We start from the raw sequence: 1,153,433 nt of genomic DNA on the forward strand, positions 1-1,153,433 counted from the left end.
ATGACACTGATCAACAGAGATGATATATACTGCATAGCATATACAGTGGGGCAAAAAAGTATTTAGTCAGTCAGCAATAGTGCAAGTTCCACCACTTAAAAAGATGAGAGGCGTCTGTAATTTACATCATAGGTAGACCTCAACTATGGGAGACAAACTGAGAAAAAAAATCCAGAAAATCACATTGTCTGTTTTTTTATCATTTTTTTTGCATATTATGGTGGAAAATAAGTATTTGGTCAGAAACAAACAATCAAGATTTCTGGCTCTCACAGACCTGTAACTTCTTCTTTAAGAGTCTCCTCTTTCCTCCACTCATTACCTGTAGTAATGGCACCTGTTTAAACTTGTTATCAGTATAAAAAGACACCTGTGCACACCCTCAAACAGTCTGACTCCAAACTCCACTATGGTGAAGACCAAAGAGCTGTCAAAGGACACCAGAAACAAAATTGTAGCCCTGCACCAGGCTGGGAAGACTGAATCTGCAATAGCCAACCAGCTTGGAGTGAAGAAATCAACAGTGGGAGCAATAATTAGAAAATGGAAGACATACAAGACCACTGATAATCTCCCTCGATCTGGGGCTCCACGCGAAATCCCACCCCGTGGGGTCAGAATGATCACAAGAATGGTGAGCAAAAATCCCAGAACCACGCGGGGGGACCTAGTGAATGAACTGCAGGGAGCTGGGCCCAATGTAACAAGGCCTACCATAAGTAACACACTACGCCACCATGGACTCAGATCCTGCAGTGCCAGACGTGTCCCACTGCTCAAGCCAGTACATGTCCGGGCCCGTCTGAAGTTTGCTAGAGAGCATTTGGATGATCCAGAGGAGTTTTGGGAGAATGTCCTATGGTCTGATGAAACCAAACTGGAACTGTTTGGTAGAAACACAACTTGTCGTGTTTGGAGGAAAAAGAATACTGAGTTGCATCCATCAAACACAAAACCTACTGTAAAGCATGGTGGTGGAAACATCATGCTTTGGGGCTGTTTCTCTGCAAAGGGGCCAGGACGACTGATCCGGGTACATGAAAGAATGAATGGGGCCATGTATCGTGAGATTTTGAGTGCAAACCTCCTTCCATCAGCAAGGGCATTGAAGATGAAACGTGTCTGGGTCTTTCAACATGACAATGATCCAAAGCACACCGCCAGGGCAACGAAGGAGTGGCTTCGTAAGAAGCATTTCAAGGTCCTGGAGTGGCCTAGCCAGTCTCCAGATCTCAACCCTATAGAAAACCTTTGGAGGGAGTTGAAAGTCCGTGTTGCCAAGCGAAAAGCCAAAAACATCACTGCTCTAGAGGAGATCTGCATGGAGGAATGGGCCAACATACCAACAACAGTGTGTGGCAACCTTGTGAAGACTTACAGAAAACGTTTGACCTCTGTCATTGCCAACAAAGGATATATTACAAAGTATTGAGATGAAATTTTGTTTCTGACCAAATACTTATTTTCCACCATAATATGCAAATAAAATGTTAAAAAAACAGACAATGTGACTTTCTGGATTTTTTTTCCTCAGTTTGTCCCCCATAGTTGAGGTCTACCTATGATGTAAATTACAGACGCCTCTCATCGTTTTAAGTGGTGGAACTTGCACTATTGCTGACTGACTAAATACTTTTTTGCCCCACTGTATGTGAGCACAGAAGCATCAGTGAGAGTTGTTACAGGAGTATGAGGTCGTTGGAAGCTTGTAGGAGTCATGTGCTCTTCATCCAGACAAAGAGACAAAAAATGCAGTGTCTGGTGCTAAAAAAGCAGATGGAATGGGTTATGGGGCAAGTCTATTAAGTGCAAGAATGGGTTAACATCTGTTGCGCTAGGGGTCAATTGCACTTCATGGGAATATACGCCTCTAAGTCCCTAAACTTAGTCAATGTATTCTGGCAGCTGCCAGGCTAAATGTGAAAGCGCTGTCTGGGTGACTACCTAAAGAAATGGCTGTTTGTGTGGACTGTTGTTTAAAACATAGAGAAAGACATGACATAGGGTATACGTGAGTTCCGTGACCTGGAAAAAATTACCCCAACCCCCTTAAACAGATCTCTTAACAATCTAAAGAATAAACTTCTAACGTACTCAAAACAGCAGACGGAGACATATGTTGGATTTAATTGGCCACAGCAGCCATTTTATTAAATAAAAGATAACAGAACTTTTATGACAACCCAGAATAGGAGGGGCGGTCCTCGAAGCCCCAAAGTTATAAAAAACTCAGTATCCCAAAAACTCCACAATGTTCAGCCCAGGATGAGTCTTACCCCCAGCCGTAAAGCACCAGCTCAGGGATAGATAACAACCAATCCTGGTCCACCGAACCCACCCCCATGCCAGGGGTCCATAAATCCACCTCACGCGGAATAACCGTACCGCGCCTTGTTAAATTCTCTCATGGGGTGTCCAGGACCTCTCAAGATCCCCACCCCATTGAACCACGATTTACCATTTCCACCGACTTCGAGGACCTCCACCCCCGCCAACTGCCGTGACAATACCCTGACAGCATTCACATAACAAAATAAATACATTTAGACGCCTCTTAAAACAATACTCCAAAAGCCCACATATGCCGACTTCACCCCCCCCATTACCCTAACCAAAAAAGGGAGGGTGGGCGGGAGATTCCTCACTTGTCACGCAGGCACCTAAAATGGATGCCTGCGTGAGGAGCGTGCCCCTTTTTATGTGCCCCCTCCCCACAGTCCCCTAGTTCCACCCCTTATTTTCAAAAAATGCCCCTAAAGCCACCCCTCAAGTTCCCAGTTAACCCCTTACCACCGTATCCCTTCTAACTGCTCCAGCTCCCCAGGTCCCACGTAACCCCGTCATGGCGGCCTCCCTTTACGTGCCGTGGGCCCCCAGTACGGCCTTTCTTGACATAGGGTATACGTGAGTTCCGTGACCTGGAAAAAATTACCCCAACCCCCTTAAACAGATCTCTTAACAATCTAAAGAATAAACTTCTAACGTACTCAAAACAGCAGACGGAGACATATGTTGGATTTAATTGGCCACAGCAGCCATTTTATTAAATAAAAGATAACAGAACTTTTATGACAACCCAGAATAGGAGGGGCGGTCCTCGAAGCCCCAAAGTTATAAAAAACTCAGTATCCCAAAAACTCCACAATGTTCAGCCCAGGATGAGTCTTACCCCTAGCCGTAAAGCACCAGCTCAGGGATAGATAACAACCAATCCTGGTCCACCGAACCCACCCCCATGCCAGGGGTCCATAAATCCACCTCACGCGGAATAACCGTACCGCGCCTTGTTAAATTCTCTCATGGAGTGTCCAGGACCTCTCAAGATCCCCACCCCATTGAACCACGATTTACCATTTCCACCGACTTCGAGGACCTCCACCCCCGCCACGAACACGAATGGCCTGACACCTTAGCCATTCATGTCCCTCCACACCTTCAAGCTTAATTCAATGCCACTACGGATAGCCAAACACCACATATCATTACCCACCGCGTTCAGGTGCACGCCATCAGCTCTCCAGTAAGCTCCTTGACCCGATTCCAAGTCCACATGTCTCACGGCCAACGCGCCATTCCTCACCATAAACCGAGATATGGCCCTGTTTATTCTAATCCGGGCCCTGTTCACCCCCTCGTGTGATCTAGCACCTCTCCATCTTTTACGGGGAATGATGTCGGACCACACCAACAACACTTTTGGAAACATGACCCAGAACCTCAGGATATCGAATTTGATATCCTTAATCAGCTCCCTACAAGACCGTTTAGCCAAATCATTCCCCCCTAAATGTATCACCACGATCTCCGGCACTCTATCCAGTCTAACAAAACGATGAAATTCAGGTAACCATTCCTTCCACACCATCCCCCTTTTACCGATCCATCTTAAAGTCACTGTCTCTCGAGAAAGACCCAACTGACGACCGTCCGGACGAACCGCAGCACGCAACGCAGCCCATACAACATACGAATGCCCCATGATCCAGACGAGCATCAGATCAGGCCCTGCAACACAGAAAGAAAGGCAACAAACAATTAACTTAACACAGCTTCTAACTCACAATAGGTTTGGGCGAACATACGACTGGAATCTTGAAGATTCCCACCTCCCAATTCTCCGAACCACATCCTCACCAAGGCCCCACCTAGCGGCCTCAGTCGCTGCCCCGATCCTGAAGGAGTGACCACTATATTGTGTTGCAGGTAAGCCCGCTGCCGCCAAACATTTCCTAAAAACAGAAATAAACTGAAAACGGGACAAGAAAGACCCATTTTCGTGCACCAAGAATGGCTCGTCTAACACCCCGCCCTTTGCCATGTACTTCTTCACGGATGCCACCGGGCACACCGGGGATCCTTCAACATTGAACAACACCACTTTGCACCATTTCCCATACACGTCCGTTTTGGAAGCCTTAACCCCTTTACCCCCAAGGGTGGTTTGCACGTTAATGACCAGGCCAATTTTTACAATTCTGACCACTGTCCCTTTATGAGGTTATAACTCCGAAACGCTTCAACGGATCCTGGTGATTCTGACATTGTTTTCTCGTGACATATTGTACTTCATGATAGTGGTAAAATTTCTTTGATAGTACCTGCGTTTATTTGTGAAAAAAACGGAAATTTGGCGAAAATTTTGAAAATTTCGCAATTTTCAAACTTTGAATTTTTATGCAATTAAATCACAGAGATATGTCACACAAAATACTTAATAGGTAACATTTCCCCCATGTCTCCTTTACATCAGCATAATTTTGGAACCAATTTTTTTTTTGTTAGGGAGTTATAAGGGTTAAAAGTTGACCAGCAATTTCTCATTTCTACAACACCATTTTTTTTTAGGGACCACGTCTCATTTGAAGTCATTTTGAGAGGTCTATATGATAGAAAATGCCCAAGTGTGACACCATTCTAAAAACTGCACCCCTCAAGGTGCTCAAAACCACATTCAAGAAGTTTATTAACCCTTCAGGTGTTTAATAGGAATTTTTGGAATGTTTAAATAAAAATGAACATTTAACTTTTTTACACAAAAAATTTACTTCAGCTCCAATTTGTTTTATTTTACCAAGGGTAACAGGAGAAATTGGACCCAAAAAGTTGTTGTCCAATTTGTCCTGAGTACGCTGATACCCCATATGTGGCAGTAAACCACTGTTTGGGCGCATGGGAGAGCTCGGAAGGGAAGGAGCGCTATTTGACTTTTCAATGCAAAATTGACAGGAATTGAGATGGGACGCCATGTTGCGTTTGGAGAGCCACTGATGTGCCTAAACATTGAAACCCCCCACAAGTGACACCATTTTGGAAAGTAGACCCCCTAAGGAACTTATCTGGATGTGTGGTGAGCACTTTGACCCACCAAGTGCTTCACAGAAGTTTATAATGCAGAACCGTAAAAATAAAAAATCATATTTTTTCACAAAAATTATATTTTTGCCCCCAATTTTTTATTTTTCCAAGGGTAAGAGAAGAAATTGGACCTCAAAAGTTGTTGTCCAATTTGTCCTGAGTACGCTGATACCCCATATGTGGCAGTAAACCACTGTTTGGGCGCATGGGAGAGCTCGGAAGGGAAGGAGCGCAGTTTGACTTTTCAATGCAAAATTGACAGAAATTGAGATGGGACGCCATGTTGCGTTTGGAGAGCCACTGATGTGCCTAAACATTGAAACCCCCCACAAGTGACACCATTTTGGAAAGTAGACCCCCTAAGGAACTTATCTAGAGGTGTGGTGAGCACTTTGACCCACCAAGTGCTTCACAGAAGTTTATAATGCAGAACCGTAAAAATAAAAAATCATATTTTTTCACAAAAATTATATTTTTGCCCCCAATTTTTTATTTTTCCAAGGGTAAGAGAAGAAATTGGACCTCAAAAGTTGTTGTCCAATTTGTCCCGAGTACGCTGATACCCCATATGTGGCAGTAAACCACTGTTTGGGCGCATGGGAGAGCTCGGAAGGGAAGGAGCGCCGTTTGACTTTTCAATGCAAAATTGACAGGAATTGAGATGGGACGCCATGTTGCGTTTGGAGAGCCACTGATGTGCCTAAACATTGAAACCCCCCACAAGTGACACCATTTTGGAAAGTAGACCCCCTAAGGAACTTATCTGGATGTGTGGTGAGCACTTTGACCCACCAAGGGCTTCACACAAGTTTATAATGCAGAGCCATAAAAATAAAACAAAATTTTTTTCCCACAAAAATTATTTTTTAGCCCCCAGTTTTGTATTTTCCCTAGGGTAACAGGAGAAATTGGACCCCAAAAGTTGTTGTCCAATTTGTCCTGAGTACGCTGATACCCCATATGTGGGGGGGAACCACCGTTTGGGCGCATGGGAGGGTTCGGAAGGGAAGGAGCGCCATTTGGAATGCAGACTTAGATGGAATGGTCTGCAGGCGTCACATTGCGTTTGCAGAGCCCCTAATGTACCTAAACAGTAGAAACCCCCCACAAGTGACACCATTTTGGAAAGTAGACCCCCTAAGGAACTCATCTTGATGTGTTGTGAGAGCTTTGAACCCCCAAGTATTTCACTACAGTTTATAACGCAGAGCCATGCAAATAAAAATATTTTTTTTTCCACAAAAATTATATTTTAGCCCCCAGTTTTGTATTTTTCCAAGGTTAGCAGGAGAAATTGGACCCTAAATGTTGTTGTCCAATTTGTCCTGAGTACGCTGATACCCGATATGTGGGGGGGAACCACCGTTTGGGCGCATGGGAGGGCTCGGAAGGGAAGGAGCATCATTTGGAATGCAGACTTAGATGGATTGGTCTGCAGGCGTCACATTGCGTTTGCAGAGCCCCTAATGTACCTAAACAGTAGAAACCCCCCACAAGTGACCCCATATTGGAAACTAGACCCCTCAATGAACTTATCTAGATGTGTTGTGAGAACTTTGAACCCCCAAGTGTTTCACTACAGTTTATAACGCAGAGCCGTGAAAATAAAAAATCTTTTTGTTTTCCCACAAAAATTATTTTTTAGCCCCCAGTTTTGTATTTTCCCAAGGGTAACAGGAGAAATTGGTCCACAAAAGTTGTTGTCCAATTTGTCCTGAGTACGCTGATACCCCATATGTTGGGGTAAACCCCTGTTTGGGCACACAGGAGAGCTCGGAAGGGAAGGAGCACTGTTTTACTTTTTCAACGCAGAATTGGCTGGAATTGAGATCGGACGCCATGTCGTGTTTGGAGAGCCCCTGATGTGCCGAAACAGTGGAAACCCCCAATTATAACTGAAACCCTAATCTAAACACACCCCTAACCCTAATTCCAACGGTAACCCTAACCACACCTCTAACCCTGACACACCCCTAACCCTAATCCCAACCCTATTCCCAACTGTAAATGTAATCTAAACCCTAACCCTAACTTTAGCCCCAACCCTAACTGTAGCCCCAACCCTAACCCTAACCCTAGCCCTAACCCTAGCCCTAACCCTAGCCCTAACCCTAGCCCTAACCCTAGCCCTAACCCTAACCCTAACCCTAGCCCTAACCCTAGCCCTAACCCTAGCCCTAACCCTAACCCTAGCCCTAACCCTAGCCCTAACCCTAACCCTAGCCCTAACCCTAGCCCTAACCCTAGCCCTAACCCTAGCCCTAACCCTAGCCCTAGCCCTAACCCTAGCCTTAACCCTAACCCTAGCCCTAACCCTAGCCCTAACCCTAGCCCTAACCCTAGCCCTAACCCTAGCCCTAGCCCTAACCCTAACCCTAGCCCTAACCCTAGCCCTAACCCTAGCCCTAACCCTAACCCTAACCCTAATCCTAGCCCTAACCCTAGCCCTAATGGGAAAATGGAAATAAATACATTTTTTTTTATTTTTCCCTAACTAAGGGGGTGATGAAGGGGGGTTTGATTTACTTTTATAGCGAGTTTTTTAGCGGATTTTTATGATTGGCAGCCGTCACACACTGAAGGACCCTTTTTATTGCAAAAAATATTTTTTGCAATACCACATTTTGAGAGCTATAATTTTTCCATATTTTGGTCCACAGAGTCATGTGAGGTCTTGTTTTTTGCGGGACGAGTTGACGTTTTTATTGAAAACATTTTTGGGCACGTGACTTTTTTTATCGCTTTTTATTCCGATTTTTGTGAGGAAGAATGACCAAAAGCCAGCTATTCATGAATTTCTATTGGGGGAGGCGTTTATACCGTTCCACGTTTGGTAAAATTGATAAATCAGTTTTATTCTTCGGGTCAGTACGATTACAGCGATACCTCATTTATATCATTTTTTTATGGTTTGGTGCTTTTATACGATAAAAACTATTTTACAGAAAAAATAATTATTTTTGCATCGCTTTATTCTCAGGACTATAACTTTTTTTATTTTTTTGCTGATGATGCTGTATGGCGGCTCTTTTTTTGCGGGACAATATGACGCTTTCAGCGGTATCATGGTTATTTATATCTGTCCTTTTGATCGCGTGTTATTCCACTTTTTGTTCGGCGGTATGATAATAAAGCGTTGTTTTTTGCCTCGTTTTTTTTTTTTTTTTCTTACGGTGTTTACTGAAGGGGTTAACTAGTGGGACAGTTTTATAGGTCGGGTCGTTACGGACGCGGCGATACTAAATATGTGTACTTTTATTGGTTTTTTTTTTTTATTTAGATGAAGAAATGTATTTATGGGAATAATATTTTTTTTTTTTTTTCATTATTTTGGAATATTTTTTTTAATTTTTTTTACACATTTGGAAAATTTTTTTTTTACTTTTTTACTTTGTCCCAGGGGGGGACATCACAGATCAGTGATCTGACAGTTTGCACAGCACTCTGTCAGATCACTGATCTGTAGTGTTGAGCATTCCGATACCGCAAGTATCGGGTATCGGCCGATACTTGCGGTATCGGAATTCCGATACCGAGATCCGATATTTTTGTGATATCGGGTATCGGTATCGGAAGTGTAAAATAAAGAATTAAAATAAAAAATATTGTTATATTCACCTCTCCGGCGGCCCCTGGACATCAGCGGGAGGATCCGGCGTCCGGCACGGCTTCTTTCTTCAAAATGCGCGCCTTCAGGACCTGTGGAATGACGTCCCGGCTTCTGATTGGTCGCGTGCCGCCCATGTGACCGCCACGCGACCAATCAGAAGCCGCGACGTCATTCCTCAGCTAAAGTCCTAGAATGAGCGCCTTCTAGGACCTGAGGAATGACGTCGCGGCTTCTGATTGGTCGCGTGGCGGTCACATGGGCGGCACGCGACCAATCAGAAGCCGGGACGTCATTCCACAGGTCCTGAAGGCGCGCATTTTGAAGAAAGAAGCCGTGCCGGACGCCGGATCCTCCCGCTGATGTCCAGGGGCCGCCGGAGAGGTGAATATAACAATATTTTTTATTTTAATTCTTTATTTTACACTTTAATATGGATCCCAGGGCCTGAAGGAGAGTTTCCTCTCCTTCAGACCCTGGGATCCATGAGGATACATTCCGATACTTGATGTCCCATTGACTTGTATTGGTATCGGATATCGGTATCGGCGATATCCGATATTTTTCGGGTATCAGCCGATACTATCCGATACCGATACTTTCAAGTATCGGACGGTATCGCTCAACACTACTGATCTGACATGCAGCGCTGCAGCCTTCACAGTGCCTGCTCTAAGCAGGCTCTGTGAAGCCACCTCCCTCCCTGCAGGACCCGGATCCGCGGCCATCTTGGATCCGGGGCTCGAGCAGGGAGGGAGGTGAGGAGACCCTCGCAGCAACGCGATCACATCGCGTTGCTGCGGGGGGCTCAGGGAAGCCCGCAGGGAGCCCCCTCCCTGCGCGGTGCTTCCCTGCACCGCCGGCACATCGCGATCATCTTTGATCGCGGTGTGCCAGGGGTTAATGTGCCGGGGGCGGTCCGTGACCGCTCCTGGCACATAGTGCCGGATGTCAGCTGCGATAAGCAGCTGACACCCGGCCGCGATCGGCCGCGCTCCCCCCGTGAGCGCGGCCGATCGGCTATGACGTACTATCCCGTCCAGGGTCAGATAAGCCCAGGGCACCTCGACGGGATAGTACGTCTAAGGTCACAGAGGGGTTAATAAACACTACCACCTTATTCCCTTCGACATCCACGTTTTCTCTTAACAAAATACCTTTTTTACTAACGGACGGGCTAACCAGCTCACCTAACCGAAATGCCCCAAAGAAGGCCAAAGAAAAGGCTGCACAGAACAGAACCACTTCCCATTCGGAAAAACACACCTCTTGCAACTTCCGCTCAATGGCTGAGAGCACCTCATAAGATACGGGTCGGCGACCGTCCGAAGCCTTCCAGCCTTTCTTCCAACCCCGAACAACTTGCCGAACCAAGAAGGATTTCGTTATATCCTTACCCCCCCTCCATTTAAGGTTGAAGGCTAGCCCCGCCAGAAACTTATTCAAACGTGTCACAGACCAACCTGCCTCCCAATGATGACCTAAGAACAACAACAAACCATACTCCTCCTCCATATCCTGGTCCATACTTGACATCCAGGATTCCCACAAGCTCCAAGCCTGATTATAATGAGACCAAGATGAATCCGCGAGCGATTTGGTAAATAACTCTGTTACGGCCCTCGCGGCAGGTTCCACAACTCCACTGGACAATCCCGGCCCGCGCTCTCCGCCTGTGGTGCCAAATCCCGGAAAAGCTGCCACTGAAATTGAGAAAGAGCAACAACTATTGGATCAGGCGCTGACAAGCTAACTTCAGATACAATCCATAAGTTAAACTTAAGACCCAGGAAAACCAAGTGCTGCAAGACCTTCACTACTGCAGGCGTAGCCGCTGACAACGAGTTTACCGCCGTCACCGTTCCAACATGCTCACAATGAAAAGAAATCTTCAAATTCCTCAATTTGTCACCCCACAGGGCCAACGCAACTACCCTGGGGAACAAATGCAACAGTAGCCGGTTGTTTGTTAACACCTCCTCCTTCCATTCTTCCGGCCAAGCCGCTGCTGACCAGCTACCATGAAAGAAAAGACCAAAGCCACTCATTTCAACGACATGCACCAAAATGCCCAAGGAGGTAGCATCTGCCACCGGCTGAATCCACAGAGATCTGCCATTGTACTCGTCCAGAAAATCCGCCCACATCTTCAAATCGTCCCGAAACTCTTTCTTTATCCTGATGAAATGCAAAGGGGACTTTACCCCTACTGTTGCCAAGGATAGGCGGCGGCAGAACGCTCGACCCATCGGCATGATCCTACATGCAAAGTTCAGTTTCCCTAACAACGATTGCAAACTGCGCAAATTTATCTTCTTCAAACCAATCATATTAACCACATCTTGGCGCAACGCGGTAACCTTGTCTGCAGGTAGCCTACATTCCATTGCTACCGTGTCGATTTCAATGCCTAGGAAGCTCAACACTGTCACCGGACCAACTGTTTTATCCTCCGCCAAAGGCACCCCGAAGTTTTTTGTCACACTCTCCATTGTATGCAACAAAATCGAACAATCTGCTGATTCCGCTGGCCCTATAAACAGAAAGTCATCCAGATAGTGCGAACATGAGCGTATCCCAGACACATCTTTCACCACCCATTCTAGGAACGTGCTGAAGGCCTCAAAGTAAGCACATGAAATCGAGCAACCCATGGGAAGACAACGATCAACAAAGAAGCCGCCATCCCAAAAACAACCCAATAAATGCAAACTGTCAGGATGAACTGGCAACAAACGAAAGGCCGCTTCGATGTCGGTCTTAGCCAGCTTAGCCCCCTTTCCACATGCTCTAACCCACTCCATCGCTGAATCGAATGATAAGTACGACACCGAACTCAACTCGGGATCAATACCATCATTAACCGAAGATCCCTTCGGAAATGACAGGTGATGGATTAACCTAAATTTATTAGGTTCTTTCTTAGGGACCACGCCAAGAGGTGACACCCTCAGATTTGCAATCGGAGGGGCGACAAACGGGCCTGCCATTCTTCCCAGAGCAACTTCCTTATTCAACTTCTCCGACACGACCTCCGGGAATTGTAACGCCGATTTCAAATTTTTTCTTTTTAAACTAACATCCTGCTCAACATAAGGGATTTTGAAACCCTCCTTAAAACCGTCGCGCAATAAAACTGCAGCTGACCTATCAGGGTATCTACTTAGAAAGGCCTCCATCACGACCCACTGCACCGGAGTCACCCCTTTTGTCAGCTGAATCTCCAACTTTTTGCCTGTTACCCCTGAAACATTTTGAAGCGCTATGCACCCCCCCGCAGGTTGAACACTCGTGCCTATATTTACACTTGCTCCCGAATCTGCATATGCCATCATTGAAGGCGAAACACAGTCCCTTCTGCAAAGCCGCCGAGTGTCCTGACTGCCCTGAACTCCCGGCGCCCCCGTGAAAAGGCTGGCTAGTCTGACCTAAACGGGACGGGACCATAACTCTCATCCACAACGCTATGTCCTTGTGATCCCACCTGATACTTGGCCTAAAAGCCTTACGCTGACGAAACTGTTCGTCATAGCGTAACCAACCCTGTCCCCCATAGGTCCTGTAAGCCTCCCCTATGGCATCTAAGTAACAAAATAATGCCGAGCAATTTTCCGGGGCCTTCTCCCCGATTACGCTAGCCATAATAGCGAAAGCTTGCAGCCAATTTGAAAATGATCTGGGAATCAGCCTATATCTCCGTTTCTCCTCATCTTCTTTTTTAGAGTCCTCCCTTCTAGGTCTATCCAAATTAAATCTCTCTAGGGGTAAAAGAGAAAATATTTCTATGTACTCCCCTTTCCAGATTTTTTCCCTAACCTCTTGTTTTAAATGTGCCCCTAACGGGCCCTCGAAGCAGACATAGACCTCCCCCCTAGCCGCATCGTCTAGTTGTGGTACATCCTCCTTTTCCTTATCCTGCAAAGCTCCCTCACCTGGTGCATCAATTCCTGACCCAGGCCCTGGTGCTGTTCCGTCCTTCTCCCTTGATGAGCTCCCCGTGTCTGCCGCAGGACCCGCACTGCTGGATGTACCCGTAACTTCAGACAACTGTCTAGACCCCTCAAATGACCCCGTATTTCCCAACCAAGCAGCTGACGGCAAAGACCCCCTGCTAAGACCGGACCCCCACAAGCCCGCTAGCTCCCCTAAACCTCTAAGGATTAAACCCATACCCCCGCTAGCAACTCCCGAAGTAATGTCACTATTCCTAGCTTCAGGGGAAACTATGCCTGGCAAATTAAAGATAGGGAAAATGTTCTCACCTAGCTGCCTGGGTGCTGTGAGCCCAGCAGCCGAAGATCCAGCTCCCAGCCGAAGGTGTCCTGCATCCCGACCGGCTTGATCCGCGATGTTGCCCGCCGAACTCCTGGCGGCCGTATCCGTGTCCTGGCGACTCGGTGATGCCGTCGACTGCCCTGGTGCTGCGGAAAGGGAAAAGGCCGAGCCAGCATCCTGCCGCCCGATGGAAGATGTGCAGCTCCTTGCCACGGATACGTCCCCGGCACTGCGTACCGAAGCGACGGAATGTCGCCTGCCGGAATCCGGAAAATTTCCGCCACCACCAGCAGAGGACGCAGATCCAGGAAAGTTCCGGCCATCACCAGCAGAGGGCGCAAATCCAGGAAAATCCCGGCCATCACCAGCAGAGGGCGCAGCTGCAGGAAAATCCCGGCCAACACCAGCAGAGGGCGCAGAACTTGCAATATCCAGGCCACCACCAGCAGAGGGCGCTGCTGCGTTGAAGACTCCAGAGCTGTGCACTGCAGAAGGCCGCACGCTGATGCCAGGGCCAGCCGACTGCCGCCCGCATAATCCTCGGCGCTGAGGGGCCACCGCACCTGACCCCCGTCTCCTCGGCTGTCGCTGCCTCCCACGCTGAGCGGCGCCAGCGGGCATGCTGGCGGCCGCCGTACCGGCTCCTGCTCCTGCCGCCCCACGTCGCCCGGACACTGAAGGAGGGGAGGAAGGATCCACCCCCCGTTGTAGGCCCCGCCGCACTGGAGGATTCCTCCCGGCGCCGCGCTGTGAGGTGGAGGGAACAGCGCTGCTTACCGGAGGGTCCGCAGAGGGGCTCCTATTTCGGCGCCGGGCCCTGGGGATGATGTCCGGGCTTAGGCGCGCCGGAGGCCTAGTCCTCCGCGGCCGGCGCCCGTCCTGCGGTGCCTGCGATGGTGCTCCCGATGTCCCCTGGAGAAGGCTGTTAACGGATGCATTCAGCCAATCTGTCCCCTGGGAGCTGGCTGCCGTCCGGAGACGCTGGAGGATCGCTTCAACGTCCATTCTGGTAAGTGTGACAGAGATTCCTCACTTGTCACGCAGGCACCTAAAATGGATGCCTGCGTGAGGAGCGTGCCCCTTTTTATGTGCCCCCTCCCCACAGTCCCCTAGTTCCACCCCTTATTTTCAAAAAATGCCCCTAAAGCCACCCCTCAAGTTCCCAGTTAACCCCTTACCACCGTATCCCTTCTAACTGCTCCAGCTCCCCAGGTCCCACGTAACCCCGTCATGTCGGCCTCCCTTTACGTGCCGTGGGCCCCCAGTATGGCCTTTCTGGGCTGAGATAAGGGAGAATACTGAGCAGTAAAATGCAAGATGACAGTGTGTTTAGCTGCCTTTTAAAGTCTAGACTCTACAATATCTGTGGTCGATGTTGATGGATAACTCAGCGTAATTTTATAGTGTCACTAACTGCATATAATAACTGGAGAACTGGCCATGTACATTACATCTGCAATAGTTTAGTGTGTCTCATAGGGAATTATTGGCAACAAAGGCATACATATGGAATAACAAGAATTTCATCATTCAATACTGATTTTTCCAATAGATTGCATATATGAGCGACAAGAATTTCACCAAATTTTCACATTGAACGGGACACACATTGTAATAGTAATGCAATAGTAATAGCAATGTAAGAGTAGAAGAAAACATTTTTTTTCTTATTTCACCTCTCTATTGTGGAGATATAAGCAATCAAAGTATTTGGCCCTTAACAAGTTAATCTTAAGTAAAAGTAGGTGTAATCAGACAGTTTTCACTGAGGGCGTGTTTTTCATTCTATCTCCATGATGTTATCTTAATATATACTTAATTTGTAATGTCTTCACATCCTGTTCCGTCCAAATGTGTCCCGATCCCAGAATTCCAAGCAGCAGAAGTTCACTGACCTCCATATTGGGACACCCAAGTGAAGGGTGTCTCAATACGGAAACTGCTGGAGGTACCAGCCTCTTGCGCGGTACCACCAGTGGAACACCTTCGCAACATACACACACACACACACTGTATATGCCATATGCAGCCTCTTGCATGGTACCACCAGCGGAACACCATCTCGAACACGCCACCGCCAGGATTAGCCGAATGATTCACTGACTGCCATCTTTGTACAGAAGGAGTGCATGCGCAGTTTTAATGTGACCGCCGCTATCTGTCTGCACAAAGATGGCGACAGTCTGATTTACTGTGCCAGCACGAATTAAAGGGGTTTACCCATGAACGAAAGTTCATTTTAAAAATTGTCTGTGTCTGACCGTGTACTGAGCATACCACATCTCCTTGGCAGGGGATGAAGCAAAAGACAATACTGACATTACAGCAGGGAGGTAAAATATTTCACTGACTGTTTTTAAACAATATTTTACCTCACAAAAAGTATCTTCTGCCATCTCCTGCTGTAATGTCAGTATTGTTTTTGCTTTCCCCCCTGACCAAGAGCTGTGGTATGTTCTGTACACAGACAATTTTTAAGGAGTGAGAGAGACAGAGCATAGGGGGGAGACGGCTCAAACAGGACAGCACATGAGGAAAAAACACAGCACAGGAAGAAGAAAAACAGCAAACAAGGGGCATGGCACATGGGGTAGACAGGTCAAAGAAAAGAGCACAGATGGGAGAAGTCAGCACATGGGGAAAGAGAGAGTGGATAGATGGGTGGGCACATGGGGGAGAGATTCTCAAGACTGCAAAGCCTGCCCCATCCATTACCGCCCTCCCGATGCAATAGCATCGGGCCTCCTTCTAGTCCAATCATAAGCAGGCAGCCACACTGAAAGGAAAGAAGAGTATTGCTGTATTAACCCTCCCCCGAAGAATACACTTCTGCTGTACTGACTCTTCCCCCACACAGTCTGTCCACAGATGTGTCAGGCATATTAATTATGTCTACCTTGCTCATGCAACTTGTAATGGTCAGTGAGATCAGGCTGTCATTACATCTCACACAGGAGTAATCTGCCTGTTCTGAGCTACTCCTGTGTAAGATATAATGACTAGGGTTGAGCGACTTTTAGTTTTTTAGGGTCGAGTTGGGTTTCGCGAAACCCGACTATCTCAAAAGTCGAGTCGAGTGAAATCGGCCGATTATCGCGAAAAGTCGGGGATCGACCGAAACACGAAACCCAATGCAAGTCAATGGGGAAGCATAGTCGGCAGTGAGTGGAGGCCAGGAGAACACCTACAGTGCCCATTTTAATGGCAAAAACATCCATTCTTGTTACTGAAGCCTGTCAATCTTAATTTACCTTATAATAGTAAGGCATTGGAAATTGGGGGTCATTTGGCTAAAGTTGTGGGGGGTAGGGCTGGTTCAAGTATTTAGTGGGCCCAGGAAATCTGTACCACTTCACGGCAGTGGAGCAGGGAGAGTTAAGTATTTAAACTTTGCAAGTGCTGTGATCCTGAGCAAGCAGGGGGGCCCACTCGTTGGCATTGGCACTGGCACAGGGCCCCTCAAAGTACGGCGGTGTGTTTGCACGGCGGGGGCGCCTCCCACCGGCAGCAACACTTTTGCATACTATGAGGGGCCCTGTGCCAGTGACATCGCCAACTAGTATTCCCCCCCCCCACACCTGATGAAGGAACCTGCACTTTCATCTGCACCTTACTCTTTGTCCCTGTGTAAGGTGGTATGGTATGCGGGAAGGGGAACCTGACTTTCAGCAGGGTCACATGCTGGCTGTGTAGCGTGCACGGGGAATGTAGCGTAGCGTTCTGGGTCAATGTACCAGCAGACTCATCTATCACTGGCTGGGCAATTGGCAGGATGAGGAGGAAACACAGATATAGGCCCAAATAATAAAGTGGGCTAAATGCAGTTCAAAATTGGTAATAGGACTAAACAGGCGGCATAGCTTTGTTCAGTGGAGGACAACTGTATTGAGAGGCTGACACAGTGAGTAGGCCCAAATCAGTAAGTAGCAACCATAAGAAAAAAAGAGTTACAATTCCCAACTGCAAATCAAATAAATGATAACAAATATCGAAAGGATAAACTGATTTAGAAAAAAGTACAAAACTTTATTACCACATAATACATAAATATAGAAACACACAATAATATCCAAAATGACTGGACAGGTAATCTAAGCAATGATGCATATAGGCAGTGACAGGCTATCCAAAGTACAGGGGTACTCTAACCGTAACATCATCTGATAAGTGTCTAACAATACATATAAAAGTAACCCCAACTGTAAGAGTACATAAATGGGTGAGAGGAATATATAACCACCAGCCTGCTCTCAGGACAATCTAAGTAAATAGGTATAGTAACCGCACATTATGTCCCCATTATTCATACAGATCAAAAGTAAGTCAGGAGCAGATGCTGGATAAGGAATTTCTCACCCATAGGACAGCACTGAACACCGCACACACCCCAACATGTGTTTCGCTTCCGCTTCTTCAGGGAGCAGTGTGTAGTAAGTGCCCGACCACAGATTTATATATGCCGCTCAAAACAAAACAAAACAAAAAAAAAAAGGAGCCAATTACCTAGAATCCCCATGAGCACATCCGGCCGCAGCTGCAGAGCGCATGTGGGCGGGGCCGCCCCAATCCCCAGCATCCCGTGCGGCGTCACGAGGCAATGCACCATGGGGAAAACCATCCTCATGGAGATGGTAAGCATCGCCGCGTATAGACGCCGGACACAATGCAGGGAGGAGGAGACAGCCGCGCACATGCGCATAGCACGGCCAGAAGGGCTCCGGCGCCATCTTAAATAAGGGCAACAGACCAGGACACAGCGCAGTAGCGACAGTGATCCCCACACGACCACGCATAATCATAATGGCGGTATCAAATTACATGCAATTACATACATAGTACAGTGTGGACAATATTAATACAGCACAATAACAGGATAGTTGATTATTAGCGCTGGCACAAGTCCACAGTCCATTCTTGAATAGAGACACATAAGGGCCGGAGATATGCCAAAGAGATGTCAATGTTCCATGAGACGATTGGTGATGAGCAGCATGTGGAATGATATCGAAACATATGTACAGAGTCCAGTATTGCAAATTCTAGTAAAGAAATTAAAAAAGACAAAAAAAACACACAAATTAAAAACACGGACTGCAAAGAAACACCAGTGAAAACATTGCTAATATGGCACAGGGCGCTCCAACGCAGACGCTGGAAATCATAAAAAGGGGGAAAAACTAATTTGTTCATTCAACCCAGAAGGGGTCATAGTCTCTAACGTAACGATCCACCGACACTCAAGCTGCCCCAGCCTACGTTTTAGGTCACCACCTCTGATGCCACCATGTACACGGTCAATCCCACGGACTTTAAGTAAGTCTGGATTGCATGCATGGCGCAGCCTGAAGTGCCGGGGGATCGTTTTCATGGAGGCCACATCAGCAGAGGACCGGGCCGCCAAAATGTCCCTCACATTCAATCCAGACTTACTTAAAGTCCGTGGGATTGACCGTGTACATGGTGGCATCAGAGGTGGTGACCTAAAACGTAGGCTGGCGCAGCTTGAGTGTCGGTGGATCATAGCGTTAGAGACTATGACCCCTTCTGGGTTGAATGAACAAATTAGTTTTTCCCCCTTTTTATGATTTCGAGCGTCTGCGTTGGAGCGCCCTGTGCCATATTAGCAATGTTTTCACTGGTGTTTCTTTGCAGTCCGTGTTTTTAATTTGCGTTTTTTTTGTGTCTTTTTTAATTTCTTTACTAGAATTTGCAATACTGGACTATGTACATATGTTTCGATATCATTCCACATGCTGCTCATCACCAATCGTCTCATGGAACATTGACATCTCTTTGGCATATCTCCGGCCCTTATGTGTCTCTATTCAAGAATGGACCGTGGACTCGTGCCAGCGCTAATAATCAACTATCCTGTTATTGTGCTGTATTAATATTGTCCACACTGTACTATGTATGTAATTGCATGTAATTTGATACCGCCATTATGATTATGCGTGGTCGTGTGGGGATCACTGTCGCTACTGCGCTGTGTCCTGGTCTGTTGCCCTTATTTAAGATGGCGCCGGAGCCCTTCTGGCCGTGCTATGCGCATGTGCGCGGCTGTCTCCTCCTCCCTGCATTGTGTCCGGTGTCTATACGCGGCGATGCTTACCATCTCCATGGGGATGGTTTTCCCCATGGTGCATTGCCTCGTGACACCGCACGGGATGCTGAGGATTGGGGCGGCCCCGCCCACATACGCTCTGCAGCTGCGGCCGGATGTGCTCATGGGGATTCTAGGTAATTGGCTCCTTTTTTTTTGTTTTGTTTTGTTTTGAGCGGCATATATAAATCTGTGGTCGGGCACTTACTACACACTGCTCCCTGAAGAAGCGGAAGCGAAACACGTGTTGGGGTGTGTGCGGTGTTCAGTGCTGTCCTATGGGTGAGAAATTCCTTATCCAGCATCTGCTCCTGACTTACTTTTGATCTGTATGGATAATGGGGACATAATGTGCGGTTACTATATTTATTTACTTAGATTGTCCTGAGAGAAGGCTGGTGGTTATATATTCCTCTCACCCATTTATGTACTCTTGCAGTTGGGGTTACTTTTATATGTATTGTTAGACACTGTTATCAGATGATGTTACGGTTAGAGTACCCCTGTACTTTGGATAGCCTGTCACTGCCTATATGCATCATTGCTTAGATTACCTGTCCAGTCATTTTGGGTTTTATTGTGTGTTTCTATATTTATGTATTATGTGGTAATAAAGTTTTGTACTTTTTTCTAAATCAGTTTATCCTTTCGATATTTGTTATCATTTATTTGATTTGCAGTTGGGAATTGTAACTCTTTTTTTCTTATGGTTACTGAAATGCTCTTTAGAGTTTTCCCCTAATATGGTCCTTACATATTATAAGTTATGGTATATGTATACCAAATCAGTAAGTAGGCTAAATGCAGTTCAAAATTGGTAACAGAAATAAACAGGCGGCACTGGTTTGTTCAGTGTAGGAGAACATCAAGGAGCGGCAGACACCGTTAGTAGGGCCAACAAAACAAGTAGGCCAAATGCAGTGTTATATTAAAAACAATTTAACGAGAGCCTGAAGATAGAAGCTAGGGAAAGGCAACCTGGAGAACACCTTGGAGTGGAAGACACCGATTGTAGAACTCAGACCCAACTTGTAGGCCTAATGCAGTGTTGTTTCAACAACTACTTAACGAGAGCTTGAAGATAGAAGCTAGGGAGAGGCAACCTGGAGAACACCTTGGAGCGGCAGACACCGTCTCTACAACCCAGACCCAACTTGTAGGCCTAATGCAGTGTTGTTTCAACAACTATTTAACGAGAGCCTGAAAATGGAATTTCAGGACAGGAAACCAGGAGAACAGCACGGAGCGGCATACACCGTTAGTAGGCCCCAACCACACTAGTAGGCCAAATTCAGTGTAATGTTAACAACTACTTAACGAGAGCCTGAAAATGGAAGTTCAGGACAGGAAACAAGGAGAACGGCACAGAGCGGCATACACCATTAGTAGGCCCCAACCCAACTAGTAGGTCAAATGCAGTGTAATATTAACAACTACTTAACGAGAGCCTGAAAATGGAAGTTCGCAACAGGAAACCAGGAGAACAGCAAGGAGCGGCAGACACCGTTAGTAGGCCCCAACCCAACTAGTAGGCCAAATGCAGTTGTTCCATTTAACAACTTTTAAACAAGAGCCTGAAGATAGAAGCTCAGGAAAGGCAACCAGGAGAACACTTTAGAGCGGCAGACACTGTTAGTAGGCCCCAACCAAACTAGTAGCCCCACTGCAGTTGTTAAATTCCAATAGGCTGAAAACCTGATAATTGCAGGTAATTTTTTTTAAAGAGGACAGCTGTATTGAGTGGCGCTGCCAGACACTGTTAGTAGGCCTTACACCACAAAGTTGGCTCAACGCAGTTTTAAAAAAGGTTACATGGGTACACGGTCTGCATTGGTGTGCTCAGTGGAGGACAATTGGAAGGAGGGACCGCAGAAACACTTAGTAGGCCTAAAATAAAAAAGTAGGCTCTATGCACTTTTAAATAGGTTCCAGGGGTACACAGGCAGCATTGGTGTGGTCAGTCAAGGACTATTGGAAGGAGGGACCACAGACAGACTTAGTAGGCCTAAAATAAGAAAATAGGCTCTATGCAGCTTCGATTATGTGGCAACCTGGAGAACACCTTGAAGCGGAAGACACCGTTTGTAGAACCCAGACCCAACTTGTAGGCCTAATGCAGTGTTTCAACAACTACTTAACAAGAGCTTCAAGATAGAAGCGAGGGAGAGGCAACAGAGAGAACACCTTGGAGCGGAAGACTCAGTTTGTAGACCACAACGAAACTTTTGGCCCCAATGCAGTTTTATAATTCTGACAGGCTGAAAACCAGCCTTTTCTTGTTTTGTTTTGTTTTTTTAAGAGGAGGACAGCTGTATTAAGTGGCGCAGACAGACACTGCTAGTAGGCCTTACACCACAAAGTAGGCTCACTGCAGGTTGAAAAAAAGTTACATGGGTACACGGTTGGCATTGGTGTGCTCAGCGGAGGACAAATGGAAGGAGGGACCGCAGACAGACTTAGTAGGCCTAAAATTTTAAAAAATAGGCTAAAAGCTGTTTGAATTATCTTGCAGGGGTACACAGGCAGCATTGGTGTGGTCAGCGGAGGACGATTGGAAGGAGTGTCTGACACAGTTAGTACTCCCAAAAAATAAATAGATGTTAATGTCTCGCAAAACAACAAAACTCCCCAAAAAAGGGTGGCATACTTAGGTACAGGGGTGGGCTCCTCTGCTGAGTTTCAGACATAGTAATTTGGTGCTAAGTATTTACTGGTGTCAATATAGGACACTGACCCTGACTATTTTAACTAGCATCATACATGTCAACAAATTGGTATTGTCAGTGCCAGGCATTGAAGGATGTCAGCGCATAGACTAAACATTGGTGGAGCTGTGAGAGATAATTTTGCAAGTGGTAGAGCACTGTTTGAGCTGTGGGGGGGGGGAAACTCTCTTGTGGCCGGCGGTACAGGCCCAGGACCCCTCATGTTACAACGGTGTGTCTGATATTGGGTGCGCGCCACCACCACCAGAGACACTTTATTGTACTATGAGGGACCCAGTGGCAGTGCCGTCAACCAAAAGCGGGCACACCCACCTCTTCAGACAAACAGCACTCTCACGGGTGCTTGCACCAAGTGGAGAGACCACGGCCCCGTGGGGGGAGTTAGCCCATTTAGGGAGGTGTAAACATGTCGTATGCTGGACAAACAGCTGCTGCAAATTAAGAGATTGGAACAGTCAGTAAAACCAGTCCACAAGCAAGACCTTTTTATAGGAAAGCTAGGTGTCAGCCGGGAAAGGTGGGACAAAATAATTTGAAATCCATGAGTGGTTCATTTTAATGAAGGTTAGATCATCAACATTTTGGGTAGCCAGACGAGTCCTTTTTTTGGTCAATATTGAACCAGCAGCACTGAATACTCTTTCTGATAGCACACTAGCTGCTGGGCAAGCAAGCTCCTGCAATGCATATTCTGCCAATTCAGGCCAGGTGTCTATTTTGGATGCCCAGTAATCAAATGGGAATGACGGTTGAGGGAGAACATCGATAAGGGATGAAAAATAGTTAGTAACCATACTGGACAAATGTTGTCGCCTGTCACTTTGAATTGATGCTGCAGTACCTGTCTTGTCTGCGGTCATTGCGAAATCACTCCACATCCTGGTCAGAATACCTCTCTGTCCAATGCCACTTCTGATTTGTGCACCTCTAACACCTCTGCCCAGTTGCCCCCTGCAGCTCGTGTGAGAACCATCACCGGAGCTGTGTGCTGGAAATGCCTGAATCAAACGGTCTACAAGACTTGCTTGTTTGGTTGCTAATATTTGTTTGAGGTTCTCATGTGGCATGATATTTTGCAATTTGCCTTTATAGCGAGGATCAAGGAGGCAGGCCAACCAGTAATCGTCATCGGTCATCATTTTAATAATGCGTGGGTCCCTTTTGAGGATACATAAGGCATAATCCGCCATGTGGGCCAAAGTTCCAGTTGTCAAATCTGCGGTTGTGCTGGGTTGAGGGGCAGTTTCAGGCAAATCTACGTCACTTGTCTCCCTCAAAGAACCTGAACCCGGCTTTGCAACGCCACCAGTTTCTATGGGCCCCGGAGAACCTTCCTCATTCAAAAAATACTCATCCCCATCATCCTCCTCGTCCTCCTTCTCTTCGCCCGCTACCTCGTCCTGTAGACTGCCCTGACCAGACAATGGCTGACTGTCATCAAGGCTTCCCTCTTCCTCGGCTGCAGACGCCTGCTCCTTTATGTGCGTCAAACTTTGCATCAGCAGACGCATTAGGGGGATGCTCATGCTTATTATGGCGTTGTCTGCACTAACCAGCCATGTGCATTCCTCAAAACACTGAAAGACTTGACACAGGTCTTGTACCTTCGACCACTGCACACCTAACAACTCCATGTCTGCCATCCAACTGCCTGCCTGTGTATGTGTATCCTCCCACAAATACATAACAGCACGCCTCTGTTCGCACAGTCTCTGAAGCATGTGCAGTGTGGAGTTCCACCTTGTTGCAACGTTGATGATTAGGCAATGCTGGGGAAGGTTCAAAGACCGCTGATGGTTCTCCATACGGCTGGAGTGCACGGGCGAACGGCGGATATGCGAGCAAAGTCTGCGCACTTTGAGGAGTGAGGAGCAGGTCGGGTAACCCCGGATAACTTTTCAGGAAGCAATGCACCACCAGATTTAAGGAGTGAGCCAGGCAAGGAATGTGTTTCAGTTGGGAAAGGGAGATGGCAGCCATAACATAGTAACACAGTAACATAGTTAGTAAGGCCGAAAAAAGACATTTGTCCATCCAGTTCAGCCTATATTCCATCATAATAAATACCCAGATCTACGTCCTTCTACAGAACCTAATAATTGTATGATACAATATTGTTCTGCTCCAGGAAGACATCCAGGCCTCTCTTGAACCCCTCGACTGAGTTCACCATCACCACCTCCTCAGGCAAGCAATTCCAGATTCTCACTGCCCTAACAGTAAAGAATCCTCTTCTATGTTGGTGGAAAAACCTTCTCTCCTCCAGATGCAAAGAATGCCCTTCCGTTATCACTCACTACCTTGCCTGCCTCAAGATGTACACTGCCCAGCCATGACTGAGTTTCTTCCTGCAAGAACTCGGACAGAACTTCCGCAGTGTGTCTGTTGTCGCCCAAACACTTCATTGTCAATACAGCCTGCTGACGCTTGCCACTAGCTGTCCCATAATGGGACACCTCGTGTGCAACAGTGGCAGCTGCGGATGGAGTGATCGTGCGACTGCGGTCTGTGGACGAGCTCTCGCTTCTGCAGGAGGACGAGGAGGAGGGGGGGCGAACGCCTACAGCCAACTGTTTCCTAGACTGTGGGCTAGGCAGAACTGTCCCAATATTGCTGTCCCCTGTGGACCCTGCATCCACCACATTAACCCAGTGTGCCGTGAAGGACACATAACGTCCCTGGCCATGCCTACTGGTCCATGCATCTGTTGTCAGGTGCACCTTTGTACTCACAGATTGCCTGAGTGCATGGACTATGCGGTCTTTTACATGTGGAGGGCTGGGATGGCTTTTCTCAAAAAGAAGTGTCGACTGGGTAGCTCGTAGCGTGGTACAGCGTAGTCCATCAGGGCTTTGAAAGCATCGCTTTCAACTAACCGGTAGGGCATCATCTCTAACAAGATTAGTCTAGCAATGTGGGCGTTCAAAAACTGTGTACACGGATGCGAGGATGAGTACTTCCTTTTCCTAACGAGAGTCTTAATGTAGGGTGAGCTGGACTGGAGAGCTGTAGATCGTGGAACTAGCGGGAGTGCCGGTGGACATGGCAGACAGAGAGGGTGGGAGATGGTATTCTTGCTGGTGCCCTACATTCAGTATTTCCTACCACGAACCTGGTGATTCCCTGACTGCTTTGGCCTGGCGACGAAACCTGCACATTTACTGCAGGTGGTGCGGGAAATGGTGGGCTTACAGTGAGGGAAGGGATGTAGCGTTGCTGACTAGCTTCATTGGCCGAGGGTGCTACAACCTTAAGGGACGTTTGGTAGTTAGTCCAGGCTTGCAAATGCATGGTGGTTAAATGTCTACGGATGCAACTTGTATTTAGACTTTTAAGATTCTGACCTCTGCTTAAGGTAGTTGAACATTTTTGACACATGACTTTGCGCTGATCATTTGGATGTTGTTTAAAAAAAATGCCAGACTGCACTCTTTCTACTATCGGATACCTTTTCAGGCATCGCAGACTGAGCTTCTTTAACCGGATGGCCACGCTGTCCTACAACTGGTTTTGCCACGCGTTTTTGGCCAGATACGGGCCTGGCAGATGGAACCTGTTGCGATGTTGATGCCTGCTGCGGCTCCTCCTCCTCCGCTTCAGAGCTACTGCCGCCCGCAACCTGTTCCCCCAATGGCTGCCAATCGGGGTCAACAACTGGGTCATCTATGACCTCCTCTTCTATCTCGTGTGCAACTTCGTCTGTGTCACCGTGTAAGCCGGTGGTATAGCATTCGTGACGGGGCACCATAGTCTCATCAGGGTCTGATTCTCGATCAGTACACTGCGAGGGCAATGTTCTGGTCTGAGTCAAAGGAACAGCATAGTAATCTGGCTGTGGCTGTGCATCTGTGCACTCCATGTCCGATTCAACTTGTAATGGGCATGGCCTGTTAACTATTTCACTTTCTAACCCAGGAACGGTATGTGTAAAGAGCTCCATGGAGTAACCCGTTGTGTCGCCTGACGCATCCTTCTCTGTTGTTCTTGGTGAAGAAGACAAGGAAGCGACTTGTCCCTGACCGTGAACATCCACTAATGACGCGCTGCTTTTACATTTAGCAGTTTCAGAAGAGGAGGCAAAAGAGCTAGAGGCTAAGTCAGCAAGGAAAGCCAAAACTTGTTCTTGCTGCTCCGGCTTTAAAAGCGGTTTTTCTACTCCCAGAAAAGGGAGCGTTCGAGGCCTTGTGCAGCCAGATGACGAATCTGGCTCAACAACTCAAGACTTAGGTGCTATATTGCTTTTCCCACGACCACCTGATGCTCCACCACCACCACCATCATTACCAGCTGGCAATGACCGCCCACGGCCACGACCTCTTCCACCAGACTTCCTCATTGTTTGAAAAACGTAACCAAACTAACGGTATTTGTTACTGTAAAACCAGTTACAAGGTGAACTCAAACTTCTGTGGGATTTATATATCCCTTTATAGGTGGGTGAGACTGCAGGGAAAATCAGGCCCAATGTATAACAGTACACAGCTTCAGTGGCAGACAGATATGCCACTAACAGGACTGACGCAGATGCAGACACTACCAATAAAAATCTCCCCCTTTTTATTTTTTCTGGGAGAATATTGAAGAAATGTGGCCCACTCTTAAACAGTATATGTTCTGTGGCATAAAATGAAAGACAGATGCCACACACAGGACTGGCACTGAGGCAGAAATGCCAATCTTAATCTCCCACTATTTTTTTTTTCCTGGGAGAATTTAAAAAAAAAACTGGCCCAGTATTACACACTAGGTTTTCTGTGGCACAAAATTAGAGACAGATGCCACACACAGCACTGGCACTGAGGCAGAATTGCCAATCTTAATCTCCCACTATTTTTTTTTTCTGGGAGAATTTTAAAAAAATCTGGCCCAGTATTACACACTAGGTTTTCTGTGGCACAAAATTAAAGACAGATGCCACACACACGACTGACACTGATTCAGAAATGCCAATCTTAATCTCCCACTATTTTTTTTTATTTATGGGAGAATTGGCAAAAAATCAGACCAACTGTTAGACTGTATGTTTTCTGTGCCAGAAAATGAGATACAGATGCCACACACAGGACTGCCACTGATGCAGATTTGCCAATTTTAATCTGCACCTTCTTTTTTTTTCTTCAGGGAGACTAGTGAATAAATCTGGGCCACTGTATTAGAGTATATTTTCTGTGGCAGAAAGTGGCTTGAAGAGATATAATGAAAAAAAAAAAAAGGGACTGTCCTACAATTACTATCTCCCTGCAGTAATCTCAGCAAAGTATGGCAGGCAGCAATAACAAGGAGTGGACTGCTGCACAAAAAAGTCAAAAGTGTGGACAAACAAACAAGATAGCTGTGCAGAAAGGAAGGAGCAACAGGATTTGTGCTTTGAAAAAAGCAGTTGGTTTGCACAGCGGCGTACAAACAGCAATGCAGCTATCAGGGAGCCTCCTAGGGCAGCCCAATGAGCTACAGCGCTGAGGGAAAAAAAAATGTAGCCTCCACTGTCCCTGCAAACAAAAGGTGGTGTTGGACAGTGGAAATCGCTACAGCACATGCGGTTTGGGGGTTAATGTACCCTGCCTAACGCTATCCCTGCTTCTGACGAAGTGGCAGCAACCTCTCCCTATGCTCAGATCAGCAGCAGTAAGATGGCGGTCGGCGTGCACGCCCCTTTATAGCCCCTGTGACGCCGCAGAAAGCAAGCCAATCACTGTAATGCCCTTCTCTAAGATGGTGGGGACTGAGACCTATGTCATCACGTTGCCCACAATCTGCGTCCACCTTCATTGGCGTCATTGAAACATGACTTTGGCGCGAAAGTCGCGTACCGCGTGGCCGACCCCACACAGGGATCGGGTCGGGTTTCATGAAACCCGACTTTGCCAAATGTCGGCGACTTATGAAAATGACCGATCCGTTTCGCTCAACCCCAATAATGACACCATGCTCTGATCATATTGCAGAGCAAAAATTAGTTGAGCACAACAGACCTAAGTGTAATATTGACCCTTTGAGCTCTCATATTAAGGCAGCCAGTGTGGGAGAGGGGCAGTTCAGAAGATCTAACAGTGCTATGAAAGGAAGAGAGTTTGTAATGTGACACAGCTAAACTCAGATGCACTCCCTCAACACTGACTCATGCAGGAGGTTAAATCAGTAGATCAGAGCTGTATCCTTTCATCTCACAAACTGAGAACCTGCTCTAAGCTATGATGGGGGCATGAACTTTCCTTTGAGTGTTGCTGCCTGCTTCTTACAGTTCAGCATCATATAGGAAGGAAAGGTACACAACTCCACTGTAAAATTTCTGATAACACCCACTTGGATTTAATGAAAATTATCTCATTACTAGCAAAATACTTTAATATCTCCGCAACGGAGAGGTAAATAAAAAAATATATATATTCTGCTCTGCAGCCACTATTACTTCATGTGTCCAATTCGACATGAAAAATTTGGTGAAATGTCCTTCTTAACCTACTAGTTAATTCTCACGCTGAATGCAGCGATAAAGGGGCAGGACGGCGTATTTGGAACCCGCACCTGTCCCTGCCACTACAAGGGGCCCTGGCTTTCCCTTATCTCGGGGGTACCTATGAAGGTTAGGAGGCCCGAGCCACCAGCGTATCCCTGTCTCCTATGCAGGCCCTATAGTGACCCCCACTCCCCCCAAGGGAGGTGGACTGCACCAGTGTATAACTATACAATGAACAGGAAAACAGACAATGTAAAGGAAAACCAAACTTAACTTAATGCTGCAAGGCACAGCACAGCAGAAAGAAACACCAGATACAACGGACTCAGCTGTAGAACAGCAGTTCCCAGCTAGCTCCTACTCCTGGCTTGGTCGCTGAAGATTGAACTAACACCGACAGTCAGCTGATGAACCAGGTGACCTTTTAAAGGATGGAGGGAGTGGTCATCACAAGCATCAGCTGAGCCAGCAGCAATGCAGAAACATCAGCGGCCACCGGGGGGAAGAAACTGCATTAACCCCCGATGACCAGAAAGGAAAAAAGGTCTTTAACTGAGGCAAACCAGATCTGCCACAGATCCAAACATGGATCGTCACAGTACCCCCCTTTCAATGAGGGGCCTCTGGACCCTCAGCACTGGACCTCACCAGTTAACAACCTACAGTGAGAACGTCTCGATTCACCAGAGTTCACCTCCTCCGTCACCTGACCCTTAGGTTTACGGTGGACACAGCACATTGGAGATGACAACGTAGGCGGCACAAATCTCCATAGCGCCGACTTGAGGAATGAGTTGTGTATGGGCATTACAGAGGGTAACTCCAACTGAAAAGTCTTCAGACCGACAATGGCTGACACCCGGTATGGCCCGATTACCCTCGAACTCCAGATTCCAGTTCCACACTTCCACCTGATATTTTTGGTGGACACCCATACGTAATCATTCACACACAGGTCCGGACCTGAACGTTTATTTTCACGCATGCGTCTGCCACAAGATGGTGAACTCTTCATAGAACCAACAACAGAGGCGTCCCCCTGTGTAATGAGGGTAGAGTCTTGCCCCTACTCCCTTCAAACACCTCTACTGCCCCCATAGGAGAAGGGGTAGGTTGTAGAAGGACGGCAGAGATCGTAGCTCCTGGACAGCAGTCCTTACACGACTGACCCAAGCTGACCACTTCTCTGGACCACCAATCTATGACCGGGTTGTGTTTACTCAACCAAGGGAAACCTAAGACAATGGGAGTTGGTATGTTCTCCAAGACATAGCATGACAGGAACTCTTCATGACAAGCCCCTATATGCAAATGTATCTTGTCAACGACTTGGGTAATGCTCCCCTGGCTGAGCGGGACAGAGTCAATGGCCTGAACGCTTAGGGGTCTAGCCAGCGACCTACTCATCAGGCCATGGTTCTGGACAAAATGAGCATCCACCAAATTGACTCCTGCTCCACTGTCCACAAGCACCGGAATATTCTCAGTTACCCCACCTACAACCACCTCAGCAGGTAAGGTACACTGAGACGAGAAAACGGAGGAAATATAAACTCCCTGGTCGCTTACTTTCACACAACCAGGGGGACATGGCTTTTTAGATGGAACAGGTATCTTGGCGCGAGTTGAGCAGACATTGATAAAATGACCAGTCTGCCCACAGTAAAAACATGCCCTCACACCATGGCGAACCCCAGACAACCCCGTTTGGGAAGCAACTCCTCCCACCTGCATGGGTTCGTCCACCTGATCAGGTGTGTCCTCCCTAGCAAGGACTACCGGGGGCACATTTGGTGTATGCCTTTCCCTCAAACGTCTATCCACCCGGATGGCAAGGGACATGGCGGCCTCCAATGACTTGGGAGCAGCGTACTGTACCAGAGTATCTTGCAACCTAGGGGACAGTGTTATGATCCGGTGACCTTGGAGCTGCATGAGAACTTTCACTGGAGAAAGTGGCCACTATACTGACCGCAAACCTGAACTTAACACTGCAACTAGAAGTAGCCGTGGAGTGTACCTAACACACCTAGACACCTCGTCACAGCCGGAGGACTAAATACCCCTAAAGATGGAAATCGGAATACTATCTTGCCTCAGAGAAAATCCCCAAAGGATAGACAGCCCCCCACAAATATTGGCGGTGAGTCGGAGAGGAAAAAACATACACAGGCAGAAAAAACAGGATTTAGCACAGGAGGCCACTCTAGCTAGATAGGACAGGATAGGACAGAGTTCTGTGCGGTCAGTATTAAAACCCTTCAAAAAATCCACAGCAGAATATACAAAAAACTTCCTACATCTAAGTAAAGATGAGAAAACACAGACACAGTCTGATCTGGACAAAAGAAAAACAAACGAACAGTACTGAAAATAAGCACACTGCATGTGTGCCACAGGAAAAGAAACAGACACTTATCTTTGCTGAACTCGCAGATAAGCAGGAGAGGCCAGGCAGAGATCCAACACTTACAAGAAACATTGACAACTGCCAAGGGCTAAAGGATCCTGCACACCTAAATATCCCAGTCAGAATTGTAATTATCCGATACACCTGGCCAGGACTGCGAGTCAGAGACAACTGCATTCCCACCAACAACCACTGGAGGGAACCCAATAGTGGAATTCACAACAGTACCCCCCCCTTGAGGAGGGGTCACCGAACCCTCACCAGGGCCCCCAGGACGATCAGAACGAGCCAGATGAAAAGGCACGGACCAAATCAGCAGCATGGACATCAGGGGCAAAAACCCAAGAATTATCCTCCTGGCCATAACCATTCCATTTGACCAGGTACTGAAGCTTCCGCCTCAAAAAACGGGAATCCAAAATGTTCTCAACAACATATTCCAACTCCCCATCAACCAACACAGGGGCCGGAGGATCAGCAGAGGGAACAACGGGCTCCACATATTTCCGCAACAAAGATCTATGGAAGACATTATGGATAGAAAAAGAGGCCGGAAGCGCCAGTCGAAAAGACATCGGATTAATAATCTCAGAAATCCTATAAGGACCAATAAACCAAGGTTTAAACTTAGCAGAAGAAACCTGTTATGAACTGGTGGTTTAGGAGCAACATGGGACGAGCTATAAAGGAGGTGGTACCTGTACTGACCGCAGTCCCTAAGCTCAACACAACACTAGAAGTAGCCGTGGGATGCTCCTGTCACTCCCTAGGCACCTCGTCACAGCCTGAGAACTAACTACTCCTAAAGATAGAAACAGGAAAACTATCTTGCCTCAGAGAAAATCCCCAAAGGATAGATAGCCCCCCACAAGTAATGACTGTGAGTGGAGAGGGAAAAGACATACACAGAATGAAACCAGGATGTAGCACAGGAGGCCAGTCTAGCTAGATAGATAAGACAGGATAGAATACTGTGCGGTCAGTATAAAAAACTACAAAAAATCCACACAGAGTTTACAAAAATCTCCACACCTGACTAAAGGTGTGGAGGGTAAATCTGCTTCCCAGAGCTTCCAGCTTAACTGAATTAATCCATACTAACAAGCTGGACAAAACATAGAATGCACACAACGAATAAGTCCACAACATGTGGACAGAAAAGAGCAAAGAAAGGACTTAACTTTGCTGAACTGGTCAGGATATCAGGGAAATCAAAGAGAGATGTGAATCCAACCAGGAACCATTGACAAGTGGCACTGCTGAAGGGAAGAGCCAGGCATAAATAGCCGAGCAGAAAGACAATCAGTGGAAGCAGCTGCAGACTGCTAAATCCAAGGAGCAGCCATACCACTTAAAACCACCGGAGGGAGCCCAAGAGCAGAACTCACAAAAGTGCCACTTACAACCACCGGAGGGAGCCCAAGAGCGGAATTCACAACAGTACCCCCCCCTTTGAGGAGGGGTCACCGAACACTCACCAGAGCCCCCAGGCCGATCAGGACGAGCCAAGTGAAAAGCACGAACCAAATCGGCGGCATGGACATCTGAGGCAACAACCCAAGAATTATCCTCCTGGCCATAAACCTTCCACTTGACAAGATACTGAAGCCTCCGCCTCGAAAAACGAGAATCCAAAATTTTCTCAACCTCATATTCCAACTCTCCCTCAACCAACATCGGGGCAGGAGGATCAACAGAGGGAACAACGGGCACCACATATCTCCGCAACAAAGATCTATGGAAAACTGTTGTGAATTCTGTGGCAGAGCTCCCTCCTGTGGTCACAAGTGGTACTTCGGCTGATTCTCTCTGTGAGCTTCCGTTGGTGGAGGAGAGTGGTACTGCGGCTTCTGAGTTTCCTTCCTCAGGTGATGTGGTGAAGTCGTTAGGTGCTGCTCTATTTAACTCCACCTAGTGCTTTGAGCCTGGCCTCCAGTCAATGTTCTAGTATTGGACCTGTTTCCTCCTGGATCGTTCCTTTGGCCTGCTGCTCTGCATAGCTAAGTTCCGCTTTTGCTATTTTGTTTGCTATTTTTTCTGTCCAGCTTGCTTAATATTGTTTTCTTGCTTGATGGAAGCTCTGGGACGCAGAGGGTGTACCTCCGTGCCGTTAGTTCGGTACGGAGGGTCTTTTTGCCCCCTTTGCGTGGTTTTTGTAGGGTTTTGTGTTGACCGCAAAGTTACCTTTCCTATCCTCGCTCTGTTCAGAAAGTCGGGCCTCACTTTGCTAAATCTATTTCATCTCTACGTTTTGTCTTTTCATCTTAACTCGCAGTCATTATATGTGGGGGCTGCCTTTTCCTTTGGGGAATTTCTCTGAGGCAAGGTAGGCTTATTTTTCTATCTTAGGCCTAGCTAGTTTCTCAGGCTGTGCCGAGTTGCATAGGGAGCGTTAGGCGCAATCCACGGCTGCCTCTAGTGTTGTTGGAGAGGATTAGGGATTGCGGTCAGCAGAGTTCCCACGTCTCAGAGCTCATTCTATGTTTTTGGGTTATTGTCAGGTCACTGTATGTGCTCTGACTTCTATGTCCATTGTGGTACTGAATTACCTTATCATAACAGAAAACATTATGAATGGCAAAAGAGGCTGGAAGAGCCAAACGAAAAGACACAGGATTGATAGCCCCCCACAAGTAATGACTGTGAGTGGAGAGGGAAAAGACATACACAAAATGAAACCAGGATGTAGCACAGGAGGCCAGTCTAGCTAGATATATAAGACAGGATTGAATACTGTGCGGTCAGTATAAAAAACTACAAAAAATCCACACAGAGTTTACAAAAATCTCCACACCTGACTAAAGGTGTGGAGGGTAAATCTGCTTCCCAGAGCTTCCAGCTTAACTGAATTAATCCATACTAACAAGCTGGACAAAACATAGAATGCACACAACGAATAAGTCCACAACATGTGGACAGAAAAGAGCAAAGAAAGGACTTAACTTTGCTGAACTGGTCAGGATATCAGGGAAATTCAAGAGAGATGTGAATCCAACCAGGAACCATTGACAAGTGGCACTGCTGATGGGAAGAGCCAGGCATAAATAGCCGAGCAGAAAGACAATCAGTGGAAGCAGCTGCAGACTGCTAAATCCAAGGAGCAGCCATACCACTTAAAACCACTGGAAGGAGCACAAGAGCAGAACTCACAAAAGTGCCACTTACAACCACCGGAGGGAGCCCAAGAGCGGAATTCACAACAGAAACCTTCATAGGAACATGACGGGAAGACAACCAGACCAGATCCCCAACCCGAAGCCGGGAACCAACACACCGACAATGATTAGCAAAACGTTGAGCCTCCTCTTGAGACAACACCAACTTGTCTACCACATGAGCCCAAATCTGCTGCAACCTGTCCACCACAGAATCCACACCAGGACAGTCAGAAGGCTCAACCTGCCCAGAAGAAAAACGAGGATGAAAACCAAAATTACAAAAGAAAGGCGAAACCAAGGTAGCAGAACTAGCCCGATTATTAAGGGCAAACTCGGCCAATGGCAAGAAGGCCACCCAATCATCCTGATCAGCAGACACAAAGCATCTCAAATAAGTCTCCAAGGTCTGATTAGTACGCTCGGTCTGTTATGAAAGGCAATTCAGTACCACAATGGACATAGCGGTCAGAGCACATACAGTGATCTGACAATAACCCAAAATCATAGAACGAGCTCTGAGACGTGGGAACTCTGCAGACCGCAATCCCTAATCCTCTCCAAACAACACTAGAGGCAGCCGTGGATTGCGCCTAACTCTACCTATGCAACTCGGCACAGCCTGAGAAACTAACTAGCCTGAAGATAGAAAATAAGCCTACCTTGCCTCAGAGAAATACCCCAAAGGAAAAGGCAGCCCCCCACATATAATGACTGAGTTAAGATGAAAAGACAAAACGTAGAGATGAAATAGATTCAGCAAAGCGAGGCCCGACTTTCTTAACAGAGCGAGGATAGAAAAGGTAACTTTGCGGTCTACACAAAACCCTAAAGAAAACTACGCAAAGGGGGCAAAAAGACCCTCCGTACCGAACTAACGGCACGGAGGTACACCCTTTGCGTCCCAGAGCTTCCAGCAACAAATTAGACAAGCTGGACAGAAAAAATAGCAAACAAATAGCAAAGAAGAACTTAGCTATGCATAGCAGCAAGCCACAGGAATGATCCAGGGAAAAGCAAGTCCAACACTGGAACATTGACAGGAAACCAGGATCAAAGCATTAGGTGGAGTTAAGTAGAGAAGCACCTAACGACCTCACCAGATCACCTGAGGGAGGAAACTCAGAAGCCGCAGTACCACTTCCCTCCACCAACAGAAGCTCACAGAGAGAATCAGCCGAAGTACCACTTGTGACCACAGGAGGGAGCTCTGCCACAGAATTCACAACATCGGTCTGGCCATTTGTCTGATGATGAAATGCAGAAGAAAAAGACAAATCAATGCCCAGCCTAGCACAAAAGGCCCGCCAAAACCTAGAAACAAACTGGGAACCTCTGTCGGATACAATATTCTCCGGAATACCATGCAAACGAACCACATGCTGAAAGAACAATGGAACCAAATCAGAAGAGGAAGGCAATTTTGGTAAGGGCACCAAATGAACCATCTTAGAGAACCGGTCACAAACATCCCAGTTAACAGACATCTTCTGGGAGACCGGAAGATCAGAAATAAAATCCATCGAAATATGCGTCCGGGGCCTCTCAGGGACTGGCAATGGCAAAAGCAACCAACTAGCACGGGAGCAACAAGGCTTGGCCCGCGCACAAGTCCCACAGGACTGCACAAAAGAACGCACATCACGTGACAATGAAGGCCACCAAAAGGACCTACCAACCAAATCTCTGGTACCAAAAATGCCAGGGTGACCGGCCAACACGGAACAGTGAACCTCAGAAATTACTCTACTAGTCCATCTGTCAGGAACAAACAATTTCCCCACAGGACAGCGGTCAGGTTTGTCAACCTGAAATTCCTGAAGAACCCGTCGTAAATCAGGGGAAATGGCAGAAAGGACCACCCCCTCTTTCAGAATACCGACCGGCTCTAAGACCTCAGGAGAATCAGGCAAAAAACTCCTAGAGAGGGCATCAGCCTTAATATTCTTAGAACCTGGAAGGTACGAGACCACGAAATCAAAACGGGAAAAAAACAAGGACCATCGAGCCTGTCTAGGATTCAGCCGTTTAGCAGACTCGAGGTAAATCAAATTCTTATGATCGGTCAAGACCACAATACGGTGCTTAGCTCCCTCAAGCCAATGTCGCCACTCCTCAAACGCCCACTTCATAGCCAACAACTCCCGATTGCCAACATCATAATTGCATTCAGCAGGCGAAAACTTACGGGAAAAGAAGGCTCACGGTTTCATTAAGGAACCAACAGGATCCCTCTGAGACAAAACGGCCCCTGCCCCAATCTCAGAAGCGTCAACCTCAACCTGAAACGGAAGAGAAAAATCCGGTTGGCGCAACACTGGAGCAGAAGTAAATCGACGTTTAAGCTCCTGAAAGGCAGAGACAGCCACAGAGGACCAATTCGCCACATCAGCGCCCTTCTTCGTCAAGTCGGTCAAGGGTTTAACCACGCTGGAAAAATTAGCAATGAAACGGCGATAAAAATTTGCAAAACCCCAAAATTTCTGAAGGCTCTTCATGTATGTGGGCTGAATCCAATCATGAATGGCCTGAACCTTAACCGGATCCATCTCTATAGACGAAGGAGAAAAAATGAAGCCCAAAAAAGAGACTTTCTGCACCCCAAAGAGACACTTAGACGCATTGTCACGAAGGATCTGAAATACCATCCTGACCTGTTGCACATGAGACTCCCAATCATCGGAAAAAATCAAAATATCGTCCAAATATACAATCAAGAATTTATCAAGATAAGTCCGGAAGATATCATGCATGAAGGACTGAAAAACAGATGGAGCATTAGAGAGTCCGAATGGCATCACAAGGTATTCAAAATGGCCTTCGGGCGTGTTAAACGCAGTTTTCCATTCATCACCCTGCTTAATACGAACAAAATTATATGCCCCTCGAAGGTCAATCTTGGTAAACCAACTAGCTCCCTTAATCCTAGCAAACAAATCGGAAAGCAAAGGTAAAGGGTATTGAAACTTGACCGTGATTTTATTCAAGAGGCGATAATTTATACAGGGTCTCAAGGAACCATCTTTTTTAGCAACAAAAAAGAACCCCGCTCCCAACGGTGAAGAAGATGGCCGAATATGCCCTTTCTCCAAAGACTCCTTAATATAGCTCCGCATGGCGGTATGTTCAGGCACAGATAGATTAAAAAGTCAACCCTTAGGAAACTTACAGCCTGGAATCAAGTCAATTGCACAATCACAGTCCCTGTGCGGTGGAAGAAAACTGGACTTGGGCTCATCGAATACATCCTGAAAATCAGACAAAAACTTTGGAATCTCATAAGGTGAAGAAGAGGAGATTGACATCAAAGGAACATCATTATGAACCCCCTGACAACCCCAACTAGTCACAGACATGGACTTCCAGTCCAACACAGGATTATGTACCTGCAACCATGGAAAACCCAGCACGATAACATCATGCAAGTTATGCAACACCAGAAATCGACAATCTTCCTGATGGGCTAGCGCCATGCGCATGGTTACTTGTGTCCAAAACTGGGGCTTATTTCTAGCCAAGGGTGTAGCATTAATGCCCCTCAAAGGAATAGGGTTCTGCAAAGGCTGCAAGGGAAAACCACAACTCTTGGCAAACTTAATTCTGCCGCCTCTTGACCCTGAGACAGGGCCAACAAGGTCTTCTCAGCTTGATCCACAGAATTAGGTTCATCATACAATAGTCCTAAAGCCTGAAAAAAGGAGTCAATATTAAACAAAGCCGGATTCCCAGATTCCAGGGAAAACGCCCAATCCTGCGGGTCGCCACGCAGCAGGGAGATTACGATTTTTACTTGCTGAATGGAATCACCAGAGGATCGAGGTCTCAGGTCAAAAAACAGTTTACAGTTGTTTTTAAAAATCAAAAATTTAGACCTGTCACCAGAAAACAAATCAGGAGTAGGAATCTTCGGTTCTAAAGCAGGAGTCTGAACAATATAATCAGAAATACCTTGCACCCTAGCAGCAAGCTGGTCTACACGAGAAGCTAATTCCTGAACATTCATGCTTGCACCAGGCTCCTCAGCCACCCAGATATTAAGAGGGAAGAGAACACAAAATAGACTGGAGAAAAAAAATGGCTCAAGAGCTTCCTTCTCTTCTTCTGAGATGCATTTAACTCATTGTTGGCCAGTTGTACTGTTATGATCCGGTGACCTTGGAGCTGCATGAGAACTTTCACTGGAGAAAGTGGCCACTATACTGACCGCAAACCTGAACTTAACACTGCAACTAGAAGTAGCCGTGGAGTGTACCTAACACACATAGACACCTCGTCACAGCCGGAGGACTAAATACCCCTAAAGATGGAAATCGGAATACTATCTTGCCTCAGAAAATCCCCAAAGGATAGACAGCCCCCCACAAATATTGGCGGTGAGTCGGAGAGGAAAAAACATACACAGGCAGAAAAAACAGGATTTAGCACAGGAGGCCACTCTAGCTAGATAGGACAGGATAGGACAGAGTTCTGTGCGGTCAGTATTAAAACCTTTCAAAAAATCCACAGCAGAATATACAAAAAACTTCCTACATCTAACTAAAGATGTAGGAGCGTATATCTGCAACTCCAGTGAAACCAACCAGACTGAGAAAACACAGACACAGTCTAATCTGGACAAAAGAAAAACAAACGAACAGTACTGAAAATAAGCACACTGCATGTGTGCCACAGGAAAAGAAACAGACACTTATCTTTGCTGAACTCGCAGATAAGCAGGAGAGGCCAGGCAGAGATCCAACACTTACAAGAAACATTGACAACTGGCAAGGGCTAAAGGATCCTGCACACCTAAATATCCCAGTCAGAATTGTAATTATCCGATACACCTGGCCAGGATTGCGAGTCAGAGACAACTGCATTCCCACCAACAACCACTGGAGGGAACCCAAGAGCAGAGTTCACAACAGGACAGACCCTGCACAAAATGACTCCTAAGGGCCGGGTCATTCCACTGTGTGTCAGTGGCCCACCTCCTGAACTCTGAAAAGTACTCCTCCACCGGCCGAGCCCCCTGCTTGATCTTACGGAGTCGGGATTCCGCCAAGGAGACGCCATCCGGATCATCATATAACAGCGCCAGAGCCGCAAAAAACTCGTCCACTGACCGTAGAGATGGAGAAACGGTAGGCAGGGAGAAGGCCCAGGAATGGGGATCACCCTTAAGAAGGGAAACGATAAGTCCCACCCATTGTTCCTCACTCCCTGATGAACGAGGGCGGAGCCTGAAGTCTAACTTACAGGCCTCCTTAAAAACCAAAAATTTTTCTCTCCCACCAGAGAACCTTTCTGGAAGAGATAACTTGGGCTCAGGTTGAGCATTTACCTGGGCCAAAGCCCAAAACCCCACCAACTGCTGCAGCTGCTGCACCACCTCACCACGCAGCACCTTAAACTCGTCGGTGAGGGTCTGAAGCAGTTGGGCAAAGGCCTGCATTTGAGCCATAGCTCACCAGAAAAAATGTGAAGGTCGGTGTTAATGTCACACCAAATGTGGCGATAAAGGGGCAGGACGGCGTATTTGGAACCCGCACCTGTCACTATAAGGGGCCCTGGCTTTCCCTTATCTCGGGGTTACCTATGAAGGTTAGGAGGCCCGAGCCGCCAGCGTATCCCTGTCTCCTATGCAGGCCCTATAGTGACCCCCACTCCCCCCAAAGGAGGTGGACTGCACCAGTGTATAACTATACAATAAACAGGAAAACAGAAAATGTAAAGGAAAACCAAACTTAACTAAATGCTGCAAGGCACGGCACAGCAGAAAGAAACACCAGATACAACGAACTCAGCTGTAGAACAGCAGTTCCCAGCTAGCTCCTACTCCTGGCTTGGTCGCTGAAGAATGAACTAACACCGACAGTCAGCTGATGAACCAGGTGACCTTTTAAAGGATGGAGCGAGTGGTCATCACAAGCATCAGCTGAGCCAGCAGCAATGCAGTAACATCAGCGGCCACCGGGGGGAAGAAACTGCATTAACCCCCGATGACCAGAAAGGAAAAAAGGTCTTTAACTGAGGCAAACCAGATCTGCCACAGATCCAAACATGGATCGTGACATTACTGTTGCTATACTGAGGATTCCTTTACCTTACATCATTATTTGGTAATATTGGCAACATTCAAAAAACCCAGCAGTTCTGATATATTCTGAGGCAGCTGGAGTTCCTGAGCATATCTGAGAAAATGTCTCATGATGAATTTCTGATAACTGTATTTTATATATTTCATATCGCAGAAACATATTACACATAAGAAATTAGAAGATAAAATATGTTTGGGTGTTTAATCCCTTCACGACCTTAGACGTATCCCATATGTCCAGGTTGGTAAATACTTTCCAACCTTCGACGTGTGCACACTTCATGGCGATTTTACGCTCACAGAAGCTGTACGCACGCAATCGCCGCCGGGTTCTCAGCGTTTCTCATAGCTGACTCCCGCCTCTCACTGCCAGGAGTGGTGCGCGCACGGCTCCCGGCAGTATAACCCCCTAAGTACTGTGATCGATATCAATCGCAGCATTGAGTAGGCAGGCCGAGGGAAGAAGACCTCTCTGCCCTCCGATCATCACCCCTGTGACGCCATCGCAAGGGGCCGAACGTTGCCATGGTGACCCAATGTACTCATGACGACATTTGGGTCACCAGGCTCTAGCAAGGTAGTTGGATTATACGCAGTGCATAATCTAACTAATTTTTGTCAGTGAAGCACTGACAATTACAAAGCATAGCAATGCTTGTGCTATGCTTTATAAGGGCTCATTCCCAGTTGCGATGAAATTGGACGAATTCAATCCGATGCCATCTGGACAGAACAGAAAATGAAAACATTACAAGGCAATTATATAAATAAATAGATATATATATATATATATATGTCAGTGACATTATATATATATATATATATATATATATTAGCTGAAGAGCCCGGCGTTGCCTGGGCATAGTAAATATCTGGTTAGTTATAGCACCTCACTTCTCTTATTTTCCCATCACGCCTCTCATTTTCCCAATCACATCTTTCATTTTCCCTCTCACACCTCTCATTTTCTCCCTCACTCCTCTCATTCCCCCCTAACACTTGTCATTTCGACCTCACATCTGTCATTTTCCGATCACTCCACTATTTTCCCTCACTCCTCTCATTTTGCACTCACACCTTTTCATTTTCACCTCACACCTCTCATTTTCACCTCAGTATATACATGTTTATCATCTCCCTTATATATATAGTATACACCTGTATGTCATCTCCTGTATATAGTATATACCTGTATGTCATCTCCCCTGTATATAGTATATACCTGCTGTGTGTCATCTCCCCTGTATATAGTATATACCTGTATGTCATCTCCTCCTACATATAGTATATACCTGTATGTCATCTCCTTCTATATATAGTATATACCTATATGTCATCTCCTCCTGTATATAGTATATACCTGTGTGTCATCTCCCCTGTATATAGTATATATCTGTGTGTCATCTCCTCCTGTATATAGTATATACCTGTATGTCATCTTCTATATATAGCATATGCCTTTATGTCATCTCCTCCTGTATATAGTATATACCTGTAGGTGATCTGCTCCTGTATATAGTATATACCTGTGTGTCATCTCCTCCTGTATATAGTATATACCTGTATGTCATCTCCTCCTGTATATAGTATGTACCTGTAGGTCATCTCCTTCTCTATATAGTATATACCTGTGTGTCATCTCTCCTGTATATAGTATATATCTGTGTGTCATCTTCCCTGTATATAGTATATACCTGTGTGTCATCTCCTCCTGTATTAGACCTCATTCACACGTTATTTGCTCAGTATTTTTACCTCAGTATTTGTAAGCTAAATTGGCAGCCTGATAAATCCCCAGCCAACAGGAAGCCCTCCCCCTGGCAGTATATATTAGCTCACACATACACATAATAGACAGGTCATGTGACTGACAGCTGCCATATTTCCTATATGGTACATTTGTTGCTCTTGTAGTTTGTCTGCTTATTAATCTGATTTTTATTTTTGAAGGATAATACCAGACTTGTGTGTGTTTTAGGGCGAGTTTCGTCTGTCAAGTTGTGTGTGTTGAGTTGCGTGTGGCAACATGCATGTAGCGACTTTTGTGAGAAGAGTTTTGTGTGGCAACATGCGTGTAGCAACTTTTTGTGTGTCGAGTTGCATGTGACAGGTTAGCGTAGCAAGTTGCGTGCAGCAAGTTTTGCCCCACCTTAGCAACTGTACGGTATATACTCTTTGGCGCCATCGCTCTCATTCTTTAAGTCCCCCTTGTTCACATCTGGCAGCTGTCAATTTGCCTCCAACACTTTTCCTTTCACTTTTCCCCATTATGTAGATAGGGGCAAAATTGTTTGGTGAATTGGAAAGCGCGGGGTTAAAATTTCACCTCACAACATAGCCTATGACGCTCTCGGGGTCCAGACGTGTGACTGTGCAAAATTTTGAGGCTGTAGCTGCAACGGTGCAGATGCCAATCCCGGACATACACACACACACACACACACACATTCAGCTTTATATATTATATATCTATATATATATATAATTGCCTAAGGGTTTTTCCGTCTGTCTGTCTGTCTGTCCTGAAAATGCCGCCTCTCTAATTGGTCGAGGCCGCCAGGGCTCGACCAATCAGAGACGGGCACAGCATCGACGTAGAAATCCCACGTCTCTGATTGGTCGAGGCCGCTAGGTCTCGACCAATCAGCAACGGGCACAGCGACGATGATGTCATAATGGTTGCCATGGCGACAATGATGTCATAAAGGTTGCCTCGACCAATCAGTGACGGGCACAGCGATGATGATGTCATAATGGTTGCCATTGCGACGATGATGTCATAAAGGTTGCCTCGACCAATCAGCGACGGGCACAGCGACGATGATGTCATAATGGTTGCCATGGCGACGATGATGTCATAAAGGTTGCCTCGACCAATCAGCAACGGGCACAGTCTGCCGCGAATTCTGGAATCATCATTGTCCATATACTACGGGGACATGCATATTCTAGAATACCCGATGCGTTAGAATCGGGCCACAATCTAGTATATCTATATACAGTGGGGCAAAAAAGTATTTAGTCAGTCAGCAATAGTGCAAGTTCCACCACTTAAAAAGATGAGAGGCGTCTGTAATTTACATCATAGGTAGACCTCAACTATGGGAGACAAACTGAGAAAAAAAAATCCAGAAAATCACATTGTCTGTTATTTTAACATTTTATTTGCATATTATGGTGGAAAATAACTATTTGGTCAGAAACAAACAATCAAGATTTCTGGCTCTCACAGACCTGTAACTTCTTCTTTAAGAGTCTCCTCTTTCCTCCACTCATTACCTGTAGTAATGGCACCTGTTTAAACTTGTTATCAGTATAAAAAGACACCTGTGCACACCCTCAAACAGTCTGACTCCAAACTCCACTATGGTGAAGACCAAAGAGCTGTCAAAGGACACCAGAAACAAAATTGTAGCCCTGCACCAGGCTGGGAAGACTGAATCTGCAATAGCCAACCAGCTTGGAGTGAAGAAATCAACAGTGGGAGCCATAATTAGAAAATGGAAGACATACAAGACCACTGATAATCTCCCTCGATCTGGGGCTCCACACAAAATCCCACCCCGTGGGGTCAGAATGATCACAAGAACGGTGAGCAAAAATCCCAGAACCACGCGGGGGGGACCTAGTGAATGAACTGCAGAGAGCTGGGACCAATGTAACAAGGCCTACCATAAGTAACACACTACGCCACCATGGACTCAGATCCTGCAGTGCCAGACGTGTCCCACTGCTTAAGCCAGTACATGTCCGGGCCCGTCTGAAGTTTGCTAGAGAGCATTTGGATGATCCAGAGGAGTTTTGGGAGAATGTCCTATGGTCTGATGAAACCAAACTGGAACTGTTTGGTAGTCGTGTTTGGAGGAAAAAGAATACTGAGTTGCATCCATCAAACACCATACCTACTGTAAAGCATGGTGGTGGAAACATCATGCTTTGGGGCTGTTTCTCTGCAAAGGGGCCAAGACGACTGATCCGGGTACATGAAAGAATGAATGGGGCCATGTATCGTGAGATTTTGAGTGCAAACCTCCTTCCATCAGCAAGGGCATTGAAGATGAAACGTGGCTGGGTCTTTCAACATGACCATGATCCAAAGCACACCGCCAGGGCAACGAAGGAGTGGCTTCGTAAGAAGCATTTCAAGGTCCTAGAGTGGCCTAGCCAGTCTCCAGATCTCAACCCTATAGAAAACCTTTGGAGGGAGTTGAATGTCCGTGTTGCCAAGCGAAAAGCCAAAAACATCACTGCTCTAGAGGAGATCTGCATGGAGGAATGGGCCAACATACCAACAACAGTGTGTGGCAACCTTGTGAAGACTTACAGAAAACGTTTGACCTCTGTCATTGCCAACAAAGGATATATTACAAAGTATTGAGATGAAATTTTGTTTCTGACCAAATACTTATTTTCCACCATAATATGCAAAAAAAAATGTTAAAAAAAACAGACAATGTGATTTTCTGGATTTTTTTTTCTCAGTTTGTCTCCCATAGTTGAGGTCTACCTATGATGTAAATTACAGACGCCTCTCATCTTTTTAAGTGGTGGAACTTGCACTATTGCTGACTGACTAAATACTTTTTTTGCCCCACTGTATATAGTTGCCTAAGGGTTTTTCCGTCTGTCTGTCTTTCTGTCTGTCTGTCTGTCTAACGCATCGGGTATTCTAGAATATGCATGTCCCGTAGTATATGGACAATGATGATTCCAGAATTCGCGGCAGACTGTGCCCGTCGCTTATTGGTCGAGGCAACCTTTATGACATCATCGTCGCCATGGCAACCATTATGACATCATCGTCGCTGTGCCCGTTGCAGATTGGTCGAGGCCTGGTGGCCTCGACCAATCAGAGACACAGGATTTCTACGTCGATGCTGTGCCGGTCTCTGATTGATTGGTCGAGGCCGCCAGGCCTCGACCAATCAGAGACGTGGGATTTCCAGGACAGACAGACAGACAGACAGACAGACGGAAAAACCCTTAGGCAATTATATATATAGATGTGTGTATGTGTGTAGTAAATTCAGATAGGTATATAGATGCCAGTGACCAATATAATTAGTATAGTGTGTGTGCAAATTATGGGACATGTTTGTATTTAATAAAATAATCTCTTCTGGGAAAAAAATGGCTTGGGCTCCCACGCAATTTTCCAAGCCTGAGAGGGAAAGCCAGCGACTAGGGGCAGATATTCATAGCCTAAGAAGGGACCATGGTTATTGCCCCTCCCCTGGTTACAAGCATCTGCCCCAGCCGCCAATTCCAACACTTAGCCTCTCTCTTCCCACTGCCCTGTAGGAAGAGGTAATAGTTGCGGGTTGATGCCACCTTTGTATTGTAAGGTAACTTTAAGCCCAGCTTAGTAATGGAGAGGTGTCAATAAAACACCTATCCATTACTAATCCTATAGTTGGTAAAGGGTTAAATAAACACACAGCCAGAATAAAATCTTTCAATTAAATCAAACACTACACAGTTTGCCATCTTTATTTTTCTGCTAATCCATGCAACGCCCTCGTTCTCCTGTAATAAGTAAGTAATAACAAACCAACAATATACCCACACCTGGCTGGTGTTCAGTCCCACGCAGTAATCCATATCTGGGGTATATACAGTTTACAATCGGGACGGTGCTAAGATGCGACTGCCCCAGCTGTAAACTACTGGGGAATGAATGTAATGATGCAAGTGCTTGCTTCAGAGACAAGAGCTGACATCACTGAGTCTGCCCTCCCTGCAGTCCTGACCTGCGCTGAACTTTTGAGCATGGGAAAATGCCAGTTCATTTTCCCACGCGCCAGAGTTCAGCTCAGGTCAGGCTGTGAGTCAGCGCAGCATCAGTGACAGCACTGCAGCATCTCATTCATTCACCAGTAGTTTGCAGCCGGGGCGGTCGCATCTTGGCACCATCCTCGTTGCAAACTGTATATGCAGCGCCCCAGAGTCCTGGTCATTTCAGTAATGTCGCTCTGCCTCTAAGGGGAGTGATGTTATGTCTGATTGCACTAAAGGAGTCCACCTGACCAGGTATCACAGTCACACATTACACTTAACAAGCGAAGGAGCCAGCTCACCGAAGAATGTATAAGAAGCCCGGAACTCTGTCCTGATGTGACATGAAGGGATTCCAAGAAAGAAAGAAAAAATGTTCCAGCTTCTAAGTAAAATATACAAATTTTAATCCAACGTATTAAAATCGGAAGACAACTCCTGGGACGGCATCATACACATAGTGAAATAAGCGACGCGTTTCGACCAAACGGTCTTTATCACAGCTGATCTACTAAATGACATATCCGGTATAAAAAGAGTCCAGCACCAATCAAATGATGAAAAAATGTCATGTGACACACAGGTCCTGAACAATACAATATATATAAATATATATACACAAATAAATGCACACAAATTTTACAAAGAGTACAAAAATAATAATACAAAACAATGAATGAATAAAAACAATTTAGGACATTGCTAATAATGAAACATCAATTCATTTCGTTTGTTTAATCCATTTGGAAACCTCGTGCCAAGACTAAAGATCCAAAATGCTTCTCTGGTAAGTAAAGCTCTGTGGATATCACCACCATGCGGAGGTTTCTTGATTTTCTCCATACCCATTACTTTCAAGGAATCAGTGTTTCGGGAGTGGAAATCAATGAAGTGTTTGGCTACAGAGGAAATAGTGCGACTATTGTTTGTAGTACACTTTATATCATAAAGATGTTCTGATATGCGTTTTTTTAGTTTACGAATAGTGCAACCGAGATATGCTTTGTCACAAATCATACAATCAATTTTATAGACTACAAAACGTGTGTTGCAATTTATGAAAGTTTGGATCTTATATTGATTCATATTGTTTACTATGCCAAAAAATGTGGCAGTAATTAAATGTTTACACGTAGTGCAATTAGTTACGTTACATTTGTGACAACCTGTGCAATGAAGCCAGGTGTTAACCCGATGTTCAGAAGAAAAATGATTTGGAGATAGCATATTGCCTAAAGTGGGCGCTCTTCTGGCCACAACATTACATCCATTGGACAAAATAAGAGCAAGGGTGGGATCTTCAAACAAAATTGGTATGGCCTTATTAATTATAGTTTTAATCCTGTTAAATTGGGGACTAGATTGTAAACACACATATGTTTTTTTGTCGATGTTGACTTCATTTTTATTTTTATTTTTGTTGATCCCACTATCCACTCCTGAAGAAATGAGATTTGTTTGATCTATTTGATTAACTATGTGTACCGCTCTATCTAACATCCAATGCGGATATCCCCGCTTTAAAAATCTATTCCGTGATTGCACTAGATCTTTAGATAAATCATTATTGTTACTGCAATTTCGTTTTAATCTAGTAAATTCACCCACAGGAATGGCTTTTACCGTATGCCCGGGATGACTACTTTTAGCATGAAGTACACCATTACCCGCCATTGGTTTTACAAAAGTTCGTGTGGAAATCAATCTATCAGGAACACTCGTTAGTTCCAAATCCAAAAAGGAAATTTTAGACATAGTGTGAACATATGTAAATTTTAGATTGAAGTCATTAACATTGATGTAGTCGACAAAATCCTGTATGGCAGATACATCGCCCTTCCAGATAATCAACGTATCGTCGATGTATCTGCCATACCATTGGATGTGTGAAGAAAACGGATTAGAAACCGCAAATAGATATGAATACTCCCAATGGGACATGACCAGATTTGCTAGGGAAGGTGAAAACTTAGCCCCCATGGCCACACCCGTGCGTTGTAAAAAATATTCGGAATCAAAAGAAAAAAATTTGTGGGTTAACAAGAAAAAAGTTACCTGTAAAATAAAATTAATCAAATCATTTGAATATGAACTGTATTTATTTAAATGAAATTGTAATGCTTGAATTGCAACATCATGGGGGATACAAGTGTATAACGAAACTATGTCACAGCTAAGCCAAGTGTACTCAGATTTCCATTTTTTATTTGTTATGATACGCAATATATCCTTAGTGTCTTTGATATAACCTGGAGTCCTGGAAACCAGTGGCTGCAGCAAGGAGTCGAGCCACTGGCCAAGAAATTCATTTAGCGACCCTATGCTAGAGACTATGGGTCTCATGGGTGGAAACACAACTTGTTTGTGGATTTTGGGAAGCCCATATAAAATGGGCATAACAGGGTGAGAAACCCACAAAAAATCGGCTTGTTTAATGGTTAAAACCCCCAAAGAGACCCCCTCTTCAATGATTTCATCAATTTTTTGTTTATATAGGGAGGTGGGATCAGAGATTAATTTCTCATATACATTAGTGTCAGACAGTGACTTTAAAATTTAATTCTTGTAATCAAGGGAGTTCATAATAACAATTACCCCTCCTTTATCGCTAGTTTTTATAACTATATCATTCATGTCCTTAATCTCTTGAATGGCTCGTCTTTGATTTTTAGATAAATTATTTTTAACTGGAACCTTTTGTTCTTGCAAGAGTTTAAGGTCACGTTCCACTACTTCCTGAAATTTATTCATGCACTCGGCACGAGATTGTATAGGGTAAAAAAAGGGGTTTTTAGTTATCAGATTTTCTGATTGATTGACAGGTCCATCAGACCTAATGTCATGGTCTTGTAAATCTTGCAAAATTAAAAGGGACATTTGTTCATGAAAATCTAGTGTATGAAAGACATTTGTTAACCCATTATTATCAGATGGATGTTCCTCTTGATCAACTGGAAAAGAATGTTTTTTTATTGTTAAATTCCGAATAAATTTGTTAACATCTAAAATAGTTGCAAAAAGATTAAAGTCTTGATCTGGTACAAAATTTAAGCCATAAGTCAGCACCTGTAATTGATCCTGCGAAAAAGATCTAGATGATAAATTTATAATATTGTTGCTCATCTCATTGCTCCCTTCCTGCGGCGGGTCTGCACACCATACAGGCTTTCTGTGCTTCCTCCCACCACGCCTTTTGCGTTTTTTGGCTTACTTAATTGTCTGGTAAGACTAATGTCTGTGGGCTCATTGAAGGAAATGTCAGATGTACTAAAACCATTATCGTCAGAATCTCCCTCACGTGAACTGAAACTTACAAAGCGCCTGTTCTATCTTTTCCGACGATTGGAAAAGCGCAAGATGGATCTTGGTGTTCTTGAAAAGTCATTACCTTCATTCCAATTGAAGATTTTGTTTGTCGCATTGTCATCCAGATCACGTTGAAACTTGCGTTTTTTGCGTTGTATAATTTCATCTTCTAGTGTTGTGACATCATCTTGGATTTTTTTTGCAAGAGTCATTATTTTCATACGTGACATTCATGCTCTGTAAGCTTGCTTTAGAACTATCGATTTCTTTTTGTATATCATTAAGTTTTTTTCCTCATATTTCACAATCAAACACATGAGGTTCAGTGAACAGGTGCTTAATATCTCATTCCACTCATCAGAAAAAGAAGAACCCAAATCAGTAGTGGCTTTTTTCTTTATCCGCAAGTCTCTTGGAACCATATTTTTAGATATATAATTCTGAAGAGTGGTTAAATCCCACACAAAAATTGATAAAATCATTGAAGAGGGGGTCTCTTTAGGGGTTTTAACCATTAAACAAGCCGATTTTTCTCACCCTGTTATGCCCATTTTATATGGGCTTCCCAAAATCCACAAACAAGCTGTGTTTCCACCCATGAGACCCATAGTCTCTAGCATAGGGTCGCTAAATGAATTTCTTGGCCAGTGGCTCGACTCCTTGCTGCAGCCACTGGTTTCCAGGACTCCAGGTTATATCAAAGACACTAAGGATATATTGGGTATCATAACAAATAAAAAATGGAAATCTGAGTACACTTGGCTTAGCTGTGACATAGTTTCGTTATACACTTGTATCCCCCATGATGTTGCAATTCAAGCATTACAATTTCATTTAAACAAATACAGTTCATATTCAAATGATTTGATTAATTTTATTTTACAGGTAACTTTTTTCTTGTTAACCCACAACTTTTTTAGAGATTGGGCTTTAGAGATTGTTGTTTTTTTAGAGATTTAGAAAAAATCTCGTCATCTTCAATAAAAGGCCTAATTAGGGATTGTCCTAATTCCTCCAGGCTGGCTAAAGTGCTTACTTTTTGATTTTTCTGCTGTGTGATGTATATGCATACTGAGGGTGGGCATCTCATCCCCTACTCTATAAACACTGTGTGCTCCCCGGTATACAGCTGCTGTGTGATATACTGTATATATGTATACAGAAGGTGGGCATCCCATCCCCTACTCTATATACACTGTGTGCTCCCTGGTATACAGCTGCTGTGTGATGTATATGTATACAGAGGGTGGGCATCTCATCCAGTGGCGTAGGAAGGAGGGTGCGGGGGGGGGCGGCCACCCCGGGCGGCACAATGCTGGGGGGCGGCCGGCGCTGCAGGAGGAGGAAGAAAGAAAAAAAAAAAAGAGACGCGGGCCCTTTAAATCTTCGGGCAGCGCCGTCCGCCACCACGACCAGGCTCCCCCCTCCCCTCCGCTCCCCCCCCTGTGCAAACGCTGGCATCGGGCCCCCGTTCTAATACTCACCTCTCCTGGTTCCTGTGGCAGCTGCAGCGTCTTCAGCGCCCTCTGACTCTGCAATGTCTCAGGGCAGGGGGCGCGATGACGTCATCACTGTGCGCGCCGCTCAGCCTCTCTGTCCTGAGCGTTGCAGAGCCGGAGAGACGCTGACTGCACCGGACCTACGCTAGGAACGGGAGAGGTGAGGATTTTACTTTTTTTTTCTTTATGTCTGACTCTGTCTGGGGGCAATGCTGGACACACTGGGGCAATACTGGAGACCATGGGGCAGATTGCTGGACACACTGGGGCAATACTGGAGACCATGGGGCAGATTGCTGGACACACTGGGGCAATACTGGAGACCATGGGGCAGATTGCTGGACACACTGGGGCAATACTGGAGACCATGGGGCAGATTGCTGGACACACTGGGGCAATACTGGAGACCATGGGGCAGATTGCTGGACACACTGGGGCAATACTGGAGACCATGGGGCAGATTGGTGGACACACTGGGGCAATACTGGAGACCATGGGGCAGAATGCTGGACACACTGGGGCAATACTGGAGACCATGGGGCAGAATGCTGGACACACTGGGGCAATACTGGAGACCATGGGGCAGAATGCTGGACACACTGGGGCAATACAGGAGACCATGGGGCAGATTGCTGGACACACTGGGGCAATACTGGAGACCCTGGGGCAGATTTCTGGACACACTGGGGCAATACAGGAGACCATGGGGCAGATTGCTGGACACATTGAGGCAATGCTGGAGACCCTGGGGCAGATTTCTGGACACACTGGGGCAGATTTCTGGACATACTGGGGCAATGCTGGAGACCCTGGGGCAGATTTCTGGATACTGGGGCAATGCTGGACACTGGGGCAGATTGCTGGACACGATGGGGCAATGCTGGACACTGGGGCAGATTGCTGGACACGCTGGGGCAATGCTTGACACTGGGGCAGATTGCTGGACACATTGGGGCAATGCTGGAGACCCTGGGGCAGATTTCTGGACACACTGGGGCAATGCTGGACACTGGGGCAGATTGCTGGACACACTGGGGCAATGCTGGACACTGGGGTAGATTTCTGGACACACTGGGGGCAATGCTGGACACACTGGGGCAATGCTGGACACACTGGGGCAATGCTGGACACTGGGGCAGATTGCTGGACACACTGTGGGCAATGCTGGACAATTGGACATACTGGGGCAGATTACTGGACACACTGGGGGCAGTGCTGGACATACTGGAGCAGATTGCTGGACACACTGGGGGTAATATGCTGGACACACTGGGGGCAATGCTGGACACTGGGGCAGATTGCTGGACACACTGGGGGCAGTGCTGGACATACTGGGGCAGATTGCTGGACACACTGGAGGTAATATGCTGGACACACTGGGGCAGATTGCAGGACACACTGGGGGTAATATGCTGCACACACTGGGGGATATATGCTGGACACACTGGGGCAGATTGCTGGACACACTGGGGGTATTATGCTGTACACACTGGGGCAGATTGCTGGACACACTGTCCAGGGGTAATACTGGACACACTGGGGCAATATGCTTGACATACTGGGGCAGATTGCTGGACACACTGTCTGGGGGCAATGCTGGACACACTGGGGCAGATTGCTGGACACTGGGGCAATATGCTGGACATACTGGGGCAGGCTGCTGGACACACTGGGGGTAATATGCTGGACACACTAGGGGTAATATGCTGGACACACTGGGGCAGATTGCTGGACACACTGGGGGCAGGACTTGAGGCATGGGCAGAATGTAGATACGGGGCATGATTGGAGACACGGAGCAGAATGAAAGACATGGGGCAGGATTGGATTATGGGGCAGGATGGATACGATGGAGACTGATGAGGCAGGATGGGGAGATCATATGGGGTAGAATGGATACTCATGAGGGCAGGTTGTGAGAACATATGGCTGGAGCCAGGAATGAGATAAACGGGGCCAGGGTGGGGAATATTATTACCATAGGGGCTAATTAAGGGATATTATTACTGCAGTGATGTGTTTATTTTATTTTTTGAGTATACTGTTTTAAATGGGGGGGCCGTCCTGTTACTGTGTAGAGTGACACTATATCGCCTTTTTTTCTTCATGTGGTGTAATGTAGAAGATGTGAAAAATTAAGTAATGTGTTCTGCAAGCGGAGCTCGAGATAACTGTGTTATTTCCTGCAGAAACGAGTCCTGGCTGGAAGAAATGATGGCGGTCTCTGCTGGATGAAAGATGAAGGACTTCACCTAGAGACGTCACTGGTGAGTCAGTGTTACCTATACACTGACACTATACACTGTATACTATATACAGCGGTCCTGTGTACAATGTCACCATTGATCACTGTATTACCTATACATTATATACAGAGCCCCTGTGCATAATGTCACTGGTGATCACTGTATTATCTGTACAGACACTGCATACTAAGTACAGATCTCCTGTGTATAATGGCACTGATAGTGATAGTATTGTGTTTTGTTTTTTTTATTACTGATCAGTATTGTAGTATTCAGTCACTATGTGGTGGTAATATGTGGTCTGGAAATGGTGTTGTGGTATTTGTCCCTTGTATGTGCTATTTGGTCACCAAGTGGTGGTAATATGTGATCTGTTCATGGTGTGGCGGTATTTGTCCCTTGTATGTGAAATTATTCTGTCACTATGTGTTCTGGTCATGGTGTGGTGGTATTTCTTCCTGTATGTGCTATTATTGGTCTTGGTATAGTGGATTGTGTTGTGTATGGCGGTCATTTGTTCTCTCTGATATTAATTAGGAGAAGATTCCTTATTTCCATTAGTTTTAATGCTTTGTACACAGGGGCGGAGATGCACTTACAGGGGGTTTCCTGTGGAAAAAAGTAATCACCTCTCCACAGGATAAGTGATAACGTATTGATTGGTGGGGGTCTGACTGCTTGGACCCATTCAGCAAAATGTGGAGTTTTTTATCCCCATTAGACTGGAGTGGCATGTCCGACTAGATCACTGATTCATTCATTCCCTCAGTGGCTGCATTAATTTTTTTCTTGAATCCCCAAAGAGAATGAATGGAGTTGCGGTCAGAAATCTCACCTGCCGCTGCATTTTAAAATAGTGATAAAAGTGTCCTGTCAGGGATAAAACTTCCCCATTCTTCCGATCGGTGCAATTTCTAATGGTCGGATCTAAGCGATCACCTATCCTGTGAAGCCCATGGATCAGTGATAACTTGTTTTAACCAAGAACCCCATTAATGTAAACTACCGTAATTATACATCCCAGTTATTGGGGCACACGGTAGACGTGCAGCAGCCGCCGGTGTTTTACGGCCGATGCTCCACTATAATGACAGATATTTGCATATAGCTGTAGGGTGGGCCCCTAGAGTCCATTCCTCTGGAGGGCCCCAGACACCCCAGTCCGACCCTGGCTGCAGCTGTTTAAAGCTATTGTCATGCGGGGTGGGGGGGGCGCCAAACTCGGGAAGTTCTAGCTACGCCTCTGATCTCATCCCTACTCTATATACACTGTGTGCTCCCCTGTATACAGCTGCTGTGTGATATATGTGTATACAGAGGGTGGGCACCACATCCCTACTCTATATACACTGTGTGCTCCCCGGTATACAGATGCTGTGTGATATATATGTATACAGAGGGTGGGCATCTCATCCCTACACTATATACACTGTGTGCTCCCCTGTATATGCAGCGCCCCAGAGACCTGGTCATTGCAGTATGACGCTCTGCCACTAAGGGGAGTGATGGTACGTCTGATGGCACTAAAAGAGTTCTCCTGACCAGGTATCACCAGAACACTTTATACTTCACACTCCGGCCTGTTATGACCTGGTGGTTAGGACAATAATGGACCTGGTGGTTAAGAGCACACGGAATGACCTGATAGTTACTAATAATATAGGACGAGCTCTGAGACGTGGGAACTCTGCTGACCGCAATCCCTGTTATGACCTGGTGGTTAGTACAATAATGGACCTGGTGGTTAAGAGCACACGGAAAGACCTGATCGTTACAAATAATACAGGATGAGCTCTGAGACGTGGGAACTCTGCTGACCGCAATCTCTAATCCTATCACACACACTAGAAATAGCCGTGGATTGCTCCTAACGCTCCCTATGCAACTCGTCACAGCCTAAGAAACTAGCTAGCCCTAAAGATAGAAATATAAAGCCTACCTTGCCTCAGAGAAATTCCTCAAAGGAAAAGGCAGCCCCCCACATATAATGACTGTGAGTAAAGATTAAAATTACAAACACAGAGATGAAATAGATTTAGCAAAGTGAGGCCCGACTTACTGAACAGACAGAGGATAGGAAAGGTAACTTTGCGGTCAGCACAAAAAACTACAAAAAGACCACGCAGAGGGCGCAAAAGACCCTCCGCACCGACTCACGGTGCGGAGGCGCTCCCTCTGCGTCCCAGAGCTTCCAGCAAGCAAGACAAAAATCAAAATAGCAAGCTGGACAGAAAAATAGCAAACAGAGAAAAACAAGCAGGAACTTAGCTTCTGCTGGGAAGACAGGTCACAAGAACGATCCAGGAGTGAGCTAGACCAATACTGGAACATTGACAGGTGGCATGGAGCAATGATCTACAGTTAGGTCCATATATATTTGGACAGAGACAACATTTTTCTAATTTTGGGTATAGACATTACCACAATGAATTTTAAACAAAACAATTCAGATGCAGTTGAAGTTCAGACTTTCAGCTTTCATTTGAGGGTATCCACATTAAAATTGTATGAAGGGTTTAGGAGTTTCAGCTCCTTAACATGTGCCACCCTGTTTTTAAAGGGACCAAAAGTAATTGGACAATTGACTGCAAACTATTTCATGGACAGGTGTGGGCAATCCCTTCGTTATGTCATTCCCAATTAAGCAGATATAAGGCCTGGAGTTGATTTGAGGTGTGGTGCTTGCATTTGGAAGGTTTTGCCGTGAAGTAAACATGCGGTCAAAGGAGCTCTCCATGCATATGAAACAAGCCATACTTAAGCTGCGAAAACAGAAAAAAACCCATCCGAGAAATTGCTACAATATTAGGAGTGGCAAAATCTACAGTTTGGTACATCCTGAGAATAAAGAAAGCACTGGTGAACTCATCAATGCAAAAACACCTGGGCTCCCACGGAAGACAACAGTGGTGGATGATCGCAGAATAATCTCCATGGTGAAGAGAAACACCTTCACAACAGCAAACCAAGTGAACAACACTCTCCAGGAGGTCGGCGTATCAATATCCAAATCTACCATAAAGAGAAGACTGCATGAAAGTAAATACAGAGGGTTCACTGCACGGTGCAAGCCACTCATAAGCATCAAGAATAAAAAGGCTAGACTGGACTTTGCTAAAAAGCATCTAAAAAAGCCAGCACAGTTCTGGAAGAACATTCTTTGGACAGATGAAACCAAGATCAACCTCTACCAGAATGATGGAAAGAGAAAAGTATGGCAAAGGCTTGGTCCAGCTCATGATGCAAAGCATACCACATCATCTGTAAAACACGGCGATGGCAGTGTGATGGCTTGGACATGCATGGCTGCCAGTGGCACTGTGTCACTAGTGTTTATTGATGATGTGACACAGGACAGAAGCAGCCGAATGAATTCTGAGGTATTAAGAGACATAGTGTGTGCTCAGATCCAGCCAAATGTAGCCAAACTGATTGGTCATCGTTTCATACTACAGATGGACAATGACCCAAAACATAAGGCCAAAGCAACCCAGGAGTTTATTAAAGCAAAGAAGTGGAATATTCTTGAATGGCCAAGTCAGTCACCTGATCTCAACTCAATTAAGCATGCATTTCACTTGTTAAAGACTAAACTTCAGACAGAAAGGCCCACAAACAAACAGCAACTGACAACCACCGCAGTGAAGACCTGGCAGAGCATCAAAAAGGAGGAAACACAGCGTCTGGTGATGTCCATGAGTTCAAGTCTTCAGGCAGTCATTCCCAACAAAGGGTTTTCAACCAAGCACTAAAAATGAACATTTTCTTAAAAATTATTGAATCTGTCCAATTACTTTTGGTCCCTTAAAAAACAGGGTGGCACATGTTAAGGAGCTGAAACTCCTAAACCCTTTATCCAATATTAATGTGGATACCCTCAAATGAAAGATGAAAGTCTGAACTTCAACTACATCGGAATTGTTTTGTTTAAAATTCATTGTGGTAATATCTATAACCAAAATTAGAAAAATGTTGTCTCTGTCCAAATATATATGGACCTAACTGTAAGTGGAGTTAAATAGAGCAGCCAGCTAACGAATTAACCTCGTCACCTGTGGAAGGAAACTCAGAAGCCGCAGGCCCCACTCACAACCACCAGAGGAAGCCCATGGACAGAACCAGCCGAAGTACCATTCATGACCACAGTAGGGAGCTTGACAACAGAATTCACAACAGTACCCCCCCTTGAGGAGGGGTCACCGAACCCTCACCAGAGCCCCCAGGCTGACCAGGACGAGCCAAATGAAAGGCACGAACCAGATCGGCAGCATGAACATCGGAGGCAAAGACCCAGGAATTATCTTCCTGACCATAACCCTTCCACTTGACCAGGTACTGGAGTTTCCGTCTCGAAATACGAGAATCCAAAATCTTCTCCACCACATACTCCAACTCCCCCTCAACCAACACCGGGACAGGAGGATCAACGGATGGAACCACAGGTGCCACGTATCTCCGCAACAACGACCTATGGAACACATTATGGATGGCAAAAGAAGCTGGAAGGGTCAAACGAAACGACACAGGATTGAGAACCTCAGAAATCTTATACGGACCAATGAAACGAGGCTTAAACTTAGGAGAGGAAACCTTCATAGGAACATAACGAGACGACAACCAAACCAAATCCCCAACACGAAGTCGGGGACCCACACAGTGCCGGCGGTTAGCGAAACGTTGAGCCTTCTCCTGGGACAATGTTAAATTGTCCACCACATGAGTCCAAATCTGCTGCAACCTATCCACCACAGTATCTACACCAGGACAGTCCGAAGACTCAACCTGCCCTGAAGAGAAACGAGGATGGAAACCAGAATTGCAGAAAAACGGCGAAACCAAAGTAGCCGAGCTGGCCCGATTATTAAGGGCGAACACAGCCAAAGGCAAAAAGGACACCCAATCATCCTGTTCAGCAGAAACAAAGCATCTCAGATATGTTTCCAAAGTCTGATTAGTTCGTTCAGTTTGGCCATTTGTCTGAGGCAGGAAAGCCGAGGAAAAAGACAAATCAATGCCCATCCTAGCACAAAAGGCTCGCCAAAACCTCGAAACAAACTGGGAACCTCTGTACGAAACTATGTTCTCCGGAATGCCATGTAAACGAACCACATGCTGGAAAAACAATGGCACCAAATCAGAGGAGGAAGGCAATTTAGACAAGGGTACCAAATGGACCATCTTAGAGAAGCGATCACAAACCACCCAAATGACCGACATCTTTTGAGAGACAGGGAGATCCGAAATAAAATCCATAGAGATATGCGTCCAGGGCCTCTTCGGGACTGGCAAGGGCAAAAGCAACCCACTGGCACGAGAACAGCAGGGCTTAGCCTGAGCACAAGTCCCACAGGACTGCACAAAAGAACGCACATCCCGCGACAAAGACGGCCACCAAAAGGATCTAGCCACCAAATCTCTGGTACCAAAGATTCCAGGATGACCAGCCAACACCGAACAATGAACCTCAGAGATAACTCTACTAGTCCATCTATCAGGGACAAACAGTTTCTCCGCTGGGCAACGGTCAGGTCTATCAGCCTGAAATTTTTGCAGCACCCGCCGCAAATCAGGAGAGATGGCAGACAAAATTACCCCCTCTTTGAGAATACCCGCCGGCTCAGGAACACCCGGAGAGTCGGGCACAAAACTCCTTGACAGGGCATCAGCCTTCACATTCTTAGAGCCTGGAAGGTACGAAACCACAAAATCAAAACGGGAGAAAAATAGCGACCAACGAGCCTGTCTAGGATTCAACTGTTTGGCAGACTCGACATAAGTCAAATTCTTGTGATCCGTCAAGACCACCACGCGATGCTTGGCTCCTTCAAGCCAATGATGCCACTCCTCGAATGCCCACTTCATGGCCAACAACTCTCGATTGCCAACATCATAATTGCGCTCAGCAGGCGAAAACTTTCTAGAAAAGAAGGCACATGGTTTCATCACCGAGCCATCAGAACTTCTTTGCGACAAAACAGCCCCTGCACCAATCTCAGAAGCATCAACTTCGACCTGAAACGGGAGCGAAACATCTGGCTGGCACAACACAGGGGCAGAGGAAAAACGAAGCTTCAACTCCTGAAAAGCTTCCACAGCCGCAGAAGACCAATTGACCACATCAGCACCCTTCTTGGTCAAATCAGTCAACGGTTTAGCAACACTAGAAAAATTACTGATGAAGCGACGATAAAAATTAGCAAAGCCCAGGAACTTTTGCAGACTCTTCACAGATGTCGGCTGAGTCCAATCATAAATGGCCTGGACTTTAACAGGGTCCATCTCGATAGTAGAAGGGGAAAAAATGAAACCCAAAAATGAAACCTTCTGAACTCCAAAGAGACACTTTGACCCCTTCACAAACAAAGAATTCGCACGAAGGACCTGGAACACCATTCTGACCTGCTTCACGTGAGACTCCCAATCATCCGAAAAGACCAAAATATCATCCAAATATACAATCAGGAATTTATCCAGGTACTCTCGTAAGATGTCATGCATAAAGGACTGAAATACTGATGGAGCATTGGAAAGCCCGAATGGCATAACCAGGTACTCAAAATGGCCCTCGGGCGTATTAAATGCTGTTTTCCATTCATCGCCCTGTTTAATACGCACAAGATTATACGCACCACGAAGATCTATCTTGGTGAACCAACTAGCCCCCTTAATCCGAGCAAATAAATCAGACAGCAGCGGCAAAGGGTACTGAAATTTGACTGTGATCTTATTAAGAAGGCGGTAATCAATACAAGGTCTCAAAGAACCATCCTTCTTGGCCACAAAAAAGAACCCTGCTCCCAATGGTGACGACGACGGGCGAATATGACCCTTCTCCAAGGATTCCTTTACATAACTCCGCATAGCAGCGTGCTCTGGCACAGATAAATTGAACAGTCGGCCCTTAGGAAACTTACTACCAGGAATCAAATTGATAGCACAATCGCAATCCCTATGAGGAGGTAGGGCACTGGATTTGGGCTCATCAAATACATCCCGGTAATCCGACAAAAACTCCGGGACTTCAGAAGGGGTGGATGACGAAATAGACAAAAATGGAACATCACCATGTACCCCCTGACAACCCCAGCTGGACACAGACATAGATTTCCAATCCAATACTGGATTATGGACCTGTAGCCATGGCAACCCCAAAACGACCACATCATGCAGATTATGCAACACCAAAAAGCGAATATCCTCCTGATGTGCAGGAGCCATGCACATGGTCAATTGGGTTCAGTACTGGGGCTTATTCTTGGCCAAAGGTGTAGCATCAATTCCTCTCAGTGGAATAGGATACTGCAAGGGCTCCAAGAAAAAACCACAGCGCCTAGCAAACTCCAAGTCCATCAAATTCAGGGCAGCGCCTGAATCCACAAATGCCATAACAGAATAGGATGACAAAGAGCAAATCAGAGTAACGGACAAAAGAAATTTCGACTGTACCGTACCAATGGTGGCAGACATAGCGAAACGCTTAGTGCGCTTAGGACAATCGGAGATAGCATGAGTGGAATCACCACAGTAAAAACACAGCCCATTCCGACGTCTGTGTTCTTACCGTTCGGCTCTAGTCAAAGTCCTATCACATTGCATAGGCTCAGGTCTATGCTCAGGTAATACCGCCAAATGGTGCACAGCTTTACGCTCACGCAAGCGTCGATCGATCTGAATGGCCAAAGACATAGACTCATTCAGACCAGCAGGCATGGGAAATCTCACCATGACATCCTTAAGGGCTTCAGAGAGACCCTTTCTGAAAATTGCTGCCAGGGCACATTCATTCCACTGAGTAAGTACAGACCACTTCCTAAACTTCTGACAATATATCTCTACCTCATCCTCACCCTGACACAGAGCCAGCAAGATTTTCTCTGCCTGATCCACTGAATTTGGTTCATCATAAAGCAATCCGAGCGCCAGAAAAAATGCATCAACATCACGCAATGCCGGATCTCCTGACGCAAGGGAAAATGCCCAGTCTTAAGGGTCGCCACGTAACAAAGAAATAATGATTTTCACTTGTTGAACAGGGTCACCTGAGGAGCGAGGTTTCAAAGCAAGAAACAATTTACAATTATTTTTGAAATTCAGAAACTTAGCTCTATCCCCAAAAAACAAATCAGGAATTGGAATCCTAGGCTCTAACATCGGATTCTGAACCACAAAATCTTGAATGTTTTGTACCCTTGCAGTGAGATTTTTCATACAAGAGGACAGACCTTGAATGTCCATATCTACACCTGTATCCTGAACCACCCAGAGGTAAAGGGGAAAAGAGAGACAAAACACACTGCAAAGAAAAAAAAATGGTCTCAGAACTTCTCTTATCCCTCTATTGAGATGCATTAGTACTTTGGGCCGCCTGTACTGTTATGACCTGGTGGTTAGGACAATAATGGACCTGGTGGTTAAGAGCACACGGAATGACCTGATAGTTACTAATAATATAGGACGAGCTCTGAGACGTGGGAACTCTGCTGACCGCAATCCCTGATCCTATCACACACACTAGAAATAGCCGTGGATTGCTCCTAATGCTCCCTATGCAACTCGTCACAGCCTAAGAAACTAGCTAGCCCTAAAGATAGAAATATAAAGCCTACCTTGCCTCAGAGAAATTCCCCAAAGGAAAAGGCAGCCCCCCACATATAATGACTGTGAGTAAAGATGAAAATTACAAACACAGAGATGAAATAGATTTAGCAAAGTGAGGCCCGACTTACTGAACAGACTGAGGATAGGAAAGGTAACTTTGCGGTCAGCACAAAAAACTACAAAAAAACCATGCAGAGGGCGCAAAAGACCCTCCGCACCGACTCACGGTGCGGAGGCGCTCCCTCTGCGTCCCAGAGCTTCCAGCAAGCAAGACAAAAATCAAAATAGCAAGCTGGACAGAAAAATAGCAAACAGAGAAAAACAAGCAGGAACTTAGCTTCTGCTGGGAAGACAGGTCACAAGAACGATCCAGGAGAGAACTAGACCAATACTGGAACATTGACAGGTGGCATGGAGCAATGATCTAAGTGGAGTTAAATAGAGCATCCAGCTAACGAATTAACCTCGGCACCTGTGGAAGGAAACTCAAAAGCCGCAGCCCCACTCACAACCACCAGAGGAAGCCCATGGACAGAACAAGTCGAAGTACCATTCATGACCACAGGAGGAAGCTTGACAACAGAATTCACAACACCGGCCACTAGGGGGAGCAAAAGGCTTTATTTATTGGGCCACTCCTCACACTGGTAAAACTAGGGGTCAGGGAGGAAGTTAGTCAGAAGCTGACTGGGTTGGATTCAGGCAACATCCCGTGGCAGGGGGTGTTGCAGGGAGAAGACACAGGGGGGTCCCTGTCAGGCGTGGGAACCTGGCAGGTGCCTAGCGAACAGAGCAGAACGTAACGGAACCGCGCCTGCACACCCCGCGGCGGTATCCAAGAGAGAGACACGAAGGGAAGGATATTGTGAAACAGTGTAAACAAGATCAAGCACAAAGGAGTACCAGTAGGAGACGTGCCGTGAGACCGAGGCAACATCCTACTGAGGCGCGTAGCCGGTGGCCGGAACGCCGTGGGAGTAACTCACTCTAGGCCTTACTTCGAACTCCGCAGGACAGTTAATTATAGGTTGGCTGTCTCACCTAAACACCTACGAAGACATAGAGGGCAACTGTGGGAGAGGGGCGTCTCTAGGGTCCCGGAAGAACTCCAAGCCTTCCCGTCATACGGGTGCGTCCTAGCCATAATATACCTGGGGGACGTTGAACTAGAAAGATCTGGAACCAAAGAGAGAGAGAGCTGTAGCGAACGAACGAACGAGAACAGCAGTTGTGAGGACTATTCCGAATGCTCAGCAGGGTAGGACTACAACACAAACAGGCGCTAGTGGTAGGCAACGATTTCCATCTGTGAAGGAAACTCTGGATGTGCCCATCGGACCGGCCGGTCTCAGATAGCCCTGTTAAGCGTGCTCTGGATTGAGGATCCTGAAGTCTTCAGTAAAGAGGTAAAGAGACTGCAACCCTGTGTCCTCGTTATTGACTGCACCCTACACCATTACCATCTACCTTACTGGGAAGCCCTGGGGACATACTTCACCTGTGGGAAGGTATACAATCCAGCTGCCATTCCATCACCCCACCGGACACCACAGCAGCGTCGGTCACTTTGAGCGAACACCACAGGTGGCATCACGAACCCTTGACAGACTGCACCACCTTTATTGGACGCCCCTTAGCAGGGTCACGGACCGGGTCTAGCCACCGTGACACCCTCAGAACCGATCCAGAGAGGCCCGGTACCGAGAACTCGTGGCCCTGTGTCTGGGGGCGCTCCAACTTGGCATCACGAACAGGATCCTACTTAAGCCTGAGAAGCAGGTCATGTGTGCCTTGGAATTGTGATTAGAACGTGTTGGACTGTGATTTATTGCAAAGACTGTGTATTGCTATCTGCCGCAAGATTCCCGCCAAAACTGCCGCCATTATAGCGCCACGAGGAGCGCAAGAGAAGATGAAGGGCGTGGAAGTGGGCATGAAAGAGCTGGAGAGCGCAAAAGATATTGGCCGCCCAGTCTAAGTATTGCTGTATCCTGAGGGCATGTCCGTCAGCGGCTGAGGTCCGCCTCCTCATTTTCTATGGCAGGCGGAGACCGAAGAAACGAAACTACGACTCAGATGGAGTGGAGCTGGAAAGCTGAGGAGGCTTGCGGAGAAAGATGGCCCAGACTAGATCACCATCACCGGAGGATTATACTAGCATGCCACTGCTGGAGAAGATCGAGTCCTGGGAGCTGTCCGCGGAGCCCCTGCTGCCTGCACCGGACCAAGTGGCCGCCCCTGAGGAACGTCGTGGAGCTTCCAGAGCCCCCACCTGCGAGCGAGCTCGGTACCCTGGCCGATCGGGGATCGGCGTTCCGCCGACGCATGACCCGACTACCGACGCGGTGGGTGGAGTTCCGCAGTTCGCATCATTCAATCCGGAGACGCGTGAGTGGGACATGGGCTCCTTCTCCTGGTGGGACTATCGGAAGCACCTCATCGCTGAGCATGCCAAGGACGTGGAACGGGAGGCCCGTGGTGAGCTGCTGGATGGGTCATTGCCGAAATGGGGAGTGGTGATCGTTTACCAGCACCAGGGAGGAAGAGGCTTTGTCCAGGAAATAGGATTGACCATCAGGGTCCATATCACCCGGGAGGTGGTGAAGACTGGCCTGCGGGGCGACAGTAAGGGTCCCGTCCTGCTGCCGGGGGATGCGGTAAGCTACCGCAGATACCAGAAGGGCCACGGCTGGTGGGCTCGGGATATCCAGCGCTGTACCTCCGTCCTGGTTGCTGCCAAGTCCTTGGAGGAAGAATTGGCTGAAGCAGAGGCAGCCGCTGCTGCAGTTCCTCGGATCGTTCACTGGACTCCTGCACTGCCAGAGCAAGACCGTGATTTAAGGCTTCCCAGACCCCAGAGGTCTGCTTGCCCGGTTTGGCTCTGGCAGAGGCCACCAGAGCAGAAATAAACCTCGAGGAACCCAGTATGTAAATAGTTAACTGTTTTCTGCTTTTGCTGCTGCTTTAAACCCGTCCAGGGTTATTCCTAAAAGGGGTCCCTTTGTTTACCCGGGATCCCTATTGTTTCTTTTTCTACTTTTGCACAAAGTTATCATTGTTCCAAAGACTGCCGGATCATGGACGGTGAATGATTCAAAACTGTTTTTGTATATAGTTTGCACCTTCTTAAAGGTGCTCCCTACTGGTTTTACAAGCGAAAGAAGACTTTGCGAAGATAATGCTTCTGAACATGACGCAGAAGGTCTTGATTTCCACGGACTTGCAGACAGGGAGAATCTGCACTACTTTCTAAAGACTTGGTTCCCTATTAAAGGGAATGTCGACGTGTTACCTTAGAAACGATCAAAACATTAATAATGTTGAAAGTTTTATAAAGTTTGATAATGTTAATAAAGATTGAGGACAGGAAAGCTTGAAGTGAACCCGTAGGGGTTAGAGAGAGAGGGTCCTCCTGAGAACCATAGAATGATGGTCGGTACAATGACAGTAGGCCCAGCCAAGGAGCTAGGCGATCCTGCATTGGGGAAGCTAGAACGGAAAGAAAAGTTGAGTTATTTATATAGTATTTTAGAGTAGGCCTTTAGTGGGTTCAGCTTATACGCCCTTAAAGGAAAAAGTTAAATTATTGTTCAGAGTTTGCACTTGGTAGAATACCCGGCTGGGTACTGAGAGTTATTTATAGTCAACATGTTATTTAAAAATATTTAATTTTGTTTGTAACGTTCAAGTGTCCTCACCTCCCATAAAGGGAAGCATTGTACTATTTACTTGTTTTAGCATTTCAAAATTTTGTATGTCTTTTGCTGCAATGTATTGTTGTTCTTCTTCCCAGTCCAGGAGTACTGGATTTAACCGGGGGGGAGTGAAGCGCCCCAGAGACCTGTACGTTGCAGTATGACGCTCTGCCACTAAGGGGAGAGATGGTACGTCCGATGGCACTAAAAGAGTACTCCTGACCAGGTATCACCAGAACACTTTACACTTCACACTCCGGCCACTACGGGGAGCAAAAGGCTTTATTTATTGGGCCACTCCTCACACTGGTAAAACTAGGGGTCGGGGAGGAAGTTAGTCAGAAGCTGACTGGGTTGGATTCAGGCAACATCCTGTGGCAGGGGGTGTTGCAGGTAGAAGACACAGGGGGGTCCCTGTCGGGCGTGGGAACCTGGCAGGTGCCTAGCGAACAGAACGTAACGGAACCGCGCCTGCACACCCCGCGGCGGTATCCAAGAGAGAGACACGAAGGGAAGGATATTGTGGAACAGTGTAAACGAGATCAAGCACAAAGGAGTACCAGTAGGAGTCGTGCCGTGAGACCGAGGCAACATCCTACTGAGGCGTGTAGCCGGTGGCCGGAACACCGTGGGAGTAACTGACTCTAGGCCTTACTCCGAACTCCACAGGACAGTTAATTATAGGTTGGCTGTCTCACCTAAACACCTACGAAGACATAGGGGGCAACTGTGGGAGAGGGGCGTCTCTAGGGTCCCGGAAGAACTCCAGGCCTTCCCGTCATACGGGTGCGTCCTAGCCATAACATACCTGGGGGACGTTGAACTAGAAAGATCTGGAACCAAAAGAAAGAGAGCTGTAGAGAACGAACGAACGAGAACAGCAGTTGTGAGGACTATTCCGAATGCTCAGCAGGGTAGGACTACAACACAAACAGGCGCTAGTGGTAGGCAACGATTTCCATCTGTGAAGGAAACTCTGGATGTGCCCATCGGACCGGCCGGTCTCAGATAGCCCTGTTAAGCGTGCTCTGGATTGAGGATCCTGAAGTCTTCAGTAAAGAGGTAAAGAGACTGCAACCCTGTGTCCTCGTTATTGACTGCACCCTACACCATTACCATCTACCTTACTGGGAAGCCCTGGGGACATACTTCACCTGTGGGAAAGTATACCATCCAGCTGCCATTCCATCACCCCAGCGGACCCCAAAGCAGCGTCGGTTACCCTGACCGAACACCACAGGTGGCGTCACGAACCCATGACAGACTGTACCACCTTTATTGGACGCCCCTTAGCAGGGTCGCGGACCGGGTCTAGCCACCGTGACAGCCTCAGAACCGAACCAGAGAGGCCCGGTACCGAGAACTCGTGGCCCTGTGTCTGGGGGGCGCTCCAACTATATATCACACAGCAGCTGTATACCGGGGAGCACACAGTGTATATAGTGTAGAGGATGAGATGCCCACCCTCTGTATACATATAACATCACACAGCAGCTGTATACCGGGGAGCACACAGTGTATATAGTGTGGGGGATGAGGTGCCCATCCTCTGTATACATATACATCACACAGCAGCTGTATAATGGGGAGCACACAGTGTATATAGAGTAGGGGATGAGATGCCCACCCTCTGTATACATATACATCACACAGCAGCTGTATACCGGGGAGCACACAGTGTATATAGTGTAGAGGATGAGATGCCCATCCTCTGTATACATATATATATCACACAGTAGCTGTATACCGGGGAGCACACAGTGTATATAGTGTAGGGGATGAGGTGCCCACCCTCTGTATACAAATACATCACTCAGCAGCTGTATACAGGGGAGCACACAGTGAATATAGTGTAGGGGATGAGGAGCCCACTCTCTGTATATGCAGCGCCCCAGAGATCTGGTCGTTGCAGTATGACACTCTGCCACTAAGGGGAGTGATGGTACGTCTGATGGCATTGAAGGAATTCTACTGACCAGGTATCACCAGCACACATTACACCACACTCCGGCCACTAGGGGGAGAAAATAAGCTTTATTTATTGGGCCACTCCTCACACTGGTAAAACTAGGGGTTGGATAGGAAGTTAGTCAAAAGCTGACTGGGTTGGATTCAGGCAACATCCCGTGGCAGGGGGTGTTGCAGGGAGAAGACACAGGGGGGTCGATACGGAACCGCGCCTGCACACCCCACGGCGGTATCCTAAGAAAGTGACACGAAGGGAAGGATATTGTGGAACAGTGAGAAACGAAATCAAGCACAAAGGAGAGCCAGTAGGAGACCGAGGCAACATCCTACTGAGGCGCGTAGCCGGTGGCCGGAACACCACGGGAGTAACTGACTCTAGGCCTTACTTCGAACTCCGCAGGACAGTTAATTATAGGTTGACTGTCTACCTTAAATTTCCTACGAAGACATAGGGGGCAACGCGTGGAGAGGGGCGTCTCTAGGGTCCCGGAAGAGCTCCGAGCCTTCCCGTCATACGGGTGCGTCCTAGCCATAACATACTACCTGGAGACATACTTCACCTGTGGGAAAGTATACCATCCAGCTGCCATTCCATCACCCCAGCGGACCCCACAGCATCATCGGTCACCCTGACCGAACACCACAGGTGGCATCACGAATCCCTGACAGACTGTACCACCTTTATTGGACGCCCCTTAGCAGGGTCGCGGACCGGGTCTAGCCACCGTGACAGCCTCAGAACCGAACCAGAGAGGCCCGGTAACGAGAACTCGTGGCCCTGTGTCTGGGGGTGCTCTACATACATATACATCACACAGCAGCTGTATACCGGGGAGCACACAGTGTATATAGAGTAGGGGATGAGGTGCCCACCCTCTGTATACATATACATCACACAGCAGCTGTATACCGGGAGCACACAGTGTATATAGTGTAGGGATGAGATGCCCACCCTCTGTATACCTATATATCACACAGCAGCTGTATACCGGGGAGCACACAGTGTATATAGTGTAGGGATGAGATGCCCACCCTCTGTATACATATACATCACATAGCAGCTGTATACAAGGGAGCACACAGTGTATATAGTGTAGGGATGAGATGCCCACCCTCTGTATACATATATATCACACAGCAGCTGTATACAGGGGAGCACACAATGTATATAGTGTAGGGATGAGATGCCCACCCTCTGTTTACATATATATCACACAGCAGCTGTATACCGGGGGGCACACAGTGTATATAGTGTAGGGATGAGATGCCCACCCTCTGTATACATATATATCACACAGCAGCTGTATACAGGGAGCACACAGTGTATATAGTGTAGGGGATGAGATGCCCACCCTCTGTATACATATATATCACAGAGCAGCTGTACACAGGGAGCACACAGTGTATATAGTGTAGGGGATGAGATGCCCACCCTCTGTATACATATATATCACACACCAGCTGTATACCGGGGAGCACACAGTGTATATAGTGTAGGGATGAGATGCCCACCCTCTGTATACATATATATTACACAGCAGCTCTATACCGGGGAGCACACAGTGTATATAGTGTAGGGATTAGATGCCCACTCTCTGTATACATATATATCAAACAGCAGTTGTATACAGGGGAGCACACAGTGTATATAGTGTAGGGATTAGATGCCCACTCTCTGTATACATATATATCACACAGTAGCTGTATACAGGGAGCACACAGTGTATATAGTGTAGGGATGAGATGCCCACCCTCTGTATACATACGTATATATCACACAGCAGCTGTATACAGGGAGCACACAGTGTATATAGTGTAGGGATGAAATGCCCACCCTCTGTATACATATATATCACACAGCAGCTGTATACAGGGAGCACACAGTGTATATAGTGTAGGGATGAAATGCCCACCCTCTGTATACATATATATCACACAGCAGCTGTATACAAGGAGCACACAGTGTATATAGTGTAGGGATGAGATGCCCACCCTCTGTATACATATATATCACACAGTAGCTGTATACAGGGAGCACACAGTGTATATAGAGTAGGGGATGAGATGCCCACCCTCTGTATACATATATATCACACAGCAGCTGTACAGGGAGCACACAGTGTATATAGTGTAGGGGATGAGATGCCCACCCTCTGTATACATATATATCACACAGCAGCTGTATACCGGGGAGCACACAGTGTATATAGTGTAGGGATGAGATGCCCACCCTATGTATACATATATATCACACAGCAGCTGTATACCGGGGAGCACACAGTGTATATAGAGTAGGGGATGAGGTGCCCACCCTCTGTATATATATATATATCACACAGCAGCTGTATACAGGGGAGCACACAGTGTATATAGTGTAGGGATGAGGTGCCCACCCTCTGTATACATATATATTACACAGTAGCTGTATACCGGGGAGCACACAGTGTATATAGAGTAGGGATGAGATGCCCACCCTCTGTATACATATATATATTACACAGCAGCTGTATACAGGGAGCACACAGTGTATATAGTGTAGGGATGAGATGCCACCCTCTGTATACATATATATCACACAGCAGCTGTATACAGGGGAGCACACAGTGTATATAGTGTAGGGATGAGATGCCCACCCTCTGTATACATATATATTACACAGTAGCTGTATACAGGGAGCATACAGTGTATATAGTGTAGGGATGTGGTGCCCACCCTCTGTACACATATATATCACACAGTAGCTGTATACAGGGAGCACACAGTGTATATAGTGTAGGGATGAGATGCCCACCCTCTGTATACATATATATCACACAGCAGCTGTATACAGGGGAGCACACAGTGTATATAGTGTAGGGATGAGATGCCCACCCTCTGTATACATATATATCACACAGCAGCTGTATACAGGGGAGCACACAGTGTATATAGTGTAGGGATGAGATGCCCACCCTCTGTATACATATATATTACACAGTAGCTGTATACAGGGAGCACACAGTGTATATAGTGTAGGGATGTGGTGCCCACCCCTCTGTATACATATATATCACACAGTAGCTGTATACAGGGAGCACACAGTGTATATAGTGTAGGGGATGTGATGCCCACCCTCTGTATACATATATATCACACAGTAGCTGTATACAGGGAGCACACAGTGTATATAGTGTAGGGATGAGATGCCCACCCTCTATATACATATACATCACACAGTAGCTGTATACAGGGAGCACACAGTGTATATAGTGTAGGGATGAGATGCCCACCCTCTGTATACATATATATCACACAGTAGCTGTAGACAGGGAGCACACAGTGTATATAGTGTAGGGATGAGATGCCCACCCTCTGTATACATATATATCACACAGCAGCTGTATACAGGGAGCACACAGTGTATATAGTGTAAGGGATGTGATGCCCACCCTCTGTATACATATATATATCACACAGCAGCTGTATACAGGGGAGCACACAGTGTATATAGTGTAGGGATGAGATGCCCACCCTCTGTATATGTATATATCACACAGTAGCTGTATACAGGGAGCACACAGTGTATATAGTGTAGGGATGAGATGCCCACCCTCTGTATACATATATATCACACAGCAGCTGTATACAGGGAGCACACAGTGTATATAGTGTAGGGGATGTGATGCCCACCCTCTGTATACATATATATCACACAGCAGCTGTATACATGGAGCACACAGTGTATATAGTGTAGGGATGAGATGCCCACCCTCTGTATACATATATATCAGACAGCAGCTGTATACAGGGAGCACACAGTGTATATAGAGTAGGGATGAGATGCCCACCCTCTGTATACATATATATCACACAGAAGCTGTATACAGGGAGCACACAGTGTATATAGTGTAGGGATGAGATGCCCACCCTCTGTATACATATATATCACACAGCAGCTGTATACAAGGAGCACACAGTGTATATAGTGTAGGGATGAGATGCCCACCCTCTGTATACATATATATCACACAGCAGCTATATTAAGGGGAGCACACAGTGTATATAGTGTAGGGATGTGATGCCCACCCTCTGTATACATATATATCACAAAGCAGCTGTATACAGGGGAGCACACAGTGTATATAGTGTAGGGATGAGATGCCCACCCTCTGTATACATATATATCACACAGCAGCTGTATACAGGGAGCACACAGTGTATATAGTGTAGGGATGAGATGCCCACCCTCTGTATACATATATATCACACAGCAGCTGTATACAAGGAGCACACAGTGTATATAGTGTAGGGATGAGATGCCCACCCTCTGTATACATATATATCACACAGTAGCTGTTTACAGGGAGCACACAGTGTATATAGTGTAGGGGATGTGATGCCCACCCTCTGTATACATATATATCACACAGTAGCTGTATAGTAACATAGTAACATAGTTAGTAAGGCCGAAAAAAGACATTTGTCCATCCAGTTCAGCCTATATTCCATTATAATAAATACCCAGATCTACGTCCTTCTACAGAACCTAATAATTGTATGATACAATATTGTTCTGCTCCAGGAAGACATCCAGGCCTCTCTTGAACCCCTCGACTGAGTTCGCCATCACCACCTCCTCAGGCAAGCAATTCCAGATTCTCACTGCCCTAACAGTAAAGAATCCTCTTCTATGTTGGTGGAAAAACCTTCTCTCCTCCAGACGCAAAGAATGCCCCCTTGTGCCCGTCACCTTCCTTGGTATAAACAGATCCTCAGCGAGATATTTGTATTGTCCCCTTATATACTTATACATGGTTATTAGATCGCCCCTCAGTCGTCTTTTTTCTAGACTAAATAATCCTAATTTCGCTAATCTATCTGGGTATTGTAGTTCTCCCATCCCCTTTATTAATTTTGTTGCCCTCCTTTGTACTCTCTCTAGTTCCATTATATCCTTCCTGAGCACCGGTGCCCAAAACTGGACACAGTACTCCATGTGCGGTCTAACTAGGGATTTGTACAGAGGCAGTATAATGCTCTCATCATGTGTATCCAGTAGGGTTGAGCGAAACGGGTCGAACATTTTCAAAAGTCGCCGACTTTTGGCTAAGTCGGGGTTTCATGAAACCCGATCCGACCCCTGTGCGGGGTCGGCCATGCGGTACGCGACTTTCGCGCCAAAGTCGCGTTTCAATGACGCGAAAAGCGCCATTTCTCAGCCAATGAAGGTAAACGCAGAGTGTGGGCAGCGTGATGACATAGGTCCTGGTCCCCACCATCTTAGAGAAGGGCATTGCAGTGATTGGCTTGCTGTCTGCGACGTCACAGGGGCTATAAAGAGGCGTTCCCGCCGACCGCCATCTTACTGCTGCTGATCTGAGCTTAGGGAGAGGTTGCTGCCGCTTTGTCAGAAGCAGGGATAGCGTTAGGCAGGGTCCATTAACCACAAAACCGCTTGTGCTGCAGCGATTTGCACTGTCCAACACCACCCTCGGTGTGCAGGGACAGTGGAAGTTTTTTTTTTTTTTTTTTTCCCCTCAGCGCTGTAGCTCATTGGGCTGCCCTAGAAGGCTCCCTGATAGCTGCATTGCTGTGTGTACGCCGCTGTGCAAACCAACTGCTTTTTTCAAAGCACAAATCCTCTTGTTCCTTCCTTTCTGCACAGCTATCTTTTTTGTTTGTCCACACTTTTTATTTCATTTGTGCATCAGTCCACTCCTTATTGCTGCCTGCCATACCTGGCTGAGATTACTGCAGGCAGGGAGATAGTAGCTGCCTGCCATACCTGGCTGAGATTACTGCAGGCAGGGAGATAGTAATTGTAGGACATTCCCTGTTTTTTTTTTTGTTTTTTTTTTGGTGGGAGATTAAGATTGGCAATTTGGCATTTCTGCTAGAGTGCCATCCCTGTGTGTGCCATCTCTCTCACATAGTGGGCCATAGAAAGCCTTTTCATTTTTCTGTATTTTTTTTTGTGGGGTGTATAAATTCTCCCTGATAAAAATACAGTGGGAGATTAATATTGGCCTTTGGGCTTGTGTGCCAGTCCTGAGTGTGCCATCTCTCTCACAAATAGTGGGCCATAGAAAGCCTATTTTATTTTTTTTGGGGTTTTATAAATTCTCCCTGAAAAAAAGGGAGATTAATATTGGCCTCTGGGCTTGTGTGCCAGTCCTGAGCGTGCCATCTGTGCCAGCCCTGAGCGTGCCATCTCTCTCACAAATAGTGGGCCATAGAAAGCCTATTTATTTTTTTTTTTGGTTTTATAAATTCTCCCTGAAAAAAAGGGAGATTAATATTGGCCTCTGGGCTTGTGTGCCAGTCCTGAGCGTGCCATCTGTGCCAGCCCTGAGCGTGCCATCTCTCTCACAAATAGTGGGCCATAGAAAGCCTATTTAATTTTTTTTTTTGTTTTATAAATTTTCCCTGAAAAAAGGGAGATTAATATTGGCCTCTGGGCTTGTGTGCCAGTCCTGAGCGTGCCATCTGTGCCAGCCCTGAGCGTGCCATCTCTCTCACAAATAGTGGGCCATAGAAAGCCTATTTAATTTTTTTTTTTGTTTTATAAATTTTCCCTGAAAAAAGGGAGATTAATATTGGCCTCTGGGCTTGTGTGCCAGTTGTGAGCGTGCCATCTGTGCCAGTCCTGAGCGTGCCATCTCTCTCACAAATAGTGGGCCATAGAAAGCCTATTTAAATTTTTTTTTGGTTTTATAAATTCTCCCAGAAAAAAAGGGAGATTAATATTGGCCTCTGGGCTTCTGTGCCAGTCCTGAGCGTGCCATCTGTGCCAGTCCTGAGCGTCCCATCTCTCTCACAAATAGTGGGCCATAGAAAGCCTATTTTATTTTTTTTGGGGGTTTTATAAATTCTCCCTGAAAAAAAGGGAGATTAATATTGGCCTCTGGGCTTGTGTGCCAGTCCTGAGCGTGCCATCTGTGCCAGCCCTGAGCGTGCCATCTCTCTCACAAATAGTGGGCCATAGAAAGCCTATTTATTTTTTTTTTTTGTTTTATAAATTTTCCCTGAAAAAAGGGAGATTAATATTGGCCTCTGGGCTTGTGTGCCAGTTGTGAGCGTGCCATCTGTGCCAGTCCTGAGCGTGCCATCTCTCTCACAAATAGTGGGCCATAGAAAGCCTATTTAAATTTTTTTTTGGTTTTATAAATTCTCCCAGAAAAAAAGGGAGATTAATATTGGCCTCTGGGCTTCTGTGCCAGTCCTGAGCGTGCCATCTGTGCCAGTCCTGAGCGTCCCATCTCTCTCACAAATAGTGGGCCATAGAAAGCCTATTTTATTTTTTTTGGGGGTTTTATAAATTCTCCCTGAAAAAAAGGGAGATTAATATTGGCCTCTGGGCTTGTGTGCCAGTCCTGAGCGTGCCATCTGTGCCAGCCCTGAGCGTGCCATCTCTCTCACAAATAGTGGGCCATAGAAAGCCTATTTATTTTTTTTTTTTGTTTTATAAATTTTCCCTGAAAAAAGGGAGATTAATATTGGCCTCTGGGCTTGTGTGCCAGTTGTGAGCGTGCCATCTGTGCCAGTCCTGAGCGTGCCATCTCTCTCACAAATAGTGGGCCATAGAAAGCCTATTTAAATTTTTTTTTGGTTTTATAAATTCTACCAGAAAAAAAGGGAGATTAATATTGGCCTCTGGGCTTCTGTGCCAGTCCTGAGCGTGCCATCTGTGCCAGTCCTGAGCGTCCCATCTCTCTCACAAATAGTGGGCCATAGAAAGCCTATTTTTTTTTTTTTTTGGGTTTTAGAAATTCTCCCTGGAAAAAAAAAGGGAGATTAATATTGCCCTTTGGGCTTGTGTGCCAGTACTAAGCGTTCCATCTCTCTCTCTCTCTCTCTCAGTCAGTGGGCCATAGAACGCCTATTTTTGGTTTTATTTGTTTTCTAAATTCTCCCTGAAAAAATCATTTTATTTTATTTGGTTTCTAAATTCTTCCTGATAAAATCACATTTTTTTTATTATTTTTTTTTCTAAAGTCTCCCTGAAAAAAAAAAAAAAAAACAGTGGGAGATTAATATTGGCCTTTCTGCTTGTGTGCCAGTCTTGACTCCTGGGTGCGTCATCTCTCAGTCAGTGGGCCATAGAACGCCTATTTTTGGTTTTATTTGTTTTATAAATTCTCCCAGAAAAAATCATTTTATTTTATTTGGTTTCTAAATTCTTCCTGATAAAATCATATTTTTTTTATTATTTTTTTTTCTAAAGTCTCCCTGAAAAAAAAAAAAAAAAAACAACCAAAAAAAACAGTGGGAGATTAATATTGGCCTTTCTGCTTGTGTGCCAGTCTTGACTCCTGGGTGTGCCATCTCTCTCTCTCTCTCTCTCTCTCTCTCTCTCTCTCTCTCTCCAATTGTGGTCCATAGAAAGCCTATATTTTTTTTCCTTGATTTGGGTTCTAAAATCTACCAGAGAAAATAACTACATCAATCATTGGTAGAAAAATATTGGCCTCTGGGTTTGTGTGCCACTCCTGACTCCTGTGTGCGTCATCTCTCAGTCAGTGGGCCATAGAACGCCTATTTTTGTTTTTATTTGTTTTATAAATTCTCCCTGAAAAAATCATTTTATTTTATTTGGTTTCTAAATTCTTCCTGATAAAATCATATTTTTTTTATTATTTTTTTTTCTAAAGTCTCCCTGAAAAAAAAAAAAAAAAAACAACCAAAAAAAACAGTGGGAGATTAATATTGGCCTTTCTGCTTGTGTGCCAGTCTTGACTCCTGGGTGCGTCATCTCTCAGTCAGTGGGCCATAGAACGCCTATTTTTGGTTTTATTTGTTTTATAAATTCTCCCAGAAAAAATCATTTTATTTTATTTGGTTTCTAAATTCTTCCTGATAAAATCATATTTTTTTTATTATTTTTTTTTCTAAAGTCTCCCTGAAAAAAAAAAAAAAAAAACAACCAAAAAAAACAGTGGGAGATTAATATTGGCCTTTCTGCTTGTGTGCCAGTCTTGACTCCTGGGTGTGCCATCTCTCTCTCTCTCTCTCTCTCTCTCTCTCTCTCTCTCTCTCTCCAATTGTGGTCCATAGAAAGCCTATATTTTTTTTCCTTGATTTGGGTTCTAAAATCTACCAGAGAAAATAACTACATCAGTCATTGGTAGAAAAATATTGGCCTCTGGGTTTGTGTGCCACTCCTGACTCCTGTGTGCGTCATCTCTCAGTCAGTGGTCCATAGAACGCCTATTTTTGTTTTTATTTGTTTTATAAATTCTCCCTGAAAAAATCATTTTATTTTATTTGGTTTCTAAATTCTTCCTGATAAAATCATATTTTTTTTATTATTTTTTTTTCTAAAGTCTCCCTGAAAAAAAAAAAAAAAAAAAAAAAAAAAAAAAAACAGTGGGAGATTAATATTGGCCTTTCTGCTTGTGTGCCAGTCTTGACTCCTGGGTGTGCCATCTCTCTCTCTCTCTCTCTCTCTCTCCAATTGTGGTCCATAGAAAGCCTACATTTTTTTTCCTTGATTTGGGTTCCAAAATCTACCAGAGAAAATAACTCCATCAATCATTGGTAGAAAAATATTGGCCTCTGGGCTTGTGTGCCACTCCTGATTCCTGTGTGCGTCATCTCTCACTCAGTGGCCCATAGAAAGCATATAGTTTGTTACATTTGTTTTCTAAATTCTCCCTGCAAAAATCTTTTTTTTTTTTTTGGGGGGGTTTCTAAAGTGTTCCTGAAAAAAATAAAAATAAAAAAAAAATAATAGTGTGACATTAATATTAACATTTGTGCTTCAGTGACAGTCCTGCGTGTGGGGCATCTCTCTAATTTGCAGCCACCAAAAAAAGAGTGTGTAACATTGGGCCTGATTTTCGCTGTGGTCTCACCAACCTGTAAAGGGGTAGCTAAATCATACTGAAGTTATAGCTCACCGTGTAAGTTGTGTGACTGCAACAAATAACGTTAGTTTGGTTACGTTTTTAAAACAATGAGGAAGTCTAGTGGAAGAGGTCGTGGCCGGGGGCGTTCATTGTCAGCTGGTAATGAGGGTAGTGGTAGTGGTGGAGCATCAGGTGGTCGTGGGGGAAAAAATATTGCACCTAAGTCTGGAGCTGTGGAGCCAGGTTCGTCGTCCGGCTACACAAGGCCTCGAACGCTCCCTTTTCTGGGATTAGGAAAACCGCTTTTAAAGCCGGAGCAGCAAGAGCAAGTTTTGGCTTATCTTGCTGACTCAGCCTCTAGCTCTTTTGCCTCATCTCGTGAAACTGGTAAAAGTAAAAGCAGCGCGTCGTTAGTGGATGTTCACGGTCAGGGACAAGTCACTTCCTTGTCCTCTTCAGCAAAAACAACAACAGAGAAGAATGCAGCAGGCGACACAACGGGTTACTCCATGGAGCTCTTTACACATACCGTCCCTGGCTTAGAAAGTGAAGCAGTTAACAGTCCATGCCCATTACAAATTGAATCTGACATGGAGTGCACTGACGCACAGCCACAGCCAGACTACTATGCTGGTCCTTTGACTCAGACCACAACATTGCCCTCGCAGGGTGCTGATCAAGAATCAGACCCTGATGAGACTATGTTGCCCCATCACGAACGCTATACCACCGAACGACACGGTGACACAGACGAAGTTGCGCAGGAGGTACAAGAAGAGTTATTAGATGACCCAGTTCTTGACCCCGATTGGCAGCCATTGGGGGAACAGGGTGCAGGCGGCAGCAGTTCTGAAGCAGAGGAGGAGGAGGGGCCGCAGCAGGCATCAACATCGCCACAGGTTCCATCTGCCGGGCCCGTATCTTGCCCAAAACGCGTGGCAAAGCCAAAACCTGGTGGAGGACAGCGTGGCCATCCGGTTAAAGCTCAGTCTGCAATGCCTGAAAAGGTATCCGATGCTAGAAAGAGTGCAGTCTGGCATTTTTTTAAACAACATCCAATTGATCAGCGCAAAGTCATCTGTCAAAAATGTTCTACTTCCTTAAGCAGAGGTCAGAATCTGAAAAGTCTCAATACTAGTTGCATGCATAGACATTTAACCACCATGCATTTGAAAGCTTGGACTAACTACCAAACGTCCCTTAAGGTTGTTGCACCCTCGGCCAATGAAGCTAGTCATCAACGCAACATCCCTTCCGGCAGTGTAGGACCACCATTTAGCGCACCACCTGCTGTATCTGTGCAGGTATCTTTGCCAGGCCAAAGCAGTCAGGGTCAGGGAATCACCAGTTTCGTAGTAGGAAACACTGCATCTAGGGCACCGGCGGCAACAATACCATCTCCCACCGTCTCTCAGTCTGCCATGTCCACCGGCACCCCCGCTAGTTCCACGATCTCCAGCTCTCCAGTCCAGCTCACCCTACATGAGACTATGGTTAGAAAAAGGAAATACTTAGCCTCGCATCCGCGTACACAGGGTTTGAACGCCCACATAGCTAGACTAATCTCGTTAGAGATGATGCCCTACCGGTTAGTTGAAAGCGAAGCTTTCAAAGACCTGATGGACTACGCTGTACCACGCTACGAGCTACCCAGTCGACACTTTTTTTCCAGAAAAGCCATCCCAGCCCTCCACCAGCATGTTAAAGAGCGCATCGTCCATGCACTCAGGCAATCTGTGAGCACAAAGGTGCACCTGACAACAGATGCATGGACCAGTAGGCATGGCCAGGGACGTTACGTGTCCATCACGGCACACTGGGTAAATGTGGTGGATTCAGGGTCCACAGGGGACAGCAAGTTTGGGACAGTTCTGCCTAGCCCACGGTCTAGTAAACAGTTGTCTGTAGCCGTTCGCACCCCCTCCTCCTCCTCCTCCTCGTCCTCCTGCAGAAGCAAGAGCTCGTCCACAGACCGCAGTCGCACAAACACTCCATCCGCACCTGCCACTGTTGCACACCAGGTCTCCCATTATGGGGCAGCTACTGGCATACGTCAGCAGGCTGTATTGGCTATGAAGTGTTTGGGCGACAATAGACACACCGCGGAAGTTCTGTCCGAGTTCTTGCAGCAAGAAACGCAGTCGTGGCTGGGCACTGTAGATCTTGAGGCAGGCAAGGTAGTGAGTGATAACGGAAGGAATTTCATGGCTGCCATCTCCCTTTCCCAACTGAAACACATTCCTTGCCTGGCTCACACCTTAAACCTGGTGGTGCAGTGCTTCCTGAAAAGTTATCCGGGGTTATCCGACCTGCTCCTCAAAGTGCGTGGACTTTGCGCACATATCCGCCGTTCGCCTGTACACTCCAGCCGTATGCAGACCTATCAGCGTTCTTTGAACCTTCCCCAGCATCGCCTAATCATAGACGTTGCAACAAGGTGGAACTCAACACTGCACATGCTTCAGAGACTGTGCGAACAGAGGCGGGCTGTTATGTTTTTTGTGGGAGGATACACATACACGGGCAGGCAGTAGGATGGCAGACATGGAGTTGTCAGGTGTGCAGTGGTCGAAGATTCAAGACATGTGTCAAGTCCTTCAGTGTTTTGAGGAATGCACACGGCTGGTTAGTGCAGACAACGCCATAATAAGCATGAGCATCCCCCTAATGCGTCTGCTGATGCAAAGTTTGACGCACATAAAGGATCAGGCGTCTGCACCAGAGGAAGAGGAAAGCCTTGATGACAGTCAGCGATTGTCTGGTCAGGGCAGTGTACATGACGAGGTACCGGGCGAAGAGGAGGTGGAGGATGAGGAGGATGATGGGGATGAGTATATTTTTAATGAGGAAGCTTTCCCGGGGGCACGGGAAATTGGTGGCGTGGCAAGGCCGGGTTCTGGTTTTTTGAGGGACACAAGTGACGTAGATTTGCCTGCAACTGCCCCTCAACCAAGCACAACCGCAGATTTGACAACGGGAACTTTGGCCCACATGGCGGATTATGCCTTGCGTATCCTCAAAAGGGACACACGCATTACAAAAATGATGAACGATGACGATTACTGGTTGGCCTGCCTCCTTGATCCTCGCTATAAAGGCAAATTGCAAAATATTATGCCACATGAGAACTTGGAACTAATATTAGCAACAAAACAATCAACTCTTGTTGACCGTTTGCTTCTGGCATTCCCTGCACACAGCGCCCGTGATCGTTCTCACACGAGCTCCAGGGGCCAGCAGACCAGAGGTGTTAGAGGGGCAGAAATCAGAAGTGGCGTTGGCCAGAGGGGTTTTCTGACCAGGTTGTGGAGTGATTTTTCTATGACCGCAGACAGGACAGGTACTGCAGCATCAATTCAAAGTGACAGGAGACAACATTTGTCCAGTATGGTTACAAACTATTTTTCATCCCTTATCGACGTTCTCCCTCAACCGTCATTCCCATTTGATTACTGGGCATCCAAATTAGACACCTGGCCAGAATTGGCAGAATATGCATTGCAGGAGCTTGCTTGCCCGGCAGCTAGTGTCCTATCAGAAAGAGTATTCAGTGCTGCAGGTTCAATACTAACAGAAAAAAGGACTCGTCTGGCTACCCAAAATGTAGATGATCTAACCTTCATTAAAATGAACCACAACTGGATTTCAAAATCTTTTGCCCCACCCTGCCCGGCTGACACCTAGCTTTCCTATGAAAAGGTCTTGCCTGTGGACTATTCTGAATGACTTTTCCAATCTCGTAATTTTCTTCACCTGATTGTCCAGCATACGACATGTTTCCACCTCACGAAATGGCCAAACTCCCCACACGGGGCCGTGCTATCGCCACTTTGCGCTTGGACCCTTGAGAGTGCTGTTTGTCTGAAGAGGTGGGTGTGGCCGCTTTTGGTCGACGGCACTGCCACTGGGTCCCTCATAGTACAATAAAGTGTCTCTGGCGGTGGTGGTGCGCACCCAACGTCAGACACACCGTTGTAATATGAGGGGCCCTGTGCCTGTAACGCCGGCCACAAGACAGTTCCCCCCCCCAGCTCAAACAGTGCTCTACCACTAGCAAAATTATCTCTCACAGCTTCACCAATGTGTAGTCTAGGCGCTGACATCCTTCAATGCCTGGCACTGACAATACCATTGTTTTGACATTTTTGTTATGTTAGGCCTTCGAAGCCTGTCTGCGGTCCCTTCTTTCTACAACTACTACACTGACCAGGCCACTGCTGGCCGTGTTACCCTGGAACCAATTTAAAAGTGCCTACAGTCAGCCCAATTTTGTTATGTTAGGCCTTCGAAGACTGTCTGCCGTCACTCCTTCCACTAGACTTCCACTGACCATACACTGCTGCCCATGTACCCCTGGAACCAATTTAAAGTGCCTACAGCCAGCCCAATTTTGTTATGTTAGGCCTTGGAAGCCTGTCTGCGGTCACTCCTTCCACTAGACTTCCACTGACCAGACCACTGCTGCCCGTGTACCCCTGGAACCAATTTAAAAGTGCCTACAGCCAGCCCAAGATTGTTATGTTAGGCCTTGGAAGCCTGTCTGCGGTCACTCCTTCCACTAGGCCTCCACTGACCACACCACTGCTGCCCGTGTACCCCTGGAACCAATTTAAAATTGCCTACAGCCAGCCCAATTTTTTTATTTTAGGCCTTCGATGCCTGTCTGCGGTCCATTCTTTCAACTACTACTACACTGACCAGGTCACTGCTGCCCGTGTACCCCTGGAACCAATTTAAAATTGCCTACAGCCATGTGTTATTATTTTAGGCCTTCGATGCCTGTCTGCGGTCACTCCTTCCACTAGGCCTCCACTGACCACACCACTGCTGTCCGTGTACCCCTGGAACCAATTTAAAATTGCCTACAGCCATGTGTTTTTATTTTAGGCCTTCGATGCCTGTCTGCGGTCCATTCTTTCAACTACTACTACACTGACCAGGGCACTGCTGGCCGTGTACCCCTGGAACCAACATCAGAAAATATAAAAATAAGTATTTTGCTTATAAAAAAGAAAATACTGGTGAGATATCAAATGCAGACATTTTAACATTAAAAACAAACACACAACTAAAATCTGGTACAGTACTAAAAATGGCCACCAGCTACAATTACTTTCTCCTGCAAGTAGTTAACTGAAAGTTTTTTTAAATTGAAAACACACATATGGCATCCACCGAGTGTTGTCCTGTCGCGTCTTCTTTATATTATTGCCGAGAAGATGCAAAATAATGAAAATAATAAAATCATTAATTACCAAAATAATAGAGAAAGTCAACACCACATTGCAAATAAACATTCATTCCAAATAAAGAAGCAGGGCGCGTCCGAGGGTGAGTATATACCTAATAAGAATCTAATCACCCTCGGACGCGCAATGCTTATTTCCAACAGCCTTCCTTCCTAAGAATCATCCCTTCCGTGGTGTAGAGAGACGTTGTGTTACACTCCAAGGTGTTCCCCAGGTTGCCTTTCCTGAGCTTCGATCTACCGGCTCTCGTTTAGTAGTTGTTGGATACTACGCTGCATTAGGCCTTCAAATTGGGTATGGGGTGTAGAGAGATGGTGTGTTCCACTCCAAGGTGTTCCCCAGGTTGCCTTTCCTGAGCTTCGATCTTCCGGCTCTCGTTTAGTAGTTCTTGGAAACTACACTGCATTAGGCCTTCAAATTGGGTATGGGGTGTAGAGAGAGGGTGTGTTACACTCCAAGGTGTTCCCCAGGTTTCCTTGCCATTGCTTCGGTCTTCCGACTCTCGTTTAGTAGTTGTAGAAAAGTACACTGCATTAGGCCATACAAAATGGGTATGGGGTGGAGAGAGATGGTGTGTTACACTCCAAGGTGTTCCCCAGGTTGCCTTTCCTGAGCTTCTATCTTCAGGCTCTCATTAAATTGTGGTTAAATGGAACAACTGCATTTGGCGTACTAGTTGGTTTGGGGCCTACTATCGGTGTCTGCCACTCCTTGCTGTTCTCCTCCACTGAACAAAGCTGTGCCGCCTGTTTACTACGGTTGCCAATTTTGAACTGCATTTCGACTACTTACTGATTTGGCCCTACTCTCTGTGTCAGCCTCTCATTCCAGTTGTCCTCCACTGCAATGCCCCCTGGTTATTCCTGTGTTACCAATTTTGAACTGCATTTAGCCCACTTTCTTCTTTGGGCCTATATCTGTGTTTCCACTTCATCGTGCCCATTGCCCAGCCAGTGATAGATGAGTCTGCTGGTACATTGACCCATAACGCAACATTCCCCGTGCACGCTACACAACAACATTGTGACCCTGCTGAAAGTCAGGTTGCTCTTCCCGCATACCATACCACCTTACACGGGGACAAAGAGGAAGGTGCAGATGAAAGTGCAGGTTCCTTCATCAGGTGGGGGGAGGAATACTAGTTGGCGACGTCACTGGCACAGGGCCTCTCATAGTACGCAAAAGTGTTGCTGCCGGTGGGAGGCGCCCCCGCCGTGCAAACACACCGCTGTACTTTGAGGGGCCCTGTGCCAGTGCCAATGCCAACGAGTGGGCCCCCCCTGCTTGCTCAGGTTCACAGCACTTGCAAAGTTGAAATACTTACCTCTCCCTGCTCCACTGCCGTGACGTGGTCCAGATTTCCTGGGCCCACTAATTACTTGAACCAGCCCTACCCCCCACAACTTTAGCCAAATGACCCCCAATTTCAAATGCCTTCCAATTATTATAAGGTAAATTACGCTTGACAAGCTTCATTAAGAAGAATGGATGGTTTTGACATTAAAATGGGCACTCTAGGTGTTTTCCTGGCCCCCACTCACTGCCGACTATGCTGCCCCATTGACTTGCATTGGGTTTCGTGTTTCGGTCGATCCCGACTTTACGTCATAATCGGCCGATTTCACTCGACCCGACTTTGGACATAGTCGGGTTTCGCAAAACCCGGCTCGACTCTAAAAAGGTCAAGGTCGCTCAACTCTAGTATCCAGACCTCTTTTAATGCACCCCATGATCCTGTTTGCCTTGGCAGCTGCTGCCTGGCACTGGCTGCTCCAGGTAAGTTTATCATTAACTAGGATCCCCAAGTCCTTCTCCCTGTCAGATTTACCCAGTGGTTTCCCGTTCAGTGTGTAATGGTGATATTGATTCCCTCTTCCCATGTGTATAACCTTACATTTATCATTGTTAAACCTCATCTGCCACCTTTCAGCCCAAGTTTCCAACTTATCCAGATCCATCTGTAGCAGAATACTATCTTCTCTTGTATTAACTGCTTTACATAGTTTTGTATCATCTGCAAATATCGATATTTTACTGTGTAAACCTTCTACCAGATCATTAATGAATATGTTGAAGAGAACAGGTCCCAATACTGACCCCTGCGGTACCCCACTGGTCACAGCGACCCAGTTAGAGACTATACCATTTATAACCACCCTCTGCTTTCTATCACTAAGCCAGTTACTAACCCATTTGCACACATTTTCCCCCAGACCAAGCATTCTCATTTTGTGTACCAACCTCTTGTGCGGCACGGTATCAAACGCTTTGGAAAAATCGAGATATACCACGTCCAATGACTCACCGTGGTCCAGCCTATAGCTTACCTCTTCATAAAAACTGATTAGATTGGTTTGACAGGAGCGATTTCTCATAAACCCATGCTGATATGGAGTTAAACAGTTATTCTCATTGAGATAATCCAGAATAACATCCCTCAGAAACCCTTCAAATATTTTACCAACAATAGAGGTTAGACTTACTGGCCTATAATTTCCAGGTTCACTTTTAGAGCCCTTTTTGAATATTGGCACCACATTTGCTATGCGCCAGTCCTGCGGAACAGACCCTGTCGCTATAGAGTCACTAAAAATAAGAAATAATGGTTTATCTATTACATTACTTAGTTCTCTTAGTACTCGTGGGTGTATGCCATCCGGACCCGGAGATTTATCTATTTTAATCTTATTTAGCCGGTTTCGCACCTCTTCTTGGGTTAGATTGGTGACCCTTAATATAGGGTTTTCATTGTTTCTTGGGATTTCACCTAGCATTTCATTTTCCACCGTGAATACCGTGGAGAAGAAGGTGTTTAATATGTTAGCTTTTTCCTCGTCATCTACAACCATTCTTTCCTCACTATTTTTTAAGGGGCCTACATTTTCAGTTTTTATTCTTTTACTATTGATATAGTTGAAGAACAGTTTGGGATTAGTTTTACTCTCCTTAGCAATGTGCTTCTCTGTTTCCTTTTTGGCAGCTTTAATTAGTTTTTTAGATAAAGTATTTTTCTCCCTATAGTTTTTTAGAGCTTCAATGGTGCCATCCTGCTTTAGTAGTGCAAATGCTTTCTTTTTACTGTTAATTGCCTGTCTTACTTCTTTGTTTAGCCACATTGGGTTTTTTCTATTTCTAGTCCTTTTATTCCCACAAGGTATAAACCGCTTACACTGCCTATTTAGGATGTTCTTAAACATTTCCCATTTATTATCTGTATTCTCATTTCTGAGGATATTGTCCCAGTCTACCAGATTAAGGGCATCTCTAAGCTGTTCAAACTTTGCCTTCCTAAAGTTCAATGTTTTTGTGACTCCCTGACAAGTCCCCCTAGTGAAAGACAGGTGAAACTGCACACATACATATAGTATACAGGGAGCACACAGTGTATATAGTGTAGGGATGAGATGCCCACCCTCTGTATACATATATATCACACAGCAGCTATATTAAGGGGAGCACACAGTGTATATAGTGTAGAGGATGAGATGCCCACCCTCTGTATACATATATATCACACAGCAGCTATATTAAGGGGAGCACACAGTGTATATAGAGTAGGGATGAGATGCCCACCCTCTGTATACATATATATCACACAGCAGCTGTATACAGGGGAGCACACAGTGTATATAGTGTAGGGATGAGATGCCCACCCTCTGTATACATATATATCACACAGTAGCTGTATACAGGGAGCACACAGTGTATATAGTGTAGGGATGAGATGCCCACCCTCTGTATACATATATATCACACAGTAGCTGTATACAGGGAGCACACAGTGTATATAGTGTAGAGGATGAGATGCCCACCCTCTGTATACATATATATCACACAGCAGCTATATACAGGGGAGCACACAGTGTATATAGTGTAGGGATGAGATGCCCACCCTCTGTATACATATATATCACACAGCAGCTGTATACAGGGAGCACACAGTGTATATAGAGTAGGGATGAGATGCCCACCCTCTGTATAGATATATATTACACAGTAGCTGTATACAGGGAGCATACAGTGTATATAGTGTAGGGATGAGATGCCCACCCTCTGTATACATATATATCACACAGTAGCTGTATACAGGGAGCACACAGTGTATATAGTGTAGGGATGAGATGCCCACCCTCTGTATACATATATATCACACAGCAGCTGTATACAGGGAGCACACAGTGTATATAGAGTAGGGATGAGATGCCCACCCTCTGTATAGATATATATTACACAGTAGCTGTATACAGGGAGCATACAGTGTATATAGTGTAGGGATGAGATGCCCACCCTCTGTATACATATATATCACACAGTAGCTGTATACAGGGAGCACACAGTGTATATAGTGTAGGGGATGTGATGCCCACCCTCTGTATACATATATATCACACAGTAGCTGTATACAGGGAGCACACAGTGTATATAGTGTAGGGATGAGATGCCCACCCTCTGTATACATATATATCACACAGCAGCTGTATACAGGGAGCACACAGTGTATATAGTGAAGGGGATGAGATGCCCACCCTCTGTATACATATATATCACACAGCAGCTGTATACAGGGAGCACACAGTGTATATAGTGTAGGGGATGAGATGCCCACCCTCTGTATACATATATATCACACAGTAGCTGTATACAGGGAGCACACAGTGTATATAGTGTAGGGATGAGATGCCCACCCTCTGTATACATATATATCACACAGCAGCTGTATACAGGGAGCACACAGTGTATATAGTGTAGGGGATGAGATGCCCACCCTCTGTATACATATATATCACACAGCAGCTGTATACAGGGAGCACACAGTGTATATAGTGTAGGGATGAGATGCCCACCCTCTGTATACATATATATTACACAGTAGCTGTATACAGGGAGCACATAGAGTATATAGTGTAGGGATGAGATGCCCACCCTCTGTATACATATATATCACACAGTAGCTGTATACAGGGAGCACACAGTGTATATAGTGTAGGCATGAGGTGCCCACCCTCTGTACACATATATATCACACAGTAGCTGTATACAGGAGAGCACAGAGTGTATATAGTGTAGGGATGAGATGCCCACCCTCTGTATACATATATATCACACAGCAGCTGTATACAGGGAGCACACAGTGTATATAGTGTAGGGATGAGATGCCCACCCTCTGTATACATATATATCACACAGCAGCTGTATACAGGGAGCACACAGTGTATATAGTGTAGGGGATGAGATGCCCACCCTCTGTATACATATATATCACACAGTAGCTGTATACAGGAGAGCACATAGTGTATATAGTGTAGGGATGAGATGCCCACCCTCTGTATACATATATATCACACAGCAGCTGTATACAGGGAGCACACAGTGTATATAGTGTAGGGATGAGATGCCCACCCTCTGTATACATATATATCACACAGTAGCTGTATACAGGGAGCACACAGTGTATATAGTGTAGGGATGAGATGCCCACCCTCTGTATACATATATATCACACAGCAGCTGTATACAGGGAGCACACAGTGTATATAGAGTAGGGATGAGATGCCCACCCTCTGTATACATATATATCACACAGCAGCTGTATACCGGGGAGCACACAGTGTATATAGTGTAGAGGATGTGGTGCCCACCCTCTGTATACATATATATCACACAGCAGCTGTATACAGGGGAGCACACAGTGTATATAGAGTAGGGATGAGATGCCCACCCTCTGTATACATATATATCACACAGTAGCTGTATACAGGGAGCACACAGTGTATATAGTGTAGGGATGAGATGCCCACCCTCTGTATATATATATCACACAGTAGCTGTATACAGGGGAGCACACAGTGTATATAGTGTAGGGATGAGATGCCCACCCTCTGTATATATATATCACACAGCAGCTGTATACAGGGAGCACACAGTGTATATAGTGTAGGGATGAGATGCCCACCCTCTGTATATATATATCACACAGCAGCTGTATACAGGGAGCACACAGTGTATATAGTGTAGGGATGTGGTGCCCACCCTCTGTATATATATATATCACACAGTAGCTGTATACCGGGAGCACACAGTGTATATAGTGTAGGTATGAGATGCCCACCCTCTGTATACATATATATCACACAGCAGCTGTATACAGGGAGCACACAGTGTATATAGTGTAGGGATGAGATGCCCACCCTCTGTATATATATATATCACACAGTAGCTGTATACCGGGAGCACACAGTGTATATAGAGTAGGGGATGAGATGCCCACCCTCTGTATACATATATATCACACAGCAGCTATATACAGGGAGCATACAGTGTATATAGTGTAGGGGATGAGATGCCCACCCTCTGTATACATATATATCACACAGTAGCTGTATACAGGGAGCATACAGTGTATATAGTGTAGGGATGAGATGCCCACCCTCTGTATACATATATATCACACAGCAGCTGTATACAGGGAGCACACAGTGTATATAGTGTAGGGGATGAGATGCCCACTCTCTGTATACATATATATCACACAGCAGCTGTATACCGGGGAGCACACAGTGTATATAGTGTAGGGATGAGATGCCCACCCTCTGTATACATATATATCACACAGTAGCTGTATACAGGGAGCACACAGTGTATATAGTGTAGTGATGAGATGCCCACCCTCTGTATACATATATATCACACAGCAGCTGTATACAGGGGAGTACACAGTGTATATAGAGTAGGGGATGAGATGCCCACCCTCTGTATACATATATATCACACAGCAGCTGTATACAGGGAGCACACAGTGTATATAGTGTAGGGATGAGATGCCCACCCTCTGTATACATATATATTACACAGTAGCTGTATACAGGGAGCACATAGAGTATATAGTGTAGGGATGAGATGCCCACCCTCTGTATACATATATATCACACAGTAGCTGTATACAGGGAGCACACAGTGTATATAGTGTAGGGGATGAGATGCCCACCCTCTGTATACATATATATCACACAGTAGCTGTATACAGGGAGCACACAGTGTATATAGTGTAGAGGATGAGATGCCCACCCTCTGTATACATATATATCACACAGCAGCTGTATACAGGGAGCACACAGTGTATATAGTGTAGGGATGAGATGCCCACCCTCTGTATACATATATATTACACAGTAGCTGTATACAGGGAGCACATAGAGTATATAGTGTAGGGATGAGATGCCTACCCTCTGTATACATATATATCACACAGCAGCTGTATACCGGAGAGCACACAGTGTATATAGTGTAGGGATGAGATGCCCACCCTCTGTATACATATATATCACACAGTAGCTGTATACCGGGAGCATACAGTGTATATAGTGTAGGGATGAGATGCCCACCCTCTGTATACATATATATCACACAGTAGCTGTATACCATGGAGCACACAGTGTATATAGTGTAGGGGATGTGGTGCCCACCCTCTGTATATATATACATCACACAGCAGCTGTATACAGGGAGCACACAGTGTATATAGTGTAGGGATGAGATGCCCACCCTCTGTATATATATATATCACACAGTAGCTGTATACCGGGGAGCACACAGTGTATATAGTGTAGGGATGAGATGCCCACCCTCTGTATACATATATATCACACAGTAGCTGTATACAGGGAGCACACAGTGTATATAGTGTAGGGATGAGATGCCCACCCTCTGTATACATATATATCACACAGTAGCTGTATACAGGGAGCACACAGTGTATATAGTGTAGGGATGAGATGCCCACCCTCTGTATACATATATATCACACAGTAGCTGTATACAGGGAGCACACAGTGTATATAGTGTAGGGATGAGATGCCCACCCTCTGTATACATATATATCACACAGTAGCTGTATACAGGGAGCACACAGTGTATATAGTGTAGGGATGAGATGCCCACCCTCTGTATACATATATATCACACAGTAGCTGTATACCGGGGAGCACACAGTGTATATAGTGTAGAGGATGAGATGCCCACCCTCTGTATACATATATATCACACAGTAGCTGTATACCGGGGAGCACACAGTGTATATAGTGTAGGGGATGAGATGCCCACCCTCTGTATACATATATATCACACAGTAGCTGTATACAGGGAGCACACAGTGTATATAGTGTAGGGATGAGATGCCCACCCTCTGTATACATATATATCACACAGTAGCTGTATACCGGGGAGCACACAGTGTATATAGTGTAGAGGATGAGATGCCCACCCTCTGTATACATATATATCACACAGTAGCTGTATACAGGGAGCACACAGTGTATATAGAGTAGGGATGAGATGCCCACCCTCTGTATACATATATATCACACAGCAGCTGTATACAGGGAGCACACAGTGTATATAGTGTAGAGGATGAGATGCCCACCCTCTGTATACATATATATCACACAGTAGCTGTATACCGGGGAGCACACAGTGTATATAGTGTAGGGGATGAGATGCCCACCCTCTGTATATATATATATATCACACAGTAGCTGTATACAGGGAGCACACAGTGTATATAGAGTAGGGATGAGATGCCCACCCTCTGTATACATATATATCACACAGTAGCTGTATACAGGGAGCACACAGTGTATATAGTGTAGAGGATGAGATGCCCACCCTCTGTATACATATATATCACACATTAGCTGTATACCGGGGAGCACACAGTGTATATAGTGTAGAGGATGAGATGCCCACCCTCTGTATACATATATATCACACAGTAGCTGTATACAGGGAGCACACAGTGTATATAGTGTAGAGGATGAGATGCCCACCCTCTGTATACATATATATCACACAGCAGCTGTATACAGGGAGCACACAGTGTATATAGTGTAGGGATGAGATGCCCACCCTCTGTATACATATATATCACACAGTAGCTGTATACAGGGAGCACACAGTGTATATAGTGTAGAGGATGAGATGCCCACCCTCTGTATACATATATATCACACAGTAGCTGTATACAGGGAGCACACAGTGTATATAGTGTAGGGATGAGATGCCCACCCTCTGTATACATATATATCACACAGTAGCTGTATACAGGGAGCACACAGTGTATATAGTGTAGGGATGAGATGCCCACCCTCTGTATACATATATATCACACAGTAGCTGTATACAGGGAGCACACAGTGTATATAGTGTAGAGGATGAGATGCCCACCCTCTGTATACATATATATCACACAGTAGCTGTATACAGGGGAGCACACAGTGTATATAGTGTAGAGGATGAGATGCCCACCCTCTGTATACATATATATCACACAGTAGCTGTATACAGGGAGCACACAGTGTATATAGTGTAGAGGATGAGATGCCCACCCTCTGTATACATATATATAACACAGCATCTGTATACAGGGAGCACACAGTGTATATAGTGTAGGGATGAGATGCCACCCTCTGTATACATATATATCACACAGTAGCTGTATACCGGGGAGCACACAGTGTATATAGTGTAGGGATGAGATGCCCACCCTCTGTATACATATATATCACACAGTAGCTGTATACAGGGAGCATACAGTGTATATAGTGTAGGGATGAGATGCCCACCCTCTGTATATATATATATCACACAGTAGCTGTATACAGGAGAGCACATAGTGTATATAGTGTAGGGATGAGATGCCCACCCTCTGTATACATATATATCACACAGCAGCTGTATACAGGGAGCACACAGTGTATATAGTGTAGGGATGAGATGCCCACCCTCTGTATACATATATATCACACAGTAGCTGTATACAGGGAGCACACAGTGTATATAGTGTAGGGATGAGATGCCCACCCTCTGTATACATATATATCACACAGTAGCTGTATACAGGGAGCACACAGTGTATATAGTGTAGAGGATGAGATGCCCACCCTCTGTATACATATATATCACACAGTAGCTGTATACAGGGGAGCACACAGTGTATATAGTGTAGAGGATGAGATGCCCACCCTCTGTATACATATATATCACACAGTAGCTGTATACAGGGAGCACATAGAGTATATAGTGTAGGGATGAAATGCCCACCCTCTGTATACATATATATCACACAGTAGCTGTATACAGGGAGCACACAGTGTATATAGTGTAGGGATGAGATGCCCACCCTCTGTATACATATATATCACACAGTAGCTGTATACAGGGAGCATACAGTGTATATAGTGTAGGGATGAGATGCCCACCCTCTGTATATATATATATCACACAGTAGCTGTATACAGGAGAGCACATAGTGTATATAGTGTAGGGATGAGATGCCCACCCTCTGTATACATATATATCACACAGCAGCTGTATACAGGGAGCACACAGTGTATATAGTGTAGGGATGAGATGCCCACCCTCTGTATACATATATATCACACAGTAGCTGTATACAGGGAGCACACAGTGTATATAGTGTAGGGATGAGATGCCCACCCTCTGTATACATATATATCACACAGCAGCTGTATACAGGGAGCACACAGTGTATATAGAGTAGGGATGAGATGCCCACCCTCTGTATACATATATATCACACAGCAGCTGTATACCGGGGAGCACACAGTGTATATAGTGTAGAGGATGTGGTGCCCACCCTCTGTATACATATATATCACACAGCAGCTGTATACAGGGGAGCACACAGTGTATATAGAGTAGGGATGAGATGCCCACCCTCTGTATACATATATATCACACAGTAGCTGTATACAGGGAGCACACAGTGTATATAGTGTAGGGATGAGATGCCCACCCTCTGTATATATATATATCACACAGTAGCTGTATACCGGGAGCACACAGTGTATATAGTGTAGGTATGAGATGCCCACCCTCTGTATACATATATATCACACAGCAGCTGTATACAGGGAGCACACAGTGTATATAGTGTAGGGATGAGATGCCCACCCTCTGTATATATATATATCACACAGTAGCTGTATACCGGGAGCACACAGTGTATATAGAGTAGGGGATGAGATGCCCACCCTATGTATACATATATATCACACAGCAGCTATATACAGGGAGCATACAGTGTATATAGTGTAGGGGATGAGATGCCCACCCTCTGTATACATATATATCACACAGTAGCTGTATACAGGGAGCATACAGTGTATATAGTGTAGGGATGAGATGCCCACCCTCTGTATACATATATATCACACAGCAGCTGTATACAGGGAGCACACAGTGTATATAGTGTAGGGGATGAGATGCCCACCCTCTGTATACATATATATCACACAGCAGCTGTATACCGGGGAGCACACAGTGTATATAGTGTAGGGATGAGATGCCCACCCTCTGTATACATATATATCACACAGTAGCTGTATACAGGGAGCACACAGTGTATATAGTGTAGTGATGAGATGCCCACCCTCTGTATACATATATATCACACAGCAGCTGTATACAGGGGAGTACACAGTGTATATAGAGTAGGGGATGAGATGCCCACCCTCTGTATACATATATATCACACAGTAGCTGTATACAGGGAGCACACAGTGTATATAGTGTAGGGGATGTGATGCCCACCCTCTGTATACATATATATCACACAGCAGCTGTATACAGGGAGCACACAGTGTATATAGTGTAGGGATGAGATGCCCACCCTCTGTATACATATATATTACACAGTAGCTGTATACAGGGAGCACATAGAGTATATAGTGTAGGGATGAGATGCCCACCCTCTGTATACATATATATCACACAGTAGCTGTATACAGGGAGCACACAGTGTATATAGTGTAGGGGATGAGATGCCCACCCTCTGTATACATATATATCACACAGTAGCTGTATACAGGGAGCACACAGTGTATATAGTGTAGAGGATGAGATGCCCACCCTCTGTATACATATATATTACACAGTAGCTGTATACAGGGAGCACATAGAGTATATAGTGTAGGGATGAGATGCCTACCCTCTGTATACATATATATCACACAGCAGCTGTATACCGGGGAGCACACAGTGTATATAGTGTAGGGATGAGATGCCCACCCTCTGTATACATATATATCACACAGTAGCTGTATACCGGGAGCATACAGTGTATATAGTGTAGGGATGAGATGCCCACCCTCTGTATACATATATATCACACAGTAGCTGTATACCATGGAGCACACAGTGTATATAGTGTAGGGGATGTGGTGCCCACCCTCTGTATATATATACATCACACAGCAGCTGTATACAGGGAGCACACAGTGTATATAGTGTAGGGATGAGATGCCCACCCTCTGTATATATATATATCACACAGTAGCTGTATACCGGGGAGCACACAGTGTATATAGTGTAGGGGATGAGATGCCCACCCTCTGTATACATATATATCACACAGTAGCTGTATACAGGGAGCACACAGTGTATATAGTGTAGGGATGAGATGCCCACCCTCTGTATACATATATATCACACAGTAGCTGTATACAGGGAGCACACAGTGTATATAGTGTAGGGATGAGATGCCCACCCTCTGTATACATATATATCACACAGTAGCTGTATACCGGGGAGCACACAGTGTATATAGTGTAGGGATGAGATGCCCACCCTCTGTATACATATATATCACACAGCAGCTGTATACAGGGAGCACACAGTGTATATAGTGTAGAGGATGAGATGCCCACCCTCTGTATACATATATATCACACAGTAGCTGTATACCGGGGAGCACACAGTGTATATAGTGTAGGGGATGAGATGCCCACCCTCTGTATACATATATATCACACAGTAGCTGTATACAGGGAGCACACAGTGTATATAGAGTAGGGATGAGATGCCCACCCTCTGTATACATATATATCACACAGCAGCTGTATACAGGGAGCACACAGTGTATATAGTGTAGAGGATGAGATGCCCACCCTCTGTATACATATATATCACACAGTAGCTGTATACCGGGGAGCACACAGTGTATATAGTGTAGAGGATGAGATGCCCACCCTCTGTATATATATATATATATCACACAGTAGCTGTATACAGGGAGCACACAGTGTATATAGAGTAGGGATGAGATGCCCACCCTCTGTATACATATATATCACACAGTAGCTGTATACAGGGAGCACACAGTGTATATAGTGTAGAGGATGAGATGCCCACCCTCTGTATACATATATATCACACATTAGCTGTATACCGGGGAGCACACAGTGTATATAGTGTAGAGGATGAGATGCCCACCCTCTGTATACATATATATCACACAGTAGCTGTATACAGGGAGCACACAGTGTATATAGTGTAGAGGATGAGATGCCCACCCTCTGTATACATATATATCACACAGCAGCTGTATACAGGGAGCACACAGTGTATATAGTGTAGGGATGAGATGCCCACCCTCTGTATACATATATATCACACAGTAGCTGTATACAGGGAGCACACAGTGTATATAGTGTAGAGGATGAGATGCCCACCCTCTGTATACATATATATCACACAGTAGCTGTATACAGGGAGCACACAGTGTATATAGTGTAGGGATGAGATGCCCACCCTCTGTATACATATATATCACACAGTAGCTGTATACAGGGAGCACACAGTGTATATAGTGTAGGGATGAGATGCCCACCCTCTGTATACATATATATCACACAGTAGCTGTATACCGGGGAGCACACAGTGTATATAGTGTAGGGATGAGATGCCCACCCTCTGTATACATATATATCACACAGCAGCTGTATACAGGGGAGCACACAGTGTATATAGTGTAGGGATGAGATGCCCACCCTCTGTATACATATATATCACACAGTAGCTGTATACCGGGGAGCACACAGTGTATATAGTGTAGGGATGAGATGCCCACCCTCTGTATACATATATATCACACAGCAGCTGTATACAGGGGAGCACACAGTGTATATAGTGTAGGGATGAGATGCCCACCCTCTGTATACATATATATCACACAGCAGCTGTATACAGGGAGCACACAGTGTATATAGTGTAGAGGATGAGATGCCCACCCTCTGTATATATATATATCACACAGCAGCTATATACAGGGAGCACACAGTGTATATAGTGTAGAGGATGAGATGCCCACCCTCTGTATACATATATATCACACAGTAGCTGTATACAGGGAGCACACAGTGTATATAGAGTAGGGATGAGATGCCCACCCTCTGTATACATATATATCACACAGTAGCTGTATACAGGGAGCACACAGTGTATATAGTGTAGAGGATGAGATGCCCACCCTCTGTATACATATATATCACACAGTAGCTGTATACCGGGGAGCACACAGTGTATATAGTGTAGGGATGAGATGCCCACCCTCTGTATACATATATATCACACAGCAGCTGTATACAGGGGAGCACACAGTGTATATAGTGTAGGGATGAGATGCCCACCCTCTGTATACATATATATCACACAGTAGCTGTATACCGGGGAGCACACAGTGTATATAGTGTAGGGATGAGATGCCCACCCTCTGTATACATATATATCACACAGCAGCTGTATACAGGGGAGCACACAGTGTATATAGTGTAGGGATGAGATGCCCACCCTCTGTATACATATATATCACACAGCAGCTGTATACAGGGAGCACACAGTGTATATAGTGTAGAGGATGAGATGCCCACCCTCTGTATATATATATATCACACAGCAGCTATATACAGGGAGCACACAGTGTATATAGTGTAGGGATGAGATGCCCGCCCTCTGTATACATATATATCACACAGTAGCTGTATACCGGGGAGCACACAGTGTATATAGTGTAGGGATGAGATGCCCACCCTCTGTATACATATATATCACACAGCAGCTGTATACAGGGGAGCACACAGTGTATATAGTGTAGGGATGAGATGCCCACCCTCTGTATACATATATATCACACAGCAGCTGTATACAGGGAGCACACAGTGTATATAGTGTAGGGATGAGATGCCCACCCTCTGTATACATATATATCACACAGTAGCTGTATACCGGGGAGCACACAGTGTATATAGTGTAGAGGATGAGATGCCCACCCTCTGTATACATATATATCACACAGTAGCTGTATACAGGGAGCACACAGTGTATATAGTGTAGAGGATGAGATGCCCACCCTCTGTATACATATATATCACACAGTAGCTGTATACAGGGAGCATACAGTGTATATAGTGTAGGGATGAGATGCCCACCCTCTGTACACATATATATCACACAGTAGCTGTATACAGGGAGCATACAGTGTATATAGTGTAGGGATGAGATGCCCACCCTCTGTACACATATATATCACACAGTAGCTGTATACAGGGAGCATACAGTGTATATAGTGTAGGGATGAGATGCCCACCCTCTGTATACATATATATCACACAGCAGCTGTATACCGGGGAGCACACAGTGTATATAGTGTAGGGATGAGATGCCCACCCTCTGTATACATATATATCACACAGCAGCTGTATACAGGGAGCACACAGTGTATATAGTGTAGGGATGAGATGCCCACCCTCTGTATACATATATATCACACAGTAGCTGTATACCGGGGAGCACACAGTGTATATAGTGTAGAGGATGAGATGCCCACCCTCTGTATACATATATATCACACAGTAGCTGTATACAGGGAGCATACAGTGTATATAGTGTAGGGATGAGATGACCACCCTCTGTATACATATATATCACACAGTAGCTGTATACCGGGGAGCACACAGTGTATATAGTGTAGGGATGAGATGCCCACCCTCTGTATACATATATATCACACAGCAGCTGTATACAGGGAGCACACAGTGTATATAGTGTAGGGATGAGATGCCCACCCTCTGTATACATATATATCACACAGTAGCTGTATACCGGGGAGCACACAGTGTATATAGTGTAGAGATGAGATGCCCACCCTCTTTATACATATATATTACACAGCAGCTGTATACAGGGGAGCATACAGTGTATATAGTGTAGGGATGAGATGCCCACCCTCTGTATACATATATATCACACAGCAGCTGTATACAGGGGAGCACACAGTGTATATAGTGTAGGGATGAGATGCCCACCCTCTGTATACATATATATCACACAGCAGCTGTATACCGGGGAGCACACAATGTATATAGTGTAGGGATGAGATGCCCACCCTCTGTATACATATATATCACACAGCAGCTATATACAGGGAGCACACAGTGTATATAGTGTAGGGATGAGATGCCCACCCTCTGTATACATATATATCACACAGCAGCTATATACAGGGAGCACACAGTGTATATAGTGTAGGGATGAGATGCCCACCCTCTGTATACATATATATCACACAGCAGCTGTATACAGGGGAGCACACAGTGTATATAGTGTAGGGATGAGATGCCCACCCTCTGTATACATATATATCACACAGCAGCTGTATACAGGGGAGCACACAGTGTATATAGTGTAGGGATGAGATGCCCACCCTCTGTATACATATATATCACACAGCAGCTATATACAGGGAGCACACAGTGTATATAGTGTAGGGATGAGATGCCCACCCTCTGTATACATATATATCACACAGTAGCTGTATACCGGGGAGCACACAGTGTATATAGTGTAGAGGATGAGATGCCCACCCTCTGTATACATATATATCACACAGTAGCTGTATACAGGGAGCACACAGTGTATATAGTGTAGGGGATGAGATGCCCACCCTCTGTATACATATATATCACACAGTAGTTGTATACAGGGAGCACACAGTGTATATAGTGTAGGGATGAGATGCCCACCCTCTGTATACATATATATCACACAGCAGCTGTATACAGGGAGCACACAGTGTATATAGTGTAGAGGATGTGGTGCCCACCCTCTGTATACATATATATCACACAGCAGCTGTATACAGGGAGCACACAGTGTATATAGTGTAGAGGATGAGATGCCCACCCTCTGTATACATATATATCACACAGTAGCTGTATACAGGGAGCACACAGTGTATATAGTGTAGGGATGAGATGCCCACCCTCTGTATACATATATATAACACAGCAGCTGTATACAGGGAGCACACAGTGTATATAGTGTAGAGGATGAGATGCCCACCCTCTGTATACATATATATCACACAGCAGCTGTATACAGGGAGCACACAGTGTATATAGTGTAGAGGATGAGATGCCCACCCTCTGTATACATATATATCACACAGTAGCTGTATACAGGGAGCACACAGTGTATATAGTGTAGGGATGAGATGCCCACCCTCTGTATACATATATATAACACAGCAGCTGTATACAGGGAGCACACAGTGTATATAGTGTAGAGGATGTGGTGCCCACCCTCTGTATACATATATATCACACAGTAGCTGTATACAGGGAGCACATAGAGTATATAGTGTAGAGGATGAGATGCCCACCCTCTGTATACATATATATCACACAGCAGCTATATACAGGGAGCACACAGTGTATATAGTGTAGGGATGAGATGCCCACCCTCTGTATACATATATATCACACAGTAGCTGTATACCGGGGAGCACACAGTGTATATAGTGTAGAGGATGAGATGCCCACCCTCTGTATACATATATATCACACAGTAGCTGTATACAGGGAGCACACAGTGTATATAGTGTAGGGATGAGATGCCCACCCTCTGTATACATATATATAACACAGCAGCTGTATACAGGGAGCACACAGTGTATATAGTGTAGGGATGAGATGCCCACCCTCTGTGTACATATATATCACACAGTAGCTGTATACAGGGAGCACACAGTGTATATAGTGTAGGGATGAGATGCCCACCCTCTGTATACATATATATCACACAGCAGCTGTATACAGGGAGCACACAGTGTATATAGTGTAGAGGATGAGATGCCCACCCTCTGTATACATATATATCACACAGTAGCTGTATACCGGGGAGCACACAGTGTAATAGTGTAGAGGATGTGGTGCCCATCCTCTGTATACATATATATCACACAGCAGCTGTATACAGGGAGCACACAGTGTATATAGTGTAGGGATGAGATGCCCACCCTCTGTATACATATATATAACACAGCAGCTGTATACAGGGAGCACACAGTGTATATAGTGTAGAGGATGAGATGCCCACCCTCTGTATACATATATATCACACAGCAGCTGTATACAGGGGAGCACACAGTGTATATAGTGTAGGGGATGAGATGCCCACCCTCTGTATACATATATATCACACAGTAGCTGTATACAGGGAGCACACAGTGTATATAGAGTAGGGATGAGATGCCCACCCTCTGTATACATATATATCACACAGCAGCTGTATACAGGGGAGCACACAGTGTATATAGTGTAGGGATGAGATGCCCACCCTCTGTATACATATATATCACACAGCAGCTGTATACAGGGGAGCACACAGTGTATATAGTGTAGGGATGAGATGCCCACCCTCTGTATACATATATATCACACAGCAGCTGTATACAGGGGAGCACACAGTGTATATAGTGTAGGGATGAGATGCCCACCCTCTGTATACATATATATAACACAGCAGCTGTATACAGGGAGCACACAGTGTATATAGTGTAGAGGATGAGATGCCCACCCTCTGTATACATATATATCACACAGCAGCTGTATACAGGGGAGCACACAGTGTATATAGTGTAGGGATGAGATGCCCACCCTCTGTATACATATATATCACACAGCAGCTGTATACAGGGGAGCACACAGTGTATATAGTGTAGGGATGAGATGCCCACCCTCTGTATACATATATATAACACAGCAGCTGTATACAGGGAGCACACAGTGTATATAGTGTAGAGGATGAGATGCCCACCCTCTGTATACATATATATCACACAGCAGCTGTATACAGGGAGCACACAGTGTATATAGTGTAGGGGATGAGATGCCCACCCTCTGTATACATATATATCACACAGTAGCTGTATACAGGGAGCACACAGTGTATATAGTGTAGAGGATGAGATGCCCACCCTCTGTATACATATATATCACACAGCAGCTGTATACAGGGGAGCACACAGTGTATATAGTGTAGGGATGAGATGCCCACCCTCTGTATACATATATATAACACAGCAGCTGTATACAGGGAGCACACAGTGTATATAGTGTAGAGGATGAGATGCCCACCCTCTGTATACATATATATCACACAGCAGCTGTATACAGGGGAGCACACAGTGTATATAGTGTAGGGATGAGATGCCCACCCTCTGTATACATATATATAACACAGCAGCTGTATACAGGGAGCACACAGTGTATATAGTGTAGAGGATGAGATGCCCACCCTCTGTATACATATATATCACACAGCAGCTGTATACAGGGGAGCATACAGTGTATATAGTGTAGGGATGAGATGCCCACCCTCTGTATACATATATATCACACAGCAGCTGTATACAGGGGAGCACACAGTGTATATAGTGTAGGGATGAGATGCCCACCCTCTGTATACATATATATAACACAGCAGCTGTATACAGGGAGCACACAGTGTATATAGTGTAGAGGATGAGATGCCCACCCTCTGTATACATATATATCACACAGCAGCTGTATACAGGGGAGCATACAGTGTATATAGTGTAGGGATGAGATGCCCACCCTCTGTATACATATATATAACACAGCAGCTGTATACAGGGAGCACACAGTGTATATAGTGTAGAGGATGAGATGCCCACCCTCTGTATACATATATATCACACAGCAGCTGTATACAGGGGAGCATACAGTGTATATAGTGTAGAGGATGAGATGCCCACCCTCTGTATACATATATATCACACAGCAGCTATATACAGGGAGCACACAGTGTATATAGAGTAGGGATGAGATGCCCACCCTCTGTATACATATATATCACACAGCAGCTATATACAGGGAGCACACAGTGTATATAGAGTAGGGATGAGATGCCCACCCTCTGTATACATATATATAACACAGCAGCTGTATACAGGGAGCACACAGTGTATATAGTGTAGAGGATGAGATGCCCACCCTCTGTATACATATATATCACACAGCAGCTGTATACAGGGGAGCATACAGTGTATATAGTGTAGAGGATGAGATGCCCACCCTCTGTATACATATATATCACACAGCAGCTGTATACAGGGGAGCATACAGTGTATATAGAGTAGGGATGAGATGCCCACCCTCTGTATACATATATATCACACAGCAGCTGTATACAGGGGAGCACACAGTGTATATAGTGTAGGGATGAGATGCCCACCCTCTGTATACATATATATAACACAGCAGCTGTATACAGGGGAGCACACAGTGTATATAGTGTAGGGATGAGATGCCCACCCTCTGTATACATATATATAACACAGCAGCTGTATACAGGGAGCACACAGTGTATATAGTGTAGAGGATGAGATGCCCACCCTCTGTATACATATATATCACACAGCAGCTGTATACAGGGGAGCATACAGTGTATATAGTGTAGGGATGAGATGCCCACCCTCTGTATACATATATATCACACAGTAGCTGTATACAGGGAGCACACAGTGTATATAGAGTAGGGGATGAGATGCCCATCCTCTGTATATATATATATATATATATATATATATATATATATATATATATCACACAGCAGCTGTATACAGGGAGCACACAGTGTATATAGTGTAGGGATGAGATGCCCACCCTCTGTATACATATATATAACACAGCAGCTGTATACAGGGAGCACACAGTGTATATAGTGTAGAGGATGAGATGCCCACCCTCTGTATACATATATATCACACAGCAGCTGTATACAGGGGAGCATACAGTGTATATAGTGTAGGGATGAGATGCCCACCCTCTGTATACATATATATCACACAGTAGCTGTATACAGGGAGCACACAGTGTATATAGAGTAGGGGATGAGATGCCCACCCTCTGTATACATATATATAGCACAGCAGCTGTATACAGGTGTATACAGCTGTATACAGTGTATATAGTGTAGGGATGAGATGCCCACCCTCTGTATACATATATATCACACAGTAGCTGTATACAGGGGAGCACATAGAGTATATAGTGTAGGGATGAGATGCCCACCCTCTGTATACATATATATAACACAGCAGCTGTATACAGGTGTATACAGCTGTATACAGTGTATATAGTGTAGGGATGAGATGCCCACCCTCTGTATACATATATATCACACAGTAGCTGTATACAGGGGAGCACATAGAGTATATAGTGTAGGGATGAGATGCCCACCCTCTGTACACATATATATCACACAGTAGCTGTATACAGGGAGCACACAGTGTATATAGTGTAGAGGATGAGATGCCCACCCTCTGTATACATATATATCACACAGTAGCTGTATACCGGGGAGCACACAGTGTATATAGTGTAGGGATGAGATGCCCACCCTCTGTATACATATATATCACACAGTAGCTGTATACAGGGAGCATACAGTGTATATAGTGTAGGGATGAGATGCCCACCCTCTGTATACATATATATCACACAGCAGCTGTATACAGGGGAGCACACAGTGTATATAGTGTAGGGATGAGATGCCCACCCTCTGTATACATATATATCACACAGTAGCTGTATACCGGGGAGCACACAGTGTATATAGTGTAGAGGATGAGATGCCCACCCTCTGTATACATATATATCACACAGCAGCTGTATACAGGGAGCACACAGTGTATATAGTGTAGAGGATGAGATGCCCACCCTCTGTATACATATATATCACACAGTAGCTGTATACAGGGAGCACACAGTGTATATAGTGTAGAGGATGAGATGCCCACCCTCTGTATACATATATATCACACAGTAGCTGTATACCGGGGAGCACATAGAGTATATAGTGTAGGGATGAGATGCCCACCCTCTGTATACATATATATCACACAGCAGCTGTATACAGGGAGCACACAGTGTATATAGTGTAGGGATGAGATGCCCACCCTCTGTATACATATATATCACACAGTAGCTGTATACCGGGGAGCACATAGAGTATATAGTGTAGGGATGAGATGCCCACCCTCTGTATACATATATATCACACAGCAGCTGTATACAGGGGAGCATACAGTGTATATAGTGTAGGGGATGAGATGCCCACCCTCTGTATACATATATATAACACAGCAGCTGTATACAGGGAGCACACAGTGTATATAGTGTAGAGGATGAGATGCCCACCCTCTGTATACATATATATCACACAGCAGCTGTATACAGGGGAGCATACAGTGTATATAGTGTAGGGATGAGATGCCCACCCTCTGTATACATATATATCACACAGTAGCTGTATACAGGGGAGCACACAGTGTATATAGTGTAGGGATGAGATGCCCACCCTCTGTATACATATATATCACACAGTAGCTGTATACAGGGGAGCATACAGTGTATATAGTGTAGAGGATGAGATGCCCACCCTCTGTATACATATATATCACACAGCAGCTGTATACAGGGGAGCATACAGTGTATATAGTGTAGAGGATGAGATGCCCACCCTCTGTATACATATATATCACACAGCAGCTGTATACAGGGGAGCATACAGTGTATATAGTGTAGGGATGAGATGCCCACCCTCTGTATACATATATATCACACAGTAGCTGTATACAGGGAGCACACAGTGTATATAGAGTAGGGGATGAGATGCCCACCCTCTGTATACATATATATAACACAGCAGCTGTATACAGGTGTATACAGCTGTATACAGTGTATATAGTGTAGGGATGAGATGCCCACCCTCTGTATACATATATATAACACAGCAGCTGTATACAGGTGTATACAGCTGTATACAGTGTATATAGTGTAGGGATGTGGTGCCCACCCTCTGTATACATATATATCACACAGTAGCTGTATACAGGGAGCATACAGTGTATATAGTGTAGAGGATGAGATGCCCACCCTCTGTATACATATATATCACACAGCAGCTGTATACAGGGGAGCATACAGTGTATATAGTGTAGAGGATGAGATGCCCACCCTCTGTATACATATATATCACACAGCAGCTGTATACAGGGGAGCATACAGTGTATATAGTGTAGGGATGAGATGCCCACCCTCTGTATACATATATATAACACAGCAGCTGTATACAGGGAGCACACAGTGTATATAGTGTAGAGGATGAGATGCCCACCCTCTGTATACATATATATCACACAGCAGCTGTATACAGGGGAGCATACAGTGTATATAGTGTAGGGATGAGATGCCCACCCTCTGTATACATATATATCACACAGTAGCTGTATACAGGGAGCACACAGTGTATATAGAGTAGGGGATGAGATGCCCACCCTCTGTATACATATATATAACACAGCAGCTGTATACAGGTGTATATAGCTGTATACAGGTGTATACAGCTGTATACAGTGTATATAGTGTAGGGATGAGATGCCCACCCTCTGTATACATATATATCACACAGTAGCTGTATACAGGGAGCACACAGTGTATATAGAGTAGGGGATGAGATGCCCACCCTCTGTATACATATATATAACACAGCAGCTGTATGCAGGTGTATACAGCTGTATACAGTGTATATAGTGTAGGGATGAGATGCCCACCCTCTGTATACATATATATAACACAGCAGCTGTATACAGGTGTATACAGCTGTATACAGTGTATATAGTGTAGGGATGAGATGCCCACCCTCTGTATACATATATATCACACAGTAGCTGTATACCGGGGAGCACACAGTGTATATAGTGTAGAGGATGAGATGCCCACCCTCTGTATACATATATATCACACAGCAGCTGTATACAGGGAGCACACAGTGTATATAGTGTAGAGGATGAGATGCCCACCCTCTGTATACATATATATCACACAGTAGCTGTATACAGGGAGCACACAGTGTATATAGTGTAGAGGATGAGATGCCCACCCTCTGTATACATATATATCACACAGCAGCTGTATACAGGGAGCACACAGTGTATATAGTGTAGGGATGAGATGCCCACCCTCTGTATACATATATATCACACAGTAGCTGTATACCGGGGAGCACATAGAGTATATAGTGTAGGGATGAGATGCCCACCCTCTGTATACATATATATCACACAGTAGCTGTATACAGGGGAGCACATAGAGTATATAGTGTAGGGATGAGATGCCCACCCTCTGTATACATATATATCACACAGTAGCTGTATACAGGGAGCATACAGTGTATATAGTGTAGAGGATGAGATGCCCACCCTCTGTATACATATATATCACACAGCAGCTGTATACAGGGGAGCACACAGTGTATATAGTGTAGGGATGAGATGCCCACCCTCTGTATACATATATATAACACAGCAGCTGTATACAGGGAGCACACAGTGTATATAGTGTAGAGGATGAGATGCCCACCCTCTGTATACATATATATCACACAGTAGCTGTATACAGGGGAGCACATAGAGTATATAGTGTAGGGATGAGATGCCCACCCTCTGTATACATATATATCACACAGTAGCTGTATACAGGGAGCATACAGTGTATATAGTGTAGAGGATGAGATGCCCACCCTCTGTATACATATATATCACACAGCAGCTGTATACAGGGGAGCATACAGTGTATATAGTGTAGGGATGAGATGCCCACCCTCTGTATACATATATATCACACAGTAGCTGTATACAGGGAGCACACAGTGTATATAGAGTAGGGGATGAGATGCCCATCCTCTGTATATATATATATAACACAGCAGCTGTATACAGGGAGCACACAGTGTATATAGTGTAGGGATGAGATGCCCACCCTCTGTATACATATATATCACACAGTAGCTGTATACAGGGAGCACACAGTGTATATAGTGTAGGGATGAGATGCCCACCCTCTGTATACATATATATCACACAGTAGCTGTATACAGGGAGCACACAGTGTATATAGTGTAGAGGATGAGATGCCCACCCTCTGTATACATATATATCACACAGTAGCTGTATACAGGGGAGTATACAGTGTATATAGTGTAGGGATGAGATGCCCACCCTCTGTATATATATATCACACAGTAGCTGTATACAGGGAGCACACAGTGTATATAGTGTAGGGATGAGATGCCCACCCTCTGTATATATATATATCACACAGCAGCTGTATACAGGGAGCACACAGTGTATATAGTGTAGGGATGAGATGCCCACCCTCTGTATATATATATATCACACAGCAGCTGTATACAGGGAGCACACAGTGTATATAGTGTAGGGATGAGATGCCCACCCTCTGTATACATATATATCACACAGTAGCTGTATACAGGGAGCACACAGTGTATATAGTGTAGGGGATGAGATGCCCACCCTCTGTATACATATATATCACACAGCAGCTGTATACAGGGAACATACAGTGTATATAGAGTAGGGATGAGATGCCCACCCTCTGTATACATATATATCACACAGCAGCTGTATACAGGGGAGCATACAGTGTATATAGTGTAGGGATGAGATGCCCACCCTCTGTATACATATATATCACACAGTAGCTGTATACAGGGGAGCACATAGAGTATATAGTGTAGGGATGAGATGCCCACCCTCTGTATACATATATATCACACAGTAGCTGTATACAGGGAGCATACAGTGTATATAGTGTAGAGGATGAGATGCCCACCCTCTGTATACATATATATCACACAGCAGCTGTATACAGCGGAGCACACAGTGTATATAGTGTAGGGATGAGATGCCCACCCTCTGTATACATATATATAACACAGCAGCTGTATACAGGGAGCACACAGTGTATATAGTGTAGAGGATGAGATGCCCACCCTCTGTATACATATATATCACACAGTAGCTGTATACAGGGGAGCACATAGAGTATATAGTGTAGGGATGAGATGCCCACCCTCTGTATACATATATATCACACAGTAGCTGTATACAGGGAGCATACAGTGTATATAGTGTAGAGGATGAGATGCCCACCCTCTGTATACATATATATCACACAGCAGCTGTATACAGGGGAGCATACAGTGTATATAGTGTAGGGATGAGATGCCCACCCTCTGTATACATATATATCACACAGTAGCTGTATACAGGGAGCACACAGTGTATATAGAGTAGGGGATGAGATGCCCATCCTCTGTATATATATATATAACACAGCAGCTGTATACAGGGAGCACACAGTGTATATAGTGTAGGGATGAGATGCCCACCCTCTGTATACATATATATCACACAGTAGCTGTATACAGGGAGCACACAGTGTATATAGTGTAGGGATGAGATGCCCACCCTCTGTATACATATATATCACACAGTAGCTGTATACAGGGAGCACACAGTGTATATAGTGTAGAGGATGAGATGCCCACCCTCTGTATACATATATATCACACAGTAGCTGTATACAGGGGAGTACACAGTGTATATAGTGTAGGGGATGAGATGCCCACCCTCTGTATACATATATATCACACAGCAGCTGTATACAGGGGAGCACACAGTGTATATAGTGTAGAGGATGAGATGCCCACCCTCTGTATACATATATATCACACAGCAGCTGTATACAGGGAGCACACAGTGTATATAGTGTAGGGATGAGATGCCCACCCTCTGTATACATATATATCACACAGTAGCTGTATACCGGGGAGCACACAGTGTATATAGTGTAGAGGATGAGATGCCCACCCTCTGTATACATATATATCACACAGCAGCTGTATACAGGGAGCACACAGTGTATATAGTGTAGAGGATGAGATGCCCACCCTCTGTATACATATATATCACACAGTAGCTGTATACAGGGAGCACACAGTGTATATAGTGTAGAGGATGAGATGCCCACCCTCTGTATACATATATATCACACAGCAGCTGTATACAGGGAGCACACAGTGTATATAGTGTAGGGATGAGATGCCCACCCTCTGTATACATATATATCACACAGCAGCTGTATACAGGGGAGCATACAGTGTATATAGTGTAGAGGATGAGATGCCCACCCTCTGTATACATATATATCACACAGTAGCTGTATACAGGGGAGCATACAGTGTATATAGTGTAGGGATGAGATGCCCACCCTCTGTATACATATATATCACACAGCAGCTGTATACAGGGGAGCATACAGTGTATATAGTGTAGGGATGTGATGCCCACCCTCTGTATACATATATATCACACAGCAGCTGTATACAGGGGAGCATACAGTGTATATAGTGTAGGGATGAGATGCCCACCCTCTGTATACATATATATCACACAGCAGCTGTATACAGGGAGCACACAGTGTATATAGTGTAGGGGATGAGATGCCCACCCTCTGTATACATATATATCACACAGTAGCTGTATACCGGGGAGCACATAGAGTATATAGTGTAGGGATGAGATGCCCACCCTCTGTATACATATATATCACACAGCAGCTGTATACAGGGGAGCATACAGTGTATATAGTGTAGGGATGAGATGCCCACCCTCTGTATACATATATATCACACAGTAGCTGTATACAGGGAGCACACAGTGTATGTAGTGTAGGGGATGAGATGCCCACCCTCTGTATACATATATATCACACAGCAGCTGTATACAGGGGAGCATACAGTGTATATAGTGTAGGGATGAGATGCCCACCCTCTGTATACATATATATCACACAGCAGCTGTATACAGGGAGCACACAGTGTATATAGTGTAGGGGATGAGATGCCCACCCTCTGTATACATATATATCACACAGCAGCTGTATACAGGGGAGCATACAGTGTATATAGTGTAGGGATGAGATGCCCACCCTCTGTATACATATATATCACACAGCAGCTGTATACAGGGAGCACACAGTGTATATAGTGTAGGGGATGAGATGCCCACCCTCTGTATACATATATATCACACAGTAGCTGTATACCGGGGAGCACATAGAGTATATAGTGTAGGGATGAGATGCCCACCCTCTGTATACATATATATCACACAGCAGCTGTATACAGGGGAGCACACAGTGTATATAGTGTAGGGATGAGATGCCCACCCTCTGTATACATATATATCACACAGTAGCTGTATACAGGGAGCACACAGTGTATATAGTGTAGGGATGAGATGCCCACCCTCTGTATACATATATATCACACAGCAGCTGTATACAGGGAGCATACAGTGTATATAGAGTAGGGATGAGATGCCCACCCTCTGTATACATATATATCACACAGTAGCTGTATACAGGTGAGCATACAGTGTATATAGTGTAGGGATGAGATGCCCACCCTCTGTATATATATATCACACAGTAGCTGTATACAGGGAGCACACAGTGTATATAGTGTAGGGATGAGATGCCCACCCTCTGTATATATATATATCACACAGCAGCTGTATACAGGGAGCACACAGTGTATATAGTGTAGGGATGAGATGCCCACCCTCTGTATATATATATATCACACAGCAGCTGTATACAGGGAGCACACAGTGTATATAGTGTAGGGATGAGATGCCCACCCTCTGTATACATATATATCACACAGCAGCTGTATACAGGGAGCATACAGTGTATATAGAGTAGGGATGAGATGCCCACCCTCTGTATACATATATATCACACAGTAGCTGTATACAGGGGAGCATACAGTGTATATAGTGTAGGGATGAGATGCCCACCCTCTGTATATATATATCACACAGTAGCTGTATACAGGGAGCACACAGTGTATATAGTGTAGGGATGAGATGCCCACCCTCTGTATATATATATATCACACAGCAGCTGTATACAGGGAGCACACAGTGTATATAGTGTAGGGATGAGATGCCCACCCTCTGTATATATATATATCACACAGCAGCTGTATACAGGGAGCACACAGTGTATATAGTGTAGGGATGAGATGCCCACCCTCTGTATACATATATATCACACAGTAGCTGTATACAGGGAGCACACAGTGTATATAGTGTAGGGGATGAGATGCCCACCCTCTGTATACATATATATCACACAGCAGCTGTATACAGGGAACATACAGTGTATATAGAGTAGGGATGAGATGCCCACCCTCTGTATACATATATATCACACAGCAGCTGTATACAGGGGAGCATACAGTGTATATAGTGTAGGGATGAGATGCCCACCCTCTGTATACATATATATCACACAGTAGCTGTATACAGGGAGCACACAGTGTATATAGTGTAGGGGATGAGATGCCCACCCTCTGTATACATATATATCACACAGTAGCTGTATACAGGGGAGCATACAGTGTATATAGTGTAGGGGATGAGGTGCCCACCCTCTGTATATATATATATATCACACAGTAGCTGTATACAGGGAGCACACAGTGTATATAGTGTAGGGATGAGATGCCCACCCTCTGTATACATATATATCACACAGCAGCTGTATACAGGGAGCATACAGTGTATATAGAGTAGGGATGAGATGCCCACCCTCTGTATACATATATATCACACAGTAGCTGTATACAGGGGAGCATACAGTGTATATAGTGTAGGGATGAGATGCCCACCCTCTGTATATATATATCACACAGTAGCTGTATACAGGGAGCACACAGTGTATATAGTGTAGGGGATGAGATGCCCACCCTCTGTATACATATATATCACACAGCAGCTGTATACAGGGAGCACACAGTGTATATAGTGTAGGGATGAGATGCCCACCCTCTGTATACATATATATCACACAGTAGCTGTATACAGGGAGCACACAGTGTATATAGTGTAGGGGATGAGATGCCCACCCTCTGTATATATATATATCACACAGCAGCTGTATACAGGGAGCACACAGTGTATATAGTGTAGGGATGAGATGCCCACCCTCTGTATACATATATATCACACAGTAGCTGTATACAGGGAGCACACAGTGTATATAGTGTAGGGGATGAGATGCCCACCCTCTGTATACATATATATCACACAGCAGCTGTATACAGGGAACATACAGTGTATATAGAGTAGGGATGAGATGCCCACCCTCTGTATACATATATATCACACAGCAGCTGTATACAGGGGAGCATACAGTGTATATAGTGTAGGGATGAGATGCCCACCCTCTGTATACATATATATCACACAGTAGCTGTATACAGGGAGCACACAGTGTATATAGTGTAGGGGATGAGATGCCCACCCTCTGTATACATATATATCACACAGTAGCTGTATACAGGGGAGCATACAGTGTATATAGTGTAGGGATGAGATGCCCACCCTCTGTATACATATATATCACACAGTAGCTGTATACAGGGGAGCATACAGTGTATATAGTGCAGGGATGAGATGCCCACCCTCTGTATACATATATATCACACAGCAGCTGTATACAGGGAGCACACAGTGTATATAGTGTAGGGATGAGATGCCCACCCTCTGTATATATATATATATCACACAGCAGCTGTATACAGGGAGCACACAGTGTATATAGTGTAGGGATGAGATGCCCACCCTCTGTATACATATATATCACACAGTAGCTGTATACAGGGAGCACACAGTGTATATAGTGTAGGGATGTGGTGCCCACCCTCTGTATACATATATATCACACAGTAGCTGTATACAGGGAGCACACAGTGTATATAGTGTAGGGGATGAGATGCCCACCCTCTGTATACATATATATCACACAGTAGCTGTATACAGGGAGCACACAGTGTATATAGTGTAGGGATGAGATGCCCACCCTCTGTATACATACAGTGGGGCAAAAAAGTATTTAGTCAGTCAGCAATAGTGCAAGTTCCACCACTTAAAAAGATGAGAGGCGTCTGTAATTTACATCATAGGTAGACCTCAACTATGGGAGACAAACTGAGAAAAAAAAATCCAGAAAATCACATTGTCTGTTTTTTTAACATTTTATTTGCATATTATGGTGGAAAATAAGTATTTGGTCAGAAACAAAATTTCATCTCAATACTTTGTAATATATCCTTTGTTGGCAATGACAGAGGTCAAACGTTTTCTGTAAGTCTTCACAAGGTTGCCACACACTGTTGTTGGTATGTTGGCCCATTCCTCCATGCAGATCTCCTCTAGAGCAGTGATGTTTTTGGCTTTTCGCTTGGCAACACAGACTTTCAACTCCCTCCAAAGGTTTTCTATAGGGTTGAGATCTGGAGACTGGCTAGGCCACTCCAGGACCTTGAAATGCTTCTTACGAAGCCACTCCTTCGTTGCCCTGGCGGTGTGCTTTGGATCATTGTCATGTTGAAAGACCCAGCCAAGTTTTATCTTCAATGCCCTTGCTGATGGAAGGAGGTTTGCACTCAAAATCTCACGATACATGGCCCCATTCACTCTTTCATGTACCCGGATCAGTCGTCCTGGCCCCTTTGCAGAGAAACAGCCCCAAAGCATGATGCTTCCACCACCATGCTTTACAGTAGGTATGGTGTTTGATGGATGCAACTCAGTATTCTTTTTCCTCCAAACACGACAAGTTGTGTTTCTACCAAACAGTTCCAGTTTGGTTTCATCAGACCATAGGACATTCTCCCAAAACTCCTCTGGATCATCCAAATGCTCTCTAGCAAACTTCAGACGGGCCCGGACATGTACTGGCTTAAGCAGTGGGACACGTCTGGCACTGCAGGATCTGAGTCCATGGTGGCGTAGTGTGTTACTTATGGTAGGCCTTGTTACATTGGTCCCAGCTGTCTGCAGTTCATTCACTAGGTCCCCCCGCGTGGTTCTGGGATTTTTGCTCACCGTTCTTGTGATCATTCTGACCCCACGGGGTGGGATTTTGCGTGGAGCCCCAGATCGAGGGAGATTATCAGTGGTCTTGTATGTCTTCCATTTTCTAATTATTGCTCCCACTGTTGATTTCTTCACTCCAAGCTGGTTGGCTATTGCAGATTCAGTCTTCCCAGCCTGGTGCAGGGCTACAATTTTGTTTCTGGTGTCCTTTGACAGCTCTTTGGTCTTCACTAGAGTTGAGCGACCTTGACCTTTTTAGAGTCGAGCCGGGTTTTGCGAAACCCGACTATGTCCAAAGTCGGGTCGAGTGAAATCGGCCGATTATGACGTAAAGTCGGGATCGACCGAAACACGAAACCCAATGCAAGTCAATGGGGCAGCATAGTCGGCAGTGAGTGGGGGCCAGGAAAACACCTAGAGTGCCCATTTTAATGTCAAAACCATCCATTCTTCTTAATGAAGCTTGTCAAGCGTAATTTACCTTATAATAATTGGAAGGCATTTGAAATTGGGGGTCATTTGGATAAAGTTGTGGGGGGTAGGGCTGGTTCAAGTAATTAGTGGGCCCAGGAAATCTGGACCACGTCACGGCAGTGGAGCAGGGAGAGGTAAGTATTTCAACTTTGCAAGTGCTGTGAACCTGAGCAAGCAGGGGGGGCCCACTCGTTGGCATTGGCACTGGCACAGGGCCCCTCAAAGTACAGCGGTGTGTTTGCACGGCGGGGGCGCCTCCCACCGGCAGCAACACTTTTGCGTACTATGAGAGGCCCTGTGCCAGTGACGTCGCCAACTAGTATTCCTCCCCCCACCTGATGAAGGAACCTGCACTTTCATCTGCACCTTCCTCTTTGTCCCCGTGTAAGGTGGTATGGTATGCGGGAAGAGCAACCTGACTTTCAGCAGGGTCACAATGTTGTTGTGTAGCGTGCACGGGGAATGTTGCGTTATGGGTCAATGTACCAGCAGACTCATCTATCACTGGCTGGGCAATGGGCACGATGAAGTGGAAACACAGATATAGGCCCAAAGAAGAAAGTGGGCTAAATGCAGTTCAAAATTGGTAACACAGGAATAACCAGGGGGCATTGCAGTGGAGGACAACTGGAATGAGAGGCTGACACAGAGAGTAGGGCCAAATCAGTAAGTAGTCGAAATGCAGTTCAAAATTGGCAACCGTAGTAAACAGGCGGCACAGCTTTGTTCAGTGGAGGAGAACAGCAAGGAGTGGCAGACACCGATAGTAGGCCCCAAACCAACTAGTACGCCAAATGCAGTTGTTCCATTTAACCACAATTTAATGAGAGCCTGAAGATAGAAGCTCAGGAAAGGCAACCTGGGGAACACCTTGGAGTGTAACACACCATCTCTCTCCACCCCATACCCATTTTGTATGGCCTAATGCAGTGTACTTTTCTACAACTACTAAACGAGAGTCGGAAGACCGAAGCAATGGCAAGGAAACCTGGGGAACACCTTAGAGTGTAACACACCCTCTCTCTACACCCCATACCCAATTTGAAGGTCTAATGCAGTGTAGTTTCCAAGAACTACTAAACGAGAGCCGGAAGATCGAAGCTCAGGAAAGGCAACCTGGGGAACACCTTGGAGTGTAACACACCCTCTCGCTACACCCCATACCCAATTTGAAGGCCTAATGCAGCGTAGTTTCCAACAACTACTAAACGAGAGCCGGAAGATCGAAGCTCAGGAAAGGCAACCTGGGGAACACCTTGGAGTGTAACAAACCCTCTCTCTACACCCCATACCCAATTTGTAGGCCTAATGCAGCGTAGTTTCCGACAACTACTAAACGAGAGCATGAAGATCGAAGCTCAGGAAAGGCAACCTGGGGAACACCTTGGAGTGTAACACACCCTCTCTCTACACCCCATACCCAATTTGTAGGCCTAATGCAGCGTAGTTTCCGACAACTACTAAACGAGAGCCGGAATATCGAAGCTCAGGAAAGGCAACCTGGGGAACACCTTGGAGTGTAACACACCCTCTCTCTACACCCTATACCCAATTTGAAGGCCTAATGCAGTGTAGTTTCCAAGAACTACTAAACGAGAGCCGGAAGATCGAAGCTCAGGAAAGGCAACCTGGGGAACACCTTGGAGTGGAACACACCATCTCTCTACACCCCATACCCAATTTGAAGGCCTAATGCAGCGTAGTTTCCAACAACTACTAAACGAGAGCCGGTAGATCGAAGCTCAGGAAAGGCAACCTGGGGAACACCTTGGAGTGTAACACAACGTCTCTCTACACCACGGAAGGGATGATTCTTAGGAAGGAAGGCTGTTGGAAATAAGCATTGCGCGTCCGAGGGTGATTAGATTCTTATTAGGTATATACTCACCCTCGGACGCGCCCTGCTTCTTTATTTGGAATGAATGTTTATTTGCAATGTGGTGTTGACTTTCTCTATTATTTTGGTAATTAATGATTTTATTATTTTCATTATTTTGCATCTTCTCGGCAATAATATAAAGAAGACGCGACAGGACAACACTCGGTGGATGCCATATGTGTGTTTTCAATTTAAAAAAACTTTCAGTTAACTACTTGCAGGAGAAAGTAATTGTAGCTGGTGGCCATTTTTAGTACTGTACCAGATTTTAGTTGTGTGTTTGTTTTTAATGTTAAAATGTCTGCATTTGATATCTCACCAGTATTTTCTTTTTTATAAGCAAAATACTTATTTTTATATTTTCTGATGTTGGTTCCAGGGGTACACGGCCAGCAGTGCCCTGGTCAGTGTAGTAGTAGTTGAAAGAATGGACCGCAGACAGGCATCGAAGGCCTAAAATAAAAACACATGGCTGTAGGCAATTTTAAATTGGTTCCAGGGGTACACGGACAGCAGTGGTGTGGTCAGTGGAGGCCTAGTGGAAGGAGTGACCGCAGACAGGCATCGAAGGCCTAAAATAATAACACATGGCTGTAGGCAATTTTAAATTGGTTCCAGGGGTACACGGGCAGCAGTGACCTGGTCAGTGTAGTAGTAGTTGAAAGAATGGACCGCAGACAGGCATCGAAGGCCTAAAATAAAAAAATTGGGCTGGCTGTAGGCAATTTTAAATTGGTTCCAGGGGTACACGGACAGCAGTGGTGTGGTCAGTGGAGGCCTAGTGGAAGGAGTGACCGCAGACAGGCATCGAAGGCCTAAAATAATAACACATGGCTGTAGGCAATTTTAAATTGGTTCCAGGGGTACACGGACAGCAGTGGTGTGGTCAGTGGAGGCCTAGTGGAAGGAGTGACCGCAGACAGGCATCGAAGGCCTAAAATAATAACACATGGCTGTAGGCAATTTTAAATTGGTTCCAGGGGTAGACGGGCAGCAGTGACCTGGTCAGTGTAGTAGTAGTTGAAAGAATGGACCGCAGACAGGCATCGAAGGCCTAAAATAAAAAAATTGGGCTGGCTGTAGGCAATTTTAAATTGGTTCCAGGGGTACACGGGCAGCAGTGACCTGGTCAGTGTAGTAGTAGTTGAAAGAATGGACCGCAGACAGGCATCGAAGGCCTAAAATAAAAAAATTGGGCTGGCTGTAGGCAATTTTAAATTGGTTCCAGGGGTACACGGGCAGCAGTGGTCTGGTCAGTGGAAGTCTAGTGGAAGGAGTGACCGCAGACAGGCTTCCAAGGCCTAACATAACAAACTTGGGCTGGCTGTAGGCACTTTAAATTGGTTCCAGGGGTACATGGGCAGCAGTGTATGGTCAGTGGAAGTCTAGTGGAAGGAGTGACGGCAGACAGTCTTCGAAGGCCTAACATAACAAAATTGGGCTGACTGTAGGCACTTTTAAATTGGTTCCAGGGTAACACGGCCAGCAGTGGCCTGGTCAGTGTAGTAGTTGTAGAAAGAAGGGACCGCAGACAGGCTTCGAAGGCCTAACATAACAAAAATGTCAAAACAATGGTATTGTCAGTGCCAGGCATTGAAGGATGTCAGCGCCTAGACTACACATTGGTGAAGCTGTGAGAGATAATTTTGCTAGTGGTAGAGCACTGTTTGAGCTGGGGGGGGGAACTGTCTTGTGGCCGGCGTTACAGGCACAGGGCCCCTCATATTACAACGGTGTGTCTGACGTTGGGTGCGCACCACCACCGCCAGAGACACTTTATTGTACTATGAGGGACCCAGTGGCAGTGCCGTCGACCAAAAGCGGCCACACCCACCTCTTCAGACAAACAGCACTCTCAAGGGTCCAAGCGCAAAGTGGCGATAGCACGGCCCCGTGTGGGGAGTTTGGCCATTTCGTGAGGTGGAAACATGTCGTATGCTGGACAATCAGGTGAAGAAAATTACGAGATTGGAAAAGTCATTCAGAATAGTCCACAGGCAAGACCTTTTCATAGGAAAGCTAGGTGTCAGCCGGGCAGGGTGGGGCAAAAGATTTTGAAATCCAGTTGTGGTTCATTTTAATGAAGGTTAGATCATCTACATTTTGGGTAGCCAGACGAGTCCTTTTTTCTGTTAGTATTGAACCTGCAGCACTGAATACTCTTTCTGATAGGACACTAGCTGCCGGGCAAGCAAGCTCCTGCAATGCATATTCTGCCAATTCTGGCCAGGTGTCTAATTTGGATGCCCAGTAATCAAATGGGAATGACGGTTGAGGGAGAACGTCGATAAGGGATGAAAAATAGTTTGTAACCATACTGGACAAATGTTGTCTCCTGTCACTTTGAATTGATGCTGCAGTACCTGTCCTGTCTGCGGTCATAGAAAAATCACTCCACAACCTGGTCAGAAAACCCCTCTGGCCAACGCCACTTCTGATTTCTGCCCCTCTAACACCTCTGGTCTGCTGGCCCCTGGAGCTCGTGTGAGAACGATCACGGGCGCTGTGTGCAGGGAATGCCAGAAGCAAACGGTCAACAAGAGTTGATTGTTTTGTTGCTAATATTAGTTCCAAGTTCTCATGTGGCATAATATTTTGCAATTTGCCTTTATAGCGAGGATCAAGGAGGCAGGCCAACCAGTAATCGTCATCGTTCATCATTTTTGTAATGCGTGTGTCCCTTTTGAGGATACGCAAGGCATAATCCGCCATGTGGGCCAAAGTTCCCGTTGTCAAATCTGCGGTTGTGCTTGGTTGAGGGGCAGTTGCAGGCAAATCTACGTCACTTGTGTCCCTCAAAAAACCAGAACCCGGCCTTGCCACGCCACCAATTTCCCGTGCCCCCGGGAAAGCTTCCTCATTAAAAATATACTCATCCCCATCATCCTCCTCATCCTCCACCTCCTCTTCGCCCGGTACCTCGTCATGTACACTGCCCTGACCAGACAATCGCTGACTGTCATCAAGGCTTTCCTCTTCCTCTGGTGCAGACGCCTGATCCTTTATGTGCGTCAAACTTTGCATCAGCAGACGCATTAGGGGGATGCTCATGCTTATTATGGCGTTGTCTGCACTAACCAGCCGTGTGCATTCCTCAAAACACTGAAGGACTTGACACATGTCTTGAATCTTCGACCACTGCACACCTGACAACTCCATGTCTGCCATCCTACTGCCTGCCCGTGTATGTGTATCCTCCCACAAAAACATAACAGCCCGCCTCTGTTCGCACAGTCTCTGAAGCATGTGCAGTGTTGAGTTCCACCTTGTTGCAACGTCTATGATTAGGCGATGCTGGGGAAGGTTCAAAGAACGCTGATAGGTCTGCATACGGCTGGAGTGTACAGGCGAACGGCGGATATGTGCGCAAAGTCCACGCACTTTGAGGAGCAGGTCGGATAACCCCGGATAACTTTTCAGGAAGCACTGCACCACCAGGTTTAAGGTGTGAGCCAGGCAAGGAATGTGTTTCAGTTGGGAAAGGGAGATGGCAGCCATGAAATTCCTTCCGTTATCACTCACTACCTTGCCTGCCTCAAGATCTACAGTGCCCAGCCACGACTGCGTTTCTTGCTGCAAGAACTCGGACAGAACTTCCGCGGTGTGTCTATTGTCGCCCAAACACTTCATAGCCAATACAGCCTGCTGACGTATGCCAGTAGCTGCCCCATAATGGGAGACCTGGTGTGCAACAGTGGCAGGTGCGGATGGAGTGTTTGTGCGACTGCGGTCTGTGGACGAGCTCTTGCTTCTGCAGGAGGACGAGGAGGAGGAGGAGGAGGAGGAGGGGGTGCGAACGGCTACAGACAACTGTTTACTAGACCGTGGGCTAGGCAGAACTGTCCCAAACTTGCTGTCCCCTGTGGACCCTGAATCCACCACATTTACCCAGTGTGCCGTGATGGACACGTAACGTCCCTGGCCATGCCTACTGGTCCATGCATCTGTTGTCAGGTGCACCTTTGTGCTCACAGATTGCCTGAGTGCATGGACGATGCGCTCTTTAACATGCTGGTGGAGGGCTGGGATGGCTTTTCTGGAAAAAAAGTGTCGACTGGGTAGCTCGTAGCGTGGTACAGCGTAGTCCATCAGGTCTTTGAAAGCTTCGCTTTCAACTAACCGGTAGGGCATCATCTCTAACGAGATTAGTCTAGCTATGTGGGCGTTCAAACCCTGTGTACGCGGATGCGAGGCTAAGTATTTCCTTTTTCTAACCATAGTCTCATGTAGGGTGAGCTGGACTGGAGAGCTGGAGATCGTGGAACTAGCGGGGGTGCCGGTGGACATGGCAGACTGAGAGACGGTGGGAGATGGTATTGTTGCCGCCGGTGCCCTAGATGCAGTGTTTCCTACTACGAAACTGGTGATTCCCTGACCCTGACTGCTTTGGCCTGGCAAAGATACCTGCACAGATACAGCAGGTGGTGCGCTAAATGGTGGTCCTACACTGCCGGAAGGGATGTTGCGTTGATGACTAGCTTCATTGGCCGAGGGTGCAACAACCTTAAGGGACGTTTGGTAGTTAGTCCAAGCTTTCAAATGCATGGTGGTTAAATGTCTATGCATGCAACTAGTATTGAGACTTTTCAGATTCTGACCTCTGCTTAAGGAAGTAGAACATTTTTGACAGATGACTTTGCGCTGATCAATTGGATGTTGTTTAAAAAAATGCCAGACTGCACTCTTTCTAGCATCGGATACCTTTTCAGGCATTGCAGACTGAGCTTTAACCGGATGGCCACGCTGTCCTCCACCAGGTTTTGGCTTTGCCACGCGTTTTGGGCAAGATACGGGCCCGGCAGATGGAACCTGTGGCGATGTTGATGCCTGCTGCGGCCCCTCCTCCTCCTCTGCTTCAGAACTGCTGCCGCCTGCACCCTGTTCCCCCAATGGCTGCCAATCGGGGTCAAGAACTGGGTCATCTAATAACTCTGCTTGTACCTCCTGCGCAACTTCGTCTGTGTCACCGTGTCGTTCGGTGGTATAGCGTTCGTGATGGGGCAACATAGTCTCATCAGGGTCTGATTCTTGATCAGCACCCTGCGAGGGCAATGTTGTGGTCTGAGTCAAAGGACCAGCATAGTAGTCTGGCTGTGGCTGTGCGTCAGTGCACTCCATGTCAGATTCAATTTGTAATGGGCATGGACTGTTAACTGCTTCACTTTCTAAGCCAGGGACCGTATGTGTAAAGAGCTCCATGGAGTAACCCGTTGTGTCGCCTGCTGCATTCTTCTCTGTTGTTGTTTTTGCTGAAGAGGACAAGGAAGTGACTTGTCCCTGACCGTGAACATCCACTAACGACGCGCTGCTTTTACTTTTACCAGTTTCACGAGATGAGGCAAAAGAGCTAGAGGCTGAGTCAGCAAGATAAGCCAAAACTTGCTCTTGCTGCTCCGGCTTTAAAAGCGGTTTTCCTAATCCCAGAAAAGGGAGCGTTCGAGGCCTTGTGTAGCCGGACGATGAACCTGGCTCCACAGCTCCAGACTTAGGTGCAATATTTTTTCCCCCACGACCACCTGATGCTCCACCACTACCACTACCCTCATTACCAGCTGACAATGAACGCCCCCGGCCACGACCTCTTCCACTAGACTTCCTCATTGTTTTAAAAACGTAACCAAACTAACGTTATTTGTTGCAGTCACACAACTTACACGGTGAGCTATAACTTCAGTATGATTTAGCTACCCCTTTACAGGTTGGTGAGACCACAGCGAAAATCAGGCCCAATGTTACACACTCTTTTTTTGGTGGCTGCAAATTAGAGAGATGCCCCACACGCAGGACTGTCACTGAAGCACAAATGTTAATATTAATGTCACACTATTATTTTTTTTTTATTTTTATTTTTTTCAGGAACACTTTAGAAACCCCCCCAAAAAAAAAAAAAAGATTTTTGCAGGGAGAATTTAGAAAACAAATGTAACAAACTATATGCTTTCTATGGGCCACTGAGTGAGAGATGACGCACACAGGAATCAGGAGTGGCACACAAGCCCAGAGGCCAATATTTTTCTACCAATGATTGATGGAGTTATTTTCTCTGGTAGATTTTGGAACCCAAATCAAGGAAAAAAAATGTAGGCTTTCTATGGACCACAATTGGAGAGAGAGAGAGAGAGAGAGAGAGATGGCACACCCAGGAGTCAAGACTGGCACACAAGCAGAAAGGCCAATATTAATCTCCCACTGTTTTTTTTGCTTTTTTTTTTTTTTTTTTTTTTTCAGGGAGACTTTAGAAAAAAAAATAATAAAAAAAATATGATTTTATCAGGAAGAATTTAGAAACCAAATAAAATAAAATGATTTTTTCAGGGAGAATTTATAAAACAAATAAAAACAAAAATAGGCGTTCTATGGCCCACTGACTGAGAGATGACGCACACAGGAGTCAGGAGCGGCACACAAACCCAGAGGCCAATATTTTTCTACCAATGATTGATGTAGTTATTTTCTCTGGTAGATTTTAGAACCCAAATCAAGGAAAAAAAATATAGGCTTTCTATGGACCACAATTGGAGAGAGAGAGAGAGAGAGAGAGAGAGAGAGAGAGAGATGGCACACCCAGGAGTCAAGACTGGCACACAAGCAGAAAGGCCAATATTAATCTCCCACTGTTTTTTTGGTTGTTTTTTTTTTTTTTTTTTCAGGGAGACTTTAGAAAAAAAAATAATAAACAAAATATGATTTTATCAGGAAGAATTTAGAAACCAAATAAAATAAAATGATTTTTTCAGGGAGAATTTATAAAACAAATAAAACCAAAAATAGGCGTTCTATGGCCCACTGACTGAGAGATGACGCACCCAGGAGTCAAGACTGGCACACAAGCAGAAAGGCCAATATTAATCTCCCACTGTTTTTTTTTTTTTTTTTCAGGGAGACTTTAGAAAAAAAAATAATAAAAAAAATGTGATTTTATCAGGAAGAATTTAGAAACCAAATAAAATAAAATGATTTTTTCAGGGAGAATTTAGAAAACAAATAAAACCAAAAATAGGCGTTCTATGGCCCACTGACTGAGAGATGACGCACCCAGGAGTCAAGACTGGCACACAAGCAGAAAGGCCAATATTAATCTCCCACTGTTTTTTTTTTTTTTTTTCAGGGAGACTTTAGAAAAAAAAATAATAAAAAAAAAAAGATTTTATCAGGAAGAATTTAGAAACCAAATAAAATAAAATGATTTTTTCAGGGAGAATTTATAAAACAAATAAAACCAAAAATAGGCGTTCTATGGCCCACTGACTGAGAGAGAGAGAGAGAGAGATGGAACGCTTAGTACTGGCACACAAGCCCAAAGGGCAATATTAATCTCCCTTTTTTTTTCCAGGGAGAATTTCTAAAACCCAAAAAAAAAATAAAATAGGCTTTCTATGGCCCACTATTTGTGAGAGAGATGGGACGCTCAGGACTGGCACAGATGGCACGCTCAGGACTGGCACAGAAGCCCAGAGGCCAATATTAATCTCCCTTTTTTTCTGGGAGAATTTATAAAACCAAAAAAATATTTAAATAGGCTTTCTATGGCCCACTATTTGTGAGAGAGATGGCACGCTCAGGACTGGCACAGATGGCACGCTCACAACTGGCACACAAGCCCAGAGGCCAATATTAATCTCCCTTTTTTCAGGGAAAATTTATAAAACAAAAAAAAAAAATAAATAGGCTTTCTATGGCCCACTATTTGTGAGAGAGATGGCACGCTCAGGGCTGGCACAGATGGCACGCTCAGGACTGGCACACAAGCCCAGAGGCCAATATTAATCTCCCTTTTTTTCAGGGAGAATTTATAAAACCCCCAAAAAAAATAAAATAGGCTTTCTATGGCCCACTATTTGTGAGAGAGATGGGACGCTCAGGACTGGCACAGATGGCACGCTCAGGACTGGCACAGAAGCCCAGAGGCCAATATTAATCTCCCTTTTTTTCTGGGAGAATTTATAAAACCAAAAAAAAATTTAAATAGGCTTTCTATGGCCCACTATTTGTGAGAGAGATGGCACGCTCAGGACTGGCACAGATGGCACGCTCACAACTGGCACACAAGCCCAGAGGCCAATATTAATCTCCCTTTTTTCAGGGAAAATTTATAAAACAAAAAAAAAAATTAAATAGGCTTTCTATGGCCCACTATTTGTGAGAGAGATGGCACGCTCAGGGCTGGCACAGATGGCACGCTCAGGACTGGCACACAAGCCCAGAGGCCAATATTAATCTCCCTTTTTTTCAGGGAGAATTTATAAAACCAAAAAAAAAAATAAATAGGCTTTCTATGGCCCACTATTTGTGAGAGAGATGGCACGCTCAGGGCTGGCACAGATGGCACGCTCAGGACTGGCACACAAGCCCAGAGGCCAATATTAATCTCCCTTTTTTTCAGGGAGAATTTATAAAACCCCAAAAAAAATAAAATAGGCTTTCTATGGCCCACTATTTGTGAGAGAGATGGCACACTCAGGACTGGCACACAAGCCCAAAGGCCAATATTAATCTCCCACTGTATTTTTATCAGGGAGAATTTATACACCCCACAAAAAAAAATACAGAAAAATGAAAAGGCTTTCTATGGCCCACTATGTGAGAGAGATGGCACACACAGGGATGGCACTCTAGCAGAAATGCCAAATTGCCAATCTTAATCTCCCACCAAAAAAAAAAAAAAACAGGGAATGTCCTACAATTACTATCTCCCTGCCTGCAGTAATCTCAGCCAGGTATGGCAGGCAGCTACTATCTCCCTGCCTGCAGTAATCTCAGCCAGGTATGGCAGGCAGCAATAAGGAGTGGACTGATGCACAAATGAAATAAAAAGTGTGGACAAACAAAAAAGATAGCTGTGCAGAAAGGAAGGAACAAGAGGATTTGTGCTTTGAAAAAAGCAGTTGGTTTGCACAGCGGCGTACACACAGCAATGCAGCTATCAGGGAGCCTTCTAGGGCAGCCCAATGAGCTACAGCGCTGAGGGGAAAAAAAAAAAAAAAAAAACTTCCACTGTCCCTGCACACCGAGGGTGGTGTTGGACAGTGCAAATCGCTGCAGCACAAGCGGTTTTGTGGTTAATGGACCCTGCCTAACGCTATCCCTGCTTCTGACAAAGCGGCAGCAACCTCTCCCTAAGCTCAGATCAGCAGCAGTAAGATGGCGGTCGGCGGGAACGCCTCTTTATAGCCCCTGTGACGTCGCAGACAGCAAGCCAATCACTGCAATGCCCTTCTCTAAGATGGTGGGGACCAGGACCTATGTCATCACGCTGCCCACACTCTGCGTTTACCTTCATTGGCTGAGAAATGGCGCTTTTCGCGTCATTGAAACGCGACTTTGGCGCGAAAGTCGCGTACCGCATGGCCGACCCCGCACAGGGGTCGGATCGGGTTTCATGAAACCCCGACTTAGCCAAAAGTCGGCGACTTTTGAAAATGTTCGACCCGTTTCGCTCAACCCTAGTCTTCACCATAGTGGAGTTTGGAGTCAGACTGTTTGAGGGTGTGCACAGGTGTCTTTTTATACTGATAACAAGTTTAAACAGGTGCCATTACTACAGGTAATGAGTGGAGGAAAGAGGAGACTCTTAAAGAAGAAGTTACAGGTCTGTGAGAGCCAGAAATCTTGATTGTTTGTTTCTGACCAAATACTTATTTTCCACCATAATATGCAAAAAAAATGATAAAAAAACAGACAATGTGATTTTCTGGATTTTTTTTTCTCAGTTTGTCTCCCATAGTTGAGGTCTACCTATGATGTAAATCACAGACGCCTCTCATCTTTTTAAGTGGTGGAACTTGCACTATTGCTGACTGACTAAATACTTTTTTGCCCCACTGTATATATCACACAGCAGCTGTATACAGGGAGCACACAGTGTATATAGTGTAGGGGATGAGATGCCCACCCTCTGTATACATATATATCACACAGTAGCTGTATACAGGGGAGCATACAGTGTATATAGTGTAGGGATGAGATGCCCACCCTCTGTATACATATATATCACACAGTAGCTGTATACAGGGAGCACACAGTGTATATAGTGTAGGGGATGAGATGCCCACCCTCTGTATACATATATATCACACAGTAGCTGTATACAGGGAGCACACAGTGTATATAGTGTAGGGGATGAGATGCCCACCCTCTGTATACATATATATCACACAGTAGCTGTATACAGGGAGCACACAGTGTATATAGTGTAGGGGATGAGATGCCCACCCTCTGTATACATATATATCACACAGTAGCTGTATACAGGGAGCACACAGTGTATATAGTGTAGGGATGAGATGCCCACCCTCTGTATACATATATATCACACAGCAGCTGTATACAGGGGAGCATACAGTGTATATAGTGTAGGGATGAGATGCCCACCCTCTGTATACATATATATCACACAGTAGCTGTATACAGGGAGCACACAGTGTATATAGTGTAGGGGATGAGATGCCCACCCTCTGTATACATATATATCACACAGTAGCTGTATACAGGGAGCACACAGTGTATATAGTGTAGTGATGAGATGCCCACCCTCTGTATACATATATATCACACAGTAGCTGTATACAGGGAGCACACAGTGTATATAGAGTAGGGGATGAGGTGCCCACCCTCTGTATATATATATATCACACAGTAGCTGTATACAGGGAGCACACAGTGTATATAGTGTAGGGGATGAGATGCCCACCCTCTGTATACATATATATCACACAGTAGCTGTATACAGGGAGCACACAGTGTATATAGTGTAGGGATGTGGTGCCCACCCTCTGTATACATATATATCACACAGTAGCTGTATACAGGGAGCACACAGTGTATATAGTGTAGAGGATGAGATGCCCACCCTCTGTATACATATATATCACACAGTAGCTGTATACAGGGAGCACACAGTGTATATAGAGTAGGGATGAGATGCCCACCCTCTGTATACATATATATCACACAGTAGCTGTATACAGGGAGCACACAGTGTATATAGTGTAGGGGATGAGATGCCCACCCTCTGTATACATATATATCACACAGTAGCTGTATACAGGGAGCACACAGTGTATATAGTGTAGGGATGTGGTGCCCACCCTCTGTATACATATATATCACACAGTAGCTGTATACAGGGAGCACACAGTGTATATAGTGTAGAGGATGAGATGCCCACCCTCTGTATACATATATATCACACAGTAGCTGTATACAGGGAGCACACAGTGTATATAGAGTAGGGATGAGATGCCCACCCTCTGTATACATACAGTGGGGCAAAAAAGTATTTAGTCAGTCAGCAATAGTGCAAGTTCCACCACTTAAAAAGATGAGAGGCGTCTGTAATTTACATCATAGGTAGACCTCAACTATGGGAGACAAACTGAGAAAAAAAAAATCCAGAAAATCACATTGTCTGTTTTTTTAACATTTTATTTGCATATTATGGTGGAAAATAAGTATTTGGTCAGAAACAAAATTTCATCTCAATACTTTGTAATATATCCTTTGTTGGCAATGACAGAGGTCAAACGTTTTCTGTAAGTCTTCACAAGGTTGCCACACACTGTTGTTGGTATGTTGGCCCATTCATCCATGCATATCTCCTCTAGAGCAGTGATGTTTTTGGCTTTTCGCTTGGCAACACAGACTTTCAACTCCCTCCAAAGGTTTTCTATAGGGTTGAGATCTGGAGACTGGCTAGGCCACTCCAGGACCTTGAAATGCTTCTTACGAAGCCACTCCTTCGTTGCCCTGGCGGTGTGCTTTGGATCATTGTCATGTTGAAAGACCCAGCCAAGTTTTATCTTCAATGCCCTTGCTGATGGAAGGAGGTTTGCACTCAAAATCTCACGATACATGGCCCCATTCACTCTTTCATGTACCCGGATCAGTCGTCCTGGCCCCTTTGCAGAGAAACAGCCCCAAAGCATGATGCTTCCACCACCATGCTTTACAGTAGGTATGGTGTTTGATGGATGCAACTCAGTATTCTTTTTCCTCCAAACACGACAAGTTGTGTTTCTACCAAACAGTTCCAGTTTGGTTTCATCAGACCATAGGACATTCTCCCAAAACTCCTCTGGATCATCCAAATGCTCTCTAGCAAACTTCAGACGGGCCCGGACATGTACTGGCTTAAGCAGTGGGACACGTCTGGCACTGCAGGATCTGAGTCCATGGTGGCGTAGTGTGTTACTTATGGTAGGCCTTGTTACATTGGTCCCAGCTGTCTGCAGTTCATTCACTAGGTCCCCCCGCGTGGTTCTGGGATTTTTGCTCACCGTTCTTGTGATCATTCTGACCCCACGGGGTGGGATTTTGCGTGGAGCCCCAGATCGAGGGAGATTATCAGTGGTCTTGTATGTCTTCCATTTTCTAATTATTGCTCCCACTGTTGATTTCTTCACTCCAAGCTGGTTGGCTATTGCAGATTCAGTCTTCCCAGCCTGGTACAGGGCTACAATTTTGTTTCTGGTGTCCTTTGACAGCTCTTTGGTCTTCACCATAGTGGAGTTTGGAGTCATACTGTTTGAGGGTGTGCACAGGTGTCTTTTTATACTGATAACAAGTTTAAACAGGTGCCATTACTACAGGTAATGAGTGGAGGAAAGAGGAGACTCTTAAAGAAGAAGTTACAGGTCTGTGAGAGCCAGAAATCTTGATTGTTTGTTTCTGACCAAATACTTATTTTCCACCATAATATGCAAAAAAAATGATAAAAAAACAGACAATGTGATTTTCTGGATTTTTTTTTCTCAGTTTGTCTCCCATAGTTGAGGTCTACCTATGATGTAAATCACAGACGCCTCTCATCTTTTTAAGTGGTGGAACTTGCACTATTGCTGACTGACTAAATACTTTTTTGCCCCACTGTATATATCACACAGCAGCTGTATACAGGGAGCACACAGTGTATATAGTGTAGGGGATGAGATGCCCACCCTCTGTATACATATATATCACACAGTAGCTGTATACAGGGGAGCATACAGTGTATATAGTGTAGGGATGAGATGCCCACCCTCTGTATACATATATATCACACAGTAGCTGTATACAGGGAGCACACAGTGTATATAGTGTAGGGATGAGATGCCCACCCTCTGTATACATATATATCACACAGTAGCTGTATACAGGGAGCACACAGTGTATATAGTGTAGGGGATGAGATGCCCACCCTCTGTATACATATATATCACACAGTAGCTGTATACAGGGAGCACACAGTGTATATAGTGTAGGGGATGAGATGCCCACCCTCTGTATACATATATATCACACAGCAGCTGTATACAGGGGAGCATACAGTGTATATAGTGTAGGGATGAGATGCCCACCCTCTGTATACATATATATCACACAGTAGCTGTATACAGGGAGCACACAGTGTATATAGTGTAGGGGATGAGATGCCCACCCTCTGTATACATATATATCACACAGTAGCTGTATACAGGGAGCACACAGTGTATATAGTGTAGTGATGAGATGCCCACCCTCTGTATACATATATATCACACAGTAGCTGTATACAGGGAGCACACAGTGTATATAGAGTAGGGGATGAGGTGCCCACCCTCTGTATATATATATATCACACAGTAGCTGTATACAGGGAGCACACAGTGTATATAGTGTAGGGGATGAGATGCCCACCCTCTGTATACATATATATTACACAGTAGCTGTATACAGGGAGCACACAGTGTATATAGTGTAGGGATGTGGTGCCCACCCTCTGTATACATATATATCACACAGTAGCTGTATACAGGGAGCACACAGTGTATATAGTGTAGAGGATGAGATGCCCACCCTCTGTATACATATATATCACACAGTAGCTGTATACAGGGAGCACACAGTGTATATAGAGTAGGGATGAGATGCCCACCCTCTGTATACATATATATCACACAGTAGCTGTATACAGGGAGCACACAGTGTATATAGTGTAGGGATGTGGTGCCCACCCTCTGTATACATATATATCACACAGTAGCTGTATACAGGGAGCACACAGTGTATATAGTGTAGAGGATGAGATGCCCACCCTCTGTATACATATATATCACACAGTAGCTGTATACAGGGAGCACACAGTGTATATAGTGTAGTGATGAGATGCCCACCCTCTGTATACATATATATCACACAGTAGCTGTATACAGGGAGCACACAGTGTATATAGAGTAGGGGATGAGGTGCCCACCCTCTGTATATATATATATCACACAGTAGCTGTATACAGGGAGCACACAGTGTATATAGTGTAGGGGATGAGATGCCCACCCTCTGTATACATATATATCACACAGTAGCTGTATACAGGGAGCACACAGTGTATATAGTGTAGGGATGTGGTGCCCACCCTCTGTATACATATATATCACACAGTAGCTGTATACAGGGAGCACACAGTGTATATAGTGTAGGGGATGAGATGCCCACCCTCTGTATACATATATATCAGACAGCAGCTGTATACAGGGAGCACACAGTGTATATAGAGTAGGGATGAGATGCCCACCCTCTGTATACATATATATCACACAGTAGCTGTATACAGGGAGCACACAGTGTATATAGAGTAGGGATGAGATGCCCACCCTCTGTATACATATATATCACACAGTAGCTGTATACAGGGAGCACACAGTGTATATAGTGTAGGGATGTGGTGCCCACCCTCTGTATACATATATATCACACAGTAGCTGTATACAGGGAGCACACAGTGTATATAGTGTAGAGGATGAGATGCCCACCCTCTGTATACATATATATCACACAGTAGCTGTATACAGGGAGCACACAGTGTATATAGTGTAGGGATGAGATGCCCACCCTCTGTATACATATATATCACACAGTAGCTGTATACAGGGAGCACACAGTGTATATAGTGTAGGGGATGAGATGCCCACCCTCTGTATACATATATATCACACAGTAGCTGTATACAGGGAGCACACAGTGTATATAGTGTAGGGATGAGATGCCCACCCTCTGTATACATATATATCACACAGTAGCTGTATACAGGGAGCACACAGTGTATATAGTGTAGGGGATGAGATGCCCACCCTCTGTATACATATATATCACACAGTAGCTGTATACAGGGAGCACACAGTGTATATAGTGTAGGGATGAGATGCCCACCCTCTGTATACATATATATCACACAGTAGCTGTATACAGGGAGCACACAGTGTATATAGTGTAGGGATGAGATGCCCACCCTCTGTATACATATATATCACACAGTAGCTGTATACAGGGAGCACACAGTGTATATAGTGTAGGGATGAGATGCCCACCCTCTGTATACATATATATCACACAGCAGCTGTATACAGGGGAGCATACAGTGTATATAGTGTAGGGATGAGATGCCCACCCTCTGTATACATATATATCACACAGTAGCTGTATACAGGGAGCACACAGTGTATATAGTGTAGGGGATGAGATGCCCACCCTCTGTATACATATATATCACACAGTAGCTGTATACAGGGAGCACACAGTGTATATAGTGTAGTGATGAGATGCCCACCCTCTGTATACATATATATCACACAGTAGCTGTATACAGGGAGCACACAGTGTATATAGAGTAGGGGATGAGGTGCCCACCCTCTGTATACATATATATCACACAGTAGCTGTATACAGGGAGCACACAGTGTATATAGTGTAGGGGATGAGATGCCCACCCTCTGTATACATATATATCACACAGTAGCTGTATACAGGGAGCACACAGTGTATATAGTGTAGGGATGTGGTGCCCACCCTCTGTATACATATATATCACACAGTAGCTGTATACAGGGAGCACACAGTGTATATAGTGTAGAGGATGAGATGCCCACCCTCTGTATACATATATATCACACAGTAGCTGTATACAGGGAGCACACAGTGTATATAGAGTAGGGATGAGATGCCCACCCTCTGTATACATATATATCACACAGTAGCTGTATACAGGGAGCACACAGTGTATATAGTGTAGGGGATGAGATGCCCACCCTCTGTATACATATATATCACACAGTAGCTGTATACAGGGAGCACACAGTGTATATAGTGTAGGGATGTGGTGCCCACCCTCTGTATACATATATATCACACAGTAGCTGTATACAGGGAGCACACAGTGTATATAGTGTAGAGGATGAGATGCCCACCCTCTGTATACATATATATCACACAGTAGCTGTATACAGGGAGCACACAGTGTATATAGAGTAGGGATGAGATGCCCACCCTCTGTATACATACAGTGGGGCAAAAAAGTATTTAGTCAGTCAGCAATAGTGCAAGTTCCACCACTTAAAAAGATGAGAGGCGTCTGTAATTTACATCATAGGTAGACCTCAACTATGGGAGACAAACTGAGAAAAAAAAAATCCAGAAAATCACATTGTCTGTTTTTTTAACATTTTATTTGCATATTATGGTGGAAAATAAGTATTTGGTCAGAAACAAAATTTCATCTCAATACTTTGTAATATATCCTTTGTTGGCAATGACAGAGGTCAAACGTTTTCTGTAAGTCTTCACAAGGTTGCCACACACTGTTGTTGGTATGTTGGCCCATTCATCCATGCATATCTCCTCTAGAGCAGTGATGTTTTTGGCTTTTTGCTTGGCAACACAGACTTTCAACTCCCTCCAAAGGTTTTCTATAGGGTTGAGATCTGGAGACTGGCTAGGCCACTCCAGGACCTTGAAATGCTTCTTACGAAGCCACTCCTTCGTTGCCCTGGCGGTGTGCTTTGGATCATTGTCATGTTGAAAGACCCAGCCAAGTTTTATCTTCAATGCCCTTGCTGATGGAAGGAGGTTTGCACTCAAAATCTCACGATACATGGCCCCATTCACTCTTTCATGTACCCGGATCAGTCGTCCTGGCCCCTTTGCAGAGAAACAGCCCCAAAGCATGATGCTTCCACCACCATGCTTTACAGTAGGTATGGTGTTTGATGGATGCAACTCAGTATTCTTTTTCCTCCAAACACGACAAGTTGTGTTTCTACCAAACAGTTCCAGTTTGGTTTCATCAGACCATAGGACATTCTCCCAAAACTCCTCTGGATCATCCAAATGCTCTCTAGCAAACTTCAGACGGGCCCGGACATGTACTGGCTTAAGCAGTGGGACACGTCTGGCACTGCAGGATCTGAGTCCATGGTGGCGTAGTGTGTTACTTATGGTAGGCCTTGTTACATTGGTCCCAGCTGTCTGCAGTTCATTCACTAGGTCCCCCCGCGTGGTTCTGGGATTTTTGCTCACCGTTCTTGTGATCATTCTGACCCCACGGGGTGGGATTTTGCGTGGAGCCCCAGATCGAGGGAGATTATCAGTGGTCTTGTATGTCTTCCATTTTCTAATTATTGCTCCCACTGTTGATTTCTTCACTCCAAGCTGGTTGGCTATTGCAGATTCAGTCTTCCCAGCCTGGTACAGGGCTACAATTTTGTTTCTGGTGTCCTTTGACAGCTCTTTGGTCTTCACCATAGTGGAGTTTGGAGTCAGACTGTTTGAGGGTGTGCACAGGTGTCTTTTTATACTGATAACAAGTTTAAACAGGTGCCATTACTACAGGTAATGAGTGGAGGAAAGAGGAGACTCTTAAAGAAGAAGTTACAGGTCTGTGAGAGCCAGAAATCTTGATTGTTTGTTTCTGACCAAATACTTATTTTCCACCATAATATGCAAAAAAAATGATAAAAAAACAGACAATGTGATTTTCTGGATTTTTTTTTCTCAGTTTGTCTCCCATAGTTGAGGTCTACCTATGATGTAAATCACAGACGCCTCTCATCTTTTTAAGTGGTGGAACTTGCACTATTGCTGACTGACTAAATACTTTTTTGCCCCACTGTATATATCACACAGCAGCTGTATACAGGGAGCACACAGTGTATATAGTGTAGGGGATGAGATGCCCACCCTCTGTATACATATATATCACACAGTAGCTGTATACAGGGGAGCATACAGTGTATATAGTGTAGGGATGAGATGCCCACCCTCTGTATACATATATATCACACAGTAGCTGTATACAGGGAGCACACAGTGTATATAGTGTAGGGATGAGATGCCCACCCTCTGTATACATATATATCACACAGTAGCTGTATACAGGGAGCACACAGTGTATATAGTGTAGGGGATGAGATGCCCACCCTCTGTATACATATATATCACACAGTAGCTGTATACAGGGAGCACACAGTGTATATAGTGTAGGGGATGAGATGCCCACCCTCTGTATACATATATATCACACAGCAGCTGTATACAGGGGAGCATACAGTGTATATAGTGTAGGGATGAGATGCCCACCCTCTGTATACATATATATCACACAGTAGCTGTATACAGGGAGCACACAGTGTATATAGTGTAGGGGATGAGATGCCCACCCTCTGTATACATATATATCACACAGTAGCTGTATACAGGGAGCACACAGTGTATATAGTGTAGTGATGAGATGCCCACCCTCTGTATACATATATATCACACAGTAGCTGTATACAGGGAGCACACAGTGTATATAGAGTAGGGGATGAGGTGCCCACCCTCTGTATATATATATATCACACAGTAGCTGTATACAGGGAGCACACAGTGTATATAGTGTAGGGGATGAGATGCCCACCCTCTGTATACATATATATCACACAGTAGCTGTATACAGGGAGCACACAGTGTATATAGTGTAGGGATGTGGTGCCCACCCTCTGTATACATATATATCACACAGTAGCTGTATACAGGGAGCACACAGTGTATATAGTGTAGAGGATGAGATGCCCACCCTCTGTATACATATATATCACACAGTAGCTGTATACAGGGAGCACACAGTGTATATAGAGTAGGGATGAGATGCCCACCCTCTGTATACATATATATCACACAGTAGCTGTATACAGGGAGCACACAGTGTATATAGTGTAGGGATGTGGTGCCCACCCTCTGTATACATATATATCACACAGTAGCTGTATACAGGGAGCACACAGTGTATATAGTGTAGAGGATGAGATGCCCACCCTCTGTATACATATATATCACACAGTAGCTGTATACAGGGAGCACACAGTGTATATAGTGTAGTGATGAGATGCCCACCCTCTGTATACATATATATCACACAGTAGCTGTATACAGGGAGCACACAGTGTATATAGAGTAGGGGATGAGGTGCCCACCCTCTGTATATATATATATCACACAGTAGCTGTATACAGGGAGCACACAGTGTATATAGTGTAGGGGATGAGATGCCCACCCTCTGTATACATATATATCACACAGTAGCTGTATACAGGGAGCACACAGTGTATATAGTGTAGGGATGTGGTGCCCACCCTCTGTATACATATATATCACACAGTAGCTGTATACAGGGAGCACACAGTGTATATAGTGTAGAGGATGAGATGCCCACCCTCTGTATACATATATATCACACAGTAGCTGTATACAGGGAGCACACAGTGTATATAGAGTAGGGATGAGATGCCCACCCTCTGTATACATATATATCACACAGTAGCTGTATACAGGGAGCACACAGTGTATATAGTGTAGGGATGTGGTGCCCACCCTCTGTATACATATATATCACACAGTAGCTGTATACAGGGAGCACACAGTGTATATAGTGTAGAGGATGAGATGCCCACCCTCTGTATACATATATATCACACAGTAGCTGTATACAGGGAGCACACAGTGTATATAGTGTAGGGATGAGATGCCCACCCTCTGTATACATATATATCACACAGTAGCTGTATACAGGGAGCACACAGTGTATATAGTGTAGGGGATGAGATGCCCACCCTCTGTATACATATATATCACACAGTAGCTGTATACAGGGAGCACACAGTGTATATAGTGTAGGGATGAGATGCCCACCCTCTGTATACATATATATCACACAGTAGCTGTATACAGGGAGCACACAGTGTATATAGTGTAGGGGATGAGATGCCCACCCTCTGTATACATATATATCACACAGTAGCTGTATACAGGGAGCACACAGTGTATATAGTGTAGGGATGTGGTGCCCACCCTCTGTATACATATATATCACACAGTAGCTGTATACAGGGAGCACACAGTGTATATAGTGTAGAGGATGAGATGCCCACCCTCTGTATACATATATATCACACAGTAGCTGTATACAGGGAGCACACAGTGTATATAGTGTAGGGATGAGATGCCCACCCTCTGTATACATATATATCACACAGTAGCTGTATACAGGGAGCACACAGTGTATATAGTGTAGGGGATGAGATGCCCACCCTCTGTATACATATATATCACACAGTAGCTGTATACAGGGAGCACACAGTGTATATAGTGTAGGGATGAGATGCCCACCCTCTGTATACATATATATCACACAGTAGCTGTATACAGGGAGCACACAGTGTATATAGTGTAGGGGATGTGATGCCCACCCTCTGTATACATATATATCACACAGTAGCTGTATACAGGGAGCACACAGTGTATATAGTGTAGGGATGAGATGCCCACCCTCTGTATACATATATATCACACAGTAGCTGTATACAGGGAGCACACAGAGTATATAGTGTAGGGATGAGATGCCCACCCTCTGTATACATATATATCACACAGCAGCTGTATACAGGGAGCACACAGTGTATATAGTGTAGGGATGAGATGCCCACCCTCTGTATACATATATATCACACAGTAGCTGTATACAGGGAGCACACAGTGTATATAGTGTAGGGGATGAGATGCCCACCCTCTGTATACATATATATCACACAGTAGCTGTATACAGGGAGCACACAGTGTATATAGTGTAGGGATGAGATGCCCACCCTCTGTATACATATATATCACACAGTAGCTGTATACAGGGAGCACACAGTGTATATAGTGTAGGGGATGTGATGCCCACCCTCTGTATACATATATATCACACAGTAGCTGTATACAGGGAGCACACAGTGTATATAGGGAGCCTCATCTCCTTCCAGCATTACTGTACTGACATCTCCTGTGAAGACTGAGGAGTGGGGGCGGGGCTCGGGGAGGAGTGCGGCTCCTGCAGCCGGGGCTATGGCTTCACACACACAGCGGGGATATCGCTGTTCCCCCATCTCCCTGCCATCTCCTCACAAGCAGCCAGGCTCCACATGTGCTCATACAGACTGAGGGCACAGCATCACCAGCCACCAACATGTCAGTGCCACCACGGCGGCAAGTGCGGTGCTCAGTCCCCAGCCGGGCGCAGCAGCCGGGGCTCCGTGTCACTCTGAGGAGCTGAAGTGGACCCGGAGATCCCAGTGCCTGCAGGTAAAGGGGCATGTGCTGGTTGGTACCACCATAGTCTTTGTTCTACCTAGGCTGCGAGTCCACAGACAAAGAGTCCAATGCTCCACAGTCAGTGTGTGCTCTGGGCACAATGTGCGCTGTATGGGGCACACAGATACCATGTACAGAGCCCGCCAGGGAGCCAGTGTGTACATATGGACCGTACAGCATAGGTGCTAATGTGCTGGTATAATATCTATATATACAGACTTATATAACCTAGGTACTATACAGCATATGTATATATATGTATATATATATATATACCTATGTACTATGCCATACATACATATATATATATAAGCGTTTGTGCTATACATTTCATGTATTAATACACATTGATGTACACATTGATGTATATATGTATAAACCTATGTACTATGCCGCTCATGTATGTATGTATATATATATACACACACTTATATATACACTCACGAATGTATACATGCACAGATATCAGTAGTTTGGCAGCAATTTCTAGATTAATACATTGGGCTCAGTGATAACAATATCTTTTTGATGCCTTCGGAAAAAATTAGAGTAAATTTGTGTCTGTTGTGTGATCTGTGCTTGTGAATGTCTCTCATGAGAATCCTTAGAATACATACCTACTGGAAATACTCCTGGTTTCTAACATGATGGACGTGTGCTTTCTTGGGGAATGTTGCGGAATTTTTTTTTCCTTCAAATTCTATCTTCTAAAGTTATTTTATGTGTCAGAGCAAAATAAAAAAAACAAACATGTAGCAATTATCTACCCATCCATCCATCTATCTATCCATTCACACATACACCTCTTGTATGGGCTGGATAGTGACCGGTCTAACAAGGGATCATACAGACACTATGATGCCACGGTGATGCTGCAGAGGGCTGATTGTGTATGCATGCGCACTTATACACTCGTACACCCACTCGCAGTATACAGACAGCAGTGCTGTGCTGTGCTGTGGATTAGCAGTTTCGTGAGTTATGTTACTGTGTGCAATCAGGGCAGTGTGCACAGGACAAGACGGCTGGGATATTCAGGGATTCCTGGAAGGAAGGCTGCTGGTGAACACACTGAACGACATGGAGCTTTCCGCTCTGTCATGCCCTCTGTCTGTGCCATGATGCTGGTCATGGTGATCACAACATCCTTTTCTTTCTTCAAACATTTTAGAGCCAAAATTAACGAAGCTGAATTTGTCTTTTTTTGTGGATCATGATAATTTACGTTTTTCAGACTTGTATCGAAAACCACTGATCATAGACTGGACATGATTTCTTTCCAACTGAGTCAATAGTTGTTTGAAACTAAGATGTAAGTACATCACATATAATATATATGACACAAAATATATCTGATGACGCCGTGCACGTCATATTGAAATGCCGATACCCCATTTTTGGGTTAAAATTTTGATAGAGGGAAATCTCAAACGACCAACCCGTGCCTGCTATATCACAAACTCTGCAGTGATGAATGCTAATAAATACTTTGTTAATAAAACTATATAGTGTAAATTCACCTCTTTGAAATATACCTGCACTTTAAAAAATAACATTTGACATGTCATAGAGAAAAGTTAGAGAAAAGTTTTGATCGGTGGAGGTCCTGGTGCTAAGGCCACCATTGATTGCAAAAAAACAAAGAGGTGGAAGGGTTCAGCTGGGTGTTGCTCTCCATCAAGACTACAGACGGACTTCATAGACTTTCTATTCAGTTTTGGAGGAGACAGAACTTGGCTGATTGATTCTGCTCCATTATTTTTCCAATAGTTTGAGGTCTTAGCACCCAAACTCCCTTGATCAAAACCTCTAACATTTCTCTATGGCATTTCTAAAGTTTTCTTAAAATCTATCCAAACACCAAATTTTTGCTACCCTATCTGAGAGCAGAATGTTGTTGAGGTAGAGACCCTGATTCCAAATGTATCGCTTACTGTCTGCTGCAGTCCCAGCAGTTCTCTGAATGGTGAGCTCTGTATAACCCTGCCCAAACCCCTGATTGACCGCCTACACTGTGCACAGGTAAAAAGCTGCCAATCAGTGGTTGCGTCAGAGTTATGCAGAGCTCATCAATGGAGTCCTCTAGTGATAACATGCTGAGAAAACAACGATTTTGTAAATACTATGTAACATATCACTGGAATCAAGGTCTCTGTCTCGTCATAAAGGCCCCTTCACATTAAGCGACGCTGCAGCGATACCGACAACGATCCGGATCGCTGCAGCGTCGCTGTTTGGTCGCTGGAGAGCTGTCACACAGACCGCTCTCCAGCGACCAACGATGCCGGTAACCAGGGTAAACATCGGGTAACTAAGCGCAGGGCCGCGCTTAGTAACCCGATGTTTACCCTGGATACCATCCTAAAAGTAAAAAAAAACAAACACTAGATACTTACCTACAGCTGTCTGTCCTCCAGCGCTGCGCTCTGCTTCTCTGCTCTCCTCCTGTACTGTCTGTGAGCCGGAAAGCAGAGCGGTGACGTCACCGCTCTGCTTTCCGGCTCACAGACAGTACAGGAGGAGTGCAGAGCACAGCGCTGGAGGACAGACAGCGGTAGGTAAGTATCTAGTGTTTGTTTTTTTTTACTTTTAGCATGGTAACCAGGGTAAACATCGGGTTACTAAGCGCGGCCCTGCGCTTAGTTACCCGATGTTTACCCTGGTTACCAGTGAAGACATCGCTGGATCAGTGTCACACACGCCGATCCAGCGATGTCTCCAGGGAGTCCAGCGACGAAATAAAGTTCTGGACTTAAAGGTACCGTCACACATAGCTACGCTGCAGCGATACCGACAACGATCCGGATCGCTGCAGCGTCGCTGTTTGGTCGCTGGAGAGCTGTCACACAGACCGCTCTCCAGCGACCAACGATCCCGAGGTCCCCGGTAACCAGGGTAAACATCGGGTAACTAAGCGCAGGGCCGCGCTTAGTAACCCGATGTTTACCCTGGTTACCATCCTAAAAAGTAAAAAAACAAACGCTACATACTTACCTACAGCCGTCTGTCCTCGGCGCTCTGCTTCTCTGGTCTGGCTGTGAGCGCCGGGCAGCCAGAAAGCAGAGCGGTGACGTCACCGCTCTGCATTCCGGCTGACCGACGCTCACAGCCAGAGCAGGAGGAGTGCAGAGCACAGCGCTGGAGGACAGACGGCTGTAGGTAAGTATGTACTGTTTGTTTTTTTACTTTTAGGATGGTAACCAGGGTAAACATCGGGTTATTAAGCGCGGCCCTGCGCTTAGTTACCCGATGTTTACCCTGGTTACCAGCGAAGACATCGCTGAATCGGTGTCACACACGCCGATTCAGCGATGTCTACGGGGAGTCCAGCGACGAAATAAAGTTCTGGACTTTCTTCCCCGACCAGCAACAGCACAGCAGGGGCCTGATCGCTGCTGCCTGTCACACTGGACGATATCGCTAGCTAGGACGCTGCAACGTCACGGATCGCTAGCGATATCGTCTAGTGTGACAGTACCTTTATTCAGCGACCAACGATCTCCCAGCAGGGGCCTGATCGTTGGTCGCTGTCACACAGAACGATTTCATTAACGATATCGTTGCTACGTCACAAATAGCAACGATATCGTTAACAATATCGTTATGTGTGAAGGTACCTTTAGGCTGCTTTCAGATTAGGTAGAACAAACCTGGTGACAGATTCCTTTTAAAGTGTAAAAATTATAGTGTTATATTAGTGCAAAAGGTCGAGAATACAATTTTCTTTATTCTAGTTGACATTTCCAGGCGAGGATGAAAAGTTTTTTATCATGATCAAACATGTCGATAATAAAAAATCCCATCTGCTTTAAAAGTTCCTCCAAATAGAAGCGAGTAGTGAGTGATTCCCCTACTGGAAACCTCACGATCAGACTCATGTGATGCTTAATATGCTGCAGGGGAATTACATATTGTACAGTGCCCAATAAAGTCAGTAGGGCACTCCGGTCTACTTTGATTGACCTAAATGGCAAATTAAAAGCTGCATCTCTAAAACAGCTATGACGTCCTATATGTCACAACTTAGGATATTCCTAAATTAGACAATGGAGAATGCACAAAATGAACCAAAAATGTGGAAACTCTGAGACCTTCACTTATCTCCAGAAAGGTAGTCATCCGACCCCTTGTCTTGCTTGGTGACGTGGATGTAACACTTGGCACTAATGTGGGGTCCTATCCCGCAATGAAGTAGATATAACTCTTGGCGCTCTGATGCAATGAAAGGATGACATTTATTGAATGAGCAATCCAAACTTTAGACATTTCGTTCAGTGCAATAAACCTTCATCAATAACAGATCGCTCAGGAAAGAATTAATCCAGAGGAGCAGCGCAAAGGCAAACAAGTGGTATCCACCTCTGTGCAGAGGAAGAAGGCGCCAGGGCAATCCATTTTCTAATGAAGGTCTATTGGACAGATTGAAACATATAACGTTTGGATTGCTGTCATTCAATAAATATCATTTTTTCAATGCATCGGGGTGCCCAGTGTAGTATCTCCTTCATTATGGAATGGGGACTACTGTGGTACCTACTGACCAGAAGTGTCGTGTTCATTTTCCATGGCTGGTAAAGTGGCTGTCTCATCCGGCCAGAAACTGAATGGAGCGTGTGCAGTGCATGTGCGCGGCCATCTCTATTCATTGCAATGGCAATATGTGTGATTGGCTGTTTCCATAATTCTCATAGCAGTGGATGAAGAGAGCCACACAAGCGATTACCATGAGCTCACCAGACAGGTTGGGGATTAGGAGATTCTTATGTTTCACGTAAGTTGAGGTCCAGAGGTGATTTTCAGACACTTAAGGGTTTTCTGGCCTGAAATAAAACATGTAGTCCTTGTTCTTTATATACAGTATATGTAAGAGTCTATAGTTGTATGTCCACATTGAACTATATTATCCTTACAATATTATCCTTACTTATGTGGCAAGCTTTACCTTTGATGTGTATTGTTAAATCTATGGTAAACGCGGAGGGGGATTATATGACCCATCCATCACTTTCTTGGCACACATCTCTAATTACATACTAATCTGTAACCGCTAGAAGTTTGCTGCTGGAAAGATTTAGGTATCCTTTCCAGCAGTCTAGCATTGGAAAGCTTAATAGGCTACTTATAGCAATGCCTACACATCAGTAATATGATACCATCTACATCATGTGAATGCTGTTACTGTAAGATTAGAATTGGGTTCAGACAATAATTTAGTTTAATTTAATAAATGATAAATAAGAACTTATTTCCTGTATATGTAATACAAAGACAAATTTACATGAGCGCATTAGAAATCTGTTGTCTGGATCTGAGAAACTTGTGCCTGTGGGTCCATAGCAGGGACATGCTTGGGATCCCATGTATTGGGTGTGTGCATGTGGCAATGCCAGGTGAATGGGCCCTTATCAGTCTCTAAGCTAGAATCACAAGAGCAGCAATCCGTGTACAGGCCTGTGTAATCCTCCATCACACACTACGGCTCTCACTGTTCATGCTGATCTGGCAAAGTTGGTTGTCCGTGAATCTCTTTTCTGTTCTAGACAATTGGGGAGATTTATTCTGCTAAATGTACCAGTGTTCTGGTGAAATTTGCAGCAATATTTGCCTTAAAGGGGACCTGTCACCCCGTTTTTTGAGATTGAGCTATAAATACTGTTAAATAGGGCCTGCGCTGTGTGTTCCTATAGTGTATGTAGTGTACCCCGATTCCCCACCTATGCTGAGAAATAACTTACCAAAGTCGCCGTTTTTCAGGCTGGTCAGGTCGGGTGGGCGTGGTGACATCGCTCTTTTCTTCCCCAGCTTTCCGTTGGTGGCGTAGTGGTGTGCGCATGTCGCAGTGACGAATCCACTGCGCGCACGTGAAGAAGCAGCGCGCGATCTGCGCTATTACCCCCTGTCATCGGTGGGGGCGGCCATCTTCCTGGGGCCTGGGTCTTGTGGGTTTAGTGGTGCCATGTTCTTTTCTCTTTATTGAACATTAATCCGCACTATTACCTACCAGTCTGAGCTTATTATTGGGGTTTCTTATAGAAGTAATGTTGATATTGGTTGTGTTATGTTAGTAAATATATGTATCCGTACTATGTGGTAACGTTATTATACACCATAAACATAGGGCATTTTATACCTGTTATTACATCTGTTTACGCTGAAAGAAATACTCTCGCTAATATATGTGTGAATTGTCTAGACAGTACAAATGGTGTCATGGCCTTTATGTCACACATTGCATGTGTAGACCTGAAGGACTTTAACGACAGCTTGTTAATTATATTGCTGGCCATATACTTCTATTATCTTGTCCTACTAAATTTCACATCTGTGGGCCTGATAACATGATTTGCAAGAGTCGGTGTCAATGCCAGCTCTCTGCAAAACTCGCACATGGTCCCAACTTTCTGTTGTAAATGTCATTGTACCTCTGAAGCCGGATGTAAGCTTCCTGGCTTCTGAGGTGCAGTGCGCATGTCTTTAAGCAAGGAAGAAGCTTGATCTTCGGGTCCCCCATGGACATCAGCCATCTTTTTCGGTTCCAGACATGCGCAGTGCACTTCTGAAACCAAGAAGCGTACAGCCGGCTTCACAGGCACCATGATGTATATGAAAGAAAGTTATGGTCCAACAGTTGTTTACTGGCTTATCTGCATCGCTATGGAAAGTCACAGGTGACACTACATCTGTACAGAGTGTTCGCAAGCTCTTCATTCATCATTTCACGGATGTTGAGATGTAAATAAATTACCTAAAATTCATATTGAACTTTATAACATTCCGGATAGCACAGCTCTTGGCAAGGTTAAGTTCATGTGACATTTATGGAAAGTCCCGTTAGTTTTCAAAAATGAATGCAAATGTCTCTGGAGACAGAGGAGATAACATAGTCCACATAATGGAAGCTGCTTGTCCATATTCCTATCTATTGAGTATGGTAATCAGTGTCGGCTCCCTGCCTTATGTGGCTGATAGTAGACCACTTACAACTGTATAACAAATGGAGATAACATACACTGGTTTGCTCATTTTTAGATAAAATAGATATTTTTAAAATTTTCTTTTCATTAGAAGACTTTGCTTAGTAACAGAATGACAGCAAAATTCCCAAACTTTAAGTTGTTGTACATACACTTAAATCCAAGACTGATTTAATAAGGATAGATTCATGCAGTTTTTTTGTGATGCTGTTTTTTAAGCAGTTTTGGCCACAAAAAGCATAAGTGTATGTTTCCACGTTCAGGAAACGCTGCGTTTTTTACGCTGCATTGAGCCGCAGCGTCAAAAGATGTTACAGCATAGTGGCTGGGATTTCTTGAAATCCCGTCTCCTCTATGCATTAAAAGATACATGCGGCATACCCATGAAAACGCACATGCGGCGCGTCTATTAAGAACACAGCATGTCCTTACATTGCAGAAAAAACGCAAGGACAGCACAGGTGACCTGCCAGTGACCTCAGGTGCAGATTTGGTCAGGATTTTACCTGCATAAAATCCTGACCAAATCCTGATGCAATCCTGAACATGGACACATACCCTAAGAGTTACAGTGGCTTGGAAAGTATTCACCCCTTTGGCATTTTACGTGTTTTGCTTCCTCACCTCACAGTTACCTGCCTACAACTGTGAACATTTGGTTTTCTTTTTATTGTGAAGCAAACAACAAATAAGACAAAATAACTGAAAACTTCAGTGTGCATAACTATTCACCCCCTAAAGTCAGTACTTTGTGGAACCTCCTTTTGCGTCAATTACAGCTGCAAATCGCTTTGGATTAGTCTCTATGAGCTGTACATATCTTGCCACTGGGATTTTTCCCATTCCTCAAGGCAAAACTGCTCCAGCTCCTCCACGTTAGATGGTTTCCTCTGGTGAACAGCAATCTTCAAGGCTGACCACAGATTCTCAATTGGGTTAAGGTCTGAGCTTTGACTAGGTCACTCCAAAACGTTTCCCCTTAAACCACTCGAGTGTTGCTTTAGCAGTATGCTTTGGGTCATTGTCTTGATGGAAGATAAATCTCCATCCCAGTCTCAAGTCACTGAAAGACTGAAACAGGTTTTCTTCAAGAATATCCCTGTACATTGCATTATCCATCTTCTTCTCGACTTGGACCATTTTCCTTGTCCCTGCTGCCAAAAAACATCCCCCCAGCAAGATGCTACCACCACCATGTTTCACTGTGGGGATAGTGTTCTTGGGGTGATGAGCTGTGTTGGTTTGGCACCAGACATAATATTTATCTTGGTGGCTTAAAAGTTCAATTTTGGTCTCATCTAGCCACAGCACCTTTCTCCATACATTTGGTGAGTATATCACATGTCTTAACTTAAAACCAAGCATATACCATAAAGACCACCTCTGTTGAGTGTAAGGCTACTGTCACACATCAGGTTTTTGCCATCGAGCACAATCTGCCGAATGTTGAAAAAAACGGATTCGTCAGAGATTGTGAAAAACTGAAGCGACGGATCCGTTTTTTCGATGGATCCGACTAGCGTATCCAGATAATTGGAATAAAAAAAATTGGAGCATGCTCAGTTTAAAAAAACGGATTCCGTCATTTTCCAGACCTGGCGCTTCCGGCTTCTTCACCAGAGACAAAAAAAGTTACTGTGTACGTTTTTTCCAGATGTCGGAAAACGACATTTTTGCCGGATCTGGTGAAAACCGGAAGAAATGTAAAGTCATCCGGCGCAAATACAAGTCTATGGGAAAAAACTGGATCCGGCAGCATCTTTCGCCGGATCCAGTTTTTTCAAAATTTGCCGGATTGAGCCTTACGATGAAAGACGGATGTGTGAAAGTAGCCTAAGGCTTATTGTGGTCATATGGACAGATACTCAAGTCTAGGCTTGGGAACTTTGATGCTCCTAAAGAGTTACCTTTGGTCTCTGCGCTGCCTCTCTGATTAATGCCCTCCTTGCCTGGGCTGAGAGTTTTGCTGGTCAACCCTCTCTTGTCAGGTTTGTTGTGATGCCATGTAATTTTCATTTGATGATAATGGATTTTATGGTGCTCCTGGGGATCATCAGAAATTGGGATATTTTTTTTTTTTTTAACCCAACCCTGACTTGTACTTCTCAACAACTTTGTACCTCACTTGTTTTGGGATCTCCTTGTCCTTCATGATGTTGTTTGGTTAGTGGTACCTCTTGCATAATGGTGTTGCTGCTTCTGTGGCCTTTCATAAAAGGTGTGTATATGCAAACAAACCATGTGACACTTAGGTTGCACACTAGTGATGAGCAAACATGCTCGAATAACGCGTTATCCGAGCATGCTCAGGAGTTATCTGAGTATCTTGGGCGTGCTTCAGTAAAGGTACCTTCACACTGAGCAACTTTCCAACGAGAACGACAGTGATCCGTGACGTTGCAGCGTCTTGGATAGCAATCTCGTTGTGTTTGACACGCATCAGCGATCAGGATCCCGCTGTTACATCGCTGGTCGTAGCTGAAAGTCCGGAACTTTATTTGGTCATCAGGTCGGCGTGATTCGTCATGTTTGACAGCAAAAGCAACGATGCCTGCAATGGTTTTCCATGGAGCGAACAATCAGCGAGAACGATAAGTACGTCACTGGATCGCTCCTGCATCGTTCAGCTGTTGCCTTGTTTGACATCTCCTAGCGACCTAAACAGCGACGCTGCAGCGATCGGATTGTTGTCTATATCGCTGCAGCGTCGCTTATGTGACGGTACCTTAATATGTTCTAGTTCCTGCGGTTGCATGTTATGCGTCTCTTAGCCACAACACATGTGGGGATTGCCTAACAAATAAACAATCCCTGCATGTGTTTCGGCTGTCTAATATCCACGAATCATGCAGCCGCAGGGACTCGAACATTTTATTGGAGCACACCCAAGATCCTCGGATAACACTTTATCCAAGCATGTTCTCTCATCACTAGTAGACTTTCTTTCACTAAGCATGTGACTTATGAAGGTAATTGCTTGCACCAGAAAATTTTAGGGGCTTCATAGCAAAAGTGTGAATACATATGAACTTCCACTTTGTAGTTATTTAATTCTATAAAATTAATTTATGACTATATTTTTCTCACTTCACCATCTTAGATTATTTAGTGCTGATGCATCACACACATATAGCATTACAAAAATATTTAAACACAGGTTGTAATGTAACAAAATAGGTAAAAAACCAAGGGGGTGAATTCTTTCGCAAGCCGCTGTATAAGTTATTGCTTTATACTTTTTGTGCTTTTTGGATCTACTTCTCCATTGGCAAAGAAGGGTAAAGACAGACAATTTATAGTACTGATATCCTCATTTTTGTCCCTTGGGGAAGCATTGGGTTACTTCATTTCCAAGATGCACTGACACTGAAGGGAATAATAATTTGATCCCTTGCTGATTTTGTGAGTTTGCCCACTGTCAAAGACATGAACAGTCTATAATTTTTAAGGGTAGGTTAATTTTTAACATTGAGAGATAGGATATCAAAAATAAAATCCAGAAAATCACACTGTGTAAATTATATAAATTCATTTGCATTTGGCAGTGAGAAATAAGTATTGTCATTTTGTGGTGTTTCCTGATGGAGTCTGAAATGCGTTGAATAAAAACCACATTTATTAAATACATTCGGACCTTCAGTGATTCAGCAGCTCAGAACAAAACCATGCTTTCTCACATTACTTCTATCTAACAGCTGGTTTCTACTGGACCTGTGGATCTGCTGCAGCGAATTCTCTCAAAGCTTTAATCTAGCTATATCTGGTGAGTACAATTCAATTGTATCAACCGACTACATATCGGATGAGACTCTATTTTTGCGCTATTTCTTCCAACAATATTCAGTTGATCATGATTAAAGTGAGAGATCAGCCTAAAACTACACGGGGGTGGGGGTGGGGGGTCGTCGGGGACGACTTGTTAATGATCACAAGGCAGCTGGGACCACAGTCAGATTCTGTGAGTGATTGGGAGAAGATGCTGTGGTCATATGAGATGAAAATTGAGCTCTTTGGCATTAACTCAACAAGCCTTGTTTGGAGGAAGAGAAATGCTGCCTATGAACCAAAGAACACCGTCCCCACTGTCAAGCATGGCGGTGGAAACATTATGTTTTGGGGGTGTTTCTCTACTAAGGGCACAGGACTACTTCACCGCATCAATGGGAAAATGGATGGAGCCATGTACCATAAAATCCTGAGTAACAACCTCCTTCCCTCCGCCAGGACATTAAAAATGGGTTGTGGCTGGGTCTTCCAGCAAGACAGTGACCCAAAACATACAGCCAAGGCAACAAAGGAGTGGCTCAAAAAAAGTACATTAAAGTTAGGGAGTGGTCTAGCCAATCTCTAGACCTTAATCCCATAGAATACTTATGGAAAGAGTTAAAACTCCGAGTTGCCAAGCGACAATCTTAAAATCTTAATGATTTAGAGATGATCTGCAAAGAGGAGTGGACCAAAATTCCTCCTGACATGTGCACAAGCCTCATCATCAACTACAAAAAACATCTGACTTCTGTGCTTGCCAACAAGGATTCTGCCACCAAGTATTAAGTCTTGTTTGCCAGAGGGATCAAATATTTATTTTGCACAGCAAAATGCAAATAAAATTATATAATTTTTACAATGTGATTTTCTAGATTTTATTTTTGATATTCTATCTCTCCATGTTAAAAATTAACCTACTCTTAAAATTATAGACTGTTCATGTCTTTGTCAGTGGGCAAACTTGCAAAATCAAAGGAATCAAATAAATATTTCCTTCAGTGTATATATTCATTTCTTATGGTGTATCACAGAAAAATAGTTAAAAGCATAGCTTGGGATAAGGTGATTAGTCCAAGAGGCAAGTCCCTAGCCAATTCTCCCCTCCCACGCAGACTGTCAGGTCTCTTCCTACTTGTATATCAGTTCAAGAAAAGCACATCCAGCCCATGAATGGCAGCGCGTCCCAGGACTCACATTCAAAGATGATATTTCATATTTTTTTATTTCATAACTTTTATCCCAGTCTCAGAAACTTGATTTGGGGTGTGGACCAAGTTCAGGAAAACACCCACTGATTGATACAGCCTTGTTAACAATGGGTGTTTTCCTGAACTTGGTCCACACCCCAAATCAAGTTTCTGAGACTGGGATAAAAGTTATGAAATAAAAAAATATGAAATATCATCTTTGAATGTGAGTCCTGGGAAGCGCTGCCATTCATGGGCTGGATGTGCTTTTCTTGAACTACTCAACCTGTGTGAGCCTGACTCTGGCTCTCTCACTTGGATCCACCCGAGGCAAGCTGCAAGCCCTGTATATTGAAAAGTATCTCAGAGGGAATTTGGAGGATACACGATCTAAAGCCATTTTAGTCTTTTATCAGGTGAGTGCATAAAATTGTGCACCCTTTAAAGACTATAATATTGTGTTTACGCACTTAGGGCGCCGCGATTTGTCTGTTCTTCTCTCCCAAACAGGGTTTTTTTGTACTTGTATATCAGGAGTGAGTTGTCAGTCTAGTTGAGTGGGTGAAAAGTCAGCAGAAGTCTGATTCTTTGACTAGTCACCTCATACCTAGATATACTTTCAGCTATGTTCAGAATTCAGGAACTTTATCAAATTTTTATTATTACTATTATTAACCCCTTTCTGCCATTAGACGTACTATTGCGTCCATGTGGGGTGGGCTTTACTTCCCAAGGACGCAATAGTACGTCATATGCGATCGGCAGCGCTCACGGGGGGAGCGCCGCCGATCGCGGCCGGGTGTCAGCTGTTTATCGCAGCTGACATCCGGCACTATGTGCCAGGAGCGGTCACGGACCGCCCCCGGCACATTAACCCCCGGCACACCGCGATCAAAGATGATCGCGATGTGCCGGCGGTACAGGGAAGCACCGCGCAGGGAGGGGGCTCCCTGCGGGCTTCCCTGAGCCCCCCGCAGCAACGCGATGTGATCGCGTTGCTGCGAGGGTCTCACCTCCCTCCCTGCTCCCTCCAGCCCCGGATCCAAGATGGCCGCGGATCCGGGTCCTGCAGGGAGGGAGGTGGCTTCACAGAGCCTGCTCAGAGCAGGCACTGTGAAGCAGCCTGCACTCCTATCAGATCAGTGATCTGACAGAGTGCTGTGCAAACTGTCAGATCACTGATCTGTGATGTCCCCCCCTGGGACAAAGTAAAAAAGTAAAAAAAAAAATTTCAAATGTGTAAAAAAAAAATAAAAAAAAATATTCCAAAATAATGAAAAAAAAAATAAAAATATTATTCCCATAAATACATTTCTTTATCTAAATAAAAAAAACAAAACAATAAAAGTACACATATTTAGTATCGCCGCGTCCGTAACGGCCCGACCTATAAAACTGGCCCACTAGTTAACCCCTTCAGTAAACACCGTAAGAAAAAAAAAAAAAAACGAGGCAAAAAACAACGCTTGATAATCATACCGCCGAACAAAAAGTGGAATAACACGCGATCAAAAAGACAGATATAACTAACCATGGTACCGCTGAAAACGTCATCTTGTCCCGCAAAAAACGAGCCGCCATACAGCATCATCAGCAAAAAAATAAAAAAGTTATAGTCCTGAGAATAAAGCGATGCAAAAATAATTATTTTTTCTATAAAATAGTTTTTATCGTATAAAAGCGCCAAAACATAAAAAAATGATATAAATGAGGTGTCGCTGTAATCGTACTGACCCGAAGAATAAAACTGCTTCATCAATTTTACCAAACGCGGAACGGTATAAACGCCTCCCCCAAAAGAAATTCATGAATAGCTGGTTTTTGGTCATTCTTCCTCACAAAAATCGGAATAAAAAGCGATCAAAAAATGTCACGTGCCCGAAAATGTTACCAATAAAAACATCAACTCGTCCCGCAAAAACCAAGACCTCACATGACTCTGTGGACCAGAATATAGAAAAATTATAGCTCTCAAAATGTGGTAACGCAAAAAATATTTTTTGCAATAAAAAGCGTCTTTCAGTGTGTGACGGCTGCCAATCATAAAAATCCGCTAAAAAACCCGCTATAAAAGTAAATCAAACCCCCCTTCATCACCCCCTTAGTTAGGGAAAAATTAAAAAAATGTATTTATTTCCATTTTCCCATTAGGGCTAGGGCTAGGGTTAGGGCTAGGGTTAGGGCTAGGGTTAGGGCTAGGGTTAGGGCTAGGGTTAGGGCTAGGGTTAGGGCTAGGGCTACAGTTTGGGTTGGGGCTAAAGTTACAGTTAGGGTTTAGATTACATTTACGGTTGGGAATAGGGTTGGGATTAGGGTTAGGGGTGTGTCAGGGTTAGAGGTGTGGTTAGGGTTACCATTGGGATTAGGGTTAGGGATGTGTTTGGATTAGGGTTTCAGTTATAATTGGGGGGTTTCCACTGTTTAGGCACATCAGGGGCTCTCCAAACGCGACATGGCGTCCGATCTCAATTCCAGCCAATTCTGCGTTGAAAAAGTAAAACAGTGCTTCTTCCCTTCCGAGCTCTCCCGTGTGCCCAAGCAGGGGTTTACCCCAACATATGGGGTATCAGCGTACTCAGGACAAATAGGACAACAACTTTTGGGGTCCAATTTCTCCTGCTACCCTTGGGAAAATACAAAACTCGGGGCTAAAACATATTTTTTGTGGGAAAAAAAAAGATTTTTTATTTTCACGGCTCTGCGTTATAAACTGTAGTGAAACACTTGGGGGTTCAAAGTTCTCACAACACATCTAGATTAGTTCCCTGGGGGGTCTAGTTTCCAATATGGGGTCACTTGTGGGGGGTTTCTACTGTTTAGGTACATTAGGGGTTCTGCAAACGCAATGTGACGTCTGCAGACCATTCCATCTAAGTCTGCATTCCAAATGGCGCTCCTTCCCTTCCGAGCTCTGCCATGCGCTCAAACGTTGGTTTCCCCCAACATACGGGGTATCAGCGTACTCAGGACAAATTGGACAACAACTTTTGGGGTCGAATTTCTCCTCTTACCCTCGGGAAAATACAAAACTGGGGGCTAAAAAATAATTTTGGGGGGAAAGATTTTTTTTTTTAATTTTCACGGCTCTGCGTTACAAACTGTAGTGAAACACTTGGGGGTTCAAAGCTATCACAACACATCTAGATGAGTTCCTTAGGGGGTCTAGTTTCCAAAATGGTGTCACTTGTGGGAGGTTTCTACTGTTTAGGTACATTAGGGGCTCTGCAAATGCAATGTGACACCTGCAGACCATTCCATCTAAGTCCTCATTCCAAATGGAGCTCCTTCCCTTCCGAGCCCTCCCATGCGCCCAAACAGTGGTTCCCCCCCACATATGGGGTATCAGCGCACTCAGGACAAATTGGACAACAAATTGTGGGGTCGAATTTCTCCTTTTACCCTCGGAAAAATACAAAACTGGGGGCTAAAAAATAATTTTTGTGGGAAAAAATTTTTGTTTTATTTTTACGGCTCTCCATTATAAACTTCTGTGAAGCCCTTGGTGGGTCAAAGCGCTCAGCACACATCTAGATAAGTTCCTAAGGGGGTCTACTTTCCAAAATGGTGTCACTTGTGGGGGGTTTCTACTGTTTAGGTACATTAGGGGCTCTGCAAACGCAATGTGACACCTGCAGACCATTCCATCTAAGTCTGCATTCAAATGGCACTCCTTCCCTTCTGAGCCCTCCCATGTGCCCAAACAGTGGTTCCCCCCACATATGGTGTATCATCGCACTCAGGACAAATTGGGCAACAAATTTTGGGGTCCAATTTCTCCTGTTACCCTCAGGAAAATACAAAACTGGGGGCTAAAAAAATAATTTTTGTGGGAAAAAAATTTTGTTTTATTTTTACGGCTCTGCATTATAAACTTCTGTGAAGCACTTGGTGGGTCAAAGTGCTCACCACACCTCTAGATAAGTTCCTTAGGGGGTCTACTTTCCAAAATGGTGTCATTTGTGGGGGGTTTCAATGTTTAGGCACATCAGTGGCTCTTCAAACGCAACATGGCGTCCCATCTCAATTCCTGTCAATTTTGCTTTGAACAGTCAAACGGCGCTCCTTCCCTTCCGAGCTCTCCCATCCACCCAAACAGTGGTTTACCCCCACATATGGGGTATCCGCGTACTCAGGACAAATTGTACAACAACTTTTGGGGTCCAATTTCTTCTCTTACCCTTGGGAAAATAAAAAATTGGGGGCGAAAAGATAATTTTTGTGAAAAAATATGATTTTTTATTTTTACGGTTCTACATTATAAACTTCTGTGAAGCACTTGGTGGGTCAAAGTGCTCACCACACCTCTAGATAAATTCCTTAGGGGGTCTACTTTCCAAAATGGTGTCACTTGTGGGGGGTTTCAATGTTTAGGCACATCAGTGGCTCTTCAAACGCAACATGATGTCCCATCTCAATTCCTGTCAATTTTGCATTGAAAAGTCAAACGGCGCTCCTTCCCTTCCGAGCTCTCCCATCCGCCCAAACAGTGGTTTACCCCCACATATGGGCTATCAGCGTACTCAGGACAAATTGTACAACAACTTTTGGGGTCCAATTTCTTCTCTTACCCTTGGGAAAATAAAAAATTGGGGGCGAAAAGATAATTTTTGTGAAAAAATATGATTTTTTATTTTTACGGTTCTACATTATAAACTTCTGTGAAGCACTTGTTGGGTCAAAGTGCTCACCACACCTCTAGATAAGTTCCTTAGGGGGTCTACTTTCCAAAATGGTGTCACTTGTGGGGGGTTTCAATGTTTAGCCACATCAGGGGCTCTCCAAACGAAACATGGCGTCCCATCTCAATTCCAGTCAATTTTGCATTGAAAAGTCAAATGGCACTCCTTCGCTTCCGAGCTCTGCCATGCGCCCAAACAGTGGTTTACCCCCACATGTGGGGTATTGGCATACTCAGGACAAATTGTACAACAATGTTTGGGGTCCATTTTCTCCTGTTACCCTTGGTAAAATAAAACAAATTGGAGCTGAATTACATTTTTTGTGAAAAAAAGTTAAATGTTCATTTTTATTTAAACATTCAAAAAATTCCTGTGAAGCACCAGAAGGGTTAATAAACTTCTTGAATATGGTTTTGAGCACCTTGAGGGGTGTAGTTTTTAGAATGGTGTCACACTTGGGTATTTTCTATCATATAGACCCCTCAAAATGACTTCAAATGAGATGTGGTCCCTAAAATAAAATGGTGTTGTAGAAATGAGAAATTGCTGGTCAACTTTTAACCCTTATAACTCCCTAACAAAAAAAAATTTTGGTTCCAAAATTGTGCTGATGTAAAGTAGACATGTGGGAAATGTTACTTATTAAGTATTTTGTGTGACATATCTCTGTGATTTAATTGCATAAAAATTCAAAGTTGGAAAATTGCGAAATTTTCATAATTTTCGCCAAATTTCCGTTTTTTTCACAAATAAACGCAGGTACTATCAAATAATTTTTACCATTGTCATGAAGAACAATATGTCACGAGAAAACAATGTCAGAATCACCAGGATCCATTGAAGCGTTCCAGAGTTATAACCTCATAAAGGGACAGTGGTCAGAATTGTAAAAATTGGCCCGGTCATTAACGTGCAAACCACCCTTGGGGGTAAAGGGGTTAAAGTGCACCTCCTTTAAAGAAAATTATCCTCAACCTGAACAGTCAGATTGTTAGCAACTACCTGCCTGTTTATTCTTACCACCATAAGTAAAAATATTAACTCCTTCATGACATATGACATACATTTATGTAATATGTGGAGTCTCTGGCTTTGATATGGACTCACACCAATCTTGCATCTTTCACGGCAGATGATGGCTGATTTAACCCCTTTACCTCAAGGGTGGTTTGTACGTTAATGACCGGGCCAATTTTTACAATTCCGACCACTGTCCCTTTATGAGGTTATAACTCTGGAACGCTTCAACGGATCCCAGTATTTCTGACATTGTTTTCTCTTGACATATTGTACTTCATGATAGTGGTAAAATTTATTTGATATTACCTGCGTTTATTTGTGAAAAAAACAGAAATTTGGCAAAAATTTCGTAATTTTCTAACTTTGAATTTTTATGCAATTAAATCACAGAGATATGTCACACAAAATATTTAATAAGTAACATCTCCCACAAGTCTACTTTACATCAGCACAATTTTGGAACCAAATTTTTTTTTTGGTTAGGGAGTTATAAGGGTTAAAAGTTGACCAGCAATTTCTCATTTTTACAGCACCATTTTTTTTTAGGGACCACATCTCATTTGAAGTCATTTTTAGGGGTCTATACGATAGAAAATAACCAAGTGTGACACCATTCTAAAAACTGCACCCCTCAAGGTGCTTAAAACCACATTCAAGAAGTTTATTAACCCTTCAGGTGTTTCACAGAAATTTTTGGAATGTTTAAATAAAAATTAACATTTAACTTTTTTTCCCCAAAAATTTAATTCAGCCCCAATTTGTTTTATTTTACCAAGGGTAACAGGAGAAAATGGACGCCAAAAGTTGTTGTACAATTTGTCCTGAGTACGCAGATTCCCTATATGTGGGGGTAAACCACTGTTTATGCGCAAGGGAGAGCTCGGAAGGGAAGGAGCGCCGTTTGACTTTTCAATTAAAAATTGACAGGAATTGAGATGGGACGCCATGTTGCGTTTGGAGAGCCACTGATGTGCCTAAACATTGAAACCCCCCACAAGTGACACCATTTTGGAAAGTAGACCCCCTAAAGAACTTATCTAGATGTGTGGTGAGCACTTTAACCCACCAAGTGCTTCACAGAAGTTTATAATGCAGAGCCGTAAAAATAAAAAATCATATTTTTTCACAAAAATGATCTTTTTGCCCCCAATTTTTTATTTTCCCAAGGGTAAAAGAAGAAATTGGACCCCAAAAATTGTTGTCCAATTTGTCCTGAGTACGCTGATACCCCATATGTGGGGGGAACTACTGTTGGGGGCATGGGAGAGCTCGGAAGGGAAGAAGCGCCATTTGGAATGCAAACTTAGATGGAATGGTCTGCAGGCGTCACATTGCGTTTGCAGAGCCACTAATGTACCTAAACAGTAGAAACCCCCCACACGTGACCCCATATTGGAAGCTAGACCCCCCAAGGAACTTATCTAGATGTGTTGTGAGAACTTTGAGCTCCCAAGTGTTTCACTACAGTTTATAACGCAGAGCCGTGAAAATAATTTTTTTTTTCCACAAAAATAATTTTTTAGCCCCCAGTTTTGTATTTTCCCAAGGGTAAAAGGAGAAATTGGACCCCAAGAGTGGTTGTCCAATGTGTCCTGAGTACGCTGATACCCCATATGTTGGGGTAAACCCCTGTTTGGGCGCACGGGAGAGCTCGGAAGGGAAGGAGCACTGTTTTACTTTTTTAACGCAGAATTGGCTGGAATTGAGATCGGACGCCATGTCACGTTTGGAGAGCCCCTGATGTGCCTAAACAGTGGAAACCCCCCAATTATAACTGAAACCCTAATCCAAACACACCCCTAACCCTAATCTCAATAGTAACCCTAACCACACCCCTAACCTTGACACACCCCTATCCTTAATCCCAACCCTATTCCTAACCGTAAATGTAATCCAAACCCTAACTTTAGCCCCAACCCTAACCCTAACTTTAGCCCCAACCCTAACTGTAGCCCTAACCCTAGCCCCAATACTAACCCTAGCCCTAACCCTAACTCTAGCCCTAACCCTAATGGGAAAATGGAAATAAATACTTTTTTTTATTTTTTCCTAACTAAGGGGGTGGTGAAGGGGGGTTTGATTTACTATTTATATTGGGTTTTTTATCGGATTTTTCTGATTGGCAGCGTCACACACTAAAAGACACTTTTTATTGCAAAAAATATTTTTTGCGTTACCACATTTTGAGAGCTATAATTTTTCCATATTTTGGTCCACAGAGTCATGTGAGGTCTTATTTTTTGCGGGATGAGTTGGCGTTTTTATTGGTAACAATTTCGGGCACGTGACATTATTTTATCGCATTTTATTCCGATTTTTGTGAGGCAGAATGACCAAAAACCAGCTATTCATAAATTTCTTTTTTGGGGGGGGGGGGGCATTTATACCGTTCCGCGTTTGGTAAAATGGATAAAGCAGTTTTATTCTTCGAGTCAGTACGATTACAGCGATACCTCATTTATATCATTTTTTTATGTTTTGGCACTTTTATACAATAAAAACTATTTTATAGAAAAAATAATTATTTTTGCATCGCTTTATTCTGAGGACTATAACTTTTTAATTTCTTCACTGATGATGCTGTATGGCAGCTCGTTTTTTGTGGGACAAGATGACATTTTCAGCAGTACCATGGTTATTTATATCTGTGTTTTTGATCGCGTGTTATTCCACTTTTTGTTTGGCGGTATGATAATAAAGCGTTGTTTTTTTGCCTTGTTTTTTTTTACGGTGTTCACAGAAGGGGTTAGCTAGTGGGACAGTTTTATAGGTCGGGTCATTACGGACGCTGTGTACACTAAATATGTGTACTTTTATTGTTTTTTTTATTTATTTAGATAAAGGAATGTATTTATTGGAACAATATATATATATTTTTATTTATTTAGGATTCTTTCTTTTTTCACACATGTAAAAAAAATATTTTTCTACCTTTTTACTTTGCCCCGGGGGGGGCATCACATTTTATTGACAGATCGCTGATCTGACACTTTGCTGTGCACTGTGTTAGATCAGCGATCACACAGGCACAGCAGGGAGGCTTACCAGCGCTTGCTCTGAGCAGGCGCTGGTAAGCCACCTCCCTGCAGGACCCGGATGCCTCCCCACGTGGCCATTTTGGATCCGGGCCTGCAGGGAGGAGGAGGTAAGAGACCCTCGCAGCAACGCGATCACATCGCGTTGCTCCGAGGGTCTCAGGGAAGCACGCAGGGAGCCCCCTCCCTGCGCGATGCTTCCCTATACCGCCGGAGCACTGCGATCATGTTTGGGTTAATATTCCGGGGGCGGTCCGTGACCTCTCCTGGCACATAGTGCTGGATGTCAGCTGCGATAGTCCCCCTGTGAGCGCGGCTGATCGCTCTGGACGTACTATTCCGTCCTTGGGAAGTAGGACCCACCCCACATGGACGGAATAGTACGTCCAATGGTAGAAAGGGGTTAACAAGCCATCATGTGCCTTTAACAGCTGCTGGTGGTGCTGAGCTCATCTACGGCTGTTAACCTGCTAAATGTTGATGTCAATGTCTGACAGCAGCATTTAACACGCTCCTGTCAGGGAAGTGCCAATTGCTTGCTATGACAGCCGAAGATGTCATGTGAAAGGTGATGCACTGCTTTGAACTGGACTAGTGATCAGATGATCGCAGCTTCAAGTCCCCTAAGGAGACTATTAATTACAGTAAAAACCCCCACAAAAGTTCAAATCACCCCCTTCTGCCCCATTTAAAATAAAGATATTAAAAAAATTCACATATTTGTATCGCTGCGTTACTAGAAATCAGATCTATCAAAATATTAAGTACCGTATATAGTCGTCTATAAGCCAAGATTTTCAGCACTTTTTTGTGCTTAAAACACCCCCCTTGGCTTATACACGAGCCATGGTCCAGAAAGCCGGAGAGGGAGGGGAGCGGCAGGAGCTGTCGGCTGTGACATCATACTCACCCTCCTCACACCGTCGCTGAACGTCCTTGCCTCTCCGTTGTCCCGATGCTGCAGTGCTTCCTGTGCTGATCAGTCACGTGGTACCTCTCATTAAGGTAATGAATATGCATGCATAGGCGTGGAGCACATTTTCATTACCTTAATGAGCGGTACCACGTGACCGCTAAGCATAGGAAGATCTGCCATCGGGACATCGAAGATGCAGGGATGTGCAGTGACGGCGCGAGGAGGGTGAGTATGATGAGGGGAGCCGAGCCATGCATACAATAATGGGACCGGGGAGGATGCCGAGCCATGCATACAAGGATGGGATTGGGGAGGACAGGGGGAGCTGAGCAGAGCTATGCATACAGGTATGGTACGGGGGGAGCCGAGCAGAGCCATGCCCATGCATACAGGGATTGGGACGAGGAGAGCCAAGCCATGCATACAAAATGGGACGGGGGAGCCATTCATACAAGATGGGAAGGGGGGAGCCATGCATACAACCAGGGGACCGGGGGAGCCATGCATACAACAGGGGAAGCCACACAGAGGAGGATTGGATGGGGGGAGCCACACAAAGCAATACAAGATTGGGGGCGGCCACACAAAGCAGGACAGGGATGAGGGGACAATACATACCCAGCTTATACTCGAGTCAATAACCTTACCCAGTTTTCCGTGGCAAAATAAGGTGCCTCAGCTTATACTCGGGTCAGCTTATACTTGAATATATATGTTACATTAATCTGATCAAAAAACAGCGTAATGAGAAAAATCATCGGAACGCTAGAATTACATCTTTTTTGGCCCACAACAAGATTGCATTAAAATGCAATAAGAGGCAATCAAACCATCGCATCTACCCCAAAATGGTATCAGTAAAAAAGTAAGCTCATGGGGCAAAAAAAATAAGCCATCACACAGTCCCAAATCATGAAAACTCAAAGTGTTACGGGTCTCGGAAAATGATGTCAGAAGCAAAGTTGTTTATATTTTTACAAATACACCCCAAAAGTTTTCACTTAAATAAAAAAAAAACTCTTCATGTTGTTTGGTATCTGCATACTCCTACTTACCTGGAGAATCATATCAGGGAAATCCTTCAGGGTCAACCTACATCTATAGTTGGACGAAGTTCTTTTACTCTAAACTTTTATTTCTTCCCTACACCATAACCTATTGCAAGCCTAGAGAAACTATTTATTGAGAGTTTTTGTTGATTTTGGAGGTAAAATATTTCTATATTCCTGTTATTATTTAAAGGGGCGATCTCTCACCTATCCCTCCTCTTCCCGCTGCTTCTGATATGAGCCTTCCCCAGTCCCCATTTTGAGCCTATTATTCCCCCTTTAAGCATAGTCTTTGTAACAATCTGTTCTTCATCCTTACAGTCGCAGATGTAAGCTTAGGCAATCTGGAAGCAGTTATTGTCCAAATACTGACTTGTGATCACACTTTGTACATCTGTTGCTTCTACTTATGAAATAGGGATTACTGCTTTGTAGACACTTTTTCATGATTAGCTTCAGCAGTCACGCATGGCATTTATTTTCATGGTGCCCTTGCATCTGTGAAGGCTAGAAATAGTTGGTCAGTTGTTACGTGATATACATGGTAAATGTTTGAGTTTTGTAATGTGCTAGTGTGCTAGAAACAAACTTCAATTCTTAGAATCTGATCCTGGATCTTAGTTTTCTTTAAACTGGAAAGCAACTTGTTACTTCCCAATAGGTAGAAGATTAGTATATTATTCACTAGGATTATTGAGAAAAAGACTCGGCCCCTCCGTCACTGCTTTAAAGGGGTTGTCCACTACTAGGACAACCCCTTCTTGATCAAAATGTTTGGCCCCCATAAAATAAAAACTATACTTACCTCCAGTGTCGGTGCCATTCCCGCAGTGTCGGCACTTGTTCTCCGTGGGGTACTCATGCGGTGTTTTGACACTTGACCCTGGCGCCCAATCAGCGGTGGTCTCACTGTCCCCACGTTCAGACAAATCGAACATGAAGTGGAAGTCCGGGCTGCAACTGATCTCAGACTTCCTCTTCCTACTCAATTCGACAGGAGGCGGGGATAGTGATGCCAACGCTGATTGGGCGCCAGCGTCGCATGTCACAACACCGCATGAGTGCCTTGGAGAAAGCAAGTGCCAACACCGCGGGAATGGCACTGGCACAGGAGGTGAGTAAAGGCTTTATTTTTTTTATGGGGGCCAAGCTTCGGGTATGAGAAGGGGTTGTAGTGGTAGTGGTAGTGGACAACTTCTTTAACACTTATATTCCCAGTCCTGATGAAACTATAACAGAACATGCTTTTAATGTATTTGATACTCCGTAAGCGTCTTATTTTACGACGAGTGCTCCTTTAAATCGCTTTGAATGTTATAGGAAACGAAGCAACATATGAGTAAAGGTGAAATCATTAGAATGTGTCACTATCGACAGTGAAACACAAGCGGGAGGCATCATTCATTTCATAGCTGCTGACTCTACTTTAGAACAGCAATAAAAACTTACAGCGCGTGTAAGTGGAAAATAGCAGCGCATATTTTATGAACTTTATTTGTATTGCATCCGTTTATTCCATCCTTATAATAGGGACCATGAGCATAGTAGAGAATAAGTATCTAGAAGACTGCGATTGGTTTTCTTCCTAAATACACAATGATTCATTGCTTATTATATTATATGCAGATGAGAGTGAAGATGTAATATTATTACCAGGCCTATGTAACATACTATACTTTCACAAGGATGTAATTGCTATGGTTTTCGTGTCTGCTTATTGTACTTAATGGAAAGGTAGAATCAATAGAGCTTCCTCGGTATCGAAGGACATGCATGTGTTGTAGATCAAAGGGGGGAGGCACGCCGCGGTGAGTCATAATGATTGTACATAAGAGAAATAACAGTGAGTGTTTATACCGTCCACTTCATGAAATTGAATCATAACCTAGAGATGTATCTGAGATGATTTGTAGGAAAGAAAACCTTATTTCAATATTATTTACCGTATATACTCGAGTATAAGGCGAGATTTTCAGCCCAAAATTTTGGGCTGAAAGTGCCCCTCTCGGCTTATACTCGAGTCACGGTGGGCGGCAGGGTCGGCGGGTGAGGGGGAGAGGGCGCTGAGGCATACTCACCTAGTCCCGGCGATCCTGACTCTCCCTCTGCCTGTCACACGGTCTTCGGTGCTGCAGTTCTTCTCCTCTTCAGCGGTCACGTGGGACTGCTGATTAGAGAAATGAATACGCGGCTCCACCTCCCCATAGGGGTGGAGCCGCATATTCATTTCTCTAATTAGCGGTGCCGGTGACCGCTGATAGAGGAAGAGGCTGCGGCACCGAAGACCGTGTAACAGGCAGAGGGAGCGGCACGCCGGGAGCAGGTAAGTATGTAATTCACCTGTCCGCGTTCCACACGCCGGGCGCCGCTCTGTCTTCGCGTCCTCTTGCTCTGACTGTTCAGGTCAGAGGGCGCGATGACGCATATAGTGTGCGCGGCGCCCTCTGCCTGAACAGTCAGTGCGGAGAGACGCCGAGACGCTGGGAGCTGCAAGCAGCGAGGTGAGTATGGCTTTTTTTTTTTTATTGCAGCAGCAGCAGCAATGGCACAGCTTTCTATGGGGCAATAATGAACGGTGCAGAGCACTATATGGCACAGCTATGGGGCAATAATGAACGGTGCAGAGCACTATATGGCACAGCTATGGGGCAATAATGAACGGTGCAGAGCACTATATGGCACAGCTATGGGGCAATAATGAACAGTGCAGAGCACTATATGGCACAGCTATGGGGCAATAATGAATGGTGCAGAGCACTATATGGCACAGCTATGGGGCAATAATGAACGGCGCAGAGCACTATATGGCAGCTATGGGGCAATAATGAATGGCGCAGAGCACTATATGGCAGAGCTATGGGGCAATAATGAACGGCGCAGAGCACTATATGGCACATCTATGGGGCAATAATGAACGGCGCAGAGCACTATATGGCACAGCTATGGGGCAATAATGAATGGTGCAGAGCACTATATGGCACAGCTATGGGGCAATAATGAACGGTGCAGAGCACTATATGGCACAGCTATGGGGCAATAATGAACGGTGCAGAGCACTATATGGCACAGCTTTCTATGGTACATCTATGGGGAAATAATGAATGGTGCAGAGCACTATATGGCACAGCTATGGGGCCATAATGAACAGTATGGAGCATCTATTTTTATTTTTGAAATTCACCGGTAGCTGCTGCATTTTCCACCCTAGGCTTATACTCGAGTCAATAAGTTTTCCCAGTTTTTTTGTGGCAAAATTAGGGGGGTCGGCTTATACTCGGGTCGGCTTATACTCGAGTATATATGGTACATACGTAATGGACCTATGAAAAGTTTATATTCATAAAGAAACGTAGATGTTTCTTATTTTCAAGATGACAATTAATTCTGCTGTAAAGAAAGATACATACAGTACTGTCCTATCCTGGGCAGATAGTGAGGCTCACCTTCAATACACAACATATCTGTCACCTGCTTAACCCCTCAACGACCGCCAGTATGCCTTTTATCGGCGGCAGTTAATGGTACTTAAACTAAAGCGCCACTTTTTAACCGTGCTGTGGAATAAGTGCATAGCGCCAACAGAGTCGGAATTTCTTCCGGGTCTCAGCTACCGGGGGTAGCTGAGACCTCAGAGAACATGATTTGGGACGGTTTTTTACTCACCCCTGTGTTGTGATTGCCGTTATTAATGGTATAATGGTTACAGCAAAAAAAAGTCACATTTTCCATTTAATTTCTCTCTCCTCTGATGTGATAAAACTCCCTTTTATCACACTCATAGGTAAAAATAATGAAATAAAAAATATATATTTATTTCCATTAGGGTTAGAGTTGGGCTAAAATGAGTTGGGCTAAAGTGAGTTGGGCTACAGTTAGGGTTAAGGTTGGGCTAAGGTGAGTAGGGATAAAGTTAGGGTTAGGGTTGGGCTAAAGTGAGTTGGGCTAAAGTTAGGGTTAGGGTTGGGCTAAAGTGAGTTGAGCTAAAGTTAGGGTTTAGGGCTAGGGTTAAGGTTAGGGCATGGGTTAAGGTTAGGGCTGGCTAGAGTTGTAGTTATGGTTAGGATTACGTTTAGGGTTGGGATTAGCGTTAGGGGTATGTTGGGGTAAGGTTTGTGGTTAGGGTTGGAATTAGGGGTGTGTTGGGGTTAGGGTGGTGGTTATGGTTATGGTTAGGGCTGGGATTAGTGTTAGGGGTGTGTTGAGGTTAGGGTTGTGGTTATGGTTGGGATTAGGGTAAGGGTTGTGTTGGGGTTAGGGTTGGAGTTAGAATTGAGGGGTTTCCACTGTTTAGGTGCATCAGGGGGTCTCCAAACACGACATGGCTCCACCATTGATTCCAGACAATTTTGCATTAAAAAAGTCAAACAGTGCTCCCTCCCTTCTGAGCCATGCCATGCACCCAAACAATGGCTTTCCCCCCACATACGGGATAGGGATAGTGAAGTACTCAGTAGAACTTGCAAAACAAATTTTGTGGTCCATTATCTCCTGATACCCTTGTGAAAATAAAAAAAAATGGTTCCAAAGTAAATTTTTGGTGAAAAAAGTAAAATGTTCATTTTTTTCCATTCACATTGCTTTAGTTCTCGTGAAGCACCTGAAGGGTTAATAAACTTTGTCAATGTGGTTTTCCGCACGTTGAGGGATGCAGTATTTAGAATGGTGTCACTTTTGGGTATTTTCTGTAATATTGACCCCCCCAAACTCACCTCAAATGTGAGGTGGTCCCTAAAAAAAATGGTTTTATAAATTTTGCTGTAAAAATGAGAAATTGCTGGTTATCTTTTAACCCTTATAACTTCCTAAGAAAAAAAAGTGTTTCCAAAATTGTTCTGATGTAAAGTAGACGTGTGGGAAATGTTATTTATTAAGTATTTTGTGTGACATATCTCTGTGATTTAAGGGCATACATTTTCAAAATTGCAAAATTTTCACAATTTTTTGCCATATTTCCATTTTTTTCATTAATAAATGCAAGTCATATCAAATAAATTTTAACACTAGCATACAATATGTCATGAAAAAACATTCTCAGAATCAGCGGGATCCGTTAAAGCGTTCCAGAGTTATAACCACACAAAATGACAGTGGTCAGAATTGTAAAAATTGGCTTGGTACCAAATTGGCTCTGTCACTAATGGGTTAAGCAAAGCAAATAATCATTGTGTATGTCTGAGGTGTAACCATTTAAAAGGCTTGTGTAGTTCTAAAGGTACCTTCACACTGAGCAACTTTAGAACGATAACGATAGCGATCCGTGACGTTGCAGCGTCCTAGATAGCGATATTGTTGTGTTTGACACGCAGCAGCGATCTGGATCCTGCTGTGACATCGTTGGTCGGAGCTGAAAGTCTGGAACTTTATTTCGTCGCTGGATCACCCGCTGACATCACTGAATTGGCGTGTGTGACGCCGATCCAGCGATGTGTTCACTTGTAACCAGGGTAAACATTGGGTTACTAAGCGCAGGGCCGCGCTTAGTAACCCGATATTTACCCTGGTTACCATTGTAAATGTAAAAAAAAAAAACACTTCATACTTGTACATTCCGGTGTCTGTCCCCCGGCGTCAGCTTCTCTTCACTGTGTCAGCGCAGGCCGGCCGTAAAGCACAGCACAGCGGTGGTGGTTGGCTCAACACCATTGGAGCTACTGCAACCCTCGACCTACTGTCTCCTTCCCCACCATCCTGTAGAATGTAAGCCCGCAAGGGCAAGGTCCTCTTCCCTCTGTACCAGTCTGTCATTGTGAGTCTTGTTTACTGTAAGTGATATTTGTATTTTGATGTAACCCCTTCTCATGTACAGCACCATGGAATTAATGGTGCTATATAAAATAATAATAATAATAATAATAATAATAATAACTTTGTAAGGGGAATATCCCTTTAACTTCAGTTCTTATGATTATCATTCATTGAATTTTCAATAAATTATTATAAATAAAATTATTTTGTTAAAGGTCGTGGATTGTTAGATTATACTGGTAGATATGGTTGGAATCAGGAGTGTCATACTCAGTATTGTAGTATGTTATCCAGCAATTAGCACAATAGTATTTAGACTCCATATCACAAAGCTACCGAATATGGTGTCTGTGAAGTTTAATAGGATCCTGCATTCCATCTCATGAAAATGCAGTGGTTCACATGGAATAAAGTTGGCATCAGTGCAGTGCACAATACCATTCCATGCATCGTGTTATGGGCTAAAATGTGCAAGGGTCATGACATGTGCAAGGGTCATGGCATGCATGGGTCATGGCTTGCATGGGGCATGGCGTGCATTGGGCATGGCGTGCATGGGTCATAATGTGCATGGGTCATAGTGTGCAAGGGGCATGTAGTGCATGGGGATTTAGCTCAGGTACGTAGCATATTCTTTTGAAATTCACGTCTTTTCAAGAATAATGACACTACTGTAAATGTTGGAATCTCAGAACACTGATACGAGCATATTTGGATCTCAGCTTAGAAAGGCTTACGCCATGAATTTCACAATAAGGATTTATGCATATGAGCACTTTTCATGATTTTCAGTCTTTGTCATGACTAATCTGCATGGCGCACTTACTATTTCCAGTGATGCACTATTTCAGACACCAATTCAGGCACCATTAGAGCAGTAAAAATGTAATATCTACAGTACGTCCATGTCATAATGTGTCTCACACCGAGAATCCTCATGACCATGAAAAAGCAAAGCTGCAGGCCAAATTCATTTCTATGAGTCACTCAATTCCGAGGTGAATTTTCTTAATAATTATTCTGAAATTTGTAAAAAAAAGAAAAAAAAATAATTCCGAGACCCATAGCATTTTTATTTTTCTGTTACTTGAGCTACGTGAGGATATGTGTTTTGCATGGTGAGCTGATGCTTTCAATAAAACAATTTGTGGTACATGTGACATATCTAGTGTTTCATTTTGTTTCTCTTTACAACACTTACAGTTAGGTTAATTACCGTAATTGTGTATTTTGGTAGATCGGGTTTTTATGGATATGACAACAACAAATTACATTTTTTTTAATTATATCTTTATTTTTAACAAAGGAAAATATGGTGATTTTAAGCTATATATTTGATAATTTGTTTTATGTTTATTTTTTACTTTTTTTTTAGTTCCTCTAGTTTTTTTATTCCCCCTAGTCCCCAAGGAACCTTTATTTCTTTAACCACAGTATTGCAGCATATGGTGTAAATCGTAATTCATCGTGAAGCTCAGTCTGTGCCTGGGTTTGACAAGAGTGCCAAGATGGCAGCTATGATGACCTTCAGCATTTTCCTGGCTGCCATGATATTCCATCGGCACCCCATGATCACGTTCCATTTAAATGCTGTTGTCAGAAATTGACAGCGGCATCTAAATGGTTCAACAACAGTGATTGAAGTTTATTTGCTGTAGTTGTTTTTTTCTATATACTGTAACAGCTAAAAAAAATGCCGTTCTTCTATGAAGCCATGGTTGGGGTTCTCAGGTGGACTAAGATGGTGGCAATGGGGAACTTCAACAGGCCAATGGGAGTCTGCAATCAACTCATTTAAATGCTGCTGATAGTAATTGCCAGTGGCATTTAAATGGTTACGGTTAAGCAGCTGCAATCGGAGTCAGCTTGCCGCAGTTAAGAAGCAGATGTTGGATTTTGAGCCCTCTCCATGCATGAAGACCTGACATGAAATATACTATTACATCCTATGTCGAAGATGGGTTAATAATACCAGTAAGTACTTTTTGTTCGCCAATTTTTCAGTAAATATATATTTTTTATTTTGCTTGGTGCCATTTTATTGTTGTACAATTAATTGTATTATTATGTCAATGCTGGGGTCACCATGTAGGGAAAGGGCTCAGGAGCTGAGCTTCCTCCACATGCAGCTGATGCCAGCTATGTCATATGGCTGGCATGCATCTCTAACGCCAGTAGCCGAAGCTGAGTTCCGATCATTGCTGTTAACTATTTAGATGCCACTGTGAATCTGATAATGCCATTTAAATGGAAGGGTGTGACCGCACCATTCCCAATGACATCTTCAACCCCAGCGCGACCTAGTGACAGCGCACTGAAATGTTTCCTTGACTGCCAAAGGATCCTGTCGCTGTCATTTTGGTACCCCTTTAAAGCTCATCCAGGCGCTGAGTTTTTATATATTTTTTATAAATTTTAATAAGTTTTTGAATTTTATAAAAAAAATAAAAATGTCAAATTAACCCTAACCCAGCCCTACTGCTCAATTAAAAAAGCCATTTAAAGAAAAGCAAATTTGATATCCATAAAAGGCAAGTCTATCAAAATATAAAATTAATTAGCCTGTGCAATAAACGCATTAAAGGGGTTGTCCAGTCAAACTGATAAGTCTGCAGTCACTCTATGTGACTGCAGACTTATGAATCCTCCCCAGTTCACGCACTATGTGCTGCAGGAATTTGCTGATTTCATATCTGTGAACTATGGGTATATATGAGTTATACATACCTCTGGCTAGTGGGCCGGCCGTGTCACTAGACAGGGCGCAGCCTCGGCTCAATACAAATATATGGAGCAAAACCGTGCCCACTGGCCGGGGGTATGTATAACTTATAAATACCCTCTACAGATACAGATACAAATACAGAGTGACTGCAGACTTATCGATTTTGACCAGACTTCCCGTTTAAAGAGACAAAAAATCAAAAGCAGAATTGTGTTTTTTGGGGGGCCCCACATCTCCATAAAAAATGCACGAAAAACTGATAAAAAATGTTAAAGTACATCAAATTGGTATCAATACCCGAGTCTTCTCAATTCATATCATATAACATAGGGTTGGCACTATCTATCTAATCCATTATCTGGAGTCACCAGGATAAACTGATTTTTACATTGATGGTGCTCAACTTACAGAAATAACCCAGCCATGCATTCTATCTAACCGACCACCTGTTTGCACTGTTGTGGCTTCAGATGTCATGTCCCGTGCCTCCCTGCAAACTGGGAGAAAAGCTATGTGTTGTGGATGGGCATGTTTCTTGTGCTCCAGCAACAGATAGTCACACCTGCCCCACGTTCTCGGCATCTGGGTCCACCATCATCAGCACTTCCACTTCCCTCTCCTTTGCATGCCATACACATTTTCAAATTGCTAGGTCTCTGGAAACCAAGTTTTTTTTATTAATTGAAACAAATTTTTTAATGAACCAAATAATTTGGTTAATTGTAGCAGGTCAAGCGGGTTTTAAAGATTTTAAACTACCGTAGTATTACACAAAGCACATTAAGCTGTATGGATGACTAATTGAATGCAGAAAAAAATGTTGAATATTTTTTTTTAGTTCTATATACCACCATAATTTAACACTAACCACGTTAAACTGTTTGGATGACTAATTGAATCCGCAAAACATTTTTGAACTGTTTGGAGTTTAATATACCACCATAATGTAAGAGTACAATGTTAACCTGTATGGATGACTAATTGAATCCAGAAAAAAAAATTGAACTTTTTTTGGAGTTTTATATACCACCATAATGTATACGGTAATGCGATACATTGATGACAATACAGTACATTTTTGTACCCCCCCCCTAAAAAAAAATGTAGTCACGTGCAGCAGCACCTGTCTTTCTATAACCTGTAATGAGGTGATGCAGCCACCCAATCACAGTGATACCACTACCAAGATGGCTACGGCATTACAGTGACTGGCAGGCAATTCCCGCTTCCTTATTGGCTGTTTAACAGGCCCTAAACATGCAAGGCGAGGGATTCAAGCTTCAAATCCGAGCACCAGCCAGTGCTCATCGTGTGCCGAGCATATCCAAACATTCAGATACTTTAGTGATATCCAAGTGTCGCCGAACAAATTCGCTCATCCCGAATCTTAATAATGTGATCAGTGCTGTGTATTTATTCTCTGCAGAAAACAAACCTATCAGCTTGCCATGCAAAAAACCAGCCCTCGCACAGACTATCACCTCAAGAAAATAAGTTATTGGTCTCGGAAAATGGCAACACAAGCTAGATTTTAATTTTAGAAACTTCTGAATTTTATTCACCCCTTAAATAAAAAAATAATATGCAAGTTTTCATATTGACCTGTAAAGTCATGTTTTCAGGTCATTATTAGCATACTTTTAACATTATAAATACAAAACCCAAAAACGACGCAATGGAAGAATTGCATTTTGTCACCAATTCATTTCTCTTTGCATGTTTTTCTCCATTTTTCAGTCCAGTGTACAGTAAGATGGGTGGTGTCCTTCATAATTACAACTCAATCCACCAATAAGCCCTCAAGGCCATGTCAACAGAAAAGTATAAAGGCCCCTTCACATTAAGCGACGCTGCAGCGATACCGACAACGATCCGGATCGCTGCAGCGTCGCTGTTTGGTCGCTGGAGAGCTGTCACACAGACCGCTCTCCAGCGACCAACGATGCCGGTAACCAGGGTAAACATCGGGTAACTAAGCGCAGGGCCGCGCTTAGTAACCCGATGTTTACCCTGGTTACCATCCTAAAAGTAAAAAAAAAAAAACACTACATACTTACCTACAGCCGTCTGTCCTCCAGCGCTGTGCTCTGCTCTCCTCCTGTACTGTCTGTGAGCACAGCGGCCGGAAAGCAGAGCGGTGACGTCACCGCTCTGCTTTCCGGCTGACCGACGCTCACAGCCAGTACAGGAGGAGAGCAGAGCACAGCGCTGGAGGACAGACGGCTGTAGGTAAGTATGTAGTGTTTTTTTTTTTTTACTTTTAGGATGGTAACCAGGGTAAACATCGGGTTACTAAGCACGGCCCTGCGCTTAGTTACCCGATGTTTACCCTGGTTACCAGTGAAGACATCGCTGGATCGGTGTCACACACGCCGATCCAGCGATGTCTCCAGGGAGTCCAGCGACGAAATAAAGTTCTGGACTTTATTCAGCGACCAACGATCTCCCAGCAGGGGCCTGATCGTTGGTCGCTGTCACACATAACGATTTCATTAACGATATCGTTGCTACGTCACAAAAAGCAACGATATCGTTAACAATATCGTTATGTGTGAAGGTACCTTAAGAGTTATGGCTCTTGGAAGAAGGGGAGGGAAAAATGCAAATGTAAAAAAATGAAAATAACTGCAAATGAAAGGAGTTAAACTCCTGAGAATCTAAAAGGCTCTTTCTAAAAGATCTTAGAAGTTCACAGAGAAGAATTTCCAATTACTAATGGTTTTGACTGCAGCTTTTTTCTGATTTTCTTTCACTTACCATCATGAGAATATCAATAAATGTTTCACTAATACAACTTGTCGGAATATTTTTTTGAGCACAGTGGTTTATATCTATCAATAGTGTCTAGTTTTTAGAGAGTGGAGACTTTTACTATAAAGTCTTTAGACTGTTTAGTTGATGTTTACTAATTAGCTTACTTTGTGCCAGAAATTTGTACCCAAAGTTTGGTCTAGTCATTAATGCACAGTGTTGCCTTTACGCAGCATCCATTCTATTAGACCACACCTCTTTTTGGCAAAACAATTCCCTCTTAAATGTACAAAGAGCATCTGAACACATAATAAATGTGGTTATAGACAGTTTTTTTTGCATAAACTTTTTTGCCCATGATAAATATTCACAAGAGTATCATGATGAGTGGTAGCTGTTTCCTCCTTTTGGGTACTCCGCAGACATTATTTTGAATTTTTTTTTTTTATTTATTTTTGGCCAACTTATAAAAATTATGGGCAACTGGTATTTTTTACAGACACATCTGAAAACCATAATAAATCAAAAAATCCTAATTGAATTGTCTGTGACTGAGATACTAATATGAATACACAGACAGCATTTATGTGAAGTTTAAAAAATGTTGAAAAATAAAAACAAAATTATCTGCTCATGCAGCTTCAAATATTTGTGGATTCATCATTCTTTTTTCAAAGACAGTGGGGAAAAAAGCACAACTGTATATTGGCTGACCGGTTGGCAACCCTGATACTAGCACATACGGTGCTTTTAAAAAGCAATAACTTCAAGTTAACTAATAACTTAGAGACAGAAGGATGTAATATATGAAAGTAGTTATACATTTCTAAAGACAAAATTAATTAGGGAGAAGCCAGAGACATCTCTGCGTTACACCTTGAAATCACTACAAGAAATAAATATTGAAGGGGTTATCCAGGAACGAAGTATCTATTGGATAGGTCATCAATATAATAATTTCCTAACTACATTCACTTGAACAGGAGCTGATCTGTAGTACCCAGGCATAGCCACGACTTAGGGTACCGTCACACAGTGAAATTTTGATCGCTACGACGGCACGATTCGTGACGTTCGAGCGATATATCTGTGACGTTCGAGCGATATCGCAATGTCTGACACGCTCCTGCGATCAGGGACCCCGCTGAGAATCGTACGTCGTAGCAGATCGTTTGAAACTTTCTTTCGTCGTCTAGTGTCCCGCTGTGGCGGCATGATTGCATGGTGTAACATATATCGTATACGATGTGCGCATAGTAACCAACAGCTTCTACATCGCACATACGTCATGAAATTATCGCTCCAGCGTCGTAGATTGCAAAGTGTGACAGCAGTCTACGACGCTGGAGCGATATTGTTACGACGCTGGAGCGTCACGGATCGTACCGTCGTAGCGATGAAAATTGCACTGTGTGACGGTACCCTTAGTGTAGACAGGATTGTAAACTGTTTACATCTTATCGCCACTGCAGCTGATAATACCGTCCTGAACGGTTTGCGTGCGGGGTGTTGGACCCTCAATGATCTGATGTTGATGACCTTTTAACAGATCATCGATATGTCAGTACTGGAAAACAAATAATAATAATAATTACCTACCAAAACTCTCTCCGGTGTCCAGTGCTGTTCTTCTCTGCTTCTCTTTAATGTTGCCACTCTTCGCTCTGCGTGACCCAGAAGCGGCTTATTGATCATCAGAACAAGGCACCATAGGCTTTCATTGTAAAAGAGACTTCCGGCTCACTCATTTTTATGGCAGCTAGGGCAGATTGCAATCAGCTCTGCCAGCAATGCAATTCCTGATACTCCACATGATCTGGAGTGTTGTACTGTCTGCAAAAGTCAAAGGATCAGTGGGGAACATGGCAGTTTCAAACCCTTGGTTGATCAGCCAATGATGACGTATCCTTGTCATATACCATTATTTTTCTTTATGTATGAACCCATTTCATGTAAATAGCAGATTAGTAAAAAATAAGGCTGAGCTTTTTCTAAGTTTTCTTACAACTGTTTTGGTCCTGTGTTATAAAAACCACAAATAATAATTTGCTTAAAAGTGTAGTAAATCTAAATTCCCTACACCTTTTAGTTATGCTTAGGCTACTTTCACACTGGCGTTTTTTTTAATACGTCGCAATGCATCGTTTAGGGGAAAAAACGCATCCTGCAAAGTTGTTTGCAGGACACGTTTTTGCCCCATAGAGTTACATTACCGACGCATTGCGACGTATTAACACACGTCGCAACCGTCTTGCGACGGTTGCGCCGTGTTGTGGCGGACCGCCGGGAGCAAAAAACGTTAAATGTAACGTTTTTTGCAGCCGACGGACCGCTTTTTCCGACCGCGCATGCGCGGCCGGAACTCCGCCCCCACCTCCCCTCACCTCACAATGGGGCAGCGGATGCGCTCGAGAAATGCATCTGCTGCCTCCGTTGTGCGGCACAACAAACGCTAGCGTCGGAATCTCGGCCCGACGCAATGCGACGGGCCGAATCCGACGCTAGTGTGAAAGTGGCCTTACTGCGAAATGCAGCACTAAACCAATAGTACTACATTATTTTCTACTCAATGAAACCCCATCACAATATGCATTCAACTTGTACTCAACGTCCTCTTTTTACATTTCCAATCTGGAAAAATCCCAAATCATTCTTCTTTATTATTGGGATTGCCTTTTTGATTTATTTTGATGTAATGATTTTGCATCTTATATTTATGTCTTGTTTTGTTTTTTCTTAATATTACAGAATTTTCGTAATTTTGTAATAAATTATTCATATAGAGGTAGACATTCACTTCAGCAATGTACGGTATATTTCTCCTCCTATCTACAGGTCCTTCTCAAAAAATTAGCATATAGTGTTAAATTTCATTATTTACCATAATGTAATGATTACAATTAAACTTTCATATATTATAGATTCATTATCCACCAACTGAAATTTGTCAGGTCTTTTATTGTTTTAATACTGATGATTTTGGCATACAACTCCTGATAACCCAAAAAACCTGTCTCAATAAATTAGCATATCAAGAAAAGGTTCTCTAAACGACCTATTACCCTAATCTTCTGAATCAACTAATTAACTCTAAACACATGCAAAGGATACCTGAGGCTTTTATAAACTCCCTGCCTGGTTCATTACTCAAAACCCCCATCATGGGTAAGACTAGCGACCTGACAGATGTCAAGAAGGCCATCATTGACACCCTCAAGCAAGAGGGTAAGACCCAGAAAGAAATTTCTCAACAAATAGGCTGTTCCCAGAGTGCTGTATCAAGGCACCTCAATGGTAAGTCTGTTGGAAGGAAACAATGTGGCAGAAAACGCTGTACAACGAGAAGAGGAGACCGGACCCTGAGGAAGATTGTGGAGAAGGACCGATTCCAGACCTTGGGGAACCTGAGGAAGCAGTGGACTGAGTCTGGTGTGGAAACATCCAGAGCCACCGTGCACAGGCGTGTGCAGGAAATGGGCTACAGGTGCCGCATTCCCCAGGTAAAGCCACTTTTGAGCTACAGAGAAGCAGCACTGGACTGTTGCTAAGTGGTCCCAAGTACTTTTTTCTGATGAAAGCAAATTTTGCATGTCATTCGGAAATCAAGGTGCCAGAGTCTGGAGGAAGACTGGGGAGAAGGAAATGCCCAAATGCCTGAAGTCCAGTGTCAAGTACCCACAGTCAGTGATGGTGTGGGGTGCCATGTCAGCTGCTGGTGTTGGTCCACTGTGTTTCATCAAGGGCAGGGTCAATGCAGCTAGCTATCAGGAGATTTTGGAGCACTTCATGCTTCCATCGGCTGAAATGCTTTATGGAGATGAAGATTTCATTTTTCAGCACGACCTGGCACCTGCTCACAGTGCCAAAACCACTGGTAAATGGTTTACTGACCATGGTATTACTGTGCTCAATTGGTCTGCCAACTCTCCTGACCTGAACCCCATAGAGAATCTGTGGGATATTGTGAAGAGAAAGTTGAGAGACGCAAGACCCAACACTCTGGATGAGCTTAAGGCCGCTATTGAAGCATCCTGGGCCTCCATAACATCTCAGCAGTGTCACAGGCTGATTGCCTCCATGCCACGCCGCATTGAAGCAGTCATTTCTGCCAAAGGATTCCCGACCAAGTATTGAGTGCATAACTGAACATTATTATTTGTTGGTTTTTTTGTTTGTTATTAAAAAACACTTTTATTTGATTGGATGGGTGAAATATGCTAATTTATTGAGACAGGTTTTTTGGGTTATCAGGAGTTGTATGCCAAAATCATCAGTATTAAAACAATAAAAGACCTGACAAATTTCAGTTGGTGGATAATGAATCTATAATATATGAAAGTTTAATTGTAATCATTACATTATGGTAAATAATGAAATTTAACACTATATGCTAATTTTTTGAGAAGGACCTGTATATATTAACTTTTTTGCAGTTTTGTCTGTAGTTTTCTACTCTGTTCACCCTTGCATTCCTTTGTTTGCCTGTGTCTTACATGGAGGCGAGATCTTACAGAACAAGGATAGTCACGATTGGAAACATGATGGGGTTTATTTCAGGTGACCGGTTGGAGATGCACTGGTATTTGCTATTATAATAAAAGTGCACAGCATGGTGGCTATATTGTACTAAGTTTACCACTGGGTCAGCTGTTTGTAGGCAATGACTTTGTGGGCTGCCATATTTTCTATTTGCGTGTACTTCTGTAGGTGTTAGGGGTCAAGTTCCCGCCTCTGCACAGGGGGAATCTTGAGCCATCTCCTCTGCGGTCTCCCATTCCTCTCCTGCCACAGTGGGGCCTGCTCAGCAGAGAAGTCGGTCCCAGCGTCTGGCTCAGCCTGATACTGTGCGGATGGTTTCAGCTGCTTTCCCAGGCTCCGCCATTGTAGCCAGTACTAGTCAGCGGCGAGCAGACAACTCTGGGACTAAGTCCTGCTTTTTCCCTTCTGAGCATGCCCAGGGTAAGACCTCTCATTGGAGGTCAGGGGTCACATGCTCAGGTACTGCTGTAGCTCCCATTGGTCCTCTAGGAAGGTCCTGAAATTGCTCTGGTATTGTAGCAGCTTCCATTGGTCCTCTAGGAAGGTCCTAAACCTGCGGCAGCTATAAAAGGCCGCACGGCCATGCACTTGTATCACTTCATGTTATGAGCTTGCTAATTGTGGTTGCGCCTGTATGATTGTTTTCAGGGACCCGGCTGAAATAAGCCCCTAGAATACTGGCACCTCCGGTGAGGAGTTTGTATGTTTGTATTCAGGGACCTGGCTAAAATAAGCTCCTAGAATACCGGCACCTCCGGTGAAGAGTTTTTGTGCGCTTCTCTGTGTGCGTGACCACTGACTGCCATCAGCTCAGCAGTTAGCTGTGTTCCCCTGTAACGCTAACAGGGCACAGCGTGATCTTTTCTGTGTGACTCAGTGAAGTAACTGAGCTCACTTATACCGCCGTATAGTGCCGTCATTTTCTAGCAGCAGGTTGTCTCCTGCACGGTGGACCCCAGGCTGCGAGCGCACCAATCATAACATCCATATTAACTCGGTGCGTTTCGCCAGTCCTCACACTAGGTTTCCTAGTATGAACAGTTGATTTTACATAGTTGATAAGTAGTGATGGGCGAGTATACTCGTTACTCGGGTTTCCCCGAGCATGCTCGGGTGGTCTCCAAGTATTTTGGCGTGCTTGGAGATTTAGTTTTCGTTGCCGCAGCTGCATGATTTGTGATTGCTAGACAGCTTGAACACATGCAGGGATTGCCTGTTTGTTAGGGAATTCCCACATGTATTCAGCCTGTCTAGCAGTCACAAATCATGCAGCTGCGGCAACGAAAACTAAATCTCTGAGCACGCCAAACTACTCGGAGACCACCCGAGCATGCTCGGGGAAACCTGAGTAATGTGTATACTCGCTCATCACTATTGATAAGGTTGGAAAAAGTTACAGGTCCAACTGGTAATACTATTGTGATCATCTGTATTAATCTAAATTTTCCATGAGGCAATTGTCAGTTGCTCCACGTTAGGGAAAAATTCCTTCCTGGCTTAAAATATATCTAAAAGTAATTCCTTGGATCAGTGTATAATCTCCAGCAATCTAGTATCCATCACCTGCAATATTATATTTTTCTAAAAATGCATTCAAGTCCTTCTAAACCTTGTTTAGTGAATCAATCATCACAACATCATGTGTCAGAGAACTTTAATCTCACTGCACTTACAGTAAAGAATGCACTACTGTGATGATTGTGAAACCTTCTTTACGCTAGAAATAATTAATAAATCATTGTCATTGTTGTAGGCCTAGGTGTCAATTGATCGTTAAAAAGATTTGGGTGCAATCCATACATATTTATGTATATTACAATTGGATGGTCCATAATACCTTGGTAACACTCTTTTGCACACATTGTAGTTCAGCTATATCTTTTTTTTATAAACAGGTATCTAAACTGTACTCCAGAATCCCACGTGTAGCCTGAATAGTGATTTGTATGGAGGCAACATTATGTTATTGTCGAGAGTATCTACTTTTACATTTAATGTTCTTCAATATACTGTAGTCTTTTCTAAGATGTACCGTAGGTTTTTTTCCAGTGTTTTACTATTTAGTGAAAAATAATACATTTAGTTTTATAGTTTATAGTAGATTATAATTTTCTCAGTTTAAGTTCATAACATTACAAGTATCCACATTAACCTTCAGTTGCCATTTCACCAGTTTTCACAATTTCGTCTAATGTTATTTTTCAAAGTGTTGATTACTTCCAGAGCTCCGTATCAATGTTAAATGTTTTATAAAGAAGAGAGTCCAATACCGACCCCTATGGCACCCCACTGGTTACTGTGACCAACTCAGAGTATGTTCCATTATAACCATCCTCTGTTTGCCATCGCTGAGCCAATTGTTCACCCATTTACACATATTTCTCTTTAATTCCAAAATTCTCATTATATAAACCAGAATCTTAATTGCACAGAATAAAGCACTTTTAAAATACAGCTCATTGCCTTGCCACAAAGCCAAGTTTAGCTTTGCTCATGGATTCACGGTTTTCGTAGTACTATTAAATAAAATAATCATTGCCTCAAGAAATTAATTTATAATCTTATCAATTAGAAGAAGCTACAATACCTTGAACAAACCCTAATAGCTCTTCAGTTTATGCTGCCACATCCTCGTCTGTATCTTTAATATTTAGTAGAGCTATGCAGAGTATCCATATTAAAGGCTTAGTAAGAGAACCGCAGGCTAATTTGAAGAGGTAATTCAGTAGTACCGTTCTGTGCAGACCTCACAGGAGTAAAATTACCTTGTCAATTGTATGCAGCTTTATGCAATCATTCAGATGTTCAGGATTATTTTTGCACAAGAACCAAAGCTCTAGTTGTGTCACTACCCATATTATTATTCATTTTGCTGTAATGAAAGGTGTTATAACTGATGAAACAACACTAGTTCCCACCGTAGCATCTTCCAGCTGTTGCTGCAGTAGCAGTGGATCTTTTGGCTATCACACTTTGCTTATTCTGCACTTGCAGCTGTTGCTTGTCCTTGATTATGTACACACAACATCAGTGATGAGTGATTAAACAAGTCCCATGTGCTCGTCTCCGTATATTCGTTGCATGTTCAAATTGTCATTCTATAGGTACCATGTTGTTGGTAATAATCACCGCAATGTTACTGTCTTGTACACATGACAACCCTTTAATCTATATAGGTGACATATTCACTAGTTATTGACGTTAATAACAGAGACGTGGAAATTGAGTCTACATTTTAGTAATCTGTCACAGTATCACAGAAAATAATACTTAATGAATATCTCATTACGTAGCATAAATATTTTCTTAGAAATATCTAATCTCTTATTAACTCTTGACTTGATAAACTATTATTACAGATTGATAATTTGCATGACTGAATGATAGATTAACCCCCAAGGGTGGTTTGCACGTTAATGACCGGGCCAATTTTTACAATTCTGACCACTGTCCCTTTATGAGGTTATAACTCTGGAACACTTCAACGGATCCTGATGATTCTGACACTGTTTTCGCGTGAAATATTGCACTTCATGATAGTAGTAACATTTCTTTAATATTACCTGCGTTTATTTGTGAAAAAAAAGGAAATTTGGTGAAAATTTTGAAAATTTTGCAATTTTCCAACTTTGAATTTTTATGCCCTTAAATCACAGAGATATGTCACACAAAATACTTAATATGTAACATTTACCCCATGTCTACTTTACATCAGCACAATTTTGGAACCAAATTTTTTTTTGTTAGGGAGTTATAACGGTTAAAAGTTGACCAGCAATTTCTCATTTTTACAACACCATTTTTTTTAGGGACTACATTACATTTGAAGTAACTCTGAGGGGTCTATATGACAGAAAATACCAAGTGTGACACCATTCTAAAAACTGCACCCCTGACGGTGCTCAAAACCACATTCAAGAAGTTTATTAACCCTTCAGGTGTCTCACAGGAATTTTTGGAATGTTAAAAAAAGAACAAACTTTTTTTCACAAAAAATTTACTTCAGCTCCAATTTGTTTTATTTTACCAAGGGTAACAGGAGAAATTGGACCCCAAAAGTTGTTGTACAATTTGTCCTGAGTATGCTGATACCCCATATGTGGGGGTAAACCACTGTTTGGGCACATGGCAGAGCTCAGAAGGGAAGTAGTGCCGTTTGACTTTTCAATGCAAAATTAACGAATTGAGATAGGACACATATTTTTTCACAAAAATGATCTTTTTGCCCCCAATTTTTTTTATTTTTCTAAGGGTAACAGAAGAAATTGGACCCCAAAAGCTGTTTTGCAATTTGTCTTGAGTACGCTGATATCCCATATGTGGGGGTAAATGTTATGTTTGCTAATGACAGGTGTTATGAAGGCAATCCAGAAACACAGTGTGCTTAGCGATCAGAGCGCACACAGTGATCTGACAAATACCCAAAAATACAAGAACGAGCTCTGAGACGTGGAAACTCTGTAGACTGCACACCTGATCCTATCCTAAACACAACTAAAAGCGGCTGTGGATTGCGCCTAACAACTACCTAGGCAACTCGGCACAGCCTAAGAAACTAGCTAGCCTGAAGATAGAAAAATAGGCCTGACTTGCCCCAGAGAAATTCCCCAAAGGAAAAGGCAGCCCCCCACATATAATGACTGTGAGTAAGATGAAAAGACAAAACGTAGGGATGAAATAGATTCAGCAAAGTGGGGCCCGATATTCTAGGACAGAGCGAGGACAGTAAAGCGAACTTTGCAGTCTACAAAAAACCCTAAAGCAAAACCATGCAAAGGGGGCAAAAAAAACCCACCGTGCCGAACTAACGGCACGGCGGTACACCCTTTGCGTCTCAGAGCTTCCAGCAAAACAAAAGACAAGCTGGACAGAAAAAAAAGCAACAAAAAAACAAAAAGCACTTAGCTATACAGAGCAGCAGGTCACAGGAACAATCAGGAGAAGCTCAGATCCAACACTGAAACATTGACAAGGAGCAAAGGTAGCAGCATCAGGCGGAGTTAAGTAATGAAGCAGTTAACGAGCTCACCAGAACACCTGAGGGAGGAAGCTCAGAAGCTGCAGTACCACTTGTGACCACAGGAGTGAATTCAGCCACAGAATTCACAACAGTACCCCCCCTTGAAGAGGGGTCACCGAACCCTCACCAGAGCCCCCAGGCCGACCAGGATGAGCCGCATGAAAGGCACGAACAAGATCGGAAGCATGAACATCAGAGGCAAAAACCCAGGAATTATCTTCCTGAGCATAACCCTTCCATTTAACCAGATACTGGAGTTTCCGTCTAGAAACACGAGAATCCAAAATCTTCTCCACAATATACTCCAATTCCCCCTCCACCAAAACCGGGGCAGGAGGCTCAACAGATGGAACCATAGGTGCCACGTATCTCCGCAACAACGACCTATGGAATACATTATGTATGGAAAAGGAGTCTGGGAGGGTCAAACGAAAAGACACAGGATTGAGAACCTTAGAAATCCTATACGGACCAATAAAACGAGGTTTAAATTTAGGAGAGGAAACCTTCATAGGAATATGACGAGAAGATAACCAAACCAGATCCCCAACACGAAGTCGGGGACCCACACGGCGTCTGCGATTAGCAAAAAGTTGAGCTTTCTCCTGGGACAAGATCAAATTGTCCACTACCTGAGTCCAGATCTGCTGCAACCTATCCACCACAGAATCCACACCAGGACAGTCCGAAGACTCAACCTGTCCTGAAGAGAAACGAGGATGGAACCCAGAATTGCAAAAAAATGGAGAAACCAAGGTAGCCGAGCTGGCCCGATTATTAAGGGCGAACTCAGCCAACGGCAAAAAGGACACCCAATCATCCTGGTCTGCAGAAACAAAACATCTCAGATATGTTTCCAAGGTCTGATTGGTTCGTTCGGTCTGGCCATTAGTCTGAGGATGGAAAGCCGAGGAAAAGGATAGGTCAATGCCCATCCTACCACAAAAGGCTCGCCAAAACCTTGAAACAAACTGGGAACCTCTGTCAGAAACAATATTCTCAGGAATGCCATGCAACCGAACCACATGCTGAAAGAACAAAGGTACCAAATCAGAGGAGGAAGGCAATTTAGCCAAGGGCACCAGATGGACCATTTTAGAAAAGCGATCACAGACCACCCAAATGACTGACATCTTTTGAGAAACGGGAAGGTCAGAAATGAAATCCATCGAAATATGTGTCCAAGGCCTCTTTGGGACCGGCAAGGGCAAAAGCAACCCACTGGCACGAGAACAGCAGGGCTTAGCCCTAGCACAAATCCCACAGGACTGCACAAAAGTACGTACATCCCGTGACAGAGATGGCCACCAAAAGGATCTAGCCACTAACTCTCTGGTACCAAAGATTCCAGGATGACCAGCCAACACCGAACAATGAAGTTCAGAGATAAGTTTATTAGTCCACCTATCAGGGACGAACAGTTTCTCTGCTGGACAACGATCAGGTTTATTCGCCTGAAATTTTTGCAGCACCCGCCGCAAATCAGGGGAGATGGCAGACACAATGACTCCTTCCTTGAGGATACCCGCTGGCTCAGATAAACCCGGAGAGTCGGGCACAAAACTCCTAGACAGAGCATCCGCCTTCACATTTTTAGAGCCCGGAAGGTACAAAATCACAAAGTCGAAGCGGGCAAAAAATAACGACCAACGGGCCTGTCTAGGATTCAAGCGCTTGGCAGACTCGAGATAAGTCAAGTTCTTATGATCAGTCAATACCACCACGCGATGCTTAGCTCCTTCAAGCCAATGACGCCACTCCTCGAATGCCCACTTCATGGCCAGCAACTCTCGATTGCCCACATCATAATTACGCTCAGCGGGCGAAAACTTCCTGGAAAAGAAAGCACATGGTTTCATCACTGAGCAATCAGAACCTCTCTGTGACAAAACCGCCCCTGCTCCAATCTCAGAAGCATCAACCTCGACCTGGAACGGAAGAGAAACATCTGGCTGACACAACACAGGGGCAGAACAAAAACGACGCTTCAACTCCTGAAAAGCCTCCACAGCAGCAGAAGACCAATTAACCAAATCAGCACCCTTCTTGGTCAAATCGGTCAATGGTTTGGCAATGCTAGAAAAATTACAGATGAAGCGACGATAAAAATTAGCAAAGCCCAGGAACTTTTGCAGACTTTTCAGAGATGTCGGCTGAATCCAATCCTGGATGGCTTGGACCTTAACTGGATCCATCTCGATAGTAGAAGGGGTAAAGATGAACCCCAAAAATGAAACTTTCTGCACACCGAAGAGACACTTTGATCCCTTCACAAACAAAGAGTTAGCACGCAGGACCTGAAAAACCATTCTGACCTGCTTCACATGAGACTCCCAATCATCTGAGAAGATCAAAATGTCATCCAAGTAAACAATCAGGAATTTATCCAGATACTCACGGAAGATGTCATGCATAAAAGACTGAAACACAGATGGAGCATTGGCAAGTCCGAACGGCATCACTAGATACTCAAAATGACCCTCGGGCGTATTGAATGCAGTTTTCCATTCATCTCCTTGCCTGATTCTCACCAGATTATACGCACCACGAAGATCTATCTTAGTGAACCAACTAGCCCCCTTAATCCGAGCAAACAAGTCAGATAACAATGGCAAGGGATACTGAAATTTAACAGTGATCTTATTAAGAAGGCGGTAATCAATACACGGTCTCAGCGAACCATCCTTCTTGGCTACAAAGAAGAACCCTGCTCCCAGTGGTGAAGACGATGGGCGAATATGTCCCTTCTCCAGGGATTCCTTCACATAACTGCGCATAGCGGCGTGTTCGGGCACGGATAAATTAAATAATCGACCTTTAGGGAATTTACTACCAGGAATCAAATTGATAGCACAATCACAATCCCTATGCGGAGGTAGAGCATCGGACTTGGGCTCTTCAAATACATCCTGATAATCAGACGAGAACTCTGGGACCTCAGAAGGGGTGGATGACGAAATCGACAAAAATGGAACATCACCATGTACCCCCTGACAACCCCAGCTGGATACCGACATGGAATTCCAATCCAATACTGGATTATGGGTTTGTAGCCATGGCAACCCCAACACGACCACATCATGCAGATTATGCAACACCAGAAAGCGAATAACTTCCTGATGTGCAGGAGCCATGCACATGGTCAGCTGGGCCCAGTATTGAGGTTTATTCTTGGCCAAAGGTGTAGCATCAATTCCTCTCAATGGAATAGGACACCGCAAAGGCTCCAAGAAAAACCCACAACGTTTAGCATAATCCAAATCCATCAGATTCAGGGCAGCGCCCGAATCCACAAACGCCATGACAGAAAACGACGACAAAGAGCATATCAAGGTAATGGACAGAAGGAATTTGGACTGTACAGTACCAATGACGGCAGACCTAGCGGACCGCTTAGTGCGCTTAGGACAATCAGAAATAGCATGAGTGGAATCACCACAGTAGAAACACAGACCATTCAGACGTCTGTATTCCTGCCGTTCAACTCTAGTCATAGTCCTATCGCAGTGCATAGGCTCAGGTTTAACCTCAGGCAGTACCGCCAAATGGTGCACAGATTTACGCTCGCGCAAGCGTCGACCGATCTGAATGGCCAAAGACAAAGACTCATTCAAACCAGCAGGCATAGGAAATCCCACCATGACATCCTTAAGAGCCTCAGAGAGACCCTTTCTGAACAAAGCTGCCAGCGCCGATTCATTCCACTGAGTGAGTACTGACCATTTCCTAAATTTCTGACAATATACTTCTATATCATCCTGACCCTGGCACAAAGCCAGCAAATTTTTCTCAGCCTGATCCACTGAATTAGGCTCATCGTACAGCAATCCGAGCGCCAGGAAAAACGCATCGACACTACTCAATGCAGGGTCTCCTGGCGCAAGAGAAAATGCCCAGTCTTGAGGGTCGCCGCGCAAAAAAGAAATAATAATCAAAACCTGTTGAATAGGATTACCAGAAGAATGAGGTTTCAAGGCCAGAAATAGCTTACAATTATTTTTGAAACTTAGAAACTTAGTTCTATCTCCAAAAAACAAATCAGGAATAGGAATTCTTGGTTCTAACATAGATTTCTGATCAATAGTATCTTGAATTTTTTGTACATTTATAACGAGGTTATCCATTGAAGAGCACAGACCCTGAATATCCATGTCCACACCTGTGTCCAGAATCACCCAAATGTCTAGGGGAAAAAAAAAAAAAAGTGAACACAGAGCTGAGAAAAAAAAAAAAAAAAAATGATAGAACTTTCTCTTTCCCTCTATTGAGAATCATTAGTTTGGCTCCTTGTACTGTTATGTTTGCTAATGACAGGTGTTATGAAGGCAATCCAGAAACACAGTGTGCTTAGCGATCAGAGCGCACACAGTGATCTGACAAATACCCAAAAATACAAGAACGAGCTCTGAGACGTGGAAACTCTGTAGACTGCACACCTGATCCTATCCTAAACACAACTAAAAGCGGCTGTGGATTGCGCCTAACAACTACCTAGGCAACTCGGCACAGCCTAAGAAACTAGCTAGCCTGAAGATAGAAAAATAGGCCTGACTTGCCCCAGAGAAATTCCCCAAAGGAAAAGGCAGCCCCCCACATATAATGACTGTGAGTAAGATGAAAAGACAAAACGTAGGGATGAAATAGATTCAGCAAAGTGGGGCCCGATATTCTAGGACAGAGCGAGGACAGTAAAGCGAACTTTGCAGTCTACAAAAAACCCTAAAGCAAAACCACGCAAAGGGGGCAAAAAAAACCCACCGTGCCGAACTAACGGCACGGCGGTACACCCTTTGCGTCTCAGAGCTTCTAGCAAAACAAAAGACAAGCTGGACAGAAAAAAAAGCAACAAAAAAACAAAAAGCACTTAGCTATACAGAGCAGCAGGTCACAGGAACAATCAGGAGAAGCTCAGATCCAACACTGAAACATTGACAAGGAGCAAGGATAGCAGCATCAGGCGGAGTTAAGTAATGAAGCAGTTAACGAGCTCACCAGATTACCTGAGGGAGGAAGCTCAGAAGCTGCAGTACCACTTGTGACCACAGGAGTGAATTCAGCCACAGAATTCACAACAGGTAAACCACTATTTGGGCGCATGGCAGAGCTTGGAAGGGAAAGAGCGCCATTTGACTTTTCAATGCAAAATTGACTGGAATTGAAATAGGACGCTATGTCGCCTTTTGAGAGCCCCCGATGTGCCTAAACAGTGGAAACCCCCACAAGTGACACCATTTTGGAAAGTAGACCCCCTAAGGAACTTATCTAGATGTGTTTGAACTTTGAACCCATAAGTGTTTCTCTACAGTTTATAACGTTGAGCCGTGAAAATAAAAAATCTTTTTTTTCCACAAAAATGATTTTTTAGACTCCAGGTTTGGATTTTCTTAAGGGTACCAAGAGAAATTGGACCCCAAAAGTTATCCAATTTGTCCTGAGTACACTGATACCCCATATGTTTGGGTAAACCCCTGTTTGGGAGCAAGGGAGAGCTCGGAAGGGAAGTAGCACTGTTTTACTTTTTCAATGCAGAATTAGCTGGAATTGAGATCGGATGCCATGTCGCTTTTGGAGAGCCCCTGATGTGCCTAAACAGTGGAAACCCCCCAATTCTAACTCCAACCCTAACCTGAACACACCCCTAACCCTAATCCCAACCCTAACCATAATTTACCACACCCCTAACCCAAACACGCCCCTAACCCTTATCTCAACCACATCTTTAACCCCAACACACCCCTAACCCAATCCCAACCCTAACCACACCCCTAACTCCAACACACCCCTAACCCTAATCCCAACCATAACCCTAACATACCCCTAACCCTGACACACCCATAACCTTAATCCCAAACATCAATAATCCAAACCCTAAATTTAGCCCCAACCCTAACCCTAACTTTAGCCCCATCCCTAGCCCTAACTTTAGCCCCAACCCTAACCATAACTTTAGCCCCAACTCTAACCCTAACTTTAGCCCCTTCCCTAGCCCTAACTTTAGCCCCAACCCTAACCCTAACTTTAGCCCCAACCCTAACCCTAACTTTAGCCCCAACCCTAACCCTAACTTTAGCCCCAACCCTAACCCTAACTTTAGCCCCAACTCTAACCCTAACTTTATCCCCAACCCTAACCCTAACTTTAGCCCCAACCCTAGCCCTATCTTTATCCCCAACCCTAACTGTAGCCCTAACCCTAACTTTAACCCTAACCCTAACTTTAGCCCCAACCCTAACCCTAACTGTAGCCCCAACTCTAACCCTAACTGTAGCCCCAACTCTAACCCTAACTTTATCCCCAACCCTAACCCTAACTTTAGCCCCAACCCTAACTGTAGCCCTAACTCGAACTTTAGCCCCAACCCTCACCCTAATGGGAAAATGGAAATAAATAAATTTTTTTAATTTTATTATTTTTCCCTAACTAAGGAGGTGATGAAGGGGGGTTTGATTTACTATTTATAGCTCGTTTTTTAGCGGATTTTTATGATTGGCAGCTGTCACACACCAAAAGATGCTTTTTATTGCAAAAAATAGTTTTTGCGTCACCACATTTTGAGAGCTATAATTTTGTCATATTTTGGTCCACAGAGTCTTCTGATGTCTTGCTTTTTGTGGGACGAGTTGACGTTTGTATTGGTACCATTTTCGGGCACGTGACATTTTTTGATAGTTTTTTATTCTGATTTTTGTAAGGCAGAATGACCAAAAACCAGCAATTCATGAATTTCTTTTGTGTGTGGAGGAGGCGTTTATACCGTTCCGCTTTTGGTAACATTGATAAAGCAGTTTCATTCTTCGGGTCAGTACGATTACAGCGATACCTTATTTATATCATTTTTTTTATGTTTTGGCGCTTTTATATGATAAAAACTATTTTATATAAAAAATAATTATTTTTGCATCGCTTTATTCTGAGAACTATAACTTTTTTATTTTTTTGCTGATGATGCTGTGTGGCGGCTCTTTTTTTGTGGGACGAGATGTCGATTCCGGCGGTACCATGTTTATTTATATCCGTCTTTTTGGTCGCATGTTATTCCACTTTTTGGTCGGCGGTATAATAATAAAGCATTGTTTTTTGCCTTGTTTTATTTTATTTTACAGTGTTCACTATTGGGACAGTTTTATAGGTCAAGTCTTTGCAGACACGGTGATACTAAATATGTGTACTTTTATTTTTTTTTATTTAGATAAAGAAATGTATTTATTGGAACAATATTGTTTTTTTCTTTATTTAAAATTTTTTTTCTTTTTACACATGTAAATATTTTTTTTTTCTTTTTTCTTTGTCACAGGGTGAGACATCATGCTATAGTGTCAGATCGCTGATCTGACACTTTGCAAAGCACTGTGTCAGATCAGCGATCTGACAGGCAGTGCAGGAGGCTTGCCGGCGCCTGCTCTGAGCAGGCGTTTGCAAGCCACCTCCCTGCAGGACCGGAAGGAGCACCGTTGCCATTTTGTATCCGGGGCCTGCAGGGAGGAGACGCTCGGAACAACGCGATCACATCGCGTTGTTCCGAGGGTCTCAGGGAAGCACGCAGGGAGCGCGATGCTTCCCTATACTGCCGGAATGCTGCGATCATGTTTGATCACAGTGTTCCGGGGGTTAATGTGCCAGGAGCATTCCGTGACCACTCCTGGCACATAGTGCCGGATGTCAGCTGTAATAACGCGACGCCCAAAAAAAGTTACATGGAACGTTTTTTTTGTGCCGACGGTCCGCCAAAACACGACGCATCCGTCGCACAACGGATGCGACGTGTGGCAATCCATCGCTAATAAAGTGTATGGGAAAAAAACGCATCCTGCAAGCACATTTGCAGGATCCGTTTTTTGCCCATAACAACGGATTGCAACGGAGGAAAAAAGACGGAAGTGTGAAAGTAGCCTTAGAGAGCAGTGGCTTTCTCTTCGCAGTCTTGCCTTGGACACCATTGTTGTTCAGTGTCCTCCTGATGGTAGATTCATGAACATTACCATGAGCTAATGTGAGAGTGGCTTTTTGCCGCTTAGAGGTTACCTTACGGTCCTTTGTGATTTCACAGACTATACTCCTTGGTCTTGGATGGATATTTGTTGGATTACCCTTCCTTGGGAAGTTGATGGTCTTAAATTTCCTCCATTTTTATACAATATGTCTGACTGTGGATTAGTTTTAGATCAAACTTCAGAAATGATTTTGTAACCTTTTCCAGCCTAATGAGCATCAATAACTCTTCTGATAATTTGTTAGTGCTGTGATACAATTCCACATTTCTTGTGAAGATCAGACTTTGATCCCTGATCTTTAACCCCTTCACCCCAAAGCCTGTTTTCACCTAAGTGACAGGGCCAATTTTTACAATTCTGAGCACTGTCACTTTATGAGGTCATAACTCTAAAACGCTTCAACGGATACTGGTGATTCTGACACTGTTTTCTTGTGACATATTGTACTTCATGATAGTGGTAAAACTTCTTCGATATGACTTGCATTTATTTGTGAAAAAAACAAAAATTTGTCGGAAATTATGAAAATTTAGCAATTTTCAAACTCTTAGTTTTTATGCCCTTAAATTAGAGAGTTATATCACATAATATAGTTAATAAACAACATTTCCCACATGTCTGCTTTACATCAGCACAATTTTGGAAACATAATTTTTTTTTGTTAGGACGTTACAAGGGTTAAAAGTTGACCAGCGATTTCTCATTTTTGCAACAAAATTTGCAAAACCATTTTTTTACGGACCACCTCACACTTGAAGTGACTTTAAGGGGTCTATATGACAGAAAATGCCCAAAAGTGACACCATTCTAAAAACTGCACCCCTCAAGGTACTCAAAACCACATTCAAAAAGTTTATTAACCCTTCAGGTGCTTCACAGGAATTTTTTGAATGTTTAAAAAAATTGAACATTTAACTTTTTTTTCACAAAATTTTTACTTCAGGTCCAATTTGTTTCATTTTACCAAGGGTAACAGGAGAAATTGGACCACAAAAGTCGTTGTACAATTTGTCCTGAGTACGCCGATACCCCATATGTGGTGGTAAACCACTGTTTGGGCACATGGCAGAGCTCGGAAGGGAAGGAGCGCCATTTGACTTTTCAATGCAAGATTTGCTGGAATTGAGATCGGAGCCCATGTCACGATTGGAGAGCCCCTGATGTGCCTAAACAGTGGAAACCCCCACAAGTGACACCATTTTGGAAAGTAGACCCCCTAAGGAACTAATCTAGATGTGTGGTGAGCACTTTGAACCTCCAAGTGCTTCACAGAAGTTTATAATGTAGAGCCGTAAAAAAAATTTTATATTAATTTTCACAAAAAATGATCTTTTTGCCCCAAATTTTTTATTTTCCCAAGGGTAACAGGATAAATTGGACCCCAAAAGTTGTTGTTCAATTTGTCCTGAGTACGTCGATACTTCATATATGGGGATAAACCACTGTTTGAGCGCATGGCAGAGCTCGGAAGGGAAGGAGTGCCATTTGACTTTTCAATGCAAAATTTGCTGGAATTGAGATCGGACGCCATGTCGCATTTGGAGAGCCCCTGACGTGCCTTATCAGTGGAAACCCCCCACAAGTGACCCCATTTTGGAAAGAAGACCCCCTAAGGAACTTATCTAGATGTGCGGTGAGCACTTTTAACCCCCAATTGTTTCACTAAAGTTTAGAATGTAGCATTGTGAAAATTAAAAAATCATTTTTTCTTTCCACAAAATGATGTTTTAGCCCGTAATTTTTTTCCCCAAGGGTAACAGGAGAAATTGGACCACAAATGTTATTGTCCAATTTGTCCTGAGTACGCTGATACCCCACATGTGGAGGGGAACCACCGTTTGAGTGCATGGCAGAGCTCGGAAGGGAAGGAGCACCGTTTGAAATGCAGACTTAGATGGAATGGACTGCAGGTGTCATGTTGCATTTGCAGAGCCCCTGATGTACCTAAACAGTAGAAACCCACCACAAGTGACCCCATATTGGAAACTAGACCCCCCAAGGAACTTATCTAGATATGTTGTGAGAGCTTTGAACCAACAAGTGTTTCACTACAGTTTATAACGCAGAGCCGTGAAAATAAAAAATATTTTTTTTCCACGAAAATGATATTTTAGCCCCCACGTTTTTATTTTCCCAAGGGTAACAGGACCAATTAGACCCCAAAAGTTGTTGTCCAACTTGTCCTGAGAACGCTGATACCCCATATGTTGGGGGGAACCACTGTTTGGGTGCACGGCAGAGCTCGGAAGGGAAGGAGCGCCATTTGAAATGCAGACTTAGATGGATTGGTCTGCAGGCGTCATGTTGCATTTGCAGAGCCCCTGATGTACCTAAACAGTAGAAACCCCCTACAAGTGACCCCATATTGGAAACTAGACCCCCCAAGGAACTTATCTAGATGTGTTGTGAGAGCTTTGAGCCAACAAGTGTTTCACTACAGTTTATAACGCAGAGCCGTGAAAATAAAAAATATTTTTTTTTCCACGAAAATGATATTTTATCCCCTATGTTTTTATTTTCCCAAGGGTAACAGGACAAATTGGACCCCAAAAGTTGTTGTCCAACTTGTCCTGAGAACGCTGATACCCCATATGTTGGGGGGAACCACTGTTTGGGCACACAGGAGAACTCGGAAGGGAAGGAGCCCTGTTTTACTTTTTCAAAGCAGAATTGGCTGGAATTGAGATCGGACGCCATGTCGCGTTTGGAGAGCCCCTGATGTGCCTAAACAGTGGAAACCCCCAATTATAACTGAAACCCTAACCCCAACCCTAGCCCTAACCCTAGCCCTAACCCTAGCCCTAACCCTAATCCCAACCCTAGCCCTAACCCTAGCACTAACCCTAGCCCTAACCCTAGCCCTAATGGGAAAATGGAAATAAATACATTTTTTTACATTTTATTATTTTTCCCTAACTAAGGGGGTGATGAAGGGGGGTTTGATTTACTTTTATAGCGTTTTTTTGGCGGATTTTTATGATTGGCAGCCGTCACACACTAAAAGACGCTTTTTATTACAAAAAATAGTTTTTGCATCACCACATTTTGAGAGCTATAATTTATCCATATTTTGGCCCACTGAGTCATGTGAGATCTTGTTTTTTGCGGGACGAGTTGACGTTTTTATTGGTAACATTTTCGGGCAGATGACATTTTTTGATCGCTTTTTATTCCGATTTTTGGGAGGCGGAATGAACAAAAACCAGCAATTCCTGAATTTCTTTTAGGGGGGGGGCGTTTATACCGTTCCACGTGTGGTAAAATGGATAAAGCAGTTTTATTCTTCAGGTCAGTACGATTACAGCGATACCTCATTTATGTAATTTTTTTATGTTTTGGCGCTTTTACACAATAAAAACTATTTTATATAAAAAAATAATTGTTTTTGCATCGCATTATTCTGAGAGCTATAACTTTTTTACTTTTCTGCTGATGATGCTGTATGGCGGCTTTTTTTTTGCGGGACAAGATGACGTTTTCAGCGGTACCATGGTTATTTATATCCGTCGTTTTGATCGCGTGTTATTCCACTTTTTGTTCGCCTGTATGATAATAAAGCAATGTTTTTTGCCTTGTTTTTTTTTTTTTTTTTGCGGTGTTCACTGAAGGGGTTAACTAGTGGGATAGTTTTATAGAGCGGGTCGTTACGGACGTGGCGATACCAAATATGTGTACATTTATTGTTTTTTTTTTCTTTTACATAAATAAATGGATTTATTGGGAAATGTTTTTTTTTTTTTATTTGGGGATTTTTTTTTTTTTACACATTCTATTTTTTTTTTTTTGAACTTTCTAACATTGTCCCAGGGTGGGACATCTCTGTATTAGATCAGATCGTTGATCTGACACTGTGCATAGCACACTGTCAGATCAACGATCTGACATGCAGTTTAGCTGGCTTACCAGCGCCTGCTCTCAGCAGGCGCCGGCTAGCCAGGTCATTTCATGACCCGGAAGGAGTCCGGCGGCCATCTTGGATCCGGGAACTCCTTCCGGGTCACCGGAGCAACGCGATCTCATTGCGTTGCTCCGGTGGGAGAGCGCAGGGAGCCCCCGTCCCTGCGCGATCCCCCTCTATGCCGCTGTCACTACTGACAGCGGCATCAGAGGGGTTAAATGCCCGCGATCGGCGATAGCGCCGATCGTGGGCATTGCTGCGGGGTGTCATCTGTCATATACAGCTGACACCCGCACCCGATCACCGCGGCGCTCAGCGTGAGACCGCGGTGATCGGTGCGCCGTACTAGTACTGCTGCTGGCACAAATGCAGTGCCGGCAGCGCAGTACTAGTACGGCGCATGGCGCGAAGGGGTTAAATGTAATAGGTCGCCCACTCACACCTGATTGTCATCTCATTGATTGAAAATACTAGTCTCTAATTTCATCTTTAAATTATCTGCTAATCCTAATGGTCTTATGGCTCTGCCACACTTTAGCGTGATATTGGATCAATTCCTTCATTTATAAATAACAAAGTGTATTATTTTTTATGTTTATTTTATTTGGTTCTCTTTATCTACATTTAGGACTTCAACCAACAGCTGATGTACCATAGTTTTAGTACAAATTCTTAATGGTTCACAAACTTTCACGTAAAATTGCAGGGATTGAACTCAATGAACTTGTGTCTTCTTTCAACTTTAGAACTATGAAACGAATATGATAGCCTGAATACTGTATACCACAGTACTCGTATGTAATTGTCTAACTTCACATACAGTAGCCTTCTCACAATATACTGAAAGTTTGTCCAGAAAAGACAATTCTAGAATACTCTCGTTATCTAGCTAATGTTTAAATAATAATTGCAAAGCAAAGTGGGTAGCTCAAAAACATAATGCCTGCTCCCTTAAAATTACCCTTCAGCTTGGACTCAGTTTGCTTATATATTTCTAATGTAGGAACAAAATACTTTTTTGCCATCATTTTGATCACTGTTGCCACTTTTTCCAAGTTCTGATGCAGCCTCTTGGTCCATTTCAGTCCATAGCAGGACAGTTACCGGAGCTGGTAGATACCACGGCAATTGACAAGTTGTGTTTTTGGCTTTTCACACAACTCCCTATGCGATAGCAGTGGTCATTTTAGACAAAGAGGAAGTAGGCCCAGAACTCAGAAACAGTACCAGCAGCTATCCAAGGGAGTGAACCAGGTGCAGTGACTTTACATTAGGCAACATTTTTTTTTATCTAGGGTGGGGGGTTGTAAGGTAAATTTTAAGAGCTTTTTTACATGTGGTAGCTTGTTTCAATTATGAGCTCTCATAGCATTACTCTTTGTCACTACGCTCTGTAGGACATTTTTACACTTGCCCTTTGGTATATTGGGATTGATTTTTGAAAAGTGACTTTCCTGTTTGCTGGTCTCCACTAATGCTGGTCTTGGTATAGCACTTTGGCAATAGCTGATATGTCCAGTATCCTCAATCTCCTACATCTTGAATATTTATCCATTTAGTATTTATCCAATTATCAGTATGTTAGTGCTGTTTAAAAAATATGTAGCATTGAGACCAATATCATGTTGCATCCATTCGATAATGGATAGCTTTCACTGACCGTCCCACAAATTTGAACATATCCATAGGTCTTGCCTGTATATCATATTATGACTAGATGCTATTATGTGGATAACAGTTTTCCATTCATTAGACATCATCAATGAAAATAGGAAATTCATGATGTATTTGCCAGAGGTAGAACTGCTCTTTGTAGCAGCAGCACACCCAGATTATGGAGTTTTATAACCTGAGTTTGAGACTGTATCACTAAGTCTGGATTCACTTGCAGTGTTTAATTACCTTATTGGTGTTTAAGCGGTGTCAAAAACACATGAAAGAACCATGTGTTCAGGAAGCCTAAGGTTCTTCATAGCAAGGTGAGAAATGGATAATGGTGTTGGCTGCCACCATAAACATTTCCTTAGACTGAAAACAGATGCAAGTTTCTAGAAGACACTTTCAGAAGCACAGTCAAAAGGCTAGAAGATGACAAGCACCAAATCTCCATCACATGGATTAATTTGTTTCACTGCTTGGTTGAGCAGAAAAGTTTTGAAGCTCTGTGATAGATGATCTTTACCTCTTCCTCACCTCTTGAAGTTTAATTAAGAACTTGTGGGCCTTCCTGGTGGGCGAGATTTATAGTATCTGGGAGTGTATGGGGGCTGCCTTATCTAAAATTGGTTTTGAACAAATCAATAAATTCAGCGGTTCTGCAGACTTTATGAAAATAGGATAGGGGAGGTGGCATTATTTTCAGCTGATCATTTTAAAAGACCATCTAGGTTGTTTCCTAATTTTTCTAAATGTGACTTAGAGAACCTGCCAGCACAATTTGTAATGAAAAGCAAAGCCATGGCTGTAATTGTGCTATAATATAGATTACAATTATACCTTTGGTGAAGAAGTCTGTTTTTGTTGTGTAAGGGAGACCACATACTGCTGACTTATTTTCTGTTGTGAAAACAATCGTGTTGCAATAACAGCCTGAAGGTCATACTTTAACAGTGAAAACAAATTGCATGAAACGTTTAGGGTGTGTGCACAAATGAAATATTTGGAGCAGCGTAAAACACGGTTTTTAGTTTTTTTTCTGCTTTTTTTACATGAATTTTTGGTGCAGATATTTCCACACAGTATGGGTGAAATCTGCAGCAAAAACGCTGAAAGAATTAACATGCAGTAGATTTGAATCTGCACTAAATCTGCATGTCACAAATAAGCAACGTGTGCAGACTTCACGATTCTCACTTTGAATAAATGCACACCAAGAAAGCAATCATAATGTCCAGAATATACAAACGTGCAAAAACTTTATTTTCTAATAACAGGTATAAAACATAGCATATGGGAGATCCCCTGTGCCAAACTCAACACATATAATAATAGTAATCTTTATTTATATAGCGCCAACATATTCCGCAGCGCTTTACAGTTTGACAGTTTGAAACACAACAGTGATAAGTAACAACGTTAACAATACAATAATTAAAGCAAAATAAGACGACCCTGCTCGTGAGAGCTTACAATCTACAATGAGGTGGGGGAGATACAAAGTACAGATGTGTATTTACAATGATGTATTTACAATGATGGTCCAGCCATCTTCAGGGGGTGGGGGATAGATGAAAGTAGTGAATGGGCTACACACAAACAAAATAACTGATTAGGGAACATGATGGGTCACTCTGAACAAATGTGTTTTGAGCGAGCGCCTAAAACTATGAAAATTGTGGATGGTCCTAATATCTTGGGGTAGAGCATTCCAGAGGATTGGTGCAGCGCGGGAGAAGTCTTGGAGTCGGTAGTGGGAGGTATGAATTAGTGCAGAGGTTAGTTGAAAGTCATTTGCAGAGCGCAGCGGTCGGCTAGGCCGATAGACCGAAATGAGGGAGGAGATGTATGGGGGTGCCGCACTGTGGAGAGCTTTGTGGGTGAGAACAAGTACTTTGAATTGTATCATGTAATGAATGGGCAGCCAGTGTAACGACTGGCGAAGAGCGGATGCATCTGAGTAATGACTAGCCAGATGGACGACCCTGGCTGCTGCATTAAGGATAGACGGGAGAGGGGAAAGTCGAGTGAGGGGGAGGCCAATTAATAGAGCATTACAGTAGTCCAGGCGGGAGTGGATCAGGGCGACAGTGAGGGTTTTTTTTTTGTTTCCATGGTGAGAAAAGGGCGGACTCTAGAGATGTTCTTTAGGTGTAAGCGGCACGAGCGGGCAAGAGATTGTATATGGGAGGTGAATGAGAGATCGGAGTCAAACATAACACCCAGACAGCGCGCCTGCTGCCGGGGTGTTATTATGGTGCCACCCACGGAGAGGGAAATGTCAGATTTAGGGAGGTTAGTAGAAGGCGGGAGCAGAAGAAGTTCAGTTTTGGAGAGGTTGAGTTTCAGATAGAGAGCAGACATGATATTGAAGACTGCAGACAGACAGCCAGTGGCGTTCTGTAGTACAGCGGGTGTAAAGTCAGGGGAGGATGTGTATAGTTATGTGTCATCGGCATAAAGATGGTACTGTAGCATGGCTAAAGGGTGTGTAGTCGACGGGAGGTATGTGTCGCATAGGTGGCTTGTCGCTGTGATGTAGCCCGGAGTGTTTTCTTTATTGCACATAACCATGTATATATATATATATATATGTGTGTTTCAGGACCTGTGGTGATGTCAGACCGCATGTCTAATCATGCGATCGGTTCCTGGGTGTGGTTAGCTCTATATAAGACAAGATAATGCTTTACACAGCAGATATGTGTGGATGTGAAACCCTCCTGAGTGTGTTAAGGCTCCAGGAATGAGCCTGAAGGACTGGACACTTGCTTTTCTTCCCTGAGCCAAAGGCTATTTGTTTTCTGTTATTTTGCCATGTGGTTTATGAAGCAATAACTTTTAAAGGAACGTGCCTCCTGAGTGTCAGCCGTCACACCTGAGTGAGTGAAATCCCTACAGTATTGAAAGCCAAATCTGCTGATGGTCTGTCCAAATGGGGCTGTGTAGAGAGAGAAGAGAAGGGGGCCAAGGACTGAGCCCTGAGGTACCCCGACAGTGAGAGGAAGAGGAGATGAAGTGGAGCCAGAGAACAGAACACTGAAGGAGCGGTCAGAAAGATAGGAGGAGAACCAGGAGAGAGCAGTGTCCTTAATGCCAAGTGACTGGAGCCTAGAGAGTAGGAGAGGGTTATATGAAAAAGTTTGGGCACCCCTATTAATCTTAAGCTTAATGTTTTATAAAAATTGTTTTTTTTGCAACCGCTTTTTCAGTTTCGTATATCTAATAACTGTTGGACACAGTAATGTTTCTGCCTTGAAATGAGGTTTATTGTACTAACAGAAAATGTGCAATCTGCATTCAAACAAAATTTGACAGGTGCATAAGTATGGGCACCCCACCAGAAAAGTGACATTAATATTTATTAGATCCTCCTTTTGCAAAAATAACAGCCTCTAGTCGCTTCCTGTAGCTTTTAATGAGTTCCTGGATCCTGGATGAAGGTATTTTTGACCATTCCTCTTTACAAAACAATTCCAGTTCAGTTAAGTTTGATGGTCGCCGAGCATGGACAGCCCTCTTCAAATGATCCCACAGATGTTCAATGATATTCCAGAACAGTGTAATTGTTCCTCTGCATGAATGCCTGAGTAGATTTGGAGCGGTGTTTTAGATCATTGTCTTGCTGAAAGATCCATCCCCTGCGTAACTTCAACTTTGTCACTAATTCATGAACATTATTGTCAAGAATCTGCTGATACTGAGAAGAATCCATGCGTCCCTCAACTTTAACAAGATTCCCGGTGCCGGCATTGGCCACATAGCCCCAAAGCATGATGGAACCTACACCAAATTTTACTGTGGGTAGCAAATGTTTTTCTTGGAATGCTGTGTTTTTTGGCCGCCATGCATAACGCCTTTTTGTATGACCAAACAACTCAATCTTGGTTTCATCAGTCCACAGGACATTCTTCCAAAAAGGAATTGGCTTCTCCAAATGTGCTTTTGCATACCTCAGCCGACTCTGTTAGTGGAGTGCTTGCAGAAACGTCTTCTTTCGCATCACTCTCCCATACAGCTTCTCCTTGTGCAAAGTGCGTTGTATAGTTGATCGATGCACAGTGACACCATCTGCAGCATGTTGATGCTGCAGCTCTCTGGAGGTGGTCTGAGGATTGTCCTTGACTGATCCCACCATTCTTCTCTGCCTTTCTGATGTTTTTCTTGGCCTGCCACTTCTGGCCTTAACAAGAACTGTACCTGTGTTCTTCCATTTCCTTACTATGTTCCTCACAGTGGAAATTGACAGGTTAAATCTCTGAGACAGCTTTTTGTATCCTTTCCCTGAACAACTATGTTGAATAATCTTTGTTTTCAGATCATTAGACAGTTGTTTTGAGGAGCCCATGATGCCACTCTTCAGAGGAGATTCAAACAGGAGAACAACTTGCAAGTGGCCACTTTAAGTAGCTTTTTTCATGATTGCATACACCTGGCTATGAATTTCAAATCTCAATGAGGTTAGAAAACCCCAAAAAGTGCTTTAGTAAGTCAGTAAAAAGTAGGTAGGATTATTTAAAACAAGAAAATGATAAGGGTGCCCATACTTATGCACCTGTCAAATTTTGTTTGACTGCAGATTGCACATTTTCTGTTAGTACAATAAACCTCATTTCAAGGCAGAAACATTACTGTGTCCAACAGTTATTACATATATGAAACTGAAATAGCTGTTGCAAAAAAAAACTACTTTTATAAAACATTAAGCTTATGATTAATAGGGGTGCCCAAACTTTTTCATATAACTGTAAAAGGACAGGTGGAGGTGCATGTGATTATACATATCTCTCAAAGACCCATATTAACATGCAGAGTTATAGATGTAAATAAATCACACATGCTTATACTCATAATGAACTAGTGCCATGGATCCTTGTGGCATATTTTCAAATATAAGTGTGGTCAGTATACATACCAAAATAAGAAGCCACAGCACACATACACACAACTCCTGTCCACTCCGACGTGCGTTTCAGCAAATACCTTCCTCACATAGATTGGCAAAAAAGAATATACAGTTTAAAACCACTTATATACGGTATACAATAAAACATTTTTTTTTCCGCAGGTAAACGCAGAAAAAATTGCTGCAAATGCGTAACGTGTGACCATACCTTAACCCCTTAATAGTACGCCGATGTCGGACTCCCTCCTTTGATGGGAGGAGTGCTTCTTTAACGACTTTACAATATTCAAAATAAAATATATTTAAGAGGTCACAATGGCATATAGTCAATTTGATTCCTCTTAGTAGGCAGCCTGAATAGCGTAATATTTTGATGATTACTATTTAGTTTTGTACAGATAAACTGTGTCTAGTGCTATTTGATGCCAAATGGTTAGAAGCAAAAAGCACATGAAAATCATCATTTATTCATCACTTTTGATCAGTAATGAATGCAGTCTTTGAATTCTTCTTTAAAATATATATTTTATGTTATTAGAAGAAAGTCAGTTGTTTGGTTGCAACATAAAATAAACTAGAGTACGTACCGGCTACTCAATAGCCAATTTCAAGCAGTTGTAATAAAGCATTATACAGACATATGTGAAGAACAGAATCTAATCCTATCAAAACATTGTAAAAGGAATTTTTAAGAAGGTTTCACTGCTTTGTTCTGAACGAATCGGATTCTGCCCTCAGCACAAAATGTATGGCACTATATTGTGGTTGTCAGTAGGCAGCCTTATAGAGAAAAATAATGAGAGTATCCAGTCTTATGATCAGCATAGCACTCCACTTTATAAAAGCACATTTATCTTTGTCTTTTCTATATTCCATCTTTAATAGATAGAATCAAATTAGTATTCTTTCTTCGACTTTTTTACTGGTTATTTATTGCTAACTAGATAACCACATGTTTTCTTGAGTAATCAAATCGCAATATACGCGGTCAGCTAAAAGGACCTCTGCACTGCAGATCGAAAACGTCATCAAAAGAGAGCAAGCAATAACATTTGTCACACTTTTGTTTTGTTCAAATAGCCTTTTCTGCAAAAGGATAGCGAATGCAACGTTACAAGATGGGCAGTGTGTTATTTGTATGAGAGTGCTTATCTAGACATCACCTCTAAACTCAGCAACTTATGTTACACATTTCCAATACCAATGAGATGTTAAACATGGCATAAATATTTCTTTTTATTTTTAGTTTTGAAATATTTTGCAGTCTGTTTTATAAAATATGTTCCACTGAAAATGACTCTACAATTCAAAATTGAGTTGATTTGTAAATTACTTTTCTTGTGTTACTAATCATGTGCAATAGCCTGTATTATATAGGTCTTCAGTGCTGACATTTCCTTGCATTTTTAAATTATAACATGCCATTTAATAATTAATGCATATGTGATAAGCTTTAGTGATATAAAAAACAGTACGTTATAGTTATAAATATAAAACATTTTAATATATTGGTTTACAATGTAGAAGTGCAGAAATGACATCCATACATTTATACAAGCATGGCGGGCTTCCTGTGGAAACATAGGGCCTGAGTCATCAAGACCGGCATTGTTCAATTCATATTGAAAAACTGCTGAAAATCGAGTTTACCTCAAAAATCCTCTGGATTTGGCAGATTTGATCATCTCTATAAATAAGGATTTATATGTATAGCTGCATGTACTGGTCACCAGCCAGAATCTGTGTGTGTTCAGATGCTATTGAGTGCTTGGAGTCTGTGGGAAACAAATGAAAGAAAGAGCCAGATTGGAAGGAAAAATGTAGTAAAGAAAAAATTAAAAATAATACATGTGTTTTTAGGACATGCTCAAAATTTTTGATACTGGGAATTAACTGAATTGTCTGAATAGTAAATTCCAGAGAGCTAGTGTAGCGCAAAAAACCTTGGAGACTAGAGTGAGAAGTTAGGATTATGGACGATGTTAGTCTTACATCATTAGTAGAATGGAGATCATGTAGGGTGGTATACAGAGATGGAGGAGATGTAGAGTGGGACAGGCTCTGTGGAGAGCTTTGTGTGCAAGACTGATCAGTTTATATTGTATAGTGCATGGCCTACCATGTCAAGTTAAGTGACAAGACGGAGGCATCAGTGTAGTGGCTACTCAGAAATATAAACTTGTCTGTTGCATTCAAGACAGATTTGAGAGATTAGTGAAAAGAAGGACTATTAGAAGGAAATTGGAGTAGTCAAGTTGAGAATGAATCAGACCTAATATTTGCAGTTTCTGTGATAAGAAATGGACTGATATTAGAGATGTTTTTGAGGAGTGAGATATTAAAGATAGAATGTAGCAAAAATTTGAGTGGGCATCCTGCCTAAAGGTACCTTAACACTGAACAACTTAACAATGATATCGCTAGCGATCCGTGACATTGCAGCATCCTGGATAGCGATATTATTGTGTTTGACACGCAGCAGCGATCTGGATCCTACTGTGACATCGCTGGTCGGAGCAGAAAGGCCAGAACTTTATTTCGTCGCTGGATCTCCCGCAGACATCGCTGAATCGGCGTGTGTGAGGCCGATTCAGCGATGTCTTCACTGGTAACCAGGGTAAACATCGGGTTACTAAGCGCAGGGCCGCGCTTAGTAACCCGATATTTACCCTGGTTACCATTGTAAATGTAAAAAAAAACAAACAGTACATATTTACATTCCGGTGTCTGTCCCCTCGCCGTCAACTTCCCGCACTGACTGTGAGCGCCGGCCGGCCGTAAAGCACAGCGGTGACGTCACCGCTCTGCTTTATGGCCGGCCGGCGCTGACACTGCAGGAAGCTGACGGCGAGGGGACAGACACCGGAATGTAAATATGTACTGTTTGGTTTTTTTACATTTACAATGGTAACCAGGGTAAACATCGGGTTACTAAGCGCGGCCCTGCGCTTAGTAACCCGATGTTTACCCTGGTTACCAGGGGACTTTGGCATCGTTGGTCGCTAGAGAGCTGTCTGTGTGACAGCTCTCTAGCGACCACACAGCGACGAAACAGCGACGCTGCAGCGATCGACATAGTAACATAGTAACATAGTTAGTAAGGCCGAAAAAAGACATTTGTCCATCCAGTTCAGCCTATATTCCATCATAATAAATCCCCAGATCTACGTCCTTCTACAGAACCTAATAATTGTATGATACAATATTGTTCTGCTCCAGGAAGACATCCAGGCCTCTCTTGAACCCCTCGACTGAGTTCGCCATCACCACCTCCTCAGGCAAGCAATTCCAGATTCTCACTGCCCTAACAGTAAAGAATCCTCTTCTATGTTGGTGGAAAAACCTTCTCTCCTCCAGACGCAAAGAATGCCCCCTTGTGCCAGTCACCTTCCTTGGTATAAACAGATACTCAGCACATTGCCTATATCGCTGCAGCCTCGCTTAATGTGACGGTACCTTTAGAGTTATGGCAGTACCACATATGAAAATTAAAATATCTATTTTAGGTAGGTTAATAAACGGAGTAAATACATGTTCAGCTTTGGAAAGATTCAGCTTCTTGAGGAACTCGTATTTGGAAGGGGAAGAAGATGCATGCATGACATACAAGTCTCCTCACTCTGACATGCCAGGCATAGCTTGTCACTCTCCACAAGGAGACATTATTATTATATTTGATCCCAGTCTTAAGCCCCTCACCTAGCCAAATCAGATTTCATGCTTTGCACTGATGAGGGGCAACACCCCTAAATACTGTGTCTGCAAATTGAGATTCTGGGTTAGATTTTATCCTAAGTCATATGGCAATGCTTGTTGAGGGGTCAATATTCACAGGATTGCTGCTTCCAATGGGTGGCACTAGAGTTAAAGTCCTCTTCTTCTCTGAAAAGGCACATTGCATATAAGCCTTCTCACTCTGACAAGATGGGCCTTGCTATGTCACTCTCCACAAGGAGAAACGTTAACCCTTAGATTCCAAATGGGAAGAAGATTAGAAGTAGATCTAGCAATTAAGAGTTTGAAAGATCAGTCAGAAAAATAGGTTGAGAACGAGTGAAAATCAGTAGCCTTACCACTGTTGTCCACATTTTGTGTACCATTTTTTTTCTTACATAAATGCGTGCAGTTGAGGCTAAAAAATATTTTCTTGCAATTGGGTTTCATTAAAAATGTTGCACCAATTTGCCTCCTATATCCCCTGTGTTATACTGTCCAAGGCCGGCTGCAGAATGATTTAAGAAGGTTGACCACATTATCTTTATTTTATCAGATGTGTTGAGGAGATAATTTTGTATATACTTACTATTATATATGTAAGACAAGTTCTTCTCCTGGCCCTGTTAGTACAGATTTCTTCATAGATTGGCCAGCTCTCTAGTTCATAAAATGGCTACTAGTGGAGGAGCATTTGATCAGACATGTCCATCAGTCTTCTCCAATTGAAAACTTCACTGTTTTTCTGTTGAAGAGACTGATGTACAGTTTTGGTTACATGCTCCTCCATCAGGGGCCGTTTGATGGACTGGAAAGCTGTTTACCATTGCTGACCATGGGTCACAATTGCGAATTCAATGTGAGAAACTTGCGCAAGTCTCTTGCATCAAGTCCTGCACTGCCGCCGGTACTCGGGACAGGAGTGTGCGGCTGCATAGAAATACATGCAGCCGCACACTCCGGTCCCGAGTGCCGGCGGCAGTGCCGGGACTTGATGCAAGAGACTCGCGCGAGTTCCTCACATTAAACTCGCAAGTGTGACCCCGGCCTGGTACTCGGCTACGCAGAAACATTTGCTATTCCATTCTGACATTTATTGCTGGATAGTCGTCTTTAGTTACAAATTTATTTACAAATGTTAAATGCTGCTTTCATGAAATGTTACGTCTTTACTTACTGTGTGTGAGTAATAAACAGTCATCCACTTTAACATTTACTGGAGCCAGAGCATTTCTGCTTCACACTTTCTGACCTAAATAGTCAGGAGGGATTATATGGCAAGCATTTCTCTGTACTTTTAGAAATTTGTGCTTGGAGCTCAGTAGAGTCTGCTGGAGCCCTGGCTGAAAGGCTAAGTGTCTAAGTGAAGGGGGACACACAGACATAGATTTAAAAATCAATGAACCATGGGACTAGAATGCATAGAAACCCTCTCTCATTAATCTTGTCTCATGGAGCGCAGTATTTCACTTCATTGTTAGAGATGGGGGTTGATGGTTTGATTGCTGATGTTTTAGACTTGGAACAAATGCAGATCAAGAACACTTTGATGCTGGACTCATTAATTCTTCTAGAAGGGATTTGCGTGGTTTTCTCCTAGAATGTCTTTCAATTAAAATCGGAAACCACAAAATTCCAGAAAATATCATTCCAGCTAAATCAAAGAAATGTACCATGTCTTTTACAAGGTAACTGTATCTATAAAATAATGAATTTAGGACTCCGATTTTGTGCCTTGTGTACTTTTAGATGTTCAGAATCAACACAACTCAAGTCCCTGCTGCTACACAATAGTTTTTGGATGAATTATAGTTCTGCAGAGTCATCGGCTGACAGCTATCACTTCTGACTTCTTCACACACAGGAAGGCTCGGCTCTTGAGATCTCTATGAGCTTCATTGGCAGACTTCTCTAGAAGTGGGTTATTTATTCAAAAACAAGATGATCAACAATGATGTTTTTGAAGTGTTTGAAGATCTACACCGACATAAATTGCTCACCAACAATCCATGATCTCACCCTGTATTAGAAGAGTAACAGGAATACTTAAAAATTCAAGATGACGTCCTTAAACATAATGTATCATTTTCACAACTTCCTCTAACAGTGATTCAAGGATCAGTTGAGGTCCCTTGCCAAAACTCTAGTGACTCAGCCAATTTCAGGAAGCATTGATGCGAGTCAGAGATTTTTTTTCATAAGGTTTAATGATGGAATACAGAGCTTACTCATTAAAAAGGTTTTGCAACTGTTTCTTTTATAAGAGCGCTAATGCTAAACATTTGATTATTGTTGTCATCGTGTGCTTGGTGCAATGCGTTTCTACTACAAAATACTGCCTTCTAATCAGAAGCAATCCACCAATATTTATAACATAAAAGCAGCACCGTCTTCGGTGTCACAAGTTTATGCTATGAAGGTACAGATGAATGACCTCGGGGAGACCAAAACATCCAACACCGCGGAGACACCATCACGTGTTTCTCAACGCAGTGATCCAGAACACTGCCCCCATCCCTTATGGGAAATATGCAAATGCATGTAAAGTAAGCTGCGGAGACACCATCACGTGTTTCTCGATGCAAGCAATGAATAGCCAGGCCTTTCCCCGGGAAGGAACAACCACGGGAAGGGCAGCATCCAATAAAGGAAAACCACCTATGCCAAGCATGGTATCCATCCACAGACAGCTGTTTCGGAGTTTTTGCCCCTCATCAGTGTGGAGTAGGAAACTGGCTATTTGTTGTGAATTCCGCTCTTGGGCTCACTCCGGTGGTTGTAAGTGGCACTTTTGTGAGTTCTGCTCTTGGGCTCCCTCCGGTGGTTTTAAGTGGAATGGCTGCTCCTTGGATTTAGCAGTCTGCAGCTGCTTCCACTGATTGTCTTTCTGCTCGGCTATTTATGCCTGGCTCTTCCCTTCAGCCAGTGCCACTTGTCAATTGTTCCTGGTTGGATTCACATCTTTGCTTGGATTTCCCTGATATCCTGACCAGTTCAGCAAAGATAAGTCCTTGCTTTGCTCTTTTCTGTCCACATTTAGTGGACTTATTCGTTCTGTGCATTCTATGTTTTGTCCAGCTTGTCAGTATGGATTAATTCAGTTAAGCTGGAAGCTCTGGGAAGCAGATTTACCCTCCACACCTTTAGTCAGGTGTGGAGATTTTTGTAAACTCTGTGGATTTTTGTAGTTTTTAATACTGACCGCACAATATTCCATCCTGTCCTGTCTATCTAGCTAGACTGGCCTCCTGTGCTACATCCTGGTTTCATTCTGTGTATGTCTTTTCCCTCTCCACTCACAGTCATTACTTGTGGGGGGCTATCTATCCTTTGGGGATTTTCTCTGAGGCAAGATAGTTTTCCTGTTTCTATCTTTAGGGGTAGTTAATTCTCAGGCTGTGACGAGGTGCCTAGGGAGTGACAGGAGCATCCCACGGCTACTTCTAGTGTTGTGTTGAGCTTAGGGACTGCGGTCAGTACTGGTACCACCTCCTTCAGAGCTCGTTCCATGTTGCTCCTAAACCACCAGTTCATAACAGTACAAGTGGCCAAAAATGAATTAAATGCATCTCAAAAGAAGGAAAAAAAAATTCTGAGCCATTTTTTTTTCTGTGCTCTGTTTTGTCTTTTTTTTCCTCTTGATCCCTGGGTGGTTCAGGATTTATGCTCTGGCATGGATGTTCAGGGTTTGTTTTCTCGTGTGGATCAACTTGCTGCAAGAGTACAGAGTATCCAAGATTATGTTGTCCAGACTCCGGCTTTGGAGCCTAAAATTCCTACTCCTGATTTGTTTTTTGGGGACAGATCCAAGTTTTTGAACTTTAAAAATAACTGCAAATTGTTTTTTGCTTTGAAACCCCGTTCTTCTGGTGATCCCATTCAGCAAGTTAAAATCATCATATCCTTGCTGCGTGGTGACCCTCAGGACTGGGCATTCTCCCTTGAATCAGGGGATCCGGCATTGCTGAATGTAGACACATTTTTTCAAGCGCTCGGATTATTGTATGACGAACCTAATTCTGTGGATCATGCAGAAAAAACCCTGTTGGCCTTGTGTCAAGGTCAGGAAGCGGCAGAATTATACTGCCAGAAATTTAGGAAATGGTCGGTGCTCACTAAATGGAATGAGGATGCTCTGGCTGCTATTTTCAGAAAAGGTCTTTCTGAAGCCCTTAAAGATGTTATGGTGGGCTTCCCTACGCCTGCTGGTTTGAGCGAATCTATGTCTCTAGCCATTCAGATTGATCGGCGTCTGCGTGAGCGCAAAGCTGTGCACCATATGGCAGTGTCCTTTGAGCAGAGTCCTGAGCCTATGCAATGTGATAGGATTTTGACTAGAACAGAACGTCAGGAATTCAGACGTCAGAATAGGCTGTGTTTTTACTGTGGTGATTCTGCTCATGTTATTTCTGATTGCCCTAAGCGTACTAGGAGGGTCGCTAGGTCTGTTACCATCAGTACTGTACAGCCTAAATTTCTTTTATCTGTGACCCTGATTTGCTCATTGTCGTCCTTTTCTGTCATGGCATTTGTGGATTCAGGCGCTGCCCTGAACTTAATGGACTTAGAATTCGCCAGGCGCTGTGGTTTTTCCTTGCAGCCTTTGCAGAGCCCTATTCCTTTGAGGGGCATTGATGCTACACCATTGGCCAAGGATAAACCTCAGTACTGGACGCAGATGACCATGTACATGGCTCCAGCACATCAGGAAGATTGCCGTTTTCTGCTGTTGCATAACCTGCATGATGTTGTTGTACTGGGTTTTCCATGGTTACAGGAACATAATCCGGTGCAGGATTGGAAAACTATGTCTGTGACTAGTTGGGGTTGTCAAGGGGTACATAGTGACGTTCCTTTGATGTCAATTTCCTCTTCCCCCTCTTCTGAGGTCCCTGAGATTTTGTCGGATTTCCAGGATGTATTTGATGAGCCCAAGTCCAGTTCCCTTCCTCCACATAGGGACTGTGATTGTGCTATTAACTTGATTCCAGGTTGTAAGTTCCCTAAGGGCCGACTTTTCAATCTGTCTGTGCCAGTGCATGCCGCCATGCGGAGTTATGTTAAGGAATCTTTGGAGAAGGGGCATATTCGGCCGTCTTCGTCACCATTGGGAGCGGATTTCTTTTTTTTTGCTAAGAAGGATGGCTCCTTGAGACCCTGTATAGATTATCGTCTTCTTAATAAGATCACGGTCAAATTCCAATACCCCTTGCCTTTGCTTTCTGATTTGTTTGCTCAGATTATGGGGGCTAGTTGGTTTACTAAGATTGACCTTCGACGGGCATATAATCTTGTTCGTATTAAACAGGGTGACGAATGGAAAACTGCATTTAATATGCCCGAAGGCCATTTTGAGTACCTTGTGATGCCATTCGGGCTCTCTAATGCTCCATCTGTGTTCCAATCTTTCATGCATGATATTTTCTGCAATTATCTTGATAATTTCATGGTTGTATATTTGGATGATATTTTGATTTTTTCCGATGATTGGGAGTCTCATGTGAAGCAGGTCAGGATGGTATTCCAGATCCTTCGTGATAATGCTTTATTTGTGAAGGGGTCTAAGTGCCTATTCGGAGTTCAGAAGGTCTCTTTTTTGGGTTTTATTTTTTCTCCCTCGTCTATGGAAATGGATCCTGTTAAGGTCCAAGCTATTCATGACTGGATTCAACCCACATCTGTGAAGAGCCTTCAAAAATTTTTGGGCTTTACTAATTTCTATCGCCGTTTCATTGCTAACTTTTCCAGTGTGGTTAAGCCCCTTACTGATTTGACGAAGAAAGGCGCTGATGTTACGAATTGGTCCTCTGCGGCTCTTGAGGCCTTTCGGGAGCTTAAACGCCGATTTACTTCTGCCCCTGTGTTGCGTCAACCGGATGTTTTTCTTCCTTTTCAGGTTGAGGTTGACGCTTCTGAGATTGGGGCAGGGGCCGTTTTGTCTCAGAGGGAATCTGATGGTTCTTTGATGAAACCGTGTGCTTTTTTTTCCAGAAAGTTTTCGCCTGCGGAACGCAATTATGATGTCGGCAATCGGGAGTTGTTGGCTATGAAGTGGGCGTTTGAGGAGTGGCGACATTGGCTTGAGGGAGCTAAGCACCGCGTTGTGGTCTTGACTGATCATAAGAATCTTATTTACCTCGAGTCGGCCAAGCGGCTGAATCCTAGACAGCCTCGATGGTCCCTGTTTTTCTCCCGTTTTGATTTTGTGGTCTCGTATCTTCCGGGATCTAAGAATGTTAAGGCTGATGCCCTCTCTAGGAGTTTTTTGCCTGATTCTCCTGGAGTCCTTGAGCCGGTTGGCATTCTTAAGGAAAGGGTGATTCTTTCTGCCATCTCCCCTCATTTGCGGCGGGTGCTTCGGGAATTTCAGGCTGATAAGCCTGACCGCTGTCCAGTGGGAAAGCTGTTTGTTCCTGATAGATGGACAAGTAAGGTAATTTCTGAGGTTCATTGTTCAGTGTTGGCTGGTCATCCTGGGATTTTTGGTACCAGAGATTTGGTTGCTAGGTCCTTTTGGTGGCCTTCCTTGTCGCGCGATGTGCGTGCTTTTGTGCAGTCCTGTGGGACTTGCGCCCGGGCCAAGCCTTGCTGTTCCCGCGCTAGTGGGTTGCTTTTGCCTTTGCCGGTCCCTGAGAGGCCCTGGACGCATATTTCCATGGATTTTATTTCGGATCTTCCTGTTTCCTAGAAGATGTCTGTTATCTGGATTGTTTGTGACCGGTTCTCTAAAATGGTCCATCTGGTACCTTTGCCTAAGTTGCCTTCCTCCTCAGATTTGGTTCCATTGTTTTTTCAGCATGTGGTTCGTTTGCATGGCATTCCGGACAATATTGTGTCTTACAGAGGTTCTCAGTTTGTCTCTAGGTTTTGGCGGGCCTTTTGTGCTAGGATGGGCATTGATTTGTCTTTTTCTTCGGCGTTTCATCCTCAGACTAATGACCAAACTGAGCGAACTAATCAGACCTTGGAAACCTATTTGAGATGCTTTGTGTCTGCTGATCAGGATGATTGGGTGGCTTTCTTGCCGTTGGCCGAGTTTGCCCTTAATAATAGGGCTAGTTCGGCTACTTTGGTTTCACCTTTCCTTTGTAATTTTGGTTTTCATCCTCATTTTTCTTCGGGGCAGGTTGAGCCTTCTGATTGTCCTGGTGTGGATTCTGTGGTGGACAGGCTGCAGCAGATTTGGACTCATGTGGTGGACAATTTGACGTTGTCTCAGGAAAAGGCTCAACGTTTTGCGTAGATCTTTGTTGCGGAGATATGTGGTGCCTGTTGTTCCCTCGGTTGATCCTCCTGCCCCGGTGTTGGTTGAGGGAGAGTTGGAATATGAGGTTGAGAAAATTTTGGATTCTAGTTTTTCGAGGCGGAGGCTTCAGTATCTTGTCAAGTGGAAGGGTTATGGCCAGGAGGATAATTCTTGGGTTGTTGCCTCCGATGTCCATGCCGCCGATTTGGTTAGTGCTTTTCACTTGGCTTGTCCTGATCGGCCTTGGGGCTCTGGTGAGGGTTCGGTGGCCCCTCCTCAAGGGGGGGTACGGTTGTGAATTCCGCTCTTGGGCTCCCTCAGGTGGTTGTAAGTGGCACTTTTGTGAGTTCTGCTCTTTGGCTCCCTCCGGTGGTTTTAAGTGGAATGGCTGCTCCTTGGATTTAGCAGTCTGCAGCTGCTTCCACTGATTGTCTTTCTGCTCGGCTATTTATGCCTGGCTCTTCCCTTCAGCCAGTGCCACTTGTCAATGGTTCCTGGTTGGATTCACATCTTTGCTTGGATTTCCCTGATATCCTGACCAGTTCAGCAAAGATAAGTCCTTGCTTTGCTCTTTTCTGTCCACATTTAGTGGACTTATTCGTTCTGTGCATTCTATGTTTTGTCCAGCTTGTCAGTATGGATTAATTCAGTTAAGCTGGAAGCTCTGGGAAGCAGATTTACCCTCCACACCTTTAGTCAGGTGTGGAAATTTTTGTAAACTCTGTGTTGATTTTTGTAGTTTTTAATACTGACCGCACAGTATTCCATCCTGTCCTGTCTATCTAGCTAGACTGGCCTCCTGTGCTACATCCTGGTTTCATTCTGGGTATGTCTTTTCCCTCTCCACTCACAGTCATTACTTGTGGGGGGCTATCTATCCTTTGGGGATTTTCTCTGAGGCAAGATAGTTTTCCTGTTTCTATCTTTAGGGGTAGTTAATTCTCAGGCTGTGACGAGGTGCCTAGGGAGTGACAGGAGCATCCCACGGCTACTTCTAGTGTTGTGTTGAGCTTGGGGACTGCGGTCAGTACAGGTACCACCTCCTTCAGAGCTCGTCCCATGTTGCTCCTAAACCACCAGTTCATAACACTATTAGGAGCAGTGCCTGGTAAAAGGCTGTGAAGGTACAGATGAATGACCTCGGGGAGACCAAAACATCCAACACCGCGGAGACACCATCACGTGTTTCTCAACGCAGTGATCCAGAACACTGCCCCCATCCCTTATGGGAAATATGCAAATGCATGTAAAGTAAGCTGCGGAGACACCATCACGTGTTTCTCGACGCAAGCAATGAATAGCCAGGCCTTTCCCCGGGAAGGAACAACCACGGGAAGGGCAGCATCCAATAAAGGAAAACCACCTATGCCAAGCATGGTATCCATCCACAGACAGCTGTTTTGGGGGTTTTGCCTCTCATCAGCGTGGAGTAGGAAACTGGCTATTAGGAGCAGTGCCTGGTAAAAGGCTGTGAAGGTACAGATGAATGACCTCGGGGAGACCTTCACAGCCTTTTACCAGGCACTGCTCCTAATAGCCAGTTTCCTACTCCACACTGATGAGGGGCAAAAACCCCGAAACAGCTGTCTGTGGATGGATACCATGCTTGGCATAGGTGGTTTTCCTTTATTGGATGCTGCCCTTCCCGTGGTTGTTCCTTCCCGGGGAAAGGCCTGGCTATTCATTGCTTGCGTCGAGAAACACGTGATGGTGTCTCCGCAGCTTACTTTACAAGTTTATGCTAGTCATAATCCAAATTTCTTGAATCAATTGCTGATTGTATATTTTTTCCCCATCAACCAAACTCGCTCGATTTAATTATTAAAAGTTCAAACCTAGCTGCAGCAAGCTGAGCAAGGAAAGTAAATAAAGATACATAGGAAACAGAATGTCTGGAATCTTCCTGTCTCATGATACATTCTTATCAAGATGACTGTCATCTGTGTTCTTAGAGTAAACTTGAAAACAAGACAAACAGACAATAGAATTGTTGTAGAGGTTTTAACTTGTTTTACTATAATGTTACATTTGAACAAGATATAGAGAAAACACTGAAATATCTAAGATATAGCTGAAGAGAATTGGGGAAGAAAACTGAAAAAATGTATTATTTTTATTCTGGGTGATTTTTTTTTTAATGATTTGAACACATCATGAAAAATTCTTCATTATATACCGTACATTTTTCTGTTGCATGATATTACCATACTATAAGGCAGTGACCGCATGTGCTTCCCATGTTATCCTTACCAGTGGGACAGTGATCTACTCCTGCCAACACTATTAACAGACCCTTTGGGGAATCATCCTTTACAAACAGCCTATGTAAGTCACTATTTATCCTAGTGACTACTGGCGGACATCACTGCGTGTCTTTAGCACTCAGTATTGGCAATAATTTGACCCATACTTGTGTATTTTGGGGATCCATTACTTGCATCTAAGCCAGGAATATCATATGGTAACCCTTTGAACTAGGGTGCCTACAGTAATCACCCAGGTGGTTAGTGACCATCCAATATGTATTAATTTATACTCAGTATCTTTTTCTACAAACCCATCCTCAAGCGTGGTATCAAATTTTGCTATTTTTTAAATTATATAATTTGTTTGCATTTTGCAGTGAGAAATAAGCTTTTGATCCCTCTGGCAAACAAGGCTTAATACTTGGTGGCAAAACCCTTGTTGGGAAGCACAGCAGTCAGACTTTTTTGTAGTTGATGATGAAGTTTGCGCACATGTCAGGAGGAATTTTGGTCCACTCCTCACAGTTCATCTCTAAATCATTATGATTTTGAGGTTGTCACTTGGCAACTCAGAGCTTCAACTCCCTCCATTAGTTTTCTATGGGATTAAGGTCTGGAGACTGTCTAGGCCACTCCATGACCTTAATTTGCTTCTTTTTGAGCCACTCTCTTGTTGCCTTGGCTGTATGTTTTGGTTCATTGTCTTGCTGGAAGACTCAGCCACAACCCATTTGTAATGTCCTGAGGGAGGGATGGAGGTTGTCACTCAGGATTTTATGGTACATGGCTCCATCCATTCTCCCATTGATGCGGTGAAGTAGTACTATGCCCTTAGCAGAGAAACACCCTCAAAACATAATGTTTCCACCTCACCTCCATGTTTGACAGTGGGAAAGGTGTTCTTTGGGTCATAGGTAGCATTTCTCTTCCTCCAAACACGGTAAGTTGAGTTATTGCCAGAGACCTCAATTTTTCTCTCATCTGACCACAGCACCTTCTCCCAATCACTCACAGAATCATCTATGTGTTCATTGACAAACTTCAGACAGGCCTGCACATGTGCCTACTGAAGCAGGGGGACCTTGCAGGTACTGCAGGATTTTAAACCTTTAAGGCGTAATGTGTTACCAATGATTTTCTTGGTGACTGTGGTCCCAGTTGCCTTGAGATCATTAACAAGCTGTCCCCATATAGTTTTAGGTGTCTCTCTTACCTTCTGCATGATCAAGGATATCCCACGAGGTGAGATTTTGCATGGTGCCCCAGATCGATGTCGATTGTCAATCATTTTGTATTTCATCCATTTTCTTACTATTTCACCAACAGTTGTCTCCTTCTCACTCAGCGTCTTACTTATGGTTTTGTAGCCCATTCAATCTTTGTGAAGGTCTATGAACTTGTCCCTGACATCCATATAGAGCTCTTTGGTCTTGCCCATGTTGTATAGGTTAGAGTCTGACTGATTAATTGAGTCTATGGACAAGATCTTTTATAAAGGTGACTATGTAAGACTGCTATAATGCAGGTAGCAAGTTGATTAGGAGCGTCTAACTGGTCTGTAGGAGCCAGAACTCTTAATGGTTGGTAGGAGATCAAACAATGTGATTTTATGGATTTTATTTTTGATATTCCATCAAAAATAAAATCCAGAAAATATATGCATATACTAAGTTGTAATTCGCTGTGCAGGTCATCTTTATACAGGGCGATGCTCCACAAAAGATCGTTTTACCCCAATGAATGAGCATTTTGCTTGTTCATCGGATGATCGGCGGACTATTTACACAGTAAGATAACAATCACTTTTTACAACGCTGGTTCATGATTATCTTTCAGTGTAAATGCTCCTTAGTTATTTAGGTTGTCTTCTATTGACTTCTGTAGAAGTTCTTTCCTGTCTACTCAGCCTATCTGTAGTGATTATCATTTTTGGATGAATTGTTGAGACTCTGAGAAGTATGACTTTGCTTTTATAGTGGACTAAGGGAACTTTAGCAGCATAAAAGACTGCCATATTTCCTTGTAAATGTAGCATTATGTGAGAGTGCATATGTGGATTATATACAGTCCCAAACATATTTTTTTTTACTGTTTTCATTTAATTACCGTAAGCTATCTTAGGCTAATTACGGTAATTACACATTCACATATTTTTTATTACTATTTTCCTATTCATCCTTAATGGATCTTTATTGTATGCAATGGCTTGTTCATGATGACTTCATTATTACCTAACATGTTACCTAATTTTCTTTTGGCACTGGTATAGAAAAATTCCACTCACCCCTATAATCTATTCTGTAGCTTTCATTTCAAATGTCTGACTATAAACCACATAAGGACACATTGATATGGTTTATTGTGCCATTTGGGATGGTTTTATGCAAGATCATTTCCAAAACATTTAAAAGACAAGCTAACACCTAAGTTATAGCCTCTTCCAAGGGAAAATAAACCTACCCTTTTCCCATAAACACCAAGCCAATACGGACTTTTTTATGGAGTGGAACAAAATAACATCCTCATTCGCACATAATTATCAGCATACCGCTACACAATACATAATAAAGTGTGTACACCAACAAAAGTAGTCTCCAGTGAACACTACATAACTGCATATTCGAGGTGCAACGAGTTTTCAGTCTACTTTTAATATTTATCGCAAGTTAAAATGCACTTGGTTATGGGTCTATATAGAATACTAAGGGCTATTGACATCCAAAAGAGTTTGGTAAAGTAAACAATAAGCCATGCACATATTTCATCATGTGATGTGTATATAAATATATATATGTAATAATATATTTTTTTTTTTTCTTAGGAATACTTTATGAACAGAAGAGATAGGAAACTACGAGGTTAAAGGAGGAGGAAGGGGATAATCTGATCCAAAGGAACACAAGTAAGCCATTTTCCTATGTTTGTTATTTGAGGCGTGTAAAATAAAAATGACATGAACAGAGTGAAGAACATAACAGGGTTAGGACAGCTATTATTGTTAGAGCAGATGAAGCTCTTTACATGACAGTGTCTTCTTTGCTGATTGGGTATGTTTTGTTATCTTTTTATTTTACAAACTCACAGATTAACCCACAGACTTGTTCTAAACCGTGTAAGAAATGTATATCTAGGCATTCCATATATCTGCTATATATCTATGCTCTTATATTTCAGACATTAAACTATGTCAAACAAATTCTTCCATTTCTTTGGTTAATTATATGGACATAATAATTTAGGCTTTCACTCAGTTTGATGCTTTGGGTGATGTTTCATATGTAGTAGTGTAAGTTTCATTTAACCTAGGAAATTAAAGCACTGGTCAAGTGGTTAAGCTTATCAAATGTCATCGAATCTCAATTTTAAAAACCGAGCTTTTCTAATTTCTTTTTTAATATCCTTAGAAGATTTTTTGAACTCGGAGGCAATCCAGTCTTAGCTTGAGTAATGGTCCAGACAGTATTCCTTGGAATTGATTGACATATGTTGATGTATTTGAGCATAAAAGGATTTAAATATTTTTTTTACATCGCTTTCCTGTAAAGGCTTTTTCCAAGGCTTAATGTTAAATTACCGTGACAAAGACCTACATTACACCAGTGTGATGAGAATAATATATCACTCCTATGCAGTACAGTGGTTAGTGAACTGTTAGCTGTTATGTTTACAATGCAACACCTATTACTTCTACATCTGAACAATGATCTTACGTCTGATATGTGCAGGACAGGAAACCCAGACAATATTCCTATTCATTGTGCGATAGGATTATCTATATATATAATCATCTAAGGGGCCCTTCCGTCTGTCTCTCACAAAAATCCCAAGTCGCTGATTGGTCGCGGCCAGCCGGCCGCGACCAATCAGCGACGAGCACACCCCGTCCCTGAAATGGCCGCTCCCTACTCCCCCCCCGGTCAGCGCCCGCCGCCCACATATCGTTTTAGCAGTCCGTTAATCCGACTGCGTTACACCGCGGCATAACGCGGTGTGACGCAGTCTGTTAACACTGCTATTAACACTGTGTGATGAACTTTTTACCATTGATGCTGCCTATGCAGCATCAATAGTAAAAAGATATAATGTTAAAAATAATTTAAAAAAAATAAAAAATGGTGCTATTCTCTCCTTCCGCCGTCCACCGATGGGCGCAAGCGGCGAGGCTGCCGCCAGCTTCCGTTCCCAGAGATGCATTGCGAAAATACCCAGATAACTTAGCGGTCTCGCGAGACCACTAAGTCATCTGGGTAATTTCGCAATGCATCACTGGGAATGGAAGCTGGCAGCAGCCTCGCCGCTCGAACGCATCGGTGGACACCGGAGGGTGAGTATATAACTATTTTTTATTTTAATTCTTTTTTTTAACAGAGATATGGTGCCCACACTGCTGTATACTACATGTGCTATGTTGTGTACTGCGTGACTGATATATACTACATGGCCAGTGTTATATACTGCGTGGGCTGTGTTATTTACTGCGTGGGATGTGTTATTTACTGCATGGGCTGTGTTATATACTACGTGGCTGCTATATACCACGTGGCTGCTATATACTACAGGGCTGCTATATACCACGTGGCTGTGCTATATACTATGTGGCTGCTACATACTATGTGGCTGCTATATACTACGTGGCTATGCTATATACTACGTGGCTCTGCTATATACTACGTGGCTGTCTGTGTTATATAGTACGTGGGCTGTGTTATATACTATGTGGCTGTGCTATATACTAAGTGGCTGTGCTATATACTATGTGGCTGCTATATACTACGTGGCTGTGCTATATACTATGTGGCTGCTGTATACTACGTGACTGCTATATACTATGTGGCTGCTGTATACTGCGTGGCTGTGCTATATACTACGTGGATGTGCTATATACTACGTGGCTGCTATATACTACGTGGCTGTGCTATATACTACGTGGCTGTGTTATATACTACGTGGCTGTACTATATCCTGCACCCGAACCCCCGACATCCAGCGCCCTGAACCCCGACATTCTGCGACCAATCAGCGACAGACGCAGTCCAGCCGCAAATTGGCACAGGATTTAAACACTGCTTCAGTGATTGGTCGCGCATGGCCGGCCGCGACCAATCAGTTATATTGACGCGGTATTTAAACACCGCTTCGGTGATTAGTCGTGCCCGGTCGGCCGTGACCAATCAGCGATATTGGCGTGGGATTTAAACACTGCTTCAGTGATTGGTAGCTCACGGCCAGCCTCAACCAATCAGCTACATTGGCGCGGTATTTAAACACCGTTTCAGTCATTGGTCGAGCCCAGCCGGCCGCGACCAATCAGCGACAGGCGCAGCCCGGCCGCGAATTGGCGCCAGATTTGAACCACACTTCGCTGATTGGCCAGCCAGGCGCGACCAATCAGCGATATTGGTGCGGAATTTAACCCCCACTCACAGCGCGACGTACATACATACATACATATTCTAGAATACCCGATGCGTTAGAATCGGGCCACCATCTAGTATCTTCATATTTGTTTAGATTTGGAGAAGTTCTACAATGATCCTTATTGGTACATAGTAACTGAAACAAAGAGATAGATATGGTAGCCACTGAGACGGTCTGGGATTTTATATAGTGGCTGCCTTACATTACTGTGAGAAAACATGACTCTTAAGTGCACAGTAACCATTAGGCTATGTTCACATGTTCAGTAATCATTAGAATGGATTCAACAGTCTTGTCAGTCGTAAAATGATTTTAACCCCTTTCTGACATGTGACGTACTATCCCATCGAGGTGGGGTGGGCCCGTATGACCACCGACGAGACAGTACATCATAGGGATCAGCCGCGCTCACGGGGGGAGCGCAGCCGATCGTGGCCGGGTGTCAGCTGACTATCGCAGCTGACATCCGGCACTATGTGCCAGGAGCGGTCACGGACCGCCCCCGGCACATTATTCCCCGGCACACTGCGATCAAACATGATCACAGTGTTCCGGCGGTATAGGGAAGCATCGCGCAGGGAGGGGGCTCCCTGCGGGCTTCCCTGAGACCCCCAGAGCAACGCAGTGTGATTAGAGCAAGCGCTGGTAAGCCTGCAGGAGTGCACGTCAGATCGCTGATCTGACACAGTGCACAGCAAAGTGTCAGATCAGCGATCTTACACTATAACATGATGCCCCCCCTGGGACAATGTTATAGTGTAAAAAAAATATTCACATGTGTAAAAAATTTTTTAAAAAATTCTGAAAACAAAATATTGTTCCTATACATACATTTCTTTATCTAAATAAAAAAAAACAATAAAAGTACACATATTTAGTATCGCTGCGTCCGTAACGACCCAACCTATAAAACAGTCCCACTAGTTAACCCCTTCAGTGAACACCGTAAAAAAAAAAAAAAAACGAGGCAAAAAACAATGCTTTATTATCATACCGCCAAGCAAAAAGTGGAATAATACCCGATCAAAAAGACAGATATAAATAACCATGGTACCGCTGAAAACGCCATCTTGTCCCGCAAAAAAGGAGCTGCCATACAGCATCATCAGCGAAAAAATAAAAAAGTTATAGTCCTCAGAATAAAACATTAAAAAAAATGATATAAATGAGGTATCGCTGTAATCGTACTGAACCGAATCATAAAACTGCTTTATCCATTTTACCAAAGGCGGAATGGTATAAACACCTTCCCCCCAAAGAAATTCATGAATAGCTGGTTTTTGGTCATTCTGCCTTACAAAAATCAGAATAAAAAGCGATCAAAAAATGTCACGTGCCCGAAAATTTTACCAATAAAAACGTCAACTCGTCCCGCAAAAAACAAGACCTGACATGACTCTGTGGACCAAAATATGGAAAAATTATAACTCTCAAAATGTGGTAACGCAAAAAATATTTTTTGCAATAAAAAGCGTCTTTTAGTGTGTGACGGCTGCCAGTCATAAAAATCTGCTAAAAAACCCACTATAAAAGTAAATCAAACCCTCTTCATCACCCCCTTAGTTAGGGAAAAATAAAAAAATTAAAAAAATGTATTTATTTCCATTTTCTTATTAGGGTTAGGGCTAGGGTTAGGGCTAGGGTTAGGGCTAGGGTTGGGGCTAGGGTTAAGGCTACAGTTAGGGTTAAGCTAAAGTTAGGGTTAGGGTTGGGGCTAAAGTTAAGGTTAGGGTTTGGATTACATTTACCATTGGGAATAGGGTTGGGATTAGGGTTAGGGGTGTGTCAGGGTTAGGGGTGTGGTTAGGGTTACCGTTGGGATTAGGGTTAGGGGTGTGTTTGGATTAGGGTTTCAGTTATAATTGGGGGGTTTCCACTGTTTAAGCACATCAGGGGCTCTCCAAACACGACATGGTGTCCGATCTCAATTCCAGCCAATTCTGCGTTGAAAAAGTAAAACATTGCTCCTTCCCTTCCGAGCTCTCCCGTGCGCCCAAACAGGAGTTTACCCCAACATATGAGGTATCAACGTACTCAGGACACATTGGACAACAACTTTTGTGGTCCAATTTCTCCTGTTACCCTTGGGAAAATACAAAACTGGGGGCTAAAAAATAATTTTTGCGGAAAAAAGATTTTTTTATTTTCACGGCTCTTTGTTATAAACTGTAGTCAAACACTTGGGGGTTCAAAGTTCTCACAACACATCTAGATAAGTTCCTTGGGGGGTCTAGTTTCCAATATGGGGTCACTTGTGGGGGTTTCAATGTTTAGGCACATCAGTAGCTCTCTAAACGCAACATGGATTTCCATCTCAATTCCAGTCAATTTTGCATTGAAAAGTCAAATGGCGCTCCTTCCCTTCCGAGCTCTGCCATGTGCCCAAACAGTGGTTTACCCCCACATATGGGGTATCAGCGTACTCAGGACAAATTGTACAATAACATTTGTGGTTCAATTTCTTCTCTTACTCTTGGGAAAATTAAAAATTGGAGGCAAAATGATAGTTTTGTGAAAAAATATGATTTTTTTATTTTTACGGCTCTGCATTATAAACTTCTGTGAAGCACTTGGTGGGTTAAAGTGCTCACCACACCTCTAGATAAGTTCCTTCGGGGGTCTACTTTCCAAAATGATGTCACTTGTGGGGGTTTTCAATGTTTAGGCACATCAGTGGCTCTCCAAACGCAATGTGGCGTCCCATCTCAATTCCTGTCAATTTTTCATTGAAAAGTCAAACGGCGCTCCTTCCCTTCCGAGCTCACATATGGGGTATCTGCGTACTCAGGACAAATTGTACAACAACTTTTGGGGTCCATTTTCTCCTTGGTAAAATAAAACAAATTGGGGCTGAAATAAATTTTTTGGGAAAAAAAGTTAAATGTTAATTTTTATTTAAACATTCCAAAAATTCCTGTGAAACACCTGAAGGGTTAATAAACTTCTTGAATGTGATTTTGAGCACCTTGAGGGGTGCAGTTTTTAGAATGGTGTCACACTTGGATATTTTCTATCATATAGACCCCTCAAAATGACTTCAAATGAGTTGTGGTCCCTAAAAAAAAATGGTGTTGTAAAAATGAGAAATTGCTGGTCAACTTTTAACCCTTTTAACTCCCTAACAAAAAAAAAATTGGTTCCAAAATTGTGCTGATGTAAAGTAGACATATGGGAAATGTTACTTATTAAGTATATTGTGTGACATATCACTGTGATTTAATTGCATAAAAATTCAAAGTTGGAAAATTGCGAAATTTTCTAAATTTTTGTCAAATTTCGTTTTTTTACAAATAAACGCAGGTAATATCAAAGAAATGTTACCAGTATCATGAAGTACAATATGTCACGAGAAAACAATGTCAGAATCACCGTGATCTGTTGAATTGTTCCAGAGTTATAACCTCATAAAGGGACAGTGGTCAGAATTGTAAAAATTGGCCCGGTCATTAACGTGCAAACCACCCTTCAGGGTAAAGGGGTTAAGCTGAATCCAGTTTTCAACACTAAACTTTAGCGCTGTCTCCTGCACGGTGCATGTGGTACCCAGTGCGCACACGGGCGGCAAACGTGTGCCGCACATGTGCCACACTGATGTGCCACAGAAACGCACCGGCACACGGACACAGATAATTCCGGTACCGATTTTTCCGGTACCGGAATTATCTGGACGTGTGAGACTGCCCTCAAACTGTTTCCTAACATGGCTCTGAAGAACGAGACATATTGTGCATTTTGAATGAATATGCATTCTGTAACCCTTGGGATTTTCTGTTTTTGCATTTTCGATTCGCTCCTCTTCTTCCCAGAGCCATAACTTTTTTATTTTTCCATCAATATGGCTGTGTAAGGGCTTGTTTTTTGTGGAACGAGTTGTAATTTTGAGCGACACCATTGATTTTACCATGTAGTGTACTGTAAAAATTGTTTTTTGTGGGGTTTTTTTTTTTTTTTTACATTGTTCACTAAATTCTAAAACTGACATGCCGTTATGATTTTCCAGGTAATTACAAGTTCGCAGATACCAAATATGTATAGGATCTTTTTTATTGAAGTTTGTAAAAAAAATTCCAAAGTTTGAAAAAAAAAAAGTGCCCTTTTTCAAGACCTGTTGCGTCTCCATTTTTCAAGATCTGGAGTTGGGTGAGGGCTTATTTTTTGCGCTCTGAACTGATGTTTTTATTGATAACATTTTGAGGTAGCTACCATGTTTTGATTGCCTGTTATTGCAATGTTGCGGCGACCACAAAACGTAATTCTGAAGTTTTGATTTTTTTTTTCTTGTTATGCCGTTTACCGATTGGATTAATTATTTTTATATTTTGATAGATTGGTCATTTCTGAGCGCAGCGATACCAAATATGTATATTTTATTTATTTATTTTTTTATATTCTTAAAAACATTTTTATTCTACTTTTTACTTACTTCAGTAGTCTCCTTAGAAATCATTATCTCCTATGAATGCCGGCCACGGGACGTTGTTCACATCAGATCAGCAGTGACAAGCAAGGGGGTCTTCTGCAGACCATCGGTAGTCATGCCAACCCATCAGCGCCCCAAGATCATGTAGCAGGAGCACCATTTAACATGCTAACAGCTCCTGGTGGATCGCGATTCCGCCAGCGTCTGTTAGGGGCACATGAGAGCTGATCAAATCAGCTGTCATGTGCAGGAAAATATGCGGTCTCAGTGCCTGAGCCCACATTAAGGGCAGTCCCACACGTCCAGATAATTCCGGTACCGGAAAAAATCGGTACCGGAATTATCCGTGTCCGTGTGCCCCTGCGTTTCTGTGGCACATCAGTGTGGCACACGTGCGGCACACGTGTGCCGCCCGTGTGCCCACTGAGTATCACACGGAGCGTGCAGGAGACAGCGCTAAAGTTTAGCGCTGTCCCCTGCATCGTGCTGAAACCGCGATTCATATCTTCTGTGCAGCAGCGGTCACGTGGGGCCACTCATTTTCAGTAATGAATATGCGGCTCCACCCCTATGTCTGTAATCGGCGGCCCCACGTGACCGCATAAAGTAGAAGGTGCGGCCAGGAGAGGAAGCAGCGACAGCCAACGAGGGAGCTGGGTGAGTATTTTCAGAACAGCGGGGGGGGGGCGCACAGTGGGTGGGGACATGGACCTTTATTTTATACACGAAAAACCGCAAAAAAATGGATTACTCATATCTTCTTTACAGCAAACGCTGCTGCAGGGAAGATATGAATCGCGGCTTCAGCACCAGTGGGGGGACAGCGCTTAATGTAGCACTGTCTCCTGCACGGCACACAGACTGCACACGGACAACGTCCATGTGCGGTACGTGTTTTACACGGACCCATTGACTTTAATGGGTCCGTGTAATACTTGCGCTCCCACGAACACTGACATGTCTCCGTGTTTGGCACACGGAGACACGGTCCGCAAAAAAATCAATGACATCTGCACAGATGCATTGATTTTTATGTGTCTACGTGTGTCAGTGGCTCCGGTACGTGAGGAAACTGTCACCTCACGTACCGGAGCCACTGACGTGTGAAACCGGCCTAAAGGAGGAAACACGACCTATGGTGTACCTATATGTCATAGGTCGTGAAGGTGTTAAATGGGTATTTCCATCTCTAAGATCCTATCCCCATATTTAGTAGGTGTAATAATAATAATTTAAGCAATTATAAATACCTCCAGGGTATTGCAGTAGCTTAGGTATCCATGGTTTTGGCCACTCATATAGTGACAGTTAGTCAGCTGTTAGGGGTCATAACCATGGATACCTAAGCTACTGCAACGCCTTGCACATTGGGTAAGCGACATAGCAAATCAGAAGAACTATACTACATTTCTAATTTCTAATTGGAGGTACTTGCTAATATTATTTTTACATCTACTATATATTGGGATAGGATCTTGAAGATGGGAATACCCTTTTAAGTATACCAGTCCTTACATTTGCTCTTTATTGAGAGGCAAGGTGATAATTGGGTGGAGTTAGAGACTGCAATAATTTTTTTATATTTGTTATGTGGGTCTTACATTTAGATCTCCTGTCATTATAGAAATGACCACATTTTTGGGCATCTTAAAAATAATGTTAGCAGATCGTAGTTTTGGAGAACGAACATTTTAATCTTTGCTTTTATGCCCTTATTATTTGCTGGGGCTGCTCTCTTACCAGTGACTGGTCACCATTACTCTCTACAATGTGCGACAGACATATTTTAATATATGATCGTCCCCTCTTGCGGATCGGTGAGTTAGTGAAAATAAAAATGACAAAATGTTTGAAAACAACCTTCAAGTCTCATGTGACAGCGACACCTGACACCGCAAGAAAATGTGTTTTTCTCCAGGACAAATTCCTTCCATGCATCAGCCACTATCATTTCCTTCTGGTAATGAAAAAGGATTGCTGTTCGTGACCGTAGTGGGAGAAGAACAGGGGACATTTCTATACTATTGTGTATACATATATACCGTGTACGTTCACTTCATTCCGCCATTCACTTTTTTTGGTTCTGGTTTTCTTATATCCTGTAATTTAGCAAAGCATGTAGTCTATTTCAGCGTGTATAGCATATATAATTTATAACCTTCCGTCAGAACTTGTCGGGATTTTCTCTAAATATGTTTGTTCGGTTACTTTTCTGACTTCTATGAATGAAAACAGTTCTAATTATTGGTTATATTACAGCATACAATTTATTTATTTTTTTGTCGTTTTATTAAAAGTTGTCATTAGGGTACGTTTCACAATTTTCTTCCTGTGGATTTGCCACGGATTTAACCCTATGCGTTGCAAAGGTTAAATTCACAATAAAAGTCTCCAGTATTTCGGAAAAATAAAATGTCAAATTATGTATTTGAAAACCTGCATTTCCATGCTGATTTTTTTTTCTGCGAATGTCTGGTGATTCCACCACGTCTGACTAAGGCTTTACACTATATAAGGTTTAAATTAGTCTAAAAAAATAGAGCTTTGATGTTATTTTGAAGGAGAGTAAATTTGTGTTTTTTGGGTGGAATTCAGTACATTCTTTTGAAAGTATGGATCTTATTTCTTTTTTTTTTTCTTCTTAAGTTACCGTACTTCAATTCCGCAAATTTGTCTTAACTTCTTGATTGACCTTCAATGAAAAATACAAGCTACAGTATGTGTTTCACAAAGACAAGCAAATAGGTGCACCATGCTGTTATACGGCTGTTATCCACACACTGTTATCAAAATGGGATGGCTGTGTAGGACTTAGGGTACCGTCACACTATACCATTTCGATCGCTACGACGGTACGATTCGTGACGTTCCAGCGATATCGTTACGATATCGCTGTGTCTGACACGCAGCAGCGATCAGGGATCCTGCTGAGAATCGTACGTCGTAGCAGATCGTTTAGAACTTTCTTTCATCGCTGGATCTCCCGCTGTCATCGCTAGATCGGTGTGTGTGACACCGATCTAGCGATCTAGCGATGCGATCCAGCGATGCGTTCGCTTGTAACCAGGGTAAACATCGGGTAACTAAGCGCAGGACCGCGCTTAGTAACCCGATGTTTACCCTGGTTACAAGCGTAAAACTAAAAAAAAAAAACAGCACATACTTACATTCTGGTGTCCGTCAGGTCCCTTGCCGTCTGCTTCCCGCACTGTGACTGCCAGCCGTAAAGTGAAAGCAGAGCACAGCGGCTGTGCTTTCACTTTTACTTTACGGCCGGCAGTCACAGTGCGGGAAGCAGACGGCAAGGGACCTGACGGACACCAGAATGTAAGTATGTGCTGTTTTTTTTTTTTTAGTTTTACGCTTGTAACTAGGGTAAACATCGGGTTACTAAGCGCGGTCCTGCGCTTAGTTACCCGATGTTTACCCTGGTTACCCAGGGACCTCGGCATCGTTGGTCGCTGGAGAGCTGTCTGTGTGACAGCTCCCCAGCGACCACACTACGATTTACCTACGATCACGGCCAGGTCATATCGCTGGTCGTGATCGTAGGTAAATCGTATAGTGTGACGGTACCCTTAAAGGGGTTATCCAGCCAGACAAGTTTATTTTAAAAATAGTTACGAATGATTTAAAATAAAGAAACCACACTCCTCTTACCGCCCCAGATACTTGCTAATCCATCCATGATGTCCTCACACCAGACATCTGACCTTAGTCAGTCCTGAGGCTAGTGATTGACTGCAGCAGTCTCAAGCCTGTGTGATCCCCAGGTAGATCACATATCACAGGTTTCATAAAAAATACTTTTTTAAATCGACACATTTGGAGAAAGGAAATTATGGAGTTAGCAATTTAATGCTTATTTTTATCCAAAGTGTTCTATGCCATTATTCTAATAGTTTAGGAAATGTGTTCCTTGGTAGAAATGTAGATAACAGGCTGTGTATGATATTAGTAATACAGAAAGAATAGGTTATGGCATATGAGATCTGCTGTAAGAAGTTTGGTAAAGGGGCTTTCGAGGCTTAAATGGGACCTTTCAGTTATGAAAAACTTAATGAGTAGAATTCCAAGACATCCCTCAAACGTGTCTTTAGCAAATCACATGATTGCTGTCAGTAGTACAGGGAAGCATGCCGTAGGCTGGCCATACACATAACATGGCTGTCAGTTAAACAATGCTTTGGCTGATCGTTCGTCCGGCAGCCATCTCAGCTGACACTTCCATACACAGGACGGCTCATTTAGTAACATAGTTATTAAGGTTGAAGGAGGACTTTAAGTCCATCTAGTTCAACCCATAGCCTAACCTAACATGCCCTAACATTTGCCCAAGTGCACGTGTGTTTTTCTATGAGAAAGCTGCCAGCGGACACAATGGCCAGCGGTTTATCTCTGGGAGAACAATGTAATTGGAAATCTGAAATACCATGTGCGTAATCGACATCTCTCCCTACCTTAGTGGGCCAGCACCCCCATACACATTAGACTGCCATCCAAACCCGTCAGTATCGGCGGGTTCATCTGACATTAGTCTAATGCGTATGCGGCATTTACTAGCACTTTAACCAGAGTCCAAAATCTGATTAGATTCTCCTTGACTCGGTCCTCATTGACTCCTTGGTCTATAGGACATAATGGAAAAATGGATTTAGCTATTTTCATCATACATTCTGCACATGAGGGTCACAACCCTAGCGAATTAATTCACCACTGTGCTTCAATAGGCTTCACATTAGCAAAATGCATATCAGGTGAAAATTGTTCCTGAAATCCAAGCAGGAATCGGAACGTTACAACATATGGAATATTAGTTATCAGACATGTAATAAGATGCCCCTGTGTATAATGCAGTGAGCTAATAGAGGATACAATTGCTTTTAAAGGGCTGTTTTGCATAAGCTGCTTCTTGTTGAGGGGAGGATATTGCTGCTGTAAAGCTGTATTCTGAGCCCACCACATTCACACAGTCAGCCACAACTCACTGAGAAAGCAGTGACAGAATTTTCCTGTGTTGTTGCAGCTTGTAGCCTCTTTTTTTCTGCCCCTGATGTTCCATAATACACAGGAAACATTTTTACTTCACTTCATATATACTGTTCACATGCTGCACACTCCCAGTCTCCTGCCCACGCAGTGATATCTCCCAGGTCAGAAGCAGGAATTCGTACACAGTTGTGAAAATAGTGAGACAGTGGAGAGCCCCACTTCAGAGACTGCAGTCTCCGTTTCATAAAGGGCCAGAGCTTTCATCACTAAATTTTAAAGCATTTTTTAATAACATATATTTTAGTGGGGTTTTATATTTTTGTCTCCTTTTACTTCATTAAGAATCATTTCTCCCATCGAAGCTGGTATCCTCTTATAAAATTGCAATCATCATATTATATTGCACTGTTACTTACAATTGCTCACTTTGCCTTTCTACCCAGAAAATTCTACTCTTTTCTCTGCTCTATGTAGAAACAGGAAGTCTCTTTTCCCTGCAGAAATCATTTCACTCAACTCTGGACACAGCTGCTCCCTCTTCTCACCTGCCATGGGCATTTCCAGGGACTCATGAATGATACAGGGAAAGTTGACCTCCTGTTTCTACATAGAGCTTAGAAGGATTCTGCTGGTCAGGTTTTAATCATGTAAGGTCATAGACCTAATGGAAAACATATGAATGAGCAATTGTAAGTATACAGTGTTTTATAATGTGATGATAGCAATATATTAACAGGATGAAAACTTTTATGGGAGGAGAAGTACTTCTTTAAGTTTTCCAGGAGATGATTGGTCCTCTTCAAACATTTATCTTAGAATCACCCATCAATGACTGGCGGTGGTGCAACATATGCAGCTACAATCAGCAGAATACAAGGCTGTTTCTTCATACAGAGGCTCTTCATGTTACTTAATTTTTGTGCTATACAACTAAATGGGACGTGGCACCGCTTTCAGCATGTGAATCAGGCTGTGCCTGGTATTGTAATTGTAGTAATATGTATTCACTAGATGGTGGCCCGATTCTAACGCATCGGGTATTCTAGAATATGTATGTATGTATATAGCAGCCACATAGTATATAGCACAAGCCACGTAGTGTATAGGAGTACTATGTGGCCTGTGGTATATACCATGTGGCTGCTATATACATACATACATATTCTAGAATACCCGATGCGTTAATATAGGCCACACAGTAAATAACACAGCCCACGTAGTATATAAAACAGCCCACACAGTACATAGCAGCCACACAGTAAATAGCAGCCACGCAGTATATAACACAGCCTACATAGTATGTAACACTTGCCACGTAATATATAGCACAGCCCACATAGTATCTAACAGTGGCCACGTAGTATATAGCACGCAGTATAGAACACAGCCCCGTAGTATATAACACTGCCCACGTCGTATATAGCAGCCATGTAGTATATAACGCAGCCCACACAGTATATAACACTGGCCACGTAATATATAGCACAGCCCACGCAGTATAGAACACAGCCTAAATAGTATCTAACACTGGCCAGGTAGTATATAGCAGCCACGTGGTATATTACAGAGCCCACATAGTATTTAGCAGTGTGGGCACCATATCCCTCTTAAAAAAAATAATTAAAATAAAAAATAGTTATATACTCACCCGGCGGGATCCAGTGTAGATCCAGTGAACCTCTGGCGATGTGCGCGGTTGCCGCCATCTGCGTTCCCAGGATGCATTGCGAAACTACCCAGATCACTTAGCGGTCTCGCGAGCCCGCTAAGTCTTCTGGGTAATTTCGCAATGCATCTCTGGGACCGGAAGCTGGCGGCAGGCGTGAGGGCATCGTCGGACTACCGAAGGTGAGTATAGCAGGTTTTTTGTTTTTTTATTTTTAACGTTAGATCTTTTTACTATTGAAGCTGCCCAAACCTCTGGTGATGTGTTATACCCCTACTTTAAAGAAAAAAAAGACTTTCTACTTGGCCGATATTGAAAACTAATACTCTACAAAATCTATTCAACAATGAACGCTTTCAAGAACTCAGACATATTTGTGGCTGTGCATTTAAGCTTTTAGTAGCAGTAATCAGAAGGCTCAGCATAGTATTCTGACAAAGCGTGGCGCTTAATAACTGATGTGTTGTCCATTTATAGATAACTCTTACAAACAATCAATAGCTATTGAGGTTTACCTGACAGAACAATTTCATGGCATCGTGTAGAAACTCTACTGTTTGTTTTTATTCAACCACTTTATGAATAATAAAAGAGGCAGCAAACATTCCACATGTCTCATACATTACGTTGTCGGACAGCTTTGGCAGCTGCAGCGCTCCCTAATTGACCACAGTTTTGTAATTTTGCTGGCCATACTTTGATTCAAATACATTTCCAGAAACATTGGCAGCATTATACCAGATGGCCGGCGATATGTCCTTTTATGAACCGCGTTTATGCTTTTCTGTAAATTGGTATACCATTATTTTCAAACACCCCCCACCCAGTCTTTTCAGATTTCTGCAGGGCATATATTCAAGATGGGCATTTTATAAACAGCAATGTCTGACCTACTTTTAGTAGTAGTAAAGCAGAGCAGCAAAAAACTATTGGAATGAAAATGTGTTACATTTGTTTGCACAAATCATTTATCACCCTATACCTCTGAATTTTGTCATTTTTATCAGGCATCAGGTTTTCAGGTTGGAGAATAGATTTGATGACATAGACCATATTTATATCATAGTTGGAAATCCCTTGTTCAGGATCACTTTTTCAGCCAGAACAGAGAGGTGATACAAGGAGAACATGTTATTTTATCAGCCCTGGTAGCAGGGAAAAGTAGCTTTGCGTAATTTCTAACCATGCAGCCAAGATCACCAGAGCAGTGCCCACTGTACCTAATAGACTGAAACCCCCACTGTGACATCCATATGTTCTAATAAGTAGGGAATAAAGCAATACGTTCTATTGAGGCAATACTTTAAAGCAGAACGGTTACCAAATTTCACAATATAAACTGTGTACATTATTAATTTGACCTCTTAGAACTGATGATCCCACTGAACGCACTTTGAAAATCCAAGTCCCAGTGACTTTACGATTCTGAAATTAATACATTTAATACAAACTGAGATTTTTATTAGTCCAAAGTAAAGTGAAAGATGTCGTGAGTTCAAGTGTATTCTGTCACTGCCCAACAAGCATGACTGACAGCTGCAGCTTGTACTAAACAGTGTAAAATATCAGCAGCAACAGTGAGGAGAGACACTGAGGAGCTGTCAGTCAGGCTAAGTTGGAGGAGTATAAGGTTAAAGTTTTAAAATGGATTATATTGCCATTCTGGTGTGGATTGTCAAAGTGTATCTTATCTAAGTGATCTGTATAAAGAAACCCTTCTTGTAAAGTTTTTATATATTACATCTGTGTATATGTTTTAATATACTCACCTATTGTCCCCGTATCCAGCACTATTCTGCTCCCCTTCTCAGTATTGTCATGTCTCTGGTCACACTGCACTCTGCGTTACCCGGAAGTGGCTTTTACAGTGAAAGCCCATGCAGTGTAATAATGAAGTTAAAAGGGACTTCCAGCTCACATTTAAAGCATAGATTGAGTCGGATAGGCAGATTGTCATGAAGGTGATGGGAGTTTGGGAGCTTACAAGGTCTCTAAAACTAGGGGTACCCTAGTCTATCACTTGTCCTGAATTACTCCTGAAGGTGTAGACGCCGGGTTCTCTTGCCTTGCTATGCTTCTATATCTACCCTGATCTGTCCCCTCCCCCACCCATGGCAGTGGGAAGTTGAAGTGTATAGGACCACACTAACCAGACAAACAAGGGAAGATGGGCAGAGATAAATAAAAATACCAACCATAGAAAATACTCCTACCAAACAACAGAGTGGGACACAGGAAAGTTAAAGGAAAGAGAAACCAACTAGAAGAGATTGAGGATGTGCAAACAGATAAAACTCCAAGCAACAATATCCTGAACAATCTCCAAACACCTACCACGAACTACAGCTCCAGAACCAAGCAGTAACAATAACACTGGAATTCCTATAGTGCCAGAGGTGAGCACATAAGCACATATAGCAGAAGGGAGTGACCAACACTGAACAGCTGAGACAGTCCAAGTAGGAAAGCTCCAGGTGCTTCAACTGAACAGATTAACAATTGCACTGCTAGCCAGGTAAAAATGTGCACTGTGTTTAATACAATGGTGAAGTACTTCTAACCAGGACAGGAGTGTGTGAAACCAGACACCGCATTCTTCTGGCCCCTCGCTGTGACAGTATTGCCATGACACAGATGAGAAGCACTAGATACTAGAGAAGATGTAGGTAGGTGAGTATATTAACAAAAGCCTGCTACACCACATACACCTATACACAGATTTAGCAAAAAAAGACTTAATAGCCATGCTCTATTAATATTGTATGCAGTTGCTATTGTGAAATATAGTGACAGATCACTTGAAGATAATGGGGCACTTTCATTAAAGTGTTTTATGTGGCAGTTGTAATCAATAGAGTGCAGGTTAAAATGTGACAAACGTATAACGAGGCACACGTGTGCTACAAATGGCAATCTACTCCAGTTATGAGCTGGCATAAATTTATGCTATAATTTCCTCAATTTTTCTGGTGTAAACCTGGAATTTCACAGTTTTTTTTTGAGGGTTTGTATAAATTTATGTAAAGAACATGCCTACAACTGTGAACATTTGTTTTTCTTTTTATTGTGGAGCAAACAACAAATACAACAGAATAACTGAAAACTGCAGTGTGCAGAACTATTCACCCCAGAAAGTCAGTACTTTGTAGAGCCTCCCTTTGTAGCAATTACAGCTGCAAGTTGCTTTGGATAAGTCTGTATGAACTATCCATATCTTGACAATGGGATTTTTGCCTATTCATCAAGGCAAAACTGCTCCAGCATCTTCAAGTTAGATGGTTTCCTCTGGTGAACAACAATTTTCAAGTCTGACCACAGATTCTCAAGTGGATTAAGGTCTGGTTTGACTCGGTCATTCCAAAACATTTACACGTTTCCCCTTAAACCACTCGAGTGTTGCTTTAGGGGAATGCTTAGGGTCATTGTCTTGTTGGATGGTCAACCTCCATCCCAGTCTAAAATCACTTGCAGAGCAAAACAGGCTTTTCCATCATCCATCCCCTTTAATTGCACGCCTACTGCCAGGGACTGGGTTCCTGCTGCCGTGACCTCCCCTTTAAGGACCGTCCGACCCGGTTCCGAGCACCCCACAGCCCTATCCGGTGTTGCACTTTGTTTAGGCGATTATCATTTGAGAACTAGTAAACCAGCTCCCATGAAGTCCCCCATATTCATAAGCTTTGTATAACGTCGCACTCACCACTGATTGGCAGTTTTCTGCCTAGGCACAGTACACAGTAGGCTGTCAATCAGTAATGTTGTTGGGGTTATACATAACTCTGCATTCAGAGAACTGCTAGATGTGCAGCAGAAAAAAACTGTGATTTTATCAAATTGACAGCAAGCAGCCCAGCTAGTGACATATTGCTGCAATCAATGTCTCTTTCCTTACATCAGGATCCTCTGAGATGCAGTAGCAAAAACCTGGTGACTGATTGCATTTACGGTAAGCTTTTTATGGAAACCTCTGGGAAAACATCTGCTGTCGCACGCACAGTTTTAAGAATAACACGGAATGTTGCCACATGGCAAATGCATTGTAGATTTTCGTCCACAGCTTTGTTAAGAAAAAGTATCAGTGTTTTACAGCCGCACATCGTAGTTCCGATTTTAATATTTTTTATCCAGATGCCAAATAAAAAATTGCAGATTTTCAGTGTCCAACAGATAAATTCATGTTGCAAAATTTCCTGCTAATTTCTGGCGGCACTAGATTTTAAAGTGGATAAAAAATAAGTTGTTGGCAGCCACAGACACTTTACATGTCCAGTAAGAAGCCACATCAATCTGAGACCGAGCACAAATTCAAAAATCGCCGACTTTCGGCAAAGTCGGGTTTCATGAAACCCGACCCGATCCTAGCGTGGGATCGGCCGTGAGGTCGGCGATCTGCGTGCAAAAGTCGCGTTTCATATGACTCTTTCAGCGCCATTTTTCAGCCAATGAAGGAGGACGCAGAGTGTGGGCAGCGTGATGACATAGGTCTCGGTCCCCACCATCTTATAGAAGGGCATGAGAGTGATTGGCTTGCTTTCTGCGGCATCACAGGGGCTATAAAGGGGCGTGCACGCCGACCGCCATCTTACTTCTGTCGATCGTAGCATATGGAGAGGTTGCTGCAGCTTTATCAGAAGAAGGGATATAGTTAGGGAGGGAAGATTAACCCCCAAACTGCTTGTGCTGTAGCGATTTCCACTGTCCAACACCACCATTTGTTTGCAGGGACAGTGGAGGCTATAATTTTGTGCATCAGTGCTGTAGCTTATTAGGCTGCCTTATAAGGCTCCCTGATAGCTGCATTGCTGTTTGCACGCTTCTGTGCAAACCAACTGCTTTTTTAAAAGCAAAAATCCTGTTGCTCCTTTCTGCACAGTTATCTTGTTTATTTGTCCACACTTTTGTATGCAGCAGTCCTTTTTATTGCTGCCATACATGTACTGAGATCATTGTAGGGAGATTGAAATTGTACTACAGTTCTTGTATTTTTTCATATATCTTCCAGCCACTTTCTGCCACTTACATTGTGTTGTTATATACACTGGGCCTGAGTTTTGGTTCAGTCTCCCCCCAAAAAAATGGAGATTCAAATTCTCATAAAGTGGATATACTTCAGTCCTGTTAGTTTGTGGGATATCAGCCAGCCACTTTCTGCCAATTACATTGTGTTGTTATATACACTGGGCCTGAGTTTTGGTTCAGTCTCCCCCCCAAAAAAGCGAGATTTAAATTCTCAACAAGTTTATATACACCTTCTACCTTGTTTTACAGTACCATATAACGGTTGTTATTTTGGTTAGATTTTCCAAAAAATGAGGAAGTCTTGTGGAAGAGGCCGTGGGCGGTGGTTGCCAGCTGGTACTGATGGTGGTGGTGAGGCATCTGGTGGTAGTGGCAAAAGCACAATAGCACCTAAGGCTGGAGGTCAAATTAATTTGCCCCACCTTCCCCTGCTGACACATAGCTTGCCTGAAAAATGTCTTGCTTTTGGCCTCCTCTGACTGACCTCTCCAATTCCTCCATTTGCAGCTGCTGAATGTCCACCATAGGCCATTTTTATACCTCCCTAAATGGGCTTACTCCCCCCACAGGGCCGTGGTCACCACCTGGCGCAAGCACCCGTGCGAGTGCCGTTTGCCTGGACAGGTGGGCGGGCCCACTCCTGGGCGACGGCTCTGGCACAGGGGCCCTCATAGTACTATGAAGTGTCTCTGACGGTGGTGTTGCACAACCAACGTCAGACACACCGCCGTAATATGAGGGGCCCTGTGCCAGTACCGCCACCCACGAGGGAGTGTTCCCCCCAGCTCGAACAGTGCTCTACCACTTGCAATACTTACCTCTCCCTGCTCCACCACTGTGTAGTCTGTGCTGTTAAATCCTTAAATGGCACTGCCAATACAAATTTGTTGAAATCATAGACGATAGTTAAAATATACAGGGCCCTGGCCTCCATTTAGACCAGTTAATACTTTGCGCCTACTACCACTGTCTGCTACTCAGCAGAGGAGCCCACCCCTGTACCTAGCTATGCCACCTGTTTATTTATGAACAATTTTTTGGTAGACATTTAGCCCACTTTATTATTTGGGCCTACTAACTGTGTCTGCCACTCATTACAGTTTTCCTCCACTGAACAAAGCAATGCCGCCTGTTTAGTCCTGTTACCAATTGTGAACTGAATTTAGCGTACTTTATTATTTGGGCCTATATCTCTGTTTCCTCCTCATCCTGCCCATTGCCCAGCCATTGCTAGATGAGTCTGCTGGTATATTGACCCAGACTACTACATTCCCCTTGCACTCTACACAGCCAGAATCTGACCCTGCTGTAAGTCAGGTTCCCCTTCCCGCATACTATACCACCTTACACGGGGACAAAGAGGAAGGTGCAGATGAAAGTGCAGGTTCCTTCATCATGTGGGGGGGCATACTCGTTGGCGATGTCACTGGCACAGGGCCCCTCATAGTACGCAAAAGTGTCTCTGGCAGTGGGGGCGCCACCCGCCGTCAAACACCCCCCCCGTACTATGAGGGGCGCTGTGCCAGTGCCAATGAGTGGGCCCCCCTGCTTGCTCAGGATCACAGCACTTGCAAAGTTGAAATACTTACCTCTCCCTGCTCCACCGCCGTGACGTATTCCGCGTTTCCTGGGCCCACGAAAATCTTGAGCCAGCCCTGCCCCCCACAACTTTAGCCAAATGACCCCCAGTTTTCAATGCCTAACTATTATTATAAAGTAAATTAAGATTGACAAGCTTAAGTAATAAGAATTGATGTTTTTTGCATTAAAATGGGCACTGTAGGTGTTTTCCTGTCCTCTACTCACTGCCGACTTTGATTCCCCATTGACTTGCATTGCGTTTCGTGTTTCAGTCGGACCCCGACTTTTCGCAATAATCGGCCAATTTAACCCGACCCGACTTTTGACAAAGTCTGGTTTCGCGAAACCCGACTAGATCCGAAAAAAGTAAAAGTCGCTCAACTCTAATTATGTGTTATCTTCCATGGAAGGGACAGATTTACTGACATTTTCCAGTGCTGCACCATACTTACCCGGACCAGCTTCTGCACCTAGTGAGCAGCATGGTGGCTCAGTGGTTAGCACTGCAGTCTTGCAGCGCTGGGATCCTGGGTTTAAATCTCATTAAGTACAACATCTGCATGGAGTTTGTATGTTTTCCCCGTTTTTTCGTGGGTTTCCTCAGGATTCTCTGGTTTCCTCCCACACTCAAATACTTACTGATAGGGAATGTAGATTGTGAGCCCCAATGGGGACACGATGATAATGTCTGAAAAGCGCCGTGGCATATGATGGCACCATATAAGCGAAGCATAGTAAATAATAGTGCAGCTGGAACATACATGCAGCACATTGTTTCAGTGGCTCGCTTGAAATCTGCCCTAATGATTGCATACCTTTGACTAGAAATCACACAAAAATTTTGGAATAAGCGTTTATCCCTCTTAAGACTCATTGTCTCGCTTGGGAAACACATCATATTTCATTATTTTATGCACTTTATTCTTTTTCTGAAGTAGTCATACATTGAGCCACACTTCATCACTGGAAACCTCAATGTGCTTTGAAATCTCAGCAGTGTTGGCTCCTGTCCAATTGTCTGTAAATTGAGTCCTTTCTATAAAAACCGAATGCTGACAGCCAATTCCAAAATATTCCTTTGTAGAGCTCACCATTGACCTGTTCACCTTTATCCTCCTCTTCTCCAACCATACATTCCTATGTTCTACTTTTGATGTTGTAAGAATACGTGTGTTCTCCTCCATTCTTCAGATTGTCTGGGGGAAGTATCTACTTATACAAGTATTTGGTAACTATTCTGGAGAGTTTACCTCTGGCACTGAATGAATGTCTTCAGGCACTGGTCGATAACACTACTAAGCGTGTTGGGTTTCAGGCTTTAAACAACCTTATGGCCAATCATTAATCCTGTTTATAATACCTCTCTCATCCTTCACACTTCATAACTCTTTATGTAAGGATCGGAAACAGATATGAATATTGAAGGAAAGTAGTCAATATCTACTGTCACGTGGCACCAAAGTGCTAACCATATTGTGGTAGCAGCTGAATGTAGGTCAGATGTTTCTCCAGGGCATGGAAATGACCCTCAGCACCTCTAAGTGGAAACTGCTGCAGGAGAAAATACAGCATTAACTCTTAACCTGTTGCTTAGCTATAACGCATAGTAATGTAAAAAAGAAAGTATGATAATGCCCTTAGAGAATACAACGGCAAAACTCTGAATACACAAACAGATTAGAAAGAACCGAGATCTTTTCCGCTATTCTTCCCAATCCATTTGTGTGCGGTGCTAGACGTTGTACACATTAAGGTGAAGGGGTGCTTTAATTACATGACGTATAATTAACTGGATTCGACAGTCCGGAACACATGTAGGTCAGTGAGAGCCCCAGAGATGGCAGTGAAAGGGTTCATGTAAATACTCATCCACTTTCTCCCTTTGTATTTGAGGGTGTAATTATGTGGTAGAAAAGGCTTTCTCGCCTTTCTCTCTGAATATGAATGACAATGAATTCCCCTTGGCCAGTTCAGACATCAGAAGGTTTCTCCAAATTTTGACAGCTTTGTTCAGATGTTCAAAGGATACATTCGAATTATCTTAAAGGAAGGAGAATGCAGTGGACTGCCTGCTGTCAGACACACAACAGCGCCCAAGCTCGCTGCCTCCGAGAACCTTTCAGTGAAATGATCTGAGAGAATACAGTTCTTTGTGCTTACCACTTACAGCCAACATCTAGGTACCTGCAAGCTGCATTTATATCTTGTATTCACCCTAACTCTAAAGAAGGGGGTGACAAAAATATCGCAATTACATTTGGATAGCCTTTATATTTGGGGGTTGGGGGAGAGTGTCCGCAGTTTGGATTTATGAAGAAAGTTTAGTGATGTTCCGGTTTCACTCATCCGGATTGCGCTTGGATCTAAATACCCAGCCTGACCATTTGTTCTCCTGACCTTGACCATCTACATATATAAGTATCCGGCAGCTAGGTCAGGAGACCTGGCGGTTGGTCTGGATATTCAGAGCCGAGCACAGTCGGTGTTTCACAGACGTCTGAAACCTGCCTAAATGTAAATGGGAACTTTATTTTTGCTCCAAATCTGATTACTGAATGGAGCCTGATTTATACAGCAGTATTACATCTTCATCATATCTATAGTATTATGGCTGCCACACATCTGGCCTTCCACAGACTGTAGTTTTGACCTCAAAAGGCCAATGAAAATGATGCAATTTGTTAGAATATTTGTTGTGAGGAGTAGCCACCAGCATGGGGGCTCAGTGGTTAGCACTGTTTCTTTTGGTGACCTGGGTACAAATCCCACCAAGGACAATATTTGTAAGGAGTTAATTTATTTTTATTTATTTATTTTACTCACTTATATATGGCCTTTAATTCCAGAACGATATTTAAAGGGAACCGTGCACCCCGAAAATCGCAGGTGAGGTAAGCCCACCGGCATCAGGGGCTTATCTGCAGCATTCTGTAATGCTGTAGATAAGCCCCCGATGTTACCTGAAAAAGGAGAAAAAGACGTTATATTATACTCACCCAGGGGCGGTCCCGCTGCTGGTCCAGGTCGGATGGGCGTCTCTGGTCCGCTATGGCGCCTCCCATCTTCATTACAAGACGTCCTCTTCTGATCTTCAGCCACGGCTCCGGCGCAGGCGTACTTTGCTCTGCCCTGTTGAGGGCAGACAAAGTACTGCAGTGCGCAGGCGCCGGGCCTCTGACCTTTCCGGCGCCTGCGCACTGCAGTACTATCCTCTGCCCTCAAAAGGGCAGAGCAAAGTACGCCTGCGCCGGAGCCGTGGCTGAAGATCATAAGAGGACGTCTTGTAATGAAGATGGGAGGCGCCGCAGCGGACCAGAGACGCCCATCCGACCTGACCAGCAGCGGGACCGCCCCTGGGTGAGTATAATATAACGTCTTTTTCTCCTCTTTCAGGTAACATCGGGGGCTTATCTACAGCATTACAGAATGCTGTAGATAAGCCCCTGATGCCGGTGGGCCATAAACCACCATGCAAAGTAAAAAAAAATTATGGAAACAATTCATATAAAACAGTTATAATTAGCTACGAATGTGTCGAATAAGGGAGAATAAAAAGTGGAGAGCAGCAACTCTCTAGCAGCAACACTTTTTATTTCTCCTTATTTGACACATTTGTAACTAATTATTATTATAGCACCATATATTCCATGGCGCTTTACATGTTAAGGATTTTATATGAATTGTTTCAAAAAATGTATTTGTTTTTTTACTTTTCATGGTGGTTTATGGCTACTCCATTTTTCTGCTGTTTGCTCATACTACTAGGCAATGTAGATTGTGTGTCCTGACAGTGATACTAATGTCTGTAATGTGCTGTATGCGTTATGTAAGAAAAATAATTATAATCTCTAGTGGCTACAGGATTGTGGCCATCTGCAGCCGATGTAGATTTCTTGTTAATTTTCAGTAAATATTACAACAGTGTCTTACTTACCAGAAGTCACAAGTTGCTTGAGTACACTTTTTATGCTATATTTCCACACAATCATTTTCACTGACAAGTTTGTGATTTGCCTTGGTCAATCGGGAGCCGATTAAACATGCCAAATGATGTGGGGTTTCACTGGATGTGCATAGGTTAATGTAATGGATTAAATAATGAAATGTATTTAGGATCTTACACTTTTTAAAAAATTATATTTAGACTTCAAAATAGTGTTAGATTTGGAGAAACCCACTGCCTTTGGTGTATTTTCTTCAGCTTTACTTTTATTTTTCTAAGAATTCCAGATTAAATAGATCAGTGATCAGATAAAAATGTCAAGCAAGAGTTGCATTGCCACCAAACATAGCCTTTGTCCTACATTTAAGTGCTTCCTTTTTCATGTTTAGTTCCTTTATACCCTTCATAGTTCCTTATTTGTTCTTTCAACAATTGTGTGACCTTCTTTTCATCCATTCAACACTCTCCCTTTTGACATTTGACACTTCCTTTTGTGTTTCAGCAACCCGCCATCCTATTCTTTATTTCTTGTTTAGGATCAGTGTCCTCTTCAGGATCAGTATCTGCTCCTTGTTCTAACAGCTCCCTGAACGTTGCTTATTCTTTCCTGCAATACTTAGTTTATATTTTCTCAGCATTTCATATATGATTCCTACAGTTGCAAAAATAAAAAAATGAACTCTTTGGAATTTCCATGATTTTTGTATTGAATACTAATGCTGTGTAATCTGATCGTTATCTAGGTCACACTAACTAAACTAGCCTTGCACAGGCAGTTGACAAGTTCATGTCATATTAATTACCAACTCCTAGTACAGAGATAAATATGTAAGTAAACATTGTCAAACTACTGTGTTTTCTCTTTTTAAATCATAATGACAACCCATAACATCCAAATGACCCTGTTAAAAAGTTTACATACCCCATTTCTTAATACCATGTATTGCCCCCTCTAACATCAATGACAGCTTGAAGTCTTTTGCGGTAGTTGTGGATGAGGCTCTTTATTTTCTCAGATGGTAAAGCTGCCCACTCTTGGCATAAAGCCTCCAGTTCCTGTAAATTCTTGGGCTGTCTAGCACAAACTGCGCACTTGAGATCTCCCCAGAGTGACTCAGTGATATTGAGGTCAGGAGACTGAGATGGCCACTCCATTACCTTCACTTTGTTCTGCTGCAGCCAATGACAGGTTGACTTGGCCTTGTGTATTGGATCGTTGTCATGTTGGAACATCCAAGTACATCCCATGCGCAGCTTCCAGGCTGATGATTGCAAATTTGCCTCCAGTATTTGCTGATAGTGTGCTGCATTAATCTTTCCTTCAACTTTGACCTTATTCCAGAATTTCTGAGGCTTGTCTCTGTGCTGTTTTGTGTATTGTAGGTGAGATACTTTGTGGCATTTGCGGAGTAATGGCTTTCTTCTGGCGACTCGGCACTGCTAGTATTCAGATTCCTGTATTTCAGCTGATGTTGTTTGTGGGTTTTTCTTTGCATCCCGAACAATTTTCCTGGCAGTTGTGGGTGACATTTTTGTTGGTCTACCTGACCATTGATTTGTTTTTACAGAGCACCCGATTTTCCATTTGTTAATAACAGTTTGAACGCTGCTGACTGGCATTATCAATTTCTTGGATATCTTTTTGTATCCTTTTCCTGTTTTATACAGTTTGAATGCCTTTTTCTGTAGATCCGTTGACAATTATTTTGCTTTCCCCATGACTCACATTTCAGAAACGTCAGTGGCTGGATGAAAGATGCATGGGTCTGTCTGCATCCCAGAAACTCACTCAGCTTTTATTGCCACACATTGATTACAAGCAAATAGGTCACAGGTCAAAATCACCAGGGTATGTGAACTTTTGATCAGGGTCATTTGGATGTTTTGGGTTGTCATTATGATTTAAAAAGAGAAAACACAATAGTTTGGCAATAAATGGCTTCACCCAACCACTAACCATGGGTGGAGAAAAAGTTTTGGTGTTATCATTCATATTCTGTGAAAAAAAGGCAAAGAAAGCAAAAATTCTGCCGAGGTTTGTAATATTTTGAGCACAACTGTAATAACCTCTAGATTACTTACCCTTTATCTGTAGTCACTTACACCAAATGTTTCCGGTAGATGCAAATAAAATTTTCCCAACATTAAGGACAATTCATTCATGCAAATGTGTTTCAAGGGAATCTGTCAACCATTTTTGTCTGCTAATGTGGGAGCAGCATAATGTAGAGACAGAGACCCTGGTTCCAGCAGTGTGCCTCTTACTGGGCTCCTTACTGTAGGTTTGCTAAATCGCTGTTTTATCACCAGGAGATTATCATTAAAGGGAACCTGTAACCCCAAAAATCGAATAGATGAGCTGCGGCCACCTGCATCAGTGTCTTATCTACAGCATTCTGGAATGCTGTAGATAAGCCCCCGATGTATCCTGAAAGATGAGAAAAAGAGGTTAGATTACACTCACCCATGGGTGGTCCTGCTGTGGTCCGGGTCCGATGAGCGTCGTGGTCCGGTCCAGCGCCTCCCATCTTCTTACGATGACGTCCTCTTCTTGTCTTCACGCCGCAGCTCTGGTGCAGGCGTACTTTGTCTGCCCTGTTGAGGGCAGAGCAAAGTACTGCAGTGCGCAGGTGCCGGGAATGGTCAGAGAGGCCCCGGACCGCGACGCCCATCGGACCCGGACCGCAGCGGGACCGCCCCTGGATGAGTATAATCTAACCTCTTTTTCTCATCTTTCAGGATACATTGGGGGCTTATCTACAGCATCACAGAATGCTGTAGATAAGTCCCTGATGCTGGTGGCCGCAGCTCATCTTCGATTTTTGGGGTGACAGGTTCCCTTTAAAAACTACTTGGTCTGTGTTTTCATTGTCATAAAAGAGTGTTGTTATATGACCAGTTTGTTACCAGTTGGTAAGCAGCCAGTTTCCATCTATTCTTGCAATTAACTATTGTATTTATTACTGGTTTCTCTGTGGGAGGTTGCACACGCTTTAAGCCATGTGAATCTCAAATTCCATTGGTTAAAGGTAAACTTAGATTGTGTGATAATACTAGTTCGGCGTGACATATTGTTTAATACATCATGAACTGGGCTTTGATCGCAAAAAGCTTTCATGTAAATTTTAAGCCAGAAAATAAGAACATTTATCTAAATATTTATAGCCACTTTTAGACACCAACATTGTTGCAGTCACATATGTTGCTTTCATAAATTTTAAGGTTATCTCAGTCATTGTTCTTTCCTGTCATTGACAGACAGTTCATGTCCTTTCACATGGCACTAAAAGTGAAAAACGGACCGTGCGTACCAAATTGCAAAGCAGAAATATTACTCTGTCAGAAAGAAAGAAAGAGCAATAGTTAAGAAGAACAATGGCACACTTTGAAATGTCCCGTTGCTTTAAAAAAAGCAGTCCAGCTATTTTTTTGCCATCCATGCACCTTTTATCTGATTATCTATCACACTCTGCATTTCTTGTATACATGTGTACTGTATACTTATAACCATGAAGTTCAGCTTTCCTTTATTCTCCTTGGCCTCCATATAAAGTGCCAGATTTCACCCTACGTTTCATTCCTCTGTTCTCTGCTATCAACCCATTGCATCATTATAGAATAACATATGCAGGTACAGCCAGTACCATCTCTATCTGCTATTATCCTTCTTTTTATACTCTCCTTAAAAAGAATCTGTCACCCCATTTTTGGCCTATAAACTAAGGCCACTGCCATCAGGGGCTTATGTATAGCATTCTGTAATTCTGTAGATAAGCCCCCGATGTAACCTGAAAGATAAGAAAAACAAGTTAGATTATACTCACCCAGGGGTTGTCCCGCTGCGGTCTGGCTGGGCCTCTCTGACCTTTCACGCCGCCTGCGCACTGCAGTGCTTTGCTCTGCCCTGTTACGCCTGCGCAGGAGCCACGACAGGAAGCAAAGAGGACGTCATCACATGAAGATGGGAGATAAAAGTCATATTTATTGATACTTCCTGGGACACATGTGCATGGTCAGCAGATATCATCAATCATGATGTCACCAAATCTGCTCACCACCCGAAATGTAAGTACCATATATACTCGAGTATAAGCCGACCCGAGTATAAGCCGACCCCCCTAATTTTGCCACAAAAAACTGGGAAAGCTTATTGACTCGAGTACAAGCCTAGGGTGGGAAATGCAGCAGCTACCGGTAAATGTCAAAAGTAAAAATAGATACCAATAAAAGTAAAATTAATTGAGACATCAGTAGGTTAAGTGCTTTTGAATATCCATATTGAATCAGGAGCCCCATATAATGCTCCATAAAGTTTATGATGGCCCCATAAGATGCTCCATATTAAAATATGCCCTATATACAGTGGGGCAAAAAAGTATTTAGTCAGTCAGCAATAGTGCAAGTTCCACCACTTAAAAAGATGAGAGGCGTCTGTAATTTACATCATAGGTAGACCTCAACTATGGGAGACAAACTGAGAAAAAAAAATCCAGAAAATCACATTGTCTGTTTTTTTTAACATTTTATTTGCATATTATGGTGGAAAATAAGTATTTGGTCAGAAACAAAATTTCATCTCAATACTTTGTAATATATCCATTGTTGGCAATGACAAAGGTCAAACGTTTTCTGTAAGTCTTCATAAGGTTGCCACACACTGTTGTTGGTATGTTGGCCCATTCCTCCATGCAGATCTCCTCTAAAGCAGTGATGTTTTTGGCTTTTCTCTTGGCAACACAGACTTTCAACTCCCTCCAAAGGTTTTGTATAGGGTTGAGATCTGGAGACTGGCTAGGCCACTCCAGGACCTTGAAATGCTTCTTACAAAGCCACTCCTTCGTTGCCCTGGCGGTGTGCTTTGGATCATTGTCATGTTGAAAGACCCAGCCATGTTTCATCTTCAATGCCCTTGCTGATGGAAGGAGGTTTGCACTCAAAATCTCACGATACATGGCCCCATTCATTCTTTCATGTACCCGGATCAGTCGTCCTGGCCCCTTTGCAGAGAAACAGCCCCAAAGCATGATGTTTCCACCACCATGCTTTACAGTAGGTATGGTGTTTGATGGATGCAACTCAGTATTCTTTTTCCTCCAAACACGAAAAGTTGTGTTTCTACCAAACAGTTCCAGTTTGGTTTCATCAGACCATAGGACATTCTCCCAAAACTCCTCTGGATCATCCAAATGCTCTCTAGCAAACTTCAGACGGGCCCGGACATGTACTGGCTTAAGCAGTGGGACACGTCTGGCACTGCAGGATCTGAGTCCATGGTGGCGTAGTGTGTTACTTATGGTAGGTCTTGTTACATTGGTCCCAGCTCTCTGCAGTTCATTCACTAAGTCCCCCCGCGTGGTTCTGGGATTTTTGCTCACCGTTCTTGTGATCATTCTGACCCCACGGGGTGGGATTTTGCGTGGAGCCCAAGATCGAGGGAGATTATCGGTGGTCTTGTATGCCTTCCATTTTCTAATTATTGCTCCCACTGTTGATTTCTTCACTCCAAGCTGGTTGGCTATTGCAGATTCAGTCTTCCCAGCCTGGTGCAGGGCTACAATTTTGTTTCTGGTGTCCTTTGACAGCTCTTTGGTCTTCACCATAGTGGAGTTTGGAGTCAGACTGTTTGAGGGTGTGCACAGGTGTCTTTTTATACTGATAACAAGTCTAAACAGGTGCCATTACTACAGGTAATGAGTGGAGGAAAGAGGAGACTCTTAAAGAAGAAGTTACAGGTCTGTGAGAGCCAGAAATCTTGATTGTTTGTTTCTGACCAAATACTTATTTTCCACCATAATATGCAAAAAAAATGATAAAAAAACAGACAATGTGATTTTCTGGATTTTTTTTTCTCAGTTTGTCTCCCATAGTTGAGGTCTACCTATGATGTAAATTACAGACGCCTCTCATCTTTTTAAGTGGTGGAATTTGCACTATTGCTGACTGACTAAATACTTTTTTGCCCCACTGTAATCTTGCATAAAGGTTAATAATGGCCCCATAAGATGCTCCATAGACACATTTGCCCAATATAATGCTGCACAAATGCTGATTATGGCCCCATAAGATGCTCCATATAGATATTTGCCCCATATAGTGCTGCACAAACCTTGATTATGGCCCCATAAGATGCCCCATACAAGCACTTGCCCCATATACCGTAATGCTCCACAAACATTAATTATGGCCCCATACAGACACTTGCCCCATATAGTGCTGCGCAAACGTTAATTATGGCCCCATACAGACACTTGCCCCATATAGTGCTGCACAAACGTTATGGCCCCATACAGACACTTGCCCCATATAGTGCTCCACAAACATTCATTATGGCCCCATACAGACACTTGCCCCATACAGTGCTGCACAAAGGTTATAGCCCCATAGATGATCCATACAGACACTTGCCCCATTTGCTGTTGCTGCGATAAAAAAAATCACCTCTCCATTGCTCAGGCCCCCGGTACTTTCAATATTCACCTGCTCTTCGTTCCGGCGCCGCTCCGTCTTCAGAGTCTTCTGCACTGACGTTCGGGCAGAGGGCGCTCACTAACCACGTCACCTCTGACCTGAGCGTCACTGCTGAAGACGAAGCGGCGCCGGAACGGGGAGCAGGTGAATATCGCGCAGCGCAGCGCTCCCCTCCCCGTTATACTCACCTGCTCCTGCCGCGGTGCAGTCCCTGGTTCCCCGGTGCCGCAGCTTCATCCTGTACTGAGCGGTCACCATTACAGCTCATGACAGTAATGAATATGCAGATAAAAAGAACCCGGCACTCAACTTTAGTCAAATTGATGGTTTTTTATTTCGTAGTACGAAAAACGTTTCGGCCTGGTCTGGCCTTCGTCAGTTACTACAATGTTGTAAAGAAAATAGATAATAAGTACATCTGTGACTACATCTGTAAATACATCAATGGATACATACAGTGTAAGATAAATAAATAAACGGAATAAAGAAAATGAACAGAACAAATAGAAGCAAACAAAAGTATATACAGTGTGTCAAAAGGTCCTGGTATGGCGATGTTAGGAACCAACAATATGAGGAGTACACTAGTAAATCCCAGCCCCCCTGGTGTTGAAAGGGTATGGAGAGTAAAGTGCCCCGTATCGTACCGTGCTGAGAGGTGTCTGGGAGAATGTTGAGGGAATACTCCAAAAGGCGTGGTGAACTCCAAAGAGATCCCTAGGAAGGAGAAATCCCCGGGGCCGCAGCTTCATCCTGTACTGAGCGGTCACCATTACAGCTCATGACAGTAATGAATATGCGGCTCCACCCCTATGGGAGGTGGAGCCGTATATTCATTACTGTAATGAGCGGTACCATGTGACCGCTCAGTACAGGAAGAAGCTGCGGGAGTCGGGGACCTGCAGCGACCGCACCAGGAGTAGGTGAGTATAATTAGACAGCCGCCGCTCTCCCTCCCCTGCCGACCCTTAGGTATGACTCAAGTATAAGCCGAGTGGGGGACTATCAGCCCAAAAAAATGGGCTGAAAATCCCGGCTTATACTGGATTATATACGGTAAGTAGTGCTGGAATAAGCTGTTAAAGGGAACCTGTCAGGTTCCCAAATGCTGTAAAACTGCCACCAATTGATTTTGCATAAATAGGATAATTTATAGAGTACAAGAAACACATCATTTCAATGCAGGAATAAGGTTGTATGACCTAATAGTGGTGGCTTAACCGTGCTTGCAGACTATGACAAATTTCATTTAAGACATATGGACCACCCCGTCTAATGGCCAAAAGTAGAGAGTCACTGCAGAGAGCAATTCTTATTCTGAAGGACTTGTCTCAGCTTTTTAAATCACTTGCTCACTAATGTAATAATTTATGTAACAGATTGTAAAAAGAAGGAAATGGTACTTAAAAAAAAAGTTGCTTTATTTAGTCATATGGGAAAGACTTTTGAAGTTTAATCATGAACAGCTTGCAACAATCTCTAATGAAGTAATGTTAAATGATAAACTGGTAGGGTAATAGCAAGCCACACATGATAGCAATTCTAAGGATCATTAATGATGTCTGCTTTAACCCCTTAGTGACAGAGCCAATTTGGTACTTAATGACCAGGCCAATTTTTGCAATTCTGACCACTGTCACTTTATGAGGTTATAACTCTGGAACGCTTCAACGGATCCCGCTGATTCTGAGATTGTTTTTTCATGACATATTGTACTTCATGTTAGTGGTAACATTTCTTCGATATTACTTGCGATTATTTATGAAAAAAACGGAAATATGGCGAAAATTTTTAAAATTTTGCAATTTTCAAAATTTGTATTTTTATGCCCTTAAATCAGAGAGATATGTCATGAAAAATAGTTAATAAATAACATTTCCCACATGTCTACTTTACATCAGCACAATTTTGGAAACAAAATTTTTTTTTGTTAGGGAGTTATAAGGGTTAAAAGTTGACCAGCAATTTCTCATTTTTACAACACCATTTTTTTTTAGGGACCACATCACATTTGAAGTCATTTTGAGGGGTCTATATGATAGAAAATAATGAAGTGTGACACCATTCTAAAAACTAAACCACTCAAGGTTCTCAAAACCACATTCAAGAAGTTTATTAACCCTTTACGTGCTTCACAGGAACTGAAACAATGTGGAAGGAAAAAATGAACATTTAACTTTTTTTTGCAAACATCTTAATTCAGAACCATTTTTTTTATTTTCACAAGTGTAAAAACAGAAATGTAACCATAAATTTTGTTATGCAATTTCTCCTGAATACGCCAATACCCCATATGTGGGGGTAAACCACTTTTTGGGCGCACCGCAGAACTTAGAAGTGAAGGAGCGCCGTTTGACTTTTTCAATGCAGAATTGGCTGGAATTGAGATCGGACGCCATGTCACGTTTAGAGAGCCCCTGATGTGCCTAAACAGTGGAAACTCCCCACAAGTGACACCATTTTGGAAACTAGACCCCTTAAGGAACTTATCTAGATGTGTGGTGAGCACTTTGAACCCCCAAGTGCTTCACAGAAGTTTATAACGTAGAGCCGTGAAAATAAAAAATCGCTTTTGTTTACACAAAAATGATCTTTTCGCCCACAAATTCTTATTTTCACAAGGGTAACAGGAGAAATTAGACCACAAAAGTTGTTGTGCGATTTCTCCTGAATACGTCGATACCCCATATGTGAGGGTAAACCACTGTTTGGGCGCACCGCAGAGCTTGGAAGTGAAGGAGCGCCGTTTTACTTTTTCAATGTAGAATTGGCTGGAATTGAGATTGGACGCCATGTCGCGTTTGGAGAGCCCCTGATGTGCCTAAACAGTGGAAACCCCCCACAAGTGACACCATTTTGGAAACTAGACCCCTTAAGGAACTTATCTAGATGTGTGGCGAGCACTTTGAACCCCCATGTGCTTCACAGAAGTTTATAACGTAGAGCCGTGAAAAAAAAAATTGCATTTTTTTCTACAAAAATGATATTTTTGCCCACAAATTTTTATTTTCACAAGGGTAACAGGAGAAATTAGACCACTAAAGTTGTTGTGCAATTTCTCCTGAGTACGTCGATACCCAATATGTGGGGGTAAACGACTGTTTGGGCGCAACGCAGAGCTTGGAAGAGAAAGAGTGCCGTTTTACTTTTTCAATGTAGAATTGGCTGGAATTGAGATTGGACGCCATGTCGCGTTTGGAGAGCCTCTGATGTGCCTAAACAGTAGAAATCCCCCACAAGTGACCCCATTTTGGAAACTAGACCCCCCATGGAACTTATCTAGATGTGTGGTGAGAACCTTGAATGCCCAAGTGCTTCACAGAAGTTTATAATGCAGAGCCGTGAAAATAAGAAATATTTTTTTTTTCCACAAAAAAGATTTTTTAGCCCCCAAGTTTTTATTTTCACAAGGGTAACAAGAGAAATTGGACCCCAAAAGTTGTTGTCCAATTTGTCCTGAGTATGCTGGTACCCCATATGTGGGGGTAAACCACTGTTTGGGCGCACGGCAGAGCTCGGAAGGAAGGAGAGCCGTTTTGGAATGCAGACTTTGATAGAATGGTCTGCGGGTATTATGTTGCGTTTGCAGAGCCCCTGATGTACCTAACCAGTAGAAACCCTCCACAAGTGACCCCATTTTGGAAACTAGACCCCCCAAGGAACTTATCTAGATGTGTGGTGAGAACTTTGAATGCCCAAGTGCTTCACAGAAGTTTAGAATGCAGAGTCGTGAAAATAAAAAATATTTTTTTTTCCACAAAAAAGATATTGTAGCCCCCAAGTTTTTATTTTCACAAGGGTAACAGGAGAAATTGGACTGCAATAGTTGTTGTCCAATTTATCCCGAGTACGCTGATGCGCCATATGTGGGGGTAAACCACTGTTTGGGCGCACGGCAGAGCTCGGAAGGAAGGAGAGCCGTTTTGGAATGCAGACTTTGATAGAATGGTCTGCGGGTATTATGTTGCGTTTGCAGAGCCCCTGATGTACCTAACCAGTAGAAACCCTCCACAAGTGACCCCATTTTGGAAACTAGACCCCCCAAGGAACTTATCTAGATGTGTGGTGAGAACTTTGAATGCCCAAGTGCTTCACAGAAGTTTAGAATGCAGAGTCGTGAAAATAAAAAATATATTTTTTTTCCCACAAAAAAGATATTGTAGCCCCCAAGTTTTTATTTTCACAAGGGTAACAGGAGAAATTGGACTGCAACAGTTGTTGTCCAATTTATCCCGAGTACGCTGATGCGCCATATGTGGGGGTAAACCACTGTTTGGGCGCACGGCAGAGCTCGGAAGGGAAGGAGCACCTTTTTGGAATGCAGACTTTGATAGAATGGTCTGTGGGCATTATGTTGCGATTGCAGAGCCCCTGATGTACCTAAACTGTAGTAACCCCCCACAAGTAACCCCATTTTTGAAACTAGACCCCCCAAGGAACTTATCTAGATGTGTGGTAAGAACTTTGAATGCCCAAGTGCTTCACAGAAGTTTAGAATGCAGAGTCGTGAAAATAAAAAATATTTTTTTTTTCCACAAAAAAGATATTGTAGCCCCCAAGTTTTTATTTTCACAAGGGTAACAGGAGAAATTGGACTGCAATAGTTGTTGTGCAATTTATCCCGAGTATGCTGATGCGCCATATGTGGGGGTAAACCACTGTTTGGGCGCACGGCAGAGCTTGGAAGGGAAGGAGCGCCTTTTTGGAATGCAGACTTTGATAGAATGGTCTGTGGGCATTATGTTGCGATTGCAGAGCCCCTGATGTACCTAAACTGTAGTAACCCCCCACAAGGGACCCCATTTTGGAAGCTAGACCCCCCAAGGAACTTATCTAGATGTGTGGTGAGAACTTTGAATGCCCAAGTGCTTCACAGAAGTTTAGAATGCAGAGTCGTGAAAATAAAAAATATTTTTTTTTCCACAAAAAAGATATTGTAGCCCCCAAGTTTTTATTTTCACAAGGGTAACAGGAGAAATTGGACTGCAATAGTTGTTGTCCAATTTATCCCGAGTACGCTCATGCGCCATATGTGGGGGTAAACCACTGTTTGGGCGCACGGCAGAGCTCGGAAGGAAGGAGAGCCGTTTTGGAATGCAGACTTTGATAGAATGGTCTGCGGGTATTATGTTGCGTTTGCAGAGCCCCTGATGTACCTAACCAGTAGAAACCCTCCACAACTGACCCCATTTTGGAAACTAGACCCCCCAAGGAACTTATCTAGATGTGTGGTGAGAACTTTGAATGCCCAAGTGCTTCACAGAAGTTTAGAATGCAGAGTCGTGAAAATAAAAAATATATTTTTTTTCCACAAAAAAGATATTGTAGCCCCCAAGTTTTTATTTTCACAAGGGTAACAGGAGAAATTGGACTGCAACAGTTGTTGTCCAATTTATCCCGAGTACGCTGATGCGCCATATGTGGGGGTAAACCACTGTTTGGGCGCACGGCAGAGCTCGGAAGGGAAGGAGCGCCTTTTTGGAATGCAGACTTTGATAGAATGGTCTGTGGGCATTATGTTGCGATTGCAGAGCCCCTGATGTACCTAAACTGTAGTAACCCCCCACAAGGGACCCCATTTTGGAAACTAGACTCCCCAAGGAACTTATCTAGATGTGTGGTGAGAACTTTGAATGCCCAAGTGCTTCACAGAAGTTTAGAATGCAGAGTCGTGAAAATAAAAAATATTTTTTTTTCCACAAAAAATATATTGTAGCCCCCAAGTTTTTATTTTCACAAGGGTAACAGGAGAAATTGGACTGTAATAGTTGTTGTCCAATTTATCCCGAGTACGCTGATGCGCCATATGTGGGGGTAAACCACTGTTTGGGCGCACGGCAGAGCTCGGAAGGGAAGGAGCGCCTTTTTGGAATGCAGACTTTGATAGAATGGTCTGTGGGCATTATGTTGCGATTGCAGAGCCCCTGATGTACCTAAACTGTAGTAACCCCCCATAAGTGACCCCATTTTGGAAACTAGACCCCCCAAGGAACTTATCTAGATGTGTGGTGAGAACTTTGAATGCCCAAGTGCTTCACAGAAGTTTAGAATGCAGAGTCGTGAAAATAAAAAATATTTTTTTATTTCACAAAAAAGATATTGTAGCCCCCAAGTTTTTATTTTCACAAGGGTAACAAGAGAAATTGGACACCAGAAGTTGTTGTCCAATTTATCCCGAGTACGCTGATGCCCCATATGTGGGGGTAACCCACTGTTTGGGCGCACGGCAGAGCTCAGAAGGGAGGGAGCACCATTTGACTTTTGAGCACAAAATTGGCTGTCGTGTTTGGAGACCCCCTGTTGTACCTAAACAGTGGAAACCCCCCAATTCTAGCTCCAACCCTAACCCCAACACACCCCTAACCCTAATCCCAACCTGATCCATAATCCTAATCACTAACCCTAACCATAATCACAACCCTAACCCCAAAACAACCCTAATGTCAACCCTAACCATAACCCTAATCAAAACCCTAAATCCAACACACCCCTAATCCTAATCTCAACCCTAACCTCAAACCTAACCCTTATCCCAATACACCCCTAATCACAACCCTAACCTTAACCCTAATCCCAAACCTAACCCTAATCCCAAGCGTAACCCTAATGCCAACCCTAACCCTAATACCAACCCTAATCCAAACCCTAACCCTAATCCCAGCTCTAACCCTAACTTTAGCCCCAACCTTAGCCCTAACTTTAGCTCCAACCCTAACCCTAGCCCTAAGGCTACTTTCACACTTGCGTCGTTTGGCATTCCGTCGCAATCCGTCGTTTTGGACAAGAAACGGATCCTGCAAATGTGCCCGCAGGATGCGTTTTTTGCCCATAGACTTGTATTGCGGACGGATCGTGACGGATGGCCACACGTCGCGTCCGTCGTGCACTGGATCAGTTGTGTTTTGGCGGACCGTCGGCACAAAAAAACGTTCAATGAAACGTTTTTTGTACGTCGCATCCTCCATTTCTGACCGCGCATGCGTGGCCATAACTCCGCCCCCTCCTCCCTAGGACTTAGATTGGGCAGCGGATGCGTTGAAAAACTACAGCTGCTGCCCACGTTGTGCACAATTTTCACAACGTGCGTCGGTATGTCGGGCCGACGCATTGCGACGGCCCCGTACCGACGTAAGTGTGAAAGAAGCCTAACCCTAAATTTAGCCCCAACCCTAGCCCTAACCCTAACCCTAGCCCTACCCCTAACCCTACCCCTAACCCTACCCCTAACCCTACCCCTAACCCTACCCCTAATTTTAGCCCCAACTGCTGTTCTCCTGCCGGCCGGCAGATGGAGACAGATGGCGGGCGCACTGCGCATGCGCCTGCCATTTTCTTCTGCCGGCGGCCAGGAGGAGCAGCAAGAGGATCCAGGGACACAGGTGAGTATTGTAGGGTCCCCGAATCCCCCTATTTCTCTGTCCTCTGATGTGCGATCACATCAGAGGACAGAGAATTACACTTTACTTTTTTTTTTTTTTTTTGCGGTCGCCAGTAAACAGTTAATTACCGGCGATCGCAAAACAGGGGTCGGTAAAACCGACCCCGATCATGCTCTTTGGGGTCTCGGCTACCCCCGGCAGCCGAGACCCCAAAGATTCTCGCGGGGCCGGCCGGCGGGCGCACTGCGCATGCGCCCGCCATTTTGAAGATGGCGGCGCCCACCGGGAGACACGAGGAGCATCGGGGGAGATAGGTGAGTATTGGGGGCTACCTGGGACCCCTTTTCTCTGTCCTCCGATGTGCGATCACATCGGAGGACAGAGAAATTAAAAAGAGATCGCGTTTTTTTGGGGTTTTTTTGCGATCGCCGGTAAACGGTTAATTACCGGCGATCGCAAATGCGGGGTGGGTTAAAAACCCCCCGAATCATGTTCTCTGGGGTCTCGGCTACCCCTGGCAGCCGAGACCCCGGAGAAAATCGGCCTCTGGGGGGCGCTATTCACTTTTTCCACAGCGCCGTTAATTAACGGCGCTGTGGTTTAAGTTCCCTTAGCGGCCGCCGTTAAAAGGCGTATCGGCGGTCGCTAAGGGGTTAAAATGATTATTTTTAGTAAAAAACTAATAAGGGTATGTGTCCACGTTCAGGAAACGCTGCGTGTTTGACGCTGCGTAGAGCCGCAGCGTCAAACACGCAGCGTCCAGATGTTACAGCATAGTGGAGGGGATTTCATGAAATCCCGTCTCCACTATGCGGTAAAACACACAGGCGGCATACCCACGTAAACGGACATGCGGCGCGTCTTTTCAGAACGCAGTATGTCTGTTTACAGTGCAGCGACACTCGGGACCGGAACGTGCAGCTGCATAGAAATACATGCAACAGCACGCTCCGCTTCCAAGTGCCGGCGGCAGTGCCGGATATTAAGATGCGAGACTTGTCCGAGTTTCTCGCATGTGTGATCCATCTATCGTATCTATCGTATCCATCTATCGTATCCATCGTATCTATCTATCGTATCCATCTATCTATCTATCATATCTATCTATCTATCTATCGTATCCATCTATCGTATCCCTCTATCTATCCTATCCATCTATCTATCTATCTATCTATCTATCTATCTATCCCATATCTATCTATCATATCTATCTATCTATCTATCTATCTATCTATCTATCGTATCCATCTATCGTATCCCTCTATCTATCCTATCTATCTATCTATCTATCTATCTATCTATCATATCCATCTATCTATCGTATCTATCTATTAATCTATTATCTATTCATCTATTATCTATCTATCAATTTATCTATTTATCAACATATCTATATATAGATAGATATATTTATAGATAAATATATCCGTAGATAATAGATAGATATATCGATAGATAGATACCATAGATAAATACAATAGATAGATAGATAGATAGATACAATAGATGGATATGATAGACTAGATAGTGGCCCGATTCTAACGCATCGGGTATTCTAGAATATGTATGTATATAGCAGCCACATAGTATATAGCACAGGCCACGACATATTCTTGAATACCCGATGCGTTAATACAGGCCACCCAGTATATAACAGTGGCCACACAGTATATAACACAGGCCAAACAGTATATAACACAGCCCACGCAGTATATAACATTGCCCACATAGTATAGAACACTGGCCACGTAGTATATAGCAGCCATGCAGTATATAACGCAGCCCACACAGTATATAACACTGCCCACATAGTATATAACACTGCCCACGTAGTATATAGCAGCCATGTAGTATATAAAGCAGCCCACACAGTACATAACACTGCCCACGTAGTATATAGCAGCCATGTAGTATATAGCACAGCCCACGCAGTATATAACATTGCCCACATAGTATATAACACTGCCCACATAGTATATAGCAGCCATGTAGTATATAACGCAGCCCACGCAGTATATAACATTGCCCACATAGTGTATAACACTGCACACGTAGTACATAGCAGCCATGTAGTATATAACGCAGCCCACGCAGTATGTAACATAGCCCACGTAGTATATAGCAATGTGGGCACTATATGCGTGGTTAAAAAAGACTTAAAATAAAAAATAAACATATACTCACCTTCCGCAGGCCAATTGAAGTCCTGACGCCTGTGTGCGGTGCACGCGGCAGCTTCCGCTTCCAGGGTTGGTATGAGCGCAGGACCTGTGATGATGTCGAGGTCACATGACCGTGACGTCATGGAAGGTCCTTCTCGCATAGCATCCTTGGCACCGGAACCTGCCGCTTGCACTGCCGAGGACAGCGCGCCACGTCGGAAGGTGAGAATAACCTTTTTTTTTTTATTATTATTATTTGTTACATTAGATCTTTTTACTATTGATGCTGCATACGCATCATCAATAGTAAAAAGTTGGTCACACAGGGTTAATAGCTGCGTTAATGGAGTGCTGTTGTGAATTCTGTGGCTGAATTCACTCCTGTGGTCACAAGTGGTATTGCAGCCTCTGGGCTTCCTCCCTCAGGTGTTTTGGTGAGCTCGTTGGCTGCCTTGCTATTTAACTCCACCTGAGTCTGTCTTCCTTGCTCCTTGTCAATGTTCCAGTGTTGGATCTGAGCTACTGCATCTTTCCTGTGGCCTGCTGCTCTGCTAGATAAGTGTTTCTTTGTTTTTGTTTCCGTTTTTTCTGTCCAGCTGTGCTATTCTCTTTTGCTGGAAGCTCTGAGACGCAAAGGGTGCACCGCCGTGCCGTTAGTTCGGCACGGTGGGTCTTTTTGCCCCCCTTTGCGTGGTTCTGCTTTAGGGTTTTTTGTAGACTGCATAGTTCTCTTTGCTATCCTCGCTCTGTCTAGAATATCGGGCCTCACTTTGCTGAATCTATTTTCATTCCTACGTTTTGTCTTTTCATCTTGCTAACAGTCATTATATGTGGGGGGCTGCCTATTCCTTTGGGGTATTTCTCTGAGGCAAGTCAGGCTTGTATTTCTATCTTCAGGCTAGTCAGCTCCTCAGGCAGTGTCGAGTTGCATAGGTAGTGTTAGGCGCAATCCACTGCTGCTTTTAGTTGTGTGAGGATAGGTTCAGGTATTGCAGTCTGCAGAGATTCCACGTCTCAGAGCTTGTTCTATTGTTTTTGGGTTATTGCCATATCACTGTATGTGCGCTGATTACTGCACACTGTGTTGCCTGATAGCACAGCATAACAGTACAAGGAGCCCAAACCAATGATTCTCAATAGAGGGAAAAAAGAAGTCCTGACATCATTTTTTTTTCCTCAGCTCTGTCTTCAGTTTTTTTTTTTCCCCTAGACATTAGAGTGCTTCAGGACACAGCTGTGGACATGGATATTCAGGCTCTGTGCTCCTCAATGGATAATCTCGTTATAAATGTACAAAAGATTCAAGATACAATTGATCAGAAATCTATGCTAGAACCAAGAATTCCTATTCCTGATTTGTTTTTTGGTGACAGAACTAAGTTCCTGAGCTTCAAAAATAATTGTAAGCTATTTCTGGCCTTGAAACCTCATTCTTCTGGTAATCCTATTCAACAGGTTTTGATTATTATTTCTTTTTTGCGCGGCGACCCACAGGACTGGGCGTTTTCTCTTGCGCCAGGAGACCCTGCATTGAGTAATGTTGATGCGTTTTTCCAGGCGCTTGGATTGCTTTACGATGAGCCTAATTCAGTGGATCAGGCTGAGAAAAATTTGCTGGCTTTATGCCAGGGTCAGGATGATGTAGAAGTATATTGTCAGAAATTTAGGAAGTGGTCAGTACTCACTCTGTGGAATGAATCTGCACTGGCGGCTTGGTTCAGAAAGGGTCTCTCTGAAGCTCTTAAGGATGTCATGGTGGGATTTCCTATGCCTGCTGGTTTGAATGAGTCTATGTCCTTGGCCATTCAGATCGGTCGTCGCTTGCGCGAGCGTAAATCTGTGCACCATCTGGCGGTATTGTCTGAGAGTAAACCTGAGCCTATGCAGTGCGACAGGACTATGACTAAAGTTGAACGGCAAGAACACAGACGTCTGAACAGGCTGTGTTTCTACTGTGGTGATTCCACTCATGCTATTTCTAATTGTCCTAAGCGCACTAGGCGGTTCGATAGCTCTGCCGTCATTGGTACTGTACAGTCCAAATTCCTTCTGTCCATTACCTTGATATGCTCTTTGTCATCGTATTCTGTCATGGCGTTTGTGGATTCAGGCGCTGCCCTGAATCTGATGGATTTGGATTATGCTAAACGTTGTGGATTTTTCTTGGAGCCTTTGCGGTGTCCTATTCCGTTGAGAGGAATTGATGCTACACCTTTGGCCAAGAATAAGCCTCAGTACTGGGCCCAGCTGACCATGTGCATGGCTCCTGCACATCAGGAAGTTATTCGCTTTCTAGTACTGCATAATCTGCATGATGTGGTCGTGTCGGGGTTGCCATGGCTACAAACCCATAATCCAGTAATAGATTGGAACTCTATGTCGGTAACCAGCTGGGGTTGTCAGGGAGTACATGGTGATGTTCCATTTTTGTCTATTTCGTCATCCATTCCTTCTGACATCCCAGAGTTCTTGTCTGACTTTCAGGATGTATTTGAAGAGCCCAAGTCTGATGCCCTACCTCCGCATAGGAATTGTGATTGTGCTATCAATTTGATTCCTGGTAGTAAATTCCCTAAGGGTCGTTTATTTAATTTGTCCGTGCCTGAACACACCGCTATGCGCAGTTATGTGAAAGAATCCCTGGAGAAGGGACATATTCGCCCATCGTCATCACCATTGGGAGCAGGGTTCTTTTTTGTAGCCAAAAAGGATGGTTCGCTAAGACCGTGTATTGATTACCGCCTTCTTAATAAGATCACTGTTAAGTTTCAGTATCCCTTGCCATTGATATCTGACTTGTTTGCTCGGATTAAGGGGGCTAGTTGGTTTACTAAGATAGATCTTCGTGGTGCGTATAATCTGGTGAGAATCAGGCAGGGAGATGAATGGAAAACGGCATTTAATACGCCCGAGGGTCATTTTGAGTATCTGGTGATGCCGTTCGGACTTGCCAATGCTCCATCTGTTTTTCAGTCTTTTATGCATGACATTTTCCGTGAGTATCTGGATAAATTCCTGATTGTTTACTTGGATGACATTTTGATCTTCTCAGATGATTGGGAGTCTCATGTGAAGCAGGTCAGAATGGTTTTTCAGGTCCTGCGTGCTAACTCTTTGTTTGTGAAGGGATCAAAGTGTCTCTTCGGTGTGCAGAAAGTTTCATTTTTGGGGTTCATCTTTACCCCTTCTACTATCGAGATGGATCCAGTTAAGGTCCAAGCCATCCAGGATTGGATTCAGCCGACATCTCTGAAAAGTCTGCAAAAGTTCCTGGGCTTTGCTAATTTTTATCGTCGCTTCATCTGTAATTTTTCTAGCATTGCCAAACCATTGACCGATTTGACCAAGAAGGGTGCTGATTTGGTTAATTGGTCTTCTGCTGCTGTGGAAGCTTTTCAGGAGTTGAAGCGTCGTTTTTGCTGTGCCCCTGTGTTGTGTCAACCAGATGTTTCTCGTCCGTTCCAGGTCGAGGTTGATGCTTCTGAGATTGGAGCAGGGGCGGTTTTGTCACAGAGAGGTTCTGGTTGCTCAGTGTTGAAACCATGTGCTTTCTTTTCCAGGAAATTTTCTGCTGCTGAGCGTAATTATGATGTGGGCAACCGAGAGTTGCTGGCCATGAAGTGGGCATTCGAGGAGTGGCGTCATTGGCTTGAGGGAGCTAAGCATCGCGTGGTGGTATTGACTGATCATAAGAATCTTACTTATCTCGAGTCTGCCAAGCGCTTGAATCCTAGACAGGCCCGTTGGTCGTTATTTTTTGCTCGTTTTGATTTTGTGATTTCGTACCTTCCGGGCTCTAAAAATGTGAAGGCGGATGCTCTGTCTTGGAGTTTTGTGCCCGACTCTCCGGGGTTATCTGAGCCGGCGAGTATCCTCAAGGAAGGAGTCATTGTGTCTGCCATCTCTCCTGATTTGCGGAGAGTGTTGCAGAAATTTCAGGCTAATAAACCTGATCGTTGTCCGGCTGAGAAACTGTTCGTCCCTGATAGGTGGACTAGTAAAGTTATCTCTGAACTTCATTGTTCGGTGCTGGCTGGTCATCCAGGAATCTTTGGTACCAGAGAGTTAGTGGCTAGATCCTTCTGGTGGCCATCTCTGTCACGGGATGTGCGTGCTTTTGTGCAGTCCTGTGGGATTTGTGCTAGGGCTAAGCCCTGCTGTTCACGTGCCAGTGGGTTGCTTTTGCCCTTGCCGGTCCCGAAGAGGCCTTGGACACATATTTAGATGGATTTCATTTCTGACCTTCCCGTTTCTCAAAAGATGTCGGTCATTTGGGTGGTCTGTGATCGCTTTTCTAAAATGGTCCATCTGGTGCCCTTGGTTAAATTGCCTTCCTCCTCTGATTTGGTGCCTTTGTTCTTCCAGCATGTGGTTCGTTTGCATGGCATTCCTGAGAATATTGTTTCTGACAGAGGTTCCCAGTTTGTCTCGAGGTTCTGGCGAGCCTTTTGTGGTAGGATGGGCATTGACCTATCTTTTTCCTCGGCCTTCCATCCTCAGACTAATGGCCAGACCGAACGAACCAATCAGACCTTGGAAACATATCTGAGATGTTTTGTTTCTGCTGACCAGGATGATTGGGTGTCATTTTTGCCGTTGGCTGAGTTCGCCCTTAATAATCGGGCCAGCTCGGCTACCTTGGTCTCTCCATTTTTCTGCAATTCTGGGTTCCATCCTCGTTTCTCTTCAGGACAGGTTGAGTCTTCGGACTGTCCTGGTGTGGATTCTGTGGTGGACAGGTTGCAGCAGATCTGGACTCAGGTAGTGGACAATTTGACCTTGTCCCAGGAGAAGGCTCAGCTTTTCGCTAATCGTAGACGCCGTGTGGGTCCCCGACTTCGTGTTGGGGATCTGGTTTGGTTATCTTCTCGTCATATTCCTATAAAGGTTTCCTCTCCTAAATTTAAACCTCGTTTTATTGGTCCGTATAGGATTTCTGAGATTCTCAATCCGGTGTCTTTTCGTCTGACCCTCCCAGACTCCTTTTCCATACAGAATGTATTCCATAGGTCGTTGTTGAGAAGATACGTGGCACCTATGGTTCCATCTGTGGAGCCTCCTGCCCCTGTTTTGGTGGAGGGGGAATTGGAGTATATTGTGGAGAAAATTTTGGATTCTCGTGTCTCTAGACGGAAACTCCAGTATCTGGTCAAATGGAAGGGTTATGCTCAGGAGGATAATTCCTGGGTTTTTGCCTCTGATGTCCATGCCCCAGATCTTGTTCGTGCCTTTCATGTGGCTCATCCTGGTCTTCCTGGGGGTTCTGGTGAGGGTTCAGTGACCCCTCCTCAAGGGGGGGGGGTACTGTTGTGAATTCTGTGGCTGAATTCACTCCTGTGGTCACAAGTGGTATTGCAGCCTCTGGGCTTCCTCCCTCAGGTGTTTTGGTGAGCTCGTTGGCTGCCTTGCTATTTAACTCCACCTGAGTCTGTCTTCCTTGCTCCTTGTCAATGTTCCAGTGTTGGATCTGAGCTACTGCATCTTTCCTGTGGCCTGCTGCTCTGCTAGATAAGTGTTTCTTTGTTTTTGTTTCCGTTTTTTCTGTCCAGCTGTGCTATTCTCTTTTGCTGGAAGCTCTGAGACGCAAAGGGTGCACCGCCGTGCCGTTAGTTCGGCACGGTGGGTCTTTTTGCCCCCCTTTGCGTGGTTCTGCTTTAGGGTTTTTTGTAGACTGCATAGTTCTCTTTGCTATCCTCGCTCTGTCTAGAATATCGGGCCTCACTTTGCTGAATCTATTTCATTCCTACGTTTTGTCTTTTCATCTTGCTAACAGTCATTATATGTGGGGGGCTGCCTATTCCTTTGGGGTATTTCTCTGAGGCAAGTCAGGCTTGTATTTCTATCTTCAGGCTAGTCAGCTCCTCAGGCAGTGCCGAGTTGCATAGGTAGTGTTAGGCGCAATCCACTGCTGCTTTTAGTTGTGTGAGGATAGGTTCAGGTATTGCAGTCTGCAGAGATTCCACGTCTCAGAGCTTGTTCTATTGTTTTTGGGTTATTGCCATATCACTGTATGTGCGCTGATTACTGCACACTGTGTTGCCTGATAGCACAGCATAACAGAGTGCGTTATACCGCTGCATAACGTGGTCCATTAACGCTGCCATTAATCCTGTGTGAGGGCTGACTGGAGGGGAGTATGGAGTGGGCACTGACTGCGGGGAGGAAGGAGCGGCCATTTTGCCGCCGGACTGTGCCCGTCGCTGATTGGTCGTGGCAATGGTCGTGGGCGTTTTGCCCCGAGCAATCAGCGACTTGGATTTCCATGACAGACAGAGGCCTTGACCAATGAAAATCCATGACAGACAGAAAGACAGACAGACAGAAAGACAGACAGACGGAAGTGACCCTTAGACAATTATATAGTAGATAGATACGGTATCTATCTATCTAGCTGTGTGTGTAAACATTATTCTTCAATGGAGTATGTAAATGAAGAGGTTGGACAAGAAATTACATCACAATTCTTTTTTTTGTATATCTTTATTTAGCTTACAAAAACACATAAATCCGCATGTAAAAAAACGCATGAAAAACGCATGTAAAATGCATCAAAAACGCAGGTGACCTGCCAGTGACCAGGTGCAGATTTGGTGCAGATGAACTTGAGCGTGAGAAAATATTCAGAAAAATTCCCACGCTTGAGTTCATCTGAGGTTATACCATCAGGGGGCGCAGCACCGCAAGTCTAGGTAGCTACGTTCCCCTGCATTCCATTCATTCCCCAATTTTTACAGGCAGGGGTGGCTGCATTAGCAGGCTCCTGCTTGTAAAATTATTTAACCCCTTCAGATGGATTTACAACGTGGGGCAAGACTGAACGACGGAAGGTATGGGATATTGTTGATTTTTTATTTTAACTTTCTTTTTGGTGACAAGGGTCTTCAATTGGATTGAGAGTATAATAAACTATTACAACACCCTGTGTCTTTATTTCAATAAAATACTTTTTTCCTAATGTGTGTGTGTTTTATTAACCATTTACTACTATTGGATTAATAATGGAGAGGTGTCTTATTGACACCTGTCCATTATTAACCTGGCTTAATGTCACCTTACAATAGCAAGGTGACATTAACCCTTTATTACCCCATATCCCACCGCTACAGGAGAGTGGGAAGAGAGTGGCCAAGTGCCAGAATAGGCGCATCTTACAGATGTGCCTTTTCTGGGGTGGCTGGGAGGGAGCAGATGTTTTTAGCCAGGGGGGGGGGGCAATAACCATGGTCCCTCTCCAGGCTATTAATATCTGCCCTCAGTCACTGGCTTTACCACTCTGGTGGAGAAAATTGCGCGGGAGCCCACGCCAGTTTGTTCCGCGATTTAACCCTTTATTTTAACAGCTAGAGTCCCCAAATTTTGCACACATACACTTCTAACATTAGTAGTGAGGAATATTTTAAAAAAAACGGGATATGAAATGGTTTACTGTATGTAAACCATGTCTCATACCCTGTCGGGTTTGAGAAGGAGATGGCAAAAGCCGGCAATTGAATTACCGGCTTTTAAGCTATCTAGCGCTGTGTTATATATATATATATATATATATATATATATATATATATACACATATATACCCCTTTACTATGTGTAGACGTTTATTCTATCTATTCTATTCTATTCTGTCAGTGTGATTTTACTGTACACCGCACTGAATTGCCGGCTTTTCTATAGAACACCGCAGCGTATTTCTCGCAAGTGGCTGGTCCGTGTGTAATCCGTATTTTTCTCGCCCCCATTGACATTCATTGGCAGATTTTTTGCGCAATACGCTGACAAACGCAGCATGCTGCGATTTTCTACGGCCGTACAAGACCGTATAATACGGATCAGTAAAATACGGCAGGAGCTGGGCCATAGAGAAGCATTGTACCGTATGCCATCCGTATTTTCAGCACATCTCATATGTCCGTAAAACTCACTAGTGTGACCCCGGCCTAAGGGAGGATAAGAAGTACTAATGGAAAGAATTAATTCACATTCAATGTGCTAATTCAGATGCCTATATGAGGTCAGAGATCTATTGTTGATACATGCCGTGGCACTGTAACTGGTAAGGTAATCAATAGGGAGTCTAGTTATTTTTTCCACAGTTTCTCTTTGACTGAAGAAGACTGATAAAATATTGGTTGCAACGGTCAGGAGACTAAAATGGAACATCATCACAAGCAAATCCCATGATGCCCCATTACAGTTTTCTGACCTCTGCAGCCAATCACAGACCCTAGAATTCAAGTGACCACAAACTATGGGGTGACATGACTTCCTGTCCCAGGGAGAACACTAAGATCATTTTTAGAGGTTCAGTTTTTGGTCAGTATTTTACGTCAGTATCTGTAAGTATAAAACATGAGTGGAACAATCAGAGGAAAAGTATAATAGAAACCTATGCACCACTTCTGTATTTATCACCCACTCCTGGTTTTGGCTTACAAATACTGAGGTAAAATACTGAACATGTGAACGTGGCCTAAAGTATCTTGAGCCGGAGCAATGTGAGCTATAGACAATGATTATAGCTTCTGCCTTTGCTCTGATGGAAAAGCAGTATGCAGTAAATCAATAAAATAAATTGTTGCAAAGGTGTATATTGACCTCAGTATATGCCCTCATGTTTCAAACAATTCCATTTTAATGTTTTCTGCAATGTAGTGTTGTGGAAACGTTTTTTAGATTAAGAACCTATCTATATTTGATCCTTCTAAATATTTCAAGCATATGGAATCTGTAAGCATGACAGCAGTAACCCTACAGCACATGATGGAAACATGTGGGGATGTGATAAATTACCAAAACACAACACCAGGAATCTCATCTCTGTGTGATCAAAGAGGCAATTGATGGTCAGTGTAATGCTTCTGGAACACATACTTTGGCATTTTCCTTTCAGTTACATCACATTCACACTACATAAATCAGCTGAGATTTTATCAGAACTACAATCTTCTGTCTCCTGCTTTATGGTAAGACATAAATGAAAACTCCTTATGGAGATAAAGGTACCGTACTTTTCAAGAAGCAGCAGCTTACACATCATCCAACTCACAAAGCTGTATGTGAGCTACACAGCTTCTCCTTATCGTACAGCATCTACATCTAAAATAAACACTTTTTTTAAAAAAATTAGATCTTTGTAATTTATCTTGTCAGAAAAATGTGCTTTGTTCTTCCCCAGAACAGATCAGACATTATCAAAATTCTCAATTCCTGGGCAAAATCTGTATTCAGTGAAGATGAACTATTACATTGCTGAGATAGGAGATGGCAGATGGTGCAGATAAGACTCATTGTAGAGGGGAGGTGGTCAGGGGAAGGAAGACCTAGAGACAGAGCTCCTCCTATCTACATAGAATAAGACTCATTGTAGAGGGGAGGTGGTGAGGGGAAGGAAGACCTAGAGGCAGAGCTCCTCCTATCTACATAGAATAAGACTCATTGTAGAGGGAAGGTGGTGAGGGGAAGGAAGACCTAGAGACAGAGCTCCTCCTATCTACATAGAATAAAACTCACTGTAGAGGGAAGGTGGTGAGGGGAAGGAAGACCTAGAGGCAGAGCTCCTCCTATCTACATAGAATAAGACTCATTGTAGAGGGAAGGTGGTGAGGGGAAGGAAGACCTAGAGGCAGAGCTCCTCCTATCTACATAGAATAAGACTCATTGTAGAGGGAAGGTGGTGAGGGGAAGGAAGACCTAGAGACAGAGCTCCTCCTATCTACATAGAATAAGACTCATTGTAGAGGGAAGGTGGTGAGGGGAAGGAAGACCTAGAGACAGAGCTCCTCCTATCTACATAGAATAAGACTCATTGTAGAGGGAAGGTGGTGAGGGGAAGGAAGACCTAGAGACAGAGCTCCTCCTATCTACATAGAATAAAACTCACTGTAGAGGGAAGGTGGTGAGGGGAAGGAAGACCTAGAGGCAGAGCTCCTCCTATCTACATAGAATAAGACTCATTGTAGAGGGGAGGTGGTGAGGGGAAGGAAGACCTAGAGGCAGAGCTCCTCCTATCTACATAGAATAAGACTCATTGTAGAGGGAAGGTGGTGAGGGGAAGGAAGACCTAGAGACAGAGCTCCTCCTATCTACATAGAATAAAACTCACTGTAGAGGGAAGGTGGTGAGGGGAAGGAAGACCTAGAGGCAGAGCTCCTCCTATCTACATAGAATAAGACTCATTGTAGAGGGAAGGTGGTGAGGGGAAGGAAGACCTAGAGGCAGAGCTCCTCCTATCTACATAGAATAAGACTCATTGTAGAGGGAAGGTGGTGAGGGGAAGGAAGACATAGAGGCAGAGCTCCTCCTATCTACATAGAATAAGACTCATTGTAGAGGGAAGGTGGTGAGGGGAAGGAAGACCTAGAGGCAGAGCTCCTCCTATCTACATAGAATAAGACTCATTGTAGAGGGAAGGTGGTGAGGGGAAGGAAGACATAGAGGCAGAGCTCCTCCTATCTACATAGAATAAGACTCATTGTAGAGGGAAGGTGGTGAGGGGAAGGAAGACCTAGAGGCTGAGCTCCTCCTATCTACATAGAATAAGACTCACTGTAGAGGGAAGGTGGTGAGGGGAAGGAAGACCTAGAGGCTGAGCTCCTCCTATCTACATAGAATAAGACTCATTGTAGAGGGAAGGTGGTGAGGGGAAGGAATACCTAGAGGCAGAGCTCCTCCTATCTACATAGAATATGACTCATTGTAGAGGGAAGGTGGTGAGGGGAAGGAAGACCTAGAGGCAGAGCTCCTCCTATCTACATAGAATAAGACTCATTGTAGAGGGTAGGTGGTGAGGGGAAGGAAGACCTAGAGGCAGAGCTCCTCCTATCTACATAGAATAAGACTCATTGTAGAGGGAAGGTGGTGAGGGGAAGGAAGACCTAGAGGCAGAGCTCCTCCTATCTACATAGAATAAGACTCATTGTAGAGGGGAGGTGGTGATGGGAAGGAAGACCTAGAGACAGAGCTCCTCATATCTACATAGAATAAGACTCATTGTAGAGGGAAGGTGGTGAGGGGAAGGAAGACCTAGAGACAGAGCTCCTCATATCTACATAGAATAAGACTGGTAGAGGGTAGGTGGTGATGGGAAGGAAGATTCAGAGGCAGAGCTCCTCTTGTCTACATAGAATAAGACTCATTGTAGAGGGGAGGTGGTCAGGGGAAGGAAGAACTAGAAACAGAGCTCCTCCTATCTACATAGACTAAGACTCATTGTAGAGGGGAGGTGGTGATGGGAAGGAAGACCTAGAGGCAGAGCTCCTCCTATCTACATAGAATAAGACTCATTGTAGAGGGGAGGTGGTGATGGGAAGGAAGACCCAGAGGCAGAGCTCCTCTTGTCTACATAGAATAAGACTCATTGTAGAGGGGAGGTGGTGATGGGAAGGAAGACCCAGAGGCAGAGCTCCTCTTGTCTACATAGAATAAGACTCATTGTAGAGGGGAGGTGGTAATGGGAAGGAAGACCTAGAGGCAGAGCTCCTCCTATCTACATAGAATAAGACTGGTAGAGGGGAGGTGGTGATGGGAAGGAAGATCCAGAGGCAGAGCTCCTCCTATCTACATAGAATAAGACTCATTGTAGAGGGGTGATTAGTGACTCATCATTTTTAGGTGTTCATACCTCTTCATCAGGACTACCATGGCTCGTTCTGTATACTGTAATATCATTGTATTGCAGCATATAGCAAGTATTACAGCCTCCTATATAGCTGAGCTTCTCAGGAGTTGCAATATGGCAGCTATGGGTGCCTTCAAGAGGATTCCCAAGTTCAATTTTGTTGTCGGAGGCTGACAGCAACATTTTAGGGGTTAAACAGCAGTGATAAGAGCAATTTCCAATTACTGCATTTAGTGGCATATATTGGCTATATAGCACAGTTGGCATCTGGTAGGTGAGGTGCAGGCAGAGGTCCTGTGCTCACTCTATACACCTGTCAGGAAGGGGTTAACTTTTTCTTGCATTTGCTTAGGGATTCCAATTTCACACCCAACATTTTTAACCCAAGCAAGCAAAATTTGCAAATTACAAGCAATGGGTGGTCAGTGGTCACACATGTACACATAGAGCATAGACATGAAAGCATCAGCAAAATAAGGTTTTTCTTTAAAGCTCCCCCACCAGAAATATAAAAGAAAATAGATTGTTTTTTTTTTTTTTATTTTGCTTTCTCTGTTTTTTTTTGTTTTTATTTAAGTTGCTGCTTATTTCATAAGTCCAGTAAGTAGGAAATGTATCTTCTAGAAATATTGTCTTGGCTGTGGGACAATGTCTCCGAATACTATCTAGAATTTTTCATAAATTCCCTCAACCTTGACATGTACATGGGAAGCATTATTTCCGGATATGAATTTTCAGAGCAATATGTGCTGTGCGGCTGCTTAACAGATGTTGCCCATATAAACCCCTTACCTATTTCCTGCCGCAGATAAAGATTACAGAGCTTATGGGGATGTTAAATGCTGTTTAATTACTAAAAGCAGAAACCGGTGACAATACAGTCATGATTCCACAATAGAACATGTGACAAAAAGGGGGAATTTGGAAAGATATTTCCTTGTTCATTTGCAGGGGCATTACTAGGAATTTCCTTTTACATGTATGAGAAAAGTCCCGACATTCACACTTGACGTTATGGCCAGATGGCCAAGATTTATTATGAGGAAGTCCAGCTACTTTTATTAACCTCAGTTATGGTGGATTAAATTCCAGAACTCAATTGAATGTGTCTGTACCAACTATAAAGAGAAAATGATCTGAAGGTATCACATATAAAGGTTGGGGAGACTATATTGGTGCAATTATAGAAGGGCATTTTATATAGTCTCAGATTGGATTTTCTTCAGATATAGCGATGCTAGATAATCTGAACTTTGATTAAAATCCCCATCTTACCAAATGAAAGGGTAGAAAATGCAAACATGTCTCCAGTTGTGCGGTGCTAGGCTATCAGGTAGGTTTTATGCCTGAATATAAAATGCCATTCATGGCTGTGACATAAATATTCTAACCACAGAGCATGGAACAGTTCTTCACACGTACTGAAAACTCATTCCTCAAAAACTCTGCAAAATCTCCGAGGACCCATGAAACTGAATATAAATTTGTGTCAAGACTTGAATTACGGAAGTTTATTCTTGCCTTGGAAAATTATCCATTGACACACTATGCAGAGAGAAGAAATAAGTGTCTCCATCTACAGGCTGGCATCAATGTTTTGGGAGTTTATACCCGCAGAGGTACTGCTGATGATGATTGCTGCACAAAGAGGCAACGATTTGAGAGTCAAAATGTGTTTTTCAGACATAATCACTACTGATGTCAGCCTCCGGGCTCATACTCACTTGCGAGAGAAAAAAACAGTCCGTAATCTGGACCGAAAAAATTGGATGCAAACTATGCGATTGTCATGCGAGTTCAATGCGATTTTTAATTGCACCATCCGATTTACATCCGTATGCAATGCGTTTTTTTTTCCTGCAACTTTTTTTTACAATCATTTACAGGACCATTTACAGTGTTCTATGCCGCAGAATGGTAAGGTATCTGTAAAAAACGGATGGCCCGTATTCCGTGCGCTTTTTTATCGCACCCATTGACTTGCATTGGCGAGACTCGCAGCAAATCGCAGCATGCTGAAATTTTTTTCTCAGTCCGATTTTGGCTGAGAAAAAAATCGCAAATGAGATGTCACCTATTGAATAACATTGGTCCGAGTGCAATCCGATTTTTTTATCGGATTGCTCTCGTCCGTTTTTTTGCTTGCAAGTGACTATGAGCCCTCAGCTTAGCTTCAGGAGAGGGCAAGGTTTTGTAATTGGAGGCCATTTCACTTCTAGAAGAGCTACATGTTTACACATATAAACATGATTGTTAAAGGGGTTGTCCAGGACTTTTATACTGATGGCTTATCCTTAGGTTATCAATATCTGATCAATGGGGGTGCAGCAGTCAGTATCCCCCGCTGATCAGCTGTTCCTTATGCCAGCGGTGGCGGGTTGTGCTGAGCTGTACGCTGTAAGATACAGCTCCATCAGTTTCATAGTGGTCATGGCTGGGTACTACACATCCGACCCCTATGTATACAGATTGCATATTTGCAGCCACATGACCGCCCACACCGAGTGCAGTACCGGAAAATCCTCACAGCGCACACTACTTGGAGAGTCTGCAGACTCCTAGCCTTACGTCGGACACCCTTTTATCTATTGACAACTAATTGAAGAATTTATGTGAACTGGAAACGGGATTACATGGGCAGAATTACTCCTTTTTGACTATTTCATTTGCATGATTAATGGTATGTTGAAATACATCAAATTCTTAAGCATTTTGCGCAAAAGTGATGACTCCTAATAATTAGTTTTCTCAGGAAATCATTGACACCCAAAAATGTTGATGTGACTTAATGATCTGGATTGGGTGTCGGTAGGTATAGTTAGCAGCCTTTGGCCAAGTTCTAGGGGATGTCATGTACATAGGACAATGCCATTACCTACTGTCACGATGTGATGTTTTTGCCTGTTGGGCCTTTTCTCTAGCGAATGTTAATAGACGGAGGGGCTTCACTTTTTCCTACTGCTAGTGGACTCTGGACATACTGTATGCTACTCACTGCCATCCTCCAGTCATATTCTGCTTTTACTCAATAATTTGTACCGGAATAACAACTTAACTCTATACTCTACGTTTATGCATGCAGCCTTTTGTTTTTATATTATTTTAGTGTCCTTGAACACAGAGGCCATTTAGATGTCTATGATGCCATAAATGTTAAAGAAAAATGCATTACAGTCAATCTGTAGTGAACGGTGGCTGCCCTTATCTTCCAAGTAATAGCCACTTTTAAACACAACACTTCATTTATATGTCAGAGGGAATCTTTTAGCTTTCTGCTAATCAAAACATCCATACAATATAATCATCTTTAGCATCCATCAGAAAAAAAACTTTCAGGTGTCAGTTATGGAAAAAAGCTTTGTTTGACAGTTTGCTGGCAGTCACACTCGCCCATCCTCTTAGGATTTGTCAACTGTCCAGAGCTAATTGAGATGTATAAATTTCACTCCTGGGCCTGGAGGTCACCCAGTCTAGATCCAGGGATGTGCGGATCATACGTGACAGTTGACAGTTTAGTCTACTTACACTCTGCCAGCTCTTTTAATAAGGTTTTCATCTCTATAATCATTGCCTGAGCATGCCTCTGTGTCTACGCCTCATCTTCCTTTTCTTTGGATGGTGTTGATTTAGTAACCCTAGATAGCTATGAACTAAAACATAACAGCTTACGGTAAATGTTCCAGATACTGAGCACTTGAGTAAAGCTGCATAAAAGAGTGTTAATATACATGTATATATCATGTCTGTATTTAGTCTATATAGTACAGCTATTTAGGTTATGACCATGAATCTATCTGGTTTAATAAGCAACATAGAAAGTGCTAACATACCATAATACAGCAGAGCAAACAATTACAATGGCATAAAAATCATCAATGAAATTTACAGCACAATAGGATGGTCCTATACCACCTTCCACCTAAGGTATGTAGCTGGATTTGGCTGATAGTTGTATAAAAACATGTACAGAATATTAAAGGATTTTATGTGTCTGCAGACTTGTAAATCCTCACAGTGTGCACTATCGGGATTCTCCAGTGCCCGTGCCAGGGTGGTCATGTAACCGCAAGTATGTGATTTGCATACTCCTGGCCACTTTTGGAGTAGATTTTACTGGCCTCGCTCAATTCACTTGTAGTCAGCGAGGCCATGCACGTCTTGTCGACAAGTAACCGCATAACTGGAGAATCCTGACAGTGCACACTGTGCATGCCGTGAGGACTCACAAGTCTGCAGTACATAGAGTGACTGTAGACTTCAGTCGCAAGCCTTGACAGCTTATCTAATAGAATAACCGTAACAGGATTTTGGAGGACAGACTTGTTGAAGTGTGTGCTCCAGTAAGATGCGCCAAGTTGATTAACAGGAATGTGATCCTTAATGAATTTGGCTCGTATTTCAAGATCCATGCTTCACCATCAGAAAAGTATTCCACTCAGGAGCTGGAGTGGCATAAATTATGAGGAATTTATTGGGAAGCTTAGCCACATTCTGTCCCAACTGAGCACTGACCACTTTTCAAAACATTGGGGGAGCTTTCCGGCACTGGCATAAAGACTCTAAAAGTCGCAAAAGTTTCTTGCATCTTCATGCGGTTTTGTGGTTGGAAAAAACTGCTTGATGATGTGTTGCAAAAGATTCCAGATAAAGCCCAGATCTTCTATTGACTTTATTTTGAGGTGTGTTGGGTGTTCCAGACCACATTTTTCATTATTAGGCTGGGTTCACATAAGCATATAACACGGCTAAAACATCGCACTCTGCCCAGTGTTATTCTATGGGACAGCTCACATCTGCAATTCTTTTCTCATGACATGAGAGAACAATGGCAGCATGCTACGATTGGCAGCGAGAGTCGTCTCACACGTAGCCATACAAGTCTATGGGGGGGGGGGGGGGGTGAAACATTGGACTGCACTCGGATGTCATTGCAGTGCAGTCCAATATATGCAGTCAGGCAATGGAGGAGATGGAGACATTACTTTCTCCGTCTCCCCCGCACCTGTGCTGGCATTCTCCCAGGGCACTGACACTCGTCTCACACAGCAGAGCAGGAGCTGAGGGTCATTAGCACATCGCATCCAATGCTCTTGCCATTTGCTGGTGTGCAAAATCTTGAGTCAGCATTAGTCTGGTCCATAATTCAGCTCAAAGTAGTACGTGCTGCGATTGAGCCTTGCAAGACTGTCGTTCCATGTAGAAAAACCGGCCATGTTCACTGGCGTATTGGCTGTAATGAGTGCATGTGCTCACTGTAAAGTCCATGACGCACACAGACAGCATATGTCCAGATAATACACTGGTCTGAATGAGCTCTTAAAGGGATTTTGTTCTGTTTCTAATAAAGAAGAATGATCGAATAATATTAAATTGATAAGTCACATTACATTATACCGTATGTCACGTCTTTGGCATCAAAGGCAGTTTCAGATGACTCCACTCCACTGGATTCCCTGCATTCTGCCCGATGTGAAATTATGGTCACCTGATTAGGTTTTTGCTATAGTATGTTCACAAAGGAGGTTTTCCCTCTAAATACAATTATCACTTATCCTCAAGATTTGTGATAATTGCATGATCACTGGGGGTCCTTGTTCTGGGACTCCAGACAAATCCAAAAATGGGGGACCCAAAATCCCCATTGGGAATGAAGCTGCAATGTGCATGCTCAACCTCCACTCTATTCACCTTCATGAGACTGTTTCTCTCAGTCCCATAGAAGTGAATAGAGTGGCATCCATTTGCACAAGAGATTTTGGGACCCCTATTCACTGGATCCGTGGCATTCCCAACAGTCAGATCTTAGTGATTATTCACTTTATAGCGTACCTGCTGGTGATAAATGCATTTAGCAAGAAAAGGCTTTTAATCATAATCTGTAAGGTTTTTGTCTGATAAGATAATGAATGAAACGATTGCATTTTTATTTGCAGACCTATTTTTCTTTTTTGCCTACACCGCCTGTTGTCCGTATATCTACAACATTTTTTATGTGACCTTTACAATATTAAACTGCCAGAGTTGTTTCCAACATCACTTTGGTGTTAACATCGTGTAACAAATTAAAGGTAAAAAGCTTTTGCTCCAGAAAGCATTTGTGCCCGATGCGAGCTTGGAGAAAAATAAAAGCACAATGGCACGGATGGTAAGAGAAAGGGTCAAATAACAGTACAGCTGTTTGCCTGGAGTTCAGCAGCTGTAATATATTGTCATCATCTGGTTTTATATGGCGGCAAGCGATCCAATAAATGTAGAGAAATCAGCAGGTGGCAAGGGTTATCCAGGGGCTACACTAATAGACAAAAGAGCAAAGGAAAATAAATGACTGTGTTCTGGTACTGAACGGCTGGAATTGTGTACATTTCCCAAAATAACACTTTTACTTCCGAGGTTCCACAATACAGATGATCATGTGCCAAAATCTATCATCATCATTTTACGATAAACCTCTCCCTAGGACAACCAGCTCATTCTCACAACCATCATTGCAGGGAGATAATAATGACAGCCAAAGGAAACACTCACTTATTCATCTCATCATCTTGACATTATTTGTTTGTTTGAACAAATGACACTTCAATGTAAACTAGTTGAATATTAATGGCTTGTACTTCTGCCTCCTGGGGACCACATCCAATAACACACCTAAAGGTTTACTCCTTGTCAAGAGAATGATCTGTTGTTTAACTGAAGTTTTTATGGTAAACATAGTTTGAAAATAAAATATTCATGATTATAGGGATGTGATACAGGAAAGATATATATCTTGGTACTGTGTTAGCCAGTAGATAGAAAAATATTTAGAATTGAGAGTCCTCAGTGGTTGATACCTTTTAATGGCTAACTGAAAAGATGGTAACAAATTGCAAGCTTTCAAGACTACACAGGTCTCTTCATCAGGCAAAGACTAAAAGAAATTCTGAAGAATCACATATTTATGCACAACATATCACAGAAAAAAACATGGATAAGACAGGTGAAATGAAGCAGAATTACCATGAGTGATAAACAATTATGTCCATAATTATTGGACCAGTTCTTAGATAAGGATTGTTTTATTGTCCTGTGATTAGGGTCTCTGTTGTGATGACCCCTCATAGTCTGAGGGGCAAGTTCCTTAGTTGATGTAAAAAGACATAAATCCATGCGACACATTCATTCCTCCACTAAGGCTGTCAAAGGTCGTCATCAGTTTATATTCCCAGACTCTTCTGTCTCTCTGAGATTTGAAGCTACCTTTTAACACAAGTAGTTTCATGTCCATAATGTTATGATTTGGGAGACAGAAATGTATTGCCACAGGTAGATCCATTCTTTTTTCTCTTATTGTGTGGCGGTGAGAATTCATTCTTGTTCTAAGCTTTTGCCCTGTCTCCCCCACATACAGACCCCCAGTTGGATATTTAGTACAAATAATTAGGTACACCACATTAGAAGTGACGCAGCTGAAAGTACCTGGTATCTTGTAGTCCTGATGTGAATTGGGGATCTTAATCTTGTCCGTGGTCATTATAAATGGACAGGTCTTACATTTTTTCTGATTGCAAGGAAAGGTACCTGCAGCTGTTGGAGAGGACAGGGAGCTCTTTACAATGATGCTTCTTAGATTTGGGGGCTGCCTAAAACACAGTAGTGGGGGGTCTGGAAAAATGGATTGTAAGCGGACATCTTTTTGTACTAAAGGTTGTAATTTCCGTGCAGCTCCCATTAGCACCTCCAGATTTGGATTGTAGGTAACTACTAGAGGTACCCGGTTATTTTCTTCTTTAGCTTTGTAATGTAGCAGGTGATTCCTTGATATTCTGGTGGCTCTTGTGATCTGATTTTCAATTGTCCTTGGATGGTAGCCCTGATTCAAAAAGGTCTTTCTGAGGCGACCAAGGTGTTCATTCCTATCCATTGCGTTGGAACATATACGATTGTATCTGATGGCTAGGCTGTAGACAATAGAGTTTTTTTTATATGTTTTGGATGGAAACTGTCCCATTTAAGGTATGTTGGACGGTCAATTGGCTTCTGATACAGTGATTTAGTTTTACTTGCCGCAGCTGAATAATTTGCGACTACTAGACAGCTTGATTACATGTGGGGATTCCTTAGTAACCAGGCAACCCCCACATGTACTCAGGCAGGCTAGTAGCTGTAAATCAAACAGCTGAATCAACAAAAACAAAATCTCCAGAACACTAACAAATACTCGGAGATCACCCAAGCGTGCTTGGGAAAACCAGAGCAACGAGTATATGTGCTCATCACTATTAAGCAGCACTCATAAAACCCATAATTAGTAACTTCATAAATAAAATATACATTTTCTTCCAGATGACCTAGTTCAGATGTTTCAATATATAAAATATATAGGGTACCTACTGTGCATCCTTTTTATTTGATATTCCTAGTAAATAGCTATTCCTTTTCCAAGATTACTGGATAGAATTACAAAACGGTACACAGTGACGGTGAATAAGCCTTATAAAACAATGCTAAACAGTGACCTCAATTGATAGCATTGTAATTTCTATGTAAACATATAACCCAGACCCATTACCACACACTAGGGATGGGTAAACACTCGACTCAATCACTAAACATACTGATCCGCTAAGCAGATATTAAACTGCATGCTGAACCAAAGAGTGTTTTATAAAAAATTATAATTTTATTAACACAAAACAATACAAACGATAAAACAATGCCTCAAAACCATACAGGTAAATTATGTTACTAGCAGACAGGCGTGAGTAAAATTCTCATAGTGACGAGAAAGCACCAGGTAATGAACACATTCATAGGTTTATAAAATTTGGCATTAGAGCATGCTGAGAAAATACCTCTAATAGACTTTCATGTGAAAATCCCAATGTTCAATATAGATATAATATAACCCACTTGGGTAAATAAGTAATGGCCACTTTAGCTAATCAAGATACCATAGATCACGATATAATTTAATTACACTTATTGAAGAACCAGCTGCTCCAAGGTACGATTCTAATTAGTACCGCAGTGGCTGTAAATATGATGGTATATTCGTTACGCTATTAAAAAAAAAAAAAAAAAAAGAATATACATTATTAATTATATTGGTTAATTAGTAAGCTGGACATTCTGGTAAAATATTTACTGCACATCTGCTAGTTCCTTTCTGTGCTGAATGAAACAAATGAATGTAAATCAGTTGTCGCTATATAAATAAAGATTATTATTATTATTAATAGTTGTCAGAATTTATTACAGGCTGAGACTATGGTCATCCGAGAGAATTGGTTCAATTAAACTAATCACTCTCTAATCAGAGTCTGATCATAGTGTGCGCCAATTCTCTCGGATGAGGACAAGATGGAGAAAACAATGTCTCCATCTTCTCCATTCTTTGAGGCCATGGAAAACGGACAGAACCCAGATGTCGTCCTACCACAGTCCGATGTTTCCTACGTACTTATTGACTTGCTGACAGTGTCTGATTGAGAAAAAAAATCGAACATGTGCACAGCCACATAGCATAACATTAGTTTAGGTGTGATACGAAGTTTTGTCGGAACGCACTTGGACTGAAAACACGTTCATCTGCACTTGCCCTTAGGCTGAACAATTTCCTATCTGTCTCCATTAATAGAAGGCAAAATCCTTATGTAAATCAAATGTGTGAATGCTATCTAATGCTAATTAATGGATATAGCATTTCATCGGAGGAAAGAATCCATAATCCTTTATATGTACATTTTGTGACTTGGCTACCTTCACTGCTTAGTAGGATATCTGAAAGATAACGTTATGTAATATGGCTGTCTTCCTCTGAATCTTGTCACATTCTGCTAGTCCTTTCTTGTAATTCACTGAACACCTGTCACATCAGTGATTATTGCATTATATCTTTCACGGTGGAATTTATCTTTCTGCAACTATTCTGAATACATTGCTTTATTTTCACAGGTCACAGATTAGTTTTCAAGTTCAAGTGCACAGAACCGAGAAGCCAGAGTAGAACAAGCCATGAAACCTAACCTAAAGCAATGGAAACAACTTATGCTATTTGGAATCTGTGCTTGGGGCTTAGTGTTTCTGGTGATCTTCATCTACTTTACAGACAGCAACTCAGTGGAACCAGTGCCAAGTGCATTCTCTTACTTAGAGGATAAAAAACTCCTGCCTATACAAGGAAAGCAGAGGGCAATCATGGGGGCGCTTTTGGACCCTTCACTATCCTATGCCATTGATGATAATAGTCTTGTTAATGAAGACATTTTGAACTCATTTAAGTCCGGCCCAGGTAGTCTTAAAACTATAGCCGATGTAGAAAATTACTTTGAAAGCGAAGATGAGTTTATCATGTCAAAGAAGAAAAAGAAATCCCTTGTCCATGGAAACTCCAACATGGCTCCAGGATATCATCAAAACTCACATTCTAGGCACAGAAAAGTACGAAGGAGTATGCGGCGCGCAAGACAGCATATGCCTGAGGAGTCGGATGAGTGGAATGGCTTTTCTTCATCTATGTCCAAATCATTTCTTCAAAAGTTGTGGAAAGGCAATGTTTCATCCAAATTGCTGACACCTCGCTTGCAGAAAGCTAGGAGAGAGTATCTAAGAGCAAACAAGCTTGGAGTCAGCTTCTCAGGAAAGCAGAACTCAAGAAAATTGAGTGCAGCAGAACTTCTTTGCATCCTGAAAAAGAGAGCTCATGTAAGAACGTTGGATGGTAAAGAGCCTCCATTTTCAAACTTGGGATGGGAAAAGTACTTTCCCCAAAGACCACTAAACAAACTGTACCCAAAAGGATTCTCTACTTGTGCTGTTGTTTCCTCCGCCGGAGCTATACTGAACTCCTCGCTTGGAGCTGAAATTGGTAAGTTCTTGTGTTGGGGCTGATGAATACAATAAGGTAAATGTACATTTACTACTGAGACAGACTTGAAGTATATCAGGGTGTATCTGGTTACTAACATAACAATTGTCTAATTTTCATAAACTACTCATCATATTTTTATACCAGGGTACTAACTGGCTGTATGCTTTCTGTAATTGGTAGAATGTCTGTAGTAACAAAATAATCTTTCTGTAGTCTTATCCTGTTACACTACCTTTCATTCGTTCTCCAGAGTGTAGACATGGAAGAGAATATGGCTCCGATTCATCGAAGCTTCTACTCCAGAAAACATGCGTAACAAGTTTGAAAAGTCTCAACATTTTTGAGTAACGCGAGGCTTTTGTTGCTTTTATGCCATTTTTGCCCAGCCCTGGAGTTAAATGGGAATAGGATGGAGCATGGCAACCCCTGTTCGTCAGATTCATGACGAAGAGTAGCATTCCTTAGACTCTGTGAATGTTTATCACAGTCATGTCCACATTTTTGAAGCGATTTTCAAAAACTGCAATGATATGCGGCTGTGTCACCAAAATTGCTGCAAAAACTGCGACTTGATCACATTGTGTAAATATGGACAAATCCTAACTTTAGCTTGATGTTCATGTGTTACATGACGCAGCAAACTTTTTTTTATCGGTGTGTTAGGGTTTAAATGACATGCAAACGTTTGTAGTATCATGGCATGTAACACATTAAAATGCTATGTTGGCTTGCTTCATCTGGAAGCTCTTAAATAGGACAGTTCAAATTCTTTAATTTTGACAACATGTATGACAACATGAGTTTCCTAAAGCCAAATTCACACATTTGTGAAACGCTGACCATGCCGGAATCCAAATTCTTGGCCCAACCCGCAGGTCTTCTGACCTGACCCAGATGCCTGGTATATGAGGTAGTAACCTCATGTCAGGAGACCCACCGGTTAGGCTCGGTATTGGAATACTTAGTGTGACCATTTTCGTGCCTTGTACAATTTTTATACTTCTGATCATTAAATATGTAGTGCAGACATGAAACAGAATTGGATTTCTGTAGCCAAGTCTCTTAATTGCTTGTTCCGTTATCTGCTCAATATAAACACACTCTGAAGGGCAGCAAAAGCTGTAAATATGAAATTAAATAGTATTTAATGCTTTGCTCTATTGAGGATAGGAAAACTTTCTAAAAATAAATATCAATTTCTTGACCTATTTACTACAAAACGAGACATGGGAACTATGTGGAAATTGCTTATACAGCTTTAGCAAGTCCCTATCATGAAATTAGCTTCTGCAAAAAATAGCTTTAAGGATTGCTCTCCACGGAAATGTGTTTCTGTGTTATATGTCAAATAAAATTGTATGCTTTCTTTATTCTGTTTTTTTTTATTACTTCTTTTTGAGAGTCTTCATTTCCTATATTACAGAATGAGTATAAAAGGTTTTCAGATGCCAGTTTTGTGCTTTTGCGTCTGAGTGATTCATTCCAACTCATTTTCTGTACCTTGAAAGCTGCCTGGAAAATGGGAAAAACAACCAGATCATAAAAGAAAACGCACACTGCAAAACACAGAATTCCCATGCACCATATTATGATGATTCTTGGTAACTTGGGGACTATTATACCTGCCATTTTCAGCGTTTATACATACTTTTTAATTTAGCGATGTACTCATTACCCCTATGGTATCCATTTTTAGTGGAGAAATTATATGTTTCACATAGATCCTAAGAAAACTCGTTTCGTATTCTTGACTGACAATAAGATCCGTCATGTTTACACAGGCTTCTACTGTAGATTTTCTTTTTAACTGCAAGAATACCTCTGCGGAGTATGTGTGCTATTCTTGATATCAAATACTGTAGCCACCCAACTGATTGCAGCACCAATATTAATAGAGCCTACAGTTGGAACCTTTATGATCAAATCTGTTACTTTTAACTTGATAGACATATTTGTGTAATTGTGTGTCTCCGAATAATTAAACCCTTCCTGACCTTGGACATACCCAGTACATCATGGAAGGGAATGATTTCCCAACCTTGAACATACTGGGCACAGAATTGGAGATTTTGCGCTGACAGTATCTGTGCGCATGCAATCGCCGCCAGGTACTCAGCTAACATCATACCATCCCTATCCCCTCCAATAGGCGCACCGGCGATGTTATCGCAAGGCCCAATAATTGCCATGTGACCCGATGTCTTCATAATGACCCCCGGGTCACTATGCTAGCTCAGAGCATGGCCTAAGAAGTTGTGTGTCAGTGCAGAACTGACAGTTATAAAGCATTGCAATGCCAGTGCATTGCAATGCTTTATACCAGCGATCAGACTGCTAAAAGTGAAAGTCCCATAAAAGGACTAAGCAACAAAGTAAAAAAAGTAAAAAAAATTCTACAAATAAAAAAAAGCACAAAATAATATTAATAAAATATATACCATATAGTTGAGTATAGGCCGACCTGAGCATAAGCCGAGGCACCTACTTTTGCCTCGGAAAACTGGGTAAGCTTATTGACTCGAGTATAAGCCGGGTATGCATTGTCCCCTCATCCCTGTCCTGCTATACATGGCTCCCCCTTCCCTGTCCTGGTATGAATGCCTCCCCCCCACTGTCCCTGTCTGCATGCCTCCCCTCTCCCTGTATGCATGCCTCCCCCTTCCCTGTCCTGGTATGAATGCCTCCCTGCCCCTGTCTGCATGCCTCCCCTGTCCCTGTCATTGTATGCATGCCTTCCCCTTCCCTGTTTTGGTATAAATGCCTCCCCATCCCTGTCCCTGTCTGCATGCCTCTCCCGTTCCATCCCTGTATGCATGCCTCCCCCTTCCTTGTCCTGGTATGAATGCCTTCCCCGTTCTGTCCCTGTATACATGACTCCCAGTTCCGTCCCTGTATGCATGCCTCCTTATCCCCTATCCCTGTGTGCATGTTTCCTATTGAAAAAAAAAACAAAAAACATCATACTCACCTACCTGCGCGCCCTGGGTGTGGCACTGCATCTCGTTCCGCCCACTAGCGCCTGCCTGCAGCTCTTCTGGTGCTCAGCGGTCATGTGGTACCGCTCACTAAGGTGATGAATATGCACTACACACCTATGGGAGTGGAGACGCGTCCATATTTATCACCTTAAAGGAAACCTGTCACCCCCAAAATGGAAGGTGAGCTATGCCCACCGGCATCAGGTGCTTATCTACAGCATTCTGGAATGCTGTAGATAAGCCCCCGATGTATCCTAAAAGATGAGAAAAAGAGGTTAGATTATACTCACCCAGGGGCGGTCCCTGTCCGGTTCTGGTCCGATGGGCGTCACGGTCCGGTCCGGGGCCTCCTATCTTCATCAGATGATGTCCCCTTCTGGTCTTCACGCTGCGGCTCCGACGCAGGCGTACTTTGTCTGCCCTGTTGAGGGCAGAGCAAAGTACTGTAGTGCGCAGGCACCGGGAAAGGTCAGAGAGGCCCGGCGCCTGCAAGGGCCACAAAGAAGTTGTTCAAGTGACTCTGGCTGATAATCGAAGGTCGTGTACTTCTACCTCCCATGTGAGTTCTCTTTCAGAAGCTGAAGAGATCGGGAAGGAAAGTGACGTGACTTTGCCCATAGCAGCCGCTAGGTTGGAGTCGGATGACCGGTCAGTTGGTGGTGCTGATTGAATAGAAAATCTGGAGAGCGCTGATTGAGTGTGAATCCACGGCGGTCACAGAGAACAGTCCTGTCATAGGCCCGCGACTGCGGAGACAGGAAAAGGTGAGATGACGGAAGATGGTGAAGGCTCCAAAGGACCTGATGCGGAGGAGCTGGGGTACCTGGATACCCAAGAGAGGGCCGAAGATGCTATTGCTGAGTCCCAGGTGAAGACTGAGGGTGTAGGGGTGGAGGAAGCCACCAAAGGATACCTCCTCGAGTGATGATGCTCAACCAACCCAGAGGTTGGAAGAAGCGACTTAAGGAGGATCAAGGAGACAGTAGAAGCCCGTATGAAGCAAGGGGAGCTTCGGAGACAGGCTGCTGAGTGCCGAGTGGGTGCCTTGGAAAAAGAGGTGTCTGAGCTCAGAGGTCACCTGTCAATATGGCAAACCGTGACCAAGGCATTAAAGTGAAGATGTGGAAGTGTTCAGAGAAGCATTAAGTGGTCCTCTACAAGAGAAAGAGATGGTGATCGCAGACTTACAGCTGCAGTGAGTGGTAATGAAGCGGAGCGGAGCTGCCAATGCCCATTTTGGCGGAGGCTCATGCAGAAGATAAAGTAGAGGAAGAGTGGGCACTAGAAGCAGAAGAAGACAGTCACCCAGTCATGGCAGATGTCTTGATGGAAATGTCCGAGGCAAAACGGGAGCCGTCCGCCTGTGAAGAAAGTGAGACCTTGCTCTTCCGTGATGCGTTTCTGCTGCGGAAAAAAATGCAGCATGGGCACAACAATTGCGGAATGCCGTTAAAAATAATGGGATGCGTTTTCTAAGCGTTTTTAAGCGTTTCCGCGGTGCAAAAATGCTTAAAAAACGCTTAGAAAATGCAACATGGGCAGTAAAAATCTGTAAAATCTGCACTATCATATATGACACTCTTTCCCTTCTGAGCTTTGCACTGTGCCTGAAAAGTATTTCCCGATTAGTAAGGTATTGGCGCACTCAAGAGAAATTTTTACTTAGAAAAATTACAACTTTGGGGCTAAAAGTACATTTTAGTGGTAAAAATGTACTGTAATTATTTTTTTTTTCATCACCCAGCTATGTAAAATTCTATTAGTCACATGTGGTGTCAACATGCTTACTGCACACCTAGATTAATTCACTGAGGAGTGTAGTTTGTAAAATGAGGTCACTTATGGGGGTTTCTGCTGTTCTACCACATCAGGAGCTCTGCAAATGTGACATGGCACCAGAAAACCATCCAAGCAAAATCTGAACTACAATAATTATTTTTTTATATTTATCTATTTTACTCACAGGTGCTACTCATAAAATTACAATATCATCAAAAAGTTAATGTGTTTCAGTTATTCAATACAAAAAGTGAAACTCATATAGAGTCATTACAGACAGAGTGATCTATTTCAAGTGTTTATTTCTGTTAATGTTGATGATTATGGCTTACAGTCAATGAAAACCAAATAGTCCTTATCTCAGTAAATTATAATACTTTATAACACCAGCTTGAAAAATGATTTTAAAATCTGAAATGTTGTCTTACTGAAATGTATTTTCAGTAAATGCACTCAATGCTTGGTCGGGGCTCCTTTTGCATCAATTACTGCATCAATGCATTGTGGCATGGAGGTGATCAGCCTGTGGCACTGCTGAGGTGTCATGGAAGCCCAGGTTGCTTTGATAGCAGCCTTCAGCTCGTCTGCATTGTTGGGTCTGGTGTCTCTCATTTTCCTCTTCACAATACCCCATAGATTCCCTATGGGGTTAAGGTCAAGCGAGTTTGCTGGCCAATCAAGCACAGTGATACTCTTGTTTTTAAACCAAGTATATACTTTTGGCAGTGTGGACAGGTGCCAAATCCTGCTGGAGAATTAAAATTCCATCTCTAAAAAGCTTGTCGGCAGAGGGAAGCATAAAGTGCTATAAAATTTCCTGGTAGACGGCTGTGCTGACTTTGGTCTTGATAAAACACAGTGGATCTACACCAGCAGATGACATGGCTCCCCAAACCATCACTGATTGTGGAAACTTCACACTAGACCTCAAGCAGCTTGGATTGTGTGCCTCTCCACTCTTCCTCCAGACTCTGGGACCTTGATTTCCAATTTAAATACGAAATTTACTTTCATCTGAAAACAACATCTTGGACCACTGAGCACTAGTGTTGAGCATTCCGATACCGCAAGTATCGGGTATCGGCCGATACTTGCGGTATCGGAATTCCGATACCGAGATCCGATACTTTTGTGGTATCGGGTATCGGTATCGGATCCATAGTGAGGTGTAAAATAAAGAATTAAAATAAAAAATATTGATATATTCACCTCTCCGGCGGCCCCTGGACATCACCGCGGGTAACCGGCAGGCTTCTTTGTTTAAAATGAGCGCGTTTTAGACCTGAGGAATGACGTCGCGGCTTCTGATTGGTCGCGTGCCGCCCATGTGACCGCCACGCGACCAATCAGAAGCCGCGACGTCATTCTCAGGCACTAAACTCCTCATTCTAGGAATTTAGGACCTGAGGAATGACGTCGCGGCTTCTGATTGGTCGCGTGGCGGTCACATGGGCGGCACGCGACCAATCAGAAGCCGCAACGTCATTCCTCAGGTCCTAAAACGCGCTCATTTTAAACAAAGAAGCCTGCCGGTTACCCGCGGTGATGTCCAGGGGCCGCCGGAGAGGTGAATATATCAATATTTTTTATTTTAATTCTTTATTTTACACATTAATATGGATCCCAGGGCCTGAAGGAGAGTTTCCTCTCCTTCAGACCCTGGGAACCATCAGGATACCTTCCGATACTTGGTGTCCCATTGACTTGTATTGGTATCGGTATCGGCGATTTCCGATACTTTTCGGGTATCGGCCGATACTATCCGATACCGATACTTTCAAGTATCGGACGGTATCGCTCAACACTACTGAGCACCAGTCCAGTTCTTTTTCTCCTTGGCCCAGGTAAGACGCTTCTGGTGGTGTCTATTGGTCATGAGTGGCTTGACACAAGGAATGCGACATTTGTAGCCCATGTCCTGGATACGCCTTTGTGGCTCTTGAAGCAATGACTCCAACAGCACTCCACTCCTTTTGAATCTCATTAAAATTTTTGAATGGCCTTTTCTTAACAATCCTTTGAAGGCTGCAGTTATCCAGGTTGCTTGTGCACCTTTTTCTACCACACTTTTTCCTTCCACTCAACTTTCCATTAATATGCTTGGATACAGCACTGTGTGAACAGCCAGCTTCTTTAGCAATGGCCTTTTTTGACTTACCTTCCTAGTTGAGTGCATCAATAACTGCCAATTGGACATCTGTGAAGTCAGCAGTCTTCCCCATGATTGTGGAGCCTACTAAAACAGACTAAGGGTATATGCACACGTTCAGGTTTTTTCGTGTTTTTTTCACATTTTTTCGTGATTAAAACGCTATAAAAACTCATTAAAAACACATACCGTATATACTCGAGTATAAGCCGACCCGATTATAAGCCGACCCCCCTAATTTTGCCACAAAAAACTGGGAAAACTTATTGACTCGAGTATAAGCCTAGGGTAGGAAATGCAGCAGCTACTGGTAAATTTCAAAAATAAAAATAGATGCTCCATACCGTTCATTATTGCCCCATAGATGCTCCATATACAACTGTGCTATATACAATGCTCTGCACCGTTCATTATGGCCCCATAGATGCTCCACATAAAGCTTGGCCATATGTAATGCTCTATGCCGTTCATTATGGCCCTATAGATGCTCCTTATAAAGCTGTGCCCATATATATATATATATATATATATATATGCTCTGCACCATTGATTATGGCCCCATAGATGCTCCTTATAAAGCTGTGCCCCATATATATATATGCTCTGCACCTTTGATTATGGCCCCATAGATGCTCCTTATCAAGCTGTGCCCCATATATATATATATATGCTCTGCACCTTTGATTATGGCCCCATAGATGCTCCTTATAAAGCTGTGCCCATATATATATATATATATATATGCTCTGCACCGTTGATTATGGCCCCATAGATGCTCCATATAAAGCTGTGCCATATATAATGCTCTGCACCTTTGATTATGGCCCCATAGATGCTCCTTATAAAGCTGTGCCCCATATATATATATGCTCTACACCGTTGATTATGGCCCCATAGATGCTCCTTATCAAGCTGTGCCCCATATATATATATGTTCTGCACCGTTCATTATGGCCCCATAGATGCTCCATATAATGTTGTGCAATATATAATGCTGCTGGTGCTGCAATAAAAAAAATCACATACTCACCTCTCTTGCTCAAGACGCCAGCGCTTTCAATATTTACCTGCTCCTCGTGCGTCTCCGTCTCCAGCACTGACGCTCAGCAGAGGGCGCGCACTGACTATGTCACCGCGCCCTCTAACCTGAGCGTCACTGCTAGAGGACGCTGCAGACGGAGTCGCACCGGAGTGAGGAGCAGGTAAATATAGCGCAGCGCTGCCCTCCCCGTATACTTACCTGCTCCCAGCGCGGTCCCTGCAGTCCCTGGCTTCCCCAGCGCTGCATCTTCTTCCTGTAATTGAGCGGTCACAGTTACCGATCATTTACAGCAATGAATATGCGGCTCCTCCTCTATGGGAGGTGGAGCCGCCTATTCATTTCTGTAATGAGCGGTGCCATGTGACCACTCAGTACAGGAAGAATCTGCAGCGCCGGGGAAGCCAGGGACTGCGCCGCAGCCGGTAAGTATAACTACACAGCCCCCGCTCCCCCTCCCCTGCTGACCTCCCGGTATATGACTCGAGTATAAGCCGAGAGGGGGACTTTCAGCCCAAAAAAATGGGCTGAAAATCTCGGCTTATACTCGAGTATATATGGTACATTATGCATCCTATCATTTAGAATGCATTCTGCATGTTTTGTGCACATGATGCGTTCTTTCCGCGAAAAAAACGCATTGCGGTAAAAAAAGCAGCATGTTCATTAATTTTGCGGATTTTCTGCGTTTTTCCCACTATTCTATGCATTTGGAAACAAACGCACCAAAAACGCGTCAAAAACGCATGAAAAACGCGATTTCTGGCAGAAATGTCCAGTTTTTGTCAGGAAAATTTCTGCAAGAAAACCTGGCGTGTGCACATACCCTAAGCAACCTTTTTCAATGCTTAGGAAGCTTTTGCACGTGTTTTTTGTTAATTATTCTAATTTACTGAGATAGTGACTTTTGGGTTTTCATTGGCTGTAAGCCCTAATCATCAACACTAACACTTTAAATGGTTTACTCTGTTTGTAATGACTTTGTATAATATAGGAGCTTCACATTTTGTATTAAAGAACTGAAATTTACTTTTTGATAATATTCTAATTTTGTGAGAAATACCTGTATATAGCGCCATTAATTCCACAGCACTTTACAGACATTATCGGCACTGTCCCCATTGTGGCTCACAATCTAAATTCACTATTAGTATGTCTTTGAGTGTGGGAGGAAATCGGATTACCCGATGGAAACCCACCCAAATATGCAGGCCATGTTCACACAGTGCGTTTTTTTCTGCGGAACCGCAGCGTTTTTGCCGCTGCGGTTCCGCAGCTGTTTTCCATGCAGGGTACAGTACAATGTACCCTATGGAAAACAGGAACCACTGTGCACACGATCCTGAAATTCAGAAAGAAAGCAGCGCTGAATAGCTGCGGGAAAAAAGAAGTACCATGTCACTTTTTTCGGAGCCGCGGCGGTTCTGCACCCATAGACCTCCATTGTGAGGTCAAACCCGCAGTAAAACCCGCAGATCAAAAATATATCTGTGGGTTTTATTGCGGTTTGTGGTGCCGAACCGCTGCAGCAGGAAGTGCGGGGAAGCGGGCGGAAGTGCGTGGGCGGAGTGTGGCTGCCCCGATCCCACCCCCCATGCTCCGATGCCCCCCCCGTGCTCCGATGCCCCCCCGTGCTCTGATGCCCCCCCCGTGTCCTAATCTCCCCCCCTTATACTTACCCGGCCTCCCGGTGTCCGTCCAGCCGTCTTCTCCCTGGGCGCCGCCATCTTGCAAAATGGCCGGCAGATTCGTTCCAAAGTGCATTTTGATCACTGAGATAGGTTATATCTCAGTGATCAAAATAAAAAAAATAGTAAATGACACCCCCCCTTTGTCACCCCCATAGGTAGGGACAATAAAAAAATTAAGAATTTTTTTTTTTCCCCACTAAGGTTAGAATAGGGTTAGGGGTAGGGTTAGGGGTAGGGTTAGGGGTAGGGGTAGGGTTAGGGGTAGGGTTAGGGGTAGGGTTAGGGTTAGGGGTAGGGGGGTAGGGTTAGGGTATTTTCAGCCATTTTAACCCTAAAAAACTCCCTAGAAAACACACAGACTGCATAGAAAACTGCATAAAAAAACGCATCAAAAAACGCATCAAAAAACGCACCAAAAAAGCACCAAAAAAAGGACCTGCGTTTTCTGCAAAGAGCTGCGGTTTTTAGTCCTGAAAAAAAGGATGGAAATCAGGAACGTGTGAACATACCCTCAAAATTCATTGAAGGGAAAAAGTCCTTTATTACGCTTCTTCCCTTCTGAGCTTTGCACTATGCATCAAAAGTAGTTTTCGACCACAAATAGGGTATCGGTGTACTCAGGAGAAATTGCACAACAAATTTTGGGGTACATTTTATCCTACTATCCTTGCGAAAATAAAAAAGTTTGGGGCTAAAACAACATTTTTGTGGGAAAATTATATACCGTATTTTTTTTCACAGATCAACGCTGTAAAATTCTGTGAAACATCTGTGGGTTCAAAGTGCTCACAACACATCTAGATAAATTCCTTGAGGGGTTTAATTTCCAAAATGGAGCCACTTGTGCATATACAGTGGAAACCTCCCACATCAGCAGCTCTCCAAATACAACATGACATCCGCAGACCATTTTATCAAAGTCTGCGTTCCAAAGCGTCATTCCTATTTTCAGCCCTGCCGTGCTCCCAAATAGTAGTTTTCCCTCACATATGGGGTATCTGCGTAATTGCACAGTAAATTTTGGTTAATTTTTTTTCTGTTATCCTTGTGAAAATAAATAATTTAAAGCTAAAACAACATTTTTGTGGGAAAAATTAGATTTTTTTATTTTTATGGTTCCATTTTATAAACTTGTGGGGAGCACCTGGGGGATCAAGGTGTTCATCACACATCTAAATACATTCCTTGAGGGGTCTAGTTTACAAATTGGGTCACTTGTGATGGTTTTCACTGTTTAGGCAAATCAGGTTCTCTCCAAAAGCGACATGGCGTCCACTAATGATTCCAGACAATTTTGTCCTCTAAAATTGAAATGGTGCTTCTTCCCTTCCAAGCCCTGCCGTGGGCCTAAACAGTAGTTTTTCCCATATGGAATATTGGCATACTCAGGAGAAATTGCACAATTTATTTTTGGGCTATTTTCTCCTGTTACCCTTGTGAAAATAAAAAAAAAATGGGCATTTTCGTGGGAAAAATATGATTTTTCACTTTTGCGGCTGTACCTGATAAACTTCTGTAAAGCACCTGTGGGTTCAACGTGCTCACCACACATCTATATATATTCCTTGATTGGTCTAGTTTCAAAAAATGTGTTCACTGTTTAGGCACATAAGGGGCTCCTTCCTTTTCGAGCCCTGCCATGCTCCCAAACACTAGTTTTCCCCCACCAATGGGTATCAGTGTACTCAGGAGAAATTGTACAACAAATTTTGTGATCTATTTTCTTCTGTTACACTTGTAAAAATAAAACATTTTGGACTAAAGTAACTTTTTGGTGAAAAAAAGTAAAATGTTCATTTTTTCCTTCCACATTGCATTAATGTCAGTGAAGCACCTTAAGGAGTAATACATTTTTTGAATGTGGTTTTGAGCACCTTGAGGGGTGCAGTTTTTAGAATGGTGCCGACTCCAGATTGGCCTGCGAGCAAGGTCCTTTCTCATTGACACAATCTATAAAAGGATTTTTGGCGCGCCCATTAGTGCACTAAAATCATTTATGTATTGTGAGTGTGTGGAACCTAACGGTAGTGTGGACTTGTCTGCGTGTTCTCAGGGCAAGCGTATAGCCTTTAGAATTCTGGCACCTCCAAAGAGGAGTTTGAGTGAATTCAGGGCAGGCGTTAAGCCTTTAGAATTCCGGCACCTTTGGAGAGGAGTTCGTTTGTGAGCACACACTGTGTTTTTGTCCACTACCTGTTCCCTTGTCCCCGTGAGGGTAGCTTTCTGTTAGGGTTGGTGGAACGCACCAAATATATTTATTAGATGGAATTGGTGCGTTCGCAACCCGGGATCCACCGTGCAGGAAAGAACCTGCTGCTAAGTAAATGGCGGCACTATATGGCGGTATGAACCAGCTCTGTTAGCTTCACAGAGCAGCCGAGAAAGCAAGGCTCTGTGGCCTGTTAGGCTTTCACAGAGGCACAGGCTAACTACCCAAATGAGAGCAGTCAGTGGTCATGCATGCACACAAAACTCCTCGCCGGAGGTGCCAGCATTCTAGGGGCTTATTTCAGCCAGGTCCCTGAATACACATAAACACAATCTCCTCACTGGAGGTGCCAGCATTCTAGGGACTTATTTCAGCCGGGTCCCTGAACACATACAAACACATGACCACACTGGCGCAAAGCACATAACTTAAGAAGATACTAGTGCATGTCCGTGCAGCCATGCAAACCTTAAATAGTTGCAACACATACAGGACCTTCAAAGAAGGACCAATGGAGTTGCTGCAGTACCTGAGCATGTGACCCTAGATCTCCACTGAGACCTTGCCCTGGGCATGCTCAGTGTGTGCAAAGCAGGACTTAGTCCTAGCACCTACAGGACCTTCCAAGAAGGACCAATGGAAGTTGCTGCAGTACCTGAGCATGTGACCCTAGATCTCCACTAAGAGATCTTGCCCTGGGCATGCTCAGTGTGTGCAAAGCAGGACTTAGTCCCAGAAAAGCCTGCTCGCCGCAGATCAGTGCAGGGTACAATAGCAGAGCCTGGAGAGGCAGCAGTAACCCTCTGCACAGTATCAGTCTCAGTGAGACGCTGGGACCGATGTCTCCACTGAGCAGGCTCCACTGCGGCCGATGCAGAATGGGAGACCGCAGCAGACACGGATCGAGATTCCCCCTGTGCAGCAGAGGAAACTCGACTCCTAAAACTTTCTCCTGTGAAGTTAACAGGGTTCGTGTTTAGCGCCATACCTGCTCTGTTACTGTGTGCGAGTGACACAGCTCTACTTGACACAGTCTAGTGGGCTATATACTAAGTGACATTTAACTCAGTCCCAGCTAACTTGCACTCGCTGTCTTGTTCCGCCATTGTTCATACTAGCTGCAGTTTTCCATCTCTGCACGGTGGACCCCGGGTTGCGATCGCACTTCATCTCAAATTATATTTAGTGCGATCTGCCAATCCTAACACGTGGACTGTGACTACAGACTATACTGGCGAGAGATGCGAAATCTGTGGGCCAATCAAAAATTAGGAGACAGTGAGTATCTCCTGGTATCACCTGGTATGGGGGCAGTGGGACTGTCGGCCTCGAGGAGGGGATCCTGTGGACTGGGGACAACGTATTTTGGCCATCTACATGAAGTTGCTGTAAAACTATAGAGTTAAGACATAAAAAATAGTTTCATCGTTAACCTGCCTATGTAATTATTACAACCCACAACCTCAGATCTTCACATTTACTAACAAAAAAAATATGTTTAAAAAATGATGCTGATGTAAAGTAGACACCTGGTAAATGTTATTTATTAACTAGTTTGTGTGACATAACTCTATTGTTTAAAAGGAACCTGTCAGCAGAATTCTGCTCAGTAACCTACAGACATTGTCAGGTAGGTGCCATTATACTGATTGAAATGATACCTGGTTGATGAAATCTGTTGTGAGTTCCGCTCTGGAACTCCCTCCTGTGGTTGCTAATGGTATGTTTGCGAGTTCTGCCCTTGGGCTCCCTCTGGTGGTTTCGAGTGGAACTGCTGCTCCGTTAGGTAGCTGTAGCAGCTGCCTTCACTAATCGCCTTGCCTGGGTTTGTTATTTAAACCTGCTCTGGGCTTTTGTCCATGCCTGCTGTCAATGTTATTGGTTGGATTTGATTCTTCCCTTGGATTTCTCATATGGTCAGTCCTTGTCTGCAAAAGATAAGTTTTGCTAGTTTGTTTGTCCATTTGTTTGGACTCTATTGCTTAGCATTTTGTCTCTTTTGTCCAGCTTGTCACTATGTCTTATTTAGGCTAGCTGGAAGCTCTGGGAAAGCAGATTTGCCCCTCTACATCGTGAGTCGGTGTGGAGTTCATTTTTGTAAACTCTGCATGGATTTTGTAGTTTTTAATACTGACCGCACAGTATCTTTTGCTCTCTGTCTATCTAGTTTAGTATTGGCCTCCCCTTTGCTGAATTCTAATTTCATTTCTGTGTTCGTCATTTCCCTCTCCTTTCACAGTCAATATTTGTGGGGGGCTATCTTTCCTTTTGGGGGTTTCTCTGAGGCAACATAGCTTTCTATTTCCTTCTTTAGGGGTAGTTTTATCTTAGGCTGTGATGAGGTGTCTGGGGAGTGTCAGGAACATCCCACGGCTATTTCTAGTTGTGTTATTAGGATTAGGGACTGCGGTCAGTAGAGATACCACCTTCTCAGAGCTCGTTCCATGTTGCGTTTTAGCCACCAGGTCATTTCAGTGTGGCCTCTTAACCACCAGGTCATAACAGTACAGCAGGCCAAGAATGAATTGAATGCGTCTCAAAAGAAGGGAAAAAAAGAGTTCTGAACCATTTTTTTTTCTGTGCTCTGTTCTGCCTTTTTTTCCTCTTGATATCTGGGTGGTGCTGGATATATGCTCTGGTATGGAGGTTCAGGGTTTGTTTTCTCGTGTGGATCAACTTGCTGCAGGAGTCCAGAGTATCCAAGATTATATTGTTCAGACTCCGGCTCTAGAGCCAAGAATTCCTACTCCTGATTTGTTTTTTGGGGACAGATCCAAGTTTTTGAACTTTAAAAATAGCTGCAAATTGTTTTTTGCTTTGAAACCCCGTTCTTCTGGTGATCCCATTCAGCAAGTGAAAATCATCATATCCTTACTGCGTGGTGATCCTCAAGACTGGGCATTTGCTCTTGAAACAGGGAATCCGGCATTATTGAATGTAGATGCATTTTTTCAGGCGCTCGGATTGTTGTATGACGAACCTAACTCTGTAGAGCATGCTGAGAAAACACTGTTGGCCCTGTGTCAGGGTCAGGAAGCGGCAGAGTTATATTGCCAGAAATTTAGAAAATGGTCTGCTCACTAAATGGAATGAAGAGGCACTGGCTGCTATTTTCAGAAAAGGTCTTTCTGAAACCTTTAAAGATGTTATGGTGGGTTTTCCTACGCCTGCTAGTTTGAGCGAATCTATGTCTCTAGCCATTCAGATTGATCGGCGCTTGCGTGAGCGCAAGGCGGTGCACCATATGGCAGTGTCCTCTGAGCGAAGTCCTGAGCCTATGCAATGTGATAGGATTTTGACTAGAGCAGAAAGGCAGAAATTCAGACGTCAGAATGGCCTGTGTTTTTACTGTAGTGATTCAGCTCATGCTATTTCTGATTGCCCTAAGCGTACTAGGAGGGTCCCTAGGTCTGTTACCATTAGTACTGTGCAGCCTAAATTTCTCTTGTCTGTTACCCTGATTTGCTCATTGTCGTCCTTTTCTGTTGTGGCATTTGTGGATTCTGGCGCTGCCCTGAACTTAATGGACTTAGAGTTTGCCAGGCGCTGTGGTTTTTCCTTGGAACCTTTGCAGAGTCCTATTCCCTTAAGGGGGATTGATGCTACGCCATTGGCCAAGAATAAACCTCAGTACTGGACACAGTTAACCATGTGCATGGCTCCAGCACATCAGGAAAATATTCGTTTTTTGCTGTTGCATAATTTGCATGATGTTGTTGTGCTGGGTTTTCCATGGTTACAGGAACATAATCCAGTGCTGGATTGGAGATCTATGTCTGTGACTGGTTGGGGTTGTCAGGGGATACATAGTGATATTCCTTTGATGTCCATTTCCTCGTCTCCTTCTTCTGAAGTTCCTGAGTTTTTGTCGGATTTCCAGGATGTATTTGATGAGCCCAAGTCCAGTTCCCTGCCTCTTCATAGGGACTGCGATTGTGCCATTAATTTGATTCCTGGCTGTAAGTTCCCTAAGGGCCGACTTTTCAATCTGTCTGTGCCAGAGCATGCCGCTATGCGGAGTTATGTAAAGGAGTCCTTGGAGAAAGGGCATATTCGCCCGTCTTTGTCACCGTTGAGAGCGGGATTTTTTTTTGTTGCCAAGAAGGATGGCTCCTTGAGACCCTGTATAGATTATCGCCTTCTCAATAAGATCACTGTCAAATTCCAGTATCCGTTACCTTTGCTTTCTGATTTGTTTGCTCGGGTTAAGGGTGCTAGTTGGTTTACTAAAATCGACCTCCGAGGGGCGTATAATCTTGTGCGTATTAAACAAGGTGATGAATGGAAAACAGCATTTAATACGCCTGAAGGCCATTTTGAATATCTTGTGATGCCATTCGGGCTCTCTAATGCTCCATCGGTATTTCAGTCCTTTATGCATGATATCTTCCGGAATTATCTGGATAAATTTATGATTGTGTATTTGGATGATATTTTGGTTTTCTCCGATGATTGGGAGTCTCATGTGAAGCAGGTTAGGATGGTGTTTCAGGTCCTTCGTTCTAATGCGTTGTTTGTGAAGGGGTCTAAGTGCCTCTTTGGAGTTCAGAGGGTTTCTTTTTTGGGTTTCATTTTTTCTCCCTCGGCTATTGAAATGGACCCTGTTAAAGTCCAGGCCATTCATGATTGGACTCAACCTACATCTGTAAAGAGCCTTCAGAAATTTTTGGGCTTTGCCAATTTATATCGTCGCTTTATTGCTAATTTTTCTAGTGTGGTGAAGCCTCTGACCGATTTGACGAGGAAGGGCGCTGATGTGGTGAATTGGTCCTCTGCGGCTGTTGAGGCCTTTCAGGAGCTTAAACGTCGTTTTACTTCTGCCCCTGTATTGCGTCAGCCAGATGTTTCTCTCCCTTTTCAGGTTGAGGTTGATGCTTCTGAGATTGGGGCAGGGGCCGTTTTGTCTCAGAGAAATTCTGATGGCTCTTTGATGAAACCATGTGCCTTCTTCTCCAGAAAATTTTCGTCTTCTGAGCGTAATTATGATGTCAGCAATCGGGAGTTGTTGGCTATGAAGTGGGCATTTGAGGAGTGGCGACATTGGCTTGAGGGAGCCAATCTGATTTACCTCGAGTCTGCTAAGCGGTTGAATCCTAGACAGGCTCGGTGGTCTTTGTTTTTCTCACGTTTTGATTTTGTGGTCTCGTATATTCCTGGATCTAAGAATGTGAAGGCTGATGCCCTTTCTAGGAGTTTTTTGCCTGATTCTCCGGGAGTTCTTGAGCCGGCTGGGATCCTCAAGGAGGGGGTGATTCTTTCTGCCATCTCCCCTGATTTACGGCGGGTACTTCAGGAGTTTCAGGCTGATAAACCTGACCGCTGTCCTGTGGGGAAATTGTTTGTTCCTGATAGATGGACTAGTAGGGTAATGTCTGAGGTTGATGGTTCGGTGTTGGCTGGTCACCCTGGGATTTTCGGTACCAGAGATTTGGTGGCTAGGTCCTTTTGGTGGCCTTCCTTGTCGCGGGATGTGCGTTCGTTTGTGCAGTCCTGTGGGACCTGTGCTCGGGCTAAGCCTTGCTGTTCCCGTGCCAGCGGGTTGCTTTTGCCTTTGCCTATTCCTGAGAGGCCATGGACGCATATTTCCATGGATTTTATTTCTGATCTTCCTGTTTCTCAGAAGATGTCTGTCATCTGGGTGGTTTGTGACCGGTTTTCTAAGATGGTCCATTTGGTGCCGTTGCCTAAGTTGCCTTCCTCTTCTGATTTGGTTCCATTATTTTTTCAGCATGTGGTTCGTTTGCATGGTATTCCGGAGAATATTGTGTCTGACAGAGGTTCCCAGTTCGTTTCTAGGTTTTGGCGGTCCTTTTGTGCTAGAATGGGCATTGATTTGTCTTTTTCTTCTGCATTGCATCCTCAGACAAATGGCCAAACGGAGCGAACCAATCAGACCTTGGAAACCTATTTGAGATGCTTCGTGTCTGCTGATCAGGATGATTGGGTGACCTTTTTGCCATTGGCCGAGTTTGCCCTTAATAATCGGGCTAGTTCGGCTACCTTGGTTTCGCCTTTTTTTTGTAACTTTGGTTTTCATCCTCGTTTTTCTTCAGGGCAGCTTGAGCCTTCTGACTGTCCTGGTGTGGATTCCGTGGTGGACAGGTTGCAGCAAATTTGGACTCATGTGGTGGACAATTTGACGTTGTCTCAGGAGAAGGCTCAGCGTTTTGCTAACCGTCGTCGGTATGTTGGTCCCCGGCTTCGTTTTGGGGATTTGGTCTGGTATTCTTCTCGTCATGTTCCTATGAAGGTTTCTTCCCCTAAGTTCAAGCCTCGCTTTATTCGGCCTTATAAGATTTCTGAAATTATTAATCCAGTGTCTTTTCGTTTGGCCCTTCCAGCTTCCTTTTCCATTCATAATGTGTTCCATAGATCCTTGTTGCGGAGATATGTGGTACCTATGGTTCCCTCCGTTGATCCTCCTGCTCCGGTGTTGGTTGAGGGGGAATTGGAATATGTGGTAGAGAAGATTTTGGATTCTCGTTTTTCGAGGCGGAAGCTTCAGTATCTGGTCAAGTGGAAGGGTTATGGCCAGGAGGATAATTCTTGGGTTGTTGCCTCCGATGTTCATGCTCCCGATTTGGTTCATGCTTTCCATTTGGATCGTCCTGATCGGCCTGGGAGCTCTGGTGAGGGTTCGGTGACCCCTCCTCAAGGGGGGGTACTGTTGTGAGTTCCGTTCTGGAGCTCCCTCCTGTGGTTGCTAATGGTATGTTTGCGAGTTCTGCCCTTGGGCTCCCTCTGGTGGTTTCGAGTGGAACTGCTGCTCCGTTAGGTAGCTGTAGCAGCTGCCTTCACTAATCGCCTTGCCTGGGTTTGTTATTTAAACCTGCTCTGGGCTTTTGTCCATGCCTGCTGTCAATGTTAGGGGTAGTTTTATCTTAGGCTGTGACGAGGTGTCTAGGGAGTGTCAGGAACATCCCACGGCTATTTCTAGTTGTGTTATTAGGATTAGGGACTGCGGTCAGTAGAGATACCACCTTCTCAGAGCTCGTTCCATGTTGCATTTTAGCCACCAGGTCATTTCAGTGTGGCCTCTTAACCACCAGGTCATAACAGAAATCCATCTTGTAGTTGTTGTTTAATCTTCATTTTCGCTTGTTAGTTAATGATATGATAGTGCTTCGGGGGGGGGGGCCTGTGGGGGGGTCTTCATGTGGTGCTCTGATTAGCTATTCATCTGTATGTCTTCTGATGGGTCAATGATCCCTCAGTGACTTGCCCCCTAGTTTATTTAATGAATATTATATGTATATATATTTTTTTAAAAATCACCTTCTGCAGGTAGGTGGCGGCGCCTGTCCTGCACTTTAATCGCATCCATAATGTGCATTTAATTATTGTTTTTGATGGTATCCATAAACTCTAAGAAAATGCCTCCATAAGTCACATAATTAGTAAACTGACTCCACCTATATGTAATTTATTCTCCCAGTTAACTACTGCTGTTCTGTGAAGGCCTCAGGTTAGTTTGAGAACTTTGGAGATCAGCATCATGAAAACCAAGGTCTGGTGCTAAACGCTATTCAACGTTCCGGGGGAAGGAGAGAGATTTTACTCCTGCAAAGTTTAGGTCCACATTGTTTTTAATGTGGTACAGGTTGAGGTTCAAGTTTGTCTGCAGGTTGGGTACCAGAATATGAACTTCCATGGGTCCACTCAGGAATAAAGTTGTAAAGAATAGTAAAGCAGACTTAGGTTGTAAGAAAAAAAAAACCTTAAGCTTTGAACTTCTTGGGGAGCAGTGTTCAATCCATCAACCTTTTACTTTCCATACTGGACATATTCCATCAGATCCAGAGAACCAGAGAAGACTTTGCTATTGTGCATCTTCAGCTGCACAGTTTTCTGTATCATCAGTTACTTTTAAGGATAAGTGCCCACGATAAGAAATAGCATCATTTTGGACACAGCACACTTATGCTGCATTCAAAAGCTATGTTTTACAGTACAAGCACAGTGGATGGGATTTATAGAAATCCCATTCCCACTATGTTTCTATTTGATGCTGCATAGACTCACCCGTTGTGTGAGTTTACGAGCTGCAGCATGCCAATTTCTATTGCGGAGACACTAGTGTCCGCAAAAGAAATTTCCACAATAGATATTTTGAGGCAGTGACTGGTGTTACCTGTAAGGGTTGCTGTATGTTCCCAAGATGTGCAGGATATCGTGTACTGGGTAAAGCTGTGAGTAAAGAGACATTAACATGGCGGTGCAGTCGCCCACGTCAATCGGTCAGAGATGGACTGGCGTGTTTAGTGACTGTAATCCAGAGGATATGTGCTGCGATCCGGAAGATATCATGTGCTGTGTTTATATGAGTTAGACATTAATGCTGTGAAGAAAACACATTAAAGAGACTTTTGTTTGGAACTTTGTTGGGTCACTGCCTCATCACTGCATAAGTGTGCTACCGCGGCGCGTCACAATATGTATTGGATGCAGTAAATCCGCATTGTTCAGTGAACACATGCGGATTTACCTGGGGGATTAGAACATAGTGCTTTAGACAGCGAAAATACACTGCATCCAAAATGCTGCTACTTCCTGATCGTGGGAACATAGCCTTAAATGTTCTGTCCGACTATTAGAGATATCTAGCACTGCATGGCCCCTTCCCTGACAATTATAATTGAGACTTTTTTAGAGAATGTTTGAAAAGTATTACATGTTTTCCTTTTGTACAAGAGAGAAATGTGGCAATGTTCTAATGTAGTATATTACCTCTGGTATGAAAGCTAGAGGTATACCAAAGACAAGCTTAACCCCTTCCCGACCTGTGACGCCATGTAGGCGTCATGAAAATCCGTGCCAATCCGACCTATGACGCCTATGTGGCTTCATGGAGGGATCGCGTCCCTGCAGATCGGGTGAAAGGGTTAACTCCAATTTCACCCGATCTGCAGGGACAGGGGGAGGGGTACTTCAGCCCAGGGGGGTGGCTTTGCTCCCACGTGGCTACGATCGCTCTGATTGGCTGTTGAAAATGCAACAGCCAATCAGAGCAATTTGTAATATTTCACCTATGAAACTTGGTGAAATATTACAACCCAGCCATGGCCGATGCTGTAACATCATCGGCCATGGCTGGAGACTGCGATCTGACCCCTCCACCGACTGACAGCGGCGATCTGCTGCTGCTGTCAGTCTTTTCTCCCCTCCGTTCTGTGCTGCGCTGCCCTCCTCTCCCCTCCGCCTGCCCCCAGCCTCCCCTTCGCCCCCCCCCGCTGTTCAATCCCAGCCCCCCATACTTACCAAGTCCCGATGTCCTACCAGTGTCCGTTCGTCTTCAGCGATGGGCGCCGCCATCTTCCAAAATGGCGGGCGCATGCACAGTTGCGCCCACCGAATCTGCTGGCTGGCAGATTCGTTCCAGGTACAATTTGCTCACTGTTATATCACAGTGATCAAAATAAAAAAAAAAATTGTAAATAAAGCCCCCCCTTGTCACCCCCATAGGTAGGGAAAATAATGAAATAAATAAATTACATAGTATTACATAGTATTACATAGTTAGTAAGGCCGAAAAAAGACATTTGTCCATCCAGTTCAGCCTATATTCCATCATAATAAATACCCAGATCTACGTCCTTCTACAGAACCTAATAATTGTATGATACAATATTGTTCTGCTCCAGGAAGACATCCAGGCCTCTCTTGAACCCCTCGACTGAGTTCGCCATCACCACCTCCTCAGGCAAGCAATTCCAGATTCTCACTGCCCTAACAGTAAAGAATCCTCTTCTATGTTGGTGGAAAAACCTTCTCTCCTCCAGACGCAAAGAATGCCCCCTTGTGCCCGTCACCTTCCTTGGTATAAACAGATCCTCAGCGAGATATTTGTATTGTCCCCTTATATACTTATACATGGTTATTAGATCGCCCCCTATATTTATTTTTATTTTTCCACTAGGGTTAGGGTTAGGGTTAGAACTAGGGTTAGGGTTAGAATTGGGATATGGTTGCAATTAGGGTTAGGGTTGCAATTAGGGTTAGGGCTAGAATTAGGCTATGTGCACACGGTGCGGATATGGCTGCAGATCCGCAGCGGATTTGCCACTGCGGATTCGTGGCAGTTTTCCATCACATTTACAGTACCATGTAAACCTATGGAAAACCAAATCCGCTGTGCCCATGATGCAGAAAATACCGCACGGAAACGCTGCGTTGTATTTTTCGCAGCATGTCAATTCTTTGTGTGGAATTCGCAGCGTTTTAACACCTGTTCCTCAATAGGAATATGCACAAAAAACACTGGAAATCTGCGGTAAATCTGCAAGTAAAATGCAGTGCGTTTTACCTGCAGATTTTTCAAAAATGGTGCGGTAAAATCCGCACACGGATCCGCAACGTGGGCACATAGCCTTAGGGTTAGGGCTGGAACTAGAGTTAGGGTTGGAATTAGGGTTAGGGTTGGAATTAGGGTTAAGATTAGGGTTAGGGGTGTGTTGAGGTTAGGGTTAGGCTTGTGGTTAGGGTTGGGATTAGGGTTGGTTGTGTGTTGGGGTTAGGGTTGTGGTTAGGGTTGGGATTAGGGTTCGGGGTGTGTGTTGGGGTTAGGGTTGTGGTTAGGGGTGTGTTGGGGTTAGGGTTGTGATTACAGTTATGGTTAGAGTTGGGATTAGGGGTGTGTTGGGGTTAGTGTTGGAGTTAGAATTGAGGGGTTTCCACTGTTTAGGCATATCAGGGGGTCTCCAATCACGACATTGCGCCACCATTGATTCCAGCCAATCTTGCATTCAAAAAGTCAAATGGTGCTCCCTCCCTTCTGAGCCCTGATGAACGTCCAGTGGTTTACCCAAACATATGGGGCATCAGCGTACTCAGGAAAAATTTTACAACAATTTTGGGGGTCTAATTTCTCCTGTTACCCTTGGAAAAATAATAGATTGGGGGCTAAAAAAATATTTTTGTGGGAAAAAAATGATTTTTTATTTTCACGGCTCTGCGTTATAAAATTCTGTGAAGCACTTGGGGGTTCAAAGTGCTCACCACACATCTAAATAAGTTCCTTGGGGGGTCTAGTTTCCAAAATGGGGTCACTTGTGTGTTTCTACTGCCTAGGTACATCAGAGGCTCTGCAAACGCAACGTGACGCCCGCAGACCATTCCATCAAAATCTGCATTTCAAAACGTCTCTACTTCGTTTCCGAGCCCCAACGTGTGCCCAAACAGTGGTTTTCCACCACATATTGGGCATCAGCATACTCAGGAAAAACTGGACAAGTATTGGGGTTCAGTTTCTCCTGTTACCCTTGTGAAAATGAAAAATTGCGGGCTAAAAAATGATTTTTCACGGCTCTGCGTTATAAACTTTTGTGAAGCACTTGGGGGTTCAATGTGCTCACCACACATCTAGATAAGTTCCTTGGGGGTCTAGTTTCCAAAATGGGGTCACTTGTGGGGGGTTTCTACTGTTTAGGCACATCAGGGGCTCTGGAAACATGATACCCACAGACCATTCCATCAAAGTCTGCATTTCAAAACGTCACTACTTCCCTTCCGAGCTCGGCCATGCACCCAAACAGTGGTTTACCCCCACATATGGGGTATCAGCATACTCAGAACAAACTGGACAACAACTTTTGGAGTCCAATTTCTCCTGTTACCCTTGTGAAAATAAAAAATTGCGGGGTAAAAAATAATTTTTGAGGAAAGAAAAATTATTTTTTATTTTCATGGCTCTGTGTTATAAACTTCTGTGAAGCATTTGAGGGTTCAAAGTGCTCACCACACATCTAGATAAGTTCCTTGGGGACTCTAGTTTCCAAAATGGGGTCAATTGTGAGGGGTTTCAACTGTTTAGGCACATCAGGGGCTCTGCAAATGTAACATGACGCCCGCAGACCATTCCATCAAAGTCTGCATTCCAAAACATCTCTTCTTCCCTTCCGAGCTCTGCCATGTGCCAAAATTGTGGTTTACCCCCACATATGGGGAATCAGCGTACTCAGGACAAACTGCCCAACAACTTTTGCGGTCAAATTTCTCCTGTTACCCTTGTGAAAATAAAAAATTGCAGGCTAAATAATAATTTTTGAGGAAAGAAAAATTATTTTTTTATTTTCATGGCTCTGCGTTATAAACTTCTGTGAAGCACTTGGGGGTTCAAAGTGCTCATCACACATCTAGATAAGTTCCTTGGAGGGTCGAGTTTCCAAAATGGTGTCACTTGTGGGGGAGTTCAAATGTTTAGACACACAGGGGCTCTCCAAATGCGACATGGTGACCGCTAACGATTGGAGCTAATTTTTCATTCAAAAAGTCAAATGGCGCTCCTTCCCTTCCAAGACTTGCCATGTGCCCAAACAGTGGTTTACCCCCACATGTGAGGTATCGGTGTACTCAGGAGAAATTGCCCAACACATTTTAACATCCATTTATCCTGTAGCCCTTGAGAAAATGAAGAAATTGAGGCTAAAATAATGTTTTTGTGAAAAAAATTACTTTTTTCATTTTTACAGATCCATTTGTGAAGCACCTGGGGGTTGAAAATGCTCACTATGCATCTAGATAAGTTCCTTGGGGGGGTCTAGTTTCCAAAATGGGGTCATTTGTGGGGGAGCTCCAATGTTTAGGCACACAGGGGCTCTCCAAACACGACATGGTGTCCGCTAACAATTGGAGCTAATTTTTCATTCAAAAAGTCAAATGGCACTCCTTCCCTTCTGAACCTTGCTATGTGCCCAAACAGTGGTTTACCCCCACATATGAGATATCGGTGTACTCAGGAGAAATTGCCCAACAAATTTTAGGATCCATTTTATCCTGTTACCCATATGAAAATGAAAAATTGAGGCTAAAATAATTTTTTTGTGAAAAAAAAGTACTTTTTCATTTTTTCAGATCAATTTGTGAAGCACCAGGGGGTTGAAAGTGCTCACTCTGCATCTAGATAAGTTCCTTGGGGGGTCTAGTTTCCAAAATAGGGTCATGTGTGGGGGAGCTCCAATCTTTAGGCACAAACGCGACATGGTGTCCGCTAAAGATTGGAGCCAATTTTTCATTCAAAAAGTCAAATGGCGCTCCTTCCCTTCCGTGCCCTGTCGTGCGCCCAAACAGTGATTCCCCCCCCACATATGGGGTATCGGCGTACTCAGGACAAATTGTACAACTTTTGGGGTTCAGTTTCTCCTTTTACCCTTGGGAAAATAAAAAAAATTGTTGCTAAAAGTTCATTTTTGTGACTAAAAGTTAAATGTTCATTTTTTCCTTCCATGTTGCGTCTGCTGTTGTGAAACACCTGAATGGTTAATACACTTCTTGAATGTGGTTTTGAGCACCTTGAGAGGTGCAGTTTTTAAAATGGTGTCACTTTTGGGTATTTTCAGCCATATATACCCCTCAAACTGACTTCAAATGTGAGGTGGTCCCTAAAAAAAATGGTTTTGTAAATTGTGTTGTAAAAATGAGAAATCGCTGGTCAAATTTTAACCCTTATAACTTCATAACAAAAAAATGATGTAAAGTAGACATGTGGGAAATGTTATTTATTAACTAGTTTGTGTCACATAACTCTCTGTTTTAACAGAATAAAAATTCAAAATTTGAAAATTGCAAAATTTTCACCAAATTTCCGTTTTTTTTCACAAATAAACATAAAAATTATCAACCTAAATTTACCACTATCATGAAGGTCAATATGTCACGAAAAAACATTCTGAGAATTGCTAGGATCCGTTGAAGTGTTCTTGAGTTATTACCTCATAAAGGGACACTGGTCAGAATTTAAAAAAATGGCCAGGTCATTAAGGTCAAAATAGGCTGGGTCACTGCTGCTCTTATACATTGATTTATAGAGTCCTGAAAATGACAGTATGTTTAAAGTAGCCAAGATGTTATAAAACAATATAAAATAACATGGCTCTAACAAACTGATGTCATCCTTACTATCTTTGATACGCTGACCTCTATTGTTTTTATGAATTATCCCATGGTTTATATAGCATGAAAATACTGATGTACTGCTTGGAATTGTACATTTTAGTAAGTAGGACAACATTGATAGGTGTCTCACAATAGTTGAAGGCTCGGGGAAACTCCTGAAGTACCGTATATAAAAATAATTTTATACAATGTAGGTAACTTTGTAATCTAACAATTGCCGTCCCGGAATCATTAGCAGGCTAGCCGAGTTTCACCAAGAAGCGCTCTCTCCCTTGTGTGTATCCAGCATTCAGTATGCAGAGTGATAGCTGTATTGTGGGCCTGTCGTGAACGCTTGGCAGCATCTACTTTTCCGTATTAGCACATCTTCACTTAAAGACGCTGTCATTTAGCCTGAACTGGATAAAACCTCAGTCAGGTCGGTGATTTCTCTTTCTCTTTCGATTGTATCATGGTTTTTTGGGGCGGGAAGAAACCTAAAATCCTTCACTAGATGAGCAAAACATGTATTCATCCCATCTCTGCTACCTCCTAGATGTGTTTCGGTTTCCTTTCTATTGTTCGTCTGCTTGACACAAATGAGTCCCCTTTGTAAAAGTGATACATTAGAAGGTCCATCATTAGCAGGCAAGTGCATGGGCTTCTCAGAGCAAGTCAAGGCTCAGCGCTGCGGATACGACGGGTGATTCTTCATGGTTACATTTGAATACCTGCACTTGTCTCTCTTCATTCATTGTAGAACTATTAACCAAGGCCCATAGACTCATTAATTCACAAATCAATGTTTATCAACATAGACAGAAGAAATCACTAAACCACCCATTACATTACATCTCTATATTCAAGACAGTAGCAGTTCATGCAGAAGACCATAAAGTTGTTGTCGACTTCACGCTGGGGTCACCGTATATTCCAATATTACAAAATTAAAAATGTAGCAGGAATAAAATAGATATGTAATCTCCAAGGTGATAGCAACTTTTGTAGGTCATTCTTAACAATGGAATATAAAAGTCAAATTTCATTATCACCTTTGATTTAAGACTTATTGTTGGTTTTATATGGCAGAATCTCTTATTTTATATTCATTTTCTTCATGATAAAAGAGGGCTCTGATAGATTTGCATTAACCTCAAACCCTAATTTGGATGTCCCATCTGGAACATTTATGGAATCTCGGAAGATATGCCATAAATGTCTGATAGATGCCAGTTTCTACTTCTTGGACTTGTATCTATGTCAACAATGAGGCCCTGATGCATGTGCTCTTAGAATGTAGAGCTGACCATCCTTTTTTTCCCGACAGCGTCTCTGAGCCAGTTATTACCCACATTTGTATTTGTTTTATGTAAGATATTGGGGTATATCAAGGATAAAACCTATCTCACTACACTCATAGAATATATCTTTTCCTGCCCAACATGAGGACGGAATTGGAAAGTCTTAAAGGGAAGGTGCCATCAAAAAAAATTTTTTTTCAGAAATTGTAAAAATGTAAAGAATTAATGATTACATTTTCTTAAAAAATATTATCATTTGTTTATAATTTAGTAAAATATGAAAAATTATTTGAAAAGTTTTGGAATTTCCACTTTTCAACACTAGGGGGAGCAGCTGCTGAAATTTCAGAAAAACCTAGTGTACAAATAGCTCACATTACAGCACTGCAGTAATTATGGGCGGAGTCTGCTGACGTGTGTGATGTCTCCTCTCCTCCCCTTCTGGGTGTTTGCTAAGGGATTAGAGAGGATGATATTCAGGAACCCAGTGAGCAGCCATTTTGTTGGTGACTGCAGAGTATGGCTGCCGTCACACTAGCAATATTTGGTCAGTATTTTACCTCAGTATTTGTAAGCCAAAACCAGGAGTGGAACAATTAGAGGAAAAGTATAATAGAAACATATGCACCACTTCTGTATTTATCACCCACTCCTGGTTTTGGCTTATAAATACTGATGTAAAATACTGACCAAATACTGATAGTGTGAAGGCAGCCTTATACTGACAAGTAGACAGTCACCGAGGATGGCAGGCAGCAAGGATTCTGGGAGATATGTGGTGGAGGGAGCAGGGTGACAGCAGCACAGAGTATTTCAGGAGAGCAGTGTGCTGGTCTATAGGGGCCCCCTGTTTGGTGCGTGGAGCAGCCAGGGATTGTACATAGAGTGCTGTCTTTTATACACATGGATGGACCGTCTGCTCCACAGAAATCCAGGAAACATTTCTGCGGATTGATGGCCTGGTCTGATCCAGACTTTGCATACAGACCCCATTCCCCTCCTCAGATCCTGTCTTCTCCATCCTGTCCTGGCGATGTGTGAAAGCGAGGCGACAGGCGCAGTCTGGGGTGACGCTGGGAAGGAAATGTAGCCATATAGTAACGATAAAAATGAGACCCCTCTCCTCAGCTACCTCACCAGCCTTCCCCTGACTACACCTAACTGGAGGTCATGCTGCCCCCTCTATTACCCAAGACCCGCGTGCAGGTGCTCAGCCAGAACCACCATAGAATGGGTCTGCTTTCTGAAGATAATACTGCCATAGTGTTCTCACATAATACCGCCATATAGATCACACACAATACTATCAAATAGATCACACAATACTGTCATACAGTTCTCACATAATACCGCCATATAGATCACACATAATACCGCCAGTGTTCTCACATACCACCATATGCTTCTCACATAATACCGCCATATAGATCACCCATAATGCCGCCACATAGATCTCACATGTATTGTAAATAAAGAATCAGCCAGAATAAAGTCCTTTATTAATCTTTTTTATACCATACCGAACGCATAATCCTCGACTCCCTCATCTCCCACAACAAAAATAATAAACCACAATGGGGAAAGACACGCAGGGAGGGAGAGGAGTGCATAGGAGAGGATTAGATACTGACTGCTGAGCTGTGTATCTAATCCTGTCCTGTGTGATACTGTGCTGCGCCGTGTATCTAATCCTATCTTGTGTGATACTGTGCTGCGCCGTGTATCTAATCCTACCTTGTGTGATACTGTGCTGCGCCGTGTATCTAATCCTATCTTGTGTGATACTGTACACAGGACAGGATTAGCTACACAAGACTAGATTAGCTACACAGGACAGAGGTAGCAGTGGTAGATGGTATATAGAGGCAGGCAGCAGTGGTAGATGGTATATAGAGGCAGGCAGCAGTGGTAGATGGTATATAGAGGCAGGCAGCAGTGGTAGATGGTATATAGAGGCAGGCAGCAGTGGTAGATGGTATATAGAGGCAGGCAGCAGTGGTAGATGGTATATAGAGGCAGGCAGCAGTGGTAGATGGTATGTAGAGACAGGCAGTAGTGGTAGATGGTATATAGAGGCAGGCAGCAGTGGTAGATGGTATATAGAGGCAGACAGCACTGTTAGGTGGTATACAGAGGCAGGTAGCGGTGGTATACAGAGGCAGGCAGCAGTGGTAGATGGTATATAGAGGCAGGCAGCAGTGGTAGGTGGTATACAGAGGCAGGTAGCGGTAATATACAGAGGCAGGTAGCGGTGCTATACAGAGGCAGGCAGCAGTGGTAGATGGTATATAGAGGCAGGCAGCACTGTTAGGCGGTATACAGAGGCAGGTAGCGGTGGTATACAGAGGCAGGCAGCAGTGGTAGATGGTATATAGAGGCAAGCAGCAGTGGTAGGTGGTATACAGAGGCAGGTAGCGGTGCTATACAGAGGCAGGCAGCAGTGGTAGATGGTATATAGAGGCAGGCAGCACTGTTAGGTGGTATACAGAGGCAGGTAGCGGTGGTATACAGAGGCAGGTAGCGGTGCTATACAGAGGCAGGCAGCAGTGGTAGATGGTATATAGAGGCAGGCAGCACTGTTAGGCGGTATACAGAGGCAGGTAGCGGTGGTATACAGAGGCAGGCAGCAGTGGTAGATGGTATATAGAGGCAGGCAGCAGTGGTAGGTGGTATACAGAGGCAGGTAGCGGTGGTATACAGAGGCAGGCAGCAGTGGTAGATGGTATATAGAGGCAGGCAGCAGTGGTAGATGGTATATAGAGGCAGGCAGCAGTGGTAGATGGTATATAGGGGCAGGCAGCAGTGGTAGATGGTATATAGAGGCAGGCAGCAGTGGTAGATGGTATATAGAGGCAGGCAGCACTGTTAGGTGGTATACAGAGGCAGGTAGCGGTGGTATACAGAGGCAGGCAGCAGTGGTAGATGGTATATAGAGGCAGGCAGCAGTGGTAGATGGTATATAGAGGCAGGCAACAGTGGTAGATGGTATATAGAGGCAGGCAGCAGTGGTAGGTGGTATATAGAGGCAGGCAGCAGTGGTAGATGGTATATAGAGGCAGGCAGCAGTGGTAGGTGGTATACAGAGACAGGCAGCAGTGGTAGATGGTATATAGAGGCAGGCAGCAGTGGTAGATAGTATATAGAGGCAGGCAGCAGTGGTAGGTGGTATATAGAGGCAGGCAGCAGTGGTAGATGGTATATAGAGGCAGGCAGCAGTGGTAGGTGGTATACAGAGGCAGGTAGCGGTGGTATACAGGGGCAGGTAGCGGTGGTATATAGGGGCTAGTAGCAGTGGTATATAGGAGCAGGTAGCAGTGGTATATAGGGACAGGTAGCAGTGGTATATAGGAGCAGGTAGCAGTGGTATATAGGAGCAGGTAGCAGTGGTATATAGGAGCAGGTAGCAGTGGTATATAAGGGCTGGTAGCAGTGGTATATAGGAGCAGGTAGCAGTGGTATATAGGGGCAGGTAGCAGTGGTATATAGGAGCAGGTAGCAGTGGTATATAGGGGCAGGTAGCAGTGGTATATAGGGGCAGGTAGCAGTGGTATATAAGGGCTGGTAGCAGTGGTATATAAGGGCTGGTAGCAGTGGTATATAGGAGCAGGTAGCAGTAGTATATAGTGGCTGGTAGCAGTGGTATATAGGGGCTAGTAGCAGTGGTATATAGGGGCAGGTAGCAGTGGTATATAAGGGCTGGTAGCAGTGGTATATAGGGACAGGTAGCAGTGGTAGATGCATAAGAAAATGAAAACTCTGTACTTACCTTCAGTCCTCCCCCAGGAAGTGCTGAGTCATGTTCAGGGCAGAGCAGTGTGACGATCTCCCTGCTCTGAACAGGTCAGCAGTGAGCAGTGATTGCAGCCTGTGCTGTAATACTAAGTACAGGCTGCAATCACCGCTCCTGGCTGCAGATACTCACCCCGACCCTCGCTCCCAGCAGCAGCTTCTCCCTGGCAGCTCCTGCTATGATCGCACACACTGAGCTGTGTGTGCGATGACAGAGGAAAAAAACAAAATGGCCACGATCTCCTCTCACAGCTGTGACGTAGCAGCCCAGTGGGCGTGCCCAAGTCACAGCTGAGAGGCAGGAGGAGCGGTCGGAGCCCGACTGTTGGCTCCTATGCCCATGGCTGCCGTAAGTGAGGAGTGCAAGTGTCGTGCCCAGACACTTACACCCACACTAATGAAAATGGCGGCCTCCAGTGGCAAAAGTAAAAATGAATAAATAAAAAAGTATTAAAGTAGTACATTTACTTTTTTATTAAAAATAATTGATTATATAATCAATAATTATTAATACAAAAACTAAAATCACGGCACCCTCCCTTTAAAAGGTGCATTAGTTGAAAATAAATATGTAGGAAAGGATAAAACTGCAGGTACAGGATGCGATGAATGTCTCACCTGCAAAAAGCAAAACAAAGGAACGAATACCCAAGAATGAAAAGTGATTGCACTGATTCCCAAAGACGTGCTTGGATTTGATAATCTTTTGTATTTATTTCTTATTTGTGTTAGATGTGACGTTGGGTTCTCAGCCCTAATCCATCCATGCCTTGCCTGTGCTTGTTAGTGTCAGCTTATCCTTGTCAGCAGTATTTTAGCCAAAGCTATATTGTTCAGAGGAAAATACCTAGATGTTAAATGGAAATATGCTAGTGTGATTTATACTAGAACACCTGCAAGGTAATTGTGCCAGAAAATGGGGACATACACATTCATACGTGCGGCTAGAAATAATAAGAAATAATAAACTGCAACAAATGTAGAGCTTTTTTCGGATAACAATGAAAAACTGTGCTTGATCCAAGCTATTTCCATTAGGCTAGATTAAGGAAGCACAATCTCCTACACCAAACTGAGCAGCTCATATAGGCCTAAGTGGCAGTGAGTTCGGGTCAGCAGACCCATTGTTGGTCCAGTCTCAGACCGTGACACATGGATGTCCAAGTCTTTCTGTTACCATTAGCAGAATGTAATATTATATCTGGGATAGAACAAGAATCAAAGACAATCGCGTCTCATGAGAGCCAGGCTATTACTAGTGCATTTGAAGACTTGATACATTTCAAGGGAATTTGTCAGCAAATGTTTGCTATTTAATCTGACATAAACATATTGATCGTAGAGTTATTAAACTAAACTCAGTCACGAAGTGTTTAGATACTAAAAAGAAACCTTTATTAACATATAAACAATACAAAACGTTAAAAACAGTGCCTCAAAATCAGATCAAACTTTCATAGCAAGGTAAGCGAGGGGAGCCACAGGTATCCCAATAATTATTCAGGATTTATATTATTCATGGCAATTTTCATAATCACCAGACAACAATAGTTGCTATTACATATATATCAGTGACTATTCTTGAAAGGATACCTAAACATCAAATACCCCTACAGATTTCCTGCAGAAAGTGCTCAAAGTTTTAAAGTGACAGTGCAAAAATGGTCAATCCTAGGACAATGGATGGCACTAAACAAATGCTTCCTGCTGGGTCAATTTCCCTACAGGTGTGCTACCACAATAATTTGTAGATAATCAGAAAACCGATCTTTGACCCAAACAAAGGGGGTTGTACCTGAACCCCAAGTCCGATCCCTTTCCCAAATAATCAGAGTGGGACCACAAAATATTGCACCTTCTCCCTATCTCATAATCAGAAACTGCGTCAGTGGAACATGGGGTGAGAAATCCTACCATCAAAGATCACACCAGACAAAGCCGCAGATCATTGCATCTATCGTGAGGATGACACCCCTGTCACATATAAACCATCACACGAGGTTATGAGCAATCTGCTGGGTACATATTACTTGAATGAACCCGCTGCTCCCCTGCCTCGTGGCACGCTACACCTTGACAACCCCTATGCGCGTTTCGCATCTGCTTCCTCCTGGGGGCGTGTCTAAGGTCAGGCATCGTAAGATACCTAAAGTCCAATCTCACCAATCAGGTTCCTTGTAAGGGGATATCCCAGGCGCATCATCCAGAGACGTTACACACTTATCCACCAATCAAATACAGGGGGCTGTCCCCAGCGTTTTACCCAGAAACACTATCGGCTTATCCACCAATCCAATACAGAGGGCTGTCCCCGACGCGTCACCCTGAGGCCACGCCCCTTGGCCAAAGTCACCATTCCCAATTGGCGTACACCATACCAGGGCTAAACCCACAAGGGGCGGGGATAGTGTTTCTGGGTAAGGCGCTGAAGACAGCCCCCTGTATTTGATTGGTGGATAAGTGTGTAACGTCTCTGGATGATGCGCCTGGGATATCCCCTTACAAGGAACCTGATTGGTGAGATTGGACTTTAGGTATCTTACGATGCCTGACCTTAGACACGCCCCCAGGAGGAAGCAGATGCGAAACGCGCATAGGGGTTGTCAAGGTGTAGCGTGCCACGAGGCAGGGGAGCAGCGGGTTCATTCAGGTAATATGTACCCAGCAGATTGCTCATAACCTCGTGTGATGGTTTATATGTGACAGGGGAGTCATCCTCACGATAGATGCAATGATCTGCGGCTTTGTCTGGTGTGATCTTTGATGGTAGGATTTCTCACCCCATGTTCCACTGACGCAGTTTCTGATTATGAGATATGGAGAAGGTGCAATATTTTGTGGTCCCACTCTGATTATTTGGGAAAGGAATCGGACTTGGGGTTCAGGTACAACCCCCTTTGTTTGGGTCAAAGATCGGTTTTCTGATTATCTACAAATTATTGTGGTAGCACACCTGTAGGGAAATTGACCCAGCAGGAAGCATTTGTTTAGTGCAATCCATTGTCCTAGGATTGACCATTTTTGCACTGTCACTTTAAAACTTTGAGCACTTTCTGCAGGAAATCTGTAGGGGTATTTGATGTTTAGATATCCTTTCAAGAATAGTCACTGATATATATGTAATAGCAACTATTGTTGTCTGGTGATTATGAAAATTGCCATGAATAATATAAATCCTGAATAATTATTGGGATACCTGTGGCTCCCCTCGCTTACCTTGCTATGAAAGTTTGATCTGATTTTGAGGCACTGTTTTTAACGTTTTTCATTGTTTATATGTTAATAAAGGTTTCTTTTTAGTATCTAAACACTTCGTGACTGAGTTTAGCTTAAAAGTTTGGAGTGTGGCCCATCCGTTATCTGAGGAAATGGGTTGGTGCATTATGTTTATTATTTAATCTGACAGCGGCATAATATAGGCTGAAAGCCTGATTTGATAGAAACCTTGTTTTATCTGTCGCAGATGTAGCAGAGGCCATAACACTAAGCTGTATATAATCCTACACATACCCCTGATTGGCAGCTTCTTGTGTACACTGTACATTGTGAGCAAGCTGCTATTGATTGGTGGGGGCAGGTGTGAGTTCTGTTTTGGGGCTCCCTCTGGTGGTTACTGATGGTACTGGGTGACTTGTGTTCTCTGCGGTCTCTGGTGTCCACCTGTTCCATCAGGTTATGGGAGTTTCCTATTTAACCTGGCCTTTTTGTCATTTCCTCGCCGGCTATCAATGTAATCAGCGTGTCTTTTTACCTCTGCTCCCTGCGTCTGTTATCTTCAGGACAAGCTAAGTTTTGATTTTCCTGTTCCACGTTTTGCTTAATTTTTGTCTTAGTCCAGCTTGCAGATATGTGATTCCTTGCTGCTGGTTGCTCTAGTGGGCTGAAATTACTCCTCATGTTCCATGAGTTGGCACATGAGTTCAAGTAATTTCAGGATGGTTTTTTGAAGGGTTTTTCGCTGACCGCGCAGTTCACTTTTGTATCCTCTGCTATCTAGCTTTAGCGGGCCTCATTTTTGCTGATTCTATTTTCATAACTACGTATGTGCTTTCCTCTCATTTCACCGTTATTACATGTGGGGGGCTGCTATTTCTGTGGGGTGTTTCTCTGGAGGCAAGTGAGGTCTGTGTTTCTTCTGATAGGGGAAGTTAATCCTTCGGCTGGCGCGAGACGTCTAGGAATCATCGTAGGCACGTTCCCCGGCTACTGCTAGTTGTGTGTTTAGGTTCAGGATCGCGGTCAGCTCAGGTTCCATCACCCTAGAGCTTGTTTTGTTTTTGTGCTTGTCCTTTTGTGATCCCCTGCCATTGGGATCATGACAGGCAGGGTTCTGATTGTCATGCATGTAAAAATATTAATTTATCCCATTAGATTATGCAATATAGAATCATTTTTCTTTTAAAATCATTAAAAACAATTGTGTTGTTAGATGCTTGTTGTGGCACCCCCTGATGTTCTTTTCTTATTACATGCTTGGTATAGTGTCCCCTAATGTTCTTCTGTTACATGCTTGGTATGCCCTCCTTTCTTTTGTTCTTCTGTTCATGCTTGTTATGGTGCCCCCTGGTGTTCTCCTGTTACATGCTTGTTATGGTGCCCCCTGGTGTTCTCCTGTTACATGCTTGCTGTGTTACCCTTGTTGTTCTTTTCCTGTTGCATGCTGGTTATAGTGACCCTGGTATTCTACTGTTATATGCTTGCTGTGTTGCCCCTGTTGTTCTTTTTCTGTTGCATGCTGGTTATAGTGACCCTGGTGTTCTCCTGTTACATGCTTGTTATATTTCCCCAGGTGTTCTTCTCCTGTTACATGCTTGCTGTGTTGCCCCTGTTGTTCTTTTCCTGTTGCATGCTGGTTATAGTGACCCTGGTATTCTTCTGTTACATGCTTGCTGTGTTGCCCCTGTTGTTCTTTTCCTGTTGCATGCTGGTTATAGTGACCCTGGTATTCTCCTGTTACATGCTTGCTGTGTTGCCCCTGTTGTTCTTTTCCTGTTGCATGCTGGTTATAGTGACCCTGGTATTTTACTGTTACATGCTTGCTGTGTTGCCCCTGTTGTTCTTTTTCTGTTGCATGCTGGTTATAGTGACCCTGGTATTCTCCTGTTACATGCTTGCTGTGTTGCCCCTGTTGTTCTTTTCCTGTTGCATGCTGGTTATAGTGACCCTGGTATTCTCCTTTTACATGCTTGCTGTGTTGCCCCGGTTGTTCTTTTCCTGTTGCATGCTGGTTATAGTGACCCTGTTATTCTCCTGTTACATGCTTGCTGTGTTGCCCCTGTTGTTCTTCTCCTGTTGCATGCCGGTTATAGTGACCTTGGTATTCTACTGTTACATGCTTGCTGTGTTGCCCCTGTTGTTCTTTTCCTGTTGCATGCTGGTTATAGTGACCCTGGTATTCTCCTGTTACATGCTTGCTGTGTTGCCCCTGTTGTTCTTTTCCTGTTGCATGCTGGTTATAGTGACCCTGGTATTCTCCTGTTACATGCTTGCTGTGTTGCCCCTGTTGTTCTTTTCCTGTTGCATGCTGGTTATAGTGACCCTGGTATTCTCCTGTTGCATGCTTGCTGTGTTGCCCCTGTTGTTCTTTTTCTGTTGCATGCTGGTTATAGTGACCCTGGTATTCTCCTGTTACATGCTTGCTGTGTTGCCCCTGTTGTTCTTTTCCTGTGGCATGCTGGTTATAGTGACCCTGGTATTCTCCTGTTACATGCTTGCTGTGTTGCCCCTGTTGTTCTTTTCCTGTTGCATGCTGGTTATAGTGACCCTGGTATTCTTCTGTTACATGCTTGCTGTGTTGCCCCATTTGTTCTTTTTTTTCTGTTGAATGCTGGTTATAGTGACCCTGGTATTCTCCTGTTACATGCTTGCTGTGTTGCCCCTGTTGTTCTTTTTCTGTTGCATGCTGGTTATAGTGACCCTGGTATTCTTCTGTTACATGCTTGCTGTGTTGCCCCTGTTGTTCTTTTTCCGTTGCATGCTGGTTATAGTGACCCTGGTGTTCTCCTGTTAAATGCTTGTTATATTTCCCCTGGTGTTCTCCTTTTACATGCTTGCTGTGTTGCCCCTGTTGTTCTTTTTCTGTTGCATGCTGGTTATAGTGACCCTGGTATTCTTCTGTTACATGCTTGCTGTGTTGCCCCTGTTGTTCTTTTCCTGTTGCATGCTGGTTATAGTGACCCTGGTATTCTCCTGTTACATGCTTGCTGTGTTGCCCCTGTTGTTCTTTTCCTGTTGCATGCTGGTTATAGTGACCCTGGTATTCTACTGTTACATGCTTGCTGTGTTGCCCCCGTTGTTCTTTTTCTGTTGCATGCTGGTTATAGTGACCCTGGTATTCTTCTGTTACATGCTTGCTGTGTTGCCCCTGTTGTTCTTTTTCTGTTGCATGCTGGTTATAGTGACCCTGGTGTTCTCCTGTTACATGCTTGTTATATTTCCCCTGGTGTTCTTCTCCTGTTACATGCTTGCTGTGTTGCCCCTGTTGTTCTTTTCCTGTTGCATTCTAATTATAGTGACCCTGGTATTCTCCTGTTACATGCTTGCTGTGTTGCCCCTGTTGTTCTTTTTCTGTTGCATGCTGGTTATAGTGACCCTGGTGTTCTCCTGTTACATGCTTGTTATATTTCCCCTGGTATTCTTCTGTTACATGCTTGCTGTGTTGCCCCTGTTGTTCTTTTTCTGTTGCATGCTGGTTATAGTGACCCTGGTGTTCTCCTGTTACATGCTTGTTATATTTCCCCTGGTGTTCTTCTCCTGTTACATGCTTGCTGTGTTGCCCCTGTTGTTCTTTTCCTGTTGCATGCTGATTATAGTGACCCTGGTATTCTCCTGTTACATGCTTGCTGTGTTGCCCCTGTTGTTCTTTTTCTGTTGCATGCTGGTTATAGTGACCCTGGTGTTCTCCTGTTACATGCTTGTTATATTTCCCCTGGTATTCTTCTGTTACATGCTTGCTGTGTTGCCCCTGTTGTTCTTTTCCTGTTGCATGCTAATTATAGTGACCCTGGTATTCTCCTGTTACATGCTTGCTGTGTTGCCCCTGTTGTTCTTTTTCTGTTGCATGCTGGTTATAGTGACCCTGGTGTTCTCCTGTTACATGCTTGTTATATTTCCCCTGGTATTCTCCTGTTACATGCTTGTTATATTTCCCCTGGTATTCTTCTGTTACATGCTTGCTGTGTTGCCCCTGTTGTTCTTTTCCTGTTGCATGCTGGTTATAGTGACCCTGGTATTCTTCTGTTACATGCTTGCTGTGTTGCCCCTGTTGTTCTTTTTTTTCTGTTGCATGCTGGTTATAGTGACCCTGGTATTCTCCTGTTACATGCTTGCTGTGTTGCCCCTGTTGTTCTTTTTCTTTTGCATGCTGGTTATAGTGACCCTGGTATTCTTCTGTTACATGCTTGCTGTGTTGCCCCTGTTGTTCTTTTTCCGTTGCATGCTGGTTATAGTGACCCTGGTGTTCTCCTGTTAAATGCTTGTTATATTTCCCCTGGTGTTCTCCTTTTACATGCTTGCTGTTTTGCCCCTGTTGTTCTTTTTCTGTTGCATGCTAGTTATAGTGACCCTGGTATTCTTCTGTTACATGCTTGCTGTGTTGCCCCTGTTGTTCTTTTCCTGTTGCATGCTGGTTATAGTGACCCTGGTATTCTCCTGTTACATGCTTGCTGTGTTGCCCCTGTTGTTCTTTTCCTGTTGCATGCTGGTTATAGTGACCCTGGTATTCTCCTTTTACATGCTTGTTGTGTTGCCCCCGTTGTTCTTTTTCTGTTGCATGCTGGTTATAGTGACCCTGGTATTCTTCTGTTACATGCTTGCTGTGTTGCCCCTGTTGTTCTTTTTCTGTTGCATGCTGGTTATAGTGACCCTGGTGTTCTCCTGTTACATGCTTGTTATATTTCCCCTGGTGTTCTTCTCCTGTTACATGCTTGCTGTGTTGCCCCTGTTGTTCTTTTCCTGTTGCATGCTAATTATAGTGACCCTGGTATTCTCCTGTTACATGCTTGCTGTGTTGCCCCTGTTGTTCTTTTTCTGTTGCATGCTGGTTATAGTGACCCTGGTGTTCTCCTGTTACATGCTTGTTATATTTCCCCTGGTATTCTCCTGTTACATGCTTGTTATATTTCCCCTGGTATTCTTCTGTTACATGCTTGCTGTGTTGCCCCTGTTGTTCTTTTCCTGTTGCATGCTAATTATAGTGACCCTGGTATTCTCCTGTTACATGCTTGCTGTGTTGCCCCTGTTGTTCTTTTTCTTTTGCATGCTGGTTATAGTGACCCTGGTATTCTTCTGTTACATGCTTGCTGTGTTGCCCCTGTTGTTCTTTTCCTGTTGCATGCTGGTTATAGTGACCCTGGTATTCTTCTGTTACATGCTTGCTGTGTTGCCCCTGTTGTTCTTTTCCTGTTGCATGCTGGTTATAGTGACCCTGGTATTCTCCTGTTACATGCTTGCTGTGTTGCCCCTGTTGTTCTTTTTCTTTTGCATGCTGGTTATAGTGACCCTGGTATTCTTCTGTTACATTATTGCTGTGTCACCTGTTGTTTTCCTGTTACATGGCTGGATGTTACCCTTGCTGTTCTTCTGTTATGTGCTTGTTTTGGCACCCCTCTTGATCTTTTCCTGTTACATGCTTGTTAGAGTGACCATGGTGTTCGCCTGTTACATGCTTGTTATGTTACCCCTTGTTTTTTTTACTGTTACATGCTTGTTATGTCATCACTGGTGTTCTCCCCTAACATTATATTATGGCACCCCCCTGATGTTCTTCTGTTACATTTTGCTGGCTCTTCTTCCTTTCCGCTCACCTTTACCATCCGGGTTCTTCTAGGATCAGTCCTGGGTCAATCAGTAGATTCAGTTTTCAGTAACATCTCTATTCTGATGACACCCAATTATACACATTGTCTCCTGACATTTCCCCCCCATTACTACAAAATACCAGTGATTAGTCATTGTCTTTCCGCTGTCTCTAACATTACGTCTTCCCTCTAATACTGAATTTATCAAAAATTAACTCCTTGTGTATCCTCCTTCCACTAACTTACTCATGCCCGATATTGCCATCTCCATGTTTGGCTCTACAATTACTTCCCAGCAACATGCCGATGTCTTAGGGTGATATTTGATACAGATTTTACTTCGTACCCCACATCCGATCACTCTCTCGCTCATATCACATACAGCTCAAAAACTTTTTTTTACCTTTGACTCTACAAAAACTCTTACTGTTGCTATTATTCATTCTTGTCTGGATGACTACAACACTCTACTAATGGCCTCCCTCTCAATAAATCCTCCCCTCTCCAATTTGTCCTGAATGCAGTAGCCAGGATCGCTGCACCGATGCCTTCACCCTGTGCCAGTCGTTGCACTGGTTGCCCATCCGCTACCGAGTCCAATATAATAATAATAATCTTTATTTTTATATAGCGCTAACATATTCCGCAGCGCTTTACAATTTGCACACATTATCATCGCTGTCCCCAATGGGGCTCACAATCTAAATTCCCTATCAGTATGTCTTTGGAATGTGGGAGGAAACCGGAGTGCCCGGAGGAAACCCACGCAAACACGGAGAGAACATACAAACTCTTTACAGATGTTGTCCTGGGTGGGATTAGAACCCAGGACCCCAGCGCTGCAAGGCTGCAGTGCTATCCACTGAGCCACCGTATAAACGTATCCCTCTCACCCACAAAGTTCTCCACAGTTTTGCACCACCCTACATCTCCTCCCTCGTCTCAGTCTACCACTCTACCCATGCCCTCCTTTCCGCTAATAAACAAGAATGACATCCTCAATAATCCGAACCTCCCACTTCAAGACTTCTCCCATGCTGTGAAAAATTCTTTGGAATCCACTACCCTGGAATGTTCGATTAATTCTCAATATCCCCAGTTTTAAGTGTGGCCTAAAAACACATTTTTTTTAGACTGGCCTATCACCTCACCTCACTTATCTAACTATCGCCGTTTTACAAGATCCCTCCACTTATTAGCCCCATGTACACATACTGACTGGTGAACGCTTCATGCCACATTATGTGAAAACCCTATTTATTATATTCATGGCTGGAGCATACAATACAAGCACATTTTACCATTCACCTTTCGTGTCTCCCCTATTTCTGCATAGATTGTAAGCTTTATTATTAATCTTCATTGTCTGCACAAGTCTACTCTTAATATGTAAAGTGCTGCGGAATATCTTGGTACTGTAGAAATAAAAATGATTCCATTCCTTTTCTAGCGCCCCCTGGTGTTCTCCTGTTACATTCGTTTTATGACGCCCCCTCATGTCAGAATGACCACCTAATGTGTTGATTGCTGGTGACATAAAGCTGCTTCTAGTGTGAACGTTTTTCCTTGGTTCGTGTGCGGAGAAGCAAGAATTTGTCTGCTGCTTGTGCACAAGATGAGCATCATGCGTCACGTCATATAATATACATTTATATCACACAACTGTCACATTGTTTATTGTACACGTCTCATTGTGTAGTGATTTAGGCTTTATCCCATTAATCGTTTGTCCCAGCTATAGACATACAAATATTACAGCCTAATAACAACCCTTCTTACATTGCACAGATGCCCATGATGCCGTATTGCGATTTAATTCTGCGCCAACACACAAATATGAGAAAGACGTTGGAAACAAAACCACCGTGCGGATCATAAATTCCCAGGTAAGACATCGAGTACCGCAATCTGACTGGTGCTTCACACTGACACATTGTGGGCAGTAGCTTGTATTCATGACACCTGGGATTTAGTGGTTGCTAGTTGTAACTTTGTTTACTGCGGTTTAAAAGATTTACCAAGCAAATTCACTTGTTTATTCCTGAAAAGCAGGGTGAGCTGTTTTACCTTTAGGCTACAGTGACCCCTAGTGGGAGAAAATAGGAAACACACCGTAGGTTATTGCTTTTTTTTTACTTTGTTTTTATAAATGTCAAGCCTGACATCTATTACTGTTATTTATGCTTATTGTTTATGCATTTATAACAACTGCAAATATGTTACATTTACTGACTGATTATAACTCTCTGGGAGCAGATTCTCTAGGTTGAGTTTATTCACGAATACATCTCAGCCATTCATAAGGATAATGCTGGTAAGGGAGTCTATATATGTACCATCTGTAAAAGGTTAGCAACCCCATGTGACCCCAGTATTCAGGGCTAGTGCTCAGGGAGTATGTGGCAAATCTATTGTAGAAATTCCTGGCTTATATCTTAATGGGATGAGTTCTGCAGCACGTGCATGGATTTCTACAAACCCCATTCAGATCTGTGCAGATATTAAGGCAGGAGATTTGCTGTAGGTGAACTTACCCTAAGGCCGGTTTCACACATCCTGATATTTCCGGTACCGGAGATGTCAGTGTCCATGTGTGTAATACTTGCGGTACACGTGTGGCAACCGTGTGCCACATCAGTACCACACAGATGGGCACCAAAGAAGAAGCACTACAGTAAGCGCTGTTCCTCGGCGCCGGATGCTGAAGACGGCTTTCATCATTCTCCCCTGCTCTGCCAGTGATCAGCACGAGCAGAGGAGAATGTTGAGAGTTATATATAAGTGATCACAATGACAGCAGGCGGCAGCTGATGGGATTGTTACACTCATCAGCCCACACCTGCTGCCACTAATAACAGTGACAAACACAGTTATACTCACCTAATGCCTATTCCATCGAAGCATTTGTCTTCTGTAATAAAACTAAAATAAAAAACAACAATATCCCTCACCTCTCTGTCGTTCTGTCCCACGCCGTATTCTATATGTGTGGGATAATTAGTTATCAGTCTGGACATTGCCAAGATGCGACTGTCCAGGCTGAGAACCACTGATGAGTGAGCTGCTGCAAGCGCATAAATGCCTCTCCATTACTAAGCCTTGGGCTTGATGTCACCTGACAATATAACCCCAAAAATATAAACCCTACTTGCCACTGTTACAGGGCAAATGGGAAGAGCCAGGCAAAGTGCCAGAATTGCTGCATCTAATAGATGCGCCTTTTCTGGGCAGCTGTGGGCTGCTATTTTTAGGATGGGGGGCCTATATCAAAGCCCCTTACCAGCCTGAGAATACCAGCCCCCAGCTGTCAGCTTTAGCAAGGCTGGTTGTCAAAAATGGGGGACCCCACCCCATTTTCTAAAATTATTTATTTAAATAATTTAAAAAAAACAGTATGGGGACCCCTTTTTTCTTGATAACCAGCCTTGCTGAAGCTGACAGCTGAGGGTTACAGGTCCTAACTGTGAGTTCTGCCTGGTTGGTTCAAGAAAATAGGGGGGAACCCATGCCGGCTTTTTCATTTAATTATATCACAGGTGGCCGGTGAGGAATACCCCGATCATCCGCTCCTGCTTTCACTGATATTAGCGGCAGCAGGTGTCGGATGAAGGAAATGAAAGTAAGAGTCCCAAAAGCCCCCACCTGCTGCCATCGTTCTGACTTTAATATAACTCTCATCATTCCCCTCTGCTCACGCCGATCGTGGCAGAGCAGGGGAGAATGAGAAGAGTCGTCTTCAGCACTAGCGCCGGGGAACAGCGCTTACTGTAGCGCTTCTGCCCCGGCAGCTGTCCGTGTCACACGGATTACATCAATTTTGTGCAGGACGTTTTGCTGCATGTGCTGACGATAAAAAAAGGACATGTCTACATGTGGGGCACACAGACACACAATCCGTGGAAACACATTGACATGTGTACGTGTATCCGGTACATGTGAAAACTGTCACCACACGTACTGGAGACACTGATGTGTGAAAGAGGCCTAAGGCTATGTGCACACATTGCGGATTTAGTTGCGGATCCAGAGCGTTTTTGTACACGTGGAATTGCATCAAATGTAGTGCACAAGCAATGTTAGTAATATACACATAAGGAAGAAAATATGCGGCACTCACCCCAATTCCCGTCGAAGCACCTGCTGTGCGAAACGGCCGTCGTCCAAGCTCCAACACCGCACCCTCCTGCTTACCTGATGTTGTAACGGATTTTTATCTGTTTATGTTTTCCATTAAAATTCACGCTTTCCACTGCTGAATTGGGGTGAGTGCCGCATATTTTCTTCCTTATGTGTATATACGAACTATTGGATTTCATTTAGTATGCTGAGCACCAATACCCCCTAGCATGCGTGACGCCTAGCGCTCTGGATCCCACATTTTTTGTCCTGGTTTCTGAAAGCGGTATCGCTCTAGTGCCGTCCTGCTCTACAGTTCTATGCGGTATAACAAGCAATGTTAGTCAATGTGAAATTGCCATTTGGTGTGCACATGCTGCGGAAAAAAGCGTGGAATCGCAACTTTTTTTTCCCGCAGCATGTCAATTCTTTCAGCGGATCTGCAGAGTTTCTGCACCCATTGACTTCCATTGTGTTAGGCCAATCCGCAGCAAAACCACAGGTTTAAAAAAAGATCTGCGGATGTGTCTGCGAGAAACGCTGCAGATCGGGAGGGGGGTGAGTGTGTGGGCGGAGTGTGGGAGGATACTGTATGTGCAGGATGAGAAGTTTTGCAGGGCTGAGTGCCAGTGTTTGTGAGTGTCTCTGGGTGTCTGCGGGGCTATGTGTGTCTGTGTGTGTGAAGATGTGTGGAGCAGTGTGTGTGAGGGTGTTAGTGTGTATCTGTGTGTGGGCGTGCGGGGTTGTAGGTGTGTGTGCGGGGCTGTATGTGTGCAGGGTCGTATTTAGAGTTTCTGCTGCCCTAGGCACTTTTAGTGCTGCCTCCCACTTTGGTGAGTAAGACACTATCGGCAGTCGCCTTTTGCATCAGATCGGCAGTTTTTCTGCATCTGCTGCGTACCGGATCACTTACGGCAACACTGCGTTCAACCTCATTCATTCCCTATGGGATTTGCGGCACTTGCCATGATCTGGCAAATGCGGTACCATACCCCCCAACTTTTGAAAAAGGGAAGGAGTTATGAAGTTGCGCCGCGGCAAATTTTAGGCCACACCTCTGACCACACCCATTTCACAACTAGTCACACCCATATCCACGTCCCAACCACAGCCATTTAGCACTGCTGATCACACTGTTTTATATACAATAATTATAAACAAAAAAATATGGCCACACAGTGCTCCATACTGTATAATGGCCACACATGATGCTCAATACTGTATAATGGCCATTGGCCACACATGATGCTCCATCCTGTATAACGGCCACACATGATGCTGCATACTGAATAATGGCCACACACAGTTCTTCATACTGTATAATGGCCACACATGATGCTCCATCCTGTATTATGGCCACACATGATGCTCCATCCTGTATAACAGCCACACATGATGCTGCATACTGTATAATGGCCACACACAGTTCTTCATACTGTATAATGGCCTCACATGATGCTCCATCCTGTATAACGGCCACACATGATGCTCCATCCTGTATAACGGCCACACATGATGCTCCATCCTGTATAACGGCCACACATGATGCTCCATCCTGTATAATGGCCACACAATGCTCCATACTGTATAATGGCCGCACGTGATGCTCCATACTGTATAATGACCACACATGATGCTCAATACTGTATAATGACCGCACATGATGCTCCATACTGTATATTGGCAGCACATGATGCTCCATACTGTATAATGGCCACCACACATGATGCTCCATACTGTATATTGGCAGCACACGATGCTCCATACTGTATAACGGCCACACATGATACTCCATACTGTATAACGGCCACACATGATGCTCCATACTGTATAATGGCCACACACTGCTCCATACTGTATAATGGCCACACATGATGCTCCATACTGTATAATGGCCACACATGATGCTCCATACTGTATAATGGCCACACATGATGCTCCATACTGTATAATGACCGCACATGATGCTCCATACTGTATAATGGCCACACATGATGCTCCATACTGTATAATTGCCACACATGATGCTCCATACTGTATAATGGCCGCACATGATGCTCCATACTGTATAATGGCCGCACATGATGCTCCATCCTGTATAACGGCCACATGATGCTCCATACTGTATAATGGCCACACATGATGCTCAATACTGTATTATGGCCACACACAGTTCTCCATACTGTATAATGACCCCCCCTCTTGTATGCATGGCTCATATTCCCCACCCCCCTGTATGCATGGCTCATATTCCCCACCCCCCTGTATGAATGGCTCATATTCCACCCCCCCCCGTATGCATGGCTCATATTCCACCCCCCCTGTATGCATGGCTCATATTCCACCCCCCCCTGTATGCATGGCTCATATTCCACCCCCCCTTGTATGCATGGCTCATATTCCACCCCCCCCCCCGTATGCATGGCTCATATTCCACCCCCCCGTATGCATGGCTCATATTCCACCCCCCCCCTATGCATGGCTCATATTCCACCCCCCCCTATGCATGGCTTATATTCCACCCCCCCCGTATGCATGGCTCATATTCCACCCCCCCTGTATGTATGGCTCATATTCCACCCCCCCCTGTATGCATGGCTCACATTCCACTCTCCCCCGTATGCATGGCTCACATTCCTCCACCCGCCCCCCTGTATGCATGGCTCACATTCCACCCCTCCCCCCTGTATGCATGGCTCATATTCCTCCACTCCCTGTATGCATGGCTCATATTCCACCCCCCCCTGTATGCATGGCTCATATTCCACCCCCCCCGTATGCATGGCTCATATTCCACTCCCCCCGTATGCATGGCTCACATTCCACCCCCCCCCCGTATGCATGGCTCATATTCCTCCACCCCCCCCCCCGTGTGCATGGCTCATATTCCTCCACCCCCCACACCTGTATGCATGGCTCATATTCCTCCACCCCCCATCTTGAATGGCGTGGCTTACCGTCCTCCTTCTTCCCCCCTCCCCTGTCCCCCCATCCCTCATACTCACCTGCTCCTCACCGCGTGGCCGCAACGTCCCTCTGGCTGTCCCGACTCCCGGCGCGCTGCACCTTCTTCCTGCGTGAGCGGTCAGGTGATACCGCTCTGCTCATTAAGGTCATGAATATGCGCATATTCATGACCTTAATTAGCGGTACCACGTGACCGCTCATTAAGGACGAGCTCCAGACGCCGAGACCAGGCATCGCTGGAGCAGCAGGGTGAGTATTGTCTTCAAGGAGGGTGGGTGGGAGGCGGGAGGGAGGGAGGGTGGGCGGCCAGTTGGGGTGGGGGGGCGGGGTCGTTCGGGAGGTGACCCAGCTTTAAAAAAAAAAAAAAAACAACCTTGCTCAGGTGCCGCCCCCTGCATTGTCCCCGCCCTAGGCACGTGCCCTCACGTGCCTAGTGGCAAATACGGCCCTGTATGTGTGTGTGCGGGGCTGTATGTGTGTGTGTGCGGGGCTGTATGTGTGTGTGTGTGTGGGGCTGTGTGTGTGCGTGCAGGTCTGTGTGTAGACAGGCATCGTCCGATGGGACTACTAGTCCCATCTGGCTATGCCTGCTGCAGTGACAGTTAGCCAGATGATGGGACAGCAGTAGTCCCATCATCCAGCTACTGTGTTCAAGTGTAAAAAGAAAAAACACATACACCGATATACAGTACATACATATAGACATACAGTACATACAACATACAGTATATACTCACCATACAGCTAATCACCGAAGCCCTCGATCACCTGTAAAAAAAATTTAAAATAATAAACCAACAATATACTCCCAAATCCGATTTAATCCATTTAATAATGAGTGTCCCACGACGATCTCCCGTGGAGGGCTGTCACATCGGCAGATGCGACCGCTCTCCAGGGGCTCCAAGATACAATGACGGAAGATATCCTTCCGCACTGTATCCCTCTGGCGCTGTGAGTACAGTATAGTTCATACTGTCACTTGCGGCACTGCTGTGGTGTGTTTGGAAATTCTCACTCAGCAGTGCCGTAAAGTGAGAGGCCATTGAACCCTCAGAGATAACACTGCAGGAGCCATTGTTTCCTGTCAATGTGTCACTGGAGGCCTATAGAGCTGTCATATCTCCTGATGTGACAGCTCTATAGGGGAGATTATCATGGGACACTCGTTATTAATTGGACTGCGTCGGACCAGGGCGTATACTGTTGGTTTATTATTTTTTATTTTTTTGCAGGTGATCGATGGCTTCGGGGAATTAGGCGTGGTTGTAAGTATGGTGAAATTGAGAATATTAAAATACTTTTTTCTGGCTGTGTCTTTATTTAACTGTAATGGATAGGTGTCTTATTGACACCTCTCCATTACTAACCGTGCTTAGTGTCACCTTACACTCAAAGGTGACATTAACCCCTTATTATCCCATATGCCACCGCTACATGTCAGTAGGAAGAGAGAGGCTAAGTGCTGGAATTGCGCCATTTCTGGGGTGGCTGGGGGCTGGTATTTGAAGCCGGGGGGGTTAATATCCATTGCCCCTCTCTAGATTATGAATATCATCCCGCAGCTGTCTGCATTGCATTTTGTGGATTTTAATTATAGGGGGACACAACGTCATTTTTGGGGAGCTGTCCCCTATTTTAATAGCCAGTAAAGGCTAACTATACAGCTGCGGGCTGATATTCATAGCCTGGGAATCTCCGTGGGTATTAACCCCTTCCCAGGCTATAAACATGGTCCGGGATAGCCGTCGGCTTTCCCTCTCTGGTGCAGAAAATTGTGCAAGAGCCCACGCCATTTTTTTCCCTTTTTTAAAAAATTAAAGATATTGTGTGCAGATTTTGTGTGTGTGTCCTTATTTAGCTATTTATGTAGCATTTTATTAGGTTCATTACTAAACATCGGCCTTGGTATTATCTATCTATCTATCCCATATCTATCTATTATTTATCTATCTATCTATCATCTATCTGTCTGTCTGTCTGTGTGTGTAACATTATTCTTCAAAGGAGTATGTAAAATAAGAGGTTGGACAAAAAAAGAAATGACATCACAATTCTTTTTTTTGTTAAATAATAGATCTTTATTTAGGTTACAAAAACACAGACAAATCTGCAGGGAAAAAATGCAGGGAAATCTGCACAAAAAACACATCAAATTCCCAGCAAATACGCGTCAAAAATGCATCAAATCTGCACGGATTTTTACCTGCGTTTTCTGCAAAGAGCTGCAGAATCTGCGCAGAAAATTCCACAGCCAAGTCTGCAACGTGTGCACATACCATAATAGAGTTCTACCGTTGTGCATCCGCCACAGTGAAAGCCCAGCCACTAAGAGGAAATTAGCTACAGTATATACCTCCCAGCAGCCTCAGGCTTTCAGTCATAGGGGTGAACCTTCAGTTACCACTCAGTACATAGTGAGCCGCTGCTGGAAACAGGTCCCAACACTGACTGACAGCCGGGTTAACAGTCTATTAGTATAGTGCTGGCTGACAGTCAGTGCTGGGTTGTGGTTACAGGCTCCGCTCACTATGTACTGAGTAGTGACTGAAGCTCAGCCTCTATGAAAACGTTAATTTCTTCACAGCAGCGTTGACTTTAGTGCGGCAGCCACATGGCGTCAGAATCATATTAACCTGCAGAATAACTACTTATCTGTAGGTTAATAGCGTTTTTTCACATGACACCTTCTCTTTAAGGCTGAATTTAGAAGGGCTGTGGAGTTGGTAAGCCAAACCTCCGACTCAAACCTCAATTTCCCTGACTCCGACTCCACAGCACTGCCTCAATAACCTCACCCTCCTCTATATTGCCCCACACTGAAATACTGCTCCTAGAGAAGCCAGTGTTCACACACAGGTATGATAAAATTTTCATGGTCTACACAATGCCCCCCACACACAGGGTGATGTCTCCACAGTGTATACACACCTTGTGTGTGTCCTCCTCGTCTCTGCTGACTAGCCAGTGGATCTCTCCTCCACAGTTTAGACTGTGCATAGACTGAGCATCCTGCTAGGACCTTTAGTCATGTGAGAATGTCATATGACAACAACAAACCACGACATAACATTTGTACTGCTCTTTTTTCATATTGGACTCAAAGCACCTCAGGGTCCTGGCCGGATCTTCAGTCTCTGCATAGACTAAATGCTGGAGGAGGATCTGATGGTTCCCAGCCCCTCCACTATATTCAGCAGTATCTGTTCTGAGACGGCAGATATAGCTGAAGCAGGGACATACCCTTAGACCTCCAGTAAGATAGCGGGACAGCTCCCCAAATTCAGGACAGTCTATTTTTTGCAGTCTGTGTTCGGACCGTGATACAAGGACGTCTGAATTCAACCCATGTGTAGTGTCACAGGACAGTTTTCTCCACATCTGAGATAAATTCCAGTTATTCTGATCAAACTGTGATCAGAGTGGCACCAGTTTTTTTCAGATGTAGAGAGTAAAAAAAAAAAGCGTTTTTCCACCCTCTCCATTCTGTCAGTCCAAGAAAATTGAACCACAATCAGAGTGCGATCCAATGTTTTTCTCGGACCCATAGATTTTCATTGCTGATTTTGATCTGACACTCAGATCAAAATCGGACATGTCACCTTTTGTTTCCGCCGACCACTCGGTTCAAGGAAAACAATCCCCATATAATATATAATGGGTACGAGTGAAAACCATGGATTGCACTTATCCAAGAAAATTGGTTGTGAGCACGAGCCCTCAGACTGATATCCCACTACCTCAATTACACTAGATGCAGATATAATTAAATTATACAATTTCTCACACAAAAGGGACATACAAATATCCTGTCAGATCACTAATTCTTAGTGTTACCATTCTATCAAATGGTCCCCAAAGTGTTTAAAGTACACAACATAAACTCAGCAGGTATTATCCCTCCAAGGTCCAGCGCCGTCTTCCACCACTGCTGTGGTCCTGGTGCTGGTGTTGTGACTCGATCGAGGGGTGATTTCACATCCACAGCGTGTGTCACCACTCTAGTCACCCAGTCACTGAGCTCAGCATTCTGTGCCATCACCCTCTACACCAGCACATAGCGCAGCGACTGGCTGACTAGTGCGGTGATGTCATAAAAATAGCGCATATCACCGCTCTAGTCAGCTAGTCACTGAGCCCTCTGCACCGGCACTGATCCCAGCAACTGGCTGACTAGAGCAGTGGCGTCTTGTTGTGGTGTTTCTGATCTAGTCACCACAGCGGGACTGCAGTGGCATCGGGAAGCTAATGCTGGACCCTGGGGATGTTGGGGAGAACCTGAAGAGTCTATTTTATGTACTTTTCACACTTTGGGGACTACTTTACTGAAAGTGGACATTCCCTTTAATATTATGGGGCGGAGGCCTATTCAACATGGCTACATGTGTTGCTTATCTTAGTGAGAGGGAGAGAGCCATAAATCTCTCAACTGTCACTCTGATTAATAGCTCTGCATGCAAATGTATACAATGTGCAGATACAGAGGGATATGCACAGTCCTCTACCAGAAGTGATAGAGCACTGGGGTGGAAATCTGTGCTGTAACCGTTGCTTATCAAGTTTCAAATTTTTTTTTTAAAAACTGACCGTCACATCCAAACATAGGCTAGGTGTGAACAGGTGCTAACCTAGAGTCACCAACTCATATACAATCAAATAAATAAGGCAGCACTCTGTAGCGCCAAAACTTGCTAACATGAAATATGAAAATTGAATTGCATTATTGCACTAGAAAAATGAAAAATTTAGAACGTTTAGCGCATAAATTGGCCAATTCATGTGTACCTGGTAACCACGATAAGGCATTTCTCGTTTACCTGAAGCTAACAATGCCAATCCTCGCTTAGAAGTTTTTATCTGTATGGGAACCTGTGAATCCTCTCAGACTAAAATCTATACAGGGGGTGGAGGGGTGTGGAGGGGTAGGGTCCTGACTTGATTAACAATGCCTGTAAGAGGCAGAGTGCTCAGTCAGAAGGCTAATGAATACAAATTTCAAAAAAGCTTTCTCAATTTTTCATATTTCTAGTGCAGTAATACAATTCAATTTTCATATTTCATGTTTGCAAGTTTTGGCGCTACAGAGTGCTGCCTTATTTATTTAATTGCTTATCAAGTGACTGCTGGTAACAGCCCTGCACAGGCAGTGAGACTGCTACTCAGCAGCATTAGGGTATGTTTCCACGTGGTGTATTCCGAGCGCTTTGGACGCAGCGGATAAGCACCCCGTCCAAAGCGCTGATGGCTTTTGTATGCGCGGGATTCCACATGTGTTAATTCATCCTATATATAGAATGGTGCTATTTATCTTGTGGAGACTGTGCGTCTCTGCAAGATAAATAGACATGCTGTGGTTTATGTTGATGTAATTTATAAAAAAAAAGTGCCTTCTAGTTTGTTAATGCTGCCAGTGCCTATATTATAGTTTTTTTAAAGAATTTTTTTTCAATCGCAGATTCTTACTAATCCAAGCCACCACTTTGCAGAGAGTTCTTTGTACAAAGATGTCACGTTAGTTGCATGGGATCCATCACCATATTATGCTGACCTGCATATGGTAAGATGATTTTTTCTTAGAAACGATCATAAGTGAAAAGTGCTAAGATTTCATGTACTTAAGGTACCGTATTTTTTGCTTTGTAAGACGCTCCGGATTATAAGACGCACCCCAAATTTTGAGGAGAAAAATAGGAAAAAACTAAATTGGGGGGGCTTCTTATAATCCATGCATCTTATTGCTTACCAGGGGTTGTGGCTGCGGTGGATCAGGGTCCCAGAGTCGTTGCTGGAGGCAGGAGTGGAGCATTGCTGCAGGCTGGGATGAGGGGGTCTGCAGGGAGGCTCCGGTGCTGCAGGGGGGCTCCTGTGCTGCAGGCTGGGATGAGGGGGTCTGCAGGGGGGCTCCTGTTCTGCTGGCTGGGATGAGGGGGTCTGCAGGGTGGCTCCGGTGCTACATGGGGGCTCCGGTGCTGCAGGGCTGTCTCCGGTGCTGCAGGGGGGCTCTGCCGACATTTTGTGAAAGGCCAGAGCCCCCGGAAGTTCGTCCATGCTTTCCTGTGCGGTGGACTTCGGGAAAATGGCCGCCGGGAGGCGGCGCATGCGCAGATGGAGATCTTGGGACCAAGATCTCGAGAGATGACATCTCAGCCCTGATATCTCATCTCCCGAGTTTCCAGCGGCTATTTTCCCTGAGTCAGTCATACAGCAAAGTGTGGACGAACTGCCGGGAGGCTCTGGTCTTTCACAAAATGTTGCCAGAGCCCCCCGCAGCACCGGAGCCTCCAGCATCACCCGGGGCTGCAGCGGACAACCGCGGTGGCGGGCGGCAGCGGTGGCGGGCGGCAGCGGACAACTGCGGTGGCGGACACCCCCTCATCCCAGCCTGTAACGGTAAGCGGTATATCCGCTTTGTAAGACGCACCCCCATTTCCCCGCAAAATTTGGGGGAAATAAATTGCGTCTTACAAAGCGGAAAATACGGTAATTTTAAAAAATGAAAACAGATGAAACAAAGAAAAAAGCCAGCTCACCAATCCCATGAAGAGGCCCGGAACTCCGTCCTGATGAGACGTGATGAGACACAATTGAAAAAGAAAAAAATGGTTGCAGCTTCTCCCGAATAAAATAGAAAAATACTTTATTAATGTGACATATTTAAAATGCAAAATGCTCCCGAGACATCACCTTAACAATTTGCGAAGCAGGCTACGCGTTTCGACCGGCACAGTGGTCTTTATCAAAGCTAATCTACCATACAATGCATTCAGTATAAAAAGACCTCAGTACCAATAGAATGACAGAGATGAGTCACATGAGCGGAAAGGTCCTATTCACTACTAAACTAACTCGACATGTCAATCGTAAAAGGAGACAAAATAGACGTTATGTGAGTTTCAGCACACGTGAAGGAGATTCAGGTGACAATGGTCTTAGTTTGTCTGATACGTCTCTGAATGAATCTGCTTTTTGTACCACTGCCATACATACCACAAAAACACAAAATAATGCAAAAGGCGTGGTGGGAGGAAACATAGAAAACAGTGGCGGCATGCACACCTGCCGCAAAAATTGATGCCTTGATAAGTGTTGGTAATGTGGTTAATTTATCTTCCAGGATTTTTTCACAGGACCAACTTGAAATATTAGCCTATGGACTAAATTTTGTTCCAGATCACGACTTTAATTTGTTTTCAACCATATTGGACATAAATAAATTTGTTCGTAATTTGACTCTAAGGAAACATTTTTGGTCCCAGGACAATGCTGAAATTTCCGATCAACCAGACACGTTTGTGAATGATTTTCATTCTTTAGATTTTCATGAACAGATTACATTACTGACATAGCAAGAATTACAGGGACCCATGTCAAACCAAGACAATACTATCAACCAGTCTAATAATTTCAAAGTTAAAACCCCCTTTTTTTATCCGATTCAATCGAGGTCTGAGTGCATGAACAAATTTCAAGAGGTTGTAGAGCGGGAGCTCAAGAATTTGAAATACAACCATCATTCTATTATTGTGAACAGTAATATATCGAGATAACAAAGACAAATTATTCAAGATATTAAGAAGATGGGGCGTGGTTTGCCAGGGGAAGGAGGCAGACGTGCTTCACAAGAGCTCCTGCTAAATCCCCTAATTTAGCTTTCTAAAAGCATACAAAAGGGTGGAAACTGACCCCAAAGCGGACATACAATGCCAAAACAGACCTGCAGCAAGAAAAAGCTGGGCACATTGAGCAAAATCCCTCTTCTGGAGCAGAGAACAAGGAGAGTGCGGGACGGAGGCCAGCATGCAGCCGGGACTCAGGTCGGAAGTAGAATGGCGGCGCCAGACCTTCATCAGACCCCAAGCAAAATCATCCCCTCCAAGACACAGGCACCCCTTCAAAAACAATCCGGCAAGAAGCCTGTACCCACTGGGTCACCTGGGACCCCTGTAGCGGATGGCGACTGCGAGAGGAGAGGCCAAATGACAGCGCTGAGAGGTGACGCCGTGCAGCTGCTAAGCAGAGCCGGGAGTCATGTGGCTTCCCTGCAGCAGGAGCACGGCGGAGCACTTTTAACAAAGAGGGGCCCCCCTGATGTACGGCAGCCCAGCAGATCCAGCAATGGTAAGAAGACCGCACTCGTCGGAGATGCTGCGCCGGCCGGGGGGTCCAGGAGGCAGCAGGTGGGCGGAGTATGAAACAGCTGATTGACCGGAGCCGGAGGAGCAGCGTATCAGCGGTGATATCAGGCAGCGGGGAGCTGCACAGTAAAACGGGAAGCCCAGCGGTGCCTCCCCAGCAGATGCCCGACGGAGTGGCATGTAATGAGCGGACCCCGGGGATCCAGCTGCGGTTTGTCCCGGGGAGGAGGATGAAGCCAGGAACTGGACTGCAGAGGGACTTGGAGGCGGCGCAGAACGGCACAGCCCAGCGATCAAGCCACAGAAAGAAGGATTACCACAGTCAGCCAGGTGAGCTGGGAATGGAGCTGTGCAAGGGGGACTGTGGGGAGCAGGAGAGATCCATCACACCAGCAGAGCCCAGCGATAGAATGGAGAACATTCAAGCGACTCCCCTTATATCAAACACCCAGCAGCTTAACGTGAGGGAGAAAAAAGCTGAGGGAGAAACTCCTGCTCCAGCTACCACACAAAACACACAAAGCAAGTGCATTTTTAACTCTATATATCCTCACAAGTCCACATCAGATAAACAGAAGGGAAATCTAAAACAATACCATGAATTAATAAACATTTCTGAGCTAGACTCCGTGCTGTGTAAAGTCATCGACTCTAAATTTAAAAAGTTTACCCTTCCTCTAAAAGTCCCAGGAGGTGAGGGTGGCGGAAAAATCCCAACATAGTCAGGTCTTCAGGCTTTACGGAGAGCTTAGAGAGCATTCACTCGGAAGAATTTTTCGAAAACTCTGATACGTCGGACAATTATAAAGCTACCTTTTCTGACACAATGCTTACACACTCTTCAACAAGCGATACATCTAGTGAGAACCATTCACAAGCTGAAAATTCGGATAAAGGAAGGCCTTTTAGCTTACTATCTATTGAAAAGATTCCGGCTTCTGATAACTACCCGACGGAGGGCTTTATTTCTGACTTGCTTAGAGCTTTCCTAGTCTCACTAAACCTTGGGTGGAACGAGACTGACAGAGACTGCGACAGAGTATCAATATCTGATAATAACAAAAATACAGACTTTAAACGAACAAGAAACTCCATAGCATCTGAAAATTTTATTAAAAACCTCTTTAAAGATACATTAATCACAGAGACCAGGGACGCTGAATTACTTCAGAGATGGTGGACTCCTTTGAAAAAACTGAATTGATAATGTCCCTAGGCCACTCTATCCCTCAGGAACCATTAGATAAAATTCAAAGGGAAATTGACAACCTTAAAGCCGACCTAGCTGACTACGAGGACTTTAAAAGAAAAAACAATGTCAAAATAAGAGGAATTCCAGAAACTATCCAGACCTCCCAGCTCAAAAATTATAAATCAAAAATGGTTTCTCACTTAATTCCCAACACTAACCAAAAATTTCTAATAGAAAAGTTCTTCAGAATACGCAGGCCGCCATCACTCCCAAAGGAAGTATCAAGAGACGTGATCGTCACTTTTACCCTGGTTGGACGAGGAATGCTCTTTTTGCCATATCAAAAAATCCTGAATTTTCCTCATCACCTTACGGACACTTGTCTTTTTTTAAAGAACTTTCACAAGACACCCTACAGAAAAGGAAGCTACTCTCTCCAATCACACGCTGTCTACGGAAAAGCCGGTGTCCCCTACCAGTGGTCCCGGTCGTCTACTCTCATGGTTAATCATAACTCAAAATCTCTCTTTATCGCCTCTAAAGAAGAGGGTTTTGAACTTCTGAACTCATTGGGAATCCAACACGCTTGGGCCTCTTCTGACTCTTCTGCGGATTCGTCCTGTTCATCAACAGCAGATCCAAACCTTGACTGAGGATTATATGTCAGACTGATTTATTTCCACTTTAAAGCCTTTGTTCAGAACCGAACATTGCCCCACATGGTCACATGGTCACCTAAGGGTATACCAGAACCGACAAGCCATCATACTCGTACACTTATGTCAAATATGGGCTTAACTTTGGTAATTTTAAGTTTATATGATCATTCTTTTATAGATTTTGTGCTTTGTTACAACTACTAGACATATATTCAACATATTCATCTTTTATGTCAACTCATTTTTACTTCCTTTTAGGTGCTGTTTAAAACTACAACCATTTTGCATGTACTAAAAATACTACATGATCGCTTGTCACCCCTATTTTTATAGGGATTTCTCCTTTTCCTATATCATATCCCTTCCCTTCCCTCCCTCCCCTCCTTTGCATTCCCTACCCGTTTAAAAATGTTAAAATTCCAATAAAAATGTTTTGAAAAAGATGTTAAGAAGATGACAGATATTACCATAAAAATGAGTGACAAAGGAGGTGTAATTGTTATCATGGACTCCTGTGACTACAGACAAGAAATTTTGAAGTTATTGAATGATGAAAAAATCTATAAAAAATTAACTTCTGATCCTACAGCAACATTTAAAAATAAAATTGACAATATTATAAAGGATGGTGCGTCTCTAGGAGTCCTCTCAAAAAAGCAATCAGAATTTTTGGAGATTCCACACCCCGTCATGCCTATACTGCATGGATTACCCAAAATTCATAAGGAAGCATCCTTTCCTCCCATGCGACCAATAGTCTCAAGCATAGGCTCTATTAATAAACATATGGGCCAGTGGCTTGAATTCTTTGCTTCAACCTCTAGTTTCAAGGACACCAGGATATATCAAAGACACAAAGGATGTTCTAGGCATTTTGTCACACAAACTTTGGTTATCAGAATATACTTGGTTAAGCTGTGACGTTATTTCTTTGTATACTTGCATACCCCATAATGTCACTATGTCAGTGCTACAATTTCATCTCAGTAATTATAGTTTCTATTCACAGGATCTTATAAATTTTATCTTACAGGTTACTTTTTTCTATTAACACACAATTTTTTTTCATTTGATCGTGATTATTATTTACAATGCACGGGAGTGGCGATGGGGGCTAAGTTTTCCACATCTTTGGCAAATTTGGTAATGACTTTTTGAGAACATCAATTTTTATTTACAACTGACAATCCTTTTTCACCTTTTATTTCATGGTATGGCAGATACATTGACGATACATTAATCATATGGAAAGGTGCCATACATGATTTTTTTAATTACATTAACAATAACGATTATAATATCAAATTTACACATATTCATGAAAAATTCACAATTTCATTTTTAGACTTGGAAGTGACAGGTAGTCCCAATCAATTGATCTCAACACGAACCTATATTAAGCCTATTGCGGGCAATACGATTCTCCATGCAAATAGCAACCACCCCAAGCATACTGTGAAAGCCATTCCTGTGGGGGAGTTCACAAGATTGAAATGTAATTGCAATAACAAGAGCGCATTTAAAAGTGATCTGGTTAGATCTTGTAAGAGACTCAATAAACAGGGTTATCCTAATTGGATGCTCAATAGAGCATTAAAAATAGTTTCTAAGAAGGAACAAAATGATTTCATCTCGTCTGAGGTCTGTCATGTCAGCAATGATGCCATCAAAAATGACATTACTGATAGACCATATGTATGCCTGCAGTACAGTCCCCAGTTTAATGCAATTAAAAACATCATTTCTAAAGCCATACCGATTCTGTATGAAGACCCATTCTCAGCAAGGTGTTACAAAAAGGTTGCAATATTGTAGCCAGAAGGGCACCTACATTAGGTAATATTCTATGGCACAGTACTTTTATTTCTCATAAACAATAAGATACCTGGCTCAAATGCAAAGGTTGTTATAAATGTAATGTCACTAATTGCACGACATGCAAACAAATGGTTACTACCAAAGTCTTTAAGGATTATAAGAATGATAATATATTCACAATTCAAGATTTTATTAACTGTAACACGCGTTATGTGATATATAAAATAGATTGCATCGAGTGCAATAAAGCTTACATTGGTTGTACTATCAGGAAACTGAAGAACCGCATTTCTGAACATTTACATGATATTTCTCATAATGGGAATAACAACCGCAACATCTCTTCTGCAGCGAAACATTTTATAGAGTATCATTCTCGGGACATTAATTCTCTGAGGATTACGGGCATAGAAAAAATAAAGAAACCTTTGCGTGGTGGGGATTCACATAGAACCTTACTCACACGTGAGGCTTATTGGATTTTCAATTTGGGTACGAGATTTCCTGACGGTTTAAACAAGAGGAATGAATTAATGTTTCATTATTGATTCAAATAGCTATGTGCAACATCTTAATATTTTTTTTTGTTATCTTGTTAATTTTTTATTTAATTTTATGTGCAATTTCTGATTTTCTTTTGTTAGTTTAGTAGTGAATAGGACCTTTCCGCTCATGTGACTCATCTCTGTCATTCCATTGGTACTGAGGTCTTTTTATACTGAATGGATTGTATGGTAGATTAGCTTTGATAAAGACCGCTGTGTCGGTCGAAACGCGTAGCCTGCCTCGCAAATTGTTAAGGTGATGTCTCGGCAGCATTTTGCATTTTAAATATGTCACATTAATAAAGTATTTTTCTATTTTATTCGGGAGAAGCTGGAACTGTTTTTTTATTTTTCAATTTTAAAAAATCACCATAACAATGTAGAGTTATATTTCAATAGTAAGAACTGCTGACACAGCTAGCACACAGAATCCTTAATGATGTATTACACACTTTCAGACGTTCATTGTCAGACACGTTGGTGCTCAACTTCCACATATGCGTAATCAACTATGTCCAGAAAAACAAAAGTAGAAAGGGGCACTTACCACCAGTCATTGCCGAGTGAAGCAGGTCTACATGTGAAACGACTGTTACTTCATGTCTCCATGTACCATTTTATGGTAGAAAAATTAATAGTGGACTTGTCAGTTATGAGTGCGGCTTTCTACTATTGTTTTGTTGGAGAGAGATAATCCAGTATTACATTTATGTCCCATACTGTTTTACATATAGTGTGCCAGCAGATTTAACTTTTATTGCTATCGTTCAGCATATGCAAATTATCATGGACTAGTCCAATGGGTAATGACTCCGCAGAAAAATCTGTCCTTTCTGGACATGATTGACATTCTACAGATTGTCCATGTCATCTCTCAGGCAATCAAAGTCTTGTGCATATGCTGAGTTACAGCAATAAAAGTTGGTTTTGGTAATGAATAAGAGTATGGCACAACAAAGACCTGATTATAATACAGGATTATGACTCTAATTAGTTAAGGTGATGTTACGAGAGGTTTGGGGAACCTGACAGGTTTTCCCTTCAGGTGTCCAATTTGTTATTAGGTCGTTAAGAGGATGCAACTGACCCATTTTCTTTTCTTATTCTGGGCCAATGAAAATATAAAAACTAATTAAAGCAAAGCACAAATGTGTATGTATATGTGTATATATATATATATATATATATATATATATATATATATATACAGTTATATGAAAAAGTTTGGGCACCCCTATTAATCTTAAGCTTAATGTTTTATAAAAATAGTTTTTTTTGCAACAGCTATTTCAGTTTCATATATCTAATAACTGTTGGACACAGTAATGTTTCTGCCTTGAAATGAGGTTTATTGTACTAACAGAAAATGTGCAATCTGCATTGAAACAAAATTTGACTGGCATCCATGACAGACAGAAAGACAGAAGGACAGAAAGACGGAAGTGACCCTTAGACAATTATATAATTGATATATTGTAAATTATTATTTATCAGCCATTTATGTCAAGTTACTTCCAAAGACATTGAAAGACCTTTACCACATTCTATTTAGGGTGACCCATAAACTGTGATCAGTGGTGCATTAGTTTTTACTGAAGCAATACTCTGATTAAAAACTTGAATGAGACATGTATTTTACTTACCGTAGATAAGTTTGGAACTAAACGCCAAGAAAACGTGAAATTGAAATTTTCAGAAAGTATTAATTCTGAGAGTAGATTATTTGCAGCAGGACAGATACAAGCACCGTATTTTCCGGCGTATAAGACGACTGGGCGTATAAGACAACCCCTAACTTTTCCAGTTAAAATATAGAGTTTGGAATATGCTCGCCGTATAAGACTACCCCTCTTCCGGTGTTTGCCGCTTTGTAATGTGCATGACAGCACGGCAAACACCGCTTCTGATAGCGGGGAAATCATCCCCACCAGAGCAGCTGTTCCCACGCAGTCAAAAGACAGCGCGAGTGTTCAGCTGTGATCGCAGGTATAAAGCTTACCTCCGTTCACTGATGTCAGCTGATGGGACAGCCGCTCCCATCATCTGACACCTACAGCCTCTAGTAACAGTGAGAGCAGGAGCGGCTGATGAATACTCCCATCCGCCGCTCCTGCGCTGTAAATAAATAAGGTAGCTAAAAAAAAGTTGCGCGGTACCCCCTATTTTTGATAACCAGCAAGACAAAACTCACAGCTGGAGGCTGCAACCCTCAGCTGTCAGCTTCAGCAATGCTAGTTATCAAAAATAGAGGGGTCCCCATGCTGTTTTTTTTTAAATATTTAAAAATAATTTTAAAAAACGGCGTGGGGTCCAACCATTTTTGACAACCAACCTTGTAAAGCTGACAGCTGGTGTCTGGTATTCTCAGGCTGGTAAGGGGCCATGGATATTGACTCCCCCAGGCTAAAAATAGTAGCCCACCGCCGGTCAGAAAAGGCACATCTATTGGATGTGCCAATTCTGGTGCTTTGCCTGGCTCTTCCCACTTGTCCTATAGCGGTGGCAAGTGGGGTTCATATTTGTGGGGTTGATGTCACCTTTGTATTGTCAGGTGACATCAAGTCGACAGCTTAGTAATGGAGAAGCGTCTATAAGACACCTGTCCATTACTAATCCCATAGTTGTAAGGTAAATAAAGACACAGCCAGACTAAAGCCATTTATTAGAAATAAAACAAAACACAGTTTTCCATTTTTATTGAAATGCCTAATTCCAGCGAAGCTGTCGTTATCCTATAATAAAAGTAAAATTAAAAAACAACAATTTTTCATACCTGTCCGTCGTTCTGTCCCACACCATAATCCATGTCTGGAGGATAAACAGTTATCAACCTGGATGGTGCCAAGATGCGACCTTCCATGCTGAAAACCACTGGTGATTGAACTGCTGCAAGCGCAGCCTCAGAGACCGGTGGTGACGTCATTGAGGTTACGTCTGGTCACTGAGGCTCCATTCCCAGGCGGGCTGAACTGCCGTGACCTCGGTGCTATCGGGGATTTCACAGAGGCCACCGCAGTTCAGCCCGGTTGGGAACGCAGCCTCAGTCACTGAGACTGAGCTGGCAGCAGCTCATTCACCAGTGGTTTTCAGTCTGGACGGATGCATCTTGGAAAACTGTTTATCCCCTAAACATGGATTACGGTGTCGGACAGAACGACGGACAGGTATGGTATATTGTTTTTTTTTATTTTTGTTTTTTACAGGAGTTCGAGGGCTTCGGTGAAATTAGGTGAGGTTGTAAGTATGGTTTAATAGAGATTATTAAAGGTGTCTGTGTCATTCTTTCAATTAAAGGACTTTTTCTGGGTGTCTGTGTTTTCTTACAATGTGACAATAGGATTAGTAATGGATAGGTAACGTATTGAAGTGAAGGACAGCATCCAATCCAGGTGAAGACAAGAAACACTTTATTGTGCCATATGTGCAACGTTTCAACCTCAGAGGGTCTTTGTCAAGACCCTCTGAGGTTGAAACGTTGCACATATGGCACAATAAAGTGTTTCTTGTCTTCACCTGGATTGGATGCTGTCCTTCACTTCAATACGTTGGTATGTACCTCTCCACTTGGGTCCTGTGGAGTTAGGACGAGCAACCATTTTATGCTGCAGTAGTGCTGTCGGCCGCCATTGCATTATTAGTAATGGATAGGTGTCTTATAGACACCTCTCCATTACTAAGCCGTGGGCTTGATGTCACCGGACAATACAAAGGTGACATCAACCCTCACAACTATCATCCCACTTGCCACTGCTACAGGGCAAATGGGAGGAGCCGAGCAAAGTGCAAGAATTGACGCATCTAATAGATGTGCCTTTTCTGGGCAGTTGTGGGCTGCAATTTTTAGGCTGGGGTGGCCACTATTTAAGGCCCCTTACCAGCCTGAGAATACCAGCCCCCAGCTGCCTGCTTTAGCAAGGCCGGTTGTCAAAAATGAAGGGGACCCCACGCCGTTTTTTAAATTATTTATTTAAATAATTAAAAATATGTTGTGGGGACACCTCTATTCTTGATAGCCAACCTTACTGATGCTGACAGCTGAGGGTTGCAGTCCCCAGTTGTGAGTTTTGTCTGGCTGGTTATCAAAAATACAGGGGAAACCACGCCATTTTTTTTTAAATTATTTATTTACAGGGCAGTAACAGTTGATGAATACCCCCATCCACCGCTCCTGCTCTCATTGTAACTAGCGGTAGCAAGTGTTGGATGATGGGAGCAGTAGTCCTATCAGCTGACACCAGTGACCAGAGGTAAACTTTATACCTCTGATCACAGTTGAGTGCTCACTCTGTCTTCTGACAGTGTGGGAACCGTGGTGCTCTGACCGGTGGGGATCATTTCATCACCGATCAGAAGCAGTGTTTGCCACGCTGTCATGCATGTGACAGCGCGACAAACACCTGGTGTTCGGGCAGCCGAACCGAAACAGTATGGAACTTTACTGTTTGCATTCGCCCATCTCTACTCCTGAGGACTAAAGTGAAGTGGCGCAGGCCTCTCTCTCCCTTTTTTCCATACACCGGGTGTCCTGGACGCCTGCAGCTTGCTTCACTAAAGACAACACTCGGCGTATAAGATGACTTCCGACTTTTGAGAAGATTTTCAGGGGCTAAAAAGTCGTCTTATATGCCGGAAAATATAGTAGTCTATTCACACTACATTTGATGCGTACACTGATTATATATTTTAGTTTGAGAGCAAAAAGAATACAACTGTATGTTTTACCATTCACTAAGGCTCTGTTCCCGTGTTCATTTATCGTTCCTATTTATTGCTTCCATTTAGAACAGTCAAATGCAAAAGAATTGAGATCTGTGACATTCCACTTTCAAACAAAAGCAGAGGGTCCCCATTGATTTTTATGATATCCATTTGGTCTCCGTATATTGTTTAATTTTAGAAGGTTACAAAAACGGAAACCCGACTGACCACATATAAATCGGGGAGGCTCCTTTGCTCCCAATAGAAACAGGAATGCAGCGGATCTGTTTGTGTGTTTCTTTTGTCAGACAAACAAAAAAGGATAAATGGACATGTGAACAGAACCTAACAGAGAAGAGTGTGATTTTGTTATATTTACATTTGTTTTCTCTGATGTTAATCTGTTTGCCAATGGGTCAGATTATTTGTAAATCCAACTTTGCAATTATATTTATATTACCACAAGAGAGGCGATTCATGTTTTATTAACCTCATCTGTTTTTTGGACACAGTGGTACCATAAGCCAGACTACAATCTTTTCCCACCATATGAACAACATCGGAAGAAAAATCCAAACCAGCCCTTTTACATTCTTCACCCAAAGTTTACGTGGGAACTTTGGAAAATAATTCAAGAGAACAGCAACGAGAAGATCCAGCCCAATCCACCGTCTTCAGGATTCATCGGTAGGTTGGCTTAGCATTCTGATTTCACCATACTAACACCATTACAAGTTATGGCATCTGGAGATGAGTTTTAGGGATTTGTTCTGATATCAGTTTATATATATATATATATATATATATATATATATATATATATATATATATATATATATATATATATAGAGGCTGAAGCGTATTATGAACCACGTATAACAATCTTTATTAGAATAAAAACAAGCAAACATGTATATAAAAAATAATACCCATAGGTGAATGAGCCAAAAAGAAACGTAAGTGGCACCACTACTGAGCAACAAGTCCGGCAAGGCCTAATGAACCATAGTAATACATTATATTGCCATATGGGACGGAGCTCCTGCTATAGTAATCACTACAACCCACCAAATATATTCAGCTGAAAGCCATAGTCCTAAGCCAAAATAGCATGTCAGAGTTGTCATATACAAAGATCTAATAAACCGCAGGGAAGCACACGTCTGTGTTTAGGCATAATATAGCTAAGTAGCAAGGTCTTACCAGAGCTCAGGAGATGGTGCCACAACCCCTACGCGCGTTTCGGCGCTGTGCCTTCGAAGGGGGAACACTTCAACGGATCCTGATGATTCTGACAATGTTTTCTCGTGACATATTGCACTTCATGATAGCAGTAAAATTTCTTTGATATTACCTGCGTTTACTTGTGAAAAAATGGAAATTTGGCAAAAATTTTGAAAATTTTGCAAATTTCCAACTTTGAATTTTCTGCCCTTAAATCACAGAGATACAGTACAGACCAAAAGTTTGGACACACTTTTTCATTTAATGATTTTTCTGTATTTTCATGACCATGAAAAATGTAAATTCACACTGAAGGCATCAAAACTATGTATTAACACATGTGGAATTATATACTTAACAAAAAAGTGTGAGGCAACTGAAAATAGGTCTTATATTCTAGGTTTTTCAAAGTAGCCACATTTTGCATTGATGACTGCTTTGCACACTCTTGGCATTCTCTTGATGAGCTTCAAGAGGTAGTCACCGGAAATGGTTTTCACTTCACAGGTGTGCCTTGTCAGGTTTAATAAGTGGGATTTCTTGCCTTATAAATGATGTTGGGACCATCAGTTGAGTTGAGCAGAAGTCTGGTGGATACACAGCTGATAGTCCTACTGAATATAGGCTGTTAGAATTTGTATTATGGCAAGAAAAAGCAGCTAAGTAAAGAAAAACGAGTTACCATCATTACTTTAAGAAATAAAGGTCAGTCAGTCTGAAGCATGGAGGAGGAGGTGTGATGGTGTGGGAGTGCTTTGCTGGTGACACTGTTGGGGATTTATTCAAAATTGAAGGCATACTGAACCAGCATGTCTACCACCACAGCATCTTGCAGCGGCATGCTATTCCATCCGGTTTGCGTTTAGTTGGACCACCATTTATTTTTCAACAGGACGATGACCCCAAACAAACCTTTAAGCTGTGTAAGGGCTATTTGACCAGGAAGGAGAGTGATGGGGTGCTACGCCAGATGACCTTGCCTCCACAGTCACCAGACCTGAACTCAATCAAGTTGGTTTTGCTGAGCTGGACCGCAGAGTGAAAGCAAAAGGGCCAACTAGTGCTAAGCATCTCTCGGAACTCCTTCAAGATTGTTGGAAGACCATTTCCGGTGACTACCTCTTGAAGCTCATAAAGAGAATGCCAAGAGTGTGCAAAGCAGTCATCACAGCAAAAGGTGGCTACTTTGAAGAACCTGGAATATAAGACATAATTTCAGTTGTTTCATACTTTTTTGTTAAGTATATGATTCCACATGTGTTAATTCATAGTTTTGATGCCTTCAGTATGAATGTACAATTTTCATAGTCATGAAAATGCAGAAAAATCTTTAAATGAGAAGGTGTGTCCAAACTTTTGGTCTGTACTGTATATATACTGTGTGTGTGTATATATATATATATATATGTATATATATATATATATGTATATATATATACTAGCTATTGAACCCGTTCTACGCCCGGGTGGCGAGCATTTATATTGGTATATGGTCTCCATCCTGGTATGTGCTGCTCCATCCTGCATCCCCATCCTGTCATGTGCTGCTCCATCCTGCGTCCCCATCCTGTCATGTGCTGCTCCATCCTGCGTCCCCATCCTGTCATGTGCTGCACCCATCCTGCGCCCCCATTCTGTCATGTTCTGCTCCCATCCAGCGCCCCCATTCTGACATGTGCTGCTCCCATCCTGCGCCCCCGTTCTATCATGTACTGCTTCCATCCTGCACCCCCGATCTGTCATGTGCTGCTCCCATCCTGCGCCCCCGTTCTATCATGTACTGCTTCCATCCTACACCCCCGATCTGTCATGTGCTGCTCCCATCCTGCGCCCCCGTTCTATCATGTACTGCTTCCATCCTGCACCCCCGATCTGTCATGTGCTGCTCCCATCCTGCGCCCCCGTTCTTTCATGTGCTGCTTCCATCCTGCGCCACCGTTCTGTAATTTGCTGCTCCCACCCACATGCCCCATACGCTGTTCCATAAAGGTTTATGGCCCCCATAAGATGCTCCATAGTATATGCCCCGTACACTGCTCCATAAAGGTTTATGGCCCCCATAAGATGCCCCATAGTATATGCCCCGTACACTGCTCCATAAAGGTTTATGGTCCTATAAGATGCTCCATAGTATATGCCCTCGTACACTGCTCCATAAAGGTTTATGGCCCCATAACATGCTCCATAGTATATGCCCCGTACACTGCTCCCTAAAGGTTTATGGTCCCCATAAGATGCCCCATAGTATATGCCCCGTACACTGCTCCATAAAGGTTTATGGCCCCATAACATGCTCCATAGTATATGCCCCGTACACTGCTCCATAAAGGTTTATGGCCCCCATAAGATGCTCCATAGTATATGCCCCCGTACACTGCTCCATAAAGGTTTATGGCCCCCATAAGATGCTCCATAGTATATGCCCCCGTACACTGCTCCATTATGGTTGATGGCCCCATAAGATGCTCCATAGTATATGCCCCCATACACTGCTCCATTATGGTTGATGACCCCCATAAGATGCTCCATATTATATGCCCCGGTACAATGCTCCATTATGGTTGATGGCCCCCATCAGATGCTCCATAGTATATGCCCCCGTACACTGCTCCATTATGGTTGATGGCCCCCATAAGATGCTCCATATTATATGCCCCTGTACACTGCTCCATTATGGTTGATGGCCGCCATAAGATGCTCCATAGTATATGCCCCCGTACACTGCTCCATTATGGTTGATGGCCCCCATAAGATGCTCCATATTATATGCCCCCGTACACTGCTCCATTATGGTTTATGGCCCCCATAAGATGCTCCATAGTATATGCCCCCGTGACTGCTCCATTATGGTTTATGGCCCCCATAAGATACTCCATTGTATATGCCCCGTATGCTGCTGCGATATATATAAAAAAAAAATAATACCATACTCACCTATCGTCGCTGGGCGCCGAGTGCTGGGGGGCCTGAGCAGGCGGTGACACAGGCGCGCAGTGGGGGTCAGGTGCCGGTATCGCCGCTAGCTCAGGCCCCCCAGCACTTGCTATATTCACCTGGCCGTGATCCAGCGCTGCGTGCCGCTCCGTGTTCCGGCTCCTCTGGCTGTGACTGTTCAGTCAGAGGGTGGCGCGCATTAAGCGCGTCATCGTGCCCTCTGAACTGTGAACGTCACAGGCAGAGGACCCGGGAGACGGATCCGCACGCAGCGCTGGAACGGGGGACAGGTGAATATAATACTTACCCTCCTGGCGCGTCCACGGTCCCTGCCTCTCCGGTGGAGATCGCAGTGTGCGTTCAGTGTTTACGCATACCGCGATCTCCTGGGAGCGTCACTCTGTGGGGTCCAGACTGCGCTTGCGCTTGCGCAGTCTATAAAGGCTTCGGACAGAGTGACGCTCCCAGCGTTATATTATAGATATATATATATATATATATATATATATATATATATATATATATATATATCTACAGTTAGGTCCATATATATTTGGACATAGACAACATTTTTCTAATTTTGGTTATAGACATTACCACAATGAATTTTAAACAAAACAATTCAGATGCAGTTGAAGTTCAGACTTTCAGCTTTCATTTGAGGGTATCCACATTAAAACTGGATGAAGGGTTTGGGAGTTTCAGCTCCTTAACATGTGCCACCCTGTTTTTAAAGGGACCAAAAGTAATTGGACAATTGACTCCAAGGCTATTTCGTGGACAGGTGTGTGCAATCCCTTTGTTATGTAATTCTCAATTAAGCAGATAAAAGGCCTGGAGTTGATTTGAGGTGTGGTGCTTGCATTTGGAAGGTTTTGCTGTGAAGTAAACATGTGGTCAAAGGAGCTCTCCATGCAGGTGAAACAAGCCATCCTTAAGCTGCAAAAACAGAAAAAACCCATCCGAGAATTTGCTACAATATTAGGTGTGGCAAAATCTACACTTTGGTACATCCTGAGAAGGAAAGAAAGCACTGGTGAACTCATCAATGCAAAAAGACCTGGGGGCACCCACGGAAGACAACAGTGGTGGATGATCGCAGAATAATCTCCATGGTGAAGAGAAACCCCTTCACAACAGCCAAGCAAGTGAACAACACTCTCCAGGAGGTCGGTGTATCAATATCCAAATCTACCATAAAGAGAAGACTGCATGAAAGTAAATACAGAGGGTTCACTGCACGGTGCAAGCCACTCATAAGCATCAAGAATAAAAAGGCTAGACTGGACTTTGCTAAAAAACATCTAAAAAAGCCAGCACAGTTCTGGAAGAACATTATTTGGACAGATGAAACCAAGATCAACCTCTACCATTATGATGGAAAGAGAAAAGTATGGTGAAGGCGTGGTACAGCTCATGATCCAAAGCATACCACATCATCTGTAAAACATGGCAGAGGCAGTGTGATGGCTTGGGCATGCATGGCTGCCAGTGGCACTGGGTCACTAGTGTTTATTGATGATGTGACACAGGACAGAAGCAGCCGAATGAATTCTGAGGTATTCAGAGACATACTGTGTGCTCAGATCCAGCCAAATGCAGCCAAACTGATTGGTCGTCGTTTCATACTACAGATGAACAATGACCCAAAACATAAAGCCAAAGCAACCCAGGAGTTTATTAAAGCCAAAAAAAGTGGAATATTCTTGAATGGCCAAGTCAGTTACCTGATCTCAACCCAATTGAGCATGCATTTCACTTGTTAAAGACTAATCTTCAGACAGAAAGGCCCACAAACAAACAGCAACTGAAAACCACCACAGTGAAGGCCTGGCAGAGCATCAAAAAGGAGGAAACAGCGTCTGGTGATGTCCATGAGTTCAAGACTTCAGTCAGGCAGTCATTGCCAACAAAGGGTTTTCAACCAAGTACTAGAAATGAACATTTTATTTAAAATTATTGAATCTGTCCAATTACTTTTGGTCCCTTTAAAAACAGGGTGGCACATGTTAAGGAGCTGCAACTCCTAAACCCTTCATCCATTTTTAACGTGGATACCTTCAAATAAAAGCTGAAAGTCTGAACTTTACCTGTATCTGAAATGTTTTGTTTAAAATTTATTGTGGTAATGTCTATAACCAAAATTAGAAAAATGTTGTCTCTGTCCAAATATATATGGACCTAACTGTATATATATATATACCGTACATATATATCTATATCTATATCTATATATATATATCAGTAAGAATTTTTTTTACCTTCTCCTGGTCTACAGTGAGGTCTAATAGGTTGAGCTGGATGGACATATTTCTTCTAACAGCCTTACAAACCATGTTACTATGATTAATTACGCTGTCTTCTGTTCTTGAGTACTGGAGTAGTGCAGCTTTTAACTGTAACATCAACTACAATGCCTAATGGCCCCTATTGACAGAAAGGTAATTATACCAAACAGAATTAAAGTCCTCCACCACAAGTAAGTGCTGAATCTTTTTTGTAAGTGGGAGAGTAAACTTCGTTTGGGAATCCATTAACTCTAAGCAATGTTACTGTGCCCAAGGGTACATTAAGAATGTAATGAGTTCTGCATGACAAGGTATAGAGGTTCGTTTTACACGCTGAAAGGAATAAGAACACCAAAGCAGTAAAACTATGACTGTTTGTTTCCTTTCCAAATGTAGTTGTACTCATAGATGGCTCCTTTTGCTCAGATTTCCATTTTTTAGGCATTATTTTTCTTTACAAAGTAGCCATACTAATGTGAAGCACTTACTGAAATCTTTATCATGGGATATACAGTGCTCAATTCTACGTTGCTCCAGATTTATGTAAAGCTATGAGAGGAAGGATTCATTCGATGGCGCAAGTGCCATGTTTTCGATAAAAAGGCCGGAGCTGCAAATGTTAAAAAATAGGAGCAGACTTGCACTGTTTAGGGAAAAGTAGAAGATGCAACTTTTTACAGGTAAGCTGCACATTTTATATACACCTACATGTTTTTAAAGTTACAAAGTTAAAGTTAAAGTAAAATGAGTGGTAGACTGGCATAGTAACAGGCTATAGTGTAGCAAAGTAATGATACAATAAATGGGTCCAAAAAGAGACCTATGATGTCAGACTAGTAATAAAGTGCACATAGACCATAATAGTCAATAGAACAGTCATGAGAAACTAAAAATATGTGAAGTTTATAGCTTACCCATAATGTTGTATAAAACGCCCGTCTACGGTACCACAGATGCACTAACTCGTGTTTCGCAGATGTGCTTTATCAAGGGGAGTGTAATATATAATGTATAATGACAACCAAAGCTTTTCCACAAAAATCACACAAGGCAGTATACCAATATCCAGGGGTTCCCACAATACCCCCAGTAAATACTCTCATATCAATCACTCCCACGACACTGTTGCATCCAGATTCAAGCACCTCCTCTGACAGGTAGTATCATACTGTCTCCAGCGTCCCATACTTAAATTATCTCCAAACTCCCAAGGCCAGAATGTGCACATTCAGATCTGCTCTTTTGTGCAGGGCTACACAAAAAATTTACCACCTGGATACCTGCTTTTCATAGTTGTTTGCTAGACTTGCATCAAGCTGGCAGGCATGCACGAACCACGCATCTTTGGCCCACAAGCCACATGTTGGTGTCCCCTGTTCTAAGGTATGAGTTTAGTTTCTCATTGGTTGCTGTAGGGCTGTTGTATGTTCTTGGGGTATTTTCTACAATCAAGCTTGTATAATAGCAGTTATTTGGCTTTGGTTACATAAAATTTAGGAAGCTGTAGCATCTCATGTTCTAGGAGGTGTTGCATAGTTTGGTTGCAGAAGAAACTTGTGAGAGTAGATTATATGGGGTAATTCAACTATTATCTACACAGAACATGAGGTACATGCATCAGCTTCACAATATAACATAACAGGAAGTCTAAAGGTACCTTCACACTGAGCAACTTTAGAATGATAACGATAGCAATCCGTGACGTTGCAGCGTCCTGGATAGCGATATTGTTGTGTTTGATACGCAGCAGCGATCTGGATCCTGCTGTGACATCACTGGTCGGAGCTAGAAGGCCAGAACTTTATTTTGTTGCTGGATCACCCGCTGACATCGCTGAATCGGCGTGTGTGACGCCGATCCAGCGATGTCTTCACTTGTAACCAGGGTAAACATCGGGTTACTAAGCGCAGGGCTGCGCTTAGTAACCCGATATTTACCCTGGTTACCATTGTAAATGTAAAAAAAAAAAAAAACAGTACATACTTACATTCCGGTGTCTGTCGCGTCCCCCGGCGTCAGCTTCCCTGCACTGTGTCAGCGCCGGCCGGCCGTAAAGCAGAGCACAGCGGTGACATCACCGCTCTGCTTTACGGCCGGCGCTTACACAGTGCAAGGAAGCTGACGCCGGGGGACGCGACAGGCACTGGAATGTAAGTATGTAGTGGTTTTTGTTTTTTTTTTACATTTACAATGGTAACCAGGGTAAACATCGGGTTACTAAGCGCGGCCCTGCGCTTAGTAAACCGATGTTTACCCTGGTTACCCGGGGACTTCGGCATCGTTGGTCGCTGGAGAGCTGTCTGTGTGACAGCTCTCCAGCGACCACACAACGACTAAACAGCGACGCTGCAGCGATCGGCATTGTTGTCTATATCGCTGCAGCGTCGCTTAATGTGACGGTACCTTAATGGACCTTTTACCAGAGAGAAAGTGAAACCAAAGTACAACAAGTACATGCATTACATTCAACTAAGCATATAACAGTAACAACATCGCCATCTACTGTCAGAAAAGTGTTAATCCTCCTGCACACAAATAAGTCTGTATCTGTTGCATATCTGCCATCAAAAGGTTCACTCTACTACACATTGTACTAACATGAGATTCTGGTAATCATACAGAACATGATATTTGTGTGGGTTATATATGTTCCCAAGTACTAAAAATAGTATATTACATTCATTCAAATAGTTTTATTTATTTCGCTGAATATTCCTAGGTTCACTTGTTTATGAATGCTAAAAAGCACTACAGAATTAGGACTCATTCACTCGTCTGTGCAAATCGGCTCTAGCATGGATCGCTAATGCATGGACTGGCCACAGGCCTCCTCCCCGAGTGTGATAGCTTCCTGTATTTCTATGAGGCCGTCACTCTCAGGTCGGGAGACCACCGGCCAGTCCACATACTGCAGTCTGATCTCGAACTGATTTCCACGGATGTTTGAATTACTCCTGTCATGTCAAAAATGCTATAAACCTGCAAATACAGTGTTAATCTTTGGTTAATTCTGAACCAGCCTGGTGACCGCACTTAGAGCAGGTTCAGAATGCTATTAACCTGCATTTTTACCCGATTTGCAGGTTAATAGCATTTTTGACGTCACAGGTGCCTTTTCAAGAAATTATAGACTCAATGGACCAATAGATATGGATGTAAATATAGTTATAGGAATGTTTGTATTTAAATGACCATCTAACCTAGGACTAAAAAGTGACAGTACATTTCTCTTGTATAGTCACCCTACCTGATGCCCTCATTTTGCTTCTGCTGACTCTGCTCAGATCACTGCTCCTTTCCTCCTGATTTCACCGAGGCATGGGAAGTGTATTGGCCAATTCAATCCATGCCTCCCTTGCATTTTCTGTTTTGTAGGATAGGGAAAGCAGCGGAGGCTTGGTTTAGACTTATCACTACACTCATGACCTGCAATAACCATTTTGAAAGCACGAGGCATGAAACACCTATCTGTGCAAAGGAGGTCACTACGGGACCTTAGGTATTCATGGTTATGACCACTGATATAGTGACAGTTTGTTAGTTAGTTGCTAGTGGTCGTAACCATGGATTCCTAAGGTCCTGCAATCCCTGCACATGAGGAAAGACATAACGAATCAGAAGAACTATACTACATTTCTAATTGGAGATATTTGCTGATATTATTATTATTACACCTGCTACATATTTGGATAGGATCTTGGAGTTGGGAATACCCGTTTAAGTGTAACCTTTCAGCGGGTACGGAAAGTATTCAGATCCCTTTAAATTTTTCACTCTTTGTTTCATTGCAGCCATTTGGTAAATTCAAAAAAGTTCATTTTTTTCTCATTAATGTACACTTTGCACCCCATCTTGACTGAAAAAAACAGAAATATAGTAATTTTTGCAAATTTATTAAAAAAGAAAAACTGAGATATCACATGGTCATAAGTATTCAGACTCTTTGCTCAGTATTGAGTAGAAGCATCCTTTTGAGCTAGTAGAGCCATGAGTCTTCTTGGGAATGATGCAACAAGTTTTTCACACTTGGGTTTGGGGATCCTCTGCCAATTTTCCTTGAAGATCCTCTCCAGCTCCGTCAGGTTGGATGGTGAATATTGGTGGACAGCCATTTTCAGGTCTCTCCAGAGATGCTCAATAGGGTTTAGGTCAGTGCTCACTCCTTTGTTATTTTAGCTGTGTGATTAGGGTCGTTGTCTTGTTGGAAGGTGTACCTTCAGCCAAATCTGAGGTCCAGAGCACTCTGGAAGAGGTTTTTATCCAGGATTTCTCTGTACTTGGGCACATTCATGTTTCCTTCAGTGACAACCAGTCTTCCTGTCCCTGCAGCTGAAAAACACCCTCATAGCATGATGCTGCCACCACCATGTTTCACTTTTGGGATTGTATTGGGCAGGTGATGAGCAGTGCCTGGTTTTCTCCACACATACTGCTTAGAATTATCACCAGAAAGATCTATCTTCGTCTCATCAGACCAGAGAATCTAATTTCTCATAGTTTGGGAGTCCTTCATGTGTTTTTAGCAAACTCTATGCGGGTTTTCATATGTCTTGCACTCAGGAGCGGCTTCCGTCGGGCTACTCTGCCATAAACACCTGACTGGTGGAGGGCTGCTGTGATAGTTGACTTTGTGGAACTTTCTCCCATCTCCCTACTGCATCTTTGGAGCTCAGCCACAGTGATCTTGGGGTTCTTCTTTACCTCTCTCAACAAGGCTCATCTCCCATGATTGCTCAGTTTGGCTGGACGGCCAGGTCTAGGAAGACTTCTGGTGGTCCCAAACTTCTTCCATTTAAGAACTATGGAGGCCACTGTGCTCTTAGGAACCTTGAGTACTACAGAAATTCTGTTGTAACCTTTGCCAGATCTGTGCCTTGCCACTGTTTTGTTCAGTCAAGATGGTGTGCAGAGCGTACATTAATGAGAAAAAAAATGAAATTTTTTGAATTTACCGAATGGCTGCAATGAAAAAGAGTGAATAATTTAAAGGGATCTGAATACTTCCCGTACCCACTGTACATGCTGCCCTAACCACTGGCAGCATGAAATAGTGACATCGCTTACATTTATTAAAATACATTGTGTCAAATTCCAAGAATTATGCCGCTGACAGTTTTCCTCCGGCTTCTCCTTTCCCAGCTAAGATTTGTTGATTGGTGTCTAAGTCTGCACAAACAGGGACACGTCTGCCTGCTCACGGCACATTTTTAAAATGATGTTTGCTCCGAAAAGCCTCAGCTCTTCTCATTAAGATACAATTGAGTGTAACCAGTAGTCTGTCACTATTTCATACTGCCCTTACCACGCTGACAGGCTCCCTTTAAGCTCTGAATCCATTAGTTTGTATTCAGGTTAGATTTCAACAATTCTAAGTGACTGGTGAAGTGCATGCCATCGTTACCATTGAAGAGAAAGCTGCGAATTGTCTCCTTGGGCAGATGTGTACATGTCTCCACCGATGGTGTGATACCTAAAGTTTAAAAAAATTAAAAAAAATATTCCAAAATAATGAAAAAAAAAAAAAATATTATTCCCATAAATACATTTCTTTATCTAAATAAAAAAAAAAAACAATAAAAGTACACATATTTAGTATCGCCGCGTCCGTAACGACCCGACCTATAAAACTGGCCCACGAGTTAACCCCTTCAGTAAACACCGTAAGAAAAAAAAAAAAAAACGAGGCAAAAAACAACGCTTTATTATCATACCGCCGAACAAAAAGTGGAATAACACGCGATCAAAAAGACAGATATAAATAACCATGGTACCGCTGAAAACATCATCTTGTCCCGCAAAAAACGAGCCGCCATACAGCATCATCAGCAAAAAAATAAAAAAGTTATAGTCCTGAGAATAAAGCGATGCCAAAATAATTATTTTTTCTATAAAATAGTTTTTATCGTATAAAAGCGCCAAAACCTAAAAAAATGATATAAATGAGGTGTCGCTGTAATCGTACTGACCCGAAGAATAAAACTGCTTTATCAATTTTACCAAACGCGGAACGGTATAAACGCCTCCCCCAAAAGAAATTCATGAATAGCTGGTTTTTGGTCATTCTGCCTCACAAAAATCGGAATAAAAAGCGATCAAAAAATGTCACGTGCCCGAAAATGTTACCAATAAAAACGTCAACTTGTCCCGCAAAAAACAAGACCTCACATGACTCTGTGGACCAAAATATAGAAAAATTATAGCTCTCAAAATATGGTAACGCAAAAAATATTTTTTGCAATAAAAAGCGTCTTTCAGTGTGTGACGGCTGCCAATCATAAAAATCCGCTATAAAAGTAAATCAAACGCCCCTTCATCACCCCCTTAGTTAGGGAAAAATTAAAAAAATGTATTTATTTCCATTTTCCCATTAGGGCTAGGGTTAGAGTTAGGGCTAGGGTTAGGGCTAGGGTTAGGGCTAGGGCTAGGGTTAGGGCTAGGGTTAGGGCTAGGGTTAGGGCTAGGGTTAGGGCTAGGGTTAGGATTAGGGTTAGGGCTAGGGTTAGGGCTACAGTTTGGGTTGGGGCTAAAGTTACAGTTAGGGTTTAGATTACATTTATGGTTGGGAATAGGGTTGGGATTAGGGTTAGGGGTGTGTCTGGGTTAGAGGTGTGGTTAGGGTTACTGTTGGGATTAGGGTTAGGGGTGTGTTTGGATTAGGGTTTCAGTTATAATTGGGGGGTTTCCACTGTTTAGGCACATCAGGGGCTCTCCAAATGCGACATGGCGTCCGATCTCAATTTCAGCCAATTCTGCGTTGAAAAAGTAAAACAGTGCTCCTTCCCTTCCGAGCTCTCCCGTGTGCCCAAACAGGGGTTTACCCCAACATATGGGGTATCAGCGTACTCAGAACAAATAGGACAACCACTTTTGGGGTCCAATTTCTCCTGTTACCCTTGGGAAAATACAAAACTCGGGGCTAAAACATATTTTTTGTGGGAAAAAAAAAAGATTTTTTATTTTCACGGCTCTGCGTTATAAACTGTAGTGAAACACTTGGGGGTTCAAAGTTCTCACAACACATCTAGATTAGTTCCCTGGGGGGTCTAGTTTCCAATATGGGGTCACTTGTGGGGGGTTTCTACTGTTTAGGTACATTAGGGGTTCTGCAAACGCAATGTGACGTCTGCAGACCATTCCATCTAAGTCTGCATTCCAAATGGCGCTCCTTCCCTTCCGAGCTCTGCCATGCGCTCAAACGGTGGTTTCCCCCAACATACGGGGTATCAGCGTACTCAGGACAAATTGGACAACAACTTTTGGGGTCGAATTTCTCCTCTTACCCTCGGGAAAATACAAAACTGGGGGCTAAAAAATAATTTTTGGGGGGAAATATTTTTTTTTTTAATTTTCACGGCTCTGCGTTACAAACTGTAGTGAAACACTTGGGGGATCAAAGCTATCACAACACATCTAGATGAGTTCCTTAGGGGGTCTAGTTTCCAAAATGGTGTCACTTGTGGGAGGTTTCTACTGTTTAGGTACATTAGGGGCTCTGCAAATGCAATGTGACACCTGCAGACCATTCCATCTAAGTCCTCATTCCAAATGGAGCTCCTTCCCTTCCGAGCCCTCCCATGCGCCCAAACAGTGGTTCCCCCCCACATATGGGGTATCAGCGCACTCAGGACAAATTGGACAACAAATTGTGGGGTCGAATTTCTCCTGTTACCCTCGGGAAAATACAAAACTGGGGGCTAAAAAATAATTTTTGTGGGAAAAAATTTTTGTTTTATTTTTACGGCTCTCCATTATAAACTTCTGTGAAGCCCTTGGTGGGTCAAAGCGCTCAGCACACATCTAGATAAGTTCCTAAGGGGGTCTACTTTCCAAAATGGTGTCACTTGTGGGGGGTTTCTACTGTTTCGGTACATTAGGGGCTCTGCAAACGCAATGTGACACCTGCAAACCATTCCATCTAAGTCTGCATTCAAATGGCACTCCTTCCCTTCTGAGCCCTCCCATGTGCCCAAACAGTGGTTCCCCCCACATATGGTGTATCATCGCACTCAGGACAAATTGGGTAACAAATTTTGGGGTCCAATTTCTCCTGTTACCCTCAGGAAAATACAAAACTGGGGGCTAAAAAAATAATTTTTGTGGGAAAAAAATTTTGTTTTATTTTTACGGCTCTGCATTATAAACTTCTGTGAAGCACTTGGTGGGTCAAAGTGCTCACCACACCTCTAGATAAGTTCCTTAGGGGGTCTACTTTCCAAAATGGTGTCACTTGTGGGGGGTTTCAATGTTTAGGCACATCAGTGGCTCTTCAAACGCAACATGGCGTCCCATCTCAATTCCTGTCAATTTTGCATTGAAAAGTCAAACGGCGCTCCTTCCCTTCCGAGCTCTCCCATCTGCCCAAACAGTGGTTTACCCCCACATATGGGCTATCAGCGTACTCAGGACAAATTGTACAACAACTTTTGGGGTCCAATTTCTTCTCTTACCCTTGGGAAAATAAAAAATTGGGGGCGAAAAGATAATTTTTGTGAAAAAATATGATTTTTTATTTTTACGGTTCTACATTATAAACTTCTGTGAAGCACTTGGTGGGTCAAAGTGCTCACCACACCTCTAGATAAGTTCCTTAGGGGGTCTACTTTCCAAAATGGTGTCACTTGTGGGGGGTTTCAATGTTTAGCCACATCAGGGGCTCTCCAAATGAAACATGGCGTCCCATCTCAATTCCAGTCAATTTTGCATTGAAAAGTCAAATGGCACTCCTTCGCTTCCGAGCTCTGCCATGCGCCCAAACAGTGGTTTACCCCCACATGTGGGGTATTGGCATACTCAGGACAAATTGTACAACAATGTTTGGGGTCCATTTTCTCCTGTTACCCTTGGTAAAATAAAACAAATTGGAGCTGAATTAAATTTTTTGTGAAAAAAAGTTAAATGTTCATTTTTATTTAAACATTCAAAAAATTCCTGTGAAGCACCAGAAGGGTTAATAAACTTCTTGAATATGGTTTTGAGCACCTTGAGGGGTGTAGTTTTTAGAATGGTGTCACACTTGGGTATTTTCTATCATATAGACCCCTCAAAATGACTTCAAATGAGATGTGGTCCCTAAAATAAAATGGTGTTGTAGAAATGAGAAATTGCTGGTCAACTTTTAACCCTTATAACTCCCTAACAAAAAAAAATTTTGGTTCCAAAATTGTGCTGATGTAAAGTAGACATGTGGGAAATGTTACTTATTAAGTATTTTGTGTGACATATCTCTGTGATTTAATTGCATAAAAATTCAAAGTTGGAAAATTGCGAAATTTTCATAATTTTCGCCAAATTTCCGTTTTTTTCACAAATAAACGCAGGTACTATCAAAGAATTTTTACCATTGTCATGAAGTACAATATGTCACGAGAAAACAGTGTCAGAATCACCAGGATCCATTGAAGCGTTCCAGAGTTATAACCTCATAAAGGGACAGTGGTCAGAATTGTAAAAATTGGCCCGGTCATTAACGTGCAAACCACCCTTGGGGGTAAAGGGGTTAAGCCATTATTAAAGTGTAAAAGAAGCATTTTTATCTTAAAACTATATATATTGATGATTGAAGTGTAAGAATTAGTACAGTGATAAATGTTCTGTCATGCTATTAAATCATTCATCAACTATTCTTCTAGTAATACAAGTTTTAACAGAGAAAATATCCTTTAAGGCTAAGTTCCCACAATGAGGTTTTGGTGAGTTTTTGATGCTGTGTATTTTTTTCTGAGGAAGAAATGCAGCATCTTACAGTTCCAGGAAAGTGCATGGGATTTATGGAAATCTCATGTCACTGTACTTTTTGACGCTGCTTAAACTGACCTGAAATGCATGTTTGCAATTCACAACATGTCAGTTTATCCTGTGGTAAATATGCATGTTACTGGCAGGTTCACTGTGTTTTATCTCTGGATTTTCACCACAGAATTGTATTAGATGCCGAAAATATATATATATGTTTTTAATGTTTCTTCTGCGGATGCAAACTAAAAAGGCACGTAATGCACACATGACTATATCAATAAAGTTTTTTGCAATCCAGTAATATTTTAATGCAGTCCTGTCACAGTAACATGAGACGTTTCGGTGCTATATGGACCGTCCGACTGCTGTAAAGATCGGAATATCTACAGTGGAATGTTTAACTGTATACTATGGAGTCAGGTCTCAGCAGAAAATTGCTTTGATCAAGATGAAGATCCAACTAGCGGCGGACACCGCGTTGGTGCAGGAGAAACAGACGCTACCCACTATCTCTTTATCTGGATCAAAGCAATTTTCTGCTGAGACCTGACTCCACAGTATACAGTTAAAAACTGTCTATATTCCTATCTTTACAGCAGGTGGACTGAGGAAGGTCCATATAGCACCGAAACGTCTCATGTTACTGTGACAGGACTGTATTAAAATATTAATGGATTGCAAACAACTAAGTTGAGTGCCAAGTTTTATATTATTACACTTTGGGCCTGGGAACCCACTTGTGCACCTTCACCGTAGTGCTACGATATACTCTGTATCACCGTTTTCCAGGGGTTGACCTAGGCCCCTTAGTTCCAGTTAAACTAAGTATTATTGTATCAGTATACATTGACATTTTGGACAGTTGTATACTTCCAACTTGTAGAAACAGTTTGGAGAGCTTGCTTTTCTTTTCCAGCCTGACTATGTCCTAGTCGACAAAGCAAGTTTCCTAAAGGCATGGTTGGGTGATGTTGGCGTAAAGGAGCATGACTGGCCCACACAGAGCTGTGACCTCACATCTTTCTAACACCTTTGTGACCGATAATAATGGAGATTTCAATCCAGGCCCCTCGTCCAACATAAGAGTCTGACCACACAAGTGAGAGAACTGCCAAAAACTCCTGCAGATACCAAAATCTTGTAGAACGTCATCCCAGAAGAGTGGAAGCTGTTTCAGCTGCATATGGGGAACCAGCTGCCTATTAATTCATATCGATTCAGAATGTGAAGTTATAAAAAATTCTTTAGGTGTAATGTGTAGGTTTCCCAGTACTTTTTAGCATGTCATTTATACCTCAAGCTTTGTGCGTATTAAATAAAAGAAGAAAAATACACATCTCCACGACACAAAATGTTCATTTTTTGCTTAAGTTTTCACATCCTAGCATTTTACAATAAAATCCATAAAAAATTCACATAAATAACACAGTTTAAATTACATCTAAAAATGGAACCTTTTTTAGATTGTCCTCGTGAATTTCATATTATATTCATGCCATTTACAAAACTATTCATTACACATCACAGTCAACGAGTAAAATGCTGCAATTTTGTGCTGTAAAATTCCATAGAAGGACAGGAAAAAATAATCGTACATGGCCTATTTGTCTACTGTGCATGAAATTAACCAAACTGCCCGTCCCATATGTTACCTGCTGATAGAGCTCCCGCTATCCTCGCTGCAGAATCGTCCTCTCTGCAGTATTTTAGAGCTATTTACAGGCTATCTCCTGCAGATCAGTAGTGCAGTAAATGAGACGATGCTACATCTTGGCCCGGATGCCATCTGTTTACAAATTGCTCTTTTACCTTCTAGTTTGTTGTTCCCGTACAGGAACTTGGAAGAAAATGATAAAAAAAAAAGTCAAAAAATATGTAAAATATCGTAAAATCACATGTAGTTATTATGTGAAAGCCCTTACTCTGCATACAGAGATGGGTATCCCATGTTCTTTAGGCTTAGAATGACTGATCTACAGCTAGGTAACAGTAAGGGAACCAACAGCGAACATTAGTGGGACCAGGACAACTACACGATCTCCTGTGTGATCTATAAACTATTCACTATAACCAATAATCACTCAAATAGCAAAAAATGCAACGGAATTAAAATATTATGCTAAAATGGTACATGAAATCTACATAATCTTTTTTTAAAATAACGTGTGTGGCGAGACACAGCTTCTGTTTAGCGCTTATTCACTTTACTCTATAGTGGCCGTATTTTGTGGTCAATGTTATGGTTGCAGTTCACATCTTGACTGAGGGTCTGTTACAAAGCCAATTACAACAATACCGATTTGTTTTTAATTCAGAGTCTATGGTAATATTTGCCAATCCACTGCAGAAATGTTCTGCCTTACAGCCTAAATTGATACAGGTAACCTGCAACAGAATTTCCATAAAGGGAACCTGTCAGCAGGATCGTGCACAGTAACCTACAGACCGTGTCAGGTCAGCACCGTTATACTGATTAAAATGATATCTTAGTTGTTGAAATCCGTCTTGTGGTTGTTGTTTAATCTTTATTTTATAAATGTTGATTCGTTATTAGATTACAGGGCGTGTGTCACACAAAATGACTGTTCAAACGAAACACAGCAGCACCTCTTAGAGGACATAGCCCAAGTAAGAAGGTATTTTTCCACACCTGTTTCTGCATTAACAAGAAATTGTTCTTTACTCAGATATGTTATGTAAGATATGTGAGGTCGAGAAATTGGGTACACCTTCTCACCTCCTTGTTTTTCATCGGTCTCCTCCCTTTTCTGGCTCCTGAAATCAAGGAAAACGAGGAAAAGATTGATGCAAAACAAGTAGATGGGAAGGTTCAGTGATCTGCTTGGCCATGACAAGGGTGCACTGAGCACCTTATTATCATATCTAAATAATGATTTCTGGCAAATAGAACAGCGTGTTTGTACACAAGAGTCTAGTTTTATTAGGGCTATGTGCCATACAAGGAGCCATGCCTGATTTGGACAGCCATTTTATATCAACAAACTTCACTTTAATGGAATATGTTATCAAAGCTGGGAAATAGAGCTCTTAGATAAGTTGGTAGATGCCCCCCCATGTTCAAATTAACATTGTTACTAGGATTGAAAAATTGATGTCATAAAACCGCCTTACACAACTCTCAACAGTCATCTGGGCAGTGCCGCAGCAGAGACTGGTCACTCTTCCTTGGTTGATCTCCTGTCACGTATGTGAAGTCAACTCTAGCTGTGTTGATCAAGATGTCAGTTAACATTGAGTAGGTGATGACAACAGGGAGGCCATAACTAGTTGATGCTGCAGCACCACCCAATTGACAAGAACGGCGTGAACTAGAATGGAGAAGATGATCAGATGTTCTGTACATCTACAGAATGACTCCTATTTATGAGTCCTACTACATCCTAGTGGTCTTTTAATGACCAAACTTTGAAGACAGATACCCTAACATTTGAGCCAAAAACCCTTCTTAGAAAGGTCTTAAATCATTACCCAAGAACAACACTGTTTATCATATAACATCACATTTGCTTAGATGGTTTTATGAAATCAGAAACAAATCTATATAATATATACAAGTAATTGTATCTAAACCTCACAAAGTACACCTGGCTTGCATAATAAAGTCTCATTGTCTTGATGATATACAAATGTTTTCATTAAATGACTTAATCAATTGGTATCAATCTCTTTTATCTGCCTCAGATTCTATCAGTTTTCTGTGTACATATGATACTCATAGTTGTATATACTAGCCTATACATATAACTCATTGCAATATTATCCGTAATGGCTGTTGACATGATTTTAGTTCCCACATAGCAAATCTTACATGACCTTCGTTTCTTTGGTTCATATAAAATTAACTTCATTGATAAACTTCTAAAGAAATCATTAAATGGAATTCACATAACAGAATGGTCTTCATTTTCCTTTGAGGTGCGTTGGTTTAAGTCATATGTTTCTTTTTCTTGACATGATATGAATGGATCATTCTCGGCGCTTCCGGGGATTATTGTTTCTTTAGGGGCAACGCTGCTGTTGTGTCTTTGGTTGAGCTGAATAACAGTTAGGTTTGATTGGCATAAGGATCTCCCATCAATCGGCGATGATGGATGACAGTTAAAGAGTAACAGGAAGCATTTGTAAAACTAGAAGGAGAAGAATAGAATAATGTTAACATACATAACCACATTCAGTATATCTATAGTGTCAGATGAGGGACATCGAGCCCACCATAAGCTAGATTCCGAGTGCTCACCAATCATGTATGCAAATCCAATGCATTATCATTAAAAGTTTTTTTCAGACCAGGACTAATTTTCGTCAAGGACTGTATCTTACAATATTTCCTGCTTATCGGTTCCATCGGTCATCATGTGATTATATGATTTAAATACTTATGGTCACATTCGAGCTAGCTTCTCTTTCTTCATCTCTGAATGTGATTGCAGACTTATGAATTTCCCCAGGGCACACTGTGCGCTGCGAGGATTTGCCGGTTTCTGAGCCGGAAACTGCCGTGATGTATGTGATACATAGTCCCGGGCAGAACCCGCCTAGTGGCCTCTCTAGATACAATTGACAGAGATTATTACAGCTAATTGGCAGAAGTGCAGGTATTAATCTAATATCAATGACCTATCCTAGAGATAGGTCATCAATGTCTTTTGCCAAGAGAACCCCTTTGTTAGGGCTAGCGGAACACACCAAATAATAAAGAGGTAGATATGAGGTGCGTTTGCAGCCCGGGGTCCACCGTGCAGAGATGGTACCTGCTGCTAAGTAATGGCTGATGGACACTTGTTCACACGAGGGTTAGACTTCACCCCGTGTGAATAGTAGCAAACTCTGTTGCTTCACAGAGCCGCCAAAATACGCTGCGCCCTTGGGATACAGGGTGCAGCTGCAAGACACTAGTGGGATCCCTATGAATCACCCCCAGTAATCTGGTGATTGGACTTGCTCTGACCCTCGGTGGCTTTTGAGCCTGCGCCTGAGGAGGCCCCGAGTCAGATGCAGAGTCCAAGCGGGAATTCGCACCCTACACTGACAGGCTGTCAGGAAAGCACATTGATTGCGCACGGTGCCGTATAAGTGGGCACTACAAAAGGTACTGTAATGTGTGCTAGGTGTACAGGTAGCACTGTCGGGTGCTAGATAGCTTCCACCATTCGCGAGCAGTCAACAACGCTAGGAATGGGAATGATTAAGGACCTTTCATCTATCAACAGTCATTCATCTACACACGTTACCAAGTTTATACTATCGCATGGCCGTGCGGCCATGCGAACCTTTTATAGAGGTAGCTCTCCGGGACCTTCCTAGTGGTCCAATAGGAGCTGCTATAGGACCTGAGCATGTGAGCCCTGACCTCCAATGAGAGGTCATCCCTTGGGCATGCTCAGTAGAAGAAAAGCAGGACTAAAGGTACCGTCACACTCAGCAACTTTCCAATGATCACGACCAGTGATACGACCTGGCTGTGATCGTTGGAAAGTCCTTGTGTGGTCGCTGGAGAGCTGTCACACAGACAGCTCTCCAGCGACCAATGATGCCGAAGTCCCCGGGTAACCAGGGTAAACATCGGGTTTCTAAGCGCAGGGCAGCGCTTAGTAACCCGATGTTTACCCTGGTTACCATTGTAAATGTAAAAAAAAAAAACACATACATTCCGGTGCCTGTCACGTCCCCGGCGTCCGCTTCCCTGCACTCCTCCTGCATCCGGTGTAACCGCCGGCCATAAAGCAGAGCGGTGACGTCACCGCTGTGCTCTGCTTTACGGCCGGCGCTGACACAGGATGCAGGAGGAGTGCAAGGAAGCGGACGCCGGGGACGTGATAGGCACCGGAATGTGAGTATGTGTTTTTTTTTTTTTTTACATTTACAATGGTAACCTGGGTAAACATCGGGTTACTTAGCGCGGCCCTGCGCTTAGTAGCCCGATACTTACCCTGGTTACCAGTGAACACATCACTGGATCGGCGTCACACACGCCGTTTCAGCGATGTCAGCGGGTGATCCAGCAACGAAATAAAGTTCTGGCCTTCTAGCTCCGACCAGTGATGTCACAGCAGGATCCAGATCGCTGCTGCGTGACAAACACAATGATATCGCTATCCAGGACGCTGCAATGTCACGGATCGCTATCGTTATCATTGTAATGTTGTTCAGTGTGAAGGTACCTTTAGTCCAAGGAATGTCTGCTCACCGCTGAACAGTGCTGGCTACAATGGCTGAGTCTAGAAATTCAGCAGTAGTGTTGAGCATTCCGATACCGCAAGTATCGGGTATCGGCCGATACTTGCGGTATCGGAATTCCGATACCGAGATCCGATACTTTTGTGGTATCGGGTATCGGTATCGGATACATAGAGATGTGTAAAATAAAGAATTAAAATAAAAAATATTGATATATTTACCTCTCCGGCGGCCCCTGGACTCAGCGCGGGTAACCGGCAGGCCACGCGACCAATCACAAGCCGCTACGTCTTTGAAAGTCATTAACGCGCTCATTTTTAAAAATGAGCGCGTTAATAGCTTGCGGTGACGTCGCGGCTTGTGATTGGTCGCGTGGCCGCGACCAATCACAAGCCGCTACGTCTTTGAAAGTCATTACCGCGCTCATTTTTAAAAATGAGCGCGTTAATAGCTTGCGGTGACGTCGCTGCTTGTGATTGGTCGCGTGGCTGCGACCAATCACAAGCCGCTACGTCTTTGAAAGCCATTAACGCGCTCATTTTTAAAAATGAGCGCGTTTATAGCTTGCGGTGACGTCGCGGCTTATGATACGTTTCCTCTCCTTCAGACCCTGGGAACCATGAGAATACCTTCCGATACTTGATGTCCCATTGACTTGTATTGGTATCGGATATCGGTATCGGCGATATCCGATATTTTTCGGGTATCGGCCGATACTATCCGATACCGATACTTTCAAGTATCGGACGGTATCGCTCAACACTATTCAGCAGTAACCAAGTGCACAGTATCTGCCTGAGCCAGACGCTGGGACCGACGTCTCTGCTGAGCAGTCTCCACTGCGGCTGGAGAAAAATGGGAGACTACAACGGAGGTGGTTCGAGATTCCCCCTGTGCAGCGGTGGGAGCTCGACACCTAACAGGGAATAAAGGCAAAGTGGACATAATTTTACACGAAACCCCAAAAATGGGGAAAAAATGCAATTAATCGTTTCCTATAACCCTCAACAAGCTTCTTACACCTCTGGAATGAAATTTTGGACCACTCTTCCTTTGGAAACTTCTCCAGGTCTCACATATTTGAAGGGTGCCTTCTCCCAACAGCAATTATAAGCTCTCAATGGGATTTAGATCCAGACTTATTGGACTCTCCAGGGCTTTGTTTCCATCCATTTCTGGGTGCTTCATGCTTAGTGTGGCACACACAGACACACAATGCAAAGATTTAGTTAACTTCAGCCTATTTTATCTGGCTTCAGGTGTGATTTTCATGTTGCCCACACCTGTTACTTGCCACAGGTGAGTTTGAGCAAGCATCACATGCTTGAAACAAAGTTGTTTACCCACAATTTTGGAAAGGTGCCAACAATTTTGTCCGGCCTATTTTTGGGGTTGTGTGAAATTATGTCTAGTTTGTCTTTTTTTCTCTGTTTTTGTGTTGTTCCAATACACAAAAAAGAAATAAGACATCAGATTGCAGATATCAGTTTATAGTTTTCTTCAACTTTTTATGACCTACGCGCCCATATGGACGCTATGGAAGTTTGAACCTATTGATTCCCTTAAGTGTGGGGTTACTTTCAATACATGTTTTCTCAATTAGTAAAGGTACACTAAGAAATATACAAAAAAATCATATATACGATACGATACGATACACTTTATTGATCCCGTGGGAAATTATGGGAATTATATATATATACACACACACATATTCACATATTCTCATTTGCATCAGGGGCATAGACATAAATCATGAAACCCCATAGCAAAAATCCTAATGGCCCCAAGACCCTTCCTAAAAGAAAAAAAATGTATTCTGCAGAGTAGGAGAGGGCTTGGCGCTTACGCACAGTCACAGAAGTTCATACCTCACACATATTATTAACAGGGAATGGACATGTGTTGCAGTAAGTACACAGTAATTGTGCCCTTACTGAAGCCACATACTGTTTTCACCTACTACGATGCCACTCTCATGGCTCCCTGTGAGTATCATGCCCCCCAAAAATGTCCCTCCCACATACAGAATGTTACCCTAACAGTGAATTCCCCATACAAGCATAGTCAGGTGACCCCAGAGTCATCCAAGCAGAGATAAATGCCCCAACAACATGGTAAGATGTCCTCATACCCATCTCTACATAGTACGTATATACTCGAGTATAAGCCGACCCGAGTATAAGCCGACCCCCCTAATTTTGCCACAAAAAACTGGGAAAACTTATTGACTCGAGTATAAGCCTAGGGTGGAAAATGCAGCAGCTACCGGTTACTGTCAAAAATAAAAATAGATACCAATAAAAGTAAAATTAATTGAGATATCAGTAGGTTAAGTGTTTTTGAATATCCATATTGAATCAGGAGCCCCAAATAATGCTCTATACAGTTCATGATGGGCCCCATAAGATGCTCTATATAAAAATGTGCCACATATAATGCTCCATACAGTTCATTATTGCCCCATAGATGCTCCATATAAAGCTGTGCCCCATATACAATGCTCTGCACCGTTCATTATTGCCCCATATACAATGCTCTGCACCGTTCATTATTGCCCCATAGCGATGCCATATAGTGCTCTGCACTGTTCATTATTGCCCCATAGCTGTGCCATAAAGTGCTCTGCGCCGTTCATTTTTGCCCCATAGCTGTGCCATATAGTGCTCTGCACCGTTCATTATTGTCCCATAGCTGTGCCATATAGTGCTCGGCGCCGTTAATTTTTGCCCCATAGCTGTGCCATATAGTGCTCTGCACCGTTTATTATTGCCCCATAGATGTGCCATATAGTGCTCTGCACCGTTCATTATTGCCCCATAGCTGTGCCATATAGTGCTCTGCACCGTTCATTATTGCCCCATTGAAGTACCATATAGTGCTCTGCACCGTTTATTTTTGCCCCATAGCTGTGCCATATAGTGCTCTGCACCGTTCATTATTGCCCCATAGCTCTGCCATATAGTGCTCTGCACCGTTCATTATTGCCCCATAGCTGTGCCATATAGTGCTCTGCACCGTTCATTATTGCCCCATAGCTGTGCCATAAAGTGCTCTGCACCGTTCAGTTTTGTCCCATAGCTGTGCCATAAAGTGCTCTGCACTGTTCATTTTTGTCCCATAGCTGTGCCATATAGTGCTCTGCACCGTTCATTATTGCCCCATTGATGTACCATATAGTGCTCTGCACCATTCATTATTGCCCCATAGCTGTGCCATATAGTGCTTTGCACCGTTCATTATTGCCCCATAGCTGTGCCATATAGTGCTCTGCACCGTTCATTATTGCCCCATAGCTGTGCCATATAGTGCTCTGCACCGTTCATTTTTGTCCCATAGCTGTGCCATATAGTGCTCTGCACCGTTCATTATTGCCCCATAGCTGTGCCATATAGTGCTCTGCACCGTTCATTTTTGTCCCATAGCTGTGCCATATAGTGCTCTGCACCGTTCATTATTGCCCCATTGATGTACCATAGAAAGCTGTGCCATATAGTGCTCTGCACCGTTCATTATTGCCCCATAGCTGTGCCATATAGTGCTCTGCACCATTCATTATTGCCCCATAGCTGTGCCATATAGTGCTCTGCACCGTTCATTATTGCCCCATAGCTGTGCCATATAGTGCTCTGCACCGTTCATTATTGCCCCATAGCTGTGCCATATAGTGCTCTGCACCGTTCATTATTGCCCCATAGCTGTGCCATATAGTGCTCTGCACCGTTCATTATTGCCCCATAGCTGTGCCATATAGTGCTCTGCAATGTTCATTATTGCCCCATAGCTGTGCCATATAGTGCTCTGCACCGTTCATTATTGCCCCATAGCTGTGCCATATAGTGCTCTGCACTGTTCATTATTGCCCCATAGCTGTGCCATATAGTGCTCTGCACCGTTCATTATTGCCCCATAGCTGTGCCATATAGTGCTCTGCACCGTTCATTATTGCTCCATAGCTGTACCATATAGTGCTCTGCACCGTTCATTATTGCCCCATTGATGTACCATAGAATGCTGTGCCATTGCTGCTGCTGCTGCTGCAATTAAAAAAAAAAGCCATACTCACCTCTCTTGCTTGCAGCTCCCCAGCGTCCGGTCCCGACGTCTCTCCGCACTGACTGATCAGGCAGAGGGCGGCGCGCACACTATATGCATCATCGCGCCCTCTGACCTGCACAGTCAGTGCCGAGAGACATCGGGAAGATGGAGCAGCGCCGGGAAGATGGAGCGACGCCCGGTGGCTGGAAGGGGGACAGATAAATATGCGATACTTACCTGGTCCCGGCGTCCGGCTCCTTCCCCCGGACAGCTGGTCTTCGGTGCCGCAGCCTCTTCCTCTATCAGCGGTCACCGTTACCGCTGATTAGAGAAATGAATATGCGGCTCCACCCCTATGGGAGTGGAGTCAATATTCATTTTTCTAATGAGCGGTCCCACGTGACCGCTGAAGAGGGGAAGAACTGCAGCACCCGGAGACCGTGGGACGGCAGGGGGAGCGCCAGGATCGCCGGGACTAGGTGAGTATGCCTCAGTGCCCTCTCCCTCTCACCCGCCGACCCCACCGCTACCGTGACTCGAGTATAAGCCGAGAGGGGCACTTTCAGCCCAAAAATTTGGGCTGAAAATCTCGGCTTATACTCGAGTATATACGGTATAGTGGCCCACAGCCCTCTATACACAGTATGAGCAAGCAAAGGATTCTGTACCAAATATTAAGTGCTGTTTTTCAATACTTATTTCATTTAAAAAAAATGAAAATGTATTATATAAAAATCATACAATGTGATTTTCTGGATTTTTTTTTAAGATTCTGTCTCTCACAGTTGAAGTGTACCTACGATAAAAATTTCAGACCTCTCCATTCTTTGTAGGAGGGAAACCGTGCAAAATCAGCAGTATATCAAATACTTATTTTACCCACTGTATCTTTGCTGTAATCGTTCATTAATTTTTCTAGTTTTCAATTTTACAATGGAGAGAAAAATTTATTTTTGCTTCATGAAAGCAGTCAGCAGGCAGGGCAGCTGTTTATGGATCTTTATATTCATAACATTAATACAAATGCATCATATCTTTGCCTGGTATGCATTTGGTAATTAAGATATTACGATATTCATATGAGCTAAACTTTGCTCAGTGTTTATGGGTTAATTATAACACCCAAACTGAAAATGTAAGTGTTAATGAGAAGGACTCCAATTCTCCTGTTTCATCACTACTGGGTACCCTGTCAGGCTCCCACTGTCCAGTCACAGGGATGTGACCACTACAGATAGTGATTGGCTGCAGCAGCCATTTTTCCCTGTCACTAGACATCAGCAAACATGAGCAAGTTTCATATAGCCACCCAACGGCGGCCAGTACATGTACGGTGGCCATGCACCATCTCTATATGGTGTGGGCTCCTGAAACAAGAATGGTAAAAACTGACACACTGACCAATCACTGACAAAAAACACTGCTGAATAACGATCCGTGTTCAAGAAAAATCACAAACTTGGAACTAGGCCTTAAGTTGTTAATGAACCATTTAAAAGCATAAAGACACCTAATTTGTACTAAATTCCATCAAATATCTAATCTCAATATTATTACACCGCACATAATGAAAGCTACAAAGACATAACACAGAGTCACTAAGCCCTCAGATTCCACAATATTTTTCTATTAAAGGCACTCTGTTAGCACAAAATGACGGTTCTAACCAAATACTGGCGGTCGATGCATCTCGGCAGGGCCGCATAGTTAAATTTACCTTCCCACCTGCATATTTTCCCTCTACACTCACGCCCCCTATTCTTCTTTGACAGCTTTGGCCTCATAGAGCCCGATAAGGGTGGATATAGTTGGAAACCAAGCAGTTGGAAAGCTTTTGGTGTCCAATATTTATTCTCAGGTTACCTGCTATATATAGAGACTACACACTAACAACTACGGTATTTAATGCATGTAAATAATTTATAAAATAGGCTTGTCGTAAAATGTGTGCATCAAATTATCAAGGTCGATAATGTTTGACACAATTAAGAAAATGTTTCATGTTGTGTATATGTAATTTATTATAAAGCTTGAACGTGCTTATGCAAACAAGTAAATTGTTCCAAGCCAGTTTCTTTACAAAATCAGTGGCCAAACCCAAGGGGATGTTTTCCAATAGACCCCTGCCACTTAAGGAGGACCTGTCATCAGGTCAAAAGGCTATTTATTGCTTTTATTTTATTCCCGCTGCTCTCCTTAGTCTTCTTCTTTGGTAAAGATCGTAAAAATTAGAACTAAATAAGAAAGGCTCATACCTCTGAGATCCAATGGCAAATTTTAAAAAAATGGAATGGAGCAGCAGCTACAGGGAGAAAATGAACTGTTATTCTCCCTGCAGTCCCTTGCTTCTAGTCATTGGGACCTTGACAACTCATATCTGCAGCGTGTGTAACGCATAAACATTTACAGGTGCATCTCACAAAATTAGAATATCATCAAAAAGTAAATTTTTTCAGTTCTTCAATACGAAAAGTGAAACTCACATATTATATAGAGTCATTACAAACAGAGTGATCTATTTCAAGTGTTTATTTCTGTTAATGTTGATCATTATGGCTTACAGCCAATGAAAACCCAAAAGTCATTATCTCAGTAATTTAGAATACTTTATAACACCAGCTTGAAAAAAAATATTTTAAAATCCATTATGTTGGCCTACTGAAATTTATATTCAGTAAATGCACTCAATACTTGGTCGGGGCTCCTTTGGCTTCAGTTACTGCATCAGTGCGGCGTGGCATGGAGGCGATCAGCCTGTGGCACTGCTGAGGTGTTATGGAAACCCAGGTTGCTTTGATAGCAGCTTTCAGCTCGTCTGCATTGTGGGGTCTGGTGTCTCTCATCTTCCTCTTGATGATACCCCATAGATTCTCTATGGGGTTAAGGTCAGGAGAGTTTGCTGGCCAATCAAGCACAGTGATACTGCTGTTTTTAAACCAGGTATTGATACTTTTGGCAGTGTGGACAGGTGCTAAGTCCTGCTGGAGAATGAAATTTCCTCTCCAAAATGCTTGCTGGCAGAGGGAAACATGAAGTGCTCTAAAATTTCCTGGTAGACGGCTGCGCTGACTTTGGTCTTGATAAAACACAGTGGACCTACACCAGCAGATGACATGGCTCCCCAAACCATCACTGATTGTGGAAACTTCACACTAGACCTCAAGCAGCTTGGATTGTGTGCCTTTACACTCTTCCTCCAGACTCTGGAACCTTGATTTCCAAGGTCTAGTGTGAAGTATCCACAATCAATGATGGTTTGGGGAGCCATGTCATCTGCTGGTGTAGGTCCACTGTGTTTTATCAAGACCAAAGTCAGCGAAGCCATCTACCAGGAAATTTTAGAGCACTTCATGCTTCCCTCTGCCGAAACTGGTGTTATATAAACCAGCACATCGATTCTCAATAACCTTTTGGATGGTGCTCAATTTTATCCTTTCTGTTGGCCCAACTATTCTACCTTAAATAACCTGCGCAGTGGGCAGGACGTCAAGAAAGAGAAGGTGCGCTAACGGCTAGGAGATGGTAACTGGTTTCCAGTAAATGAGTTTTTAATTAACTATAAGCCCTATAGCATCCTGGCAGTGGTTTATAACCAAACCTTTGATGATAGGTTGCTGCTTTGTAAAAATCATTTACTATTTTTGGTATCCCATATGCTTTCATGTCAATTAAAGGGAATATTGCAATTTAACCCAAAAGCAGCATAAGGACGGGGTAGAGAGTCTAATTTGTGGGATGTGTCACTTTCTGAGCAGATTGTTGTAGTTTCAATACAATCAGTGTTTTATCAGTCAGAGATTATCACTGCAGAAATGGACGTTGCATGCAAAGAAGTATAGCCAATCTGTATAACCCCATGCCACCACTGATTGACAGCTTGCTCACAATGTACACTGTACGCAAGAAGCTGCCAATCAGGGGTGTGTGCAAAGTTAAATGCAGCTCAACATTTTGACCACTGCTACATCTACAGAGAAAACAGGGATTCTATCAAAACTGCACCAAGCAGCTCAGTAAGTGATAAATCGCTGAAATCAGGCACTCTGCCCCTACATCACACTGCTCTCAAATTACATAGCAAAACTGCTTACAGACTCCCTTTAAATGTATTATAAAAATATGACCAATGGGAGTCTGACCACTGGGACCCAAGTGATCCCAAGAATAATGGTCACCATTTTCTAGATTATTTTCTATTGAGGCAAATAAGAGGGAACTAGGCCTTCATTCTTGGGATAGATGGGGACCCCACCAACCAATACCACTTTGATTGTTTCATATATTATTTAATAAATAATCATAAATAATAAGCGCACTCAGAGGTGTATCTAGCCTTTCCTGCACCCGGGGCAAAGGATCAGTTTGGCGTCTCCCCCCCCCCTCCAAACTGCCCCATAATGTCCTGATTTGTGCCCCCATACTGTCCAGATTTGTGCCCCCATCCGCATCCCCCCCATATCATGATATGATCCTCAGTCTTTCAGATTCCAGCCCCTGGCTAAGGCTTTGCTTCAGACAGTCCTCAGTCACACTCACAAGTGACACATACCGTTGCGTTGCCCCTGGCCGCTGCTCCCGACCCTTCCCCCTATCATGCATGCAGGCAGGCTCCATATAGCCGACCCCAAACAGGCAGCCCCCTTAAATTTCAAACTAAACATTATCATTTCTGACTGATTCTATAAGTTCGGTCGGTCGGTGTCTTCAGACTTCAGCTCCATTACCTGGTCCCCGCAGCTGCGGTCTGGAGCACTTACCACTGCCGGCACCGACTGTCCAACACTACACCCTAATACCGGCATCCGGCGCAATGCAGCAGCAGCCTGTCACAGTCATGCTCAGTGACGTCAGCCGCTGCTGGCCTGGTGCTTCCCCGATGCGGAAGTGCCAGCGGCGGTCAGCACCTCTCAGCGGTCGTTAGGGGCGCTGGCTTAAACTGAGAAGGGACTCGTCTCACAAGGCAAGCCGAACCGAAGGGTACTAGCGATCCACAGGCGCAGGCAGCACTTTCTCTGAGCCGGCTGTCAATTTGACAGCTGGCTCAGAGAACGAACGGGATTATCTCTGAATGTGGGGGCGGCAGAATGCCGCCGACGAGGAGCCTCCTTGGACCGTCGCAATGCCGCATCATCAGGCGGCCCGCTGGTGCCCCCCTGGGGCACATGCCCCGGCTGTACCCCCCTGGATATGCCACTGAGCGTACTCTGGTTCTATAAAATGTACAAGAGGCTGACCAGAAGGTCCTTTTATTTAAACTTGGTAAACATATTTGCTTAAAAAATGTATCTATATCTTGCACATATAATAGGCTGAAAGGAACTTGATGGAAAATAAGATGAAAGTTGACATATTTCTGTCTGTATTAAACCTCCCGTTCTTATATCTTTTTTCTGTGCTTCTATTTGTTAGGTATTCTCATTATGATGTCCCTGTGTGAGAACGTGGACGTATATGAATATATCCCGTCCTACCGACAGACCGATCTGTGCCACTACCATGAGCAATATTATGACGCAGCATGTACACTGGGTGCATACCATCCGCTCCTCTATGAGAAGATGCTCATACAAAGAATTAACCTAGGGACGGAAGACAATCTTCTCCGAAAAGGAAAAGTCACTCTGCCAGGCTTCAGTGCACTGCGTTGTCCCATAAATGAACACATTACATAAGAATGCATTGATTGCCTTTGGAAATGATGTGCAATAATTTGCTACTGTTGTTAGATCAACAATACTTGAAACAGATATTGCTTAGACCATTGAAGGGAATTGGTCTTTAATCTTAAACTTATTGGTTGCTGGGCTTAGGAATCTGTCTAGCCAATGAGTATTTATTACTACTCCTTCAGAGCAAGGTGAACTCAGCTATGAACGGAGAAAGTGGTAATTGTGCGCTAGTTAGAAGGGGAATCAATATTCTAATGTGGACCTGGAGGAGCTGCTCCCCCCATCGATCCATAATGTGCCATATTGTTACTGTGTCATTAAGGAACTGTAAGCTTTCATGTGGATTTATAAATACATCCACACATTTTCCTGAATGTGTGACCTTCATGTGCTAGAGCCGAGATAGCGATTGAAACGTCTATGTGGCCATTCAAAGCAGTAGATATATATTCATGTCGGATGGACACATGCTCATTAGAAATGATGTACCGTATCATTACAAATATGAAAGCCATTCCAACATGATGTCCCAGAAAGAACTATTACATGAAGTGTTAATAAGGTATTTGTCTCTTGGGCCATCCATATAAATAGGACACATAGGAGGCAGAAAATGCTCACATGCGAGCCAGTAATTGGATGGAAGACTCTTGATACTGTATGTCATGGTTTTGGTAATCAGAAAATACCACTGAAATATGTAACCATAGTGTTAATAAAAAGATGGTTGGAAAGCCAATGAGATGTGTCTGGAGACGGCTTTCTCGTCTACTCCTCCTTCCGATAGGTTGTTATTTTGCACATAAACTAATTAGAAATGTGATTTGTTTTTTTCTCTTTGCTTATTTGGACCTCTGTATTAATGTGTCTGTCTTGTTCTGCTGCTAAAACTCATGCTCACCCTTCTGAACTAACACTGTTAAATCGACTAGGTTGCCGGGAACTTGGTCCAAGCGCATAATAAATAGCAAGACTGTTGCTTTGCAAAGATCGCATGTTAGAATATAGTGTGATAGATAGGAAGAAGTATAGTATGTGGAATGGGAGACTTCAGTATTTACGAGACTCCTCTTTACTGTATTTATGTTCAAACGATTTAGGAGATTTAGAGGGTGAGGGGTAGTAATGACAAATATGATCTAGGGAATTGTTAAGAAGTAGTTCGGTGTAAGTTACTACTTGACCCAAGTGACCACATGAGCACAGCTTTATACAGAGGTATTAATATATGTGGCACTTATTTGGTGCTAAGATATTGTACAGTAGAATTGAATTCTAGGTATTACATTTGCCTCACCTGCAAAACACTGTGCACCCACAAAATGTCTACTATTGCTTATCGCCATTCTTCGGGTTGCACTTTACCTGGGATTTGTCAACCGCTGATATAGGTTAACTATGTGAATAGTTCGGAAGTGGGTGATTCCTTGCACTTATACCTGATAATCCTAAGTACCGGTCTACAAGTGAGCAATTCATTGGTCATATGACAAGTATCCATTATGGAAAGGTGACATGTAATATTAAGAACACCCCGAGGAGACCATACGTGCTCCACTGAAGCAGGATCACAGTGCAGGGGATTTGGATTGTTTTCTTCAGTAATCTGGCTGGTGAACTTGCTCAGTGGCAGGTCTAGAGATTGTCGATACGCTTGGGTGGCTGGTCGAGAATTGCTGTGTTTATCTGTACTCCTTTCCACATGATGTAATGGATTATTACAAAATCCTTATCAAATAAATGTATTGTATTCTTTCAGCCTGAGTTGCAGGATCACTCATAAATTTTACCTGATCTTTTTGTATTCTTAGTGTTTTCAATTAGGAATCAGACTAATTTTTTTATAGCTTTGATGGTCTTTTGGTAAGTTTTTTTTTTTTTTTTACTCTCTGGCTTATCGTCCATCTGATAAATTGTAAAATGTTTTCAAGGAACATCATTTTGAACAATGTTTGTACACATTTGAACTCTTTTTCTATTTTGGTTTTGTACATTTTTATGTATGCACAATGTATAGAATATTTCTTGTAAATAAACAGTTTGATTTTTTTAATTGAGCTCTGAGTTGGGTCATTTTATTGTTGTATGTCTACGTGCCAAGTATGCCTGGGTTGGACAATATACAGAAGACGAAAAGAAGACACAAAAGCGCACAGAGAGGTAAAAAAATACTCTGTTGTAAAAAAGTCACAGTAAATAAGCAAGTGCCTGTCAAAAAATGAAAAAATACAGGGTATTTAGTTAATACATTTTTTTGCAAAAAAAAGTATGTTAAGCTGCTCCACCAATCGCCAAGGTATACCCATAATAGAGCAGTCCTGTCTAATGTATATAGTCCTTATCTGTTGTATTTAAAAACCTGATCATCTGTATAGTACCTGTATGAACAGGGTTCAGAGAGAAAATATCCATGTAGACCATGCAAGATGGAACAGCTACAATGCAAATGACCCATAAGGAGTGGTCAACTCCCCAGTCTTGTAGAAACAAGAGAACAATTATAAAACCAAAAACACATGGGCTACTTGCACAGTGAACAAGTCTGTAGAAACCTGTTCACACCACCAAAGAACTTGAAGACACAAAAGCGCACAGCGAGGTCAAAAATACTCTGTTGTAAAAAAAAGTCACAGTAAATAAGCAAGTGCCTGTCAAAAAACTTTTTTGCAGAAAAACGTATTAACTAAATACCCTGTATTTTTTCATTTTTTGACAGACACTTGCTTATTTACTGTGACTTTTTTACAACAGAGTATTTTTTGACCTCTCTGTGCGCTTTTGTGTCTTCAAGTTCTTTGGTCGTGTGAACAGGTTTCTACAGACTTGTTCACTCTGCAAGTAGCCCATGTGTTTTTGGTAATATACAGAAGACGTACATTCACCTGAGACTTAAGAACCTACTTGTATTTAGGATGTGCTGCAACAAAAAATAAACTCTCCAAAAATTAAATTGCAACACTCAAAAGAAAAAATTGTGAAATTATGGAAAAAATAGGATTGATAGACATGTTAACCCATTAACAACCAGGGGTATTTCAGTTTTTGAATTTCTGTTTTTTGCTCCCCTTCTTCCCAGATCCATAACTTTTTTATTTTTTTCATCAAAATGGCCATGTGAGGGCTTATTTTTGGGGGGATAAGTTGTAATTTTGAACGATACCATTGGTTTTAACATAGCTTGTACTGGAAAACAGGAAAAAAAATTCTAAGTGAAAAAAGTGCAATTCCAGGTTTTTTTTTACCATGTTCATTAAATGCTAAAACTGACCTGCCATTATGATTCTCCAGGTCATTACGAGTTTGTAAGTACCAAACATGTCTAGGTTCTTTTATATTGAAGTGGTGAAAAAAAAATCCAAACTTTGGTAAAAAAAAAATAGTGCCATTTTATGAGACCTGTAGCGTCTCCATTTTTCATGATTTGGGGATGAGTGAGGGCTTATTTTTGCACGCCAAGCTGACGTTTTTATTCATAAACTTTTGGTGTAGATATGATATTTTAATCGCCCGTTATTGCATTTTATTGCAATGTAGCGATGACCAAAAAAAATTTTTAATTCTGTCGTTTTTACTTTTTTTTATTGGTAAGCCGTTTAGCGATCAGGTTAATTCTTTCTCTATCTTGATAGATCGGGCGATTCTGAACGTAGTGATACCAAATATGTCTATGTTTGATTTTTTTTTTTTTTATTTTGAATGGGTCGAAGGGGAGGGGGGTGAATTTAACTTTTATTTTTTTAGTATTTTTAAAAACTTTTTTTTTTACTTTTTGCATGCTTCAATAGTCTCCATGGGAGACTAGAAGCTGCAGTTGTCCGATCGGCTCTGCTACATACAGGCGATGATCAGATCGCCTGTATGTAGCAGAAATGTTCACTTGCTATGAGCGCCAACCATCGGGCGGCGCTCATAGTAATCTGGCTATGACAACCCTAGAGGTCTGCTGGAGACCTCTGGTTGTCATGAGAACCCATTGGTGACCTGCGATCACGTGACGGGGCCACCGAAGAGCGGGATTTCTGGCGTGCTTGCCAGAATCGTGAATTAAATGCCACTGTCAGGGATTGACATTGGCATTTAACAGGTTAACAGCCGCTGCTGGATCGCGATTCCACCCACGGCTGTTAGAGGCACATGTCAGCTATTCAAAACAGCTGACATATACTGGGAAAGATGTGGGCCCAGCGCCAGAGCCCACATCAAAGGTAGGGAGTCCGACATGGGAGTACTATTACGCCCAACTTCGCAGCGGGGTTAATAACCTCATTGATAGCATACCAAGGTGTGCAAGTATTTGGCGATTGGCATTTGTGTACTCAATACAGAAAACATATTTATGTTTTCAAAATGTTGTTTCCAATTTTAAATCATTTGCATATCATTAACATGTCATGTGATTTTCACAATTCCACAACTTTTCTTTTGTGGTATTGCAATCAGCTATAAATTGTTCCAACACAAAAATAATGGTAAACTGATATAATTATTCAATCACGTCACCTCCTTAAATACAAAGTGAAAATATAAAAAAATATATGTAAAAAATGCTTTGAGACAAAAATATTCTTACATCAACTTCTTCCTCCTTCACAAACTTTTTTTTTTTTACTCTAGAGACTAAGGGTACCGTCACACAGTGGCACTTTTGTCGCTACGACGGTACGATTCGTGACGTTCCAGCGATATCCATACGATATCGCTGTGTCTGACACACAGCAGCGATCAGGGACCCCGCTGAGAATCGTACGTCGTAGCAGATCATTTGGAACTTTCTTTCATCGCTGGATCTCCCGCTGTCATCGCTGGATCGGTGTGTGTGACACTGATCCAGCGATGCGTTCGCTTGTAACCAGGGTAAACATCGGGTTACTAAGCACTTAGTAACCCGATGTTTATCCTGGTTACCATCGTAAATGTAAAAAAAAAACAAACAGTACATACTTACATTCCGGTGTCCGTCAGGTCCCCTGCCGTCTGCTTCCCACACTGACTGACTGCCGGCCGTAAAGTGAAAGCAGAACACAGCGCGCTGTGCTGTGCTTTAACTTTACGGCCGGCAGTCAGTCAGTGCGGGAAGCAGACGGCAAGGGACAGACACCGGAATGTAAGTATGTAGTGTTTGTTTTTTTTACGCTGGCAACCAGGGTAAACATCGGGTTACTAAGCGCGGCCCTGCGCTTAGTAACCCGATGTTTACCCGGGGACCTCGGCATCGTTGGTCGCTGGAGAGCTGTGTGACAGCTCTCCAGCGACCACACAACGACTTACCAACGATCACGGCCAGGGCGTATCGCTGGTCGTGATCGTTGGTAAATCGTATAGTGTAACGGTACCCTAAGGCTGCACTCCACATTGCAATTTTTTTTTTTGCTGTAGTCATCCTAGGATCACAACAGTTTGCATTTAGAAAATTATTGAGCGCAGCCTAATAAAGGAGTAAGAAACCAGTACGGGTTCAGTCACTGCTGTGTGTACAGTGAGCGGTGGCTGCAACCATGCCCCCAGCACTGACTGACAGCAGCTCAGCATTAACCCCTTCATGACCGTGGGATTTTTCGTTTTTCCGTGTTCGTTTTTCACTCCCCTCCTTCCCAGAGCCATAACTTTTTTATTTTTCCGTCAATTTGGCCATGTGAGAGCTTATTTTTAGCGGGACGAGTTGTACTTTTGAACGACATCATTGGTTTTAGCATGTCGTGTACTAGAAAACGGGAAAAAAATTCCAAGTGCGGTGAAATTGCAAAAAAAGTGCAGTCCCACACTTGTTTTTTGTTTGGCTTTTTTGCTAGGTTCACTAAATGCTAAACTGACCTGCCATTATGATTCTCCAGGTCAGTACAAGTTCATAGACACCTAACATGACTATGTTATTCTTTATCTAAGTGGTGAAAAAAAAATTCCAAACTTTGCTAAAAAAAAAAAAATTGCGCCATTTTCCGATACTCGTAGCGTCTCCATTTTTCGTGATCTGGGGTCGGTTGAGGGCTTATTTTTTGCGTGCCGAGATGACGTTTTTAATGATAGCATTTCGGTGCAGATACGTTCTTTTGATCGCCCGTTATTGCATTTTAATGCAATGTCGCGGCGACCAAAAAAACGTAATTCTGGTGTTTCGAATTTTTTTCCCGCTACGCTGTTTAGCGATCAGGTTAATGCTTTTTTTTAATTGATAGATCGGGCGATTCTGAGCGCGGCGATACCAAATATGTGTAGATTTGATATTTTTTTTATTGATTTATTTTGATTGAGGCGAAAGGGGGGTGATTTAAACTTTTATATTTTTTTTATTTTTTTAACATTTTTTTCAACTTTTTTTTTTTTACTTTTGCCATGCTTCAATAGCCTCCATGGGAAGCTAGAAGCAGGCACAACCCGATCGTCTCTGCTACATAGCAGCGATCTGCTGATCGCTGCTATGTAGCAGAAATGCAGGTGTGCTGTGAGCGCCGACCACAGGGTGGCGCTCACAGCCACCGGCGATCAGTAACCATAGAGGTCTCAAGGACCTCTATGGTTACAATGGAGACGCATCGCTGACCCCCAATCATGTGACGGGGGTCGGCGATGACGTAATTTCTGGCCGCCCGGCCGGAAGCGGTAGTTAAATGCCGCTGTCTGCGTTTGACAGCGGCATTTAACTAGTTAATAGGTGCGGGCAGATCGCGATTCTGCCCGCGCCTATTACGGGCACATGTCAGCTGTTCAAAACAGCTGACATGTCCCGGCTTTGGTGCGGGCTCACCGCGGAGCCCTGCATCAAAGCAGGGGATCTGACCTTGGACGTACTATCCCGTCCAAGGTCAGATAGGGGTTAATGACTAATCCCAAGCTGGTGCCACCCCAGTGACTAAACTGAAATCCTTCCAAGAAGAATAAAGCTCATTTTCTCCCGGCAGTGGGGTCTAAGTGCTGACACCGGGCAGGTTCACAACGTTATTAACCTGCAGACTAAATCCATATCTGCAGGTTAAATGAAACCTGTCAGGTCCCCTGTGCCCCAAGAACCACCCTGCCTAACAGTCCCTTTATTACATTACACACATAAACAGATCTTTAGAAAAAGAATTTCTAAAGTCTGTTAATGATATGTAAATGAGGCTTTGACTAGTAGACTAGTCAAACAGACTAGTTGGCCCACTTAGCATGTTGTCATACCACTGTTGGCATGATAACATGATTTACAAGCGCTGGCGTCATCGCCCTGTGGACTAGTCAAAGGACTCATTTACATATCATAAACGGACTTTAGAAATACTTTTTCTAAATATCTGTTCATGCGTGTAATGTAACTGTATTCACATGTAATCTTTTTGTCATTTGTTGAAAATTCCCAAAACCTTGCAACAAATCTGCAGCAAATACACCGCATTTGAACATGGCCTATAATGTGTCTTTACTCTTTACTTATGGTTCCTTCACAGTTTATTATGCTATGGCTTAAACAATTCTGGGGAAAATAATACAATTCAAAATAAAGCACAGTGAAACATAAATGAAATCACTTCTTACCTGCTTGTTCATAAATATGTAGATCAGTGGATTGCATACAGTACTGCTTTTGGCCAAAATTGAAGGTATGACACTTGCAACTGGAGTGACAATCCCAGGCCTTCCAAATGTTGCAAGCAAAGCGACCACTCCATAAGGCAGCCAGCAAATAAGGTAGCAGATGACAGTGGTGATCACCATGAACAGGACATGGTACTCTCTCTTCCTGGCTGTACTTTTTCTTACTTTTCCAACCTAATTAAACATAAAATATAATTAATAATGTACGTTACCTTATGTTACATATTACTGTTCATGTTTTCTTTAAAGAGCATTTCCCACAAATATCAAAAAAATCTACAGTAAATATAAGCCCTTAAATTGTCTTTGGTTCTCCAGTCAAGTAGGTAATAATGTTATGTCTTAAAGGGAATCTGTAAGCAGGTTTTTGCTATGTTACCTGAGCACAGCATAATATAGTGGCGAAGAACCCAATTCCATTGATTTATCACTAATTGTATTGAATGCTGCAGTTGACAAAATCCCTGTCTTCTCTGCTGTAGATATAGCATTGCTCAAATACTGAGCTCTCTGTAACCTGCTCACACCCCGTCATTTGTAGCTTCTTGTGTACACTGTGCTTCGAGAGTGAGCTGCCAATCATTTGTACGGTTAGGTTTACACAGATTAGCCAGTCTGGCATGCACGAGAGACCTAGTCCTAATCCACTGCTGATAAAATTTTGTGTTGAAAATACAGCACACAGCTTAGTAAGTGACATATCCCTGGAATCGGGCTTCCTTGTTCTATATCATGCTGCTCTCAGATTAAATAGCAAAAACCTGCTGACAGATTCTCTTTAAAGGCTTTGCACTGTTAAAGGGACACTGTTACCTGAATTTGGAGGGAACAATCTTCAGCCATGGAGGCGGGGTTTTTGATTCACCCCTTCCTTACCCGCTGGCTGCAATATTGGATTGAAGTTCATTCTGTCCTTCATAGTACACGCCTGGGCAAGGCAAGATTGCCTTGTGCAGGCATGTACTACGGAGGACAGAGAATGAACTTCAATCCAATATTGCAGCCAGCATGCAGCCAGCGGGTAAGGAAAGGGTGAATCAAACACCCCAAAACCCCGCCTCCATGGCTGAAGATTGTTCCCTCCAAATTCAGGTGACAGTGTCCCTTTAAGGCATCCACTATGCATAGACTCTATTATGGCATGTGAAAAGGAGGAAAGCCGTTGCTAATTTAGTTCAAAGATTACCCTGTATTTTGGAAAAAAAGTTTGCTACATTAGGTTCCTATGACATTAACAGCAGTATACTAGATGTTGGACCAATAGTGACCAGTTCATTGTCAATATTTGACTAACCAGTCAGAAACTCAAAAATTAAGCATGAATACAGTGGGGGAAATAAGTATTTGATCCCTTGCTGATTTTGTAAGTGTGCCCACTGACAAAGACATGAACAGTCTATAATTGTAAAGATAGGTTAATTTTAACATTGAGAGATAGAATATCAAAAATAAAATCCAGAAAATCACTTTGTATAAATTATATGAATTTATTTGCATTTTGCAGTGAGAAATAAATATTGACACCATACCAACCATTGAGTTGTGGCTCCTACAGACCAGTTAGACGCTCCTAATCAACTTGTTACCTGCATTAAACACAGCTGTCTTATGTTGTCACCTTTATAAAAGACTCAGTCAGAGTCTAGCCTCTACAACATGGGCAAGACCAAAGAGCTCTATAAGGATGTCAGGGAAAAGATCATAGACCTGCACAAAGCTGGAATGGGCTACAAAACCATAAGTAAGACGCTGGGTGAGAAGGAGACAACTGTTGGTGCAATAGTAAGAAAATGAAAGAGATACAAAATGATTGTCAATCGACATCGATCTGGGGCACCATGCAAAATCTCACCTCGTGGGGGTATCCTTGATAATGAGGAAAGTGAGAGATCAGCCTAAAACTACACGGGGAGGACTTTGTTTATGATCTCAAGGCAGCTGAGACCACAGTCACCAAGAAAATCATTGGTAACAACACATTACGCCGTACAGGTTTAAAATCCAGCAGGCCCATCTGAAGTTTGCCAATGAACATCTGGATGATTCTGTGAGTGATTGGGAGAAGATGCTGTGGTCAGATGAGACAAAAATTGAGTCTTTGGCATTAACTCAACTCGAAGTGTTTGGAGGAAGAGAAATGCTGCCTATGACCCAAAGAACACCGTCCCCACTATTAAGCATGGAGATGGAAACATGTTTTGGGGGTGTTTCTCTGCACAGGACTACTTCACCGCATCAATGGGAGAATGAACGCCCTCCCCTGAGTTTATCTTAGGGGGGTCGCATGAGAACACAGCCCCCTTTAGCATTTTCATATATTGGTGTTTTATGGTAAACAAGAAAGGGTTAATTTTGGTTTTTCTTCTAAGTAAGCTGTGCGAGGCACGAGCAGGTTTTAACCGGTTTATACAGGTTCTTCTGCTGTGTGCTTCCCGCAAATTTTAAGCAATTTGATTGGTTATCTGATTTTGTGCGGGAAGATTTGTTTGTATATAAACAGCTGTTTGTGGACCGTTTCATCAGTCGACCTCAGGAAGATCTGAAGACCCCAAGATATCAGATGGAAGCATTGGTGGAACAGCTGCTGAGGAGGGCTGAAGAGGAAGGCGGCGCCGAGTGGTTACAAAGCTGTCTGGCTATAAAACCTGCTATATTACCTACCTCCGCTCCGGAGGTTCTCTCAGCTTGTAACCCTCGGTTCCCGCTCACTCCTGCTGTCCCTCCAGCGTCTCCAGCACCTCAGCGTTCTTCCCGCAGCTCCGGAAGGAACCGACAGCCGAGGAGATCCTTCTCACCGCCCCCATCTTCTACGTCAGCTGACCGGCCCTGCGATATCCGGAACAAGAACAGGAAGCCATCCAGTAAGAACTCTCGCAGCCCTCAGCGCGACTTTGCTGGCGGTCATCAAGCGACGCCGGCGACGTCATCTTCTGCAGCCGCTTCCGCCATAGTTCAGAGAAGAAGCCGGACGGCTGTGGCGGGCGGTGGAAGTAGTAGCAGGGACTCATCTAGCCCTCGCACCCTTAAAAGAGGTGCGATGGCCCAGGGACCGGCGGCATCTTAGGCGCACCTGACAAGGAAACCGGCTCCAAAGAAACCGAGTGCCGCCTGCGCTGCAGCGGCAGCTTGGAGAGCAGAATCACCCGGCTCAGAAGAAGATCAGGATTTCCATCAGCAGCAGCGTTCGCCCGTTGTTACGGGCTTGAGTGCTCCTGCTAGCAAGGACCAGGACGACATCCAACTGGATAGGGGTGAGATTTTAAATGTGCCCCTGTCTGTCCCCTCCATCGATCTTAAATCTATGGTAAAGGATATTGTTGCCGATTATCTTTCTAAAGGGTCTCCTCACAATTTCACTACACCTGCTTCTCAACATGTTGCAGATAGGGTTGATTTTACTCATAGACCGGGTTTACCTGAGGTATTTTTAAAGGAGTCCCTTACATGTGAATTGTCCCCGCTTGGTTTCCATCTCAGCTCTGCTATTAAAGAGCAGATATGGAATAGGGAATATGTTGACATTTTTTCCTTATTACCCTCCGTCAAGGAACAGCAGCATAGATATGAGAAGAGAGATGAGCAGGAGGAGAAAAAGAAAGGTCTCCATGTCAAATCATTTAATAATTGGCTTCAGGCCTTTTCTATCTATGCTGCAGTTCTAGGTGAAAGATTCCCTAACATATGTTCGGGCCTCTTTCAGCATTTGGATTCTATCTTGGAAGCCTATAGAAATTTTGGGGGCATGGCTTGGCTCATTTATGATGAATCGTTCAGGCAGAAGCTAGCCATGCACCCCAATTTATCTTGGGGCAAGAAGGACATAGGGCTTTGGATTAATTTGATGTTGCCTCAGAAATTTTCTTCATCTAGACAGGGAGTGGCTGCTCCTGTAAAAAAGGGAGTTTGTTTTGCTTTCAATGAGGGCAATTGTAAATGGTCTCTTAATTGCCGCTTTCGGCATGAATGCTCCTTTTGTGGAAACAGCCATCCCATGTCTAAATGTTATAAGAAACAATTTCAGTCTGGCCAGCAGGGGCCCATTAAGGAACATATTTCAAAGGGCCCCGACTCCGGTGAAGTTACAAAACATGGTCCCGTGGCTAGAGGTCTTCCCAGATCAGGAGATTAGCTCATTGGTTTTTCATGGTTTTTACTATGGATTTTTTGTTCCACAATTTAAAGGGGTAGGTTGCACTTTTGTTCGGAACTTACCGTCTGCTTCCGAATTCCCCTTGATTGTGAAGGAAAAAATCTTTAAGGAATTGGAGTCAGGTAGGGCAGCTGGCCCCTTCGATTCTCCCCCCTTTGAAAATTGTAGGATCTCCCCGCTCGGGGTAGTTCCTAAAAAAGAGCCGGGCTCCTTTCGTTTGATACACCATTTGTCGTATCCGAAGGGGGCGTCGCTTAACGACGAGGTTGACTCAGCGTCATGCTCAGTTAAATATTCTTCTTTTGATGAGGCTATGGATTTATTACAAAAATTCGGTAGGAACTCCCTGATGGCTAAATCGGACATAAAATCGGATTTTAGACTTTTACCAGTGAACACTGATGGGTTCAACTCCCTTGGGTTTTGTTTCAATAATAAATTCTTTTTTGACAAATGTCTCCCTACGGGTTTTTCGTTGTCATGTTATTATTTTGAGTCATTTTCCTCCTTTTTGCATTGGGTGGTCCAATTTTCCCTTTCAGAGGGCGGGGTTCTGCACTACTTAGACGACTTCCTGTTTATAGGCCCTGGTAGTTCAAATATCTGTAGTTCCCTTCTTAATAGGTTCCTTAAAATTTGTCTCCATTTTGGCGTTCCTATTGCCGTAGAGAAAACAGTCTCTCCCTGCACTGCGTTAGAATTTTTAGGCATTCATATTGATTCCTCCAACATGACATGTTCCCTCCCATCTGATAAGATAGCTAAAATGTGCTCCTGAATCAATTTATTTTTAACAAAGGAAAGTGTTACCCTTAGAGAGCTTCAATCTCTTTTGGGTATGCTAAATTTTGCGTTTAAGATCATCCCTATGGGTCGTGCTTTTTCCAAGCGTCTTTATGAGCTTACATCCGGTCAGTCTTCTCCTCGCGCTCTTATTTATTTGAGCAGTGAGGTTAAGGATGACTTACGGATCTGGCTTCAATTCCTGCTTAGCTTTAACGGAAAAAATTTATGGCAAATGCCTTTTGCCTCTGCTGAGGATCTGGGTTTGTCCTTTTTTACTCATGAGTGCTTAGGTATGAGCCTTTCATTTGTTTCTTTTTGGGCCTTTGAGTCTTGGCCCCGCTCATGGGTGGATAGCAAGGTTACTAGAAACCCATCATTTTTGGACCTGTTTTCCATTTTTTTCAGCTATCCAACTTTGGGGTGTTCATCTTTCCAACAGGCGAATCATGTTTCGCTCCGACAAACAAAACTTGGTTTTCATGTTGAATACCCTTTCGTCAAAAAATAGGCACTGTTCCATCATCTTGAGGCATCTTACTCTTATTTGTTTAAAATTCAATATCTGGTTGAAGGCCGTTTTTTCCAGCAATATTAATATTTATAATGCTCAGTTTATTTGTCACCGCCAGGCGTCTCGTTCCTTGGATCAAGTTCCAGAAGAGGTCATGGGAAGATCAGTTTGTCCTCCACAGTTATGGGACTTGATTCAGGTTTAATTCAACATTTTGTGAGAAATTCTTTGGCAAATAAAACTTGGGCCGAATATTCGGCTGCTTGGAATTTATGGGTGAAATTCTGCCAATTACACAATTATCTCTTCAAAGAATCAGACCCGGCTGTCGCCCTATATTTCATTGAGCAATTAATAAAGAATGGTTCTTCTTATTCTGCTATTTATAAGAATTTAGCGGGAATTTCATTTTTTCTTAAGGCCTTAGGTAAGAAACCTTTAACTGAGTATTTTTTAGTTAAGCAGTTTTTAAAGGGTTTTAAAAAAGCTACGTTTTCTGCAGATCGTCGCCGTCCGATATCAGTTAACATTTTGAGAGACATTTGTCTAGCCCTTTTTACGGTGTGTGATGATCAATTCGAAGCTTTTCTTTTCTCTGCTGCTTTCTCTCTTTCATTTTTTGCAGCCTTACGGGTGTCTGAAGTTGTTTCTTTAAATAAAACCTCCCCATCGGGTTTGTTTTTTGAGCATGTCCAGGTAGGAGACCGATTCTTGCGCTTGTTCATTAAAAAATCCAAGACAGATTAGGGTTGAGCGAAACGGGTCGTTCATTTTCAAAAGTCGCCGACTTTTGGCAAAGTCGGGTTTCATGAAACCCGATCCGACCCCTGTGCGGGGTCGGCCATGCGGTACGCGACTTTCGCGCCAAAGTCGCGTTTCAATGACGCGAAAAGCGCCATTTCTCAGCCAATGAAGGTAAACGCAGAGTGTGGGCAGCGTGATGACATAGGTCCTGGTCCCCACCATCTTAGAGAAGGGCATTGCAGTGATTGGCTTGCTGTCTGTGGCGTCACAGGGGCTATAAAGGGGCGTTCCCGCTGACCGCCATGTTACTGCTGCTGATCTGAGCTTAGGGAGAGGTTGCTGCCGCTTCGTCAGAAGCAGGGAATAGCGTTAGGCAGGGTCCATTAACCACCAAACCGCTTGTGCTGTAGCGATTTCCACTGCCCAACACCACCTTCGGTGTGCAGGGACAGTGGAAGCTAAATTTTTTTTTTTTCCCCCTCAGCGCTGTAGCTCATTGGGCTGCCCTAGAAGGCTCCCTGATAGCTGCATTGCTGTGTGTACGCCGCTGTGCAAACCAACTGCTTTTTTCAAAGCACAAATCCTCTTGTTCCTTCCTTTCTGCACAGCTATCTTTTTGGTTTGTACACACTTTTTATTTAATTTGTGCATCAGTCCACTCCTTATTGCTGCCTGCCATACCTGGCTGAGATTACTGCAGGGAGATAGTAATTGAAGGACACTCCCTGTTTTTTTTTTTTTTTTTGTGGGAGATTAAGATTGACATTTCTGCTAGAGTGCCATCCCTGTCTGTGTCATCTCGCACTCAGTGGGCCATAGAAAGCCTATTTATTATTTTTGCTTGATTTGGGTTATAAAATCTACCTGAAAAAAATCACTACATCAATCAGTGGGAGAAAAATATTGGCCTCAGGGCTTGTGTGCCACTCCTGACTCCTGTGTGTGCCATCTCTCACTCAGTGGGCCATAGAAAGCCTATTTATTTTTTTGCTTGATTTTGGTTATAAAATCTACCTGAAAAAATCACTACATCAATCAGTGGGAGAAAAATATTGGCCTCAGGGCTTGTGTGCCACTCTTGACTCCTGTGTGCATCATCACTCACTCAGTGGGCCATAGAAAGCCTATTTATTTTTTTGCTTGATTTTGGTTCTAAAATCTACCTGAAAAAATCAGTACATCAATCAGTGGGAGAAAAATATTGGCCTCAGGGCTTGTGTGCCACTCCTGACTCCTGTGTGCATCATCACTCACTCAGTGGGCCATAGAAAGCCCATTTTTTTTTTTTTTTGCTTTATTTGGGTTCTAAATTCTACCTGAAAAAATCAATAAATCAATCAGTGGGAGATTAATATTGGCCTTTGGGCTTGTGTGCCAGTCCTAAGCGTGCCATCTCTCTCTCTCAGATAGTGGGCCATAGAAAGCCTATTTATTTTTTATTTTTTTTATTGGGTTTATAAATTTTCCCTGGAAAAAAAAAAAAAGTGGGAGATTAATATTGGCCTCTGGGCTTGTGTGCCAGTCCTGAGCGTGCCATCTCTCTCACAAATAGTGGGCCATAGAAAGCCTATTTATTTATTTTTTTTTGGTTTTATAAATTCTCCCTTAAAAAAAAAGGGAGATTAATATTGGCCTTTGGGCTTGTGTGCCAGTCCTAAGCGTGCCATCTCTCTCTGTCTCTCAGATAGTGGGCCATAGAAAGCCTTTTTATTATTTTTTTTATTGGGTTTATAAATTTTCCCTGGAACAAAAAAAAAAAAGTGGGAGATAAATATTGGCCTCTGGGCTTGTGTGCCACTCCTGACTCCTGTGTGCGTCATCTCTCACTCAGTGGGCCATAGAAAGCCTTTTTTTGTTTTATTTGTTTTCTAAATTCTCCCTGAAAAAATCATTTTATTTTCTTTGGTTTCTAAATTCTTCCTGAAAAAATCATTTTATTCTATTTTTTTTTCCTAAAGTCTCCCTGCAAAAAAACAAAAAAAAAACAAATCAGTGAGAGATTAATATTGCCCTTTCTGCTTGTGTGCCAGTCTTGACTCCTGGGTGTGCCATCTCTCTCTCTCTCTCCAATTGTGGGCCATAGAAAGCCTATTATTTTTTTAGCTTGATTTGGGTTCCAAAATCTACCTGAAAAAATCACTACATCAATCAGTGGGAGATAAATATTGGCCTCTGGGCTTGTGTGCCACTCCTGACTCCTGTGTGCGTCATCTCTCACTCAGTGGGCCATAGAAAGCCTTTTTTTGTTTTATTTGTTTTCTAAATTCTCCCTGAAAAAATCATTTTATTTTATTTGGTTTCTAAATTCTTCCTGAAAAAATCATTTTATTCTATTTTTTTTCTCCTAAAGTCTCCCTGAAAAAAAAAACAAAAAAAAAAACAAATCAGTGGGAGATTAATATTGCCCTTTCTGCTTGTGTGCCAGTCTTGACTCCTGGGTGTGCCATCTCTCTCTCTCTCTCTCCAATTGTGGGCCATAGAAAGCCTATTATTTTTTTAGCTTGATTTGGGTTCCAAAATCTACCTGAAAAAATCACTACATCAATCAGTGGGAGATAAATATTGGCCTCTGGGCTTGTGTGCCACTCCTGACTCCTGTGTGCGTCATCTCTCACTCAGTGGGCCATAGAAAGCCTTTTTTTGTTTTATTTGTTTTCTAAATTCTCCCTGAAAAAATCATTTTATTTTATTTGGTTTCTAAATTCTTCCTGAAAAAATCATTTTATTCTATTTTTTTTTTTTCCTAAAGTCTCCCTGAAGAAAAAAAAAAAAAACAAATCAGTGGGAGATTAATATTGCCCTTTCTGCTTGTGTGCCAGTCTTGACTCCTGGGTGTGCCATCTCTCTCTCTCTCTCCAATTGTGGGCCATAGAAAGCCTATTATTTTTTTTAGCTTGATTTGGGTTCCAAAATCTACCTGAAAAAATCACTACATCAATCAGTGGGAGATAAATATTGGCCTCTGGGCTTGTGTGCCACTCCTGACTCCTGTGTGCGTCATCTCTCACTCAGTGGGCCATAGAAAGCCTTTTTTTGTTTTATTTGTTTTCTAAATTCTCCCTGAAAAAATCATTTTATTTTATTTGGTTTCTAAATTCTTCCTGAAAAAATCATTTTATTCTATTATTTTTTTTCCTAAAGTCTCCCTTAAAAAAAAAAAAAAATCAAATCAGTGGGAGATTAATATTTACATTTGTGCTTCAGTGACAGTCCTGCGTGTGTGGCATCTCTCTCATTTGTTGCCACCAACAACAGAGTGTGTAACATTGTGCCTGATTTTCGTTGTGGTCTCACTCACCTGTAAAGGGGTAGCTAAATCATACTGAAGTTATAGCTCACCGTGTAATTTGTGTGACAGCAACAAATACCGTTAGTTTGTTTACGTTTTTAAAACAATGAGGAAGTATGGTGGAAGAGGTCGTGGCCGGGGGCGTTCATTGTCAGCTGGTAATGAGGGTAGTGGTAGTGGTGGAGCATCAGCTGGTCGTGGGAAAAAAAATATTGCACCTAAGTCTGGAGCTGTGGAGCCAGGTTCGTCGTCTGGCTACACAAGGCCTCGAACGCTCCCTTTTCTGGGAGTAGGAAAACCGCTTTTAAAGCCGGAGCAGCAAGAGCAAGTTTTGGCTTATCTTGCTGACTCAGCCTCTAGCTCTTTTGCCTCCTCTCGTGAAACTGGTAAATGTCAAAGCAGCGCGTCGTTAGTGGATGTTCACGGTCAGGGACAAGTCGCTTCCTTATCCTCTTCAGCAAAAACAACAACAGAGAAGAATGCAGCAGGCGACACAACGGGTTACTCCATGGAGCTCTTTACACATACCGTCCCTGGCTTAGAAAGTGAAGCAGTTAACAGTCCATGCCCATTACAAGTTGAATCTGACATGGAATGCACTGATGCACAGCCACAGCCAGACTACTATGCTGGTCCTTTGACTCAGACCACAACATTGCCCTCGCAGGGTGCTGATCAAGAATCAGACCCTGATGAGACTATGTTGCCCCATCACGAACGCTATACCACCGACCGACACGGTGACACAGACGAAGTTGCACACGAGCTACAAGAAGAGGTAATAGATGACCCAGTTCTTGACCCCGATTGGCAGCCATTGGGGGAACAGGGTGCAGGCGGCAGCAGTTCTGAAGCGGAGGAGGAGGGGCCGCAGCAGGCATCAACATCGCAATAGGTTCCATCTGCCGGGCCCGTATCTTGCCCAAAACGCGTGGCAAAGCCAAAACCTGTTGGAGGACAGCGTGGCCATCCGGTTAAAGCTCAGTCTGCAATGCCTGAAAAGGTATCCGATGCTAGAAAGAGTGCAGTCTGGCATTTTTTTAAACAACATCCAATTGATCAGCGCAAAGTCATCTGTCAAAAATGTTCAACTACCTTAAGCAGAGGACAGAATCTGAAAAGTCTCAATACAAGTTGCATGCATAGACATTTAACCACCATGCATTTGCAAGCCTGGACTAACTACCAAACGTCCCTTAAGGTTGTAGCACCCTCGGCCAATGAAGCTAGTCAGCAACGCAACATCCCTTCCGGCAGTGTAGGGCCACCATTTTCCGCACCACCTGCAGTATCTGTGCAGGTTTCTTTGCCAGGCCAAAGCAGTCAGGGTCAGGGAATCACCAGTTTCGTAGTAGGAAACACTGCATCTAGGGCACCGGTGGCAACAATACCATCTCCCACCGTCTCTCAGTCTGCCATGTCCACCGGCACCCCCGCTAGTTCCACGATCTCCAGCTCTCCAGTCCAGCTCACCCTACATGAGACTATGGTTAGAAAAAGGAAGTACTTAGCCTCGCATCCGCGTACACAGGGTTTGAACGCACACATAGCTAGACTAATCTCGTTAGAGATGATGCCCTACCGGTTAGTTGAAAGCAAAGCTTTCAAAGCCCTGATGGACTACGCTGTACCACGCTACGAGCTACCCAGTCGACACTTTTTTTCCAGAAAAGCCATCCCAGCCCTCCACCAGCATGTTAAAGAGCGCATCGTCCATGCACTCAGGCAATCTGTGAGCACAAAGGTGCACCTGACAACAGATGCATGGACCAGTAGGCATGGCCAGGGACGTTACGTGTCCATCACGGCACACTGGGTAAATGTGGTGGATGCAGGGTCCACAGGGGACAGCAAGTTTGGGACAGTTCTGCCTAGCCCACGGTCTAGGAAACAATTGGCTGTAGCCGTTCGCACCCCCTCCTCCTCCTCTTCGTCCTCCTGCAGAAGCGAGAGCTCGTCCACAGACCGCAGTCGCACAACCACTCCATCCGCAGCTGCCACTGTTGCACACCAGGTCTCCCATTATGGGGCAGCTACTGGCAAACGTCAGCAGGCTGTATTGGCTATGAAGTGTTTGGGCGACAACAGACACACCGCGGAAGTTCTGTCCGAGTTCTTGCAGAAAGAAACGCAGTCGTGGCTGGGCACTGTAGATCTTGAGGCAGGCAAGGTAGTGAGTGATAACGGAAGGAATTTCATGGCTGCCATCTCCCTTTCCCAACTGAAACACATTCCTTGCCTGGCTCACACCTTAAACCTGGTGGTGCAGTGCTTCCTGAAAAGTTATCCGGGGTTATCCGACCTGCTCCTCAAAGTGCGTGGACTTTGTTCACATATCCGCCGTTCGCCCGTACACTCCAGCCGTATGCAGACCTATCAGCGTTCTTTGAACCTTCCCCAGCATCGCCTAATCATAGACGTTGCAACAAGGTGGAACTCAACACTGCACATGCTTCAGAGACTGTGTGAGCAGAGGCGGGCTGTTATGTTTTTGTGAGAGGATACACATACACGGGCAGGCAGTAGGATGGCAGACATGGAGTTGTCAGGTGTGCAGTGGTCGAAGACTCAAGACATGTGTCAAGTCCTTCAGTGTTTTGAGGAATGCACACGGCTAGTTAGTGCAGACAACGCCATAATAAGCATGAGCATCCCCCTAATGCGTCTGCTGATGCAAAGTTTGACGCACATAAAGGATCAGGCGTCTGCAGCTGAGGAAGAGGAAAGCCTTGATGACAGTCAGCCATTGTCTGGCCAGGGCAGTGTACAGGACGAGGTAGCGGGCGAAGAGGAGGAGGAGGACGAGGAGGATGATGGGGATGATTATATTTTTAATGAGGAAGCTTTTCCGGGGCCATTGGAAATTGGTGGCGCGGCAAGGCCGGGTTCTGGTTTTTTGAGGGACACAAGTGACGTGGATTTGCCTGAAACTGCCCCTCAACCAAGCACAACCGCAGATTTGAGAACTGGAACTTTGGCCCACATGGCGGATTATGCCTTACGTATCCTCAAAAGGGACACACGCATAACTAAAATGATGAATGATGACGATTACTGGTTGGCCTGCCTCCTTGATCCTCGCTATAAAGGCAAATTGCAAAATATAATGCCACATGAGAACTTGGAACTAATATTAGCAACCAAACAATCAACTCTTGTTGACCATTTGCTTCTGGCATTCCCTGCACACAGCGCCCGTGATCGTTCTCACACGAGCTGCAGGGGCCAGCAGACCAGAGGAGTTAGAGGGGCAGAAATCAGAAGTGGCGTTGGCCAGAGGGGTTTTCTGACCAGGTTGTGGAGTGATTTTGCTATGACCGCAGACAGGACAGGTACTGCAGCATCAATTCAAAGTGACAGGAGACAACATTTGTCCAGTATGGTTACAAACTATTTTTCATCCCTTATCGATGTTCTCCCTCAACCGTCATTCCCATTTGATTACTGGGCATCAAAATTAGACACCTGGCCAGAATTGGCAGAATATGCATTGCAGGAGCTTGCTTGTGTGGCACCCCTAGGGGTATTTGCCACAAAAATAGTTACTGACAGTAAGTACGAATACTAAAATAGCAAGACTGCACTACCACCTCCGGCCAGAAGGGGGAGCTCCAGAGACTCCCCTTGATCCATTCTGGTCTGAGAGAAGAAATGGCAGTTGGGCCAAGGAGCTGATGGTGAGAGGTCATACAGTTGAATCTCTAACAGCCCTGTGACTGTTACCAGGCCTAAATCACCGGCCTGAGGAGAAGAGGGATAGAGAAAAAGGACATTGTGAGAACCGGGTAGCATTAATCACTACCCAGAACAGGCGCAAAGACGGATACCGGATCCGTGGCTGTATTCATTATATATAATACAGCAACCGGAAAAACGTGAAGTGATATCAGCTTCACTAGGGCCGGACGCAGCAACAGACACAGAGTTCAGCGGTACTCCCAGAGGGGGTAAGCCGATAAAAGGACTCGGGTTGCCCGTCGAACCAGGACCCGGAGGGGACAGATTGGGCCGGCAGCCAGTTCACATACAGCAGCAGGGCCACACAGAAATTGCGCACAATAAGAGGCGAAGACCCCGGCAGGGTCAAAGTAACTCAGAGTTCCCATACAGACTCCGGTGACAGGACTGGTTGTAAATCCTTTTATGTTAAAGTAAACTGGTTAAACGTTTCAGTGCCTCAGTCTTTCATTTGGACAATAGCCATCTATCCAGGATCGGGATCGTCACCGCTGGGAGAACCTGCTGCTGATCAAGTAAGTGCCTGTCCCCTCATGATACCCCTTACACTGTGCATTGCCTGAGGCCACAGCACCGGGTCAAGCCACCCGTGACATCCCCCTCAAGAGACAGACTCCATTGGTCCGGTGCTGGGTATCCCGGTCTCCTGGGCGTCACAATTGGCGTCACGAACAGGATCTAGCCAGCCCGTATACCGGGTATTGTGTGCCGTGATTGGAGCCCAAAACTGTGAAAACTGGGATGAAAAATCTTGAAAATTGACTTTATTAAAGAAAAATCCATTCCCCATTGAAAACTATTGAAAGTGACTTTTCCCCATTGGTTATAATGGAGTAAAGATGGCCGCCATCCCCTGAGGTAATCACTTCATAACCGTTAGGCACGAGACTGTTAATTGAGCTACGCCATCACCTGAGCCCCAGTCTAACTGAAAAACTTCAGAATCCGCCATTACAGAGCGCGGTGGGTGGGAGCAGCTGGGGGCGTGTCATTGTGGGCGGCACCAAGCTGAGCGCTCTGACATCAGAGCAAGGGGAAAATCGATCCTGCTGCACAGCGGAACGAATCTACACTATCCCGACGGAAGCGGAGGACCGGAAGGGTCCGGATTAACTAAGGGGGCACAGTATGTCGCAGCACGGAGACGCCGCAGCACTCGGCAACGCTAATGCAGCTGAAAGACAGAGTGTCAATAGAGAGTCCGGCAGCGCAGCGGTGCAAGGAGTGGCGCCCATCATGCCGGTGCTGATGCCATATACCCCGGGTGGCCCATGGCTTCCAATGTATGAAGGTGAGCCTAATACCCTTGACGATTTCAAAGAAAAGATGCTGGCCCATTTTGACATGTTCCCTGTGGGTGAAGTTCAGCGTGTTAGTCTCCTGATGATGCAGTTAAGTGGCCATGCTAAGCGAGAAGTCACAGCATGGGCAGCTGATCTAAAAGGCACTGTTGAACGCATATTTGCTGGATTAAAAGCTACATTTGAAACCACGGCCAGCAGCAAAGCTAAAATACGATTCTTTAGTTGCAAACAAAAAGCTAATGAGGGCGTGAGAGACTTTGCCTTAAACCTGCAGGAAGCCCTTAAATCACTTACACTGGCTGAACCCATTTTTAACACCGGAGCGGATAAACTGCTAAGAGATCAATTTATTGAGGGACTCTACACCCCTTCTCACCGAGGGCATGTGAGCATGCTTGTTTTTAAGAACCCTGAATTGACATTTGCCCAATTAAAGGAGAGCGCTATACGTCTCCAGCTGGCAGAGGCACCTCGGGATCAGGATCCTGCGCAACCCATGGCAGAGGCACCTCAACAACAGGGAGTGCCAGTGACATCAGCTATGTCTTGGGCCATTGCTAAGCCCCTGGGGCCCAGTACTAATGAGGCTCTTCAACAAAAGCTTGACTCTTTAGCTGATGTTGTTGCTTCAATGGCTAAAACCATGCAGGAGATGAGAGGACACAAGATGGAGTTGGCAAACTGTAGAGAGGATGTTCCATGGATGAGACCCCGGAGATACCCGACATGGAGAGGACGACCCCGCGACCGCTACCAATTGGATGGACAGCCCATTTGCTGCCGTTGCCAGCAGCCGGGCCACTTTGCACGAGATTGTGATTTAAACGGGAATCCCCTGGGAATGCGGGCCGCTTCGCAGGAATGAACTTTCAAGGCCCAACACCCTGGCACGACAGGTACATCGGAGGACGACCCATTATCCCTATCGTGCTGGACGGAATTCCCCTCAACGCTTTGCTGGACACAGGTTCCCAGATTTCATCTATACCGTATATCCTTTATAAGAGGTACTGGGCTGATGCAGATATTGATAAAGGGCCCTCTGATGTTGAACTAGATATATGGGCCAGTAATGGTAAGTTGGTACCGAAACTAGGATTCAGGGAGATGACCATAAAGATTGGTAAAGTAGAACTGAAGAAACAGGGTATAATTGTTGTTGATGTTGACCGGCGGAACTGTGAACCAACTGTATTGATAGGAATGAATGTGTTAGAGAACTGCTTTTCCGAAGTCATTTCTGTCTTACAGCAAATTGCTGAAACTGCCCAATCCTGCCAGCAGAGAGTTCTCCGGAGGGAAATAAAAGTATTGATGTTAAGGCAACAGGTAGAAGTTGCAGGTGGAGAAATCGGCAGTGTGAGGGTAAGTGATCCAACATCTATTGTAATCCCACCAAAAACAGAAATGCTGGTATGGTGTAGAGCAGCCATTGGTACTAAGGGACGAGATTATCAAGCCTTAATAGAACCAGTGTACACCGACAGCAGGCCCACTATACTCACAGCACGAGGGATAGTCGAGGTACACCGGGGACGAGTGCCGGTACGACTTTTGAACTGTGGAGAGGAAGAGGTCACTTTGCCAAGGTATGCTACAATGGCAAAGCTATATACTGTTGACAACAATGCCATCACAACCATTGAGCCCTTAGAACCAACCTGTCAGGTGGAAGGCAATGGCTCAGATGGAGAAATGGAGGATTGGTGCCAACAGCTACACGTGGGCATAAATTCAACACCTACCCATCAAAAACAAGGGGTGTATAGGCTAGTGACGGAATATGAACAAGTCTTCAGTAAACACCCATTGGACTTCGGACGGATAGAAGGGGTAGAACACACAATCCCCACAGGTGACCATCCCCCAATAAAAGAAAGATATAGACCCATACCGCCCGCTCACTATCAATGTGCAAAAGATATGCTGAGGGAAATGAAACAGGCCGGGGTAATAAGAGACAGCTGTAGCCCCTGGGCGGCCCCTCTAGTGATTGTCAAAAAAAAGGACGGAACCATGAGAATGTGCGTAGACTACCGGAAGATTAATAACATCACCCATAAAGACGCCTACCCCTTGCCTAGGATAGAAGAGTCCTTAACTGCTTTGAAATCTGCTAATTATTTTTCCACCTTAGACTTAACAAGCGGGTATTGGCAAGTCCCTGTGGCTGAGAGAGATAAGGAAAAGACGGCATTCACCACACCAATGGGTCTATGTGAATTTAATCGCATGCCGTTCGGACTCTGCAACGCATCCGGTACCTTCCAGCGGCTGATGGAATGCTGCCTCGGACACAAGAACTTCGAGACCGTCCTCCTGTACCTAGATGATGTGATCGTCTACTCAAAGACTTACGAACAACACTTAATAGACCTGGCAGAAGTGTTCGAAGCCTTATCCAGGTATGGCATGAAAGTCAAGCCATCCAAATGTCACCTTCTCAAGCCAAAGGTACAGTACCTGGGACACATCGTGAGTTCGGAGGGAGTAGCACCAGATCCCGAGAAAATAAGCGCCATAAGGGAATGGCCAAGACCTACCAGCGCAAAAGAAGTGAGACAATTCCTGGGATTGGTGGGTTACTATCGCAGATTTATAAAAGGATTTACCAAGTTGGCAGCACCCTTGCAAGACACCTTGGTAGGGCAGACGAAGAAACCTTCAAACCGAAACCCTCCTTTTCAGTGGAACGACGAAAGGGAAGACTCCTTTGAACAACTAAAGAAGGCACTAACCGGAGAAGAGGTTCTGGCATACCCAGATTACCATAAACCTTTCATCCTCTACATCGATGCCAGTAATGTGGGACTAGGAGCGGTGCTGTCACAAAAGCAAGAAGGTCGGGAGAAAGTCATCGCCTTTGCAAGTAGAAAGCTCCGGCCTACTGAAAGAAATTCAGAAAATTACAGCTCCTTCAAATTGGAACTACTGGCAGTAGTTTGGGCTGTGACGGAGCGTTTCAAACACTATCTGGCCGCTGCAGAATTTATTGTCTATACTGACAACAATCCGTTGACCCACCTGGACACAGCCAAATTAGGTGCGTTAGAACAGCGATGGATAGCCCGGTTATCTAATTACAACTTCATAATCAAGTATCGAGCAGGTCGCAAGAATGGAAATGCCGATGCCCTATCCCGGATGCCACACTTGAGAGATGTAGAAGAGGAAACGGGGGAGCTTGAAGAAATTGAACTACCAGCCTTCCATCGTCCCAAGGCAAAACATCATCAGTCAAGTACCTATCAGAAACAACAAGAGGTGAATTTTAATCCGTTAGCACACCATAGATGGGCTGACACCCAAGACAGCAATCCGGCTGTGAAGTTGGTGAAGGAACTGTTGACTGAGCAAAGTGCATATCCCTATGAGGATGCCCCAGAAGAGACGCATCAACTCTGGAAAGAGAGAGGCAAAATGTTCCTGTATCAAGGGAAGCTCTGTAGAAGATACACCAATCCGAAAACACATGAATTGGTTTGGCAGATTATTGTGCCTAAACAAGATGTGAAGATGGTCCTCGAAGCTTACCATAATGGTGCTGGTCACTTCGGTTGGAAAAAGTTAGAAGTACTTCTAAGAGAAAGATTTTATTGGGTCGGGATGAGAAAATCAATCGAACAGTGGTGCAGAAATTGTGGCCCGTGTAACCTCAGAAGAAACGATCAAAAGAACCAAAGAGCACCACTGCAGCCCATAATCACCAAACAACCACTTGAACTTGTAGCCATGGACCATGTGAAGTTGACACCAAGCCGGTCCGGCTATGTCTATGCCTTGACCATCGTGGACCATTATTCACGTTTCTTGGTAGTAGTACCCGTAAAAGATCTGACAGCAAAAACAGCAGCCAAAGCATTCCAAACGTACTTTTGTAGACCCCATGGATATCCGGAACAGGTTCTCACCGTCCAAGGTACAGCCTTTGAATCAGAGATCTTCAGAGAATTCTGTAATATGTATGGTTGCAAAAAGATCCGGACGACGGCCTATCATCCACAAACAAACGGCTTATGCGAGAAGATGAACCATATTGTAATAGACCTACTAAAGACTTTACCTGAGACAGAAAGGAATCAATGGCCAGAGAAATTGCCTGACTTGGTGGATCTGTATAATCATGTCCCGGTGAGCTCCACCAACTGCACCCCAGCTTACCTTATGCGTGCAAGACCCGGCCAATTACCAATCGATCTAGAAATGGGAATTCTGAAACCAGACGCAGAAGTTCAAGACTCCAATTGGGATATCATACGGCAAAAGCAGTATCGCCAAGTGCAAGAGAGTGTGGAAAGAAGCCTTCAGCAAACTAGAGAAAGACAAGAGCGAACTTTCAACCAGAATGCTCTAGCGACCCCATTAAGACCGGGTGACCAAGTGCTCAAGAGAAATCATCGAACCAATAAACTGGACAATCAGTGGGAAGCCGTACCCTACACAGTTTTACCAACAAGAGTGGATAATCCTAAAATGTGTCTCATTAGCAAAAACGGAGGCTTAACATCTGTACTAGTGTCAAGAGACAATCTTAAATTGTGTCCGGAAGCATTGAAAGAGCCAGACGTTGTCCAGCCAGAACCAGAAGTTATTCAACCCATACAGGTTCAACCAGTAAAGGAAAAAGAAGAGGAAGTGTATCACACCTGTATAGGAGACTTTCCCAAAACCCTACTAACATACCATGGTGCAGTAGTGGTTCCCATGGTGGCCTTTTACCCAACACCGAACCCAATACCAGAAGTCCCAAGACAGGAAGGGGCTGACCCCGTACTACAGGAGGTTCCAGGCCAGGAAGAACAGATTCCTGGTCAGAGTAATCCCATTCACGGTGGACTTGCCAACTCCATAGTCGTGGAATTATCTTTAGCAGAGCGGGCAGATACTACATCCGCAGTAGACAGTAGTACACCACATGAAGAGACACCGCTATTACGTAGATCACAGCGTAGTACCCAGGGTCAATTACCGGCCAGGTATGCAGATTACCAACTATAAAGCTCATAATGTGAATTGTATATATGTTATGCCGTATATAGTTAAACAGAAAATGTAGTATAGTCATTGTTATCAGTCTGCAACGTTTAAGCCCAGTGCCTACAGAGACTTGTCTGTATGAACTTATTGCATATTCTTAAACTTTTTATCAGCCCGGAGGCACTAAATCAAAGCTCCGGAAAGACTGCTTTTTGAACTTTGCTTTTTGCTCTTTTTGAACTTTCTTTAGACTTTATATTGATAACTCCGTTGGAAAAATGGAACTAAATTCCTGGACACTAAGTACAGTGCCTTTCCTAATACCTTCAAGGATAGAACTGTATTAATGGACGCTATTTGAAGTGACTTTTTTACAGAACTCTATTTTTGTTTCCTTGAGTGGTTTTTGTAACTTTTCATTTTTAAGACTCTGTACATATTAATTGTTATTTAAAAATGTTATTGTCCCACAGTCCCGGAGTACTGTTCTTAACTAAGGGGGAATGTGGCACCCCTAGGGGTATTTGCCACAAAAATAGTTACTGACAGTAAGTACAAATACTAAAATAGCAAGACTGCACTACCACCTCCGGCCAGAAGGGGGAGCTCCAGAGACTCCCCTTGATCCATTCTGGTCTGAGAGAAGAAATGGCAGTTGGGCCAAGGAGCTGATGGTGAGAGGTCATACAGTTGAATCTCTAACAGCCCTGTGACTGTTACCAGGCCTAAATCACCGGCCTGAGGAGAAGAGGGATAGAGAAAAAGGACATTGTGAGAACCGGGTAGCATTAATCACTACCCAGAACAGGCGCAAAGACGGATACCGGATCCGTGGCTGTATTCATTATATATAATACAGCAACCGGAAAAACGTGAAGTGATATCAGCTTCACTAGGGCCGGACGCAGCAACAGACACAGAGTTCAGCGGTACTCCCAGAGGGGGTAAGCCGATAAAAGGACTTGGGTTGCCCGTCGAACCAGGACCCGGAGGGGACAGATTGGGCCGGCAGCCAGTTCACATACAGCAGCAGGGCCACACAGAAATTGCGCACAATAAGAGGCGAAGACCCCGGCAGGGTCAAAGTAACTCAGAGTTCCCATACAGACTCCGGTGACAGGACTGGTTGTAAATCCTTTTATGTTAAAGTAAACTGGTTAAACGTTTCAGTGCCTCAGTCTTTCATTTGGACAATAGCCATCTATCCAGGATCGGGATCGTCACCGCTGGGAGAACCTGCTGCTGATCAAGTAAGTGCCTGTCCCCTCATGATACCCCTTACACTGTGCATTGCCTGAGGCCACAGCACCGGGTCAAGCCACCCGTGACATCCCCCTCAAGAGACAGACTCCATTGGTCCGGTGCTGGGTATCCCGGTCTCCTGGGCGTCACACTTGCCCGGCAGCTAGTGTCCTATCAGAAAGAGTATTCAGTGCTGCAGGTTCAATACTAACAGAAAAAAGGACTCGTCTGGCTACTCAAAATGTAGATGATCTAACCTTCATTAAAATGAACCACAACTGGATTTCGAAATCTTTTGCCCCACCTTGCCCGGCTGACACCTAGCTTTCCTATGAAAAGGTCTTGCCTGTGGACTATTCTGAATGCCTTTTCCAATCTCGTAATTTTCTGCACCTGATTGTCCAGCATACGACATGTTTACACCTCACTAAATGGCCAAACTCCCCACACGGGGCCGTGGTATCGACACTTGGCGACAGCACCCGTAAGAGTGCAGTTTGTCTGAAGAGGTGGGTGAGCCCGCTTTTGGTCGACGGCACTGCCACTGGGTCCCTCCTAGTACAATAAAGTGTCTCTGGCGGTGGTGGTGCGCACCCAACGTCAGACACACCGTTGTAATATGAGGGGCCCTGGGCCTGTACCGCCGGCCACAAGACAGTTTCCCCCCACCCCAGCTCAAACAGTGCTCTACCACTTGCAAAATTATCTCACAGCTCCACCAATGTTTAGTCTATGCGCTGACATTCTTCAATGCCTCCCACTGACAATACCATTGTATTGACATTTTTGTTATGTTAGGCCTTCGATGCCTGTCTGTGGTCACTCCTTCCACTAGGCCTCCACTGACCACACCACTGCTGCCCGTGTACCCCTGGAACCAATTTAAAATTGCCTACAGCCATGTGTTATTATTTTAGGCCTTCGATGCCTGTCTGCGGTCACTCCTTCCACTAGGCCTCCACTGACCACACCACTGCTGCCTGTGTACCCCTGGAACCAATTTAAAATTGCCTACAGCCATGTGTTATTATTTTAGGCCTTCGATGCCTGTCTGCGGTGACTCCTTCCACTAGGCCTCCACTGACCACACCACTGCTGCCCGTGTACCCCTGGAACCAATTTAAAATTGCCTACAGCCATGTGTTATTATTTTAGGCCTTCGATGCCTGTCTGCGGTGACTCCTTCCACTAGGCCTCCACTGACCACACCACTGCTGCCCATGTACCCCTGTAACCAATTTAAAATTGCCTACAGCCATGTGTTATTATTTTAGGCCTTCGATGCCTGTCTGCGGTGACTCCTTCCACTAGGCCTCCACTGACCACACCACTGCTGCCCGTGTACCCCTGGAACCAATTTAAAATTGCCTACAGCCATGTGTTATTATTTTAGGCCTTCGATGCCTGTCTGCGGTGACTCCTTCCACTATGCCTCCACTGACCACACCACTGCTGCCCGTGTACCCCTGGAACCAATTTAAAATTGCCTACAGCCATGTGTTATTATTTTAGGCATTCGATGCCTGTCTGCGGTCACTCCTTCCACTAGGCCTCCACTGACCACACCACTGCTGCCCGTGTACCCCTGGAACCAATTTAAAATTGCCTACAGCCATGTGTTATTATTTTAGGCCTTCGATGCCTGTCTGCGGTCACTCCTTCCACTAGGCCTCCACTGACCACACCACTGCTGCCCGTGTACCCCTGGAACCAATTTAAAATTGCCTACAGCCATGTGTTATTATTTTAGGCCTTCGATGCCTGTCTGCGGTGACTCCTTCCCCTAGGCCTCCACTGACCACACCACTGCTGCCCGTGTACCCCTGTAACCAATTTAAAATTGCCTACAGCCATGTGTTATTATTTTAGGCCTTCGATGCCTGTCTGCGGTGACTCCTTCCACTAGGCCTCCACTGACCACACCACTGCTGCCCGTGTACCCCTGGAACCAATTTAAAATTGCCTACAGCCATGTGTTATTATTTTAGGCCTTCGATGCCTGTCTGCGGTGACTCCTTCCACTAGGCCTCCACTGACCACACCACTGCTGCCCGTGTACCCCTGTAACCAATTTAAAATTGCCTACAGCCATGTGTTATTATTTTAGGCCTTCGATGCCTGTCTGCGGTGACTCCTTCCACTAGGCCTCCACTGACCACACCACTGCTGCCCGTGTACCCCTGGAACCAATTTAAAATTGCCTACAGCCATGTGTTATTATTTTAGGCCTTCGATGCCTGTCTGCGGTCACTCCTTCCACTAGGCCTCCACTGACCACACCACTGCTGCCCGTGTACCCCTGGAACCAATTTAAAATTGCCTACAGCCATGTGTTATTATTTTAGGCCTTCGATGCCTGTCTGCGGTGACTCCTTCCACTATGCCTCCACTGACCACACCGCTGCTGCCCGTGTACCCCTGTAACCAAGTTAAAATTGCCTACAGCCATGTGTTATTATTTTAGGCCTTCGATGCCTGTCTGCGGTGACTCCTTCCACTAGGCCTCCACTGACCACACCACTGCTGCCCGTGTACCCCTGGAACCAATTTAAAATTGCCTACAGCCATGTGTTATTATTTTAGGCCTTCGATGCCTGTCTGCGGTCACTCCTTCCACTAGGCCTCCACTGACCACACCACTGCTGCCCGTGTACCCCTGGAACCAATTTAAAATTGCCTACAGCCATGTGTTATTATTTTAGGCCTTCGATGCCTGTCTGTGGTCACTCCTTCCACTAGGCCTCCACTGACCACACCACTGCTGCCCGTGTACCCCTGGAACCAATTTAAAATTGCCTACAGCCATGTGTTATTATTTTAGGCCTTCGATGCCTGTCTGCGGTAACTCCTTCCACTAGGCCTCCACTGACCACACCACTACTGCCCGTGTACCCCTGTAACCAATTTAAAATTGCCTACAGCCATGTGTTATTATTTTAGGCCTTCGATGCCTGTCTGCGGTGACTCCTTCCACTAGGCCTCCACTGACCACACCACTGCTGCCCGTGTACCCCTGTAACCAATTTAAAATTGCCTACAGCCATGTGTTATTATTTTAGGCCTTCGATGCCTGTCTGCGGTGACTCCTTCCACTAGGCCTCCACTGACCACACCACTGCTGCCCGTGTACCCCTGTAACCAATTTAAAATTGCCTACAGCCATGTGTTATTATTTTAGGCCTTCGATGCCTGTCTGCGGTGACTCCTTCCACTAGGCCTCCACTGACCACACCACTGCTGCCCGTGTACCCCTGGAACCAATTTAAAATTGCCTACAGCCATGTGTTATTATTTTAGGCCTTCGATGCCTGTCTGCGGTCACTCCTTCCACTAGGCCTCCACTGACCACACCACTGCTGCCCGTGTACCCCTGGAACCAATTTAAAATTGCCTACAGCCATGTGTTATTATTTTAGGCCTTCGATGCCTGTCTGCGGTGACTCCTTCCACTAGGCCTCCACTGACCACACCACTGCTGCCCGTGTACCCCTGGAACCAATTTAAAATTGCCTACAGCCATGTGTTATTATTTTAGGCCTTCGATGCCTGTCTGCGGTCACTCCTTCCACTAGGCCTCCACTGACCACACCACTGCTGCCCGTGTACCCCTGGAACCAATTTAAAATTGCCTACAGCCATGTGTTATTATTTTAGGCCTTCGATGCCTGTCTGCGGTCACTCCTTCCACTAGGCCTCCACTGACCACACCACTGCTGCCCGTGTACCCCTGGAACCAATTTAAAATTGCCTACAGCCATGTGTTATTATTTTAGGCCTTCGATGCCTGTCTGCGATGACTCCTTCCACTAGGCCTCCACTGACCACACCACTGCTGCCCGTGTACCCCTGGAACCAATTTAAAATTGCCTACAGCCATGTGTTATTATTTTAGGCCTTCGATGCCTGTCTGCGGTCACTCCTTCCACTAGGCCTCCACTGACCACACCACTGCTGCCCGTGTACCCCTGGAACCAATTTAAAATTGCCTACAGCCATGTGTTATTATTTTCGGCCTTCGATGCCTGTCTGCGGTGACTCCTTCCACTAGGCCTCCACTGACCACACCACTGCTGCCCGTGTACCCCTGGAACCAATTTAAAATTGCCTACAGCCATGTGTTATTATTTTAGGCCTTCGATGCCTGTCTGCGGTCACTCCTTCCACTAGGCCTCCACTGACCACACCACTGCTGCCCGTGTACCCCTGGAACCAATTTAAAATTGCCTACAGCCATGTGTTATTATTTTAGGCCTTCGATGCCTGTCTGCGGTCACTCCTTCCACTAGGCCTCCACTGACCACACCACTGCTGCCCGTGTACCCCTGGAACCAATTTAAAATTGCCTACAGCCATGTGTTATTATTTTAGGCCTTCGATGCCTGTCTGCGGTCACTCCTTCCACTAGGCCTCCACTGACCACACCACTGCTGCCCGTGTACCCCTGGAACCAATTTAAAATTGCCTACAGCCATGTGTTATTATTTTAGGCCTTCGATGCCTGTCTGCGGTCACTCCTTCCACTAGGCCTCCACTGACCACATCACTGCTGCCCGTGTACCCCTGGAACCAACATCAGAAAATATAAAAATAAGTATTTTGCTTATAAAAAAGAAAATACTGGAGAGATATCAAATGCAGACATTTTAACATTAAAAACAAACACATACAACAAAAATCTGGTACAGTACTAAAAATGGCCACCAGCTACAATAACTTTCTCCTGCAAGTAGTTAACTGAAAGGTTTTTTCAATTTTAAACACAGATATGGCATCCACCGAGTGTTGTCCTGTCGCGTCTTCTTTATATTATTGCCAAGAAGATGCAAAACAATGAAAATAATAAAATCATTATTTACCAAAAAAATAGAGTAAGTCAAAACCACATTGCAAATAAACATTCATTACAAATAAAGAAGCAGGGCGCGTCCGAGGGTGAGTATATACCTAATAAGAATATAATCACCCTCGGACGCGCCCTGCTTCTTTCCGACAGCCTTCCTTCCTAAGAATCAGCCCTTCCGTGGTGTAGAGAGAGGGTTTGTTACACTCCAAGGTGTTCCCCAGGTTGCCTTTCCTGAGCTTCGATCTTCCGGCTCTCGTTTAGTAGTTGTTGGAAACTACGCTGCATTGGGCCTACAAATTGGGTATGGGGTGTAGAGAGATGGTGTGTTCCACTCCAAGGTGTTCCCCAGGTTGCCTTTCCTGAGCTTCGATCTTCCGGCTCTCGTTTAGTAGTTGTTGGAAACTACGCTGCATTAGGCCTACAAATTGGGTATGGGGTGTAGAGCAGAGGCGTATCTAGGGTTTCTGGCACCCGGGGCAAGAATTCATTTTGGCACCCCCCCCCTCTCCCCCCCCCCAGCACATATGCGATTTGCGCACTTAGTCATGTACCCACAAGCTCCTCTCCCTAATGCTCTCAATGTTCAGTGAAAAACTGAGAAGCAGAAGAAAAGCTCGTTGTCACCAGACCATAAGTGTGAAAGTCACATATGAGTGAGGTGTCCATGTGACGACTACTGGAACCTGCTGACCTGAATCCTGACATCGCAGACTTCTGAATTCTCACAACGAATGCACTGGACACTTTTAGGATTCTCCGTTGCTGGTGGACGGTCATGTCAGTACAAGCATGTGATTTGTATAATTCTGAACACATTCCGACTAGACGTGCCCGGCCTCGCTCAGTTCATTTTCATTGACGGAGGCCACACATGTCTAGTCAGCACGTGACCACATGTATGTAAATTGCCAGCACGAGAGAATCCTGACAGCGTGCAATGAGCACTGTGAGAACTCAGAAGTCTGCAGTCACGAAGAATGACTGCAGACTCATTACAAACCTGGACATCCCCTTTAATGCTCCTAACATAAATAAAAACATGAGAGTTAGTCAGTATCACAATTAACATTTACATCCAGGTACCTTATAGATGATGTCGTCTCTGGAGTCGTTCTTCTTTTCTTCATCTTCACGATGCCCTTAAAGATACAAGTGTCATTATAATGCTCCTGAATGAAAAATTGCCCCTCACTATATTGTCTTCACAAAATATGACCCCCACACTGTCCCTCTTATGGTACATGCTCTTCACACTGACCTCTCCTTTCCATACCGGTCCCCTCTTCACACTGTCCTCTCACACTGTGTCCCCCATATAGGGCCCAGTATTTATACTGTACTCTCTCATCACACTCCCCCTCCTTGGTATACTGTCCCCTCCTGGCTGTGCCCTTACACTGCCCCCATGCTACGAACCCACTACTCAGTTTCTATTCTGTGCCCCATCACCCCCTTTGCTGTTCATTTTGTGTCCTCAAATCTCCCATCTCCACTCCAATTCAACCCCACACAATAAATCCCCCCATTACCCACACAGCCCCTCATCACCCCCATCTCCTGATCCCCCACACAGCCCCTCATCAACCCCATCTCCCCCTCATCACCCCTACACAGTCCCTCATCATCCTCCCATTCCCCACAGGCCCTCATCATTCCCCAAAAAGGCCCTCATCACCCCGCTTCTCCACAGAGCCCCTCATCATCCCCCCATTCCCCACAGGCCCTCATTATCACCCACACAGCCTCTCATCCCCCATTCCCCACACAGCCCATCACCCCCATACAGCCCCTCATCACCCCCCTTCTCCCCCAAAGCCCCTCATCACCCCCCTTCTCCCACACAGCCCCTCATCATTCCTTCTTTTTCCACACTGCCCCTCATCATGCTCCATTCCCCACACAGCCCCTCATCATCCACTACACAGCCCATCATCATTCCCCACACAGCTTCTCATCATCCACTACACAGCCCCTCATCATTATCCCTCCATTCCCCACAGCCTCTCATCATCCACTACACAGCCCCTCATCATTATCCCTCCATTCCCCACAGCGTCTCATCATCCACTACACAGCCCCTCATCATTATCCCTCCATTCCCCACAGCGTCTCATCATCCACTACACAGCCCCTCATCATTATCCCTCCATTCCCCACAGCGTCTCATCATCCACTACACAGCCCCTCATCATTATCCCTCCATTCCCCACAGCGTCTCATCATCCACTACACAGCCCCTCATCATTATCCCTCCATTCCCCACAGCGTCTCATCATCCACTACAAAGCCCCTCATCATTATCCCTCCAATCCCCACAGCTTCTCATCATCCACTACACAGCCCCTCATCATTATCCCTCCATTCCCCACAGCTTCTCATCATCCACTACACAGCCCCTCATCATTATCCCTCCAATCCCCACAGCGTCTCATCATCCACTACACAGCCCCTCATCATTATCCCTCCAATCCCCACAGCTTCTCATCATCCACTACACAGCCCCTCATCATTATCCCTCCATTCCCCACAGCGTCTCATCATCCACTACACAGCCCCTCATCATTATCCCTCCAATCCCCACAGCGTCTCATCATCCACTACACAGCCCCTCATCATTATCCCTCCATTCCCCACAGCTTCTCATCATCCACTACACAGCCCCTCATCATTATCCTTCCAATCCCCACAGCGTCTCATCATCCACTACACAGCCCCTCATCATTATCCCTCCAATCCCCACAGCTTCTCATCATCCACTACACAGCCCCTCATCATTATCCCTCCATTCCCCACAGCGTCTCATCATCCACTACACAGCCCCTCATCATTATCCCTCCAATCCCCACAGCGTCTCATCATCCACTACACAGCCCCTCATCATTATCCCTCCAATCCCCACAGCGTCTCATCATCCACTACACAGCCCCTCATCATTATCCCTCCATTCCCCACAGCTTCTCATCATCCACTACACAGCCCCTCATCATTATCCCTCCAATCCCCACAGCGTCTCATCATCCACTACACAGCCCCTCATCATTATCCCTCCAATCCCCACAGCGTCTCATCATCCACTACACAGCCCCTCATCATTATCCCTCCATTCCCCACAGCGTCTCATCATCCACTACACAGCCCCTCATCATTATCCCTCCAATCCCCACAGCGTCTCATCATCCACTACACAGCCCCTCATCATTATCCCTCCAATCCCCACAGCTTCTCATCATCCACTACACAGCCCCTCATCATTATCCCTCCAATCCCCACAGCGTCTCATCATCCACTACACAGCCCCTCATCATTATCCCTCCAATACCCACACACCTCGGTAATCTCCTCACATGGCTGCATGCTGCAGACCCTCAGTCCTCCTCACACGACTCCTGCAGCTTCCTGGTTCCTGCTATCTGTCTTCACTGGACTGAAGGAGGCCCCGCCCCTTCCGGTGACATCTTACCTCCCAAAATCAGCTCCATTCTAGACAGGCACTGCAGTCAGATGTTCAATTGTACTCATGTCCGTAACATACGAGTACAATTGAACACTGGGAGCCGCGCGCTGCAGCGTCTCTGTGCCGGATGTCAGCTTGACAGTCCGACACAGAGAACAGCTGACTCCGAGTGCAGGGGCGGCAGAATGCAGCTGCCAGGGGAGACATTTGGCGGCCCAACTGCGCCCCCCTGCCAGCTGCGCCCGGGGCACATGCCCCGGCTGCCCCCCCCTAGATACGCCACTGGTGTAGAGAGATGGTGTGTTCCACTGTAGAGAGATGGTGTGTTCCACTCCAAGGTGTTCCCCAGGTTTCCTCGCCAATGCTTCGATCATCATGCTCTCGTTTAGTAGTTGTTGGAAACTACGCTGCATTAGGCCTACAAATTGGGTATGGGGTGTAGAGAGATGGTGTGTTCCACTCCAAGGTGTTCCCCAGGTTTCCTCTCCATTGCTTCGATCTTCATGCTCTCGTTTAGTAGTTGTTGGAAACTACGCTGCATTAGGCCTACAAATTGGGTATGGGGTGTAGAGAGATGGTGTGTTACACTCCAAGGTGTTCCCCAGGTTTCCTCTCCATTCCTTCGATCTTCCGGCTCTCGTTTAGTAATTGTTGGAAACTACGCTGCATTAGGCCTACAAATTGGGTATTGGGTGTAGAGAGATGGTGTGTTACACTCCAAGGTGTTCCCCAGGTTTCCTCTCCATTGCTTCGATCTTCCGGCTCTCGTTTAGTAGTTGTTGGAAACTACGCTGCATTAGGCCTACAAATTGGGTATGGGGTGTAGAGAGATGGTGTGTTACACTCCAAGGTGTTCCCCAGGTTTCCTCTCCATTGCTTCGATCTTCCGGCTCTCGTTTAGTAGTTGTTGGAAACTACGCTGCATTAGGCCTACAAATTGGGTATGGGGTGTAGAGAGATGGTGTGTTACACTCCAAGGTGTTCCCCAGGTTTCCTCTCCATTGCTTCGATCTTCCGGCTCTCGTTTAGTAGTTGTTGGAAACTACGCTGCATTAGGCCTACAAATTGGGTATGGGTTGTAGAGAGATGGTGTGTTCCACTCCAAGGTGTTCCCCAGGTTGCCTTTCCTGAGCTTCGATCTTCCGGCTCTCGTTTAGTAGTTGTTGGAAACTACGCTGCATTAGGCCTACAAATTGGGTATGGGGTGTAGAGAGATGGTGTGTTACACTCCAAGGTGTTCCCCAGGTTTCCTCTCCATTGCTTCGATCTTCCGGCTCTCGTTTAGTAGTTGTTGGAAACTACGCTGCATTGGACCTACAAATTGGGTATGGGGTGTAGAGAGATGGTGTGTTCCACTCCAAGGTGTTCTCCAGGTTGCCTTTCCTGAGCTTCGATCTTCCGGCTCTCGTTTAGTAGTTGTTGGAAACTACGCTGCATTAGGCCTACAAATTGGGTATGGGGTGTAGAGAGATGGTGTGTTCCACTGTAGAGAGATGGTGTGTTCCACTCCAAGGTGTTCCCCAGGTTTCCTCGCCAATGCTTCGATCATCATGCTCTCGTTTAGTAGTTGTTGGAAACTACGCTGCATTAGGCCTACAAATTGGGTATGGGGTGTAGAGAGATGGTGTGTTCCACTCCAAGGTGTTCTCCAGGTTGCCTTTCCTGAGCTTCGATCTTCCGGCTCTCGTTTAGTAGTTGTTGGAAACTACGCTGCATTAGGCCTACAAATTGGGTATGGGGTGTAGAGAGATGGTGTGTTCCACTGTAGAGAGATGGTGTGTTCCACTCCAAGGTGTTCCCCAGGTTTCCTCGCCAATGCTTCGATCTTCATGCTCTCGTTTAGTAGTTGTTGGAAACTACGCTGCATTAGGCCTACAAATTGGGTATGGGGTGTAGAGAGATGGTGTGTTACACTCCAAGGTGTTCCCCAGGTTTCCTCTCCATTGCTTCGATCTTCCGGCTCTCGTTTAGTAGTTGTTGGAAACTACGCTACATTAGACCTACAAATTGGGTATGGGGTGTAGAGAGATGGTGTGTTCCACTCCAAGGTGTTCTCCAGGTTGCCTTTCCTGAACTTCTATCTTCAGGCTCTCATTAAATTGTGGTTAAACGGAACAACTGCATTTGGCGTACTAGTTGGTTTGGGGCCTACTATCAGTGTCTGCCGCTCCTTGCTGTTCTCCTGGTTTCCTGTCCTGAAATTCCGTTTTCAGGCGCTCGTTAAGTAGTTGTTAACCCCTTCATGACCCAGCCTATTTTGACCTTAAAGACCTTGCCGTTTTTTGCAATTCTGACCAGTGTCCCTTTATGAGGTAATAACTCAGGAACGCTTCAACGGATCCTAGCGGTTCTGAGATTGTTTTTTCGTGACATATTGGGCTTCATGTTAGTGGTAAATTTAGGTCAATAAATTCTGCGTTTATTTGTGATAAAAACGGAAATTTGGCGAAAATTTTGAAAATTTCGCAATTTTCACATTTTGAATTTTTATTCTGTTAAACCAGAGAGATATGTGACACAAAATAGTTAATAAATAACATTTCCCACATGTTTACTTTACATCAGCACAATTTTGGAAACAAAATTTTTTTTTGTTAGGAAGTTATAAGGGTTAAAATTTGACCAGCGATTTGTCATTTTTACAACGAAATTTACAAAACCATTTTTTTTAGGGACCACCTCACATTTGAAGTCAGTTTGAGGGGTCTATATGGCTGAAAATACCCAAAAGTGATACCATTCTAAAAACTGCACCCCTCAAGGTACTCAAAACCACATTCAAGAAGTTTATTAACCCTTCAGGTGCTTCACAGCAGCAGAAGCAACATGGAAGGAAAAAATGAACATTTAACTTTTTAGTTACAAAAATTATCTTTTAGCAACAATTTTTTTATTTTCCCAATGGTAAAAGGAGAAACTGAACCACGAAAGTTGTTGTGCAATTTGTCCTGAGTACGCTGATACCTCATATGTGGGGGTAAACCACTGTTTGGGCGCACGGCAGGGCTTGGAAGGGAAGGAGCGCCATTTGACTTTTTGAATCAAAAATTGGCTCCACTCTTTAGCGGACACCATGTCACGTTTGGAGAGCCCCCGTGTGCCTAAAAATTGGAGCTCCCCCACAAGTGACCCCATTTTGGAAACTAGACGCCCCAAGGAACTTATCTAGATGCATAGTGAGCACTTTGAACCCCCAGGTGCTTCACAAATTGATCCGTAAAAATGAAAAAGTACTTTTTTTTCACAAAAAAATTCTTTTAGCCTCAATTTTTTCATTTTCACATGGGCAACAGGATAAAATGGATCCTAAAATGTGTTGGGCAATTTCTCCTGAGTACGCCGATACCTCATATGTGGGGGTAAACCACTGTTTGGGCACATGGTAAGGCTCGGAAGGGAAGGAGCGCCATTTGACTTTTTGAATGAAAAATTATTTCCATCGTTAGCGGACACCATGTCGCGTTTGGAGAGCTCCTGTGTGCCTAAACATTGGCGCTCCCCCACAAGTGACCCCATTTTGGAAACTAGACCCCCCAAGGAACTTATTTAGATGCCTAGTGAGCACTTTAAACCCTCAGGTGCTTCACAAATTGATCTGTAAAAATGAAAAAGTACTTTTTTTTCACAAAAAAATTCTTTTCGCCTCAATTTTTTCATTTTCACATGGGCAGTAGGATAAAATGGATCATAAAATTTGTTGGGCAATTTCTCCCGAGTACGCCGATACCTCATATGTGGGGGTAAACCACTGTTTGGGCACACGGCAGGGCTCGGAAGGGAAGGCGCGCCATTTGACTTTTTGAATGGAAAATTAGCTCCAATTGTTAGCGGACACCATGCCGCGTTTGGAGAGCCCCTGTGTGCCTATGCATTGGAGCTCCCCCACAAGTGACCCCATTTTGGAAACTAGACCCCCCAAGGAACTTATCTAGATGCATATTGAGCACTTTAAACCCCCAGGTGCTTCACAGAAGTTTATAACGCAGAGCCATGAAAATAAAAAATAATTTTTCTTTCCTCAAAAATGATTTTTTAGCCTGGAATTTCCTATTTTGCCAAGGATAATAGGAGAAATTGGACCCCAAATATTGTTGTCCAGTTTGTCCTGAGTACGCTGATACCCCATATGTGGGGGTAAACCACTGTTTGGGCGCACGGCAGGGCTCGGAAGGGATGGCACGCCATTTGGCTTTTTAAATGGAAAATTAGCTCCAATCATTAGCGGACACCATGTCACGTTTGGAGAGCCCCTGTGTGCCTAAACATTGGAGATACCCCAGAAATGACCCCATTTTGGAAACTAGACCCCCAAAGGAACTAATCTAGATGTGTGGTGAGGACTTTGAACCCCCAAGTGCTTCACAGAAGTTTATAACGCAGAGCCATGAAAATAAAATAAAAAAATTATTTTCTCAAAAATGATCTTTTAGCCTGCAATTTTTTATTTTACAAAGGGTAACAGGAGAAATTTGACCCCAAAAGTTGTTGTCCAGTTTCTCCTGAGTACGCTGATACCCCATATGTGGGGTTAAACCACTGTTTGGGCACATGCCGGGGCTCGGAAGTGAAGTAGTGACATTTTGAAATGCAGACTTTGATGGAATGCTCTGTGGGCGTCACGTTGCGTTTGCAGAGCCCCTGATGTGGCTTAACAGTAGAAACCCCCCACAAGTGACCCCATTTTGGAAACCAGACCCCGAAAGGAACTTATCTAGATGTGTGGTGAGCACTTTGAACCCCCAAGTGCTTCATAGAAGTTTATAATGCAGAGCCGTGAAAATAATAAATACGTTTTCTTTCCTCAAAAATAATTATTTAGCCCAGAATTTTTTATTTTCCCAAGGGTAACAGGAGAAATTGGATCCCAAAAGTTGTTGTCCAGTTTCTCCTGAGTACGCTGATACCCCATATGTGGGGGTAAACCACTGTTTGGGCACATGCCGAGGCTCGGAAGTGAAGTAGTGACGTTTTGAAATGCAGACTTTGATGGAATGCTCTGTGGGCGTCACGTTGCGCTTGCAGAGCCCCTGATGTGGCTTAACAGTAGAAACCCCCCACAAGTGACCCCATTTTGGAAACTAGACCCCGAAAGGAACTAATCTAGATGTGTGGTGAGCACTTTGAACCCCCAAGTGCTTCATAGAAGTTTATAATGCAGAGCCGTGAAAATAATAAATACGTTTTCTTTCCTCAAAAATAATTATTTAGCCCAGAATTTTTTAATTTTCCCAAGGGTAACAGGAGAAATTTGACCCCAATATTTGTTGTCCAGTTTCTCCTGAGTACGGTGATACCCCATATGTGGGGGTAAACTACTGTTTGGGCACATGCCGGGGCTCGGAATTGAAGTAGTGACGTTTTGAAATGCAGACTTTGATGGAATGCTCTGCGGGCGTCACGTTGCGTTTGCAGAGCCCCTGATGTGCCTAAACAGTAGAAACCCCCCACAAGTGACCCCATTTTGGACACTAGACCCCGAAAGGAACTTATCTAGATGTGTGGTGAGCACTTTGAACCCCCAAGTGCTTCATAGAAGTTTATAATGCAGAGCCGTGAAAATAATAAATACGTTTTCTTTCCTCAAAAATAATTATTTAGCCCAGAATTTTTTATTTTCCCAAGGGTTACAGGAGAAATTGGACCCCAAAAGTTGTTGTCCAGTTTCTCCTGAGTACGCTGATACCCCATGTGTGGGGGTAAACCACTGTTTGGGCACACGTCGGGGCTCAGAAGGGAAGTAGTGACTTTTGAAATGCAGACTTTGATGGAATGGTCTGCGGGCGTCACATTGCGTTTGCAGAGCCCCTGGTGTGCCTAAACAGTAGAAACCCCCCACAAGTGACCCCATTTTAGAAACTAGACCCCCCAAGGAACTTATCTAGATATGTGGTGAGCACTTTGAACCCCCAAGTGCTTCACAGACGTTTACAACGCAGAGCCGTGAAAATAAAAAATCATTTTTCTTTCCTCAAAAATGATGTTTTAGCAAGCATTTTTTTAGATTCACAAGGGTAACAGGAGAAATTGGACCCCAGTAATTGTTGCGCAGTTTATCCTGAGTACACTGATACCCCATATGTGGGGGTAAACCACTGTTTGGGCACACTTCAGGGCTCGGAAGTGAGAGAGCACCATTTGACTTTTTGAATACGAGATTGGCTGGAATCAATGGTGGCGCCATGTTGCGTTTGGAGACCCCTGATGTGCCTAAACAGTGGTAACCCCTCAATTCTACCTCCAACACTAACCCCCCCACACCCCTAACCCTAATCCCAACTGTAGCCATAACCCTAATCACAACCCTAACCACAACCCTAATTCCAACCCTAACCCTAAGGCTATGTGCCCACGTTGCGGATTCGTGTGAGATATTTCCGCACCATTTTTGAAAAATCCGCGGGTAAAAGGCACTGCGTTTTACCTGCGGATTTTCCGCGGATTTCCAGTGTTTTTTGTGCGGATTTCACCTGCGGATTCCTATTGAGGAACAGGTGTAAAAAGCCGCGGAATCCGCACAAAGAATTGACATGCTGCGGAAAATACAACGCAGCGTTTCCGCGCGGTATTTTCTGCACCATGGGCACAGCGGATTTGGTTTTTCATATGTTTACATGGTACTGTAAACCTGATGGAATACTGCTGCGAATCCGCAGCGGCCAATCCGCAGCCAAATCCGCACCGTGTGAACATAGCCTAATTCTAAAGGTATGTGCACACGCTGCAGAAAACGCTGCAGATCCGCAGCAGTTTCCCATGAGTTTACAGTTCAATGTAAACCTACGGGAAACAAAAATCGCTGTACACATGCTGCGGAAAAACTGCACGGAAACGCAGCGGTTTACATTCCGCAGCATGTCACTTCTTTGTGCGGATTCCGCAGCGGTTTTACAACTGCTCAAATAGAAAATCGCAATTGTAAAACCGCAGTGAAATGCGCAGAAAAAAACGCGGTAAATCCGCCATAAATCCGCAGCGGTTTAGCACTGCGGATTTATCAAATCCGCAGTGGAAAAATCCGCAGAGGACCAGAATACGTGTGCACATACCGAAACCCTAACCCTAGCCCTAACCCTAGCCCTAACCCTACCCCTACCCCTAGCCCTAACCCTAGCCCTAACCCTAGCCCTAACCCTAACCCTAACCCTAGCCCTAACCCTAGCCCTACCCCTAACCCTACCCCTAACCCTACCCCTAGCCCTAACCCTAGCCCTAACCCTAGCCCTAACCCTACCCCTAACCCTAACCCTAGCCCTAACCCTACCCCTACCCCTAACCCTACCCCTAACCCTAACCCTATTCTAACATTAGTGGAAAAAAAAATGTTCTTTATTTTTTTATTGTCCCTACCTATGGGGGTGACAAAGGGGGGGGGGTCATGTATTATTTTTTTTATTTTGATCACTGAGATATAATCTATCTCAGTGATCAAAATGCACTTTGGAACGAATCTGCCGGCCGGCAGATTCGGCGGGCGCACTGCGCATGCGCCCGCCATTTTGGAAGATGGCGGCGCCCAGGGAGAAGACGGACGGGACCCCGGCTGGATCGGTAAGTATGATGGGGTGGGGGGGACCACGGGGGGGGGATCGGAGCACGGGGGGGATCGGAGCACGGGGGGGATCGGAGCACGGGGGGGGGAATCGGAGCGCGGCAGGCGTGGAACGGAGCACGGGGGGCGTGGAACGGAGCACGGGGGGGCTGGAACGGAGCATGGGTGGGTGGAACGGAGCACGGGGGGGTGGATCTGAATGCAGGGGGGGTGATTGGAGCACGGGGGGGTGATTGGAGCACGGGGGGAGCGGACAAGAGCACGGGGGGGAGCGGAGCACTGGATGGAGGGGAGCCGGAGCAGTGTACCGGCCAGATCGGGGGGCTGGGGGGGCGATCGGTGGGGTGGGGTGGGGGCACACTAGTATTTCCAGCCATGGCCGATGATATTGCAGCATCGGCCATGGCTGGATTGTAATATTTCACCCGTTATAATGGGTGAAATATTACAAATCGCTCTGATTGGCAGTTTCACTTTCAACAGCCAATCAGAGCGATCGTAGCCACGAGGGGGTGAAGCCACCCCCCCTGGGCTAAACTACCACTCCCCCTGTCCCTGCAGATCGGGTGAAATGGGAGTTAACCCTTTCACCCGATCTGCAGGGACGCGATCTTTCTGTGACACAGCATATGCGTCACAGGTCGGATTGGCACCGACTTTCATGACGCATACGCTGTGTCACAGGTCGGGAAGGGGTTAATGTTAGACTGCATTTGGCCTACTAGTTGGGTTGGGGCCTACTATCGGTGTCTGCCACTCCTTGCTGTTCTCCTCCACTGAACAAAGCTGTGCCGCCTGTTTACTACTGTTGCCAATTTTGAACTGCATTTCGACTACTTACTGATTTGGGCCTACTCTCTGTGCCAGCCTCTCATTCCAGTTGTCCTCCACTGCAATGCCCCCTGATTAGTCCTGTGTTACCAATTTTGAACTGCATTTAGCCCACTTTATTCTTTGGGCCTATATCTGTGTTTCCTCCTCATCCTGCCCATTGCCCAGCCAGTGATAGATGAGTCTGCTGGTACAATGACCCATAACGCAACATTTCCCGTTGCCGCTACACTGCAAGATTGTGACCCTGCTGAAAGTCAGGTCCCCCTTCCCGCATACCATACCACCTTACACGGGGACAAACAGGAAGGTGCAGATGAAAGTGCAGGTTCCTTCATCAGGTGAGGGGAGGAATACTAGTTGGCGACGTCACTGGCACAGGGCCTCTCATGGTACGCAAAAGTGTTGCTGCCGGTGGGAGGCGCCCCCGCCGTGCAAACACACCGCTGTACTTTGAGGGGCCCTGTGCCAGTGCCAATGCCAACGAGTGGGCCCCCCCTGCTTGCTCAGGTTCACAGCACTTGCAAAGTTGAAATACTTACCTCTCCCTGCTCCACTGCCGTGACGTGGTCCAGATTTCCTGGGCCCACTAATTACTTGAACCAGCCCTACCCACCACAACTTTAGCCAAATGACCCCCAATTTCAAATGCCTTCCAATTATTATAAGGTAAATTACGCTTGACAAGCTTCATTAAGAAGAATGGATGGTTTTGACATTAAAATGGGCACTCTAGGTGTTTTCCTGGCCCCCACTCACTGCCGACTATGCTGCCCCATTGACTTGCATTGGGTTTCGTGTTTCGGTCGATCCCGACTTTACGTCATAATCGGCCGATTTCACTCGACCCGACTTTTGAGATAGTCGGGTTTCGCGAAACCCGGCTCGACTCTAAAAAGGTCAAGGTCGCTCAACTCTAAGACAGATCAAATGGGCAGAGGGTCATCTGTAAAGCTAAATTCGGTGTCAGATCCGATTATTTGCCCAGTTTTTAATGCTACGAGATGGTTGGCTCATCGGCCGAATTTTATCGGCCCATTTTTTGTACACAGGGATGGCCAGCCTGCGACGGTGTTTCAGTTTAATTTTATACTTAAGAGGGCGTTAGATCATTTAAATCTAGGTGGTCAGAATTTTTCTTCCCACTCATTCCGTATTGGAGCAGCTACAGAAGCAGCCAGTTTGGGCCTGAACGAAACCACTATAAAGAGAATTGGTAGATGGGAATCTAACCGCTTTAAGTTGTATGTCCGTCCAAATTTATATTATCATTAACATGTTATTCATTTCTTAGGTATCATCACAGTATGGATCATCGGACATTCCTTTGTTTATTGGGCCGAGAAGAGGGCTACCGTAAGATGTTATACACAGAACTTATCGTTTGATAGTTCATTTTTACAAATTTTTTGGCATAGCAAGAGGGGGATGGTTTGGCAGAATCTAATTTTTGAAATGCATAGACTAGCAGAAAGAAGTCCTCACCCAAATTTAGTCATTTTTCACTTGGGGGGTAATGATTTAGGTAAGATAGGTACTCTTGACCTTTTAGCATTTATTAAAAGGGATCTTTGCTTATTAAAAACGGAATTTTTTGATACAACTTTTGTTTCTTCTGAGATTGTGCCCAGATTTGTATGACTTCAACATGATACTCGTTTTTTGGAGCGTATAAGAAAAAGGGTTAATAGAGCGGTCCAAAAATTTATGCCTTTGATTCACGGGTTTTCTTTTAGGCACTCTAATCTGGAGGATCCGGTTCTTGGGTTATACAGGAGGGATTGGGTGCATTTGTCAGATATTGGCCTGGATATCTTCAATTTAGATCTCCAGGCCATTATTGAGCTTTGGCTGCGGCGTTTTGGGGGGGCCATCCCTCAATGAGGTCTGGCTTTTGGGAAAATCGCCCGGTTTCGGGTGGATTTGGACAATTCATGGTCTTTGGTATTTTAAATTCATGGAAACTTTATAATGATTTAGTTGGTTATAATTTATTTAAATTATTTATTCTGGTTACTCAAAAATAAACGCCACGGCCAAAAAATTTATTTATTCCAAACCTATATCTTGTGTCTTTGTTTTTATTTATTAGCAATAAGTGGGGCTTGTGTTACCATGAACGCCCTCCCCTGAGTTTATCTTAGGGGGGTCGCATGAGAACACAGCCCCCTTTAGCATTTTCATATATTGGTGTTTTATGGTAAACAAGAAAGGGTTAATTTTGGTTTTTCTTCTAAGTAAGCTGTGCGAGGCACGAGCAGGTTTTAACCGGTTTATACAGGTTCTTCTGCTGTGTGCTTCCCGCAAATTTTAAGCAATTTGATTGGTTATCTGATTTTGTGCGGGAAGATTTGTTTGTATATAAACAGCTGTTTGTGGACCGTTTCATCAGTCGACCTCAGGAAGATCTGAAGACCCCACCCGCCCTCCCCTTTGGACTGCTAATTCCCCATTGCCGTGTCGTTTGTTTTGTGGGAAAATCGCCCGGTTTCAGGTGGATTTGGACAATTCATGGTCTTTGGTATTTTAAATTCATGGAAACTTTATAATGATTTAGTTGGTTATAATTTATTTAAATTATTTATTCTGGTTACTCAAAAATAAATGCCACGGCCAAAAAATTTATTTATTCCAAACCTATATCTTGTGTCTTTGTTTTTATTTATTAGCAATAAGTGGGGCTTGTGTTACCATGGATGGAGCCATGTACCGTAAAATCCTGAGTGACAACCACCTTCCACCACCAGGACATTAAAAATGGGTCGAGGCTGGGTCTTTCAGCAAGACAATGACCCAAAATATACAGCCAAGACAACAAAGGATTGGCTCAAAAAGAAGCACATTAACCCCATTCTGACGTTGGGCATAATAGTACGCCCACTTCGGACTCCGTCCCTTTGATGTGGGCTCCAATGGTGAGCCCACATCTATCCCAGCACATGTCAGCTGTTTTGAACAGCTGACATGTGCCTGGAATATCCGCTGGTAGAATCACGATCCACCCACGGTTATTAACCCCTTAATGCTACTGTCAAATGCTGACAGTGTCATTTAACTCATGCTTCTGGCCATCGGGCCGGAAATCCGCCTACCGATGACCCTGTCACGTGATCGCGGGTGACCGGTTCATTGGCATGACAACCAAGATGTCTTCTGGAGACCTCTATGGTTGTCACTGCCAAATTGCTATGAGCGCCACCCGGTGGTCGGCTCTCATAACAAGTGAGTAATTGTACTACACAGAGGCTATTTGATCATCGCCTGTATGTAGCAGAGCCGATCGGGTTGTGGCAGCTTCTAGTCTCCCATGAAGACTATTGAAGCATGCTAAAAGTGAAAAAAAAGTTTTTAAAAATATTAAAAATATCAAAAAATATAAAAGTTCAAATCACACTCCTTCGCCCCATTCAAAATAAAACAATAAAAAAATCAAACATACACATATTTGGTATCGCCGCATTCACAATCACCCGATCTATCAATAAAAAAAAGGATTAACCTGATCGCTAAATGGCGTAGTAAGAAAAAAGTCAAAACGCCACAATTATGTTTTTTTGGTCGCCGTGACATTGCATTAAAATGCAATAACGGATGATCAAAGATCATATCTGCACCAAAATGGTATCATTAAAAATGTCTGCTCGGAATGCAAAAAATAAGCCTTCACCAAAACCAAGAGCACGCAAAATGGAGACGCTATGGGTATCGGAATATGGTGCTTTTTTTTTTTTTTTTTTAAGAAAGTGTGGATTTTTTTTCACCACCACTGGCCGCCCCGAAGCACAGTCTGTCTCTCTCTGTCTCTATGATGAGGAACATGTTTGTGCTTCAGGGCGGCCTTTGGGCAGGTCTTTCCTTAAGTTTCTATGGCCTAGAGCACCAAGATAAGACAATGCCTATGGTCCCGCCACAGAGCACAGGCATATCATTAACTGAAAACTTCTAACACTGATTACACAAGAACCGCAAGATGGATTTCTTCACCCAAGGTTTCCTATATATGTGCCTTTTCCGGGGTGGCTGGGACCTGGTGTTTTTAGCCTGACAACTTCCATGGCCTCTTCCTAGGCTAATAATATTAGCCTGCAGCTGTCTGCCTAGCCTCAGCTGGTTATTAATTATAGGGGGCCTATGTCATTTTTGGGGGGTGGTCCCCCATTTTAATAACCAGTAAAGGCTAAGTATAAAGGTGTGAGATCATATTAACAGCCTTGGAAGCTCCATGGGCATTACCCTCTTCCCAGGCTATAAACATCTGCCCTCAGCCGTCGGCTTTCCTTCTGCTGGTTCAGAAAAATGCGCAGGAGCCCACACCATATTTTTTTAGAAAAGCAATCATTTAATAATTAAATACACATACAGCAAGATTGTAAGAAGAGGAAAGATTGTAGACTTTTGGCAGATCTTAAAGTATATTTAAATGCAAATGATGCAAAAGCTCAGACGTTCTGTACCAATGGGACAGGACTTTGAAGGAATTTTCTTGCAAAAGTATGCACCAGGAGAAACCGAGTTTGATAGAATGGACTTTACATCCATGTGCCTCATCTGATTTTAAGTGCTACCATGGACGTACATGTGGCAAAACTACAACACTGGTCAAAACTTTAAATATGCATATTTATGCAATTGTTTTCCCTGGGCCGCCATCAGGGCATTACTGCCTTCACTGGTGTATGGAGACCGGTTAACTTCTGCTCATCTGCTTACCAGGCCCCAGGGGGCAGAGGTAGGTTGCTGCACACATCTTGTCTTTGAAGAGAGCTTTCATGAAGCTTCATGGTGGACAACAGAATGGCAGCGGAGCTGCAGGGCTTCGTATGAGAGGTAAGTATGACAAACTTTTAAAAATAAAATTAATTTATTGGGTGTGGGGGAGAAAATGATGATGACTTGAGGGTGGGGGGAGCACAAATAATGATAAATTGAGACTGGGGGATGGGCAACAGCAAATGATGATAAATTGAGACTGAGGCTGGGGAACAGAATATGATGAATGGAGGCTTGGGGTGCAGAACAACAAATAATGATAACTTGAGGGTGGGGTATAGGAGAGAGCAAATTATGATGAACTGAGGGTGGGGGAGAGGAAATGATGAATTGAGGTGGGCTTTGTTACTGTGCAAGGTGGCACTATGTTGGTTTTTTCTTCATCTGACATAGTGCATAAGTTGGGGAAAAACTGGGGAATCTGCTATGGAAGCAGTGCTCTAAATAACTTATTTTCTGCATAGACGAGACCTGGCTAGAAGAAGCGATGGCCATTTGCACTGATTGAAGAAAAGCAAAGATTAAGGGTATGTGCACACGTCAGGATTTCTTGCAGAAATTTCCTGAAGAAAACCGGAAATTTTCTGCAAGAAATCCGCATTTTTTTTTGTGTTTTTTTCGCGGTTTTTTTTAGCATTTTGCAAGCGTAATTAGCTTGCAGAATGCTAAAGTTTTCCAAGCGATCTGTAGCATTGCTTGGAAAACTGACTGACAGGTTGGTCACACTTGTCAAACATAGTGTTTGACAAGTGTGACCAACTTTTTACTATAGATGCAGCCTATGCCGCATCTATAGTAAAAGATAGAATGTTTAAAAATAATAAAAAAAATGGTTATACTCACCCTGCAGGCAGCCGATCTCCTCAGCGGCGTCCATTCCTATAGATGGTGTGTGTGTGCAGGACCTTCGATGACGTCACGGTCACATGAGCGGTCACGTGACCAATCACAGGACCGCGACGTCATCGCAGGTCCTTCACACAGATCATCTATAGGAACAGAAGCGGCAGCATGCACCGCTGAGAGGTGGGAAGACACCGGGGCCATCAGAGGGTAAGTATATGACTATTTTTTATTTTAATTCTTTTTTTTTTTACTAATTATATGGTGCCCAGTCCGTGGAGGAGAGTCTCCTCTCCTCCACCCTGGGTACCAACCGCACATAATCTGCTTAATTCCCGCATGGTGTGCACAGCCCCATGCGGAAAGTAAGCAGATCAATGCACTCCTAGGTGTGCGGAATCCCCGCAATTCCGCATTTTTAATGAACATGTTGCTTTTTTTCTGCAATGCAATTTGCACTAGAAATGCGGAATACACTGTAATTAATAGGAGGCATATGTAAGCTTTTTTTCACGTTTTTATCACGTTTTTATAGCCAAAAAACGCGAAAAAAACGTGAAAAATACTGAACGTGTGCACATGGCCTAAGGACTTCAACTAGAGATGCCACTAGTGAGTCAATGTGTTATCTGTACTCTGACACTATATACAGAGCTTCTGTGTATAATGACACTGGTGATCCCTGTATTACCTGTACACTATATACAGAGCTCCTGTTTATCATGGCACTGTTGATCACTGCATTACCTGTACATTTTATACAGAGCTCCTGTGCATAATATCTCTGGTGATAACTATTACCTATACACTGACACTATATACTATGCACACAGCTCCTGTGTATAATGGCACTGGTGATCTTAGTATTACCTGTACACTGACACGTTATACAGAGCTCCTGTGTATAATGTCACTGGTGATCACTGTATTACCTGTACACTGACATTATATACAGAGCTCCTGTGTAGCATGTCCCTGATGATCACTGTATTACCTGTACACTGACATTATACACTATATTCAGAGCTCCTGTGTATGTCACTGCCTACCATATACAGTGCTCATGTGTATAATGGCACTGGTGAGTCACTATTACCTGTACAGTAAGTATACTATATACAGAGTTCCTGTATGTAATGTCATTGGTGTGTCATTGTATTACCTGTACTGTGACACTGTACACTGCATACTATATACAGAGCTCCTGTGTATCATGTCACTGGTGAGTCACTGTATTACCTGTACACTGACACAGTACTCTGTATATTATATATTTTTACTCTGTTCACAGCTTTAGCAAGTAATCTCTTGGAATGGCTTCTAATTAACACACACAGAATATCACAAAAGTGAGTACACCCCTCACATTTTTGTAGGTATTTTATTATATATTTTCATGGGAAAACACTGAAGATATGGCACTTTGATAAAATGTAAAGTAGTTAGCTTGTACAACAGTGTAAACTTGGTATGCTCTCTGATTCAACACACGAATAGCTCAAATAGCCATTTTCCTTCCCTTGTGTCATGTGACTCAGCGTTGCAAGGTCTCAGGTTTGAATGGGGAACAGTTATGTTAAATTTGGTGTTATCGCTCTTACAATCTCTCATACTGGTGACTGGAAGTGTAACCTATCAACTCACGTCAAATAACTCTCTGATGGTCAGTGTGCCATGTATGGAATGAAATGCAGCACAGAAATTATAGAGTTTTACGTATTAAAGATGTTCAAAGATAGAGATAGTGATGAGCAGGGCCGGCGTCAGCACCCGCAGTACCCGGGCAAGTGCTGGGGCCCTGGCGAGACAGGGGGGCCCATTCAAGGCCGGCGTTAGGGGCAGGCAGTTGCCAGTGCCTAGGACCACCACTCCCCCAGGGGCCCTCAGCTAGCAGCACATCACGGAGCTGACTCGGCAGGGGAGGGGGAGCTGCCGGGGCTGTCTAATTATACTCACCTACTCCTGGCGGCTGGCGCGGTCCCTGCAGGTCCCCGGCTCCCCAGCTTCTTCCTGTACTGAGCGGTCACATGGTACCGCTCATTACAGTAATAAATATGTGGCTCCACCTCCCATAAGGGTGGAGCTCCATATTCATTACTGTAATGAGCGGTAACGGTGACCGCTCAATACATGAAGACGCTGCCGGTGCCAGGAAGCAGGGACTGCACAGCGCCAGGAGCAGGTGAGTATAACGGGGAGGGGAGCGCAGCGCTGCGCGATATTCACCTGCTCCTCGTTCAAGCCACCGCTCCATCTTCAGCGTCTTCTGCAGTGACGCTGAGGTCAGAGGGCATGGTGACATGGTTAGTGCATGCCCTCTGCCTGAGCGTCAGTGCAGAAGATGCTTAAGAAGATGGAGCGGCGCCGGAACGAGGACAGGTGAATATTGAAAGTGCCGGGGCCTGAGCGACGGAGAGGTGAGTATGGGATTTTTTTTTTTTTATCGCAGCAACAGCAAATGGGGCAAGTGTCTGTATGGAGCATCTTATGGGGCCATAACGTTTGTGCAGCACTATATGGGGCAAGTGTCTGTATGGGGCTATAACGTTTGTGCAGCACTATATGGGGCAAGTGTCTGTATGGGGTTATAACGTTTGTGCAGCACTATATGGGGCAAGTGTCTGTATGGGGCCATAACATTTGTGCAGCACTATATGGGGCAAGTGTCTGTATGGGGCGATAACGTTTGTGCAGCACTATATGGGGCAAGTGTCTGTATGGGGCGATAACGTTTGTTCAGCACTATATGGGGCAAGTGTCTGTATGGAGCATCTATAACGTTTGTGCAGCACTATATTGGGCAAGTGTCTGTATGGGGCGATAACGTTTGTGCAGCACTATATGGGGCAAGTGTCTGTATGGGGCAATAACGTTTGTTCAGCACTATATGGGGCAAGTGTCTGTATGGAGCATCTATAACGTTTGTGCAGCACTATATGGGGCAAGTGTCTGTATGGGGCCATAACATTTGTGCAGCACTATATGGGGCAAGTGTCTGTATGGGGCTATAACGTTTGTGCAGCACTATATGGGGCAAGTGTCTGTATGGGGCCATAACATTTGTGCAGCACTATATGGGGCAAATGTCTGTATGGGGCTATAACGTTTGTGCAGCACTATATGGGGCAAGTGTCTGTATGGGGCGATAACGTTTGTGCAGCACTATATGGGGCAAGTGTCTGTATGGAGCATCTATAACGTTTGTGCAGCACTATATTGGGCAAGTGTCTGTATGGGGCAATAACGTTTGTGCAGCACTATATGGGGCAAGTGTCTGTATGGTGCCATAACATTTGTAACACAAAATAGAAAAGTCGGCTAAAAAGCCGTAGCCAGTTCACCAACCAGACCGACAGACACAGAGCACGGGAGTTCGTCCTGACCTGGACGTAAAGCAGCATAAAATCCAATCCAAATCCAAAATATGTCAATGTGATTTCTAATCATTGGTTTGCATGCTTATCTTTCTGTAAGTACTTGTACTTATTATTTAAATAAATAAATAAAAAGGTGTGGAGTCCTCTTTAATTTTCACAACTAGCCGAAGGAAAACTGAGTTCTAGGGGTTGATGTTAATATTCTGGGAAGCATCCAATAGCCATAAAGATTCTCAGGCTATTAATATAAGCACACAGCTGTTTCCTTAGCCTTTATTGGTTATTATAGGGGAGACCTCCCAAAAATGATGTGGAGTCCCCCCTATATTTACTAACCAACAAAGGCTATATAGACAGCTGCGGGCTGTTATTAATAGCCTAAGAAGGGGTCATGGGGTAATAGCTGTGGTGTTGATGTCAGCTGTTAAAGCCGCTTGCATCAAGCCCATGGGTTAGTAATGGAGAGGCGTCTATAAGACACCCTCATTACTAACCCTATAGTCAAATTTATTAAAGACAAAGACAGAGTAAAGTCATTTATTTGAAATAAAAAACCCTCGACCCTCTTTTACCCATTTATTCAACAAAAATAAAAAAGCAAAGTCATACTCACCTGTCCACCAATAACACTATGTAACAAATTTTTATTTATTTTTTGTTCCTGGGTCCAAAGTGTGTTTTCCTAACCCGTTATGCCTAAAACAAACAGAAAATAGTTGTTGTTCCACAAAAACTTTGCTTCTGTGATCAGGACAATGAAGACTACTCAGTATTGACTACGAATGGAGAATTTTTCCGACAACAGACAAATTTCAAAATTTCATTGTCCTGATCACAGAAGCAAAGTTTTTGTGGAACAACAACTATTTTGTATTTGCTTTAGGCATAATGGGTTAGGAAAACACACTTTGGACCCAGGAACAAAAAATAAATAAACATTTGTTATAGTGTAATTTCCTTTTTTTTGACACAATAAATACAACATTTTTCTGGCCTGTGGTCATAAAATCAAAGTTTGTGCTGAATATAGTCTTTTTCCATAGTCTTTAAACATAAGCAGTTGAAATATTACACTTGGAAGCCAGGAGCAAAAATTGTGTTACATAGTGTAATCCATTAATGCCCAAGTCCCATGACAATCAGGAAATTTATATAGTTTATATAGTAAAAGTTACAAAAAAATAAGAAGTTGTGGGTGTTATGGTATGAATGAATTATAGAACAAAAAAAAAATTGTCTAGTCGTCTAAACCAGGGGTCCCCAACCACCATTCCACCGCCGGCCCCTTTAATTTTCCGGGTGGTTCATTTTCACTGGGGTGGGGCGTGCGTACGCATGCACCATTCATCATCTGAACGATGCTCCGTACTATCCGTACAATCAGTACTTTGTGGGGCCATCATACTATATATGGGGGATTACTAGGTGTTGGGCCATCATACTGTATATAAGGAATTACATGTGGGGTCATCATACTATATATGGGGGATTGCATGTGTGGGGCCATCATACTATATATGGGGGATTACATGTGTGGGGCCATTATTTTATATGCAGAGCTGTATGTGGGATTACAGATGGAACCCTCATACTATATATGGAGGATTACATATTGGGCAATCATACTATATATACTCCATCCCCAAATGATCAAAGACACGTCCCACCGCCACACCGCCCTGCCAGGCCATGGAAAAATGGTCTTGCTTGAAGCCGGTCCCTGGCTCAAAAATGGTTGGGGACCACTGGTCTAAACAAGCGCATCACAAAAATGTCACTGTGGTGGGGCGTGGTTTGCAGGGGACAGGAGCGGACGTGCTTCTGCATAGCTCCTAATAATCCCCTATTTTCAGCTACTTCAGCTTACTTATTTTGGGGTATATTTTGTCCTAAAACCTGTAAGAATATGCCTGGACTGAGAAATAATAAGATAAAAGATGACACATCAAAAACATTTCCTTTGCCGATATGGGGAGGTACCGAAGGGAATTCTAATGGAGGCCTGCGTTCCCCTGAGGTAAAAGTGACTGGACATTTACCTCATAAATTGGATCACTGCCAAAACCCAACGGTATCAAAGCCTTATAGATCTAAGAAGACCTGTCGGACATCTGTAATAAAGACTCCTGCTATAAAGGGGGAAGGGAGTGCTGCAAAGCAGCGAAGCCTGTCAAAGGAATTCCATTCTGACAGGATAATGAGAGAATCCTCAGAGGCTCATCATATACAGCAGGTCCCAGAGGGGTAGGTTATCTTGTTTACACAAAATGAAGGAAAACAAACAAAGGTTCTCAGGAATGACACTTCTCGCTGACCATCTGATAAGATAAGCAGAATATCAATACTTACATCCAAAATTCCTCATCAACCACCTAATATATTGAGCTATAACACTACTAAAGGACACATGACTAAACTGCAGTTAAACGGGGGCCAAACGTCTACCTAGTGGGAATGATGTAAGTTTGCAACTTGGTTATTTACCAGGAGAAGATACCCTTTCTAATTCCATACATACTACCAGAGACTACAATTTGGAGAAAATTAAAGGGATGTTTCCCTATGTAAATTCCTGCTCTCCTGAATATGCTAAAGAAACAATAAATACCTTCTCCAAAGATGAATATATTTTATCTCATAAAGATTTAGAAAATAATTTGGATCAATCAAATGGGTCCCTCAACTTATTGGGATATTTGGAGAGTATTCACTCTGAGGAATTTTTTGAAGAGATGGATTCTTTTGGTTATATAGGTGGTTATTCATCCGACCATATGGATCCCGATGATATCTCATCTTTATGTTCATATTCATTTCCTTCCTCAGAAGATTCAAAAAGTTGTGAAAATTCCAAAACCATAGGAGAATTTCCACAAAAAAATGATTCTGGAAAATTGGTACAAAGAGAGCTAGAAGGGCAATGCGTTATCATAATTCACGAATAGACAATATACGAGCCACTGAGGATCATCCATCAGAAAATGTCATGATCAACATGTGCAAGGCCCTTTTATTATCGGTGAATATTCTAAGAAAAGATTCTATTAAAGATGACAACTCAAAAATATCTTCTGAAAGCGAAACAGAATTAGTTGATTCTATGCATTTGAATATAGCTAAGGCATCCGAGACTTTCATCAAGAAACTTTTTAAAGATACTTTTTCGCACATAGCTGATGAAAAACTCAAATATTAAAGGGGCATCTAACAGATCTTCCGATGTCACAGAAAGAATTAATTCCTCATACAAAATGTACGAGATTTCACACACTAAAGGAATGCAGGATCTCCCTACATTCTCAGATTCATGGGAAAACATCCAGAAGGATATTACTTTCTTCAGAAACAGTCTAGCTAATTTGGAAGACTTCAAAACAAAAAACAATGTGAAGATCAGAGGGATTCCAAAGACGGTCCAAAACATCCAGTTAAGGGATTACATTTCTTCGCTAATTTCTCATTTAATTCCTAACCCCAAAGGGGAAAACTTAATTGAAAAGGCCTCTAGAGTACGCAGGCCGTCTGCTCTTCCATCTGATGTTGCTACAGATGTTATTGCCTCATTTTACCCCAACTGGGTAAGAAACACACTACTGGGTATATCAAAAGAGCCAAGATTCCTCTCTTCTCTGTATAGTCATTTAACCTTTTTTAACCCCTTTACCCCCAAGGGTGGTTTGCACGTTATGGACCGGGCCAATTTTTACAATTCTGACCACTGTCCCTTTATGAGGTTATAACTCTGGAACGCTTCAACGGATCCCAGTGATTCTGACATTGTTTTCTCATGACATATTGTACTTCATGATAGTGGTAAAATTTCTTTGATATTACAGGAGGAGCGCCATTTGACTTTTCAATGCAAAATTGACTGGAATTGAGATGGGACGCCATGTTGCGTTTGGAGAGCCACTGATGTGCCTAAACATTGAAACCCCCCACAAGTGACACCATTTTGGAAAGTAGACCCCCTAAGGAACTTATCTAGAGGTATGATGAGCACTTTGACCCACCAAGTGCTTCACAGAAGTTTATAATGCAGAACCGTAAAAATAAAAAATCTCTTTTTTTCACAAAAACTATCTTTTTGCCCCCAATTTTTTATTTTCCCAATGGTAAGAGAAGAAATTGGACCACAGAAGTTGTTGCACAATTTGTCCTGAGTACTCTGATACCCCATATGTGGGGGTAAGCCATTGTTTGGGCGCATGGGAGAGCTCAGAAGGGAAGGAGTGCCGTTTGACCTTTCAATGCAAAATTGACAGGAATTGAGATGGGACGCCATGTTGCGTTTGGAGAGCCACTGATGTGCCTAAACATTGAAACCCCCCACAAGTGACACCATTTTGAAAAGTAGACCCCCTAAGGAACTTATCTAGATGTGTGGTGAGCACTTTGAGCCACCAAGTATTTCACTACAGTTTATAACGCAGAGCCGTGAAAATAAAAAAAAAATTTCCCCTCAAAATTATTTTTTAGCCCCCAGTTTTGTATTTTCTCGAGGGTAAAAGGAGAAATTGGACCCCAAAAGTTGTTGTACAGCTTGTCCTGAGTGCATTGATACCCCATATGTGGGGGGGAACCAGCGTTTGGGCGCATGGGAGGGCTCGGAAGGGAAGGAGCGCCATTTGGAATGCAGACTTAGATGGAATGGTCTGCAGGCGTCACATTGCATTTGCAGAGCCCCTAATATACCTAAACAGTAGAAACCCCCTACAAGTGACCCCATATTGGAAACTAGACCCCCCCACGAACTTATCTAGATGTGCTGTGAGAACTTTGAGCACCCAAGTGTTTCACTACAGTTTATAACGCAGAGCCGTGAAAATAAAAAATCTCTTTTTTTCCCACAAAAATTATTTTTTAGCCCCCAGTTTTCTATTTTCCCAAGGGTAACAGGAGGAATTGGACCCCAAAAGTTGTTGTCCAATTTGTCCTGAGTACGCTGATACCCCATATGTTGGGGTAAACTCCTGTTTGGGCACACGGGAGAGCTCGGAAGGGAAGGAGCACTGTTTTACTTTTTCAATGCAGAATTGGATGGAATTGAGATCGGTCAACATGTCGCGTTTGGAGAGCCCCTGATGTGTCTAAACAGTGGAAACCCCCCAATTATAACTGAAACCCTAATCCAAACACACCCCTAACCCTAATCCCAATGGTAACCCTAACCACACCTCTAACCCAGACACACCCCTAATCCTAATCCCAACCGCAAATGTAATCCAAACCCTAACCCTAACTTTAGCCCCAACCCTAACTGTAGCCTTAACCCTAACCCTAGCCCCAACCCTAGCCCTAACCCTAGCCCTAACCCTAGCCCCAACCCTAACCCTAGCCCTAACCCTAGCCCTAGCCCTAACCCTAACCCTAACCCTAGCCCTAACCCTAGCCCTAACCCTAGCCCTAACCCTAGCCTTAACCCTAATGGGAAAATGGAAATAAATACATTTTTTTTAATTTTTTAATTTTTCCCTAACTAAGAGGGTGATGAAGGGGGGTTTGATTTACTTTTATAGCAGGTTTTTTAGCGGATTTTTATGATTGGCAGCCGTCACACACTGAAAGACGCTTTTTATTCCAAAAAATATTTTTTGCGTTACCACATTTTGAGAGCTATAATTTTTCCATATTTGAGTCCACAGAGTCATGTGAAGTCTTGTTTTTTGCGGGACGAGTTGACGTTTTTATTGGTAATATTTTCGGGCACGTGACATTTTTTGATCGGTTTTTATTCCGATTTTTGTGAGGCAGAATGACCAAAAACCAGCTATTCATGAATGTCTTTTGTGGGAGGCGTTCATACCGTTCCGCGTTTGGAAAAATTGATAAAGCAGTTTTATTCTTCGGGTCAGTATGATTACAGCGACACCTCATTTATATCATTTTTTTATGTTTTGGCGCTTTTATACGATAAAAACTATTTTATAGAAAAAATAATTATTTTGGCATCGCTTTATTCTGAGGACTATAACTTTTTTATTTTTTTGCTGATGTTGCTGTATGGTAGCTCGTTTTTTGCGGGACAAGATGATGTTTTCAGCGGTACCATGGTTATTTATATCCGTCTTTTTGATCGCGTGTATTCCACTTTTTGTTCGGCGGTACGATAATAAAGTGGTTTTTTTTTTGCCTCGTTTTTTTTTTTTTTTCCTTACGGTGTTTACTGAAGGGGTTAACTAGTGGGACAGCTTTATAGGTTGGGTTGTTACGGACGCGACGATACTAAATATGTGTACTTTTATTGTTTTGTTTTTTTATTTAGATAAAGAAATGTATTTATGGGAATAATTTTTTTTTTTTTTTCATTATTTAGGATTTTTTTTTTTTTTTTTTTTTACACACTTGGAAATTTTTTTTTTTACTTTTTTACTTTGTCCCGGGGGGGGACAGTACAGATCGGTGATCTGCCAGTTTGCACAGCACTCTGACAGATCACCGATCTGTCAAACAGCGCTGCAGCGTTACCAAGTGCCTGCTCTGAGCAGGCACTTGGTAAGCCACCTCCCTCCCTGCAGGACTCGGATCCGCGGCCATCTTGGATCCGGGACTTGCTGCAGGGAGGGAGGTAAGAGACCCCCGGAGCAACGCGATCACATCGCGTTGCTGCGGGGGTCTCAGGGAAGCCCGCAGGGAGCCCCCTCCCTGCGCGATGCTTCCCTGCACCGCCGGCACATCGTGATCATCTTTGATCGCGGTGTGCCGGGGGTTAATGTGCCGGGGGCGGTCCGTGACCGCTCCTGGCACATAGTGCCGGATGTCAGCTGCAATAAGCAGCTGACACCCGGCCGCGATCGGCCGCGCTCCCCCCGTGAGCGCGGCCGATCGCGCTGGACGTAATATTCCGTCCTTGGGAATTAAGGCCCACCCAACATGGACGGAATATTACGTCCAATGGCAGAAAGGGGTTAAAGATCTATCTAAAGAAACTCTGCAAAAGCGGAAATTATTTCAATCCACTACACGTGAGCTTCTAAAAGCCAGAATACCCTACAACTGGACTCAGTTCTCAACACTACAAATTAAATTTGCATCTAAACTGATTCCTATTTCTTCTCCAATGGAAGGAGTTGACTTCCTAAAATGTGCCGGCATAGTTTCCTCCGTGGGCTCTCCTGGTCTCCTTTCTATGTCCAAATCAAACCTACGTCCCAAGTGAAATTTATTGAAGTCGGTAACTTTATTATTCAAGTTCCTAGAAAAGCCGTTTTCTATTTATTCCTCAATTGTGGTTTGTAAATGAACCGTACTTTGCCCCCACCATGTCCTAGGATCACCTTCAGGTGATTCCAGACAGGACAGGCCCTTATATACATCATACGACGTACTTACTTTTTTATTGAGAAGCGACAGTTATATTAGGTTTGATACTGAGCTACCTTTAATCCGTTTGAGTAAGCTACAGACGTTTTCTGTTTGTGTAAGCTAAAGTTTATATATATATGCCTGTCTTTTCTTTTCCTTTCACCCTTTTTTCCCTTACCCTTTACCCTTCACCTCTATTAAATTTATAAAATCAATAAAATTTGTTGGAAAAACAAAAATGTCACTGTGAATATGCATGTATTATTGTATATACAAATCATCCTATGTACAGTATGATTCTCTGGATGTGTGTACTATGTATATTTATGATTAATGTGTAAATGCATGTGCATTAGCATTATGTATTTTATTATATTGCTTTTAATTTATATATACATGTAAATGTGTGTTTGTGTGTGTGTGTGTTACAAGGGTGGGGCGTGACGGACGGAGAGGACAGACACATAAATCCTGCAAAATGTCCCTTTATTGTTATTGTCCGTCCCTAAAAACTCTTTTTTCATGAATGCTTTCGAGATAGGCATATGGTGGGCATCATATAAATGCCCTATCAGGTATTGCAAACAATAGAGAACAGATCGCATTCTCCATATTGTACACTAGGTGGCGCAGGCTGATTGCAGATGAAAGGAAAAAGAGCCGACTAACAGGAATTGGATTCCTATACATTATTTTATTAGTGTGTTGAACTAGTTTTACGTTCAGACATTAACAGTTACTAAAGAAGCAAAAAAAAAAAAAGCCAGCTCACCAGGCAGCCACAGCTGGTGCACGGAACTTCCACGTTGATCTACGTAGTTGCAATAGAGAAAACGAAAAAACTTTGTTCCAGCTCCAATCGCTTGAATAAACTCCTCTTTAATACAATTCAAAACATTGACACCGTTTGATTCCCTCATTAAGAAAATGCATGAGAACATTTCTGGATTGGAAGAGGATATTATGGAAAGAAAGAAGAGGGTGACTATGCCACTAACAAGGTATATGAATGGGGGCAGTGGGAGAATGTCAACAGGACTCCCAAATCTATTTTAAAGCGTAGTCAGGCTCACCACAGGCAGGCAGCAGCCAAATCGCATGTAAATTTTATGTCCTCTGATCCAGAATCGTCGGACAACAACCGCAATATGTCAGATATATCTTCAAATGACACGGTCAATGTTGGAAGAAAAAAGTTTTTTCGTCATTCAAAAAACGCCAAAGGCATGGTGGTAGGAAACACCACAGAATATCAAGGAGTCACCACACGCCACAGGAAGCGTCTATTCAAATAAATAACAATGACAATGTTTTGAATTTATCTTCTAGGGTTTTGACTCATGAACAACTCTCGGTCTTGTCTTTGGGTTTGAACTTTGTCCCAAATCAGACATTTGATTTATTTACCACCATACTTGATATTAATAAATTTATTCGCAATCTCAACATTAAAAAACATTTTTTTAATCACGAGGAAAATAATGAGAATTGTGAGCAGGAAAATTCCAATGCTGGACATGTCAATGAATATCGGGGTATGGATTTTTCAGAACAAGTTTCACTGGTTGCTTTGCAATCTTTAAGTGAGGATAATATCTCTAATCGTATTAGCATTGATCAATCTCACAAGCTTGCAATTAAAAATCCTTATTTCTACCCCATTCAAACCAGGTCCGAATGCATGGATCGATTCCAGGAAGAATTGGAACGGGAATTGAAAATTTTAAACAACGATATTATATCTAATAAAACAAAATTTAACAGTAATTTTTCACGTAAACAGTGGGAGGCATTACAACAACTACAGGACATGAAGGATATTACAATCAAAATGTCCGACAAGGGAGGAATTGTAGTTGTGTTGAATGCTGTGGATTACCACTTGAAAATCATGGAACTTTTGTCTGATTTGTCTACTTATATTGAACTCAACAAGAACCCGTCGTGTGGGTTTAAAGATAGAGCATACTCCATCATTGAGGAAGGTTACAAATTTGGAGTTTCGACCAAAAAACAATCAGAATATTTGACTGTACAGGACCCCGTTTGTCTGATTCTACACGGCTTGCCAAAAGTGCACAAAAATGAAGCCATTCCCCCTATGAGACCCATAGTCTCCGGGATAGGTTCAGCCAATGAACATCTGTGCGAATGGATTGATTCCTTGTTACAGCCCCTTGTGGGTAGAATTCCAGGGTATATCAAAGATTCAAAAGTAGTGCTTGAAGTTTTTTCAACTAAAAAGTGGTCAGCCGAGTGTACTTGGTTTTGTTGTGACGTTATCTCGCTATATACGTGCATTCCACATGATGTAGCGATGCAGGCTCTTCAATTTCATTTGGACACATTTAGTGATTATTCAATTGATTTGAAACATTATATTTTGCAGGTCACTTTCTTTCTCATGACACACAATTTTTTTTATGTTTGATTGTCGTTATTATTTACAGAGATCCGGTGTGGCAATGGGTGCCAAGTTTTCACGTTCATTGGCAAACCTTGACATGGCATTCTGGGAACACAATCACATTTTTTCTGTTTTCAACCCTTTCTTGTCCTGTATCAGGTGGTATGGCAGATACATCGACGAACTACTCATTATCTGGGCCACCGATGTATCTGCCATACCAGGGTTTGTCGATTATTTGAATTCCAATGAATACAACATTCAATTTACGCATAGACATGATAAAAGTCAAATTAATTTTTTAGATCTGAATTTGAGTGGTGTTGTCGACCTAATTATTGAAACTAAAACCCATCATAAATCACTTAGCGGCAATACAATTTTACACGCCAGCAGTGGCCACCCAAGGCACACCATTCAATCCATTCCTGTTGGTGAGTTCACCAGGGTTAAACACAATTTCAGTAATGGTGATGTCTTAAAAGATGAAATTGATATAGTGTCAGGAAAATTAAAAAGCAGAAATTATCCACATTGGACGCTGAATGGAGCACGGAAAATTGTTGATCATAAAGAACATAAAAATTTAATCATCAAAAGTAGCATCGATGTCCCCATCAACTTCAGTGGATGTACATAAGAAACCCTTTATATGTGTGCAATTCAGTCCACAATTTAACACAATTAAGGGTATTACCGTATATACTCGAGTATAAGCCGACCCGAGTATAAGCCGACCCCCCTAATTTTGCCACAAAAAACTGGGAAAAATTATTGACTCGAGTATAAGCCTAGGGTGGAGATGCAGCATTTACCGGTGAATTTCAAAAATAAAAATAGATCATTATTTCCCCATAGCTGTGCCATATAGTGCTCTGCACCGTTCATATTTCCCCATAGCTGTGCCATATAGTGCCCTGCACCGTTCATATTTCCCCATAGCTGTGCCATATAGTGCTCTGCACCGTTCATATTTCCCCATAGCTGTGCCATATAGTGCTCTGCACCGTTCATATTTCCCCATAGCTGTGCCATATAGTGCTCTGCACCGTTCATTATTTCCCCATTACTGTGCCATATAGTGCTCTGCACCGTTCATTATTTCCCCATAGCTGTGCCATATAGTGCTCTGCACTGTTCATATTTCCCCATAGCTGTGCCATATAGTGCTCTGCACCGTTCATATTTCCCCATAGCTCTGCCATATAGTGCTCTGCACCATTCATTATTTCCCCATAACTGTGCCATATAGTGTTCTGCACCGTTCATTATTGCCCCATAGCTGTGCCCCATATAGTGCTCTGCACCGTTCATTATTTCCCCATAACTGTGCCATATAGTGCCCTGCACCATTCATATTTCCCCATAGCTGTGCCATATAGTGCTCTGCACCGTTCATATTTCCCCATAGCTGTGCCATATAATGCTCTGCACCGTTCATATTTCCCCATAGCTGTGCCATATAGTGTTCTGCACCGTTCATTATTGCCCCATAGCTGTGCCCCATATAGTGCTCTGCACCGTTCATATTTCCCCATAGATGCTCCACATATATCTGTGCCATTGCTGCTGCAGTAAAAAAAAAAAACAACACATACTCACCTTTCTTGCTTGTAGCTCCCAGCGTCCGGACCCGGCGTGTCTCTGCACTGACTGATCAGGCAGAGGGCGCCGCGCACACTATATGCGTCATCGCGCCCTCTGACCTGCACAGTCAGGGAGAGACACCGGGAAGATGGAGCGGCGCCCAGCGGCTGGAACGGGGACAGGTGAATATTACATACTTACCTGCTCCCGGCGTCCGGCTCCTTCTCCCGGACAGCTGTCTTCGGTGCCGCAGCTTCTTCCTCTATCAGCGGTCACCGTTACTGCTGATTAGAGAAATGAATAGGCGGCTCCACCCCTATGGAAGGTGGAGCCGCTTATTCATTTCTCTAATCAGCAGTCCCACGTGACCGCTGAACAGGGGAAGAGCTGCAGCACCGAAGACCGTGGGACTGCAGGGGGAGAGTCAGGATCGCTGGAAGCAGGTAAGTATGCCTCAGCACCCTCACCCCCTCACCCGCCGACCCTGTCACCCACCTTGACTCGAGTATAAGCCGAGAGGGGCACTTTCAGCCCAAAAATTTGGGCGGAAAATCTTGGCTTATACTCGAGTGTATACGGTATTAATAAATTCTTGCCCATCTTATATGAGGATGACAGTTTGGCTGAAATTTTAAGGATGAGAATTAATGTGATACCTAGAAGAGCTGTAACCATTGGCAACAGAATCTCACCAAGTATGTTCTGTGCAAACAAATGTAGGAACAGAACATGGCTGGATTGCACCAGCTTCTATAAATGTGGTAGCAACAGGTGTAGCACCTGTGTCCATGCGTTTGTCACTAAGACATTCAGTGACTCTGATAATCGTAAGAGCTTTAACATTAAGCAATATATAAATTGCAATACCACTTCTGTAGTGTATAAGATTGATTGCACTATATGTCATCTGTCTTATATTGGTTGTACTTCCCGTAAACTGAAGACACGCATATATGAACATTTGTATGACATAAGCAATGCGGGAGATTCCAATCGTACGGTATCGGCGGCCTCTAGACATTTCATAACTCAGCACACTGGCAGTACTAAATATTTCCGGGCATATGGTATAGAACGTGTTAACAAACCTCCACGGGATGGGAACATCAAGAGATGTCTTCTCATGCGCGAAGCCTATTGGATCTATTATTTGAACACCCGGTTTCCAGCCAGTCTTAATAAGCGTAATGAACTGATGTACCATTACTAATATCAGATTTATCATGAGTTTATGTTTTGTTCATATTGTTTTTATTTAGTGTGTATTTCTTATCGAAATGTACTTATATGTGTTTTTATATGGTCAACTTCCTTACCAACAGGACCTTCACATATCATGTGATTGATTGGCAATTGCTCATTGGTCAGTGGTGGATATTTAACGTGGATATGTCTATGTGTATTTAGCTCTGATAAAGATCTGTAAAGATCGAAACGCGTTGCTCGTTTCCCGTTGTGCTTTGGAGAGCTTTACAGCCCTTGTTTTTACAATGGAATAATAAAGTACCAAGTTTTATTCAAGCGATTGGAGCTGGAACAAAGTTTTTTCGTTTTAATTAACAATTACTAGACAGATCCCCTTACACTTGCTGTTTGTCCCATAGAATGTAGAATTCATACAAAAGTTGTTCTTGATATTTGCTACTAACCTGTCCACGACCTTGTGATTTTTTTTTTATGCTCACCTCATGTCAATTCTTTGTGCGGATTCCGCAGAGGTTTACACCTGCTCCATAATAGGAATCCACAGGTGTAAATCCGCAGTTGGAATCTGCTCAAAATCCCCCCAAAATCGCAGCAAATCCGCAGTAATTCCGCAGGAAATCCACAGTGCGGGTTACCTGCGGATTTACCAAAATCAGTCCGGAAAAATCCTCAGAGTAATCCGCAGCGTGTGCATGTGACCTTAGGGCATGTGTCCACGTTCAGGATTGCATCAGGATTTGGTCAGGATTTTGCGCAGGTAAAATCCTGACCAAATCTGCACCTGAGGACAGTGGCAGGTCACCTGTGTTGCTCATGCGTTGTTTGAGCATTGTAAGGACATGCTGTGTTGTGTTCTTAAAAGACGCGCCGCATGTCCGTTTGTGCATGCGTCTTTTAATGCATAGTGGAGACAGGATTTCATGAAATCCCCTCCACTATGCTGTAACATCTGGATGCTGCGTGTTTGACGCTGTGGCTCTATGCAGCGTCAAGCACGCAGCGTTTCCTGAACGTGGAAACATACAGTACCCTTAGTGGTGAAAAAATCCAAACTTTGCAAGAAAAAATGTTTGTTTTTGTCACCATTTTCCGATACCCATATCGTCTCCATTATTCGGGATCTGGGGCTGTGTTGGGGCTTATTTTTTGTGACTTGAGCTTATGTTTTTATTGATTTTTTTTATTTTGGGGTGGATACGATGTTTTGACATTCGTGACTGTATTTTATTGCAATGTTGTGACAGCTAGACAAAAGTAATTGTGGCTCTTCGATTTTTTTTCTTGTTACACAATTTCCAGATCAGATTAATTTACTTTATATATTTGATAGATCGGACATTTCTGAACACGCCAATGCCAAATGTGTGCATTTTTTAAATAGTTTTATTTTCAATGGGGCAAAAGCGAGTGATTTGAACTTTTGTGTTTTTCTTTTTTTCAATTTCTTTTTAAAACTTTTTCCCACTATTTATTGGCTTCAATATTCCCCTTAGAAGACTTGAAGTTACAATCATAGCCCTGCTATGTGTAGCAAAAATCACAATCTCCTATGAATGATGGCTGTCGCGACTTGTGACGCGCTTCCTGATGGCTCACGTTAAATGTCGCTGTCAGTGATTTACAGCGGTATCTAACTGGTTAACAGCCACGTGTGGATCTCGGATACACCCGCTTCTGTTAGAGGCACATGACATGACCGCTGATCAGATCAGCGGTCATGTGCGGAAAAAGATGCGGGCTCAGCCCGCATCAAAGTCAAAGCCATGTCCTTTGACGTACCTATACGTCAAAGGTCGTGAAAGGATTAATTAACTTTGATCCCTGAAAACTGTTTAACCCCTCAAAATAACTTTTCATTCATGCCGTATGTGACGCATTTACTAGAAATTCTTGAGAAAAAATCTCAAATAAAATTACAGTAATTATTTGATGCTGTATATCTTACATTTAAGTTCCTGAAGTCACAGATTTGTAGAATATTGTTTTCAAACTTAGAACGCAAGATTTTCTATTAAATAAATAATTGATCTGGTCTGTGTAAGCAACCCATGTATCTTACAGGATGCTAAAATAATTATTCTGGTGTGCGTGCCACCAGATGGCAGTATAGCAATAGCAAATACTGACATCAGCTACTTTTAGTGCCACATACTATAATGCTGTAAAAATAGAAGTGTTGATAGTTTATATTTTCAATTAATAAAAAGGAAAGTGAATAAAGAAAATATCAATTTAAATCAAATCAATAATTAGTGTGACAACCCTTTGTCTTCAAAACAGCATCATATCTTCAAGATACACTTGAACAGAGTTTTAGAACTAACCACCTCCTCTGGATGTAGGCTTTCACAAACTCCTTCATGTATTGATGACACCAAAATTGGCAATGTTGAGGATCATAGACTCAGTGTTCAGCCAAGGAAATTTAGTGCAACACATGAGACATTTTGAGGCTGATTCTTCATTCATGTTGTCACTTTTCTTTAATTGTTTTTTTTATATTCACTAATGTTTTGGGGCCAAATTGATCAAAATAGGGACCCCAGTTCATGAATTTGTCTCAAAGTCTTAAAAAAGTCTTGTTTTCTATATGTAACCGTGCAAAAGTTGCTGTTTTCACAAAATATTGAAAAAAATGCTGAAAAATAGCTTCTATACAATCACTTCATGGAGGACAGGAGTACTTTTGTGACAAGTTTTTTGAACTTTTTAAAAGTCACAAATAATGAATCAGGTGAACACATATGTAAACCCCAAACCTCGCCCACAATGGCAAACTAAAAAAAAAATCAAACACGCAAACATACAGTATGTAAGACAGACTTCTAAAAAGGTGCAAATAGAAAGATGAATTTGATCAAACAAAATATGGCTCAAAAATAACTCAAGAAAAAACGTGCAAAAACAATAATAAATCGGGTCCATCATGCTTACTTCTCTTCGAACTCAGCTTAGAACTAGAAGAAACCAGTGGGAACCTAACACGCTGATCTATTGATCATAGAAGTCTGGCCAGATGTGGTCTTCTTGAGAGAATTTTGCCCCAAAAACATTTTTGAAATAGAAAGAAGGCCAAGCAATTCAGCTTTGCACGAAAACATAGGAATTGGGGTGCAGAGAATTTGCAGCTGGTGCTCTGAAATCTGAAATATTTGACTATAACAGAAGGAGGGCTTTTTACCGAAGGGTTGGAGAGCAGTACAATAATGAGTGGCTGCAAGCAACAGCGAGGCATGGTGAAGGCTCCTTACAAGTTTACAGCTGCATTTCAGCAAATGGAGTTAGGAATAAGATCAAGATTAATGGTGTCCTCAATGCAGATAAATACAGGCAAATCCTTACCTGTCATGCAATATCATCAGGGAGGCATCTGATTGGCTTCAAATTTATTCTACAGCAGGACAATGACCAAAAACATGCAGGCAATGTAATTAAGAACTATCTTCAGTGTAAAGAAGAACAAGTAGTCCATGAATGGATGATATGGCCAATGCAGATTGCTGATTTCAACATCATCAAGTCTGTCTGTGATTCCATGGAGAGACAGAATGATTTTCACAAGTCTACATCCACAGACGATCTATGGTTAGTTTTCCAAGGTGTATGGAACAACATCTTGCTGAGTGACATATTCTTTATTGAGTACATGCACTTATATGTCTTGGCACACTATTTATGAAGTTATTAATGGTTGTCTGAAGACTGTTCTGCCACTTGAACACACAAATTATCAAGATTCATTGCTGAGAGCTCCCTTTGAAATTGCCTACCAATGACGTCTCAGATGTGCTCGACAATTCTGGAGACACTGCAGACCATGGTAGCAAGTTTATGCCACTCAGACTGCTCTCGGTAGTATGAGTAAAGGGCCCACCAGTAACATTGATTTGGGGGGGAGGGGCACTTTTCACCTGCATACAAATATTACACTACTCTCGTTCACAAATGTACCTATATCTCTATATAATAATAAGTTGGGTTAATGAATGATGAGATGCTACTTTTTTCTGTACAGAATGAATCAAGCACTGCCCATACAGTGGGGTTGGGGACCCAGATCTGCACAGGGGCCTACCGAGGGATTCCCCTATTCCCTTATGGGCCAGTTTGAGCCTGCCTGACATTATCAAGTTGAACGTTTTTTCCTGTCAAATTCCATTTAATCCACTAACAAAAAAGTAGCACACTCAGGTACTCTATTACAGGGGTTGTCTCCAATAGAAGCTTTGCTTATACAGTGGGGAAAATAAGTATTTAAAATACTTCTGATTTTGCAAGTTTTTCCACCCACGAAGAATGGAGAGGTCTGTAATTTGTATCATAGGTACGCTTTAACTGTAAGAGACAGAATCTAAAAATAAAAAACAGAAAATCACATTGTATGATTTTTAAATAATTAAATTGAATTTTATTGAATGAGATAAGTATTTGATACAATAGAAAAACAGAACTTAATATTTGGTACAGAAACCTTTGTTTGCATTTACAGAGGTCAGACGTTTCCTGTAGTTCATGACAAAATTTGTACACACTGCAGCAGGGATATTCACCCACTCCTCAATACAGATCTTTCCCATGTCTTTCAGGTTTCAGAACTGTTGCTAGGCAACACTGAATGTCAGCTCCCTCCAAAGATTTTCAATTGGGTTCAGGTCTGGAGACTGGCTACGTCTCTCAAGGACCTTGAAATGCTTCTTACGGAGTAACTTCTTAGTTACCTTGTCTGTGTGTTTTGGGTCATTGCCATGATGGAAGACCCAGCAATGACCCATCTTCAATGCTGTTACTGAGGGAAGGAGGATGTTGGTCAAAATCTCCCAATACATGACCCCATATATTCCCCCTTCAATACATTGCACTCGCCCTTTCCCCTTTGCAGAAAAGCACCCCAGAAGTATGATGTTCCCCCCACCTAGCTTCGTGGTTAGGACAGTGTTCTTGGGGTTGTACTCGTCCTTCTTCTTCCTCCAAACATGGAAAGTTCGATTTTGGTCTCACCTGACCATATAATCCTTTTCCCATGCCTTTATCTGGATCATCGAGATGGTGATTGATGAACTTCAAACGGGTCTGAACATGTGCTGGTGTGAACATGGGGACCTTGTGTCCCCTGCGGGATTTTAATCCATGATGGCTTAGTGTGTTACCAATGGTAATGTTTTAGATGTGGTTCCAGCTCTCTTAAGGTCATTGACCATGTTCTACAGTGTAGTTCTGGGCTAATTTCATCCTTACCCTACGAGGCAAGAGCTTACATGAAACCCCAGACTGAGAAAAATTGACAATCATCTTGTGTTTCTTCCATTTTCGATTAATTATGCCAGTTGTTGTTGCCTTCTGACCAAGCTGCTTGCCTATTGTCCTGTAGCCCTTCCCAGACTTGTACAGGTCTACAATTTTGCCCCTGGTGTCCTTAGACCGCTCTTTGATCTTCACCACGGTAGACATGTTGGACATTGATTGTTTTAGTGTGTGGACAGGTATCTTTTATACAGGTAACAAGTAGGGTTGAGCGAAACGGGTCGTTCATTTTCAAAAGTCGCCGACTTTTGGCAAAGTCGGGTTTCATGAAACCCGATCCGACCCCTGTGCGGGGTCGGCCATGCGGTACGCGACTTTCGCGCCAAAGTCACGTTTCAATGACGCGAAAAGCGCCATTTCTCAGCCAATGAAGGTAAACGCAGAGTGTGGGCAGCGTGATGACATAGGTCCTGGTCCCCACCATCTTAGAGAAGGGCATTGCAGTGATTGGCTTGCTGTCTGCGGCGTCACAGGGGCTATAAAGGGGCGTTCCCGCCGACCGCCATGTTACTGCTGCTGATCTGAGCTTAGGGAGAGGTTGCTGCCGCTTCGTCAGAAGCAGGGATAGCGTTAGGCAGGGTCCATTAACCACCAAACCGCTTGTGCTGTAGCGATTTCCACTGCCCAACACCACCTTCGGTGTGCAGGGACAGTGGAAGCTACATTTTTTTTTTTCCCCTCAGTGCTGTAGCTCATTGGGCTGCCCTAGAAGGCTCCCTGATAGCTGCATTGCTGTGTGTACACCGCTGTGCAAACCAACTGCTTTTTTCAAAGCACAAATCCTTTTGTTCCTTCCTTTCTGCACAGCTATCTTTTTTGTTTGTCCACACTTTTTATTTAATTTGTGCATCGGTCCACTCCTTATTGCTGCCTGCCATACCTGGCTGAGATTACTGCAGGGAGATAGTAATTGTTGGACACTCCCTGTTTTTTTTTTTGTTTTTTTTGTGGGAGATTAAGATTGACATTTCTGCTAGAGCGCCATCCCTGTGTGTGCCATCTCTCACTCAGTGGGCCATAGAAAGCCTATTTATTTTTTTGCTTGATTTGGGTTCTAAAATCTACCTGAAAAAATCACTACATCAATCAGTGGGAGAAAAATATTGGCCTCAGGGCTTGTGTGCCACTCCTGACTCCTGTGTGCATCATCACTCACTCAGTGGGCCATAGAAAGCCCATTTTTTTTTTTTTTTGCTTTATTTGGGTTCTAAATTCTACCTGAAAAAATCAATAAATCAATCAGTGGGAGATTAATATTGGCCTTTGGGCTTGTGTGCCAGTCCTAAGCGTGCCATCTCTCTCTCTCAGATAGTGAGCCATAGAAAGCCTATTTATTATTTTTTTTATTGGGTTTATAAATTTTCCCTGGAACAAAAAAAAAAAAAGTGGGAGATTAATATTGGCCTCTGGGCTTGTGTGCCAGTCCTGAGCGTGCCATCTCTCTCACAAATAGTGGGCCATAGAAAGCCTATTTATTTATTTTTTTTTGGTTTTATAAATTCTCCCTGAAAAAAAAAAGGGAGATTAATATTGGCCTTTGGGCTTGTGTGCCAGTCCTAAGCGTGCCATCTCTCTCTCTCAGATAGTGGGCCATAGAAAGCTTATTTATTTATTTTTTTATTGGGTTTATAAATTTTCCCTGAAAAAAAATAAAAAGTGGGAGATTAATATTGGCCTCTGGGCTTGTGTGCCAGTCCTGAGCGTGCCATCTCTCTCACAAATAGTGGGCCACAGAAAGCCTATTTATGTTTTTGGTTGATTTGGGTTCTAAATTCTACCTGAAAAAATCAATAAATCAATCAGTGGGAGATAAATATTGGCCTCTGGGCTTGTGTGCCACTCCTGACTCCTGTGTGCGTCATCTCTCACTCAGTGGGCCATAGAAAGCCTTTTTTTGTTTTATTTGTTTTCTAAATTCTCCCTGAAAAAATCATTTTATTTTATTTGGTTTCTAAATTCTTCCTGAAAAAATCATTTTATTCTATTTTTTTTTTTTCTAAAGTCTCCCTGAAAAAAAAAAAAAAAAAATCAGTGGGAGATTAATATTGCCCTTTCTGCTTGTGTGCCAGTCTTGACTCCTGGGTGTGCCATCTCTCTCTCTCTCTCTCCAATTGTGGGCCATAGAAAGCCTATTATTTTTTTAGCTTGATTTGGGTTCCAAAATCTACCTGAAAAAATCACTACATCAATCAGTGGGAGATAAATATTGGCCTCTGGGCTTGTGTGCCACTCCTGACTCCTGTGTGCGTCATCTCTCACTCAGTGGGCCATAGAAAGCCTTTTTTTGTTTTATTTGTTTTCTAAATTCTCCCTGAAAAAATCATTTTATTTTATTTGGTTTCTAAATTCTTCCTGAAAAAATCATTTTATTCTATTATTTTTTTTTCCTAAAGTCTCCCTGAAAAAAAAAAACAAAAAAACAAATCAGTGGGAGATAAATATTGCCCTTTCTGCTTGTGTGCCAGTCTTGACTCCTGGGTGTGCCATCTCTCTCTCTCTCTCCAATTGTGGGCCATAGAAAGCCTATTATTTTTTTAGCTTGATTTGGGTTCCAAAATCTACCTGAAAAAATCACTACATCAATCAGTGGGAGATAAATATTGGCCTCTGGGCTTGTGTGCCACTCCTGACTCCTGTGTGCGTCATCTCTCACTCAGTGGGCCATAGAAAGCCTTTTTTTGTTTTATTTGTTTTCTAAATTCTCCCTGAAAAAATCATTTTATTTTATTTGGTTTCTAAATTCTTCCTGAAAAAATCATTTTATTCTATTATTTTTTTTTCCTAAAGTCTCCCTGAAAAAAAACAAAAAAAAACAAATCAGTGGGAGATTAATATTGCCCTTTCTGCTTGTGTGCCAGTCTTGACTCCTGGGTGTGCCATCTCTCTCTCTCTCTCCAATTGTGGGCCATAGAAAGCCTATTATTTTTTTAGCTTGATTTGGGTTCCAAAATCTACCTGAAAAAATCACTACATCAATCAGTGGGAGATAAATATTGGCCTCTGGGCTTGTGTGCCACTCCTGACTCCTGTGTGCGTCATCTCTCACTCAGTGGGCCATAGAAAGCCTTTTTTTGTTTTATTTGTTTTCTAAGTTCTCCCTGAAAAAAATCATTTTATTTTATTTGGTTTCTAAATTCTTCCTGAAAAAATCATTTTATTCTATTATTTTTTTTTCCTAAAGTCTCCCTGAAAAACAAAAAACAAAACCAAATCAGTGGGAGATTAATATTGCCCTTTCTGCTTGTGTGCCAGTCTTGACTCCTGGGTGTGCCATCTCTCTCTCTCTCTCTCTCCAATTGTGGGCCATAGAAATCCTATTATTTTTTTAGCTTGATTTGGGTATCAAAAGCTACCTGAAAAAATCACTACATCAATCAGTGGGAGATAAATATTGGCCTCTGGGCTTGTGTGCCACTCCTGACTCCTGTGTGCGTCATCTCTCACTCAGTGGGCCATAGAAAGCCTTTTTTTGTTTTATTTGTTTTCTAAATTCTCCCTGAAAAAATCATTTTATTTTATTTGGTTTCTAAATTCTTCCTGAAAAAATCATTTTATTCTATTTTTTTTTTTCCTAAAGTCTCCCTGAAAAAAAAAAAAAAAACAAACAAATCAGTGGGAGATCAATATTGCCCTTTCTGCTTGTGTGCCAGTCTTGACTCCTGGGTGTGCCATCTCTCTCTCTCTCTCTCCAATTGTGGGCCATAGAAAGCCTATTATTTTTTTAGCTTGATTTGGGTTCCAAAATCTACCTGAAAAAATCACTACATCAATCAGTGGGAGATAAATATTGGCCTCTGGGCTTGTGTGCCACTCCTGACTCCTGTGTGCGTCATCTCTCGCTCAGTGGGCCATAGAAAGCCTTTTTTTGTTTTATTTGTTTTCTAAATTCTCCCTGAAAAAATCATTTTATTTTATTTGGTTTCTAAATTCTTCCTGAAAAAATCATTTTATTCTATTATTTTTTTTCCCTAAAGTCTCCCTGAAAAAAAAAAAAAAAAAAACACAAATCAGTGGGAGATTAATATTGCCCTTTCTGCTTGTGTGCCAGTCTTGACTCCTGGGTGTGCCATCTCTCTCTCTCTCTCCAATTGTGGGCCATAGAAAGCCTATTATTTTTTTAGCTTGATTTGGGTTCCAAAATCTACCTGAAAAAATCACTACATCAATCAGTGGGAGATAAATATTGGCCTCTGGGCTTGTGTGCCACTCCTGACTCCTGTGTGCGTCATCTCTCACTCAGTGGGCCATAGAAAGCCTTTTTTTGTTTTATTTGTTTTCTAAATTCTCCCTGAAAAAATCATTTTATTTTATTTGGTTTCTAAATTCTTCCTGAAAAAATCATTTTATTCTATTATTTTTTTTCCTAAAGTCTCCCTGAAAAAAAAAAAAATAAACAAATCAGTGGGAGATTAATATTGCCCTTTCTGCTTGTGTGCCAGTCTTGACTCCTGGGTGTGTCATCTCTCTCTCTCTCTCCAATTGTGGGCCATAGAAAGCCTATTATTTTTTTAGCTTGATTTGGGTTCCAAAATCTACCTGAAAAAATCACTACATCAATCAGTGGGAGATAAATATTGGCCTCTGGGCTTGTGTGCCACTCCTGACTCCTGTGTGCGTCATCTCTCACTCAGTGGGCCATAGAAAGCCTTTTTTTGTTTTATTTGTTTTCTAAATTCTCCCTGAAAAAATCATTTTATTTTATTTGGTTTCTAAATTCTTCCTGAAAAAATCATTTTATTCTATTATTTTTTTCCTAAAGTCTCCCTGAAAAAAAAAAAAATAAACAAATCAGTGGGAGATTAATATTGCCCTTTCTGCTTGTGTGCCAGTCTTGACTCCTGGGTGTGTCATCTCTCTCTCTCTCTCCAATTGTGAGCCATAGAAAGCCTATTATTTTTTTAGCTTGATTTGGGTTATAAAATCTACCTGAAAAAATCACTACATCAATCAGTGGGAGAAAAATATTGGCCTCAGGGCTTGTGTGCCACTCTTGACTCCTGTGTGTGCCATCTCTCAGTCAGTGGGCCATAGAAAGCCTATTTATTTTTTTGCTTGATTTGGGTTCTAAAATCTACCTGAAAAAATCACTACATCAATCAGTGGGAGAAAAATATTGGCCTCAGGGCTTGTGTGCCACTCCTGACTCCTGTGTGCATCATCACTCACTCAGTGGGCCATAGAAAGCCCATTTTTTTTTTTTTTGCTTTATTTGGGTTCTAAATTCTACCTGAAAAAATCAATAAATCAATCAGTGGGAGATTAATATTGGCCTTTGGGCTTGTGTGCCAGTCCTAAGCGTGCCATCTCTCTCTCTCAGATAGTGAGCCATAGAAAGCCTATTTATTATTTTTTTTATTGGGTTTATAAATTTTCCCTGGAACAAAAAAAAAAAAAGTGGGAGATTAATATTGGCCTCTGGGCTTGTGTGCCAGTCCTGAGCGTGCCATCTCTCTCACAAATAGTGGGCCATAGAAAGCCTATTTATTTATTTTTTTTTTGTTTTATAAATTCTCCCTGAAAAAAAAAAGGGAGATTAATATTGGCCTTTGGGCTTGTGTGCCAGTCCTAAGCGTGCCATCTCTCTCTCTCAGATAGTGGGCCATAGAAAGCTTATTTATTTTTTTTTTTATTGGGTTTATAAATTTTCCCTGAAAAAAAATAAAAAGTGGGAGATTAATATTGGCCTCTGGGCTTGTGTGCCAGTCCTGAGCGTGCCATCTCTCTCACAAATAGTGGGCCACAGAAAGCCTATTTATGTTTTTGGTTGATTTGGGTTCTAAATTCTACCTGAAAAAATCAATAAATCAATCAGTGGGAGATAAATATTGGCCTCTGGGCTTGTGTGCCACTCCTGACTCCTGTGTGCGTCATCTCTCACTCAGTGGGCCATAGAAAGCCTTTTTTTGTTTTATTTGTTTTCTAAATTCTCCCTGAAAAAATCATTTTATTTTATTTGGTTTCTAAATTCTTCCTGAAAAAATCATTTTATTCTATTATTTTTTTTTCTAAAGTCTCCCTGAAAAAAAAAAAAAAAAAAATCAGTGGGAGATTAATATTGCCCTTTCTGCTTGTGTGCCAGTCTTGACTCCTGGGTGTGCCATCTCTCTCTCTCTCTCCAATTGTGGGCCATAGAAAGCCTATTATTTTTTTTAGCTTGATTTGGGTTCCAAAATCTACCTGAAAAAAATCACTACATCAATCAGTGGGAGATAAATATTGGCCTCTGGGCTTGTGTGCCACTCCTGACTCCTGTGTGCGTCATCTCTCACTCAGTGGGCCATAGAAAGCCTTTTTTTGTTTTATTTGTTTTCTAAATTCTCCCTGAAAAAATCATTTTATTTTATTTGGTTTCTAAATTCTTCCTGAAAAAATCATTTTATTCTATTATTTTTTTTTCCTAAAGTCTCCCTGAAAAAAAAAAAAAAAAAACAAATCAGTGGGAGATAAATATTGCCCTTTCTGCTTGTGTGCCAGTCTTGACTCCTGGGTGTGCCATCTCTCTCTCTCTCTCCAATTGTGGGCCATAGAAAGCCTATTATTTTTTTAGCTTGATTTGGGTTCCAAAATCTACCTGAAAAAATCACTACATCAATCAGTGGGAGATAAATATTGGCCTCTGGGCTTGTGTGCCACTCCTGACTCCTGTGTGCGTCATCTCTCACTCAGTGGGCCATAGAAAGCCTTTTTTTGTTTTATTTGTTTTCTAAATTCTCCCTGAAAAAATCATTTTATTTTATTTGGTTTCTAAATTCTTCCTGAAAAAATCATTTTATTCTATTATTTTTTTTTCCTAAAGTCTCCCTGAAAAAAAACAAAAAAAAACAAATCAGTGGGAGATTAATATTGCCCTTTCTGCTTATGTGCCAGTCTTGACTCCTGGGTGTGCCATCTCTCTCTCTCTCTCCAATTGTGGGCCATAGAAAGCCTATTATTTTTTTAGCTTGATTTGGGTTCCAAAATCTACCTGAAAAAATCACTACATCAATCAGTGGGAGATAAATATTGGCCTCTGGGCTTGTGTGCCACTCCTGACTCCTGTGTGCGTCATCTCTCACTCAGTGGGCCATAGAAAGCCTTTTTTTGTTTTATTTGTTTTCTAAGTTCTCCCTGAAAAAAATCATTTTATTTTATTTGGTTTCTAAATTCTTCCTGAAAAAATAATTTTTTCTATTATTTTTTTTTCCTAAAGTCTCCCTGAAAAACAAAAAACAAAACCAAATCAGTGGGAGATTAATATTGCCCTTTCTGCTTGTGTGCCAGTCTTGACTCCTGGGTGTGCCATCTCTCTCTCTCTCTCCAATTGTGGGCCATAGAAATCCTATTATTTTTTTAGCTTGATTTGGGTATCAAAAGCTACCTGAAAAAATCACTACATCAATCAGTGGGAGATAAATATTGGCCTCTGGGCTTGTGTGCCACTCCTGACTCCTGTGTGCGTCATCTCTCACTCAGTGGGCCATAGAAAGCCTTTTTTTGTTTTATTTGTTTTCTAAATTCTCCCTGAAAAAATCATTTTATTTTATTTGGTTTCTAAATTCTTCCTGAAAAAATCATTTTATTCTATTTTTTTTTTCCTAAAGTCTCCCTGAAAAAAAAACAAAAAACAAACAAATCAGTGGGAGATAAATATTGCCCTTTCTGCTTGTGTGCCAGTCTTGACTCCTGGGTGTGCCATCTCTCTCTCTCTCTCCAATTGTGGGCCATAGAAAGCCTATTATTTTTTTTAGCTTGATTTGGGTTCCAAAATCTACCTGAAAAAATCACTACATCAATCAGTGGGAGATAAATATTGGCCTCTGGGCTTGTGTGCCACTCCTGACTCCTGTGTGCGTCATCTCTCGCTCAGTGGGCCATAGAAAGCCTTTTTTTGTTTTATTTGTTTTCTAAATTCTCCCCGAAAAAATCATTTTATTTTATTTGGTTTCTAAATTCTTCCTGAAAAAATCATTTTATTCTATTATTTTTTTTTTCCTAAAGTCTCCCTGAAAAAAAAACAAAAAAAAAACAAATCAGTGGGAGATTAATATTGCCCTTTCTGCTTGTGTGCCAGTCTTGACTCCTGGGTGTGCCATCTCTCTCTCTCTCTCCAATTGTGGGCCATAGAAAGCCTATTATTTTTTTTAGCTTGATTTGGGTTCCAAAATCTACCTGAAAAAATCACTACATCAATCAGTGGGAGATAAATATTGGCCTCTGGGCTTGTGTGCCACTCCTGACTCCTGTGTGCGTCATCTCTCACTCAGTGGGCCATAGAAAGCCTTTTTTTGTTTTATTTGTTTTCTAAATTCTCCCTGAAAAAATCATTTTATTTTATTTGGTTTCTAAATTCTTCCTGAAAAAATCATTTTATTCTATTATTTTTTTCCTAAAGTCTCCCTGAAAAAAAAAAAATAAACAAATCAGTGGGAGATTAATATTGCCCTTTCTGCTTGTGTGCCAGTCTTGACTCCTGGGTGTGTCATCTCTCTCTCTCTCTCCAATTGTGGGCCATAGAAAGCCTATTATTTTTTTAGCTTGATTTGGGTTCCAAAATCTACCTGAAAAAATCACTACATCAATCAGTGGGAGATAAATATTGGCCTCTGGGCTTGTGTGCCACTCCTGACTCCTGTGTGCGTCATCTCTCACTCAGTGGGCCATAGAAAGCCTTTTTTTGTTTTATTTGTTTTCTAAATTCTCCCTGAAAAAATCATTTTATTTTATTTGGTTTCTAAATTCTTCCTGAAAAAATCATTTTATTCTATTATTTTTTTCCTAAAGTCTCCCTGAAAAAAAAAAAAAAAAAAATCAGTGGGAGATTAATATTGCCCTTTCTGCTTGTGTGCCAGTCTTGACTCCTGGGTGTGCCATCTCTCTCTCTCTCTCCAATTGTGGGCCATAGAAAGCCTATTATTTTTTTAGCTTGATTTGGGTTCCAAAATCTACCTGAAAAAATCACTACATCAATCAGTGGGAGATAAATATTGGCCTCTGGGCTTGTGTGCCACTCCTGACTCCTGTGTGCGTCATCTCTCACTCAGTGGGCCATAGAAAGCCTTTTTTTGTTTTATTTGTTTTCTAAATTCTCCCTGAAAAAATCATTTTATTTTATTTGGTTTCTAAATTCTTCCTGAAAAAATCATTTTATTCTATTATTTTTTTTCCTAAAGTCTCCCTGAAAAAAAAAAAAAAAAAAACAAATCAGTGGGAGATTAATATTGCCCTTTCTGCTTGTGTGCCAGTCTTGACTCCTGGGTGTGCCATCTCTCTCTCTCTCTCCAATTGTGGGCCATAGAAAGCCTATTATTTTTTTAGCTTGATTTGGGTTCCAAAATCTACCTGAAAAAATCACTACATCAATCAGTGGGAGATAAATATTGGCCTCTGGGCTTGTGTGCCACTCCTGACTCCTGTGTGCGTCATCTCTCACTCAGTGGGCCATAGAAAGCCTTTTTTTGTTTTATTTGTTTTCTAAATTCTCCCTGAAAAAATCATTTTATTTTATTTGGTTTCTAAATTCTTCCTGAAAAAATCATTTTATTCTATTATTTTTTTTTCCTAAAGTCTCCCTGAAAAAAACAAAAAAAAACAAATCAGTGGGAGATTAATATTGCCCTTTCTGCTTGTGTGCCAGTCTTGACTCCTGGGTGTGCCATCTCTCACTCTCTCTCCAATTGTGGGCCATAGAAAGCCTATTATTTTTTTAGCTTGATTTGGGTTCCAAAATCTACCTGAAAAAATCACTACATCAATCAGTGGGAGATAAATATTGGCCTCTGGGCTTGTGTGCCACTCCTGACTCCTGTGTGCGTCATCTCTCACTCAGTGGGCCATAGAAAGCCTTTTTTTGTTTTATTTGTTTTCTAAGTTCTCCCTGAAAAAAATCATTTTATTTTATTTGGTTTCTAAATTCTTCCTGAAAAAATCATTTTATTCTATTATTTTTTTTTCCTAAAGTCTCCCTGAAAAACAAAAAACAAAACCAAATCAGTGGGAGATTAATATTGCCCTTTCTGCTTGTGTGCCAGTCTTGACTCCTGGGTGTGCCATCTCTCTCTCTCTCTCCAATTGTGGGCCATAGAAATCCTATTATTTTTTTAGCTTGATTTGGGTATCAAAAGCTACCTGAAAAAATCACTACATCAATCAGTGGGAGATAAATATTGGCCTCTGGGCTTGTGTGCCACTCCTGACTCCTGTGTGCGTCATCTCTCACTCAGTGGGCCATAGAAAGCCTTTTTTTGTTTTATTTGTTTTCTAAATTCTCCCTGAAAAAATCATTTTATTTTATTTGGTTTCTAAATTCTTCCTGAAAAAATCATTTTATTCTATTTTTTTTTTCCTAAAGTCTCCCTGAAAAAAAAACAAAAAACAAACAAATCAGTGGGAGATAAATATTGCCCTTTCTGCTTGTGTGCCAGTCTTGACTCCTGGGTGTGCCATCTCTCTCTCTCTCTCCAATTGTGGGCCATAGAAAGCCTATTATTTTTTTAGCTTGATTTGGGTTCCAAAATCTACCTGAAAAAATCACTACATCAATCAGTGGGAGATAAATATTGGCCTCTGGGCTTGTGTGCCACTCCTGACTCCTGTGTGCGTCATCTCTCGCTCAGTGGGCCATAGAAAGCCTTTTTTTGTTTTATTTGTTTTCTAAATTCTCCCTGAAAAAATCATTTTATTTTATTTGGTTTCTAAATTCTTCCTGAAAAAATCATTTTATTCTATTATTTTTTTTTCCTAAAGTCTCCCTGAAAAAAAAAAAAAAAACAAATCAGTGGGAGATTAATATTGCCCTTTCTGCTTGTGTGCCAGTCTTGACTCCTGGGTGTGCCATCTCTCTCTCTCTCTCCAATTGTGGGCCATAGAAAGCCTATTATTTTTTTAGCTTGATTTGGGTTCCAAAATCTACCTGAAAAAATCACTACATCAATCAGTGGGAGATAAATATTGGCCTCTGGGCTTGTGTGCCACTCCTGACTCCTGTGTGCGTCATCTCTCACTCAGTGGGCCATAGAAAGCCTTTTTTTGTTTTATTTGTTTTCTAAATTCTCCCTGAAAAAATCATTTTATTTTATTTGGTTTCTAAATTCTTCCTGAAAAAATCATTTTATTCTATTATTTTTTTCCTAAAGTCTCCCTGAAAAAAAAAAAATAAACAAATCAGTGGGAGATTAATATTGCCCTTTCTGCTTGTGTGCCAGTCTTGACTCCTGGGTGTGTCATCTCTCTCTCTCTCTCCAATTGTGGGCCATAGAAAGCCTATTATTTTTTTAGCTTGATTTGGGTTCCAAAATCTACCTGAAAAAATCACTACATCAATCAGTGGGAGATAAATATTGGCCTCTGGGCTTGTGTGCCACTCCTGACTCCTGTGTGCGTCATCTCTCACTCAGTGGGCCATAGAAAGCCTTTTTTTGTTTTATTTGTTTTCTAAATTCTCCCTGAAAAAATCATTTTATTTTATTTGGTTTCTAAATTCTTCCTGAAAAAATCATTTTATTCTATTTTTTTTTTCCTAAAGTCTCCCTGAAAAAAAAACAAAAAAAAAACAAATCAGTGGGAGATTAATATTGCCCTTTCTGCTTGTGTGCCAGTCTTGACTCCTGGGTGTGCCATCTCTCTCTCTCTCTCCAATTGTGGGCCATAGAAAGCCTATTATTTTTTTAGCTTGATTTGGGTTCCAAAATCTACCTGAAAAAATCACTACATCAATCAGTGGGAGATAAATATTGGCCTCTGGGCTTGTGTGCCACTCCTGACTCCTGTGTGCGTCATCTCTCACTCAGTGGGCCATAGAAAGCCTTTTTTTGTTTTATTTGTTTTCTAAATTCTCCCTGAAAAAATCATTTTATTTTATTTGGTTTCTAAATTCTTCCTGAAAAAATCATTTTATTCTATTATTTTTTTTTCCTAAAGTCTTCCTGAAAAAAAACAAAAAAAAACAAATCAGTGGGAGATAAATATTGCCCTTTCTGCTTGTGTGCCAGTCTTGACTCCTGGGTGTGTCATCTCTCTCTCTCTCTCCAATTGTGGGCCATAGAAAGCCTATTATTTTTTTAGCTTGATTTGGGTTCCAAAATCTACCTGAAAAAATCACTACATCAATCAGTGGGAGATAAATATTGGCCTCTGGGCTTGTGTGCCACTCCTGACTCCTGTGTGCGTCATCTCTCACTCAGTGGGCCATAGAAAGCCTTTTTTTGTTTTATTTGTTTTCTAAATTCTCCCTGAAAAAATCATTTTATTTTATTTGGTTTCTAAATTCTTCCTGAAAAAATCATTTTATTCTATTATTTTTTTCCTAAAGTCTCCCTGAAAAAAAAAAAAAAAAAAATCAGTGGGAGATTAATATTGCCCTTTCTGCTTGTGTGCCAGTCTTGACTCCTGGGTGTGCCATCTCTCTCTCTCTCTCCAATTGTGGGCCATAGAAAGCCTATTATTTTTTTAGCTTGATTTGGGTTCCAAAATCTACCTGAAAAAATCACTACATCAATCAGTGGGAGATAAATATTGGCCTCTGGGCTTGTGTGCCACTCCTGACTCCTGTGTGCGTCATCTCTCACTCAGTGGGCCATAGAAAGCCTTTTTTTGTTTTATTTGTTTTCTAAATTCTCCCTGAAAAAATCATTTTATTTTATTTGGTTTCTAAATTCTTCCTGAAAAAATCATTTTATTCTATTATTTTTTTTTCCTAAAGTCTCCCTGAAAAAAAAAAAAAACAAACAAATCAGTGGGAGATAAATATTGCCCTTTCTGCTTGTGTGCCAGTCTTGACTCCTGGGTGTGCCATCTCTCTCTCTCTCTCCAATTGTGGGCCATAGAAAGCCTATTATTTTTTTAGCTTGATTTGGGTTCCAAAATCTACCTGAAAAAATCACTACATCAATCAGTGGGAGATAAATATTGGCCTCTGGGCTTGTGTGCCACTCCTGACTCCTGTGTGCGTCATCTCTCACTCAGTGGGCCATAGAAAGCCTTTTTTTGTTTTATTTGTTTTCTAAATTCTCCCTGAAAAAATCATTTTATTTTATTTGGTTTCTAAATTCTTCCTGAAAAAATCATTTTATTCTATTATTTTTTTTTCCTAAAGTCTCCCTGAAAAAAAACAAAAAAAACCAAATCAGTGGGAGATTAATATTGCCCTTTCTGCTTGTGTTCCAGTCTTGACTCCTGGGTGTGCCATCTCTCACTCTCTCTCCAATTGTGGGCCATAGAAAGCCTATTATTTTTTTAGCTTGATTTGGGTTCCAAAATCTACCTGAAAAAATCACTACATCAATCAGTGGGAGATAAATATTGGCCTCTGGGCTTGTGTGCCACTCCTGACTCCTGTGTGCGTCATCTCTCACTCAGTGGGCCATAGAAAGCCTTTTTTTGTTTTATTTGTTTTCTAAGTTCTCCCTGAAAAAAATCATTTTATTTTATTTGGTTTCTAAATTCTTCCTGAAAAAATCATTTTATTCTATTTTTTTTTTCCTAAAGTCTCCCTGAAAAAAAAACAAAAAACAAACAAATCAGTGGGAGATAAATATTGCCCTTTCTGCTTGTGTGCCAGTCTTGACTCCTGGGTGTGCCATCTCTCTCTCTCTCTCCAATTGTGGGCCATAGAAAGCCTATTATTTTTTTAGCTTGATTTGGGTTCCAAAATCTACCTGAAAAAATCACTACATCAATCAGTGGGAGATAAATATTGGCCTCTGGGCTTGTGTGCCACTCCTGACTCCTGTGTGCGTCATCTCTCGCTCAGTGGGCCATAGAAAGCCTTTTTTTGTTTTATTTGTTTTCTAAATTCTCCCTGAAAAAATCATTTTATTTTATTTGGTTTCTAAATTCTTCCTGAAAAAATCATTTTATTCTATTATTTTTTTTTCCTAAAGTCTCCCTGAAAAAAAAAAAAAAAAAAAACAAATCAGTGGGAGATTAATATTGCCCTTTCTGCTTGTGTGCCAGTCTTGACTCCTGGGTGTGCCATCTCTCTCTCTCTCTCCAATTGTGGGCCATAGAAAGCCTATTATTTTTTTAGCTTGATTTGGGTTCCAAAATCTACCTGAAAAAATCACTACATCAATCAGTGGGAGATAAATATTGGCCTCTGGGCTTGTGTGCCACTCCTGACTCCTGTGTGCGTCATCTCTCACTCAGTGGGCCATAGAAAGCCTTTTTTTGTTTTATTTGTTTTCTAAATTCTCCCTGAAAAAATCATTTTATTTTATTTGGTTTCTAAATTCTTCCTGAAAAAATCATTTTATTCTATTATTTTTTTCCTAAAGTCTCCCTGAAAAAAAAAAATAAACAAATCAGTGGGAGATTAATATTGCCCTTTCTGCTTGTGTGCCAGTCTTGACTCCTGGGTGTGTCATCTCTCTCTCTCTCTCCAATTGTGGGCCATAGAAAGCCTATTATTTTTTTAGCTTGATTTGGGTTCCAAAATCTACCTGAAAAAATCACTACATCAATCAGTGGGAGATAAATATTGGCCTTTGGGCTTGTGTGCCACTCCTGACTCCTGTGTGCGTCATCTCTCACTCAGTGGGCCATAGAAAGCCTTTTTTTGTTTTATTTGTTTTCTAAATTCTCCCTGAAAAAATCATTTTATTTTATTTGGTTTCTAAATTCTTCCTGAAAAAATCATTTTATTCTATTATTTTTTTCCTAAAGTCTCCCTGAAAAAAAAAAAAAATAAACAAATCAGTGGGAGATTAATATTGCCCTTTCTGCTTGTGTGCCAGTCTTGACTCCTGGGTGTGTCATCTCTCTCTCTCTCTCTCCAATTGTGGGCCATAGAAAGCCTATTATTTTTTTAGCTTGATTTGGGTTATAAAATCTACCTGAAAAAATCACTACATCAATCAGTGGGAGAAAAATATTGGCCTCAGGGCTTGTGTGCCACTCCTGACTCCTGTGTGCATCATCACTCACTCAGTGGGCCATAGAAAGCCCTTTTTTTTTTTTTTTTGCTTTATTTGGGTTCTAAATTCTACCTGAAAAAATCAATAAATCAATCAGTGGGAGATTAATATTGGCCTTTGGGCTTGTGTGCCAGTCCTAAGCGTGCCATCTCTCTCTCTCAGATAGTGAGCCATGGAAAGCCTATTTATTATTTTTTTTATTGGGTTTATAAATTTTCCCTGGAACAAAAAAAAAAAAAGTGGGAGATTAATATTGGCCTCTGGGCTTGTGTGCCAGTCCTGAGCGTGCCATCTCTCTCACAAATAGTGGGCCATAGAAAGCCTATTTATTTATTTTTTTTTGGTTTTATAAATTCTCCCTGAAAAAAAAAGGGAGATTAATATTGGCCTTTGGGCTTGTGTGCCAGTCCTAAGCGTGCCATCTCTCTCTCTCAGATAGTGGGCCATAGAAAGCTTATTTATTTTTTTTTTTATTGGGTTTATAAATTTTCCCTGAAAAAAAATAAAAAGTGGGAGATTAATATTGGCCTCTGGGCTTGTGTGCCAGTCCTGAGCGTGCCATCTCTCTCACAAATAGTGGGCCACAGAAAGCCTATTTATGTTTTTGGTTGATTTGGGTTCTAAATTCTACCTGAAAAAATCAATAAATCAATCAGTGGGAGATAAATATTGGCCTCTGGGCTTGTGTGCCACTCCTGACTCCTGTGTGCGTCATCTCTCACTCAGTGGGCCATAGAAAGCCTTTTTTTGTTTTATTTGTTTTCTAAATTCTCCCTGAAAAAATCATTTTATTTTATTTGGTTTCTAAATTCTTCCTGAAAAAATCATTTTATTCTATTATTTTTTTTTTCTAAAGTCTCCCTGAAAAAAAAAAAAAAAAAATCAGTGGGAGATTAATATTACCCTTTCTGCTTGTGTGCCAGTCTTGACTCCTGGGTGTGCCATCTCTCTCTCTCTCTCCAATTGTGGGCCATAGAAAGCCTATTATTTTTTTAGCTTGATTTGGGTTCCAAAATCTACCTGAAAAAATCACTACATCAATCAGTGGGAGATAAATATTGGCCTCTGGGCTTGTGTGCCACTCCTGACTCCTGTGTGCGTCATCTCTCACTCAGTGGGCCATTGAAAGCCTTTTTTTGTTTTATTTGTTTTCTAAATTGTCCCTGAAAAAATCATTTTATTTTATTTGGTTTCTAAATTCTTCCTGAAAAAATCATTTTATTCTATTATTTTTTTTTCCTAAAGTCTCCCTGAAAAAAAAAAAAAAAAAAACAAATCAGTGGGAGATAAATATTGCCCTTTCTGCTTGTGTGCCAGTCTTGACTCCTGGGTGTGCCATCTCTCTCTCTCTCTCCAATTGTGGGCCATAGAAAGCCTATTATTTTTTTAGCTTGATTTGGGTTCCAAAATCTACCTGAAAAAATCACTACATCAATCAGTGGGAGATAAATATTGGCCTCTGGGCTTGTGTGCCACTCCTGACTCCTGTGTGCGTCATCTCTCACTCAGTGGGCCATAGAAAGCCTTTTTTTGTTTTATTTGTTTTCTAAATTCTCCCTGAAAAAATCATTTTATTTTATTTGGTTTCTAAATTCTTCCTGAAAAAATCATTTTATTCTATTATTTTTTTTTTCTAAAGTCTCCCTGAAAAAAAACAAAAAAAAACAAATCAGTGGGAGATTAATATTGCCCTTTCTGCTTGTGTGCCAGTCTTGACTCCTGGGTGTGCCATCTCTCTCTCTCTCCAATTGTGGGCCATAGAAAGCCTGTTATTTTTTTAGCTTGATTTGGGTTCCAAAATCTACCTGAAAAAATCACTACATCAATCAGTGGGAGATAAATATTGGCCTCTGGGCTTGTGTGCCACTCCTGACTCCTGTGTGCGTCATCTCTCACTCAGTGGGCCATAGAAAGCCTTTTTTTGTTTTATTTGTATTCTAAGTTCTCCCTGAAAAAAATCATTTTATTTTATTTGGTTTCTAAATTCTTCCTGAAAAAATCATTTTATTCTATTATTTTTTTTCCTAAAGTCTCCCTGAAAAACAAAAAACAAAACCAAATCAGTGGGAGATTAATATTGCCCTTTCTGCTTGTGTGCCAGTCTTGACTCCTGGGTGTGCCATCTCTCTCTCTCTCTCCAATTGTGGGCCATAGAAATCCTATTATTTTTTTAGCTTGATTTGGGTATCAAAAGCTACCTGAAAAAATCACTACATCAATCAGTGGGAGATAAATATTGGCCTCTGGGCTTGTGTGCCACTCCTGACTCCTGTGTGCGTCATCTCTCACTCAGTGGGCCATAGAAAGCCTTTTTTTGTTTTATTTGTTTTCTAAATTCTCCCTGAAAAAATCATTTTATTTTATTTGGTTTCTAAATTCTTCCTGAAAAAATCATTTTATTCTATTTTTTTTTTCCTAAAGTCTCCCTGAAAAAAAAACAAAAAACAAACAAATCAGTGGGAGATAAATATTGCCCTTTCTGCTTGTGTGCCAGTCTTGACTCCTGGGTGTGCCATCTCTCTCTCTCTCTCCAATTGTGGGCCATAGAAAGCCTATTATTTTTTTAGCTTGATTTGGGTTCCAAAATCTACCTGAAAAAATCACTACATCAATCAGTGGGAGATAAATATTGGCCTCTGGGCTTGTGTGCCACTCCTGACTCCTGTGTGCGTCATCTCTCGCTCAGTGGGCCATAGAAAGCCTTTTTTTGTTTTATTTGTTTTCTAAATTCTCCCTGAAAAAATCATTTTATTTTATTTGGTTTCTAAATTCTTCCTGAAAAAATCATTTTATTCTATTATTTTTTTTTCCTAAAGTCTCCCTGAAAAAAAAAAAAAAAACAAATCAGTGGGAGATTAATATTGCCCTTTCTGCTTGTGTGCCAGTCTTGACTCCTGGGTGTGCCATCTCTCTCTCTCTCTCCAATTGTGGGCCATAGAAAGCCTATTATTTTTTTAGCTTGATTTGGGTTCCAAAATCTACCTGAAAAAATCACTACATCAATCAGTGGGAGATAAATATTGGCCTCTGGGCTTGTGTGCCACTCCTGACTCCTGTGTGCGTCATCTCTCACTCAGTGGGCCATAGAAAGCCTTTTTTTGTTTTATTTGTTTTCTAAATTCTCCCTGAAAAAATCATTTTATTTTATTTGGTTTCTAAATTCTTCCTGAAAAAATCATTTTATTCTATTATTTTTTTTTTCCTAAAGTCTCCCTGAAAAAAAACAAAAAAAACCAAATCAGTGGGAGATTAATATTGCCCTTTCTGCTTGTGTTCCAGTCTTGACTCCTGGGTGTGCCATCTCTCACTCTCTCTCCAATTGTGGGCCATAGAAAGCCTATTATTTTTTTAGCTTGATTTGGGTTCCAAAATCTACCTGAAAAAATCACTACATCAATCAGTGGGAGATAAATATTGGCCTCTGGGCTTGTGTGCCACTCCTGACTCCTGTGTGCGTCATCTCTCACTCAGTGGGCCATAGAAAGCCTTTTTTTGTTTTATTTGTTTTCTAAGTTCTCCCTGAAAAAAATCATTTTATTTTATTTGGTTTCTAAATTCTTCCTGAAAAAATCATTTTATTCTATTTTTTTTTTCCTAAAGTCTCCCTGAAAAAAAAACAAAAAACAAACAAATCAGTGGGAGATAAATATTGCCCTTTCTGCTTGTGTGCCAGTCTTGACTCCTGGGTGTGCCATCTCTCTCTCTCTCTCCAATTGTGGGCCATAGAAAGCCTATTATTTTTTTAGCTTGATTTGGGTTCCAAAATCTACCTGAAAAAATCACTACATCAATCAGTGGGAGATAAATATTGGCCTCTGGGCTTGTGTGCCACTCCTGACTCCTGTGTGCGTCATCTCTCGCTCAGTGGGCCATAGAAAGCCTTTTTTTGTTTTATTTGTTTTCTAAATTCTCCCTGAAAAAATCATTTTATTTTATTTGGTTTCTAAATTCTTCCTGAAAAAATCATTTTATTCTATTATTTTTTTTTCCTAAAGTCTCCCTGAAAAAAAAAAAAAAAAAAAACAAATCAGTGGGAGATTAATATTGCCCTTTCTGCTTGTGTGCCAGTCTTGACTCCTGGGTGTGCCATCTCTCTCTCTCTCTCCAATTGTGGGCCATAGAAAGCCTATTATTTTTTTAGCTTGATTTGGGTTCCAAAATCTACCTGAAAAAATCACTACATCAATCAGTGGGAGATAAATATTGGCCTCTGGGCTTGTGTGCCACTCCTGACTCCTGTGTGCGTCATCTCTCACTCAGTGGGCCATAGAAAGCCTTTTTTTGTTTTATTTGTTTTCTAAATTCTCCCTGAAAAAATCATTTTATTTTATTTGGTTTCTAAATTCTTCCTGAAAAAATCATTTTATTCTATTATTTTTTTCCTAAAGTCTCCCTGAAAAAAAAAAATAAACAAATCAGTGGGAGATTAATATTGCCCTTTCTGCTTGTGTGCCAGTCTTGACTCCTGGGTGTGTCATCTCTCTCTCTCTCTCCAATTGTGGGCCATAGAAAGCCTATTATTTTTTTAGCTTGATTTGGGTTCCAAAATCTACCTGAAAAAATCACTACATCAATCAGTGGGAGATAAATATTGGCCTTTGGGCTTGTGTGCCACTCCTGACTCCTGTGTGCGTCATCTCTCACTCAGTGGGCCATAGAAAGCCTTTTTTTGTTTTATTTGTTTTCTAAATTCTCCCTGAAAAAATCATTTTATTTTATTTGGTTTCTAAATTCTTCCTGAAAAAATCATTTTATTCTATTATTTTTTTCCTAAAGTCTCCCTGAAAAAAAAAAAAAATAAACAAATCAGTGGGAGATTAATATTGCCCTTTCTGCTTGTGTGCCAGTCTTGACTCCTGGGTGTGTCATCTCTCTCTCTCTCTCTCCAATTGTGGGCCATAGAAAGCCTATTATTTTTTTAGCTTGATTTGGGTTATAAAATCTACCTGAAAAAATCACTACATCAATCAGTGGGAGAAAAATATTGGCCTCAGGGCTTGTGTGCCACTCCTGACTCCTGTGTGCATCATCACTCACTCAGTGGGCCATAGAAAGCCCTTTTTTTTTTTTTTTTGCTTTATTTGGGTTCTAAATTCTACCTGAAAAAATCAATAAATCAATCAGTGGGAGATTAATATTGGCCTTTGGGCTTGTGTGCCAGTCCTAAGCGTGCCATCTCTCTCTCTCAGATAGTGAGCCATGGAAAGCCTATTTATTATTTTTTTTATTGGGTTTATAAATTTTCCCTGGAACAAAAAAAAAAAAAGTGGGAGATTAATATTGGCCTCTGGGCTTGTGTGCCAGTCCTGAGCGTGCCATCTCTCTCACAAATAGTGGGCCATAGAAAGCCTATTTATTTATTTTTTTTTGGTTTTATAAATTCTCCCTGAAAAAAAAAGGGAGATTAATATTGGCCTTTGGGCTTGTGTGCCAGTCCTAAGCGTGCCATCTCTCTCTCTCAGATAGTGGGCCATAGAAAGCTTATTTATTTTTTTTTTTATTGGGTTTATAAATTTTCCCTGAAAAAAAATAAAAAGTGGGAGATTAATATTGGCCTCTGGGCTTGTGTGCCAGTCCTGAGCGTGCCATCTCTCTCACAAATAGTGGGCCACAGAAAGCCTATTTATGTTTTTGGTTGATTTGGGTTCTAAATTCTACCTGAAAAAATCAATAAATCAATCAGTGGGAGATAAATATTGGCCTCTGGGCTTGTGTGCCACTCCTGACTCCTGTGTGCGTCATCTCTCACTCAGTGGGCCATAGAAAGCCTTTTTTTGTTTTATTTGTTTTCTAAATTCTCCCTGAAAAAATCATTTTATTTTATTTGGTTTCTAAATTCTTCCTGAAAAAATCATTTTATTCTATTATTTTTTTTTTCTAAAGTCTCCCTGAAAAAAAAAAAAAAAAAATCAGTGGGAGATTAATATTACCCTTTCTGCTTGTGTGCCAGTCTTGACTCCTGGGTGTGCCATCTCTCTCTCTCTCTCCAATTGTGGGCCATAGAAAGCCTATTATTTTTTTAGCTTGATTTGGGTTCCAAAATCTACCTGAAAAAATCACTACATCAATCAGTGGGAGATAAATATTGGCCTCTGGGCTTGTGTGCCACTCCTGACTCCTGTGTGCGTCATCTCTCACTCAGTGGGCCATTGAAAGCCTTTTTTTGTTTTATTTGTTTTCTAAATTGTCCCTGAAAAAATCATTTTATTTTATTTGGTTTCTAAATTCTTCCTGAAAAAATCATTTTATTCTATTATTTTTTTTTCCTAAAGTCTCCCTGAAAAAAAAAAAAAAAAAAACAAATCAGTGGGAGATAAATATTGCCCTTTCTGCTTGTGTGCCAGTCTTGACTCCTGGGTGTGCCATCTCTCTCTCTCTCTCCAATTGTGGGCCATAGAAAGCCTATTATTTTTTTAGCTTGATTTGGGTTCCAAAATCTACCTGAAAAAATCACTACATCAATCAGTGGGAGATAAATATTGGCCTCTGGGCTTGTGTGCCACTCCTGACTCCTGTGTGCGTCATCTCTCACTCAGTGGGCCATAGAAAGCCTTTTTTTGTTTTATTTGTTTTCTAAATTCTCCCTGAAAAAATCATTTTATTTTATTTGGTTTCTAAATTCTTCCTGAAAAAATCATTTTATTCTATTATTTTTTTTTTCTAAAGTCTCCCTGAAAAAAAACAAAAAAAAACAAATCAGTGGGAGATTAATATTGCCCTTTCTGCTTGTGTGCCAGTCTTGACTCCTGGGTGTGCCATCTCTCTCTCTCTCCAATTGTGGGCCATAGAAAGCCTGTTATTTTTTTAGCTTGATTTGGGTTCCAAAATCTACCTGAAAAAATCACTACATCAATCAGTGGGAGATAAATATTGGCCTCTGGGCTTGTGTGCCACTCCTGACTCCTGTGTGCGTCATCTCTCACTCAGTGGGCCATAGAAAGCCTTTTTTTGTTTTATTTGTATTCTAAGTTCTCCCTGAAAAAAATCATTTTATTTTATTTGGTTTCTAAATTCTTCCTGAAAAAATCATTTTATTCTATTATTTTTTTTCCTAAAGTCTCCCTGAAAAACAAAAAACAAAACCAAATCAGTGGGAGATTAATATTGCCCTTTCTGCTTGTGTGCCAGTCTTGACTCCTGGGTGTGCCATCTCTCTCTCTCTCTCCAATTGTGGGCCATAGAAATCCTATTATTTTTTTAGCTTGATTTGGGTATCAAAAGCTACCTGAAAAAATCACTACATCAATCAGTGGGAGATAAATATTGGCCTCTGGGCTTGTGTGCCACTCCTGACTCCTGTGTGCGTCATCTCTCACTCAGTGGGCCATAGAAAGCCTTTTTTTGTTTTATTTGTTTTCTAAATTCTCCCTGAAAAAATCATTTTATTTTATTTGGTTTCTAAATTCTTCCTGAAAAAATCATTTTATTCTATTTTTTTTTTCCTAAAGTCTCCCTGAAAAAAAAACAAAAAACAAACAAATCAGTGGGAGATAAATATTGCCCTTTCTGCTTGTGTGCCAGTCTTGACTCCTGGGTGTGCCATCTCTCTCTCTCTCTCCAATTGTGGGCCATAGAAAGCCTATTATTTTTTTAGCTTGATTTGGGTTCCAAAATCTACCTGAAAAAATCACTACATCAATCAGTGGGAGATAAATATTGGCCTCTGGGCTTGTGTGCCACTCCTGACTCCTGTGTGCGTCATCTCTCGCTCAGTGGGCCATAGAAAGCCTTTTTTTGTTTTATTTGTTTTCTAAATTCTCCCTGAAAAAATCATTTTATTTTATTTGGTTTCTAAATTCTTCCTGAAAAAATCATTTTATTCTATTATTTTTTTTTCCTAAAGTCTCCCTGAAAAAAAAAAAAAAAACAAATCAGTGGGAGATTAATATTGCCCTTTCTGCTTGTGTGCCAGTCTTGACTCCTGGGTGTGCCATCTCTCTCTCTCTCTCCAATTGTGGGCCATAGAAAGCCTATTATTTTTTTAGCTTGATTTGGGTTCCAAAATCTACCTGAAAAAATCACTACATCAATCAGTGGGAGATAAATATTGGCCTCTGGGCTTGTGTGCCACTCCTGACTCCTGTGTGCGTCATCTCTCACTCAGTGGGCCATAGAAAGCCTTTTTTTGTTTTATTTGTTTTCTAAATTCTCCCTGAAAAAATCATTTTATTTTATTTGGTTTCTAAATTCTTCCTGAAAAAATCATTTTATTCTATTATTTTTTTTTCCTAAAGTCTCCCTGAAAAAAAACAAAAAAAACCAAATCAGTGGGAGATTAATATTGCCCTTTCTGCTTGTGTTCCAGTCTTGACTCCTGGGTGTGCCATCTCTCACTCTCTCTCCAATTGTGGGCCATAGAAAGCCTATTATTTTTTTAGCTTGATTTGGGTTCCAAAATCTACCTGAAAAAATCACTACATCAATCAGTGGGAGATAAATATTGGCCTCTGGGCTTGTGTGCCACTCCTGACTCCTGTGTGCGTCATCTCTCACTCAGTGGGCCATAGAAAGCCTTTTTTTGTTTTATTTGTTTTCTAAGTTCTCCCTGAAAAAAATCATTTTATTTTATTTGGTTTCTAAATTCTTCCTGAAAAAATCATTTTATTCTATTTTTTTTTTCCTAAAGTCTCCCTGAAAAAAAAACAAAAAACAAACAAATCAGTGGGAGATAAATATTGCCCTTTCTGCTTGTGTGCCAGTCTTGACTCCTGGGTGTGCCATCTCTCTCTCTCTCTCCAATTGTGGGCCATAGAAAGCCTATTATTTTTTTAGCTTGATTTGGGTTCCAAAATCTACCTGAAAAAATCACTACATCAATCAGTGGGAGATAAATATTGGCCTCTGGGCTTGTGTGCCACTCCTGACTCCTGTGTGCGTCATCTCTCGCTCAGTGGGCCATAGAAAGCCTTTTTTTGTTTTATTTGTTTTCTAAATTCTCCCTGAAAAAATCATTTTATTTTATTTGGTTTCTAAATTCTTCCTGAAAAAATCATTTTATTCTATTATTTTTTTTTCCTAAAGTCTCCCTGAAAAAAAAAAAAAAAAAAAACAAATCAGTGGGAGATTAATATTGCCCTTTCTGCTTGTGTGCCAGTCTTGACTCCTGGGTGTGCCATCTCTCTCTCTCTCTCCAATTGTGGGCCATAGAAAGCCTATTATTTTTTTAGCTTGATTTGGGTTCCAAAATCTACCTGAAAAAATCACTACATCAATCAGTGGGAGATAAATATTGGCCTCTGGGCTTGTGTGCCACTCCTGACTCCTGTGTGCGTCATCTCTCACTCAGTGGGCCATAGAAAGCCTTTTTTTGTTTTATTTGTTTTCTAAATTCTCCCTGAAAAAATCATTTTATTTTATTTGGTTTCTAAATTCTTCCTGAAAAAATCATTTTATTCTATTATTTTTTTCCTAAAGTCTCCCTGAAAAAAAAAAATAAACAAATCAGTGGGAGATTAATATTGCCCTTTCTGCTTGTGTGCCAGTCTTGACTCCTGGGTGTGTCATCTCTCTCTCTCTCTCCAATTGTGGGCCATAGAAAGCCTATTATTTTTTTAGCTTGATTTGGGTTCCAAAATCTACCTGAAAAAATCACTACATCAATCAGTGGGAGATAAATATTGGCCTTTGGGCTTGTGTGCCACTCCTGACTCCTGTGTGCGTCATCTCTCACTCAGTGGGCCATAGAAAGCCTTTTTTTGTTTTATTTGTTTTCTAAATTCTCCCTGAAAAAATCATTTTATTTTATTTGGTTTCTAAATTCTTCCTGAAAAAATCATTTTATTCTATTATTTTTTTCCTAAAGTCTCCCTGAAAAAAAAAAAAAATAAACAAATCAGTGGGAGATTAATATTGCCCTTTCTGCTTGTGTGCCAGTCTTGACTCCTGGGTGTGTCATCTCTCTCTCTCTCTCTCCAATTGTGGGCCATAGAAAGCCTATTATTTTTTTAGCTTGATTTGGGTTATAAAATCTACCTGAAAAAATCACTACATCAATCAGTGGGAGAAAAATATTGGCCTCAGGGCTTGTGTGCCACTCCTGACTCCTGTGTGCATCATCACTCACTCAGTGGGCCATAGAAAGCCCTTTTTTTTTTTTTTTTGCTTTATTTGGGTTCTAAATTCTACCTGAAAAAATCAATAAATCAATCAGTGGGAGATTAATATTGGCCTTTGGGCTTGTGTGCCAGTCCTAAGCGTGCCATCTCTCTCTCTCAGATAGTGAGCCATGGAAAGCCTATTTATTATTTTTTTTATTGGGTTTATAAATTTTCCCTGGAACAAAAAAAAAAAAAGTGGGAGATTAATATTGGCCTCTGGGCTTGTGTGCCAGTCCTGAGCGTGCCATCTCTCTCACAAATAGTGGGCCATAGAAAGCCTATTTATTTATTTTTTTTTGGTTTTATAAATTCTCCCTGAAAAAAAAAGGGAGATTAATATTGGCCTTTGGGCTTGTGTGCCAGTCCTAAGCGTGCCATCTCTCTCTCTCAGATAGTGGGCCATAGAAAGCTTATTTATTTTTTTTTTTATTGGGTTTATAAATTTTCCCTGAAAAAAAATAAAAAGTGGGAGATTAATATTGGCCTCTGGGCTTGTGTGCCAGTCCTGAGCGTGCCATCTCTCTCACAAATAGTGGGCCACAGAAAGCCTATTTATGTTTTTGGTTGATTTGGGTTCTAAATTCTACCTGAAAAAATCAATAAATCAATCAGTGGGAGATAAATATTGGCCTCTGGGCTTGTGTGCCACTCCTGACTCCTGTGTGCGTCATCTCTCACTCAGTGGGCCATAGAAAGCCTTTTTTTGTTTTATTTGTTTTCTAAATTCTCCCTGAAAAAATCATTTTATTTTATTTGGTTTCTAAATTCTTCCTGAAAAAATCATTTTATTCTATTATTTTTTTTTTCTAAAGTCTCCCTGAAAAAAAAAAAAAAAAAATCAGTGGGAGATTAATATTACCCTTTCTGCTTGTGTGCCAGTCTTGACTCCTGGGTGTGCCATCTCTCTCTCTCTCTCCAATTGTGGGCCATAGAAAGCCTATTATTTTTTTAGCTTGATTTGGGTTCCAAAATCTACCTGAAAAAATCACTACATCAATCAGTGGGAGATAAATATTGGCCTCTGGGCTTGTGTGCCACTCCTGACTCCTGTGTGCGTCATCTCTCACTCAGTGGGCCATTGAAAGCCTTTTTTTGTTTTATTTGTTTTCTAAATTGTCCCTGAAAAAATCATTTTATTTTATTTGGTTTCTAAATTCTTCCTGAAAAAATCATTTTATTCTATTATTTTTTTTTCCTAAAGTCTCCCTGAAAAAAAAAAAAAAAAAAACAAATCAGTGGGAGATAAATATTGCCCTTTCTGCTTGTGTGCCAGTCTTGACTCCTGGGTGTGCCATCTCTCTCTCTCTCTCCAATTGTGGGCCATAGAAAGCCTATTATTTTTTTAGCTTGATTTGGGTTCCAAAATCTACCTGAAAAAATCACTACATCAATCAGTGGGAGATAAATATTGGCCTCTGGGCTTGTGTGCCACTCCTGACTCCTGTGTGCGTCATCTCTCACTCAGTGGGCCATAGAAAGCCTTTTTTTGTTTTATTTGTTTTCTAAATTCTCCCTGAAAAAATCATTTTATTTTATTTGGTTTCTAAATTCTTCCTGAAAAAATCATTTTATTCTATTATTTTTTTTTCCTAAAGTCTCCCTGAAAAAACAAAAACAAAAACAAATCAGTGGGAGATTAATATTGCCCTTTCTGCTTGTGTGCCAGTCTTGACTCCTGGGTGTGCCATCTCTCTCTCTCTCTCCAATTGTGGGCCATAGAAAGCCTATTATTTTTTTAGCTTGATTTGGGTTCCAAAATCTACCTGAAAAAATCACTACATCAATCAGTGGGAGATAAATATTGGCCTCTGGGCTTGTGTGCCACTCCTGACTCCTGTGTGCGTCATCTCTCACTCAGTGGGCCATAGAAAGCCTTTTTTTGTTTTATTTGTTTTCTAAATTCTCCCTGAAAAAATCATTTTATTTTATTTGGTTTCTAAATTCTTCCTGAAAAAATCATTTTATTCTATTATTTTTTTTTCCTAAAGTCTCCCTGAAAAAAAACAAAAAAAAAACAAATCAGTGGGAGATTAATATTTACATTTGTGCTTCAGTGACAGTCCTGCGTGTGTGGCATCTCTCTCATTTGTTGCCACCAACAACAGAGTGTGTAACATTGTGCCTGATTTTCGTTGTGGTCTCACTCACCTGTAAAGGGGTAGCTAATTCATACTGAAGTTATAACTCACTGTGTAAGTTGTGTGACAGCAACAAATACCGTTAGTTTGTTTACGTTTTTAAAACAATGAGGAAGTCTGGTGGAAGAGGTCGTGGCCGGGGGCGTTCATTGTCAGCTGGTAATGAGGGTAGTGGTAGTGGTGGAGCATCAGCTGGTCGTGGGAAAAAAAATATTGCACCTAAGTCTGGAGCTGTGGAGCCAGGTTCGTCGTCTGGCTACACAAGGCCTCGAACGCTCCCTTTTCTGGGAGTAGGAAAACCGCTTTTAAAGCCGGAGCAGCAAGAGCAAGTTTTGGCTTATCTTGCTGACTCAGCCTCTAGCTCTTTTGCCTCCTCTCGTGAAACTGGTAAATGTCAAAGCAGCGCGTCGTTAGTGGATGTTCACGGTCAGGGACAAGTCGCTTCCTTGTCCTCTTCAGCAAAAACAACAACAGAGAAGAATGCAGCAGGCGACACAACGGGTTACTCCATGGAGCTCTTTACACATACCGTCCCTGGCTTAGAAAGTGAAGCAGTTAACAGTCCATGCCCATTACAAGTTGAATCTGACATGGAGTGCACTGATGCACAGCCACAGCCAGACTACTATGCTGGTCCTTTGACTCAGACCACAACATTGCCCTCGCAGGGTAATGATCAAGAATCAGACCCTGATGAGACTATGTTGCCCCATCACGAACGCTATACCACCGACCGACACGGTGACACAGACGAAGTTGCACACGAGCTACAAGAAGAGGTAATAGATGACCCAGTTCTTGACCCCGATTGGCAGCCATTGGGGGAACAGGGTGCAGGCGGCAGCAGTTCTGAAGCGGAGGAGGAGGGGCCGCAGCAGGCATCAACATCGCAACAGGTTCCATCTGCCGGGCCCGTATCTTGCCCAAAACGCGTGGCAAAGCCAAAACCTGTTGGAGGACAGCGTGGCCATCCGGTTAAAGCTCAGTCTGCAATGACAGAAAAGGTATCCGATGCTAGAAAGAGTGCAGTCTGGCATTTTTTTAAACAACATCCAATTGATCAGCGCAAAGTCATCTGTCAAAAATGTTCAACTACCTTAAGCAGAGGACAGAATCTGAAAAGTCTCAATACAAGTTGCATGCATAGACATTTAACCACCATGCATTTGCAAGCCTGGACTAACTACCAAACGTCCCTTAACCCTGCTGTTATGTTGGTCAAAAATGACCGACTTTGAACTTCAATATTCTTTAAAATATTGAAGATGCGGCTCTGAAACCCGTGGCCGACCGACCCATCCTCATTTAAGTCAATCAACCACAAGTTTCAGAACCGCATCTTGAACACCCCAAAAAATACCAAAGTTCAAAATAGGTCTCCCCAGACCGAACAGAACAGCAGGGTTAAGGTTGTAGCACCCTCAGCCAATGAAGCTAGTCAACAACGCAACATCCCTTCCGGCAGTGTAGGGCCACCATTTTCCGCACCACCTGCAGTATCTGTGCAGGTTTCTTTGCCAGGCCAAAGCAGTCAGGGTCAGGGAATCACCAGTTTCGTAGTAGGAAACACTGCATCTAGGGCACCGGCGGCAACAATACCATCTCCCACCGTCTCTCAGTCTGCCATGTCCACCGGCACCCCCGCTAGTTCCACGATCTCCAGCTCTCCAGTCCAGCTCACCCTACATGAGACTATGGTTAGAAAAAGGAAGTACTTAGCCTCGCATCCGCGTACACAGGGTTTGAACGCCCACATAGCTAGACTAATCTCGTTAGAGATGATGCCCTACCGGTTAGTTGAAAGCAAAGCTTTCAAAGCCCTGATGGACTACGCTGTACCACGCTACGAGCTACCCAGTCGACACTTTTTTTCCAGAAAAGCCATCCCAGCCCTCCACCAGCATGTTAAAGAGCGCATCGTCCATGCACTTAGGCAATCTGTGAGCACAAAGGTGCACCTGACAACAGATGCATGGACCAGTAGGCATGGCCAGGGACGTTACGTGTCCATCACGGCACACTGGGTGAATGTTGTGGATGCAGGGTCCACAGGGGACAGCAAGTTTGGGACAGTTCTGCCTAGCCCACGGTCTAGGAAACAGTTGGCTGTAGCCGTTCGCACCCCCTCCTCCTCCTCTTCGTCCTCCTGCAGAAGCGAGAGCTCGTCCACAGACCGCAGTCGCACAACCACTCCATCCGCAGCTGCCACTGTTGCACACCAGGTCTCCCATTATGGGGCAGCTACTGGCAAACGTCAGCAGGCTGTATTGGCTATGAAGTGTTTGGGCGACAACAGACACACCGCGGAAGTTCTGTCCGGGTTCTTGCAGAAAGAAACGCAGTCGTGGCTGGGCACTGTAGATCTTGAGGCAGGCAAGGTAGTGAGTGATAACGGAAGGAATTTCATGGCTGCCATCTCCCTTTCCCAACTGAAACACATTCCTTACCTGGCTCACACCTTAAACCTGGTGTTGCAGTGCTTCCTGAAAAGTTATCCGGGGTTATCCGACCTGCTCCTCAAAGTGCGTGGACTTTGCTCACATATCCGCCGTTCGCCGTACACTCCAGCCGTATGCAGATCTATCAGCGTTCTTTGAACCTTCCCCAGCATCGCCTAATCATAGACGTTGCAACAAGTTGGAACTCAACACTGCACATGCTTCAGAGACTGTGCGAACAGAGGTGGGCTGTTATGTTTTTGTGGGAGGATACACATACACGGGCAGGCAGTAGGATGGCAGACATGGAGTTGTCAGGTGTGCAGTGGTCGAAGATTCAAGACATGTGTCAAGTCCTTCAGTGTTTTGAGGAATGCACACGGCTGGTTAGTGCAGACAACGCCATAATAAGCATGAGCATCCCCCTAATGCGTCTGCTGATGCAAAGTTTGACGCACATAAAGGATCAGGCGTCTGCAGCTGAGGAAGAGGAAAGCCTTGATGACAGTCAGCCATTGTCTGGCCAGGGCAGTGTACAGGACGAGTTAGTGGGCGAAGAGGAGGAGGAGGACGAGGAGGACGATGGGGATGATTATATTTTTAATGAGGAAGCTTTTCCGGGGCCACTGGAAATTGGTGGCGCGGCAAGGCCGGGTTCTGGTTTTTGGAGGGACACAAGTGACGTGGATTTGCCTGAAACTGCCCCTCAACCAAGCACAACCGCAGATTTGAGAACTGGAACTTTGGCCCACATGGCGGATTATGCCTTACGTATCCTCAAAAGGGACACACGCATAACTAAAATGATGAACGATGACGATTACTGGTTGGCCTGCCTCCTTGATCCTCGCTATAAAGGCAAATTGCAAAATATAATGCCACATGAGAACTTGGAACTAATATTAGCAACCAAACAATCAACTCTTGTTGACCGTTTGCTTCTGGCATTCCCTGCACACAGCGCCCGTGATCGTTCTCACACGAGCTGCAGGGGCCAGCAGACCAGAGGAGTTAGAGGGGCAGAAATCAGAAGTGGCGTTGGCCAGAGGGGTTTTCTGACCAGGTTGTGGAGTGATTTTGCTATGACCGCAGACAGGACAGGTACTGCAGCATCAATTCAAAGTGACAGGAGACATTTGTCCAGTATGGTTACAAACTATTTTTCATCCCTTATCGATGTTCTCCCTCAACCGTCATTCCCATTTGATTACTGGGCATCAAAATTAGACACCTGGCCAGAATTGGCAGAATATGCATTGCAGGAGCTTGCTTGCCCGGCAGCTAGTGTCCTATCAGAAAGAGTATTCAGTGCTGCAGGTTCAATACTAACAGAAAAAAGGACTCGTCTGGCTACCCAAAATGTAGATGATCTAACCTTCATTAAAATGAACCACAACTGGATTTCGAAATCTTTTGCCCCACCTTGCCCGGCTGACACCTAGCTTTCCTATGAAAAGGTCTTGCCTGTGGACTATTCTGAATGCCTTTTCCAATCTCGTAATTTTCTGCACCTGATTGTCCAGCATACGACATGTTTACACCTCACTAAATGGCCAAACTCCCCACACGGGGCCGTGGTATCGACACTTGGCGACAGCACCCGTGAGAGTGCTGTTTGTCTGAAGAGGTGGGTGTGCCCGCTTTTGGTCGACGGCACTGCCAATGGGTCCCTCCTAGTACAATAAAGTGTCTCTGGCGGTGGTGGTGCGCACCCAACGTCAGACACACCGTTGTAATATGAGGGGCCCTGGGCCTGTACCGCCGGCCACAAGACAGTTCCCCCCCCCAGCTCAAACAGTGCTCTACCACTTGCAAAATTATCTCACAGCTCCACCAATGTTTAGTCTATGCGCTGACATCCTTCAATGCCTGCCACTGACAATACCATTGTATTGACATTTTTGTTATGTTAGACCTTCGAAGCCTGTCTGCGGTCACTCCTTCCACTATGCCTCCACTGACCACACCACTGCTGCCCGTGTACCCCTGGAACCAATTTAAAATTGCCTACAGCCATGTGTTATTATTTTAGGCCTTCGATGCCTGTCTGCGGTCACTCCTTCCACTAGGCCTCCACTGACCACACCACTGCTGCCCGTGTACCCCTGGAACCAATTTAAAATTGCCTACAGCCATGTGTTATTATTTTAGGCCTTCGATGCCTGTCTGCGGTCACTCCTTACAATATGCCTCCACTGACCACACCACTGCTGCCCGTGTACCTTTGGAACCAATTTAAAATTGCCTACAGCCAGCCCAATTTTCTTATTTTAGGCCTTCGATGCCTGTCTGCGGTCACTACTTCCACTAGGCCTCCACTTACCACACCACTGCTGCCCGTGTACCCCTGGAACCAATTTAAAATTGCCGACAGCCAGCCCAATGTTTTTATTTTAGGCCTTCGATGCCTGTCTGCGGTCCGTTCTTTCTACTACTACTACACTGACCAGGCCACTGCTGCCCGTGTACCCCTGGAACCAATTTAAAATTGCCTACAGCCATGTGTTATTATTTTAGGCCTTCGATGCCTGTCTGCGGTCACTCCTTCCACTAGGCCTCTACTGACCACACCACTGCTGCCCGTGTACCCCTGGAACCAATTTAAAATTGCCTACAGCCAGCCCAATTTTTTTATTTTAGGCCTTCGATGCCTGTCTGCAGTCACTCCTTCCACTAGGCCTCCACTGACCACACCACTGCTGCCCGTGTACCCCTGGAACCAATTTAAAATTGCCTACAGCCATGTGTTATTATTTTAGGCCTTCGATGCCTGCCTGCGGTCACTCCTTACAATATGCCTCCACTGACCACACCACTGCTGCCCGTGTACCCCTGGAACCAATTTAAAATTGCCTACAGCCAGCCCAATTTTTTTATTTTAGGCCTTCGATGCCTGTCTGCGGTCACTCCTTCCACTAGGCCTCCACTGACCACACCACTGCTGCCCGTGTACCCCTGGAACCAATTTAAAATTGCCTACAGCCATGTGTTATTATTTTAGGCCTTCGATGCCTGTCTGCGGTCACTCCTTACAATATGCCTCCACTGACCACACCACTGCTGCCCGTGTACCCCTGGAACCAATTTAAAATTGCCTACAGCCATGTGTTATTATTTTAGGCCTTCGATGCCTGTCTGTGGTCACTCCTTACAATATGCCTCCACTGACCACACCACTGCTGCCCGTGTACCCCTGGAACCAATTTAAAATTGCCTACAGCCATGTGTTATTATTTTAGGCCTTCGATGCCTGTCTGCGGTCACTCCTTCCACTAGGCCTCCACTGACCACACCACTGCTGCCCGTGTACCCCTGGAACCAATTTAAAATTGCCTACAGCCATGTGTTATTATTTTAGGCCTTCGATGCCTGTCTGCGGTCACTCCTTACAATATGCCTCCACTGACCACACAACTGCTGCCCGTGTACCCCTGGAACCAATTTAAAATTGCCTACAGCCAGCCCAATTTTTTTATTTTAGGCCTTCGATGCCTGTCTGCGGTCACTACTTCCACTAGGCCTCCACTTACCACACCACTGCTGCCCGTGTACCCCTGGAACCAATTTAAAATTGCCGACAGCCAGCCCAATTTTTTTATTTTAGGCCTTCGATGCCTGTCTGCGGTCCGTTCTTTCTACTACTACTACACTGACCAGGCCACTGCTGCCCGTGTACCCCTGGAACCAATTTAAAATTGCCTACAGCCATGTGTTATTATTTTAGGCCTTCGATGCCTGTCTGCGGTCACTCCTTCCACTAGGCCTCCACTGACCACACCACTGCTGCCCGTGTACCCCTGGAACCAATTTAAAATTGCCTACAGCCAGCCCAATTTTTTTATTTTAGGCCTTCGATGCCTGTCTGCGGTCACTCCTTCCACTAGGCCTCCACTGACCACACCACTGCTGCCCGTGTACCCCTGGAACCAATTTAAAATTGCCTACAGCCATGTGTTATTATTTTAGGCCTTCGATGCCTGTCTGCGGTCACTCCTTACAATATGCCTCCACTGACCACACCACTGCTGCCCGTGTACCCCTGGAACCAATTTAAAATTGCCTACAGCCATGTGTTATTATTTTAGGCCTCGATGCCTGTCTGCGGTCACTCCTTCCACTAGGCCTCCACTGACCACACCACTGCTGCCCGTGTACCCCTGGAACCAATTTAAAAGTGCCTACAGCCATGTGTTATTATTTTAGGCCTTCGATGCCTGTCTGCGGTCACTCCTTACAATATGCCTCCACTGACCACACCACTGCTGCCCGTGTACCCCTGGAACCAATTTAAAATTGCCTACAGCCAGCCCAATTTTTTTATTTTAGGCCTTCGATGCCTGTCTGCGATCCGTTCTTTCTACTACTACTACACTGACCAGGCCACTGCTGCCCGTGTTCCCCTGGAACCAATTTAAAATTGCCAACAGCAATGTGTTATTATTGTTAGGCCTTCGATGCCTGTCTGCGGTCACTCCTTCCACTAGGCCTCCACTGACCACACCACTGCTGCCCTTATACCCCCGGAACCAATTTAAAATTGCCTACAGCCAGCCCAATTTTTTTATTTTAGGCCTTCGATGCCTGTCTGCGGTCCGTTCTTTCTACTACTACTACACTGACCAGGCCACTGCTGCCCGTGTTCCCCTGGAACCAATTTAAAATTGCCAACAGCAATGTGTTATTATTGTTAGGCCTTCGATGCCTGTCTGCGGTCACTCCTTCCACTAGGCCTCCACTGACCACACCACTGCTGCCCGTATACCCCTGGAACCAATTTAAAATTGCCTACAGCCAGCCCAATTTTTTTATTTTAGGCCTTCGATACCTGTCTGCGGTCCGTTCTTTCTACTACTACTACACTGACCAGGCCACTGCTGCCCGTGTTCCCCTGGAACCAATTTAAAATTGCCAACAGCAATGTGTTATTATGTTAGGCCTTCGAAGCCTGTCTGCGGTCACTCCTTCCACTATGCCTCCACTGACCACACCACTGCTGCCCGTGTACCCCTGGAACCAATTTAAAATTGCCTACAGCCATGTGTTATTATTTTAGGCCTTCGATGCCTGTCTGCGGTCACTCCTTACAATATGCCTCCACTGACCACACCACTGCTGCCCGTGTACCCCTGGAACCAATTTAAAATTGCCTACAGCCAGCCCAATTTTTTTATTTTAGGCCTTCGATGCCTGTCTGCGGTCCGTTCTTTCTACTACTACTACACTGACCAGGCCACTGCTGCCCGTGTACCCCTGGAACCAATTTAAAATTGCCTACAGCCATGTGTTATTATTTTAGGCCTTCGATGCCTGTCTGCGGTCACTCCTTCCACTAGGCCTCCACTGACCACACCACTGCTGCCCGTGTACCCCTGGAACCAATTTAAAATTGCCTACAGCCAGCCCAATTTTTTTATTTTAGGCCTTCGATGCCTGTCTGCGGTCACTCCTTCCACTAGGCCTCCACTGACCACACCACTGCTGCCCATGTACCCCTGGAACCAATTTAAAATTGCCTACAGCCATGTGTTATTATTTTAGGCCTTCGATGCTTGTCTGCGGTCACTCCTTCCACTAGGCCTCCACTGACCACACCACTGCTGCCCGTGTGCCCCTGGAACCAATTTAAAATTGCCTACAGCCAGCCCAATTTTTTTATTTTAGGCCTTCGATGCGTGTCTGCGGTCACTCCTTCCACTAGGCCTCCACTGACCACACCACTGCTGCCCGTGTACCCCTGGAACCAATTTAAAATTGCCTACAGCCATGTGTTATTATTTTAGGCCTTCGATGCCTGTCTGCGGTCACTCCTTACAATATGCCTCCACTGACCACACCACTGCTGCCCGTGTACCCATGGAACCAATTTAAAATTGCCTACAGCCAGCCCAATTTTTTTATTTTAGGCCTTCGATGCCTGTCTGCAGTCACTCCTTCCACTAGGCCTCCACTTACCACACCACTGCTGCCCGTGTACCCCTGGAACCAATTTAAAATTGCCTACAGCCAGCCCAATTTTTTTATTTTAGGCCTTCGATGCCTGTCTGCGGTCCGTTCTTTCTACTACTACTACACTGACCAGGCCACTGCTGCCCGTGTTCCCCTGGAACCAATTTAAAATTGCCAACAGCAATGTGTTATTATTGTTAGGCCTTCGATGCCTGTCTGCGGTCACTCCTTCCACTAGGCCTCCACTGACCACACCACTGCTGCCCGTATACCCCTGGAACCAATTTAAAATTGCCTACAGCCAGCCCAATTTTTTTATTTTAGGCCTTCGATGCCTGTCTGCGGTCCGGTCTTTCTACTACTACTACACTGACCAGGCCACTGCTGCCCGTGTTCCCCTGGAACCAATTTAAAATTGCCAACAGCAATGTGTTATTATTGTTAGGCCTTCGATGCCTGTCTGCGGTCACTCCTTCCACTAGGCCTCCACTGACCACACCACTGCTGCCCGTATACCCCTGGAACCAATTTAAAATTGCCTACAGCCAGCCCAATTTTTTTATTTTAGGCCTTCGATGCCTGTCTGCGGTCCGTTCTTTCTACTACTACTACACTGACCAGGCCACTGCTGCCCGTGTACCCCTGGAACCAATTTAAAATTGCCAACAGCAATGTGTTATTATGTTAGGCCTTCGAAGCCTGTCTGCGGTCACTCCTTCCACTGTGCCTCCACTGATCACACCACTGCTGCCCGTGTACCCCTGGAACCAATTTAAAATTGCCTACAGCCATGTGTTATTATTTTAGGCCTTCGATACCTGTCTGCGGTCACTCCTTACAATATGCCTCCACTGACCACACCACTGCTGCCCGTGTACCCCTGGAACCAATATAAAATTGCCTACAGCCAGCCCAATTTTTTTATTTTAGGCCTTCGATGCCTGTCTGCGGTCCGTTCTTTCTACTACTACTGCACTGACCAGGCCACTGCTGCCCGTGTACCCCTGGAACCAATTTAAAATTGCCTACAGCCATGTGTTATTATTTTAGGCCTTCGATGCCTGTCTGCGGTCACTCCTTCCACTAGGCCTCCACTGACCACACCACTGCTGCCCGTGTACCCCTGGAACCAATTTAAAATTGCCTACAGCCAGCCCAATTTTTATATTTTAGGCCTTCGATGCCTGTCTGCGGTCACTCCTTCCACTAGGCCTCCACTGACCACACCACTGCTGCCCGTGTACCCCTGGAACCAATTTAAAATTGCCTACAGCCATGTGTTATTATTTTAGGCCTTCGATGCCTGTCTGCGGTCACTCCTTCCACTAGGCCTCCACTGACCACACCACTGCTGCCCGTGTACCCCTGGAACCAATTTAAAATTGCCTACAGCCAGCCCAATTTTTTTATTTTAGGCCTTCGATGCCTGTCTGCGGTCACTCCTTCCACTAGGCCTCCACTGACCACACCACTGCTGCCCGTGTACCCCTGGAACCAATTTTACAGTGTCTACAGCCTAATTTTGTTATGTTAGGCCTACTACGCCTGTCTGCGGCCCCTCCTTCCAATACTTGTCCACTGACCACACCACTGCTGCCCGTGGACCCCTGGAACCTATTTTTAATTGCATAGAGCATCCTTTTTTTAATAGTAGGCGTACAAAGTCTGTCTGCGGTCCACTATTGAAATTGTCCTCCACTGCCCAGAGCACTGCTGCTTGTGTACCCCTGTAACTTTTTTAAGCTGCAGTGAGCCACATTTTTGGGTTAAGTCCTACTACCTGTGTCTGTCTGCGCCACTTAATTCAGCTGTGTTCCTTTGAAAAAAGCTGAGCGTCAATAGTCTTGTTTTCAGCCTCTAGGAATTTTAAAACTGCATTGGGGGTACAACTTTGGTAGGGCCTACTAACGGTGTCTGCCTACCCAAGGTGTGCCCCAGGTTTCCTCGCCATTGCTTCGATCTTAATGCTCTCGTTTAGTAGTTGTTGGAAACTACACTGCATTAGGCCTACAAATTGGGTATGGGGTGTAGAGAGATGGTGTGTTCCACTCCAAGGTGTTCTCCAGGTTGCCTTTCCTGAGCTTCGATCTTCCGGCTCTCGTTTAGTAGTTGTTGGAAACTACGCTGCATTAGGCCTACAAATTGGGTATGGGGTGTAGAGAGATGGTGTGTTCCACTCCAAGGTGTTCCCCAGGTTTCGTCCACATTGCTTCGGTCTTCCGACTCTTGTTTAGTAGTTGTAGAAAACTACACTGCATTAGGCCTACAAATTGGGTATGGGGTGTAGAGAGATGGTGTGTTCCACTCCAAGGTGTTCTCCAGGTTGCCTTTCCTGAGCTTCGATCTTCCGGCTCTCGTTTAGTAGTTGTTGGAAACTACGCTGCATTAGGCCTACAAATTGGGTATGGGGTGTAGAGAGATGGTGTGTTCCACTCCAAGGTGTTCCCCAGGTTTCCTCGCCAATGCTTCGATCTTCATGCTCTCGTTTAGTAGTTGTTGGAAACTACGCTGCATTAGACCTACAAATTGGGTATGGGGTGTAGAGAGATGGTGTGTTCCACTCCAAGGTGTTCTCCAGGTTGCCTTTCCTGAGCTTCGATCTTCCGGCTCTCGTTTAGTAGTTGTTGGAAACTACGCTGCATTAGGCCTACAAATTGGGTATGGGGTGTAGAGAGATGGTGTGTTCCACTCCAAGGTGTTCCCCAGGTTTCGTCCCCATTGCTTCGGTCTTCTGACTCTCGTTTAGTAGTTGTAGAAAACTACACTGCATTAGGCCTACAAATTGGGTATGGGGTGTAGAGAGATGGTGTGTTCCACTCCAAGGTGTTCCCCAGGTTTCGTCCACATTGCTTCGGTCTTCCGGCTCTCGTTTAGTAGTTCTTGGAAACTACACTGCATTAGGCCTACAAATTGGGTATGGGGTGTAGAGAGATGGTGTGTTCCACTCCAAGGTGTTCTCCAGGTTGCCTTTCCTGAGCTTCGATCTTCCGGCTCTCATTTAGTAGTTGTTGGAAACTACACTGCATTAGGCCTACAAATTGGGTATGGGGTGTAAAGAGATGGTGTGTTCCACTCCAAGGTGTTCCCCAGGTTTCCTCGCCAATGCTTCGATCTTCATGCTCTCATTTAGTAGTTGTTGGAAACTACACTGCATTAGGCCTACAAATTGGGTATGGGGTGTAGAGAGATGGTGTGTTCCACTCCAAGGTGTTCTCCAGGTTGCCTTTCCTGAGCTTCGATCTTCCGGCTCTCGTTTAGTAGTTCTTGGAAACTACACTGCATTAGGCCTACAAATTGGGTATGGGGTGTAGAGAGATGGTGTGTTCCACTCCAAGGTGTTCTCCAGGTTGCCTTTCCTGAGCTTCGATCTTCCGGCTCTCGTTTAGTAGTTCTTGGAAACTACACTGCATTAGGCCTACAAATTGGGTATGGGGTGTAGAGAGATGGTGTGTTCCACTCCAAGGTGTTCTCCAGGTTGCCTTTCCTGAGCTTCGATCTTCCGGCTCTCGTTTAGTAGTTGTTGGAAACTACGCTGCATTAGGCCTACAAATTGGGTATGGGGTGTAGAGAGATGGTGTGTTACACTCCAAGGTGTTCTCCAGGTTGCCTTTCCTGAACTTCTATCTTCAGGCTCTCATTAAATTGTGGTTAAACGGAACAACTGCATTTGGCGTACTAGTTGGTTTGGGGCCTACTATCGGTGTCTGCCACTCCTTGCTGTTCTCCTGGTTTCCTGTCCTGAAATTCCATTTTCAGGCTCTCGTTAAGTAGTTGTTAATGTTAGACTGCATTTGGCCTACTAGTTGGGTTGGGGCCTACTATCGGTGTCTGCCACTCCTTGCTGTTCTCCTCCACTGAACAAAGCTGTGCCGCCTGTTTACTACGGTTGCCAATTTTGAACTGCATTTCGACTACTTACTGATTTGGGCCTACTCTCTGTGTCAGCCTCTCATTCCAGTTGTCCTCCACTGCAATGCCCCCTGGTTAGTCCTGTGTTACCAATTTTGAACTGCATTTAGCCAACTTTATTCTTTGGGCCTATATCTGTGTTTCCTCCTCATCCTGCCCATTGCCCAGCCAGTGATAGATGAGTCTGCTGGTACATTGACCCATAACGCAAAATTCCCCGTGCACGCTACACAGCAAGATTGTGACCCTGCTGAAAGTCAGGTTCCTCTTCCCGCATACCATACCACCTTACACGGGGACAAAGAGGAAGGTGCAGATGAAAGTGCAGGTTCCTTCATCAGGTGGGGGGAGGAATACTAGTTGGCGACGTCACTGGCACAGGGCCTCTCATAGTACGCAAAAGTGTTGCTGCCGATGGGAGGCGCCCCCGCCGTGCAAACACACCGCTGTACTTTGAGGGGCCCTGTGCCTGTGCCAATGCCAACGAGTGGGCCCCCCCTGCTTGCTCAGGATCACAGCACTTGCAAAGTTGAAATACTTACCTCTCCCTGCTCCACTGCCGTGACGTGGTCCAGATTTACTGGGCCCACTAATTACTTGAACCAGCCCTACCCCCCACAACTTTAGCCAAATGACCCCCAATTTCAAATGCCTTCCAATTATTATAAGGTAAATTACGATTGACAAGCTTCTTTAACAAGAATGGATGTTTTTGCCATTAAAATGGGCAGTGTAGGTGTTTTCCTGGCCTCCACTCACTGCCGACTATGCTCCCCCATTGACTTGCATTGGGTTTCGTGTTTCGGGCGATACCCGACTTTTCGCGATAATCGGCCGATTCCACTCGACTTGACTTCTAAGATAGTCGGGTTTCGCGAAACACGGCTCGACTCTAAAAAGGTCAAGGTCGCTCAACCCTAGTAACAAGTTCAAACAGGTGCAATTAATACATGTAATGAGTGCAGAGTAGGAGGCTTCTTAAAGAAAAACTAACAGGTCTGTGAGAGCCAGAATTCTTGCTAGTTGTACCTGCGATAAAAATTACTGACCTCTCCATTCTTTGTAGGTGGGAAAACTTGCAAAATCAGCAGTGTATCAAATGCTTACATTCCCCACTGTCGGGGACATTAACCCCTCATAAGTCACTTGCCATAAACATAATTTTTTTACCTAATGTAAATGCCACAGTTCTCCTGATTCTATTTTAAATTTTTTGGTCATGCCCCTTTACATTCCACTTTTCTGTTGAAGTGTTTCTGAGAACCACACCCAGTTGTATAAAAAGATATTTATATATAGCAACAAGAGCTCCATATCTTAGTAACTTAGAAAAAGGGCCAGGAACAAAAAAAAACAAAAAAAAAACAGTTGCCGATTCAGGAGAACAGCGACTTTTTCACCAGGTTAAAACAATTACCGTACATATTTCAGGCAAGTGACAGGAATTAATACAGCACTGTATGGCAGCACATGAAGTATGTCAGCGCTATGGAGCACCATGGTCTCTATATAAAGAGGAAGATACATTCATATAAATTACACCTTACAGTCACATACACATATAATGTCAGCAGTGTAAATGTGATTATTAATTTCATTTGTTTACATTTGCCTTTTTGTTCTATAAAACATGTATGGAATTTAATCTCTAAGAGTTAAGAAATCAGTTATTTTAAGATGAATAGTGCCATTGTTCCAATGATGTTACTGTCTGGGAGTACACCCCGATACTGCTGTTCCATAAATACTGCCCTACATGCTGAGCAGCTAGAAGAGCTTCCGTGTGTCTGCTGTCAGGTGCTAGATCACGTTGGTTGTCTTGTACACACTAGTCCTGGGTGTGTCCGCTATTTTACGGTCTTACTATTCATTGAACCCTTAGGTAGGGTTGAGCGACTTTTGTTTTTATAGGATCGGGTCGAATTTCACGAAACCCGACTTTTTCAAAAGTCGGGTCGAGTGAAATCGGCCGATCCTATAGAAAAGTCGGGGTCGGCCGAAACACGAAACCCAATGCAGTGCATTGGGTTTCTAATGGTTCCCAGGGTCTGAAGGAGAGGAAACTCTCCTTAAGGCCCTGCGATCCATATTAATGTGTAAAATAAAGAATAAAAATAAAAAATATTGCTATACTCACCCTCGGACTCGCCCTGGTTGTAACCGGGAGCCTTCCTTCCTAAGAATCAGCGCTTGAAGGACCTTTCGATGATGTCGCGGCTTGTGATTGGTCGCGTGAGCGGTCACATGGGCGTCACGCGACCAATCAGAAGCCATGACGTCATGGAAAGGTCCTTCAAGCGCTGATTCTTAGGAAGGAAGGCTGCGGGTTACAACCAGGGCGCGTCCGAGGGTGAGTATATACCTATTAGGAATATACTCACCCTCGGACGCGCCCTGGTTGTAACCCGCAGTCTTCCTTCCTAAGAATCAGCGCTTGAAGGACCTTTCGATGACGTCACGGCTTCTGATTGGTCGCGTGAGCGGTCACATGGGCGTCATGCGACCAATCAGAAGCCGTGACGTCATCGAAAGGTCCTTCAAGCGCTGATTCTTAGGAAGGAAGGCTCCCGGTTACAACCAGGGCGCGTCCGAGGGTGAGTATAGCAATATTTTTTATTTTTATTCTTTATTTTACACTTAAATCTGAATTCCGATACCAATTCCCGATATCTTAAACATATCGGGAATCGGTATCGGAATTCCGATTCCAGTTCAGAAGATCGCCGACTTCATGGCCGACCCCACACATGGGTCGGGTCGGGTTTCATGAAAGCCGACTTTGCCAAAAGTCGGCGACTTCTGAAAAAGGCCGACCCGTTTCGCTCAACCCTACCCTTAGGCACTAGACATTTTTGTACGGGTTCCACTAAAGCTGATATATTTCATATTTTAGGAGAGTTGAACTGTCTTATAAATAGCTATGTGTAAATCACAAAATAGAAATGCCTCTGAATAAGAGTTCCTGCTGGTAAAGACTCATCACATATGTATAAATGTAGCCTGCTAGGCATAACGGCCATGCACCAGTGTTATGATCCTGATTTGTTTTAATATATCGACACCTGCTGTGACTGAGATGAAAATCAGCTACGGTATGTTGGTCATGTAAAAGCATTTGCAAAGTCAAAATTTGCAAGAACAAATGTCTTATGAATCAAATATTCTGCAGTTCACTTTTCTATATTTATAGTAAATCTGTCAGTAAGATTTCAAACCTCAAACTATTTTTATGCGCATGTAGCTTTTTCAAAGACTAGTTGAACAATACCTTTAACTGTCCAGCGTGTTCCTCTATTATTGAGAAATCAGTGTTTGAATTGTGTAGGAAAGCAGGAGGTAAGGTCCTGAATGGAAGGTATTTATCACCGACATGGCTAGCCTCGGTGATATAAGTCCTGGAGGTGAAGGCTCCAGCCACAGTAGGTTCCTGAGAGGGTTTTTATTGGGATCAAATTATGGGTCTGGGTTTTAGGAGTGACCAGAAGAGCTTGAATGGGAATGGACACTCCCATACCTCCAGCCCAGGCTTTGCAGGTCCTATTTAATGCAGCTGAGCTGTCTCAGAGGGGTTTGTGTGGGAGGAGGAAAAGACCTTTTAGTGCTGGTCAGTCTCTGACAGATAAGCCAGAGATGGTATGTCCCTCTCCATAAGGAGAAACGATACCCCTTAGACCCCAGTCCAGAGCCTCTCACCTAACCAAATCAGTTCTCATGCTTTGCACTGACGAGGGCCAACAGCCCGAAACACCATGTCTGCGAATTGAGATACTGATTTGGCTTTTATCTTAAGTCATATTGCACGACTCGTTTAAAGAGTTGATTGTGACTTATAGGATCGCTACTTCCAACAGGTGGCGATATAGAGTTTAAGTCCTCTTTTTCTCAGAAGAGGCAATTTGCATATTATATTTCCCAGAGGAGCATTGCACGGCGAATAAGCCTCCTTACCTTGACAAGCCAGAGATGGTATGCCACTCTCCATAAGGGGAAACGATACCCCTTAGATCCCAGTCCAGAGCCTCTCACCTAACCAAATCAGTTCTCATGCTTTGCACTGATGAGGGCCAACAGCCCGAAACACCATGTCTGCGAATTGAGATACTGATTTGGCTTTTATCTTAAGTCATATTGCACGACTCGTTTAAAGGGTTGATTGTGACTTGTAGGATCGCTACTTCCAACAGGTGGCGCTATAGAGTTTAAGTCCTCTTTTTCTCAGAAGAGGCAATTTGCATATGACAGAATCTAAGACGTTTATCTCAATGGGTGAGCCCATACTGCTGTAGGAACTGCTCTCTTTCTTTTATTTACCTTTTTGCCAGAAAAAGGCTGTTTTGGTTGTGAGTCCTCTGCAAGTTTATGAGAGAAATAAATCATGTTGGACCAGAGCCATTGCCTGTGAGTGTAAGCTAGCGACTGTCAAAAAGTGTGAATCCCTACAGTTAACTTACAAATGCGACTGAGGGGTTATTTGTAGATCTGAAGTGTATGTCATTCTATCTCTATTCTCTTCCCTACTCCACCTCCTCAAGCCTAACAGCTCCTTTGCCTGAAGTCACACAGCATAGAGGCTGTCATTCAAGCAGGGAGAGGCAAAGCTGGATGGGGAATAGAGCTGGAGTGACACAGGCTTCAGATCTACATTCTCATTTGCATATCAATTCAAACGTTGATTTCGCAGTAACAGAGGAATGGACTGACCATGTAAAGGTTTTGGTGTACTTGTCTTTGAAAGCGCTACATGAACATATAAATAATGTTGGAGATTAAATCCTGCTGACAAATTCTGTTTAATTGTAAAGTTGATAAGTTATCTATGCATATAAAACGTATTAATTTATTGTGCTTTGCTTATATAGCACCATCATATTCTGCAGATCCCCAAAGCACCAAAGCAAATACTTGATTTTGTCAGATTGTTTACTAATGGACCATAAGCACATCAATCTTTCATCTACTATAAGATATTATATGGGTATAAGACTATTTAAATTATTATTGATCAGTAGTCTCTGCTTCATTTTCTAGCTGTAAAGTTATGTAACTGCTGCAGCTAATCACTACCGGCAATGGTAACCAATGTGTCAATGTAATTCTCAGCGATTGACTGCAAAGGTCACAATTCTGTTTAGCCAGTATGTACAGAGATGTTTGCTGCTGCAGTTACATGTCCTTCTGGCAGGAGGACAAAGCACAGAAAATGTGTATGTCTGTGGTGTTGCAATGCATGTCTATATGGTTGCATTTAAAGGGAGCCTGTCAGCAGGATTGTGCACAGTAACCTACAGACACTGTAAGGTTGGTGCTGTTATTCTGATTAAAATGATACTTTGGTTGATGAAATCCGTCTTGTGGTAGTTCTTTAATCTTTATTTTCAGTTTTTAGTTGATAATATGCTTGTGCGTGGTGGCGGGCCTGGAGGGGGGTCTTTATGTGGTGCTCTGATAAGCTATTCATTATGCAGACTGCTGACAGGTCACTGCCCCTAGTTTCCATAATGAGTATCTGTACATACTTAAAAAAAAATCTTCTGCAGGCAGGTGCCAGTTGTGGCATCTGCTCTGAGTATAATCGCATGTTTCATGTCCCAATATTACATGTTCTTGATGTTATTCAGCTAGAATTAAAAAAATCAATTTGAAAATGGCGCCCACCACGCCTGCACAGTAGCAGCTATCGGTGTATATAGCTGTGATCCGATAGCTGCTACTGCGCATGTGCTGGTGGCGCCATCTTACTTGAGAAGAAAAAAAATCCTCCTCCAAGATGGCGCCACCAGCACCAGCGCAGTAGCAGCTCTCGGAGATAGCTGACACTTATGTAGTTGTATGATATCAAGTGTATAAATAAAGTCACATCAGGGGCGGACATACCGCCGCTGCTGCTGCACCATGACACCAAACGAGAGGGGGTCCCAATCAGCTATTGAAATGTTGTGGCGCCCCAGGGTCCTGTCATCACAGTAACATTGCTTTCCTCACGGGGAGAGTGATGTTACATTTGGAAGCGATGAAGGATATCTTTTATCAGGTAATCACCATACACACAACATGTTCACACTCCAGGCTACAAGGGGGAGCTTTTGATCCTATTTCTAGGTGACTCCCCTGCATATGCAGATATATTGTGGTTTGGAGGGAAGTGAGTCAGATTCTATCAGAGGACAGAGGAGAGAGCACAGTCAGACATAGTGTCGGAAGGACTGAAGGAGCCATGTAGCCAGAGAGTCGCTACAGCTCCAGTTGTGAATTCTGTGGCTGAATTCACTCCTGTGGTCACAAGTGGTACTGCAGCTTCTGAGCTTCCTCCCTCAGGTGTTCTGGTGAGCTCGTTAACTGCTTCATTACTTAACTCCGCCTGATGCTGCTATCCTTGCTCCTTGTCAATGTTTCAGTGTTGGATCTGAGCTTCTCCTGATTGTTCCTGTGACCTGCTGCTCTGTATAGCTAAGTGCTTTTTGTTTTTTTGTTGCTTTTTTTTCTGTCCAGCTTGTCTTTTGTTTTGCTGGAAGCTCTGAGACGCAAAGGGTGTACCGCCGTGCCGTTAGTTCGGCACGGTGGGTTTTTTTTGCCCCCTTTGCGTGGTTTTGCTTTAGGGTTTTTTGTAGACTGCAAAGTTCGCTTTACTGTCCTCGCTCTGTCCTAGAATATCGGGCCCCACTTTGCTGAATCTATTTCATCCCTACGTTTTGTCTTTTCATCTTACTCACAGTCATTATATGTGGGGGGCTGCCTTTTCCTTTGGGGAATTTCTCTGGGGCAAGTCAGGCCTATTTTTCTATCTTCAGGCTAGCTAGTTTCTTAGGCTGTGCCGAGTTGCCTAGGTAGTTGTTAGGCGCAATCCACAGCCGCTTTTAGTTGTGTTTAGGATAGGATCAGGTGTGCAGTCTACAGAGTTTCCACGTCTCAGAGCTCGTTCTTGTATTTTTGGGTATTTGTCAGATCACTGTGTGCGCTCTGATCGCTAAGCACACTGTGTTTTTGGATTGCCTTCATAACACCTGTCATTAGCAAACATAACAGTACAAGGAGCCAAACTAATGATTCTCAATAGAGGGAAAGAAAAAGTTCTGACATCATTTTTTTTTTTTTTTCTGCTCTGTGTTCACTTTTTTTTTTTTTCCCCTAGACATTTGGGTGATTCTGGACACAGGTGTGGACATGGATATTCAGGGTCTGTGCTCTTCAATGGATAATCTCGTTATAAATGTACAAAAAATTCAAGATACTATTGATCAGAAATCTATGTTAGAACCAAGAATTCCTATTCCTGATTTGTTTTTTGGAGATAGAACTAAGTTTCTAAGTTTCAAAAATAATTGTAAGCTATTTCTGGTCTTGAAACCTCATTCTTCTGGTAATCCTATTCAACAGGTTTTGATTATTATTTCTTTTTTGCGCGGCGACCCTAAAGACTGGGCATTTTCTCTTGCGCCAGGAGACCCTGCATTGAGTAGTGTCGATGCGTTTTTCCTGGCGCTCGGATTGCTGTACGATGAGCCTAATTCAGTGGATCAGGCTGAGAAAAATTTGCTGGCTTTGTGCCAGGGTCAGGATGATATAGAAGTATATTGTCAGAAATGTAGGAAATGGTCAGTACTCACTCAGTGGAATGAATCTGCGCTGGCAGCTTTGTTCAGAAAGGGTCTCTCTGAGGCTCTTAAGGATGTCATGGTGGGATTTCCTATGCCTGCTGGTTTGAATGAGTCTTTGTCTTTGGCCATTCAGATCGGTCGATGCTTGCGCGAGCGTAAATCTGTGCACCATTTGGCGGTACTGCCTGAGGTTAAACCTGAGCCTATGCAGTGCGATAGGACTATGACTAGAGTTGAACGGCAGGAATACAGACGTCTGAATGGTCTGTGTTTCTACTGTGGTGATTCCACTCATGCTATTTCTGATTGTCCTAAGCGCACTAAGCGGTCCGCTAGGTCTGCCGTCATTGGTACTGTACAGTCCAAATTCCTTCTGTCCATTACCTTGATATGCTCTTTGTCGTCGTTTTCTGTCATGGCGTTTGTGGATTCGGGCGCTGCCCTGAATCTGATGGATTTGGATTATGCTAAACGTTGTGGGTTTTTCTTGGAGCCTTTGCGGTGTCCTATTCCATTGAGAGGAATTGATGCTACACCTTTGGCCAAGAATAAACCTAAATACTGGGCCCAGCTGACCATGTGCATGGCTCCTGCACATCAGGAAGTTATTCGCTTTCTGGTGTTGCATAATCTGCATGATGTGGTCGTGTTGGGGTTGCCATGGCTACAAACCCATAATCCAGTATTGGATTGGAATTCCATGTCGGTATCCAGCTGGGGTTGTCAGGGGGTACATGGTGATGTTCCATTTTTGTCGATTTCGTCATCCACCCCTTCTGAGGTCCCAGAGTTCTTGTCTGATTATCAGGATGTATTTGAAGAGCCCAAGTCCGATGCTCTACCTCCGCATAGGGATTGTGATTGTGCTATCAATTTGATTCCTGGTAGTAAATTCCCTAAAGGTCGATTATTTAATTTATCCGTGCCCGAACACGCCGCTATGCGCAGTTATGTGAAGGAATCCCTGGAGAAGGGACATATTCGCCCATCGTCATCACCACTGGGAGCAGGGTTCTTCTTTGTAGCCAAGAAGGATGGTTCGCTGAGACCGTGTATTGATTACCGCCTTCTTAATAAGATCACTGTTAAATTTCAGTATCCCTTGCCATTGTTATCTGACTTGTTTGCTCGGATTAAGGGGGCTAGTTGGTTCACTAAGATAGATCTTCGTGGTGCGTATAATCTGGTGAGAATCAGGCAAGGAGATTAATGGAAAATTGCATTCAATACGCCCGAGGGTCATTTTGAGTATCTAGTGATGCCGTTCGGACTTGCCAATGCTCCATCTGTGTTTCAGTCTTTTATGCATGACATCTTCCGTGAGTATCTGGATAAATTCCTGATTGTTTACTTGGATGACATTTTGATCTTCTCAGATGATTGGGAGTCTCATGTGAAGCAGGTCAGAATGGTTTTTCAGGTCCTGCGTGCTAACTCTTTGTTTGTGAAGGGATCAAAGTGTCTCTTCGGTGTGCAGAAAGTTTCATTTTTGGGGTTCATCTTTACCCCTTCTACTATCGAGATGGATCCAGTTAAGGTCCAAGCCATCCAGGATTGGATTCAGCCGACATCTCTGAAAAGTCTGCAAAAGTTCCTGGGCTTTGCTAATTTTTATCGTCGCTTCATCTGTAATTTTTCTAGCATTGCCAAACCATTGACCGATTTGACCAAGAAGGGTGCTGATTTGGTTAATTGGTCTTCTGCTGCTGTGGAAGCTTTTCAGGAGTTGAAGCGTCGTTTTTGTTCTGCCCCTGTGTTGTGTCAGCCAGATGTTTCTCTTCCGTTCCAGGTCGAGGTTGATGCTTCTGAGATTGGAGCAGGGGCGGTTTTGTCACAGAGAGGTTCTAATTGCTCAGTGATGAAACCATGTGCTTTCTTTTCCAGGAAGTTTTCGCCCGCTGAGCGTAATTATGATGTGGGCAATCGAGAGTTGCTGGCCATGAAGTGGGCATTCGAGGAGTGGCGTCATTGGCTTGAAGGAGCTAAGCATCGCGTGGTGGTATTGACTGATCATAAGAACTTGACTTATCTCGAGTCTGCCAAGCGCTTGAATCCTAGACAGGCCCGTTGGTCGTTATTTTTTGCCCACTTCGACTTTGTGATTTTGTACCTTCCGGGCTCTAAAAATGTGAAGGCGGATGCTCTGTCTAGGAGTTTTGTGCCCGACTCTCCGGGTTTATCTGAGCCAGCGGGTATCCTCAAGGAAGGAGTCATTGTGTCTGCTATCTCCCCTGATTTGCGGCGGGTGCTGCAAAAATTTCAGGTGAATAAACCTGATCGTTGTCCAGCAGAGAAACTGTTCGTCCCTGATAGGTGGACTAATAAACTTATCTCTGAACTTCATTGTTCGGTGTTGGCTGGTCATCCTGGAATCTTTGGTACCAGAGAGTTAGTGGCTAGATCCTTCTGGTGGCCATCTCTGTCACGGGATGTACGTACTTTTGTGCAGTCCTGTGGGATTTGTGCTAGGGCTAAGCCCTGCTGTTCTCGTGCCAGTGGGTTGCTTTTGCCCTTGCCGGTCCCAAAGAGGCCTTGGACACATATTTCGATGGATTTCATTTCTGACCTTCCCGTTTCTCAAAAGATGTCAGTCATTTGGGTGGTCTGTGATCGCTTTTCTAAAATGGTCCATCTGGTGCCCTTGGCTAAATTGCCTTCCTCCTCTGATTTGGTACCTTTGTTCTTTCAGCATGTGGTTCGGTTGCATGGCATTCCTGAGAATATTGTTTCTGACAGAGGTTCCCAGTTTGTTTCAAGGTTTTGGCGAGCCTTTTGTGGTAGGATGGGCATTGACCTATCCTTTTCCTCGGCTTTCCATCCTCAGACTAATGGCCAGACCGAACGAACCAATCAGACCTTGGAAACATATCTGAGATGTTTTGTTTCTGCAGACCAGGATGATTGGGTGTCCTTTTTGCCGTTGGCTGAGTTCGCCCTTAATAATCGGGCCAGCTCGGCTACCTTGGTTTCTCCATTTTTTTGCAATTCTGGGTTCCATCCTCGTTTCTCTTCAGGACAGGTTGAGTCTTCGGACTGTCCTGGTGTGGATTCTGTGGTGGATAGGTTGCAGCAGATCTGGACTCAGGTAGTGGACAATTTGATCTTGTCCCAGGAGAAAGCTCAACTTTTCGCTAATCGCAGACGCCGTGTGGGTCCCCGACTTCGTGTTGGGGATCTGGTTTGGTTATCTTCTCGTCATATTCCTATGAAGGTTTCCTCTCCTAAATTTAAACCTCGTTTTATTGGTCCGTATAGGATTTCTGAGGTTCTCAATCCTGTGTCTTTTCGTTTGACTCTCCCAGACTCCTTTTCCATACATAATGTATTCCATAGGTCGTTGTTGCGGAGATACGTGGCACCTATGGTTCCATCTGTTGAGCCTCCTGCCCCGGTTTTGGTGGAGGGGGAATTGGAGTATATTGTGGAGAAGATTTTGGATTCTCGTGTTTCTAGACGGAAACTCCAGTATCTGGTTAAATGGAAGGGTTATGCTCAGGAAGATAATTCCTGGGTTTTTGCCTCTGATGTTCATGCTTCCGATCTTGTTCGTGCCTTTCATGCGGCTCATCCTGGTCGGCCTGGGGGCTCTGGTGAGGGTTCGGTGACCCCTCCTCAAGGGGGGGGTACTGTTGTGAATTCTGTGGCTGAATTCACTCCTGTGGTCACAAGTGGTACTGCAGCTTCTGAGCTTCCTCCCTCAGGTGTTCTGGTGAGCTCGTTAACTGCTTCATTACTTAACTCTGCCTGATGCTGCTATCCTTGCTCCTTGTCAATGTTTCAGTGTTGGATCTGAGCTTCTCCTGATTGTTCCTGTGACCTGCTGCTCTGTATAGCTAAGTGCTTTTTGTTTTTTTGTTGCTTTTTTTTCTGTCCAGCTTGTCTTTTGTTTTGCTGGAAGCTCTGAGACGCAAAGGGTGTACCGCCGTGCCGTTAGTTCGGCACGGTGGGTTTTTTTTGCCCCCTTTGCGTGGTTTTGCTTTAGGGTTTTTTGTAGACTGCAAAGTTCGCTTTACTGTCCTCGCTCTGTCCTAGAATATCGGGCCCCACTTTGCTGAATCTATTTCATCCCTACGTTTTGTCTTTTCATCTTACTCACAGTCATTATATGTGGGGGGCTGCCTTTTCCTTTGGGGAATTTCTCTGGGGCAAGTCAGGCCTATTTTTCTATCTTCAGGCTAGCTAGTTTCTTAGGCTGTGCCGAGTTGCCTAGGTAGTTGTTAGGCGCAATCCACAGCCGCTTTTAGTTGTGTTTAGGATAGGATCAGGTGTGCAGTCTACAGAGTTTCCACGTCTCAGAGCTCGTTCTTGTATTTTTGGGTATTTGTCAGATCACTGTGTGCGCTCTGATCGCTAAGCACACTGTGTATCTGGATTGCCTTCATAACACCTGTCATTAGCAAACATAACAAGCTCCTAAAGAAAGAGAATTAAGAAGGAAAGGACAGCTTGTGGAAAGTGTGCAGGAGAGCGAAGCACAGGAGAGTGATATAAGGGGAGACCAGCTGCGAATGAGCTGCCTCTCTCTGAAGCGCAGATAACCGGTAGCCGGAACATCAGGGTTGTAAGGGACTCTATGACTTACAGCAGAGACTTGCAGGACAGCTGAACTGCAAGTTACCTGTCTGCCACACACACCTGAATACACAGTAACACATAGAGACCGGGGCGTGATAGAGTCCCTGTAAAAAGGCTCGAGTTACCTGTCATACAGGTATTGTCCTATCCTATATGGGGGACAGAGAGAAGAACTGTGAGGACCTTATCTGAAGCCATAGGCAGTAAGGGACTACAATACCACCGCGCTAGAGGAAGGCTTTTAACTCCACCTGGTAAAGGGGACTCTGGATTCGCTTCCAAGCTGGCCGGACTCTGCCTGCCCTGTGATATGGTACCCTGGACTGTGACTGCCTGAAGTCTTCAATAAACCAGGTAAAGAGACTGCAAACCAGTGTCCTCGTTCTTTACTGCACCATTCACCTTCCATCTACACACCAGGAGACCTGTGGGAAGTTATACCATCTAGCTGCCATAACATCACCCCAAAGGACCCCTTTGTATCCCAACCCACCTCATTGTAGATTGTAAGCTCTCACGAGCAGGGTCGTCTTATTTTGCTTTATTACTGTATTGTTAACATTGTTAACTATGACTGTTGTGTTTTAAACTGTTAAACTGTAAAGCGCTGCGGAATATGTTGGCGCTATATAAATAAAGATTATTATTATTATTATTATTATTAAAACAGCACCGGTCCCCACTGATCGAATACCACGGGTGGTGTCACGAACATAGACGTTATTCAATTATCCCTTTTATATGGGCGCCTAGGGCCACTGACTGGGTTGCCACCGTGACATCCCCTGTGAACACTGGACCCGGTACTGGGTGCCCCACGGCCCTGGCAGGCGACTCAATGTCATGATCCATCTTTGAGCCTGCAGCATCATCAAAACTAAGTGGAGAGAATGAGGTTGTGTCTGAATCCTTTGTAGACAGGGGGTTTGGATGCTCTTCTGCAGTCTGTAAAAGATGCTGGATGGAGCCCTCTTCTCTTCTGTCAATGTTGCTGCTGGCTCTGAGATGCTGGAGACTCACAGCACTACAGGGTGAGTCGCATGATGCATGTCTCTAGCTTCATCTGCTGGACCCAGAAGGGAGATGGTTGCTCTGAGTGCCATACCAGCCTTCACAGCATGCAGACACCTCTAATGTGGATTTGCACAAGGTGGGCGAGAGGGGGGATGTGGGTGTTAGGATTGGAGAGACGCTAGTGCTTAGTGGCTCAGTGTGAAGTGAACAATGCCAACAGCCACTATAAGTAGTTTGGAGATGGCAGTTGCAGGCACTGTACAGTGATAAAAGGTTCTCATCCCCATCAGCCAATAACAGACTACGCTTTCTGAGCACATCATGGGCTGGCAGGGGATGAAGAAAAAGTGTCTTTTCCTTAGAGTCACATCTTGGAGAAGAAAGCTGTTGAAAAGGACTGTGGACTAGTGATGAGCGAGTGTGCTCGTTTCTCGAGTTTTCCGAGCATGCTCGGGTGATCTCCGAGTATTTTGGGCGTGCTCGTAAATTATGTTTGTGTTGCCGCAGCTGCATGATTTGCGGCTGTTAGACAACCTGAGCACATGCAGGGATTGCCTGTTTGGTAGGGAATCCTCACATGTTCTCAGGCTGTCTATCAGCTTTAAATCATGCAGCTTCGGCAACACAAACATAATCTCCGAGCACGCCCAAAATACTCGGAGAACACCCGAGCATGATCGGAAATCTCGAGTAACGAGCACACTCGCTCATCATTACTGTTGATGAGTCTGATGAAGGGCAAAACAATTACAGCTTCGCTTGTAGAAAATTTGTAAGAATTTTGTTTCAAAAAATAAAACTTAATTGATGGTAACTCCTTCTTGACATATGACTTACAGTTACGTCATTTGTCATATCCCTGCCTTTTTGCGGGCTTGCATGCCGAGCCAACATCTTTCCAGGCAGATGATGGCTGATTTGGCTGTAAAATCATATTGCCAGGTCAGTTTTGCCATATAATGAGCATGGTAAATTAAATAAAAAAAACTCACTCCCCACACAGTCTTTCTTTCTTTTAATTTTTTTTTATATAGCGCTAACATATTCCGCAGCGCTTTACAGTTTGCACACATTATCAAATCACCAACTCACATAGTCAACTCACCTCGTGTGCCCCTTTTCCTGTAAGGAGGAACTTCAGCCTCACCGTACCTAGCAACCTCAGCACCTTATACTCTAAGCATCAGTGCTATTAATCCCTTTATCTTTGTAGGTGTAGTATAGTGATAGGTGGGTGGGCTGTTATTATTGTGTATGTTTTTTTAGGTGGGAAATATAATAAGCTCATTGTAGATTTAATTGTATATTAGTATTGTGTACTACTATTGCATATGGTGTTAATGTGGTAATATCATAGCACAATAGCTGTAGACTTATCTGTAATAAATATAAATATTCAATAAAGATTCACGGTTCTGTCTCGGTTAGTCTCCGTTCATATATTATATAGCAAAATGACCAGAGAACATTAAGGCGTGAAGTATTAGCCGGATATTGGTTACTGATAGTCAAGCCTGACATTAATAATATACAGTGTACCCCCTGTAAAATAATATATATATATATATATATATATATATATATATGCTTTTGTGCATGTGTGTACTGTGTACATGTATGTATAAAGTGTAAATGGGCGTATTATATTATATTGTGCTCAGTGTGAATATTCAGTGCCAGCAAAAAAATTCTTTATATATAACCTCTGCGTCATGATTTCACTTCTTAAAAGTGCACAAAATGGGGGAGATAATAAAAAGCTGTCTAATAGCAAAACTGGATTAGTAAAATATGAAAAAAATAATTAATACTAATTAATAACTAAATGCTAATTGTAACGAAATATCCACAATAAGACACTTGAATGTTACAATGTTGTGGTTTTGGTTAACTTGTAAAGATTTTTTTTGCAGATACTGTACATGTAAATGTGTGTGATTATATGGGTGGGGTTTGATAAGGGGGCCAAGACACATGTCTGTTGTGAATTCTGCTCTTGGGCTCCCTCAGGTGGTTGTTGATGGTAATGCAGTTATTTCTGAGCAGCAGTCTTGGACAGGTGTTTCTGCTAATTGCAATTCTGACTGGGGTATTTAGCTGTGCAGGACTCATTAGTCCTTGCCAGTAGCCAATGTTCCTTTGGAAGTGTTGGTCCTCTGCCTGGCCTCTCCTGCTTGCTGCCAATTCAGCTAAGATAAGTGTTTGCTTCATTTTTTTAGACACACTGCTGTGTGTTTATTTTCTGTGCTTATCTTGTTTCTATTTTGTTCCTGCTAGACCGTGCCTGATGTTTTTCTCAGTCTATTTGGACTCGCTGGTGTCGCAGATATACTCTCAACATCTTTAGTTAGGTGGTGGAGTTTTTGTATTTTTCTGCTGTGGATATTTTGTAGTGTTTTATGCTGACCGCATAGTATCCTGTACTATCCTTTCCTATCTAGGTAGAAGTGGCCTCCTTTGCTTATCCCTGTTTTCTGTCTGCGTGTGTCTTTTCCTCTCCTACTCACAGTCATTATTTGTGGGGGGCTATCTATCCTTTGGGGATCTATTCTGAGGCAAGAGAGTTTTCCTATTTCCATCTTTAGGGATATTTAGTCCTTCGGCTGTGTCGAGGTGTCTAGGTCTGGTTAGGCACACCCCACGGCTACTTCTAGTTGCGGTGATAGGATCAGGGTTTGCGGTCAGTAAAGTTACCACTGCTCCAGCGAAGGTCATTTCATGCTGCTCCAAGGCCACCTGATCATAACACATGTCCCACACAGGGACCCATCACTGTCAGTGTCCGAACCTGAGTCATGTCTCCAACTTCAAAACTGAAAAAAAATCTAACAATGTTGATTTTAATGACTATATCGTCATCTGCTTATGAATATCTTCCTCTAGGGTTTAATACAAATATCATTTCATAATTTTTTTAATGTAATATTACAGTGCAAATTCCCTTTATTATCTCAAAGACAATTCTGCAAAAATATCATAGCACACTGCATTGCAAATCTAACATTACATTTTCTGAAATATTGCTCTAGCCTCTCAGCCTAATACATAAAGGTATTACAAAAAAAGCAACCAGAATATAACAAACACATAAAGGTCTTAGCATGCCTCTTACCTGTTTTACAGCATAAAGTAACCTTCCATAACAATACACCATAACGAGAACTGGTAGCACCAAGCAAAAGATAAAAAGACAGATGATGTAAGAAATGGATTCCGTAGTTTCGGAAGTCCAGCGCACTGAACAGCTGGTGCCTGCCCCTTCCTTCCCATAGCTGCTCCATCCAAGGAGAGGTGGCACTGTCCATATCAGCGAATAAATCCAGGAGCTAACCACAGCAAGCAGGGCTTTTGTAAATTTTGGACCTCCTTTGTTGTATAATGTCAGAGTGGTGTAACGCTCGTACGATAGTATGGCCAGAGAGATGAGAGACACAATACCTGCAAAGAGTACAACATTTATTAGGCATCATGTAACTACATGAAATAATATTCTTTAATAGAAACAGATTATATTTCAGTCTATGACTATTGTCCAGTATTATATATCGAGGGTAAGAGACACTCTGTGAGCAGCAAAATAATATCATCCTCTTTGATACAGTACACTTTGTGACAAAGAGAGGGGTTAAGCTAATTTGCATAATGAGCAGGCTTTTATGTGGACATCCATAGAGTGGGAGGGAGGATATCCACCTTATCTCCACCACAGTGTGTGATCTGGGGCTTAAGTAGATGACATCCAAACGCAGCTGTGTTCAGTGCCTGGAGAGGAACACTCCAGAGAAATGGTTGTGCTGGAACCAACCTGAACCATGTGTGTTCTACTAGCCGTGAGCAGGGGAAACCTTGCTCTAAGAAGGACTGTGTTTTCTGCTACCATTTTGTTCTGCTTACCTGTTTTGCCCAGAGGGCTGTATTTGTTTTACTACACCTTGGTTCATGCTGTCCATAATAAAAAAAAGAATGTTCTTAAAGCCGCAGTGTTCCCGTGTCTACCTCCGTGTACAGCCGAGTGAGTCGATCTACAACAATTTATACATTGTATCAAATGCTCAGATGTGTATTGGGTTTTTTACATGTCGCATTTTTGCTGTGTTTTTTCCACCCCACACTTTTTTTTGCTGAATTTTACTGTTCCAGGGATGTGATTGAGATTTCTGCTGCTTATTTTTTCCTTGCAGATTTGAAGCAATTTCACACCTGCAGAATGTCAATTCTTTCAGAATTTTTGCTGCATGATTCAACTATTTAAATGAACCAATGTGGGAGCACTATTATTCACATCATGGGGGTCATGATGATGGTGGTGGTGGGGGAGGCAAAATTGTAATGTATAGGGCCACAAAGGGATAGAAAATTAATGCTTACAATTAAAAGGGGGGCAATAATAATATAGAGGGCAAGAAAGGGGGGATTATATTAATCTATAAGGGAAAAAAGGGGTACAATAATAATATATGGGGTCACAAAGTGGGTCATTATTAGTGTAAGGAGCCAGAATGGGAGATGCTATTAATGCGTAGGCACCTTGGAGGATGTTACAAATGAATAGGGCCATAAAGGAGGACAATGTTGATTTATAGGGCAACAAAAGGAAGATCATAATGAATTGAGCAACAAAGGAGGCATTATTAATATGTAAAGACCCATTAGGCAAATTATTAATATACAGAATTAGTCAAAAAATTGTCCTAATCTGAATTTTTCTAATAAATATCAAATTTTAGTTGATTTACTGTTCGCTTTTATTTAGTTAGCAGTTGAATCACTGCTTTCTTGGTGTGTACAACTTATTAATGTGTAAAGCACAATAGCTGACATTATTAAGGTATGTGGGTAGAATGGAGAATGTTATTAATGTATGGGGCCTCAATGGGGGGACATTATTAACCCCTTCATGACCTTGGGATTTTTCGTTTTTCCGTGTTCGTTTTTCACTCCCCTCCTTCCCAGAGCCATAACTTTTTTTAATTGATAGATCGGGCGATTCTGAGCGCGGCGATACCAAATATGTGTAGATTTGATTTTTTTTTTTTATTTATTTTGATTGGGGCGAAAGGGGGGTGATTTAAACTTTTATATTTTTTTTATTTTTTTCACATTTTTTTAAACTTTTTTTTTTAACTTTTGCCATGCTTCAATAGCCTCCATGGGAGGCTAGAAGCAGGCACAACTCGATCACCTCTGCTACATAGCAGCGATCTGCTGATCGCTGCTATGTAGCAGAAATGGAGGTGTGCTGTGAGCGCCGACCACAGGGTGGCGCTCACAGCCACCGGTGATCAGTAACCATAGAGGTCTCTAGGACCTCTATGGTTACCATCCTGACGCATCGCCGACCCCCGATCATGTGACGGGGGTCGGCAATGACGTCATTTCCGGCCGCCCGGCCAGAAGCGGTAGGTAAATGCCGCTGTCTATGTTTGACAGCGGCATTTAACTAGTTAATAGGTGCGGGCAGATCGCGATTCTGCCTGTGCCTATTACGGGCACATGTCAGCTGTTCAAAACAGCTGACATGTCCCGGCTTTGATGCGGGCTCACCGCGGAGCCCTGCACCAAAGCAGGGGATCTGACCTCGGACGTACTATCCCGTCCGAGGTCAGAGAGGGGTTAATGTTCAGAGACTGGTACGTTGCTAATGTATGTGGTCACAATGAGAAATATTATTTTTGTATGTAATCACAAAGGTGAACTTTATTATTTAATGGAGGCCACAAAATTGACATAATCATTACTACTGTATGAGGAATAACGAGGTGGAAATTTATACTGTCTGTGGGGAGTTAAAAATGGGGTCGTCACTATTGTAATGTACTTTATTTTTGGGATACTGTTCTTGTGGGGAGAACAAAGAACTAAGACCTAACTTTACTTACAAAATTATCTCGTAGCATTTACTGTGAGATTTGTATATTATATTTTTATTACTCTTTAATTTAAGAAGTGTGAACGCGGACTACAGTAATGCCCACATCTGAGTAACAAACCTTAATACTTCAGCAAAGCAAGACATTTTTGGCTACTTTTACACTAGCGTCGTGCACTGCACGTCGCAATGCGTCGTTTCGGAGAAAAAACGCATCCTGCAAAATTGCTTGCTTTCTCCATTGACTAACATTAGCGACGCATTGCGACGCTTTGCCACACGTCGCAACCGTCGTTCGATGGTTGCGTCGTGTTGTGGCAGACCTTCGGCAGCAAAAAACGTTGCATGTAACGTTTTTTGCTGCGTTGTGTCCACCATTTCCGACCGCGCATGCGCGGCCGGAACTCCGCCGCCACCTCCCCGCAACTCACAATGGGGCAGCGGATGCGCTGGAAAAATGCATCCGCTGCCCCCGTTGTGCGACGCTTGCACAGTATGCGTCGGTACATCGGGCCGACGCAGCGCGATGGCCCCATACCGACGCTAGTGTGAAAGTAGCCTTAGACAATTATATGGTTCCAATTTTAGGGGTGTGTGGCAGTTTGAGGAAGGCAGTTTTCTGTTTCAGCATGATCTTTGCCTCAGTGCATAAAACGCGATCCACAAAGGCAATGTTAGGTGAGTTTGGCATGGAAGAACTTGAATGACCCCTAAAGAACCCTGACGTCAATGCTATCGACACCTTTGGGATGAACTGGAACAGAGATTGTGACGACTGATCCAACATCAGTGTCTGACCGCACAAATGCTCCTCTGGATGAATGGGCATAAACTCCAAGAGACACTGCAAATTATTTTAGGAATCCTTGCCAGAAGAGTAAAAGCTGTTATAGCTACAAAGTGAGGACCAACTCTGTATTACTGCCCACGGGTGTATTATGGGATGTCATAAAAGCTAATATAGGTTTAATCTGAAGGTGTCCCAATGTTTTTGTCTGTATAGGGTATGTTGTTTTATGTCTTTATATGTTTACATCTTATTCTACTGTACTCTTTATTTTCTCTGGAGTAGCACAGGTTTACATATGTTGTTCTTCAGCCTACTCTCTACACTAAAAACTGAAAGTCGTGGTCTATTAGACATTTTGTTTTTCAAAACAGGCACATTCCATATTTCATTGTATAAAGAAGCTGTGGGGGAGGGTTAACCTCGTCTTGTTTTGAACTAAACATATTTCTCCTTGATTGCACTTACTTATTGTTCACATTGTACAAGTAGATCCTGAATACGTCTGTGTGCACAGCTATATTAATTGCCATATATTTTATCCCCAACTGCCTCCTCTTAAACATTGGAATTGTTCCTGTAGAGCATAACATTTATTTTCGCAAATAAGCTTGTTATTTATGTTTCTGTAAATTCCTTAAGGCAGATTTTTTTCCGCGACAGCGGACAAATAATTTATTTGGCTAATATGCGATGTTTACATTGTAGTTACTCGGAGGCAAAAAAAAAAAAAACGTTTACAGCCCCAGGCAGGGTCGTATGCAAAATTCTAGCCTGGGGATTTTCAGCAAGTGTTTAGCAATCTAGCTACAGATTTAATGTATTAGTAAATGTCAAGTAGATGTTTCCCTGGGCTTTATCTTACTGACCTCGTGAGCAGGAGGAATGCTAAGATACTAAGATGAAGTGAAATAAAAAATAATCCTAGCAATTCACCATATAATCATTGACTTCATTCATGCTGTTTTAGTGCGATAATTACAATTCCAATAAAAAACAAACTATTTCAATTTAAGCATTGCATTTGTCTACCCATTTTTCCCCTCTCCATTGATTAAAACATGTAAAAAGCACTTTTGATGAAGCGGGCAGGGCTTGGTGCAGTAGGAACCATACATTTGTGCCCTGTAAAGGACACCGGGGCAAGACTAAGCCCTGATCACTTTCTTTTCAGTCCAATTGCTTCTGATGTTGCTGCCAGTTTTCTATATTACAGTACATTGCATACCTCTAAAATAACTAATGACACATATGTACTTTTCTGTAAGGGGGGTTAGCTATGGCCCCTTTTTCACAATTAACGTTTTTACAAGCCCCAATTGGGAGTTAAAAGAGGTGGTAAATTCTATCTGTCATTTCAGGTGACATTTCAGAATAAGCTGATATATGTGTCTATATGACGAATCACAACATTTCTAGCCATTATTGTCGCACATTTTTACCAGTTTTCCCCTCTAAATGCTATAATTTCTAGTTGTCTCTGAGCTAGTGGGTGAAGACTAACTGCTAAGATGTCTCCCAAACACAGTACACAGAAATGTAAAGGATTGCTTCCCTGTCTCCATGTAGGATATGTTCAGAAACAGCATGGATTACATAATAGAGTAGTACTGAGCAGTGGAGCTGTGAATCCAGTGGCATAAATTAGTAACATGCAGCAGCACCATCTGTGTAAGTAATCTTACAATGTGTATTGTCTTGAGCAAAACAGATTGAAACAGTCTTTCAGAGTGAAGGCTGAGTTCACAAGGCTGGAGGGAGTAGAATTAGCATATTTTTCTGATAAGTTGACAAGATATGCTTGTACTATTCATTGATGCAAAGTTTGGAGAAATGTTGGTGACCTTTTAAGGGTGTGTAATAGCATTATATGTAGATTCCCTAATTTAAAGAGGTTTGTCTGGTGATATAAAAACCCCATTTCCAACCCCAAATAGCCTGAAGGAACTACAATCATTGAATACTCCAGGCACATAATAAGAAGCATTGCTTATTAATAATAATAATATAATAATCTTTATTTTTATATAGCGCTAACATATTCCGCAGCGCTTTACAGTTTGCACACATTATCATCGCTGTCCCCAAAGAGGCTCACAATATAAATTCCCTATCAGTATGTCTTTGGGACTTATCTGCCTGAGACGCCTAAAATCATCGACAACCAGAAATGGTTTTAGGGCTCAGAGCCACCTTATTTGTAATTTGTAAAAAAACAACAAAAAATATCCCTACCATTGTGTACACTCTTTAGTATTTTGCTTAAAGTGTGAAGACTTTATTGTTGTGTAAGGCCGGCTTCACACTTGCGAGTTTTACGGACGTAAGAGCGCAGAAACTACGTCCGTAAAACTCGCAAAAAATACGGCACAATTATTCTCTATGCCCCTGCTCCTATCTGCCGTATTTTACTGATCAGTATTATACGGCTTTCTACGGCCGTACAAAATCGCAGCATGCTGCGTTTGTCACCGTACTGCGCAAGAAATACGCCAATGAAAGTCTATGGAAGCGTGAAAAATACGGATTACACACGGACAAGCAGTGTGACTTGCGAGAAATATGCAGCGCTGTTAGAGAGAAAAGCCGGCAATTCAGTGCGGTGTACAGTAAAATCACACTGACAGCTTACAGTCCAATAGGTAGAATAAATGTGTACACATAGAATAGGGGTATATATATATATATATATATATATATATATATGTCAGTGAGACACATATATGTATATATAAATATAGACAGTATATATATATTTTTTTTTCTTTTTGGGACACATGGATCACTTCTATAGCGGTATGTTGGTTTTGCAAGCCTGCGAGAAAACCACGCAGTACGGATGCCATACGGATTACATACGGAGGATGCCATGCGCAAAAAACGCTGACACACCCTGCCTACGGAGGAGCTACGGACCACTATTTTCGGGACTTTTCAGCATATTACGGCCGTAATATACGGACCGTATTGTTTTACGCTGTGTGTGACGCCGGCCTAAGGCTACTTTCACACTAGCGTTAACTGCAATCCATCACAATGCGTCGTTTTGCAGAAAAAATGCATCCTGCAAAAGTGTTTGCAGGATGCATTTTTTCTCCATTGACTAACATTACGCAACGGATTGCCAAACGTCGCAACCGTCGCGCGACGGTTGCGCCATGTTGTGGCGGACCGTCGGCCGCAAAAAACGTTCCATGTAACGTTTTTTGCAGCCAACGGATCGTCTTTCCGACCGCGCATGTGCGGCCGGAACTCCGCCCCCACCTCCCCGCACCTCACAATGGGGCAGCGGATGCGCTGAAAAGCAGCATCCGCTGCACCCGTTGTGCGGCGGAGACAACGCTAGCGTCGGTAACCTCGGCCCGACGCACTGCGACGGGCCGAGCCCGACGCTAGTGTGAAAGAAGCCTAAGTTGGTTAATTTGTCTCTGAATTTTATGCTTTCAATTGTGGCATGACTGCTACCTACTTATAAATTTACTAATGGCATTTTTTTAAAGACCATGCAGCTTTAGATGTCTGAGGAAGATTAGATTTTCTAAGATATTCCCAGACTGAGTTTAAAAGCAAAGAGAATGGAGAAATTTTAATGTAAATATAATCTTTTGATTTGATTTCATTATGTGTCTACCCTTGTGCATTCTATCTACAGATACTAATGTCCTAACTTTAGTATTATTATTTATCTACTGCGCCTCCTGAGATATCAACATTGTTTCTACATTGAAAAGGAAGAATATAGTATACTAGATGGTGGCCCAATTCTAACGCATCGGGTATTCTAGAATATGCATGTCCACGTAGTATATTGCCCAGCGACATAGTATATTGCCCAGTCACGTAGTATATTGCCCAGTCACGTAGTATATTGTCCAGCCACGTAGTATATTGCCCAGCCACGTAGTATATTGCCCAGCCACGTAGTATATTGCCCAGCCACGTAGTATATTGCCCAGCCACGTAGTATATTGCCCAGCCACGTAGTATATTGCCCAGCCACATAGTATATTGCCCAGCCACGTAGTATATTGCCCAGCCACGTAGTATATTGCCCAGCCACGTAGCATATTGCCCAGCCACGTAGCATATTGCTCAGCCATGTAGTATATTGTCCAGCCACGTAGTATATTGCCCAGCCACGTAGTATATTGCCCAGCCACATAGTATAATGCCCAGTCACGTAGTATATTGCCCAGCCACGTAGTATATTGCCCAGCCACATAGCATATTGACCAGTCACATAGTATATTGCCCAGCCACGTAGTATATTGCACATCCACATAGTATATTGCCCAGCCACATAGTATATAGCAGAGCTACATAGTATATTGCCCAGTCACGTAGTATATTGCCCAGCCATGTAGTATATTGCCCAGCCACGTAGTATATTGCCCAGCCACATAGTATAATGCCCAGTCACGTAGTATATTGCCCAGCCACATAGTATATTGCCCAGCCACGTAGCATATTGCCCAGTCACGTAGTATATTGCCCAGCCATGTAGTATATTGCCCAGCCACTTAGTATATTGCACAGCCACGTAGTATATTGCCCAGCCACATAGTAAATAGCAGAGCTACGTAGTATATTGCCCAGTCACGTAGTATATTGCCCAGTGACAAAGTATATTGCCCAGCCACATAGTATATTGCCCAGGCACGTAGTATATTGCCCAGGCACGTAGTATATTGCCCAGCCACATAGTATATTGCACAGCGACGGAGTATACAGCACAAAGCCAAAAGCCAAGTAGTATATTGCCCAGCCCATGTAGTATATTGCCCAGCCACAAAGTATATTGCCCAGGCACGTAGTATATTGCCCAGAGCCACATAGTATATTGCACAGCGACGGAGTATACAGCACAGAGCCACATAGTACAGATACTTAAAAAAATAAATAAACATATACTCACCTTCCGAAGGCCCGTTGAAGTCCTGCTATACTCACCATCCACCACCTTTCCCGCTCCTCGTGATGCTCCCAGGACCGTTCCATTGCAAGCGTCAGCTTCCGGTCCCAGGGCTGGTATGAGCAGGACCTGTGATGATGTCGCGGTCACATGACCGTAACGTCATGGCAGGTCCTTGTCGCACACCAGCCCTGGGATCGGAAGCTGCCGTTTGCAATGGAGCGGTCCCGGGAGCGTTGCGAGGAGCGGGAAAGGTGGCAGATGGTGAGTATAGCAGGTTTTTTGTTTTTTTAATTATTTTTAACATGACATATTTTTACTATTGATGCTGCATAGGCAGCATCAATAGTAAATAGTTGGGGACACACAGGGTTAATAGCAGTGGTAACGGAGTGCGTTACACCGCGGGCCGTTACCGCTGCCATTATCCTTGTGTGAGCGGTGAGTGGAGGGGATTATGGAGCGGGCGCTGGGCAGTGAGTGCAAGGGGTAGGGGAGGGATTAATCGGACTGTGGCCGTCGCTGATTGGTCGCGGCAGCCATGACAGGCAGCTGCCGAGACCAATCAGCGAATGAATAACCGTGACAGAAGGACAGACAGACAGACAGAAGTGACCCTTAGACAATTATATAGTAGATTGTAGGAGTGCTCAGAAAAGTGATCACACAACTTTACAAGGGCGGACACTGACTGATTGGTACCCCTGTACAAGAAATGGGTCTGCTCCCTTCTCCCTTTTATGGCAACAAAGATACAAAAATATACTACACAGAGTTAATTCATACTGTATGTATGTCAGTTTTTCAGCTTCTTAACACATACTACAACCATTCTGTACCCATGTCACTCACATGCCACATAAAAACCAACCATACACCAGACACATGCCACATAAAAACCAGCCACACACCAGACACATGCCACATAAAAACCAGCCACACACCAGACACATGTCACATAAAAACCAGCCACACACCAGACACATGCCACATAAAAACCAGCCACACACCAGATACATGCCACATAAAAACTAGCCACACACCAGACACATGCCACATAAAAACCAGCCACACACCAGATACATGCTACATAAAAAGCAGCCACAAACCAGACACATGCCACATAAAACCAGCCACACACCAGACACATGCCACATAAAAACCAGCCACACACCAGATACATGCTACATAAAAAGCAGCCACAAACCAGACACATGCCACATAAAAACCAGCCACACACCAGACACATGCCACATAAAAACCAGCCACACACCAGACATATGCCACCAGACACATGCCACATAAAAAGCAGCCACACACCAAACACATGCCACATAAAAAGCAGCCACACACCATACACATGCCACATAAAAACCAGCCACACACCAGATACATGCCACATAAAAATGAGCCACACACACCAGACACATGCCACATAAAAACCAGCCACACACCAGACACATGCCACATAAAAACCAGCCACACACCAGATACATGCCACATAAAAATGAGCCACACACACCAGACACATGCCACATAAAAACCAGCCACACACCAGACACATGCCACATAAAAACCAGCCACACACCAGACATTTGCCACCAGACACATGCCACATAAAAAGCAGCCACACACCAGACACATGCCACATAAAAAGCAGCCACACACCAGACACATGTCACATAAAAAGCAGCCACACACCAGACACATGCCGCATAAAAACCAGCCACACACACCAGATACATGCCACATAAAAATGAGCCACACAGACCAGACACATGCCACATAAAAACGAGCCACACACCAGACACATGCCACATAAAAACCAGCCACACACCAGACACATGCCACATAAAAACCAGCGACACACCAGACACATGCCACATAAAAACCAGCCACACACACCAGATACATGCCACATAAAAATGAGCCACACACACCAGACACATGCCACATAAAAACCAGCCACACACCAAACACATGCCACATAAAAAGCAGCCACACACCAGACACATTCACATAAAAACCAGCCACACACCAGATACATGCCACATAAAAACCAGCCACACACACAGATACATGCCCAATTAAAACCAGCCACACACACCAGCCACATGCCACATAAAAACTAGTCACACAACAGACACATGCCACATAAAAACCAGCCAGACACATGCCACATAAAAACCAGCCACATGCCACATAAAAACCAGCCACACACCAGACACATTCCACATAAAAAACAGCCACAGACCAGACACATGCCACATAAAAACCAGCCACACACCAGACACATGCCACATAAAAACCAGCCACACACCAGACATATGCCACATAAAAACCAGCCACACACCAGACACATGCCACATAAAAACCAGCCACACACACCAGACACATGCCACATAAAAAACAGCCGCACACACCAGACACAAGCCACATAAAAACAAGCCACACACCAGACACATGCCACATAAAAACCAGCCACACACCAGACATGTGCCACATAAAAACCAGCCACACACCAGACACATGCCACATAAAAACCAGCCACACACCAGACACATGCCACATAAAAACCAGTCACACACCAGACACATGCCACATAAAAGCCAATTGTGTCTTCACAAAGGAAGAGGACTAGAACTCTAGTGCCACATAGTAGCAATCCTAAAAGTCAATATCGAATCTCCAACGAGCTTTGTCGCATGACTTAGGATAAAAGCCAAGACCAAAATCTCAAATTGCAGACATAAAATACAGTCACATACTAGACACATGCCACAAGAACCCCAGTCACACTTTACATATATCACATATATGATGGTCACAAACTAGACACATACGAAATGCACATCAGGACACTACACATGCCAGTCCCTCACTAGACATATAACACATGATGCATATGCCAGTCACACACTTGACACATGCCACATACACATCAATCACACTACACATGCGTCACATGCAAGTGTCACTTGTGTCACATACAAGTTAATCACACGCTAGACACATAGCACATACTTACCAGTCACATGCCAAAAAACTGTACATGCCAGTCACACACTAGACCCATGTCACATTCAAAGTCAGTCACAAACTGGACATCTGCCATATGAATGCTGGTCACAAACTAGACACATGCCACACTACATACTGTATGTGTCACACACATACAGTACCATTCTCACACAAGACATATGGCCCATACTACTGTATACTATACATGCCAGTCGGGCACTTGCCACATACATGCCATACAGGTACATAGAGATACATTGAGTATAGAATATATTCTACAGGTGAAGAAAAAAATCAGAGTTTTTTGTTCCCATAAAACTACCAAAAATATTGAAAAACAATTGCAAAAATATTATTTTCTTTTTTTTTCTGAGGCTCACCGGTACTTACACCCACAAGCTCTATCATTGCAGGCAGGAGCTAAACTTATTGAGTCACATGCTGCTCCATTGATGTTACTGGGAGAATTTTGTTTATTTGATCTGACACATAGAGATATATTGCATATAGAAATGTATTTATATGTCTCTGTATTCTACAGGGAAAATAAAAGCTTTTGTTCTTCCTATAAAATTACTAAAAAATAATGAAAAACAAAATATTTTCAATTTGGATGTGCTTTTTTTTTTAGAAAATAATAAACGTCAAATGTTTGTTGCATTTCTTTTATACATTGTCCCCCCATATTTAATGTGTTTTGGTGCAGATGTTAAAAATGAATAGTCCAGTCAAAATACGAAAAAAAAAAATACTTTACCCTGAACAAATTCCAAAAAAGCGATTTATTGTTTTTTTTGGTAGTATTACATGTAGGGAAAAACATACAAAAAGTTTACCAAGATAGGGTTACCACAAAGGGTCCAAATGTGATGTCAAAGAATATGACCGCCAAAGCTGTAAAATGTTAAATGCGACTCGCCTTTCAGTGTCTATCATATTTCTTTTACAATTATTACTAATATTACATTTATTATTTAATGATTTATTTATCTTCTTTTACATTGATGGATGGGAGTGGAATCAAACAGATCTTGGGAACAATTTACGGTGACAATGCTGTGCAACACATCATGACTGGAAAGGCAGTTCAGCGTGCAGTTCGTGGCCATCTCCTCCTTGATCAGTGTCTTACTCAGCAAGTTGCAGACAAAGTACTTTGCGACCATCCCGGTTTTGCAGACCTGTTGCAAGAACTTGAGCAGTTGTATGCTCGGACACTGACAGGGGAGAGTGACTTGAATTCGGTCATCACTTCTACCTGCCTTAGTGAAATTGTCCACCTCTTGTCCAACAAAAGAAATGGATTATCTGCTCACTCTCGCACCAGTAAACTATGGCAGAATTACCAACAGATGGTTGGAATTGCAAGGGAGCTTATCGAGGCCGATTGTACAGGATCCTGGCTGAAGCACCTTCATGCTGTCGCCAAATATTTGGCCATTCTTGCAGCTGCTGGGCATGGGAACTATGTGAAGGCCGCCTACCTTTACCTCCAGTCTATAACCACTCTGGAGGATGATATGCCATCAGTCTTCCATAGATTTATGAATGGATTGCATGTTGTAAGGCGGACTGATCAGTACTCGGCAGGCCTGGGTTGTGACCTAGTCATCGAGCAAGCTCTGATGCGCTCCCTAAAAACTGCAGGAGGACTCACCAGAGGAAGTGGAATGTCCGAACATCAGAGGGCCTTGTGGGCTCTGTCTGTGCCAGTGTCCTCTTCCTACAGTGATGCAATGCAGGGTTTCACTCGCCAGAGCTTTGTCACCAGTGAACAACACAAGGAAGCAAGAACGTCAAGGACGAGAAGAGATCGTGAAGACTTGGAGAAAATTGCAGATAAACTCAAGACCTTTTCACCTTTCTCTGGTGTAGTGTCTCTTCGCAACATTATCACCGGTGTCAATGCAAATAAGGATGTGCTAAATACAAAAAGAGAGACACGGCACTGCTCCCATATCTAACCACTAAAACCACAAAGAGCCACTGCTATGTGCCGCTGCTGGGTCTGCAGATGCCGAGAGGACACCGGGTGCACTAAGAGTCAGGAAAATGCATAAATCCGACAAGAAAAAATGAAAGAACGTGCACTCACCGGTCCTTCTGAATTAACATCCTTTATTCAGAACATGAACAGGTGACTTATGGGAGAACGTGGAATGACGGACGACTAAGGATGTGAATGTCTATAACCTGTTCACCATTGGCAGAGAAATAGTGGCAACAATGGAGGGTCATTCACTGTTTTCAGTTAAGTACAAGCGGTCAATGAAAGCCAAGACCCTGGCATCCAGTGAGGCTATTGATGTTGCTAAGGACAAAACAATAGACCCCGCTCTTTTGTTCCAATGGTTTCTTGTGATGTCTCAAACTGCTGATATTTCCCTTGAAGGTCTTCAAATGCACTGTGTATTAATTCTATAATTTCTAGAAATGTACATATATGTCATGACGTCATTGATCCTCCCAAGACCTCCTTCTCTACTCCCCTCTCATCTCTTCTTCCCATAACCGCATCCAAGACTTCTCCCGTGCTTCCCCCATACTCTGGAACTCTCTACCCCAACACATCAGACTTGCGCCTACCATAGAAACATTCAAAAAGAACCTGAAGACTCATCTCTTCCGACAAGCCTACAGCCTGCAGTGATCCTCAACCTACTGAACAGCCGTACAGCCAGCTCTTCCCTCTCCTAGTGTATCCTCACCCACCCCCTGCAGACTGTGAGCCCTCGCGGGCAGGGTCCTCCCTCCTTATGTACTCGTGTGCCTTGTTATCTGCTCATGTTTAATGTATTTGTCTATATTTGCCCCGTATTCACATGTAAAGCGCCATGGAATAAATGGCGCTATAAAAATGTATAATAATAATAATAATAATAATAATACGCCTTTTAACGGCGGCAGTTAAGGGTATGTATTCCTCCTTTTTAACAGCGCTGAGAAATAAGGTTATAGCGCCCCCCAGCGTTGGAAAATATCCTCAGTTACTGGGGGTAGCTGAGACCCGGGAGAATATGATTCGGGTTGATTTTTACCGTCCCTAGTGTTGCGAGGTCTGCTGGCTGGCATCTGGCAACAATAGCCGTCTGTCCTCCAGCGCTGTGCTCTGCACTCCTCCTGTACTGTCTGTGTGAGTACAGCGGCCGGAAAGCAGAGCGGTGACGTCACCGCTCTGCTTTCTGGCTGACCGACGCTCACAGCCAGTACAGGAGGAGAGCAGAGCACAGCGCTGGAGGACAGACGGCTGTAGGTAAGTATGTACTGTTTGTTTTTTTTACTTTTAGGATGGTAACCAGGGTAAACATCGGGTTACTAAGCGCGGCCCTGCGCTTAGTTACCCGATGTTTACCCTGGTTACCAGTGAAGACATCGCTGGATCGGTGTCACACACGCCGATCCAGCGATGTCTCCAGGGAGTCCAGCGACGAAATAAAGTTCTGGACTTTATTCAGCGACCAACGACAGCACAGCAGGGGCTTGATCGTTGGTCGCTGTCACACATAACGATTTCATTAACGATATCGTTGCTACGTCACAAAAAGCAACGATATCGTTAACAATATCGTTATGTGTGAAGGTACCTTTAAACTTGAGAAAATTAATCCTGCTGTATGTGCTTTTTTTTTCAGTAAAAACGATGCAAAAAATGATGGGAATGTTTTTTGCTGTATTTTTGCAGCTTTTTTGCATTCTATGGGTGAAAAAATGCTGTGAAAATGCTGCAAACATGCTGAAACAATTCACATGCTGCAATTTTCAAAAAGCAAGTTTTCCAATTCAATCAGGACTTTTTGTGGTACTGTGTAAAGAAACTTTTAATTTGCTTATAAACTGCTGCAAAAACACAATGCGTGAACATACTGAACACATTCCTTAGATCAACCTATAATAATAGTATAGAATACACCTATTAATTTATAACACATAACTCCAATAGACCGAAGTCATATAGACACAAACTAGTCCAAATTACTAAACCACAAATTATAAAATCATTCTTTATTTAGATATGTCTAAAACAGCAATAACAGACAGACTAAAAAGCTATATTGCCTTGGTGGGTTGCACTGGGTAGAAGACTACTTTGCAGACATAATGTCATACATACACCATATAATGATAAGTATTGAAAATATATAGTTTCGCCACCAGCAATAGGATACACAAGAGAGGTACTTAGTATTGTAGTTCTATGAATTGCAGAGTACAGGGCCTATTAAGTATATTCATCCATGATGTATTAATCTGATCACAAATATGCTGACCCTCATGCATATTTAGGTCATGCATGTGGAAGCCCCCTGAGGTCTCTTTCACATGTCAGGGTGTCTGCTACATGTGGTGACAGTTTTCATACGTATCGGAGACACTTACACACATAGACCTATTCAAGTGAATGAGTCTGTGGACATGTCAGTGTGTTTCCACAGACCGTGTGTCCGAGGGCAAAATATGCTGACATGTCTGTTTTTTAACAGCAGCGCGGGCCACAAAACGTCTTGCATACATACACACTGATGACACACTGCTTTAGCTTGGCTGGTTGTCAAAAATGGGGGGAACCCACGCCGTTTTTAAATATTTATTTAAATAATTTTAAATAACAGCGTAGTGACTCCTCTGTGGAGACACAGCATTGCATCTTAATTAACCAGACGACTATTTTTAGCAACCCAGAAAAAATAGACTATTATCTATATGTTGACTTTTGAATTTAAGCATATCTTTCTGGTTGGTCAAGAAAACAGACTGGTGCTTATGTAAGCCTGTAATATTGACTTGTAAGTTGGCATCTGCTGTAACACATTGTGCTCTTATCCTTGATGACTAGTGATTAGTGATGAGTGAACAGTGAAATATTCAAATTCGGTAAAAATTGGCACAAATAATTTCCGTGTGTTAGTAACGAATAACAAATCCAACACAAGTCAATGTAAAAGCCGAATATTTTTCTGCTGGACCCAACAAACAGGTCTTGGGGCATGAGAAAAAAGCTGAAATGGATGGGAAAGAACACTAAATGGGAACAGCATGGAGAAGATGCCTGCATGCCTTCTGACTCACATATGGCATCTGGGAATAATGTTGTCAGACAATTGCGCCTGTTTTACGGATTTTTAAAAAGACCTACCAAACCAAACCAAAAATTTTTTTTAAAGGGAAAAATGCTAAGACACATTTTTTACTTCATAATTCATAATTACATGTAAATAATGCAAAATAAAAATAAAAAAAACAAATAAATTATACCTCCCCTTTAGTTACGGAACTGCAACACCGAACTAGGATAGAAACTGCAAACAACGCCTCCCTTTTTTTTGTCAAAATATTACTTTGACCTTCTAATTGCCTCTTTCAGATTATGCCGTACGTTGGACCAAACCCTTTCCAAATTTCCAGAAAAACTCTCCTCCTCAGGCACCGCTGCCCCAATCTTTGAAAATGGACCGAAAGATGGATGCCTCCCTGTACAGCAAAAAAGAGGAGAACACCCAGCCGAGGAAGACATATGATTATTATGAGCAAACTCAGCTAGTGGTAGATATTCCGACCACATCTCCTGATTGCTACAAAACATTTCCAAAACTGCTCGACGTCCTGGTTCTTCCTTTCGGTCTGTCCATTGGACTTCGGATGATATCCTGACGAAAATGACAAATGAACCTTTACTCTGTCACAAAAAGCAAGCCAAAAGCGAGCCACAAACTGTGGTCCTCTATCGGAAACAATGTCCGTGGGAACTCCATGGAGCCTGACAATCTCTTTTACAAATGCCTTAGCTAGAGTCTTGGTGCAGGGTAATTTATTGAACGGGACCAGATGACACATCTTACTAAATCGATCCACAACAACCCACATTACAGAAAAACCCTCAGAGACCGGCAGATCGGTGATAAAATCCATAGCAAGATGTGACCATGGCAAACTAGGAACCTCCAAAGAGCAGAGCAACCCTGCAGCTGGGGCATGTGAGTCCTTCGACCTAGCGCACACAGTACACCGATGCACCCACTTGATGATTTCTCTTTGCCACCCTTGCCACCAGAAACTTCGACAGATCAACTTTATAGTTTTTGAAATCCCTGGATGACCAGCCAACCGAGACTCATGACATTCAGCAAACAAAGCTCTCCACAAGGTTCTAGGCACAAATAATTTACCATATGGAGTGTTAGTTGGTGCAGCATTCTGGGCTAGGATGCTACTATACTAAATAGCGATCACAAAATAATAAGTTTTCATGTATCCTTTAAAAAGATGTGTAATAGAGGGGTTACAAGGACACTAAACTTCAAGATGGCAAATTTCCAACGGATGAGAGAGGATCTTGGTGCAATTAACTGGGACGATATCCTGAGACATAAAAATACACAAAGAAAATGGGAGACATTTATTAGCATCCTGGATAGAACCTGTGCACAGTATATACCGTATGGGAATAAACATACTAGAAATAGGAGGAAACCAATATGGCTAAATAGAGCTGTAAGGGGCGCAATAAGTGACAAAAAGAAAGCATTTAGAGAATTAAAGGAAGTAGGTAGTGAGGAGGCATTAAATAAATACAGAAAATTAAATAAATTCTGTAAAAAGCAAATCAAGGCAGCAAAGATTGAGACAGAGAGCCTCATTGCTAGAGAGAGTAAAAATAATCCTAAAATATTCTTTAACTACATAAATAGTAAGAAACTAAAAAATGATAGTGTTGGCCCCCTTAAAAATAGTCTGGGTGAAATGGTGGATGAGGATGAGGAAAAAGCCAATATGCTAAATGACTTTTTTTCATCAGTATTTACACAAGAAAATCCCATGGCAGACAAAATGACTAGTGATAAAAATTCCCAATTAAATGTCACCTGCTTAACCCAGCAGGAAGTGCGGCGGCGTCTAAAAATCACTAAAATTGACAAATCTCCGGGCCCGGATGGGATACACCCTCGAGTACTGCAGGAATTAAGTACAGTCATTGATAGACCATTATTTTTAATCTTTAAAGACTCCATAATAACAGGGTCTGTACCACAGGACTGGCGTATAGCAAATGTGGTGCCAATATTCAAAAAAGGGACAAAAACTGAACGCGGAAATTATAGGCCAGTAAGCTTAACCTCTACTGTGGGTAAAATCCTGGAGGGCATTCTAAGGGACGCTATACTGGAGTATCTGAAGAGGAATAACCTCATGACCCAGTATCAGCACGGGTTTACTAGGGACCGTTCATGTCAGACTAATTTGATCAGTTTCTATGAAGAGGTAAGTTCTGGATTGGACCAAGGGAACCCAGTGGATGTAGTGTATATGGACTTTTCAAAAGCTTTTGATATGGTGCCACACAAAAGGTTGATACATAAAATGAGAATAATGGGGATAGGGGAAAATATGTGCAAGTGGGTTGAGAGCTGGCTCAGCGATAGGAAACAAAGGGTGGTTATTAATGGAGCACACTCGGACTGGGTAGCGGTTAGCAGTGGGGTACCACAGGGGTCAGTATTGGGCCCTCTTCTTTTTAACATATTTATTAATGACCTGGTAGGGGGCATTCATAGTAGAATTTCAATATTTGCAGATGACACTAAACTCTGCAGGGTAATCAATACAGAAGAGGACAATTTTATATTACAGGATGATTTATGTAAACTAGAAGCTTGGGCTGATAAATGGCAAATGAGCTTTAATGGGGATAAATGTAAGGTCATGCACTTGGGTAGAAGTAATAAGATGTATAATTATGTGCTTAATTCTAAAATTCTGGGCAAAACCGTCAATGAAAAAGACCTGGGTGTATGGGTGGATGACAAACTCATATTCAGTGGCCAGTGTCAGGCAGCTGCTACAAAGGCAAATAAAATAATGGGATGCATTAAAAGAGGCATAGATGCTCATGAGGAGAACATAATTTTACCTCTATACAAGTCACTAGTTCGACCACACTTAGAATACTGTGCACAGTTCTGGTCTCCGGTGTATAAGAAAGACATAGCTGAACTAGAGCGGGTGCAGAGAAGAGCGACCAAGGTTATTAGAGGACTGGGGGGTCTGCAATACCAAGATAGGTTATTACACTTGGGGCTATTTAGTTTGGAAAAACGAAGACTAAGGCTATGTTCACACCTTGTGGCGTCCCTCTGCGGGTTTTCCCGCAGCGGATTTGATAAATCTGCAGGGCAAAACAACTGCGGTTCTCCCTGCAGATTTATCGCGGTTTGTTCCGCGTTTTCCGCTGCGGGTTTCCGCCTATACTATTGATGCTGCATATGCAGCAATATGCAGCATCAATAGTAATGTTAAAAATAATAAAAATTGGTTATACTCACCCTCTGACGTCCCGATCCCTCGGCGCTGCACCCGGCGGTCCGGTTCCAGAGATGCTGTGCGAGAAGGACCCTTCGTGACGTCACGGTCATGTAACCGCGACGTCACCGCAGGTCCTGGTCGCACAGCAACTCTGACCGGACAGCCGCGTGCAGCGCCCAGGAGCTCCGGACATCAGAGGGTGAGTATAACCAGATTTTTTATTTTTTAACCCCAAATATGGTTCCCAGGGCCTGGAGGAGAGTCTCCTCTCCTCCACCCCGGGTACCACCCGCACATTATCCGCTTACTTCCCGCAACGTGGGCACAGCCCCATGCGGGAAGTAAGCGGTTCAATGTATTCCTATGGGTGCAGAATCGCAGCGATTCTGCACAAAGAAGTGACATGCTGCGGGTTGTAAACCGCTGCGTTCCCGCGCGGTTTTTCCCGCAGCATGTGCACAGCGGTTTGCGGTTTCCATAGGGTTTACATGTTACTGTAAACGCTATGGAAACTGCTGCGGACCCGTGTGAATATAGCCTAAGGGGTGATCTTATGTTAATGTATAAATATATGAGGGGACAGTACAAAGACCTTTCTGATGATCTTTTTAATCATAGACCTGAAACCGGGACAAGGGGGCATCCTCTGCGTTTGGAGGAAAAAAGGTTTAAGCATAATAACAGACGCGGATTCTTTACTGTAAGAGCAGTGAGACTATGGAACTCTCTGCCGTATGATGTTATAATGAGTGATTCATTACTTAAATTTAAGAGGGGACTGGATACCTTTCTGGAAAAGTATAATGTTACAGGGTATATACACTAGATTCCTTGATAGGGCGTTGATCCAGGGAACTAGTCTGATTGCCGTATGTGGAGTCGGGAAGGAATTTTTTTCCCCAATGTGGAGCTTACTCTTTGCCACATGGTTTTTTTTTGCCTTCCTCTGGATCAACATGTTAGGGCATGTTAGGTTATGCTATGGGTTGAACTAGATGGACTTATAGTCTTCCTTCCTTCAACCTTAATAACTATGTAACTATGTACTCTCCAACTCAGAACCCAATGCTGCCACCACCACCCCTTTCTGCAAAATACATTCCTCCTTCTCAGTATTAACTGCTGGAGAGAAACTATGAGACAAAGCATCCGCTTTAACATTCTTTGTCCCTGGGATATATGTTACGGAGAAATGAAACTGGGCAGAAAACAGTGCCCACCTAGCTTGACGGGCATTCAAAGGTTTAGCAGCACCCAGATATATCAGATTCTTGTGATCAGTAAAAACCTGTATCGGATGTCTAGCCCCCTCCAAAAAATGTCGTCAATGCTCAAGCGCGAGTTTATTAGCCAGCAACTCTCTATTCCCAACATCATAGTTGAGCTCAGTCTCTGAAATTTTTTTTTTTAAAAGAAAGCACGGGGATGCACCCCATCCTCTCCCTCCTGGGACAGAACTGCTCCCACCCCTACTGAAGAGGCATCAACCTCTACCAGAAATCGCTTGGTCTCATCTGTCTGGATCAAAACAGGAGCAGAGCTAAACCTCTCCTTGAGATGCTCAAAAGCCTTAACAGCCTCAGAGGACCATTGAACAGTATTAGAACCCTTCTTGGTGAGATCAGTTATAGGTTTAGCGATAACAGAAAAATTCTTTATGAATTTTCTGTATTATTAGCAAACCCTAAAAATCTCTGAACCGACTTCAAACATTCAGGCCTAGGCCACTCCAGCACTGCCTGAGCCTTCACCGGGTACATCTCAAACCCATCACTGGAGACAAGGTACCCCCAAAAACTCATTTTCTGTACTGCAAACTTGCAATTTAACAAAGAGTGAGTTTTTGCTCAAAATCTGTAGAACTTCGCGGACTCTCTGCCAATGTGACTCCAGATCAGGTGAATAGATCAAAATATCATCCAAATAAACAATAACACTCCAACCGATCAACGACCTCAGAATGTCATTAATTAAATTTAAAAAAACGCAGGGGCATTGGTAAGGCCAAAAAGCATCACCAGACACTTAAAATGACCTTCCGGGGTATTAAAGGCTGTCTTCCATTCATTGCCCTTCTTCCCCCGCAGCAAATTATATGCCTCACGAAGGTCAATCTTAGAGAACCACTTCGCTCCAGTTAGTTGTTTAAACAAACCCAGAATTAGTGGCAATGGGTAAGGATTGCGCACAGTGATCTTATTAATCTCCCGAAAATCCAGACACGGCCTAAGGCTCCCATCCTTCTTTTTTACAAAAATAGAATCCTACAGCCACGGGGGACTTTGAGGGTCTTATATGACGTGCAGCTAAACTAGTCTGTAGGTATTCCTTTAAGGCATCTCTCACTGGAATCATCAAATTAAAAAAACGACTCTTAGGAAGAGTGGCACCTGGGACAAACTCAATAGCACAGTTGTAATCTCTATGGGGTGGAAGAGTTTGTGACTGAACCTCCGAAAATACCCTCCAGAAATCTTGAATGGCTTCAGGTAGCTCTCTCTTCACCACAGCAGCAATGTGAACATTACAACAATTACCATAACACCCCTGACCCCAGGACCTTATAGTACTAGACGACCAGTCCAGCAAAGGATTGTGCATTTTTAACCAGGGTAAACCCAGGATGACTGGGCAAGGTAATTCAGCAAGGACAAACAAGTCTATACACTCCTGATGTTCCATATTCAAAATAAGTGGGAACCCGGTAACCTTTTGAGAAATACACCCATGTTCCAGAGGAGTGTTATTAATAGCCAAAACAGGAATAGGAGATGACAATGCTTCAGAATCAAACTTATATTTGTCTAGGAATTGTTGATCAATCAAATTAAGTGCAGAACCACAATCCACCATTACCTGAAAATCAATGGAATTACCATGATATGTGGTAGTAACAGAAAAAAAACTCCTGCAGATCGTAAAAACGCAATACGAACTGGAGTGTTACTCCTACTGACCTTTTTTTTTCTTTCCTTATGCGAATCTCACATTGCTTAGTAAAATGGTCAGCCTTACCACAATACAAGCATAGCCTTTCAGTAAACCTCTTCTCCCTCTCCTGGGAACGAGCAGACATCGTCCCAAGTTGCATCGGTTCCCCGCTGTCGACGGGGCTATCCTGAGAGACTGGGTTCAGCATTATAAAAGCCTTCTCTTCATTTTGTCTGCCTCTCAATCTTCTATCCACACGGATAGCTAACTGCATAGCAGTTTCCAAAGTATCAGGTGCAGGATATGCAATGAGCAAATCTTTAACTCTTTCACTCAAACCTGCTAAAAACTGACTCTGCACTGAGACTAGGCTGATACCCTACGATGGAGTGGGTGACTCATTCCTTGCGAATAGACCCACCGAGGATTCTAGGTTAATCTCAAGCGAAGACCTATAGATAGGGGGAAGGAAGTCCCTAAAAGATCTAAGGACTGGGTATAAAAACAGGTCACTTCCTAATAGAAAATACAGAGAAGGCTGCAGAAACTAAACGAAAATAGAAACTAAGGATAGCAGAACTGGGGGTCCCAGAACTGCACAATATCAAACACAGAAAGCTATCAAAGCACCTAGGTAGAACTCTAGCGGATTAACACTGCTGTCCAGCAAGGACTGGGAAGCAGGTGCTGGGTAATAAAGGGTGATGCAATCACCTGACCTAAGATAACCCAGCACTAGGGGAAAAAGACCAGCAGCCAGAAACCACAACAAGATGGTGGATGGTCAAAAACAAAGCAGATTCTAGCACCTTTAACATACGGAGCGTTTTGCCTTTAGTTTTTACTTTAACCTTTTGTGAAGGCTCTCACTCCTACATTTGGGAGATCCCTCCCTCATACCAAATAGTTAGCAAGATAGTGGAATACATATTCCCCATCCCTTAACAATGCCATTTCAAACATGCCCATTTGAATTTAGGGCATCGCCTGCCGCCACCACCCTGTCCACTTCCATGTCATTATGCGGCCCTCGCTTACAATTTGCAGAGTGCCAACAGGTGCCATGAAACTTGAGTTTGGTAACGGCACTCAGGTGGCCCTGTATCATACATTTGGGAGAGCTTTCACTTCTACATTTGGGAAGTCCCTCTCTCATGCCAAATAGTTAGCAAGATAGTGGAATACATATTCCCCATCCCTTTACAATGCCATTTTAAACATGACCATTTGAATTTTGGGCTTTGACTGCCACCACTACCATGTCCACCGCCATGTCATTAGGTGGACCACACTTACAATTTGCAGAGTGCAATCAGGTGCCTTGAAACCTGAGTTTTGTAAGGCCCATCAGGTAGCCCTGTATCATACATTTGGGAGAGCTCTCACTCCTACATTTGGGAGGTCCCTCCCTCAAGCCAAATAGTTAGCAAGACAGTGGAATACATATTCCCCATCCCTTTACAATGCCAATTCAAAGATGTCCATTTCAATTTTGGGCTTTGCCCATCACCACACCATGTCCACTGCCATGTCAATATGTGGCCCCCGCTTACAATTTGCAGAGTGCCAGAAGGTGCCATGACACCTGAGTTTGGTAACGGCCCTCAGGTGGCCCTATATCATACATTTGGGAGAGCTTTCACTCCTACATTTGGGAAGTCCCTATCTCATGCCAAATAGTTAGCAAGATAGTGGACTACATATTCCCCATCCCTTTACAATGCCATTTCAAAGATGCCCATTTGAAGTTTGGGCTTTGACCACCACCACCATGTCCACCGCCATGTCATTATGTGGACCACGCTTACAATTTACAGAGTTCCAGCAGGTGCCTTGAAACCAGAGTTTGGTAAGGGCCCTCAAGTGGCTCTGTATCATACATTTGGGAGGGTTCTCACTCCTACATTTGGGAGGTCCCTCCGTCAAGCCAAATAGCTAGCAAGATAGTGGAATACATATTCCCCATCCCTTTACAATGACGATTCAAACATGCCCATTTGAATTTTGGGCTTCGCCCACCAACTTCACCACCACCACGTCCACTGCCATGTCATTATGCAGCCCTCGCTTCACATTTTCAGATGGTCAGTGGGTGCTGTGAAACCTGCATTTTGTAAGCACCACAGTTCAGTTTTGCCACCAGATCCTAATGGAATAACTGTCATAGCAGGTGATTCTACAAAATTGGATTCTACCAGACACCAAAAGCATTAGAATTAAATTCCGAATACAGTGCATGCAAGGGAGGGTCTGTATTGTGCTCAGTCTGTCAGGTCTGAAATCCATATGAGGAACATGTACAAGCCTCATTTTACTTGGAAGCAGCCCCTTCAAGGGAAAGAGACAGGAGTGCCATTGACCAATCTGCACAAGCCTACGCACTTCTTCTGGAAACTACCAAACCAGGCAGAATTTCTCTTTTGCATGGTTTTGAGCAACAAAGGGATAATTACAAGTTATGTCACAGATAGTGTCGAGGTCTGTGGAGTGTATTACTCAAGTGACAGGCAGTGCTACAGAGCTCAGATAAAGGCGTTAGTGTTGCAATTACATGTTCTAATATGTGTAAGGCTGCAACCTGAATAGGTCTGTGGAGCGTATTAACCCAGTCTCTTAGACGTGCCTAAAATGTACATAAGCTGGCCAATACCCCACCACCATTTTTTTGTAAGTACCCAAATTTAGAAAATGTAAGGGAAGCGACAGTTTAATAAAGAGAAAGAAGTCTCATTTAGGAGCCTGGAAAAGTCAGCAATGGTCTTTGTCCAGCACCGGACAAGGTAAATTGCTAACGAATATGTGTGCCCTATTTAACTAACAATTTGTGAACAGACATACAGCTCTGGCAAAAATTAAGAGACCACCACATCAAAACCCTGCCATGGGCAGCCCAATCTCCAGACCTGAACCCCATTGAAAACCTCTGGAATGTAATCAAGAGGATGATGGATAGTCACAAGCCATCAAGCCATCAGAGCTGTATATGCTGACAAGGGACAACTGAACGCTGTGCTGGGACAACGAACTGGACGTGGTTGCTGATTGTTGTGTCTGTGTAACTGCAGGTTGTCAAAATGAGTAATTAGCACCTCCTTCCTGGACAGCAGATTGTGAGGGATGTAACACAGGGGAAGGGCCAGCACTAGGGTTGAACGAAACGGGTCGTTCATTTTCAAAAGTCGCCGACTTTTGGCAAAGTCGGGTTTCATGAAACCCGATCCGACCCCTGTGCGCCAAAGTCGCGTTTCAATGACGCGAAAAGCCAATGAAGGTGAACGCAGAGTGTGGGCAGCGTGATGACATAGGTCCTGGTCCCCACCATCTTAGAGAAGGGCATTGCAGTGATTGGCTTGCTGTCTGCGGCGTCACAGGGGCTATAAAGGGGCGTTCCCGCCGACCGCCATCTTACTGCTGCTGATCTGAGCTTAGGGAGAGGTTGCTGCGGCTTCGTCAGAAGCAGGGATAGTGTTAGGCAGGGTCCATTAACCACCAAACCGCTTGTGCTGTAGCGATTTCCACTGTCCAATACCACCTTCGGTGTGCAGGAACAGTGGAAGCTACATTTTTTTTTTCTCAGCACTGTAGCTCATTGGGCTGCCCTAGAAGGCTCCGTGATAGCTGCATTGCTGTGTGTACGCCGCTGTGCAAACCAACTGCTTTTTTCAAAGCACAAATCCTGTTGTTCTGCACAGCTATCTAGTTTGTTTGTCCACACTTTTTATTTAATTTGTGCATCAGTCCACTCCTTATTGCTGCCTGCCATACCTGGCTGAGATTATGCAGGGAGATAGTAATTGTCGGACAGTCCCTGTTATTTTTTTTTTTTTGTGGGAGATTAAGATTGGCATTTCTGCTAGAGTGCCATCCCTGTGTGTGCCATCTCTCACTCAGTGGGCCATAGAAAGCCTATTTATTTTTTTGCTTGATTTGGGTTCTAAAATCTACCTGAAAAAATCACTACATCAATCAGTGGGAGAAAAATATTGGCTTCAGGGCTTGTGTGCCACTCCTGACTCCTGTGTGTGCCATCTCTCACTCAGTGGGCCATAGAAAGCCTATTTATTTTTTTGCTTGATTTGGGTTCCAAAATCTACCTGAAAAAATCACTACATCAATCAGTGGGAGAAAAATATTGGCCTCTGGGCTTGTGTGCCACTCCTGACTCCTGTGTGTGCCATCTCTCACTCAGTGGGCCATAGAAAGCCTATTTATTTTTTTGCTTGATTTGGGTTCTAAAATCTACCTGAAAAAATCACTACATCAATCAGTGGGAGAAAAATATTGGCCTCTGGGCTTGTGTGCCACTCCTGACTCCTGTGTGTGCCATCTCTCACTCAGTGGGGCATAGAAAGCCTTTTTTTTTTTCTTTTTTTTTTTCTTTGGTTTCTAAATTGTCCTTGAAAAAATCATTTTATTTTCTTTTGTTTCTAAAGTCTCCCTGAAAAAATAAATAAATAAAACAGTGGGAGATTAATATTGCCCTTTCTGCTTGTGTGCCAGTCTTGACTCCTGGGTGTGGCATCTCTCTCTCTCTCTCAAATTGTGGGCCATACAAAGCCTATTTATTTTTTTGCTTGATTTGGGTTCCAAAATCTACCTGAAAAAATCACTACATCAATCAGTGGGAGAAAAATATTGGCCTCTGGGCTTGTGTGCCACTCCTGACTCCTGTGTGTGCCATCTCTCACTCAGTGGGCCATAGAAAGCGTATTTATTTTTTTGCTTGATATGGGTTCTAAAATCTACCTGGAAAAATCACTACATCAATCAGTGGGAGAAAAATATTGGCCTCAGGGCTTGTGTGCCACTCCTGACTCCTGTGTGTGCCATCTCTCACTCAGTGGGCCATAGAAAGCCTATTTATTTTTTTGCTTGATTTGGGTTCTAAAATCTACCTGAAAAAATCACTACATCAATCAGTGGGAGAAAAATATTGGCCTCAGGGCTTGTGTGCCACTCCTGACTCCTGTGTGTGCCATCTCTCACTCAGTGGGCCATAGAAAGCCTATTTATTTTTTTGCTTGATTTGGGTTCTAAAATCTACCTGGAAAAATCACTACATCAATCAGTGGGAGAAAAATATTGGCCTCTGGGCTTGTGTGCCACTCCTGACTCCTGTGTGTGCCATCTCTCACTCAGTGGGCCATAGAAAGCCTATTTATTTTTTTGCTTGATTTGGGTTCTAAAATCTACCTGAAAAAATCACTACATCAATCAGTGGGAGAAAAATATTGGCCTTTCTGCTTGTGTGCCAGTCTTGACTCCTGGGTGTGGCATCTCTCTCTCTCTCTCTCTCTCTCTCTCTCAAATTGTGGGCCATACAAAGCCTATTTATTTTTTTGCTTGATTTGGGTTCCAAAATCTACCTAAAAAAATCACTACATCAATCAGTGGGAGAAAAATATTGGCCTCTGGGCTTGTGTGCCACTCCTGACTCCTGTGTGTGCCATCTCTCACTCAGTGGGGCATAGAAAGCCTTTTTTTTTTCTTTTTTTTTTTATTTGGTTTCTAAATTGTCCTTGAAAAAATCATTTTATTTTATTTGGTTTCTAAATTCTTCCTAAAAAAATCATTTTATTTTATTTTGTTTCTAAAGTCTCCCTGAAAAAAAAATAAATAAAAATAAAACAGTGGGAGATTAATATTGCCCTTTCTGCTTGTGTGCCAGTCTTGACTCCTGGGTGTGGCATCTCTCTCTCTCTCTCTCTCTCAAATTGTGGGCCATACAAAGCCTATTTATTTTTTTGCTTGATTTGGGTTCCAAAATCTACCTGAAAAAATCACTACATCAATCAGTGGGAGAAAAATATTGGCCTCTGGGCTTGTGTGCCACTCCTGACTCCTGTGTGTGCCATCTCTCACTCAGTGGGGCATAGACAGCCTTTTTTTTTTATTTTTATTTGGTTTCTAAATTGTCCTTGAAAAAATCATTTTATTTTATTTGGTTTCTAAATTCTTCCTGAAAAAATCATTTTATTTTATTTTGTTTCTAAAGTCTCCCTGAAAAAAAATAAATAAAAAAATAAAACAGTGGGAGATTAATATTGCCCTTTCTGCTTGTGTGCCAGTCTTGACTCCTGGGTGTGGCATCTCTCTCTCTCTCTCTCAAATTGTGGGCCATACAAAGCCTATTTATTTTTTTGCTTGATTTGGGTTCCAAAATCTACCTGAAAAAATCACTACATCAATCAGTGGGAGAAAAATATTGGCCTCTGGGCTTGTGTGCCACTCCTGACTCCTGTGTGTGCCATCTCTCACTCAGTGGGGCATAGACAGCCTTTTTTTTTTTTTTTTATTTGGTTTCTAAATTGTCCTTGAAAAAATCATTTTATTTTATTTGGTTTCTAAATTCTTCCTGAAAAAATCATTTTATTTTATTTTGTTTCTAAAGTCTCCCTGAAAAAAAAAAAGTAAATAAAACAGTGGGAGATTAATATTGCCCTTTCTGCTTGTGTGCCAGTCTTGACTCCTGGGTGGGGCATCTCTCTCTCTCTCTCTCAAATTGTGGGCCATACAAAGCCTATTTATTTTTTTGCTTGATTTGGGTTCCAAAATCTACCTGAAAAAATCACTACATCAATCAGTGGGAGAAAAATATTGGCCTCTGGGCTTGTGTGCCACTCCTGACTCCTGTGTGTGCCATCTCTCACTCAGTGGGGCATAGACAGCCTTTTTTTTTATTTTTTTATTTGGTTTCTAAATTGTCCTTGAAAAAATCATTTTATTTTATTTGGTTTCTAAATTCTTCCTGAAAAAATCATTTTATTTTATTTTGTTTCTAAAGTCTCCCTGAAAAAAAAAAGTAAATAAAACAGTGGGAGATTAATATTGCCCTTTCTGCTTGTGTGCCAGTCTTGACTCCTGGGTGGGGCATCTCTCTCTCTCTCTCAAATTGTGGGCCATACAAAGCCTATTTATTTTTTTGCTTGATTTGGGTTCCAAAATCTACCTGAAAAAATCACTACATCAATCAGTGGGAGAAAAATATTGGCCTCTGGGCTTGTGTGCCACTCCTGACTCCTGTGTGTGCCATCTCTCACTCAGTGGGGCATAGAAAGCCTTTTTTTTTTTTTTTTTTTTTTTTGGTTTCTAAATTGTCCTTGAAAAAATCATTTTATTTTATTTGGTTTCTAAATTCTTCCTGAAAAAATCATTTTATTTTATTTTGTTTCTAAAGTCTCCCTGAAAAAAAAAAATAAATAAAAATAAATCAGTGGGAGATTAATATTGCCCTTTCTGCTTGTGTGCCAGTCTTGACTCCTGGGTGTGGCATCTCTCTCTCTCTCTCTCTCAAATTGTGGGCCATACAAAGCCTATTTATTTTTTTGCTTGATTTGGGTTCCAAAATCTACCTGAAAAAATCACTACATCAATCAGTGGGAGAAAAATATTGGCCTCTGGGCTTGTGTGCCTCTCCTGACTCCTGTGTGTGCCATCTCTCACTCAATGGGCCATAGAAAGCCTTTTTTTGTTTTTTTATTTGGTTTCTAAATTTTTCCTGAAAAAATCATTTTTTTTAATTTTGTTTCTAAAGTCTCCCTGAAAAAAAAAAAATAAAACAGTGGGAGATTAATATTGACATTTGTGCTTGAGTGACAGTCCTGCGTGTGTGGCATCTCTGTGACTTGGTGCCACAGAAAACAGAGTGTGTAACATTGTGCCTGATTTTCCTTGAGGTCTCACCAACCTGTAAAGGGATATTGAAATCATACTGAAGTTATAGGTCACCGTGTAAGTTGTTTGACAGCAACAAGTAAAGTTACTTTGGTTAAGTTTTTAAAACAATGAGGAAGTCTGGTGCAAGAGGTCGTGGCCGTGGGCGTTCATTGTCAGCTGGTAATGATGGTAGTGGTAGTGGAGCATCAGGTGGTCGTGGGAAAAAAAATATTCCACCTAAGTCTGGAGCTGTGGAGCCAGGTTCGTCGTCTGGCTACACAAGGCCTCGAACGCTCTCTTTTCTGGGAGTAGGAAAACCGCTTTTAAAGCCGGAGCAGCAACAGCAAGTTTTGGCTTACCTTGCAGACTCAGCCTCTAGCTCTTTTGCCTCCTCTTCTGAAACTGGTAAATGTAAAAGCAGCGAGTCGCTTGTGGATGTTCACGGTCAGGGACAAGTCGCTTCCTTGTCCTCTTCAGCAAAAACAACAACAAGAGAGAAGGATGCAGCAGGCGACACAACGGGTTACTCCATGGAGCTCTTAACACATACTGTCCCTGGCTTAGAAAGTGAAACACTTAACAGGCCATGCCCATTACAAGTAGATTCTGACATGGAGTGCACTGATGCACAGCCACAGCCTGACTACTATGCTGGTCCTTTGACTCAGACCACAACATTGCCCTCTCAGGGTACTGATCCACAATCAGACCCTGATGAGACTATGTTGCCCCGTCACGAACGCTATACCACCGACCGACACGGTGACACAGACGAAGTTGCACACGAGCTAGAAGAGGAGGTAATAGATGACCCAGTTGTTGACCCCGATTGGCAGCCATTGGGGGAACAGGGTGCAGGCGGCAGTAGTTCAGAAGCGGAGGTGGAGGAGGGGCCGCAGCAGGCATCAACATCGCAACAGGTTCCATCTGCCGGGCCCGTATCTGGCCCAAAACGCGTGTCAAAGCCAAAACCTGTTGGAGGACAGCGTGGCCATCCGGTTAAAGCTCAGTCTGCAATCCCTGAAAAGGGATCCGATGCTAGGAAGAGTGCAGTCTGGCATTTTTTTAACCCCTTCAAGACCCAGCCTATTTTGACCTTAAAGACCTTGCCGTTTTTTGCAATTCTGACCAGTGTCCCTTTATGAGGTAATAACTCAGGAACGCTTCAACGGATCCCAGCGGTTCTGAGATTGTTTTTTCGTGACATATTGGGCTTCATGATAGTGGTAAATTTAGGTCAATAAATTCTGCATTTATTTGTGATAAACACGGAAATTTGGCGAAAACTTTGAAAATTTCGCAATTTTCACATTTTGAATTTTTATTCTGTTAAACCAGAGAGATATGTGACACAAAATAGTTAATAAATAACATTTCCCACATGTTTACTTTACATCAGCACAATTTTGGAAACAAAATTTTTTTTTGTTAGGAAGTTATAAGGGTTAAAATTCGACCAGCGATTTGTCATTTTTACAACGAAATTTACAAAACCATTTTTTTAGGGACCACCTCACATTTGAAGTCAGTTTGAGGGGTCTATATGGCTGAAAATACACAAAAGTGACACCATTCTAAAAACTGCACCCCTCAAGGTACTCAAAACCACATTCAAGAAGTTTATTAACCCTTCAGGTGCTTCACAGCAGCAGAAGCAACATGGAAGGAAAAAATGAACATTTAACTTTTTAGTCACAAAAATTATCTTTTAGCAACAATTTTTTTATTTTCCCAATGGTAAAAGGAGAAACTGAACCACGAAAGTTGTTGTCCAATTTGTCCTGAGTACGCTGATACCTCATATGTGGGGGTAAACCACTGTTTTGGCGCACGGCAGGGCTTGGAAGGGAAGGAGCGCCATTTGACTTTTTGAATCAAAAATTGGCTCCACTCTTTAGCAGACACCATGTCACGTTTGGAGAGCCCCCGTGTGCCTAAAACTTGGAGCTCCCCCACAAGTGACCCCATTTTGGAAACTAGACGCCCCAAGGAACTTATCTAGATGCATAGTGAGCACTTTGAACCCCCAGGTGCTTCACAAATTGATCCGTAAAAATGAAAAAGTACTTTTTTTTCACAAAAAAATTCTTTTAGCCTCAATTTTTTCATTTTCACATGGGCAACAGGATAAAATGGATCCTAAAATGTGTTGGGCAATTTCTCCTGAGTACACCAATACCTCACATGTGGAGGTAAACCACTGTTTGGGCACATGGTAAGGCTCGGAAGGGAAGGAGCGCCATTTGACTTTTTGAATGAAAAATTATTTCCATCGTTAGCGGACACCATGTCGCGTTTGGATAGCTCCTGTGTGCCTAAACATTGGCGCTCCCCCACAAGTGACCCCATTTTGGAAACTAGACCCCCAAGGAACTAATTTAGATGCCTAGTGAGCACTTTAAACCCTCAGGTGCTTCACAAATTGATCTGTAAAAATGAAAAAGTAATTTTTTTTCACAAAAAAATTCTTTTCGCCTCAATTTTTTCATTTTCACATGGGCAGTAGGATAAAATGGATCATAAAATTTGTTGGGCAATTTCTCCCGAGTACGCCGATACCTCATATGTGGGGGTAAACCACTGTTTGGGCACTCAGCAGGGCTCGGAAGAGAAGGCGCGCCATTTGACTTTTTGAATGGAAAATTAGCTCCAATTGTTAGCGGACACCATGTCGCGTTTGGAGAGCCCCTGTGTGCCTAAACATTGGAGCTCCCGCACAAGTGACCCCATTTTGGAAACTAGACCCCCCAAGGAACTTATCTAGATGCATATTGAGCACTTTAAACCCCCAGGTGCTTCACAGAAGTTTATAACGCAGAGCCATGAAAATAAAAAATAATTTTTCTTTCCTCAAAAATGATTTTTTAGCCTGGAATTTCCTATTTTGCCAAGGATAATAGGAGAAATTGGACCCCAAATATTGTTGTGCAGTTTGTCCTGAGTACGCTGATACCCCATATGTGGGGGTAAACCACTGTTTGGGCGCACGGCAGGGCTCGGAAGGGATAGCACGCCATTTGGCTTTTTAAATGGAAAATTAGCTCCAATCATTAGCGGACACCATGTCACGTTTGGAGAGCCCCTGTGTGCCTAAACATTGGAGATCCCCCAGAAATGACACCATTTTAGAAACTAGACCCCCAAAGGAACTAATCTAGATGTGTGGTGAGGACTTTGAACCCCCAAGTGCTTCACAGAAGTTTATAACGCAGAGCCATGAAAATAAAAAAAAAAATTATTTTCTCAAAAATGATCTTTTAGCCTGCAATTTTTTATTTTCCCAAGGGTAACAGGAGAAATTTGACCCCAAAAGTTGTTGTCCAGTTTCTCCTGAGTACGCTGATACCCCATATGTGGGGGTAAATCACTGTTTGGGCACATGCCGGGGCTCGGAAGTGAAGTAGTGACGTTTTGAAATGCAGACTTTGATGGAATGCTCTGTGGGCGTCACGTTGCGTTTGCAGAGCCCCTGATGTGGCTTAACAGTAGAAACCCCCCACAAGTGACCCCATTTTGGAAACTAGACCCCCAAAGGAACTTATCTAGATGTGTGGTGAGCACTTTGAACCCCCAAGTGCTTCATAGAAGTTTATAATGCAGAGCCGTGAAAATAATAAATACGTTTTCTTTCCTCAAAAATAATTATTTAGCCCAGAATTTTTTAATTTTCCCAAGGGTAACAGGAGAAATTTGACCCCAATATTTGTTGTCCAGTTTCTCCTGAGTACGGTGATACCCCATATGTGGGGGTAAACTACTGTTTGGGCACATGCCGGGGCTTGGAATTGAAGTAGTGATGTTTTGAAATGCAGACTTTGATGGAATGCTCTGCGGGCGTCAAGTTGCGTTTGCAGAGCCCCTGATGTGCCTAAACAGTAGAAACCCCCCACAAGTGACCCCATTTTGGAAACTAGACCCTGAAAGGAACTTATCTAGATGTGTGGTGAGCACTTTGAACCCCCAAATGCTTCATAGAAGTTTATAATGCAGAGCCGTGAAAATAATAAATACGTTTTCTTTCCTCAAAAATAATTATTTAGCCCAGAATTTTTTATTTTCCCAAGGGTTACAGGAGAAATTTGACCCCCAAAGTTGTTGTCCAGTTTCTCCTGAGTACGCTGATACCCCATATGTGGGGGTAAACCACTGTTTGGGCACACGTCGGGGCTCAGAAGGGAAGTAGTGACTTTTGAAATGCAGACTTTGATGGAATGGTCTGCGGGTGTCACGTTGCGTTTGCAGAGCCCCTGGTGTGCCTAAACAGTAGAAACCCCCCACAAGTGACCCCATTTTAGAAACTAGACCCCCCAAGGAACTTATCTAGATATGTGGTGAGCACTTTGAACCCCCAAGTGCTTCACAGACGTTTACAACGCAGAGCCGTGAAAATAAAAAATCATTTTTCTTTCCTCAAAAATTATGTTTTAACAAGCATTTTTTTAGATTCACAAGGGTAACAGGAGAAATTGGACCCCAGTAATTGTTGCGCAGTTTGTCCTGAGTATGCTGGTACCCCATATGTGGGGGTAAACCACTGTTTGGGCACACGTCAGGGCTCGGAAGTGAGGGAGCACCATTTGACTTTTTGAATACGAGATTGGCTGGAATCAATGGTGGCGCCATGTTGCGTTTGGAGACCCCTGATGTGCCTAAACAGTGGTAACCCCTCAATTCTAACTCCAACACTAACCCCAACACACCCCTAACCCTAATCCCAACTGTAGCCATAGTCCTAATCACAACCCTAACCCCAACACACCCCTAACCACAACACTAACCCCAACACACCCCTAACCCTAACCACAACCCTAATTCCAACCCTAACCCTAAGGCTATGTGCCCACGTTGCGGATTCGTGTGAGATATTTCCGCACCATTTTTGAAAAATCTGCGGGTAAAAGGCACTGTGTTTTACCTGCGGATTTTCCGCGGATTTCCAGTGTTTTTTGTGCGGATTTCACCTGCGGATTCCTATTGAGGAACAGGTGTAAAACGCTGCGGAATCCGCACAAAGAATTGACATGCTGCGGAAAATACAACGCAGCGTTCCCGCGCGGTATTTTCCGCACCATGGGCACAGCGGATTTGGTTTTTCATATGTTTACATGGTACTGTAAACCTGATGGAACACTGCTGCGAATCCGCAGCCAAATCAGCACCGTGTGCACATAGCCTAATTCTAAAGGTATGTGCACACGCTGCGGAAATCGCTGCGGATCCGCAGCAGTTTCCCATGAGTGTACAGTTCAATGTAAACCTATGGGAAACAAAAATCGCTGTACACATGCTGCGGAAAAACTGCACGGAAATGCAGCGGTTTACATTCCGCAGCATGTCACTTCTTTGTGCGGATTCCGCAGCGGTTTTACAACTGCTCCAATAGAAAATCGCAATTGTAAAACCGCAGTGAAATGCGCAGAAAAAAACGCGGTAAATCCGCCATAAATCCGCAGCGGTTTAGCACTGCGGATTTATCAAATCCGCAGCGGAAAAATCCGCAGAGGACCAGAATACGTGTGCACATTCCTAACCCTAACCCTAGCCCTAACCCTAGCCCTAACCCTAGCCCTAACCCTAACCCTACCCCTAACCCAACCCCTAACCCTAACCCTAGCCCTAACCCTAACCCTACCCCTAACCCTACCCCTAACCCTAACCCTAGCCCTACCCCTAACCCTACCCCTAACCCTACCCCTAACCCTAACCCTACCCCTAACCCTAACCCTATTCTAACATTAGTGGAAAAAAAAAAATTTCTTTATTTTTTTATTGTCCCTACCTATGGGGGTGACAAAGGGGGGGGGGGTCATTTATTATTTTTTTTATTTTGATCACTGAGATAGATTATATCTCAGTGATCAAAATGCACTTTGGAACGAATCTGCCGGCCGGCAGATTCGGCGGGCGCACTGCGCATGCGCCCGCCATTTTGGAAGATGGCGGCGCCCGGGAGAAGACGGACGGGACCACGGCTGGATCGGTAAGTATGATAGGGTGGGGGGGGACCACGGGGGGGGGGATCGGAGCACGTGGGGGGGATCGGAGCACGGGGGGGGAATCGGAGCGCGGGAGGGGTGGAACGGAGCGCGGGGGGCGTGGAACGGAGCACGGGGGGGCTGGAATGGAGCACGGGGGGGTGGAACGGAGCACGGGGGGGTGGATCGGAGTGCAGGGGGGGTGATTGGAGCACGGGGGGGTGATTGGAGCACGGGGGGAGCGGACACGAGCACGGGGGGGAGCGGAGCACTGGATGGAGGGGAGCCGGAGCAGTGTATCGGCCAGATCGGGGGGGTGGGGGGGCGATCGGTGGGGTGGGGGCACACTAGTATTTCCAGCCATGGCCGATGATATTTCAGCATCGGCCATGGCTGGATTGTAATATTTCACCCGTTATAATGGGTGAAATATTACAAATCGCTCTGATTGGCAGTTTCACTTTCAACAGCCAATCAGAGCGATCGTAGCCACGAGGGGGTGAAGCCACCCCCCCTGGGCTAAACTACCACTCCCCCTGTCCCTGCAGATCGGGTGAAATGGGAGTTAACCCTTTCACCCGGTCTGCAGGGACGCGATCTTTCCATGACGCCGCATAGGCGTCATGGGTCGGATTGGCACCGACTTTCATGACGCCTACGTGGCGTCAAAGGTCGGGAAGGGGTTAAACAACATCCAATTGATCAGCGCAAAGTCATCTGTCAAAAATGTTCAACTAGCTTAAGCAGAGGTCAGAATCTGAAAAGTCTCAATACAAGTTGCATGCATAGACATTTAACCACCATGCATTTTCAAGCCTGGACTAACTACCAAACGTCCCTTAAGGTTGTAGCACCCTCGGCCAATGAAGCTAGTCAGCAACGCAACATCCCTTCCGTCACTGTAAGGCCACCATTTTCCGCACCACCGGCAGTATCTGTGCAGGTTTCTTTGCCAGCCAAAAGCAGTCAGGGTCAGGGAATCACCAGTTTTGTAGGAGGAAATATTGCATCTAGGGCACCGGCGGAAATAATACCGTCTCCAACCGTCTCTCAGTCTGCCATGTCCACCGGCACACCCGCAAGTTCCACGATCTCCAGCTCTCCAGTCCAGCTCACCCTACATGAGACTCTGGTTAGAAAAAGGAAGTACTTATCCTCGCATCCGCGTACACAAGGTTTTAACGCCCACATAGCTAGACTAATCTCGTTAGAGATGATGCCCTACCGGTTAGTTGAAAGTGAAGCTTTCAAAGCCCTGATGGAGTACGCTGAACCACGCTACGAGCTACCCAGTCGACACTTTTTTTTCAGAAAAGCCATCCCAGCCCTGCACCAGCATGTTAAACAGCGCATCGTCCATGCACTCAGGCAATCTGTGAGTACAAAGGTGCACCTGACTACAGATGCATGGACCAGTAGGCATGGCCAGGGACGTTACGTGTCCATCACGGCACACTGGGTGAATGTGGTGGATGCAGGGTCCACAGGGGACATCAATTTCGGGACAGTTGTTCCTAGCCCACGGTCTAGGAAACAGTTGGCTGTAGGCGTTCGCACCCCCTCCTCCTCCTCCTCCTCGTCCTCCTGCAGAAGCGACAGCTCTTCCACAGACCGCAGTCGGCCAACCACTCCATCGGCAGCTGACACTGTTGCACACCAGTTGTCCCATTATGGGCCAGCTAATGGCAAGCGTCAGCAGGCTGTATTGGCTATGAAGTGTTTGGGCGACAACAGACACACCGCGGAAGTTCTGTCCGAGTTCTTGCAACAAGAAACGCAGTCGTGGCTGGGCACAGTAGATCTTGAGGCAGGCAAGGTAGTGAGTGATAACGGAAGGAATTTCATGGCTGCCATCTCCCTTTCCCAACTGAAACACATTCCTTGCCTGGCTCACACCTTAAACCTGGTGGTGCAGTGCTTATTGAAAACTTATCCTGGGTTCTCCGACCTGCTCCTCAAAGTGCGTGGACTTTGCTCACATATCCGACGTTCGCCTGTACACTCCAGCCGTATGCAGACCTATCAGCGGTCTTTGAACCTTCCCCAGCATCACCTAATCATAGACGTTGCAACAAGGTGGAACTCAACATTGCACATGCTTCAGAGACTGTGCCAACAGAGGCGGGCTGTTATGTTTTTGTGGGAGGATACACATACACGGGCAGGCAGTAGGATGGCAGACATGGAGTTGTCAGGTGTGCAGTGGTCGAAGATACAAGACATGTGTCAAGTCCTTCAGTGTTTTGAGGAATGCACACGGCTGGTTAGTGCAGACAACGCCATAATAAGCATGAGCATCCCCCTAATGTGTCTGCTGATGCAAAGTTTGACGCACATAAAGGATCAGGCGTCTGCACCAGAGGAAGAGGAAAGCCTTGATGACAGTCAGCCATTGTCTGGTCAGGGCAGTGTACAGGACGAGGTAATGGGCGAAGAGGAGGTGGAGGATGAGGAGGATGATGGGGATGAGCATATTTTTAATGAGGAAGCTTTCCCGGGGGCACTGGAAATTGGTGGCGTGGCAAGGCCGGGTTCTGGTTTTTTGAGGGACACAAGTGACGCAGATTTGCCTGAAACTGCCCCTCAACCAATCACAACCGCAGATTTCACAACTGGTACTTTGGCCCACATGGCGGATTATGCCTTACGTATCCTCAAAACGGACACACGCATTACTAAAATGATGAACGATGATGATTACTGGTTGGCCTGCCTCCTTGATCCTCGCTATAAAGGCAAATTGCAAAATATTATGCCACATGAGAACTTGGAACTAATATTAGCAACCAAACAATCAACTCTTGTTGACCGTTTGCTTCAGGCATTCCCAGCACACAGCGCCCGTGATCGTTCTCACACGAGCTCCAGGGGGCAGCAGACCAGGAGTGTTAGGGGTGCACACATCAGAAGTGGCGTTGGACAGAGGGGTTTTCTGACCAGGTTGTGGAGTGATTTTGCTATGACCGCAGACAGGACAGGTACTGCTGCATCAATTGAAAGTGACAGGAGACAACATTTGTCCAGTATGGTTACAAACTATTTTTCATCCCTTATCGATGTTCTCCCTCAACCGTCATTCCCATTTGATTACAGGGCATCAAAATTAGACACCTGGCCAGAATTGGCAGAATATGCATTGCAGGAGCTTGCTTGCCCGGCAGCTAGTGTCCTATCAGAAAGAGTATTCAGTGCTGCAGGTTCAATATTAACCGAAAAAAGGACTCGTCTGGCTACCCAAAATGTTGATGATCTAACATTCATTAAAATGAATCACAACTGGATTTCGAATTCTTTTGCCCCACCTTGCCCGGCAGACACCTAGCTTTCCTACGAAAAGCTCTTGCCTGTGGACTATTGTGAATTATTTTTCGAATGTCTAATTTGCTGCAGCTGATTGTCCAGCATACGACATGTTTACACCTCCCTAAATGGCCAAACTCCCCACACGGGGCCGTGGTATCGCGACTTGGCGCAAGCACCCGTGAGAGTGCTGTTTGTCTGAAGAGGTGGGTGTGCCCGCTTTTGGTCGATGGCACTGCCACTGGGTCCCTCATAGTACAATAAACTGTCTCTGGCGGTGGTGGTGCGCACCCAACGTCAGACACACTGTTGTAACATGAGGGGCCCTGGGCCTGTACCGCCGTCCACAAGAGAGTTCACCCACCCCCAGGTCAAACATTGCTCTGCCACTTCCACAATTATCTCTCACACTTCCACCAATGTTTAGACTATGCGCTGACATCCTTCCATTCCTGCCACTGACAATACCATTGTGTTGACATGTATAATGGTACTTAACATAGTCAGGGGCAGTGTCCTCTATTTACCCAAGTAAAAACTTTGCGCCAAATTAGTAGGTCAGAAACAACGCAGAGGATCCCACCCCTGTACCTAAAGATTGCACCCTTTAGTGTTTTCGCTGGATTTTAATGTGAGACATTCACATTTATGTATTGTTTTGGACTACTAACTGGCAGACACTCATTACAATCATCCTCCGCTGACCAGGCCACTGCTGGCCGTGTTCACCTGGAACCAATTTAAAATTGCCTACAGCCATATGTTATTATGTTAGGCCTTTGATGCCTGTCTGCGGTCACTCCTTCCACTAGGCCTCCACTGACCAGACCACTGCTGCCCGTGTACCCCTGGAACCAATTATAAAGTGCCTACAGCCCAATTTTTTTATGTTAGGCCTTCGAAGCCTGTCTGCGGTCCTTCCTTCCAATAGTTCTCCACTGACCAGACCAATGCTGGCCGTGTACCCCTGGAACCCAGCTGAAAGTGCTTGGAGCCTCCTTTTTTCTTTGTTTTATATTTAGAAAGCCCAGATGAACTACGCTGTACCACTGTTCAAGCTACCCAGTCGACATTTCTTTTGCGAGAAAAGCCATCCCAGCCCTCCACCGGCATGAAAAAGTCTGCATTGTCATAGCACTCAGGCAATCAAACAGTTGAAAGGTGCACCTGACAAGAGACGCATGGACCAGTAGGCATGTCCACAAAAAATTACGTGTCCATTACGGCGCACTGGGTTAATGTGTTGGATGCATGGTCCACAGGGGACAGCCTACAAAGTCTGTCTGCAGTCCCTAATTCAAATTTTCCTCCACTGACCACACCACTGCTGCCCGTGTACCCCTGGAACCATTTTTAAAGTGCCTACAGCCTAATTTTGTTATGTTAGGCCTACTACGCCTGTCTGCGTTCCCTCCTTCCAATACTCGTCCACTGACCACACCACTGCTGCCCGTGGACCCCTGGAACCAATTTTTAATTGCATAGAGCATCATTTTTTTAATAGTAGGCGTACAAAATCTGTCTGCGGTCCACTATTGAAATTGTCCTCCACTGCCCAGAGCAATGCTGCCTGTGTACCCCTGTAACTTTTTTAAGCTGCAGTGAGCCACATTTTTGGTTTAAGGCCTACTACCTGTGTCTGTCTGCGCCACTCAATTCAGCTGTGTTCCTTTGAAAAAAGCTGAGCGTCAATAGTCTTGTTTTCAGCCTCTAGGAATTTTAAAAGTGCATTGGGGTACAACTTTGGTAGGGCCTACTAACGGTGTCTGCCGCCCCAAGGTGTGCCCCAGGTTTCGTCCACATTGCTTCGGTCTTCCGACTCTCGTTTAGTAGTTGTAGAAAACTACACTGCATTAGGCCTACAAATTGGGTATGGGGTGTAGAGAGATGGTGTGTTCCACTCTAAGGTGTTCCCCAGGTTTCCTCTCCATTGCTTCGATCTTCATGCTCTCGTTTAGTAGTTGTTGGAAACTACGCTGCATTAGGCCTACAAATTGGGTATGGGGTGTAGAGAGATGGTGTGTTGCACTCCAAGGTGTTCCCCAGGTTTACTCTCCATTGCTTCGATCTTCATGCTCTCGCTTAGTAGTTGTTGGAAACTACACTGCATTAGGCCTACAAATTGGGTATGGGGTGCAGAGAGATGGTGTGTTCCACTCCAAGGTGTTCCCCAGGTTTCCTCTCCATTGCTTCGATCTTCATGCTCTCGTTTAGTAGTTGTTGGAAACTACGCTGCATTAGGCCTACAAATTGGGTATGGGGTGTAGAGAGATGGTGTGTTGCACTCCAAGGTGTTCTCCAGGTTGCCTTTCCTGAGCTTCTATCTTCATGCTCTCGTTTAGTAGTTGTTGGAAACTACGCTGCATTAGGCCTACAAATTGGGTATGGGGTGCAGAGAGATGGTGTGTTCCACTCCAAGGTGTTCTCCAGGTTGCCTTTCCTGAGCTTCTATCTTCATGCTCTCGTTTAGTAGTTGTTGGAAACTACACTGCATTAGGCCTACAAAATGGGTATGGGGTGTAGAGAGATGGTGTGTTCCACTCCAAGGTGTTCCCCAGGTTTCCTCGCCATTGCTTCGATCTTAATGCTCTCGTTTAGTAGTTGTTGGAAACTACACTGCATTAGGCCTACAAATTGGGTATGGGGTGTAGAGAGATGGTGTGTTCCACTCCAAGTTGTTCTCCAGGTTGCCTTTCCTGAGCTTCTATCTTCAGGCTCTCGTTTAGTAGTTGTTGGAAACTACACTGCATTAGGCCTACAAATTGGGTATGGGGTGTAGAGAGATGGTGTGTTCCACTCCAAGGTGTTCTCCAGGTTGCCTTTCCTGAGCTTCTATCTTCAGGATCTCGTTTAGTAGTTGTTGGAAACTACACTGCATTAGGCCTACAAAATGGGTATGGGGTGTAGAGAGATGGTGTGTTGCACTCCAAGGTGTTCCACAGGTTTCCTCTCCATTGCTTCGATCTTCATGCTCTCGTTTAGTAGTGGTTGGAAACTACACTGCATTAGGCCTACAAATTGGGTATGGGGTGTAGAGAGATGGTGTGTTCCATTCCAAGGTGTTCTCCAGGTTGCCTTTCCTGAGCTTCTATCTTCAGGCTCTCGTTTAGTAGTTGTTGGAAACTACACTGCATTAGGCCTACAAAATGGGTATGGGGTGTAGAGAGATGGGCTGTTCCACTCCAAGGTGTTCCCCAGGTTTCCTCGCCATTGCTTCGATCTTAATGCTCTCGTTTAGTAGTTGTTGGACACTACACTGCATTAGGCCTACAAATTGGGTATGGGGTGTAGAGATGGTGTGTTCCACTCCAAGGTGTTCTCCAGGTTGCCTTTCCTGAGCTTCTATCTTCACGCTCTCGTTTAGTAGTTGTTGGAAACTACACTGCATTAGGCATACAAAATGGGTATGGGGTGTAGAGAGATGGTGTGTTCCACTCCAAGGTGTTCCCCAGGTTTCCTCGCCATTGCTTCGATCTTAATGCTCTCGTTTAGTAGTTGTTGGAAACTACACTGCATTAGGCCCACAAATTGGGTATGGGGTGTAGAGACGGTGTGTTCCACTCCAAGATGTTCTCCAGGTTGCCTTTCCTGAGCTTCTATCTTCAGGCTCTTGTTAAATAGTGGTTAAATGGAACAACTGCATTTGGCGTACTAGTTGGTTTGGGGCCTACTAACAGTGTCTGCCGCTCCTTGCTGTTCTCCTGGTTTCCTGTTCTGAAATTCCATTTTCAGGCTCTCGTTAAGTAGTTGTTAATGTTAGACTGCATTTGGCCTACTAGTTGGGTTGGGGCCTACTATCGGTGTCTGCCACTCCTTGCTGTTCTCCTCCACTGAACAAAGCTGTGCCGCCTGTTTACTACGGTTGCCAATTTTGAACTGCATTTCGACTACTTACTGATTTGGGCCTACTCTCTGTGTCAACCTCTCATTCCAGTTGTCCTCCACTGCAATGCCCCCTGGTTAGTCCTGTGTTACCAATTTTGAACTGCATTTAGCCCACTTTATTCTTTGGGCCTATATCTGTGTTTCCTCCTCATCCTGCCCATTGCCCAGCCAGTGATAGATGAGTCTGCTGGTACATTGACCCATAACGCAAAATTCCCCGTGCACGCTACACAGCAAGATTGTGACCCTGCTGAAAGTCAGGTTCCTCTTCCCGCATACCATACCACCTTACACGGGGACAAAGAGGAAGGTGCAGATGAAAGTGCAGGTTCCTTCATCAGGTGGGGGGAGGAATACTAGTTGGTGACGTCACTGGCACAGGGCCTCTCATAGTACGCAAATGTGTTGCTGCCGGTGGGAGGCGCCCCCGCCGTGCAAACACACCGCTGTACTTTGAGGGGCCCTGTGCCAGTGCCAATGCCAACGAGTGGGCCCCGCCTGCTTGCTCAGGATCTCAGCACTTGCAAAGTTGAAATACTTACCTCTCCCTGCTCCACTGCCGTGACGTGTTCCAGATTTCCTGGGCCCACTAATTACTTGAACCAGCCCTACCCCCCACAACTTTAGCCAAATGACCCCCAATTTCAAATGCCTTACAATTATTATAAGCTAAATTACGATTGACAAGCTTCTGTAACAAGAATGGATGTTTTTGCCATTAAAATGGGCAGTGTAGGTGTTTTCCTGGCCTCCACTCACTGCCGACTATGCTCCCCCATTGACTTGCATTGGGTTTCGTGTTTCGGGCGATACCCGACTTTTCGCGATAATCGGCCGATTCCACTCGACTCGACTTCTAAGATAGTCGGGTTTCACGAAACACGGCTCGACTCTAAAAAGGTCAAGGTCGCTCAACTCTAGCCAGCACGGTACACCACTAACGAACCCAGACAAGTGCAATGATGTTGTGGGTTTGGATGACAGACAAAGGCTCTTGTGTGTTGACAAGCACCACCAAGAAGTCTTCCACATGGTCCAGTCTCAGTAGCCAAGAGGCTGGGCCTCTGAATCCTCAACCTGGTCCTCCTTCCTCCCACCATCAAGAGTCCCAGGAGGCTTATGACCCCAATGTTGGCCACTCTGTGGAACTGTTTACGCTCCCATGTAATTTGTCAGGCCTCTCAACCTGCACCATTAAAGAGGGTCATGAGGAGGTAGAGTGCAGTGATCCCAAACATTTGAGCACCCACGGGCAGGAGAGAGCCACATTGGGGAAGGTCATTCATTTACAAAGAGGTGGAGGATAATCATGACGCACAGTTGCCATCAGGTCAGCCTAAAATCGCAACTCAGGACGATCAGATTGATGAATTAGAAGATGACTTGGTCGATGATGACGCCACTGATCCAGCAAGGCCCAGTGGCATGCCTAGCAAGCACAGCAGTGCAGAAAGAGATGGATCCGTAGCACGAAAACAGGCAAGAAGAGCTAATGGTTTGACCAGAGGGAGAACTAGGTCAACTGTTCTACAGAGCTCCCCCACTCGGCTAGATAATAGGTCAAGGGTGTGTTGTTCCCCTGTAAGGCAGTTTTTTCTGAAAATCCTTTAGACAAAACAACTGTAATTTGCACCATCTGCCAAACCAAGCTAAGAAGAGGCAAGAACACTGCCAACCTGAGTACCACTAGCATGCAAAAGCACATGGCAGTCACGTGAATACAAAATCTGTGTCTGATAGTGAAACCACTGCCCCTTCCCCTGTGTTACAGCTGACGAGTAAGGAACTCACTAATACTAGCTACCAGTATGTGACATGTACCTAGCACAGAACAGGAAAAATAAAATTTGTCTTCTTGCAAACACATTTGCTGCAACTCTCACAGTTCTGTTGTATTGTGCTGGCTACCTGTGAGCTGAAAGCTGAAGCTTAGAGGAACATGCAGATGTGTCAGTTATAATCACACACAGCTCTGCAGTGAATCAGGAGAGCCGAAAGTTGCATCTACATATTGCACAGGTAGCTCCCCTTTGGAATTTAAAAATTTAAAATAAGCTCTGGCTGAGGAGTTTTCTTCCAGAAAACATCCTCCCCAGAGCCTGGAAGAGGTCATTTATAAAAAGTTATAAAAGATGATTTATCAACAACAAGGCATCTGATATGAGGATGACTTTTTCAGCATTCTTTAACCAACATGCACATATTAATAGTTTGTTTAAGAATAGTTTTGGGAAATGCAAGAGAATGCTGTTCAGTCATATTCAATCCATCATCCAAATGATCAAATATTTTTATATATGTGAATATCATATAACAACTTTTTTTTCTACATATAGTACCTTGTTTATTGTTACTTTCTTATTAGCTTTAGCTTTTACTAACAGAACCTGGGGCACATAAGGAAGTCAGACACACCTTTGTATCATACAAGGTCAGTGCTTTCATTTAGAAGAAATGAAGGCCATAAAAGCAAACAAGAAATGAAAGGTCGTCACGACATGGGATTCTTGAATCTGTTTTCAGACTAGGAAGATGTAATAAGAAGGAAATTGCTCGTTAACTTTCGTTGAAGACACAATATTTCACATGTCTCAGAAAATTGAAATCCGTATGATGGAATGAAATATATCTGGGTTATCAGAAACAATAAAAGTGTGAAAATAGAAATAAGAAGTTATATTTCACCTGAAAATGTTCTTATTGCACTGACTTTTCATATAAGTTAAGAGGGAGACAGCTAAAGGCCCCTTCACATTAAGCGACGCTGCAGCGATACCGACAACGATCCGGATCGCTGCAGCGTCGCTGTTTGGTCGCTGGAGAGCTGTCACACAGACCGCTCTCCAGCGACCAACGATGCCGGTAACCAGGGTAAACATCAGGTAACTAAGCGCAGGGCCGCGCTTAGTAACCCGATGTTTACCCTGGTTACCATGCTAAAAGTAAAAAAAAACAAACACTAGATACTTACCTACAGCCGTCTGTCCTCCAGCGCTGCGCTCTGCTTCTCTGCACTCCTCCTGTACTGTCTGTGAGCCGGAAAGCAGAGCGGTGACGTCACCGCTCTGCTTTCCGGCTCACAGCCAGTACAGGAGGAGTGCAGAGCACAGCGCTGGAGGACAGACAGCGTTAGGTAAGTATCTAGTGTTTGTTTTTTTTTACTTTTAGCATGGTAACCAGGGTAAACATCGGGTTACTAAGCGCGGCCCTGCGCTTAGTTACCCGATGTTTACCCTGGTTACCAGTGAAGACATCGCTGGATCGGTGTCACACACGCCGATCCAGCGATGTCCACGGGAGATCCAGCGACGAAATAAAGTTCTGGACTTTATTCAGCGACCAACGATCTCCCAGCAGGGGCCTGATCGTTGGTCGCTGTCACACATAACGATTTCATTAACGATATCGTTGCTACGTCACAAATAGCAACGATATCGTTAACAATATCGTTATGTGTGAAGGTACCTTAAGGCATCAGAGAATTTTACAGCCCCAAACACTCTTTAGCAGTGGAAATCAAGATAATCTAGATCAGGGTTCCCCAATCTGTGGCTCACGGGACCCTGCTGTGTGGCTTTCCGTCGTCTGCCTCCATTGTGCATTAGTGTCGGATCAGACAGCAACAAGCTGTACGAAGAGGAGGAGGATAAACCATGAAGAGGTTAAGGTTGCTTCTACCTTCCTGCTAGTGACATAATTCCTGTCAGCGTGGGTCTGGCATCACATTGTGGCATAGTTGGGGGTTGCAAGTAGTCACACTATTGAGTGGAGATGAGCACAGGGCAGAACTAACAAGTGCTGTCTCCATGGCCTGCCAAGTAAGTGCTATTACCAGCCAGTGCAGGCACTGAGACTGCTGTCAGCAGCAGTAGGCTTGTTCTATCCATGACATCTAATGCTACTGACTAGCAGTCACTGCCTGTGTGGCCATTACTAGCATTCACTTGAAAAACCCTGGAAACAGCACAGATCTCCCCTAAACCCCAACGTCTGTTGCGAAAAACTATTGTATGGCCCTCAACCTGTGTCTGGATGAAAAGCACATGTGGCCACTATACTATGATGAACAGCCCCCAGCCCCATTATATTAAGGGGATGTCCATGCTCAGTAAAGTGATCCCCAAAGTGTGAAAAGTACATAATATAATAAACTCTTCAAGTTCTTGCCACAGCAGGGTCCAGTGCCAGCTTCTGCTGCTGCTGCTTCAGTCCTGTTGTTGTTACTAGAGTAGTAACGTCACATCAGTTTGTCCCATCTCAAGACATTCACTGAGCTCAGTGCTCATGCTTAGCATGACAGGATGCGATAAATGCCACAAAGTATCTCACCTACAATATGCAAAACAGCACAAAGACAAGCCTCAAAACTTCTGGAACAAGGTAATTTCGAGTGATGACACCAAAATTTTACTTTTTGGCCACAACTATAAACTTTACATTTGGAGAGAGGTCAACAAGGTCTATGATGAAAGGAACACTATTCCTACTGAAAAGCACGGAGGAGGATCGCTGATGTTTTGGAGATGTGTAATCTAGAAAGGCACAGGAAACTTGGGCAAAGTTGAAGGAAAGATGAATGCAGCACGTTATCACCAAATACTGGAGGCAAACTTGCAATCATCATCCCCAAAGCTAGGCATGGGACGTACTTGGATGTTTCAACATGACAACGATCCAAAACACAAGGCCAAGTCGATCTGTCATTAGCTACAGCAGAACAAAGTGAAGGTTCTGGAGTGGCCGTCTCAATATCAGTGAGCCACTCTGGTGAGATCTCAAGCATGCAGTTCATGCTAGACAGTCCAGGAATTTACAGGAACTGGAGGCTTTTTGCCAAGAAGAGTGGGCAGCTTTACCATCTGAGAAAATAAAGAACCTCATCCACAACTGCCACAAAAGACTTCAAGCTGTCGTTCATGTTAGAGGGGGCAATACATGGTATTAAGAAATGGGGCATGGAAAATTTTGATCAGGGTCATTTGGATGTTTTGGGGTGTCATTGTGATTTAAAAAGAGAAAACATAGTAGTTTGACAATAAATGGCTTCACCCAACCACTAACCATGAGTGGAGAAAAAGTATTGGTGTTATCATTCATAGTCTCTGAAAAAAGGCCAAGAAAGCAAAAATTCTGCAGGGATATGTAAACTTTGGAGCACAACTGTATATATACATATATACAGTATATATATATATACGTATATATATATACAGTTAGGTCCATATATATTTGGACAGAGACAACATTTTTCTAATTTTGGTTATAGACATTACCACAATGAATTTTAAACAAAATAATTCAGATGCAGTTGAAGTTCAGACTTTCAGCTTTCATTTGAGGGTATCCACATTAAAATTGGATGAAGGGTTTAGGAGTTTCAGCTCCTTAACATGTGCCACCCTGTTTTTAAAGTGACCAAAAGTAATTGGACAATTGACTCCAAGGCTATTTCATGGACAGGTGTGGGCAATCCCTTCGTTATGTCATTCTCAATTAAGCAGATAAAAGGCCTGGAGTTGATTTGAGGTGTGGTGCTTGCATTTGGAAGGTTTTGCTGTGAAGTAAACATGCGGTCAAAGGAGATCTCCATGCAGGTGAAACAAGCCATCCTTAAGCTGCGAAAACAGAAAAAAACCATCCGAGAAATTGCTACAATATTAGGAGTGGCAAAATCTACAGTTTGGTACATCCTGAGAAAGAAAGAAAAAGCACTGGTGAACTCATCAATGCAAAAAGACCTGGGCGCCCACGGAAGACAACAGTGGTGGATGATCGCAGAATAATCTCCATGGTGAAGAGAAACCCCTTCACAAAAGCCAACCAAGTGAACAACACTCTCCAGGAGGTAGGTGTATCAATATCCAAATCTACCATAAAGAGAAGACTACATGAAAGTAAATACAGAGGGTTCACTGCGCGGTGCAAGCTACTCATAAGCATCAAGAATAAAAAGGATAGACTGGACTTTACTAAAAAACATCTAAAAAAGCCAGCACAGTTCTGGAAGAACATTCTTTGGATGAAACCAAGATCAACCTCTACCAGAATGATGGAAAGAGAAAAGTATGGCGATGGCGTGGTACAGCTCATGATCCAAAGCATACCACATCATCTGTAAAGCAAGGTCGGAGGCAGTGTGATGGCTTGGGCATGCATGGCTGCCAGTGGCACTGGGTCACTAGTGTTTATTGATGATGTTACACAGGACAGAAGCAGCCAAATGAATTCTGAGGTATTCAGAGCCATACTGTGTGCTCAGATCCAGCCAAATGCAGCCAAACTTATTGGTCATCGTTTCATACTACAGATGGACAATGACCCAAAACATAAAGCCAAAGCAACCCAGGAGTTTATTAAAGCAAATAAGTGGAATATTCTTGAATGGCCAAGTCAGTCACCCGATCTCAACCCAATTGAGCATGCATTTCACTTGTTAAAGACTAAACTTCAGACAGAAATGCCCACAAATAAACAACAACTGAAAACCACCGCAGTGAAGGCCTGGCAGAGCATCAAAAAGGAGGAAACACAGCGTCTGGTGATGTCCATGAGTTCAAGACTTCAGGCAGTCATTGCCAACAAAGGGTTTTCAACCAAGTACTAAAAACGAACATTTTATTTAAAATTATTGAATCTGTCCAATTACTTTTGGTCCCTTTAAAAACAAGGTGGCACATGTTAAGGAGCTGAAACTCCTAAACCCTTCATCCAATTTTAATGTGGATACCCTCAAATGAAAGCTGAAAGTCTGAACTTCACCTGCATCTGAATTGTTTTGTTTAAAATTCATTGTGGTAATGTCTATAACCAAAATTAGAAAAATGTTGTCTCTGTCCAAATATATATGGACCTAACTGTGTATATATATATATATATATATATATATACACACTGTATCTATATGTATGTAATCGTCTAAGGGGCACTTCCATCTGTCTGTTTGTCTGTCTGTTTGTCTGTCTGTCACGGAAATCCAGCACCGCTGATTGGTCACGGCCGGCAGCGGCGCTGGATGGGCACAGTCCAATCAGCGATGGGCACAGTCCAGCCACGAATTCGCCCCATCCTACTCTCTGTCAGTGCCCCCTCCAGTCAGCGCTCACACAGGGTTAATGGCTGCGTTACACCACGTTATGCAGTGTAACGCAGTCCATTAACGCTGCTATTAACCCTGTTTGACCAGCTTTTTACTATTGATGCTGTCTATGCATTCTTGGGACCGGAGCATTGCTAAACACCTCGCCTGGATCCGGGGGCCGCCGAAAGGTGAGTATATAACTATTTTTTAATTTTAATTCTTTTTTTTAACAGGGATATGGTGCCCACATTGCTATATATTACGTGGGCTGTGCTATATACCACGTAGCTGTGCAATAAATAGCGTGGCTGGGCAATATACTATGTGGCTGTGTTATATACTGCATGAGCTGTGCTATATACTACATGGGCTGTGTTATATACTACGTGGCTGTATTATATACCACGTGGCTGTGTTATATACTACGTGGGCTGTGTTATATACTGCGTGAGCTGTGCTATATACTACATGGGCTGTGCTATATACTACGTGGGCTTGGCTATATACTATGTGGGCTGTGCTATATACTATGTGGGCTGTGCTATATACTACATGGCTGTGCTATATACTATGTAGCTGTGCTATATGCTATGTGGCTGTGCTATATACTATGTGGGCTGTGCTATATACTACGTGGCTGTGCTATATGCTACTTGGGCTGTGCTATATACTACATGAGCTGTGTTATATACTACGTGGCCTGTGCTATATACCACGTGGCCTGTGCTATATGCTACGTGGCTGTGCTATATGCTACATGGGCTGTGTTATATGCTACGTGGGCTGTGTTATATGCTACTTGGCTGTGGTATATTTCTCTGCTGTATCTGTGCATCATGAATCGTGGTTAGTGTTGAGCGATACCGTCCGATACTTGAAAGTATCGGTATCGGATAGTATTGGCCGATACCCGAAAAATATCGGATATCGCCGATACCGATATCCGATACCAATACAAGTCAATGGGACATCAAGTATCGGAAGGTATTCTCATGGTTCCCAGGGTCTGAAGGAGAGGAAACTCTCCTTCAGGCCCTGGGATCCATAGGGATGTGTAAAATAAAGAATTAAAATAAAAAATATTGATATATTTACCTCTCCGGCGGCCCCTGAACTCAGCGCGGGTAACCGGCAGGCTTCGTTGTTCAAAATCAGCGCTTTTAGGACCTGAGAATCACGTCCCGGCTTCTGATTGGTCGCGGGCCGCCCATGTGACCGCCACGCGACCAATCACAAGCCGCTACGTCTTTGAAAGCCATTAACGCGCTCATTTTTAAAAATGAGCGCGTTAATAGCTTGCGGTGACGTCGCGGCTTGTGATTGGTCGCGTGGCCGCGACCAATCACAAGCCGCTACGTCTTTGAAAGCCATTAACGCGCTCATTTTTAAAAATGAGCGCGTTAATAGCTTGCGGTGACGTCGCAGCTTGTGATTGGTCGCGTGGCCGCGACCAATCACAAGCCGCTACGTCTTTGAAAGCCATTAACGCGCTCATTTTTAAAAATGAGCGCGTTAATAGCTTGCGGTGACGTCGCGGCTTGTGATTGGTCGCGTGGCGGTCACATGGGCGGCCCGCGACCAATCAGAAGCCGGGACGTGATTCTCAGGTCCTAAAAGCGCTGATTTTGAACAACGAAGCCTGCCGGTTACCCGCGCTGAGTCCAGGGGCCGCCGGAGAGGTAAATATATCAATATTTTTTATTTTAATTCTTTATTTTACACATCTCTATGTATCCGATACCGATACCCGATACCACAAAAGTATCGGATCTCGGTATCGGAATTCCGATACCGCAAGTATCGGCCGATACCCGATACTTGCGGTATCTCAATGCTCAACACTAATCGTGGTATGTGTTAAAGAGGGGTGTCCACTGAGACTCTTTCGCCCGGGCCCTCAAAAACCTGGAGTCGGCCCTGGCTTGACTGATTGGCCATGCCCGGCCGGCCGCGAACAATCAGTGGCAGGCGCAGTCCAGCCGCGAATTGGCACGGAATTTGAACCACGCTTCGCTAATTGGTCGCGCCCAGCTGGCAGAATCCTGTATATAAATTGCATTATTCTGAAAACTTCATAAATAAACTACATACATATTCTATAATACCCGATGCATTAGAATCGGGCCACCATCTAGTATATGTATATATATGCTGTATATATACACAGTAAATATATAAAACAGAAAGAAATTATTGATGATCAAGAACTAAAATGCTCGAGTGCTTGGTACTCGAATTGAGCAGGTTGGATGCTAGGACAGGCTCGACTCGATTATCGAGTATAATGGAGGGCAATGGGAAACTCCAGCATTTTTCCGGAAGACCCTAGCAGGAAGACTGGGAAGGCAGGAAAAACATTGAAATGATTGGAAACAGTGCTCAAATTGAATTGGAAAAGCATAGGAAAGATGCCTGGATGCATATCTGACTCCCAGGTTGCTGCTGGGAACAATGTTGGTAGCTTATTACTCCACTTTTATGGACTGACAATAAAACATACAAAAGCAAAGATAAAATCAATTTTAGAGGAAAAAATGTTAGGAAACAGTCTTTCCTGTATATTGACTTGCTTATAAGGCAAAATTGAGAAGAAAAAAACACCCCTTAGGCGACGTGCCCACAATCAGTAATGCTAGCGTTCTGGACACAACATACAATGCTCAAAAAATAAAAGGAACACTTAAACCACAGAATATAACTCCAAGTAAATCAAACTTCTGTGAAATCAAACTGTCCACTTAGGAAGCAACACTGTTTGACAATCAATTTTACTTGTTGTTATGCAAATGGAATGGACAACAGATGGAAATTATTGGCAATTATCAAGACACACTCAATAAAGGAGTGGTTCTGCTGGAGGGGACCACAGACCACCTTTCTGTACCAATGCTTTCTGGCTGATGTTTTAGTCACTTTTGAATGCTGGTTGTGCTTTCACACTCGTGGTAGCATGAGACGGACTCTACAACCCACACAAGTGGCTCAGGTAGTACAGCTCATCCAGGATGGCACATCAATGTGAGCTATGGCAAGAAGGTTTGCTGTGTCTGTCAGCGTAGTGTCCAGAGGCTGGAAGCGCTACCAGGAGACAGGCCAGTACACCAGGAGACGTGGAAGGGGCAGTAGGAGAGCAACAACCCAGCAGCAAGACCGCTACCTCAGCCTTTGTGCAAGGAGGAACTGGAGGAGCACTGCCAGAGCCCTGCAAAATGACATCCAGCAGGCCACAAATGTGCATGTGTCTGCACAAATGGTTAGAAACCGACTCCATGAGGATGGTCTGAGTGCCTGGCATCCACAGATGGGGGTTGTGCTCAAAGCCCAACACAGTGCAGGACGCTTGGCATTTGCCAAAGAACACCAGGATTGGCAAATTCGCCACTGATGCCCTGTGCTCTTCACAGATGAAAGCAGGTTCACACTGAGCACAAGTGACAGACATGACAGAGTCTGGATACGCCATGGAGAGCGATCTGCTGCCTGCAACATCCTTCAGCATGACCGGTTGGCAGTGGGTCAGTAATGGTGGGGGGTGGCATTTTTTTGGAGGGCCGCACAGCCCTCCATGCGCTCGCCAGAAGTAGCCTGACTGCCATTAGGTACCAAGATGAGATCCTCAGACCCCTTGTGAGACCATATGCTGGTGCGGTTGGCCCTGGGTTCCTCCTAATGCAGGACAATGCCAGACCTCATGTGGCTGGAGTGAGTCAGCAGTTCCTGCAAGATGAAGCCATTGAAGCTATGGACTGGTCCGCCCGTTCCCCAGACCTGAATCCGATTGAACACATCTGGAACATCATGCCTCGCACCATCCACCAACGTCAAGTTGCACCACAGACTGTGCAGGAGTTGGCAGATGCTCTAGTCCAGGTCTGAAAGGAGATCCCTCAGGAGACCATCCGCCGCCTCATCAGGAGCATGCCTAGGTGTTGTAGGGAGGTCATACAGACACGGGGAGGCCACACACACACAACAGAGCATCATTTCCTTGTCTTGAGGCATTTACACTGAAGTTGGACCAGCCTGTAATTTAATTTTCCACTTTGATTTTGAGTGTCATTCCAAATCCAGACCTCCATGGGATATTAATTTTGATTTACATTTATCATTTTTATGCTTTATGGTTCTATGATCAGGGCAGGGTTCATACAGGTACTATACAGATGATCAGGTTTTTAAATACATCAGATAGGGATTATATACATTAGATAAGACTGCTCTATTATGGGTATACCTTGGCGATTGGTGGAGCAGCTTAACATACTTTTTTTGCAAAAAAAGTATTAACTAAATACCCTGTATTTTTGTATTATTTCATCTTTTGACTAGCACTTGCTTATTTACTGTGACTTTTTTACAACAGAGTATTTTTTGACCTCTCTGTGCGCTTTTGTGTCTTCAAGTTCTTTGGTGGTGTGAACAGGTTTCTACAGACTTGTTCACTGTGCAAGTAGCCCATGTGTTTTTGGTTTTATAATTGTTCTCTTGTTTCTACAAGACTGGGGAGTCCACCACTCCCCTGTGGGTCATTTGCATTGTAGCTGTTCCATCCTGCAAGTTCCACATGGATATTTTCTCTCTGAACCCTGCTCATACAGGTACTATACAGATGATCAGGTTTTTAAATACATCAGATAGGGATTATATACGTTAGATAAGACTGCTCTATTATGGGTATACCTTGGCGATTGATGGAGCAGCTTAACATACTTTTTTTGCAAAAAAAACGTATTAACTAAATACCCTGTATTTTTGTATTTTTTCATCTTTTGACTAGCATTTGCTTATTTACTGTGACTTTTTTACAACAGAGTATTTTTTGACCTCTCTGAGCGCTTTTGTGTCTTCAAGTTCTTTGGTGGTGTGAACAGGTTTCTACAGACTTGTTCACTGTGCAAGTAGCCCATGTGTTTTTGGTTTTATAATTGTTCTCTTGTTTCTACAAGACTGGGGAGTCCACCTCTCCCCTGTGGGTCATTTGCATTGTAGCTGTTCCATCCTGCAAGTTCCACATGGATATTTTCTCTCTGAACCCTGCTCATACAGGTACTATACAGATGATCATGTTTTTAAATACATCAGATAGGGATTATATACATTAGATAGGACTGCTCTATTATGGGTATACCTTGGCGATTGGTGGAGCAGCTTAACATAATTTTTTTGCAAAAAAACGTATTAACTAAATACCCTGTATTTTTGTATTTTTTCATCTTTTGACTAACACTTGCTTATTTACTGTGACTTTTTTACAACAGAGTATTTTTTGACCTCTCTGAGCGCTTTTGTGTCTTCAAGTTCTTTGGTGGTGTGAACAGGTTTCTACAGACTTGTTCACTGTGCAAGTAGCCCATGTGTTTTTGGTTTTATAAAATTTATATCTGTATGAAGAAGTAGGATCCTGATGCATTTAAAAACAGCTGATGCCAAGGGGCAGAGTGCTCAGTCAGAAGTCTAATACAAATCTAAAAAAACTGACCATCACATCCAAACAGGAATAAGGTCTGAACAGGTGCTTACCTAGAGTAACCAACTCAAATACAATCAAATAAATAAGGCAGCACTCTGTAGTGCTATAACATGCAAACATGAAATATGAAAATTAAATTGCATTACTGCACTAGAAACATGAAAAAACTGAGAAAGCTTAGCGCATAAAGTGGCTAATTCATGTGTACCTGGCAGCCAAGTTAAGGCATTTCTCGTAGCCAGGACTTAATGCCAATCCTCTCTTCCCAGAGAGATGCAGACTCATGAGTAAGACAGCCTAGTGCAGTTGAAACGCATTGACTGGGTCATGTTGACCATGTAAATTTTTCTTTCGTATGCACCATATAAAAGAAAATCTAGTCCTGTTGAGCTGGACTCCAATTTTTTCTATTATCCTTTATGTGAGGCCAGGGTGTGGCCGGTGTCTGAGCCCCAGGTGGATGATCATAGAGCTACTGGGTGAGCTGGAATCAAGTTTCTACAAACATTAGCTTCTTACTAGTATGATCTATTACCAGCATGGCCTGCCGCAACCTGACTGGGTCTTCCTCCGACACAGAGGGACATGTTTTTAAATGCTTTCTAATTCTAAGACAGTGTTTACTTTGTGCTAAAAAGTTTAACAAATTTTGGTGCATTTTTGGTGCAGGGTGTTGCAGTTAAACCACATCCTTTTCAGCAAAACTGCACCCACTTGTCTGGGTAGGTATAGAAAATTGTGTTGTTTTTTTTTTACACTTGATAAAGATGACAGTATGAAATGCGTAGTGGATAATAAAGAACCATGTAATAAATATTGCAGCAAGAGACTTCTTTCCAGCAGCACAGCCAATTTTTAAACGTGTATTTTTCTGCTTTGGTAAGTACAGAAAAAGTCTTAAACCCATAAAATATATTTCAGGAATTCTACTATAATCTTTTGATACAAATTAGGCCAGAATTCTGGCACATTTGGCTTGATACATCTACTGTTTTTTTTTCTAAAAGCCTAAGGTACTAGGGTGGGTGAGTGAGACCTTTGCTCTGTTGTCCCTCTAATTTATAAATATTCCCTATGGCCTACATTTGTTGCACAACCCAAATGTAAGCAGATGAGATGTGACGTTTTGTCCTCACATAGACTCTGTTTATTATTAAGTCATTATCAGCACTTTTATTTATAAAGTTCCGATTTTATAGCAATGTTTAGGGGCAGGAGGAACTTACTATAGACAAAATTTTGGTCTGGCAATTTACTGATAAGCGTCACGGTTCCTGGTGCTTGTGTAGAATTGCAGGGATCAGGATGTTGTCATGGACAGGAGGAAGATCAAGAGTTAGCAAGTTTATTAACAGATGAAAACTCCACGCAGGGAGAGCAAAGGTATGGGAGGTAAAAAATATAACGTTATGAGAACTGGAGGGGAGAAAGGGTAAACCGGTGTTAAGAGAGTGTTCAAAACAAAGGGAAAAGCAAAGTACAACTTATCAGTCTGTCGGCTTCTTGATTGCAGTGGTTCCAACGATGGCACCGACAACAGCGGCATGTGATGTCTCGGCGTTGTCGGCATGTGATGTCTCGGGGTTGTCCTGGAGAGATGGAGGTCCGGTTCCTTGATGCAAATGGAGACCGACGGTTTTCTTGTCCTGTTCTGGCTCAGTCACCACACGCAGCAGTCACTGGTCTCACATGTGAGTCACCTCCCGGCACGGGGGATGTCAGGAGAGTAGCTGTCGGACGTCCACAAGCCATGGACACACTTACAGGGGTTGCGCTAGGTGGGCCTACACTTACAAGATGCTCTGCTCTTAAAACCTGCACCTCACTCTGCGGCATGCTCAGTCTTCCTGCCAGAACTCTTGCCTTTCTCCCACGTGCAGCCCTTTTTATCTCTTACCCGCCCCCTACTGACAAGTGCAAAGGTCGGTTCAGGCCAGAAAACTCTCCCCGTGCAACAATGGAGACAGTGCCGACAGTTCCAGAACCGGCGCAAGAAAGGTACCCCCAGTCCAGTTCATCTTCTTACACTTGTTCCAGAGACTCAGAGCAATACTTGCTGAGTGAACTGAAGACTGAATTTCAAAGGAAACTGTCATCAAGGATTTATATGTGATAAATGCATGTGCAGTGCTCAGCATAAATTAGTACACTTCAACAGATTGGTCAGAAAACCTATACGTTCCTTCCTGAATCAACATTTTCTATGGGATACCATATTACAAACTACTTCAACAAATGCTGGCCACTGAATGCCAACAAGATTTGGTATTTTGCACACTTAAAAAGAGTTATTTTCCTAACAAATTAATTCAAGACCATATTGCAAAAACGAGTACACCCCAATGAAAGTTTTAGCCGTAAAGCTAAAGTTTAGAATTTCTTTACACAAAAAAAGTAAAGGCAGAAAAGTTTTACTTATCAGTCAGAATATTGTAGCAAAAGTGATACAACAATTTATCAAAGATAGAAATGCAATCATCTCACAGAGACGTCCAGGTCATCCACCGAAATAAAGACCTAAGTAGGAGTGTCTTCTGATGAAATAAATTGAAGAAAATCAACATGAAAGTTCACCGCAGGTAGCTAAAGTATTAATGTAATCCAGGGAGAGTTTTTCCTGTGACATATTATGATGTGTGTCATCCACAAAGGAAGCCTCCCCTAAAAGTTGTGCACAAAAAAAGCCCATCTACAATTTGCCATGGCTTATACTGAAAAATATGAAGACTACTTGGATTCTATAATCTGCAGTAATTAAACTATAGGGTGTTGCAAAGGTGAGGAGTACAAAGAAAAATGCATGGCGCCTACAGTAAAACATGGTGGCAGTGTCCTTATGTGAGGCTGCATGATTGCTGCTAGTGTCTATGAGCTAAACTTAATTGATGGTAACATGATGTACAATAACAAATTGTATTGTGGTACCGTGTTAGTCAGAAAAATCGATGTGAATAATTTTCTGCCCAATGAAGACAAAAGTATTCTAGGAGTGATACCTTTATAGGCTAACCAGAAAATAATATGTGTGAAAGTTTATTCAGAAACTGGCATACATATTATTTTCTGATTAACCAATAAAGGTATAACTCCTATAATACTTTTGTCATCATTGGGCAGAAAAGTATTCACATCGATTGATGGTGACATAAATTCAAAGATGTACTGCTCTATATTGAAGGAGAAGATGCTACCATCACTCCATGCCCTTAGCAGACATGCACTTTTCCAACATGACTATGAACCAAAACACACAACTAAGCCCTTTGTTGCATTTCTAAAGAAAAACAGGATGAAAGTGATTTAGTGGCTAAGTAAGTCTCCTAATCAGAACTCAATTGAATACCTGTGGGGAATTCTGATGAGACAAGTTGAGCATCACTCTCCATCCAGCTTCCAGGCTCTAAAATGGTCATTCGTGAAGAATGGAAAAAGATAAATGTTGCAATATGTCTCTTAACTTATTCATTCCATGCCTAGAAGACTTAGTGCTGTCCTTAGAAAACATGGAGGCCGTACAAAATACTAGATGTAGTAGTTTTTGATGTGGGGTATATTCCATTCTTCAAAAACTAATTTGAGTAAAACTAACTATTTTTATCATGAAAGTTACATTATTAACCTTACCATGTTATAGGTTAAAGAATGCTCTAGAAAACTCAGACTTGTCCAAAATTTGCAAATTGTTCTTGTGTTCTGTGAGATATTCATTCACATCTTTCTTTTCAAGGGGTGTACCCATTTATGCTGAGCACTGCATTTGGCAAACCTTTGAAAACTCTTCATTATGTTGTTCCGCTGTTAGTCCCAGTGTAAATATGTGAATAAATTGACAAATATCCATTGCTATTGTTCATAAGGTGAGTCAAAAAAAGATTCTACTGCAGTCAGGTAGCTATCATAAGCAGGGAACAAAAAAGGAGAGATGAATGGACTATTTTAAAACTAGTGACAAATAAATCAATATTCGCATTTATAGAATATCCTGTGTAGCAACAGTTTACAAGTATATGATTATTTCCTGCTGGTTTGTTGCATAAAATAAACAATTATGGAAGAAAAATAATCAATAGTAGGAGAAGCCATGTTAGAGCAGATATTGAAAAAGAAATGATTTGCTAATAACACGGCTACTCCTACTATCGATTATTTTTCCTTATTTTTATTCAGTATGTAAGTATATGAAGCATATACTTACATACTGAATTGATCAATATAATGTCACATAATAGACAGAAAGGATTCAGACGTGCATAATTAGAGCTGCCTGTTCTTGTTCCTCTTTAGCTATAACTGCAGTAAATGAAAATTTCTTAATTTAGAAAAGAATAGGTGTGACAAAGAAAATCTTGTTCTATCAGTACACTAAATCTGTGCTCCCTATATGTTCCTAAAAGAAATCCATTAGTAAATTTAATTCAGCATCTACAGTGTGGATGGATGGTATGGATCATTGCTTCCAACACCGAACCTTGGAAAAGACCATCAATATTAGAAATAAATAAAACAATCAATATTTCTGGAAACATAAGTGGGATTTAGAAATAAACAAAAAATTGAATCCTCAGAGGAACAGCAGGGACGAAAAAAGGAGCAATGAAGGCAGCTAAAAAATTTGCCATATGCAGCGGAAGAATTTCCTGGGTTACCATGGGAAATATGATCTTTTCAGAGCATCAAACCAGTTTAGGGACAACATAATACACTTATAATTTTGCTTACACAATATTGCGGTTATATTTTTGCATACACAATATTTTGGTTATATTTTTGTATGCACAATAATTCAGTTATATTTTTGCATACACAATATTTCTGTTATATTTTTGCATACACAATATTTCTGTTATATTTTTGCATACACATTATTTCAGTTATATGTTTGCATAGCCAAAAGTCTCAGCCCAAAGGTCTATTGACCTGAACTCATAGCATCATCTGTGATGCTATCAATCTGGGTGATCGCTGAGTCTTACAATTATGTAAATTCTAGTAATATAAATATACTAATGAATTGCGGTTCATGCCAATCTGTCACATTCGTAGAGGAAGTTATCGGGTATCATATTACAACACACTTTCAGCAATCTGTATAAAAATAAAGTTTAGGTGTGTGCCACTTTAGAATAATCTAATATATAAAGCTGAATGTGTGTGTGTGTGTGTGTGTGTGTGTGTGTGTGTGTGTGTGTATGTCCGGGATTGGCATCTGCACCGTCGCAGCTACAGCCACAAAATTTTGCACAGTCACACGTCTGGACCCCGAGAGCGTCATAGGCTATGTTGTGAGGCGAAATTTTAACCCCGTGCTTTCCAATTCACCAAACAATTTTGTCCCTATCTACATAATGGGGAAAAAGTGACAGGTAAAGTGTTGGAGGCGTCGCAGCTACAGCCACAAAATTTTGCACAGTCACACGTCTGGACCCCGAGAGCGTCATAGGCTATGTTGTGAGGTGAAATTTTAACCCCGCGCTTTCCAATTCACCAAACAATTTTGCCCCTATCTACATAATGGGGAAAAGTGAAAGGAAAAGTGTTGGAGGCAAATTGACAGCTGCCAGATGTGAACAAGGGGGACTTAAAGAATGAGAGCGATGGCGCCAAAGAGTATATACCGATCAGTTGCTAAGGTGGGGCCCCGACATGGGATACTCACCACACATGGGGATATGAACACACACACAAAATGCACCACACACTACCACGTGCTTGAACACATATTACCCTCAGCACACATTTCACCACACATACACCAACCTCGCCACATAAAAGTCGAAACACAAAAGTCGCCGCTCAAAACTCGCCACATGCAAAAACTAGGCTCACGCAAAACTCGCCACAAGTGCAAAACTCACCTCATGGAAAACTCGCCACACGCAAAACTTGCACATGCGGAAAAATTGCCACATGCACAAAAGTTGCAACACATGCAAAAGTTGCCTCACACAAAACTTGCACATACTCAAAAGGCACCACACATAAAACTCGCCACGCGCAAAACTTGGCATGCGCAAAACTTGCTGCACACAACTTGCTACACTAACCTGTCACATGCAACTCGACACACAAAAAGTTGCTACACGCATGTCCCCACACAAAACTCATCTCACAAAAGTCACTACATGCATGTCGCCACACGCAACTCAACACACACAACTTGACAATCGAAACTCGCCCTAAAACACACACAAGTCTGGTATTATCCTTCAAAAATAAAAATCTGATTAATAAGCAGACAAACTACAAGAGCAACAAATGTACCATATAGGAAATACGGCAGCTGTCAGTCACATGACCTGTCTATTATGTGTATGTGTGAGCTAATATATACAGCCAGGGGGAGGGCTTCCTGTTGGCTGGGGATTTATCAGGCTGCCAATTTAGCTTACAAATACTGAGGTAAAAATACTGAGCAAATAACGTGTGAATGAGGTCTAATACAGGAGGAGATGACACACAGGTATATACTATATACAGGGGAGATGACACACAGATATATACTATATACAGGAGAGATGACACACAGGTATATACTATATACAGGAGGAGATGACATACAGGTATATGTTATATATAGAAGATGACATACAGGTATATACTATATACAGGAGGAGATTACACACAGATATATACTATATACAGGGGAGATGACACACAGGTATATTCTATATACAGGAGGAGATGACATACAGGTATATACTATATACAGGAGGAGATGACACACAGGTATATACTATATATAGAAGGAGATGACATACAGGTATATACTATATATAGGAGATGATGACATACAGGTATATACTATATACAGGGGAGATGACACACAGCAGGTATATACTATATACAGGTGAGATGACATACAGGTATATACTATATACAGGAGATGACATACAGGTGTATACTATATATAAGGGAGATGACAAACATGTATATACTGAGGGGAAAATGAGAGGTGTGAGGTGAAAATGAAAAGGTGTGAGTGCAAAATGAGAGGAGTGAGGGAAAATAGTGGAGTGATCGGAAAATGAGAGATGTGAGGTCCAAATGACAACTGTTAGGGGGGAATGAGAGGAGTGAGGGAGAAAATGAGAGATGTGAGGGGGAAAATGAAAGATGTGATTGGGAAAATGAGAGAAGTGAGGTGCTATAACTAAACACAGATATTTACTATGCCCAGGCAACGCCGGGCTCTTCAGCTAGTACATGAATAAAACAGAAGGGAAACTCCGTGAAAGTGTGGTCTAAACATGGCTATGCTTACAAAAAAAGATTGCAGTAGTTACTACAAATAGGGATTAGAAAGCAAATACACATTTATGGAAGGAGGTGCAGAATTTATAGCTCCCACACAATTCCTAGAGTGGGGTGCTCTGATGTGTCGCCCATAGATGTCTACTAGCTCTGGAGGTAAGTATATTGTCAGGAATGAAGATGGGGACTCTAGGTGTTGGCTTTGACTGCTAGCATACATGGAATGGGGGTCACAGGATGTCACTACAGTGAGGGAATCTTTATGTCTACTCTCATGGGTTGTGGATGAAAATCATCTTATGGCTTCTCATATGGTTATATGGTTTCTGCTTTATGATTTTTTTGTGTATAATGTGGCCCAAGACCTTCTCAGAACTGAATGTGGCTCTCAAGGTAAAAAAAAAATTGGGATCACTGTTAAAAAAAATGTATCAATAACAATAATTAATAACAGACTTCAATTACGCCACAATTGAACCCTCAGCTCTCTATCCCATCCTATCTCATCTAATATCGTAGTTCATGTGTAAGTCAGAATTGGACTGACATGCCAGTATTCATCTCAGAACTGTACTCAGCAAGTTTTGTCATGATGATTTCCATGAGGATAGCATCAACTAATTAAGTTTGAATCAGGAAATAAAATTCAATGGCATATCGGCCATAAGGGACCACTTAAGTGAAGCTATTCATTTTGTTAATTAAAATATTTTATTTCTGGCCTTGGAAACCTAAGAATACTTTAAATGAAATGCATAAGGCAGAGCTGTTGTTTGCTTTACACGGGACTGAATCATCATGTTGTAAAAATTCAGTGCGAGATTTTCCATAATGAATAACATGAATGAATTTTATATAACAGTGCCTTGCAAAAGTATTTACTCCCTTGGCTTTTTACTTATTTTGCTAGATTACAACCTGTGTTTAAATATTTTTGTGATCCATCAGCACTAAATAGTCGGTTGGTGAAGAGAAGTGAGAAAAATATAGTCATAAATTAACTTTATGGGATCAAATAAATAAAAATTGGCATGTGCATATGTATTCACCCCTTTTGCAATAAAGCCCCTAAAAATTTCTGGTGCAAGCGGTTTCTCTCATACGTCACATGCTTAGTGAAAGGATGTCCACCTGTATGCCATCTAAGTGTCCAATGGTCTGTCAGTATATACAACTTTTCGGAATGGCCACAGAAGCAGCAACACCATTAGGCAAAAGTCACCACTTACCAAACAACACCGTGAAGACCAAGGAGATATCCAAACAAGCCAGGGACAAAGTTGTTGAGAAATACAAGTCGGGGTTGGGTTATAAAAAAAAATCCCAATCTCTGATGATCTCCAGAGCACCACCAAATCCATTATCGTAAATGGAAAGAATATGGTACTACAACGAATCTGCCAATAGAAGACAGCCCACCAAAACTCTCAGCCCGGGCAAGGAGGGCATTAATCATAAATGTAATATTTAAATTTGTTTGCTGATCTGAAACATTTAAGTGTGACAAACATGTAAAAGAAGAGGAGATCAGAATGGGGCAAACACTTTTTCACACATATTTATATAATCGTAAATAAGTGAAACCGATAACACTCAATCTTTTATTCCTTATCACTGCTCTAGTCTTATTTCAATGCTTTCCGGACAGTCTTCTCGGTCAAAGGTTTGCCAACATATTCAAGTAGAATTGAATTCTACTTAAATTTTACAAAAATCTGCATTCACTAAAATGCAGATTTTTGGCAGTTTGCTTGCTTATGGATTAAGCAAAATGAGGTCAGCTATTTTTTTCAACTGTACAGGGCCATCAAAAGGTTAAAATATTAAAACAATCCTTTATACTTACCTTCCTTATTACCGCTTCTGCCCCTCTGAACCGCAATCTTCACCCAACTGGTCCTTGTCGAATCTTCTTAGCTCCACTGCTGAATGCTAAAATTAACTAGAGACTCTGATGAGACCCGGGAAGGTTTTTGGCATGCACGAGCAGGGTTATGCTGCATGTACTGACATCATGACATTGTGACCTTGTGAGCACTTGCAAGTAGAGGCTTGTATCTTTATAGACTATTTGCTTAAAGGGAATCTGTCACCTCATGGCGTCGCAGGTCCGGGTCCAGCACATCCCATCTTCATACGATGTCGTCATCCTCCTCTGTCGCGGCTCCTGTGCAGGCGTAATTCTCTTCCCTGTTGAGGGCAGAGCAAAGTACTGCAGTGCGCAGGGGCCAGGAAAGGTCAGAGAGGCTCAACGCCTGCGCACTGCAGTACTTCAACAGGGCAAATCAGGAGCCACAACACGAAGCAACGTGGATGGCGACATCACATGAAGATGGGAGGTACCAGACCCAGACCTGCGATGCCCATCAGACCCAGACCGCACTGGGTGAGTACAATGTAACTTGTTTTTCTTATATTTCAGGTTACATTGAGGGCTTATCTATAGCATTACAGAATGGTGTGGATTACCCCCTAATGGCGGTGGCCGCAGCTTATAGGCAAAAAATGAGGTGACAAATTCCCTTTAAATATTAGGGACTTTCTCAGAAAAGCAATTTCAGCATAGGACATATGAACATCATAGGGAGGGTTTTCCCATTAGGGATCTTCTTCTTTAGGGAAGAACAGAGAGTTGTTTTATATGAACAGCACTCATTCTAGCAGACTCATGTGTTACATGGGCGGCCTTTCATCTGAATAGTCTCCATGTAATATTATTTGCTCCCTGCAGTGACTGCTTAAAAGAAGCTATCTGCCTGTCCACATATTCCCCTGGAAAATTCAGCTATTTGCCAGATGTTCTTGGAGCAGGATCCAGGATAGTCTATCGGTCACCCAGGGAGTTGCATTTTTGAACGATTTTCTCTGAGTGAGTTTAAAGCAAGCTTTACACGTATACAATGCTCTTTACTAAAGCAATGTTTCAAGATTTTTATCGGAACCCTCAAATAGCAGTATTCCAATTGAAACCCTTACAGAGTCATTAGCAAGGTCTCTGTTTTTTTTATTTTAACAGCATCCTTACTTAAAACAAATTAAAACATCTTGCATCAACCACTTTAAAGGTGGTCACGTACCATACACAGCCGCCAGCTATCGCTCCCGTCACCCACATAATCATCCATATACAGAATGCACATGCATTTGAATTGGATGAATTGAATAATCAGCTGCTGACATTTGCTATAAGGAAAAAGGGGAGGCAACCCCATACACATTAGAATAAAAATTTTTATTATTATTATTATTTATGTACTGAAATATCATTAGTATTAACAAAAATCCTAATTTGAAGAATAATAATGGCAAAGCCATTATATATTCTGCTTGACTGAGTTTAACCAAATGTTTAATTCCCATGAAAAATAGATTTATTTTAACCAACAAAACATCTGCAGTTTTCCTAAGTGTTTCCTGTGGAACGTATTTTCAGCATCCCTGCAGTATTATTTTCAGATTTTACCAATATATAACTTTTGGCATTTATTTATAAGCCAATGAAGTGTCATATGCTGTTTCTTATTGTTGCCTCATTATTTCTACTAATAATCACACAGGAATGATAAAACATAGTCTACAGATCTAGAATAATTTATGGAATGTGTGCATTTAGCAGTGACTAGGGGAGGGAAAAATGCAAATGTAAAAAAAGAAAATTGGCGGTGGAGGAGAGGATTTAATCACGACCTGGCATTGTTTTCAATTTCGCACCCTTTTTTCCTAAAGAACCTTTTATTTTGTTGTTTTTTGGATTGAGCTTTTCTGAATCAAACATTTGAGTCTATGTAAAACAAATCAGTTTGGCTAAACAATTTTGAGGTCGTATAAACTGTTTTCAAAAAAAATTTTTTTTCATTTTTTTATGTTGCACAAATATTTGGGATATTGTTGTACTGGCAGGGCAGCACAATGGCTCAGTGGTTAGCACTGTAGCCTTGCAGCGCTGGAGTCCTGGGTTCAAATCCCACCAAGGACATCTACAAGGAGTTTGTATGTTCTCCCGTGTTTGTGTGGGTTTCCTTCCACACTTCAAAGACATACTGATAGGGAATCTAGATTGTGAGCCCCATTGGGGATGGCAATCATAATGTAAAGCACTGCAGAATATGATAGCGCTATTGAAGCAAAACAAGATAAAGAAATACTGGCGCTAGGGTGTGTTTTTTAACAAACAAAGGGGGAATGGCGTATCACAGAATAACATTATTATAATATATGCCCTAAAACTTGTGTTGTGTACATTGTAGCTGGAATTTATGCAATCTCAGGACTGGCATAGAAATCATTTAAAAGATGTGCCAAATGTTTTAAGAGGTAAGCCCCTAAAAAAATTGTCACACCTTTCTCCAGCTGTTGATTGTGTAAAAAACACCAGTCTTGATAAATGATCCAATTTATTTCACGAGATATTTTACATGTTTCAGAAATGCCAAAAGTGGTCGCCACAACTGTAGTGCTAGAAAAGAATAAGGTGCAATTTGAGGAGGACATTCTCTAAATAAACTTCAAAAAAATAGTGCATGGAGAGGTATGTAACATTTTATTGTAGTTTAAGAAATAAAGTAGATAACAAAAATTACTCACCTTTTCTTTTGGGAAAGACCCTGGTTTTATAGTTTTGACTTACGACTGGGATACAATATTATGTAAGTCCCATCCATTACTTGTAAAACAGATAATGAGAATGTTTTCTCTTGTAATGCTGTGACTGTTTGATCTCGTACAATTAGACTTAATCTGCTTTCTTGGAGAGATTAGATGGGCCAGATAATATTTCCTTTCTAAAAAAAAGTCTATGATGCCTAATCCTATGAAACATTTCCCATAATTCATTGCAGTACAGCAGTGGAATTTGTCTACAGTTCAATGTCTTACGTAACTATAAAAAAAGAAACAAATTAAAGAAGTTGTCCAATGGTTTGGAAAAAAGAGCAAGGGGAGCAGTATTTTTCATTACAAGCTGCCAGTGATGTCGTCCTATACCGGCACGTGGTGCAGCTAATCAGTGGAACAGTGGCCTCACTGGTTCATGTACTGTACTTACTTGCATCACTGAAAGGGCCATGTATACAGATTGTACAGCCCTAGGCACTCACCCATCAGTGCACTCTTGATGTTCCTGGCTTCCCATAATGACTTTGCCTACAGTGCCAAGAATCCAGGGCATTTTAGGCCCCTTTAATAAATTATTCTCCTGTCAGATATGTCCTTTTTTTACTCACTTTCCTCTCTTTGGTCATCATATGATTTTTCTCACCTGTAAATATAGGACCTTATGTAAAATATAGATTCTGCAGTGCATATGAAAGTGATATACCAATCTGTATATGCACTGGCGGACACAGACAGTAGAGTGCCCCAATGCCATAACAATATATGGGTCCTTTGTAGCACAAGAGCTTTTAAAAATGCAAAATTGCACCTGCTTTGGAGGTAAAAATGGGCCCCCCTTACCTCTTGGCTCCTGTACGGCTGCACATGTTGCACCAGTATTATGTCCGCCCCTGCATACATTATATCACGGTCTGTCAGAGCTAGTATGCCTGCCACTACTTGGATACAGTATAATTCCAGATAAGAAGTCATTTAGACAGTCAACCAGTACACATTGGCAGGCACTGTACTGATTAAGGAGGGTGCCTCTGACTGCGGTGCCCTTCCCCGCCTGTCCTTTATGTTAATATGGCATGCTTCTGCCTTCACTTACTTGCAAATAGGGGGTGGATATATTAATATTAGAGCCAATAAGGTCAGGAAGGGGTTTTGTACAGCCCCTTCTGGCAGTATATAATGAGGCACGGCGCCTTTTTTCTCCTCTTTCCCCCTGGCTAGGGTCCCAGAGGTGCTGGTCCAGCGCTGTTCGGAGGAAGGCAATGGCAGACCCTCTGATTGAGGTCCGGAGAGTGAGAGTGGAGCTGGAAGGTGAGCACTGGCTGCTAGTCCTGATCACATACTTATGGGCAGATGGCAGCAGGGAATCATGAAGGAGGTAGGCGGTTCGCAAGGCACTCCCGCCCTCCAGCGCGCCTCAGTGAGAGTTCCCCTGCTACAGCAGGAAGTGCTCGCAGGCACCATGGTACCAAAAGGTGCCTGTCTAGTAAGTTCCTTCCCCTGTGCTCATCGCATGCTGCTGTCAATCAGCAGTACCCCATCGGCCCGGCTCTACTGAAGAGCCAATTAACCCCCCTGTCCCATTAATAAGGAGACTACTCATTAGACTGCCCTTCAATATACAGTCCCAGGGCAGAGCGGTGTGACTATGACAGAATTTAGTCAGCTTGGCACAGCATTATGTAGCCAGCTTAGTGGAACTGTACTCCTAACAGGACCCCCTTTGACGTATGTTGCTCAGACACAGATGAAGGTACCACCTTTCCCTACGATTGCACCTGTAACTTCTGGGCCATATTTGACAGGGGAAAGGACCCTTGGGGCTCCTATCTCTTCTGCCCATGCCTGCGGTGGTAAATATGACAGGCGTAGATGCCATAAATCATATTCTTCTTATTCCTCATCCCCCTATTCCCGTCATTGACATCATAATTCTGATCGGTGCAGAAAGCGCTCTGCATATTCATGCAGGAGGTTGAAATCCCTTAGACGCCATAGCTCACGGTCGTTGAGACGTGGCTCTCCATTTTCATCGACTGAGATGTCATGCACGTCTGCGAGCCCTGATCATGTGCCTTGCCCTCCCTGTGAAAGACAGAGTCAAGGGCACCTTCAAGGGCTTCCAGACTGGTCGAACCAAGGGCAGCACCAGGAGCTTCAATGTTATGAACTGGTGGTTTAGAAACACAATGGACCTGGTGGTTAAGAGCACACAAAGTGACCTGATAGTTACTAATAACATAGGACGAGCTCTGAGACGTTGGAACTCTGCTGACCGCAATCCCTAATCCTATCACACCACACTAGAAGTAGCCGTGGAGCGCTCCTGACCAGACCTAGGTGCCACGGCACAGCCTAAGAAACTAGCTAGCCCTGAAGAAAGAAAAATAAGCCTACCTTGCCTCAGAGAAATTCCCCAAAGGAAAAGGCAGCCCCCCACATATAATGACTGTGAGTAAAGATGAAAATACAAACACAGAGATGAAATAGATTTTAGCAAAGTGAGGCCCGACTTACTGAATAGACCGAGGATAGGAAAGATAGCTTTGCGGTCAGCACTAAAACCTACAAACAACCATGCAGAGGGCGCAAAAAGACCCTCCGCACCGACTAACGGTACGGAGGTGCTCCCTCTGCGTCCCAGAGCTTCCAGCAAGCAAGACAAACCAAAATAGCAAGCTGGACAGAAAAAATAGCAACCAAGAAACACAAGCAGAACTTAGCTTATGCAGGGAAGACAGGCCACAAGAACGATCCAGGAGAGAGCAAGACCAATACTGGAACATTGACTGGAGGCAAGGAACAAAGAACTAGGTGGAGTTAAATAGAGCAGCACCTAACGACTTAACCTCGTCACCTGAGGAAGGAAACTCAGAAGCCGCAGCCCCACTCACATCCACCAGAGGAAGCTCATGGACAGAACCAGCCGAAGTACCACTCATGACCACAGGAGGGAGCTTGACCACAGAATTCACAACACTTCAAGCCATGATCTCAATTTGTTGTCTGCCTATTCTGGAGCCGGAGTTCCTCTACCTGTGGGAGTCCCTCCTCCAACTGCTGATCTAGGGGAGTGTGCTGCTTCAGGAGTTCACAATAAGGACGATAATACATTAGTATCTGCCCTTGAGGCTTTACCTAGTCAGCTATCTGCATCATCTAATTCAGTTAAAGACATGTCTAAAGTTAATCCTCAGCTAGATAGCGTACATAAAGAAGCATTTTTTTGTGGGGTTAGCGCTCTTCGATCTCATGTAAGTGAGGAAATAAAAACTAAAATTTGGAACAATGACTATATTGACATTTGGTCATTAATTTCTGTTGACCAACATACCGTGGACAAAGAGAGGATAATTGAAAGAGCATTTGATAAGTCTAGAAAAAAGGTGGCAAAGACAATAAATAATTGGCTTCAAGCATTTGTGCTTTTGGGTTGAATTATGAGCCAGAGGCACCCGGAACACTGTTCAGAACTGTTTATATATTAGGACATGATATATAGCTAATTTAAGGCACATGGCGGCACCGCTTGGTGGTGCTATGATGAGGAGTTCGGAGGCGTCTGGCTCTTCAGCCAGAAATTGGATGGGGGGTAAAAGCAACGGATGTTTGGCTGTGGCTTATGATATTGCAAAAGCAATTCCTCTTTTCAGCAGCGGCTACTGAAAAAACAACAACAGGCCAGACTTCAGTCATCGTACGCAGACCGGGGCCCTGTTGGCTGTTCAACGAAGGGCATTGCCATTTCTACGGCTTATGCAAATTCAAACACGAATCTTCCGCCTGTGGAGAATCCCACCCCGCATCCCGGTGCCCCTACCTGACAGGAAAATTACCAAATAAACCCCAACAAGCAGAATGCAAGGACTCTGGTGAGAATAGTTGCGATGGGCCCATGGTTAGACCACTACCCTAAAAGAGGCTGCGGGGCAATTACGATTTGGGTTTACTTATGGTTTTTTCATTCCGTTCAAACTGCTACATTCGATTAATGTTGCAAAAAATTTAAAATCCACCAGAGAACATCCGGACATCCTCCGTATTAAGATCAGGAAAGAAGTCGCCTAAAGCAGAATAGCCGGGTCTCTTCAAGCCCCTCCCTTTCATAATTTACGAGTTTCGCCTTTAGGCGTCCTTCCCAAAAAGCACCTAGTTCGTTCAGGCTTATCCATCACCTGTCATACCCCAAGGGAAATTCAGTCAATAATGAGATTTCACCGGAAGATGCTTCAGTATCCTATGAAGGATAACAGGGCTGTTGCACTGGTGCGGGATGCGGGTGTTGGAGCTTGGCTGGCGAAGTCTGATATTGACTCTGCCTTTCGTTTATTGTCGGTGCATACTGATTGTTCCCATCTATTAGGTTGCCAGTTTGACGGTGATTATTACTACTATATGTGCCTCCCAATGGGTTGTTCCATCTCCTGTTACTACTTTTTAGTTCCTTTTTAGATTGGGTGATCAGGTACGAAACAGGCAGCAACACGGTGACCCACTACTTAGATGATTTTTTATTTGCTGGTCCCAAAAATTCTGACTTATGCAAAAATTTTATTAGTAAATTCAAAATGATCGCCCGACTCTTTGGAGTTCCTTTGTCGCAAGAAAAAATGATTGGTTCGGTTCATACATTGTTGGTTCTAGGTAAAGAAATTGATACGGTGGAGATGGTTTTCCGCCTGCCTGCGGGCAAAATTCAAAAGACGATTAGTATAATTGAGGGCTTTTGTTCTGTGTGGAAAGTGACATTAACACAGATGCAATCCTTGCTGGAGTATCCAGAACAAGAAAAGTAACAGCGCACTCACCGGTGTTGAGCAAAAAGCGATTTATTCACATGAAATCATGCGGTGCAGGGAGGGTGGTGAAACACATACGGATGTGTGCGGTGCAGGGAGGGTGGTGAAACACATACGGATGTGTTTCACCACCCTCCCTGCACCGCATGATTTCATGTGAATAAATCGCTTTTTGCTCAACACCGGTGAGTGCGCTGTTACTTTTCTTGTTCTGGATACTCTTATACAAATTGTTTTTTTCATGAAGCAGCACCCAGGTGGAGCTTGTATAGCGATTACTTTTTTCTATTGTGACTAAAGGCTTATACGGTGTGGCATTCAATACCCCTGAAGCAGAAAGGGTCTAACGTATAACGGCTGTGCGATTGCAATATTTCTGGACTGTGGAGCAATCCTTGCTGGGTTTACTGGTTTTTGCCAGCAGGGTCATGCAAGTAGACAGGGCTTTCTTGCGGCATTTGTTTTTATAGACAAAATGTTTATCCAAGCCTAACCATAGGTTGCGGATTACCAAGTTCATGCGGGAAGACCTAGACGTATGGAAAACCTTCCTGCAGTCATTTAATGGTCACACGTGCTTCATGTTGCCAGAAATCCTGAGCCATAATTTACAATTATTTATGAGATCTGATGTATCAGGGGGCTTTATAACAGTTTTTGGAAGCAATTGGTGCAAGGACACTTGGCCAGCGTTCTGGCAGTCCCAGGGTTGGTTTCTGGATCACACCCTCTGCGAGGTTTTTTCAATTGTAGTGGCAGTCGAGCTTTGGGGATCACAGTTGTCTAACAGGAAAGTTTGTTTTGCGACAGAAAGTATCAGTGCTGCACGCTGTATCAATCATATGTCATCAATGTTGCTTCCGGTATTGGGTCTTCTCCACCGTTCAGCGCTGCTTTGTTTACAATTTATCATTTAGCTTCGGGATCAGCAAGTACAGGGTACTGTTAACATCTTGGCTAATGTTTTACCACATTTCAATTGGCAGGTCTTCAGAGACATCTTTCCCACTGTCCAAAAGGTGGGATTAACTTGCCCTCATTCTCTATGGGACATGGTAGCGAACTATTGATGCCACTAGTTCAGTCTTTGGTGGCCCCTTCGACATGGCAAACTTATGGTAAGGCATGGGAAGACTGGTGCAATGTGATAAGAGGCAGATCGATTAAAGGTTCTGATCAAGCTAGGTTGGAAGTCACCATCGAATTTCAATCTCAACTTTATAGTAAAGGCATTTCTGGCACATCCGCGCAGCAGCGCTTGTCAGGTTTAGCATTTTATTTTCAATTTTTGGGTTAGGCCGATGTCACAAAAGCATTTATTATTAGACAGGCGATGAAAGGGTGGAGAAGGGCACAACCGCTTAATTGCCAATATGGCCGTTACATGTGGTATTCAATTCGAGTCAACACTCTTATCTGCCGATTTTGGGCTAGCCTTTTTTGGGGCGCTTTGTATTGGTGAACTGGTCCCACAGTCGAGGATTAGCAAGGGTGGTGGTTTATTATATGAAGACGTTGTATTATTGAATGATGCAATACGTCTCCATATTTGCAAATCGAAAACGGATTCATCGGGAAGGGGTGCTTGGCTGTTGCTATGTTCCTCTGATGGCCCAGCTTGTCTGGTCAAGTTAATTAACACTTATTTAAAGGTCAGACGTTGTGGGAGTTTTTTCCTGACTCATGCAGACGTTCCCCATTAACAAGGTATCAATTTCAATCTATATTTGGGAAATGTCTAACAGCTTCTGAGTAGGGTTGAGCGAAACGGATCGGACAAATTCAAAAATCGCCGACTTTCAGCAAAGTCGGGTTTCATGAAACTCGACCCGATCCTAGTGTGGGATCGGCCATGAGGTCGGCGATCTTCGCGCCAAAGTCGCATTTTGTATGACGCTTTCAGCACCATTTTTCAGCCAATGAAGGAGGATGCAGAGTGTAAGCAGTGTGATGACATAGGTCTCGGTCCCCACCATCTTAGAGAAGGGCATGACAGTGATTGGCTTGCTTTCTGCGGCGTCACAGGGGCTATAAAGGGGCATGCACGCCGACCGCCATCTTACTTCTGCCGATCGTAGCATAGGGAGAGGTTGCCGCAGCTGCATCAGAAGAAGGGATATAGTTAGGGAGGGAAGATTAAGCTTGTGCTGTAGCAATTTCCACTGTGCAACACCACCATTTTTTTGCAAGGACAGTGGAGGCCATTTTTTTGTGCATCAGCTCTGTAGCTTATTAGGCTGCCTTATAAGGCTTCCTGATAGCTGCATTGCTGTTTGCACGCTGCTGTGCAAACCAACTGCTTTTTTAAAAGCAAAAATCCTGTTTCTCCTTTCTGCACAGTTATCTTGTTTATTTGTCCACACTTTTGTGTGCAGCAGTCCTTTTTATTGCTGCTATACTTTTCCTGAGATCATTGAAGGGAGATTGAAATTGTACTACAGTCCTTGTATTTTTTCATATATCTTCCAGCCACTTAGATTCTCACAAAGTGGATCTACTGCAGTCGTATTAGTTTGGTGTATGTCAGCCAGCCACTTTCTGCCACTTAGATTGCGTTGTTATATACACTGGGCCTGAGTTTTGGGTCAGTCTTCCCAAAAAAAAGGGAGTTTCAAATTCTCACAAAGTGGATCTACTGCAGTCCTGTTAGTTTGGTGTATGTCAGCCAGCCACTTTCTGCCACTTAGATTGCGTTGTTATATACATTGGGCCTGAGTTTTGGGTCAGTCTCCCCCCAAAAAAGGGAGATTCAAATTCTCACAAAGTGGATCTACTGCAGTCCTGTTAGTTTGGTGTATTTCAGCCAGCCACTTTCTGCCACTTAGATTGCATTGTTATATACACTGGGCCTAAGTTGTGGTTCAGTCTCCCAAAAAAAGAGGGAGATTCAAACTCTCACAAAGTGGATATACTTCTGTCCTTTTAGTTTGTCATATATCAGCCAACCACTTTCTGCCACTTAGGTTGCGTTGTTATATACACTGGGCCTTAGCTGTGGTTCAGTCTCCCCAAAAAAGGGGAGATTCAAATTCTCACAAAGTGGATATATTTCTGTCCTGTTAGTTTGTCGTATATCAGCCAGCCCCATTCTGCCACTTAGATTGTGTTGCTATATACACTGGGCCTAAGCTGTGGTTCAGTCTCCCCCAAAAAAGGGGAGATTCAAATTCTCACAAAGTGGATATACTTCTGTCCTGTTAGTTTGTCGTATATCAGCCAGCCACTTTCTGCCACTTAGATTGCATTGGTATATACACTGGGCCTAAGTTGTGGTTCAGTCTCCCCAAAAAAAGGGGAGATTCAAATTCTCACAAAGTGGATATACTTCAGTCCTGTTAGTTTGTCGTATATCAGCCAGCCACTTTCTGCCACTTAGATTGCATTGTTATATAAACTGGGCCTAAGTTGTGGTTCAGTCTCCCAAAAAAAAGGGGAGATTCAAATTCTCACAAAGTGGATATACTTCTGTCCTGTTAGTTTGTCGTATATCAGCCAGCTACTTTCAGCCTCTTACATTGTGTTGTTTTTTGCACAGGGCCTGATTTTTTTTCAGTCTCCCCAAAAAATAGGGAGATTTAAAATCTCAACACGCTTATATACAGTACACCTTCTACCTTGTTTTACAGTACCATATAACGGTTGTTATTTTGGTTAATTTTTCCAAAGAATGAGGAAGTCAGGTGGAAGAGGCCATGGGCAGTGGTTGCGAGCTGGTACTGATGGTGGTGGTGGTGCATCTGGTGGTAATGGCAAAAGCACAATAGCACCTAAGGCTGGAGGTGTTGAACCAGCATCATCGTCTGGCTACACAAGGCCTCAAAGGCTCCCTTTTCTGGGAGTAGGAAAATGGCTTTTAAAGCCGGAGCAGCAGGAAAAAGTTTTGGCTTTCCTTGCTGACTCAGCCTCTTGCTCTTTCGCCTCCTCTTCCGAAAGTTCCAAATATAAAAGCAGCGAGTTGTCATTGGATGCTCCCGGTCAGGAACAAGACGCTTCCTTGTGTCCTTCACCCAAACCAAAAGTGAAGGATGCGTCAGGCGACACTACAGGTTACTCCATGGAGCTCTTTACACATACCGTGCCTGGATTAGAACGGGAAATTGTTAACTGCCCATTACAAGATGAATCGGACATGGAGTGCACTGATGCACAGCCACAGATAGATTATAATGCTGTTCCATTGAGTCAGATTACTACGTTGCCCTCACAGTGTACTGAGCCCGAATCTGACCTTGATGAGACTATGGTGCCCCGTCACGAACGCTATAGCACCTTACACGGAGACAGAGAGGAAGGTGCACATGACATTGAAGAGGAGGTGATAGATGACAGAGTTGTTGACCCAGATTGGCAACCATTGGGGGAAGAGGGTGCCACTGCCAGTAGCTCTGAAGTGGAGGAGGATGATCCGCAGCAGCCATTTACATCGCAACAGCTGTCATCTGACAGGCCCATATCAGGCCAAAAACGTTTGTCAAAAACAAAAACAGTTTTAGGACAGCATGGCCATCCGGTGAAAGTAGCACAGCGTGCAGTGCCTGAAAAGGTATTCCATAGTAGGAAGACTGCAGTGTGGGAATTTTTTAACCAAGATCCGAATGATCAGTCAAAAGTTATCTGTAAGAAATGCTCAAAGACCTTTAGCAGAGGGAAGAATCTTCAAAATTTAAATACAACGTGCATGCTTAGACATTTAACCAGCATGCACTTGCAAGCCTAGACTAACTACCAAACGTCCCGCACTGTTGGTGCACCTGCTCAGAATGAAGGTAGTCAGCAACGCTACATTGCTTCCCTCACTGTAAGCCCACCGGTTAGGACACCACAAGCAGCAAATGTGGAGGTATCATCGCAAGGCCAAAGCAGTCAGGGAATCACAAGGTTATTGGTAGGAAACACTGTATGTAGGCCAACATCGAGAATACCATCACCAACCCTCTCTCAATCCGCCATGTCCACCACCACCACCACCACTAGTTCCACCATATGCACCTCTCCAGTCCAGCTCACCCTACAAGAGACTCTTGTTAGGAAAAGAAAGTACTCATTCCCTCATCTGCGTACACAGGGTTTGAACGCCCAGATTGTAGGCTAATCTCGTTAGAGATGATGCCCTACCGATTGGTTGAAAGCGAAGCTTTCAAAGCCCTGATGGCCTATGCAGTACCACGCTATGACCTACCCAGTCGACACTTCTTTGCGAGAAAAGCCATCCCAGCCCTCCACCAGCATGTCAAAGACCGCATTGTCCATGCACTGAGGCAATCAGTCAGTAGAAAGGTGCGCATCACAACAGATGCATAAACCAGTAGGCATGGCCAGGGACATTATATGTCCATCACGGCACACTGGGTAATGTGGTGGATGCAGGGTCCATAGGGGACAGCCATAGTGGGACAGTTCTGCCTAGCCCACAGTCTAGGAAACAGTTGGCTGTAGGCGTTTGCCATCCCTCCTCCTCCAGGAGCGAAAGCTTGTCCACAGAGCGCAGTCACACGACCACTCCATCCGCAGCTGCCAGTGTTGCACACGAGATGTCCCATTATCAAACAGCTAGCGGTAAGCGTCAGCAGGCTGTGTTAGAAATTAAGTGTTTGGGTGACAACAGACACACCGTGGAAGTACTGGCCGAGTACTTGCAGCAAGAAACTCAGTCATGGTGGGGCAGTGTACATTTTGAGGCAGGCAAGGTAGTCAGAGATAACGGAAGGAATTTTATGGCTGCCATAGCCCTTTCAGAACTTAAACACATACCTTGTTGGCTCACACCTTGAACCAGGTGGTGCAGTGCTTCCTCAAAAATTATGCGGAGTTACCAGCCCTGCTCCTGAAGGTGCGAAGACTTTGCGCGCACATCTGCCAGTCGCCCATACAATCCAGCCGTATGCTGAACCATTAGCGATCGCTGAATCTTCCTCAGCACCGCCTAATAATCGACGTTACAACAAGGTGGAACTCTACACTGCGCATGGTTCAGAGGCTGTGCGAACAGAGGCATGCTGTGATTAATTTGTGGGAGGATACACATAAACGGGCAGGCAGTTGGATGGCAGACATGGAGTTGTCTGGTGTGCAGTGGTCGAAGCTCCAAGACCTCTGTCAAGTCCTTCAGTGTTTTGAGGAATGCACATGGCTGGTAAGTGCAGATGACACCATCATAAGCATGAGCATCCCACTAATGCGTCTGCTGATGCAAAGTTTGACGCACATTAAGTAGCTGGCATCTGCAGCAGAGGAGGAGGGAAGCCTTGATGACAGTAGGCCATTGTCTGCTCAGGGAACTCTCCTGGATAAGGTGACGAATGAAGAGGAGGAGGAGGAGGATGGGGATGAATATTTATGGGAGGAGGATGCTTCTCAGGGGGCAATAGAAACTGGTGGCGCTGCAAGGTCAGGTACAGGGTTTTTGTGGGACACAAGTGATGTTGATTTGCAAGAAAGTGCTCCTCAACCCAGCACAAGCAGTGAATTGACACCTGGAACATTGGCCCACATGGCTAAGTATGCCTTGCGTATCCTAAAAAGGGACCCCCGCATTATCAAAATGATGACCGATGACGATTACTGGTTGGCCTGCCTCCTGGATCCACGATATAAAGGAAAATTACAAAATATCATGCCACATGAGAACTTTGAGCAAATATTGGCTACCAAACAAGCAACTCTTGTAGACTGTTTGGTTCAGGCATTCCCAGCACACAGCGGCGGTGATGGTTCTCACACGAGCCGTAGAGGGCAACATGGCAGAGGTGTTAGAGGTGCACAAATCCAAAGTGGCATTGGGCAGAGATGTTTTATGACCAGGTTGTGGAGTGATTTCGCACTGACCACTGACACGACAGGTACTGCTGCATCGATTCAAAGTGACAGGAGACAGCATTTGTCCAGTATGGTTATGAACTACTTTTCCTCCCTTATCGATGTTCTCCCTCACTGGTCAATCCCCTTTGATTACTGGGCATCTAAAATAGACACCTGGCCTGAATTGGCAGAATATGCATTACAGGAGCTTGCTTGCCCTGCTTCTAGTGTGCTATCAGAAAGAGTCTTCAGTGCTGCTGTTTCAATACTGACCGAAAAAAGAACACGTCTAGCTATCCAGAATGTTGATGATCTAACCTTCATTAAAATGAACTAATCATGGATTTCAAATTATTTTGCCCCACCTTCTCCTGCTGACACGTAGCTTGCCTGAAAAATGTCTTGCTTTTGGCCTCCTCTTACTGACTTCTCCAATTCCTCCATTTGCAGCTGCTGAATGTCCACCATAGGCCATTTTTATACCTCCCTAAATGGGCTGACTCCCCCCACAGGGCTGTGGTCACCACCTGGCGCAAGCACCCGTGCAAGTGCAGTTTGCCTGGACAGGTGGGTGCGCCCACTCTTGGGCGACGGCACTGGCACAGGGTCCCTCATAGTACAATGAAGTGTCTCTGATGGTGGTGGTGCACAACCACTGTCAGACACACCATCGTAATATGAGGGGCCCTGTGCCAGTACCGTCGCCCATGAGAGAGTGTTCCCCCGAGCTCGAACAGTGCTCTACCACTTGCAATACTTACCTTTCCCTGCTCCACCATTGTGTAGTCTGTGCTGTTAAAACTTTCAATGGTTCTGTCAATACATATTTGTTGAAATGATAGATGATAGTTAAAATATACAGGGGCCCTGGCCTCTATTTAGAACAGTTAATACTTTGCGCCTACTACCACTGTCTGCTACACAGCAGAGGAGCCCATCCCAGTACCTAGCTATGCCGCCTGTTTAGTCTGGCACTGGTACATGGCCTCATAGTACGCAAAAGTGTCTCTGGCAGTGGGAGGCGCCACCTGCCATCTAACACACCACTGTACTATGAGGGGCCCTGTGCCAGTGCCAACTAGTGGCCCCCCTGCTTGCTCAGGATCACAGCACTTGCAAAGTTGAAATACTTACCTCTCCCTGCTCCACCGCCGTGATGTTTTCCACATTTCCTGGGCCCACGAAAATCTTGAGCCAGCCCTACCCCCCACAACTTTAGCCAAATAACTCCCTGTTTTCAATGCCTTACTATTATTATAAAGTAAATTAAGATTGACAAGCTTAAGAAATAATAATTGATGTGTTTGGCATTAAAATGGGCACTGTAGGTGTTTTCCTGTCCTCCACTCACTGCCGACTTTGATTCCCCATTGACTTGCATTGGGATTCGTGTTTCGGTCAGCCTCCGACTTTTCGAAATAATCGGCCGATTTCACCCGACCCGTCTTTTGACAAAGTCGGGTTTTGCGAAACCCGACTCGATCCTAAAAAAGTAAAAGTCGCTCAACTCTTCTTAGTTGTACCAAAGGATTATGGGACACACCCATTTCGTATTGGAGCAGCCACAGAGGCTGCCAAGGCGGGTTTACCTAATTCAGAGGTTCAGAAGATAGGCCGGTGGTGCTTAGCTTGTTTTGCCAGATATATCAGGCCTGACCTGCTAAACTAATGCTGTGCTTTTATCTACAGGTGCCGTCAGACCTACGGTTTGGTTGTTGGGACATTCTTATATTTTTTGGGCAGCTCAACAGGCCAAATGTCGACCTGGCAGGAGGAATTTGGGATTTAGAGGTGTGAATTTCAATTGCTGGGGAATTCGAGGATTGCAATGGCCATAAGTTTTCCCTGAAGTAGTGGCCATTGCAATAAAGTCCTTTGATCTGGTGGTTCTGCTATTGCATGCTGGTGGCAACGTCCTGTGCTCTTACAAAGTGGCAGAACTATTCACTATGATGATGTCGGATTTTCACAGTTTCTTCTCCGATGTTATCCTGGTCTGAAATTGTTCTGAGAGCTGTTTGGCGGTGCACCAGAAATGGCACAGCCATTGAGCGTTCTAGAAGGACAATCAACGCTCATACGGTATATCTAAGCTTATAAGGAAAAGATTTTGAGTGGTTTGTAGGCACAGGCAACTGGAAGGTCATAATTTAGCACTGCTAAGGCATGATGGGGTACATTTAACTGATATCGGCCTTGATATTTTCTTTTTGGGTCCACAAGATTGTCTTGAACAGGCATTGTTATTGATGGGTGGGGGTCAGAGTCCCGTCTAAGCACAGGATTCTTCTTGGCGGTAAAGGAAAGAAAGGACACATGGTGCAACTCATCAGCTGACTTGCCTGTAAATATGGAACAGAGCATTTGGCGGCGAGTGCGGTTTAATAAATGTAAGTGCCTTTCTAATGGTTGAGTTAAAATACTTTAATAAAGCTGTGATCGACCTTCACCCATCATTCTTTGTTATTGTGTTATTTTTGGGTTGGGAGTAGGTTGTGGTGCATGTCAGTTTTGGTTAATGTCCGGTTACCGCAGTCTGGGCTACATGCACACTACTCAGAGTCAGTGGTCATAATCTGGTCTCTTTATACAGGTTGACTAGAATTCTATGAGCTCAAAACAATTATTATTAAGATTATTCTCTGTATATAAAATATCATGCAATCAGCTGAGTACACAAAACATTACGCAAAGATTTTTAAGCCTGCTTTAAATTCATCTCACTTAACAAATGTTCACATTTTGGGTGTTTGCTGCCCTGTTTAGACAGTTTGATATCGAGAACAAGTGTTCATAGGAATGTTTATTCCCAATTATTGGCCTGTTTAAGGACAAGTTTTCTCAGCGCTGAGATCCCATCGCCCGAGATCTTGGTGCTGAGAATTCCATCTGAGCATGCGCCGCCACTGGTAGCCATTTTCACGGAGTCCACCGCATAGTAAACCATGCAAGTGCGGGGGCTCTGGGCTTTCACAAAATTTTCGACAGAGCCCCTGAACAACCGAACACCTGCCGCGGCGCACATCTGAACACCCCCTCATGCCAGCCTGTGGCCTGCAGCAACGCTCCACTCTTGCCTCCTCCAGCAGTGACCATGAGACCCCGCTTCACCGCAGCCACCACTCCCAGTAAGCAATAAAACGCATGGATTATAATAAGCACCAGTATTTTATTAAAAAAAAGTTTTTCTTCCTATTTTTCTCCTCAAAATTTGGAGTGCATCTAATAATCCGCAAAATACGGTATATAAGTTTCACTTTTTATATTGAAGAACGGAAATAAATTAACTTTTTGATGATATTCCAATTTTGTGAGAAGCACCTGCATCTGATGAAATCACTTAGTGTGAGTACAGAAAACGATATAAGCAATGTCTCAAGAACACCACAATAGCAGTCTAGTTATGGATAGTGTTGAGCATTCCGATACTGCAAATATCGGGTATTGGCCGATATTCGCGGTATCGGAGTTCCGATGCTGAGTTCCGATACTTTTGCAATATCGAATACCAGAATCGGAAGTTCCCATAATGCTATGAGCCAGTTTGATTTAATTCAGCCAATGAGGAATCCTAAGAAGTGTGGGCATATCCTGTTATGCATGTTAGGCATGTAACTAATGGCATGGTGTGATTGGCTGCTGAAATGATGTCATGATGCACTATAAAAGCCGCCGCCATTTTGGGTTCGCTCTACTGTGAATTCAGTTAGGGACAGGACACTGCTGTTCTGACTGAGGGACAGTTTGAGATAGCGATTTGCTTCATTGTGCTTTACCCAGGCCACTGTAGCAACAACAGTGTGAGAAGCTTTTTTTTGCCTTGCAGCACTGTTCACGGCTGTCTGCGAGGTCTCTGTGTGTGAGTGCAGCTCACGCTGCAGTGTGTTCTGCAGCCACATCTGATTGTAGTTCCCTCAGCGTGCGTCACTGCCTCATACTGTTACATTGTCCTTTTTTGCATTTGTACTGCTGCACATTTTTGCTGATTTCTCCTATTAGTGTGTTTCCATCCGTATCCAGCTAGATAGCGTGCAAACACTATATCGGAGTAGACAGAGGAGCTTTTCTGCAGCCTTGCAGCGCCATTCACGGTGGTCTGCGAGGTCACTCTGTGTGAGTGCAGCTCACGCTGTAGTCTGTTCTGCAGCCACATCTGGTTGTAGTCCGCTCAGTGTGCATCACTGCCATACTGTTACATTGTCCTTTTTTTATTAGTGCTGCTGGCCATTTTCCCTGATTTCTTCTATTAGTCTGTTTCCATCCGTATCCAGCTAGATTGCGTGCACTATATAGGAGTAGATATAGGAGCCTTTCTGCAGCCTTGTGCCCTGCAGCCCCAGCAAGATTAGTGTTAGCCGATTTTTCAGCGCCTCATCTATTGCATTGTAGGTTACTTTCCTGCATTGTAATAGCTACAAAAAGTTTGTGATACTATCGGTTTTACATCTTTGGGCACATCCATTTTTTTTGTCAAATCAAGAACCTAAATAAAGTTCACCAAACATTCCACTTTACAGTTGTGTAGGCCACATTAGCTCATATTAAAGTCTAGTCCACACTTTATAAAATTAGTGTTTCTTATACCTGTTAGCAGCTGTTCAGGAATAAGCACACTAAGCCCTTAGTACTTTCCTGCCTATCTTTATCAGTCTACCAAGATGAAGAAGGCAGGGAGTAAGGCACGTGGTCGTGGAGTTTCTGCAGAGAGAGGAAGTGGGGATTCTGTGCCTGCTGTGGGCACCAGTGACTCAGCATCCCCCAGTTTTACCAGGGAACAGTCCTTTATCCTTTTGTAGGAGCTCGCCATATCCCACTGCTGCGGGACGAACAAACTGAAGCCATTGTCGAAAGGATGACAGCTAACACATCGACTTCAATTAGTGCCACATCCTCTCAGGTCCAGAGCACTGAAGAGCACCCATCTGTCTCTTCACCACTTGCCAAATTGCCCAGGCAGTCAGAGAGCCCTGGACAGGAGACATCTCTACATCTGTTCTCTGAATCTCTTGGCTTGGAAAGAGGGGGCCAGCCAAGCAGCATTCGAGAAATGGAAGAAGAGGCAGTATGCATTGATGCGCAACTGCTTTGTCTCTCTGAATCTGAAGAGGCGAGTGGGCCAGTGCCTACGGTCAGCACACCTCAGTACGCATCTGATGATGAGACTCAGGTACCAATTTCTGGTGCATACTGAGCTACTGAGATTACCCAGGAGAAGCAGTTGCTGGAAGAGGGTAGTGTAGATGATGAGGTCCTTGACCAATCATGGCATGAGGTACAGGTAGGTGGTGGGAGCAGCTCTGAGGAACAGATTCCCCAAATGGCCCAAAAAGGAGGGAGAGGCAGGGGGCAGACTGGGTTGCCTGTAGCCTCCACTTCGGCACCCATTAGGAGCATGCCTTTTCCAAAACCCAAAACGGGCGCTCCCAAGACTTGCAGTGCCTGGTCCTTTTTTGACACAGTTGCAGATGACATTTGCTTTGTCAAATGCAAGCTGTGTAATCAGAAAGTCAAAAGAGGGAAAAGTGTCAGCAACCTCAATACCCCAAATATATGGAAACATGTGCGGACCAAGCACATGGTGGAGTTACAAAAACACACTGAAGACCTAGGCCAACCTACAGCGCCATCTACCACCTCTTCAGCTCATGTTGTAGCCTCTTCCTCCAGCTCACACACAGTTGGTTCGGCTTCCTCACAGGATCGCCATGGAAGAACCTCTGGCATTGTTGTACAGTGACCTAGAGTAATTCCACCCACAGCACCATGTTCCCTGTCATCCTCACACTCCCAGGCCAGTCTACAGCCATCGGTAGCACAAGCATGGGAGAAAAGGCGGCCATACTCGGTAAACCACCCCCGAGCACAGGCTCTGAATCCTGGCATTGCAAAACTACTGCCCCTTAAAATGCTGTCATTCAGGCTAGTGGAGACTGACACCTTCCGTAACTTCATGACATTGGCAGTCCCACAAATCAACGTGCTCAGCCGCTTTTATTTCAGCAGGCAAGCCGTCCCTGCCCTGCAAAAGCATGTGGAGGGAAACATTAAACATGCGCTACTAAACGCTGTCAGTAGCAAGGTCCACCTGACCACCGATGCGTGGACCAGTAACCATGGACAGGGACGATACCTTTCCCTCAATGCCCATTGGGTAAATGTTGTGGAGCTGGGTACAGATTTTGAGATTGGCGCTGTACGTGTTCTGCCAACTCCAAGGATTGCAGGAATCAAGTCTGTACACACTGACTCCTCCTCATATTCCAGTTCCTCTGAATCAGCGCTGCAGGGGCTGTCACAGTCTACCTCCACATGGACCCGTGAACTCTTACCTGTTATGACCGATATGAGCACAGCCGTGGAAAAATGTCAACAGGCCGTATTGAAATTAATTTCTTTGGGGAATCAAAGCCACACAGCACAAGAGCTCCGGAATGCCATCAAGCAGGTTAGCGACGTGTGGTTTGTGCCAGCGAATCTCCAGCAAGGCATGGTATTGTGTAACAATGGCCGAAATCTGGTGGCAGCTCTGGCCCTAGGAAACCTCACTCACATCCCATGTCTGGCACATGTGCTCAACTTGGTCATGCAGAGTTTTTTGAAGGACTATCTGGATCTTGATGCACTGCTGCACAAGGTCCGCTTAGAGTGCGCTCACTTATGGCATTCCAGCATGGCAAGATCGCGCATTGCAGCTCTGCAGCGCCTATTTCGCCTTCCAGAAAATCGCATCATATGTGACCTACCCACCAGGTGGAATTCAACATTACATATGTTGGAGCGGTTGTGTGAGCAGCAGGCAGCAGTAATGGAGTATCAGGCGCAAACAAGTCGCACTACGCGCCGTTCAAACTACACCACCACTGAGTGGGCCTCTACGAAGGACATCTGCCAGGTTTTGCGTGCCTTCGATGATTCCACGCAGATTGCGAGTGCAGATGATGCACTAGTCAGCATGACTATCCCCCTTATCTGCCTGCTTGAAAAAACACTGCAAGCACTAAGGGAGGAGGTTATGGAAGAGGTCGAGGATGAGGAGTCACAAATGCAATCTGCTTCTGGTCAGTCTGCGCAACGTGGTTCCTCACAAAGGTCTAGGCAGGAGACACTTTGTGAGGAGGTTGAGGAGGAGTCAGTGGAGGAGGAAGACATCTGTCCAGAGGAGGTAGTTACACTTGGCTCTAGCAGTCAGTATGTGGAGCGAGGGTGGGGTGATGCAGAGCAGGCAGAGATGACACCTCAAGCAGGGGACAGCATTTCTTGGCCAGTTGGCAGTCTGCAGCACATGGTTGATTTCATGCTGCAGTGCCTGAGAAACGACCGCCGCATCACCCACATTCTCAACATGGCTGATTATTGGGAGTACACCCTCCTAGATCCTCACTACCGGGACAACTTACGAAGCCTCATAACACCATTGAACCGGGAGCATAAAATTCGGGAGTACCAAGACACACTGGTGCATTCCATCATGTTCTCCATTCCAACCGAGAGCAGTGCTGCTAGTGCTTTACAAAGCAGCTCAGTGCGTCGAGGCAGTGGAGGAAGCTCTGCACAAAGAGGGAGCAAATGCAGTGCCTCAGCACATGCAAGACCAGTATGGCCCAAATGTCCTCTGGCCCAGAGAGATGTACGAGAGGGAGGCTTTTCGTCAGCTGAATATGTGACCTGTTATAGGAAACTCACCTATAACCCCCTCTCGGCCTATTCATCTCAGTTGGAAACTATTATCCAAAGGGCATTTGAGGACGGCATTATAACCAAAGATCTTGCATCGGCCTTGATAGTTCCTGAGCCTACAATCTCTACTCTATACCTGCTCCCAAAGATTCACAAAAACTCTGCCACGCCACCTGGCAGACCTATCATTTCTGGGGTGGGTAATTTCTTGGATAATACTAACAAATGGATAGATTATTATCTCCAACCTCTTGTTACGGGCCTCCCCTCCTTTCTGAAGGATACGGGGGATTTTCTGCGCAGGGTTGACGGACTGTATTTAGAGGGTGATTCTCTGATGGCTTCAGCGGATGTTGAGTCATTGTATACAAATATCAAACATAGTGATGGTATAGCGGCTGTCAAATATTTTCTGGACATGTCTTCGGTGTCTAGAGGTATCTGCACGCTTCTGCTGGAGCTATTGGAGTTCACCCTCACTCACAATTTTTTTATTTTTAAGGGGTCCTTCTACCTACAGCTCCAGGGGACCGCCATGGGGGCGGCCTTTGCGCCGTCCTATGCCGGCCTCTTCCTGGGGCTGTGGGAGAGGGACCTCTTCCTGTCTGACAGATTGTGGTCAATTGAGCGTGTCCTATTATGGACACGCTACATAGACGATATCTTTTTTGTCTGGCAGGGCACTCCTTTCGACCTTGCGCAGTTTATTGATGTCCTGAATGACAACGACCATAATATACATCTGACATTCTGCTCTAGTGATAAGACGCTTGACTTCCTGGACGTGACTATAAGAAGGGATTCATGTGGCATGTTACAGTCTGATGTTTTCAGAAAAGGAACTGCCACGAATACCCTTCTCCATGCTACATCTGGTCACCCCCGGCACATGGTTAAATCAGTCCCGACTAGTCAGTTTCTTCGGATCCGTAGGATTTGTTCTACGGATGCTGATTTTGAATATAGGGCAGAGGAATTAAAACAACGCTTCCTTTCCCGGGGATATAGCCGACGTGCCCTTAAAAAGGCATATCATAGAGCTAAGCACTCGTCTAGGCATGACCTTTTGTATGATCACTCACGTTCTCGATCTGCTCCCACTCAACAAGTGACACGTTTTGTCACTACGTTTAACTCGCAGTCCGACAGGGTTTATTCCGCAATGTTAGATGCTTGGCCTATACTTAAGGTGGATGCTACCCTTGCCAAGATTATTCCTGACAAACCATCTGTTGCGTACAGACGAGGGAAGAATCTGCGTGACCTTCTGGTATCCAGCCATTACGATAATTATGAGAAAAAGACATTCTTGGACAGATTCCCTAGGAGGGTGGGCTGTGCTCCATGTGGTGACTGTGTCGCCTGCCCTAACGTGGACCGTACTGATACTTTTAAAAACTCTGAGGGGACTAGGACATATAGAATTAACCATCGTATTACATGTTCAACGCGTTACGTAGTGTATTTTGCCACGTGTCCATGTGGTCTCATATATGTGGGTCTTACATCTAGACAGTTGAAAGTCCGTATTAGGGAACACGTTCTGGGCATTGAGGCGGCGGCCACTCACGTGGAGCCAGCTACCCTCAATACGATCCCACGTCACCTTAAACTATTCCACAATTGTAATAGTACTCTTTTTCGTGTTCGTGGTATAGATTGTATTAAAATCAATATTCGTGGTGGGAATCTGTCCAAGCGTCTTAGTCAGTTGGAGGCCAGATGGATCTGGCAGTTGAATACTGTTCATCCACACGGCCTGAACGAATATCTCTCGTTTGCTCCCTTTCTGTGAGCTGCCTCCTCCTTTGGGTTGGCTCTAGGTGTGGACCTCTGTACAGTCTTTTTGGTTTTAATTTATCTTTTATTTTATTATGTTGTTTCTTTATTATTTATTTGTTCTTTTTTATTTTTCAGTATCATTATGCCCTGTCTTGTCGACCATTTATGATCCAGATCTACTATGAGATTGAACACCAATGGGCCCTCTTCCTGCGGTGTCATCGTATAATGTATTTGTTGTTTGAATTAGGATTTTCGTTGCATATATTATCCACTTATTTATATAATACCATTCATGTATATACCCTGTGCTATATGTGTTGTGATGCTTATATTATAGTTATAATAGTTGTTTAATATTTGTCATCCTGTATTATTCTTCATTTCTGTATCATCGCATTGGCATTTAAGGATTGTGTTTGGTTATTGTTGATATGTATTATGGGTAGTGAGTGGCGATATGTGTATGTGGGTTGTGCATATTTGCAGCAATATATTCATTTCTGTCATTATTGGTGTTACTGTGGGGTAATTAGGAGCGCTACATACTTACACTGCTGCTGCTAATATTGCGTAGTGATTTCATTTGTATATGTGATCTATATGCTTGGGCAGTGTTTCCCTTTTGTAACATGGCCGCAATTATACTTCCGGTCTTTGGATTACACTATACTTCTTCCTGGCGATGCTCACTGCTCCAATATGGCCGTCACTCCACTTCCGGTCATGCGCAAGGGGGTTTCCGCTGCATTTCCGGGTCGCGGCCCGGCGCTGGATCGCATGGGCCCATGCTTTCTGGTACCGGTCTGGCGCCCTGATCATGTGGCGCTTCTGCGCATTGGCTTATTTGGATTGGGGCTTTTATATAAAAAGCCCATATGGTTACTGACTCGACACGCCCCCTGAGGAAGGACATCTCCGAAACGCGCGTTGGGGTGGGTTGGAGCCGGCGCTCTCCCCGTGTCTGCAGCTGGTAAGGTGCTCTTTGGCTAGTTTCTTTCTATATACACTCTCACTATCTGTCTCCATTTGTTTATGGACTCGGGTTATATACGTCTGTATATTTAGGTGCCTTGGTACGGAGCATGTAGTACTTTACATTACCTTATACATGCTATGCATCTTGCTTGGCTGCTGATATGTGGTGCGTGCCTGCTCCATTTGCACTGTATATGATGTTCACATCCTTTTTTTTACCTATTACTGTCATTCCCCTTGTGCTGTCATATTTATATATTTAATAAAATTGGTTGTATATTACTTTGTGGACTTTCTGCACCATTTTTTTCTGTGGTTGTTTGCTTTGGCCCAAATGTGGCAAAGTTTTGTGTCCCTGCCACAAATGTCTACACCATCACAGACGGCTTCAGTCAGCAGGAGGCAATGTTTCCATCTGATGGTGACAGACTACATGTCTTGCCTTCTCAGTGTACTCCCAGACGGCTCTTCCCCCTTCCAGTTTTGGGTCTCTAAGCTCAATACATGGCCAGAGCTTAGCCAGTATGCATTGGAGGTGCTGGCTTGCCCTGCTGCTAGTGTATTATCGAAACGCGTCTTTAGTGCCGCAGGTGATGTACTAAAAGACCGTCGCATGTAACTATCCTCCGATAACATTGACCGGCTTACATTTCTGAAAATGAACAAGGCCTGGATCTCGCAGGAATTTGCCACTCCTCTTCCAGATTAAATAATTGGTTGGCAGCAGTATCCAGGTCTCCTGTTGTGTTCATGTTTCTACCACCTGAACTGTAATCCCTGGGCTCCAACACCACCAGTTGCTGCTCAGAAGTGCCATCTGCACAGTCAACACTTGCTGCTGTGTTATTGGGGTTCAGTAACGTCAGCTCCTCCCCTGCTGTGTATCCGGTAATTTCTCCTGCTCTGTCCACTCTCACACTACAACAGATATTAAACTTGCTCCAATAAGGCCTCAGCCTACACTCGGTTTCTAGCATTGACCCTGGGCTCCAACACTGCTAGTTGCTGCTCAGAAGTGTCATCTGCACAGTCAACATATGCTCCAGTGTTATTGGTGTTCAGTAACGTCTGCTGATCCCCTGCTGTGTGTGCGGCAATTTCTCCTGCTCCCTCCACATTTACACTACTACAGATATTAAACTGCCTCCAATTAGACCTCAGCCTACACTCTGTTTCTCCTGTAATCCCTGGGCTCCAACACCACCAGTTGCTGCCCAGAAATGTCTTTGGCACAGGTACTCCCTCCTGCCCAGCCTGGTTCCAGCACGCCAGCTGTTTCCGGGTAGTATCAAGGTCACTTTGCCTCCAATACGTTGTCCTGTTGGGTTGCCGTCGGGTTAGCCGACTCTATGGTGCCTGCAGTTTAGGTGCTTCCTATGTTGGCTGCAGGAACTGGCAAGCAAGGCTGGTTCTGTAGTGCCAATAGGACAAGCTCCCCCTGTAGGACTGTGGGTTTTCGGTAACTCCGGCCAGCTCGCGGCCTTGAAATTTTTTTTTCATGTGGACCTTCTGCTTCCTATCTGAGTTCCAGCACCATTAGCTGGTTCTTTGGAAGTCAATCTTGTATAGGTCCCCCTGGGTTCCAGTACCGTCAGCTGGTTCCAGGCAGAGCCTTTGGCTTAGGTGCCTCCTTCTCGGTATCTGAATTCCACCAACGTGTGGTGGTCCTTGGCAGTGCTTTCTTGCACGGGTACCTCCTGCTTAGTAACTGGGTTCCAGTACATCAGCTGGTCCTCGGTAGTTCCATTGGCTCTTGTACCTTCTGCTACCCATCCGAGTTCCAGTACCATCAGCTGGTTCTCCGCAGTGTCTTTGGCACGGGTACTCCCTCCTGCCCATCCTGGTTTCAGCATGCCAGCTGTTTCCGGGTAGTGTCAAGGTCACTTTGGCTCCAATACGTTGTTCTATCAGATTGCGGTCGGGTGAGCCAACTCTATGGTGCCTGCAGTTTAGGTGCTTCCTATGTGGGCTGTGGGAACTGGCAATCAAGGCTGATTCTGTAGTGCCAATAGGACAAGCTCCAACTGTAGGACTTTGGGTTTTTGGTAACTCCGTCCGGCTCGCGGCCTTGAAATTTTTTTTTCATGCGGACCTTCTGCTTCCTATCTGAGTTCCAGCACCATTAGCTGGTTCTTTGGAAGTCAATCTTGTATAGGTCCCCCTGGGTTCCAGTACCGTCAGCTTGTTCCAGGCAAGCCTTTGGCTTAGGTGCCTCCTTCTCGGTATCCGAGTTCCACCAATGTCTGGTGGTCCTTGGTAGTGCTTTTTGGCATGGGTACCTCCTGCGTTTTCCAGGCAAGCCTTTGGCTTAGGTGCCTCCTTCTCGGTATCCGAGTTCCAGTACCGTCAGCTGGTCCTCGGTAGTTCCATTGGCTCTTGTACCTTTGGCTACCCATCCGGGTTCCAGTACTGCCAGCTGGTTCTCGGCAGTTCCTCAGCCTTCTTGTACCTTCTGCTACATTTCCAAGTTTAAGCTTTTTAAAATGATTTTTGGTAATCACTCTGGATCTCCCTGACGACAACCCTAAAGACAACGACCCTGAAGACCACCCCAAAGAAGACGACGACCCCGGACACGACGACCCTGGAGATGATGACCCTGAAGACCACCCCGAAGAAGATGACGACCCAGAGGCAACGACCCCGGAGACGACGATCCTGGAGACGACGACCCTGAAGACCACCCCCGAAGAAGACGACGACCCCGGAGATGACAACCCCGGAGATGACGACCCTGGAGACGATGACACTGAAGACCACCCCGAAGAAGACCAAGAAAATGACCCTGAAGAAGATGACCAAAAGGACAAAGAACAAGACAACCACCAAGATACAGAAGAACAAGAGGCAGAAGACCAAAAATTAGAAGAACAAGAAGCTGCAGAACAAAAAGCAGAAGAACATTAAGCTTAAGACTAAAAATTAGAGCAAAAGATATTACCTAAATTATAAGCAGAAGAAGACTAAGCAGTGCATGGGGGTGAGTCCGTTCCTCTTCGTGGTGCCCCTGGAAAAAAACCTGCTGCTGCAGGCCAAACTGAACGCGGACAAATCATGTTGTAAATCTTTTGTGACAGGCAGAACGGAAGGTGTAATCTTCAAACTTTTATAGATAACAACTACCGGAATGCCTGTCACAAATAAGAATATGATGAAGAAGAAGAATATGAAGAAGATGAAGAAGTAGAATATGAAAAAGAACACTAGTTGAATAAAAAGAATATGAAGAATGAAAAAAAAGAATAATAGGAAGAAGGTGAAGAAGAAGAAGAAGATGAATAAGGTGAAGAAGAAATTGATGAAAAAGATGCTGCTGCTGAGGATGATGAATGAGAAAGTGTGGGAGAAGTAAAAAAGAAGGTGAAGAGCATGGAAGTAGTGAAACAGAAATATCTGACAAAATATAAAAAAGCTTAACATAGTCAATATCTTTGTAACTCCGAACGTCTTAAAAAAAAAACAAATTCCTGCTATTCCATTTGATTGGGCTAAACCTCTACAGTCATGGCCAAAAGTATTGACACCCCTGCAATTCTGTCAGATAATACTCAGTTTCTTCCTGAAAATGATTGCAGTCACAAATTCTTTGGTATTATTACCTTCATTTCACTTGTCTTAAATGAAAAAACACAAAAGAGAATGAAGCAAAAAGCAAAAGATTGATAATTTCACACAAAACTCCAAAAATGGGCCAGACAAAAGTATTGGCACCCTCAGCCTAATACTTGGTTGCACAACCTTTAGCCAAAATAACTGTGACCAACCACTTCCGGTAACCATCAATGAGTTTCTTACAATGCTCTGCTGGAATTTTAGACCATTCTTCTTTGGCAAACTTCTCCAGGTCCCTGATATTTGAAGGTTGCCTTCTCCAAACTGCCATTTTTAGATCTCTCCACAGGTGTTTTATGGGATTCAGGTCTGAACTCATTGCTGGCCACCTTAGAAGTCTCCAGTGCTTTCTCTCACACCATTTTCTAGGGCTTTTTGAAGTGTGTTTTGGGTCATTGTCCTGCTGGAAGACCCATGACCTCTGAGGGAGACCCAGCTTTCTCACACTGGGCCCTACATTATGCTGCAAAATTTGTTGGTAGTCTTCACACTTCATAATGCCATGCACACGGTCAAGCAATCCAGTGCCAGAGGCACCAAAGCAACCCCAAAACATCAGGGAACCTCTGCCATGTTTGACTGTAGGGACCGTGTTCTTTTCTTTGAATGCCTCTTTTTTTCTCCTGTAAACTCTATGTTGATGCCTTTGCCCATAAAGCTCTACTTTTGCCTCATCTGACCAGAGAACATTCTTCCAAAACGTTTTAGGCTTTTTCAGGTAGGTTTTGGCAAACTCCAGCCTGGCTTTTTTATGTCTCTGGGTAAGAAGTGGGGTCTTCCTGGGTCTCCTACCATACAGTCCCTTTTCATTCAGATGCTGATGGATAGTACAGGTTGACACTGTTGAACCCTTGGACTGCAGGGCAGCTTGAACTTGTTTGGATGCTAGTCGAGGTTCTTTATCCAACATCCGCACAATCTTGCGTTGAAATCTCTTGTCAATTTTTCTTTTTCGTCCACATCTAGGGAGGTTAGCCACAGTGCCATGGGTTTTAAACTTCTTGATGACACTGCACACGGTAGGCACAGGAACATTTAGATCTTTGGAGATGAACTTGTAGCCTTGAGAGTGCTCATGCTTCCTCACAATTTAGTTTCTCAAGTCCTCAGACAGTTCTTTGGTCTTCTTTCTTTTCTCCATGCTCAATGTGGTACACAAAAGGACACAGGACAGAGGTTGAGTCAACTTTAATTCATGTCAACTGGCTGCAAGAGTGATTTAGTTATTGCCAACACCTGTTAGGTGCCACAGGTAAGTTACAGGTGCTGTCAATTACACAAATTAGAGAAGCATCACATGATTTTTCGAACGGTGCTAATACTTTTGTCCACCCCCTTTTTTATGTTTGGTGTGGAATTATATCCAATTTCGCTTTAGGACAATTCTTTTTGTGTTTTTTCATTTCAGACAAATTAAATGAAGATAATAATACCAAAGAATTTGTGATTGCAATAATTTTCAGGAAGAAACTGAGTATTATCTGACAGAATTGCAGGGGTGTTAAAACTTTTGGCCATGACTGTATGCCTTTAATGTCTCCTCCACCTCCCCCAATACATTGTACATTATTCTTACTTGTTTTCCTTCATGCAGAATTAACCTACAAAGAAAGAAATGGTTTATTTTAATTCCGATATTTGTGTCCCATTGACTTGCATTGGTTTCCTGTATCGGTATCGGCGATATCCGATATTTTTTGGATATCGGCCGATCCAATCTGATCCAGATATTTCCTGATATCGGAAGGTATCGCTCAACACTAGTTATGGAGTCAGAATAATAAAATGACATCTGCCAGATACATCTATAAATACAGTTTACAGCTTCCATAGAAATACAGCACAGACATAGAAGATCTGCCCTCAGTATAGAATAAATCAGCAGTGGGTGTAAAGCAATCAAAGGTCTCCCTCAGCATGGATCCAGCTAGGATTGAGATTCTACCTGATAGCGGTAGGGTTGAGCGACTTTTACTTTTTTAAGGTCGAGTCGGGTTTCGCGAAACCCGACTTTCTCAAAAGTCGAGTCAAGTGAAATCGGCCGATTATCACGAAAAGTCAGGGTCAGGGATCGACCGAAACACGAAACCCAATGCAAGTCAATGGGAAATCTCTATATACATATATATATATTTATATTTACTTTAGCGGGATATAGCAGAAAAGCCGGTAATTCAATTGCCGGCTTTTCATTTCTCCTTCCTAAACCCGACATAATATGAGACATGGTTTACCTACAGTAAACCATGTCACATTCCCATTTTTTTGCATATTCCACACTACTAATGTTAGTAGTGTGTATGTGCAAAATTTGGATGCTCTAGCTATTATATTTAAGGGTTAAATCGCGGAAAAAATTGGCGTGCGCTCCCACGCAATTTTCTCCGCCAGAATGGTAAAGCCATTGACTGAGGGCAGATATTAATAGCCTGGAGAGGGTCCACGGTTATTGCCCCCCCCCTGGCTAAAAACATCTGCCCTCTGCCACCCCAGAAAAGGCACATCTGGAAGATGCGCCTATTCTGGCACTTGGCCACTCTCTTCCCATTCCCGTGTAGCGGTGGGATATGGGGTAATGAAGGGTTTATGTCACCTTGCTATTGTAAGGTGACATTAAGCCAGATTAAAGGGAACCTGTCACCTGAATTTGGCGGGACCAGTTTTGGGTCATATGGGCGGAGTTTTCAGGTGTTTGATTCACCCTTTCCTTACCCGCTGGCTGCATGCTGGCCGCAATATTGGATTGAAGTTCGTTCTCTGTCCTCCGTAGTACACGCCTGCGCAAGGTAAGATTGCCTTGCGCAGGCATGTACTAAGGGGGACACAGCATGAACTTCAACCCAATATTGCGGCCAGCATGCAGTCAGCGGGTAAGGAAAGGGTGAATCAAACACCTGAAAACTCCGCCCATATGACCCAAAACTGGTCCCGCCAAATTCAGGTGACAGGTTCCCTTTAATAATGGAGAGGCGTCAATTATGACACCTATCCATTATTAATCCAATTGTATAAAATGGTTAAAAAACACACATACACATTATTACAAAGTCTTTTAATGAAATAAAGACAAAGGTTGTTGTAATATTTTATTAGGGTATGTGCACACGTCCGGATTTTTAGCGTTTTTTTTGCGGAATTTCGCTATAAAAACGCTATAAATCCGGTAAAAAAATGCTAACATTATGCATCCTATCCTTTAGAATGCATTCCGCATTTTTTGTGCATATGTTAGCGGTTTTTTCCGCAAAAAAAACGCATTCCGCAAAAGGAACGGACATGCTCATTCTTTTTGCGGATTTTTTGCGGATTCCATGTCAAAAAGGACATTCCGGAAAAAAAAAAAATCCGCAAAATCCGCGCAAAAAACGCGCAAATTCCGCGAGAAATCCGCGAGAAAAAAGACACGGATTTCTGGCAGAATTCTCAGGATTTTGTCAGGAAAAAAACCTGACGTGTGCACATACCCTTAGACTCTTAATCCACCTGAAGACCCTCGCTCTGTAACAAAGGAAAAATAAAAAAACAACAATATCCCATACCTTCCGATGATCTGTCACGTCCCACGCTGTAAATCCATCTGAAGGGGTTAAATAATTTTACACCCAAGAGCTCTGCTAATGCAGCTGTGCTCGTGGCTGTAAAACCCCAGCGAATGAAAGGAAACTAGGTCAATGACCTGTAGTTACCGTATATACTCGAGTATAAGCCGACCCGAGTATAAGCCGACCCCCCTAATTTTGCCACAAAAAACTGGGAAAACTTATTGACTCGAGTATAAGCCTAGGGTGGAAATGCAGCAGCTACCAGTGAATTTCAAAAATAAAAATAGATACCAATAAAAGTAAAATTAATTGAGACATCAGTAGGTTAAGTGTTTTTTTGAATAAAATGTTCATAGTGGCCCATAGATCTGCCCCATATATGCTCTGCAATGTTCATAGTGGCCCATAGATCTGCCTCATATATGCTCTGCAATGTTCATAGTGGCCCATAGATCTGCCCCATATATGCTCTGCAATGTTCATAGTGGCCCATAGATCTGCCCCATATATGCTCTGCAATGTTCATAGTGGCCCATAGATCTGCCCCATATATGCTCTGCAATGTTCATAGTGGCCCATAGATCTGCCCCATATATGCTCTGCAATGTTCATAGTGGCCCATAGATCTGCCTCATATATGCTCTGCAATGTTCATAGTGGCCCATAGATCTGCCTCATATATGCTCTGCAATGTTCATAGTGGCCCATAGATCTGCCTCATATATGCTCTGCAATGTTCATAGTGGCCCATAGATCTGCCCCATATATGCTCTGCAATGTTCATAGTGGCCCATAGATCTGCCCCATATATGCTCTGCAATGTTCATAGTGGCCCATAGATCTGCCCCATATATGCTCTGCAATGTTCATAGTGGCCCATAGATCTGCCTCATATATGCTCTGCAATGTTCATAGTGGCCCATAGATCTGCCTCATATATGCTCTGCAATGTTCATAGTGGCCCATAGATCTGCCCCATATATGCTCTGCAATGTTCATAGTGGCCCATAGATCTGCCTCATATATGCTCTGCAATGTTCATAGTGGCCCATAGATCTGCCCCATATATGCTCTGCAATGTTCATAGTGGCCCATAGATCTGCCACATATATGCTCTGCAATGTTCATAGTGGCCCATAGATCTGCCCCATATATGCTCTGCAATGTTCATAGTGGCCCATAGATCTGCCCCATATATGCTCTGCAATGTTCATAGTGGCCCATAGATGCTCCACATAAATCTGTGCGATGGCCGCTGCTGCTGCAATAAAAAAAAAAAAATGCCATACTCACCTCGCTACTTGCAGCTCCCAGCGTCTGGTCCCGGCGTCTCTCCGCTCTGACTGATCAGGCAGAGGGCGCCGCGCACACTAGTGCATCATCGCGCCCTCTGACCTGCACAGTCAGAGCGCAGATAGACGCCGGGAAGATGGATCGGCGCCCGGCGGCTGGAACGTGGACAGGTGAATATGCTATACTCACCTAGTCCTGGCGATCCTCGCGCTGTCCCCTCCTGTCTTCGGTGCCGCAGCTTCTTTCTCTATCAGCGGTCACCGGCACCGCTGATTAGAGAAATGAATAAGCGGCTCCGCCCCTATGGGAGGTGGAGCCGCTTATTCATTTCTGTAATGAGCGGTCCCACGTGACCGCTGAAGAGAGGAAGAACTGCAGCACCGAAGACCGTGGGACGGCAGGGACAGCGCGAGGATCGCTGGGACTAGGTAAGTATACCTCAGCGCCCTCACCCCCTCACCTGCCGACCCCACCGCTACCGTGACTCGAGTATAAGCCGAGGGGGGCACTTTCAGCCCAAAAATTTGGGCTGAAAATCTCGGCTTATACTCGAGTATATACGGTACCTTCATTCGCGGTGATGCGCCCTCTGCTGGAAGTTCTCATATGACCTCGAGTGTGGAAAAATATTCAGAAAAGTTCCCAGGCTCCAGTTCATATGAGAACATCCAGCAGAGGGCACATCACCGCGAATGAAGGTACCAGAGAGCTCTGGTACAACTGTGTGAAAATTATGACCTTTATACAGGGGAAAGCCAGGAAAATTTTATAACTATGAATAAACTTAACACACAGTGTACTCTAAAGGATCTCCAAAGTTTCCAACAATTTAATTCTCAAAGAGACTTCACTGTACGTGATATTAAGTCTATGACAGAGGCAAGAAATGCACAAATGCCATAAATTACATCTTGCATTTCTGGGTCTCACGAGGAGTCAAAAGGATTATCTAAGTCACGATTAGTGTTGAGCGATACCGTCCGATACTTGAAAGTATCGGTATCGGATAGTATCGGCCGATACCCGAAAAATATCGGATATCGCCGATACCGATATCCGATACCAATATCAAGTATCGGAATGTATCCTGATGGTTCCCAGGGTCTGAAGGAGAGGAAAATCTCCTTCAGGCTCTGGGATCCATAGTGAGGTGTAAAATAAAGAATTAAAATAAAAAATATTGATATGCTCACCTCTCCGGCGGCCCCTGGACATCACGCTGGTAACCGGCAGGCTTCTTTGTTTAAAATGAGCGCGTTTAGGACCTGCGAATGACGTCGCAGCTTCTGATTGGTCGCGTGCCGCTCATGTGACCGCCACGCGACCAATCAGAAGCCGTGACGTCATTCGCAGGTCCTTAATTCCTTGAATTAGGAGTTTAGTGAATGAGAATGACGTCGCGGCTTCTGATTGGTTGCGTGGCGGTCACATGAGCGGCACACGACCAATCAGAAGCCGCGACGTCATTCGCAGGTCCTAAACGCGCTCATTTTAAACAAAGAAGCCGGCCGGTTACCAGCGTGATGTCCAGGGGCCGCCGGAGAGGTGAGCATACCAATATTTTTTATTTTAATTCTTTATTTTACACATCCCTATTGATCCGATACCGATACCCGATACCACAAAAGTATCGGATCTCAGTATCGGAATTCCGATACCGCAAGTATCGGCCGATACCCGATACTTGCGGTATCGGAATGCTCCACACTAGTCACGATGTTTGAAATATTCAGCTCTCAGTGAGCAGTTTAAAAGGGCACGTATAGAAGCTGACACCACAAAGATACAAGCCACATTTGCACAAAAGAAAACTTCAATGGAAACCAAAGCAGAGTGTAAGAAAACACAGACAGAAGCTGAAGCAGTGCGCAAGAAGGCCAAGATGGAAACCAAATCTGCGTGCAAGAAGGCAGAAATTCATGCACTGCGAGTGCACCAGTTGATGATGGTCACAAGAAGGCAGAAATGGAAGCAAGATCAACACACAGGACAGAAGAAATAAAGGCTCTAGAGAATAAATTTCAGTGTGCCACAGCAATTGCAAGGTTAAAAGTCATGGAACAAGCTATCAATGAGAATCAAATAGACAATCAGTTTAAGTGATTTTGATACAGAAGATCCTCTTAAGTGCACAAGAGACTATGTATTAAGTTAAGCATATCTGATTGCTTCAATTGTTCCTGACAGTACAGACATTTCTCCAAATTAAATGGATGTAGATATTTCCTCAACACTCTGCATTCAAGGTCAGAAAATCCTTTAACCTTAACCTTCTTCATGCACCAGAACGTATCAGGCCCCTGCACCTCAGCAAACTCTATATATAGATGCTCATGTTCAAGCCAATATGCCAGAAAATCATCACATTCTGGACAGTCACATAGTTCCAGTTCCATGTGTGCAGAAACTATGCACATTAAATGGTGTCTGTCACCCCATTTGAGCATTTGTGGCTAATAGTATGGGGATACAGGTTGTATGAAGGTGAAACTTGTCATACCTGTATGCATTCTTGAAGATGCCTTGTTCACTAAATATCATCTTTTTTCATTTTGCTCTTCCAGGCTATGGGGCGTATGCTGCCCGGAAAACAAGACTGTCTCATCTTTCATTATACTAGATTTCTCTTCTCTCCTCTTCCCTGTTTGCCTTTGACGTCAGATGTACGGCCGGAAATCCCATGCCTGCTTATTTGTCTTGCCATCTCTCCTGAGCATTGTTTCACCCTTCTCTGGGCAGTGACTTCAATTTTCTTGTGTGCAGGCACTGGAGAGTCACTGTCACTTCCAATACCAGTGTTCTCCAAGAGCAACAAAGACAAGAGCAACAAAGGTGAAAAGGATAAAAATACTAAGGCCGGTGTCACACTTGCGAGTGTAATGCGAGAAACTCGCATCAATTCCTGGCACTGCCGCCGGGATTCGAGAACGGAGTGTGTGACTGCATGTATTTCTATGCAGTTGAAGGCTCTAGTCCGAACTGTGGCAGTGCCAGGAATTGATGCGAGAAACTCACGTGAGTTTTTGGCATTACACTCGCAAGTGTAACATGGGCCTAATTGTCTGTATCTTATTCATGAGCAGCCACATTCTTTAAAGACGTGAATCTACTTTAGAAAGAATCTGCTCTAGGAAGGCAAAGAGCTGAACACCTTCCTGCCTTTTGATGACAGCCTTTGGTCAAGGGTGTTCAATTCTACAAATGAGGACAACAAGTTGGCACTTATAAGAAAGAATTAAGAATTCTTAAAGGTTATGAAGATGAAATTTACTCAGGATGATTCCAACAGCTGGGTGAGACGCTGGCTAGTCACTTTTAATGGACCAGCCATGAGACAGAAAAGTTGAGGTGTTCTGGGCTAAATACGAGTTTACATCTCAGGTAAAGGTGAAATAAAATCTAATATTTAAATGAAAAAGTCCGAGGTTAGGCTACAAAGGTCAGAGTATGTCAAAGGCAATGAGGCAATACAAACGAATAATCGAAAGGCATAGTCTGAGGTCAGACAACAAAGATCCGAACAGCACAACACAAAAAACAAGGAAAACACACCAGCAAGCAAAACTATGACTGGCAATAGTCTGACCATTTTCAGTTACCTAAATAGCAAGGCAATAATCCAGAAAGGGTGACACCTGGAGGAAACTCAGCAGGCCCTGATTGATTGGTCTGCTGGGCAATCCTTAATTTGCATGGGGATAGCCCTGCACACCAATGTCCTTGATTGGGCAGCCGGGCTAGCCCAGCACGCCCCTGAAATCTATATGGCGGCTGAGCTGTCACTTACTGTGTCCCTAGAACTCATTAAGTAGTGATATTGCAACACTGGGTTGCACCTTTACCCTTTTGTTCTCAAGAATAAGGTTACCAAACAATTTGCAGCAAGAATCTGTGAATCTGTCATCTTTAAAACACACCCTAAAGAGGAAACCAGAGATGGAAAAACCTTTAATCGATTTTGTGCAGAATACCTTGGACAGAGATTATGCAGAACCTGCACCACTACTGAAGAAAAGAGAAGAATGCTGGTCCCTCCTATCCTTTGGCATCTATCTTCCTTGTAAACCTAACCAAATCAGAGTGGTGTATGACTCCAGCTTTCTGTATGAAGGAAACTCTGTCAATAACCTTCTCCTCACTGAGCCTAACTTAAACAACAGCCTCATAGGAAAAGTGTTAATATGCTTCAGACAACCTGTTGCAGTTGCTCATTACTCGAACCAATCAATTCCTAATGATCAGATGTTCGTTTTGAGTAAAGAGGATAATGGGAGTCAAAGGGAAATTTGAGCATTTTTCTGGCAGACCCTACAAGGAGGTCTGGGGACAGTGAAAATGTTGTAATGGATGGAAAAAGTGCTGAATGGAAGGAGAGCAGATTGGGAAAGACCCCTAGAAGCATTTATGCTGAGAACAATGGTGTCATACTTTTATTTCACTTTAAAGACTGACAATAAAACATTCAAAATCAAAGAGAAATTGGAGTTTAACCCCTTAGTGACCGACCCAATTTGTACTTCATGTTACTGGTAAAATTTCTTCGATATTACTTGCGATTATTTATGAAAAAAACAGAAATATGGCGAAAATTTTAAAAATTTTGCAATTTTCAAACTTTGTATTTTTATGCCTTTAAATCAGAGAAATATATGTCACGAAAAATTGTTAATAAATAACATTTCACACATGTCTACTTTACATCAGCACAATTTTGGAAACAACATTTTTTTTGTTAGGGACTTATAAGGGTTAAAAGTTAACCAGCAATTTCTCATTTTTACAACACCATTTTTTTTTAGGGACCACATCCCATTTGAAGTCATTTTGAGGGGTCTATATGATAGAAAATAATGAAGTGTGACACCATTCTAAAAACTACACCCCTCAAGGTTCTCAAAATCACATTCAAGAAGTTTATTAACCCTTTACGTGCTTCACAGGAACTGAAACAATGTGGAAGGAAAAAATGAACATTTAACTTTTTTTTGCAAACATTTTAATTCGGAACCATTTTTTTATTTTTACAAGTGTAAAAACAGAAATGCAACCATAAATTTTGGTATGCAATTTCTCCTGAATACGCCAATACCCCATATGTGGGGGTAAACCACTTTTTGGGCGTACCGCAGAACTTGGAAGTGAAGGAGCGCCGTTTTACTTTTTCAATGTAGAATTGGCTGGAATTGAGATTGGACTCCATGTCGCGTTTGGAGAGCCCATGATGTGCCTAAACAGTGGAAACCCCCCACAAGTGACACCATTTTGGAAACTAGACCCCTTAAGGAACTTATCTAGATGTGTGGTGAGCACTTTGAACCCCCATGTGCTTCACAGAAGTTTATAACGTTGAGCCGTGAAAATAAAAAATCGCATTTTTTCTACAAAAAGGATCTTTTTGCCCCGACATTTTTATTTTCACAAGGGTATCAGGAGAAATTAGACCACAAATGTTGTAGTGCAATTTCTTCTGAGTACGTCGATACCCAATATGTGGGGGTAAACCACTGTTTGGGCGTACCGCAGAGCTTGGAAGAGAAGGAGTGCCGTTTTACTTTTTCAATGTAGAATTGTCTGGAATTGAGATCAGACGCCATGTCGCGTTTGGAGAGCCCCTGATGTGCCTAAACAGTAGAAACCCCCCACAAGTGACCCCATTTTGGAAACTAGACCCCCCATGAAACTTATCTAGATGTGTGGTGAGAACTTTGAATGCCCAAGTGCTTCACAGAAGTTTATAATGCAGAGTCGTGAAAATAAAAAATATTTTTTTTTCCACAAAAAAGATTTTTTAGCCCCCAAGTTTTTATTTTCACAAGGGTAACAAGAGAAATCGGACCCCAAAAGTTGTCCAATTTGTCCTGAGTATGCTGGTACCCCATATGTGGGGGTAAACCACTGTTTGGGCGCACAACAGAGCTCAGAAGGGAGGGAGCACCATTTGACTTTTTGAGCGCAAAATTGGCTGTCGTGTTTGGAGACCCCCTGATGTACCTAAACAGTGGAAACCCCGCAATTCTAGCTCCAACCCTAACCCCAACACACCCCTAACCCTAATCCCAACCTGATCCATAATCCTAATCACTAACCCTAACGATAATCACAACCCTTACCCCAAAATAACCCTAATGTCAACCCTAACCATAACCCTAATCAAAACCCTAAATCCAACACACCCCTAATCCTAATCTCAACCCTAACCTCAAACCTAACCCTAATCCCAATACAGCCCTAATCACAACCTTAACCCTAATCTCAAACCTAACCCTAATCCCAAGCATAACCCTAATGCCAACCCTAACCCTAATACCAACCCTAATCCAAACCCTAACCCTAATCCCAACTCTAACCCTAACTTTAGCCGCAACCCTAGCACTAACTTTAGCCCCAACCCTAGCCCTAACTCTAACCCTAAATTTAGCCCCAACCCTAACCCTAGCCCTAACTTTAACCCTAATCCTAGCCCCAAGGCTACTTTCACACTTGCATTTGGCATCCGTCGCAATCCATCATTTTGGACAAAAAATGGATCCTGCAAATGTGCCCGCAGGATGCGTTTTTTGCCCATAGACTTGTATTGCCCATGGATCGCGACAGATGGCCACACGTCGCGTCCGTCGTGCACTGGATCAGTTGTGTTTTGGCGGACCGTCGGCACAAAAAAACGTTCAATGTAACGTTTTTTGTACATCGCATCTGCCATTTCTGACCGCGCATGCGTGGCTGTAACTCCGCCCCTCCTCCCCAGGACATAGATTGGGCAGCGGATACATTGAAAAACTACATGCGCCCGCCATTTTTTTGCTGGAAAAAGATGGCAGCGCCCATCGGGAGCCATGAGGAGCACCGGGGGAGACAGGTAAGTATCGGGGGGCTATTGGGGACCCCATTTCTCTGTCCTCTGATGTGCGATCACATCGGAGGACAGAGAAATTAAAAGGGAAATCGCATGGTTTTTTTTTGCGATCGCCGGTAAACGGTTACTTACCGGCGATCGCAAATGCGAGGTCGGTAAAAAAAACCCGAATCATGTTCTCTGGGGTCTCGGCTACCCCCGGTAGGCAAGACCCCGGAGAAAATCCGACTCTGGGGGGCGGTATTTACGTTTTTCACAGCGCCGTTAATTAATGGCGCTGTGGTTTAAGTACCCTTAGCGGCCGCCGTTAAAAGGCGTATCGGCGGTCGTTAAGGGGATAAAGGAAAAAAATGTTAGAAAACATTCTTTCCTGTATAAAAAGGAGTAAAAAAAATAATAATTTAAGTAAACCAAAATTGAATTTTTAATAAAAAAATTGATATGCAAATTAACTGTTCAAAAAGAAAGAGGACTTGAACTCTATAGCGTCATCTGTTGGAAGCAGCAATCCTACAAGTTACTATCGGCCCTGGTGTTTCAGTTATTGCCACTCGTCAGTGCAAAGTATGAGAACTGATTTGCCTTGGTTAGAGGCTCTGGACTGAAGTGTAAGGGGTAACGTTTTTCTTTGTGGAGACTGACATACCGGCTCTAGCATGCCAATGTAAAGAGGCTGATTCGCCATGCAATACTACTCTGTAAAATGTAATATACAAATTGCTTTTTCAGAGAGGAAGTGGACTTGAACTCTATAGGGCCACCTGTTGGAAGCAGCAATCCTGCAAGTCACTATCAACCTTTTAAGGGGCCTTGAAATGTGACTTATTAAAAAATTGACGTACAGGTACATCATAGGTCACCTCCCCCTCTTTGATGTGGGCTCCGGCGCTGAGCCTGCAACTTTTCAGGCACCTGACATCTGATTAGATCAGCTATCGTGTGCCGCTAAAAGCCATGGATAGATTTGCAATCCAGCAGCTGCTGTTAACATGTTAACTGCCGCTGTCAATCTCTGACACCAGCATTTAACATGTGTGCTGAAAAACTGCCCATCGGACTCCGTCACATGATCGTGGGGCGCCGATAGGTTGGCATGACAACCAGGAGTCTGCAGGAGACCACCGTGCTTGTCATTGTCGATCTGCTATGAGCTGAAGCCCTGCTATGTGTAGCACAAGCAATCAGAAGATTGCACCTTCAAGTCTCCTAAGGAGACTATTGAAGCAAGTGAAAAGTAAAAAAGTCTAAAAAGATACAAAAGTTCAAATCATCTCCCTTTTGCCCCATTAAAAATAAAACAATAAAAATAAAATAAAAATACACATATTTGGTAACGCTGCATTAATAAACGCCTGATCTATTAAAATATTTTTAAAAGTTAATGAGATCGGTAAACGGCATAATGAGAAAAAAAAATCAAAACTACTAAAGTTTCTTCGGTCGGTGCAACATTTCAATAAAATGCAATAACAGGTGATCAAAAGATTTTTATCCAATCTAAAATGGTATCCATAAAAACATTAGATCGACATCCAAAAAATAAGTCCTCACCCAGCCCCAGATCTTGAAAAATGGAGATGCTACGGGTCTCGGAAAATTGCACTTTTTTGTACAAACTTTGGATTTATTTTCACTACTTAAATAAAAAAGAACATACACATGTTGGGTATCTCATAATGACCTGGAGAATTAGGCCATGTTCACACAGTGCGTTTTTTACTGTGGAACCGCAGCGTTTTTGCCGCTGCGGTTCCGCAGCTGTTTTCCATGCAGGGTACAGTACAATGTACCCTATGGAAAACAGGAACCGCTGTGCACATGATCCTGAATTAAAAAAAAAAAGCCGCGCTGAATAGCTGCGGGAAAAAAGAAGGAGCATGTCACTTCTTTTTTCGGAGCCGCAGCGGTTCTGCACCATAGACCTCCATTGTGAGGTCAAACCCGCAGTAAAACCCGCAGATCAAAAATATATCTGCGGGTTTTATTGCGGTTTGTGGTGCCGAACCGCTGCAGCAGGAAGTGCGGGGAAGCGGGCGGAAGTGCGTGGGTGGAGTGTGGCTGCCCTGATCCCACCCCCCATGCTCCGATGCCCCCCACCCCGTGCTCCGATGCCCCCGTGCTCCGATGCCCCCCGTGCCCTAATCTCCCCCCCTTATACTTACCCGGCCTCCCGGTGTCCGTCCGGCCGTCTTCTCCCTGGGCGCCGCCATCTTGCAAAATGGCAGGCGCATGCGCAGTGCGCCCGCCGAATCTGCCGGTCGGCAGATTCGTTCCAAAGTGCATTTTGATCACTGAGATAAAACCTATCTCAGTGATCAAAATAAAAAAATAGTAAATGACACCCCCCCCCCTTTGTCACCCCCATAGGTAGGGACAATAAAAAAATTAAGAATTTTTTTTTCCCACTAAGGTTAGAATAGGGGTAGGGTTAGGGGTAGGGGTAGGGTTAGGGGTAGGGTTAGGGTTAGGGTTAGGGGTAGGGTTAGGGTTAGGGGTAGGGGTAGGGTTAGGGGTAGGGGTAGGGTTAGGGGTAGGGTTAGGGGTAGGGTTAGGGCTAGGGTTAGGGGTAGGGGTAGGGTTAGGGGTAGGGTTAGGGGTAGGGGTAGGGTTAGGGTTAGGGGTAGGGTTAGGGGTAGGGGTAGAGGTAGGGGTAGGGGTAGGGTTAGGGGTAGGGGTAGGGTTAGGGGTAGCGTTAGGGGTAGGGTTAGGGTATTTTCAACCATTTTAACCCTAAAAAACTTCCTAGAAAACACACAGACTCTGCATAGAAAACTGCATAAAAAAAAGGATCAAAAAACGCATCAAAAAATGCACCAAAAAAGCACAAAAAAAGGACCAAAAAAAGGACCTGCGTTTTCTGCCAAGAGCTGCGGTTTCAGTCCTGAAAAAAAAAGGATGGAAATCAGGAATGTGTGAACATACCCTTATAATAGCATGTCAGTTTTAGCAATTAGTGAACATGTTTAAAAATATGCCAAAACAATTCCTGAATTGCACTTTTTTTGCAATTTCATCTCACTTGGAATTTTCTCCTTTTTTCAGTTCAATATATGGTAAAAACAATGATGTTGTTCAAAAGAACAACTTGTCATGCTAAAAGTAAGCCTTCATGCAGCCATATTGACAGCAAAGTTAAAAAGTTATGGCTCTAGGAAGAAAAGGAGCACAAAACAAAAATACAAAAATGGAAAGTCCCAAGGTAGTAAAGGGGTTGAGAAAGTAAATTTATGATACTTCTAAACTCATAAAGGCTCTTAACACAGTGCAAAGCTAGAAAAAAAATTATAAGGATGGTCATCCATTCACCTTTGAAGAGACCAATTGGAGTGCCTCACTTAAATATTAAGTAAGTGTAATTGTGGTACTTCTACACTCATAAAGGCACTGCACACAGTGTAAACCAGAAAATAATTCATACAACCTTGAAGGCACCAAATGCAGTGCCTCATTCATATATTAATAAAGTGCAGTTGTGGTACTTCTATACTCATAAAAGCTCTGCACACAGTGCAAAGCAACAAAAAAAATTATAGGGAGGGTTATCCATAGACACTTGAAGTCAACAACTGGAGTGACTAATTCAAATATTAAGAAAGTGTAGGTGTGATAATTCTACACTCATAAAAGCTCTGCACACAGTGCAGAGCCAGAAAACAATTATAAGGAGGGTCATCCATACACCCTTGAAGGCAACAACTGCAGTGCCTCATTCAAACATTAAGAAAGAGTAGTTGTGGTACTTCTGCACTCAGAAAGGCTCTACACAGTACAAAGTCAGAAAAATATTATAAGAAGGGTCATCAATACACCCTTGAAGGCAACAACTGGAGGGCTTCATACAAATATTGAAGATTAAAAACACTTCATTTGCTGCTGTCATCTGGTGGTGTGGAAAAGTCAGGGCTAATCCAGGCTTTGTTCATTTTTATCAGAGAGAGCCAGTTAGAATTTTCTGAAGACAGGCAAAAGAGCCTGTCTGTTATGACCCACCTGGCAACACTAAAAACCCACTCAAACAAGATGCTATCTGCATGGGAGCACAACACCTCCAAGACATAGAGGGCCAGCTCATGCAAGGTGTCCAGCTTTGAGACCCAATAGTTGAAGGTTGCAGAGGAATTAGGGAGTGCACTGGTTTTATCTGCCAGGTATTGCTTGACCATCTTTAAAAACTTTTTCCTCCTTGTCAAAAATACACAGTTATCAGGTCCTGGATGCTGAAAGAGTGTCATGAAATTGGCTCAAGCCTTTGACAGTGTACCTCTGCCTCTTCCGTACCTCAAGTGTCTACCTCGCCTCTCCTTGTTTGGGCAAGGAAGCTTGCCTTCTTCTGCTAGCGTTGTCTGTTGGAAATTTTTTCAAGATATTTTCTAAAATGGCCTTCTGGTATAGCACCATTTTAGTAGACCTCTCCACCTCAGGAATGAGGTTCTCCTTGAAGCTTGTGTCTAGCAGGGTGAACTACCAGTACTCTTTGGCCAAAATGAGTATAACACGCGGGTCAAGAGAAAGGCAGCCTTGCATAAAATTGGCCATATATGCCAAGCTCCCTACAGCCAACATTTCCCTGCCTCCATTCCCATCCTCTGCCTATCCATTTTAGTAAAAATGGGATGAAGCTTGTGTGGGTACTAGCCTCTGTTGCGGTAGCTATCAGTTCCTGTTCCTACTCCTCGGCTTCCACCTCCTTATTGTTACCCAGTCTGCTCTGAGCAGATGATGAGGCTGGGTAGTATCTCCCTGTCTCATGTCTTCCTCCATCTCCATTTGGTCCACATGCAAAGCTTCATGTTTAATTGTGAGCAGTAACTGTTTAAATAGGCACAGAAGCGGGATCGTTGTGCTGATTATGGCGTTATCTCCACTCACCATCTTTGTAGAGTCCTCAAAGTTTTAGAGAACTGTTCAAATGTCAGACATCCATGCCCACTCCTTTGTTGTGGAGGCTAACCAGAATCCAGACGGACATGTTGGAGCTTGTACTCCACAATCGGCCTATGCTGTTCACAAAGACTTGCCAGCATGTGCAATATGGAATTCCAGATTGTGATGATGTTGCATACCAGTCGTTGAGATGGCACATGCATGCACTGCTGTAGCACTGCCAGAGTAGAGGCAGCTTTAGCTGACTTGCACAAATGGGCGCTGACATGGCGTATCTTGACAAGAACCTCTGGCAAATCTTGGTAGGTTTTCAGAATCAGCTGAACTAATAAATTGAGCATGTGGGCCAATCATGGTTTGTGTGTGAACTTGCCAAGCTTCACAGCTGCCACCAGGTATTGGCCATTAACACAAACAACCATGCCTGGTTGTAGATTAATCAGCGAATGCCACAGTTTTGTTTTGTTTGATATTCATTTCAAAACACTACTGCAGTGTGTGATTTGTCTTTTAGACAAATTAGATTCAGTGGAGACTGTTACCGCTTCACTGAGGCAGTGCTGCAGAGCTTTCAGCTTCCGGCTGATGTGGACGACGTGATCTGAGATACCAAGTCGGAGATGGAGAATGAAGAAGAGCATGACGTGGTGTAGGAACTGATGTAGGAGGTGGAGGAAACCCTATTAGAAGTAGGGCCAGCAATAGTATCACATGTGCTGTGCCAGGATCAGACTCTGCCCCGGCCTTCACACTATATTTACCAAGTGTGCCATTAGGGAAATGTAGCATCCCTTGCTACAAGTGCTTATCCACATGTCATTCATTAAGTGCACAATCCCAGTTAGTGTGTTAATAAGGGCATGTCCAGTTAGTGTGTTAATAAGGGCATGGGTGATGTTCCTGGACACATACTGGTACAAGGCGGGGATATAGTGATGGAAGGGCACCGAGTGCCAATGGATGGCTGTCGAGTCAATGGAAATTCTCCATGTCTAGAAGCCTAATTGGCAACATTTCCACAGCAATGAGCCTGAAAATGGGCCCATTTAGTGTTTGGTCCAGTAGGTGGGTAGTTGGAACTTTTTTTTTCATTCTTAATCCTGTGGTAAAGACAGCTGAATGCGGTGCTGGGACAAAGATTTGGTTGTGCCTGATGATGGTGCTTTAGAATGTGCAACCAAAGGTACATGGTGGCTGGCATCTGTGCCAATGTCATAGACAGGGGATTGGCAAGCATCTAGCACAGGAGTAGAGGAAGTGGTGTCACCCACTCTCACCAACTGTCAATTCAGGAGTTCAGCCCACCGAGTCAGGTGCTTAGATGACATGTCCCTGATCATGCTGGTGGTGGTCAGGCTCATAGTGGTCAGGCCCCTGCCGATCTTGGCATGGCACAGGTTGCAAATGACCATTTTTGTCTCAGAACTCTCTTCAAAAAAGTCCCAGACTGGGGAACACCTAAATCTTTGATGGAGAAATTTGCTAATGACGGTGCTTTCCCCACTATCAACTTCTTGTGACTTTGGCTGCTCTATGTTTCCTGCATCAATAAACAACATGTCCTCCTGTTGCTCTTGGAACCTGTAAGGTGAGAGGCCACAATCATGAAATGATGATGGAAAATGCTCCTTGGAGTGTCCTAGGGAGGGATTACTGGTCTCCTAGGACTCAACATGATGGAAGGAAGAAGGAAGAGGATTAGAGTGAGGATTAAATGGTCCAGACTCTTGGCTGGTGTGACTGGACCATGTAGAAGACTGGGTGGTGCTGGCAAGCATGCTGGAAGCATTATCCACTATCAACCGACCACCTGTTCACGCTGGTGTGGTTTCAAAGTCGTGACCCGTGCCTCTCTGCAAAGTGGAACAGAAAACAATGTATAATGGATGGGCATGTTGCTTGTGCTCCAGCAACAGGAGCAGTCGAACCTGCCCCAAATCCTCGCCGTCTGCATGCACCATCATCAGCACTTCCACTTTCCTGTCCCTTACCACACACCTTACACATTTTCTAATTGCAAAATCTCTGGACACCATGTTTCTTTGATTAATTGAAACTAAATATTGTAATGAAAAAAAATATATGCGGTCACTTGTAGTAGGCCAATATTTTTTTTAACCACTTCATTACCCAGCCTATTTTGACCTTAACCCCTTTACCCCCAAGGGTGGTTTGCACGTCAATGACCAGGCCAATTTTTACAATTCTGACCACTGTCCCTTTATGAGGTTATAACTCTGGAACGCTTCAACGGATCCTGGTGATTCTGACAATGTTTTCTCGAGACATATTGTACTTCAACATAGTGGTAAAATTTCTTTGATAATACCTGCGTTTGTTTGTGAAAAAAACTGAAATTTGGCAAAAATTTTGAAAATTCCGCAATTTTCAAATTTTGAATTTTTATGCAATTAAATCACAGAGATATGTCACACAAAATACTTAATAAGTAACATTTCCCACATGTCTACTTTACATCAGCATAATTTTGGAACCAAAATTTTTTTTTGTTAGGGAGTTATAAGGGTTAAAAGTTGACCAGCAATTTCTCATTTTTACAACACCATTTTTTTTTAGGGACCACATCTCATTTGCAGTCATTTTGAGGGGTCTGCATGATAGAAAATACCCAAGTGTGACACCATTCTAAAAACTGCACCCCTCAAGGTGCTCAAAACCACATTCAAGAAGTTTATTAACCCTTCAGGTGTTTCATAGGAATTTTTGGAATGTTTAAATAAAAATGAACATTTAACTTTTTTTCACAAAAAATTTACTTCAGCTCCAATTTGTTTTATTTTACCAAGGGTAACAGGAGAAAATGGACCCCAACAGTTGTTGGACAATTTGTCCTGAGTACGCCGATACCCCATATGTGGGGGTAAACCACTGTTTGGGCGCATGGCAGAGCTCGGAAGGGAAGGAGCGCCATTTGACTTTTCAATGCAAAATTTACAGGAATTGAGAAGGGACGCCATGTTGCGTTTGGAGAGCCACTGATGTGCCTACATATTGAAACCCCCCACAAGTGACACCATTTTGGAAAGTAGACCCCCTAAGGAACTTATCTGGTTGTGTGGTGAGCACATTGACCCACCAAGGGCTTCATAGAAGTTTATAATGCAGAGCCATAAAAATAAAACAAAATTTTTTCCCACAAAAATTATTTTTTAGCCCCCAGTTTTGTATTTTCCCTAGGGTAACAGGAGAAATTGGACCCCAAAAGTTGTTTTCCAATTTTTCCTGAGTACGCTGATACCACATATGTGGGGGGAACCACCGTTTGGGCGCATGGGAGAGCTCAGAAGGGAAGGAGCGCCATTTGGAATGCAGACTTAGATGGAATGATCTGCAGGCGTCACATTGCATTTGCAGAGCCCCTAATGTACCTAAACAGTAGAAACTTCCCACAAGTGACACCATTTTGGAAAGTAGACCCCCTAAGGAACTCATCAAGATGTGTTGTGAGAGCTTTCAACCCCCAAGTATTTCACTACAGTTTATAACGCAGAGCCGTGCAAATAAAAATATTTTTTTCCCACAAAAAATATTCTTTAGCCCCCAGTTTTGTATTTTCCCAAGGGTAACAGGAGAAGTTGGACCCCAAAAGTTGTTGTCACATTTGTTCTGAGTACGCTGATACCCCATATGTTGGGATAAACCCCTTGTTTGGGCACACGGGAGAGCTCGGAAGGGAAGGAGCACTGTTTTACTTTTTCAACGCAGAATTGGCTGGAATTGAGATCGGACGCCATGTCGTGTTTGGAGAGCCCCTGATGTGCCTAAACAGTATAAACCCCCCAATTATAACTGAAACCCTAATCCAAACACACCCCTAACCCTAATTCCAACCCTATTCCCAACTGTAAATGTAATCTAAACCCTAACCCTAACTTTAGCCCCAACCCTAACTGTAGCCCCAACCCTAGCCCTAGCCCTAGCCCTAACCCTAACCCTAGCCCTAACCCTAGCCCTAACCCTAGCCCTAACCCTAGCCCTAACCCTAGCCCTAACCCTAGCCCTAACCCTAGCCCTAACCCTAACCCTAGCCCTAACCCTAACCCTAGCCCTAACACTAACCCCAGCCCTAACCCTAGCCCCAATGGGAAAATGGAAATAAATACATTTTTTTTATTTTTCCCTAACTAAGGGGGTGATGAAGGGGGTTTGATTTACTTTTATATCGAGTTTTTTAGCGGATTTTTATGATTGGCAGCCGTCACACACTGAAAGACGCTTTTTATTGCAAAAAATATTTTTTGCATTACCACATTTTGAGAGCTATAATTTTTCCATATTTTGGTCCACAGAGTCATGTGAGGTCTTGTTTTTTGCGGGACGAGTTGACGTTTTTATTGGTAACATTTTCGGGCACGTGACATTTTTTGATCGCTTTTTATTCCAATTTTCATGAGGAAGAATGACCAAAAACCAGCTATTCATGAATTTCTTTTGGGGGCGGCGTTTATACCGTTCCGCGTTTGGTAAAATTGATAAAGCAGTTTTATTCTTCGGGTCAGTATGGTTACAGCGACATCTCATTTATATCATTTTTTTATGTTTTGGTGCTTTTATACGATAAAAACTATTTTACAGAAAAAATAATTATTTTTGCATCTCAGGACTATAACTTTTTTATTTTTTTGCTGATGATGCTGTATGGTGGCTCGTTTTTTGCAGGACAAGATGACGTTTTCAGCAGTACCATGATTATTTATATCTGTTTTTTTGATCGCGTGTTATTCCACTTTTTGTTCGGCGGTATGATAATAAAGTGTTGTTTTTTGCCTCGTTGTTTTTTTTTTCTTACGGTGTTTACTGAAGGGGTTAACTAGTGGGCCAGTTTTATAGGTCGGGTCGTTACGGACGCGGCGATACTAAATATGTGCACTTTTATTGTTTTTTTTATTTAGATGAAGAAATGTATTTATGGGAATAATATATATATTTTTTTTTTTCATTATTTAGGAATATTTTTTTTATTTTTTTTTTACACATTTGGAAATTTTTTTTTTACTTTTTTACTTTGTCCCAGGGGGGGACATCACAGATCAGTGATCTGACAGTTTGCATATCACTCTGTGAGATCACTGATCTGACTTACAGTGCTGCAGGCTTCACAGTGCCTGCTCTGAGCAGGCTCTGTGAAGCCACCTCCCTCCCTGCAGGACTCAGATCCGCGGCTATCTTGGATCCGGGCCTGGAGCAGGGAGGGAGGGAGGTAAGACCCTCGCAGCAACGCGATCACATCGCGTTGCTGCGGGTGGCTCTGGGAAGCCCGCAGGGAGCCCCCTCCCTGCGCGATGCTTCCCTGTACTGCCAGCACATCGCGATCATCTTTGATCGTGGTGTGCCGGGGGTTAATGTGCCGGGGGCGGTCCGTGACCGCTCCTGGCACATAGTGCCGGATGTCAGCTGCGATAAGCAGCTGACACCCGGCCGCGATCGGCGGCACTCCCCCCGTGAGCGCTGCCGATCGCATATGACATACTATCCCGTCGAGTGTCAGATAGGCCCAGGACACCTCGATGGGATAGTACATCTAAGGTCAGAGAGGGGTTATTGACCTGGCCATTTTTTGCAATTCTGACCAGTGTCCCTTTATGAGGTAATAACTGAGGAATGCTTCATCGGATCCTAGGGGTTCTGAGAATTCTTTTTTTTCTGACATATTGGGCTTCATGTTAGTGGTAAATATAGGTCAATAATTTTTGCGTTTATTTGTGAAAAAATTGGAAATTTGGAGAAAATTTTGAAAATTTTGCAATTTTCAAACTTTGAATTTTTATTCTGTTAAAACAGAGAGTTATGTGACACAAAATAGTTAATAAATAACATTTCCCACATGTCTACTTTACATCAGCACAAATTTGGAAACAACATTTTTTAGTTAGGAAGTTATAAGGGTTAAAACTTGACCAGCAATTTCTCATTTTTACAACAAAATTTACAAAACCATTTATTTTAGGGACCACCTCACATTTGAACTCAGTTTGAGGGGTCTATATGGCTGAAAATACCCAAAAGTTACACCATTCTAAAAACTGCACCCCTCAAGCTGATCAAAACCAGATTCAACAAGTTTATTAACCCTTCAGGTGTTTAACAGCAGCAGAAGCAACATGGAAGGAAAAAATGAACATTTAATTTTTTAGTCACAAAAATTATCTTTTAACAACAATTTTTTTATTTTTCCTGTGGGCATTTTTCTGATCATCGTCCAAGTTGTAATGATTATGCTGAAACCCCATATGTGGGGGGAACCACTGTTTGGGAGCACGGCAGGGTTGAGAAGCAGGGGTGGATTAAGGGTAGCCAGGGCCCCGGGCTGTTCACACACTGTGGGCCCCCCCGGTCATGTGACGGGGGTCATGTGACGGGGGTCATGTGACGGAGGTCATGATATACCCGAACCAGATTATACCAGAAAAATGGCCGGGCCCTACTCTACTGTAACCTATTAAATATTTGTTAAAATCTGCAATACAATTTAGGTATATCTTGACCAATAATATCACATGCAAGGAACAAATACAACTGCACCGTGACCAGACCACAAATTACAACCACAGTGATCGAATAATATCACATACAAGGAACAAATACCACCGCACCATGTCAAGACCACATATTACCACTTGGTGACCAAATAGCACATACAAGGGACAAATACCACAACACCATTTCCAGACCACATATTACCACCACATAGTGACTGAGTACCACAATACTGATCAGTAATAAAAAAACAAAATCACAATACTATCACCATAAGTGCCAGTATTCACAGGAGATCTGTACTTAATATGCAGTGTCTGTGTAGAGGTAATACAGAGATCACTGGTGACATTGTACACAGGACCTCTGTATACTGTATAATGTATAGGTAATACAGTGATCACTGGTGACATTGTACACAGGACCGGTGTATATAGTATACAGTGTATAGTGTCAGTGTATAGGTAACACTGACTCACCAGTGACGTCTCTAGGTGAACTCCTTCATCTTTCATCCAGCACAGACTGCCATCATTTCTTCCAGCCAGGACTCGTTTCTGCAGGAAATAACACAGTTATCTCGAGCTCCACTTGCAGAACACATTACTTAATTTTTCACAACTTCTACATTACACCACATGCAGAAAAAAAGGCGATATAGTGTCACTCTGCACAATAACAGGACCGCCCCCCCATTTAAAACAGTATACTCAAAAAATAAAATAAATACATCACTGCAGTAATAATATCCCTTAATTAGCCCCTATGGTAATAATATTCCCCACCCTGGCTCCGTTTATCTCATTCCTGGCTCCAGCCATATGTTCTCCCATCCTGCACTCATGAGTATCCATTCTACCCCATATGATCTCCACATCCTGCCCCATCTGTCTCCATCGTATCCATCCTGCCCCATGATCCAATCCTGCCCCATGTCTCCAATCATGCCCCGTGTCTACATTCTGCCCATGCCTCCAGTCCTGCCCCCAGTGTGTCCAGCATATTACCCCCAGTGTGTCCAGCATATTACCCCCAGTGTGTCCAGCAATCTGCCCCAGTATGTCCAGCATATTGCCCCCAGACAGTGTGTCCAGCAGTCTGCCCCAGTGTGTCCAGTATATCACAACCAGTGTGTCCAGCAATCTGGCCCAGTGTCTCCAGCATTGCCCCAGTGTGTCCAGCAATCATCTGCCCCAGTGTATCCAGCATTGCCCCAGTGTGTCCAGCAATCATCTGCCCCAGTGTCTCCAGCAATCATCTGCCCCAGTGTCTCCAGCAATCATCTGCGCCAGTGTCTCCAGCAATCTGCCCCAGTGTCTCCAGCAATCTGCCCCCAGTGTCTCCAGCAATCTGCCCCCAGTGTGTCCTCCAGCAATCTGCCCCCAGTGTGTCCTCCAGCAATCTGCCCCCAGTGTCTCCAGCATTGCCCCACTGTCTCCAGCAATCTGCCCCACTGTCTCCAGCAATCTGCCCCACTGTCTCCAACATTGCCCCCCCAGTGTGTCCTCCAATCTGCCTCACTGTCTCCAGCAATCTGCCCCACTGTCTCCAGCAATCTGCCCCACTGTCTCCAGCAATCTGCCCCACTGTGTCCTCCAGCATTGCCCCCCCAGTGTCCTCCAATCTGCCCCACTGTCTCCAGCATTGCCCCCAGTGTGTCCTCCAATCTGCCTCACTGTCTCCAGCATTGCCCCCAGTGTGTCCTCCAATCTGCCCCAGTGTCTCCAGCATTACCCCCCAGTGTGTCCTCCAATCTGCCCCAGTGTCTCCAACATTGCCCCCAGTGTGTCCTCCAATCTGCCCCAGTGTCTCCAGCATTGCCCCCCAGTGTGTCCTCCAATCTGCCCCAGTGTCTCCAGCATTGCCCCCAGTGTGTCCTCCAATCTGCCCCAGTGTCTCCAGCATTGCCCCCCAGTGTGTCCTCCAATCTGCCCCAGTGTCTCCAGCATTGCCCCCAGTGTGTCCTCCAATCTGCCCCAGTGTCTCCAGCATTGCCCCCCCAGTGTGTCCTCCAGCATTGTCCCCCAGTGTGTCCTCCAGCATTGCCCCCCAGTGTGTCCTCCAGCATTGCCCCCCAGTGTGTCCTCCAGCATTGCCCCCCAGTGTGTCCACCGCACCGATAACTGATCCAAAAAAAAAAAAAAAGCAGTCTCCTCACCTGTCCGCGCTCCAGGCGGTGAGCTCCCTGCAGCAGCGCACACTCGCCGGCGACTGACAATGACGTCAGACGCCGGCGACGTGTGCGCTGCGGCTGACATCAGCCGCCAGCCTCCAATTGGCTGGCGGCTGTTGTTGTTAACTATTGACGTGCGGGCGCGTGCCCGCACGTCAATAGGAAACCGCCGCAGCGCCGGAAGGGGCCCGGTGAGCAGATGAGAAGAGGCCCAATGCGGGCCCCCTCTCTCTGCCCACCGGGTCCGGGGGGCACATAAATGCCGGCGGCGGGCAGTCACAGAGGACTATCAGAGGGTTAATCTGCGGTAGCCCAGGGCCCCCCCAGACCACTGGGCCCTGGGCTACCGCCCATATTGACCCTCTGATAATCCGCCCCTGTTGAGAAGGGAAGGAGCGCCATTTGACTTTTTGAATGGAAAATTAGCTCCAATCATTAGCAGACACCATGTCACGTTTGGAGAGCCCCTGTGTGCCTAAACATTGGAGCTCCCCCACAAGTGACCCCATTTTGGAAACTAGACCTACAAAGGATCTTATCTAGATGTGTAGTGAGCACTTTGAACTCCCAGGTGCTTCACAAATTGATCCGTAAAAATGAAAAAGTAATTTTTTTCACAAAACATGGGGTAACTTGTGCCTAAACAAGTGACCCCATTTTGGAAACTAGACCCCCAAGGAACTTATCTAGATGTGTGGTGAGCACTTTTTACCCCCAAGTGCTTCACAGAAATTTATAACGCAGAGCCGTGAGAATAAAAAATCATTTTTTTCCTCAAAAATGATCTTTAGCCGCCAATTTTTTATTTTCACAATAGTAACAGGAGAAATTGGACCCCATAAGTTGTTGTCCAGTTTGTCCTGAGTACACTGGTACTCCAAATATAGGGGAGGACCACTGTTTGGGCACAAGTCGAGGCTCGGAAGGGAAGTAGTGACATTTTGAAATGCAGAATTTGATGGAATGTCTGCGGGCGTCATGTTTTGTTTGCAGAGCCCTTGATGTGCCTAAACAGTAGAACCCCCCCACAAGTAACCCCATTTTGGAAACTAGACTCCCAGGAACTTATCTAGATGTAAGGTGAGCACTATGAACCCCCAAGTGCTTCACAGAAGTTTATAACACAGAGCCATGAAAATAAAAAAACATTGTTTTTTCCTCAAAAATGATTTTTTAGCCCCCAATTTTTTATTTTCACAAGAGTAACAGGAGAAATTGGACCCCAAAAATTGTTGTCCAGTTTGTCCTGAGTACGCTGGTACCCCATATGTTGGGGGGACCACTTTAGGCACATGGCAGAGCTCGGAAGGGAAGTAGTGACATTTTGAAATGCAGACTTTGATGGAATGGTCTGCGGGCGTCATGTTACGTTTGGAGAGCCACTGAAGTGCCTAAATAGTAGAAAACCCCCACAAATGACCCCATTTTGGAACTTAGACCCCCCAAGGAGCTTATCTAGATGTGTGGTGAGCACATTTTACCCCTAAGAGCCGTGAGAATAAAAAATCATTTTTTTTCCTCAAAAATGATTTTTTTAGCCCCCAATTTTTTATGTTGACAAGAGTAACAGGAGAAATTGGACCCCAAAAGTTATTGTCCAGTTTGTCCTGAGTATGCTGGTACCGCATATGTGGGGGGGACCACTGTTTGGGTGCACGTCGGCGCTCGGAAGGGAAGTTGTGATTTTTTGAAATGCAGACTTTGATGGAATGGTCTGCGGGTGTCATGTTGCGTCTGGAGAGCCCCTGATTTGCCTAAACAGTGGAAATCCCCCAATTCTAACTCCAACCCTAACCTCAACCCACCCCTAACCCAAACTCTAACTCTAATCCCAACCCTAACCATACCCCCAGCCCTTACTTTAACCCCAACCTTAACCCTAATTTTTGCCCTAACCCTAACTTTAGCCCAACTCGCTTTAGCCTACCTCTAACCCTAATGGGAAAAATGGAGTGGGAAGGGGTGATCACAGGGGCAGGAGGGCGATCTGCAGGGCAGGGGGTGAACTGCAGGGCAGGGGGCGATCTGTGGGGCATGGGACGATCTGTGGGGCAATCTGCAGAGCAGGGGGCGATCTGCGGGGAAGGGGACGATCTGCAGGGCGATCTGTGGGGCAGGAGGGCAATCTGCGGGGAAGGGGACAATCTGCAGGGCGATCTGCGGGGCAGGGGGTGATCTGTGGGGCAGGATGCAATCTGCGGGGCAGGGGGCGATCTGCAGGGAATGGGACAATCTGTGGGGCAGGGGGTGATCTGTGTGGTGAACTGCAGGGCAGGGGGCAATCTGTGGGGAAGAGGGTAATCTGTGGGGCAGTGGGTGATCTGTGGGGCATGGGGTGATCTGCGGGGCAGGTGGCGATCTGCGGGGCAGGGGGTGATCTCTGGGGCAGGGGGGCGATCTTTAGGGCAGGGGGTGATCTGCGGGGCAGGGGGGCGATCTGTGGAGCAGGGAGGATCTGCAGGACAGGTGGGGATCTGCGGAGCAGGGGGGTGATCTGTGGGGCAGGAGGATCTTCGGGGCAGGGAGATCTTCAGGGGAGGGGGGTCTGCGGGGCAGGGGGGTGGGATCGGACGGTGGATGGCAGCGGGGGAGCATACCGGATCATTAGCAGCAGCAGCGGCAGCGAGGTCATCAGCGGCAGGGTCATCGACGGTGGAGGCATCATCAGTGACGGCAGCGGGTCATCAGTGGTGGCAAGGTCTTTGCGCGGAGGCGGGTCTTCAGCGGCGGGCAGGGAGGGCAGGGAGCCATTGTTAACTCCGCCCCTCCAGATCTGATTGGAGGGATAGAGTCACATGGACGCTAGCTCCTATCAGATCTGGAGGAGGTGACACAGAGGTTACCTAGCTCTAGCAATCTGCAGGGCAGGAGGCCCTTTCACTTTCAACAGCCAATCAGAGCAATCGTAGCCACAGGGGGGCAAAGCCACCCCCCAGGCTAAAGTACAAGTCCCCCTTTTCCTGCAGGTCATGTAACATTTGAGTTAAACCGTTCACCCGACCTGCAGAAACGGGATCCCACCATGATGCCACATAGGCGTTACTAGTCAGATTGGCACCGACTTTCATGACGCCTATGTGGAGTCACAGGTCAGGAAGGGGTTAAATTTCAAGCCACTGTAATTTCACGCAAGTTAAACTGTATGGATGCCAATAGTCAATTTTTGGAACAAAAAATTGTTGTCACCTGTAGCAGGCCGAGCATTTTTACATTTTTTAAACCATCTTAATTTAACACAAAGCAGTTTAAAGGGAACCTGTCACCCCGTTTTTTCAGATTGAGATAAAAATACTGTTAAATAGGGCCTGCGCTGTGCGTTACAATAGTGTATGTAGTGTACCCTGATTCCCCACCTATGCTGTGAAATACATTACCAAAGTCGACGTTTTCGCCTGTCAATCAGGCTGGTCAGGTCAGGTAGGCGTGGTGACATCGCTGTTTCTTCCCCAGCTTTCCGTTGGTGGCGTAGTGGTGTGCGCATGTCCAAGTGCCGAATCCACTGTGCGCACGTGAAGAAACAGCGCGCGATCTGCGCTATTACCCTTGTCATCGGTGGGGGCGGCCATCTTCCTGGGGCCGCGCGTGCGCAGATGGAGTGCTCTGCTGCACGGGGCTTCAGGAAAATGGCCGCGGGATGCCGCGCGTGCGCAGATGGAGATCGCGGCGGCCATTTTCCCGAAGCCGAGATGCAAACTCGGCTTTGGGAAAATGGCTGCCGCGATCTCCATCTGCGCACGCGCGGCATCCCGCAGCCATTTTCCTGAAGCCCCGTGCAGCAGAGCACTCCATCTGCGCACGCGCGGCCCCAGGAAGATGGCCGCTCCCACCGATGACAAAGGTAATAGCACAGATCGCGCGCTGTTTCTTCACGTGCGCACAGTGGATTCGGCACTTGGACATGCGCACACCACTACGCCACCAGCGGAAAGCTGGGGAAGAAAAAGCGATGTCACCAAGCCCACCTGATCTGACCAGCTTGATTGACAGGCGAAAACGGCGACTTTGGTAATGTATTTCGCAGCATAGGTGGGGAATCAGGGTACACTACATACACTATTGTAACGCTCAGCGCAGGCCCTATTTAACAGTATTTTTATCTCAATCTGAAAAAACGGGGTGACAGGTTCCCTTTAAACTGTATGGATGCCAATAATCATTTTTTGAAACAAACAATATGGTCATCTGTAGCAGGCAAAGTGGCTTTTAAAAATTTCAAACCACCGTAATTTCACACAAAGCAGGTTAAACTGTATGGATGACAATGCAATCGATTTTTTCACCCCCCCAAAAAAAATCATGGTCACCAAAAGTGGTTACTAGGGTCGAGCGAAACGGATCGGACAATTTCAAAAGTCGCCGTCTTTTGGCAAAGTTGGGTTTCATGAAACCCGACCCGATCCTAGTGTGGGATCGGCCATGTGGTCGGCGATCTTCGCACCAAAGTTGGGTTTCGTTTTTATATATATATGTCATTGAGATACATATATATATATTTATATTTACTTCAGCGCGATATAGCAGAAAAGCCGGTAATTCAATTGCCGGCTTTTCATTTCTCCTTCCTAAACCCGACATGATATGAGACATGGTTTACATACAGTAAACCATGTCATATTCCCATTTGTTTTGCATATTCAACACTACTAATGTTAATAGTGCGTATGTGCAAAATTTGGGCGCTCTAGCTATTATATTTAAGGGTTACATCGCGGGAAAAATTGGCGTGGGCTCCCGCGCAATTTTCTCTGCCAGAATGGTAAAGCCAGTGACTGAGGGCAGATATTAATAGCCTGGAGAGGGACCATGGTTATTGGCCCCCCCTGGCTAAAAACATCTGCCCCCAGCCACCCCAGAAAAGGCACATCTGTAAGATGAGCCTATTCTGGTACTTGGCTACTCTCTTGCCACTCCCATGTAGTGGTGGGATATGGGGTAATGAAGGGTTAATGTCACCTTGCTATTGTAAGGTGACATTAAGCCAGATTAATAATGGAGAGGCGTCAATTATGACACCTATCCATTATTAATCCAATAGTATGAAATGGTTAAAAAAAAACACACAATATTGCAAAGTATTTTAATGAAATAAACACACAAGTTGTTGTAATATTTTATTCCACTCTCAATCCACCTGAAGACCCTCGACCTGTAACAAATTAAAAATAATAAACCAACAATATCCCATACCTTCCGATGATCTGTCACGTCCCACGATGTAAATCCATCTGAAGGGGTTAAAATATTTTACAGGCAGGAGCTCTGCTAATGCAGCTGTGCTCATGCCAGTAAAACCCCAGCGAATGAATGGAAAGTAGGTCAATGACCTGTAGTTACCTTCATTCGCGGTGATGCGCCCTCTGCTGGATGTCCTCATTTGAACTCGAGCCTGGGAACTTTTCTGAATATTTTCCCACGCTCAAGGTCATATGAGGACATCCAGCAGAGGGCGCATCACCGCGAATGAAGGTAACTACAGGTCATTGACCTAGTTTCCATTCATTCGCTGGGGTTTTACAGCCACGAGCACAGCTGCATTAGCAGAGCTCCTGGGTGTAAAATTATGTAACCCCTTCAGATGGATTTACAGCGTGGGACGTGACAGATCATCGGAAGGTATGGGATATTGTTGTTTTTTTTATTTTTCCTTTGTTACAGAGCGAGAGTCTTCAGGTGGATTACGAGTCTAATAAAATATTACAACAACCTGTGTCTTTATTTCATTAAAAGACTTTGTAGTAATGTGTGTCTGTGTTTTTTAACCATTTCATACAATTGGATTAATAATGGATAGGTGTCATAATTGACGCCTCTCCATTATTAATCAGGCTTAATGTCACCTTACAATAGCAAAGTGACATTAACCCTTCATCACCCCATATCCCACCACTACAAGGGAATGGGAAGAGAGTGGCCAAGTGCCAGAATAGGCGCATCTTCCAGATGTGCCTTTTCTGGGGTGGCTGGGGGCAGATGTTTTTAGCCAGGGGGGGCCAATAACCGTGGACCCTCTCCAGGCTATTAATATCTGCCCTCAGTCAATGGCTTTACCATTCTGGCGGAGAAAATTGCGCGGGAGCCCACGCCAATTTTTTCCGCGATTTAACCCTTAAATATAATAGCTAGAGCGCCTAAATTTTGCACATACACACTACTAACATTAGTAGTGTGGAATATGCAAAAAAATGGGAATATGACATGGTTTACTGTATGTAAACCATGTCTCATATCATGTCGGGTTTAGGAAGGAGAAATGAAAAGCCGACAATTGAATTATCGGCTTTTCTGCTATATCGCGCTGAAGTAAATATAAATATATGGAGAGAGAGAGATTTCCCATTGACTTGCATTGGGTTTCGTGTTTCAGTCGATCCCCGACCCCGACTTTTGAGAAAGTCGGGTTTCGCAAAACCCGACTCGACCTTAAAAAAGTAAACGTCACTCAACCCTATTGGTTACCTGCAGCAGATGTTTAGCATCAGACCTTCAGTAAACAAGGAGTCTCACTATTATTATTATTTATTATTATAGCGCCATTTACTCCATGGCACTTTACATGTTATCTGTAATGAAAAACATATATGAAGCTCTTGGGTTTATAGTACCCATCGTCATTCAAGGCAAGATACTGCTGAGACAGTTTATTGCTGAAAGCACATATTGGGAGACATGGGAGAAGTCTCTGAAGGATGTAGAACAACTCCAAGATCCATATAGTTATGTCTTAAAGTATCTTTCAGCAGCTGTCAGAAGAGAAGTCCAGATTTTCTCTGATGCATTTGTAGAGGACATAGTTGCAGTAGCCTATCTGAAAACCTCAGATGCCAACGACAAGGTGATGTGACAAAGTCACTGGCAAAGAGCTGGAGGGGGAGACACATTTCATTGAAGCTATTAGCTTCATTGATTTGAAACTCAGATGTTTCCTACAGCACGCTATGTGTTGAGAGGGGTTAATTGGCTATTTTTAGGGCTGTTTTTTTGTTGACAACCATAGAGTGGGTGGGAGGTTGTCCACCTTATCTCCACACAGTTGACCTCCAGAGCCATTCATTGTTCAGTAGGACTGGAGAGAGGAACTCCAGCGCTTTGTGTCCTAATAAGGAAAAGCTGAACCAGCGTATGGTTCTTCTCCTGAGTGGGCGTATCCCTGCAACAACACGGATTGTGCTGTTTTGCTATGTTTTGCTTTTCCTTATCCCAGAAAGGCTGTTTATTTTTTCTAACTCTACACTGGCTTATGCAGCATCTTTAAATAAACCAGTGAGAGATTTAAAGAAACAGTGCTCCAGTAGCTACCTCCGTGTGCAACCGAGTGAGTTGATCTACTTCAGTGGATTGTAGATTTGTTCTGGGTAAGGCCAAACTAGCCACAAAACCTGTACCAAGGCTTGAACTTTGCGCTATTGCGCTGGCAGTGGAAATTACCGTATATACTCGAGTATAAGCTGAGATTTTCAGCCCAAAATTTTGGGCTGAAAGTGCCCCTCTCGGCTTATACTCGAGTCACGGTCTGTGGCAGGGTTGCCGGGTGAGGGGGAGAGGGCGCTGAGGCATACTTACCTAGTCCCGGCGATCCTGGCGCTCCCCCTGCTGTCCCACGGTCTTCGGGTGCTGCAGCTCTTCCCCTCTTCAGCGGTCACGTGGGACCGCTCATTAGAAAAATGAATATGGACTCCACTCCCATAGGGGTGGAGCCGCATATTCATTTCTCTAATCAGCGGTAACGGTGACCGCTGATAGAGGAAGAGGCTGCGGCACCCGGAGACCAGCTGTCCGGGAGAAGGAGCGGGACGCAGGGAGCAGGTAAGTATTGCATATTCACCTATCCCCGTTCCACACGCCGGGCGTCGCTCCATCTTCCCGGCGCCGCTCCATCTTCCCGGCGTCACTGCGCTCTGACAGTGCAGGTCAGAGGGCGCGATGACGCATATAGTGTGCGCGGCACCCTCTGCCTGATCAGTCAGTGCGGAGAGACGCCGGGAGCTGCAAGCAAGAAAGGTGAGTATGGCTTTTTTTTTTTATTGCAGCAGCAGCAGCAATGGCAGAGCTTTCTATGGTACATCAATGGGGCAATAATGAACGGTGCAGAGCACTATATGGCACAGCTATGGGGCAATAATGAACGGTGCAGAGCACTATATGGCAGAGCTATGGGGCAACAATGAACGGTGCAGAGCACCATATGGCACAGCTATGGGGCAATAATGAACGGTGCAGAGCACTATATGGCAGAGCTATGGGGCAATAATGAACGGTGCAGAGCACTATATGGCACAGCTATGGGACAATAATGAACGGTGCAGAGCACTATATGGCACAGCTATGGGACAATAATGAATGGTGCAGAGCTTTCTATGGTACATCAATGGGGCAATAATGAACGGTGCAGAGCACTATATGGCACAGCTATGGGGCAAAAATGAACGGTGCAGAGCACTATATGGCACAGCTATGGGACAAAAATGAACGGTGCAGAGCACTATATGGCACAGCTATGGGTCAACAATGAACGGTGCAGAGCACTATATGGCACAGCTATGGGACCAAATTGAATGGTGCAGAGCACTATATGGCACAGCTATGGGACAATAATGAACGGTGCAGAGCACTATATGGCACAGCTATGGGACAAAAATGAATGGTGCAGAGCACTATATGGCACAGCTATGGTGCAAGAATGAACGGTGCAGAGCACTATATGGCACAGCTATGGGACAATAATGAACGGTGCAGGGCACTATATGGCACAGCTATGGGGCAAGAATGAACGGTGCAGAGCACTATATGGCACAGCTATGGGACAAAAATGAACGGTGCAGAGCACTATATGGCACAGCTATGGGGCAATAATGAACGGTGCAGAGCATTATATGGCACAGCTATGGGGCAATAATGAACGGTGCAGAGCACTATATGGCACAGCTATGGGGCAATAATGAACGGTGCAGAGCATTGTATATGGGGCACAGCTTTATATGGAGCATCTATGGGGCAATAATGAACTGTATGGAGCATTATATGGGGCTCCCGATTCAATATGGATATTCAAAAACACTTAACCTACTGATGTCTCAATTAATTTTACTTTTATTGGTATCTATTTTTATTTTTGACATTAACCGGTAGCTGCTCCATTTTCCACCCTAGGCTTCTACTCGAGTCAATAATTTTTCCCAGTTTTTTGTGGCAAAATTAGGGGGGTCGGCTTATACTCGGGTCGGCTTATACTCGAGTATATATGGTACCAGTTACTCCTGAGCAGTGGTATCACATCTCCATTGATCTAAACCCAGCTGATAGAGGAATAGGACTCACAGCTGAATCTAAAATTAGCAACATCATCTGGCTGTCACCGCCATGGTTCCTGTATGAGTATCTTTTTTAAGGACAATACCTATGAGCTGGTGGAACAGTAATTTGACAAATAAATCAGACCAACATTCTCTACACGCTGCACATCTGTGGTGCCGGGGTTGCGGCTGAGATCTTGTCACTCTGGGCACTTTTAAAGGTGGTCATCCGTCATGCAGGCTGGTTCTCATATGTCTTACATTGCTTGCTGTTTCATGGGAGAAGGCATTACATAAAGGATACTACTTCTGGACACAGCTTACAGTGGTGAGCATACCTCCATATACCATCAGTCGCGTTAGAATTTAGAACATTCTGAATTGAATCATTGGATTGGTGGATGTGTTTGCATGTTGCAGCTTTCCAAATCCAAACTTGGGTTTCCAAGTGGAACTTGGAGTTTTTCTATTGTTGTGGATTACCAACCATTTTTAGTTTTCTTGTTTCATGTTTGTGTGTTTCTTTTTGTCTTTCAAGTTCCAAGAATGGTGGTGGATACATTTGAAGAACATCGTGTCAAGATTGGATTATGAGAATTAAGAGGATTTTTAATAAAAAGCAAATTGCAACGTTGCTTTTCTTTTTGAGAAGTTTCTAATTTTAACCATTTAGGAAGACTAGACAACATTTTTAAGAAGATGACAACACTCCTTTTGGAAAACAAATTCACAAATTATAGTAATTTTCTGATTCATTAATTCAGCCTACACATTTAGTTGTTTACAACACTGTATGGAAATGCTCGAGTTTTAATTACTAGGATGAATTAATTAGTTTACTAGACTGGTATAATGGTAATATACCTAAATAGTAAAATAGCCATTATATGACTCTTTTCAGTAGTTTTATTTTTACATTGCATTTTTATATCTAAATAGGATATTATAAATCTCAAACAATATGAATTAGAAAAGTTTCAATTACCATATGTCAAATCTATACTGAAAATAAATGACAATTTCTGTATTTGTATGTGCCTTGAGTAATGTGGCATCTGTGCCATGCAACCCTCAGGCAGATGGTCTGGGAGATTCTTTGCGTATTTCTATATTCCCTATATTTCCACATTATATACTGATGCCAAAGCATAGACATCCAAAGAGTTTTAAGTAATTTTTTTTCTTGTTGCTTTAATTTGTATACTGTTATTAGCTTTCATCACTAAATGTATCAGGAAATCTAATTCCCTTAGTATTCACAGTTTTTGTTCATGCCATGTGGTCACATTAAATGACTAATTAGGTCACACCAGCCCAAATGTTTTTTTCACAACAGATTTTTTTGTAAAATGTATAGCTCACTAATATTGCATATTTACTTCTATAGTACTTCTGTTTTGAGAACCTTTGAGAACTGACAGATGATTTACTGATTAAAGATTGGTAGATAGATAGATAGATAGATAGATAGATAGATAGATAGATAGATAGATAGATAGATAGATAGCCACGCCATGTGGACCTAATAAAATCCACCTTATTTTGAAACTACTTTTTGGAGTGCTGCCTTCTGTTTTTTTCTACTATATATTGGTAAGTATGGATTGATTGCTTGGAGACTTTGCACCCATTTAACTTTTAATTTCAATTTTTTCTAACTAGATTAGCTTCACCCCTAAAGTCAGTACTTTGTAGAGCCTCCTTTGCAACAATTACACCTGCAAGTCACTTTGGATTAGTTTCTATGAGCTGTACACATCTTGCCATTGGGATTTTTGCTCATTCTTCAAGGCAAAACTGCTTTAGCTCCTTCAAGTTTGCTGTTCACCAGAGGAAACCATCTATCTTCATGTCTGACCACAGATTCTCAGTTGGATTATGGTCTGGGCTTTGACTAGGCCACTTCAAAACATTTACATGTTTCCCTTTAAACCACTTGAGTGTTGCTTTAGTAGTACAGTCATGCCCAAAAGTATTGACACCCCTGCAATTCTGTCAGATAATACTCAGTTTCTTCCTGAAAATGATTGCAAACACAAATTCTTTGGTATTATTATCTTCATTTAATTTGTCTTAAATGAAAAAACACAAAAGAGAATGAAGCAAAAAGCAAAACATTGATCATTTCACACAAAACTCCAAAAATGGGCCAGACAAAAGTATTGGCACCCTCAGCCTAATACTTGGTTGCACAACCTTTAGCCAAAATAACTGCTAACAACTGCTTCCGGTAACCATCAATGAGTTTCTTACAATGCTCTGCTGGAATATTAGACCATTCTTCTTTGGAAAACTGCTCCAGGTCCCTGATATTTAAAGGGTGCCTTACCCAAACTGCCATTTTTAGATCTCTCCACAGGTGTTCTATGGGATTCAGGTCTGGACTCATTGCTGGCCACCTTTGAAGTCTCCAGTGCTTTCTTTCAAGCCATTTTCTAGTGCTTTTTGAAGTGTGTTTTGGGTCATTGTCCTGCTGGAAGACCCATGACTTCTGAGGGAGACCCAGCTTTCTCACACTGGGCCCTACATTATGCTGCAAAATTTGTTGGTAGTCTTCAGACTTCATAATGCCATGCACACGGTCAAGCAGTCCAGTGCCAGAGGCAGCAAAGCAACCCCAAAACATCAGGGAACCTCCGCTATGTTTGACTGTAGGGACCGTGTTCTTTTCTTTGAATGCCTCTTTTTTTCTCTTGTAAACTCTATGTTGATGCCTTTGCCCAAAAAGCTCTACTTTTGTCTCATCTGACCAGAGAACATTCTTCCAAAACGTTTTAGGCTTTTTCAGGTAAGTTTTGGCAAACTCCAGCCTGGCGTTTTAATGTCTCGGGGTAAGAAGTGGGGGCTTAGTGGGTCTCCTGCCATACAGTCCCTTTTCATTCAGACGCCGACGGATAGTACGGGTTGACACTGTTGTACCCTCAGACTGCAGGGCAGCTTAAACTTGTTTGGATGTTAGTCGAGGTTCTTTATCCAACATCCGCACAATCTTGCATTGAAATCTCTTGTCAATTTTTCTTTTTCGTCCACATCTAGGGAGGCTAGCCACAGTGCCATGGGTTTTAAACTTCTTGATGACACTGCACACGGTAGGCACAGGAACATTTAGATCTTTGGAGATGAACTTGTAGCCTTGAGAGTGCTCATGCTTCCTCACAATTTGGTTTCTCAAGTCCTCAGACAGTTCTTTGGTCTTCTTTCTTTTCTCCATGCTCAATGTGGTACATACAAGGACACAGGACAGAGGTTGAGTCAACTTTAATCCATGTCAACTGGCTGCAAGTGTGATTTAGTTATTGCCAACACCTGTTAGGTGCCACCGGTAAGTTACAGGTGCTGTTGATTACAAAAATTAGAGAAGCATCACATGATTTTTCTAACAGTGCCAATACTTTTGTCCACCCCCTTTTTTATGTTTGGTGTGGAATTGTATCCAATTTGGCTTTAGGACAATACTTTTTGTGTTTTTTCATTTAAGACAAATTAAATGAAGATAATAATACCAAATAATTTGTGTTTGCAATCATTTTCAGGAAGAAACTGAGTGTTATCTGACAGAATTGCAGGGGTGTTAATACTTTTGGCCATGACTGTATGCTTCGGGTCATTGTCTTGTTGGAAGATGAATCTCTGTCCCAGTCTCAAATCACTGACAGACGGAAACAGGTTTTGCTGAAGAATATCCCTGTATTTTGCACTATCCATCTTCCCTTCAACTCGGACCATTTTCCCTGTCCCTGCTGCTGAAAAACATCCCCAAAACATGATGCTGCCACCACCATGTTTCCCTGTGGGGATGATGTTCTTGGGGTACTGAGCTGTGTTGGTCAGATATAACGTTTACCTTGGTGGACAAAAGTTTAATTTTTGTCTCATCTGACCACAACACCTTCCTCCATACATTTGGGGAGTCTCCCATAAGTCTTTTGGCAACCTCATAATGAGCCTTATAATTTTTGTGTGTAAGTGAAGGCTGTTTTCTGGCCTTTCTATCATAAAGACCACCTCTATGTAGTGTACGGCTTATTGTTGTCGTATTGACAGATATTCCAGTCTCTGCTTGGAAGTTCTACACCTCCTTCAAGGTTAACTTTCTGTTATGCACATGGTCGTAGGACCACTGTGCCATGATCCAGGGAGAGCCTGGAGGGGCATAACTAAGAGAACACCTGGTTCTGCACGGGAGCCATTGATGGTGTGGTTAGACTTAAACCCAGGTGGATGAGAGGTACAGACTCCAGAGCCATGGCAATCAATCCCCAATGGAGCAGGGAAAAAGAAGCAGCCGTAAGCCGGTCGAGCACAGGGGATGACTCAGGAAGAGCTCATTACTAGAGGGCTAAACTAGCCGATCATGCCAATAAGAGAACCAGGAGTAGAGGACGTGGTGTCCACCGCAAGTCCACGGCGCACAAATAAGTAATGAGCTCTTCCTGAGTCATCCCCTGTGCTCGATTGGCTAGTGTCAGCCCTTTATCTGTAAGCAGCTTATCCTGCTCTACTCCATAACCTGATGCAAAATTCTCTATAAAAAATACGGGTGTACAATATACGCCCTGTGTCTTAAAACAATAGAGCACACTGATGAAGGTCTTTGTAGACCGAAACATTTGTGAATGTTAATACTGTATGTATTAAACACCCCCTTTTTGCATCAGACATTTTGGAATGTGCTGAGTATATCCTATATTACGTTAAAGGTCTGGGCACCTACTTTCACGCACCTCCACCCTGGGCTGTGCTGAACATTTACTCTACTGTAGATTGATGAGCATAGAGCTCAAAATGTATTACACTTATGTCTGTTGTGCTATTCAAAACTTGTAGTCACTCTGCCATGAGAGCAAAACAAGTTACTCCTGTGTGCAATGTAATGACACCCCTCTGAACTATCACTGCAGACAAATTATAAATTGCTCTTTGCAGAACAGACATATGTGTGACTCATCTCTGGACAGGCAGTGTTGGGGAGGAGCAGTACAGCAGAGCTGACAGTGCTATGAGAGGAGGAGACCTGATAGAAAAGTATGTAATCTGACACAGCTAAACTCAGCTGTGCTGCCCCTTTCCCCACAGGGGCCTTATCTAACAAGTGTTAGTCATCTGTGCTTTCTCATTATGCATGAACTTAGACCAGGATTTCAGGACTGTATCATTAAATCTTATACACTGAAAAATGAAGCTATTGTGGTGAGGGTGTTCTTTCTCTGTTGCGCTGCTGTCTTAACACCCACGTGAACTTTTTAAAAGATAGCTAATTAGCTGCCAAAGGCTTTGATTGTTAATATCTATAATTGAGAGGTAAAAAAATAAAACAAAACATTTTATTCCACTCTGTATCTGTTATTATTTGGTGTCCAGTTCAACATGAAAAATGTTGTGCAAAGTCCTCTGTAATGTCTATAATAAAGCTACTAACAATAAAAAAGTTGGACAAATCCTCGATTCTGAGAGAAGGACTAGATAACAATAGTTTTATAGAAGGTATGCAACAAAAAATCTAAGTTGTTAACATGCAATGATTGAGAAATACAATTGTCAGCAGAAATTTCAACATAAGAAAATGAAATTCATGAAGATTCCTGGGTTAGTACATCTAATCCTATAGCAAGTGAAATTGTTTCTGAGATGCTTTGCATCCTTTAAATCGGATTATGCCTTACATATAGTATTTCTCTTTAGAGAAGATTAACATTTTTAAAGAGGATAAAAATATAATACTAAAAATGCTTTTATGATTCTCTCTGCTGAATTATAAATTATGCAAAACCTGTACCATTTCAAACATTAGATGGCTATATAGTTACCTATATAGTTACCTTTGCTTTCCTTGAGTAATAAAATGACTTATCATTTCAGTCATGATTTAATAAATCATTAGTACAAGCAAATTGTATTATATTTTAAAGAAATAAAATATCTTCTTCTCTATAATTCCCTATTCTCAATTCACTGGTAAAATGTTCATCTTTTTAAAGGTACACAAAAGTTATTATAGTGAATGCTTCCATCATGAGTTCTGTAAGAATCATGTTTTTCTAACATACAGTGGGGCAAAAAAGTATTTAGTCAGTCAGCAATAGTGCAAGTTCCACCACTTAAAAAGATGAGAGGCGTCTGTAATTTACATCATAGGTAGACCTCAACTATGGGAGACAAACTGAGAAAAAAAAATCCAGAAAATCACATTGTCTGTTTTTTAACATTTTATTTGCATATTATGGTGGAAAATAAGTATTTGGTCAGAAACAAACAATCAAGATTTCTGGCTCTCACAGACCTGTAACTTCTTCTTTAAGAGTCTCCTCTTTCCTCCACTCATTACCTGTAGTAATGGCACCTGTTTAAACTTGTTATCAGTATAAAAAGACACCTGTGCACACCCTCAAACAGTCTGACTCCAAACTCCACTATGGTGAAGACCAAAGAGCTGTCAAAGGACACCAGAAACAAAATTGTAGCCCTGCACCAGGCTGGGAAGACTGAATCTGTAATAGCCAACCAGCTTGGAGTGAAGAAATCAACAGTGGGAGCAATAATTAGAAAATGGAAGACATACAAGACCACTGATAATCTCCCTCGATCTGGGGCTCCACGCAAAATCCCACCCCGTGGGGTCAGAATGATCACAAGAACGGTGAGCAAAAATCCCAGAACCACGCGGGGGGACCTAGTGAATGAACTGCAGAGAGCTGGGACCAATGTAACAAGGCCTACCATAAGTAACACACTACGCCACCATGGACTCAGATCCTGCAGTGCCAGACGTGTCCCACTGCTTAAGCCAGTACATGTCCGGGCCCGTCTGAAGTTTGCTAGAGAGCATTTGGATGATCCAGAGGAGTTTTGGGAGAATGTCTTATGGTCTGATGAAACCAAACTGGAACTGTTTGGTAGAAACACAACTTGTCGTGTTTGGAGGAAAAGGAATACTGAGTTGCATCCATCAAACACCATACCTACTGTAAAGCATGGTGGTGGAAACATCATGCTTTGGGGCTGTTTCTCTGCAAAGGGGCCAGGACGACTGATCCGGGTACATGAAAGAATGAATGGGGCCTTGTATCGTGAGATTTTGAGTGCAAACCTCCTTCCATCAGCAAGGGCATTGAAGATGAAACGTGGCTGGGTCTTTCAACATGACATTGATCCAAAGCACACAGCCAGGGCAACGAAGGAGTGGCTTCGTAAGAAGCATTTCAAGGTCCTGGAGTGGCCTAGCCAGTCTCCAGATCTCAACCCTATAGAAAACCTTTGGAGGGAGTTGAAAGTCCGTGTTGCCAAGCGAAAAGCCAAAAACATCACTGCTCTAGAGGAGATCTGCATGGAGGAATGGGCCAACATACCAACAACAGTGTGTGGCAACCTTGTGAAGACTTACAGAAAACGTTTGACCTCTGTCATTGCCAACAAAGGATATATTACAAAGTATTGAGATGAAATTTTGTTTCTGACCAAATACTTATTTTCCACCATAATATGCAAATAAAATGATAAAAAAACAGACAATGTGATTTTCTGGATTTTTTTTTCTCAGTTTGTCTCCCATAGTTGAGGTCTACCTATGATGTAAATTACAGACGCCTCTCATCTTTTTAAGTGGTGGAACTTGCACTATTGCTGACTGACTAAATACTTTTTTGCCCCACTGTATAGGACTCATTCTCATCTGCGTATAAAAAAATCGGATTGCACTCTGACTAATGTTATTCAATGATTCAGTGCTCTTCTGCAATCTTTTTCTCATCTGGAATCTGCATGCTGCTAGTGGTTGTGAGAAAAAAATTGCATGCCACATGGTCCATGCGTGTGCCGTCCGATTTTTATACACATATCTCAAAGGAAAAACAACATTTCAGCAGTACAGTAAATTCACAGCAGAACCGTCAGAATAGAATAGATATATACCGTAGATAGAATTGACAGATAGAAATATGTCAGTGAGATAAATAATCAGTGCTTTGCCTGTGTATTTTACTGTGCCTGTATTTAGCCAATACATGCAAAAATAAATGAAAAAAATGGCATGGTGTACCCCTATTTTTAATAACCAACAAAGGCTAAGCATACAGCCACGGGCTGATAATAATAGGCTGCGAAGGTCCATGGATATTGGCCCCTTCCCAGCCTAATAGGACCAGCCCACAGTCACCCCAGAAATGGGCATCCATTAGATGAGCCAATTCTGGCACTTAGCCTTGGCTCTTCACAATTGCCCTGGTGCTTTGGCATTTAGGATAATAGTTTTGAGGTTGACATTCGCTGACATCAAGTTCAGGAGTTAGTAATGGAGGTGTCTATCAGACTCCTCTATTACTAACCCCATAGATAAAAGAAATAAACATACACACAGAAAAGTCCTTTAACCCCTTAGCGACCGCCGATACGCCTTTTAACAGCGGCCGCTAAGGGTACTTAAACCACAGCGCCGTTAATTAACGGCGCTGAGGAAAAAGTAAATAGCGCCCCCCACAGTCGGATTTTCTCCGGGGTCTTGGCTGCCGAGGGTAGCCGAGACCCCAGAGAACATGATTCGGGGGTTTTTTAACCCACCCCGCATATGCGATCGCCGGTAATTAACCGTTTACCGGCGATCGCAAAAAAAAAAAAAAAAAAAACGCGATCTCTTTTTAATTTCTCTGTCCTCCGATGTGATCGCACATCGGAGGACAGAGAAAAGGGGTCCCAGGTGGCCCCCCAATACTCACCTATCTCCCCCGATGCTCCTCGTGTCTCCCGGTGGGCGCCGCCATCTTCAAAATGGCGGGCGCATGCGCAGTGCGCTCGCCGGCCGGCCCCGTGAGAATCTTTGGGGTCTCGGCTGCCGGGGGTAGCCGAGACCCCAAAGAGCATGATCGGGGTCGGTTTTAGCGACCCCTGTTTTGCGATCGCCGGTAATTAACTGTTTACCGGCGACCGCAAAAAAAAAAAAAAAGTCAAAGTGTAATTCTCTGTCCTCTGATGTGATCGCACATCAGAGGACAGAGAAATAGGGGGATTCGGGGACCCTGCCATAAAATGCGCAGTGCGCCCGCCATCTGTCTCCATCTGCCGGCCGGCAGGAGAAGAGCAGTTGGGGCTAAAATTAGGGTTAGGGTTAGGGCTAGGGTTAGGGCTAGGGTTAGGGGTAGGGTTAGGGTTAGGGTTAGGGGTAGGGTTAGGGGTAGGGTTAGGGTTAGGGCTAGGGCTAGAGTTAGGGGTAGGGTTAGGGGTAGGGTTAGGGTTAGGGCTAGGGTTAGGGGTAGGGTTAGGGGTAGGGTTGGGGTTAGGGCTAGGGGTAGGGTTAGGGCTAGGGGTAGGGTTAGGGCTAGGGGTAGGGTTATGGATAGGGGTAGGGTTAGGGCTAGGGGTAGGGTTAGGGCTAGGGTTAGGGCTAGGGGTAGGGTTAGGGCTAGGGTTAGGGTTAGGGCTAAATTTAGGGTTAGGGTTGGGGCTAAATTTAGAGTTAGGGTTGGCGCTAAATTTAGGGTTAGGCTTCTTTCACACTTACGTCGGTACGGGGCCGTCGCAATGCATCGGCCCGACATACCGACGCACATTGTGAAAATTGTGCACAACGTGGGCAGCGGATGAAGTTTTTCAACGCATCCGCTGCCCAATCTATGTCCTGGGGAGGAGGGGGCGGAGTTACGGCCACGCATGCGCGGTCAGAAATGGCGGATGCGACGTACAAAAAAACGTTACATTGAACGTTTTTTTGTGCTGACGGTCCGCCAAAACACTGATCCAGTGCACGACGGACGCGACGTGTGGCCATCCGTCACGATCCGTCGGCAATACAAGTCTATGGGCAAAAAACGCATCCTGCGGGCACATTTGCAGGATCCGTTTCTTGTCCAAAAGGACGGATTGCGACGGATGCCAAACAACGCAAGTGTGAAAGTAGCCTTAGGGTTAGGGTTGGGGCTAGGGTTGGGGCTAAAGTTAGGGTTAGAGTTGGGATTAGGGTTAGGGTTTGGATTAGGGTTGGTATTAGGGTTAGGGTTGGCAGTAGGGTTACGCTTGGGATTAGGGTTAGGTTTGGGATTAGGGTTAAGGTTAGGGTTGTGATTAGGGGTGTATTGGGATTAGGGTTAGGTTTGAGGTTAGGGTTGAGATTAGAATTAGGGGTGTGTTGGATTTAGGGTTTTGATTAGGGTTATGGTTAGGGTTGACATTAGGGTTGTTTTGGGGTAAGGGTTGTGATTATGGTTAGGGTTAGTGATTAGGATTATGGATCAGGTTGGGATTAGGGTTAGGGGTGTGTTGGGGTTAGGGTTGGAGCTAGAATTGGGGGGTTTCCACTGTTTAGGTACATCAGGTGGTCTCAAAACACGACAGCCAATTTTGCGCTCAAAAAGTCAAATGGTGCTCCCTCCCTTCTGAGCTCTGCCGTGCGCCCAAACAGTGGGTTACCCCCACATATGGGGCATCAGCATACTCGGGATAAATTGGACAACAACTTCTGGGATCCAATTCCTCTTGTTACCCTTGTGAAAATAAAAACTTGGGGGCTACAAAATCCTTTTTGTGGAAAAATATATATATATATTTTTTTATGACTCTGCATTATAAACTTCTGTGAAGCACTTGGGCATTCAAAGTTCTCACCACACATCTATATAAGTTCCTTGGGGGGTCTAGTTTCCAAAACGGGGTCACTTGTGGGGGGTTACTACTGTTTAGGTACATTAGGGGCTCTGCAAATGCAACATAACGCCCACAGACCATTCTATCAAAGTCTGCATTCCAAAAAGGCGCTCCTTCCCTTCCGAGCTCTGCCGTGCGCCCAATCAGTGGTTTACCCCCACATATGGCGCATCAGCGTACTCGGGATAAATTGGACAACAACTATTGCAGTCCAATTTCTCCTGATACCCTTGTGAAAATAAAAACTTGGGGGCTACAATATCTGTTTTGTGGACAAAAAAAATATTTTTTATTTTCACGACTCTGCATTCTAAACTTCTGTGAAGCACTTGGGCATTCAAAGTTCTCACCACACATCTAGATAAGTTCCTTGGGGGGTCTAGTTTCCAAAATGGGGTCACTTGTGGAGGGTTTCTACTGGTTAGGTACATCAGGGGCTCTGCAAACGCAACATAATGCCCGCAGACCATTCTATCAAAGTTTGCATTCCAAAACGGCGCTCCTTCCTCCCGAGCTCTGCCGTGCGCCCAAACAGTGGTTTACCCCCACATATGGGGTACCAGCATACTCAGGACAAATTGGACAACAACTTTTGGGGTCCAATTTCTCTTGTTACTCTTGTGAAAATAAAAACTTGGGGGCTAAAAAATCTTTTTTGTGTAAAAAAAAAATATTTTTTATTTTCACGACTCTGCATTATAAACTTCTGTGAAGCACTTGGGCATTCAAAGTTCTCACCACACATCTAGATAAGTTCCATGGGGGGTCTAGTTTCCAAAATGGGGTCACTTGTGGGGGATTTCTACTGTTTAGGCACATCAGGGGCTCTCCAAACGCGACATGGCATCCGATCTCAATTCCAGCCAATTCTACATTGAAAAAGTAAAACGGCACTCTTTCTCTTCCAAGCTCTGCGGTGCGCCCAAACAGTGGTTTACCCCCACATATTGGGTATCGACGTACTCAGGAGAAATTGCACAACAACGTTAGTGGTCTAATTTCTCCTGTTACCCTTGTGAAAATAAAAATTTGTGGGCAAAAAGATCATTTTTGTAGAAAAAATGAGATTTTTTTTTTCACGGCTCTACGTTATAAACTTCTGTGAAGCACTTGGGGGTTCAAAGTGCTCACCACACATCTAGATAAGTTCCTTAAGGGGTCTAGTTTCCAAAATGGTGTCACTTGTGGGGGGTTTCCACTGTTTAGGCACATCAGGGGCTCTCTAAACGTGACATGGCGTCCAATCTCAATTCCAGCCAATTCTGCATTGAAAAAGTCAAACGGCGCTCCTTCACTTCTAAGTTCTGCGGTGCGCCCAAAAAGTGGTTTACCCCCACATATGGGGTATTGCCATATTCAGGAGAAATTGCATAACAAAATTTATGGTTACATTTCTGTTTTTACACTTGTGAAAATTAAAAAAATGGTTCTGAATTAAGATGTTTGCAAAAAAAAGTTAAATGTTCATTTTTTCCTTCCACATTGTTTCAGTTCCTGTGAAGCACGTAAAGGGTTAATAAACTTCTTGAATGTGATTTTGAGAACCTTGAGGGGTGTAGTTTTTAGAATGGTATCACACTTCATTATTTTCTATCATATAGACCCCTCAAAATGACTTCAAATGTGATGTGGTCCCTAAAAAAAAATGGTGTTGTAAAAATGAGAAATTGCTGGTCAACTTTTAACCCTTATAACTCCCTAACAAAAAAAATTTTGTTTCCAAAATTGTGCTGATGTAAAGTAGACATGTGGGAAATGTTATTTATTAACTATTTTTCATGACATATCTCTCTGATTTAAGGGCATAAAAATACAAAGTTTGAAAATTGCAAAATTTTAAAAATTTTCGCCATATTTCCGTTTTTTTCATAAATAATCGCAAGTAATATCGAAGAAATGTTACTACTAACGTGAAGTACAATATGTCACGAAAAAACAATCTCAGAATCAGCGGGATCCGTTGAAGCGTTCCAGAGTTATAACCTCATGAAGTGACAGTGGTCAGAATTGCAAAAATTGGCTCGGTCATTAAGTACCAAATTGGCTCTGTCACTAAGGGGTTAATTGTAAAACTAACTCCCTGACAATTACACTCTTTTACCCATTTGTTGCCAAAAATAAAATAATCCACAGGGGTCCACCATAAATCCATGACATGGACGTCACACCACGATCCTCGACTATGCTACGTAGGGAGGCTGTGTTGAGTGGTCACATCAGTAATGTTACCATTTACCACAGCTGCCGGAACACACTGAGAGTAGTGTGTGAACCTGGCTGCTGTAACGGTCGGTGACATCAGTAAGGTAACCACAGTTCATTAGCTGTAAACTGCAGTAAACTTACTGACATCACTGCTCGTCACAACGCTTGAGCCAACGCTTCTTACAACAATATTAAATTCGAGGCTTCTTCACTTTTTTTGGGCCACCATTCCAGACTTGTGTAACGTGCGTTGCACAATGCTCGCATGGACATCTGTAATCTCACTATTACAAAGCGTTGAAGGCACCTCCACTGCCATGTTTGTCATGCCAGAACTGATAGACCTTGTGATGAGCTAACTTGTTGACCCAAATATTTTGCCTGGACGTTCACCTCTTGGCTTTAAAATGAATGGATGGACTTCATGTCATATTGTTCCATCTGTCATGTCACTTACATGATGCAGTTTAGCAATTTTCTTGGTTAAGAGATCGCTATTGAAGAGCTGGATGATGCTGTTTCTCTTTTCTTGGGAAATCTTCTTCATGGCTGTTCCTCGATTCAAACCAATGGCCTTTTGCTTGGGAATCAACTTAGTAACACCCTCGAGAATATGAGCACACAGGAAGTATACAGGAAGAAAAGGATTTTTCCACCACACGGAGCAAAACTGTAACAATGCAGAGACATGACAAGAGTTATGCAATCTGCATAACTAATCATATGCAAAATAGTTGCAATTCAAAGTTATGTATGAGATAGCCAAGTTGATTGTCTACAAAGTGACGGTAGTTTCACGTTTGAAGCAATAGTGGATGGTGAGCCTGAAAGTCGAAAGTTCAAAACATTGTTACACTTTTGCTCATCAGTGTAGATTCTGAAAAACATAGGCTGTTGCCTTCCTTCATGTTTTTTGTATAATGTTTACCCACTTTTCTTCAGAATACAATAGCTTTGGAACTAATTACCACCAATGGAACAGCCATAAATTATACTTGATAAAGTGGCTCAGGAACTTGCCCCTGGTTTGCATTGCTAGACCCTTTGATCTGTCTTTACCCAGTGGCCACACCGCTGCTATGGGGCCCGTGAGCTGGGGGGGCACAATGTAAGCCTGCCTTCCTACTGAAGCTCCCTCCTCCATCGTCATTGCTTGTGCTGATGGCCAGAGGTGGACTCTGAACCTCAGCGCAAGTAATGATGATGGAGAAGGAAGCATCAGCAGACGCTTTCACCCCCATCATTCTTCCTCGGCATCTGACATGTCAGAGCAATGGGCGTGAAGACATCATTACAGTGCGCCCGCTGTTCTGAGATATGCGGTGCTTCACATCACTGACTCAGCAGACTGGAGCATCGGGTGAAATGAGGAGAGGTGAGCAATGTATTTATTTATTTAAATCAATGACTGGTGGAAATGAGAGCATATGGAGGACCATGAGGGTGCATTATATTATATGGAGGACCATGGGGGTGCAAAATATTGTATGGAGGACCATGAAGGGTGCATTATATTATATGAAAGACCATGGGGAGTGCATTATACTGTATGGAGTATCATGGGGGATGCATTTCATTGTATGTAGGGCCATGGGGGTATATTATAGCATTAAATTGTATGGAGGACCATGGGAGTGCATTATATTGTATGGAAGACCATAGGGGTGCATTATATTGTATGGAGGGCCATGGGGAACATTATACTGTATGGATTATCATGGGGGGTGCATTGTATTGTATGGAGGACAATTGGGGTATATTATGTTGTATGGAGGATCATGGGGGTGCATTATATTGTCTGGATGACCTTGGGGGTGCATTATATCTTATGGAAGACCATGGGAGACATTATACTGAATGGAGTATCATAGGGGATGCATTATATTGTTTGGAGGACCATGAAGGGTGCATTAAATTGTATGGATGACCTTGGGGGTGCATTATATTGCATAGAGGACCATGGGGAGTGCATTATATTGTATGGAGAACCATGGGGTGCACATTATATTGTATTGAGGACCATGGATGTGCATTATATTGTATGGAGATCCATGGGGGTCCATTATATTGTATGGAGGAACATGGGGGGTGCATTATATTGTATGGAATAATATGGGGGGAGCATTATGTTGTATGGAGGAGCATGTAGGGTGCATTATATTGTATGGAAGACCATGGGTAGTGCATTATATTGTATAGAGGACAATGGTGGTGCATTATATTATATGGAGGACCATGAGGAGTGCATTGTATTGTATGGAGAACCATGGGGGTGCATTACACTGTATGGAGGACCATGGGGAGTGCATTATATTGTATGGAGGACAATGAGGATGTATTGTATTGTATAGAGGACCATAGTGGGTGAATTATACTATGTGAAAGACCATGGCAAGTGCATTATATTGTATGGAGGACCATGGGGGGTGCATTATATTATATGGAGGACCATGGGGGTGCATTATAATGTACAGAGGATCACAATGGTGCATTATACTGTATAGGGAACCATGGGGGGTGTATTATACTATATAGTGGACTATGAGGATGCAATATACTGCATGGTAGACCATGGGGAGTTAATTATACTCTATGGAGGATCATGGAGAGAGCATTTTATTTTATGGAGACCCATGGGAAATGCATTATATAGTATTGAGGACCATAGGGAGTGCATTATATTATATGAAGGATGATGGGGAGTGCATTATATTGTATGGAGGACCATGGGGTGCAGTATATTTTCTGGAGGACCATGGGGAGTGTATTATATTTTATGTGGAACCATGGGGAGTGCATTAAATTCCATGGAGGACTATGGGGGTGTATTATATTGTATAGGGGACCATGGGGTGCATTATATTTTATGTAGGACCATGGGGGTGCATTATAATGTACAGAGGACCATGAGGGTGCATTATACTGTATAGGGAACCATGGGGGTATATTATACTGCATGGTGGACCAAGAGGATGCATTATACTGTATGGTAGACCATGGGGAGTTCATTATACTCTAAGGATGATCATGGGAAGAGCATTTTATTTTATGGAGGCCCATGGGAAATGCATTATATTGTATTGAGGACCATAGGGAGTGCATTATATTATATGAAGGACGATGGGGAGTGTATTACGTATATTGTATGGAGGACCATGGGGAGTGTATTATATTCTATGTGGAACTATGGGGAATGCATTACATTTTATGGAGGACCATGTCGGTGCATTATATTGTATAGAGGACCATGGGGGTGCATTACACTTTATGTAGGACCATGAGGGTGCATTATAATGTACAGAGGACCATGAGGGTGCATTATACTGCATAGGGAACCATGGGGGTGTATTATACTGCATGGTGGACCATGAGGATGCATTATACTGTATGGTAGACCCATGGGAGGCCCATGGGAAATGCATTATAGTGTATTGAGGACCATAGGGAGTGCATTATATTATATGAAGGACGATGTGGAGTGCATTATATTGTATGAAGGACCATGGGGGTGCAGTATATTTAATGGTGCACCATGGGGATGTATTATATTCTATGTGAACCATGGGGAGTGCATTATGCTCTCTGGAGGACCATAGAGAGTGCGTTATATACTATGGAGGACCATGGAGTTTGCAATATATTGTATGGAGGACCATGGGGACTGCATTATACTGTATGGAGTATCATGGTGTGCATTATATTCTATGGAGGGTCATGAGGAGTACATTATATATTATTGGAAAACAATGGAAGCACATTATATTGTATGGAGGACCATAGAGGTGCATTATATTGCATGGAGAACCATGGCGGTGCATTATATTGTATGGAGGACCATGGGGGTGCATTAAATTGTATGGAAGACCATGGGGGTGCATTATATTGTATGGAGGACCATGAGGAGTCCATTATATTGTATGGAGAACCATGGGGGGTGCATTATGTTGTATGGAATACCATGTAGGGTGCATTATATTGTATGAAGGACCATGGGGAGTGCATTATATTGTATAGAGGACTATGGTGATGCATTATATTATATGGAGGACCATGGGGAGTGCACTGTATTGTATGGAGGACCATGGGGGGTGCATTATATTGTATGGAAGGCCATGGGTGTGCATTGTATTGTATAGAGGACCATAGGGGGTGAATTACATTATATGGAGGACCATAGCAAGTGCATTATATTGTATGGAGGACCATGGGAGGTACATTATAATGTATAGTGGACCATTTGGGTTGCATTACATTTAGGGATGAGCGAATAGCTTTGGATAAGTCCTTATCTGAATAGCTATGGCGCGTACTGATTAGCTGCATCGGGAACCTGGATACCTGGAGCGCTCCCGTTAATCAGCTGTCCGGCGCCGCAGTTGCATGTGACAGTAACAACACATGCATGGAGAGCCCAACAAACAGGTGCACTGCAGGATTTTAAACCTTTAAGGCGTAATGTGTAACCAATGGTTTTCTTGGTGACTGTGTTCCTAGCTGCCTTGAGATCATTAACAAGTTCCCCCTATGTAGTTTTAGGCTGATCTCTCACCTTCTTCATGATCAAGTAATCCAAGGATACCCCTCAAACTGAAATTTTGCATGGTGTCCCAGATCGATGTTGATTGACAGTCATTTTGTATTTCTTTCATTTTATTACTATTGCACCAACAGTTGTCTCCTTCTCATCCAGCATCTTAGTTATGGTTTTGTAGCCCATTCCAGCTTTGTGCAGGTCTATGATCTTGTCCCTGACATCCTTATAAGGCCCTTTGGTCTTGCCCATGTAGTAAGGGTTAGAGTCTGATTGATTAATTGAGTCTGTGAACAGGAGTCTTTTATAAAGGTGACTATGTAAGACAGTTGTCTTTAATGCAGGTAATAAGTTGATTAGGACCATCTAGCTGGTCTGTAGGGGCCAGACCTCTTAATGGTTGGTAGGGCATCAAATACTTATAGCTCACTGCAAAATGCAAATACATTTATATAATTTATACAATGTGATTTTCTGGATTCTATTTTTAATATTCTATCTCTCAAAAATTAACCTACTCTTAAAATTATAGACTGTTCATGTCTTTGTCAGTGGGCAAACTTACAAAATCATCAAGGGATCAAATACTTATTTCCCCCACTGTACCTACATTTTCTACAATATAAAAATTAAAAAAAGGAAAATTTGCCTATGCAAAATGTGGGCACTCTTGGAGATTAGTATGCTCAGATATAGCTTGTTCACTGTCACCATTAGGAAAAGCCAGGTGATGAAAATTTCCCAGCTTTATAAAAACCCAGCCTTCTCTAATCTTGTGCCAAAAAACAGCAGCCATGGGTTCGTCTAAGTAGCTGACTACCACTCTGAAAATGATGGTGGAGGCACATAAAGCAGGAGAAGTCTATAAGAATATAGCAAAGCGCTTTCAAGTTCCTCTTTTCTCAGTTAGAAAAGTAATCAAGAAATGGCAGTTAAAAGGAACAATGAAGATCAAGATAAGTTCTGGAAGACCAAGCAAAATTTCAATGAGAGCTGCTCGTAGGATTGCTAGAGAGGCAAAACAGAATTCCCGCTAGACTGAAAAAGACCTTCAGAATGATTAGCAGACTCTGGAATTCTGGTACATTGTTCTACTGCTCAGAGACACGTGCACAAATACGGACTTCATGGAAGAATCATGCAAAGAAAAGCTCTCCTGCGTCCTTACCATAAAATTCAGCGTCAGAAGTATGCAAAATAACATTTAAACAAACCTGATGCATTTTTCAAATGCTGATGAGGTGAAAACAGAACTCTTTGGCTACAATGATCCAAGGTATGTGTTGAGAAAAGAGGTCACAGAATTCCAAGAAAAGAGCATATTACCAACCATTACAACTATGGGTGGGTATCAATCATGCTTTGGGGTTGTGTTGCAGCCAATGGCACAGGAAACATTTCACGGGTAAAGGAAAGAATGGATTCAATGAAATTTCAACAAAATGATGCTTGATGCAAGCATAACATCATCAGTAAAAAAGTGGAAGTTGAAAAGAAGATGGCTTCTACAGATGGCTAATGATCCTAAACACATGTCAAAATGTCAAAATCCACAATAGACTATCCCAAAAGGCACTAGCTGAAGGTTTTACAATGGCCCTCACAGTCCTCTGATCTGAACATTATTGAAAATCTGTGGCTAGATCTCAAACTAGCAGTGCATAAAAGACCACCCAGGAATCTCACAGAACTGGAAGAATGTTCCAAGGAAGAAAAGATGAAAATCCGGCTAATGAATACTCCCATCATCAGTTTATAATGCAGAGCCGTAAAAATAAAAAATCATATTTTTTCACAAAAATGATCTTTCGCCCCCAATTTTTTATTTTCCCGTGGGTAAGAGAAGAAATTGCACCCCAAATGTTGTTGTAAAATTTGTCCAGAGTATGCTGATACCCCATATGTGGGGGTAAACCACTGTTTGGGCGCATGGCAGAGCTCGGAAGGGAAGAAGCGCCATTTGACTTTTTAATGCAAAATTGACTGGAATTGAGATGGGATGCCATGTTGCGTTTGGAGCACCCCTGATGTGCCTAAACATTGAAACCCTCCACCAGTGACACCATTTTGGAAAGTAGACCCCCTAAGGAACTTATCTAGATGTGTGGTGAGCACTTTGACCCACCAAATGCTTCACAGAAGTTTATAATGCAGAGCCGTAAAAATAAAAAATCATATTTTTTCACAAAAATGATATTTTCGCCCGTAATCTTTTATTTTCCCAAGGGAAGAAATTGGACCCCAAAAGTTGTTGCACAATTTGTTCTGAGTACGCTGATACCCCATATGTGGGGGTAAACCACTGTTTGGGTGCATGGTAGAGCTCGGAAGGGAAGGAGCACCATTTGACTTTTCAATGCAAAATTTACTGGAATTGAGATGGGACGCCATGTTGCGTTTAGAGAGCCACTGATGTGCCTAAACATTGAAACACCCCACAAGTGACACCATTTTGGAAAGTAGACCCCCTAAGGAACTCATCTAGGTTGTGAGAGCTTTGAACCCCCAAGTGTTTCACTACAGTTTATAACGCAGAGCCGTGAAAATAAAAAATCTTTTTTTTCCACGAAAATTATATTTTAGCCCCCAGTTTTGTATTTTCCCAAGGGTAACAGGAGAAATTGGACCCCAAAAGTTGTTGTCCAATGTGTCCTGAGTACGCTGATACCCCATATGTTGGGGTAAACCTCTGTGTGGGCACACGGGAGTGCTCGGAAGGGAAGGGAAGGAGCACTGTTTTACTTTTTCAACGCAGAATTAGCTGGAATTGAGATCGGATGCCATGTCGCATTTGGAGAGCCCCTGATGTGCCTAAACAGTGGAAACCCCCCAATTATAACTGAAACCCTAATCCAAACACACCCCTAACCCTAATCTCAATGGTAACCCTAAACACACCCCTAGCCCTAATCCCAACCCTATTCCCAACCGTAAATGTAATCCAAACCCTAACCCTAACTTTAGCCCCAACCCTAACCCTAACATTAGCCCAAACCCTAACCCTAACTTTAGGCCAAACCCTAACTGTAGCCGTAACCCTAGCCCCAACCCTAACTTTAGCCCTAACCCTAACCCTAGCCATATCCCTAACCCTAGCCCTAACCCTATCCCTAACCCTAGCCCTAACCCTAACCCTAACCCTAGCCCCAACCCTAGCCCTAACCTTAGCCCTAACCCTAACCCTAGCCCTAACCCCAACCCCTGCCCTAACCCTAACCCTAGCCCTAACCCTAGTCCTAACCCTAGCCCTAACCCTAATGGGAAAATGGAAATAAATACATTTTTTAAAATGTTTTAATTTTTCACTAACTAAGGGGGTGATGAAGGGGGGGTTTGATTTACTTTTATAGCAGGTTATTTAGCTGATTTTTATGATTGGCAGCCGTCACACACTGAAACGCTTTTTATTGCAAAAAATATTTTTTGCGTTACCACATTTTGAGAGCTATAATTTTTCCATATTTTGGTCCACAGAGTCATGTGAGGTATTGTTTTTTGCGGGACAGGTTGACGTTTATATTGGTAACATTTTCGGGCACATGACAATTTTTGATCGCTTTTTATTCCGATTTTTGTGAGGCATAATGACCAAAAACCAGCTATTCATGAATATCTTTTGGGGAAGGCGTTTATACCGTTCCGCGTTTGGTAAAATGGATAAAGCAGTTTTATTCTTCGGGTCAGTACGATTACAGCGATACCTCATTTATATCATTTTTTTATGTTTTGACGCTTTTATATGATAAAAACTATTTTATAGAAAAAATAATTATTTTTGCATCGCTTTATTCTGAGGACTATAACTTTTATTTTTTTGCTGATGATGCTGTATGGCGGCTCATTTTTTGTGGGACAAGATGATGTTTTCAGCGGTACCATGGTTATTTATTTTGGTCTTTTTGATCGCGTGTGTTAAGGGTCGAGTTCCTGCCTCCGCACAGGGGGAATCTCGGGCCATCTCCGCTGCGGTCTCCCATTCTTCTCCTGCCGCAGTGGAGCCTGCTCAGCAGAGACGTCGGTCCCAGCGTCTCGCTCAGTCTGACTCTGTGCAAAGAGTTACTGCTGCATTTCCTGCTTCTGCCATTGAAGTCAGTGCTGGGCAGCGGCGAGCAGATGCTTCTGGGACTAAGTCCTGCTTTTCACATTCTGAGCATGCCCAGAGTAAGATCTCTCAGTGGAGATCCAGGGTCACATGGTCAGATACTGCAGTTAAGTCCATTGGTCCTTTCAGGAAGGTCCTGTAGGTGCTAGGACTAAGTCCTGCTTTGCACACACTGAGCATGCCCAGGGCAAGATCTCTCAGTGGAGATCTAGGGTCACATGCTCAGGTATGACAGTCTCTCATTGGTCCTTCTAGGAAGGTCTTTTACTTGCTGCAGCTATTTAAGGCTTGCATGGCCGCACGGCCATGCGCTAGTATTGTCTTTTGTTATGTGCTTTGCGCCAGTGTGGTCACGTGAGAGTGTGTTCAGGGACCCAGCTGAAATAAGCCCCTAGAATGCTGGCACCTCCGGCGAGGAGTTTGTGTTTGAATGTATTCAGGGACCTGGCTGAAATAAGCCCCTAGAATGCTGGTATCTCCGGCGAGGAGTTTTGTGTGCATGCGTGACCACTGACTGCTCTCTGTTTTACCGCGTTCACTGAAGGGGTTAACTAGCGGGACAGTTTTATAGGTGGGGTCGTTACGGATGTGGCGATACTAAATATGTGTACTTTTATTGTTTTTTTTAATTTAGATAAAGAAATGTATTTATAGGAACAATTTTTTTTGGGGGGGGAATTTTGGGGGGGAATTTTTTTTTATTTTTTTACACATGTGAATATTTTTTTTTTACACCATAACATTGTCCCAGGGGGGGGGGCATCATGTTATAGTGTAAGATCGCTGATCGGACACTTTGCTGTGCAGTGTGTCAGATCAGCGATCTGACATGCACATCTGCAGGCTTCACAGTGCCTGCTCTGAGCAGGTGCTGTGAAGCCACCTCCCTCCCTGCAGGACCCGGATGCCGCGGCCATATTGGATCCGGGCCTGCAAGGAGAAGGAGGAGGTTAGAGACCCTCTCAGCAATGCGATCACATCGCATTGCTGTGGGCTTCCCTGAGACCCCCACAGCAACGCGACCACATCGCGTTGCAGTGTGGGTCCCAGGGAAGCCTGCAGGGAGCCCCCTCCCTGCGCGATGCTTCCCTATACCTCCGGCACACCGCAATCATGTTTGATCGCGGTGTGCCGGGGGCGGTCCATGACCGCTCCTGGCACATTGTGCCGGATGTCAGCTGCGATAGTCAGCTGACACAAGGCCGCGATCGGCCACGCTCCCCCCGTGAGCGTGGCCGATCGCTATGACGTACTATCCCATCGGTAGTCATACGGGCCCACCCCACCTCGACGGGATAGTACGTCATATATCAGAAAGGGGGTTAAAGCCTCACACATCTTTTTGGCTCTAAAAAGGCACCAAAAAATAAAATGACAAAAAAGATCATCCTTAAGTTTGAGAAAAAAATTACTAACCAGCGTGCACCATTTTGAAGAATTTGACACAAAAGCATGACAAGGAATATTACAGACAAAAACAAAAGTCAGTTAAAAAAGCCCTCAAATGCTAAATCAGCCCTTATGTTTTTCAGTAGAATAGTAAAGACGATTCTTCCCAAACCTAGGCTAAAAAACATATGGGGTCAATGGGTTCCAATATACTGTATATGAAAAATGTAATGTAAAGAGAGTCTCATCTGACTATCAGATAATATATACACAATTTGCTTACCAAAACAGGAATTGACAAAGCCATACCATTGACAGCCATATTCTCCACCGATCCATTGTCCTTGAATACTTGAGGTAAAGCTCAATGTTGTGCCAGATATGCAGACCAGCATATCACTGATGCTTATATTTAATAACATCATATTGACCGGAGTTCTTAGGGTTTTGAACTTGCAGAAGAGAATTAACACTATGAAATTGTTAAGGAAGCCAAAGACAAGGATAAATCCAAGAAAAATAGCTACCACTGTGTGTCCTGTCCTAGACATCACAGGAGCTTGAGATTGTGACTCATCGTTGTCCAAGTATGACAAAGAGGTTTCATAACTGATATTCGATGTCCAGTTTGTGTATATGTCAGACATCATTGCAGATATGATTATTAATAACGGCCTGTGCCTCCATAAGCCAGGATGGTTAGGAATGTTTCTTCTGTTCACCTTTAGTTTAATTTATTCTTGATAATCAGTCACCTAAAAAAGGGGAAATAAATGTAACAATTAGTAAAGTCACTTTTAAACCAAAGTATTTATTTTCTGACTACAGTATATTCTGGTTAAATTTCTCTAAACAAATTTAAAATGGTATATTCTTCTATGATTGAAATAAGAAAAAAATAAATTTTCATACTTCATACATAATTACAGAGAGATTATAAATTATAGATGAAGATAGCGGTGTGTAGTAATATATTGTAAGGTATAAAGACATAGGAGGCTTAGGCTTTGTTCCTACAGTGAGTATTTGGTGAGTTTTTTTATATTAAAGATTTTCTGCAGCATTTCGGCAGCTTTTATGTAAATTAGGTTACTTGTGTTTTTTTTTATTGTGTTTTATTGCATTTTTGACACTGTGGTTTTTGTTTCTATTTGGCATGTCATGTTTAAAATAAAGCTGCTTTGTTTTTTATACTACTTGGAATTTGGCTTTATTGATGCAGTTATACCTGAGTTATATATGTTTTTAGTATTTCTGCAGTTGCAAAATACTAAAAATGCATATGCATTTTTTACATGCGTATTCTACGAGGAAATTCCACGCATGCACCTCAGCATACATGCAACATAAATTGACATGTGGATTTAAAAAAAGCATTGTAATTTATTCTGCTTACAGCAGATAAAGGGTTGATCAGCAAATAAATGACTAGCCGATGGCAGCATTGATGAACATGCACTCTGATGCAGCAGCATTTGAAATGTGAACAAGTCGGGAAATTAGTTCGTTATGCTTACAATAGACAAAGAGTTATAGATGTAGCCTTAAAGGGAACATGTCAGGAAATTCATGTTGACCAAATCATGGGCAGCATGAATCACAGCCTAGATGCACAATTGCAGTCATGTAATAATAATATATGTAGAAGATCTGGATGCAAATCATAGCCGTAGACGCGAAATGTCCAGTGCCGACCCATCCAGCTTCCCCCACAGTGGCTGTAGGTGATGTGCAGGTCTCTCCCTATGTACACATAAAGGAGAGACCCGTCAATCAGCTACAGTGGTGTTTCAGAGTATGCCCATTCAGGCAATAACATATTTGGCTGCGATTCATGTTGGCAGTGGTTTACACAGCATGAATTATTACCGTTTATTTAACACAGGTGAAGCAGTTATGGGATATCACAGGAAAGAAAAGTGTGATTTCACATCTAGCACAATAGTTTTATAAAATCACTGCTCTATCAGCAGTAGATTATCACTAGAGGACAAGTGCCTAGAACTCGGCCTGCTGCCATGTAGCCCAACTGCCCTCCCACCATTAAAATCCAAGTGTGGTGTTATTCCACCATAGTTTTGATTTTATGGTGTTCATTGTGCAGTAAAAATTACTTGGCAACTTTATTCTTCAGGTCAGTATGAAAACAGCAATATCACACTTATCACTTTTTTTACAGGAAAGATACATATCTTGGTACCGTGTTAGCCAGTAGATAGAAAAATATTTAGAATTGAAAGTCCTATGGATATAACTGTTTATCACTCATGGTAATTCTGCTTCATGTCACCTGTCTAAGGCTACTTTCACACTAGCGTCGTGCACTGCACGTCGCTATGCGTCGTTTTGTAGAAACAACGCATCCTGCAAAAGTGCTTGCAGAATGCGTTTTTTCTCCATTGACTAACATTAGCGTCGCATTGCGACACTTTGCCACACGTCGCAACGGTCGTGCGATGGTTGCGCCGTGTTATGGCGGACCGTCGGCAGCAAAAAACGTTACATGTAACGTTTTTTGCAGCGTTGTGTCCGCCATTTCCGACTGCGCATGCGCGGCCGGAACTCCGCCCCCACCTCCCCGCAACTCACAATGGGGCAGCGGATGTGCTGGAAAAATGCATCCGCTGCCCCCGTTGTGCAGTGCATTCACTGCTAGCGTCGGTACGTCGGCCCGACACACTGCGACGGGCCGAGTACGACGCTAGTGTGAAAGTAGCCTTATCCATGTTTTTTTTTCTGTGCTATGTTGTGCAAAAATATGTGATTCTTCAGAATTTCTTTTAGTCTTTGCCTGATGAAGAGACCTGTGTAGTCTCGAAAGCTTGCAATTTGTTACCATCTTTTCAGTTAGCCATTAAAAGGTATCAACCACTGAGGACTCTCAATTCTAAATATTTTTCCACTTTTTTTTATTATTTTAGTGCTGAAAACAAATATTGGAATTTGTAATACAATAAAAGATTTTTGTTTCACCATTTTCTGAGACCAGTAACTTTTTATTTTACGTACCCTTAGCTGATGTTTTTATTGATATTTTTAGGGTACAAATACAAATGACATTTGAATTATTTTTTAATGTTTTTTGGGGGAAATGTGGCAACTAAAAATTAGCTATTTTGGTATTTGGATATTATTATTTTTTGGTGTTTATCATACAGTTCAAATCATTTTATAAATTGATATATTTAACTTTTTTTTTACATAATGATATAAACTATGTTTATTTTTATTTTTTTATTTTTAATTGAGAGAAAAAGTGGAGTGATTTGAATTATCATATTTTTTTAACTTTTTTTTTTCTCATTTTTACTTTCATTTTAGTCTGCCAGTTTTCAGTCATGCAGGCCTGCACAGAGCAATGGCAGTCACGGTTTAATAAATACGAACATGTAATATTTTCAAGTATCGTAGTAAGGTGTACCCCAAAATAAGTTCCACCTGTGCTTTGATTATATAATTTGAAAAGCAATTTCATTTCTTACATTTATTTTTTTCAGGTTCCTAATTAAAGCCTATGAAAAGCACACCAAAACTGCTCAGTTCATCTTCATCTTTAGGGCTCATACTCAATTGCGAGCAACTCGGATGAGTCTTGCATGTTAAAACCCGGCGCTGCTGCCGGCACGCAGATCTGAGGAATACATGCAGCCGCACGCCCCGCTCCTGAGTGCGGGCAGCAGCGCCGGGTATTGCCGTGCGAGACTCATCCGAGTTGCTCGCAAGTGAGTATGAGCCTTTAGACGCACAGTGAGCAGAGTTTTTACACTTGGACAGCTAAACACAGAAGAATTTCTGCACAAAAAACACAATAGCAATAGCATTTATGTGTGAACAAGGCCTAAGTAAGAGAATGTGAATTTATAAAACGTTTGGAAGATTCTAAAGATGCTATTAAATGGTGTGTTTTTTTGTGCATTTTTTCTTCTATAAATTTCTATGCAAAGCATGAAAAAAATTTAAAAAAAAAACCCAGCTGCATTTTTAAGTGCAGAAACAAAGATTTTCTATACTAACAAAAAGAGTTAAAATGTTGCTTGAAATCTGAACCAATATCGCATCAAATAAATGGAAAAGCCATAAACAAGACAAAAGCCATAAGCCCAAGCAGCAAAACCTCAATTTTCAGAGAAGATTGCTATCCTGTAGTGTGGTATGGACACCTGCAGAAAATATACAGACCAAAAGCAGCTGAAAAATGCAGCATTTATGCTACTTGTCAACACAAGCGGATACAAAAATCAAAAAGCACGTATTATTATCAAGGGCCAAGAGCATGGTTCAATTATTAGGCTCTCCAATTAAATCACTAGAGTACATAAACTGGTGCAATACTCCTAAACAAAGCATATTGAAAACCAACAAAAAGAGTACCAGTGACACCAATAAATCAATAAATAAAACATAACCTTTATTAAATAATTACACAGACAATCAAAATCACATAAAACATAATAAAAAATTCCAAGTGGAGCAGGAAAGGAGGAGACAAAACCGGTTCACTAAGAGTAGGTCACCAGTCAGGCTAAATGACCAAGGAGAGCAAAAGAAGTATTCAAATGTAAATAATTATACCAAGGTGAGAAAATCCCATTTATATAGTATCACCATATGGTATCACCTCCTATACAACACCTGGTAAACACTTCAATACATAATTGGTCAGGACTGAAGAGCGACCTTTCCACAACCCCTGACGCGCATTTCGCGTGATCGCTTTCTCAAAAGCCTGTTTCACACATCAGTTTTTAGCCGTCAGGCGCAATCCGGCTAGTTTTGAAAAAAACGAATCTGTTGCAAATTGTGAATACCTGATGCAACAGATCCATTTTTCTGCTGGATCCGACGTTTTTATTTTTACCCGGGAATAGTTTGGACTTCCTGTTTTGGAAGGGGAGAAAGAGAGAGAGAGAGAGAGAAGACTCCAGAATGGAAAATGCAGCTACGGAGCATGCTCAATGTAAAAAAACGGAATCGGTAGCCAGATTCACTTATTTAAAAACACATTTCATTCGTTTTGCGCAGGATCCGTCACTGTGTGTTTTTCGCAGGACAGAAAAAAACGTTCCTCTGTATGTTTTCTCCAGCCACTGGAAAACACGTTTTCGACGGATCCGGCAAAAAACGGATGAAACATGAGGCCATCCGTCACAATCCGGCTAATACAAGTTAATGAAAAAAATGGATCCGGCAGCAACTTTTGCTTGATCCGTTTTTTTCAAACTTCACCGGATTGTGTCGGTGCCTGACGGCAAAAACCTGGTGTGTGAAAGGGGCCAAAGGGGGGAAGGTCACTCTTCAGTCCTGACCAACTATGGGTGGGCATTTACTTTGTTCTAATTGTATGTATTGAAGTGTTTACCAGGTGTTGTATAGGAGATGAAACCATATGGTGATACTATGTAAATGGAATTTTCTCACCTTGGTATAATTATTTACTTTTGAATACTACTTTTGCTCTTCTTGGTCATACAGGGTGACTGGTGACCTACCCTTAGTGTACCGGTTTTGTCTCCTCCTTTCTTGCTTCACTTGGAATTTTTTATTATGTTTTATTTGATTTTGATTGTGTAGTTATTTAGGTTATGTTTTATTTATTTATTTTTTTGGTGTCACTGGTACTCCTTTTGTTGGTTTTCTATATACTTGTGGACACAGCCTCAGAGTTACATTTTTATTACATTTTTATGAGTTTAATGGAGAAAAAAATCAATCATGCTATTTTTTTACACCATTTACCCATAACTGGTAATAATCTGTTCAGTGTTATATGGGTGCTTATAATTATAAGGGGAACTCTGAACACTGCAGAAGACATTGCACTGAATGAGTCAAAGTTGGAACTCAGTTCTAAAACAGCGGGACAGCAACAGCAACATTCGAACAGTCTTTCTGGAGACCTTCTGAGAATATTGAGAACTATGGCTTAGGCCGGTTTTGCACGTACTGATATCTCCGGTACCGGAGATATCAGTGTCCGTTGTCCATGTGTCCGTCTCTGTGCTATGCACTGCACACGAGTGGCAACCGTGTGCCGCCCGTGTGCAGCATTAGTACCACATGGACAGCCGCCGGGGAAAAAGCACTACTGTAAGCACTGTTACCCTGCGTGTGGTGCTGAAGCCGGCTGCCATTCCTTATGGCCCCTTATGTTGTGAATTCTGTGGCCAAGCTCCTTCCTGTGGTCAAGAGTGGTACTTCGGCTGGTTCTGTCTATAAGCTTCCTTTGGTGGATGGGAGTGGTACTGCGGCTTCTGAGTTTCCTTCTTCAGGTGATGAGGTTAAGTCGTTAGGTGCTGCTCTATTTAACTCCACCTGGTGCTTTGATCCTGGCCTCCAGTCAATGTTCTAGTATTGGTCTTGCTTCCTCCTGGATCGTTCCTGTGGCCTGTCTATCCTGCATAAGCTAAGTTCTGCTTATGTTATTTTTGTTTGCTATATTTTCTGTCCAGCTTGCTATATTGGTTTCTTCTTGCTTGCTGGAAGCTCTGAGACGCAGAGGGAGCACCTCCGTACCGTTAGTCGGTGCGGAGAGTCTTTTTGCCCCTCTGCGTGGTTGTTTGTAGGTTTTTGTGTTGACCGCAAAGCTATCTTTCCTATCCTCGGTCTATTCAGTAAGTCGGGCCTCACTTTGCTAAATCTATTTCATCTCTGTGTTTGTATTTCATCTTTACTCACAGTCATTATATGTGGGGGGCTGCCTTTTCCTTTGGGGAATTTCTCTGAGGCAAGGTAGGCTCATTTTTCTATCTTCAGGGCTAGTTAGTTTCTCAGGCTGTGCCGAGTTGCATAGGGAGCGTTAGGCGCAATCCACGGCTACCTCTAGTGTGGTGTGATAGGATTAGGGATTGCGGTCAGCAGAGTTTCCACGTCTCAGAGCTCGTCCTATGTTTTTGGTAAATGTCAGGTCACCTTGTGTGCTCTGAACTTCAATGTCCATTGTGGTTCTGAATTACCTGTTCACAACAGTACTGGAGGCCCAAAGTACTAATGCTTCTCAATAGAGGGAAAAGAGAAGTTCTGAGACCATTTTTTTTTCTTTGCACTGTGTTCTGTCTTTCTTTTCCCCTTTACATCAGGGTGATTCAGAACACAGGTGTGGACATGGACATTCAAGGTCTCTTCGCTTTGATGGATAATCTCGCTATAAATGTACAGAATATTCAAGATTTAGTGGTTCAGAATCCTATGTTAGAACCTAAGATTCCTATTCCTGAGTTATTTTCTGGAGATAGAGCAAAGTTTTTGAATTTTAAAAATAATTGTAAACTATTTCTGGCTTTAAAACCCTGCTCCACTGGTGACCCAGTACAACAAGTTAAAATCATTATTTCTTTATTACGTGGCGACCCTCAAGACTGGGCATTTTCCCTTATGTAATATTGATGCGTTTTTTCTGGCGCTCGGATTGCTGTACGACGAACCTAATTCAGTGGATCAGGCAGAGAAAAATTTGCTGGCTCTGTGTCAGGGTCAGGATGAGATAGAGATTTATTGTCAGAAGTTTAGAAAGTGGTCCGTGCTCACTCAATGGAATGAATCTGCGCTGGCAGCTATTTTCAGAAAAGGTCTCTCTGAAGCCCTTAGGGATGTCATGGTGGGATTTCCTATGCCTGCTGGTCTGAATGAGTCTATGTCTTTGGCCATTCAGATCGGTCGACGCTTGCGCGAGCGTAAATCTGTGCACCATTTGGCGGTATTATCTGAGCATGAACCTGAGCCTATGCAGTGCGATAGGACTTTGACCAGAGCTGAAAGGCAAGAACACAGACGTCAGAATGGGCTGTGTTTCTACTGTGGTGATTCCACTCATGCTATCTCCGATTGTCCTAAGCGCACTAAGCGGTTCGCTAGGTCTGCCACCATTGGTACGGTACAGTCGAAATTTCTTTTGTCCGTTACTTTGATCTGCTCTTTGTCTTCCTATTCTGTCATGGCATTTGTGGATTCAGGCGCTGCCCTGAATTTGATGGACTTGGAGTTTGCTAGGCGCTGTGGGTTTGTCTTGGAGCCCTTACAGTGTCCTATTCCATTGAGAGGAATTGATGGTACGCCTTTGGCCAAGAATAAGCCTCAGTATTGGACCCAGCTGACCATGTGCATGGCTCCTGCGCACCAGGAGGATATTCGCCTTCTGGTGTTGCATGATCTGCATGATGTGGTCGTGTTGGGGTTGCCATGGCTACAAGTCCATAACCCAGTATTAAATTGGAAATCAATGTCTGTGTCCAGCTGGGGTTGTCAGGGGGTACATGGTGATGTTCCATCTCTGTCTATCTCATCATCCACCCCTTCTGAGGTCCCAGAGTTCTTGTCTGATTACCGGGATGTATTCGATGAGCCCAAGTCCAATGCCCTACCTCCGCATGGGGATTGTGATTGTGCTATCGATTTGATTCTTGGTAGTAAGTTTCCTAAGGGTCGACTGTTTAATTTATCTGTACCTGAGCACGCCGCTATGCGGAGTTACGTGAAGGAGTCTTTGGAGAAGGGTCATATTCACCCGTCATCGTCGCCATTGGGAGCAGGGTTCTTTTTTGTGGCCAAGAAGGATGGTTCGCTGAGACCTTGTATTGATTACCGCCTTCTAAATAAAATTACGGTCAAATTTCAGTACCCCTTGCCGCTGCTGTCTGATTTGTTTGCTCGGATTAAGGGGGCTAGTTGGTTCACCAAGATAGATCTTCGTGGTGCCTATAATCTTGTGCGTATCAAACGGGGCGATGAATGGAAAACAGCATTTAATACGCCCGAAGGCCATTTTGAGTACCTGGTTATGCCATTCGGACTTTCTAATGCTCCATCAGTGTTTCAGTCCTTTATGCATGACATCTTCCGAGAGTACCTGGATAAATTCCTGATTGTATACTTGGATGATATTTTGGTCTTCTCGGATGATTGGGAGTCTCATGTGAAGCAGGTCAGAATGGTGTTCCAGGTCCTGCGTGCTAATTCTTTGTTTGTGAAGAGGTCAAAGTGTCTCTTTGGTGTTCAGAAGATTTCATTTTTGGGGTTCATTTTTTCTCCTTCTACTATCGAAATGGACCCTGTTAAAGTTCAGCCAATTATGATTGGACTCAGCCGACATCTCTGAAGAGTCTGCAGAAGTTCCTGGGCTTTGCTCATTTTTATCGTCGCTTCATCGCTAATTTTTCTAGCATTGCTAAACCGTTGACTGATTTAACCAAGAAGGGTGCTGATGTGGTCAATTGGTCTTCTGCTGCTGTGGAAGCTTTTCAGGAGTTGAAGCGTCGTTTTTCTTCTGCCCTGTGTTGTGCCAACCAGATGTTTCGCTTCCGTTCCAGGTCGAGGTTGATGCTTCCGAAATTGGAGCAGGGGCTGTTTTGTCGCAGAGAAGTTCTGATTGCTCGGTGATGAAACCATGCGCCTTCTTTTCCAGGAAATTTTCGCCTGCTGAGCGAAATTATGATGTTGGCAATCGAGAGTTGCTAGCCATGAAGTGGGCATTCGAGGAGTGGCGTCATTGGCTTGAAGGAGCTAAGCATCGCGTGGTGGTCTTGACTGATCACAAAAACTTGACTTATCTCAAGTCTGCCAAACGGTTGAATCATAGACAGGCTCGTTGGTCGCTGTTTTTCTCCCGTTTTGACTTTGTGGTTTCGTACCTTCCGGGCTCTAAAAATGTGAAGGCGGATGCCCTGTCTAGGAGTTTTGTGCCCGATTCTCCGGGTTTGTCTGAGCCGGCGGGTATTCTCAAAGAGGGGGTAATTTTGTCTGCCATCTCCCCTGATTTGCGGCGGGTGCTGCAAAAATTTCAGGCTAATAGACCTGACAGTTGCCCAGCGGAGAAACTGTTTGTCCCTGATAGGTGGACGAATAAAGTTATCTCTGAGGTTCATTGTTCGGTGTTGGCTGGTCATCCTGGAATCTTTGGTACTAGAGATTTGGTGGCTAGATCCTTTTGGTGGCCGTCTCTGTCGCGGGATGTGCGTTCTTTTGTACAGTCCTGTGGGATTTGTGCTCGGGCTAAGCCCTGCTGTTCTCGTGCCAGTGGGTTGCTTTTGCCCTTGCCGGTCCCGAAGAGGCCTTGGACACATATCTCTATGGATTTTATTTCGGATCTCCCCGTCTCTCAAAGAATGTCGGTCATTTGGGTGGTTTGTGATCGCTTCTCTAAGATGGTCCATTTGGTACCCTTGTCTAAATTGCCTTCCTCCTCTGATTTGGTGCCGTTGTTTTTCCAGCATGTGGTTCGTTTACATGGCATTCCAGAGAACATCGTTTCTGACAGAGGTTCCCAGTTTGTTTCGAGGTTTTGGCGAGCCTTTTGTGCTAGGATGGGCATCGATTTGTCTTTTTCCTCGGCTTTCCATCCTCAGACAAATGGCCAGACTGAACGAACCAATCAGACCTTGGAAACATATCTGAGATGTTTTGTTTCTGCTGATCAGGATGATTGGGTGTCCCTTTTGCATTTGGCTGAGTTCGCCCTTAATAATCGGGCCAGCTCGGCTACTTTTGTTTCGCCGTTTTTCTGCAATTCTGGGTTCCACCCTCGTTTCTCTTCAGGGCAGGTTGAGTCTTCGGACTGTCCTGGTGTGGATACTGTGGTGGATAGGTTGCAGCAGATTTGGACTCATGTAGTGGACAATCTGACTTTGTCCCAGGAGAAGGCTCAACGTTTCGCTAACCGCAGGCGCTGTGTGGGTCCCCGACTTCGTGTTGGGGATTTGGTTTGGTTGTCATCTCGTTATATTCCTATGAAGGTTTCCTCTCCTAAATTTAAGCCTCGTTTCATTGATCCATATAGGATTTCTGAGGTTCTTAATCCTGTGTCTTTTCGTTTGACTCTTCCAGCTTCTTTTTCCATCCATAACGTGTTCCATAGGTCATTGTTGCGGAGATACGTGGCACCTGTGGTTCCATCTATTGATCCTCCTGCTCCGGTTTTGGTTGAAGGGGAATTGGAGTATATAGTGGAGAAGATTTTGGATTCTCATGTTTCGAGACGGAAACTCCAGTATCTGGTTAAGTGGAAAGGTTATGATCAGGAAGATAATTCCTGGGTCTTTGCCTCTGATGTCCATGCTGCCGATCTGGTTCGTGCCTTTCATGTGGCTCATCCTGGTCGGCCTGGGGGCTCTGGTGAGGGTTCAGTGACCCCTCCTCAAGGGGGGGGTACTGTTGTGAATTCTGTGGCCAAGCTCCCTCCTGTGGTCAAGAGTGGTACTTCGGCTGGTTCTGTCTATAAGCTTCCTTTGGTGGATGGGAGTGGTACTGCAGCTTCTGAGTTTCCGTCCTCAGGTGATGAGGTTAAGTCGTTAGGTGCTGCTCTATTTAACTCCACCTGGTGCTTTGATCCTGGCCTCCAGTCAATGTTCTAGTATTGGTCTTGCTTCCTCCTGGATCGTTCCTGTGGCCTGTCTATCCTGCATAAGCTAAGTTCTGCTTATGTTATTTTTGTTTGCTATATTTTCTGTCCAGCTTGCTATATTGGTTTCTTCTTGCTTGCTGGAAGCTCTGAGACGCAGAGGGAGCACCTCCGTACCGTTAGTCGGTGCGGAGGGTCTTTTTGCCCCTCTGCGTGGTTGTTTGTAGGTTTTTGTGTTGACCGCAAAGCTATCTTTCCTATCCTCGGTCTATTCAGTAAGTCGGGCCTCACTTTGCTAAATCTATTTCATCTCTGTGTTTGTATTTCATCTTTACTCACAGTCATTATATGTGAGGGGCTGCCTTTTCCTTTGGGGAATTTCTCTGAGGCAAGGTAGGCTCATTTTTCTATCTTCAGGGCTAGTTAGTTTCTCAGGCTGTGCCGAGTTGCATAGGGAGTGTTAGGCGCAATCCACGGCTACCTCTAGTGTGGTGTGATAGGATTAGGGATTGCGGTCAGCAGAGTTTCCATGTCTCAGAGCTCGTCCTATGTTTTTGGTAAATGTCAGGTCACTTTGTGTGCTCTGAACTTCAATGTCCATTGTGGTTCTGAATTACCTGTTCACAACACCCTTAACAGCCTGAGAATAGCAGCCCACACCTGTTGGTTTAAAAACGGGTTGGTTTAAAAACATAGGGAGCAGGGGAGAAGGAATGACAGCCAGCTTCAGCACCACACACAGGGGAACAGCGCTTACAGTAGCGCTTCTTGCCCGGCGGCTGTCCGTGCACACGGAGGACAGTGTGCACGTGTATGGCACGTTTTGCGGCCCGTTTGTCCAGGTAAAAACGGACATATCTGCATGTTTTGCACACGGACACACAGTCTATCAAAACACACTGACATGTGCATAGACCCATTCATTTGAATGGGTCTAGGTGTATCAGTGTCACTGTCACTACATGCCCAGGAGACATGGACGTGTGAAACACGCCTTACCCGTAGAATAGGACATTAATATTACATCAATGAAAATCCATTTATTGGCCAGCAAGGTAGAGGTATTTTTTAAGGTATTACAAATGGGATGGGGAACCCAGCCCCAGGTAGATTCCTGAGGACTGTATTGCTTGGGCCAGAAGCTGTGTTTTGATGATCCTACAGACTTTTTATTTCCTTTTGCCCTTTGAGCACGGGGACGCAGTGTTCACTACTGAACACTGAAGCGCAGTGAAAGATTACGTCCTGACATCAGTGCAAGAGTCAAGATTGTGGGCAGAGTTAGCGCACAATTTGCACGGGCCCTGAATCATGACCCAAATGGCCCCTAGCAGAAGGTAGGTTTCTTACCCCTATATAGCATCATATCATTTATGTGAACAGAATAATGCTGTAATAACGGGAAAAACTGCTTGGAAAAGTATGGCGCAGGCAAGTACAATCTAGTCTGCAGTCAATGTAAATAATAATGATGCCTGCCGTTCACTAAGTGTCACAGTTTCCTCAAATAGTTACTGAACTTTAGTGCCAACAGATCCCCCAGACCTAGTTTTTTCAAAAAATTTCAATTTTTCAACTAATACTTCTAAAATCCAGAGCAAAACTGGTCACTTTTAACCTGGTGACTGATCCTCTTTAATGTCAGCCAACTGAACTGTCCTATGATAAAATTTAATTCCATGAAAAAGAGTCATATTTTTTAAGAATGCATAAAGCATCATATTCCTGTTTTTTTTCACTCTCTCACCTTATGTAGTACATCAATTCTTTCAAAAAAGTTAAAATTGAAAAAGTTAAAAGAATCTTTGATTTTTCAATTCTTAAACATACCGTGGCATGTTAAAATTTTGGGCACCCCTGGTCAAAATGATTGTTATTGAGAACAGTTAAGCAAGTTGAAGATGTTGCTAGACCTCAAAATAGCAGTGTTTGCAAGATGACCCAGAAATCTCACAGAACGGAAAGAATTTTCCAAGGAAGAATTGATGAAAATCCTTCAAGCAATAATTAAAACATTCTTGGCTGGATAGATACAAAAAGCATTTACAAGCTGTGATACTTGTAAAAGGGGGTTGTACTAGGTACTAATCATGCAGGGGGCCCAAACTTGTGCATTGGCCCATTTTCCTTTTTGTAATTTTTAAAATGTAAGAAAAGACAATTTATTTTTGTTGTTGTTGCCTAAAATACAAAGTAAATGTATCAAATTTAACTTTAGCCCCTTTAGAGGTAATTTCATCTTCAACTTGCTTAACTGGTCACAATAACAATAATTTTGACCAGGGGTGCCAAAACTTTTACATGTTACAGTATGAAGCTCCACATGTACAATTTATTTTAGTTATACTAGTTATTTAGTTATTTTTCTAGCAAGGTATATACAAAAAATCCTAGTAGTAAACCTAAATTTAATATAAGCTTCAGCAAACTATTCTTCATTTTACCAAACTCGTTTTCAGATTTTCTATTGGCAGTCTTGATACTTTCTTAAAATGTTCCAAAGCTTTAATTAAATATGGAAAATACATCAAAGGTCTGGATTGGTAAAGCTCATCATCTGCATACATGGAAGTATTGTTTTTTCTCGGAATACTAATTCCTGAGATACTACCATCTGTTTCATTACTGTGTTCACACGCTGCATAACCAAATCATATGTCAAATATGTCACTATCCCTTTTAATATTATCGATGGCTTACAGCTCGTGCAGTCTGTACACAACAAACAAACCAAACTCTTACTTATATTGGTCTCTGGCTCTTCTGTATAAATAGTAAGATTTACATATAGTTAAGAAATTAACCTGTCATTTGTAACAAACATACCTACAGTGTGTGTAGTCACCAGGAAAACCATTACTAATGTATGTTATATATCATATGGTAAAGTGTGTTCTATATTCCTTACATGATTACACTCACGACTCCGGCTCCTTGTCTTGCCTTTGGGGGAGGTAAACTATTTAATTCTATGCTGCCCTCTTCTGTCTTGTTTTGGTATTACAACTTGTAGTACTATACTGCCCTCTTCTGCCTTAGTTTGGAATGCAACGTGTGTTTCTGATTTGAAGATATGAAGTTGGAGGTGGTGTGTGTGGGACAAACAGAACTTTATGGACGGTTTTGGTGGGGAGAGGAGGTAGAAAATTGGGGCTCCTGGATTGGGACAAGCGGGGTGTACAAATAGCACCCTGTTCAGAGTGCCCCACGTCTAACAACAACAGAGTGCTGAGACAAGAGAAGGAACTGTAGAACTGCGCTGCAGATTCCCTGGATAATCCGATCTGATTAAGGTCAGTTTGATCCTCCCCCTTCATGCAGCACAGTCAAATGAAAAGTTACCACCATCCTCCCGAGAAAAGACTGACCGTTGCATTTGTAAGAAAAATTTTATTGGCTACCCATAACTGTTATATTGAAAAATATAAGGCTTGTTACAAGTCTTCAGTAAATTTCAGCTTTCAAGAGACCCCGGTGTATGCCTCTTTCGTCTGCAGCCTCATCCCTTGCGGGCATCAACATAACTCACAGTCTCATATATTCGTCGTCTCCCCCTTTATAATTGCCACTGAAGGGATTGTTAGAGCCATCGGAGTCACTGTGACTGAACCATCCTCCAAGATACTAGGCCCTGCATCTCACCAGGCGGTGCGGCATGTGCATAACTATTCATCCCCCTAAAGTCAGTACTTTGTGACTCCTTCTTTTCTGGTTATTACAGCTGCAGGTCACTTTGTATCAGTCTCTAAGAACTTTCCACATCTTCCCACTGGGATATTTTCCCATTCCTCAAGACATAACTACTCCAGCTCCATCAAGTTAGATGTTATCCTCTGGTGTAGAGATGGGCAAACCCGAACAGTAAAGTTTGGCGTCTGTACCAAACACTTACTGTTCGGGCATAGACACTAGGAAGTCCGTGTTACTGTTTGGGTTCAACCCCCGAACACCAGGTGTTTGCCACGCTCTCATGTACATGTAGGTTGAATATTCTCACTATACCCCTGGATAAAATCCTTGAGGGGTGTGGTTTCCAAAATGGGGTTACTTGTGGGGGGTTTCCACTGTTAGTCAAATGCGACATGGTGCCCGACATTGTTTCCAGCAAATTTTCCGTTCAAAAACTAAAACGGTGCTCCCTCCCTTCTGAGGCCTACCATGTACCCAGTCGATTTCCCCTTATATGGGGTATAGGTGTACTCAGGAAATATTGCACAACAAGTTTTGTGGTCCACTTTCTCCTAATACCCTTGTGAAAAAAAAAGTTTGGGTCTAAAGTAAATTTTTGGGGAAAAAAAGTAAAATGTAAATTTTTTCCTTCCACATTGCTTTAGTTCTTGTGAAGCATTTGAAGGCTTAATAAACGTCTTGAATGTTGTTTTGCACACCTTGAAGAGTGCAGTTTTTAGAATGGTGTCACGTTTCGGTGCTTTCTGTCATATTGGTCCTTCAAAGTTACTTCAAATGTGAAGTAGTCCCTAAAAATAGGTTTTGTAAATTTTGTTGGAAAATTAGAAATCGCTGGTCAACTTTTAATCCTTATAACGTCCTAACAAAAAAATTATGTTTCCTAAATTGTGCTGATGTAAATTTGGCATGTGAAAAAGGAAATGTTATCAACTATTTTGTGTGACATAATTCTCTGATTTAAGGGCACAAAAATTAAAAGTTGGAAAATTTATCAATTTTAAAAATGTTTCCAAATTTCCATTTTTTTCATTAATAAATGCAAAAAGTCATTTAAAACAAATGTTACCACTAAAATGAAATACAATATGTCACGTAAAAACAGTCTCCGAATCAGATCCATTGAAGCGTTACAGAGATATAACCTCATAAAGTGACAGTGGTCAGAATTGTAAAAATTGGCTTGCTCATTAACCCATTTACCCCCAAGGGTGGTTTGCACGTTAATGACCGGGCCAATTTTTACAATTCTGACCACTGTCCCTTTATGAGGTCATAACTCTGGAACACTTCAACGGATCCTGATGATTCTGACAAAGTTTTCTCGTGACATATTGTACTTCATGATAGTCGTAAAATTTCTTTGATATTACCTGCATTTATTTGTGAAAAAAAAAAGGAAATTTGGCAAAAAATTTGAAAATTCTGCAAATTTCCAACTTTGAATTTTCTGCCCTTAAATCACAGAGATATGTCACACAAAATACTTAATAAGTAACATTTCCCACATGTATATTTTACATCAGCACAATTTTGGTTTTGTTAGGGAGTTATAAGGGTTAAAAGTTGACCAGCAATTTCTCGTTTTTACAGCATTGTTTTTAGGGACCAAATTACATTTGAAGTCATTTTGAGGGGTATATATGATAGAAAATAACCAAGTATGACACCATTCTAAAAACTGCACCCCTCAAGGTGCTGAAAACCACAAATGAAACCAAAATGAACCAAAATGAACATTTAACTTTTTTCACAAAAAGTTTAATTCAGCTCCAATTTGTTTTATTCTACCAAGGGTAACAGGAGAAAATGGACCACAAAAGTTGTTGTACAATTTGTTTTTAGTACGCCGATACCCCATATGTGGGGGTAAACCACTGTTTGGGCACATGGCAGAGCTCGGAAGGGAAGGAGCACCGTTTGACTTTTCAATGCAAAATTGACTGGAATTGAGATGGGACGCCATGTTGTGTTTGGAGAGCCCCTTATGTGCCTAAACATTGAAACCCCTGACAAGTGACACCATTTTAGAAAGTAGACCCCCGAAGGAACTTATCTAGATGTGTGGAAAGCACCACCAAGTGCTTCACAGAAGTTTATAATGCAGAGCCATAAAAATAAAAAATCATATTTTTTCACGAAAATGATTTTTCACCCCCAATTTTTTATTTTCCCATGGGTAACAGAAGAAATTGGACCTCAAAAGTTGTTGAGCAATTTGTCCTGAATACGCTGATACCAGATATATGGGGGTAAACCACTGTTTGGGCGCATGGCAGAGCTCGGAAGGGAAGGAGCGCCGTTTGACTTTTCAATGCAAAATTGACTGGAATTGAGATGGGACACCATGTTGCATTTGGAGAGCCCCTGATGTGCCTAAACATTGAAACCCCCCACAAGTGACACCATTTCGGAAAGTAGACCCCCTTAAGGAACTTATCTAGATGTGTTGTGAACTTGTGAGAGCTTTGAATCCCAAGTGTTTCACTACAGTTTATAACGCAGAGCCGTGAAAATAAAAATTCTTTTTTTTTTCACAAAAATTATTATTTAGCCCCCAGTTTTGTATTTTTCCAAGGGTAACAGGAGAAACTGCACCCCAAAAGTTGTTGTCCAATTTGTCCGGAAGGAGCACTGTTTGAAATGCAGACTTAGATGGATTGGTCTGCAGGTGTCACATTGCATTTGCAGAGCCCCTGATATACCTAAACAGTAGAAACCCCCCACGAGTGACCCCATATTGGAAACTAAACTCCCCAAGGAACTTATCTAGATGTGTTGTGAGAACTTTGAACCCCCAAGTGTTTCACTCCAGTTTATAACGCAGAGCCGTGAAAATAAAAAAATCATTTTTTTCCCACAAAAAGGATTTTTTAGCCCCCCAAATTTGTATTTTCCCAAGGGTAACAAGAGAAATTGGACCCCAAAAGTTGTTTTCCAATTTGTCCTGTGTACGCTGATACCCCATATGTTGGGGTAAACCCCTGTTTGGGAGCACAGGAGAGCTCGGAATGGAAGAAGCACTGTTTTACTTTTTCAATGCAGAATTGGCTGGAATTGAGATCGGACGCCATGTCGCATTTGGAGACCCCTTGATGTGCCTAAACAGTGGAAACCCCAAATTCTAAGTGAAACCCTACCCCAAAAACACCCCTAACCCTAATCCCAATGCAGCGCCCCAGAGATCTGGTCGTTGCAGTAATGTCGCTCTGCCACTTAGGGGAGTGATGGTACGTCTGATGGCACTAAAGGAGTTCACTTGACCAGGTATCACAGTCACACACTACATTTCACACTTCGGCCACCAGGGGGAGCAAAAGGTTCTACTTATTAGGCCACTCCTCACACTTTGGTAAAACTGGGGGTTGGATAGGAAGTTAGGGAGAAGCTGGCTGGGTTTTGTCCAGGCAACATCCCGTGGCAGGGGGTGTAGCGGGGAAGATTCAGAGGGGTCCCTATCAGGTGTGGGAACCTGGCAGTGACTTAGCGACAAGGACAGATCGTTACAGAACCGCGCCTGCACTACCTTGCGGCGGTATCTAAAGAAAGGACACGAAGCGAAGTATATTGTGGAGAAGTGTGAAACGAGATCAAAGCACAAAGGAGAACCAGTAGGAGTCGTGCCCCGAGATCGGCAACATCCTACTGAGGCACGTAGCCGGTGGCCAGAACGCCGAGGAAGTAACTGACTCCAAGCATTACTTCAAACAGAGGCAGGACAGTTGATTATAGGTTGGCTGTCTAACATACATCACCTAAGAAGACATAGGGGGCAAGCATGGAGAGGGGCGTCTCTAGGGTCCCAGAATAACCTTCCCGTCAAACGGGTGCGTCCTAGCCATAACAAACTGGGGGACGAAGCAGAACATCAGAATAGAAACGACAGTTGTGGGGACTATCCCGAATGCTCAGCAGGGAAGGACTGCAACACATAGGCGCTAGTTGGTAGGCACTGATTTCCACCTGCAAAGGGAACTCTGGATATGCCTTCGGGCCGGCCGGTCTCAGACAGCCCTGTTAACAGTGCTCCGGATTGAGGATCCTGAGGTCACCAGTAAAGAGGTAAAGAGACTGCAACCCTGTGTCCTTGTTATTAACTGCGCCTCACACCATCGCCACCTACACTACCGGGAAGCCCTGGGGATACACTTCACCTGTGGGAAGGTATACCATCTAGCTGCCATTCTATCACCCCAGCGGACCCCGAAGCAGCGTCGGTCGCCCTGACTGAACACCACAGGTGGCGTCACGAACCCTTGACAAACTACCATCAACCATTTCATTGGATGCCCCTTAGCAGGGTCACGGACCAGGGCCCGCCACCATGACAACCCCAGAACTGAGACAGAGAGGACCGGTACCGAGTAACCTGTGGCCCTGTGTCTGGGGGCGCTCCACCAACTCTACCCATAACCCTAACCACGCCCGTAACCCGAACATGCCCCTAACCCTAATCCTAACCACACCCCTAACCCCAACCACACCCCTAACCCTAATCACAACCTTAACCACACCCCTAAATCCAACACACCCCTAACCCTAATCCCAACCAGAAATGTAATCCAAACCCTAACTTTAGCCCCAACCCTAACCCTAACTTTAGCCCCAACTCTAACCCTAAATTTAGCCCCAACCTTAACCCTAACTTTAGCCCCAACCCTAACTGTAGCCCTAACCCCAAGCCTAACCCCAGCCCCATCCCTAACCCTAGCCCTAACTCTAGCCCCAACCCTAACCCTAGCCCCAACCCTAGCCCTAACCCTAGCCCCAATCCTAACCCTAGCCCTAACCCTAGCCCTAACCCTAGCCCTAAACCTAGCCCTAACCCTTTTCCTAACCCTAGCCCCAACCCTAACCCTGGCCCTAACCCTTAGCCCAACCCTAGCCCTAACCCGAGCCCCAACCCTAACCCTAGCCCAAACCCTAATCCTAGCTCTAACCCTAGTCCTAACCCTAACCCTAGTCCTAACCCTAGCCCCAACCCTAACCCTAGCCCTAACCCTAGCCCCAACCCTAGCCCTATCCCTAGCCCCAACCCTATCCCTAGCCCTAACCCCAATGGGAAAATGGAAATATATACATTTTTTCAATTTTATTATTTTTCCCTAACTAAGGGGGTGATGAAGGGGGGTTTGAGTTACTTTTATAGTGCGTTTTTTAGTGGATTGGCAGCTGTCACACACTAAAAGACACTTTTTATTGCAAAAAATAGTTTTTGCATCTCCACATTTTGAAAGCTATAATTTTTCCATACTTTGGTCAACAGAATCAAGTGAGGTCTTGTTTTTTGCGGGATGAGTTGTTGTTTTTATTGGTACCATTTTTGGGCATGTGACTTTTTTGATCGCTTTTTATTCCGATTTTTGTGAGGCAGAATGACTAAACACCAGCTATTCAAGAATTTCTTTGTGGGGGGAAGGGGCGTTTATACCGTTCCGCGTTTCGTAAAATTGATAAAGCAGTTTTATTCTTCGGTTAGTACGATTACAGGGATACCTCATTTATATATTTTTTAATGTTTTTGCGCTTTTATACAATAAAAACTATTTTATGTAAAAAATAATTATTTTTGCATCGCTTTATTCTGAGGACTATAACTTTTTTATTTTTTCTTTGATGACGCTGTATGGTGGCTCATCTTTTGCGGGACAAGATGACATTTTCAGCGGTACCATGGTTATTTATATTCGTATTTTTGATCGCATGTTATTCCACTTTTTGTTTGGCGGTATGATAATAAAGCGTTGTTTTTTGCCTCGTTTTTTTATTTTTTGTTACCGCGTTCACTGGGTGGGTTAACTAGAGGGACAGTTTTATAGGTGGGGTCGTTACGGATGCGGCGATACTAAATATGTGTACTTTTATTGTTTGTTTTTTTAATTTAGGCAAAGAAATGTATTTATGGGAACAATATTTTTTTTTTCTTTATTTAGGAATTTTTTTTTTTAACACATCAGAATATTATTTTTTACACTATAACATTGCCCCAGGGGGGTCATCATGTTATAGGGTCAGATCGCTTGCTCTGTGCAGGCGCTGGTAAGCCACCTCCCTGCAGGACCCGAATGTAGCCCCGTGGCCATTTTGGATCCGGGGCCTGCAGGTAGAAGGAGGTAGGAGACCCTTGGAGCAACGCGAGTACATCGCGTTGCTCCGAGGGTCTCAGGGAAGCACGCAGGGGGCCCACTCCCTGCATGATGCTTCCCTATACCGCCGGAACACTGCAATCATGTTTGATTGCGGTGTTCCGGGGGTAAAGGTGCCAGGGACGGTCCGTGACCGCTCCTGGCACATAGTGCCGGATGTCAGCTGCGATGGTCAGCTGACACCCGGCTGCGATCGGCCGCGCTCCTCCCGTGAGTGCGGCCGATCGCGTATGATGTACTATCCCGTCGGTGGTCATACGGGCCCACCTCGACGTGATAGTGCGTCATATGTCAGAAAGGGGTTAAGGTCAAAATTGGTTTGGTCATTAAGGGGTTAAATGTTACTTTCGGAGACATATAAATTGTCAACTCAGATGTTGCCACAACAAATATGGCTATGTAATATATAGGGCCTTGAAAAAGTATTCATACTCTGTAAACTTTTCCATATTTTTTCCCATTACACACAAAAACTAAAGTGTGTTTTGTTGACATTTTATGTGACATACTAATACAAAGTATTGGTGAAGTGTAAAGGAAATGATGATGCATGGTTTTCTAAATATTTAAAAAATCTAAATCTGAAAATTGTGTTGTGCATTTGTATTCAGCCCCTTGAGTCAATACTTTGTAGGACCACCTTTCCCTGCAATTACTACAGCAATTCTTTTTGGGTATGTCTCTACTAGGTTTGCACATTTAAAGGTTGACATTTTTGCCCAGTCTTCCTTGCAAACTAGCTCTAACTCAGTGAGATTGGATGAAAAACCTCTATGAACAGTAATTTTCAAGTCTTGCCACAGATTCTCAGTGAAATTTAGGCCTGAACATTGACTGAGTCGTTCAAACCCCTGAATATGCTTTGATCTAAACAATTCCATTGTAGCTCTGGCAGTATGTTTAGGTTTGTTGTCCTGCTATAAGGTGAATCTCCCAGAAGGTACCAGTCTGAAGTTTTTTGCTGCCTCAAACAGGTTTTCCTCCAGTATTGCCCTGTATGTAGCTTCATCTATCCTCCCATCAACTCTGACCAGCTTCCCTGTCAATGCTGAAGAAAAGCATCCCCACTACTTTATGCTGGCACCATGTTTGACTTTGGGGATGGTGTTTTCAGGGTAAAGTGCAGGGCTAGTTTTCTGACACACATAGTGTTTATCACAAAACGTTCTACTTTGTTCTCAACTGACCAGAGTACCTTCTTCTGGAACTATGAGTAGTAATTGTCAAACTGGCTTTTAACAGGGAGAAATGCAAAGTCCTACATTTGGAAAAGAAAAATGAAAAAAAAGCATATATGGGAGGAATAAGGCTAAGCAACAGCACATATAAATCGATCACAGACTGCACCTGAGTAAACAGTGTGATGCAGCAGCATAAAAGGCAAACACAATACTGGGTTGCATTAACAGAAGCATACAAACTAGATCATGTGAAGTAATCGCCCTCTACTCCTCTTTGGTCAGACCTCATCTGGAATACTGTGTCCAGTTTTGGGCACCACATTTTAAAATAGAAATAAACAAACTGAAGCAAGTTCAGAGAAAAGCTACCAGAATGGTGACTGGTCTGCAAACACTGTCCTATGAGAAACGGATAGAAGATTTGGGAATGTTTAACTTGCAAAAGAGAAGACTGAGAGGAGGCTTAATAGCTGTCTACAAATAACTCAAGGGCTGTCACACTCTAAGGGGATCAGCTTTATTCTCATTTGCACAAGGAAAGACTAGAAGCAATGGGATGAAACTGAAAGGGAGAAGATGCAGATTAGATATTAGAAAAAACTGCTTGGCAGTGAGGGTGGTCAATGAGTGGAACAGGCTGCCATGAGAGCTGGTGAGTTCTCCTTCAATGGAAGTCTTCAAACAAAGGCTGGACAGACACTTGTCTGAGATAATTTAGTGAATCTTGCATTGAGCAGGGGGTTGGACCAGATGACCCTGGAGGTCCCTTATAACTTTACCTTTCTATAATTGCACATGCTAGCTGTGTCCCCTATATAACTCTTTGCCAACTGCAAATGGGACTTCATATGGTTCCCTTTGAAAATGGCTTTCTTCTTTCCACTCTTCCAGAAAGGTCAGATTTGTGGAGCATACAACTAATAGTTGTCCTGTGGACAGACTCTCCCACCTGAGCTGTAGATCTCTGCAGCTCCTGTAGAGTGACCATGGGTCTCTTGTCTTCTCTAATTAGTGCTCAACTTGCTTAGGATGTTAGTTTAGGTGGACATCCATGTGTTGGTAGGTTTGCAGTTGCATCATACTCCTTCCATTTTTTGATGATTGAACAGTGCTCAGTGCGCTTTTCAGAGATTGAGCTTTTTTTTTAGAATATAATCCTTCTTTACTCTTCTCCGCAATTGTATATCTCACATCTCTGGTGTCTTCCTTGGTTTTCATGACACAGCTTGATCCCTAGTGTCCTCAAGCAAACCTATGAAGCCTTCACCGAATAGCTGTAGATATACAGAGAATACATTACACACATGTGGATTCAAATTATTTTATGTGACTTCTGAAGGCAATTGGTCATTCGGGATTTTATTTAGGCATATCAGACCATATAATTAGAAATCCATATATAATTTCCTTTATGCTTCACAAATATTTTCTCTTGATTTGATGATATTTGTTGTGATATATCACATAAAATTCCAATAAAATACATTTAAGTTTGTGGATGTAGCATGAATAAATGTGGAAAAGAACATGGGGTATGAATACTTTTTCAGGGCACTGTAGCTGGCATCTATTGTATGTGGAGAGAACTCAGCTCCTACGCCAGTTGTACACATGGTGTCGTGAGCTCTGATGCACATTTGCATCATTTTGTGCTAAGTCTTTGAATAAGATTGGGCTAATTATTCAAAAGTTCCTGCCACACATATTAGATTGTATTGAATGTTCGGCATCAACTCCATTTCATACAAAATTCGCATTTTTGTATTAGCAAACCATCAATTATGCATCATTATCTCTTAATATTTGATCAAAAGCACATTATTATGCAATACATCCCCCACATACAGTATATCCCATGCTGAGAGGCAAACATCTCACAGAAATTTAGAACTCTGTAAAATGATTGATATGCCTAAGAAGATATTGGAAGACAGGAAGAATGTTAATTAAGCGAGGCATTGCTTTATTAGTAAGGATAAAACATGAGTAAGAACTGGTAAATGGCGCTGGCACAATTCTTGTTATTTAAATTTCCTCCATACAAAATGCTAGGTAGATTTCAGAGTAGGAAAGAAATCTACTTGTACTGCTTTTCCTTCCGAGTGTGTCATTGATCGGTACAAGCAGGTATGCAGCCCAAGACAGACTGGCAAAACTACCAGTCTATTATCCTAATTTATTTAGATTTATGCTGAACATTACTTTCACATTCTGAATGTAATATAACCTAGCGGAATAGATGTCAGAGGATATATTTGGAGATTGTCTAAGTCAGATAGAGAGTAAATGTAAAAGTGTATTTTAATATGTGAAAAAACGTTAGTATTGGGCAATAAAAAACAGTCTGATATCATTAGTGCTTCAATTTATCACCATTTTCAAAAAGTCAGCTTGTGGTCAGAGAATGGAAACTTACTTGTTTACATCTATAAATATGGAAACCCCATGTTCTACTGACACAGATGTGTTACAGTAAGGCTACAGTATGTTCACATGACCATAGTGTGAATGGTTTATGTATTGTCCGCAGTAACAACTGGCAGCACTCGGACTAATCTTGTTCAGATGACTGTTTTTTTTAGGTACATGGGGAAGTGGTGTATCCTCTAGAAACATGGCATCCTGTTAGATCATGTACACTCGCCATACCAGCTGTTGACTGATTTACCTCTTTCTGATTTTTCTAAAAAAGTAACAAGACTTTGTCCAGTGAGAACTGTGATATATACAGTGAATTGTGAAAGTGTTTGGCCCCCTGGAATTTTTCAACCTTTTCCCACATATCATGCTTCAAACATAAAGATACCAAATGTACATTTTTGGTGAAGAATCAACAACAAGTGAAACACAATTGTGAAGTTGAACAAAATTTATTGGTTATTTTAAATTTTAGGGGAAATTCAAAAACTGAAAAGTGTTGTGTGCAATATTATTCAGCCCCTTATATACTTTATTGCAATACCTTTTGCTGTGCTTACAGCTGCAAGTCGCTTGGGGTATATCTCTATTAGTTTTGGACATTGAGAGACTGAAATTCTTGCCCATTCTTCCTCGGCAAACAGCTCGAGCTCAGTGAGGTTTGATGGAGATCGTTTGTGAACCGCAGTTTTCAGCTCTTTCCACAGATTCTCGATTGCATTGAGGTCTGGACTTTGACTTGGCCATTCTAATACCTGGATACGTTTATTTGTGAACCATTCCATTGTAGATTTTGCTTTATGTTTGGGATCATTGTCTTGTTGGAAGACAAATCTCCGTCCCAGTCTCAGGTCTTTTGCAGACTCCAACAGGCTTTCTTCAAGAATGGTCCTGTATTTGGCTTCATCCATCTTCACATCAATTTAAACCATCTTCCCTGTCCCTGCTGAAGAAAAGCAGGCCCAAACCATGATGTTGACACCACTATGTTTGACAGTGGGGATGGTGTGTTCAGGGTGATGAGCTGTGTTGCCTTTACACCAAACATATCGTTTGGCATTGTTGCCAAAAAGTTAGATTTTGATTTCATCTGACCAGAGCACCTTCTTCTACATGTTTTGTGTGTCTCCCAGGTGGCTTGTTGCAAACTATAAACAAGACGTTTTATGGTTATCTTTGAGAAATGGTTTTCTTCTTGCCACTCTGACATAAAGGCCAGATTTGTGCAGTGTCCGACTGATTGTTGTCCTACGGACAGCCTGTCCCACCTCAGCTGTAGATCTCTGCAGTTCATCCAGAGTGATCATGGGCCTCTTGGCTGCATCTCTGATCAGTCTTCTCGTTTGAGATGAAAGTTTAGAGGGACGGCCGGGTCTTGGCAGATTTGCAGTGGTATGACACTCCTTCCATTTCAATATGATCGCTTCCACAGTGCTCCTTGGGATGTTTAAAGTTTTGGAAAAAATTTTGCATCCATATCCGGCTTTAAACTTCTCCACAACAGTACCACGGACCTGCCTGTTGTGTTCCTTGGTCTTCATGATGCTCTCTGTGCTTCAAACAGAACCCTGAGACTATCACAGAGTAGGTGCATTTATACGGAGACTTGATTACACACAGGTGGATAATATTTATCATCATTAGGCATTTAGGACAACATTGGATCATTCAAAGATCCACAATGAACTTCTGGAGTGAGTTTGCTGCACTAAAAGTAAAGGGGCCGAATAATATTGCACGCCCCACTTTTCAGTTTTTTAATTTCCACAAATTTTAAAAAAACAATAAATTTCATTCAACTTCACAATTGTGTTCTACTTGTTGTTGATTCTTCACCAAAAATTTACATTTGGCATCATTATGTTTGAAGCATGATATGTGGGAAAAGGTTGAAAACTTCCAGGGAGCCGAATACTTTCACAAGGCACTGTAAGTAGTCATATAAGTCTGCAGAGAGTTGTCTTTTACATCCTGCATTTTTTTCTTATCTATTAGTCAGTGTTACAGAACCCCCCAGCACCAAGAATGTTATGCAGTATATATTATTTATAATAGGTTCCATGTGAAATGCATCAGTCCACAGGCTGCGCCCCTGGACAAGATATTCTCTTTCTGACCTCCCCCCACCTTTGTAATTTCCACAGTAAATATTGGCAGGCTCCGGCCCCTGCGGCTATTGTAATGTAGGTCTGGCCTGCTGTTTTCCTATTGGCCTGCCCTGTGTATCTGTGTAATATATTCTGTGTGCTGTAAATAAAGGTTGTTCTTAGACTAGAAATAAGTGAAGAAGCAATCAGCTTTTATATGCTCTCACGTAACCAAGGAATTCCAGCCAGCTTCCTTCATTCAGAATCTACATTAAAAGCAGAGTGGATTTCCTGAAACACGGGGTGGTACGGTAAGAGGTACGCCAGCTTGGTAGACCCCGTTACACTGGTGGCAGACAGCGGGATGTGATATCCCTTCTACAGGAGGAAAGGAATGAATGGAAGACAACTACCAGAAGTTAAAGAGGACTACATTAAAAGATCTGGTGGAAGCCCGAGGGTTAATCGCCAGCAACAAAACAAAAGCGGATTTGATAGCAGCCATCATGGAACACGACAGTGCAGCGCCCCCCAATGTGAACATGGAGGACACTGAATTCCAGAGGGAGGTAAAGAACAGACTGGCGTTCTATGGCCCAAACCCTGCAGTAGAGATCATACGAGAGGTGATGGCTGATGTGCGTACTGATCTGAAGGAAGAGATGGCCGAGCGGACCAGGATAGAGCTAACCAAGATGGAGATGGCACAGCGGACCAAAGTGGAGCTGGCCAAGAAGGAGATAAAAGAGCGGAGAGAGGAGAGTCAGCGAGCAAGGGGAGCTCTGGCCTCCGCCCAGGTACCTTCAACAGTAAGCCACAAAAAGATCCAGTATAATGCCTTCCGACAGTTGGGGGAGGCAGAGGAAGACATTGATGGCTTTCTGCAGGACTTTGAGCGGCAGTGTGCCCTTCATCAAGTGAAGCCGGAGGAACGGGTTCAGATTCTGGCCAGCAAGCTGACAGACCGGGCAGCGGATGCCTATCGCACGGTACCCGATGAGGACTGTATGGACTATGAGCAGATCAAAGAAGTGATCTTGGCCCGGTATGCGCTGACACCAGAGGCATACCGCCAAAAGTTCCGCGGACTTATAAAACGAGTAACCGATACCCACGCTGAATGGGCCTGTAAATTACGGAGGTCACTGCTACAGTGGGTACAAGGGAGCCAAGCAACCACTAAGGAGGACGTCCTCCAGCTCTTCTTGTTAGAACGATTCTTTAATGGACTAAACCCCGAGACACAGGAATGGCTTTGGGACAGGAGGCCAAGGATTCTTGAGGAAGCCGCTCGTCTGGCCGATGAACATCATGACGCCAGGAGGCCTCAGTTGTCCGGATCAAAGATGGTCACTAGGGGTCTGCCCATGGACCTGGAGGGCCCCAAACCACCGAAGATTGTAGGGGGACCAGCTAGAAACCCGGCCTACCACAGTTCCCCTGGGGCGCGATGCCACACCTGCCGTCAGCTGGGCCACCTGCAAAGACAATGTCCCAACCGGACTCAGCATATCCAGTGGCCAAAGGCGGGAACAGCTACCTTCCGCCGGGCCGCTGTACACTGCTACCAAGGTGAAGCTGACTTGGCATTGGGGGCTACAACTAACCAAGGGGTGGAAGACATGGAGGAAGTGCTGCATGAAGTAGACCCCGTGCAGGCAGCCCAGGAAGATAATCGACAACAGCATCGACAGGTCGTGTGGGTTAATGAGAAATGCATGCAGGGACTAAGAGATTCCGGAGCAACTCTAACCCTTGTGAAGCCTCATCTCGTCCGGGACCAAGAGAAGACGGACCGGACAGTGGCAGTCCGTGTAGCAGGGGGAGCCATACATCGACTGCCCACTGCCAAGATTCACCTGAACTGGGGAGTTGGGGATGGCCTTGTTGAGGTCGGCTTGATGGAGGATTTGCCTGCAGACGTTTTGCTGGGAAATGACTTGGGGCCCATGTTGTCTGCCTTCTCAGTTGCCCCTCTGGCTAAGACATATCCTGTGACCACCCGGAGACAAGCTCGAGCTGTGGAGGCGGAATCACACTCAGAGGAGGCCCAGGTAAGACATCCCAGGCCTACACGTATTCCCATAGCCAGACACATTTCTTGTGCCACCCCAGATGAATTTAAGAGGGAGTTACTTGAGGATCCTTCATTGGAGGGATATCGTGGGAAGGCACAGGAGGGGAGAGGGGTACTGGAAGGGGAACAGTTTATATGGAAGCAGGGACTCCTCTACCGGATCACAGAGCAGCACCACACAGGGACGAGCCCCACTATAAAAAGACAGCTGGTAGTTCCCAAGAAGTATAGGCAGGAGTTACTGCGAATCTCTCATGACATACCCTTGGCCAGGCACTTCGGCGTCAGTCGCACCAGGCATCGTCTGACACAAAACTTCTTTTGGCCGGGGGTAACCTATGATGTTCGTCAATACTGCCAGACCTGTGACAGTTGCCAGCACATTGGCAAGAGGGGAGATCAATGCAAGGCCAAATTACACCCCATCCCCATTGTGGAGGAACCATTTAGCCGAGTAGCGGTCGATCTGATAGGGCCGTTAGCCAAACCCAGTCCGTCAGGGAAAAGGTATATATTGACAGTGGTAGATTATGCCACATGGTATCCAGAGGCGGTTGCGTTACCTAACATACTGGCAGAGACGGTGGCGGCTGCCTTGCTCCAGGTTTTCTCACGGGTTGGATTTCCCCAGGAGATTATCTCAGACCAGGGTACCCAGTTTACAGCAGAGGTGACCAACCAACTGTGGAAGCTGTGCGGCGTAAAGTCCATTAGAAGCACCCCATACCACCCGTAAACCAATGGGTTGTGTGAACGCTTTAACGGGACGTTAAAACAACTCATTGGGACTTTTACCAGGACCTACAGGGACTGGGAAAAATTCTTGCCTCACCTCCTGTTTGCCTATCGAGAGGTGCCCCAAGAATCCACGGGGTTCTCCCCATTCAAACTGGTATACAGGAGACAGGTAAGGGGACCCCTAGACTTAGTGCTAGAACACTGGGAAGGGGAGGGCACCATAGAAGGGGTACTTATTGTACCATATGTGCTGGAATTCAGGGACCGCCTACAGGAGCTGATCCAGGCTGTACATGGGAACATGCAGGTGGCCCAGCGGCGCCATCGCGTATGGTACGATCGGAGGGCCAGAGAGCGCACCTTGGAAATAGGGCAGACAGTCCTGGTGTTAGAGCCCACTAGGCAGAACAAGTTCCAAGCTGCATGGCAGGGGCCCTACCAGGTAGTGGGGAAAATAGCCGACACCACCTATAATGTCGCCGATTGTGACGACCCCAGGGTTATCCGCATGTTTCACGTGAATATGCTGAAGCCCTATCGGGAGCGCCCTGAAGAGGTAGTGGCCATCTGTGCACCTGAAGCAGAGGATTTAGCCAGACTTCCCTTGCCTGATGTCTTAGGGGAGAAGACTCAGTCTAAAACATGGGACCAGGTACACTGGGGTGAAGACTTAGGTCCCCGGGAGACACAGCAGGCGGAGGAGTTGTTGAGGCAGCGACAGAGGATGTTTTCTGGGAAACCCAGGTACACTCACCTGGCACAACACAAGGTTGAGACCCAGGATCAGACCCCCCCTGCGACAACCCCCCTTCCGCATCCCTGAGTCTGTACGAGAAGGGATGTGACAAGCGATACAAGAGATGTTGCGTTTAGGGGTCATTGAAGAGTCAGATAGTCCCTGGGCATCCCCCGTAGTGTTAGTGCCCAAGAAGGATGGGACTACACGGTTTTGTGTAGACTATCGTAAGCTCAATGAGAAAACAGTGATGGATGCATATCCCATGCCGCGTGTGGATGACTTGTTAGACCGGCTGGCAGGGGCAAAGTATTTGACCACCATCGATCTATGCAAAGGCTACTGGCAGATTCCCCTTAGTCCTGATGCTATTCCCAAGTCGGCATTTGTCACCCCGTTTGGCTTATTCCAGTTTCGAGTTATGCCATTCGGGATGAAGACTGCCCCCGCGACCTTCCAGAGGCTGGCTGACCGGCTTCTGGATGGTCTCCAGGACTATGCGTGTGCCTACCTGGATGACATCGCCATCTACAGCGCGACATGGGAAGAGCATCTAAATCACCTAGAGACAGTATTAGACAGGATCCACAAGGCCGGAATCACCCTGAACCCAAGCAAGTGTCACGTGGGCAAAGCAGAGGTTCAGTATTTAGGGCATTGGGTGGGAAGTGGGAAACAGAGACCAGAACCAGCCAAGATTGAGGCCATAGCCAAATGGCCCACCCCACGCACTAAAACCCAGGTCATGGTGTTTCTAGGGACAGCGGGGTATTACAGGAAATTCGTTCCCAATTACAGCAGTGTAGCCAAGCCCCTCACTGATCTGACCCGTAAGAACCAACCCCGCCAGGTAACCTGGACCCCAGAGTGTGAGGAAGCCTTCTGCCAGCTAAAGGACGCCCTCACCAATACCCCTGTATTGGCCGCTCCCGATCCAACTAAACGTTTCCTTGTTCACACAGACGCTTCTATGTTTGGATTGGGGGCAGTACTAAGCCAAGTCGGGCCAGACGGCCAAGAACACCTGGTAGCTTACCTGAGTCAGAAACTACTGCCCCGTGAAGTGAGCTATGCGGCCATCGAGAAGGAGTGCCTGGCAATCGTATGGGCACTCAAAAAGTTACAACCATATTTGTATGGATGACAGTTTTCCCTCCTAACGGACCATAATCCCCTAGTCTGGCTTAATCGGGTCTCCAGAGACAACGCCAGATTACTGCGGTGGAGTTTAGCCCTACAACCTCTGGACTTAACCATCCACTACCGAACCGGCAAACAAAACGGAACGCCGATGGACTAAGTCGACAAACGGAACTCGTACCAACCCCATAAACTTCGGGCATCCCCAAACCGATCCGTTAAGGATCAGACTGTGTATGCCGATCGCGTCGCTGAAAAGGGGAGCCGTGTTACAGAACCCCCCAGCACCAAGAATTTTACGCAGTATATATTATGTATAATAGGTTCCATGTGAAATGCATCAGTCCACAGGCTGCGCCCCTGGACAAGATATTCTCTTTCTGACCTCCCCTCACCTTTGTAATTCCCACAGTAAATATTGGCAGGCTCCGGCCCCTGCGGCTATTGTAATGTAGGTCTGGCCTGCTGTTTTCCTATTGGCCTGCCCTGTGTATCTGTGTTATATATTCTGTGTGCTGTAAATAAAGGTTGTTCTTAGACTGGAAATAAGTGAAGAAGCAGTCAGTTTTTATATGCTCTCACGTAACCAAGGAATTCCAGCCAGCTTCCTTCATTCAGAATCTACATTAAAAGCAGAGTGGACTTCCTGAAACACGGGGTGGTACGGTAAGAGGTACCCCAGCTTGGTAGACCCCGTTACAGTCAGGCTTTATATTATCCTGGAGATGGTTGATGGCATCTTTACTATTACTTTCCATGTGGGTTTGAACTAGCTTTTCATTACATATAAAAACGAATGCCACATGGAAGATCATGCATATTAAAAAATATCTGTTTTACTGGATGAAAATCAGATAATTTTTTACACGCTTGTGTGAATTTAGCCTAACAGCACTGCTGAATAATGCTGGGTGGCGGAGGTGGGTCTTTGGATGCAGATACCTTTGAAATCGTGACCATGTTTTGCACCATTTCCGCCTTGACTCATGGGTCCCATAGAGGCCAGTTGTACTGCTACTATTGGCAATATGATATTGTATTATACAAATAGAATTTTTTATTCAATTTAATAACAGAATATTAGAAAAGAAAAAAATTTTTCTTGCAAGGCTTTTTTGTTTCCATCGTGGCCCATTGAAGTTCTTGTACGACATTAATAGAATCATTTAAAATATATAGTTACAAATGTAATTATAATAGCGCAGGATGCAATAAAATTGTGATTTGAATATCCTTTATTACAACTCTGTGTTGCCATGGTAATTTTAGCAACTATTATTTTATTAATGTGACTTTTTCATACAAAAAGGATTGTTTTCTTTATAAAAGGTATTTCTCTAATGGAACAATTACCTTTTACATGACAATTGTGTTGGTTTATTTTTACCTTCTGAACTACAAGCATCTTTCCTATTAGCAATTAGTATATAAAAGACAGCTAGCATTCATAAAATGAGATATCATAGCAGCCACCAAACACAAAGGCTAAATGTGACCAGAGGCACATTGAACTGTACAGTGATATTATCTCCTCAGTATGGCACAGTACACAATCCAGTCATATTATCATGAAATAATTGCAGAGACAAGATGACAGGTATAAAATATTATCATAGCCATAAAGCCTTTGGCAGAAATTGGAGGAGCTATACCTTTAGTTCTTTTTTTCCATTAAAAAATACAAAAAAAACCCGAACATATCAATAGGTTTGTTATAGATCCAAAACATAGACTACTAAGAGGTATTAATAAGTGAAGTTTAGTATCCAGATGCAAACTTCATCAACATCATATGCAGTAATCCAAGTGATAACCATAAATATAAGTGAATGGTAAGAGTATTCAACGAGAACCTTTGACCTGGAAGTTACACCCCAAAACTAAGAGCATGTATGTAATGGCACTTAAATGCTGAACTAATCCTTGCCATGCAAATCCATTTTGCTGTTATGGAAAAATTCATAGTTGAATTTGGATTCGAATGAGTTGTAAGTGCAGTGGGTGTATCCTCTACTTGTAGTTCTCCTGCCTTCTCTCTCTATTCCTGCCCACTGCCTGCCTCCTGTCTCCGACTGAAAAGTCACTGAAACATCAGTCACCTGTCAGTGTAGGAATCTTTATTAACTTACATACTTAAACACATACCTGTAATCAAGAATTTTATTTCCTTATATCCTTATATTTTGGATATTCAGTTATTGAGGTCTATATACTGTATATATTATTGTGTTTTATATGGGTGTTTTTGTTGTACAAAGGTGGGGAGTGGAATTTGTATTCCAATAAATGGGATTATATACCATAATGTCAATAATTACATATATGTGGGGCCTCCCTTTGGGAGTGTGTTTGTCTTCCTATCTTTTCTGTATAATGCATTATACTTTGTCCTTATATTGTCTGTATACACAAAAGAGAATAGTAAAACCAAAAACACTCAGTTTGAAAAAATGTTTTTTGCAAAAAACGTATCAACCAAATACCCTGTTTTTTACATCTTTTACTAGCACTTGCGGATTACTGCAACATTTTTTCAAACTGAGTGTTTTTGGTTTTACTATTCTCTTTTGTGTCTTCAGGTTTCTTGGTGGTGTGTGAACATGATCATACAGACTTGTTCACTGTGCAAGTAGCCCATGTGTTCCTGTTTCCGTTCTTATATTGTCTGTATAGAAAACAGAAAATTGTTCTTGATCACATGCTGGGGAGGAATTGACCCAAGGATGTTCAGGTTCGGCCAAATTTCAGTTTAAAGTTTGATTCAGGCATCAGTATTTGACCCTAACTTGACCTTGAACCCAGACCCAATAGAAGTCGACGGGGATCCAAAGTTCAATGCTTTAAAATGGTTGTAAAATGGTCATAGCAAGGTCTAGGGGGCTGCAAAAAGAAGCAAAATGGGGGTACGAGAAAGACATTTGCCCTTCAAACAAATGTGAATAGGTAAATTACTTAAAATAACATATAATAAAAAAATAAAAAATAATCTTGAACCAGGAGGTGCAGGTCAAAGTGTAGGAGTGGAGCAGTGTCTTGCATGTGTAGCTTACTGTATCTGTTAATAAATAAAAAAATAAATGAAAAAACTATTTATTATTTTATGTTTAATAACCAGCCATGGGAAAGCAAACAGCTGGTCTTATCATGAAGGGAAGGGGAGAATATCCATGGACCTTTCCAGCCTATTAATATCAGCCCCCCAACTGTCTGGTTTGCTTTAACTCATTATTAAAAACTAGATTGTGGCCCGATTCTAACGCATCGGGTATTCTAGAATATGCATGTCCCCGTAGTATATGGACAATGATGATTCCAGAATTTGCGGCAGACTGTGCCCGTCGCTGAATCAGAAACGTGGGATTTCTACGTCCTTTATGACATCATCGTCGCTGTGCCCATTGCTGGATGGTCGAGGCCTGGCGGCCTCCACCAATCAGAGACGCGGGATTTCCAGGACAGACAGACAGAAAAACCCTTAGACAATTATATATACAGATTGGTGGACCCTTAAAAATATGATGTGGGGTCCCCCCTCTTTTTAATAACCTGCTAAGGCAAAGCAGACAGATGGGGGCTGATATTAATAGGCAGGGGAAGGGCCATGAATATTGTTCCTTTCCCAGCCTAATAATACCAGCCTTCAGCTGCCCTATAAATGGCTCATCTATTAGGTTGGCAAATTCTGGTATTTAGCCTTGGCCTTGGTGCAGTTACAATCGGGGTAATGAAATTGTGTTGTTGATATCAGCCAGCTGTGTAATGTGTGCTAAAATCAAAGCCATGGGTTAGTAATAAAGAGGTGTCTATCAGACACCCACATTACTAACCCAGTAGGTGAAAAGAAAAAAAACAAGCAGAAAAAATCTCTCTTTGAAAAAAACACACAGAAAACCCATTTATTAAAAAAACAAAAAACACACAAGTCCACAATAATCCAATTGGAGGTATCATGACGATCCTCATCTTCCAGAGTATGGAGCTTCGCTCAGACACCGGCAGTTGTGAACTGAGTTGACATCAGTAAAGTTAGCTCAGTTCACAGCGGCCGGGTCTTGTGGAGTACCTGGCGAGACCCGACAGCAGCTGCTGCTCGACAGGAATCGTTGTGGAACCTCCATTTGGATGACAACAGATCGGTATGGTTTATTTTTTTAATAAATGGGTGAAAGAGGGAAATTGCTGTTTTATTAATTTTATGTTTTTGTTTATTTGTTTTGAATATGGGGTTAAAAATGGGGGTGTCTAGCAGACTCCTCTCCATTACTAACCCCTAAGTTTGATGTCAACACTAGCTGCTGACATCAATCCCACAACTAATACCCCGATTGCCAATGCAACAAAGCAATTGGGAAGAGCCGAGGCTAAGAGCCAGTCTATTAATATCAGATTAATGTCTGTTTTGGCTTACAGGAAAGAAATATGTCTTGGTTCCGTGTTAGCCAGTAGATAGAAAAATATTTAGAATTGAGAGTCGTCAGTGATTGATACCTTTTAATGGCTAACAGTTAGCCATTAACCCCTTTCTGACATCGGATGTACTATCCCGTCGAGGTGGGGTGGGCCCGTATGACCACCGACGGGATAGTACATCATACGCGATCGGCCGCACTCACAGGGGGAGCGCGGCCGATCGCGGCCGGGTGTCAGCTGCCTATCGCAGCTGACATCCGGCACTATGTGCCAGGAACGGTCATGGACCGCTCCCAGCACATTAACCCCCGGCACACCGCGATCAAACATGATCGCGGTGTGTCGGCGGTACAGGGAAGCATCGCGCAGGGAGGGGGCTCCCTGCGGGCTTCCCTGAGCCCCCCGCAGCAACGCGATGTGATCGCGTTGCTGCGAGGGTCTGCCTACCTCCCTCCCTGCTCCAGGCTCAGATCCAAGATGGCCACGGCATCCGGGTCCTGCAGGGAGGGAGGTGGCTTCACAGAGCCTGCTCAGAGCAGGCACTGTGAAGCCTGCAGTGCTGTAAGTCAGATCGGTGATCTGACAGAGTGTTGTGTAAACTGTCAGATAACCGATCTGTGATGTCCCCCCCGGGACAAAGTAAAAAAGTAAAAAAAAATTTTTCCAAATGTGTAAAAAAAAATTAAAAAATATTCCTAAATAATGAAAAAAAAATATTATTCCCATAAATACATTTCTTTATCTAAATAAAAAAAAAACAATAAAAGTACACATATTTAGTATCGCCGCGCCCATAACGGCCCGACCTATAAAACTGGCATCTAGTTAACCCCTTCAGTAAACACCGTAAGAAAAAAAAAAAATGAGGCAAAAAACAACGCTTTATTATGATACCGCCGAACAAAAAGTGGAATAACACGCGATCAAAAAGACAGATATAAATAACCATGGTATCGCTGAAAACGTCATCTTGTCCCGCAAAAAACGAGCCGCCATACAGCATCATCAGCAAAAAATTAAAAAAGTTATAGTCCTGAGAATAAAGCGATGCAAAAATAATTATTTATTCTATAAAATTGTTTTTATCGTATAAAAGCGCCAAAACATAAAAAAATGATATAAATGAGGTGTCGCTGTAATTGTACTGACCCGAAGAATAAAACTGCTTTATCAATTTTACCAAACGCGGAACGGTATAAACGCCTCCCCAAAAAGAAATTCATGAAAAGGTGGTTTTTAGTCATTCTGTCTCACCAAAATCGGAATAAAAAGCGATCAAAAAATGTCACGTGCCAGAAAATGTTACCAATAAAAACGTCAACTCGTCTCGCAAAAAACAAGACCTCACGTGACTCTGTGGACCAAAATATGGAAAAATTATAGGTCTCAAAATGTGGTAACGCAAAAAATATTTTTTGCAATAAAAAGCGTCTTTCAGTGTGTGACGGCTGCCAATCATAAAAATCCGCTAAAAAACCCACTATAAAAGTAAATCAAACCCCCCTTCATCACCCCCTTAGTTAGGGAAAAATTAAAAAAAAATGTATTTATTTCCTTTTTCCCATTAGGGTTAGGGCTAGGGTTAGGGCTGGGGTTAGGGCTAGGGTTAGGGCTAGGGTTAGGGCTAGGGTTAGGCTAGGGTTAGGGTTAGGGCTAGGGTTAGGGCTAGGGTTAGGGTTAGGGTTAGGGCTAGGGTTAGGGTTAGGGCTAGGGTTAGAGTTAGGGTTAGGGCTAGGGCTAGGGTTAGGGCTAGGGTTTGGGTTAGGGCTACAGTTAGGGTTGGGGCTAAAGTTAGGGTTAGGGTTGGGGCTAAAGTTACGGTTAGGGTTTAGATTACATTTACAGTTGGGATTAGGGTTAGGGGTGTGTCAGGGTTAGAGGTGTGGTTAGGGTTACTGTTGGGATTAGGGTTAGGGGTGTGTTTGGATTAGGGTTTCAGTTATAATTGGGGGGTTTCCACTGTTTAGGCACATCAGGGGCTTTCCAAACACGACATGGCGTCCGATCTCAATTCCAGCCAATTCTGCGTTGAAAAACTAAAACAGTGCTTCTTCCCTTCCGAACTCTCTCGTGTGCCCAAACAGGGATTTACCCCAACATATGCAGTATCAGCGTACTCAGGACAAATAGGACAACAACTTTTGGGGTCCAATTTCTCCTGTTACCCTTGGGAAAATATAAAACTGGGGGCTAAAAAATAATTTTTGTGGGGAAAAAAAAGATTTTTTATTTTCACGGCTCTGCGTTATAAACTGTAGTGAAACACTTGGGGGTTCAAAGTTCTCATAACACATCTAGATAAGTTCCCTGGGGGGTCTAGTTTCCAATGTGGGGTCACTTGTGGGGGGTTTCTACTGTTTAGGTACATTAGGCGCTCTGCAAATGCAATGTGACACCTGAAGACCATTCCATCTAAGTCTGCATTCCAAATGGCACTCCTTCCCTTCTGAGCCCTCCCATGCGCCCAAACGGTGGTTCCCCCCACATATGGGGTATCAGCGTACTCAGGACAAATTGGACAACAACTTTTGGGGTCGAATTTCTCCTCTTACCCTCGGGAAAATACAAAACTGGGGGCGAAAAAAAAAAATTGGGGGAGGAAAGTTTTTTTTTATTATTTTCATGGCTCTGCATTACAAACTGTAGTGAAACACTTGGGGGTTCAAAGCTCTCACAACACATCTAGATAAGTTCCCTGGGGGGTCTAGTTTCCAAAATGGTGTCACTTGTGGGGGGTTTCTACTGTTTAGGTACATTAGGGGCTCTGCAAATGCAATGTGACACCTGAAGACCATTCCATCTAAGTCTGCATTCCAAATGGAGCTCCTTCCCTTCCGAGCCCTCCCATGTGCCCAAACAGTGGTTCCCCCCACATATGGGGTATCAGCGCACTCAGGACAAATTGGACAACAAATTTTGGGGTCCAATTTCTCCTGTTACCCTCGGGAAAATACAAAACTGGGGGCTAAGAATAATTTTTGTGGGAAAAAATTTTTGTTTTATTTTTACGGCTCTGCATTATAAACTTCTGTGAAGCACTTGGTGGGTCAAAGTGCTCACCACACCTCTAGATAAGTTCCTTAGGGGGTCTACTTTCCAAAATGGTGTCACTTGCGGGGGGTTTCAATGTTTAGGCACATCAGTGGGTCTCCAAATGCAACATGGCGTCCCATCTCAATTCCTGTCAATATTGCATTGAAAAGTCAAACGGCGCTCCTTCCCTTCCGAGCTCTCCCATCCGCCCAAACAGTGGTTTACCCCCACATATGGGGTATCAGTGTACTCAGGACAAATTGTACAACAACTTTTGGGGTCCAGTTTCTTCTCTTACCCTTTGGAAAATAAAAAATTGGGGGCGAAAATATAATTTTTGTGAAAAAATATGATTTTTTATTTTTATGGTTCTGCATTATAAACTTCTGTGAAGCACTTGGTGGGTGAAAGTGCTCACCACACCTCTAGATAAGTTCCTTAGGGGGTCTACTTTCCAAAATGGTGTCACTTGTGGGGGTTTTTAATGTTTAGGCACATCAGGGGCTCTCCAAACGCAACATGGTGTCCCATCTCGATTCCAGTCAATTTTGCATTGAAAAGTCAAATGGCGCTCCTTCGCTTCCAAGCTCTGTCATGTGCCCAAACAATGGTTTACCCCCACCTGTGTGGTATCGGCGTACTCAGGACAAATTGTACAACAACGGTTTTGGTCCATTTTCTCCTGTTACCCTTGGTAAAATAAAACAAATTGGAGCTGAAGTAAATTTTTTGTGAAAAAAAGTTAAATGTTCATTTTTATTTAAACATTCCAAAAATTCCTGTGAAACACCTGAAGGGTTAATAAACTTCTTGAATGTGGTTTTGAGCACCTTGAGGGGTGAAGTTTTTAGAATGGTGTCACACTTGGGTATTTTCTATCATATAGACCCTTTAAAATGACTTCAAATGAGATGTGGTCCCTAAAAAAAAATGGTGTTGTAAAAATGAGAAATTGCTGGTCAACTTTTAACCCTTATAACTCCCTAACAAAAAAAAATTTTGGTTTCAAAATTGTGCTGATGTAAAGTAGACTTGTGGGAAATGTTACTTATTAAGTATTTTGTGTGACATATCTCTGTGATTTAATTGCATAAAAATTCAAATTTGGAAAATTGTGAAATTTTCATAATTTTCGCCAAATTCCCATTTTTTCACAAATAAACGCAGGTACTATCAAAGAATTTTTACCATTATCATGAAGTACAATATATCGCGAGAAAACAATGTCAGAATCACTGGGATCCGTTGAAGCGTTCCAGAGTTATAACCTCATAAAGGGACAGTGGTCAGAATTGTAAAAATTGGCCCGGTCATTAACGTGCAAACCACCCTTGGGGGTAAAGGGGTTAAAAGGTATCAACCACTGAGGATTCTCAATTCTAAATATTTTTCTGTTTTGGCTTAGCTATTTATTAAAAATATGGTGGATTCTGCATCAGGTTTTTAATTATTTATTTATTTATTTATTTTACACTGTCAGGCCGGGTCACGTGGTGCGCCGATGGCTAATCACAGCCATGCAATTACTTGGCATGGCTGTGATGGGGTCGGAGGAGCCTACAACCTTAACCCTCATTTTCACAACACCATTTTATTTAGGGACCACATCTCATTGGAAGTCATTTTGAGGGGTCTATATGATAGAAAATACCCAAGTGTGACACCATTCTAAAAACTGCACCCCTCAAGGTGCTCAAAACCACATTCAAGAAGTTTATTAACCCTTCAGGTGTTTCACAGGAATTTTTGGAATGTTTCAAAAAAACACCCCTAACTCCAACACACCCCTAACCCAAATCCCAACCGTAAATGTAATCCAAACCCTAACCCTAGACCCAACCCTAACTCTAACCCCAACCCTAACCCTAGCCCCAACCCTAACCCTAGCCTCAACCCTAGCCCCAACCCTAACCCTAGCCCTAACCATAGCCCTAACCCTAGCCCCAACCCTAGCTCTAACCCTAACCCTAGCCCTAACCCTAGCACTAACCCTAACCCTAGCCCTAACCCTAACCCTAACCCTAGCCCTAACCCTAACCCTAACCCTAGCCCTAACCCTAGCCCTAACCCTAACCCTAACCCTAGCCCTAACCCTAGCCCTAACCCCAATGGGAAAATGGAATTAAATACAATTTTTTAATTTTATTATTTTTCCCTAACTAAGGGGGTGATGAAGGGGGTTTGATTTACTTTTATAGTGGGCTTTTTAGAGGATTTTTATGAGTGGCAGCTGTCACACACTAAAAGACGCTTTTTATTGCAAAAAGTATTTTTTGCATTACCACATTTTGAGAGCTATAACTTTTCCAGATTTTGGTCCACAGAGTCATGAGAGGTCTTGTTTTTTGCGGGACAAGTTGACATTTTTATTGTTAACATTTTCAGGCACTTTACATTTTTTGATCGCCTTTTATTTCGATTTTTGGGAGGCAGTATGACAAAAAAACAGCTATTCATGAATTTCTTTTGGGGGGCCCATTTATACTGCCCCGTGTTTGGTAAAATGGATAAAGCAGTTTTATTCTTTGGGTCAGTACGATTACAGCAATACCTCATTTATATTATTTTTTTATGTTTTGGCGCTTTTATACGATAAAAACTATTTTATAGAAAAAATAATTATTTTTGCATTGCTTTATTCCGAGGACTATAACTTTTTTATTTTTTCTTAGATGATGCTATTTGGTGGCTTGTTTTTTGAGGGACAAGATGACGTTTTCAGCGGTACCATGGTTATTTATATCTGCCTTTTTGATCGCGTGCTATTCCACTTTTTGCTTGGCAGTATGATAATAAAGCGTTTTTTGCCTCGTTTTTTAATTTTTTTACGGTGTTAACTGAAGGGGTTAACTAGTGGGACAGTTTTATAGGTGGGGTCGTTTCGGACGTGGCAATACTAAATATTTGTGCTTTTATTGTTTTTTTTTATTTAGATAAAGGAATGTATTTATTGGAACTATATATATTTATTTATTTATTTATTTTAGATTTTTATTTTGTTTTTACACTTGGAAATATTAATTTTTTTACTTTGCCCCAGGGGGGACATCACAGTAAAGTGACAGATCGCTGATCTGACACTTTGCTGTGCACTGTGTCAGGTCAGCGATGTGAAGTGCACAGCAGGGAGGCTTCCCGGTGCCTGCTCTGACCAGGCACTGTGAAGCCACCTCCCTGCAGGACCTGGATGCAGCCCCGCGGCCATTTTGGATCCGGGGCCTGCAGGGAGAAGAAGGTAGGAGACCCTCGGAGCAACGCGATCACATCGCGTTGCTCCGAGGGTCTCAGGGAAGCCCGCAGGAAGCCCCCTCCCTGCGCGATGCTTCCCTATACTGCCGGAACACTGCGATCATGTTTGATCGCAGTGTGCCGGGGGTTAATGTGCCGGGGGCGGTCCATGACCACTCCTGGCACATAGTGCCGGATTTCAGTTGCGATAGTTAGCTGACACCCGGTCGCGATTTGCCGCGCTCCCCCCGTGAGCGCGGCCGATCGCTATGACGTACTATCCCGTCGGTGGGCATACGGGCCCACCCCACCTCAATGGGATAGTATGTCTAATGTCAGAAAGGGCTTGTTGATTTGTTGCACTGGAACCTTTCTACAAGCTTTATTAAGCTGCTGAATCCAAACAGTAACACGGATGTACAGTAAGAAGTCCATGTTCGGGGTTCGGCATCGGACACTAGGTGTTCAGTATGAACACAGAACTTTACCGATTGGGTTTGCTCATCCCTATTGTAAGGCAGTGACCGGTGTTATATGCGAGGGTTCCTATGTGTTCCCCAGGATGTGCACAGAGGCATATTGTGGCTGCAGGACTGCAGTGCAGTCACAGGCATAGCTGTGATGTGCACAGCAGGGAGGCTTCCCGGTGCCTGCTCTGACCAGGCACTGTGAAGCCACCTCCCTGCAGGACCTGGATGCAGCCCCGCGGCCATTTTGGATCCGGGGCCTGCTGGGAGAAGAAGGTAGGAGACCCTCGGAGCAACGCGATCACATCGCGTTGCTCCGAGGGTCTCAGGGAAGCCCGCAGGAAGCCCCCTCCCTGTGCGATGCTTCCCTATACTGCCGGAACACTGCGATCATGTTTGATCGCAGTGTGCCGGGGGTTAATGTGCCGGGGGCGGTCCATGACCACTCCTGGCACATAGTGCTGGATGTCAGTTGCGATAGTTAGCTGACACCCAGTCGCGATTTGCCGCGCTCCCCCCGTGATCGCGGCCGATCGCTATGACGTACTATCCCGTCGGTGGGCATACGGGCCCACCCCACCTCAATGGGATAGTATGTCTAATGTCAGAAAGGGCTTGTTGATTTGTTGCGCTGGAACCTTTCTACAAGCTTTATTAAGCTGCTGAATCCAAACAGTAACACGGATGTACAGTAAGAAGTCCATGTTCGGGGTTCGGCATCGGACACTAGGTGTTCAGTATGAACACAGAACTTTACTGATTGGGTTTGCTCATCCCTATTGTAAGGCAGTGACTGGTGTTATATGCGAGGGTTCCTATGTGTTCCCCAGGATGTGCACAGAGGCATATTGTGGCTGCAGGACTGCAGTGCAGTCACAGGCATAGCTGTGATGTGCACAGCAGGGAGGCTTCCCGGTGCCTGCTCTGACCAGGCACTGTGAAGCCACCTCCCTGCAGGACCTGGATGCAGCCCCGCGGCCATTTTGGATCTGGGGCCTGCAGGGAGAAGAAGGTTGGAGACCCTCGGAGCAACACGATCACATCTCGTTGCTCCGAGGGTCTCAGGGAAGCCCGCAGGTAGCCCCCTCCCTGCGCGATGCTTCTGTGACGCCCAGGAGACCGGGATACCCAGCACCGGACCAATGGAGTCTGTCTCTTGAGGGGGATGTCACGGGTGGCTTGACCCGGTGCTGTGGCCTCAGGCAATGCACAGTGTAAGGGGTATCATGAGGGGACAGGCACTTACTTGATCAGCAGCAGGTTCTCCCAGCGGTGACGATCTCGATCCTGGATAGATGGCTATTGTCCAAATGAAAGACTGAGGCACTGAAACGTTTAACCAGTTTACTTTAACATAAAAGGATTTACAACCAGTCCTGTCACCGGAGTCTGTATGGGAACTCTGAGTTACTTTGACCCTGCCGGGGTCTTCGCCTCTTATTGTGCGCAATTTCTGTGTGGCCCTGCTGCTGTATGTGAACTGGCTGCCGGCCCAATCTGTCCCCTCCGGGTCCTGGTTCGACGGGCAACCCGAGTCCTTTTATCGGTTTACCCCCTCTGGGAGTACCGCTGAACTCTGTGTCTGTTGCTGCATCCGACCCTAGTGAAGCTGATATCACCTCACGTTTTTCCGGTTGCTGTATTATATATAATGAATACAGCCACGGATCCGGTATCCGTCTTTGCGCCTGTTCTGGGTAGTGATTAATGCTACCCGGTTCTCACAATGTCCTTTTTCTCTATCCCTCTTCTACTCAGGCCGGTGATTTAGGCCTGGTAACAGTCACAGGGCTGTTAGATATTCAACTGTATGACCTCTCACTATCAGCTCCTTGGCCCAACTGCCATTTCTTCTCTCAGACCAGAATGGATCAAGGGGAGTCTCTGGAGCTCCCCCTTCTGGCCGGAGGTGGTAGTGCAGTCTTGCTATTTAAGTATTTGTACTTACTGTCAGTAACTATTTTTGTGGCAAATACCCCTAGGGGTGCCACACTTCCCTATACTGCCAGAACACTGCGATCATGTTTGATCGCAGTGTGCCAGGGGTTAATGTGCCGGGGGTGGTCCATGACTACTCCTGGCACATAGTGCCGGATGTCAGGTGCAATAGTCAGCTGACACCCGGCCGCGATTCGCCGCGCTCCCCCCGTGAGTGCGGCCGATCGCCATGACGTACTATCCTGTCGGTGGGCATACGGGCCCACCCAAGCCAGGTCTTCTATGTGTTTGACAGCCACAGGTTCTTTGTAAAAACCCTGCAGCAGGGTGTTGGGTGGGCACTGTGGAGTTTGCAAGGTGCAGAGCAGACAGCTCTGCAAAATCTCAGCCTGTATGAGGGAACACAGAGCCAAGAGGAGCGAACTCCTGGCACCCTGCAGTGTAATACACTCATACAGTCGCCCTCGGCAGCCAGACGCATTTACGGACTGTCTTATTCTTGGCTACGATCCAGAGGATACCGTTTGTTTTGCTTGTAAGTTTTGGACATGAAAACTATGTCTCAACACCGCTGCACTACACTATATTATTGCATTATATTATACTATGCAATAACAATGTAAGATAAAATAGTTTCTATGAGTTTTCCTTATACTATATAGAATAACTGTCCTAGATCTAATCATTTACCTGATTGAAGGTGGCAATTTTCGATCCACACATGACTCCAATGTTCGCATATATAAGTTTTTTAAGGAAAAACTTACAATTAAGTAAAAAATATTAGAGATATTTGCTCTAAATTTCTTTTATTTTAATAGCTTACTAAATTAAAATGTAAGCAATTTACAAACTAGTTGTAACGCACAATGTAGTGGAACCACTGAGCTATGGACCGAGGAGAGCCTGGAGGGGTGTGACTAGGCAAACATGTGACTTTTTGCTAGAGCCCCTGATGGTGTGGTTAGACATGGCTTCAGATGGATGCCTGGTGCTACTCCAGGACAGACCTCATACACATGGACGTTGACCACCAAAATTGTAGGAAGCTGGAATGGGTGGCACAGCTGGTATACAGGAAGGTAGGACAGGTGCTTGAAGGCACAGTTGGTATACAGGCAGGCACAGCAGGTGCAGACAGACATGGCTGGTATATAGACAGGCAAGACAGGTGCTGACAGGGCACGGCTGTATACAGGTAGGCATGACAGGTATACAGGTGGACACAGCAGCAGGTATTGCTGGTATGCAGAAATACAAGTCATTGGTACTTCTACTACTAATAATAATAATATTTTTTTTTATATAGCGCCAACATATTCCACAGCACTTTACAATTAAGCAGGGACATGTACAGACAATAAATTCAGTACAAGTTAAGACAATTTAAACAGTGACATTAGGAGTGAGGTCCCTACTCGCAAGCTTACATTCTACAAGGAAATAGAGGGGACACAATAGGTGAAAAGTGCTTGCTATTTCAGGTCTGGCAATTATAATAAATAGGCATTTTCATATAAAGCTGCATGATCCGGTCATCAGCCCGTGTGTTTAAGTGCCATAGTCAAGTATCAAGTGCAGTTATAGTGTGCATGGAGAGTGACAGATGAATAGTAGGGTGCAGATTCAGAATAATATTTGGAGGGAGGAAACAGGACAAAGTTAGTTTAATGAGTAGTTGATGTGGTAGGCTTATTTGAAGAGATGGGTTTTCAAAGCGCGCTTGAATATGTCGGGGCTAGGTATCAGTCTGATCATCTGGGTACCTGACAACTAGCAAGGGTACAGACAAACTGGCAGAACATTTTGCTCAGGGACCTCCTTATGGGTGGAGGTGCCTTAAATATTAAGTGTCTCACAGCTATTGGCTGGGGACACTTTAGGACAGTGCACAGTGTCTCTTTAAGAGATTGGTGATGCATGTGCATGTGTCCTATGCGCTGTGCATGGGAATCTGCCAGAAGTGCGCAGACTCCAAGAGTCCGCAGCAACAGGAGGAAGCCATGGACCGGGGTGGTGAGTGAGTCGGTGTCCCTGCTGGGGAAGGGGAGGATGGATATAGCTCAGGAATACCGGTGCTACAATAGTCTTGAATAACATTTTCCTACCATTTCCTGCTGGAATGAAACAAGATTGCCTTGCGCAGGCGTGTACTAAGGAGGACACAGCATGAACTTCAACCCAATATTGTGACCAGCATGCAGCCAGTGGGTAAGGAAAGGGTGAATCAAACACCCAAAAACCCCGCCCATATGAACACAAACCTGTCCCGCCAAATTCAGGTGACAGGTTCCCTTTAACTAAAGGAAACATATATAAAATATTTTATGTAAAATATATTAATACATCTCTACCAACATGTACACCATCTACATCTGCTTCAGATTTGCATTTTTATAATTTTTGGTTCATGAGTACAATTTTCTTTTGGATTTCATCTGCTTCAGACTGCAGTTGATGCCTAGCCAGGGTTAGTCTGGCTGAAACTTGTGGATCCGCTCAGCTAGGCTAATGGGTGTGTGCTGCCAACTGTGCAGCAGGTGTAATTATCTCCCTGCTCCCTGCTAAGGCCAATAAGCAAGTAGTAACACAGCCAAAATTAACTCGTCTTCTACCTTAGTTGTCAGAACACTAGTTGTTTGCCTTGATATTCCTCATGCTGGCCCAGCTTGTGCCCTGACTTCGATCCTGTTACTCCTTCTATCCTAACCTCGGTCTTATTAACTTTGTTCTAACTGCTTCTGACTTCAGATTTTGACCCCTGATTCAGTCCTTTGTATTGTTACTCCAGTTACTAACCCAGCAAGCAAGACTTCTCTTGCTCAGGTTCGCTCCTCTGGCCAGCATCTACTGTGTGATAAGTCCAGATTTCTTTACAAGATTTAACAGATATAATATTTAAACTATTGGGTAGGAGAGAGGGTTTATAAGATATGGTGGTGCCAGCGTGGGATCAATCACAGCTCTGTGTAGAGAGTAGCGACTGTGACCGCAGCCTGGGTAATAACTGACAGTCGGCCCCATGACTGAGTCACTGTCAGTCAGTTCTGAGGCATGGGTGCAGCTGCCGCTCACGGTTCACTGAGTAGGGACTGAAGCTATGCTAGTGCCACCTCGGGATTAAAAGCTGAATGTTACAGGGTGGAATAAAGATAATTTCCTACCAGCATGGGAATCTAAGTGCTGGCATCGGGCAAGTTCATAACACTATTAACCTGCAGATGAACCCCACATCTGCAGTTTAATACCATTTTTTCACTTAACTGGCTCCCTTTAATTGCGGAGATCTAAGCTACAGAAACATGTAATTACTTTTCTGATAAAGAAACAATTAGTGGCTGAGACTGCGACCCCCTAGTTGGAGCTCTGCTCTGCTGACAGTGGTGTAGCTTTTGTTAATTTATCTTCCTTCCATTTCCTTTTGCTCCTCTAAGGTTGAGGCAGTCAATGTTTTTATACTTTATTTTGTACACTTTGATGTTCCTGCTATACTTTTAGACTCTTATACTTTCACTAGATGGTGTCCCGATTCTAACGTATCAGGTATTCTAGAATATGTATGTAGTTTATTTATGAAGATTTCAGAATAATGCAATGAATACACAGGATTCGGCCGGCCGGGCGTGACCAATTAGCGAAGCGTAGTTCAAATCCCGCGCCAATTTGCGGCCGGACTGCGCCTGTCGCTGGTTGTTCACGGCCAGCCATGTAGTATATAGCATAGCTACGTAGTATATAGCACAGCCCACACAGTATATAACACAGCCCACCTAGTATAGCGCACAGCCCACGCAGTATACAGCACAGCCCACGCAGTATATAACACAGGCCACGTAGTATATTACACAGCCACATACAGTTAGGTCCATATATATTTGGACAGAGACAACATTTTTCTAATTTTGGTTATAGACATTACCACAATAAATTTTAAACAAAACATTTCAGATGCAGTTAAAGTTCAGACTTTCAGCTTTTATTTGAGGGTATCCACATTAAAAATGGATGAAGGGTTTAGGAGTTTCAGCTCCTTAACATGTGCCACCATGTATTTAAAGGGACCAAAAGTAATTGGACAGATTCAATAATTTTAAATAAAATGTTCATTTTTAGTACTTGGTTGAAAACCCTTTGTTGGCAATGACTGCCTGAAGTCTTGAACTCATGGACATCACCAGACGCTGTGTTTCCTCCATTTTGATGCTTTGCCAGGCCTTCACTGCGGTAGTTTTCAGTGGCTGTTTGTTTGTGGGCCTTTCTGTCTGAAGATTAGTCTTTAACAAGTGAAATGCATGCTCAATTGGGTTGAGATCAGGTGACTGACTTGGCCATTCAAGAATATTCCACTTCTTTGCTTTAATAATCTCCTGGGATGCTTTGGCTTTATGTTTTGGGTCATTGTCCATCTGTAGTATGAAACGATGAACAATCAGTTTGGCTGCATTTGGCTGGATCTGAGCACATAGTATGGCTCTGAATACCTCAGAATTCATTCGGCTGCTTCTGTCCTGTGTCACATCATCAATAAATGCTAGTGACCCAGTGCCACTGGCAGACATGCATGTCCAAGCCATCACACTGCCTCTGCCGTGTTTTACAGATGATGTGGTATGCTTTGGATCATGAGCTGTACCACGCCTTCACCATACTTTTCTCTTTCCATCATTCTGGTAGAGGTTGATCTTGGTTTCATCTGTCCAAAGAATGTTCTTCCAGAACTGTGCTGGCTTTTTTTAGATGTTTTTTAGAAAAGTCCAGTCTAGCCTTTTTATTCTTGATGCTTATGAGTGGCTTGCACCGTGCAGTGAACCCTCTGCATTTACTTTCCTGCAGTCTTCTTTTTATGGTAGATTTGGATATTGATACACCGACCTCCTGGAGAGTGTTGTTCACTTGGTTGGCTGTTGTGAAGGGGTTTCTCTTCACCACGGAGATTATTCTGCGATCATCCACCACTGTTGTCTTCCGTGGGTGCCTAGGTCTTTTTGCATTGATGAGTTTACCAGTGCTTTCTTTCCTTCTCAGGATGTACCAAACTGTAGATTTTGCCACTCCTAATATTGTAGCAAAATCTCGGATGGGTTTTTTCTGTTTTAAGGATGGCTTTTTTCACCTGCATGGAGAGCTCCTTTGACCGCATGTTTACTTCACAGCAAAACCTTCCAAATGCAAGCACCACTCCTGAAATCAACTCCAAGCCTTTTATCTGCTTAATTGAGAACGACATAACAAAGGGATTGCACACACCTGTCCATGAAATAGCTTTGGAGTCAATTGTCCAATTACTTTTGGTCCCTTTGAAAACAGGGTGGCACATGTTAAGGAGCTGAAACTCCCAAACCCTTCGTCCAGTTTTAATGTGGATACCCTCAAATGAAAGCTGAAAGTCTGAACTTCTACTGCATCTGAATTGTTTTGTTTAAAATTCATTGTGGTAATGTCTATAACCAAAATTAGAAAAATGTTGTCTATGTCCAAATATATATGGACCTAACTGTAGTATATAGCACAGCCACGTAGTATATTGCACAGCCACGTAGTATATAGCACAGCCCACGTAGTATATAGCACAGTGAGGTAGTATATAACACAGCCCACGCAGTATATAACACAGTCCACGATGTATATAACACAGCCCATGCAGTATATAACACAGTCCACGATGTATATAACATAGCCCATGTAGTATATAGCAATGTGGGCACCATATTCCTGTTAAAAAAAAGAAATAAAATAAAAATTAGTTATATACTCACCTTCTGGCGGCCCCCATATCCAGCCCAGGCTTTTAGCGATGCACCTCGCGACGCTCCGTTCCCAGTAATGCCTTGCGGTAATAACTTGTGATGATGTTGCGGTCTCACGTGACCGCTACATCATCTGGGGTCATTGCCGCAATGCATTCTTGGGACTTGAGCGTCGCGAGGAGCGGGAAAGGCTGCCGCGGACGCTGGAAGGTGATAATATAATGTTTTTTTTAAATTATTTTTAACATTATATGTTTTTACTATTGATGCTGCATCAATAGTAAAACATTGGTCACACTTACAGGGTTAATAGCAGCGTTAACGGACTGCCTTACACTGCATTATGCCGCGGTGTAACGCAGTCCGTTTAATGGACTGCTGAAACGCTATGTGGGCGCTGACTGGAGGGAGTATGGAGGGGGCACTGACTTGATGGGAGTAGGGAGGGGCCAGTTCACGGCCGGACTGTGCCTGTCGCTGATTAGTCACGCCCAGCCAGCCGCGACCAATCAGCAACTCGGGATTTCTGTGACACAGAAACAGACAAACAGACAGACGGAAGTGGACCTTAAACAATTATATAGTAGATGCTGCAATAAACTCCATATTTTTGTTCTAACTTTGTTTTTAGGTAATGATTTGTAAGTGGCATGATAAAGAGCTGTTTATCGCTATTGCCAATGTTAACATAGAAGGGAGCTTCAAATGGCACCATGTATTGCCTTCGTGAGGTACTGTATTCTTTTCTAGAAATCATATTTCCAGAAAATAACACCAGAGTAATCAGGGGCGGCCTTAACCTGAATGGTGCCCTATGCAAAACTGCTCTTTGGTGCCACTGCCCACCACCACCCAAGTTACCTGCTGCACAAATCAAGGCAAGAAGTCATTTTTTATATCCTAATACATACTGTAAGAGACTTGGATACACCCTGTATTAGATATAAAGGAGAACCTCATACATATTCTGCTTAAATTGTCATGTATTGATACTCCTAGACACATAAAGGATATGCACTTTTGAGGGTTATACTGTATACCAAGGAAATGTACTCCAGACCGTTGCACAGTCTATGAGTGAGCAACATAATACCAATAAGGGTATATGCACAATTTGAGCAAAATTTCTGCACCATTTCTGCATCTTTTGGCAGGAAAAACACAGCTGCAGCCCGTTTTTAGTGTTTTATGCCCTGTGTTTTTAGTTGATTTGAGATAAATTTGAAACAAGGATTTTGAGCCTTTTATAGCAACGAATTGTACACAAGAATATGTAATACCCTATGGGTGAGCAATATGATACAGATAAATTTGAAAAAAGTTTTTTGAGGCTTATATAGCAACTAAATGTACCCAAGAAGATGTAATACTATCTAAGTGAGCAATATCATACAGATAAATTTGAAACAAGTTTTTTTAGCTTTTCATAGCAACACATACTTCGTAAAAGTCCAATCTATCTAAATATAAAGTAAATAAATCCGATCGGTAAACAGTGTAACCAAAATAAAATCAAAATGCCATAATTACTTTTTTTAGCCTTTTCAACATTACAATGAAAGGTGATCGAAATCTTCCCCAAAATGGTATCAGTAGAAAAAAGTCAGCTCAGGGCTCAAAAAATAAGCCCTCCCAATGCCCCAGGTGCAGAAAAATGAGGATATTATAGGTCTTGGAAATTGGTGACAAAAGTAAAAAAATATTTTTCATACAAATTTCCTAAATTTTTCACCACTTAAATAAACAAATACTGTACATGTTTGGTATCTGTTGTGAATTCAGCTTTTGGGCTCCCTCCGGTGGTTGTAGAGGGTAATGCAGTTGTGCCTGGACTGCAGGAGTGGACAGGTGTATCTACTGATTGCAAAACTGACTGGGGTATATAGCTTTGCAGGATCCTTTAGTCAGTGCTAGTTGTCCATTGTTCTGGAAGGATTCACTTCCCTGCTGGTCTCTCCAGTTTGCTGTGCTTTTCTACAAAGATAAGTCCTGGCTTTGTTTTTGCTGTCCACCTGCAGTGGACCTTATAGTTATGTGCTTTTTCATGTTTTTGTCTTGTCCAGCTTAGTCTGTGAAGGATTTTTTGCAGCCTAGCTATTTCTCTGGAGATGCAGATATACCCCCCCATGTCTTTAGTCAGATGTGGTGATCCGTATTTTCTGCGGTGGATATTTTCTAGTGTTTTTATACTGACCACATAGTACTCTGTTCTATTCTTTCTTTTTAGCTAGTATGGCCTCCTATGCTAAAATCTGATTTCATATCTGCGTATGTTATTTCCATCTCCTCTCACAGTCAATATTTGTGGGGGGCTATCTATCCTTTGGGGATTTTCTCTGAGGCAAGATAGGTTTCCTGTTTCTGTCTTTAGGGGTAGTTAGATCTTAGGCTGTGCCGAGGGGTCTAGGGAGTGTTAGGTACCCCCCACGGCTACTTCTAGTTGCGCTGCTAGGTTCAGGGTTTGCGGTCAGTACAGGGACCACCTTCTCCAGAGTCCATCTCATGCTGCTTCTAGGCTGCCAGATCATAAAATTACAACTGGCCAACAATGAGTTAATTGCATCTCAGAAGAAGGGCGGGAAGCTTTTGAGCCATTTTTTTTCCTTAGCCTGTTTGGTATTTTCCTCCCTCTTTACCTCTGGGTAGCTACAGAGTCTAGTATTAACATGAATGTTCAGGAGTTAGTTTCTCGGGTGGATCAGCTTGCTGCTAGGGTACAGGGTATTTCAGATTTCATTGTTCAAACTCCTGCCTTAGTACCTAAGATTCCCACTCCTGATTTATTCTTTGGTGACAGATCCAAATTTTTGAGTTTCAAAAATAACTGTAAACTGTTTTTTGCATTAAGACCCCGGTCTTCTGGTGATCCTATTCAGCAGGTTAAAATCATCATATCTCTGCTGCGTGGTGACCCACAGGATTGGGCATTTTCCCTGGAATCTGGCAATCCTGCTTTGCTTAATGTTGATTCGTTCTTTCAGGCATTGGGGTTGTTGTATGATGAGCCTAATTCTGTGGATCAAACTGAGAAAATCTTGTTAGCCTTGTGTCAAGGTCAAGAAGCCGCAGAATTGTATAGCCAGAAATTTAGAAAATGGTCTGTACTGACTAAACGGAATGAGGATGCCTTGGCGGCAATTTTCAGAAAGGGTCTTTCTGAATCCGTTAAAGATGTTATGGTGGGGTTCCCCACGCCTGCTGGTCTGAGTGATTCTCTGTCTCTGGCCATTCAGATTGATCGGCGCTTGCGCGAGCGCAGAGTTGTGCACGCTGTGGCGTTGCCCTCTGAGCGGAGCCCTGAACCTATGCAGTGTGATAGGATTTTGTCTAGAGCTGAACGTCAAACATTCAGGCGTCAGAATAGGTTGTGTTTTTACTGCGGCGATTCTGCTCATGTTATTTCTGATTGCCCTAAGCGTACTAAGAGAATCGCTAGTTCTGTTGCCATCAGTACTATACAACCTAAATTTCTGTTATCCGTGACCTTGATCTGCTCATTATCATCATTTTCTGTCATGGCATTTGTGGATTCAGGCGCCGCTCTGAACTTAATGGACTTAGAATTTGTCAGATGTTGTGGTTTTCCCTTGCAGCCTTTGCAGAGCCCTATTCCTTTGAGGGGCATTGATGCTACACCGTTGGCTAAAAATAAGCCTCAGTTTTGGACACAGCTGGCCATGCGCATGGCGCCAGCCCATCAGGAAGATTGTCATTTTCTGGTGTTGCATAATTTGCATGATGATATTGTGCTGGGTTTTCCATGGTTGCAGCTACATAATCCGGTGTTAGATTGGAAATCCATGTCTGTGACTAGTTGGGATTGTCAGGGGGTTCATGATCAGGTTCCTTTGATGTCAATTTCCTCTTCCCCCTCTTCTGAAGTTCTTGAGTTTTTGTCTGACTTACAGGATGTATTCGATGAGCCCAAATCCAGTTCCCTTCCACCGCATTGGGACTGTGATTGTGCTATTGACTTGATTCCAGGTTGTAAGTTCCCTAAGGGCCGACTTTTCAACCTGTCTGTGCCTGAACATACCGCCATGCGGAGCTATATTAAGGAGTCTTTGGAGAAAGGGCATATTCGGCCATCTTCTTCACCGTTGGGAGCGGGGTTCTTTTTTGTTGCCAAGAAGGATGGCTCCTTGAGACCCTGTATTGATTATCGCCTCTTGAATAAGATCACGGTTAAATTTCAATACCCCTTGCCTTTGCTTACTGATTTGTTTGCTAGGATTAAGGGGTCTAGCTGGTTTACTAAGATTGACCTTCGAGGGGCATATAATCTTATTCGTATCAAGCAGGGTGACGAATGGAAAACTGCATTTAATACGCCCGAAGGCCATTTTGAATACCTTGTGATGCCATTCGGACTCTCTAATGCCCCATCTGTGTTCCAATCCTTCATGCATGATATCTTTCGGAGTTATCTTGATAAATTCATGGTTGTATATTTGAATGATATTTTGATTTTTTCCGATGATTGGGAGTCTCATGTGAAACAGGTCAGGATGGTATTTCAGATCCTCCGTAATAATGCTTTATTTGTGAAGGGGTCGAAGTGCCTCTTTGGAGTGCAGAAGGTTTCTTTTTTGGGTTTAATTTTTTCTCCCTCATCTATAGAAATGGATCCGGTTAAGGTTCAGGCCATTCATGATTGGATTCAGCCCACATCTGTGAAGAGCCTTCAGAAATTCTTGGGCTTTGCTAATTTTTATCGTCGTTTCATTGCCAACTTCTCCAGTGTGGTTAAACCTCTAACCGATTTGACCAAGAAAGGCGCTGATGTGACGAATTGGTCCTCTGCGGCTGTTTCTGCCTTTCAGGAGCTTAAACGCCGATTTACTTCTGCCCCTGTGTTGCGTCAGCCAGATGATTCTCTTCCATTTCAGGTTGAGGTTGACGCGTCTGAGATTGGGGCAGGGGCCGTTTTGTCTCAGAGGAATTCTGATGGTTCCTTGATGAAACCGTGTGCCTTCTTTTCTCGGAAGTTTTCGCCTGCGGAACGCAATTATGATGTTGGCAATCGGGAGTTGTTGGCTATGAAGTGGGCATTTGAGGAGTGGTGACATTGGCTTGAGGGGGCCAAGCACCGTATTGTGGTCCTGACTGATCATAAGAATCTGATTTACCTCGAGTCTGCCAAATGGCTGAATCCTAGACAGGCTCGATGGTCCCTGTTTTTCTCCCGTTTTGATTTTGTGGTCTCGTACATTCCTGGTACTAAGAATGTTAAGGCGGATGCCCTCTCTAGGAGTTTTTTTTCTGATTCCCCTGGGGTTCTTGAGCCGATCGGCATTTTGAAGGAAGGGGTGATTCTTTCTGCCATCTCCCCTGATTTGCAACGGGTTCTTCAGGAATTTCAGGCTGATAAGCCTGACCGATGTCCTGTGGGGAAACTGTTTGTTCCTGATAGATGGACTAGTAAAGTGATTTCTGAGGTTCATTGTTCTGTGTTGGCTGGCCATCCTGGGATTTTTGGTACCAGAGATTTGGTTAGTAGGTCCTTTTGGTGGCCTTCTTTGTTACGGGATGTGCATTGTTTTGTGCAGTCCTGTGGGATTTGTGCGCGGGCTAAGCCTTGCTGTTCCCACGCTAGTGGGCTGCTTTTGGCATTGCCGGTCCCTGACAGACCTTGGACGCATATTTCTATGGATTTTATTTCCGATCTTCCTGTTTCCCAAAGAATGTCGGTTATCTGGGTTGTCTGTGACCGATTTTCTAAGATGGTTTATTTGGTGCCTTTGCCTAAATTGCCTTCTTCTTCTGATTTGGTTCCGTTGTTTTTTCAGCATGTGGTGCGTTTGCATGGTATTCCGGAGAATATTGTGTCCGACAGAGGTTCCCAGTTTGTTTCCAGGTTTTGGCAGACCTTTTGTGCCAAGCTGGGCATTGATTTGTCTTTTTCCTCTGCATTTCATCCTCAGACAAATGGCCAGACTGAGCGAACTAATCAGACCTTGGAGACCTATTTGAGATGCTTTGTGTCTGCTGATCAGGATGATTGGGTGGCTTTTTTGCCATTGGCCGAGTTTGCCCTTAATAATCGGGCTAGTTCGGCTACTTTGGTTTCGCCTTTTTTTTGTAATTTTGGTTTTCATCCTCGTTTTTCTTCTGGGCAGGTTGAGCCTTCTGACCTTCCTGGTGTGGATTCTCTGGTTGACAGGTTGCAGCAAATTTGGGCTTATGTGGTGGACAATTTGGTGCTGTCTCAGGAGGAGGCTCAGCGTTTTGCTAACCGTCGTCGGTGTGTTGGTTCCCGGCTTCGGGTTGGTGATCTGGTTTGGTTATCTTCCCGTCATGTTCCTATGAAGGTTTCTTCCCCTAAGTTTAAGCCTCGATTTATTGGTCCTTATAGGATTTCTGAGATTATTAATCCGATGTCCTTTTGCCTGGCGCTTCCGGCCTCTTTTGCTATTCATAATGTCTTCCATAGATCTTTGTTGCGGAAATATGTGGAGCCCGTTGTTCCCTCTGTTGATCCTCCGGCCCCTGTATTGGTCGATGGGGAGTTGGAATATGTTGTTGAGAAGATTTTGGATTCCCGTTTTTCGAGGCGGAAGCTTCAGTACCTTGTCAAGTGGAAGGGTTATGGCCAGGAGGATAATTCTTGGGCTTCTGCCTCTGATGTCCATGCCATTGATTTTGTTCGTGCCTTTCATCGGGCTCATCCTGATTGGCCTGGGGGCTCTGGTGAGGGTTCAGTGACCCCTCCTCAAGGGGGGGGTACTGTTGTGAATTCAGCTTTTGTGCTCCCTCCGGTGGTTGTAGAGGGTAATGCAGTTGTGCCTGGACTGCAGGAGTGGACAGGTGTATCTACTGATTGCAAAACTGACTGGGGTATATAGCTTTGCAGGATCCTTTAGTCAGTGCCAGTTGTCCATTGTTCTGGAAGGATTCACTTCCCTGTTGGTCTCTCCAGTTTGCTGTGCTTTTCTACAAAGATAAGTCCTGGCTTTGTTTTTGCTGTCCACCTGCAGAGGACCTTATAGTTCTGTGCTTTTTCATGTTTTTGTCTTGTCCAGCTTAGTCTGTGAAGGATTTTTTGCAGCCTAGCTGTTTCTCTGGAGGTGCAGATATACCCCCCATGTCTTTAGTCAGATGTGGTGATCCGTATTTTCTGCGGTGGATATTTTCTAGTGTTTTTATACTGACCGCATAGTACTCTGTTCTTTTCTTTCTTTTTAGCTAGTATGGCCTCCTATGCTAAAATCTGATTTCATATCTGCATATGTTATTTCCCTCTCCTCTCACAGTCAATATTTGTGGGGGGCTATCTATCCTTTGGGGATTTTCTCTGAGGCAAGATAGGTTTCCTGTTTCTGTCTTTAAGGGTAGTTAGATCTTAGGCTGTGCCGAGGGGTCTAGGGAGTGTTAGGTACCCCCCACGGCTACTTCTAGTTGCGCTGCTAGGTTCAGGGTTTGCGGTCAGTACAGGGACCACCTTCTCTAGAGTCCGTCTCATGCTGCTCCTAGGCCACCAGATCATAACAGGTATCTACATATTTATACTGACCTGCAGGATCATATTGCCAGATCAGTTTTACCATATATTGAACTTAGTAAATAAAAAAAATAAAAATAATTGTGAAATTGCACGTTTTTGTAATTTTAACTCACCTGAATTTTTTTACTGCTTTCCAGTGCATCATATAATCAAATTAATGGTGTCATTCAAAAGTACAAAGCACAAAAAAATGAAAGTTATGGTTCTTGTAAGTAGGGAAAGAAAAAACAAAAAGAAAAAATGGAAAATTACCCACTTTCTCTCACACTGAGCCATGTCTTCCGGCTCTGATAAAGCCTGAGAGGATTCTGTACTTTACTTTTTTTTTTATAATTTTCTAACCTTAGGATTGCCCTTTTGCTGGATCTGGGCTGAAACAAATGACTAAAAATCATCATTTTTGCAAATGTGTATTTTTGCAAATTTTGAGTAGACTTCAATTCTACTCAATTTTTTTTCTCATCACAATAGTCAATAGTAGTCTCTAACAGATGTACCTGGAAACAGATACTGTATTTTTGGGATCATAAGAATCCACAGCATTGAAAGCATGGAAAGTGCGGGATCTCCAGGCTTTCATAAAATGTAGGCCGAGCACTCGTACCACTGAACACCACCTCCTCCAAGTCTGACGCCCACAGCATCTCCTGCCTCCACCGTCAGCTTCCTGCTGCAGCCACCCTGCCACCTAGGACCCTGCTCCACCACTGTTGTCTCTCATGTAAGCTACCGTAAAAGTGGATTATAAGATGCGCCACCATTTTATTAAAAATGTTTTTCCTATTTTCCTCCCCAAAATTTGGAGTGTGTTTTATAATCCGGCGCATCTTATAATCGGCAAAATGCCATATGTCTCTTGACTTTGAAGTGTCATTGAATTTGATGTCTTGTAAGTTTCCCTGATCTCGACCTAAATATATCTGCTTGTTCAAATAACCTTATTACACTTTTCTATCAACTATACACAATAACACAGAATAAATGGTGTGTAATATCCAAACCAATGTTCCCTTGAGACAACTTTAATAACAAAGCTTTCTTTCACTGTGTCCTTTGAAATTATGTTTGCGGTCTCATAAATTCCATTAAATGCAATTAAACAATGTGGTATTTTGGCCATAGTGACTTCTAATCTTTACTTCAAACTGTCCTTATTTCTTAATATGCTTTCTGTAGCCAAATAACAGTTACAATGTGCACATCTAAGCCAAGGCATATGAAATGTCAGGTACAATTGCTGTATTTTCAGGTGAATTTTTTAGACTCGTACATTTGTTATTTTGCCAAACACCCTGAAAGCACTGCATCACAGCATGCTACACTGAACAAATGTACAGGGTCATGGATGTGGCCATTTATCACATTTGGGACTAGATAATGCAGGAGAAGAATAATATTTTACCATGCTTAAAGTGAGGCCATAAAGAATAACAGGAAAAATGTTTTTATATACAGTTAGGTCCAGAAATATTTGAACAGTGACCAAATCTTTGAGGTTTGGGCTCTGCATGCCACTATTTTTTATTTAAAATATGACAACTGTGATTCAATTGAACTGTAGAATTTCAGGTTTAAATAAAGTTGTAGACAAGCAGCTGGTAGAATCTTGGATTGGAGGTACTGAGAGGATTAATAAGACCAATATTTGGGTTCAGATTTGTTCGGAATGATTAGATGATATGGGCAGAACTAATCACTCCCATTCCCATCCAGGAGGTCCAGCTGGTTTATAAGGTCAGCTGAGCTGTTCATTCCTTCTCTGGGAGTGGAGTTGCAAACACCATTGGTATTTGGGTCTGTGTATGCAAGGAGCAGGGCTTGTGTATGATGCTTAGACTCTGCAAGAGGCCTAGTTTTGGACTTTGAATATCGATCAGCTGAACCACTCTATTTGGGCTCATACTCACTTGCGAGAACAACGGACGAGTGCAATCCGATAAATAATCAGCTTGCACTCGGACCAATGTTATTCAATGGGTGACATCTCATCTTCAATTTTTTTTCTCATCCGAAATCGGACGGAGAATAAAATTGCACTCGCACCATGCAAGTGCTGTCTGATTTTTACGCACTGGTGTCATTTGAAAAGTCGGCAATCCATATGCGGCTACTGTAAAAAATCACACTGATAGGTTATAATAGAAAAGATAGAATAGATATATATACATTGAATACATATATATACATGTCAGTAACACACACACACACATATATATATTTTTATATATATATGTATGTATTTATATTATATAGATAGAGAGATAGAAGAATAACCGGTAATTCATTTGCTGGGTTCTGTAAATTCACTGCAGGAGCCGACAGGATAGAAGAGATGGATTACATATAGTAAATACATATAGAATAGGTAGATATATAGATGTCAGTGACAAATACAATTAGTACAGTGTGTGTGCAAATTAAGGGACATGTATGTAATTAATAAACGATTATTTTACAGTTTTAATAGAATAGATAGAATAGATATTTACACATAGAATAGGTATATATATATATATATATTATATATATATATATATATATGTATATATATATCTCAGTGACACACATATATATGTCTTTATATTGCATAGTGATATAGATAGAAGATTCTTGAGTGTGGGAAAATGCACTACATATATGCTAGCCACCTTAGGGAGAGACCCAAGTTGGGCTAAATGTAGCGGGACGAAACAGACCGAAAAGCACTCTACTTAAAGGAAATACATAGTGGATGCTTTCCTGAAATGGAAAGTACTTGCAAGCAGCATAATACAAAGAATAGCAGGTTTACCCAGAATCCTTTGCAGTAGGCGGAGCTATGCAAATCATCTCTTTCCACCCCAGTCTAATCCACAGTGCTTGGAACCGCCAAGCGTGAAATGCTGCGGATTAGTTTCTAAATTTACACAGCCAACCAATTCCTATGGAAAATGCACTGGCATTTTCCCACGCTCCAGAGGTCATCCCAGTTCAGGCTGTGAGACACTTATAGTTGGAAATTATTGCTAGAGAGTTCTATTCAGGCCACTTTATGATCATCCTTGTGCCTATCTTTCTGGCAGTGGAGAACACGACTACCTTGGAAAACCACATGTAAAAGCAGTGATCTTGTTTTTCACCTAACTGTTTTTCTGTCTAAATGCATACACCATTTAACAGTTTACAAAAAATAACTCTAGATTAAACATTTACTGCTCACAAAGTGCAATCATTTTACATTTTTGTCTCAATTTTCACAAAATCATTTTTTTTAATTATTTGACCAAACCATGTTAACAGACCCTGATAGTACAGTACTGCATTAAAAAATTTCTTCGCTTCTGAGCTGAAATTTCTCAGCATTCAATGATGCCTCGTTTCCATGGTGATGTGCATTCGGAAAGATGTAATTTTTGTTACATCAATCAAAATGAACCGTTTCACTGTACTGCATCCCAACTAAGCTGGTAGGAATGTGTATGGCATCTATTTCGTATGACAATAATTAGAATTTGGAATGCAGATACTGACATTAGGACAGACCATAACCCAGGAACAGTCAAACACGAGTAATGTTATGCATTTAAAACGCATCGAACTTCTCATATAGATTATAGAGGTTATCCTTTTGTAGCAAACTTTTGTGCGGTGGCTCAGGTCATTCAATAACAGAAAAGGCACATTAGTTACCCTTTGGGTTCAGTGCTGTGTCTCTGGCACTCTCCCGGTCACTTTTGATTGTCTCATGTCACTTGGACAGTGCTGCAGCCAATCGCTGAGCTTAGCGGCTCATGTCTAGATCGGCAGAGACACTAGGCTCACTGACAGGATGAAGCGTTGTTGACATGACGTCACCACTGAAGCCTAGGCACAATCACCAGAGCTACACCGGTACGCACATTACTGGACTGGGGGTGGGTAAGTAAAGTGCATTTTGTTTTCTTACAACAATCTGAGCCAGCAGGCAAAAGTTTTCTGAAAAGGGACAACTCAATCAATTATATACACGAACTGTAAAATGGTGTGCCATTGGCAAAAGGGCACAGATGTGAGTAGTGACATTACTGTAGCAAAACTAAATAAATACAATCCTGAGTGACGTATTTCATGAACCATAGCGTGTCAAGATAGTATAACTGCTCTGCATAGCTGTATAATAACTCATCAATCCACATACATACTTAGTAATTGGGATTTAGCAATGTTTGTAGGCAAACTCTTAACTACAGCTGAGACAGACTACGACCTTTCTGCCTGACTTAATATTAGTCTTAACACTGAACTATTTCCTCTGATTTTATGCTGCAATATTTTGTGATTTTCTGATCCAGGATCTGATATTGGTACCTATGAAAAGGTTGAAAAGTTTGTAAGCTACTGCACTTGAATTATGCAGAATCACTAAATTCTAGCTTTAATGTGACATCCTGAAATGACGGCCGCATTCTTTGCAGTATGAGTTTTCAGTGATATTTTTTCTTCTATACAATCTTTTGAACATTTTAAAAAAAATATCTGGTGTGTTTTTATTTGTTTTTAATGGTGTTTATCGTATGCATTATGGTAAAGTTTTATAGTGTGGATCATACCAGATACAGCAATACCAAACATGTACTTTTTTTTTTTTTTTTTTTTTAGTTTTTAAATAAAACAGCATTTTTAGAGCCAAAATATTTTTCCGATATTTTTTCATACTAGTTTTTTTTATTTTTACGAATAGTTTTCCTTTTTTTTTGACCCCTTATTGGCCCCATGTAGTAATAATGTTCCCAATTCTTGCCCCATCCTATAATAATAACTCCCTTTTAGTAATAATGTCCCCATCTTATAATAATGTCACTACTTGTAACCCTCATCCTCTAATAATGGCCAACATCCTGTAATAATGTTCCCCATCCTTGCTCCATCCTGTAGTAATGTCCCCCATTCTGTAATAATGTCCCACATCCTGTCATAATATCTCTCATCCTGTAATGATGTCCCCCTTCCTCTAATAATGTCCTTGTTCCTGGTCCTCATCCTGTAATAATGTCCCACATCATGTGATAATGTAATAATGATGCTCCGCTCCATCGGCCTCAAGGACACCGTTCTCTCCTGGTTCTCCTCCTATCTCTCTGACCGATCCTTCACTGTATGTTTCGCTGGTTCCTCCTCCTCTCACCTTCCCCTTACTGTTGGGGTTCCTCAAGGATCAGTCCTAGGCCCCCTCCTCTTCTCTTTGTATACTGCCCCTATTGGACAAACAATCAGTAGATTTGGCTTCCAGTACCATCTCTATGCTGACGACACCCAACTATACACTTCTTCTCCTGATCTCACGCCTGCCTTATTAGAAAACACCAGTGATTGTCTTACCGCTGTCTCTAGCATCATGTCCTCCCTCTATCTGAAACTAAACCTGTCAAAAACTGAACTCCTCGTGTTTTCTCCCTCTACTAACCTACCTTTGCCTGACATTGCCATCTCCGTTTGCGGTTCCACCATTACTCCAAAGCAACATGCCCGCTGCCTTGGGGTCATCCTTGATTCTGACCTTTCATTCACCCCCCACATCCGATCACTGGCTCGCTCTTCTTACCTGCATCTCAAAAACATTTCTAGAATTCGCCCTTTTCTTACTTTCGACTCTGCAAAAACTCTTACTGTTTCACTTATTCATTCTCGTCTGGACTATTGTAACTCTCTACTAATCGGCCTCCCTCTTACCAAACTCTCCCCGCTCCAATCTGTCCTGAATGCTGCTGCCAGGATCATATTCCTCACCAACCGTTACACCGATGCCTCTACCTTGTGCCAGTCATTACACTGGTTACCCATCCACTCAAGAATCCAGTACAAAACTACTACCCTCATCCACAAAGCACTCCATGGCTCAGCACCACCCTACATCTCCTCTCTGGTCTCAGTCTACCACCCTACCCGTGCCCTCCGCTCCGCTGATGACCTCAGGTTAGCATCCTCAATAATCAGAACCTCCCACTCCCGTCTCCAAGACTTTACACGTGCTGCGCCGATTCTTTGGAATGCACTACCTAGGATAATACGATTAATCCCCAATCCCCACAGTTTTAAGCGTGCCCTAAAAACTCATTTGTTCAGACTGGCCTACCGCCTCAATGCATTAACCTAACGATCCCTGTGTGGCCTATATTAAAAAAAAAAAAAAAATTAATTAACTGGTTCATGCAGCTTTACATGAACACCCAAGCCTTACACTATGGCTGGTCCGAATAACTATAGCAATTGTTACCATCCACCTCTCGTGTCTCCCCTTTTCCTCATAGTTTGTAAGCTTACGAGCAGGGCCCTCACTCCTCTTGGTATCTGTTTTGAACTGTATTTCTGTTATGCTGTAATGTCTATTGTATGTACAAGTCCCCTCTATAATTTGTAAAGCGCTGCGGAATATGTTGGCGCTATATAAATAAAAATTATTATTATTATTATTATTATAAAGTCCCCTATCCTATAACAATGTCCTCCTTCCTGGCCCCTACCATTTAGTAATGTCCCCATCCTATAATATTGTCCCCATTCTTGCCCCTCTTCACATACACATTAAAAAAAGGAAAAAAATGATTCTTCTCACCTGTCCTCACTCCCAGGGCCAAAAGCATTGTTTTCATCATCCACACCCAGGGAGGTGCTTGGCAGTGACATCATGCGCCGTCTGCGATGGGCACGCTGACGTCAGCTGCCAGCCTTTGATAGGCTGGTGGCTGGAATAGGCATTCGGATGCAGAGAGCCGTTGACTCTCTACACTACAATATATTTTAACAGAATGTGTGTCTGAGGACACCTGAAAAAAAACCCACTGGCATTGGTGGGCCCTCTTCCTCCCTTGAACGGGAAGCAATCATCTCAAAATGTAGCCTTAGGGGCCACATGCTTGATACCCCTGTACTGTAATACTGCCGATGCACAGAAGCTTACATGTAAACATGCAACCACATGCAATGTATGTAGCAGAATGATACTGTATATTTACATTGCAATTCTCAAACCTAGTATACTTTTTGCCACAATTTCCAAAAATTTGTGCCTTTAAATAGTGGCAGATGCAAGTATAACAAATACATGACAAAAACATGTAAGTGCAAATTATAAAAGAAAAAAGGCGGTGCTCATCGTAAGTGTTTTGGATGCTTTATTAAATACAAAATAGCTCATATCATATGGTAGGACATTGGTATATTTAGGCAGTCTATAGCTTACCATTGATACTAAAGACATGTATGGGAAACAACAAGAGATCATCAAATGTTTTCAAATTCAAATTTGACAGGTTTTACAAATTTTTCTCAAAAAAGTTGATTTGTAGCAAATCGTTTTGCGCCTAATCTCAATACCCCAAAGCTTTTCATTGTCTGAAAAATACTTTTTTCAACAGCCTGAAGTCTCCTAGGACTATATAGAACCTCTTTCAAGCTTTTTAAGGCAAACACAACTGGATCTAGGCAAACAGATTGTAACTGGTAGTAACCAAATGCATGTTTAATAACACATTACACTTAGAGACTTTTTAGGCTGCTTGTAAAATAGGTTAAAAAAATGATTTGTTTGGGGCAACAGAGGCCTGCCTTGCTGGTATTTATACAAAGGAGCTACAAAAAGAAGAAGCTATGGCTCTTTCCCAAGGGGTGGTGCAAAAACTATCCATGTTTTGAGGGTATCAAGAGCTTTAATCTTTGATAAATGAAGATGAGATATCTTTTTCACAATTCATCGAAAATGTATCTCCTTATTTAGAGAGCAGAAACAGGTGTGCTGTTTTGAAAGGGAAGAAGCGCTGGTCTCTTAATATGGAGTGAAAATATTATCACTTGCTGGGTTGACTAAATACAATGTATTTTTATATAATATGTGCAAAAATTTGAGAATAAAAACAGGTTAGCTGTTTTCAAAGTGAAGAAGCAATGGCTTATGAACAAGCCATGAAAAAAGTTGAAATAAGTTGATGTGCCAACTACTGTGGGAATGTACAACAATTACCACAGTGAAAAATCCTCGAAGTGAGTTGCTGTTTTATTGGGTGTCCAGTTGAAGAAGAGGTAGCATTCACCGTTCCACACGAAGTTCTTTATTCAATGGCGTGAACACATATCGGAGGGAGAGGTGAGTGTGGACAGGGTCGGTGCTGCCTCTTCTTCAATTGGACGTCACTTTTTTTTTCTTCACTTCACTTTCTTTGCAGGATTAAAGTTGTTTTATTGGGTACCAAGTGTATATAACCTGTGGATAGTTTTGTATAACCTGTGTACAACCTGTCAGGAATAATAGTAATGTATGACATCCTTCTCTAAATTCTACTATTCTGTTTTTATTAAGTAACTCATGTTCTTGTTAATGTTGTGCTGCTGTGAAACTACAATTTCCCTTGGGGTTAATATAATGTATTGCAACACGTGTGCTAAAACGGACCTCCACTGTTCAATGCATTGATTTAGCGTAATCATTTCATTCAAGATTTTGGGTTAATTAGATTAATTCCTGTGACCAACGCAATAATGTAGCAAATATTAGATGGCAGGTTACTGGCTTGCAAATGTGGCAATGCCCACAGTATTGCTTTGGGCTGTACAGTTGGAAAGTTGGACTAGTGTACAGCTATGCAAAGTGATAACCTTTTATTGCATTTTTTTTTATATATATTTTTTTTAATTCCCCTCCTCCCTTTCACAAAAAGTCCATTGTCACAAAATGCTACATTGCTAGGTTGGTACAGGCAATAGTATTATTGTGGTGCGTACAGTTGTTAAAGTAGACTAATAAAACAATTATGCAAAATGGAAACCTTTTTTATTATTTAGGTATTTTTTTAAGTGCTACATTGCTAGGTAGGTACATGTAGGTTCACAAACGGAAAGGAATGTGCGGTAACACCATACAGTATTATCGTGGCCAAATTGGCCAAATTGGACTAGTAAAACAGATATGCCAAAATTAAAATGTAGACTTTTTTTTATATAGATTATAGATTGAGATTATAGATTTCCTGTGGGAAAAAATCAATCCACCACCTTACTAAGGAAAGTAAATATGAGTATATTTTTCAACAATAGCAGGAGACTGTTAATATGTGAAAAAAATGCAAAGTTGCCTGAAATCTCCACTCAAAAATATTATTTCCCATGGGAATATACGCAGTTTTCTTGATGTGTATATGATAGAAGGCTGTCTAGAAAATATATCCATGAGGCTTATAGAAAACAGCCTGGTACACACATAACCTGTAAAACGCTAATTTATTTTAAAACGGATTATTATTATTGCTCAATTCTACATTGGTAACTTGGATCCTTGTATCAAATTAGATTATTTAATCTCTGGAAAGTGGATGATACCACAGTTGTGTGTCTTCCCTCTGCATTTACCTCTAAACCTTAGAAATGTTTCCAACTGTTCATCAGTACATAGGACTGTTTCCTCACTTGATCACCAGGGACATAGGTTTTCAAGAGAAAACATTCTTAATGCACCTCCACCAGTCTGTTATTCTGCTCTAAATCTTTTAGGCTTTTAGTGACTCTGTCTACCATCAATTCAGAGGAACCTCCAGTGTATAACTATAGCCCAATAGATATCTACAAAACACATTATTGTGTCATCTCTGAACTAGCAACTGGAGAGACATCAAGAATCATTAACTTCACTGACGTTGATGTGTCATAAGTACCAACCAAACTACAGAGTTCAGGTATAGTTACATGTGTAAAACTATTGATGTAGTAAAATATACATCTATCAATTTCTGTCCACTTTTACACTACATTCTGCAAATTGTGATAATTATTCTAAAAATAAGTAACTGCTGTGGGGCTGATTTGGCTGCATAGTACATACCGGTATGTCTCTTCTGATCTGCTGGAGTCCTAGATTGTAAAGTATAATTATTGCAAATTGACTTAGTGTCAAATTTCCTGAAATTACTAGATCCCGGGAAATATGAATAATTTGAGTATTCATTCACGCAAATCAGCAAAAAAAAATGCCTGGCACCATTTTACACATTGACAAAGATTGCATCATTCAGATAGGGCTTTCTTGACCTCAGACACGGCTGAGGGAAAGAAATCTCCTAAACCTCCTAAACCCCATCAGAGAGAGTTGCCTCTTCAGTGTCATCCCCCTTGTCAGATTACATTTTTTTAACATTTTTAGTTTTTTGCATTCTTTACAGTTAGGGTTAGGGATAGTCTTATTAAGGTTAGGCTTATTTGGGTTATGCTTAGAGTTAGGGTTAGGCTTATAAGTGTTAGCCGTATTAGAGTTAGGCTCATTAGGGTTAGACTTGTTCTGGCTAGGCTTACAGTTTTTTTCAAAATTAAAAAAATATATATACTGTACATACAAAATACTAGTATTAGATTAGGTTTAGGTTTTTTTGTTAGGTGTTATGAAAGGCAATTCAGTACTACAATGGACATAGCGGTCAGAGCACATACAGTGATCTGACAATAACCCAAAATCATAGAACGAGCTCTGAGACGTGGGAACTCTGCAGACCGCAATCCCTAATCCTCTCCAAACAACACTAGAGGCAGCCGTGGATTGCGCCTAACTCTGCCTATGCAACTCGGCACAGCCTGAGAAACTAACTAGCCTGAAGATAGAAAATAAGCCTACCTTGCCTCAGAGAAATACCCCAAAGGAAAAGGCAGCCCCCCACATATAATGACTGTGAGTTAAGATGAAAAGACAAACGTAGAGATGAAATAGATTCAGCAAAGTGAGGCCCGACTTTCTTAACAGATCGAGGATAGAAAAGGTAACTTTGCGGTCTACACAAAACCCTAAAGAAAACCACGCAAAGGGGGCAAAAAGACCCTCCGTACCGAACTAACGGCACGGAGGTACACCCTTTGCGTCCCAGAGCTTCCAGCAACAAATTAGACAAGCTGGACAGAAAAAATTGCAAACAAATAGCAAAGAAGAACTTAGCTATGCAGAGCAGCAGGCCACAGGAATGATCCAGGGAAAAGCAAGACCAACACTGGAACATTGACAGGAAGCCAGGATCAAAGCATTAGGTGGAGTTAAGTAGAGAAGCACCTAACGACCTCACCAGATCACCTGAGGGAGGAAACTCAGAAGCCGCAGTACCACTTCCCTCCACCAACAGAAGCTCACAGAGAGAATCAGCCGAAGTACCACTTGTGACCACAGGAGGGAGCTCTGCCACAGAATTCACAACAGTACCCCCCCCTTGAGGAGGGGTCACCGAACCCTCACCAGAGCCCCCAGGCCGACCAGGATGAGCCACATGAAAGGCACGAACAAGATCGGGAGCATGGACATCAGAGGCAAAAACCCAGGAATTATCTTCCTGAGCATAACCCTTCCATTTAACCAGATACTGGAGTTTCCGTCTAGAAACACGAGAATCCAAAATCTTCTCCACAATATACTCCAATTCCCCCTCCACCAAAACTGGGGCAGGAGGATCAACAGATAGAACCATAGGTGCCACGTATCTCCGCAACAATGACCTATGGAATACGTTATGTATGGAAAAAGAATCTGGAAGGGTCAGACGAAAAGACAGGATTAAGAACCTCAGAAATCCTATACGGACCAATGAAACGAGGTTTAAACTTAGGAGAGGAAACCTTCATAGGAATATGACGAGAAGATAACCAAACCAGATCCCCAACACGAAGTCGGGGACCCACACGGCGTCTGCGATTAGCGAAACGTTGAGCCTTCTCCTGGGACAAGGTCAAATTGTCCACTACATGAGTCCAAATCTGCTGCAACCTGCCCACCACAGTATCCACACCAGGACAGTCCGAAGACTCAACCTGTCCTGAAGAGAAACGAGGATGGAACCCAGAATTGCAGAAAAATGGCGAAACCAAGGTAGCCGAGCTGGCCCGATTATTAAGGGCGAACTCAGCCAAAGGCAAAAAGGACACCCAGTCATCCTGATCGGCAGAAACAAAGCATCTCAGATATGTTTCCAAGGTCTGATTGGTTCGTTCGGTCTGGCCATTAGTCTGAGGATGGAAAGCCGAGGAAAAAGACAAGTCAATGCCCATCCTACCACAAAAGGCTCGCCAAAACCTTGAAACAAACTGGGAACCTCTGTCAGAAACGATATTCTCTGGAATGCCATGTAAACGAACCACATGCTGGAAGAACAATGGCACCAAATCAGAGGAGGAAGGCAATTTAGACAAGGGTACCAGATGGACCATCTTAGAAAAGCGATCACAGACCACCCAAATGACTGACATCTTTTGAGAAACGGGAAGATCAGAAATAAAATCCATAGAGATATGTGTCCAAGGCCTCTTCGAGACCGGCAAGGGCAAAAGCAACCCACTGGCACGAGAACAGCAGGGCTTAGCCCGAGCACAAATCCCACAGGACTGCACAAAAACACGCACATCCCGCGACAGAGACGGCCACCAAAAGGATCTAGCCACCAACTCTCTGGTACCAAAGATTCCAGGATGACCAGCCAACACTGAACAATGAACCTCAGAGATAACTTTATTGGTCCACCTATCAGGGACAAACAGTCTCTCCGCTGGACAACGATCAGGTTTATTAGCCTGAAATTTTTGCAGCACCCGCCGCAAATCAGGGGAGATGGCAGAGACAATTACTCCTTCCTTGAGGATACCCGCCGGCTCAGACAAACCCGGAGAGTCGGGCACAAAACTCCTAGACAGAGCATCCGCCTTCACATTTTTAGAGCCCGGAAGGTACGAAATCACAAAGTCAAAACGGGCAAAAAACAGCGACCAACGAGCCTGTCTAGGATTCAACCGCTTAGCAGACTCAAGATAAGTCAAGTTCTTATGATCAGTCAATACCACCACGCGATGCTTAGCTCCTTCAAGCCAATGACGCCACTCCTCGAATGCCCACTTCGTGGCCAGCAACTCTCGGTTGCCCACATCATAATTTCGCTCAGCAGGCAAAAACTTCCTGGAAAAAAAAGCGCATGGTTTCATCACTGAGCAATCAGAACCTCTCTGCGACAAAACAGCCCCTGCTCCAATTTCAGAAGCATCAACCTCGACCTGGAACGGAAGAGAAACATTTGGTTGACACAACACAGGGGCAGAAGAAAAACGACGCTTCAAGTCTTGAAAAGCTTCCACAGCAGCAGAAGACCAATTGACCAAATCAGCACCCTTCTTGGTCAAATCGGTCAATGGTTTGGCAATACTAGAAAAATTGCAGATGAAGCGACGATAAAAATTAGCAAAGCCCAGGAACTTTTGCAGACTTTTCAGAGATGTCGGCTGAGTCCAATCATGGATGGCTTGGACCTTAACAGGATCCATCTCGATAGTAGAAGGGGGAAAGATGAACCCCAAAAATGAAACCTTCTGCACACCAAAGAGACACTTTGATCCCTTCACAAACAAAGAATTAGCACGCAGGACCTGAAAAACTGTTCTGACCTGCTTCACATGAGACTCCCAATCATCCGAGAAGATCAAAATGTCATCCAAGTACACAATCAGGAATTTATCCAGGTACTCTCGGAAGATGTCATGCATAAAGGACTGAAACACTGATGGAGCATTGGCAAGTCCGAATGGCATCACTAGATACTCAAAATGACCCTCGGGCGTATTAAATGCAGTTTTCCATTCATCTCCTCGCCTGATTCGCACCAGATTATACGCAACACGAAGATCTATCTTGGTGAACCAACTAGCCCCCTTAATCCGAGCAAACAAATCAGATAACAATGGCAAGGGGTACTGAAATTTAACCGTGATCTTATTTAAAAGGCGGTAATCTATACAAGGTCTCAGCGAACCATCCTTCTTGGCTACAAAAAAGAACCCTGCTCCTAATGGTGACGATGACGGGCGAATATGCCCCTTCTCCAGGGATTCCTTCACATAACTGCGCATAGCGGCGTGCTCAGGCACGGATAAATTAAACAGTCGACCTTTTGGGAATTTACTACCAGGAATCAAATTGATAGCACAATCACAATCCCTATGCGGAGGTAGGGCATCGGACTTAGGCTCATCAAATACATCCCGGTAATCAGACAAGAACTCTGGAACCTCAGAAGGGGTGGATGACGAAATTGACAGAAATGGAACATCACCATGTATCCCCTGACAACCCCAGCTGGACACCGACATGGATTTCCAATCTAATACTGGATTATGGGCTTGTAGCCATGGCAACCCCAACACGACCACATCATGCAGATTATGCAACACCAGAAAGCGAATAACCTCCTGATGTGCAGGAGCCATGCACATGGTCAGCTGGGTCCAGTATTGAGGCTTATTCTTGGCCAAAGGCGTGGCATCAATTCCTCTCAATGGAATAGGACACTGCAAGGGCTCTAAGAGAAACCCACAACGCTTAGCATACTCCAAGTCCATCAAATTCAGGGCAGCGCCTGAATCCACAAATGCCATGACAGAATACGATGACAAAGAGCAGATCAAGGTAACGGACAGAAGAAATTTTGACTGTACCGTACCAATGGTGGCAGACCTAGCGAACCGCTTAGTGCGCTTAGGACAATCAGAGATAGCATGAGTGGAATCACCACAGTAGAAACACAGCCCATTCAAACGTCTGTGTTCTTGCCGTTTAACTCTGGTCAAAGTCCTATCGCACTGCATAGGCTCAGGTTTAAGCTCTGGTAATACCGCCAAATGGTGCACAGATTTACGCTCACGCAAGCGTCGACCGATCTGAATGGCCAAAGACATAGACTCATTCAAACCAGCAGGCATAGGAAATCCCACCATGACATCCTTAAGGGCTTCAGAGAGACCCTTTCTGAACATAGCTGCCAGCGCAGATTCATTCCATTGAGTGAGCATGGACCACTTTCTAAATTTCTGACAATATACCTCTATCTCATCCTGACCCTGACAAAGAGCCAGCAAATTTTTCTCTGCCTGATCCACTGAATTAGGTTCATCGTACAGCAATCCGAGCGCCAGGAATAACGCATCGATAGTACTCAATGCAGGATCTCCTGGCGCAAGAGAAAATGCCCAGTCCTGAGGGTCGCCGCGCAAAAAAGAAATAACAATCAAAACCTGTTGAACTGGATCACCAGAGGAGCGAGGTTTCAAGGCCAGAAATAATTTACAATTATTTTTGAAACTCAGAAACTTAGTTCTATCTCCAAAAAACAAATCAGGAATAGGAATTCTTGGTTCCAACATAGCTTTCTGATCAATAGTGTCTTGAATCTTTTGTACTCTTGCCGAGAGCTGATCCACAAATGAAGACAGACTTCTAATGTCCATCGCTACACCTGTGTACTGAACCACCCAAAATGTCTAGGGGAAAAAAAAGGCAAAACACAGTGCAAAGAAAAAAAAATGGTCTCAGAACTTCTTTTTTCCCTCTATTGAGAATCATTAGTACTTTTGGCTTCCTGTACTGTTATGAAAGGCAATTCAGTACTACAATGGACATAGCGGTCAGAGCACATACAGTGATCTGACAATAACCCAAAATCATAGAACAAGCTCTGAGACGTGGGAACTCTGTTGACCGCAATCCCTAATCCTCTCCAAACAACACTAGGAGCAGCCGTGGATTGCGCCTAACTCTGCCTATGCAACTCGGCACAGCCTGAGAAACTAACTAGCCTGAAGATAGAAAATAAGCCTACCTTGCCTCAGAGAAATACCCCAAAGGAAAAGGCAGCCCCCCACATATAATGACTGTGAGTTAAGATGAAAAGACAAACGTAGAGATGAAATAGATTCAGCAAAGTGAGGCCCGACTTTCTTAACAGATCGAGGATAGAAAAGGTAACTTTGCGGTCTACACAAAACCCTAAAGAAAACCACGCAAAGGGGGCAAAAAGACCCTCCGTACCGAACTAACGGCACGGAGGTACACCCTTTGCGTCCCAGAGCTTCCAGCAACAAATTAGACAAGCTCGACAGAAAAAATAGCAAACAAATAGCAAAGAAGAACTTAGCTATGCAGAGCAGCAGGCCACAGGAATGATCCAGGGAAAAGCAAGACCAACACTGGAACATTGACAGGAAGCCAGGATCAAAGCATTAGGTGGAGTTAAGTAGAGAAGCACCTAACGACCTCACCAGATCACCTGAGGGAGGAAACTCAGAAGCCGCAGTACCACTTCCCTCCACCAACAGAAGCTCACAGAGAGAATCAGCCGAAGTACCACTTGTGACCACAGGAGGGAGCTCTGCCACAGAATTCACAACAGTTAGGCAGGTATATAGAAAATACTAATGGCCTGCAGAGCATTCAACACTGAGCAATCATACATGCTGCTTAGCTCTGACAGCTCCAGCAGTGAAATAGAATCTGCCTCTGAAGCAGAGCAATTTTCAGAGAGTGATGATGACTAGAGATGAGCAGACACTGGCATGTTCGTGCCCGGTGGGTTCGGCCTAACAGTTACAAAAAGTTTGGGTTCGGGAACCAGTACAGTTTACTTAAATGTGGGTCCGAACATCCAGTGTTTGCCACGCTGTCAAGTGCATGACAGTGTGGCAAACACCATTTCTGATCAGCAGTAAAATCATCACTGCTGGTCGGACAGCCGCTGTTCCCATGCTTTTAAAAGACAGCGTGAGTGCGCAGCTGTGATCGGAGGTATAAAGTTTACTGGTGTTCACTGGTTAAACCTACTAATCAGCTAAAGCAATTATTAAACTGCACGCTAAATCAAGGAGTGTTTTACTCTTTCAGATAAAAAGTTATAACTTTATTAATACAAACAATACAAAAAATAAAACAATGCCTCAAAACCATAAAGATCAATTAGTATGTTTAGCGATTGAATAGGGTGTTACCCATCCCGTATGTGTGGTAATGGGTCTGGGTTATATGTTTACATGGTGTTCACTGGTGTCAGCGCATGGGACTACTGCTCCCATCAGCCGACACCTGCTGCCATTAATAACAATGAGAGCAGGAGTGGCAGTGCTGTAAATAAATAATCAAAAATGTGTGGGATCCCCTGTATTTTTGATAACGAGCCAGGGAAAACTCACAGCTGGGGGTTGCGATCCTCAGCTGTCAGCTTCATCAAGGCTGGTTATCAAGAATAGAGGGTCTCCACGCCGTATTTTTTAATTATTTAAATAAATAATTTAAAAAAATGGCGTGGGGTCCTTCCCCTCTTTTGACAACCAGCAAAGCTGAAGCAGACAGCTGGGGGCTGGTATTCTCAGGCTGGTAAGGAGCCATGGATATTGCCCCCCCAGCCTAAAAATAGTATACCACAGCAACCCAGAAAAGGTGCATTTATTAGATGCACCATTTCTGGCGATTTCCCCAGCTCTTATAATTTGCCCTGTAGTGGTGGTAAGGGAGGTTCAAATTTGTGAGGTTGATGTCACCTTTGTATTGTCTGGTGACATCAAACCCATGGCTTAGTAATTGAGAGGCGTCTATAAAACATCTATCCATTACCAATCCTATAGTTGTATTGTAAATAAACACACAGCAAGAGTAACGTTTTTTATTTGAAATTAAACAAAACACACTCCACCAGGATAAAAATTAGAATTTTTCCAAATTTTCATTTCACCAGAAGTCTTACAATTGATTGCACACCAAACCAATTTATATGCCCAACAATACATTTCCTAAAAACTCACTGCCTTTCATTCCTGTTCCCGTATCCACACAAATGTGCCCGAAAACAACAAATTGAGGGGCCTAACCCTGAACATAGGGTTAATAAAAAAACACACTCCGCTCCTACTGGGCAGCAAATTCTGTTCACAATACCCCTATATTTTCAGCTGTCATGTCCCGAGCCCGGTATGAAGCCCAAACGAGAGTCCTTAACTTTAATAATAATTTGCAACCCCAGCCAAGAAATGACCCCAACTATGATCTGTCATGACCCACAAGGGTCGGTCAAGCAGACAGCACAACAAACACCAACAATGGGATGGAAAATGAGTGAGGAAGGCCCTAATAGCAAGGAACGAGGGATGGGGCAGCTCCAAACACAGCCTGAGCCTATCGCTAATCTCCCCTAATGGCCTATACGGGCCCTTCCCCCTGCCGCCATCCCGTGCCTAGTCCCTAGCTGTCACCTCACTATACTCTGGCTAGTGCATTGGCCGGAAAGGACGCTAGCCTCACCACTGCTGATGTGTTAAACACAGGGGATAGTGACAAGCACGAGACAGACAAGGAAAGGAACAACAAAAACTTAGCTCAAGCTTTTGCTGCAAAGCTCTACACAGCAGAGGATACGGAACCAGGATCTCAAGCAGCTGATATACTGCTGACACCAGAGAGCTCTAGACTTCTGGGCTGGTCTTCAGTGACAAACTCTATTACCAATAGTCAGCTGATGCATCATGTGACTATTTAAAGGATGGTGGGAGTGGTCACCACCCACAACAGCCAACTAGCAAAACGGCAGCTGCCAGCAAGGAAACTGATATGAACCCTTGCTGACCCAAAAGTAAAAACCATGTTTAAATTAAAACAGAACCAGAGCTGTTACAACTCCAAAAATGAGTTGTGACAGTACCACCTATCAATGAGGGGCCTCTGGACCCTTTAACCCAGACTACAAGAGAAATGACGTATGGTGAAATCACCTCAACCCACTAGGATTCACTTCTGCAGTCACCTGATCCTCAGGTTTACGGCAAACGATAGAAATACCGTACGCTCCGGAGGTTCAACAAATTTCCAGAGTGATGACCTGTGGAATACGTTATGTACCTGCATTACTGGGGGTAACTCCAACTGGAAGGGTCTAGGGCTGAGAATGGCTGACATCCGATACGGCCGGATCACCTTAGAACTCCTGGTCCCTGATGCGTACTTCCACTTGATGCTTTTAGTGGACACCCACATGTACTCTGTTAGGAGTCGAGTTTCCTCTGCTGCACAGGGGGAATCTCGATCCGTCTCCGCTGCGGTCTCCCATTCTTCTCCAGCTGCAGTGGAGTCTGCTCAGCAGGGACGTCGATCCCAGCGTCTCGCTCAGTCTGACTCTGTGCGAAGAGTTACTGCTGCTTTTCCTGCTTCTGCCATTGAAGCCAGTGCTGGGCAGCGGCGAGTGGACGTTTCTGGATCTAAGTCCTGCTTTTCTCTGTCTGAGCATGCCCAGGGCAGGATCTCCCGTTGGAGATCGAGGGTCACATGCTCAGGTACTGCAGCACATCCCATTGGTCCTTTTGGCAGGTCCTGAAAGGGCAAAACTTCTGTAGCTGTTTCCTGTGCTGCAGCTATATAAACTGCGCATGACCGCACGGCCATGCACTAGTATTGTCTTGTAAATATGTGTGTGTGTTGTGAGTGAAAGTCGCTCTTTAAATAACCCTCCCTATTGAATGTCTGTTCACGGAAGGTGTATGTTTGCTATCTAGCGCCTGACTTATCCAAGAGCACGAAACACACATTACAGCTACCAGTTGCTGTGTCCGCCAGTACGGCGCTGTGCGCTTGCTCTGCGCTTTCCTGACCCAAGCCTGGGTGGTTAGGGGCGTCCGTCAGTGTGGCACCGCACATACTCTTGTGCCTTAATATTATTATTTATGTTCCTCTGACACACCCAGTTGCGGTGTTGTGCCAGCAAGTGTCTAATCGGACTTCAATCCTGTGTAGGGGTTGAGTCCGCTGACTTCTTGCTCGCGCTTTATGTGCGGTACTGCGGTCCTGTGACGCAACAGGATCGCTTCCTTCACGCAGGGTGAAGTTAACCCATGTGTGTATACTTAGTACCGCCATATAGTCCGTCTTACTAGCAGCAGGGTCTTTTACCTGCACGGTGGACCTCGGACTGCGAACGCACCTAATACCATAACATCTGATTCTTGGTGCGTTCCGCCAGTCCCTAACAGTACTCATTCACACACAGGTCTGGACCTGAACGTTTATTTCCATGGAAGCGATGCTGCCCATCGGGGGTGTCCTAAACAGAAACAGGGGCAAGGGCAAGGTTGGCAGAAGCAGTGGCCTGAGCCAAGGCCACTTCCCATAGTGACTGGTGCCCACCCAAGATGTGCTCGGCGAAGGAAGAAGCCCCGACCCCTGCAGCAGATCCCTGAGGAATGGGGGAGTCTGAAGCTGAACGGGTGGAGCAGCCGGAAGTGGCTCCACCCACAAGCAGGCAGAGTACGGAAGAGAAGGACATTGTCACTGAAGAAAAGACACCATTGCCAGCTGAGTTACAAGACTTCATTCAGCAGCACAGTATGTCCTTCCACGGAGGCATTGGGTGGCAGGACTGGGAGTGGTCCATGGCCCACGCAAAGTCGGACTCATGCCCGGGGACTGGTGGACGGTGGAACTAGAGGACTGGTTCCCATTTGGCCAGCTGGAATGGATGATTGCCGGGAGCTGGAACACCATGGATGTGAAGATGCTGAAGCCGGAAGAAATGGTTGAGAAACCAGAAGTTGTGGAGAGAGAGACCGTGGGGGCCATGATCCCAAGTTTGCACGGCCACAGTGGAGGACCATCTCAGCCACATGCAGCCTGGCTGAGTGCAACACCCACCCTCATTCCAGTCCCCGCACCTACTCCTGCCCTGGCATCTTCTCCAGTCTCTGCTTCTCCCCTTGGTAGCTATGTAGATGAATCATGGGCTCTTACAGCAGAAGAGGCCCGGTGGGTGGCAGGAGTCATCGAGGACAATGACCCCCTTGAGTGGAAAGCATTGTGTTAGTTGCACCAAGTGAAAAAAATGAGAGACTGTTGCACATCTCCTGAAGGGGCAAGGAGCCCTGAGTGGCACCAGGACCAGGTGCAGTTAAGTGACTTTTTTTACTCCTCTCCGTTCTCCAGGTTTATTTGTGCATGGTTGTGCATCCCCTGCTAGGTTACGGTACTGAAACCCTGAAGGGGTGAATCATCTTTTGCAAACAGAATGGACTGTGTGTGGCTGCTCTAAGTACTGTTGTAGTTTGCCCCCTGAACTGCCCCTGAGTGCACTTGTTTTAAAGGGACTGTACTCTGTTAAAGGAGGGAGGGGGAAAATACCTGAGTAGGAAGACCCGAGGTGCGAGATGGGTCGGGACTGTATAGACTGTTGGAGCAGTGGTGAATTGGCCACTGGGTCATTGAGTTTGTTTTTATGGACTTACTGTGCTTGGATACCCAGAGCAGGAAAGGACTGGCCCACAGGCCTGAAGTGCTGCAAGTGAACACAATGTGTGTTTGGGTCCCAGGAGCAAGGGGACCAGTTGAACCCATGTTAAAAGAACTTGAACTATATGTTCCAGAGTTCCAACCGAGTGGAACCAAGGTCACAGTGGACCAACAAAAAGCACTGGAAACAGACTATATGAACTGTATAAATGTGTTAAATGTTTTAGAAATGCTAACAGTTTTAAGTTACATGTGCTGCCATGGTTGGGGACGACCATATTTTAGAAGGGAGGAGTGCAAGGAGGTGACCGAGGTCGTCACATGCCTTTGCCCTCTTTGGACACTGTTCACATGGATTATGTGCGGTACCTTGTCATTTACCAATATTAATGTATTCATGTAATATTGTTATGTATGTATTTGATATGTACTGTTTATAAGCTTAGGAATAGAATAGAAGCTAGTGTAGGGTGATAGGGAGATTAGAATAGTGGGGCACCATAGAGATAAGGAATAATATAGAATGGTATAGTGAGCATTAGGGGTTGTCCAGTTGGGAGGAGCTATAGAGTAGTGCAGCATAGAGCAGTGGGATATATGGAGGCACTTCCTGGTTATTGTTCAGTTGAGAGGAGATGCAGCAGTGAGTGGAGACAGTCTGACAGCCAAGTGGATAAAGTTGTTTCGGCAAGAAGGGGCCCAAGGCTGAGTATCATGCAGGCGGTCACCAGCTTAGACAGTATCGTTCCAAGGAAGGCTCCGAATCTTACGGCAGGGACGAGGTTCAGCTAAGACGGTGAGCCTGTTACCATTTAACTCAAAGCAATACAGTGCTGTTCACTCTCCGGCTTACAGCAGGCTAATGGTGTCGACTTTTTCATCACTGTACTACCTTTCACTTGGTGGGGCTTCGTTTGGTGCACTATCCCGTCTTGTTAATGCCTCTTCCCCTTTTCTCTTATCACATATTGGTGGGCACACCTTCTATTTCCATCTCACCTTCTTGAAGTGTGTAACTTCCACAACTGGCTGGTCCCTCTCAGCTTGATACTCCCTTATGGAGCAGAACAATACTTTGCGCTCTTTCATAACCTCTACACACACAATGGGCATTTTTTCCTTTTCATGCTGTGCCACAAACTGCCATCTTAGAGTTCATTCGTACATCTTTAACCACATCACGGCTACCATCTTCCATGTAACTCAAGTCTTGCCCAGTCTTCTTCTGTCCTCCAGTTGCAAGTCTTGATCCTGCCGACTATACCAAGTGTAACGTGGTGCGGAGCGGTAGCCGTAGTCAAGGTACTCGTCTTTCACACCCCGGAATTCTACAAGAAAATAGGGGTCCTGGTTGAGTGTGTGGACTTTAGCTAAAAATGTAAATAAATGTATCATGCAGGCTGCATGATGTCGGTGACTTCAGCTGGCCCTGGACCATCCCTCTAAGCTTCCTGCCCCAGGCCTTGTCTCCAGAGAATCAATCACTCCTTCTAACACTTTTCTTGTCTATACTCTGGATCATGCTATCCATTGCTTCGGTCTCTGATCATTTCGGGGACACCCAATTCATATGGCTCTACTGACTAATCAGACTAAAGGTCTGCTCTAGCTGCAGACTTGTCCTTATCTAACCCACTACCAGGAAGTTCTCTGTTGTGCCCTCACATAGCACCTTCACCCTGAGCTAGTCCCACTATTAACTCCAACAACTCCAACTATTCCTGTCCACTGCCTAGTGCTGGACAGAACACAACTCCATCACCAACAATATTATTGAACATTTCAAATACCATCATTTTACGTCATTTTAAGGTGAAATGTGGGCAAATTTTCTCCCTCCTTACATTCTGATCAAATTTGATAAATGCATTAAAAGATTTAATAGTAAAAGAGTGACTTCATGGTGATATCCTACATTTTACAATGCGAGCTTCCATTGCAGATGGTAATAAATTCTTGTCTGAGATAAGAAATAAAAGGCCTGCTATATTATTTCCAAAAACTGGACAATTTCTATTCATGGACCAGGGTCTGGAATTGCAGATCTATTTCTGGGAAATGTTGTAGTATAATTCCTTTGCACCACTCCTATTGCTCCATGATCACCTTGGGACAACTATATTGCAAATAGCAAATTGATCCAAACAGAAATGACCATGGATCATGGATAGAAGAGACACTGTTTCTGACTTCAACCATGATCCATTTTAGGCCTCCTTCTCACAGCTGTAAAACTGGTATCGGAAATAATAGTACCGGTGTCATCAATGTTTTAGATCAGTGTGCCTCTACACTGTGTGCAGAATTATTAGGCAAGTTGTATTTTAGAGGATTATTTTTATTATTGATCAACAACTATGTTCTCAATCAACCCAAAAGACTCATAAATATCAAAGCTTAATATTTTTGGAAGTTGGAGTGTTTTTTTTTAGATTTGGCTATCTTAGGAGGAAATCTGTTTGTGCAGGTAACTCTTACTGTGCAGAATTATTAGGCAACTTAATAAAAACCAAATATATTCCCATCTCACTTGTTTATTTTCACCAGGTAAACCAATATAACTGCACAAAATTTAGAAATAAACATTTCTGACATGCAAAAACAAAACCCAAAAAAATTAGTGACCAATGTAGCCACCTTTCTTTATGATGACACTCAACAGCCTTCCATCTAGGGTTGAGCGAAACGGGTTGGCCATTTTCAGAAGTCGCCGACTTTTGGCAAAGTCGGGTTTCATGAAACCCGACCCCTGTGTGGGGTCGGCCATGAGGTCGGCGATCTTCTGAATCTGGTATCGAAATTCCGATACCAAGTTCCGATATGTTTGCAATATCGGAAATCGGTATCGGAATCCATATTTAAGTGTAAAATAAAGAATTAAAATAAAAAATATTGCTATACTCACCCTCTGACGCGCACTGGTACTAACCGGCAGCCTTGCTTCCTTAGAATCAGCGCGTGAATGACCTTAGATGACGTCGCGGCTTGTGATTGGTCGCGCGACCGCCCATGTGACCGCTCATGGAATATACTCACCCTCGGACGCGCCCTGCTTCTTTCCTGCAGCCTTCTTTCCTAAGAATCAGCGCTTGAAGGACCTTCGGTGACGTCGCGGCTTGTGATTGGTCGCGTGAGCGGTCACATGGGCGGACGCGCGACCAATCACAAGCCGTGACGTCATCTAAGGTCATTCACGTGCTGATTCTAAGGAAGCAAGGCTGCCGGTTAGTACCAGGGCGCGTCAGAGGGTGAGTATAGCAATATTTTTTATTTTAATTCTTTATTTTACACTTAAATATGGATCCCAGGGCCTGAAGGAGAGTTTCCGCTCCTTCAGACCCTGGGAACCATTGGAAACCCAATGCACTGCATTGGGTTTCGAGTTTCGGCCGACCCCGACCCCGACTTTTTTATAGGATCGGCCGATTTCACTCGACCCGACTTTTGAAAAAGTCGGGTTTCGTGAAACCCGACCCGATCCTATAAAAGTAAAAGTCGCTCAACCCTACTTCCATCCATAGATTCTGTCAGTTGCTTGATCTGTTTACGATCAACATTGCGTGCAACAGCCTCCCAGACACTGTTTGGAGAGGTGTACTGTTTTCCCTCCCTGTAGATCTCACATTTTATGAGGGACCACAGGTTCTCTATGGGGTTCAGATCAGGTGAACATGTCATTATTTTTTCTTCTTTGAGACCTTTACTGGCCAGCCACGCTGTGGAGTAGTTGGAGGCATCTGATGGAGCAGTGTCCTGCATGAAAATCATGTTTTTCTTGAATGATACTGACTTCTTCCTGCACCACTGCTTGAAGAAGTTGTCTTCCAGAAACTAGCAGTAGGTCTGGGAGTTGAGCTTCACTCCATCCTCAACCCGAAAAGGTCCCACAAGTTCATCTTGGATGATACCAGGCCATACCAGTACCCCACCTCCACCTTGCTGGTGTCTGAGTAGGAGTGGAGCTCTCTGCCTTTTACTGATCCAGCCTCTGGCCCATCAAGAGTCACTCTCATTTCATCAGTCCATAAAACCTTTGAAAAGTCAGTCTTAAGATATTTCTTGGTCCAGTCTTGATGTTTTATCTTATGTTTCTTGTTCAAAGGTGGTCTTTTTCAGCCTTCCCTACCTTGGCCATGTCCCTGAGTATCGCACACCTTGTGCTTTTTGTTACTCCAGTAACATTGCAGCTCTGAAATATGGCAAAACTAGAGGCAAATGGCATCTTAACAGCTTCACACTTGATTTTCCTCAATTCATGGGCAGTTATTTTGCGCCTTTTTGCCCAACATGCTTCTTGCGACCCTGTTGACTATTTACCATGAAACGCTTGATTGTTTGGTGATCACGACTCAAAAGTTTGGCAATTTCAAGACTGCTGCATCCCTCTGCAAGACATCTCACAATTTTGGACTTTTCAGAGCCCGTCAAATCTCTCTTCTGACCCATTTTGCCAAAGGAAAGGAAGTTGCCTAATAATTAAGCACACCTTATATAGGGTTTTGATGTCATTAGGCAACACCCCTCCTCATTACAGAGATGCATATCACAACATGTATAAAAAGTATCATGTGATCAAAATACAACTTGCTTAATAATTCTGCACACAGTGTAGTGTTTTTCAGATATCAATTGCAACATTTATGAGGCAGGGAGAGGGAGTGGGCTCCATCTATCCTCCTATTTATTACACCCCCAGATAAACTCCCCTATGGGAGTAGTTTCCACAATGGGTTCCGTTGTGAGGGGCTACGCCTGTTCTGGTACCTCAGAGGCTGTGCAACACAAACCCACAAACTATTACTGCCAAATTTGTTCCAAAAGGCAAATAGCAATTATTTCCTTCTGAGACCTGCTATGTGTACAAAATACGTAGTAGTTTCCAATCCACATATTAGGTATACTGCATTTGAAAGAAATTGCTTTATAAATGTTGGGGTCCACTTCCTCCTATAATTCCTTGTGAAATTAAATATTTGGGGCTAAAACAACATTTTCATTTACAAAATGCAATTTTTCATTTTCATGTCCTAATGTTATAGAACTCCTTACAGCACATGTGAGTTCAATATGCTCACCAAAACCCCAGATTAATTCATTGACTGGTATGGTTTCCAAAATGGGATAACTTGTGGGGGGTTAATGGTCTTTTGGGAGTACAAATGCTCTACAAATGCAGTATGGTGGACGCAAATTAAACAAGCAAAGTCTGCTTTCCAAAATGGCACTCCTTTCTTTTGGAGCTCTACTGTGTGCCCGAACAGTAATATTCACCCACATATGGCACATAAGTCTTACGTATGGCTGTCCTGAGGAGGGAGTCAGTGTGACTCTGAAATGCATTGGCAATAAAGCATCACAATATAGCAAATTGTGCATATCATCCTTCCAGTAAGCCCAGATCTCTTCCAATTTCCTGACAATTTGAAGACCAAAAATGCACTGTTGATTTGCAGTGCTGGGGTCCTAAGTTCAAATCCCACCAAGGACAACTTCTGCAAGCAATGTGTATGTTCTCCCTGGCTTTGTGTGAGTTTCTTCTCACACTACAAAGAAATAATGACATTGATTTTGGATTGTGAACCCCAATGGGGACATTTATTGTAAAGTATCATAAGATATTCTCTTGTGCATGAGCATTGAAAGCCAAAAAAGTAAAGAGAAACAGTGCTCTTGCCTTACATGCCTTTGTACAATGATTAAAAATATACCTCTTTTGTAGTAATCTGATGCACCATTGCAGATAAATCACTGTTCAACTCCATGGGCTAAGTAGATTGCAAGCTCATTGGGGATGTGTGCCTGAACTTGCAGAGTTTTGTCTCTCCTCACCTTCCCCAATGATACTGCTGTTCTCTCTGATTGACATGTCCTTTCACCATTCTTTGGTGCCTTTGGCTGTGTGAAATCTCACACATCCTTCATCACTGATTGGGTCAGCACATGCAACAAGGCATTTGCCCAAGCATAAGAACATACTGCGCATGCGCAGGCTCAAGCAGTGATAGAGGATGCAACAGATTTTAGATGGCCAAAGGGATAACACACAGGAGAAGAAAGATGTCGATCAGGGAGAGTAGGGGCGATGCCAGTCAGCGAGCACTGAAGAGTGACAAGACTCTACAGGTGTATCCACATGCCCTCAATGTACTTACAGTCTAAGGCTGCCGTCACACTAGCAGTATTTGGTCAGTATTTTACATCAGTATTTGGAAGCCAAAACCAGGAGTGGAACAAATAGAGGAAAAGTATAATAGAAACATATGCACCACTTCGGCATTTATCACCCACTCCTGGTTTTGGCTTACAAATACTGATGAAAAATACTGGCCAAATACTGCTAGTGTGATGGCAGCCAATTGGAATGAAAGCATGTTTTCTCTGCAATGGTACATCTGAGCTTCACATAAGAGGTACCGTATTTTCCGGCGTATAAGACGACTGGGCGTATAAGACGACCCCCAGCTTTTCCAGTTAAAATATAAAATGTTCTCAAAAGTCGGGGGTTGTCTTATATGCCGGGTGTCGTCTTATAGGGTGGGTGCGGAGCAATCTGCGGTCGAAGTATATAGTGGGGGGGAGTGGTCCCGATGACGAGGTGAGGGAGCGCCTCACCAGGAAGGTGTAAGGGAAGCAAACTGTCAGCGTCTGGGATGCCAGGGGTATGCAAAAAAGAGAGAGAGCGGTGCTGTGCCTAGAAAAACACTCCTCTTTCACTCATCTGGCTCACCGTTGTATCCTATTATCTCCTTCTCTGCCTCTGCTTCACTTACACCTTCCTGGTGAGGCGCCCCCTCACCTCGTCATTGGGGTCACTCCCCCCACAATATGCGGCGACCGCAGATTACTCCGCATCTGCCCTATAAGACGACACCTAGCGTATAAGACGACACCCGACTTTCGAGAGACTATTCAGGGGTTAAAAAGTAGTCTTATACGCCAGAAAATACAGTATATTTTAAATCTTTGTACAATAACCTATACATCCATAGCTCTGGTTCCATTACAAAAATAATGGTGACAGGTTTCCTGAAGACCTTTTCTTCCAGCTGGGAAACTCTCAGCTTAAAAAATAGCAATAAGAAAATGTACCTCTTAAAACATATCCCCTGTTATTTGCTTTCTTTAAACTAAAGTAATTATGGCACCTGTCTAAAAATATTCACAATGTAAGTGCTGTAATGTACTACAGTTACACATAGTCTGAGCTGAAATCATCTGAGCCTTCGTAAAGTTCTTTCACATAAAGCAAAGTTTTAGTCAAGTTTTATGAACAGTTTTTAAAAATGCCTTTATAGTTTTCAATGCCAATATTTCAGAATACTGAATGAAGGAGTCAATAAGATTTTCATTCACCTGTTTTTGGATATATGATAGATGTGAAGAGTGGCCTTGGGCAAGTTCATATTAATGCTTTCCAGAGCGTAATGGCTTGTTTACACACTGCATTTTTTCATATTTGTAGTATTTTCAGATTTTTAGCAACATTTTTCACTTCTTCAAGTGAACGAGAAAAAATGCAAGTAAAAACGCATGAAACATGCACTTATTTATGCAGTGTTTTTTCTACCAATGTACCGTTTTTGCAGCAGAAAAACTTGCTGCAAATACTCTACGTGTGCACATACCCTTAGTCCACGTGCACACACTGAGTATTTGGTCAGTATTTTACATCAGTATTTGTAAGCCAAAATTGGGAGTGGAACAATCAGAGGAAAAGTACTGTATTATAGAAACATGTCACCACTTCTGTATTTATCAGCTTTTCCGGTTTTTGGCTTACAAATACAGATGTAAAAATGGTCCATTATTGATTGTGTGATCATGGCCTTGGTATCAGTTGAAATGTAAAAGTTCCCAACAATTTTTAAAATTCACTTAGACGTGTGTACTCAAGGCCATGTTACTTTTGTTACGGTATGTTCTACATATTTCTGATTTTGTTAAAAGGTTATCCATATTGAGCATTTTGTCTAATATGTGGCAATCTGCTTTTGGGTATGTAATTTTCTTGTAGTTTTTTTTGTATCAATGCCTGGTAAATAATTTGTTAGGGAAAAATGTTAGCTTTATTGTTATTTGTATTATTTATCTTAGGCCAGAATTTCAATTCTTTAGTAATGGTACCGATGTCGTCAGTGTTTTCGATCAGTGTGTCAATATTGTACTGTGCATATGTCTGTTTTTCCATCAGTGTGACATCAGTGTTTTTCACGAATGGATAAATAAATTGCAAATCTTTTATAATTTGAAATGTTAGATACAGACAACACACAGATTGCTCATGGATGCTTTCCCAGAGTTGTTCAGCCTGACAACAGTGGTGCAGCTTGCCTAAGGTACAGTGACAACCTATCCATTTACCAAAACATAAAACTTATGAAATGAAGATATCTAGAGTCTAGATCACGTGAAGTATTTATCCCCCTTTTATCCTCCTTGGTCAGACCTGATCTGGAATACTCTGTCCAGTTCTGGTCACCACATTTTAAAAAAGACATTGAAAAACTGGAGCAAGTTCAAATAAGAGTGACAAAGATGTTGAGCGGACTGCAAAGTATGTCCTACGAGGAACAGTTAAAGGGTCTGAGAATCTTTTGTTTGCAAAAAAGAATGCTTAATAGCTGTCTATAAATATCTGAAGGGATGTCACAGTGTAGAGGAATCATCCTTATTTTCATTTGCACATGAAAAAACGAGAAGCAATGGAATGAAACTGAAAGGGAGAAGACACAGATTAGATAATAGAAAAAACTGTTTTCAAACAGAGGCTGGACAGACACCTGTCGGGGATGGTTTAGTGAATCCTGCATTGAGCAGGGGGTTGTGTTGTGAATTCTGTGGCTGAATTCACTCCTGTGGTCACAAGTGGTACTGCAGCTTCTGAGCTTCCTCTCTCAGGTGTTCTGGTGAGCTTGTTGGCTGCTTTGTTATTTAACTCCACCTGATTCTGTCTTCCTTGCTCCTTGTCAATGTTCCAGTGTTGGATCTGAGCTTCTGGATCTTTCCTGTGGCCTGCTGCTCTGCTTAGATAAGTGCTTTTTGCTTTTGTTGCTACTTTTTCTGTCCAGCTTGTCATTTCGTTTTGCTGGAAGCTCTGAGATGCAAAGGGTGTACCGCCGTGCCGTTAGTTCGGTACGGTGGGTCTTTTTGCCCCCTTTGCGTGGTTTTTTGCTTTAGGGTTTTTTGTAGACTGCAAAGTTCTCTTTGCTATCCTCGCTCTATCTAGAATATCGGGCCTCACTTTGCTGAATCTATTTCATCCCTACGTTTGTCTTTTCATCTTGCTAACAGTCATTATATGTGGGGGGCTGCCTTTTCCTTTGGGGTATTTCTCTGAGGCAAGTCAGGCTTGTTTTTCTATCTTCAGGCTAGTCAGCTCCTCAGGCTGTGCCGAGTTGCATAGGTAGTGTCATTTCAAAAAACCTGATCTGCACATCCAAACATAGACTGAGTGTGAACAGGTGCTGAACCCAGAGTCGCCAACTCGTATATAGTTAAATAAATAGGGCAGCACACTGCAGCGCCAAAACATGCAAACTTGAAAAAATACCAATACCCCTCCACATAGAGAGAGAATTTGAGTCCAAGAAGAGGTTTTTACATGTACCCATTCAGATGGAGACGTTTATTCTCAGTGAGGTAGGTCAAACGTAGGACCTCGTATAAGAGAGATGCCTTAACGTGGCTACGAGGTACACATAAAATTGGCCATTTTTGTGCGCTAAAAGCTCTCATTTTTCATATTTCTAGTGCAGTAATGCAGTTCAAATTTCGTTTTTTCAAGTTTGCATGTTTTGGCGCTGCAGTGTGCTGCCCTATTTATTTAAGCATAGGTAGTGTCAGGCGCAATCCACAGCTGCCTTTAGTTGTGTTTAGGTTAGGTTCAGGTATTGCGGTCTACAGAGATTCCACGTCTCAGAGCTCGTTCTATTGTTTTTGGATTATTGTCAGATCACTGTATGTGCTCTGATTGCTGGCACACTGTGTCACTGGATTGCCTACATAACAGTACAAGGAGCCAACCTAATGATTCTCAATAGAGGGAAAAAAGAAGTTCTGACATCATTTTTTTTTCTCAGCTCTGTGTTCAGTCTTTTTTTTCCCCTAGACATTTGGGTGTTTCAGGACACAGGTGTGGACATGGATATTCAGGGTCTGTGCTCTTCAATGGATAATCTCGTTACACAGGTACAAAGGATTCAAGATACTATTGATCAGAAATCTATGTTAGAACCAAGAATTCCTATTCCTGATTTGTTTTTTGGTGATAGAATTAAGTTTCTTAATTTCAAAAATAATTGTAAGCTATTTCTGGCCTTGAAACCTCATTCTTCTGGTAATCCTATTCAACAGGTTTTGATTATTATTTCTTTTTTGCGCGGCGACCCTCAGGACTGGGCATTTTCTCTTGCGCCAGGAGACCCTGCGTTGAGTAATGTCAATGCGTTTTTCCTGGCGCTCGGATTACTTTACGATGAGCCTAATTCAGTGGATCAGGCTGAGAAAAATTTGCTGGCTTTGTGCCAGGGTCAGGATGATATAGAAGTATATTGTCAGAAATTTAGGAAGTGGTCAGTACTCACTCTGTGGAATGAATCTGCGCTGGCAGCTTTGTTCAGAAAGGGTCTCTCTGAGGCTCTTAAGGATGTCATGGTGGGTTTTCCTATGCCTGCTGGTTTGAATGAGTCTATGTCTTTGGCCATTCAGATCGGTCGACGCTTGCGCGAGCGTAAATCTGTGCACCATTTGGCGGTATTGTCTAAGATTAAACCTGAGCCTATGCAGTGCGATAGGACTATGACCAGAGTTGAACGGCAAGAACACAGACGTCTGAATGGTCTGTGTTTCTACTGTGGTGATTCCACTCATGCTATTTCTGATTGTCCTAAGCGCACTAAGCGGTTCGATAGGTCTGCCGTCATTGGTACTGTACAATCCAAATTCCTTCTGTCCATTACCTTGATATGCTCTTTGTCATCGTATTCTGTCATGGCGTTTGTGGATTCAGGCGCTGCCCTGAATCTGATGGATTTGGATTATGCTAAACGTTGTGGGTTTTTCTTGGAGCCTTTGCGGTGTCCTATTCCGTTGAGAGGAATTGATGCTACACCTTTGACCAAGAATAAACCTCAGTACTGGACCCAGCTGACCATGTGCATGGCTCCTGCACATCAGGAAGTTATTCGCTTTCTGGTGCTACATAATCTGCATGATGTGGTCGTGTTGGGGTTGCCATGGCTGCAAACCCATAATCCAGTATTGGATTGGAACTCTATGTCGGTATCCAGCTGGGGTTGTCAGGGGGTACATGGTGATGTTCCATTTTTGTCTATTTCGTCATCCACTCCTTCTGAGGTCCCAGAGTTCTTGTCTGATTATCAGGATGTATTTGAAGAGCCCAAGTCCAATGCCCTACCTCCGCATAGGGATTGTGATTGTGCTATCAATTTGATTCCTGGTAGTAAATTCCCTAAAGGTCGATTATTTAATTTATCCGTGCCTGAACACGCCGCTATGCGCAGTTATGTGAAGGAATCCCTGGAGAAGGGACATATTCGCCCATCGTCATCACCACTGGGAGCAGGGTTCTTTTTTGTAGCCAAGAAGGATGGTTCGCTGAGACCGTGTATTGATTACCGCCTTCTTAATAAGATCACTGTGAAATTTCAGTATCCCTTGCCATTGTTATCTGACTTGTTTGCTCGGATTAAGGGGGCTAGTTGGTTCACTAAGATAGATCTTCGTGGTGCGTATAATCTGGTGAGAATCAGGCAAGGAGATAAATGGAAAACTGCATTTAATACGCCCGAGGGTCATTTTGAGTATCTAGTGATGCCGTTCGGACTTGCCAATGCTCGATCTGTGTTTCAGTCTTTTATGCATGACATCTTCCGTGAGTATCTGGATAAATTCCTGATTGTGTACTTGGATGACATTTTGATCTTCTCAAATGATTGGGACTCTCATGTGAAGCAGGTCAGAATGGTTTTCCAGGTCCTGCGTGCTAATTCTTTGTTTGTGAAGGGATCAAAGTGTCTCTTCGGTGTGCAGAAAGTTTCATTTTTGGGGTTCATCTTTTCCCCTTCTACTATCGAGATGGATCCGGTTAAGGTCCAAGCCATCCATGATTGGACTCAGCCGACATCTCTGAAAAGTCTGCAAAAATTCCTGGGCTTTGCTAATTTTTATCGTCGCTTCATCTGTAATTTTTCTAGCATTACCAAACCATTGACCGATTTGACCAAGAAGGGTGCTGATTTGGTTAATTGGTCTTCTGCTGCTGTGGAAGCTTTTCAGGAGTTGAAGCATCGTTTTTGTTCTGCCCCTGTGTAGTGTCAACCAGATGTTTCTCTTCCGTTCCAGGTTGAGGTTGATGCTTCTGAGATTGGAGCAGGGGCGGTTTTGTCACAAAGAGGTTCTGGTTGCTCAGTGCTGAAACCATGTGCTTTCTTTTCCAGGAAGTTTTCGGCTGCTGAGCGTAATTATGATGTGGGCAACCGAGAGTTGCTGGCCATGAAGTGGGCATTCGAGGAATGGCGTCATTGGCTTGAAGGAGCTAAGCATCGCGTGGTGGTATTGACTGATCATAAGAACCTTACTTATCTCGAGTCTGCCAAGCGCTTGAATCCTAGACAGGCCCGTTGGTCGTTATTTTTTGCCCGCTTCGATTTTGTGATTTCGTACCTTCCGGGCTCTAAAAATGTGAAGGCGGATGCTCTGTCTAGGAGTTTTGTGCCCGACTCTCCGGGTTCATCTGAGCCGGCGAGTATCCTCAAGGAAGGAGTCATTGTGTCTGCCATCTCCCCTGATTTGCAGCGAGTGTTGCAAAAATTTCAGGCGCATAAACCTGATCGTTGTCCGGCGGAGAAACAGTTCGTCCCTGATAGGTGGACTAGTAAAGTTATCTCTGAACTTCATTGTTCGGTGTTGGCTGGTCATCCTGGAATCTTTGGTACCAGAGAGTTAGTGGGTAGATCCTTCTGGTGGCCATCTCTGTCACGGGATGTACGTACTTTTGTGCAGTCCTGTGGGATTTGTGCTAGGGCTAAGCCCTGCTGTTCACGTGCCAGTGGGTTGCTTTTGCCCTTGCCGGTCCCAAAGAGGCCTTGGACACATATTTCGATGGATTTCATTTCTGACCTTCCCGTTTCTCAAAAGATGTCAGTCATTTGGGTGGTCTGTGATCGCTTTTCTAAAATGGTCCATCTGATGCCCTTGGTTAAATTGCCTTCCTCCTCTGATTTGGTGCCTCTGTTCTTCCAGCATGTGGTTCGTTTGCATGGCATTCCTGAGAATATTGTTTCTGACAGAGGTTCCCAGTTTGTTTCAAGGTTTTGGCGAGCCTTTTGTGGTAGGATGGGCATTGACCTATCTTTTTCCTCGGCTTTCCATCCTCAGACTAATGGCCAGACCGAACGAACCAATCAGACCTTGGAAACATATCCGAGATGTTGTGTTTCTGCAGACCAGGATGATTGGGTGTCCTTTTTGCCGCTGGCTGAGTTCGCCCTTAATAATCGGGCCAGCTTGGCTACCTTGGTCTCTCCATTTTTCTGCAATTCTGGGTTCCATCCTCGTTTCTCTTCAGGACAGGTTGAGTCTTCGGACTGTCCTGGTGTGGATTCTGTGGTGGACAGGTTGCAGCAGATCTGGACTCAGGTAGTGGACAATTTGACCTTGTCCCAGGAGAAGGCTCAACTTTTCGCTAATCGCAGACGCCGTGTGGGTCCCCGACTTCGTGTTGGGGATCTGGTTTGGTTATCTTCTCGTCATATTCCTATGAAGGTTTCCTCTCCTAAATTTAAACCTCGTTTTATTGGTCCGTATAGGATTTCTGAGATTCTCAATCCTGTGTCTTTTCGTCTGACCCTCCCAGACTCCTTTTCCATACATAATGTATTCCATAGGTCGTTGTTGCGGAGATACGTGGCACCTATGGTTCCATCTGTTGAGCCTCCTGCCCCGGTTTTGGTGGAGGGGGAATTGGAGTATATTGTGGAGAAAATTTTGGATTCTCGTGTTTCTAGACGGAAACTCCAGTATCTGGTTAAATGGAAGGGTTATGCTCAGGAAGATAATTCCTGGGTTTTTGCCTCTGATGTCCATGCTCCAGATCTTGTTCGTGCCTTTCATGTGGCTCATCCTGGTCGGCCTGGGGGCTCTGGTGAGGGTTCGGTGACCCCTCCTCAAGGGGGGGGTACTGTTGTGAATTCTGTGGCTGAATTCACTCCTGTGGTCACAAGTGGTACTGCAGCTTCTGAGCTTCCTCTCTCAGGTGTTCTGGTGAGCTCGTTGGCTGCTTTGTTATTTAGCTCCACCTGATTCTGTCTTCCTTGCTCCTTGTCAATGTTCCAGTGTTGGATCTGAGCTTCTGGATCTTTCCTGTGGCCTGCTGCTCTGCTTAGATAAGTGCTTTTTGCTTTTGTTGCTACTTTTTCTGTCCAGCTTGTCATTTCGTTTTGCTGGAAGCTCTGAGACGCAAAGGGTGTACCGCCGTGCCGTTAGTTCGGCACGGTGGGTCTTTTTGTCCCCTTTGCGTGGTTTTTTGCTTTAGGGTTTTTTGTAGACTGCAAAGTTCTCTTTGCTATCCTCGCTCTATCTAGAATATCGGGCCTCACTTTGCTGAATCTATTTCATCCCTACGTTTGTCTTTTCATCTTGCTAACAGTCATTATATGTGGGGGGCTGCCTTTTCCTTTGGGGTATTTCTCTGAGGCAAGTCAGGCTTGTTTTTCTATCTTCAGGCTAGTCAGCTCCTCAGGCTGTGCCGAGTTGCATAGGTAGTGTCAGGCGCAATCCACAGCTGCCTTTAGTTGTGTTTAGGTTAGGTTCAGGTATTGCGGTCTACAGAGATTCCACGTCTCAGAGCTCGTTCTATTGTTTTTGGATTATTGTCAGATCACTGTATGTGCTCTGATTGCTGGCACACTGTGTCACTGGATTGCCTACATAACAGGGTTGAACATGATGACACCAGAGGTCCCTTCCATCTCTACTGTAATATTCTATGATTCTATTACATCCCTAGCTTCAGGTAAAATCAAGGTTTGCAAATAACAAATCAAGTTCACTTTGGAAAATAGAACTACTTGAATGATTCCTATATAGAAAAACACTTTATAGATGCTGTAGATGAGTCCAGTGATTTATGTCATTAAGTAAATTTACATTACAATAATAGAAACTATCAAACAAATTATCAAAATGGTAGCATTGTGAGATGTCCACAGCCTGAGAACTGAAATAGAATCGGACATTGGATCGTGGATATCAAAGTATCATTTTATTCAGCTTTCATTGACTTGTGTGCCCATATAGACGGCTTAGAAGGGTTGATCCTACTGCCAGATTCATGCTATCAAATCTAAGAACTGTGAGTAATGCATCCTTACAGAGAAATGAAAAGGACTAGAACTCTAGTACCATTTATACGAAGTAGCTTTGCGACTTAAAAGTCTCCTCACCTTGGCATGTCAGGCTTGACGTGTCACTCTCTGCAAGGATGATCATTACCCCTTAGATCCCTTTTCAGAGAAAACATAATTTAAAAGCCGCTGGGAACTAAGCTGCACAGAAAACTAGTAGAAAAGGTGTGTCCCTGGTGGCTTCTCCTCACCCGCTCCCCTTGACTAAAAGGTCTAACAGGTCCTGTATAGGGAGAGGCTTGTCAGTCATTGGCAGTTGGCATGGAGAAGTCATTGGAGACTGCCCTTTCCATCTAGTCTTCTGTGCAGCTCAGTGCCGCATGGCTTTTAAAGTATGTTTTTCTCTGGAACACTGCTGCATTTCATAGTTAAACATACATTAATTCATTGAATATTCGCCTAACATAACCGAACACCATTCAGCTCAATGGGAGGCAAAAACCAACACATGCACAACACCTGATAATGCCACCAAATGCTGCCAAAACACATCAAATGGGGGTCATACACCAGGAAAGTGGCCTCAATTCACCCACAGTTCCAATTTTAGCATGGAACTGCAGCAATCAGATAGGCATGAGGTATCCGGGTCTGGGACAGCATTTGCAGCTTTCAATTGAACATCACGGTAAGACGAGGTGGGTGAGGGATCGGTATAGGCCTCCTTTGCTGGGAGCCCTGATACCACATGCAACACCTCTACCTACTTTCATGCTGAGCCACACTCAGGTGGCATAAATATCAGTTTTGTAGACTACCATTGTCAGAAAAATTTAAGGATAGTAACATGGATAGTTTAGTCCATGGAAGTGGAGGCCTGACATTTCGGACGCCTTCTACTACAAGCAACACACATTAAGGAGACCCAGCCAGGAGTGTTCACATTTCCAAAAGTTATTGGCGGACACCACCAAAGTGGCATCAATTTCACCACAGTAGAAATAAAATAATAGGGACCAACAGGTCTTCCACTACACCCAATACAGAAGATGGACACCAAACAGGAGTGTTCACATTTCCAAAAATTACTGGCAGACACCAAAAAAGTGACATAAATTTCACGACAGTATAGACAGTATAATAGGGAGCGGCAGGTCTTCCACTTCACCGAATCCAACAGATGGACACCCAACATTTAAACAAATGAGGGCCTTACACCACAGAAGTGGCATCAATTTCATGAGAGTAGAAACAGTATAATAGGGAGCAATAGGTCTTCCACTAAACCCAATTTAGCAGATGGACACCCAATTAGGAGTGTTCACATTTCCAAAAATTATTGGCAGACACCACCAAAGTGGCATCAATTTCACTACAGTATAGATAGTATATTAGGGACCGACAGGTCTTCAACTACATCCAATCCAGCGAATGGACACCCAACCAGGGGCTGTTAACATTTAAACAAATGAGGGCCTTACACACCAGAAGTGGTATCAGTTTCACCACAGTAGAAATAGTATAATAGGGATTGTGACTGACAAGGATTGTGACTGACAGGTATTCCACTACACCCAATCCAGCAGATGGACACCCAACCAGGAGTGTTCTCATATACAAAAATTTTTACCAGACAATACCAAAGTGGCATCAATTTCAAAACAGTTGAAATAGTATAATAGGGACAGACAGGTCTTCTACTATGCCCAATCCAACAGATGGACATCCAACCAGGAGTGTTCATATTTCCAAAAATTATTGGCAGACACCACCAAAGTGGCATCGATTTCAAAACAGTTGAAATAGTATAATAGGCATTGACAGGTCTTCCACTACACCCAATCCAGGAGATGGACACCGAACTAGGAGTGTTCACATTTTTAAAAATGAGGGCCTGACACCACCGAAGTGGAATAACTGTCACAAGAATAGAAATAATTGGGACCAAGACGTCTTCCACTTCAGCTGACCCAGCAGATGTAGACCAACCATGACTGTTCACATTTTCACAAATTTGTGTTAACTAGTGATGAGCGAGTGTACTCGTTGCTCGGGTTTTCCCGAGCACGCTCGGGTGACCTCCGAGTATTTGTTAGTGTTCGGAGATTTAGTTTTCATCACCTCAGCTAAATGATTTACAGCTACTAGCCAGGCTGAGTACATGTGGGGGCTGCCTGGTTGCTAGGGAATCCCCACATGTAATCAAGCTGGCTAATAGCTGTAAACCATGTTGCTGAGGCGATGAAAACTTAATCTCCAAGCAGTCATAAATACTCAGAGGTCACCGAGGTCAGAACCCCCACTTTGATGCGGGCTCCGGCGGTGAGCCCGCATCAAAGTCGGGACATGTCAGCTCTTTTGATGTTTCAAACGCTGACAGCGGCATTTAACCGGCACTTCCGGCCATCGGACCGGAAATGAGCGCATCCCTGACCCCGTCACATGATCGGGGGTCAGCGATGCTTCTGCATAGTAACCATAGAGGTCCTTGAAACCTCTATGGTTACTGATGCCGGTTTGCTGTGAGCGCCACAATGTGGTCGGCGCTCATAGCAAGCCTGCAATTCAGCTACATAGCAGCGATCTGATGAATGAAAGTAGAAATTGGCACTCAACTCGTATGGATGAATGAAGGTAATGTACATTTATTGCAGTCCAACATGTTAAATTTACCTTTTCTTCATTTATCCATACGAGTTGAGTGCCAATTTCTACTTTTCACTATATCATTGGTTTGGGAACGTAATTGAGCACCATCACAGCTGTGCCATGCTATATTACATACAAACTATTTTAAAGTCCCAATCAGATGCCTCTCAATCAGCCAAAACAAACGAGGGGCAGTACCCCGAAACACAGTGTGTGCAAATTGAGATCTGGTTTGGCTATTACCCTAAGTCATGTGACAAGGCTCGTTAAAGGGTCGACATTGACTGTTAGGATTGCTAGTTCCAATAGGTGGCACTAGAGTTCTAGTCGTCTTCTTCTCTGAAGAGACAATTTGCATATTTCCCAGAGGAGCATTGTGGCATTAAGTGTCCTCACCTCGACATGCTTAACATGTCACTCTCCGCAAGGAGAAACAATACTTCTTGGATCCCGGTCAGACACCTCTCAATCAGCCAAACCAGATCTCCACTTTGCACTGACGAGGGGCAGTACCCCGAAACACAGTGTCTGTAAATTGAGATCTGGTTTGGCTATTATCCTAAGTCTTGTGACAAGGTTCGTTAAAGGGTCGACATTGACTGTTAGGATTGTTACTTCCAATAGGTGGCACTAGAGTTCTAGTTGTCTTCTTTTCTGAAGAGACAATTTGCATATTTCCCTGAGGAGCATTGCGGCTTTAAGTGTCCTCACCTCGACATGCTTAACATGTCACTCTCATCAAGGAGAAACGATACTTTTTGGATCCCGGTCAGACGCCTCTCAATCAGTCAAACCAGATCTCCACTTTGTACTGACGAGGGGCAGTTACCCGAAACACAGTGTCTACAAATTGAGCTCTGGCTTGGCTATTATCCAAAGTCATGTGACAAGGCTCGTTAAAGGGTCAACATTGACTGTTAGGATTGCTACTTCCAATAGGTGGCAGTAGAGTTCTAGTCCTCTTCCTCTCTGAATAGACAATTTGAGGACAAGAGCAGAATAATTTTTTGGAGGCTTTTGGATCAGGCCTCTATAACACACTAGATGCTACAAACTATTTTAAAGTAAGGTCCCCTACAGTATGACGTTAATAATAGAAGAATATTTTGTGGCCTATGAATCAGGCCTCTATAACACTCTAGATGCTACAAACTATTTTAAAGTCAGGTCCCGTACTGTATGACACTAGGAACAGAAGAATTTCTTGTGGCCTCTGGATCAGGCCTCTATAACACACTAAATGCTACAAACTATTTTAAAGTCAGGTCCCCTACTGTATGATGTTAATAACTGAAGAATTTTTGTGGCCTCTGTATTAGGCCTCTATAAAACACTAGATGCTATAAACTATTTTAAAGTCAGAACCCTTACTTTATGAAGTTTATAACAGAAGATTTTTTGGTGGCCTCTGGATCAGGCCTCTACAGCTTAATTTCAACCCAACCAAATGGCAAAGTGTGATACAGCGGGTTGTCTAACTTTTTGCAACTGAAAAATTATACATTTTTTTATTGTGCCTTAGGTCTGCAGACAGATTCATATCACCGCAACAAAATGACAACGTGGGAAACAGCAGGCTGTTTCACATTTAGCTTGTTAAAAAATATTAATTAGAATGCTATACTCGTGCATGGAGCACAATAGAAGCAGTGCCCTTGTAGGACATGTTATGGCACTGAGTTTGTACACCATAAAAACCATTGATCTTCTGAACAAAATTGAAGGAATCACTTTAGAAGCAGACACCATTCTTGCAATCATTGCCGTGGCGGCCCTGTACTCTTCTATTCCTCATTCAAAAGGCCTTGAAGTAGTTTGTTATCACCTCAAAAGTAGGGGTTGTCAATATAAAAAAACATAACAGCTTTGTATTTGAATGTTTGGACTTTCTCCTGTTTGACAGAAAGTACTTCTGACACCTCAGGGGCATTGCTAAGGGGAGTCCATGTGCACCATGGTATGCTAATCTACTCCTGGGCTGGTGAGAGGAAACTGTTGTCTTTGGTGAAACTGGTATGAAGGGTAATGAAAACATACTGTTATGGCTTAGATATATTGATGATATTTTTGTAATTTGGAGGGGCACAAATGATACCTTTGCCACTTTCACCTTTGAGTCCAACACTTCCAAACTTGCTTTCCTTGATTCTTCGATCTGGTTTCCGCTCTTTACACTCTACTGAAACCGCCCTCACTAAAGTCTCTAATGATCTACTAACGACTAAATCTAATGCTCACTACTCCATGCTAATTCTCTTGGATTTCTCTGCAGCATTTGACACTATGGATCATCAGCTCCTCCTCACTATGCTCTGCTCATTGGTCTTAAGGACACCGTTCTCTCCTGGTTCTCCTCCTATCTCTCTGACCGCTCTTTCACTGTATCGTTTGCAGGTTCCTCCTCCTCTCACCTTCCCCTTACTGTTGGAGTTCCTCAAGGATCAGTCCTAGGCCCCCTCCTTTTCTCTTTGTATACTGTCCCTATTGGACAAACAATCAGTAGATTTGGTTTCCAGTACCATCTCTATGCTGATGACACCCAATTATACACTTCTTCTCCTGATATCACGCCTGCCTTTTTAGAAAATACCAGTGATTGTTTTACCGCTGTCTCTAACATTATGTCCTCCCTCTATCTGAAACTGAACCTGTCAAAAGCAGAACTCCTCGTGTTTTTTCCCTCTACTAACCTACTTTTGCCAGACATTGCCATTTCCATGTGTGTTTCTACCATTACTCCCAAGCAACATGTCCGACCTTTTCTTACTTTCGACTCTGCAAAAACTCTTAATGTTTCTCTTATTCATTCTCATCTGGACTATTGTAACTCTCTACTAATTGGCCTCCCTTTTAGAAAACTCTCCCCCTCTCCAATCTGTCCTGAATGCTGCAGCCAGGATCATAATCCTCACCAATCGTTATACCGATGCCTCTACCTTGTGCCAGTCATTACACTGGTTACCCATCCACTCCAGAATCCAGTACAAACTTATTACCATCATCCACAAAGCACTCCATGGCTCAGCACCACCCTACATCTCCTCCCTGGTCTCAGCCTACCACCCTACCCATGCTCTCCATTCTGCTAATGACCTGAGGTTAACATCCTCAACAATCAGAACCTCCCACTCCATCTACAAGACTTTTCACGTGCTGCATCAATTCTTTTGAATGCACTACCCTGGTTAATACGATAAACTCCCAATCCCCACAGTTTTAATCGTGCCCTAAAAATGCATTTGCTCAAACTGGCCTACCGCCTCAACACATTAACCTAACTATCCCGGTGTGGCCCATTCCAAAAAACTTAAACCATAATCAGGTTCCTTGCATCATGTTCTCATACACTTTATGCATTTAATAGCCCTCTGTGTCTGTACTCTTACACACAGTATGTAGGCTGTTAACTGGTTCATGCAGCTTTACATGAACACCTGATTTTTGCACCATGGTTGGTCCGAACAACGAAAACAATTGTTACCATCACCTCTCGTATCTCCCCTTTTTCCTCATAGATGGTAAGCTTGCGAGCAGGGCCCTCATTCATCTTGGTATCTGTTTTGATCTGTGTTTATTGTTATGCTGTAATGTATATTGTCTGTACAAGTCCCCTCTATAATGTAAAGTGCTGTTGAATATGTTGGCGCTATATAAATAAAATTATTATTATTATGTGGTGGTTGAAAGGACACCTGATGGTTGTCTGGGCATCAGCACCACAAAAAGCCCACCGCCACCAACTCCCTTTTGAGATAGGATAGCAGTCACCCGGCCGCACAAAAGAGAGGAATTCCCAAGGGACAATTTATCAGACTGCGCAGGAATTGTTCTGATTAATTTTAAACAACAAGCAAGGGACCTATGCAAAAGGTTCCTGGAAAGAGGGTACCCCGACAAAAATCTGAGAGGCATATCAGGAAGCCCTGGGTAAGTACAGAACTGATGTATTGTCCCCTATCTTTAAGAGGCCTGATGCACATGCAGGGCTGCAGTTTATAACTACCTTCAATAACAGCGCAGCTGAAATGAGAGAAATGCTTTACAAACATTGGCCAATATTGAAGATGGATCATGACATTGGGGATCTATTACCATCATACTGCCAGATCACCGTCTTGAAAGGTAGATTACTCAAAGACCACCTAGTGCACAGCCATTTTGTCTCACCCCATCGAATTACATGGGTACCATAAAGAGTAAGTGGCTGCTATAAATATACCGGATGTGTAGCCTATAAATCCATCGAAGTTGGAAAATCCTTCTGTGATGCAATCACGGACAGATGATATGACATCAGATCTATCATTAACTGCAGATGTGAAGGGATCATCTACAGGGCATCCTATGTCTGTGGTTTGATTTATGTCAGAAAGACCATAAGGGAGTTTAGAAGAAGGATAGCGGAACACCTGAGAGACATAATCAAAAAGAGGGACACACTATTAGTGAGACATGTGAATTCTCTACATGGGGTAAAGTATCCTCCATAAGATTCATGAGATTGAAAAGTGGATAAGCCGGCGAGCCGTGGTGACTGGGATAGATCGATCTTGCAACATGAAGCAAGATGGATTTATCGCCTTGGATCCATTTTCCCTGGAGGTCAAAGTGAGCAGCTAAATGTTGGCTGTTTTCTCTAGGTTCTCTGTATGAGAATTTCCCTAGGGTCTTTTATTAAGGATAATCCGTCATCAAGCGGGGGCGTCAATGCGCAGGTTTTAGGGTGCCAACCTCCGTCGATAGGATCAACTAAATAGTAAGGTGAAATTGTAGGGCAATTGTAGTCTGAAAAAAAAGACGAAAAAAGGTGGCACTCACCATCCAAATTAAAACAGTCCTTTTTTCAGCCCATTAAAATGGGTACAGCGAGGGGAGAGTGGATGCTTCCTGTAGATGACGGCCGTTTCATGCTGACATCATGTGCGTCACCAGGTTCTATCAGAGTAAAACAGCCATCTTCCACAGAAGTATTCCACTTCTCCACCACTGTACCCATTTTAATGGACTGAATAAAGGACTGTTTTAATTTGGATGGTGAGCGCCACCTTTTTTCTTCTTTTTTTTAATTTTTGGACATTATTTGAATATCCCTTTTGTTGTGCACACATATTCCTGCAGTTGTCCGGTGTCCAGCAACACAGGTAGAAATTTGATTACAGCTGTGACATTCACAGAGGTAGGTCCTGGCAATACACTTTCCTAATCAAACAATTGTAGTCTGACCATAATTGTATTATCACTGGATCCTTATGTGTGGTTTTTCTGTGGGGACTGGTGCCCAGGTAGTATCCTTTAGGTCTAGCTATTTGACTTCTATTTGTGTGGTAAAATTGGAGATCAGCCAAAACTCTTTCTCTAAGGGTACCGTCACACTATACAATTTACCAACGATCACGACCAGCGATACGACCTGGCCGTGATCGTTGGTAAGTCGTAGTGTGGTCGCTGGAGAGCTGTCACACAGACAGCTCTCCAGCGACCAACGATGCCGAGGTCCCCGGGTAACCAGGGTAAACATCGGGTTACTAAGCGCAGGACCGCGCTTAGTAACCCGATGTTTACCCTGGTTACCAGCGTAAAAAGAAACAAACAGTACATACTTACATTCCGGTGTCTGTCCCTTGCCGTCTGCTTCCCGCACTGACTGACTGCCGGCCGTAAAGTGAAAGTACAGCACAGCGGTGACGTCACCGCTGTGCTCTGCTTTCACTTTACGGCCGGCAGTCAGTGAGTGCGGGAAGCAGACGGCAAGGGACCTGACGGACACCGGAATGTAAGTATGTGCGTTTTTTTTTTTTTACATTTACGCTGGTAACCAGGGTAAACATCGGGTTACTAAGCGCGGCCCTGCGCTTAGTAACCCGATGTTTACCCTGGTTACAAGCGAACGCATCGCTAGATCGGTGTCACACACACCGATCTAGCGATGACAGCGGGAGATCCAGCGACGAAAGAATGTTCCAAACGATCTGCTACGACGTACGATTCTCAGCAGAATCCCTGATCGCTGCTGCGTGTCAGACACAGCGATATCGCATGTATATCGCTGGAACATCACGAATCGTACCGTCATAGCGATCAAAATGGCACTGTGTGACGGTACCCTAATACTGTGCAATGTTATTGCTTAGTTAATTATTCCAACCTCTGTGTGCTGTATATTATGAATTCACATACAGTAGGTCTGGATTACCATAAGGCTGCTTTCACACATCAGGTTTTTTGTTTCAGGTGAATTCCGGCTCTTCCGATAAAAAATGGAATAGAAAACCGAAGAAACTGGATCCGGCATTTCCCCCATTGAATATTATTGGCGCCGGATGGCCCAGCGTTCCTTCCGGTCCGATGCCGGGTCCGGCGTCAAGTCGATTCCAGCGTCTGGAAAAAACGTCTACTGTAACGTTTTTTATCTCCGGCGAAAAAGCCGGAAAGGCCGGCTTTTTACAACAATGCATGTCTATGGACGCCAGAAAGCACTGGATCCAGAAAAAGTTGGATCCGGCGGCCGTATCCGGCTTTTTACACTGAGCATGCTCAAAAAACTTTGATCAGCCACCTGGACTATATATAAAGCAGGGCCATGAGGCCTTCAGCCATTTCCAGCCCAAAAGCAGAAGAGCCAACACCCTGCCACACCCTGCCAAGACGGAAGGAGCCAGAAACCTGCCAGAGAGCCGAGAGCCAGCCACAGAGCCGAAAGCCAGCCAGAGAGCCGAGAGCCTGCCACAGAGCTGAGAGCCTGCCACAGAGCTGAGAGCCCAGAGCCAGCCACAGAGCCGAGAGCCTGCCACAGAGCTGAGAGCCAGCCACAGAGCCGAGAGCCTGCCACAGAGCTGAGAGCCTGCCACAGAGCCGAGAGCCCAGAGCCAGCCACAGAGCCCAGAGCCTGCCACAGAGGCGAGAGCCTGCCACAGAGCCGAGAGCCTGCCACAGAGCTGAGAGCCAGCCACAGAGCCGAGAGCCTGCCACAGAGGCGAGAGCCTGCCACAGAGCCGAGAGCCAGCCACAGAGCCGAGAGCCAGCCACAGAGCTGAGAGCCTGCCACAGAGGCGAGAGCCTGCCACAGAGCTGAGAGCCTGCCACAGAGCCGAGAGCCTGCCACAGAGCCGAGAGCCTGCCACAGAGGCGAGAGCCTGCCACAGAGCTGAGAGCCTGCCACAGAGCCGAGAGCCCAGAGCCTGCCACAGAGCCGAGAGCCTGCCACAGAGCCGAGAGCCTGCCACAGAGGCGAGAGCCTGCCACAGAGCTGAGAGCCTGCCACAGAGCCGAGAGCCCAGAGCCTGCCACAGAGCCGAGAGCCTGCCACAGAGCTGAGAGCCAGCCACAGAGCCGAGAGCCTGCCACAGAGCCGAGAGCCAGCCACAGAGGCGAGAGCCTGCCACAGAGCTGAGAGCCTGCCACAGAGCCGAGAGCCCAGAGCCTGCCACAGAGTCGAGAGCCAGCCACAGAGGCGAGAGGCTGCCACAGAGCTGAGAGCCTGCCACAGAGCCGAGAGCCCAGAGCCTGCCACAGAGCCGAGAGCCAGCCACAGAGCCGAGAGCCTGCCACAGAGGCGAGAGCCTGCCACAGAGCTGAGAGCCTGCCACAGAGCCGAGAGCCCAGAGCCTGCCACAGAGCCGAGAGCCTGCCACAGAGCCGAGAGCCAGCCACAGAGCCGAGAGCCTGCCACAGAGCCGAGAGCCTGCCACAGAGCCGAGAGCCAGCCACAGAGCCGAGAGCCAGCCACAGAGCCGAGAGCCTGCCACAGAGCCGAGAGCCGAGAGCCAGCCACAGAGCCGAGAGCCAGCCACAGAGCTGAGAGCCTGCCACAGAGCCGAGAGCCAGCCACAGAGCCGAGAGCCTGCCACAGAGCCGAGAGCCGAGAGCCAGCCACAGAGCCGAGAGCCAGCCACAGAGCTGAGAGCCTGCCACAGAGCCGAGAGCTGAGAGCCTGCCACAGAGCCGAGAGCCTGCAGCCATGTCTTTGGGGAGCCCTCCTCCTCCTCGCCGTCCTCGCCGTCAACGCACAGAGGTAAGTATGACCCTAAGGTGTGTGTGTGTTTGTGTGTATCATGTATTTTTTTATCTTTCATCATAGGAAGCTGATGAAGCTGACTCCCCAGGAGAAGAGGTGGTCCCCGAAGATGAAGGAAGGGGTGGAGAAACACACAGAGAGGGCTCACAATTGGTATGTATCTGTGATGTATTGCGGAAACACACCCTACACTACACACAAAACATAACACTAGATTCTTACAACAAAATACATAGAAACTGATACTTTCAAACCTCACACAACACATACAAAACATATATATCACATGACACACAACACATAGAATGGCTACCAACAAGCACATAATTTTTTTTTTTTCTTCTAGAGTTCTGAATCTGGTGCCCAACCAATAGGTCCTTCCAGTGGCTCCCAGGGTCGTCAGCGACATTCACGTGGAGGCCGTCGTCGTGTAGGTTTTTTGCTATTTTTTGGGTGGAGGTTAGCAATGTTTCAAATTTGGTGTTAATTTTTTTCCCCCTTTTCAAACAGGTTTCACAGCGTGCTCCAGATTCGGACGGTGAGGAGGTCGGCCTTGATATTGACCTCCTCATCGATCTTGTCAGAGACAGGGAGCTGTTGTGGAATATGGGTGACTCTGGGAGCAAATCTGCTGTGAACTGATACCGAGGTGGGAGGACCTAGATGTTCAGGCCCAGATTCAAGAACGTAAGTATCCTCAGTTCAGTTTTGGTGATGCATTCTAAAATGCTGTTTCTAACCAAGTTGTCTTTCTCCTTTTTTAACAGGTGAGCGGATTGTGAAAAGGTGGCGGTCGATCAGGGATCGCTTTAAGAAGGAGTTCAATAAAGAGATGCGGGCCCCGAGTGGATCTGGAGGACGCAGGAGCACGTACAAATACGCAAGGGCCCTGTCGTTCCTCAGGTCAACGATGGTCACCCGAAGGTAAATATTACCCACCACATGCACTAATGTTTTACATGTCTAACCTCTTTTGCTCTTTCAGCCAGGGCCATGCAATGACAGTATATTAATTGTTTGTTTCTCTCTTTTTCCACAGTACCGTTGGGAGCACTCGGGAGCCTGCAGCACAATTGAACACTTCTGGGGCGATCCCTCAGGAGGCCGCCACCGAGGGACACTTTGACAATGAGGAACCCTCTGCACCTTCCCACTCTGCACCTTCCCACTCTGCACCTTCCCACTCTGCACCTTCCCACTCTGAACCTTCCCACTCTACTGATCCCATCCACGAGCGCTGGAGCATCCTGGCCGGTTCCATTGCATGTAGCTGCTGGGGAGAACATAGCGTTTCCTGTACCCCACCCCTCTGCTGCAGCCACCTCTAGTACACATGTAGCATCGGGGCGGTTTCGCCAGAGGGGTCAGGTACATAGTTATGCTCCCGAGTTCTTGCACCTGAACGCATCATTCTAGAACTGTCTGAAAGTTTTGTCCGAGCAAATGGCTGCAGGATTCAATTTCATAAATGAAAGTATGCTCGAGATGCATACACTTCTGGTAACGATGCGTTCAGAGGCAAAACAGTCACCGAACAACACTTTTTTTCAGTCGGTGCTTGAGCAAATGGAGACGCTATCTACTTCTCAGCAGATGCAAGTAATGGAATCCTGCCAGCCTACTCTAGCGCTCATAGCCTCTAGAGCAGATAGTCTTTCCAACCATCCTCCAACTGTCCCCCCTTCCTCCACTGTCCATCACTACAGCCAGTACCATCCTCCTGACCCATACCACCAAACTGACCTTGCCCCATCCCGCCCAACTCGCCATCATCCACATCGTGCCCCGTCCCAACAGCCACAACACTTTCAGCGTTCCCGTGCCCCTTCCCACCAGCCACACCACCAGCCCCGTGCCCCTTCCCACCATCCACACTACCAGCCTCCCGCTCGTGCCACTTCCCACCCATATGATGATCCCGACCCATACAACTTCACATCTACTTCATCCTTGCCTCCTTTCCCTGCCCACTTCCAACAGACTCTATCACCCTCTTCCCAAACATCTACACACATCACTCATTCTGACACCCAATCCTCACAAAACATTTCCTACACCCCTCCATCCCACCAAATTTCAATAGCTTTCTCCACTCCTTCACCCCTAACCGTTGAACATTCTCCACCACCATCACATTCCTCTCTCCACACTCCCACTGTCGAAGTGTCCCTATCAGACAGTGCCTCCGATAGTATCTCCACCCCGACGTATGAAAACATTTAGTTACCCCTTTTTTTATCGTGTTGTTTAATTATGTTAATAAAACTTTTTGGTTGAAAGCTCTCTTGTATTTATTCATTAGGGACAAATAACACTTTTGTTAAAAATGGTTTATTGGTAACAGTAGTACTTTGGGTAAAACCCAAACAGATGCACATCTTGGTTTAAAAATAAACTCAAACAGGTACCCAACATTGATAAAAGGTAAACCCAAACAGGTACGCAACATGAGGGTAAAAACCAAACTGGTACACAACATGGGTAAGGTAAAAACAACAGGTACACAACATGGGTAAAGGTTAAAGTTATTACTAGGTACATACAAAGTGTTTAAACTCTATCATCCTGCCAGTGTATTCTTCCTTGGGTTGAAATAAAATATTCTGCAAAGTGATCCCGTATTCTGGAAACTGTGGCGGAACTTCTGTATGTCTGGTTGCTATAATCCGTCAAGGTGGTTTTGGCAGAGTGGTCCTCAATGGAAAGCTGTTCCTTGGATATAACATAATTGTGTAGGACAACACACGCTTTCACCACCTCATCCACAATGTCTGTCTTTAAGTTTATGGATGTCAAGAGAACTCTCCATTTGGCGGTTAGGATCCCAAACGCACACTCCACCATTCTCCTTGCACGTGTGAGTCTGTAGTTGAAAATTCTTTTAGTATTGGTTAAACCACGGCTGGAGTAGGGTTTCAAAAGATGCTCTGAAAGCTGAAAAGCTTCATCCCCAACACATACAAATGGCATTGGTGGCTCTGAGGTTTGAGGCAGTGGTCTTGGGGGGGGGGGGGAATTGAAAGGTTTGTCCATATAAATGCCGCCCCATAGAAGACGGTTTGAAAACTTGTGAATCATTAGAACGGCCATACGCCCCAATGTCCACCGCTACAAATTTGTAATCCGCATCGGCGATGGCCATCAGCACGATGGAAAAGTACTTCTTGTAGTTGAAATACTGAGATCCAGAACCAGCCGGTTTCACGATACGGATGTGTTTTCTGTCCACCGCACCCAAGCAATTGGGAAACTGGCACACTTCCAGGAATCTGTCAGCTACTTCCACCCATGTCTGCATTGTGGGATGTGGAATGTATTCTTCATGGAGACAGTCCCACAGTGCACGGCAAGTGTGCCTCACTATTCCTGATATTGTTGAAATGCCCATTCTGAATTGAAAATGTAGGGAAGACAGAGATTCCGGTTGCTAGGAATCTGTGAAGAAAAGGAAGGCAGAAATTACTACAAATTAAAAATATCAAATAAAGAGTCCACAACAAAAGTTGATTAAAAAAGAATGCTTACCAAAGAGTGACCATCAGACGCTCAGCCGGGGTAATGGAGAATCGGCAATAGGTATCACTCCTTCTTATCAGATGTTGAACCTGCTCCACCAATATATCAAAGTTCTCCGCTTTCATCCGAACATAGCTGAAAAACTTTTCAGGGTCACCTCGAAGCTCCATATACAACGTTGAAAAGACTCCCTGAGTCATTCTCTGTGCCGTGATGGGGTGGATCCACAAACGGCGTCGTCGCAGACGCATGACACGCTGTCTCTCTTCCTCTTTTTCAATCACAATAGCTTTTAATCGATTCGCCTCTGTGATGAAATCCACATTGTTCTGCAGAATCTTTGCAATAATGCCATCCATCTTGCTCTGTATCTTGCTCTTCTCCAACCCGTCACAGATGTTAAGAACACTGTATATATAGTTTTCAGCTGGCCAATCACCTTTTTAGCCTTTCAGGGGGCGTTTTTTAAAGCCGGATCTGTAAAAAAACGGAAAGAAAACCGAACGAACCGGAGGCAACCGGATGAGCCGGATCCGGTTTTTCACCGGATCCGGACACCTGATCCGGCTAAAAAAACGGATCCGGCTCATCCGGTTGCCTCCGGTTTCGTTTAAAAAAATGGATCCGGCGATGCGGCGCGACGCCGCATCCGGCATCTGGCAAAAAACCTGATGTGTGAAAGCAGCCTAACATACATAAATCTGAGGGGTAAGGTTTCTCCTTGTGGAGAGTGACATACCAGCTCTGGCTTGTCAAGCTACTTTCAACAGGTGGCGCTATAGAGTTCAAGACCTCTGTTTCTCTAAAGAGGCAATTTGCACATAACATACATAGTAACATAGCTTTTAAGGTGGAAGGAAGACTTTCAGTCCATCTAGTTCAACCCATAGCTTAACCTAACATGCCCTAGCATGTTGATCCAGAGGAAGGCAAAAAAAAACCCATGTGGCAAACAGTAAGCTCCACATTGGGGAAAAAAATTCCTTCCTGACTCCACATACGGCAATCAGACTAGTTCCCTGGATCAACGCCCTATCAAGGAATCTAGTATGTATAACCTGTAACATTATACTTTTCAAGAAAGGCATCCAATCCCCTCTTAAATTTTAGTAATGGATCACTCATTAGTATTACAACATCATTCGGCAGACAGTTCCATAGTCTCACTGCTCTTACAGTAAAGAATCTGCATCTGTTATTATGATTAAACCTTCTTTCCTCCAGACGTAGAGGATGCCCCCTTGTCGCTGTCTCAAGTCTATGATTAAAAAGATCATCAGAAAGGTCTTTGCACTGTCCCCTCATATATTTATACATTAAAATAAGATCACCCCTTAGTAGGGTTGAGCGAAACGGGTCGGCCATTTTCAGAAGTCGCCGACTTTTGGCAAAGTCGGGTTTCATGAAACCCGACCCGACCCCTGTGTGGGGTCGGCCATGAAGTCGGCGATCTTCTGAATCTGGTATCGGAATTCCGATCCCGAGTTCCGATATGTTTGCAATATCGGAAATCGGTATCGGAATCCATATTTAAGTGTAAAATAAAGAATTAAAATACAAAATATCGCTATACTTACCCTCTGACGCGCCCTGGTACTAACCGGCAGCCTTTCTTCCTTCGAATCAGCGCTTGCAGGACCTTGCGGTGACGTCGCGGCTTGTGATTGGTCGCGCGACCGCCCATGTGACTGCTCGCGTGACCAATCACAAGCCGCGACGTCACCGCAAGGTCCTGCAAGCGCTGATTCTTAGGAAGGAAGGCTGCCGGAAAGAAGCAGGGCGCGTCCGAGGGTGAGTATATACCTAATAGGAATATACTCACCCTCGGACGTGCCCTGCTTCTTTCCGGCAGCCTTCCTTCCTAAGAATCGGCGCTTGCAGGACCTTGCGGTGACGTCACGGCTTGTGATTGGTCGCGCGAGCGGTCACAAGCCGCGACGTCACCGCAAGGTCCTGCAAGTGCTGATTCGAAGGAAGGAAGGTTCCCGGTTAGTACCAGGGCGCGTCCGAGGGTGAGTATAGCAATATTTTTTTATTTTAATTCTTTATTTTACACTTAAATATGGATCGCAGGACCTGAAGGAGAGTTTCCTCTCCTTCAGACCCTGGGAACCATTGGAAACCCAATGCACTGCATTGGGTTTCGAGTTTCGGCCGACCCCGACCCCGACTTTTTTATAGGATCGGCCGATTTCACTCGACCCGACTTTTGAAAAAGTCGGGTTTCGTGAAACCCGACCCGATCCTATAAAAGTAAAAGTCGCTCAACCCTACCCCTTAGCCTTCATTTTTCCAAACTAAATAGCCCCAAGTGTAATAACCTATCTTGGTAATGCAGACCCCCCAGTCCTCTAATAACCTTGGTCGCTCTTCTCTGCACCCGCTCTAGTTCAGCTATAAGACGCAATGATTGTCGGTTTTTGTTTTGTCTACCTACTCCGGTCACTATGACAACATAGTTTGTCTTTTATATATACCTCACACTGGAAGTAATGTGTGTGGTCCACGGCTATCGGCAGGCTCCCAGTGTTCTTGCGCATTGGAAATAGTGTGTGGCTCACCGCAACGGTGGTCTACAGCTGTCGGCAAGCTTCCAGTAAGTCCGCGCAATAGCTTGTGTGGTTCACCATGTCCGCGTTCCACCGGAATCACCAATAAGTCTTCATGCCACCGACACACTGGATATGACATATGTGGGTCAGCACTTCCATCATTGCATTGATTGGGGGGGAGGTGGCTTTGCTACTTCTTACAGTGCATCTATTGGAAACCGACATGACATGTGACCGGCAGTATTTGCATTTCCCGTAAGTTTGAATCCCTATTTAAGTGGATCTATTCTAGGATATATATACACAACAGGAGGCTCTTTACAGTGCCTAATATGGCTGAATCGTCTAACCTGGTTGCCATATCCCCTGATGAGTCTCAGGTGGGATGAAACTCGTTGGGATGCGGTTACCTTTTATTGCTGTCACTAATATTTGCTACTTACAGGCTACTTATCATGTGGTTGGATGCCTAAAGCTACATATGACTATCTGAAAACCGATGCCAGAGATCCTATTCCTTAACAGGGTGAGACCACTCTAATTTATTTGACTGATTTATAACACCCTGTCATGTCGTTCCACTATATGTCAGTCGTCCTGGTATAAGTAGCCAATTACAGTCAACTTGGTGCTTTATGTGACCTGTTAATTTGTAGGGCAGATCTTTTAGAGTTTCTGATTATATGTTTTGTTGTGTTTATGTATTTTTAATGCTCTATTAAATGCTAAGTGTTATTATTCCCAGGATCTGTCACCAGGTCAAAAGTGGCCAGGTTTTACTTGTATTTTATTCCTGCTGCTTCCATGTTCAGTTTTTTGCTTTTAATAATCCGCCACACGATACCAGAGATATGGGACATTTTATTTAGTCCATACAATATCATGATTTTTATCATTTATGTCAAGGGGGTGTTGCTCCCTGGGTAATTAAGCAGAGGAGTCTAAATGGATTAAGAGAAAAAAAAAGCAGGAATGATATAGGAGCAAAAAAGTGGCCATTTTTTACATGATTTTTTTTAAGGGGCATTCCTTCATTTAATGTTATTCATATTGATGTGCCAAAAACAAAATGACTTATGGTCTACGTCTAGCGGAAAGAGGGTTTAATCATAATCTAAGACTGCAATTCTTTATTGTAAGAGCAGTGGGATTATGGAATAATAATACATCATGTTGTAATGGTTGATTCATTGCAAAAGTTCAAGAATGGCATGGATGCCTTTTTTTGATAAATATAATATTACAGGTTATGGGTAGGGATGGGCGAACCCGAGCTGTAAAGTTCTGGACTCGTACCAAACACATAGTGTTCACTCACAAGATCCCGAACATGGATTTCCATGGGAAACCCGTGTTACAGTTTGAGGCCAGGGCCTGTAAAATAATAAAATTAATAAAAAACATTAGAATTATACTTACCTGTCCAGCGGCGGGTCCTCCTATCCCGCTGTCTCCCGGCCGCATCTGCTTCCGGGGTCGCTCATTAACTTCCAGCGGTATTCACAAGCTCGGGGTTCGGACGTAAGTTTGCAGCATATTCGGCCCCGAGCTCAAACTTTATAATAAAACTTGGGCAAACCCACTGATCCCGATCATCGGGGGTTTCGCCAATCACAAGTTATGGGCACTAGATTCACTGATGGAATGTTGAAGGGAACCAGTCTGATTGCCATATAGAGTCAGGAAGGAACTTTTCATCTAATATGGAGCAATTAGTGTTTTCCTCAAAGGGTTTTTGCCTTCTTCTGGATCAACATATTAGGCTATAGTTTAAAATTGATGGACATATAACTACCTTCCACTTAAAAAAATTATGAAACTATGGTGGAACTCTAGGAATTCACTCTTCCATAGAACAATTCTTGAAGATACATTCAGCATTTTTTCTACACAGTAGCATTCCTGTGAAATAGTTAAAGGAAATTCTGATATACAAAACTCAACTTCTAGTATGTGGTATAAAGTACAAATCTTCAATATATAGTATTAAATATCATGATTACAACTCATTTCTAGGGTAGCACAGTGTAGCTCCACCTAAAGGGCTTTTCAGTGTATAAGAATTTATGCATATAAGCTGCCTCCAGGAAAAAATAATAAACTCAGCAGTCGCGCACCTTCCCTTGCTTCATTTCCACCTTTCCCATTTTTTGTTAACCCATTATCTACCAATGTCCTTTTTTTGGGATGCCTAATCTTTTGCTTCTAGCAACTAAGATTTCATAATTTTTATAATTAGGTCCAATTTTTTGTGTTGTGTTTGTAAAATGAATGTTTTCAAAATAGGAAATCATGTCATTGTCATTATTAATTGAATATTGGGACGCCCTTTTCTGAAAATTCCTTAAAATGAAAATTTCTAATTTGGCAAGTAATGGGTTAATAGGATACAATAGTGATATAATGACTATAGTGCATGTGACAACTGCTTCCCCTGACGAAGCTGCGTCCAGCAGCGATACGCATGGGGCTCTCCCCACACCTTCTGGGTCCCGGGACTATCTTCCCTTTTTACTGATGTTTTGACGGCTGACGCCACTCACTGGACGACCTAACTGGGTGATATATCTTGGCTCTTGGGCCTATTTTTGTGTTTTAGGCCTTTATTCCATCGGCACATGTGGATGCATGTATTCCCATATGTCTCACCTCTCATTGTTTCTCATAGGCTTATTGGGGCCCCAGAGCTAGCATTAGCCTCTTTTTTTATATAGGGGCACTTTATTTATTATATGGTTTTCTGGGCACGCCCAGATTTGATTTGTTTATTTATATTTATATATTGTTATACCTTGTCTATATAAGAATTTAGCCATACCTCACCCATATATGTGTAGTATTCCTGGTGTCTTATTAACAACTTATGAGTGGTGTATTTTTGCCTTGTGTTATACATTATTGTTGTTTGGGCCGTCTTTATATGATTATTCACTATGGGACCAGTGGTGTGTTAGTTGTATTTTAACATGTTTTTATTTTGATTGTGTTTTCTGTCTTGCTCTCAATAAATTTTTGTACTTTTGTAACTTTATAGTATTTTTTGGGTGTGCGCCCTGTTTGCATAGTCTCTTTTTTCTTGCTCTTCTTATATGGTTCTCCGCTATGCATTGAGTGGCACCCCTGAGTATATTTGTTGCTTTGAGTATTATTGGTTTTTTGCCCAGTTGTGGTGCTCCCTGGCCCAAATCTTTCTCATACATGTGACAGCTGCAGACAATTAGTGATCTCATGCCTACTGCCTCAGCATCACCTAGTGATTGGTTGTCGAAAGGTCAAGGATCTACTGTATAGTGCTGGCAGAAGGCTGATAAATAGAAACATGTCCACTGAAAAGAAGGCGATGGCAAGTTGCAGATTAGGAGAGTCAGAACTGGACAGATTAGAAATGGTCTCCATGAGCAATTTTAACTTGTGGGGATAAAGTTAGCACGATTTTCTACATATTTAGAGTAATCGAGTAGGTGCAATTTAATCTACAGCGGATGAACTATGTATTGAACATTAAACCTACAAAAAGGGCACCGGAGGTGAATGCTCCGCCATAATATATATAATAGAAACCCAAAAGAGAAATGGACACTAGAGCTAAAATGTAACAATTTTATTGAAGAACCATATTAAAAAGTACAGATAATATGAATAGAAACCAAGTAACGAGATGCAATGAAAAATAATAATAAAAAGGCGACACTAGTGCCACACACGGGCAAAATGTTACACTATAGAGCAAAAAAACGGTCAGTTATACTGATACCATGAGTGCAAATAACATACATCAGTCAATAGGATAGTACATATTGCGTTGTGCAAACAATAAGAATCATACTGATGTATTATATATAAATGACCGGACACATGGCAACCAGAAGCAATAGACATATAATAGATGCTCTCAAATAAAGTGCTAATGCAGGGAGATACACAGTATGCAGGAAAATATCATGTAAGGTGCCTGGTGCGAAAAAATGTATACTGAGCGATACCAATAAAGTGCTTAGTGCAAGCTAAATGTAGCAGGGTATACTATATGGCTCAAGCTCACCAAGACCAAAGGTATAAATCAATCATAGAGGGAAAATCCCATATAGTAGAATAGGTGAAACCTAGAGTATGCCTGCATACTACTGATGAGAAGGTACGTACAGGGAGTACCAACCTGCAGCCGTGTGTGGAGAGAGGAGCTCCTTTTTCTTCATGTGTTCAGTACGTTTTCCCTGTGTCAATTCTAATTATTACAGATAGCTTAATTTATAGACATCTATAGCAATAGCACCTTTAGAAATATATTTACTTAGAAAATTGGTTATGGGTTCAATACTTATTTCACCCGCTGTAAATATCATTATAGCAGGTAAAACTATTTTTCTGTTATAAAGCTCTATATCCCCTACTTAGAAATAGACATATTATAGTGGACAATGGCAGGCTATTACTGCATACTATTCTTGTACATAGAACACGATAATTGCACATTCTATAGTAAGCATACAAGCTCACCATAGCGATGGGAGATTTTTATAATTTCACTTTACATCTGGCAGGGGATTTGGAGCTCTGTATCAGACAAATAAAGCTTCTACTGCTAGAATGCCAATCTGAGATATTATTCAGCTCATAGTGTTATAGCTATAAATAACATAATATATTATTGTAGTACTCACTTTAACTGCTCTAAAAATGAATTTACTCTAAATTGTAAATCCTTTATATCCAATACACCGTTGAAGCTTTTAGATTTACAAAATACTTCGGCTGTTACGTGTAATCTTTTCCGACATGTGACTTCTTTTCTTACTGATTTATCTTACTATATAATTGTCTAAGGGTCACTTCAGTCTTTCTTTCTGTCATGGATATTCATTGGTCGCGGCCTCTGTCTGTCATGGAATCCAAGTCGCTGGTTGGTCGTGGCAAAACGCCCACGACCATTGCCACAACCAATCAGCGACGGCCACAGTCCGGCGGCAATATGGCCGCTCTTTCCTCCCCGCAGTCAGTGTCCACTCCATACTCCCCTCCAGTCATCCAGTCAGCCCTCACACAGGGTTAATGCCAGCATTACCGGAGCGTGGTGTAACGCACTCCGGTTACGCAGCTATTAACCCTGTGTGACCACAAGTTTTTACTATTGATGCCTGCGCGAGAAGGACCTGCCATGATATCAGTCATGTGACCACGACGTCATCACAGGTCCTGCGCTCATAGTCATACCAACCCTGGCACCGGAAGCTGCCGCGTGCACCGTACACTGGAGCCAGGACTAAGGTGAGTATATGTCTATTTTTTATTTTATGTCACTGGCCAATATACTACATTACTGGGCAATATACTACGTGGCTGACCAATATACTACATACTACGTGGCTGTGCAATATACTACGTGGCTGGGCAATATACTACGTGACTGGGCAATATACTATGTGACTGGGCAATATACTACAAATAAACACCGTGTGCACTGCTATATATGTGGTGCAGAGACTAGGTTCCCAAACCGTCAGCAATCAATATAAAAGTCTCGCACTCAACTTCAGTTACTTGGATTGATGAATTTTATTTGTGCAAGGTAGCACTGGAAACGTTTCAGCTCACATGGAGCTTTCATCAGTCACGTGCTTAGCCATACACGTATTGAACGGACAGATCATAAGTTGGTGTAGAGAAGGTGCTTGATGCAGCCAAAAACCGTGGGAGGATCGGACAGTGGTTCTGTGTTAAGAATCTAAACTATAGCATATAGAATCTTGTATAGATAAATAGTACTGGGGAGGGTGGGCCCAACGGTAATCAGCAAAAGACTAGGGGCTAATATACGTGAAATCCGCGGTGGGAGGTGATAGCCTCCAATCAGATCATAGGCGGAACAGGGGCTTATACTTATAGTATCCGTGGAAGGAGGTAGTGGCCTCCAATAGGCATAAGCGGAACAGGGGCTTAAAAGACGAGCTGCCTGGAACTGGGTCACCACCCCTGAGACGCGGAGTCCACCGCAAGGTGAGTATATGTCTATTTTTTATTTTATGTTACTGGCCAATATACTACATTACTGGGCAATATACTACGTGGCTGACCAATATACTACATACTACGTGGCTGTGCAATATACTACGTCGCTGGGCAATATACTACGTTGCTGGGCAATATACTACGTGGCTGTGCAATATACTACGTGGCTGGGCAATATACTACGTGACTGGGCAATATACTATGTGACTGGGCAATATACTACGTGACTGGCCAATATACTACGTGACTGGCCAATATACTACGTACCTGGGCAATATACTACGTGACTGGCCAATATACTACATAGCTGGGCAATATACTACGTAGCTAGGCAATATACTACGTGACTGGCCAATATACTACATGGCTGGGCAATATACTACGTAGCTGGGCAATATACTACGTGACTTGCCAATATACTACGTAGCCGGGCAATATACTACGTTACTGGGCAATATACTACGTCGCTGGGCAATATACTACTTGACTGGGCAATATACTATGTGGCTGGGCAATATACTACGTGGACATACATATTCTAGAATACCCGATGCGTTAGAATCGGGCTACCATCTAGTAGATTATAAATAAATAGAATTCAAGTTATATCAATAATCTTCAATATTAATGACGTTTCTCCCATTGATTGCTGTGTATAATATGTTTAACAGTTCATTTCACTTAAAGGGAAACTGTCACCAATGTGTCTATTATCTCCTGATTCTGTCTGAAAAACCCAAATAATACCATTTTAATTGCTCCAGTGCTGTATGTAAATGAGAACGGTGTGGTATGATGGGCAACTACACTGATGTGTCTGTTCCTCCTCTTTACTCCTAATAGTTCTCCAGCTTTGATTGACGTGGATGACATGTTCTACATCATCCAAATAGTGAAATGAAACCACACGCCTGCTCAGTAACCTCGCAGGCCCGCACAGGAGCACTTTGCTCTGCCCTTCTGTGGGCAGCCAAACAAGGACGCAGTCATTTCATTTTGTATTTAGTGACTTTTTAATTCCTCCAGTCTATTGGTATTGATATCTGCAACAGAAGCAGCACTGTGTGCATTATAGTATTGGTTATTCACAATTTTATTATTTTTTTTCTAGAATAACGAGCAAGTAATGTACAGTACAGACCAAAAGTTTGGACACACCTTCTCATTTAAAGATTTTTCTGTATTCTCATGACTATGAAAATTGTACATTCACACTGAAGGCATCAAAACTATGAATTAACACATGTGGAATTATATACTTAACAAAAAAATGTGAAACAACTGAAAATATGTCTTATATTATAGGTCCTTCAAAGTAGCCACCTTTTGCTTTGATGACTGCTTTGCACACTCTTGGCATTCTCTTGATGAGCTTAACCCCTTCACCCCCGGAGCTTTTTCCGCTTTTTCATTTTCGTTTTTTGCTCCCCTCCTTCCCAGAGCTATAACTTTTTTGTTTTTCCGTCAATATGGCCATGTGAGGGCTTATTTTTTGCGGGACAAGATGTACTTTTGAACTATACCATAGATTTTACCATGCCATATAACAGAAAATGGGAAAAAAATTCCAAGTGTGATGAAATTGCAAAAAAAGTGCAATCCAACACTTGTTTTTTGTGTGGCTTTTTTGCCAGGTTCGCTAAATGCTAACACTAACCTGCCATTATGATTCTCCAGGTCATTACGAGTTCATAGACACCAAACATGTCTAGGTTATTTTTTATCTAAGTGGTGAAAAAAAATTCCAAATTTTGCTAAAAAAAAAAAAAAAAGCGCAATTTTCCGATACTCGTAGCGTCTCCAATTTTCGTGATCTGGGGTCTGGTGAGGGCTTATTTTTTACGTGTCGAGCTGGCATTTTTAATGATACCATTTTGGTGCAGATACATTCTTTTGATCTACCATTATTGCATTTTAATGCAATGTCGCGGCAACCAAAAAAACGTAATTTTGGCGTTTTGATTTTTTTTCTCGCTACGTCATTTAGCGGTCAGGTTAATCCTTTGTTTTTATTGATAGATCGGGCGATTCTGAACGCGGCGATATCAAATATGTGTATGTTTGATTTTTTTTTAATTGTTTTATTTTGATTGGGGCGAAAGGGGGGTGATTGGAACTTTTATATATTTTTTATTTTTTTTATATTTTTAATCACTTTTTTTTTTTTTTTTGGCATGCTTCAATAGCTAGAAGCATGCACTACACGATCACCTCTGCTACATAGAGGTGAAGTACAGATCACCTCTAGGTAGCAGAAATGCAGGGTTGCTTTGAACGCCGACTACAGGGTGGCGCTCAAAGTAATCGGCCATCAACAACCATAGAGGTCTCAAGGAGACCTCTGGTTGTTATGGCGATGCACTGCTGACCCCCGATCATGTGACGGAGGTCAGCGGCCGGGAGCGCTAGTTAAATGCCGCTGTCAGCATTTGACGGCGGCATTTAACTAGTTAATGGGCGCGGGCGGATTGCGATTCCGCTCGCGCTCATTGCGCGCACATGTCAGCTGTACAAAACAGCTGACATGTCGCGGCTTTGAGGTGGGCTCACCGCCGGAGCCCACCTCAAAGCAGGGGTTCTGCCAGCTGACGTACTATTCTGTCAGCTGGCAGAAAGGGGTTAAAGAGATAGTCACCCGGAATGGTCTTCCAACAATCTTGAAGGAGTTCCCAGAGATGCTTAGCACTTGTTGGCCCTTTTGCCTTCACTCTGCGGTCCAGCTCACCCCAAACCATCTTGAATGGGTTCAGGTCTGGTGAATGTGGAGGCCAGGTCATCTGGCGTAGCACCACATCATTCTCGTTCTTGGTCAAATAGCCCTTACACAGTCTGGAGGAGTGTTTGGGGTCATTGTCCTGTTGAAAAATAAATGATGGTCCAACTAAACGCAAGCCAGATGGAATAGCATGCTGCTGCAAGATACTGTGGTAGCCATGCTGGTTCAGTATGCCTTCAATTTTGAATAAATCCTCAACAGTGTCAACAGCAAAGCACCCCCACATCATCACACCTCCTCCTCCATGCTTCACGGTGGGAACCAGGCATGTAGAGTCCATCCGTTCACCTTTTCTGCGTCGCACAAAGACACGGTGGTTGGAGCCAAAGATCTCAAATTTGAACTCATCAAACCAAAGCACAGATTTCCACTGGTCTAATGTCCATTCCTTGTATTCTTTAGCCCAAACAAGTCTCTTCTGCTTGTTGCCTGTCCTTAGCAGTGGTTTCCTAGCAGCTATTTTAACATGAAGGCCTGCTGCACAAAGTCTCCTCTTAACAGTTGTTGTAGAGATGTGTCTGCTGCTAGAACTCTGTGTGGCATTAACCTGGTCTCTAATCTGAGCTGCTAATAACCTGCGATTTTTGAGGCTGGTGACTCGGATAAACTTATCCTCAGAAGCAAAGGTGACTCTTGGTCTTCCTTTCCTGGGGCGGTCCTCATGTGAGCCAGTTTCTTTGTAGCGCTTGATGGTTTTTGCCACTGCAGTTGGGGACACTTTCAAAGTTTCCCAATTTTTCGACTGACCTTCCTTTCTTAAAGTAATGATGGCCACTCGTTTTTCTTTACTTAGCTGCTTTTTTCTTGCCATAATACAAATTATTACAGTCTATTCAGTAGGACTATCAGCTGTGTATCCACCAGACTTCTGCACAACACAACTGATGGTCCCAACCCTATTTATAAGGCAAGAAATCCCACTTATTAAACCTGACAGGGCACACCTGTGAAGTGAAAACCATTCCCGGTGACTACCTCTTGAAGCTGATCAAGAGAATGCCAAGAGTGTGCAAAGCAGTCATCAAAGCAAAAAGTGGCTACATTGAAGAACCTAGAATATAAGACATAATTTCAGTTGTTTCACACTTTTTTGTTAAGTATATAATTCCACATGTGTTAATTCATAGTTTTGATGCCTTCAGTGTGAATTTACAATTTTCATAGTCATGAAAATACAGAAAAATCTTTAAATGAGAAGGTGTGTCAAAACTTTTGGTCTGTACTGTGTGTTAAAGCAAAAATAATGATTTCTTTATTGTATTCAGATTATATAAGAAGTGTTTAAAAGAATGGACCAATAAATATGAAAACACTTCATAGGAATGCATTGAGCTGATCACACATGCAGGCAGGAATGTGAAAATTTATGTGCAGATAAATTCTGTATTTTTTTGGACTATGCCACACACCTTTTGTTAAGACGCACCCCAGGTTTAGTGTTACGACCGCACATACTTACATGTCTTCTTCTGTCCTTCGGCACGCTCCCGGCTCTGCTCTGCGCAGCTCTGCTTCTTCCTTCTCTCGGTCACGGTGTTCTGTTCTTCCACGCATGCGCATTCGCATCTCCTGCGCCGCACTGCCTCCTGGGAGGTCGCGACCCAATGGCTCTGCCCCAACATGGCGGCACCCATCAGGTATTTCTTCCCGCCGTCTTCCCAGGTAAGACGCCTTTGCTTTGTAGGTTTCTTTGTACTTCTTGTCAGCGTACCTACGTCCTAGGCTCCCCGGTCTCTGTACAATTGTCTCCGCCGTGCCTGCCCTGCATACTTGCCTTGTCTGCCCTGTGTCCCCGTCGTGCCTGCTCTGCGTTCCTGCTTTGTCTGCCCTGTCTCTCTGCCGTGCCTGTCCTGCGTACTTGCCTTGTCTGCCCTGTGTCTCCACCGTATCTGCCCTGCGTTCCTGCCTTGTCAGCCCAGTGTCTTTGCTGTGCCTTCTCCATGTTCCAGTCTTGCCCACTCGGTGTCTCCGCTGTGTCTGTCCTCTTCTTTTGTTTAAGTAGCCGTCCCTTTGGCTCCAGCTGTTGTGTCTCCATCCCCATTGGGCCTGCTCCTAACGCTCCCTGTATAGGGGGTGGTTCCATCTGGTTCACTCATCCTCAGGGGCTCTAGAGTCATAACCCAGAGGGTCCACTCTCGGGTTCTTCTCCAAATCCTTACATTTAGATAGCAGAAAATAGGATAAACATATTTTGAATTAGCTAAAAATCCCCTGGCATTGGAGAGAAATGAGCATCAATAGTTATAATGCAGTAGGGTAGAAAAAACGAATAGATCCATAGCCAGTGTTTCTCTACAGCAGGGGTAGGGAACCTTTTTTTTGTCAAGAGCCATTTGGAAAATTATGCCACCCTTCGGGGGCCGTACAAAATTATCAAATTGAAAATTATCCTGCAATATTTGGTTAAACATTTAACCCCTTTACTCTGGAAGGTGGCTTGCACGTTAATGACCAGGCCAATTTTTACAATATTGATCACTGTCAATTTATGAGGTAATAACTCTGAAATGCTTCAACGGATCCCAGAGATGCTGAGAATGTTTTTTCGAGACATATTGTACTTTATGGTAGTGGCAAAATTTCTTCGGTATGACTTGCGTTTATTTGTGAAAAAAGCGTAAATTTGGAAAAAAATTAGAAAATTTCGCAGTTCTCCCATTTGACTTTTCGTGCCCTTAAATCACAGAGATATGTCACACAAAATAGTAAATAAATAATATTTCTCACATGTCTACTTTACATCAGCACAATTTTGGAAACAAAATTTTTTTTGTTAGGAAGTTATAAGAGTTAAAATTTGACCAGCGATTTTTCATTTTTCCAACAAAATTTACAAACTTATTTTAGTTAGGGACCACATCACATTTCAAGTCACTTTGAGAAGTCTATATGATAGAAGATATCCAAAAGTGACACCATTCTAAAAACTGCACCCCTCAAGGTGCTCAAAACAACATTCAAGATTTTATTAACCCCTAAGGTGCTTCACAGAAATTTTTGGAATGTGGGAAAAAAAATGAACATTTAACGTTTTTTCTCACAAAAAAATTATTTCAGATCCATTTTTTTTATTTTTAGAAGGATAACAGAAAAAATTGACCACAAAATGTGTTATGTAATTTCTCCTGAGCATGCCAATCCCACAAATTATGGAGAGAACCACTGTTTGGGCAAACAGCAGAGCTCGGAAGGGAAGGAGCGCCATTTGACTTTTTGAATGCAGATTTGTTGGAGCAATTGGTGGACCCCATGTCGCATTTGGAGAGCCTCTAATGTGCCTAAACAGTGGACACCCCCCCACTAGAGACCTTATTTTGGAAATTAGACACCCCATGGAATGTATTTAGGTGTGTGGTGAGCACCTTGAACCCCCAGGTTCTTCACACGTTGAGCCGTGAAAATAATAAAATCCCATTTTCCTCACAAAAATGTTATTTTAGCCCAAAATTTAGCATTTTCATAAGGGTAACAAAAGAAATTGCACCATAAAACTTGTAGTGCAACTTCTCCTGCATACAAAGAAACCCTATATGAGGGAGAAAACTACTGTTTGGGTGCATGACAGGGCTCATAAGGGAAGGAGCGTCATTTGACTTTTTGAAAGTAAAGCTTCCTGGAATCATTAGCAGATGTCATGTCCCAGTTGGAGAGTCCCTGATGTACCTAAACAGTGGACACCCTCCACTAATGACCCTATTTTGGAAACTAGACCCCTCAAGGAATGTATTTAGATGAATGCTGACCACTTTAAACCCCCGGGTGCTTCACAGAAGTTTATAAAGTTGAGCTGTGAAAATAATAAAATCACATTTTCCTTACAAAAATGTTGTTTTAGCCAGCTGTTTTTCATTTTTCTAAGGCTAATAGGAAATATTTTTTACAGCAAACTGTGTTCCATTTTTTCCTGAGTGCGCCAATACCCTACATGTAATTGGGAAATATTTTTCAGGCACAGTGCAAAGCTCAGAAGGCAAGACGCACCAGATTTTAATGTTATGCAAGTGCCATGATCCACTGGGAGAGCCCATAAGGTGCCAGAACAGCAGAATTCCCCATAAGTGACCCAGTTTTACAAACTACACCTCTCAATTAATTTATGTAGGGGTGCAGTGATCATATTGATACTATGGGTGTGTCACAGAATTTTATACCAGTGAGTAGTGAAGAAAAAAAAAATACATTTTTACCATCAAAATTTAGCTTTTTCCCCAGATTTTACATTTTCTAGAGCTAGGTAAAAATTTCTACTGAATGTGGCAATACCCCATATGTGGCTGTACAGTACTACTTAACCATACGGAGACACTCAGGAGGAATGGACGGCTACTTGCCTCTTGGAGAGCAGATTTTCCTAGAAGACTCCAGATACAGAGCCTCTAATTGCTAGAAGAGCAGAATCCCCCCTCAAGTGACCCCATTTTGGAAATTTTACCCCTTTGGGAATTTATCTACAGGTGTAGTGCGATTTTGACTCTATGGTTATTTTCCAGAAATAAGCAGCAATGAATGTTGCCGAGTGAAAATTGAAAACTACAGTGGAAGTGACCAGTATATCAGAAAATAGAAAAAGCAGCACAGCCTGAAAGCAAGAGACAATCGTGGAATCACTAGAGGAACTACTGAGCTCAGAAAATCCAGGGAGGTGCTCACGTTAGAAAACACAGTCAAAGTGTATCAATACAAAAATGAAGAAAAAAACGTGGCAACACTCACCGATCCTGTCAAGCAGATTGTGTCTTTTATTGAAGCAAAAGTGAGACCGGATTCACGGCTCGGGGGAGAAAACAGGTCTACGGGTCCAGCCGTAGAAGCGCCGGTGCAGGCGCGAAACGGCTGTTGTCCTCTCCCCGCTCACCTCATGTTTGTTTTTCTCCCCCGAGCCGTGAATCCGGTCTCACTTTTGCTTCAATAAAAGACACAATCTGCTTGACAGGATCGGTGAGTGTTGCCACGTTTTTTTCTTCATTTTTGGAAGTGACCAGAATACTGTAGTGACCAGTACGTTGCAGTCACCAGTATGTTATGCCCAGCCCGTGCTTCTGTAGACATGCACCCGTTAGATACGTGGGCTCTCATCACTTCAGAAATTCCAAACATGTGGACGCTATATGTGGTTTAGGTACACTGTGGGGCACAGAAGAGACGGGACATTTTGGTTTGGGAGCACAGAATTTGCTGAATTTATTTTAGAGGGTTATGGAGCCATTTTGCTTTTCCATAGCCTTTGCACTACCACTGGAAGCCTCCTATATTTCCGCTAAAAGATCATAGACCTGAGTGAGGGCTTTTCTTTGGATTAAGTTGAAGCTTTCATTGGGAACATTTCACATAACGTTTGGGATCACATTTATCTGGCGATCTACAATGACCACTTACTTTGCGGTGTCCATCTAAATCTCTGAGTGCCATGATTCAGATGAAACCCCGAGGGATCCATTCACTATAATAAGGCAGCAGAGTTACTCTGGACTCCGTCTGGCCTCTGGTCAGTGGTGTCCTTCTGTTCAGAAGTACACAAAACTGTGGCCAAAAGCAATTTTATGCAATCTTATAAAGATGGACACCGCCTGCAGTAACAAGAGTTGTGGGGGCACCACAGGAAATATGTACTGGGATCCGACCTCAACCTACATTTGTACTCAACCAACTAATCCAAGAAAAAAAGTATAGGTCATAGAGAGGGGATCACCAAGAGACATGGACACTTAATTGAAATTTATTGGATACAAAAAGAACACTTACAAAACATTAAAACCATCAAAATAGTCACATGTGACATACCAAAGCAGAACATGAGCTCATAATAAAGCTTTATAATACAAACCCGACTTTCAGTGTGTGCAAACATATATATATATATATAAGTTAATAAACAGCATACCAGCACATGTTTTATGGCACATCCCTAACATAATCAAAGATGTATATATAATAAGCACCTGTATATTAGCCCAAACAACCACAATTCCACCTGTTATATAGTACAGACCAAAAGTTTGGACACACCTTTTCATTTAAAGATTTTTCTGTATTTTCATGACCATGAAAATTGTACATTTACACTGAAGGCATCAAAACTATGAATTAACACATGTGGAATTATATACTTAACAAAAAAGTGTGAAACAACTGAAAATATATCTTATATTCTAGGTTCTTCAAAGTAGCCACCTTTTGCTTTGTTAACTGCTTTGCACACTCTTTGCACACTCTTGTGTCCAAACTTTTGGTCTGTACTGTATACAAAAACAATGGAACAGCTTTACCAAATGTAAACTGCAGATATACAAGTGTTAAAAGCAAAAATACTGGGCCCAAATAGAAAAGGTAATAAATTTGAATGAAAAAGTATTAAAGGTTAAAAAATGAATTATTGAAGCCAGGCAGTTGAGAGGATAGTGCCCATAAGGGATATTCACCTATGAAATGTCCATAGAAAATATCATGGAACCACCAAAGTGCTGGTAAGCTTAGCACACATAGAGTCAGGTTGAGCGGTAGAGATCCGACACGTGTCGCCACTCACCGTGGCTTTGTCAGGGGAGAGCTCTACTAGTGTCCGGTATCCCTTATATACCAAATAATTAGGCTACTTGATGTAGTACAGCTGTGCTGCTTACCTGGAAGGCGTGAAGTTCGCCATTCCAAAGACGTCTGCACAGCTTGTGATATCGGTACACAGAGCAATGGCAGAGACCGTCATACAGCTCTTGCGCCAGCACCCATCGTACTGGAAATGCATCAGCCTTGTTGCCAGAGCAGGGTTGCTAGGAAACCTGGAAGTATCACGAAGGCGCTGATACCAGAGAGTCGGACTTTCGTCTGCACAATCTCTTGAACTGTATTGCCATAGTGACAGGTATACAGAGTTTCAAGCGCATGCGCAGCACTCATTGAAATAGTGTTTAAGTTAAAAAGTAATAAATAAGGCCCATATTCAGCCATATTAATGTTAGCTATAGGGTAGCCTTGCTAGCTAAGCTACAGCAGGTGATGTTTCTATACAATCGCTGATTATGAAAAACCAATTAAACCAATCAATAACAATCAATCACCGAGACATTGCGCGCATGAAATTGCACTCCTCTTAGCCACAGGTGTTTTTAATCCCAGCAGGACCGCTACCCCTCCACAGAGAGAGATTTTAGTCAAAGAGAGGACTCACATTAGGTTCCAAATCAAATGAATACTTTATTCTCATAGAGGAAAGGCATTGCTAGGACCTTGTATACGAGAAATGCCTTATCGTGGCTACAAGATACACATAAATTGGCCAATTCATGTGATAAACTTTCTCAATTTTTCATATCTCTAGTGCAGTTATGCAATTCAATTTTCATGTTTCATGTTTGCAGGTTTTGGCACTACAGTGATCTGCCTTAGTTATTTGACTGTATACGAGTTGGTGACTCTAGGTTCAGCACCTGTTCACACTTAGTCTATGTTTATCAAGCCTGTCCACGTCCTTGTCCCAGCCCAGCCTTCAGTTGTCTATACCCCAGTTATTGGAACTCAAGCGGAAATACCCAGCCAATGCCCTACAGTCCACAGTACTAAATTCTATCATTTCTCATCTGCTTGTGCTCAAAATGTTGCCTTTTAGGCTCATTGAGATGGAAGCTTTCCACAACCTGATGGTGGCGGCCGTCCCAAGGTCCCCAGTTGCCACTATTTCAACCGGTGTGCCGTACCGACATTACACCAGCGCGTGTCCCACGACATTACCCGTGCCCTCAACAATGCTGTTACTGGGAAAGTGAAAAAAGAAAAAAAAAACAGAATGGCATTAAGAAAACCATTTATACTTACTGGTACAGAAGGTAATCTCTGAGTCAGCATCACCTTGCCAGGTGAATCCACGGTAGTGGGTGTGCTTGCTTGGAGACACATGTACAAAGATCCAAAGAAAAAAGAAAAAAAGCTGCACCACTCCAACTTTCCGTATAGTTAAAAAACCTTTGTCCTTAATGTCTTTGAATGTGGTATGGACATGGTTAACAGAGGGCAGGAAATGCCGGTACAAGGAAAGGACTATGGCCGCTTTACGTATTACACACTTCTACGGGTCCATGTATGCAATAAATGGCAAATGAGCTTTAATGGGGATAAATGTAAGATCATGCACTTAGGTAGAGCAAATATGATGTATAATTATGTGCTAAATTATAAAACACTAGGCAAAACCGTCAATGAAAAAGACCTGGGTGTATGAGTGGATGACAAACTCACATTTAGTGGCCAGTGTCAGGCAGCTGCTACAAAGGCAAATAAAATAATGTGATGCATTAAAAGAGGCACAGATGCTCATGAGGAGAACATACAGGTCCTTCTCAAAAAATTAGCATATAGTGTTAAATTTCATTATTTACCATAATGTAATGATTACAATTAAACTTTCATATATTATAGATTCATTATCCACCAACTGAAATTTGTCAGGTCTTTTATTGTTTTAATACTGATGATTTTGGCATACAACTCCTGATAACCCAAAAAACCTGTCTCAATAAATTAGCATATTTCACCCATCCAATCAAATAAAAGTGTTTTTTAATAACAAACAAAAAAACCATCAAATAATAATGTTCAGTTATGCACTCAATACTTGGTCGGGAATCCTTTGGCAGAAATGACTGCTTCAATGCGGCGTGGCATGGAGGCAATCAGCCTGTGACACTGCTGAGATGTTATGGAGGCCCAGGATGCTTCAATAGCGGCCTTAAGCTCATCCAGAGTGTTGGGTCTTGCGTCTCTCAACTTTCTCTTCACAATATCCCACAGATTCTCTATGGGGTTCAGGTCAGGAGAGTTGGCAGGCCAATTGAGCACAGTAATACCATGGTCAGTAAACCATTTACCAGTGGTTTTGGCACTGTGAGCAGGTGCCAGGTCGTGCTGAAAAATGAAATCTTCATCTCCATAAAGCATTTCAGCCAATGGAAGCATGAAGTGCTCCAAAATCTCCTGATAGCTAGCTGCATTGACCCTGCCCTTGATGAAACACAGTGGACCAACACCAGCAGCTGACATGGCACCCCACACCATCACTGACTGTGGGTACTTGACACTGGACTTCAGGCATTTTGGCATTTCCTTCTCCCCAGTCTTCCTCCAGACTCTGGCACCTTGATTTCCGAATGACATGCAAAATTTGCTTTCATCAGAAAAAAGTACTTGGGACCACTTAGCAACAGTCCAGTGCTGCTTCTCTGTAGCCCAGGTCAGGCGCCTCTGCCGCTGTTTATGGTTCAAAAGTGGCTTTACCTGGGGAATGCGGCACCTGTAGCCCATTTCCTGCACACGCCTGTGCACGGTGGCTCTGGATGTTTCCACACCAGACTCAGTCCACTGCTTCCTCAGGTTCCCCAAGGTCTGGAATCGGTCCTTCTCCACAATCTTCCTCAGGGTCCGGTCTCCTCTTCTCGTTGTACAGCGTTTTCTGCCACATTGTTTCCTTCCAACAGACTTACCATTGAGGTGCCTTGATACAGCACTCTGGGAACAGCCTATTTGTTGAGAAATTTCTTTCTGGGTCTTACCCTCTTGCTTGAGGGTGTCAATGATGGCCTTCTTGACATCTGTCAGGTCGCTAGTCTTACCCATGATGGGGGTTTTGAGTAATGAACCAGGCAGGGAGTTTATAAAAGCCTCAAGTAATTTGCATGTGTTTAGAGTTAATTAGTTGATTCAGAAGATTAGGGTAATAGGTCGTTTAGAGAACCTTTTCTTGATATGCTAATTTATTGAGACAGGTTTTTTGGGTTATCAGGAGTTGTATGCCAAAATCATCAGTATTTAAACAATAAAAGACCTGACAAATTTCAGTTGGTGGATAATGAATCTATAATATATGAAAGTTTAATTGTAATCATTACATTATGGTAAATAATGAAATTTAACACTATATGCTAATTTTTTGAGAAGGACCTGTAATTTTACCTCTATACAAGTCACTAGTTCGACCACACTTAGAATACTGTGCACAGTTCTGGTCTCCGGTGTATAAGAAAGACATAGCTGAACTAGAGCGTGTGCAGAGAAGAGCGACCAAGGTTATCAGAGGACTGGGGGGTCTGCAATACCAAGATAGGTTATTACACTTGGGGCTATTTAGTTTGGAAAAATGAAGGCTAAGGGGTGATCTTATTTTAATGTATAAATATAAGAGGGGACAGTACAAAGACCTTTCCAATGATTTTTTTAATCATGGACCTGAGACAGGGAGAAGGGGGCATCCTCTACGTCTGGAGGAAAGAAGGTATAAGCATAATCGCAGACCCGGATTCTTTACTGTAAGAGCAGTGAGACTATGGAACTCTCTGCCGTATGATGTGGTAATGAGTGATTCATTACTAAAATTTAACAGGGGATTGGATGCCTTTCTTGAAAAGTATAATGTTACAGGTTATATACACTAGTTTCCTTGATAGGGCGTTGATCCAGGGATTGCCGTATGTGGAGTCGGGAAGGAATTTTTTCCCCCAATGTGGAGCTTACTCTTTGCCACTTGGGTTTTTTTTTGCCTTCCTCTGGATCAACATGTTAGGGCATATTAGGTTAGGCTATGGATTGAACTAGATGGACTTAAAGTCTTCCTTCAACCTTAATAACTATATTACTACAGTATGTTACTATGTTAAAGAGGGTGCATTGCAGGCAGAGCATGAGGACATGGAGCAAGCAACCATACAGGGTGATTATACTCAGCCCAGCCTCATGTCGTCCCAACATGGATTGGTAAACAATGAGGAGGAGGAGGAAGACAAGGAGCTAAATTCATGTGCTATAGATCGTACTTAGGGTTGAGCGAAACGGGTCGGCCATTTTCAGAAGTCACCGACTTTTGGCAAAGTCGGGTTTCATGAAACCCGACCCGACTTCTGTGTGGGGTCGGCCATGAGGTCGGCGATCTTCTGAATATGGTATCAGAATTCCGATCCCGAGTTCCGATATGTTTGCAATATCGGAAATCGGTATCGGAATCCATATTTAAGTGTAAAATAAAGAATTAAAATAAAAAATATTGCTATACTCACCCTCTGACGCGCCCTGGTACTAACCGGCAGCCTTCCTTCCTTAGAATCAGCGCGTGAAGGGCCTTAGATGACGTCGCGGCTTGTCATTGGTCGCACGACCGCCCATGTGACCGCTCGCGCGACCAATCACAAGCCGCGACGTCACCGAAGGTCCTTCAAGCGCTGATTCTTAGGAAGGAAGGCTGCCGGAAAGAAGCAGGGCGCGTCCGAGGGTGAGTATATTCCTATTAGTCTGGCACGCATGGCTGACTTTATGTTGAGCTGCGTTTCCCGTGACCCTCGCATTATTAAACTTTTCAGTGACACTCATTACTGGTTGGTGACACTTCTAGACCCATGCTACAAGCAGAATTTTCAATCTCTTCTTCCAGAGGCAGACAGGTATACTAAAATTTTGCTGTACCAGAGGGCCCTAGTAGCAGAATTACTTAAAAAATTCCCATATGAGAACACTGGCAGCAGACGTCAGAATTTGTTGGACAACCAAGGAGTCCAAGCGAGACAAAAAGAAGTACAATCCAGCTCAGACAGGGGAACAGTGGCAAAGTTCTGGGACAGTTTTCTCAGACCTCCCATCGTCCAGTACAGAGGCAAGGGGTGCTGTCACAAGAAGTGCAATGTTTGGGAGGATTCTGAGAGAGTACCTTGCAGATCGTACAAACGTCCTCCGGGATTCCTCTGTGCCTTTTAATTATTGGGTATCCAAGCTGGACACGTGGCATGAACTGGCTCTCTGCGCCTTAGAAGTCCTGGCCTGCCTTGCGGCTAGCATTCTTTAAGAGTGGGTTTTTAGTGCCGTTGCTGGAATTATAACAGATCTGGAATTATAACAGATAAGCGCATCCGCCTGTCAGCTGACAATACTGACACGCTGACTCTTATAAAAATGAACAAGGGCTGGATTGGTAAAGACTTCTGTATACTGTCATGATATGTACTTTTGCCCTGTCCTGTATTTGAATACTATGCCATTTGATGTATGTAACTGTTCTCTGGTTTCTATGTATTCTCTGTAATTTATGTATTTTCTTGTGCTGGGAGTTCACCTGTAACAATATGTCTCCTTCCCTCAATACTTGCAGCCCTAAGCTATCATGTAATTAAGCTTTCTCAACACCACTAGTGAAGAATAGCCATTCTTCCTCACAGCAGGTGGCTAGTCATATGTACATACTAGATAGACTAAGTGGAGCCCACCAGTCTAGAATCTTCTGGTGGACCCAACCATTGAATAGAAGGTGTGACCCCTACCCCCCTTCATGGGCTGATCCCAGGAGCTTAGACAATCCATTCTTATTTTTGAGATCAGATGTGAGTTGATCCTTAAAGGAGAAGGAGTGGGGATTCTTAGCTGAGGAAAGACCCCATGTCCATCTGTGACTGCGGAAACGAACGGGGCGAGACTTGAGCTGAGGACATATCTCGTCATTCGTGGGATTGTTTTGGGATCCCTTGGACTCGTGTGAACTATTGCTTTGTTAGCTGGCACAAGGATTATCGGGAGGTGCCCCCGAATCTGTTCCGTTGGACTAATTGTGGACTCTGTAGATCTACCTGCATGTGTTGTTCCAGCGTTCTTGATAATAAATCTGTTGAATCATCCCTCGGCCTGTTGTACCTTCTTGCTCTGCCGTACACCCCATCACATATACCACCAAATGAAAACAGCGAAACATAACCTCAAATACATTGTCTTTTTTGTGGAGGTGTTTTCTCATGCACCTCTTCACAACCGCACATGGGTATTCGCTTCCTGATTTGGTCTGTTTGGTGTTATTCTCTTCCATATCCTCATCCTCATCATCCACAACCAGTAGAACACCAGGGTGAACGTATTCCATGATGCGAAAATCACTCAATTTTGGTGCAACGGTGTTTTTATGATGCCCGTTACTAATTTGAAACCAAAACAAATGTTACTCCCCAAGGCTGAAATGTCATAAAAATGAGATGCACGTATATTCTTCCCATTTATTGGTATATTTTCCATTTTTCCTATCTCTGGACCATCCTTTAATGACCTAGGGTATACATCTCCAATATAAAAAAAATGAAATACCATTACATTATATTTTTATTTATATCCCTGTCTCTGAGCTGTTGCTAGGGACCAACATATCTAGTTGGACACATTCTGGCTTCATATACTATATATGAGCCTGTGTTTGCCGCTCCCTTTTGCCATTTTCTTTCATAAGTGGATTCACATCCTTTATTCATGTGTTTGATTTCACTATGATTTGTCATTCTAATGTCTCCTCATTCTCCGCCACTAGATCACCAGGGTTAACGTGTTCTGTGCTGCTACAGCCAGTCCAATTTTTGGCAAGGGTGTCTATGATGCTCATAAAATATTTTTTTTAAATGTACCCTCCATGGAGAAATGTTTGTCAGCCCATGCACTGCGTGTATGGGCATTACACTCCTTTACATTGGGCCTAGTTTTTAATGGGGCCTTCATCAATGACTCCTCATTCTCCACCACTAGATCACCAGGGTTAACGTGTTCTTTAATGCTACAGCCAGTCCAATTTTTGGCAAGGGTGTTTTTATGATGCCTGTTAATAATTTGAAATCAAATGTCATAAAAATGATATGTACATATATTCTTCCCATTTATTGTTATATTTTCCATTTTTCCTATCTCTGGACCATTCTTTAATGACCTGGTGTATACCTCACCAATATAAAAAATTGAAATACCATTATATTATATTTTTATTTTATTTAGTCTAGGAGACTCACTCCTTTACATTAGGCCTAGTTTTTTTATGAGGATCAATGTCTCCTCATTCTCCGACACAAGATCACAAGGGTGAACGTGTTCTGTGCTGCTACAGCCAGTGTAATTTTTGGCAAGGGTGTTTTTATGATGCCGGTTATGAATTTGAAACAAAAACAAATGTTACTCCCCCAGGGAAAATGTCATAAAAATGAGATGCACATATCTTCTTCCCATTTACTGTTAGATTTTCCATTTTTTCTATCTCTGGACCATCCTCTTATGACCTAGTGTATACCTGTCCAATATGAAAAAACTCGTATTATATTTTTGTTTATATCCCTGTCTGTGAGCTGTTGCTATGCACCAACATATCTCATTGGACACATTCTGGCTTCATATCTATGAGCCTGTGTTCACCCCTCCCTTTTGTTATTTCTTTCATAGGTGGATTCACATCCTTTATTCATTTGTTTGATTTTAGTATGATTGATCATTATTATGCCTCCTCATTCTCCACCACTAGATCACCAGGGTTAACTCGTTCTGTGCTACTACAGGCATTCCAATTTTTGGAAAGGGTGTCTATGATGCCCATAAAATATTTTAAAAAAAATGTACCCCCCATTGGAAATGTTTGTCAGCCCATGCACTTTGTGTATGGGCATTACAAGTCTAGGAGCCCCGCTCCTTTACATTGTGCGTATTTTTTGTTATGAGGATCAATGTCTTATCATTCTCCGCCACTAGCTCACCAGGGTTAACGTGTTCTGTGCTGCTACAGCCAGTCCAATTTTTGGCAAGGGTGTCTATGATGCCCATAAAATATTTTTTTTAAATGTACCCCCCATGGGGAAATGTTTGTCAGCCCATGCACTGCGTGTAAGGGCATTACACTCCTTTACATTGGGCCTAGTTTTTAATGAGGCCTTCATCAATATCTCCTCATTCTCCGCCACTAGATCACCAGGGTTAATGTGTTCTTTGCTGCTACAGCCAGTCCAATGGCAAGGGTGTTTTTATGATGCCCGTTCATAATTTGAAATCAAATCAAATGTTACTTCCCCAGGGTGAAATGTTATAAAAATGAGATGTATGTATACTCTTCCCATTTATTGTTATATTTTCCATTTTTCCTATCTCTGGACCTTTCTCTTATGACCTAGTGTATACCTCTCCAACATAAAAAATTTTAAATACCATTATATTATATTTTTAGTTATAACCCTGTCTCGGAGCTGTTGCTAGGGACCAACATATCTTGTTGGACACATTTTGGCTTCATATCTATGAGCATGTGTTCGCCCCTCTCTTCTGTTATTTTCTTTCTCAGGTGGATTCACATCCTTTATTCATTTGTTTGATTTCAGTATGATTGATCATTATTAGGTCTCCTCGTTCTCCACCACTAGATTACTAGGTTTAACGCATTCTGTTCTCCTACAGGCAGTCAAATTTTTGGAAAGGGTGTCTATGATGCCCATAAAATATTTTTTTTAAATGTAGGGGGGAATGTTTGTCAGCCCATGCACTTCGTGTATGGGCATTACAAGTCTAGGAGCCCCGCTCCTTTACATTGTGCCTAGTTTTTTTATGAGGATCAATGTCTCCTCATTCTCTGCCACTAGATCACCAGAGATAACGTGTTCTGTGCTGCTACAGCCAGTCCAATTTTTGGCAAGGGTGTTTTTATGATGCCCGTTACTAATTTGAAACAAAAACAAATGTTACTCCCCCAGAGGGAAATGTCATAAAAATGAGATGTACGGATATTCTTCCCATTTATTCCTATATTTTCCATTTTTCCTATCTCTGGACCATCTTCTTATGACCTAGTGTATACCTCTCCAATATAAAAATATAGAAATACTATTATATTTGTATTTATATCCCTGTCTCTGAGCTGTTGCTAAGGACCAACATATCTCATTGGACACATTCTGGCTTCATTTTTGGCAATTGTGTCTATGATCCCCATAAAAAAAAAATGTACATCCCATGGGGAAATGTTTGTCACCCCATACACTTAGTGTATGGGCATCACGAGTCTAAGAGACCCGCTCCCTTGTAATGGGACATTTTTTTTAGGAGGCCCTCCTCCATGTTTCTTCCAAGGGGGATTGGGGTGCGTGCAAATAGGGCAGGCCTTGAATTCAATGCAACATTTTATCAGGAGGCCCTCCTGTACCTCCCGTGAAAGGGTTATTGCGGTGCATTGTAATAACTTTTGGCAACCCATCTACTCACTGCTTAGGCAATAACAGCATAGGAGACCCACGGTTTAATAATGGCCCTTTAAGAATATTAATGCTGCCTGATGCCCCTCTAAAAATAGGCTTTATGACTTTAAGGGCTCCTACTCACTTGCGAGCAACTCGGATGAGTCTCGCATTTTTAAAAACCGGGTCTGCACCTGGCACCCCATGCGGCTCCATGTATTGCTATGCGGCCGCACGCTCTGCTCTGAAGTGCCGTGCCAGAGCTTGGTTTAAACCTGCGACACTCGGCCGTATCTCGCTGTGTGTGATCCCGGCCTTAAAGTTGAAAAACACATCAAAAACGCTGCGTGTGAACATAGCCCAAGTGGTGGAGGAACATTTTGGCCTGGGGTCAATTATTTTGACTTAAATGCAAGTCATTAGCCTGGAAAGGATGTACCTTAACATATTTCTCAGCAAAATCCATTTTGGTTTTGTATGGTTTTTGGTGCACCTCTAAGAATGGCGTGAAACTCTGACAACATTGCTTACAGCTATGACCTAGGAGTCAGAAATGCTTCCAGGGCGATCCCCATGATGTTCCTGTGTCACTTGAGCAGTGTTTCCATCATTTTCAGATGTTTTTAGACCTGAAAAGGACCCCCGCTGGATCGCGGTAAAAATAATCAGGTTTCCTATAGACTTACATTGGGCTCATTGCTCAGGTCGAGTATACCGAATATCCCAATTTGCTCGACCCGAGTATGTTAATGCTTGCTCATGACTAATAAATATATATATTTTTGTTTTCCAAATTTCTGTATTTTTTCCTCCACTTAAATAAAAAAATATTTTGGTATCCCCATAATTATACTGACCTGGAAGATCATACTGCCAGTTCATTTTTATAGCACAATTAGCGCCATAAAATTAAAAACCCATAAAACAATTTTGGAATTGCATTTTGTTTGCAATTTTGCATCTTTTGGATTTTGTTGTTCATTTTCAGTACACTGAATGTTAAAATAAATGGTGCCATTTTATCTGCCGTCACACTATCAGTATTTGGTCAGTATTTTACCTCAGTATTTGTAAGCCAAAACCAGGAGTGGGTGATAAATGCAGAAGTGGTGCATACGTTTCTATTATACTTTTCCTCTATTTGTTCCACTCCTGGTTTTGGCTTACAAATACTGATGTAAAATACTGACTAAATACTGCTAGTGTGACGGCAAAGTTACTCATTTTTACCAGGTCCGATGATTTCTGCCACTGCTCCGCGTTTATTTAAAGGCTGCATTAGTAATGTCACATATGACCACTTTAGCCAATCACAGGGCTAAGCAACTTGTGCCATCTACATTTGCATGACTGCTGAGGTCAGTGATTAGCTCCCGCCGTAATGGTTTTGAGGCCGGGGTCAGACTAGCGTATGGCATCCGATGCGAGAGCATCAGATGTGATATGCTAATGACACTCGGCTCCTGCTCTGCTGCGAGCGGGAGCTGAATGTCATACGTCTGTGCTCCAAACCTCTCACACAGGGAGGATCGGAGCATAGCTGCGGAGGAGGTGGAGAAATTAATTTCTCCATCTCCTCCATTGCCGGGGTCAGGGTAAATCGCAGATGTGCATTGTTTCACTCGCACCCATAGGCTTATATGGGTGCGAGTGAGCCGAGACTCGACCCAGTTTCGGTGACAATTGCAGCATACTGCGATTTCACTTGCACGTTGTAAATGGCCGAGCTAAAAAACGATGTGAGCTGCCCCATAGATGAATACTGGTCCGAGTGCTATGCAATGTTTTATCAGCACTCATAGCACTCATCCATATTCACCGCTAGTGTGACCCGAGCCTTAGTCATGACATCACATCTTCAGCCTGAAAACAAAGACCAGAGCAATAGCAAAGAGAAGGATGATTAGCCCTGATTTTATTGTTTCATACAACACAAACATGTTGGACACACATCAGAAATTAAATCACAATCCACATTTTATAAGTACAAAGCACACTGCACACACATCACACAAGCATAGAACACACATTACATCAAGTAAAGTCCACATATCATAAATATCACACAAGTACAGCGCACACATCACAGAGGTGCAGGACACAATGAACACATACATCAGACAAGCACAAACAGGTACAGCATGTGCACAACTATAACTGCACAAACTACATAATAAACAGGTGAAATATACTATATATACAAAGGAGCATACACATATACCATATATACAGTTACATACACAATATGCACACAGGCACATATACATACTGTATACCATATATACAGTCACATACACACATGCAGTACAAGTAGCACAGGTCGAATGTGGAAACAAACATCAGATAAGTATAATGACCTCTCTGATTCTTCATAAGTTGTAGAAGACTCCCTGGAACTTGTGTTCTGCACCTCCTCTCCTACTGTGTCCTGTGTGTCCAGGAGCAGTGGACACACAGCACCCCTACTCTGGAACTCTCTACCACAACATATCAGACTCTCACCTACCATCGAAACCTTCGAAAAGAACCTGAAGACCCACCTCTTCCGGCAAGCCAACAACCTGCAGTAACCACCGATCCGCTGCACAACCAGCTCTATCCTCACCTACTGTATTCTCACCCATCCCTTGTAGATTGTGAGCCCTCGTGAGCAGGGTCCTCTCTCCTCCTGTACCAGTTGTGACTTGTATTGTTCAAGATTATAGTACCTGTTTTTATTATGTATACCCCTCCTCACATGTAAAACGCCATGGAATAAATGGCGCTATAATAATAAATAATAATAATCTTCCTGCTGTTTCCTCAGCTCTGCTCTCCCTGCTCTTATCCTGCAGACCTGTTACCTTCCTTGGTTGCAGATGCTGCAGTCTCCTTTACTTCCTGAGCAGGGAGCCCCTATCACACTCACTAAACAGCAAAACCACAAAAAGAGTACCTCCAAAAAATCAAAAACAGCCTCCAAAAAAATGCACTATCAGGATGCAGTGTGTTGTGAATTCTGCTATTGGGTTCCCTCCAGTGGTTGTAGGTGGGAATGCAGTTGTCTCTGAGTCGCAGTCCTGGCCAGGTGTATCTGCTGATTACAATTCTGACTGGGATATTTAAGTGTGCAGGATTCATTAGCCCTTGCCAGTTGTCAATGTTCCTTGTGAAGTGTTGGATCACTTTCTGGCTTCTCCTGCTGGCTGCCAAATTCAGCAAAGATAAGTGTTTGGTTTTTGTGTCTGAGGCACACTGCTGTGTGCTAGTTTTTGTTTATATTCCTGCTCTGATTGTATGATTTACTGGAGTTGCAGATTTATGCTCCTACATCTATTAGTTAGATGTAGGAAGTTTTTGTATATTCTGCTGTGGATGTTTTTGAAGGGTTTTAATACTGACCACACAGAACTCTGTCCTATCCTGTCCTATTTAGCTAGAGTGGCCTCCTGTGCTAAATCCTGTTTTTCTGCCTGTGTATGTTTTTTCCTTTCCGACTCACCGCCAATATTTGTGGGGGGCTGTCTATCCTTTGGGGATCTGCTCTGAGGCAAGATAGTATTCCTATTTCCATCTTTAGGGGTATTTAGTCCTCCGGCTGTGATGAGGTGTCTAGGTGTGTTAGGTACACTCCACGGCTACTTCTAGTTGCGGTGTTAAGTTCAGGATTGCGGTCAGTATAGTGGCCACCTTCTCCAGTGAAAGTTCTCATGCTGCTCCAAGGTCACCGGATCATAACAGTACAACTGGCCAACAATGAGTTAAATGCATCTCAGAAGAAGGGAAGAAAGCTCTTGAGCCATTTTTTTTCCTCCAGTCTGTTTTGTGTTCTCTTCCCTCTTAATATCTGGGTGGCTGAGGAGCCTGGTGCAAGCATGAATGTTCAGGAATTAGCTTCTCGTGTAGACCAGCTTGCTGCTAGGGTGCAGGGTATTTCTGATTATATTGTTCAGACTCCTGCTTTAGAACCGAAGATTCCTACCCCTGATTTGTTTTCTGGTGACAGGTCCAAATTTTTAAGTTTTAAAAACAACTGTAAACTGTTTTTTGCTCTGAGACCTTGATCCTCTGGTGATTCCATTCTGCAGGTAAAAATCGTAATCTCCCTGCTGCGTGGCGACCCGCAGGATTGGGCGTTTTCCCTGGAATCTGGGAATCCGGCTTTGCTTAATATTGACTCCTTTTTTCAGGCTTTGGGATTATTATATGATGAACCTAATTCTGTGGATCAAGCTGAGAAGACCTTGTTGGCCCTGTCTCAGGGTCAAGAGGCGGCAGAATTGTATTGTCAGAAATTCAGAAAATGGTCTGTGTTGACTAAATGGAATAATGATGCTTTGGCGGCAATTTTCAGAAGGGGGCTTTCTGAATCCGTTAAAGTTGTAATGGTGGGGTTTCCCACGCTTTCCGGTCTGAGTGATTCTATGTCTCTGGCCATTCAGATTGACCGCCGCTTGCGGGAGCACAGAACTGTGCGCGCTGTGGCGTTATCCTCAGAGCAAATTCCTGAGCCTATGCAGTGTGATAGAATTCTGTCTAGAACAGAACGACAAGGTTTCAGACGTCAAAATAGGTTGTGTTATTATTGTGGCGTCGCTTCTCATGTCATTTCTGTCTGCCCTAAGCGGACAAAGAGGATCGCCAGTTCAATTACCATCAGTACTGTACAACCTAAATTTTTGTTATCTGTGTCCTTGATCTGCTAATTGTCATCATTTTCTGTCATGGCGTTTGTGGATTCAGGCGCCGCCTTGAATTTAATGGACTTTGAGTTTGCCAAGCGTTGTGGTTTTCCCTTGCAGCCTTTGCAGAACCCTATTCCTTTAAGGGGCATTGATGCTACACCCTTGGATAAAAATAAGCCCCAGTTTTGGACACAGGTGACCATGTGCATGGCGCCAGCCCATCAGGAAGATTGTCGATTTCTGGTGTTGCTTAACTTGCATGATGCTATTGTGCTGGGTTTTCCGTGGTTGCAGGTACATAATCCTGTGTTGGATTGGAAGTCCATGTCTGTGACTAGTTGGGGTTGTCAGAGGGTTCATAATGATGTTGCTTTAATGTCAATCTCCTCTTCTTCCTCTTCTGAAATTCCAGAGTTTTTGTCTGATTTTCAGGATGTTTTCAATGAGCCCAAGTCCAGTTTCCTTCCACTGCACAGGGACTGCGATTGTTCTATTGACTTGATTCCAGGGTCGACTTTTCAACCTGTCTGTGCCTGAACATACCGCCATGCGGAGATATATTAAGGAGTCTTTGGAGAAAGGACATATTCGACCATCTTCTTCACCGTTGGGAGCGGGGTTCTTTTTTGTTGCTAAAAAAGATGGTTCCTTGAGACCCTGTATAGATTATCGCCTCTTGAATAAAATCACGGTCAAGTTTCAATACCCTTTACCTTTGCTTTCCGATTTGTTGCTAGGATTAAGGGAGCTAGTTGGTTTACGAAGATTGACCTTCGAGGGGCATACAATCTTGTTCGTATTAAGCAGGTTGATGAATGGAAAACTGCGTTTAACACGCCCAAAGGCCATTTTGAATACCTTGTGATGCCATTCGGACTCTCTAATGCTCCATCTGTTTTTCAGTCCTTCATGCATGATATCTTCCGGACTTATCTTGATAAATTCTTGATTGTATATTTGGACGATATTTCGATTTTTTCCGATGATTGGGAGTCTCATGTGCAACAGGTCAGGATGGTATTTCAGATCCTCCGTGACAATGCTTTATTTGTGAAAGGGTCTAAGTGTCTCTTTGGGGTGCAGAAGGTCTCTTTTTTGGGCTTTATTTTTTCTCCCTCGTCTATAGAGATGGATCCGGTTAAGGTTCAGGCCATTCATGATTGGGTTCAGCCCACGTCCGTGAAGAGCCGTCAGAAATGTTTGGGTTTTGCAAATTTTTATCGCCGTTTCATTGCTAATTTTTCCAGCGTGGTTAAACCCTTGACCGATTTGACGAAGAAAGGCGCTGATGTGGCGAATTGGTCCTCTGCGGCTGTCTCTGCCTTTCAGGAGCTTAAACGTCGATTTACTTCTGCTCCGGTGTTGCGCCAACCGGATGTTTCTCTTCCGTTTCAGGTTGAGGTTGACGCTTCTGAGATTGGGGCAGGGGCCGTTTTGTCTCAGAGGGATCCTGTTGGTTCCTTAATGAAACCGTGTGCCTTCTTTTCCCGTAAGTTTTCGCCTGCTGAACGCAATTATGATGTCGGCAATCGGGAGTTGTTGGCTATGAAGTGGGCGTTTGAGGAGTGGCGACATTGGCTTGAGGGAGCTAAGCACCGTATTGTGGTCTTGACTGATCATAAGAATTTGATTTACCTCAAGTATGCCAAACGGCTGAATCCTAGACAGGCTCGATGGTCCTTGTTTTTTTCCCGTTTTGATTTCGTGGTCTCGTACCTTCCGGGTTCTAAGAATATTAAGGCTGATGCCCTCTCTAGGAGTTTTTTGCCTGATTCTCCTGAGGTCTTAGAGCCGGTCAGTATTCTGAAAGAGGGGGTGGTCCTTTCTGCCATTTCCCCTGATTTACGATGGGTTCTTCAGGAATTTCAGGCTGATAAACCTGACCGCTGTCCTGTGGGGAGACTGTTTGTTCCTGACAGATGGACTAGTAGAGTGATTTCTGAGGTTCACTGTTCCATGTTGGCTGGTCATCCTGGCATTTTTGGTACCAGAGATTTGGTTGGTAGGTCCTTTTGGTGGCCTTCATTGTCGCGTGATGTGCGTTCTTTTGTGCAGTCCTGTGGGACTTGTGCGCGGGCCAAGCCTTGTTGGTCCCGTGCTAGTGGGTTGCTTTTGCCATTGCCAGTCCCTGAGAGGCCCTGGACGCATATTTCGATGGATTTTATTTCTGATCTTCCGGTCTCCCAGAAGATGTCTGTTATCTGGGTTGTTTGTGACCGGTTCTCTAAGATGGCTCATTTGGTGCCTTTGCCTAAATTGCCTTCCTCTTCAGATTTGGTTCCGTTGTTTTTTCAGCATGTGGTTCGTTTGCATGGTATCCCGGAGAATATTGTGTCCGACAGAGGTTCCCAGTTTGTTTCTAGGTTTTGGCGGGCCTTTTGTGCTAGGCTGGGCATTGATTTGTCTTTTTCTTCTGCATTTCATCCTCAGACAAATGGCCAGACCGAGCGCACTAATCAGACCTTGGAGACTTATTTGAGATGCTTTGTGTCTGCTGATCAGGATGATTGGGTGGCTTTTTTGCCATTGGCCGAGTTTGCCCTTAATAATCGGGTTAGTTCGTCTACCTTGGTTTCGCCTTTCTTTTGTAATTTTGGTTTTCATCCTCGTTTTTCTTCTGAGCAGGTTGAGCCTTCTGACTGTCCTGGTGTGGATTCTGTGGTGGACAGGTTGCAGCAGATTTGGGCTCGTGTGGTGGACAATTTGGTGTTGTCTCAAGAGGAGGCTCAACGTTTTGCTAATCGTCGTCGGTGTGTTGGTTCCCGGCTTCGGGTTGGAGATGTGGTCTGGTTGTCTTCCCGTCATGTTCCTATGAAGGTTTCTTCTCCTAAGTTTAAGCATCGGTTTATTGGTCCTTATAGGATTTCTGAGATTATTAATCCGGTGTCTTTTCGACTGGCGCTTCCGGCCTCTTTTGCTATCCATAATGTCTTCCATAGATCTTTGTTGCGGAAATATGTGGAGCCCGTTGTTCCCTCTGTTGATCCTCCGGCCCCTGTGTTGGTTGATGGGGAGTTGGAATATGTTGTTGAGAAGATTTTGGATTCCCGTTTTTCGAGGCGGAAGCTTCAGTACCTGGTCAAATGGAAGGGTTATGGCCAGGAGGATAATTCCTGGGTTTTTGCCTCTGATGTCCATGCTGCTGATTTGGTCCGTGCCTTTCATCTGGCTCATCCTGATCGTCCTGGGGTCCCTGGTGAGGGTTCGGTGACCCCTCCTCAAGGGGGGGGTACTGTTGTGAATTTTGCTCTTGGGTTCCCTCCAGTGGTTGTAGGTGGAAATGCAATTGTCTCTGAGTCGCAGTCCTGGCCAGGTGTATCTGCTGATTACAATTCTGACTGGGATATTTAAGTGTGCAGGATTCATTAGCCCTTGACAGTTGTCAATGTTCCTTGTGAAGTGTTGGATCACTTTCTGGCTTCTCCTGCTGGCTGCCAAATTCAGCAAAGATAAGTGTTTGGTTTTTTTGTCTGAGGCACACTGCTGTGTGCTAGTTTTTGTTTATCTTCCTGCTCTGATTGTAGGATTCACTGGAGTTGCAGATTTACGCTCCTACATCTATTAGTTAGATGTAGGAAGTTTTTGTATATTCTGCTGTGGATGTTTTTGAAGGGTTTTAATACTGACCACACAGAACTCTGTCCTATCCTGTCCTATTTAGCTAGAGTGGCCTCCTGTGCTAAATCCTGTTTTTCTGCCTGTGTATGTTTTTTCCTTTCCGACTCACCGCCAATATTTGTGGGGGGCTGTCTATCCTTTGGGGATCTGCTCTGAGTCAGGATAGTATTCCTATTTCCATCTTTAGGGGTATTTAGTCCTCCGGCTGTGACGAGGTGTCTAGGTGTGTTAGGTACACTCCACGGCTACTTCTAGTTGCGGTGTTAAGTTCAGGATTGCGGTCAGTATAGTGGCCACCTTCTCCAGTGAAAGTTTTCATGCTGCTCCAAGGTCACCGGATCATAACAGCAGTGGACCCATGTAGTTTAGATGGCGGCAACACAAGTATCGTTATTTTTGCCCCTGTGTTGCCGCCATCTTAACTATATGGGTCCACTGCATCCTGATAGTGCATTTGTTTGGAGGCCTGGGCAGGTAAACATAGCTGCCTTTTTTCTGCTCTTTCACTCTCATTCAGCCAAAGGAAGGACAGAGCTTATTTCAGAACTGCAGGGGAATTTTCAACAGGAAGGACCTCTCACTGACTTCAGAGCCCATCGAGATATTCAGCTGCTTCCCGAGAAGCTATAGCCCCTTTCTAGTTGAGAGGGCCCCCCTCATCCTTGGCCTCAATGCAGTTGCTCTGGCTGCACCAGACATATGTCCGTTCCCGCTCACATGGTTATGTTGACAAAAAAAATAAAACTGTTATAGCTTCTGGATGAAAAAATGAAAGCAGAATAATGTTAAATTGCCTAGACAGGAAAGAGTTAAGATAATATAAATACATCTTCCCCATTACTTTTATTGCTCCAATGCCTGTAAGATAGAAAAATAAAGCATCTTTGCAGACCTACAGACAGGACCGAAAGTGATGACACCCTTGAAATTGTTCCAGGAAATGAAGTATTTCTCCCAGAATATTATTGTAATTACATAAATTTTCTTAAACACACATTTTTTTCCTCTGTGTGTATCGGAAAAACACAAAATAAAAAAAGGCAATTTTCCAAAATTGTGGGTAAACAACTTTTGTTTCAAGCATTTGATGCTTGTTCAAATTCACCTGTGGCAATAATCAGGTGTCGCAATATGAAAATCATACCTGAAATCAGATAAAAATGGAAGAAGTTGACTACATATTTGCATACATGCATTGTGTATCTGTGTACCATAGTAATCATGGAGAACAGAAAAGAGGAGAAGAAAACTGTTTGAGAACTTGACAAGAAAAATTGCTAAAGAATATTAACAACCTCAAGCTTACAAGTCCATCTCCAGAGATCTTCATGTTCCTTTGTCCACAGTGCGTAACATAATCAAGAAGTTTTCAACCCAAGATATTGTAGCTAAACGCCCTTGACATGGACGGCAGAGAAAAAAATTATGAAAGGTTGCAATGCAGGATATGCAGCCCCAATGAAGTTCCAAAGAAATTCAAGCTGTCCTGCAGGCATAGGTGCATCAGTGTCAGCGCGAACTATCCGTCGACATTTAAATTAAATGAAACTCTATGGCAGGACACCCGAGTTGACCCATCTGCTTACACAGAGTCATAAAAAGCTAGACTGCAGTTTTCCAAAATGTACATGAGTAACCCAAAATCGTTTTGGGATAGCTTCTTGTGGACTGATGAGACCAATATCACAGAAATTTTGGTAAAGCACATCATTCTACTGTTTACCGAAAATGGAATGGGGACAACAAAGAAAAGAACACAGTACCTACAATCAAATATGGTGAAGGTTTAAAGATGTTTCAGGGTTGTTTTGCTGCCTCTGGCATAAGGTGCGTTGACTGTTTGCAAGGGATCATTTAATCTGAAGATATTGGTAAAATGAATCATGTCAACAAATACAAACATCCCTTAAAAGGATTATCCAGTTTTCCAGCTTTATTGTCAACAAAATGACAGCTGGTAGAGGAGCATGTGAACAGATTTGTCCATCACAATCCATCAATTGAAAAATGCTTCACGTGAAAAGCCTATTTCTCAATTCAACAACCAAAACTATCATATCATCATGCAAAAACTAAGCCCTCAGGCAACTCACTTGATAGACAAATTAAATGTTACCAGTCACGGAAAATGGTGACACAAACCATATTATTATTTATTTTTATATTTTTTATAAACTCCAGATTTTTTTACACCACTTAACTAAAAAGAAAAATCAATGCAAATTTGGTATATCTGAAATTATAGTTACATGGAGTAGCATGAGTCTAGGTAAATGTTACCATACAATGAACATCTAAAAACAAAATCCAAAACACAATAGTAGAAGTGCATGTTTTCATAGTTTCTTCCCACTTTGATTTTGTTTCCAATTTTTAGCTTATTTTATCATTAATTAACGGTGCAATTTAAAACTAAAACTCGTGGAGCAAAAACAACCTCTCATATGCCTATATCAATGGAAAAATGTATAAAAAGCTATACTATGGTTTTGGAAGAAGGGGAAGGAAAAGCAATAGAGTAAAAACAATAAAAATTGATGGTGGAGATTTACAGGGTTAACGCTCCAACAAGTTCATATTAGGATAGGATTCTGAATGGCCTTGTCTGGTCAAAGGTTACAGAAAGCATGTGTTGAAATTAAAGGATGGTATGTGAAGTATCTGCAGCGCCGCAGGGTCCTGGTCATTGCAGTAATATCATTCTCCTCTAGGGGAGGGTGATGTTATATTTGGAGGCAAAGAAGGACAATTGCATCCAGGTATCACAAACATGCAATACATTTCACACTCCAGGCCACCAGGGGGAGCTCTGCTCCTATTTATTAGGTCATTCCCCCAGTGGCGTAGGAAGGGGGGGGCGGTCCGCCCCGGGCGGCACAATGCGGGGGGCGGCCGGCGCTGCAGAAGAAAAAAAAAAAAAAAAAAAAGACGCCCCTTTAAATCTTCGGGCGGCGCCGTCCGCCGCCACGACCAGGGCCAGCTCCCCCCACCCCCGGGTCCCGCCCCCGCCCCCGCCCCCCGCTCTAATACTCACCTCTCCTGGTTCCTGCGGCGCCGGCAGCTGCAGCCTCCTCTGACTCTGCGACGTCTCAGAGCAGAGGGCGCGATGACGTCACTACTGTGCGCGCCGCTCTGCCTCTCTGTCCTGAGCGTCGCAGAGCCGGAGAGACGCTGACTGCACCGGACCTGCGCTAGGAACGGGAGAGGTGAGGATTTTACTTTTTTTTTTTTTTCTTTATGTCTGACTGTCTGGGGCTGGGGCAATGCTGGAGACCATGGGGCAGATTGCTGGACACACTGGGGCAATACATGAGACCATGGGGCAGATTGCTGGACACACTGGGGCAATACATGAGACCATGGGGCAGATTGCTGGACACACTGGGGCAATACAGGAGACTATGGGGCAGATTGCTGGACACACTGGGGCAATACATGAGACCATGGGGCAGATTGCTGGACACACTGGGGCAATACAGGAGACTATGGGGCAGATTGCTGGACACACTGGGGCAATACTGGAGACCATGGGGCAGAATGCTGGACACACTGGGGCAATACAGGAGACCATGTGGCAGAATGCTGGACACACTGGGGCAATACAGGAGACCATGGGGCAGATTGCTGGACACACTGGGGCAATACTGGAGACCATGGGGCAGAATGCTGGACACACTGGGGAAATACTGGAGACCATGGGGCAGAATGCTGGACACACTGGGGCAATACAGGAGACTATGGGGCAGATTGCTGGACATACTGAATACTGGAGACCATGGGGCAGATTTCAGGACACATTGAGGCAATGCTGGAGACCCTGGGCAGACTTCTGGACATACTGGGGCAATACTGGAGACCATGGGGCAGATTGCTGGACACACCGGGGCAATACTGGTGACCATGGGGCAGAATGCTGGACACACTGGGGCAATACAGGAGACCATGGGGCAGATTGCTGGACACACTGGGGCAATACTGGAGACCCTGGGGCAGATTTCTGGACACATTGAGGCAATGCTGGAGACCCTGGGGCAGACTTCTGGACACACTGGGGCAATGCTGGACACTGGGGCAGATTGCTGGACACACTGGGGGTAATATGCTGGACACACTGGGGCAATGCTGGACACTGGGGGTAATATGCTGGACACACTGGGGCAGACTGCTGGACACACTGGGGAAAGGCTGGACACTGGGGCAGATTGCTGGACACACTGGGGGCAGTGCTGGACATACTGGGGCAGATTGCTGGACACACTGGGGGTAATATGCTGGACACACTGGGGCAGATTGCTGGACAACATGGGGGTAATATGCTGGACACACTGGGGCAGATTGCTGGACAACATGGGGGTAATATGCTGGACACACTGGGGGCAGGACTTGAGGCATGGGCAGAATGTAGATACGGGGCATGATTGGAGACACGGGGCAGGATTGGATCATGGGGCAGGACGGATACGATGGAGGCTGGTGGGGCAGGATGGGGAGATCATATGGGGTAGAATGGATACTCATGAGGGCAGGATGCGAGAACATATGGCTGGAGCCAGGAATGAGAAACGGGGCCAGGGTGGGGAATATTATTACCATAGGGGCTAATTAAGGGATATTATTACTGCAGTGATGTATTTATTTTATTTTTTGAGTGTACTGTTTTAAATGGGGGGGCGGTCCTGTTACTGTGCAGAGTGACACTATATCACCTTTTTTTCTTCATGTGATGTAATGTAGAAGTTGTGAAAAATTAAGTAATGTGTTCTGCAAGCGGAGCTCGAGATAACTGTGTTATTTCCTGCAGAAACGAGTCCTGGCTGGAAGGAATGATGGCGGTCTGTGCTGGATGAAAGATGAAGGACTTCACCTAGAGACATCACTGGTGAGTCAGTGTTACCTATACACTGACACTATACACTGTATACTATATAGAGGTCCTGTGTATAATGTCACCAGTGATCTCTGTATTACCTCTACACAGACACTGCATACTAAGTACAGATCTCCTGTGAATACTGGCACTTATGGTGATAGTATTGTGTTTTTTTTTTATTACTGATCAGTATTGTAGTATTCAGTCACTATGTGGTGGTAATATGTGGTCTGGAAATGGTGTTGTGGTATTTGTCCCTTGTATGTAGTATTATTCGGTCACTATGTGGCCTGGTCATGGTGTGGTGGTATTAAGTCACAGGTGTGGCATGTGGGGGTGACACCATTAGGCCCAGTTTAAGTTCTACAAAACAGGAAAACCGTTTTTGGTAACCTTTGTGTGTATTGAGCCGGGGGGGGGGGGCGCCAAACTCGGGAACAGCCCCGGGCGGCAAAAGCTCTAGCTACGCCTCTGCATTCCCCACACTTAGTTAAAACTGGTGACCTGTAGGGAAAGTTAGTTAGTTGCTGGCTGAGCTTTGCTCAGGTAGTTGGTCCCTGGCAGGGGTGGGATCCTGTCAGAGATCGAGGAAGAAGGACACGGAGCTGTGCATGCCCTGAGAGCTGCAGCTCTTAGAAAGAGACATTGAAGGAGAACTGTATTGCAGAGAGGGTGAAAGAAGTTGTAGCAAAGGAGTGGATACCAGGAAGGGATCAGCCCTACACAGGCTGCCTCCTTCTGAGGCGCAGGATCCTGGTAGCGGGAACACCGAGGGAGCAACGACCCTTTATGCCTGTGCAGCGCCCCAGAGTCCTGGTTCGTTGCAGTGGTGTTGTTCTTCCTCCGGAGGGAGTGATGTTGCGTCTGAGGGCAGTGAAGGAGATCTTCTGTCTGGGTATCGCAGCCACTACACACACTTCGCACTCCAGTCCACCAGGGGGAGCCGTGCTTTTGTTTATTAGGGCACTCTTCACACTTGGGTAAAACTGGTGGTTTGGGGAGGAAGTGAGTGAGAAGGGGACAGAAGCTGACTGGAGGGAGAAGGAGATAGTCAGTGGGTCCTGACCGAGTTTGGCAGAGGCTGGCTGGGTTGGGTTCCAGCAAGCTCCAGACTGCGGCCTACGGAAGGAAGGTACACGGAGCTGCGCCTGCCCCACGTGCGGCAGCACCCTAAGAAAGGACATGAAAGGAATTGGGTTGCAGTGAGTGAGCAAAGAAGTCATAGAAACAGGAGTGAAACATTAGAGGGAGACCAGCTAGAAGCAAGCTGCCTCTTTCTGAAGCGCAGGACCGGTAGCCAGAACACCAACGGAGTAAAGAGCTCTATGCCGTTACTTCAGAGACTGGCAGGACAGTTAATTCCACGTTAGCTGCCCGACCATTTACCCAGGAGGAAGGGTGGCAACTTGTGGGGGCCGGGGCGTCACTAGGGTCCCTATAAAAAGCCTCAGGCCACCCGTCATACGGGTTTGTCCTATCCATCAGGGGGACAGAGAGAAGAGACTTAACATCTACAATAATTGTGAGGACCTTACCGAGTTGCTCAGCAGGGAGGTACTACAACGCCCAGGCGCTAAAGGAAGGCTATTGAATTCCACCTGGATAAGGGGACTCTGGATTTGCCTTCAGACCGGCCGGACTCTGCCTACCCTGTGGTCCCTACCCTGGACTGTGGATGCTGAAGCATTCAGTAAAGGTAAAGAAACTTCAACCTTGTGTCTTCGTTATTCACTGCACCTTACATCATCCACCATCCACCATCTACACTCTGGGAAGCCCTGGGGACATACTTCACCTGTGGGAAGGTACACCATCTAGCTGCCATAACATCACCCCAGCGGACCCCTAAGCAGCGTCGGTCACCCTGACCGAATACCACGGCTGGCGTCATGAACATTATCCCTTTAAAGACCTTTCCCCCCACACATTCAAAGGACGTTCCCCTAGGGCCATGGACTGGGTCAGCAACCGTGACATCCCACTGAGAACTGAAGGGCCCGGATCTGAGTACCCCACGGCCCCTGGGGGAGCTCCACCTTGCTCCAGAGACCGGCAGGACAGCTAACTTCACGTTACCTGCCCGCCCTATACCCAGGAGGCAAGGTGGCACTCCTTAGAGGCTGGGGCATGATAGAGTCCCTATAAACCGCCTCAAGCCATCAGTCATACGGGTTTGTCCTGTTGTGAATTCTGTTGTTAAGCTCCCTCCTGTGGTCATGAATGGTACTTCGGCTGGTTCTGTCCATGAGCTTCCTCTGGTGGTTGTGAGTGGGGCTGCGGCTTCTGAGGTTCCTTCCACAGGTGACGAGGTTAATTCATTAGCTGGCTGCTCTATTTAACTCCACCTAGATCATTGCTCCATGCCACCTGTCAATGTTCCAGTATTGGTCTAGTTCGCTCCTGGATCATTCTTGTGACCTGTCTTCTCAGCAGAAGCTAAGTTCCTGCTTGTTTTTCTCTGTTTGCTATTTTTTCTGTCCAGCTTGCTATTTTGATATTTGTCTTGCTTGCTGGAAGCTCTGGGACGCAGAGGGAGCGCCTCCGCACCGTGAGTCGGTGCGGAGGGTCTTTTTGCGCCCTCTGCGTGGTCTTTTTGTAGTTTTTGTGCTGACCGCAAAGTTACCTTTCCTATCCTCTGTCTGTTCAGTAAGTCGGGCCTCACTTTGCTAAATCTATTTCATCTCTGTGTTTGTAATTTTCATCTTAACTCACAGTCATTATATGTGGGGGGCTGCCTGTTCCTTTGGGGAATTTCTCTGAGGCAAGGTAGGCTTTATTTTTCTATCTTTAGGGCTAGCTAGTTCCTTAGGCTGTGACGAGGCGCCTAGGGAGCGTCAGGAGCGCTCCACGGCTATTTCTAGTGTGTGTGATAGGATTAGGGATTGCGGTCAGCAGAGTTCCCACGTCTCAGAGCTTGTCCTGTATTATTAGTAACTATCAGGTCATTCCGTGTGCTCTTAACCACCAGGTCCATTATTGTCCTCACCACCAGGTCATAACAGTACAGGTGGCCCAAAGTATTAATGCATCTCAATAGAGGGATAAGAGAAGTTCTGAGACCATTTTTTTTTCTTTGCAGTGTGTTCTGTGTCTCTTTTCCCCTTTACCTCTGGGTGGTTCAGGATACAGGTGTAGATATGGACATTCAAGGTCTGTCCTCTTGTATGGGTAATCTCACTGCAAGGGTACAAAACATTCAAGATTTTGTGGTTCAGAATCCGATGTTGGAGCCTAGGATTCCAATTCCTGATTTGTTTTTTGGGGATAGATCTAAGTTTTCTGTTCAACAAGTGAAAATCATTATTTCTTTGTTACGTGGCGACCCTCAAGACTGGGCATTTTCCCTTGCGCCAGGAGATCCGGCATTGCGTGATGTTGATGCGTTTTTTCTGGCGCTTGGATTGCTTTATGATGAACCAAATTCAGTGCATCAGGCAGAGAGAATCTTGCTGGCTTTGCGTCAGGGTCAGGATGAGGTAGAGATATATTGTCAGAAGTTTAGGAAGTGGTCTGTACTCACTCAGTGGAATGAATGTGCGCTGGCAGCAATTTTCAGAAAGGGTCTCTCTGAAGCCCTTAAGGATGTCATGGTGGGATTTCCCATGCCTGCTGGTCTGAATGAGTCTATGTCTTTGGCCATTCAGATCGATCGACGCTTGCGTGAGCGTAAAGTTGTGCACCATTTGGCGGTATTATCTGAGCATAGACCTGAGCCTATGCAATGTGATAGGACTTTGACCAGAGCTGAACGGCAAGAACACAGACTTAGGAATGGGCTGTGTTTTTACTGTGGTGATTCCACTCATGCTATCTCCGATTGTCCTAAGCGCACTAAGCGTTTCGCTAGGTCTGCCACCATTGGTACAGTACAGTCGAAATTTCTTTTGTCCGTTACTCTGATTTGCTCTTTGTCATCCTATTCTGTTATGGCATTTGTGGATTCAGGCGCTGCCCTGAATTTGATGGACTTGGAGTTTGCTAGGCGCTGTGGTTTTTTCTTGGAGCCCTTGCAGTATCCTATTCCATTGAGAGGAATTGATGCTACACCTTTGGCCAAGAATAAGCCCCAGTACTGGACCCAATTGACCATGTGCATGGCTCCTGCACATCAGGAGGATATTCGCTTTTTGGTGTTGCATAATCTGCATGATGTGGTCGTTTTGGGGTTGCCATGGCTACAGGTCCATAATCCAGTATTGGATTGGAAATCTATGTCTGTGTCCAGCTGGGGTTGTCAGGGGGTACATGGTGATGTTCCATTTTTCTCTATTTCGTCATCCACCCCTTCTGAAGTCCCGGAGTTTTTGTCGGATTACCGGGATGTATTTGATGAGCCCAAATCCAGTGCCCTACCTCCTCATAGGGATTGCGATTGTGCTATCAATTTGATTCCTGGTAGTAAGTTTCCTAAGGGCCGACTGTTCAATTTATCTGTGCCAGAACACGCCACGATGCGGAGTTATATAAAGGAATCCTTGGAGAAGGGTCATATTCGCCCGTCGTCGTCACCATTGGGAGCAGGGTTCTTTTTTGTGGCCAAGAAGGATGGTTCTTTGAGACCTTGTATTGATTACTGCCTTCTTAATAAGATCACAGTCAAATTTCAGTACCCTTTGCCGCTGCTGTCTGATTTATTTGCTCGGATTAAGGGGGCTAGTTGGTTCACCAAGATAGATCTTCGTGGTGCGTATAATCTTGTGCGTATTAAACAGGGCGATGAATGGAAAACAGCATTTAATACGCCCGAGGGCCATTTTGAGTACCTGGTTATGCCATTCGGGCTTTCCAATGCTCCATCAGTATTTCAGTCCTTTATGCATGACATCTTCCGAGAGTACCTGGATAAATTCCTGATTGTATATTTGGATGATATTTTGGTCTTCTCGGATGATTGGGAGTCTCACGTGAAGCAGGTCAGAATGGTGTTCCAGGTCCTTCGTGCTAATTCTTTGTTTGTGAAGGGGTCTAAGTGTCTCTTTGGAGTTCAGAAGGTTTCATTTTTGGGGTTCATTTTTTCCCCTTCTACTATCGAGATGGTCCCTGTTAAAGTCCAGGCCATTTATGATTGGACTCAGCCGACATCTGTGAAGAGTCTGCAAAAGTTCCTGGGCTTTGCTAATTTTTATCGTCGCTTCATCAGTAATTTTTCTAGTGTTGCTAAACCGTTGACTGATTTGACCAAGAAGGGTGCTGATGTGGTCAATTGGTCTTCTGCGGCTGTGGAAGCTTTTCAGGAGTTGAAGCGTCGTTTTTCTTCTGCCCCTGTGTTGTGCCAGCCAGATGTTTCGCTCCCGTTTCAGGTCGAGGTTGATGCTTCTGAGATTGGAGCAGGAGCTGTTTTGTCGCAAAGAAGTTCTGATGGCTCGGTGATGAAACCATGGGCCTTCTTTTCTAGAAAGTTTTCGCCTGCTGAGCGCAATTATGATGTTGGCAATCGAGAGTTGTTGGCCATGAAGTGGGCATTCGAGGAGTGGCGTCATTGGCTTGAAGGAGCCAAGCATCGCGTGGTGGTCTTGACGGATCACAAGAATTTGACTTATCTCGAGTCTGCCAAACGGTTGAATCCTAGACAGGCTCGTTGGTCGCTATTTTTCTCTCGTTTTGATTTTGTGGTTTCGTACCTTCCGGGCTCTAAGAATGTGAAGGCTGATGCCCTGTCAAGGAGTTTTGTGCCTGACTCTCCGGGTGTTCCTGAGCCGGCGGGTATTCTCAAAGAGGGGGTAATTTTGTCTGCCATCTCCCCTGATTTGCGGCGGGTGCTGCAAAAATTTCAGGCTGATAGACCTGACCGTTGCCCAGCGGAGAAACTGTTTGTCCCTAATAGATGGACTAGTAGAATTATCTCTGAGGTTCATTGTTCGGTGTTGGCTGGTCATCCTGGAATCTTTGGTACCAGAGATTTGGTGGCTAGATCGTTTTGGTGGCCGTCTTTGTCGCGGGATGTGCATTCTTTTGTGCAGTCCTGTGGGACTTGTGCTCGGGCTAAGCCCTGCTGTTCTCGTGCCAGTGGGTTGCTTTTGCCCTTGCCGGTCCCGAAGAGGCCCTGGACACATATTTCTATGGATTTTATTTCGGATCTCCCTGTCTCTCAAAAGATGTCGGTCATTTGGGTGGTTTGTAATCGCTTCTCTAAGATGGTCCATTTGGTACCCTTGTCTAAATTGCCTTCCTCCTCTGATTTGATGCCGTTGTTTTTCCAGCATGTGGTTCGTTTACATGGCATTCCAGAGAACATCGTTTTGGACAGAGGTTCCCAGTTTGTTTCGAGGTTTTGGCGATCCTTTTGTGCTAGGATGGGCATTGATTTGTCTTTTTCCTCGGCTTTCCATCCTCAGACAAATGGCCAAACCAAACGTACTAATCAGACTTTGGAAACATATCTGAGATGCTTTGTTTCTGCTGATCAGGATGATTGGGTGTCCTTTTTGCCTTTGGCTGAGTTCGCCCTTAATAATCGGGCCAGCTCGGCTACTTTGGTTTCGCTGTTTTTCTGCAATTCTGGTTTCCATCCTCGTTTCTCTTCAGGGCAGGTTGAGTCTTCGGACTGTCCTGGTGTAGATACTGTGGTGGATAGGTTGCAGCAGATTTGGACTCATGTGGTGGACAATTTGACATTGTCCCAGGAGAAGGCTCAATGTTTCGCTAACCGCCGGCGCTGTGTGGGTCCCTGACTTCGTTTTGGGGATTTGGTTTGGTTGTCGTCTCGTTATGTTCCTATGAAGGTTTCCTCTCCTAAGTTTAAGCCTCGTTTTATTGGTCCGTATAAGATTTCTGAGGTTCTCAATCCTGTGTCATGTCGTTTGACCCTTCCAGCTTCTGTTGCCATCCATAATGTATTCCATAGGTCGTTGTTGAGGAGATACGTGGCGTCTGTGGTTCCATCCGTTGATCCTCCTGCCCCGGTGTTGGTTGAGGGGGAGTTGGAGTATGTGGTGGAGAAGATTTTGGATTCCCGTATTTCGAGAAGGAAACTCCAGTACCTGGTCAAGTGGAAGGGTTATGGTCAGGAAGATAATTCCTGGGTCTTTGCCTCTGATGTTCATGCTGCCGATCTGGTTCGTGCCTTTCATTTGGCTCTTCCTGGTCGGCTTGGGGGTTCTGGTGAGGGTTCGGTGACCCCTCCTCAAGGGGGGGTACTGTTGTGAATTCTGTTGTTAAGCTCCCTCCTGTGGTCATGAATGGTACTTCGGCTGGTTCTGTCCATGGGCTTCCTCTGGTGGTTGTGAGTGGGGCTGCGGCTTCTGAGGTTCCTTCCACAGGTGACGAGGTTAATTCGTTAGCTGGCTGCTCTATTTAACTCCACCTAGATCATTGCTCCATGCCACCTGTCAATGTTCCAGTATTGGTCTAGTTCGCTCCTGGATCGTTCTTGTGACCTGTCTTCTCAGCAGAAGCTAAGTTCCTGCTTGTTTTTCTCTGTTTGCTATTTTTTCTGTCCAGCTTGCTATTTTGATTTTTGTCTTGCTTGCTGGAAGCTCTGGGACGCAGAGGGAGTGCCTCCGCACCGTGAGTCGGTGCGGAGGGTCTTTTTGCGCCCTCTGCGTGGTCTTTTTGTAGTTTTTGTGCTGACTGCAAAGTTACCTTTCCTATCCTCTGTCTGTTCAGTAAGTCGGGCCTCACTTTGCTAAATCTATTTCATCTCTGTGTTTGTAATTTTCATCTTAATTCACAGTCATTATATGTGGGGGGCTGCCTGTTCCTTTGGGGAATTTCTCTGAGGCAAGGTAGGCTTTATTTTTCTATCTTTAGGGCTAGCTAGTTCCTTAGGCTGTGACGAGGCGCCTAGGGAGCGTCAGGAGCGCTCTACGGCTATTTCTAGTGTGTGTGATAGGATTAGGGATTGCGGTCAGCAGAGTTCCCACGTCTCAGAGCTTGTCCTGTATTATTAGTAACTATCAGGTCATTCCGTGTGCTCTTAACCACCAGGTCCATTATTGTCCTCACCACCAGGTCATAACATTGTCCTATCCTCTCTGGGGGAGAGAGAGAGACATAACATCGATAACATCTACAACAGTTGTGAGGACCTTATGAGAAGGTTAGCAGTAAGGGACTACAACACTGCAGCACTAGGGGAAGGCTACTGATTTCCACCTGGGCAAGGGGACTCTGGACTTGCCTCCAAGACTCTGCTTGCCTTGTGACCTGATGCTCTGGACTGTGGATGCTGAAGTCTTCAGTAAAGGTAAAGAGACTGCAACCTTGTGTCCTCGTTCTTCTCTTCTCCTCTCACCATCTACCATCTATTCACTGGGAAGCCCTGGGGACACACTTCACCTGTGGGAAGGTATACCATCTAGCTGCCATAACATCACCCCAGCAGACCCCTTAAAGCAGCGTCGGTCACCCTGACTGAATACCTCAGGTGGCGTCATGAACAATTCCCCTTTAAAGACCTTTCCCTTTAATACGGACATCCCAGGGCCACGGACCGGGTCAGCCACCATGACATCCCCCTGAGAACCGAAGGACCCGGTACCGAGTACCTCGCTGCCCTGATGGGGCGCTCCATATCTACAGGTTACCACAGCAAGGAGTTTCTTTAATGACCTAAGCATCCACAGTAGACATGATTGGATGGCCTTGCATAATCCCAAACCAGGTCAATGCTTTCTGATTATGGAAAGGAGCGGCGTGAATTTCCTGAGCTTTTGGGTTTCCTACTGTGGCGTTTGATTTGCCATTCTGGCTTGACATCTTCTGTGTGATGTGTGGCACACAAGTCATGTCTTGCTTACCTAGCTAATCATAAGTCAAGCCTTAGATCCAGAAAAGTAAGTAAATTAGCGTAGCTCCTGTTCAGGGCCAGAGAGCACTAGTCTGGACTGTGGACTGGAGTTGCACAAAGCAATCTGTTCATGGCTTCTAAAGATGCTTATCCTCGTTCCTGAGGTAAGTTGCACATACTTTCCATGTCTTACTCCAAATTCAGCATTTGCTCTCGGTGTACAGTGGCTGGACCTCTCTAGCCCTCATTTCAGGTACACTAACAGTTTAACATTACATTCGTTTGGTCGTGAAACCAGTGGCACAGCCATTTCTTTAAAGTGTTCCCGGAGCCGTTTTTTGACACAATATTGCTTGTGCTATTGTGAGCAGCCTATTTGGCCTGAACATGATACCATGGCCTGCAGCATCTCCGGACTTGCCTCCCATTGAGTATATCTAAAATCTTATTGGTCAGCAATAAGGAGCTGCAAGAACAGATTTTGGTGATTTATGTGCCCAATTGCACTCAGTGTAGCAGAACATTCTTCAGACAACCATATATAATCTCATTGATTATATCAAGGCTTGTAAGTGCGCTCATTTCTGTGAGTGGTGCTCAAACTCAGTACTAATGATGAGGATATATATGCACTGTTCAAAGAAATAAAGGGAACACTAAAATACCACATCCTAGATATCACTGAATGAAATAGTCCAGTTGCAAATCTTTATTCAATACATAGTGGAATGCACAGGGGCGCTCCTATAATGAAGCAACTGGAGCTTGTTGCCTCAGGCGGCGCCACCTGCTGGGCGGCAATGGGAGCGCTCAGTGCAGGAGACACGATGCACAAAGTCCTGAGCGTTGCTCCTGTGCAGAGCTTGGTGCCGCCGCCAGCACTGGCTCCTCCCCTGTCTTCTCTATCCCTCACCCTCTGGATGATCAGGACATCGGCAGTGAGGGACACAGCAGGAGGAGCTCGGAGCCAGAAATCTCAGTGTGTGACAATTACAGGGGCCAGTAGGTGGCAGCATCACAAATTGATCCTGCCCCCTCCTGGCTCCAGATGTAGGGCTGCCCCCCCCAGCCCCCACCATTCCTGAGACTAGCTGCTGACGCTGCCTGCTGGAGCCTCTGTGCACTGTCCCCTCCATAACTCCTTCCTAGTTCCTCTGAGATGACAGGAGGCAGTCGGACCGGAGGAGGAGGAGGAGGGGCAGATCCTGCCTGCACAGACTCCTGGAGGAGGCAGCAGCTCTGTGTCCTCCTGTGTCCTCTGCCCCTGGTGACCTGGGAAGGGGTGAGCAGTGACGGCTCTGCTGCAGCACACGTGAGTATATGGAATGTCATTTATAGGGTAATAGCGTGTATAGTGTCTGCTTTCCTGTGTGTGAATGAATGCAGAGGTTTCTTGTGTATGTAATAGTGTGTGTAGTGTACAGTATGTGTTTCTCTGTTTATAAATGAGTGTATAGTGATATACTGCCTGTGATTCTTGAGTATGATCAGGCCTGAACCCACAATTGTCTCTGCTTGGCAGGATCCCACATAATAAATTCCCCCCAATAACAATCCTTTGCATATATCCAGCACAGTGTAACCTGTGCACTCCCGAGTATCCGGAGTCCTGTCCAGTAATGTGCTGGGGTGCAGGCACTGCTAGTGTATGTGATGTGCACTCCCCTGAGTATCTGGAGTCCTGTCCAGTAATGTGCAGGCGGTGCTGGTGGATGTGATGTGCGCTCCCCTGAGTATCCAGAGTCCTGTCCAGTAATGTGCTGGGGTGCAGGTGGTGCTGGTGTATGTGATGTGTGCTCCGCTGAGTATCCGGAGTCCTGTCCAGTAATGTGCTGGGGTGCAAGCAGTGCTAGTGTATGTGATGTGCATTCCCCTGAGTATCTGGAGTCCTGTGCCAGTAATGTGCTGGGGTGCAGGCAGTGTGGTGCTGGTGTATCTGATGTGTGCTCCTCTGAGTATCCGGAGTCCTGTCCAGTAATGTGCTGGGGTGCAGGCAGTGCTAGTGTATGTGATGTGCACTCCCCTGAGTATCCGGAGTCCTGTGCCAGTAATGTGCTGGGGTGCAGGCAGTGTGGTGCTGGTGTATGTGATGTGCGCTCCCCTGAGTATGCGGAGTCCTGTCCAGTAATGTGCTGGGGTGCAGGCAGTGTGGTGCTTGTGTATGTGATGTGTGTTCCCCTGAGTATCCGGAGTCCTGTCCAGTAATGTGCTGGGGTGCAGGCAGTGCGGTGCTGGTGTATGTGATGTGCGCTCCCCTGAGTATCCGGAGTCCTATCCAGTAATGTGCTGGGGTGCAGACAGTGCGGTGCTGGTGTATGTGATGTATGCTCCCCTGAGTATCCGGAGTCCTGTCCAGTAATGTCCTGGGTTGCAGGCAGTGCGGCGCTGGTGTACAGTATGTGATGTGCGCTCCCCTGAGTATGCGTAGTCCTGTCCAGTAATGTGCTGGGGTGCAGGCAGTGCGGTGCTGGTGTATGTGATGTGTGCTCCCCTGAGTATCCGGAGTCCTGTCCAGTAATGTCCTGGGTTGCAGGCAGTTCGGCGCTGGTGTACAGAATGTGATGTGCGCTCCCGAGTATCCGTAGTCCTTTCCAGTAATGTGCTGGGGTGCAGGCAGTGCGGTGCTGGTGTATGTGATGTGTGCTCCCCTGAGTATCCATAGTCCTGTACAGTAATGTGCTGGGATTCAGGCAGTGCGGTGCTGGTGTATGTGTTGTGTGCTCCCCTGAGTATCCGGAGTCCTGTCCAGTAATGTGCTGGGGTGCAGACGGTGCTGGTGTATGTGATGTGTGCTCCGCTGAGTATCTGGAGTCCTGTCCAGTAATGTGCTGGGGTGCAGGCAGTGCGGAGCTGGTGTGTGTGATGTGCACTCCCCTGAGTATCCGGAGTCCTCTCCACTAATGTGCTGGGGTGCAGGCAGTGCGGTGCTGGTGTACAGTACAGTATGTGATGCGCGCTCCCCTGAGTGTCCGGAGTCCTGTCCAGTAATGTGCTGGGGTGCAGGCAGTGCGGAGCTGGTGTATGTGATGCTATCAGTGCAGATGATCGCTGTGCACTCTGGTACCCAGCACCTGTATGTTCTGCTGTCACCCCTCACATTATCACACCTCAGCTAGAATGTTCGCTCTGTGGAACATTTTAAGGTTTGTGCATGATTCCAGAGCTCTGGTCATGCTAGCAATGGACCTAATAGTCCGGGCAGGGTGACCATGGTCATTTCACTTTATACAGTGATGAGTCTGGGTTTAGGTTCCTCTCTGACTGAGAATCATGTCGGTTCCGCCAAAGTCTCTTTTTTGGTTTGACTAAACTATTACAGATGGGACATGCAGGCTGATATCAGAGATTTCTGTTGAGAACAATATGTATTGCTGACATAGCACAACAACCTAATGACTGCGGTGGACTCTTTGTGCAGTTACACTGTTGGATAATGGGATTGACTAAATTAATGCCTTTGATCAGAATGTTGGCTTAACATGATCCAATAATCTCAAGAGAGAATCAGAGCACACTGAGGAGAAGATGGTGGAAAAAAATCTCTATCTTCTTTATCTTATCACTTTGTGGAAATCAGACTGCACTCAGATGTCATCCGAGTGCAGTCCAATGTTCTGCCACCACTCACTGATTTGAATGTTTGCATGCCGTCCAATATACCCTGCTACTCAGCATTTTTTTGTCATGCCAATTCAGTATGAGAAGAAACTAGTCTTCTAGAAATCCCATCCTCACTATGTTTCTCCCCTCTGCAGCTTTATTTTAGCTGCAGTGCAGGTTTTGGGACTTCTGCATCACCACAGCATGTTCATTTCATGCTGCGGAGTCAGAAGAGATCTCCATCGGGTGAATGCGGGGAGATGCCGCCCTGCACCCACTGCAGATTGTGAGTACAGGGCAGCTGCAGTCTCCCTGCGTTCACCCCCGGGTTCCCACCGATCCGGAGACACTGCTTCCAAGACGCAGCCCCTCCAGATGTTGAGCACATACCCTAAGACTATGTTCACACACTGCATTTCTGTGTTTTCGCCCATAGCACGCTGCAAAATCGCTGAAACTATGTCACTGGGGAATATACTATGTGACTGGGCAATATACTACGTGGCTGGCCAATATACTACGTCACTGGGCAATATACTACGTGGCTGCGCAATATACTACGTAGCTGGGCAATATACTACGTGGCTGGGCAATATACTACGTGGCTGGGCAATATATTACGTGGACTGTGCTGTATACTATGTCGCTGTGCAATATACTACGTCACTGGGCAATATATTACGTAGCTGGGCAATATACTACGTGGCTGGGCAAAATACTACGTGGCTGGGCAATATAGTACGTCACTGGGCAATATACTACGTGACTGGGCAATATACTATGTGACTGGGCAATATACTATGTGACTGGGCAATATACTATGTGGCTGGCCAATATACTACGTGGCTGGGCAATATACTACGTGGCTGGGCAATATACTACGTGGCTGGGCAATATACTACGTGGACTGTGCAATATATTACGTGGATGGGCTATATACTACGTGGCTGGGCAATATACTACACCACTGGGCAATATACTACGTCACTGGGCAATATACTACGTGGCTGCGCAATATACTACGTAGCTGGGCAATATACTACATGGCTGGGCAATATACTACGTGGCTGCGCAATATACTAAGTGGCTGGCCAATATACTATGTCACTGGGCAATATACTAAGTGGCTGGCCAATATACTACGTGGCTCTGTGCTGTATACTATGTCGCTGTGCAATATACTACGTCACTGGGCAATATACTACGTGGCTGGGCAATATACTACGTGGTTCTGTGCTGTATACTATGTCGCTGTGCAATATACTACGTCACTGGGCAATATACTACGTAGCTGGGCAATATACTACGTGGTTGGGCAATATACTACATCACTGGGCAATATACTACGTGGCTGGGCAATATACATGGACTGTGCAATATATTACGTGGCTGGGCAATATACTACGTGACTGCACAATATACTACGTGGCTAGGCAATATACTACATCACTGGGCAATATACTACTTCATTAGGCAATATACTACGTGGCTGTGCAATATACTACTTGGCTGGGCAATATACTACATCAATGGGCAATATACTACGTGACTGGGCAATATACTACGTAGCTGGGCAATATACTATGTGGCTGGGCAATATACTACGTGACTCGGCAATATACTATGTGGCTGGCCAGTATACTACGTCACTGGGCAATATACTACGTGGCTGCGCAATATACTAAGTGGCTGGCCAATATACTACGTGGCTGGGCAATATACTACGTGGCTCTGTGCTGTATACTATGTCGCTGTGCAATATACTGCGTCACTGGGCAATATACTACGTAGCTGGGCAATATACTACGTGGCTGGGCAATATACTATGTCACTGGGCAATATACTATGTGACTGGGCAATATACTACATGGCTGGGCAATATACAACGTGGCTGGGCAATATACTACGTCACTGGGCAATATACTACGTGACTGGGCAATATACTGTGTGGCTGGGCAATATACAACGTGGCTGTGCAATATACTACGTCACTGGGCAATATACTACGTGACTGGGCAATATACTGTGTGGCTGGCCAATATACTACATCACTGGGCAATATACTACGTCACTGGGCAATATACTGCGTGGCTGGGCAATATACTACGTGGCTGGGCAATATACTACGTGACTGGGCAATATACTACGTGGCTGGGCAATATACTACATCACTGGGCAATATACTACGTCACTGGGCAATATACTGCGTGGCTGGGCAGCCCCCACATGTACTCAGCCTGGCTAGTAGCTGTAAATCATTCAGCTGCGGCGAAGAAAAATAAATCTCCGAGCACTAAAAAATACTCGGAGGACACCCCAGCGTGCTCAGGAAATCTCGAGTAACGAGTATATTTGCTCATCACTAATAAAAATGATCAATCTAAATCAAAATTATTATCCCATGGGGGTCTGGATTTGGAATGATACTCAAAATCAAAGTGGAGAATCAAATTATAGGCTGATCCAAATTCAGTGGAAATACCTCAAGACAAGGAAATGATAGTCAATAGTGTGTGTGGCTTTCCCATGGCTGTATGACCTCTCTCTCGAATGAGGCAGCAGATGTTCTCCTGAGGGATCTCCTCCCAAATCTGGATAAAAGCATAAGTCTACTCCTGGACAGTCTGTGGCGCAAAGTGGTGTTGGTGGATGGAATGAGACATTATGTCACAGATGTGCTCGATTGGATTCAGGTCTAGGGAACGGGCAGGCCAGTCCATAGGATCACTGTCTTCATCTTGCAGGAACTGTTGACACATTTCAGCCACATGAGGCCAGCATTATTATGCATCTGAAAGAACCCAGGGCCCACTGCACCAGCATATGGTCTCACAATGGGTCTAAGGATCTCATTCTGGTAACTAATGGCAGTCAGGCTACCTCTGGAGAGCACATGGGAGGGCTGTGCAGCTCTCCAAAGAAATGCTTCCCCACAGCATTTGACCCACTGTCAAACTGCTCATGCTGGAGGATTTTGCAGGCAGCAGAAGTTCTCCATTGTGTCTCGAGACTCTGTCACATATGTCACATGTGCTCATTGTGAGTCTGCTGTCATTCATGTAGAGTACAGGGCGTCAATGTTGAATCTGACAATCTTGGTGTTCTCTGGCAAATATCAATCACCTTGCACAGTGTTGGGCTGTAAGCACAACACCAACTTGTAGATGTTGGGCCCTCATTCTCCCCTCATGGAGTCTGTTTCTGACATTTTGAACAGACACATGGATGTTAGTGGCCTGCTGGAGGTCATTTTGCATGGCTCTGACACTGTTCCTCCATGCATAAAGGAGGAAGTAGTGGTCCTGCTGCTGGGTTGTTGCTCTCCAATGGGCCTCTCTATGTCTATTGGTGTACTGGTCTGTCTCCTGGTATATGCTCCATGCTCTAGATTCTGTGCTGACAGACACAGTAACCCTTCTTACCGTAGCTCGCATTGATGTGCCATCCTGGATGAGCTGCACTACTTGATAATCTTCTGTGGGTTGTAGACACCGCCTCATGCTACTGTACAGTACCTCTAGGCATGAGAACAATTAAAAAATGCAAAAGTGACCAAAATAACAGACAAAAAAAAAGATGAGAGCAGAGAAATGGTCGATGGACAACCCCTGCAGAACCACTCCTTTATAGGGGCTGTCTTGCTAATTGCCTATTATTTCTACCTGTTGTCTGTTCCATTTGCAAAATATCAGGAAAAAATTGATTCATAATTGGTGTTGCTTCATAACTTGACAGGTTGATTTCACAGAAGTGTGATTGACTTTACATTGGGTTGTTTAAGTGTTCACTTTATTTTTTTGAGCAGTGTATACAAGTAAATCTAAATAACATCTTACATCTCATGAACTATCAAAAGGGAGTCTTTTATTGCATTTATTTTTTTGACAATCACTTAAATGTTATCATATTACTCTAATACGGAAAGCTGTATTTAGAGCTAAGTAGTCTGGTGCCTAAAGCCAGGGAACCACACGGCAGTGGCTCGGTTAGATAATTGGTTTGTGTAAATGGTTCTTTATTAAAACAATATTATTTTTGATTTAGTATTCCTTTACTTAAGAGTGTCTGCCCAAAGTAGCATGATTTGTATAAACACATGGTCAAAATTGTTGGCACCCCCTTGTTTAATGACAGAAAAACCCATAATTGTCACAGAAATAACTTGAATCTCACAAAAGTAATAATAAATAAAAGATCTATGAAGATGAACAAATGAAAGTCAGACATTGCTTTTCAACCATGCTTCCACAGAATTTTTGAAAAAGTAAAACTCATGAAATAGGCCTGGACAGAAATCATGGTACCCTTAACTTAATATTTTGTTGCACAACCTTTTCAGGCAATCACTGCAATCAAACAATTCCTGTAACTGTCAATGAGACTTCTGCACCTCTCGACAGGTATTTTGACCCACTCCTCAAGAGCAAACTGCTCCAGTTGTCTTGCGTTTGAACGTTGCCTTTTCCAGACGGCATGTTTCAGCTCTTTCTAAAGATGCTCATTAGGATTGACATGTGTAGCATATTAAGGCACGTGAAACTAAATTACCCTATCTAAATGGAGGTAAATTGATGCCCAGACATTTTCTATAAAACGCAGAAATATCTATTGATTTTAATGGGTGCTCTGCAGGCATAATAACTGCGGTCACAGTGGTCACCAGGCTCGTGCAGGTGGGGCCTGTCGACGCCAGCAGACTCATCGGACGCACATCCAGTTGAAATGTATTGCAGCGCACATACCCATTGTGTCCGTGCACGGCAACACATACTGCTGGATGATAAAAGGCCATCAGGTGACGATGGTGTGCACGTGACTGAGGTGCATGGCAGAGACATCATGCGTGCCCTTTACTTGACCGCTGAAGTTAGCTGCTTGCTTCAGAAGATGCGAGGGAGCAGAGAGAAGGTTTTTTTTGTTCTAAAACAGTGAGTACACAGTGGCCATACTACTTCATGGGTGACTATGCACTGTGTATTATACTGTATGTAGGACTATGGGCTGTACATTACATTATATTAAGGACATGGGCTGCGTATTATACTGTATGGAGGACTCTAGGCAGTGCATTATATTATAGGAAGGATATGGGCCGTGTATTATACTAATATGGAGGTATATTACACTATATAAGACTATGGGCTAAGCATTATAATATTTGGAGGACTATGGGCTGTGCAGCACATTATATGGAGGACTATGGGATGCATTATACTATATAGAGGACTTTGGGTTGTACAGTATACTATATGGAGGGCTATGGACTGACATTACACTATATGAAGGACGATTGGCTGTGCATTATATATGAAGAACTATAGAAGGTGTATTACATTATATGGAGGCCCATGTGGTGCATTATACTTTATGGAGGACAATGGGCTGTGATTTATATATAAGGACTATGGGTTGCATTATACTATAAGGAGGGCAATGGGATGCGTTTCACTATATGGAGGACTTTGCAGCACATTATGCTACATGGAGGACTAGAGGGGTGCATTATATTATATAGAGGGCTATGGGGATGCATTATACTATATAAAGGACTATGGGGGAGCATTACACTGTATGGAGGGCTATGGCGTGCATTATACTATAGGAAGGACTTTGGGGGTGCATAATAAGGGATGAACAAACTGGTAGAAGTTCAGGATCGGCGGGTTCAGCCAAACTTGAGTGAAAAGTCTTTTTGGGTATTCAAACTTGATCCCGGACCCAAACCCTGAAAAAGTCAGTTGGTGCTGTAAAATAGTTGTAAAATGGTTGTAGTAAGATCTAAGGGACTGTAAAAGGAAGCAAAATGGCAGTAAGAGCAGGACAATTGCCCTGCAAACTAATGTGGACAGAAAAATGATTTAAAATAAGATAGAATAAAAATAAATAAATAATGTTGAAGCAGGAGGTGGAGGTCCAAGAAGAGGAGTAGAGCAGTGCCTTGTGTATGTAGTTTACTGTACATGTTAATAAATACAATGTGGGATCCCCTCTATTTTAATAACCAGCCAAGGGAAAGCAGACAGCTGTGAGCTGGCCTTGTTACGTTGGGAAAGGGACAATGTCCATTCAGTTTCCCAGCCTTTTTTATCAGTCCCCAGCTGTCTGCTTTGCCTTAGATGGTTATTAAAAACTAGATTGTGGCCCGATTCTAACGCATCAGGTATTCTAGAATATGCATGTCCCCGTAGTATATGGACAATGATGATTCCAGAATTTGCGGCAGACTGTGCCCGTCGCTGATTGGTCGAGGCAACCTTTATGACATCATCGTCGCCATGGCAACCATTATGACATCTACGTCGATACTGTGCCCGTCGCTGAATCAGAAACGTGAGATTTCTACTTCCTTTATGACATCATCGTCACTGTGCCCGTTGCTGATTGGTCGAGGCCTGGCGGCCTCGACCAATCAGAGATGCGGGATTTCCTGGACAGACAGACAGACAGACAGAAAGACAGACAGACAGACAGACGGAAAAACCCTTAGACAATTATATATATAGATGGAGAGACCCTAAAAAAAATAACATGGGGTCCACCCTATCTATCTATATATATAATTGTCTAAGGGTTTTTCCGTCTGTCTGTCTGTCTGTCTTTCTGTCTGTCTGTCTGTTTAGAGACCCTAAAAAAAATAACATGGGGTCCACCCTATCTATATATATATAACTAGACTGTGGCCCGATTCTAACGCATCGGGTATTCTAGAATATGCATGTCCCCCGTAGTATATGGACAATGATGATTCCAGAATTCGCGGCAGACTGTGCCCGTCGCTGATTGGTCGAGGCAACCTTTATGACGTCATCGTCGCCATGGCAACCATTATGACATCTACGTCGATACTGTGCCCGTCGCTGAATCAGAAACGTGGGATGTCTACGTCCTTTATGACATCATCGTCGCTGTGCTCGTCACTGATTGGTCGAGGCCGCGCGGCCTCGACCAATCAGAGACGCGGGATTTCTACGTCGATGCTGTGCCGGTCTCTGATTGGTCGAGGCCTGGCGGCCTCAACCAATCAGAGAGCCGGGATTTCCAGGACAGACAGACAGACAGACGGAAAAACCCTTAGACAATTATATATATAGATTGTCTAAGGGTTTTTCTGTCTGTCTGTCTGTCCTGGAAATCCCGCGTCGCTGATTGGTCGAGGCCGCCAGGCCTCAGCGACGGGCACAGCGACGATGATGTCATAAAGGACGTAGACATCCCGTTTCTCTGATTGGTCGATGCCGCCAAGCCTCGACCAATCAGCGACGGGCACATTATCGACGTAGATGTCATAATGGTTGCCATGGCGACGATGATGTCATAAAGATTGCCTCGACCAATCAGCGACGGGCACAATCTGCCGCGAATTCTGGAATCATCATTGTCCATATACTACGGGGACATGCATATTCTAGAATACCCGATGCGTTAGAATCGGGCCACAATCTAGTTTTTAATAACCAGCTAAGACAAAGCAGATATATGCGGGTTGATATTAATAGGCTGAGAAGGGCCATGGATATTAGCCCCATCCCAGCCTAATAAGACCAGCCCTCAACCACCCCAGAAATGGCGCATACATTAGATTTGCTAATTCTCGCATTTAGCCTCAGTTCTTCTAGACTGCCCTGGTGCGATGGCAATAGAAGTAATGGGATTAGAGTTGATGTCAGCTCTGTAATGTCAAGCCCAGGGGTTAGTAATGAGAGGAGTCTGTAAGACACCCCATTACTAACCCCGTAGTGAAAAAAAGACACCCACAAAAAAAATCCTTTATTTGTCAAAAGCACTTACTGACAAATTCCCTTCTTCCCACATTCATTAAGAAAATAATAATAATCCACAGACATAATTCAGCGTAATCCAAATTAAGGTCCCACGATGATCCCGGTCTTATTCATCTATTTTGTGGAGCCCTATTCAGAAAACGCAGCTCCATAGACTAGACCTGCAGCCACTGCCGGGTCTGACGTTGTACTACGCGAGATCCGGCTGCTGTGATCTGAAGTGACGTCAGTAAGGTCACCTCAGTCCATAGTGGCTGGGTCTCGCGCTGCACAGTGCCAGTGTCGGACTGGTAAATGACAGCTCATCAGTCTGGTACTGGCGCTGTACTCCTCGAGACCTGGCAGCTGTGAACGGAGGTAACATCAGTTAGGTCATCTCAGTCCATAGCGGCTGGTTTTCACACTGCAAGGAGCAAATACTGGACTGATGAATGACCGCTCATCAGTCCGGAAACTGGCACTGAATCGGCTGCTGTGAGCTGAGGTGACATCAGAAACGTCACCTCAATTCTTAGTGGCTAGGTCTCATGCTGCACAGTGCCAGTGCCAGACTGATGAGCGATTGTTCAACTCAGCTAGATATGTATGTGCTTTGCTGATCAGTCACATAAAATGTGATCGCTCAGCTCGGTATCCAGGAGACACCGAGCTGCGCGTGTGAACACATCTTCAATGTCAAGTGCTGATGTCAGAAAGGTGTCTGGAGATCATAGATGAACTCCGTTCACCTCATTGATGTCACTGTTTCCACAGGACAAATGGATTATAGGCAGACAGATGAAGATTTTAATTTTTGGGGGATATTATTAAATGTTTTAAAAGGATCAGGGAGATTTTAATTCAAATAAAAGACTTTGTGTTTTTATTTCAGTTGAAGGACTTCACTTTGTTTGTCTTTATTACATTTGACTATGGGATTAGTAATGAGGGTGTCTTATAGATGCCTCTCCATTACTAACCCCTGGGATTGATGTCAGCTGACATTACAAAGCTCACATCAACCCCAATATTATTACCCCACTTTCCACTGCAACAAGGCAAGTAGGAAGAGCCAGTGCTAAATTACAGAATTGGCGCATCTAATAGATTTGACATTTCTGGGGCGACTGAGGGCTGATGTTCTTAGTCTGGGAGGGGGCCACTATCCATGGTCCCTTCCTCGGCTACTAATATCAGCCTGAATCTTTCTGCCTAGCCTTTGCTGGCTAGTAATTATAGAGGGGACCACACATCTTTTACTGGGGGGTCACCTCTTGTTAATACCCAGTAAAGGCTATATAGACAGTTGTTAGCTGATAATAATAGTTCCATGTTTATTACCCTCTTCTCAGACTATGAACTTCAGCTCCCAGCTGACGGCTTTCTATCAGCTGGTTAAGAAAAATATGGGTGACCCCACCTCATTTTTTCTATTATTCTATCTATACAGTGGGTACGGAAAGTATTCAGACCACTTTAAATTTTTCACTCTTTATTTCATTGCAACCATTTGATAAATTCAAAAACAAATTTCTCATTAATGTACACTCTGCCCCCCTGCCCAATACAATCCGAACAGTGAAACATGGTGGTGGCAGCATCATGCTATGGGGTGTTTTCAGCTGCAGGGACAGGACAACTGCCTGTCACTGAAGGAAATATGAATGTGGCCAAGTAAGAAATATCCTGGATGAAAACCTCTTCCAGAGTACTCTGGACCTCAGACTTGGCTGAAGGTTCACCTTCCAACAAGACAATGAGCCCAAGCACACAGCTAAAATAGCAAAGGCGAGGCTTCAGAACAACTCTGTGACCATTCTTGACTGGCCCAGCCAGAGCCCTGACCTAAACCCAATTGAGCATCTCTGAAGAGACCTGAAAATGGCTGTCCACCAATGTTCACCATCTACCCTGATGGAAATGGAGAGGATCTGCAAGGACGAATGGCAGAGGATCCGCAAATTTACGTGTGAAAAACGTGTTGCATTGTTCACAAGAAGACTCATGGCTCTACTAGCTCAAATGGGTGCTTCTACTCAATACTGAGCAAAGGGTCTGAAAACTTATGACCATATAATATTTAAGTTTTTCTTTTTTAATAAATGTACAAAAATTACTACATTCCTGCTTTTTTCAGTAAAAATGGGGTGCAGAGTGTACATTAATGAGAAACAAAATTAACTTTTTTGAATTTATCAAATGGCTGCAATGAAACAGTGAAAAATTTAAAGGGGTATGAATACTTTCCGCACCCACTGAATATATATATATATATATATATATATATATATATATATATATATAGTGAGGCAGTGGCCCCTGTTACAGCTAGGGGGTGCTGTATGTGCTCTCTAGAATGTGCATGGGAGCACATTACTACAGACACAGGTGTGACTGTTTTTTAGAATAGTGAGGCAGTGACTGATTAAAAAGCCCTGTAGTACTGGGGAAGGTGTGTCAATGTGTTCTTGGAAGCAGACAGGGCAGTTGTCTGCAGAGCTCTCTCTGTGTGGAGCAGCACAGAGGCTAAAGGAACCAGAGAGACTGACACCCTGCGTGTCAGTGGCTGTCTTATATGCACTCCAGAGGATAAAGAGTGCAGTGCGCTGAGTGAGTACAGAAACTTGTTACCGGCGTGTGGTCACCCAGGAAAACTGGACAGAGGGAAGTTCAGCCTGTGTATTGACTGCGTCATATAGCCATGCATTATTAATGGACTGTATGAAGAAGCCGTATACTATATTGACTGTGTGAAGTAACACAATAAAAGAACGTTTTGTTTGAACTTGCTTTGGTCACTGCCGTTTCACTGTATATTTTCCTACCGCTGCATCACTATATATATTACATCGATAGATAGATGAAAAGCCAGCAATTAATCTGTCATGTACTGTAAAATCACAGCAGGAGCCGACAGGATAGAAGAGATGGATTACATACAGTAAATACGAATAGAATAGGTAAATATACAAATGTCTGTGACAAATACAATTAGTACTGTTTGTGTGCAACTTACTGTACATTTACTTAAATAATAAAAGATTACTTTTCTGAAAAAAATGGCATAGGCTCCTGCGTAATTTTTGTAACCAGCAAAGGGAAAGCCGGTGGCTGGGGGCTGATGTTTGTAGCCTGGGAAGGGGGTAATATCCATGGAGCTATTAATATCAGTTCACAACTGTATGCTTAGCTTTTACTGGCTATTAAAATGGGGGATCCTAAAAAAAATGATGTAGGGTCCCCCTATAATTAATAATCAGCAAAGGCTATGCAGACAGCTGCAGGCTGATATTAATAGCCTAGGAAGGGGCCATGGAAACTGGCCCCTCCCAGACTAAAAACATCAGCTCTCACTCTCTGTAGCAGTGGCAAGTGAGGTGATATTAGAGGGTTGATGTCACCGTTATATTGTCACGTGACATCAAGCCCAGAGGTTAGTAATTGAGAGGCATCAATAAGACGCCCCCATTACTAACCCCATAGTCATATTGTGTAAAGACACAGACACCCAGAAAAAAAGTCCTTGAAAGAAAGACACAGACTCCTTTAATAATCTTAATTATGCCATACTTACAACCTTGCCCAGTCCTCGATGCTCTTGTCATCTGCAAAGAGGTAATGATGATGAAACAATGCAGCCATGTAATCCAGGCTGTCCTCCAGTAATCCGTGGGCTTGATGTCACCGGACAATACAAAGGTGACATCAACTCCACAAATATGAACCACACTTGCCACCGCTACAGGGCAAGTGGGAAGAGCCGGGCAAAGTGCCAGAATTGACGCATCTAATAGATGTGAATTTTCTGGGTGGCTGCAAGCTACTATTTTTAGGCTGGAGGGTCCAATATCAATGCCCCTTACCAGCCTGAGAATACCAGCCCCAGCTGTCTGCTTTAGCAAGGCTGTTTGTGAAAAAATGGGGTTGGACCCCAAGGCGTTGTTTTTAATTATTTAATAACTAAAAATATGGCATGGAGATCTCTCTATTCTTGAGAACCAACCTTGCTGAAGCTGACAGCTGAGGGTTGCAGCCCCCAGCTGTGAGTTTTGCCTGGCTGGTTATCAAAAATACAAGGGAAATCATGCAGAAGGTGTTAGCTGATGGGAGCTATAGTCCCATCAGCTGACACCAGTGAATGGAGGTAAACTTTATACCTCCAATCACAGCTGAGTGCTCACGTCTCCTGACAGCGTGGGAACCATGGCTCTCTGACCGGCCAGGATGATTTCACCGCCGATCAGAAGTGCTATGTCGGTGTTTCCCACGCTGTCACACAGCATGGTAAACACCGGCTTGTGCTGTGTATGTTTGGCTATATTTGATGATTAAATGGACGATTAAATTGGTGAATATTGTAAATTCGGCGATTGTGAGCCGAACCGAACATTGATATATTCGCTCATTGATATATTCGCTCATCTCTAGTCACCACTTCTGCATTTTTCACCCACTCTGATTTTGGCTTACAAATACCGAGGTAAAATACCGACAAATACTGAACGTGTGCATGTGGCATTACACAGGGTTGTCTGAGAGTTTGCCACAAACTCATGAGAGCAGAAATCCCTCATAGCTATGTATACAGGATAGGGGACACATGGTAGCTTGTTACCTCCCACGACCTAAGATATAACTAACAATTAGGCCTGGGTCACACTACCGTAGAATACGGACAAGTGATATGCGAGAAAACATTGCATAGCACTCGGACCATTGTTAATCTATGGGGCAGCTCACATCACCATATGTTTCCTCAGGCGTATTCGACGTGCCTGTTAAATTGCAGCATGCTGCGATTGTACGCATATATAGTCCGAGACTCGCCAATACAATTCTATGAGTGCGAGAAAAATTCGGACGTCACACGGACCATTCGTCTAGCTTGCAACAAATACGCACACATTTTCCTCATTCCAGCCCATTGAGCCATTAAATTCAATGGGGAAAATCAGTGAAAAATGTAAAGCCATACACTTGTCATACAGATGCATAGGTGCGATAAAATTGCATCATCGCATTGCAAACGCAATAAACACGGATGACCATACGGAGAACACTTGTGCGACTCTCGTCAGGGAGACTCGGACCGATATTTCATACGTTAACTGTGACCCCAGCCTTAGGCCTGTTTCACACGTCAGTGTCTCCGGTACGTGAGGTGACAGTTTCCTCACGTACCGGAGACACTGACACACGTAGACACATAAAAATCAATGCATCTGCAGATGTCATTGATTTTTTGCGGACCGTGTCTCCGTGTGCCAAACAGACATATCAGTGTTCGTCGGAGCGCATGTATTACACGGACCCATTAAAGTCAATGGGTCTGTGTAAAACACGTACCGCACACAGACGTTGTCCGTGTGCAGTCCGTGTGCCGTGCAGGAGACAGCGCTACATTAAGCGCTGTCCCCCCCACTGGTGCTGAAGCCGCGATTCATATCTTCCCTGCAGCAGCGTTTGCTGCAGAGAAGATATGAATAATAGTGTTTAAAATAAAGATCTATGTGCCCCCCGCCCTCCCACCCCCTGTGCGCGTTGCCCCCCCCCCCGCTGTTCTGAAAATACTCACCCGGCTCCCTCGTTGGCTGTCGCTGCTTCCTGTTCTGGCCGCATCTTCTCCTGTATGCTGCAGGGAAGATATGAATCGCGGCTTCAGCACCAGATGCTGGTACGTGTGGTACCCAGCACGGTGCGTGTGGTACCCAGTGGGAACACGGGCGGCACACGTGTGCCGCACGTGTGCCACACTGATGTGCCACAGAAACGTAGGGGCACACGGACATGGATAATTCCGGTACCGATTTTTTTTCCGGTACTGGAATTATCTGGACGTGTGAAACCAGCCTTACAGATAGAGCCTGCAGAGAGTAATACTGGTGAAACGTAGAATACAAGTAATTTAACCCCTTAGTGACAGAGCCAATTTGGTACTTAATGACCAGGCCAATTTTTGCAATTCTGACCACTGTCACTTTATAAGGTTATAACTCTGGAACGCTTCAACGGATCCCGCTGATTCTGAGATTGTTTTTTCGTGACATATTGTACTTCATGTTAGTGGTAACATTTCTTCGATATTACTTGCGATTATTTATGAAAAAAATGGAAATATGGCGAAAATTTTTAAAATTTTGCAATTTTCAAACTTTTTATTTTTATGCCCTTAAATCAGAGAGATATGTCACGAAAAATAGTTAATAAATAACATTTCCCACATGTCTACTTTACATCAGCACAATTTTGGAAACAAAATTTTTTTTTGTTAGGGAGTTATAAGGGTTAAAAGTTGACCAGCAATTTCTCATTTTTACAACACCATTTTTTTTTAGGGACCACATCACATTTGAAGTCATTTTGAGGGGTCTATATGATAGAAAATAATGAAGTGTGACAACATTCTAAAAACTACACCCCTCAAGGTTCTCAAAACCACATTCAAGAAGTTTATTAACCCTTTACGTGCTTCACAGGAACTGAAACAATGTGGAAGGAAAAAATGAACATTTAACTTTTTTTTGCAAACATCTTAATTCAGAACCATTTTTTTTATTTTCACAAGTGTAAAAACAGAAATGTAACCATAAATTTTGTTATGCAATTTCTCCTGAGTACGCTGATACCCAATATGTGGGGGTAAACAACTGTTAGGGCGCACCGCAGAGCTTGGAAGAGAAGGAGTGCCGTTTTACTTTTTCAATGTAGAATTGGCTGGAATTGAGATTGGACGCCATGTCGCGTTTGGAGAGCCCCTGATGTGCCTAAACAGTGGAAACCCCCCACAATTGACACCATTTTGGAAACTAGACCCCTTAAGGAACTTATCTAGATGTGTGGCGAGCACTTTGAACCCCCATGTGCTTCACAGAAGTTTATAACGTAGAGCCGTGAAAAAAAAAATTGCATTTTTTCTACAAAAATGATCTTTTTGCCCACAAATTTTTATTTTCACAAGGGTAACAGGAGAAATTAGACCACAAAAGTTGTTGTGCAATTTCTCCTGAGTACGTCGATACCCAATATGTGGGGGTAAACCACTGTCTGGGCGCACCGCAGAGCTTGGAAGAGAAAGAGTACCGTTTTACTTTTTCAATGTAGAATTGGCTGGAATTGAGATCAAACGCCATGTTGCGTTTGGAGAGCCCCTGATGTGCCTAAACGGTAGAAATCCCCCACAAGTGACCCCATTTTGGTAACTAGACCCCCCATGGAACTTATCTAGATGTGTGGTGAGAACCTTGAATGCCCAAGTGCTTCACAGAAGTTTATAATGCAGAGCCGTGAAAATAAAAAATATTTTTTTTTCCCACAAAAAAGATTTTTTAGCCCCCAAGTTTTTATTTTCACAAGGGTAACAAGAGAAATTGGACCCCAAAAGTTGTTGTCCAATTTGTCCTGAGTATGCTGGTACCCCATATGTGGGGGTAAACCACTGTTTGGGCGCACGGCAGAGCTCGGAAGGAAGGAGCGCCGTTTTGGAATGCAGACTTTGATAGAATGGTCTGCGGGTATTATGTTGCGTTTGCAGAGCCCCTGATGTACCTAACCAGTAGAAACCCTCCACAAGTGACCCCATTTTGGAAACTAGACCCCCCAAGGAACTTATCTAGATGTGTGGTGAGAACTTTGAATGCCCAAGTGCTTCACAGAAGTTTAGAATGCAGAGTCGTGAAAATAAAAAATATTTTTTTTTCAACAAAAAAGATATTGTAGCCCCCAAGTTTTTATTTTCACAAGGGTAACAGGAGAAATTGGACTGCAATAGTTGTTGTCCAATTTATCCCGAGTACGCTGATGCGACATATGTGGGGGTAAACCACTGTTTGGGCGCACTGCAGAGCTCGGAAGGGAAGGAGCGCCTTTTTGGAATGCAGACTTTGATAGAATGGTCTGTGGGCATTATGTTGCGATTGCAGAGCCCCTGATGTACCTAAACTGTAGTAACCCCCCACAAGTGACCCCATTTTGGAAACTAGACCCCCCAAGGAACTTATCTAGATGTGTGGTGAGAACTTTGAATGCCCAAGTGCTTCACAGAAGTTTAGAATGCAGAGTCGTGAAAATAAAAAATATTTTTTTTTTCACAAAAAAGATTTTGTAGCCCCCAAGTTTTTATTTTCACAAGGGTAACAAGAGAAATTGGACCCCAGAAGTTGTTGTCCAATTTATCCCGAGTACGCTGATGCCCCATATGTGGGGGTAACCCACTGTTTGGGCGCACGGCAGAGCTCAAAAGAGGGAGCACCATTTGACTTTTTGAGCGCAAAATTGGCTGTCGTGTTTGGAGACCCCCTGATGTACCTAAACAGTGCAAACCCCCCAATTCTAGCTCCAACCCTAACCCCAACACACCCCTAACCCTAATCCCAACCTGATCCATAATCCTAATCACTAACCCTAACCATAATCACAACCCTTACCCCAAAACAACCCTAATGTCAACCCTAACCATAACCCTAATCAAAACCCTAAATCCAACACACCCCTAATCCTAATCTCAACCCTAACCTCAAACCTAACCCTAATCCCAATACACCCCTAATCACAACCCTAACCTTAACCCTAATCCCAAACCTAACCCTAATCCCAAGCGTAACCCTAATGCCAACCCTAACCCTAATACCAACCCTAATCCAAACCCTAACCCTAATCCCAGCTCTAACCCTAACTTTAGCCCCAACCCTAGCCCTAACTTTAGCCCCAACCCTAACCCTAGCCCTAAGGCTACTTTCACACTTGCGTCGTTTGGCATACCGTCGCAATCCGTCGTTTTGGACAAGAAACGGATCCTGCAAATGTGCCCGCAGGATGCGTTTTTTGCCCATAGACTTGTATTGCCGACGGATCGTGACGGATGGCCACACGTCGCATCCGTCGTGCACTGGATCAGTTGTGTTTTGGCGGAGCGTCGGCACAAAAAAACGTTCAATGAAACGTTTTTTTGTACGTCGCATCCGCCATTTCTGACCGCGCATGCGTGGCCGTAACTCCGCCCCCTCCTCCCCAGGACATAGATTGGGCAGCGGATGCGTTGAAAAACTACAGCTGCTGCCCACGTTGTGCACAATTTTCACAACGTGCGTCGGTATGTTGGGCCGACGCATTGCGACGGCCCCGTACCGACGTAAGTGTGAAAGAAGCCTAACCCTAAATTTAGCCCCAACCCTAACCCTAAATTTAGCCCCAACCCTAGCCCTAACCCTAACCCTACCCCTACCCCTACCCCTAACCCTAACCCTACCCCTAACCCTAACCCTACCCCTAACCCTACCCCTAACCCTACCCCTAACCCTACCCCTAACCCTAATTTTAGCCCCAACTGCTGTTCTCCTGCCGGCCGGCAGATGGAGACAGATGGCGGGCGCACTGGGCATGCGTCCGCCATGTTCTTCTGCCGGCGGCCAGGAGGAGCAGCAAGAGGATCCAGGGACCTAGGTGAGTATGCTAGGGTCCCCGAATGCCCCTATTTCTCTGTCCTCTGATGTGCGATCACATCAGAGGACAGAGAATTACACTTTACTTTTTTTTTTTTTTTTGCGGTCACCGGTAAACAGTTAATTACCGGCGATCGCAAAACAGGGGTCGGTAATACCGACCCCGATCATACTCTTTGGGGTCTCGGCTACCCCCGGCAGCCGAGACCCCAAAGATTCTCCCGGTGCCGGCCGGCGGGCGCACTGCGCATGCGCCCGCCATTTTGAAGATGGCGGCGCCCACCGGGAGACACGAGGAGCATCGGGGGAGCTAGGTGAGTATTGGGGGGCCACCTGGGACCCCTTTTCTCTGTCCTCCGATGTGCGATCACATCGGAGGACAGAGAAATTAAAAAGAGATCGCGTTTTTTTGTTTTTTTTTTGCGATCGCCGGTAAATGGTTAATTACCGGCGATCGCAAATGCGGGGTGGGTTAAAAACCCCCCGAATCATGTTCTCTGGGGTCTCAGCTACCCTCGGCAGCCGAGACCCCAGAGAAAATCGGCCTCTGGGGGGCGCTATGGACTTTTTCCACAGCGCCGTTAATTAACGGCGCTGTGGTTTAAGTACCCTTAGCGGCCGCCGTTAAAAGGCGTATCGGCGGTCGCTAAAGGGTTAAGACCACATAGACATGTTTAGTATTTGGAGCATACACAGTCATGATGGATTTCTGCTCTCATGTGTATGTGGCAAGCCATCAGATAACCCTGTGTAACGCCATGTTCACATGTTCGGACTGTTCCACTCCTGGTTTTGGCTTATAAATACTGATGAAAAAATCTGACCAAATACTCAATGTGTGCATCTGGCCTAAAATAGTCAGACAGTGTTATTCCTTGTGTACAAACACATGATAACTTATTCTGAAAAGTCCACTGAATAGACAGGTACACGTTAAATCCATTCTGTATGTAACCATATATGCGTTTCTTTCTGCAATTAACATACTGTTTATTCAGATTATTCAATTTTCTAAAATGTCAAACAACAAATTACAAATGAAACTGAACTTTTGGAATTGCTCTTTATCAATCTCCTGGTCTCCTGGTGCGATGTATGCTTATCTAGTATGAATGATTTTACATCAGAATGTACATTAATGCCTGAATTCCAGAACGAAATTCTCATCTTCGGAGAATATCATAATTTATCGATTAGGTAAATGTGGTAATTATAATGGGATTAGGACAAATGATTATTTATTTAACTGAAAAAAGAAAAATAGATTTAATGAAGAGTGATAGCAAGAACAGTTATAGGATTATTATATTACTAAAAAAATCACGAGACTCCCAGTGATCCTGAGAAAGGGGCTCTGGATTCCCTGAGAACGGTGTGCTGCAGCCTCATCCTGAAAGAAGTGGAGGTTAGCATGTGCTTCCTTTGCTCCAATCATTGTCTATGGGACTGCAAAGTACAGTGCTCAACTACTTCCATTAGTCCCATAGATAATGAATGGAGCAGAGACTGTGCGTGTGCACCTCCATTCCATAGGCATAGGGAATAACTTGATTTCTTGGGAATAAGCCTTTAAAGGCTCATATAGATGAGTGTATAAATCGGACGTATGATATCCAATTTTTTATTGGACAGCAAACTGACCCATATTATTCAATAGAGCTGTTCAGATTATATCTCTGTCTGAGTCTCCATCATAGTCTCCATCAAAAATGACAGCATGCACTACTTTAATATGAGTCTCGCATGATACTCACATATTCAGGTCTATGGGTGCAAGAAAAAAAATCTGCTCCCATACGGACCTACAGAATGGCATCTGATTTGCAAGCATAGATTTCTATTATAAACCTAGGAAAAACTGTACGCGATCATGTACATGTTTTAATGTAGTGGTATGAAAACAGATATCGCATGGATGCATGGCACATGGATGAAAATATGATGAAAATTAGAAAACAATTGTTCAGAAGATTTTTCGGAGGCTTGTCTGCTGTCTCCCTAAGGGAAATCTGTCAGCAGCTGTTTGCTCTGCAATTTGAGGGCAGCATAATATAGGGCACAGAAAGCCTGATTCCAGCAATGTATCACTAAGGGTATGTTTCCACGTGCCGGAATGGCTGCGCTTTGGACGCTCCGCCCAAATCCCTGCCCCCTTTTGTACGAGCGGTGATTCCACCTGTGTTCATTGACCACAGGCAGAATCACCGCATCCTACACATAGGACTGTGGTATTTATCTTGCAGAGATGCATAAAGACGCGCCTCATGTCCGGATCTCCAGAGCCACCAGATGCGGCCATGCGCACATAGTGGAGACGGGATTTCATAAAATCCCCTCCACTATGCTGTAACATTTGGACGCTGCGGCCAGTCAGCAGCAAATCCTGATGTAATACGCCCAGTGGAAACATACCCTTACTAGGATGCTTGTGCAGTTTTTAAAGAATCCTTGTTTGTCTGATGTTGATGTAGCAGAGCTAAGTCTTCTGCTCTGTATATAATCCCGCCAACACCCCTGACTGGCAGCTTTCTCTGTACACTGTGCATTGTCAGCAATTTGCCAATCAGTGGTGAGGGAGGGGTTACACAGATTAGCCTGACTGGTGTGCACATGAGATGCAGTCCTGTAGTAATAATCTCCTGCTGATAAAATGCTGACTGTATTGAAGCTACAACACACAGCCTAATAAGTGACACATTGCTGTAATCAGGCTCTCATGCCCTATATTATGCTGTTCTCAGAATAAATAGCAAAAATCTGTTGACAGATTCCCTTTAATGTACTGTTTAAAATAGGACAAATCCTACAGAAGGGGAAACCAGACCTATTAAGTTAAAACATACAAAGCTTTATAAAATGATACTCAAAAGGAACATATATAGCACTACTACAATGGATGTAATCAATGCGTCACACAAGCAGCACAGAGCAGCAATGAACCGCAGATGTCTAGAACATTGTTAATATTGAACTACAATAGAGGACATTATATGCAAACTGGAGAAAGATGAATCTTAAAAGGTATCAAATAGATAATACAGCAAAATTATATCCCTTTTGCATATATGGACTCAAAACAGGACTAACTGCAAAGTTCATAAAGACTAAAACAAGGCACCAGAAAGCATTTTTTTGTGGTCAAAAAGGTGAATAGAATTTAATATATTTATTATTTAATACAGAATAGGTAAAAGGCATAGCCGGAAAGGTCGAACAGTAAAGTGGCACACATGAAGAACAAGGGCGGTTAATGGCGCAGAACTTTAATGTCCGACACGCTCCCTGAGGAAGGAATCTTTCCGAAACGCGCGTCGGGGTGGGCTGTGGACGGCGCGGTGTCTGGAGTTGGCACTGACGGTATGTTTATTATCATTCCCCCTTTGGTGTTACTTTGTCCTCACTGCTGCACTAGCGACCTTTCCTGCTATGCCTTTTACCTGTTCTGTATTAAATATTAAATATATTAAATTCTATTCACCTTTTTGACTACAAACAACTGCTTTCTGGTGCTTTGTTTTAACATTGTTATTATGTGGGGAATAGGAAAGGGTAAAGATCCACGCAACTTCTTAAAAAGTACGGCTGAAGGGGAAAGTAATATCCAGAAAGTCTGCTAAGAAATTGATGGACAAGGCGGAAAGCTTTACACAGGAATCTAATAAATAGTAACCTCTGAATTGTGTAATGGATGGAACAATGTAAAGGTTTGATAATTCACAAAAGGGGTCAATTTTCAATCAACAAGCTAAAAGAATAGCAACCAAATGATAGACGCTCGTAATGGTGACATTTTAAACAAATACAATAAGGTTAGTTTCATGCTGAGTGTTTTTACATGGCTTTTGGAGCAGTTTCTGATAAATCGCTGCAAATGCTCTATGAATAAGCTTCCTGTTCTTTTCAATAGTTACATGGTGCTATTTCTTCCATTTGAAAACAGCAGAAACATGTCAACACTAGAGATATTTCTGCCTGAAAAAATTCTACAAATATGACTTCTGAATTAATTGAAACAGAAAAGATGCAGGAAAAAAAAAATCACACTGTAAATGCACCAAAAATACTTGTTTTTTTTTTTAATTTTAAATTATTCACTTAGATTTTTAGCCTGAATAAACCCTCTCTTAAAAGAAAAGAGTGATTTATTAAGACTGGTGCAGCACACGCCAGTTTTTATGAAGCGCTCGTTGGACCTGACTCATTTAGTGGCGTGTGCTGCCTAATAAAACAGGCGCATCTGGTCTTCAATGTACGCGGTTGGCAGAAATGTACGCCAGCCAAGAGCTGATTTGCGGAGTCAGTTAGCGGCGTACCTTAAGATGGATTCGACAGGCGGTCACACCCAAGTTGGCGTAGCTAGCCAGGACTGTCATGTCAACGCCAAAAGTCGCAATGTTTTTGCGCAACTGCTGATTTGTGCAGAAACATTGCTACCGTTTCTGGGGTTTACGCCAGATTTCTGCATTCTTGAACCTACAGAATTAGCATTTGATTACTTCTGTTTTTTTCCATTGTGTTTTTGAGTTTTTATTGCACTTTTGACGATGAGTTTTTTGTTTCTTTTCGGTGGATCATGTTTTAAAACTTCTTTGCATTTGATACTTCCTAGTATTTGCCTTTGAGAAAAGCATTTTTAGTGGGAAAATTCACAGAAAATGCATTTGCTTTTTTAAGCTGTGGATATTGTGAAGTTAACATGTTGCGAATTTTAAAAACGCACCGCAGGGGAGTTTTTGCAGCTTACAAAAAAAAGCTTGAGATTTCTATAAATCCCACCCGCTTTGCTAAAAATGTAAGACACTGCGTTTTTTGCTCTGCGAACAATACGCAGTGTCCAAAAACTCATCATGGGAATTTGACCTAACAGTGCACTTATAGATGTCTATAGGGACTTATTCTATGTCCAATTTCATATTGAGCCATACACAGGTTTATACTGCTGGCATACCACATCAGACACCTCATTACATAACTATTATCAGGCTACAGATATCTCCTACCCACCATGCTGCACAGAACACCATGTAATAGCACAACATGCCTTTGGTGCTTTGTGGCACGCTGTGAAGCTGCAGTGGCGGTGTGTGCCGCTGTATAAAGAGTATACATAAGCAATGGATATTATAGTGTGTGCATAATATTGTATTGCTGTCTTTAAGCAATCATTTCATGCTGAAAAAGCAAATACTTGAGGTTATTGGCAGAAAGTACAGAAAATATCTTCTAATCACTAAGCTTATATAAACCCACAGAAACAATCACCCCCAATATCTGTAAATAACAGACCGCGCTCTCTCTATAAGCTTTTTTTACAAGCTGCAGATTTTGTATTCGGTCCCGCTTTTATGATTGTGTATACAGTAGTAACCATTGTTTTGTCCCATATTCAGAAATGTCTGGACAATTATCATCCCGTGAGATTAACATGTGAAGGGAGGCATTTCTTAGGCGAAGACCCCTGAACAGAGCTTCCTAATTCATAACACAGCTAAAATATAGATATGATTCCTTTAACAGTAATGGATGTGAAGGACAGAGTACAACATTTGATGCTCCTGATAAATTATATAGCATTCTTCACATACTGTACATGGAATATAGTAGAGCACAACTCAAGTTGGGAAAACTAGAATTCAATGTTTAGCAATAATACCGTCAATGAATTAAAATAAATGATAATGAAATATTACATTGAAGCTGGTAGCAGTTACTTACAGACATGTATTACGGAGAGAGAAAATATAGAAGAAATCAAGCTCCCCGACTCCTGTAAAACTGGTCTATCCAGGCAGAAATGGGATGGCAAAGAACAGGTTGTATTCCAGGGCAGTGAGGAAGTCAACTTGTAGACACTTCCTAATATCAAGCTTTAGATGTCAACCATCTGGATACATTCAGCTGGAGAGAAGCTGCAGTCACCTATGTATTGTCTGTGCTCTAATCTGGGGGAAAGTGTGTGCAGGCTGGACTTTCCTCTGCTTTATTTCTAGCCACAACTAGCAGCATCATCTGTTCTCGCTGTAAGGTGATTGGTGCTTGACATGTCCCACAGCAGAGCCGACATCTGCGCCTGTCCGGATCATTCAGCTGTGTGTGCTCTGTGCTTACATTTCCAGACCCGGCTGCTAATAGTAATGAAGCATGTTAAAAGGATCAGGATTGTCTTGTCTGCTGCTTTCAGTCATCCTTTTCCAGTTGCTGCAGTATTCCATTAGTTGTTTCAGGGCTAACGGTATTAATGCAATACACGTTAGCGTTTAATGCTTAAATTCAACTTTATGTGACTGCAGACTTGTGATACCCCACCTCTTGTGCACTGCACGCTGTGAGGATTCTTCAGGAGCAGATGTGTTATGCGATTTGTATTCATGCAGTCACATGCCGACTAGACATGCAAGTGTATCGAGTGGGGCTGGACACGTCTTGTCAGAATGTGGCCCAAAGTATGAAAATCGTATACTTGTGTCCAAATGACTCTATGCTCCTAGCGACGGTATCATAGGATCTACACAGCACACAGTACATGCGACGTGAGGATTCACAAGTCTGTAATCACATAGAGTGATTGAGACTTGCCGCATAAGGCCCCTTTAAATTAATAGTTTACTTTGTATTTTCAATAACAAGTAGTTTTACATCATATCAATGACGCGACGTGCAGTTGTGTACCGCGCATGCAACAGTCTTCATAGGTTTGCTGTGCAGGTGCCGGCGAGTCTCTACTATTGCGCAGTGACTCGTTGGTGCCTGCGCAGAAGATCAATGAAGAATCTGCCCATAGAAGAGTGAATAAGGCTCACATAACCACGTGAGTGGATGGCGCATGCACAGGGTTACAGAAGAAAGGAGGCAGGGATTTCTTCCAGGCACCATGTGCCCTGGAGCCTGGATGAAAAAATTAACATAAAACATTATATCTGCATTTCTAAAGATCTTTTGTGGCGCCCCAGGTTGTCACAGAGGCTTTGCTTTACTCACGGGGAGAGTGATGTCACGCTTGGAGGCAAGGAAGGATAACTTTCACCAGGTAAACACAAGCATGCAACATGTTCACACTCCAGGCCAAAAGGGGAGCTTTTGATCCTATTCCTAGGTGACTCCCCTATATATATTGTGGTTTGGAGGGAAAGGGAGTTAAGGCCCCTTCACACTTAGCGACGCTGCAGCGATACCGACAACGATCCGGATCGCTGCAGCGTCGCTGTTTGGTCGCTGGAGAGCTGTCACACAGACCGCTCTCCAGCGACCAACGATGTCGGTAACCAGGGTAAACATCGGGTAACTAAGCGCAGGGCCGCGCTTAGTAACCCGATGTTTACCCTGGTTGCCATCCTAAAAGTAAAAAAAACAAACACTACATACTTACCTACAGCCGTCTGTCCTCCAGCGCTGTGCTCTGCACTCCTCCTGTACTGTCCGTGTGAGCACAGCGGCCGGACAGCAGAGCGGTGACGTCACCGCTCTGCTTTCCGGCTGACCGACGCTCACAGCCAGTGCAGGAGGAGTGCAGAGCACAGCGCCGGGGACAGACAGCGGTAGGTAAGTATGTACTGTTTGTTTTTTTTTACTTTTAGGATGGTAACCAGGGTAAACATCGGGTTACTAAGCGCGGCCCTGCGCTTAGTTACCTGATGTTTACCCTGGTTACCAGTGAAGACATCGCTGGATCGGTGTCACACACGCCGATCCAGCGATGTCCACGGGAGATCCAGCGACGAAATAAAGTTCTGGACTTTGTTCAGCGACCAACGATCTCCCAGCAGGGGCCTGATCGTTGGTCGCTGTCACACATAACGATTTTATTAACGATATCGTTGCTACGTCACAAAAAGCAACGATATCGTTAACAATATCGTTATGTGTGAAGGTACCTTTAGTTAGTGCCGGACAGCAGACTGGAGCAGTCTGAGGCAGGAAGAAGGTGTAAGGGGCCGTGCAGCCACGAGGAAGTGCTGTAGCTCCTGGACAGAGATAACACCAAAAGAAGAACAGATTGTAGTGAGCATGTAGGAGAGAGAGGCACAAGCGAGTTACACCTGGGGAGGACAGCAGTGATTAGACTGTCTCCCTGGCAAAGCTCAGACACCGATAGCTGGAAGACCGAGGCTTTTGTGGGACTCTAAGACGCATAGCAGAAACTGGCAGGACAGCTGGATTATACACCACCTGTTCGCCCTAAAATCCAGGAGACACAGTGACATATAGAGCCTGGGTCGTGATAGAAACCCTGTAATAAGGCTGGAGTCACCTGTCATACGGGTTTGTGTCCTAACCTATATGGGGGGACAGAGAGAAGAACTGTGAGGACCTTATCAGAAGCCATAGGCAGTAAGGGACTACACTTCCACCGCACTAGAAGGAAGGCTTTAATCTCCACCTGGAAAGGGGGACTCCAAACTTGTTTCTAAGGCGGCCGGACCCTGCCTGTCCTGTGATCTGGTGCCCTGGACTGTGGTTGCCTGAGACCTTCAGTAAACCAGGTAAAGAGACTGCAAACCTGTGTCCTCTTTCTTTACTGCACCATCCACCATCATTGTCCATCTACACACCAGGAGCCCTGGGGATAGACTTCACCTGTGGGAAGTTATACTATCTAGCTGCCATAACATCATCCCAGAGGACCCCTTAACCCTCCGTCACATACAATATTCGGACTAACGAGTTCACATACAATGTGCCTGTCAAGCGCCTGCTGGAAAAATACCTATAATATCTAATGTTTGCAATTTCAGTGCTCTAAAAGTGATCAGTGACCTTCATAGGGATGTAATAAAAGAGACTACACATAATCAGTTGCAAAAAAAAAATTTACTTAACATAAAACTAATAACTATGAAATACAAACTTTTCAAAACTCCCGCCAAATAGTCCCCAGTTCGACTCTCTCAAAAAAATGTACAAAGAAAATTTTTGAACACAAACTTAATTTTAAGGTACCTTAAGTACTATTAAAAACATATTCAATCAGAAGTAGATGCTGAGGTTTCCCCAGAAAAGTCACACTTGCAGAGCAAATAGCAAGAACTACACACCATTTTTGCATGTGTCAGGCAAATTGCTTTATGACATTTGAGACATTCATAATTTGAAAGCCTTCTGGTTCCGCTTTCCGTTTGGCAGGTGGTGCATCTCCTTCTTTTGTGAGGTGGTGCAGATGGTGACTTTTCACCATCATCTTCTGGGCGGAACCTTTTGAGCTGAACTTGAAGGCGAGAGGGGATACCGATTGTTTTCACGCTTCTCCTGCGTAGCTCTCCAAGTACTAGTTCATGGGCCAATTTTTTCAGATACAATCGTCTACGGAGTGGTTCAAGCTTGTTTTCAAGATAAATTACTTGTGAATTTATACCACCCAAATTCAACATAGCAAAAAATATGACCATTGGCCAGCGTTTGATGTTTCTGCTGACGTTGAAAGTGGAGCACATCTGATCTGCTGTATCCACACCCCCTTTGGTGGCATTGTAAAATGTAATTATCTCCGGTTTTTTTTCTGCCCCAGTCCCAGGATCGATGGCAGCATCATCATGAAGTGTTGATAGAAGAAGTACGATTTTTTTGGCATGTGGTCATAGGAAACTAAAGCCTTTCCATTATGGAATGCAAACATACTGCTGTACTGTTGTCTCTCTTTCACACTTACAAACTGTGGCGGCAATTCCCTTTTGTTTTTTATTACAGTTCCCACATATGACAGCTTCTGAATTTTCAGATAATCAATCAGATCACAACTTGTAAACCAATTGTCAGCTGTAATATTGCGACCCGATCCAAATAAGGGTTCAGCCAGTCTTTTTACAACATCAATGGGTTTGTTGCTCACACAGTAAGGACCTTCTGGTTGTTTTCCTGCATAAACTTCCAGGTTGTAAGTGTAGGTCTTACTGGCATCAACAAGGGCATCAATTTTTATTCCATATTTGTTTGGCTTTGATGGAATATATTGACGAAAGGCACATCTACCACGAAAACCAGGGAGCATTTCATCAATAGTGAGATTCTCTCTAGGGTAATAACTTTGTTTACAGTTTACAACAAATCTTTGAAATATATCACGAATTGGAGCAAGTCGGTCATGTGTTTTGCGTTCGGTTCGGGTAGTTCTGTCGTCAAACCGAAGGCAACGAATTAGAATCTTGAATCTGTTTATGGACATAAGGCTAAATTTTTCAACTCCATCCCCATCTTTACCTCAAAGTTCCTCCAAACTTTGTCTATTTGCCCTATAAGCTCCTGCAAGGTACAGTAATCCAAAAAAAGCACGCAGTTCTATTTCATCCGTGGGCTTGATGGTTCTGTTGCAGATGTACTTGTCCTTTATAATGTCTATATATTGGTTGGTATATGTGACAATAGAGTCCAGAATGTCATCTGTAAATATACTGTTCCAGCATTCAACTGCAGTTTTTGCATTACGTGCATTTCCTATTACTGCAGGAAGGTGAGTAATAATGTTTAAAGGTTCCCTACATTTTTTCTGGAATGGCTTCTTGTTCCATTTAGTACTTTTATCTTTTCCAATATAATATGATCCAACTTCTTCATCCTCACCACTGTCACCATCTTGCTCTGTTTCAGAATCCAGGACACATTCTCCCACCTCATCATGAGAATCAATCTCACTTTCCTCTCCTAAATCCTCATTCAGTGTGAGGGCTCTATCATCTAACAGCATGTTTGTTACTTCCTCAACATCAAGTTGTTTGGATAAATTGTACATTTTCCTCTCCATTTCAGCAGATAATCTGAAGCAAGAGAAGGAATATGTTAGGGAACTACTGTATATGCCTGAGCAGCACACTTTCTTTTATAAAATCTCCCTTATTTCTATGAAATATCCTCACATTTTGTGCTATACATTCATAAAACAAGCTAAATAAACTATTGTGATGAATAAAAACATAAAATACCAACCTTACTGAATGTGACGTATTCACATACAATGAGCCTGAGAGATCTGTGCAGCTATATCCTCTCCCCTGAAGCTCTGAAATCCAACTGTGATATCAGGTTTCACAGACCTTCAAGAGACAGGAGACTACCTGGTGGGAGGGGGTTTCCTCACAATCTGGTGAGGAAGGAGAAATGAAAGTAAAAGAGAAGCGCCTGTCAGATCAGTTGTATGTGACGGAGGGTTAAAGCAGCATCGGTCCCCACTGACTGAATACCTCAGGTGGCGTCACGAATATAAGCTTTATTCAATTTCCCCTTTTACATGTGTGCCCAGGGCCACGGACCGGGTCCCCACCATGACACATCCCCTTAAGTACTGGACCCGGTACCAAGTACCCCAGGGCCCTGGCGGGCGTTACACTTCACTCTAGCTCTGAGGCATACAGGTAACACTGGTTTACCACTCTATTACCTGTATGCCCATACTAATAGCTCAAAATCCTCCAGGGGGTGACAGAATACCTTTAACCCCTTAATCCCATATGACGTACTATCCCGTCCAGGTGACCTGGGACTTAATTCCCATGGACGGGATAGTACGTCATATGCGATCGGCCGCGCTCACGGGGGGAGCGCGGCCGATCGCGGCCGGGTGTCAGCTGCCTATCGCAGCTGACATCCGGCACTATGTGCCAGGAGCGGTCACGGACCGCTCCCGGCACATTAACCCCCGGCACACCGCGATCAAAGATGATCGCGGTGTGCCGGCGGTGCAGGGAAGCATCGCGCAGGGAGGGGGCTCCCTGCGGGCTTCCCTGAGACGATCGGTACACGGTGATGTGCTCACCGTGTACCGAGCGTCTTCTCCCTGCAGTCCCCGGATCCAAAATGGCCGCCGGGCTGCATCCGGGTCCTGCAGGGAGCACTTCCGGGTCAGGATCAGGCTGCAGCTGCAGCTCTAATCCTGCCCGGCTGTATGTCAGATCACCGATCTGATAGAGTGCTGTGCACACTGTCAGATCGGTGATCTGTGATGTCCCCCCCTGGGACAAAGTGAAAAAGTAAAAAAAAAAATTTCCACACTTGTAAAAAAAAAAATAAAAAAAAAATTCCTAAATAAAGCAGAAAAAAAAAAATATTATTCCCATAAATACATTTCTTTACATAAAAAAAAAAACAAAAAAACAATAAAAGTACACATATTTAGTATCGCCGCGTCCGTAACGACCCGACTTATAAAACTGGCCCACTAGTTAACCCCTTCAGTGAACACCGTAAGAAAAAAAAAAAAAAAACGAGCCAAAAAACAACGCTTTATTATCATAACGCTGAACAAAGAGTGGAATAACACGCGATCAAAAAGACGGATATAAATAACCATGTTACCTCTGAAAACGTCATCTTGTCCCGCAAAAAACGAGCCGCCATATAGCATCATAACCAAAAAAATAAAAAAGTTATAGTCCTCTGAATAAAGCGATGCCAAAATAATTATTTTTTCTATAAAATAGCTTTTATCGTATAAAAGCGCCAAAACATAAAAAAAATGATATAAATGAGGTGTCGCTGTAATCGTACTGACCCGAAGAATAAAACTGCTTCATCAATTTTACCAAACGCGGAACGGTATAAACGCCTCCCCCAAAAGAAATTCATGAATAGCTGGTTTTTGGTCATTCTGCCTCACAAAAAAATCGGAATAAAAAGCGATCAAAAACTGTCACGTGTCCGAAAATGTAACCGATAAAAACGTCAACTCGTCCCGCAAAAAACAAGACCTCACATGACTCTGTGGACCAAAATATGGAAAAATTATAGGTCTCAAAATGTGGAGACGCAAAAACTTTTTTGCTATAAAAAGCGTCTTTTAGTGTGTGACGGCTGCCAATCATAAAAATCCGCTAAAAAACTCGCTATAAAAGTAAATCAAACCCCCCTTCATCACCCCCTTAGTTAGGCTAGGTTCACATTGCGTTAATGGGTTAACGCTAACGGACAGCGTTGCACGGCGAAAATGTCACAATTAACGCCGTGCAACGGGTCCGTTAGCACAACCATTGACAGCAATGTGATTTTCAGGTGTAGCGCATCGCTAGAGCGTGCCATTTTCGGCTCGCGCTAGCAAGGTGCCATTCTTTTGTGGCGCGCCTCAGACGCTGCTTGCAGCGTCCGCGGCGCGCCCGAGGTCCGATCCCCGATCTTCCAGAGCGGGGACGTTAACGCGACCACTAAACACGACACCTAAAAAGACATTGCGTTAGCGCAATCCGCTAGTGCTAAACGGATTTCCCTAACGCAATGTGAACCTAGCCTTAGGGAAAAATAATAAAATTAAAAAAAATGTATTTATTTCCATTTTCCGGTTAGGGTTAGGGTTAGGGTTAGGGCTAGGGTTGGGGCTAGGGTTAGGGTTTGGATTACATTTACGGTTGGGATTAGGGTTGGGATTAGAATTAGGGGTGTGTCTGGGTTAGGTGTGTGGTTAGGGTTACAGTTGGGATTAGGGTTAGTGGTGCGTTTGGATTAGGGTTTCATTTATAATTGGGGGGTTTCCACTGTTTAGACACATCAGGGGCTCTCCAAACGCGACATGGCGTCCGATCTCAATTCCAGCCAATTCTGCATTGAAAAAGTAAAACAGTGCTCCTTCACTTCCGAGCTCTCCCGTGCGCCCAAACAGGGGTTTACCCCAACATATGGGGTATCAGCGTACTCGAGACAAATTGGACAACAACTTTTTGGGTCCAAGTTCTCTTGTTATCCTTGGGAAAATAAAAATTTGGGGGGCTAAAAATCATTTTTGTGGGAAAAAAAAGGATTTTTATTTTCACGGCTCTGCGTTGTAAACTGTAGTGAAACACTTGGGGGTTCAAAGTTTTCACAACACATCTAGATAAGTTCCATGGGAGGTCTAGTTTCCAATATGGGGTCACTTGTGGGTGGTTTCTACTGTTTGGGTACATCAGGGGCTCTGCAAATGCAACGTGACGCCTGCAGACCAATCCATCTAAGTCTGCATTCCAAATGGCGCTCCTTCCCTTCCGAGCTCTGCCATGAGCCCAAACAGTGGTTCCCCCCCACATATGGGGTATCAGCGTACTCAGGACAAATTGAACAACAACTTTTGGGGTCCAATTTATTCTGTTACCCTTGTAAAAATACAAAGCTGGGGGCTAAAAAATCATTTTTGTGAAAAAAAAAAGAATTTTTATTTTCACGGGTCTGCGTTATAAACTGTAGTGAAACACTTAGGGGTTCAAAGTTCTCACAACACATCTAGATAAGTTCCATGGGAGGTCTAGTTTCTAATATGGGGTCACTTGTGGGGGGTTTGTACTGTTTGGGTACATCAGGGGCTCTGCAAATGCAACGTGACTCCTGCAGACCAATCCATCTAAGTCTGCATTCCAAATGGCGCTCCTTCCCTCCCGAGCTCTGCCATGCGCCCAAACAGTGGTTCCCCCCCACATATGGGGTATCAGCATACTCAGGACAAATTGGACAACAACTTTTGGGGTCCAATTTATTATGTTACCCTTGTGAAAATACAAAACTGGGGGCTAAAAAATTTTTGCGAAAAAAAAATAAATTTATTTTAACGGCTCTGCGTTATAAACTGTAGTGAAACACTTGGGGGTTCAAAGCTCTCAAAACACATCTAGATAAGTTCCTTAGAGGGTCTAGTTTCCAAAATGGTGTCACTTGTGGGGGTTTTTAATGTTTAGGCACATCAGGGGCTCTCCAAACCAACATGGCGTCCCATCTTAATTCCAGTCAATTTTGCATTGAAAAGTCAAATGGCGCTCCTTCCCTTCCGAGCTCTGCTATGCACCCAAAAAGTGGTTTACCCCCACATATGGGGTATCGTCGCACTCAGGACAAATTGCACAACAACTTTTGTGGTCTAATTTCTTCTCTTACCCTTGGGAAAATAAAAAATTGGGGGCGAAAAGATCATTTTTGTGAAAAAATAAGATGTTTTATTTTTACGGCTCTGCATTATAAACTTCTGTGAAGCACTTGTTGGGTCAAAGTGCTCACCACACATCTAGATAAGTTCCTTAAGGGGTCTACTTTTCAAAATGGTGTCACTTGTGAGGGGTTCCAATGTTTAGGCACATCAGGGGCTCTCCAAACGCAACATGGCGTCCCATCTCAATTCCAGTCAATTTTGCATTGAAAAGTCAAATGGCGCTCCTTTCCTTCCGAGCTCTGCCATGCGCCCAAACAGTGGTTTACCCCCACATATGGGGTATCGTCGCACTCAGGACAAATTGCACAACAACTTTTGTGGTCTAATTTCTTCTCTTACCCTTGGGAAAATAAAAAATTGGTGGCGAAAAGATTATTTTTGTGAAAAAATATGATTTTTTATTTTTACGGCTCTGCATTATAAACTTCTGTGAAGCACTTGTTGGGTCAAAGTGCTCACCACACCTCTAGATAAGTTCCTTAAGGGGTCTACTTTCCAAAATGGTGTCACTTGTGGGGATTTCAATGTTTAGGCACATCAGGGGCTCTCCAAACGCAACATGGCATCCCATCTCAATTCCAGTCAATTTTGCATTGAAAAGTAAAATGGCGCTCCTTCCCTTCCGAGCTCTGCCATACGCCCAAACAATGGTTTACACCCATATACGGGGTATCAGCGTACTCAGGACAAATTGGCCAACAATTTTTGAGGTTCAATTTCTTCTCTTACTCTTGGGAAAATAAAAAATTGGGGGCGAAAAGATCATTTTTGTGAAAAAATATGATTTTTTATTTTTACGGCTCTGCATTATAAACTTCTGTGAAGCAATTGGTGGGTCAAAGTGGTCACCACACATCTAGATAAGTTCCTTAGGGTGTCTACTTTCCAAAATGGTGTCACTTGTGGGGGGTTTCAATGTTTAGGCACATCAGTGGCTCTCCAAACGCAACATGGTGTCCCATCTCAATTCCTGTCAATTTTGCATTTAAAAGTCAAATGGCGCTCCTTCCCTTCCGAGCTCTGCCATGCGCCCAAACAGTGGTTTACCCCCACATATGGGGTATCAGCATACTCAGTACAGATTGTACAACAATGTTTGGCATCCATTTTATCCTGTTACCCTTGGTAAAATAAAACAAATTGGAGCTGAAATAAATTTTGTGTGAAAAAAAGTTAAATATTCATTTTTATTTAAACATTCCAAAAATTCCTGTGAAACCCCTGAAGGGTTAATAAACTTCTTGAATGTGGTTTTGAGCACCTTGAGGGGTGCAGTTTTTAGAATGGTGTCACACTTGGGTATTTTCTATCATATAGACCCCTCAAAATGACATCAAATGAGATGTGGTCCCTAAAAAAAAATGGTGTTGTAAAAATGAGAAATTGCTGGTCAACTTTGAACCCTTATAACTCCCTAACAAAAAAAAATTTTGGTTCCAAAATTGTGCTGATGTAAAGGAGACATGTGGGAAATGTTACTTATTAAGTATTTTGCGTGACATATCTCTGTGATTTAAGGGCATAAAAATTTAAAGTTGGAAAATTGCGAAATTTTCAAAATTTTCGCCAAATTTCCGTTTTTTTCACAAATAAACGCAAGTTATATCGAATAAATGTTACTACTAAAATGAAGTACAATATGTCACGAGAAAACAATGTCAGAATCGCCAAGATCCGTTGAAGCGTTCCAGAGTTATAACCTCATAAAGGGACAGTGGTCAGAATTGTAAAAATTGGCCCGGTCATTAACGTGCAAACCACCCTCGGGGCTTAAGGGGTTAAGATTGGTCAAACTTTTTTTTTACATTTTCAGCCAAGAATGGCAGCTCGAGCACCAGCAGAATTGTTTGGCACTATGAAACACAATGGGCAGCCATGAGGTGTGTGGCTGGTATGGCTTTGCTGTGGCTGCTCCACAAGCAACGTTATAGACATTTAATAAGGGGCAGGCATGAGATGCTTGGCTGCTTAGGACCCACAACAGCAGCCACAGCAGTATCAATATGATAGAATAGATGTTATATCGTCCATTGTGGCAGCAGAATGGTGAAGACTACAGCGAACAGACAGTCAATCAGTCAGATAGATGGTATGGTCAATTTAATCATTGACATCATCCATTGGTGCATGGAAGTCTGCACTGATCTATACCGGATTAATTTTGACAGATGTTAGTTTTGCTTGTGGAGAAAACCTGGTCCACTTTGGTGTAATAAATCTACCATCTGCACTGAATATCCTCTCTGACCTAACATTGGAGGCTGGACATGACAGTACTCCAATAGCAAATTGGGAACGATCTTGCCACTGGTCCAATTTGTTTACCTAGGAATTCAGAGGATTGTGGCTGAAGGCATCTACCTGCGAAAGCACACAGTCTAGGTTTAGCAGAACCTGTCTGTTTAGATGGTGCATCTGGGTATACTGAAGTGCACAACATTTTTGCAATGACAGAAAAAACATCAAGTCCATCATGTAATATATACTATAGGTGTTGCTGCTGCTGCTGCCTGAGCTATTTGTTGTAACTATAATGCTAACAAGACAAGGGAACGTTGTAACTTCATGGATCGCAGAGGGGTCTGCTGGACAGTAATGCGGGTAGCAGGAATTTCTTTGGCTAAAGCTTCGCAGAGCAGATAAAAGAGCTTATCTTGGAAGTAAGCCATTTTGGTCTCCCTTTGGAAGCTGGAAAAAATTCCCCCATTTTGCTTTTATAGCAACTGTCTAAAATCATGGCTATCCAATAGTGATCATGTTGACTTATGTAAACAATACGTCTGTCCTCCCATAAGCATTGCATGCTATGTCCACGAGAACATATGAGGGCCTTGTTGTTTCCTTGTCGTAACCCTGCTTCTATGGTTGATTATCATCGCCAGCATTGTAATCATCATCATTTTCCCTCTGATGGTATGCCTTATCCCCTGCCTACACCAAGTCAATATTTCCCCCCCCCACATCCTTCTCCAAATCCTGCAGAATATAACCTGGACCTTGAGGGTCCCCAACAGACACAGGGCAGCACTGAACAGGTGCAACTTGGTGTTCTTACTCCATTCCCTCTAGCATGCTGGTGAATGTTTTTTCCAGGATAAATATAAGCAGGATGACATTGTTCCTACTGACAAATCTTGTTGGCTTCAGTAGGCAACACATAACCCTCATTAGTTGCAAATGTTATATCTCAAAATAATCCAGGCTTCAATTTGACTGCTGCATGATGTAGATGATGACGTTTTCAGCGGTACCTCGTTTATTTAAATCTTTCTTTTTGATCGCGCGTTATTCCACTGTTTGTTCAGCGGTATGATGATACGGCATTGTTTTTTTGCCTTGTTTTTTTTTAATGGTGTTCACTGAATAGGTTAACTAGTGGGACAGTTTTATAGGTCGGGTCATTACGGACGCGGGAATACTATGTCTACTTTTATTGTTTAGATTTTTTTTATTTATAGATGGATTAAATATAGATTTTTTTATTATTTTTTAAAATATTTTTACAATTATTAAAAAAAAAATTAAATTAATTCTTACTTTTACACTTTGTCCCACTATGGGACAATCATTTTGTGCAGGCTGAGCGCTTCTGTAGCATGCAGATCTGCATGCTATAGAAGCAGTCAGCGCTGCAGTTTCTATTACACTAACCTGAGAGACATCCTGGTCATCACTGCGCATGACAGGAAGTCTCTCAGGTCTGGAGACCCGCATGTCATCATGACGAAATCGGGTTACCATGGGAGCGATCAGGACCCCGCGTCATGCAGTGGGGTCTCCAGTCCAAAGGCAGAGGGGCTGTCAGCCGGCTCTGGAACACTGCGATCATGTTTGGGGTCACGGATCGCTCCCAGCACGCGTGTCAGCTGATCGCCTACGATGTACTATTCCGTCCATGGGAATTAAGTCCTAGGACACATAGATGGAATAGTACAGCGCCATAAAGGGGTTAAACTGTTTGAACAATGAAGAGGAACCAAAACATTATTTAAATCATCGCTCACACTTTACGAGGTAAACACTTGCCTTTCAATTTCAGGATTATGTAGCTTTCTATTAAAAATAAAATGAAATTTAAAATAATGTAAAAAGTCTATGTGCCTTTACCAATAAATGACCAGAAACTGTAGGTAGAATCATGTCCAGAGAGCAAGTATGTGCAACTGGCTGCTGTATTCAGGTGGTGTGTGTACACATATAAGACTGCCAGGTAAACACTTTTGTATAACTTTCAGGATTAAGGAGGTTTCTCTAAAAAAAGTCTCCTTAACACTAAAAGCAAACTTTCATTTACAAACAGAAACAAGCCTTGGATTCGGAATTTGAATTTAGATACAAAATCTATAATGAGTGGTTTAATACTACTCTTGTTGATAGAACTGTTGCTTTTGCTGCAGTATTTCACAGATGTATTAATTTACAGTCATACATTTATTGGTTGCTGATGAGACTGATACATCAGTTCACTGTATATCACTTGAATGTTGGATTTCTATTCACACACTGAAATTGCAACTCCTATTTTCAGTTTGGTATGTCATTACCGAAGTAGTACACCACAATTGTATTAAACCTTTTTTTATCCCTATGCTGTGCACTCTTACGCTCCTTTTATACTGGCTGTGCTACATTATGCAGGGCATTATGGGGCACTGCCATGCTTGACACCATTAGCCAAATCACTGAATATTTTTTGAATGTGCTTGTGATTTAAGTCACAGATTGTTCATATTAAAGTGAAATCACATATTTCAGGAAATTCAACTTACCATATATACTTGAGTAAAAGATGAGAATTTCAGCCCATTTTTTAGGCTGAAATTGCCCCTCTTGGCTTATACTCGAGTCATACTCAGGGGTCGGCAGGGGAGGGGGAGCGGCAGCTGTGTAATAATACTCACCTGCTCCTGGCACGGTCCCTGCCATCCCTGGTGTCCCTGGTTCTCTGGGCGCTGGCAGCTTCTTCCTGTAGTGAGCGGTCACATGATACTTTTCATTACAGTAATGAATATGGACCCAACTCCACTCCCATAGGGGTGGAGCCGCATATTCATTACTGTAATGAGCGGTACCATGTGACCGCTCACTACAGGAAGAAGCTGCCGGCGCCGGGAAACAGACGTGTAGGGACTGCGCTGGGAGCAGGTGAGTATAACGCAGTGCGCGATATTCACCTGCTCCCCGTTCCACCGTTGGTGCCGCTGTGTCTTTCCCGTCCTCTGCACTGATGCTCAGGTCAGAGGGCACGATGACATGATTATTGCGCGCCGCCCTCTGCGTGAGCGTCAGTGCAGAGAACGGGGAAGGTGCAGTAAAGTTCGGTGGTGGAACGGGGAGCAGGTGAATATAGCAAGTGCCGGGTGCCTGAGAGGTGAGTATGTGATTTTTTATTTTTTTATCGCAGCAACAGCATATGGGGCAAATGTCTGTATGGTGCATCTTATGGGGCCTTGTGCAGCATTATATGGGGGCAAATATCTGTATGGAGCATCTTATGGGGCCATGTGCAGCATTATATGGGGCAAATATCTGTATGGGGCCATGTGCAGAATTATATGGGGCAAATATCTGTATGGAGCATCTTATGGGGCCATGTGCAGCATTATATGGGGCAAATATCTGTATGGGGCCATGTGCAGCATTATATGGGGCAAATATCTCTATGGAGCATCTTATGGGGCCATAATTCGCATTTGTGGAGCATTACACGGGGCAAATGTGTCTATGGAGAATCTTATGGGGCCATAATCAGCATTTGTTCAGCATTGTATGGGGCAATTGTCTCTATGGAGCATCTTATGGGGCCATAATCAGCATTTGTGCAGCATTATATGGGGCAAATGTCTGTATGGAGCATCTTGTGGGGTCATAATCAACATTTGTGCAGCATTATATGGGGCATATTTTAATATGAAGAATCTTATGGAGCCCATCATTAACTGTATGGAGCATTATATGGGGCGTATTTTGTATGGAGCATCTTATGGGGCCATCATGAACTGTATGAAGCATTATATGGGGCTCCTGATTCAATATGGATACTCAAAAATACTTAAACTACTGAGGTCTCAATTAATTTTACTTTTATTGGATAATTTTTTTCTTTTTTACATTTACTGGTAGCTGCTGCATTTTCCACCCTAGGCTTATACTTGAGTCATTAAGTTTTCCCAGTTTTTTGTGGCAAAATTAGGGGTCTCGGCTTATACTCGGGTCAGCTTATACTCGCGTATATACGGTAGATTTGATCTTGCAAGGATCGATCTTTCATCCCTACATGCCACACGTAATAAGGAAGGACATACTGTACTAATAGATGGTGCTATACATGGTAAGGGAGGACATGTAATATGGGACAACACTTTCCATAATATGAGACACTATGTAATAAGGTATGACATTGTACATAATAATAGAGAAATATGAATAATAAAGGATAACAGTATGCATAAAAAGTGGACACTTTGTAATAAGAAATTACGCTATACATAATAGAAAAGGAGATGAAGTAATAATGGGTGGAGCTATACATAAGGGAGGACAAAATGTATATAAATGGATGTTGCTAAACATAATAACAGTTGACACTACGTTGTAAGAGATGGCTTTGTACTTAATAAGGGAGGATTCTATAATAATGAACATGGTTATACATAAAGAACAACACTATGTATAAATCAATGTTGCTGTACACAATAGAAAGGACACTGTCAAAAGGGACAGCGCTATAAATATAAGGACAACTTTCTAATATGATATGGTACTATTCATAATAAGAGAGGACACTATGGTAAAAGGGACAGCAATATAAATAGTAAAAGAAAACACTATATAATAAGGGACTGCACTATACTTGGTATGAGAGGACATTAAGTTTGTAAGAGGGACGACACTATACAGTGGGGTAAATAGGTATTTTATCCCTTGCTGATTTTGTAAGTTTGCCCACTGACAAATACATGAAGAGTCTATAATTTTAAGGGTAGGTTAATTTTAACATTGAGAGAAAGAATATCAAATATAAAATCCAGAAAATCACAATATGTAAATGATATAAATTTATTTGCATTTTGCAGTGAGAAATAAGTATTTGATCCTCTACCAACCATTAAGAGTTCTGGCTCCTATAGGCCAGTTAGACGCACCTAATCAACTCATTGCCTGCATTAAAGACAGCTGTTTTACATTGTCACCTTTATAAAAAAAATTCCTGTCCACCGACTCAATTAATCAGTCAGACTCTAACCTCTACAACATGGGCAAGACCAAAGAGCTTTATAAGGAAGTCAGGGACAAGATCATAGACCTGCACAAAGCTGGAATGGGCTACAAAACCATAAGTAAGACGCTGGGTGAGAACAAGACAACTGTTGATGCAATAGTAAGAACATGGAAGAAATACAAAATGATTGTCAATCATCATCGATCTGGGGCACCATGCAAAATCTCACCTCATGGGGTATCCTTGATTATGAGGAAGGTGACAGATCAGCCTAAAACTACATGGGGGAACTTGATAATGATCTCAAGGCAGCTGGGACCACAGTCACCAAGAAAACCATTGGTACTACATTACACCGTAAAGGTTTAAAATCCTGCAGTGCCCGCAATGTCTCCTGTTATGAAAGGTAATTCAGTACCACAATGGACATAGAGGTCAGCGCACATACAGTGACCTGGCAATAACCCAAAAAACAAGAACGAGCTCTGAGACGTGGGAACTCTGTTGACCGCAATCCCTAATCCTCTTCAACCACACTAAAGGCAGCCGTGGATTGCGCCTAACGCTCCCTATGCAACTCGGCACGGCCTGAGAAACTAGCTAGCCTGAAGATAGAAAATAAGCCTACCTTGCCTCAGAGAAATACCCCAAAGGAAAAGGCAGCCCCCACATATAATGACTGTGAGTTAAGATGTAAAGACAAACGTAGAGATGAAATAGATTTAGCAAAGTGAGGCCCAACTTTCTGAACAGAGCGAGGATAGGAAAGGTAACTTTGCGGTCAACACAAAACCCTACAAAAACCACGCAAAGGGGGCAAAAAGACCCTCCGTACCGAACTAACGGCACGGAGGTACACCCTCTGCGTCCCAGAGCTTCCAGCAAGCAGTAAAAAACAAATTGACAAGCTGGACAGAAAAAAACAGCAAACAAATAGCAAAGAGGAACTTAGCTACGCAGAGCAGCAGGCCACAGGAACGATCCAGGAGGAAACAGGTCAAATACTAGAACATTGACTGGAGGCCAGGATCAAAGCACTAGGTGGAGTTAAATAGAGCAGCACCTAACGACCTCACCACATCACCTGAGGAAGGAAACTCAGAAGCCGCAGTACCACTTTCCTCCACCAACGGAAGCTCACAGAGAGAACCAGCCGAAGTACCACTTGTGACCACAGGAGGGAGCTCTGCCACAGAATTCACAACAGTCTCCCTGCTCAAGAAGGCACATGTGCAGGCCCATCTAAAGTTTGCCAATGAACACCTGGATGATTCTGTGAATGTTTGGGAGAAGGTGTTGTGGTCAGATGAGACAAAAATTGAGGTCTTTGGCATTAATTAGCTGTGTTTGGAGGAAGAGAAATGCTACCTATGACCCAAAGAACACCATCCCCACTCTCAAGCATGGAGGTGGAAACATTATATTTTGGGGGTGTTTCTTTACTAAGGGCACAGGACTACTTCAGCGCATCAATGGGAGAATGGATGGAGCCATATACCTTAAAATCCTGAGTGACAACCTCCTTCCCTCCGGCAGGACAATAAAAATGGGTCGTGGCTGGGTCTTCCAACAAGTCAGTGACCCAAAACATATAGCCAAGGCAACAAAGCAGTGGCTCAAAAAGAAGCACATTAAGGTCATGGAGTAGCCTAGCCAGTCTCCAGACCATAATCCCATAGAAAACATATGTAGGGAGTTGAAGCTCCGAGTTGCCAAGCGACAGTGTCACAATCCATGTTTGGATCTGTGGCAGATCTGGCCTCTCAGATGAAATTTTTTTTCTTTTTAGGCTATCGGGGGTTAATGCAGTTTTTTACCCCCGGTGGCCGCTGGTGTAATTGCATTGCTGCTAGTTCTGCTGATGTGGGTGGTGACCACTTCCACCTTCCTTTAAAAGGTCACCTGATGCTTCAGCTGACTGTGGGTTATACAGGCCATTTTGGAGACCAACCCAGCTGGAGTCAGGAGCTTGCTGGGTTCAGTTGTGCTTCAGTTGGATTCTGTCATTTGGTGCATTTCAGCAGAGAAAAGCTGTTGTTTTGTTTCCTTTTCCCTGTGGTGTTTGTCTTACCTTACCTTGTGTTGTATTAGTGCAGCGGTGGGACCAGTACTCTCACCTGCCAGTTCCCTACTTAGGGATAAGAGCAGGGCAAGTGGGGGACTAGGTATCCTGTTCGGCGACGGGTTGAAAGAACCCATATAGGGACGCTAGTAAGAGCAGGGCACATCCTCAAATGAGTGCAGGAGGTGTCCATTCCCCGTTCCCTACCGACAGGGCCCACTGTTGTTAAAGTGTCCCCGGTGTACCCTGGTGTGTTGTGCCGTCTGTCGAACAACCTATCGTGAGGTCATGTCACAACGCTTCGGTCACATTGTGACATTAACACCAATCATACCATTTTTTTCTGGTGAGCTATGGCTCAAATGCAGGCCTTTGCCTAACTGCTTCAGACCCTCACAGAATAGTTTAAGGTGATGCATAGTGAGGTGGTGCAGCAGCTGCAGCAGTTGTTGGGGTTTTGGGCTTTGGCCCAGGTACAGGTTCAACCAGAACCCAAGATGTTGTGAATTCCGCTCATGGGCTCCCTCCGGTGGTTGTAAGTGGCACTTTTGTGAGTTCTGCTCTTGGGCTCCCTCTTGTGGTTTCAAGTTGTATGGCTGCTCCTTGGAGTTAGCTGTCATCAGCTGCCTCCACTTATCGTCTCTTCTGCTCGGCTATATAGGCCTGGCTGTTCCTTCAGCCAGTGCCACTTGTAAATGGTTTCTGGTTGGATTCACATCTCTTTGGATTTCCCTGTTTTCCTGACCAGTTCAGCAAAGCTAAGTTCTTGCTTGCTTTGTTCTGTTCACAGATTGTGGACTTATCTGTTCAGTGCTTTCTATGTTTGTCCAGCTTATCAGTATGAATTAATTCTGTCTTGCTGGAAGCTCTGGGAAGCAGATATACCCTCCACACCTTTAGTCAGGTGTGGAGATTTTTTGTAAACTCTGCGTGGATTTTTGTAGTGTTTTATACTGACCGCACAGTATTCCATCCTGTCCTAACTATCAAGCTAGACTGGCCTCCTGTGCTCATCCTGGTTTCATTCTGTGTATGTATTTTCCCTCTCCACTCACAGTCATTATTTGTGGGGGGTTAATCTATCCTTTGGGGATTTTCTCTGAGGCAAGATAGTTTTCCTGCTTCTGTCTTTAGGGGTAGTTAGCTCTTAGGCTGTGACGAGATGCCTAGGGAGAGTTAGGAGCATTCCACGGCTACTTCTAGTGTTGTGTTGAGCTTAGGGACTGCGGTCAGTACAGTTACCACTTCCTTCAGAGCTCATTCCATGTTGCTCCTAAACCACCGCATCATAACACCAAGATATCTCTCCCTGACAGGTTCTCTGGAGGGAGAGATACGTTTTTGGTTTTTCAGGAGGCCTGCAAGTTGTACTTCAGGCTTCGCCCTCATTCATCAGGAAGTGAAGAACAGCATGTGGGGATTATAATCTCCCTTCTTAAGGCCGGGTTCTCCATCTTTACTGTCGGTGGATGTGTTTTTTGCGGCATTGGCGCTTGTGTACGGGGATCCAGATGGTGTCTCCCTGGCAGAATCCTGACTGCGTAAAATCAAGCAGGGGGGTTTGCCGGCTGAGGAGTATTGCTCAGAGTTCAGAAGGTGGGTCACTGACACACAGTGGAATGACCCTGCCCTTAGGAGTCATTTTAGGCAGGGTCTGTCTCCAAGGTTGCAGGATACTCTTGTGCAGTACGCTGCCCTCAGGTCATTGGAGGCTGCCATGTCCCTTGCCATCCAGGTGGATAGACACTTGAGGGAGAGACATACACCAAATGTGCCCCCGGTAGTCCTTGCCAGGGAGGGGGACACACCTGAGCAGGTGGACAAACCCATGCAGGTGGGAGGAGTTAGTACCCAAATGGTTTTGCCTGCGGTTCGCCGTGGTGTGGGGGCATGTTTTTACTGTGGACTGACTGGTCATTTCATCAATGTCTGCCCAGCTCATGCCAAAATACCTGTACCACCTAAGAAGCCGCGTCCCCCTGGTCGTGTGGAGGAAGGCAACCAGGGAGTGTATATTTCCTCCATTTCTTCCCCTCAGTGTACCTTGTCTGCTGAAGTGGGAGTTGGCGGCATAACTGAGTGTATACTGGTGATTGTAGACAGTGGAGCAGATGTCAATTTGGTGGATACTCATTTTGTCCAGACCCATGCGCCTGAGGTGTAGGACGCTAGCTAAACCCCTAAGCATCCAGGCCATTGACTCTGTACCACTCAGCTAGGGGTGGGTGACCCTAATCGTGGATGATATACACCTGCATATAGGGACTCGTCATGAGGAGTTCCGGTCATAGATTGGCAGTCAAGGGAAGTGGTCAGCTGGGATCAGTCTTGTGAGGGCTGCTGCTCAGGGCTACTGTCTCTGCCGTCCTTTTACAACCTACCCCTTCTCCAGTGGGGCAGCAGAGGTGCTGCCAGGGAGTAGGGGCAGGACTCAACCCTCTCCACAAGCTAACTCTGGGTGTCGGAGTCCCCTTAGGAGGAGGGGTCAGGGGAGGGTGGTGGTTCCCTCTGAGCATTGTGGCGGTGTGAGTGTGGTGACACAGGGGGACGCCTCTGTTGTCAATTCCTCAAAGAATTCACCGTCTTGTGGCAGATGTATGCATGGAAATAAACATTCATCCGGATCTCTGTGTGAATGAGTTCGTATGGGTGTCCACCAAAAACATCAGGTGGAAGTGTGCAACTGGAACCTGGAGTTCCTGGGTGATTGGGCCATATCGGGTGTCGGCAATTCTCAGCCCGAGGACTTTTCAGTTGGAGTAATCCTCAGTTATGCATGTACACAACTTATTCCCCAGGTCGGCACTCTGGAGATTTGTGGTGCCTCCAGAGCCTACGTTGTTGGCGTTTCCATCCGGCCACGTTTGCCATAAACTTGAGGGTCAGATGACTGCCGATATGAACTCTATTTGTTTGACGCGTCCTCACCATAGGTTATCTGGTGAAGTACGGTGTTGAGGGTTCAGAAGCCCCTCATTGAAAGAGGGTATGGTCACGATCCATGTTTGGATCTGTGGCAGATCTAGCCTCTCAGATTAAAACTTTTTTCCTTTCAGGCTATCGAGGGTTAATGTAGTTTTTTCCCCGGTGGCCGCTGGTGTTATTGCATTGCTGCTAGTTCTGCTGATGTGGGTGGTGACCACTCCCACCTTCCTTTAAAAGGTCACCTGATGCTTCAGCTGACTGTTGGTTATACAGATACTTTTGGAGACGAACCAAGCCGGAGTCAGGAGCTTGCTGGGTTCAGTGGTGCTTCAGTTGAATTCTGTCATTTGGTCATTTGGTGCCTTAGTCTGCTGTTCGGTGCATTTCAGCAGAGAAAAGCTAAGTGTTGTTTTGTGTTTCCTTTTCCCTGTGGTGTTTGTCTTACCTTACCTTGTGTTGTATTAGTGCAGTGGTGGGACCAGTGCTCTCTCCTGCCAGTTCCCTACTTAGGGATAAGAGCAGGGCTAGTGAGGGACTAGGCATCCTGTTCGGCGATGGGTTGAAAGAACCCATATAGGGATGCTAGTAAGAGCAGGACACATCCTCAGGTGAGTGCAGGAGGTGTCCATTCCCCATTCCCTACCGACAGGGCCCACCGTTGTTAACGTGTCCCCGGTGTACCCTGGTGTGTTGTGCCATCTGGTGACTGACCTATCGTGAGGTCATGTCACACCGCTTTGGTCACATCGTGACAGACAGCCTTAAAATCTTAATGATTTAGAGATGATCTGCAAAGAGGGTGGACCAAAATTCCTCCTGACATGTGCGCAAACCTCATCATCAAATACAAAAATGTCTGACTGCTGTGCTTGTCAACAAGGGTTTTGCCACCAAGTATTAATTCTTGTTTGACAGAGGGATGAAATATGTATTTCTATATGCAAAATGCAAATCAATTTATATAATTTATACAATCTGATTTTCTGGATTTTATTTTTGATATTCTATCTCTCAATGCTAAAATTAACCTACCTTTAAAATTATAGACTTTTCATGTCTTTGTCAGTGGGCAAACTCACAAAATCAGCCAGGGATCAAATACTTATTTCCCCTACTGAGAAAATTATATCCGAATAAACTTATAAGGTCAAAAATCAAGAATGTTAATATGGAACCTTATATACCACACATATTTAAGATAAAACTTAAAACTTAACTTTTATTATGCCTAGAAAAATAAGACATTACCATGCATTAACCAAACAACTGTGCTGGCTACCATAACCCTATATCAGTGTTCCCCAACTCCAGTCCTCAAGAGCCACCAACAGGCCATGTTTTCAGGATTTCCTTAGTATTACACAGGTGATGGAATTATTGCCTGTACATGTGATGCAATTATCACCTGTGCAATACTAAGAAAATCCTGAAAACATGACCTGTTGGTGTCTCTTGAGGACTGGAGTTGGGGAACACTGTCCTATATGATTAACACCTATTTACCACATGTCTACCTATCAGCGGAGGTTGGCACCCTAAACACAAAACGAGAATGTCGCCCCTGCTCCTCGTTGGCTGACCCTAAAACTCCTAGGTGTCCCTATATTGGTGAATCATATGGTCACCCATTTAAACAACCATGGAAAGGAGTGTATAGGGATTGCCAATCAAGGATTTATACTGAGGTAGGCAAAAATAGAAAGCATGTTCAAAAAGAGTCGAAATTGGCAACATAACAATAAAGTGACAAGCATTCACTTAGTTCCTTGCTATACTGTTCCCTATTTCTGTATAGCCTTCCTGAAGCGGAGGTTGGCACCCTACTGGTCAGCAGAATGGCGCTCCCACTCCTCGGGGGCTGTACACAATTAGACAGCACACTCTAATAAGGGATGGCGCTACACATAATAAGATAGGATACTATGTAATGCGGGATGGCTGTATAAATAATAAAAGTGGATCCTATGTAATAAGGAATGATACTATACATACCAAGAAAGGACATTATGTATTAATGGATGACACTACATAAAAAGAGATGTAATAAGGAATGGAACTATGCATAACAAAAAAAAGGACACTATGTAATGAGAGTTAAGAAACTGCATTATAAATAATAGTGAGGAATACTTGTATGTCATAAGTAACAGTGATATATATAATAAGGTATATTGTTTTACAATTGAGATTGTTGCGCCCATCATCTCACCGCAGGCCATAGAGTAGATATAGATTAAATATTTACATGCAGTGAGTTGCCAGTGACGTTTAATCTGATTTTTTAAAAAACCTCTTTAACCTGATCACACCACATCATAAGGAAACAAAATATTCCGAATGCTATTGTTTTTGTTCCTAGTACTAGTATAAATATACACACATATTTTTATTCCAAACAGTATGAAGTAGGTAATAATAAGGCATTCATCTGGTTTTGTCAGGATCTTTTGTTTATTCTTCACACTACAGGCTTTTTGCATCTAATAGCAGTTCTGATCAGTTGCAAAATACCAGGCAAATACATAATTACCCTATTTATACGTTATTTTCTTCTTGACAGCCATCTTACATTTGCTAATTAATGGTGACAAAATTAAACATTTCCAAAAAGTTTGTATGAGTTTGTGTACTATCTTGATCAGTAATACAGTTTTACATGACGCAGCACATTCGGAATTGTTCCTTTTCTCTTTATAAATGTTTAAAAGTGTTTTTAGTCATCAAAATATGTACCTTATGTGAAAAAAGAAATTGGGCTCAGGGAGTAGGGGGATGAAACTGCAGGATATCTGTGCAAGTTATTGCAAGTAAAGCCTGCATGCTGTGGGAGAAGGGGAGCCAAAGAGTGAGAAATTGAACGCATGATTGGCTCAGAGCTCACAGCACATCTCTGACATCACAACAATGAATGTCTGCCCACTCAGGAAGCCTACAGAAAGAGCATGCACATTTATATAGTTACATTATATTATACAGCAGGGGAAATAAGTATTGAACCAATCAATAATTTACTAAGTAAATATATTTGTAGATATGCTATTGAGCTGAAATTCTCAACAGCTATTGGTAACAACAACCCATCCAATCCACACAGGGAAAGAAATCAAACCATAGATGTCCATAAATTAAGTTATCTCTAATAATTAAAATTGACACAAGGTAAAAGTTTTGAACACACGAAGAAAGAAAGGTGCAAAAAGCCATGGATAGTCATGACGCCAGCTGAAATCTATCAGTAATTAGAAAAAAAATCTGCCACTTAGTGAAAAATAATATCAGGTGCTTCAACTGATGGTTAATGAAAAGGTGTCTGAAGACAAGAAGTATCTACTGATGGATATAATGAGTCAGCTGTCTCAAGACCTTCACAACCTCATAGAATTTCTAATGTATTGAAGATTCCACTGTTGAGGTCACAATCTGAAGCAGAAAGAAGATAATTTCTTACTCATTATTAGTGTTGAGCATTCCGATACTGCAAGTATCGGGTATCGGCCGATATTTGCGGTATCGGAATTCCGATACCGAGTTCCGATATTTTTGCGATATCGGGAATCGGGATCGGGATGAATATTCATGTGTAAAATAAAGAATAAAAAATATGGATATACTCACCCTGGTTGTAACCGCTGCAACCGGCAGCCTCCGTTCCTAAGAATGAGCGAGTGAAGGACCTGCGATGACGTCGCGGCTTGTGATTAGTCACGTGACCAGTCACATGAGCGGCCACGCGACCAATCACAAGCCGCGACGTCATCGAAGGTCCTTCACCCTGCATTCTTAGGAACGAAGGCTGCCGGTTACACCGCTAAGGTCCAGGGTCCGCCGGAGGGGTGAGTATATCCATATTTTTTATTTTTATTCTTTATTTTTACATGAATATGGATCCCAGGGCCTGAAGGAGAGTTTCCTCTCCTTCAGACCCTGGGAACCATTCCGGGATCACTTCCGATATTTGTGTCCCATTGACTTGTATTGGTATCGGATATCGGTATCGGTATCGGCGATATCCGATATTTTTCGGATATCGGCCGATACCATTCGATACCGATACTTTCAAATGTCGGAAGGTATCGCTCAACACTACTCATTATACATAAGAAAGAGAGCAATTTAGGCATATCGGCGACTTATTTTATACCATATAGTAATTTTTAATTTTGTTCAAAAAAGTAAAATTTTACTCTTTCTAGCGAGGGTTTATCTGGGGTTCTCCCGAAGTTTTTAATAGTTAATGTACCCCTCCAAAGCCTTCTTTTCATCCTCAAATCAGTAGTTACCTGTATAATTACACTATACACTGTATACTATATATATAGCTCCTGTTTGCAACGTAACCATTTAAGTCAATGGGAGGTAAAAACAAACGCATGCACAACACCTTAAAACAGCCCTAAAAGCTGCCAAAACACATCAAATTAGGGAGAGATACCAGGAAAGTGGCATTAATTCACCCACAGTACAAATTGTAGCATGGCACGACAGCAATCAGACATGCATGAGGTATCGGGGTCTGGACTAGCATTTACAGCTTTCAATTGAATGTCAAAGTAAGGCGATGTGGGTGACGGATCGGTGTAGATCTGCTGTGCTAGGAGCCCTGATAACTCATGCAACAGCTCAACCTGCTTTCATGCTCAGCCACACTCAGTTGATACAAGCATCAGTTTCGTAGACTACTACTGAGCAAATTCTAAGGATAGTAACACGGGTAGTTGACTCAAGTAAATCAAGCAGCTGAAGCAACGAAAACAAAATCTTCGTGCATTAACTACTGTTCACATTTCCAAAAATTTGTGTTAATATCTGCAGCAGCAACAGCAGGCACAGAAGCCACACTAAAGATATCACATAGTGTAGTTACGCGAGATTAATGCATCACACTAAAAAATGCAATATCACCTAGTCTGTACAGTCTGCGATTGGGGAGTAAAAGTACTTAGAGATCCATGACTTGTTCATCTTGATGAAAGTTAGGCGGTCTACACTTTCAGGAGACAGCTGGCTGCGCTTATCCATCAGGACACCTCCAGCACTGAACACACTTTCTGAGAGAATGCTGGCTGCCGGGCATGATAAAACCTCCAAGGTGTGAGAGGTGAGCTCAGGCCACTCATCCATTTTTGAAGACCAAAATGTGAATGGGTCCAAACCCTCCCTGATGCTGTTAATATTCAGTTTTAGATACTCCTGCATCATCTTTTCCATTCGTTCACCACATGTAAGACTTGGACTCTGTTGTGCTGGTGTACAAGCTGGTCTAAAAAAAGTGAAATTGCATTTTCCACTTACACTACTACAGCTGCTGCTGCTGCTAATATTTTGGCGCTGACGAATTTACATGCTGGAGGTTGCCTCACTGCTGCTTTGGGGGAAAACCTCTCTTAAGGTTGTATAAAAGTGTGTTTTGATACTCCAGCATTTTTGGGTCCCTTTCCAGGGCTGGAAGCATCTGGCAAAATTTGGTTTCATAACATGCATCTAACAGAGTGGCAACCCAGTAGTAGCCACTATTTCGAATCATAACTATACGGGGATCATGTTGCAGATGGTGCTTAAAGAAGGCACTCATATGTCGGGCTCTTTCATGAGGTTCAAGCCCATGCTGTGTTGGTGCCTGCATAACACTGATGCTTGTTTCCTTTGTGCCATCCCATCAACTATGAATAACAGAGAGGGAATGATTATCCTCTTAATCTCCTGACAGTTGCTCGCCCATCACCTCTTCCTCTTCCATTTGTTCCTTGGCTCTTCCACCTTCATTAACAGATTGCCTGGTTGCCATGCTGTGTTGGTGGCTGGGTAACACTGCTTGTTATCTCTGACCCCTCCCACCAACAGTTCCTAACAGTTGCTCACCCATCACCTCTATCTCCTCCATTTGTTCCTCGGCTCTTGCAATTTCACTAACAGTTTGACATGACATACTGCGTCAGGGCTTGTTACTGCTGCCACAGTCGTTGAAACGTGCAGAGTGGAAATCCACCATGTCAGGACATTGCATATCAACCTGTTAACTGGCATGGACAAACACCTCTGTATCGATACAAATTGATGACCTGAGGAGTGCAAACGGTGGAAGAGAGCACACAGCTTCTGTGCTTTATGCAGCAGCTCATCCAGGACAGGATAGTGGTGGAAAAAATGCCAGGCTGAGGACATGAGCCATGCAAGGCACATGTGTAAGCTTGCCTCAACGTAGGGCCGCCACCAGTTTCGCAACGATATTAGACACGGTCTTCCAAGGAGGCAGGTTCAGCGGAGACAGCCATTGCTCAAACTCAGCCTCCAGAGCTGTCCACAACTGTACAGCTGTATGACTGCGATCTCCAAGACATATAAATTTTAGCACTGCCTGATTGCGGTGAGCCCTGGCTGCGCAAGACGGAGGTTATGAGTGGTGTTGAGCATTCCTATACTGCAAGTATCGGGTATCGGCCGATATTTGCGGTATCTGAATTCCGATACCGAGTTCCGATATTTTTGTGATATCGGGAATCAGTATCGGGATTAAGACTCATGTGTAAAATAAAGAATAAAAATAAAAAATATTGATATACTTACCCTCTGACGCGCCCTGGTTGTCACCGCTGCAACCGCCATGCTTCCGTTACTAAGAATGAGCGCGTTAACGACCTTCGATGACGTCGCGGCTTGTGATTGGTCGCGTGAGCGTCATCTGACCGCTCACGCGACCAATCACAAGCCACGACGTCATCGAACGTCCTTAACGTGCTCATTCTTAAGAAGGGAATCATGGCGGTTGCAGCGGTGACAACCAGGGCGCGTCCGAGGGTAAGTATATCAATATTTTTTATTTTTATTCTTTATTTTACACATCAATATGGATCCCAGGGCCTGAAGGAGAGTTTCCTCTCCTTCAGACCCTGGGAACCATGGAGGATACCTTCCGATATTTGTGTCCCATTGACTTGTATTGGTATCGGATATCGGTATCGGCGATATCCGATATTTTTCGGATATCGGCCGATACCATCCGATACCGATACTTTCAAACATCGGACGGTATCGCTCAACACTAGTTATGAGGATTCACTCTGCTGCACTGTTGGAACGCGTGTCTCATTAAAGCAGAAAATTAGGGTGCAGATGTAGACCCTAGAGGAAGTAGAGGATGAGGAGGAAGTGTTAAATGTAGAGGTTTGTCTTGCAAGCCTTGGGGATTCCAAAAAATGTGGCGCAGCGCCTGCCCCCCCAGCCACCCGAGTCACCCAGTGCCCAGTCAGCGAGATGAACGCCCTTGGCCATGCTAATTCGTCCAATTGTCTGTGGTAAAATGCACTCTGGTAGACATAGATTTAGTCAAGGAATGCGTGATGTTGTCTGCGACATGCTGGTGTAGTGCAGGCACAGCTTTGTTAGAAAAGTAATGGTGACTGGGCAACTGGTACTGGGGGACTGCGAAGGCCATCAGCTTTCGGAAACTGTCGGTATCTACCAGGCAAAAGAGGCAGCATTTCCGTGGCCAACAGATTGTAGATGGTGAAGTTCAACCTCTTTGCTCTGTCATGCATAGGAGGAAACTATCTTTTCCATGCGGGACCGTGGGCTGGCTACAGTGCTGAGAGTGTGGAGTATGGTGAACCATCAGAGAAGTGCAGGCAGTAATGTTATGGTGGATTGAGAAAGTTGTGGTCTGCTCATTCACTGAGATCGGTCAAAAATAGCAGGCTTGTCCGCTTCTGTTACAGCTGATGGCGGGCTCTCAGTCAGCGTGACTGGAGTGGATAAAGAACTCGAGTTTCTGCGGTAGGAGACCTGCATCACAATATATGGCATGGCAACAGGAGGAGAAAGAAGCAGCATATGTGATTCATGGGGCTGCTGATGGTTGTTGAGGTCCATTGGTAGGCATTTTTGCACAGTGAGATTCCCAGAGTAACACATTTTGATTGCACATGTGAAGGTTGACACATGTAGTAGGCAAATTATTGCACTTTTTCCCTCTACTCTGTTTTTTTGCAAACTTGGCAGATTATGTGAATTGGCTCATCCTTTGAGGTGTCAAAAAGCCCAGGCAAGCTAACACTTGCCACCCCTGCAAGCTGCAGACCCGATAACGCAGCTGGTCACAGCCACAGATGTGGCTGAGGATACATTCCTTGTCGTGGCTGCATCACTACGTGTCAGCGAAGTATGGCGAAATGTAATCTCCTCGTCTTCCTCCTCAGATACCTACTCAGCTGTGTACCTCTGTGTTTACTGGGATCTAACACCTACACCTGGTCATCATCATCCTCTGTATTATCATATTCCTCGCCCACAGAGTCGCTCTGAGTTTCATCAGGATCACGTTCCACCAGGTTTAAAGTCTAGTCACGAGGGTCAGGATGCTGCTCGGACCCATCTTCATTCTGCTCTGGATTCAAGCTAAAAAAATCTTGGACATCAGTGCAGATTTCCTCTGTATGACTTTAGTAACAGAAGAATTTGTTTTGGATGTATGGATGTGGCCTCTATAGCATAGAGTAGATGCTACAAACAATTTCAAAGTGAGATGTCCCCAACTGTACAACATTAGTAACCGAAAAAAATTTTTGTTACTGTGGGTGACGCCTGTACAACCTAGAAGATATGCTCCAAACAATTACAAAATCAAATTTACCATGCTGAATCACGTTTGTAGTAATATATTCAGTCACTATGTGGTCTGGTCATGGTGTGACAATATTTCTCCCTTGTATGTGGAATTATTAGGTCGCTATATGGTGGTGATATGTGGTCTGGTCACGGTGTGGCGGTTTTTCTCTTTTACAGGATGTGGTATTATTGTCACAAAGTGGTGGTACTACATAGTCCAGTCATGGTGTGCCGGTATTTGTCCCTTGTATGTGGTTTTATTCTGTCACTATGTGTTGGTAATATGTAGTCCAGTCATGGTGTGGTGGTATTTTTTCTTTTATGTGGATTTTGTTTCTATATGCTGGTAATATCTGGTCTGGTTACGGTGTGGAAGTATTTCTCCCCTGTACAGTATGTGGTATTATTAGGTCACTATGTGGTGATAATGTGTAGTTTGGTCATGATGTGACGGTAGTTCGCCCTTGTATTTGGAATTATTTGGTTGCTTTATGCTGGTAATATGTGTTCTGGTGATGGAGTGGCATTATTTCTCCCTTGTATGTGGTAATATTGGTCTTGTAATAGTGGATTGTGTTGTGTATGGCGGCCAGTTGTTCTCTCTGATATTAATTAGGAGATGATTCTTTTTTTCCATTAATGATTAAATATCTGAAACCACAAACACAGGAGTTTGGTGGTGAAAACAAGTAATCACCTCACAACGATGGTGGAAGCTTTTGGATTGCTTCCAGACTACCAAGGGTTAAATGTGTTTATGTACTTGCAGGTGGTACCAGTAAAATACCCGTGGGGTTGCAGTTAGCTGGGACAGGGTTAACTGTAGTGGCCAACCCAGATGGGAGGAGATAACTGAGTGTTAGAGACAAAGGCAGAAAGTGACAGGAATAGTAAGCTGCTAAGGATAATGTGAGCTTAATATTTGGGAATACCTTCTGTGTGCTTCCGTCTAATGGACAAGGGCAACCTCAACATGAATGTCGGAGTCAGGGGCACACTCAGCTTGCGAAGCTAGATAGAAAGATTGACTCAGACTACATGGGGAGTGAAGGTATCGCAATCCAGAAATGCTGCTAGAGGTGAGGATGATCACCAAGGCCTAGGAAAGCCAGAAAGGGGGATATGCCTTGTATCCCGAGAACCAGGGCTAACGTTATATCCAGTATCTGTGGGAAGATGACAACCCATTGGGCCTTATCCTTTAAAACTGCTTGTAAATATTGTGCAGACTTCCAATCTCTCAGTAAAAGTTTGTTTTTTATGAACCACATGTTTCCTGGACTGTTTGCTGCCCTGGTTCCAGAAGAATGATTCCTGGACTCAGAAGAGGCCTGCTGGCCACAAGTAAGTGGGAAGCACCACATACACAGCAGCACACTAGGACTGAAATACCCCTTGTCTGTAGGATGCCGGAGAGAGTGGGGACTAGAGCTCGCCCACGACTACCTCACTTGGGCCTCTTACAACCTCTCCACAGGATAAAGGGAGGTATGACTGCTGGGACCTGCACCAATCAGCAGAATGTGGAGCTTTTATCCTCATTAGGCTACGTTCACATTAGCGTTGCGCGCCGCTGCGTCGGCGACGCAACGCACGACGCACAAAAAAAGGTGCGCAAACGCACGCAAAAACGCTGCGTTTTGCGACGCGTGCGTCGTTTTTTGACGAAAATCGGACGCACAAAAAATGCAACTTGTTGCATTTTCCTGCGTCCGACGCTAGCGTCGGAAACGACGCACGTGTCGGAAAACGCAACAAAAAAAACGCACGCGTCCCCCATGTTAAACATAGGGGCGCGTCGCCGCTGCGTCGCCGCTGCGTCGCCGACGCAACAGCGACGCACATTAGCGGAACGCTAATGTGAACGTAGCCTTAGACTGGAGCAGAATGCGCAACTTGACCACTGATCCATTCATTCCTGCAGTGGCTGCGAGCACTTCGCTTGTTTTTTCCTGGAAGCCCCAAAGAGAATCAATGGAGCTGTGGTAGAAATCCCACCTGCCACTGCAATTTAAAATGGAAATAAAAGTGCACTGTCAGGGATAAAACTTCCCAATTCTTCTGCTCGGTGCAGTTTGTAATGGTTGGACCCAAACAATCAATGAGTTATCACCTAGCCTGTGGAGCCCATGGATTGGTGTGTTTTAACTAAAGAACACCTTTAATGCAAACTACCATAATTGTACATCCCAGTTATGGTGTGCACAGAGCAGATACACAGAAGCTGCCAGTGTTTTACAGTCGATACTCCACTTTAACGGGGATAATGGCTTACAGGTATTTTCATATAGCTGTAGGGTGGGCCTCTAGGGTAAATTCCTCCTGTGGGCCCCAGACACCCCAGTCCAATGCTGCCCTTGCTTTTCTTCCACAGGAATTAAAAATGTAAGTAGAAGTCAATTGCTGCAAATCAATTGTCCTTCATTAATTCATCAACAAGTCTGACCACCGTTATAAAAAGCAGAAATTTTGGACATTTGTGGTTTAGCAATGCAATGCCAAGGAGAAAAAAAATATCATCAGTGATCATAGAGAAGCAATTGTTACAGCCTATCAATCTGAGGAAGGCCATTTCCAAATAATTTTGAATCCATCATTCTACAGTGAGAGAGACTTCACAAGTGAAAAACATTCAAGATGGTTAACAATCTTCCCAGTAATGGTTGTCCTAGGAAATTCACTCCGAAATCAGACCAAGCAATGCTCAGAGAAATTGTGAAAACCCAAGAGCTACACCTCAAACTCTAAAGGTATCAATTAGCATATTAAATGTTCAAGTTCTTGACAGAACATTTAGAAAACAGACTGAACAAGTATTGCTTTTTTTGAAGGGTTGGCAAGTAAAAGACTTTTCTTTCTACAGAAATGACAACATGGCTAAAGTTTGCAAAGTTGCATCTTAAGAAATCTCAAGACTTCTGAAATAATGACCTTTGGACAGATAAGACTGAAGTGGAAATGCCTTGTTCCACATTTGACAAAAATTAAACTCAGCTAATCAGCATAAAAACCTCACATCAACTGTCAAACACAGCGTTGGAGGGTTGATGATTTTGGCTTATTTTGCCATCATTTATCACAAATGAAGTTCTCAAGTATTATACCCATAAAATATTTTTTGGGTAAGGTGTACCCTTTAAACATAAGACTAATCACAAACGTGGTAACCAACTAAGTAAAAACACTGTGGAAACCAAAAGGGTACTTCCTAATATAAAATAATTTTTATTGATACAGTCATATACAAAATAATTATAAAAAAAGGTGCAAGATCATAAAAACACGGGACAATAACCCCATGGAATATCACTTAGCACTAGCTATTAGGAAATAGCACAGCCCCAATAGTAAATACACATAAAAAAATACCTTGAATGAAATCACAGATACAAAATGCTAGAAGTGTAAATGTCTGAATGTTGTTATTCTAAATAAAAGTGTACCCAATAAAGAAGCAGCTGATAATGAAAATCAAGTATAAAGTGATTGTCACTAAGACATAAAACCTGTGCTAACATAGCCTGCATGCAATACCTATCATGCATAGTCAACAGGGCATATCATGGACAGCTATTCACCAATAAATATAGCTGCTATAAAGTAGGGGAATTGACATTTAACAACAATCTAAATTAACATAATCCAGCAATGTTAGTTGGAGCAAATTTTCCAGTGATGTGCACGTGGATATCCCGGGGTCCCTCTGCCCCGACGCGCGTTTCGCACTGCTTCTTCGGGAGGCTTGTTTCGCAGAGGGCATGCCGGTTTAAATAGCAGAATAGCAACAATGATTAGACAAAATGGGCCTAATGGATGAAGCATTGCGGCACATGCATCAGCAAAACAAGCCCGTGATATCGAGGAGGGCAATGCCTTGCGGCCACATGGGCAGAAACACCATGTCGTCACTAAGGATGACATAGGTGTGCCGCCTCACGTGAGACTGCTGATCAATCTCCATACGAGCCAGTAGCCAGTGCATGCGCACAACTCCAAAGAATACATGTAATGCCGGTCTACAAACGCAAATGGGAGATATATCAAACTTTACCTCAGCTAAAATGTGCGATTAGACAAGCTAATCTGATATAAATATAAATAACTAAAGGTGGATAAAAGGTGCTAGAATGGGACCAATAGAAATAAGATATGATAAGTCAATATGTGAGATGAATATAAAAGTATAATATGATGAACTGACAATGAAAAATCATGTGCAAATAATACTGATAAGTGAAGTGTATATAATAAGTTAGTGAAAAAAAGATATATAAAATATAGTTAAAATCATATAGACATGGATTAAAGAATTTCTATAAAATACCATATCCATATGGAGAATATACATGTAAATATAAAAAATATATGTGAAACAATTAACATATACAGTACATCTAATAATAATATTAGTGATGGTGTATATTAATATATATATATATATATATATATACACAGTACAGACCAAAAGTTTGGACACACCTTCCCATTTAAAGATTTTTCTGTATTTTCATGACTATGAAAATTGTAAATTCACACTGAATGCATCAAAACTATGAATTAACACATGTGGAATTATATACTTAACAAAAAAGTGTGAAACAACTGAAAATATGTCTTATATTCTAGGTTCTTCAAAGTAGCCACCTTTTGCTTTGATGACTGCTTTGCACACTCTTGACAAGAGGTAGTCACCTGGAATGGTCTTCCAACAATTTTGAAGCTAAGCATCTCTGGAAAGTGGGAACTCCATCAAGATTGTTGGAAGACCAATTTCACATGTGTTAATTCAGTTTTGATGCCTTTAGTGTGATTTTACAATTTTCATAGTCATGAAAATACAGAAAAATCTTTAAATGAGAAGGTGTGTCCAAACTTTTGGTCTGTACTGTATAAAAAAACTAAAGAATGCATTACAGAAAAATGCCAAAACAAAAACTCTCATTTAAAGCCTGTGGAGCAAGGGTACCCAGACTATATGTTAGGTCTCGAGTTCCCGATTCTGCACAGGGGGAATCTCGAGCCATCTCCGCTGCGGTCTCCCATTCTTATCCAGCCGCAGTGGAGTCTGCTCAGCAGGGACATCGGTCACAGCATCTTGCTCAGTCTCACTCTGTACAGAGAGTTACTGCTGCTTCTTCAGCTTCTGCCATTAAAGCCAGTGCTGGTCAGCAGCGAGCGGACTTCTCTGGGACTAAGTCCTTGTCTGCACACACTGAGCATGCCCAGGGCAAGATCTCCCGTTGGAGATCGAGGGTCATGTGCTCAGGCTCTGCAGCACATTCCATTGGTCCTCTTGGCAGGTCTTGGAAGGGCAAAGTTTCTGTGGCCACTTCCTGTGCTGCAACTATATAAACTGCGCATGACCGCACGGCCATGCGCTAGTGTACAATTGTTAATGTGTGTATGTTGTGAGTGCAAGTCTTCCTTGGATACCCCTACCCTATTGAATGTCTGTTCGCGAAGGTGTATGGTTGCTATCTAGCGCCCGACTTATCCTACAGCACGAATCACACATTACAGCGTCCAGTTGCTGTGACCGCCAGTACGGCGCCGTGCACTTCCTCTGTGCTTTCCTTACCCAAGCCTGGGTGGTTAGTGGCGTTCGTCAGTGCGGCACCGAATGCACTATTGTGCCTTAATATTGTTATTTGGTTTCCTTACACACCCAGTTGCGGTGTTGTGCCAGCAAGGGTCTAATCGGACTTGAATCCTAGTTGCTCGTGCTCTATGTGCGGTACCGCGGTCCTGTGACGCAACAGGATCGCTTCCTTCACGCTGGGTGAAGTTTAACCCACGTGTGTATACTTATGAGTACCGCCATATAGTCCGTCATTACTTGGCAGCAGGTTCCATCTCTGCACGGTGGACCCCGGGCTGCGAACGCACCATACTCTATCTGTCTTATTATTTGGTGCGTTCCGCTAGCCCTAACACTATATATCCATTGACAATCTTTCTAAGCCAGTCTCTTACTAATATTACCTCCTCTAAGGCCCTGCTCAATAACATCAATGCCCTTAACCTGTATCATCCTGGAGTTATAGTAACAAACAAAGTAACATAGTAACAAAGTTAGTAAGGCCGAAAAAAGACATTTGTCCATCTAGTTCAGCCTATATTCCATCATAATAAATCCCCAGATCTACGTCCTTCTACAGAACCTAATAATTGTATGATACAATATTGTTCTGCTCCAGGAAGACATCCAGGCCTCTCTTCAATCCCTCGACTGAGTTCGCCATCACCACCTCCTCAGGCAAGGAATTCCAGATTCTCACTGCCCTAACAGTAAAGAATCCTCTTCTATGTTGGTGGAATAACCTTCTCTCCTCCAGACGCAAAGAATGCCCCTTGTGCCCGTCACCTTCCTTGGTATAAACAGATCCTCAGCTAGATATTTGTATTGTCCCCTTATATACTTATATGTGGCACCCCTAGGGGTATTTGCCACAAAAATAGTTACTGACACCAAATACAAATATTAAGATAGCAAAACTGCACTACCACTTCCGGCCAGAAGGGGGAGCTCCAGAGACTCCCCTTGATCCATTCTGGTCTGAGAGAAGAAATGGCAGTTGGGCTAAGGAGCTGAAAGTGAGAGGTCATACAGTTGAATCTCTAACAGCCCTGTGACTGTTTTCCAGGCCTAAATCACCGGCCTGAGGAGAAGAGGGATAGAGAAAAAGGACATTGTGAGAACCGGGTAGCATTAATCACTACCCAGAACAGGCGCAAAGACGGATACCGGATCCGTGGCTGTATTCATTATATATAATACAGCAACCGGAAAAACGTGAGGTGATATCAGCTTCACTAGGGCCGGACGCAGCAACAGACACAGAGTTCAGCGGTACTCCCAGAGGGGGTAAACCGATAAAAGGACTCGGGTTGCCCGTCGAACCAGGACCCGGAGGGGACAGATTGGGCCGGCAGCCAGTTCACATACAGCAGCAGGGCCACACAGAAATTGCGCACAATAAGAGGCGAAGACCCCGGCAGGGTCAAAGTAACTCAGAGTTCCCATACAGACTCCGGTGACAGGACTGGTTGTAAATCCTTTTATGTTAAAGTAAACTGGTTAAACGTTTCAGTGCCTCAGTCTTTCATTTGGACAATAGCCATCTATCCAGGATCGGGATCGTCACCGCTGGGAGAACCTGCTGCTGATCAAGTAAGTGCCTGTCCCCTCATGATACCCCTTACACTGTGCATTGCCTGAGGCCACAGCACCGGGTCAAGCCACCCGTGACATCCCCCTCAAGAGACAGACTCCATTGGTCCGGTGCTGGGTATCCCGGTCTCCTGGGCGTCACAATTGGCGTCACGAACAGGATCTAGCCAGCCCGTATACCGGGTATTGTGTGCCGTGATTGGAGCCCAAAACTGTGAAAACTGGGATGAAAAATCTTGAAAATTGACTTTATTAAAGAAAAATCCATTCCCCATTGAAAACTATTGAAAGTGACTTTTCCCCATTGGTTATAATGGAGTAAAGATGGCCGCCATCCCCTGAGGTAATCACTTCATAACCGTTAGGCACGAGACTGTTAATTGAGCTACGCCATCACCTGAGCCCCAGTCTAACTGAAAAACTTCAGAATCCGCCATTACAGAGCGCGGTGGGTGAGAGCAGCAGGGGGCGTGTCATTGTGGGCGGCACCAAGCTGAGCGCTCTGACATCAGAGCAAGGGGAAAATCGATCCTGCTGCACAGCGGAACGAATCTACACTATCCCGACGGAAGCGGAGGACCGGAAGGGTCCGGATTAACTAAGGGGGCACAGTATGTCGCAGCACGGAGACGCCGCAGCACCCGGCAACGCTAATGCAGCTGAAAGACAGAGTGTCAATAGAGAGTCCGGCAGCGCAGCGGTGCAAGGAGTGGCGCCCATCATGCCGGTGCTGATGCCATATACCCCGGGTGGCCCATGGCTTCCAATGTATGAAGGTGAGCCTAATACCCTTGACGATTTCAGAGAAAAGATGCTGGCCCATTTTGACATGTTCCCTGTGGGTGAAGTTCAGCGTGTTAGTCTCCTGATGATGCAGTTAAGTGGCCATGCTAAGCGAGAAGTCACAGCATGGGCAGCTGATCTAAAAGGCACTGTTGAACGCATATTTGCTGGATTAAAAGCTACATTTGAAACCACGGCCAGCAGCAAAGCTAAAATACGATTCTTTAATTGCAAACAAAAAGCTAATGAGGGCGTGAGAGACTTTGCCTTAAACCTGCAGGAAGCCCTTAAATCACTTACACTGGCTGAACCCATTTTTAACACCGGAGCGGATAAACTGCTAAGAGATCAATTTATTGAGGGACTCTACACCCCTTCTCACCGGGGGCATGTGAGCATGCTTGTTTTTAAGAACCCTGAATTGACATTTGCCCAATTAAAGGAGAGCGCTATACGTCTCCAGCTGGCAGAGGCACCTCGGGATCAGGATCCTGCGCAACCCATGGCAGAGGCACCTCAACAACAGGGAGTGCCAGTGACATCAGCTATGTCTGGGGCCATTGCTAAGCCCCTGGGGCCCAGTACTAATGAGGCTCTTCAACAAAAGCTTGACTCTTTAGCTGATGTTGTTGCTTCAATGGCTAAAACCATGCAGGAGATGAGAGGACATAAGATGGAGTTGGCAAACTGTAGAGAGGATGTTCCATGGATGAGACCCCGGAGATACCCGACATGGAGAGGACGACCCCGCGACCGCTACCAACCGGATGGACAGCCCATTTGCCGCCGTTGCCAGCAGCCGGGCCACTTTGCACGAGATTGTGATTTAAACGGGAATCCCCTGGGAATGCGGGCCGCTTCGCAGGAATGAACTTTCAAGGCCCAACACCCTGGCACGACAGGTACATCGGAGGACGACCCATTATCCCTATCGTGCTGGACGGAATTCCCCTCAACGCTTTGCTGGACACAGGTTCCCAGATTTCATCTATACCGTATATCCTTTATAAGAGGTACTGGGCTGATGCAGATATTGATAAATGGCCCTCTGATGCTGAACTAGATATATGGGCCAGTAATGGTAAGTTGGTACCGAAACTAGGATTCAGGGAGATGACCATAAAGATTCGTAAAGTAGAACTGAAGAAACAGGGTATAATTGTTGTTGATGTTGACCGGCGGAACTGTGAACCAACTGTATTGATAGGAATGAATGTGTTAGAGAACTGCTTTTCCGAAGTCATTTCTGTCTTACAGCAAATTGCTGAAACTGCCCAATCCTGCCGGCAGAGAGTTCTCCGGAGGGAAATAAAAGTATTGATGTTAAGGCAACAGGTAGAAGTTGCAGGTGGAGAAATCGGCAGTGTGAGGGTAAGTGATCCAACGTCTATTGTAATCCCACCAAAAACAGAAATGCTGGTATGGTGTAGAGCAGCCATTGGTACTAAGGGACGAGATTATCAAGCCTTAATAGAACCAGTGTACACCGACAGCAGGCCCACTATACTCACAGCACGAGGGATAGTCGAGGTACACCGGGGACGAGTGCCGGTACGACTTTTGAACTGTGGAGAGGAAGAGGTCACTTTGCCAAGGTATGCTACAATGGCAAAGCTATATACTGTTGACAACAATGCCATCACAACCATTGAGCCCTTAGAACCAACCTGTCAGGTGGAAGGCAATGGCTCAGATGGAGAAATGGAGGATTGGTGCCAACAGCTACACGTGGGCATAAATTCAACACCTACCCATCAAAAACAAGGGGTGTATAGGCTAGTGACGGAATATGAACAAGTCTTCAGTAAACACCCATTGGACTTCGGACGGATAGAAGGGGTAGAACACACAATCCCCACAGGTGACCATCCCCCAATAAAAGAAAGATATAGACCCATACCGCCCGCTCACTATCAATGTGCAAAAGATATGCTGAGGGAAATGAAACAGGCCGGGGTAATAGACAGCTGTAGCCCCTGGGCGGCCCCTCTAGTGATTGTCAAAAAAAAGGACGGAACCATGAGAATGTGCGTAGACTACCGGAAGATTAATAACATCACCCATAAAGACGCCTACCCCTTGCCTAGGATAGAAGAGTCCTTAACTGCTTTGAAATCTGCTAATTATTTTTCCACCTTAGACTTAACAAGCGGGTATTGGCAAGTCCCTGTGGCTGAGAGAGATAAGGAAAAGACGGCATTCACCACACCAATGGGTCTATGTGAATTTAATCGCATGCCGTTCGGACTCTGCAACGCATCCGGTACCTTCCAGCGGCTGATGGAATGCTGCCTCGGACACAAGAACTTCGAGACCGTCCTCCTGTACCTAGATGATGTGATCGTCTACTCAAAGACTTACGAACAACACGTAATAGACCTGGCAGAAGTGTTCGAAGCCTTATCCAGGTATGGCATGAAAGTCAAGCCATCCAAATGTCACCTTCTCAAGCCAAAGGTACAGTACCTGGGACACATCGTGAGTTCGGAGGGAGTAGCACCAGATCCCGAGAAAATAAGCGCCATAAGGGATTGGCCAAAACCTACCAGCGCAAAAGAAGTGAGACAATTCCTGGGATTGGTGGGTTACTATCGCAGATTTATAAAAGGATTTACCAAGTTGGCAGCACCCTTGCAAGACACCTTGGTAGGGCAGACGAAGAAACCTTCAAACCGAAACCCTCCTTTTCAGTGGAACGACGAAAGGGAAGACTCCTTTGAACAACTAAAGAAGGCACTAACCGGAGAAGAGGTTCTGGCATACCCAGATTACCATCAACCTTTCATCCTCTACACCGATGCCAGTAATGTGGGACTAGGAGCGGTGCTGTCACAAAAGCAAGAAGGTCGGGAGAAAGTCATCGCCTTTGCAAGTAGAAAGCTCCGGCCTACTGAAAGAAATTCAGAAAATTACAGCTCCTTCAAATTGGAACTACTGGCAGTAGTTTGGGCTGTGACGGAGCGTTTCAAACACTATCTGGCCGCTGCAGAATTTATTGTCTATACTGACAACAATCCGTTGACCCACCTGGACACAGCCAAATTAGGTGCGTTAGAACAGCGATGGATAGCCCGGTTATCTAATTACAACTTCATAATCAAGTATCGAGCAGGTCGCAAGAATGGAAATGCCGATGCCCTATCCCGGATGCCACACTTGAGAGATGTAGAAGAGGAAACGGGGGAGCTTGAAGAAATTGAACTACCAGCCTTCCATCGTCCCAAGGCAAAACATCATCAGTCAAGTACCTATCAGAAACAACAAGAGGTGAATTTTAATCCGTTAGCACACCATAGATGGGCTGACACCCAAGACAGCAATCCGGCTGTGAAGTTGGTGAAGGAACTGTTGGCTGAGCAAAGTGCATATCCCGATGAGGATGCCCCAGAAGAGACGCATCAACTCTGGAAAGAGAGAGGCAAAATGTTCCTGTATCAAGGGAAGCTCTGTAGAAGATACACCAATCCGAAAACACATGAATTGGTTTGGCAGATTATTGTGCCTAAACAAGATGTGAAGATGGTCCTCGAAGCTTACCATAATGGTGCTGGTCACTTCGGTTGGAAAAAGTTAGAAGTACTTCTAAGAGAAAGATTTTATTGGGTCGGGATGAGAAAATCAATCGAACAGTGGTGCAGAAATTGTGGCCCGTGCAACCTCAGAAGAAACGATCAAAAGAACCAAAGAGCACCACTGCAGCCCATAATCACCAAACAACCACTTGAACTTGTAGCCATGGACCACGTGAAGTTGACACCAAGCCGGTCCGGCTATGTCTATGCCTTGACCATCGTGGACCATTATTCACGTTTCTTGGTAGTAGTACCCGTAAAAGATCTGACAGCAAAAACAGCAGCCAAAGCGTTCCAAACGTACTTTTGTAGACCCCATGGATATCCGGAACAGGTTCTCACCGACCAAGGTACAGCCTTTGAATCAGAGATCTTCAGAGAATTCTGTAATATGTATGGTTGCAAAAAGATCCGGACGACGGCCTATCATCCACAAACAAACGGCTTATGCGAGAAGATGAACCATATTGTAATAGACCTACTAAAGACTTTACCTGAGACAGAAAGGAATCAATGGCCAGAGAAATTGCCTGACTTGGTGGATCTGTATAATCATGTCCCGGTGAGCTCCACCAACTGCACCCCAGCTTACCTTATGCGTGCAAGACCCGGCCAATTACCAATCGATCTAGAAATGGGAATTCTGAAACCAGACGCAGAAGTTCAAGACTCCAATTGGGATATCATACGGCAAAAGCAGTATCGCCAAGTGCAAGAGAGTGTGGAAAGAAGCCTTCAGCAAACTAGAGAAAGACAAGAGCGAACTTTCAACCAGAATGCTCTAGCGACCCCATTAAGACCGGGTGACCAAGTGCTCAAGAGAAATCGTCGAACCAATAAACTGGACAATCAGTGGGAAGCCGTACCCTACACAGTTTTACCAACAAGAGTGGATAATCCTAAAATGTGTCTCATTAGCAAAAACGGAGGCTTAACATCTGTACTAGTGTCAAGAGACAATCTTAAATTGTGTCCGGAAGCATTGAAAGAGCCAGACGTTGTCCAGCCAGAACCAGAAGTTATTCAACCCATACAGGTTCAACCAGTAAAGGAAAAAGAAGAGGAAGTGTATCACACCTGTATAGGAGACTTTCCCAAAACCCTACTAACATACCATGGTGCAGTAGTGGTTCCCATGGTGGCCTTTTACCCAACACCGAACCCAATACCAGAAGTCCCAAGACAGGAAGAGGCTGACCCCGTACTACAGGAGGTTCCAGGCCAGGAAGAACAGATTCCTGGTCAGAGTAATCCCATTCACGGTGGACTTGCCAACTCCATAGTCGTGGAATTATCTTTAGCAGAGCGGGCAGATACTACATCCGCAGTAGACAGTAGTACACCACATGAAGAGACACCGCTATTACGTAGATCACAGCGTAGTACCCAGGGTCAATTACCGGCCAGGTATGCAGATTACCAACTATAAAGCTCATAATGTGAATTGTATATATGTTATGCCGTATATAGTTAAACAGAAAATGTAGTATAGTCATTGTTATCAGTCTGCAACGTTTAAGCCCAGTGCCTACAGAGACTTGTCTGTATGAACTTATTGCATATTCTTGAACTTTTTATCAGCCCGGAGGCACTAAATCAAATCTCCGGAAAGACTGCTTTTTGAACTTTGCTTTTTGCTCTTTTTGAACTTTCTTTAGACTTTATATTGATAACTCCGTTGGAAAAATGGAACTAAATTCCTGGACACAAAGTGCAGTGCCTTTCCTAGTACCTTCAAGGATAGAACTGTATTAATAGACGCTATTTGAAGTGACTTTTTACAGAACTCTATTTTTGTTTCCTTGAGTGGTTTTTGTAACTTTTCATTTTTAAGACTCTGTACATATTAATTGTTATTTCAAAATGTTATCGTCCCACAGTCCCGGAGTACTGTTCTTAACTAAGGGGGAATGTGGCACCCCTAGGGGTATTTGCCACAAAAATAGTTACTGACACCAAATACAAATATTAAGATAGCAAAACTGCACTACCACTTCCGGCCAGAAGGGGGAGCTCCAGAGACTCCCCTTGATCCATTCTGGTTTGAGAGAAGAAATGGCAGTTGGGCCAAGGAGCTGAAAGTGAGAGGTCATACAGCTGAATTTCTAACAGCCCTGTGACTGTTTTCAGGCCTAAATCACCGGCCTGAGGAGAAGAGGGATAGAGAAAAAGGACATTGTGAGAACCGGGTAGCATTAATCACTACCCAGAACAGGCGCAAAGACGGATACCGGATCCGTGGCTGTATTCATTATATATAATACAGCAACCGGAAAAACGTGAGGTGATATCAGCTTCACTAGGGCCGGACGCAGCAACAGACACAGAGTTCAGCGGTACTCCCAGAGGGGGTAAACCGATAAAAGGACTCGGGTTGCCCGTCGAACCAGGACCCAGAGGGGACAGATTGGGCCGGCAGCCAGTTCACATACAGCAGCAGGGCCACACAGAAATTGCGCACAATAAGAGGCGAAGACCCCGGCAGGGTCAAAGTAACTCAGAGTTCCCATACAGACTCCGGTGACAGGACTGGTTGTAAATCCTTTTATGTTAAAGTAAACTGGTTAAACGTTTCAGTGCCTCAGTCTTTCATTTGGACAATAGCCATCTATCCAGGATCGGGATCGTCACCGCTGGGAGAACCTGCTGCTGATCAAGTAAGTGCCTGTCCCCTCATGATACCCCTTACACTGTGCATTGCCTGAGGCCACAGCACCGGGTCAAGCCACCCGTGACATCCCCCTCAAGAGACAGACTCCATTGGTCCGGTGTTGGGTATCCCGGTCTCCTGGGCGTCACATATACATGGTTATTTGATCGCCCCTCAGTCGTCTTTTTTCTAGTTCTCCCATCCCCTTTATTAATTTTGTTGCCCTCCTTTGTACTCTCTCTATAGAAGGACATTCCTAAAATTTCTAGGAAGCATTTTCAACGTGTTGATATCAACAGTTTTAGCTTTACCTTTGTCTAAACAATGTTCATGTACTCTAATTTTGAGCTCCCTACTGGTCAAGCCGATATATATATCTTTTTGCAGGGGCATTCTGCATAATATATAACTCCTTTTGTTGAGCATGTAATGTGGGCCCTGATATAAAAAACCCTGATGTTATCATAATTATTAAAAGTGCTACTTCTTTTCATATTGGTGCAGCCTTTACAAATTCCACAAGGGAAAAAACCTGGGCGCTCAACACGTTTTTTGTTATGAACATCTATCCTTTTGGGATCATAAGAGCTGTGTACAAGGATATTGTGCAAATTAGGGGCCCGTCTAGCTACAAAGGATAGTTGTGTAGGGAGAATGTTTTTAAGAGTGGGATCAGTAAACAGAATTTGCCAATGTTTGCTAATGATATTTTGAAGGTCATACCAATTATTGCTATAATTGGTAATGACTCTTACCTGATTCTCTCCTACCTCAGGATATTTGGGAGGTTGATTTTTGTGCAGAAGTTGATCTCTGGAGATGTTTTTAGCTCTTGAATAGCCCCTCTGGATGACCCTACAACTATACCCACACTCCTGGAATCGATTTTTTCAGATCCTTTGATTGTTCCTCAAATTGATTTTCCTCAGAGCAAATCCTATTTATTCTTAAAAATTGACTGATGGGTATGCCATGGATAGTAGATTTTGGATCTGAAGAGGAGGCATGCAGAAGTGAGTTTGTTGCAGTAGGTTTACAAAATACTGTAGTTGATTAACGGCCCCTGAACAATGCTGTGATAGTGCAAGGGCAGGGTCCTTGCCCTTGTGTATCAGTCTGTCATTGTTAGTTTGTTTCCTGTAAGTGATATCTGTAACTTGTATGTAACCCCTTCTCATGTAAAGCACCATGGAATCAATGGTGCTATATAAATAAATAATAATAATAAAATAGATAAGTCCAAAAACTCAATTTTTCTGCCAAATTTATATGTTAATTTGATGTTTTGATTATTACTCTGGACCACTGAGGACACACCCCATTAGATTCTATACCCCATTTTATTATTCCTTCACACTTTACTGGGGCCATTGCAATATCTCCATCACCAAACGTGTCTGGAACACACTCTCTTCCCTCCCATCCCCCATACTCATACAGGACTTAAGGTACCGTCACACTTAGCGACGCTGCAGCGATACCGACAACGATCCGGATCGCTGCAGCGTCGCTGTTTGGTCGCTGGAGAGCTGTCACACAGACCGCTCTCCAGCGACCAACGATCCCGAGGTCCCCGGTAACCAGGGTAAACATCGGGTAACTAAGCGCAGGGCCGCGCTTAGTAACCCGATGTTTACCCTGGTTACCAGCGTAAAAAAACAAACAGTACATACTTACATTCAGCTGTCTGTCCCTTGCCGTCTGGTTCCTGCACTGACTGCTGGCCGTAAAGTGAAAGTGAAAGCACAGCACAGCGGTGAGTCACACAGCGGTGACTCACCGCTGTGGCTGTGCTCTGCTTTCACTTTACGGCCAGCAGTCAAGGCAGGAACCAGACGGCAAGGGACAGACAGCTGAATGTAAGTATGTACTGTTTGTTTTTTTACGCTGGTAACCAGGGTAAACAGCGGGTTACTAAGCGCGGCCCTGCGCTTAGTTACCCGATGTTTACCCTGGTTACCAGTGAAGACATCGCTGAATCGGTGTCACACACGCCGATTCAGCGATGTCTGCGGGGAGTCCAGCGACGAAATAAAGTTCTGGACTTTCTTCCCCGACCAGCGATCTCCCAGCAGGGGCCTGATCGCTGCTGCCTGTCACACTGGACGATATCGCTAGCGAGGACGCTGCAACGTCACGGATCGCTAGCGATATCGTCTAGTGTGACAGTACCTTTAGGCTGTCTGAATGCATATACACTTTGTAATGTTGATATTTTGTTATAATGACAGGTTATGCCTTAAAAGGACCATTGTCTTGCCTTCTATCACTGCCACTCCTATGTCTGTGTATCAAAAGAGCTAAGGTAAACATTATATTTCCCCTAAACAGTGGTTAACTGATGTACTAGAATTACCTCTTAGCTACAGGCCTACTTTTCGCTGCTCCGGACAGTATTCCCTTCATCGCCTCTGGTTGCCTTGTATACATTGTACATATTATATTTTGGTGTATGTTTATTATTTTGTCTTTTTTTGTTCTTATTTGTTTTCTTTTACATATAATGTTATGTCACATACAGTTACTTATACTGTTTATTTGCTTTCCTAGTAACCCCATGAATAAGGCCCGGGAGGGTCGAAACGTCGGGTTTCTCTCTACGAATTATCACAGTGGCAATTGTTGACTTGTTTTCGTGAATAAATCTGGCATATACCTTTTGCATCATACCAGTTTCGAGTGTGCGGTATTTTTTCTTCTACTATTGACTTGACCACACGGTCTGTTTTACCAGCACCTCCGTGTCCTTGACCTGAGTGTGTAAAGAAGCTGCGGAGACACCATCACGTGTTTCTCGACGCAAGCAGTGAATAGCCAGGCCTTTCCCCGGGAAGGAACAACCACGGGAAGGGCAGCATCCTATGAAGGAAAGCCACCTATGCCAAGCATGGTATCCATCCACAGACAGCTGTTTCGGGGTTTTTGCCCCTCATCAGTGTGGAGTAGGAATCTGGCTATTAGGAGCAGTGCCTAGTAAAAGGCTATAAAGGCACAGATGATTGGCCTCGGGGAGACCAAAACATCCAACACCGCGGAGACACCATCACGTGTTTCTCAACGCAGTGATTCCAGAACACTGCCCCCATCCCTTATGGGAAATATGCAGATGCATGTAAAGAAGCTGCGGAGACACCATCACGTGTTTCTCGATGCAAGCAGTGAATAGCCAGGCCTTTCCCCGGGAAGGAACAACCACGGGAAGGGCTGTTGCAGAGTGCATCTTCTTGCAGTCACCGCTGTACTTAGGAAAGCTTCAATCAGCAAGATATCTTGAGTAAACAGTATTTACTTCATACTGGATAAACATGAGCTACAATTCAGTGTCACACAGTCCGTGCACTGAAGACAACACATTCATGAAGAAAAGCAAAACCAAAAGTAAGAAAACAACCAACCACTGAGAGCTTCCCTCCCCACATTACAGCAAGTATATTACTTTACACACTATCGCCATCTGCTGTCTGGTTAGTATAAAGTACTCCTTTCACTTATAATAAGTCCCAATCTGTTGCATATGCCAACACCCTTTCTCAACAGTAAGGACTTATTCAATCAAACCCAACTTTTTTATTAGTCTCTGATGTTTATCAGCATTCAACGCCTTCGTGAAAATGTCTGCTGTCATTTCTTCAGTAGGACAGTACTCTAACTTCAAGACTCCTTGTTCCTGATGATCTCTCAAGAAATGATATTTCACATCAATATGTTTGGTTCTTTGATTGACTCTTTCCATCTGAGCAAGAACAAGACATCCTTGATTGTCCTCTTTTAGTTTTGTTGGTGCCAACTGTGGTTGTCCTAATTCTGTCAACAATTGTCTTAACCACAGTACTTCTTGACTCGCATGTGCTGCTGCAACATATTCTGCTTCTGTTGAAGATAGTGTCACAATTGACTGTTTCTTACTTGTCCAACTTATTGGTCCACCTGAGAGGAAAAAAATATGTCCACTGGTAGATCTTCTGTCAGTTGGATCTCCAGCCCAATCTGCATCAACATATCCTGTTAAAATGCAATCATCGCTTGTGGGTAATTTCAGCTTAACATTGCTAGTTCCTTTCAAATAACGCATTACTCTCTTCACGGCATTCCAATCAGCTTTATTTGGTTTTGATACCTTTCTACTCAGGATTCCTACTGCTGCTGCGATATCTGGTCTTGTAACGGTCGCTAGATACAGTAGTTTTCCTATTGCTGTTCTGTATTCTTCATTATTTGGTAGCATATTTTGTTCACTGTTCATCTCTTTGAGATAATTAGTTTCCATTGGAGACTTTACTGTTTTTGCATCCTTTAATCCAAATTTTTCTGTTATGTCTTGAATCATGTGATTTTGATTCAGTAGGAAACTTCCATCTTCTTCTCTTTCTACTTGTATTCCTAGGTATTGTTTTACATTTCCCAAGTCTTTGATTTCAAAATGTTGCTTCAGGATTTTTAGAATGTTTTCGTTATCCCTTTCTTGTTCAAAACAAATCAAAATGTCGTCTACATATATGAGTATGTAAATCCATCTATTAATCAGCCTTTTTGTGTATAAGCATGGATCAGCTTTGCTTCTTTGAAATTTTTCATTTGTAAGTACTTCCGTGATTTTGTCATTCCACGCTTTAGCTGCTTGCTTTAAACCATATATGCTTTTCTGTAGTTTACAAACTTTGTTTGGATTTCTTTCATCTTTGAATCCTGGAGGTTGTTCCATATAAATGTCTTCTGTTAAATCTCCATTCAGAAAAGCTGTCTTTACATCCAGATGTCTCAGTTGCATCTGTTTCATTGCTGCAACTGTAAGTAAAGTTCTTATTGTAGTGTGTTTGACAACTGGAGCAAATGTTTCATCATAGTCTTCTCCATATTTTTGAGAGTACCCTTTAGCTACGAGTCTTGCTCGGTATCTTTCAGCTGTGCCATCTGTTTGGTATTTAACTTTAAAATCCATTTACATCCTATGGTTTTTCTTCCTTCTGGTAAATCTGTTAGTTGTTATGAAAGGCAATTCAGTACCACAATGGACATAGCGGTCAGAGCACATACAGTGATCTGACAATAACCCAAAATCATAGAACGAGCTCTGAGACGTGGGAACTCTGTTGACCGCAATCCCTAATCCTCTCCAAACAACACTAGAGGCAGCCGTGGATTGCGCCTAACTCTGCCTATGCAACTCGGCACAGCCTGAGAAACTAACTAGCCTGAAGACAGAAAATAAGCCTACCTTGCCTCAGAGAAATACCCCAAAGGAAAAGGCAGCCCCCCACATATAATGACTGTGAGTTAAGATGAAAAGATAAACGTAGAGATGAAATAGATTCAGCAAAGTGAGGCCCGACTTTCTTAACAGAGCGAGGATAGAAAAGGCAACTTTGCGGTCTACACAAAACCCTAAAGAAAACCACGCAAAGGGGGCAAAAAGACCCTCCGTACCGAACTAACGGCACGGAGGTACACCCTTTGCGTCCCAGAGCTTCCAGCAACAAATTAGACAAGCTGGACAGAAAAAATAGCAAACAAATAGCAAAGAAGAACTTAGCTATGCAGAGCAGCAGGCCACAGGAATGATCCAGGGAAAAGCAAGTCCAATACTGGAACATTGACAGGAAGCCAGGATCAAAGCATTAGGTGGAGTTAAGTAGAGAAGCACCTAACGACCTCACCAGATCACCTGAGGGAGGAAACTCAGAAGCCGCAGTACCACTTCCCTCCACCAACAGAAGCTCACAGAGAGAATAAGCCGAAGTACCACTTGTGACCACAGGAGGGAGCTCTGCCACAGAATTCACAACAGTTAGTGTCCATGTATTTGAATCTTGCATGGATTTAATTTCTGTTTCTGTTGCTTCTATCCATTTATTAGCTTCTTCCACTGGAAGTTTAGATATTTCTTCCCAATTAGTAGGCTCATAGATTTTTCTTGTGCTTGTCTTGTATGAGAGACGTTTTGGTGGTTTTCCTTTGTTCTCTCTCATTGAAGAAGAGGGGACGGGAAGAAAAATATTAGACTCGAACAAAGACGACCCAGGAAAACATACTCAGAAGGGAGGTAAGAACATTTCTAAAACAATCCACAGTGAGGAGATTGGAACAAAACAAAATCCTCTAAACTGCATGCTCGCAAACGCGAGAAGCCTGACAAACAAGATGGAAGAACTAGAAGCAGAAATATCTACAGGTAACTTTGACATAGTGGGAATAACCGAGACATGGTTAGATGAAAGCTATGACTGGGCAGTTAACTTACAGGGTTACAGTCTGTTTAGAAAGGATCGTAAAAATCGGAGAGGAGGAGGGGTTTGTCTCTATGTAAAGTCTTGTCTAAAGTCCACTTTAAGGGAGGATATTAGCGAAGGGAATGAGGATGTCGAGTCCATATGGGTTGAAATTCATGGAGGGAAAAATGGTAACAAAATTCTCATTGGGGTCTGTTACAAACCCCCAAATATAACAGAAAGCATGGAAAGTCTACTTCTAAAGCAGATAGATGAAGCTGCAACCCATAATGAGGTCCTGGTTATGGGGGACTTTAACTACCCGGATATTAACTGGGAAACAGAAACCTGTGAAACCCATAAAGGCAACAGGTTTCTGCTAATAACCAAGAAAAATTATCTTTCACAATTGGTGCAGAATCCAACCAGAGGAGCAGCACTTTTAGACCTAATACTATCTAATAGACCTGACAGAATAACAAATCTGCAGGTGGTTGGGCATTTAGGAAATAGCGACCACAATATTGTGCAGTTTCACCTGTCTTTCACTAGGGGGACTTGTCAGGGAGTCACAAAAACATTGAACTTTAGGAAGGCAAAGTTTGAACAGCTTAGAGATGCCCTTAATCTGGTAGACTGGGACAATATCCTCAGAAATGAGAATACAGATAATAAATGGGAAATGTTTAAGAACATCCTAAATAGGCAGTGTAAGCGGTTTATACCTTGTGGGAATAAAAGGACTAGAAATAGGAAAAACCCAATGTGGCTAAACAAAGAAGTAAGACAGGCAATTAACAGTAAAAAGAAAGCATTTGCACTACTAAAGCAGGATGGCACCATTGAAGCTCTAAAAAACTATAGGGAGAAAAATACTTTATCTAAAAAACTAATTAAAGCTGCCAAAAAGGAAACAGAGAAGCACATTGCTAAGGAGAGTAAAACTAATCCCAAACTGTTCTTCAACTATATCAATAGTAAAAGAATAAAAACTGAAAATGTAGGCCCCTTAAAAAATAGTGAGGAAAGAATGGTTGTAGATGACGAGGAAAAAGCTAACATATTAAACACCTTCTTCTCCACGGTATTCACGGTGGAAAATGAAATGCTAGGTGAAATCCCAAGAAACAATGAAAACCCTATATTAAAGGTCACCAATCTAACCCAAGAAGAGGTGCGAAACCGGCTAAATAAGATTAAAATAGATAAATCTCCGGGTCCGGATGGCATACACCCACGAGTACTAAGAGAACTAAGTAATGTAATAGATAAACCATTATTTCTTATTTTTAGTGACTCTATAGCGACAGGGTCTGTTCCGCAGGACTGGCGCATAGCAAATGTGGTGCCAATATTCAAAAAGGGCTCTAAAAGTGAACCTGGAAATTATAGGCCAGTAAGTCTAACCTCTATTGTTGGTAAAATATTTGAAGGGTTTCTGAGGGATGTTATTCTGGATTATCTCAATGAGAATAACTGTTTAACTCCATATCAGCATGGGTTTATGAGAAATCGCTCCTGTCAAACCAATCTAATCAGTTTTTATGAAGAGGTAAGCTATAGACTGGACCACGGTGAGTCATTGGACGTGGTATATCTCGATTTTTCCAAAGCGTTTGATACCGTGCCGCACAAGAGGTTGGTACACAAAATGAGAATGCTTGGTCTGGGGGAAAATGTGTGTAAATGGGTTAGTAACTGGCTTAGTGATAGAAAGCAGAGGGTGGTTATAAATGGTATAGTCTCTAACTGGGTCGCTGTGACCAGTGGGGTACCGCAGGGGTCAGTATTGGGACCTGTTCTCTTCAACATATTCATTAATGATCTGGTAGAAGGTTTACACAGTAAAATATCGATATTTGCAGATGATACAAAACTATGTAAAGCAGTTAATACAAGAGAAGATAGTATTCTGCTACAGATGGATCTGGATAAGTTGGAAACTTGGGCTGAAAGGTGGCAGATGAGGTTTAACAATGATAAATGTAAGGTTATACACATGGGAAGAGGGAATCAATATCACCATTACACACTGAACGGGAAACCACTGGGTAAATCTGACAGGGAGAAGGACTTGGGGATCCTAGTTAATGATAAACTTACCTGGAGCAGCCAGTGCCAGGCAGCAGCTGCCAAGGCAAACAGGATCATGGGGTGCATTAAAAGAGGTCTGGATACACATGATGAGAGCATTATACTGCCTCTGTACAAATCCCTAGTTAGACCGCACATGGAGTACTGTGTCCAGTTTTGGGCACCGGTGCTCAGGAAGGATATAATGGAACTAGAGAGAGTACAAAGGAGGGCAACAAAATTAATAAAGGGGATGGGAGAACTACAATACCCAGATAGATTAGCGAAATTAGGATTATTTAGTCTAGAAAAAAGACGACTGAGGGGCGATCTAATAACCATGTATAAGTATATAAGGGGACAATACAAATATCTCGCTGAGGATCTGTTTATACCAAGGAAGGTGACGGGCACAAGGGGGCATTCTTTGCGTCTGGAGGAGAGAAGGTTTTTCCACCAACATAGAAGAGGATTCTTTACTGTTAGGGCAGTGAGAATCTGGAATTGCTTGCCTGAGGAGGTGGTGATGGCGAACTCAGTCGAGGGGTTCAAGAGAGGCCTGGATGTCTTCCTGGAGCAGAACAATATTGTATCATACAATTATTAGGTTCTGTAGAAGGACGTAGATCTGGGTATTTATTATGATGGAATATAGGCTGAACTGGATGGACAAATGTCTTTTTTCGGCCTTACTAACTATGTTACTATGTTACTATGAACGTCTTGGTTCTGTGTCTGTTTGTAATTGTGATTCTTCACTTTCAGTATTTTGTTCTTCATTAACTTCTGCTTCTTTCTCATCAGATATTTCTTCAGTTGTGTCATTATTGGTTTTCTCATTTTTTGTTTCAACTGAAATCATAATGTCTTCATTCAAATCTTCAATGAATGTCACACTGCTACTCACCGTAACTCTGTCTGTTTTGGGATCTAGGATTCTGTATCCTTTGCAATTTTCACTATATCCAACAAATATTCCTTCCATGGATCTGTTTTGAAGTTTGGAACGTTTTTCTGTTGGAATGAATATGAAAACTTTACATCCAAAAACTTTTAAATGATTGACACTTGGTTTCATACCTTGCCACAGTTCATATGGAGTTTTTGTCAGTTTTCTGCAAAAAAGTCGCTTCTGTAGATAAGTAGCTGTCATTGCTGCCTCATCCCAATATTTCTCTGGTAGTTTGGAATCCATCAGCATACATCTTATCATCTCTATTAGAGTTCTGTTTTTCCTTTCTGCTACTCCATTTTGTTAAGGTGTGTATGGAACCGTTTTCTGGTGTTTTATTCCATTTTGTCTTAAGTAGTCTTCTATTCTGTGACTTGTAAATTCACCTCCATTATCACTTCTGATGACAATTGGCTTCCTTTGAAATTTGTTACTTGATCTTGTTACATAGTCTACAAGTTTATCAAAAACTTCACTTTTGTTTTTAATTAAGTATGTGACTGTGTATCTTGAGTAATCGTCTATAAAAGTCAACATGTATCTATTGCCTCCTGATGTAGTCACTTTCATGGGTCCACATACGTCAGTATGCACCAAATCAAGTGGTCTTTCGCTTTTCATCTCACTTTCTTTTGGAATAGATATCCTTGTGGCTTTGGATTTTATACAACAATCACATCTTATGGTAATTGAGCAATCTGATATCTTTAAATCTTTTGTCAATTCTTTTCTCTGTAGTTCCCTTATACTGTCAGGGTGTCTATGTCCTAGACGTCTATGCCACATGTGAATACAGTTTTTGTGATCATGTGTACATACCTTCATCTGTTCCTTTGGTGTGTCAAAATGATATAATTGTTCATCTGCCTTGACTTTGGTTATCACCTTGTTTCCTGCAATAATTGCACACTCATTGTCTTTGAATTTCACTGTAAGTCCTTTTGCTGTTAAACGTTTCACAGATAATAATCCGCCTTCCAATTTTGGAACATACAACACATCTTGTACAAGTATCTTTGAATCTTGTCCGAACTTGTTTGAACAATTTAGCATACCTTGTCCGATACCTTCTGCGGTTATTTTGCTTCCATCTGCGAGATAAATGGCTTCTTTCTTATCTAAATCAAGATCAGTAAAGAAATTCTTGTCACTTGTCATATGACTTGTTGCTCCTGAATCAATAAACCAACCAAGTGATGATTTCTTGTCTGTTACTTTAAATGTGCCATTCCAATTATTCTCACATGAATCGGAAATTGTGTTTTTTACTTTCTCTGTATGCTTTTTATGTTGTAATTTTTGTTGTTCTGCTTTCCATATGGTACAGTCTTTCTTTAAATGACCTTTTTTCTTACATCTGAAGCATTCTCTTGTCTCTTTATTATAGGGTTTTTGGAATTCTGTAGCTTTAAGAGCGTTTTCACTGTCCTTTTCAGTAGAAGAATCATTTCTTTGTTCTTTTCTTCTCTGATATTCATCTATTAGTCTTGTTTTCACAAAATCTAATGTAATGTCAGTTTCTGGTCTCGTCTCAAGGGCATTTATCAAGGCTGTATACGAATCTGGTAAACTGCACAACAATATAGCTGCTACATGACTTTCTTTAATATCTTCACCAATAGATCTTAGCTGTGATATCACTTCCATCATTGAGAATATGTGCTTCTGCATATCGTCATTTGCACTCAATCTCATACTGTACAGCTTTCTTAATAAAAATAACTTGTGATTCAAGCTAGGTCTTTCATACAGTTTTCTTAATGCTTCCCACATTCCCTTAGCTGTTTCTTCATTTCTTATATGTATTAATTGAGCATCATCCACTAATAAGCTAATGGTGGCTCTCGCTTGCATATCCTTCTTATCCCATGTCTGATTATCTTGATCTGGTCTTGCTGTAACAATTACTTCCCATAGATCATACTTAGATAACAACATCTCTACTTTGAATTTCCATAACTGATCATTTTCACTATTCAGTTTAGCTACTGTAAATTTCAGTTCTGTGTTACTCATCATCTTTATATAGTCTTACTTGTTTAGAGAGTTGTACTGAAGATATTCTCCTGTATGTCCTGTGAATTCTCTGCAATTATTTCCAGCTCCTGGGATGGTAAATTCCTCTGTCACTCTGTATCTGGATTTAGTTCCTTCTGTTTACAGAGCTTATCTGTGTGCTCCGTTATCTGGGCTATAAACCAGGATCCTTCAGCCTGAGCTTGTAGTGCAGACCTGTAGTGTCTGAGGTGCCTGGGGTTATCTGGGATGCCTGGGCTTATCTGGGATGCCTGGGCCCATAACCTGTTGCAGAGTGCGTCTTCTTGCAGTCACCGCTGTACTTAAGGTACCGTCACACTAAGCGACGCTGCAGCGATACCGACAACGATCCGGATCGCTGCAGCGTCGCTGTTTGGTCGCTGGAGAGCTGTCACACAGACAGCTCTCCAGCGACCAACGATCCCGAGGTCCCCGGTAACCAGGGTAAACATCGGGTTACTAAGCGCAGGGCCGCGCTTAGTAACCCGATGTTTACCCTGGTTACCAGCGTTAAAGTAAAAAAAACAAACACTACATACTTACCTACCACTGTCTGTCCTCGGCGCTCTGCTTCTCTGGTCTGGCTGTGAGCGCCGGGCAGCCGGAAAGCAGAGCGGTGACGTCACCGCTCTGCTTTCCGGCCGCTGTGCTCACAGCCAGACCAGAGAAGCAGAGCGCCGAGGACAGACAGTGGTAGGTAAGTATGTAGCGGTTGTTTTTTTTACTTTAACGCTGGTAACCAGGGTAAACATCGGGTTACTAAGCGCGTCCCTGCGCTTAGTAACCCGATGTTTACCCTGGTTACCAGCGAAGACATCGCTGAATCGGTGTCACACACGCCGATTCAGCGATGTCTACGGGGAGTCCAGCGACGAAACAAAGTTCTGGACTTTCTTCCCCGACCAGCGACAGCACAGCAGGGGCCTGATCGCTGCTGCCTGTCACACTGGATGATATCGCTAGCGAGGACGCTGCAACGTCACGGATCGCTAGCGATATCGTCTAGTGTGACGGTACCTTTAGGAAAGCTTCAATCAGCAAGATATCTTGAGTAAACAGTATTTACTTCATACTGGATAAACATGAGCTACAATTCAGTGTCACACAGTCCGTGCACTGAAGACAACACATTCATGAAGAAAAGCAAAACCGAAAGTAAGAAAACAACCAACCACTGAGAGCTTCCCTCCCCACATTACAGCAAGTATATTACTTTACACACTATCGCCATCTGCTGTCTGGTTAGTATAAAGTCCTCCTTTCACTTATAATAAGTCCCAATCTGTTGCATATGCCAACAAGTGCAGCATCCTATGAAGGAAAGCCACCTATGCCAAGCATGGTATCCATCCACAGACAGCTGTTTCGGGGATTTTGCCCCTCATCAGTGTGGAGTAGGAATCTGGCTATTAGGAGCAGTGCCTAGTAAAAGGCTATAAAGGCACAGATGATTGGCCTCGGAGAGACCAAAACATCCAACACCGCGGAGACACCATCACGTGTTTCTCAACGCAGTGATTCCAGAACACTGCCCCCATCCCTTATGGGAAATATGCAGATGCATGTAAAGAATCCCCCCGGTCGCCCCATAGTGGCATCTACCGAGTCCATACTTTCACCCCTGTCAATTTACTTTGAAAAAATTCTGACACCATTAATCAAAACTACCAAATCCTTTGTGTTGGATACAGGACACTTTCTTAACATAATACGACAACAGGTTAGTGTACCTCCCGACAGTCTCCTAGTCACCATGGACATGAATAGTCTCTATACGTCCATTACTCACGAAAAAGGCATCACAGCAACCAAACGGTTGTTAGAGAATTCGGGCAAACCTACTACTTCTATACACCTCTGTCTAGACTTATTGAGACTGGTCCTATATGAGAATTATTTCCTCTATGAGGATACCTACTATGTACAGTGCCGGGGGACCGCAATGGGTTCTAACGTTGCACCGGCTTACGCTAATGTGTATATGAACGCTTTTGAAGAGAGTTTCATATATACAGATGATCGGTACAACCAACACATAGATTGTTATCTCCGCTACATAGATGACATCTTTTTAATCTGGACAGGATCAACTGACACACTTCAGGCATTTCACCAGACCCTGAACTCCATCTACCCGGAGCTGCAATTTACCATCCACTATGACCCTAACCGGATCCCCTTCCTAGACACTCTTGTACATAAAGATGATCAGGGCTGTCTCTCGACAGACCTCTGCTCTAAACCAACGGACTGCAACAGTCTTCTTCACTATTCCAGCTGTCACCCAAAGACCACACGCAACAGCCTTCCTCGTTCCCAATTCACAAGGGTAGCGAGGATTGTGTCTGACCCTGACCTACTCGATAGAGAAATTACCCCCAACGCTTACTCGACCAGGAGAAGACACGTGTTCTCCAGCCACTTTCACCTTCCCTGAGACGCACCAACGAAAATCGGGTACCTTTTGTCCATACCTTCCACCCCTTTATGCCCAAAGTGGAGATGGTCATTAAGAAACACTGGTTTCTTTTAGCGAAAGCCTACCCTAATATAGCTAGTTTCTCTACACCACCCCTCATGTGCAATAGGAGGGCCCCTAACATCAGGGACAGACTCGTTCGGGCTGACATCGGTAGCCTGCGCCCCACCTCAAATCAGAATGTACTGACTCCACAACGTCAGGGGACGTTTCCGTGCCTCAACTGCGCCTCCTGCTCAAATGTCATTAAGTCTGACAGTGTGACACATCCCAGGACAGGCAAAACATATCCCATCCGCGGCTACTATACGTGCAATTCCAATTTTGCTGTCTACGTCAAGTGCCCATGTGGCCTTCTATATGTAGGTGAGACAACACAGCACATCAAAGACCGTATAGCTAGCCATAAATCCACCATTCGCTGCAATTAAACCTGGCTACCCATCCCCGAACACTTTGCTAAATATAAACATACTGTGGCGCAACTGAAATATCAGATAATCGAACAAGTCCCTAGACCCAGGAGGGGTGGAAATCACATCAAACAATTAAAACTGAGAGAGACGTTCTGGATCCATAAGCTAGAGACCCTATCTCCCAAGGGTCTCAATAGGGAAATAGACTGGATACTGCAGTAATATACTAATCGTTAATATTTTTACCTTCCAGACACGTTGAATCTTCTATCTATTAGGTGAGTCCTCTGCAACATACGGATCCCTTCATTTTTTATTCACCCCTTTTTTCGTTTTTTTCATTCATTTTCCTCATTCATTATTTTCATTTTTTTTTTTTTCCTTCATTACATTTTATTTTTTGCTCATATTTTGCTTATCTCATGCCTACATATTCTTCCCTAACAAGAAATGTCTCCATATTGTTTATTTTGTTTGTTCATAGTGGGCCATTCACCTCTAATCCCCTTTGTGCCATTAACCTCATTTACATTTACATTCAAATTGACAGCCTTCTCTTTGTTGACTAAGTGCTCCGCCCAACATTAGTCATAAGACTGTGACGCCTGTTCTGGGCACTCCTATGTCTTACTCCTACACAGAGACCATTGTGCAGCCTCACACTGTGCCATCACTCCCACAAGTGGGCATCCTCTTGCCCTCACTTGCGTTTAGCGCTCAGTGCACATGCGCGGACCCTGTGACCGCGTCCCTTCCGGTCCGGGAGTACGTACTTCCGGTTTGGCGGTATTTTAGGTGGACATACAGGCATATCCCCACCTCCAATCCAGGACAACACAGCTGGGCGCGGGATGCGCTGCTGACCCCCGGACACAGGACAGAGCAGGTACACGGACCCTCCACCCCCCTCTGCTTGCCACCTGGTAATATAACCCATTATGCTCATGTTACCTGCAGGACAGCTCCACATGCTGCGGCCCACCCTAAGCAGGATCCCTCTATTTATGCCACAGGAGCATTCACTGGACCCATTATAAGGTACCCTAAATACATTTCTCTAAACATGTGCGGCATTCCTTATGGCTATACCCTCTACTTGCCGTTTGGTAGTATAATCCATTTAGCTCATATTACCTGCAGGACTTCTTTATATGCTGCGGCTCACCCTAAACAGGACCCCTCTACCTATACCACAGGAGCAATTACTGGACCCACTATAAGGTATCCATAACATATTCCTTTATACATCTGGGGTTTCTCCTGTTGGGAGTTCTCTTCACAGCCATACTTATCCCACACACGCTGCCCTAGGGGTACTCGGGACCACTGAGGACACACCCCATTAGATTCTATACCCCATTTTATTATTCCTTCACACTTTACTGGAGCCATTGCAATATCTCCATCACCAAACTTGTCTGGAACACACTCTCTTCCCTCCCATCCCCCATACTCATACAGGACTTAGGCTGTCTGAATGCATATACACTTTGTAATGTTGATATTTTGTTATAATGACAGGTTATGCCTTAAAAGGACCATTGTCTTGCCTTCTATCACTGCCACTCCTATGTCTGTGTATCAAAAGAGCTAAGGTAAACATTATATTTCCCCTAAACAGTGGTTAACTGATGTACTAGAATTACCTCTTAGCTACAGGCCTACTTTTCGCTGCTCCGGACAGTATTCCCTTCATCGCCTCTGGTTGCCTTGTATATATTGTACATATTATATTTTATATTTTGGTGTATGTTTATTATTTTGTCTTTTTTTGTTCTTATTTGTTTTCTTTTACATATAATGTTATGTCACATACAGTTACTTATACTGTTTATTTGCTTTCCTAGTAATCCCATGAATAAGACCCGGGAGGGTCGAAACGTCGGGTTTCTCTCTACGAATTATCACAGTGGCAATTGTTGACTTGTTCTCGTGAATAAATCTGGCATATACCTTTTGCATCATACCAGTTTCGAGTGTGCGGTATTTTTTCTTCTACTATTGACTTGACCACACGGTCTGTTTTACCAGCACCTCCGTGTCCTTGACCTGAGTGCACACCATTATCCTTGTTCATATTCTCAAGATGGCACAGTGCTGCAGTGGTGGGTTTAATATAAGATGGCAACTGTGTGACAATGATTTTAAGAAAAAACATCACAGATGATTTCAAATAGACCCTCATTGGCTGCAACTATGGGTCTTCCAGGTGGTTCAGAAGGATTTTTGTGAACTTTCGGAATTAAGTAAAAAGTCGCTAGCCTGTCTGGCTTCTTGATGAATTTCCAAGAGTTTCTTAGGTATAATGTCATTTTTATAGGCTGAAGTTAAAATGTTTATCCACTCAATTTGGAATTTGGACATGGGATTAAAGGTAAGCAATTTGTATTCCTTCTCCTTGTTCAACAATTCATTTGCCTGAATTTCATACATATGGTTAGGCCACATGACTATATTGCCACCTTTATCTGCTATTTTGTAAACTACATCATCCCATTCCCTAAGTTCCTTTAGACCCCCGGGATATTCACGTGCATATTACTGGTAATGTTTGCACCAACTAGCATTGCGGGATTATGCAAATTTAGATTGTTGTTAAATGTCAATTCACCTACTTTATAGCAGCTATATTTATTGGTGAATAGCTGTCCATGATATGCCCTGTTGATTATACATGATAGGTATTGCATGCAGGCTATGTTAGCACAGGTTTTATGTCTTAGTTATAATCATTTTATACTTGATTTTAGCTGCTTCTTTATTGGGTACACCTTTTTTAGTATAACAACATTCATACGTTTACACTCCTTGCATTTTGTATCTGTGATTTCATTCAAGGTATTTATTTGTGTATTTACTATTGGGGCTGTGCTATTTCTTAATAGCTAGTGCTAAGTGGTATTCCATGGGGTTATTGTCCCGTGTTTTTATCATCTTGCACCTTTTTTATAATTATTTTTTATATGACTGTATCAATAAAAATTATTTTATATTAGGAAGTACCTTTTTGGTTTCCAGTGTTTTTACTTAGTGGCTTACCAAGTTTGTGATTAGTCTTGTTTTGCAGTCACCAGACTTTGGCACCTTGTAGTCATTGAGTTGAACATGAACTATATGATCTATATGTCAAAGTACTCTAGTGTAAAATGTGCCCAAAAGTGACACCATTCTAAAAACTGCACCCATCACGGTGCCCAAAACCACATTCAATAGTTTTATTAACCCTTCAACCCTTCTGGTGCTTCACGAGAACTGAAGCAATACGGAAGGAAAAAATTAGCATTTACCTTTTTTCACAAAAAATATACCTTAGACCAGTGGTTCTCAACCTTTCTAATGCCGTGACCCGCAATACAGTTCCTCATGTTGCGGTGACCCCCAACCCAAAAAATAATTTTGGTGGCTACTTTAAAACTGTAATTTTATTAGTTATGATTCGGAATGTAAATATCTGATATGCATTATGTATTGTATTCTCATTGCTACAAATCAAACATAATAAATAATCACAAAAACAATTACCGTATATACTCGAGGAGGCTGCGGCACCGAAGATCAGCTGTCCGGGGGAAGGAGCGGGACGGCGGGAGCAGGTAAGTATGTCATATTTACCTTCCCTCGTTCCACACGCCGGGCGCCGCTCCATCTTCCCGGCGTCTCTCCACGCTGACTGTGCAGGTCAGAGGGCGCGATGACGCATATAGTGTGCGCGCCGCCCTCTGCCTGATCAGTCAGTGCAGAGAGACGCCGGGAAGATGGCGCCGAGGAGCTGCAAGCAAGAGAGGTGAGTATGTGTTTTTTTATTTTTTTATTGCAGCAGCACAGATTTATGTGGAGCATTCTATGGGGCAATGGTGCAGAGCGCTATATGGCAGAGCTATGGGGCAACGGTGCAGAGCACTATATGGCACAGCTGTGGGGCAATGGTGCAGAGCACTATATGGCAGAGCTATGGGGCAACAGTGCAGAGCACTGTATGGCACAGCTATGGGGCAACAGTGCAGAGCACTATATGGCAGAGCTATGGGGCAACGGTGCAGAGCACTGTATATATGGCACAGCTTTATGTGGAGTATCTATCTGGGGCAACGGTGCAGAGCATTGTATATGGCACAGCTTATACTCGGGTCAGGTCACGGAGTCACCGACATGTTCCCACTCTCAAATCAAACTCTCCAATACAAATCTATGGGTCCGTGAAAAAAAAAAGATCCAACAGCGCTCGGATGAAAAACCTCCATTTTTTTAATCCAAGAAAACGTGCGGGAACAAAGCCCAAACTCTGATGAAGAACAGTGATGAGTCTTGGGCAGATTTTTGCATAGATGAGTGCGATCTGCCTGAGCCTGAGCCAGCGGGGGACGGTCGGGACCCCTGGGTGCAGCATGTGAGCGGCATTGTCGGGATGGCACGTACAACATGGAGACGACCCCCATCTAATAAGTGTCCACAGACGTCTCTCCCCCCATGGGGATCATCTGCTAGCACGGAGCAAAGGTGCAAAAGTGACCAGCTAGAGAGGGGTCCAACCTGACCGCTGCCGCCCCTATAACATCCATATCCCCTGATAGGACGTATGAGCAATGGCAGCTTGGGCCGGACGGACGGTGCAGAACGTCTCATCAGACCCCGGACAGCACACAACTGACCCCAATGCTCCAGGAGGGCCAGCAGCACCCTTACCCCCTTCAGTACCACCCTGGACCATGTGTAGAGGGGGCGACCATGTCGCGGAGTCATGTGAGGACAGGGGCTCAGGGCCACAGGTTGCTGCCTGCTAGGAGCCCCCGGTATAAGGGCAGACATCATGGCTCCGCACCATCCAGGACTGCCAGACACAACAACACAGCTGCCGACCACCACCGCCCCCAGATCGCACGCCGAGGGCCGGCTCAGCGGTCACACACAGCGAATGGGTTCATCAAAACAGAGACTAATGTCCTGGCTGCCGGGTGCTCCGCTCACCTTCCTGGGCTTCTCCTCCAGGAGCTTCATTCACGCCCTGCTACTCTACCAACGCTGAGCCGTGGAGTCTTCCTGCCGCCCGCTACGGGGCCCGCGGTGTCCGGCGGTGACTTTACAGGAGCTGAACCGGCCCCGGCGACAACTTCCGGGGCAGCTGCCAGGCGACAGGGAAGGAAGACGAGCGCAGAGCAAGAACTGCTGGTCAGACAGGAGCAGACGAGCGGGGAACGGATCGAGCGGTAGATCCGTGTGCAATAGCGCTAGTGAGGCTGGACAGGGCTAGTGAGGCTGGACAGGACTCTCTGGTGGCGACCCCTGTGTTTTGGTCATTCGACCCCCCTCGGGGTCGCGACCCCCAGGTTGAGAACCGCTGCCTTAGACCCAAACTTTTTCATTTTCACAAGGTTATCAAGAGAAAATGGACCACTAAATTTGTTGTGCAATTTCTCTTGAGTGCAGCAATACCCCATATGTTGGGGAAATCCACTGTTTGGGAGCGTGGCAGGACTCAGAATGGAGGGAGCACCATTTGACTCTTTGTATTCAAAATTGTCTGCAATCAATTGCGGACACCATGTCGCATTTGTAGACCCCATGATGTGCCTAAATAGTGCAAAACCCTAACAAGTGACCCCATTTTGGGAACCACACCTCTCAAGGATTTTATCCAGGGGTATAGTGAGCATTTTGAACCCACAGGTACATCACAGAATTTGATAACATTAGGTCATCATATTGAATATGCCATCATTAGTGTTGAGCACAAGTTCTCGTTACTTCAGTTTGCATCAGGCACTTGGTTATGCACTGAGTATTGTGGGTGCTGGAGTGACGTGCTTGAGTCTCTGCCCCGCATATTTTGTGGCTGTTAGACACCCCCAAAAAATGCGGGGATCTGGGATACTCGGTGCATATCCAAGCACCTAATGCAAGCTCGAGTAGCGAGCACTTGCACCCTACACCCCAATTCAAACCCTAACACAAGCCCAACCCCAACACACTCTTAATCCTAACATAACCCCAACCCTAACACAACCCTAACCCTAGTACAACCCTTACCCCAACCCTAACACTAATCCCAACCCTAACTGCAAAGAATGGAATTTTTTTTTTAAATTTTATTATTTTTATCTAACTAAAAGAATGACAAAGGGGGGTTTGATTTACATTTTTGTTTATTTTGATCACTGTGAAAGGGAACGACGATCACGTGGCAGGGAACAATAAAAACCTGCCCTGATCATGTTCTCCATGGTCCGAGACTCCCAGTGTTCGAGACCTTGGAAATTTTCCGAATCTGGGAGGTGCTATACCCTTATTTCTCAGTTAAAAAGTGGCACTGAGGAATAAATACCCTTAACTGCCTCCATTAAAATGAATATCGGCAGTCGTTAAAGGGTTAAGTAACGTGGTAACGTAGAGTGGGCTAAAATTATTCCAGAGCACTTTGAGTGACTGAGTCATGAAAAAAATGTTATTGCAAGTTATTGCTGCTAAAGGTGTTTCTACAAGCTATTGATTCAAAGGGTGTACTTTGTTTTTTACATACAGCTTCAGCCTTTATTGCCTGATATTTGTTAAGTAAATAATGACACGGTATATTTTGTCTAGCATTGTTGCCCATCTGAGGTTGTAGAAAAAAGGTAACTGTAGTTGTCAAATTAGGCCACAATACACTGCAGAATGCAGCAGTCCACCTTTATAAAGTCTGAAGCAGCACGGGTAGAAAATACCGATGAAACAACAACTCGCACATTTACCATTTCTTGGAGGGGTGTTTGCCTAGTTATCGAAATGCACAAGGCTTATATAGGGCACCAGTCACTTGTTTCATACTTATTTTGCACCTATATTGGCTGTTCCTTTATCAATGGGGTTGTTTGCATCCTGTAGTGCAATAGTACTGAGACCTTAGTTTGTAACTATGGCTACATTTTTTATGCTATATGCTTCTATATTGCATTTACTTAATGAGATTGTCCACTACTTTATCATTGATGGCTTATACTTAGAATAGACCATCAATGTTTGATAGGCCTGGGTCCACACCCGGAACCTTCGCCGATCAGCTGTTATCGGGTTTAGCAGAAGCCGCCTGTCGGAATTGCTCACTTAGCGAGCTGCTCCATCTTCTAATAGTGGCCAAGGCTTGGTACTACACATCCGCCTACAATTGAAATCAAACAGAGGTAGATGTGAAGTACCCTATGGTGGTCACTATTAGAAGACAGCCGCCAGCCAGTAAGTCAGTTCTTCCGGCTGCTGGCCGCTGCTGCCGACACCGATAGCAGCTGATCGGCATGGGTACCAAGTGTCAGACCCGGGCCTATCAATCAAATGATGGTCTATCTAAGTATAGGTCATCAGTGCTAAAGTAGTGAACAACTTCTTTCATTGTAAGACCTGCTAAGGCCTAGATATTTTTCTTTATGACTGCATGTAGATACGTTTATGAATATAGATAATTCCATAAAATCTAGCCTAATTACCCATTGTGGAGGTATATAGAGTGATATATAACATAAAAGAAGAGATAGGTGCAAATTTAGGCCGGATTCACATTTGTGTATCTATGTGCAGCGTTTGATCCGCATAGATCCGCATGCATCTTGTGTACCTACTGTATCTTTAACATGGTGTACGCAGGGACATGCGTTTGCATGAGTTTGCATGCGGATGCATACGTATGTGTAAGGGTCGGACAGGGTGGTAATCATGGCTGAGAACTTCTGCTTCATCACATTCTGGCCTCCCCTCACATACACTACACGACTCCCAGTCAGCATACCTGCTGCTCCTTTAGTAAGTTTATCTGTGTCTCCAGGTCCAACTCCTTCAGAGTCTCCTCTCTTCTGCAGGGGACTCTCTTCAGTCGATTTCACACAAAAAGAGACACAGTGCCGTTGAATGCTTGAACAATGAACTTTACTTGAAACAGGCACATAATGGTTCTTTGAATAAAATACCCAGAAAGGTTAATAAAAAACCAGCACTGTCAAAAACAGGCACAAAACATACTCCAAAAAGGATATAAACACAAGAGAGGAAGGAGTACCAAACTACCCATAAATAAAATCTAATATTTATTAGTAATAAATATAAAAACATATAGCATCAAAGTACAAAATAATATAATTCAAAATGTATACCATGGACAAACAAGTTAAAAAGTGAAGGACACAGACAAAAATCAACCAGGTTGCATTGTGTAAACAGGACCAGAGAAACATAGCATTATGTATATTCCAACATCTAACACCGGTTACAGAGAAAGATCTAGGGTGATATGTACCAATATAAGGAATAGTGTCTCACCCAAATAGGTCCGTGCACGTGGTTGAACGCAGCCCCAACGCACGTTTCGCGTGGGCTTCCTCAGGGGGCCGTGCGTTCAACCACATGCACGGACCTATTTGGGTGAGACACTATTGCTTATATTGGTACATACCACACTGAGTTCTGGATACCCAGCTTTGGGTCACAACTGTAGTGATCTATGCGGCTTTCACCCTAGATCTTTCTCTGTAACCGGTGTTAGATGTTGGAATGTATATAATGCTATATTTCTCTTGTCCTGTTTACACTATGCAACCTGGGTGATTTTTGTCTGTGTCCTTCACTTTTTAACTTGTTTGTCCATGGTATACTTTTTGATTTATATTATTTTGTACTTTGATGCTATATGTTTTTATATTTGTTACTAATAAATATTAGATTTTATTTATGGGTAGTTTGGTACTCCTTCCTTTCTTGTGTTTATAACATAATGGTTCTTTTCAGCATTTACAGCATGCTTTACAATACACAGTTCCTTCTCTGTCCCTGTCTCCTCTCCTTCCTTGTCAGCATTTATATCAGGATCTGCACTACACAGCTTCTCCTCTTTCTCTGTCTTTCCTTCATATTTACTAAGCCCGCTTCCATAACGGACCATGCTTACCGGTCCTCCAGCGTCCTCTGTGTCCAATCTTACTTTAGTGGGAATCTCCTTCAACCATTCTGTCCCGGTTTCTGGAATGACCGTCCACGCAATAAGCCGCCACATTGTGAGTGACCTGTCTGTACTGCTTAGTTCTTTTCTACCACCACAGCCGCAGTCCCACTTATACTGCACTGTCAGTGGCTCTTTCAAAGCCTTCCTTCTCTCTCTCGTAGCCTTCCTGGCCCTTGGACTTCTGCAGAGCTGACTGCCCTGACATGGCACTCCCACAAAACTGATTCAAATTTCCAGATGTTTCCCAGATTAACTGCCATTAGCTCCTCCCACTTAACTATTTACAAGCTGAATAACTCTGCACCCCAATATAGTGGCCAAACTAGGGTACTACGCTTTCCCTACAACTATAACAGTAATCATACATAGCATGGAAATGCAGAACATGGACACTTACAAAGACATTACAAGTAATATTTACGGACAGCTCCCTGTGTCCCTTACACATGCATCGTTTCCCAGTGTGCGGTGGGGTCCGGCGAACGCAACATGACGCATTTTTTGAGGTGTCAATTATGTGCAGTCATCCGCATGCAGATGAATGTGGATGAGTGCGTCAAAACAACGCATTACTATATGTGGAAATGCATGCGTACGCAAGGATATGTGTACGTATGCATTTGATGCGCTTGCGTACTTCGGACTGCGCATGTCCAAGAACTGTTTTGAGACACGCCCATTGACACACGCCCTCCTGAAAATATCGAACGCATGCTCATAAAAAATGCAAACGCATGCAAAAATGCATTCAAACGCATGCACACGCAGCTTTTTTTTGCCGTAATGCGTAAACTGATGCAGATAAAAACGCTACGTAAACATGCCTTTGCATGCGTTTTGGCATGCGTTTGCGCACACAGATGATATGCTGCGCACAGAAATGCTAATGTGAACCTAGCCTTGCTCTACTCTTATTTTCTCATCGAATTTCATGCATTTGCTTTATGGCTTTACACTGTTTTATCCTTAGCCCCTTCAATATAAGATATGAAAAAAAATGCTATAATAATAATATTCTTACTTTCCGTTTTGCAAGGGTAATTATGTTGGGAATAACAAAAATTTAATAAAGCGTATAGAAGAAATAGAGAGGGCACTCACCATGTATTAAAAAGGATCTTTTATTCCTTCTTCATTAAAAATTACATACATGATTGCACTTGCAGTGGAATGAGTGGTTCCAGCTCCCACCCAGCATCCGCAATCACATATGTTGTTTATAACAAAGATGGAAGTAAAGTTTTTTATATATGTTCAGTGCCTTCTCTATTCCTTATAAGATTTCCCCATAAGCTGTTTTCTCTGAGAGGTTTGTGCACCACTTACAGTGGGGCAAAAAAGTATTTAGTCAGTCAGCAATAGTGCAAGTTCCACCACTTAAAAAGATGAGAGGCGTCTGTAATTTACATCATAGGTAGACCTCAACTATAGGAGACAAACTGAGAAAAAAAAATCCAGAAAATCACATTGTCTGTTTTTTTAACATTTTATTTGCATATTATGGTGGAAAATAAGTATTTGGTCAGAAACAAAATTTCATCTCAATACTTTGTAATATATCCTTTGTTGGCAATGACAGAGGTCAAACGTTTTCTGTAAGTCTTCAAAAGGTTGCCACACACTGTTGTTGGTATGTTGGCCCATTCCTCCATGCAGATCTCCTCTAGAGCAGTGATGTTTTTGCTTTTCGCTTGGCAACACGGACTTTCAACTCCCTCCAAAGGTTTTCTATAGGGTTGAGATCTGGAGACTGGCTAGGCCACTCCAGGACCTTGAAATGCTTCTTACGAAGCCACTCCTTCGTTGCCCTGGCGGTGTGCTTGGGATTATTGTCATGTTGAAAGACCCAGCCACGTTTCATCTTCAATGCCCTTGCTGATGGAAGGAGGTTTGCACTCAAAATCTCACGATACATGGCCCCATTCATTCTTTCATGTACCCGGATCAGTCATCCTGGCCCGTTTGCAGAGAAACAGCCCCAAAGCATGATGTTTCCACCACCATGCTTTACAGTAGGTATGGTGTTTGGTGGATGCAACTCACTATTCTTTTTCCTCCAAACACGACAAGTTGTGTTTCTACCAAACAGTTCCAGTTTGGTTTCATCAGACCATAGGACATTCTCCCAAAACTCCTCTGGATCATCCAAATGCTCTCTAGCAAACTTCAGACGGGCCCTGACATGTACTGGCTTAAGCAGTGGGACACGTCTGGCACTGCAGGATCTGAGTCCATGGTGGCGTAGCGTGTTACTTATGGTAGGCCTTGTTACATTGGTCCCAGCTCTCTGCAGTTCATTCACTAGGTCCCCCCGCGTGGTTCTGGGATTTTTGCTCACCGTTCTTGTGATCATTCTGACCCCACGGGGGGGGGATTTTGCGTGGAGCCCCAGATCGAGGGAGATTATCAGTGGTCTTGTATGTCTTCCATTTTCTAATTATTGCTCCCACTGTTGATTTCTTCACCCCAAGCTGGTTGGCTATTGCAGATTCAGTCTTCCCAGCCTGGTGCAGGGCTACAATTTTGTTACTGGTGTCCTTTGACAGCTCTTTGGTCTTCACCATAGTGGAGTTTGGAGTCAGACTGTTTGAGGGTGTGCACAGGTGTCTTTTTATACTGATAACAAGTGTAAACATGTGCCATTACTACAGGTAATGAGTGGAGGAAAGAGGAGACTCTTAAAGAAGAAGTTACAGGTCTGTGAGAGCCAGAAATCTTGATTGTTTGTTTCTGACCAAATACTTATTTTCCACCATAATATGCAAATAAAATGTTAAAAAAACAGACAATGTGATTTTCTGGATTTTTTTTTCTCAGTTTGTCTCCCATAGTTGAGGTCTACCTATGATGTAAATTACAGACGCCTCTCATCTTTTTAAGTGGTGGAACTTGCACTATTGCTGACTGACTAAATACTTTTTTGCCCCACTGTATGTTGCATAGAATCTCTGGCTATAAGAATGACTTCATACATGAGTATCCCCAGGACAGATAAGTACCGATATATATTTTTTCTACTGTAGATTATACAAATGTATTATATTATATATGTGTTCAACCAGAAAATGTTGTCTAAAATCTTTTCTTTATAACTGTGTTCTTATATGGCTTTTAAAAGGAAAAGGTAAAATAGAAATAACATAGAATTAATCTAAACAATTATTGCATGATATATTAATACAATCGTTCAATTATTGCTCTAGAATCAAAGCTAATTCTAGGCATACAGTATTAGTCAGTTAAAAGTCAAAACAGAAAGCAATAGAAAAGATTAACGCTCAAAAAAAAGAGTAATATTGTTTAATCAATAATATTTATGCAAAACAAGACAGACAAGAAGGGAAGAGGATGCGATAGAGATAAGTAATGGGCCCAAAAATAGTCCCAGGGATTTGAAATATGTAAAAAAAATCTGTCCATCTATCACATATCTAATATATAAAGCTGAATGTGTGTGTATGTGTGTGTGTGTGTGTGTGTGTGTGTGTATGTATGTATGTCCGGGATTGGCATCTACACCGTCGCAGCTACAGCCACAAAATTTTGCACAGTCACATGTCTGGACCCCGAGAGCGTCATAGGCTATGTCAAATAAAAATCTGATTAATAAGCAGACAAACTACAAAAGCAACAAATGTACCATATAGGAAATACGGCAGCTGTCAGTCGCATGACCTGTCTATTATGTGTATGTGTGAGCTAATATATACTGCCAGGGGGAGGGCTTCCTGTTGGCTGGGGATTTATCAGGCTGCCAATTTAGCTTACAAATACTGAGGTAAAAATACTGAGCAAATAACATGTGAACGCGGTCTAATACAGGAGGAGATGACACATCGATGTATACTATATACAGGAGAAGATGACACACAGGTATATACTATATACAGGTGAGATGACACACACATATATACTATATACAGGGGAGATGACACACAGGTATATACTATATACAGGAGGAGATGACATACAGGTATATACTATATACCGGAGGAGATGACACACACATATATACTATATACAGGGGAGATGACACACAGGTATATACTATATACAGGAGGAAATGACACACTGGTTGTTACAATATACAGGGGAGATGACATACAGTTACATACTATATACAGGGGAGATGACACACGTATATACTATATACAGGAGGAGATGACACACAGATATATACTATATACAGGAGCAGATGACACAAAGGTATATACTATAAACAGGAGGAGATGACACACAGGTATGTATTCTATACAGGAGGAGATGACATACAGGTACATACTGTATACAGGAGGAGATGACATACAGGTACATACTATATACAGGAGGAGATGACATACAGGTGTATACTATATATAAGGGAGATGACAAACATGTATATACTGAGGGGAAAATGAGAGGTGTGAGGTGAAAATGAGGGGTGTGAGGTGAAAATGAAAAGGTGTGAGTGCAAAGTGAGAGGAGTGAGGGAAAATAGTGGAGTGATCGGAAAATGACAGATGTGAGGTCGAAATGACAAGTGTTAGGGGGCAATGAGAGGAGTGAGGGGAGAATGAGAGGAGTGAGGGGGAAAATAAGAGGAGTGAGGGGGAAAATGAGAGATGTGAGGGGAAAAATGAGAGGCGTGATGGGAAAATAAGAGAAGTGAGGTGCTATAACTAACCACAGATATTTACTATGCCCAGGCAACGCCGGGCTCTTCAGCTAGTCTAATATATAAAGCTGAATGTGTGTATGTGTGTATGTATGTATGTATGTGTGTATGTCTGGGATTGGCATCTGCACCGTCGCAGCTACAGCCACAAAATTTTGCACCCTCACACGTCTGGACCCCAAGAGCGTCATAGGCTATGTTGTGAGGCGAAATTTTAACCTCGCATGTTCCAATTCACCAAACAATTTTGCCCCTATCTACATAATGGGGAAAAAGTGAAAGGAAAAGTGTTGGAGGCGTCGCAGCTACAGCCACAAAATTTTGCACAGTCACACGTCTGGACCCCAAGAGCATCATAGGCTATGTTGTGAGGCGAAATTTTAACCCCGCGCGTTCCAATTCACCAAACAATTTTGCCCCTATCTACATAATGGGGAAAAAGTGAAAGGAAAAGTGTTGGAGGCGTCGCAGCTACAGCCACGAAATTTTGCACAGTCACACGTCTGGACCCTGAGAGCATCATAGGCTATGTTGTGAGGCGAAATTTTAACCCCGCGCGTTCCAATTCACCAAACATTTTTGCCCCTATCTACATAATGGGGAAAAAGTGAAAGGAAAAGTGTTGGAGGCAAATTGACAGCTGCCAGATGTGAACAAGGGGGACTTAAAGAGTGAGGGCGATGGCGCCAAAGAGTATATACCGTACAGTTGCTAGGGTGGGGCCCCGACATGGGATACTCACCACACACGGGGATATGAACACACACACAAAAGGCGCCACAAACTACCACGTGCTTAAACACATATACCACCCTCAGCACACATTTCACCACACATAAACCAACCTCGCCACATAAAAGTCGAAACACAAAAGTCGCCGCGCAAAACTCGCCACATGCAAAACTAGGCTCATGCAAAACTCGCCACACGTGCAAAACTCACATCATGGAAAACTGGCCACACACAAAACTTGCACACGCGGAAAAATTGCCACATGCACAAAAGTTGCAACACATGCAAAAGTTGCCTCACACAAAACTTGCACATACTCAAAACGCACCACACATAAAACTCGCCATGCGCAAAATTCGCCATGCGCAAAACTTGCTGCACACATTTTGCTACACTAACCTGTCACATGCAACTCGACACACAAAAAGTTGCTACACGCATGTCGCCACACAAAACTCATCTCACAAAAGTCGGTAGATGCATGTCGCCACATGCAACTCAACACACACAACTTGACACATGAAACTCGTCCTAAAACACACACAAGTCTGGTACTATCCTTCAAAAAATAAAAATCTGATTAATAAGCAGACAAACTACAAGAGCAACAAATGTACCATATAGGAAATACGGCAGCTGTCAGTCACATGACCTGTCTATTATGTGTATGTGTGAGCTAATATATACTGCCAGGGGGAGGGCTTCCTGTTGGCTGGGGATTTATCAGGCTGCCAATTTAGCTTACAAATACTGAGGTAAAAATACTGAGCAAATAACATGTGAACGCGGTCTAATACAGGAGGAGATGACACATCGATGTATACTATATACAGGAGAAGATGACACACAGGTATATACTATATACAGGTGAGATGACACACACATATATACTATATACAGGGGAGATGACACACAGGTATATACTATATACAGGAGGAGATGACATACAGGTATATACTATATACCGGAGGAGATGACACACACATATATACTATATACAGGGGAGATGACACACAGGTATATACTATATACAGGAGGAAATGACACACTGGTTGTTACAATATACAGGGGAGATGACATACAGTTACATACTATATACAGGGGAGATGACACACGTATATACTATATACAGGAGGAGATGACACACAGATATATACTATATACAGGAGCAGATGACACAAAGGTATATACTATAAACAGGAGGAGATGACACACAGGTATGTATTCTATACAGGAGGAGATGACATACAGGTACATACTGTATACAGGAGGAGATGACATACAGGTACATACTATATACAGGAGGAGATGACATACAGGTGTATACTATATATAAGGGAGATGACAAACATGTATATACTGAGGGGAAAATGAGAGGTGTGAGGTGAAAATGAGGGGTGTGAGGTGAAAATGAAAAGGTGTGAGTGCAAAGTGAGAGGAGTGAGGGAAAATAGTGGAGTGATCGGAAAATGACAGATGTGAGGTCGAAATGACAAGTGTTAGGGGGCAATGAGAGGAGTGAGGGGAGAATGAGAGGAGTGAGGGGGAAAATAAGAGGAGTGAGGGGGAAAATGAGAGATGTGAGGGGAAAAATGAGAGGCGTGATGGGAAAATAAGAGAAGTGAGGTGCTATAACTAACCACAGATATTTACTATGCCCAGGCAACGCCGGGCTCTTCAGCTAGTCTAATATATAAAGCTGAATGTGTGTATGTGTGTATGTATGTATGTATGTGTGTATGTCTGGGATTGGCATCTGCACCGTCGCAGCTACAGCCACAAAATTTTGCACCCTCACACGTCTGGACCCCAAGAGCGTCATAGGCTATGTTGTGAGGCGAAATTTTAACCTCGCATGTTCCAATTCACCAAACAATTTTGCCCCTATCTACATAATGGGGAAAAAGTGAAAGGAAAAGTGTTGGAGGCGTCGCAGCTACAGCCACAAAATTTTGCACAGTCACACGTCTGGACCCCAAGAGCATCATAGGCTATGTTGTGAGGCGAAATTTTAACCCCGCGCGTTCCAATTCACCAAACAATTTTGCCCCTATCTACATAATGGGGAAAAAGTGAAAGGAAAAGTGTTGGAGGCGTCGCAGCTACAGCCACGAAATTTTGCACAGTCACACGTCTGGACCCTGAGAGCATCATAGGCTATGTTGTGAGGCGAAATTTTAACCCCGCGCGTTCCAATTCACCAAACATTTTTGCCCCTATCTACATAATGGGGAAAAAGTGAAAGGAAAAGTGTTGGAGGCAAATTGACAGCTGCCAGATGTGAACAAGGGGGACTTAAAGAGTGAGGGCGATGGCGCCAAAGAGTATATACCGTACAGTTGCTAGGGTGGGGCCCCGACATGGGATACTCACCACACACGGGGATATGAACACACACACAAAAGGCGCCACAAACTACCACGTGCTTAAACACATATACCACCCTCAGCACACATTTCACCACACATAAACCAACCTCGCCACATAAAAGTCGAAACACAAAAGTCGCCGCGCAAAACTCGCCACATGCAAAACTAGGCTCATGCAAAACTCGCCACACGTGCAAAACTCACATCATGGAAAACTGGCCACACACAAAACTTGCACACGCGGAAAAATTGCCACATGCACAAAAGTTGCAACACATGCAAAAGTTGCCTCACACAAAACTTGCACATACTCAAAACGCACCACACATAAAACTCGCCATGCGCAAAATTCGCCATGCGCAAAACTTGCTGCACACATTTTGCTACACTAACCTGTCACATGCAACTCGACACACAAAAAGTTGCTACACGCATGTCGCCACACAAAACTCATCTCACAAAAGTCGGTAGATGCATGTCGCCACATGCAACTCAACACACACAACTTGACACATGAAACTCGTCCTAAAACACACACAAGTCTGGTACTATCCTTCAAAAAATAAAAATCTGATTAATAAGCAGACAAACTACAAGAGCAACAAATGTACCATATAGGAAATACGGCAGCTGTCAGTCACATGACCTGTCTATTATGTGTATGTGTGAGCTAATATATACTGCCAGGGGGGAGAGCTTCCTGTTGGCTGGGGATTTATCAGGCTGCCAATTTAGCTTACAAATACTGAGGTAAAAATACTGACCAAATAACGTGTGAATGAGATCTAATACAGGAGGAGATGACACACAGATATATACTATATACAGGAGGAGATGTCACACAGGTAGATAATATATACAGGAGAGATGACACACAGGTATATACTATATACTGGAGCAGATGACACACAGGTATATACTATATACAGGAGCAGATGACACACAGGTATATACAATATACAGGAGGAGATGACACACAGGTATATACTATATACAGGAGATGACACACGTATATACTATATACAGGAGTAGATGACACACAGGTATATACTATATACAGCAGGAGATGACACACAGGTATATACTATATACAGGAGGAGATGACACACACATATATACTATATACAGGGGAGATGACACACAGGTATAAACTATATACAGGAGGAGATGACATACAGGTATATACTATATACAGGAGGACATGACACACAGGTATATACTATATACAGGAGGAGATGACATACAGGTATATACTGTATACAGGAGGAGATGACAACTTGGTATATACTATATACAGGGGAGATGACATACAGGTACATACTATATACAGGGGCGATGACACAGGTATATACTATATACAGTGGAGATGACACACAGGTATATACTATATACAGGAGGAGATGACTTACAGGTACATACTATATACAGGAGGAGATGACACACGTATATACTATATACAGGAGGAGATGACTTACAGGTATATGCCATATAAAAGAGGAGATGACACACAGATATATAGAGGAGGAGATAACATACAGCAGGTATATACTATATACAGGGAAGATGACATACAGGTATATACTATATACAGGAGATGACATACAAGTATGTACTATACAGGTCCTTCTCAAAAAATTAGCATATAGTGTTAAATTTCATTATTTACCATAATGTAATGATTACAATTAAACTTTCATATATTATAGATTCATTATCCACCAACTGAAATTTGTCAGGTCTTTTATTGTTTTAATACTGATGATTTTGGCATACAACTCCTGATAACCCAAAAAACCTGTCTCAATAAATTAGCATATTTCACCCATCCAATCAAATAAAAGTGTTTTTTAATAACAAACAAAAAAACCAACAAATAATAATGTTCATTTATGCACTCAATACTTGGTCGGGAATCCTTTGGCAGAAATGACTGCTTCAATGCGGCGTGGCATGGAGGCAATCAGCCTGTGACACTGCTGAGATGTTATGGAGGCCCAGGATGCTTCAATAGCAGCCTTAAGCTCATCCAGAGTGTTGGGTCTTGCGTCTCTCAACTTTCTCTTCACAATATCCCACAGATTCTCTATGGGGTTCAGGTCAGGAGAGTTGGCAGGCCAATTGAGCACAGTAATACCATGGTCAGTAAACCATTTACCAGTGGTTTTGGCACTGTGAGCAGGTGCCAGGTCGTGCTGAAAAATGAAATCTTCATCTCCATAAAGCATTTCAGCCGATGGAAGCATGAAGTGCTCCAAAATCTCCTGATAGCTAGCTGCATTGACCCTGCCCTTGATGAAACACAGTGGACCAACACCAGCAGCTGACATGGCACCCCACACCATCACTGACTGTGGGTACTTGACACTGGACTTCAGGCATTTTGGCATTTCCTTCTCCCCAGTCTTCCTCCAGACTCTGGCACCTTGATTTCCGAATGACATGCAAAATTTGCTTTCATCAGAAAAAAGTACTTGGGACCACTTAGCAACAGTCCAGTGCTGCTTCTCTGTAGCTCAAAAGTGGCTTTACCTGGGGAATGCGGCACCTGTAGCCCATTTCCTGCACACGCCTGTGCACGGTGGCTCTGGATGTTTCCACACCAGACTCAGTCCACTGCTTCCTCAGGTTCCCCAAGGTCTGGAATCGGTCCTTCTCCACAATCTTCCTCAGGGTCCGGTCTCCTCTTCTCGTTGTACAGCGTTTTCTGCCACATTGTTTCCTTCCAACAGACTTACCATTGAGGTGCCTTGATACAGCACTCTGGGAACAGCCTATTTGTTGAGAAATTTCTTTCTGGGTCTTACCCTCTTGCTTGAGGGTGTCAATGATGGCCTTCTTGACATCTGTCAGGTCGCTAGTCTTACCCATGATGGGGGTTTTGAGTAATGAACCAGGCAGGGAGTTTAGAAAAGCCTCAGGTATCTTTTGCATGTGTTTAGAGTTAATTAGTTGATTCAGAAGATTAGGGTAATAGGTCGTTTAGAGAACCGTTTCTTGATATGCTAATTTATTGAGACAGGTTTTTTGGGTTATCAGGAGTTGTATGCCAAAATCATCAGTATTAAAACAATAAAAGACCTGACAAATTTCAGTTGGTGGATAATGAATCTATAATATATGAAAGTTTAATTGTAATCATTACATTATGGTAAATAATGAAATTTAACACTATATGCTAATTTTTTGAGAAGGACCTGTATATAGGAGGAGATGACATACAGGTATATAGTATATACAGAGGAGATGACATACAGGTATATAATATATACAGGAGGAGATGACACATGGGTATATACAATATACAGGAGGAGATGACATACAGCAGATATATACTATTTACAGGGGAGATAACATACAGGTATATACTATATACAAGAGAAGACATACAGGTGTATACTATATATAAGGGAGATGACAAACATGTATATACTGAGGTGAAAATGAGGGGTGTGAGGTGAAAATGAAAAGGTGTGAGTGCAAAATGAGAGGAGTGAGGGAAAATAGTGGAGTGATCGGAAAATGACAGATGTGAGGTCGAAATGACAAGTGTTAGGGGTGAATGAGAGGAGTGAGGGGGAAAATAAGAGGAGTGAGGAGAAAATGAGAGGTGTAAGGGAGAAAATGAGAGGCATGATGGGAAAATAAGAGACGTGAGGTGCTATAACTAACCACAGATATTTACTATGCCCAGGCAACGCCGGGCTCTTCAGCTAGTACATAATAAAGCTCTACTTCTGAGGTCTGTTTTCCAAGACCTTTTACCTATACCTCATGGTGGAACATTATATAATTATAGTAATTGATCAAGGGAGACATTTATGTATTACAGAAAAGCTACCAAATCTTTAACAGTATTCTAGAAAGTAATTGTTTTTGGACAGCTCCAGAATATATGAGACAGGGAGCCCCAAGTGGAGTGGCCTCTCCAACTTCTTAGATCTTTAGATATACCGTATTGCCCGGCTAAGGCACACCTGTGTAATGAACATGTTGTCTAATACTGTAAGTATCTCGATATCACAAGGGTTTAAGAAAAAGCACATATTATACCTGATGAAGGCCATTGCGGGCTGTAACGCGTTGTTTTGTTCTTATCTAAGTGTCCTAATAAATTAGCTACTGAGCAAACTATCTTCACTTCAAACCAACCTGGTCCTCCAGAGCCGAGAAGAGAAATCTTCTATTTATAAAAGTATCTCGATATGCCACACCTGTGAGGTGGATGGATTATCTCGGCAAAGGAGAAGTGCTTACTAACACAGATTTAGATAAATATGTGAACAATATTTGAGAGAAAAAGGCCTTTTCTGTACATAGAAAAAGTCTTAGATTTTTTAATTCAGCTCATGAAGAATGGGAGAAAAAACAAGTGTTTATATTTTAGTTCAGTGTAAGAAGCATAAGTACCATTGTGAACATTTATTACCGTATTTTTCGGAGTATAACATGACTAGGCGTATAAGATGAAACCCAACTTTTTGGGGGTCATCTTATACACCGAGTGTCATCTTATACAGCGCGTGCAGGGAGCGGTCCCAGATGGTTCCCAGGGTCTGGAGGAGAGGAAACTCTCCTTCAGGCCCTGGGATCCATATTCGTGTAAAAAAAAGAATACAAATTAAAAATATGGATATACTTACCTTCCGAATGCCCCCGGAGTTTTCCCGGCTCTCTGCGATGCATGTGGCGGCTTCCGTTCCCAGAGATGCATTGCGCGCCGCGAAGGACCTTTGGGATGACCCAAAGCAGTCCCTGGGTGGGGGCAACATCAGATCAGGCCCTGTGTAACCGTTACTTACAAGTGTGCCACCGTGGCCTGCAGAGTCTGCCTGCCTCGACTCACATCTGTGGAAGTCTGGAAATTATAGTGCTTCAAGAATGCATGTGGACTGGACGAACCCGCAAGCTTGCAGGCGTGCTTTGCCGACTCCTGGTGCCTACAACCCATGAAACCTCGATAGTCAGGGAGATAGGCTGACATCTAACACAGAAGAACTCCTGGATGGTGTAACGAATCCACCAGGCTAACATGGCCAATGAAACGGCTAAACCCTTCCTGTAACCATCAGGAAGCCTTCTTCTTACCGTCTGGAAGCCCAAATAAAGTTTCCCACCTTCGGAAGGATGCCATCCTCGAGACGTACCTACTTAGAGCACTCACTTCGTCCAGAATATGGGAAAACCATTCCGTTTTGTGGACTGGTGCCGAAAGAGATGAGGGAAGAACGATGCCCTCATAACAGTGGGAATACAATATCACCTTGGTAACAAGGGACGGGGATCGCCTGAGGACAACCTTGCCTTGAAGGTAATAAGGGAAAAAAGTCCGAAAGAACAGAGAGGCTAGCTCCGAAGAGTCGTCAGGATGATGACATCGCAGAGAAAAAAGGGGCGACTTTCCCTGATAGTAAAGTCTGTAAGACTCCCAGGACTATTAAGGTCCCAAAGATCTAACGGTATGCGATAGGGAAGAACCACATGTGAAAGCTCCCTGCGAGGAAGTCCCTACTTGCAGTTTTGTTGCAATAAGGCAGCGCACAATGCATCCCTGGGAACGGAAGCCGCCGCATGCATCGCGGAGAGCTGGGAGAACTCCGGGGGCCGTCAGAAGGTAAGTATATCCATATTTTTAATTTTGATTCTTTTTTTTTAACACGAATATGGATCCCAGGGCCTGAAGGAGAGTCTGCTCTCTTCCAAACCCTGGGAACCATCCGGGACCGCTCCCTGCACCACATGCAGCGACCTCAGAGCTCCGCACATGCCGTACCCGGCGTGTAAGACAACCTCCGACTTTTGAGAACATTTTCAGGGGTTAAAAAGTTGTCTTATACGCTGGAAAATATGGTACATTTTATTCCTGTAGATTCAATTTTTGTTTGGTAGAGAAAAACAGTTTGCTAATTAAATTGTTTTTCTAGAAATGTAGAATGTTAAATATTATATTTGCAATCTGTCAAAGCTGAGGGGGCAAAGACAATGTAGCAATGTATTAGGAATTTCAGATGATCATTTCCTGAATATTCGCTGGCATTTACATTCGATCTCATCTTATTTTAGAACAATAAAGCTGTAATTGAAAATAACAAATCAAGAAAGTCTCTGATGCGATCTGTGTCAGATCTGAATTTTTTTCAATGAGATGTAAATTTCTTGTTTGGAATTAATGACTTTCAACTGCAGCATCCTTCCTAATTGTATTTATCATGTGGTGCAAATGTATTAAAATAATAATGATGGCTGTCTTACCCAGATTCCAGCATCATTCCAATCATCTTCTGGTCCACTTGACCTGAAATTAGACTAACTGGATCACACCGGGGTTTGTAGGTGGACAGGAAGTCACTTTGTCAATGTGATCCAATGGAGTATCGTTCCGATGCTGATAGACTTACACTGGGAAAGCAGCGACTACTCCACTCAGTAGCCACAAAGCAGCAGAGCGGTAACATCAGGCTGAGGAGGAGTGGACGGACAATGAGAAAAGGGAAGATATCTATTGGTAAGTATTTAAACTTATAGGAACACAAACAGTTGAGCGTTGTTTCATTATTTAACATCAGATAGATTTTACTGGCTAACACACTATTGTTTTCCTGTAAATCCTTTCTGCAAAATCCTGGCCTTGTTTCAGCTTTATGGAGTCTTATATGAATAGTAGTATTAAAAAGAAGGGCATTCTGCTTCTCACATCTTGACCTGGCCTTTAGAGCCTCTGAATATTTAACATTTAATTTAGTATTTTCTTAAACACCATGGTTAAAAGTCTCTGTCTATGCCCTTTTCAAATAATAGCTGGTGATCCTTAGATTATATGGCAATGTACCTGGCAAAATATGTACTTTAAAATTATAATAGGTTTTTTTATTAGGGATGAGCGAGCACTGAAGTACTCAGATGCTCGTTATTTGAACCGATCAATTCCTAATGCTCGGATGCTCATTTCGAATAATGAAGATAATGGGAGTTAATGGGAAATACTAGCATTTTTCAGGAAGCATCTTTGACTCTCAGATAGCTGCTGAGAACAATGGTGTCAAACTTTTACTCCACTTAAGGACTGTCAATAAAACATTCAAATCGAAAATAGATTGGAGTTTACAGGAAAAAAATGTTAAGAAACATTTTTTCCTGTATACTGACTTGTATATAAGACAACATTTAACCCTTTCGTGCCACTGCCTGTTTTTGTCTTTGTGACGGGGCCAATTTTTACAACTCTGACAATGTCATATTATGAGTCTTTAACTCTGCAACGCTTCAACGTACCCCACTGATTCTGAGACCGTTTTTTAGTTACATATTTTACTTCACGATAGTGGTAACATTTGTTCAATATGACTTGCATTTATTTCTGAAAACATTGGAAATTTTGCAAAACTTTTTAAAATTTCACAATTTTCAATTTTTTAATCTTTATGCCTTTAACCCCTTCCCGACCTGTGACACAGCGTATGCGTCATGAAAGTCGGTGCCAATCCGACCTGTGACGCATATGCTGTGTCACAGAATGATCGCGTCCCTGCAGGCCGGGTGAAAGGGTTAACTCCAATTTCACCCGGCCTGCAGGGACAGGGGGAGTGGTAGTTTAGCCCAGGGGGGGTGGCTTCACCCCCCGTGGCTACGATCGCTCTGATTGGCTGTTGAAAGTGAAACTGCCAATCAGAGCGATTTGTAATATTTCACCTAAAAAACTGGTGAAATATTACAATCCAGCCATGGCCGATGCTGCAATATCATCGGCCATGGCTGGAAACACTTATGTGCCCCCACCCCACCCCACCGATCGCCCCCCCAGCCCCCCGATCTGTGGTCCGCTCCCCTCCGTCCTGTGCTCCGCTCCCCCGTCCTCCTGTCCGCTCCCCCCGTGCTCCAATCACACCCCCCGTGCTCCAGTCAAACCCCCCCGCACTCCGATCCCCCCCCGCACAGCGATCCCCTCCCGCACAGCGATCCCCCCCCGTGCTCCGATCCACCCCCCTGCACAGCGATCCCCCACCCCGTGCTCCAATCCATCCCCCCGTGTTCCGATCCACCCCCCCATGCTCCGATCCACCCCCCCGTGCTCCGACGCCCCCCCCGTGCCCTGATCTCCCCCCCCTTATACTTACCTGGCCTCCCAGGATCCGTCCGTCTTCTTTCCTGGGCGCCGCCATCTTCCAAAATGGCGGGCGCATGTGCAGTGCGCCCGCCGAATCTGCTGGCCGGCAGATTCGTTCCAAAGTGAGTTTTGATCACTGAGATATAACCTATCTCAGTGATCAAAATAAAAAAAATAGTAAATGCCCCCCCCCCCTTTGTCACCCCCATAGGTAGGGACAATAAAAAAAAAATAATATTTTTTTTTTCCCACTAAGGTTGGGGTAAGAACTAGGGTTAGGGTTAGGGGTAGGGTTAGGGGTAGGGTTAGGGGTAGGGGTAGGGTTAGGGGTAGGGTTAGGGTTTCGGTATGTGCACACGTATTCTGGTCCTCACCTGATCCACCTGCTGTAATCACCTATACGGCATCACGGGGGATGACTCAGCCCCAGGGGTGGCACCTGACCGGATCCACCTGCCATAATCGCCTATACGGCATCACGGGGGATGACTCAGCCCCAGGGGGTGGCACCTACACGGCTGTCGATCAGTCATATCTGTAACGGATTGGGTACTAACTGGATCCATCGATCCCAGTCAAAGCACGGTGGCTCACTTGTTAGCGCTGCGGCCTTGCCGAGCTGGCGTCTCGGGTTCGAATCCTGTTGTGTCATACATTCAGAAAGGGAAAAATCTCAGGTGTTATGTCAAGGACACTTCCAGGGATCCTGGGGAAGAATTGCAGGCAGGGTCCTTGACATTTAGAAAAATTTTGAGACAATCCCGATTTTGTAAAAAAAAAAAATCTCACATTTTCCCTACTTCAACCTCATGGGTCGTCAATATGTTGTAAAGTACCCCAAGATAGAGACCCAAGTGTGGGTAAAGTGTCTGGTTCATGGGCACAAAGTTGAATTTTCAGTGAAAATTTGTCGGAAATCCGCTGTGGACATTGGCTGGGCGCGTGACCCGAATGAGAGAGGCGAATCTGGGTGACCCGAGCTTGGCAGGACCCTTCCCACGGGGGTCCTGGTTCTCTGAAGGTTTTCACTGTCAGAAGGGCACATCTTGAGTCCTCACCCAGGTGAGGGCTCTCGGAAGGCGAATGCCCTTCTGTCTTTGTCTCCCCAGAGCAGGCTCGGTGTTTATCGGAAGTCTTCTGTGGACGTTGGCTGGGCGCGTGACCCGAGTGAGAGAGGCGAATCTGGGCGACCCGAGCTTGGCAGGACCCTTCCCACGGGGGTCCTGGTTCTCTGGAGGTAATCACTGTCAGAAGGGCACATCTTGGGTCCTCACCCAGGTGAGGGCTCTCGGAAGGCGGACGCCCTTCTGTCTTTGTCCCCCCAGAGCAGGCTCGGTGTTTATCGGAAGTCTTCTGTGGACGTTGGCTGGGCGCGTGACCCGAGTGAGAGAGGCGAATCTGGGCGACCCGAGCTTGGCAGGACCCTTCCCACGGGGGTCCTGGTTCTCTGGAGGTAATCACTGTCAGAAGGGCACATCTTGAGTCCTCACCCAGGTGAGGGCTCTCGGAAGGCGGACGCCCTTCTGTCTTTGTCCCCCCAGAGCAGGCTCGGTGTTTATCGGAAGTCTTCTGCGGACGTTGGCTGGGCGCGTGACCCGAGTGAGAGAGGCGAATCTGGGTGACCCGAGCTTGGCAGGACCCTTCCCACGGGGGGTCCTGGTTCTCTGGAGGTAATCACTGTCAGAAGGGCACATCTTGGGTCCTCACCCAGGTGAGGGCTCTCGGAAGGCGGACGCCCTTCTGTCTTTGTCCCCCCAGAGCAGGCTCGGTGTTTATCGGAAGTCTTCTGCGGACGTTGGATGGGCGCGTGACCCGAGTGAGAGAGGCGAATCTGGGCGACCTGAGCTTGGCAGGACCCTTCCCACGGGGGTCCTGGTTCTCTGGAGGTAATCACTGTCAGAAGGGCACATCTTGGGTCCTCACCCAGGTGAGGGCTCTCGGAAGGCGGACGCCCTTCTGTCTTTGTCCCCCCAGAGCAGGCTCGGTGTTTATCGGAAGTCTTCTGTGGACGTTGGCTGGGCGCGTGACCCGAGTGAGAGAGGCGAATCTGGGTGACCAGAGCTTGGCAGGACCCTTCCCACGGGGGGTCCTGGTTCTCTGGAGGTAATCACTGTCAGAAGGGCACATCTTGGGTCCTCACCCAGGTGAGGGCTCTCGGAAGGCGGACGCCCTTCTGTCTTTGTCCCCCCAGAGCAGGCTCGGTGTTTATCGGAAGTCTTCTGCGGACGTTGGCTGGGCGCGTGACCCGAGTGAGAGAGGCGAATCTGGGTGACCCGAGCTTGGCAGGACCCTTCCCACGGGGGGTCCTGGTTCTCTGGAGGTAATCACTGTCAGAAGGGCACATCTTGGGTCCTCACCCAGGTGAGGGCTCTCGGAAGGCGGACGCCCTTCTGTCTTTGTCCCCCCAGAGCAGGCTCGGTGTTTATCGGAAGTCTTCTGCGAACGTTGGCTGGGCGCGTGACCCGAGTGAGAGAGGCGAATCTGGGTGACCCGAGCTTGGCAGGACCCTTCCCACGGGGGTCCTGGTTCTCTGGAGGTAATCACTGTCAGAAGGGCACATCTTGGGTCCTCACCCAGGTGAGGGCTCTCGGAAGGCGGACGCCCTTCTGTCTTTGTCCCCCCAGAGCAGGCTCGGTGTTTATCGGAAGTCTTCTGCGGACGTTGGCTGGGTGCGTGACCCGAGTGAGAGAGGCGAATCTGGGCGACCCGAGCTTGGCAGGACCCTTCCCACGGGGGTCCTGGTTCTCTGAAGGTTTTCACTGTCAGAAGGGCACATCTTGGGTCCTCACCCAGGTGAGGGCTCTCGGAAGGCGGACGCCCTTCTGTCTTTGTCCCCCCAGAGCAGGCTCGGTGTTTATCGGAAGTCTTCTGCGGATGTTGGCTGGGCGCGTGACCCGAGTGAGAGAGGCGAATCTGGGCGACCCGAGCTTGGCAGGACCCTTCCCATGGGGGTCCTGGTTCTCTGGAGGTAATCACTGTCAGAAGGGCACATCTTGGGTCCTCACCCAGGTGAGGGCTCTTGGAAGGCGGACGCCCTTCTGTCTTTGTCCCCCCAGAGCAGGCTCGGTGTTTATCGGAAGTCTTCTGCGGACGTTGGCTGGGCGCGTGACCCGAGTGAGAGAGGCGAATCTGGGTGACCCGAGCTTGGCAGGACCCTTCCCACGGGGGTCCTGGTTCTCTGGAGGTAATCACTGTCAGAAGGGCACATCTTGGGTCCTCACCCAGGTGAGGGCTCTCGGAAGGCGGACGCCCTTCTGTCTTTGTCCCCCCAGAGCAGGCTCGGTGTTTATCGGAAGTCTTCTGCGGACGTTGGCTGGGTGCGTGACCCGAGTGAGAGAGGCGAATCTGGGCGACCCGAGCTTGGCAGGACCCTTCCCACGGGGGTCCTGGTTCTCTGAAGGTTTTCACTGTCAGAAGGGCACATCTTGGGTCCTCACCCAGGTGAGGGCTCTCGGAAGGCGGACGCCCTTCTGTCTTTGTCCCCCCAGAGCAGGCTCGGTGTTTATCGGAAGTCTTCTGCGGACGTTGGCTGGGCGCGTGACCCGAGTGAGAGAGGCGAATCTGGGCGACCCGAGCTTGGCAGGACCCTTCCCACGGGGGTCCTGGTTCTCTGGAGGTAACCACTGTCAGAAGGGCACATCTTGGGTCCTCACCCAGGTGAGGGCTCTCGGAAGGCGAACGGCCTTCTGTCCCTGTCCCCTAGAGCAGGCTCGGTGTTTCTCTGTAGGATGTCCCCACCGGTTTGGTTTTTGTGTTCCGAGATGTATCCTTGCAGCTTGGCCGAAACAAACATTTGCCGTTTTCGGTGGCGACAGCCATGACCGCGGCGAAGCACTTTGGGCGCGGCCGGGATGCGCACACCCCGCTCACCACGTTTCAGTCGCTGGCTGAGTGGACTCCGTAGGGGGGCTTAATAGTCGGCCCTGTGGAAGTCGGAGGGGGGCTTAATAGTCGGCCCTGCGGAAGTCGGTGGAGGGCTTAATAGTCGGCCCTGCGGAAGACGGAGGGGGCTTAATAGTCGGCCTGTGGAGGTTGTCTGTGGGCTTAATAGTCACCCTGAGTACGCCATAGCGACTCTCCAAGGTGGGGGCACAGTGTGCGTTCCATGGGCGGAAAGTTTAATTTTGAGCGAAAAACCGTATTTTCGCACTGTAAAAAATGTCAGACTTCCAGGCGGGGGAAAACCGCAGGAGGCGTACCGAGGAGGCTTCCAGGAGCCTGGGGAAGATTTTCCAAAAGTGTCCTTGACACTTAGAAATATTTTGAAAAAAATCACGATTTTGTGAAAATTGACACGTTTCCCCTACTTCCACGCCAGGGGGGCGTCAATATGTTGTGAGGTACCCCAGGACAGTCGCCTAAATGTGGGTGAAGTTTGCGAGTCACGGGCGCAAAGTCGAATTTTGGGTGAAAAACCGCGTTTTCATGCGCTAAAAATTTCAGACAAGTGTCAGACTTCCAGGCAGGGGGAAACCGCAGGAGGCGTACCGAGGAGGCTTCCAGGAGCCTGGGGAAGATTATCCAAAAGTGTCCTTGACACTTAGAAATATTTTGAAAAAATCACGATTTTGTGAAAATTGACACGTTTCCCCTACTTCCACGCCAGGGGGGCGTCAATATGTTGTGAGGTACCCCAGGACAGTCGCCCAAATGTGGGTGAAGTTTGCGGGTCATGGGCGCAAAGTCGAATTTTGGGTGAAAAACCGCGTTTTCATACTCTAAAAATTTCAGACAAGTGTCAGACTTCCAGGCAGGGAGAAACCGCAGGAGGCGTACCGAGGAGGCTTCCAGGAGCCTGGGGAAGATTATCCAAAAGTGTCCTTGACACTTAGAAATATTTTCAGAAAATCACGATTTTGTGAAAATTGACACGTTTCCCCTACTTCCACGCCAGGGGGGCGTCAATATGTTGTGAGGTACCCCAGGACAGTCGCCCAAATGTGGGTGAAGTTTGCGAGTCATGGGCGCAAAGTCGAATTTTGGGTGAAAAACCGCATTTTCATACTCTAAAAATTTCAGACAAGTGTCAGACTTCCAGGCAGGGAGAAACCGCAGGAGGCGTACCGAGGAGGCTTCCAGGAGCCTGGGGAAGATTTTCCAAAAGTGTCCTTGACACTTAGAAATATTTTGAGAAATTTCCGATTTTGTGAAAATTGACACGTTTCCCCTACTTCCACGCCAGGGGGGCGTCAATATGTTGTGAGGTACCCCAGGACAGTCGCCCAAATGTGGGTGAAGTTTGCGAGTCATGGGCGCAAAGTCGAATTTTGGGTGAAAAACCGCATTTTCATACTCTAAAAATTTCAGACAAGTGTCAGACTTCCAGGCAGGGAGAAACCGCAGGAGGCGTACCGAGGAGGCTTCCAGGAGCCTGGGGAAGATTATCCAAAAGTGTCCTTGACACTTAGAAATATTTTGAAAAAATCACGATTTTGTGAAAATTGACACGTTTCCCCTACTTCCACGCCAGGGGGGCGTCAATATGTTGTGAGGTACCCCAGGACAGTCGCCCAAATGTGGGTGAAGTTTGCGAGTCACGGGCGCAAAGTCGAATTTTGGGTGAAAAACCGCATTTTCATACTCTAAAAATTTCAGACAAGTGTCAGACTTCCAGGCAGGGAGAAACCGCAGGAGGCGTACCGAGGAGGCTTCCAGGAGCCTGGGGAAGATTATCCAAAAGTGTCCTTGACACTTAGAAATATTTTCAGAAAATCACGATTTTGTGAAAATTGACACGTTTCCCCTACTTCCACGCCAGGGGGGCGTCAATATGATGTGAGGTACCCCAAGGCAGTGACCTAACTGTGGGTGAAGTTTGCGGGTCATGGGCGCAAAGTCGAATTTTGGGTGAAAAACCGCATTTTCATACTCTAAAAATTTCAGACAGGTGTCAGACTTCCAGGCAGGGAGAAACCGCAGGAGGCGTACCGAGGAGGCTTCCAGGAGCCTGGGGAAGATTATCCAAAAGAGTCCTTGACACTTAGAAATATTTTCAGAAAATCACGATTTTGTGAAAATTGTCACGTTTCCCCTACTTCCACGCCAGGGGGGCGTCAATATGTTGTGAGGTACCCCAGGACAGTCGCCCAAATGTGGGTGAAGTTTGCGGGTCATGGGCGCAAAGTCGAATTTTGGGTGAAAAACCGCGTTTTCATACTCTAAAAATTTCAGACAAGTGTCAGACTTCCAGGCAGGGAGAAACCGCAGGAGGCGTACCGAGGAGGCTTCCAGGAGCCTGGGGAAGATTATCCAAAAGTGTCCTTGACACTTAGAAATATTTTCAGAAAATCACGATTTTGTGAAAATTGACACGTTTCCCCTACTTCCACGCCAGGGGGGCGTCAATATGTTGTGAGGTACCCCAGGACAGTCGCCCAAATGTGGGTGAAGTTTGCGAGTCACGGGCGCAAAGTCGAATTTTGGGTGAAAAACCGCATTTTCATACTCTAAAAATTTCAGACAAGTGTCAGACTTCCAGGCAGGGAGAAACCGCAGGAGGCGTACCGAGGAGGCTTCCAGGAGCCTGGGGAAGATTATCCAAAAGTGTCCTTGACACTTAGAAATATTTTCAGAAAATCACGATTTTGTGAAAATTGACACGTTTCCCCTACTTCCACGCCAGGGGGGCGTCAATATGATGTGAGGTACCCCAAGGCAGTGACCTAACTGTGGGTGAAGTTTGCGGGTCATGGGCGCAAAGTCGAATTTTGGGTGAAAAACCGCATTTTCATACTCTAAAAATTTCAGACAGGTGTCAGACTTCCAGGCAGGGAGAAACCGCAGGAGGCGTACCGAGGAGGCTTCCAGGAGCCTGGGGAAGATTATCCAAAAGTGTCCTTGACACTTAGAAATATTTTCAGAAAATCACGATTTTGTGAAAATTGACACGTTTCCCCTACTTCCACGCCAGGGGGGCGTCAATATGATGTGAGGTACCCCAAGGCAGTGACCTAACTGTGGGTGAAGTTTGCGGGTCATGGGCGCAAAGTCGAATTTTGGGTGAAAAACCGCATTTTCATACTCTAAAAATTTCAGACAGGTGTCAGACTTCCAGGCAGGGAGAAACCGCAGGAGGCGTACCGAGGAGGCTTCCAGGAGCCTGGGGAAGATTATCCAAAAGAGTCCTTGACACTTAGAAATATTTTCAGAAAATCACGATTTTGTGAAAATTGTCACGTTTCCCCTACTTCCACGCCAGGGGGGCGTCAATATGTTGTGAGGTACCCCAGGACAGTCGCCCAAATGTGGGTGAAGTTTGCGGGTCATGGGCGCAAAGTCGAATTTTGGGTGAAAAACCGCGTTTTCATACTCTAAAAATTTCAGACAAGTGTCAGACTTCCAGGCAGGGAGAAACCGCAGGAGGCGTACCGAGGAGGCTTCCAGGAGCCTGGGGAAGATTATCCAAAAGTGTCCTTGACACTTAGAAATATTTTCAGAAAATCACGATTTTGTGAAAATTGACACGTTTCCCCTACTTCCACGCCAGGGGGGCGTCAATATGTTGTGAGGTACCCCAGGACAGTCGCCCAAATGTGGGTGAAGTTTGCGAGTCACGGGCGCAAAGTCGAATTTTGGGTGAAAAACCGCATTTTCATACTCTAAAAATTTCAGACAAGTGTCAGACTTCCAGGCAGGGAGAAACCGCAGGAGGCGTACCGAGGAGGCTTCCAGGAGCCTGGGGAAGATTATCCAAAAGTGTCCTTGACACTTAGAAATATTTTCAGAAAATCACGATTTTGTGAAAATTGACACGTTTCCCCTACTTCCACGCCAGGGGGGCGTCAATATGATGTGAGGTACCCCAAGGCAGTGACCTAACTGTGGGTGAAGTTTGCGGGTCATGGGCGCAAAGTCGAATTTTGGGTGAAAAACCGCATTTTCATACTCTAAAAATTTCAGACAGGTGTCAGACTTCCAGGCAGGGAGAAACCGCAGGAGGCGTACCGAGGAGGCTTCCAGGAGCCTGGGGAAGATTATCCAAAAGAGTCCTTGACACTTAGAAATATTTTCAGAAAATCACGATTTTGTGAAAATTGTCACGTTTCCCCTACTTCCACGCCAGGGGGGCGTCAATATGTTGTGAGGTACCCCAGGACAGTCGCCCAAATGTGGGTGAAGTTTGCGGGTCATGGGCGCAAAGTCGAATTTTGGGTGAAAAACCGCGTTTTCATACTCTAAAAATTTCAGACAAGTGTCAGACTTCCAGGCAGGGAGAAACCGCAGGAGGCGTACCGAGGAGGCTTCCAGGAGCCTGGGGAAGATTATCCAAAAGTGTCCTTGACACTTAGAAATATTTTCAGAAAATCACGATTTTGTGAAAATTGACACGTTTCCCCTACTTCCACGCCAGGGGGGCGTCAATATGTTGTGAGGTACCCCAGGACAGTCGCCCAAATGTGGGTGAAGTTTGCGAGTCATGGGCGCAAAGTCGAATTTTGGGTGAAAAACCGCGTTTTCATACTCTAAAAATTTCAGACAAGTGTCAGACTTCCAGGCAGGGAGAAACCGCAGGAGGCGTACCGAGGAGGCTTCCAGGAGCCTGGGGAAGATTTTCCAAAAGTGTCCTTGACACTTAGAAATATTTTGAAAAAATCACGATTTTGTGAAAATTGACACGTTTCCCCTACTTCCACGCCAGGGGGGCGTCAATATGTTGTGAGGTACCCCAGGACAGTCGCCCAAATGTGGGTGAAGTTTGCGAGTCATGGGCGCAAAGTCGAATTTTGGGTGAAAAACCGCGTTTTCATACTCTAAAAATTTCAGACAAGTGTCAGACTTCCAGGCAGGGAGAAACCGCAGGAGGCGTACCGAGGAGGCTTCCAGGAGCCTGGGGAAGATTATCCAAAAGTGTCCTTGACACTTAGAAATATTTTGAAAAAATCACGATTTTGTGAAAATTGACACGTTTCCCCTACTTCCACGCCAGGGGGGCGTCAATATGTTGTGAGGTACCCCAGGACAGTCGCCTAAATGTGGGTGAAGTTTGCGAGTCACGGGCGCAAAGTCGAATTTTGGGTGAAAAACCGCGTTTTCATGCGCTAAAAATTTCAGACAAGTGTCAGACTTCCAGGCAGGGGGAAACCGCAGGAGGCGTACCGAGGAGGCTTCCAGGAGCCTGGGGAAGATTATCCAAAAGTGTCCTTGACACTTAGAAATATTTTGAAAAAATCACGATTTTGTGAAAATTGACACGTTTCCCCTACTTCCACGCCAGGGGGGCGTCAATATGTTGTGAGGTACCCCAGGACAGTCGCCCAAATGTGGGTGAAGTTTGCGAGTCACGGGCGCAAAGTCGAATTTTGGGTGAAAAACCGCATTTTCATACTCTAAAAATTTCAGACAAGTGTCAGACTTCCAGGCAGGGAGAAACCGCAGGAGGCGTACCGAGGAGGCTTCCAGGAGCCTGGGGAAGATTATCCAAAAGTGTCCTTGACACTTAGAAATATTTTGAAAAAATCACGATTTTGTGAAAATTGACACGTTTCCCCTACTTCCACGCCAGGGGGGCGTCAATATGTTGTGAGGTACCCCAGGACAGTCGCCCAAATGTGGGTGAAGTTTGCGAGTCATGGGCGCAAAGTCGAATTTTGGGTGAAAAACCGCATTTTCATACTCTAAAAATTTCAGACAAGTGTCAGACTTCCAGGCAGGGAGAAACCGCAGGAGGCGTACCGAGGAGGCTTCCAGGAGCCTGGGGAAGATTATCCAAAAGTGTCCTTGACACTTAGAAATATTTTGAAAAAATCACGATTTTGTGAAAATTGACACGTTTCCCCTACTTCCACGCCAGGGGGGCGTCAATATGTTGTGAGGTACCCCAGGACAGTCGCCCAAATGTGGGTGAAGTTTGCGAGTCATGGGCGCAAAGTCGAATTTTGGGTGAAAAACCGCATTTTCATACTCTAAAAATTTCAGACAAGTGTCAGACTTCCAGGCAGGGAGAAACCGCAGGAGGCGTACCGAGGAGGCTTCCAGGAGCCTGGGGAAGATTATCCAAAAGTGTCCTTGACACTTAGAAATATTTTGAAAAAATCACGATTTTGTGAAAATTGACACGTTTCCCCTACTTCCACGCCAGGGGGGGCGTCAATATGTTGTGAGGTACCCCTGGACAGTCGCCCAAATGTGGGTGAAGTTTGCGAGTCATGGGCGCAAAGTCGAATTTTGGGTGAAAAACCGCATTTTCATACTCTAAAAATTTCAGACAAGTGTCAGACTTCCAGGCAGGGAGAAACCGCAGGAGGCGTACCGAGGAGGCTTCCAGGAGCCTGGGGAAGATTATCCAAAAGTGTCCTTGACACTTAGAAATATTTTCAGAAAATCACGATTTTGTGAAAATTGACACGTTTCCCCTACTTCCACGCCAGGGGGGCGTCAATATGATGTGAGGTACCCCAAGGCAGTGACCTAACTGTGGGTGAAGTTTGCGGGTCATGGGCGCAAAGTCGAATTTTGGGTGAAAAACCGCATTTTCATACTCTAAAAATTTCAGACAGGTGTCAGACTTCCAGGCAGGGAGAAACCGCAGGAGGCGTACCGAGGAGGCTTCCAGGAGCCTGGGGAAGATTTTCCAAAAGAGTCCTTGACACTTAGAAATATTTTCAGAAAATCACGATTTTGTGAAAATTGTCACGTTTCCCCTACTTCCACGCCAGGGGGGCGTCAATATGTTGTGAGGTACCCCAAGGCAGTGACCTAACTGTGGGTGAAGTTTGCGAGTCATGGGCGCAAAGTCGAATTTTGGGTGAAAAACCGCATTTTCATACTCTAAAAATTTCAGACAAGTGTCAGACTTCCAGGCAGGGAGAAACCGCAGGAGGCGTACCGAGGAGGCTTCCAGGAGCCTGGGGAAGATTATCCAAAAGTGTCCTTGACACTTAGAAATATTTTCAGAAAATCACGATTTTGTGAAAATTGACACGTTTCCCCTACTTCCACGCCAGGGGGGCGTCAATATGTTGTGAGGTACCCCAGGACAGTCGCCCAAATGTGGGTGAAGTTTGCGAGTCATGGGCGCAAAGTCGAATTTTGGGTGAAAAACCGCATTTTCATACTCTAAAAATTTCAGACAAGTGTCAGACTTCCAGGCAGGGAGAAACCGCAGGAGGCGTACCGAGGAGGCTTCCAGGAGCCTGGGGAAGATTATCCAAAAGTGTCCTTGACACTTAGAAATATTTTGAAAAAATCATGATTTTGTGAAAATTGACACGTTTCCCCTACTTCCACGCCAGGGGGGCGTCAATATGTTGTGAGGTACCCCAGGACAGTCGCCCAAATGTGGGTGAAGTTTGCGAGTCACGGGCGCAAAGTCGAATTTTGGGTGAAAAACCGCGTTTTCATACTCTAAAAATTTCAGACAAGTGTCAGACTTCCAGGCAGGGGGAAACCGCAGGAGGCGTACCGAGGAGGCTTCCAGGAGCCTGGGGAAGATTATCCAAAAGTGTCCTTGACACTTAGAAATATTTTGAGAAAATCATGATTTTGTGAAAATTGACACGTTTCCCCTACTTCCACGCCAGGGGGGCGTCAATATGTTGTGAGGTACCCCAGGACAGTCGCCCAAATGTGGGTGAAGTTTGCGAGTCATGGGCGCAAAGTCGAATTTTGGGTGAAAAACCGCATTTTCATACTCTAAAAATTTCAGACAAGTGTCAGACTTCCAGGCAGGGAGAAACCGCAGGAGGCGTACCGAGGAGGCTTCCAGGAGCCTGGGGAAGATTTTCCAAAAGTGTCCTTGACACTTAGAAATATTTTGAGAAATTTCCGATTTTGTGAAAAATGACCCCTTTCCCCTACTTCCACCCTAAAGGGGCGTCAATATGTTGTAAAGCACCCCGAGACAGAGACCTAAGCGTGGGCAAAGTTTGGGTCTGATGGGTGGAACACTGAAAAAAACGCGATTTTCCACTTAGAACAAACATAGAACTTTCAGACTTCCAGGCGGGGGGAAAGCTCTGAAGCTGTACCGAGGACACTTCCATGGCCCCCGGATCGATTTTCAAGAACGAGTCCTTGGGACTTTGAAATTTTTCGGCGATGCGTTTTTGGCTTCCGGGAGCCGCAGAACGTTGGGAAATTCGTTCCGCTCGCCGGCTCCAGGTGTTTCGGGCTAGTCCAGGCCCCAGCTACGCCGCCTGGCCGCCAAATTTCGCAAAATCGAAAAAAAAAAAAATAGAACCGGAATGAGGAATTTCTGGCCGCCGGATCCGCCGCACAGCTCCAGGAAGTCGGACACTTTTCGGCTTCGCTCCCTTAAAGTGGGGGTCGGTGTTTCGCCATGCAAATACCCACTTTTGCACACCAGCTGCAGGATATAGGAGAGAGGGGTACCTCTCGGGCCCGACTGATTTCCGATGTTTTCGTGGTTCCTCAAGTCGGGTAGGCGGTTTGGCGAGTACCCCCCTGTTTGCATGGAAGTCCGCCCTCGCGTCGACACCAGGCTTCCGCGGCTCCAGGGGGACTCTTGCCGGTCGTCTGCCCCAAGTCAGAGACGCGTTTCCCGGGTCGCCTGAGCCTGAACGGACCCTCCCCAAGCGTGTTCTGGTTCTCCGAGGGTGACGGATGTCAGAAGGGAGGCAGATCTGGAGTCTTCGTCCCGAGGAGGGCTCCAGGAGGGCGGATTGCACCCCCTGACTCGGTCCCCTCAGAGCAGGCTTGGCGTTTCTCTGTGTCGGATGTCTCCCGCTTCCACGCCACCGGGGAGACCTATGAGAGAATCGCACTGTGACCCGGATTCCGTCTCGAGGGCGCCCGTAGCGTGTCGGAGAGGGACCTCCAGGACTATCGGGCATGTTTCTTCCCCGTCTCCCCGAGGGGAAGGATGGCAGCGGGTGGGGTTTCTCACCCATGCCCCCCACCGGCTCTTCCTCCGATCGATTTGGCTCAGCGCTCCCGGGTGGGGAGGTGGTGCCGCTTGCTCGGCCCGGGCTTTGGAGCCCGCGTCGGTCTAAGGCGGGCGGTCTCCTTCCTCTTTTACCCCCCGGGATTCAGTCACGCATCCTTGGGCGTGCACGCCGGCAGTCGCCTCCCGTTCGCAGGACGGTGGCTGCCGTGCAGAGGGGGAGTTTGACCCGAACTGTGGTACGGCAGGGGTCCGACGACCCGCGCGGGCGAATGGCGGGGCGCCCACCCACCTCGGCGTGGGGGCCCGTCGTCCGAATCGCTCCCCGCGCGGGGTAGCACAACGATCTTCTCCGAGGGCGGCCCTTTGACTTCCAGATGCGCAGCTCGCCCGCGGAGGCCCGTGCCGACCCCCACCCAGCGTCCGATGGGCGGCCTCCGCGGTGGGCATCGGCGAGAGCGGCGGTGGTGGGTGGCGCTTCCACGCCACCGCCGAGCTCCGCGTTCTCCAGTCTTTTCCCGAGCCCCTACGATAGTGGGGGGACGACAGACGCGTGGGGAGGCAGGCGGAGTGGGTTCTCACCGCGTGGTGTGCCCGGCCGAACGCCGTCGCCTTCCCCGCTCGTCCGACGTCCTCCGAGGCGGCTCGGAAGGGAGCGCGAGAGGGAGAGAGCGAGAGAGAGAGAGAGAGAGAGAGACCAAGCGGACGCCCCAGAGCGAAAAGGGAGAGACGAGTGGGGCAAAAAGAGTTTTGGCGAAGGGGAGTACCCGGCGAACTGCCGCCCCGGGCTTCTTCTGTTCTCAACAGCGGAGGCACGGCTTTGGGGGGGAGACGCCGCTCGGTTGGGGCTCCTTTGAGGTTACGGGCAAGAGCCCGGGACGAGGGACTACGCCATAGGGCGACGCCGACACGGCCAGGCCAACTGCGCCCCCCGTGCGACCTCCGCGTCGCTGGCGGGCTCTGCGCCTGAGCCGCGGTGGACCCCGACGGCCAGCCCCCCTCTCCCACTCCTCGCGCCCGTCCGCCGGTGGGTCGAGGACCCCCCGCGGCGGAGGCAGGTCTAAGCCAGACGGAGGCCCCGCATAGGCCCCCCACCGCCCTGGCCCCTCTCCCCAGCAGCGACTCTGTGTGTCGCCCCGGGAGCGGTGGGTCACGAGGCAGGGTGGCCGTGGCGTCCTCCGAAGGCCAGTCACCTACGGCCCTCCCCGTGCAAGGGGTGGTTTTTACAACAGATGCCCTCCGATCGGGAGGCCGGGTCTAAGCCAGATGGTGGCGCCGCATAGGCCCCCCACCGCCCTGGCCCCTCTCCCCAGCAGCGACTCTGTGTGTCGCCCCGGGAGCGGTGGGTCACGAGGCAGGGGAGCCGTGGTGTCCTCCGGAGGCCAGTCACCTCGCCCTCTCCGTGCAAGGTGGGTTTTTTTCCAGACACCCTCCGCATCGGCCGCCTCGCACCGTACAGCGTGCACGATCTCCCCAGCGGCACTGCACTCGCCGTTCAGGCTCCTTTTTTTTTTATTTTTTTCTCCGCAAGGTGACTCCCCGGGCTTCTTCTGTTCTCAACAGCGGAGGCATGGCTTTGGGGGGAGACGCCGCTCGGTTGGCTTCCTTTGAGGTTACGGGCAAGGGCCCGGGACGAGGGACTACGCCGGAGGGCGACGCCGACACGGCCAGGCCAACTGCGCCCCCCGCGCGACCTCCGTGTCGCTGGCGGGCTCTGCGCCTGAGCCGCGGTGGACCCCGACGGCCAGCCCCCCTCTCCCACTCCTCGCGCCCGTCCGCCGGTGGGTCGAGGACCCCCCTCGGCGGAGGCAGGTCTAAGCCAGACGGAGGCCCCGCATAGGCCCCCCACCGCCCTGGCCCCTCTCCCCAGCAGCGACTCTGTGTGTCGCCCCGGGAGCGGTGGGTCACGAGGCAGGGCGGCCGTGGCGTCCTCCGAAGGCCAGTCACCTACGGCCCTCCCCGCGCAAGGGGTGGTTTTTACAACGGATGCCCTCCGATCGGGAGGCCGGGTCTAAGCCAGATGGTGGCGCCGCATAGGCCCCCCACCGCCCTGGCCCCTCTCCCCAGCAGCGACTCTGTGTGTTGCACCGGGAGCGGTGGGTCACGAGGCAGGGGAGCCGTGGCGTCCTCCGGAGGCCAGTCACCTCGCCCTCTCCGTGCAAGGTGGGTTTTTTTTCCAGACACCCTCCGCATCGGCCGCCTCGCACCGTACAGCGTGCACGATCTCCCCAGTGGCACTGCACTCGCCGTTCAGGCTCCTTTTTTTCCTCCGCAAGGTGACGCCCCGGGATGCCCGCCTGCTGGCACGGACGACGAGGAGGATTTCCCTTCCTCCGGGTGCCCTTCCCGCTGCGGGGCTTCCTATCTGGCTTCTCTCCCTCGATTGATTAAGTCCCTGGCCTTTGTACACACTGCCCGTCGCTACTACCGATTGGATGGTTTAGTGAGGTCCTTGGATCGGCCCCGCCGGGTTCGGCCAAGACCCATGGTGGAGAGCCGAGAAGACGATCGAACTTGACTATCTAGAGACAGTAAAAGTCGTAACAAGGTTTCCCTAGATGAACCTGTGGAAGGATCTTTAATGGGCGAGTGAAAAATACCGATGAGGTGCAGATCAGGAGGCCAGCCGCCCGCCAAATCCCCGAAGGGTACCGAACGTGATGGGGGCGGTGGTAGGTCTCTTTCTGCTTCGCCAGGGCGCTCCGCAGGGTGGGGACGGTGAGGGCACGTGAGGACAGCGGGCGGGCGACGTCGGGAGGGTGCGGGGAGCCCCTCTCGCTCCGTCGCCCAGGAAAAAGATGCCCGGCCTCGCGCCGACGATTGTTGCCCTGCCGCTGCCTGCCGAGGAAAAATAAGAAGCCCCCCGCGTACGCGAAAGGCCGTCCCGGGTACCATTCTCCTGTGCGCTCACACACCCCTCCCCGGGGTATGTGGGTCTGGGCGGTAGGTTGAGAAGCCTCGAGCCCTCCTTTGTTCTCCTCCCCGCTGGAGGGAGGGACGGGGAGGCCGAGCGCCCGGGCAACAGGGCCGAGATTTGAAAACAACCCTCCAAAGCATCCCAGTCTTTTGCGGCCGGCTGACACGAGAGTGAAAAGGGGGGCGCCTCCGAGTGTCCCCAAACCAGAAAGCGCGGCTCTTAACGGTGGATCACTCGGCGCGCGCGTCGAAGAACGCAGCTAGCTGCGAGAATTAAGTGTGAATTGCAGGACACATTGATCATCGACACTTCGAACGCACCTTGCGGCCCCGGGGTGCTCCCGGGGCTATGCCTGTCTGAGGGTTGCCCCTCCATCTATCGCCTCCATGGCGCAGCTGGGGTCCCCTCGCAAGGGTGACAACGAGGGAGGCCTGAGGCTCCGTGCCCTGATGGTCTCTTCTCCTTTATCCCTTACGTCCCCCCAAGGCCAGACTCACCTGCCCTGGGCCCACCTGATGGGGTTTACCATCGTCACTCCCCCCGTTGCGACGTGAAACCCTGTGGCGCAATGAAGGTGAAGGCCGGGGCGCTCCGGCCGAGGTGGGATCCCGCCGCCCGCTCCGGGGGGTTGACACGGCGGGTGCACCATCGGCCCGCCTCTGTCGGGGAGGTGGAGCATGAGTGCGCGATAGGACCCGAAAGATGGTGAGCTATGCCTGGGCAGGACGAAGCCAGAGGAAACTCTGGTGGAGGTCCGCAGCGACCCTGATGTGCAAATTGGTCATCTGGGTATAGGGGCGTTTGTAGATGTGCTTGGCCCGTACGGGGATCGAACCCACGACCTTGGTGTTATTAGCACCACGCTCTAACCAACTGAGCTAAATGGCCATAGGTGTGGTCCCTGGGTATAGGGGCGAAAGACTCACGGAGACCACGGGCAGACGTACAGGGGCCTGATCAACCCCTGGACCGTACGGGCTGCTGTGCCTGCCGCAGGCGAGAAGCGAGAACCCCTTCGGGGCACGGAGACTACAACCGGACGTACGGGGGTCTGACCCACCCCTGGACCGTACGGTCTGCTGGCTGCTGTGCCTGCCGCAGGCGAGAAGCGAGAACCCCTTCGGGGCACGGAGACCACAACCGGACGTACGGGGGTCTGACCCACCCCTGGACCGTACGGTCTGCTGGCTGCCGTTCCTGGTGCAGGCGAGAAGCGGGAACCCCTTCGGGGCATGGAGACCACAACCGGACGTACGGGGGTCTGATCCACCCCTGGACCGTACGGTCTGCTGGCTGCCGTGCCTGGTGCAGGCGAGAAGTGGGAACCCCTTCGGGGCACGGAGACCACAACCGTACGTCCGGGAGTCTGACCCACCCCTGGACCGTACGGTCTGCTGGCTGCCGTGCCTGGTGCAGGCGAGAAGCGGGAACCCCTTCGGGGCACGGAGACCACAACCGGACGTACGGGGGTCTGATCAACCCCTGTACCGTACGGGCTGCTGGCTGCCGTGCCGTCCTCAAATTGCTTGGCCTAAACAAAAGTCAATTTTTTGTGACAACAGTGATGACCGTGACATAGCACTGGAGGTGTACCCCAAGACAGTGACCTAAGTGTGGGTGAAGTCTGTGGTTCATGGGCGGAAAGTTGAATTTTGGGTGAAAAACCATACTTTCACACTTTGAAAATTTCAGACATGTGTCAGACTTCCAGGCAGGGGGAAACCGCTGGAGGTGTACCGAGGACACTTCCAGAAGCCTGGGGAAGCTTTTCTGGAAGAGTCCTTGACACTTGGAAAATTTTGGGCAATTTTCTGAGAAAAAAAAAAATCACATTTCCCCTTACCCCCCACCCAAGAGGGGCTTCAATATGTTGCAGAGTACCCCGAAAGGGTCCCCAAAGTGGGAGAAAAGTGAGGCAAGTCAAAGAGGCAAAGATGAATGTACATTTGAATAATTTTATTAATGTCAGATAAAAATTGACATATTCACAAGGGCTTTGTTCTCCTGATTGGGATGAGCCGAATATTCTTGAGACTATACTCCTCAGTAGAATCGGATGACTCGGTATCACTTTCCGTGAGGTCTACCACCTCGTTATCCAATTCACTGGTTGATGCCATTACTGGCGACATAATTTTTGCGTCCTCATGATTTCCTGCGTTGAACACTAGCTCTTGGGCACGGCACATATCGGTCAGGGTCTTCTCCCGGTAAACTCTCTCGGCCACATCGTGTGTATGTGCCAAGTAGCGTGCAAACAAGCGCTTTTCGCAATCTGTGTATTGTGACAAAGTCCATGTCTCGCAAATCCGCCGTACAAGGTGGCTGGTGATGTTTGGGAGGTTGTAGCTACGGAGGAAAGCACATTGTTAGTACCGGTTGCTACTTATGGCTGTGGGTCACTTGACTTGTGGCTACCTTACCTTGAATGGTATCGTCTGAGTCTCATGGATGGATTTTTTATGACCTTCCCGGTACACGTCACGAAAAAGTTTGTGATAATCTTTCGGCCAAAGGTAAAGACCGGTCTGACATATTCCGCATACGCATTGAACCACTGAAAAAGAAAAAAAATATATATATGTTACTCTCCAGTCTGGGGGCACCCCTCCAAAAGGTTTTACATGGGGACAAGAGAGTGTTTTGCTCCCCACAATGAGTGGGGTTGCCTGGGTTCCCTGGCTTTGAGAAAAGCTTACCGATTCCTCTTCCTCTGAAAGTACAAAAGTTGCTACCTGAGAGGTGGAGCACTTGTGAGTCTTCACACCCACAATTGTCTTGCGTCTTCCTTGGTACGTGTGATGGATCCTCTCATTCCACTCTGAAACCTACGATGTGAAAAAAAAAAGGTGGAAAAATATTGAACCGGTTCAGCAAATACCGCTGACCCACAGGGCCCGACGACTTACCGTCATGTTACGAACAACACCTGGTCTTTGGAGATGTTTTAGAATCAGAAGGGCCTCGAGGTACAGTACCACTTCCCGGCGATCTACTTCTGATCCGCCATCTGTCACAGCCTCGATGCTAGCTAGAAATGTTGGCCTTGCCTCCTCCAGTATAATCTGGCAGTCCTTGGGTGACTTTGATGGCTTCATCAATAGATCGTACCTGTGGGGAAAAATAAAGGCAATTAACCAACATCCAAGGTTTGGTAACAATGCGCTGAATATTGGCTCTTTTGAACGGTGTACCTTTTACTTACAGACTCTCGGCAGGCTCCCTTGTACAATGATTTCTGAAGGTCTGTTGTAAAATTCATGAACACTTCGCATGCCTTATAAAGTTGAGGATTCTCTAGTCTCAGTTTGGTAGCCCTCATCTGATACATGGTAAATCTCCGTATATGCTTCAACATTTTGAGGGAGGTCTGGCTCGATAGATGGAGTTTTCCAAGTTGTTGAAAAAAATTATTAACCTGGTTTGGTTTTACGAGGTACTCCAGAGTTACAGATTTTGGGTTCACAAAAAATAGAAACCGTGCTACGTTTGATACCTCCTGTTGACAGTTTGGGACCCCATGGGTAACTGTTAGGTACGAGTGGAACCCCTTTAACATGGGGTGATTCAATGAGTGACGCTTGTACAATCCGGCGGCCTTGGTAGCCGTGCGGTTTTTGTCTTTCCATTCCCTTTTCTGGATACTTAAATTGCTGCCATCCATGACCTCCTCATTGCCTATGCGGTCAGAAATGCTCCCTGTGTGGTCAGGCTCAGGGCACGGGTCTCCCTCCCGACTGTCTACCGGCCGTAAAAGGAAAGGCACATCCATCTCATCCGAATCTAGCTTTGGCGTGGGGCATGGGTCTCCCTCCCGACTGTCTACTGGCCGTAAAAGGAAAGGCACGTCCATCTCATCTGAATCTAGCTCTGGCGGGGGGCACGGGTCTCCCTCCAGACTGTCTCCCGGCCGTAAAAGGAAAGGCACATCCATCACATCTGAATCTAGCTCTGGCATGGAGCCTGGGCGGAGCTCCGGATTGTCAGTTGGTACCTGAGCGGGCCCTTCACAGGTCAGTGGTGTGATTTGTGACTCAAACCTAGGCTTGTTTGCTATCAAAAAGCCGCGACCTTCTAAGAAGGCTACAGTCTCCTCCAAGGATTGGAGGGGCTTGAGCTCACTGAATTGGATTGTTGTCCCCTTGTTGGCGATACAGCGAAGTTGATACTTTGCGGAGGCTATGGCGGTTTTTATCTCCGAATCACCGTGTGACCTCAGGCATACCCTTCTCAGATGTGTGGATATATATTTGGTTACCCTGTGGCACACGGGGCATGTAAGTGGTGTCCGTGGGTGCCTGCGGGGGAGACACAAGCAATAAAACCGGTCACCTTGCCAGCAAGTGTACAACTCCACTACAAGGTACATTCATGTGTCTCTACGTGGCCGACAAATGTCTTCTACTCACCGCTCCATTGCGAAGGGTTTCCCGCAGTCAAACAGAGCGTCTCGTAATAGTTTATTAAAGTGCCGTGTTTCTCTGTGTCTTGAACTGTGGCAAATGATTTTCCTCCGCGCGAGTCAGCCACGCAGGTGAAAGACGCCAGCTGAGGTGATTGAAATTAACCGGATGTGTTTTGCCGTACTCTGATATAGGTCACCACGGGGGTTGAGTCAGCCCAGGGGGTGGCACCTCCACGGTCGCTAAACATCCGTAGGGTTGATGATATATCCCTCACCTGATCCACCTGCTGTAATCACCTATACGGCATCACGGGGGATGACTCAGCCCCAGGGGTGGCACCTGACCGGATCCACCTGCCATAATCGCCTATACGGCATCACGGGGGATGACTCAGCCCCAGGGGGTGGCACCTACACGGCTGTCGATCAGTCATATCTGTAACGGATTGGGTACTAACTGGATCCATCGATCCCAGTCAAAGCACGGTGGCTCACTTGTTAGCGCTGCGGCCTTGCCGAGCTGGCGTCTCGGGTTCGAATCCTGTTGTGTCATACATTCAGAAAGGGAAAAATCTCAGGTGTTATGTCAAGGACACTTCCAGGGATCCTGGGGAAGAATTGCAGGCAGGGTCCTTGACATTTAGAAAAATTTTGAGACAATCCCGATTTTGTAAAAAAAAAAAATCTCACATTTTCCCTACTTCAACCTCATGGGTCGTCAATATGTTGTAAAGTACCCCAAGATAGAGACCCAAGTGTGGGTAAAGTGTCTGGTTCATGGGCACAAAGTTGAATTTTCAGTGAAAATTTGTCGGAAATCCGCTGTGGACATTGGCTGGGCGCGTGACCCGAATGAGAGAGGCGAATCTGGGTGACCCGAGCTTGGCAGGACCCTTCCCACGGGGGTCCTGGTTCTCTGAAGGTTTTCACTGTCAGAAGGGCACATCTTGAGTCCTCACCCAGGTGAGGGCTCTCGGAAGGCGAATGCCCTTCTGTCTTTGTCTCCCCAGAGCAGGCTCGGTGTTTATCGGAAGTCTTCTGTGGACGTTGGCTGGGCGCGTGACCCGAGTGAGAGAGGCGAATCTGGGCGACCCGAGCTTGGCAGGTCCCTTCCCACGGGGGTCCTGGTTCTCTGGAGGTAATCACTGTCAGAAGGGCACATCTTGGGTCCTCACCCAGGTGAGGGCTCTCGGAAGGCGGACGCCCTTCTGTCTTTGTCCCCCCAGAGCAGGCTCGGTGTTTATCGGAAGTCTTCTGTGGACGTTGGCTGGGCGCGTGACCCGAGTGAGAGAGGCGAATCTGGGCGACCCGAGCTTGGCAGGACCCTTCCCACGGGGGTCCTGGTTCTCTGGAGGTAATCACTGTCAGAAGGGCACATCTTGAGTCCTCACCCAGGTGAGGGCTCTCGGAAGGCGGACGCCCTTCTGTCTTTGTCCCCCCAGAGCAGGCTCGGTGTTTATCGGAAGTCTTCTGCGGACGTTGGCTGGGCGCGTGACCCGAGTGAGAGAGGCGAATCTGGGTGACCCGAGCTTGGCAGGACCCTTCCCACGGGGGGTCCTGGTTCTCTGGAGGTAATCACTGTCAGAAGGGCACATCTTGGGTCCTCACCCAGGTGAGGGCTCTCGGAAGGCGGACGCCCTTCTGTCTTTGTCCCCCCAGAGCAGGCTCGGTGTTTATCGGAAGTCTTCTGCGGACGTTGGATGGGCGCGTGACCCGAGTGAGAGAGGCGAATCTGGGCGACCTGAGCTTGGCAGGACCCTTCCCACGGGGGTCCTGGTTCTCTGGAGGTAATCACTGTCAGAAGGGCACATCTTGGGTCCTCACCCAGGTGAGGGCTCTCGGAAGGCGGACGCCCTTCTGTCTTTGTCCCCCCAGAGCAGGCTCGGTGTTTATCGGAAGTCTTCTGTGGACGTTGGCTGGGCGCGTGACCCGAGTGAGAGAGGCGAATCTGGGTGACCCGAGCTTGGCAGGACCCTTCCCACGGGGGGTCCTGGTTCTCTGGAGGTAATCACTGTCAGAAGGGCACATCTTGGGTCCTCACCCAGGTGAGGGCTCTCGGAAGGCGGACGCCCTTCTGTCTTTGTCCCCCCAGAGCAGGCTCGGTGTTTATCGGAAGTCTTCTGCGGACGTTGGCTGGGCGCGTGACCCGAGTGAGAGAGGCGAATCTGGGTGACCCGAGCTTGGCAGGACCCTTCCCACGGGGGGTCCTGGTTCTCTGGAGGTAATCACTGTCAGAAGGGCACATCTTGGGTCCTCACCCAGGTGAGGGCTCTCGGAAGGCGGACGCCCTTCTGTCTTTGTCCCCCCAGAGCAGGCTCGGTGTTTATCGGAAGTCTTCTGCGGACGTTGGCTGGGCGCGTGACCCGAGTGAGAGAGGCGAATCTGGGTGACCCGAGCTTGGCAGGACCCTTCCCACGGGGGTCCTGGTTCTCTGGAGGTAATCACTGTCAGAAGGGCACATCTTGGGTCCTCACCCAGGTGAGGGCTCTCGGAAGGCGGACGCCCTTCTGTCTTTGTCCCCCCAGAGCAGGCTCGGTGTTTATCGGAAGTCTTCTGCGGACGTTGGCTGGGTGCGTGACCCGAGTGAGAGAGGCGGATCTGGGCGACCCGAGCTTGGCAGGACCCTTCCCACGGGGGTCCTGGTTCTCTGAAGGTTTTCACTGTCAGAAGGGCACATCTTGGGTCCTCACCCAGGTGAGGGCTCTCGGAAGGCGGACGCCCTTCTGTCTTTGTCCCCCCAGAGCAGGCTCGGTGTTTATCGGAAGTCTTCTGCGGATGTTGGCTGGGCGCGTGACCCGAGTGAGAGAGGCGAATCTGGGCGACCCGAGCTTGGCAGGACCCTTCCCATGGGGGTCCTGGTTCTCTGGAGGTAATCACTGTCAGAAGGGCACATCTTGGGTCCTCACCCAGGTGAGGGCTCTTGGAAGGCGGACGCCCTTCTGTCTTTGTCCCCCCAGAGCAGGCTCGGTGTTTATCGGAAGTCTTCTGCGGACGTTGGCTGGGCGCGTGACCCGAGTGAGAGAGGCGAATCTGGGTGACCCGAGCTTGGCAGGACCCTTCCCACGGGGGTCCTGGTTCTCTGGAGGTAATCACTGTCAGAAGGGCACATCTTGGGTCCTCACCCAGGTGAGGGCTCTCGGAAGGCGGACGCCCTTCTGTCTTTGTCCCCCCAGAGCAGGCTCGGTGTTTATCGGAAGTCTTCTGCGGACGTTGGCTGGGTGCGTGACCCGAGTGAGAGAGGCGAATCTGGGCGACCCGAGCTTGGCAGGACCCTTCCCACGGGGGTCCTGGTTCTCTGAAGGTTTTCACTGTCAGAAGGGCACATCTTGGGTCCTCACCCAGGTGAGGGCTCTCGGAAGGCGGACGCCCTTCTGTCTTTGTCCCCCCAGAGCAGGCTCGGTGTTTATCGGAAGTCTTCTGCGGACGTTGGCTGGGCGCGTGACCCGAGTGAGAGAGGCGAATCTGGGCGACCCGAGCTTGGCAGGACCCTTCCCACGGGGGTCCTGGTTCTCTGGAGGTAACCACTGTCAGAAGGGCACATCTTGGGTCCTCACCCAGGTGAGGGCTCTCGGAAGGCGAACGGCCTTCTGTCCCTGTCCCCTAGAGCAGGCTCGGTGTTTCTCTGTAGGATGTCCCCACCGGTTTGGTTTTTGTGTTCCGAGATGTATCCTTGCAGCTTGGCCGAAACAAACATTTGCCGTTTTTGGTGGCGACAGCCATGACCGCGGCGAAGCACTTTGGGCGCGGCCGGGATGCGCACACCCCGCTCACCACGTTTCAGTCGCTGGCTGAGTGGACTCCGTAGGGGGGCTTAATAGTCGGCCCTGTGGAAGTCGGAGGGGGGCTTAATAGTCGGCCCTGCGGAAGTCGGTGGAGGGCTTAATAGTCGGCCCTGCGGAAGACGGAGGGGGCTTAATAGTCGGCCTGTGGAGGTTGTCTGTGGGCTTAATAGTCACCCTGAGTACGCCATAGCGACTCTCCAAGGTGGGGGCACAGTGTGCGTTCCATGGGCGGAAAGTTTAATTTTGAGCGAAAAACCGTATTTTCGCACTGTAAAAAATGTCAGACTTCCAGGCGGGGGAAAACCGCAGGAGGCGTACCGAGGAGGCTTCCAGGAGCCTGGGGAAGATTTTCCAAAAGTGTCCTTGACACTTAGAAATATTTTGAAAAAAATCACGATTTTGTGAAAATTGACACGTTTCCCCTACTTCCACGCCAGGGGGGCGTCAATATGTTGTGAGGTACCCCAGGACAGTCGCCTAAATGTGGGTGAAGTTTGCGAGTCACGGGCGCAAAGTCGAATTTTGGGTGAAAAACCGCGTTTTCATGCGCTAAAAATTTCAGACAAGTGTCAGACTTCCAGGCAGGGGGAAACCGCAGGAGGCGTACCGAGGAGGCTTCCAGGAGCCTGGGGAAGATTATCCAAAAGTGTCCTTGACACTTAGAAATATTTTGAAAAAATCACGATTTTGTGAAAATTGACACGTTTCCCCTACTTCCACGCCAGGGGGGCGTCAATATGTTGTGAGGTACCCCAGGACAGTCGCCCAAATGTGGGTGAAGTTTGCGGGTCTTGGGCGCAAAGTCGAATTTTGGGTGAAAAACCGCGTTTTCATACTCTAAAAATTTCAGACAAGTGTCAGACTTCCAGGCAGGGAGAAACCGCAGGAGGCGTACCGAGGAGGCTTCCAGGAGCCTGGGGAAGATTATCCAAAAGTGTCCTTGACACTTAGAAATATTTTCAGAAAATCACGATTTTGTGAAAATTGACACGTTTCCCCTACTTCCACGCCAGGGGGGCGTCAATATGTTGTGAGGTACCCCAGGACAGTCGCCCAAATGTGGGTGAAGTTTGCGAGTCATGGGCGCAAAGTCGAATTTTGGGTGAAAAACCGCGTTTTCATACTCTAAAAATTTCAGACAAGTGTCAGACTTCCAGGCAGGGAGAAACCGCAGGAGGCGTACCGAGGAGGCTTCCAGGAGCCTGGGGAAGATTTTCCAAAAGTGTCCTTGACACTTAGAAATATTTTCAGAAAATCACGATTTTGTGAAAATTGACACGTTTCCCCTACTTCCACGCCAGGGGGGCGTCAATATGTTGTGAGGTACCCCAGGACAGTCGCCTAAATGTGGGTGAAGTTTGCGAGTCACGGGCGCAAAGTCGAATTTTGGGTGAAAAACCGCGTTTTCATGCGCTAAAAATTTCAGACAAGTGTCAGACTTCCAGGCAGGGGGAAACCGCAGGAGGCGTACCGAGGAGGCTTCCAGGAGCCTGGGGAAGATTATCCAAAAGTGTCCTTGACACTTAGAAATATTTTGAAAAAATCACGATTTTGTGAAAATTGACACGTTTCCCCTACTTCCACGCCAGGGGGGCGTCAATATGTTGTGAGGTACCCCAGGACAGTCGCCTAAATGTGGGTGAAGTTTGCGAGTCACGGGCGCAAAGTCGAATTTTGGGTGAAAAACCGCGTTTTCATGCGCTAAAAATTTCAGACAAGTGTCAGACTTCCAGGCAGGGGGAAACCGCAGGAGGCGTACCGAGGAGGCTTCCAGGAGCCTGGGGAAGATTATCCAAAAGTGTCCTTGACACTTAGAAATATTTTGAAAAAATCACGATTTTGTGAAAATTGACACGTTTCCCCTACTTCCACGCCAGGGGGGCGTCAATATGTTGTGAGGTACCCCAGGACAGTCGCCTAAATGTGGGTGAAGTTTGCGAGTCACGGGCGCAAAGTCGAATTTTGGGTGAAAAAACGCGTTTTCATGCGCTAAAAATTTCAGACAAGTGTCAGACTTCCAGGCAGGGGGAAACCGCAGGAGGCGTACCGAGGAGGCTTCCAGGAGCCTGGGGAAGATTATCCAAAAGTGTCCTTGACACTTAGAAATATTTTGAAAAAATCACGATTTTGTGAAAATTGACACGTTTCCCCTACTTCCACGCCAGGGGGGCGTCAATATGTTGTGAGGTACCCCAGGACAGTCGCCCAAATGTGGGTGAAGTTTGCGAGTCACGGGCGCAAAGTCGAATTTTGGGTGAAAAACCGCATTTTCATACTCTAAAAATTTCAGACAAGTGTCAGACTTCCAGGCAGGGAGAAACCGCAGGAGGCGTACCGAGGAGGCTTCCAGGAGCCTGGGGAAGATTATCCAAAAGTGTCCTTGACACTTAGAAATATTTTGAAAAAATCACGATTTTGTGAAAATTGACACGTTTCCCCTACTTCCACGCCAGGGGGGCGTCAATATGTTGTGAGGTACCCCAGGACAGTCGCCCAAATGTGGGTGAAGTTTGCGAGTCATGGGCGCAAAGTCGAATTTTGGGTGAAAAACCGCATTTTCATACTCTAAAAATTTCAGACAAGTGTCAGACTTCCAGGCAGGGAGAAACCGCAGGAGGCGTACCGAGGAGGCTTCCAGGAGCCTGGGGAAGATTATCCAAAAGTGTCCTTGACACTTAGAAATATTTTGAAAAAATCACGATTTTGTGAAAATTGACACGTTTCCCCTACTTCCACGCCAGGGGGGCGTCAATATGTTGTGAGGTACCCCAGGACAGTCGCCCAAATGTGGGTGAAGTTTGCGAGTCATGGGCGCAAAGTCGAATTTTGGGTGAAAAACCGCATTTTCATACTCTAAAAATTTCAGACAAGTGTCAGACTTCCAGGCAGGGAGAAACCGCAGGAGGCGTACCGAGGAGGCTTCCAGGAGCCTGGGGAAGATTTTCCAAAAGTGTCCTTGACACTTAGAAATATTTTGAGAAATTTCCGATTTTGTGAAAATTGACACGTTTCCCCTACTTCCACGCCAGGGGGGCGTCAATATGTTGTGAGGTACCCCAGGACAGTCGCCCAAATGTGGGTGAAGTTTGCGAGTCATGGGCGCAAAGTCGAATTTTGGGTGAAAAACCGCATTTTCATACTCTAAAAATTTCAGACAAGTGTCAGACTTCCAGGCAGGGAGAAACCGCAGGAGGCGTACCGAGGAGGCTTCCAGGAGCCTGGGGAAGATTATCCAAAAGTGTCCTTGACACTTAGAAATATTTTGAAAAAATCACGATTTTGTGAAAATTGACACGTTTCCCCTACTTCCACGCCAGGGGGGCGTCAATATGTTGTGAGGTACCCCAGGACAGTCGCCCAAATGTGGGTGAAGTTTGCGAGTCATGGGCGCAAAGTCGAATTTTGGGTGAAAAACCGCATTTTCATACTCTAAAAATTTCAGACAAGTGTCAGACTTCCAGGCAGGGAGAAACCGCAGGAGGCGTACCGAGGAGGCTTCCAGGAGCCTGGGGAAGATTATCCAAAAGTGTCCTTGACACTTAGAAATATTTTCAGAAAATCACGATTTTGTGAAAATTGACACGTTTCCCCTACTTCCACGCCAGGGGGGCGTCAATATGATGTGAGGTACCCCAAGGCAGTGACCTAACTGTGGGTGAAGTTTGCGGGTCATGGGCGCAAAGTCGAATTTTGGGTGAAAAACCGCATTTTCATACTCTAAAAATTTCAGACAGGTGTCAGACTTCCAGGCAGGGAGAAACCGCAGGAGGCGTACCGAGGAGGCTTCCAGGAGCCTGGGGAAGATTATCCAAAAGTGTCCTTGACACTTAGAAATATTTTCAGAAAATCACGATTTTGTGAAAATTGACACGTTTCCCCTACTTCCACGCCAGGGGGGCGTCAATATGATGTGAGGTACCCCAAGGCAGTGACCTAACTGTGGGTGAAGTTTGCGAGTCATGGGCGCAAAGTCGAATTTTGGGTGAAAAACCGCGTTTTCATACTCTAAAAATTTCAGACAAGTGTCAGACTTCCAGGCAGGGGGAAACCGCCGGAGGCGTACCGAGGAGGCTTCCAGGAGCCTGGGGAAGATTATCCAAAAGTGTCCTTGACACTTAGAAATATTTTGAAAAAAATCACGATTTTGTGAAAATTGACACGTTTCCCCTACTTCCACGCCAGGGGGGCGTCAATATGTTGTGAGGTACCCCAGGACAGTCGCCCAAATGTGGGTGAAGTTTGCGAGTCATGGGCGCAAAGTCGAATTTTGGGTGAAAAACCGCATTTTCATACTCTAAAAATTTCAGACAAGTGTCAGACTTCCAGGCAGGGAGAAACCGCAGGAGGCGTACCGAGGAGGCTTCCAGGAGCCTGGGGAAGATTATCCAAAAGTGTCCTTGACACTTAGAAATATTTTCAGAAAATCACGATTTTGTGAAAATTGACACGTTTCCCCTACTTCCACGCCAGGGGGGCGTCAATATGATGTGAGGTACCCCAAGGCAGTGACCTAACTGTGGGTGAAGTTTGCGGGTCATGGGCGCAAAGTCGAATTTTGGGTGAAAAACCGCATTTTCATACTCTAAAAATTTCAGACAGGTGTCAGACTTCCAGGCAGGGAGAAACCGCAGGAGGCGTACCGAGGAGGCTTCCAGGAGCCTGGGGAAGATTATCCAAAAGAGTCCTTGACACTTAGAAATATTTTCAGAAAATCACGATTTTGTGAAAATTGTCACGTTTCCCCTACTTCCACGCCAGGGGGGCGTCAATATGTTGTGAGGTACCCCAAGGCAGTGACCTAACTGTGGGTGAAGTTTGCGAGTCATGGGCGCAAAGTCGAATTTTGGGTGAAAAACCGCGTTTTCATACTCTAAAAATTTCAGACAAGTGTCAGACTTCCAGGCAGGGGGAAACCGCCGGAGGCGTACCGAGGAGGCTTCCAGGAGCCTGGGGAAGATTATCCAAAAGTGTCCTTGACACTTAGAAATATTTTGAAAAAAATCACGATTTTGTGAAAATTGACACGTTTCCCCTACTTCCACGCCAGGGGGGCGTCAATATGTTGTGAGGTACCCCAGGACAGTCGCCCAAATGTGGGTGAAGTTTGCGAGTCATGGGCGCAAAGTCGAATTTTGGGTGAAAAACCGCATTTTCATACTCTAAAAATTTCAGACAAGTGTCAGACTTCCAGGCAGGGGGAAACCGCAGGAGGCGTACCGAGGAGGCTTCCAGGAGCCTGGGGAAGATTATCCAAAAGTGTCCTTGACACTTAGAAATATTTTGAGAAAATCATGATTTTGTGAAAATTGACACGTTTCCCCTACTTCCACGCCAGGGGGGCGTCAATATGTTGTGAGGTACCCCAGGACAGTCGCCCAAATGTGGGTGAAGTTTGCGAGTCATGGGCGCAAAGTCGAATTTTGGGTGAAAAACCGCATTTTCATACTCTAAAAATTTCAGACAAGTGTCAGACTTCCAGGCAGGGAGAAACCGCAGGAGGCGCACCGAGGAGGCTTCCAGGAGCCTGGGGAAGATTTTCCAAAAGTGTCCTTGACACTTAGAAATATTTTGAGAAATTTCCGATTTTGTGAAAAATGACCCCTTTCCCCTACTTCCACCCTAAAGGGGCGTCAATATGTTGTAAAGCACCCCGAGACAGAGACCTAAGCGTGGGCAAAGTTTGGGTCTGATGGGTGGAACACTGAAAAAAACGCGATTTTCCACTTAGAACAAACATAGAACTTTCAGACTTCCAGGCGGGGGGAAAGCTCTGAAGCTGTACCGAGGACACTTCCATGGCCCCCGGATCGATTTTCAAGAACGAGTCCTTGGGACTTTGAAATTTTTCGGCGATGCGTTTTTGGCTTCCGGGAGCCGCAGAACGTTGGGAAATTCGTTCCGCTCGCCGGCTCCAGGTGTTTCGGGCTAGTCCAGGCCCCAGCTACGCCGCCTGGCCGCCAAATTTCGCAAAATCGAAAAAAAAAAAAATAGAACCGGAATGAGGAATTTCTGGCCGCCGGATCCGCCGCACAGCTCCAGGAAGTCGGACACTTTTCGGCTTCGCTCCCTTAAAGTGGGGGTCGGTGTTTCGCCATGCAAATACCCACTTTTGCACACCAGCTGCAGGATATAGGAGAGAGGGGTACCTCTCGGGCCCGACTGATTTCCGATGTTTTCGTGGTTCCTCAAGTCGGGTAGGCGGTTTGGCGAGTACCCCCCTGTTTGCATGGAAGTCCGCCCTCGCGTCGACACCAGGCTTCCGCGGCTCCAGGGGGACTCTTGCCGGTCGTCTGCCCCAAGTCAGAGACGCGTTTCCCGGGTCGCCTGAGCCTGAACGGACCCTCCCCAAGCGTGTTCTGGTTCTCCGAGGGTGACGGATGTCAGAAGGGAGGCAGATCTGGAGTCTTCGTCCCGAGGAGGGCTCCAGGAGGGCGGATTGCACCCCCTGACTCGGTCCCCTCAGAGCAGGCTTGGCGTTTCTCTGTGTCGGATGTCTCCCGCTTCCACGCCACCGGGGAGACCTATGAGAGAATCGCACTGTGACCCGGATTCCGTCTCGAGGGCGCCCGTAGCGTGTCGGAGAGGGACCTCCAGGACTATCGGGCATGTTTCTTCCCCGTCTCCCCGAGGGGAAGGATGGCAGCGGGTGGGGTTTCTCACCCATGCCCCCCACCGGCTCTTCCTCCGATCGATTTGGCTCAGCGCTCCCGGGTGGGGAGGTGGTGCCGCTCGCTCGGCCCGGGCTTTGGAGCCCGCGTCGGTCTAAGGCGGGCGGTCTCCTTCCTCTTTTACCCCCCGGGATTCAGGCACGCATCCTTGGGCGTGCACGCCGGCAGTCGCCTCCCGTTCGCAGGACGGTGGCTGCCGTGCAGAGGGGGAGTTTGACCCGAACTGTGGTACGGCAGGGGTCCGACGACCCGCGCGGGCGAATGGCGGGGCGCCCACCCACCTCGGCGTGGGGGCCCGTCGTCCGAATCGCTCCCCGCGCGGGGTAGCACAACGATCTTCTCCGAGGGCGGCCCTTTGACTTCCAGATGCGCAGCTCGCCCGCGGAGGCCCGTGCCGACCCCCACCCAGCGTCCGATGGGCGGCCTCCGCGGTGGGCATCGGCGAGAGCGGCGGCGGTGGGTGGCGCTTCCACGCCACCGCCGAGCTCCGCGTTCTCCAGTCTTTTCCCGAGCCCCTACGATAGTGGGGGGACGACAGACGCGTGGGGAGGCAGGCGGAGTGGGTTCTCACCGCGTGGTGTGCCCGGCCGAACGCCGTCGCCTTCCCCGCTCGTCCGACGTCCTCCGAGGCGGCTCGGAAGGGAGCGCGAGAGGGAGAGAGCGAGAGAGAGAGAGAGAGAGACCAAGCGGACGCCCCAGAGCGAAAAGGGAGAGACGAGTGGGGCAAAAAGAGTTTTGGCGAAGGGGAGTACCCGGCGAACTGCCGCCCCGGGCTTCTTCTGTTCTCAACAGCGGAGGCACGGCTTTGGGGGGGAGACGCCGCTCGGTTGGGGCTCCTTTGAGGTTACGGGCAAGAGCCCGGGACGAGGGACTACGCCATAGGGCGACGCCGACACGGCCAGGCCAACTGCGCCCCCCGTGCGACCTCCGCGTCGCTGGCGGGCTCTGCGCCTGAGCCGCGGTGGACCCCGACGGCCAGCCCCCCTCTCCCACTCCTCGCGCCCGTCCGCCGGTGGGTCGAGGACCCCCCGCGGCGGAGGCAGGTCTAAGCCAGACGGAGGCCCCGCATAGGCCCCCCACCACCCTGGCCCCTCTCCCCAGCAGCGACTCTGTGTGTCGCCCCGGGAGCGGTGGGTCACGAGGCAGGGTGGCCGTGGCGTCCTCCGAAGGCCAGTCACCTACGGCCCTCCCCGTGCAAGGGGTGGTTTTTACAACAGATGCCCTCCGATCGGGAGGCCGGGTCTAAGCCAGATGGTGGCGCCGCATAGGCCCCCCACCGCCCTGGCCCCTCTCCCCAGCAGCGACTCTGTGTGTCGCCCCGGGAGCGGTGGGTCACGAGGCAGGGGAGCCGTGGTGTCCTCCGGAGGCCAGTCACCTCGCCCTCTCCGTGCAAGGTGGGTTTTTTTCCAGACACCCTCCGCATCGGCCGCCTCGCACCGTACAGCGTGCACGATCTCCCCAGCGGCACTGCACTCGCCGTTCAGGCTCCTTTTTTTTTTATTTTTTTCTCCGCAAGGTGACTCCCCGGGCTTCTTCTGTTCTCAACAGCGGAGGCATGGCTTTGGGGGGAGACGCCGCTCGGTTGGCTTCCTTTGAGGTTACGGGCAAGGGCCCGGGACGAGGGACTACGCCGGAGGGCGACGCCGACACGGCCAGGCCAACTGCGCCCCCCGCGCGACCTCCGTGTCGCTGGCGGGCTCTGCGCCTGAGCCGCGGTGGACCCCGACGGCCAGCCCCCCTCTCCCACTCCTCGCGCCCGTCCGCCGGTGGGTCGAGGACCCCCCTCGGCGGAGGCAGGTCTAAGCCAGACGGAGGCCCCGCATAGGCCCCCCACCGCCCTGGCCCCTCTCCCCAGCAGCGACTCTGTGTGTCGCCCCGGGAGCGGTGGGTCACGAGGCAGGGCGGCCGTGGCGTCCTCCGAAGGCCAGTCACCTACGGCCCTCCCCGCGCAAGGGGTGGTTTTTACAACGGATGCCCTCCGATCGGGAGGCCGGGTCTAAGCCAGATGGTGGCGCCGCATAGGCCCCCCACCGCCCTGGCCCCTCTCCCCAGCAGCGACTCTGTGTGTCGCCCCGGGAGCGGTGGGTCACGAGGCAGGGGAGCCGTGGCGTCCTCCGGAGGCCAGTCACCTCGCCCTCTCCGTGCAAGGTGGGTTTTTTTTCCAGACACCCTCCGCATCGGCCGCCTCGCACCGTACAGCGTGCACGATCTCCCCAGTGGCACTGCACTCGCCGTTCAGGCTCCTTTTTTCCTCCGCAAGGTGACGCCCCGGGATGCCCGCCTGCTGGCACGGACGACGAGGAGGATTTCCCTTCCTCCGGGTGCCCTTCCCGCTGCGGGGCTTCCTATCTGGCTTCTCTCCCTCGATTGATTAAGTCCCTGGCCTTTGTACACACTGCCCGTCGCTACTACCGATTGGATGGTTTAGTGAGGTCCTTGGATCGGCCCCGCCGGGTTCGGCCAAGACCCATGGTGGAGAGCCGAGAAGACGATCGAACTTGACTATCTAGAGACAGTAAAAGTCGTAACAAGGTTTCCCTAGATGAACCTGTGGAAGGATCTTTAATGGGCGAGTGAAAAATACCGATGAGGTGCAGATCAGGAGGCCAGCCGCCCGCCAAATCCCCAAAGGGTACCGAACGTGATGGGGGCGGTGGTAGGTCTCTTTCTGCTTCGCCAGGGCGCTCCGCAGGGTGGGGACGGTGAGGGCACGTGAGGACAGCGGGCGGGCGACGTCGGGAGGGTGCGGGGAGCCCCTCTCGCTCCGTCGCCCAGGAAAAAGACGCCCGGCCTCGCGCCGACGATTGTTGCCCTGCCGCTGCCTGCCGAGGAAAAATAAGAAGCCCCCCGCGTACGCGAAAGGCCGTCCCGGGTACCATTCTCCTGTGCGCTCACATACCCCTCCCCGGGGTATGTGGGTCTGGGCGGTAGGTTGAGAAGCCTCGAGCCCTCCTTTGTTCTCCTCCCCGCTGGAGGGAGGGACGGGGAGGCCGAGCGCCCGGGCAACAGGGCCGAGATTTGAAAACAACCCTCCAAAGCATCCCAGTCTTTTGCGGCCGGCTGACACGAGAGTGAAAAGGGGGGCGCCTCCGAGTGTCCCCAAACCAGAAAGCGCGGCTCTTAACGGTGGATCACTCGGCGCGCGCGTCGAAGAACGCAGCTAGCTGCGAGAATTAAGTGTGAATTGCAGGACACATTGATCATCGACACTTCGAACGCACCTTGCGGCCCCGGGGTGCTCCCGGGGCTATGCCTGTCTGAGGGTTGCCCCTCCATCTATCGCCTCCATGGCGCAGCTGGGGTCCCCTCGCAAGGGTGACAACGAGGGAGGCCTGAGGCTCCGTGCCCTGATGGTCTCTTCTCCTTTATCCCTTACATCCCCCCAAGGCCAGACTCACCTGCCCTGGGCCCACCTGATGGGGTTTACCATCGTCACTCCCCCCGTTGTGACGTGAAACCCTGTGGCGCAATGAAGGTGAAGGCCGGGGCGCTCCGGCCGAGGTGGGATCCCGCCGCCCGCTCCGGGGGGTTGACACGGCGGGTGCACCATCGGCCCGCCTCTGTCGGGGAGGTGGAGCATGAGTGCGCGATAGGACCCGAAAGATGGTGAGCTATGCCTGGGCAGGACGAAGCCAGAGGAAACTCTGGTGGAGGTCCGCAGCGACCCTGATGTGCAAATTGGTCATCTGGGTATAGGGGCGTTTGTAGATGTGCTTGGCCCGTACGGGGATCGAACCCACGACCTTGGTGTTATTAGCACCACGCTCTAACCAACTGAGCTAAATGGCCATAGGTGTGGTCCCTGGGTATAGGGGCGAAAGACTCACGGAGACCACGGGCAGACGTACAGGGGCCTGATCAACCCCTGGACCATACGGGCTGCTGTGCCTGCCGCAGGCGAGAAGCGAGAACCCCTTCGGGGCACGGAGACTACAACCGGACGTACGGGGGTCTGACCCACCCCTGGACCGTACGGTCTGCTGGCTGCTGTGCCTGCCGCAGGCGAGAAGCGAGAACCCCTTCGGGGCACGGAGACCACAACCGGACGTACGGGGGTCTGACCCACCCCTGGACCGTACGGTCTGCTGGCTGCCGTTCCTGGTGCAGGCGAGAAGCGGGAACCCCTTCGGGGCATGGAGACCACAACCGGACGTACGGGGGTCTGATCCACCCCTGGACCGTACGGTCTGCTGGCTGCCGTGCCTGGTGCAGGCGAGAAGTGGGAACCCCTTCGGGGCACGGAGACCACAACCGTACGTCCGGGAGTCTGACCCACCCCTGGACCGTACGGTCTGCTGGCTGCCGTGCCTGGTGCAGGCGAGAAGCGGGAACCCCTTCGGGGCACGGAGACCACAACCGGACGTACGGGGGTCTGATCAACCCCTGTACCGTACGGGCTGCTGGCTGCCGTGCCGTCCTCAAATTGCTTGGCCTAAACAAAAGTCAATTTTTTGTGACAACAGTGATGACCGTGACATAGCACTGGAGGTGTACCCCAAGACAGTGACCTAAGTGTGGGTGAAGTCTGTGGTTCATGGGCGGAAAGTTGAATTTTGGGTGAAAAACCATACTTTCACACTTTGAAAATTTCAGACATGTGTCAGACTTCCAGGCAGGGGGAAACCGCTGGAGGTGTACCGAGGACACTTCCAGAAGCCTGGGGAAGCTTTTCTGGAAGAGTCCTTGACACTTGGAAAATTTTGGGCAATTTTCTGAGAAAAAAAAAAATCACATTTCCCCTTACCCCCCACCCAAGAGGGGCTTCAATATGTTGCAGAGTACCCCGAAAGGGTCCCCAAAGTGGGAGAAAAGTGAGGCAAGTCAAAGAGGCAAAGATGAATGTACATTTGAATAATTTTATTAATGTCAGATAAAAATTGACATATTCACAAGGGCTTTGTTCTCCTGATTGGGATGAGCCGAATATTCTTGAGACTATACTCCTCAGTAGAATCGGATGACTCGGTATCACTTTCCGTGAGGTCTACCACCTCGTTATCCAATTCACTGGTTGATGCCATTACTGGCGACATAATTTTTGCGTCCTCATGATTTCCTGCGTTGAACACTAGCTCTTGGGCACGGCACATATCGGTCAGGGTCTTCTCCCGGTAAACTCTCTCGGCCACATCGTTTGTATGTGCCAAGTAGCGTGCAAACAAGCGCTTTTCGCAATCTGTGTATTGTGACAAAGTCCATGTCTCGCAAATCCGCCGTACAAGGTGGCTGGTGATGTTTGGGAGGTTGTAGCTACGGAGGAAAGCACATTGTTAGTACCGGTTGCTACTTATGGCTGTGGGTCACTTGACTTGTGGCTACCTTACCTTGAATGGTATCGTCTGAGTCTCATGGATGGATTTTTTATGACCTTCCCGGTACACGTCACGAAAAAGTTTGTGATAATCTTTCGGCCAAAGGTAAAGACCGGTCTGACATATTCCGCATACGCATTGAACCACTGAAAAAGAAAAAAAATATATATATGTTACTCTCCAGTCTGGGGGCACCCCTCCAAAAGGTTTTACATGGGGACAAGAGAGTGTTTTGCTCCCCACAATGAGTGGGGTTGCCTGGGTTCCCTGGCTTTGAGAAAAGCTTACCGATTCCTCTTCCTCTGAAAGTACAAAAGTTGCTACCTGAGAGGTGGAGCACTTGTGAGTCTTCACACCCACAATTGTCTTGCGTCTTCCTTGGTACGTGTGATGGATCCTCTCATTCCACTCTGAAACCTACGATGTGAAAAAAAAAAGGTGGAAAAATATTGAACCGGTTCAGCAAATACCGCTGACCCACAGGGCCCGACGACTTACCGTCATGTTACGAACAACACCTGGTCTTTGGAGATGTTTTAGAATCAGAAGGGCCTCGAGGTACAGTACCACTTCCCGGCGATCTACTTCTGATCCGCCATCTGTCACAGCCTCGATGCTAGCTAGAAATGTTGGCCTTGCCTCCTCCAGTATAATCTGGCAGTCCTTGGGTGACTTTGATGGCTTCATCAATAGATCGTACCTGTGGGGAAAAATAAAGGCAATTAACCAACATCCAAGGTTTGGTAACAATGCGCTGAATATTGGCTCTTTTGAACGGTGTACCTTTTACTTACAGACTCTCGGCAGGCTCCCTTGTACAATGATTTCTGAAGGTCTGTTGTAAAATTCATGAACACTTCGCATGCCTTATAAAGTTGAGGATTCTCTAGTCTCAGTTTGGTAGCCCTCATCTGATACATGGTAAATCTCCGTATATGCTTCAACATTTTGAGGGAGGTCTGGCTCGATAGATGGAGTTTTCCAAGTTGTTGAAAAAAATTATTAACCTGGTTTGGTTTTACGAGGTACTCCAGAGTTACAGATTTTGGGTTCACAAAAAATAGAAACCGTGCTACGTTTGATACCTCCTGTTGACAGTTTGGGACCCCATGGGTAACTGTTAGGTACGAGTGGAACCCCTTTAACATGGGGTGATTCAATGAGTGACGCTTGTACAATCCGGCGGCCTTGGTAGCCGTGCGGTTTTTGTCTTTCCATTCCCTTTTCTGGATACTTAAATTGCTGCCATCCATGACCTCCTCATTGCCTATGCGGTCAGAAATGCTCCCTGTGTGGTCAGGCTCAGGGCACGGGTCTCCCTCCCGACTGTCTACCGGCCGTAAAAGGAAAGGCACATCCATCTCATCCGAATCTAGCTTTGGCGTGGGGCATGGGTCTCCCTCCCGACTGTCTACTGGCCGTAAAAGGAAAGGCACGTCCATCTCATCTGAATCTAGCTCTGGCGGGGGGCACGGGTCTCCCTCCAGACTGTCTCCCGGCCGTAAAAGGAAAGGCACATCCATCACATCTGAATCTAGCTCTGGCATGGAGCCTGGGCGGAGCTCCGGATTGTCAGTTGGTACCTGAGCGGGCCCTTCACAGGTCAGTGGTGTGATTTGTGACTCAAACCTAGGCTTGTTTGCTATCAAAAAGCCGCGACCTTCTAAGAAGGCTACAGTCTCCTCCAAGGATTGGAGGGGCTTGAGCTCACTGAATTGGATTGTTGTCCCCTTGTTGGCGATACAGCGAAGTTGATACTTTGCGGAGGCTATGGCGGTTTTTATCTCCGAATCACCGTGTGACCTCAGGCATACCCTTCTCAGATGTGTGGATATATATTTGGTTACCCTGTGGCACACGGGGCATGTAAGTGGTGTCCGTGGGTGCCTGCGGGGGAGACACAAGCAATAAAACCGGTCACCTTGCCAGCAAGTGTACAACTCCACTACAAGGTACATTCATGTGTCTCTACGTGGCCGACAAATGTCTTCTACTCACCGCTCCATTGCGAAGGGTTTCCCGCAGTCAAACAGAGCGTCTCGTAATAGTTTATTAAAGTGCCGTGTTTCTCTGTGTCTTGAACTGTGGCAAATGATTTTCCTCCGCGCGAGTCAGCCACGCAGGTGAAAGACGCCAGCTGAGGTGATTGAAATTAACCGGATGTGTTTTGCCGTACTCTGATATAGGTCACCACGGGGGTTGAGTCAGCCCAGGGGGTGGCACCTCCACGGTCGCTAAACATCCGTAGGGTTGATGATATATCCCTCACCTGATCCACCTGCTGTAATCACCTATACGGCATCACGGGGGATGACTCAGCCCCAGGGGTGGCACCTGACCGGATCCACCTGCCATAATCGCCTATACGGCATCACGGGGGATGACTCAGCCCCAGGGGGTGGCACCTACACGGCTGTCGATCAGTCATATCTGTAACGGATTGGGTACTAACTGGATCCATCGATCCCAGTCAAAGCACGGTGGCTCACTTGTTAGCGCTGCGGCCTTGCCGAGCTGGCGTCTCGGGTTCGAATCCTGTTGTGTCATACATTCAGAAAGGGAAAAATCTCAGGTGTTATGTCAAGGACACTTCCAGGGATCCTGGGGAAGAATTGCAGGCAGGGTCCTTGACATTTAGAAAAATTTTGAGACAATCCCGATTTTGTAAAAAAAAAAAATCTCACATTTTCCCTACTTCAACCTCATGGGTCGTCAATATGTTGTAAAGTACCCCAAGATAGAGACCCAAGTGTGGGTAAAGTGTCTGGTTCATGGGCACAAAGTTGAATTTTCAGTGAAAATTTGTCGGAAATCCGCTGTGGACATTGGCTGGGCGCGTGACCCGAATGAGAGAGGCGAATCTGGGTGACCCGAGCTTGGCAGGACCCTTCCCACGGGGGTCCTGGTTCTCTGAAGGTTTTCACTGTCAGAAGGGCACATCTTGAGTCCTCACCCAGGTGAGGGCTCTCGGAAGGCGAATGCCCTTCTGTCTTTGTCTCCCCAGAGCAGGCTCGGTGTTTATCGGAAGTCTTCTGTGGACGTTGGCTGGGCGCGTGACCCGAGTGAGAGAGGCGAATCTGGGCGACCCGAGCTTGGCAGGTCCCTTCCCACGGGGGTCCTGGTTCTCTGGAGGTAATCACTGTCAGAAGGGCACATCTTGGGTCCTCACCCAGGTGAGGGCTCTCGGAAGGCGGACGCCCTTCTGTCTTTGTCCCCCCAGAGCAGGCTCGGTGTTTATCGGAAGTCTTCTGTGGACGTTGGCTGGGCGCGTGACCCGAGTGAGAGAGGCGAATCTGGGCGACCCGAGCTTGGCAGGACCCTTCCCACGGGGGTCCTGGTTCTCTGGAGGTAATCACTGTCAGAAGGGCACATCTTGAGTCCTCACCCAGGTGAGGGCTCTCGGAAGGCGGACGCCCTTCTGTCTTTGTCCCCCCAGAGCAGGCTCGGTGTTTATCGGAAGTCTTCTGCGGACGTTGGCTGGGCGCGTGACCCGAGTGAGAGAGGCGAATCTGGGTGACCCGAGCTTGGCAGGACCCTTCCCACGGGGGGTCCTGGTTCTCTGGAGGTAATCACTGTCAGAAGGGCACATCTTGGGTCCTCACCCAGGTGAGGGCTCTCGGAAGGCGGACGCCCTTCTGTCTTTGTCCCCCCAGAGCAGGCTCGGTGTTTATCGGAAGTCTTCTGCGGACGTTGGATGGGCGCGTGACCCGAGTGAGAGAGGCGAATCTGGGCGACCTGAGCTTGGCAGGACCCTTCCCACGGGGGTCCTGGTTCTCTGGAGGTAATCACTGTCAGAAGGGCACATCTTGGGTCCTCACCCAGGTGAGGGCTCTCGGAAGGCGGACGCCCTTCTGTCTTTGTCCCCCCAGAGCAGGCTCGGTGTTTATCGGAAGTCTTCTGTGGACGTTGGCTGGGCGCGTGACCCGAGTGAGAGAGGCGAATCTGGGTGACCCGAGCTTGGCAGGACCCTTCCCACGGGGGGTCCTGGTTCTCTGGAGGTAATCACTGTCAGAAGGGCACATCTTGGGTCCTCACCCAGGTGAGGGCTCTCGGAAGGCGGACGCCCTTCTGTCTTTGTCCCCCCAGAGCAGGCTCGGTGTTTATCGGAAGTCTTCTGTGGACGTTGGCTGGGCGCGTGACCCGAGTGAGAGAGGCGAATCTGGGTGACCCGAGCTTGGCAGGACCCTTCCCACGGGGGGTCCTGGTTCTCTGGAGGTAATCACTGTCAGAAGGGCACATCTTGGGTCCTCACCCAGGTGAGGGCTCTCGGAAGGCGGACGCCCTTCTGTCTTTGTCCCCCCAGAGCAGGCTCGGTGTTTATCGGAAGTCTTCTGCGGACGTTGGCTGGGCGCGTGACCCGAGTGAGAGAGGCGAATCTGGGTGACCCGAGCTTGGCAGGACCCTTCCCACGGGGGTCCTGGTTCTCTGGAGGTAATCACTGTCAGAAGGGCACATCTTGGGTCCTCACCCAGGTGAGGGCTCTCGGAAGGCGGACGCCCTTCTGTCTTTGTCCCCCCAGAGCAGGCTCGGTGTTTATCGGAAGTCTTCTGCGGACGTTGGCTGGGTGCGTGACCCGAGTGAGAGAGGCGGATCTGGGCGACCCGAGCTTGGCAGGACCCTTCCCACGGGGGTCCTGGTTCTCTGAAGGTTTTCACTGTCAGAAGGGCACATCTTGGGTCCTCACCCAGGTGAGGGCTCTCGGAAGGCGGACGCCCTTCTGTCTTTGTCCCCCCAGAGCAGGCTCGGTGTTTATCGGAAGTCTTCTGCGGATGTTGGCTGGGCGCGTGACCCGAGTGAGAGAGGCGAATCTGGGCGACCCGAGCTTGGCAGGACCCTTCCCATGGGGGTCCTGGTTCTCTGGAGGTAATCACTGTCAGAAGGGCACATCTTGGGTCCTCACCCAGGTGAGGGCTCTTGGAAGGCGGACGCCCTTCTGTCTTTGTCCCCCCAGAGCAGGCTCGGTGTTTATCGGAAGTCTTCTGCGGACGTTGGCTGGGCGCGTGACCCGAGTGAGAGAGGCGAATCTGGGTGACCCGAGCTTGGCAGGACCCTTCCCACGGGGGTCCTGGTTCTCTGGAGGTAATCACTGTCAGAAGGGCACATCTTGGGTCCTCACCCAGGTGAGGGCTCTCGGAAGGCGGACGCCCTTCTGTCTTTGTCCCCCCAGAGCAGGCTCGGTGTTTATCGGAAGTCTTCTGCGGACGTTGGCTGGGTGCGTGACCCGAGTGAGAGAGGCGAATCTGGGCGACCCGAGCTTGGCAGGACCCTTCCCACGGGGGTCCTGGTTCTCTGAAGGTTTTCACTGTCAGAAGGGCACATCTTGGGTCCTCACCCAGGTGAGGGCTCTCGGAAGGCGGACGCCCTTCTGTCTTTGTCCCCCCAGAGCAGGCTCGGTGTTTATCGGAAGTCTTCTGCGGACGTTGGCTGGGCGCGTGACCCGAGTGAGAGAGGCGAATCTGGGCGACCCGAGCTTGGCAGGACCCTTCCCACGGGGGTCCTGGTTCTCTGGAGGTAACCACTGTCAGAAGGGCACATCTTGGGTCCTCACCCAGGTGAGGGCTCTCGGAAGGCGAACGGCCTTCTGTCCCTGTCCCCTAGAGCAGGCTCGGTGTTTCTCTGTAGGATGTCCCCACCGGTTTGGTTTTTGTGTTCCGAGATGTATCCTTGCAGCTTGGCCGAAACAAACATTTGCCGTTTTTGGTGGCGACAGCCATGACCGCGGCGAAGCACTTTGGGCGCGGCCGGGATGCGCACACCCCGCTCACCACGTTTCAGTCGCTGGCTGAGTGGACTCCGTAGGGGGGCTTAATAGTCGGCCCTGTGGAAGTCGGAGGGGGGCTTAATAGTCGGCCCTGCGGAAGTCGGTGGAGGGCTTAATAGTCGGCCCTGCGGAAGACGGAGGGGGCTTAATAGTCGGCCTGTGGAGGTTGTCTGTGGGCTTAATAGTCACCCTGAGTACGCCATAGCGACTCTCCAAGGTGGGGGCACAGTGTTCGTTCCATGGGCGGAAAGTTTAATTTTGAGCGAAAAACCGTATTTTCGCACTGTAAAAAATGTCAGACTTCCAGGCGGGGGAAAACCGCAGGAGGCGTACCGAGGAGGCTTCCAGGAGCCTGGGGAAGATTTTCCAAAAGTGTCCTTGACACTTAGAAATATTTTGAAAAAAATCACGATTTTGTGAAAATTGACACGTTTCCCCTACTTCCACGCCAGGGGGGCGTCAATATGTTGTGAGGTACCCCAGGACAGTCGCCTAAATGTGGGTGAAGTTTGCGAGTCACGGGCGCAAAGTCGAATTTTGGGTGAAAAACCGCGTTTTCATGCGCTAAAAATTTCAGACAAGTGTCAGACTTCCAGGCAGGGGGAAACCGCAGGAGGCGTACCGAGGAGGCTTCCAGGAGCCTGGGGAAGATTATCCAAAAGTGTCCTTGACACTTAGAAATATTTTGAAAAAATCACGATTTTGTGAAAATTGACACGTTTCCCCTACTTCCACGCCAGGGGGGCGTCAATATGTGGTGAGGTACCCCAGGACAGTCGCCCAAATGTGGGTGAAGTTTGCGGGTCATGGGCGCAAAGTCGAATTTTGGGTGAAAAACCGCGTTTTCATACTCTAAAAATTTCAGACAAGTGTCAGACTTCCAGGCAGGGAGAAACCGCAGGAGGCGTACCGAGGAGGCTTCCAGGAGCCTGGGGAAGATTATCCAAAAGTGTCCTTGACACTTAGAAATATTTTCAGAAAATCACGATTTTGTGAAAATTGACACGTTTCCCCTACTTCCACGCCAGGGGGGCGTCAATATGTTGTGAGGTACCCCAGGACAGTCGCCCAAATGTGGGTGAAGTTTGCGAGTCATGGGCGCAAAGTCGAATTTTGGGTGAAAAACCGCGTTTTCATACTCTAAAAATTTCAGACAAGTGTCAGACTTCCAGGCAGGGAGAAACCGCAGGAGGCGTAACGAGGAGGCTTCCAGGAGCCTGGGGAAGATTTTCCAAAAGTGTCCTTGACACTTAGAAATATTTTCAGAAAATCACGATTTTGTGAAAATTGACACGTTTCCCCTACTTCCACGCCAGGGGGGCGTCAATATGTTGTGAGGTACCCCAGGACAGTCGCCTAAATGTGGGTGAAGTTTGCGAGTCACGGGCGCAAAGTCGAATTTTGGGTGAAAAACCGCGTTTTCATGCGCTAAAAATTTCAGACAAGTGTCAGACTTCCAGGCAGGGGGAAACCGCAGGAGGCGTACCGAGGAGGCTTCCAGGAGCCTGGGGAAGATTATCCAAAAGTGTCCTTGACACTTAGAAATATTTTGAAAAAATCACGATTTTGTGAAAATTGACACGTTTCCCCTACTTCCACGCCAGGGGGGCGTCAATATGTTGTGAGGTACCCCAGGACAGTCGCCTAAATGTGGGTGAAGTTTGCGAGTCACGGGCGCAAAGTCGAATTTTGGGTGAAAAACCGCGTTTTCATGCGCTAAAAATTTCAGACAAGTGTCAGACTTCCAGGCAGGGGGAAACCGCAGGAGGCGTACCGAGGAGGCTTCCAGGAGCCTGGGGAAGATTATCCAAAAGTGTCCTTGACACTTAGAAATATTTTGAAAAAATCACGATTTTGTGAAAATTGACACGTTTCCCCTACTTCCACGCCAGGGGGGCGTCAATATGTTGTGAGGTACCCCAGGACAGTCGCCTAAATGTGGGTGAAGTTTGCGAGTCACGGGCGCAAAGTCGAATTTTGGGTGAAAAAACGCGTTTTCATGCGCTAAAAATTTCAGACAAGTGTCAGACTTCCAGGCAGGGGGAAACCGCAGGAGGCGTACCGAGGAGGCTTCCAGGAGCCTGGGGAAGATTATCCAAAAGTGTCCTTGACACTTAGAAATATTTTGAAAAAATCACGATTTTGTGAAAATTGACACGTTTCCCCTACTTCCACGCCAGGGGGGCGTCAATATGTTGTGAGGTACCCCAGGACAGTCGCCCAAATGTGGGTGAAGTTTGCGAGTCACGGGCGCAAAGTCGAATTTTGGGTGAAAAACCGCATTTTCATACTCTAAAAATTTCAGACAAGTGTCAGACTTCCAGGCAGGGAGAAACCGCAGGAGGCGTACCGAGGAGGCTTCCAGGAGCCTGGGGAAGATTATCCAAAAGTGTCCTTGACACTTAGAAATATTTTGAAAAAATCACGATTTTGTGAAAATTGACACGTTTCCCCTACTTCCACGCCAGGGGGGCGTCAATATGTTGTGAGGTACCCCAGGACAGTCGCCCAAATGTGGGTGAAGTTTGCGAGTCATGGGCGCAAAGTCGAATTTTGGGTGAAAAACCGCATTTTCATACTCTAAAAATTTCAGACAAGTGTCAGACTTCCAGGCAGGGAGAAACCGCAGGAGGCGTACCGAGGAGGCTTCCAGGAGCCTGGGGAAGATTATCCAAAAGTGTCCTTGACACTTAGAAATATTTTGAAAAAATCACGATTTTGTGAAAATTGACACGTTTCCCCTACTTCCACGCCAGGGGGGCGTCAATATGTTGTGAGGTACCCCAGGACAGTCGCCCAAATGTGGGTGAAGTTTGCGAGTCATGGGCGCAAAGTCGAATTTTGGGTGAAAAACCGCATTTTCATACTCTAAAAATTTCAGACAAGTGTCAGACTTCCAGGCAGGGAGAAACCGCAGGAGGCGTACCGAGGAGGCTTCCAGGAGCCTGGGGAAGATTTTCCAAAAGTGTCCTTGACACTTAGAAATATTTTGAGAAATTTCCGATTTTGTGAAAATTGACACGTTTCCCCTACTTCCACGCCAGGGGGGCGTCAATATGTTGTGAGGTACCCCAGGACAGTCGCCCAAATGTGGGTGAAGTTTGCGAGTCATGGGCGCAAAGTCGAATTTTGGGTGAAAAACCGCATTTTCATACTCTAAAAATTTCAGACAAGTGTCAGACTTCCAGGCAGGGAGAAACCGCAGGAGGCGTACCGAGGAGGCTTCCAGGAGCCTGGGGAAGATTATCCAAAAGTGTCCTTGACACTTAGAAATATTTTGAAAAAATCACGATTTTGTGAAAATTGACACGTTTCCCCTACTTCCACGCCAGGGGGGCGTCAATATGTTGTGAGGTACCCCAGGACAGTCGCCCAAATGTGGGTGAAGTTTGCGAGTCATGGGCGCAAAGTCGAATTTTGGGTGAAAAACCGCATTTTCATACTCTAAAAATTTCAGACAAGTGTCAGACTTCCAGGCAGGGAGAAACCGCAGGAGGCGTACCGAGGAGGCTTCCAGGAGCCTGGGGAAGATTATCCAAAAGTGTCCTTGACACTTAGAAATATTTTCAGAAAATCACGATTTTGTGAAAATTGACACGTTTCCCCTACTTCCACGCCAGGGGGGCGTCAATATGATGTGAGGTACCCCAAGGCAGTGACCTAACTGTGGGTGAAGTTTGCGGGTCATGGGCGCAAAGTCGAATTTTGGGTGAAAAACCGCATTTTCATACTCTAAAAATTTCAGACAGGTGTCAGACTTCCAGGCAGGGAGAAACCGCAGGAGGCGTACCGAGGAGGCTTCCAGGAGCCTGGGGAAGATTATCCAAAAGAGTCCTTGACACTTAGAAATATTTTCAGAAAATCACGATTTTGTGAAAATTGTCACGTTTCCCCTACTTCCACGCCAGGGGGGCGTCAATATGTTGTGAGGTACCCCAGGACAGTCGCCCAAATGTGGGTGAAGTTTGCGAGTCATGGGCGCAAAGTCGAATTTTGGGTGAAAAACCGCATTTTCATACTCTAAAAATTTCAGACAAGTGTCAGACTTCCAGGCAGGGAGAAACCGCAGGAGGCGTACCGAGGAGGCTTCCAGGAGCCTGGGGAAGATTATCCAAAAGTGTCCTTGACACTTAGAAATATTTTCAGAAAATCACGATTTTGTGAAAATTGACACGTTTCCCCTACTTCCACGCCAGGGGGGCGTCAATATGATGTGAGGTACCCCAAGGCAGTGACCTAACTGTGGGTGAAGTTTGCGAGTCATGGGCGCAAAGTCGAATTTTGGGTGAAAAACCGCGTTTTCATACTCTAAAAATTTCAGACAAGTGTCAGACTTCCAGGCAGGGGGAAACCGCCGGAGGCGTACCGAGGAGGCTTCCAGGAGCCTGGGGAAGATTATCCAAAAGTGTCCTTGACACTTAGAAATATTTTGAAAAAAATCACGATTTTGTGAAAATTGACACGTTTCCCCTACTTCCACGCCAGGGGGGCGTCAATATGTTGTGAGGTACCCCAGGACAGTCGCCCAAATGTGGGTGAAGTTTGCGAGTCATGGGCGCAAAGTCGAATTTTGGGTGAAAAACCGCATTTTCATACTCTAAAAATTTCAGACAAGTGTCAGACTTCCAGGCAGGGAGAAACCGCAGGAGGCGTACCGAGGAGGCTTCCAGGAGCCTGGGGAAGATTATCCAAAAGTGTCCTTGACACTTAGAAATATTTTCAGAAAATCACGATTTTGTGAAAATTGACACGTTTCCCCTACTTCCACGCCAGGGGGGCGTCAATATGATGTGAGGTACCCCAAGGCAGTGACCTAACTGTGGGTGAAGTTTGCGGGTCATGGGCGCAAAGTCGAATTTTGGGTGAAAAACCGCATTTTCATACTCTAAAAATTTCAGACAGGTGTCAGACTTCCAGGCAGGGAGAAACCGCAGGAGGCGTACCGAGGAGGCTTCCAGGAGCCTGGGGAAGATTATCCAAAAGAGTCCTTGACACTTAGAAATATTTTCAGAAAATCACGATTTTGTGAAAATTGTCACGTTTCCCCTACTTCCACGCCAGGGGGGCGTCAATATGTTGTGAGGTACCCCAGGACAGTCGCCCAAATGTGGGTGAAGTTTGCGAGTCATGGGCGCAAAGTCGAATTTTGGGTGAAAAACCGCATTTTCATACTCTAAAAATTTCAGACAAGTGTCAGACTTCCAGGCAGGGAGAAACCGCAGGAGGCGTACCGAGGAGGCTTCCAGGAGCCTGGGGAAGATTATCCAAAAGTGTCCTTGACACTTAGAAATATTTTCAGAAAATCACGATTTTGTGAAAATTGACACGTTTCCCCTACTTCCACGCCAGGGGGGCGTCAATATGATGTGAGGTACCCCAAGGCAGTGACCTAACTGTGGGTGAAGTTTGCGAGTCATGGGCGCAAAGTCGAATTTTGGGTGAAAAACCGCGTTTTCATACTCTAAAAATTTCAGACAAGTGTCAGACTTCCAGGCAGGGGGAAACCGCCGGAGGCGTACCGAGGAGGCTTCCAGGAGCCTGGGGAAGATTATCCAAAAGTGTCCTTGACACTTAGAAATATTTTGAAAAAAATCACGATTTTGTGAAAATTGACACGTTTCCCCTACTTCCACGCCAGGGGGGCGTCAATATGTTGTGAGGTACCCCAGGACAGTCGCCCAAATGTGGGTGAAGTTTGCGAGTCATGGGCGCAAAGTCGAATTTTGGGTGAAAAACCGCATTTTCATACTCTAAAAATTTCAGACAAGTGTCAGACTTCCAGGCAGGGGGAAACCGCAGGAGGCGTACCGAGGAGGCTTCCAGGAGCCTGGGGAAGATTATCCAAAAGTGTCCTTGACACTTAGAAATATTTTGAGAAAATCATGATTTTGTGAAAATTGACACGTTTCCCCTACTTCCACGCCAGGGGGGCGTCAATATGTTGTGAGGTACCCCAGGACAGTCGCCCAAATGTGGGTGAAGTTTGCGAGTCATGGGCGCAAAGTCGAATTTTGGGTGAAAAACCGCATTTTCATACTCTAAAAATTTCAGACAAGTGTCAGACTTCCAGGCAGGGAGAAACCGCAGGAGGCGTACCGAGGAGGCTTCCAGGAGCCTGGGGAAGATTTTCCAAAAGTGTCCTTGACACTTAGAAATATTTTGAGAAATTTCCGATTTTGTGAAAAATGACCCCTTTCCCCTACTTCCACCCTAAAGGGGCGTCAATATGTTGTAAAGCACCCCGAGACAGAGACCTAAGCGTGGGCAAAGTTTGGGTCTGATGGGTGGAACACTGAAAAAAACGCGATTTTCCACTTAGAACAAACATAGAACTTTCAGACTTCCAGGCGGGGGGAAAGCTCTGAAGCTGTACCGAGGACACTTCCATGGCCCCCGGATCGATTTTCAAGAACGAGTCCTTGGGACTTTGAAATTTTTCGGCGATGCGTTTTTGGCTTCCGGGAGCCGCAGAACGTTGGGAAATTCGTTCCGCTCGCCGGCTCCAGGTGTTTCGGGCTAGTCCAGGCCCCAGCTACGCCGCCTGGCCGCCAAATTTCGCAAAATCGAAAAAAAAAAAAATAGAACCGGAATGAGGAATTTCTGGCCGCCGGATCCGCCGCACAGCTCCAGGAAGTCGGACACTTTTCGGCTTCGCTCCCTTAAAGTGGGGGTCGGTGTTTCGCCATGCAAATACCCACTTTTGCACACCAGCTGCAGGATATAGGAGAGAGGGGTACCTCTCGGGCCCGACTGATTTCCGATGTTTTCGTGGTTCCTCAAGTCGGGTAGGCGGTTTGGCGAGTACCCCCCTGTTTGCATGGAAGTCCGCCCTCGCGTCGACACCAGGCTTCCGCGGCTCCAGGGGGACTCTTGCCGGTCGTCTGCCCCAAGTCAGAGACGCGTTTCCCGGGTCGCCTGAGCCTGAACGGACCCTCCCCAAGCGTGTTCTGGTTCTCCGAGGGTGACGGATGTCAGAAGGGAGGCAGATCTGGAGTCTTCGTCCCGAGGAGGGCTCCAGGAGGGCGGATTGCACCCCCTGACTCGGTCCCCTCAGAGCAGGCTTGGCGTTTCTCTGTGTCGGATGTCTCCCGCTTCCACGCCACCGGGGAGACCTATGAGAGAATCGCACTGTGACCCGGATTCCGTCTTGAGGGCGCCCGTAGCGTGTCGGAGAGGGACCTCCAGGACTATCGGGCATGTTTCTTCCCCGTCTCCCCGAGGGGAAGGATGGCAGCGGGTGGGGTTTCTCACCCATGCCCCCCACCGGCTCTTCCTCCGATCGATTTGGCTCAGCGCTCCCGGGTGGGGAGGTGGTGCCGCTCGCTCGGCCCGGGCTTTGGAGCCCGCGTCGGTCTAAGGCGGGCGGTCTCCTTCCTCTTTTACCCCCCGGGATTCAGGCACGCATCCTTGGGCGTGCACGCCGGCAGTCGCCTCCCGTTCGCAGGACGGTGGCTGCCGTGCAGAGGGGGAGTTTGACCCGAACTGTGGTACGGCAGGGGTCCGACGACCCGCGCGGGCGAATGGCGGGGCGCCCACCCACCTCGGCGTGGGGGCCCGTCGTCCGAATCGCTCCCCGCGCGGGGTAGCACAACGATCTTCTCCGAGGGCGGCCCTTTGACTTCCAGATGCGCAGCTCGCCCGCGGAGGCCCGTGCCGACCCCCACCCAGCGTCCGATGGGCGGCCTCCGCGGTGGGCATCGGCGAGAGCGGCGGCGGTGGGTGGCGCTTCCACGCCACCGCCGAGCTCCGCGTTCTCCAGTCTTTTCCCGAGCCCCTACGATAGTGGGGGGACGACAGACGCGTGGGGAGGCAGGCGGAGTGGGTTCTCACCGCGTGGTGTGCCCGGCCGAACGCCGTCGCCTTCCCCGCTCGTCCGACGTCCTCCGAGGCGGCTCGGAAGGGAGCGCGAGAGGGAGAGAGCGAGAGAGAGAGAGAGAGAGACCAAGCGGACGCCCCAGAGCGAAAAGGGAGAGACGAGTGGGGCAAAAAGAGTTTTGGCGAAGGGGAGTACCCGGCGAACTGCCGCCCCGGGCTTCTTCTGTTCTCAACAGCGGAGGCACGGCTTTGGGGGGGAGACGCCGCTCGGTTGGGGCTCCTTTGAGGTTACGGGCAAGAGCCCGGGACGAGGGACTACGCCATAGGGCGACGCCGACACGGCCAGGCCAACTGCGCCCCCCGTGCGACCTCCGCGTCGCTGGCGGGCTCTGCGCCTGAGCCGCGGTGGACCCCGACGGCCAGCCCCCCTCTCCCACTCCTCGCGCCCGTCCGCCGGTGGGTCGAGGACCCCCCGCGGCGGAGGCAGGTCTAAGCCAGACGGAGGCCCCGCATAGGCCCCCCACCGCCCTGGCCCCTCTCCCCAGCAGCGACTCTGTGTGTCGCCCCGGGAGCGGTGGGTCACGAGGCAGGGTGGCCGTGGCGTCCTCCGAAGGCCAGTCACCTACGGCCCTCCCCGTGCAAGGGGTGGTTTTTACAACAGATGCCCTCCGATCGGGAGGCCGGGTCTAAGCCAGATGGTGGCGCCGCATAGGCCCCCCACCGCCCTGGCCCCTCTCCCCAGCAGCGACTCTGTGTGTCGCCCCGGGAGCGGTGGGTCACGAGGCAGGGGAGCCGTGGCGTCCTCCGGAGGCCAGTCACCTCGCCCTCTCCGTGCAAGGTGGGTTTTTTTTCCAGACACCCTCCGCATCGGCCGCCTCGCACCGTACAGCGTGCACGATCTCCCCAGTGGCACTGCACTCGCCGTTCAGGCTCCTTTTTTCCTCCGCAAGGTGACGCCCCGGGATGCCCGCCTGCTGGCACGGACGACGAGGAGGATTTCCCTTCCTCCGGGTGCCCTTCCCGCTGCGGGGCTTCCTATCTGGCTTCTCTCCCTCGATTGATTAAGTCCCTGGCCTTTGTACACACTGCCCGTCGCTACTACCGATTGGATGGTTTAGTGAGGTCCTTGGATCGGCCCCGCCGGGTTCGGCCAAGACCCATGGTGGAGAGCCGAGAAGACGATCGAACTTGACTATCTAGAGACAGTAAAAGTCGTAACAAGGTTTCCCTAGATGAACCTGTGGAAGGATCTTTAATGGGCGAGTGAAAAATACCGATGAGGTGCAGATCAGGAGGCCAGCCGCCCGCCAAATCCCCGAAGGGTACCGAACGTGATGGGGGCGGTGGTAGGTCTCTTTCTGCTTCGCCAGGGCGCTCCGCAGGGTGGGGACGGTGAGGGCACGTGAGGACAGCGGGCGGGCGACGTCGGGAGGGTGCGGGGAGCCCCTCTCGCTCCGTCGCCCAGGAAAAAGACGCCCGGCCTCGCGCCGACGATTGTTGCCCTGCCGCTGCCTGCCGAGGAAAAATAAGAAGCCCCCCGCGTACGCGAAAGGCCGTCCCGGGTACCATTCTCCTGTGCGCTCACATACCCCTCCCCGGGGTATGTGGGTCTGGGCGGTAGGTTGAGAAGCCTCGAGCCCTCCTTTGTTCTCCTCCCCGCTGGAGGGAGGGACGGGGAGGCCGAGCGCCCGGGCAACAGGGCCGAGATTTGAAAACAACCCTCCAAAGCATCCCAGTCTTTTGCGGCCGGCTGACACGAGAGTGAAAAGGGGGGCGCCTCCGAGTGTCCCCAAACCAGAAAGCGCGGCTCTTAACGGTGGATCACTCGGCGCGCGCGTCGAAGAACGCAGCTAGCTGCGAGAATTAAGTGTGAATTGCAGGACACATTGATCATCGACACTTCGAACGCACCTTGCGGCCCCGGGGTGCTCCCGGGGCTATGCCTGTCTGAGGGTTGCCCCTCCATCTATCGCCTCCATGGCGCAGCTGGGGTCCCCTCGCAAGGGTGACAACGAGGGAGGCCTGAGGCTCCGTGCCCTGATGGTCTCTTCTCCTTTATCCCTTACATCCCCCCAAGGCCAGACTCACCTGCCCTGGGCCCACCTGATGGGGTTTACCATCGTCACTCCCCCCGTTGCGACGTGAAACCCTGTGGCGCAATGAAGGTGAAGGCCGGGGCGCTCCGGCCGAGGTGGGATCCCGCCGCCCGCTCCGGGGGGTTGACACGGCGGGTGCACCATCGGCCCGCCTCTGTCGGGGAGGTGGAGCATGAGTGCGCGATAGGACCCGAAAGATGGTGAGCTATGCCTGGGCAGGACGAAGCCAGAGGAAACTCTGGTGGAGGTCCGCAGCGACCCTGATGTGCAAATTGGTCATCTGGGTATAGGGGCGTTTGTAGATGTGCTTGGCCCGTACGGGGATCGAACCCACGACCTTGGTGTTATTAGCACCACGCTCTAACCAACTGAGCTAAATGGCCATAGGTGTGGTCCCTGGGTATAGGGGCGAAAGACTCACGGAGACCACGGGCAGACGTACAGGGGCCTGATCAACCCCTGGACCGTACGGGCTGCTGTGCCTGCCGCAGGCGAGAAGCGAGAACCCCTTCGGGGCACGGAGACTACAACCGGACGTACGGGGGTCTGACCCACCCCTGGACCGTACGGTCTGCTGGCTGCTGTGCCTGCCGCAGGCGAGAAGCGAGAACCCCTTCGGGGCACGGAGACCACAACCGGACGTACGGGGGTCTGACCCACCCCTGGACCGTACGGTCTGCTGGCTGCCGTTCCTGGTGCAGGCGAGAAGCGGGAACCCCTTCGGGGCATGGAGACCACAACCGGACGTACGGGGGTCTGATCCACCCCTGACCGTACGGTCTGCTGGCTGCCGTGCCTGGTGCAGGCGAGAAGTGGGAACCCCTTCGGGGCACGGAGACCACAACCGTACGTCCGGGAGTCTGACCCACCCCTGGACCGTACGGTCTGCTGGCTGCCGTGCCTGGTGCAGGCGAGAAGCGGGAACCCCTTCGGGGCACGGAGACCACAACCGGACGTACGGGGGTCTGATCAACCCCTGTACCGTACGGGCTGCTGGCTGCCGTGCCGTCCTCAAATTGCTTGGCCTAAACAAAAGTCAATTTTTTGTGACAACAGTGATGACCGTGACATAGCACTGGAGGTGTACCCCAAGACAGTGACCTAAGTGTGGGTGAAGTCTGTGGTTCATGGGCGGAAAGTTGAATTTTGGGTGAAAAACCATACTTTCACACTTTGAAAATTTCAGACATGTGTCAGACTTCCAGGCAGGGGGAAACCGCTGGAGGTGTACCGAGGACACTTCCAGAAGCCTGGGGAAGCTTTTCTGGAAGAGTCCTTGACACTTGGAAAATTTTGGGCAATTTTCTGAGAAAAAAAAAAATCACATTTCCCCTTACCCCCCACCCAAGAGGGGCTTCAATATGTTGCAGAGTACCCCGAAAGGGTCCCCAAAGTGGGAGAAAAGTGAGGCAAGTCAAAGAGGCAAAGATGAATGTACATTTGAATAATTTTATTAATGTCAGATAAAAATTGACATATTCACAAGGGCTTTGTTCTCCTGATTGGGATGAGCCGAATATTCTTGAGACTATACTCCTCAGTAGAATCGGATGACTCGGTATCACTTTCCGTGAGGTCTACCACCTCGTTATCCAATTCACTGGTTGATGCCATTACTGGCGACATAATTTTTGCGTCCTCATGATTTCCTGCGTTGAACACTAGCTCTTGGGCACGGCACATATCGGTCAGGGTCTTCTCCCGGTAAACTCTCTCGGCCACATCGTTTGTATGTGCCAAGTAGCGTGCAAACAAGCGCTTTTCGCAATCTGTGTATTGTGACAAAGTCCATGTCTCGCAAATCCGCCGTACAAGGTGGCTGGTGATGTTTGGGAGGTTGTAGCTACGGAGGAAAGCACATTGTTAGTACCGGTTGCTACTTATGGCTGTGGGTCACTTGACTTGTGGCTACCTTACCTTGAATGGTATCGTCTGAGTCTCATGGATGGATTTTTTATGACCTTCCCGGTACACGTCACGAAAAAGTTTGTGATAATCTTTCGGCCAAAGGTAAAGACCGGTCTGACATATTCCGCATACGCATTGAACCACTGAAAAAGAAAAAAAATATATATATGTTACTCTCCAGTCTGGGGGCACCCCTCCAAAAGGTTTTACATGGGGACAAGAGAGTGTTTTGCTCCCCACAATGAGTGGGGTTGCCTGGGTTCCCTGGCTTTGAGAAAAGCTTACCGATTCCTCTTCCTCTGAAAGTACAAAAGTTGCTACCTGAGAGGTGGAGCACTTGTGAGTCTTCACACCCACAATTGTCTTGCGTCTTCCTTGGTACGTGTGATGGATCCTCTCATTCCACTCTGAAACCTACGATGTGAAAAAAAAAAGGTGGAAAAATATTGAACCGGTTCAGCAAATACCGCTGACCCACAGGGCCCGACGACTTACCGTCATGTTACGAACAACACCTGGTCTTTGGAGATGTTTTAGAATCAGAAGGGCCTCGAGGTACAGTACCACTTCCCGGCGATCTACTTCTGATCCGCCATCTGTCACAGCCTCGATGCTAGCTAGAAATGTTGGCCTTGCCTCCTCCAGTATAATCTGGCAGTCCTTGGGTGACTTTGATGGCTTCATCAATAGATCGTACCTGTGGGGAAAAATAAAGGCAATTAACCAACATCCAAGGTTTGGTAACAATGCGCTGAATATTGGCTCTTTTGAACGGTGTACCTTTTACTTACAGACTCTCGGCAGGCTCCCTTGTACAATGATTTCTGAAGGTCTGTTGTAAAATTCATGAACACTTCGCATGCCTTATAAAGTTGAGGATTCTCTAGTCTCAGTTTGGTAGCCCTCATCTGATACATGGTAAATCTCCGTATATGCTTCAACATTTTGAGGGAGGTCTGGCTCGATAGATGGAGTTTTCCAAGTTGTTGAAAAAAATTATTAACCTGGTTTGGTTTTACGAGGTACTCCAGAGTTACAGATTTTGGGTTCACAAAAAATAGAAACCGTGCTACGTTTGATACCTCCTGTTGACAGTTTGGGACCCCATGGGTAACTGTTAGGTACGAGTGGAACCCCTTTAACATGGGGTGATTCAATGAGTGACGCTTGTACAATCCGGCGGCCTTGGTAGCCGTGCGGTTTTTGTCTTTCCATTCCCTTTTCTGGATACTTAAATTGCTGCCATCCATGACCTCCTCATTGCCTATGCGGTCAGAAATGCTCCCTGTGTGGTCAGGCTCAGGGCACGGGTCTCCCTCCCGACTGTCTACCGGCCGTAAAAGGAAAGGCACATCCATCTCATCCGAATCTAGCTTTGGCGTGGGGCATGGGTCTCCCTCCCGACTGTCTACTGGCCGTAAAAGGAAAGGCACGTCCATCTCATCTGAATCTAGCTCTGGCGGGGGGCACGGGTCTCCCTCCAGACTGTCTCCCGGCCGTAAAAGGAAAGGCACATCCATCACATCTGAATCTAGCTCTGGCATGGAGCCTGGGCGGAGCTCCGGATTGTCAGTTGGTACCTGAGCGGGCCCTTCACAGGTCAGTGGTGTGATTTGTGACTCAAACCTAGGCTTGTTTGCTATCAAAAAGCCGCGACCTTCTAAGAAGGCTACAGTCTCCTCCAAGGATTGGAGGGGCTTGAGCTCACTGAATTGGATTGTTGTCCCCTTGTTGGCGATACAGCGAAGTTGATACTTTGCGGAGGCTATGGCGGTTTTTATCTCCGAATCACCGTGTGACCTCAGGCATACCCTTCTCAGATGTGTGGATATATATTTGGTTACCCTGTGGCACACGGGGCATGTAAGTGGTGTCCGTGGGTGCCTGCGGGGGAGACACAAGCAATAAAACCGGTCACCTTGCCAGCAAGTGTACAACTCCACTACAAGGTACATTCATGTGTCTCTACGTGGCCGACAAATGTCTTCTACTCACCGCTCCATTGCGAAGGGTTTCCCGCAGTCAAACAGAGCGTCTCGTAATAGTTTATTAAAGTGCCGTGTTTCTCTGTGTCTTGAACTGTGGCAAATGATTTTCCTCCGCGCGAGTCAGCCACGCAGGTGAAAGACGCCAGCTGAGGTGATTGAAATTAACCGGATGTGTTTTGCCGTACTCTGATATAGGTCACCACGGGGGTTGAGTCAGCCCAGGGGGTGGCACCTCCACGGTCGCTAAACATCCGTAGGGTTGATGATATATCCCTCACCTGATCCACCTGCTGTAATCACCTATACGGCATCACGGGGGATGACTCAGCCCCAGGGGTGGCACCTGACCGGATCCACCTGCCATAATCGCCTATACGGCATCACGGGGGATGACTCAGCCCCAGGGGGTGGCACCTACACGGCTGTCGATCAGTCATATCTGTAACGGATTGGGTACTAACTGGATCCATCGATCCCAGTCAAAGCACGGTGGCTCACTTGTTAGCGCTGCGGCCTTGCCGAGCTGGCGTCTCGGGTTCGAATCCTGTTGTGTCATACATTCAGAAAGGGAAAAATCTCAGGTGTTATGTCAAGGACACTTCCAGGGATCCTGGGGAAGAATTGCAGGCAGGGTCCTTGACATTTAGAAAAATTTTGAGACAATCCCGATTTTGTAAAAAAAAAAAATCTCACATTTTCCCTACTTCAACCTCATGGGTCGTCAATATGTTGTAAAGTACCCCAAGATAGAGACCCAAGTGTGGGTAAAGTGTCTGGTTCATGGGCACAAAGTTGAATTTTCAGTGAAAATTTGTCGGAAATCCGCTGTGGACATTGGCTGGGCGCGTGACCCGAATGAGAGAGGCGAATCTGGGTGACCCGAGCTTGGCAGGACCCTTCCCACGGGGGTCCTGGTTCTCTGAAGGTTTTCACTGTCAGAAGGGCACATCTTGAGTCCTCACCCAGGTGAGGGCTCTCGGAAGGCGAATGCCCTTCTGTCTTTGTCTCCCCAGAGCAGGCTCGGTGTTTATCGGAAGTCTTCTGTGGACGTTGGCTGGGCGCGTGACCCGAGTGAGAGAGGCGAATCTGGGCGACCCGAGCTTGGCAGGTCCCTTCCCACGGGGGTCCTGGTTCTCTGGAGGTAATCACTGTCAGAAGGGCACATCTTGGGTCCTCACCCAGGTGAGGGCTCTCGGAAGGCGGACGCCCTTCTGTCTTTGTCCCCCCAGAGCAGGCTCGGTGTTTATCGGAAGTCTTCTGTGGACGTTGGCTGGGCGCGTGACCCGAGTGAGAGAGGCGAATCTGGGCGACCCGAGCTTGGCAGGACCCTTCCCACGGGGGTCCTGGTTCTCTGGAGGTAATCACTGTCAGAAGGGCACATCTTGAGTCCTCACCCAGGTGAGGGCTCTCGGAAGGCGGACGCCCTTCTGTCTTTGTCCCCCCAGAGCAGGCTCGGTGTTTATCGGAAGTCTTCTGCGGACGTTGGCTGGGCGCGTGACCCGAGTGAGAGAGGCGAATCTGGGTGACCCGAGCTTGGCAGGACCCTTCCCACGGGGGGTCCTGGTTCTCTGGAGGTAATCACTGTCAGAAGGGCACATCTTGGGTCCTCACCCAGGTGAGGGCTCTCGGAAGGCGGACGCCCTTCTGTCTTTGTCCCCCCAGAGCAGGCTCGGTGTTTATCGGAAGTCTTCTGCGGACGTTGGATGGGCGCGTGACCCGAGTGAGAGAGGCGAATCTGGGCGACCTGAGCTTGGCAGGACCCTTCCCACGGGGGTCCTGGTTCTCTGGAGGTAATCACTGTCAGAAGGGCACATCTTGGGTCCTCACCCAGGTGAGGGCTCTCGGAAGGCGGACGCCCTTCTGTCTTTGTCCCCCCAGAGCAGGCTCGGTGTTTATCGGAAGTCTTCTGTGGACGTTGGCTGGGCGCGTGACCCGAGTGAGAGAGGCGAATCTGGGTGACCCGAGCTTGGCAGGACCCTTCCCACGGGGGGTCCTGGTTCTCTGGAGGTAATCACTGTCAGAAGGGCACATCTTGGGTCCTCACCCAGGTGAGGGCTCTCGGAAGGCGGACGCCCTTCTGTCTTTGTCCCCCCAGAGCAGGCTCGGTGTTTATCGGAAGTCTTCTGCGGACGTTGGCTGGGCGCGTGACCCGAGTGAGAGAGGCGAATCTGGGTGACCCGAGCTTGGCAGGACCCTTCCCACGGGGGGTCCTGGTTCTCTGGAGGTAATCACTGTCAGAAGGGCACATCTTGGGTCCTCACCCAGGTGAGGGCTCTCGGAAGGCGGACGCCCTTCTGTCTTTGTCCCCCCAGAGCAGGCTCGGTGTTTATCGGAAGTCTTCTGCGGACGTTGGCTGGGCGCGTGACCCGAGTGAGAGAGGCGAATCTGGGTGACCCGAGCTTGGCAGGACCCTTCCCACGGGGGTCCTGGTTCTCTGGAGGTAATCACTGTCAGAAGGGCACATCTTGGGTCCTCACCCAGGTGAGGGCTCTCGGAAGGCGGACGCCCTTCTGTCTTTGTCCCCCCAGAGCAGGCTCGGTGTTTATCGGAAGTCTTCTGCGGACGTTGGCTGGGTGCGTGACCCGAGTGAGAGAGGCGGATCTGGGCGACCCGAGCTTGGCAGGACCCTTCCCACGGGGGTCCTGGTTCTCTGAAGGTTTTCACTGTCAGAAGGGCACATCTTGGGTCCTCACCCAGGTGAGGGCTCTCGGAAGGCGGACGCCCTTCTGTCTTTGTCCCCCCAGAGCAGGCTCGGTGTTTATCGGAAGTCTTCTGCGGATGTTGGCTGGGCGCGTGACCCGAGTGAGAGAGGCGAATCTGGGCGACCCGAGCTTGGCAGGACCCTTCCCATGGGGGTCCTGGTTCTCTGGAGGTAATCACTGTCAGAAGGGCACATCTTGGGTCCTCACCCAGGTGAGGGCTCTTGGAAGGCGGACGCCCTTCTGTCTTTGTCCCCCCAGAGCAGGCTCGGTGTTTATCGGAAGTCTTCTGCGGACGTTGGCTGGGCGCGTGACCCGAGTGAGAGAGGCGAATCTGGGTGACCCGAGCTTGGCAGGACCCTTCCCACGGGGGTCCTGGTTCTCTGGAGGTAATCACTGTCAGAAGGGCACATCTTGGGTCCTCACCCAGGTGAGGGCTCTCGGAAGGCGGACGCCCTTCTGTCTTTGTCCCCCCAGAGCAGGCTCGGTGTTTATCGGAAGTCTTCTGCGGACGTTGGCTGGGTGCGTGACCCGAGTGAGAGAGGCGAATCTGGGCGACCCGAGCTTGGCAGGACCCTTCCCACGGGGGTCCTGGTTCTCTGAAGGTTTTCACTGTCAGAAGGGCACATCTTGGGTCCTCACCCAGGTGAGGGCTCTCGGAAGGCGGACGCCCTTCTGTCTTTGTCCCCCCAGAGCAGGCTCGGTGTTTATCGGAAGTCTTCTGCGGACGTTGGCTGGGCGCGTGACCCGAGTGAGAGAGGCGAATCTGGGCGACCCGAGCTTGGCAGGACCCTTCCCACGGGGGTCCTGGTTCTCTGGAGGTAACCACTGTCAGAAGGGCACATCTTGGGTCCTCACCCAGGTGAGGGCTCTCGGAAGGCGAACGGCCTTCTGTCCCTGTCCCCTAGAGCAGGCTCGGTGTTTCTCTGTAGGATGTCCCCACCGGTTTGGTTTTTGTGTTCCGAGATGTATCCTTGCAGCTTGGCCGAAACAAACATTTGCCGTTTTTGGTGGCGACAGCCATGACCGCGGCGAAGCACTTTGGGCGCGGCCGGGATGCGCACACCCCGCTCACCACGTTTCAGTCGCTGGCTGAGTGGACTCCGTAGGGGGGCTTAATAGTCGGCCCTGTGGAAGTCGGAGGGGGGCTTAATAGTCGGCCCTGCGGAAGTCGGTGGAGGGCTTAATAGTCGGCCCTGCGGAAGACGGAGGGGGCTTAATAGTCGGCCTGTGGAGGTTGTCTGTGGGCTTAATAGTCACCCTGAGTACGCCATAGCGACTCTCCAAGGTGGGGGCACAGTGTTCGTTCCATGGGCGGAAAGTTTAATTTTGAGCGAAAAACCGTATTTTCGCACTGTAAAAAATGTCAGACTTCCAGGCGGGGGAAAACCGCAGGAGGCGTACCGAGGAGGCTTCCAGGAGCCTGGGGAAGATTTTCCAAAAGTGTCCTTGACACTTAGAAATATTTTGAAAAAAATCACGATTTTGTGAAAATTGACACGTTTCCCCTACTTCCACGCCAGGGGGGCGTCAATATGTTGTGAGGTACCCCAGGACAGTCGCCTAAATGTGGGTGAAGTTTGCGAGTCACGGGCGCAAAGTCGAATTTTGGGTGAAAAACCGCGTTTTCATGCGCTAAAAATTTCAGACAAGTGTCAGACTTCCAGGCAGGGGGAAACCGCAGGAGGCGTACCGAGGAGGCTTCCAGGAGCCTGGGGAAGATTATCCAAAAGTGTCCTTGACACTTAGAAATATTTTGAAAAAATCACGATTTTGTGAAAATTGACACGTTTCCCCTACTTCCACGCCAGGGGGGCGTCAATATGTGGTGAGGTACCCCAGGACAGTCGCCCAAATGTGGGTGAAGTTTGCGGGTCATGGGCGCAAAGTCGAATTTTGGGTGAAAAACCGCGTTTTCATACTCTAAAAATTTCAGACAAGTGTCAGACTTCCAGGCAGGGAGAAACCGCAGGAGGCGTACCGAGGAGGCTTCCAGGAGCCTGGGGAAGATTATCCAAAAGTGTCCTTGACACTTAGAAATATTTTCAGAAAATCACGATTTTGTGAAAATTGACACGTTTCCCCTACTTCCACGCCAGGGGGGCGTCAATATGTTGTGAGGTACCCCAGGACAGTCGCCCAAATGTGGGTGAAGTTTGCGAGTCATGGGCGCAAAGTCGAATTTTGGGTGAAAAACCGCGTTTTCATACTCTAAAAATTTCAGACAAGTGTCAGACTTCCAGGCAGGGAGAAACCGCAGGAGGCGTAACGAGGAGGCTTCCAGGAGCCTGGGGAAGATTTTCCAAAAGTGTCCTTGACACTTAGAAATATTTTCAGAAAATCACGATTTTGTGAAAATTGACACGTTTCCCCTACTTCCACGCCAGGGGGGCGTCAATATGTTGTGAGGTACCCCAGGACAGTCGCCTAAATGTGGGTGAAGTTTGCGAGTCACGGGCGCAAAGTCGAATTTTGGGTGAAAAACCGCGTTTTCATGCGCTAAAAATTTCAGACAAGTGTCAGACTTCCAGGCAGGGGGAAACCGCAGGAGGCGTACCGAGGAGGCTTCCAGGAGCCTGGGGAAGATTATCCAAAAGTGTCCTTGACACTTAGAAATATTTTGAAAAAATCACGATTTTGTGAAAATTGACACGTTTCCCCTACTTCCACGCCAGGGGGGCGTCAATATGTTGTGAGGTACCCCAGGACAGTCGCCTAAATGTGGGTGAAGTTTGCGAGTCACGGGCGCAAAGTCGAATTTTGGGTGAAAAACCGCGTTTTCATGCGCTAAAAATTTCAGACAAGTGTCAGACTTCCAGGCAGGGGGAAACCGCAGGAGGCGTACCGAGGAGGCTTCCAGGAGCCTGGGGAAGATTATCCAAAAGTGTCCTTGACACTTAGAAATATTTTGAAAAAATCACGATTTTGTGAAAATTGACACGTTTCCCCTACTTCCACGCCAGGGGGGCGTCAATATGTTGTGAGGTACCCCAGGACAGTCGCCTAAATGTGGGTGAAGTTTGCGAGTCACGGGCGCAAAGTCGAATTTTGGGTGAAAAAACGCGTTTTCATGCGCTAAAAATTTCAGACAAGTGTCAGACTTCCAGGCAGGGGGAAACCGCAGGAGGCGTACCGAGGAGGCTTCCAGGAGCCTGGGGAAGATTATCCAAAAGTGTCCTTGACACTTAGAAATATTTTGAAAAAATCACGATTTTGTGAAAATTGACACGTTTCCCCTACTTCCACGCCAGGGGGGCGTCAATATGTTGTGAGGTACCCCAGGACAGTCGCCCAAATGTGGGTGAAGTTTGCGAGTCACGGGCGCAAAGTCGAATTTTGGGTGAAAAACCGCATTTTCATACTCTAAAAATTTCAGACAAGTGTCAGACTTCCAGGCAGGGAGAAACCGCAGGAGGCGTACCGAGGAGGCTTCCAGGAGCCTGGGGAAGATTATCCAAAAGTGTCCTTGACACTTAGAAATATTTTGAAAAAATCACGATTTTGTGAAAATTGACACGTTTCCCCTACTTCCACGCCAGGGGGGCGTCAATATGTTGTGAGGTACCCCAGGACAGTCGCCCAAATGTGGGTGAAGTTTGCGAGTCATGGGCGCAAAGTCGAATTTTGGGTGAAAAACCGCATTTTCATACTCTAAAAATTTCAGACAAGTGTCAGACTTCCAGGCAGGGAGAAACCGCAGGAGGCGTACCGAGGAGGCTTCCAGGAGCCTGGGGAAGATTATCCAAAAGTGTCCTTGACACTTAGAAATATTTTGAAAAAATCACGATTTTGTGAAAATTGACACGTTTCCCCTACTTCCACGCCAGGGGGGCGTCAATATGTTGTGAGGTACCCCAGGACAGTCGCCCAAATGTGGGTGAAGTTTGCGAGTCATGGGCGCAAAGTCGAATTTTGGGTGAAAAACCGCATTTTCATACTCTAAAAATTTCAGACAAGTGTCAGACTTCCAGGCAGGGAGAAACCGCAGGAGGCGTACCGAGGAGGCTTCCAGGAGCCTGGGGAAGATTTTCCAAAAGTGTCCTTGACACTTAGAAATATTTTGAGAAATTTCCGATTTTGTGAAAATTGACACGTTTCCCCTACTTCCACGCCAGGGGGGCGTCAATATGTTGTGAGGTACCCCAGGACAGTCGCCCAAATGTGGGTGAAGTTTGCGAGTCATGGGCGCAAAGTCGAATTTTGGGTGAAAAACCGCATTTTCATACTCTAAAAATTTCAGACAAGTGTCAGACTTCCAGGCAGGGAGAAACCGCAGGAGGCGTACCGAGGAGGCTTCCAGGAGCCTGGGGAAGATTATCCAAAAGTGTCCTTGACACTTAGAAATATTTTGAAAAAATCACGATTTTGTGAAAATTGACACGTTTCCCCTACTTCCACGCCAGGGGGGCGTCAATATGTTGTGAGGTACCCCAGGACAGTCGCCCAAATGTGGGTGAAGTTTGCGAGTCATGGGCGCAAAGTCGAATTTTGGGTGAAAAACCGCATTTTCATACTCTAAAAATTTCAGACAAGTGTCAGACTTCCAGGCAGGGAGAAACCGCAGGAGGCGTACCGAGGAGGCTTCCAGGAGCCTGGGGAAGATTATCCAAAAGTGTCCTTGACACTTAGAAATATTTTCAGAAAATCACGATTTTGTGAAAATTGACACGTTTCCCCTACTTCCACGCCAGGGGGGCGTCAATATGATGTGAGGTACCCCAAGGCAGTGACCTAACTGTGGGTGAAGTTTGCGGGTCATGGGCGCAAAGTCGAATTTTGGGTGAAAAACCGCATTTTCATACTCTAAAAATTTCAGACAGGTGTCAGACTTCCAGGCAGGGAGAAACCGCAGGAGGCGTACCGAGGAGGCTTCCAGGAGCCTGGGGAAGATTATCCAAAAGAGTCCTTGACACTTAGAAATATTTTCAGAAAATCACGATTTTGTGAAAATTGTCACGTTTCCCCTACTTCCACGCCAGGGGGGCGTCAATATGTTGTGAGGTACCCCAGGACAGTCGCCCAAATGTGGGTGAAGTTTGCGAGTCATGGGCGCAAAGTCGAATTTTGGGTGAAAAACCGCATTTTCATACTCTAAAAATTTCAGACAAGTGTCAGACTTCCAGGCAGGGAGAAACCGCAGGAGGCGTACCGAGGAGGCTTCCAGGAGCCTGGGGAAGATTATCCAAAAGTGTCCTTGACACTTAGAAATATTTTCAGAAAATCACGATTTTGTGAAAATTGACACGTTTCCCCTACTTCCACGCCAGGGGGGCGTCAATATGATGTGAGGTACCCCAAGGCAGTGACCTAACTGTGGGTGAAGTTTGCGAGTCATGGGCGCAAAGTCGAATTTTGGGTGAAAAACCGCGTTTTCATACTCTAAAAATTTCAGACAAGTGTCAGACTTCCAGGCAGGGGGAAACCGCCGGAGGCGTACCGAGGAGGCTTCCAGGAGCCTGGGGAAGATTATCCAAAAGTGTCCTTGACACTTAGAAATATTTTGAAAAAAATCACGATTTTGTGAAAATTGACACGTTTCCCCTACTTCCACGCCAGGGGGGCGTCAATATGTTGTGAGGTACCCCAGGACAGTCGCCCAAATGTGGGTGAAGTTTGCGAGTCATGGGCGCAAAGTCGAATTTTGGGTGAAAAACCGCATTTTCATACTCTAAAAATTTCAGACAAGTGTCAGACTTCCAGGCAGGGAGAAACCGCAGGAGGCGTACCGAGGAGGCTTCCAGGAGCCTGGGGAAGATTATCCAAAAGTGTCCTTGACACTTAGAAATATTTTCAGAAAATCACGATTTTGTGAAAATTGACACGTTTCCCCTACTTCCACGCCAGGGGGGCGTCAATATGATGTGAGGTACCCCAAGGCAGTGACCTAACTGTGGGTGAAGTTTGCGGGTCATGGGCGCAAAGTCGAATTTTGGGTGAAAAACCGCATTTTCATACTCTAAAAATTTCAGACAGGTGTCAGACTTCCAGGCAGGGAGAAACCGCAGGAGGCGTACCGAGGAGGCTTCCAGGAGCCTGGGGAAGATTATCCAAAAGAGTCCTTGACACTTAGAAATATTTTCAGAAAATCACGATTTTGTGAAAATTGTCACGTTTCCCCTACTTCCACGCCAGGGGGGCGTCAATATGTTGTGAGGTACCCCAGGACAGTCGCCCAAATGTGGGTGAAGTTTGCGAGTCATGGGCGCAAAGTCGAATTTTGGGTGAAAAACCGCATTTTCATACTCTAAAAATTTCAGACAAGTGTCAGACTTCCAGGCAGGGAGAAACCGCAGGAGGCGTACCGAGGAGGCTTCCAGGAGCCTGGGGAAGATTATCCAAAAGTGTCCTTGACACTTAGAAATATTTTCAGAAAATCACGATTTTGTGAAAATTGACACGTTTCCCCTACTTCCACGCCAGGGGGGCGTCAATATGATGTGAGGTACCCCAAGGCAGTGACCTAACTGTGGGTGAAGTTTGCGAGTCATGGGCGCAAAGTCGAATTTTGGGTGAAAAACCGCGTTTTCATACTCTAAAAATTTCAGACAAGTGTCAGACTTCCAGGCAGGGGGAAACCGCCGGAGGCGTACCGAGGAGGCTTCCAGGAGCCTGGGGAAGATTATCCAAAAGTGTCCTTGACACTTAGAAATATTTTGAAAAAAATCACGATTTTGTGAAAATTGACACGTTTCCCCTACTTCCACGCCAGGGGGGCGTCAATATGTTGTGAGGTACCCCAGGACAGTCGCCCAAATGTGGGTGAAGTTTGCGAGTCATGGGCGCAAAGTCGAATTTTGGGTGAAAAACCGCATTTTCATACTCTAAAAATTTCAGACAAGTGTCAGACTTCCAGGCAGGGGGAAACCGCAGGAGGCGTACCGAGGAGGCTTCCAGGAGCCTGGGGAAGATTATCCAAAAGTGTCCTTGACACTTAGAAATATTTTGAGAAAATCATGATTTTGTGAAAATTGACACGTTTCCCCTACTTCCACGCCAGGGGGGCGTCAATATGTTGTGAGGTACCCCAGGACAGTCGCCCAAATGTGGGTGAAGTTTGCGAGTCATGGGCGCAAAGTCGAATTTTGGGTGAAAAACCGCATTTTCATACTCTAAAAATTTCAGACAAGTGTCAGACTTCCAGGCAGGGAGAAACCGCAGGAGGCGTACCGAGGAGGCTTCCAGGAGCCTGGGGAAGATTTTCCAAAAGTGTCCTTGACACTTAGAAATATTTTGAGAAATTTCCGATTTTGTGAAAAATGACCCCTTTCCCCTACTTCCACCCTAAAGGGGCGTCAATATGTTGTAAAGCACCCCGAGACAGAGACCTAAGCGTGGGCAAAGTTTGGGTCTGATGGGTGGAACACTGAAAAAAACGCGATTTTCCACTTAGAACAAACATAGAACTTTCAGACTTCCAGGCGGGGGGAAAGCTCTGAAGCTGTACCGAGGACACTTCCATGGCCCCCGGATCGATTTTCAAGAACGAGTCCTTGGGACTTTGAAATTTTTCGGCGATGCGTTTTTGGCTTCCGGGAGCCGCAGAACGTTGGGAAATTCGTTCCGCTCGCCGGCTCCAGGTGTTTCGGGCTAGTCCAGGCCCCAGCTACGCCGCCTGGCCGCCAAATTTCGCAAAATCGAAAAAAAAAAAAATAGAACCGGAATGAGGAATTTCTGGCCGCCGGATCCGCCGCACAGCTCCAGGAAGTCGGACACTTTTCGGCTTCGCTCCCTTAAAGTGGGGGTCGGTGTTTCGCCATGCAAATACCCACTTTTGCACACCAGCTGCAGGATATAGGAGAGAGGGGTACCTCTCGGGCCCGACTGATTTCCGATGTTTTCGTGGTTCCTCAAGTCGGGTAGGCGGTTTGGCGAGTACCCCCCTGTTTGCATGGAAGTCCGCCCTCGCGTCGACACCAGGCTTCCGCGGCTCCAGGGGGACTCTTGCCGGTCGTCTGCCCCAAGTCAGAGACGCGTTTCCCGGGTCGCCTGAGCCTGAACGGACCCTCCCCAAGCGTGTTCTGGTTCTCCGAGGGTGACGGATGTCAGAAGGGAGGCAGATCTGGAGTCTTCGTCCCGAGGAGGGCTCCAGGAGGGCGGATTGCACCCCCTGACTCGGTCCCCTCAGAGCAGGCTTGGCGTTTCTCTGTGTCGGATGTCTCCCGCTTCCACGCCACCGGGGAGACCTATGAGAGAATCGCACTGTGACCCGGATTCCGTCTTGAGGGCGCCCGTAGCGTGTCGGAGAGGGACCTCCAGGACTATCGGGCATGTTTCTTCCCCGTCTCCCCGAGGGGAAGGATGGCAGCGGGTGGGGTTTCTCACCCATGCCCCCCACCGGCTCTTCCTCCGATCGATTTGGCTCAGCGCTCCCGGGTGGGGAGGTGGTGCCGCTCGCTCGGCCCGGGCTTTGGAGCCCGCGTCGGTCTAAGGCGGGCGGTCTCCTTCCTCTTTTACCCCCCGGGATTCAGGCACGCATCCTTGGGCGTGCACGCCGGCAGTCGCCTCCCGTTCGCAGGACGGTGGCTGCCGTGCAGAGGGGGAGTTTGACCCGAACTGTGGTACGGCAGGGGTCCGACGACCCGCGCGGGCGAATGGCGGGGCGCCCACCCACCTCGGCGTGGGGGCCCGTCGTCCGAATCGCTCCCCGCGCGGGGTAGCACAACGATCTTCTCCGAGGGCGGCCCTTTGACTTCCAGATGCGCAGCTCGCCCGCGGAGGCCCGTGCCGACCCCCACCCAGCGTCCGATGGGCGGCCTCCGCGGTGGGCATCGGCGAGAGCGGCGGCGGTGGGTGGCGCTTCCACGCCACCGCCGAGCTCCGCGTTCTCCAGTCTTTTCCCGAGCCCCTACGATAGTGGGGGGACGACAGACGCGTGGGGAGGCAGGCGGAGTGGGTTCTCACCGCGTGGTGTGCCCGGCCGAACGCCGTCGCCTTCCCCGCTCGTCCGACGTCCTCCGAGGCGGCTCGGAAGGGAGCGCGAGAGGGAGAGAGCGAGAGAGAGAGAGAGAGAGACCAAGCGGACGCCCCAGAGCGAAAAGGGAGAGACGAGTGGGGCAAAAAGAGTTTTGGCGAAGGGGAGTACCCGGCGAACTGCCGCCCCGGGCTTCTTCTGTTCTCAACAGCGGAGGCACGGCTTTGGGGGGGAGACGCCGCTCGGTTGGGGCTCCTTTGAGGTTACGGGCAAGAGCCCGGGACGAGGGACTACGCCATAGGGCGACGCCGACACGGCCAGGCCAACTGCGCCCCCCGTGCGACCTCCGCGTCGCTGGCGGGCTCTGCGCCTGAGCCGCGGTGGACCCCGACGGCCAGCCCCCCTCTCCCACTCCTCGCGCCCGTCCGCCGGTGGGTCGAGGACCCCCCGCGGCGGAGGCAGGTCTAAGCCAGACGGAGGCCCCGCATAGGCCCCCCACCGCCCTGGCCCCTCTCCCCAGCAGCGACTCTGTGTGTCGCCCCGGGAGCGGTGGGTCACGAGGCAGGGTGGCCGTGGCGTCCTCCGAAGGCCAGTCACCTACGGCCCTCCCCGTGCAAGGGGTGGTTTTTACAACAGATGCCCTCCGATCGGGAGGCCGGGTCTAAGCCAGATGGTGGCGCCGCATAGGCCCCCCACCGCCCTGGCCCCTCTCCCCAGCAGCGACTCTGTGTGTCGCCCCGGGAGCGGTGGGTCACGAGGCAGGGGAGCCGTGGCGTCCTCCGGAGGCCAGTCACCTCGCCCTCTCCGTGCAAGGTGGGTTTTTTTTCCAGACACCCTCCGCATCGGCCGCCTCGCACCGTACAGCGTGCACGATCTCCCCAGTGGCACTGCACTCGCCGTTCAGGCTCCTTTTTTCCTCCGCAAGGTGACGCCCCGGGATGCCCGCCTGCTGGCACGGACGACGAGGAGGATTTCCCTTCCTCCGGGTGCCCTTCCCGCTGCGGGGCTTCCTATCTGGCTTCTCTCCCTCGATTGATTAAGTCCCTGGCCTTTGTACACACTGCCCGTCGCTACTACCGATTGGATGGTTTAGTGAGGTCCTTGGATCGGCCCCGCCGGGTTCGGCCAAGACCCATGGTGGAGAGCCGAGAAGACGATCGAACTTGACTATCTAGAGACAGTAAAAGTCGTAACAAGGTTTCCCTAGATGAACCTGTGGAAGGATCTTTAATGGGCGAGTGAAAAATACCGATGAGGTGCAGATCAGGAGGCCAGCCGCCCGCCAAATCCCCGAAGGGTACCGAACGTGATGGGGGCGGTGGTAGGTCTCTTTCTGCTTCGCCAGGGCGCTCCGCAGGGTGGGGACGGTGAGGGCACGTGAGGACAGCGGGCGGGCGACGTCGGGAGGGTGCGGGGAGCCCCTCTCGCTCCGTCGCCCAGGAAAAAGACGCCCGGCCTCGCGCCGACGATTGTTGCCCTGCCGCTGCCTGCCGAGGAAAAATAAGAAGCCCCCCGCGTACGCGAAAGGCCGTCCCGGGTACCATTCTCCTGTGCGCTCACATACCCCTCCCCGGGGTATGTGGGTCTGGGCGGTAGGTTGAGAAGCCTCGAGCCCTCCTTTGTTCTCCTCCCCGCTGGAGGGAGGGACGGGGAGGCCGAGCGCCCGGGCAACAGGGCCGAGATTTGAAAACAACCCTCCAAAGCATCCCAGTCTTTTGCGGCCGGCTGACACGAGAGTGAAAAGGGGGGCGCCTCCGAGTGTCCCCAAACCAGAAAGCGCGGCTCTTAACGGTGGATCACTCGGCGCGCGCGTCGAAGAACGCAGCTAGCTGCGAGAATTAAGTGTGAATTGCAGGACACATTGATCATCGACACTTCGAACGCACCTTGCGGCCCCGGGGTGCTCCCGGGGCTATGCCTGTCTGAGGGTTGCCCCTCCATCTATCGCCTCCATGGCGCAGCTGGGGTCCCCTCGCAAGGGTGACAACGAGGGAGGCCTGAGGCTCCGTGCCCTGATGGTCTCTTCTCCTTTATCCCTTACATCCCCCCAAGGCCAGACTCACCTGCCCTGGGCCCACCTGATGGGGTTTACCATCGTCACTCCCCCCGTTGCGACGTGAAACCCTGTGGCGCAATGAAGGTGAAGGCCGGGGCGCTCCGGCCGAGGTGGGATCCCGCCGCCCGCTCCGGGGGGTTGACACGGCGGGTGCACCATCGGCCCGCCTCTGTCGGGGAGGTGGAGCATGAGTGCGCGATAGGACCCGAAAGATGGTGAGCTATGCCTGGGCAGGACGAAGCCAGAGGAAACTCTGGTGGAGGTCCGCAGCGACCCTGATGTGCAAATTGGTCATCTGGGTATAGGGGCGTTTGTAGATGTGCTTGGCCCGTACGGGGATCGAACCCACGACCTTGGTGTTATTAGCACCACGCTCTAACCAACTGAGCTAAATGGCCATAGGTGTGGTCCCTGGGTATAGGGGCGAAAGACTCACGGAGACCACGGGCAGACGTACAGGGGCCTGATCAACCCCTGGACCGTACGGGCTGCTGTGCCTGCCGCAGGCGAGAAGCGAGAACCCCTTCGGGGCACGGAGACTACAACCGGACGTACGGGGGTCTGACCCACCCCTGGACCGTACGGTCTGCTGGCTGCTGTGCCTGCCGCAGGCGAGAAGCGAGAACCCCTTCGGGGCACGGAGACCACAACCGGACGTACGGGGGTCTGACCCACCCCTGGACCGTACGGTCTGCTGGCTGCCGTTCCTGGTGCAGGCGAGAAGCGGGAACCCCTTCGGGGCATGGAGACCACAACCGGACGTACGGGGGTCTGATCCACCCCTGACCGTACGGTCTGCTGGCTGCCGTGCCTGGTGCAGGCGAGAAGTGGGAACCCCTTCGGGGCACGGAGACCACAACCGTACGTCCGGGAGTCTGACCCACCCCTGGACCGTACGGTCTGCTGGCTGCCGTGCCTGGTGCAGGCGAGAAGCGGGAACCCCTTCGGGGCACGGAGACCACAACCGGACGTACGGGGGTCTGATCAACCCCTGTACCGTACGGGCTGCTGGCTGCCGTGCCGTCCTCAAATTGCTTGGCCTAAACAAAAGTCAATTTTTTGTGACAACAGTGATGACCGTGACATAGCACTGGAGGTGTACCCCAAGACAGTGACCTAAGTGTGGGTGAAGTCTGTGGTTCATGGGCGGAAAGTTGAATTTTGGGTGAAAAACCATACTTTCACACTTTGAAAATTTCAGACATGTGTCAGACTTCCAGGCAGGGGGAAACCGCTGGAGGTGTACCGAGGACACTTCCAGAAGCCTGGGGAAGCTTTTCTGGAAGAGTCCTTGACACTTGGAAAATTTTGGGCAATTTTCTGAGAAAAAAAAAAATCACATTTCCCCTTACCCCCCACCCAAGAGGGGCTTCAATATGTTGCAGAGTACCCCGAAAGGGTCCCCAAAGTGGGAGAAAAGTGAGGCAAGTCAAAGAGGCAAAGATGAATGTACATTTGAATAATTTTATTAATGTCAGATAAAAATTGACATATTCACAAGGGCTTTGTTCTCCTGATTGGGATGAGCCGAATATTCTTGAGACTATACTCCTCAGTAGAATCGGATGACTCGGTATCACTTTCCGTGAGGTCTACCACCTCGTTATCCAATTCACTGGTTGATGCCATTACTGGCGACATAATTTTTGCGTCCTCATGATTTCCTGCGTTGAACACTAGCTCTTGGGCACGGCACATATCGGTCAGGGTCTTCTCCCGGTAAACTCTCTCGGCCACATCGTTTGTATGTGCCAAGTAGCGTGCAAACAAGCGCTTTTCGCAATCTGTGTATTGTGACAAAGTCCATGTCTCGCAAATCCGCCGTACAAGGTGGCTGGTGATGTTTGGGAGGTTGTAGCTACGGAGGAAAGCACATTGTTAGTACCGGTTGCTACTTATGGCTGTGGGTCACTTGACTTGTGGCTACCTTACCTTGAATGGTATCGTCTGAGTCTCATGGATGGATTTTTTATGACCTTCCCGGTACACGTCACGAAAAAGTTTGTGATAATCTTTCGGCCAAAGGTAAAGACCGGTCTGACATATTCCGCATACGCATTGAACCACTGAAAAAGAAAAAAAATATATATATGTTACTCTCCAGTCTGGGGGCACCCCTCCAAAAGGTTTTACATGGGGACAAGAGAGTGTTTTGCTCCCCACAATGAGTGGGGTTGCCTGGGTTCCCTGGCTTTGAGAAAAGCTTACCGATTCCTCTTCCTCTGAAAGTACAAAAGTTGCTACCTGAGAGGTGGAGCACTTGTGAGTCTTCACACCCACAATTGTCTTGCGTCTTCCTTGGTACGTGTGATGGATCCTCTCATTCCACTCTGAAACCTACGATGTGAAAAAAAAAAGGTGGAAAAATATTGAACCGGTTCAGCAAATACCGCTGACCCACAGGGCCCGACGACTTACCGTCATGTTACGAACAACACCTGGTCTTTGGAGATGTTTTAGAATCAGAAGGGCCTCGAGGTACAGTACCACTTCCCGGCGATCTACTTCTGATCCGCCATCTGTCACAGCCTCGATGCTAGCTAGAAATGTTGGCCTTGCCTCCTCCAGTATAATCTGGCAGTCCTTGGGTGACTTTGATGGCTTCATCAATAGATCGTACCTGTGGGGAAAAATAAAGGCAATTAACCAACATCCAAGGTTTGGTAACAATGCGCTGAATATTGGCTCTTTTGAACGGTGTACCTTTTACTTACAGACTCTCGGCAGGCTCCCTTGTACAATGATTTCTGAAGGTCTGTTGTAAAATTCATGAACACTTCGCATGCCTTATAAAGTTGAGGATTCTCTAGTCTCAGTTTGGTAGCCCTCATCTGATACATGGTAAATCTCCGTATATGCTTCAACATTTTGAGGGAGGTCTGGCTCGATAGATGGAGTTTTCCAAGTTGTTGAAAAAAATTATTAACCTGGTTTGGTTTTACGAGGTACTCCAGAGTTACAGATTTTGGGTTCACAAAAAATAGAAACCGTGCTACGTTTGATACCTCCTGTTGACAGTTTGGGACCCCATGGGTAACTGTTAGGTACGAGTGGAACCCCTTTAACATGGGGTGATTCAATGAGTGACGCTTGTACAATCCGGCGGCCTTGGTAGCCGTGCGGTTTTTGTCTTTCCATTCCCTTTTCTGGATACTTAAATTGCTGCCATCCATGACCTCCTCATTGCCTATGCGGTCAGAAATGCTCCCTGTGTGGTCAGGCTCAGGGCACGGGTCTCCCTCCCGACTGTCTACCGGCCGTAAAAGGAAAGGCACATCCATCTCATCCGAATCTAGCTTTGGCGTGGGGCATGGGTCTCCCTCCCGACTGTCTACTGGCCGTAAAAGGAAAGGCACGTCCATCTCATCTGAATCTAGCTCTGGCGGGGGGCACGGGTCTCCCTCCAGACTGTCTCCCGGCCGTAAAAGGAAAGGCACATCCATCACATCTGAATCTAGCTCTGGCATGGAGCCTGGGCGGAGCTCCGGATTGTCAGTTGGTACCTGAGCGGGCCCTTCACAGGTCAGTGGTGTGATTTGTGACTCAAACCTAGGCTTGTTTGCTATCAAAAAGCCGCGACCTTCTAAGAAGGCTACAGTCTCCTCCAAGGATTGGAGGGGCTTGAGCTCACTGAATTGGATTGTTGTCCCCTTGTTGGCGATACAGCGAAGTTGATACTTTGCGGAGGCTATGGCGGTTTTTATCTCCGAATCACCGTGTGACCTCAGGCATACCCTTCTCAGATGTGTGGATATATATTTGGTTACCCTGTGGCACACGGGGCATGTAAGTGGTGTCCGTGGGTGCCTGCGGGGGAGACACAAGCAATAAAACCGGTCACCTTGCCAGCAAGTGTACAACTCCACTACAAGGTACATTCATGTGTCTCTACGTGGCCGACAAATGTCTTCTACTCACCGCTCCATTGCGAAGGGTTTCCCGCAGTCAAACAGAGCGTCTCGTAATAGTTTATTAAAGTGCCGTGTTTCTCTGTGTCTTGAACTGTGGCAAATGATTTTCCTCCGCGCGAGTCAGCCACGCAGGTGAAAGACGCCAGCTGAGGTGATTGAAATTAACCGGATGTGTTTTGCCGTACTCTGATATAGGTCACCACGGGGGTTGAGTCAGCCCAGGGGGTGGCACCTCCACGGTCGCTAAACATCCGTAGGGTTGATGATATATCCCTCACCTGATCCACCTGCTGTAATCACCTATACGACATCACGGGGGATGACTCAGCCCCAGGGGTGGCACCTGACCGGATCCACCTGCCATAATCGCCTATACGGCATCACGGGGGATGACTCAGCCCCAGGGGGTGGCACCTACACGGCTGTCGATCAGTCATATCTGTAACGGATTGGGTACTAACTGGATCCATCGATCCCAGTCAAAGCACGGTGGCTCACTTGTTAGCGCTGCGGCCTTGCCGAGCTGGCGTCTCGGGTTCGAATCCTGTTGTGTCATACATTCAGAAAGGGAAAAATCTCAGGTGTTATGTCAAGGACACTTCCAGGGATCCTGGGGAAGAATTGCAGGCAGGGTCCTTGACATTTAGAAAAATTTTGAGACAATCCCGATTTTGTAAAAAAAAAAAATCTCACATTTTCCCTACTTCAACCTCATGGGTCGTCAATATGTTGTAAAGTACCCCAAGATAGAGACCCAAGTGTGGGTAAAGTGTCTGGTTCATGGGCACAAAGTTGAATTTTCAGTGAAAATTTGTCGGAAATCCGCTGTGGACATTGGCTGGGCGCGTGACCCGAATGAGAGAGGCGAATCTGGGTGACCCGAGCTTGGCAGGGCCCTTCCCACGGGGGTCCTGGTTCTCTGAAGGTTTTCACTGTCAGAAGGGCACATCTTGAGTCCTCACCCAGGTGAGGGCTCTCGGAAGGCGAATGCCCTTCTGTCTTTGTCTCCCCAGAGCAGGCTCGGTGTTTATCGGAAGTCTTCTGTGGACGTTGGCTGGGCGCGTGACCCGAGTGAGAGAGGCGAATCTGGGCGACCCGAGCTTGGCAGGACCCTTCCCACGGGGGTCCTGGTTCTCTGGAGGTAATCACTGTCAGAAGGGCACATCTTGGGTCCTCACCCAGGTGAGGGCTCTCGGAAGGCGGACGCCCTTCTGTCTTTGTCCCCCCAGAGCAGGCTCGGTGTTTATCGGAAGTCTTCTGTGGACGTTGGCTGGGCGCGTGACCCGAGTGAGAGAGGCGAATCTGGGCGACCCGAGCTTGGCAGGACCCTTCCCACGGGGGTCCTGGTTCTCTGGAGGTAATCACTGTCAGAAGGGCACATCTTGAGTCCTCACCCAGGTGAGGGCTCTCGGAAGGCGGACGCCCTTCTGTCTTTGTCCCCCCAGAGCAGGCTCGGTGTTTATCGGAAGTCTTCTGCGGACGTTGGCTGGGCGCGTGACCCGAGTGAGAGAGGCGAATCTGGGTGACCCGAGCTTGGCAGGACCCTTCCCACGGGGGGTCCTGGTTCTCTGGAGGTAATCACTGTCAGAAGGGCACATCTTGGGTCCTCACCCAGGTGAGGGCTCTCGGAAGGCGGACGCCCTTCTGTCTTTGTCCCCCCAGAGCAGGCTCGGTGTTTATCGGAAGTCTTCTGCGGACGTTGGATGGGCGCGTGACCCGAGTGAGAGAGGCGAATCTGGGCGACCTGAGCTTGGCAGGACCCTTCCCACGGGGGTCCTGGTTCTCTGGAGGTAATCACTGTCAGAAGGGCACATCTTGGGTCCTCACCCAGGTGAGGGCTCTCGGAAGGCGGACGCCCTTCTGTCTTTGTCCCCCCAGAGCAGGCTCGGTGTTTATCGGAAGTCTTCTGTGGACGTTGGCTGGGCGCGTGACCCGAGTGAGAGAGGCGAATCTGGGTGACCCGAGCTTGGCAGGACCCTTCCCACGGGGGGTCCTGGTTCTCTGGAGGTAATCACTGTCAGAAGGGCACATCTTGGGTCCTCACCCAGGTGAGGGCTCTCGGAAGGCGGACGCCCTTCTGTCTTTGTCCCCCCAGAGCAGGCTCGGTGTTTATCGGAAGTCTTCTGCGGACGTTGGCTGGGTGCGTGACCCGAGTGAGAGAGGCGAATCTGGGCGACCCGAGCTTGGCAGGACCCTTCCCACGGGGGTCCTGGTTCTCTGAAGGTTTTCACTGTCAGAAGGGCACATCTTGGGTCCTCACCCAGGTGAGGGCTCTCGGAAGGCGGACGCCCTTCTGTCTTTGTCCCCCCAGAGCAGGCTCGGTGTTTATCGGAAGTCTTCTGCGGATGTTGGCTGGGCGCGTGACCCGAGTGAGAGAGGCGAATCTGGGCGACCCGAGCTTGGCAGGACCCTTCCCATGGGGGTCCTGGTTCTCTGGAGGTAATCACTGTCAGAAGGGCACATCTTGGGTCCTCACCCAGGTGAGGGCTCTTGGAAGGCGGACGCCCTTCTGTCTTTGTCCCCCCAGAGCAGGCTCGGTGTTTATCGGAAGTCTTCTGCGGACGTTGGCTGGGCGCGTGACCCGAGTGAGAGAGGCGAATCTGGGTGACCCGAGCTTGGCAGGACCCTTCCCACGGGGGTCCTGGTTCTCTGGAGGTAATCACTGTCAGAAGGGCACATCTTGGGTCCTCACCCAGGTGAGGGCTCTCGGAAGGCGGACGCCCTTCTGTCTTTGTCCCCCCAGAGCAGGCTCGGTGTTTATCGGAAGTCTTCTGCGGACGTTGGCTGGGTGCGTGACCCGAGTGAGAGAGGCGAATCTGGGCGACCCGAGCTTGGCAGGACCCTTCCCACGGGGGTCCTGGTTCTCTGAAGGTTTTCACTGTCAGAAGGGCACATCTTGGGTCCTCACCCAGGTGAGGGCTCTCGGAAGGCGGACGCCCTTCTGTCTTTGTCCCCCCAGAGCAGGCTCGGTGTTTATCGGAAGTCTTCTGCGGACGTTGGCTGGGCGCGTGACCCGAGTGAGAGAGGCGAATCTGGGCGACCCGAGCTTGGCAGGACCCTTCCCACGGGGGTCCTGGTTCTCTGGAGGTAACCACTGTCAGAAGGGCACATCTTGGGTCCTCACCCAGGTGAGGGCTCTCGGAAGGCGAACGGCCTTCTGTCCCTGTCCCCTAGAGCAGGCTCGGTGTTTCTCTGTAGGATGTCCCCACCGGTTTGGTTTTTGTGTTCCGAGATGTATCCTTGCAGCTTGGCCGAAACAAACATTTGCCGTTTTCGGTGGCGACAGCCATGACCGCGGCGAAGCACTTTGGGCGCGGCCGGGATGCGCACACCCCGCTCACCACGTTTCAGTCGCTGGCTGAGTGGACTCCGTAGGGGGGCTTAATAGTCGGCCCTGTGGAAGTCGGAGGGGGGCTTAATAGTCGGCCCTGCGGAAGTCGGTGGAGGGCTTAATAGTCGGCCCTGCGGAAGACGGAGGGGGCTTAATAGTCGGCCTGTGGAGGTTGTCTGTGGGCTTAATAGTCACCCTGAGTACGCCATAGCGACTCTCCAAGGTGGGGGCACAGTGTGCGTTCCATGGGCGGAAAGTTTAATTTTGAGCGAAAAACCGTATTTTCGCACTGTAAAAAATGTCAGACTTCCAGGCGGGGGAAAACCGCAGGAGGCGTACCGAGGAGGCTTCCAGGAGCCTGGGGAAGATTTTCCAAAAGTGTCCTTGACACTTAGAAATATTTTGAAAAAAATCACGATTTTGTGAAAATTGACACGTTTCCCCTACTTCCACGCCAGGGGGGCGTCAATATGTTGTGAGGTACCCCAGGACAGTCGCCTAAATGTGGGTGAAGTTTGCGAGTCACGGGCGCAAAGTCGAATTTTGGGTGAAAAACCGCGTTTTCATGCGCTAAAAATTTCAGACAAGTGTCAGACTTCCAGGCAGGGGGAAACCGCAGGAGGCGTACCGAGGAGGCTTCCAGGAGCCTGGGGAAGATTATCCAAAAGTGTCCTTGACACTTAGAAATATTTTGAAAAAATCACGATTTTGTGAAAATTGACACGTTTCCCCTACTTCCACGCCAGGGGGGCGTCAATATGTTGTGAGGTACCCCAGGACAGTCGCCCAAATGTGGGTGAAGTTTGCGGGTCATGGGCGCAAAGTCGAATTTTGGGTGAAAAACCGCGTTTTCATACTCTAAAAATTTCAGACAAGTGTCAGACTTCCAGGCAGGGAGAAACCGCAGGAGGCGTACCGAGGAGGCTTCCAGGAGCCTGGGGAAGATTATCCAAAAGTGTCCTTGACACTTAGAAATATTTTCAGAAAATCACGATTTTGTGAAAATTGACACGTTTCCCCTACTTCCACGCCAGGGGGGCGTCAATATGTTGTGAGGTACCCCAGGACAGTCGCCCAAATGTGGGTGAAGTTTGCGAGTCATGGGCGCAAAGTCGAATTTTGGGTGAAAAACCGCGTTTTCATACTCTAAAAATTTCAGACAAGTGTCAGACTTCCAGGCAGGGAGAAACCGCAGGAGGCGTACCGAGGAGGCTTCCAGGAGCCTGGGGAAGATTTTCCAAAAGTGTCCTTGACACTTAGAAATATTTTCAGAAAATCACGATTTTGTGAAAATTGACACGTTTCCCCTACTTCCACGCCAGGGGGGCGTCAATATGTTGTGAGGTACCCCAGGACAGTCGCCTAAATGTGGGTGAAGTTTGCGAGTCACGGGCGCAAAGTCGAATTTTGGGTGAAAAACCGCGTTTTCATGCGCTAAAAATTTCAGACAAGTGTCAGACTTCCAGGCAGGGGGAAACCGCAGGAGGCGTACCGAGGAGGCTTCCAGGAGCCTGGGGAAGATTATCCAAAAGTGTCCTTGACACTTAGAAATATTTTGAAAAAATCACGATTTTGTGAAAATTGACACGTTTCCCCTACTTCCACGCCAGGGGGGCGTCAATATGTTGTGAGGTACCCCAGGACAGTCGCCCAAATGTGGGTGAAGTTTGCGAGTCACGGGCGCAAAGTCGAATTTTGGGTGAAAAACCGCATTTTCATACTCTAAAAATTTCAGACAAGTGTCAGACTTCCAGGCAGGGAGAAACCGCAGGAGGCGTACCGAGGAGGCTTCCAGGAGCCTGGGGAAGATTATCCAAAAGTGTCCTTGACACTTAGAAATATTTTGAAAAAATCACGATTTTGTGAAAATTGACACGTTTCCCCTACTTCCACGCCAGGGGGGCGTCAATATGTTGTGAGGTACCCCAGGACAGTCGCCCAAATGTGGGTGAAGTTTGCGAGTCATGGGCGCAAAGTCGAATTTTGGGTGAAAAACCGCATTTTCATACTCTAAAAATTTCAGACAAGTGTCAGACTTCCAGGCAGGGAGAAACCGCAGGAGGCGTACCGAGGAGGCTTCCAGGAGCCTGGGGAAGATTATCCAAAAGTGTCCTTGACACTTAGAAATATTTTGAAAAAATCACGATTTTGTGAAAATTGACACGTTTCCCCTACTTCCACGCCAGGGGGGCGTCAATATGTTGTGAGGTACCCCAGGACAGTCGCCCAAATGTGGGTGAAGTTTGCGAGTCATGGGCGCAAAGTCGAATTTTGGGTGAAAAACCGCATTTTCATACTCTAAAAATTTCAGACAAGTGTCAGACTTCCAGGCAGGGAGAAACCGCAGGAGGCGTACCGAGGAGGCTTCCAGGAGCCTGGGGAAGATTTTCCAAAAGTGTCCTTGACACTTAGAAATATTTTGAGAAATTTCCGATTTTGTGAAAATTGACACGTTTCCCCTACTTCCACGCCAGGGGGGCGTCAATATGTTGTGAGGTACCCCAGGACAGTCGCCCAAATGTGGGTGAAGTTTGCGAGTCATGGGCGCAAAGTCGAATTTTGGGTGAAAAACCGCATTTTCATACTCTAAAAATTTCAGACAAGTGTCAGACTTCCAGGCAGGGAGAAACCGCAGGAGGCGTACCGAGGAGGCTTCCAGGAGCCTGGGGAAGATTTTCCAAAAGTGTCCTTGACACTTAGAAATATTTTGAGAAATTTCCGATTTTGTGAAAATTGACACGTTTCCCCTACTTCCACGCCAGGGGGGCGTCAATATGTTGTGAGGTACCCCAGGACAGTCGCCCAAATGTGGGTGAAGTTTGCGAGTCATGGGCGCAAAGTCGAATTTTGGGTGAAAAACCGCATTTTCATACTCTAAAAATTTCAGACAAGTGTCAGACTTCCAGGCAGGGGGAAACCGCAGGAGGCGTACCGAGGAGGCTTCCAGGAGCCTGGGGAAGATTATCCAAAAGTGTCCTTGACACTTAGAAATATTTTGAAAAAATCACGATTTTGTGAAAATTGACACGTTTCCCCTACTTCCACGCCAGGGGGGCGTCAATATGTTGTGAGGTACCCCAGGACAGTCGCCCAAATGTGGGTGAAGTTTGCGGGTCATGGGCGCAAAGTCGAATTTTGGGTGAAAAACCGCGTTTTCATACTCTAAAAATTTCAGACAAGTGTCAGACTTCCAGGCAGGGAGAAACCGCAGGAGGCGTACCGAGGAGGCTTCCAGGAGCCTGGGGAAGATTATCCAAAAGTGTCCTTGACACTTAGAAATATTTTCAGAAAATCACGATTTTGTGAAAATTGACACGTTTCCCCTACTTCCACGCCAGGGGGGCGTCAATATGTTGTGAGGTACCCCAGGACAGTCGCCCAAATGTGGGTGAAGTTTGCGAGTCATGGGCGCAAAGTCGAATTTTGGGTGAAAAACCGCGTTTTCATACTCTAAAAATTTCAGACAAGTGTCAGACTTCCAGGCAGGGAGAAACCGCAGGAGGCGTACCGAGGAGGCTTCCAGGAGCCTGGGGAAGATTTTCCAAAAGTGTCCTTGACACTTAGAAATATTTTCAGAAAATCACGATTTTGTGAAAATTGACACGTTTCCCCTACTTCCACGCCAGGGGGGCGTCAATATGTTGTGAGGTACCCCAGGACAGTCGCCTAAATGTGGGTGAAGTTTGCGAGTCACGGGCGCAAAGTCGAATTTTGGGTGAAAAACCGCGTTTTCATGCGCTAAAAATTTCAGACAAGTGTCAGACTTCCAGGCAGGGGGAAACCACAGGAGGCGTACCGAGGAGGCTTCCAGGAGCCTGGGGAAGATTATCCAAAAGTGTCCTTGACACTTAGAAATATTTTGAAAAAATCACGATTTTGTGAAAATTGACACGTTTCCCCTACTTCCACGCCAGGGGGGCGTCAATATGTTGTGAGGTACCCCAGGACAGTCGCCCAAATGTGGGTGAAGTTTGCGAGTCACGGGCGCAAAGTCGAATTTTGGGTGAAAAACCGCATTTTCATACTCTAAAAATTTCAGACAAGTGTCAGACTTCCAGGCAGGGAGAAACCGCAGGAGGCGTACCGAGGAGGCTTCCAGGAGCCTGGGGAAGATTATCCAAAAGTGTCCTTGACACTTAGAAATATTTTGAAAAAATCACGATTTTGTGAAAATTGACACGTTTCCCCTACTTCCACGCCAGGGGGGCGTCAATATGTTGTGAGGTACCCCAGGACAGTCGCCCAAATGTGGGTGAAGTTTGCGAGTCATGGGCGCAAAGTCGAATTTTGGGTGAAAAACCGCGTTTTCATACTCTAAAAATTTCAGACAAGTGTCAGACTTCCAGGCAGGGAGAAACCGCAGGAGGCGTACCGAGGAGGCTTCCAGGAGCCTGGGGAAGATTTTCCAAAAGTGTCCTTGACACTTAGAAATATTTTCAGAAAATCACGATTTTGTGAAAATTGACACGTTTCCCCTACTTCCACGCCAGGGGGGCGTCAATATGTTGTGAGGTACCCCAGGACAGTCGCCTAAATGTGGGTGAAGTTTGCGAGTCACGGGCGCAAAGTCGAATTTTGGGTGAAAAACCGCGTTTTCATGCGCTAAAAATTTCAGACAAGTGTCAGACTTCCAGGCAGGGGGAAACCACAGGAGGCGTACCGAGGAGGCTTCCAGGAGCCTGGGGAAGATTATCCAAAAGTGTCCTTGACACTTAGAAATATTTTGAAAAAATCACGATTTTGTGAAAATTGACACGTTTCCCCTACTTCCACGCCAGGGGGGCGTCAATATGTTGTGAGGTACCCCAGGACAGTCGCCCAAATGTGGGTGAAGTTTGCGAGTCACGGGCGCAAAGTCGAATTTTGGGTGAAAAACCGCATTTTCATACTCTAAAAATTTCAGACAAGTGTCAGACTTCCAGGCAGGGAGAAACCGCAGGAGGCGTACCGAGGAGGCTTCCAGGAGCCTGGGGAAGATTATCCAAAAGTGTCCTTGACACTTAGAAATATTTTGAAAAAATCACGATTTTGTGAAAATTGACACGTTTCCCCTACTTCCACGCCAGGGGGGCGTCAATATGTTGTGAGGTACCCCAGGACAGTCGCCCAAATGTGGGTGAAGTTTGCGAGTCATGGGCGCAAAGTCGAATTTTGGGTGAAAAACCGCATTTTCATACTCTAAAAATTTCAGACAAGTGTCAGACTTCCAGGCAGGGAGAAACCGCAGGAGGCGTACCGAGGAGGCTTCCAGGAGCCTGGGGAAGATTATCCAAAAGTGTCCTTGACACTTAGAAATATTTTGAAAAAATCACGATTTTGTGAAAATTGACACGTTTCCCCTACTTCCACGCCAGGGGGGCGTCAATATGTTGTGAGGTACCCCAGGACAGTCGCCCAAATGTGGGTGAAGTTTGCGAGTCATGGGCGCAAAGTCGAATTTTGGGTGAAAAACCGCATTTTCATACTCTAAAAATTTCAGACAAGTGTCAGACTTCCAGGCAGGGAGAAACCGCAGGAGGCGTACCGAGGAGGCTTCCAGGAGCCTGGGGAAGATTTTCCAAAAGTGTCCTTGACACTTAGAAATATTTTGAGAAATTTCCGATTTTGTGAAAATTGACACGTTTCCCCTACTTCCACGCCAGGGGGGCGTCAATATGTTGTGAGGTACCCCAGGACAGTCGCCCAAATGTGGGTGAAGTTTGCGAGTCATGGGCGCAAAGTCGAATTTTGGGTGAAAAACCGCATTTTCATACTCTAAAAATTTCAGACAAGTGTCAGACTTCCAGGCAGGGAGAAACCGCAGGAGGCGTACCGAGGAGGCTTCCAGGAGCCTGGGGAAGATTTTCCAAAAGTGTCCTTGACACTTAGAAATATTTTGAGAAATTTCCGATTTTGTGAAAATTGACACGTTTCCCCTACTTCCACGCCAGGGGGGCGTCAATATGTTGTGAGGTACCCCAGGACAGTCGCCCAAATGTGGGTGAAGTTTGCGAGTCATGGGCGCAAAGTCGAATTTTGGGTGAAAAACCGCATTTTCATACTCTAAAAATTTCAGACAAGTGTCAGACTTCCAGGCAGGGGGAAACCGCAGGAGGCGTACCGAGGAGGCTTCCAGGAGACTGGGGAAGATTATCCAAAAGTGTCCTTGACACTTAGAAATATTTTGAAAAAATCACGATTTTGTGAAAATTGACACGTTTCCCCTACTTCCACGCCAGGGGGGCGTCAATATGTTGTGAGGTACCCCAGGACAGTCGCCCAAATGTGGGTGAAGTTTGCGGGTCATGGGCGCAAAGTCGAATTTTGGGTGAAAAACCGCGTTTTCATACTCTAAAAATTTCAGACAAGTGTCAGACTTCCAGGCAGGGAGAAACCGCAGGAGGCGTACCGAGGAGGCTTCCAGGAGCCTGGGGAAGATTATCCAAAAGTGTCCTTGACACTTAGAAATATTTTCAGAAAATCACGATTTTGTGAAAATTGACACGTTTCCCCTACTTCCACGCCAGGGGGGCGTCAATATGATGTGAGGTACCCCAAGGCAGTGACCTAACTGTGGGTGAAGTTTGCGAGTCATGGGCGCAAAGTCGAATTTTGGGTGAAAAACCGCGTTTTCATACTCTAAAAATTTCAGACAAGTGTCAGACTTCCAGGCAGGGGGAAAACGCAGGAGGCGTACCGAGGAGGCTTCCAGGAGCCTGGGGAAGATTATCCAAAAGTGTCCTTGACATTTAGAAATATTTTCAGAAAATCACGATTTTGTGAAAATTGACACGTTTCCCCTACTTCCACGCCAGGGGGGCGTCAATATGTTGTGAGGTACCCCAGGACAGTCGCCCAAATGTGGGTGAAGTTTGCGAGTCATGGGCGCAAAGTCGAATTTTGGGTGAAAAACCGCATTTTCATACTCTAAAAATTTCAGACAAGTGTCAGACTTCCAGGCAGGGGGAAACCGCCGGAGGCGTACCGAGGAGGCTTCCAGGAGCCTGGGGAAGATTATCCAAAAGTGTCCTTGACACTTAGAAATATTTTGAAAAAAATCACGATTTTGTGAAAATTGACACGTTTCCCCTACTTCCACGCCAGGGGGGCGTCAATATGTTGTGAGGTACCCCAGGACAGTCGCCCAAATGTGGGTGAAGTTTGCGAGTCATGGGCGCAAAGTCGAATTTTGGGTGAAAAACCGCATTTTCATACTCTAAAAATTTCAGACAAGTGTCAGACTTCCAGGCAGGGAGAAACCGCAGGAGGCGTACCGAGGAGGCTTCCAGGAGCCTGGGGAAGATTATCCAAAAGTGTCCTTGACACTTAGAAATATTTTGAAAAAATCACGATTTTGTGAAAATTGACACGTTTCCCCTACTTCCACGCCAGGGGGGCGTCAATATGTTGTGAGGTACCCCAGGACAGTCGCCCAAATGTGGGTGAAGTTTGCGAGTCATGGGCGCAAAGTCGAATTTTGGGTGAAAAACCGCATTTTCATACTCTAAAAATTTCAGACAAGTGTCAGACTTCCAGGCAGGGAGAAACCGCAGGAGGCGTACCGAGGAGGCTTCCAGGAGCCTGGGGAAGATTTTCCAAAAGTGTCCTTGACACTTAGAAATATTTTGAGAAATTTCCGATTTTGTGAAAATTGACACGTTTCCCCTACTTCCACGCCAGGGGGGCGTCAATATGTTGTGAGGTACCCCAGGACAGTCGCCCAAATGTGGGTGAAGTTTGCGAGTCATGGGCGCAAAGTCGAATTTTGGGTGAAAAACCGCATTTTCATACTCTAAAAATTTCAGACAAGTGTCAGACTTCCAGGCAGGGAGAAACCGCAGGAGGCGTACCGAGGAGGCTTCCAGGAGCCTGGGGAAGATTTTCCAAAAGTGTCCTTGACACTTAGAAATATTTTGAGAAATTTCCGATTTTGTGAAAATTGACACGTTTCCCCTACTTCCACGCCAGGGGGGCGTCAATATGTTGTGAGGTACCCCAGGACAGTCGCCCAAATGTGGGTGAAGTTTGCGAGTCATGGGCGCAAAGTCGAATTTTGGGTGAAAAACCGCATTTTCATACTCTAAAAATTTCAGACAAGTGTCAGACTTCCAGGCAGGGGGAAACCGCAGGAGGCGTACCGAGGAGGCTTCCAGGAGCCTGGGGAAGATTATCCAAAAGTGTCCTTGACACTTAGAAATATTTTGAAAAAATCACGATTTTGTGAAAATTGACACGTTTCCCCTACTTCCACGCCAGGGGGGCGTCAATATGTTGTGAGGTACCCCAGGACAGTCGCCCAAATGTGGGTGAAGTTTGCGGGTCATGGGCGCAAAGTCGAATTTTGGGTGAAAAACCGCGTTTTCATACTCTAAAAATTTCAGACAAGTGTCAGACTTCCAGGCAGGGAGAAACCGCAGGAGGCGTACCGAGGAGGCTTCCAGGAGCCTGGGGAAGATTATCCAAAAGTGTCCTTGACACTTAGAAATATTTTGAGAAATTTCCGATTTTGTGAAAAATGACCCCTTTCCCCTACTTCCACCCTAAAGGGGCGTCAATATGTTGTAAAGCACCCCGAGACAGAGACCTAAGCGTGGGCAAAGTTTGGGTCTGATGGGTGGAACACTGAAAAAAACGCGATTTTCCACTTAGAACAAACATAGAACTTTCAGACTTCCAGGCGGGGGGAAAGCTCTGAAGCTGTACCGAGGACACTTCCATGGCCCCCGGATCGATTTTCAAGAACGAGTCCTTGGGACTTTGAAATTTTTCGGCGATGCGTTTTTGGCTTCCGGGAGCCGCAGAACGTTGGGAAATTCGTTCCGCTCGCCGGCTCCAGGTGTTTCGGGCTAGTCCAGGCCCCAGCTACGCCGCCTGGCCGCCAAATTTCGCAAAATCGAAAAAAAAAAAAATAGAACCGGAATGAGGAATTTCTGGCCGCCGGATCCGCCGCACAGCTCCAGGAAGTCGGACACTTTTCGGCTTCGCTCCCTTAAAGTGGGGGTCGGTGTTTCGCCATGCAAATACCCACTTTTGCACACCAGCTGCAGGATATAGGAGAGAGGGGTACCTCTCGGGCCCGACTGATTTCCGATGTTTTCGTGGTTCCTCAAGTCGGGTAGGCGGTTTGGCGAGTACCCCCCTGTTTGCATGGAAGTCCGCCCTCGCGTCGACACCAGGCTTCCGCGGCTCCAGGGGGACTCTTGCCGGTCGTCTGCCCCAAGTCAGAGACGCGTTTCCCGGGTCGCCTGAGCCTGAACGGACCCTCCCCAAGCGTGTTCTGGTTCTCCGAGGGTGACGGATGTCAGAAGGGAGGCAGATCTGGAGTCTTCGTCCCGAGGAGGGCTCCAGGAGGGCGGATTGCACACCCTGACTCGGTCCCCTCAGAGCAGGCTTGGCGTTTCTCTGTGTCGGATGTCTCCCGCTTCCACGCCACCGGGGAGACCTATGAGAGAATCGCACTGTGACCCGGATTCCGTCTCGAGGGCGCCCGTAGCGTGTCGGAGAGGGACCTCCAGGACTATCGGGCATGTTTCTTCCCCGTCTCCCCGAGGGGAAGGATGGCAGCGGGTGGGGTTTCTCACCCATGCCCCCCACCGGCTCTTCCTCCGATCGATTTGGCTCAGCGCTCCCGGGTGGGGAGGTGGTGCCGCTCGCTCGGCCCGGGCTTTGGAGCCCGCGTCGGTCTAAGGCGGGCGGTCTCCTTCCTCTTTTACCCCCCGGGATTCAGGCACGCATCCTTGGGCGTGCACGCCGGCAGTCGCCTCCCGTTCGCAGGACGGTGGCTGCCGTGCAGAGGGGGAGTTTGACCCGAACTGTGGTACGGCAGGGGTCCGACGACCCGCGCGGGCGAATGGCGGGGCGCCCACCCACCTCGGCGTGGGGGCCCGTCGTCCGAATCGCTCCCCGCGCGGGGTAGCACAACGATCTTCTCCGAGGGCGGCCCTTTGACTTCCAGATGCGCAGCTCGCCCGCAGAGGCCCGTGCCGACCCCCACCCAGCGTCCGATGGGCGGCCTCCGCGGTGGGCATCGGCGAGAGCGGCGGCGGTGGGTGGCGCTTCCACGCCACCGCCGAGCTCCGCGTTCTCCAGTCTTTTCCCGAGCCCCTACGATAGTGGGGGGACGACAGACGCGTGGGGAGGCAGGCGGAGTGGGTTCTCACCGCGTGGTGTGCCCGGCCGAACGCCGTCGCCTTCCCCGCTCGTCCGACGTCCTCCGAGGCGGCTCGGAAGGGAGCGCGAGAGGGAGAGAGCGAGAGAGAGAGAGAGAGAGACCAAGCGGACGCCCCAGAGCGAAAAGGGAGAGACGAGTGGGGCAAAAAGAGTTTTGGCGAAGGGGAGTACCCGGCGAACTGCCGCCCCGGGCTTCTTCTGTTCTCAACAGCGGAGGCACGGCTTTGGGGGGGAGACGCCGCTCGGTTGGGGCTCCTTTGAGGTTACGGGCAAGAGCCCGGGACGAGGGACTACGCCATAGGGCGACGCCGACACGGCCAGGCCAACTGCGCCCCCCGTGCGACCTCCGCGTCGCTGGCGGGCTCTGCGCCTGAGCCGCGGTGGACCCCGACGGCCAGCCCCCCTCTCCCACTCCTCGCGCCCGTCCGCCGGTGGGTCGAGGACCCCCCGCGGCGGAGGCAGGTCTAAGCCAGACGGAGGCCCCGCATAGGCCCCCCACCGCCCTGGCCCCTCTCCCCAGCAGCGACTCTGTGTGTCGCCCCGGGAGCGGTGGGTCACGAGGCAGGGTGGCCGTGGCGTCCTCCGAAGGCCAGTCACCTACGGCCCTCCCCGTGCAAGGGGTGGTTTTTACAACAGATGCCCTCCGATCGGGAGGCCGGGTCTAAGCCAGATGGTGGCGCCGCATAGGCCCCCCACCGCCCTGGCCCCTCTCCCCAGCAGCGACTCTGTGTGTCGCCCCGGGAGCGGTGGGTCACGAGGCAGGGGAGCCGTGGTGTCCTCCGGAGGCCAGTCACCTCGCCCTCTCCGTGCAAGGTGGGTTTTTTTCCAGACACCCTCCGCATCGGCCGCCTCGCACCGTACAGCGTGCACGATCTCCCCAGCGGCACTGCACTCGCCGTTCAGGCTCCTTTTTTTTTTATTTTTTTCTCCGCAAGGTGACTCCCCGGGCTTCTTCTGTTCTCAACAGCGGAGGCATGGCTTTGGGGGGAGACGCCGCTCGGTTGGCTTCCTTTGAGGTTACGGGCAAGGGCCCGGGACGAGGGACTACGCCGGAGGGCGACGCCGACACGGCCAGGCCAACTGCGCCCCCCGCGCGACCTCCGTGTCGCTGGCGGGCTCTGCGCCTGAGCCGCGGTGGACCCCGACGGCCAGCCCCCCTCTCCCACTCCTCGCGCCCGTCCGCCGGTGGGTCGAGGACCCCCCTCGGCGGAGGCAGGTCTAAGCCAGATGGAGGCCCCGCATAGGCCCCCCACCGCCCTGGCCCCTCTCCCCAGCAGCGACTCTGTGTGTCGCCCCGGGAGCGGTGGGTCACGAGGCAGGGCGGCCGTGGCGTCCTCCGAAGGCCAGTCACCTACGGCCCTCCCCGCGCAAGGGGTGGTTTTTACAACGGATGCCCTCCGATCGGGAGGCCGGGTCTAAGCCAGATGGTGGCGCCGCATAGGCCCCCCACCGCCCTGGCCCCTCTCCCCAGCAGCGACTCTGTGTGTCGCCCCGGGAGCGGTGGGTCACGAGGCAGGGGAGCCGTGGCGTCCTCCGGAGGCCAGTCACCTCGCCCTCTCCGTGCAAGGTGGGTTTTTTTTCCAGACACCCTCCGCATCGGCCGCCTCGCACCGTACAGCGTGCACGATCTCCCCAGTGGCACTGCACTCGCCGTTCAGGCTCCTTTTTTTCCTCCGCAAGGTGACGCCCCGGGATGCCCGCCTGCTGGCACGGACGACGAGGAGGATTTCCCTTCCTCCGGGTGCCCTTCCCGCTGCGGGGCTTCCTATCTGGCTTCTCTCCCTCGATTGATTAAGTCCCTGGCCTTTGTACACACTGCCCGTCACTACTACCGATTGGATGGTTTAGTGAGGTCCTTGGATCGGCCCCGCCGGGTTCGGCCAAGACCCATGGTGGAGAGCCGAGAAGACGATCGAACTTGACTATCTAGAGACAGTAAAAGTCGTAACAAGGTTTCCCTAGATGAACCTGTGGAAGGATCTTTAATGGGCGAGTGAAAAATACCGATGAGGTGCAGATCAGGAGGCCAGCCGCCCGCCAAATCCCCGAAGGGTACCGAACGTGATGGGGGCGGTGGTAGGTCTCTTTCTGCTTCGCCAGGGCGCTCCGCAGGGTGGGGACGGTGAGGGCACGTGAGGACAGCGGGCGGGCGACGTCGGGAGGGTGCGGGGAGCCCCTCTCGCTCCGTCGCCCAGGAAAAAGACGCCCGGCCTCGCGCCGACGATTGTTGCCCTGCCGCTGCCTGCCGAGGAAAAATAAGAAGCCCCCCGCGTACGCGAAAGGCCGTCCCGGGTACCATTCTCCTGTGCGCTCACACACCCCTCCCCGGGGTATGTGGGTCTGGGCGGTAGGTTGAGAAGCCTCGAGCCCTCCTTTGTTCTCCTCCCCGCTGGAGGGAGGGACGGGGAGGCCGAGCGCCCGGGCAACAGGGCCGAGATTTGAAAACAACCCTCCAAAGCATCCCAGTCTTTTGCGGCCGGCTGACACGAGAGTGAAAAGGGGGGCGCCTCCGAGTGTCCCCAAACCAGAAAGCGCGGCTCTTAACGGTGGATCACTCGGCGCGCGCGTCGAAGAACGCAGCTAGCTGCGAGAATTAAGTGTGAATTGCAGGACACATTGATCATCGACACTTCGAACGCACCTTGCGGCCCCGGGGTGCTCCCGGGGCTATGCCTGTCTGAGGGTTGCCCCTCCATCTATCGCCTCCATGGCGCAGCTGGGGTCCCCTCGCAAGGGTGACAACGAGGGAGGCCTGAGGCTCCGTGCCCTGATGGTCTCTTCTCCTTTATCCCTTACGTCCCCCCAAGGCCAGACTCACCTGCCCTGGGCCCACCTGATGGGGTTTACCATCGTCACTCCCCCCGTTGCGACGTGAAACCCTGTGGCGCAATGAAGGTGAAGGCCGGGGCGCTCCGGCCGAGGTGGGATCCCGCCGCCCGCTCCGGGGGGTTGACACGGCGGGTGCACCATCGGCCCGCCTCTGTCGGGGAGGTGGAGCATGAGTGCGCGATAGGACCCGAAAGATGGTGAGCTATGCCTGGGCAGGACGAAGCCAGAGGAAACTCTGGTGGAGGTCCGCAGCGACCCTGATGTGCAAATTGGTCATCTGGGTATAGGGGCGTTTGTAGATGTGCTTGGCCCGTACGGGGATCGAACCCACGACCTTGGTGTTATTAGCACCACGCTCTAACCAACTGAGCTAAATGGCCATAGGTGTGGTCCCTGGGTATAGGGGCGAAAGACTCACGGAGACCACGGGCAGACGTACAGGGGCCTGATCAACCCCTGGACCGTACGGGCTGCTGTGCCTGCCGCAGGCGAGAAGCGAGAACCCCTTCGGGGCACGGAGACTACAACCGGACGTACGGGGGTCTGACCCACCCCTGGACCGTACGGTCTGCTGGCTGCTGTGCCTGCCGCAGGCGAGAAGCGAGAACCCCTTCGGGGCACGGAGACCACAACCGGACGTACGGGGGTCTGACCCACCCCTGGACCGTACGGTCTGCTGGCTGCCGTTCCTGGTGCAGGCGAGAAGCGGGAACCCCTTCGGGGCATGGAGACCACAACCGGACGTACGGGGGTCTGATCCACCCCTGGACCGTACGGTCTGCTGGCTGCCGTGCCTGGTGCAGGCGAGAAGTGGGAACCCCTTCGGGGCACGGAGACCACAACCGTACGTCCGGGAGTCTGACCCACCCCTGGACCGTACGGTCTGCTGGCTGCCGTGCCTGGTGCAGGCGAGAAGCGGGAACCCCTTCGGGGCACGGAGACCACAACCGGACGTACGGGGGTCTGATCAACCCCTGTACCGTACGGGCTGCTGGCTGCCATGCCGTCCTCAAATTGCTTGGCCTAAACAAAAGTCAATTTTTTGTGACAACAGTGATGACCGTGACATAGCACTGGAGGTGTACCCCAAGACAGTGACCTAAGTGTGGGTGAAGTCTGTGGTTCATGGGCGGAAAGTTGAATTTTGGGTGAAAAACCATACTTTCACACTTTGAAAATTTCAGACATGTGTCAGACTTCCAGGCAGGGGGAAACCGCTGGAGGTGTACCGAGGACACTTCCAGAAGCCTGGGGAAGCTTTTCTGGAAGAGTCCTTGACACTTGGAAAATTTTGGGCAATTTTCTGAGAAAAAAAAAATCACATTTCCCCTTACCCCCCACCCAAGAGGGGCTTCAATATGTTGCAGAGTACCCCGAAAGGGTCCCCAAAGTGGGAGAAAAGTGAGGCAAGTCAAAGAGGCAAAGATGAATGTACATTTGAATAATTTTATTAATGTCAGATAAAAATTGACATATTCACAAGGGCTTTGTTCTCCTGATTGGGATGAGCCGAATATTCTTGAGACTATACTCCTCAGTAGAATCGGATGATTCGGTATCACTTTCCGTGAGGTCTACCACCTCGTTATCCAATTCACTGGTTGATGCCATTACTGGCGACATAATTTTTGCGTCCTCATGATTTCCTGCGTTGAACACTAGCTCTTGGGCACGGCACATATCGGTCAGGGTCTTCTCCCGGTAAACTCTCTCGGCCACATCGTTTGTATGTGCCAAGTAGCGTGCAAACAAGCGCTTTTCGCAATCTGTGTATTGTGACAAAGTCCATGTCTCGCAAATCCGCCGTACAAGGTGGCTGGTGATGTTTGGGAGGTTGTAGCTACGGAGGAAAGCACATTGTTAGTACCGGTTGCTACTTATGGCTGTGGGTCACTTGACTTGTGGCTACCTTACCTTGAATGGTATCGTCTGAGTCTCATGGATGGATTTTTTATGACCTTCCCGGTACACGTCACGAAAAAGTTTGTGATAATCTTTCGGCCAAAGGTAAAGACCGGTCTGACATATTCCGCATACGCATTGAACCACTGAAAAAGAAAAAAAATATATATATGTTACTCTCCAGTCTGGGGGCACCCCTCCAAAAGGTTTTACATGGGGACAAGAGAGTGTTTTGCTCCCCACAATGAGTGGGGTTGCCTGGGTTCCCTGGCTTTGAGAAAAGCTTACCGATTCCTCTTCCTCTGAAAGTACAAAAGTTGCTACCTGAGAGGTGGAGCACTTGTGAGTCTTCACACCCACAATTGTCTTGCGTCTTCCTTGGTACGTGTGATGGATCCTCTCATTCCACTCTGAAACCTACGATGTGAAAAAAAAAAGGTGGAAAAATATTGAACCGGTTCAGCAAATACCGCTGACCCACAGGGCCCGACGACTTACCGTCATGTTACGAACAACACCTGGTCTTTGGAGATGTTTTAGAATCAGAAGGGCCTCGAGGTACAGTACCACTTCCCGGCGATCTACTTCTGATCCGCCATCTGTCACAGCCTCGATGCTAGCTAGAAATGTTGGCCTTGCCTCCTCCAGTATAATCTGGCAGTCCTTGGGTGACTTTGATGGCTTCATCAATAGATCGTACCTGTGGGGAAAAATAAAGGCAATTAACCAACATCCAAGGTTTGGTAACAATGCGCTGAATATTGGCTCTTTTGAACGGTGTACCTTTTACTTACAGACTCTCGGCAGGCTCCCTTGTACAATGATTTCTGAAGGTCTGTTGTAAAATTCATGAACACTTCGCATGCCTTATAAAGTTGAGGATTCTCTAGTCTCAGTTTGGTAGCCCTCATCTGATACATGGTAAATCTCCGTATATGCTTCAACATTTTGAGGGAGGTCTGGCTCGATAGATGGAGTTTTCCAAGTTGTTGAAAAAAATTATTAACCTGGTTTGGTTTTACGAGGTACTCCAGAGTTACAGATTTTGGGTTCACAAAAAATAGAAACCGTGCTACGTTTGATACCTCCTGTTGACAGTTTGGGACCCCATGGGTAACTGTTAGGTACGAGTGGAACCCCTTTAACATGGGGTGATTCAATGAGTGACGCTTGTACAATCCGGCGGCCTTGGTAGCCGTGCGGTTTTTGTCTTTCCATTCCCTTTTCTGGATACTTAAATTGCTGCCATCCATGACCTCCTCATTGCCTATGCGGTCAGAAATGCTCCCTGTGTGGTCAGGCTCAGGGCACGGGTCTCCCTCCCGACTGTCTACCGGCCGTAAAAGGAAAGGCACATCCATCTCATCCGAATCTAGCTTTGGCGTGGGGCATGGGTCTCCCTCCCGACTGTCTACTGGCCGTAAAAGGAAAGGCACGTCCATCTCATCTGAATCTAGCTCTGGCGGGGGGCACGGGTCTCCCTCCAGACTGTCTCCCGGCCGTAAAAGGAAAGGCACATCCATCACATCTGAATCTAGCTCTGGCATGGAGCCTGGGCGGAGCTCCGGATTGTCAGTTGGTACCTGAGCGGGCCCTTCACAGGTCAGTGGTGTGATTTGTGACTCAAACCTAGGCTTGTTTGCTATCAAAAAGCCGCGACCTTCTAAGAAGGCTACAGTCTCCTCCAAGGATTGGAGGGGCTTGAGCTCACTGAATTGGATTGTTGTCCCCTTGTTGGCGATACAGCGAAGTTGATACTTTGCGGAGGCTATGGCGGTTTTTATCTCCGAATCACCGTGTGACCTCAGGCATACCCTTCTCAGATGTGTGGATATATATTTGGTTACCCTGTGGCACACGGGGCATGTAAGTGGTGTCCGTGGGTGCCTGCGGGGGAGACACAAGCAATAAAACCGGTCACCTTGCCAGCAAGTGTACAACTCCACTACAAGGTACATTCATGTGTCTCTACGTGGCCGACAAATGTCTTCTACTCACCGCTCCATTGCGAAGGGTTTCCCGCAGTCAAACAGAGCGTCTCGTAATAGTTTATTAAAGTGCCGTGTTTCTCTGTGTCTTGAACTGTGGCAAATGATTTTCCTCCGCGCGAGTCAGCCACGCAGGTGAAAGACGCCAGCTGAGGTGATTGAAATTAACCGGATGTGTTTTGCCGTACTCTGATATAGGTCACCACGGGGGTTGAGTCAGCCCAGGGGGTGGCACCTCCACGGTCGCTAAACATCCGTAGGGTTGATGATATATCCCTCACCTGATCCACCTGCTGTAATCACCTATACGGCATCACGGGGGATGACTCAGCCCCAGGGGTGGCACCTGACCGGATCCACCTGCCATAATCGCCTATACGGCATCACGGGGGATGACTCAGCCCCAGGGGGTGGCACCTACACGGCTGTCGATCAGTCATATCTGTAACGGATTGGGTACTAACTGGATCCATCGATCCCAGTCAAAGCACGGTGGCTCACTTGTTAGCGCTGCGGCCTTGCCGAGCTGGCGTCTCGGGTTCGAATCCTGTTGTGTCATACATTCAGAAAGGGAAAAATCTCAGGTGTTATGTCAAGGACACTTCCAGGGATCCTGGGGAAGAATTGCAGGCAGGGTCCTTGACATTTAGAAAAATTTTGAGACAATCCCGATTTTGTAAAAAAAAAAAATCTCACATTTTCCCTACTTCAACCTCATGGGTCGTCAATATGTTGTAAAGTACCCCAAGATAGAGACCCAAGTGTGGGTAAAGTGTCTGGTTCATGGGCACAAAGTTGAATTTTCAGTGAAAATTTGTCGGAAATCCGCTGTGGACATTGGCTGGGCGCGTGACCCGAATGAGAGAGGCGAATCTGGGTGACCCGAGCTTGGCAGGACCCTTCCCACGGGGGTCCTGGTTCTCTGAAGGTTTTCACTGTCAGAAGGGCACATCTTGAGTCCTCACCCAGGTGAGGGCTCTCGGAAGGCGAATGCCCTTCTGTCTTTGTCTCCCCAGAGCAGGCTCGGTGTTTATCGGAAGTCTTCTGTGGACGTTGGCTGGGCGCGTGACCCGAGTGAGAGAGGCGAATCTGGGCGACCCGAGCTTGGCAGGACCCTTCCCACGGGGGTCCTGGTTCTCTGGAGGTAATCACTGTCAGAAGGGCACATCTTGGGTCCTCACCCAGGTGAGGGCTCTCGGAAGGCGGACGCCCTTCTGTCTTTGTCCCCCCAGAGCAGGCTCGGTGTTTATCGGAAGTCTTCTGTGGACGTTGGCTGGGCGCGTGACCCGAGTGAGAGAGGCGAATCTGGTCGACCCGAGCTTGGCAGGACCCTTCCCACGGGGGGTCCTGGTTCTCTGGAGGTAATCACTGTCAGAAGGGCACATCTTGGGTCCTCACCCAGGTGAGGGCTCTCGGAAGGCGGACGCCCTTCTGTCTTTGTCCCCCCAGAGCAGGCTCGGTGTTTATCGGAAGTCTTCTGTGGACGTTGGATGGGCGCGTGACCCGAGTGAGAGAGGCGAATCTGGGTGACCCGAGCTTGGCAGGACCCTTCCCACGGGGGGTCCTGGTTCTCTGGAGGTAATCACTGTCAGAAGGGCACATCTTGGGTCCTCACCCAGGTGAGGGCTCTCGGAAGGCGGACGCCCTTCTGTCTTTGTCCCCCCAGAGCAGGCTCGGTGTTTATCGGAAGTCTTCTGCGGACGTTGGATGGGCGCGTGACCCAAGTGAGAGAGGCGAATCTGGGCGACCTGAGCTTGGCAGGACCCTTCCCACGGGGGTCCTGGTTCTCTGGAGGTAATCACTGTCAGAAGGGCACATCTTGGGTCCTCACCCAGGTGAGGGCTCTCGGAAGGCGGACGCCCTTCTGTCTTTGTCCCCCCAGAGCAGGCTCGGTGTTTATCGGAAGTCTTCTGTGGACGTTGGCTGGGCGCGTGACCCGAGTGAGAGAGGCGAATCTGGGTGACCCGAGCTTGGCAGGACCCTTCCCACGGGGGGTCCTGGTTCTCTGGAGGTAATCACTGTCAGAAGGGCACATCTTGGGTCCTCACCCAGGTGAGGGCTCTCGGAAGGCGGACGCCCTTCTGTCTTTGTCCCCCCAGAGCAGGCTCGGTGTTTATCGGAAGTCTTCTGCGGACGTTGGCTGGGCGCGTGACCCGAGTGAGAGAGGCGAATCTGGGTGACCCGAGCTTGGCAGGACCCTTCCCACGGGGGGTCCTGGTTCTCTGGAGGTAATCACTGTCAGAAGGCCACATCTTGGGTCCTCACCCAGGTGAGGGCTCTCGGAAGGCGGACGCCCTTCTGTCTTTGTCCCCCCAGAGCAGGCTCGGTGTTTATCGGAAGTCTTCTGCGGACGTTGGCTGGGCGCGTGACCCGAGTGAGAGAGGCGAATCTGGGTGACCCGAGCTTGGCAGGACCCTTCCCACGGGGGTCCTGGTTCTCTGGAGGTAATCACTGTCAGAAGGGCACATCTTGGGTCCTCACCCAGGTGAGGGCTCTCGGAAGGCGGACGCCCTTCTGTCTTTGTCCCCCCAGAGCAGGCTCGGTGTTTATCGGAAGTCTTCTGCGGACGTTGGCTGGGTGCGTGACCCGAGTGAGAGAGGCGAATCTGGGCGACCCGAGCTTGGCAGGACCCTTCCCACGGGGGTCCTGGTTCTCTGAAGGTTTTCACTGTCAGAAGGGCACATCTTGGGTCCTCACCCAGGTGAGGGCTCTCGGAAGGCGGACGCCCTTCTGTCTTTGTCCCCCCAGAGCAGGCTCGGTGTTTATCGGAAGTCTTCTGCGGATGTTGGCTGGGCGCGTGACCCGAGTGAGAGAGGCGAATCTGGGCGACCCGAGCTTGGCAGGACCCTTCCCATGGGGGTCCTGGTTCTCTGGAGGTAATCACTGTCAGAAGGGCACATCTTGGGTCCTCACCCAGGTGAGGGCTCTTGGAAGGCGGACGCCCTTCTGTCTTTGTCCCCCCAGAGCAGGCTCGGTGTTTATCGGAAGTCTTCTGCGGACGTTGGCTGGGCGCGTGACCCGAGTGAGAGAGGCGAATCTGGGTGACCCGAGCTTGGCAGGACCCTTCCCACGGGGGTCCTGGTTCTCTGGAGGTAATCACTGTCAGAAGGGCACATCTTGGGTCCTCACCCAGGTGAGGGCTCTCGGAAGGCGGACGCCCTTCTGTCTTTGTCCCCCCAGAGCAGGCTCGGTGTTTATCGGAAGTCTTCTGCGGACGTTGGCTGGGTGCGTGACCCGAGTGAGAGAGGCGAATCTGGGCGACCCGAGCTTGGCAGGACCCTTCCCACGGGGGTCCTGGTTCTCTGAAGGTTTTCACTGTCAGAAGGGCACATCTTGGGTCCTCACCCAGGTGAGGGCTCTCGGAAGGCGGACGCCCTTCTGTCTTTGTCCCCCCAGAGCAGGCTCGGTGTTTATCGGAAGTCTTCTGCGGACGTTGGCTGGGCGCGTGACCCGAGTGAGAGAGGCGAATCTGGGCGACCCGAGCTTGGCAGGACCCTTCCCACGGGGGTCCTGGTTCTCTGGAGGTAACCACTGTCAGAAGGGCACATCTTGGGTCCTCACCCAGGTGAGGGCTCTCGGAAGGCGAACGGCCTTCTGTCCCTGTCCCCTAGAGCAGGCTCGGTGTTTCTCTGTAGGATGTCCCCACCGGTTTGGTTTTTGTGTTCCGAGATGTATCCTTGCAGCTTGGCCGAAACAAACATTTGCCGTTTTCGGTGGCGACAGCCATGACCGCGGCGAAGCACTTTGGGCGCGGCCGGGATGCGCACACCCCGCTCACCACGTTTCAGTCGCTGGCTGAGTGGACTCCGTAGGGGGGCTTAATAGTCGGCCCTGTGGAAGTCGGAGGGGGGCTTAATAGTCGGCCCTGCGGAAGTCGGTGGAGGGCTTAATAGTCGGCCCTGCGGAAGACGGAGGGGGCTTAATAGTCGGCCTGTGGAGGTTGTCTGTGGGCTTAATAGTCACCCTGAGTACGCCATAGCGACTCTCCAAGGTGGGGGCACAGTGTGCGTTCCATGGGCGGAAAGTTTAATTTTGAGCGAAAAACCGTATTTTCGCACTGTAAAAAATGTCAGACTTCCAGGCGGGGGAAAACCGCAGGAGGCGTACCGAGGAGGCTTCCAGGAGCCTGGGGAAGATTTTCCAAAAGTGTCCTTGACACTTAGAAATATTTTGAAAAAAATCACGATTTTGTGAAAATTGACACGTTTCCCCTACTTCCACGCCAGGGGGGCGTCAATATGTTGTGAGGTACCCCAGGACAGTCGCCTAAATGTGGGTGAAGTTTGCGAGTCACGGGCGCAAAGTCGAATTTTGGGTGAAAAACCGCGTTTTCATGCGCTAAAAATTTCAGACAAGTGTCAGACTTCCAGGCAGGGGGAAACCGCAGGAGGCGTACCGAGGAGGCTTCCAGGAGCCTGGGGAAGATTATCCAAAAGTGTCCTTGACACTTAGAAATATTTTGAAAAAATCACGATTTTGTGAAAATTGACACGTTTCCCCTACTTCCACGCCAGGGGGGCGTCAATATGTTGTGAGGTACCCCAGGACAGTCGCCCAAATGTGGGTGAAGTTTGCGGGTCATGGGCGCAAAGTCGAATTTTGGGTGAAAAACCGCGTTTTCATACTCTAAAAATTTCAGACAAGTGTCAGACTTCCAGGCAGGGAGAAACCGCAGGAGGCGTACCGAGGAGGCTTCCAGGAGCCTGGGGAAGATTATCCAAAAGTGTCCTTGACACTTAGAAATATTTTCAGAAAATCACGATTTTGTGAAAATTGACACGTTTCCCCTACTTCCACGCCAGGGGGGCGTCAATATGTTGTGAGGTACCCCAGGACAGTCGCCCAAATGTGGGTGAAGTTTGCGAGTCACGGGCGCAAAGTCGAATTTTGGGTGAAAAACCGCGTTTTCATACTCTAAAAATTTCAGACAAGTGTCAGACTTCCAGGCAGGGAGAAACCGCAGGAGGCGTACCGAGGAGGCTTCCAGGAGCCTGGGGAAGATTTTCCAAAAGTGTCCTTGACACTTAGAAATATTTTCAGAAAATCACGATTTTGTGAAAATTGACACGTTTCCCCTACTTCCACGCCAGGGGGGCGTCAATATGTTGTGAGGTACCCCAGGACAGTCGCCTAAATGTGGGTGAAGTTTGCGAGTCACGGGCGCAAAGTCGAATTTTGGGTGAAAAACCGCGTTTTCATGCGCTAAAAATTTCAGACAAGTGTCAGACTTCCAGGCAGGGGGAAACCGCAGGAGGCGTACCGAGGAGGCTTCCAGGAGCCTGGGGAAGATTATCCAAAAGTGTCCTTGACACTTAGAAATATTTTGAAAAAATCACGATTTTGTGAAAATTGACACGTTTCCCCTACTTCCACGCCAGGGGGGCGTCAATATGTTGTGAGGTACCCCAGGACAGTCGCCTAAATGTGGGTGAAGTTTGCGAGTCACGGGCGCAAAGTCGAATTTTGGGTGAAAAACCGCGTTTTCATGCGCTAAAAATTTCAGACAAGTGTCAGACTTCCAGGCAGGGGGAAACCGCAGGAGGCGTACCGAGGAGGCTTCCAGGAGCCTGGGGAAGATTATCCAAAAGTGTCCTTGACACTTAGAAATATTTTGAAAAAATCACGATTTTGTGAAAATTGACACGTTTCCCCTACTTCCACGCCAGGGGGGCGTCAATATGTTGTGAGGTACCCCAGGACAGTCGCCCAAATGTGGGTGAAGTTTGCGAGTCACGGGCGCAAAGTCGAATTTTGGGTGAAAAACCGCATTTTCATACTCTAAAAATTTCAGACAAGTGTCAGACTTCCAGGCAGGGAGAAACCGCAGGAGGCGTACCGAGGAGGCTTCCAGGAGCCTGGGGAAGATTATCCAAAAGTGTCCTTGACACTTAGAAATATTTTGAAAAAATCACGATTTTGTGAAAATTGACACGTTTCCCCTACTTCCACGCCAGGGGGGCGTCAATATGTTGTGAGGTACCCCAGGACAGTCGCCCAAATGTGGGTGAAGTTTGCGAGTCATGGGCGCAAAGTCGAATTTTGGGTGAAAAACCGCATTTTCATACTCTAAAAATTTCAGACAAGTGTCAGACTTCCAGGCAGGGAGAAACCGCAGGAGGCGTACCGAGGAGGCTTCCAGGAGCCTGGGGAAGATTATCCAAAAGTGTCCTTGACACTTAGAAATATTTTGAAAAAATCACGATTTTGTGAAAATTGACACGTTTCCCCTACTTCCACGCCAGGGGGGCGTCAATATGTTGTGAGGTACCCCAGGACAGTCGCCCAAATGTGGGTGAAGTTTGCGAGTCATGGGCGCAAAGTCGAATTTTGGGTGAAAAACCGCATTTTCATACTCTAAAAATTTCAGACAAGTGTCAGACTTCCAGGCAGGGAGAAACCGCAGGAGGCGTACCGAGGAGGCTTCCAGGAGCCTGGGGAAGATTTTCCAAAAGTGTCCTTGACACTTAGAAATATTTTGAGAAATTTCCGATTTTGTGAAAATTGACACGTTTCCCCTACTTCCACGCCAGGGGGGCGTCAATATGTTGTGAGGTACCCCAGGACAGTCGCCCAAATGTGGGTGAAGTTTGCGAGTCATGGGCGCAAAGTCGAATTTTGGGTGAAAAACCGCATTTTCATACTCTAAAAATTTCAGACAAGTGTCAGACTTCCAGGCAGGGAGAAACCGCAGGAGGCGTACCGAGGAGGCTTCCAGGAGCCTGGGGAAGATTATCCAAAAGTGTCCTTGACACTTAGAAATATTTTGAAAAAATCACGATTTTGTGAAAATTGACACGTTTCCCCTACTTCCACGCCAGGGGGGCGTCAATATGTTGTGAGGTACCCCAGGACAGTCGCCCAAATGTGGGTGAAGTTTGCGAGTCATGGGCGCAAAGTCGAATTTTGGGTGAAAAACCGCATTTTCATACTCTAAAAATTTCAGACAAGTGTCAGACTTCCAGGCAGGGAGAAACCGCAGGAGGCGTACCGAGGAGGCTTCCAGGAGCCTGGGGAAGATTATCCAAAAGTGTCCTTGACACTTAGAAATATTTTCAGAAAATCACGATTTTGTGAAAATTGACACGTTTCCCCTACTTCCACGCCAGGGGGGCGTCAATATGATGTGAGGTACCCCAAGGCAGTGACCTAACTGTGGGTGAAGTTTGCGGGTCATGGGCGCAAAGTCGAATTTTGGGTGAAAAACCGCATTTTCATACTCTAAAAATTTCAGACAGGTGTCAGACTTCCAGGCAGGGAGAAACCGCAGGAGGCGTACCGAGGAGGCTTCCAGGAGCCTGGGGAAGATTATCCAAAAGAGTCCTTGACACTTAGAAATATTTTCAGAAAATCACGATTTTGTGAAAATTGTCACGTTTCCCCTACTTCCACGCCAGGGGGGCGTCAATATGTTGTGAGGTACCCCAGGACAGTCGCCCAAATGTGGGTGAAGTTTGCGAGTCATGGGCGCAAAGTCGAATTTTGGGTGAAAAACCGCATTTTCATACTCTAAAAATTTCAGACAAGTGTCAGACTTCCAGGCAGGGAGAAACCGCAGGAGGCGTACCGAGGAGGCTTCCAGGAGCCTGGGGAAGATTATCCAAAAGTGTCCTTGACACTTAGAAATATTTTCAGAAAATCACGATTTTGTGAAAATTGACACGTTTCCCCTACTTCCACGCCAGGGGGGCGTCAATATGATGTGAGGTACCCCAAGGCAGTGACCTAACTGTGGGTGAAGTTTGCGAGTCATGGGCGCAAAGTCGAATTTTGGGTGAAAAACCGCGTTTTCATACTCTAAAAATTTCAGACAAGTGTCAGACTTCCAGGCAGGGGGAAACCGCAGGAGGCGTACCGAGGAGGCTTCCAGGAGCCTGGGGAAGATTATCCAAAAGTGTCCTTGACATTTAGAAATATTTTCAAAAAATCACGATTTTGTGAAAATTGACACGTTTCCCCTACTTCCACGCCAGGGGGGCGTCAATATGTTGTGAGGTACCCCAGGACAGTCGCCCAAATGTGGGTGAAGTTTGCGAGTCATGGGCGCAAAGTCGAATTTTGGGTGAAAAACCGCATTTTCATACTCTAAAAATTTCAGACAAGTGTCAGACTTCCAGGCAGGGGGAAACCGCCGGAGGCGTACCGAGGAGGCTTCCAGGAGCCTGGGGAAGATTATCCAAAAGTGTCCTTGACACTTAGAAATATTTTGAAAAAAATCACGATTTTGTGAAAATTGACACGTTTCCCCTACTTCCACGCCAGGGGGGCGTCAATATGTTGTGAGGTACCCCAGGACAGTCGCCCAAATGTGGGTGAAGTTTGCGAGTCATGGGCGCAAAGTCGAATTTTGGGTGAAAAACCGCATTTTCATACTCTAAAAATTTCAGACAAGTGTCAGACTTCCAGGCAGGGGGAAACCGCCGGAGGCGTACCGAGGAGGCTTCCAGGAGCCTGGGGAAGATTATCCAAAAGTGTCCTTGACACTTAGAAATATTTTGAAAAAAATCACGATTTTGTGAAAATTGACACGTTTCCCCTACTTCCACGCCAGGGGGGCGTCAATATGTTGTGAGGTACCCCAGGACAGTCGCCCAAATGTGGGTGAAGTTTGCGAGTCATGGGCGCAAAGTCGAATTTTGGGTGAAAAACCGCATTTTCATACTCTAAAAATTTCAGACAAGTGTCAGACTTCCAGGCAGGGAGAAACCGCAGGAGGCGTACCGAGGAGGCTTCCAGGAGCCTGGGGAAGATTTTCCAAAAGTGTCCTTGACACTTAGAAATATTTTCAGAAAATCACGATTTTGTGAATATTGACACGTTTCCCCTACTTCCACGCCAGGGGGGCGTCAATATGTTGTGAGGTACCCCAGGACAGTCGCCTAAATGTGGGTGAAGTTTGCGAGTCACGGGCGCAAAGTCGAATTTTGGGTGAAAAACCGCGTTTTCATGCGCTAAAAATTTCAGACAAGTGTCAGACTTCCAGGCAGGGGGAAACCGCAGGAGGCGTACCGAGGAGGCTTCCAGGAGCCTGGGGAAGATTATCCAAAAGTGTCCTTGACACTTAGAAATATTTTGAAAAAATCACGATTTTGTGAAAATTGACACGTTTCCCCTACTTCCACGCCAGGGGGGCGTCAATATGTTGTGAGGTACCCCAGGACAGTCGCCTAAATGTGGGTGAAGTTTGCGAGTCACGGGCGCAAAGTCGAATTTTGGGTGAAAAACCGCGTTTTCATGCGCTAAAAATTTCAGACAAGTGTCAGACTTCCAGGCAGGGGGAAACCGCAGGAGGCGTACCGAGGAGGCTTCCAGGAGCCTGGGGAAGATTATCCAAAAGTGTCCTTGACACTTAGAAATATTTTGAAAAAATCACGATTTTGTGAAAATTGACACGTTTCCCCTACTTCCACGCCAGGGGGGCGTCAATATGTTGTGAGGTACCCCAGGACAGTCGCCCAAATGTGGGTGAAGTTTGCGAGTCACGGGCGCAAAGTCGAATTTTGGGTGAAAAACCGCATTTTCATACTCTAAAAATTTCAGACAAGTGTCAGACTTCCAGGCAGGGAGAAACCGCAGGAGGCGTACCGAGGAGGCTTCCAGGAGCCTGGGGAAGATTATCCAAAAGTGTCCTTGACACTTAGAAATATTTTGAAAAAATCACGATTTTGTGAAAATTGACACGTTTCCCCTACTTCCACGCCAGGGGGGCGTCAATATGTTGTGAGGTACCCCAGGACAGTCGCCCAAATGTGGGTGAAGTTTGCGAGTCATGGGCGCAAAGTCGAATTTTGGGTGAAAAACCGCATTTTCATACTCTAAAAATTTCAGACAAGTGTCAGACTTCCAGGCAGGGAGAAACCGCAGGAGGCGTACCGAGGAGGCTTCCAGGAGCCTGGGGAAGATTATCCAAAAGTGTCCTTGACACTTAGAAATATTTTGAAAAAATCACGATTTTGTGAAAATTGACACGTTTCCCCTACTTCCACGCCAGGGGGGCGTCAATATGTTGTGAGGTACCCCAGGACAGTCGCCCAAATGTGGGTGAAGTTTGCGAGTCATGGGCGCAAAGTCGAATTTTGGGTGAAAAACCGCATTTTCATACTCTAAAAATTTCAGACAAGTGTCAGACTTCCAGGCAGGGAGAAACCGCAGGAGGCGTACCGAGGAGGCTTCCAGGAGCCTGGGGAAGATTTTCCAAAAGTGTCCTTGACACTTAGAAATATTTTGAGAAATTTCCGATTTTGTGAAAATTGACACGTTTCCCCTACTTCCACGCCAGGGGGGCGTCAATATGTTGTGAGGTACCCCAGGACAGTCGCCCAAATGTGGGTGAAGTTTGCGAGTCATGGGCGCAAAGTCGAATTTTGGGTGAAAAACCGCATTTTCATACTCTAAAAATTTCAGACAAGTGTCAGACTTCCAGGCAGGGAGAAACCGCAGGAGGCGTACCGAGGAGGCTTCCAGGAGCCTGGGGAAGATTATCCAAAAGTGTCCTTGACACTTAGAAATATTTTGAAAAAATCACGATTTTGTGAAAATTGACACGTTTCCCCTACTTCCACGCCAGGGGGGCGTCAATATGTTGTGAGGTACCCCAGGACAGTCGCCCAAATGTGGGTGAAGTTTGCGAGTCATGGGCGCAAAGTCGAATTTTGGGTGAAAAACCGCATTTTCATACTCTAAAAATTTCAGACAAGTGTCAGACTTCCAGGCAGGGAGAAACCGCAGGAGGCGTACCGAGGAGGCTTCCAGGAGCCTGGGGAAGATTATCCAAAAGTGTCCTTGACACTTAGAAATATTTTCAGAAAATCACGATTTTGTGAAAATTGACACGTTTCCCCTACTTCCACGCCAGGGGGGCGTCAATATGATGTGAGGTACCCCAAGGCAGTGACCTAACTGTGGGTGAAGTTTGCGGGTCATGGGCGCAAAGTCGAATTTTGGGTGAAAAACCGCATTTTCATACTCTAAAAATTTCAGACAGGTGTCAGACTTCCAGGCAGGGAGAAACCGCAGGAGGCGTACCGAGGAGGCTTCCAGGAGCCTGGGGAAGATTATCCAAAAGAGTCCTTGACACTTAGAAATATTTTCAGAAAATCACGATTTTGTGAAAATTGTCACGTTTCCCCTACTTCCACGCCAGGGGGGCGTCAATATGTTGTGAGGTACCCCAGGACAGTCGCCCAAATGTGGGTGAAGTTTGCGAGTCATGGGCGCAAAGTCGAATTTTGGGTGAAAAACCGCATTTTCATACTCTAAAAATTTCAGACAAGTGTCAGACTTCCAGGCAGGGAGAAACCGCAGGAGGCGTACCGAGGAGGCTTCCAGGAGCCTGGGGAAGATTATCCAAAAGTGTCCTTGACACTTAGAAATATTTTCAGAAAATCACGATTTTGTGAAAATTGACACGTTTCCCCTACTTCCACGCCAGGGGGGCGTCAATATGATGTGAGGTACCCCAAGGCAGTGACCTAACTGTGGGTGAAGTTTGCGAGTCATGGGCGCAAAGTCGAATTTTGGGTGAAAAACCGCGTTTTCATACTCTAAAAATTTCAGACAAGTGTCAGACTTCCAGGCAGGGGGAAACCGCAGGAGGCGTACCGAGGAGGCTTCCAGGAGCCTGGGGAAGATTATCCAAAAGTGTCCTTGACATTTAGAAATATTTTCAAAAAATCACGATTTTGTGAAAATTGACACGTTTCCCCTACTTCCACGCCAGGGGGGCGTCAATATGTTGTGAGGTACCCCAGGACAGTCGCCCAAATGTGGGTGAAGTTTGCGAGTCATGGGCGCAAAGTCGAATTTTGGGTGAAAAACCGCATTTTCATACTCTAAAAATTTCAGACAAGTGTCAGACTTCCAGGCAGGGGGAAACCGCCGGAGGCGTACCGAGGAGGCTTCCAGGAGCCTGGGGAAGATTATCCAAAAGTGTCCTTGACACTTAGAAATATTTTGAAAAAAATCACGATTTTGTGAAAATTGACACGTTTCCCCTTACTTCCACGCCAGGGGGGCGTCAATATGTTGTGAGGTACCCCAGGACAGTCGCCCAAATGTGGGTGAAGTTTGCGAGTCATGGGCGCAAAGTCGAATTTTGGGTGAAAAACCGCATTTTCATACTCTAAAAATTTCAGACAAGCGTCAGACTTCCAGGCAGGGGGAAACTGCCGGAGGCGTACCGAGGAGGCTTCCAGGAGCCTGGGGAAGATTATCCAAAAGTGTCCTTGACACTTAGAAATATTTTGAAAAAAATCACGATTTTGTGAAAATTGACACGTTTCCCCTACTTCCACGCCAGGGGGGCGTCAATATGTTGTGAGGTACCCCAGGACAGTCGCCCAAATGTGGGTGAAGTTTGCGAGTCATGGGCGCAAAGTCGAATTTTGGGTGAAAAACCGCATTTTCATACTCTAAAAATTTCAGACAAGTGTCAGACTTCCAGGCAGGGAGAAACCGCAGGAGGCGTACCGAGGAGGCTTCCAGGAGCCTGGGGAAGATTATCCAAAAGTGTCCTTGACACTTAGAAATATTTTGAAAAAATCATGATTTTGTGAAAATTGACACGTTTCCCCTACTTCCACGCCAGGGGGGCGTCAATATGTTGTGAGGTACCCCAGGACAGTCGCCCAAATGTGGGTGAAGTTTGCGAGTCATGGGCGCAAAGTCGAATTTTGGGTGAAAAACCGCATTTTCATACTCTAAAAATTTCAGACAAGTGTCAGACTTCCAGGCAGGGAGAAACCGCAGGAGGCGTACCGAGGAGGCTTCCAGGAGCCTGGGGAAGATTATCCAAAAGTGTCCTTGACACTTAGAAATATTTTGAAAAAATCATGATTTTGTGAAAATTGACACGTTTCCCCTACTTCCACGCCAGGGGGGCGTCAATATGTTGTGAGGTACCCCAGGACAGTCGCCCAAATGTGGGTGAAGTTTGCGAGTCACGGGCGCAAAGTCGAATTTTGGGTGAAAAACCGCGTTTTCATACTCTAAAAATTTCAGACAAGTGTCAGACTTCCAGGCAGGGGGAAACCGCAGGAGGCGTACCGAGGAGGCTTCCAGGAGCCTGGGGAAGATTATCCAAAAGTGTCCTTGACACTTAGAAATATTTTGAGAAAATCATGATTTTGTGAAAATTGACACGTTTCCCCTACTTCCACGCCAGGGGGGCGTCAATATGTTGTGAGGTACCCCAGGACAGTCGCCCAAATGTGGGTGAAGTTTGCAAGTCATGGGCGCAAAGTCGAATTTTGGGTGAAAAACCGCATTTTCATACTCTAAAAATTTCAAACAAGTGTCAGACTTCCAGGCAGGGGGAAACCGCAGGAGGCGTACCGAGGAGGCTTCCAGGAGCCTGGGGAAGATTATCCAAAAGTGTCCTTGACACTTAGAAATATTTTGAGAAAATCATGATTTTGTGAAAATTGACACGTTTCCCCTACTTCCACGCCAGGGGGGCGTCAATATGTTGTGAGGTACCCCAGGACAGTCGCCCAAATGTGGGTGAAGTTTGCGAGTCATGGGCGCAAAGTCGAATTTTGGGTGAAAAACCGCATTTTCATACTCTAAAAATTTCAGACAAGTGTCAGACTTCCAGGCAGGGAGAAACCGCAGGAGGCGTACCGAGGAGGCTTCCAGGAGCCTGGGGAAGATTTTCCAAAAGTGTCCTTGACACTTAGAAATATTTTGAAAAAATCATGATTTTGTGAAAATTGACACGTTTCCCCTACTTCCACGCCAGGGGGGCGTCAATATGTTGTGAGGTACCCCAGGACAGTCGCCCAAATGTGGGTGAAGTTTGCGAGTCACGGGCGCAAAGTCGAATTTTGGGTGAAAAACCACGTTTTCATACTCTAAAAATTTCAGACAAGTGTCAGACTTCCAGGCAGGGGGAAACCGCAGGAGGCGTACCGAGGAGGCTTCCAGGAGCCTGGGGAAGATTATCCAAAAGTGTCCTTGACACTTAGAAATATTTTGAGAAAATCATGATTTTGTGAAAATTGACACGTTTCCCCTACTTCCACGCCAGGGGGGCGTCAATATGTTGTGAGGTACCCCAGGACAGTCGCCCAAATGTGGGTGAAGTTTGCAAGTCATGGGCGCAAAGTCGAATTTTGGGTGAAAAACCGCATTTTCATACTCTAAAAATTTCAAACAAGTGTCAGACTTCCAGGCAGGGGGAAACCGCAGGAGGCGTACCGAGGAGGCTTCCAGGAGCCTGGGGAAGATTATCCAAAAGTGTCCTTGACACTTAGAAATATTTTGAGAAAATCATGATTTTGTGAAAATTGACACGTTTCCCCTACTTCCACGCCAGGGGGGCGTCAATATGTTGTGAGGTACCCCAGGACAGTCGCCCAAATGTGGGTGAAGTTTGCGAGTCATGGGCGCAAAGTCGAATTTTGGGTGAAAAACCGCATTTTCATACTCTAAAAATTTCAGACAAGTGTCAGACTTCCAGGCAGGGAGAAACCGCAGGAGGCGTACCGAGGAGGCTTCCAGGAGCCTGGGGAAGATTTTCCAAAAGTGTCCTTGACACTTAGAAATATTTTGAGAAATTTCCGATTTTGTGAAAAATGACCCCTTTCCCCTACTTCCACCCTAAAGGGGCGTCAATATGTTGTAAAGCACCCCGAGACAGAGACCTAAGCGTGGGCAAAGTTTGGGTCTGATGGGTGGAACACTGAAAAAAACGCGATTTTCCACTTAGAACAAACATAGAACTTTCAGACTTCCAGGCGGGGGGAAAGCTCTGAAGCTGTACCGAGGACACTTCCATGGCCCCCGGATCGATTTTCAAGAACGAGTCCTTGGGACTTTGAAATTTTTCAGCGATGCGTTTTTGGCTTCCGGGAGCCGCAGAACGTTGGGAAATTCGTTCCGCTCGCCGGCTCCAGGTGTTTCGGGCTAGTCCAGGCCCCAGCTACGCCGCCTGGCCGCCAAATTTCGCAAAATCGAAAAAAAAAAAAATAGAACCGGAATGAGGAATTTCTGGCCGCCGGATCCGCCGCACAGCTCCAGGAAGTCGGACACTTTTCGGCTTCGCTCCCTTAAAGTGGGGGTCGGTGTTTCGCCATGCAAATACCCACTTTTGCACACCAGCTGCAGGATATAGGAGAGAGGGGTACCTCTCGGGCCCGACTGATTTCCGATGTTTTCGTGGTTCCTCAAGTCGGGTAGGCGGTTTGGCGAGTACCCCCCTGTTTGCATGGAAGTCCGCCCTCGCGTCGACACCAGGCTTCCGCGGCTCCAGGGGGACTCTTGCCGGTCGTCTGCCCCAAGTCAGAGACGCGTTTCCCGGGTCGCCTGAGCCTGAACGGACCCTCCCCAAGCGTGTTCTGGTTCTCCGAGGGTGACGGATGTCAGAAGGGAGGCAGATCTGGAGTCTTCGTCCCGAGGAGGGCTCCAGGAGGGCGGATTGCACCCCCTGACTCGGTCCCCTCAGAGCAGGCTTGGCGTTTCTCTGTGTCGGATGTCTCCCGCTTCCACGCCACCGGGGAGACCTATGAGAGAATCGCACTGTGACCCGGATTCCGTCTCGAGGGCGCCCGTAGCGTGTCGGAGAGGGACCTCCAGGACTATCGGGCATGTTTCTTCCCCGTCTCCCCGAGGGGAAGGATGGCAGCGGGTGGGGTTTCTCACCCATGCCCCCCACCGGCTCTTCCTCCGATCGATTTGGCTCAGCGCTCCCGGGTGGGGAGGTGGTGCCGCTCGCTCGGCCCGGGCTTTGGAGCCCGCGTCGGTCTAAGGCGGGCGGTCTCCTTCCTCTTTTACCCCCCGGGATTCAGGCACGCATCCTTGGGCGTGCACGCCGGCAGTCGCCTCCCGTTCGCAGGACGGTGGCTGCCGTGCAGAGGGGGAGTTTGACCCGAACTGTGGTACGGCAGGGGTCCGACGACCCGCGCGGGCGAATGGCGGGGCGCCCACCCACCTCGGCGTGGGGGCCCGTCGTCCGAATCGCTCCCCGCGCGGGGTAGCACAACGATCTTCTCCGAGGGCGGCCCTTTGACTTCCAGATGCGCAGCTCGCCCGCGGAGGCCCATGCCGACCCCCACCCAGCGTCCGATGGGCGGCCTCCGCGGTGGGCATCGGCGAGAGCGGCGGCGGTGGGTGGCGCTTCCACGCCACCGCCGAGCTCCGCGTTCTCCAGTCTTTTCCCGAGCCCCTACGATAGTGGGGGGACGACAGACGCGTGGGGAGGCAGGCGGAGTGGGTTCTCACCGCGTGGTGTGCCCGGCCGAACGCCGTCGCCTTCCCCGCTCGTCCGACGTCCTCCGAGGCGGCTCGGAAGGGAGCGCGAGAGGGAGAGAGCGAGAGAGAGAGAGAGAGAGAGACCAAGCGGACGCCCCAGAGCGAAAAGGGAGAGACGAGTGGGGCAAAAAGAGTTTTGGCGAAGGGGAGTACCCGGCGAACTGCCGCCCCGGGCTTCTTCTGTTCTCAACAGCGGAGGCACGGCTTTGGGGGGGAGACGCCGCTCGGTTGGGGCTCCTTTGAGGTTACGGGCAAGAGCCCGGGACGAGGGACTACGCCATAGGGCGACGCCGACACGGCCAGGCCAACTGCGCCCCCCGTGCGACCTCCGCGTCGCTGGCGGGCTCTGCGCCTGAGCCGCGGTGGACCCCGACGGCCAGCCCCCCTCTCCCACTCCTCGCGCCCGTCCGCCGGTGGGTCGAGGACCCCCCGCGGCGGAGGCAGGTCTAAGCCAGACGGAGGCCCCGCATAGGCCCCCCACCGCCCTGGCCCCTCTCCCCAGCAGCGACTCTGTGTGTCGCCCCGGGAGCGGTGGGTCACGAGGCAGGGTGGCCGTGGCGTCCTCCGAAGGCCAGTCACCTACGGCCCTCCCCGTGCAAGGGGTGGTTTTTACAACAGATGCCCTCCGATCGGGAGGCCGGGTCTAAGCCAGATGGTGGCGCCGCATAGGCCCCCCACCGCCCTGGCCCCTCTCCCCAGCAGCGACTCTGTGTGTCGCCCCGGGAGCGGTGGGTCACGAGGCAGGGGAGCCGTGGTGTCCTCCGGAGGCCAGTCACCTCGCCCTCTCCATGCAAGGTGGGTTTTTTTCCAGACACCCTCCGCATCGGCCGCCTCGCACCGTACAGCGTGCACGATCTCCCCAGCGGCACTGCACTCGCCGTTCAGGCTCCTTTTTTTTTTATTTTTTTCTCCGCAAGGTGACTCCCCGGGCTTCTTCTGTTCTCAACAGCGGAGGCATGGCTTTGGGGGGAGACGCCGCTCGGTTGGCTTCCTTTGAGGTTACGGGCAAGGGCCCGGGACGAGGGACTACGCCGGAGGGCGACGCCGACACGGCCAGGCCAACTGCGCCCCCCGCGCGACCTCCGTGTCGCTGGCGGGCTCTGCGCCTGAGCCGCGGTGGACCCCGACGGCCAGCCCCCCTCTCCCACTCCTCGCGCCCGTCCGCCGGTGGGTCGAGGACCCCCCTCGGCGGAGGCAGGTCTAAGCCAGACGGAGGCCCCGCATAGGCCCCCCACCGCCCTGGCCCCTCTCCCCAGCAGCGACTCTGTGTGTCGCCCCGGGAGCGGTGGGTCACGAGGCAGGGCGGCCGTGGCGTCCTCCGAAGGCCAGTCACCTACGGCCCTCCCCGCGCAAGGGGTGGTTTTTACAACGGATGCCCTCCGATCGGGAGGCCGGGTCTAAGCCAGATGGTGGCGCCGCATAGGCCCCCCACCGCCCTGGCCCCTCTCCCCAGCAGCGACTCTGTGTGTCGCCCCGGGAGCGGTGGGTCACGAGGCAGGGGAGCCGTGGCGTCCTCCGGAGGCCAGTCACCTCGCCCTCTCCGTGCAAGGTGGGTTTTTTTTCCAGACACCCTCCGCATCGGCCGCCTCGCACCGTACAGCGTGCACGATCTCCCCAGTGGCACTGCACTCGCCGTTCAGGCTCCTTTTTTTCCTCCGCAAGGTGACGCCCCGGGATGCCCGCCTGCTGGCACGGACGACGAGGAGGATTTCCCTTCCTCCGGGTGCCCTTCCCGCTGCGGGGCTTCCTATCTGGCTTCTCTCCCTCGATTGATTAAGTCCCTGGCCTTTGTACACACTGCCCGTCGCTACTACCGATTGGATGGTTTAGTGAGGTCCTTGGATCGGCCCCGCCGGGTTCGGCCAAGACCCATGGTGGAGAGCCGAGAAGACGATCGAACTTGACTATCTAGAGACAGTAAAAGTCGTAACAAGGTTTCCCTAGATGAACCTGTGGAAGGATCTTTAATGGGCGAGTGAAAAATACCGATGAGGTGCAGATCAGGAGGCCAGCCGCCCGCCAAATCCCCGAAGGGTACCGAACGTGATGGGGGCGGTGGTAGGTCTCTTTCTGCTTCGCCAGGGCGCTCCGCAGGGTGGGGACGGTGAGGGCACGTGAGGACAGCGGGCGGGCGACGTCGGGAGGGTGCGGGGAGCCCCTCTCGCTCCGTCGCCCAGGAAAAAGACGCCCGGCCTCGCGCCGACGATTGTTGCCCTGCCGCTGCCTGCCGAGGAAAAATAAGAAGCCCCCCGCGTACGCGAAAGGCCGTCCCGGGTACCATTCTCCTGTGCGCTCACACACCCCTCCCCGGGGTATGTGGGTCTGGGCGGTAGGTTGAGAAGCCTCGAGCCCTCCTTTGTTCTCCTCCCCGCTGGAGGGACGGGGAGGCCGAGCGCCCGGGCAACAGGGCCGAGATTTGAAAACAACCCTCCAAAGCATCCCAGTCTTTTGCGGCCGGCTGACACGAGAGTGAAAAGGGGGGCGCCTCCGAGTGTCCCCAAACCAGAAAGCGCGGCTCTTAACGGTGGATCACTCGGCGCGCGCGTCGAAGAACGCAGCTAGCTGCGAGAATTAAGTGTGAATTGCAGGACACATTGATCATCGACACTTCGAACGCACCTTGCGGCCCCGGGGTGCTCCCGGGGCTATGCCTGTCTGAGGGTTGCCCCTCCATCTATCGCCTCCATGGCGCAGCTGGGGTCCCCTCGCAAGGGTGACAACGAGGGAGGCCTGAGGCTCCGTGCCCTGATGGTCTCTTCTCCTTTATCCCTTACGTCCCCCCAAGGCCAGACTCACCTGCCCTGGGCCCACCTGATGGGGTTTACCATCGTCACTCCCCCCGTTGCGACGTGAAACCCTGTGGCGCAATGAAGGTGAAGGCCGGGGCGCTCCGGCCGAGGTGGGATCCCGCCGCCCGCTCCGGGGGGTTGACACGGCGGGTGCACCATCGGCCCGCCTCTGTCGGGGAGGTGGAGCATGAGTGCGCGATAGGACCCGAAAGATGGTGAGCTATGCCTGGGCAGGACGAAGCCAGAGGAAACTCTGGTGGAGGTCCGCAGCGACCCTGATGTGCAAATTGGTCATCTGGGTATAGGGGCGTTTGTAGATGTGCTTGGCCCGTACGGGGATCGAACCCACGACCTTGGTGTTATTAGCACCACGCTCTAACCAACTGAGCTAAATGGCCATAGGTGTGGTCCCTGGGTATAGGGGCGAAAGACTCACGGAGACCACGGGCAGACGTACAGGGGCCTGATCAACCCCTGGACCGTACGGGCTGCTGTGCCTGCCGCAGGCGAGAAGCGAGAACCCCTTCGGGGCACGGAGACTACAACCGGACGTACGGGGGTCTGACCCACCCCTGGACCGTACGGTCTGCTGGCTGCTGTGCCTGCCGCAGGCGAGAAGCGAGAACCCCTTCGGGGCACGGAGACCACAACCGGACGTACGGGGGTCTGACCCACCCCTGGACCGTACGGTCTGCTGGCTGCCGTTCCTGGTGCAGGCGAGAAGCGGGAACCCCTTCGGGGCATGGAGACCACAACCGGACGTACGGGGGTCTGATCCACCCCTGGACCGTACGGTCTGCTGGCTGCCGTGCCTGGTGCAGGCGAGAAGTGGGAACCCCTTCGGGGCACGGAGACCACAACCGTACGTCCGGGAGTCTGACCCACCCCTGGACCGTACGGTCTGCTGGCTGCCGTGCCTGGTGCAGGCGAGAAGCGGGAACCCCTTCGGGGCACGGAGACCACAACCGGACGTACGGGGGTCTGATCAACCCCTGTACCGTACGGGCTGCTGGCTGCCGTGCCGTCCTCAAATTGCTTGGCCTAAACAAAAGTCAATTTTTTGTGACAACAGTGATGACCGTGACATAGCACTGGAGGTGTACCCCAAGACAGTGACCTAAGTGTGGGTGAAGTCTGTGGTTCATGGGCGGAAAGTTGAATTTTGGGTGAAAAACCATACTTTCACACTTTGAAAATTTCAGACATGTGTCAGACTTCCAGGCAGGGGGAAACCGCTGGAGGTGTACCGAGGACACTTCCAGAAGCCTGGGGAAGCTTTTCTGGAAGAGTCCTTGACACTTGGAAAATTTTGGGCAATTTTCTGAGAAAAAAAAAAATCACATTTCCCCTTACCCCCCACCCAAGAGGGGCTTCAATATGTTGCAGAGTACCCCGAAAGGGTCCCCAAAGTGGGAGAAAAGTGAGGCAAGTCAAAGAGGCAAAGATGAATGTACATTTGAATAATTTTATTAATGTCCGATAAAAATTGACATATTCACAAGGGCTTTGTTCTCCTGATTGGGATGAGCCGAATATTCTTGAGACTATACTCCTCAGTAGAATCGGATGACTCGGTATCACTTTCCGTGAGGTCTACCACCTCGTTATCCAATTCACTGGTTGATGCCATTACTGGCGACATAATTTTTGCGTCCTCATGATTTCCTGCGTTGAACACTAGCTCTTGGGCACGGCACATATCGGTCAGGGTCTTCTCCCGGTAAACTCTCTCGGCCACATCGTTTGTATGTGCCAAGTAGCGTGCAAACAAGCGCTTTTCGCAATCTGTGTATTGTGACAAAGTCCATGTCTCGCAAATCCGCCGTACAAGGTGGCTGGTGATGTTTGGGAGGTTGTAGCTACGGAGGAAAGCACATTGTTAGTACCGGTTGCTACTTATGGCTGTGGGTCACTTGACTTGTGGCTACCTTACCTTGAATGGTATCGTCTGAGTCTCATGGATGGATTTTTTATGACCTTCCCGGTACACGTCACGAAAAAGTTTGTGATAATCTTTCGGCCAAAGGTAAAGACCGGTCTGACATATTCCGCATACGCATTGAACCACTGAAAAAGAAAAAAAATATATATATGTTACTCTCCAGTCTGGGGGCACCCCTCCAAAAGGTTTTACATGGGGACAAGAGAGTGTTTTGCTCCCCACAATGAGTGGGGTTGCCTGGGTTCCCTGGCTTTGAGAAAAGCTTACCGATTCCTCTTCCTCTGAAAGTACAAAAGTTGCTACCTGAGAGGTGGAGCACTTGTGAGTCTTCACACCCACAATTGTCTTGCGTCTTCCTTGGTACGTGTGATGGATCCTCTCATTCCACTCTGAAACCTACGATGTGAAAAAAAAAAGGTGGAAAAATATTGAATCGGTTCAGCAAATACCGCTGACCCACAGGGCCCGACGACTTACCGTCATGTTACGAACAACACCTGGTCTTTGGAGATGTTTTAGAATCAGAAGGGCCTCGAGGTACAGTACCACTTCCCGGCGATCTACTTCTGATCCGCCATCTGTCACAGCCTCGATGCTAGCTAGAAATGTTGGCCTTGCCTCCTCCAGTATAATCTGGCAGTCCTTGGGTGACTTTGATGGCTTCATCAATAGATCGTACCTGTGGGGAAAAATAAAGGCAATTAACCAACATCCAAGGTTTGGTAACAATGTGCTGAATATTGGCTCTTTTGAACGGTGTACCTTTTACTTACAGACTCTCGGCAGGCTCCCTTGTACAATGATTTCTGAAGGTCTGTTGTAAAATTCATGAACACTTCGCATGCCTTATAAAGTTGAGGATTCTCTAGTCTCAGTTTGGTAGCCCTCATCTGATACATGGTAAATCTCCGTATATGCTTCAACATTTTGAGGGAGGTCTGGCTCGATAGATGGAGTTTTCCAAGTTGTTGAAAAAAATTATTAACCTGGTTTGGTTTTACGAGGTACTCCAGAGTTACAGATTTTGGGTTCACAAAAAATAGAAACCGTGCTACGTTTGATACCTCCTGTTGACAGTTTGGGACCCCATGGGTAACTGTTAGGTACGAGTGGAACCCCTTTAACATGGGGTGATTCAATGAGTGACGCTTGTACAATCCGGCGGCCTTGGTAGCCGTGCGGTTTTTGTCTTTCCATTCCCTTTTCTGGATACTTAAATTGCTGCCATCCATGACCTCCTCATTGCCTATGCGGTCAGAAATGCTCCCTGTGTGGTCAGGCTCAGGGCACGGGTCTCCCTCCCGACTGTCTACCGGCCGTAAAAGGAAAGGCACATCCATCTCATCCGAATCTAGCTTTGGCGTGGGGCATGGGTCTCCCTCCCGACTGTCTACTGGCCGTAAAAGGAAAGGCACGTCCATCTCATCTGAATCTAGCTCTGGCGGGGGGCACGGGTCTCCCTCCAGACTGTCTCCCGGCCGTAAAAGGAAAGGCACATCCATCACATCTGAATCTAGCTCTGGCATGGAGCCTGGGCGGAGCTCCGGATTGTCAGTTGGTACCTGAGCGGGCCCTTCACAGGTCAGTGGTGTGATTTGTGACTCAAACCTAGGCTTGTTTGCTATCAAAAAGCCGCGACCTTCTAAGAAGGCTACAGTCTCCTCCAAGGATTGGAGGGGCTTGAGCTCACTGAATTGGATTGTTGTCCCCTTGTTGGCGATACAGCGAAGTTGATACTTTGCGGAGGCTATGGCGGTTTTTATCTCCGAATCACCGTGTGACCTCAGGCATACCCTTCTCAGATGTGTGGATATATATTTGGTTACCCTGTGGCACACGGGGCATGTAAGTGGTGTCCGTGGGTGCCTGCGGGGGAGACACAAGCAATAAAACCGGTCACCTTGCCAGCAAGTGTACAACTCCACTACAAGGTACATTCATGTGTCTCTACGTGGCCGACAAATGTCTTCTACTCACCGCTCCATTGCGAAGGGTTTCCCGCAGTCAAACAGAGCGTCTCGTAATAGTTTATTAAAGTGCCGTGTTTCTCTGTGTCTTGAACTGTGGCAAATGATTTTCCTCCGCGCGAGTCAGCCACGCAGGTGAAAGACGCCAGCTGAGGTGATTGAAATTAACCGGATGTGTTTTGCCGTACTCTGATATAGGTCACCACGGGGGTTGAGTCAGCCCAGGGGGTGGCACCTCCACGGTCGCTAAACATCCGTAGGGTTGATGATATATCCCTCACCTGATCCACCTGCTGTAATCACCTATACGGCATCACGGGGGATGACTCAGCCCCAGGGGTGGCACCTGACCGGATCCACCTGCCATAATCGCCTATACGGCATCACGGGGGATGACTCAGCCCCAGGGGGTGGCACCTACACGGCTGTCGATCAGTCATATCTGTAACGGATTGGGTACTAACTGGATCCATCGATCCCAGTCAAAGCACGGTGGCTCACTTGTTAGCGCTGCGGCCTTGCCGAGCTGGCGTCTCGGGTTCGAATCCTGTTGTGTCATACATTCAGAAAGGGAAAAATCTCAGGTGTTATGTCAAGGACACTTCCAGGGATCCTGGGGAAGAATTGCAGGCAGGGTCCTTGACATTTAGAAAAATTTTGAGACAATCCCGATTTTGTAAAAAAAAAAAATCTCACATTTTCCCTACTTCAACCTCATGGGTCGTCAATATGTTGTAAAGTACCCCAAGATAGAGACCCAAGTGTGGGTAAAGTGTCTGGTTCATGGGCACAAAGTTGAATTTTCAGTGAAAATTTGTCGGAAATCCGCTGTGGACATTGGCTGGGCGCGTGACCCGAATGAGAGAGGCGAATCTGGGTGACCCGAGCTTGGCAGGACCCTTCCCACGGGGGTCCTGGTTCTCTGAAGGTTTTCACTGTCAGAAGGGCACATCTTGAGTCCTCACCCAGGTGAGGGCTCTCGGAAGGCGAATGCCCTTCTGTCTTTGTCTCCCCAGAGCAGGCTCGGTGTTTATCGGAAGTCTTCTGTGGACGTTGGCTGGGCGCGTGACCCGAGTGAGAGAGGCGAATCTGGGCGACCCGAGCTTGGCAGGACCCTTCCCACGGGGGTCCTGGTTCTCTGGAGGTAATCACTGTCAGAAGGGCACATCTTGGGTCCTCACCCAGGTGAGGGCTCTCGGAAGGCGGACGCCCTTCTGTCTTTGTCCCCCCAGAGCAGGCTCGGTGTTTATCGGAAGTCTTCTGTGGACGTTGGCTGGGCGCGTGACCCGAGTGAGAGAGGCGAATCTGGGCGACCCGAGCTTGGCAGGACCCTTCCCACGGGGGTCCTGGTTCTCTGGAGGTAATCACTGTCAGAAGGGCACATCTTGAGTCCTCACCCAGGTGAGGGCTCTCGGAAGGCGGACGCCCTTCTGTCTTTGTCCCCCCAGAGCAGGCTCGGTGTTTATCGGAAGTCTTCTGCGGACGTTGGCTGGGCGCGTGACCCGAGTGAGAGAGGCGAATCTGGGTGACCCGAGCTTGGCAGGACCCTTCCCACGGGGGGTCCTGGTTCTCTGGAGGTAATCACTGTCAGAAGGGCACATCTTGGGTCCTCACCCAGGTGAGGGCTCTCGGAAGGCGGACGCCCTTCTGTCTTTGTCCCCCCAGAGCAGGCTCGGTGTTTATCGGAAGTCTTCTGCGGACGTTGGATGGGCGCGTGACCCGAGTGAGAGAGGCGAATCTGGGCGACCTGAGCTTGGCAGGACCCTTCCCACGGGGGTCCTGGTTCTCTGGAGGTAATCACTGTTAGAAGGGCACATCTTGGGTCCTCACCCAGGTGAGGGCTCTCGGAAGGCGGACGCCCTTCTGTCTTTGTCCCCCCAGAGCAGGCTCGGTGTTTATCGGAAGTCTTCTGTGGACGTTGGCTGGGCGCGTGACCCGAGTGAGAGAGGCGAATCTGGGTGACCCGAGCTTGGCAGGACCCTTCCCACGGGGGGTCCTGGTTCTCTGGAGGTAATCACTGTCAGAAGGGCACATCTTGGGTCCTCACCCAGGTGAGGGCTCTCGGAAGGCGGACGCCCTTCTGTCTTTGTCCCCCCAGAGCAGGCTCGGTGTTTATCGGAAGTCTTCTGCGGACGTTGGCTGGGCGCGTGACCCGAGTGAGAGAGGCGAATCTGGGTGACCCGAGCTTGGCAGGACCCTTCCCACGGGGGGTCCTGGTTCTCTGGAGGTAATCACTGTCAGAAGGGCACATCTTGGGTCCTCACCCAGGTGAGGGCTCTCGGAAGGCGGACGCCCTTCTGTCTTTGTCCCCCCAGAGCAGGCTCGGTGTTTATCGGAAGTCTTCTGCGGACGTTGGCTGGGCGCGTGACCCGAGTGAGAGAGGCGAATCTGGGTGACCCGAGCTTGGCAGGACCCTTCCCACGGGGGTCCTGGTTCTCTGGAGGTAATCACTGTCAGAAGGGCACATCTTGGGTCCTCACCCAGGTGAGGGCTCTCGGAAGGCGGACGCCCTTCTGTCTTTGTCCCCCCAGAGCAGGCTCGGTGTTTATCGGAAGTCTTCTGCGGACGTTGGCTGGGTGCGTGACCCGAGTGAGAGAGGCGAATCTGGGTGACCCGAGCTTGGCAGGACCCTTCCCACGGGGGTCCTGGTTCTCTGAAGGTTTTCACTGTCAGAAGGGCACATCTTGGGTCCTCACCCAGGTGAGGGCTCTCGGAAGGCGGACGCCCTTCTGTCTTTGTCCCCCCAGAGCAGGCTCGGTGTTTATCGGAAGTCTTCTGCGGATGTTGGCTGGGCGCGTGACCCGAGTGAGAGAGGCGAATCTGGGCGACCCGAGCTTGGCAGGACCCTTCCCATGGGGGTCCTGGTTCTCTGGAGGTAATCACTGTCAGAAGGGCACATCTTGGGTCCTCACCCAGGTGAGGGCTCTTGGAAGGCGGACGCCCTTCTGTCTTTGTCCCCCCAGAGCAGGCTCGGTGTTTATCGGAAGTCTTCTGCGGACGTTGGCTGGGCGCGTGACCCGAGTGAGAGAGGCGAATCTGGGTGACCCGAGCTTGGCAGGACCCTTCCCACGGGGGTCCTGGTTCTCTGGAGGTAATCACTGTCAGAAGGGCACATCTTGGGTCCTCACCCAGGTGAGGGCTCTCGGAAGGCGGACGCCCTTCTGTCTTTGTCCCCCCAGAGCAGGCTCGGTGTTTATCGGAAGTCTTCTGCGGACGTTGGCTGGGTGCGTGACCCGAGTGAGAGAGGCGAATCTGGGCGACCCGAGCTTGGCAGGACCCTTCCCACGGGGGTCCTGGTTCTCTGAAGGTTTTCACTGTCAGAAGGGCACATCTTGGGTCCTCACCCAGGTGAGGGCTCTCGGAAGGCGGACGCCCTTCTGTCTTTGTCCCCCCAGAGCAGGCTCGGTGTTTATCGGAAGTCTTCTGCGGACGTTGGCTGGGCGCGTGACCCGAGTGAGAGAGGCGAATCTGGGCGACCCGAGCTTGGCAGGACCCTTCCCACGGGGGTCCTGGTTCTCTGGAGGTAACCACTGTCAGAAGGGCACATCTTGGGTCCTCACCCAGGTGAGGGCTCTCGGAAGGCGAACGGCCTTCTGTCCCTGTCCCCTAGAGCAGGCTCGGTGTTTCTCTGTAGGATGTCCCCACCGGTTTGGTTTTTGTGTTCCGAGATGTATCCTTGCAGCTTGGCCGAAACAAACATTTGCCGTTTTCGGTGGCGACAGCCATGACCGCGGCGAAGCACTTTGGGCGCGGCCGGGATGCGCACACCCCGCTCACCACGTTTCAGTCGCTGGCTGAGTGGACTCCGTAGGGGGGCTTAATAGTCGGCCCTGTGGAAGTCGGAGGGGGGCTTAATAGTCGGCCCTGCGGAAGTCGGTGGAGGGCTTAATAGTCGGCCCTGCGGAAGACGGAGGGGGCTTAATAGTCGGCCTGTGGAGGTTGTCTGTGGGCTTAATAGTCACCCTGAGTACGCCATAGCGACTCTCCAAGGTGGGGGCACAGTGTGCGTTCCATGGGCGGAAAGTTTAATTTTGAGCGAAAAACCGTATTTTCGCACTGTAAAAAATGTCAGACTTCCAGGCGGGGGAAAACCGCAGGAGGCGTACCGAGGAGGCTTCCAGGAGCCTGGGGAAGATTTTCCAAAAGTGTCCTTGACACTTAGAAATATTTTGAAAAAAATCACGATTTTGTGAAAATTGACACGTTTCCCCTACTTCCACGCCAGGGGGGCGTCAATATGTTGTGAGGTACCCCAGGACAGTCGCCTAAATGTGGGTGAAGTTTGCGAGTCACGGGCGCAAAGTCGAATTTTGGGTGAAAAACCGCGTTTTCATGCGCTAAAAATTTCAGACAAGTGTCAGACTTCCAGGCAGGGGGAAACCGCAGGAGGCGTACCGAGGAGGCTTCCAGGAGCCTGGGGAAGATTATCCAAAAGTGTCCTTGACACTTAGAAATATTTTGAAAAAATCACGATTTTGTGAAAATTGACACGTTTCCCCTACTTCCACGCCAGGGGGGCGCCAATATGTTGTGAGGTACCCCAGGACAGTCGCCCAAATGTGGGTGAAGTTTGCGGGTCATGGGCGCAAAGTCGAATTTTGGGTGAAAAACCGCGTTTTCATACTCTAAAAATTTCAGACAAGTGTCAGACTTCCAGGCAGGGAGAAACCGCAGGAGGCGTACCGAGGAGGCTTCCAGGAGCCTGGGGAAGATTATCCAAAAGTGTCCTTGACACTTAGAAATATTTTCAGAAAATCACGATTTTGTGAAAATTGACACGTTTCCCCTACTTCCACGCCAGGGGGGCGTCAATATGTTGTGAGGTACCCCAGGACAGTCGCCCAAATGTGGGTGAAGTTTGCGAGTCATGGGCGCAAAGTCGAATTTTGGGTGAAAAACCGCGTTTTCATACTCTAAAAATTTCAGACAAGTGTCAGACTTCCAGGCAGGGAGAAACCGCAGGAGGCGTACCGAGGAGGCTTCCAGGAGCCTGGGGAAGATTTTCCAAAAGTGTCCTTGACACTTAGAAATATTTTCAGAAAATCACGATTTTGTGAAAATTGACACGTTTCCCCTACTTCCACGCCAGGGGGGCGTCAATATGTTGTGAGGTACCCCAGGACAGTCGCCTAAATGTGGGTGAAGTTTGCGAGTCACGGGCGCAAAGTCGAATTTTGGGTGAAAAACCGCGTTTTCATGCGCTAAAAATTTCAGACAAGTGTCAGACTTCCAGGCAGGGGGAAACCGCAGGAGGCGTACCGAGGAGGCTTCCAGGAGCCTGGGGAAGATTATCCAAAAGTGTCCTTGACACTTAGAAATATTTTGAAAAAATCACGATTTTGTGAAAATTGACACGTTTCCCCTACTTCCACGCCAGGGGGGCGTCAATATGTTGTGAGGTACCCCAGGACAGTCGCCTAAATGTGGGTGAAGTTTGCGAGTCACGGGCGCAAAGTCGAATTTTGGGTGAAAAACCGCGTTTTCATGCGCTAAAAATTTCAGACAAGTGTCAGACTTCCAGGCAGGGGGAAACCGCAGGAGGCGTACCGAGGAGGCTTCCAGGAGCCTGGGGAAGATTATCCAAAAGTGTCCTTGACACTTAGAAATATTTTGAAAAAATCACGATTTTGTGAAAATTGACACGTTTCCCCTACTTCCACGCCAGGGGGGCGTCAATATGTTGTGAGGTACCCCAGGACAGTCGCCCAAATGTGGGTGAAGTTTGCGAGTCACGGGCGCAAAGTCGAATTTTGGGTGAAAAACCGCATTTTCATACTCTAAAAATTTCAGACAAGTGTCAGACTTCCAGGCAGGGAGAAACCGCAGGAGGCGTACCGAGGAGGCTTCCAGGAGCCTGGGGAAGATTATCCAAAAGTGTCCTTGACACTTAGAAATATTTTGAAAAAATCACGATTTTGTGAAAATTGACACGTTTCCCCTACTTCCACGCCAGGGGGGCGTCAATATGTTGTGAGGTACCCCAGGACAGTCGCCCAAATGTGGGTGAAGTTTGCGAGTCACGGGCGCAAAGTCGAATTTTGGGTGAAAAACCGCATTTTCATACTCTAAAAATTTCAGACAAGTGTCAGACTTCCAGGCAGGGAGAAACCGCAGGAGGCGTACCGAGGAGGCTTCCAGGAGCCTGGGGAAGATTATCCAAAAGTGTCCTTGACACTTAGAAATATTTTTAAAAAATCACGATTTTGTGAAAATTGACACGTTTCCCCTACTTCCACGCCAGGGGGGCGTCAATATGTTGTGAGGTACCCCAGGACAGTCGCCCAAATGTGGGTGAAGTTTGCGAGTCATGGGCGCAAAGTCGAATTTTGGGTGAAAAACCGCATTTTCATACTCTAAAAATTTCAGACAAGTGTCAGACTTCCAGGCAGGGAGAAACCGCAGGAGGCGTACCGAGGAGGCTTCCAGGAGCCTGGGGAAGATTTTCCAAAAGTGTCCTTGACACTTAGAAATATTTTGAGAAATTTCCGATTTTGTGAAAATTGACACGTTTCCCCTACTTCCACGCCAGGGGGGCGTCAATATGTTGTGAGGTACCCCAGGACAGTCGCCCAAATGTGGGTGAAGTTTGCGAGTCATGGGCGCAAAGTCGAATTTTGGGTGAAAAACCGCATTTTCATACTCTAAAAATTTCAGACAAGTGTCAGACTTCCAGGCAGGGAGAAACCGCAGGAGGCGTACCGAGGAGGCTTCCAGGAGCCTGGGGAAGATTATCCAAAAGTGTCCTTGACACTTAGAAATATTTTGAAAAAATCACGATTTTGTGAAAATTGACACGTTTCCCCTACTTCCACGCCAGGGGGGCGTCAATATGTTGTGAGGTACCCCAGGACAGTCGCCCAAATGTGGGTGAAGTTTGCGAGTCACGGGCGCAAAGTCGAATTTTGGGTGAAAAACCGCATTTTCATACTCTAAAAATTTCAGACAAGTGTCAGACTTCCAGGCAGGGAGAAACCGCAGGAGGCGTACCGAGGAGGCTTCCAGGAGCCTGGGGAAGATTATCCAAAAGTGTCCTTGACACTTAGAAATATTTTGAAAAAATCACGATTTTGTGAAAATTGACACGTTTCCCCTACTTCCACGCCAGGGGGGCGTCAATATGTTGTGAGGTACCCCAGGACAGTCGCCCAAATGTGGGTGAAGTTTGCGAGTCACGGGCGCAAAGTCGAATTTTGGGTGAAAAACCGCATTTTCATACTCTAAAAATTTCAGACAAGTGTCAGACTTCCAGGCAGGGAGAAACCGCAGGAGGCGTACCGAGGAGGCTTCCAGGAGCCTGGGGAAGATTATCCAAAAGTGTCCTTGACACTTAGAAATATTTTTTAAAAATCACGATTTTGTGAAAATTGACACGTTTCCCCTACTTCCACGCCAGGGGGGCGTCAATATGTTGTGAGGTACCCCAGGACAGTCGCCCAAATGTGGGTGAAGTTTGCGAGTCATGGGCGCAAAGTCGAATTTTGGGTGAAAAACCGCATTTTCATACTCTAAAAATTTCAGACAAGTGTCAGACTTCCAGGCAGGGAGAAACCGCAGGAGGCGTACCGAGGAGGCTTCCAGGAGCCTGGGGAAGATTTTCCAAAAGTGTCCTTGACACTTAGAAATATTTTGAGAAATTTCCGATTTTGTGAAAATTGACACGTTTCCCCTACTTCCACGCCAGGGGGGCGTCAATATGTTGTGAGGTACCCCAGGACAGTCGCCCAAATGTGGGTGAAGTTTGCGAGTCATGGGCGCAAAGTCGAATTTTGGGTGAAAAACCGCATTTTCATACTCTAAAAATTTCAGACAAGTGTCAGACTTCCAGGCAGGGAGAAACCGCAGGAGGCGTACCGAGGAGGCTTCCAGGAGCCTGGGGAAGATTATCCAAAAGTGTCCTTGACACTTAGAAATATTTTGAAAAAATCACGATTTTGTGAAAATTGACACGTTTCCCCTACTTCCACGCCAGGGGGGCGTCAATATGTTGTGAGGTACCCCAGGACAGTCGCCCAAATGTGGGTGAAGTTTGCGAGTCACGGGCGCAAAGTCGAATTTTGGGTGAAAAACCGCATTTTCATACTCTAAAAATTTCAGACAAGTGTCAGACTTCCAGGCAGGGAGAAACCGCAGGAGGCGTACCGAGGAGGCTTCCAGGAGCCTGGGGAAGATTATCCAAAAGTGTCCTTGACACTTAGAAATATTTTTAAAAAATCACGATTTTGTGAAAATTGACACGTTTCCCCTACTTCCACGCCAGGGGGGCGTCAATATGTTGTGAGGTACCCCAGGACAGTCGCCCAAATGTGGGTGAAGTTTGCGAGTCATGGGCGCAAAGTCGAATTTTGGGTGAAAAACCGCATTTTCATACTCTAAAAATTTCAGACAAGTGTCAGACTTCCAGGCAGGGAGAAACCGCAGGAGGCGTACCGAGGAGGCTTCCAGGAGCCTGGGGAAGATTATCCAAAAGTGTCCTTGACACTTAGAAATATTTTTAAAAAATCACGATTTTGTGAAAATTGACACGTTTCCCCTACTTCCACGCCAGGGGGGCGTCAATATGTTGTGAGGTACCCCAGGACAGTCGCCCAAATGTGGGTGAAGTTTGCGAGTCATGGGCGCAAAGTCGAATTTTGGGTGAAAAACCGCATTTTCATACTCTAAAAATTTCAGACAAGTGTCAGACTTCCAGGCAGGGAGAAACCGCAGGAGGCGTACCGAGGAGGCTTCCAGGAGCCTGGGGAAGATTTTCCAAAAGTGTCCTTGACACTTAGAAATATTTTGAGAAATTTCCGATTTTGTGAAAATTGACACGTTTCCCCTACTTCCACGCCAGGGGGGCGTCAATATGTTGTGAGGTACCCCAGGACAGTCGCCCAAATGTGGGTGAAGTTTGCGAGTCATGGGCGCAAAGTCGAATTTTGGGTGAAAAACCGCATTTTCATACTCTAAAAATTTCAGACAAGTGTCAGACTTCCAGGCAGGGAGAAACCGCAGGAGGCGTACCGAGGAGGCTTCCAGGAGCCTGGGGAAGATTATCCAAAAGTGTCCTTGACACTTAGAAATATTTTGAAAAAATCACGATTTTGTGAAAATTGACACGTTTCCCCTACTTCCACGCCAGGGGGGCGTCAATATGTTGTGAGGTACCCCAGGACAGTCGCCCAAATGTGGGTGAAGTTTGCGAGTCATGGGCGCAAAGTCGAATTTTGGGTGAAAAACCGCATTTTCATACTCTAAAAATTTCAGACAAGTGTCAGACTTCCAGGCAGGGAGAAACCGCAGGAGGCGTACCGAGGAGGCTTCCAGGAGCCTGGGGAAGATTATCCAAAAGTGTCCTTGACACTTAGAAATATTTTGAAAAAATCACGATTTTGTGAAAATTGACACGTTTCCCCTACTTCCACGCCAGGGGGGCGTCAATATGTTGTGAGGTACCCCAGGACAGTCGCCCAAATGTGGGTGAAGTTTGCGAGTCACGGGCGCAAAGTCGAATTTTGGGTGAAAAACCGCATTTTCATACTCTAAAAATTTCAGACAAGTGTCAGACTTCCAGGCAGGGAGAAACCGCAGGAGGCGTACCGAGGAGGCTTCCAGGAGCCTGGGGAAGATTATCCAAAAGTGTCCTTGACACTTAGAAATATTTTTAAAAAATCACGATTTTGTGAAAATTGACACGTTTCCCCTACTTCCACGCCAGGGGGGCGTCAATATGTTGTGAGGTACCCCAGGACAGTCGCCCAAATGTGGGTGAAGTTTGCGAGTCATGGGCGCAAAGTCGAATTTTGGGTGAAAAACCGCATTTTCATACTCTAAAAATTTCAGACAAGTGTCAGACTTCCAGGCAGGGAGAAACCGCAGGAGGCGTACCGAGGAGGCTTCCAGGAGCCTGGGGAAGATTATCCAAAAGTGTCCTTGACACTTAGAAATATTTTTAAAAAATCACGATTTTGTGAAAATTGACACGTTTCCCCTACTTCCACGCCAGGGGGGCGTCAATATGTTGTGAGGTACCCCAGGACAGTCGCCCAAATGTGGGTGAAGTTTGCGAGTCATGGGCGCAAAGTCGAATTTTGGGTGAAAAACCGCATTTTCATACTCTAAAAATTTCAGACAAGTGTCAGACTTCCAGGCAGGGAGAAACCGCAGGAGGCGTACCGAGGAGGCTTCCAGGAGCCTGGGGAAGATTTTCCAAAAGTGTCCTTGACACTTAGAAATATTTTGAGAAATTTCCGATTTTGTGAAAATTGACACGTTTCCCCTACTTCCACGCCAGGGGGGCGTCAATATGTTGTGAGGTACCCCAGGACAGTCGCCCAAATGTGGGTGAAGTTTGCGAGTCATGGGCGCAAAGTCGAATTTTGGGTGAAAAACCGCATTTTCATACTCTAAAAATTTCAGACAAGTGTCAGACTTCCAGGCAGGGAGAAACCGCAGGAGGCGTACCGAGGAGGCTTCCAGGAGCCTGGGGAAGATTATCCAAAAGTGTCCTTGACACTTAGAAATATTTTGAAAAAATCACGATTTTGTGAAAATTGACACGTTTCCCCTACTTCCACGCCAGGGGGGCGTCAATATGTTGTGAGGTACCCCAGGACAGTCGCCCAAATGTGGGTGAAGTTTGCGAGTCATGGGCGTAAAGTCGAATTTTGGGTGAAAAACCGCATTTTCATACTCTAAAAATTTCAGACAAGTGTCAGACTTCCAGGCAGGGAGAAACCGCAGGAGGCGTACCGAGGAGGCTTCCAGGAGCCTGGGGAAGATTATCCAAAAGTGTCCTTGACACTTAGAAATATTTTCAGAAAATCACGATTTTGTGAAAATTGACACGTTTCCCCTACTTCCACGCCAGGGGGGCGTCAATATGATGTGAGGTACCCCAAGGCAGTGACCTAACTGTGGGTGAAGTTTGCGGGTCATGGGCGCAAAGTCGAATTTTGGGTGAAAAACCGCATTTTCATACTCTAAAAATTTCAGACAGGTGTCAGACTTCCAGGCAGGGAGAAACCGCAGGAGGCGTACCGAGGAGGCTTCCAGGAGCCTGGGGAAGATTATCCAAAAGAGTCCTTGACACTTAGAAATATTTTCAGAAAATCACGATTTTGTGAAAATTGTCACGTTTCCCCTACTTCCACGCCAGGGGGGCGTCAATATGTTGTGAGGTACCCCAGGACAGTCGCCCAAATGTGGGTGAAGTTTGCGAGTCATGGGCGCAAAGTCGAATTTTGGGTGAAAAACCGCATTTTCATACTCTAAAAATTTCAGACAAGTGTCAGACTTCCAGGCAGGGAGAAACCGCAGGAGGCGTACCGAGGAGGCTTCCAGGAGCCTGGGGAAGATTATCCAAAAGTGTCCTTGACACTTAGAAATATTTTCAGAAAATCACGATTTTGTGAAAATTGACACGTTTCCCCTACTTCCACGCCAGGGGGGCGTCAATATGATGTGAGGTACCCCAAGGCAGTGACCTAACTGTGGGTGAAGTTTGCGAGTCATGGGTGCAAAGTCGAATTTTGGGTGAAAAACCGCGTTTTCATACTCTAAAAATTTCAGACAAGTGTCAGACTTCCAGGCAGGGGGAAACCGCAGGAGGCGTACCGAGGAGGCTTCCAGGAGCCTGGGGAAGATTATCCAAAAGTGTCCTTGACATTTAGAAATATTTTCAGAAAATCACGATTTTGTGAAAATTGACACGTTTCCCCTACTTCCACGCCAGGGGGGCGTCAATATGTTGTGAGGTACCCCAGGACAGTCGCCCAAATGTGGGTGAAGTTTGCGAGTCATGGGCGCAAAGTCGAATTTTGGGTGAAAAACCGCATTTTCATACTCTAAAAATTTCAGACAAGTGTCAGACTTCCAGGCAGGGAGAAACCGCAGGAGGCGTACCGAGGAGGCTTCCAGGAGCCTGGGGAAGATTATCCAAAAGTGTCCTTGACACTTAGAAATATTTTGAAAAAATCATGATTTTGTGAAAATTGACACGTTTCCCCTACTTCCACGCCAGGGGGGCGTCAATATGTTGTGAGGTACCCCAGGACAGTCGCCCAAATGTGGGTGAAGTTTGCGAGTCACGGGCGCAAAGTCGAATTTTGGGTGAAAAACCGCGTTTTCATACTCTAAAAATTTCAGACAAGTGTCAGACTTCCAGGCAGGGGGAAACCGCCGGAGGCGTACCGAGGAGGCTTCCAGGAGCCTGGGGAAGATTATCCAAAAGTGTCCTTGACACTTAGAAATATTTTGAAAAAAATCACGATTTTGTGAAAATTGACACGTTTCCCCTACTTCCACGCCAGGGGGGCGTCAATATGTTGTGAGGTACCCCAGGACAGTCGCCCAAATGTGGGTGAAGTTTGCGAGTCATGGGCGCAAAGTCGAATTTTGGGTGAAAAACCGCATTTTCATACTCTAAAAATTTCAGACAAGTGTCAGACTTCCAGGCAGGGAGAAACCGCAGGAGGCGTACCGAGGAGGCTTCCAGGAGCCTGGGGAAGATTATCCAAAAGTGTCCTTGACACTTAGAAATATTTTCAGAAAATCACGATTTTGTGAAAATTGACACGTTTCCCCTACTTCCACGCCAGGGGGGCGTCAATATGATGTGAGGTACCCCAAGGCAGTGACCTAACTGTGGGTGAAGTTTGCGGGTCATGGGCGCAAAGTCGAATTTTGGGTGAAAAACCGCATTTTCATACTCTAAAAATTTCAGACAGGTGTCAGACTTCCAGGCAGGGAGAAACCGCAGGAGGCGTACCGAGGAGGCTTCCAGGAGCCTGGGGAAGATTATCCAAAAGAGTCCTTGACACTTAGAAATATTTTCAGAAAATCACGATTTTGTGAAAATTGTCACGTTTCCCCTACTTCCACGCCAGGGGGGCGTCAATATGTTGTGAGGTACCCCAGAACAGTCGCCCAAATGTGGGTGAAGTTTGCGAGTCATGGGCGCAAAGTCGAATTTTGGGTGAAAAACCGCATTTTCATACTCTAAAAATTTCAGACAAGTGTCAGACTTCCAGGCAGGGAGAAACCGCAGGAGGCGTACCGAGGAGGCTTCCAGGAGCCTGGGGAAGATTATCCAAAAGTGTCCTTGACACTTAGAAATATTTTCAGAAAATCACGATTTTGTGAAAATTGACACGTTTCCCCTACTTCCACGCCAGGGGGGCGTCAATATGATGTGAGGTACCCCAAGGCAGTGACCTAACTGTGGGTGAAGTTTGCGAGTCATGGGCGCAAAGTCGAATTTTGGGTGAAAAACCGCGTTTTCATACTCTAAAAATTTCAGACAAGTGTCAGACTTCCAGGCAGGGGGAAACCGCCGGAGGCGTACCGAGGAGGCTTCCAGGAGCCTGGGGAAGATTATCCAAAAGTGTCCTTGACACTTAGAAATATTTTGAAAAAAATCACGATTTTGTGAAAATTGACACGTTTCCCCTACTTCCACGCCAGGGGGGCGTCAATATGTTGTGAGGTACCCCAGGACAGTCGCCCAAATGTGGGTGAAGTTTGCGAGTCATGGGCGCAAAGTCGAATTTTGGGTGAAAAACCGCATTTTCATACTCTAAAAATTTCAGACAAGTGTCAGACTTCCAGGCAGGGGGAAACCGCAGGAGGCGTACCGAGGAGGCTTCCAGGAGCCTGAGGAAGATTATCCAAAAGTGTCCTTGACACTTAGAAATATTTTCAGAAAATCATGATTTTGTGAAAATTGACACGTTTCCCCTACTTCCACGCCAGGGGGGCGTCAATATGTTGTGAGGTACCCCAGGACAGTCGCCCAAATGTGGGTGAAGTTTGCGAGTCTTGGGCGCAAAGTCGAATTTTGGGTGAAAAACCGCATTTTCATACTCTAAAAATTTCAGACAAGTGTCAGACTTCCAGGCAGGGGGAAACCGCAGGAGGCGTACCGAGGAGGCTTCCAGGAGCCTGGGGAAGATTATCCAAAAGTGTCCTTGACACTTAGAAATATTTTGAAAAAATCACGATTTTGTGAAAATTGACACGTTTCCCCTACTTCCACGCCAGGGGGGCGTCAATATGATGTGAGGTACCCCAAGGCAGTGACCTAACTGTGGGTGAAGTTTGCGGGTCATGGGCGCAAAGTCGAATTTTGGGTGAAAAACCGCATTTTCATACTCTAAAAATTTCAGACAGGTGTCAGACTTCCAGGCAGGGAGAAACCGCAGGAGGCGTACCGAGGAGGCTTCCAGGAGCCTGGGGAAGATTATCCAAAAGAGTCCTTGACACTTAGAAATATTTTCAGAAAATCACGATTTTGTGAAAATTGTCACGTTTCCCCTACTTCCACGCCAGGGGGGCGTCAATATGTTGTGAGGTACCCCAGGACAGTCGCCCAAATGTGGGTGAAGTTTGCGAGTCATGGGCGCAAAGTCGAATTTTGGGTGAAAAACCGCATTTTCATACTCTAAAAATTTCAGACAAGTGTCAGACTTCCAGGCAGGGAGAAACCGCAGGAGGCGTACCGAGGAGGCTTCCAGGAGCCTGGGGAAGATTATCCAAAAGTGTCCTTGACACTTAGAAATATTTTCAGAAAATCACGATTTTGTGAAAATTGACACGTTTCCCCTACTTCCACGCCAGGGGGGCGTCAATATGATGTGAGGTACCCCAAGGCAGTGACCTAACTGTGGGTGAAGTTTGCGAGTCATGGGCGCAAAGTCGAATTTTGGGTGAAAAACCGCGTTTTCATACTCTAAAAATTTCAGACAAGTGTCAGACTTCCAGGCAGGGGGAAACCGCAGGAGGCGTACCGAGGAGGCTTCCAGGAGCCTGGGGAAGATTATCCAAAAGTGTCCTTGACATTTAGAAATATTTTCAGAAAATCACGATTTTGTGAAAATTGACACGTTTCCCCTACTTCCACGCCAGGGGGGCGTCAATATGTTGTGAGGTACCCCAGGACAGTCGCCCAAATGTGGGTGAAGTTTGCGAGTCATGGGCGCAAAGTCGAATTTTGGGTGAAAAACCGCATTTTCATACTCTAAAAATTTCAGACAAGTGTCAGACTTCCAGGCAGGGAGAAACCGCAGGAGGCGTACCGAGGAGGCTTCCAGGAGCCTGGGGAAGATTATCCAAAAGTGTCCTTGACACTTAGAAATATTTTGAAAAAATCATGATTTTGTGAAAATTGACACGTTTCCCCTACTTCCACGCCAGGGGGGGCGTCAATATGTTGTGAGGTACCCCAGGACAGTCGCCCAAATGTGGGTGAAGTTTGCGAGTCACGGGCGCAAAGTCGAATTTTGGGTGAAAAACCGCGTTTTCATACTCTAAAAATTTCAGACAAGTGTCAGACTTCCAGGCAGGGGGAAACCGCAGGAGGCGTACCGAGGAGGCTTCCAGGAGCCTGGGGAAGATTATCCAAAAGTGTCCTTGACACTTAGAAATATTTTGAGAAAATCATGATTTTGTGAAAATTGACACGTTTCCCCTACTTCCACGCCAGGGGGGCGTCAATATGTTGTGAGGTACCCCAGGACAGTCGCCCAAATGTGGGTGAAGTTTGCGAGTCATGGGCGCAAAGTCGAATTTTGGGTGAAAAACCGCGTTTTCATACTCTAAAAATTTCAGACAAGTGTCAGACTTCCAGGCAGGGGGAAACCGCCGGAGGCGTACCGAGGAGGCTTCCAGGAGCCTGGGGAAGATTATCCAAAAGTGTCCTTGACACTTAGAAATATTTTGAAAAAAATCACGATTTTGTGAAAATTGACACGTTTCCCCTACTTCCACGCCAGGGGGGCGTCAATATGTTGTGAGGTACCCCAGGACAGTCGCCCAAATGTGGGTGAAGTTTGCGAGTCATGGGCGCAAAGTCGAATTTTGGGTGAAAAACCGCATTTTCATACTCTAAAAATTTCAGACAAGTGTCAGACTTCCAGGCAGGGAGAAACCGCAGGAGGCGTACCGAGGAGGCTTCCAGGAGCCTGGGGAAGATTATCCAAAAGTGTCCTTGACACTTAGAAATATTTTCAGAAAATCACGATTTTGTGAAAATTGACACGTTTCCCCTACTTCCACGCCAGGGGGGCGTCAATATGATGTGAGGTACCCCAAGGCAGTGACCTAACTGTGGGTGAAGTTTGCGGGTCATGGGCGCAAAGTCGAATTTTGGGTGAAAAACCGCATTTTCATACTCTAAAAATTTCAGACAGGTGTCAGACTTCCAGGCAGGGAGAAACCGCAGGAGGCGTACCGAGGAGGCTTCCAGGAGCCTGGGGAAGATTATCCAAAAGAGTCCTTGACACTTAGAAATATTTTCAGAAAATCACGATTTTGTGAAAATTGTCACGTTTCCCCTACTTCCACGCCAGGGGGGCGTCAATATGTTGTGAGGTACCCCAGGACAGTCGCCCAAATGTGGGTGAAGTTTGCGAGTCATGGGCGCAAAGTCGAATTTTGGGTGAAAAACCGCGTTTTCATACTCTAAAAATTTCAGACAAGTGTCAGACTTCCAGGCAGGGGGAAACCGCCGGAGGCGTACCGAGGAGGCTTCCAGGAGCCTGGGGAAGATTATCCAAAAGTGTCCTTGACACTTAGAAATATTTTGAAAAAAATCACGATTTTGTGAAAATTGACACGTTTCCCCTACTTCCACGCCAGGGGGGCGTCAATATGTTGTGAGGTACCCCAGGACAGTCGCCCAAATGTGGGTGAAGTTTGCGAGTCATGGGCGCAAAGTCGAATTTTGGGTGAAAAACCGCATTTTCATACTCTAAAAATTTCAGACAAGTGTCAGACTTCCAGGCAGGGAGAAACCGCAGGAGGCGTACCGAGGAGGCTTCCAGGAGCCTGGGGAAGATTATCCAAAAGTGTCCTTGACACTTAGAAATATTTTCAGAAAATCACGATTTTGTGAAAATTGACACGTTTCCCCTACTTCCACGCCAGGGGGGCGTCAATATGATGTGAGGTACCCCAAGGCAGTGACCTAACTGTGGGTGAAGTTTGCGGGTCATGGGCGCAAAGTCGAATTTTGGGTGAAAAACCGCATTTTCATACTCTAAAAATTTCAGACAGGTGTCAGACTTCCAGGCAGGGAGAAACCGCAGGAGGCGTACCGAGGAGGCTTCCAGGAGCCTGGGGAAGATTATCCAAAAGAGTCCTTGACACTTAGAAATATTTTGAAAAAAATCACGATTTTGTGAAAATTGACACGTTTCCCCTACTTCCACGCCAGGGGGGCGTCAATATGTTGTGAGGTACCCCAGGACAGTCGCCCAAATGTGGGTGAAGTTTGCGAGTCATGGGCGCAAAGTCGAATTTTGGGTGAAAAACCGCATTTTCATACTCTAAAAATTTCAGACAAGTGTCAGACTTCCAGGCAGGGGGAAACCGCAGGAGGCGTACCGAGGAGGCTTCCAGGAGCCTGGGGAAGATTATCCAAAAGTGTCCTTGACACTTAGAAATATTTTGAGAAAATCATGATTTTGTGAAAATTGACACGTTTCCCCTACTTCCACGCCAGGGGGGCGTCAATATGTTGTGAGGTACCCCAGGACAGTCGCCCAAATGTGGGTGAAGTTTGCGAGTCATGGGCGCAAAGTCGAATTTTGGGTGAAAAACCGCATTTTCATACTCTAAAAATTTCAGACAAGTGTCAGACTTCCAGGCAGGGAGAAACCGCAGGAGGCGTACCGAGGAGGCTTCCAGGAGCCTGGGGAAGATTTTCCAAAAGTGTCCTTGACACTTAGAAATATTTTGAGAAATTTCCGATTTTGTGAAAAATGACCCCTTTCCCCTACTTCCACCCTAAAGGGGCGTCAATATGTTGTAAAGCACCCCGAGACAGAGACCTAAGCGTGGGCAAAGTTTGGGTCTGATGGGTGGAACACTGAAAAAAACGCGATTTTCCACTTAGAACAAACATAGAACTTTCAGACTTCCAGGCGGGGGGAAAGCTCTGAAGCTGTACCGAGGACACTTCCATGGCCCCCGGATCGATTTTCAAGAACGAGTCCTTGGGACTTTGAAATTTTTCGGCGATGCGTTTTTGGCTTCCGGGAGCCGCAGAACGTTGGGAAATTCGTTCCGCTCGCCGGCTCCAGGTGTTTCGGGCTAGTCCAGGCCCCAGCTACGCCGCCTGGCCGCCAAATTTCGCAAAATCGAAAAAAAAAAAAATAGAACCGGAATGAGGAATTTCTGGCCGCCGGATCCGCCGCACAGCTCCAGGAAGTCGGACACTTTTCGGCTTCGCTCCCTTAAAGTGGGGGTCGGTGTTTCGCCATGCAAATACCCACTTTTGCACACCAGCTGCAGGATATAGGAGAGAGGGGTACCTCTCGGGCCCGATTGATTTCCGATGTTTTCGTGGTTCCTCAAGTCGGGTAGGCGGTTTGGCGAGTACCCCCCTGTTTGCATGGAAGTCCGCCCTCGCGTCGACACCAGGCTTCCGCGGCTCCAGGGGGACTCTTGCCGGTCGTCTGCCCCAAGTCAGAGACGCGTTTCCCGGGTCGCCTGAGCCTGAACGGACCCTCCCCAAGCGTGTTCTGGTTCTCCGAGGGTGACGGATGTCAGAAGGGAGGCAGATCTGGAGTCTTCGTCCCGAGGAGGGCTCCAGGAGGGCGGATTGCACCCCCTGACTCGGTCCCCTCAGAGCAGGCTTGGCGTTTCTCTGTGTCGGATGTCTCCCGCTTCCACGCCACCGGGGAGACCTATGAGAGAATCGCACTGTGACCCGGATTCCGTCTCGAGGGCGCCCGTAGCGTGTCGGAGAGGGACCTCCAGGACTATCGGGCATGTTTCTTCCCCGTCTCCCCGAGGGGAAGGATGGCAGCGGGTGGGGTTTCTCACCCATGCCCCCCACCGGCTCTTCCTCCGATCGATTTGGCTCAGCGCTCCCGGGTGGGGAGGTGGTGCCGCTCGCTCGGCCCGGGCTTTGGAGCCCGCGTCGGTCTAAGGCGGGCGGTCTCCTTCCTCTTTTACCCCCCGGGATTCAGGCACGCATCCTTGGGCGTGCACGCCGGCAGTCGCCTCCCGTTCGCAGGACGGTGGCTGCCGTGCAGAGGGGGAGTTTGACCCGAACTGTGGTACGGCAGGGGTCCGACGACCCGCGCGGGCGAATGGCGGGGCGCCCACCCACCTCGGCGTGGGGGCCCGTCGTCCGAATCGCTCCCCGCGCGGGGTAGCACAACGATCTTCTCCGAGGGCGGCCCTTTGACTTCCAGATGCGCAGCTCGCCCGCGGAGGCCCGTGCCGACCCCCACCCAGCGTCCGATGGGCGGCCTCCGCGGTGGGCATCGGCGAGAGCGGCGGCGGTGGGTGGCGCTTCCACGCCACCGCCGAGCTCCGCGTTCTCCAGTCTTTTCCCGAGCCCCTACGATAGTGGGGGGACGACAGACGCGTGGGGAGGCAGGCGGAGTGGGTTCTCACCGCGTGGTGTGCCCGGCCGAACGCCGTCGCCTTCCCCGCTCGTCCGACGTCCTCCGAGGCGGCTCGGAAGGGAGCGCGAGAGGGAGAGAGCGAGAGAGAGAGAGAGAGACCAAGCGGACGCCCCAGAGCGAAAAGGGAGAGACGAGTGGGGCAAAAAGAGTTTTGGCGAAGGGGAGTACCCGGCGAACTGCCGCCCCGGGCTTCTTCTGTTCTCAACAGCGGAGGCACGGCTTTGGGGGGGAGACGCCGCTCGGTTGGGGCTCCTTTGAGGTTACGGGCAAGAGCCCGGGACGAGGGACTACGCCATAGGGCGACGCCGACACGGCCAGGCCAACTGCGCCCCCCGTGCGACCTCCGCGTCGCTGGCGGGCTCTGCGCCTGAGCCGCGGTGGACCCCGACGGCCAGCCCCCCTCTCCCACTCCTCGCGCCCGTCCGCCGGTGGGTCGAGGACCCCCCGCGGCGGAGGCAGGTCTAAGCCAGACGGAGGCCCCGCATAGGCCCCCCACCGCCCTGGCCCCTCTCCCCAGCAGCGACTCTGTGTGTCGCCCCGGGAGCGGTGGGTCACGAGGCAGGGTGGCCGTGGCGTCCTCCGAAGGCCAGTCACCTACGGCCCTCCCCGTGCAAGGGGTGGTTTTTACAACAGATGCCCTCCGATCGGGAGGCCGGGTCTAAGCCAGATGGGGGCGCCGCATAGGCCCCCCACCGCCCTGGCCCCTCTCCCCAGCAGCGACTCTGTGTGTCGCCCCGGGAGCGGTGGGTCACGAGGCAGGGGAGCCGTGGTGTCCTCCGGAGGCCAGTCACCTCGCCCTCTCCGTGCAAGGTGGGTTTTTTTCCAGACACCCTCCGCATCGGCCGCCTCGCACCGTACAGCGTGCACGATCTCCCCAGCGGCACTGCACTCGCCGTTCAGGCTCCTTTTTTTTTTATTTTTTTCTCCGCAAGGTGACTCCCCGGGCTTCTTCTGTTCTCAACAGCGGAGGCATGGCTTTGGGGGGAGACGCCGCTCGGTTGGCTTCCTTTGAGGTTACGGGCAAGGGCCCGGGACGAGGGACTATGCCGGAGGGTGACGCCGACACGGCCAGGCCAACTGCGCCCCCCGCGCGACCTCCGTGTCGCTGGCGGGCTCTGCGCCTGAGCCGCGGTGGACCCCGACGGCCAGCCCCCCTCTCCCACTCCTCGCGCCCGTCCGCCGGTGGGTCGAGGACCCCCCTCGGCGGAGGCAGGTCTAAGCCAGACGGAGGCCCCGCATAGGCCCCCCACCGCCCTGGCCCCTCTCCCCAGCAGCGACTCTGTGTGTCGCCCCGGGAGCGGTGGGTCACGAGGCAGGGCGGCCGTGGCGTCCTCCGAAGGCCAGTCACCTACGGCCCTCCCCGCGCAAGGGGTGGTTTTTACAACGGATGCCCTCCGATCGGGAGGCCGGGTCTAAGCCAGATGGTGGCGCCGCATAGGCCCCCCACCGCCCTGGCCCCTCTCCCCAGCAGCGACTCTGTGTGTCGCCCCGGGAGCGGTGGGTCACGAGGCAGGGGAGCCGTGGCGTCCTCCGGAGGCCAGTCACCTCGCCCTCTCCGTGCAAGGTGGGTTTTTTTTCCAGACACCCTCCGCATCGGCCGCCTCGCACCGTACAGCGTGCACGATCTCCCCAGTGGCACTGCACTCGCCGTTCAGGCTCCTTTTTTTCCTCCGCAAGGTGACGCCCCTGGATGCCCGCCTGCTGGCACGGACGACGAGGAGGATTTCCCTTCCTCCGGGTGCCCTTCCCGCTGCGGGGCTTCCTATCTGGCTTCTCTCCCTCGATTGATTAAGTCCCTGGCCTTTGTACACACTGCCCGTCGCTACTACCGATTGGATGGTTTAGTGAGGTCCTTGGATCGGCCCCGCCGGGTTCGGCCAAGACCCATGGTGGAGAGCCGAGAAGACGATCGAACTTGACTATCTAGAGACAGTAAAAGTCGTAACAAGGTTTCCCTAGATGAACCTGTGGAAGGATCTTTAATGGGCGAGTGAAAAATACCGATGAGGTGCAGATCAGGAGGCCAGCCGCCCGCCAAATCCCCGAAGGGTACCGAACGTGATGGGGGCGGTGGTAGGTCTCTTTCTGCTTCGCCAGGGCGCTCCGCAGGGTGGGGACGGTGAGGGCACGTGAGGACAGCGGGCGGGCGACGTCGGGAGGGTGCGGGGAGCCCCTCTCGCTCCGTCGCCCAGGAAAAAGACGCCCGGCCTCGCGCCGACGATTGTTGCCCTGCCGCTGCCTGCCGAGGAAAAATAAGAAGCCCCCCGCGTACGCGAAAGGCCGTCCCGGGTACCATTCTCCTGTGCGCTCACACACCCCTCCCCGGGGTATGTGGGTCTGGGCGGTAGGTTGAGAAGCCTCGAGCCCTCCTTTGTTCTCCTCCCCGCTGGAGGGAGGGACGGGGAGGCCGAGCGCCCGGGCAACAGGGCCGAGATTTGAAAACAACCCTCCAAAGCATCCCAGTCTTTTGCGGCCGGCTGACACGAGAGTGAAAAGGGGGGCGCCTCCGAGTGTCCCCAAACCAGAAAGCGCGGCTCTTAACGGTGGATCACTCGGCGCGCGCGTCGAAGAACGCAGCTAGCTGCGAGAATTAAGTGTGAATTGCAGGACACATTGATCATCGACACTTCGAACGCACCTTGCGGCCCCGGGGTGCTCCCGGGGCTATGCCTGTCTGAGGGTTGCCCCTCCATCTATCGCCTCCATGGCGCAGCTGGGGTCCCCTCGCAAGGGTGACAACGAGGGAGGCCTGAGGCTCCGTGCCCTGATGGTCTCTTCTCCTTTATCCCTTACGTCCCCCCAAGGCCAGACTCACCTGCCCTGGGCCCACCTGATGGGGTTTACCATCGTCACTCCCCCCGTTGCGACGTGAAACCCTGTGGCGCAATGAAGGTGAAGGCCGGGGCACTCCGGCCGAGGTGGGATCCCGCCGCCCGCTCCGGGGGGTTGACACGGCGGGTGCACCATCGGCCCGCCTCTGTCGGGGAGGTGGAGCATGAGTGCGCGATAGGACCCGAAAGATGGTGAGCTATGCCTGGGCAGGACAAAGCCAGAGGAAACTCTGGTGGAGGTCCGCAGCGACCCTGATGTGCAAATTGGTCATCTGGGTATAGGGGCGTTTGTAGATGTGCTTGGCCCGTACGGGGATCGAACCCACGACCTTGGTGTTATTAGCACCACGCTCTAACCAACTGAGCTAAATGGCCATAGGTGTGGTCCCTGGGTATAGGGGCGAAAGACTCACGGAGACCACGGGCAGACGTACAGGGGCCTGATCAACCCCTGGACCGTACGGGCTGCTGTGCCTGCCGCAGGCGAGAAGCGAGAACCCCTTCGGGGCACGGAGACTACAACCGGACGTACGGGGGTCTGACCCACCCCTGGACCGTACGGTCTGCTGGCTGCTGTGCCTGCCGCAGGCGAGAAGCGAGAACCCCTTCGGGGCACGGAGACCACAACCGGACGTACGGGGGTCTGACCCACCCCTGGACCGTACGGTCTGCTGGCTGCCGTTCCTGGTGCAGGCGAGAAGCGGGAACCCCTTCGGGGCATGGAGACCACAACCGGACGTACGGGGGTCTGATCCACCCCTGGACCGTACGGTCTGCTGGCTGCCGTGCCTGGTGCAGGCGAGAAGTGGGAACCCCTTCGGGGCACGGAGACCACAACCGTACGTCCGGGAGTCTGACCCACCCCTGGACCGTACGGTCTGCTGGCTGCCGTGCCTGGTGCAGGCGAGAAGCGGGAACCCCTTCGGGGCACGGAGACCACAACCGGACGTACGGGGGTCTGATCAACCCCTGTACCGTACGGGCTGCTGGCTGCCGTGCCGTCCTCAAATTGCTTGGCCTAAACAAAAGTCAATTTTTTGTGACAACAGTGATGACCGTGACATAGCACTGGAGGTGTACCCCAAGACAGTGACCTAAGTGTGGGTGAAGTCTGTGGTTCATGGGCGGAAAGTTGAATTTTGGGTGAAAAACCATACTTTCACACTTTGAAAATTTCAGACATGTGTCAGACTTCCAGGCAGGGGGAAACCGCTGGAGGTGTACCGAGGACACTTCCAGAAGCCTGGGGAAGCTTTTCTGGAAGAGTCCTTGACACTTGGAAAATTTTGGGCAATTTTCTGAGAAAAAAAAAAATCACATTTCCCCTTACCCCCCACCCAAGAGGGGCTTCAATATGTTGCAGAGTACCCCGAAAGGGTCCCCAAAGTGGGAGAAAAGTGAGGCAAGTCAAAGAGGCAAAGATGAATGTACATTTGAATAATTTTATTAATGTCAGATAAAAATTGACATATTCACAAGGGCTTTGTTCTCCTGATTGGGATGAGCCGAATATTCTTGAGACTATACTCCTCAGTAGAATCGGATGACTCGGTATCACTTTCCGTGAGGTCTACCACCTCGTTATCCAATTCACTGGTTGATGCCATTACTGGCGACATAATTTTTGCGTCCTCATGATTTCCTGCGTTGAACACTAGCTCTTGGGCACGGCACATATCGGTCAGGGTCTTCTCCCGGTAAACTCTCTCGGCCACATCGTTTGTATGTGCCAAGTAGCGTGCAAACAAGCGCTTTTCGCAATCTGTGTATTGTGACAAAGTCCATGTCTCGCAAATCCGCCGTACAAGGTGGCTGGTGATGTTTGGGAGGTTGTAGCTACGGAGGAAAGCACATTGTTAGTACCGGTTGCTACTTATGGCTGTGGGTCACTTGACTTGTGGCTACCTTACCTTGAATGGTATCGTCTGAGTCTCATGGATGGATTTTTTATGACCTTCCCGGTACACGTCACGAAAAAGTTTGTGATAATCTTTCGGCCAAAGGTAAAGACCGGTCTGACATATTCCGCATACGCATTGAACCACTGAAAAAGAAAAAAAATATATATATGTTACTCTCCAGTCTGGGGGCACCCCTCCAAAAGGTTTTACATGGGGACAAGAGAGTGTTTTGCTCCCCACAATGAGTGGGGTTGCCTGGGTTCCCTGGCTTTGAGAAAAGCTTACCGATTCCTCTTCCTCTGAAAGTACAAAAGTTGCTACCTGAGAGGTGGAGCACTTGTGAGTCTTCACACCCACAATTGTCTTGCGTCTTCCTTGGTACGTGTGATGGATCCTCTCATTCCACTCTGAAACCTACGATGTGAAAAAAAAAAGGTGGAAAAATATTGAACCGGTTCAGCAAATACCGCTGACCCACAGGGCCCGACGACTTACCGTCATGTTACGAACAACACCTGGTCTTTGGAGATGTTTTAGAATCAGAAGGGCCTCGAGGTACAGTACCACTTCCCGGCGATCTACTTCTGATCCGCCATCTGTCACAGCCTCGATGCTAGCTAGAAATGTTGGCCTTGCCTCCTCCAGTATAATCTGGCAGTCCTTGGGTGACTTTGATGGCTTCATCAATAGATCGTACCTGTGGGGAAAAATAAAGGCAATTAACCAACATCCAAGGTTTGGTAACAATGCGCTGAATATTGGCTCTTTTGAACGGTGTACCTTTTACTTACAGACTCTCGGCAGGCTCCCTTGTACAATGATTTCTGAAGGTCTGTTGTAAAATTCATGAACACTTCGCATGCCTTATAAAGTTGAGGATTCTCTAGTCTCAGTTTGGTAGCCCTCATCTGATACATGGTAAATCTCCGTATATGCTTCAACATTTTGAGGGAGGTCTGGCTCGATAGATGGAGTTTTCCAAGTTGTTGAAAAAAATTATTAACCTGGTTTGGTTTTACGAGGTACTCCAGAGTTACAGATTTTGGGTTCACAAAAAATAGAAACCGTGCTACGTTTGATACCTCCTGTTGACAGTTTGGGACCCCATGGGTAACTGTTAGGTACGAGTGGAACCCCTTTAACATGGGGTGATTCAATGAGTGACGCTTGTACAATCCGGCGGCCTTGGTAGCCGTGCGGTTTTTGTCTTTCCATTCCCTTTTCTGGATACTTAAATTGCTGCCATCCATGACCTCCTCATTGCCTATGCGGTCAGAAATGCTCCCTGTGTGGTCAGGCTCAGGGCACGGGTCTCCCTCCCGACTGTCTACCGGCCGTAAAAGGAAAGGCACATCCATCTCATCCGAATCTAGCTTTGGCGTGGGGCATGGGTCTCCCTCCCGACTGTCTACTGGCCGTAAAAGGAAAGGCACGTCCATCTCATCTGAATCTAGCTCTGGCGGGGGGCACGGGTCTCCCTCCAGACTGTCTCCCGGCCGTAAAAGGAAAGGCACATCCATCACATCTGAATCTAGCTCTGGCATGGAGCCTGGGCGGAGCTCCGGATTGTCAGTTGGTACCTGAGCGGGCCCTTCACAGGTCAGTGGTGTGATTTGTGACTCAAACCTAGGCTTGTTTGCTATCAAAAAGCCGCGACCTTCTAAGAAGGCTACAGTCTCCTCCAAGGATTGGAGGGGCTTGAGCTCACTGAATTGGATTGTTGTCCCCTTGTTGGCGATACAGCGAAGTTGATACTTTGCGGAGGCTATGGCGGTTTTTATCTCCGAATCACCGTGTGACCTCAGGCATACCCTTCTCAGATGTGTGGATATATATTTGGTTACCCTGTGGCACACGGGGCATGTAAGTGGTGTCCGTGGGTGCCTGCGGGGGAGACACAAGCAATAAAACCGGTCACCTTGCCAGCAAGTGTACAACTCCACTACAAGGTACATTCATGTGTCTCTACGTGGCCGACAAATGTCTTCTACTCACCGCTCCATTGCGAAGGGTTTCCCACAGTCAAACAGAGCGTCTCGTAATAGTTTATTAAAGTGCCGTGTTTCTCTGTGTCTTGAACTGTGGCAAATGATTTTCCTCCGCGCGAGTCAGCCACGCAGGTGAAAGACGCCAGCTGAGGTGATTGAAATTAACCGGATGTGTTTTGCCGTACTCTGATATAGGTCACCACGGGGGTTGAGTCAGCCCAGGGGGTGGCACCTCCACGGTCGCTAAACATCCGTAGGGTTGATGATATATCCCTCTGCGGATTTTTCCGCTGCGGATTTGATAAATCCGCAGTGCTAAACCGCTGTGGATTTATGGCGGATTTACCACGGTTTTTCTGCACATTTCGCTGCGGTTTTACAACTGCAGTTTACTATTGGAGCAGTTGTAAAACCGCTGTGGAATCCGCAGAAAGAAGCGACATGCTGCAGAATGTAAACCGCTGCGTTTCCGTGCAGTTTTTCTGCAGCATGTGCACAGCGATTTTTGTTTTCCATATGTTTACATTGAACTGTAAACTCATGGGAAACTGCTGCGGATCCGCAGCGTTTTCCGCAGTGTGTGCACATACCTTTAGAATTAGGCTATGTGCACACGGTGCGGATTTGGTTGCGGATCCGCAGCGGATTGGCCGCTGCGGATCCGCAGCGGATTGGCCGCTGCGGATCCGCAGCAGTGTTCCATCAGGTTTACAGTACCATGTAAACCTATGGAAAACCAAATCCGCTGTGCCCATGGTGCGGAAAATACCACGCGGAAACGCTGCGTTGTATTTTCCGCAGCATGTCAATTCTTTGTGCGGATTCCGCAGCGTTTTACACCTGTTCCTCAATAGGAATCCACAGGTGAAATCCGCACAAAAAACACTGGAAATCCACGGAAAATCCGCAGGTAAAACGCAGTGCCCTTTACCCGCGGATTTTTCAAAAATGATGCTGAAAAATCTCACACGAATCCGCAACGTGGGCACATAGCCTTAGGGTTAGGGTTGGAATTAGGGTTGTGATTAGGGTTATGGCTACAGTTGGGATTAGGGTTAGGGGTGTGGGGGGGTTAGTGTTGGAGTTAGAATTGAGGGGTTTCCACTGTTTAGGCACATCAGGGGTCTCCAAACGCAACATGGCGCCACAATTGATTCCAGCCAATCTTGTATTCAAAAAGTCAAATGGTGCTCCCTCACTTCCGAGCCCCGATGTGTGCCCAAACAGTGGTTTACCCCCACATATGGGGTACCAGCATACTCAGGACAAACTGCGCAACAATTACTGGGGTCCAATTTCTCCTGTTACCCTTGTGAAAATAAAAAAATGCTTGCTAAAACATCATTTTTGAGGAAAGAAAAATTATTTTTTATTTTCACGGCTCTGCGTTGTAAACGTCTGTGAAGCACTTGGGGGTTCAAAGTCCTCACCACACATCTAGATAAGTTCCTTGGGGGGTCTAGTTTCTAAAATGGGGTCACTTGTGGGGGGTTTCTACTGTTTAGGCACACCAGGGGCTCGGCAAACGCAACGTGACGTCCGCAGACCATTCCATCAAAGTCTGCATTTCAAAAGTCACTACTTCCCTTCTGAGCCCCGACGTGTGCCCAAACAGTGGTTTACCCCCACACATGGGGTATCAGCGTACTCAGAAGAAACTGGACAACAACTTTTGGTGTCCAATTTCTCCTGTAACCCTTGGGAAAATAAAAAATTCTGGGCTAAAAAATTATTTTTGAGGAAAGAAAACGTATTTATTATTTTCACGGCTCTGCGTTATAAACTTCTGTAAAGCACTTGGGGGTTGAAAGTGCTCACCTCACATCTAGATAAGTTCCTTTGGGGGTCTAGTTTCCAAAATGGGGTCACTTGTGGGGGGTTTCTACTGTTTAGGCACACCAGGGGCTCTGCAAACGCAACGTGACGCCCGCAGACCATTCCATCAAAGTCTGCATTTCAAAAGTCACTACTTCCCTTCTGAGCCCCGACGTGTGCCCAAACAGTGGTTTACCCCCACACATGGGGTATCAGCTTACTCAGGAGAAACTGGACAACAACTTTTGGGGTCCAATTTGTCCTGTAACCCTTGGGAAAATAAAAAATTCTGGGCTAAATAATTATTTTTGAGGAAAGAAAACGTATTTATTATTTTCACGGCTCTGAATTATAAACTTCTGTGAAGCACTTGGGGGTTCAAAGTGCTCACCACACATCTAGATAAGTTCCTTTCGGGGTCTAGTTTCCAAAATGGGATCACTTGTGGGGGGTTTCTACTGTTTAGCCACATCAGGGGCTCTGCAAACCCAATGTGACGCCCGCAGAGCATTCCATCAAAGTCTGCATTTCAAAACGTCACTACTTCTCTTCCGAGCCCCGGCATGTGCCCAAACAGTAGTTTACCCCCACATATGGGGTATCAGCGTACTCAGGAGAAACTGGACAACAACTTTTGGGGTGAAATTTCTCCTGTTACCCTTGGGAAAATAAAAAATTGCAGGCTACAAGATCATTTTTGAGAAAATAATTTTTTATTTTTATTTTCATGGCTCTGCGTTATAAACTTCTGTGAAGCACTTGGGGGTTCAAAGTCCTCACCACACATATAGATTAGTTCCTTTGGGGGTCTAGTTTCCAAAATGGGGTCATTTGTGGGGGATCTCCAATGTTTACGCATACAGGGGCTCTCCAAACGTGACATGGTGTCCGCTAATGATTGGAGCTAATTTTCCATTTAAAAAGCCAAATGGCGTGCCTTCCCTTCCGAGCCCTGCCGTGCGCCCAAACAGTGGTTTACCCCCACATATGGGGTATCAGCGTACTCAGGACAAACTGGACAAGAACATTTGGGGTCCAATTTCTCCTATTACCCTTGGAAAAATAGGAAATTCCAGGCTAAAAAATCACTTTTGAGGAAAGAAAAATTATTTTTTTCATGGCTCTGCGTTATAAACTTCTGTGAAGCACCTGGGGGTTTAAGGTGCTCAATATGCATCTAGATAAGTTCCTTGGGGGGTCTAGTTTCCAAAATGGGGTCACTTGTGGGGGAGCTCCAATATTTAGGCACACAGGGGCTCTCCAAACGCGACATGGTGTCCGCTAACGATGGAGATAATTTTTCATTCAAAAAGTCAAATGGCGCTCCTTCCCTTCCGAGCCTTACCATGTGCCCAAACAGTGGTTTACCCCCACATGTGAGGTATTGGTGTACTCAGGAGATATTGCCCAACAAATTTTAGGATCCATTTTATCCTGTTGCCCATGTGAAAATGAAAAAATTGAGGCTAAAAGAATTTTTTTGTGAAAAAAAAGTACTTTTTCATTTTTACAGATCAATTTGTGAAGCACCTGGGGGTTCAAAGTGCTCACTATGCATCTAGATACGTTCCTTGGGGCGTCTAGTTTCCAAAATGGGGTCACTTGTGGGGGAGCTCCAATTTTTAGGCACACGGGGGCTCTCCAAACGTGACATGGTGTCCGCTAAAGAGTAGAGCCAATTTTTCATTCAAAAAGTCACATGGCGCTCCTTCCCTTCCAAGCCCTGCCGTGCGCCCAAACAGTGGTTTACCCCCACATATGAGGTATCAGTGTACTCAGGACAAATTGGACAACAACTTTCGTGGTTCAGTTTCTCCTTATACCATTGGGAAAATAAAAAAATTGTTGCTAAAAAATAATTTTTGTGACTAAAAAGTTAAATATTCATTTTTTCCTTCCATGTTGCTTCTGCTGCTGTGAAGTACCTGAAGGGTTAATAAACTTCTTGAATGTGGTTTTGAGTACCTTGAGGGGTACAGTTTTTAGAATGGTGTCACTTTTGGGTATTTTCAGCCATATAGACCCCTCAAACTGACTTCAAATGTGAGATGGTCCCTAAAAAAAATGGTTTTGTAAATTTCGTTGTAAAAATGAGAAATCGCTGGTCAAATTTTAACTCTTATAACTTCCTAGCAAAAAAAAATTTTGTTTCCAAAATTGTTCTGATGTAAAGTATACATGTGGGAAATGTTATTTATTAACTATTTTGTGTCACATAACTCTCTGGTTTAACAGAATAAAAATTCAAAATGTGAAAATTGCGAAATTTTCAAAATTTTCGCCAAATTTCTGTTTTTATCACAAATGAACGCAGAATTTATTGACCTAAATTTACCACTAACATGAAGCCCAATATGTCACGAAAAAACAATCTCAGAACCGCTAGGATCCGTTGAAGCGTTCCTGAGTTATTACCTCATAAAGGGACACTGGTCAGAATTGCAAAAAACGGCAAGGTCTTTAAGGTCAAAATAGGCTGGGTCATGAAGGGGTTAAACCAGAGAGTTATGGCTCATAAAATAGTTAATAAGTAATATTTCACACATGTCTACCTTACATCAACACAATTTTTGAAACATGTTTTTTGTTACAAGGGTTAAAAGTTGACCAGCGATTTCTCATTTTTCCATAAAATTTACAAAACCATTTTTTTAGGGACCACCTCACATTTGAACTGACTTTGAAGGGCCCATATGACAGAAAATGCCAAAAAGTGACACCATTTTAAAAACTGCAACACTCAAGGTGCTCAAAGCCACATTAAAGAAGTTTATTAACAATTCAGTTGCTTCACATGAATTAATGGAATATGGAAGGAAAAAATGAACATTTAACTTTTTCCCACAAAAATGTTACTTCAGCGCCATATTTTCCATTTCCACAAATGTAACACAAGTAAATGCACCAAAAAGTTTGTTGTGCGATTTCTCCTGAGTACGCTGATACCACATATGTGGAGGAAAAGTACTGTTTGAGCGCATGGCAGGGCTTGGAAGAGAAGGAGCGCCATTTGACTTTTGGAATACAAAATTGGCTTGAATCAATTGCAGACGACATGTTGCGTTTGGAGAGCACCTGGTGTGCCTAAGCAGTAGAAACCCAGACAAATTACCCCATTTTAGAAACTAGACACATCAAGGACATTATCTAGATATGTGATGAGCACCTTGAAACCTCAGAGGCTTCACAAAATTTTATAATATTGAGCCGTGAAAATAAAAAAAAACACATTTTTTCCACTTTCAGCCTCAATTTTATTATTTTCACAAGGGTAGCAAGAAAATTGGTCCCCTAATTTTGTTGTGAAATTTCTTCTGAGTACGCGGCTACCACATATGTGGAGGAAGACTATTGCTTGAGCGCACAGCAGGGCTTGGAAAGGAAGTAGCGCTATTTAACTTTTGTAATACAAAATTGGCTTGAATCAATAGCCAACGCCATGTCGCGTTTGGAGACCCTCTAAGGTGCCTAAATAGTAGAAACCTACCAAAAATTACCCCATTTGTAAACTAGACCCCTCAAGGACTTTATCTAGATGTGTGGTGAGCACTTGGAACCCTCAGGGGCTTCGCAGAATTTTATAATGTTGAGACGTGAAAATTAAAAAACACATTTTCCCAGCAAAAATATTGTTTCAAACCCATTTTTTTAATTTTCACAATGGTAACAGGAGAAAAGGGCTGCCAAGATTAGTTGTGCAATTTTTCCAAAGTACGTAGGTACCCCATATTTGTTGAAAAACAACTGCTTCGGGGCATGGTAGGGCTGAAAAGAAAATGAGTACTATTTTTTCTGCATTAGGTTACCATTACCACTTTTTTTCCAGCAAATACCATGTCACATTTGAAGTGCCCCTGAAATGCCAAAAAAAACTGCAGAAACCCCCACAGGTGATCCCATTTTGTAAACTACACCTCACAAGGAATTCACCTAGGGGAGTAGTAAGCATATTTAACCCTCAAGTGATTCACAAACTGGTATAAAATTGGGCTGAGTAAATTAGGCGAGCTCTCATCACTACAGAAATGCCAGACGTGGACGCAATATGTGGTTTAGCTATACTGTGGGGCCCGGAAGGGAGGGGGGCATTTGAATTTGGGAATGCAGAATTTCTTTGTAGCGGGGTGAGGAGCCATAATGTTTTTCCAGGGCTTTTGTGCTACCAGTAACGTGGAAGCCCCCTATATTTCTGTTAACAGATGGTGGACCTGAGTGAGGACTTCTTTTTTTGTGGATTGAGTTGAAGCTTTTATTGGGTTCATTTTGCTTAACTAATTTGGGGGTTTCTATCTAAATTTCTGAGTAACATGATTCAGATGAAATCCCCAAGGATCCATTCACTATAATGAGGCAGCAGAGTTGCACTGGACTCCGTTTGGCCTCTGTTCAGCGTTGTCCTTCTTTTCAGAGGTGCACAAAACTGGCGGACTGCGCTTTTATGTATGACTACAAAGACGGACACCACCGGATCACAGGTCCTATGGTGTCCACAGTGCCTCCATCTTCCTCATTATAAGGAATCTTCTGCCAGAGGTTCATGTATTTCATAGATTTAAACAATAACCCCGGTGTAAGCACTCAGCACAGAGCGCAGGATAACTGTGTGCTGAGCCTTACTGTGATCTTTGGGAGGCAGAATGAAAAAAACAACAGCAGGTGAAGAATTGATTTTATTTATATTTTTCGCCGGTATAAGTGATTAGGTGACTTAATTCTTTGGGTGAGTGCGATTACAGCGATACCAGATTTATATCAGGTTTTTATGTTTGGCTGCTGTCACACACTAAAAGATGCTTTTTATTGCAGAAATTAGTTTTTGCAACATCATTTATGATGTCTCTTCAAAGTGGTATTGGGGTGCGTCTAAATTTGGGGCAGGCCTTGCATTCACTGCATAGGCAAACAGTATGGGAGTACCAACTTCTTAATAGTGGGAACATTGCTTTCAGGAGGGCCCTCCTGTACGTCTCTTCAAAGGGGTATTGGGGTGCATCTAAATTTTGGCCAGGCCTTGCATTCACTGCATAGGCAAACAGTATGGGAGTACCAACTTCGTGTGTGTAAACATATACAGTTAGGTCCATATATATTTGGACAGAGACAACATTTTTCTAATTTTGGTTATAGACATCACCACAATGAATTTTAAACAAAAGAAATCAGATGCAGTTGAAGTTCAGATTTTCAGCTTTCATTTGAGGGTATCCACATTAAAATTGGATGAAGGGTTTAGGAGATTCAGCTTCTTAACATGTGCCACCCTGCTTTTAAAGGGACCAAAAGTAATTGGACAGATTCAAATAGTTTTAAATAAAATGTTCATTTCTAGTACTTGGTTGAAAACCCTTTGTTGGCAATGACTGCCGGAAGTCTTGAACTCATGGACATCACCAGACGCTGTGTTTCCTCCTTTTTGATGCTCTACTAGGCCTTCACTGAGGTGGTTTTCAGTTGCTGTTTGTTTGTGGGCCTTTCTGTCTGAAGTTTAGTCTTTAACAAGTGAAATGCATGCTCAATTGGGTTGAGATCAGGTGACTGACTTGGCCATTCTAGAATATTCCACTTCTTTGCTTTAATGAACTCCTGGGTTGCTTTGGCTTTATGTTTTGGGTCATAGTCCATCTGTAGTATGAAACGACGACCAATCAGTTTGGCTGCATTTGGCTGGAGCTGAGCACACAGTATGTCTCTGAATACCTCAGAATTCATTCGGCTGCTTCTGTCCTGTGTCACATCATCAATAAACACTAGTGACCCAGTGCCACTGGCAGCCATGCATGCCCAAGCCATCACACTGCCTCCGCCGTGTTTTACAGATGATGTGGTATGCTTTGGATCATGAGCTGTACCACGCCTTCGCCATACTTTTCTCTTTCCATCATTCTGATAGAGGTTGATCTTGGTTTCATCTGTCCAAAGAATGTTCTTCCAGAACTGTGCTGGCTTTTTAGATTTTTTTTAGCAAAGTCCAGTCTAGCCTTTTTATTCTTGATGCTTATGAGTGGCTTGCACCATGCAGTGAACACTCTGTATTTTCTTTCATGCAGTCTTCTCTTTATGGTAGATTTGGATATTGATACGCCGACCTCCTGGAGAGTGTTGTTCACTTGGTTGGCTGTTGTGAAGGGGCTTCTCTTCACCATGGAGATTATTCTGCGATCATCCAGCACTGTTGTCTTCCATGGGTGCCCAGGTCTTTTTGCATTGATGAGTTCAGAAGATCTGGCCGCATTGGAAGCTGCCAAGGAACCCCGGCAATCAGCTGAATGAGGTCCGCGTGCCATGACCACCGAGGCCAATCTGGGGCGACTAGAATTGCAGGAACTCCCTCTATCTTGATCTTCCTGACTACGCTTGGGAGGAGCGCCAGAGGAGGAAACAGATATGGAAGACGAAACTGGTTCCAAGGAAGGACCAGTGCATCTACGGCGAGAGTTCTTGGATCCTGATAACGAGCTATGAACCTGGGGACCTTGGCATTCCACCCGGATGCCATTAGATCCACGTCCGGGATACCCCAGCGTTGGCAAATCTGCCGAAAAACGTCGGGGTGAAGAGACCATTCCCCGGACGCAAGACCCTGACGGCTCCTGTACGTCTCTTCAAAGGGGTATTGGGGTGCATCTAAATTTTGGCCAGGCCTTGCATTCACTGCATAGGCAAACAGTATGGGAGTACCAACTTCGTGTGTATAAACATATACAGTTAGGTCCATATATATTTGGACAGAGACAACATTTTTCTAATTTTGGTTAAAGACATCACCACAATGAATTTTAAACAAAAGAAATCAGATGCAGTTGAAGTTCAGATTTTCAGCTTTCATTTGAGGGTATCCACAGTAAAATTGGATGAAGGGTTTAGGAGTTTCAGCTTCTTAACATGTGCCACCCTGCTTTTAAAGGGACCAAAAGTAATTGGACAGATTCAAATAGTTTTAAATAAAATGTTCATTTCTAGTACTTGGTTGAAAACCCTTTGTTGGCAATGACTGCCGGAAGTCTTGAACTCATGGACATCACCAGACGCTGTGTTTCCTCCTTTTTGATGCTCTGCTAGGCCTTCACTGCGGTGGTTTTCAGTTGCTATTTGTTTGTGGGCCTTTCTGTCTGAAGTTTAGTCTTTAACAAGTGAAATGCATGCTCAATTGGGTTGAGATCAGGTGACTGACTTGGCCATTCTAGAATATTCCACTTCTTTGCTTTAATGAACTCCTGGGTTGCTTTGGCTTTATGTTTTGGGTCATAGTCCATCTGTAGTATGAAACGACGACCAATCAGTTTGGCTGCATTTGGCTGGAGCTGAGCACACAGTATGTCTCTGAATACCTCAGAATTCATTCGGCTGCTTCTGTCCTGTGTCACATCATCAATAAGCACTAGTGACCGAGTGCCACTGGCAGCCATGCATGCCCAAGCCATCACACTGCCTCCGCCGTGTTTTACAGATGATGTGGTATGCTTTGGATCATGAGCTGTACCACGCCTTCGCCATACTTTTCTCTTTCCATCATTCTGATAGAGGTTGATCTTGGTTTCATCTGTCCAAAGAATGTTCTTCCAGAACTGTGCTGGCTTTTTAGATTTTTTTTAGCAAAGTCCAGTCTAGCCTTTTTATTCTTGATGCTTATGAGTGGCTTGCACCATGCAGTGAACACTCTGTATTTTCTTTCATGCAGTCTTCTCTTTATGGTAGATTTGGATATTGATACGCCGACCTCCTGGAGAGTGTTGTTCACTTGGTTGGCTGTTGTGAAGGGGCTTCTCTTCACCATGGAGATTATTCTGCGATCATCCAGCACTGTTGTCTTCCATGGGTGCCCAGGTCTTTTTGCATTGATGAGTTCACCAGTGCTTTCTTTCGTTCTCAGGATGTACCAAACTGTAGATTTTGCCACTCCTAATATTGTAGCAATTTCTCGGATGTTTTTTTTTCTATTTTCGCAGCTTAAGGATGGCTTGTTTCACCTGCATGGAGAGCTCCTTTGACCGAATGTTTACTTCATGGCAAAACCTTCCAAATGCAAGCACCACACCTAAAATCAACTCCAGGCCTTTTATCTGCTTAATTGAGAATGACATAACGAAGGGATTGCCCACACGTGTCCATGAAATAGCCTTGGAGTCAATTGTCCAATTACTTTTGGTCCCTTTAAAAGCAGGGTGGCACATGTTAAGGAGCTGAAACTCCTAAACCCTTCATCCAATTTTAATGTGGATACCCTCAAATGAAAGCTGAAAGTCTGAACTTCAACTGCATCTGAATTGTTTTGTTTAAAATTCATTGTGGTAATGTCTATAACCAAAATTAGAAAAATGTTGTCTCTGTCCAAATATATATGGACCTAACTGTATTTCCTTTAAAACAGATCTTTAATAGTACTAATATTAAAAAGCACCTACACAGTGGAAAAGGTTTGATACCCAAATAAACTGATCAACAAATTTGCCTAAAGATTCCCTGTATTAGGCCTAAATCCGTCCTTACCTGGCTGTGGAGGTTGGCATCCTAAAGAAACGATCTGGCGCCCCCGCCCAACGTGGTCTATCCCTCACTCCCATATCACAATCCTCATAATAAAGGTAGGAAAACAATGTCTCATAGAGTAGGGATGAAGAGAGACTTTTTGTTACCAAAATCTTTTTTACAGGTATCTTAAATGACAAATAAATAATACTAAAACATCTGAAGTCATAACTCATACTCCACTACATAACACATCAGTAGTCCAACTGGCACCTACAATAATATCTCAATTAGGTATATACCTGAATAGGCAATAATCAACACAATAAATATTAAGTGTTGTATAGTGGAGTATGAGTTATGACTACGGATGTTTTAGTATTATCTATTTGTCACATAAGAGACCTGTATTGCATTCTCTGCATACAGGGCCGTATTTAGAGTTTCTGCTGCCCTAGGCACTCTTAGTGCTGCCTCCCCCATTGGTGAGTATGACACTATCCGCAGTGACTTTGGCAAGAATCGCTGTTGTGAAAGTCGCCTTTTGCAGCAGATCGGGCAGTTTTTCTGCATCTGCCACGTAACGGATCACTTACGGCAACATTGCGTTTGGTTTCATTCATTCCCTATGGGATTTGCGGTACTTTGCTGTGATCTGGGAAATGCGGTACCATACCTCCCAACCTTTGAAGAAGGAAAAAAGGTGTAAAGGTTGCGGCGCACTACGTGCGCCGCAGCAAATTTTAGGCCACGACTCTCACCACACCCATTTCACATTTAATCACACCCATATCCAAGTCCCAACCACACCCATTTAGTACTGCTGATCACACTGTTTCATATACAATAATTAAAACAAAAAAAATATGGCCACTCAGTGCTCCATACTGTATAATGGCTACGCAGTGCTCCACATACTGTATAATGGCCCTACATGATGCTCCATACTGTATAACGGCCACACAGGATGCTCCATACTGTATAATGGCCGCACATGATGCTCCATACTGTATAATGTCCCCACATGATGCTCCATACTGTATAACGGCCGCACATGATGCTCCAAACTGTATAATGGCCGCACATGATGCTCCATACTGTATAATGACCTCACATGATGCTCCATACTGTATAATGACCACACATGATGCTCCATACTGTATAATGACCGCACATGATGCTCCATACTGTATAATGACCGCACATGATGCTCAATACTGTATAATGACCTCACATGATGTTCCATACTGTATAATGACTGCACATGATGCTCCATACTGTATAATGACCTCACATGATGCTCCATACTGTATAATGACCGCACATGATGCTCCATACTGTATAATGACCGCACATGATGCTCCATACTGTATAATTACCACACATGATGCTCCATACTGAAAAATGACCTCACATGATGCTCCATACTGTATAATGATCGCACATGATGCTCAATACTGTATAATGACGTCACATGATGTTCCATACTGTATAATGACTGCACATGATGCTCCATACTGTATAATGACCACACATGATGCTCTATACTGTATAATGACCGCACATGATGCTCAATACTGTATAATGACCTCACACGATGCTCCATACTGTATAATGGCCATGGCTTATATCCGCCCCCTCCTCCTGTATGCATGGCTCATAATTCCCCCCCTGTATGCATGGCTGATGGCTCATAATTCCCCCCCCCTGTATGCATGGCTGATGGCTCATAATCCCCCCTCCCTGTATGCATGGCTGATGGCTCATAATTCCCCCCCCTGTATGCATGGCTGATGGCTCATAATTCCCCCCCTTGTATGCATGGTTGATGGCTCATAATTCCCCCCCCCCGTATGCATGGCTGATGGCTCATAATCCCCCCCCCTGTATGCATGGCTGATGGCTCATAATTCCCCCCCTCCCTATGCATGGCTGATGGCTCATAATTCCCCCCCTCCCTCCCTATGCATGGCTGATGGCTCATAATTCCCCCCCTCCCTCTCTATGCATGGCTGATGGCTCATAATTCCCCCCCTCCCTCTCTATGCATGGCTGATGGCTCATAATTCCCCCCCTCCCTCCCTATGCATGGCTGATGGCTCATAATTCCTCCCCCCTCCCTCCCTATGCATGGCTGATGGCTCATAATTCCCCCCCTCCTTATGCATGGCTGATGGCTCATAATTCCCCCCCCCCCTCCCTATGCATGGCTGATGGCTCATAATTCCCCCCCCTCCCTCCCTATGCATGGCTGATAGCTCATGGCTCATAATTCCCCCCCCCCTCCCTCCCTATGCATGGCTGATGGCTCATAATTCCCCCCTCTCCCTCCCTATGCATGGCTGATGGCTCATAATCCCCCCCTCCCTCCCTATGCATGGCTGATGGCTCATAATTCCCCCCCTCCCTCCCTATCCATGGCTGATGGCTCATAATTCTCCCCCCTCCCTCTCTATGCATGGCTGATGGCTCATAATTCCCCCCCCCATCCCTCCTTCTGCATGGCTCATCTCTCCACCCCCTCCCCCGCTCCTTCTCCTGGGCCATCTTGCATGGCGCGGGTGGCTTACCATCCTCCCCCCGCCCGCCCCTCATCCCTCATACTCACCTGTCAGCTGCCTGTCCCACATGCCGCGCCGACATCCCTCCGGCTCTGTCCCGCCGCAGCGCCTTCTGCCTGAGTGAGCGGCCATGTGGTACCGCTAATTAAGGTCATGAATATGCGCATATTCATGACCTTAATTAGCGGTACCACATGACTGCTCACTCAGGACGCGCTACAGACGCTGAGACCAGGCATCGCTGGAGCAGGTGAGTATAGTCTTCAAGGAGGGTGGGTGGGATGCGGAGGCGGGGGGACTCGGAGACTTGGAGGTGGGGGGACTCGGAGGTGGGGGACTCGGAGGCGGGGGGGCGGGGCCGTCGGTCGCGTTTTTGACCCGACTTATTAAAAAAAAACACCTTGCTCAGGTGCCGCCCCCCGCAATGTCGCCGCTCTAGGCACGTGCCCTCACGTGCCTAGTGGCAAATACGGCCCTGACTGCATAGGCAAACAGTATGGGAGCATCAATTTCCTAATAATGGGAACATTGCTTTCAGGTGGCCTTCCTGTATCCTGTGCGTTTCTTCTACGTGCGCCGCAGCAAATTTTAGGCCACGCCTCTCACCACACCCATTTCACAACTAATCACACCCATATCCAAGTCCCAACCACACCCATTTAGTACTGCTGATCACACTGTTTCATATACAATAATTAAAACCAAAAAAATATGGCCACTCAGTGCTCCATACTGTATAATGGCTACGCAGTGCTCCACATACTGTATAATGGCCCTACATGATGCTCCATACTGTATAACGGCCACACAGGATGCTCCATACTGTATAATGGCCGCACATGATGCTCCATACTGTATAATGTCCCCACATGATGCTCCATACTGTATAACGGCCGCACATGATGCTCCATACTGTATAATGGCCGCACATGATGCTCCATACTGTATAATGACCTCACATGATGCTCCATACTGTATAATGACCACACATGATGCTCCATACTGTATAATGACCGCACATGATGCTCCATACTGTATAATGACCGCACATGATGCTCAATACTGTATAATGACCTCACATGATGTTCCATACTGTATAATGACTGCACATGATGCTCCATACTGTATAATGACCTCACATGATGCTCCATACTGTATAATGACCGCACATGATGCTCCATACTGTATAATGACCGCACATGATGCTCCATACTGTATAATTACCACACATGATGCTCCATACTGTATAATGACCTCACATGATGCTCCATACTGTATAATGATCGCACATGATGCTCAATACTGTATAATGACGTCACATGATGTTCCATACTGTATAATGACTGCACATGATGCTCCATACTGTATAATGACCACACATGATGCTCTATACTGTATAATGACCGCACATGATGCTCAATACTGTATAATGACCTCACACGATGCTCCATACTGTATAATGGCCATGGCTCATATCCGCCCCCTCCTCCTGTATGCATGGCTCATAATTCCCCCCCTGTATGCATGGCTGATGGCTCATAATTCCCCCCCCTGTTTGCATGGCTGATGGCTCATAATCCCCCCTCCCTGTATGCATGGCTGATGGCTCATAATTCCCCCCCCTGTATGCATGGCTGATGGCTCATAATTCCCCCCCTTGTATGCATGGTTGATGGCTCATAATTCCCCCCCCCTGTATGCATGGCTGATGGCTCATAATCCCCCCCCCTGTATGCATGGCTGATGGCTCATAATTCCCCCCCTCCCTATGCATGGCTGATGGCTCATAATTCCCCCCCTCCCTCCCTATGCATGGCTGATGGCTCATAATTCCCCCCCTCCCTCTCTATGCATGGCTGATGGCTCATAATTCCCCCCCTCCCTCTCTATGCATGGCTGATGGCTCATAATTCCCCCCCTCCCTCCCTATGCATGGCTGATGGCTCATAATTCCTCCCCCCTCCCTCCCTATGCATGGCTGATGGCTCATAATTCCCCCCCTCCTTATGCATGGCTGATGGCTCATAATTCCCCCCCCCCCTCCCTATGCATGGCTGATGGCTCATAATTCCCCCCCCCTCCCTCCCTATGCATGGCTGATAGCTCATGGCTCATAATTCCCCCCCCCTCCCTCCCTATGCATGGCTGATGGCTCATAATTCCCCCCTCTCCCTCCCTATGCATGGCTGATGGCTCATAATCCCCCCCCTCCCTCCCTATGCATGGCTGATGGCTCATAATTCCCCCCCTCCCTCCCTATCCATGGCTGATGGCTCATAATTCTCCCCCCTCCCTCTCTATGCATGGCTGATGGCTCATAATTCCCCCCCCCATCCCTCCTTCTGCATGGCTCATCTCTCCACCCCCTCCCCCGCTCCTTCTCCTGGGCCATCTTGCATGGCGCGGGTGGCTTACCATCCTCCCCCCGCCCGCCCCTCATCCCTCATACTCACCTGTCAGCTGCCTGTCCCACATGCCGCGCCGACATCCCTCCGGCTCTGTCCCGCCGCAGCGCCTTCTGCCTGAGTGAGCGGCCATGTGGTACCGCTAATTAAGGTCATGAATATGCGCATATTCATGACCTTAATTAGCGGTACCACATGACCGCTCACTCAGGACGCGCTACAGACGCTGAGACCAGGCATCGCTGGAGCAGGTGAGTATAGTCTTCAAGGAGGGTGGGTGGGATGCGGAGGCGGGGGGACTCGGAGACTTGGAGGTGGGAGGACTCGGAGGTGGGGGACTCGGAGGCGGGGGGCGGGGCCGTCGGTCGCGCTTTTGACCCGACTTATTAAAAAAAAAAACACCTTGCTCAGGTGCCGCCCCCCGCAATGTCGCCGCTCTAGGCACGTGCCCTCACGTGCCTAGTGGCAAATACGGCCCTGACTGCATAGGCAAACAGTATGGGAGCATCAATTTCCTAATAATGGGAACATTGCTTTCAGGTGGCCTTCCTGTATCCTGTGCGTTTCTTCAAAGGGGTATTGGGGTGCATCTAAATTTGGGGTAGCCCTTGAATTCACTGCATAGGCAATCACTATGGGAGACCCACTCCTTTCTAATGGGAACATTTTGTTATGAGGCCCTCCTCCACGTCTCTATGAAGGGGCATTGTAGTACCTCCAAATTTTTGGCAGCTGTTGCATTCACCACATAGGCAAACAGTATGGGAGACCAACTTCCTATTAATGGGAACATTGCTTTCAGGAGGACCTCCTGTACGTCTCTTCAAAGGGGTATTGGGGTACATTTAAATTTTGGCCAGGCCTTGCATTCACTGCATAGGCAAACAGTATGGGAGTACCAACATCCTAATAATGGGAGCATTGCTTTCAGAAGGCCCTCCGGTATTTCTCTTGACAGGGTTATTGGGGTGCGTCTAAAGTTGGGGCAGGCCAGTCACTCACTGCATACGCAATAACAGTATAGGAGACCCACTGTTTAATAATGGGAGAAATAAAGCATAGTCAGCTGATGGCTCTCTAAGAATAGTGAGGGCCAACTGCTGGCGCTTTAAGAATTGTAAAGGCCCCCTGATGGCCCTATAAAAATAGGCTTTGTGACTTTCAGAGTCCCTCCTTCATAAATGAGACAGGATGTGTCTTATGATGTGTGACACACCACATGGCCAGATAAGGTTGTAAAATGGAAAATGACATTTCCCAATGAATGCATTTGTCTTGCTTGAAAGCAATGCTAAATTTCAAAAATGCATTAAAAACGCTATGTGTGAACATAGCCCAAGGTGTGGAGGAGCATTTTTGGTTTTGGTTATTTATTTTCCCTTATATACAAGTCATTACCCTGGAAAGGATGTTCCTTAACATCCCAGGAAAATCAATTTTGGTTTAGTTTTTGTATGTTTTATTGTGAGTCTGTAAAAGTAGCGTAAGATTCTGACAACATTGTTCACAGTGACTTGGGAGTCAGAAATGCTTCCAGGGGTCTTCCCCATGCTGTTCCCATGTCATTTGAGCACTGTTCCAATCGATATAGGCAATTCCTAGTCCCTCTGCAGACCGCCGGAAGGTGGTAGAGGTAAAAATGCTCAAGTTTCCCATAGACTTACATGGGGCTCGTTGTTCGGGTCGAGCACCAAAGCATTCCAATTTGCTCGACCCGAGCAATGAGCACCCGAGGATTTTAATGCTCGCCTATCATTAGACAGAACCAAGTCTTTTAGGGATGGAATGGAGATGTTTTTTGACATATTGCAACATCTATCTTCCATTCTTCATGAATGACCTCTTCTAGAGCCTGGATGTTGAATGGAGAGAGATGCTCAACTTGCCTCTTCAGACTTCCCCATAGGTGTTTGATTGGATTCGGGGTTTAGATAGCATCACTGCTTGACAAGCATGATTGCAAGGTTCTTCTAAAAGTCCAGATGTTCTAAAATAGTATATAAGAACAAGAGAATCTCCACAACATGATACACCTGGTTAATTGCCTAATTCACTTTGGATATTGTCCAAAATATTTTTTATAATTAATACATTGACAAATGAATAATATGTTTCATGTTTTTACTAATGCTCTGTTACTAAGCTAAAATATGTAAAAGTATAAGAATGTGCAAATTGTCTCAAGTAAAGTATGAGTTTCCATACGAATTCAGGATGAAAAACATTACAATATTACCAAATACTTTGTGCTCTATTTGACATGATCCCTCATGCGTATTACCCCCACCTGGTACATGTTCTCTGCTTTATAGTGCACTGTGATCTTATTCAGAAACAACCAAAACCAACAGTCATCTACTGGAATGGTTATACATTTCATTCATGAGCAAACAGATATATATTTAATCTAAAGGAAAAATTAATAATTAATATAAAAATTTGCGAAATTCCGCAAAAAAAACGCTAAAAATCCGGACGTGTGCACATACCCTTACAGTTTGTGTTAATATTTAATTACATTTCTACCTGTATCTCTACATGCAAATAGAATGTCTTGCTTGGGTTTTATCCTAAGTCATGTGTCAAGGCTCATTAAAGGGTCGATATTGAATTTTAGGATTGGGCTGGAGTCCTCTTCCTCTCTGAAGAGGCAATTTGCATATTTAATTTTACCAGAGGAACATTGGATTGCTTATAAGTCTCCTCACCATGGCATGGCACTCTCCACAATGAGAGATGCTACCCCTTAAACACCTGTATGCACACATGGATATTTTCTCTCTGAACCCTGTTCACACAGGTAATATACAGATGATCAGGTTTTTAAATACATCAGATAGGGATTGCATACATTAGTTAGGACTGCTCTGATAAGGGTATACCGTGAAGATTGGTAGAGCAGCTTAGTATACATTTTTTGCAAAAAAACGTATCAACCAAATACCCTGTTTTTTACATCTTTTACTAGCACTTGCGGATTACTGCAACATTTTTTCAAACTGAGTGTTTTTGGTTTTACTATTCTCTTTTGTGTCTTCACCCTTAAACACCTGTCAGAGGACACTTATTGAGCCAAATAGACTTCCTTTATCCTGGAAAATCCTATATGAATCTGTGAAAAAAAAAATTTTCTCTACCAGCACAAGACATGGGAATAGTGGACATCTTCTCCTGTGAAACCATAGTGCAAACATACTGTTGATACTTCAGCAATACTAGCACTTCAATATCTAAGGTAGATACCATCGAAACCTTCAAAAAGAACCTGAAGACCCACCTCTTCAGACAAGCCTACAACCTGCAGTTACCACCGATCGACCAAACCGCTGCATGACCAGCTCTATCCTCACCTACTGTATCCTCACCCATCCCTTGTAGATTGTGAGCCTTCGCGGGCAGGGTCCTCATTTCTCCTGTACCAGTTATGACTTGTATTGTTTAAGATTATTGTACTTGTTTTTATTATGTATACCCCTCCTCACATGTAAAGCGCCATGGAACAAATGGCGCTATAACAATAAATAATAATAATAATAAGATAACTTGTAGCACTCAAAAAATGCATATTAGTGATTCTGTAATTTGCTCGTGTAAAGCGATATGATTGATAAAGACCAGTTTTGGCATGGTTTATTATGTAAACACTAGTAATGAGTAGAACGATTCAAGGAGGCTCAAGTATCAATGGAATTTCTTGAAATCATGCGAATTCAAACAGCCTGCAATAAGATTCGCGGTTTGCAAAAAAACAAATCGGCCAGCACCATTTCACACAAATTGCACACTGCACAGTGAGTGGCCTAATGCCATCTAGCATGGCAGCATGGACTTCCCTATAATGCCCAGCATTACTTCTGCGCGAAATCCTTGTGCTGCCATGTGACAGCCGTGTGTGATCAGTTTTCATACATCTATACAAAATATGTACGTGATCAAATACTGTGTCCTAGGTTTATAATGTAAATGTATCCGTAAAAATAGGATGCCACTTGAATGTTCTGTGTGAAATCTGATTTTTTGTTATGCATCCATAGACCTGATTGAATGAGTTTCATCCAATATATGCAAGAAAGTAGCGCATGCTGCAATTTTTTTCTTCTCACACGGTTGTGCCAAGAGGAAAATAGCTGATTTGAACAGCCGTATTGAATGGGTCAGTGTGCTGTCCAGTGTGCTAAAAAAATGGATAGCATACGTCCAATTTATACGCTGGTCTGCATGAGCCCTAAATCTGAATTCACGGGTTGTTTCTGATGGTAAATGAAAGTGCGAACCCTGTGTTTTCAGACCCAACATTTTTCTAAAATCTCTCAAATCCTGACACTTAAATACAAGTGTTTTACCTAACAAAGTGTGCACGTCATTTAAAATAATTTTTTGAGCGCGCTTCATCGTTCCAATAGTCTAATATTGGATGTAAACTCATGCCACCTGAATATAGCGGCCAGTTACATGTGCTTGCTATTTGGATGTGATTCTACCTAAATTTCCTGGTCCCATCCTATTTGGTAAGGGAAATGGCCTTTTTTATTTGTATTTATTTTTACAGAAAAAAATACATAATCCTGAAGCTTCACGTTCAAAACAGTACAATAGACCTATTTTGTCTTCCTATTAAAGGGATCATTTTTGGATGGCTTTTTAAAAAGCCATCGCTTTTTCATCTACCAAAGTGCAAAGCTCTTTATACTCCCCCAAACAGTGATAATTGTTGCACCTAAGGCCTGTCCCACACGTCCAGATAATTCCGGTACCGAAAAAATCGGTACCGGAGTTATCCGTGTCCGTGTGTCCGTGTGCTCACGTGGCACATCAGTGTGGCACACGTGCGGCAGCCATGTGCCGTCCGTGTACCGACTGGGTACCACACGCACCGTGCAGGAGACAGCACTACAGTTAGGCGCTGTCCCCTGCTTTGGGTGCTGAATCCAGAATTCATTCCTTCTTCCCAGCAGCCTTCGCTGGAGAGAAGGAATGAAAAATAATTTTTTTTGTCAAAATAAAGTTCCCGGTAATCTCCCCCCTCCCTCCCCCTGTGCGCCCGCCCGCTGGCATTAAAATACTTACCCAGCTCCTCCGATGCTTCCTCTCAGAGTCGCAGCTCTTCCTGTATGAGCGGTCACGTGGTGCCGCTTATTACAGTGATGAATATGCATCTTCACCCCTATGGGTGGTATTTTAATGCCAGCGGGCGGGCGCACAGGGATAATATAGAAAGGTATGTACAATACCCAAATATATAAATGTATTGTACTAAGATGTCTCATGCCAATAATGGAATGATAGTGGAGACTGAATATTATCAAAGAAGGTTAAATAACATAATGATGATCAAACCAATCTAAACAGTAGTAAAGTTTATTTAGATATACCACAGACATATCTGGACCTACCCATTCATGGGGACCCCGCCTCTAACGTACATTACACCTAAACTTTCAGTCAAGCTTTCACCGTATCTTTTACCAAAACTATTGGTATGATATGGAATAGATATCATATGATGAGTAAAACATATTAAAATCAAGACTGCACCATGTATGTATACTGTATGTATATTTAACGTATCTTTTGTTATTTGGGGGAAAATGAGGGTGTGTCTTATAATCTGAACTGTAGCTGCGGTGGAGCGGGGTTCCAGAGTCACTGCTGCCAGAAGCTTCTGGCAGTGATGGAGGCAGGAGTCGGGCAATGGCTGCTGGCCCCAAGCTCATATGACAAGGTGATCAGCAGTGCGGGGGCTCTGCCAACATTTCGTGAAAGCCCAGAGCCTTGCACTTTCCATTATCTTCTATGTGGTGGACTCTGGGAAGGGAAAATGGCTGCTGGAGGCTGCGCATGCGTAATTTGGGATCTCGGCACCGAGATCTCATCTCCTGAGATTTTGGCTACCTGCGGCATCAATTTTCCTGGAGTCCACCACATTAGAAAGTATGGAAGGTATGGGGGCTCTGTTGGATTCCTCTGGTGCCATCCACCCCATTCTGGTGTTAGCTGCTGGTAAGCGCCATTTACAGCTATTTGCTTTGTTGATTATATGGTTAATTTGGGTTACCACTTCATTTTTTTTTCTTTAGTGCTACTCATTTTGTTTGGTGCTGGCTGCAGGAAAGTGCTATTGTATAAGGATTTATTCAATGAGACCATACTATTGCACTATATTAACACGTTCATTATGGCATGCCTTCCTGATTTATGTGATACTGGCAGCTACATGGTGTATATGGCACTCATGATCTTTCGTGTCATCCTGTTGTAATTTATACTGTGTGTTACACTTTATTAAATTTTCACAATAAAATACTCTTTTTATCCTAAGTACTCCCTTTTCCTCCTAATTTTTCTAGATAGTATATGGAGTTGGTTTCCTTTGCTGTCCTCTTTTTTAAAGCTTTGTTTTGCATAATTTTATGCAAGGTATTTAGACAATGTGGGTATCTGGTATCTGTGTCTCAAAGTATGGAAGGTGCAGGGTTTTAGGCTGACACAAAATGATGGTGGAGCACCCTGTACCACTAAACACCTCATCATAGCTGCCTGAGACCCACAGCCATGGCCCAACTCCTGCCGCCACTGAACACCCTGTCCTACCTGCCTGGAGCGCACAGCATCTCCTGCCTCTGCCAGCAGTGACTCTGCTACCTGGGAGCCTGCTGAAATGCAGGCTTGCTATGAGCGCCGACCACAGGGTGGCGCTCACAGCAGGCCGGCATCAGTAGCCATAGAGGTCTCAGGGACCTCTATGTTTACCATCCTGATGCATCGCCGACCCCCGATCATGTGACGGGGGTCGGCGATGCACTCATTTTCGGCCGCGCGGCCGGAAGCGATAGTTAAATGCCGCTGTCAGCGTTTCACAGCGCCATTTAACAGCTTAATAGCGGCGGGTGAATCGAGATTTCACCCGCCGCTATTGCGCGCACATGTCAGCTGTACAAAACAGCTGACCTGTCGCGACTTTGATGTGGGCTCCCCGCAGGGGGAGACACGACATGCCCCGTACTAGTACGGGGCATGTCATGAAGGGGTTAAGAGACCACTGCAAAATGTTCAGTTTGTATGATTTTTCTCTTCATAGGTATATTTTTGAGTAAAATGTAACTTGCTCATTTATTCTATAAACTTCTGATAACACGTCTCCAAATTTCCAGGCAATAAATTTTGTATTTTTTTTTCTGAAAAGGAGAAATGGTCAAAATTAAAAAAAATAACCGGTGCTTTCAGACCTCAAATAATTACAAAAAAAAACAAGTTCATAATCATTTAGAAACAACAATACTAATGTTTTAACTCAGGAAGAGTTCAGAAATCAATATTTTGTGGAATAACCATGATTTTTAATCCCAGCTTTCATGCGTCTTGGCATGCTTTCCACCAGTCTTTCACACTGCTTCTGGCGCAAAAATGTAAGCAGTTCTTCTTTGTTTGATGGCTTGTGACTATCCATCATCCTCATCATTACATTCCAGAGGTTTTCAGTGGGGGTTCAGATCTGGAGATTGGGCTGCCCATGTCAGGGTTTTGATGTGGTGGTCTCTTAATTTTTTCTAGAGCTGTGCATACTTCACACTAGTAACTTCGCGTCCCATTTAAAATAAGCTCTGGAGGCAGATTCTCTTGGAGATCTATGTCCAGTCCATAGATCATAACAACTAATTTACCTACTAAGAGAAATGTAAATTTCTCTGGAATAAGACATCAGATCACAGATATCAAGGTATCATTTTATTCATCTTCCTATGATCTGCATTCTTACGCATATAGAAGATTTAGAAGGGCTGATCCTACTGAAAGACTACTTTTAAAGATCGACACTAAAATTCAGAGGGTATTGTTCTCCATTGCATTCTAAACTACAATTTTATCATAATACTCACTGTGTGTAAGAACTCTACATTTACTTTCTTCTGTTGACTATTCTTAAGGCCTCCTTCACATTAAGCGACGCTGCAGCGATACCGACAACGATCCGGATCGCTGCAGCGTCGCTGTTTGGTCGCTGGAGAGCTGTCACACAGACCGCTCTCCAGCGACCAACGATGCCGGTAACCAGGGTAAACATCGGGTAACTAAGCGCAGGGCCGCGCTTAGTAACCCGATGTTTACCCTGGTTACCATCCTAAAAGTAAAAAAAAACAAACAGTACATACTTACCTACAGCTGTCTGTCCTCCAGCGCTGTGCTCTGCACTACTCCTGCACTGACTGTGAGCACAGCGGCCGGAAAGGAGAGCGGTGACGTCACCGCTCTGCTTTCCGGCTGACCGACGCTCACAGCCAGTACAGGAGGAGAGCAGAGCACAGCGCCGGGGACAGACAGCGGTAGGTAAGTATGTAGCGTTTGTTTTTTTTTACTTTTAGGATGGTAACCAGGGTAAACATCGGGTTACTAAGCGCGGCCCTGCGCTTAGTTACCCGATGTTTACCCTGGTTACCAGTGAAGACATCGCTGGATCGGTGTCACACACGCCGATCCAGCGATGTCCACGGGAGATCCAGCGACGAAATAAAGTTCTGGACTTTATTCAGCGACCAACGATGGCCCAGCAGGGGCCTGATCGTTGGTCGCTGTCACACATAACAATTTCATTAACGATATCGTTGCTACGTCACAAAAAGCAACGATATCATTAACAATATCGTTATGTGTGAAGGTACCTTTAGCCTCTATCGTTTTCATGATTTCAACAGTTTGACCAAATATCTGAAAGAATTGTCCCTGAATGTTGCTACAGTACTATCTGCCAGAGTTTGGAAGCTCCATATTGCTTCCCAGTGATTATCTCTATCTTCACACACTAAACCACATCCATATAAATGTGTGTCCAAAGAATCAAAAATAGTCACAAGGTAGCACATATCCTGAAAGCTTTGTCTTTTATGCCTACCTCTATGGTTATCAATAGACGTTAGACTAAAATTCAGAAACAATGATTACCCATAGATTTTAAAGATATTTAAGAAAATATGTTGAAAGGCTTTCTGGATGTTTAAATTACATAGTTTACTCTTGGCATTCTAGCAGTATGTTTGTAGGGTGTCTGGCCAAAAATAACTGCACTCAGCACTTCAGAAGAAGAGTTGATTGTACATTACACTCTTCGAAATTTCTCTATATTTTCCTAAATGTATGCAGAATAGAACAGATTCTACAGATTAAATCTCACTCATGAAATATATTGTGGGGTTTTTTAACAAAATAAAATTAGCAGTTATGAATATTAAATATTTTACTCACTTTAAGTATTATAATAAAGAATTGCACATATAACAGTACATTAAAAAAAATGTTACATAAGAAACACTTAGATTAGCTGTCAAATATTCCTGCAATCCATTTTCTATGTTGGGTTAATGAATGTCAGATAGAAATGTAAAATAACTTTAATAGTGAACTGAAACCTCGGGAATAAAATGCCGCCTCTGAATGACCTTAATGAGTTGCCATTATTGACAGCGCCAAACACTACACTGAAGCTGACGGCTGGAGCCAGATTATGCATCCAGACAATAATTTGAATACGAGTGTAAGTATTGAACGGAGTCCTGATGAATTGAATGGATGGTGGATGGCAAGTCCTGTTAAAATATAAAAACCTACCACTGTGTATTATTTTATTCATAAACTTGGTGTACATTTACTCAAGGTACAGTATGTTATAATACTTGATACTAAAGGCAAGCTGTCATCACGATTTAGCATGGTAAAATAAAGGTATGGCCGTAATGGACCTGTTGTACCGATTTGATAGCTACTTGAAGAGAAGAAATCTGCATCCTGATTCTTGTTTAGTTCTCGTTAAAAGTTTTGGTACAATATCCACTTTGTGCCTCTCTGCGCTTGTATGAGCCTCCTTTTTTAAAGTTTGCATCATCGCTATCCTCGTCGCAGGCAGCGCTTATGTACATTCACTTCCTGGCGATCTATTTCAAAATGGCAGCGCATGCGGAGATTGACATCTTATGCCCAGATACAATGATGAGTCAAAATCTCAATCTGCACATTCGCCGCCACCGACGCCATTTTGCTGAAGACCATTGAATGTCAATCTGTGCATGTGCCGCCGTTTTGCTGCAGACCACCAGGAGATGAATGTGTACAGTTCCAGCCCAAAGCAAGGGCAGAACTTTAGAAAAGGAGGCTTGTACAAACGCAGAGGGCCCATCACAGAGCCAAAAATCCTACTTACTGTCTCGTCCCAAAGCATGAAAAGGATATTGCACCAGAACTTCATATTGAGTTATACATACAGTATGCAGAGAGAAATTAGACTTTAAAAAGATCCTCTCAGCAGATCAAAAGTGTCCAGTTTTTGCTCTTATTTTATTCCCACTGCTCCACTGCAGACATTTTTTTTGCTTTTTTTATTCTGCTATACGGTTCTAGAGATATGGGCCTTTTCAGTTCTTGATCATTTTTATTGTCTTTACCAAGAAGGTAAAGACAATAAATCAGTATAACACCATGACCATACCTTTATTTTAACATACTAAATCGTGATGTCAAGTTTCTTGTAAAGATGCCCTTCTTCCTTTAAAGTTTTCATCCTCTTAGGCTACTTTCACAATAGCGTTTTTTAAAAATCCGTCACAATGCGTCGTTTTGCAGAAAAAACGCATCCTGCAAAAGTGCTTGCAGGATGCGTTTTTCCCCATACACTTCTATTGACGACGCATTTGCGACGGATTTGCACACTTCGCATCCGTCTTGCGACGAATGCGTCGTGCTTTGGCGGACCGTCGGGAGAAAAAACCCTACATGTAACGTTTTTTTCTCCCAACGGACCGCTTTTTCCGACCGCGCATGCGCGGCCGGAACTCCGCCTCCACCTCCCCGCACCTTACAATGGGGCAGCGGATGCGCCGGAAAAATGCATCCGCTGCCTCCATTGTGCAATGCAGCAAACGCTAGCGTCGGAATCTCTCCCCGACGCATTGCGATGGGGAGATTCCGACGCTAGTGTGAAAGAAGCCTTAATATATTGCTGTAATCATATTATATAGCAATGTGTACTTACAATTGCTCATTTTGCCTTTCTACCTTGCAGTGACATTATATTTACATCATATGACCACTACAGTCAGTTACTAGGCTCAGCAGTGGTGCTGATGGAGATTACAATAGATCACTGAGCCCAGTAACTGGCTGCAGCAGCAAGTAAGTACATCTGACTGACCACCAATACATTTTTACTCACCGGAGAAATGAGAAAATAGCAGCCTCAATGGGCAAAAAAGCAGTGGGTTTCAGCTGCACACTACAGCTGACATCCAGCTACATCAGCCATGATCACTATTAGCACCGATGGTGGGTGTTTAACCCCTTACATGTAGCATCTACCGTAGATGGTTAACAGAGGGAGGACTTTCCTCTTTACCCTTTCAACACCCCAGAAACATGACTGTGTAACCAGTGTGGCAACCAACCAGCCTCTGTTTGAAGACTTCCATTGAAGGAGAACTCACCATCTCTCGTGGCAGCCTGTCCCACTCATTGATCGCCTTCACTGTCAAAAAGTTTTTTCTATTATCTGATCTGTATCTTCTCCATTTCTTTTTTATCCCATTGCTTCTTGTATTTCCATTTGCAAATGAGAATAAGGATGATCCCTCTACACTGCGACATCCCTTCAGATATTGGTAGACAGCTATTAAGTCTTCTCTTGGCCTTCTTTTTTGCAACATTCCCATATTCTTTTTTAATATATAAACACAAACTATATTGGCTGAAATTTACCTAGCGCAAAAAAAACAATATCAGAATCACAGGGATTTGTTGAAACATTCCAAAGTCATAACTACATGAATTTACGTTTGTCATATTTTAAAACTTTGGTTTGGTCCCTAAGTGGTGAATCCATTGGTTTCTTCTTTGTGAAAATAACAAAATCAGATGTACTTTCTGTGTCGCTTTAGTTCCTTCTCACTTTTACTGCCTCTGTTCTTTTTATATGGCTGCAGTGGTAACATCACATCATCATCTGTATATAGCCCCAACCCGCTAAGCCCAGTGATTGACTGCAGCAGTCAGACTGGTGCGGTAGCAGGAAAGTACATCTGACTTTATTTTCACATACAGGAAGTTTATGGGCAAGTTAAATTAAAGATGGACAATCCATTTAAATTGATTCAAGGGGCCATTGTTTCATAGTTATATTATATTATTTAGAATAGTAAATATGACATGAAATGACATGCAATAATACAAAAATTTTATTATTATTTTTAGGAAAACAATAAATATTATTTAATATGATTAAAAACAATATGCAGTAATAGGGAACACCTTTCATGGCGCTGTGTCAAACGAGTTCAAGCAGTGAAAAACCACCAGTCTGGTGACTTATTTATAAAAATGTGTCTTTGTACTTGAAGAACCATTTGCAATCTAATTGTGCTAGGTATATATACACAGAGCTTATGGATTAATAATTAATATTTTTAAAATGTGGAGAGTGTGGTAACAAAGGTACAAACATTTAAACCCCATCCCTTGTAAGCTTACAACATATTGATTTTAACTACTAAAAAGCCACTGCAGGAATGCCGTTTTATAAGTAGGGGACACACTGGGGAAGCATGTGAAGCCACAGTTGGTTGGCACTATAAAAGCAGCCATAATGAATAAATAATAAACAGGTTTAATAGAAGAGCTAACATCTATTTCTAGAACTTTCTATCATTATTTGCATTTTAAAACAGGATTGGAGCTCTAGCTTTCTTTTGGAAGCCATATTAATAATACAAAGAAGTTTGTACCTCAGCAAATCCTTAAACTTACTACTCATAACAGCCCAAGCCCTCCTTAAAGGGAACCTGTCTTGTGAAAAACGCTGTTAACCTGCTTATATGGTTAATCTGCTGGTTAATTGTTATGAACAGGTGATTCAGAACCACAATGGACCTAGTGATTAAGAGCACACAAAGTGACCTGATAGTTACTAACATAGGACGAGCTCTGAGACGTGGGAACTCTGCTGACCGCAATCCCTAATCCTATCATACCACACTAGAGGTAGCCGTGGAGCGCTCCTGACCAGACCTAGGCGCCTCGGGCACAGCCTGAGAAACTAGCTAGCCCTGAAGATAGAAAAATAAGCCTACCTTGCCTCAGAGAAATTCCCCAAAAGAAAAGGCAGCCCCCCACATATAATGACTGTGAGTTAACATGAAAATACAAACACAGAGATGAAATAGATTTTAGCAAAGTGAGGCCCGACTTACTGAATAGACCGAGGATAGGAAAGATAGCTTTGCGGTCAGCACAAAAACCTACAAACAACCACGCAGAGGGGGCAAAAAGACCCTCCGCACCGACTAACGGTACGGAGGTGCTCCCTCTGCGTCTCAGAGCTTCCAGCAAGCAAGAAAAAACCAATATAGCAAGCTGGACAGAAAATATAGCAAACAAAAGTAACACAAGCAAAACTTAGCTTATGCAGGGCAGACAGGCCACAAGAACGATCCAGGAGAGAGCAAGACCAATACTGGAACATTGACTGGAGGCCAGGAACAAAGAACTAGGTGGAGTTAAATAGAGCAGCACCCAAAGACTTAACCTCGTCACCTGAGGAAGGAAACTCAGAAGCCGCAGCCCCACTCACATCCACCAGAGAAAGCTCATAGACAGAACCAGCCGAAGTACCACTCATGACCACAGGAGGGAGCTTGACCACAGAATTCACAACAGTTAATAGCATTCTGAACCTGCCCGGTGTCGGCACTTAAAACTTCGCTAAACTTTATTCCTCCTGGAAATGTTTGGGGTGGCACCGCCGCAGGATCAGTTAACGCTCAGAGTATTGATTTTGGCGGCTGTAACCACGCCCTCAGCACTGACTGACAGCAAGCTCAGCTTCAGAGCTCAGCATTAGAGCCTGCTGTCAGTCAGTGCTGAGGGCGCAGTTACAGCCGCCCCTCTCTATACACAGAGTGGTAACTGAGCCCGCGCCATGGCCATTCTCATGACTGAAGCCTGAATGCACCAGGGAGGAATTAAGTTCATTTCCTCCTGGCAGTAGGGTCTAAGTGCCAGTACCAGGCAGGTTCAGAACACTATTAATCTGCAGATTAACTCCATATCTGCAGGTGAATAGCGTTTTTTTTTCACGTGACAAGTTCCCTTTGGCTGAAAATAACTCAATATGAATCTATATTCCAAGTATAGTTGCATCCCTTCTTACCTTTGCTCCTGTCTCCACATATCTTGAGACGAGTTGTGTGAAATGACCAGATTAACCCCTTAGTGACAGAGCCAATTTGGTACTTAATGACCAGGCCAATTTTTGCAATTCTGACCACTGTCACTTTATGAGGTTATACAGTTAGGGCCAGAAATATTTGGACAGTGACACAAGTTTTGTTATTTTAGCTGTTTACAAAAACATGTTCAGAAATACAATTATATATATAATATGGGCTGAAAGTGCACACTCCCAGCTGCAATATGATAGTTTCCACATCCAAATCGGAGAAAGGGTTTAGGAATCATAGCTCTGTAATGCATAGCGTCCTCTTTTTCAAGGGACCAAAAGTAATTGGACAATGGACTCTAAGGGCTGCAATTAACTCTGAAGGCGTCTCCCTCGTTAACCTGTAATCAATGAAGTAGTTAAAAGGTCAGGGGTGGATTCCAGGTGTGTGGTTTTGCATTTGGAAGCTGTTGCTGTGAGCAGACAACATGCGGTCAAAGGAACTCTCAATTGAGGTGAAGCAGAACATCCTGAGGCTGAAAAAAAAGAAAAAATCCATCAGAGAGATAGCAGACATGCTTGGAGTAGCAAAATCAACAGTTGGGTACATTCTGAGAAAAAAGGAATTGACTGGTGAGCTTGGGAACTCAAAAAGGCCTGGGCGTCCACGGATGACAACAGTGGTGGATGATCGCCGCATACTTAATTTGGTGAAGAAGAACCCGTTCACAACATCAACTGAAGTCCAGAACACTCTCAGTGAAGTAGGTGTATCTGTCTCTAAGTCAACAGTAAAGAGAAGACTCCATGACAGTAAATACAAAGGGTTCACATCTAGATGCAAACCATTCATCAATACCAAAAATAGACAGGCCAGAGTTAAATTTGCAGAAAAACACCTCAAGAAGCCAGCTTAGTTCTGGAAAAGTATTCTATGGACAGATGAGACAAAGATCAACCTGTACCAGAATGATGGGAAGAAAAAAGTTTGGAGAAGAAAGGGAACGGCACATGATCCAAGGCACACCACATCCTCTATAAAACATGGTGGAGGCAACGTGATGGCATGGGCATGCATGGCTTTCAATGGCACTGGGTCACTTGTGTTTATTGATGACATAAGAGCAGACAAGAGTAGCCGGATGAATTCTGAAGTGTACCGGGATATACTTTCAGCCCAGATTCAGCCAAATGCTGCAAAGTTGATTGGACGGCGCTTCATAGTACAGATGGACAATGACCCCAAGCATACATCCAAAGCTACCCAGGAGTTCATGAGTGCCAAAAAGTGGAACATTCTGCAATGGCCAAGTCAATCTCCAGATCTACATTTCAAAAACCTGACCTGCACATCCAAACATAGACTGAGTGTGAACAGGTGCTGAACCCAGAGTCGCCAACTCGTATATAGTTAAATAAATAGGGCAGCACACTGCAGCGCCAAAACATGCAAACTTGAAAAAACGAAATTTGAACTGCATTACTGCACTAGAAATATGAAAAATGAGAGCTTTTAGCGCACAAAAATGGCCAATTTTATGTGTACCTCGTAGCCACGTTAAGGCATCTCTCTTATACGAGGTCCTACGTTTGACCTACCTCACTGAGAATAAACGTCTCCATCTGAATGGGTACATGTAAAAACCTCTTCTTGGACTCAAATTCTCTCTATGTGGAGGGGTATTGGACCTACTATAATTAAAACACCTGAAGCTAGGAGGCGGGGAGTGCACGATCAGAAGGCTAGAGAATACATTTCAAAAACCTGACCTGCACATCCAAACATAGACTGAGTGTGAACAGGTGCTGAACCCAGAGTCGCCAACTCGTATATAGTTAAATAAATAGGGCAGCACACTGCAGCGCCAAAACATGCAAACTTGAAAAAACGAAATTTGAACTGCATTACTGCACTAGAAATATGAAAAATGAGAGCTTTTAGCGCACAAAAATGGCCAATTTTATGTGTACCTCGTAGCCACGTTAAGGCATCTCTCTTATACGAGGTCCTACGTTTGACCTACCTCACTGAGAATAAACGTCTCCATCTGAATGGGTACATGTAAAAACCTCTTCTTGGACTCAAATTCTCTCTCTATGTGGAGGGGTATTGGACCTACTATAATTAAAACACCTGAAGCTAGGAGGCGGGGAGTGCACGATCAGAAGGCTAGAGAATACATTTCAAAAACCTGACCTGCACATCCAAACATAGACTGAGTGTGAACAGGTGCTGAACCCAGAGTTGCCAACTCGTATATAGTTAAATAAATAGGGCAGCACACTGCAGCGCCAAAACATGCAAACTTGAAAAAACGAAATTTGAACTGCATTACTGCACTAGAAATATGAAAAATGAGAGCTTTTAGCGCACAAAAATGGCCAATTTTATGTGTACCTCGTAGCCATGTTAAGGCATCTCTCTTATACGAGGTCCTACGTTTGACCTACCTCACTGAGAATAAACGTCTCCATCTGAATGGGTACATGTAAAAACCTCTTCTTGGACTCAAATTCTCTCTCTATGTGGAGGGGTATTGGACCTACTATAATTAAAACACCTGAAGCTAGGAGGCGGGGAGTGCACGATCAGAAGGCTAGAGAATACATTTCAAAAACCTGACCTGCACATCCAAACATAGACTGAGTGTGAACAGGTGCTGAACCCAGAGTCGCCAACTCGTATATAGTTAAATAAATAGGGCAGCACACTGCAGCGCCAAAACATGCAAACTTGAAAAAACGAAATTTGAACTGCATTACTGCACTAGAAATATGAAAAATGAGAGCTTTTAGCGCACAAAAATGGCCAATTTTATGTGTACCTCGTAGCCACGTTAAGGCATCTCTCTTATACGAGGTCCTACGTTTGACCTACCTCACTGAGAATAAACGTCTCCATCTGAATGGGTACATGTAAAAACCTCTTCTTGGACTCAAATTCTCTCTCTATGTGGAGGGGTATTGGACCTACTATAATTAAAACACCTGAAGCTAGGAGGCGGGGAGTGCACGATCAGAAGGCTAGAGAATACATTTCAAAAACCTGACCTGCACATCCAAACATAGACTGAGTGTGAACAGGTGCTGAACCCAGAGTCGCCAACTCGTATATAGTTAAATAAATAGGGCAGCACACTGCAGCGCCAAAACATGCAAACTTGAAAAAACGAAATTTGAACTGCATTACTGCACTAGAAATATGAAAAATGAGAGCTTTTAGCGCACAAAAATGGCCAATTTTATGTGTACCTCGTAGCCACGTTAAGGCATCTCTCTTATACGAGGTCCTACGTTTGACCTACCTCACTGAGAATAAACGTCTCCATCTGAATGGGTACATGTAAAAACCTCTTCTTGGACTCAAATTCTCTCTCTATGTGGAGGGGTATTGGACCTACTATAATTAAAACACCTGAAGCTAGGAGGCGGGGAGTGCACGATCAGAAGGCTAGAGAATACATTTCAAAAACCTGACCTGCACATCCAAACATAGACTGAGTGTGAACAGGTGCTGAACCCAGAGTCGCCAACTCGTATATAGTTAAATAAATAGGGCAGCACACTGCAGCGAGAAAACATGCAAACTTGAAAAAACGAAATTTGAACTGCATTACTGCACTAGAAATATGAAAAATGAGAGCTTTTAGCGCACAAAAATGGCCAATTTTATGTGTACCTCGTAGCCACGTTAAGGCATCTCTCTTATACGAGGTCCTACGTTTGACCTACCTCACTGAGAATAAACGTCTCCATCTGAATGGGTACATGTAAAAACCTCTTCTTGGACTCAAATTCTCTCTCTATGTGGAGGGGTATTGGACCTACTATAATTAAAACACCTGAAGCTAGGAGGCGGGGAGTGCACGATCAGAAGGCTAGAGAATACATTTCAAAAACCTGACCTGCACATCCAAACATAGACTGAGTGTGAACAGGTGCTGAACCCAGAGTCGCCAACTCGTATATAGTTAAATAAATAGGGCAGCACACTGCAGCGCCAAAACATGCAAACTTGAAAAAACGAAATTTGAACTGCATTACTGCACTAGAAATATGAAAAATGAGAGCTTTTAGCGCACAAAAATGGCCAATTTTATGTGTACCTCGTAGCCACGTTAAGGCATCTCTCTTATACGAGGTCCTACGTTTGACCTACCTCACTGAGAATAAACGTCTCCATCTGAATGGGTACATGTAAAAACCTCTTCTTGGACTCAAATTCTCTCTCTATGTGGAGGGGTATTGGACCTACTATAATTAAAACACCTGAAGCTAGGAGGCGGGGAGTGCACGATCAGAAGGCTAGAGAATACATTTCAAAAACCTGACCTGCACATCCAAACATAGACTGAGTGTGAACAGGTGCTGAACCCAGAGTCGCCAACTCGTATATAGTTAAATAAATAGGGCAGCACACTGCAGCGCCAAAACATGCAAACTTGAAAAAACGAAATTTGAACTGCATTACTGCACTAGAAATATGAAAAATGAGAGCTTTTAGCGCACAAAAATGGCCAATTTTATGTGTACCTCGTAGCCATGTTAAGGCATCTCTCTTATACGAGGTCCTACGTTTGACCTACCTCACTGAGAATAAACGTCTCCATCTGAATGGGTACATGTAAAAACCTCTTCTTGGACTCAAATTCTCTCTCTATGTGGAGGGGTATTGGACCTACTATAATTAAAACACCTGAAGCTAGGAGGCGGGGAGTGCACGATCAGAAGGCTAGAGAATACATTTCAAAAACCTGACCTGCACATCCAAACATAGACTGAGTGTGAACAGGTGCTGAACCCAGAGTCGCCAACTCGTATATAGTTAAATAAATAGGGCAGCACACTGCAGCGCCAAAACATGCAAACTTGAAAAAACGAAATTTGAACTGCATTACTGCACTAGAAATATGAAAAATGAGAGCTTTTAGCGCACAAAAATGGCCAATTTTATGTGTACCTCGTAGCCACGTTAAGGCATCTCTCTTATACGAGGTCCTACGTTTGACCTACCTCACTGAGAATAAACGTCTCCATCTGAATGGGTACATGTAAAAACCTCTTCTTGGACTCAAATTCTCTCTCTATGTGGAGGGGTATTGGACCTACTATAATTAAAACACCTGAAGCTAGGAGGCGGGGAGTGCACGATCAGAAGGCTAGAGAATACATTTCAAAAACCTGACCTGCACATCCAAACATAGACTGAGTGTGAACAGGTGCTGAACCCAGAGTCGCCAACTCGTATATAGTTAAATAAATAGGGCAGCACACTGCAGCGCCAAAACATGCAAACTTGAAAAAACGAAATTTGAACTGCATTACTGCACTAGAAATATGAAAAATGAGAGCTTTTAGCGCACAAAAATGGCCAATTTTATGTGTACCTCGTAGCCACGTTAAGGCATCTCTCTTATACGAGGTCCTACGTTTGACCTACCTCACTGAGAATAAACGTCTCCATCTGAATGGGTACATGTAAAAACCTCTTCTTGGACTCAAATTCTCTCTCTATGTGGAGGGGTATTGGACCTACTATAATTAAAACACCTGAAGCTAGGAGGCGGGGAGTGCACGATCAGAAGGCTAGAGAATACATTTCAAAAACCTGACCTGCACATCCAAACATAGACTGAGTGTGAACAGGTGCTGAACCCAGAGTCGCCAACTCGTATATAGTTAAATAAATAGGGCAGCACACTGCAGCGCCAAAACATGCAAACTTGAAAAAACGAAATTTGAACTGCATTACTGCACTAGAAATATGAAAAATGAGAGCTTTTAGCGCACAAAAATGGCCAATTTTATGTGTACCTCGTAGCCACGTTAAGGCATCTCTCTTATACGAGGTCCTACGTTTGACCTACCTCACTGAGAATAAACGTCTCCATCTGAATGGGTACATGTAAAAACCTCTTCTTGGACTCAAATTCTCTCTCTCAACTGCAGTAATGCAGTTCAAATTTCGTTTTTTCAAGTTTGCATGTTTTGGCGCTGCAGTGTGCTGCCCTATTTATTTAACTATATACGAGTTGGCGACTCTGGGTTCAGCACCTGTTCACACTCAGTCTATGTTTGGATGTGCAGGTCAGGTTTTTGAAATGTATTCTTTAGCCTTCTGATCGTGCACTCCCCGCCTCCTAGCTTCAGGTGTTTTAATTATAGTAGGTCCAATACCCCTCCACATAGAGAGAGAATTTGAGTCCAAGAAGAGGTTTTTACATGTACCCATTCAGATGGAGACGTTTATTCTCAGTGAGGTAGGTCAAACGTAGGACCTCGTATAAGAGAGATGCCTTAACGTGGCTACGAGGTACACATAAAATTGGCCATTTTTGTGCGCTAAAAGCTCTCATTTTTCATATTTCTAGTGCAGTAATGCAGTTCAAATTTCGTTTTTTCAAGTTTGCATGTTTTGGCGCTGCAGTGTGCTGCCCTATTTATTTAACTATATATGAGTTGGCGACTCTGGGTTCAGCACCTGTTCACACTCAGTCTATGTTTGGATGTGCAGGTCAGGTTTTTGAAATGTATTCTCTAGCCTTCTGATCGTGCACTCCCCGCCTCCTAGCTTCAGGTGTTTTAATTATAGTAGGTCCAATACCCCTCCACATAGAGAGAGAATTTGAGTCCAAGAAGAGGTTTTTACATGTACCCATTCAGATGGAGACGTTTATTCTCAGTGAGGTAGGTCAAACGTAGGACCTCGTATAAGAGAGATGCCTTAACGTGGCTACGAGGTACACATAAAATTGGCCATTTTTGTGCGCTAAAAGCTCTCATTTTTCATATTTCTAGTGCAGTAATGCAGTTCAAATTTCGTTTTTTCAAGTTTGCATGTTTTGGCGCTGCAGTGTGCTGCCCTATTTATTTAACTATATACGAGTTGGCGACTCTGGGTTCAGCACCTGTTCACACTCAGTCTATGTTTGGATGTGCAGGTCAGGTTTTTGAAATGTATTCTCTAGCCTTCTGATCGTGCACTCCCCGCCTCCTAGCTTCAGGTGTTTTAATTATAGTAGGTCCAATACCCCTCCACATAGAGAGAGAATTTGAGTCCAAGAAGAGGTTTTTACATGTACCCATTCAGATGGAGACGTTTATTCTCAGTGAGGTAGGTCAAACGTAGGACCTCGTATAAGAGAGATGCCTTAACGTGGCTACGAGGTACACATAAAATTGGCCATTTTTGTGCGCTAAAAGCTCTCATTTTTCATATTTCTAGTGCAGTAATGCAGTTCAAATTTCGTTTTTTCAAGTTTGCATGTTTTGGCGCTGCAGTGTGCTGCCCTATTTATTTAATCTCCAGATCTAAACCCAATTGAGCATGCATTTCACTTGCTCAAATCCAGACTTAAGACGGAAAGACCCACAAACAAGCAAGACCTGAAGGCTGCGGCTGTAAAGGCCTGGCAAAGCATTAAGAAGGAGGAAACCCAGCGTTTGGTGATGTCCATGGGTTCCAGACTTAAGGCAGTGATTGCCTCCAAAGGACTTGCAACAAAATATTGAAAATAAAAATATTTTGTTTGGGTTATGTTTATTTGTCCAATTACTTTTGACCTCCTAAAATGTGGAGTGTTTGTAAAGAAATGTGTACAATTCCTACATTTTCTATCAGATATTTTTGTTCAACCCTTCAAATTAAACGTTACAATCTGCACTTGAATTCTGTTGTAGAGGTTTCATTTCAAATCCAATGTGGTGGCATGCAGAGCCCAACTCGCGAAAATTGTGTCACTGTCCAAATATTTCTGGCCCTAACTGTAACTCTGGAACGCTTCAACAGATCCCGCTGATTCTGAGATTGTTTTTTCGTGACATATTGTACTTCATGTTAGTGGTAACATTTCTTCGATATTACTTGCGATTATTTATGAAAAAAACGGAAATATGGCGAAAATTTTTAAAATTTTGCAGTTTTCAAACTTTGTATTTTTATGCCCTTAAATCAGAGAGATATGTCATGAAAAATAGTTAATAAATAACATTTCCCACATGTCTACTTTACATCAGCACAATTTTGGAAACAAAATTTTTTTTTGTTAGGGAGTTATAAGGGTTAAAAGTTGACCAGCAATTTCTCATTTTTACAACACCATTTTTTTTTAGGGACCACATCATATTTGAAGTCATTTTGAGGGGTCTATATGATAGAAAATACCCAAGTGTGACACCATTCTAAAAACTACACCCCTCAAGGTTCTCAAAACCACGTTCAAGAAGTTTATTAACCCTTTACGTGCTTCACAGGAACTGAAACAATGTGGAAGGAAAAAATGAACATTTAACTTTTTTTTGCAAACATCTTAATTCAGAACCATTTTTTTTATTTTCACAAGTGTAAAAACAGAAATGTAACCATAAATTTTGTTATGCAATTTCTCCTGAATACGCCAATACCCCATATGTGGGGGTAAACCACTGTTAGGGCGCACCGCAGAACTTGGAAGTGAAGGAGCGCCGTTTTACTTTTTCAATGTTGAATTGGCTGGAATTGAGATTGGACGCCATGTCGCGTTTGGAGAGCCCCTGATGTGCCTAAACAGTGGAAACCCCCCACAAGTGACACCATTTTGGAAACTAGACCCCTTAAGGAACTTATCTAGATGTGTGGCGAGCACTTTGAACCCCCATGTGCTTCACAGAAGTTTATAACGTAGAGCCGTGAAAAAAAAAATCGCATTTTTTCTACAAAAATTATCTTTTTGCCCACAAATTTTTATTTTCACAAGGGTAACAGGAGAAATTAGACCACAAAAGTTGTTGTGCAATTTCTCCTGAGTATGCTGATACCCAATATGTGGGGTTATACAACTGTTAGGGCGCACCGCAGAACTTGGAAGAGAAGGAGTGCCGTTTTACTTTTTCAATGTAGAATTGGCTGGAATTGGGATTGGACGCCATGTCGCGTTTGGAGAGCCCCTGATGTGCCTAAACAGTGGAAACCCCCCACAAGTGACACCATTTTGGAAACTAGACCCCTTAAGGAACTTATCTAGATGTGTGGCGAGCACTTTGAACCCCCATGTGCTTCACAGAAGTTTATAACGTAGAGCCGTGAAAAAAAAAATTGCATTTTTTCTACAAAAATGATTTTTTTGCCCACAAATTTTTATTTTCACAAGGGTAACAGGAGAAATTAGACCACTAAAGTTGTTGTGCAATTTCTCCTGAGTATGCTGGTACCCCATATGTGGGGGTAAACCACTGTTTGGGCGCACGGCAGAGCTCGGAAGGAAGGAGCGCCGTTTTGGAATGCAGACTTTGATAGAATGGTCTGCGGGTATTATGTTGCATTTGCAGAGCCCCTGATGTACCTAACCAGTAGAAACCCTCCACAAGTGACCCCATTTTGGAAACTAGACCCCCCAAGGAACTTATCTAGATGTGTGGTGAGAACTTTGAATGCCCAAGTGCTTCACAGAAGTTTAGAATGCAGAGTCGTGAAAATAAAAAATATTTTTTTTTCAACAAAAAAGATATTGTAGCCCCCAAGTTTTTATTTTCACAAGGGTAACAGGAGAAATTGGACTGCAATAGTTGTTGTCCAATTTATCCCGAGTACGCTGATGCGCCATATGTGGGGGTAAACCACTGTTTGGGCGCACGGCAGAGCTCGGAAGGGAAGGAGCGCCTTTTTGGAATGCAGACTTTGATAGAATGGTCTGTGGGCATTATGTTGCGATTGCAGAGCCCCTGATGTACCTAAACTGTAGTAACCCCCCACAAGTGACCCCATTTTGGAAACTAGACCCCCCAAGGAACTTATCTAGATGTGTGGTGAGAACTTTGAATGCCCAAGTGCTTCACAGAAGTTTAGAATGCAGAGTCGTGAAAATAAAAAATATTTTTTTTTTCCACAAAAAAGATATTGTAGCCCCCAAGTTTTTATTTTCACAAGGGTAACAGGAGAAATTGGACTGCAATAGTTGTTGTCCAATTTATCCCGAGTACGCTGATGCGCCATATGTGGGGGTAAACCACTGTTTGGGCGCACGGCAGAGCTCGGAAGGGAAGGAGCGCCTTTTTGGAATGCAGACTTTGATAGAATGGTCTGTGGGCATTATGTTGCGATTGCAGAGCCCCTGATGTACCTAAACTGTAGTAACCCCCCACAAGTGACCCCATTTTGGAAACTAGACCCCCCAAGGAACTTATCTAGATGTGTGGTGAGAACTTTGAATGCCCAAGTGCTTCACAGAAGTTTAGAATGCAGAGTCGTGAAAATAAAAAATATTTTTTTTTTCACAAAAAAGATTTTGTAGCCCCCAAGTTTTTATTTTCACAAGGGTAACAAGAGAAATTGGACCCCAGAAGTTGTTGTCCAATTTATCCCGAGTACGCTGATGCCCCATATGTGGGGGTAACCCACTGTTTGGGCGCACGGCAGAGCTCAGAAGGGAGGGAGCACCATTTGACTTTTTGAGCGCAAAATTGGCTGTCGTGTTTGGAGACCCCCTGATGTACCTAAACAGTGGAAACCCCCCAATTCTAGCTCCAACCCTAACCCCAACACACCCCTAACCCTAATCCCAACCTCATCCATAATCCTAATCACTAACCCTAACCATAATCACAACCCTTACCCCAAAACAACCCTAATGTCAACCCTAACCATAACCCTAATCAAAACCCTAAATCCAACACACCCCTAATCCTAATCTCAACCCTAACCTCAAACCTAACCCTAATCCCAATACACCCCTAATTACAACCCTAACCTTAACCCTAATCCAAAACCTAACCCTAATCCCAAGCGTAACCCTAATGCCAACCCTAACCCTAATACCAACCCTAATCCAAACCCTAACCCTAATCCCAGTTCTAACCCTAACTTTAGCCCCAACCCTAGCCCTAACTTTAGCCCCAACCCTAACCCTAGGGCTACTTTCACACTTGCGTCGTTTGGCATTCCGTCGCAATCCGTCGTTTTGGACAAGAAACGGATCCTGCAAATGTGCCCGCAGGATGCGTTTTTTGCCCATAGACTTGTATTGCCGACGGATCGTGACGGATGGCCACACGTCGCGTCCGTCGTGCACTGGATCAGTTGTGTTTTGGCGGAGCGTCGGCACAAAAAAAGTTCAATGAAACGTTTTTTTGTACGTCGCATCCGCCATTTCTGACCGCGCATGCGTGGCCGTAACTCCGCCCCCTCCTCCCCAGGACATAGATTGGGCAGCGGATGTGTTGAAAAACTACAGCTGCTGCCCACGTTGTGCACAATTTTCACAACGTGCGTCGGTATGTCGGGCCGACGCATTGCGACGGCCCCGTACCGACGTAAGTGTGAAAGAAGCCTAACCCTAAGTTTAGCCCCAACCCTAACCCTAAATTTATCCCCAATCCTAACCCTAAATTTAGCCCCAACCCTAGCCCTAACCCTACCCCTAACCCTACCCCTAACCCTACCCCTAACCCTACCCCTAACCCTACCCCTAACCATAACCCTACCCCTACCCCTAACCCTACCCCTAACCCTAATTTTAGCCCCAACTGCTGTTCTCCTGCCGGCCGGCAGATGGAGACAGATGGCGGGCGCACTGGGCATGCGTCCGCCATGTTCTGCTGCCGGCGGCCAGGAGGAGCAGCAAGAGGATCCAGGGACCTAGGTGAGTATGCTAGGGTCCCCGAATCCCCCTATTTCTCTGTCCTCTGATGTGCGATCACATCAGAGGACAGAGAATTACACTTTACTTCTTTTTTTTTTTTTTTTTTTTTTGCGGTCGCCGGTAAACAGTTAATTACCGGCGATCGCAAAACAGGGGTCGGTAATACCGACCCCGATCATGCTCTTTGGGGTCTCGGCTACCCCCGGCAGCCGAGACCCCAAAGATTCTCCCGGTGCCGGCCGGCGGGCGCACTGCGCATGCGCCCGCCATTTTGAAGATGGCGGCGCCCACCGGGAGACACGAGGAGCATCGGGGGAGCTAGGTGAGTATTGGGGGGCCACCTGGGACCCCTTTTCTCTGTCCTCCGATGTGCGATCACATCGGAGGACAGAGAAATTAAAAAGAGATCGCTTTTTTTTTTTTTTTTTTGCGATCGCCGGTAAACGGTTAATTACCGGCGATCGCAAATGCGGGGTGGGTTAAAAAACCCCCGAATCATGTTCTCTGGGGTCTCGGCTACCCTCGGCAGCCGAGACCCCGGAGAAAATCGGCCTCTGGGGGGCGCTATGGACTTTTTCCACAGCGCCGTTAATTAACGGCGCTGTGGTTTAAGTACCCTTAGCGGCCGCCGTTAAAAGGCGTATCGGCGGTCGCTAAGGGGTTAAAATAGAAAACATGATTTTGTGATACTCTCTCACAAGATGTCTATGCATTATGTTTCCGTGAGTAGTTGTGATGTGTTTTGGTAGCATGTCGTTATTTAGTATTGAATTTGTTTTGCGACAGTTTGGAGGTCTTAATAAAATTTGAGCAAAAGTAATGGTGGGTGCGTCAGTAAAGTAATAAGCAGCCAAGCGCAAATGCTTAGCGGAACATTGATCTGACGTGAGTTCAATGCTCACAGTTATTGCTTGATGCTTTAGATTCACAGACAAATCCAAGAATATATTGTTACAACTGTTCATTCTCAATATCCTAGCTACAATAAAATTCCTTTTACTATTTTTTTATTAACCAAAACGCAATTTAATTAGAAGTAGAATAAAGGCCACCCAATGTAATCTTGTACAAGCCTGGGGCCAGTCATATTGATGCAGTGTCTGTTTATTAAGGAATGCACTGCAGGGGATTAGGCAGATAATTAACTTTCATAGGGAGCAATTTTTAAACTCCCAGAAACTACCCCTTATGGTGGCACTATGTTTAAGTTCTGAAGAGTTAATTGGCTTTTATTCTTTGTTAACCTTTGAAATGTAAAAGTTTGTAGACAATATATGACTCTACTCTGTATTAGATATAATAAGAAGGAACAAAAAGCTATTTAATAAGCACCAAAATATGTAATAGGAATGCAAAGCAGTAACAGTATAAAAGGCCACCTATCATGCAAACTGCGCATTTTAATTGGATACAAGAGTGGCGCACGCTGGCATTTTGTGAAAAATTTCTGCTCAAGGATTTCTTGTCTTGCAATAGTGATGTTAAACAATTATTGTCTTTTGTGAAATTGTATTCAGGAGTAATAGATATATTCTGACATGCACTTTATCTTAAAGAGGACCTGTCTGTAGGTCAAAAGTGTCCAATTTCTGCTCATATTTTATTCCCACTGTGTTCGTTAGTATTTCCAGTTCCAGAGATATGGGCCTTCTTATTTAGGGCTTATTTTGATGGTATTTTCCAAGGGGTGGTGCTCACAGGTTAATAATGCAAAGTAGCCCAAAGACAGGACCCCAGAGAATCCTGTGAGGCATGCCTCCTTGGAAAAGACAGTGAAAATTATCAAGAAAGAGAAGAAATGAAAAAGCCCATACAGTATCTCTAGAACCGTATGGCATATTGAAATAATAAAAAATGGGTGCAGGGGAGCAGTGGGAAAAAATTAAGAGCAAAAACTGGACACTTGATCTGGGGAGAGGTCATTTTCAAAGTCTAATTTCTCTCCGTATGCTGTATGTATATTACAACTGCTCTACACAAGGACTCTTTTCTTACTCAGTTTTCATATAGAGAAAGGTAACTTGTAAGATGCATAAATTCACCGTAGCCCTTTTCCATGCATGATTCGTGTACTCCAGTGCAAGATGAAAAGGACATACATTGCAGATTAAGTGTATTAGCAAAAATTATAATGCTTTTGCTTTTTGCTGTAAACCAACAAACAAGAAAAATTGCTCTATACCAGTAATATAACAAGTGGTTTCTTGTAACTGAACACAAACTGACACTTTTAGAGGGGTTATTGCATTTCAGAGATCCATAAAAAAAAATCAAACCAAGTATTACTGGCTGTTACACCCCAGTCTGTTTACTGTACCTCCAGGGGGTCTCTATCAGGACTCTCGCTCTGTGCTGGCTTCACACTGTCTGGACATAGCCCTCACCCCTCCTTCCTCTCCTGCTTCCTGGCTTGCGGTCAGCAGGTTCCCTGGCAGGGTTCTTAGGTCGCACACGCGCTCGCTCCCGGTCTCTTAAGACAGTGTGCATTTTCCAAATGTTGCCTCTAACCAATGGCGTGTGTTTGTCTATTATTTCTAGCCCTTCCACCATAGGGAGGGCGCCAGAGCAACAAGTATCTACTGTTGCTAACTTCCAGTTCCTGTTATCTTGCGCTTCTGTTTCTGAAGTATCTCCAAGGAACTCCGCTTATTCTGTCTGTTTCCACAGATCTTCTGCTACCAGTTACCCGGCTAATCTGGGCTGCATCCGCAGTATCTACACTGGACCCGTCTAGTCCTGCCAGTCCACCAGCCTCACTTCCGGACCATGCCAGTACCACCGGCACCAGCTTCTAACCTTGCTGGCCCGTCTGTTCCACTGGGACAGCCGCCACGAGTACGGGGTCTAACTGAACTGAAGGTAGCACCCGTGTCCTCAAGGCATTCCATTCTGTCCCTGTTTGAGGGGACTTACTATGGGTGTCTGGAGCTCACGCAGTAACGCCCCCTTCGGAGCCCCCCGGACTGTGGTCTAGTGGTTCCACATCAAACCTTAATAAATACAAATGTGAACTTCTACATCTGTGCCTCCATTTCCATTTGTTATACTGGCCCTCCCCAGATTTAGAGCCAGTTCTACACCGCTGCCCAGGCCTCGATGGTTTGGCTGCAATGCTGATATCACATCGACAGCACTGCAGTCAGTGAGCTCAGCAATGCATCTCAGTCCATCTAGTTGGCATGAGCCATTGAGCTTACTGATTGGCTGCAGCAGTGTTGACATGATGTCAACGTTGCAGTCTAACAAGAGAGACCAATGCAGTGGAGGAAAGCCAGTGCTGGACTGGGGAGGGTAATTAATACTCAGATTGTTTTTCATAGCTACAGCTAATGATTAATTCCCTTGTTGACAAGGATCTTTATTACTTTGTAGAGCAATTTTGTCTCTTATGACCACCTGCAAATGTGATGCATAGCCAGATAATAGCTTCTGGTTCTTAAAGGGGACCTGTCACTGGCTCAAATGGGGCCAGTTCTTGCTTTTATTTTATTCCAGCTGCTCCGTGATTGTTCTTTTTTTTTTTTTGCTTGTTTTTTTTTTTAAATTGTCATACAGTTCTAGAGTTGTGTGCCTATTTATTTACTGCAAATTTTTATAGTCTTCACTAATGATAAGCGAGTATACTCGTTGCTCGGGTTTCCTGAGCATGCTCAGGTGGTCTCTGAGTATTTCGGCGAGCTCGGGGATTTAGTTTAAGTGGATGCAGCTGCATGTTTTGCGGCTGCTAGACAGCTTGGATACATGTGGGGATTATCTGTTTGTTATGCAATCCCCACATGTATTCAAGCTGTCTAGCAGCCGCAAATCATGCAGTTGCATCGACATAAACTAAATCCTTGAGCATGCCGAAATACTCAGAGACCACTCGAGCATGCTCGGGAAAACCCGAGCAATGAGTATACTCACTCATCACTAGTCTTCACCAAGGACGTGTTGCTAACAGGGTAATTAATAAAGACACATCCCCAGAGAATTCTGTGAACTATGCCTACCTGGCAAAGATCGTAAAAAAATCGAGCAGAAAAACTTCCCATATCTCTGAAACTGTATCTCACATTTAAAAAAAAACAAAAAACATCATTATGCTCAAGTAAGCAGCAGAAATTGGCTAAGTGCAAGAACTGGCCACTTTTGATCTGGTGACAGGTTCTCTTTAAGTCATCGCAGCCCATTTTTAGTGAACAATTGCCTCAATTCACAAATATCCTTTGGCTGTTACGAGTGTGGGCCAAAAGTAAAGAGAAGAAACCATTGCCTTGTACAAACAAGGAAAAAAATGCAAAAAGAAAGTAACGGTATTGCATTTTCCAAGAGATACAGTTAGAAGCAGAATTTGCAGGTTCAAAGTTTGCCCTGCTTCCCACCACACCACCCTGTTTCATTTTGTTCTGAATTTGAGAAAAAATGTTTGTTAGATTTATTGCAAATGTCAGAAAGTTCCTACAAGAACCTACAACTTTTAGTTCTTAACAACTGAAAAGAGATATTAGTTGCTTTTACCAGTAATCAGACTGAGGACCATTCAGGAACTGCAGTAATTGTAGACATAATCAGTATATCAAATAAATCCTATACTCAGAAACCTTGTAAGTCTCCATCTGTTCCAGACTAGAGATGAGCCACTTGTCATGGACCTGTCACAGGCTGCAGACCGTTGCACTGCATCTGTCTGCAGAAAGTCTCAGTTGTTTGCTTTGCAGACTAGTGGCCACCTCCCCGGTGCTAATGATCACACCTGGACCTGGGTGTTTATAACTCCCTACTGCCTGTTGGGAGGTGCCAGTGATATTTTCTATTTGGACTTCTCTGTTGAAGCTTGGAACTGTAGCCGTCTGCTAGAGTCCTCTTGGAGTTTGGAGGGGGTCGGCATTTCTCTCTGAGTCTACTCAAGCTAACTGTTCCCGTGGTTTCATTTATCCTTACTGTCTTTACTGTTAGTGGGATTGACTAGCGTTCATCCTGTCCTACCCAGTGCAGGGCTTATCGCCAGGGTCACACAGGGACTAGGTATCCTGCTCGGCGATAGGTGCGGAACCTATATTGGTACGGTAGGACAGACAGGGTGATGTTAGATCAGTCTAGGGATCTGCACTTCCCCCGTCTCTAGTGTTTGCTTCCCCTTTCTTTATCCCTTTGTGTTGCACTTAGTCTGTTCTACATTGTGCGTGACAGCCATTTTGTTAGTGTAACAGCATAGTTAGGCTGCTGCTGCAAGTAGTCAGATATTTAGCTAGGTGGTTTATTCTCAGGAAGGTGAGATAGATGGGATTCTGCGTCAAATCAACCTTCCAGCATATAAATCTAGAGTGCTAATTCTGTGGTGCAGTCACAAGTCACCACTTTAGTATATAAAACCATAGTACTGCTGATTGTGTGGTACAGTGACCAGTCCACTTTTCAGTATCTAAATCCTTTGTGCTAATTGTGTGATTCCGCCACCAGTCCACTTTTCAGTATCTAAATCCTTTGTGCTAATTGTGTGATCCCGCCACCTGTCCACAGTTCAGCATAAAATTCCTTTGTGCTAATTGTGTGGTCCTGCCACCAGTCCACATTTCAGCTTATAAATCCTTTGTGCTAGTTGCGTGGTTCCGCCATCAGTGCATATCACCTTATCAATCCTTGTGCTAATTGTGTGGTCCAGCCACCAGTCCACATTTCAGCATATACAGCTCTGGCAAAAATTAAGAGACCATTGTACAGTTTTATAAACATCTGCTTCTCTACATGTCTGACAGCCATTCCATTCCAGTGTCAGTTGAATTCCAACCAGAGTACACCTCATTCTACTTAATGTGCTTCTGATTAGGTGATCACCTGAGCCAAATCTTATTTAACAAAGGAAAGTATGAAAAACACTGCTATGGTGATCATAATCCTCATGCAATAGGACAAGCTGGATGGCAAAACAAGTACTAGTAATATCCCAACAGTAATAGGAATGAAAAAATAACTTTTAATCATGCCAAAGGAGTTGAAAAGAAAAGTCATGAGTGAGGAAAAGAAGGGCTCAATTCTGGCTTTACTAGCAGAGGGACACAGTGAGCGTCATGTTGCCTCCATCCTTAAAATTTCTAAGATAGCAATCCATTACAACAAGGTCAAGTAGCAGACATTGGGGGCAACAAAGCTACAGACCGGCAGAGAGCGAAAACGACTCTCCACTGACTGGGATGACCCTCATTTTATTCAAATGCCACTCAGCAACCGCACGATGACATCAAGTGACCTACAAAAGGAATGGCAAATGGAAGCTGGGGTGAAGTGCATGGCAAGAACAATTCGTAGCAGGCTCCTAGAGGCAGGACTCAAGTCATGTAAAGCTAAAAAAAGCCTTTCATCAATGAGAAGCAAAAAGAAAGCCAGGATGAAGTTTGCCAAAGACCATAAGGATTGGACCATAGAGGACTGGAGTAAGGTAATCTTCTCTGATGAGTCTAATTTTCAGCTTTGCCCAACACCTGATCGTCTAATGGTTAGACGGAGACCTCGAGAGGTATACAAGCCACAGTGTCTTGCACCCACTGTGAAATTTGGTGGAGGATTGGTGATGACCTGGGGATGCTTCAGCAAGGCTGGAATTGGGCAGGTTGTTCTTTGCGAAGGACGTATGAATCAAACCGCATACAAGGTTATCCTAGAAAAACAGTTGATTCCTTCTGTTCAAGTAAAGGCCCCGTCACACATAGCGAGATCGCTGCTGAGTCACAAGTTTTGTGACGCAACAGCGATCTCAGTAGCGATCTCGCTATGTGTGACACGTAGCAGCGATCAGGCCCCTGCTGTGAGATCGCTGGTCGTGTCGGAATGGCCTGGGCCATTTTTTGATCGTTGAGGTCCCGCTGACATCGCTGAATCGGCGTGTGTGACGCCGATTCAGCGATGTCTTCGCTGGTAACCAGGGTAAACATCGGGTTACTAAGCGCAGGGCCGCCGACGTAAGTGTGAAAGAAGCCTAACCCTAAGTTTAGCCCCAACCCTAACCCTAAATTTATCCCCAATCCTAACCCTAAATTTAGCCCCAACCCTAGCCCTAACCCTACCCCTAACCCTACCCCTAACCCTACCCCTAACCCTACCCCTAACCCTACCCCTAACCATAACCCTACCCCTACCCCTAACCCTACCCCTAACCCTAATTTTAGCCCCAACTGCTGTTCTCCTGCCGGCCGGCAGATGGAGACAGATGGCGGGCGCACTGGGCATGCGTCCGCCATGTTCTGCTGCCGGCGGCCAGGAGGAGCAGCAAGAGGATCCAGGGACCTAGGTGAGTATGCTAGGGTCCCCGAATCCCCCTATTTCTCTGTCCTCTGATGTGCGATCACATCAGAGGACAGAGAATTACACTTTACTTCTTTTTTTTTTTTTTTTTTTTTTGCGGTCGCCGGTAAACAGTTAATTACCGGCGATCGCAAAACAGGGGTCGGTAATACCGACCCCGATCATGCTCTTTGGGGTCTCGGCTACCCCCGGCAGCCGAGACCCCAAAGATTCTCCCGGTGCCGGCCGGCGGGCGCACTGCGCATGCGCCCGCCATTTTGAAGATGGCGGCGCCCACCGGGAGACACGAGGAGCATCGGGGGAGCTAGGTGAGTATTGGGGGGCCACCTGGGACCCCTTTTCTCTGTCCTCCGATGTGCGATCACATCGGAGGACAGAGAAATTAAAAAGAGATCGCTTTTTTTTTTTTTTTTTTTGCGATCGCCGGTAAACGGTTAATTACCGGCGATCGCAAATGCGGGGTGGGTTAAAAAACCCCCGAATCATGTTCTCTGGGGTCTCGGCTACCCTCGGCAGCCGAGACCCCGGAGAAAATCGGCCTCTGGGGGGCGCTATGGACTTTTTCCACAGCGCCGTTAATTAACGGCGCTGTGGTTTAAGTACCCTTAGCGGCCGCCGTTAAAAGGCGTATCGGCGGTCGCTAAGGGGTTAAAATAGAAAACATGATTTTGTGATACTCTCTCACAAGATGTCTATGCATTATGTTTCCGTGAGTAGTTGTGATGTGTTTTGGTAGCATGTCGTTATTTAGTATTGAATTTGTTTTGCGACAGTTTGGAGGTCTTAATAAAATTTGAGCAAAAGTAATGGTGGGTGCGTCAGTAAAGTAATAAGCAGCCAAGCGCAAATGCTTAGCGGAACATTGATCTGACGTGAGTTCAATGCTCACAGTTATTGCTTGATGCTTTAGATTCACAGACAAATCCAAGAATATATTGTTACAACTGTTCATTCTCAATATCCTAGCTACAATAAAATTCCTTTTACTATTTTTTTATTAACCAAAACGCAATTTAATTAGAAGTAGAATAAAGGCCACCCAATGTAATCTTGTACAAGCCTGGGGCCAGTCATATTGATGCAGTGTCTGTTTATTAAGGAATGCACTGCAGGGGATTAGGCAGATAATTAACTTTCATAGGGAGCAATTTTTAAACTCCCAGAAACTACCCCTTATGGTGGCACTATGTTTAAGTTCTGAAGAGTTAATTGGCTTTTATTCTTTGTTAACCTTTGAAATGTAAAAGTTTGTAGACAATATATGACTCTACTCTGTATTAGATATAATAAGAAGGAACAAAAAGCTATTTAATAAGCACCAAAATATGTAATAGGAATGCAAAGCAGTAACAGTATAAAAGGCCACCTATCATGCAAACTGCGCATTTTAATTGGATACAAGAGTGGCGCACGCTGGCATTTTGTGAAAAATTTCTGCTCAAGGATTTCTTGTCTTGCAATAGTGATGTTAAACAATTATTGTCTTTTGTGAAATTGTATTCAGGAGTAATAGATATATTCTGACATGCACTTTATCTTAAAGAGGACCTGTCTGTAGGTCAAAAGTGTCCAATTTCTGCTCATATTTTATTCCCACTGTGTTCGTTAGTATTTCCAGTTCCAGAGATATGGGCCTTCTTATTTAGGGCTTATTTTGATGGTATTTTCCAAGGGGTGGTGCTCACAGGTTAATAATGCAAAGTAGCCCAAAGACAGGACCCCAGAGAATCCTGTGAGGCATGCCTCCTTGGAAAAGACAGTGAAAATTATCAAGAAAGAGAAGAAATGAAAAAGCCCATACAGTATCTCTAGAACCGTATGGCATATTGAAATAATAAAAAATGGGTGCAGGGGAGCAGTGGGAAAAAATTAAGAGCAAAAACTGGACACTTGATCTGGGGAGAGGTCATTTTCAAAGTCTAATTTCTCTCCGTATGCTGTATGTATATTACAACTGCTCTACACAAGGACTCTTTTCTTACTCAGTTTTCATATAGAGAAAGGTAACTTGTAAGATGCATAAATTCACCGTAGCCCTTTTCCATGCATGATTCGTGTACTCCAGTGCAAGATGAAAAGGACATACATTGCAGATTAAGTGTATTAGCAAAAATTATAATGCTTTTGCTTTTTGCTGTAAACCAACAAACAAGAAAAATTGCTCTATACCAGTAATATAACAAGTGGTTTCTTGTAACTGAACACAAACTGACACTTTTAGAGGGGTTATTGCATTTCAGAGATCCATAAAAAAAAATCAAACCAAGTATTACTGGCTGTTACACCCCAGTCTGTTTACTGTACCTCCAGGGGGTCTCTATCAGGACTCTCGCTCTGTGCTGGCTTCACACTGTCTGGACATAGCCCTCACCCCTCCTTCCTCTCCTGCTTCCTGGCTTGCGGTCAGCAGGTTCCCTGGCAGGGTTCTTAGGTCGCACACGCGCTCGCTCCCGGTCTCTTAAGACAGTGTGCATTTTCCAAATGTTGCCTCTAACCAATGGCGTGTGTTTGTCTATTATTTCTAGCCCTTCCACCATAGGGAGGGCGCCAGAGCAACAAGTATCTACTGTTGCTAACTTCCAGTTCCTGTTATCTTGCGCTTCTGTTTCTGAAGTATCTCCAAGGAACTCCGCTTATTCTGTCTGTTTCCACAGATCTTCTGCTACCAGTTACCCGGCTAATCTGGGCTGCATCCGCAGTATCTACACTGGACCCGTCTAGTCCTGCCAGTCCACCAGCCTCACTTCCGGACCATGCCAGTACCACCGGCACCAGCTTCTAACCTTGCTGGCCCGTCTGTTCCACTGGGACAGCCGCCACGAGTACGGGGTCTAACTGAACTGAAGGTAGCACCCGTGTCCTCAAGGCATTCCATTCTGTCCCTGTTTGAGGGGACTTACTATGGGTGTCTGGAGCTCACGCAGTAACGCCCCCTTCGGAGCCCCCCGGACTGTGGTCTAGTGGTTCCACATCAAACCTTAATAAATACAAATGTGAACTTCTACATCTGTGCCTCCATTTCCATTTGTTATACTGGCCCTCCCCAGATTTAGAGCCAGTTCTACACCGCTGCCCAGGCCTCGATGGTTTGGCTGCAATGCTGATATCACATCGACAGCACTGCAGTCAGTGAGCTCAGCAATGCATCTCAGTCCATCTAGTTGGCATGAGCCATTGAGCTTACTGATTGGCTGCAGCAGTGTTGACATGATGTCAACGTTGCAGTCTAACAAGAGAGACCAATGCAGTGGAGGAAAGCCAGTGCTGGACTGGGGAGGGTAATTAATACTCAGATTGTTTTTCATAGCTACAGCTAATGATTAATTCCCTTGTTGACAAGGATCTTTATTACTTTGTAGAGCAATTTTGTCTCTTATGACCACCTGCAAATGTGATGCATAGCCAGATAATAGCTTCTGGTTCTTAAAGGGGACCTGTCACTGGCTCAAATGGGGCCAGTTCTTGCTTTTATTTTATTCCAGCTGCTCCGTGATTGTTCTTTTTTTTTTTTTGCTTGTTTTTTTTTTTAAATTGTCATACAGTTCTAGAGTTGTGTGCCTATTTATTTACTGCAAATTTTTATAGTCTTCACTAATGATAAGCGAGTATACTCGTTGCTCGGGTTTCCTGAGCATGCTCAGGTGGTCTCTGAGTATTTCGGCGAGCTCGGGGATTTAGTTTAAGTGGATGCAGCTGCATGTTTTGCGGCTGCTAGACAGCTTGGATACATGTGGGGATTATCTGTTTGTTATGCAATCCCCACATGTATTCAAGCTGTCTAGCAGCCGCAAATCATGCAGTTGCATCGACATAAACTAAATCCTTGAGCATGCCGAAATACTCAGAGACCACTCGAGCATGCTCGGGAAAACCCGAGCAATGAGTATACTCACTCATCACTAGTCTTCACCAAGGACGTGTTGCTAACAGGGTAATTAATAAAGACACATCCCCAGAGAATTCTGTGAACTATGCCTACCTGGCAAAGATCGTAAAAAAATCGAGCAGAAAAACTTCCCATATCTCTGAAACTGTATCTCACATTTAAAAAAAAACAAAAAACATCATTATGCTCAAGTAAGCAGCAGAAATTGGCTAAGTGCAAGAACTGGCCACTTTTGATCTGGTGACAGGTTCTCTTTAAGTCATCGCAGCCCATTTTTAGTGAACAATTGCCTCAATTCACAAATATCCTTTGGCTGTTACGAGTGTGGGCCAAAAGTAAAGAGAAGAAACCATTGCCTTGTACAAACAAGGAAAAAAATGCAAAAAGAAAGTAACGGTATTGCATTTTCCAAGAGATACAGTTAGAAGCAGAATTTGCAGGTTCAAAGTTTGCCCTGCTTCCCACCACACCACCCTGTTTCATTTTGTTCTGAATTTGAGAAAAAATGTTTGTTAGATTTATTGCAAATGTCAGAAAGTTCCTACAAGAACCTACAACTTTTAGTTCTTAACAACTGAAAAGAGATATTAGTTGCTTTTACCAGTAATCAGACTGAGGACCATTCAGGAACTGCAGTAATTGTAGACATAATCAGTATATCAAATAAATCCTATACTCAGAAACCTTGTAAGTCTCCATCTGTTCCAGACTAGAGATGAGCCACTTGTCATGGACCTGTCACAGGCTGCAGACCGTTGCACTGCATCTGTCTGCAGAAAGTCTCAGTTGTTTGCTTTGCAGACTAGTGGCCACCTCCCCGGTGCTAATGATCACACCTGGACCTGGGTGTTTATAACTCCCTACTGCCTGTTGGGAGGTGCCAGTGATATTTTCTATTTGGACTTCTCTGTTGAAGCTTGGAACTGTAGCCGTCTGCTAGAGTCCTCTTGGAGTTTGGAGGGGGTCGGCATTTCTCTCTGAGTCTACTCAAGCTAACTGTTCCCGTGGTTTCATTTATCCTTACTGTCTTTACTGTTAGTGGGATTGACTAGCGTTCATCCTGTCCTACCCAGTGCAGGGCTTATCGCCAGGGTCACACAGGGACTAGGTATCCTGCTCGGCGATAGGTGCGGAACCTATATTGGTACGGTAGGACAGACAGGGTGATGTTAGATCAGTCTAGGGATCTGCACTTCCCCCGTCTCTAGTGTTTGCTTCCCCTTTCTTTATCCCTTTGTGTTGCACTTAGTCTGTTCTACATTGTGCGTGACAGCCATTTTGTTAGTGTAACAGCATAGTTAGGCTGCTGCTGCAAGTAGTCAGATATTTAGCTAGGTGGTTTATTCTCAGGAAGGTGAGATAGATGGGATTCTGCGTCAAATCAACCTTCCAGCATATAAATCTAGAGTGCTAATTCTGTGGTGCAGTCACAAGTCACCACTTTAGTATATAAAACCATAGTACTGCTGATTGTGTGGTACAGTGACCAGTCCACTTTTCAGTATCTAAATCCTTTGTGCTAATTGTGTGATTCCGCCACCAGTCCACTTTTCAGTATCTAAATCCTTTGTGCTAATTGTGTGATCCCGCCACCTGTCCACAGTTCAGCATAAAATTCCTTTGTGCTAATTGTGTGGTCCTGCCACCAGTCCACATTTCAGCTTATAAATCCTTTGTGCTAGTTGCGTGGTTCCGCCATCAGTGCATATCACCTTATCAATCCTTGTGCTAATTGTGTGGTCCAGCCACCAGTCCACATTTCAGCATATACAGCTCTGGCAAAAATTAAGAGACCATTGTACAGTTTTATAAACATCTGCTTCTCTACATGTCTGACAGCCATTCCATTCCAGTGTCAGTTGAATTCCAACCAGAGTACACCTCATTCTACTTAATGTGCTTCTGATTAGGTGATCACCTGAGCCAAATCTTATTTAACAAAGGAAAGTATGAAAAACACTGCTATGGTGATCATAATCCTCATGCAATAGGACAAGCTGGATGGCAAAACAAGTACTAGTAATATCCCAACAGTAATAGGAATGAAAAAATAACTTTTAATCATGCCAAAGGAGTTGAAAAGAAAAGTCATGAGTGAGGAAAAGAAGGGCTCAATTCTGGCTTTACTAGCAGAGGGACACAGTGAGCGTCATGTTGCCTCCATCCTTAAAATTTCTAAGATAGCAATCCATTACAACAAGGTCAAGTAGCAGACATTGGGGGCAACAAAGCTACAGACCGGCAGAGAGCGAAAACGACTCTCCACTGACTGGGATGACCCTCATTTTATTCAAATGCCACTCAGCAACCGCACGATGACATCAAGTGACCTACAAAAGGAATGGCAAATGGAAGCTGGGGTGAAGTGCATGGCAAGAACAATTCGTAGCAGGCTCCTAGAGGCAGGACTCAAGTCATGTAAAGCTAAAAAAAGCCTTTCATCAATGAGAAGCAAAAAGAAAGCCAGGATGAAGTTTGCCAAAGACCATAAGGATTGGACCATAGAGGACTGGAGTAAGGTAATCTTCTCTGATGAGTCTAATTTTCAGCTTTGCCCAACACCTGATCGTCTAATGGTTAGACGGAGACCTCGAGAGGTATACAAGCCACAGTGTCTTGCACCCACTGTGAAATTTGGTGGAGGATTGGTGATGACCTGGGGATGCTTCAGCAAGGCTGGAATTGGGCAGGTTGTTCTTTGCGAAGGACGTATGAATCAAACCGCATACAAGGTTATCCTAGAAAAACAGTTGATTCCTTCTGTTCAAGTAAAGGCCCCGTCACACATAGCGAGATCGCTGCTGAGTCACAAGTTTTGTGACGCAACAGCGATCTCAGTAGCGATCTCGCTATGTGTGACACGTAGCAGCGATCAGGCCCCTGCTGTGAGATCGCTGGTCGTGTCGGAATGGCCTGGGCCATTTTTTGATCGTTGAGGTCCCGCTGACATCGCTGAATCGGCGTGTGTGACGCCGATTCAGCGATGTCTTCGCTGGTAACCAGGGTAAACATCGGGTTACTAAGCGCAGGGCCGCGCTTAGTAACCCGATGTTTACCCTGGTTACCATTGTTAAAGTAAAAAAAAAAAAACACTACATACTTACCTACCGCTGTCTGTCCCCGGCGCTGTGCTTCTCTGCTCTGGCTGTGAGCGCCGGGCAGCCGGAAAGCAGAGCGGTGACGTCACCGCTCTGCTTTCCGGCCGCTGTGCTCACAGTCAGTACAGGAAAGCACAGCGCCGGGGACAGACAGCGGTAGGTAAGTATGTAGCGTTTGTTTTTTTACTTTAACGATGGTAACCAGGGTAAACATCGGGTTACTAAGCGCGTTCCTGCGCTTAGTAACCCGATGTTTACCCTGGTTACCCGGGGACTTCGGCATCATTGAAGACAGTTTCAACGATGCCGAAGTCTTTCCCCTGATCGTTGGTCGCTGGAGAGAGCTGTCTGTGTGAGAGCTCTCCAGCGACCAAACAGCGACGCTGCAGCGATCCGGATCGTTGTCGGTATCGCTGCAGCGTCGCTAAGTGTGACGGGGGCTTAATGTTCCCCAACTCTGAGGACTGGTTTTTCCAGCAGGACAATGCACTATGCCACACAGCTAAGTCAATCAAGGTGTGGATGAAGGACCACCACATCAAATTCCTGTGATGGCCAGCCCAGTCTCCAGAACTGAACCCCATTGAAAACCTCTGGAATGTAATCAAGAAGATGGATAGTCACAAGCCATGAAACAAAGAACTGCTTACATTTTTGTACTAGGAGTGGCATAAGGTTACCCAAAAGCGGTGTGAAAGACTGGTGTAAAGCATGCCAAGACGCATGAAAACTGTGATTTAAAATCATGGTTATTCCACAAAATATTGATTTCTGAACTCTTCCTGAGTTAAAACATTAGTATCGTTGTTTCTAAATGATTATGAATTTGTTTTTGTGCATTATTTGAGGTCTGCAAGCAATGCATTTTTTTGTTATTTTGACCATTTCTCATTTTCAGAAAATAAATACAAAATGTATTGCTTGGAACTTCAGAGACATTTTGTCAGTAGTTTATAGAATAAAAGAACAATTCACATTTTACTCCAAAATATACCTATAAATAGAAAAATCAGACAAACTGAAAACTTTGCAGTGGTCTCTTATTTTTTTTTTGCCAGAGCAGTAAATTTTGGTGCTAATTCTGTGGTCCAGCCACACTATCTCAGCAATTACTGATTTTAATTTAGTGACAAGTGCCCCTGGAGGGACATGACTAAGCGATCACCCGACTATTCACAAGAGCCTCTGATGGTGAGGTTAGACTTGGCTCCTGATGAACCCCAGGTGCCACTCCAGGGCAGACCAACGGTCATGCATCAGCTGGATCCGAAGGACAGACTGGATGGAGCAGCAGGCAGGGCTTGTATCAAAGACAGAGTTTGAATCTGAGTGCAGCAAGCAGGATTTGCTTCTGAGTGCAGCAAGCAGGATTTGCTTCTGAGTGCAGCAAGCAGGATTTGCTTCTGAGTGCAGCAAGCAGGATTTGCTTCTGAGTGCAGCAAGCAGGATTTGCTTCTGAGTGCAGCAAGCAGGATTTGCTTCTGAGTAGTGCAAGTGTGCTTGGTACTTGGAGTACAGCAGGCACGGTTTGTACTTGCAGTACAGCAGGCAGGACCTGCACTGGTATGCAACCTTACACAACATAGACTGTAAAAGGAAGGTTGCTCAGGCACCTCTCCAGTGGAGAGGAAGCAATATAATAATGTCTGAAAACCAATGGCTGGGGAGGAAATAGCAAGTGCACATGCTGGATCTTTAAGAGGGTGGGAGCGTGCGTGCCCTTAGAACATGGCCAGAGGCCCGGGTGGAAGTGCTGCTGGGAGCATGTGGAGCATGAGAGGAAGAGGGACCAACTGCAGCACGGGTGAGTGAACTGACATGAGGGGAAGCCAGCGTGGTGCTAACAACAGGTGACGGATATGTCTGGGCCTAGATTCATGAAACAGCTGGTTAAAAGAGGGGAAGGGTACATCCAACATGAGTCGGAAAAAGCGAGGTCATGGTGGAAGGGTGAATAGGTGTGGTGTTCGTGGGGTGAGTGGTAATGTTAGGCCGGGGACACACACAACGTATAAAAAAACGGTCCGTTTTTGACGGACGAGAATCGCACAAATTTTTACAAAACAGTGATCCGAGTGCAGTGCGAGGATGATCCGTTTGACATCCGTGTGACATCCGTATGGCATCCGTATGGCGAGATTTTCTCGCAGGCTTGCAAAATGGACATATAACGGTTTTTCCACCTGAAAACATTTAAATCATCACCAAGAACATTATTTAATGGCCCTAAACACAGGTGCCACCCACCAATCTATGCAGTAGAGTCCCAGCTTGTGTTGGTGCACTTCGGATTGATGAGCAACATGTCTGATCGACTGACTTTCAACACCACAGAGCGTGTGCTTTTCAACTGGGTACTTTCCCAACGTTTTGGCCAGCCATACCCAGTTATTGTAGATCCGAGGAGGCGGAGACGGATGTGGGTACATCCACTTATCAAGCAACGTATCACTAAAGGCCATTTCAGCCGTCTGTATGCTGCTCTGAGGACTAATCCGGACAAGTTCTTCAACTATTGTCGGATGAGGATTCAAACCTTTGACATTTTGTTGGAGATTTTGCATCCAGGGATCACGAAGAAGGACACCAGGATGCGCAAATCTATTTCAGCTGAGGAGCGCCTTATCCTTACCTTGCGGTATGCCTTAATACTAATTGACCCAATCTGTTACTCATTTTTTGGTCGATCACCCTTATTCAAATTAGATACTTAAATGGTTAAGTAACATTTGTCCTTCTTTTCTTAACTTAATTTTTTGCAAAGATCAAAGCCATAGCATCTCCTTTTTTTTTTTATTTTTAAAGGGTTTTATTGCCCCATATCACCCTGTATTGTGTTAATTTTATATTTGAAAACAATATTCTTTTATCTTTTAGCTTCCTTGCCACTGGCCTATCATATGCGGCCCTGCATTTAGAGTTTTTATTGGGAAAATCTACAATTTCTGGGATTGTGCGGGATACATGCACGGAAATCTGGAGAAGACTCCATCAAGAGGTGATGCCTGAACCCAAAATTGCAGACTGGTTACGTATTGCTCAAGGATTTCAGGACACATGCCAGTTTCCGCACTGTATTGGGGCTCTTGACGGAAAGCACATCCGTGTGCGTAAGCCGCCAGGTTCAGGGACCCAATTCTATAATTATAAACAGTTTTTCTCTGTAGTGCTGTTGGCCCTAGTCGACAGCCACTACAGGTTTATAATTGTAGATATTGGGGCCTATGGGAGAACTGGAGACTCTAGAGTCTTCAGTTCTTCCATTATGGGTCGGCGGCTGCGCAACAATGAATTGGATCTCCCACCCCCAAGTCACATACCAGGGGCTAATTTGGATGCGGTCCCTTACATGATGGTTGCAGATGAGGCCTTTCAATTATCAAGGAACGTCATGAGGCCCTATCCACGGAGAGGCCTGGACTACCGGCGCAGAATCTTTAATTTGTGTCTTTCCCGTGCCTGCCGTCTGGTCGAGTGTTCATTCGGCATTCTCAGTGCAAAATGGCGGGTCCTTCAGTCTGCAATCCAACTGAGTGAAGGCAATGTAAATGGCGTGATTAAAGCATGTGTTGTTCTTCACAACTTTACAAGAGACCATGATTGCCCATCATCTGCTGCAGATGACATTGATTATGCAAATACTGTCTTGACAACTACACGTGTTCGTCCTTCACGTCGTCAGCCCTCTGGCCTAAAAGTTCGTGATGTTTTAACCAATTTTTTTGTGTCACCAGAGGCATCTACGGTTTGGCAAGACAATGCTGTTTTGCCTTAATTTTCTTTTAGATTCTAAGTTAATAAATCACATAATTTTCTTCGGAAATTGTTGTAATATGTATCTGATGAGGAAAAGATGTAAGTGTGTAAAGTTGACAAATCATGTATGTAGCTGGACCAATACATAAGACTCTGTTTTCAGAACAAATTTTTACTGCTCTGCGCATATATATATGTATTCCAAAAACATATTTACATTTTCATATGTAATTGGACCAAAAGAAACAACACATCTTTACATGCCATGGTCACAAAAAACTAAGGCCAACAAAAAGCCAAAATGACAGGCAAAATATAACATCATAAACATTACAGGTTATGGTAGGTTGGGGGTGGTGATGGTGATGGCGGGTGTCCAGCATGTGCGGAACTTGGCCTGGGTGGTTGACCAACCACTCTGTCTACCTGTGTTACTGCAGATATAAATTGTGGGTGTTGCTGCAAGTTGCGATCATGTGTATGAGCTAACACTTGATGTTGAGGGTAGAAGGGCATCAAGTCCTGGGTACTGGATTGACCCATTTGGTCAGAACCCCCAATATGGCCATGTCGAGCAGACACATGTTGGGACCAGCCTCCAAACATGTGTCTGTTCAAGTGGTCAGATTGGGGATGAGCTGCAAAATCATAAAAACCCCTGTTTTGGGCTTGTTGTGTGGTTTGTGCAGGCTGTTGGGGAGCTATAGGTTGCGGGGGTGGTGCTGACACAGTTTGTGATTGGTCCTGTGGAAGGTCTTGCACCGCCAGAAGGTTTGTAGATGACATTTGCCACCGTTCAAGATAATTAAAGATATTAGTGGGGTTGTTTGGGGGTGTTGCCGCATCTAGCAAAATTTGGATGCAACCTCTGGTCCGCAGCCTGAGCGAGCGGGGAATGGGCCGTAAATAGCGGGCAAGACTGCAGAAGTAAGCTTCCTCCCCATCATCATTGGCAGCTCGGGACAAATAGTCCAACACCCCGGTATCAACTTGCCTCCTGGTGCCAATGTTCAAAGCCACCCTTCTGCGACGACCACGGTTTGGTCTGGTAGTAGGCTGTGGTGATGTATCCAGAGCCAATGTTGGACTGCTGCTCTGGCCTCCTTCATCAACCTCAGGATTTGCCTCCTGTGGAGCGGAAGACGCTGCTGCTGGTTGTGGTGGTGGTGGTGGTGGGTGGTTGCTGCCTGTTGCTTGCCCAGATGGTCCAGCCATTTCTGCATCTTCAGCAACAGGGTCAATCAGCAACTCTGAGTCAGATCCAGTCTCTCTTTCAGTCAGATTTGACTCTGTTCTGTATTTCACAAAACATTTTTTATATTAAAAAATACCTACATATTCACATCATAACATGGGTAAAATATTTGTAGACATGCATGCACTTACGGTCGTAGCTCCATCACCGGGGCCACAAAATGTAGACGGTCATAATAAAGGTATTTCCTTTTTTGGGGGGCTGCATCACCACTCCGACCAGAAAGTTGTCGTTCACGGCGGTATTGGTCCCTGCAACTCCGCCAGCGTCTATTTACATCATTGACTGCAAATATACAAAATATTTGATATAAATATAACACACAAACAGTTACAGGCTTTGCAAAAACACATGGGCCCAGGAGGCTAGGGGGACAGAAAATTCCTTTGGCCCTATATTAACGGACTATAGCTAAAATAATTTAAATCCATATTTGTGTCTCTTGGTAATGTTTTTGCATCTTAAACCAAGAGCATGGATGATTTACTCACATCATAAACAAAACACATATGATGCTTTCAGGCTTATTTTTTTATCAGGAAAAATCAAATAATAAACATCATTTTTTGGTGAAGAATGGTACTTACATATTTCTTGCTGAACCGCTTGAGGTCGCTCATCAAAATCGGGGAACATGTTGCGACATATTGCCCTCCATGCTGCGTCTTTACGTGCACGGTCCGCATAATGTGCGTCGCGTTGGTCCCATAATTCGGGCCTATCATGGACCAGAGCAATGAGCATCTCCACATTAATATGCCTGGCCATGCTGCTACACAATACACTCCGTGGAGGCGTGCTTCCTGGTTTGCAATCCAGCGTGGGCCAGAAATTAGCATGCCAAAGCTTCCTGATAATGGATGATTCAATTTCCTGTCACCTGGAGAAGTCTTCCGTATTTCTCGCAATGCACACGCATGGTCCGTATGTAATCCGATTTTTTCTCGCACCCATAGACTTTCATTGGCAATTCTCGCCCGAGATACACTGACTATCGCAGCATGCTGCAATTTCACTCGGATCCGGAATACGGCCGAGAAAATATCGGATGATGGGAGCTGCCACATAGATTAACATTGGGGCGAGTGCTATGCGATTTTTTTTTTAGTGCACTGCACTCGTCCGTATTACGGTCTAGTGTGACCCCGGCCTAACTGAAAGTGCTACTGAACAACACTAGCTCATTCTATCCGAAGGCAACTGGCAACGTTTGTTACTAGACGGGCTACTTGACTTCCTTTCTTTGGTAGCCGAATAGTTGTACTTCTTGTAGATAATTTTTTGAAATGTGTAGTCTCCAAGTTGGGTCTCCATCTGGTGGGTTGCCTGTAGTGGAAGGGGTCTCAGAGCTCCAGTCCTACACCTGTCACTCATCCACCTCTTACCAACCTGAGCCGGACCTTAAAAGGTTTTCTTACCTCCAGACACCATGATGACTTTGGTCATTCAAAGATTGTCTCTATAAACTTTCCTCTTCTTCGGTCTTCTGCAGCACATCCCAACATAGTGGCCTTAATATATTCAGGTGCTGCTGAATAAAAAATATCTGCCTATGCCCCTAAACCATAATTAACCTCAATGTTCTTTATGCAAAAAATATGAATCCTACACTGCCTCTTTCATGGATCATAGCCTCCCTCCTCACCATTGTCCCCTATAAAATGTTGCTTCCACACTGCCTGCCCAAATGAACTATAAGACACCATCAGCCCTTATGAACTATAGCCTCAACACTGTCCACCCTCATGAACTATAGTCCATAAGATTAAAATGGGTAAAACATGCATCAATAAATAAATGCGCATAATTTACACTGCTGTTTTTTAGCCGTAGAAAAATATATCACATTAAAAAAGCTACATACTTCTCAATTTTGTTATGATCTACAACAGCTATCCTGGATAACATCAGTTGACTACATTATGACTATTTAAACATTAAGGTTAACTTTGGATAACAGATGTCACCCACCACTATTTAAATCTATATTTCCAAACAAGAGAAATCTCAAATAATCTCTTTAATCTATTAAAGCAGAAGAGGAGCAATGAAACTACTGATATAGGGGGGTTAGCACTCTTATTATATTCTTAATACAAGCTTCACTTGAAAATTATAATTAGCAAATCAGATTAACTAAATTGACAAAATATATGCTGAATTAATCTGGGAAGGCAAAATATAGCCATAACATAAGAATGAAAATAACTATTCATGAAAAAAACGTGATTGCAAGAGACAAATAACACTGACTTTAAGAGGATTCATTAAAGACAGAAACACTTACTTGCCTATTTCAATTAGGTTCCTTTGAAATAAAGTAGATTTAAATATGGAAGGTTATTTAGGTCAATTGCCTTTTCTTCATTTATTTCTATTGTGAATTTTATTAAGCTTGAACATTTAATTTCATTTAAAGGAAAACTGTCACCAGCTTCGTGCCACTTAATCTGAGAGAAGTATAAAGTGGAGGCAGAGATCCTGATTCCAGCGATGTGTGACTTACTGGGCTACCTCTTGTAGTTTTGATAATAATCACTGTCTTAAGCCTCCTTTACACATGATGGTGTTTCTGTACTGTAATAACCAGCACTGGTGAAATCTGTTGTCTGTGTCCATGTGTAGGTATGTGACATCTATGTGCCATCCGTGTGTCCGTTTGCTGTCCGTGTGCTGACTGCGTACTGCCAGTGTGACACGTATGTACTGAAATGCAGCATAGAAATTAAAGAGTTTTATGTATTAAAAATGTTCAAAGGTAGAGATAGATAACGATGAGGAACCTGATAGATAGATACTGTACATAGATAGATAGATAGATAGATAGATAGTAGAAAAAAGTGGGAAACAGCACAGCAGAGTTCCAGAAAAAAAAGTGATGTTTATTGCCCAAATGGCGTGGCGAGGTTTCGGATACAATCCTTGAGAAACGATTCTATCCGAAACTTTGCCATGCCATTTGGGCAATAAACATCACTTTTTTTTCTGGAACTCTGCTGTGCTGTTTCCCACTTTTTTTCTACTATTGCAAGGAGCCTTCTGAGATTGCTGGCTGGGGATGCGTGCACTTTGTTAGGGTATGTGCACACGATGCGGATTTTGCTGCGCATCCGCAGCGTTTCCGCAGCTGCAGATCCACAGCAGTTTCCCATGAGTTTACAATTCAATGTAAACCTATGGGAAACCAAAAACGCTGTGCACATGCTGCGGAAAAAAACATGCGGAAGCGCAGCGGTTTACATTCTGCGGCATGTCACTTCTTTCTGTGGATTCCGCAGTGGTTTTACAGATGCCCCTATGGAAAACCGCAGTAAATCCGCGATAAATCTGCAGCAAAAATGCAGCATTTTTGCCCTGCAGATTTATCAAATCTGCTGCGGAAAAATCTGCAGTGGCCAAGAATACGTGTGCACATAGCCTTAAGGTACTGTGTTTGGTGCTGTTCCAATTTTTTAACCTAGATAGATGTCTGTGTGATTTCTAATCACACAGACATCACGTGGGCGGCATGGTGGCGCAGTGGTTAGCACTGCAGCCTTGCAGCGCTGGAGTCCTGGGTTCAAACCCCACCAAGGACAACATCTGCAAAGAGTTTGCATGTTCTCTCCATGTTTGCGTGGGTTTCCTCCGGGCACTCCGGTTTCCTCCCACATTCCAAAGACATACTGATAGGGAATTTAGATTGTGAGCCCCAACGGGGACAGTGATGATAATGTGTGCAAACTGTAAAGCGCTGCGGAATATGTTAACGCTATATAAAAATAAAGATTATTATTAATCAGTGATTTGCGTGCTTATTTTTCTGTGCTTGTATTAATTTTTTAAATAAAGAAATAAATATATAAAAAAACGGTGTGGGTGTCCCCGTAGATCTCATAACCAGCTGAGGGAAAGCCAATGGCTGGGGCTGATGTTAATATTCTGGGAAGGGCAAATAGCCATTAAGGTTCCCAGATTAGTAATGTAAGTTCACAGCTGTTTATTTAGCTTTTAGTGGTCATTATAGGGGAGACATCCCAAAAAAATGATGTGAGGATCACCCTATATTTACTAACCAGCAAAGGCTATGCAGACAGCTGCGGGCTGATATTAATAAAAGAAACCAAGATAATGAGAGCAGAGTCTGGTAACAGCAGCAAGTAGCAAGAGAGGACAGGCTTATTGGAAGTGGACAATTTCATCTGCTTTTGTCTTCCCAACCTGGGAGGCAAAAAGGCTCAGCTTCTCCCTAGCGTGAGGCAGGGTCTGTTACATGCGTAGGTGGATGTACTCCTCATCTCCGGTAAGGACCTTAACGAAGAAGTTTGTCCCAGCAACCACCTGTGTCTTGTACTCAACGGCCACAAACTTGGGCTATTTCTTGCCATGTTTGTCTTCCACCTCGGCCTTCACGTGATCGCACAGCACCTGCACTTCCTCCATTGTGAGTCCCCCACACAGCGCCATCCAGATGTCATCAGGATGGCACTGTGCGGGTTGATATTAATAGCCTAGGAAGAAGCCATGGAGATTGGCCACCTCCCAGACTCAGAGCATCAGCCATCAGCCACCCCAGAAATGGTGCATCTATTAGATTCTATTAGATGAGCCAATTTTGGTGCTTAGCTTCCACTCTTCCCTCTTGACCTGGAGTGGAGGCAAGTGCAGTAATAGCTCAGGGGTTCATGTCAGCTTTTTTATGGCCTTTTACATTAGGCCCTGTGGTTAGTAAGGGAGCGACATCTATAAGACACACATAAAATAAAGTACTTTAATTGAAATAAACACACAGAGTCCTATATTTCAAATAATTACTTCCTGACCCTCTTATGCATTTGTTACACAAAAATAAAAAAGTTATACTCACCTTTCTCATGATAATGCAATAATGGCCATGTCCCACAACGATGGTTTGGTGAGCATCAGTGATACGATCTCGTACCATGCCAGCCGTAACGCAATGAGCTGAGCGTGAGAACATGGCTGCGTGTGATTTAACATTAGGTACGCAGGTCGTGCCGCTGTATGCTGATGCTTCCGCATGCGTCGTTTTGACGATGCGGCGACCAGCGAAGGACGCAGCTTATAGCAATTTTTTTTTCTCCGCATCGTTAAAACAACGCATGCGGAAGCATCCGAATACAGCGGCACAACCTGCGTACCTAATGTTAAAGATAGGTACGCAGGCCACATGCAGAAGTAGGCAGAGCTAGCGGCCGAGAGCGGGGCTTCACTGAGGAAATCCGCAGCCCTCCGCAGCTCCTCAAAATGCTATTGTGAAACTAGCCTAACAGAGCATAATGGAAAAAAAATCTGGTCCTTAGAAGGTCTTAACCCCTTCCCGACCCATGACGCCACGTAGGCGTCATGAAAGTCGGTGCCATTCCGACCCATGACGCCTATGCGGCGTCATGGAAAGATCGCGTCCCTGCAGATCGGGTGAAAGGGTTAACTCCCATTTCACCCGATCTGCAGGGACAGGGGGAGTGGTAGTTTAGCCCAGGGGGGGTGGCTTCACCCCCTCGTGGCTACGATCGCTCTGATTGGCTGTTGAAAGTGAAACTGCCAATCAGAGCGATTTGTAATATTTCACCCATTATAACGGGTGAAATATTACAATCCAGCCATGGCCGATGCTGAAATATCATCGGCCATGGCTGGAAATACTAGTGTGCCCCCACCCCACCCCACCGATCGCCCCCCCACCCCCCCGATCTGGCCGGTACACTGCTCCGGCTCCCCTCCGTCCAGTGCTCCGCTCCCCCCCGTGCTCGTGCCCGCTCCCCCCGTGCTCCAATCACCCCCCCGTGCTCCAATCACCCCCCCTGCACTCCGATCCACCCCCCCCGTGCTCCATTCCAGTCCCCCCGTGCTCCGTTCCACGCCCCCCGCGCTCCGTTCCACCCCTCCCGCGCTCCGATTCCTCCCCCCGTGCTCCGATCCCCCCCCCGTGGTCCCCCCCCACCCTATCATACTTACCGATCCAGCCGTGGTCCCGTCCGTCTTCTCCCGGGCGCCGCCATCTTCCAAAATGGCGGGCGCATGCGCAGTGCGCCCGCCGAATCTGCCGGCCGGCAGATTCGTTCCAAAGTGCATTTTGATCACTGAGATATAATCTATCTCAGTGATCAAAATAAAAAAAATAATAAATTACCCCCCCCCCTTTGTCACCCCCATAGGTAGGGACAATAAAAAAATAAAGAATTTTTTTTTTTTCCACTGTTAGAATAGGGTTAGGGTTAGGGGTAGGGTTAGGGTTAGGGGTAGGGTTAGGGGTAGGGTTAGGGGTAGGGTTAGGGGTAGGGTTAGGGGTAGGGTTAGGGGTAGGGTTAGGGTTAGGGCTAGGGTTAGGGTTAGGAATGTGCACACGTATTCTGGTCCTCTGCGGATTTTTCCGCTGCGGATTTGATAAATCCGCAGTGCTAAACCGCTGCGGATTTATGGCGGATTTACCGCGTTTTTTTCTGCGCATTTCACTGCGGTTTTACAATTGCGATTTTCTATTGGAGCAGTTGTAAAACCGCTGCGGAATCCGCACAAAGAAGTGACATGCTGCGGAATGTAAACCGCTGCGTTTCCGTGCAGTTTTTCCGCAGCATGGGCACAGCGATTTTTGTTTCCCATAGGTTTACATTGAACTGTACACTCATGGGAAACTGCTGCGGATCCGCAGCGTTTTCCGCAGCGTGTGCACATACCTTTAGAATTAGGCTATGTGCACACGGTGCTGATTTGGCTGCGGATTGGCCGCTGCGGATTCGCAGCAGTGTTCCATCAGGTTTACAGTACCATGTAAACATATGAAAAACCAAATCCGCTGTGCCCATGGTGCGGAAAATACCACGCGGGAACGCTGCGTTGTATTTTCCGCAGCATGTCAATTCTTTGTGCGGATTCCGCAGCGTTTTACACCTGTTCCTCAATAGGAATCCGCAGGTGAAATCCGCACAAAAAACACTGGAAATCCGCGGAAAATCCGCAGGTAAAACACAGTGCCTTTTACCCGCAGATTTTTCAAAAATGGTGCGGAAATATCTCACACGAATCCGCAACGTGGGCACATAGCCTTAGGGTTAGGGTTGGAATTAGGGTTGTGGTTAGGGTTAGGGGTGTGTTGGGGTTAGTGTTGTGGTTAGGGGTGTGTTGGGGTTAGGGTTGTGATTAGGATTATGGCTACAGTTGGGATTAGGGTTAGGGGTGTGTTGGGGTTAGTGTTGTGGTTAGGGGTGTGTTGGGGTTAGGGTTGTGATTAGGATTATGGCTACAGTTGGGATTAGAGTTAGGAGTGTGTTGGTGTTAGTGTTGGAGGTAGAATTGAGGGGTTACCACTGTTTAGGCACATCAGGGGTCTCCAAACGCAACATGGCGCCACCATTGATTCCAGCCAATCTCGTATTCAAAAAGTCAAATGGTGCTCCCTCACTTCCGAGCCCTGACGTGTGCCCAAACAGTGGTTTACCCCCACATATGGGGTACCAGCATACTCAGGACAAACTGCGCAACAATTACTGGGGTCCAATTTCTCCTGTTACCCTTGTGAATCTAAAAAAATGCTTGCTAAAACATAATTTTTGAGGAAAGAAAAATGATTTTTTATTTTCACGGCTCTGCGTTGTAAACGTCTGTGAAGCACTTGGGGGTTCAAAGTGCTCACCACATATCTAGATAAGTTCCTTGGGGGGGTCTAGTTTCTAAAATGGGGTCACTTGTGGGGGTTTCTACTGTTTAGGCACACCAGGGGCTCTGCAAACGCAACGTGACACCCGCAGACCATTCCATCAAAGTCTGCATTTCAAAAGTCACTACTTCCCTTCTGAGCCCCGACGTGTGCCCAAACAGTGGTTTACCCCCACATATGGGGTATCAGCGTACTCAGGAGAAACTGGACAACAACTTTTGGGGTCCAATTTCTCCTGTAACCCTTGGGAAAATAAAAAATTCTGGGCTAAATAATTATTTTTGAGGAAAGAAAACGTATTTATTATTTTCACGGCTCTGCATTATAAACTTCTATGAAGCACTTGGGGGTTCAAAGTGCTCACCACACATCTAGATAAGTTCCTTTCAGGGTCTAGTTTCCAAAATGGGGTCACTTGTGGGGGGTTTCTACTGTTTAGGCACATCAGGGGCTCTGCAAACGCAACGTGACGCCCGCAGAGCATTCCATCAAAGTCTGCATTTCAAAACGTCACTACTTCAATTCCAAGCCCCGGCATGTGCCCAAACAGTAGTTTACCCCCACATATGGGGTATCACCGTACTCAGGAGAAACTGGACAACAAATATTGGGGTCAAATTTCTCCTGTTACCCTTGGGAAAATTAAAAAATTCTGGGCTAAATAATTATTTTTGAGGAAAGAAAACGTATTTATTATTTTCACGGCTCTGCATTATAAACTTCTATGAAGCACTTGGGGGTTCAAAGTGCTCACCACACATCTAGATAAGTTCCTTTGGGGGTCTAGTTTCCAAAATGGGGTCACTTGTGGGGGGTTTCTACTGTTAAGCCACATCAGGGGCTCTGCAAACGCAACGTGACGCCCACAGAGCATTCCATCAAAGTCTGCATTTCAAAACGTCACTACTTCACTTCCGAGCCCCGGCATGTGCCCAAACAGTGATTTACCCCCACATATGGGGTATCAGCGTACTCAGGAGAAACTGGACAACAACTTTTGGGGTCAATTTCTCCTGTTACCCTTGGGAAAATAAAAAATTGCAGGCTAAAAGATCATTTTTGAGAAAATAATTTTTTTTTTTATTTTCATGGCTCTGCGTTATAAACTTCTGTGAAGCACTTGGGGGTTCAAAGTCCTCACCACACATCTAGATTAGTTCCTTTGGGGGTCTAGTTTCTAAAATGGTGTCATTTCTGGGGGATCTCCAATGTTTAGGCACACAGGGGCTCTCCAAACGTGACATGGTGTCCGCTAATGATTGGAGCTAATTTTCCATTTAAAAAGCCAAATGGCGTGCCATCCCTTCCGAGCCCTGCCGTGCGCCCAAACAGTGGTTTACCCCCACATATGGGGTATCAGCGTACTCAGGACAAACTGGACAACAATATTTGGGGTCCAATTTCTCCTATTATCCTTGGCAAAATAGGAAATTCCAGGCTAAAAAATCATTTTTGAGGAAAGAAAAATTATTTTTTATTTTCATGGCTCTGCGTTATAAACTTCTGTGAAGCACCTGGGGGTTTAAAGTGCTCAATATGCATCTAGATAAGTTCCTTGGGGGGTCTAGTTTCCAAAATGGGGTCAATTGTGGGGGAGCTCCAATGTTTAGGCACACAGGGGCTCTCCAAACGCGACATGGTGTCCGCTAACAATTGGAGCTAATTTTCCATTCAAAAAGTCAAATGGCACGCCTTCTCTTCCGAGCCCTGCCGAGTGCCCAAACAGTGGTTTACCCCCACATATGAGGTATCGGCGTACTCGGGAGAAATTGCCCAACAAATTTTATGATCCATTTTATCCTACTGCCCATGTGAAAATGAGAAAATTGAGGCGAAAAGAATTTTTTTGTGAAAAAAAATTACTTTTTCATTTTTACAGATCAATTTGTGAAGCACCTGAGGGTTTAAAGTGCTCACTAGGCATCTAAATTAGTTCCTTGGGGGGTCTAGTTTCCAAAATGGGGTCACTTGTGGGGGAGCGCCAATGTTTAGGCACACAGGAGCTATCCAAACGCGACATGGTGTCCGCTAACGATGGAAATAATTTTTCATTCAAAAAGTCAAATGGCGCTCCTTCCCTTCCGAGCCTTACCATGTGCCCAAACAGTGGTTTACCCCCACATATGAGGTATTGGTGTACTCAGGAGAAATTGCCCAACACATTTTAGGATCCATTTTATCCTGTTGCCCATGTGAAAATGAAAAAATTGAGGCTAAAAGAATTTTTTTGTGAAAAAAAAGTACTTTTTCATTTTTACGGATCAATTTGTGAAGCACCTGGGGGTTCAAAGTGCTCACTATGCATCTAGATAAGTTCCTTGGGGCGTCTAGTTTCCAAAATGGGGTCACTTGTGGGGGAGCTCCAATTTTTAGGCACACGGGGGCTCTCCAAACGTGACATGGTGTCCGCTAAAGAGTGGAGCCAATTTTTGATTCAAAAAGTCAAATGGCGCTCCTTCCCTTCCAAGCCCTGCCGTGCGCCAAAACAGTGGTTTACCCCCACATATGAGGTATCAGCGTACTCAGGACAAATTGGACAACAACGTTCGTGGTTCAGTTTCTCCTTTTACCATTGGGAAAATAACAAAATTGTTGCTAAAAGATAATTTTTGTGACTAAAAAGTTAAATGTTCATTTTTTCCTTCCATGTTGCTTCTGCTGCTGTGAAGCACCTGAAGGGTTAATAAACTTTTTGAATGTGGTTTTGAGTACCTTGAGGGGTGCAGTTTTTAGAATGGTGTCACTTTTGGGTATTTTCAGCCATATAGACCCCTCAAACTGACTTCAAATGTGAGGTGGTCCCTAAAAAAAATGGTTTTGTAAATTTCGTTGTAAAAATGACAAATCGCTGGTCGAATTTTAACCCTTATAACTTCCTAACAAAAAAAAATTTTGTTTCCAAAATTGTGCTGATGTAAAGTAAACATGTGGGAAATGTTATTTATTAACTATTTTGTGTCACATATCTCTCTGGTTTAACAGAATAAAAATTCAAAATGTGAAAATTGCGAAATTTTCAAAATTTTCGCCAAATTTCCGTGTTTATCACAAATAAATGCAGAATTTATTGACCTAAATTTACCACTAACATGAAGCCCAATATGTCACGAAAAAACAATCTCAGAACCGCTAGGATCCGTTGAAGCGTTCCTGAGTTATTACCTCATAAAGGGACACTGGTCAGAATTGCAAAAAACGGCAAGGTCTTTAAGGTCAAAATAGGCTGGGTCTTGAAGGGGTTAATGAGGTTGTCCACTACTTTTACATTGATAACCTATCCTTAGAATAGGTTATCAATGTCTGAATGGCTGGCATTCAACAATCGGCACCCCCGCCAGTCAGCTGCCATCAATGGCGGCGGTGGCTGCAGGCCATAAGTGCTCACTAGCCAAACCGCTCTGTCTACTTGTAGTGGCCTCAACAGGGTACTACACATCCACCTCCTTTTAATTTCAATAGGAGATGGATGTGCAGTGCCAAGCCCCAGCCACTACAAGCAAACAGAGTAGCTTCGCAAGTGATTACCTTTAGCCGGTAGCCTTCACCAGCCAACTCCGAGTGCTGATCGGCTGGGGTGCCAGGTTTCGAATGCCAGCTGATCATACATCAATGACATATCCTTAGGATAAGTCTTTAGTGTAAAAGTAGTGTACAACCTCTTTAAAGATAGGTAAATACAACTTCAGTTATACAACTACACATGGCAAATTATACCATGTCATCTTCTATTGAACAAAAGCTAGCTAAAAAATCAGCTTGTGAATAATGAAGTATGCCCCATAAATAAATAGTTTGTAGAACCATATTCAGCAGCAATAACTTGAAGAACAAATTTTAAGATGTTTTGTGGCTGCTCAGCAGGAGGACTGGTCCTCATTTTTGCCTTTAACAGTAGGGTCAATGAGTCCACTGTAACCTCTCCTTTCTTTTGTAATTATGATTTTCATCCTCATTTTGGTTAATTCTCTAGGATGAGTTTCAGATACCCTGGAGTGGAGGGGCCATTCAGAAACTTGGGGATGTTTGGAGGGAGATTCAGGAGAACATTGGGGTGGCTCAATTTTGGCAAAAACATAAGGCTGATAAGAAACGTTCGGCGGGTTTCACTTTCAAAGTTGGGAATAAAGTTTGGTTATCGTCCAAGAATATAAGGTTAAAAGTACCTTTGTCAAAGTTGGACCTGAAATTCATTGGCCCGTATGAGATTTTGGAGGTAGTAAATCCAGTTGCATTTAGATTAAAGCTTCCACAGTTCCTTCGTGTCCCCAATGTTTTTTCTCAAATCCCTGTTAAAGAAGTTTGCTCCTTCTGTGTTGTCTGTCTCTTCCCCTCCTCCTCCAGTCTCTGTTGATGGAGGATTGGAGTACAAGGGCAGAGAATTGAGGATTCCCGGGGGTGGCAAAATTCCCTCCAATATCTTGTTCACTGGAGGGGATATGGGCCCGTGGAGAGATCCTGGGATTCCGGCTCATTCGGTGAAGGCTGATCATTTGGTCACAGCTTTTCACCGTAGTTTTCCTGGGAAACCTGGGGGTCCGGTGGACCCCTTGAAGAGGGGGTACTTTCACGATTCCTCTGTTCAGAATGTCTGGGACTCTGTGATGGACAGCTCTGTCATCCTATCCTGTGCTGGGTTGTGCTGAGCTGTCAGTGCTTTGATTGACAGTTCGGCTGACCAATCTCACTGGAAGGTAAATAGATTTCTACAGATGCTCCATGTTCTTGGTAATTGCCCTGCTATTTAGGTGAGCTGTCTGGCCCAGATCATTGCCAGTCAAAAGCTTGTTCTAAGTTTGTGCTCTCTGGTGTGTTCGCCTGTATCCTGTGCTGTAACTTCTGATCGGCTTCTGCTGCTGACCTTTGGACCATGTTCAGACTACCCATTTGTCATTGCCCCTTTGCATATGATATTCTGCTGCTGAGCTTTGGAATGTGTTCAGACTACCCGTTTGTTATTACCGCTTTGCTTCTCCGCTATTTCTCTGGTATTCTGACTTTGGCATGTGACCTGACTTACAACTTCATAGTTGTCCTTGGTTTACTATGTGATTTTTTTTTTTTTGTATTAACCCCGAAACATCTGACTGCGCAGATTCACGGCCCGGCCGTGGGTTGTGACTAGCTTTACATTATGACTCTAAAATACTTTGTAATGCAAAAGATTTCAAGTCAAAATCATCGCCCCTACACTAATAAACCTAATAGACGGTATGAGGTATTGGTGCTTTGTTTAGTTTACGAAACATGACACTGGGCATATTTGTGGTCAAATATTTTCGCTTTGGTCTCGTCTGTAGAATGAACATTGTTCCAAAAGCTTTGTGGTTTATGGAAGATGGAAGTTCGCAAATTTTAGCCATGCTGCCATGATTCTCTTTGCAAAGAAAAGGATTTCTCCTTTCCCAGCAAGCCATATTTGTTCTGCCGTTTTCTAATTTTACTTTCATAAGCTTGAATATGTACCATGTTAACAAAGGTTTTTCACTGACAGTTTTACCCAGTGTTTTACCATTTAGTACCATTTAGTACATAATTTTATTTTCTCAGCCGAAGACTTACATTTATCTATATTTAACTTCAAATGCTACTTCTCAGTCAATGTCTCCAGCTTACATAAATCCCATTGCAATATTAACCCCTTTCCCCCGAAGCCTGTTTTCAACTTCCTGACCAGGCCATTTTTTTCAATTCTGACCACTGTCACTTTATGAGATCATTACTCTAAAACGCTTCAATGGATCCTGGTGATTCTCAGACTGTTTTCTCATGACATATTGTACTTAATGATAGTGGTAAAATTTCTTTGATTTGACATGCGTTTATTTGTGAAAAAAATGGAAATTTGGCAAAAATTTAGAAAATGTAGCAATTTTTAAACTTTTAATTTTTATGCCCTTAAGTTAGAGAATCATATCATACAAAATAGTTAATAAATAACATTACCCACATGTCTGTATTACATTACCACAATTTTGGAAACATAATTTTTTTTTGTTAGGAAGTTATAAAGGTTAAAAATTGACCAGCGATTTCTCATTTTTATAACAAAATTTGCAAAAACCATTTTATTTAGGGACCACCTCACACTTGAAGTGACTTTGAGGGGTCTATATGACAGAAAATGCCCAAAAGTGACACCATTCTAAAAACGGCACCCCTCAAGGTACTCAAAACCACATACAAAAAGTTTATTAACCCTTCAGGTGCTTCACAGGAATTTTTGGAATGTTAAAAAAAATTGAACCTTTAACTTTTTTTCACAAAATTTTTACTTCAGATCCAATTTGTTTTATTTTACCAAGAGTAACAGGAGAAGTTGAACCACAAAAGTTGTTGTACAATTTGTCCTGAGTACGCCGATACCCCATATGTTGGGGTAAACAATTGTTTGGGCACATGGCAGAGCTCGGAAGGGAAGGAGCGCCATTTGACTTTTCAATGCAAAATTTGCTGGAATTGAGATCGGACACCATGTCGCTTTGGAAAGCCCCTGATGTGCCTAAACAGTGGATTCTCCCCACAAGTGACACCATTTTGGAAAGTAGACCCACTAAGGAACTAATATAGATGTGTGGTGAGCACTTTGAACCTCCAAGTGCTTCCCAGAAGTTTATAATGTAGAGCCATAAAAAAAATCATATTTTTTTCACAAAAAATGATTTTTCGCCCCAAATTTTTTATTTTCCCAAGGGTAACAGGACAAATTGGACCGCAAAAGTTGTTGTGCAATTTGTGCTGAGTACGCTGATACCCCATGTGTGGGGGTAAACAATTGTTTGGGCACATGGCAGAGCTCGGAAGGGAAGGAGCGCCGTTTGACTTTTCAATGCAAAATTGGCTGGAATTGAGATCAGAACCCATGTCATGTTTGGAGAGCCCCTGATGTGGCTAAACAGTGGAAACCCCCCACAAGTGATCCCATTTTGGAAAGAAGACCCCCTAAGGAACTTATCTAGATGTGTGGTAAGCACTTTTAACCACAAATTGTTTCACTAAAGTTTAGAATGTAGAGCCATGAAAATTAAAAAATCATTTTTTCTTTCCACAAAATGATCTTTCAGCCCACAATTTTTTATTCCCAAGGGTAACAGGAAAAATTGGACTGCTAAAGTTGTTGTCCAATTTCTCCTGAATACGCCGAAAACCCCATATGTGGGGGGGAACTACTGTTTTGGCACACGGCAGAGCTCGGAATGGAAGGAGCGCCGTTTGGAATGCAGACGTAGATGGATTGGTCTGCAGGCGTCACGTTGCATTTGCAAAGCCCCTGATGTACCTAAACTGTAGAAACCCCCAACAAATGACCCATATTGGAAACTAGACCCCCCCCAAGGAACCTATCTAGATGTGTTGTGAAAACTTTGAACCCCCAAGTGTTTCACTAAAATTTATAACGCAGAGCAGTGAAAATAAAAAAAAAATATTTTTTTCCACGAAAATGATATTTTAGCCCCCAAATTTTTATTTTCTCAAGGGTAACAGGACAAATTGGACCCCAAAAGTTGTTTTCCAATTTGTCCTGAGTACGCTGATGTGGGGGGGACCACTGTTTGGGCGCATGGCAGAGCTTGGAAGGGAAGGAGCGCCGTTTGAAATGCAGACTTAGATGGATTTGTCTGCAGGCGTCACGATGCATTTGCAGGGCCCCTGATGTACCTAAACTGTAGAAATCCCCCACAAGTGACCCCATATTGGAAACTTGACCCCCAAAGGAACATATCTAGATGCATTGTGAGATCTTTGAACCCCCAAGTGTTTCACTACAGTGTATAACGCAGAGCTGTGAAAATAAAAAAAAAATTTCCTCAAAAATTTATTTTTTAGCCCACGGATTTGTATTTTCCCGAGGGTAACAGGAGAAATTGGACCCTAAAATTTGTTGTCCAATTTGTCCTGAGTACGCTGATACTCCATATGTGGGGGTAAACCCCTGTTTGGGCGCACAGGAGAGCTCGGAAGGGAAGGAGCACTGTTTTACTTTTTCAACGCAGAATTGGCTGGAATTGAGATCGGACGCCATGTCTCGTTTGGAGAGCCCCTGATGTGCCCAAACAGTGGAAAAACCCCAATTCTAACTGAAAACCTGACCCAAACACACCCCTAACCCTAATCCCCACCCTAATCCCAACCGTAAATGTAATCCAAACCCTTACTTTAGCCCCAACCCTAACCCTAACTTTAGCCCTAACCCCAACCCTAACCCCAACCCTAGCCCTAACCCCAACCCTAGCCCTAACTCTAACCCTAGCCCTAACACTAACCCTAATGGGAAAATGGAAATAAATACATTTTTAAAAATTTTTTTATTTTTCCATAACTAAGGGGGTGATGAAGGGGGGTTGGATTTACTTTTATAGCATTTTTTGGCAGATTTTTATGATTGGCAGCCGTCACACACTAAAAAACGCTTTTTATTGCAAAAAATAGTTTTTGCATCACCACATTTTGAAAGCTATAATTTATCCATATTTTGGCCCACAGTGTCATGTGAGGTCTTGTTTTTTGTGGGACAAGTTGATGTTTTTATTGGTACCATTTTCGGGCACATGACATTTTTTTGATCGCTTTTTATTCCGATATTTTTGAGTCAGAATGAACAAAAACCAGCAATTCCTGAATTTCTTTTAGAGGGGGCATTTATACCGTTCCACGTGTGGTAAAACTAATAAAGCAGCTTTATTTTTCAGGTCAGTATGATTACAGTGATACCTAATTTATATCATTTTTTTATGTTTTGGCTCTTTTACACAATAAAAACTATTTTATATAACAAATAATTGTTTTTGCATCACTTTATTCTGAGAGCTATAACTTTTTTATTTTTCTGCTGGTGATGCTGTATGGCAGCTTTTTTTTGGGCAGGAAAAGATTATGTTTTCAGTGGTTCCATGTTTATTTATATCAGTCTTTTTGATTGCGTGTTATTCCACTTTTGTTCGCCGGTATGATAATAAAGCGGGTTTTTTTGCCTTGTTTTTTTTTTTTTTGCAGTGTTTACTGAAGGGGTTAACTAGTGGGATAGTTTTATAGAGTGGGTCGTTACGGACGCGGCAATACCAAATATGTGTACTTATATCGTTTTTTTTTATTTACATAAATAAATGGATTTATTGGGAAAAAATTTATATTTTTTCTTTATTTGGGGATTTTTTTGTACATTCTATTTTTTTTACTTTCTAACATCGTCCCAGGGTGGGACATCACTATATTAGATCAGATCGCTGATCAGACAATGTGCATAGCACTGTGTCAGATCAGCGATCTGACAGGCAGTGCAGGAGGCTTTCCGGTGCCTGCTCTGAGCAGGCGCTGGCTAGCCACCTCACTTCAGGACCCGGATGGAGCCCCGCGGCCATCTCGGATCCGGGGACTCCTTCCGGAACACCGGGACAACGCAATCGCATTGCATTGTCCCGGTGGGAGAGCGCAGGGAGCCCCCGTCCCTGCGCGATGCCCCTCTATGTCGCTGTGGCTAGTGACAGCTGCATGAGAGGGGTTGAATGCCCACGATCGGTGCTGGCACCGATCGTGGGCATTGCTGCGGGGTGTCAGCTGTCATATACAGCTGACACCTGCACGCGATCGCCGCGGCGCTCACTATGAGGCTGCGCAATCGTGCCGCCGTACTAGTACTGCAGTTTGCGAGAACTCAGTTCCCGCAGAGCAGTACTAGTACGGCGCCTGTCAGGAAGGGGTTAAATTGTCCTCTGTGTTGATTAGCTTGCACAATTTAAAATCATCTGAAAATATTGAAATTCTACTCTGTTTTGCTTCCACAAGGTCCTTATTAAATATTCTAAAAAGAAGAAAGGCCATTACTGACCCCTGATGTAGCCCACTGTTTTACTGTGACCCAATTCAAGTATGTTCATTGAATAACCAATCTTTTTCCTATCACAGAGACAGTCGTTACCATTTACACATATTTTCCCCTAGTCCTATTGTTCTCATTTTGTGTACCAAACTTTTATTTGGGATGATATCAAACTCTTTGGAGGCCAAGGATAGCATCTCTTAGAAAACCCTCAGTTATTTTGCCCACAGCGAATGTAAAAGCTACAAATCTGTACTTTCCAGGTACAGAAATTTTTCACTTTTTGAATATTGTCACCACATTTTCTATGCGCTAGTCGTGTAGTACAGATCCTGTTTTTACGGAATCCTTAAATAATAAAAATAATTGTTGCTCAAGAGTGTATGTCATCTGGGGCTTGTGATTTGTCTACTTTAGTGCACAATCAGTCTTTGCTGCCTTTATTTGTTTTTTTTTCACAATTTATTTTTCTCTATATCATTATTTAATACCTTATCACTACTCTCTTAATTTAAAAAGATTTATCCTTTATAGTTCTGTACAGGATAGGAGATAAAGCATCGAGCATTCATGCAGTCTTTGGAGAGCTAAGGTTTTTTTCTTTTTTCAGACTGTTAAAAAGGGCAGTTTTTATGTCTAAAATTATGGAAATGTATGTGTAATAATGTCACGATATGGTATGAAATATCATAAGTAGTTCTCTTGCTAGCCTGCGTGGGCTAAGCCCCCCTTCTGGAGTAACAGTTTGTAGCTGCCAATTCCTGGCTTTCCTTCTCAGAGAGTGCACTGGGGGAAGTTTTATGGCCGAACGGAATTTACGACCGGCATTTCCTGTGTAAGCTCTTGTTCAGCTATCAGTGAAGTAGTAACTTCAAGGATCCATGAAAGATTCTTTGTTTAGTTTTTGTTAGATATTAGGCAAACGATTTAAGCTAGAAATACGAAAATATATATTCTTATTTTCACTCGGTGTATCTACACACCCCATGAAACTCGGGCTTCTAACTCCATCTGGTAAAGAAGTAGGGATTTCTCTGTAAATATGTATCCCAGATAGGACATATTTGATTTCATTAGAATGCTCACGTTAATCCGAGATGAACGAGGAGTATGTTAGGACTCTGACATGTTTTGTAGTGAAGTTATAGAAATCAGAGAAAATAGTTTAAAGTTTAGGCAGAATGTAGAGAGAGGAGGGTCTGGATAAGCCAGCCCTTCTGTGATGTCAAAGCCTTAAGGTATTAAGTTTGTGGCAGGCTCCCCAGCTGTCTGTTCTGCTTGATTTCTTCTTCTGGACTTTTTGTCCTATTGTCCTGGAAGAGCTGAGTACATCCCATGGACTGGGATGTATGGAAACTGCACTAGCCTGGGTTGCCTGCAATGCTTTTAACATGTGAGTGTTATCTTTTCTCTTTTATTCCCTTTATGTTATAATTACCCATGTACATATTTGCAATTGTCTCATTTGTAACTTTTTTATAAAATATTTTTGATAACGCACTGCCTAATTTTTAATGGGATATACTATTATATGTTAGTTCTTCTCCATGCTCTAAAAACCGTACCCTAAGTCTTCTGAAGGGAAAACGCTACTGTTACTGTTGTGTTGGGTTAGCTTCGGACCCGTTTAATCAAAGCTGGTGGCAGCGAAAGTGCACTGACTGTTGGATTATGCTGAAGCAACTGCGGGTTTGATAATTATTGTTCCTGCCTGAGTGGGAGTAGTTTACCGCGTCGCTGCAGCGTGCCCAATAGCCAGTACATAGCAGGCAGCCTTCCTGGCGACTAATTACCCAGGGTGCAGTACCTAATCTGACCTGAAAGTAAGGGGGCGCCAGAGAGCTGCAAGTGTTAAGTGGAACTGTAAGCGGGATATACATAAATCCCTGCAGTTCGTGGTATATAGAAAAGCAGTGGGATACCTAGAATAAGCCCCTGCTGTAAGCAAGAGGTCAATAGCCTTGTGTGTGGTTTTTCATCACATCGTGGAGTGGAGGGATAACTAAGATAAGCCCCCCTGCACATGTGATAGCCGACTGTTGGCCTAAAGTCACCTCAATCCGTGACGTAGGGGTGACGGTCACGGTGTGAATCCTGACCCATTGGTGACAGCGGTCAGGGGAATCGTGACAATTGGTGGCAAGGCGGTGGGATATCTTAGAGCATTAGTGATTTGGTTTGAGCAATCATTCCTCTCACTAAAAACTTGCAGAAAGTTCTTGCGAGGACTCTGCGCAAATAAGTTTGGAGAACGAACTCAGTGCTTTTTAGTTGTGAGACAATTGTGTACTGGTAATTATCCCTTCCCTTTCTCTTCGTTTTTCTATCCTATCTTTTATTTGGCAACCATGGCTGCGAAAGGGGAAGCCTGGTACAACCAGCAGAAGAAGGACATTCTTGCTGGGATATGCATGTAGCATGGCCTGAACCCCCAGGGTAAGACCAAGACTCAAATGGTCGCTGAACTGGTGCAATTTGAAGCCGACCAAGCCAGGTCACAGAGCCCAGAGGCTGCAGAAGCCAGCACCAGCGAACATGGTGCTGCAGCAGAGGTCCAACCACTGAATGCCGGCCCTGTTAGCAATCTGGGCGAATTGGACCCCCACCTGCAGGCGGCCTTGGAAGAACTCCCCACTGATGACCATGAGGGACGCCTACGGCTGATTCAGCAGTATCGGCAGGAGGCCCGAGCCGAACGAGAGGCTGAGAGAGCCGAGCGCCAAGCTCAGCGAGAACATGAACTGGAGATGCTCCGGCAGGGGGGGATGCCATCCACCGCCCAGAGACGTGAGCCCAGCAGCGCTCAGACACCTAAGCCCCGGCCCGATCACTTTCCTGTTATGGAGAAGGACGGGGACTTGGACACTTTTCTGCGGGCCTTTGAGAAAGCCTGCAGACAGTACCGGCTGCCTACAGATGAATGGGCCCGATACCTGACACCAGGGCTGAGAGGTAAAGCTCTGGAGGCGTTTGCTGCCCTCCCTCAAGAACAAGATGGTGACTATGAGGCCATCAAAAAGGCTCTGATAGCCAAGTACCAGCTTACACCCGAGGTGTACCGTAGAAAGTTCCGGACCCTCCAACGTGGCCCACACGACAGTTACAGTGATGTGGTGAATGGACTGGGGACCCACTTTGACCAGTGGACCCAAGGACTGTCAGTGACCACCTTTGCACAGCTGCGAGACCTGATGATCAAAGACCAGTTCTTTCATCTTTGCCCAGCTGAGGTGCGACAGTTCGTGATAGACAGAGAACCCAAAGACGTGACGAAAGCAGCACAGATTGCCGATGCCTATGAAGCCAACCGTAGATCGGAAGGGCGGAAGCCAGTCACCACCAGCTGGAGAGGGGGTAAGCCTGCAACCAACGCCATTACCCCTGCCAGCCAACACACCAGAGGTCCTGGCCCCGTGGCCAACAGCACCAGACCGACCACCGAACCTCGCACGTGTTACACCTGCCATCAGACTGGTCATACAGTGGGGCAAAAAAGTATTTAGTCAGTCAGCAATAGTGCAAGTTCCACCACTTAAAAAGATGAGAGGGGTCTGTAGTTTACATCATAGGTAGACCTCAACTATGGGAGACAAACTGAGAAAAAGAAATCCAGAAAATCACATTGTCTTTTTTTTATCATTTTATTTGCATATTATGGTGGAAAATAAGTATTTGGTCAGAAACAAACAATCAAGATTTCTGGCTCTCACAGACCTGTAACTTCTTCTTTAAGAGTCTCCTCTTTCCTCCACTCATTACCTGTAGTAATGGCACCTGTTTAAACTTGTTATCAGTATAAAAAGACACCTGTGCACACCCTCAAACAGTCTGACTCCAAACTCCACTATGGTGAAGACCAAAGAGCTGTCAAAGGACACCAGAAACAAAATTGTAGCCCTGCACCAGGCTGGGAAGACTGAATCTGCAATAGCCTACCAGCTTGGAGTGAAGAAATCAACAGTGGGAGCAATAATTAGAAAATGGAAGACATACAAGACCACTGATAATCTCCCTCGATCTGGGGCTTCACGCAAAATCCCACCCCGTGGGGTCAGAATGATCACAAGAACGGTGAGCAAAAATCCCAGAACCACGCGGGGGGACCTAGTGAATGAACTGCAGAGAGCTGGGACCAATGTAACAAGGCCTACCATAAGTAACACACTACGCCACCATGGACTCAGATCCTGCAGTGCCAGACGTGTCCCACTGCTTAAGCCAGTACATGTCTGGGCCCGTCTGAAGTTTGCTAGAGAGCATTTGGATGATCCAGAGGAGTTTTGGGAGAATGTCCTATGGTCTGATGAAACCAAACTGGAACTGTTTGGTAGAAACACAACTTGTCGTGTTTTGAGGAAAAAGAATACTGAGTTGCATCCATCAAACACCATACCTACTGTAAAGCATGGTGATGGAAACATCATGCTTTGGGGCTGTTTCTCTGCAAAGGGGCCAGGACGACTGATCCGGGTACATAAAAGAATGAATGGGGCCATGTATCGTGAGATTTTGAGTGCAAACCTCCTTCCATCAGCAAGGGCATTGAAGATGAAACGTGGCTGGGTCTTTCAACATGACAATGATCCAAAGCACACCGCCAGGGCAACGAAGGAGTGGCTTCGTAAGAAGCATTTCAAGGTCCTGGAGTGGCCTAGCCAGTCTCCAGATCTCAACCCTATAAAAAACCTTTGGAGGGAGTTGAAAGTCCGTGTTGCCAAGCGAAAAGCCAAAAACATCACTGCTCTAGAGGAGATCTGCATGGAGGAATGGGCCAACATACCAACAACAGTGTGTGGCAACCTTGTGAAGACTTACAGAAAACGTTTGACCTCTGTCATTGCCAACAAAGGATATATTACAAAGTATTGAGATGAAATTTTGTTTCTGACCAAATACTTATTTTCCACCATAATATGCAAATAAAATGTTAAAAAAACAGACAATGTGATTTTCTGGATTTTTTTTTCTCAGTTTGTCTCCCATAGTTGAGGTCTACCTATGATGTAAATTACAGACGCCTCTCATCTTTTTAAGTGGTGGAACTTGCACTATTGCTGACTGACTAAATACTTTTTTGCCCCACTGTATCAGTCTCTCCTGCCCAACCAAGCAGAAGAACACCCAAGCCAAGGCCCCAGGGCCTAATGCAGCAGTTCTTTTGGTGGGTGGTGTGGTTGGGAGGGTGTGTGACAATGTACAGCACGTCACTGTGGGAGGCCATGTTGCGACAGGCCTCAAGGACACCGGGGCTGAACGAACCCTCATCCGACCCGAACTGGCGGCCCCTGAAGAAATCATTCCGGGGAAAACCCTAACTGTCACTGGGATTGGGGGCATCAGCTGTCCCTTACCGATGGCCCGGGTTTTTATTGATTGGGGTGCTGGGAGCGGGGTGAAGGAAGTGGGGCTGTCTGATAATTTGCCCACTGATGTTTTGTTGGGGACTGATTTGGGGAGGATGTTTGCATACTACGTTCCTGACACCCCTCCCCAATCTACTAATGCGGGTAAAGTTAACCCTGATGATGATGATGATGGGAAATCGCATGTGTTACCTGACCATGCTTTATCTTGTAATGATGCATCTAATAACCATTTTTTCCCTAGGATTGATGGTGAAAATGTTGTACCTGTGCCAGCTGAACCTGATAATGATTTTTCTGTGAAGGTTAATGTGTCCATAGGTACAGGCATGCCCAGCCACGTCGCTCTGCGGAGTGAGACGGCTGAGGAACCCCTAACAGGGGCAAGTGTCGGTGCTACAGGAAATGGGGAGATGCATGGGAACCGTGAGGAAGGTGATGCCATGAAAGTGACCAGTGCCACCGAGGAAGGTAACTGGCCCATAAGTAGCACTGCCCCTGGAGTGTTGGGGGTGGATGGGGAGGTAGAGCCCATAGCAGCGCCGGCTGATGGGTCTATAGAAACCCCCGGGGAGACAGCCTACGTAGCTGCTGTCACCCGCAGTCAGAGTGCCCGGAACGCAGATAACTGTCTGCCTTCCGGACCCTCCTCAGCCATTACTGTGACTGAACCAGAGGTGGACCCAGAGCAGGTCCAAGAGGGTTCCCGTGGGGAAGGGGCCCTGACGTCGCTTTTGGCTTCCCCTAGCCAGGAGTTTCAGGCCGCTCTGCACACAGATGCGAGCCTAGAGAGTTTGAGACAACTTGCCGGGACGCTCTTCTCCGAGACTGATAAGGAGAAGGTGTTCTGGGAGCGAGGAAGGTTGTACCGGGAGACAGTACCCGGAGAATCACAAAAGGAGTGGTTGAGGGAAAGACAGCTGGTCGTCCCGCAGCAATTCCGGGGTGAGTTGTTGCGGATTGCCCATGAGATCCCGCTAGCTGGACACTTGGGGATCAGCAATACTAAGGCCCGGCTGTCTCAACACTTCTATTGGCCTAAGATGGGGACAGATGTGTCAAACTACTGCCGCTCCTGTATCCCTTGTCAAAGAGTGGGGAAGGCGGGGCCTGCTCTTAAGGCTCCCCTGATCCCTTTGCCAGTGATAGAGGAGCCTTTCCAGAGGATCGCGGTGGACATTGTGGGCCTGCTGGCCGTCCCCAGCAGCTCTGGAAAGCAATACATCCTTACTGTGGTAGACTATGCTACCCGGTACCCAGAGGCAGTAGCTCTGTCGTCAACTAGGGCAGATAAGGTGGTGGATGCCCTGTTGGCTATCTTTTCACGTGTAGGATTTCCCAGGGAAATGCTTACTGATCAAGGGACCCAATTTATGTCTCGCCTAATGGAGGCTCTCTGTAAGAGAATGCAGGTGAAGCACCTGGTATCGAGTGCGTATCACCCACAGACCAATGGCTTGTGTGAACGCTTCAATGGTACCCTCAAACAGATGCTACGCATGCTGGTTGAGACTCAAGGGCGCGACTGGGTGCGGTACCTCCCACACCTGCTGTTCGCTTACCGAGAGGTTCCGCAGGCCTCGACGGGGTTCTCCCCCTTCGAGCTCCTGTACGGCAGGCGAGTCCGGGGACCCCTTGGGTTGGTAAGAGAATCCTGGGAAGAGGAGCTGAACCCTTTTGAAGTGTCCATAGTGGAGTATGTCATGCGCTTCCGTGACAAGATGCAGACCTTGACGCAGTTGGTACATGACAACATGACGCAGGCTCAGGCTGATCAGAAGCACTGGTACGACCAGAACGCCCGGGAGCGGACCTACCACGTGGGTCAAAAGGTGTGGGTGCTGGTCCCCGTACCAACGGATAAGCTTCAGGCAGCCTGGGAGGGCCCGTATGTCGTCCACCAACAGCTCAACCCGGTCACTTACGTGGTCACGCTTGACCACGCTCGGGGTAGGCGAAAGGCCTTTCACGTCAACATGATGAAGGCTCATCACGAAAGTGAACCTTTCGTCCTACCGGTCTGCAGCTTGCCCTAAGACGGTGAGGAAGACACCCTCCTGGACTTGCTGGCCCAAGCCAAGGCCAATGGGTCCATCGAGGATGTGGAGGTAAGCGCCTCGTTAACTGAACCCCAGCGGGTGCAGTTGCAAACCACACTGGAACCTTTCCGGGTCGTGTTCTCCAACCGACCTGGGAGGACTGAGTTAGCAGTCCACGAGATGGACACCGGGAATCACGCCCCACTACGGCGAACACCCTATCGAATCTCTGACCAGGTGCAGCAGATTATGCACCAAGAGATCGATGAGATGTTACAGCTGGGGATGATTCGACGGTCAAAGAGTGCGTGGGCCTCACCTGTAGTTCTCGTGCCAAATAAGGACCGGACCACCCGGTTCTGCGTGGACTACAGGGGGCTCAACGCCATTACAGCCTCAGACGCGCACCCCATGCCGCGCATCGAGGAGCTGCTTGAGAAGTTAGCTGGCGCAAAATACCTGACAATAATGGATTTGAGTAGAGGATACTGGCAGATTCCCCTGACCCCCAAGGCGCAGGAGAAGTCCGCCTTTATCATGCCATTCGGACTGTACGAGTCCACGGTCATGCCCTTCGGCATGAAGAATGCCCCTGCCACTTTCCAGCGGATGGTCAACCTCCTGCTTCAGGGACTGGAGAAGTACGCCGTGGCGTACTTGGATGACATTGCCATCTTCAGTTCCTCCTGGGAGGAACACCTGCAGCATCTCGAGGAGGTGCTCAGGCGGATTCACCAAGCAGGACTGACTATCAAGCCGGGAAAGTGTCAGATGGGCATGAGGGAGGTTCACCGGGTAGACGGGAACACCCTGAAGCCAGAGCCTGACAAAGTGGGAGTGATCGTGAACTGGCCCACTCCCGTGACCAAGAAACAGGTGATGTCCTTCTTGGGCACTGCAGGGTACTATAGGCGCTTCGTACAGCACTATAGTAGCCTGGCAAAACCTTTGACGGACCTCACCAGGAAGAAGCTACCCCACATCGTCAACTGGACAGATGGCTGTGAGGGGGCCTTCCAGGCGTTGAAAACCGCACTGTGCAACGCCCCTGTGTTGAAAGCAGTCGACAGCAGTCGACCGTACTTGGTGCAGACCGACGCCAGCGAGTTTGGCCTTGGTGCTGTGCTCAGCCAGGTGGACTCGGAGGACCAAGAGCACCCCGTGTTATACCTGAGCCGGAAACTTTTGCCGAGGGAAGTGGCCTACTCCACCATCGAGAAGGAGTGCCTGGCCATAGTCTGGGCCCTGCAGCGCTTGCAGCCCTACTTGTACGGTCACACCTTCACTGTGGTGACCGACCACAACCCTCTGCGCTGGCTAAACGCCATGTGTGGAACCAACGGCAGGTTGTTACGCTGGAGCCTTGCCCTTCAGCAGTTTGACTTCACCATTGAACACAAAACGGGCAGGGAGCATGGGAATGCAGATGGACTCTCCCGCCAGGGTGAACCTACTGAGGTGCCCATGGAGGCATACCGTCGGGTTCTACCTCCCTAGCGCACACCAAAAGGGGGAGGTGTCACGATATGGTATGAAATATCATAAGTAGTTCTCTTGCTAGCCTGCGTGGGCTAAGCCCCCCTTCTGGAGTAACAGTTTGTAGCTGCCAATTCCTGGCTTTCCTTCTCAGAGAGTGCACTGGGGGAAGTTTTATGGCCGAACGGAATTTACGACCGACATTTCTTGTGTAAGCTCTTGTTCAGCTATCAGTGAAGTAGAAACTTCAAGGATCCATGAAAGATTCTTTGTTTAGTTTTTGTTAGATATTAGGCAAACGATTTAAGCTAGAAATACGAAAATATATATTCTTATTTTCACTCGGTGTATCTATACACCCCATGAAACTCTGGCTTCTAACTCCATCTGGTAAAGAAGTAGGGATTTCTCTGTAAATATGTATCCCAGATAGGACATATTTGATCTCATTAGAATGCTCACGTTAATCCGAGATGAACGAGGAGTATGTTAGGACTCTGACATGTTTTGTAGTGAAGTTATAGAAATCAGAGAAAATAGTTTAAAGTTTAGGCAGAATGTAGAGAGAGGAGGGTCTGGATAAGCCAGCCCTTCTGTGATGTCAAAGCCTTAAGGTATTAAGTTTGTGGCAGGCTCCCCAGCTGTCTGTTCTGCTTCATTTCTTCTTCTGGACTTTTTGTCCTATTGTCCTGGAAGAGCTGAGTACATCCCATGGACTGGGATGTATGGAAACTGCACTAGCCTGGGTTGCCTGCAATGCTTTTAACATGTGAGTGCTATCTTTTCTCTTTTATTCCCTTTATGTTATAATTACCCATGTACATATTTGCAATTGTCTCATTTGTAACTTTTTTATAAAATATTTTTGATAACGCACTGCCTAATTTTTAATGGGATATACTATTATATGTTAGTTCTTCTCCATGCTCTAAAAACCGTACCCTAAGTCTTCTGAAGGGAAAACACTACTGTTACTGTTGTGTTGGGTTAGCTTCGGACCCGTTTAATCAAAGCTGGTGGCAGCGAAAGTGCGCTGACTGTTGGATTATGCTGAAGCAACTGCGGGTTTGATAATTATTGTTCCTGCCTGAGTGGGAGTAGTTTACCGCGTCGCTGCAGCGTGCCCAATAGCCAGTACATAGCAGGCAGCCTTCCTGGCGACTAATTACCCAGGGTGCAGTACCTAATCTGACCTGAAAGTAAGGGGGCGCCAGAGAGCTGCAAGTGTTAAGTGGAACTGTAAGCGGGATATACATAAATCCCTGCAGTTCGTGGTATATAGAAAAGCAGTGGGATACCTAGAATAAGCCCCTGCTGTAAGCAAGAGGTCAATAGCCTTGTATGTGGTTTTTCATCACATCGTGGAGTGGAGGGATAACTAAGATAAGCCCCCCTGCACATGTGATAGCCGTCTGTTGGCCTAAAGTCACCTCAATCCGTGACGTAGGGGTGACGGTCACGGTGTGAATCCTGACCCATTGGTGACAGCGGTCAGGGGAATCGTGACAAATAACTATTGTGGATATGTGATATTGAAATATATTTATAGTTAATGATTTCCGTGTAAGGGTTTATAAGTGAAATTGCATTTTAGTTTTATTTTGATAATTTATTATACTAGATACCAAAGTATACCATTAACTTTCTATCTAGAAACCTAATTTTATTATTATTATACATTTTTATAGCGCCATTTATTCCATGGCGCTTTACATGTGAATACCAGGCAAATATAGACAAATACATTAAACATGAGCAGATAACAAGGCACACGAGTACATAAGGAGGGAGGACCCTGCCCGCGAGGGCTCACAGTCTGCAGGGGGTGGGTGAGGATACACTAGGAGAGGGAAGAGCTGGCTGTGCGGCTGTTCAGTAGGTTGAGGATCACTGCAGGCTGTAGGCTTGTCGGAAGAGATGAGTCTTCAGGTTCTTTTTGAAGGTTTCTATGGTAGGCGCAAGTCTGATGTGTTGGGGTAGAGAGTTCCAGAGTATGGGGGAAGCACGGGAGAAGTCTTGGATGCGGTTATGGGAAGAAGAGATGAGAGGGGAGTAGAGAAGGAGGTCTTGGGAGGACCGGAGGTCGCGTGTAGGTAGGTACCGGGAGACCATGTCACAGATGTATGGAGGAGACAGGTTGTGGATGGCTTTGTATGTCAGTGTGAGGGTTTTGAACTGGAGTCTCTGGGTGATAGGAAGCCAGTGAAGGGCTTGACACAGGGGAGAGGCTGGGGAATAGCGGGGGGACAGGTGGATTAGTCGGGCAGCAGAGTGTAGGATGGATTGGAGTGGTGCCAGAGTGCTAGAGGGGAGTCCAGAGAGTAGGAGGTTGCAGTAGTCGAGGCGGGAGATGATAAGGGCATGCACTAGCGTTTTTGCAGTGTTGCGGTCAAGGAAAGCACGGATCCGGGAAATATTTTTGAGTTTGAGACGACAGGAGGAGGCAAGGGCTTGGATATGTGGCTTGAAAGAGAGGGCAGAGTCGAGGATCACCCCGAGGCACCGGGCGTGTGGGATTGGGGATAGTGAGCAGCCATTGACATTGATGGATAGGTCTGGTGGAGGGGTAGAGTGAGATGGGGGAAAGATGATGAATTCTGTTTTGTCCATGTTCAGTTGTAGAAAGCGAGCAGAAAAGAAGGCTGAAATGGCAGACAGACAGTGCGGGATTTTGGTAAGCAAGGAGGAGAGGTCAGGTCCGGAGAGGTAGATCTGCGTGTCGTCAGCGTAGAGATGGTACTGCATACCGTGGGATTCTATGAGCTGTCCCAGGCCGAAAGTGTAGATGGAGAAGAGTAGGGGTCCTAGAACAGAGCCTTGAGGAACACCGACTGACAAGGGGCGAAGTGAGGAGGTGGTGTGGGGGAGGGAGACACTGAATGTTCGGTCTGTCAGATATGACGAGATCCAGGAAAGGGCCAAGTCTGTGATGCCAAGGGATGAGAGGATTTGTAGCAAAAGGGAGTGGTCTACAGTGTCAAAGGCAGAAGACAAGTCCAGGAGAAGGAGGACAGAGTAGTGTCGCTTGCTCCTGGCAGTTAGTAGGTCATTGGTGACTTTAGTTAGGGCAGTTTCAGTTGAGTGATGGGAACGGAAGCCTGATTGTAACCGATCAAAGAGGGAGCAGGAGGAGAAGTGGGAGGACAGTTCAAGATGGACGTGTTGCTCCAGCAATTTGGAGGCATAAGGGAGAAGAGATATCGGGCGATAGCTAGACACAGAGGATGGGTCGAGGGAGGGCTTTTTGAGGATGGGTGTGATCTTGGCATGCTTGAAGGATGAGGGAAAGACACCTGTTGTGAGTGAGAGGTTGAAGAGGTGCGTTAGGGTTGGGATGAAGACCGTGGAAAGGTTAGGGATGAGGTGGGATGGGAGCGGGTCAAGCGTGCAGGTGGTGAGGTGTGATCTTGACAGGAGGGTGGAGAGCTGATCTTCTGTCATGGTGGAGAAGCTGGTTTTGGAGGAGCAGGGTTGAGCAGCTAAGAGGGGCAGTGGGCGCTGTGGGCCAAAGCTTTCTCTGATCGTATCGATCTTCTGTTTAAAGAAAGAGGCGAAGTCATCAGCAGAAATGAGGGGGGAAGGAGGAGGTGCGGGGGGACGGAGTAGAGAATTGAAAGTGTTGAAAAGCTGTTTAGGGTTGTGGGACAGGGAGGATATGAGGGATGAGAAGTAAGTTTGTTTTGCGGCAGTGAGCGCAGACTTGAAGCTGGCGAGGGACTGCTTGTATGCAGTGAAGTGGTCGGCAGAGTGGGATCGCTTCCATCTCCGCTCAGCAATCCTGGAAGCCCGTCTCAATTCTTTGGTCAGGCTGGTCAGCCAGGGCTGCCTGTTAATTGTACGAGTTTTACTATGCATGAGTGGGGCGGCCGAATCGAGTGTTGTTGTTATTGTGGTGTTATAAAAAGTGGCAGCAGCATCTGTGTCATGAAGGGAAGCTATGTCTGTGAGAGGGAGAAGGGACTCAGAGAGTGATTGTAAGTTGAGATGTTTGAGATTTCGGCGAGGGTGAGTGAGTTTGTGGAGTGGGGGTTGCACACTAGGAGAGGAGAGGGACGAGAATGTCAGTAGGTTGTGGTCAGACAGGGGGAGGGGTGTGTTAGTGAAGTTAGTAAGGGAGCAGAGGCGGGTGAAGATGAGGTCCAGCGTGTGGCCATCTTTGTGAGTGGCCTCAGAGGACCATTGAGTGAGGCCAAAGGAGGCAGTCAGTGATAAAAGTTTAGAGGTAGCTGAGGTGAAAGTGTCAATGGGGACATTGAA

General features: G+C 45.0%; 2 protein-coding genes, 1 long non-coding RNA gene and 7 other non-coding genes across 13 annotated transcripts; 9 read left to right on the forward strand and 1 right to left on the reverse strand.

Annotated features, from left to right (window-relative positions):
• Nucleotides 1–137,771: 137,771 nt before the first annotated feature.
• Nucleotides 137,772–376,496, forward strand: ST6GAL2 (ST6 beta-galactoside alpha-2,6-sialyltransferase 2). 4 transcript variants are annotated; one of them, XM_069757572.1, is made up of 8 exons: nt 137,772–138,036; nt 215,932–216,012; nt 277,706–278,618; nt 320,012–320,109; nt 330,762–330,863; nt 342,866–343,040; nt 361,089–361,170; nt 374,180–376,496. In XM_069757572.1, the coding sequence occupies exons 3-8, from the start codon at nt 277,766–277,768 to the stop codon at nt 374,205–374,207; spliced, it is 1,338 nt and encodes a 445-aa protein (XP_069613673.1). In that variant the 5' UTR covers nt 137,772–138,036; nt 215,932–216,012; nt 277,706–277,765; the 3' UTR covers nt 374,208–376,496. The 4 variants fall into 4 exon arrangements, with proteins under 4 accessions (XP_069613673.1, XP_069613674.1, XP_069613671.1 ...); XM_069757573.1 differs by having other exon boundaries at nt 137,784–138,036; nt 361,089–361,162; nt 374,180–374,344; XM_069757570.1 differs by lacking the exon at nt 361,089–361,170 and having other exon boundaries at nt 137,784–138,036.
• Nucleotides 362,058–837,302, reverse strand: LOC138670336 (parapinopsin-like). The gene is made up of 5 exons (XM_069757574.1): nt 837,058–837,302; nt 653,185–653,656; nt 501,935–502,260; nt 381,949–382,182; nt 362,058–362,682 (listed from the first exon to the last, which is right to left on the reverse strand). The coding sequence occupies exons 2-5, from the start codon at nt 653,549–653,551 to the stop codon at nt 362,437–362,439; spliced, it is 1,173 nt and encodes a 390-aa protein (XP_069613675.1). The 5' UTR covers nt 653,552–653,656; nt 837,058–837,302; the 3' UTR covers nt 362,058–362,436.
• A 59,908-nt stretch (nt 837,303–897,210) lies between these two features.
• On the forward strand, nt 897,211–1,106,339 carry LOC138672168 (uncharacterized). The gene is made up of 3 exons (XR_011319619.1): nt 897,211–897,731; nt 918,325–918,573; nt 1,106,219–1,106,339. It is a non-coding gene; the product is annotated as an uncharacterized lncRNA (long non-coding RNA).
• Nucleotides 936,145–936,296, forward strand: LOC138673673 (5.8S ribosomal RNA). Its single transcript, XR_011320291.1, has one exon. It is a non-coding gene; the product is annotated as a 5.8S ribosomal RNA (ribosomal RNA).
• LOC138673685 (5.8S ribosomal RNA) lies at nt 953,901–954,052 on the forward strand. Its single transcript, XR_011320302.1, has one exon. It is a non-coding gene; the product is annotated as a 5.8S ribosomal RNA (ribosomal RNA).
• On the forward strand, nt 971,479–971,630 carry LOC138673696 (5.8S ribosomal RNA). The gene has a single exon (XR_011320313.1). It is a non-coding gene; the product is annotated as a 5.8S ribosomal RNA (ribosomal RNA).
• LOC138673708 (5.8S ribosomal RNA) lies at nt 989,056–989,207 on the forward strand. The gene has a single exon (XR_011320324.1). It is a non-coding gene; the product is annotated as a 5.8S ribosomal RNA (ribosomal RNA).
• Nucleotides 1,009,258–1,009,409, forward strand: LOC138673720 (5.8S ribosomal RNA). Its single transcript, XR_011320335.1, has one exon. It is a non-coding gene; the product is annotated as a 5.8S ribosomal RNA (ribosomal RNA).
• LOC138673731 (5.8S ribosomal RNA) lies at nt 1,032,200–1,032,351 on the forward strand. Its single transcript, XR_011320346.1, has one exon. It is a non-coding gene; the product is annotated as a 5.8S ribosomal RNA (ribosomal RNA).
• On the forward strand, nt 1,058,311–1,058,462 carry LOC138673742 (5.8S ribosomal RNA). The gene has a single exon (XR_011320357.1). It is a non-coding gene; the product is annotated as a 5.8S ribosomal RNA (ribosomal RNA).
• Nucleotides 1,106,340–1,153,433: the final 47,094 nt, after the last annotated feature.

This window comes from Ranitomeya imitator, chromosome 3 (assembly GCF_032444005.1).
Source record: "Ranitomeya imitator isolate aRanImi1 chromosome 3, aRanImi1.pri, whole genome shotgun sequence".
NCBI classification, from domain to species: domain Eukaryota; kingdom Metazoa; phylum Chordata; class Amphibia; order Anura; family Dendrobatidae; genus Ranitomeya; species Ranitomeya imitator.

Coding starts and splice junctions, on each gene's coding strand:
- ST6GAL2 (XM_069757570.1), top strand. CDS start 277,766: ATGAAACCTAACCTAAAGCAATGGAAACAACTTATGCTATTTGGAATC. Junction 330,864..342,865: donor ATTATGCTGACCTGCATATG/GTAAGATGATTT, acceptor TTTTGGACACAG/TGGTACCATAAGCCAGACTA. Junction 343,041..374,179: donor ACCGTCTTCAGGATTCATCG/GTAGGTTGGCTT, acceptor TCTATTTGTTAG/GTATTCTCATTATGATGTCC.
- LOC138670336 (XM_069757574.1), bottom strand. CDS start 653,551: ATGATGTCTGACATATACACAAACTGGACATCGAATATCAGTTATGAA. Junction 502,261..653,184: donor CTTTGTCAATTCCTGTTTTG/GTAAGCAAATTG, acceptor TACTCTTTGCAG/GTATTGTGTCTCTCATCTCT. Junction 382,183..501,934: donor TACTTTATGCTGTAAAACAG/GTAAGAGGCATG, acceptor ATGTTTAATTAG/GTTGGAAAAGTAAGAAAAAG.